At 47.0% G+C, this 1,153,433-nt stretch overlaps 1 protein-coding gene across 1 annotated transcript; it reads right to left on the bottom strand.

Moving 5' to 3' along the window:
- Positions 1-360,010: 360,010 nt before the first annotated feature.
- Positions 360,011-890,320, bottom strand: NETO2 (neuropilin and tolloid like 2). The gene is made up of 9 exons (XM_069607060.1): positions 888,239-890,320; positions 677,407-677,463; positions 616,068-616,208; positions 606,112-606,360; positions 586,511-586,555; positions 586,293-586,420; positions 535,126-535,354; positions 414,606-414,719; positions 360,011-362,384 (listed from the first exon to the last, which is right to left on the bottom strand). The coding sequence occupies exons 1-9, from the start codon at positions 888,270-888,272 to the stop codon at positions 361,801-361,803; spliced, it is 1,581 nt and encodes a 526-aa protein (XP_069463161.1). The 5' UTR covers positions 888,273-890,320; the 3' UTR covers positions 360,011-361,800.
- Between the last annotated feature and the right edge of the window lie 263,113 nt (positions 890,321-1,153,433).

The raw sequence follows: 1,153,433 nt of genomic DNA, 5'->3' as shown, positions 1-1,153,433 counted from the left end.
CTGAACCACATCTACCTCTTTGCGTGTTGTATCTGGTGGAGGACTGTTGGCATCTATTTCCTGATGGAATGAGGAAGAAGGCCTTTGTGTGGTATGTGGTCTATTATACCCACAATACTTTTCTGATGCCCCCCAAAAGTTGCCGAAGGAGCACCAGTCTTTGTCCTTGCGCCTGAGAGAGCTGATGGTTCTGGCTGCGTCTGTCTTTATACCCTTGAGATGATCGTCAACTGTCTTACCAAACAACTCCTGGCCGTCAAACGCCATGTCGAGTATTTGGGCCTGGACTTCCGAACTGAAATTTGTAGCTTTCATCCATGCTTGACGTCTGAGTACATTACCATGTGCCATTTGCCTGAAACCACACCCCGCCACATCAACTGCAGTCTATCATATGATCTGAAGTAGCTTCACTGTCTGCAACCGCAGACCTTGCCTCCTCCTGAAACTCATTCAGAATGGGGTTGATACATTTGGACATTCTATGCCATAGTTCTCCTCTATCGTACCTCGCCAACATGGCCAGCGCATTTGCCACATTAATGGACTATGGTGCTGCAGACGACACCTTCCTGCCTACCGCCTCAAGTTTTCTACCCTCCTTGTCTGGGGGGCGGTTAGAGGAGAAGCAGGGTTTGCAAGCTACTTCCTAACGTCCACCGTGATGAGTCTGGCTTAGGATGACCTCATAGGCGCAGTGTCTGGGGGCCTTGTATTCTTTCTCTTGATGAGCTGCTATGGTCGGGTAGATAGCAGATTTGCTAATATTTTCTTCCCTGCCTCCCATCTGTTTTCCTCTTTTTGTCCCTGTGCTCACATAGCACTGACTTTTTATCTTTGCAAGTCACTTGAAGGCTGAACAATTCCGCTGCCTTGGCTATGGTGGTGTGAAAGGAGGCAACATCGTCTGATGGTGAGGAGCCCTCGAGGGAGTCCCACGTGTTTTGTTTTTCGATGACATACTCGTACCACTTGTCGATGTCCTGCTGGGGTGAATCCTGGGAAATCTCCCCTTGTTCAGGTTCATCATCCAGAGTGCCCGGAACAGAGTAATCCCTGTACGGGCCATTCATAGTATCTTGCCAATCGGGTGGGATAGAGTGGATGTAGCTCTGGTACCCTGTAACCAGGATCGTGGTGGAGGAGAGCTTAATTGTCTCTGTGCAGGGGAGCCTGGTTGTCTCCGTGGGGGAGATCTTGATTGTGTCTGTGGGGGAAAACATCCCTTGGGCTCCTGGGTGAAATGCTGTGCCTTGGATGCAGGCAGATGAACCTTTGCCTCTTGGAGGGCTCTTCAACAGATGGTGTGTGTGGACCTGCTACGTGGCAATGCAAGTCTTTTGTCTTCTTTGGAACTCATCCATGATGTTCTTCATGGATTGCATCAATGCAGTTTGGAAGGGAGCAGAAGTATCTTCCGAGGTGTGTGGCCACAGTGGACTGTACTCCTGATGAGTCAGCAGCACACAATGAAGTGTGCCGCCGAAAGGTAAGTACGGAGAGGGAGGTGGGTTGCGGCCGCGGGGCAAAGTGATCTATGTGATCACTGCACCACGCTGTAATGGAATTCGGCTTTTTGAAAGATGATATTATGGGCGGGGCAGTGATCACATAGATCCACCAGGGACACACTTCTTGTCTGCAGTCCATACACAGGAAAGGGTTGGGATAATCACCTACAGGGTATAGATTTTTAGGCACAACAAAAGAAAGGGTATACTTTCTTCAGAACATTGTGAGGATGGATAACCTATAATGGGTCAGGGATATTCTTAGGATGGGGATTTTGGATTCCCCAGATCTCGAGTGCACAAAACACACTCAGAAGTATAGCGTAGATCCGCCTCTTGATCTATAGTCTCAGGGATATTGTGCCCAGCCATTTCTTTTCTCTGCTCACAGTCCTAGGGTATACTGATTCTTTGCCCAGTCCTCTTCACAGGGTCATGGCACTCCACTCTCTATTTGTAATCCACACTGGAAGGATAGTGGCTGGCAAACTGCCTCCTGGTCTGAGGTTATATTGCCTCAGTTCTGTAGGAGAGGTTCAGTATTCCTATTCTGTCTTACAACGTGGACCTCTTATCTGTCCTTATCTTCTCACTTTCGTACTCTTTTTTTTCTGTAGATAAACAATACAGTGGCCCTGGTACGAATGGTATGATACTTATAAAGCGCAAGCGAAGGACCAAGGCATCTAGGTGCTAGAAACAGAAAGACTGATGAGCCAGCGGAACAGTGAGCTAAAACAGATGGGTTTTCAAAACACTGTGAAACTGGTTATGATCAGTGATGTGAAGTAGTGAGGGGGGAATAGCATTCCACAAAGAGGGTTAAAGAATCGAGAAGGAACGTCACCCTGCACGCACTCTCCGATAAAGTGGGACTATTAGTCGATTTTGAGAAGCTGAGCATAGGCACCTGTTGGGATGAATACGATTCACTTTTTCTTGTAGCAACTCTGCACCTATGTTGTGAATTGCTTGATGAGTAATACACAGATTTGGATTTAATATGAGAGCTCACAGGCAGACAGTGGAGCTGGCGTAGCATAGCCTGGGAGGGGGGGGAGGCAGAAGACACCCAGAGCCAGCCGAGCTGCCTTCCAGCTCTGAGTAGTTTTACCACTCTTAAGGGCTAAAGGGTCCTTCCCACCCAGGAGGGCTATGGTGCCTTCCCAACCCAGCTGACACATGCACACACACACACACACTTTCTCTCTCTTAAGTTTCATAATTCCTTTCTCACTCAGGAAGGATGTACTGCACTTCAGACCTTGGAGAGCTTGGAGGGCTTCCGGGATTAGGTGGTCAGGAGTCCCCTGCTACCTATAGCTCTCCCGAAGTTCATCCATCATAGTGACAATGTTCTTCATCATTGTAGAGTTCGCTGCACTGTGCTCCTTCTGAGCTGCCACACTCTCCCCAAACCTTCATGAAAAACGTTACTCCTCTTACTGCAGTCTTGGTCCCTCCTGATCTCTGCTTGCTCTCCTGCTCCCACACCTGCCCCTCTGTTCTGTGCTTGGTTTCACCTCTTAAACGTCTCTCAGGAGAGTAACATCGCCGTCTTCCGGTCCTCTATCCTCACAGGTGGGTATTTTGCATCCAGGTGGAAGTCTCACCTCTCTTGCAGCCCAAGTAGGTCTCCTGTCATCAATGCATTCGGATTCCCACGGCAGTGGGACATTCCAATTTTGTTTTGTGACTCTAGAATGTCAGTCACAACATTGAATGAAACCATCTAGAAATGCAAACTGGCACAAGTACTCCGGAGGTGATGTAAGAAGATGATAAGTCAGAGCAAGGCCAGGCCAGACAATTCAGTAATTGGGGTGTATCCTGTCTCTTGGGATACATTGACTTGAATGGCAGGAGAACATGGTTTGTTTTTAATCATTCCAATGTACTTGTCCTGTTATTTTTCCCTTGCTTTTGTTGGACCACAAGTTCTAGAATGGAAATTCTTGTGAGCTTAAAAGCCCGGACTGGCTGAACAGCTTACACATGACCAGGGCCACATTAAGGTCCCTGTAAACAGTGATGTCAAGCATAAGGCCTGTGGGCCAGATCAGGCCAATGAAGCGCCTTCCCTGGCCCTCGAGACACAATGTATATTGCAGAGAAATGTGCTCCGACAGAGGCGAGTAATACAGGCTCTTCAGCCGCAGATGCTCCAGATTCTATGAGAAAGGCGCTGACACAAGTAGCGGAGTCCTTGTAGAGCATGCAGGGAGCACGTGAGCTATGTGTAACATACATTGGCAATGCCAACAGATTGGACTTTTGTCCAGGCATGGGAAAGGTCCTTGTCAGGCACAGCTGCAGTAGTATTAGCTGGCCATTGATGATAGCAGGTGCAAAATGATGCCAGTACCTGGTCATCTAATAGCAGTGCCTGGCAAATGCCTAATACTTATACACAAGCCAAAACTGTTGGCTTTGCCAACGCTTGTTTTAACAGGACTTCAGTGAAGGACACTCAGAGTGCTTATAGATCGAGTGGCTGAAGGCAGACTTGGTAGGACACTCTCAGAAAACTGCTTTGAAAAAATACAGGAACGCACTTTGAGTGCACAGTTTGATGGTAAGGCTTGACCAAAGCGAGCTCAATGAGTTCCCATGAGGAGGTGTTTTGGGTGGGGAGGGCCAGGAACTGGGTGAGAATGCCCATAAGGATTAGCTTCGATGGGCAGTCAAAGGGGGTGCAAATAAACAAGCAAAGCCTACTGGCTGTGTGTCCCTCCTCATAGGCCATTCTTCTCTATCTGTACTCGAATGCAATAGTTTCAGCGTATAGGTGTTGCAAGCGACACGTAATAGCCCAACCTAAGAAGCACAGCAGCCTAATAGAATGGCAAGGTAAGCAAAGCAGTGATCAACGAAAATATAAAAAAACACATGATCACTTAGAAATACACTTTTACCTTCCCATTAAATAATTGTTTCGTTTAAGCAAAATTCAAATGGCATTTTCATCTGCCGCCACTCAAAAGATTTTGGCATCATATATGAACAATGTACACATTTTTATGAGCTAAATAGGTTGCTCAAAATGACCTCTAAAACATTCTTGTTGCCTGGAATTTGCTTCACTAGGAAGTCATGCTTGAAACCTGTTCTTTACCAGCCAAGGCTTAGGCCGCAGTTTCACAGAAGAGGACCATTCAGCACTCATTTGACCCCTAAAGCCTGCACCGACCCCTCCGCCCCCCACTACCCACCCTCGCCTTCTCTGATTGGTGTTCCAGGTGATGAGACCCAGAACACCAGAAGGACTCTGCGCCAGGTTTGCACGCTACCATTTCAAGGCTGCAGTTTCACCGAAGGACCATGCAGTGCTTGCACAGCCCTCTCCCAGTATTATTGCTTTGGGGGACCTCTGATCCTGCCAGCAGCGCTTCCATCAGTGCTGCCTGGCCCCTATAGCCTGCTCGGCCTCTCCTCCTATGATTGGTGTTAAAAGGTCGCAAGACCAGGAACACCCAAATGACTCTGTGCTGGGCCTACGCACAGCCATTTCCAGGCTGCAGTTTCACTGATGAGGACCATACAGGGCTTGCACAGCCCTCTCATGGTATTTTGCCTTTGGGGCACTCTGATCCCACTAGTAGTGCTTCCATCAGTGCTTCCCAGCGCTCCCTGGCTCCTAGAGCCTGCTCCACCTTCCCTCGTACCACTGCCCACCCATGCCTCCTCCGATTGGTGTTCCAGGTCACAAGAACCGGAACACCAAACGGACTCACACCGTGCCACCACACAGCCATTTCCAGGCTGCAGTTTTACCAAAGAGGGCCATCCACGGCTTGCAGAGCCCTCTCACAGTATTTTGCCTTGGGGGTACTCTGATCCCACCAGCAGCGCTTCCCAGTGCTCACTGGCCCCTAGAGGCAGCTCCGCTTTCCCTTTCCCACTGACAGCCCTCGCCTCCTCTGATTGGTGTTCTAAGTCACGAGACCCTGAACACCATATTTGAGACGATCACCCAGGGCAGCCTTGCCCGTGCAGCTGGCCCAGGGCTCAGGCAAAGGGCGCTTTCCTTTGAGTGCTTACCATAACTGTTTGACTGTTCACCCAGGCACCCCATCCTGCCAAGTCTTGCGCTCTCTCTGCAGCCACAATCAGGTAGGAGACTATGTCACTGACCTACGATTGCATCTATCTTAATTTCTGTTGTTTTGGGCCCCCAGTCTGCATTTCCCTCTACCGGGATTGTGCTGTGGTTGTGCATATTTGAATTTCACTGTTGTTTTGTGCCACCACTCTGCATTTGTCTCCACAATGATCTATTGTATGTATTTATTTATTTACTTATTACATTTGTGTAATGCTCAGACCCGAAGCTATCACTGCATCTGTACAGTAAGCAAGAGGAGTTAAGTCAAAGGCTAGAGCTACAGATAGGCATTAGTCATATTTGTTAAATAGCCAAGTTTTCACAGCTTTTCTGAATGTCAGATAAGAACATTAATTTCTAATGTTAGGTGGCAGAGAGTTTCAGAGAGAGGGTGCTGTGAAACAAAAGCTCGCGCCACAGGCTCTTTTACTTCTGAAACTCTGGGTGATCAGGGTCAGGCTGGCCGATGAGCGTAGCGGGCACACCTGGCGTTTCTGGGCAACACTGTTGTGAAGATAAAGCAGAGAAACATTTTTACGTGCAGCAATGTGCAATGGTCAAAAGTTTTAATTCAATGTGGGCCCTGATGGGGAGCCAGTGGATGTCTCGTCTGGTTGCTGAAATGTGATCAGCGTGATGTAAGCCCAGGGCTGTACAAAGGCGTTTATTTTTAAGGAGTTGGAGTTTAGAAAGCTTTTTTAAAGAGATACTCATGAGAAGTGTGTTACAGTAGTCAGGTTTACTGTCAATGATAGCCCTTGCTAGCATCAAGCAATTGTCCTGCGCGAGGAATGGTCTAAGGGAGATAAGCTTGGAGGTGTTGGCTGTGGAGGAATCTTTGACGTTTATATGTTTGGTCATGGAGAGATCCGTGCCCAGGTATATGCCCAGTGTTTTGACGTGTTTCAGGACTGGAATATTTGTGCCATCAATAGAGAAGGAGGAGAAAGCAGAATCTAGATTTATGAGCCGGAAAGGGGGGCCCACAGTGAGCAGCTCTGTGTTGTGATCATTGAGACATAGATTGTGGATGGCCATTCAGTTTTGGATGATGCTATAGACCATATCTATGGTGGTAGTATCAGTATGGTAGTTTCCTGTGATAGGGATGAGGATGTGGGTGTCGGCTGCAAAGTCTGTTAAGGTAATACCAAGTGAGTCGAGAAGGTCGTATAGTGACTTATATATGAGCACAAGTAGCTTGTTGTTAGCTTGCACCTTTGCATTTCGCTATTGTTTTGTGCCACCACTCTGCATTTTCTCCATAGGAATATTGTTGTAAGATTTCTCTCCATCACAATGGAACATAGCGGTATCCCTCCCGGGGCTCAGCCACCCCACCGCCTGCATCTGCAATAATCACTACTCAACTTCACAGCAAACATCACCACTGCCAATAGAATGCAGCTGGGTCTCATAGAATAATTCGGTCCAGCTATGCACATAATCAGTCACCTTGATTCGCCTACTCTCCTGACAGTCTATCACAGAACCCATCCACTATCCAGATCTCCATGTGTCTCTGTTAGGGACCGAGCAACCCCTACCTACCATCGTGCTGCCTAAAAATGCACACACGCATTCTAGAATCCTCCCTCACATCTCGGACCTCGGTCTTCCAAGGGCGATCGACCCAAAGTGCTTTGCGGCCATACCAATGGCACTAGACACTATACAAATGCCACATGACATAACCTCTAAAACAAAGTTGTATATACAATCATTATTAAAGTAGCAATCCACCTGTGCACCTCTGCTTCAAAAAAGAGATCATGACAGTTTGCACAAAAATTGTAAGCATACACCACACATTTAAATGAAAGCTTCGGTCGGCTATGCAACTCTTCCGACCCCCTCAATGTTTTGAAGTGGTGTCATTCCAACTGGCACATAGTTTACCAACTGACATTTTTCCCCAGTTTAGAAGGGGCAACTGTATCAGGTGCTGGTCTGGCAGAAATTTATGTTTGTGATCTACTCATCCATTGTTTAATTGGGTTCAAACTTGTTTTATGCACACTTCCATGATTTGCTGCAATGAGATACTCGTGTGCACTGCTGGTGATCTGGCAGTTGAAGTATTGGAATATTTAATGTGAGCACCTAGAAACATGTTAGCCCAGGTGCCTGTTACTTTGCGAGGGGAACCTCCACCAAACATTCATGGGGATTTTAGGCTTGTTCATTTGCTTGCTTGCATTAGTATGGGGAAAACATTTTACGTCACACCATTTTAAACAATTCACAAACAGCAAATCATCATTTGTTGTGTTTTGTATGGGCAATTATGCAGCTCTCGTGAGGTGAATATGAATCCAAACCGGCCCACTGTCAGATTGAGTTTCATATCCTGATGTAAACTCTCCACATTTTAAAACACCCCTTGATATAGTGACCTGCTTTTAGTCATTTTTGTTGCCACGGGCATGCAGCGTGCTTTTACAGAAGACAAGATTATATCTAGAGTTCAACAGAACAAATGTGATTTTTACTGAGAGTCTAGAAATAGCATAAACCGCTTTCTTTTTAAAAGCTTATTATTTGACAGGATCTAGACAGGACTGAGAATGTTAGCATACACCACACTAAGAATTGAGAACACTAGCCTGCGCCGTATCTAGACAGGATTGTGAATGTTAGCATGTGCAACACATAGAATTGAGAACACTAGCCTGCGCCGTATCTAGACAGGATTGTGAATGCGAACATATGCCACACTTAGAGTTGAGAACACCAGCCTGGGCCCTATCTAGACAGGATTGTGAATGCTAACATATGCCACACTTAGAGTTGAGAACACCAGCCTGGGCCCTATCTAGACAGGATTGTAAATGCTAACATATGCCACACTTAGAGTTGAGAACACCAGCCTGCGCCGTATCTAGACAGGATTGTGAATGTTAGCATGTGCCACACTCAGACATAATTCCTAACTTTGGCCTACACCGTATCTAGACAGGACTGAGAATGTTAGCATACACCACACTTAGAATTGAGAACATTAGCCTGCGCCGTATCTGGACAGGATTGTGAATGTTAGCGAGTGCCACATAGACGGAATTACGAAGATTGCCAAGCACTACACTTAAAAGGAATTGAGAATGTTGGCATGTCCCGCACTTGGATAGAATTATGAACATTGGCCTGTGCGGTATCTGGATGGTATTGTTAGGGTTGGTGAGTGCCACACTCAGACTGAATTGTGTAGGGCAGCAAGTGCCACACTTAGATAGAACTGTGAATGCTTGCATGTTAAATGTTACATAACCCACTAACCAATATAAACTCTAACTCTCTGCATACTTAAAAAAACCTCACACAACCATCTCTCGCACAACCAGCTGCACGTACTTCACCACACTGCAACAACACATAAGCCACACCAACAGCACACGCGGACTGACACCGATCCAATACTTGCACCAAAGCTCAGCACCCGCTGTCTATCGAGTTGAAGCTGCCAACAGTACACCACTCCTCTCACTATCCTACGTCCTCTTCACCCTACTAACCCTTCCAACCTTCTCATTTACAGATCCTCCAGAGCACCTGGGGACCAATTCCATTGGTGACGGTGCGCTATATAAGTACCGTTAACATAACATAACAACATAACATTTGTATTCAGTTGTTGTTTTCTTGAATCCTTAAAAATATTGAGCAGCGGCTCGTCTGTGTGGGGTTTTCGCTATGAGATAGCAAACATGGGCCAAAACCAACAGTGGCAGAATCTTAACACACACTTAACCTATCCTATGGTGAAATGAGTACCCTCTCTAAAAATAGTGGGGGAATCCATCCACTCATGGGTACCCCCAACCTTTGCCCTGGATTTAGTTAATTGTCATTAGAATTCTAATCCACTTGAACACTCCATTGAAATACAAGACACTGGAGGAATGTTGTGCAAGACCATATCAGGAAACAGTGGGCCAGATTAAGAGTTTTGTGGTAGTGGGAAAATGTCCAGCATTTTCAAATACTGGCTATTTTACCACTCGGTCAAGTTCTGAGTTTCATTTCCGAAACGCATGTGTCTGCCTGCTTTTTCTGTCGAGGTAAATATACCTCCATTTAAATGCAGTACTCCACGAGGTTACTACCGCATGCAGTAATTATTGGACCCAACTGAGTCCTGTGGGACTCCAAAATGGAGAATGACAGAAAGGTCTGCATGACTTGAATCATGCGGAACTTTCCGGGCACCAAGTAATTCCTCCATGTGGTAGCGGTAAATTAGTTTGCCGGTATGACCCATACGCATTATTGCCAAACTCTTAAGCAAAGTGTCTTTTTCTCAGCAGTGGACGAAATGGGTGTCAGACGCAGGGTACTTTAAAGAAACGGTTAGGAAAAACAGAAGAGATGGGTAGGAAAAATGTGATACTGATAATTACGGTGCATTTTATTGAGCAGTTTTTGTCACAGACATCGGGGAACACAGACAGGTTTGGCACAACCGCAGAGCGTGGGCAAGCAAACTTTTCCTAAAGAAAAATGATGCGCCCCACTGGATCACAACATGTGTTCAAGAGCCAGAATTAAAACTCGGGTCGGAAAGGATTCTTCAACTGAAAAGGAAGCCGCTTCACTGCATGGGGTGTAATCTGGTTCACGCCCTTTGTTGCAATAAACACACAATGTCAAATTAAACCAAATAAGAATAATATGCATAAAGGGGGTGCAAACCCTCCAACAAAATCAAGTCTTGACCTTGGCATCGATGCATTGTTAACTTTATTTGTTCTACGCGTATGAATTGTTTGTTCAGAGACACCACAAATCCTAAACAATCCCTACATGAACGGAAGTCCAAATGTCATTAGTCGTTATTGGTCTGCTACCTACAAAGAAGAATTAAATTAACCCGGCGTCAGACACAGAAGAAAATGCTGGTCAATTTCCAACCGTGGTATGCTGCACTAGTACAGGCGCAGGAGTGCGCGCTGCGCGGCCGCGTCCACGAACTCCATCACACTCCAGGGGTGTTGCTAGGTCTGGAAATGATCCAGGACTAAGCTAATGTTGGGACTGTCAGAACTCCGGGCAAGCTAGCCTTTTGGGTGCCCCTGAGTTTCTATCCGGGGCTCCAATCAAAAGACCCGGGGGTTTAGACCCCTATCCCCTCCCTAGCAACGCCTCTGACTATCCTGCCCCAAATATCTCAATTGAACAATCGCAAAATAGTGCAGTCTCTGTTTAGTATTAGAATTCAGAAAGAGAGAGCATAACACTCCCCAGTCAACCGCTTACACTAGTAACTACTAGGTGGAAAGAGGGGGTTTAAAATCCAGCTGCATTGTTGCTCCTTGGGATTTTTGTGATATGGGCCGCCAAATATATTTGGCAAGGAGTGCACTATGTGGTCGGTATTTTGGGTTTTCAAGCATTGGTTTAAAGAATGCAATTGGTTTAAGATCCAACATTCAAGATGATCCATCATACACCTTACTCAACGAGAAAAATACTTGTCATCATTTTGTTAAAAAACGTGATCGCCTGAAGGGAAGCGCTTACGTTTGCACTTATATGCAAACAGGCCCCACCCTTTTAGAGTGCAAAGGAGAAGTGTAAAGAGGCACGGCGGAAGCAGCTGGCCATGTACGCAAAAAAACAGGCGGTTTCCATGGGAAATCGTTGGTTTCACATCAGGATAAAAATCTCCTGCTGGACGGGCTTCTTGGAGTGAAACCAACTTGTTTATGAAGGTGGAGGGCAAACGGGAGGCGGAAACGCAACTCCTGTCACTCACGCCCCCAACCTCTGCCTTTAAAAGCCATAAAAATCCCCCACAGGTTGAACAGAGGCGTTAAGACAGGCGTACCTCTGTCTTTAGACCCCCCCATTTATGTTCCAGGGACAACAAAAATGAGCTCCTCTGTCATAAAACGGTATGCGCCTGATTCACAGAAAGGCTTTATAACAGTGCAATCCCATAGGGAAACGTTCTGTGAATCAGGCCCCATGTGTGCATATTGCAAAGTTTGAACTATTTTTTTTAACTATTTACAGAATAACATAGCTCTCAACCATTTGGGTTGCAAAGGTGGGTGAAAACACCCGATTTTATTTTTGGCCGGTGAGAGGCCCATTGAAACGAATGGGCGTGCAGGAGGCTTGGCAGGTGAGTCAGCTGTTTACAAGGCGGGTGACACCGGCCAAAAGTGTGTGAGTTGAGAGCTATGACAATAGTCTATTAAGGAATTAAACAGGTGAAGCCAAAAGCATGTTCTTAATCAACGAATTGCTTACCATTATTCTTCATTACTCCTAGTCCTACTCTTCTTGGTCCCAGTCTTTACTTTTGAGATGCAGCATCCCGCCACCTCCTGGGCAGAAAATCTCTAATCTTGTTTTTTTCTTCTATTTTTCATGTGGATGTGTTAATTTCACCCCTTCTTCGCACAATCGCCCTGCGTTTTTCCAAAAGCCCTGTGGGATGGTACCCTCAATAATTGAGATCACAATATTTCAGTCTTTCTTCACTTGTTATAATGGTTATACTTTCGGTATAAAGCAGAAGTTGGTTATGCCCTCAGTTTGCAGTGTACGCGGGATAACAAAATTAGGCAACATTAGGCAGTGGTGGGATAGGAGAAAGGAATGTGATGACGAAGACTAGAAGTGGACATATGATAATTCGTGGCAACTAATCCGGCATTACTTTCTCCTCTGTCTTCTTCATCAAAGTCCTTACAAAATGAGGATGTCCCAAGGCAATGACTTATAAACAATATAGAAATAGACCTAGAGCTATATATGGCTACACATCCGCTGCAGGTCTGTTCTGGGAATATCGGAATCCACGAGGATAAAGCCAACATTATCCGCTTTGCACGAAAATCTAAGTAATGTGCAGCGCTCACACAGAGTTTGTAGTGTCAAATGAAGGTGGACGATAAAGCCCACGTTGCAGCATTACAAATGTAATGCAGGCCATCTCCTTGGAACTCATCCCATGATGCAGGCATGCATTACGTAGGGTGCCTTTGCACCTGGGAAGAATCTGATTCACCCATAGTATTGTAGGAAGTAGAAGTTCCCACCTTAACCCAGCGACGCAATCAGCTCACCGAGAGTTTCATTACTTGTTTGGATGTCACAAAAAGTTCAAACAGGGGTTGCAAAAAAAAAAAAACATTTGCAAACAGGGAAACCGACTGTATACAAATAACAGTACATTTTAAATTAATGGAAATGGCTCTTTTCACATCCAACGATGCAGGCCTGCTGCCAGGTTGGGGTCAGAGCCTTTGAAAAAAAACAGACGCTCACTGTCTTGATCTTCATGAAATCTAGAGGCTCGCTTGAATCTAAAAGACATATAATGTCTGAGGACAAATACAGTTCAGCACTATTACCAAGAAGGCCCAATAATCCAGCATTGCTCCAATTTGCCCTTCTCAACTTTCTGACATGACAGCAACTGGACAATCTACCAGAGTTTACACCAAAGAAAAGGGGCATTTTGAAGGTGTTCAAATGGAGCCCGCTGATGATCTTCCAGAACCCCGGTTTACAGTCGTTGAATCTACCCCCACAATCTCTGAGCCAGTGCTTCAACACTAGATTCTCAAATCCCAATTCCATGAAGGATAGCTGCAATTGCCCACACAAAGTAGAGGCAGGTAAATCTAACAAAAAACATCTCTCAGCAAATCTAGATTACTACTAGATTAACAGACACCAGAGATAACCCATTCTGAGAGCTCTGATGGATATACACCAAAGGATTCCCTGGTTTCCCAGGGTCACGGATCCTCAGAGCCACCATAACCAGCTGCCATTTTCCTGCAAAGCCAGTGAATCAACTACTAAACCAGCAAGAGGAGCTTGCTCAAGTGGGTCAGAGTCAAACTGGGAGATTTCACCAGAAATGGACCAAGGGGATCCATCAAGCTTTCTCTACTGCTGGATACAACTGGGGATGAAGGAGGCCAAAGCAGTACCATCCAAATGACATCTGCCATGTCTTGTGGGATTTTCAGAATACCTGGCTCTGGTAAAGGAATTGATGGGAAACATATAAAAGACCTGGGGTGGCATAGGACTCTTGAGACCTGAACAAGAGTTTGGAAACAAGTCATTTCAGTGTAAGCAAACAAATTGATTATTGGTGGTCTGAAATGATCTTTTTTCAGCTGAAGAACCTGTGGGCTCGGAGAGTAATGAACGAAGGCCTCAGGGTTCCTGATTAACCAATCAGGGCAGTGCGTCTAGGCTTCTGATTTAAGAAACATGATCATGACTCCGGACAACTGAAAAGTCTCAACTTGCTGCCCATTGAACAGAGAATTGAATGTAAAGCCTTCTTTGTCATCAGAAGACCATCTTGGGCGAACATCCCAAAATATTTCTCTGACAAAATAAATGTGAAATAGTTGCCTGAGATCCACTACCATCAACAAACGCTTCCTCTGAGCAGTTAAGCTTAAAGGTTTGGAGAAAAAATCTTGTGGTAGCTGGCCAGGAGTTATCAAACACCGTCCTCAATGATTTAAGACTGCAAACCGAGCACCTGAAGAGAACACAAGAAAGGCTCTCATTCCTTGCCTTCACCCTATCAAGGTCTCCTGATGCTTCAAAAACTGGACAGATCCAATCCCTACTAAAGAAGCCCACATGGGACGTGCATGACATAGAAAACTTCCACCCCGTAAACCATCTCCCCTTCATTGGCAATATCCTAGAGAAAACTGTCACTCTCCAACTACATGAAAAAATCACCCAACACAACCAATTTCAAGAATACCAGACTGGCTTCCAACCAAGAAGCAGCAACGAGATCTCCAACATCCAAGTCATCAACGAGGCCCACCACATCATGAAAAAAGGTAGCCCATGCCTCCTGGTCCTGCAGGGACTCTGCCACATTTGAAACAGTCAGCAACAAAGCCCTCCTCAGCAGGCTGTACTTCTAGATTTACTGGCAGAGTCCTTAGATGGTTTGACCTCAGCAACAGAGGCCACCTCGTCCAGGTGGGCACCCGCAGATTCCAACTAAACAGAGTGGAGTCCAAAAAGGTTCTATCCTCTTCCCTACCATCTCCACCATCCAAATATAGCCACTGGGAGCACTTTTTGCCAAATTCAACATCAAACCTTAATAGTATATTGACCACACAGCTATATCTAAGAGTCAATCATTTGGATGATATTCACCAATGTATAAACTTCCTCTCAACCACTCAATATTGGATGCCAAGTGTCTACCTGAAACTCAACCCTACCAAAATAGAGTTCATCCTCAACGGAGGCACCACCAAATGCCTCCAAGTTCAAATCCTGCCGGCACAGACAGAGCTTCGACAGCTTCTACCCCTTTACCCCCTAGTACAAAGTCCCCAGGCTTCACCATTAATTGCAACCTCTCCTTCAAAGCACACATTGCAAAGAAGGCACAACAGCATGTTATCAACTCTCACTGCTTTGCCAATTCAAGCCCTTCATCCCACCCTGAGACTTCAGATCTGTCATCCAGGCTATGGTGATCTCCCACCTGGATAGTGGCAACATCATCCTGGCAGATGTCCCAATCCTTGAAATCTGTCCAGCATGCCACAGTCATCCTCATCACAGAGCTGAAGAAATGTAACCAGTTTCCCCCAACTCTCAGGGAACTACATTAGTTAACCCTCCAAGCTTGCACTGCCTTCAAGGTAGCCTTAATCACCTACAATGCTGTAATATTTACGATTACATCATACTTAGCTGAAAAGATTACCATCTCAGGAGGTTAACCCAACACTAGGAGCCAAGATATTGCAAAACTGGAATCCAAGAAGTGCAAAAAGGAGAAACCAAGAAAACAAGCATTCACGTGCTATGCTACTGTGCTCTGGATCAACCGTCCTGCTAATATCAGGCTTGATTCCCCCGCCTCCTCCCGAGATTCAGGAAAGATCTGAAGACCCTGATCTTAAAAAAACACTTCACCGAACACTGAGGACCATCGACCAACAAGAGGATCCGGACTCCCCACCATGGCACACTCCCTTTATTGTACAGTGCTATGTTGCTTTCTAGCTAGGTTTGCACTTTATAAATCACCTTTATACACACATACATTCATTCTTGTCATTCGCCAGTGATTCTTAAAATATCTTATTTAATGTCTGGCCAATACCTATGTAAACTCCATGTAGAACTCTGTTGTTAGCCCAGCTGGGCCAGGAACCTTTCCAGGGACTAAATTGCTATTGCATTGTATATTTCCTTATCAGAAATTGGGAGATTTAATGTCTCATAATGGTTGTAGTGAAGCCGGACCAACTAGATGTGATTCAAATACTCACAAATTTCTGCATTGGTAGCTTTAAGTTTGGTCCTGTGTAGATCTTGTATGTATTCTACAAAAAGTGCCTTTTTGACCAACTATTCCCTGATGGCAGTGCCACTGTCAGCTTTTATATCCACAATTTCTCTTCCTCAAGCCTTCCTTCTGCCTGATCAGATAGGCCAGAAGCATCATGTGACAGTCCACTTCACCATATTTTCCAGACATTACATGCGTTTCCATGTCCATGATATTTGTTTTCCTGGAGGCCAAATCTCTGAATCTAAGTAGGTGTCCTTTTATTTTGTGTAGTGTTGCCTTGTGGCCCATAACATCACACACTTATCTCTTCTTCGTAAGTCACCTTTTAACTTGTTCAAGTCATTACATATAGTTGACAGAAGATTCCACCTACAAGGGGAAAGTACTCCCCAGGCCCACCAAAGAAGGTAACATGCTTTGTCTTAATGGTGATCCTATTGAGTGGCGCGCCTGTGGGTTGGGAAACCTTTGGCCAACTGAAGAAAGAGATGGTTGTATTGAGAGGTCAATATTAATTAGGTCAGTGAGTTCCATGATTCATGCACAGTCACAATTGCCTTACCTGGCCTAGGACACTGTCTCAAAGGGTACGCTGCAGCATCAGCATGAGGGGATGAATTAGGGAACCTTTCAAGAGATACAGATGCATGAGCTGTGGGTGAGGAGCCAACAAATGTTAGATATTGGCCATCTATCATGCAGTGCATCAACAGCTGAAAGCGATTGTGATGTAGACTCTCATTTAAGATTATAATTGTGTTTCTTTATTGTGTTTGTCTCTTGTAACTGTTATTCTGTATCTGTAAGAAAGAGCACTCTTGAAAACCTTAACTCGTCTGGGGACAGTCGCTGTCAGTAGTTAAAACACTTACATCCATACTTTTTGTTTAACAGATTATGGTACGTGTACAAAATCAGTATTCTAGAATTAATGAATGTAAAAAACAAAAAAGGTCTGCCTGCATTTTCTCTGCGAGCCTAATGCTGCAGCCATTTTATGTTGCATTGCTGCATCCACAATGCACTTTTCAGTAGTAGTTCTACATATTTTTCTATGCACGAACATCCTACTACTCAATATTTATTTGCTTTTACTTAGAAATTCTAACAACATAAATGTACTTATTTATGACATTGGTATGTGGAATATCCGATACTCTTCTCAGATTTTGAAGTGAGATCTTAATTTTCTGCTTTCTGCTGTTCAAAAGGGGGTTAGTTTTGACAAAGTACATAAATTACCTTTAATTGGGGCCTCCCTTCTTGGAAGCTTGCAAACAGCAGTCTTCTGATTTAATGACAGCTCTTGCTTTGAAAGGACATAAGGCATCTGAAGATAGAATTTATGCGGTTGTGCAAGTACCCAAACCTGAAAGCAAAGGACAGTATTTCTTGAGATGGCTGGCTCCTTCTGCCAGTGGTCAATGGCTATCCTTCAATTATAAAACCCCTTCAGAACCTCACCTTTGATTCAATTCCTTAACCCCTACCATGGTCCCCAAAGCTGATGAGGATTTATTGAAATCCGGCAAAAATTGTCGAAGGCTCCAGCCATAGGTCTACCAAATTATCAGAAACCATTTACTCTATATTGTGATCAATGTGAAGGTTTTACTCTGGGAGTGATGACTCAAGAGCATGGTGATAAGCATTTCCCTATTGCCTATTACAATGCCACATTACATCCTGTGGCTGCAGGCTTACCATATTGCTTACGTGTGTGTCTGCAACTGCACATTCAGTATAAAAAGCAGATACTTTGGTTCAGAGGCATCTGGTTACTGTAGCATTTTCATTTTGCTTAACATTCCCAATCTAGTGGAGTAGTGTAATGCTGTAATGGCAACATAAAAATAGGCTGTGTAAAGTACCTAAAGAGACTGGTCTTAAATGTTCCTAAACCCTACCACTGGTTTTGCTGCATATTCACAATAATCCATTACAAAAACATGGATTGTCAACCAATGAAATCGAGGCTATGTGCATGGTTATGGCCCTCCTTTGTCAGCATGCTGTTTGAATTTACATTTGGAATAATAAACTATTGTAAGTCTCTTGTGAAGGCTGTTAGATCTCTCTATTTGCAGATTGAAGAAGCAGTGCCAGAACCTGCTGAGGGACACTCCCGTTCCCTTAGACCTGGTGATTGGTTATACCTATGAGTACATCCGAGAAAGTCTGCAGTGCAACCTCGTTGGCAGGGGCCATTCCAGATCCTTCTCACCAAACAGGCTGCTGCCAAATGTAAAAAGCATCGAATGTGGATCCATGCCTCCAACTGCTGGAAGATGCAGTTTCCATCTGACCTAACTACCTGCCATTAGACACTTTATTAAACTACCATAGCTTCCGAGAAATAATAGACAATGCAACTGGGAAAATGTTGTTGAAGGCATGGGTTATTTAATGCCTGGAATAGGCGTCAAGCTGAATTGTGTTAACATTCTCAAATTGTCCCTGCTACAAGAGGAAGTGGCAAATTACACTTCAGTGTCCCTTTCACTGATTACCTATGAGCAAGTAGCTCTGCGTAATATGGTACCAAAACATTGAATGGCCTTATACTAGCCTGGCCTAAAGAGGAGGCATGGGGGCATAAATTGGATCTAAAAATTGTACATGTATCCTGAATTACAAAGAAAACCTTACTGATATTGTCACGCCCATTAGATAATATGTGACTATACTACACAGAGAAAATACATACACAGGATGGTACCTTTGGTCCCGGTAAACCAGTTCTTTTGGCTCACTAGAAGCTTATATAATGCATGGGATGCTGGTGATATTTGTTATACAATGGGACTATATTGCATGGATGTACTAATCAGATATGTCTTTGATTGTTTGGAGAAGAAAACGGTTAATGCTTTGAGTATAAGAGAGGGTTCTCTCAATCAAGACAACCAAAGAGATGTTTGAGAATGAACCGGGTTTCCTAGAATTGATTGATTATTCAAAGTGTTTAAATATGTGGGACCCCCCCTCAGCCACTGCATTATTTTAAAATGTGTGGGGGACACCCCCGCAACCCCGGCTCCCACAAATTATCCCCCCAAAAAATATCGCCTATGGCGAGACAAACACCATATGTACAGTGATATTTTTGGTGGGGATATTTTGTAGGGATCCGCCTATTGTAGTTTAGAGAGATTTCCATCTTGAATGATATGCTTGCAGACATGATGGAGAGATGAAACTTGCCTTCTATTGCTGAGATTATTGACACTCTTTGCATTCCTCTGGTGGCTTAGCAAGTTATATTAGGAATATGCTTACTCCACCAAAAGTATTATTTTCATAAACAGAAGCATCTTCAAATGAATAAGGTTACAGTGCGAGTCTTAACTGAATTAAGGGTGCATATCTGTGCTAGTTATCTCATGAAGCCTGGGGAAGTGATCTTGGGATGTTGGCCTTGTCTGTCTCCACATAGAATACCAATATACTAACTGGGAGGATTGACATCTTCCTAGGGAAGTCATAGTATCTTCCACTCATTGCACTGAAGTCAATGTGCTAGAATCTGTAAAAGTCACTGATAGATGGGCGATGTAACACAGTTTCAGGATTCCTTGGGGACTGCGTGCTGTCCATATTTGTGTTCACCCTGCAATGATGCTTATAAAGATGTACAGAACTAACCTCACCTGAGATTCAAGTCCAGCGTCTGATTTCTGCAACACCAGTCTCATTAATGGTACCTGTGATAATGACAGATCTGCCTTTAGAGTCGGTTGCAAACTTAACGCATCCGGAGTGCAGATCACAGTGAACAAAGGTCATCAACCTTCCTGAGTACATGGAGTAGTATTAATACCACTTGGAAATACCCACACTTTTTCCAAATCCCCTGTGGCCCTCATTAGATATGCGGGTCTCCTTTAACATATCCTGTTTCATCTGGTTTCTAATCAAGTAAGCAAGAAACATTCAAGCCTTGTCTGAGTTATGTAGCATCCTCACATCCCAGCTGACACTCTTAACTTGCAGTGGTCTATTCTATCACATAGCGCCATGTCTTGCCTTTTTAGGTTAAGGTAACATGTCAGATTTGCAAGGATTTGGACATATGCAACAGCAGTCTCAGAGCATGTGAATGCCCCCACCACATAAAAACATTCAGAACATTTACGGAACATTTCCCAATAGTTACAAATCACGGCCCTCCACCACCTGCCCTTCCTAACCCACAACTACTAGTGTGTGATTCAAAACTGTCAAACAAGAATGAAAGTGATACACACAATAGGGTAACCCAGAGTAGCTCCCAACATACATTTACATATATCTTATATTTTCCTCTAACAATTGACCATTTCATTTAGCAGTTCTGTGTGTTGAACTAGCAAGAGAGAAAGTAACCCCACGAGTAAACAGTGAGATTCAATGCCTACAATCCTTGGCATGCCGAGTCACACCCCTTGTCATAAAGGGGAGAGCAACCACAAATCTGGGCACCTAGTTCATTTTTCAACGGGCTACTGAAGGGGATGGTTGACAAAGTCCAATGCCTCCTATGAGGACACAAAGAAATGCAATTTTTTGATGTGTATAATCTTGAACTGGGCTGGGAACAGCATGGAGTAGAACACACCCTTCTCTCCCAAGACATTTCTCACCTTATTAAAGGTTTTCCTGAATGGCTGAACTGATGGACTGCCATGATTTACAATGGCACAAACAGGCCAGACCGCTTGAACCTTGACTATGACCCGGATCAAAACCTGAGAAAGGGCAAGTAGGGTAGGAGCTGACATAATTGGACTTCTCATGCAGCTTGAACTACAACCCCTCTGTTCCCTTGGGTTCCACCACGTATCGTGTGAATTGAAATCCCAGCAGGCATTTTTGGACATCTGATTATAAATAGCCATGCCCAAACCACGTCTCAGGAGGAATTTTAGTCAGTTACAAGAGCATTCTAACTACCACATTGATTGGATTAGTACTTAGGAACTTGAAGTTGAATAAAGATTCTATTATTTTTTCTATGAATATTGTTTTTTCCAGACTAGAATTATGGATCAATAGTCCTGAGTTACTGTAGTAGTACACACCTCCTTGAAGATCAGCAATCATTTTAGACTGCCATTGAGTATCACAAAGCATGTGCATGCTGTTTCTCCACATATAAGGTCACATCGAGTTTTAACCCGAGACTGCTACCAGGTGGCCTTTTTTGCCTCATCTACAAACCTGCCCAGCGCTCATCCCTTACAATTTAAGGGTCTGGTAGTAAGGTTGTTAAACTTTAAACTTTCTTCTCACCTACAATTACAGAGAGCCTGTGCAGCCGGAGTCTGTTGTCCTGGAGTGGCGCTAACATTTGGTGAACTCACGCACAAGAAAACCAGCACTTCCCCCCACCAAACCTAACAGAAAAAACCAACAGGTGTATGAGAGTTGGGAGAGATGGGGGAGTGAGGGAATACCAGGTGACTGTACTTATCTCTCCCATATTTCTCAGGGGCATCAGGGCTATGCATGTCATGGGGAGGGAGTGGACTACAAATCATCAAGGGTAAGATGCCTCTTCCCCCTCATGGGCTCCTACCCTACCTGTGTTTTAGAAAGACAGAGAGGAATTGAGTCAGAGTTGGGTCAGGTGGTCACCACGGTGATCCTGAGGGAATTAGAGAAGTGTTACATGGACGAAAGTCTAGGTAAATCAACATGGTAGCTGATAGATATTGCAGGGTGCTCATGGGCTGCTCAAAGGATTAGAACCCTTGTTCTGTATTTCTGGATGGGGGTAACAGCTTGACGAGGGGGTTGGCCTCGAGCAATGTGCGGCTCCAGGGATCTATGCACCCTTTATATTAGTAATTTAGTAGCAAATTATTCAGGTATTGACAGGTTCCATATGTTAAAGGATAGTTCCGGGACTTTTTTTTTATTGTCCCTACGGTTCGGCCATGTGTTTTTAAGCATAAATCGGTAGATCGTAGAAAACTTTCCTATGGACCTTACCCGACTTTTCGTTCATTAACGCACTCGAAATCAGCCGCCATTTTGTGATAATCCTATCATTTCCCCCCATCGACCTGGCTCACCTGCGTTTGCGGCACTAAATCATATCCCCCGCCCCTGAAACAGACTTTATCAAAACATTCATATTCCCCGCCTCTATCCGTGACGTGACTGTGCTGCGTAGGCAAACGCGCCCAGGCGTCTTCTACGCGACTCCACACAGAACCCGGAAACCAACACAGATCAGCTCACAACACAGCGCGCCACAATTCGGAATATGAAACTGTACTTTTAAATCAAACCGCAAGATTGTAAATTTGGTAAAGTACATTTATTTGACATCAAATGTTTAGAGAATATTCAGCAATTTGCATTTTTATTTGCTCTCGATCCAAAATAGTTCGTCTTGAGGCAAGCGATGTTCCTTTGCTGTACACAGGGTCTTAGATCATCTCACAATACAGCCCCTGAGCCTGACATCAGCAGACGCGTACCGCCCATTTCCCAACGCCAAAGCACGTTTCGTGTCAACAATCGCTGCGCCTCAGCTAATGAAGTGTCGCCATGGAAATGGCAGGACGCCTCTTTCCTCAATAAGTATAAACACACCGTTTCACAACACACAGCAGCAGATTTTCGATTCCATTACTCTCTCTGTGTTACTTTGAGTATTCTGTGACTCGTTTCTGTGCTCTGGTCAGCTACCTTCGCCCCTTCTAGGCCTTGTGAACACCTGTACCATCTCTGTAAATTATTTTACTTTCTTTACCACACAATGGCTACAATAATGCCGTATATGTACGAGCCCGAGTACACCGAGGAGGAACTACTGGAAAGGCAAGCACGCGAAAACGATGGGGATTCGGACGGCAGTTGGGAGGACCAGTCAACGGATGAAGAGCCTGGACCATGTCGCATGGACGGCGTCTCCACCTGGTGCACGTGCAATCGGTGCGAGCTAATGCCAACTGAGGAGGAGAACTGCTGCTGCCGTGAAAATTCTGGGTGCTTGGCCTACATTTCGGAAGGCGAGCCAAGTCCGCAATGCATCACCGAGCTGCCAGAGTTCAGGGAAGCCTGCCTCTCACGGACCGTGTTGAGGATGATGATGGTGCTTATGCACGAACTTCGCGGCACTGTTCGTCCGTGTAATCCGAGTAACGAGTAAGTATACTCTGGTTGTGATGTCAGTGATGCCACTACTATTTCATGGTCGTCTCCCACATATAAAATTACATCTACATATCATTCGAACGCATGTAAATTGGTTCCATATTGTGCATTTTCTAGATAGAATTTTTTTCAAAGCAGAATGACATTTTTTACCTGAATCGACATTGATAAGAAAGTTTTGTCATTTTAATACAGTTTGCATCTTTCTTTTTCACAGGTGGTACAGGCTGGTGTCCTATCGTTGCTTCACTTGGTGGCTTCACAGGAGGCTTGGACACCGCGTTCGGAGAGTAATACCTGCCTGTGCGGTACTTGCCATTAGACAACATTTCCCCAGCGACAGTGGACAATACCGCGGATTTTCCCTGGATGTGCTGCAACCGGAACTTTACAATGTGTAATGTTTATTATTTATGTTCAATTGAAATTACGATCTAAAATAAAACCCAACATATATTTTAACAATGGTTGTTTTGATTTTTTAAATGAATCTAGTGTGTCTCCATTGAATAGTCTTCCTGTGCCTTGTCTTGTCACACCACATGTCTCCGGCCAGCATCCTCCCTCACGCTGGCCGCCCACCTTCAATCCACATAACCGTTGAACCCATATGCAGCAGACATACATATGTTATTTTGCGGGTTGGCATCAAGCCTCCCGGCCTTGCCTCCTCCCCCAAAAATACTTACCACACCACTTTGTTCAAGCGTTGGCAATAAAAGGCCGTTGGATTTTATTGATACAAAACATGGTTATAGGTAAATAATCAATATGGTTGATCATAATAAATCATCCTTTTGGGCACCGGGTACAGAGATGACCCCCTCTGGCCCGTGCCACCTTGCCACCACAGGCCAGCCTGCTGCTGACTAACTGCGTAGGCATCCAGGGTCTCCAGGGTGAACTGCACCCATATATTCTCCTGGGAGGGTGAGGTATTTATAAACTCACCCCCCTGCCTTCCATGTACTAGATCCTGCAGCCTGCCTCTTACATGCAGTTAGATGGCCTCTCCTTGGTGAGGCCCTGCGGCAAACGAGTCTTGTCTGCACGACCACCGCCCCAATCCACCCCCCGCCCTATCAAAGGCAGTTCGCACCGGGGTACTTGCGCTGGCAAGTGGAGCTGTCAGGGAGCGATAAAGGCCAAGAGGTGCCAAAGACCATGTACACTTCAAAGTGGTCTATAGAGCATGGGTTGTTGTTCCCATGTCTACCTCCAGACCCCGTGTCTCCTGCCAAGCATCCCCCCTCACGCTGGACGCCCCCCTGCAACCCGCATAATGCCACCACATATACACGTCATTCATTCACAAACACACCCCTGTTTCGAATTCTTTATAACCCACTTCATATTTCTAATGAGAACTTCTTTGCGCTTTGCTAGTCAACCCGTGAAGGTGCTGGTTATCTGCTCTTCGTCTCTGTGAACTTCCGTGACCACTTCGAGCAAACTCATCAGTTTGCAACCTGTGAACTGCTCCCTGTTCTACGACAAGAAACTACTCTGATCCCTGCATCTAACTGTTTGTTCGTCAAGGTAAGGCCATGTACCATAATCATTTTGCGTCCAATTTTTTAATTTATATCTATTTGCTAGTAGTCATCAAATTGCATCCATGTTTTCTTTTCGTTCAAGACAGTACATGCAAGGAACTAGTCACATGTTCTGAGTTTAGTCAAATTATTTTTCTATTTTTTTAAAGTTATTCAAATACTTACCCGCATGTGAATAACGTGTATAGTTCCAAGAACCAAAACGAACCTTGCATTGAACCTTTTATGTGTCATTTAATTTTTTAACACATTGGTATTCATAGAGAATTGTTGATCTTTACTTTTCAGAACTTTCCACAATGCCTGCCTGTTCCATTGGCGGTTGCCCTTCGAAGACCCATAATAAATCTGAAGGTACTATAATGCATGTTTTCCCTAAGACAATAGATCAGATAAGAGAATGGGTCCGATATTGCGGATATCCACCGTCTGAGCTTGAAAGTAGAGTCCTAGAAGTCTTTGCGGACAAGAGGGGTGATCGATACCGCATCTGCAGCAGGCACTTTAGCTCAGACATGTACTCCACATCATTGCTAATAAAGAAGAAAACACCGCGAGCGACGCGAAAATTGCTCTCAACCGCTATTCCCACTCTATTCGTCCACATCCCTCCACTGGTGAGTCAAGTTTACGGATTTAGCTCTCGGCCTTGCGGTAGTGTGTAGCATTAGCTAACAATAATTTCCCCATTTATGTATCCACTCAATATGAAGGCGGAAGATTCTCCATCTGTGTCGTTATTGCAGTCATCAGCCACTTCAAGCGCCTATCGGGTAATCTTACTTAGCTATTCTGCCACTGACTTGTTTTAGGCATGTAAATCAATAGTTTTAATTTATCGTGTAATTATTTTACCTAATGGTACACCCTAGTACTCGTCCTCTAGTCTTTGTTTTCAGTTATAATTATTGTTATCCAAAATAATGCAAGTACTGTCTTTCAGGGAGATGCTGAGGAGTCCAACGCATTGACGACAACCGTTGATGTCACTCAGATGCTCGAGGTACGTTTCCGGACAGTTCCATCGATGGAGATCATCAGATCTTGCATTCTTGTAGCGTGATTGTTACACACAATGTTTCTTTCGTTTTTAGCCATTGATATGTCCTTCTGTCGTCGCCCTCCTATGTGTCTTCTTTTTTCAATATTGTGTTAATTACTAATGAAAGTCCTATGTTTCAGGGAGTCGATGGAGCATTAGTCCAAGAAGAAGGGGGAGCATGCAGTTTCGGGTCGGCGCAACAGCTTGCAGAAGTGTGCACCGCAGTTACAGCGTCCCTTGATGTTCTTATGCATTTCGAGGTATGGATACTGACAGTTCGATCAAGCGAGATCATATGACGTGATTACATCCGCTATACTTCCTTCTTTATTAACGCAAGTACTATGTTTCAGGGAGATGACGGAGCTTCTTCTACAAGAACATCACCCCTAGTAGTTGATGCAGATCTCTGGGTGGTGACACTTTCAACGATCGAGCAAATCGAATCATATTTAGATATCCATTATTTATTTTAGACAACTGATCATTTGTGCAGGTCTATTTAGATGAGCCGTTGACGCCTGCACAAAGTTTATGTTCTTTTTAACAAAATAGAAAACCATACTAATGCAATTACTGTGTTTCAGGGAGTTGCTGAAGCGTCAACTTCAATAATATCATCAATGGAAGTCTATGCGGAGCCCGAGGTATGGATCTTTACAGTTCCATCTAACTAGATCAACAATGCGGGAATAATTGTCGTTTGAATGTTCTACACAATGCGTTCATTCGTGTTTTGCTATTGAGATGTACGTGGGCATTGGTCCCCAAGTACATTTTGTGTTTTCAATATTATTATACATACTAATGAAAGTTCTATGTTTCAGGGAGTCGATGGAGCGTCAGTGCGTGATGGATGTGCTTATCATGAAAATATAGTCGTTGCAGCGCAAGAGGAAGTGGAGACATGCACACACGAGTCGGAGCAACAGCGTCCAGATGTTGAAGTTCGAGGCAAGAAAGTTTCAAAGAAAAGAAAGCAAAAGAAGGTTAGTGTCCTGGTCACTATATTATGTTGTTTTTCACTGTTAATAGTTCAATACTGTAAGTTGTGTTTAAACTGAACATCCCTTTTCCAATCTGTCCTCTAGTTGCGAGTGAGTGTACGAACTAGATCTACACAGACAGTGAAGCGAACGAGAGATGTTGCTTGTCAAACCTTTTGGCAGGGACTTGAGACTGGAGATGCATCGTGCCAATGGGAAGAATATGAAGTGATTGACAACGGAGCTATACCACCACCAGCCATTGATAGTGAATGTCCTCCTGGTAGTTCGGATGCAGTCGGAGATCAATTCACAGAATCCACACCCGCAAAAACTAAGACCGCGAGAAAGTTGAAGAAATTGTTTTATTCTCCCATCGCCGGAGAAGGAACAGATGTTGCAATGGAAGAGAATGAAATGGACGACAATGAAACACCATCAATATCACTGAACATAGCGGAAGACGATATCAGAGATTGTACCTTTAATGTGAGTGACATGTCCTCAACGTTACAGGCCGAACCAGCTGGGATGCAGAGTGACAGTATAAGGAAAGAGGCCAAATTCATTGTATTCGATAGTTGTTTGATTGATATTATTATTAAGATGAAATGTGGGCATTCGGTTGGTGGGGAAGTATGTGGGGAGCCATTGATTAATGTGACTCGTGCAATTCGAGGCACTAACCTTAAAATACATGCCACCTGTACACAATATCATCCGTTCTCATGGTCTGCACAACCCATGCTGGGGCAACTGCCAGCAGGCAATCTACTTTGTGCAGCGGCCGCACTTTTTAGTGGTTCAAGTTTTAAAAAGTTAGAGTATTTCTTTCAGTTTGTGGGAATCCATTTCATTGCGAAAACTCAGTTCTACAAATACCAAACCGATTATCTATTTCCAGCCATTAGCGAAGCTTGGAGAATGGAAAAAATGTCTATTGAAAGTACATTCGCGGGCAAACGGTTCAGGCTAGCCGGTGATGGACAGTGCGACAGCCCAGGATTTTCAGCCAAGTACTGCACCTACCACTTTCAGTAAGAAAGTTGTGAGTTCGGTGGTCGTGCAGGTGTCACAAAGTACATCCTCAGTGGCCATGGAGAAAGTTGGCTTTGTAGCATCATTGCAAGAACTACAATCGCGGGGAATGGTGATCGACCTGATAGCCACGGACAGACACGTTTCAATTGCCAAGACAATGAGAGAAGACTACAAAAATATAAATCACCAATTTGACGTATGGCATCTTGCAAAAACAATCAATAAAAAAATGTCGGCTGCAGGTAAAAAAAAAGATATGCAAGGTATTTCACAGTGGTCCAAGTCAATCAGCAACCATCTTTGGTGGAGCTCAAAAACATGTGAAGGGTCGTTGGAAATTCTACTGGAAAAATGGCGGTCAGTAATGCTACACTGTAGCAACGTTCACCGCTGGACCACAAACCAACATTTCCACAATTGTGAACATGGCCATTTATCCACAGAGGAGGCACGGAAGAAGAAGTGGTTGATTCCTTCATCACCCACTCACAAAGCCATTGAAAAGATTGTATTTGATAAAACTATAACAAGAGATTTGAGGGGACTCACGGAATTCTGCCACACAGGAGATTTGGAGGTGTTCCACAATATGTGCCTAAAGTACAGGCCAAAACGATTGCATTTTGGCATGGAGGGCATGATAAATCGGACTCTTCTAGCGGTCTTGGCACATAACCATAATGTTGACCGTCAACAAAGTAGGACGACCGGAACTTTAGGGACGCTTCGCTACAATAAGGCCTTCACTAAAAGAAGTAAACAATGGGTGATCAAACCAGTGTTTGAGGATATGCAATATGAGTTTATTGAGAGACTTATTGTTGATGTCCAAGATAGGCACATACATGGAGTTGTGAACGAACCTGTGCAGGGGACAACTGCATTGCCACCCAACATTGCCTCTGTTCCATGTCCACCTAAAGCAGGGCTCATTGAGAAATACACATCACGGTTTAAATGATTGTAATTTGATTGTCTGTTCTCTCAAGTCTCCTCATGTTGCAGGCCCATTGAATATGTGTATCTATGTAATGTGTAAATAAAAGTGATTGCTCAGTGTACATGCAATGTGTCTCTCCACCCTTGCCCCTCCCTTCACCGTGCAGTAGTGCGAACCACCCGGGTGTCACCTGTGACTTTGCTCTCGAGTCTCCTCATGTCGCAGGCCCATTGAATATGTGTATCTATGTAATGTGTAAATAAAAGTTATTGCTCAGTGTACATGCAATGTGTCTCTCCACCCTTGCCCCTCCCTTCACCGTGCAGTAGTGCGAACCACCCGGGTGTCACCTGTGACTTTGCTCTCGAGTCTCCTCATGTTGCAGGCCCATTGAATATGTGTAGCTATGTATTGTGTAAATAAAAGTGATTGCTCAGTGTACATGCAATGTGTCTATCCAACCTTGTTCATTTGCGCATTAAATTAAACCAAACAGTAATATAAATCATTTTTCAAAAAATATAGAATGTCTCCGTATTTATGGTTCTCTGGGGCTGCAAAGCACGCAGACAAAATGCAAAGATGGAGTGTAAATTTCAAGTCCTGTGAGATGGCCTTACACTGAATGTAGCTAACTAGGAATGTGTGCTCGTTCAAAGTGAAGGTCAGCTGCTTTGATTTTTTGCTCGGGTGCCGGAATGGCCCACAACTCAGTATAAGGTTCTATTGTTATTTGACCTTGACAGGCCGGGACCATCCCGAAAGACTTCTTTTTGGGGGTGTGGTGCAATAACGTAAGAAACGATAATGAATAAAATTTCAGAAACGATAGCCATTTAATGTTCGTTCATTAGAAGAAATAACGTCGGCATAGAAGGAGTGGTATTTCGGGGCTGCCCTATGCACAGACACAATGGAAAATGCAAATATAATGTAAGTAACTCTTTAGATGAGTTTATACCGCAATTTAATTACTATACAGTAGCTTTAAAGACGGGTTAAGTTGTACTTGTTCGTTCTATGTGGCATATTGTTTTGTACCGCGCACTATCTTGAGGAGAACCATCTCCTTTTACGGAAGCACCTCAAAACCTTCCTCTTTGCTTCTGCTTTCTCTCTCCCTCTCCCCTGCTACAACTGGTCCACTGTCTGCGACCACGGTCCTGGGCCCTTCCACTCTCCACCTGCACTGCCTCCCTGTCAACCCCTGCACTGGGGGACTGTCTCAGTATCCTACAGCCCCCCCTTCCCAGCACTTGTTCTGCACTTACCTTGCACTCGCCACCAGCTGGCCCTACGTATTTATTATTTTATGCTACTTACCTTGTACTCCACTTCCCCCCTCCCCTTCCCCTTGCACTTTTACCTTCCCCCTACCCCTGCACTTGCGCGATCTGAATGACACCTGGCCTAGTAGGATGGTTGTCTGTCTTCTCCTTGTCCCCCCCCCCTCCCTGCCTCGCCACGCCTTGAAACACTTGTGTATAGGCGCGTTGCAAATGCCATATTATATCATATCAGTGACGAAGTGGTCCACTGGCGCTCAGGCGGCTCTGAAAAAGGCGGAGGAGAGGGGGTGGGTTACTGGAAATGACGTATAATACCCAGTTGCACTGTCCTAGCTATGAAATAATTTCCCGACCTAATATATAAAATGAATAATTTTAATAAAGATCTGATGGTGAGACTAATTTAATTTTTTATGTTTTTAAAACAGGTACATCCTTCATTATTGTCTGTGTCACGAGTACCAGACACCGGCGGATGGCTTTTACAACCGCCAGTTGCTTCTCCGCGTGAACAACGTTACCACCCTGACCATTTTATGGGACGATCGCCAAGTACAAGTATGCCCTTACGCGGTACTAATGGCTAGATGCAACATACATACCGTTGTGGTGGCCTAGTGCCTCGTTGTTGGAACAGCCATGCGATTATCAGTGCGACCGAAGAGCTCATTTTATCGTAAACCAACACCCTGTGTACTGCACACGAACATCGCTTGCCTCAAGACGAACTATTTTGGATCGAGAGCAAATAAAAATGCAAATCGCTGAATATTCTCTAAACATTTGATGTCAAATAAATGTACTTTACCAAATTTACAATCTTGCGGTTTGATTTAAAAGTACAGTTTCATATTCCGAATTGTGGCGCGCTGTGTTGTGAGCTGATCTGTGTTGGTTTCCGGGTTCTGTGTGGAGTCGCGTAGAAGACGCCTGGGCGCGTTTGCCTACGCAGCACAGTCACGTCACGGATAGAGGCGGGGAATATGAATGTTTTGATAAAGTCTGTTTCAGGGGCGGGGGATATGATTTAGTGCCGCAAACGCAGGTGAGCCAGGTCGATGGGGGGAAATGATAGGATTATCACAAAATGGCGGCTGATTTCGAGTGCGTTAATGGACGAAAAGTCGGGTAAGGTCCATAGGAAAGTTTTCTACGATCTACCGATTTATGCTTAAAAACACATGGCCGAACCGTAGGGACAATAAAAAAAAAGTCCCGGAACTATCCTTTAATTCTCAGGATCTGTTTTCAATGTCATCATTCTGGGCCTTTACTACGACAGATTCCTTAATCAGTGAGGACACTGTGGTTTAAAGGCACTGTACTGCCTCTGTAATGTTGCAAATTCTATTTTTCTTCCTGTCATCTATCCATACAACCTTTCAGTCTTGACATAGAGATAGTCTAGCTTCTGGTCTAGAGTTTTCAAGATGTTTTGTAATGTTTCCATCATAGCCACCAAGAGATCATCAGCTGTGCCTTCTGCAGGGCCAACCCTGCCACTATCCACCCAAACTGAGGGACCCTGCTCATAATGGCATCTAGTTTGGATTGGCACTTGGATAAACCAGGCATACTCTACATACTGAGATCTTAAGCATGGAGTTAGGGGTCATGCTTAACAAATCTTGCATCCGTACAGTTCCTCAGGGCAGTCTGTTATGCATATATGGGCACATATACGAGGAGCTAGGCTCTTGAATAGTAGGCAGTTTTGAATTGCCCTGATCCCGACAGGTCCAGGTGGCTGAGGGGCAACCCAAGGTGGAGCATATGTTTCAGGGGAGCAGACTGCTGAGCATGGTCTCCCAGCCTTCAGGACAACCCCTGCCCAGTCGTGTCACCTCATTGTCATCTCAATGACTAAGGAGTGTAACAGAGACAGACAATGCCCATGATATGATATCATACATATGATATGGTATTTATAACGTGCCTATACACAAGTGTTTCAATGCGCGACGAGGCAAGGGAGGGGAAACAAAGGGAGGACAAGACAACGATCTTACTAGGCCTAGTGACATTGTGATCGCGCAAGTGCAGGGGAGAGGGAAGGGGAAAAGTGCCAGGGGAAGGGGAGGAGGAGCAAGTGCAAGACAGGATCAAACATCAAAGAACAAGTAGTGCGGCCAGCAGGTGGCAGTGCAAGGTGAGGAGGAGACAACAAGTGCCTGATAAGTGCAAGTAGGGGGGGACTGTAGGGATGTGGATACAGACCCAAGTGCAGGGTTGCCCAGAGGCAGTGCAGGGGTACAACTGGGAGGGCAGGGGCCTTGTCCCGTGAAAGTCCATGTGTGCAGCTGCAACCACAAGGCGACAAGGATGGACAACCTTCAGTCAGGATAAAGCCTGCAGTCCCTGAAAAGCAAATGCTTTCACTTACCACACCAGCAGTCAGCTTCTCAGCACCTCATTGCATCATATAAGCGGGTGCTGCTCATAGCCTCATGTACCAGAGTACAGTCCCAGCACCAGCGTGGGTCACCTGCTTTGCACCCCGGCGTGGGTGCTACAGATGAAACCTTGCTAGTAATCAACAAAAGGTGGACACCATCAGGCATCTGCCGGCTCCGCAGTCCCACTGCTTCCTCCCATAAATCCCCTGGGAAATGACCAAGGAACCCTCACTGACACACCATGGACGGGGCCCACCAAGCTGTTCACATTTACTGTAGGTCCTCCCCTCCCATTACATGCATTATTTGATCACCAGCTTTGCCAACACGTGTGTGCCAACCTTCTCAGTCTCCCTTCAAGGCACTCCCAGAGTGTAAGACACAGCTGATCAGGGAGTAACACACCTCACGCCCTACCTGGTTACAGAGCTGCATCGTCCAGCCCCACTGGCAGTGCTGGTGCTTTGGTGGCATCGTGGCTTGGAATTAGAGCAGGAGTTTCAGAGCCGAAGATAGCAGTGCCTCCTCCTCACTGAGAATACCTCTTTCTGTGGTGTTGCTGCCTCCAGGCATCACTGGATCCAGCGGCATAAGCAGGGGTGGGAACCAAAAGAGGCCCTGGAAATAATGTTCAAAGCGGTCCCATATTACACATGTTGGGCTAGCTCAACCCTTTTCCTATGAGAGAATGTGAAAATAAAATACAAAAGAGGCCCAAGCAATATCCCCCAACTCTCTACCGGACTGAAAGAGTCAATAGAACACTGTCTGCAAAGGCATTTGGATGGAGGAAACAGGTGAGATTACTCTGATAGTGAGGAGAGCTGGATCAACCAGTGGTTATCTGGTTGGCTGACCTCTAGTGCTACTCAAGCAGCATTCTTTTGAGAGGCTTTAGTATTCAAGTCTCTAAAATGAATCCGCCTTCTTGCCATCGCTACGGCTCCTGTTGGCAAGGCAGCTGATCTCATACCATTGAAATTCAGATCTGAAATTAACTCAACCTGACAGTGCATATTCTCCAGCGAAGCTGGACAGAGCGTTGCTTCATCTATTTGGTGTCCAGATCCTGCAAGTCGAATAATGAGACATGGCCAGTGTATCTAGTATAGAGCATAGGTAATGGCTATGGAGAGTGAGATAGAGGAGAGAGAGAGAGAGAGACTGCATATATTTTCTTTTGAACTGATTCAACCTTTTTGTCCGCTGCATTTCTCATAGATGAACCCTCCACAGACATAGAGGCCTCCTGGAAAGCTGGATAGGAGTGGCACGATCAGCAGCACAATCGGCTAACCTAACATCCTGGCCCACCTGGCGTAAATGTTGCCATACATTTCTGCAGTGAGGTCTTGTCTGGATCTTTCTATTAGAGGAGAATGTTACAAAGGGTATAAGAGGAAACCTCAGTCAGGTGCACAGATGAAATTGTCTGATGGATGGTTCTGTAGAAGGACCTGGCTCCTCAGGAGCAACAAATCGCACCTTAATATCCACGTTTGAGAGAACCCTGGCCAGGGCCTCCATACCCAAACACTTTACTTTGGCTCCGCCTCCACTTCATCATGGCTACAGCTAGAGGAGTCGGATCTACGAGATGACATTGCATACATTACTGCGAATACGATTTCGCTGAATTATATTTTTTCGCAGTTCATTGCAAATGAATGGGGGGGTTCCCCGCAGCCCCTCCCTCACATCCTTTCCACCTTATTGATATCCAAACCCACCGCCCCCCTCTATAACGCAATAAAATGTGCAGAAAAAGATCTGTTGAAATCTACCTCGCCGTAATGGGCTGCAATGTATTCGGTACGATACCGAGGAGTCAGGCTCGGGGGAGGAGTAGATGGAAGTTGAGGATGATGACGGAAAATGGCTTATGCCTCTTGATGCCTTCATTTCTTTGCTGCCCCAGACCTCCTTCATGACTCCCTTAAAATCTTTCTGATTTTGCCTTCTGAAAGAGGCGGGGTACTGTGGTTGGAACTGGAATGGTATCTTGTTCTTGTGGGATGAGGTCTAGACGAGGCAGAATCATGGGGGAGCATGACAAAGTAACCAGTAATTCCATGCCGAACGGACACATGAGTGCTGCAACACGCATCCCAATCACTTCTAGTGACTTCCTGGCGGCATCACTACATATTATCCCTACCAAAAATATCGCTGTATATATGGTCGTCTGGAACGGCCGTAGGTGATATTTTTGGGGGGATCATTTTGGGGGTTTTTGGGAGTGGGGGTTACAGGGGTGTCTCCCGCTCCTTTACAAATAATGCAGGGGTTGCGGGTGTGTTCCGCGCAGGTTCCATGCCTTCATATGCCGCAATAATATGGCGATATTTTTGTATAGCGATATTTTTGCGGAGATATTAACACATGGAACCTTCCTGACACCTTGTATCTGTGGTGCAGAGCCAGCATTTGAACACTCAATACTGCAAGCGGGAAAGGTCAGCATTCTTTCCAACTTGTCATGTATTACACTCTTTGTCCATAACAGCAAGGAAAGAAGCAAGGGGGTTGCTGCCTCAACTTGGGACTTTAACGCAATGGTGGGTTTCCAAGGTCCTGGGAAGCAACCTTTCCTGCCCAGCAAGAAGCTGGGTGGGAGTTGATCGTCATAGAGAGACACGCGGCCACCTATCAGGCTCTTCTGAGATCCTGTCAAGGTGACAGGACCGAAAACAAACAGGAGGATTCTGGGAAGAAGAGGCAGTATAATACCAAACACATAAAAAGAGGTTAGGGAGTTTCTGTCTGGAGAGTTGGGCCATCTCTTAAGCAAGAGAATGAGGGGTTAATGCTCAGCACAACCCACCTCTAGTAGAACCCTCTTTATTGAAATATGGCTGGCGAGACTAGTCCATTATGCCGGACCACCAAATAGCAAAATCCAATTTGGTTTTCAGGATATGCACCAGGAATATTTATTTAATGGTCACCACTGCTGAAGACGCTTACCTTAGTGCCGGGACGGAGGGACCCCCTGGTAGCGTAACCGATGCAAGCCCAATCTTACAGCCAGATCGGCTGCCACCAGGACAGGCTCTGCCAGGCTCCTCACTCCTCTCTCAACAGTGGGGCGGAGCAGGGCCGGGGCCTGACTAGTTCCGGTGGGCCAGAGGGGGACATTGCTGTTGTGTTTCTCTGCCATGAGGAGACATCTGGGAACCGGAAGAGCAGTGGCACACACTTGCTATGCTGCAAGGAGGTGAGCAGCAGTATGGCTGCAGCTGCACTAGCCCAGTGTCCGCGCTGCTTATTCTGCTGCAGGGATCTGTGGGCAGGCCGGGGCAGCTGGGGAGGTGGAAGGGGGTGGCATGTGAGGGCCTGGTGTCCCACAGGCCAAAAGGAACAAGGGGCACCTGCAGGAAGCCTGATAAGTCTCCTCCATACTGTGTCCCCCAGTGTCCTCCTGCTGCATGGTATATCATGGCCGCGGTCTGGGCTAGTAGGCCACACATGTTGCAGCCTTCCAGCTATGGACTGGCTGGAAAGCGGAGGGACAAGGCCCCCAGTGCAGATGTCCTGAGCATCTTCAGGGGGATGTGAGAAAGGTTTGAGGACTCGGAAGATGGGAGGAGACAGTAACCTCTGAAAAAGGTGTCAGGCACCCACAGCTGCGGCGCATGGCTGGGGCAGAGGGAAAGAGGTTCAGCAGACTTTTGAACAAAATGCCTTTCTATGTCTTTGGTCTTCAATCTCTGTCTTTTCAATGTTTTATTCCTTTTGTTTTGCCTTTAATGGGGGAGAATCCATATATCCTTCTTTAATAAATTACGGGCTCCCCTATCTTTTCCTACTTGGTTGATTCTTTAATTGGTGGTTATAGTCCTTCTTTGAATTACTCCTAAATGAAAAGGCAATAATGAAAATACTTACATCTGAGTTTAAAGACATTTTTTAAAAAATTACCAACTGCCCGCAGTGGATGGAAAAACTGGACATGGTCCCCAGTGATGGAAAGCCACAGTTTGGCCCTTTCTTCTTGGAAGTCGGGATCTCTAAGAAGGAGGGGAGGGGTAGTACCAATTCAGTACAGGGTAGAGCTCTCAGAGGACAGGTCGATTAACCCTTGGATAAGAGCAGGCCACTCCTATGAGAGGAAGCAAGGGAACGTGTGGACTGGTAAAAGGTCGTTTTATGCCCTGTGAAAAGACAGCTTTTAAGGAATTGTACCTGTTGTTTTTTGTGCCATCCAAGCAGTACTCGAGCTCGGTGGTGGCACTCTCAGTCTAAAGGGTTATCCATGCTCGTCCACATTATTTTAACCCTTTCCTCCTTTCCTTATTTCCGATTCATTTTCACCAGCCGTTTACCTGAAACCAAGATGTCGTCTGAAACACCATCCGTATGCTTGGCTCCAAGATTCCTCCTTCTTTCTTATGAATGTTTGGTCTTAAGGCATACACGGTTCGTTCTGTGATTATTTTCATTCACAGTTGTAAAGTTGCTTTATAAAAGCAGGAAGTCAACTTCCTTATGGACTGGCAGAATATTCCAGAACCCCACATGAGACCACCAGATATGTGAGTATACTGCCGTATAGGCTTTACACCACCACAGAAGTCATTATTTCACACACGCATGCTACTTTTTTAACGCTGTGTTTCAATATCAATTCATTGGACACATTACACAGTAGTCAGTATTGGTGAGTCAAAAGAAAGGTTTACATGGTGCATGGATTTACTGTGAAGTACCCACGGATTGGAGGGCTTTGGAATGCTAATGGCCCCCACCTACTGAGCTGTTACTTCACAGAGAAAGGGGCTATTACCTCTCTCCATCTCACACTTGTCTCTGCCTGGGAAGAAAAGAATGAAAAATGGGCTACTTAAAAGAAACAGAGACTTTGGGCGAGTGACCTGGGGTATGTGGGGGGGGGGGTGTGGGGGAGGGAGCTGCAAGCATCTGCTTGGACTTTACATAACTTTCTATCAAAGCCATTGATAACAGCCGGTCTGGGCACACGCAAAAGACACCCCTTAGAGCAGACCTCAGACTTTTCTGCGTCTTCTTGGACAAGGAAAGTGTCACCTCTGTAACCCCGCCCTATTGATCTGTAGCAGGTGATGTCTTCGTGTTGGGGGAGGGTATTGTGAATTGTACGAAGCACGAAATCTAGTGGCACTGGTGCTCCTGTTCTCTGTGAGATGGGAGGGGCTTAATAATTTGCGGCTTCGGAGGCACCAGCAAGGCATACTTTGACGTTGTGCTAAATCACTCACTCATTCCTACCCAGGTGCAGTAAATAAACGTCTGTTCAGCAGGGGTCAAGTCCTAAAAATTAAAGTGGGGGGACTCATCAGCAAATGCAATGGTATGTGACATCGCCAGAAATGAGCATATCAAGGTGAAATATGCACATTCCATTAAATTGGCTTTATATAACCACCCAAATTGCACAGGAAGAATGGCATTTGCCTTTCATAAAATCAACACACACAAAACCAAGAGAGAATATTTTCTTAAAAGGTGTGCATGTATTAAACTCCAGGAACCAATACAAATGTTTTCCCTGGAACTTGCAGTACCGAATTGGGACATTTAGTTTTTAGTTATTTTTCTTCAGGGTATATATATAGTGCATTGGTGAAGTGTCCGGCCTGCAAACATGACGACTGCAGGTCGATCCCAGAGGTTGGCTTTATTTAATAAATTCAAAGAGGACATTCAATGTTTCTCATTTTAGCTGGGGGGGGACTGAGTCCACCGTCTGAAAAAAGTGGGTGAACTCTGTCCCCCCGCGTATACCCTCGACTTGAGCCCTGCTTTTCAGTCCTATTTCCTTTTCCACACGTTTTTATTAACATTGTATAATTATGTTGCGGTTTATACATGAGTGATTTGCAGGTGTGACACTCACCAGACAGCAATTGTGAGGGGAAGCCATTTGTCAGGGAATGAAAGCTATTTTGATTTTTAATGTTAAAATGTTAAATGATGTGGGTAATTCTATACCCTAAAGAGAGGTCTCCTAATCAGACCCTCTTTCATAAAGCTCTATCCCAAAGGCATAGTGCATCCATCTGCCTTTTCTGCACCAGTTTCCTGACATATGCAGAGCTAGTCCTGTAATGGCACAGGGCAGGTTCAAAGCACACATGTGTATTCCTAAACGTTGCTGCTGGCAGAGGTGACATTTTAACTGACTGCACCTCTGATTTAAATTCTATTAATGTTTTTCTTTAGTCATCCTGGTACCATGCAACTCTTTCAATATGAGCCATGCCTCATTGTGATATGGTAGCTACTAATGTCAGACAATTATACAGCCACCGCAATTTGATACCATACCAGTATCACCTATGTCAGGGCAAGGTGGATTGCTGTCTGGTCTGACTGGCTGCACAGCTGCCATGGGGAACAATGGGCCGAATGCTGTTTCTTTGATTCCACTGTATGAAGGGCAACACCACTCCACGGTGCATAGGAACTCCCACCAGAAGATCTCCTGGGAGTCTGTGCTTCAAAGGCAGCAATGATATAAATAAAACAGCGCCTCTCATACCAGAATGCTGACCACTGAAGTCTCTTTGAAGTCAGCAGGAATGGGAAGTGGGGAAGTTAGAGTAGTCAGAGATGCAAGGTAGACTTGGAGAAGTGTCCCACCATATTAGTTTTTATTAGGGCTCTCTTTCTTTTCCTGTCCCCTCCATTTCCTGCAGTCAAGGCAATCGGCTGTGATGTTATAAGGCAAAAGCCACTAGTTCCAACAACAGGGATTGGACTGCTTACAACAGGATTTCTTTTTTTTGTGTGATTTTGTTTTAAATAAACCTTATACAGTATCGACATATCAACAGTACAAGTACCATACGTAAGAAAAAAAAACAGAAAAGAAAACAAACATAATAATAGATCTGATCATCAAAAGACATGTCATCCATATATTGCAAATCCAAAATTCATAGTTAGCGACAAGAATAGATAGTGACTCATTAAAAATGCCATATTTGAACAAAGCAGAGTAATTAATTATCATTGTAAAATAGTTAAATAATTCTGTATACAAATTTAATAACAGCAATAGTTGATGTTTCATTTCTTGATAGCAGGTAAAACCAAAAGTGGTCATCAAGAAGCTAGTCTTTAGCGTGGGCAAAGCCTGAAAACAGTTTCTCGGAGATGGTCATGTAATGAAAAGAAGATAAAGCGTTTTGATTTCAACTCCCTTCTTGAAAAAAGAACATATACCTACTGATGTGGCAGACTTATCGTGGATGTTACAAATTTCCCCAGATGTTAATAAATTCAGTCAGAATCACAAGAATTGAGAGCACCAATATGCATTAGGAAATTGCTCCAAATATCTTGGAATACTACCCAAACTCTTTTCACCTACAGTACAATTCTTATAAAGCTTATATTTTCTCGCAGGACATATAGGGCCTCATTACACAGTAGGCGGTAAGGGAAAAACGATGCCGGTAAAGGATTACCGGCATCGCTAACCGCTCCTGCCAATTACGACCCGCCTACCCGCTATTAGCGGCACCGCTAACAACGGTGCCTCTAATAGCGGCGCGGGCGCACGACCCCTCATGGCGGCAATAGCGGCATGGCGGAAATAGGAGTCCATCACAAGCCATGCGGACATGCAAATAGCGGCATGGAGCAGGCCCAAAAAGCCCATACGGGCATGGCGGAAATAACGGCATCGCGAACCACCCATAAAGGGCCATGTGCAGTGTTCCTAACTGCCACAGGTGCACACAATCAGCACAGGTGGAGGAAATGGAGACTGGGCCAGCACAAAAGGAGCACACCACACCCCTTCCACACCCATTCACACACCAAAATGATTCCAATACTAGTAGCATTACATGGGCTGGAGGACATGATTGCATTGCAACAGCAACAGCAACATGCAGCACAGAGGAGACACAGGAGGAGGATGAGGGCGAGACAGGCCCAGCAAGCCCCACCAGTGCAGCTAGTTGTACCACAGAGGCAGCCACCAATCCCCAGGATCAGAGCCAGTCCATTCAACCTAACCCCTGAGCAGATACACACCCTGTACCGTCTGGACCGGGATACCATCACCACCATCATGGACATGATACACAACGACATTGTCAGCCTCATAGACATCCGTACTGCCATCCCCCCTCTACTGAAGGTGGTTCCACTTCTTGGCCACAGGTACCTACCAGCATACGGTAGGGCAGATGCATGGCATATCACAACCAGTATTCTCACGCACGCTGAATCAAGTGCTCGATGCCCTCCTGAGGCACACAAGTGAACACATATCCCTGCCACGGACTGGCCAGGAGATCTCCAACACCAAATTTGGCTTCCATTCACTGGGAGGCACCCCAAGTTGCATCGGGTCCATCGACTGTACCCATGTGGAATTGGTGGTCCCTTTATTCCAATGAGGTAGTCTACCGAAACAGAAAGCAATACCACTCCATCAACGTCCAAATGGTATGTGACTCTAACAAGATCATCACACATTGTTGTGCCCGATATCCTGGATCCACCCATGATTCAATGGTCCTGCGGAACTCAACGATACCACGCTACATGGAGCGATATGCTGGACAACGTTTGTGGCTACTTGGTGAGTAGCATGGCAAGCACATGGCAGTGTGATGTGGGGAGTAGATTTGGGGGGGAGAGATGCATACTCCAACTGGGTGTGATTGGGGGGGAGAGATGCATACTCCAACTTGGTGTGATTGGGAGGGGGGAGATGCATACTCCAACTGGGTGTGATTGGGGGGGGAGAGGTGGATACTCCAACTGGGTGTGATTGGGGGGGGATGCATACTCCAACTGGGTGTGATTGGGGGGAGAGATGCATACTCCAACTGGGTGTGATTGGGGGCAAAGATGCATACTCCAACTGGGTGTGATTGGGGGGGGGATGCATACTCCAACTGTTTGGCATTAGTTGCCAGGATAAACAATGCCCATACAGAAGTACACCACTCTCCCCCAAGGCAGCCCAGACTGGACCTAACACATGAAAACCACATGCAAGAAGTAAGCTGCACAACAATGAAATGGAGCCATTACCCCAACCATGCCATATCCATCCACATGCACATTACACTTCATCAGACCGTATCTTCTACAACACAATGCAGCAACATGCAGCCAATATGGACAATGGAAATGTACGCTGAACAGCCTCACAACGGAAATGCGACCTTGAGTGCATACAAAGGGATCACCTGTAGCCATTATACGGATTCACACCCGTACACCACAACAGAAGTGCCGCATGCCAGCATGGGGACATCAAGTTTGGAATGGCAGTTCACTAGCAGTGTGGTTCAAACGGTGCCAGGACCAAAGGACACGAATGACTGGACTTCACCTAGTACATGGCAATAACTGCCGTAGGCATGCACAGTGCATGTCCACTTGCAAGGACTACATCACCTTCCCACATTGCAGTTACTTTGATTACCTCCATTGCATGTAGGGATTTGTGGATGTCATTCACAATGCTAAGTTTACTTGTGTGATATGTACTGGTTCCACTTGATGTAATCACTTGCACATACCCATTGTTGCACCCATGCAGGTGATGCTGGCTATCCCTTGAAGAAGTGGCTACTTACCCCTGTATGGAACCCACAGAACAGGCACGAAGAGGAATACAATTGTGTACATACCCGTACCCGTGTGGTAATTGAGCAGACATTTGGGCTTTTGAAAACACGGTTTCGGTGCCTCAGCAGGTCGGATGGGGCACTCCTGTACGGGCATGAGAAGGTGGCCAAGATCACCATGGCATGTGTCATGCTGCACAATGCCCCCTGACATTGAAATGCAACCACCTGGTGAGGATGATGATGAGGATGAGGAGGGAGAAGATGGGGCTGCACGTCATGCAGGTGGCGATGCACAGGAGGGACGTGCTGTGCGCCAGCATCTGATAGACCAATATTTCTAATACACATGGATGAAGAGGGTGCAATGGATGTGGGTATTGGGGCACTGGGTTTTGTGGTGAAATGTACACTGTGCTCTGTCCACCAATAAAGCACACATACACAAAGAAAATTGTCCACTCATGTGATTCGTCATGTCACCAGTATGTATTAAGTATTGTAAGTAAATGAAGTGCATGGACCCGACAACACACCCTTTACCCCCTCCCCCCACAACTCTCCCAAACACCCTTTACCCCCTGCCCCACAACTCTCCCAAACACCCGTTTCCCCCTCCCAAACACCCGTTTCCCCCTCCCCCCACAACTCTCCCAAACACCCTTTACCCCCTCCCCCCACAACTCTCCCAAACACCCTTTACCCCCTGCCCCCACAACTCTCCCAAACACCCTTTACCCCCTCCCTCCACAACTCTCCCAAACATGGCTTGCACATCAGTGCAGCATTGCAGTACACGTGCCACCAACATCAGGCTGGCCCTACTTCCCACCTCCTCTGCCACCATTGGGGGGTTGCGAGTGTGTGCACCGCATAGCCCGCATGGACCTGCACAGGGGGCTGGTCTGCCTTGAGCTGGCATAGGAGGAGGTGCTTGGTTGGTCCGGTGCCGGTGAGGGGTTCTGCCTATCCATAGCGTCTGCGATGCGTGTGAGGACCTGCCTCACAGCTGATATTTCCTCACAAATGCGGTTTGTGCTGGCTTCTATGGCTTGTTTGATGCCCTTGGCATGTTCCCTGCACTCCTCCCTCGCCAGGGCAGCCTCACCCACATGCTGGCCGACCAGCGCAGTGATGTCTTCCTGGCGCTGTCGGATGATGGCCATGTCATGGCATCTGTGTCTGCGTTGTACGGTATTTGCCGCACCTTGTGGCATGTGTCCACCATCAGGTGATGTCACCGTGTGACTCCAGCACCCTGCCACAAATTCATCCCCAGACTGCTCATGGCTGCTGGCATGTGATGTGGGGCGTGCGCTCTGTTGGGCTGACTGCTGCGGGCTGGGTGTGTGGTGTTCAATAGACAAAATACACGTTTCCTCCACATCGGACATGGGTGCCGTGGCAGCTGCCTCGCCGATGGAGCTATTTGCGGCGGACAATGTCCCTTCCGCAGGTGGATCCTGCGTGGTGTGAATTTCAGGAGTGGGTGCTGCAATTTCGTCTGGCGGACTTTCACGTCTTGGTGACGTGGGTGGCTGTGTGGGTTTGGCCCTCTGCGGGAGTGCAGTCTTTCCAGTGCCCCTCGATGTGCTGGCCATGGTGCCTGCTTCCATTCCCCTGCCCTGTTTCTTTGGAGGTGGGGCCTGTGTCGCAGTGTCCTGCTCCTCACTGTCAGATTGTGAGCCTGTGGGGGACAAAGAGAGGGATAGCATCAGTGATGGGTCAACGTGCATCATGCAGATGTTGTTGTTGCTGCTGTTCTATGCATTTGGACTTCATGTTTGGCCCTACAGGTCGTTAGCCAGATGGGTGAGTCATACATGCATGAGTCTGGGTGACATGTGTCTGGGGTGCTGCATGCATGTGTTTGTGTGGGGATGTGCACAGCATATGGGCAGGGTTGTGTGCATGTATGTTTGATGGCCCCATCCATGAGCTGATTTCAGGGTCACATTTGTGGGATTACCTCATGTTTTGCAGTGCAGTGTTTTGTGTGGACACTGACCTCCATCTGACGATGACGGCACACCGCGCTCCACTTCACCTACTCCCTCAATGGATTCGACCCCAATGGTGCTGGCACAGGTCTCCTCCCACTCCTGCAGCTTTATTGGGGATCCTCCTCTGCCTCATTTGCCCATGACTAGGCTCCTGTTGGTGACCGCTAATGCCGAATTCAAGGACGGCGGAAGTGCAATCAGCGATTTCCTAGGTGCAGCTAAGGGACTTTTTGGGGCCTTTAACGGCATGGCGGTAAGGTCCTTACCGGCATGGCGCAAAGCTCGTGCCCGCGTACTCGTGATGCCACACAATTAGCGGGCTGATTCCTACAGGACACGTTATTAGCACCATGCCGGTAAGGGCCGTCACTTACCGCCTACCGTGTAATGAGGCCCATAGTGTCATAGCAGTCACTTTCAATAGGCGTACTTTTAACACCTAAAGGATTTGCCACTAACAGACAACTTGATGTACCTAAATTAAGTAGAACTTTTTCACAGATTTGCTTAAAATTGTGTAATGGGCCAGTCAAGTACTCATTCATCATTTTTTTTAAGATCATAAAATAGGGTGTGTACTAAAGAAGCTTGTATACATCTATAGAGCTGTGGCCTTTTCCATTCAAACCATCCATTTAATGAACGTTAGGCTAGTTCATACCTGATAACAGAAATTGGAACAGCATCTGGTAGCGTGAGTGTCTTTCACCACAGATAGCCTCCAATAGAGGGTACAATGTAAGTTTCGACCATGCCTGAGACATCTAGTCTATACATTAATGCAGGAACAACTTTGAATTCATTAAGTTTAATTAACGGAATCTGTGAGACTCTGCAGTATTTACGATTTATAAACTTCATTTGAGGAATGCATTGAGTTAATTCCTCTTTAAGTTGGTCAAGAGAAATGTTTTATTTGGAATGGCACAGAAATTAAAACCAAGATAATTCAAATAATGTATAACTAGAGATAGTCATCCATTTTCCACACATAAACCAGCTCTTTCCTGATAGTAGCTGAAAATCTTATGATTTTTGCCTAACTGATTTAATCATCAGATCATTTCCTTGCATGAATTGATGCAAAGTGTTAATTAAACATTCTAATCGGCAGATCTTAAATGAATGCAGATGAAGGGAAATAAGGGAAGCTTGTACCAGGGAGTCACCCACATCAGAGATATGAAGTTTAAACAGTCAGGGAGCCCAAACAAATCCCCACTGCAAGCCTCTTTATGTAGGAAATTCCATCATCAAAACTCATTGCTGCTGCTGTCTAACCTGAATTTTGGCGTCAGAATGCAGATGAATCAAAAATGTGTATTTTATTTGTTTTTTGGTTTAAGTAAATAAGACTCTATTAATATAAAAGCCGAAAAATGAACTAAAAATCTGTGTGTTAATATCTGTGCATTACAAACCCAGCAATGATTTGTTCTCGCAATTGGTATGTGCCCTTAAGGAACCTAGGACGTTGGTTGTGTCTAGTTTGCTGAAATGGGATGTTAGGGAAGCCTCCCACAATCTAGGTTTCCGTGCGACAGCCATACCTTTAATGCCTAGTAACGAGCGCATTGATGGGGGTGTTTCCTGTTAGTTTTCCAAAATAAAACCATTCAATGAGGTACCAACTCCCTTTCTCAAGCTGTTTTGAAATCTAGCAAATCGGTTTGTTGATAAAAGGCAACGGTCAAGTTCAGATAGACTCACAGAGGACAATATCTTGCTGTCGGCATCAAGTAGGGGTATAGAGCGATAGTTAAGGGGATTTCCCCTTTTTATAGATAGGAATGATGGTAGAGAGTTTCCATGTGTCCGGAGTCCTTTTTGTAGAGATAATAGTTTTAAATAGAGTATACAATATCAGTGGCCTTATGTCTACCCGTTTTTAAGGACATAGTTACTTAGCACATTAGGCTGCTGTTGGATAAAGGCCTAACTGCTGGCTGCACTGGGACTGGCCCCTGTTCACTGGAGGTGAAGGATCTCCTAAAGTGGGAGTGCAGAACAGAATGGCTCATCTTGTCCCTGGACTGGGTCCCAGGGACAAGATGAGTCCCAGCAACCAGAGAACCAAGGAAGCAACTTCTGGCCCTCTGTGCATCTCTGAACTAACTGGACACCCATTTGGCCACCTTCAATATGCAAAGTGCTGTGAGGGAACCCCTGGTGTTATCCTTGACCTCGACGCTTAAGCAACTCAGCATCTCAGAGTTTGCTCAACACTGACACCGAAGGTCCACCGTCTCTGCCCCTGAGAAAGCTGGGTCTTAAAGAATCTGCAACCTGACACCGCCGCCTGGTCACCAGCTCCTTTAAGATCTAAGCCAACACAGCCTGAAGTGTCCCAATGCCATGTTGGGCCAGGCAAGCCTGCTCACCACCAGACATCTGCAGGGTCTTTGTTTTCTTTCTGTTTTAAGCCTCTCCTTTCTCAGAGTGTGTGTCTGGGTGTAAATGTCTGAGTTCCGAGGTCCTGCACCATGATGATGCACCACCTTGGATATCTTTCAAAGCCCTGCACCCACCATGATACGTAAATGCAGTGAGGTACTGAGAATCAGGGTTTAAGGGTACCAAGTAAAATGCATTCTTTAAATCGATGACCGTGAAGTGGTTCGACGAGTAGGGATATTACAGAAAATGGTAGCAGGATTCGGTACCACTGGGAACTCCACCTCAAAAATGTTATTCAGAAGGCACAAATCATGCACCATCCTCCAGCTGGAGTCTTTCACTTTCTTCTCAGGGTAGATGGCTGTGTTGAATGGGGACACAGAAGGGTGTAGAATGCCTTGCTGCAACAACACCTTAATGCTCTCATAAATCCCTTTCTCAGCCTCTCTAGACATGGGGTACTGCTTACCATGTGATAGTATCGCACCAGGTTTCAATTATATCCGTACTGCTCCTCCACTCTTTAACAGCCCCACATCATGAGGATTGCTGGTCCATAAATGGTCTGGCACCTTCTCCAAATCCTACTTCCAATATGATGATGTATTTCTAATGATGAGCATGGTCTGTGGTTCATCAGACACATTCCTTAGTGATAAGGTCAGATCAATGCACAAGACTGTGCAGCACTCTCTGCCTTCCACCTCAGTGCCTGAGAAAACCACACTGTGCTTCTTGATAACTACGGCTTCTAGAAGAACCATGACAATGGTGCCTGGTGCTACCTCCTGCGACTCATCCGGCCAAAACAAAAATTCAATCGGTACCCGCAATGTCTGATCTCTGATTCCTGGGACCTAGCTCTATTCAACCATTACTCCATAAAGAAACAACGCTGAGTGTACAGGTACCTCCCCGCCTTATCACGCTATCACTACAGTATGCATGCAAAGGCGCTGCTTATCTTTCCTGATACAACCCTGGAGTTAAGCATACTATACCTTCCTCCATGAAAGCGATCATTAGGTACAATTTACTAAGGAGATCTCTGCCCAAGAGATTTGCCGAGGTATCTGCACAATACAACAAAGGGGCAGATACATTTTGTGTACCTACCTTAATACATTGATCCTCTCTGTAAGCTACCGACAGGATAGTCCCAGAGAATCCGTATATGTCCATTGTTTTGCCTGATAAGGGGAACTCACCTTCCTTGATGCAAGATTTTGTATCCATGTATAGACCATAAATGAAAAAGTTTGGCCACCTACCTTTACACCTATCCGTGGTTCCTCTTCTGGATCAGAAGTAACAGACAGGGCTGGACACATCAGAGACCCCTGTGGGCTATCCTAATCTGGGTACACTGGGGAGCAGGAAAGGATTACCGCCAAAAACACTTGCTCCAGTGTAGTGAGTGACCATTCCCTGGGGCAGAGGATTTTTCTTCTATGCCTGTACCGGTGCATGTGCTGGCACAGTGAGTTGAAACACATCGGTTTGTGCAGCCCCAGGTGCTGGGTTCTGTTCAAACCATACCTACTGAGACTGCTCAGAGCCTGGGGCATATGGCATGGTTGTGCATTGCATTTGCTTGGCACCTACGTTGAAATACTGTGGCCTGCTCCAACAATCCTGTGCCACGTGTCCCATTCTTCCACACGACCAACACTGGATCCCATAGAACCCTCCATAGTTACTTCCCATGAGCCCATTAAAACGGCACTGCATTTCTCGGAATCTGCCAAATGACCCACCTCCTCGTGAAAATCCTCCTCTACCCAGTAGTGGAGCTATGTTCCCTGCTGTCCTGCCCCTGCTCCCCACAAACCCCATTGCCACAACCCCTCCCAAACACAATACACCCCCCCAAACACTTGCACCTGCTGTTTAAGGGAACGTTCAGTGCAGTGCACTAAAAGTGAAGGTTTCAACTTATTCTTACACTTTTATTTTAAAACAAAACCATTCCAGAACGGTTTCTTTTTAAAATAAAAGTATAGGAGCTGTAAAGGCTAATTAAAAAAAGTATAGGAGCACCGCTCCCGACCGCTCCCGCTCACTTCGACCACTGCCTCTACCCCTTGGAAGCCCTCTCATTTGCCTTTGACCGGGAGCATACCTGTCCATCCAACCTTGTGTCATACCTGATTCAGTATGTCTCTGATGTCCTAAGTGTCCCTGCTGTCCCTTCATTGAGCTGATCACTTTCCTTCTAAACAAATCTTCACTAGCTTTTTCTGAACAAGCTTGGCCACTGCCTTTTGTGCCTGCTCCATGCTCTCTTTTTCTTCTCTTACCACCTCTTACAAACATTTACAAAATGTGCCTGAAATTCTGGCCAACCCTTGGCCTCCGTTCCTACTACTTTATCTAGATCATGCTGGACTACTTTGGGAAGTCCAATTTTTAGCATATGATAAAAAATGCCCACATATTTCTGCCGTCTCTGTCCTCCACGTTTCCTGAATTAATTGGATACGTGCAGCAGGATCCTCATTCAATTTCATTTTTTTAGCCAAAATAGAATTTATATCTAACGTATCGGGATTCATGACCCACAGGACCCCCCATACCTGTACCCTGCAATTATGAAATCCTGCTCCATTGTGGGTGTTCCTATCTAACTGAATTGCCGGACTGTCAAAGGTTTCCCCCCGGCTCACCTGAGTTCTCTTCTTGTGGTGTTCCGCGGAGGACTCCTTCTCCCGGCCGGACCGGGACTTGTATAAGTGCGCGCGAGTCGAGTCTGACTCCAGCGCGAGCGTTCAAAGTTCCAGGAAGTCGCATGTTGCAGGACGTCCAGGAAGAGGATCGAAGAAAGGTAAGAGATTCTGGAAACAGGGGAAAAGGGAAGAAAGAATAAGGGAGTTGGCCAGGAACTTGGAAGGGTAACGCCGAGCAGCTCACACACGTCGAGACACTACCTAGAGATAGCGTTGAGAGGCTCAGAGGCGCGGGGGCGTGGCCCACTTATAGAACGTGCCGTGTCCGACGTACAGGCTAGTACGGAACACGGCACTGGGCACGGCCATGTTGGAAGTATCAAGGAGCACACTCTCCGTCTGGAACAGGACCAGGAAGACCAGAAGGGGCTATGTCCATGGTTCATGACAGCATGCCTCCTCCGAAACCCCGTCCCACCAGGCTTGCCAGGGTGTATGAGATGGAATCTTCTCAGCAATCGAGGGGTGTTTAGGTTGGATAGTGGTTCCCATGTTCTCTCGCTAGGAGGATAGCCTTTCCACTCGACCAGGTATTGAAGCCGACCCCGTTTGTACCTGGAGTCACATATTCTGGATACTTCATATTCCAGCTGATTGTCCACAATCACAGGACTGGGTCTGCCGGTTTTCCGGGTGGAGTGGATGTAGGGTTTGAGTAGAGAAGTGTGAAAAACTGGATGTATTCTCTTCCAGGAGTCTGGTAGCTTGAGCCGATAAGATACAGGATTGATGATTTCTTTTATGGAAAATGGACCATAATATCGGGGGGCTAACTTCTTAGGGCGTAGATGTCGTGGTAATAGTTTCGAGGACAACCAGACCTGGTCACCAATAGAATAGGAGGGTGCTGGTCTTCTTTTGGAATCAGCATATCGCTTAGTGCGAATCTGGGCCTTTCCCAATTGTTCCTTGGCTTCCTTGTGGATGTTGAGGAGAGTTTCAATCCAGGAATCAAGTGAAGGTACTGGAGTTGGATGTGGTAGAACTGAAGGTAACACGGAGGGATGAAAACCTTGACTGCAATAGAACGGGCTAACGTTGATCGCTGAGTGATCTGAATTGTTATAGGCAAATTCGGCCAAGGGTATAAGGAGGGACCAATCATCCTGTACCTTGGTTGCGAAACAACGAAGATATTGCTCCAGGGTTTGATTAACACGTTCTGTGGCCCCGTTGGTCTGTGGGAGATATCCAGATGAAAGAGCGCGTTGAATCCCTAGAAGACGACAGAGATGTTTCCAGAATTGTGAAATATATTGCGGTCCTCGGTCCGATATGATCTTGGAAGGGAGTCCATGAAGACGGAAAATGTGTTCTAGGAAAATTCCTGCGAGCTCTGAAGAGGAAGGAAGTTTATAGAGAGGCGTGAAATGTGCCATATGAGTAAACAAGTCTATGGTTACCATGATGGTCGTGTAACCCCCCGGGAAGGTGGTAATTCCACGATGAAGTCTGTAGCTATACATTCCCATGGTCTTGTTGGCAGTGTAGGTTGCAATAGAAGGCCCGTCGGTCTCTTATTGTCGTGCTTATTCTGACTGCAGACAGTACAGGTCTTGATGTACTCTTGTACCTTGCATTTCATTTCCGGCCACCAAAACTGTCTTTGTATAAGACGGAGCGTGTTGGTTACACCACGATTTCCAGAATGAAAAGTATCATGGCAGAGAGTTATTATTTTATGTTGAAGTTTCGGTTTGGGAATGACCAAGGCATTGTCCTTGAATAAGTATCCTTCCTTGATTCTTAAGTTCCAGGGATTCTTCCTAGAGACGTCCTTCCAGAGGTCAGAGGACTGGTTTTTGGCTCGAATCTCTTCCAAGAGGTTGATCGCTTGAGCTATAAAGATTGTGTTGGGAAACATTGTAGGATAGGTCCTATCTTCAGTGGTTAAATAGTCAGGACATCTGGACAAGGCGTCCGCAATCACGTTTTGTGATCCAGGAACATGAGTGATTTGGAATTGGTACTGGGCGAAGAAGTAGGCCCAACGCGCCTGACGACTGTTCCTGCACTCCATAGATTGGAGAATTTGTAGATTTTGATGGTCCGTACGGACCTGGACTGGATATCTAGCACCCAGGAGTAAATGTCGCCATTCTGTGAAGGCTTGGCGGTTTGCTAACAGCTCCTTTTCCAGGACGGAGTAATAGGTTTCGCTGGTTGTTAGGGTTCTAGAGAGGTAAGCCACTGGGTGGTCCATCTTGTCCTCAAGCACCTGTTTCAAGACTGCTCCTATGGCATAGTTGGAGGCATCTGTTTCCACTATGAAAGGGCGATCTAAGTCAGGCTGAGCCAGGATGGGGGCTTGCGTGAATCTTGTCTTCAAGCGTTGAAAAGCCTTCTCTTGCGAGGAAGACCAGATGAAGGGAACATCCTTCTTCAGCAGAGCAACGATCGGTTGGACGAGCTCAGAAAAGGTAGGAATGAACTTTCGATAAAAGTTAGCAAGTCCCAAGAAAGACTGAACCTGTTTCACCGATGTATGAGCAGGCCAGGCCAGTATGGCCTTTACCTTTGAAGGGTCCATTCCAACTCCTTCTGGGCTGAGGATGAATCCAAGGTAATGAACTGAAGTCACGTGAAAAAGACATTTCTCAGGTTTGACCAAGAGCTTGTTTTCACAAAGCCGTTGTAGTACCGCCATGACATGTTCTTCATGTTTCAAGGGATCCTTGGAATAAATCAAAATGTCGTCTAGATAGACAATGACAAAGAGAAAAAGCATGTCAGAAAACACCCTATCCATGAAACGATGAAAAACTGCAGGGGCATTAGCTAATCCAAAGGGCATGACTAGATATTCAAAGTGACCAAAGGGCGTTCTAAAGGTGGTCTTCCATTCGTCCCCTTCCCGGATACGGATTAAGTGATAGGCACCCCGGAGGACCATTTTCCTGAATATTACGACGCCTCTGACAGCTTCCAGGATATCTGAAATCAGAGGCAGAGGGTACCGATCTTTGAGGGTGCATTGATTTAGACCACGGTAGTCGAGGCAGGGTCTGAGTTCCTTGGAATCCTTCTTAGGAATGAAGAACAATGAGGCACCCGCTGGAGATTTTGAGGGTCTTATGGTGCCATTTTCCAAATTGATGTCCAGGTATTCTCGGAGGACCTTTTTCTCAGGTTCTGAAAGGATAAACATTCTGCCAAAGGGAATTACTGCTGAGGGATCTGTCTCAATGGCACAATCTTCGGGTCTGTGAGGGGGTAAAGCCTGGACTATGGCAGTCGAAAAGACATCAGTATATCCTTGGTAGACCTCTGGGACTTGTACAATGTTGGAAACCATGAGTGAGGTTTTTTGCTCTCCTGAATGTTCAATAGCTGGTGTTAAGGAGAGGTCCAGGGATAAACAGTGGGACATACAAAACTGAGAGCCCAGAAACAATGACCCTGCTGTCCAATTAATGTACGGATTATGTCTTTGAAGCCAGGGCATACCCAGAACCATAGGGTAATGGGCTGATTTGATGATGTCGAATGTAATCTGCTCTTGGTGGTGGTTTATGGAGAGACGGACCTCTTTTGTCTGTAGGGTTATGGGTCCTGAAGAGAGAGGTCTCCCATCAATTGCTTCTACCGGCTGTTTAATGTTCCGTGACTCATATGGTATTTTATGTCTGATAACCCAGTTTTGATCAATGAAAATTCCCATAGCTCCACAGTCCACCAGGGCCAGTATGGGATAGGTCTTGTGCTTGGAGGGCGATAGAAAGGCCTGTAGCACCACCAGGTTATTCTGTCCAGGAGAGTTCAAGGATGTGATTGATGTGGAGCAGACATCTTTCTCCCGAAACCTCGCTCCATCTAGGCCCGCGAGCTGGCGTTTCCCGAACGCCGTGGAGGGGCTAAAGGACATTCTCTAACGAGATGCTTGTCTGAGGCACAATACATACACAGGCCGGTGTGAATTCTTCTCATCCTTTCTTGTGGAGTAATTGGCCCACGAAAGGTGCCTATTTGCATTGGTTTGGAGTCGTTATCAGGGGTTGAGACAGGATCGGATTTCACAGTCGACTCCGGAGGGGTTCGTTGGAAGGCAGTTTTAGCCTTTTTCCTTTCAGCCCTTCTTTCCTGGATACGAAAGTCTATTTGTAAGGCTAGATCTACCAAAGCCTGAAAGTATGCAGGTTTTCCAACATTCTTGTATCATAGGTCCCTTAATTAGGCCAAGAATTTAGCATTTTACCTTTAGTTTCCCACAGCCATTCTCAATTTTACTTCAAATTCTTTGCCTCATAGCCAGGAAGCTCCTGATACAAGTTGTTCAGTGGAGTCTCCATACTTCAAACCAATCTAACTTTTAACAATTTTCACTTCAAAATAGATGACTTAAAACACAGAAGCTGAACCTGCGACACATTTTAACACAAGATACCCCTTTTTTCCCCCTTACCCAATTTCCTAACCTTCTCCACAATCACTCACCTTTTTTTTCGTTTTCACCATGATCACCACCCTTAGCTATTTGCACTAATTATACTTCCCACTCTTACACAAAAGACAGCATATTATCAAAAAACACAATGCCAGCACAAATTCTCTTCACTTTTTCAATATATCTCCTTCACTCGAGTACAAAGGAGCGCAATGTTTTTCACCTTAACACCACTTTCTCATTTTTTCCATCACTAGTACAGCATTTACAACTACAATGCCATCTTTCCTGACTACAGGAAGATACCCTTCACTACTTCGACTAACCAAGAAAAGCAAGGCAAGGGCTCCGTCCGCACAGTCAATACAGAATGAAGGGTGCCAAGGGTATACTTCAGGAAGGTATCTACGGGTGGACTTACTATAAAGATGCATCCTCACCCCTAGGTGAGGGCTCCGGCCAACTGGACGAGGAAACTGAAGGCTAGGTATCAGGGCAAACCTCACAATGGACATGCTGGTGGAGATACCACCTCACACCTCTAAAATAACAAACTAGGTAAAACAGTATATAGAAAAAATACTTACAGCATGAAACAGTTCATTCAGTCCTTCAAAACACTCACCATCTCAACCGACCTAACCTTGGTTAACTCCACACATACACGCCTACTTTAGCCTGACCAAAGCCCTTAAATCAAAGAAAAATCCTCTTTTTCCCCTATTACCATCTTGTTTTACCTACCAAAAGTGCGCTCTGAACGTTTGCTCCTTCAATTCACTCTGCACAGCTGGACCACGGCACCAGGCCTTCTGGAAGCAGACAGGCCTCTAACCAATATGGCAACTGTAGACCTCTCATTTTACTGCCCACAGAACACTGGTCCCCGCAGAGAAGCGCTGCAGCCAAGTTGTGCAGTCAGGAAACCCTCAACATATCGGAAAGCTTGGGGCCCACCCATGGACACCAAATGTGTGGATGGACCTCTGATCCCCTTAACCCAAAGTAGGCCCACCGGTAAGAAGTGAGTGCACGTTTGTCTGTAAAGAAAGTTTATTGTACAAATAGCCGGGAGGAGCTAGATGACGCTATGGAGTCAAACTAACCTGAGCCTCTTTGGACCACACAAGTTTACACATTTTATACATTTTGCAACAGTTAAAACACTTCCACATATTTTATTACAAATCATCCCCCTCACACATGATTGCCAACCCTATACACAAGAAATCCAATCTCCCTTAATTCCCATGCTCTCATTGGGAACATTTATTTAACTACCATCCCTTTTCAACATACATTTGCATCCGCTTCATATTTACAGCACCCCCCTTTTTGGGTTCTTTCTATGGTAGATCATGACGTCGTCCCATGTTTACACATTCAGACAATAAACATAATTCATTTCTAGTTCCAACTGCTCAGGAACCTCTAACCCTGAACGTGATGCACATGGTTTTCCAAGGACACTTCAACGATATGAGGAGAGGAAGGAATAAACAGATTCCCTTTTAACTGGCGATAAAAATCTTATCCACCCAGACTTGCTGACGTCCTTATTCCACACTAATCTATACGACTACCAATTCAACATGCATGGCCTCTGGGCACATCCTGAGAAACGTATTGAAACCCAGAAACCATTTGTTAATTCTGCTTTTAAGCATTCATTGCACTGGGTTTATTACTCAGTCCCAAACTAACTCTACTAGATGGCCGGACATCCCTGGACAATGTATAACAAGCTCCCATGTACTTAAAAAGATTACATCTCCTCTCCACAATAGTACCAAACACAGGGCTTTCCTGGACCTGAAGGGTCTGAACACATTCATTGCTTATCAATCCTTTTGAATTTATACGCCACAGCAAGTCATTACAGAAAATATGCCTGCCGACTGGTTGATTTCCTTTGAACCAGAAATTATTTATCTCCACACTACATTTCAAGAAGCACCTCACAAATACCTAATATTTGCTGTTGGAGACAAAGAATGCCAATGTTAAGTATTCCAATTCGGTCTGGCCTCAGTTCCCAGGGTCTTCACCAAGGTCCTGAGCCCTATTAAGGTCTTGCAACATTCAGGATGAATTTCCATCTTTCTTTTTCTGGATGATTGGCTAATCGGGGCACATTTGAGGTAACAGTCTTGTCTATAAACCCACTGTGTTTGTGCAGTACTCCAAGAGAATGTGTAGTCCAGTGTTCTAGCTGCAGAAAGGCACAGGGCATATGATTTCCCTACCCCAGGCAAGGGACAGATCCCATGGGAGCTAAACCCTCTCACCCACTCATGCCCAGACCAGCTGGATAGGAAGGGGCACTGCACCACCTGGATTTACAGTTTTTGTTAATACAAGCTACACCTTGAGTCCTTACCTTCTTCATTCCAATGTGACACAGACAGCAAGATGGATTTTTTAGGGATCCCAACGGGACCCCTTTTTATTCATGAAATTGTCAACAAATAATACCTCCTTAACATTTCCTACTATCAACCAAACCCTCTTCTCTGTTCTGGTGGCATGAGTTTCCTTTGATGGATCTGTCCACCCTCCCATGGAGGGATAAAGGTGGCCCTATAGGGTGGACCTGACAGAACAGACCAATATCCCCTCCCTGGCACCACCCACTGTGAGGAATTTCCAAGAGCTGACCTCAGTGGGTAGTTCTGTCCCATTTGTGGCCTTTGGTAGGCCGCCACGTCTACCTCTCATCTCATGCCAGGTTACACACCACCACTTCCCTATCCAATTCTGCTCACCTACTAAAATAACAGCGTGCACTATAACATTAATAACTATACCTATCAAATGTAACCCTACACACATATATAAATATACATTTGAGGGCAATACAAATAAACATTTACATATAATTACACGCAATAACACACAAATATATATTACATAGGGGTGGCTGCTGCTGTCAGCCATGTTCTCGCAGTACTTGTGGTGGTGCTGTCTTTAGTGGTTGGGGGTTCTTTTGTTGATAGTACCCTCTCTACCACAGGACACCGCATCATGTGGGACATTTGTGTCTGTTGTTCTTCTGGGTGGCTGCGACCACCATATGGGTCCACCTAATTACCACTGCATGCCTGCACCTTATAATTGTTCTGAGCTGGCAACGTCAGCCATGTGGGCCACCTACACACAGCAGCACACTGCAGCATGCTTGATCTTCTTGGTAGCAGCTCATGCCCTGAATGGCTCCCACACACTGGCTCGCCCCGCGGCTATCTTGGTAGTCTTTGGCAGCCTTGTTGGGAAGGAGAGAGGGTCTTCTCACCCCCATAGGCGATACCACATAAGAAATAAATGCTAGTGGGCCCAAGGGGGGAGTAGAGGGGACGGGGATGCATGTAGAAAAAGACGCACGGCCAAGCCAGAGAGGGTAGTAGATAGATGCAAATGTAGATGCCATCTTAGAAATTAGCAGCCATGCTGAAACTTAGGTCCAAGCGCAGCGAACAGTATACTCAGCTCCAACAGCAGACCCCTTGCATGAGCACGACCACCACCCCCAGCCTGACCTGGTCTCACAGAATCCATGAAATTCTTGCAGAAGTTACAGGCCCTCGTTCCATGGGAGGAATGTGCCCAGCAAGGTCATGAGAAGTGAGCAGCCTGACTCTTGGCAGTACCATCCCACAGAACAGATAGCACGGCCCTCCTGCCCCCAACGATCCCTGCCCAAGAAATATATCTTGGCAGCACTTTCATACTGAGAACCTTGCATGCCACAGGACCATCCAAGCCGAGACCACCGAGCATAAAACCTTTACACCCCCGATTGATCACTAAGATCCGAGGCAAGACTATCGCGCCTTCACAAGTGGGTCCCGTGATTTGTGCAGCGAGGTGCAGGGTGGCGTCTAAATTATAGCACAAACCAAAGGTGAAGGACCTTGGGAGTTGCTGATCTGCCTGGGAACAAATTAAGTGAATGAGTTAGGGTGACCTCAGCTCTCCCCCAAGCCCATCCGTGTATCTTCCAGGTGTAGTGTAGCCACGATAGAATAACATTGTTATCACTGGAGTATAATTGATTGTTAGGCCATCCTCACATAGGATGACGAGACCAGCGGTGCCCACACGGGCACAGACGGACAGATGAAGTTGGGCCAATGGCCTGGTATCCCATATGGAACAGGCCCTACATGTATATGTACTATCCAATAGGGATTGGAGAATTGTTCTATCTGTAATTGTGCCATCAGTGACGCTGTTTGTGCTTATAACATGCCACACAAGCGGACAGGGGGATAACGTTCCGCGGTAGCAGAGTCCTTTGTTGGCGCTTTTCCATTTTGTATGGAAATAAATACTTGTTATCCTTGCAAGAGTTTCTTTGGCCGTTTTCCCTAGCGGGTTGTATTTTCTTCTGGTTTGAGTGTACAGGGGCGTGCCTTAAGCCCCCATGCCCTGCGGCACAATGCATCTTCAGGCGGTGTCCATGTTGTAATGGGGACACCACGTCAATCACCACCATGCCCATGGCACATCTCAGTCACGGAGCACCCTCTCTCTTCACTGAGCTTATCTTCTGGGATCTCGGGGATCTCCAGCAAGCGTGCCAGAGCTCCCCTCCTCATCTGAGCCACTTGGACACAGAAGCCCATGACTTTATTTCACTGCCCCAACTGAGGTGGCTAGGCAGACTTCTGCCCCCTCCTTCACCTACTGGGCTTCTCTGGCAAGTGCGGACCCAGAGAGCTTCCCTTCTGGGACCATCCCGTCTGGCCCCGGGGCAGGACATCACGGGAGCACAGCCGGGCTGCCCAGTTTGGCTGCCGTATGTGCGGACTAGCCTCCCGGTCTGGGCGGCTCTTCCTTTGCCCGTGACGGCCCCACAGACACGATCTGGGGCTTTTGGTGAAGGGCCTGCCGATCTGGCTCCAGGTGGCCCACAGTGCTCACGGTCCCATGGTTGCTCGGCTGCTCCAGGCATGCAGTCCAGGCTCATGGTAGCTCCTGCGATACCCCGCACTCGCAGCCCATTTTTTTATAAATGTAAAAGGTAGTAAGTCTCTGGGGAACCACTCAAGGCCACAGCCTAACAGGGAGCTGCTGTTTCTCTCCCTCCTTTCATCAGTGTTTTTCTCTCCCCTGCCCAACCCAACGCACTCGTGAGCCGTGTTTTCTGCTTTTTTTTCACATGCTATCCAGCCCAAGTACATATTTTTTTAAGTAAAAGCACAAACCATACATAATTATAATTGTTCTTTTATAACAGGCTTAACAAAAGTGAGTGGTTTCTAAGCAGGGGATCAGGATTCGAACCTGTGTTCCACTGTGTTGTCTTTCTTCCAAGACAAACATGTTGGCCCTGAGCTATCATTCCTCCCCTACCAACACGTGAAACATGCAAACACATCAAATAGATTATTTGCCCTTACACTTAGGTTATGTGTCTTCATTTTTATATTTTCCTCAGGAGATAGGTATGTAGCCCTGCCTAGCCGGGCCCAACTTGAGCTATGGGCTTCACAGTTCTGGATAAATTGGAAAACATCACGTCTAATTCCCTCTCTTGATCTCCAATTCATTGGGATGATATTTCAGACTACTGCTAGCTAGGATGACAGTTCTCCAAGAACTCTCATCACAAGGCTGTGTGTGCAAAGGGAAATGGCAGCCTGTACAGGAACCGTTCCATGGGCACGCTTTTATCTGTAACCTATCCTGTGTCGTCAGTAAACTGGTCATGCTAGAGGCCTACAGGCAACATTGGACCTCCGTCTGTAAGTGGTGCGTGCCTAGGAGTATATCTTAGATCGTTTCAGGCTGTGCCTGCGACTGATACACTCCGGACGCAGTTGCCAGCCATCAAAGCATTCAGGGATCTTTGCCCGACTCTGGTGGATATTAAGCCTCAGGTCACCTGTCTTCCCCACAGTTTTAGGTTCTGTAAACCTCTGAGGAAGGTGCTCCTTCCAGATTGGGATCTTCTACTGGTGCTGCAGAAGAACCGATTCCTCAATCTAGACCATTGGAATAAGTGGCAATCAGGTTTATATCCTTGAAATCACTCTTTTTGGTGGCAATCACATCAGCAAGATGCCTGGAGGATCTGGGGTCGCTATTAAGCAGAGAGCGGTATCTGATGTTTGCATTGGACATGGGTGTTATGCACAGGTTCATCCTTCACCCCTAAGGTCTGCTCTCGGTCTTAACTTAACCCGGAAGTGTAATTCCCAGTTCTAGGGTCAGAGATGGGAACCGGGGCCCATTCATTAATTGTGGGCAGGGCACTTAGGGTTTATCTGGACTGAACCTCTACATTTCAGAGAACATATACCTTGTTCACCACATTGGGAGGTACGGTGAGAGAAGAGGGCATCCACAGCAACCCTTAGTTGATGGGCGAGGGATCCTATCATCGTCTACGATGAAAGGGCAAAACGGCCTCACCTGTGGGTGATGCAAAGGGGGTTCACCAGAGGTTTGGCAGCCTCCTGGGCAGATGTACAAGGTGTTTCCAATCAGGATATCTGCAAGCAGCAGCATGGGCATCTCCAAACACCTTTGATCTGACACTAAAACCTAGTGATCAGGGGATCCCTTTTGGCAGACTTTGGAGTAGGGTCCAGCAGGCCAGCTCTATCTAATGTTAATAAATTGGACTGAAGCCATCTGGTGCTGTCTGGATTTTTCTTGACTGGCACATGAAAGTGGGACTGCTTGTGCTAGCCTCAAGGTGTAAGGACTGTAACCAAGAAGGGAGAACAGGAGGTAATGGCAAGTTATGTAGGGTATTCATGACGCCTAGTTTTTTTGACTCATCGCTGTCCTTAAGGACCTCACCACCTGGTGCATGGCATTCCATGCTCTAGAAAATACAGGAAGAGGTAAGAGAGCAGGGGCTTATGTCTCTGAAGGCATCACCTAGAAATGCTTGTTATCTTGTGGCGTGTCTGTCTGGGAAGTTGGTGTGCCTTGTTGTAAGGAATGTCATGAGTCAGGATAAATGGGAGTAATGATGATTACCCTATGTCAGCTGGCATCACACTGTAAACCATGCAAGGCAGAGCGGCACTAGCTCAGTTCCTACAGGAGCCATGTAGCCCACCCATCCAGAGGTTACAATGGAGACTTTCATTGCAGAATTACCATGAAGATATTGATGGCGGGGGTTTTGCTTGAAGGTGATAGAGGGCTATTTTCTCAATGCCTTAAGGACAAAGGGGCAAGGACTATTTGCTCGGCCGCCACTGGCTGTGCATGCAGATGACTCCTCATGCGTTCTAACAACGTTTATTAAGAGAACTTTGCATGGGTGGAACCAGCCTCAAAAATGTGAAGAGCAGGGGAGTGAAAGACAGTTTTTGGCCGTGAATGGGGCCATGAGTGATAACTCAATACCCAATGTCCCTCCAAGTGCCTGCTTGCCCACTATCAGCTGTGCCTTTGCATTGCGCAATTTGACCTTGGTATCCCTCATACATGATTCTCTCCTGGAAAAATTGAGGGAAAATAGTGAAGCAGTGATGATAAGTTACTTGTTCTTGGACTAAAACAGGGCACCTTCTCAAGGTGATGTGAGGTGACTACAGGTCCCGGCATAGAAAGCACACCCGTCTCAGTATCTTACCCGGAAGCGGAAGTGTGGCCTCCTGCAGGTTACACATAGATGTAGTAGCTGTATTACGTGCATCACACCATTGCCCTGTCGAACTGTACCCTTCATCTGAGATCAGGACATTGAATATCTATTACGCCTTCCTTTGGCCCATTAGATCCATCTTTCACCTCAATTCACAGGATGTTTAGTGTAGGAAGAAGATGCTAATCATTGTGAGGCATGAGCCATCTATACCATGCATGGTATATATTGATATGGACAGGGCAGCCTTCTGTCCCCTGTCACTGCACATTTGTTGCTGCTGCCTGTTAATCATTAAGTTTAAATGTAAACACTCTCCTGTCACAGGCTCCAGTGCACCTTTCCAATCAGTGCCCCTAGCTATCTAGCAACACAGCAGAGTTCAGCATTCTGCCTGCAACTTCTGCCATGTGGTGGCTTAAGTCGCTCCAAGCCAGTGGCTGGCTCCATTACATGAGCCTTGCATGCAAGACCCATCACTTTGTTAAGAAAGTGAACATTGTTCTAGAGAAGCAAAGGTTCTACACACCTTTACACACCGCCTCACTACCAATTGATGACTTTGCCACACCCTTAGGTGAGTTAGCTACCATGTGTGGCTTTGGCAGCCAGGAACAAACTCATCCAAGAGCAAATTATTGTGCATTGTCACAGCCCCGGAATTGAGGACCCTCTCTTGAACAGTGAGAAGATGTCTCCAGACAAGGCTATTACCTTCACCAAAACAGCGGAACACTCCACAAAAAGCATGCATGGAGTTAAGAAACTTGAATCAGTGGAATGACGCAACCATGAGGATGGCAACAAAAGAAGGAATGATGAGAGCCCCAAATATTAACATGCCCGCAAAAATGACAGGTTCTGTGGCTCAAGCGACAATGGTGGAGAATGATGCAATTGTGGCAGCAGATCCCATGTAGCAAGCCATAAAGGCTGTTATATGTATAAAAAAGAGTGAATCGAAAGTTGCAGAATGGGTCACTTTGCATAAACATGTAAAGCCTAACGCTCTAGATAAGTTGCTGCAGTAGCAAGTGAGGAAGACACCTGCTGTTGATGACAAAATAGGACGTTTGGTACTGTGCATATCAGGTGGCAATTCCTCAAACGAGAACAAAAACATCGTATTATGACACACATATCGCTGGTACTAAATGACACTGTGCGGTGGTGTTCTTTGCACATATTCCATCTTTAAAACTCCAGCATGCACAGGCTGTGAGGCCTAAAGAACCGAACAAATTCACAGGCGGGGCATGTCTTGTCCCGGCGGGCAAGATGTTAAACAGCCTCACGTAGGTGCGGCTGACGTAGGCGCACCAGGGCACGCAGCAAATGGGTTTTGGGGTTAGCACGCATGCATGTTTGGATGAAGGTGACTGCTTGCCACGATAAAAATAAAGAAGATACGCACATACTCCTGGCTCCTTTCATTCTTTCCAGCCACCTATTAAGTGTTCCCTGAAGCATGGGGAACATGAGAACTGGCTGTTGTGGGGCACTGTGAGGCCCTGTGATGTTCCGTGAGCCCCCTCCCTCCACAGACTCACTCCACACACGTCTGTATCGTTCGGGCTCCCCGGTCACTCTGCTGGCTGTGAAACGCCCCTTTTATTTAAAGGCACGTAGCGGAGTGCAACGTCACGCCGCCGCGTGCTGAAATCCTTAAAAGGGCAGCACCACACACTTTTTCATGAGGACGAACAATGAACAATGTAAAAATGTTAATACTAAACACAACAACCACAGCAAACCAGATCACAAATTGACCCCTTTTATGACAGCCACCCTGGTCCCCTTACCACTATCGGCCCCACCGGGGCCGCTCGGACTCACGGGTCCAACACATAGTCACTGAGACAAACAGGTTTCCCTCGCCCTGTCCTCAGGGGGTAACTCCTGCTCGCCTCCGGAAGGGGGGATCCCTCGGCGGCCGTCACGCTGACTGGAGAGCAGGGAAGAGGGGCCACACCCCCGCCCTCATCTGGAACCTTCATGATGTCCGTGTCCGGGGGCACCTCTGTCCGAGATTCCACCAGTCTTTCAAAGAAACTTAAGTTTCTGGTGACAGATGTCTTGCCATCGGAGGCTGTTACCATGGACCCTTTGAAGGCCACTACGTCCAAGGGCTCAGGCTCGTAAGTTAGTGATAGCTTCCTGTGACGGTGCCTGTTTCTGATGAGCACCTCATCACCAGGCAGGAGGTGCTGAGGGCGGAGACCTCTCCTCAGCTTTTCCTGTTCAGTCCTTACCCTGCGGTCATGTTCCACCTGTTGATCATCAATGACCGCAGGCTCCTTCTCCGCGACCTCAGGTATCAGTCCTCTCTGGCATTGTTTGAATAGGGCTTCCGCCGGGGCCACTCTCATGGATGTGTGTGGGGTGGTTCGGTAAACACGCAGAAACTGGTACAGCGTCTTTTCCAGGCACCTGCCTTGCTCCTGCGCAATGCGGAACACTTTGTTGAGGGTTCGGATCAGCCTCTCTGCCTCCCCATTTGCCCTGGGCTACAGAGGGTTGATCTTCCTGTGCTGAACCCCATAGTCCTTCATCAGAGCCGCAAACCTTTCGCCCTGAAATGGCGCCACATTGTCCGAACTCAGAATCTTGGGGAGTCCATGAGCCGCAAAGATCTTTTCCATGGCCACCAACACACTCTCAAAGGCCACTACTCAATAAATTCGGCCTCCGGGTACCTGGACTATTCGTCTACCACCACCAGGAAGTGGGTGCCCTGTGTTGTGGAGCCAAAATCTGCATGTACCACTTACCATGGTTGTGTGCCTCGGGGCATGGCTTTGATGGAAGGCTCCCACTGCGTGGGAGACGCCACCTGGCACCATATACACAACGCCACAAACTCCTCCACAAACTCCTCTACATGTTTCTCCAGCTCGGGGAACCACACTCTCAGGCGCAGACATCCTTTCGTCTTGGCAGCCCCTTGATGACCTTGGTGAGCCAACCAATGACCTCCTGGACCTTCACCTGTGGGACTACGATCCGGTCAACCCTGAGTAGGAGGCCAGACCCGGAAAATGACAGTTCATCACTTACCTTCCACAATTGTTCAAGTGTAACCCTCACCTCCTGCATCTGCATAGCCTGGGACTCCAGCACTGTCTTCCAGGATCCCTGCTGCATCGCCGATTTCAGGATGCGAAAGCACTCGTCCTGGGCCGCAGCCACCTCCAGGTCTTCCAAGGGCAAGGAGTTGGGAGTTGCTGCCTCCACCACCAACCGAATATGAGCGTCCGCTTCCTCTGCACAGTCATCCACTCAGCCCTCAGGGTCCCCTCATGGGTGGCGAGACAGATAGTCAGCCGCATTTATGGTGCCAGGCTGATAGACTAGTGAGACACCATACTCGAGAAGCACCAGCATCCACCGTTCAATCCTCACCGATGGTTTCGAGGATGAGCCTGACAAGATGGGCAGCAAAGGCCTGTGGTCGATCACCACCATCACAGGTCGACCCAGAATATACAGCCGAAAGTACCTGCAGCCCCATAGAACAGCCAAGGCCTCCCGCTCGATCTGGGAGTATCGATGCTCAGTCTCAGACAGCGCCTTGCTGGCATAGGCCACTGGCCTGACACTTGAATCTGCACCGTCCTTTGTCAGCACTGCCCCAGACCAAAAGGGCTGGCGTCCACTAGGATCTCCGACTGGAGGGCGGGATCGAAGAATGCCATGTTGTCCTCTGCTGCGAGGGCACTTTTGATGTCCTCAAAGGCGGCTTGTTCTAGCAGCCCCCACTGGCACGCTGTCTCCTTCTTCATGAGGGCTCGCAACGGCTCAGACTGAGAGGCCAAGTTCTTTATGAAACGGCCGCAGTACATCACCATGCCCAAGAAACTCTGTACCTCCGACACGTTCTCTGGTGGGCGAGCATCCTTGATATCTTTGACCTTGCGGGGGTCAGGTGACACACCTCCCTCCTTGAACACAAACCTGAAGAATTTGATTGCAGGCTTCAGGAATTCACATTTTTCATGGTGTAGCGTCAGGCCAAGGGACTGAAGCCATTCAAAAGTCTTGGCGAGCTTGTGCAGATATTCTGGTTCTGATTTTGCAAACACCAGGACGTCATCCCTTATGTTCAAAACGCCATCTAGGTCTTCCCAGGCACCACGAATAATGTTCTGAAACACCTCCGCTGCAGAGGACACCACGAAACTCAGTCGCCTGTATCGATACAGCCTTCGGTGAGTGGTGAAGGTTTTGATGTATCGGGATTCAGGGTGTAATACGACCTGATGGTACCCAGCCCTGAGGTCCAGTTGTGAAAAGAACTGGGCTCCGTGCAGCTTGGTGATAATGTCATCTATGGTAGGTGTCAAATGCCGCTCTCGTTTAATAGCCTTTTTTTCAGCTTTCTTGCCACGACAATGGGGGACACCCACGGGGTAGGGCCTTAAACCTTCTCGATGATATCAAGGTTGACGAGATTGTCCAGTTCTTTATCCACCATCTCCTGCAAGTGGAAGGGCACCCGGCTGTGTTTGAGAGCGATGGATTGCACTGATTTGTCAATATGCAGTCTTATCGGATCTCTTGCCATCTGTCCAATTCCTTGGAATGAACAGGAGTACTTTTCCAGCAATGTTTGAATATCTTCGACGTACACTGAGTATGCAAAACTCACAATGGCTAGGGCTTCAGCTGCTGCGCAGCTCAACAACGTGTTGGTGCTTACAGGTGTCACACAGAAGTGGGCCCTAATTTTAGAATCACCATGCCCGACGTCTGCTACAAAAGCACCATCCTGGGAAATTGCCTGGGATCCCCCAAACCTGAAGATGCGGGATTTGGGAGCAGCCTGTAACGGAGGGCACTCCATGGCATCGTAGTGTCACGTTGACAGAGGTCCCAGTGTCTACTAGCAATGGGACCGATGATTCGTTCACTGTGACAATGCGCCGCGGTTGCCGTCTGTTCTTCGATTTGAGGGCCTCAACACTGGATACAAAGAAACTGTTCTCCTCTTCTAGTTGTGCACCTTCATCACCCTGGCCGACCAGGGCAACATTGGGTGGGCGCTATTGCCGGAAATAGCCAGACCGAACAGGACCCCTCGGCACTATCACCGGTAGGGAGGCCCTGCATATTTGAGCGTAGTGGTCTAAAAGACCATGTCAACCACATGCTTTCCCCGCTGCGGGGCACTCAGCAGTGTGGGGCAGGTCATACCCGCACTTTAGGCACATCTCCCCTGGCTTTCCGCCCCGTCATGGAAATTTCCTACCGGCCTCCTGGCACCCCTGCTACCCTGGCCCACAGCAGAGACCTCCTCCGCCTTGGCTGGACGCACTCCTGCCTCCATCCTGGACGCACCCACTCAGACACCTCCTGGCACCGACCAAGTTCAAGGATACAAGGCAAGGTGATCCCAGGTTCCTGCAGCACCTGTCTGCATAGCTTCCCTGACGAGCATCCTTGGATAAGCTGATTTCTGACCATTGCACCCGGATTGTCCCAGACACATGCCACCGATAGCCGCTGGAGACGGCCATAGAAAGTGTCAAGAGTTTCATCGTCTTTCTGACGGGTGGAAAGCATCACAAAGCGTTCATAGTATGCATTCGCCAAAGGCAGGAAGTAGTCATGAAGAGCTGTCTTCTCTGGGCCGTTGGAACCATCTGTTGGTTGAAGAGACTCAAAATTTTAATGGACTGCAGGCCCTACAGACTACAGCAGGGTCGCAGGTTTGCTGACCTCAGTGGTCTGCCTGGGTTGCTCTGAAGTACATGTTGAGGCGATCAATCCACTGCTTCAACCTAGGACCCAGGCTGGACGGGGGACCAGATACATCAAACTCAGGGATTGGCTGCAGTGCACCCAGTGGTCTCATCAGGGCCATAGCTCGAGGCACAGGTCGGGGCACAGGTGGTGGCTGGACCTGGGGCAGTGGCTGGGCAACCAGCTGGGCCCCTGGTTTGATCAGGCTGATTACTCATGGTTCAAGCGCAAAAGCACCCCACATTGGATGATTATGGGGCCGCAACTCACCCTGACAGTCTGTTCCTAGATGAAAAATAGTTTCAGGCATCTTGATCTTCTAATTCACCACTAGTTCAAACATAGTTCAGGGTGTGCCCATATACCAGTCCAAAACACACATCCCGCATCTCTATGAAGCAGTAGAGATCACAGGCAAAAATGGGAAGTGTCAAATAATTGAGCTAGCGAGGCCTAGGGGACCAACAGAGAAACAGCAGGCCACCCCCAGCACCTCACCTCAACTCGATGAAAATGCCCATCAAAATAGAAATTCTTCACATCTGATGTGCTGTGTCTGCAGAAACAACTGTCTGCCGTTAATATTTCCAAAGATTAGGCATGGATGGCCTGTAGGAGTGCCTCGACCGTCCTAGGCATTAGACATCAAAATGGCCACCAGCCGCGTGGTCCACAACCTCTCTGCGGCATAGAACGAGACGTTCCAACTCCTCGTTCGGATTGAAAAATTCTTTTCAACATCACCGCCGGGCCTGGGCATGACTCCGGTCTTGTCGCCACTGTTGTGGGGCACTGTGAGGCCCCGCAATGTTCTGTGAGCCCCTTCCATCCACAGACTCACTCCACACACATCTGTATTGTCGGGCTCCCCGGTCGCTCTGCTGGCCGGGAAACGCCCCCTTTATTTAAAGCCACGCAGCGGAGTGCAACATCACTCCGCCGCGTGCTGAAATCCTTAAAGGGGCAGATCCACACTGGCGATGAGGATGAGATATCCTTCTGTGTAAAGAACAATCACCGAAACGAGTGTCCGCACATCAGCTGAAATTGTGCATGGAGCTGGAAGGCAAGTTAGGCAATGCAGAAAGCCTAAGCTCCTGCTGACTCAATCGACCTCCATCTATTCAGAAGCTATCTGTCTGACAATGCAATGTCCTGATATTACACATGCACATCCCCTACACAGTACTGTAGAGATTTCAGAATGTCAGATACCGAAAAACGCACGAGAGAATGTGTCCAATACAGCAGCTTTTTATCGACCCATTTCCTTCGACATGGTGGATCAGAAAGCTCTGGGCCCATGCTGGGAATGCTAGTTGAGGCATTCAGAGGACTATCTGGCAGTCTATAATGAGTGCGCCTCCAAGAAATTTGCCAGAAGCTTACTCATTGACTAAGTAGGAGATGGAGGACCTCATATCCTCTTTCCCTCCAGACCAAGTCGACTCCAATATTGGTTTGAAAGAGACTTTGAGCACATATTTGACCCGCAACAAAACATCAGTCATGAGCGTCATCCCTTCAATACAGCCAACCAGCCAACGCGAGAATTCATGGATGCATTTGCAACCCACCTTTGCAAGTTAGTGACCCCTGTGACTTTCAGGAATTCACAAATGAGGAGGTCACCTGACTTCAGATCATCAGAGGTTGCCTGTCATCCTCGTTGAGAAAAAAAATTCCTGAGAGAACCTCTTCCACTTGCCACAATACTACTCATGGCAAGAACAGAGGCCATAGCTGAAGACCAGGCCACTGACATAGGTACGGACAAAGAGGCAAAAGGAGAACAAATATATACATTTTCACACAGAATAAAGAGCAGCTACCCAAGCAGTGTGCCTGTGAGAAGGTACCCCTTGAGAGGTAGATGCGATCGATGTGGTCTACCTTTCCCGCACAACAAAGGTATGAAATGCCTGGCGCCAGAGAAGAGATGTAGCAAATGTGAGAGGGAAAATCACCTGGCCAGAGTGTAAATAAATACTGCTGAGAACAAGTGCAAGCACTGCCGTACCAGAGGGGCAGGAGAGTCGTGCCTACGGATCCATACTGGCAAAACCTGACATGAATGCAAGAAGAGATTTGGTGAGTCATGTTCACCAAGTAATGTATTGCATTGTACTTGTCATTTGTACAGCGCTAATTTTACCATTATTATAGCCTCTTGTGTGGTTAGTGGGAACACCCTTGGAGGACCGAAGTCCAGAGTGTTGGAAGTCCTGGAGCATGATTATAATGCATGTGTGGTTTTCCCCAAAAAAGCCTTAGCAGGACTGGCCAGGCTCCCTGAACGGGTGCATGTTTGAAAAGCAGGTTATCAAACAAATGAGCAAAATTAATTATAAGAAAAAGTCCCTATATATTATCAAAGGGAATCATAGTATATAGGTGGATTGTAATGATTTGATATCTTCTAAACAATTAAAAAAATAAGTATTATCTCTCAGATAGGTGTTGGTAGACTGCACAAGAGGCTGTAACACTTTATCTAAATGGATAAGGGGTCAAAGACACTGTTTGTGCCGGCTGCAATTGGTCCGAAAGGTGGTTTCATGGCATGCTTATGGATCTTATGTAAAGCGTAGAAGACCGGAGTTATAGGAAAGGGGTTTGTGAGAAATTCCTTTGTTTTTGATGTGATCCAACCATTATCTTCTTTATCAAATCTACAATTTCTATTATGGGGTCCATGTCTAGTTAGGGTCCGATGAGAGATTCAAGCACTTTGTATGGTAGAATTCGAAGTCCATAACCACTATGGCTCCCCCTTTGTCAGCTGGCCTGATGATCAAACTTTCATCCGCTCATTGTTCAACTGGGAGACATCGACCAAGAGGGTTCCTACAGCATGTGTGTGGAGGCATCTGCACTGATAGCTCACCTGCTCCAAGCGACCTGCCTAACAGAACAACATGGTAATCCCCCGAAGCACAGGCCCTCAAGCTCTGGTGGTCCAAGGTATGGGAAATATGGGCATCTGAGAAAATCACAGCAACCATAAAAACTCCCTACCCAAATTCTCAAGACTATGGCCCTCATTACAAGGTTGGCGGAATGGGTTTACCGGCACCGGTTATGGTGCCGGTGCCGGTAAACCCATTCCGCCCTATCACGAAGTCTCCTGGCGGGACCCGCAATGGGCGCCTGGTAATAACAGGCCCGTTGTTAGCTCCATCCCCATTCCCATTGAGCCCTATGGGGGCTCGAATGGGAATGGGGATGGACCGGGTCCGGGTTCCTCTGACGAGGAATTACTGGGTCCGCCAAGATTGGGATGGCCCGGTAAGTCCTCATTTGAGGAACCAGGCCCGGTATGCGGTAAGGAGGCAACCATGCTAAAAGCGGCATGGTTACCTCCAACCTCCTAATGACGGCCTATGACTCCCTTGGACAAAATGTCAACGACACACAACACACTCCCCCCTGTGCGGTCCCAAGGTTCTTGATCCATGGCAGCTTGCTGAACCCCACAGACCGAGCAAAGATGCTTGGTCAACAACTGACTGATTTACAGCTGAAATCCAGAAACCCCTGAGGGAAAGGGGAAGTGGATAAAATGAAAAACAATAGATCTCCTTCTTCACTGGTCATGGAAATCTAAACAGGACAAAGAACAGAGATCACCTGGATATTTCATTTCTTATGCCTTTTCCCCAACCTTGCCCCAAAAAACTGTCTTTACCTGTATTCCTCCTTGCATGACTTGGAGGAATCATGATGTACTGAAAACAACCATGCAATTGAATTCTTCTGGATTACTTCCTGAATTCTTGAGGATCTCCTGCAGACAATTCACACTGTCTCTGTTGCAAGTTGGTATAGGTTTGAACATACTTTGGGCCTCATTACACGGTAGGCGGTAACCATGGCGCTATTAGCGCCATGGTTGCCGCCAGTATTTTACCGTGTCCGCCTTGGTGGATGACGGAATTACCGCCCTACTCCAAGGTGAGCGGGGGCGGTAATTCCCCATTCACCAAGGCACTTCCCCATTCCCATTTTTGCCCCCATAGGGCACAATGGGAATGGGGAAGGCGCTAATTACGGTACCGCAAATTGCGGTACCGTAATTAGCACCAAGGTCCCTTTGCGGCACCCTACTTTAACAGCTGGAAAGACCAGCCGTTAAGGTCGGGTCCCGCAAATGGAACTCGTAGTAAGGCGGTAAGGGTTTACCGGTACTGGTGCCCTTACCGGTACCGGTAAACCCTTACCGCCTACCGTGTAATGAGGCCCTTTAACTTTAAAGTTCTCTCTGATAAAAGAAAGCCAACAATTTGCTTGAAATGCTGCACTCGCACCGTTATAATGGAATCAATGTCCCACGCAGACTCAGCTCTCCCAAAACTTTCTTCTTCACCAAACTCTTGTGTCACCCAAACCTGGGCCTAATTTGGGAGCTAAAGCTAAACAAGACCTTCCTACTTGAAGTGGACAGTGAAAGGCAGTTTAGAATGTCTGCCAGCTCACAAAGAACCTGAACTCCACCAATCAGCTTCCAGCACAGCTTCCTCCATTATGGCTTGGGAGGCTCTGCTGCTACAAAGAATCAAGTCAAGGCCCAAACCAAACAGTGCAAAAGATTCTGCAAATAATTAAATGAAACTAAATGTATATGTGATTTTTTTTTTATATGTGCCGAACAAATGTCCATGAAGTAATGTAGTGTGAACAATACCAACAGACACTGACACCCCCAAACACCTGCTCTGAGGCACCTCACACCATTCTAACAGACACATGACTAGGGAAGAGGAATACAGGCTAGCCAGGAGGAGGTTGGTAGAAAGGGCGGGAGAATAGGATCCACATCCATAACCATTAGAACGCAGTACTGGTGGGCATTATGATGAGACAATTGGCCTCATATAATGGATACAACTCGTTTTTGGACTATGTAGATGATTACGCTCATACAAATGTTGATTCTAAGAGACACTGATCCGTGTGCCTAGACTAAATCCTGTTTTGATTTTGTTCAAATTGAAAATGCAAAATAAAGATGAGTAAAAAATCTCAATAGTACCAGGTTGCGGGGAAGCGGCATTATAGGATTGCAAACATTTCTGGCATTTCATTATCCAGGTCATCCACTTCTGGGGCCACCTCACCCTCTATCTTAGCTCTGTAGAAATACTGGATTCTACATATGTTTCACTGCTCACTGGGTCACAAATGTGCCTCTTCGTTTTCATCACAGCCACTTGTTCAAATTGGTATCCCAGCATCGATTCATATGAATCTACAATGCAATTGACATATTGCATCACCGTCTGTGGGAAAATCACTGTAACTTGGCAAAACATGCGCCTTCCGTTACTGCACTGATGTAGAGTTGGTGCAATACGTCCCGGAGGAAGGGTTCAAAATTATCCACAAATTCAAATCCCCTAAAGCCTATAGCACAGCACCAACACCACCTGAAGAGCTCTGTGAGTCCATTGCCTGACACTGCAGCAACACAATCCAGAAGATCCAGGGCCATCTAGATAAGAAGCTTAAACACCATCAAACCAAGTAATGGAAACACCACTGAGGGGAACCACCTATTCCAGCATTGACATGTTTGTCCTTTCTTGAGTCAAGACTTCCTAACCAGGGCCAATGCTAGCAATCCAGCATATTTACCAGAAGACCTGTGCCCTCTAATATTTTCAAAAGCAATAACTAAGCAAACTGGGCTAGTGCCCTCCCCCCAAGCCCGCCTAAACACTTCCATTGAACAAAGGTAACACATTTGCAAGGAGTATGCATTTTACATTATGCCGACATGCAACATGTGTCTCTCGTCATTTCTGGAGTCATGCCAATTTCTCTGATCTTGTATGGTCTCATATATAATGAAAGATGATAGCCTTGTAGACCGAGGGAGGGGCTGTTATCACAGGGTAATGACCCACCCACGTGATAATGACCCCTCGAGAAATCCACAAGGCTATTATCACATACTGGTAATGGCAATATAGGTTTCAGGGTTGTGGCTGTACAGTAGAAAACGTTTAACAGTGAGTAATATAAACACTCAAACCGTGATGGTAAATGAAATGCTTTTATTTTGTAATATTTGAAAAACAAGGGTGTCTTCATAAGTCGAGAATTTTAATTGCAAGCTTGGTTGAGTTGAAAACGGTTTAAACATTTGTAGCATTAAGTGTAATTAAAAACAAAAGGCTCATCTATGAAAACGTGACATCTTTTCACGTATGTTAGCTTTCTCTCTGGTGTGATAAATTCGGTGTTGCAGTAGGAAACATGAGAGGGAGTGTTTTGTTAAACTAACTCATACCTGGAAGTTTCTTTGCTGTTTCCCTCTCTTCTTTTGAAGTCAGAATATTCAGAATGCAGTCAATACCAGTAGTTTTTGACTGCTCATTGAACATTCCTATTGGCTGAGAGGAGGTCAATTAATCATCTCTGCTAATAGCACTTAATAATGCTACATTTTGAGGCATCATCCTTTTAAAGTGCAGGGCTGATAGATTTGTATCATATTTCGTACTTTTTTCCTCATCCAGTTTCAGTTGTCGACCCTGTTTGATTTTGTCACAGTGACATATATGTCTGGCCTATGAGCGACATGACATTTGAACGCTTGCTTTGGTCTTTATTACATCTCTCTCCACAGGGAACAGTAATGACATGGAATCAGGCGAGCACATTCTTGGCCAGAATAGCGCATTGCCCTAGAAAGGGGCCAGGTTCCATTTGTGCACATTTCTGCAATCTTTCCGAGCATTCACTGCTGAGCCGTGTTCAGAAAACCCATATCGTTTATTGGCCACTCGTTTTTGCCATATTTTTAAAAAAAACATTTTGGTACGTACGGTGTCATTTCTGTATCAGATTTGTTTCTAAGGGCAAAGTCTCTTCTTGCTTTTATCTATTTTTTATATTGTTTTTTTGCCGGCACAAGCACACTTAATGGACTCACCTACTCCGAACCTCCGGTACCTATTTTAAAGGCTTCTTATTATAAGTGCATTATACATAAGGCTGCCGGTGTTCCGTTTTTACTGATTTTTACTCATAAATACAGATGGAAATCTATCAGTTTCCCATCAGTATTTATTTATTTAAAAACTGAAAAAAAGGAAATGTAAGCCTTTTATTGGTCTCCCTATGCTGACATTAAGCTGACGTGTCTGGGGATGCTTGTGGTCTCGTGCAGAAGGGATGTGACCAAGCAGTTCGGGCTGGACTGCCCCTTTTGGTTGTGGGAACAAGCCTGATTTGCATATGGTCTTTCCCCTTCTGTAATGGCTTGGCAGGCAAAGAACGATGGTCTGGAGGGTTACCCAGAGCAATGCCAGAGGTTAAGATGTATTCTAAACCTTCCAGCTATAACCTCTTATCTTTTGCTGCGGTCACTCCGAGTGGGACAAGTATGCCTAGACGTGGGTGCTGTGCATGTTGGGCCTAGAGACCCAAGCTACTCACTGATGAGACCCATGGAGGCTGCAACATGTCTGGGGATGCTTGTGGTCTCGTGCAGAAGGGATGTGACCTAGCAGTTTGGGCTGGACTGAACCTTTTGGGGTGGGGCCAAGCCTGATTTGCATATGGTCTTTCCACTTCTGTAATGGCTTGGCAGGCTGAAAAACGATGGTCTGGAGTGTTGCCCAGAGCGTTGCCCATGGTTATGATTAATTCAAAACCTTCCAGCCATCACCTTTCTGTTTTGCTAAAGTCACCCTGAGTGGGACGGGTATGTCCAGATGTGGGTCCCGAGTCTGCCGGGCCTAGAGACCCAAGCTACTCCTCACTGATGACGCCCAACAAGGCTGAAACATGTTTGGGGATGCTTGTGGTCTTGTGCAGAAGGGATGTGACCTAGCACTTTGGGCTGGACTGCCCCTTTTGGGGTAGGACCAAGCCTGATTTGCATATGGTCTTTCCCCGCCTGCAATGGCTTGGCAGGCAAAGCACGATGGTCTGGAGGGTTGCCCAGAGCAATGCCAGAGGTTAGGATTATTTCTGAACCTTCCAGCCATCACCTCTTGTCTTTTGGTATAGTCACTCAGAGTGTGACAAGTATGCCCAGATGTGGGTCCCGTGCATGTTGCACCTAGAGACCCAAGCTTCTCCTCACTAATGAGGCCCAGCAAGGCTGAAACATGTCTGGAGATGCCTTTGGTCTCGTGCAGAAGGGATGTGATCTAGCAGTTTGGGTTGAACTGCCCCTTTTGGGGTGGGACCAAACCTGATTTCGATGTGGTCTTTCCCCTTCTGTAATGGCTTCGCAGGTGAAGAACGATGGTCTGGAGGGTTGCCCAGAGCAATGCCAGAGGTTACGATCATCATCATAATAAGTTTATTCAGATTAAAATCCATTAAACGTCACATTAGATCATAAAACAGTTAAAACAGCAATTCCTAATAAAAAAAGAAACATACAAGTTTCAATCATATAAAAAAAAATGAATTGAGCAACGGTAGAATAACTAGACACACACATGATAAAAATATCCAGACAGTGTCTGCTTGCCATTATCCACCTTTTAAATATGATAATAGCACCCAAGCCACACAAAGTGAGTCCGCCCAAACGAGACATCCCGGGAAGCATGATACTGAATATCGGGGCGGATGATGATGCTAAGATTAAATCTAAACCTTCCAGCCATAACCTGTTTTGATTTGCTCCAGTCTCCCTCTGCTGACAGCCATACATGGGAGGCCAATGAAAATGGAAACTGAAAGCATGCTGGTGCAAAGACGTTTGGAGATTTCACCTTAAAAGCAGTTTACATATCGGTAGAGATGCGGCTCAGGATTGCAATAATCATAACCACAGAATCCCCAGTTTGCTTTTTAAGAGCATCCATCTGTTCTGAAGGTGAACACTGAGTCTTGCTTGATGTTATGTTATGCTAAATGGATATTCATACTGTGCACTATCACCAACTGAGTGGTCCCCTGGCACTCTAGCTGATCTGAAAGGCAAGAGGGTAGGGTAAGTTAGCAGGAGTCAGCGGGAAAAAGAGCAAGAGAGCATTGATACGTGCCTTTGGCTGCTTCAGTTCGGTTTACACCATTCTCTGAGTGTAGTTGTGATTTATCGGTAGGTAATTGTCATGTGCTGTTGTACGAGGCTATGTGTGGTTTGTTTCGTTGTTGTGGTGTAGTGAAGTGCATGCAGTTTGTTGTGCAATATGGTATGGTTGGTTATGTTTCGAATTTGAGAGGTGCAAGCAGAGGGATGAGATTTTTAGTGGCTTGTTTAGTGGTGGTGCTCCATCGTACCTCCTTTTGTAATGGCTTGCCACCTGCAATACACATCCCTGCTAGTGTCCTGTATTGTGGTGCGCTTGGGGGGTCTACCTCCTATTTTCTGTGCAGGGTTGTCTGTAGGGCTATCTAGTGATGATGCCTCCACTCCTCCCCCCCGCTCTTCCCAAGTAATGGATTTCTACACCGCTTTGGCCTTAGGCTTAACCTGGTGTGCAGCCGCCATTGCCTTCCTGGGCACCTTGAGGGGGGATGTGGAGAGGTACCTCTTCCCTGTGCCCTTGAGCTACGTGGTCCCCGTGGTTTATCTGTTCGGCCATCACTCTTTCCCCTTCAACTCTTATGTCCTCTGTCTGTGGTTCAACCTACGTCACTCTCATTAAGGCCATCCATGGGACAGCCGGGTCTCCCTGACACTCAGAAGTCTCTCCACCTTCATGCACTTGTCATGGTATGCATTAGCTCTCTATCTTGCGATATGTGTGTTCATTCCGAGAGGTTTGGGTGCTGCTCATTCGTTTTCATCCGGTCTGAGTTGAAGAGCCAGGTTTTTAGAAGTTTTCAGAATTTTAGATGGTCCTTCATGTTTCGTATTTCTCTCGGGAGGGAGTTCCACATTTTTGCGGCTAGACAAGAGAAATCTGATCCACCAAGTTTTTTCCTTGTGTACTGTTTAGGTTCCAGGCAGATGTCGTTGCTGGATCTGAGTGTTCTGGTCGGCTGGTAAATGGTGATTTTCTTTTTCATTCGTCGGGAATTCTGCTCCTTGGCTATGGATTGCCCTGTGCCTAAACTCTCAAACTGTACAATCAAACACGCTATTTGCATGCCAACTAAATATTTGCACGCAGCAGTTTGATAACCCTACCATCGGACATCAAGCAACAGAATTCTACACCTCTACAATCAATTTACTTCTCACAGTCCCAGTCAATGCATCCTAGCACCATCAACATACCAGGCTCCTCTCTGGACACAAATGGCTCTATGGTCGATATACCAAACGCCTGAAAACAGACCCACACAGAGAGCACAAGGTAATATTTATGCACACATCAAGCCAACAGCAAAGCTGGCTTGCGTTTTCCCTTTCTCTCCGGCAACCTAAGCCTTTCCCCTCTCTTTCAAATTTGCCAGTGAGCCTGGAGACCGTGCCAATGGCAGCCGTGTGCAGTACGAATCCCAGTAACTTAACATAATAAGTACTGTGTCTGAGGTATGACTTCGGAGGGACCTGCAGGTCATTTCACATGCAATATCGCACAGTTGGTGCCCAGGCAACAGTGCACTAGCATGCTGGGCTAGATGCCTGTTCAGAGACCAACAGATCACAGGTCAGAAATCTGTCTTAACTCACTGAGCAATTTACCCTTTCAGGGTTCATGGAGTTAGTGGCAATTAGTTAAGAAATGGTCACCAATATGATTGAAGTTCCTAGCGGGAATTTAATTTGGGGTGCGCTCTATGTGAGTAGTCACATGGATGGTGGTTATAGCATATTTCATGTTCTAATAGCCTGGGAATAATAACCCTCACTAAAACTGAAGTGGTAAACATGAACCAGGTAAAATAAATATTGTTATATTGAAATGAATGTAAAAATTACTATTTTACTTTACACAAAAGCTAATTCTGTGCAAATATCGGGGTTTTAAAATGTATTTTTTATTTCTTATTGGTTCAGCAGATCCTGGGGAACCCCCACCAGGCCTCTCCTACTTAAACCATCAATCCCACAAGTTCTCGCCTTAGGAGTATACTTTCAAATGGGGGAAATCCTTCTCATGCCCCACGCACCTTTTTCAACACTCCACTGCCCTCCTCAATTGCTCTAAACCATATCAATCCCAGCCAAGGGTGGAATTCTTTTTAGTTTGATTTGTATAATGATAATGTATTACTTATTAAAGTTGGAATATTTTTGCTTTTTTCATTTTAATCCTAGTTATTTTCGCGACAAGTTATTTTTACCTTTTTATTTTCAGTGTTCTTAATTTTTCTGCGTACGGTTATAATTGTAATGTAGACGTATTTCCAATGGAATTATTTTTTGGGTGCACCATGTGGTGCAGGTTAGCATTAACTATTGTAATGATTTATTGCAGCCGGGCAGAAGTTGGTGATGCTGGCAACTAATAACTAATTAGGGGATAGTCTTTTAAGGGAAGTGGAGGCTACGATTACAAGGGGCACAAATCCCCCGGATGGGATTCTATGCCATACTATGCAGTCAATGTCATTCTTACCTCTTAGAAATGGTGAATGGGGAGTCAGTTTGGAAAGTAGGTGTTCCACTGCGGAATGCTGTGATGCCGTGGTAGAGTAGGTGCAGACCAGTGTTTGTTGGAAAAATACTTGGTTTTGTTGTAAACCAGGTGAGGCGTAAGACCCCGTAATGGGAAGCAGCGGCAAAAGGAAGGTATCTATGTATGTATGTATGTATGTATGTATGTATGTATTAAAATGTATAGATCACGAACCAAGGTCCAAGGGCATCTGGGCTCTGAGAAGAGAGAGACCGGAACCAGGGAGGAACAGAAGCAAAAGAATTAAGCATTAAACAACAGAGTTTTATATTGTTTCCTAAAAATAAAATGGTCAGGTATGATGCAAAGTGCCAGGGGGAGAGTGGCCCAAAGCCTGGGATCCTGAACAGAGAAGCAATGGCCTCCCAATCATGACTTGTGGAATCGCAGAACTGCAAAGAGATTTTTATTGCTGGAACATAGCCTATGAGAGGGGATGCATACTTTAAGTTTACGACGCAAAAAGATAGGACCGGTCGAGTGAAAGGCCCGATAAACAATACACAGAATCATGAACACTATCCGTCTCCTGACCGGAAGCCAGTGGAGTTTGCCCAATAAAGAGGCAGCATGCTCGAGTCTGGAAGCACCTAAAGCTAGACGAGCAGCAGCATTCTGGAGAATTTGAAGTCTTTGAATCAGATGGTCTGGTTGTCCTGGGTAAATCCCATTGCAGTAGTCAAGGGAGCCCATTGTAGAAGAGGTAATCACGGTGGTGCGACAGGTAGCGGGAAGGAAAGGCAAAACCTGGATGAGCAGTTTCAATTTAATGAAACCTGCACTGCAAACTGAGGTGATCTGAACCTCTTGGGAGCCGAAGGGAAGAATTTCAATCCCAAGGCTTTTCATTTGTGAGGGAAGATGAGATACCACTGGACCTACATGAAGGTGCTAGAGCAAGGTTTTTCTAGGTGGAAGCCGATGGAAAAAGGCTGGTTGTGAGACCTGGTTACTGATTTTATTGAGTGGTGAATTGTTTGTTTCGGACCTGGGGAGGAGTAGAAATGTTCATAAATGTTATCCTCTGGTTTCGGACATTTTAGTGTGTATTCGATAATGCCAAGAATGTGCGTTTGTGTGTTTGGGCCTGCTTTTGAATGAAATGAACAAAATGGCCTCCTATCAGCTGAAGCATAGTCTCAGTGCTTGGTTTCATCGCCCTCCCTACCAAAAGAGACTTTGGGCTAGGGGGCAGGACCCATCCTCTTCCCAGAGGGCTGTTGGGAACAGGTGCAATGCCAGCCAGGATACTGCACGTGACCGTCACAGCTGACTGATTGGCCAGTGAAGAACGTATGGCTTGGACAGGGTCGCTCCATTTTTCCATAGCAAGCAGAGTGCCCAGCACACCGTCCATCGTTAGGAAGAGAAAGATTGTAGGGCTTTAGAGTTACTAACTCGTGCTCATCAGTGGTGTCCAGCAGGGAGACATAACGTATCTTTAGATTTCACTATTTGGAACTCAAACAGTCATGCTGGGTGATGCTGTAGGTGACCAGTGCCCAGGTGGGCATAGTCACGAATAAGGAGCTCAAGACTGGTGTTACACTAGCTGAGGGGGTAAACTCCAGAAAAAAGGAAGGGTAGAATGTGCCAACTCAGTCTCAGAGGAGGCATTTGGGCCCTTTGGGTCCAGGTATTAATTAGAGAAGCCCATTGGCCGGAAAGCGTCATTGAGGTCTGGAGCACAGGCGAAAACGTTTGCCAGGGCAGCCTGACAGGAAACAGTTGTGTCCTCTACATGTGGACTGAGGGGTTACGTGATGAGGTAGTGACTGTATGAACGTAGGAAATGGGGGGCAAAAGAAGGATACATCACTCCCACAATTTTAAGCGGGGTGGGGATACAATATGATATTTCCCCCCCCCCTCCAGAATCTGGAGCAAGTGAAAAGAAAGGCTGTTTATTTTTCCATTTGGGAAGCATGGCTTCTGTATGGAAACCTGACGTTCTTTTACCAAGTGCTAGAAATGTAAAGAGACTGTGCTTCACTTCCTTTGAATTTCCCATTAAGGTCACCGTTCTGTGAGGAGGGGGTGAGTGGGTGCATAGCTGGATGCTGTCGCCCCCTCTCCCACTTTCCTGTCAGAGGGTGGAGGCCAAATCCGAGAAATCAAAGGTATTCTTCAGAGCAACTTTTCAAAGGTAGTGAAAACATGTAACTGTTAAGCCCACAAAGTCACTAAGTAACATATTCTTGGAATGATTCAGAGTTTAAAAGATATACATTTTCAAACAGAATGGTTGTAATTTTGTAATGTATTGAAAGCCAATAAAGCCATTTAACCCCTCCTCGCACCCCTACCACATCCACTGATCTGTGACAAAAGCACACGCCGGGGCATCTTTAAGTGCCAAATTATTTCAGATTGGCCTTCCCCCATTTATTCTTTAAATAGTTTTTTAGATTTAGCAAGGTGAGGACTGCTCTCCTGTTAAACACATACTGGTTATTTTTTGTATGTGATGGGGTGGAGAGGAGACTTGTGCTTCTGGAACAGCAGCAGGATACAACAATGTCACACTTTAAGAAAGAGGGTGCTTATTAGCAGTTCATGCTGAGGGCCTGGTCAGCAATCTGTTGCAAAACTGATATTTCACAGTTTGCCACAGAGAGAAGATGTGACAATTGTTGTCGGAAGACACTTTATTTACAACAGGGGGACTTGTCCTAACCATTTTGGTTGGGAGGGCAACATTTCCTCTGCAAATCACAACCCGGGTGCAGAATGAAAGAACAGATACAGGTGTCCGAGTTGGTAGTCCTATGGAACAGAAACAAACCCCTTTAATGTGGGACATTAAATGTGCACAGCGTGTACATTGCAGACCTTCACCTCCTTCTGGCAGTCTTTAAGACGGTTCTTAGCACCTGTCCTTTTTATTATGAATGTCCCATCATTAGCATCCTGTCACCAAAGAGCAATGAATAGCTTTTCAGGTGACATTTAGTGTTACAGCCCCCTGCTGACTGCCCTTCCCATGATAATATGCAGCTATTAACCAACTCTTTGCATTCTTTTAACTGTATTATAATTTGAACACCCCAGCTACGCCTCTGACTGTTTTTACCAGTTGTAAGACAAAGGGGGCTCCAAAATATCATGCCCAAAATCCCCACCACCCTTAATACATCTTCAGCTGGCCCAGAGCAATCTGCCAGACTGGCCCAAATTCTACAGAACCCAGCTTTTCTACTTTACTCATAAAAACATGTAAATACGCTCAGTAAATGTCTGCTTGTGCAATTATACTAGACATTTACAACCATGACATGATGTAAAATAGTTTAGTGGGTTGATGCACCAGCTGCATCCCATCCCATCAGACCCAACTCAGACTTTCATGCTGCCGAAAGTGATTGAATGAGTGCCATTGAGTGGGTCTTAAAAACATATGTTGATTACAAGAGTGCTAAGAATCTGCAAAGTTGGCAAAGTGAAACTTCTTTAAAAAGTGTGAAAAGGCTTTACTTTTCGATTTATTAGGTAAATTGAAAGGAAATGTGTTCTAAGATTGTTCACCATTATGGACCTGCTTTAAATCTGCCATGGCTTTTGATAACTTGGCATATTGTTATCTGGCCTTTCTGTGCAAATTGGCATAACAGAAGCTGACATTGATGTCCAAGTTGAGTGAAATGGCATCTTTCACTGTTGTGCTATCTAGACAGTAGGGCACCTGGCACTGCCTCCTAATTGGAATCATGGAGATTGGCAATGTTATCCTAACTGAGCATAGTCTTGACAATGTTGTGGGTACCTGGGTATTGAATGGTAATGGTGCAAGAACCTGGTTTATTCAAGGCAGTAGCTGGTAATGGTATGCATACCTTGAATTTCGATTAAAAAACCTTGAAATGCTGAGTGCCAGGGCTTTTGATGTCATTACCTGGTATACGTTAGCAAGATTTAGGACATGGTGTGAGTAGGAGATCATGACTATCCCTGTCAAATCGTGGTACTCTGGGCTCATGTTGGAAATAACCGGTCACTAGCACACTAGCATTAGTGCCTAGAGTTATGACAATGCCTTTCAAATGCTTAAAGATGAGGCAAAAATGTTGGCTTCATCAATGCTTGCTCTAAGTGGTGTCTAAAGTGTTACACCAGGCATGGTAATAGGCAAATGAGCAATTGGATCTGACAACCTTTATTTTGCTCATTATAAAACTTTGGGTTCCTATATCTCGTTTCATGTCGGAGTCCAGCCTCTAAGCACGGGGCGAGGTTTTGAACCCGTGCTGCTCGGCGCTGTCTTCCTTCCAAAATAGCGCGTTGTCCCAGAGCTATCTTCCTGACCGTAGTATCCCCCCTCCTCTCAAATGCTCCTCCACCCAGATTCTCTTCTTTTGCCACCACTCTCACTCTATTTTGGTAACAACTCTCCTCCTGTCTACTCCCTTCCTTCACTCTCCCCTACCCCTCCACCTTCTGTTCTCTTCCATTCAGCTCTTCCACCAACCAGTGAGAGGCTCTGGAATGATTGTCAAATACCCAGAAATAAAATATGTCCTTCTCCGTGGACAGTTAACAACCTTATCCAGCATCAGCAAGTATTCCTCAGTCTCAGAACTGGTAGATATTTTTTGGAAGGATCCTTTCCATTGAAAGAGCGTTCTTTGCACAGGTGAAGCCGCTGCAGATCCTCTTAACTGTTCCAGCTTTGTCCTGCGAGGCTGATAGAGCGTTCTTTGTACAGGTGAAGCCACTGCAGATCCTCTTAACTGTTCCAGCTTTGTCCTGCGAGGCTGATAGAGCGTTCTTTGCACAGGTGAAGCCGCTGCAGATCCTCTTAACTGTTCCAGCTTTGTCCTGCGAGGCTGATAGAGCGTTCTTTGCACAGGTGAAGCCGCTGCAGATCCTCTTAACTGTTCCAGCTTTGTCCTGCGAGGCTGATAGAAGCTTCCATGCTTTGTAAGGAGTGAAACCCTTGCTACATTCAGCAAATGTTTCAGAAAAGGCTGACTCATGCTGCTGTGTGCAATATATGTAAAGATTACATGTATCTGGATGAAATATAAGCAATAGCAAATGAATTTGTCATGTGTACTGAATGCCACAATAAATGTAACAAATGTTCATGATCCTCACTGTCTAGGACATAATTGGCTCTTTTTACTATGTGGCTATTCGTCCAAAAAGAGATGGTGAAGGAGAAGGCAAACTGCAGTCAAGGGGATGGGGCTGATCGGTCTAGGTGGAATTGCATGTTTATCCTATTTGTCATATTGAATGTATTTTATATAATTGTATTTCTGACTTTTGTTTCTTGTACATGAACCAGTGTGGGTTATGTAGTACATATGTATATATTGTGAAACACAACCTATTTGTGGTTCAGGTTTTTGTTTATGGATCAGTAAATATATTATCAATAAGCAGATCAGCACACGCCACACTCGTAATGTTGGTGGCAACGTCAATGGTGTCTGCATGTGAATGGTGTCTGCCTTGATCGCCTCTCATGCACCCGGTGTTATCACCAACATTCTGAGTGAGCGTCCATCAGTAGTGTTCTAGCAGTGCTCTGGGGCCCTAGAACCTCCATGAAGTGGTACGCCATGCAACAGAAATAACACTGTGTGGGTTCCTTCCAGCTATGCCACCTTAGTGCTGTAGGACACCGGCAGTGTGGCTTTCTCCACCAATGGATTGTCAGTGATGTAAGGCTCCAAAGTAGTTTGTGTAGCAATAGCTCCAAAGGTACATTAAAACAAAAACGCACCTGGATTATTTGGTTGTTGAATCTAAAATTGATTTTCTGAGGCAATCGAAAAGTTTCTTCCCCCTGTGCCCAATGTTACAGGAGCCCAGCAGGGCAGAAACATATCTCTGAACTTTATTTCCTCATCTGGAGGAACCTGATTCAAATATTGATGTTTACCTTTGTTTGCATAAAAGACAAACAATTATAGTGACCCTCTATAAAACATCCTTCAAGTCCAAAACATCCGTTGAACAGTATAATCCCCCTCACTACAACTACATTGAGATCTCCAAAGAGATTTAGAGAACTGTGTTTCCTTAAAATCTCTGTTGTTAGATTTCAAATCTTTGAACATTTGTTTTAGCAGTGCACACATACTTTATTTCTGTTTTGATCAATATTTCAATCATCTTTACATTTTCTGCCATAGATGAGAAGTCTACAACGTATTTGAAGTGTATCTGTGTTTTTAAAACTGCCATTATTTGTTTTTCTTTCTTAAAATAAATCTAACCACACATGTTATTGGGGTTTAACGCTTCAGCACTTAGCCCTATGGCATTTGGATTGCGTCCTCAAGGTGTCCCCTGCCCCCCCAGATTTTGAGTGTCTCCTACGCCTCTGGCAGTGAGATCATCAAAGAGGAGGAGTTTAATGTGGTATGGGTCGGAGGAGAGGTTGGAATGATCGGGCCTTAGTGTGTATGACGCAGCTGCAACGGGCAAGGTCGGGCACTAGATGCACTGGGAGTAAAGCCGCCTTCCATCAACTGAAGCGACTCGCTTCGCTGCACTTGTTGCCAGTGATTTTAGCTCCACATGGCATTAATACATGTTACAAATAGCAAAGAAAGTTTTCATTTTAAGTGCACGTGTTTGGGGACGCAGACACCTTGTGAGTACGCTGACATCGATGTTTTATATGCAGCCCTTTCCTGTACCCCCGATCTTCACAAAGGCAAAGAGAAAACCACCTGTGATACTGAACACAGTGAGCATAGGTGACAATGATCACATCCAATTAGTAAGCACACATTCCATTGAATCATCATCCCAGCAAACTTTGCTGATTGCTATCTGATAGCCCAGCGAGTAGAGCGCTCGCTTTGGCATCTGTGCAGAGCTTGCTATCCCGGCCGGGCCAAACTCAGCCTTTCATCCTTGCGAGGTCGATAAATGAGCACCACACACCGTGGGTAATAATAAGCAGCGCGCAGATACCTGAGGGTTCGAAGCGCTATATAAATGCTAAATTATTATTATATGTTCGGGCATGGGTGTGTTTCTCTGGCCTATGTGTTTTTGCAACCCTCGCCATGGTAACTGTCAAACGCGCAAAGCCACCGCTAACTCTCCTTGCCCTTATGCCTGTTTCACAATCTGGATCAGGGATTACACTAACTTCAGAGCCATCGCTGCTGGGGATTAATGCGCAATCACTAGTGTGTCAGAGGCAAGACAGCGAACACAGTCCTGATGCCTCCCAATTATTGTGATTGGAAATTCCTATCACTTTGCTTTGGTTATTTATAGACAACGGATCCCGAGCTTGGCTTTCTTTTCTTGGAATAGCAGGCTAAAGTTGCACAACTCGATGTCAATCTTCACATCCCAAAGACTGCAAGGGTAGGGTAAATTGTCCCTCTTAGGAATCGAATCTTCACACTACACACAGACTTCTGCAGCTGGTTCTCAACCTACTGGACTACTGCTGTGGCTTGTGAGGCCTCAGATGATGGCATCGCCAATTTTACATTACTCAATAAGACTAATAATTCTGATGTTTAATTTAGTGCCTTCGTCACCAAGAATCAAGTTTCAGGGTGCTTGGTAAATGATGTTACTTATCTGTGTTTTAAGTTAGGTGGGCGTTGCCTAAGCATGGTGGGCAGTGTACCCACCCACCCATACTTAGGCCACACCTCCTAACTAGAGAAGCCCCCTCACCTACGGGAGGGGGAGGCCTGGCAATTGCTTCGCTCCCAGGCAGTAGGAGTCAAACAGGAAAGCTGGGACTCACTGGTATCATAACTTTGGTGCACCCAGCTTCTGCCTTTTTTTTTTAAATCACAGGCTCCGAGCCCTGCTGGCAGGCTGCTTGTAGGGGTCAGAACCTGTGATTAAGAAACAAAAGAAGACGCCAGGCACACCAAAGGTATCGCAGTGCACCCCAACACTCCTTTATTTTCTTAATGAGAAGAGCTAACCCCCAGCAGGCAGCACTTTCATTCAAGGAGCCACATATTTAAAGGAATACCTCTTGGGGGGTCGCCGACCCTCCAGAGGCAGCTATTTAACCATGCAGCTCCTTAGGGGAAAGGGCTACTCACTGGGGGTTAGCTCCTCTCCCTAAGTAACAGAAGGAGAGCTGGGGTACACAACCTCTCCTTTTGTTACTTAGATTGAGGAGCCGACCCCAAAGAAATTAGCCCTTTCACTCAAGGTGCTGCAAGGTTAAGAGACTGCCTGCAGGCTGCCCTTTAACCATGTGGATCTTTGGCTAAATGGGCTGCCTGAGGGGATCAGCGTATCTGCGGCTATTCAAGGAGGGGAGCCCTGGCCTTTTTGGAGACAGCAGGGACTCAGCCCCAGCCCACTTAAAGCCCTGTTACTTATCCTCCTTATTCCCCACAATGTGGTTATCAATTTATCGAACTGGGGGCAATTAGGGATGGTGAGTCCAACTAATCAGGGTATCAAACCACCCATGACATAAGGCACCGCCCTGTTCCCAAGGCGAGCGCATTGCTTGGACTAGCCTCCGGGCTATAATTCAAAACATTATTTCATTAAAATGACTGGAAAAAAAGATCTCATCTCATTTAAAAGTACATTCATTTTTCTGGGAACATTTCAGCAGTAAGAATCTGGGGGAAGCATGTCTTTTAACCCCATTAACGCGCCATATATTTTGCTCCCCTGCATATTCTTTAAAAGCGTTGCCAAGTCTCTGCTGTCCCTCATTTCTCAAATACAACGTGCCCGCCTGCCCCCATGCCCTGCATCGGATGTGGGATGCAGACATGCCTTTCCGTGATTCCATCCTGAGGGTATGTCGGTGTGGGCCTTCGGTGCAGGTGACAGGGGCACAAGAGTTTGAGTTGGTAGTGCAAAACCTCTTTTGAAAATCATCTTTGCCACCAAAAATATCCAATATAGAGTATCAGTTCTGCAAAGTTTTACTTGGATTACCGCATGCAGTCATTTTCGTTACCACCGGTGGCACATCTGAGGTCTCCGTAGCGTTAGGAGTCGACTGCCCTATTGGCAGTGAAACATGAAGATTTTCCGAAATACTGCATGTGTTTTATCAGAGAATCTGCATGTGTTTTACCAGGAATCTGCATGTGTTTTACCAGGAATCTGCATGTGTTTTATCAGAGAATCTGCATGTGTTTTACCAGGAATCTGCATGTGTTTTATCAGAGAATCTGAATGTGTTTTATCAGGAATCTGCATGTGTTTTACCAGGAATCTGCATGTGTTTTATCAGAGAATCTGCATGTGTTTTATCAGAGAATCTGCATGTGTTTTACCAGGAATCTGCATGTGTTTTATCAGAGAATCTGCATGTGCTTTATCAGAGAATCTGCATGTGTTTTACCAGGAATCTGCATGTGTTTTATCAGAGAATCTGCATGTGTTTTACCAGGAATCTGCATGTGTTTTATCAGAGAATCTGCATGTGTTTTATCAGGAATCTGCATGTGTTTTATCAGAGAATCTGCATGTATATTTTCATTTTTGAAAAAATAAAAATTTTTTAGGGTTGGAAATCGATAAAGTACAGTAGCGGGTCAAGCTGCTACTGAACCATGTAAAATGATTCACAAAAGGCTTCATTACCATCCTGAGTGCCAAAAATGCCTTTGAAAATCGTATTTATTAACGACTGGTCTATCTTCCACTAAGGGGCTCCGAGTGACATCTGATAGAAAAGGAGAGCAAAGCTTGAGTTGTCTGTGATGCCCTGGGGCGAAATGAACCATGTGGTTGAAAGCTACCCCTCTATAACGGTATGTGATCTATGGCCCCTTTCCCCTTTTGCAACCCCTGCACTATCACTTATATTATCTTATTTAACATTTATATAGTGCCTCCTAACATTGTTTTGGTCTCAAAGCGCTGTGGGATGTGTGGCCCATCGGAAGACCGTAGTCTGAACAAACATGAAGATAAAAGAGCATTACTTTGCTTGCGAATAAAATTTCGAATTCAGGCAACTGTTCCATTACTAGCAGATCTGTCTAGTTTTAAGACATTAAAAACAGACTGTTGTTCCGTGGAGCATGCGCTGTCACAAAAGAGAATGTATAACACAATGTTGCGGTTTTAGATTGGAAGCACAGATAGTCTGTGTTATCTGAAACCGCAAAATTGTGTTATGCATTCGCTTTTGTGACAGCGCATGCTCCGTGCAACAACTGTCTGTTTTTATATCTCAAGACTAAGTTGGGGTAACCTACTAGTTCCACTGGTCTGCGGCAGTCTCTTTCTTGTATATATTCTTTGCAACTCAACTAACTGGCCCGAGCGCGCATCTACCTGACACCCCACATTCCTGTTTGCATAGCTTTAAGACATCATACGAGCCATACAATGCAGACTGTTCAGGCGCACACCGGGTTGCAGGTTCCATTTGTCATATATGTCGAAAATACACTATATGCAAGGAGGGAATCTTTCTGGCTGCAAGCCAACAACATAAGCCCCTTTCCAGCCAATGAGCAGCAGTGAGGATCTCCCCAGCTTGCCAGCAAGCCAACTACCTAAAGTGGAGAGAATGGATGTTCAACATAAGTGAATGAACTCCAAAACAGACTTGCAAGCAAGATCCAGGCAACACGTTTCATGAAAACATGCAGGTGAGGTTGGATGTCAGAAAAATGAATTGGCCATCCGAACAACTTCCTGAAGAATATGCTGAATTGTCCATGTCTTTTTTTATGGTGCTTTGCTTTTATCCCAGGAAGTCCTGCCCTGAAGAAGGTGGTTAGCACAATAATACCCTGCAAAGCATCCCCGGGAACATTTACTAGCTTCTTTGTGTCGTGAGGAGCCTGACATGTAACTCTTGGCACATGCTGGTCATGTGCACTGACATTAAATGGGGACATATGAAATGAAGATATGTTTACACAATGAAACAAAAGATAGCGGGGTTATCCAGGAAAAAGTGTGCTGAGGCTTAGAAAATGATCGAAGTAACTATCTAGTGTGTTTACGTGGTGCCTGCTGCGGTTATGGAACTGCTAGGTTACCCCATCCTAGATTGATGCAGAAGAAAAACGTATAGTTCCAATCACATGCACTGTCACATGACACATTACTATGAGTCCAAATATATAAGAGTGTGTTTTTATTCTGTGGCCAGTGCTGCTTGTGCCACTTGTGCCAATACGTGTTTCTAACCAGTTTGGTCATCTTCAGGGCAAAATCAATATTCTATATTACATGTTGACAGCAGTCCATTATTGATTACGAAATCAACAAAAAGAAATCACAGACAATTATTGTCAAGCTATTTTTAAAGTATATGATACTGTGATATCTGTCGTCTAGTAGAGTCTCATTAATACTTGTATGTCAAAAACTCAGAAGAGAACTCAAAGATTACATCCACAAAGTTGATAAATGAGTGATGATGAAAATCCCATCTATGAAACATAACCTGATATATTCCAGACAAATCTGATGGCATCAAAATCTATTTGAAATACTGGAATACGATCATGATATTGTTGAATAACAACTGGATAACAAAATAAGCTACAAACTAGGATAACATAACTAACGTTATCTTTTTGCAATGGCAAATAACAATAGAGGATGAGGTAAGGCCAACCAATACATAGGTGAGATTTAAATTAAAATTGCTCTATAAGCAAATTTGTGATTCATGTTTGGGATCAAATCCTACTCCCGCAATTCTCATGTGCCAGCTGTGTCATGGCTCTCCAACACCAATGTGAAGGTAGGTTGACAAAAATATATAAAGCAATTATGCATTGAAACAGTTTATGTACACTATATTAGTTACCATAGGTGTACGTAGGCAACACCCATGTAAACACTACTTGTGATTACCTTATTGGGCTGTGGTTCCACTTGGAAATAAAAGTGTTTTGTTTTTATCGACACCAGGTAGTCTGCTTGCTGAAATATGCCAATAGAAAGAATTGAAGGTAGATGTAAATTTGAACTCGTGAGAAAGAACTTGTTAGTCTGCACCGCAGGGTGCAAATATGATGTTAACTTTAGCTTCAATGCAATACCTTAAATAATCGTAGCGGTCGCCACCGCCGCAAGTCAAGCCGTGCGTTAGACTCTTAACAGTGTCCAAAGTTAAGTGTATTAAACCTCCATGTCAATATCGTATTCTGTGCTGCCTGCAAAACCAAGCAAGCGCACAGAGTAAATAATCCATTCATGGTGAATGTTCATAAAGTGATATGCACACGGGCGCAGTGAAGTAAAAAAAAGAAGAAATGCCTAACTGGTTTACCTGTTGTGGGTTAGCCATTCCAGATACAGATGGTGTGCTGTATTATGGCAAAAAAGTCCTTGCAAGTCAAGCGGATATAGTATCCACGTGGCTCAAGCCTCATGCTACGTCCACACTGGCGGAACAGGGGCTCCCGCAGCGCCCGCGGTGCGGGGGGCCCCACCAGCACATGTCCTGGGAGGGGCCCCCACTTGTAGAAAATAAATATATATTTTTTTCTTTTTGTATTCCCTCTGCATTTATAAAGAAATTGTTTCTGTAAAAGAAATCATTTCTTTATGAAGTTAGAGTGACTTCAAAAAGAAATTATGGGCCTCATTACGGGTTTGGCGGCAACCGTGCCATTGCTACCAGCAGGTTGCCGCCAGACCTGTAATGATTTACCGGCGCCCGACTTCCCGGTAACACCGGGGGATTACAACCCCGGCGGTCTGGGAAGTCAGGCGCCGGCAAATGGTAAGTCCCCATTTCCATAAATTCCTATCGGACTCTATGGGAATGGGGACCATAGAAGCACCGGCACCGTTAATAAGGATGCCAGTGCATCCGTGAAAACTATGCGGGTGGGTGCCGTTCTGCCCGGCAGGTCTGACCTGCCGGCATGACGGCAACCGCCGGCAGAGCTGTAATATGCCGGCATGGAAACAACAGTGCCGGTAAGCTTACCAGCACCGTTGTTTACAGTCCAGCATAGTTGTAATGAGGCCCAATTTCTTTTTTAAGTGTTAGAGCTCCCCTCAACCCCATGATGTGTGCGTGTTTGAGTGTATGTTGAAAGGGTTCACACTTAAATGTATAGGTGGCTGTCTGTGCGAGTGTATGGTGAAAGGGTGCACACTTTAATATACAGGTGGCTGCCTGGGTGTGCCTGTATGGTGAAAGGGTGCACACTTAAATGTATAGGTGGCTGCCTGGGTGTGTGTGCCTGTATGGTGAAAGGGTGCACACGTAATTTTATGGGTGGCTGCCTGGGTGTGCCTGTATGGTGAAAGGGTGCACACTTAAATGTAGGGATGGCTGCCTGGGTGTGCCTGTATGGTGAAAGAGTGCACACTTAAATGTATGGATGGCTGGGTGTGCATGTGTGTATATGGTGAATGGTGTGTGTGCTTGCGTTCAGGGGTGCAACAAAACCTACATTTAGGGGGCTAACCCTTCAAATGTTGGGAGGGGTGCCAACTTCATGGGCAGTGGGTGAGGGGAAAACTTATTTGTTTGGGTCATCTAATTTCTTTATGCATTTTTATGAGGCTATTCTAGTGCAGCTTCAATGTTACAAGCAGTTAACTCTCTCTTTTAAGGTTTAAAGCACCCACTTGTGGACTGCTGTGAGAATGAGTGGTCTCCTGTTCCCTCTCTACCCTTCCAATCACTCCCCTGGCATGGAAGTATTAAACCCACATCACGATTTCAATTGCCTAAAAAAATTGGCATTTGAATGCAGGTACTAACAGTGAATTGCTTTATGTTAGTAATTGGTGGGTTCTTGTTAACAGAGAAACCCAAGTGCCGTTTAACATCTGTGTCCTTTTCTGTCTGACAACTGCTCTGAAGGTCAGCCAGGTCTGGTCAACATAGCCCAACATTTCAGGGGGGGGAGGGGAGTGCTGAATCCCAGTCAACTCAATGGTGTTGCACCAATACTTGTGTTTAATGCCTGGATTACTTATTGGTAATCTTCATTACTCCTAGCCATATTCTTCCTCGTCCCAGTGTGTATGAGACAGTACTTGTGTATAAGGCACTCTGCCTCATACACAAGTACTGGGATGAGGTATAGGTACATGGAAGTAATGCTTGATTTAGCTACCTGCAATCTTCATTACTCCTAGTCCCACTCTTCCTCATCCCAGTACTTACCTATGAGGCAAGGAGCCTCAACCGTAAGCTCTGGGGCAAGGAAGAGGGACGTGGAGGTAATTATGGGCCAATGAGCTGATTTTGGAGGTTGGGGTGGGAGTGAGAGGGGATGTGTGGGTGGGCAGGATTATACGACAAATTATAATGGCTGTTCATGTCCAGGCTAAGCAGGCATGATATGTGGTATTAGTGGCTAGAGAGGCATTTTGGTGCAGCCAGTCTAGTCATTCCTCAGTTTGGTATGACTTTTTTTAATGGGGCATTTATGATAAAGCAGTCCTGCTAAGTGAATTACCTGGCTAAACTGCCATTTGGGTGCTGCCAGTCAGCCGTTTCTTACTGCAGCATTGTATATTTTTCTGGGCATCTGTGATCAGTCATTTATAACGCACCTGCACTCAAGTGTTTCTAGGCGCTACAAGACAAGGGATGGAAGATAGAGGGAGGACAAGACAAACGATCTTACTAGGCCTTGTGTCATTCAGCTCGTGCAAGTGCGATAACAAGAAGCGCAAGGGGAAAGGGACGGGGGAATTGCAAGGGAGAGGGGAGGGGAAAAACAGGGCAGCAATGCTCTGAGTAAGTGCTGTCAGGGCAGCACAGCTCTGGGTAGTGCAAGGAGAACAAAGGACTGTAGGGTTACAGTTACAGCCCCTAAGTGCATGGTAGGACCAGAGGCAGTGCAAGGGTGACTGATCAAGAAAGAGTCCCGACTCAGTGAAACTCTGAGGATAGCCAAGCAACCAGTCGGTACTGCAGACAGGTAGGTCAGGTAGGCCAGCAGGGGAGGGAGAGAGACAAAGCAGAGGAGAAGAGGAAAGTTTTGAGCTGCTTCCAGAACTTCAGGTGGTCTGCTAAAGCTTGAGAGGGGCAGGGAGGCTATTACAGAGGGAGGCACCTGTAGAGGAGAGAGATCTACCCCCCACTCTCTTCCTGGAGAAGCGTCTAGCCCTTAGAGAGTTGTTGGAAGCAGAGCGAAGGGCTTGAGAAGGAAGATATTTTGGAAGAGAGCGTTGGATGTAGTGCGGGCCCCGGGCCCAGAAAGCCTTGTGGACAATGCAAAGGGTCTTGAACTTGATACTTGCAGCAACTGGGAGCCAGTGGAGAGATTTCAGGGCTGGAGAGTTACGATCCCTGTGCTTGAGGCCAAGGATAAGTCTTGCAGTCCTTTTCTGGATTAGTTGCAGGGGCTGGATAGTAGAGGAAGGCAGATTGAGAAAGAGGCTGTTGCAGTAGTCCAGCCTAGAGAGAACCAGGGCTCTGCAGACAGTGAGATCTGGGGGAAAGTTAGAAAGGGAAGAGTCTCTTTGAGGAGGAGCAGCTGGTAGTGGGACTTCTTGGCAACGTCTGAGATGTGAGGAGGGAAAGAGAGTGGAGTCAAAGATGACACCAGTGTTGTTTGCCTCACAGGAAGGCGAAGGAAGAGGGCCCAAGGCGGGCGGCCAGAGTGAGAGAGGGAAAGCAGGGGCAGGAGTCCAAATGAGAAGGATCTCCATTTTACTGACATTAAGGCAGAGATAGTTGGAGGCACACCAATCCTGAATCGCGCATAGACAGTCGGGAATGAGCGAGAGATGAGAGGACTCTGAGGGGAGCTTGAAGGAAAGCGGAGTGTCATCCGCATAACACTGAAAGTTAGAGGAGAATGTAGAGATCAGGTGGGTCAAAGGGGCCACATAGAGGTTGAAAAGCCAGCCAGAGTGAGAGGATGGAGCAGGGAGAAAGGGACCAAGTTAGACCTGGGAGGGGCAGTCCAAGAGGAAGGTGGTCAGCCACTCAAGGGCCTGATCCGTGATGCCCAGGTTCTCATGTAGTCAATTGATCAGGATTGATCAGGATGGCATGGTTGACCGTGTCGAAAGCACAGGAAAGATCAAGGAGGATGAGGACAGAAAAAATGCTGGAATCAAGGTTAGAGAGCAGAACTTCAAAGGTGTTCAGGACAGCAGTTTCCGTGTCTCTGGCACTGAAGCCAGAATGATGGTCATGGAGACAACCAACAGATTCCGTGTGGAGAGTAAGCTGGGAGATAGCCAGCTTTTTCAACAGTTTGCCCAGGAAAGGGGTGATGGAGATTGGGCAATAGTTTTCCGGGCAGGCAGGATCGGCAGAAAGCTTCTTGAGGAGTGGGTGCATAAGGGAGTGCTTAGCGGGAGAGGGGAAAGAGTGATTACAGAAATCGGTCAAGGCTGGAGCGACGGTCAATATGGTTCTTGATGGTTCTGGTGGAGCAGGAGAACACCTGTTTGGATGCCACTTTCATAGATCGGACTTGTCTAGAAACCTCGTCAGGTGTTGTCAGAGAGAAAGAGGAGAAAGGAGGAAGAGTGGTAGAGATGGCCAAAGGGGGGCCGAGGGAGGAAGAGGGAGAGGAAGAGGAGATGGATATCATGATTCTCAGTTCAACAGGAGATATGCCCTTAACTTTGGAGCAAACTCACGTTTAATTTATAGTATCCAATTCTTACAGCTTTTCCGGCATTAGTCACATGATCATGACACGATCACCTGACCCCTACCACAGCACTTAACTGACAGGGGCAACAGTAGACGTGAGAAAATCTCACCAGTATGCAACAAGATGCTTACACGTGCCTTTGGATAACCATTATCAGGTAGATGAAATGATTCTATCCCTCTTTTTTGCTTCGTTCATTAACGTAACGCTTCATTGATTACACTTTGCCCGAACGGGGCACTTTTTTTTAATGTGCCTGCTTGGATTGCAGGTAGCTCCGAATTCAAGATGGACGTAGCATGAGGCTTGAGCCACGTGGATACTATATCCGCTTGATTTGCAAGGACTTTTTTGCCATAATACAGCACATCATCTGTATCTGGAATGGCTAACCCACAACAGGTAAACCAGTTAGGCATTTCTTCTTTTTTTTACTTCACTGCGCCCGTGTGCATATCACTTTATGAACATTCACCATGAATGGATTATTTACTCTGTGCGCTTGCTTGGTTTTGCAGGCAGCGCAGAATACGATATTGACATGGAGGTTTAATACACTTAACTTTGGACACTGTTAAGAGTCTAACGTACGGCTTGACTTGCGGAGGTGGCGACCGCTACGATTATTTAAGGTATTGCATTGAAGCTAAAGTTAACATCATATTTGCACCCTGCGGTGCAGACTAACAAGTTCTTTCTTATGAGTTCAAATTTAAATCCATTTACATCTACCTTCAATTCTTTCTATTGGCATATTTCAGCAAGCAGACTGCCTGGTGTCGATAAACACATAACACTTTTATTTCCAAGTGGAACCAAAGCCCAATAAGGTAATCACAAGTGGTGTTTACATGGGTGTGGCCTACGTACACCTATGGTAACTAATATAGTGTACATAAACTGTTTCAATGCATAATTGCTTTATATATTTGTGTCAACCTACCTTCACATTGGTGTTGGGGAGCCATGACACAGCTGGCACATGAGAATTGCGGGAGTAGGATTTGATCCCAAACATGAATCACAAATTTGCTTATAGAGCAATTTTAATTTAAATCTCACCTATGTATTGGTTGGCCTTACCTCATCCTCTATTGTTATTTGCCATTGCAAAAAGATAACGTTAGTTATGTTATCCTAGTTTGTAGCTTATTTTGTTTCCAGTTGTTATTCAACAATATCATGATCGTATTCCAGTATTTCAAATAGATTTTTGATGCCATCAGATTTGTCTGGAATATATCAGGTTATGTTTCATAGATGGGATTTTCATCATCACTCATTTATCAACGGATGGAATCTTTGAGTTTTCTTCTGAGTTTTTGACATACAAGTATAAATAAGACTCTACTAGACGATAGATATCACTGTATCATATACTTTAAAATTAGCTTGACAATCATTGTCTCTCATTTCTTTCTTTTTTCTCCTTTTCTTCCTCCTCTTCCTCTCTTTTTCAAATCATTTGTTCCATGCATATGAAAATATTACCATTGTGTCTGATGACTGTTTCTTGCCAATGGGGTCCGGATGGACATTCAATGTGATTTCTTTTTGTTGATTTCGTCATCAATAATGCACTGCTGTCAATATGTAATATAGAATATTGATTTTACCCTGAAGATGACCAAACTGGTTAGAAACACGTATTGGCACAAGTGGTACAAGCAGCACTGACCACAGAATAAAAACACGCTCTTATATATTTGGACTAATACTAATGTGTCATGTGACAGCACATGTTATTGGAACTACATGATTTTCTTCATGTTTACAGAATGCATGTTTTTTTACAAATGAACTGTTCAGTGGGTAAATGCTGCTTCATAAATAGAAATGCAGATATGTCTCACTTTTTTCGACCATAAATGACAGGTTGAAGTTAAATTTAGGCCAGGGGCACTTTTGGGATTATTGTTATGCTTTTATATTGCACCAAAATCCCATAGCAGTGGTTTCAAATCACTTAAGATTGTCCGTTTGTGTCAAATGTTTAAAGACACAATACACAGTACTACCTTTGGCTCAGCAGTGGCCAGGTCCAGAGTGCTACGGTGCCATTGTGAGTCTGCACATGTTGACTCAAAGCCCAAAAAAACGAGGCGGGCAAAGCCCTTCTACTTACACGGCTAGGCACTGAAGCAGCCACAAACGACTTGGTTCATTAAACAGGAAAGCGGGAAGAATATGGGGGAACTTTTAAGTGAGGGTGGGTTTGGAGCCATAGCTCCTCTGGGAGCAAAGCCCCACACCCCTCTTCTTGGAGGATCTTGAGGCTTGTTACGGGATGGTTATTGTGCCGTGTGATGCAGGACTACTCGTAGGCCGGGCTCTTTTGGAAGTAAATTTGCATAATGCGGCCTTAGGATAGTCTTCTTGACCTGGACAGCCAGCATGCACAGCACACCATAAGTTCAAAGAGTGGTGTAGAGTCCGCCAACCAGACCACATTTCCGGGTCATTTTTGCGTGGTATGGCACCATTTTCATAAACTAAATGTAGCTCATCTGTTTTTAGTTATAATGAAATATCATGTAATATAAACTGAAATACCGCCTTGTGAACTGGTAAACAAGCCACTGGAGTGCAATATGAGAGATTTAAATTAGCGCCGGAAGTGTGAAATAATGCACAGCAGTATATAAGGACAATACTCTAGCCAGGCAGCAGCCGGTGATCCGGCACATATGCATGGGCTGTCTGGCACCTTAAGGTTTGAGGGCTTCCTACAAAGCGACATGTCATTTCAAACATGACATAACAAAACATGGCATACTACGGCATGACGTAATTTGATCTTTCATAAGATTTTTATAGAGCAAAATAATCCATTTTAGTTCATTCAGACAGAACATTTGCAAATACCTCTTTCCTTCAAGGGGTTTCCAGAAGCATCCAGAGCGAGTATGCAGGCTTATGTATGCTAGTACCAGTATTGCAAGGGGTGTAGAGTGATGACGTGAGGCACTAAATACAGCATAAACAAATATGAATAGCACCATTATGCGTTAGCTGGTTCCAGAAGAAATTCCCAGTTAAGTCACACTCATTTCATTATCAGCACTTAACCGCCAATTTCATGCACTGCCAGATTCTGAGTTTGGAGGTAAAGTGAAGGAAATTTCTCTGGAGCTTGCTGAGGATGTTCCACCTCTCTACCTCCAAAAAATGAAGATTTGGATCCTCATTAGGCCCCTGGCGGTATGGGTTTAACGACGCTTGTAAAGGTGCCGGCGCCGTTAAACCCATACCGCCCTATTCCGAGGTTCCCTCGCGGGCCCCGCTCTGGACGTCTGGTCAGACCAGACGTCCTTTGCGGGTCCCGCGAGGGGACCAGGGAGCTAACAACAGGCCCGTTATTAACGGGCCCGTTGTTAGCTCCCTCCCCATTCCCATTGACCCCTATGGGGGCTCGAATGGGAATGGGGATGGTCTGGGTTCCCTGAATGGGGAAATACCGGGCCCTCCAATGTCGGAATGGCCCGGTATTTCCCCATTCAGGGAACCCGGACCCGAGTTTGGAGGCAGCCATGCCCTTATTGAGGGCATGGCTGCCTCCAAACTCCTAATGAGGCCCTTGGTCATGGGTGGAATTACCGCCAGTGGTAAATCCTCCAAATCCTGATGGAGTCCTGTGGACTTCAGGAAAGGGGAACAACGCTGCCATCCTGCGACAGGTAATCAGTAGTGGATTTCTTGTGAGTGCCAGTAGTGGAAATAGTAAACAGGTTTGGCAGAATTTCTACAGGAAAGAGCGTCAGCATTTCTATTAGGCCCCAAGTTTACTCTCCCATAACCCATAGAATTCAAAAAAGGAAAAAAAGGAAAACAATACCTCTCAGGAAAATGATGTATCCCCCCTCCAGTGACGTCATAGCAGTGTTTTATGACTTCCATTACCCTTTGCTATGATAGCAGGAAGAAGCAGCGTTGCATACAGAACCTTCAGAGTTGAAAGGTTAATTGCCTGCATACTTATCATATTTCAGGAGACGGGAAGTCAGAATTCTCAGTATCCCTTCAGCTCTGCAGTACTGCAATCCATAACCTTTATGCCCCAGCATTATCAAGCTCCAGCCCAGTCCCTGCTCTTATATCCACAGGACAGTGCCTCCGTCATTGAATTGCTGGTGCGAGAATCAAACCCAACTGTCGTTTTTGTATCTAAATGCGCTCTTGGTTCTCTCCATCGTCACTACTAGAGCGCCTGGAGACTGCTGTTGGCTGATAGCGGTGCACGTTATAAATCAACATAACATAACTTCGAAACATGACCTCCGACCCTCATTGCATAGGACCCGGGGTGCCTTGGCCTCATGCATGGTACCCATACCATGGTCTATAGTAAGCTGAGCACTATCCCTACACGCTTAGGCTGCCGCAGCGCAAGACACCTTTGTAAGTGGAGTAACATACGAAGTGAATTCTTGGTCATCCACACACCCAATATCGCATTAAACCCATTGAGTACCTCATCCCAAAAAGGGGGCACACCTAGATAATGCCACAATGTGTGGAACAGAGTAGCTTCATCTACTGGATGGGTACATTTTAGGGAGCAGGAAAGACGTCCTGCAATAACAGGTGAGAACTTCACAATGAATGAGCGATATCTCGCCTTAAAAGAAACTTTTCGAGTTTGGTCGCATACACATGACCAGTCCTCCTCTGTATTGGGGGCGAATTGGCCTAACTCTCACTTTCATTTGGGACCAATAGGGCTGACATAGTTTTCCTTCACCACTGATCCTTCCATACCAGCGATCATGTGTATGTTCTGAGCTGCTGTAAGGAGGTACTGGAGGAGATCCGTAGCACCTGGGTTGTGGGGAACATGGACAATCTGGCAGCATAAGGGCCTGCAGTTGTTTATCTTAGCGTGGCTAGGCACTTCCGAACCAGCCAAGCTCAGGGAGATCCATGAATCAGGCCTCCAGGAATAGGAGCCGCATTGTTCCAGCCGCTTCTCCTATCCCACCTCGTAGCTGCAAATTCCTATAATGTGACAAGTAAGCAAAGACACTATTAAGTTAAACGCTGGGCTATTCTGCACTGTGATACCCATATATTACAAGGCATAAAATATGCAGTGCTGCATAGCAATTTACTATGCAATTCTGTAAAAGTTTGCTGCTTAAATTGACACTTGCGTAGCACAGCTTGTTACTCTGTTCAATGAAAGCACAGCTCATGGTGCAGTCCTCTCTTGACCTTGAGGGCTCTCTCTGTCCTCTTTTCTCTGTTCACTGATAATTCAAATGGGTTAATGGAGAAAGTGCAGCAGTAATCACCTCTTCCAATCTTAAAAGTGCCAGAGGTCTGTGTGAGATTGCTAAGCAAGACAAGTTATTTCTTTTTTTAAATAATTGCTAACCAGAAATAATCGGATTGATACTTTTATTAAGCTCAATATATTCTGTTTGGCAAAGGCTGGTATGTGTTAACTTATTTAATTTTTAAATATTAAATATGTAGGTGATTACATATTGCTACTTAAAACATTGCATTGTCTCCACTCCATGTTTCTCAGTAAAGTTTAGGTTAGTGTATCTAAATCTCATAGTGCCAGCTGTTTCCTTGGAGAAGATGCATCATATTGACGAGTGAACACTTTTGAAAATGTACATGTCCACGCTGCCAAAAGCTTTTGATGACAAACCTAGTTCTGTGACCTGTTGGTTGCATGCATACATATGCAACTAGTGCTCAATCCATGAGCTGATCCCAGCCCCACTGACATTCTATCTTGGCTGCTAATCCATCCACTCTGCTTAGTCTCTTCCTTTCTTTCCTCTTACATAATGAATACACAAAGCTGACCAGATGGTTATGCAAAGTAGTGATCAGTACTTCCATCCAGTCTGTACATCTACAGATCTGCATACTGTACACTGTAGTTAGCCTTCAAGCTCGCTTTGCTTTACTACTGATTGCATCATATATAAGCACCTGCAGGAGAGAGCTGGTCCATCCGGAATCGGCAAGAAGCCGCCTGCGTTTTTTGCCAGCCTCCTGCACCTCTGGCAAACCTTCACCCTGTCCCTGGAGGCGGTGCCTCAGGCTGATTCTCCACTGGAGGGTCACACCTCGACCTCACCAGCAGACCTCATTGCTCACCTTCAGTTCCTGGAAATAGTTATTTCCAATTGCAGACATATGGGCAATTTCCTTTCAAGGGAAGCACAAATTGTGCAAAGCCTGGTTTCCTTAAAGACAAAAAAAAGAAATATCGGCACTATAGATCATGCCACCGAGTGCCAATACCCATAAACACCACGTTTATGGCCGCGCAGGGGTGGAATGCTGCGCTTGGGCCTACCTGGCTCAGGCTTCAAGGACGGTAGTGGCTCTGTCGAAAGTGGTACTTAACATTATAATGAAAACAGTTGATATCAGTGACTGGCAAAGCCTATCGCAACACCACACTACATGCTTAATCTCATGCTAAGACTTTCCTTTCACATTTTTGTTTTTGATATATGAAACTTCTGAACAAATGATGGGTCAAACATACAATATATGGGGCACGGCACACAGCTGCAGAGAGCCTGGCACTGAAAACTTTTTTAACAGAGTTTTTAGTCAAATGTATTTATTTGTGTCCATTTATGCAGCTGTCCTTTACATTTTGCAGACACTCATCTCGTTAATGTCTGTCTTCAGCGGTATGCACACATTCTCTCTTGTTGCTCATTTTATGTCTTGGGTACAAATAACTTCTGGTGACATTAAAAAAATTAGTACAACATTGCTAATCAAATAGGTGCATTTGCTAATCAAGAAAACATTAATTAGCAAACTCTGCTAATCAATTTTTGAAAACGAATGTCTGCCTTCTATTATAACCCTCTACTTCACACCCTAATTGTGCAGTTTGCAGAATCCCAACTCATATCCGACCATGTATCAATGATAGTAAGAAAAGGGGCTCTGCTGTGTAGGCTATATATAGGCTACACTTATCCCCACACTTGCTCATGCAGATTAGTGTTCTGTTCACATGACCAATGCACCACATGTTGTATTTAGGCAGCAATCGAGTAAGTATGAAAAATAAGGAGTACTCAATCCTCCCCAACATATGGTCTGGTTAAAGTCCCTGCACTTATTTGGCGGGTCTGATTTTCCCATAATAACTTTTACGTAACACTTTCCCAAAGTCATTTTATTCTGATCTGGGCAAACTGCATGGGAAGTTGGCTATCTAGTAAGCCTAATAATATGGAGTACTCAATATTCCTCGCTATATGGTCTCGTTAACATCTCTGTGCTTATACCGTGGATCACATTTGCCGATAACTTCATTAACATTTTCCCAAAGTCATTCATAACTGGTCTGGGCACAGTGCTTGGGAAGTTGGCATATGTGTAACTATATGTACAGTCATTTTGGGAGTATTACCAATGGGTACTCAGCCTGCTGTTGGTACTGGGAGTGTAAATGATCGCGTCACTTAATGCTCTAAGGTACTTCCAAACTCAGAAACGTTATACTATATGTTTTCCTGATCTGTATGATTAACGTTTACACCTGCATATTTAATATAGTTTAGGGACCTTCAAAACGTGGTGCCCTATAGGCATGGCTGACTCGTGGAGCCTAAGGGAAAGGGAAAAAGCTTGGCTATCATCCAATTAATGCATAGTCCAGAAACCTTGCCAAGGTTATAATAATAATTGTTCATTTATAACGCACTTAATACTGACGAGTGGTTTCAAAGCGCAGGCAGGATCGGGATTCGAACCAGTGCTACGTTGTTTTCTTACTAAGACAAATGTGTTGCCTCTGAGCTATCCTTCCTCTCCATCTCATTTAATGCTTTAGGTACAGTCACTTCAAGATCACCTACATACATCAGGATATCATCAGCATATGAAGGTATGATTGACCCCCTACCATCTACACCATACTACACATTTCATTGTGTACATTTTGCACTATATTCTCCATCACAATGCGAACAGCATCGACAACAAGGAACAGCCCTAGTGTGTGCACCTTTGAGGTGTCAATTCAGGCGCTTAACAATAGTTTACTACAACTGAGAAGGAGGGATTGTTATACAGCCATTTGATCAGCAGGATACATTTGGGGCCTAGAGTATAGCTTGGCATATAGAGTATTTCCAACATGAACATAGAGCACATTGATCCCAGTGTCACTGGGGTCATTGTTTCCCTGTTCATCTTGTGTGAATGCTATGAGCCATGGTCAGCCTCTATCTTGCCAATCAGCCATGCTGTTCCCCTCTCTGGACGTTCAACCTCGGCATACATCCCGGCCAAAGCGTGTTGTGCCATATATTTCATTCCATGAGCCACAGTATCATCAAATATAGACCCCACCATTCCTATTTCTGTCAGTATGGACTTATCCCCAGTTATTTCCTATTCTGTGTCAAGTTTACTCAGTTCTAGTTCTATAGTAGGAAACTATGATGTTCTAGGGCGATGGATGTACCATTTATATAAACCTTAAACGTCTCCCATAGGGTGTCAATGCCGAAATCCGCAGTCATGGGGCCAGATTACAGAAACTTTGCACTGGTGCAAGTGCAAAGTTTGCACGGTGTTAGCACTAGGGCAACGTTTGCCCTATTTTTAAAAACACTGGGACACATTAAAAAACCACTGCACCTGGACAAGTGCAGTTTGACATATTAAAAGCGCCAGGGCAAAAATTGCCCTAGTGCTAAAAAGATACATTTTTACTACATTTTTGCACCAGGGCAAAGTTTGCCCTAGTGCTAATACGGAATGGTATTAGCACTAGGCTGATGAAAATATGCATCAAAAATGTATCTTTTTTGCACTAGGGCAATTTTAGCCCGTGTGCTTTTAATATGCCAAACTGTACTTGTCGAGGTGCAGTGGTTTTTTAATGTGTCCCAGTGTTTTTAAAAATAGGGCAAATGCCAGTGGTTCAGATTCATTAAAAACCTTCCACCCATCAATTGTGTGCCATGGATGCGCCCGTGTTTGGCAGAACACCGTCAGTAGCGAGATGCGAGATGCAAGTTAAGCCTACATGCACATTTGATGTGTGAAATCTTGAGGTATTGTGAAACAGAACAGAGACTAAGAGGAGCTGCAGGAAGGATGACATCCATCAGCACCCTTTAATAACAAAGTAAAGAAACCTGAGACTAATGAGGAGGTGTCCGCCACAAAAGTGGGGACGTGAACTGAACGGATACGCCCTATACTGTTAACAAAATGACCTGCCTATACAAGAAATACAGCAGGACTCAAGATCGTGCTAACCACGGTTGAACTGAGAGCTAAGATATAAGAATATATCCAAATACGAGAGCCTGGGAAGGGATTCATTCCACAACATCCGCATGCCCTCCGACAACTAAATGTGGAGGTGGTGTGGCTCACCCCCTGTCCTTTTGATGCAAGACATAATGAGTACTTCGCTTTGTGTCCTGACGAAGGTTGAAGCAATAAAGGGGCAAGAGTGGTAGTGCCCACTGTAGACAACCAAAACACGTGTCGACCTGGAATACTGTTTGTGATTTTAATATACAGACAATTACACCTGTATTTAAGGAATGGTTGAAAAATAATTTGCCAATTGACTGTGTTGGAGATGGTGATACATGAGGTGTCACCTTTGTAAAAAGCTAAGATAGGTTGTGTATATGAGAGAGGGAGTATGAATGTGAGATGGAGGAAATTGTTGTGAGCTAGGAAATTTACTGTATAATTACCGTATGTATGCACTTATAGTAAATAGAGTGTGTTTTTGTATTTTGGAATAAAAAAATGTTTTGGGAACAAACAAGAGAACCGGGGAATTTTGTCATCCTCAATTCACTGGTCCATGTTGTGTTGTATCGGTTGTTGATGTGAGACACAGAGTCTTTCAGAAGCACGTGTGGCTTAGTGCTCCAATATTAATGGACCCTTCAGGGACTAGAGCGATTTAATATGCTGGAGGCGGGCACCAGTTACAATTTAACCTGCACATCCTATGCGGATTTCCAAATCATGATCATATGGTATTTATGATATGAAGAATACCGCATGAGGTCAATACTTCAGGATCTATCCATAGGCTGTTGGTAAAAACAGATGGTGCTTAAAAATACCTCCTGTTTTTATTGTTGCCGCCTTCTCATATTCAGGACCTTTGTGAAAATCTGCACTTAGCACCCACAATAACTATCACTCTGTACTTTTATTGCACAGCGCTAAATCTTCGGGTACTTTTCTCCCGACAGTATTTTCTCAATGTTAATTAAGAACAAAATGATCACAAATAAATGATTCCCTAATGAAATGATAAGTGTCCCAGCCTGCACGCGAGGATCAGAGTTTCCATCCATACATACAGGCGAGCAAGGTTGCTGTAACCGCAGACTTACACAGCAAGTGATATATCTGCACCTATTTTTATATTATTCGCTCTGGCGGGTGAGAGTGATATGTCTCCCATAGAGCAGGCTGTCGCAATTTAACGTCAGATACATGTTTCTTGAATTCAAAAGTAGGTTCAGAGCAATGATGCTGTCCGGGGGTGGATTTTTCTAATACGTTTATGAATTGCTTGAGATCTTGACGCCTTTGCACTGCGCTGAAGGAAAAGGGGACTGGTTGTAGCAGCGTTAGCTTATATATAAAGCGGGCTGTTTCCATGATAGACAATTTAGAGGAACAGCATTTTGCAATGGGAAATTAGAACCGTTGATATACATTTCGCAAGCAAACTGTCTACATTTCTTAAAGCGAAACATGTGTCGGCTGTATAGTTATGTAGAAAGGCTGTATAAGCATGGATGTATAAATATTAAATATTGATAGCTCAGTAAAGAAATGCTAGGACTTAATGGTTCGGATCAAAGTGACTGAAGAATGCACTACACCTAGACTGCTTACTGTAACAGTGGTTATCATTTTGGAAACCAAATGCTGTATTTTGATGATGTAGGCCAATTGCAGAATCCAAACTAAATTTTCCAGCAGGAAGCAGGAATTAGAGGCTTAGGGCCTGATTCACAGAAGTGTTTTATAATGGGGTAATCGGATAGGAAAACGTTCTGTGAATCAGCCTCTTAGCCTGCAGTTTTTGATTTGTGTCTCATATGAAGGGTCGGCCAGAACGTCAAGCTAGGCTCATTGGCAGCCAAACCACACAACGAATGAATTGGAATTGGAAGTATGCAAATCAAGGGAGGGTCCAAATTCTTCCCAAAGTCCTGGACCCTTTCAAGAAATCCTTTTACGATGCCCAGTTACTGAACTATTTTGCGATGGCCAGTTACTGAACTAATTATAAATATAATCATGAAAAAATTATAATAACATTTTACAGAGCAGGAATGTGTCCAAATTCAGTGTGTGAACAACTCTGATGGGGTGGATTTGTTTTTCTTTTTATTAAATGATTCCCTTTAGCATATAGAGACGTTTTGCATCCACACAGGAAACGCTCCACCCAAAAGGTATTTGGGCGCTGCTAGAGAAACTTTACACTGATGCAATGGGCACAAATTGCCCTACTGCAAGAAACGCATTATTTCGAGGCCTTGTTGGGCCATATCAACGTTTGCCCTAGTCATTGTCCTTTTCCTTGGTGCACAAAAAATGCATTTAAATATGATTTTTGCAAAAATGTTGCCATGGTTATTATTGGGCTTGCTCTGTTCCAAAGTTTCAGGACTACCACCAGTAATCTGAGTCCAAAATAATGGGAATATCTGCATGGAATGACAGTGGATATGAACATTCCTGAGCCAAAATAAAAAGGATTGGATGTGTTTAGCCGACGGATAGAAGCAGCTGTGGAGGTAATATCGCTGCATAGAATGTCTCTACATGGGTCTTTCGATGTGGCGGTTTTACAAATCGGCAAAGACTCTTCTGCCTACGGTTTCCCTCAATCCACGGTTAGCCCGAAAGTGTGGCAATGTAGGCATATTTATTTATTTTGAAGTTTTTTATAGAGCGAATCAGGCCAAAGTGGACCCACGAGTTGAAACCGTAAGAGCAGAAATGCAGATGGAAAAGTCACATTTGGTCGATTAATCACAACATCAAACATAAAGGAAAGGCATAACAGGGCGTAGTGCAAGGACTCTCCATTAGATATCTGGCATAATCGTGTTGGTAAATTGCACAAAGCCATGAGTATAGTTGCCCACCTCACACTGCTCCTATTTGGCATGCACATTCCGGCCATATCAGATTGGGCGAAGTCTCTCCAACTTTTAATAGCCCTTTAAAAAAAAATTGAAATTGGCTTCTGAAATGATTGCACACTACACCAGATCTCTGTGCAATAACGACCAAAGATATAGGCTTCTTAGAACTGCCATGACTCTTCAGTGCAACACACTGGGTTGTTGCTACGTTTCACTCACCTATAGTAATCGAACAAATCTGTAACCATGTTCAAGATCTTGCGGCCCTGGGCTTTGAACTGTTTTCCGCACCGTGGCTCCCAACAATCATGGGGGCTGGAGGCACCTGGGCTCTATGCTCGTCCGATTGCAGACTGTGAGAGCTTTGGCTACAGGGCAATGTCTGCAAGGTTGGAGGGATGCTGGTCACATGTGCATGCCTCCCGCTGAATTCCTCCCCCACAGGTGGTATCCTGGAATACAAGAGGGTCAAACTCCTTTCTGAGGAATTCTAGAGGGTTCGCTTCTTTGATGGGTGCAGAGGTCTTCACACGCCAGGAAACTTGGCTGACTTCTTCATTTTTCCTGGACGGCTATAGCATGGCCCACAATCTTGCAGCTCCGATTACAAAGTGGTGTCCTAAAAGTGGGCTCTGCATAGGCGCCAACTTATTGGAAGTCCTAACTTATTAGAATTCAGTGATGTGCCCACCCATAAAAACCTCTTGGCAGTTGGCCTGTCTAAATCACTGTGGGGCCCAGACCCACATCTGTTGATTACTTTGTATGACCCACCCGGGGGGTACCACTAAGAGTCTTAAGCATGCTGATATAGAGACCCTTCGGGCTTGGTGTGATGGCCATCCCAGAGCAGGTGTCATATTAACTGGGGACTTTAACGTTGATTGTTCGGAACCAACGATAGATGGTGCTAGACGTAGACGAGGTTCAGGGGCGGCAGTGGTGACCTGGTACAACGGAACATACAACAGTTGTATTGATTTTATTTTTGCCAATTCTGCAATTTTTAACCATCCCACTCAATTGCATGTTGGTCCTGTTGACATATGTGACCGTGCTGCCCTGAGTGTTGAATTTCAGGGAACAGTGAAGCAGCAGAGGAAAAGTCTGGGTGTAAATCCAATGGTAAATTTCCAAGGAAATAGATTCTATTGGTCATCTCTTAATATTAGTTGTTTTAACCTGAATCTTAGAATCAGTATAGAGACACAAGTAGATCTTCTTAGGCACTATGAATGGGACTTGGAATGCTTATTAGATGGGTACATTGTAAATGGAAAGAAACCGGTTTCGAGGATAAATAATCTAAGTGGGCAAGTGTCTCTATATGATTCGGAAATTGTAAAAAGGAAGAAATAACGCAATTGTACCCTCTGAGAAATAACAAAAAACCATCTAATATCCACAAGTGAGAAAGTTAAGCTCAAGGATGAAAGCAAGATCTAGCTATAAAAGCTGATTGCGTGCTTATTACTATAATGCAAATGCCTGCAACGGCAACTTATAGACAGCATACTTAAGACTGGTGATACATGGACATTCTGGCTTCTTTTAAGACATTTTCCCCTTCAAACTCTAACTGGTTGGTGTGTGGCATCTCTGAAAATTCCTGGGCCACCCACATTTTGAAAACTTGCTGGTCAAATATTGTACCCAAACCCTGTCTGCCAAATGTCTCTACGGTAGGTTAATTGGTTTGGCATTATGTGAAGGAGGCAGATATAAAATCAATAATTGTGAAATCTAAATCATCTAGGGCCATGGGCCCTGATGATTTTTGCAATATAGTAATTAAAAATGATCTGTTGCATTGGGCTGAATTATTGCGGACATTCTTCCATCGAGTCTGTGAGACCGGTTGCTATCCATCTACATGGCTGGAATCCATCTTGATACTAGTTTATAAGAAAGGGCTACTATCAGACCCCAATAACTACCCACTACTGGCTATGCTGGACAGCAGCTCGAAGATTTTCTTGCGGCTGTTGCTGGAGGTGCTCTCCTCATGGTCAAGCTCAAAGTCCATATTAAATAGCACACAGATGGGATTTGGGAAGGGGCATAGCAGCAGTCATGCCATCTGGGTGCTTCTTACGCTCAAATTGGACACTTTTATTTGTGTTTTGTGGACTTTAGTTCTGCGTTCGACACTGTGGACAGGGGTAGATTGTGGGACAAACTGTGTGGCTGGGGATTGGACTCTTCCTTGTATTTTATTAGGCTCTTGCATGACAATACTATGGCAGGATGGCGTACTCACGAGACCTTTCCATACCAACATTGGTCTCATCCTTGCACCACTGTTATACAATCTATATGTGGCAGACTTTGCCTCCACCATGGAAGCTGCACATCACCATTCATCGTGCCTTACGGGTAAGAAGATAAATTGTATCACCTATGTGGATGATACTTTCATAATTGATCACACACCAATGCACCTTCAGCGTTCGCTTGAGGCCTTGGTGGAATATGCTGATCTAAATGGTCTGCGTGTAAACATAGGAAAGACTAAGATCATGACTATAGGCAAGGGAGCCAATCGGGGGAAGCTGTTCACCTGGTGATTGGATGTTTCTAGCCTAGAACAAGTTGAGACCTATACATATCTGGGTATGGACATTTCCCATAAACTAGACATTATGTGGCATGCAAAAGCGATCTCCTTGGTGTGGATAAAATGGATGATATTTAAAAACGTGATCGACAGACAAGGAGGAAGATCAATGGAGGCAAAACTTTCTGCATATAAGTTATCGGTAGTTCCCGGGATTCTGTATGCTCTGGAAAGACTGCCTCTAGGATTGGTGTCCTGGCTTAAGAGACTTGAGGGCAAGCTTCAAGGATCTTTGCTGGGTCTCCCGAACTCCATCCCAGTTGAAGCTATGCAACTAGAACTGGGGCTGTCCTCCTTACACATACTTTGGCTATAAGCTGTTTGTAAATTGTGGGGTGCTATATTCTTCAGGGATGAGGTAGGAGGCAGACTCTTGCACCTAACTAAGCGCCACGGACAATGCTGAAGGCGCAGTGTATGGTTCACTGACATGCAAAACCTGCTCTTGAACCATTGCTTGAACATAGACATGAGAGGAGTGCCTGATTCCCTGGGGAAGGTAAATGCGACAGACTTTGATAGGAAATCAAAGGATTACAATCGCATTCAATCCATCGAATATCTTGCAAATAAGCGGACTACCATCTCTACTCCTCCGAGGGAATGGATATAGGTACCCCTTGTGACTATTTGGTCAAGATTTTTTCCCCTCAATTGATCCATTTCATCCTTTCTTTGCGCCTTGAAACATTACCGGTTTACGTAAATACAGGGGCCTGGTCTGGCCTTAAAAGAAAAGAGTGGTAATGCCGTAATGTAATACGGCTGTTGAATCAGTGAGGCATCTACTCACCCAATGTGGTTTGGTTCATGCTCTCTATGAGAAGGGGTATCATATGAGGGTGGATTAGACATCAGACCAGTCTTGGAGTGCAATCTATGGGCAAAATCCTTGGTCATGACTGCCGTTGCATTCCACATTTGGAAAAGTATGGGGAAAAAGACTGCCCATTTTATAAAGTTTTATATTTAAAACATTATTGGCCCTATAGTTCGGGTAAATCGACTGTTTGTTTTTAAAATGCTATGAATTGCTCTTGCTATTAACTATGGTGATATGGCATCCCGCGCCTCTTTCCTGAGACGACCCAAACCATTTGCCCTGCACCCACACCATGATCAAGGACAGAGGTGGGAAGAATGGGTTGAAGAATTTGAGACTTCATGAGGACGATAGGCGATCACGACTCATCAAACTAAATGGACATCTTAGCCAACCGGGCAGGAAGAGAGATTAAAGGGATCATGAAAACAATCCCAGCACAGGAGAAGAGCACATATCAGCACCATCTCGCCACAGTCAACAGCAAACTGATCGTACTCCCCAACAGGGACTACGAATGGTATGCATTCAATCAATGCAGACAGTTACCACACAAGTCCATAGGAGAATTCGTCATCCGCCTCCAGAGGAAAATCACATATTGTGACTTTGACAACTTTAACGATGATGAGGCAATATGTCTGAGAATCATCAAAGGGTGCACCTCGTCATTATTCAGGAAGCATTTACTCAAGAAACCCCTGTCCCTAAAAGAGATCAAAGACCTGGCAAGAATATACAAACGAGTCGACGCTCAAGCGGCAGCAAATGAAAACCCCAAGAAAGGCAACACCATCGCAGTCATGGTAGCTGGACAGCCAGGATACACCAGGAACACCGGACTCCCATCGAGACAGGGATTCAGAAGCCCACAACGTCACCCCCAGAGTGATAAACAATGGTACAGATGTGGGTTCGAATTCTTCCCCCACAGAGGCCCATGCCCAGCCATTGGACAAAGGTGCACGTGATGCGGCCAGGAGAATGATTTCCAGGTGATGTGCAGAGAAAGGCTGCCTGCAATCGCCGCGCAATGGCCATCACCACTGTGAGACGACCAGAGCAGACAGGAGGACCCAGTGACCGACTGGCCCGCGGAAGGTCCCAGGAGTCATCATTCCAAGAGAGAGACCTCATCCTGATGGCAGCCCGACCCAAAGTCATACGGGTCATGGAAGACCTGAACATAGACCACCCAGGCGCCATGTCGACGCATATGACTATCATACCAACCCACATACGCTTCAGTATCAATCCAGCCCAGAGTTTGGCTACCCCGGAGAACATGTACTGGATCAGGGGTAACGGCACAAACGAGCCACCTGTCCAATGATATGATCACGACCTGTATGAAAACCTGACACTGTGTGAGATGCCTGAACCCATAGAAAACCAATACCACTGTCTCGACAGGTACAGCAAAGAATATGTGAGACTCATTAGCACCACATCAGATGACTCTATGGCGCCCAGGGTCGCTGTCCAGATTGGGGGGCGACGCAACCAGTTTGTTGTGGACACAGGGGCAATGGTCAATGTGATGAATGAACAACTCTACCAAGCGATGGCGGAAGAATACCCGCTATATAAATCCCACGCGCACATATTCCAATTGAGTGCAGCGCAGCCGCCACAGTCAAAATGCCTGTTCCGCTGTGACCTAACCCACAGAGGTCACAGAGTTTCTGCCGCCATCTATGTCATACAAAGTCCCTCCATAGGGTGATGCCTTTTCAGCTACCGGACTGCCTGAGCTCTCGCCCTAATCTACATTCAGTATGAACCATCAGAAGTCATCCAAGAACTCCCACCAGGCCCACAAAGAGTGCAGGCAATTTCTCACCGCCCACTGGACATTGAAGGACTCAGAGCCTTATTCCAGAAACTATTTCAAGGCATGGGCATGCTGAAAGACACCGTCATCAGTCTCCACATAAACCCAAAAGTCACCCCAGTGCCTCAACACCCACGCAGGGTCGGATTACATCTCCAAGCACAGGTGACACAAGAACTCAAACTACTCCTACAAAATTACATCATTGAGAGGGTAGAAGGCCCCACGCCCTGGGTGTTCCCCCTGGTAGTTGTCCTGAAAGACAACGGATGGCTATGTCTATGCGTGGACATGCGCATCCCGAACACAGCCATCCAAACAGAAAGACACCCCGGACCCAGCATTGAGAACATGCTAGTAAGGCTCAACCAAACCAAGCGATTCTCCAAATTGGACCTGAACCAGGGGTACCACCAGCTAGTAATTGACCCCGCCTCCCGACCAATCACCACCTTTGCAACTCACAAGGGTTTGTTCAGGTACAAACGACTACATTTCTGATCCTCCTCGGCTTCTGAAATCTTTCAGAAGACAATACGCAAGCTAATATCCCGGGTGCTCAGTGGGCTCAACTACAGTGATGATATCCTCATCTTTGGAGCCACCCAAGAACAGCATGACAAGGCACTGACAGCCATGTACGAGATCCTCCACAACGCGGGCCTCACACTCAGTGGATCAAAGTGCGACATTAACAAACGCAGCCTGTGCTTCTTCGGCCACATCTTCTTAGACCACAGCTGATCCCGCGAAAATCAGCACCATTGTCAACCTAAATGCCCCCACTGGAGTGGCTGAACTGAGATAATTCCTAGGGATGGCGGGCTACTGTGCTTGTTACCTCCCAAACTATGCCACCATTACAGACCCCCTTCGGAACCTCCTCAAGAAGGACTCCCCGTTGTCTGGGACAAACAATGTCACAACACCTTCCTCATCATAAAAGAAGAATTGACCAACCATCTGTTAGAAGAACTCCTAGAAGCATATGGAGACACTGGAAGTTACATCAACCACGATATACTCAGTGGAATCCAAGATGGCGGCTTCTTGATAACATCTCTATCCACTAACAATACAGGTCTAGTCTTTTTCTTTCACTTTGTCCGTCCTCTCTTTCTACCAATTGTTTGTACTTATTCCCCGCGAACAAACTGGTAACTGCGTAGCTACTCTATTACCATTGCTCTCTTGTTGTTGCTCGCTCGTATCTTTTGGTACCGGCTCCCACTCAGTCCTCCTTCTGAGTCCTCCCTCTTCCCTCCTCCTTTTTCCCTTCCTTCGTTTTTTACCGTTTCTTCGGTTTTTTCCATTTTTCCTTTCCTCCCGCTCCCGACTACTGCGCTCGGAGCTTGTCGCATATTAGCCGTCCTCGGCACTGTTTTCAGCTTTCTGTCTTTTCCGCCGCCCTTGGCATCCTTTCCCTCCGTTTCCTTTTTTCGCCGTTGCTTGTGGCTTCTTTTTTCCAGCCGTTCGTGGCTATTTCTAGCGCTTACCTTTCCTGCCGCCCTCGGCATTTCTTTTCCTCGGCTTCGGTAGCCTCCGCTTGCAGTTTCTGTTTTCAGCCGCTCGCGGCTTTATTCTGCACTTACCTTTCCTTCTGGCTACAGCCATCTAAGTATTCTACTGCAGTCAAGAATCTTCAGTCAATTTGACCCGATTGGATTGGAATCTTCTTCATCCTTCTACCTGACACTACGGACATTGTGCATCTGATCCTCCTCTACATCTGCACAGTCTTGGTTTTCTTCCCCGAGAGCGTTTCCCAGGGGGCGGCCCCCTGGGGAGAACAGAGCACAGATTATCTGGCCTCTGGACCTCCGGGGGGACGCTTCTTACCTCTTCACGTCAGATCTTGGAATCCGAAGAGCCGTGAGTACCCTGTCTGAGTACCACAGTTGTAAGAGGTTGTAAGAGATAGCAACGCCAATAAAGATAGAAGCATGGATCAACAAATCCAGCAGTTGATGACTACGGTGCAGACTTTGAATACAGAAATGCAGGGATTACGGAATGAAAACACCCTGCTCCGCCAAATGGTAAATACAAGGACTGAATTACCTTTAGGACCCTTACCTATGGGAAAATAAGAAGGCAACCCCAGGAAGCTTAAAGAATTTATAGATTCTTGTACAGTACAATTTGCGCTGAAACCGGGATTTTTTCCTACAGAACGGTCCAAGGTTAGTTTTATTATATCTAACCTCTCTGGTAGTGCTCTAGCTTGGGCTACTCCCTTAGTCACCACTAACAATCAACTCTTAGACTCTTTGGCAGGCTTTCTCAATAGTCTACACGCCATGTTTGGTCGCAGAGAATTAGTGGTTACAGCCCAGGAAAACCTTCTTGATTTAAAGCAAGGAACCATGGAACTAATGTCTTTTATAACACAATTCAAGCACTTGGCTAACGAGACAGCATGGTCCGATGATGCCCTATTAACTATATTCAGAAGAAATGTTAACGAGGAATTAAAGGACGAGTTATCTCGTGTTCCCTGCCCACATAATCTTGCAGAGATGATCACTCTTGTTCTTCAAATGGATTATCGCATCCAAGAACGAAATACGGACAGAAGGAAAGGAAAGGCAAAAGGAATACCATCTTCTCTTAGAAGCGATACACTCAAGACATCCCGTTCCACCGAAGATGAACCTATGCAAATAGGCACTACTCGAGGCCCTCTTACAACAGAAAAGAGGAACAGGAGACGTACTCTGGGGTTGTGCATGTATTGCAGATCCGACAAACATGTACTTAAAGACTGTAACCTGGTTCCTCCACGGCGCTCGGGAAACGCACCCACCCGTTCATAAGGGGAACCGTGAACGGGTCCATTTTGAAGCGTTCCCTCAACTGCGTAACTAATGCCCCGCAAATGGTAGTGTTACCGTTAACCATCCAATTCCAGGACACTATAATCGAAAAGGTACCAGCACTGGTGGATTGTGGAGCAGCAGGTCTTTTTATGGACATTGATTGGGCATACAAACATAAGATACCTCATCTATACAAGACCACCGCTATACCAGTGGAAGGAGTAGACGGAGAACCACTGTCCTCAGGCTTCATCAAAGAAAATACTTCGGTCCTTACTATGAAGATAAACACACATCAAGAAGAGGTGATCTTTGACCTTATCAAGGCCGCACATTATCCTATTATCCTAGGTATTTCTTGGTTATCAAAACATAACCCCTATATCAACTGGAAGGCCGGAACTATGTTTTTGGGATCTGAGTACTGCATTGCAACCTGCTTACCCCACTGTGACACTGGCCTACATATCTCCCAAGCTCAAGTGGCACCACAGAATTCCTCTTCTGTAGTACTGAATCTAAATCTGCTGCCTGAGAGCTATCATAAATTTCACAGAGTCTTTTCCAACGAGGAATTCAAGGAGTTGCCTCCCCACAGATGAGATGACTGCGCCATTGAGTTGTTACCAGATGCTCAAATTCCATTTGGAAGAATGTATACTCTTTCTAACCCAGAAAAGGAAGCCTTAAGGGAATATTTACAAACTAATGTACGCAATGGATTGATAACCGAATCCAAGAGTCCAGCAGGGGCTTCCCTATTCTTTATACCAAAGAAGGATTGCAAAGACCTTCGACCCTGCATAGACTATAGAGGTTTAAACAAGGTCACTTACAGAGACAGATACCCCTTGCCTCTTATCCAAGACATCCTCGAAGCAGTCAGAGGTGCTTCAGTCTTTTCGAAACTGGATTTACGTGGTGCGTACCATTTGATTCGGATAAAAAGCGGAGACGAATGGAAAACCGCGTTCCGCACACCATTTGGCCACTACGAGTATCGTGTGATGCCATTTGGATTAGCGAACGCTCCTTCAGTTTTTCAGAGGTTCGTTGACCATTTGTTTTCTGATATACTCCTCCATTCCTTAATCGTCTACTTAGACGATATATTGATATTTTCCAAAAATCTACAAGAACATGTAGGCCATTTGTCCGAGGTACTCCACCGTTTACAGGACAATCACCTGTTTGCTAAATTGGAGAAATGTTCGTTTCATCAAACTAGTATCCCCTATTTGGGTTTTATCCTCTCTGCTGAAGGGGCTTCCATGGATCCACGAAAAGTACATGCCATACTGCAATGGAAGGCTCCTCAAGGGGTAAAAGAACTCCAAAGATTTCTGGGATTCTCGAACTTTTATCGCAGATATATCCCTAACTTCTCAAAAACCATCAAACCCTTGACCACTCTTCTTCAAAAGGGCAAGAAATATATATGGACTACCGAGACACAACAAGCCTTCGACAAATTTAAGACTGCCTTTTCTACTGCACCTATCCTGAGATTACCAGATCAAACAAGACCATTTGTTCTCAAAACTGATGCCTCACATTCAGCTATTGGGGGAGTGTTAAAACAGGCCTCCTTGTCGGGCTTCGAACACCCCATAGCATACATGTCAAAGACCGTACTCCCTTCGGAACAAAACTACACAGTCCTTGAGAAGGAACTACTCGCTATTAAGAAGGCATGCCAAGAGTGGAGACATCTCTTAATAGGAGCAAGACATCCTATCACCATCAGAACTGACCATAGTAATCTGAAGGTACTCCAAAACTATGAATGTCAGAACAGTCGCCAAGCCCGCTGGGCCTACTTCTTTTCCTCCTTTGACTTCATCATTACTCACATTGCTGGAACCAACAATCAATTGGCGGATGCCTTATCCCGGAGTCTACAAACAGAAGAGAACCACATTCAAGAGAAGATATTACCTCAAGCCACTTTTATCTTTTTGGTATCCACCTTTCTTCAGGACATCCGCAAACAGCTCCATGGAATCAATGAAATGGAGATCCAAAAGTACCAACTCCAGAAAGAACAAGGATTGTACTACCACAACACAGAGCTTTACGTGCCTACTGAGTCCCTCAGAAAACAGGTATTATACATGTGTCACGACCACAAAATCGCAGGACATAGGGGAATAGCCAACACCCTCGAACTAGTAAATCGACATTTCTGGTGGCCATCTGTTTCTTCGGACGTAAGAGACTACGTTACAGCATGTCCTGTATGTCTTCAAGAAAAGACACCAAGAAGACTACCGATAGGGAAGTTAGTTCAACCTCCCATTCCTAATCAACCTTGGGAAAGGATTTCGACTGACTTTATTGTGGAATTGCCTCCTTCCAATCGCAAAACCACCATTATGGTGACCATTGATTCACTGACTAAAATGGCGCATTTCATTCCCATGGTTAGACTTCCAACGGCTTCCCAGATGGCATCATGCTTCCTACAGACTATCTTTCGTTTACATGGCCTACCAAAGAACATCATCTCGGACAGAGGGCCACAATACATTTCCGCCTTTTGGAAGAATCTTTGCCAAGCTTTAGGCATACACCGGAATCTTACCTCAGGTTACCATCCACAAGCCAATGGTCAATCCGAAAGGTTAAATCAATCATTAGAACAATATCTCAGATGCTTTGTATCCGCTACACAGGATAACTGGAATGAGCTGTTACCATATGCTGAAATTGCTTACAATAACTCTCAACATTCCGCCATCAAGATGTCCCCATTCTACTGTAACTATGGGTTCCATCCTGTGGTTGTACCCATCACAGCCTCTCGAATAACAAACTCCCCCTCTGTAGAGGAGTGGGTGGCACACATTCAATCTGGACATAACATTGCTCGTACCATCCTGAAAGACACTCAACAGAGAACCAAGGTCCAAGCGGATAAAAGAAGATCCCAAGAACCAACGTACAAACATGGGGCTCTCGTATGGTTGTCATCTCGTTATTTACCTAAAAGATTGATACCCTCCAAATAGGGATGTAACGGTATAACGGTATACCGTTAAAGATACAGTGAACCACTTAATTGAACAATAATAACCGTCACATTGTTTATACCGTTATACCGTTCATACCGTTAAGTGTGCTTTTCAATCTGATTTGGAAAGGCTGCAGTAAGCAATTGCTTTGCAGTCTTGGTTTTGCACTGTTGGATGTGCCGTCTACCAAGTAGTTTCAGTTGGAGCAGTTTTTAATGCCATTCCATAAACCACACGTGCCTTACACAAAATCAATATGTTAGCAATAGGAAGAATAGATACAGTGCCAAGAAGAAATAGGGTTTACTTTGGGGTGGCGGCTTTGGGGTTTATATATTTATAATGGATAATATTCTCTAAACATATGGCAATGGGGGATTTCGCTGGTTCTATCATTGAATTTACATATAATAAGTCACACTGCGAAATTCACTCATCTCTGTGGGTATTCCCTGCTGCCATACCAAAGGGTAACATGTCAGTGATTACTGAACACCTTTTGGCCCGCAAGTAAACTAAAGGCTGTAACGTAAAGAGAAAGTGTGTGTGTGTGTGTGTTTGTGTGTATGTATGTGCACAAGCGTATACTACCATCAGCCTCCATTGATCTGTGGCATGCAGGTTATCAAGATGGCAACATGTTCATCTTCACCAGTAGCCAGTGGGGAAGCAAAAAGCCTAAATGACCACTTAAGAAAAGCTATTCAGTTTGCTTTGCCAGTTGCAGCAGGCCTCCACCCCACCCCCTCCTCTCCACACGTGTGTTTTTGTTTGGTGGAAGCAAGGCATTTCAGTGGAAAGTATGTTGAAAAGCCCAATTCTGGCCCTGGGTGCCTGGTTTTGTTTGTGATGATGCATCTGTCAATTTATGACCTTTTAGAAAATATTTGTTAAGATCAGTTAACTCCACCTGCTATACCGCGATAACCATGATATACCGTCATTTGGCAAGAAGGTTATTGTACCGTCATAAAACGAATACCGTGACACCCCGACCTCCAAATTATCTCCCAAATTCTTTGGTCCTTTTCAGGTACTCAAGGCTATTGGAAAGGTTTCATATCAGATACAATTACCACCTTCTTGGTCGCGGATACACAATGTATTCCATGTCTCCCAATTAAAGACTCATGTATCTGAAAGATTCTGCAGACAAGGAGTGATAGCACCCCCTCCTATTGATACACCAGAAGGACCGGAATATGAAGTTTCCGACATAGCTGATTCCAGGTATCACAGAGGAACCCTACAATACTTGGTTGATTGGAAGGAGTACGGTCCAGCTGATAGAACTTGGGAACCAGCATCTGCAGTTCATGCACCTGCTTTGGTGAGGAAATTCCATCGATTCCATCCTTGGGAACCCGGTCCTTTCCCCCCACGGGGAGGGCATACTGTTAGAAGAACTCCTAGAAGCATATGGAGACACTGGAAGTTACATCAACCACGATATACTCAGTGGAATCCAAGATGGCGGCTCCTTAATAACATCTCTATCCACTAACAATACAGGTCTAGTCTTTTTCTTTCACTTTGTCCGTCCTCTCTTTCTACCAATTGTTCGTACTTATTCCCCGCGAACAAACTGGTAACTGCGTTGCTACTCTATTAGCATTGCTCTCTGGTTGTTGCTCGCTCGTATCTTTTGATACCGGCTCCCACTCAGACCTCCTTCTGAGTCCTCCCACTTCCCTCCTCCTTTTTCCCTTCCTTCGTTTTTTACTGTTTCTTCGGTTTTTTCCATTTTTCCTTTCCTCCCGCTCCCGACTACTCCGCTCGGAGCTTGTCGCATATTAGCCGTCCTCGGCACTGTTTTCAGCTTTCTGTCTTTTCCGCCGCCCTTGGCATCCTTTCCCTCCGTTTCCTTTTTTCGCCGTTGCTTGTGGCTTCTTTTTTCCAGCCGTTCGCGGCTATTTCTAGCGCTTACCTTTCCTGCCGCCCTCGGCATTTCTTTTCCTCGGCTTCGGTAGCATCCGCTTGCAGTTTCTGTTTTCAGCCGCTCGCGGCTTTATTCTGCACTTACCTTTCCTTCTGGCTACAGCCGTCTAAGTATTCTACTGCAGTCAAGAATCTTCAGTCAATTTGCACCGATTGGATTGGAATCTTCTTCATCCTTCTACCTGACACTACGGACATTGTGCATCTGATCCTCCTCTACATCTGCACAGTCTGGGTTTTCTTCCCCGAGAGCGTTTCCCAGGGGGCGGCCCCCTGGGGAGCACAGAGCACAGATTATCTGGCCTCTGGACCTCCGGGGGGACGCTTCTTACCTCTTCACGTCAGATCTTGGAATCCGAAGAGCCGTGAGTACCCCGTCTGAGTACCACAGTTGTAAGAGGTTGTAAGACCATCGACAACTGGCCTATTTCAACCCGAACTGGGATCCCGACCTTACGGTTGATGCCAGCCACGTCGGCCTCAACACCATCCTGCCCAGTCAGACCATGAGAACAGCCACATGCATAACATCATTGCGTACGCTAGCAGGGCCCTGTCACCCACTGAAAGGGCCTACTCTCAAGAAGAATGTGAGAGCCTTGCTTCTGTATAGGCTTGTGAGAAATGTCATCACTTTATTATTGGGAGGTGGTTCACCCTCATCACTGACCACCAGGCCTTACTATCCCTCTTTGGCAATCCCAAGACCAAAATGCCCCCCGCATCAAAAGGCAGGGCATCTGACTCCAAGAGTACGATTACAGGTTTGTTCACAAACCAGGGGGATGCTAACCCGGCAGACTAGTCATCCCGACAGCCGGAAGAGGAAACGGAAAACACCATGACACAGGAGGCTGAAGATTACATGTCATACCTATCTATCAACGCCCTCCCCCCCTACCGTCACCACAGAAGTATTTGCCACCAAGAGCAGAGCAGATCCCACCACACGGGCAGCGGTGCGCCTTACCAACGAGAACAAGTGGAAACACCTTGACACTGAATGCTCCACAGAAGAGGAAGTGGACAAGAAAGACCTAACAAGACTAGCAAAGGTACAAAGAGAGCTCGCCACAACGAGCCAAGGGATAATGCTAAGAGGCAACTGTCTGGTAGTACCCAAAGGCCTCAGGAAAGCGCTGGTGATGATAGCCCATGAGGGCCACCGAGGGGTTGACAACACGAAGAAAATACTAAGGAACCAAGTGTGGTTTCCGTATATGGATACCATCGTGGAGGATGCACTAACCCACTGTGGGCCATGTCAAAAAGCAGTGTCAAGTAACCCGCCATGCCCTCAGCAAATAATATCCCTGTCAGATGGACCGTGGCAGAGAATAGCCATGGACTTCTACACTAGAGGAAGGAGGACACCTACTTGTCATCGTAAATAAGTACTCCCGGTTTCCCCTCATCAAACAGTCTATGGCGTTCCACCACCTAGTCGCTGTGATAGATGAACTATTCCGTGAATGGGGAATCCCCACCACAGTGAAAACAGATAACGGCCCACTGTTCCAAGGACAGTACTTTCGGAAACTTGCAAGTCACCTAGGCTTCCACCACCAAAACCTCACGCCGCTGTGGCCACAGGCCAACGGCATGGTGGAAAGGTTCATGGCCACCATCAAATGAACCAGACAAAAGGTCACGATAGACCAAATGGCGCAGCCACAAGCGATATGCCAAATGTTACGAAGTTACAGAAACACACCACACGAGACAACAGGGTGAACACCTGCAAAACTCATGGTGAAGTAGAGGCCACAGACCCGCCTTCCCCAAGTAGAAGACTACACCCCGGAGCAGGATGCAGAGATCCGAGAAAGGGATGCAGAAAAAGGAAAGCCAAAGAATGGGCTGACCGAAAGAGAACAGCTACAGATCGGCAGCTCTCAATTGGGGAATCTGTCATAGTACGACAGAGACAACAAAAGAAGACGGACTCTCGATACAACTTGGAGCCACTCATAGTCACGGCAGTCAAAGGGCCAATGATAACTGCGAAAGGAGATCAAGGAGAGATAACGCGGAATGCCTCTTTTTTCTGCAAGCTCTACATGGAGGAACCAGGACTAAGGGAAGAGCTGGCAGGCGAGCCAGAGGAGGCGGACAGTGGAGAGGTAAATGAAGCACTGCAAGCAGAAAGGTCAGACGAGACCCGCGAGTCACCTGGCCGGCCCCAGAGGACCACGAGGAATCCCCAGCGTCTGATTGAACAGATGTAACTCAGGGCGTTCCATGTTAAGTGCGGGGGAGGTGTTACCAAGGAAAGAGGAAGAGTTCCTTTAAGAAGGAGGGACCCGATACAATGTGGGGGAACGGGAGGTGGGAGGAAGGGGGGACAGGGGAAAGAGTGAGGGGCCTTTGTAGAGAGAGAATAAAGGGAAGGTTTGTCAGAATCTGGCTCCCGTGTTGTCCTTTGTGAGACGTATGTCAAGGCCCCAGCCAGGCACAACATATCATAGCTGTAAACTAAGCTTTAGAGGGGGACTTTTATTATTGCTCGCTTTCATTGCCTAATAAAGAATTCGGTAGGTAACTGGAGCTGCGTGGGAACTTTCAGTCGAAAACGTTCTACCACAACTGCAATTACTTTAACATTCACATATTAGAATAGGCACTGCTAATGACAAAGACACATCTTAAAAAGGTAATTGCCCAGGCTTTCTAAATCAATCCCCGCTCCATGAAGGGACACCAATGGTAACAGGTGAAGCCCACTTAGCGAAACTGCGGTCCATTAAGTTGAGATAAAGTTAAGCTTTCAATTTCACCTACCACATACTTGAGTACTGGTACCCTCTTCCAGGTGTTAAGAAGTGCAGGTACTCAAATGCGCCAAAATAAGAAGGGCCGGTACTAAAGGCTGTGTAGGACAGGCCCATTAAAGCACGGGAGGTACCAAAGATGGATTTGGGGCTGTGAGTGGGGCGGTGCAGGATGGAGGGTGCAAGGTGGAATCTCCGATTAAGGAAAAGGAAAGGGTGCTGGCAGTAGTGATTGATGTTCGATTTCCACGTGACAATCCGTTGGCGATTAGAAACGCGTCATTTCACATGTTATTTCCTTATGACAATAAACATGTTTATGGGAACAAAGGTGCCCAGTGGTTCGCCTGAGGGATAAAAGGTAGGATGAAAAGACATCCATACTTCACTTTAGAGCCTGTCAATATGCCTCTTTATTGCCTTGTAAAATAGGATTCGCTGTTTCTTTCCATTAAGTTCTGCCAAACCTCCATCTGTCTTATTCCCTGCTTATTTGGACACCTTTTTTATACTTGGGCCTTGCTCCATTTTGTGAACTGCCTTAAACCTCAGAAACATTCAATTGTATCAGAGGAGGAGAAAAAAAAGGAATATCCACACAGCAAAAATGTATAATACAATGTTGCAATGTTGCATTTTCTTTACTATCACCAAATATCCATTATGCACAACGACTCTAGAAACTGCTAATATATTATCATTACTGACACAAAAGCAGCCCAAAAAGTCCCTGGACCTCATTTGGCTTGGGATTCGAGTGGATACTCGGTCTAGTAGGTTATGAAAAGTATTTATTTGATTATTTGAATATTGTCATACGAAGCCTTTTTCAGTGTGTGGACAGAATGCAGTTCAGTCAGGGATATGCCCTCGGGTAGCTTATGGATTCGTGACACCGCTCATGACTTGGAACTAGTTAAGCTGCATTAAGGAGACTGAGGGCCTCGTTATGAGTGACCTGTGTTACAAGGCTCTGGTATCCTGCAGCGCCCCCGTTAGCCTCCCACCACACACAGACACACACTGGACATGTGTGTACGGTTCAGGCTCCCAGGTTGCTCTGCTGCAGCCAGGAACGCCCCCTTTATTTATACCACATGCGGCGGAGAGAACGTCACTCAGCAGCGTGTTTACGCCCTTACAGGGGCAGCAACCACAAGCCGGTCTGGATCGAGTCATTCAGAGTCTGCCGGTAGGGGCACTGAATAACCGGCAGGCCTGACCCTCCGGTAGTTGAGGGCCCTACCTGCAGAAAATTCACTGAAGCAGTGGACTGATCTATCAGGAAATAGTGAATACGCTAATTGCGCATGCAGCTGAGGGTGCAGGCAGAGGCGGGAGCAGGAGCTCCAGGTGGACTGGCGAGGTAATGAGGGGGATGGGCGGAGATCAGGGTGGGAGGAAGGATTTGGTCTGGAAGCCATGCAGAGGATTGCACAGGGGAAGGGTGGGGGTTGTAGGTGGCACTGGAGTGCCGGATGGCAGTGGACATGTGTTGCGGGTGACAGAATGGGGTTCCTCGATGTCTCACCCACAGTAGAAGGGCGAGTGAGGCAGCTAAAATGATGTGTGGCTTCAGTGGGAAAGTCAGGCCCAAAAAGACAGACTTCTGCAAGCCCGGCCTGCAAGAAGACATTAAGGATCCTTAAGGAATAATGAGAACCCAATGGATGCCAGAATTTTTATGTTAACCAACTCTTTCCTCAATCCAACTATTGCCCTCTTCCTAACCAAATTCTCATAGTTCATATCAGGGAAAAGGAGCATTTGACTGTCAGCAAAACTGCGCTGTTCTCTTCATTGCTGCTTGCAATACCTATTTCCTTAATTCTGAGGCCTTAAATACAAACATTACACTCCCCTCTAATCTAAACATCATTGACTGAGTGTAGAGTCTATAGGTTGTAGGTCATATGGTCGAAAACAAAAGGATCAAATGCCTTTTGATCAACAGTAAAATGATCGGAAAAAAGGGTCGATTTTTTTTATTTTTATTTTTTTATCGGGGGGTCCCCCCCAAACCCTTGTTTTCTTTATTAAAAACATTTTTCTACCAACCCAAACTAAAATATATATATATATAAATAAATAAATAAAAAAATTCGACCTTTTTTTTCCGACCATTTGACTGTCGATCAAATGGTCATTCAATCCTTTGTTTTCGACCATTTGACTGGACATCGAGTCTATAAACACAAATCACTATTGTTCAATCAGCCTGCATCGAAGGTTTGACCATCTGAACCGATCCTCTGCTGGAACCATAGTAGGACTCTCCTGTATGCGCAAGTGAGCCTCTCTCCTTAAAGTCTCCAGAACTGCAAATTGGGATGCACATCTCATATTTGAAATTCGATAGCCACCTCTTAGCAGTCACATCGTCCTTATGCTGCTTGCGTGCTTCTAATCATGAAGCTTTTTTCCTCAGTTCTTGTATCAACATACGCTACCCTATCTTCCACACTTTCCAATTTAGCCTTTACTACCTAAACGATTGCTGCCCGCATTCAGCTTACTGACACTGAAGTTCGTTTTCCCCAACGGACTCCTATGTTTGAGCTAGCTCGAGAGCAGTGGAAGGCTGCACAGAGTGTGGGTAGTCAGCATTTAGGCTGGCATCTTTTGACAGTAGTGCAGTACTGCGAGTCGAGGGATATGCGTCGGTGTGTGTGTGTGTGTCTATTGCAATTAGTCCTTGGTCATGTGTTGTTGAAAAAGCCATATTTGGAGAGATTTGTGAAATTGGAGAATTGTGGGTTCATTCCGAGGCAACACCTGGATCGAGTTCGAGAGGATGGGTGCACGACAAGAAAATAATTTTTGAGGGTACTCTCTTTACAGATGAGCAGTGATTCAAGGCAGTTGCTCAATTTACTGTACAAGGAGCGTGTACCACCAGATTTGTGGAGCTTAGCCTCCAGGTACACTGGTGTACTACTTTTGACTACTTTGTAATGTTACATGCAGTCTTGAATACTGTCCTGGCCTGGAGAGGAAGCCAACGTAGTTTGCGTAGGACGGGCTGATTCGGTCAAATTTCGATGCACCCGTAGTAAGACGTGCGGAAATGTGGTGGACTGCTTTTAGGGGGAGCCAAGTGAGCAGCTGGAAGCCCTGTCAGTAGGGCATTTCCCCCATCAATATATGAGACCACAAGGGCCTGCACTACGATCCAGAAGTTGAATAGTTTGATTTTGCGAAGGGTGGCGATCTGGGGCCAAGCTATTTGGCCCTTCTTGGCTGTGTATTTCTGGAAGGACAGGCTGCTGTCAATGGTGAAGCTTAAGGATTAAGCTAGTCTGTGAGCTGTGGATCAAATCCTTCTAGGCGCATATCATTGAGCCATTGTTGGACAAGTTGTTGTTCATCGGGCGGACCCATGAGGACCAAGTTAGACTTAGATCGGTTTAGTTTGAGTTAGGCTGTCGACATCCAGGATTGGATGATGGCTAGGTTATCGCAAAGATGAATTATGTCCTGTGCGTTATTTACTCTCATGTACAACCGAGCATCATGTGTGTATTGGTGGATGGCTATATTGGGATCTTTTAGCAGAGTGCTCAAACACTCCATGTAAAGGTTAAAAAAGACTGGTGAGAGGATGGAGCCTTGGGGGACTCTGCAGGAGAGCTGGCGGCAGTTACAACGCAACAAGTTCATCTGGATGGCCTGGTTTCTCCCCAATAGGTAGGCGGGTAAACTAATTCAGGATAGTGCCAGAGAATCCCATCCTATCAGCAACAAGGGAGAGGAGGATTTGGTGGTCAACAGTGTTGAATGCAGCTGACAGGCCACGGAGTATGAGGAGGCATGAGTCAACCTTATCCATTAATTGAAGGCCATCATCCACCACCTGGATGGTGGCAGTCTCAATGCTGCACTTGGGATGGAACTCTGACTGAAAGTCATTTAGGAGGTGAAGTTGTTTGATTCTGACGAGTAGTTGTGTAGCAACTACTTTTTCCAAGATTGTTCCTTTAAACGGGAGGTTCGTAATGTGCCAGTTGTTGTCCAGGTTGTCTGGATCTAGGATTGTTTTTTCAAAACAGGTCATATGAGACCAGTCTTGAGGGTGTCCTGAAATGTCCTTCCTGTGGGGGAGGCATGAATGGTGCTGAAAAGCATGGTGAGCACCGAGCCCATCAATTGTTTAATGATGGAATCTGGGATGATATCTTCAGAGTTAGAAGTAGGTTTGAGGGAGGCAATCATTTTTAGGAGATCCCGGGATGGCAGGGGGGAGGAGAAAATTTGGTCCAGGTGGGAGTGCGCATGCCGGGGAGCACGGGACGCTAATGGTGTGGGAGGTTGATTTGATGGTCTCTCGGATTTTGTCTATTTTCTGGATAAAAAATATGTTGAATCCGTTATACTTACATTCTGGGACTTGTAGTCCTGTATTTCACCATTATACATGCAGGACTACCTAACGTTGAATGTCTAGGAAAAAAACAAGGCTTGACTATTGTTGCCCAAATTGAATTGAATTGAATTGATATTTTATTTATATTGTGCTCGTAACAAGTGTTTCAGAGAGCGACAAGGCAAGGAGGGGGGGCGACAGGGGAGAACAAAACAGCAATCTTACTAGGCCCAATGACATTGCGAACGTGCAAGTGCATGGGAAGGGAAAAGTAGAAAGTGCATGGAAGGGGGGAGAAGTGGAAAGTGCGGAGCAGAGGAGAAACAAATAAATAATAATAAATAAATAATAACGGCAATAAGCAGTGGTAGTGCAGCCAGCAAGTGGCAAGTGCAGGTTTAAGGTAGCAGACAAGGTATGCCTGATAAGTGCAGAAAGAAAGCAAAGGGGGTGGGGCACTGTATGGGTACAGATACAGACCACAGTGCAAGGGGTGGCCCGGAGCCATTGCAGGAGGGTGGCAGGGTGAACAGGTAGGGTGAACAGGTACCGAGAGAGAAACAGATCAGCAGTGGAGAGGGGTGGTGAAGGCAGAAGCAAAGAGGAGGGACTAGAGGTGCTTACGGAACCAGAGATGGTTCTCCTCAAGTTTCAGGGTGGCAGGGATGCTGTTCCAAAGGGAGGCCCCAGCCAAAGACAGAGATCTACCCCCAGTGTCTTTGAAAAACAACTGACCCTGAGGGAGATACAAGAGTTTGAGAGGTGAGGTATTTAAGGAGGGATAGTTGCAGGTATTTTGGACCCAGGTCCCAGAAAGCCTTGTGGACAATGCAGAGGGTTCTGAATTTAATCCTTGCATCCACTCGGAGCCAATGCAGGGATTTCAGAGCTAGAGAGATATGATCCCAGGACTTGAGGCCAAGGACAAATCTTGCATTGCTATTCTGGATTAGTTTCAAAGGGCGGAGAGTAGAGGCAGGTACATTTAGAAAGAGGCTGTTACAATAGTCCAATCTAGAGAGAACCACAGCTGGGGAGACAGTGAGCTTCTGGGGGAAGGAGAGGAAAGGAAGAGTACCTCTGAGGAGGTGCAGTAGGAAGTTAGACTTTTTAGAGACATCAGAGATGTGGGCGGCGAAGGAAAGTGAGGAGTCAAAGATGACCCCAAGGTTCTTAGCCTCTTAGGTAGGGGTGGGAGGAGGGCCAAGGGATGCGGGCCAGAGAGTAAGAGGAAAGGATGGTGAAGGTGTACCGATGAGGTGGATCTCAGTCTTGTTGGCATTTCGATAAAGATTATTGGCTGCACACCAAACTTGAATGGCAGTAAGGCAATCAGAGATGAGAGAAGGAGAGGAGGAGGCCGAGGGAAGCCTGAAAATGAGTTGTCATCAGCGTAGCACTGGAAATGTGCACAGAAAATGGCAATGCAGTGGGCGAGAGTTGCCAGGTATTGGTTGAAAAGCCAGGGAGAGAGGTTAGACCCCTTGGGAAGACCACAGGTAGAGAGAGAGATAGATGATAGGAAGGACCCAAGTTGGACCTGGGAGGGTCAATCAGAGAGGAAAGAGGTCAGCCATGCCAGAGCATGATCAGTGATACCCAGGTTATCATGGAGACGGTTGAGCAGGGTGATATGGTTGACCGTGTCGAAGGCAGAAGATAGATCATGTAGGGTGAGGACAGAGGGAATGTTAGAGTCAAGGTTGGAAAGCAGATCTCCACGGATGTTCAGGAGAGCAGTTCCTGTGCTTCTGGCAGCTCTGAAACCAGATTGGTGGTCATGGAGAGAGCCAACAGAGTCGGAATGAAGGGTAAACTGAGAGATGGCCAGCTTTTACAGGAGTTTACCGAGAAAGGGAGTAAGAGAAATTGGACAATAGTTGCCGGACAAGAAGGATCAGCTGTGGGTTTCTTGAGAAGAGGATGCACAAGGGAGTGCTTCAGAGGAAAAGGGAATGATCCTGAGGCAAAGGAGGGGTTTCAAAAATCAGCAAGGGCTGGAGCGAGGGTATTAATGTGGTCCTTTAAGTATTCAGAGTAACAGGGATGACCCTGTTTTGATGAGGCTTTCATAGATCGGACTTGTCTAGTGACCTCATCAGGGGAGAAAAGAGGAAAGGATGAGAAAGAGGTGGAGGGGTGCCTATAGGAGGGACAGCATGCGCAGACAGAGATGGGAGGAGAGGGGGAGGAAGGGAGAGGGTGGACAGGATGTCCTGGGTTTTTGAGATAAAGTGAGAGGCAACCACGTTGCAAAGAGTCTGGGAGGCAAAAGGAGGGTTAGAGACTGCAGCAGGGTTGGCCAGATCCTTACAGATTTGAAAGAGTTCAGCTGAGATTTTAGATGCTGCAGAGACACAGGCTTGAATGTGGACTCTCTTCTTGGTGAGGACAGAGTGTCAGTATTGCTTTTAGAGCAGGCGACATGCCCGTTTATCAGAGGATGAACAAGAAGTCCTCCATTTCCTCTCAGCCGCCCTACACTTACGTTTCAGTGTAGCTAGGTCAGAGTCATACCAGGAATTGCACTTGGCTTTGGACTTCAAACGGATCCTCATGACAGGGGCAAGAGCATCAAGATTGTCCAAAATAGAAGAGTAGAGCACAGAAAGGGCAGAGTCAGGGTGTGAATCAGCCAAAGGTGGAGGGGGGAGAGAAGGTGGCAGCGAAAGCCTCAACTGACAGATGCCTCATGGGCCGGATGTCCGAGAAGGTAGGTGGCAGTGTTGGGGTAGGCTTTGCTTGGGGGGAAGAAAGGGATAGATGAGAGGAGGCAGTGATCGCTCCAGGAGAGAGGAGTGGTCTGAGTGGAAGAGAGGGGGAGGCCAGAGGAGATCAAGACATCAACTGTGTGTCCTACAGAGTGGGTCAGTCCAGAGGGGAGGATAGAAAGGAACAAGGAATCACAGAGGTCGCGAAAGAGCACAGAAGAGGAACAGGGAGAATCCAGGTGGATGGTATGAGGAATGTCTCCAGGTAATGTTACTGCTGTGTCAAGTGTGGCTGTGAAATGGGGCCACAGGCTCACCACTGATACTGACTACCAGGGGAACTTGTGATTCTGTACCCATACTTTGGACTTCCGCCCCAGTTAATCCTCCTTTAGATGAAATTCTGGGTTTTTTCATGGCTACAGGGCTAACAGGACAAGCAATAGAGGGGCCCCCACAACAGAGCTCCAGGGAAACACATCCATTTTCGACCCCATTTGTCGCATTTCCTTTCTGAAATTATTTTAACCTGGATTAAGTCCTTGATGCTTATCATTTCCGATTTTTACATTTTTACCATATGTCCATTTTACGGCCCACACATTCTGGACAATCATAAGCCTACTACTCTATATTTTGTATAGCCAGTAAAAACTCAAGTCTCTCCTTATGCTGAGGTAATCAAAGACTAAAACTATTTCATTTAATATTTCCTCTAGGTAAATCATGTTCACTAGCATTTTGTAAACAGCCCTACAGATAAGCGACGTAACAAACACTTTTCCTTCCTAAAAACAGGCAAATACCCCAGCACAAAAGAAATAGGGAGTCAAAATATTCCCAACAAAACAATATGAAACTACTGACACATAGGAGTCTGCAAACAGCTTCCACCTACACAGTTGCACTGATATGTTTGCATCAGTGGTACTAGCAGAGCTGTGCCCTAGGAAGGACCTCTAATATTATTATTGCCTGATCCAAAGCGGAACTTTAAGGTAAACATGTATCTTTTAATGTTAGTGAAATACTAGGTGCAAAGAAGTCAGAAGCCTAACCGGGAGAAATCTAGAGCCAGTCCCACCCATGAGGTGGACGGTGGCATATGAAAGGGCCCCAATTCCTATTCCCCTCGTGACAGCATGTTTCTCAGGAGTACACCTGTGTCTCAAATCATGCCTTGAATGAAGGATCCAAGTCTGAATCCGGATCCAGTGCCCCTCACCCATGCAGACAAGACAGACATTCAATCATCACCCAGCGCCAGCAATGATCTGCCACGCAGAGACCCACAAAGAGAAGCCACAGAACCTACAGGGTCCTATACCACAGGCAAGCCCCAGCACAGAGCGATAGCGAGAGTTGCTACGTTCAGATGTGGCCAGAAGAAGGACTGCATGGGGCTAGCAGATGATACCAGTGAGCATGCACTAAGACTCAGGCAAATCCCTGGACCATGATGGACATAAAGGGGGGGTCCTTCCCCATTGTACACATCTCAGGGACACATGGTTATCAGTCCCCGGAAATGAACACAATTAATGTCTTTCCTGGACCGGCATTGTTGTTAATAGACAGCAAGATGAAGGATGTGTGAGTTATTTGGCCGAGGTCAGAGGTAGAGGGAGTTGATGGCCAAGAGACCAGCAGGACGGAGGAGGAAGCAATAACGTGTGGAGGTAATCACTGGAGAAGGTGAGGTATTGGTTAAGGAGTGAAAGTGGTACTGCTACGTGAGAGTGCGTGGTAGTGTGGCGAGTGTAGTTTGGTGAGTTGGATGTAGGGAGTGATTGAAGTGCATGATATTGAGTGAACGGAGGGTGTCTGAGTAGAAGTTGGGTGGAGGAGGGAGTAGTAGTGTGAAGGAGGGAGAAGTAACATCAGAGAGTGGAGGCCAGGCCTAGAACGAGTGAACAACATTGGAGGGACAGTACAGCAGAGGGAGGAGGGAAGCAAGGTGGGTGGTGTTGAAGGAGGATACTAGTAAGAGGTAAGAGGCGAAAAAGAGAGGGGAGCGTGATAGACTCAGAAGCAAATTGGGCAGGGTATCTCCTAGGCACATTTCCTACCCTTGTAGAACACTAACCACTGGATAGAGTAGGGACAGTCTTAGAATGTCCTGGGGGAGCCTAGTTAGAAAAGTCATCTTGCTTTTAGGTCCTCCCTTGCAGTATAAATTAGTGATTAATAAGTAGGGGATTACCATTCGTTATCTAATAAACTGTGGCTGAAGATGCCTGGGTTAGAGTGGAGGTGCATTTGAAGATGAGAGAGAGGGGTGGCCATAGTAACAAATCAAGAAAAACCCTTGAATTATCTCTGAATCTTGAAGTGAATCCTGTGCCATCTGTGACACATTCAACTAGGCAAATTAGGAACACATACTTGAAAATTGGAACAAGGACATATCCTTTTCTCATCAATGTTACTGTGAAAGGCTTTTATTATATCGACCAGTACTGGGTCCATGTGTAATGGGAATAGTGCATTGTAAATTGTGTTGCTATTTGCTGGGCTAAATGTTAGTTACACAAATAGAGATAATGGTCCATTCCTGAAAAATACAAATATTATTAAGTTTAAAATTCCAATCAATGGTGGCTATGCCGGAGCTAAATAACTTCTGTATGGCCAACAGAATTTAATTTTCACGCAATAACATATCAATCTTTTCCAACATCAACTTTCTTAACACCTTCACCACAGCACCATCTATAGTTGTTTTAGTTCTGCCAATTATTATTTGTTTAAGTATTAGTGATTCCATGCACCTACCTGTTTGAATAGACCAATTGTTGGTTATAAGTGTTACAAGTGTTACTAACATTTTAATGACTGGTGCGCATATTAAAATGACCTGTTACAAAATATCTGCCAATATTTTTGGAAGTTCAGGGGTCTTATCAATGCTCTTGTGGGGAGGGATTATTTGACCTATTTAATACAAACACTCTTTGATTGGATTGTTGCTACCGGCTTATCAAATCCTCAGCCTCATATTGCAAAAGCACTTTCTTTACATCCTTCTCTGAGGTAGAATAATTTGTAGGATGAGCTTTCCTTTTTCCTGTGCGTTTGGTCAAAACTGGAAGGCACGCTTGTTCCGTTGTACCTTATAATATAAATTATTATTTAAATGATCTACTGTTTTGTATTTGTCAAAGGGTACACCATAACCTTTTCTCGAACTTCTATCTTCTTCCTTTCCACTGGTTTATTATATTCCCACCAAGCTCCAATCACTTGGGCCTTCTTTCCACTATTTGAATAATTTATCCTGTTCTGTTTTGCCTCCTATGTGCTCCTGATAAAACCTTCTCTCTGGGTATTTGTATCATTTACAAGATCCTTTTCAATACCTTAACTTGTCTTGTTTCCTCATTATGATTCTGTGCCCTTGTTTAGGAGGCCTTGTGGTGTATGCAACTTCATTGGATCATAGGATTTTGAATCATATAATTGGATCACAATCGTTTAAATACTAATGACGGCTATTTCGGTCAGTTGTCTTGAATAATTTATGAATGACTATCTTATTTCAAAACAAGATGTTTGACCTGAATGGATATCATGTAATATATTTAAAATTATGGTGTGCAAAGGTTTTTCGAATTGTGTTCCCTTAACTTAGATTCATCTTGTACATGTTTTTGCTGACAAAGCTTATACCTTTGAAATAACAGCTGGCCAAATTTTGAAATAACCTATTTACATATCTTGTATAATGGTTCCATCCCAAGGGTGTTTTTTTTAAAACAAATCCTTTTGTTTCTCGGAGGCCTGTAGGAAAAAAAGGTAATTTCATCCTAGCATTAAACAGGGCATCACTTGTGATGTTTGGTTAATTTTCTAAATGTGTAGGGCAGATCTGTTTTCTATGGAATAGCATATTGGTCTATTGAAAATGGAGCAACCATAATTAAATGGGTCTAATGTGTGAGAGTGGCTAGAATAAGATAACTGTTGGTCTTTGTAAAACATGGTGCTAGACTTAATCATGATTTGTACCCCGTCAGGGGGGGTGGCGGCCTCCCAGCCAATGAAGAGGCTTAGAGCGGGGCTTTACCACATGGTACAGTCTCCGCTCTGAGCCTCCTCAGAGCAGGAGGACGTCATTTCCCCTCAATGGTTCTGCAGGCAAGTGTGCTTCCCCGCGCTTCTGTGTCCCATCCCCCACACCATTCTCCTTTTCCACTCAACAAGGCACCCTGCAGCCCCTCCCCACTTACCTTATGCGTCCATGTCCATTGACCGCACCGAGAACAGTAGTGTTTCTGGCACAGCTCTGACATCAGCAAGGCCGCCATGGAAAGAGAGAAAGGACTACGCGTTGTCACTTCTCCCCGATCCATGGTAGACATCTTTTTTTTATTTTTATTTTTAAATTTGTGAAACACAACTTACAAACTATTAGAATCCCTGTACAACGTACTGGGATACTAATAAAAATAAGCCCCTCGCCGGCGGGCATAACTGCTACAGGTAATGCCCCATGGTCTCTAACTTTGGGCCCCGGGGCATTACCTGAAGCTGTAATGCCCCCCCAGCTCAGGGATTATTGCTTAAATATGAACTTATTTCAAAACTGATATTTATCTAACTAAATGAGAGATGTGGTGTGTGGTTTAGCGCCAGGATACCCTTTGGGTCACAGTTGCTATTTACAAGTTCCTATACCATACCCTATGCAGGGTCTTTAGCAAAGTGTGATTGACATCTGTATATTTTCTTCTATATTATCTGTAAAATTGTATATTTTCAAAAATAGGCAGATTCATTTAATTAAACAAGTTACTGGGGTAAGAACCATTACATCTGAATTGTCCATTCCTGGGTGTCATAGAAGTCAAAACATTTTGACTTCAACCATAGGTTTCCTTCAGCAAGATGCCAGAACCCATAGCATGGTGTCCATCTTGAATGGTACCCTCTTGCGTAGTTCTTCTGGCATGTCGCTGTCAGCATTTACTTTAGGCTCGCCCCCAGAATATGGAGGTTGATCTGGCTTCATACAATCCTTCCTCTTCCACTATATCGTGGATCATTGCAGAGATCATAAGACATTGAGTAGCCTGTCCAGTGAAGATGTCCAATGGTTTGAGCTGGTATTCATAAGACTAAAAGCACCAACATGATATTGATGACTTCCTATTGGTATGCAAAGGATGCTTACAGAGTTGAAAACCTTTCATGAGTGGTTTAACACTCTCAACTCCACCTAACATTTACCTGAGGCATCAATGAGAAAGAAATCAGATCTGACCAGTTACACAGAGTGTGTTTCTTTAAAGTGAAACTGTACACAAAGAGCACAGACACTCATTGCTCAGTGTCATATTTCCACCCCAAACATTTGCATACCTTTTGTACAATGCTAAAAATTACACTCAAAAGCAATTTAGAAAAGTAACAAATAAACTCGTTCAAAGAAGGACCTATCAAAACTATTGGTACAAGCCAGGAAGAGCAAACAATATCCAGCAAACATTGTTAAACAAGCATTGGCAATGCCAACAGTTTGGGCTTTTGTGTAGGCATAGGGAAGGCGCTTGCCAGGCACAGCGGTGGTAGGATTAACTGGCCAGTGATGGTAGCAGGCGCAAAATGGTGTGAGTACCGGGGCATTTAATAGCAGTGCCTGGCAAAAGCCTAATACTTATACACAGTCCAAAATTGTTGGCATTGCCAATGCTTGTTTTTAACAGGACTTCAGCGAAGGACATGCAGAGTGCTCATAAATCGAGTAGCTCAAGGCAGGCCAGTAGCAGGTTTTCAACTCCAATTAAGTCATTATCTTTCAGAAGACAGCTTTGAAACAACACTGGCAGGCATTCTGAGTGCAAAGTTTGAGGGTAAGGCTTGATTAAAGTGAGTTCAAAGAGTTCCCATGAGGAGGAAATTTGGGAGGGGAGGAGAACGAACTGGGTGGGAATTGCCATTGGGATTAACATGGCCATCGGCAGGCAATGGGTGGGTGCATAACCAAACAACACCAACAGTCTGTCTGTCGCACCTCATTTGCCACTCCACCTTATCTGGACTCTAATGCAATAGTTTCGACTTATAGGCATCCCAAGCGGCACTTATTAGCCCAAACTAAAAAGGACCTTGAAGGATATCACTAACTCATCCTGTGTTTGTGTCAGAACATTCTCAAGAACTTAATTAAACAGCCTTGGAAAGTACTTTACAGTGGCATGCATCCTTTTTCCAAACCCATGTTTGAATGTATTTTATTTAAGTAATAATTCCACATTCTGAGGGCAATTGCCAGTTGCTAACAGATCTCAGCCCATGTTAATAGGATCAAGAGAAGCATTGGCCTTTGAGGAGGGCCAAGGAACATTAACATCCATCTGGTAATGCCCTGAGATGGTGGGCACTATTTGATCATCCTGCCCACTCATGGTAGAATGTTTGTTTAAAAACAAACATTGGACTGTTGGGACAGAAGACTTAAACTTGCAATGTTTACACTGCAAGCTGCATTATCTAAAATAGAACTACCAACATTTCAGTGTTCAAATTGTGTTTATTTTATATTCTTTGTTAGTTTTGTCACGGCAACATTGCAGCAAGCCACTTTGCAGTGCCCATGGACGAGGAAATTAAAACAGGAAGGAGGTGGGTGGGTTGAAAAGTGGAGGAAGAACAGGAAATTAGAAGGTATTCGTGTTACACAGTTACAGTACAAGACATGTTCTCTTAGAGAACAAGATAACAGATAAGTGCAGTTCTGTGCACTAGGAAGGCTAAGGACATTGGCTAGGTGTGCTGTTGTCAACTCACTAGGACTAGGGTGAGCCCTTAAGGTAGGACCGGGTCAATTTCTCAACAGCAAAGCAAGGTAGCTTAAGCATTGAAGGTCTGTGTGAAGAGCCAACATCTAAGGTTCTTTTTTAATCTGTCAAGGGATGTTCCAGTCTTAAGTACACACTTAAACAGTCAGGGACTAGACAACCATTTTGAAACCCTCTCCGGGTATTCACTCCACCATTAGGTCTGTAACATATTATAACACACAAGAACGGTTTTGGAATACATATGAGTACATATACAATTTTTTGTGTGGATTCAATCTACTAATCCAATGCCACTGTCCCTAGATAGAAGCACACCCTGTCCCTGCCAGGGTATGCTATCCCTAGGTTGTTGGTGGTGTACCGCCTGTAGAGGACCAATTGCATGCCTCTGCAGAAAATCCCGCCCCCCTACCTCCTATATGTTGGAAGTCTGACATTGTGTCGTGTTTCACACCAGCAGTTGTGCTAATAACACAGAGTATATTGGAAAGAAGATACCCATTGAGACAACCCAATCGAATGTATCCCCCAAGAATCTGAGGGAGGAACTCCCTGAAGAAATATGAAAAGGAGCAAAAAGAGAAGCTAGTGACGCCACACGAGACATGTGCGACGTTCCAAAATATTGGCTGAAGAAGATGCATGAATCCTACAGAAGCGAATGACGAAGTAAAGAATCGAGTGACCTCTTAAATACGAAAAAGAAGATTATACGGGCAAAAAGTGCTGCAGAGGATCAACCATTCAATAATTGTACATATGCAGAAACACAAGTACACTAAGTCATCATAGAAGCTGGCTATGCGTAGTGAATAGAATGCAGGCAAAGCTGCCGTTCTATAGAAGCTGGACATTGGTATAATGGATTTTAGTAAGCCAGGATCCATGAAGAAGGAAGGGAGAATTGTGTCACAAGAATTAGCTGAAATCGTGGAGCTGCATGGCGAGTTTGGGTTTGTATCAAAACTTAAGCAGCCAAGGTCGGTTATCTATTCTTGAAAGGAGTGAACGTGCGAAGGATGAATGATCAATTGTTAAGGTGCAAAGGAAAAACACCAAGAGTGCCAAGTTTTATTCATTTAAGACATTTAAAAACCTGCTAAATGGACCAAAGGGTGGTCTCCTGTCATGTGAGTCAAAGATGAAAATAGAGTCGAACTTGGAGTACTAAAACAATGATAGTGAGTGCTCACACTTCCATCTGTCCCCAGAGACAAGGATACTTTGCAAGGCCAAATTCAAAGACATTCTTCATGGCAGAAGGCTAGGGTGCTGAGAGATGTTGGGCTAATTGGGTGGGAAGATAGAGTCAGGCCCCACTCCTTGCACCTGGGTCTGGGCTTACGTGCTGCTAAGTGAACCAAATGTTCCAGACATGACACAAGCGTGCCAACCAATTGTAGAGGTAGGTATAACAAAGGTCCTTATAGTTTGAAGATCAATTAAAAACTGTGTACTTATTGGTTTTGAAGTTGACGTGTTTTAGAGGTAGGCATATATTGTCCACCTGACAGTGGGTAGCCCATCACAATCCTAGGTCCTATGTAATGTATGCTTAGTTGTTCCCCTAAAGCCTATCACAATCCCTAGTAGGCTTTTCATTATTTGCCACGTTGTATGACGTCACTTCTGATGTATTTTTCGTATAAAATCTATGTTTTGTGAAAAAAGCGCTGAGAGAAATTGAGCGAACACCCGTTGATGTTCTTTGTAACTCCCTATTTTAGATATGTGTTAATAAAACAATATCTTTGCCATCTTCCTGAGTTGGTTCGGTTATTTGGAATAAGAGTTATTCTGTGAACCCATCCATTGCATGCACGTTCCTAAAGGGCCCTAAACTCATGCCTATTTAATAGGAAAGAAAGAGATAACTATCCCTATCAACACAACCCAATCTATCATATGTGGTACACAATTTCAAATTTAAAAGCATATACAGTAGCCCACACGAATATGAGAGGGATTAATATAGTCTCATCTCATAACACTCTGGAAAGTCTTGAGTACAATAGAAGTGTATTCTAGCTTTTCGAACCAATGATGGGTAATTTCTTCAGCCATATCTCTTGATGATGATGCTAGTGTGGGGGTAGAATGTGTCTGAGAAAGGATAGAATTTTGTGAAAGGCACAGAGAGATTTGACGAAGATATGTTGGTCAATCAGATGTCAATGGATAAAGGGAAATTGAGCCCTCTGGTTTCAGGGAGAAGACAATTCTGGCATCATTCGACCAAAAGGGCACAGACAAAATGTAGACTTTCAAATTAAAGTCTTTCAAAACAAGTAGAACCTATTTTGAATCATTCACAATCAAAATAGGAGTCCCTTGCTCAGGCATATGGTGCAACCTTTGCATTAGAGACATGGCAAGTGCTTGAACCATCTCCACTGTATATGGTATTTCCAGGTTGGTATACATTTTCTTGAGGAACTGAAGTTGGAACTATTTTATTCATGAGATGTAATGTTGATTTATCATTGATCATATCCCTGGACCAATCAGAGGCCTTTGATTTAATCGATCACACTATATTAAACTCAAGGCTAAAAGAAGTAGCCAACTTCTCGGAGCGAGCAGCGCTGTGGATCTCGTCCTGTCTCGAACACCGGCTGAGTAGTGTGTGTTCGGACATGGCGGAAGCAGATCCTATTGCGGTACTCTATGGAGTCCCACAGGGGGCTAGTACATCGCCATGTATTTACAATCTTTTCATGGCTCCCTTCTTTTTCATGTTAGAGCAGGAGGGGGTTGTCTTCTCAAACTATGCTGACGACACTCAATGCATAGTTCCACTGACAGGCAATCACGGACAGGATGAGACTGAAGTAAACAGAGTTTTCAGCCTAATTGAGAGGTGGATGTTAGACAACTATCTTGCCCTCAACAGGAGCAAAACTGAATTAATGATTGTAGGGAGTCCACACGCACTTAAAATGTTAAATCCATCTTACAGTGCCTTTAATTTAGGGGATGACATCATTAACCCTCTCCCCAAAACCAAGATACGGGGTGTTACATTAGATCAATCCCTTAATATGAAAGCGCACGTGTCTTCTGTAGTATCCTCAGCAGTTTACTATGTAAAACTGTTGTCACATTTGAGGCCTCTTATCTCCCAGAAAAGTGCCGAAACTATCGCCAGGGCAATAATAGGGGCCAAATTGGACTATTGTTGCAGTCTTTTGCTGAGATCCAGTAAGGGGGTCATACAGAGACTACAGGTGGTCCAGAATTGGGCTGTGAGAGTGGTAGTCGGCATCTCTAGACGGGAGCACATTACAGAGGCCAGACGAGGGCTTCACTGGTTGCCAGTGGAATCCAGAATTACATTCCGAACGCTGATAATTACTTTTAAGTGTCGAATGTTGTTGATGCCTCCGTACCTTCAATGTTATGTTACAGACAAAGTCATTAGGAGATCCTTAAGGTCGGATTCAAAAAACTTCCTGGAGCAACCTAGAGCCAGGACATCTAAGGCCGAACATGGGGCCTTTGCATTTAAGGCACCAAGTCTATGGAATAATCTGCCAGATTATCTGTGTATTCTTGGTTGCCTTGTTAAATTCAAGAAGGCTCTTAAAACCTTCCTCTTCTGATTCTTAACTCCAGTACCACCCATATCGGCTCTGGTATTTCTAGGGCACTAGGGGACTTTGTTCGGTTCTTTCTTTTTCTGTTGTCCGCGCCTTCATGCCTGAGGGTCTATAGTGCGCTATATAAATACCTTGTAATGTAATGTAATGTAATTTGCAGGATGAAAGAGAAATGGGCACCCCGCATAATGCTGAGGTTTTTTTAAACCTTTATTTAAATTGGCAATTTAATGAGTACAGCAGAGAGTTTATGTAATCATACAGACAGTGTGCAAACATAGCAATCCCAGTAATATCTTATTCCAATTTGTCTCCCGCATGAGAGTTAACAAGCTTCAATCTTATAGCGTCAGTCATATGCTACAGCTGTTCTTAACTTAATCACTAGATGTAATTCAAGTGAAATAAGAGCAATATTCCGCCAAGATGTCAGGGGGTCGAGCAGTAACGGGGAGGGTGGTCACATACTGCTCCTCGTTTTCTTGTGCCCAGGTCAATGCAAGCAACCATTCTTTCTCTCTTGGGGGGGTTCTTATTTTTCCATTTCAACAGTATGGTTATTTTGGCTATCATGCATCCCTTATTCACAAACGCTCAGTGTCTGTTGCTCTGAATATTAGGGTACACAAAAAACGGTTGGACAGGGAAAGGGTACTTGGATTAGCAGTGTACAACTGCCATGAGTGGATGGTAGAGGTTGGGAAGTCCAAGGTGGACGCTAGATAGGGAGAGGCTCTGGCCCTCTGATCAGGTACCCCTTCCCCTGCCTTGGGTGAAAGGGAGGGGGATTTTTTCTGGGATGACCTGAGTGTAAACAAGCCTTAATATGGGGCTTTGTATAGGAGGGATGAAGTCATTGGATGATTCTCTTTTTGTGTGGTGATAGATATCCCCGCTTGTGATGGTAACACCACTAGCCTATTGGAAAAAACAACAACAGAATCATGCGGCAACCGCCGAGGGGTTCTAGGTAGCTTGGAGAGGGAAATTAGATCTCAAAATGGTGACTAAAGCACCTTGGAACTAACATGAATGGTGTAGGGGCATTGGGATTTCCGAATAAATGCTTTATTGACCCAAATGTCTCAAAATCCTTTGCATGCGGGCGGTTGTCTGAGCAAAAAACCTTTAATAGAGTAAACTAAACAAAGAGAAGTTAAAAAAGTGTCAATATTTTCGCACTTGAGGTGCTAGAAACCCATTTTGCACTGGGTTATGGTATTCAGTGTCTTGGTATCCCCTCCTTGTCTTGGGGATATCGTAAAGTGTTGTGGAGGGGCCACAAAAGGTCAGGTCGACCGGTTTCGATGGTTATAGGCAGTTAGAGACCATCTTCTTCAGGACATACGATTTCTTCATATGATGGTCAAATCGATTGCTGTACTCAAGGGTTGGACAGCATGCACGCATAGCCAGGCTACATAGAATCCTGTATTTGGGAAACATAATGGAACATTGCAAGGAGGGCATAAATAACCTCTAGTTGCAATGTCGCATAACAGAATCTTCAAGAGCATACACAATCATGTCACAGTAGCTGTTATTGCTATATATATAGAGAGAATATGTGCTCTTTTTTGCATTTGAGCCTAACCACAGAGTGGTGGCTTGTATATAAGCCTTTAGAACCCTTAGCCCAAATCACCGGGGTAGGGTGGGAGTGCAAGGAAGGGGGGGGCAGAGAAGGGGAGCCGTGTTGGGAGGTGGAATGGCTCTAGGATTGAAAAAAGACTTCGCAATGTGAGCGGTGCCGTGTTTGATCACTGGGAAGGAAGGAAGTGGAAAAAGCACTGCTTGGTGGGTAGTGCCGTGTTAGTAACTGCCAAAATGGGGGCTCTGAAGATAGGCTGGGGGAGAACATCCTACCTGGATGTAGTCCAGGCAAGCCTGTGATTTCCACAAGGTTGGAATTACGTTTGTTCTTGTCGCTGCGCTGTCTCTGTGTAGACAAAAACGAATGCTGATTGTAGCGGGCGGCGGTGCGGAAGGATGCCAGCGAAAACAGAGCTGTCCTAAGCAAAAAAAGGGGGCTCTTACCAGGTGGATGAGACTGTGCTGCCGAAGCCTTCGGTCGAATGGATCGGGAACTGGGCGTGGAAGGAGCGTAATGGAGGAAAGCTCCTTCCGCGTGTGACGCGCTATGGAGGCGTGGCTAGTCAGGCAGCTGGGTCCAATGGGAACCACGGGCTGAGGGGTGTGTGAGCCCTGGCCTGGTCCAATGCCTATGCGCCTGGACGAGGGTCTGTGTAGTGGCTGGAGGATCAAGAAACCATTGAAATGCATAAAGACCTATTGGACTCAGGCATTGACCTCCAGGGGGTACCATCGAGTTTCATCCTATCCTTGGCAGAAATAGTATTAACAAGGAACTATTTCATGTTCAATGATCAATTTTTCCAACAAGACTCTGGCACTGCCATGGGTGCAACCTTTGCACCCACCTGGCCAACCTATATGTCAACTCCTTTGAAGTCCGACATATCTATCCAGCAACCAATCCATTCCAAGATAACCTGCTAACTTGGTGTCGCTACATCGACACTCCCCAGGTATACGGAGGCCAGCCTTTCACTCCGTGCAGCTTGGGCGTCCAGTTGCACGCACACCTGCACCTGCTGGTCCAGCCTGCTGGTCCAGCCCTGACCCATGTGTCAGATGGCGCGGCTCCAGCACCATCAGAGCAATCACGCGTCACCGGAGCCGTGCCTTGCTCACAGCACAGGCCCCGCTCTCGGATCTCGGCAGATCCCGACCACGCCCAGATGGTAAATTAGTCCCACAGGTAAAGTAGTTCCTTTCAGGCCTCAAGGAGGCCGGGATCCTGCAGCATGGTCTGCATCAGGTAAGTGCACCCAAGCACTCCCATAATGAGCCTGGCGCCTATGGCGCCAGGACTGATGTCTTTTATGAGCCTGGCGCATAGGCGCCAGGACACTGTCCGAAGGGCTCCTATATGGGGTTGCTGGGTTCTTCCTTGGGGACTGGATGTCAGCTTTCGGGGACACAGGGCTTGAACCGGCTCCCCGGGAGCGGGCATCATGACAGCACTCCCCCCCAAGGCCCCACCCAAGGTTGTTCCCTCCGGGGGTTTTGGTTTGTCTGGGAAGAGTCGGTGGAATTTCCTGACTAATCGAGGTGCATGCACATGGTCGCTGGGTTCCCACGACCTCTCCTGAGGTCCGTACCCCTTCCAATCAATTAGGTAGAACAGTTTTGACCTAAACATGTTTGAGTCTAAAATGTTCTTCACTTCGAATTCGGGCTCCCCATCTTTAGAATAGGTTCTGGAGGTTTGAGTAGTCGGGTTCCGGGTACCACTGGTTTCAGAAGTGACACATGAAAAATAGGGTGAATTTTCATACTAGCTGGTAAATCAAGTTTAACAGCCACTGGGTTAATTATTGCCGTAATAGAATAAGGTCCCAGATATTTTGGGTTAAAAGTTCGAGGCCCTTTGAGTGGTAAATGTCTGGTAGCTAACCACACTTGATCGCCAATCTGATACGGAGGTGCTTCACTCCGATGTAGATCAGCATTCTCCTTGTATTTTCTCTTGGCTTGTTGTAAATGCGTAGTTGCCTCTTTGAAGGCTTGGGTAATTGTAGAATGCAGATGTTCTACTGCAGGCATTCCGAGGTTCTGAGGTGAGTCAAGGTTTGAGGTTCGAGGGTGATGCCCAAACAAAGTATAAAAAGGACTGTGGCCAGTTCCTGAGTGTACCGAATTATTATATGCGTATTCGGCTATCCAAAGAATGTCTTTCCAGTTGCTTTCAGATTGCTGTAACATACACTGTAAGTACTGTTCAAGGGTCTGATTTGTCCTCACGGTCTGACCATCGGTCTGGGGGTGGTGACTGGTCGATAATCTTACGTCGATCTGCGCCATTTGACAACATTTGCGCCAGAAGTGGGAAATGAATTGGCTTCCCCGGTCAGAGATTAGTATAGATGGGAATCCATGTAGCCGAACAATATTTTCGAGGAATTCTTTGGCTAGGACAGAAGCTGAAGGTAAACCTTTCAAAGGAATAAAGTGAGCCATTTTGGAAAACAATTCCACAATTACCAGAATAGTATTGTACCCCGAACAAGGAGGCAGGTCCGTAATAAAATCCATTGATAGGGTGTGCCAGGGTGCTGGTGGTATGTCTAGAGGTTGAAGGAGACCGGCTGGTCTTTTCTTTTGACTTTTATTTTGGGCGCAAACACCACAGGACATCACAAAAGATTTAACATCTTTTCGCCAAGAGGGCCACCAAAATTGTCGTTTCACCTTTTCCTCTGTCTTGGCAATACCGGGGTGTCCCTCTATTAATGTATCATGATAACCGGAAATAACTAGTTCGTGTAATTCCTTATGTGGCAGGAATAAGCGTCCTTGGAAATAAGGTAAACCATTATCTATGGTAAAGTCTGATCCCTTTTGTATCCATTCCTGTAAGGTTGTAGGTTCCAGGAGTTTTTTCACTCTGGCTTGAATGTCTTCAAGCGTCTGTAACAAAGTCATGCCTAGAATCCTCTGTTCGGGAATTATTGGTACTAGTTCTGAGTTTGTATCAGATTCTCCCATTCAAATTCGGGATAAGGCGTCTGCTTTGCCATTCTTGCAGCCAGGTCGATAGGTAATCACAAAATCAAATTCAGCGAAAAACAAAGCCCATCGGAGCTGCCGTGATGACTCAGCCTTGGCGGTTTTCAAATACTGTAAATTCCGGTGATCAGTGATCACTGTGATGGTATGTCGAGCGCCAAGCAGATAATGCCGCCAGGCTTTAAAAGCGGATTTAATGGCTAACAGTTCTTTGTCCGTGATTGCATAATTAACCTTGGGTGCCGAGAATTTTCTGGACCAAAATGCTACGGGAGGCAGTTGGTTGGTTTCGGGATCTCTTTGGGACAGGACAGCTCCCATGGCTAGGCTGGATGCGTCAGTCTCGACGACATAAGGGAGATCTGGACGCGGGTGTTTCAATATAGGTGCGGAGGTACACTTAGCGTTTAAATCCTGAAAGGCCTGCTCGGCTTCTTCAGACCATTCAAAACGTTTATTTTTCCTCAAGAGTGCAGAAATGGGTTGTACCACGCGTGAAAATTCCGGGATAAACCTGCGATAGAAATTGGCAAAGCCGAGCATGCTTTGAACCCCTTTTACAGAGCTAGGTGATGGCCATTTGAGGATGGCATCCACTTTTCTTGAGTCCATTCGGACTCCTTTGGGTGTCAGGATGAAACCTAGAAACTCGACTTCTGTGGTATGGAAAACACATTTCTCCAATTTAGCAAATAGTTTGTGTTGGCGCAGTTTTTCAAGTACTGCCCTGACGTGTTTTCTGTGATCAGATTCCGGAGAGGAGTACACCAGAATGTCATCGATATATACGACAACACAAACATCGATGAGTTCCCAAAGGACATCATTCATGAAGTATTGGAAGGCAGCCGGCGCGTTACACAATCCGAAAGGCAACACCTGGTACTCGAATAATCCGTATTTAGTACGGAAGGCAGTTTTCCATTCGTCGCCTTCTTTAACTCGTACCAGATGATAAGCCTCCCGGAGATCTAACTTGGTGTATATGCAAGCGTCCTTCACCTGGTCAAGGAGTTCAGGGATCAGAGGCAGAGGATAACGGTTTTTAACCGTTATCTGGTTCAATGCGTGGTAATCGTTACAAGTTCTAAGGTCGCCTTCTTTTTTGGGCACGAAGAACAAAGCCGAGGATGCCGGGGACTTTGACGGGCGAATAAAACCATTAGCTAGGTATTGATCCAAATATTGTCTCAAATGCAGATTCTCAGGTTCGGTAAGGGCATAAATCCTGCAACAAGGGGGTTGTGCACCGGGCACCAGATCGATTTGGCAATCGTACGATCTGTGAGGAGGTAACGTGTTGGCCTGTTCCTTTTGGAAGACGTCCTGAAAGTCTTGGTATTCCGGAGGTAGTTGCATGGAGGCAGAGGTTACAGATGCTAGATTAATCTTCAGGTTTTCTGGGTAGCAGGTTTGTGTACAATCCGGGAAGGTTATTCTCTTAGCTCGCCAATCAATTCGAGGATTATGTGTCTCTAACCAAGGGATTCCAAGAATAACCTGAAACTGTGGAGCCTTAATTACATCAAACACAACACCCTCCCGATGGCCGTCGGGACCAATAAGAGTCACCTCAGTAGTGGAATGTGTTACCGGTCCAGAGGCAATTTCAGTTCCATCGACTGTGGTGATGACATCTTTGCTGGTTTTAGGACGGAGAGGGAGGTTAATCCTAGAGACCAATTCACGATCCACATAGTTTCCAATAGCCCCACTATCGATATATGCCTTTATTGCATGCAACCGCTTAGGCTGTTCTGGATCTACGAGAACCATTGGCACAATGAAATGCAAGGTCTGAGAGTTAGTTTTCAAGCCCGGCAAGCGGACCCCTACACTTGTCGGGCGGAGTCGTTTCCCGAAACAGAGTCTTCATGGTTTTTATCAGCGGCTCCTAGCGCCTTTCGGGGCGGTTTTGCCGGGCAATCTCGTAGAAAGTGTCCAGAATTCCCACAATAAAGACATAATTTTAACTGCCGCCTCCTTTCACGTTCCTTTTGAGTTAAGGGTCCTTTAACCCCTCCAATTTGCATAGGCTCAGAGACATCAACTCCCTTGGGATTAGCATGGGTCATGACCAACACCCGGTTCTCAAACCTGGACCGATCTGCTTTTCTGTTTTGAAGTCTGTGATCCAATTGGACCACTAAGTCTATATACTCTGTGCATTCTTGGGGCGGATTTACAACTTGGGCCAAGACATCTTTAAGTTTTCCGCGAAGGCCTCGATAAAACAACGTGGCTCTTTTATCCTCTGGCCATCCCGTTTCCACAATTAGTCTATTAAAGGTTGCAATATAGGATAGGAGGTCCTGATTGCCCTGTCGCAGGGGTAGAAGTTTGTCATCCAGAGCCTGCCCCTGAGAGTGTCGAGCAAATAACCTTTCCATGCTTGCTTGAAACCTTTCAAAATCACGGAGAATCGGGTCATCTTGAGTAACCAGTGGAACTGACCAATCGGCAGTGCAGCCGCTGAGATATGACAATACAAAGGCTACCTTGGTCTGATCATTAGGGAAGGCCCCAGGTCTGCATAGGAAGTGCAAACGACACTGATTCATGAATACGGCGAATCGTTAGGGGTCCCCAGCAAAGCGTTCGGGTGGGGCCAGCGGCATGTTTCCCGGTAGATTAATCTGCACAGGGTTACTGGAAACCACAGGAGCGGGGTTCCCTCTGGAACCGGGTAGAGGAGTTTGCCCAGCTTGACCTTGCAAAAGCTGTCTGGCCAGGTCATCAGTTCTTTCCTTTGATATTATTAATTCCCTCCTGAAGGCATTAGTCTCTTGACGAGCGGCATGTACTTCGGCCCGTAATTCCCCCAGTAATTGGGCCAACTGATCAATCTCAGAACTTTCCATAGCGCCTGGGTGGGAATTTGTAGGAAGGCTTCGCGTTCTGTTACGCTCACCTGACTCCCACGGAGGCGCTGGCCTGCTTCGCGCTGCTGTGACCTCTTCTAAGGTGATGCGCAGGGTTCGGAAGACGGACTGGACCGGGCTCCCAAATCTGGCTTGCCTGGCTCGCAGAAGTATCCTTCTTAGGGTCTGGAAGGACGAGCTCGCCATCCTGCTGCTGATGCAGGGGCGTGTTGGTATCCAGTTACTTCACTGGATTTTCGGATTGGTGAGAACCAAACTTGCTTGGCTTCCAGGTAAGTTTTTTTTTATAAGAGGTTCCCCTTGTGTCCATGCATTAAAGTACTAATGCTAGTGTCTTTTTCCCCATAGGGGCCGGGGTACGGAATGCCGGGGAACAGGCACCGACCCGAGATGAGAGGTGAAATCCTTGTAGAAATCAGGTAAGTCTTTAATGAGTGTTTTTTGGTAATGTCTTTTCATTCGCTCATTAATGCTGATGTCTCTTTTTCCCCTTAGGGGCCGGGGTCCGGGAATGCCAGGATGCGGCGCGGACCCGAAATGAAGAGGGAATGAATCAACAGGTAAGTCTTAACATGGAGATTTAGCTTTCCTTATTCCCTTCTCTCTCTCACCTTTTGTTCTGGTCTTTTTCTCCCTAGGCGCTGGGGCGTGACTACGAATCCGGGTGATCGCTGCTGAACATGGAGGCGCCCTGTAAAGGTGAGTGGAATGCGGCGCTGCAGCAATCAACGAGATGAGCTTTTAAATTAAAGTCTTCCTTTTCAGGATTGTCGGCGAGATGTCTCCGGGATGCGGATTTAGCAGGTAAGGACTTTTCCTTCTTCTGTCCTCTTCTTCTCTTCCTTTGCAGGTGATCCAGGATGCTGGCAGGCGTGGCAGAAGTCTGGATGCAGGAGCAGACACGGTGAGCGTCCAGCTGCTAGATGCAGAACAACGCGAAGCACGTGTGGCTGTTCGGGTGGGGTTTAAATAGCCTTGGAAGAAGTTCCAGGTATGTATCCTTCCTCCAATCAGGTATGTATCCTTCCCCGACCACGCCCGGATGGTAAATTAGTCCCACAGGTAAAGTAGTTCCTTTCAGGCCTCAAGGAGGCCGGGATCTTGCAGCATGGTCTGCATCAGGTAAGTGCACCCAAGCACTCCCATAATGAGCCTGGCGCCTATGGCGCCAGGACTGATGTCCGAAGGGCTCCTATATGGGGTTGCTGGGTTCTTCCTTGGGGACTGGATGTCCGCTTTCGGGGACACAGGGCTTGAACCGGCTCCCCGGGAGCGGGCATCATGACAGATTCTGTTATGCACCATTGCAACTAGAGGTTATTTATGCCCTCCTTGCAATGTTCCATTATGTTTCCCAAACACAGAATTCTATGTAGCCTGGCTATGCCGTTCATGCTGCCCTACCCGTGAGTACAGCAATCGATTTGACCATCATATGAAGAAATCGTATGTCCTGAAGAAGATGGTCTCTCAATGCCTATAACCATCGAAACCAGTCAACCTGACCTGTTGTGGCCCCTCCACAACACTTTACGATAACCCCAAGACAAGGAGAGAATACCAAGACACTGAATACCATAACCCAGTGCAAAATGGGTTTCTAGCACCTCAAGTGCGAAAATATTGACACTTTTTTTAACTTCTCTTTGTTTAGTTTACTCTATTAAAAGTTTTTTACTCAGACAACCGCCCGCATGCAAAGGATTTTGAGACATTTGGGTCAATAAAGCATTTATTCGGAAATCCCAATGCCCCTACACCATTCATGTTAGTTCCAACGTGCTTTAGTCACCATTTTGAGAGCTAATTTCCCTCTCCAAGCTACCTAGAACCCCTCGGAGGTTGCCGCATGAATCTGTTGTTGTTTTTTCCAATAGGCTAGTGGTGTTACCATCACAAGCGGGGGATATCTATCACCCTACAAAAAGAGAATCATCCAATGACTTCGTCCCTCCTATACAAAGCTCCATATTAAGGCTTGTTTACACTCAGGTCACTCCATAAAAATCCCCCTCTCTTTCACCCAAGGCAGGGCAAGGGGTACCTGATCAGAGGACCATAGCCTCTCCCTATCTAGCGTCCACCTTGGACTTCCCAACCTCTATCATCCACTCATGGCAGTTGTACACTGCTAATCCAAATACCCTTTCCCCGTCCAATTTTTTTTTGTTATACCCCTACGGTTAGGGATGACAATTGCTACTTTGGCTGAAATAAGCCATAATTAACCCTGTTGTTATGGTCTGAATATTAGCCCACATACCAAATATTGCTCCGAGTGGGTTCCTCTCCAATGACGAGCCCACCACCTCAGAAATGATGCCAAGATTTTCGTCCCAGAACTCTTTTAATTAAGGACACTCGCAGAACATGTGTAGGTCATCTGTTGATGTTGAATGGCATCTGGGGCAGCAGTGCTCTTTAGGTGGGGACATTTTGGAAAGCCTAGCTGGCGTATAGTATAGCCTATGTAGAATTTTAAATTACATGAACTTAAACCTAAAATTAAGAGATATTCTCCTGGTGTGAGTGCACATGTGCATCCATTGGGCGTCAGTGTGATCCATACCCATTTCTTCGGACCAGCAAGCACACACTCGCAAGGTTGGGGGAGCCATTTTGTCCAGTGTCATTTTGTAGAGGGTAGAAAGGATGTGTCTACAGTCCCAGGAGTTAGCTATGTATGCCAGTATAGGTGTCTCGGAGGGTTCACTCGAATACTGCAGGCCACCTGGTCGACACTGCTGAACGGATTCTATAGTATTGGAATCATTCCCTTTCTGTAGCACCATGCCCGGGCCTCCAGGTCTCAGGTGTGACGAATTTCCCATCCGGAAATAGGTCCAGTAGTGCCCTATAGCCCAGCGGTATTCAAACTGTGGGTCGCGACCCCCTAGGGGTTAGGGGTCCGCGGGTGCATCCCTGGGGGGCCCTGAGATCTCAGCATGAATTTAAAAAAAAAAAAAAAAAAAAACTTTTTTTTTTTTAGATTCGTAGAAATGATAGGGGTGGCTCACATGGTCGGGCTGAAGCATGAAACTGTCTCAGGCAACAATGAAAAAGTGACCCACAGTTGTAAATGGATATTCATTCCTTTAGTCACAGACTGGGCATCATTACAACTATGGCTGTATGGTAACAACGGTGCTGGTAAGCTACTGGCACCGTTGCTACCGTACCGCCATAGTAAGAGTTGTGCTTGCGTGTGCCTGCCAGCCCACCAGGTCTGACCTGGTAGGCCGTGCGGCACCCGCGAGCACAGTTCGTTGGCTGCACCGGCACCGTTACGAACGTTGCCGGGGCATCCGAGCCCCCCATTCCCATTGAGCCCTAATGGGAATGGGGATCTACCGGTACCGGCACCCACGAAAGGTCAATTATGTCCGCCTAACTCGGCATGACCTGGTAATTGCCCATTCGCGGGTGCCGGACGCGGATGCAACTCCAGCGGCAGCCGTGCCGGTTTTACCAGCACAGCTACCGCCAGAGTTCTAATGAAGCCCACTGTTTCAATAGTACCCAAGGGGGTGCTTTGTGTTAAAATGTAAGTAAATTGTGATATATTCAGCAACAACGGTCAACATTACACTACATTTTTGATACAGGCATTGCCCTATAGGCCTGTCCGAGCCTGGCGGCTCATCCATAATGGCGAGGGGGCGCCCACCCAGTGGCCCCTCACCCATTATGGAGGAGCTAAGGAGCCTGCCCAGTGAAACAGTGGCCACTCCCTCAACTGTTTTATCTAGCTAATGGAGTGCTCCTGGGCTGGCTGAACTGTCAAAGGGAAACAGTTTCCCTTTGACAGTTTAGTTTAGTTCCCCAGCCGCACATGCTCACTGAGCCATGCAAGTGCTGGGGCGTTTTGCTTCGCCAGCATTGCATAGCTCATTGGAAATGCTGGCTGGGGCACTGCATGTCTGTATGTCTGAGGGGGAGCTCCTGCGCCTCCTTGCACATACGGACAGAGCAGCCAGAGCAGGCCGTTTCAGCACCCACACGCAGGCCAATGTTTATTTATCTGTTTCTCCTCTGCTTCGCACTTTCCACTTCTCCCCCCTTCAATGCACTTTTCCCCTCCCCCTCGCACTTGTGCGTTCTCAATGTTACTGGGCCTAGTAAGATGGCTGTTTTCTTCTCCTCTGTTCCCCTCCCTTGCCTTGTGCTCTGAAACACTTGTGTACGAGCGCGATAGAAATAAAATATAAATATCAATATCAATGCCTGCCCCCTGGACTCCCAGCACCAATTGCAAACTGTTTGGCTATTTACCCATTTTTTGTTCAAAGTATGCTCTACAATGCAACATTTTAACCTATTATTTAAAAAAATTCACAGGGGGAAACCCCCCTAACCTCCCCTTATTGGTTCGAGCTCCCTCACTATGCTCGGTCGCTATTGCATTTTTGGCAGAAATAGTTATGCCCTCCACTTAAAAAAAAAAAAAAAAATCACCAGCCGCCACTTGCCCTCAGACTGACTGTTGGGAACGGGATGGGGGAACCCAGGGATTATGGTGGGAGCACAATGGGCGGGAACCATGGGATAGTGGTGGGAGCAGAGTGGGGAGAGCCCAGGGTGTGTGATGGGGTGGGGAGAGACCAGCGACTAGGTAGGAGTGGGATGAGGGAGCCCAGCGACTGTGATGGGAGCAGGTGACGGCGCGCAATATATACTGTGCATTTGGCATTTCTGGGGGGTCCCGACCTGCCCAAATTTTGCTCAGGGGGGCCCTGGCCAAAAAAGTTTGAAGACCACTGCTATAGCCCAATCCCTCCCTCTTAATTGGATTGCTCTATCCCGCAGTGGTTTTAGCACAGGGAAATTCCACAGTGGAAGCAATTGGTAGTATGGGTCGTCTGCCCCGTAAGGGTGAATGTGGAGCACCACACCCTCAGCGTGGAGGAAACTGGGTCAAATGGGGAATCATCTTTATATTGTCAGTCGAACAATAGTGTCCTGAGGTTCGTGCATCCTGACGCTAGTGATTCTAACTTGACGTGTGGAGCGGGACGCTCTGCAATGAACCATAATGTGGCGATTTGTGCTTGAGAAGCCACCCACTATAGTTCCAGGTGAGACGTTGAGAACCCTCAACTATTGTATGGGAAAGTCGGCTCCACCCATTTTTTCTGCATTGCCCCGGTGTGCCACAAGAACTGCGTGAGGAGTACATGCACCTTGATGAAGTAGGATTTCCCAGGCCATACCAGGACATTAATACAACTGTATAGAAACTTGGGTAACAGAGTCATTTTAATTAGGGAAAGTTTGGCGACAGTGGAGAGCGGAAGAGATTTCCACCTATGTATTTTGTTTTCCACGTGAGATGTGACTGCTTCATAATTGTCTTGCAGTAATGCAGTGCATGTTCTAGATACCATCACCCCCAGATATTTTATGTGGTCTGGGGACCACTGAATGCTGACGTTTTTAACAGTGTGGGCTCATCGGGGCATGCAAGGAGTTTGGACATCTGAACTGATGAACATCACCATTCATGCAGCAGTTATTGTCAATCAACCAATGTTCAATCTGTTGCATGCAGGAAGTAATGAGATCCAAAATAATTGTTTGACAACAGATAAAATCTGCCAGTCATATGCATACATTTGGAACGTGTCCATGAAGGATTCGATCAAGTTGGCCCTGGCTCTATCGTACACATTGAAAAACCAGGGGGAAAAGATAGCCCCTAATTTTTACAAGGAAAGAAATAACCTGGAGGTAATTAGATAGCCACTTTAGAGTGGAGCCCTCAAAACGTATGATCTTATGTTGCCTTGCTACAAGGTGTGTACTTGTGACCTCAAAGGACAGAGAAAGATCTTGTAGGAGGAGAACCATTCCTGTCCAGAGAGTGAAGGATTTGCTTTCTCAATCTTGGGTGTTCCTAAACATGTGATACATCTTTTCTTTAAAAAAGTGGTCTATTGAATTTGAGATCATGTGCCCCTGTTCATTGTGAAAGTGCCTCAGAGTGCAGGGTTTAAAAGGCAGAGGAAGGACGTTTTATAGTGTTTTCATTTCACAGGCAAATTTGCATTGCCGAAAACCTCTGCAACAACACCACACACATTCAAATTCTCTGTTTATTCGGCAGACCCAATACTGATGGACTGCAGTTGTTCTAAGACTTAATAATACTTAGAAAAAGTCACTTACACTACTTTGCATACTGAACTGCCAGATTAAAAAGGCAGAGAAAATATTTTTTATAATGTCTTCATTTCACAGGTAAAAATGCAGTGCTGAAAATGTACACACCAAAAATGAACATTTCCAAATCCTGGCTATTTATTCTGAAAGCCCAGCGCTTATTGACTGCAATAGTTCCAACACTTAACAATACTTTACAAAATGAACTTTACACTGCTATGGATAGTGATCTATCAGTTGTTTTTAGGTATTGATATGATCAGCTAATTGGCATTGTCCGGAGGGGACTGGAAAATAACTGTGAGGCCTCTCAGGGTGAAATCCAGAGCCTGAGGTGTGCGGTGGAAGTTGAGAGCTCCCCAAATCGTGTACCCTCCCTTTGTGCCAAAATGTTTCTATGCAGACCACTACTTGTTCATGCCATGCCTCAAACATTTGCTTGTGTTACGCTCATCTGGCTCCCACACAGGCGTCGATCTGGACTGGACAGCTGCGGTCTCCACCAATGTGACGCATAGGGCCGAGATGACGGACTGGACTGGCCCACCTAGCTTTGTTTGCTTGGCCCGTAGGAATATTCTTCTGCAATTGGAGAAAGGGAATTAACCACCCGTGGAGTTGAGCGTAAACCCCCCCACCTCGCTGTTCTCCCCACAGATCACCTTTGATGTCCCCTCTTATAGTCTCACCTGATGGTTTGAAAAGATGAGCTCTCCATCCTGCATTGAGCGCAGGGGCGCGTTGATAACCAGTTGCTTCACTGGCTCGAAGGAATTGGTGAGTTCCAGAACAATATTGACTCCAAAAAGTATGTAGTTCGTAAGAGTTGTCATATCTGACTTTCACTCTTGTCCGATTCCTTGCAGTTTGCAGCTTGACCCCAGCGAAGAGTTCCTCGTGGTAGCTGACAAAGTTCAGGTAAGGATTTGGCTTATCCTACACAGTTCAATTAAATAAGGCCAGAATGTAACCTGTTGCTTGCTCCCTTATTCAAGTGTGGAGAGAAAATATGAAGTTCGGAGAATAATACCTCCGGCAGTAAAATTAGGTAAGTCTATTGCGGTGAGAAGAGTTCCCCTTGTTTGTCCCTTTGTCTCACCTTGTTGTCCTTTTGTTCCCCTTAGGGGCAGGGGTACGGCGAGGATGCAATGGAGACTGTGCCACCCGTGAAGAGGAATAGTACCCCCGGCGGTAATCAGGTAAGTCTATGGGGTAGTTACTATTGCCTCTGTTTATTCCCTTGGCTCACCTTTGCTGTTCTTGTGTTCCCCTTAGGTGCCAGAGTGCGGCGGGAACGTGCAGAAGGATGTGGTGGATCGTGAGGATGCTGCGAAGGCCGGTGAGTTCAGCGCGGCGCTGCAGCAGGCGAGGCGGCACGCGTAAAATGCTTCTTTCTTCCAGCTCGAAGGCGCGGTGGATCCGGAATTCAGGTAAGAATCAAAGGTTTTGCTCTTATTCTAACCTTTTCTCCTTCTGTTCCTTCCTTTTTCTAGGAGCTGCAGACTCGAGGCAGGCGTGGCAGAAGACTGGATGCAGGCTTGCAGACACGGTGAGCGTTACGCTGCTGGATGCAGAATAACGCGAAGCGTAAACTGCTCTTCGGGCGTGGTTTAAATAGCCTCCAAAGTAGTCCCAGGTAAGTATTCCGCCCCAGCCCCACCCGAGTAAAAAAAATAGTCCCTAGGTAAAATAGTCCCTTCCAAGCCTCATTTGGCCTGGAGCTCTGCAGCATGGTCTGCATCAGGTAAGCTTACAGCATGGTCTGCATCAGGTAGGTTCCACTCTATGAGCCTGGCGCCATAGGTGCCAGGACCGCACCCAAACAGCCCCTAGCAGGGGTTTTTGGGCTTGCTCAAAATAACATGATGCCTGCTTCCGGGGTTGCTGGACCTGGTCTGGTTCCCCGGGGGTAGGCATCATGACAGCACTCCCCCCCCAAGGCCCCTCCTAAAGTCGTTCTTCCCTGTGGTTTTGGTTTGTGCAGGAAATTTCGATGGAATCTTTTCACCAATCGAGGTGCATGCACGTGGTCACTAGGTTCCCAAGACCTTTCCTGTGGTCCGTAACCTTTCCAGTCGATTAAATAAAAAAGTTTTGACTTCACCATCTTGGAGTCCAGGATGTTCTTAACTTCAAATTCAAGTTCCCCGTCTATAAGGACGGGGTCTGGTGGCTTGGTTAGTCTTGTCCCTGGTTGCACTGGCTTCAAAAGTGACACATGAAAGACGGGATGAATTTGCATATTAGCAGGTAAGTCCAACTTGACGGCCACCGGGTTGATAATGGCCTTAATAGAGTAAGGTCCCAAATATCTAGGGTTAAAGGTCCGTGTTCCCTTGAGAGGTATGTGTTTTGTGGCCAACCATACTTGGTCCCCTATCTGGTACTGTGGAGTATCACTTCTATGCCGATCAGCATCTTTCTTATATTTCTCCTTCGCCTGTTTTAAATGTGCAGTTGCCTCCTTAAAGGCTTGTGTAATCGTAGCGTGTAGATGGTCCACTGCGGGCATTTCTAAGTGTTGGGGTGAGTCAAGGTCTGAGTTTCGAGGGTGGTGCCCATATAGGGTATAAAAGGGACTTTGTCCAGTTCCAGAATCTACTGAATTATTGTATGCATATTCGGCGATCCAAAGAATGGCCTTACATCAAACTGAGAGTAATTGGAACATACAACGCAGGTATTGTTCAAGAGTCTGGTTGTTCCTCTCCGTTTGACCATCGGTCTGGGGGTGGTGACTGGTCAATAATCTCACGTCGATTTGCGCCAATTGACAACATTTCTTCCAAAAATGTGAAATGAATTGACTGCCCCGGTCAGAGACCAACACGGACGGAAATCCATGTATGCAAACAATGTTTTCGAGGATTGAGGCTGAAGGTAGTCCTTTTAAAGGAATAAAGTGGGCCATCTTGGAAAAAAGATCCACAATAACTAAAATGTTGTTAAACCCATTACAAGGAGGTAGATCAGTAATAAAGTCTAACGAGAAGGTGTGCCATGGTGTAGGCGGAATGTCTAAAGGTTGTAAGAGTCCAGCTGGTTTTTTCTTTTGACTTTTGTTTTCGGCGCAGATGCCACAAGACATCACAAATGATTTAATATCCTTTCGCCAGGTGGGCCACCAGAATTGTCTTTTAATTTTAGCTTCAGTTTTTGCAATACCTGGGTGCGCCTCCATTAGGGTATCACGATAACGGGAAATGACTAGCTCTTGTAGTTCCTTGTGTGGCAGAAATAGTCACCCTTGGTAATAAGGCAGATCATTGGTGACAGAGTAGTCCGGGCCTTTCTTTACCCAGTCCTGCAGGGCTGTAGGATCACAGAGTTGCTGGATCTTTACCTGAATGTCCTCTAGTGTCTGAAGAGTAGTCATGCCAAGAATCCTTTGTTCAGAAATTATAGGTACTGGTTCTGGGTTCACTTCTGCCTCTCCCATCCCTATTCGGGATAAGGCGTCTGCTTTACCATTCTTACAACCTGGTCGATAGGTTATCACGAAATCGAACTCGGCAAAGAACAATGCCCATCGGAGTTGACATGACGATTGGGCCTTGGCAGTTTTTAAATACTGTAAGTTCCGGTGATCGGTGATCACAGTAATGGTATGCCTGGCACCGAGAAAATAGTGCCGCCAAGCCTTGAAGGCGGATTTAATGGCTAATAACTCCTTGCCGGTAACCGCATAGTTTTACTCGGGTGCCGAGACCTTTCTGGACCAAAATGCTACTGGGTGAAGCTGGCCAGTTTCAGGGTCCTTTTGAGATAGGACAGCTCCCATGGCTAGACTGGATGCATCAGTTTCCACTATGTATGGAAGTTCAGTGCGCGGGTGCTTTAATACAGGTGCAGACGTGAATTTCGCTTTCAGCTCTTGGAAGGCTTTTTCAGCTTCTTCAGTCCATATAAATATTTTTTCGCAAAAGTGCTGTGATGGGATGTACGACATGTGAAAAATCTGGGATGAATCTGCGCTAGAAATTGGCAAAGCCGAGCATGCTTTGCACTCCTTTAACTGAACTTGGTGATGGCCACTTAAGGATTGCGTCCACCTTTCGTGAGTCCATTCGGACTCCCTTTGGGGTCAGGATAAACCCAAGGAATTCAACTTCTGTGGCATGAAAAACGCATTTTTCTAGTTTTGCATATAGTTTGTGCTGGCGCAATTTCTCAAGGACTGCTCGGACGTACTTCACATGGTCAGATTCTGAAGAGGAGTATACTAGAATATCATCGATATACACGACAACACAAACGTCAATGAATTCACGAAGGACATAGTTCATGAAGTATTGGAAGGCTGCTGGTGCATTGCACAACCCGAAAGGCATCACCTGGTATTCGAATAACCCATACTTAGTGCGGAAAGCAGTCTTCCATTTGTCGCCCTCTTTTACACGTACCAGATGGTATGCCCCCCGGAGATCTAATTTAGTGTATATACAAGCGTCCTTCACTTGGTCTAGTAGTTCAGGGATAAGAGGCAATGGTTATCGGTTCTTAACAGTTATCTGATTCAATGCGCGGTAGTCTATGCATGTTCTGAGGTCACCTTCCTTTTTGGGCACGAAGAACAAAGCTGAAGATGCAGGGGACTTGGATGGGCGAATAAAGCAATTGGCAAGGTACTGGTCTAAGTATTGTCGTAGGTGAAGGTTATCAGGTTCCGTAAGGGCATAGATCCTGCTACAAGGGGGTTGTGCACCGAGTATGAGATCGATTTGACAATCATACGATCTGCGAGGAGGTAAGGTGTTTGCCTGTTCCTTTTGGAAGACATCCTGGAATTCTTGGTATTCTGGAGGTAGTTGTAAGACTGCTGTAGTTACCGTGGCCAGGCCTGCGTTCTGATTTTTCTTTAGGTAACAGGTTTGTGCACAATCCGGGAAGGTTATTCTCTTCTCTCGCCAATCAATACAAGGATTATGTGTTTCTAACCAAGGTATCCCCAGTATTATTTGGAACTGTGGGGCTTGATTAGATCAAACACAATAGTCTCTCGATGCCCATCCTGACCCAATAGTGTCATCTCTGCGGTGGAATGTATTACAGGCCCAGAGGCAATTTCAGTTCCATCGACTGTGGTGATGACATCTGAGGTGGTTTTTCAGCAGAGAGGTAGATTCATCCTGGAAGCCAATTCATAGTCCACATAGTTTCCTATGGCCCTGCTATCAATGTATGCCCTTATTGCATGCATACGTGATGGCTGCCCTGGATCTATGAGGACCATTGGTATGATGAAATGCGAGATCTGAGTATCCTTCTTCAAGCTCGGCAAGCGGACCTCTACGCTTGTCAGGCGTGGTCGTTTCCCGGGTCTGACTTCATATGGCTTTTATCAGTAGCTCCTACCACCTTCTTGGGTGGTTTTACAAGGCAATCCCATAGAAAATGCCCAGAAGTTCCACAATATAGACACAATTGCATTTGCCGTCTCCTTTCTCTTTCCTTCTGGGTTAAGGGTCCTTTAACCCCTCCGATTTGCATGGGTTCTGAAGCATCTGTTCCTTTGGGGTTAGCGTGGGTTTTGACCAACACCCGATTCTCAAACTTGGCTCGATCAGCCTTTCTGTTCTGAAGTCGGTGATCTAACTGGACCACTAAGTCTATATATTCAGCGCAGTCTTGAGGTGGGTTCACGACTTGAGCCAAGACATCCTTGAGTTCTCCTCGAAGCCCTCGATGAAATAACGTGATTCATTTACCTCAGGCCATACAGTTTCCACTATCAACCTATTAAAGGTCGCGATGTAGGATAGAAGGTCCTGGTTACCCTGTCGTAGGGACAAAAGTTCGTTGTCCAGGGCCTGTCCTTGGGAGTGCTGGGCAAATAGTCTTTCCATGCTAGTTTGAAAGCCCTGAAAATCCTGAAGAATTGGGTCATCCTGAGTAACTAGTGGAATTGACCAATCAGCTGAACTGCCGTGAGATATGACAATACAAAGGCTACCTTGGCTTGATTGTTTGGGAAGGCTCCAGGTCTGCATAAAAAGTGCAAGCGGCATTGGTTCATAAACACGGCGCACCTTGTTGTCCTTTGGTTCCCCTTAGGGGCCGGGGTACGGCGAGGATGCAATGGAGACTGCGCCGACCCGTGAAGAGGAATAGTACCCCCGGCGGTAATCAGGTAAGTCTATGGGGGTAGTTACTATTGCCTCTGTTTATTCCCTTGGCTCACCTTTGCTGTTCTTGTGCTCCCCTTAGGTGCCAGAGTGCGGCGGGAACGTGCAAAAGGATGCGGTGGATCGTGAAGATGCTGCGAAGGCCGGTGAGTTCAGCGCAGCGCTGCAGCAGGCGAGGCGGTGTGCGTAAAACACTTCTTTCTTCCAGCTCGAAGGCGCGGTGGATCCGGAATTCAGTTAAGGATCGAAGGTTTTGCTCTTATTCTAACCTTTTCTCCTTCTGTTCCTTCCTTTTTCTAGGAGCTGCAGACTCCAGGCGGGCGTGGCAGAAGACTGGATGCAGGCTTGCAGACACAGTGAGCGTTACGCTGCTGGATGCAGAATAACGCGAAGCGTAAACTGCTCTTCGGGCGTGGTTTAAATAGCCTCCAAAGTAGTCCCAGGTAAGTATTCCTCCCCAGCCCCACCCGAGTAAAAAAAATAGTCCCTAGGTAAAATAGTCCCTTCCAAGCCTCATTTGGATTGGAGCTCTGCCGCATGGTCTGCATCAGGTAAGCTTACAGCATGGTCTGCATCAGGTAGGTTCCACTGTATGAGTCTGGGACTGACTCTCCATATGAGCCTGGCGCCATAGGCGCCAGGACCGTACCCAAACAGCCCCTAGCACGAGTTTTTGTGCTTGCTCAAAATAAGGTGATGCCTGGTTCGGGGTTGCTGGACCTGGTCTGGTTCCCCGGGGGTAGGCATCATGACAGCTTGCCAGTCTTCTCTTTTGTGTTTCAGAAAACCAGCGTTCAAGCAAATGGTCCAGAATGCAGAGAAGAGGCCTGAACGACCTGCCAACTATGAGCCTGATCGACAACAGAGATACAGTACGCACTACCAGATACTGGGACAGGGAAAAAGAGAGCCCGCTTACCAACACGACAGCACTGTAGACCTTGTGGAGCCCTGGAACAACATCGATGAGCTCATGCCCCGGAGAATGAAAGTAGAGAAGGACCAACCCTCCCCTGAGATACTTACTGGGAGACACCACGAAAAGGAGTCCTGGACACGAACACGAACATTGGCCTTCCCGAGTTGCCAGATTCAGTACGAAGAAAGCATGTGCTAAGAAAGTGGGCAGGACTTAACCCCCTATTTATCACTTTTCACTACACACATCCTGGGTGGGGAAGATGGACCAGATTGTCCTGGAAGAGCTATCCAATCTTGGCAGAGAAAGAGGAATATAAGCAGGAAGGAGGAAGTGATACCAGCAGGAGGTTGGCAGAGTGTAGAGCCAATTTGTTGAACAGATGGGGCATTGACTAAGGAGTGAAAGTGGTTCTGCACTTGATTGGGTGACCAGCAGCATAGACAAGATAGATTAAGAAGTGATTGTGTAGCGTAAGTGCAAGAATTAACAGAGTATGCTTGAGTAGTGGTTTCGAGGAATGATTAGTAGGTTGGAGGGAGGAATGGTGATTTGGAGGAGAAGAGTAGTGGGTTGGAGGGAGAAGTCATGGTTTAGAGAGAGGGGTCGTAGGGGTTAGAGGGAGAACTAGTGGTTTAGAGAGAGGAGTAGTAGTGAGTAGGGAGGAGGAGTAGTTGGAGGGATAAATAGTGGTGTGGAGGAGGAAATAAAGCAGAGAAGGAGGTAATATCAGTAGCGAAAGGGGGGTTAACATCAAAGTTTGGAAGCAAGACCTAGGAGGGGTGAGAACATTGAAGGACATTGAAAAACAATAGAAGAGTGGTGCAAGGAATTAGAAAAGAGGAAAGAGTAGGAAAGGGAGAGGTGAGATGGAGCGTGTTAGAAGAAACCTGACTCAAACAGTGTATTTGTACGGCACCATCATAAATCCCGTTAGATCACTAACAACTGGACAGAGTAGGGTCAGTCCCTGAGGGATCTTAGATAGCCACATTCAGAACATCATCTCTAGTGCAAGACAGTGTTTAGACAGTAGGGGTCAACATTCGGTAGCAGTAACCGGGATTACGGCACCTGGAGAGGAGGGCCATAACAGGACAACAGGGAGAAAGTAGGTTCTAGGCCCCACACTAAAATAAGACTACCCTTCCCCGTCTCTGGAATTTGAAGGGATTCCTGTGCCCTCTGTGTCACACATGGCACATTCTGAACTATTTCTGTACGACTCTAAGTGATGCCAGTGGCAGGTGGTATTTCTAAACAAAGACATGTAGTGCTTTAGGATCCAATGGAAGGGCAGCTAAGTGGAGCTGTTTGAGGCTACAAACGTATGGATCCTGGCAGAAAGCTCTCTATGAATAATTTCCTCAGTTCTTGATTTTCATTCAATATGTAGTATTTGTATTTGCTGTTCAATAGTTTTCTCAAAATCAGTATTGGTCCTACTGGATACATTCCTATTGCTTCTCTTCTAGTAGACATGCCAGATTGTAGCGTATTTTTGCAATACATGTTGCCACTGTGTAGAGGTTTCTTTTTGACCGATGGAATTCCCATTCGTCTGAAAGAGAGTGGCTTCCTTTTGCAGTTGGCCTGTTACATTGTTTGCAACAAATGGACAATATCAATGAAACAAACACATCTCTTAAATCATAGTTTCAATGGTATCTGTCACATGGGTGACAAGGATCAACATAAGCCAACAGCAACGTTTCAGAATCAGAGTTTTATTAGGTATCAGTTACAATTGGGGTAAAATCATAACTGGTAAGGCTATGAATTAAATTGCAGTTGTTAGTATGGTCTGTCTCCAGGACGAGGGCAGGGCTTCAGGACAACCTGAAAGAAAGTGTGTGTCTGCAAGGTCCGGAGCAAAAGGGAAACTCAAGCTCGCCCTAAGGTCTTGTCATGGAACTCCATAGGCCTCTTACCACCACCTACCCTCAGGGTCCTGGTTGTTCCGTGATCTACTTCTGCTTATCTCACGCCTCTCAGTGTCTCGCCCCATGTCCTCTTCTTATACGATCCTGCATTGGCCCAACCTTCTTCTCTGTTTCTCTATCTCTCTCTCCCTCTCCCTCTCTCTCTCTCCTTGTATCTCACTCTCCCTTTTCCTCTCTTTCTCTTTGTTCCGAGTGTCTTCTGCCCCTCCTGGCACCACACTACAAGTTTGTTCGTCCATCCCTTCTAGGTGTGCCCCTTGTTGCCTTAGGGTCCACCACCTTGTCCTCTTCGTTCTTGTCATTCCACCTCTGTTCTGATAAATATCTCCCTCTTCCTTCTTAAAAATATTCCACTTCTTCTCAAAGCTTCGATCACTCATTCCTTCTCCCCCTTGTCTTCCTGATACTCCTCTACTACTCCTCTTCTTCTGTCCCATCCTCCTTCTCCTCCTTGATGATCCTCCACTCCTCCATCTCTTTCTACAACTCTCCTATCAACTCTGTATCTCTTTCTTCTAACTCTCCTTTCTGGTTCAACTCTACTGATCTGATGAAACTTCCATCACCTCCAATAATGTCTTTCTCCACCCCTCAGAGTATTCATCTTCCAAACGCTATGGATATTTCTATCCAAAGCCTTATGGCGCTTTTCATCCTGAAACTCTAGGTCTTTCTCTTCCTCTTTCCAACCCCTACCAAGTGTTTCCTTTCCCAGCCTTCTGGGGTCAACTCCTCCCAGTCGTTCGGGTCTGTCTGCTCAAAACACTCTGGCCTACTCTCCATCCAGTTGTATGGACCTTTCACCAGCACCCTGGGTCTTTCTTTTACGAGCACTCTGTTATGATATGGCATTTATAACGCGCCTATACACAGGTGTTTCAAGGCGCGACGAGGCAAGGGAGGGGAAACAGAGGGAAGACAGAGACAACGATCTTACTAGGCCAGGTGACATTGAGATCGCGCAAGTGCAGGGGAGGGGGGGATGGGGAAGGTGCGGGGGAAAGGAGGGGGCAGTGCAGTACATAGGATAACAGTAAAAATAAATAAAACAATAATATAAAATAGTAATAAAAAGTGCGGCCAGCTGTGGCAAGTGCAAGGGTAAGTGCAGACATCAGGTGTCAAGTGCTGTTAGGGGGCTTGTCGGGATACAGCAACAGCCCCCTGGTTCAAGGGTTGCTAGGCGGGCAGTGCAGGTGTGCGACTGGCGGGGTTCTTATGTCCCAATCTGCAGGGTTAATTTTTCCTGTGCCTCCTGGGCCTGCCCTGTAGCCTCCTGAACCCTTTGTATTCCAGCCTTTTGGCCATACCCTCCAGCCTTCTGTCTCCTACTTTTCCCAGGCTCTACGGGGTCTATTCCAGCCTCCTGTCTCCTACCCTTGTTCCAGCTCCTTCGGTCCACCTCTCCAGCCGTGTCTGGTATTTTTCAGGGCTTTAGCCTCACTTTCCATCCTTTATCTGGTGTAAGGGGACTCAGCTGTGTAGGATTGCCTTGAGGAGCCCGGGCTGTGTAGTTATCTGTGCCTATGCATATCTCTCCTGGTTTACTGTACAGCATCACTTTGTTGAGTGAAGCTTGTTGAGTGAAACTTGGGGTGTGTTCTGCTTATCTCTTTGTACAGAATGGCCACACCAATCTGAACAGGTAGATGGCCTTATATTGTATTAGTGTGGGAGGGTGTATGCAGAGCAGAGAGTCTAGCTCTTAATGGGCCCAGCAGCCATCTTGGAATCAATATCCCTGTTGGCAGATGAGTGGGGTGAACAACTTGTGCAAAGAGCCTCTCCTATTTCCAGTTCAAGCGTCGTCACTTCCCAGCATGAGCAGGTAATGTCCTTTAATTCTCCGATCCTCCTGACTCTTCCTTGTGACTTCATCTTTGTGGGTATGTTGGGAATCATGAAAGTTCATGAGGCAGTGTTGGGGTGTCACTGAGGGGCCCACAGATCTTGTTAAGTAAATGTGCTGTCTAGCAAGGCTCATGACAGTGTGTCTTAAAGGGCCAGCTGAAGTGGGCGTCATGTGGTGAGCCTCTGCCTTCTTCTTGTTGCATGGGGAGGGTAGCCAAGAGAACCGCCCCATGCCTCACCCAGGCCCAGCGTCACACGGCTTGCGGCTGCACGCGGCCCTTTGGGAACCGCACCATCCATCAATAAGCGCAGGCACGGGACTTTTTATTAAGCACAATGTTAGAACTACAGCTGAGGCAATGCTCTTTCTTTTAAGCATCAGTGATATGAATGTATTAATGGACATGTGTGAATCTGTTGAAGGGGCATTTTTGAAATTAGGTAGGTCTCTTTAAAAATATACATGTACATTTGAATGTGTTCGTGTCCAATATTTTAACTTTGTGGGATATGTTAATTATTGTATGGTTGTACATTTTTAATGGCGCTAGCCGAATAAAATGCATGTTCTATGTCATTGTTCTTATAGAATGAATATGTTTTATTATCTTGAAAAGAAACACTTTCTAATGCTGCTCAATTATATACGTAATCATTTTAACAGCACACATGTTTAAGAAATCTTTGCGTTTAGTAAAGCACAGTTGCTTTCATATCTGAGAACATATCAATAAAAACACATTTACTCATTTGAATTCCCTGCAGAATTAATCTCATTCAATCATTGTTTTTATTTACCTGGGGGAAGAGTACTACGGAATTCTTGTGTTACTATGGAAACCAACAACGGGAGCTCTCAATCTTGGAAGTGAGATCCCAGAATCTTGTCAAAATGGAGGCTAGGATAGCCTTCCTTAGACAGTCATCTCCACAAATGGCTCCACCCCTAACATGTATTAGCATGCTGCTTCCTCTAGAGACATATTCATTATTTCAGTTATCACTGGAGAAAACATGCGTTGAAAATGACACTGCTGTTTTTTTTTAATATTTCAAATAAAAAGACACTTCAATGAATTCAGCTAAAAAGAAATATTGAGAAAACAAACTAATGCATTTTGAATGTCATGTTGGGTTTCATTTATTTACAATATTCTTACAATCCTTTAAGTGAAATGTATTTGTTATCAGCAAAGGAGCGCGGGATTCACACATGGCTCCCAGGAAGCCCCGTCTTGTACTGCAACTCAAGCTGGAACAGAGTCGTCATCACGGTCACAGTGAAATCCCTTCAGACACGCAGCAAGGCTTGACCTGCTGGTCTTTACCCTAAACCGGCCAAGCCTATGCCAATACTGCCGCTAAAATGATGTTCAAGTGTTTTCAGAGACGGTTATAAACTTCTTCCCTGAGTTTGGTAAATATTGGCCTGTTTGAGACTTTAATCTCCTACGCAAGCTACGGGCAAATTCGGCATGATTTCCCGGGGTCTATTTCTTGATGGCTCCCAGCTTTGCCAAGTGAAGGGCCTTTGTTTCTTCAAGGAAATGTTGGAAACATGTTTTGGACAGCGTCTTAACTCTGGTCAGATCAGACAATACCTGCTCCAAACGGAATTTGGGTCATTGTCATCGGATGTAGTATGTCTTATAAACTGGCAGGGAAGTCTCTTTATCATGAATTTTACTTTGTATTCTAAGTTCCTCTCTTGTGATATGATTCCCATCTGTAAGAATACTGATTGTGTACAAACACATTTGTTTCCCATAGCGAACTGCTTCATATTTTGGCTCATCGTTGTTGCTAAGGGCCCGATACATGGAATTATCAGCACAGAAAATAGGGTACTTGCACGCGCAACTGCATGCAAATCCGCCTTCGACGATTCATTGATTCAAATGCGCGGTACTTTTACTGAACTTGCATAGAGTTTGTGCTGGCTTGGCACGTCTGTGCGAGCCTTTGAGGGCCTTGCGCAAGACTCTAAGCAGATCGTGGGCGTGGCTTGCGCAGAGGGCTGGGAAGGGGGCAGGCCACCAAACATGGGGAAGAACTTGCGAAAAAGTGGGTGTTCCGAGGGACGGTCTGCAGGCAGTCCCTCGCACGCCCACAATTGCACAGTATGAGACGTATTCATGGATTGAATTGCGCAACGTCTCGGCTGGGAAATGGCCATGCAAGTCCTTCATACGATCCGCAACCCAAAGGCAGTTGTAAGTACACTTGTGTATAGGATTTGCAGCGCGCAGGTGGGGTTGCATGTTGGATTTCGGGGTGCGTGTACTCAATTGGGGTTCCGATGTAACTTAGGGGTGCGCGTAAGCAGTATAGTGCGGTGCAGGAACGCTTTATGGGGGTTCGCATGCAGATTTCGTGACTTACTGCTGAGTTATGATTTTTTATACGCATGTTGTCGGAGTTCCGGATACAGTTACAGGGGACCCTGCGCAGGGTCCCCAAGTTGCAGGCCTGCTTATGGGGGACCATGTGCACTGTTTGAAGGGTGCATATATTTGTGCTGGGGGAGCGCGCAAAGGTAGCTGTTCTGGCTGTTTATGCTTTGCATGTGGGTGTGTCGCAGGTATTCCGGGCGCGACTTGCGAATACGGTTACTTTGCACTGTAAATTCCATGAATATGCGGGGCACGCATTTTTCTGTCTGCGTGCAGGTTTGTGCAGTTTCCTTCTCGGCATGCAGCTCTTGCAGGATTTCTGCACACTTTTCCATGAACCGGGCCCCTGGTGTGTGTGCATGCATGTAGTGAACTGCTTCCTATGTACACACATTACTGTTGCTAACTGTGCATGTAGGTGTGTGTGTGCGTGCATGCGTGTGTAATTGTCTCTAGCTTAGCTCTGGCTTAGCCTTCTACATAGTAAACACTGTACAGTGCCTCATCACGAGTTGGGCGGTAGCCCTTAAATGCAGCGGTAACGCTATTACTGCCATATTTAAGGCTTGGCCCTATTATGAGTTGGGCAAAAAGTTTGGAGTTTCGCCTCCAACTTTTTGCTGGAGGTAAAACTCCTCCATCCCGCCATTTTTCAGCTGTTTTGGGCGCTATTATTGCCGGCGTAATTACCACCGGCGGTAATAGCGCCCTCAACCCCATTGGGTCCAAAAGACCAAATGGGGAATGGGCAATAACCACCCAACCGTTACTCGTGATCAATTGCTAATAGCGCCAGACCGAGTAGCGGTAACACTATTTGCTTTGGGCGGTATCCCAGCGGTTTTACTGCCGGGATACCACCCAACTCATAATGAGGTCCTGAGTGTCGACCAAAACTTGGGATTCCTTGCTAGAGGTAACCTGGTCCTTGTATATCCTAGTTGGGGGGAGGTGAGTCTGCTTCCCAACAAGCTCCTCCTTCTAAGTCCTTATTTCCCCCTGTTTATAGTGCTTCTGGGGAATTGGCACTACGTCTGGCTGGGGTTGTTGCAGTTTTGTTTCATGGTTTTCAATTCATACTTGTTCGCACTTCCCCTAATGCATATTTGAATCTTTTTGCTGTGCTCGCTTTATTTATTTAATTATTTATATGCAGGAGGTACAATGCTCTTTTAATCACAAAAGAACGAACAATAGATATGAAATCAGATTTGACTGGAAGCAGTGAGCTTCTTAAAGTGGGGTGAGTTCGAGGGACATAATGAACAGGTTGTGGGGCGGGGAGTAAATGGAAAAGTCACTGGGGACAATACATAAGTGGACATACATAGATTAAGGACAACCAACAATGTACATTTTTAAGTGCAGGTCGGTTGTGCAGACAGCTCTGCTTGGGATTTGACCATGATGGGTGAAGTGCTAGATTGCAGGCGAAGGAAGTGAGGGACAGAGGCAGGTTAGAGGCAAGGGAAAAATGTTAGCTAGCAGGCAGATGAGAGAGGTAATTCAGAGGCGAGGGTGCAGGCTTTTAGTTTGGTTTGAACATATCCGTGTGGGCTGTTTCGCGGATGTCTCGGGGAAGAGAATTCTATGCAAGTGGAGTAAGAAGAGAGAAAGAGCAGAAGCGAGAGAAAGCACAGGGAGGGCGAGGAGTCACAAGGTAGTTGAGGAGGCAGAGCCGAGATTATGAGAAGGCTTGTAAAGTTGGATAGAGGATAGATACACTGGTGCCTTACATTGGATCAATTTGTGAGCCAGGAGAAGAAATTTAAAGATGGCCTTGTTTTGCATCATCAGCCATCCAGCCTAGTGATGGCACGATGAAGTAGGTGTGAAGTGAGGGAGTTCAAAGAGAGTCCTGGTAGAACAGTTAATGATCTTGTCGAGAGGACAGAAAGCATAGTTTGGGAGACCAAAGAGGATGCTGGCACAGTAGTCCAGTTTAGAGAAGACAAAAGTGGTTAAGAGATGCTTAGCTGTGTTGAAAGGCAGGATGTGCCTGATTTTCCTAATATTTAGGAGGTTGAGGTGAGCTGCTGCTCTAGTTTTAGAGATGAAAGTAGAGAAGATGTGAGAAAGGTCATAGATGATTGTGAGGTTTCTAGCTGAAGAAGAGTAAGAGTGTCAGGTGGGAACCGGATAGGCAGAGGAAGAGATGAGAGAGAGCTTTTGGCAAGGAAGAAGGGCACTCTGTTTTGGTAGAGTTTAACATCCCAGAGTCCAAAGCCATCCAATATTTAATGGCTGCGAGACAGTTGGAAATGTTGATAGAGAGATCAGAGGAGAGTTCAGGAAAAGAGAAGAAGATTTAGGTGTCGACCACGAAGACTTGATACGAGAACCCAAAGGAGTAGATGAGTACCGCAAGAACAGAGGTGTAGAGTGTAAACAGGAGAGAACCCAAGGCAGAGCCTTGTGGAGCCCCAACAGTTAGAGGCAGAGTAAGCTTTACCTTAGCTAATGGAGAGATTTCCCTTACCTATGCCTTCTGCATCTATAAGTGCAGCCTGGAGCATTACCACCATCTTGGAAGTTGTCTGGTTCCTGCTTGAGTGTCTACAGTGTTATTCATGCTTCAGATGGTAAGTTGCAGCTTCTTGAGGCAGCTCTACCTGACAGCAATGTACGCGGTTGGCGGAACTCCCCGACATGTACGTTTGGAAACCTCTTTGCTGTTTCCACTTCTGCTTCTGGATGGCAACTCTCAACAATATGCCAGTGGATCTCAGGAGAATTCTTTTGTTATCTGCAGTGGGTTTTCACAGGCATAACATTGGCAGCATTGTTCTCCAACTTATTTCCAGAGTGCAGGACACTATTTAGCGAAGTTGCCTAAGAGTTGGATTTGCATTCTGATGCCAACATCCTTGATAGTATTTTCTTGGGATTTGTCACATGAGGAATCTGGATCAACTTTGTATGTGCAATACCATGCCATGGCGTGGTTGGCAAGCCTGTTGGATCCCACTCCTTCCATCCTCTGGCAGATACATTACAGAGCAGCAGGACCCACCCAGAACCTTGCAGCTCACCCCTTCACGTAACAAGATGGGGAATTATCTCCACCCAGTGCCTTTCTTTTACTAACAAGATTCATTTGCTAAACCCAGGAAGGGTTGATGCTCAGATTTTGGTCATTTTTATTTTCACAATGTTGTAACAATTTTCCCCCTGTTGTGTGCATGAGTAGGTCATGATGTTAAGGAACTTGGTGAGCAGTACTTTTTTTCTCAATTACACATAAGTATCTTATTAATATGGCAGAGGTTTGTTGACCCTCAAATCTTGAACTCTGAATTAGTTAGTGAAATACATGTAAATATTCCTCCCTGAGGGCGTGGCCAGCAGCCATGCAGTGAGGCTGTTTTTCTAGTAAGCACTAAGTTTGCCAGTTTTACCTTGTAAATGAAGCATTGATGGTCGGATTCCATCCTGATCCGAACTGCAGTGGAGCTGTCATTGGTAACAGGCGGCTGACGGCAAGAGGCAGCATGTAGGAGCTGAGCATCGGGTCCCAACATGGCAACTGCAATCTCTCAGCAGGCCGCATACGATCTTGTGGAGCTGCAGAAACCGGGTGGGAGCTGCAAGCCTGAATCGCGGGTAGAGATACCAGCCTGCTGGGTGTTTGCTGCCAGTGAGGAGCGCCCTGCTCGGCCGGCAGTCCTGTTGGGAAGGAGCGGCGCAGCTGCCCTGTGTGAAGGCACAGGCAGAGGGCACTGGATGCTGTGTGTGGTGGAGCCACTGGCTGGGGAAAGTGTGGGTCTGCAGGCTGTGCCGCGGCCTCCTGATGGGGTGTAATACTGGTGGCAGCGGCAATGGTGACGCATTTTGGATATTGGGGAGGACCCACTTTGGAGTGGCATTGGCACTGCAGCACACTGTGAGATGCGTGGGCCTGTCTGATGCACGGCGGACCGCCTGTGCTTTCCTGGCCACCTACATGGGATGCATAGCATGGACTGATTTGCTTGGGGGCACTGAAGGCATCTGATCTCAGCAGCAGAAGTGCTGGAGGAGCCGCATCTTGGCAAGTACTTTTACCTGGCGCTATTCATACTTTGTCCTGGGAGCAGGCCTGAGGAGAGGCACGTTACTCCTGGCACAACAGCTTCGGGCAGGCCGGGCCCGGCTATTTTAGCAGGTGCTGTGGTACTGCGGGCACTTGCTTGCTGAGGGTCTCAGCTGCACACCTTAGTCTGGGACACTTTTTGGCAGGGTGGCGCTCCTCTGAGACTGGCGAGACTAGCCTGCTCGACCTTCTGTAAATACAAAGATTGTGTCTTTGTTTTAGTGAGTGACTGTGGTGGGCTCTGTTGTGGATCTGGACGGTTGCCCAACCCACCTCCGGGATCATAGTAGTAGCACTGAACGCACTGGCATTGCTGCACGTCCCTGAATTGACTGCCTGCAGATTGCATTACTGTTTATACACATATGCCATATAAACACCACTGGGCCAAGGCCAAGCAAACAGTTATAGAGGCCTTCGCATGGAAGAATGGAGCAGGTGCAGCACGGTCGTCTGTGGCCGCCGAGGGCGGTATGGCGACACCAGGGGGGAAAGTCACATCCTTGCGGCCATTGCATCATTGAAGACATCTTTAGTACAGAAAGTGGACACGCTATCATGGATGCTGGGCTGCTGAGGCATGATGTGCGGACACTGTCAGACCAGATAGGGACTGTGGAAATGCAGGTGCGCGAAAACACAACCAACATCACTGCTGCCCAGGTGCAGGTGTCCGAGCTGATTGACAAAGTGTGTATCCTGTATCCTGGAGCACCGGGTGGAAGACCCAGGGGGGAGGGCCAGGAGGAACAATATCAGGATCCTTGTGCTACTTGAAGGAGAAGAGGGGAACGATCCAACCTCCTACTCTGAAAATCTACTCTTGCAAGAAATAGGCCCTGGAACTTTAATGCAGGGCTTCATGGTGGAGAGAGCGCATAGATTGTTGGCTCAGAGCCCTAACCCCCAGTCCCCCACCTTGGGAGCCCTTCAAACCCTTGATTGTGCTGATCATGAATTACAAAGATAGGGAAAGAATCCTGGCCTTCTCCAGTTCATGCATCGGTAAAGCTGGCAATATATTCCGAACTCACAGTGGTGGTGCAGAGATACAAGGCTATGTTTGGCCCCACTAAAGAACGGCTGGGCAGGGCAACATACGATACATGCTCATTTACCCTGCAAACCTTTAGTGCTTCACAATGACGGGTCCCACTTTTTGAGGACAAGGCTGCGGCAAACTCCTTGATGGACGCATTGCGCATTGCACAACTCGACAGACGGAACAATGCCCTGTGATGCCCTGATGATGAGCGACGGACGTTTATTCTACATTAGCGGCTTAGGACAGTGTTTAAGTAGTGGTATGCTGGAGCTAAACGTTTGGAGACTTCTGAACTTTTCCCTTTTTTTGAGAGAGCAAGGCAGCTGCCTGCGCTGGCAGCTCGGATACCCCGATTGAAGTTACTTTTCTGATGACCATTTTATGGCATCACACTGCTGTGTGCTTCCCTAAGTGGAAGGGGAGAGAGTGGGAAAGGCAGTGTGGTCTCCATACGTGTAGTACAGCAGTGGGGGGTGTTTTGGAATATCAACCATCAGTGTCCTGCGCTGGATAAGCAGAGGTGGCAGCTGAACAGTGGAGTGACGAAGTGATAGACCCCCTACTCCGGTAAGTATAGTACAAAGGGTTGTTGGATTTTCATAGAGTATATTTAAACAGACAGTTGCCCTATAGAGACACGTGTTTCGGCGAATCACTCGCCTTTTTCAATCAGGGCTAATTGGTGAGAGATATAGTTCACTTTTTCAAATAGGGTGGTGAATTTCATGGGATCAATCCCGCCTCACAAAAAGTGGTCTCCTTCACAAGCGTCGGCGTCTGGAAGCGAGCCACTGTTTAAATATACTCTATGAAAATCCAACAACCTTTTGTACTATCTTTATTGTATGGCGCTTGACCTGAAGTGGAGCAGGGTTCTTTCTGAGCCCTATATACTTACTTATGGTCTCCATACGTGTCATGCTACTGGGCTACTGGTTTATAGTTTGGGAGATGGTTTCTGTTTGTATTCTCCTTTGTTGTTTCTTTTTCACCATTTTTTGAGGGCGCATTTGCCCTGTTTGTTCGGGTGTTTGCCAGTTATCAACGTGGCATGGTGAGGCAAAGTACAAGTATGATAGATAGTTTTGCACATATTACTTTAACGACAAGGGTAATGCAGCACACACTGGTGGTGTTTCAGCAGTGCTGGAAGGCTTTTGCTGGTTTTACTGGTAGCAGGCAGGTTTTGGGTCACTTTTCTTTTAGAGGGGGTGGGTCGGTGGGGAACAATATGATGCGCGCATAGTGTGAGGATGGTTAGCGGCCTGAAAATTACCACATGAAATGTCAGGGGCCCGAATGGTTGCATCATGAGACTTTGGGTGAGTGCTTACCTGAGGAGAATGGGAGTACATATCACATTACTGCAAGAAGCTCACCTCACTGCTGATAGACAAACGCAGATTGCTAGGAAGCGGGGGGGGAACTGTACAGGTCTCCTTTCTCGACATATGCTACGGGTGTTCTAACGTGGGTGGCACCGTCGCTCCCTTTTCAACTACTGGTGTTTAAATGCAATGATGAGGGTAACATGGCGGTGGTATGCAGGTTCATTGAGAATAGCAAGGTGTGCATGATTAATACATGTGCCCGCAACAACAACGCCACAGTGTTTTTTAGTTCCCTCTCCTCTAGAGTGGTCATGTTTAGGGGCGCTATGTGAATTTGGGGGGGCTTCAACTGTACACTTACCCCTCTTGTGGACAGGTTCGATGACAAATACTGGAAGTCGTCCCCTCCGGCCAGCGCCTTGGGCTCACCAAACTGAGGAATCTATACTTAGTGGATATCTGGAGGAACCACCATGGAGGAGCTAGAGGCTACTCTCATTATGCAGCACCTTCTAGGGTACATACCCACATAGATTATATGTTTACTGGGCAAGAAACGCTAGGGGACTTCACTGCCATTGAATATAAGGCTTGGGTCCTCTCTGATCATGCTCCACTGATCATGACCTGGCAGAGGGCTTCTCCCAGACCACTGATCCCAATGTGGCGCCTTAGGGGTGAAGCTTTGCATGATGGTGTATTCAGGGAATACATTGATGACAGAATAGAGGAGTATTTTGAGGCCAATACAGGCAGTGTGGAAAGGTTCAGAACTTTATAGGACGCCTTTAAGACAGTGATGATGTTGGCAGCTATTGGCAAAATGAGTGGATTTAGGAAGGAAATATTGGAGGCCCTCACATGCACTGAGACAGCAATTGAACTGGCAGAACGAGGATGGGAGGGAACGAGGGAGGTTGATGGACACATACTGGCTCTGCGTCAGAGGTGCATTAAGGAATGGACTACCTGGGCAAATTTGATCTTGAAAAATACTCCCAGAGGCTGCATGCAGAGGGGAACAGGCTGGGCAGGCTTCTAGCGTGGCTTACCCACAGGGAGAAACTGAGGGAAATTATTAGTGCTATACTTAATGAAGAGGGTGATGTTGTGAATGCTCAAAGGGGGATAAATTAAGTCTTCTCCCCATACTATGAGAACCTGTATTCAGCAGGGTCAGCGGGGAGTGAGGGCGATATTAGGGAAGCTTTGGCTCGCCTAGAGCTGCCCAGACTGGACGGGGCAGTGGCAGAAATGTTGGATGTCCCGCTTACTGTCGACGAGATTATTTTGGTCATAATGTCCCTGCCGACTTACAAAACCCGTCTATCAGATGGGTAATTTTATAAGACGTACGTGGCAGTATTGGACCCCAGGCTCCTTGAGATGTTCGAGGAAGCATTTACAGATGGTCAGTTACCCTGAAAATTGAGAGAGTACATAATCGTGCCTGTCCTTAAGCCTGGCAAGCCCCCTTTGGGCTGCTGCTCCTATAGGCCCCTCCATGATTAATGAGGACTATTCGATTCTCACTACCCTACTGGCAAACAGACTAAAGGGTGTGTGGTAGGAGACCTGATTCATGTTTTCACCTGATTCATACTGACCAGACTGGGTGTGTACCAAGCGGAACACTGCATGGAACCTGCAACGGGTTCACCATCCGGTGGACGGTGCTAGGCATCTCAGGATAGACTGTGCATTGCCTAATCTCGACATTGTCAAGGCATTTGACTCTATGAGATGGGGTTGGCTGCATGAGACCTTGCAGCATTTTCGTGTGGGGGCTGGGTTCCGGAGGTGGGTTGGGCTTCTTTATACACAACCCCAATCTAGGGTGAGGACTGGGAGGCAGATCGCTAGGGCTTGGGAGCTGTGCAAGGACACCAAACAGGCAGTGGTCAAAGTGAGCGGGAGCGGTCGGGAGTGGTGCTCCTCTACTTGTTTAAATTAGGTTTTACTGTTCCTGTACTTTTATTTTAAAAGGAAACCGTTCTGGAATGGTTTACTTTTAAAATAAACGTGTAGGAAGAAGTTCCCTTAAACAGCAGGTGCACGTGTTTGGGGGGGGATGTATTGTGTGTGGGAGGGGCGTGGCAATGGGTTTTGTGGGGAATGGGTGCAGGCCAGCAGGGAACATAGTTCCACTACTTCTTTTCTTACACTTCGACTGCTGCAAACAGGAATGTCGGCCATCTCCGATGTTGTTCATTCTGGCCTTGGAGCTGCTTGTTGTGTTCTTGCAGACAGATTATGCAGATGCAGGAATACCGATTGATGGGGTTAAGCATTTAATCTCATTTAATCTCGATGTATGCAGATAATGTGCTCCTCTATGTGCACTCACCTGATGAGAAACTACCCCACATTCTGGATGTAATAGATTAGTTTGCTGAGCTCTCTGACATCCGTATAAGCCACTATAAGTCTTGCTTATTCCCAATGGCGGACCTTGTTTCCCCATGCCGGAATTAGCTGCCTGACTTGGGTCTGCAATGTCACAAAGAGACTTTACGATATCTCAGGATCAACGTCAGGTATGACATTGCATCTTCCCAAAGACATAACGCGCAGAGGGTTTTAGACAACATCCTCAAGTCTATGTTGTTTTGGAAGCAACTGCCCCTCTCAAAGGTGGGCAGAGATGCCCTGCTCAAAATGGTGGTGCTGCCCCACCTGCTATACCATTTTACCAACATACCCTATGACTTCCCATGGCGTTCTTTTGCTGCTCTGAATTCAGCGGTAAAAACATTTCTGTGGGAGCGAATGGAGCGGAGCAGAATCACACTTGGCACCTTGCAGAGGAACTTTGGTTGGGGCGGGACTCGACTGTCCCACTTTGAGCTATAGTACCTGGTGGGCAGTTGCAGTTTGTGGTGAGTTGGTTGTCGGATGAAGCTACACTTGATTTGATGCTTCTGCAGCTGTTGATTCGCAGGTATTTCCTGAAGGAGGTCCTATGGGTCACAGACACTGGCTCCTGCAGCTGGTTAGGACCCTGTGGCGTAGGGTATGGAAGATGTTTGGAATCCTAGACTCCTACTCCGCTAATATCCCACTTGTGGCGCTCGTCAGAACAGGGCCAGACCCCACAGCAAAGATAAGGAAATATTGGGAGGGCCATGGGGTAGTCACACTAGGATACTTGCAGGTAGGCAGGAAATTGATGGACTTTGCAGTGTTCATACAAAGCTCTGGCATACATAATGGCCAATTATTGATGTATCAGAGCCTGGTGAGGAACATTGGAGCCAGATGGCCAGATTTCCTGGTAGGCTTTGAGGAGGACCATGTGCTGGAGTCTATGTGGCAGATGGGGGGTCATGCAGTTGTTAGAATTTATGAACTGCTCTTGAATAAGTATAGTGAACCAGCCCTGCAGGTACACATGAAAATGGTGGCGGACGTAGGCAGACCATTCACTAATGCGGAATGGGCACACGCATTGGTGTACACCAAACGGGTCTCAAGCCATTTAAGTTCACAGAGCTGCATACTGAGCACAGGGCCTACACTCAAAAGATTTCTGAGTTCAGGGGCGCAGGGTACTGTACTGTCCTACATGTTCACATGACGTCGCTTATTTCCTTCACATGTTCTGTTCCTACCCGGCTGTTGGACATTCTGGCAGGCGGTGATAGAAAGGGTAGTCAGGGGGGAATATCGATACATGCTTGGCCTGCAGAGGTCTGTTTGTTGGGCCTATGTCTGAGAGGGGAGAAACACAAGACACATCTCACCCGTATGAAAGACCTCATATGCGTACTGGCTAAGCAGAGAATCGCAATGGCTTGGATATCGGGAGATGGGCCCCACTTCAATCTGCCACCTGGCATAGAGCTGTGCACTGTGGGATGAGGGAAGGGAGCTTTGATGTAGCTGCCTGGGATGCATTGATGCAAGCAATGTTCCCCTCTTGTGATACGCGTCCTCCATGAGGGTGCCTTCCACATGAGTGCCACAGTCACAGCGAGAGGTTAGGCAGGAGTGGGGATGTTTTCGAGGGTGTCTGTGAGGAGTAGTGAGTTTCCTGGAGACGTCCTTGCATGGTCTACGCATGCAGGCCCAATCTGGACTCTGTGTGATTAATGTGCTGCCAAAGGTGTATCTGTTTATCCATAATAACTATTTGCTTGGTTCATGGCTGCTGACTTGTACATTAGCCGAGACTTTGTTATGATATTAATATAGTGCTGGATGGCACGCTGGTATGATGAAGAGATGGCTTGAAGCCGAGGGGCAGAACAAGTCATGCCAGTGGGGTAAAGCCATGGAACATTTGGTCAAATCTACATTCCTCTGGATGCAAAGTTACGTCTCCTGCTCCTGTAAACCAGGCAGATCATGCTGACTGCACTGGAGGGTATGGCTTATCAGTAGTTTGCTATGCTTTGGATGGGGCACACAGTACGCTCAGAACAGGTTGATGTGAGGATGACCCCAGCAGGAGGAGGCTTGGTTAGGTGGTTGTGGGGTGGTTAGGGGGCTACCGGTATGTTAGTGTCGTGTTTGCTGTCTATTCTATGCTTATTTTGTTGTATCATACCAGGTTGGTAGTGTGTTTGTGTTCTTCTGTCTCAAATGCCAATAAAACCATTAAAACAAAAATGTATATATTCCTCCCTTTTTACTACCCGCCCCTGCTTAAACCTTCCCATTGGTCTCTCTGCTTCCCTCTTTCTACCTCTGCAGTTGTTTTCCACCAGGACGCACTCTTTTTCCCACGTCTTGCTTGTCCTGCATGTTGTTCTTCTCCAGAACCTCCTCTCCAACCTCCTCTGCTCTTCTTCTCTGTTTTCCGCTCTCCTCCTCATCATTCAGGTCCAATATCTCTTTTCCTCCTCCTTCTGGTACACTCTCCTCTAATCTCACCAACCTCGTCTGTTCACCCTCTTTTCATCTTCTTTCTTTCCTTCATGTACTGCGTCACCACCTGCCCTGTTTCTCTCTGCCTGCTCGCCCTCCTCCTCATTCTCCTCTAACACCACCTTGCAGCACCAGCCCAAGACCTCTCTTTCATTCCATCTCAAACCCTTAACTCCAATTTCCACCATGGGACACTGGGATTTCTTATGTTTACTCCTGTTCCCTGTGTTACAAATATGTAAGTAGCATGTGCATCACTCACACTCACCCCTTCCCAAACCGAAAAACCTCAACCTCACACTCAGAATGCAACCTGCTCCCACACACTTCCAACCCACAGAAACATTCCCACATCGCTGTCATCACCACCCACTGCCTCCTCAAACACCAACACGCAACCTCATGCTCACCAGTGCTCATTCCGCAGTATTGCATGCACCAGACATTTCAGACCTCATCACCATTGGCAAACCAAATACACTCTTTATCACAGAGACATTGTTCACCCCCACGGCAATACACAGTCTGGATGTCCTCATCCACACAGGCCATGGAATCCAACACAAAGACTGCTATTATTCACCTCATGCACATGCACCCTCCAGGAGTATGGCATACATGCAAACATGGAACTCCTCATTTGCCACTTCGCACTTACCCATGCTCAGTCAACTAAACTTTGCTTGATCTACTGACTAACCTAAAACAGCAAGGCCTATCTTGATGAAAGCACAGATCTGTCAACAAAACAACTAATATCTTCTCAACCTACCAGGGACACAAGCCACAAATATATTCATAGAGACAATACTAAACTGCTCAGCACCATTGACATAAAGCCCAACCCACAACAAAGACAACAGCCTCTGTCTGGTATTCCAGCCATTGTATGCCTCCCCACCTTTTAGTCTGGACAAACCGCACAGCCATACATTTACTAATTCACCACACACCTCTCCTCCATCGAGGACCAACTCAAACTGACAAAGACACCCCATCCACCTTTCAAGAACTTTGCCATGGATGCACTGGAAGGAAACCTATTTTTCTTTACTTGATTTAACTGTTTTTACCAGTTTTTACAAGGTTGACTTGAGCTTGTTTGTTTCCCCTAATTTGGCCTTTGCTTTGTTTCATTTGAAACCCCCTTTATTTTTATTTTGTTTTTTCTTTTCTTTCTTTTTTCCTTTTGTTAGTCCAAATTGAGGCTCTGGGTGAAGTTCCCAACTGTTATGACGGCTTTCCTGTTGACTCCGTTCATTAGGTGCAACCACCAATGTTCCTCGTTCATGCTAAAATAGACTGTGAACAGGTGGCCAAGATGGATCTTTTGTTTTGTCGATAGGCCGTTACATTCGAGAAGCAAATGTCTCCCGGTTTCACAGATCTCCGTGTGCTCGCAGAATCTGCATCCAGATGCTCTGGTTTTGTCTGTAATGTGTATTTGTATTTATGAAATGATTGTGTTTGTTTTTAGGATGTTCAATCGGGCACGTATATAGATTGAACACAGTTTTTGGTTTGGAAATTTCAACAGGTAGCAAACTGGTTCATTGAGTTTTTGGATGTTGACTGGCAAATGACTTGTAGATGTATATTTGACAGCCCGATCCTGAGTGTTACATCAGTCATGTTCCTTCAATCTTCTCAATGTTTTAATAGGTTATTGATTAGTTCTGTTTGCAAGCTTCCGATCTCTTCTAAACGTGTCAGGTTTTTTAATGACCATTTAACTAACTTTAATTTGTTCCCTTTGTTAGTTCTTCCTGGATGATCTCGTAGATACTTTCTTTTGAACTGTGGACCTTCCTGAAGAGCATTAGGTTGTTCAGATCAACTGTGGCTTCAAGTGAGGTTAGGCCTAGTTCCCTCCTGATCAATATTACTGGTGTCGAGGTTGGGAGACCCAACACCGCCCTCCAGAAGGAACCTTCCAGCTTTCTCCAGATGCTCGTCGGTATCCCCGGCATGGCCTGCGCTCCATAAATGATCGCTGGACATACTTTAGCTTTATAGAAATTAAGAGCTGCTTAGATGGAAAAGCGACCAAATTTCTTATCGAGTGTTCTCGTTTGGTCGATCAAACATTTGGTCTTTGTACGCATGAAGTCTTGCATTGGTAGTTCAAGCTTGTTTTTGCTAAACAGGACCTGAAGGTATCGGAATGATTGAACATTTTCAAGAGGAATTCCTCCTAGGCGTCATGTCTTTGTGTCCCTCCTTTTGGCTGATTTTTCCAGGGTCATCACTTTCGTCTTGTTGGTGTTGATCTCAAGGTTGTTGGTTTGCAGATATAGTACCAGGTTGTCTAGTTTTCTTTGAAGGCCCACCTCCGTTTGGTCTAGCAAGATGATATCATCCACATATAGTAGCCTGCTTATTTTTTCCTTCCCCACTGTTAGGGGGAAGGATCTGATTGCTTTTTCAGCCTCTTGCTAGTCTCTCGTATATGCGTTTTAAAGCGCCGGGGCCAGTGGACAACCTTGTTTAACTCCTCTATATGTAGGGATGTTCTCTGAAAGGATGCCTGAGTCACTGAGTTTTACTTTCATCAATGTTTCTGAGTACAATTCTGTAATGGGAGTAGAATGGAGCCTGGACACTTCCAGTTGGAGACTGTCTCCCACAATTTGTCCCTATTGACTCTATCGAAGGCTTGTCAATGAAGATGAGCACAATGTTTGGGGTGCCTTCGACCACTTTGGCTTTTAGTATGCTGAGCATCATGATATTCGCTGTGGTTCCTATGTTTTAGTGAAACCCATTTGAAAGTGATCGAAGCCGGCTGATGATGTCACCCAAAGTTTGAATCTGTCTAAGAGGAATGAGCCAAAGATTTTCCTGATGCTGTCCAGCAGGGCTATCGGCTGATAGTTGCAAGGGTCCGCTTTGTCTCCCTTTTTAAATATCGGGATGATGTTAGCTGTCTTCCATGAGGGAGGGACCATTCGGGAGATGGAACAAGTTTTAAAGATTTTCGATATCAAGAGGGCCCAGGCTTCGATGTTTGTCTTGAGATCGGCGTTTGAGAGCCCATCAGGACCTGGGGCTCGGGATGCTTTTAGTTTGCCAAATTTATCTGCGATCGTGGTTTTGTCTTGCTCAATGTCCCATCTGTCTGCGGTGACTTTATCTCTCTTAGATGTTGTTGGTAATTGACCAAATAGATTTGAAAAGTGTGTTATCCATAACTTCTCGTTCACGTTGTTTAAGAGGGAGGGTTGGGTTGCTCAGCCCCCCGCAGATATTAGTGGCCAGAATGCTTTTGATTGTTTGCCACTCAATGTTCATAGTATGCATTTGGAATCTTCTTGGTACAAGGTTTTTTTGTGATCTTTGAGCCAGTTTCTGTACGCCTTTTTTTGTGTGAGCTTCTTCGATGTTACGCCTCGTAGGAAAGTTTTTAGCTTTCCTCACCTGCTTGCAGAGTTCTCTTCTTTGTGTTTTCAGGATTTGATTATTGGATTGTTGATGACAAGTATTCCTTTCACCCCCCCTTTGTTGGGTACCAGAAGAGGACAGTAATCGAGGTTAGCCATCCCTGTGGAGTCGTTGATCTCTGTTCTGGCCTGCAGGTATTCTTTTGTGATGGCGTTAATTGACCATGGGGCCTCATTACGACCCAGGCGGTAAGTTACCGCCTGGGCCGTGACTTTACAACCATGGCGTAAACTACGTTTACGCCATGGTGGTTGGCGGATTTACCGCCCCATTCCGACCTTGGCGGGGCGGTAAGTCCCCAATCCCCATTTACCCTTCCCCATTCCCATTTTTGTCCCATAGGGCATAATGGGAGTGGGGAAGGCGTTAATTACGCCACCGTAAATTACGGTGGCATAATTAACTCCATGGTCCCTTAGCGCCATGGATTTTAACACCTGCTAAAAGCAGGTGTTAAGTCCGCCATGGCGCTAAGGGACCTCGTACTCAGGCGGTAAGGGTCGGCGCTGTTTACGGCGCCGTAAAACCCTTTCCGCCTGAGTTGTAATGAGGCCGCATGTCTTTAGTCGTAATCAAGTTCCTCCTTTGTTGGTATCGATTCTGGCCATCATATGATGATTCTCCAAGTTCTCTTCGGTCCAACTTGCCTTCAAGAGTTTGTGGTCACTATTTCAAAGTCCTTTGCTCTTTCCAGGAGTTTTCGCAAGACATAAATATGGTCAATCATCGCTCTGTGGCCTTGACTTTCCCATGTGGGAATTAAAGGGAGTCCTGGCGTCAAGAGACAGTGTAGGTTGTGCAGGTCATTTGCCTCCATGCAAGCCATCAAGGTTTGCCTCTAATTTTCGAGGTCACGTTGGAAGAACCGATGTATGGGTTTACATATGTGGAGGTGTTCAGGTCCCCACATATTATGATATTTTCGGCTTGGTGCTCTTCTCTAAAGTTGACCATTAGATCTTCAATTTTTGGAATCATGGAGTTGTAAAATGGATCATTCGGATTCCAATAGAGGTTGATCAGCAATACCTTTACCGTCTTCTTGGAGTTTTAAAGGTGCTGGGTCGATGTCCACAGAATTATGGTGGCCAATATGTGTGGTTCGCATGTGAGAATTTTCTCGAGGTGTAGCGCTCTGCCAGTGCGAAGGGCTGTGATCCGGCCTGCCCTTGGCCTTCCAAAAGACGATATAATTGCTGGAGAGAAGGCCAAATCTCAACCGTCATTAGTTGGTTTCTTTGTGGACCATGTCTCTTGGAGGCAGAGAATGTCAAAACTGCCCAGGTTAACGTCAGAGATGCTTGTCAGATGCGCAAAGCCTCGCATGTTCCAAGATCCTATGGTTATTTCGGTGGAGGGAGGAATCGATTTGAGCTTTGCAAGCTGGTGCAATGTCATGTGCCTGGAGATTTGGTTGCTAGAGTCGGTTGGTTCTGCTTAGAACTTCTGGCAGCCAGTCCCATTTTGAGCCAGCCGTACTTGTTGCTGTATGTATATTCGTGGAGGTTTGTTAGTCTTGGATTATTGTGATATTTCAGTTTTTTTGTGGGCCAGTTGGAACTCGTTCATTTTCGAACGTCTTGTCAAAGTCAATTTTTGATGCTTTTATCTAATCACCTTGGCTTCCACATGCAATCCTTTGTAGACAGTAGCGGCTGGTGTTTTTTTTAACTGGAGCCATGTAAATGTATGTGTCTAATATGGGGAGCTCACACCAAACAACAGGGTTTAGGTGGGTTCTCGACCTGAGAACATTTTTGAAATAATCGGTTAAAACTTTGCATTTTACAGCATTTTCTGTGGAAAATTGGGTAAAATACCACAAAGTTTGCAATCAATTTTGTATGGCAGTATATTGAAAAATACAATAGATGCAAGTTACCAACCGTGCACGGACCATTATCCAATGCATTTTCATTATGCCTTCGCCCTCAGCATATGCCAGTTTATAAAGCATTTTCATGCTGGCTGTGCCCATAAATGTCCATGCATGCTGCACCAATATATGCCAGTAATACCACATAAGGACTCCTAGCCAGTAAAGGATGTCATGCCAGACTGGCTATACCAAGATAGGCCAGTGTATCAAGTAATCACACATATGTTTTCTACTACACTTAATGCAAAGTACAGCAGTGCCCCAAACTTTAGGGGTGGTGGCTAACACATGAGCACACAAAAGCTTTCCCTGCACATTGACCCATCTTTCATACAACTTGCTTGCACGCATTCATAAAATAAAACACCAGCAATCATACATGCATGCATACAATCCATAAATGCATACATAGATACACATTACATTAAAAAAAACCTGCATGCACAGTCCACACAGACTCGCGTATCGCCACAGGGAGGATCGGATGGCCCTGACATCCTCTCTGCAATGTAAACACGCTGAGTGACAGGAGGGGACTCCGCTCCTGTCAGTCAGCATATCTATGCTGTTAGGGAAATAATGAGAGACGGCGGGTCCAGTCGTCTGCCAGACCACCGCCTCCCATCATTATGAGCTACGCTTGTTGCAGAGCGGATGCATAGGAGGGGACGCCACCCTGCTCAGAGGCAGGCAGCACTGCCCTCCATGTAAATAAAGCACACAGGGGTCTGTGATGCCAGCCACTCAGGGGTGGGAGCGGCCTACTACTCAGGGGTGGGAGCAGTGCCCCCTTGCTCATAATGGTGGGCCACCACTACTTTTAGAATGTCAGCGGCCAGCTCTATACACTCAACCACACCCTAACTGAAATTACCATGCACCACTGAAACTTTGATTCAACAAACTGAAGCCCTCCACACTGTGCAACACACAGGAACAAATTGACAGCAAGGGAACAATCCCTAGAAAAAAACTTCTGGAGAAAAACCCACCAACTAGAAGACCTCATAATCCTGAGAACATTCCAATCAGCACACAGGATACTCATCATCACAGCCAAAGTAAACTACTACGCAACAACCATCATGGAGGCATCCAACAAGAGCAGAGCAATGTTCCAAATCATGATGCATCTGAATCCACCTGCTGCCAGTCCCTGTAATACCGCGATCCACAGCCAAGTGCAGCACCATCAACAGCTTCTTCAACGAAAAGATAGTCAAGAAAAGGCAACACATAGACAGCTCCAAATACACTACAGACATCCCAAATATACCATCCTGCAACATATCAAGATACACCAAATTCAGGAAAGGCGATCTGACCAACACTCATGCAGCCCTCATACCAACCAACTACAAAGACAGCATTCTCCCATTCTCCATTTTGAAGGTCATCAAACGTGAAGCACTCTCAGCACTTCCTAATATCATCAATACATCCCTCACACAGGGAACTTTCCAAGACGCACTGAAACAAGTAGACTGCTGAGTTCCAGAAGGCTCCATCCTTTACCCTGTCATCTTCAATCTCTAGCTGGAACTTCTGAGGGAACTCCTCACCGACATCAAGCCATGCCAATATGCAGATGACACACAGCTTCACCTAAAGATCAATTGCATTGATGAATTCCTTCGACTTAAGCATTGGCTGTCCCTCATCCAAGCCTGGATGTCAATTACCTACCTGAAGCTCAACCCTACAAAGACCAAATATATTCTCCTAGGACACCTAACCAAGCATGCCCAAGTCCAGAATTGACTGACTGACATGCAGCTTGATGGATTCAAGATTCAACTATCTTCCAGTGCAAAATCACACGGCTTTTATTTATTTTTAATTTTACATTTATAAAGCGCTCACACAGCCCGCAGGCATCGAGGCGCTGTTACAGGAATTGTTTGTTTTTCTTAGTTGCGTAATTGTGTTTTTTTCTTTTGTCTTAGTTACGTATTCATAACGCGCTTAAACACCCAGAGGTTTCTAAGCGCGGACCCGGGGATCGAACCTGTTATTGCTTTGTGTCGTCTTGCTTCCAAGACGCGCACGCTGCCGCTGAGCTATCCTCCTGGCTTTAAAGTTGATTGTGGCCTTTCTTTACAAACATACATGGCCGTCAAGGCACAAGCAGCTTGGTGTCAGTTTGTACTCATGCAAAGCCAAGCCTTTCATTTCTGCCTCAAGTTTCACAGCAACTGTTGAAGTTATACTAATTTTCCAACATTACGGTGGCAACGCCCTACTCTCAGGAGTTCCAGGTGCCATCTTGGCCCCTCTCGAAGCCGTCCAGCATATTGGATCAATTCTTATCACAGGACTAAGAAAGTTCAACCTCATCACCCCATCCGGAAAGAGCTGCACTGGCTAAGCCTTCAAGCACACGTCATTTTGAAGACTGTATGCATTACCTATTAAGCAATTGCAACCAAAACACCACTGTACTTGTTTGAGAGACTCACCATCTCCAGTGTCCAGGACCACTAGAAGCCACAACGTCACCAACCTGAGAACAAAGAATTTCAAGAGTAAAAACAGAAATAGCATGTTTCCTGCTGTGCACACTGGGCCTCATTATAGGTTTGCTGGTCCGGTAGTAACAACGCCGGTAAGCTACCAGCGGCGTTACTACCGGACCGGCAAACTACGAGTTCTGCTTGCTAGTGCCTTTTCGCCCACCAGGTCTGACCCTGCGGGCGTACCGGCACCTGCGAGCAGAGCATGTCGGATGCACCGGCACCATTCAGGAATGGTGCCGGTGCATCCGGCTTCCCCATTCCCATTGAGCCCTGTGGGGCTCAATGGGAATGGGGGAAAATATTTTCCGGCGCCCGCAAATGAGCAATTACCGGGTCCGGCAAGGCCGTAATGGCCCGGTAATTGCCCATTCGCGGGTGCCAGAAAAAAAATGATACCAGCGGTAGCCTGACAATTTTACCGGCACGGTCACCACCAGTATCATAATGAGGCCCACTATCTCTAAAACATCCCCATCCCAGCTCCTCTCCTACCAAGCTAAATCGCATACATACAAGCATGCATACATACATACATACATCTCAACATACGTATTTGCACGGACCTCATAATTGAGAAACCATGCTCAACTCCGTCTCTCTCGCAGTCGAGTGTGAAGATTGGTTCTGGGAATTTGAATTTGTCATCTCAACCTTTACCATCTTGTCTCCGCGGCTGTGTTCAGAGCCATGGGTGAAACACTCGTTAGGATGATCCGCCATCTTGACTTTCAATTTCATGTTGATTCCACTGTAGACCAGCCAATGGCTCTTGATATTTCACCAGTAAGGTTGCAGTGACGGCAGATCTTGCTGCTGTTCATTAACACCCAGTATTGCGGACGCAAGCATGGATGACGTTTGCCGCTTGACAATCCTTTACATGAAATTAATGTAGAAAGGCTCAAGAACACTGCGTTTGCTATTCCCCACACAGATCTCGATCAAATCATTTTCTGGTCAGAGTCTGTGATGCTACTTTGTGCATCAAGAACAATACCTTGACAAAGTCTTTTGTGCTGGTGCGTGTCCCGTAGGGTAGAGTGACCCTGATCATTCCCTGACCATGGGCGTTCACATTAGAGGCATGACTATCGTTTTGGGGCAGCAGATCTATGTGATGGATTCCTTCCGCTGAAATAATTATGTGGCTTAAGGCTACCTTAGGGATGTGTGTTATTGCAAAGGTCATCTTCGCCTCTTTGTCTACTAGACGTCCCATTTATGGCGAACTTATGGGCCACTCACTCCCATGCTTGGTCTATATTTCTTTGGGGTCCCCACTCCTTTGCTGGGTCAGAGTTCCTCTCTGAAAGGTTCCATCACGCTTCACAAAATGGAGGGTTAGACCATCCCTGTGTGTATACATGAATTGGTAATTGCAATCAAGATGCTTCCGGGACGAGGCAGGACTTCAAATCCCAGAAGTCCTGGTGTGTCCTGTGTATAAGCCATTTGATCACGTTGCTACGCAATATGTTCTTTGTGTGAGTGAACCTTGATTGTTCTACATCTAGCTGTTTCCCTCGTCCTCCCAGCCTGCTTTCTAATCCTGTCAATTCCCCCCCATCCCTTTGTCTGATGTTTGTTACCTTCTACGCACGTTTTGCATCTGACAGCTCTGACTTCCACATTCTAAGGACTTCTTCGACTTCCTGTTTGGAATTGTTTCGGCATCAAGTCAGTTTGCTCAACAGACTCCTAGACAGACATGGTTTTCTTTCTGGAACTGGCACCCCCTTTGTTTATTGTTATATTGGAGCTTAGGATGTTAAGGATGTTACACATGCACTCAACTTTCATTATTGTAGTATCTCTCCTCATTACATTATTTAGGTAGTGTTTAGGTAGATAGGCTCTGCACTTTATAAAATGTTAAAATGTTCAAAATTGTGGAATGTTTAGGGCCCAGCTGGAGAGGCTTAGAATGTTTGGCTTTGAAAGGTAGAGAGGCTGAAGGCAGTGAAGCTGGCTGGGGCTGCTTAAGCTGTAACTTAAATAAACGCAGTGTTTCAGAAAAATGAGAGCGTAGCGTGTTTTCCTGTCATTGGCTCTAGTGACTTTATTCCACCCCTTCCCAAGTCTGTTTGTCCTTGTTAGGCAAGCAGCTTGCTAGATTCCTCTCATTCCCTGCATACTCTTACCGGGCTCTGAATATCATTATTTTTTTTTAAATATGTTTATTTATAGCAAGGCAGTAAAGGTTACAAACAGTATCGGGTGGCAGTATAATATTGTAAAGAAAAAATTCTAGTTTTGAGTCCCTTTCCCCCCCTCATTCCGGTTTTCCCGGGCCAGAGATTCAGTTTAGCTCCCCCGCTTGATGCGTATTCTCCTTGTCTCTCAGGGCCCAACGGGCGTTGATTGGCTTGAACGTCATTGCGGGATATCGCTGATCATAGTCCAGCACTGGGGCCCACACATTCTGGAAGCGGTGCAGAGACCCCGCTCTCGCAGCGGTGACCTTTTCCGCTATTAAGATGTCCCACAATTTTCCCCACCAGTGGGCCAGGCAGGGGCCGTCTCGCGACTTCCAGAAGCGGGCCAGAACCGTCTTGCCCGCCAGGAGGCACTGTGTGAGGAGCTTAGCCCTGTTGCCGGAGCGGGGGTAAATTCCAGGGACCGGGATCCCCAGCAGAATTGTCTCAGGGTCCAGTGGGAGGGCGGAGCCGGTGATTTGTTCGATGGTGGAGAGACACCTGGCCCAAAATTGCTGGATCTTGGGGCATGTCCACCACATGTGAAAGTAGGAGCCTGGTTGACTGCAGCCTCTCCAGCAGGCGGGGTCCACTTGTGGGTTCATGTGGTGGAGTCTGAGAGGGGGGTAGTACCAGCGTAGGGTGAGTTTATATGCACATTCCTTGTTGGTGACACAGGTGGAGGAAGAGTGGGTGCGGGACCATATGTCTACCCAAGCTTGGTCATCGATCGGATGGCCTAGGTCCGCCTCCCACTGAGCCATAGATCGAGTTTTTGTCGCCAAGAAGTCCCCCAGGAAACGTCTATATATAGCCGAGATTCTCCCTCTAGCCGGCAGGTCCGCAAGAGTTAGCTCCAATGGAGTCGGGGGGCGAGTTGCCGCCTGGAGGGTCTGAGGGTGCGAACACCAGTGGCGGAGCTGGCAGTATGTGAATCTGTCCCTTTCTTGAAGCCGGAAAGTCTCCTTGCACTGCTCGAAGGTCCGGGGTCTGTTTTCGGAGTACATCTGCCCCAGGGTTTCCAGGCCTCCGCCTATCCAACTCTGGAAGTTGCGAGGGAGAGATCCCGGGGAGAAGTCGGGGTTGTGAAAGATCGGTGAAAGGGGGCTTCGGCCCCTCGGGATTCCCTTCTGCTTTAGAGCCCAATCCCAGGAGCTTAGGGTCTGCTTTGTTGTTAGTAGGATGTCCTTCCAGCGTGCCCTGAGGGAGGGTTGGATGTGAGGGAGGAACCGGAGGGGAAGCGGGAGCTGGGCCTGCTCCAGTTCCACCCATCTGGGGCGGGCTGTGCTCGTCTGCCAGGCGTGTAGATGTGACAGTTGCGCCGCTGTCCTATAGGCCTGCAGGTCCGGGACCCCTAGGCCTCCCAGCCTGGCGTTGCCAATCAGGGTTTTGTGGGGGATCCTGGCCTTCTTGCCTTTCCATATGAATTTGGATATCTTCCTCTGTAAGTCATGGAGAGCCTGGGCTGGGAAGGGCACCGATAGAGATGAGCAGGCATAGAGGAACCTAGGAAGCAGGTTCATCTTGACGGCCGTGATCCGGCCCATTAATGAGATCTCCTGCGTGGACCAGCGTTTCAAGTCCCCCTCCAGCTCCTTGATCAGTTTGGGAAAGTTCGCCTGATAGGTCTCCTTTGGGTTCGCTGGGATGAGAACTCCTAGGTAGGGGATCGAGTGGTCCCGCCATTCGATCGGGCACAGAGCCGTTAACGCCTCCTTGTCCTCTGGGCGAAGGCCGACTCCTAAAGCCACTGATTTGGTGAAGTTGACAGTGAAGCCGGTGACCTCCCCCAGTTCCTTTATTTCGGCCAGAGCATGTTTCGCTGAGGTGTTGGGTTCGGTGAGTGTCAATAGAACATCGTCCGCGTAGAGAGCGATCTTGTGGTGGGAGGAGCCCACCTGAAGACCCTTAATGGACTCATTGCACCTGATCCTCTGGGCGAAGGGTTCCATTGTGAGGGCGAAGAGTAGGGGAGACAGCGGGCAGCCCTGTCTCGTCCCACAAGACAGAGGTATCGGGGCTGAGTGGATGCCATTGATCCTGAGGATGGTTCGAGGGTGCTTATAGTTCGCCAGGATCATGGCTCGGGCTATGGGGCCGAACCCAAATGCTTCCAGAGTGCATTCCAGATAGGACCAATCGACTCTGTCGAAGGCTTTGGTTGCGTCCAGGGCCATTAGGGCCAGGCCTTGGGAGTTGCGGTGGGCGATGTTCACTAGGTTCAGAGTCCGCCGGATGTTGTCCCCTGCCGCTCGGTGAAGAATGAAGCCTGTTTGGTCGGGGTGGATTATATCCGGGAGGATGAGTGCCAGGCGGTTAGCTAAAATCTTCGAGTACAGGTTGGCGTCGATATTCAGCAGGGCGATGGGTCTGTATGACGCCGGATCTCTCGGGTCTTTCCCCGGCTTAGGAAGGAGAACCGTCACCGACTCCTGCATTGTGGCGGTCACGGATCCTGAGACCTTAAAAGAGTTGAACAGGGCCACTATGTGAGGGATGAGCTGGAGCTTAAAAATCTTATAGAACCTCGGGGGGAATCCGTCTGGGCCCGGGGCCCGTGATTTGAGGGCCTTGATGGCTTCGTCAACTTCTTCAGCTGTTATTGGGGCTTCCAACTGCTCCCGTGTGGAGTCTGGGAGACGCGTCAAGGCCGCGTTCCGTAGGTATGCCTCCTGCTTTGATCGATCCCGGGGGGGCGCTGTCATGACCTGGATTAGGTGGTCTGAGGCTAGTTGTAGTTTCGTCTGTTCAGAGTGGTGTATCACCCCCTGTGGGTCCTTAAGCCCTATAATGGTGTTGGTCCGTCTTGTTTTAGCTAGCTTGGCCACCAGCAGCTTATTGGCCTTGTTGCTTTTGGCATAGTAGAATTGTCTGGTCTTCGCCAGGAGTTGCGCAGTGTGTTCTGCGTAGTGGGCCTCTAGTTTCTTCCTGGCCGAGCGGAGCGCTCTCTGTGTTCTGGGGGACCAGCCACTCCTCTTCTGGGCTTCCTCAGCTGCTCGCAGGTCCTCCTCCAGGGATAGACGGATTTGTTTCCGGTTTCGGTGGTATGCCACGCCTTGGGCTATCAACGTTCCCCGAATTACAGCTTTCATTGCATCCCAGTTATTGGCCAGGGAGGTGTCCGCGGCTAGGTTCTCCTCAAAGAAGTTCTTGATGGTGGTGGTTATGTTGTCTCTGATTGACATATCATTGAGGATCGGGTCGTAGAGCGCCCATCTGCGTGTTGCCTTGGCGTGGGTGTTCTGAATGCTCAGATCCATTATTATCGGGGCATGGTCCGATAGGATTCGCTGGCCTATCGATACCTCATTGGCGAGGGCGAGAGTTTGAGGGGAAGCCAGAAGGAGGTCGATTCTGGAGAACGTTCGGTGTACGCCTGAAAAGAAGGAGTAATCTTTCTCGGTGGGGTGAAGCACCCGCCATGTATCCACCACCTCTAAGGTTCTGAAGAGCCGCAGCAGACTGAGGGCCTGGCCGAATTCGCCAAGGGCGGGGGGGTTAGATTTGTCCTTAGTGGGGTCTGGGACCCCATTGAAGTCCCCACCGATTATTGTCTGGCCTTCCACAAAGCTTGAGAGGGAGGAGCCCAAGGAGTCATAGAAGGTTGCCTGTCCTGAGTTGGGTGCGTATGCCGATACCAAGGTGTAGAGGTCCCCCAACAGGAGGCACTTGATGGCCACAAAGCGGCCCTCGGGGCACATCATGGAGTCCAGGGTCTGGGGGCGCAGGTCTTTCCGGAACATAATCGCTGTGCCCCCTTTTTTGGAGTTCCCCGAGGCGAAGAACTGGTGTGGATATATGCTGGATCGAAGCCGGCCAAAGTCTGCCGGGAGGAGATGAGTCTCTTGGAGGAACACCACATCGGCCTCCTCATCTTGTAGCTTCTGGAGAATCGATTTTCGCTTGGGGGGGGAGTTGAGACCGTTAACGTTCCAGGAAAGGCATCTGAGCGTCCGGTGTTCCGGGATCGGGGAGCTAGGGGTTCCATGCGTAGGGGATGGAGGGGGGACTCCAGGTTGTTCATCAGCTGCCATCGTGAAGAGGGTGGAGAGGTGAACTGTACCGCACTTGCAGTTTTAACCGAGGCCCCCAACGGGAGGCCAACTTTTTAACTAGCGGGGTGGGAAACATTGTGGGTGTAACCCCACCCCAGGCCAACAGGGCCATTTGTGTCTGGCAAAATAACGTTTGCATCCAAGGGCTCTAAGATGGAGCGGATCTTGGAGGGGGGGCATAAGCCGTGGAGGAAGCCCGCCGCGCTGGGCGGACGTGGGATTGTGTTGGGCCGGAGTTACTATTTCTGAATTTAGCTGAAAGGACGTTGGGCGTCCGGGACGCCGGAGGTGCGGGGGGCATCCGGGGCCGCTCGGACTCGGGCTATCTTCTCCTGTTTCGGGAGGCCTTGGACCATGGAGGACGTCTGGGTTGGGGGGGGAGGGCTGACGTAGGGCTTCCCGAGGCTTCCAAGTCTGGGGAGGTGGTTCCTTCAGGGGGGGAGGATATCTGCATGATTTTAGCGGCATCTTCTAAGTGGGATATTCTCCGGAGGGAGCCATTATACGAAAATTGCAGGGCTGTGGGAAAAAGCCATCTGTATTTGACTTTACGCTCTTGGAGGAAGAGGGTTAAAGGTCGGAGAGCCCTTCTTTTCTGTAGGGTTGAGAGGGAGAGATCCTGATAAATTTGGAGAGGGTGACCTTGAAAGGAGAGTTCATCTCCGGACCGACTGATGGCGGAGATAGCTTCTTTAGTGGAGAAATAGTGTACTCTCGTTATGACATCTGGGGGCTGGTCGGAGTCTACTCCTCGTCGCGGACGAAGTCTGTGGGTCCGATCCAGCAGCAGTTGGGATTTATCTAGATGCGGGAGGAGGATTTGAAAGAGGTCTCCTATGTATCCTGCTAGATTTTGGTCGGGGACTGAGGACGGAACTCCCCTAATACGGAGGTTATTCCGACGAGCTCTGTTTTCCAGGTCCTCTTGTTTGTATTCGAGGATTTCGCACTTGTCCTGGAGGGCTCTTACTGATTGCTGGATATCTCCCATGGCGGCTGTTTGGTCTTGGGAGCGATCCTCGATCTCACTCAGTCTCTGCTCCACTTCGGTCACCCTATGGTCTGTTTGTTCCAATTTGGAGGTAAGTTCCGACATGCAGGACCGAAACTCGGCTTTGATGTCTGCCATAAACGCCAACAGATCACCTCTAGTGGCTGGGGAGTCACCCCCCTCCTGGGAGAGCCCTGGGGTGGGAGTGCCTGAGTCCGGTTTCTTTCCCTTATCAGGAGCGGTGAGCATGGTGGCTATGTCCACATTTTTAATAGCTTTCGACTGTCTCGACATGTTGGTGAGTCGTGGGTGGGGAGATGGTTTATGCGGCCCACCCTGTGGATGAGCGTCGAGGCTCTTGATTGAGAAAAGGGAAGGCTGATTCCAAGCTTGGCCGGTGTATAGAGGTTTCGAGTGAGGGGGTGAACTCTCCAAATCTTGATGGTGGGCAAGTATGTGGGGCGTAAGTTCCGGTGGGGGGATTGAATAACGTGCGCCCCCTTGAGACTAGGCCAGAGAGAGCAGAGCGGGTCGCCCCAAGGAGTAGGCAGTCAGGTCACCTCCGAGGCCGAGGGGGCCCACCCGTCAGGGGCAGCCCGGGATGAGAGTGTGGCCAGGTCGAGGCTTCAGGTGGGCGGCGTTGGTCAGGCCCTTCTCGGGGCTTGCAGCTGTGGGTCCCTCGATGTGACCCAGCTAGGGCCGCTCCTCCTCCGAGGACCCAGGCTTGGAACGCCTGGTGGGGATGATAGTGGGAGGGGTCCCGGGTCCGAACGGGGGCTCCAGATGGTGGTGTGGGCCGGGGCGCCCCAGGAGTGTGTGCTGGAGGGCGGAGGGGGGGGGCGGTGATGGCGCGGCCCCCACCTCAGGCGCTGTGGAGGGATTTCCCTGCGTGGCCTCAGCGATCCTCACCCCCAGCAGCTCCCACCCGAAGGGCACCGTCCGTGCCGTCCCTCGTCGGGCAGTGCAGGCTCGGGCTGGTAGTGTAGGAAGCAAGGGTCGCCCCAGGGAGAGCACCGGAGGAGAGGTCCGGGGGGCTGATGTTGCTCCGCCGCGACCCGGGTGCCCGAGAAATCGAGCCGCGTCTGGATGCGGCCTCAGAAAGCTCTCACCGCCCTCCAGGGCCGGGAGACGAGCACGGCCGCCATCCTGGGAGATCGACGCTGAGGCCGGCGCGGCCCCCACCTCAGGCGCTGTGGAGGGATTTCCCTGCGTGGCCTCAGCGATCCTCACCCCCAGCAGCTCCTACCTGAAGGGCATCGTCCGTGCCGTCCCTCGTCGGGCAGTGCAGGCTCGGGCTGGTAGTGTAGGAAGCAAGGGTCGCCCCAGGGAGAGCACCGGAGGAGAGGTCCGGGGGGCTGATGTTGCTCCGCCGCGACCCGGGTGCCCGAGAAACCGAGCCGCGTCTGGATGCGGCCTCAGAAAGCTCTCACCGCCCTCCAGGGCCGGGAGACGAGCACGGCCGCCATCTTGGGAGATCGACGCTGAGGCCGGCTCGGGGAACCGGAGCGGCTAACTTCGTCTCCGTTGATCGTCGTGGTCCCCGCTTCAGCCCGGGTGGGCCCCAGGTCCTCCGACGTCCTTGGGATCAGCTGGGCTCCGGTATACGGGCGCGGAGCCGCATCAGGGGCCCAGAAGCGGCGGGCTTCGCACGGCGGGCCTCAGGGGAGCAGCCACATCGATGGCGCTCCAAGCCACGCCCCTCTCTGAATATCATTATTAAACAGGTGATCTTTTTCTCCTTAGGATGTTGGATGCAGAACCGGTTTTAAAACCTCATCACAGGCTGGGCGGAGCAGTAAAAATGCGACAGTAACGCTATAACCGCTGCATTACCGTTCCACCCAATCCCAAGTTTGGGAGGAAAACTGGAGATTTTTGGCCGTTTTGGCCAGTTGTGGGGGCTATTACTGCCAGCGCTACTAACACCGGCGATAATAGTGCTGAAAATGCTCCTAGAGTCCTGTGAACTCTTTAAAAAATGGGGAATTACAGCCTTACCACTACCTGGAAGAGTAGCAGTAACGCTATTTGCGTGATGGTATCAAGTCTGTGATAGAGCCCAAACTATGCGTGTTGCTCTTTTATTCATCCTGGGGTTGGATTTTGGCCCCTTATTCCTCGCCATCTTTTCTTTTACATTTGCAATTGGCATATTACAGTTGTTGCCATTCCAGAGGGCACTGGGAGAGGCTAGGGAGGGTGAGCATCAGGCACAGATATCAGTCTTGGCAGCCGGGTCCTGTACTATGCTGCTCAGCTGTCCCCTATGGTTCCATGATTGTGCGACTTTCTTACAGGTGGTGTTGGACTGGGGAGTGTACCTGCTGTGGGGCCTGTATCCCCAGCACCCATGGGCATCCCAGTTCCATCACTGAGCCTACAAAATAGGTCTTGCTCATAAGTGGACATGCCGTGTTGGGGCAATTTAGGGATGACGGTCAATCGTGTGGATGAGATGTCAGTCTGAGGAGCGCTGGCATTGATCTTTGGGGCTGCTGATGTGGAAGGCATGTGTTGTTCCTCCTCAGGTCCTTGCTTAATGATACACAGGGAGTCTAACAGTGATAGCTACTAACTTACCCTGTTTCACCCAGCTGCTTGAGTCGGGCAGCTAGCTTCAAAGACACCCTTTCCATAGTATCTTTTAAAAGATGCCCACCGTTCCCTTAAAAGGTGCCACACCTTCTTTTGGCTGCAGAGTGCACCCAAAGGTTCCTGTTCTGCATTCAGCAAACTCTCTTGTATGGGCGGCATCAGCCCCTGTCTAGAGAGGGCTGAAGCCCTCACACTTTATGGCAGAAGGTATTACTCTGCTATGACACCCAGCCGTGGCTCTGATAGCAAGAGCCGGTGACATTCCTCACTGCTGTATTTATTGAAGCTTAAACCATCATTAATGCAGCTAGCAGCAGCAAATGTGAAGTGGCACAGTACGCAAGCCTGTCCAAGCCATATCACTAGACCCCCTATGAGAAAGCCAAAGGCTGTTCCAATGATTCGCGTCTTTGTGAAACGAAATAGCCTCTGAAAGATGCATCTAATGGGCAGAAGGAAGGCGCAAGAGCAATTCAGTCCCCTGAGCTCAGAGCGAGGTGGGGGATAAGCGGAGCAAAGGGTTCGTTTAATGGCGACCAGCCACTATCCAGCCCCCAGTCTTACTCCGCCCCTGCTCCCTTGCAGTTTGGTGCTATGCATTTATGCAGCCTTCTCCACGTACTAGTCCTTCTGAACCTTAGGCTCCATCATCAAGATCCTCAATATGCCGCTCAGACGCTTGCTCCTTTTCCCACTTGATACTGCGGTCCAGTGTTCCAGCACTGGTAGAGCCATCTCAGGTGTTGGTACTAATGTAAACAAGCCTACAGCATGATGATGCCATGGACACAGCATTACAGCTAGCGCAGTATACAGAGTAATAATAGCATACAGTAGAATACAGTACAGTAGGGAGTACATGGCCAAGAATAGGAGAAGGGACGGGGAAGAGACATACGGTACACTACAACAATGAACAGTTCATACTGTTAATGAATGCTATGAAGTATTGACACTTTCTAAGCCTTTGGGGGAGGGTCTCCTTTTCAGGGCTTTTCCTTTTCTAGGTAGCCACTTCCTATCCTAACGCTGGTCTGTTGACGAGCTAAAGCTGTTCCTGCTGCACAGTCCATTTAGTGTGGTTTTTCTTTGCCTACACTTAGAGCTTTTTGGCATTACCAGGTTGGGTTTTGGCAAAAAACGGTACGGTATTCAGACTTGAACCTGCAGTAATCGTGGCACTTGTACAGTGTTCTCTCATTTTAAATTACTATGATGGCCATTGTTACGTCGGTCTACTTTCTGCCATGCAAACTCTCTTTTTTGCAGGAATCGCAGGCTACTGTTGTTGTCAGGTTCACCTCAAGAAAATACTTATTACCCTGCAGGGAAGCTATTCCTGTCTACTTTGGACACAATGCAAATGCAAGCTCTAAGTACCCTTGGTGGTTGCTCTGGGATAAGGGGAGAGGCAGAGGAGCGGCATCAGGACATACTACAGGCCCATCCTGTTCTGGAGATACTTGTCCAGCAACAAACAGAACCTCTGATGTTCCTGTTATTGACCCAAGGCTACAACTCCAGAATGCAAATAAAAATCTTAGACACTAATCTCCCGAAAATCAGAAATATGCCTCCTGAAAAGCAAACAGTAGACTCCAATCACACAGAATTATCAGATTTGGGTTGCTTGACCGAAGTGTATAGATTTATGGGCAGAACTGACCGTAGTTAATTTTGCTGTGAATCTATTTTCACTTCGGCATAACAAATCAAATAATGCCACACACCAAACCCTCCACCCCATTCCCCAACTTACCTTCTTTCTACCCGCCGCCGCTTCTCCTGCACCCCTGCAGCATCAGATCCGTCCGACTAACGCAGGTCGGATCTGATGCCGCAGGGTCCCTTTTTTTTCTTCTAAATCTCTAAGCAGTCGGGTTTGGTGCGCCATCTCCGCAACTGCCGCTGACATTATATGAACAAGGGTGTGGGGGACACCCCCACAGCTCCCGCTCCCCTTGTTCACTATAATGCCGTTCCAATGGGAGATTTTATCGTAATGTTCGTATTCGATCAAATCTTCAATCAAATCTCCCGTTCGAACAGTTTTCTTCGGTCAGATTGGGTATTACCTAATTATTAAAGTCCTCTGACTGCTTTGATATTGATATTGTTCACAGACTACATTAAGGGTGTTGGGGGGTAGCTGAAAATGAAAAGCATCTGTCAAGTGGCTGCGCTTATGCAAGGCCTTTGCTAGAATGCTTTGATTAATAGTATAGTCAATGACTACTGTAGTGTTCATTAAAGACTTAGAGGATCTCAGGGGATCTCTTGATGTTGCACTAGTGTTTCAAAAAGAATGATTATTAATTATGGGCATAGAAAAAATGAATATTTAAATAATAGGAAATAATTTGGGGGGAGGATCAAACCTACAGCTGCTGCAAAGTGCTCTAACATCTGAATTACAAACGCTCTGGCAATGACACATGCCTGAGTGCATATGAACCTACTTTCAGTAGAAGACGGCTCCAGGTATTGTGGACAAGGCAGGTGTCCGGAACCATTACGGCCTGCGTTGATTTACACGTGAACATATAATGGCAAAACAAAATAGGCTGTGCCTTGAGTGGCGGAAATAACAGCATCTCTGTGACATTTTGGAGCAAAAAGAGTGCCGATATGTGATTTTATTTTTACAATTGTTTTTATCGAATTAAAAAGGGGCAGCAACAGCATGCAATAGACAATGGCCCTCATTAGGACCCTGGCACTAAGTGTTTAACGGCGCCGTAAAAGGCTGCGGCGCTGTTAAACCTTAGCGCCTTACTACAAGGTCCCTTTGCAGGACCCGACCTGAACGGCTGGTCTATTTGCGGTACCGTACTTACCGCCTTTCCTAGTCCCATTGAGCCCTATGGGGGGGAATGTTCAATGGGGAATTACCGCCCCGCCAACCTTGGAATGGGGTGGTACTTCCCCATTGAACATTGGCGGACTCGTTACGATACCAGCACCAACCATGCTGCTAATAGCACCATGGTTTAGCGCCAGTATCGTAATGAGGGCCAATATATGTCAAGAATACAAAACACAGACAACAACCCGGGAGAGCAAGTAAACAGAAAACAGTAAAAGAACAGCCCCAATAACCTTACTGCCGCAAGGAAATCATGGAAAAAGTGAAGATGAGGAGGTAGGATTAGATTCAGAAGAACCCTGACGGAAGCCTTTCTTCAGTAGATAGTTCTGATACGGACCCCAAAAGTCTTTGGGTCTTGAAAAGGGGTGGGGGCATCATGCTCCTGTAGATCTCCTCTATGTCATAGCAAAAAGCCACACCTTGTAGTCAAGTCTGTATCTGAGATGGAGGTCCATGCACCCAGGCCTTGGAAACGCCTCTTTCGGCCAGGCGAAGCAGCAGCCCCACCTGTTTCCTAGCCTTCGGATACAAGTCTGTCATATAGCCCAATAGAGCTATCAGCGACAATGCCTCTGTACTCTCAACAGCCACTTCACCAATAACCCCAGAACTCAAAAACAGACCCACAGCCTCAGGCCAGGTAAATAAAATCAGTCTGAGCAATTCCACAGCATTCACATGTAGATGATGGCTCGGGGTAGAATATATGTAGCTGAATGGGAGTGTAGTATACCTGGTGCAACTATTTTAAATGAATCAACAAATGTTGAAGGAAACAAATTAAGTGTGCGCACAACAATATGGCCACACCTCATCTGTAAGCGGCTGCTGCAAAGACTGCTCCCAAAGCCTATGGGCGACTCCAACAGCCATACCCTCACCACCATGTATTTTAGTGTATAACCAGGAAGTAAGGTGTCCCTCGCTCTCCATATTTATGTAGTACTGGGCAGGTGTATGGCTGACCCGGGAATGTGTCGAAAATCCCTTTGAGCATGGTGCGTAGCTTAAATGTAGGAACATCTGTAATGGAATCAACCCGCCCAGTGCCTTGAATTGGACCAGGGTTAAACAATTGGTTATTGCGAAACCAGTCTGAGAATGTGGCCAGCCCCAACCTCTGCATGCACCGTGTGTACAGCCTCTCACTGTTGAGAGCAATTCCAGAGACATGAGCAATGAGAAGAAGTGGTGAATAGATCTGTTCTGCCTCTAATTTGATCCCAATACGAGACCAAGCAGCGCATGTTGCCACCACCACATTCATTTCCCCTGCTCTCTTTGGGGTTCCCCTGAGAATTATAGATCTGAGTAACACTGCGGCAGCAATGGCCCTCTCAATCTGCACATGGGATCGATCTGGGAACGTTGAAGACCAGTGCAATAGGAACTGGACCTGAGCTGCCAAGTCGTAATGCTCAAAATCTAGCAAAGCGGACCTTCCCTTAGTGAGGGCGGCAGATAGTATGTCCGAACTGACCCTAGCTTTCCTACCTAACCAGATGAAGCCTGTGAGGATGCCTTTCAGCCTTCTAAAGAAGGACCGGCGAAGTATAAGTGGTATATTGAGAAATAAATAGAGATACCTGGTGAGGATTTACCACTTTTATAAGTGAGATCCTCCCAAACAATGACAGCAGAAGGTTTTTCCATTTAAGGACTGTGTCCTTAACCCTGCTCATTGCTAGCCTATCATTTTCCTGAAACAATATCTTGAGGTCTCTGGCTACTTTAATCTCCAGATACCCGGTGTGATGTGTGCTCAGTCAGCGGGGTGGCCAGCTAGGCCCAGCACCGCAAGCACTCACACACACACAGGTCAGTAGGTTTCACTCCACTGAATCCTGCGTAACGGGCTCTGTATCACTGTATTACCTCTCGCTCTCTCACACGTGTCATGACGCTGCGGTCATGATGCTCTTCGTCCTTTCCTCAACACCACATCCCTCCCTCACTTGGATTAAAACAGACACTACTATCAGTCACCCAATGTTCTGTTTACAGTTCGTTGGTACATGTCGTGGAGGACGAACTATCTCAGCTTTGTTGTTGGCTGGGTTAGTTCTCTCAGCCTTTACTACAAGATGTGTTCCCTGCTAACAGAAGGGGACCTTCCTTCAGTTCCATCTTGTTCTTCTTGATGTGGTTCCGTTATGTTTTGTTCGCTATTGCTTCTGTTCCCACTATTGTTGTCTCTTCTCAGGGTATCACTTCTGGGATTTCCCATCACTTGGAGGATGCAGCAGTTGTTGCCCCGGTGTTTCTTTCCAAAAGGTGGAGGGTACTTTCCAGAGTTGGGACACATTTCTCATCACTGTCTCCTGATCTCGCTTGGCGGTGACCATTCTATGTTCATTTTCAACAATCGTCCATGGGTGTGATTCATACGATAGAGTCATCTTCTTTGGTGGTGACCTGTATTCACCAATACGCTACCACTGGCAGTAGGTTGATTGGGCAAGCTCTTCGGAACTGGCTCTTTTTCTCATTTCTTGCCTGCCGTGTCTGCTCGACTTGATCATGATCAAGTGGATGATGATCATGGTGTCCAGTTCAGGGGCACTGGGAGTCCTACCTGGAACGGTACCTCAAATATCAGGGCAGCGGGCCTCACATGAGTTGATGTTTGTGATGTTTGGTGGTAAAACCATAGAAATCAATATACTTCTGGCAGCCAAGGGATTTGTTGGCCTTTTGCTATTCTGATTGTTTTTTTCAGAGAAGCCATAAACATTGTTGTATGTTCATGTTGTCTAGGAATCCCTTGTAGTTACCTTCCTTTGAAGGGAGGCCTACTGTCGCTCTTGACTTTGTTCAGTATTCCATGTGCCGTGAACATCTTTTCAAGTGCTGTGATCACAGAGAGTGCATCTGTGAATTTGACGTGTTTTACCTCAGGATACCTGCTCTACTCATCAATAGCGACCAGTAAGTACACCTCAGTAGCAATGGTGCAAACATCTAGGCTTATGGTGTCCCATCTCAGTTGGCTGCATGGGGAATTGGTGATAGGTTCTGGAGGACTTTGATGTTGTGATGACTGGCAGGCTGCGCAGGACCCAAACAGCATCATTACCTTCTGTTGTCTAGGTGGGACCCAGACTTGTGCTTTCAAAAATGCTTTCATCCTTATTATCCCTTGCTGTATCACATGGGCTAGTTTGAGTGCGTGTTCCTCCAGGCGTGCTGGTAGTGCTATCCAGTGGCTCTTGAGGATCACCCTTGCGGTGATATGGAAAGTTCATGTTGGTTTCCAAACAGGCCTTGTAACATTTCCTGCGCTGTTACTGAACAGTGAGTGAACGGTGTGAGGAAATTCTTCAAGACCCAGTCATTATTGATTTCTTGGCTAGCTGCTAACATGTGCCTTGGCTTGTTTTGTTCACTATTTTGTGTAGTTTCATCGCTCTTGGTCTGGCGCAGGCTATGACATGGCACACATGTTCAGTGGTTTCTCCTGCAGTGTCTTGTTCTGATGCTGTTGCTGGTCGAGGGTGCCTTGACATGTAGTCTGCCGGGTTATCAACTCCCAGCCGATATAGCAGCTCAAAGTCAAAAAGCTGTAACTGCAGCATCCATCTTTGTAACCTGGCTGGGGGATGAGGTGCTGATCCTTTGACGATGGGAATGAGGGGTTTATGATCCGTGTACACTTTGGTGGGATTGCCTATCAGGTACACTTGAAACTGCTGACAGCTCCACAGGATAGTCAATGCTTCTCTCTCAATGTGTGCATAGTTATGTTTCATTTCTGTCAGAGCCCTGCTGACGAACGCGATGGGGTGGGTGACGCCTTCTTGATTTGTTTGAGTGAGAACCTCTCCTAGCACTTCTGGGCTGGTCTCCACGAGAAGTTCTGTATCCCATGCTGTGTTGAAGAATGCCATTGTTGTTCTTGTTGTCAGTAAATCTTTTATGGTCTGGAATGCTTTCATGTGCTCCTCCTCCCATGCCCAGGTTGTTTCTTTGTATGTGAGATCTTGTAGTGGGACGACCACAGTGGCTAGGTCTGGGATGAACAAGCCACAATACGTGTCCATTCCTAGGAAGCTCCAAATTTCGGACGCGTTTGTTGGCAGTTTGGCATTCTTCACATCCACTAATTTGGTCGAGTTCGGTGAGACTCTGATTGCGTTAAAAATGTACCCAAAGAACGCTAACTCACTCTTCCCAAATTCACACTTTTCACTGTGTAGGGTTAATTCGGAATCTTCCAGCCTCTGCAGCACTGCAGCCAGTCATTTGTGGTGTTCCTTCTCTGTTGTGCCATATACTAGGATACCATCAGTGACATTTGTGGTGCCTCGTAAGTCATGCAGAACCTTCTGTATCTCATTCTGGAACACATCAGCTGCCAGAGAAATCCCAAAAATTAAGCCGTCAGAATCTTCTCAAACCCAGGTGTGAGGAAAATGTAGTGATGTGCCTCGACTCCTTCCCCAGTTTGATCTGGTGGTACCTGGATCGAAGGTCCAGCTTGCTGAAAATGGTGGCTCCCGTCAAGCCATCTATTGTGTGGGTAATGTGCTGCTCTCAGCCAAACACCACGTTTGGTAAGTGCATGCCTATACAGATGCGTACGACATTTTGTTGTTTGAGCTTTTTGGTGATCACTATCAGGGATACCCCCTGGTGTCAGTCCTAATGGATTTTCTATTATGTGCAGATCCTCTAGTTTCTTCATTTCTTGCTCCACAGTTTCCCACATGTGGAACGGGACTTGCCTGTGCCAGACTGCTCTTGGATCCACTGTTGTGTCTATGTGAAGCGTTACCATCCAGTTTTTCAGACAGCCGATCCCTTTGAATAGTTTGCTGGTTTTTTTCCAGTAGTTTGTCAATCTCAGGGATCTGGACGCTGAATGTGAAGGGAATAAGCTTCAGGAAAAGGGAGAAAGAATCATGTTTTGTAAAAATTGTTAAATAACAATTGAATTCAAATAAAATAAAAAAAATAAGCTTCAGTTTCTTTTTTTAATACTCTTTATTATATTTTCAATAAAATCAAACAATTAACAGACACAAGGATACATGCATTTTGAAATGCATGAACCATCTCGGCCACAATTTTGACTAAAGTAACTATTCATAAAAAGAAACTTATCACAAATTATTTTGTCATGGAACACCTATATACAGTTTTATCCGTGTAAGATGAGTTATAAGCTTCAGTTACTTTGGCATTCTGCAGCTGAGGAGCATTTCAATTTCTGCGTCCACAACGTAGATTCGGGTCAGTCATGTGTTGCCTTTCTATGTTACCTGCGCTTTAAATGAGCCCCTCACAGGTAGAGGCTTCTTACAGACATATGCATAGAGCTGGACTGTCTTCCATTGTAAGCAGGGACCTTCGGTCATCTTCTCGAATCTTGCGAGGGGCATGACGTTAGCGGTGCCCCCTGTGTCAATCATCATGCGCGTGGGTGTTCCGTCTACTAATATTACACATGTTTGCTGTGCTCTGCGTCTAGTGTGCTTCTTTCTCCTGGTGGGTTCCACCACCGAAATCATATGCACTCGTTTACGGCATTCTGCTTGTCACTCTGGAGATGATTCATCAACTGATTGGTCTTCATCATCTCTTTCGTTCTGGTGCTGTTCCTGTGCCACAGCTCTGGCCTTCCCTCGGTAGTTCCTCTGGCAGTTTTTCGTGTTCTGGTTTGTCTTGTCATGTTCTCGTGGCCTGCTGAGACAGACTGCTGCAAAATGATTTAGTTTGTCACATTTAGGGCAGGTTACGCCTATAAATGGGCATGGTTCACTTCTATTATTATTTAAATTTCACGATGACATCTTGGTATAGCTAAATATAACTAAATGGGTGGGTAAGACTTTATAAGGCTATTTACATATGCCAGTACTGTCAACCTTGTAACAGAGATGGTGTTATAATCTTTCGTGTATTTTCTAATAAGTAAGGGGAACCAGGCTACTGTCTACAAGATGGCGCCCGCCTTGGAGATGTGGTTTTACAGAGTCTTGGGAGATATACATGGTAGCACGGACCATTCACCACTTAGTCTCACGCCTTTGTGAGCTGTTGAGCTATAGGCTAACCTAAAAATTATCTTGCAAATGCAACAACAATTGACGATTGACTGTAATTTACTTTGAGGCTACATGTGTTGTTAGTTGCAAGTGTTAGTATATATCACTAGTTATCTGTTTTAATGAGTCATTGGTGAATGTTTGACTCTGGACGATGGATATTCAACCTTTTGAGGTCTCTGCATAGGAAATTAGTAAGTCCAAGATGGCCGCTGAGCACAACCACTCAGCCCCTCTCTCCCATATGTGGGTGCACAAGGCTTTGAGCTTCATAAGACGGAAATGGGGCATCTGACCGGATTGTCCGGTCTGTTGCCCCTTGGTCCACTTAATTCTTAGTGCCAACTTTGGTGAGTGTTCAATACATTAGCAGCCCTAATATTATGAAACTGGGGAGGGACGGCTCATTTTTCCATACATTGTTTTTTGTAGATATTTCAGAGCGTGTCCACGTAATGAATTGTCTTTAAACCATGTGTGCAACATGACATCCAGATGTGGGTGAGTGTATGCCTATAGTTCTGTAAATCTGGTTTAAATTGGTAGGCTTTTTTAATGTCTTCTAAATGCTTATTAGTCTCTTTTGCCTCTGACTTTAGTATTTTACCCACATGATGGGAATACCATCAGAGAGGTTAATAATTGAGATGACAACATGTCATTAGTTCGTTATTATTGTTGATGAAGAATTAAATAACGGGTTACCATGCTTTTTTACGTTTAAAGAAGTTATTGAATGAATTTAGAGAAAAAGCAGTATAAGATCCTTGAAAACGATACTGGATCCGAAACGCATCATTGGCAAATGTGAAGTGTCAGCGATTAACATCGCTAGGACTGAACACTTCTTAATTGCTTGGTGATTTCAAAATGTATATTCTTTTGGTACACTGTTTCTTGTTTGTTAAAGTGAGTTACTGTAATTTGCTCGAAGATTTCTTGTACATCAGAAATTGCTAGAAAGACATTTTTTCCTAAATTGTTTATTACATGTATGTGAATCAATTGTGATGCTCAACATATGAACTTGAGTAGTTTTTTTCAACTAAATATATTGCCCATGTATTACATTTTTTTTTAACATGAGCAAAGCTCTTCTTTGGAACTAATAATCACATTTTCACAGTTGCTTGCAACATTTACCTTTTAAATTGTTTTGGGGTCATTCCCACAGGAGTGCATCAGGGGTTACCTGTTGGAAACAATGGGTTTGTTCTTTTTATTGTTGTGTTGAGGTCCCATATGGTCAGGGGACTTTACCCTGTTGCACATGGAAATCATTTAATCACTGAATCTTCTAAGGTTCATTTAATTTGATTGACTCAGTAGTGCACCTCACCATTCCAGTGTTTTCTTTGTGATTCACTTCTATGCCATGCTCCTCCGCACGACTTGCATTTTTCCTGTACTCGCTCTGATCAAAGTGGTAGGTTGGGCTTCCTGTTCTGGTGTTCTTGCGGCTGGCTGGGTGGTCTGGCGTGGTTCCCTGTCCACATATTGGCTGTTGCCAGGTTCTCGTCTGGCTTCTCTGCATCATTAGGTAGGAGGTTCATGACCGCTTCCATGGCCGCAACTCGAGAGTGAATCCTCTCCCTTTTTCGACCCATGCCTAGAATTTGATCCAGGGTCATGTTCCGTTCACATAGGATCGCTATGATGAGTTTTTTTCTGATGAGATCAGTTGCTGAACAGCAAACTCTTCATCAGAAAATGTGCATTCTACCGTCATCTCTCATATCATGGCATGGAAATCATCAATCTTTCACCCTGGCCTGTTCCTAGCGAGACTTAGTTGGAAGCTTTTGTAATCGGGGTTTAATTGAGGACGGAACTTTCTGTTAAGGGCTATCTTTGCTGCTTTGTAGCCATTATCTTGTCCTCTGTTGGGCAGGGCGTTGAACTGATGCAGCACTAATGTTTGTAAATTCAGCATTAGGAGGGTTTGCTTGTCTTCAACTGTTGTGATTTCCTAGATTTGGTATGGAGCTCAAACTGCTGTTGCCACAGTTCCCACCGAAGGGTGGCTCTTTCTACATAGGAGTCAAATGGTTTCATGAATGTCCCCTGTGATGAATCCAGCCACATGGTCGAATCAGCCTGCAGATTTTGGCTTCCTGGCCTCTCCTGTGACGTCCCTGTGCCACCTTCCCTTGCCAGTGTCGTTGGCTGTACGTACGACATCTTGAACCGCGCAGCTGGTAATATTGATGGCTGATGAGCTGCGTTCCAGCTTGGCTGCTGAGTTGTCTCTCACTGTTTAATTTTTGTTGGGACCCTGCTGCCGAACGCAATGGAGTGAGTGATGCCTTCTTGATTTGTTGGAGTGAGAGCTGATCCTAGCCCTGCCGGGCTTGGATCCACAAGAAGTTCTGTTTTCCATGCTGTATTGAAGAATGCCATTGTTGTTGTCCGTCCACGTCTCATGCCAATTTGCACCAATTTATAAATGCGCGCCATTGTGGTGACATTCTCTTTGTCTCCCCATGTCTGCTTCGTGTGCTTTACCAGCAGGCCATGTTGTTATGGTGAGGTGATGTTGTGTTCACTTAATAATTTAAGTTCCCATCCCTTTTCTGGCTTGTTGTCATACCAACCTCTTGTACTTTTGTTCTTCTTTGCTGCCTTGCAGTTGTTTGAGCCACTGGCTTCGTTGAGGCCATTGCGCTGTGAGTGCTGTGCTTGCTGGTCCTGCTACTGATCTCTGGCTTTGATCTCACTCTCTCGCTGGGGACAACATGCTGTGGAGAATGCGCATGCGGCCTGTGGGACCATTCACAACTTTGTCGCCGTTGTGAAGTGTGCTCACTCAGCGGGGTGGCCAGCCAGGCCCATGACCGCAAGCACTGACACACACACACAGGTCAGTAGATTTCACTGCACTGAATCCCGCGTTACAGGCTCTGTGCCACTTTATTACCTCTCGCTTTCTCACATGAGTCATGACGCTCTTCGTCCTTTCCTTTACACCACACCTGGTATGGAACTCGTGCCATTGAAATCCCAGCCAAACTACCAGTTCAGGAGTCCCTTCAGTGAGAGGAAATGGCACTGATTTGGAAGCATTGATTCTGAGGCCAGAGTAAGTACTAAACTGACGTATATCTTGCATAACTGGCTCCAAGTTGTGTTATGGCTGCTTTAGAAATAGGGTCAGGTCATCTGCATACAAGGAAATTGCCAGTCTATGCTAATACAGCTGCATCCCACGATGCCGATGCCTCTTTCGGATTAGGGCCGCTAGGGTATCTATAGCAAGCGCAAATAACAACAGGGAAAGCGGGAAACCCTGTTTCGTGCCTCTACCCATCGAGAATATGTCCGGCAATACCTCACTGATACTCAGCCTCACCATCAGTTAATTGTACAAAAGGCAAATCAAGGATCGAAAGAAGGCCTACATGTCCATCCTACGCAGAACTGCAAGCATAAATGGCTACTCGATGGAATGGAATGCCTTTTGGGCATCCAGGAGGGCCGCAACAGCCAGCAACTCTGGATCCAGAGCATACAGATCAAAGATATGGCTTACCCATCTGAAGAGGACCTCCCCGGCATGAATCCGATTTGATCAGCCAGCACAAACCGGGAGATAAATGGAGCAAGCCTCTTAGCCAAAACACTCGCTAGGATTTTTATTATCCGTGTTTATCAGAGAGATTAGTCTTTATGCCACACAGTTAGCTGGATCCTCGGACGGTTTTAAGTGTAAGGCGATATTGGCTTGCCTCATAGTCTCAGGGAGGATCCTGCTCTCCACTGACTGATTGTTTACCTCAAATCCTCAAGTAAATGCAGGACTACAATAGGGGTGAATGTTTTGTAAAAGTCAGCAGGCAAAATTTCCCAACTGGACATGGGAGCATTCAGAATCTACCTCTCCACAGCAGAGAACCAATATAACCCTGTTTGATTAAAAAACAGATCATTTTGAGGTTCTGTTTTAGTAAGGACCTATGTGTACAATGTAGAATATATTTAAACAAAAACGCCAAAGATTTCAGAGTCAGAGTGGCACATGGTCCCCACAGATTCTAATATTTGATGGATGGAGGTTGTAGGCCTCTCAGCCCGATATAACCAAGCTAGAGTCTTGCCCAGCCTCTTCCCTTCCCCATACTGTTTTGCCAGGAACTGTGTTCCTACATATTTACACTCCCTCAGGGCAGTCCCCCTAAACTGCAGTAGTGTGGTAATTATGGTGGCCAATGTAGTTAGAGTCTTCATCAAATTATATTCACCTTTCCAGATCTCGCAGTTCATTCTCACATTTAGTCAGATCAGCTATGATGACCTTGAAGACCCCGTCTCCTTAGAGATACAAACTCCCCTGATATCACACTTAAAAGTATTGCACATTATGGAAGGAGAGGAGACTGAGCCAGCATTGGTCTAAATAAATTGCACAATTTCTTTGTGCACTGAGGACCGAAAAACCAAATAGGATAAGGCCTGAGACTTCAAACTGTGATCCATGCCCAATCTTCATAAACTAAGGAGGCTCACCTGAATCTCAACGGGGGAATGGTCCGACAAGATGCGTGCTTGAATAGTGCATCCTATTGTCCTCATGACAGTCTGGTCAGATAAGAGAAAATAGTCTATCCGGGAAGACGTACCACATATAGATGAATAATAAGAAAACTCTTGTGTTGTGCGGTTTATAGTCGTCCAAATATCTACAAGGCCATAGAGTTCAGAGAGCTGTGCACCGCTCAACGCTGCTTTAGACGTGGGTTCTGGGCTTATTCGTAGATCGTTCCCATGCCTTGTCTAGGATCAGGTTGAAATCCCCTCCCCAGAAAATCATGTTATCTTTAAATCTCAAGAGCTGCTGAGCTACCCAATCAAAATACTCTGGAGAGTACCCATTGGGCCCATACCAGTTAACCAAGGTAACTGGATGCTCATGAATGATTCCAGTCACCACCAATTAAGTGCTACCGTGTTACCAGATAGATTGAATAAGTCTGAACCCCAGTGAGCTATGTATAAGGACACAGACTCCTCTAGCATATGTTGAGAAGGAAGAAAAGTAGTCATGACAGCCCCAACTCCTAGCAAATTAAGCCTCTGTAAAAGTATGCAAGTGTGTCTCCCGTAGAAAAGCAATACTGACATGGTGCCTTTCTAAATAGACCTGGATTTTCCCTGGCCTTGAGTAGCAGTTCAGCCCCCGGAATTTCCATGAGAGCAGCTTAACCTCACCCCAGGACTGAACCATTAGTCAATTGGGCAAATATATTGCTGAGCACCATGACCAAGCCACCAGATCGGGTGAAACCACCCCTGCCCCCAAGTCCCTCACAGCTCATCCACCTCCTGCTCTCATATGATAACATGCTGTCACAACAAACATAACAGACATTAACCAGAAACATATAACATCAAACCCTCCCAAAGTCCTGCCCCCACCCCTACGGGAATCCCACAAATCCCAGTAATATTATCACACCCTATGTAAACACCTCTGCATGTGTATTTCACTAGGGGGGTACTCTGGCCTGCTGAATGCACCTGCGTTCTAGTTACAACACAACCAACAGCATACAAAGCTAACATCCAATCAATAGTAATCCCACCACACTCTGAGGGACACAATACAGTATAATCCCCACCAAGGAACTGTATTATGACACAGGAATGGGCCAAACAGGAGGAAGCAACTCCACAAATCTCTAGCATCATCTGGGGAGGCGAAGAAGATTGTTTTCCCATTATTTTTCACAGAAAGTCTGGCCGGGAAGAGCATATAGTACTTAATAGCCCTCAACCTCATACCCTGCTTAACCTCTGTGAAGGACATCCTTGGCATGTGGACCTGGGCTGTGAAGTCCTGGAAGATATGAGCAGTGTCACTTCTGTATCATAGCTGTGTCTTCTCCCGTGCCAGTTTCAAGATAATATCTTGGTCCCAATAATTTAGAAGGTGCACAATTATCAGCCATGTGGAAGCCCCAGGCACCGGCCATCTATTTGGGATTCGGTGCGCTCCCTTCACCAAAAAGGACCCAGAGAATTGAGATGAGTCCAGTACATCCTTCAGAAGCTGCTCAACAAACAGCTCCATAGAGGTATGAAGTGATTTTACCAAATGGAAAATAACAAAAAACATTTTTACCTAAAAATGTTTAACAAAGGAAATACTGAATATTTTTAAATATATATATATGTGGGGTTGGGTAAGGGGTTAAAACAGATGGGAGGGGTTGGGTTGGGATTATAAACAAAGGGAAACATGTAGGTTTGCAGGGGGACCCTCCCAAAAAAAGGTATTTTCTTTGTTAAACATTTTACGTTATTTTTATGTTCTGTAAAATCACACATGTAAGCCTCCAGAGATCCTTGGTAATTAGACTAAACCACCCCGGTAATTTGTAAATTTTTTCTGCACAACCGGTTTTCTATACCCTCCTGTCTGTCAGACAGGCTCTGTAAGATCTTCTTAATGGAACCAACCTCTGAGGACAGCGAGGTCATCCCATCCTCTCTTTTGGACACTCTCTCCTCTGCAGCATCCAGTCGCGCTGCATGTTTATCCAATCGTGCCTGCATGTGATCCACCTTGCATGTGAGGGATTCCAGCTTGGTGTCCAGCATAGAGATGCCTTCTTTCAGACCCAGAGTCAAGTGACACAATTATAGGTGAAAGTCAGTTGGCACTTGCCGTAGATGCTCCACTCCATAGATGGTGGTCTCAAGGCTTGAGCCAGCCTGTTCCATACAAACCACACAAAGGCACAGTATTTAGTAGGCACACGCAATCACTGAATGTGGAGTACTGAGTGGGGTTGATCCCATGTCATGAACAATCAGTAACCTATTAGCAGAAAGACATGATGTATTGTTCAACCGTTATGATATTCTGCATTTTGTTAAATGAATACCTCCACTGCGAGTATTAGCCTCAAGTGACATTGATTATATTGAGCTTGCTGCAAATTCGATCATACCAACAGCGTGGGTGCATTGTTATGCTATAGAAACCGTTGCCCTTTGTAAGAGCGCTTTGTCTAATTTCTGGAAAATGGAATATGATCTAGATGTACAGTGTAGCTCTAACGCCACTAGAGCTGGTGTGGAGGCAAATGATCTTGGAACCGACTTAAAGATATCTACTAACAGGTTTGGAAGAACGGTGGTTAGAGAAAAGGTAAGGAGCAACGTAAACAAAGTAGACCAGAAATGGGACTGGTTATCAGGGTGTAGAGGAGCAGGTTAGACGCTTTCTCACTAGTTTTCACCCCTCATAGCCGTCATACTGGAATAGTCATAGAAGAGCAGTAAATGGGACCCTCTTTATTGTTCCCATACCGCATTGAGTGTTTGAGAGACGTTATGCACTCGGACAGCCATACAGAATGGACCCTCGCAGTGAAAGGGTGGAAGGATGCTACATGGAAAGGTGTCTATAGCAAAACAAAAGAGGTGGTGGCTGGAAGGTTTGGAATTAATCCTAACCTCTGCCATTGCTCTGGGCCACCGTCCAGACCGTCGTTCTTCACCTGCCAAGCCATTACAAAAGAGGAAAGACCATATGCAAATTGGGCTAGGTCTCATCCCAAAAGGGTCCGGCCAGCCCTAACTGCTAGGTCACATCCTTTCTGCACGAGACAACCCTCATCCCTAAAGATGTTTTAGCCTTGTTGCACCTCATCAGTGAGGAGTAGGTTTTTGACAAAGTGATAATACCGAAATCGTGGAGAACATCAGTGCTCATTCCAGTAAAAAAAAGTCCTAAGTGGATCCCACCAACTATAGGCTTTTATCCTTGTTGGATGTTCCAAGTAAGGTATTTGCAACCTTTACGTTGGGCGGAGGATGGCAATTTATTAAGCACCTTTCAGGCTGGGTTTCGCACTTGCTCTTCTACGACTCATAATATACTGACATTAAATACACTCATATGTACTGCTGAAAAACGCACTCATCCCCCACTCTATATTGTATATGTGGACTTTAAGGCAGCCTTTGACTCTACTGTGGTCAAGGTTAGAGAGATGGAATATATCTAGGAAACTGCTTAGTCTTCTAGTGCAGTTGCACTATGTGCAGATAAGGTTGAGCAGCATGGGTGCTTCCACCAAGGATAACCCTATGCACAAAGATCTTAAACACGGGTGTGTGCTGACACCCATGCTGTACAACCTCTGTCTGGCTGACCTTCCGGGATGGCGGATTGGGTTTAGGAACATCCCGGCCAAAATAGGCCAAGCTCATATGATATGGCTGTCTTATGCAGACTACGTGATTCTAGTGGACCATACACTCGGGCCTGAAAAGACCTGTAAAGGAAATGAGTGCACATGCAAAAGAGAATGGGCTCATATTCAATTTCGATAAGACCAAGTATATGGGCCTCATTACGAGGTAGCCTGCCTGTAAACCTGGCACCCGCGAATGGGCAATTACCGGGGTATTCTGGCCCCGCCGGACCCGGTAATTGCCTTTTTGCGGGTGCCGCAATGGGGATGCCTGTAGTACCGGCACCAATCATTACGGTGCCTGTGCTACAGACAAGCTGTGCTTGCGGGTGCCATTCATGAAAGGCACCCGCGAGCACAACTCGGCATTTGCTGGTCCGGATACAACAGTACCGGCAAGCTTACCAGTACCGTTGTATCCGGACCGGCAAACTCGGAATGAGGCATGTCTTTTGGCCCTAGTAGACGATTGTCTCATCCACCGTACATCTCTGAGGGAACCATTGAGCAAGTGTCCACTTACAACTATTTGGGGCATGTTAGCTGTACATGAAAACATAACATTGAATTGATCATTAGCAAATGCAAAAAGGCAACGGTATTAATGATAATGACCAGGATATGTGCGAAACGGACAGCCGGATTTAGTTTGAAAGGTGTGCTATTGGTATATAAAGAGAGCCTCATCCCTGCTATTTTGTACCGACTTGAGGCGGCATACGCTACCAACTACGCTTGGCTGAAGCTTCTAAAAGGGAAAATCTGGTGGTGAGTATTAGGTTTACCTCAGTGTGTTCTGGTAGAAGCAGTCAGACTGGAGTTGCGACTGACGCCATGAAAGATCCTGCTTGCTTTTTGTTGAAATTCTTAAATTACTTGGTAGCGCAATGGAGAAATCACCCGAACCTTCATTAAATGAATTCAAAAACTCAAGTTCATTTTTTTTCAATCTATAGGTTGGGTCCCTAACTGAAAGATGGATGTTTATCAATTGAAACAAATATTTGAACAAAATGTAAACAATCTGGTATTGGAACAAAAATTATGAGCATTTAGCCACATTAAAAACTCATAAAGAAAACATAACCGTGACCCATTACCTGTGCCTTGAAAAATATTGAGTATTATCTCCCTTCCCTCAGTTGAGGAGATTTGTCTTACTAAATAGGTTGATCCAGCTGAGGCCACGTGAGGTCTGTGGCCCATGTATAGCAATCCCCGAATCTATCAAGATCTAAAGGATATGCAAATGTGCACACATTCTGGAAACCACCAGACATGTAATAACTAGATACCACACATCGGGAATGTATATTTGCACCATTTGGAGAAGTGACTATGATTGTATTCAAACTATTGGATTTTGGCGACGCCATTTGAACAGAAACATTACTGCTTCAAATATTGTGCTGTTTAGGATGTGGCATCAAAAATTAATAATCTAGTTAATAGTGCTTTGACACAGGTAGAATTAGCTTGATGTTTGCGGGGACCGTGCAATAAGACGCTGGCACTCAGCAGGGAATACCGAAGTAATAATGATTCAATAATGTACCAATGATTTAAGTGTTAGTGTATGTGAAGATTTTTTTTGTATTAGTGTGCTATTTGCGAACATTGTGTAATGCAATGAAATAAACGTTTTTTTTTTAAATTACATTTTAGGCTAATGTGTCATTGAATTAACGTTTAAATGATATTGGCCCTCATTCCGAGGTTGGTGCTAGTCATGGTGCTATTAGCGTCATGACTAGCACCAATACCGGTACCGCCACCGACGTGGTGGTATGGGGACTTACCGGTCCATTCCACCCTTTGCGGGACCGGTAAGTCCCCATTTGAAATGCCATTCCCCATTCCCATTTGAGCTCCCGTAGGGCTCAATGGGAAGGTGGCAATAACGGTACCGCAAATTGTGGTACCGTTATTGACCCCGGTATCCCTTTGCGGGTCCCGTCCTTAATGCCTGCTAAAACCAGGTGTTAAGGAAGGACCCGCTAAGGGACCTCGGAATAGGGCGCAAAGGGATTAACGGCACCGGTGTCATTACCGGTGCCCGATATCCCTTTGCGCCTGGGTCGTGATGACCCTCATTGATTATGAAATGAAATGAATTAATGGTTCTATATTACATTGATGTTGTGAAAAGTTCTTCTGAACTCTAACATACTAATCTTATAGTTATAAACGTGAAAATGTGTGGGTGGCTGGGTTTGTGGCAAAGTGTTGTTCCTTACACAATTCCACACCATTTCACCAATCTGAATCAAATTTTGCAGTTACCTGTTAGGATCCTCCGGACATTACTGGCTACATGACATTTGGACACCCCGCCCCTTTCCCCAGATATCAACAAAACTCTGAATGTGTAGGCTTTTGGCTTGGCAAAGTGTTTTTTCCTTATACAATTCCACACTGTTTCACCAATCTGCACCACATTTTGCATAGTTACCTGTTTGGACCCTGCGGACATTACTGGCTACATAACATTCGGACACCCCACACCTTTCCCCGGATTTCAGCACCTTCACACATGAGACGGTTGCCTGAAATCGGCAAAACATCAATGTGGTCATAGAAGGACCGGTCCCGACATGAGGAACAAAACTTGAGGTCGCATACATTTCAAGACGCTAGGATGCATGGTTTCTGAGATATTTGTACCGCAATGCACCGCAACAAACTGCACCATGCCAGGGTGATACATCATATGGGGAGAGAGCACAGATGGTCCCAGTAGGCAGCAGCACACCAATTGTCGCCTACCCCAACTTCTGCTCCCGGGTATGTCAGCCAGCCAAACCCATCCATTCTCAGTGCCGTTTACTTCAAGGTTCAAAGCACATCAAGCGATAAGTGAATCAGATCAGCGACCTACAGGATTATTGATTTTCAACAATTGATGAGCGTGTTATCATGTCGGTATACAGAACCTGTTCAGAGAACGGGTACTTTTGCTAGTGATAAATAAATGAAAATGGATTCCTATGGAATCTGCCGGCTATACACCAGGTGTAAATGCAAGTAGTTTTACATAGGAATCCACTGGTTTTATGCCCGAATGAAAATATCATGCCGGTGTAAAACCGGATGCTCTTCCAAGACGGTGGAGGAAAACGAAGCTTAGATGCAAACTCTGTTTTATGCTCCTCCTACACCTCGGAAGGGCACTAAAATGCCTTGGAGTGTGAAAATAAGACATAAATCGCTAGCACGTTGCTTTTATGCCATACTTTTGCACTCCACAGCATTGCAAATTACCTGCTTCCAATGACTTTTACATGTGCCTAAGGCTCCATTTAACACATTGCTTACACCCAGGAGAGCCTTTTCGATGAGGCCGTAATGAGAATCCAATGCGTAAAAGCTTTGTGTCAAGCTTCAGATTCCCATCACAGCTCATTTTCATTCATTTCCATAAAGGAGGGGTGGATCATAACTTACAATTCTGCCCCCTTCCTCTCTGCCGTGCACATTTTACAGCATTTGTGCCGGTATTGATTTTAATGCCGGCACAAATGCTGTGGATTCCTATGGAGTCCGCCTGCTTCCTACACCAGCAAAAGGCAGGCAGACTCCATAGGAATCCATTGCAGAACGTCGCCTGACATGGGTACGGGACAGGAAGCGTTTACTTCATTAGCATGTAGGAGTGCAAAAGGGAGGTGTACAATCATACAAGTGTGTATGCTGCCTTTTTACCCTGCTCCTTTGCACTCGACTGTGCAAATGAGGAAAATAAGGCGGCTGGGACCTGTGTTCTTGAAAGTGTAAACGGAACAGGTCCCTGACACCTTTTCACAGGGAACTCAAAAATGAGCCCCCTCAGTGTTAATGTCATTGAGATATGTTTGCAGGGCATCAGTTGGCCCGGAGATTCAAAAGCACATCCTAGTACCTGTTGGTGTCAACCCAACCAGGCCCTTCTAGGCTAGAAGCAGGCGCTAAATAATTCCCGGCTCCTGGCAATTTCGAACCCTGCTTATGCAGAGTTCTCACCCCAGAAATCAAGCAGAAAGCAGCCGGTGCGCCATTGCATCTGTAGATTGCCTCTCAGGCAGATTGTGTGCCAGGCATAATATTTCTGCACTGAAGTTAATTTATTTTCATTTTATTTTTAGATGGAGCGAGGCTCTCGGCAGAGCGATAAAGTCAGAGTCGAAGAACAAATAAATGCGTGTTTGGCATGTTGAGCTATTCATTTAGCTATTTAATTTATAGAATCGTTTCCATTTTGTCATGACTGAAAGTGAAAGCACTGTGTTTGCATGCCAAAATAAGCCTTTTAGTATCTGGTATTTTTATCTTTATGACTGTTTGGATTTTACCACGGTGGATGTGCCGTAAAAATATCATCTGCTAATTGAAGTTTTATTTCCGGGTTATAGGGCTCCGAGGGGGAAAGGTAAGCAGCGAATACAGCAGCTGATTGAGTAGAAGTGTTGCTTGGTGCTAACTCATAAGAATGGAGCCTACTCCACTCCAGCCCCACCCAAGGTATCCAGTGACCGGGGCACCCTATAAAACCGGGGCTTTGCTTGGACTTTACTTTTACTTGAGTCCATTTTGTTCAGTTAATGAGATCTGGAATGTCATTTAAGAACAAATAAATGCCAAGAATGGGGCATGATTTCACTGATGACGTGAAGTCATCTGTGACATTATCCCACCAGCGCTTCACCTCACCTAGCACTGCCCAGTGCATTACTTCAAATTCGTACTTTGTGACCTTACTACCTGTGTGTCCCGCCAGGTTCAGAACACCAGGGTCCCACCACAACCTCCCCAACAGTGAACCACAAACCGACCAGCATCAGTAAAACTGCTCCCGACTGGGCTGCCTACTATTTTCACACTAAAGTCTGCCACACTAATTACAAACAGTATTGAAATGCCGTGTCAAAGAAGCACCAGCCGGAAGAGGAGGGCATTATGAACCTCCAGAGACATCAGTATAAGACACCTGCCTCAACAAGTTGCCTGCTTTCAGACCGACACAACTCCTCAAGATCATTGCACAAGACCGACAAAGTCATGAGAAGTGCACCCAATTGTGGTGGATCGTTCCTTGATAGTAACGGAAGAGATCGAAGCATTAGTTATTGAGGATAACTCCATGACTGAGGTGAATGACCAGTTTTATCAGGTAAGATCGAAGAAACAGCACAAAAGAAACAAATTACAAGAAAAGAAAAAAGGCATGAATCAACCACCTCCCAACCTTAATAAAAGAAACAGCTTGTTATAGTTATCTGCTCATTGCCACATTAGGGGATTGTCAAGGACTTGCCGATGGTTCAACAGCCTCAGGAAGAACTGTGTTTGAGTCCTGTCTTGAGGGATAAACCCTTGCAGTGTACCGGACCAAACAAAACAACTCACTCTATGCTCCTAGAAAACCCTGCGGTAACTGTACCATCACACCCTGCAGAGCAGATAGAGCTGCCAACAAACAGTACTGCGGTTTCTGTGGCTTTGGTGCAGGAGGCAACATCGGTAACTACTGATCCAACTGCTGTTGTGGTTCCGTGTGTCCAGCTACAGGTGCCTCCCGCAGCAATAGTTCCAGCGCAGGTGTTGCAATTAAACTTTCTGGGAAAGACAATCAGTCGGGAGCTAATTACTCAGGTAAATGGCCATCTCCCAATGAATAGAGGTCAGATGCTAAAGGGTTTCCAGGCAATTCCTGTGTTGCGGGTAATACGTTCAGATGATATTGAACGGGTGGCTCTTTCAAAACTAGGGGCTGATAGGACGGTATGCTATTTCACTTCCAACTTAATAGCACAGATCATCTAGAAGGAAAGGGAAGTATTGCATTCACTGGGTTATGACTTATTTGAGCTAAACTCTTCTGTGGAAAGATCTGAATTTTTTACACAAAACTCGCAGTCACTACTTTTGGAAGCAGAGGGTTCAACTACGAAGTCATTAGAAGGGGCAGTAAAATCAACGGTAGAGAACTGGTCTTGGCTGGTGTCGGCCATTAAGATGTTCAATAAATCAAAGGCTGTGAATAACTGCCTTTTACAGAGGGTGGTTAAAAGTTGTTTTCTGGGTCATCAGGGTTGTCCGCAAGGGGTTCCACAATAGCAACGACCTGAAATTAGAGTGTAAACATTACGAGGTCATAACACAAAGTAACAGCCTCTTGGCAGTCAGTGTAATTTTCTCCACCATTAAAGAGGAGTTCCACTTTATTAATGTGTATTGGAATCCTGCCAAACAAACCTTAACTGATTTTCAGGATGAATTGGATGGGCTATTGACAGGCTTATTGGAGGACAGTAAAGCACACACAATGATAGTTGGGGTGGGTGGGATTTTAACGCAAGTTGCGTGGACAGATTTTAAATAAACAGCAGGAGGGGGGATATTGAACCCATTGCGATCAGATGCTTCAACAGGTATTGTGTGGGATTACTGCCTAACACACTGGGAACTCGCTATGTGTTTATCAAGGAAGGGGGCATTGGTCACGGGTTTTATACATGGAGCAGGGTATGAAACCGATTATGGATTGATCAATTTTATGTTTTGAATTCCCTGAGATCGCTGTGTGATCCGTTGACTGTTGTGCCTGTATGTAACAGGGATCACTTACCACTACAGCTAACAGTATGAATGCCAATTGATCTGGTTTCCATTAGCCCTTATTCCGCCTTGGTAACTACGTCCAGGGGGTAGAGGTGCAATGGTTAAATGGAATCCGACTGCAGGCAAAAACCTTATCACTGTACTCGATAATTTGATCCACAAGGAAGGTATCACGGAGGAACGTTTTTGGGTGAATAGGTATAATGCCATGTTGATGTTTTGCTGGGAGGTACTCACAAATAAGGGTAAGTTTAGGGGCACTAAGCAGCATCTGCATCAATATGCCAAAAGAGTAGTGGAGGCAAAGAGGCAAAAGCTCTAAGAGATTTGACACTGGAATTATGTTCGGGGGCTGAATACTGCCGAGCAAAAACAACTATCTTGGCAAATTATAGGAGATTTTTAAAATCGATTAAGCTGGAAATCCATAAAAGGGAAAATCAAGCAGGTTTGAAATCATTGGTGGAAAACAACCACTCCAACTTTTGGGCAGCTGTGACTGGAAAACTCGAAGGGTCAAGTGCAACGAGGGGGTGTTCTATACCTGCTCATGTTTGGGAAACCTATTACAAAGGTAAATATCGGCAGCCCAAGGGGGTATCAGGTTGCATTACCCAATCCGCGAGTAAGATTGAGTCATGGAGCTATCCGTGGGATGAGGATGATATGCTCTGGGCAATTGGTAGAGCAACGGGCCCTAATGCGCTGGATGGAATTTCCCCAGTGGTATTCAAAAGTGATTCATGGGTCTGGCTTGGTCCTATGGGTGTGTTATTCAAACAGGTCTACTCCACACATCGGGTCCCCCGTGACATGGATGGAATCTATCATAATCCCAATCTATAAGTAAGGTAATAGCGAGGATCCCTAAAATGTTAGGCCAATTGCCTTGTTAGATGCATCAAGCAAAATGTTTGCGCCTTTACTACTTAGGGACCTTAAACAACAGATCTCGTTTCTTAATACAATCTCTTGCTTCCAGGTGGGGTTTTGTACGGATATGGGGACCTCCCTAAAAGCTACCACTATCTCTCACGTATTGGCGGCAAGAAAGAGAGGCATGGCAGGGACAACCGACATGGCATCAATTGATATGTCAAACACCTTTGACATCACAAGCAAGAACATATTGTGGGAAAAACATATTGCTTGGAAGATTCCCTTGGAGACTACGCAGCTTTCGGCACTTTTTCACGAGGACACCTCCTTGAGAGTGAGGTTGAGCAGTGTGGGGCCTTTGACCGGCCAGGTACCCACTTTGTTGGGCTATGGCAGGGTTGTGTCTTGGCCCCTAACCTGTTCAACCTCTACATTTCAGATCTGGATGGTCTGTGGGACTCAGGCATTACCAATCCAGTTACATTGGGTGCATTAAGCCTAAATTTGCTTGCATTCGTGGATGATCTTATCCTATTCGATAAAACTCCAATTGGTTTGGATAGGAAGTTGATCCTTTTTCATCAATATGCAGTGGATAACATCTTGAGGGTGAATGGTCAGAAATCCAAGGTAATCTTCACCACCAAAACCTGTCCAAAAGCATTCAACTGGAAGGTGGGTACTGAACCACTGGAAAGAGTTCAATTGATGAGGTGCTTAGGTTATAACCAGACCAACACGCACTCAAACGTTGCTTGGAAATCTTTTCTGAAGGGTAAATGTACTCCTCTGCTTACTAAAATGAAAAGAATATACTCACAACTGTGCCGCTATTCCCTTCTGCACCTTGTAAAATTCTACCTGCTCAAAGTTGAACCCATGATTTTATATGGATTAGATATTACACTTGCTGACTTGGGTTCTTATCTAAATTCCTTGCAGGGTATGCTATGGAAAAAGACCCTATGCTTGGCGAATTCTGTACCAAACGCTGTAATCAGGCATGATTTTGGGTTTGTTTCACTGGCAAGGAGCGCAATGTGGAAAACGTTATCTGAGTTTGCTAAATTTCGAAGTCCTCATGGAAATTCGTTTTACCAAATTCTTGTTAAATATTCAACACAGGTCCCAGCGGCCTGTTTAAATGGCTTTAAACAGAGTATGTGCAACAGTATTCAGTTAATAGGTTGTTCTAGTGAAGAACTGGCTATTACTCCGTGGGCTGTGAAAAAGAAACAGTTTGTATTTGATTGGGCGGAAACAGTAGACTTGTTGGCTAAATATTCTCTGTATAGAGAATATGCCAACTTCATGAGGAAGAGAATTGACACACCGAAAAACATTTCTTTATTTCGTTGTCCCAAAGTACATGTGGTATACTTACGGCTTTCTTTAAATCAGTGTTTAACTTTAGAACGGAAAAGAAAATGGGAAAAGCAAATGGGAGAAGGCATGCCAAGACACATCCTGCATGTTTTGTAGGGGGAGTTATGTTAAGGAAACATTGAAGCATCCAGTTTTACATTGTATTTGTTTAAGGACTCTAGAGCTGTGTATTTGGGCTCAAAATTGTTGAGTGAGATCTTGTGGGTTAGGCTGATGTGGGGAAATGGTTTACATTTAATTTTATTGTTGTATGCTTTTTTAAGAATTGTTATGCAAAAATTGGAAAATGGTTAGATTTTAGTGAATATGAAATGAAATGAATATGAAATGTGATGTAACCTTTTTTGTGAAAGGTTTATTTTTATAGGCCAAAACACAATAAAATAAAATAAAAAAATAAAAATAACTGATGAGAAATTGCAACCAACATCATGACCACATTATACATTTTGTGGTACCTTTCAACTTACAGACACACACAACTAACAGAGAAGCAGATACTAAGAGATAACTGACCAGGAAAAGATGACCACAAACGAAAATATCATGAAACGATGAGAGACCTACTCACTAAACAGCCCACGATTATGCCCACATGCCCCACAACAAGAACACTCACTGTGCCTTGGCACAAAGGGATACGCTCCTCCTGAGTTATTAATAAGGATTTCAGTACATTAAAAGAACATCTCCAACAAAGCACATCCTTTGTCATCAAAGACTGGATCTCCTGAGCATCAGTAATGCAGCATCCCTCAGCCAACCACAAATCCAGACATACCGACCCTATACACAAACTACTAGAACTATTTAACTTGGAACATGTGACAACCAAGAATGCGCCCACATCCTGTAGTCCAGATAAACACACAAGCACAGTGGATGAGACAAACTCAGATGATGAGCCTAACGCAAGCCTACAAGCCACCTCTGAATGAGACTCAGTAGCAAGGAAGAAGATACACAACAACCTGATCAATGTTCCAACTATTTCCCAGCAGAGAACAGACCAGCAAAAACATTCCTCACATACATTTGGTTATCAGATCATTACAAGATAGTGGCACAAGAAAACCATCCCAACACGTTCCTACAGGTCAGACAAGTAGAAGGAATAGCCATAGCACACAAGGAACATCTCAGAACCTTAGCATCACCACCTATGAATCACTCTTCATCCAACTCCCTCCAGCTTACAATTCCACCTTCAAGGAAAGGATCTTGGACTCAATCACCAACATTGTGGTGGATCACAAGCACCTAATTATACTTGGAGACGTTAACATTTGGTTTGAAGAAGAATATACAACTGCAAAACCACTAAGCTCCTATAAAACCAGCCTTCACCTTAAACTGATGATCAAGGTGGCAACAAACTTCACCTGGTACACATTCGACGTGATTTTCTGCAAAGATGACCCGATGATTAGCCTCTCCTATGCACTTTCTATGGAGTGACCACCTCAGGGAAACCTTGGACATCCATACATCCATAAAATAAATAAATCCATCAGAGAAGAAATAAGCAGCAAAGTGCATCACTCTCCAATTTTGAACACTAAAGAATTATGACTGAAAAAGAGAACAAGCATGGAGAAATTACTCTAACCAGCATGCCAAAACTGCATACAAGCAACAGCCACGGCAAAGAAACTACAGTAGGCCAAACACAGCAGAAAAGCAGGCAAACTACAGAAAGAAATGTTCAAAATGATTAGAGACGAGAAACCCGACCTTCTGCCACCAAATAAGCACTTAGTTACCGTTCGGTTGCAATCACTATATAAATAGAAAATGGAAAACCTCTACACCCTCTCAAAAGGTATCTGAGTATATCGCAATCACTTCAGAAACAGCATTCAAAACATTCAGCAAGTCATAGACGTAGCACCAATGCAAGTGAATGTTGGTATGCTTCACAATGGAACCCTTCAACAACAACAACCCTCAGAAATGGCAAGACCAGTTCTGTAGCCAGTTTCTATAAACTGGTGAGGAAGAGCAATAAAGCAAGCACACCAACAGGCCGTTGCAGCCCAGACATATAAACACTTCATTAGTGATGAAACTATAGCCTCTTTCTACCCTGAAATCAGGAGCAAATCATTCGATAATAGAATAGTTTAGACCAACATCCAGCTTAAATTCTCGAAAGCTATATTTACAGTCAAATCCTGGAACATGGTGAGCCCAATATCTACTGAACCATGTACAAGTAGGTTTTAGAAAACACAGGACAAGAATCTGTACTTCAGTCCATTTATGACAATCATAAAATCAACATAGATGCCAACCTGACTTGGGCCCTCACATTACTAGATTTTTCAAGAGGTTTCAACATTGTTAAACACACATCACTATTTAAGAGGATAGAAGAAGCTGGACTGCGCAACACTGCACTACAATGTATGAGATCCTCCTCGTGGACACAACAGAAACCACCTGGCTGCCCCCTTTCAGTTCTACCTCATGTAAAATAACCCATAGAACACCACAAAAGCCAAGCCTCCCACCTCTCCTCTTCAACATATAGATGTCCTCACTCATGAGACTCATCAAGTAGCATGGACTCACCCGCTACAGTTATGCAGATGGCACACAAATCATTTTCAAAATTACCACCAACAAGGACACAGCACCACCCTCACCAATTGCCTCACTCAGGTGAAAACCTGGAGGACTAACAATGATCTTAAATGAAAGCCATGCAAGATGGAAATCACAATCGTTCTTCACCACTTCGCACCACAAACAGCAATATCCCGGTCTACAGAAATGGGCACTTGCCCGGAAACCTCAAAGGTGATCAAGAAACTTGGGATTCTTTTGGATACTGAACATACCTTAACACCACAAATTAATCCATTGGTAAAGAACTGTTTCAACAACATATGTTCAATCAGGCAAATAATGTCCTTCCTCGCCTTCTCACTCACCGAAATACCTGTGGTTTTCAAGAATCAACTATGCAAACCGCATCTATATCAGCAAGACAGATTACCTGTGGGCCTCATTATGAGTTTTTCCGTGTGGTAAAAAAGAGGCATTTTTACCACACTGCCGAATTCTGAGTTTGTAGGAAAGATGGAGGATTCACCTAATAGCTGGAGGTGAATCCTCCACGTTAGCACCAAAAATTGGTGGATTGACTTTTACGGTAATTCTGCCAGTGGTAAATCACCAAAAATCCCGATGGAGTCATATGGACTACAAAAATGGGAAATTACACCCCCCTTCCAGCACTTGTAAATCCCATGGTAAACTCACTGGACCAAGTGGCGGTAAAGGTTAATTCTTTTGGTGGTAATTCTGCAGATTTAAATTACTGCCAAACTCATAAAGATGTCCTAAGAAACTTGAACACATCCGTACCACAGTGGTAAGACTTCTTCTTAGACTCGACAGGAAGGAAAACACAACATGAGCTCTAAGATCACTTCACTGTCTACTGTCAAAAAAAAGATCCAACCCAGTGCACTTTGCTTGGCCCATTGATCCCTTTAGGTCCCCCTTATCAGACATCAAACAACACTGACTACACAACACTACACTTCTGCAACCAACATAGCAGACCCAACGACCAATGCATCCTAGCACCACAGGCACAAAAGGGTTCTGTGCTGCATGTAACTTTTCCTGAAGGGTGGCCAGGTCTCATAAGAGCTGCTGGTGTGTCAGTAGGACTGTGCCTTGCACAGAAACTGCATGCGTATCTATGTACGGATGTCGTCATCATCATCATCATTCTAATTCAGTTAATTTGAATGAAAATCCCTCTGACTTCATACTGCACTTTATATTCATCATCACTATAAAAAATATAAATATGAAACATTTACAATAACTAAAACCTTGTATTTCTTTATTTCAACACCTACCAAATATGATATAAATGTAACTAAACACACTCTGCAGTACCTGCATTTTTGTGGATAGAAACAGCATTGTAATGGAAGTTCAAGTTGTCTGTACCCCTTCGGCAAGTCTGATTGCCTCCTGAGCCTAGGCCTCGGGTCAAGGTTCTTTTGTTTTCAAGACCAAGACAGATATTTTGCTTTGCAAAACTGCATATGGTGATGTCAACCTTTTGCGTGGGGGCATATGTTGCAGCTCGTCAGCTGGTGCAAGTGGGTCTAGGTCATGTGACTTCTGCCCCACCCACCTGCTAATCACTGGCCTTTTAGACACTCTTTTTCTTTCCCTTTTCCCTTTCCTTTTATTTCCCATATTAAATTGCCTTCCAGCCTCTTTTCTTTTTAAGTTAGCCAGTTGGTGCAAGTGGATCTAAGTCACATGACCTCTGTACGATCCACCTGCTAATGTTTAGGAGCTCTTTTTCTTAGCCCAAGACCTTTCTTTATGTTCTTAGCTCTTAGATCATGGGGCGTCTGAACCAAAAGACAGAGAAAGTAAATGGAAAGTGCATGCACCCCTGCTCTACACAGAACACCTCGCCCACCCCTACCTACCCCTACCCTCACCCACAAATGCAAACATTGTGTCTCAAACCCTCTCCCATGTACTTCCAAACAGCAGTTCCACATCCAAATCCCTCTCCATCACCCACTCTCCACATCCAAAACACAAATGCAACCCCATACTCATCAATGCATAATTCCTCAGTACTGCATGCAGCAGACATTGCTGACCTCGTCACTACTCACAAGCCAGATGCACTCTTTATCACAGAGACATGGCTTATCCACACACACCCTGAATGCCCTAATCCCCACAGGTTACAAGCACCACAAATGGAAGACTGGAAGAGGGCTAGCTATTGCCACAAACCGCTCACCCACGCTCACAGCTACCTTCCACATGATCTACTGACCACCCCAAACCAACAAGAACCTTCTTGGCAAAATCACCTAACTCATCATAACTGCATCCATCAATAACACAACTAACATCTTCCTCAGAGACTAGGCTACCAGTAATTCCCAAAGAGTATCTCCCTGAACCACTTGACCCCATGGACATCACACAACCAGTCGCAGAACCAACCCACAACAAAGGCAATACACGTGATCCGTTATTCCCCACCTCTCCAGCCAACATATGTCTTACTCCCTAGCTGGGATTGGACAGACCACACATCCATAACCATCCTAATCCAACACACACTTTTCCTTCTTCAGGGACAACCAAAGCAGAAACTTACACTGCACCACGCTTTCAAGAACCTCATCATAGAAAGGGATGCTCACCAGCTTGGCCTCCACATCTGACACATTGAAGAATGTCAACACCCTGCTCAATGCACACAATCACACCCTAATTGAGGCCACCATCACCCATGCTCCACTTAAACTTTGGCACACTGGACATAAGCCCACCACACCAAAGGACATAGAGGAACACATCGACAGCAAGCACAACACCTGCAGAAAACAACACATCTGGACAATATGCTACCAACTAGAAGACAGGTCACAGCACAGCAAACACAAATTTACCAGTTTCTCACCATGAACTGGATATGTGGCCTGCCGTTGCTGCTATTTTCTGAAAGATACTTTTTTTTATTTAAAGTTATTATTTTTTTTTCGAGAAGAGAAAAAAAAGTTCACTGGACAATTTGTGCTTTGATTCAGCTAAAAGTCAATCTTCTGTATTCACTGTGAGACCTTGATAGTTTGGCTTTGTGACAAAAAAAGGCAATCTACTCTTTCAGGCCTTCGGATTCTCTCTGCCACCTGTCATAAAACCAAGCTCGAAAGAAGCTTGCAACACACATCAAACAACTTCCTTTAACATCCAGAATCGTTTTTTGGTTCCATGTCATTTCATCGCAGGATGAAACGACAATGGGTTTTTCTCCGTTGAACACCCTCACCCCATCTATATATTTTTTTTAACCCCCCCCTATGAAATTCGATGATTTATCACGTTGAAATGACAAAAGTGAAAAACCCAGCGTCCTTTCATCCCACGATGAAAGGACGGTGTACCCGTTTTTTTTCTTCACAAGACACAATAAAATCATATGTAGTATGTTCAATTCGGCAGAGTAGGTGGTCTAGACAAAAGGAAACGGAGACCCAATGCATAATGTTGTGAGGAAAGTGTTGGCACCACCCCAGGACCTTTTCATTTGAAAATGTCAGTCCTTCCGGCGGTGCTAAGAAAGCAGAGCCAGAGCACTGGTTACAATGTGCACTATTAATAATCATTGCTTATGTCATGAGATTGGAATGTATACTGCACACCAGTGCCATGTGCGTGACCTTCAGGCACTCGCGTGAAACTGGAAGGGAAAGTGGGGGATGGGATAGGGCAGGAGATGGGAAAGGCAAGGAGTTGTGCTTGACTCTTGGTGCAGGTAGAACAAGGAGCAGCCAGCATCTGCATGGAAGTGTGTTCCAGCTGCATATTGATTTGTACACTTTGTTTCCAGGTGGGAGGCCTCAAGTGTCTAACTTGTCAGGTGGATTTGGCTGGTGGGGAATGTTTGCAAGTAGATTTTGAGAGATGCAGACTTATGACTGTGGAAAATATATAATTTAATGCTGTTTATGATGAGGTGTGAACTTTCTTTTAAGGGGGGTGAGATTTCATAACTCAAGGGTGCCACCTAGGATGGCGTCTTTATTTATTCATGTATTGATGAATTGTGCAGCACCTACTGGGGAGCAGGCTTACATCATGGCATCTAGCGATGTGTGTTTCGTCTGTGATGCCAGTGGTGTCAAGCCCTTCTGAAGCGCTCCTTCAACTTGTTCAAAAACCTTATCAATATCGTGGTTATTTAAAATATTCTGTTGTATTCAACAGCTACTGCTTGTAATCATGCTTGTGTCAAGGTCTGACTTTACTAAACAATGCCTTCTTTCAGACATCAATTGGTAATAGTGCTTCCAAATGGACAAATGCTGATTATGAGGACGCTCAACTTTGTCCACTAATCATTTCAGTGATTTTGAGCAATACCCTACCAATCCTCCTGTGATATTACTATGAGCAATCACCCGACATCGGAAGATCAAATGATTTAATACATCCCACCTTACCGTTGCAGAATTTGGAGCAATGACTCCAACTATTTTCTTGTGCTACTATTTTTCAGATAACACCAGTTTTGTCTTACATCGAAATAACATGAAACATACTTCAAAGATCACCCTTTTGGAATATGTACCACCCTGGACTTAGTCTCACCAATTTCCACTACCAGACTACAGACTTGTTTTCCTTCGAGTTGACCAGATCAATCTGAAAAGCCGCTACAAAATGGATCTGGATTTGATTTGAAAGTGGTCATCCCACCGTGGAAACTGCACATGATGGTTGATATAGTATCTCATGTTTTCTAAAATGTGCACAGTGATAACCTTTTACAGATAGCTAATGCTTGCCATGTAATAACAGTGGTTGATTTCTACAACACATGTTACTACAAATGCTTAAAAGACAGTGTTGACTGTTTTTGTTATTTATTTGAGAAAGGATATCTTAGAAAAAAGAATCTATAGGGAAGTGTTAAAGGCTGTGTTGATATGCATTGGAGTCAACAGCCTCTCCCACCCTTCCAGCGCGACACGTGATTGCACAAAGGTATTGAGAGAGCGTTTTTCTCCGACAGCCGCATATGTCAACACCAAGTCCCAGAGGTGGTTAGATGGTTTTTATTGAATGGTTTTTTAGGACTCTAGATCCTTCCCTCACTCTCTCTCATCTGAAAAGCACAACTCCTCCCTAACGCAGGCATCCCTACTCACCAGTTTAGTATATGCTTCATGTTTCTCCCTACTGTCTAGGTTCTACCTTTGCTATATGTGATAACCTGCCAATGTTTATCTAACTATACTCAATCAGGACTTCTTAAACTGACTTTTTACACTTTCAGTGTTGTTAGTTGACTAAATGGGATTATAGGGTGTGGCTATCAGACGTTCTGCCCGATTCAGTCTTCTTAATATCACACCCATGAACCCTTCTCGCTTTCTCTGTCTGATATTGATTGAATGATTGATTGATTGATTTACCTATCTCTACTCTCCTGCTCCCAAACTCCACCCACCTTCACTTCTTCTGCTTCCTGTGTCTTCTGTCCCTCCAATGCCTCTCATTCCTTCCACACCTTGCCTCCACACTTTGATGTTACTACTCCACTCTCCTCCACACTACTACTCCCTGCTCGACACTACTACTCCCTCATCCATTCACACTTATTTCAATCTCACATCAACTTTACATTCCCTACTCTCCCTCCAATTATCTTACTCACTAGTCTCAGCCGCAAACTCACAATGCAGTACCACATGCACTCACCAACCATTACCTCACCTGCTCTTCGATCCACATCCACAACTTTGGCCACATCCTTCCTCTTGCTGGTCTCTTGGTCTTTCGCCTCCTTCTCCTCCTCTGACCTCATCCGAACAAACCACAATGTCCTGCTCCCTGGGGTCCCCTTTAACCCCCACCTATGTTCTCTGGTTGGTTGTCTGGACCTGGATAATCTGGCCCTGGATAATCTGGCCCTGACTTCCCCTCCCGGGGTGTAGAGCATACAACAAATGTCTCCTATAGTACCTTAAGACTCATCCCCTTTCTGTGTGCGGGGTTACAGCGGAACAGCCATGGCAGTGTGCGGGGGGCCTGGCTTGGCCTCCCCCAAAGTAAGTAACGTGTTTGTGGGTGCGCGGAAGCCTGATATTAATCCTTGATGTTCCAGGGTTTTCTTTGCGTTTCCTCTGGTGCAGGGAGCAGTGTGCAGAATGTTGGGTGGCAGCATAGTCTTTCCACTGCTTTTTCCACTTTCTCTCCCCCATTTTGTCAGTTGTCCACTGCAAGGAGTATGGCATCGGATACCGCTGGCTTGCGTATTTGTTCTATTGTTCGCTCTATTTGCAGTGTTCTTTAAAATTCTTAAACTGAGAGAAATAACCTAGTGAGAATGTGGAATAAGGTGTATGGGGTGATGCATATGGGGACTATCCATGTACAGAAATGCACTTGGTGAGGAGACCGGAATTGGGGCTATCTCAACTGGCACTTTTCCCCGCTGGGATAGGTTTAGCTTCTACCTGAGGACGCCTCCCACCTAGGCTGAGAGGGGTTTCTATCCCCTCTTGACAAAGTCAAGTTATTGATCTTGACACAAGCAGGGGTTTGTGCTATGGTTTAGGCCAGAAGAGCAGTCAAACTTAACTTGCACAGTTGTAACTTTCTGTTACCACAAGAGGCCATGACGAACAAGGGTGGATCGCAGTATTAAAGGTATACACATGTATTTGATGATCTGTAGAGGGTATGGTTGCAATACTCCACTATGAGGTGAGGAGGACGTGTACCCATGATTGATCAAGAAACGGTGAAAGGGGTGACCATTCCTTCAACTGTAACATGAGCGATTTCCGAAGCAAGAAGGTATATCTTGCTTCTAGTTCTTAGGTTATTTAACCAACAGAATTACTGTACTCTGGAAAGCCTTTTCCCTTATGGAATACAATATGTAGCCATGATGTCACTATTTGGAATTAATAACCTTCTCTGCTGTGAGACTAAAGAGCTGTATGAAGGGGTCACACAATCCTTCAGTATTCCATCCTTCTCAATGCAACAAAACAGTACCTTCCCCCACGTTAACAGCATAGGAAAATATTGGAACCCTTTATTTATTTATCGGAATTTAGAGCGATTGCAGAACAGTGAGAAGCACTTTGAGGGAGGCCCAGTGGCAGAACGGAGTTGAGTGGAGGATTAGAGTGGAGGAGAGACGGAAGGCACCCCACTCATATAGCTGAGGACAAAATGGTGGTATGGAATGTTCCAGGTGCGGCACAAGCATAACTCTCTTTCGAAGGGGTGCGTGACTTAACAGGGATCAGTGCAGAGGGTGCTGGGTGGCAGATCCCACAGAGAGAACACTTCACTAGCTTGCTGAAAACTAGTGGTAAGGCGTGGCATAGTCACCAGCCAGAATCCAAGCAATGTTACCATTAGTGCCTGAATGGTGCAGAGGCGTCTCATCCTCTCTCACCCTTTTGATCGGTGGCTGCACCATAAAACCTGATGGTGGCAGGGAGGGCTGCAAATAGAAGCAATGTCTTGTTGGGATCTTAAAGTGAGAAAGAAATGAGGGCAACAGTTCACAACCATATCCCATTAGTGGCTGCTATACCGAAGGGGACCTGATGTGGATGCTATCCCTTCCCCTTCATATGACACAGAAGGAAAGCTCGGAGAATGGTGTGGATGGTGCATGGGGCACAGCAGTCATCTGTGGGTATGCGGAATCCAGGCCTTCAGCTGGCTTAGTGAGCACTGTTAAGAATATGGTGTGTCAAAGTTTTGATACAATTCATGTGCATCTCCTAGATGGGAGATAACTGCCAGTAGCAGTGGTGTGTTAACCTACCACTGCCTCATGAGCAACATCAGGCAATAGGTTAAAATGGACAACTATACTCAAGGCAAGAAAATGCAGGCTTCCCAGAACTTGCAAATCAAGAGCAGGACCAATGGATACAGATCCTGGAATCCTTGAGGGCAAGTGTCAACTCTATGAACCGGCCCCATGGGTAGAAAGAATGTGCGGCATACTGATGATAGCAGAACAATGGATTGGAAAGACAGAGAACGACATGACGGAGTTGCAAAAGGAGGTGGCGAACATTTAGATAGGACTAACGAAAATGGTTACCAAGAATGAAGATGTGTAGCGGCACTTGTGCTGCATCAATACCAGAATTTTAAGGTTGCCGGGGGCAATCCACATAAAAGAAAATGCGCCCCTCATAGAAAATCTCCCACGGGTGGTCCTAGGAAACCCCCATGTCTTCCATTGGTCTGCGGCCCTTCCAGGAGCTCCTCTGAGGCCCATAGTGGCTTGTATATTGAACTACTTTGGTCAAGATACTCCACTGAGGAATTCTGGGAAAGGGGAGAGTTTCATTTTGGTTCGCAACCCTTTGACTCTTCCAGGGCTTTAGCACTTCACTGAAGGAAGTGAGGAAAGACGTTCAGGTCCCTACATTAGAACTGTGCAAGAACAATATTCAATATTTCAATATGGTATGCTTTTTTCAGCAAAACAATGTGATTGCGGAGTACAAAACAACATTTTTACAGAAGAGCCGAAACTAACAGCACACTTTGCAAAAGAAAACTGTCAGAATACGAATCCATCATTTAGGCGAGCGAAGACTGAAAGAGGCTCACATGTCTGAAGTAGGGATATTATCTTCGCAGTGCTAAAGTCGTCAGTACTACATAGATGTCTGTACATGGGCAAATGAACCCAAAAGTATGTAAACACAGATTATTTCATTGCTAAAAGCAAACATAAATACGAGTGCTTGATGTCTTTCAGAGGTCGTTGGGTGCGACAACTGTCCCTCGAGTGTTTAACACTGGAATTGTTTGAGTAGGGTTGATAGAGCTAGAGTAAAGCCGGGGAGTCGGATTTTACAGCATGGGGTAATTTGGGGAGTTTTGGGCTGTTGTAATTTGTCGAGTTATTTACTACCACATCGTCCATCGGAGTAAATTAAGGCTGAAGTGTGTAAAAGTAAGTGTTGGAGAACCATTAACACAGAGTATTCCCATAACTTTGGGGTGTCTTCAGGGGCACTCCAGAAAGCCTACATGTTTTCCTTAGATGCATAATGATGTTGAAAGTAAAGGAAATTCATCTAATGACTTGGAATGTTCATGGGATAAGGCATACTAAAAGGTTCTGGCAAATAAAAATAGATGATACGCTCCATGCATTGAATGTACTCATGTTACAAGAAACACATCGGCCTATTGATGGTCATTTGCCAGTATTGCCAGGGTGAGAGTAGTCTTTTTATATCCACAGCAGCCTGTGCATCAAGATGCATAACAAGATAACAGAGGTTTATGGTAGGCTTCTGCTTCTTGCAGGAGAGATACATGGGGTACATTTTGTGATCATCAATATGTATACCTCTAACATGGAATGTCCTGAATCTGTGGATAAGAAATTGAGAATGTTCATAGATACAGTAAGCGTGAAGTTATCTGGCAGGAGTCTATAATTGTGCCTTAACTCTAGATTTGGAAAGATGAAACAGTTTCTTGAAAAGATCTCCCTAGAGCAGAAATGATATGAAGCACATTGGCAACATATTATGTGATGAGCGATGTCTGACAAGTATTACACAAAGCAGCAAAGGAATACACATTCTTTCCTCATGTGCATGACTCGCAGCCACAGATTGACTATATAATGACTTTTCACTCTAGCATACGTTTGGTCATGGAATTTGACATACTTCCCAAAACATTATCAAACAGTTCTTCTAGTAACAGAAATCCAGGCCACCCAGAACAATGTAGCCCCTGGTTTTTTAACAAAAAGATTATTACAGATCCACTGTTCATGCTGGGATTGCAGAGGAGATAATTCTATACATTTATTTTAATGTAGGAACAATCTGTGACCCAAATATTGTGGGAAGCCTTCAAGGCACACATCCGGGGAATCTATATCTCAAAAGAGTACTCAGTTCTCAAATTTATTAGCAGCACACTGACTCGGCTAGGAACCTCCCATAATATACAGGAAGTAATTCTGGGGAAATACAGCAGGAATTTCATAGAACTAATTCAAGGTGGAAGCGCAGAGAGAGATAATATTTCTAGAGACGACTGCAAATGCTAGGTGATATGGAAGGAGAGATCGCCCAGGGTTGATATGTAAAGAGAGCCAGAACACACAGTTTATCGGAATTAAGGATGAACAGGGGTCTCTTTACGAGAGATAATCACAGCACTAATAAAGTATTTTCAAGGTACTATACATCTTTTTACTCCTCTTGAGGGCACTATTGAAGGGGCGATCCACTTTGTAGATGCGATTTCTCTCAGATGGCTTGAACAAGAACAAGGAAGTATTACAAATGAACCTTCCACAGCGCAAGACATTAGAATTGTAAATAAGATGCTGCTGAAAGGGAAAACCCCAGGAAAAGATGGCCTAACAGAATTTTACAAGGAACATGCTGACGATCTTGCACCATAATTGTTGGAGATTTTTGAAGTCTTTGCGAGAGGGGAAGCTACTCGAATAGTGTTGCTCACAGTACTGGTAAAGCCCAATAATAGACAAAATAAGTGTACATCATATAGGTCACTCTCACTTATTAATACTGATGACAAAGTGGGCTCCCTCCCCTGTAGGTCCAAGCAGAACAAAGGACGCAGTCTGTTCTTACTCATACACAATATCGACCCTCAATGGCATCTTGGGTGCGGAAAAGGCTTCAATGGTGTAGAGCTGCCTTTGCTGTTCAAGATGCCTTAGAAGTCTTGTGTCGGTAACCAATTCAGCTCAGATTACTATATTCGGACCCTAAAGCTGACAAACAAGTTGAGGTTGTGTTTAATCTCTCCTACAAGAGGCGCTAGGCAGGACTGCCCCCTCTTTCCATTACTATTTTCACTGGCCACAGAGCAAATCGCTTGTTACTTGAGAGATTATCACGCCCACAGGGGGTGCAATATACACTTGAGTCCTACACTAATCTCACTATATGCTGACAACATGCTCCTGTTCATTAAGTGCCCTGTAGAAGACTTGGCCCCTATAGCGAAGGATATAAAACAATATGGGAAAATGGCATAAATGAACATTAACCGATACATAGGCTAACTTTAAATCCAATGACAGTAAGAGTGAGGGAAGCACTGGGGTATACATGGTGCACCAGGTCAGTCAAATCCTGCTTTTAACCAATAAAGAGGGGTGTATCATAAAAATGATTTACAGACATAGAAGAGATAAAGGAAAGGTTTAAGCATTGTAAACGCCATCCACTCTCTCTCATGGCATGTACATCACCAGTAAAGGTGGCACTGATCATCAAGTTATTGTACATCCTCTTGAACACAATTATTGTGGGTGGGCACCACACATTTCCAGTAAATTACAATAAAATTCAATGCACGTAAATACAAAAAGTGCCCCGCATATGACACTAAGGAAGATTAGTGCAATAGATCCGGGCAAATAGCCCAGAAAGGAAGCTGCACAAAACTACCAGCAAAAATGCCTATTCAAATTAATACTGTAGTTAGTTCAATTAATAACAAAAAGTAATGAACACTATTCCACAATCATTTGCATGAATAAAACATCATCATTTCTTACAGTGTGCAGGAAGATGCCAAATGGCCAATGCATTTTGGACCAGGTGGTCCTTTAAGAGGGCATAATCTACAGAAAAAATAATAAAACAAATTGATACGAAGAGAAAAGAAAAACAGTTAGTACAAATAATAATCAAATGCAAAATCATAATATCAGAAAAATCATACTAAACAGATTATTTTAAAAAAATAATTTGACAACGGAATTTCCAAAATTCCCCAAATAAGAATACTCAAACTAGTCTGCAGTAAAACCTCCAGCACCCCAACTTTGAGTGATAGAGTCCTGTGAGAACAGCAAGAAGATGGTAGAGGAGAAGGAAGTAAAAAAATCAATGTGATAAATAAAAAAATAATGATATCCAAGAGCTAAAGTAGCACACGTGATAGAATACCTATGTAGTTTTGACCCCTAGAGTATGTAGGCTGCATACTCCTCTTGATCGCAATGTTGCAAATCACAAAACATGCTGAAAATAAAAGACAATTCTAGCTGGGAAACTACATTCGGAAACTCAGAAAAATGACATATGCTAACTCCTAAAACAATGAGACACCCCATTCATACCATAATTCCATGAGTTAGAGCCAGCAAGAGCTAAACAGCTTCAGCATGAGAACTTCTCTTCGCATCCCCATCCTCAGTGTATGCTACAGAAATATGTATACACCGTCAATAGTTCAAACCAATCTCACAAATTCAGGCCCAACTCTAAAAGATATGTAAACTGCGTGACAGTAGTGCACATAATATCTTGCTTGAAGCATCAAACAGCCAGCTTGAAGGAGACTGCCATTGTGATTTTCGCGTCAATATAAGAACACTCTCAGTCGTGATTAGACGAGCGCACATCAGAACGTGCTCACTCAAAACGTGCTGTCTCATAATAGTAAATAAACACACCGTTACATAGAGAAACACTCTGAGATAAGAGTAGTGTTCCTGCTGAGTGCGTCAAGGAAAGAACGCTCCAGGACCTAATTAACTGTACGTACGCCAGTGCGTGTTAATGTTAAGCATATAGCATCCTAACTGTAAGCAAACGCATCAAGAAATACTCGACAGAAGATGCTCCTGTATTCTGAATGTAGGATAATACAAAAAGCAAACAGTTGAAAGTTCCTCAAAAAGAAAGAGATATATAATAGAGGGAGGTGCCATGCCTGTACAGAGTACTATCAACCAAAGCTACACACGTGCAAGTAACTGAAGCACCGCGTCATAATGGCTCAGCTTCTAGCAATTCTGGAACAGAAACTCATCTATCTCAATACCACAAACGAAAAATACACAGCAAGATGAGAAGATCGGAAGACAGAAAGAGAAAAAAGAAAAAAACAATTCTACCTGAAGATTAACTCGAAATTACTTGTAGTGTCACACCAATCCTTTGTGCTTAATAAGTTCACATGAAAAGAAAATGCAACAATAGCGACCCTAGACAGAAGATAAAAGACCCCATGTTGCTCAAAGGTGAATTTCTATCTGTTAGAAATCGTTGAATCCTTTTTGAACTTGGTTCTGGGAAAGGCGTTCTAGATCTCTACATGCTGAGATGGCCTTTGTGTCGATCATATTAGATAACATCAGGAACAAACAACTGTTTAACTTTTCGAGTGTAATACTGTTTGAAGAAAGTAAGAATCTGGTTTGCTATTTGTATTATTACTTCTATTTGAGATTTTTCTTTCCATGTTACTTTATGAAGTGTCTGGATTGTAGATGTTGGTGCTGGTCTCTGTTTTCCTTTTTTTCTTCGTCAGCGGTAAAATACTGGTCATTATATAGTATGGTACTGGATCTGTCTTTTCTGTTGACCTGAAATTGGCCATTTCAATATAGCTTAACGATGTCTATTTGGGTAAGATTATTAACTTTTTTTGATAAAGCAACGTAATTAAAATCATTGCTAGATATTGGTTACTGTACATTTTCACGAAAGCACACTGTTTCTGCATGTATCACTCACTCCACACTGACATCTCCCAGAGTGTTAAGGTTTTTATCTAAACATTTTAAAGGGTATCTTTTTATCGAAATATTGCCAAAAAGTAGATGGTGGGTTGGGGGTCAGGCAATTTTGGGAGGGAGGCAGGGAGGGTGGGGAGATGAGCGGGATGCTGTGGCATCATTGTGCTTTTGTCAGTTAACAAGTGGTTAAAATAAAATCAATCAAAATAAATATGAACATTTGAAGTTTGATGAAAACACATACAACCGTTGCAGGATACATGAGAGACCTGGAGTCCAGTAAACATAGCTCGACATACATTTATTCTTGGTTGTAGTAATAACTAGTCCATGCTTGTTGCATATACTGTTGAACCTATGAAGGTGGAGCTGCATAACTGCAGCTCCACCTTCATAGGTTCAACAGTATATGCAACAGGCATATGCACAAAGGTGTATCGGATAGCAGGGCAACAATGTCTGTCAATAGAAGGACTATGACCTTCTCATACTCAGGGTTGGGCCTCAGCTTCCAGAATGGCAATATAAAGTGGAAAGAGGAGAGAAGCCAGCACCCGGCCCTGTCCATATTCTTTAACCACAGGAAATGGGCTGTCTTCTCCCCACGGGTGCTCACTGAATAACTGCAAAATTAGCTGTGTGTTCTATCTACAATGGTGGGGCTCCCAGCTCCATTAAAGTCTTACAAAATCGCTATACGCCAAATGATGAATTAAATTCAAAGAATTACAAATGTAATGGCTGTGTGGTGTCAGTACCACATAAAGGCCTCATTGATGATAGAAATCAGCCTGCCAGAATCAAGCTTGTAGAAGAGTTAGTATTCCCTTGCTGGAGCACAGGGCCTCTAATCCAGCCAACACTACTTTCCTCTACACCTTCTAAAGGGAGTCCAACAATGGCATTGGTCTGCAAAGGTGGGGGTTATCCATCTCATGCGTTGTGTATGAAAGTATAATCTCAGCCCCCTCGCAGCTCTCTGGAAAATATAACGCACTATGCAGTGAATTGAAAAGCTTAGAACATTGAATGGGCATGTAGCCCAGGCCAGAGGCCTTGCCCACTTTCTGGGCTTCTAATGCTACTAAAACTTTGCTGGCAGGGAATATCATCACACCATTGCTAAACACCTGTGTGTTAGGAGCTTGTCTACTGAGGACCTGGCCAAGGAATAATCTCTATTGGCATTACCGTACAGCCCCTAACAGTAGGTAAACTAAACCGCCCCTGCAATAACACCCTCATGGGGGATCTGGTCCCCAGTACTGCCTTTGATTAGGATGCACCATAGGTTTTGCTAATTGTTAAACAAAAATCCCTTTTGCGTATACCCAATTCCTTGTGCATTCAACTTTTTTAACTACATTTATATATTCTTTCCATGTTCCACTGAGGCAGCTTCCTTCATGTTCCCCTCTTTCCCACCCTCTTATCTATACCCTGTTCCTTCACTTCTACAGACTAAGGCTGAGATAACCCTGACAGCGGCACAACAAACCAACTCTTGGACAAGCCTAGGCACTCCGAGACGGTTCTAGGTCAAAGTTTCGAATGCAAAGGATCGAATGACCAAAGGGTCGAATCAAAAGGACCGAAAACCAAAGGGTCGAATTCCCCCCCCACAAACCCTCTTTTTTGTGGTAAAAAACACTTTTTTTTCCAAAACGGAAACCCTAAAAAGAAAATATTAAAAAAAAAAAAAATGGACCCTTTTGTTTTAGGTCAAATAGACTCTCACCTTTGGCATTCAATCCTTTTGAATTCGGTACTTTAACTGGACCCCCTCCGAGACTATTACAGTGTTATTTTGGAGCAGTAAACAGCATAACAATATGTGAATTATAGTCTTTAGTGGCCTGTAATCGGCCATCGTTCATCATTTTGCTGCAAGTATCAATCATTACACCCCTTATGTGACCTCTCTGCTATCCTTTGGGACATACCGCCTGACAGTTTCAAGTAACTGGTCACAGATTTCTACAACAGAATCTCTAATTTCAAGTGGTTTGTGAAAATCTTCACATAATGGCAGAATGTTGTTATAAAGTCGGGGAATAGTCAGCTCGTTATAAATATTAGAACAGCACACTCTATGCTTTTTAAAAGACACTGGCCCTCATTACGAGTCCGGCAGTAGCCGTGCCGGTAAAATCGGCAGGATGCCGGACCCGTAAGCTTACCGGCACCGTCGTTTCTAGACCAGCAAACTTGTAATGAGGCCCCTGTATCACTTACTATAGCACAGCTAAGGGCAACAGGCCCTAAATAACCTTTTGCATTGATGCCACCAAGACCCAAAGGCTAGTGTTCACTTTCAAGTCGTATGATGACATCCAAACTAATTAGTCTGCTCCAGAATACCAAATCGACCAAGATTTAAATGATGTGGTTAGTCTCTATCGCTGTTCTAAATGTTGGCTTTGCTGGTGTGTCTCCTTGTAGACTATCAGTGTATTCTTTCAGGAGGGTGTTGTTAAAAATTATAACTTTGCCTAATGCATTATCCTATTATGCCAGCCCGGGGCTTCTAGGCATGGCACAACCCTGCCTGGTAGAGGACATTGAATAGTACTTATTACTGGTAGTGGCTCGAACTGTCCGTGGAAGTCTCCCAACAGAATTGCGCAATCGTCTCTCCAATGGTTACAATATTCCTCTACTACCAGAAGCACAGATTCAAAATCCTTTAAAGATTGATTACTTGCTCTAAAAAATATGTTGTAAATCGATATCAATTGAAATTTGTAAGAGCAGTCTATCATAAGTCTCAATCGGAACATAATGTGGTGTGTCTATGGTTGTAGTAACCATGGAGGCTTATAAGTGGTGCCTTTCTGATAAATTCTTGCCAGTCTTTATTGTCAAGTTCGCTGATACCGATAATTGATTTCTACCGTTTAAAAGTCACCCCGATTTTGACCTATGGTGCGGAAACATCTTTTTCCCTATCAGCCCTAATATGGGGGAAACTGGAAGGGCTATTTGGAGGAAGGTGCTATGTTTGCCTAACTGCGTCCCTATTGAGATCATCAGGGTGGAACTAGGGCTGATATCCCTCTACGCCACAACGGTTTGGAAAACCCTTTCACTATACAGAAAATGCTGTGCGTCGGGATCGGAAGAAGGCCTCGCTGCAATCGGTTCAGCAATGACAAAACCCTATGAGGCCCTTCTGTCCACTTGGAGCACAATCTGCAAAGATTTTGTTTGACCTAGGGGAATCAGTAGACACGCTATGGTTACATCCAGCACGAGTCAAAAAGAAGTTGTAGGATCTCGACTGGATTCAAACGCTTGCTGTTCGAGCGAACTCAGTGATCTACGGCAACAACTTTAAGGACTCTAGAGCGAGGGGCCATTACCACCGTACATCTGTAAATTTCCTTGTAAGTACAAATGTGACAACTTTTTGCGGGTGAGAATGAACCTATACCCTACGAAGGAAGTAATTGAGATAAGGAAGCCTTCGGAACTGCAGGACTTTACCTGTAGGATGTGTGGATGTGCTAGGGAAACCTTAATACATCTGATCCTACTTTGCCCTGGTGCTAGAGAAATCAGCTTGCCAAACATTACAGCATCTGCACAACTCTCTCCGACGAAGACTGGTGGGGAAGGTTGATGTCTTTTGTGCAAACTTCACTGACTCTGGCTCTGCTGAGTTTCCTGAGAGAGCTTTTTGATTCAATGGCGAAGAATTTGACCCAAGAAGGGCTGGCCACCAAAGAGGAAGGAGCGCATAAAAAATCTAAATGGTGGTCGCATTTGTTTTGTGTTACTTAGGCTAGATGGTGCTTACCTGCAAGCTAATCGGACTTTTTTTTTCCTTAAGTGAGCGTTGGATACCTGGGGCCTGTGGGAACTTTTTTCATTTTTTTTCCCCTCTTCTTTTTCTCTTTTCTTTCTTTTCTCTTTTTCCTATATTCCCGGCTCTAGGTATAGTTGACTAATTTTTTCTGACGTTTTCTTTTCTTCTTTTTTTTTTTTACTCAATTTGTTTGTGACAAAAAAAATATATACATATATTGTGTTAAGGTCTTTTATGTAGAAAAGGCTTAAGATGCCAACCAAATGCTAATAAAAAAAATAAAAAATAAAAATGCTCAAGTTTATTCCACAGGCCCGCTATGTTCCACGATAGAAATGTGCAAGTTTCCCCTCAGGAGGGTACCTGGTGTACACCCATTACGTTTAGGGGTGTGGAACTATTGGGAATTCTGGCTTACGTGCAGAGCCTTCGTAGCTGTGCAGGGTAATTGAATGATCGACATGGCATGCTATATTAGGGCCTACCTATGATAATAACCCTAACTCTGGTAGTTCTGCTGATGTACAGAAGGTAATGGATTGTAGCATCTGAGTTGAAACCTTCAGCTTACTGCGTTGTACTTTAATAGCCAGAGCTTATTCTGGTATGAATTGTTCTCCAACACCTTTTTGATGAGGTCACTTCCTGACATTTTGTCATCCCTTGGTAAACGTGCTTCTAATATTTCATCTTGGATGAGAGATAAACAACCTTTTTGCGTCTAATCCAATGGATTGCTTTGTTAAGAAGGAAATGGCCCGTTTCGTGGGACTGTATGGACAGTTTCGGTGCTCCTATCTATCTGTTGAGCTACCATAAGTAGAGCAGATACTCTTTGCCCTAGCATTAGCAATCAAAGGCCCTGATGGCTGATTGCTAACGGGGTACCTTACAGTCATGCAGGCCTCGTCGAGATGCCTTGCAACCCCTGTGGCGGCAGGACTTATGGCCTCATGTAATTCAACAGTGGTGGGAACCCTAGAGGCTTCAGATGGACACACTTTTTGTGTTGCTTCGTTTAAATACTTTATTCGGTATAAAAGCACAAAGTTGCAAACACATTAAAATACAGATACAAATTCATTTTCCATTCTTAAAAGATAAAAAATAAAAAGAAATTCTTTACATTCAATCTTTTCCAGAAATTCATCTCTTATAAAAATCTAAACAGATCAAATAAATAAAAATAGAATTAATCTTTAACAGTTTCTGACAAGAGGAGAGCAAGCACACAGCCTCTAAACATTGCAAAGAAAATGAACGGCCGCCACACTTCTCAGATGACTCATGTCAATGGGTCTGGTTTGCTACCATCCTCCTTGATCTTTCCCAGTATTTTTATTCTAGCACACTTTTCCTTCATGGTAATTTAACCCAGTCGTGTTGCTGCCAGTAATCATTTTTGTTAGTGCCAAACCATGAGAGTCCATGCCACCTTTCCGATTACATCCTACCGGCAAAGCAGTTCTCCCGGGTTGCTGGAAAAAGTAACGTTGCTTTGGTGAGAGGGCGAGACTTACTCCAACAGCACACAGAGTCATAACTTTCCAGGCTCCAGTGCTGCTGTAGTCATCACAAGGCCCTACCGGCAACTGCCACGCCATTTGACGGGGGCTCAGGTCCAGCCGCGTAAGAGCAATTGTGTTGGGTAAATTGGTAGGCTTTACTCCAATGACACACAGAATCCTAATGCTACAGACTCAAGAATGACTGCCTTGAGCTGCCTCAACTTTTGCCGATGGGTTTGTGAATGTAAGTGCTCCACATTAACCTGACCATCAACCAATAAGCCCTCCAAGATAGAAACTATTGACACCATTTTAAAGGCATGGGGTCTGATTTATAGAATGTTTTGCCTGCTGAAAAGTGACTTTGCACACTTTTAAGAACGATAAAATCTTTTTTTCGATTCATGGATCTGACTTTGCGTGCTGTTCCTGGACCTTGCAGCGACTCTGCGCAAGCCTGTCACATCATTGCGTGCAGTCGAGCGCTTTGAGCGAGACTCCATGCAAAGTGTGGGATGGGCCTACGCAAGGAAATAAATAGTGGGCGTAACATACATATTCTCCATTCTCTACGCAGAATGAGGAAGGACAAGTACTTACATGGGTGTGTGAAGCGATGGGCTACGCAGAAAATGTGCACGCCCAGCAATGCACAAACTCAAGCTTATTCATGGATCTGACTTTGCAACGTCATGTCGGGTGAAGAAGCACGCAATGCTCGCGATCTTACCGCCACATGCAAAGTACAAATCCCATTGGAACCAACGTGCAAAGGTAAGGTGGGATCAGGAATTGAGGGGTGCCGGCACAGAGTTGAGTTACCACTTGAAGTTAGGGGTGCTCGTATGCAGATTAGCAGGGTGCAGCCGTCATTTATGGGGGTTTGCACGCAGATTTTCCCGGGGGCTGACTTGAGTTACAAGACATGTAACGCATTTTAGCAGGGTGCAGTTAGGGGTTACGGGGGACCGTATGCAGTGTCACTGGGGTGCTGCCTTGATTGCAAGGGGATTGCCTGCGGTATTGTGGGGGTTCATGATGACCGGCATGCGGACTGCACAAAGGTTGGTATATGTGGCTAGACCTGCTCTGCATGAGGGCATGTCATGGGCGTTCCAGGGTCAAGCCGATTTTCTTTGCGCATCAGATTACTTTGCCCCGGTTATAGGTCAAAGTATCGAATCAAAAGGATCGAATGACAAAAGGCTCGAGTCAAAAGGACCGAAAACAAAAGGTTCGAAAATGTTTTTTTTTTACATGTTTTTTTTTTTTTTGGGGGTCCCCCCAATCCCTGTTTTTGTGGTAAAAAACACTTTTTTTATCCAAACGGAAACCCCCCAAAAAATATATAATTAAAAAAGAAATTCAAGCCTTTGTTTTCGATCCTATTGACTCTCACCTTTTGCATTCAACCTTTTGTATTCGATCCTTTGACTGGACACCCTTTGCCCCTCGAATTCCATGAATAAGCACAGCCTGCAGAGGAAACTTTGCACACTGGTATGCGCAGTTGTTTTCTTCGCGAGGTACTTTGCAGGATTTATGTGCACATTTTATGAATCTGGCCATAGAGTGCTTAATGAAAGGGAGACTTCTTGGCATACCCCACTTTCATACAGAACCCATTCAGCTACGCACTTAATAGTAAAAAAAGGAGGTTTCCCTAGCAGATGGAAATCGGTCCCAGGTGCACACATGTTTTCTGGCTCAAATTGTATCTCTGCTGTTGCCTCAGGTCACATTGACTACTAAAATGCAAGAATGCTGCTATCCGATTGCGTGCCACCTACACTTCCAACCTCCCACTCGAGTAACCTATCTTCTTTTTTTTCCTCATACTGGTCTTTTTTGGAATGCCACAAGATTGTCAGGAAACACTTGTAACATGCATACCTCTCTCAAGGACATCCTACTGTGAAATGTGTAGGGTGTAGCTGGTCTAGTTCACCAAAACACTAAACTAGATTGAGATATTCTAATTCCAACATTAAATAATTAAATATGCATAGTACTGAAGGTAAACATTTTGAACTAGTGACTAGGGTGTCATACCGGAGAGATCAATGTGAGGGCCCAAATGTAACCCTGTACAATGAACTTTTTGTGGTGACGTAGGAGGGATGTGGCCTGTGGGTCAACATCTGGGATGGAGATGGGATATGAGGAGTGACACAAAATGTGTAATTGTTCTTTGGTTATTTGCCCACCAATGTGTATTTGCATTTTGTATATTATTAGATTTGAAGAGCACTTTCGCCAAAGCAATCAACAGCTGACAGATTACAACGGTACAATTTAGTAATGAGGAATTATAAAAATGGGGGTTTTACAACAGAAGATTGAGATTGAGAAAGAGACAGAAGAAGGTGTTTTTTAATTGAGGGCGAAAGATATGAAAAGAAGAGGAAGCCTGGATGGGCAGCGGGGCAGATCGTTCCAATGCTTAGGGGCAAGGAGCGTGAAAGAGATTGAGAGTGAAGTGAGTGAGTCAGAGTATAAAAAGATGCAAGGGATCAAAGATAAGAAGGGGCAAGACATGTCCTGGGCTTTATAGACAAAGCAAAGAAAGTGAAAAAGCGGGTAGAGATCAAAGGAAATAAGGGAAGCAGAACTAAGCATGGGATTAAAAGAGGAGCGAGGAGGCAACTCAAAGAGTAGATGATAGCAGAGTTAAATACCGCGTGCAAGGGGGTAAAATGAGACATAGGGTGACCAAGCGAAAGAACAGAGCTATATGTAACCCTTTATTTAATTCAGGGCTTTATCTACGAGTTATGTATGCGCTGAAAAAAAGAATAATAAAAAAATACTTTATGCTTGGATTGTAAAATGTGAGTGTTTATACATTGTGTGTTACTCCTGGGCTACATGGGTTTTGTGGTATTGCGTCTTGTTTGTTTGCCAGGGGAGTAGCATCACAGTTTTATTTTGTGGTGATCTGGGAGGCATCCATTTTTTACGTTCCTGTTGGTTCTCGGTATCCTGCTCGACATGACAGGCATTGATGTCACCCACCTGCAGGGGGAGCCTCTGTGTCCCTGAGGTGTAATCACCTCAAATGTGGAATGGGCTCCCCTGCCGGGACAAAAAATAGGTGATTCCACAATAAAAAAAGAGGGATTGTGTTGTCCCTGAGGGGGAGCAGACCCAGACCTGGGACGTGGAGGACTAGTTGGGAATCCCTCGCCTTTCTGGGGAAAGTGCTCTGCCATTGGGCCTAATGACCTGGTGGAGTAGCTCTGCCCTGGTACCTCATATCAGGGGTTCGGGAAGCTAAATTGGGGAAATTCATCGGTCTGCCCGCAGGAGGGCCGCCGAGATCGATTGTCCAACGCCCTTGTTGGCAACTCCATTCCGCAGTTGCTTGGTTCGTGTGCAAAGTGGGCCTGTTTGAGGTTGGAGGTAACCAATTCGAGAGACGAGGACTATCCTCTTACGAGGGCATGCGCAGTTAGTCTCTCTGATCTAAGCTGGTCCGTTGTTTGGGTCGGAAATAAAGGAGAAAATAGAAAACTGTATTCCCCATTGCATATATTTCTTATTGGTGACTGAACTAGCACCGGGATATAAACCGCTAAGTGCGCTCTAGCTAAGTTGAACCACAGCACCGAAGCATTTCTGAGGTGGGCAGTATGTACTTGATGTGAGGCGGCTGAAGGGCGTGAGTTATGCTGCAGCTGGTATGCTACCAGGCAGATACTCGGTTTCTCTGTTATAAGAAGAGTGTGGTTGGGTGAGGTGTACTCCACTGGAGTTTGGAAGTTGGGTCTGCGTTCTGCAGCACCTCTGGGGATTTGTTTCCGTCCTGGGTGAGCCAGCTGTCAGTGGCTCCTGTATGATTTACATAGCCACGTTCGGTTCAGTGAGTCGGGTAAAGCTGGCAAACTTGGGTCCCATCCCCATTGCGTAGCTCCATTTCTCTCACTCCCTGTGTCAGATAGGAAGCTGGTGAGAGTATTTTATTAGAGGTTATTTGCGTGGTACAGGTATTACATGTTTTTTTTGCTGTTCACACAAGAGGAAAGGAAACTGTCTCTCAATAGGCCAACAAATATGTGCACACCATCTGGATTGCAGTCCCGAGTGAGTGTTTCCCTTCCCTTCCGGCACTACATTGGATTTTCCTGGGGAGTTCTGTTTTGTTTATGTTTGTTTGTATATTTATTTATTCATTTATTTATTTATTTGCATTTTTAAAGCACACAGCTGCCCTCGGGCATCGTGGCGATGTTACAAGAAATTTTACTTGGCATAGGTGAATATAACGAAGACAATGGGAATATGGTTACAGACATAGCTAACGTTCCGAGGTTACATGGGAACAGTGAGCATAGGTACAGTTGTATATTGCAGCCATTATTCACATTGAAGTGGTGTTTTAAGTAGGATTCAGTTAAATAGGGTGGTTTTCAGTGCCTTTCTGAAGGCCATGAGGGATGTTTCAGCTCTTATTTGGGAGGTAGAGAGTTCCAGGATTTTGGAGCTAGAACTTCAAAACTCGAACCGCCAGCTTTAGCTCTGTTGCAGTTGGGGACTGAGAGTTGGTTTGCGTCAGGGGCGTTGCTAGGGGGGGGGGCTAAAGGGGATATAGCCCCTGATCTTTTGGTTGTAGCCCCGGATAGAATCTCAGGAGCTACAGCCAAAAGACTAGCTAGCCCCCAGTCCCAACAGTTCTGACATCAGCTTAGCCCCGGGTCTTTTCCAGACCTAGCAACTCCCCTGGTTTGCGTATATGGCCCTTTTGGGTCTGAGTGTCTGGACTGGTTGTATACGTTCAGTAAGGTAGCTAGGGGCAGATTGGGATATGCATCTGTGGGTAATGGTGAGAGTCTTGAATTGGAGGAGCTCTTTGACTGTGAGCCAGTGGGCATTTTGTCTTGCAAGGGAGATGTGTTCCCTCCTAGAAATATTGAGGGCTGCCTTCAAGGCGTTGTTCTGTGTGATTTGAAGTCTATTAATGTTTTTGGCTGAAGTGCCTAGTAGGAGGACGTTGCAATAATCCAATTTGGCACCTATGGTGGCCCTTGCGATGTTGAGGCAATTTACAATGGATAGGTGAGGCTTTACTGCATTGATTATTTTAGTTGTTAGAGCTGCTGAGGAGGAGATGTAACTAACATGTCTGTCCTTGGACAGGGCTGAATCTAGGTAAACTCCCAGAGTTTTTACAGCAGAGGAGACTGAGATTACAGAGTTCTCAATTAAGAGTATTTGTTGTCTAGTTTACTGAGTACATCCTAGGAAGATTGGGGGAGCTTTCCTTTCCTTTCTCTCTTCTAAATGGTCATAAACATAGTGTCAAAGGGTAGTTAAACTGGGAGTAATTGGAACCCTCCCAATTTTTGGTTCCTACCTTACAACGCGGCAGTGCCATGGCTGTATTTATACTGTTCTAACTTTCCGAGCTCGTATTGGTCTGGAGACATGGTGGGCATCATATTTCTTGGGTGTGGTCCCTTTTAGTTTCTTTGCGCCAGCTAGCATTGTGTGTTTGTCTGTAGCATTGTGGTGTTCCTGTTCTGTATGTGGCTTTGTGTTGTGTGGTTGTCTGCAGCTACCACCCGAGAGCAGTGTTGGTTTCGCAGAAAGAGTGTCCACATATACAACTTAAGTGTGTGGCAGAGATTTTGAGAACATGCAACAACCTAAAGGGTAGGCACTCCTGGATAAAGCACAACTATATATAAATTGTATTGGGCATATCACCTGTTTAGAAGGTTCAGGTGATAGTTGAAGCACTCAACCACCCCTCCTCAAATGTTGAAGAACTGATGCTATTTAATTAATTATTTATTCTATGTATGAACTTCAAGCGCTCAACTGCCCCTCCTCAAATGTTGATGAGCTGATGCTATTTAATTATTTATTCTATGGATGAACTTCAAGCGCTCAACCACCCCATCTCAAATGTTAATGAACTGATGCTATTTAATTAATTATTTATTCTATGTATGAACTTCAAACACCCAACCACCCCATATCAAATGGCAACAGTGATGCTGCTCAATTAAGCTGGTATTTGGTCTCTGAAATTTAAGCGCCCAACCCCCAGGAGCACTGTAGTGTTGCAAGGACTTATGTTCTAAAGGGGGTCCATTAAACACGTGCATTTATATAAATAAAAAGAACGCTGTTCAAGCAGTGCCAAGGAAATAAGGCTATGTCTATTTATCTATCCAGGTTCTTAGATGCCCAGTGCAGTCATCCGGGCTGACCGACCTATGGACAAGGTCAAATCCCACATATAGTACCCTGCCAATACTAGAGCGCTGCAATAGGCCGGCACAGGTTGGTTCACAGTTAATCCCCCCTGGGTTTCCTTTTTGCACATGTGTGCGCTAAGGTGTAAGTGCTCCAACTCAGGGTCTCCATACCGGGTGCCAAGTATACCGTTGTAAGTAAATAAGTGCAGAAACACCTTACAAATAGTAGAGTTTAGTAGCCCCGAATGAAAGAAAAAGGCGGGTACGACAGAGATCAAAAAGATGAAAACAGGCAGATCGAGTAGCATTCAAGATGGGGAGAGAGAAGGAACGAGGAGGTTCAACGATAGCCCCAAGATTATGAGCAGAGCGGAAAAAAACGAAGAATGGAAGGTGAGAGAAGGAGACCAGAAGGAGGAGGTGGGGAAAGAGAGGCAGAGGTAGGTGGAAAATAAAGAACCTCTGTTTTTGAAGGGCCGAGGTGGAGAAGGAGAGGAGCGATCCAGGACTTAACTGCCAAGAGACAAGAGGATATATTATTGTGAAGCGATGGAGTGAACGAAGAGAAGTAAAAGATGATTTGTGTATCATCAGCATAGAAATGACAAGACAGGTTAAAGGAGCGGATAAGGTGAGGGCAGGGACACGAGTAGTGAACCTTTTGGAATGCCATAGAGAACCGGAAACAAAGAAGAAAGTTGACCATTCAATGAGACAGAGTATGAGCGGTTGGAAAGATGATTCAAACCAGCTTAAGACAGACCCAGATAAACCAAGAGAGAAGAGAGAGGAAAGGAAAATAGAGTGATCGACAGTATCAAAAGCTACAGAGAGGTCGAGGAGAATAAGAATAGAGGATTGTTTATTGTGTCTAACAGAGAGTAAGGAGTTAAAAACGTGTAATAGTGCACATTCCATAAAGTGGGCAGGGCGAAATCTAGATTCAAGAGGGGAAGATGAGAATGAAGGTGGAGAAAAGAGGAGATTTGAGAATATACAGCCTGCTCGAGAGGTTTAGATAAGAAGGCAAGAGTCAGATTGGTCGAAAATTAAATGGCAGAGAAGAATCCAGGGAAGGCCTTTTGAGAATGGAAATGATGACTGCATGTTTAAATGAAGTCGCGAAGATGAAAGAGGCAAGAGAGAGATTGACTAATTATGTAAACTTAGGGAGCAAGAGCAGATAGATGGAAGGGCTCAAAACGGAGGGAATAGGACCAACGGGGAAAGCACTAAGGTGGCCCTACGCCAGAAAAGTCGAAGTATCTGCATCAGTTCAGAGAAAAGAAAAATGAGAGGGAGGAGAGAGAAGAAGGAGTGATGGCAGGAGGGCGAGATGAAAAAAAGGCAACAGAGAGGAAAAAGAGGTAGAGGCAGAAGGAGATGGAGAGGAAAAGGAGGAGCAGAGAGTAGTCATTTTTTTCCTGTTTTTTTTTGTTGCTTCGTGTCGTCTTGCTTCCAAGTCGGCGAAGTCAGCAAAGTCGAAAGGAGGAAAGAGAGGGAGCAGGAGGATGAGGGGACAGGATGGTGCTAAGTAGTTGGAACAGACAATGATGAGGGTGAGAGAGAGAAAGCGTAAGAGATGAGAAATACTGTTTCTTTGCAGAAAGAAGCAGGGAATCATACGAGGAGTGACGAGAAGATAAAGTGAGAAAATCATTAGGTACAGTACACTTCTTCCAGCAAGTGGCCATGGCCAAGCTAATTCCTATGGCCATTCCCACTCACTTCCCACCCCTCCCCATCCAAAACACATCCTCCTAGGATTTCTTTGGGCTAGCTTTATCAAGCACTAACATCAAACATCAAACGTTGTGCTCATAGTGCTTGCAGTTCTTGCTCAAAACAGTCCTTTAATAGTAGTGTAAATTGAGCTGTAAAATAGCTGCTGCTGTAATAAAGAAAATGTGTTAACCATGTGTGCCTTTTCTGCTCCAAGGTTTTAGCTGCTGTTGATTCCTGCTACTATTTGAACCTTGCTGCATTCAAAAGTTACACATTGAGTCTGCTTTAAATCTTGCTGCACCCAAAGTTTTATTTGCGGTTGATTTCTGCCACTATTTGAATCTTGCTGCATTCAGAAGTTACACATTGAGCCTGCTTTAAATCTTGCTGCAACCAAAGGTTTTAGTTGCTGTCGATTCCTGACAATGTTTGAAGCTGAATTCAGAGGTTACAGATTGTGACAGCTTTAAATGTTGCTGCCACCACCCGAATCGTGCTGTGCTCAGAGGTTTAGCCACTGTTGACTTCTACCACTGTCTAACTCCGCCAATGCTCAGAGGTTTAAGTTGCTGTTGATTCCTGCCAATGTTTGAAGCTTGCTGAATTCAGAGGTTACAAATTGTGAGAGTGTTAAATCCTGCTGCGCCCAGAGGTTTAGTTACTGTAAACTCCTGCCACTGTTCAAATCTCAGCTGCACTCAGAGGGTCTGTGACTTCCATGCCATCATCCTCGCAAAAAAGCAAAAAAGTAAACACCTGCAGTGGCACACTGGTAAAGCTCCCTCACCACAGTGATAAGATTACACTGAGAGTCTTGATAACACTTTGTTCCCCCCTCAGCTCACTCCACCACCCACAACAACGGACCCTGATGTTTAACCATCTCTGTTACACTCAATTACCTTGCAGTGTGCGTCTCCCGAAAGGGCCACTCTGACAGAAACCTGCCTATACCTTACTACCCTAAAACTCTAGTATTGGACCAACACAAAGAGGTCATAACTAAAAAATCCTGCAGTCAACTTAAACTCTTTGACGAGCACCCAACCACAATCTCATCAAACTCCATCACCAAAGAAACAACGCCAAGTAATGAAAACCCGACAAATACCGCCCCGGCTACGACTCAAGAAAGGATAGGCAACAACCCACAGGGGAAATTAGACACACTGAATGCCGCTTACTCAACTTAAGATCCATGGCGAAACTCAAAAAAGGAATATATAACCACCTAAACAAGGGTGGAACAGACACCCGCTTCTTCACAGAAACATCACCCATGAAGCCATACCTGACAATTTCAAATTAATACACACCAATATAGAGGATCACTGCTGCTACGTGGGGTTCTGCAGACAGACTGAGCTTCAGCCGTTGGGTCAATGACGTGGACAGATGTGCATCCCTAGAGAAACAAATGTATACTGCCAGGGGATGCCCTGGGAATTCTCAGAAGGTCTGAGGGAAATGGACAGCAACCGTGTGAGCTTTTAACACTGGAATGTCCCGGTGGGGAGGGCTGAATCCACAATGTACTGAATGAGCAGTAACCGGATGCACTCATCCGCCTGCTAACCTGAGTCACACATGAATTCTTTGTACTGTCTTATAACCACTGATACGCTGTACCTAAGCTATGCAAACTGTTTTGTTTTCTTACTTGTCTTTTATTGTAAAATAATAAACAGACTTATAAAATAAAAATACACACCAACATAAAAAACGGAAGAGGAGGCGGAATTACAATGGCACACAAAGACCACATCTGCACCTCGCTACTCCCCTCGATGGACATAGAAGACTGCTAATCTCTCCTCATCAAGATCAAACTCAAAGACCAAGCCAAAATAGTGTTCCTATTAATCTACAAACCACCATCCTACAACCCGAACTTTGCAACGAGGCTCACGGATGCCATCCCCAACCTTTCACCCAACCATGATAACATAATCATCCTGGGAGATCAACATCGGTTCGACAAAAAGAGAACAAAACCACAGCAAACTCACTCTGAGCCCTCCTGGAAACAGTCCACTTCAAGCAAACAGTGAAAGGATCCACCCACAATGCTGGACACACCTTAGACGCAATCTTCTGAAAGACAGACTCTCTACCAGCTCCCCACTGGTATCAATGATATATAGTGACCACCACCTGATACCATTCTCTGTCATACTTCCAATCTGCATATTACCCAGAAGTGCAATACTGCACACAAAAATAAAAAAAATAAACTGGAAGAACCTGGATCTGGAAACCTTCACCGAATTGCTTTAAACAACTCAACTAAACATCGCTGAGCTGAAAAGTATGACCCCTGACTCTGTGGAAAAAATACTCAATGACTGAATGACGGAGGCCCTAGACCTATTAGCACCAGCAAAATCCTTTCAAAGCCGCCCTATGACATCTCAGTCCTATCACGTTTATGTCTGTGCCTCAATGCCTGTGGCTTTGGCGCATTATACATCGTTTTTGTAAAGCAAAAAGAAAGGCAGCAAAGTGGTTCATGGAAGAGCTGAGAGTACTCAGAAAACCAAAGCGCAAACTGGAAAAACTATGGAGAAACCACTACAATCAGTGTGATAAAATAAAGTACAAAAGTCAACTAAGAATATACAAATCAGCAGGCCTCAAAGCAAAAAAAAATACTATGCCACGAGAATGCAAGCGGCAACAAACCCACAAAAAGAACTTTTCAAAATAATCAAAGAAATTAAAAACCCTACATCATGCAACCAAGGCATCATCCCGTCACAAGCATTATGTGGCAACATCACCAACTGCCTAAGAACAAAAATAGAAGCAATCCAACAGACTATTGAAGCAAACCGCAAAACAATAAACACAAATGCAACCACGGAACCCTCAACAACTGGCAATCCACCAACCACAGTAACACTCGACCGATTTGAACGCATAGATGAAGAGATTTTCTCCACACTAATAAAGGACACCAACCTAGCCGGATCCCCAAGCGATCCATGCCCCCAAGGCATTTATAAAGAAATCCTCAACCACAGCACACAAACCTCTTACTACCGGCTACTGATGAATCTATCCCTAATCATAGGAATAGTACCAACATCTAACAAATCAGCTTACATCAATCCACTCCTAAAAAATTATACGGGAAGCAAAGAAGACCCCACCAACTACAGACCTATTTCTAATCTACCTAACTGATGGAATGACTGGAGAACCACATATAAAAAAATCCTTCTCAATCAAGTAGAAATAAACGGAATACTCAACCACTCTCAAGTCGGCTTCAGACCCATTAGAGGCACAGAATCAGCACTCCTATCCATATCGGACGACCTAAAAATAGATACAAACAACAACACACAATCTGCCCTCATGCTACTGGACATAACAGCCACGTTTGACACAATCAGACACTCAACACTAATTGAGAGACTGAATGAATGCAGTGGAAAAGACTCTGCTCTACAATGGCTAAAATCTTTCCTCACTGACTGAACCAAAAGAACCTACCTACCGCCATTTACCTTGAACACCAAAAACATCTCATGTGGCGTACCACAAGTCTTTAGCCTCTCCCCACTCCTCTTCATCATCTACATGTCTCCCTTAATGAAAATCATTCAAACCTATGCTATGAACTGACCGCCTACAACTATGCAGATGACACCCAACTCATAGCCAAGATAGCTACAACCCAAGACCCAAACAGCACCCTCAACAACTGCCTCCCTGACATATACAGCTGGATGACAACCAACAATCTCAAGCTAAACACAACAAAATCTGAAGTAATTATCTCACCCCCAGAGGACAAGGCAACAGACTCTCAACTGGATTGGCCGTCTGACACGGGAACCAAACTGGAAGCATCATCTGTGCAAAAAAATCTGGGAATACTCATGGACACCAGACCTTCACTGGAACCACAAGTCAACCCTATAGCAAAGAAATGCTTCTACCTACTGAGACTACTCAGAGGAATCCTCTTCTATCTCCCCTTCCCACACAAAATCCTTGCAATCATCTCCCTAGTATCATCAAGAATAAACTATGCAAACAGCCTTTACCTTGGAATGTCAGAACGGCTCACTAAAAAACACCAACAAATCCAAAACACTGCAGCAGGGATACTCCTGAGACTAAACAAAAGAGAGCACAACACACCAGCCCTTGGATGTCTACAATGGCCCCCAGTAAAAAAGCGCATTACCTTCAAAGTTCATCTCCCACAAATCATTGCACGGTCAAGGAGCTGAATTCCTATAGGCCAAGATCCACCACTACCAACCAGGAAGAAACCTAAGATCAAGCAACGACATCCAAATCGAAAAGAAACAACACGAAAAAAGGAAATTTGGAGGAACCGCATTCTCACATCTAATCGCCAATCTACGGACATAATGCTGAACGGAATAAAAATGATAGAAGACCACCTCACCTTCAAAAATCTTTGCTATTCAACTCACAATGATTAACACAAAACAGGCACAGCAATTGATACCAAGCGCGACCCAAGACAACCCAATGGTAGCACAAACTTACAATTAAAATAAATTAGCACACCAAATACAAACGCTGCCCGCTTCTGACCAGCATACCCCACACTTGTCTCACACAATCTAAAGGATCAGCCCAATTACACAAAACACACAATCCACACATCCATCACAAAACTAACTGCTGCAAACAAAGATCAAAATCACTGGAAGTTGCCCTTCTGGACACAATAACCCCAGTGTGCACAATCCATACACACCTAGAAAGCAGACTTGCACAAGACGCCGGTTCCTCCTGGTTCTACAAGCACCAACTGAAAAGCACAACCTCTATCCTACTCCTTCTTGTCTCACTAATCTACCCAACCCACTTTCTTGCAGAAACACGTGAGAGCCTGGAGACCATGCCAATGGTAACGGTGCGCGGTATAACACAACTTAAAATAACATAACATGAAACTGACAAAGACAACAGTTTCGGCTCGTCTAGAGGTATTAAAAGAGGCATTTGCCAGGCACTGCTATTATATGCCGAGGTACTCGTTCCATTTTTCAGCTGCTACCATTAATGTCCAGTTATTGCCATAATGGCAGTGTCTGGCAAATGGCTACCCCATGCCTACACAAAAGACAAAACTGCTGGCACTGTGAATGCTCTTATCCTTACGGCCCAGCCTGCTGTTCTAGCAGGCCACAGCACAATAGACACCCTAAACCTGGGTGTGTATGATGTAGGTCCACCGCCTCTTAAACTCCTGGTAACACCATTGTCAAGACAAGAACGATGACCATGTTAAAACAAGATAAACTAGAAGGAACAAACGGCAGTTAGAAATCAAGGATGCAGCTGGGAAACAAATGTGCCTGTGCTGCGTGCATAACTGATGCAAAGACTACTGCCCTTTCCTGACACACATTTCAAAATGACTGTGTCGCTAGTGAAGGGTGATGAAGTGTTAGAAAATGTGAGCATGGTTGACATTAGCATTGACTCCCGGCTGCTGCCTGTTCGGAGGCCTCACAATGTACATTAGCATTCAGCATAGGAATCCCCTGCCTGGCTGCTTGCTGCTTTTGGTGTTGTCCTTTCATAAAAGATAAACATGGGGCTTTTCATGTGGGTTGCTTTCAGGGGATTAGTATTCGCCCACGGTTCCTCATGCGCCGAGATTTCTAGCAGAAACCCCTTTAAATTGTGATGTTCTCTATCTAGCATTCTTCAGGAGTGCGGCGTGAAGAGAAACAGGTTGCAGATAGGAGCCGGTCCCACGCATCCGCAGCCCACCCTATTATTTGTGTGCGCGTACACAGCGTCTAAAAGCCGCGCAGACCCGCGCAAAAGCTGCCTCTGGAACGCTTATAATCTCTCTGTGAGAAATGCCTGCTCTTTATTGTGAACAGGCCCCGATGGTGGCCCTCTCAGTCTAAAGTTGTACCCGTGCTTGTCTCCATTTTGTTAAAACACCCCCTTTCCTCGTTTTCAACATTTATTTTAAACACCCCATAAAACTATTTCACCAGCCCTTTGTTTGAAAATGTCTTACCTTCTAACAGATAACCAGACATCTCTGTGTACTGGTATTTTAACAACACAAAAGTCGCTGTTTCAACAAGCATCTTGTGAATAAAGTTTGCAAGCATGCAATGCATTATTAACACACTGTTTTGGTAAGTAAACAAATCCGATTCATGTAGGTGAGGTATTCACTGTAGAGTATATACATGATGAGGGGCTTTGGGGTGCTAATAAAGTCTTCCCAGTGAGCTTTGACTTCACAGAGAGGGTGGGGAGGGGGGGGGGGCATTAACACTCCCAATTTCACACTTGTGTCAGCCAGCCCAGTAATAAAAGATCACACTTGAAAGAAACATACATGGGAGAATGTTCTGGGGCCATGAAGCCTGGCTATGACTTTGGCCTTCAATATACAAAATCAACCCTTTTGTTACGATTTCATGGAGGCAGACCTCCGTGTTTTACACCTCAAAAAGGCACCCCTTTCTGCGTTTTTAGGGAGGAGAATGCTTACCGCAAATCAGGCCGTTGCTTTTCCTGTACATGCTCTTCCAAGGCTGCATGAAAAGACTCATTACATTTTGAATTCAGGTAACCCGCTTGTGTTTTCTCTGACTGTCTTCAAGCTGCAAAGTGGAGGTTTGCTGGAGCTTGGGGAATGTAAAAAATACATAAACGCCCAATAGCGGCAAAGTCCTTTTGTGTCTATTTCGCAACTTTCAGAGTGTTCACATGTTATGCTTCCCAGCAAAACTCACATTCCGACAAATGCCCATATATACAGAAAAAACAAGTATACATTTTTTTACCACCTATTTATTCATCTAGCTTGTTAAAAAGTGTACAAAACATATTTATGTTATACCATTCATTTATCAACAATCACTGCAAACTAACTTGAAGAAAAACTAAAGAACGAAAACAAGCATAAAATGCAATAAAAGAATTTTAAAAACATACTGATATAAGTCTATTACATATAGACTAATTCCCCGACATGTTTCTGTCCTCTACAGGTTACTTATAACATGGACTTTCCTCAGGAGGGGAATACAATCAGTTAGCACCAAACTTCACTGTATTCCGATGAGCACAACCATCTTCAGTGACTTATTTTTTCTAGTCACAATTTTTATTTTCAGCTGGTAGCCGGAAAACAGCACCAAAAGGGGCATAGCTATTTATCATTTAATCAGACAAAGTCCCAAAAATATATATATAAACGGAAGGAGAAATTGGCATGTCCTTCCTTGGTTCATAATCCCAATTCTCAATTTTATTCACTGTATTACGACTTGATGGAACTGTAATACCCATTCTGCAAAAATGCATCGAAAAGGCATATTACAACTAAGGTCTGAAGAACGACAAAACTCATTACTGTCTGTCCTCACCTGCGAACAAGCATCCAAAAACTAAGCGTCTTTCCGAAATTCTTTTGCTTGGAACATGTAAACAAAAGGATTCCTTGTGACCCTCTCTCACAGACGTCATCCACTATAAAGAATATATCAGCAAAGTGGGTTGGCACTGTGACATCTTAGGAACTGGTTTTACCAGTTCCTTCCAAAGGCAGAGGGACGTTGTATTTGTACCACTTCAAGAGGACAACACTGTACACAAAAAGCCTGAAACGGAAACAGGAAACGTGCATTTCTAAATCAGTCACCTCATGCTTTCTGAGATGCACAACCACATTATCCGTGCTCATTCTCTAGGTCTCAACATGCATGCACTAAAGCGCAGCCGCAGAATGCTCAAAGGGTGAAGGAGGGGATGTAATATCCAGGCATGAACGCAGTCTTTCTTTGGAGCTCATTTTCTAATGTGGCGTAATGTTAGCGGAAGGCGTAAAAGCCTTGAGTAAGACTTTATTGCGGGGACCGGGCTATGTCTGAGTGCAAATTTACGAGGTCCCTGCCATCAAATTAGGTACTGGAGCAACATGAGCTCCTTTGTGCTACACCACTGGGCTCAAATGTTTCTTCCCCTTCGCAAGGATGTCGAGCACCAAATGTCTCCTCCCATCCATTGCTACAGAGTGATCTGACCCACCCCAGATACTAAAATTTGGCGGCACCTTTGGGGTAGGGGAGATTCTATCCGAGCTACAAAGAACCTGATCTGCTCTAAACGCATGCAGCTATGTTGAAAGGCACTGCTTCCGACTGAGGGCTCGGGCGAGAAGATGGGCTCATTTTGGAGGGACAGTCCTAAATTCTGACACCATGACTCCATGTCCCGGCGTGCTTATGAAAATCAGACACATTTTCCATTTTCAGAAAATCCATTGAAGTTCGATACTTCTGAAAAAAAAGTCTCTGAGAAGGCCTGGATAGGGCAGCTAGTGGGAAAGTGTGTTTTTGTGTGAGGGAGAGACAAAACCAGGGCACCTGGAAGCTCTAGGAAAACAGAAAGAAAGAGATGAATGACATTGTGAAGGTGTGAGAGAAGGGAGGAAACTATTGGGGAGAAGATGCAATGTAGGTCAAAGTGCATGGAGGGGGCAAGGAATGAAGCAGACAAAAACGTGCTAGAGTTTGTTAGAGAGGCCAGAGTGAAGGAACATACTTCAAAGAACATCCACAGTGAGACAGTGGAAGGAATCAAAGCAAAAAAAAGTTATTTGGTAGCAGAGCAAGGAATAACTGAGAGATCAAATATATTACAATTGAGAGAAAGGAAAATAAGGGAAATTAAGGAGAAGACTATTTATGACAAGAGATCACGAATAATGAGCACTGAATAAAGTTGACAGGAAATGTATGACATGAGAGCAGAAGGAGTAGACGCAGACTAGAATTTATGGTGGAGAGAGAAATAGAACCTAAGGAACGTTTATGGTGAGGAACATAAGATAATAAATAGTATGATTTAGAATGAAAATGCAAACATTTGCTCACTTTCTAGGCGAGTTTAGATTTTGTTTAGGGTTTCCTTGTCGCTTGTAACAAAAGATGCACTGTTGTGTTTTCCCAGCAGTAATTCAAATAACAAAAAAGATTGAACTTTGTTGTTCATTCGTAAGGGATAACAAAGATAGTCAGATTTCCATTTTTGTATGTTTATTATGATACAAGTCTCCGTTGTGAAAAAGAAATGATCTCAACACGTGTTACACCACTTAACATGTGGATCTTCAGGAGGTAAATCATTTTTAAAACAAGATGACTTATTCTTTCCAGTATTTTGGCTTTGTTTTGTTGGCGCTTCAGCTTTAATCATTATGATTTGAATATCAATTTACCTTACTTAGGCTTCCAATTTCTTGAAAGTTTATCAGGCAAAAGATGATCGAGGAGGAGTGAGCTTCTTTCCCTCGCTCCCCTCAAGTCATGTTGATTTAAGTTGCCTAGTGGATCATGAGAACCAGGAAACTAGATTCATTTCGATTCTTATCTTTCCACACACCATGAAAGAAACCTTAGGGTTGAAAGTTGGACAACATAGAAAATATCCAATGTTATTGAGACTCGGCAGAGCAATATGGGGCTGCGCATTATGGAAGATAGGCATAAAGTACCCATTTTCGTCCAATATCCGGATAGTGAAGCATGTACCCGGAATGGATGGTGAAATAAGAGCTTGGTTGTCAAAGTGGGGAGAAGTGTGTGTGGCAGTGTGGGGAGATGTGTTTGAAAATTGAAATTGCTAGCATTTAAAGAACTCATAGACATATATGGCCTTTCAGTGGGACAGTTCCTGTTACATGCGTCATTCACAAACTTAACGACGAGCCGCTGGCCAAACCTCCCTGAAGAACCAGAGACAGATGTGCTCCTGTCCAAGATACCGGAAAGTGTGGACATGGTGTCGAATTTATATGGCATGCTGCTTGCCCTGTGGAGTGTGAGAGAACTCTGAATTAAAGCAGAATGGGAAACAAATTTAGACACAGTGCTTGATGAGGGATAGTGAAGCACAATTCTTGAGTACCCATGAAAGGTGTTGTGAATGTACTAGAATAATCAGAAAAACAACAATAATATAAGACAGCAGCGATGGCTCAAATCGAAGATTCCTTTATTCCTCAGTCTGGAGAATTAGCACTGCTGTGTAGGTCTGTAAGCACAGTCTCAATGATGTCTGAATCAATAAGCAATTTATACAAATAACATAGAAGCAGCTCCCGCACATAAGCACCATTGTTTCATACTTTCTTATCATTGGTTTGAAGTCATGTAATAACCACCACCTAATCCCTTTATTTACACAACCCCGTCCTAGAAGAACATTTGATGCGTCATGTGTTTTAGGAGAAGACTGCTGTGTTTTGAAAACCAAAGCTATCATCCTGCCAACCCCCCAGCCTCACGAACATCATCATTCTTTACAAAAATGGCAAGAACTTTCTTTAATATAAAACCAAAAAGTATGAAAGGCCCGTCACCCTTTTGAGTTTCCTCCTCCATTCCCCCCTTTTAGTAATTCTATCACTATAGTTCAATGATTTTGAACTGTGTGAATGCAAGGGCAGGAGAGTTGAGGTAAAAGTGGGACATAGGAGTAGATGTTAAGGGATCAGAAACTGTACGGGCAGGAAGCATTGGGATGGCAGAGGAAGAGCATTTCTTAACACATGATAGTATAACCTGAAACAGGACATACATAAGCAGAAAACTAACAATGAAAGGTAACAGCACTTTTCAAGAGTGAGCGGCCCATCCTGGAACGTTCAGTGGCTGTCCAAAAAACCAGTCTGCTTTAATAGCTTCTTCTGCAGGAAGACACTTTAGTAAACCATGAAGAACTTTGATGGCCTGCATCAATAAGCCATTTCCTGCATCATTTGGAGAAATAAATGTACAGCAGATCATTCCCACTATTTGGCAAACTCCCCCTGAGGATGCTGGAAGCATATCCAAAATGTAAAGATTCTGAAGAACAGTGAGGCGAATGCCCCTGAGCTCCTCCTTGATAGTATTGAGCCCATCTTCAGTGGCATTTATAAACTGTATCATGTCATAACTTGTTTTTTTGCAGCCATTTAGTATTAGCACCAGTTTGTATTCCTGGAGCCATGAAAGGTGCTAAGAAAGACTTGGTGTTGCTGAAAGTCCGGTGAGCATCATGAATTTCAGCATCAGATACAAAGTAATTGCCCTTCTTGTGTTGGTGCAAAAGGGTGACAGAAACACTTTTCCCGAAGAAGGTGCGAATAGCTTATACCGGGACAGTGAGAACAAGAGTATCCAACGTAACCAATCAGCATAGCCCCGACCATGAGGGAGACAGCTGAACATATGCCATCTCTCCAGAGAGCCAAAAGACATCCATAATAACTGTGGGGCCTAGCTGCAAGTCTTGGATATGCAGTATAGTTACATATTCCAGGTTTGGTTCCATCAGCAATGATATATTACCCTGAAATACAACTGGGGAGTGACAAGTTGCAGGGAGACTGTTGGAGGCGAAGTGGGAGCCATCTAGGTGAGTGGAGAATCATATTGTGTCCAAGTAGCAGCACAAGTCTTAAAAACAGTGTTGGACATGTCAGTGCCCTTTTCCCACATACGCATCTCTCACCAAGGTATTGGAAATGTTACTTTTGCCCATAATCCTGGTCCCCAACATAAAGTTGCACTTGCAAGTAAAAAAGGTTGAAAACTGACAGCCAGGAAGAGATGCATTCAAAAATTTCAAATTTGGCCCCTTTACACCATTAATAAGAACAGTGTTTTCAATCCCTCTATATTCCAGCGGGTGACATTAACCAAAATACTTATAACTTGAAATCCTGACAACTGTACATGCCCACCCTAAAGACATTGTGCTAAATGCAAGAGACACTTGGATTCATCATATGATATCACAGGAATAAGAAATGGGTTCTGACCTGCTGCATGTGGAATAGCGGAACAAATAAAACATGAAACCTTAGTATTTTGAGCAGCTACTACTTGCATGTGGCAGTATCACATGTTATCCTCTCCATGATTATGCACAGCAGTTTTGTTTGGATTAAAAGTGGAGGAACTGCTGACCTAACAACAAAAGTGACATAACTCCCGGACTAGGGCATATCAAGGAAATACCACAATTGGAATTAAACCAAACAGGAAAAAACAGAAAAACAAATACAGTGAGAGATTTCTCATTCGGGAGAAATGTATTTTGCTTCGGGGGCTAGGGGAGCCAGTGTCTTTTGGGGAACTGCTAACCGGCAGTCCAAAAAGTGAAACAATGGCTTCCTGGTTTTGACCTTTACTGCTGTAGAAGTGCTCAAAAGGTACTTTAAAAGGACCCTCAAACAAGGGCTCTTTCCACTTCCTTACAGAGTTCCTGGTGTACATTAAATCCCCCAGAATTAGTTGCAGAATCGTTTGTTGGTCGCAACCTTTCTTGGAGACATAGGGAAGAACCGGTTTAGAGACAAACTTAACAGCTTTTGTCAGCTCCCGCAAATACCCAGCCATCTCATTTCAAAGTACTTTATCAATATCGTAAGTAAGATGCCTCATGCCAGGGGAATGACCAGGGGCCTACCAGTAACTATTTCATGAGGGGTTAGATGGTGGTCCTTTTTTATTTCTAAGTGAAAACAATGTAATGGGCAAACAGTGCAACCATTTTTCTCTACTGTAGTGCACAACTTCCTAAGTACATCCTTTAACAATCCATTAATACGTTCCACCACCTGATTTGCTTGTGGGTAATATACTATAACTGATTGGTGTTTGATTGAAAGCATTTCACAAACATGTTTGAACAATGAATTGACAACCTCGTTATCTGATTTGATCTGTTTACAAATTGCAAACCCTAGTCATACCTCTCTTACAAGAAATGTTGCAGTACTTTTAGCATCTGGGTATATACGGACACATGCTTCAATCCATCTGGAAAAAGGAAAAACCACCACTATAAGATACTTATACCTTTGACATAATTTCACCATATCGATAAAATCGATATGCAGATGCTGAAATGGATCAACCGGTTTCGGGATAGTAGCTCCAACTGCTTTACAAGTTGGTCCAGTTAAGTATTGTTGACATATCTGACATTCATTAAGATACAAGAGAATTATCTGTGACATGGTTGGTACAAACCAATCTTGCTGTAATGCAGGCATCATATTTTTTTGGGATTAGTGAGCTGGGAGATGTAATTGTGTGAGAGCAACAAGAAGCAACCTTTGTTGCATCACTACTTTCCATATTCCATCATGTGATTCCAACCTACATCCTCTCCACTCACACAGTTCTTTTTCCAGCTGTGGGGCCTGTGCTTGTATCTCCATTAGGGCAGTAAAAGACAAATGTGTGCAGGGGATAGCAACATCAAAAACAGTACTTATCACTAACACCTGTTCCAATGATGACGGAACAACCGTTTTCATAGTTCTCACACTTTTGGCTGCCTGGTCTGCTAATGCCATATCAATGGAAACATGTGCTGCACATTTAACTACTGCTACTTCAGTGTGTAACTCAAGTGTTTCAAAAAGAAAATTAAATAATTTGGTATGCATGACCAGAGAACCATCAGATTATTTTAAACCTCTCCTCTCCCATCTTCGAATGCCTGTAATGTGAAAACAACATAAGTAGAATCTAAATAAATTGTAACCTGCTGCTTGGATGCATGAGCAATGGCTGCTAGCTCCACTGCCTGAGCAGATAGTTGTGGTGGAAGTGAAAACTGTTGTATCGTATAATACTGTGAGTGCCTTTCCTCAATTACCGCAGCTCCTTTGTTTGTACCAAACTCCTGTGTCCTGATTGATGTAGGATGAGCCATCAATAAAGAACACTTTACCTTCTGGTAAGGGATCCTCATGCACACACGGGTGTTGGGTCAGTGGGGGCATATACGTACCACAGTCATGCACTTCTTGTCCTTTCTGTAGAGGCTGGTAATTTGGATTTACTGTATTACATCTTAGTATAATCACATGCCGAGCAGATAAAATGACTTCGTACCCTGACATCCTCTACACAGTAAGCGTGGATTTCGCCTTCTCAAAAATAGCATGTACAGCATGCTCCACAAAGAGTGTAACAGGCTGAAAACCACCTCCAGAGATATTGTTCCAGTGCAAATGCTGCTGCCACTAGTGATTGTTCACATGGGAATGACCCCTGTAATATCTGATCCAAAGCAGCACTGTAGAATGCCAAGAGCTTTTGGCTTAAGGTATGGCTTTGTGTTTATACTGCTGTCGCTCCCTGACTAGTATGATTCTTGTCCTGTCTTTTCTCTTTGTGATGTGTGTCCATGTGTGCCCTGGCTTTGGAGCATGATAAATAAAAAAATAGAAAATGGCATGGGCATTTAAATGGGAAAATGTATAGAGCATATTTGTGCAATCTGGAAGTCCCAACACTGGGGCTGATATGATGGCCTGCTTTAATGCACAGAATGCTTGTAAACCCTCTTCTGTCCAATCTAAAGGTTGTCCTATCTGGACTCCTTTCGGAATACTCAAAAGAGGTTTAAAAAGTGTAGCATAATCAAAGACCCAAAGCCTACAATAGTTAAATAATACTAAGAAATGCTTCATTTCCCTCCCCCTACTGGGCTTAGGAGTACTCTGGACTGTCTCTATTCTATCAGATGTTAGGGCCCTGCCTTTCGCAGAGATATGCTGGCTGAGGTACATCACTTCAAGCTGACAAAACTGCAACTTTTCCTTATTAACCTTGTGACCTTTTTCCACCTGAGAACATAGTACTGTAATTGTGTCCGTTAGGCATGTCTCCTCATCAGTACTACACAGTAGTAAGTCATTCACATATTACAGGAGAGTTTTCGATATAGGGATTTTAGCCAGATGCATGTAAAGTGCCCTATTGAATATACTAGGAGATGCACAGTACTCCGGGGGCAAACAAGTGTAATTAAATTGCTCCCCCTAAAAGTAAATGCAAACAAATACTGAGAATCTGGCGGAAGGTGGGGAATGCTAAAATAATGCTGCACTAAGATTGATGGTAGAAAAATAAGTTCAGTCTACCGGAATGTCTTCCAAAATGGTAGCTGGATTTGGAACCACAGGAAACTCTGTCTCTGCAATAAGGTTAATAGTCCTAAGGTCCTGTACCATCCTCAATGATGAGCCCTTGGCTTTTGTCACAGGGAATATTGGGTATTACACAGGGAAGATGTTTGATATGTCACTCCCTGTTTCTGTAAGTTTTCTATTGTGAGTGGAATTCCCTCCACTGCCTCTCTGGACATGGGATACTGTTTGACTTTGGGCAAGTAAGCTCCTATTTTCAGGATTATCTTCACTGACCCTATCCCTCTCAATAGGCCCCTTTAATCTGGATACATGCAAGTGCATCTGTTCCGTGTGACAATTTGTTTGGTCACCCATGGCAGGTCTAGCGATCACCTGAAGGGTGATAGCACAGGGCATTTGTATTGCCACTCTCCATTGCCTATTCTCCATCACCACATACCCTTGAAGAAAAGTGGGCAGAGGTGCATCTGAATGCAAAATTTGCAACACCTCATGTTCTCTTAACTTAACCTGGGATTGCCTTTCAATACACAAATACAGGCTAGACCCTAAGAGGAGGTACTGATCCATGCAGACCCACAGGACGATTCCCCGCCCCGTGGTGCAGAGCCCTCTGCTGGAACTCCACTTCAGAATTCCCAAATGTGGTTGATGCACCAGGCTGTGGCCCCTCCTCAGAATAGGGCATACATGAGAAAAGATGCAGTCCATTTCTTCTGTGTTCTTCTTCCATGTTCACTCCTTCTAGAAGGAGGGCCTTAAGGACAAACTATCCATGGAGGGGAATCTACAAATATCCTTATCTGTAAATGATGCAATATCTCTACTCATAAGGCTTTTTGCTTCTTGTAATTTATATACATTTGCCTTTTTGAGATCTAGATATGCACACACAACAGTGATCTCGCTTGTATTGATAGGAGGCGGGTTTACTACCAATGTCTTTTCTCGATTAAGTGTTATGATGTCATAAGATGTGTGATCTCATTGTTCAAAGTGGACTTTTGCTATTACGAGTAATTGTAACAAGAATTATTCTCATTCAACTTATAGTGTGAAATATGTATCTACGTTGATTACATTCTCTGATTTCAACTCCTTCATTTTTTTCTGACCTGTCAAGCATTTCACTCGAAACCATTTCCCAATTGACTTCCTTTTGTGAGCATAAAAGTCAGTTCCTCATTAACCAATAATTGACTGCCGATGAGATGGAATGCTACCTGCAAGGGTGTTAAAGTCTGGCCTTTAAAAAAATGTGCATTAACATAAAATTACAGGTAATCCTGTTGCTGAAACGGAGTTCTGCTAATCAGGCCCCCCTGCTATACATGTTCCATGCCAAAATTACAGTGCACGCTTGTGCCTTTGCTGAGACTGTCTACTGGTGACTTCAACTCCAGCTCTGCCTTGGCATAGAGCACAGGGATGTCAAATGGGGGTCGCCAGCGGTCGCACCCTTGTTCCCCCCAAAAAATATATTTTTAAATTGAAGCTCCTGGGCTGTGGCCAGTGCCATGTGGATCTTTGTTTCTGAAGTGGTAGGCTTTCTTGTTTAGGCCTCTTTAAAAAATAAACATGAGGGTTCCACAAGTGTAACACTTTCAACAGTGACCCTAAATAAGAAAGAATAGGAATAACAAATAATGTGTCTTTCTGGAATTCTATACAATAATTGCTGGACTCATTAAAGGTTTATTTCAGGCACACTTCAGGGGGTCACTGATTTAGTCTGTTCTTAAACACCTCAAATTCACAATGCAGACAAAAACTTCCAAAAAGCATTTAGATTACAATAAGCATCCATTTCGGCCTATGTATTTTGCTTTACGCAAGATGTAGTTATAGCATGTTTTTTGTGCCGTTGTCTCTGTTACGATCATCACAAGACATTCCATCTCGGTGTATTCGGTCGCTTCACAAAATCCTTGTGCCTAAAAGCTTGTGTACCGTGTAGAAATGTTTGACCATAGCACTTAAAGTGGCCCTTGATTTCATTGTGCCACAATGAATGCCTTGTTGTGATCTGTCTAGCTTTCTTATCTTCATGTCATGCTGTTCACGATGTATGTTTGCATGTATGAAGTAATATGGTTATGGTATCACTGTAATGTGATATATATTTCATACAAGAGTGGATCACCATATGTATCGTTAATATCAGTGTGTATAGGCCCGTATTACCAAATTACTGTGAATGCAAGCAGACGTCCAAGGCCAAATGATAATGATGTGCTATTATATACACTTACGCTTAAGCGCTTTATGTAGAACAAATATACATACAATATCACTTGGTGCTCATTTATCAACCTCAGAAGGATGACAGGCTGAGTTGGCCAGAATACGGGATGTCATGTGAGTGTGCTGCGTTCCCTGCACTGCTCTAAATTCTTTAATGCACAGTTATGAACCCTCCCAATGGTATGTATTCTGCCAACCTCTGAAGCCTGAAAGGCAGATCCACGCAGGCTTGACATGTGGCAAACTTTGCACTAGACCTGCATATGAACTGGCATGCTGTTTAATCTCAGTTCCCAGTTTAATGGTATCCACTACAGAGTGTAATTTGTTGTCTGACTTTGAGAACATTCAGACCTGTAATTGCTCATTTTACTATAGCTGGTAAGATAGGTATAGCCGGGGCGCTATTGAGCAGCCAATAGAAATGACTGCGTAGCCCGAGTGCTCTGCACAACGGCACGGATATCTTGTAAAGAGGCAGCAATATGCGTGGTTAATACGAGCTGCGAACATATGAAACGGTAAATAAGGCGCTGGGGCAGGTCCAGTCTGCAGCACAACTTCCTATCTGCCAACGCTGTGTGGGAGACGGGCAACTGTGAGGAGCGGCCGTGCCCACGCAGTAACCAGGTCCTGCATAGCCCAGCCTGATTTGCATACAGTGCTGCGTTGAGCGTGCGGCCGTGGCAACCCCTGCAATTTACCCACAATCGCCGGTCTGATGAAGCAACCTAGTGCCGGGGTTTCCACCAGATCATAACCTCTCTCCTGGTCTTTGTCCTCGGCGCCTTGCATCGAGGCGTGCCCGACCTCTACGGCAATGTACCAGGGTACAGAGCACTGAAGTGAGGGAAGTGCGGTGCGATGCTTGCCGGCACTGCGGCCCTGTAGTGAGGGAGAGTCAACATGCAGCAGTGAACCTGGGCCGTGGGCTGTGGCCCGAACAGCAGCAAGGGGAGAGAGAAGCATCAACTCTGCAACGGCAGACTGAGTTGAGGAGCACCACCCCCCTCCTCTACTATACAGAAAATACCCCTGGGCAAATTCAACACCCCTATACAGCCCCTTGGGGCCCCAACCCCTTACAGGCCGCAATAAGAGCAGAGGAGACCCTCATGAATGTGGGCACCATCTGGCTTCTCCACTCCCATGCAACAGGGCAAACACGAACATCCTGCGAGCGCGGGGGGCTCCCCCGCTGTGAGGAGGCGGACTATGCTCTCAGGGCTGGTACACTCATTCTAGACCTGCATCACCCTTATGTGGGTGCTGGGTCCTGAGGTGGAGACTGCAATAATGCAACGCCAGGCTTGAGCAACCTGTTAGAGCGAGAAATGCACTAGTTGCCCCTTGGACTCCCCTGGCCCTCTATTGCATATACCAATACTAAGAGGTGGGAGCCAGACTACATATCTGTGGTGGACCACTGAATGTGTAAGTTACCGGTCATTGTGACCCCTGGCATGTGCCAGAAAACACTTGTCGCAGTAGAATTGCTCCCCCCTTGCGAGTGAGATCATACACCTCTCAACCTAAGGTCAGACCCAAGCCCCGCCTATACTAGTGCTGAACCCTCGAAACTAGATCTCTACAACTCACCACGACTAAAGGATCAGATGGGGAAAAGAAATCTGGTGGCATTAATAGATTTGCACGATCCACTCCAATCATGTCAGGACCATATTGACCCGGCCCTTCCGGCCACTGGACCCTCACCTTCGCCGGATCTGACAAGCATGATGGAAGCAATGGCGAAAGGATTTGCCGCTCTGCATGAGAAACTTGATGACATAATGGCAAATGTGGCGTACATGCGCTCCCAACTGGCTCAAGAAAGGGCTTGGATCACTGAGGCAGTGGCCAGAACTGGGGCCACTGAGGAAAATGTGCATGCGCTCCAGTATACTGTGACTACACTGACTACACTCACCAGAGACATGAAATATGTCAAGAACAAATGCGATGATCTCAAATCGTGCTCTCGCAGGAACAACATCCGAATATCGGGGTCCCGGAAGACGCCCTAACCGCAAACATAGAACTGGCTGTTGAAAACTTGCTCTAAGACCTTCTGGGACACCCCGCGTTCTCCCCCTTCTTCATGGTGAAGCAAGCCCACAGCGCTCTGGTCCCCAGGCCCAAACCTGGGGACATCCCTAGGCCCATCATTGCAAAAATCTTGAGTTATCCAGGCGGGGATCATCTGCTGTGATTGGCCCGTGAGAAGAAAGAACTGAGTCTAGGGTTGCAAGCCATCCGTATGTTCCCAGATTTCTCCATCCCGGTGCAACAAGAGCATCGACAGTTTATCGGGATAAAGAAGATGTTCCGTGAACGTAACATTCAATATGCTATGCTGTTCCCAGCATGACTGAAGCTCCAGTTCCGGGACAAACTCTATTTTTTCACAGTCCCAAGTGAAGCTGTGAAGTGTATTGAAGTGAAGATCACCGTTAACAATCCTATTGTGGAAACTGCCAAAGAGAATATACCCGACTAATAGATCTTACAACTCATTATAACGATCAAGGATCCCAGGTTTAATACGAGTTGATTGTAGTACAACCTGCATATCCGCCGCCTCATTACTCTCTATACAACGGATGTTACAGGGGTCGAAGGGTCTTGCCTTCCTTCAGTGTATCGTGGAAGTTGCCTTGTGTGAATGGGACAGTTTTGATGTGGAGGAGAGGGATGAGAAATTCCTCTACAATAGTTTTAAGGAGGCGTGTATGTAGGATGTTGCTGTCATATGACATGGCTCATGGGGAACTGAAGATGTTGGACAGGTCTTCTGATGAAGTGATGCATGACACTGGTCCAGCCAACATAATAGTAAGTGTCTGTAATGAAATGCAGAATTCGTGTACGTGACATGCAAAGAAAACACTTTCCCCACCCAAACCAAGCTTTTTCTTGAAGGATCCTTCAAGGCACAAACAGACCCTGTAATCCAACGTTATCCATCCTACCACACCCATTGAATTGGCAAGGCTTAATTGTTTCCAATGACATGCATGTTCCATGCACCTTCAAACCATCGCAGAACTTAACCTAGGAGCCAGTTGTAAGGTTTGAATTTGTTACACACTTCTTGGTATTGGTAAGCAATGTTTTACCACCCCACTTGGCTATAATGACGATAATAGATTTTTATGATAAAGCACCGGCTTTCATTGTTAGCAGTGCATCATTGTCAAGAACAGGTTTTCCTATTACTCAACTTAATGGTAATGAATTTATGAACTCTAAACATATAAAAGACTGCAAATCTAGGCAGCAGATCCATTTAAGTGCTGAGCTACCTGACCAGGTAATGTATTCTGTGCCGATGCTTATCTTTTTTTCGCGAAATTGGTATCCTCACAAATTGCTGTTTGTGGTGAGTGTACATGCCGGGCCGCATTTGTCCTTCTTGACCTGACTCTAGGAGCTTCTGCACTTGGACAAATATTCAAACACCTGCTCAGCAATATTCTGCCCCTTCCTCACAACAATGAGCATATACGTTGACAAGTCCTGGCACACAGCAAGACTGTGCCCCCTTCAACACATGGCTGCATAGTAAAAAGCTCATACCACGGCCCAGACATTTGCACTGGTGCTAAACAAATTAGCAAATACACTTAGCACCGGCTGCTGTGTTACACGGAATGTAGCTAACAAGCATTGCACCAGTCCATATCACCAGGGGCAGCTCATTTCCGTGAGTTGTGAGGGCTCAAGCCCTCACAATTTGAGGCAGGAGGCACCACTCTTCTATGTCACCTAGGCCAGTGCTCTGACAACAAAAGGGCGCAGCAAGAGCCTGTCAAATGTCTCACCTGCAAAAGGAGATTATTTAAATATAAACAATCATTAATGTGGCAACAGCAGCAAACATACAGAGAACAAAAGCCTACCCAGGACAATCAATAAACCCCCTGTGATGAAACCAAAGGCTTAGCTGCTGGGCTCAGCTTTTGCATGACCCAGACCTCCAGTGGTTAGCATCTCTTTAAGAAACTAAATAGCCTCTGAATTGGAGTGCAAAATGCATCTATTAGGCCAAAGGAAGGCATTATTCAGGACTCAGAGGAAGGGGGTCGGACTACAGGGCAACGGGTTAATGGCCCCATTCAAGACCAGCTTTCAAAACTCTCCTCCAGCCCCCAAAGAATGTTGTGTCTGCTCGGACCCTTGCAATGGAATCAAATGGCTTTGCCTATGTTTTTCTGATAGTTAATCGGGAGGATAGCTCTGGGGCAACACGCTTGCCTTGGAAGCAAGACGACGTGGAGCAACACAGGTTCACTCCGCGGGTCTGCACTTAGAAACCTCTGGGTATTAAGCACGTTATAAATAACCAATTACAATTATAATAGTTAATGGTGCAAAAAGCGATTGCTCCAAATTTAACCAGACCCCTATTATATATGATGCAATGGGAACATGCAATGCGTAACAAGGAATACAAAATATTGATCTACTTTATTTCAATTAGTGTGTTTCAGTAAAACAACTTTTCACACAGTTTATTATTATTTTTTTTTTTTAAATAATGCCTCATTTTCAGTCCATCAAATACAAGGAGTAAACAACAGTGTTAGTAAAATATAATACAAGTAAACAAGAAAGGAAGAGTAACGTTAAGTAATCCAATGAGAGATCTTGCAAAAGCAGAACATAGCAAACAAATCAAACCATCTCATATTGTAATAATATATTAGAACAAGACTTGGGGAGTGACAGACTGGAGTGCGCCTCGCTTCCTCTTACTCGTTATTGGTCACCTGCAGCACAAACAACATACGAGGTTCCCCTAAGCCCCTTGGTCAATGAATACAAAGTAGGATAATGTATGTTGTAAAACGGCGCAGGAAACTATTTGGTTAATTCATTAATAATCGAATAATAGTTCAAAGCTTGAGTGTATTCGAAGAAACAAAAGTCATCCCAATAAGTGATTGGTGGTTTTATTCTTGTAACAGCCGACACGTGTTTCGACCAAAAGGGCGTCCTCAAGGCCAATAGGTCTCAAATGATTATCCTTAATTGTAGTCAAATGCAGCCCGAATGGCTAGTATGTAGCTCTAACAAGTCCTTTAGAAATATATTCCAACCAATTGGTGAAAGAATATGGCGACAGCCATAGCATGTGCCTTGCAATAATGTTGATAATCAAGCAAAAGTCTGTAGAGTGTCAGTCAGCACACTGACATTGAATCCGAAATGGTGGGTCCTAATACCTTAGCGAGTGTATATCTGGGATAAGTCCCGCAGATCTGGCTGTCGGCTATTATTGAATATTAATGAATTAACCAAAGAGTTTCCTGCTCTGTTTTACATCATATTGTAATAATACAGAATACCCCAACCCCACTTTACACACTTGTCCCCAAACCCAACAATACACAAACACACAACACAAGAAAACACAGGACAAACAACATGAGCAAACACTAGGTGCAAAAAGGGATGAGAGTAAGCCAAACCAGCAGATTATTATTCGTACACACATTATAAGATTCCATAACAGTAATAATTTAAGCATATAAATCATTGAAAATATCCCAAATTAAGTTATAGTCTTCAACCAAATTTTTCCCTAGCAGCCAATAGCAACATACTCTGAAACTAGTCCTCAAGTTGGGGTTTCCCATGAGACTTCCATTTCCTCAAAATCTGTGTCTTAGCCAGTAACCTTAGCCTTTGCATGTCCAATTTTGAACTCCTGCAGATAACTTCAAACCATTTGGGAATAAGCCCAAAACACAGAATAGTGGAGTACGTGGCAGTACTGAGTGAGCTACAAACTCCATTCAGGAGAAGACTTGGTCCCAGTATTGAGATTCTTGCGCACAAGACCGACACATACGGTATTGGTTCCAGTTTCCTTTTTTGCAGTTCCAGTAAATATCAGATTGGGAAAGTTTACATGCTTTCATCCTCCAGAGCGACCAATACAGACAGGCTACAAACCCTCTGTTGTGTATAGCGTAAATCCTGGTCGAGTTTGAATTTCTTTAAGCTTTTACAAATCGACCAGGTGGAATTAGATATCTGCACATGCATTTCAGACTCCCAAATGTTTCGCTCCGGCTGTTCCAAGGGCACTTTAGAGGTCACCGAGAGTGCTAAACCACAGATGCAGTTTATTATAATGCAATTCATATCTATCTTAAAAATTGAATATAAAACCAAACATATCACATTCCTATTTATCAAGGTAGTGATTACATTAAAACTATAATTACAACATTACCACTCAAAACATTCATGTCATGTAATTATATAATGGAAACAAGGAGGTGGCGTCCTGCCACATATATTTTGCAACTTTACATATACATTTACTGTAAAGATCTAGGGGCTGATTCATGGAATTTTTGCTCCGAAAAACGGGGATTTGTGCACCATTCTGGCCGCAAATCCCCATTTGTTAAACGGATTTGCAGGCAGAATGGTGCACAAATCCCCGTTTTTCGGTTCAAATAATTCCATGAATCAGCCCCTTAGTCATTTGACATGCTTAGTATATACAGAGCTGTATTATTAAGCTAACTCTCATATATTAAGGGTGAGCAAAGACACTTGCAAAGTCCACTTTAGCTTTTTATTTACACCTCCTTGTTTCCATTGTTACCAGCTCATAAGTCCTCCCACATTTTTGAGCAGTCCCTCCCGTTACCCATGTAATTATGTAAAACACATCTATTTCCCTAAATCTATTACTACGATTTTCCTCACGCACTTATAATAACCATCTTAATTATTCAGATCACAGGTCAATTTCTAAGCCTCTTTCGAAATATCTCTTGATGTGGACGCTAATATCATGGAAGTACCCGCATTCCAACAGGCCCAGAAGGCATCATCGCCAATATTATCTATATCCGACACAAATTTTACATATCCTTCTAGACCCGGGAATAATGTTAGAATATTGTAACGCTCACCTGATTCCCGTAGAGGCGCCGGTCTTGACAGGGCTTATATCGTATCTTCAAAGGTGATGTGTAACACACGGCTGGCTCTTTGGGCTGGACCTCTGTGCACTGTATGTCTGACTCAAAGGGTAAGATGTCTGCAGATAGAAAATATGGGATTAAGGAACTGGGTTATTGAATGTCTCTCTCTTCTTCCCTTTCTCTTCTCCTGTAGAACCCCAAAGGTTAACGCTCTCACCTTAGGTAAGTGAACGCTGTGCTCTCCATCTGCCTCGGGGCAGGGTGCTGTAACCAGTTTCTTCACTGGATAAGGGGAGCAGGCCTCTTGACTTCAGAGGACTGCTGTCCGTCGTTTACTGCACGAACGGTAAGTTTCGAGTAATTCTAATGTCTTTAAAGTCTTTAGTAATGATGTCTCTTGTTTTGCAGGGTTCCGGCGATGGCGGATGACGGGCTGAAGTGAGTTGAAGATGGAGCCCGTGTGATGAATAAAAGCGCCTGGAAGCACGTAAGTAAGCGCTTGTTGCCTGCTTCACGATGCGCTCTAACTGTCTTTTTATTTTGCAGGTACAAGTTCGGAGCGGCTGCAGGGTGCCGGAATACCCACTGGGTTAGATGTGGAAAGGAGTAATGGCACGTGAGTATTAAAGTTCCCCAATGTCTTTAAACGCACCTTGTTTTGTCTTTCAGATGCGGGATGCAGCGCCGAAGGCCTCCGGAGCGTGCGAAGAGTTGGTAAGCTTTTGTCTTTCAGATGCCGGAATGCAGTGTGAAGACCTCCGGAGCGCACGAAGAGTAGGTAAGCCTTTGTCTTTCAGATGCCGGAATGCAGCGCGAGACGTTGGTGACAGCCGATGGACCAGGTAAGTGAAGAGCTGTCACTGAAGACCGTAATGCTAACCTGTTCTTTCTTGTCTTTATAGGTGTTGCTGAAGACTGGATTCAGGATGGTAAGCCTTTTTCCTTAGGCCCAGGATCAGATGCAGAAGACACGATGAGCGTTCTGCTGCAGAGGATGCAGAATAACGCAAAGCAAGATTCATCCATCGGGTGTGGTTTAAATAGCCTCCTGTAGTGCTTAGGTGTCTCCTTCCACAGCCACGCCTAGGTAAGAAAAGAGTTCCTGCTTTCCAGAAGAGTTCCAGTGTTCTGAATTTAGGGAGTGGCTCTGTTGTGCGTTGAGAGTCGTGAAGATATAGGAGACCTCCGTCCCCAAGTGCCGCACAGGGGGAATCACTTATCACTCCCTGTGCAACCCTTGAGGCCACAGGTGGAGAAGATCCGAAGCCGGAACCGAAGTACTAGGAACCCCAAGGCAGCTGTGAAAGAAGGCAATGATTATAAACCAAGCAGGCAGGGCACTACAAGTATTCAAACAGAGAACAATCAGAGTCTTACCGGGGACTTGATGAAAAGGATGTTGAACCTGAAAGGGAGGATGGTTCCGGGACTCACGTAGGCAAGGGACCCACCCTAAGGGATAGGTCCGAATGTTTTCGCCAGTCTCCACCTGGAGAGTTGTATTGGAGAAAGGGTCCCAATTAGTCAGATGACAACCACCACTTGGGATGTGTGACCAACTGTGCAGCGAGGCAATCTGGGAGATCCAAGAGAGGTCCGTTGAGCAAAAAAAAAGGTCTGAAGCCAGAATCAATGGAAGAACAAAGAGCAAGATCCAGAGGAAGTCCGTGATTCAGTCCGGGGTCAGAAGCCGTGATGAACAGAGGAGCCGATGTCGCCGTAGCCAAGCGTGATCCACAAGAAGTCCAAAAACAAGAGCGAGAATCAAAGAAGCCGGGTAAGTAACACGGGTAGGTCAGCCAGACAGAGTCTCCAAGGAAATCAGCTGTGAAGCGTGGTGTACAGGCACTGCACAGTTTAAATACCGTTTTACTTCCTGGTCATATGACATTGAATGGAGTCACGTGACCGCGAACCAGGGGCACATGACCGTATAGACAAGTCACGTGACCGGGCCACAACGGTACGAGCGCGTGTGTTACCGCTCGAGCGGCTGCCTAGTCTCAATGGCAACTGCCAATGGAGAAACGGCCGTAAGCGCGACTGAGAAGTGTATGGCGATTGTTTTGCCAGCGCGCGAGCCAAACTGGGTTGCCTGCGTGAGCCCTGGGAGACAGGTGAATGGGAGAGAGTGGTCATGTGACTGGGTGACGGGACATGGCCGGAGGAACGACCCGAAGGCATGACAGGCTCCTGCCCCACCCAACAGGAAAAGTAGTTCCAAACAGAAGAGGATCAGAGGCTCAACTGGCAGGCAAGTAAGCAGCATGGTCTGCTGCAGGTAAGTCCACCCAAGCATTATGAGCCCGGCGCTTCCAGCGCTGGGACTGGGCATATTTATGAGCCTGGTGCCACTGGCGCCAGGACTGGGTCCAAAAGGTCCCAATTGGGACTGGTTGGCACTCGGAACCTGGGTTATGGATCTGCTTCCAAGGGAGTTGGGAAAACCCTGACCTTTTGGAAGCAAAGATCATGACAGTACCCCCCCTCAAGGCCCCTCCCAAACCGGGCTTCTCCGGGGGTTTTGGCTTGTCAGGAAATGTTCGGTGAAATCTTTTGATTAGGCGAGGAGCGTGGACATATTCAGCAGGTTCCCAGGATCTCTCTTGGGGGCCGTAGCCTTTCCAGTCAATTAGGTAAAATAGTTTAGATTTGGAGATCTTGGAGTCCAGAATGCTTTTGACTTCAAACTCGAGTTCTCCATCAACTAGGATAGGTTTTGGAGATTTAGTTAGTCGGGTTTGAGGTTGCACGGGTTTTAATAGAGAGACGTGGAAGACCGGATGTATCTTCATGTGCGGGGGCAAGTCCAACTTGACCGCTACTGGGTTTACTATGGTAGTGATGGAATAGGGACCAAGGTATCTTGGATTGAATGTGCGTGGCCCTTTTAGAGGTAGATATTTGGTGGATAACCAGACTTGATCCCCTACTTGATATTGAGGGGCTTCCTTCCGATGTTGATCTGCTCCTTTCTTGTATTGTTCTTTAGCCCTTTGAAGGTGAGAAACAGCTTCCTTAAAGGCTTGGGTGATTGTGGAATGCAGGTAGTCTACTGCTGGTGTTTCAAGATCTTGGAGGGGATCCAACTCCGAGGTTCGAGGGTGACTGCCGTACAAAAGAAAAAACGGGGTTTTCCCAGTTCCCGAATGGACAGAGTTATTGTAGGCATATTCGGCTATCCAAAGGATGTCTTTCCAAGTTTTTTCAGTTTGTTGCAGCATGCAGCGTAAATACTGTTCCAGAGTTTGATTGGTCCTCTCGGTTTGTCCGTCGGTCTGAGGGTGGTGACTGGTCGATAGTCTCACATCAATTTGAGCCGACCGACAGCAACTTCGCCAAAAATGAGAAATAAATTGACTACCTCGATCCGAAATTAGAACCCAAGGAAAACCGTGCAGTCGGACGATGTTTTCGAGAAATTCTCGGGCCAGAGTTGCTGCTGTTGGCAAGCCTTTGAGCAGAATGAAATGCGCCATCTTGGAGAATAAGTCCACGATTACTAGAATCGTATTGTATCCGGAGCATGGAGGTAGATCGGTGATGAAGTCCATAGAAAGCGTATGCCAAGGGCGAGGTGGGATGTCAATAGGGCGTAAGAGGCCTGCTGGTCTTTCCTTTTGACTCTTGTTTTGGGCGCATACTCCACAGGACATTATAAAGTCTCTGATATCTTTTTTCCAAGACGGCCACCAGAAGTAGCGCTTGATCTTTTCTGAGGTCTTGGCCATACCGGGATGTCCTTCCATTAAAGAATCGTGATAACAAGAGATTACTTTTTTCTGTAAATCTGTGCTGGGTAGGTATAATCGTTCTTGGAAATACAATAAGTTGTCCTTTACTGCAAAGTCCTTTCCCTGCAGATGCCAATTCTGTATGTCTGCTGGAGTTGCAAGTTGCCTGGCTTTATCCTTAACTTCCTCTATGGATTCTGTGGCGATTACACCCAGAATTCTTTGTTCGGGAATGATTGGTACAGGTTTAGGGTTGATGAAGTGTTCTTCCACTCCCATCCGAGAAAGGGCATCAGCTTTACCGTTCTTTGTACCAGGTCGATAGGTAATTATGAAGTCAAACTCGGCAAAGAATAATGCCCAACGGAGTTGTCTAGAGGATTGGGCTTTTGCGGTTTTCAAATATTGCAGGTTTCGGTGATCCGTAATCACAGTAACGGTGTGTCGGGCCCCCAGCAGATAATGCCGCCAAGCCTTAAAGGCAGACTTGATAGCCAGAAGTTCCTTGTCAGTAATCGTGTAATTGATTTCAGGAGGCGAGAATTTGCGGGACCAAAATGCCACGGGATGCAACTGATTGGTTACCGGGTCCTTTTGTGATAGAACTGCCCCCATGGCAAGGCTTGAAGCATCAGTTTCCACGATGTAGGGGAGTTCGGGGCGAAGGTGTTTTAAGATTGGTGCAGAGATAAATTTAGTCTTCAAATCCTGGAAAGCTTGTTCCGCCTCGGTAGACCATTCAAAACGTTTGTTTTTCTTTAACAAGGCAGTGATGGGCTGGACTATTCGAGAGAATTCGGGGATAAACCTGCGGTAAAAGTTAGCGAAGCCTAACATGCTTTGCACACCTTTTACGGAGGATGGTGATGGCCATTTGAGAACTGCATCGACCTTCTTTGAATCCATACGCACTCCACTAGGTGATAATTTGAATCCCAAGAATTCAACTTCAGTCACGTTGAAAACACATTTTTCCAACTTAGCGAAAAGTTTGTGTTGACGCAATCTTTCGAGGACCATTTTCACGTGTTTCCGATGTTCAGATTCCGATGAAGAATAAACGAGGATGTCGTCAATGTAAACAACAACACACACATCTATGAGCTCTCTGAGGACATCGTTCATAAAATATTGAAAGGCAGCCGGGGCATTGCAAAGTCCGAAGGGCATGACCTGATATTCAAATAGCCCATACTTGGTGCGGAAGGCCGTCTTCCATTCATCGCTCTCTTTTACTCGTACCAAGTGGTAAGCTCCTCTATGATCCAGCTTTGTATATATGCATGCTTTTCTGACTTGGTCCAGGAGTTCAGGGATCAAAGGTAACGGATATCTATTCTTAACGGTGATCTGGTTCAGGGAGCGATAATCTATACAAGTTCTAAGGTCTCCTTCCTTTTTTGGAACGAAGAACAAAGCTGAAGAAGCAGGGGACTTGGAAGGACGAATAAACCCATTTGCCAGGTATTGATCCAGGTATTGTCGAAGGTGAAGGTTCTCAGGCTCGGTGAGGGCATACATTCTACTACAAGGAGGAGTAGATCCAGGTATCAGGTCTATCTGGCAGTCATAAGACCTATGAGGAGGTAGAGAGTTAGCCTGATCCTTCCGGAAAACATCTTGGTATTCTAGGTATTCGGGAGGTAACTGGGGAGTCTCTGAAGAAATTGCTGCCAGTGCAACACCAGGTGGAGGGTGACAAGTAGAGACGCATTCTGGAAACTGGACCGTTCTTGCTCGCCAATCGATCAGAGGATTGTGTTTCTCTAACCAAGGTATTCCTAGAATAATCTGAAACTGAGGGGCCTTGATCACATCGAACACGATCTTCTCATGGTGTCCATCTTGACTTACTAGCGTCACCTCTTGAGTGGTATGCGTTACTGGCCCGGAGGCTATCTCCGTACCATCCACCGTAGTAATGACGTCCTTTACAGCCTTGGGACAAAGAGTTAGATTCATCCTCAAAACCATTTCATGATCCACATAATTGCCGATGGCACCGCTGTCGACGTAAGCTTCAATTGCATGTAATCGATCCGGATTATCAGGGCTAATGAGGACCATAGGTATCACGAAATGCGAGGTCACGGAACTGGTTTTCACGCTCGGCAAGAGGACCTCTATTCTTGTCGGGCGAGGTCGTTTCCCTGCTCAGAGTTTGTAACTTTGGTAACTGCAGCTCCTACTGCCTTCTTGGCAGGTTTCACCGGACAGTCTCGAAGAAAGTGCCCTGAGTTTCCGCAATAGAGGCATAATTGCAACTGTTTTCTCCTTTCCCGCTCCTTTTGTGTTAGAGGACCTTTCAGACCCCCTATTTGCATGGGTTCCCCAGAGTCTACTCCTTTGGAAGGAGTTGGCGGTTTGGAAAATACTCGAGCATCAAACTTGGAACGATCGGCCTTCCTGTTCTGCAGTCTGTGATCTATTTGAACGACTAAGTCTATATAGTCTGAACAATCTTGTGGGGGATTCACTACTTGGGCTAACACATCTTTGAGCTCTCCACGTAGACCTCTATAAAACAGCGTAATCCTTTTGTCCTCAGGCCATTGAGTTTCCACTATCAGTCTGTTGAAAGACGCAATATAAGCCAAAAGGTCTTGATTACCTTGTCGCAACGAAAGAAGCTCATTGTCCAAGGCCTGCCCCTGTGAATGTCTTGCGAACAGTTTTTCCATACTGAGCTGAAATGCTTGAAAATCATGGAGGACCGGATCATCTTGATTTACTAGAGGGATCGACCAGTCTGCCGCATTGCCACTAAGGTACGAAAGCACGAAAGCTACTTTAGCTTGATCAGTTGGAAAGGCTGCTGGCCGGCATAAGAAATGCAACCGGCACTGATTGATAAATACTGCAAACCTCTTTGGGTCACCAGAAAATCATTCGGGCGGAGCCAGAGGTACATTCCCAGGTAGGTTGATCTGCACTGGATTCATAGAGGATGTAGAAGGAAGATTTCCCCCAGATGCGGGTAACGGGGTCTGTCCGGCTTGTGACTGTAGCAATTGTCTAGCGAGATCATCTGTTCGCTCCTTGGAAATAATCAGTTCCCTTCTTAGGGCGTTCGTTTCCTGACGGGCTGCATGCACTTCTGCCCTTAGTTCCCCAAGTAACTGGGCTAGCTGGTCGGTATCCGAGGTTTCCATAGCGCCTGGACGGGAGTTTTGTGGGTGGCTTTGCGTTCTGTAACGCTCACCTGATTCCCGTAGAGGTGCCGGTCTTGACTGGGCGTATACCGTATCTTCAAAGGTGATGTGTAACACACGGCTGGCTCTTTGGGCTGGACCTCTGTGCACTGTATGTCTGACTCAAAGGGTAAGATGTCTGCAGATAGAAAATATGGGATTAAGGAACTGGGTTATTGAATGTCTCTCTCTTCTTCCCTTTCTCTTCTCCTGTAGAACCCCAAAGGTTAACGCTCTCACCTTAGGTAAGTGAACGCTGTGCTCTCCATCTGCCTCGGGGCAGGGTGCTGTAACCAGTTTCTTCACTGGATAAGGGGAGCAGGCCTCTTGACTTCAGAGGACTGCTGTCCGTCGTTTACTGCACGAACGGTAAGTTTCGAGTAATTCTAATGTCTTTAAAGTCTTTAGTAATGATGTCTCTTGTTTTGCAGGGTTCCGGCGATGGCGGATGACGGGCTGAAGTGAGTTGAAGATGGAGCCCGTGTGATGAATAAAAGCGCCTGGAAGCACGTAAGTAAGCGCTTGTTGCCTGCTTCACGATGCGCTCTAACTGTCTTTTTATTTTGCAGGTACAAGTTCGGAGCGGCTGCAGGGTGCCGGAATACCCACTGGGTTAGATGTGGAAAGGAGTAATGGCACGTGAGTATTAAAGTTCCCCAATGTCTTTAAACGCACCTTGTTTTGTCTTTCAGATGCGGGATGCAGCGCCGAAGGCCTCCGGAGCGTGCGAAGAGTTGGTAAGCTTTTGTCTTTCAGATGCCGGAATGCAGTGTGAAGACCTCCGGAGCGCACGAAGAGTAGGTAAGCCTTTGTCTTTCAGATGCCGGAATGCAGCGCGAGACGTTGGTGACAGCCGATGGACCAGGTAAGTGAAGAGCTGTCACTGAAGACCGTAATGCTAACCTGTTCTTTCTTGTCTTTATAGGTGTTGCTGAAGACTGGATTCAGGATGGTAAGCCTTTTTCCTTAGGCCCAGGATCAGATGCAGAAGACACGATGAGCGTTCTGCTGCAGAGGATGCAGAATAACGCAAAGCAAGATTCATCCATCGGGTGTGGTTTAAATAGCCTCCTGTAGTGCTTAGGTGTCTCCTTCCACAGCCACGCCTAGGTAAGAAAAGAGTTCCTGCTTTCCAGAAGAGTTCCAGTGTTCTGAATCTAGGGAGTGGCTCCTGCCCCACCCAACAGGAAAAGTAGTTCCAAACAGAAGAGGATCAGAGGCTCAACTGGCAGGCAAGTAAGCAGCATGGTCTGCTGCAGGTAAGTCCACCCAAGCATTATGAGCCCGGCGCTTCCAGCGCTGGGACTGGGCATATTTATGAGCCTGGTGCCATTGGCGCCAGGACTGGGTCCAAAAGGTCCCAATTGGGACTGGTTGGCACTCGGAACCTGGGTTATGGATCTGCTTCCAAGGGAGTTGGGAAAACCCTGACCTTTTGGAAGCAGAGATCATGACAAATATGGCTAGTCGTTTCTGGCACTTATTGACATAATCTACAGTTACATCTTTTAGTATTCCAAGTTTCGGGCCTTGTGATAGTAATGACGGGAGCAGGTTCATGCGTAGAAGAATGATAAATCTTCGAAGGCTTAAATATGGAACCACATGCAGGTAATTTTGCAAGTGTTGTTATTTAAACGCTTTTTTGTTATTCTGGATATACATTGGTTTTGTAGCCAGCTATTCAATATTATGTCTCCAATCCCAGACAAAGGCTTATTCCTTAAGATCTTCAATTACAGTATCGGGAGGATAGCTCTGGGGCAATGCGCTCCCCGTAGAAGAAAGCCGACACAGAGCAACACAGGTTCGATCCCTGGGTCCTGTGCTTAGAAACCTCTGGGTATTAAGTTTATTATAAATAACCAATTACATTCACATGTATCTCAATACGCCCTTTTCCTCATGCTGCCATTCTATCATTGTATGAAATGTCTTCCACCCCTCCACAAATATATTCAGCGATCTATGATTTAATTAATTGTGAATTAATTGTGGCTTAATCAATTCAGGAAACAGAGGCATGATAGGACCTCCTTCACAGTATAACATTTTTATGTATACAATCATTCTCCTGATTTCCAATAGTATGATTAATGAGGGAATACCAAGTTCAAGTCTAATAGCTTGAACAGGGGCTCTTGGTCCAAACCCTAGCAAAAGACCCCATAATTTACCTTCAAGAACGCTCAACCATCCTATCTTAAGCCTCATATATGATTCCAAGCCATACACTATACCTTGAGTGATACCCTCATTGTATATTATTTTTTTCCTTATTTTCTGCCTTTTATTTTTTTTCCCTTTGGCTTTTGGTCGATTCCTTATGAAATCATTCTCTCTGGCATAATGAGTCTACGCCTTTCGGGCATTCTGTAGCCTGATAGGTGTCCTTTTATAATATGAAAGATGTAAGTAACTTTGAGGCAAAATCAGTTTCTTTTTATGGGACGCAGGAAACCCTTCACAAATTAGACTGCTTCATTTTTGGCCAAGTGCAAAAATGTCTATGGAGTAAGAATTGGGGCAAAACCTGTGTGCTCCATTGTATGTTACACACGCTGAAAAGCCAAAGCGGATTGAGTGGATGGCCAGGCTCTTTAAACTTTTTTTGGGACAAGTGAGCGCATCTCCTCACTTGTGCCAAAATAGGTGCAAGCCCAATTCTCAAAAGGCACTTGAATGAGATGACCTGACCATTTCTGAAAATAGCTCAAATGAGACGAACGCATTCTCTGTGCTACTTTCCTTTCCAGTATTTTCCAGGAATCTGGCCCAGTGTGTTCACTTATCATAATCTGGCCCCGGTAGGTGTTCTATTGTGTGACCTCCTCCCTACACGCAAACAGCCAGACGCTCACAGGATGGGATCCGCACCGTGGGCGCGGGCATGGGTTTGTGTTCTCGCTCTTACAGCCTCCCAGACCCGGCTATGTGTCTACACGCTATCTGCTAACACAGAGCTTAAATCATCTTCTCTTGAGCAGGAAGCGCCAGCCAGGACCCTCGGCAATAACAGCTGGCAGCCAGAGCACTATGGGGAGCCTGGGAGCTGCTTATTGACATGAAAGAACCTGACTGCAATATACTTTCATCGGATTATGTACTTCATTACCTTAAAAATAATTGAATTATAGCCGAATATAAAGAGGCCTGTATCACAAGGCAGCCTGGCATATCCCGTGGCTATGATTTAATCGGGACTGAGTTTGCATTTAATTAGACATAATCCAGTTTCCTTCCTGCTTCTTGCTCTTCAAATATGATTCAAGCTGTCGTTTACGCAGGCGCCCACTGCAGGCGCTGCTGCGTCATTGGCATCAAAGCGAGGCAAGAGTCAAAGAAAGAGGCCCGGAAGGGAAGATATGAATAGAAATTGTGCGTATTTGTCGGACTTCTTTATTAAAACTCAGGGTTTTGTTATGAACTTTTAAGAAAAGAAAGTAACTTAGAGAGGGCCCTGGTGCATTGCCACTGCGCGTAGGCGTCTTGAGCAGTCCATGGTTATCTGGGGCAGACAAAAGCACCATTTCCTCAGCAAGATGTTGCATGTCATTTACTTGAACATGTTTTTGTTTCTTGATGTAATTGTTATATCAAGACTACCTTTAGGCAACTCGTATCATGCGAGACCCCATTTTCTTTTTACATTATTGATTCAATGGAGGAAATACAATTAGGCCTGATATAAATATAACTGCGCCTGAAATATGTTTACATATAATCATGCATGAGTACAAATATCTGTGTACTAATCAGCTCCTTAACCAGTAAGAGAGCTTAGCTAATTAGGGCTCAGGCATCTGTGTTGCCTGCAGGAAACAGCAAGTAGGAAACCTGGAACAGCCGACTCAGCCGTATGGGCCTCATTACGACCCTGGCGGTAGTGGGTTTACAGGGCCGGTAGAGCAGACCAGGATGCAAACAACGGGCCCGTCATTAACAGGCCCGTTGTTTGCATCCTCCCCATTCCCATTGAGCCCTATGGGGGCTCAAATCGGAATGGGGATGTACCGGGACCAGGTTCCCTGAATGGGGCAATACCGGGCCCTCCAAGGCATGGCTACCTCCATGGTCGTAATGAGGCCCATGTCTTTCTGAGGTGGATAAACACAATCCCACAAAAACCTGAGTTATAATTACATCTATTTCTACAGCATGTAGACATCTGGCATGAAGCGCTATGTGAAAATCTGATATTATTAAGTGTCCAAACCAAATACACATTCTTACATAAAGATACGTGACCAGATATGTATGCGATGCACATTACACTCTAAAAATGCTCTAGAGCCTTTGGCTTTCCAGATGTTTTGGACTAAAACTACCATCAGCCCTAACCAGCATCGTCAATGGTGCGGGATCCTGGAAGTTTTAGTCCAAAACATCTTGGGAGCGGCAGGTTGCTGACCCCTGCTTCTGGAGACCCTATTTACTGATGGATTTAGCAAAAGGAATACCACCTTTAGAAAGCCATCACGCCTGAACAACAGATCGCACAAGACCACACTTGAAACAAAAAGGAAAAAATGGAACGGGCTAACTGAAGAAGGTGGAGGTGGATGAGAGTAGACTATGAACCAGCAGCTGTACAGTAAACTGTCCATGAGCCTTCATGCGCGACATTATCAGAACTATGGCAAAGATCCTAGAAACAGGTCAGCAACAGGCAGCGGAATCAAAACCATAGACTTATAATATTTCAAGAGGCCTGGCACGCCTCATCCAAGATATATCCTAAATTCTCTTGGAGAGAAATCCTGATAAATATCAAGAAAGACCCCAACAAGCCTCAAATATTTTGGTTGTGTGGGACCATCTACAGATGTTTGGGTTCTTTAGAATTATATTCCATTTTCTAATTCCTACATGAATATATTAATTGCCATCCATCTACAGCATGCAAAAGCACAATATACTTCAGAAAAATGAGACCTCATCATGGTTAGTATGCTAGATATATTGCTAACATTCTTAACCTTCTGCTTTGAATGCAAAACCTTCCTTCTTTGCTGTTGGGGACAAGGGCGCCGAGGAAGACTACTGGAACCCAGGGGGTTCTGTCTGGGGGTGTATAGTCCTTCCAGCTCCTGACGTTTTGAGGGCGTAGTGTAGTGACAGGCTGTAGCATATGGTGTAGAGCCTCTTCTAGTCCCTATGTAAAGGCTTTCACTTCTTTGGCATTTGCCACCAGAGGGAGAGTTCCCGCTCACATACCTTCCTAAACCAATGTTTAATATTTAGTCTCAAACTATTAAAGGACTGGAAGGAAGAAGCCATTTCCAAATGCCTAAGGCACTTGTGTTTTTAAGGTCTTGGTGGTCCGTTTCTTGAAATAAATCTTAAACAGAGCTGTCCATGGCAACTAAATCAGATAAAAAAACAACATGGTTATCCTGAGCCAAATCAGGACAGTGAGATACTGGGACAACATTAAAAAACAAGAGGTACATTTTGCAAATTGGTTGTTTTCATAATGCAGATTAGAGGGAAGTGAGTGTCAGACAGTGAGAGTGAGGGCAGCGGTTGCTTGGAGAACCTAGCCACATAAAGGAAGAGGGAAGTAGAATATCTGAGATTTCTTGATAGTTGATAGGGATTGAGGAATTGTTGAGGTACTATGGTCTTTGGTCTTGCATGATTATGTGGGTAGGCAGAGCAGCACGATCTTGTTGCGAGAGGCAACCAGGAGTCAATGCAATTGAACCAAGGCAAGGGATATGTGGTCATGGGGCTTGAAATTGAAGATTAGACTCACATCATTTTCCTCAATCCATTGCAATTTTGAAAGTGAGGTTTTGGTAATGCAGAAGTAGAAAGAGTTGGCATAGTCAATTCCTGAAGAGGCTTTGTGGGAGGTGGTGATATAAGGGGTTGTCAGAAACTATACAGCACAGGACAAAGGCTTAAAACAAAGTGAACTGAGAAAAGGCATTCTGAAAAAGCGAGTAAGGCACCATTCACAAATTATGTAATTTGTTGGAGATTTCTGTCTCTCGCTCACTATCTCTTGATGAAAGTACGCCTCTGTCACACAATGCAAAATGCGGATACACGCGTTCTTAAGAATATTCTTCCACCGTGTAAAATGTGCAACCATTCCCAAAGCTTGTGCATTGAATTTAGGAACTGGATTTTCAGTGCTGAGGACAAGGCTGAGAACTAAACAAGGACTGTACACATGTGAAAGGAGTGCATTTACATCCTAAAAGAATCCAGCAGACTCAGAATATTTATTGGTGAACATGAGACAAATATAAAAGTCCAGGTTTTCATCACCAGTACTATGTTCACGAATTCCCAGCATAGAAATACAATCCACTTGTGTTCCATACTGATAATTGATTTTAAATGATTGCCCAAATAACTATTTTGTATATGTTTCATGTTATGTTAACTTAAATAATGTAAAATGTCCCACTGAAAAGTATTATATTGTTTTCCATTGCATGTGTTTCACTTCGAGTAATTCTGTGATGTATTTGAACCTCAAGGGGGAAGCGCCCGGACAAATTCCTGTTAACGCTAGGTGGAACTTGATACTGTCAGAGCGTTAATGTTACTCTAGTTAACCCCACCCTAGTAATCCAATCATGAGACAGGCCTTGTTTACATCAAGTAAGATCACATCCGGCAAGGCTTGTTCAAACTGGTTTTCAGGTCTAGTTCACAACACAACCCATAAATGCATTGCATTGAAAATTACAATTATTTGAGCTTTCAATGTCAATAAAATGGAAAAAGCCCATTTCCCACGTATCAACAGAGACCTCTGTTAGTCGAAGTCAGCAACTGTACACTTGTAAAATCAACAGAAAAGTAATGTGTGAAACTTGTAATCAAATATTGTTAGGAATATGGGTTGGTGGAGAAGGAAGCGGTGTCAGGGTTTTCAGAGAGCTTAAAAGACATGATTCAGGCTATAAACTACCTTTCCCAGCAGCCTCGTCGGCATTTAGTAGTTCTTGCCGTGCGCGCGTTTGGCCAGCTGACAATGATTAGCTACAGTTTATGAAGGGCCAACGGCGCACAGCAGATGTGGCTTATTTTGTTTCGTGTGCTGAAGGCATTCCGGAGGACTGAACAACTTCGCCCGCACCTGCAACTGCTGTTTTCCCGTTCTTATTGGGTATTTCCTGGGAGCGGAGGACCATGAAAGGAAGACCCGCGCTGTTATCGAGGCGAAACAAGATTACCTCCGGGAAGGCTGATTAGCTTCCCGGACGAAAAGATAAGTACGGGAAGGGTTTGGGAAGCGATTGCTGCGGTGGATTTATGTTCATGCTGCATTCTGAATGTGCCACGCTTATGTATATAGAACTCCTAGTGACCATTATTAAGTCTGGAAAATGACTGCACTCGAGTATCAGTGCTGCTAACTTGATCTCTCAGTGTGTGTGTGTTCACCGTATAGGTTGGAGGCTGAGCCAGGTCTATGACTCTACATGTGTTATGTTTATATGTGTGGCTAATGCTTGCCCAGAGGGCCATGTGTTACGTTCTTCATGTGGGAATGACATCCCAAAAGTCTGTTTTCATCCTGTGCTTGTTTATATGTGGTCCATGTAATGAATGACAACCTGTGCCTGTATTAAGAGGTAGTAGGGAGTGCAAGTGTTTCTAGGAGGAGCATCAGTAACTCGTATTAAGTGGGATTATTGTGGTGCTGTCTTTTCTGTGCTGGTCTATGGTATTACATGTGCTAGTAGACAGTGTAGGGTTTTTTCCCTGTTATTTCCCTGGATCTATCCACCTTAGGCCTTCGATAACCCTCAATCCGGTGTTCCTATGTTCCCCTCCCCGTCCACAACCTCTCCCTAACCCTCTTCCCCCCACTGGCTGCCACGTGGTATCCTGTGTTATATATATCAGGTATCTGTGCAAATAATCGTGTGCACTGAACTACAGATCGCAGTAATATTGTTTTTGATTAATCTCACATATGCACATCAGAAATGAGGGCACACAAACAAAAGTGCCCTTTTTCAGTTTCAGTGAGTTCCTCTCCTATCTGTGCCATAGGACTGATAAAATCCACACCTAGTTATGAGACTGGGGGAGGAGACAAAAAAGATATAACTGCAGACACACAGAATGAGAGAGAATTAGAGTTTAAATTAATACTGGTAAATGAAACTAGAAGGATCATGGAAACAACTAAAGATGTCTGGGAAGAGCTGAGGCCATTGGAGACTGGTTTGCAGTAAGGCAGCCTGGAGAGAGAAGCCATTACAGAGACAGGCTATTTGCCCATATTGAAAACTAGGATCTGGTCAACGAGCTGCCATTGCTGAGGCAGTCACTCCAGACTGAGAGGATCCAGGCTGATTTCCCCCGAACAGAAAGCAAGATATAAAATGGTAAATACAAATCCCAATGTAACTTTAGATTGTCCCCATTGACTGTCCATGGTAAATTCAGGGAATTAAGGGGCCTGAAATTAAAGGGGAAATGCTAAAGTGACAAAGATACAGGTGCAGTCGTAAAAATGGGGCCCTGTGTCTCCCATTTACATTGAATATAAAGTTACATGTATTTCCTTAAAAACCAATGCAACCTATAGTGAGAGACAAGATTTAAAACTGAATGCCACATTGTTGCCACTTAAATGTAGAATTGCTTTTGTAAAATTAAGCACCATTTAAAACAGAATCTGTGGCTTAAGCCAGTTGTAGAATTATTTGGGCCATTGCATACTCATGACACACTATTGTCTAAACTGATATCATGTATAAATGTAGCTGGTGAAGGCCTAACTATCTACACAGTTGTATTTAAAGCTGCACCAATATATTCCGAAAAGAGTGCGCACACATCTGTTCAGAGAGGACAGCACTATTCTGAGAATATTGTTTTCTGAATTCAAACCTGTGCGATTCATTTTTAAGATGACCATTCTATATATTTAAATGATCTGCATTACTACCAGTAGAAGGATTCATACAGGCAGGAAAAATGTGGATTGCTGATTGATTATGGATGAGTCCATGATATTGGAGTGATTTCCTGGGTGCAAATAAGGAGACCAATTTAGTTTAAGTTTACTTTATTCCTTTAAATACATTTTGAACGAATGACCTCATTTATCTGTCTTTGATTCACAATGAGGTTTGGACACTAAAGAGCAGGTTTGCCAGATTTGTAGATTTCCACATAAACCTGAGATGGCAAAGCACGTTCTTACGGAGTGCGCAAAGTTGGGACCAATATAGATGTGCATCATGGGCTGCCTTGTGCACTAATATGAGTCCATCAAAACGGAAACCTTCTGGGCCTATTGTTTGAATGTAAAATCTATTTCAGTCCAACTGGCACTATATCGAGTATGGATGCTTGTAAAAGAACAACTGGGGGAGAAAGTGTAATGCTATTTATTATATGTAAGCTAAAAAACTTAAAAAGGGGGTTTATTATTTGTATTGATCGATTGTTAACTATTGAGTAATTTGGTTTAGTCTATCATGAATTGCATAAGTATGTAATTGCACATTAGTTGTTGATCTGAAGGACAGTGTTCCTTGTGGTTTTAAGTGTATAGGTGACTATTGTTCATGTGATTGTTTGTGTAAAGCTAACAAAGTTAAACATCTGCGTGGCTTAAGTTCTTCCAATAGTTATCGTTATTGCAAAAATCCCATGATGATTGAGACCTTGAAACATTGGGTGATGATTTCCAAAAACAAGACCTAAATGCATGTTGGATAATATTGATTTCAGGTCGTAAGGCACGTTATGTGACTATTTTAATAAGATTTTTAGAATCCTTGTACAACAAACCTTGATAATATGTTGAGTATCACGATGGAATTGAATGCGCTCTGACCATGGATTTTTTGTCTTTTTTTTTGTCTTGTTTGTTGTTTCATCTTCTTCTTTTTCTTCTTTTCCTCTTTTCTTCTTTTTTCCCCTTTTCATTTAAGTTAATTATGTTAATTTTGTTTTTGCAAATAAAATTGTTGTTAACAATTTATACGCAAATAAAAAATAAAAAAGAATTATTATTATTATATACATTCCGATACACTGTATTTTTGCCTAGAATTTTGGGGTGGGACTATATACAGGGGGCATGAAATTAGTCATGCCACACTATTAGGAATCTAGGACTGAAATGTGCCAAAATAAATATATCTCTACAGGGTTTTATTCGGTGGTAGCATGAGTTGAAGATTGAAATACCTATTTATGTGGTTGATTTGGGAGCTAATGGAGAGTTGATCATTAAAGAGAAATCCTGAATTCCTAACTGACTTTGAGGGGCAGGCATTGGGCCTAGCTGACTGAGCCAGACAAGAGAGAGAGCTGATGGTTGATGGAGACCAAAGATTAGGATCTCAGATTCATCAGCATTTAAAGAGGGTTCGCTAAATTGCATCCTTCAAAGGATAGCTTGGTGGCATCTGCGGAAAGGATTGAAATTATTGGTTAGATGCATGGAAATTGGACTGTGAGTGGCATTTGGCTTTCACTATAAGTTGGATGTCATCTACATACATTTGAAAATCAAATGTACAAAATTTACTATATCCCTCTGTGACATTGGTAGCATCAACCAAGTATTAATGGGTTTCTGGTCTTTGCATCAATTAGTTTCCATCGAGGGTCCTTTCCATCAAACATTTTGCATCGACAAAATGTGAATCGAAAGCATGTTTTGCTTTTTAATTTATTTTAATGGGGGGTGCCCTCCTAACCCCCCGTATTTTACCCTTTAAAACCCCCAAAAAATATTAACCCTTTACCCTTTAAAAACATGCATTCATCAATGCATATTTTTTCGATGCAAATCCCTCGATGGAAAGTAATTCGATGGAAAGTCCAACGATGGATTCACCAGATACCGTCTTAATACATCAATGTATCAAATGTGTTATATCCATGTGAGGCATTCGGTATGGCTTACCTAGAGGATAGGCTGGTTGTTTTGTTCCTGTACTTGTTACCAGGGCCGTTATGGGCACAACAGAGAAGAATAATGTATTTGGCAAACAGGTCAATGTAAGGTCTCCAGTTCTATGATGACAACCTCTAAATGAATGGTGCTCAAATTGCACAACTGAACAGGAGACCATTTTAGTGTTTCGATCGCAGAGATAATTGAATATCTTGCTAAATAAAACAGCAACATTTTCATCACTAGCTTGGATCATGTTTGTTCCCATGGCTAACAGCCTAATCATTTGATGTGTTGATGCATCTTGGATGGGTTTGAAGACCCTGGGGACTTGGTAATCCATATGGAGATGCTTTGTGAACAACTAGATTACATACAGTGTATTCCATTATTGCAACTGTTGTCTCATCACTCTACTCAACCATTGGGGTTTACTGACCTCATGGCAGACGCTTTCCCAAAATACATCTCCTTTTTTCCTCCAGTCTACATCACAAGCCCTATCATGTACCCATCTCTTCTGAGGACCCATAATACCCCAGTCAGTGATGTCACCTCATGTCTACCTGAGAACTGTGCGGTATGTTGACTGCCTATGAGCCTAGCTGCCAGGATGTGAGTAAGGTGGCTAGGAGGACAGTTGCAATAATGGGAATTACGGTACGTAGTCTAGGCATTGCCCAGCAACTGCACTTCACAGTCACCATCCACAACCATTGAGGACCTAATTAAGAGAGCTGATCCTCTTCTATTCCTGCCATAAGTGATAAAGAGAATCAGTCTCCTCCAAATCGACTGGAACTGTCTGTCTGATATCTAAAAGTGACAACCTGTGCTCTTATCGAGATCCCTCAAAGAACTCCAAACCCTCAAGAACCACATGTAGAACTATATGGAAAAGGAGCAAATCTTAGGGGAAAGCTTCGCCCTTATCTAGCAATGTCAGCATCAGGCAAACTCCTTAGATATTGCTGCACCCAAAAAGAGGAGCTTCCCAGGTTTCCCTAGGTGTTGAACTGAGGAAATTGCTACGAGTAACAACCATTGAAATTCAACTTGTTCCAAGCCTTTGTCGGGCACCCACAGGAGCTCTTTTAATACCAGTGAAAGATCTTATTGTGGCACCAACTTCTTCCTGTATGAATTCAGCAAAACAAAGCCCAAAATAAACTTAGGCCCCAACTCATCCAGGACCCACAGACCACTCAAAGCCTTCCAAAACGTCTTGATAGCTTTCACCGGGACTTTGAATTCTAGAACCTCTAATCCCCCGAACATATTTTGCAGCCATTGCCACTACGTATTGTTCCAAATACTGGAAACTAGTTTCTATCAATGTCATGAGAGCTCTTAAGTGAACGCGCTCTTGTGTGTTGACATAGGCCTTTGTCACAGAGTTGTCTGGCCGGAGCCGAATTGCACTCCACTGCAGCATGAGAGAAACAGAGCTTCCCACACTGGGTCTAGTTCCCTCCAGATGGAATAAGCCTTGACTGAGGCTGCCCATTGCCCATCTGCTGGTGTCAAAAGGCGAATTGCTGAAAACGGACCATCCTGCTCGAATCACAACCCATCGACAAAGAGGGGACCTGTAAACAATTCTTCTCTTGTCATGCTCCCACCCTCTGAAACTTGATACCGGTATCGGCTCGGAATGCCCCCACAATTCGACAATTTCACAAATATCTCAAAACATGGCTCTTTTAACAACAGCTGACCAAGGACAAATTCCAATGGATTTACATACCGACACTGACCTCACAGTACTGCAATACTGTTAAAAGATGTCACCCCAAATACTGATTACCTATACTCTGTACAGTGCTCCGCTGCTCTTGAGTTAGGTCTGCGCGTTAAGCCAAAAAATGTAATTAAAATATAAAATATAAAAAAGAGCATACACCACTGGAACTGAGATTTGATCTGAGGAGTAATTTGGATTTTTGAGTCCACTTTGTATGCTTTCAGAAAGCGGGCCAGGTAGTCTTGATTAGGTAGCGTTTCAACATAATGTTTGGCACAACTACTTTCTCTGGGTCTTCCCACTCCAATGTGATGGATCTTTATGATCGTCTTCATCATGGGAATTTCTTAAGTGCCCATAACGACTCAAGATGGAATTTGCTCTTCCCATGGAACCCTTAAAGTCTCCCAGACATGATTCATGAGGGCGGGCCTGGCCTCTTTGGAAATGTAACAGCATTTGGCATCTGGATCGGCCTCCTCCTTGTCCTCTTGTATAGAGAATGCTCCTTTCTTCTCTAGAGCATCAGAGATCGCCTTATCCATCGTTTCCTGGAGTTGACCCTTGGATCTCTGCTGTCCTGGAAAAGCCTCTCTCTTCTCACTTCTTTTCCTGTAATAGGAATGTCTGGCCTCATCCCGATGCCTGCTTATGCCTTCAGCTAGGGGTGTGGATGATCTCGAAGAAGATCTTCTCATCTTGGATGAAGGATAGCAGGAGAGAGTTTTGCTGCAGGACCTTCCTACGTGATGGTGGTTTTATCAGAGTGAAGTACTTTGGAAATCTGGATCTAAAACAAGTACCACGCAGCACTTCGTGGACACATTGGCACGTACGTGCCTCTGTGCTCACTGTGTTTGTTTCCATGGCTACCTATTTTGGCCCCACACACGCTTTTCCATATTTTCAGGTGTGCCTTGAGTACATCAACGTTCAACTGCCCTCTGTAATTCTTTCTTGCCCTCCACAGCAGATCCAGTACCTGCCAAGCCCTTCTGTCAGCACTTATATTACCTTGCTTTGCCCCTACTCTGAAGAGGAAACCAGCATTTTCGGTGCCTCTCAATGGCCCAGTCGCCAGAACGCACTTCTGCTCACAAGAAAAGAAAAAACATGAAGTGACATGGTTGACCATGTGTATTATAGCCTTTTCAGAGGAGGGGGGACCATGATAGTCCTGGTGATGGGGGCCAGAGGAAAAAAGAAGATGGTCTTTGGTGAAGCTTCTGTAATGAGATAAAAACCCCTCGATAGTTGAGGAAGCTTTCGAGGGACAGAAGTTGCTGAGTAATCCGAATCTGCAGCTCTTAAACTAATCAATATAAAAAAAGCAAATGGGTCATTATCTTCTCGATTCTCAAATTGTATGAGTTCTGCAAAAAGTGTTTCTAGGTTTTTATGCAGGAAATTGACTTAATCCTTTTTTTGCATTCTTGTATACGTTTTGTGCTGATTACAGCGTGTTCAACCTAATGCTGTTTCTCGTTCACTGGGAGGCTGACGTTATGCTGCCTTGAATCCTGTTGAGAACGTGTTACAATGGCCTAGGGGTATCCCTCTAATAATATATATTCAAATTAAAACCATTTAAGCATCTGTAAAAGTTTATGAAAATATTTATGAAGGGTGTACTTTAAAAGAAATTAGAGTTATTAACATGTTGCATTACTGTGTGTTGGCATCCTGGCCCGAGTCCCTTGGAGACGTGATTTGAATCTTCCCTACCTCCAGAGCCTTGCCTCCACCACGAGGAGTGGGGGGTGTACAAGACGCCCCAGCAGGGGTTGTGATAGGAGCTGTAGTAGGGGTAGGGAAAAGCATGAACCTGTCACTGTGCAAGAGTAAAGAGAGCAGATAACAACCCCTGCAGTAGGCGGTTGCTCTCAATTGCCAACACAGGAGAGAGTTTCCACTGTCACATTATATTTTTATTGATAGTCCACTGCTCACACCATCCAGTAACCCTTGGTGTGTATTAAAAGATATGTACCCTATATAACACAGCAATGCACAGTAGTTCAGGTAGATGTCCCATGCTTAATATTCATGTTCAAATGCACCTGATAACACTCAGTAATGAACACTCAATGAATATGTCTTACACCCTCATGTAAAAAATAAATCTTTCAATTATGAGAAATATGTAATAAAGAAATGTTGCTATTATTGTCACTATACACAACACACTAAAAATTCAAAAAGTCATTAATGAAAAAACTGAACTCATTGTCACCTCTAATCAAACTGAGACTGTTCAACCTTCTCCAAGAAATCAGAGTCACCTTAAAACTCAACTACCTGCCTCAACAGGTCATTCTAGGTAACCTCACAAATCAAATCATGCTAGTCAATCACCATAGAAGCATTTGCCTCACCAAATCATGATGGGCAACATTGTAGAAGCACCCGCCCAAATTCTCAATGTGATATCAATGAAGGGTAGAAGGCCTCCCATTCTCACTAACTGTAAAGGATGGAGAGAAATGAGATGGGAGCTAGATACAATTGGATGCCTGAATCAGTTTATACAATCCAGGAAAAAATACCAAGAAATTGGAAAAGAAACATCAAAAAACCCTTATCAGAGTAGCATCAGAAAAGCATAAAAAATAAGGAAAAATGCTTAAAAAAGAATTGAATTGTCATTGGGATATATGTTCCCAGCATGTACCCCATCCAGAACAGAGCCTGCTCTTTAGGTGGTGAGCAGATGTGCCCTGGGGAACAAAATCAAAATTATTCCCATGCAGCTCAATGGAAAATCAAATTCATGCTCAGAAGTCAAAAGGAAGGATTCTTTGGGACTCAAAATGCCTCAACACAGCCAAAACTCCAGTTTAGTGGCTTCAACTCCAACGAGGTAAAAAGGAGTCACTTGACCACCCCCCCTTCAGGAAAAGGTCCTCAGCGCTCTGTCTCTCTCGAGCCTTCTCCAGCTGTCTGCCTCCTGTCTACTTGCCAGCTCTGTCACCCCGAACAACTGCACGGAGCTGGAAGCCAGTCTTATGTATACCATTCAGGCATTCATGGTTCCACGCCTACAACTGCCAAAGTTAATCCAGCACTAGAAATCTTTCTAAACAAAGATATCAGTGACCAACATCTTTCTTGTGTAAACTATAGCAAGGACGACATTGTCATCCAGCACTGTGAATCTTTACAACAAAAGTGTCAGAGGACAGCATGGCTGGTGTCTGAACTACGGCAGGACACACTGCTGTATTTTGCATTGTTACTATTTATTGGCCTTTGTCTCAGAAAAATCCTATGAAGCAATGAACAGCTTTGCAAAAGAATCGTAAAGTGCCAGGCCCAAGGTCTCTGGCGCGCAGCCCGGACTGTTGAAAAAAACACCTCAGAAGAGCAGTGAACAGCTATTTTTATAGAAGAGGACTGTAATGTTCCGCACTGAAGGAGGCATGGCAGGCAGTGGGGCAGTGAAGGGACCCAAGTCCCAGGACGCATGTGCAGAGCATCCAGAGTGAAGAATAAGTCCAAGGTGGGGGGTGCAGGAGCAGTCTGGGTAAAGATCAAGGGCGTGAGGGGGCCACAGGGAGGAGCAAGCACATGGCAGTGTTCTGTAAAACACCCCACGTGTACAAAACGTGCGGCGCTGTAATAGCACAACACTGTACGATCAACCAGGTCCTTGAGAAGCAAATGGGGTCCAATGTGAGGGGGGCCTTATTTCTAGGTAGTGAAAAACCAGCAGCACAGACCTCCTGAAAGCAGGGTCAGCAGCAACTCCTGACATGTGCTCCATTCCAGAGCTTTTGTGCTGTAACCCAGTTGTTGTTTGAAAGTGTTAAGAGGGCCCCCAATTACTCCATAAATGTCAGCAAGGTTGGTGTAGAGTCAGCACATATCAAGCATGCATGATGGGGCCATTCAGCCTTTAGAAATGACTTACATAAGTGCCCTTGAGGTTAGTAGAATTGCAATAAGGAGACCTTGTGGCAGGTACTTAACTCCAATAGTTGCCAAGGTGACCAACACATATGCAAGCTCAGTGCCTCAGGGCATGACAGTCAGCATTCCATAAGTCATTAACTGCACAAACTGTGCTGGAACCCCTATCCCCTAATGGAATGACCAAGGGACCCCCCTACACATTTAGACAGTAACACCATAGGTAGGTGCTATGTGAAGTTGTGCAGAGTAGTCAATAACACAGATAAATGCACAGCTGAACTGAAGACTGCCTCACTAATATAGTAACAGACATCATGGAGCAGAGTGGTCTCCTCATTCGCCACAACTTTAGGGGGGCCTGTACTTTTATCATCCGCATCCTCATCCTCAATGAACAGAGCCTGCAATCTTGCTAAGAGGTTAGTATGAGTAACTATACCTTACCATTGACGGGCCTGGACAGGGCTATTCCTTTCATAAAAAAGTTAGTATGAGTAACTCCAAAGGTACTATGAGGAACTTTGACTTGCCATTGACTTACACCTGAAGAGGGGTTATTCGATTCACGAAGAAGTCATTTTGAGTAACTCTGAAGTAACTATGACTAGCTCTGACTTGACCTTGACTTGTGCCTGCAGAGGGCTGGTTGGTCTGCAAAGAAGTTACACAGAGTTACAATGAGTAACTCTGAATTTGCTATGTGTAGCTATGACTTACTCATACCTTACTAGCAGTAAGCCACACGTAACATGTGAATCAAATTGCCCCCTCCACAAATAACTCAAAGCTACTTAAAGAAACTTCTTTGTGAAACAGCTCCCCTGTTGTTACTCTGCATCAGAAACTGTTTATTTCATGCTTCTGAGCCTAAAGACATAATGTTTTCTTCAGCAGTTCTGGTTGAACACAGCAGGAGTGATTTTCCTCTCAATACAATATTGCTGGCTGCAGAGTGGCTTCTAATGGTGGATCATTTTACCTACGTACTTGAGTACTTGAGCAACATGACCAATCTGCCTTCTGATTCGTTCAGAGCATCTGGAAAGTGATTCACCCTTCCACAGGGAGCCAATGTTGAAGTGAGCAGAACAGACATTTTTAGCCCTAGAAAAAGCCTTGAGTTGGAGTTGATTGTAATATTTCCCCTGGATGACCAGTCACTATTGTGAATGCCTCTTGCCTTGCCCTAAAGGTGTGCCTGTGTGGGTGAAACAGGGTTGTCCCCACCAACTGCAATGCAATGGGAGGCTGACGGCTTTATGAGGAGTATTCTCTTAAAGGAATAGTGCGCTCAAAATGTTTATGGTCTTAAAAGATGGGCAATAATAAAAAATATATAATAAAATATATAATAAACATCTTTTTATGAAAGTTCTTATGTTAAATGTTACACAAATAATGTTTAAACCCCTTTAATATCAAGCAGTAGGAGGCGTCCATGTTGTGAAATGAACGAGCCTCCTGTGCTTGAGTTCATCTCCTCCCCTCGTGGCACTAATGAAGCAAAAGCCACCTGCTGTTAGCATTTATTAAAGCAGCTTTTGCTTCATTAGTGCCGGAGAGCAGAGAAGCGCTTTTTATAAATACAACATTTTTGTATTTATGATTGCCGTGGTTAGAAAATCATGGACTTCATGAATACAACAACGTTGTATTTATAATTGCAGTGGCCTTCGCTTTGAGTCCCCCTGGTTCCCCCAGGTCGGGGGAACCCATGAGACTAAAAGCAAAAGCCACCGCAATCATGAATTCAACTGCGTTGTAGTTATAAATGCAGTGGTTTTCTTTTTAAGTGTCCCGGGCTCCTCCGGCCCGTGGGAGCTCGGGAAACTTAAAAAGAAAACTACTGCAATCATAAATACAGCACAGTTGTATTCATGATTGCAGTGGTTTTCTTTCTAAGTTTCCCCGGCTCCCCCAGTTCGGGGAAGCTCAGGAAACTTAAAAAGAAAACCACAGCAATTATAAATACAACAAGGTTGTATTTATAAATGCAGGTACTTTCGTTTTGAGTCTCCCGGGCTCCCTCGGCTCGGAGGAGCCCAGGAGACTCAAAATGAAAGCAGCTGCAATCATAAATACAAAGCGGTTGTATTTATAATTGCAGTTGTTTTCTTTTTAAGTTTCCCGAACTCCGCCATGCCAGCGGAGCCTGGGAAACTTAGAAAGAAAACCACTGCAATCATAAATACAATGCTATGTATGATTACTTTGGTTTGCAGATAAAAAGTAAAAAAATAAGCACTCAGGCCACCAGGTGGTGCAGGAAAGATGGCTGCCTGAGTCGTAAACTCTATACCCAGCCCCGGGAAATCAGCAAAGTTATGGCGGAGTGAGGGATCTATCACACTCGAGAAGGCTACTGAATGGAGAAATGCCGAGGTCCTGGGGTGCCCCCTGCTCTTTGGACTGCCGTTGGTGTATCAGAGGCACCCCTACCCCCATTTTCCATGTGGCTTGCGGTGGAGAACGAAAGTGACGTGCCCGGCACCCAGCGCAAAAGGGGAGCACCGAGGAGGAGCCGATCCACCAGCGGGATGTGGTGCTGAAGCCCGATCCCCCTGAGTTCAGGCATAGGAAGAGAGCGGAGGGAGCAGTGCTCGCCTGGCAGGGCTTCCCACGCCCCGTGGACTCTCAACCCCCGGAATGTGGAGGGGAAGCCACCTGGGATTCGAAAGAGTGGGGGAATCACGGGAGACGGATGGCGCCTGAGAGGTGTCACCCTGCCCTCGTGGGTAGTGTCTCTCAAGCCGTGCCGACACAGAAGTACACCCCTGCCAGCAACCACTGGCAGAAAAAGCAGAGTCTGGTGGAGACTTGAGGTGAGGACTCCCCCACAGGACCGCACCGCAGACCAGTTTCCCCTATAGAACCCTGTGGGGTTGAACTGCTGTTGTGATCTGCGGAACTAGCACATACCCTGGAATGCCCAGTGGGAGGCCCAACCACGAACAACAGAGTTGGACTGGGTTACTGTGGAACTGCCTGGCCCTGGGGCTCCCAACTGGATGCTAGTGGGAAGCGTCGGACGGGGGGAGGGAGAAGAGCAGAATATTTGGTAGCCTGTGCTTTAATGAGTAACCTGAGGAATCGGGCTGTGTTCAACGATATGTGGAGGTGGTGACAGAACCCCCGGAGAGGGGTGTCACTGAGCACTGAATGGAAGCACGGGTCCCCAACCGAGGTGCGGAAGGAAGAGGGAGCGGCTAACTTGAGATTCTCCGGAGGGCGCTTCAGGAGCAGCATGGGCCTGGAGTGCGCACTCCACTTTGTCTGGAGATAAGGCCAGGGATGGTTCTGTACTCTCCTGTGGCAGGAGCCTACTCTCACCGTCCAGTAGTGGGGAGTGGGTGCCATCTCAGCGAGCCCACACAAGGTGGGAACAATTACATTACTCCTAGAGACACGCCCGGTACATTGACCAATACATACTCTGACACTGGCCGCCTAGACTGGTCTTAGCTCCCCTCCAGGAGTCAGGAAAACAGAGGAGATACACCTGGGCAGCAGAAGGGTCGTAGGTAACAGCCCGCCTGCATTGAGAAGCTTGCTTCCCACAGTGAGTCCTCCCTTCCCCGCTTGAGCAACTGACCTGATCTCCTGGGTCTGCTAGTTTGATTTGGAGAAGACCTGGTCTTAGGAGACCCCGAGCTACGCATAAGGATCACCGCCTGTGGTGAAGAGAGACATACCTTGGCCCAAGACCAGGCGGATAGCCGGTGGGGGACCCTTCCAGCCTGGAGGCCCTGAGTCCGATACAACTTCATCACAACCACCAGGAAGATGTGGGTCTTGCGGGCGGTGCGCAGTTCATGATTGGAAGGGGGCCCTGGTGAAGTTTCAGTTTCAGGTGGAAGACGCAAGGATGGAGTCCGGAAGTGCCCCTGCAGCCTCAACAGAATTGGCCAATGTGTGGGAGCGAGGGGCCAATGGGCCCCTCTCTAACATCACTTCTCAGTACAAAACTTGGACCAAGTGCCTCTAGTGGTGGGTACGCCCCTTGCCCTTATGCGATACTAACTTCTGGTTATATTCGCATAGATGGGACCACCGAGCAGGACACAGGGCATCCATTTTCTGTACCCCCTTTCGACTCCATCTTGGTAGCTAGACCTCACTGCGATGGTACAAAATGCATCCCTTCCCTTTGCTCCCGCGGCAGCTCGGAACACATGGCCCCCACCCTCGTCCCCACACCAACTGGAAAACTCTGCGGCTCCATTCTCACGCTGAGGCCGGAGCTGCTTGCAACAAATAATGAATGTTACACATCCCTTTTCCTGTGAGATCACTGTCCTGCATGTGAACCGACATGAGCCAAGCACAGAGCTCGTTCATCTCCACAAAAGTGTCCTTGCCCTCTTACCCTCGCCAGTCGAAACTTATTGCCATTCTAACCTTGTGTCCTTGCAAGGCATCCCTTTCATGTGCCAGACTGCCAACCTAGCTATGAAGCACACCCAAAATAAAAACAGCGAACATTAGACCCCGGCGCAGTATATCGTGCCCAGTACTAACAAATGCCACATACCTGAGATTCTTGTGAGACTAACCCTATAGTTCAATGACAGTATTATAGTGGTCAATGCCCTTAAACCTGTGACCTGTGTAACCCAGATGTGTAGATGGTGTAAGCCCTTGAGTGATTTGTATAATGACATGATACACTACTGAGAGTCTTTTGATCAACTGTTATTTAGTTCATGTATTATTCAGAATGTATTTTCTTAGCTTAGATAGTGACCACCGTGTTTCACAGCGACCTGACCTTCACCCATCCAGAGCACAAATGTCTGATGTCAATCCTCCCGCCAACCAAGCAAACAACCCAGAGGAAGAGATGATGCCCACACCTAAGTCCCCACCACGGCTGACCAATCCTTGTCCAACGTAGCATCATATGTTAAAAATGTAAATGCACTATATAAATGTGTTGTAACTTTGATGTGGTCAGAGCGCTCTCAGAGATCTAGATAAGCCTTCCTTAGAACTCTCGCAGCCTGCGCTTTTGTGCCTTATTCCCTGTCCAGGGAGTATCTGTCTTATTCATTTTTACACATGTTAGTCAGGGTGGGCACAAACATTTGGTGACCCCCTGCGACGTGATCGGAGAGGTGCCTCAAGGCCGGCGCTGAGCGGCGAGATCCGGGTCGCCCCCCAGCAAAACCATCGCCTCTGCGGTCGACCAGCCTGCGCGCACTACAAAGAAGGGTCAAGGGTTCCCGGTTGACGAATAACCGACTGAAAAGCTGCTCGCCGAGGCGGGCCACGGCTTGGTTGGGGTGCGAGCCTGACTGGGGTCTCAAACCAGGTGCAATGCTGCCGAGAGTAAAACAATATCCCATATCAAAGGAAGCAGAGGAGGGAATTAAAGAAACGATAAATGCACTCCTGAAACAAGGCATTATAGTGCCATCAACCTCCCCATGCAATACACCGATTTTCCCGATCAAAAAAGCAAAGCGAGTAGCGTGGAGGATGATCCAGGATCTCCGCCCACTCAATGACGTCATTCAAAAAGAGTTCCCTCTAGTCCCTAACACGGCATCAATACTGTGTAGTGTGCCAAAAGAATCAACATGTTTTACTGTAATTGATTTAAGAAACGCCTTCTTCTCCATACCCCTCCCGATACCTGACAGCATTTAAATTAGGGAACAACAGGTATGAACATTGCAGACTCCCATAGGGATATTGCGAAAGCCCCAGCATTTTTAACAGGGTATTACGGGAAGACATTGGAAACATAGATGTAGAGAGCACCATCATTCAATATGTAGACGATTTGCTCGTCTGTAGCCATACAGAAGAGAAGTGTGGAGAAGACTCAATAACACTACTGAATGTGCTAGCTGCCAAAGGATACAAGGTAGACAAAGGGAAATTGCAATACTGCCTTGCCGAGGTTGTATACTTCGGACAGCTGATATCAAAAGATGGGAAGCTAATACTCCAAGACCGAGCAGTTGCTATACGCAACATAATAATACCCAAAGCTGTGAAAGACATGCAAACATTTCTTGGCATTTGTAATTATTGCCAAGCTTTGATCCTTGATTATGCGGCATACACACGCCCCTTACTAAAAGCATTAAAAGAAGCACAGAAGAATAAGGCGACAATAAAATGGACGCAGGAAATGATAACACAGTACTCGAAATTAAAAAACCTTATGGCAGACGCCCAAGTCCTCGCAAACCCAGATTATGAGAGGGAATTTTTCTTGTTTTCACACTGCAATGGGACACTGATGTCAGCGGTACTGACACAGAAGACATCACTAGGTCACAAACCATTGGCTTACTACAGTGGGACACCAGATCCAGTAATGCAAAGCCATTTCGCGTGCGAACAGGCACTCGCAGCTGCGGCCTTTGCGATTGAAAAAAGCACCACCATTGTCATGGGATGTTCCGTAACGCTATATGCGGAGTACTCCTTGTTCGCCATCCTTGAGCGAACAAAATCAACACTAACGACCCAAAGAGCAACAGCATATGAAGTAATAATCTCAAGCCCCAACGTAGATGTTGTGAGGTGCAAAACAGTAAACCCCGCAACATTTATTACAGAGCCATGCACGACAGAGGACATCCAAGAACACGATTGTGCCACGTATGAGGGGGAAGGTGACGACATCCCTAAAGCAAGTGAGAATGCCCTACAGGAGGGAGAAATATACTTCATAGATGGGTCAGCATCAATAGACCCCGAGACAGGAGAAAAACACGTTGGAATGGCGGTAGTGCGCATGGAGGAAGATGAATATGAGACAATTGTGCAAAAGCGCCTTCCATCCCATTACTCAGCACAGGCGGCAGAATTAACTGCATTGATTGATGCACTGCACACTGCTAAAGGCTGTGCGTTGACAATATATTCAGAATCAGCTTATGCAACTACCACAGTGCACTGAGGGCAGTCACAGTAGCATAGAAGAGGATTCAGGAGGGCAGATGGTTCTCCAGTACAGTATGCAAAATTGTTGAATGAGCTGATAGATGCATTAGCAGTACCATCAGTTGTGGCAGTGGTGAAGTGCCAAGCCCATACCAACAACACAGACGCAAAAACAACGCAGCCGCGAAGGAGGCCTCGTATTTCAATATGACACCGACACTTGAGTGCATCAGAAAAGCAACCACGATAGACCCACGAGAGGAACCATACAATGATACCCCAATAGCACAGATAATAGAGTTACAAAAACGTGCGTCCCAAGAGGAGCAAGAGCTGTGGAGCAAACGGGGATGTACACAAACAGCCACAGATCTCATTTGGAGACAAGAGACAAGAGGGAAGGTTGCAATGCCCATAGAGTTACTGGAAATAGCATTCCAGCAGTTGCATTTCCCTGGCCATGTAGCGAAACAACACATTGCTGCAGACATCCAAGAACACTGGTTCGTCCCCAACTTACAAGAACACCTGTCAAAATTTATTGTAGAATGCATAACATGCCAAACATATAATTCTGGAATGACATTAAGAACACTGCATGGCACTTTGCCCCGACCAACAGGACCATTTAGAGAGCTCCAGATAGACTATGCTGATATGGGAGAACGGTGTAACGGAGCAAGATATTTGATTGTGGTGGTGTGCCCCTTTTCAAGGTGGGTGGAAGCAGGCCCATGTCCTCACCCAGAAGCTAAATGTACGGCCAAATTCCTCGTGCGGGAGGTGTTTTCGCGATGGGGGATATGCGACGTCATTAGATCAGATAATGGCACGCACTTTGTGAATGACCTCTTTAAGGAAGCGACATCACTTTTGGGGGTGAAGCACAAATTATGCTCGATTTATCACCCAATGGCGAATGGGGTGGTAGAAAAGATCAACGGGCTACTAAAGAGTAAGTTGTCTAAATTGTGTAACACATTGAAGAAGAACTGGGTTTATTGCTTGCCGCTAGCACTGTTCCAACTCAGGACGCAGCCATGTAAAGACCACCACCTAAGCCCCCACAAAATTGTGACTGGGAGGGGAATACACACACCAGTATCCCCAATCAGAAGAGCCTCGGACGCGCACAGGGCTGCCACAGTGCTGGGGGAAGAGTTCAAGGAATACCTAACCCAGTTAACATGTGCAGTACGTAGCATAGCTCGACAAATAGCACCACCTTTTTACTGAAAATGTGATGACTGATACTACTACACTGGCCACGGACAGTTCAAGCGGACCACTAATGCCAGGGGCACATGTGTATGTCCGCAGTTTTGTGAGAAGGTGGAATTCACCCAGGTTTCATGGCCCCTACGAAGTCATTTACAGCACCCCCACCGCGGTGAAAGTGAAGGGATTGAAGTATTGGGTGCATTTATCAGATGTGAGGAGGGCACACAGTAGTACAATCCCCCCCAGAGGAGCAAGACAGCGCTACTGGGACCACAAACGAGGCTGTAGGAAAATGACAAAAGAGTTAGTAAAAGAACATGCAGAGGTAAAAATGATGATGTGTATTTTGTTCTGCACAACTTGCTTCCTCCGTCTTTCCTTTCTGCCTCTTCCCCACTCTCTTCTTCAATTGGCCAAGCGTATTATCTACACCTCGCCTATCTCTCCCCCTCTGTCTCCCACCTTCATTTTTTTGATGGTTGTCTCTACAGTAAAAGAACATGGACAATAGAGTAACAGAACAAGCCTGACTGAAAATAGTGATTAAACATGAGGTTGAATAAAAATGTAAATATTTGTATATATTGTGATGACTTAACAAATTTATATCGCCCCTCCAGGTGAACAATGGCCCAACGACCCACGATCAGAGAGAATGAATTAATGTTAGATAGCGATAGGGTTGCCATTAGGGCTAAAAGGTTCAGTGATGTTGAATGCATTTTGAAATGTGCTGCAATTTTTATGTCGGTAATGGTGTTTTTTGCAGCATGGTACTACACCCTTTTATCTCTCGTTGATGACATGCAAAGGGGAGGAAGCAGGGCTAATTTAATAAGAGAAGGATCACAAATGATATGGACTGGGGTAAAGACAATATGGCAGGAGTCACATGGACTTAATGTTAACCAAACAGATGGAATGCACCCCTCAGCGTACATCACTGTGGAATCAACAAGTGTGTCAATGTTACGTTTCGATGTAAATACGAGTGATGCTTATGGATATAACGAATATGATGGAGATTATTATTGGACAAATGATTTAATTAACACTAGTATTAATGCACAAACAACCATACACTCTACCTCAAATAGAATAGCTGCTACTAATGATGATACATACGCCATATTGAATAGTAATGATACAACATGGGCTGGGATGTTTCCGATACATTACAAAAGAGTTAAAAACCAACGATCGAGAAGGGAGGAGGAGGAGAAAAAGGGCGGCAGGAGGGAAAAGTTACGACATCTATCATGACCTGGGGTTAGGTGAAATAGAGGATCCCCGCCACCCTGATCAATCAAATAAATGGTATTCTGACATGAGTGCCCCGGCGAAGCAAGCAAACAATGAGAGCTGCTACGTCTGTTCACTCATTCTGCACGCATCAGGTACACCGAAAATGTTAGTACCGCAGGAAGTGCCCTTGTCGGAGGCCCAATGTTTGATTCATCTGGTTCTATGCAGAATAAAGAGCACATTCCAGGCGCACACTGTCACATTGGAAAAGCTGGAGAACGAGAAAACATGCACAAGCCGGTGCCAAGGAGTAATTTGCCTCGAGGAACCATTCCTTGTCATCAAGGGGATACGATTTGCAGAAAATAAATGGCACGAAGAAACAATACAATGCAAAGCTGAAGCACTTCGAGGCCTACCAAATGACACTTTCCATTGGATAAAAGGGGCATGCGATCCCATCTGGTCGCAACATGTCACAAAACTGACATGGGTCACCGCGTTAGAAAAAACCTATCAAAATACAAAAAGAAGTGCCACATGAACTGTGTTTCCGCGGGGAAGGAAAGGTGAACATGGGAGAAGCAAGGAAATTTAACAAGACGATAATAATCCCCGACATGAAGAAAGGCACAGCTGCACTAATGGACATGTATTGGGTTTGCGGCAAGCAAGCTTACCTGCACCTCCCCGCATCGCGGAAAGGAACTTGTGCTTTAGCGACCTTCCACACAGCCCTGATGGCAATACCGGAGAGCCACATCCAAGGGGCAGCAGAGCAATCAGCTGGCATATAGGCAGCAGGGCAATCGGCTGAACCATCGACAGCGCCCCAACTAACGCTAACAGAAGGTCCAGCATATGAACTATTGTCAGAATATGAAGTAAAGAAAAGATTGCATTAAGTAAAAGATCCTCCAATTACATCTCATCCGAATCATCGAAACTACTTGCTGAGATCCCGCAGAAATACAAGCTCTTTTCATAAGCAGAGACATTCTTTGCCTCACTTCTCGCCCCTGGGCTACAAGCACGAGCAAACGCCAAATGGTTGCAAATCGTGCGCTGGGAGCTCATTCAATTGGCTAACGACACTGAAGAGGGGTTCAACGTGATAAAGATAGTACTCCGTGCATTGCGCCTAATGACAATGCAAAATCGATATGTCCTTGATCTCCTCACGGTGATGGACGGTGGTGTTGCCGAAAAATTGGGGGTGTGTGTTGCACATTCGTGCCAACTGAAGATGCTGATAACGGAACACTCTCCCATGTGATAAACGCAGTACACAACCTAAGGGAGAGGATGAGAGTGGAAGGAGGAGGAGAGGAAAGTACATGGTTCGACAACCTGTTCAGCTGGATTCCATCATAGGTAAATGTGGCAATGAAAATACCTATCCCCATCATCGTTTTTGTGCTCTTACTCTTTTGTGTCTGCCAACTGGGACTGTGGTGTTGTGAGAAAAGCATGCCAACCTCAGCTATGATGATGGTGACAATGGGCCGACCGACAGCTGTAACTACCATGATAGATGCACAAATGCAAACAGGGGAGTACACCACACCACAGTACAGAATGACAGCGATTAACAGGCATTATGGGGACATAGTGGATAATTTGCATTACACGACAATAAAGGAGCCAAGAGAGTTGCAATGGTACCAAGAGGTATGGGTAGATCTAGATGGGGATGGAGGTATTTACTTAATGTGTACCCCAGATGAATATGCCAGAAGAGGGAACAGCCTAAGAAGCGTCTGCAGAGCTTGGATGCCCATAAAAGGTACCCCCGCATGGGACGAGGCAGTGGCAGAGGTTGAGTAGTACCGAAGGGAAAATGAAAAGAATAAAAAGTAGAAGAATTTGTTACTTTAGATGTAACGAAAGGGAGGAATGTGTGGGAGCGAGGGGCCAATGGGCCCCTCTCTACCATCACTTCTCAGTACAAAACTTGGACCAAGTGACTCTAGTGGTGGGTACGCCCCTTGCCCTTATGCGATATGAACTTCTGGTTATATTCGCGTAGATGGGACCACCGAGCAGGACACAGGGCATCCATTTTCTGTACCCCCTTTCGACTCCATCTTGGTAGCTAGGCCTCGCTGCGATAGTACAAAATGCATCCCTCCCCTTTGCCGCTGCTGCAGCTCGGAGCACATGGCCCCCACCCTCGTCCCCACATCAACTGGAAAACTCCACGGCTCCATTCTCACGCTGAGGCCGGAGCTGCTTGCAACAAATAATGAATGTAACACATCCCTTTTCCTGTGAGATCACGGTCCTGCATGTGAACCGACATGAGCCAAGCACAGAGCTCGTTCATCTTCACAAAAGTGTCCTTGCCTTCTTACCGTCGCCAGTCGAAACTTTTTGCCATTCTAACCTTGTGTCCTTGCAAGGCATCCCTTTCATGTGCCAGACTGCCAACCTAGCTATGAAGCACACCCAACAACCCCCCCAGCTAACATTAGACCCCGGTGCAGTATATCGTGCCCAGTACTAACAAATGCCACATACCTGAGATTCTTGTGAGACTAACCCTATAGTTCAATGACAGTATTATAGTGGTCAAGGCCCTTAAACCTGTGACCTGTGTAACCCAGATGTGTAGATGGTATAAGCCCTTGAGTGATTTGTATAACGACATGATACACTACTGAGAGTCTTTTGATCAACTGTTATTTAGTGCATGTATTATTCAGAATGTATTTTCTTAGCTTAGATAGTGACCACTGTGTTTCACAGCGACCTGACCTTCACCCATCCGGAGCACAAATGTCTGACGTCAATCCTCCCGCCAACCAAGCAACCAACCCGGAGGAAGAGATGATGCCCACACCTAAGTCCCCACCACGGCTGACCAATCCTGGTCCAACGTAGCATCATATGTTAAAAATGTAAATGCACTATATAAATGTGTTGTAACTTTGATGTGGTCAGAGCGCTCTCAGAGATCTAGATAAGCCTTCCTTAGAACTCTCGCAGCCTGCGCTTTTGTGCCTTATTCCCTGTCCAGGGAGTGTCTGTCTTATTCATTTTTACACGTGTTAGTCAGGGTGGGCAAAAACATTTGGTGACCCCCTGCGACGTGATCGGAGAGGTGCCTCGAGGCCGGCGGCGAGATCCGGGTCGCCCCCCAGCAAAACCATCGCCTCCGCGGTCGACCAGCCTGCACGCACTACAAAGAAGGGTCAAGGGTTCCCGGTTGACGAATAACCGACTGAAAAGCTGCTCGCCGAGGCGGGCCACGGCTTGGTTGGTGTGCGAGCCTGACTGAGGTCTCAAACCAGGTGCAATGCTGCCGAGAGTAAAACAATATCCCATATCAAAGGAAGCAGAGGAGGGAATTAAAGAAACGATAAATGCACTCCTGAAACAAGGCATTATAGTGCCATCAACCTCCCCATGCAATACACCGATTTTCCCGATCAAAAAAGCAAAGCGAGGAGCGTGGAGGATGATCCAGGATCTCCGCCCACTCAATGACGTCATTCAAAAAGAGTTCCCTCTAGTCCCTAACACGGCATCAATACTGTGTAGTGTGCCAAAAGAATCAACATGTTTTACTGTAATTGATTTAAGAAACGCCTTCTTCTCCATACCCCTCCCGATACCTGACAGCATTTAAATTAGGGAACAACAGGTATGAACATTGCAGACTCCCATAGGGATATTGCGAAAGCCCCAGCATTTTTAACAGGGTATTACGGGATGACATTGGAAACATAGATGTAGAGAGCACCATCATTCAATATGTAGACGATTTGCTCGTCTGTAGCCATACAGAAGAGAAGTGTGGAGAAGACTCGATAACACTACTGAATGTGCTAGCTGCCAAAGGATACAAGGTAGACAAAGGGAAATTGCAATACTGCCTTGCCGAGGTTGTATACTTCGGACAGCTGATATCAAAAGATGGGAAGCTAATACTCCAAGACCGAGCAGTTGCTATACGCAACATAATAATACCCAAAGCTGTGAAAGACATGCAAACATTTCTTGGCATTTGTAATTATTGCCAAGCTTTGATCCTTGATTATGCGGCATACACACGCCCCTTACTAAAAGCATTAAAAGAAGCACAGAAGAATAAGGCGACAATAAAATGGACGCAGGATATGATAACACAGTACTCGAAATTAAAAGACCTTATGGCAGACGCCCAAGTCCTCGCAAACCCAGATTATGAGAGGGAATTTTTCTTGTTTTCACACTGAAATGGGACACTGATGTCAGCGGTACTGACACAGAAGACATCACTAGGTCACAAACCATTGGCTTACTACAGTGGGACACCAGATCCAGTAATGCAAAGCCATTTCGCGTGCGAACAGGCACTCGCAGCTGCGGCCTTTGCGATTGAAAAAAGCACCACCATTGTCATGGGATGTTCCGTAACGCTATATGCGGAGTACTCCTTGTTCGCCATCCTTGAGCGAACAAGATCAACACTAACGACCCAAAGAGCAACAGCATATGAAGTAATAATCTCAAGCCCCAACGTAGATGTTGTGAGGTGCAAAACAGTAAACCCCGCAACATTTATTACAGAGCCATGCACGACAGAGGACATCCAAGAACACGATTGTGCCACGTATGAGGGGGAAGGTGACGACATCCCTAAAGCAAGTGAGAATGCCCTACAGGAGGGAGAAATATACTTCATAGATGGGTCAGCATCAATAGACCCCGAGACAGGAGAAAAACACGTTGGAATGGCGGTAGTGCGCATGGAGGAAGATGAATATGAGACAATTGTGCAAAAGCGCCTTCCATCCCATTACTCAGCACAGGCGGCAGAATTAACTGCATTGATTGATGCACTGCGCACTGCTAAAGGCTGTGCGTTGACAATATATTCAGACTCAGCTTATGCAACTACCACAGTGCACTGAGGGCAGTCACAGTAGCATAGAAGAGGATTCAGGAGGGCAGATGGTTCTCCAGTACAGTATGCAAAATTGTTGAATGAGCTGATAGATGCATTAGCAGTACCATCAGTTGTGGCAGTGGTGAAGTGCCAAGCCCATACCAACAACACAGACGCAAAAACAACGCAGCCGCGAAGGAGGCCTCGTATTTCAATATGACACCGACACTTGAGTGCATCAGAAAAGCAACCACGATAAACCCACGAGAGGAACCATACAATGATACCCCAATAGCACAGATAATAGAGTTACAAAAACGTGCGTCCCAAGAGGAGCAAGAGCTGTGGAGCAAACGGGGATGAACACAAACAGCCACAGATCTCATTTGGAGACAAGAGACAAGAGGGAAGGTTGCAATACCCATAGAGTTACTGGAAATAGCATTCCAGCAGTTGCATTTCCCTGGCCATGTAGCGAAACAACACATTGCTGCAGACATCCAAGAACACTGGTTCGTCCCCAACTTACAAGAACACCTGTCAAAATTTATTGTAGAATGCATAACATGCCAAACATATAATTCTGGAATGACATTAAGAACACTGCATGGCACTTTGCCCCGACCAACAGGACCATTTAGAGAGCTCCAGATAGACTATGCTGATATGGGAGAACGGTGTAACGGAGCAAGATATTTGATTGTGGTGGTGTGCCCCTTTTCAAGGTGGGTGGAAGCAGGCCCATGTCCTCACCCAGAAGCTAAATGTGCGGCCAAATTCCTCGTGCGGGAGGTGTTTTCGCGATGGGGGATATGCGACGTCATTAGATCAGATAATGGCACGCACTTTGTGAATGACCTCTTTAAGGAAGTGACATCACTTTTGGGGGTGAAGCACAAATTATGCTCGATTTATCACCCAATGGCGAATGGGGTGGTAGAAAAGATCAACGGGCTACTAAAGAGTAAGTTGTCTAAATTGTGTAACACATTGAAGAAGAACTGGGTTTATTGCTTGCCGCTAGCACTGTTCCAACTCAGGACGCAGCCATGTAAAGACCACCACCTAAGCCCCCACAAAATTGTGACTGGGAGGGGAATACACACACCAGTATCCCCAATCAGAAGAGCCTCGGACGCGCACAGGGCTGCCACAGTGCTGGGGGAAGAGTTCAAGGAATACCTAACCCAGTTAACATGTGCAGTACGTAGCATAGCTCGACAAATAGCACCACCTTTTAATGAAAATGTGATGACTGATACTACTACACTGGCCACGGACAGTTCAAGCGGACCACTAATGCCAGGGGCACATGTGTATGTCCGCAGTTTTGTGAGAAGGTGGAATTTACCCAGGTTTCATGGCCCCTACGAAGTCATTTACAGCACCCCCACCGCGGTGAAAGTGAAGGGATTGAAGTATTGGGTGCATTTATCAGATGTGAGGAGGGCACACAGTAGTACAATCCCCCCCAGAGGAGCAAGACAGCGCTACTGGGACCACAAACGAGGCTGTAGGAAAATGACAAAAGAGTTAGTAAAAGAACATGCAGAGGTAAAAATGATGATGTGTATTTTGTTCTGCACAACTTGCTTCCTCCTTCTTTCCTTTCTGCCTCTTCCCCACTCTCTTCTTCAATTGGCCAAGCGTATTATCTACACCTCGCCTATCTCTCCCCCTCTGTCTCCCACCTTCATTTTTTGATGGTTGTCTCTACAGTAAAAGAACATGGACAATAGAGTAACAGAACAAGCCTGACTGAAAATAGTGATTAAACATGAGGTTGAATAAAAATCTAAATATTTGTATATATTGTGATGACTTAACAAATTTATATCGCCCCTCCAGGTGAACAATGGCCCAACGACCCACGATCAGAGAGAATGAATTAATGTTAGATAGCGATAGGGTTGCCATTAGGGCTAAAAGGTTCAGTGATGTTGAATGCATTTTGAAATGTGCTGCAATTTTTATGTCGGTAATGGTGTTTTTTGCAGCATGGTACTACACCCTTTTATCTCTCGTTGATGACATGCAAAGGGGAGGAAGCAGGGCTAATTTAATAAGAGAAGGATCACAAATGATATGGACTGGGGTAAAGACAATATGGCAGGAGTCACATGGACTTAATGTTAACCAAACAGATGGAATGCACCCCTCAGCGTACATCACTGTGGAATCAACAAGTGTGTCAATGTTACGTTTCGATGTAAATACGAGTGATGCTTATGGATATAACGAATATGATGGAGATTATTATTGGACAAATGATTTAATTAACACTAGTATTAATGCACAAACAACCATACACTCTACCTCAAATAGAATAGCTGCTACTAATGATGATACATACGCCATATTGAATAGTAATGATACAACATGGGCTGGGATGTTTCCGATACATTACAAAAGAGTTAAAAACCAACGATCGGGAAGGGAGGAGGAGGAGAAAAAGGGGGGCAGGAGGGAAAAGTTACGACATCTATCATGACCTGGGGTTAGGTGAAATAGAGGATCCCCGCCACCCTGATCAATCAAATAAATGGTATTCTGACATGAGTGCCCCGGCGAAGCAAGCAAACAATGAGAGCTGCTACGTCTGTTCACTCATCCTGCACGCATCAGCTACACCGAAAATGTTAGTCCTGCAGGAAGTGCCCTTGTCGGAGGCCCAATGTTTGATTCATCTGGTTCTATGCAGAATAAAGAGCACATTCCAGGCGCACACTGTCACATTGGAAAAGCTGGAGAACGAGAAAACATGCACAAGCCGGTGCCAAGGAGTAATTTGCCTCGAGGAACCATTCCTTGTCATCAAGGGGATACGATTTGCAGAAAATAAATGGCACGAAGAAACAATACAATGCAAAGCTGAAGCACTTCGAGGCCTACCAAATGACACTTTCCATTGGATAAAAGGGGCATGCTATCCCATCTGGTCGCAACATGTCACAAAACTGACATGGGTCACCACGTTAGAAAAAACCTATCAAAATACAAAAAGAAGTGCCACATGAACTGTGTTTCCGCGGGGAAGGAAAGGTGAACATGGGAGAAGCAAGGAAATTTAACAAGACGATAATAATCCCCGACATGAAGAAAGGCACAGCTGCACTAATGGACATGTATTGGGTTTGCGGCAAGCAAGCTTACCTGCACCTCCCCGCATCGCGGAAAGGAACTTGTGCTTTAGCGACCTTCCACACAGCCCTGATGGCAATACCGGAGAGCCACATCCAAGGGGCAGCAGAGCAATCAGCTGGCATATCGGCAGCAGGGCAATCGGCTGAACCATCGACAGCGCCCCAACTAACGCTAACAGAAGGTCCAGCATATGAACTATTGTCAGAATATGAAGTAAAGAAAAGATTGACATGAAGTAAAAGATCCTCCAATTACATCTCATCCGAATCATCGAAACTACTTGCTGAGATCCCGCAGAAATACAAGCTCTTTTCATAAGCAGAGACATTCTTTGCCTCACTTCTCGCCCCTGGGCTACAAGCACGAGCAAACGCCAAATGGTTGCAAATCGTGCGCTGGGAGCTCATTCAATTGGCTAACGACACTGAAGAGGGATTCAACGTGATAAAGATAGTACTCCGTGCATTGCGCCTAATGACAATGCAAAATCGATATGTCCTTGATCTCCTCACGGTGATGGACGGTGGTGTTGCCGAAAAATTGGGGGTGTGTGTTGCACATTCGTGCCAACTGAAGATGCTGATAACGGAACATTCTCCCATGTGATAAACGCAGTACACAACCTAAGGGAGAGGATGAGAGTGGAAGGAGGAGGAGAGGAAAGTACATGGTTCGACAACCTGTTCAGCTGGATTCCATCATAGGTAAATGTGGCAATGAAAATACTGATCCCCATCATCGTTTTTGTGCTCTTACTCTTTTGTGTCTGCCAACTGGGACTGTGGTGTTGTGAGAAAAGCATGCCAACCTCAGCTATGATGATGGTGACAATGGGCCGACCGACAGCTGTAACTACCATGATAGATGCACAAATGCAAACAGGGGAGTACACCACACCACAGTACAGAATGACAGCGATTAACAGGCATTATGGGGACATAGTGGATAATTTGCATTACACGACAATAAAGGAGCCAAGAGAGTTGCAATGGTACCAAGAGGTATGGCTAGATCTAGATGGGGATGGAGGTATTTACTTAATGTGTACCCCAGATGAATATGCCAGAAGAGGGAACAGCCTAAGAAGCGTCTGCAGAGCTTGGATGCCCATAAAAGGTACCCCCGCATGGGACGAGGCAGTGGCAGAGGTTGAGTAGTACCGAAGGGAAAATGAAAAGAATAAAAAGTAGAAGAATTTGTTACTTTAGATGTAACGAAAGGGAGGAATGTGTGGGAGCGAGGGGCCAATGGGCCCCTCTCTACCATCACTTCTCAGTACAAAACTTGGACCAAGTGCCTCTAGTGGTGGGCACGCCCCTTGCCCTTATGCGATATGAACTTCTGGTTATATTCGCGTAGATGGGACCACCGAGCAGGACACAGGGCATCCATTTTCTGTACCCCCTTTCGACTCCATCTTGGTAGCTAGGCCTCGCTGCGATAGTACAAAATGCATCCCTCCCCTTTGCCGCTGCTGCAGCTCGGAGCACATGGCCCCCACCCTCGTCCCCACATCAACTGGAAAACTCCACGGCTCCATTCTCACGCTGAGGCCGGAGCTGCTTGCAACAAATAATGAATGTAACACATCCCTTTTCCTGTGAGATCACTGTCCTGCATGTGAACCGACATGAGCCAAGCACAGAGCTCGTTCATCTTCACAAAAGTGTCCTTGCCCTCTTACCGTCGCCAGTCGAAACTTTTTGCCATTCTAACCTTGTGTCCTTGCAAGGCATCCCTTTCATGTGCCAGACTGCCAACCTAGCTATGAAGCACACCCAACAAACCCCCCAGCTAACATTAGACCCCGGTGCAGTATATCGTGCCCAGTACTAACAAATGCCACATACCTGAGATTCTTGTGAGACTAACCCTATAGTTCAATGACAGTATTATAGTGGTCAAGGCCCTTAAACCTGTGACCTGTGTAACCCAGATGTGTAGATGGTATAAGCCCTTGAGTGATTTGTATAACGACATGATACACTACTAAGAGTCTTTTGATCAACTGTTATTTAGTGCATGTATTATTCAGAATGTATTTTCTTAGCTTAGATAGTGACCACTGTGTTTCACAGCGACCTGACCTTCACCCATCCGGAGCACAAATGTCTGACGTCAATCCTCCCGCCAACCAAGCAACCAACCCGGAGGAAGAGATGATGCCCGCACCTAAGTCCCCACCACGGCTGACCAATCCTGGTCCAACGTACCATCATATGTTAAAAATGTAAATGTACTATATAAATGTGTTGTAACTTTGATGTGGTCAGAGCGCCCTAAGAGATCTAGATAAACCTTCCTTGGAACTCTCGCAGCCTGCGCTTTTGTGCCTTATTCCCTGTCCAGGGAGTGTCTGTCTTATTCATTTTTACACATGTTAGTCAGGGTGGGCACAAACACCACTATAAAAGATGACATCCAGACCATGCTGGGGGAGATAAGGAGGATGAGAACGAACATGGGTACCAAATTGACTGATCTCATGGCCAAAGTGACTACGATGGAGGATAGAATGGATGGGGTGTAGGGCAATCAGACAGCTACAGAGCTCCTGGAGACACAAATGGGGGCGAGATTTATGTAAATGCAACGCAGGGAGGAGGAGCTTTGCTTCAAAGTGGACAACTTGGAGAATCGGGAGATAAGAAATAATCTCTGCTTTTTCGGTCCGGTTGAAGCGGGAGGGGAGACCCTGTCTAGTCTTGAGGGCAAGATACAGGAAATAATATAGAAAGCCCTTGAAGCCGATGCTGGAGATGGGGTTGTGATAGACAGAGTCCACCGAGCGGGGTGAAGAATTGAGGCCCCGTTCAGTTTTGGCGCGTCTACATTATTATAGAGCTAAGGCCAGAATCCTGGAAAGAGCAGCGGGTCTCCGGGAGATACAATATGGGGAGTCCAAAGTGGCCATTTTCCAGGACCTTTTGTCCCTTACGTTGCTGATGAGGAAAAAATGCAGAGCCCTCACCAAATGGTTACAAGGAAAGGGGGTCAGGTATCACTGGGCTCATCCCTTCTACTTGGCTTTTGAATGGGAGGGGGAGAGACATCATTTGGTGACTGAGGAAGACATCCAGAGAGTCACAGACGACTTGCTGGGCGCAAAAGGGGAACCCACCAAGGAGCGGTGCGATAAAGAGCAGGATCTCACCCTTGGCCCCAGGGGCCCAGACTCGGTCAGGGGAAAGCGTAGAGTGAGAGGGGTCCAGAAGTTCCAGAAAGTTAACACCCTTCTGGTGCCTTTGGGGACGCTTGAAATGCATCGACATTACTGTATGACTGAATTACACATCAGCACTCCCCTTGTTGAAATCCTCGAGCAGCTCAGAAGTCAAGGGGAGAGAAATGTTTAAATGTAAAGTTATGGTTGGCTGGTGTTTCTGTGTTTTGGGCCGGTGCAACCGGAATTGGTATAGTGTTATTGCTGAGGTTACGTTACTGGCAGTATTTGCAACATTCTGAAGAAGATTCAAGTTTACTGAATGAGCTATGCACAGGATTTCTGTGGGGGGAGGTTGGGAACCAAGCTTCCGAGCTAGGGGAATGTGTGGAATAGCCCAGACGGGCCTATGAGTAGAGGAGCGATACTCCCTTTAATAACATATCCCGGGGTGGGTGAAGTGCCCCTGATGGTTCGTCGGCCATGCCCAGTTCAACTGGGGGGTAATGACGGATGCCTCAGTTGTAAGGGTGGGGTGGGTAAGAGGTTAGGGGGAGGAGGGAGGGGAGGGAGGGATGGGGGGACTTGACCAGGGGAAGTTCAACAGGTAAAGCCATGGATCAGCACTTTATGGACTGCCTCGAGCCAAACAAGAAGCATGGAACCCTTAAAGGACAGGATAAGGAGAGGTGTCAGGTGTATTGACCCACGTTTGAGTCATTAAGCTGCAACATTTGGTGCTGTGGGCTTAGAAAATCCAAGATGGCCAAAAAGCCCACATGTGCGCCAGAATCCAGGAGAACCGCGCAGTTTGTGCGCACACCAAAATGGTTGCCTAACCTTCCACCCACCAGTGCGAGCGTGATGGGCCAGGGGGTGCCATGAGTGGAATGTGTGCCAAAGGAAAAACAGCAGTGCCTGTTAGCTTAAAAAGCGCTTTGAAATCACCTTGGTTTCTCTGAATGCAAGCTCAAAATGCCTATTTCAAACATTGCAGGATATTCAAAAATCTCACTGAACACCAGCAGACATTTGGCAGAATGAAGTTTTGTGTGCATACAAAATCAGGAAAGAAAAAGAGCCCAAAACAATGTTCATAACAAAACTGGCTGAGCTGTGGAGGTCAGCAGTTTAAGTTAAACTGAACTGAAAACCACTAAAATCGAAATGTTTAAATTAAATGAGGGACCTACTTTTGAGTGTCACATAGTTTGTAACTGTTGAAATGTCATAGTTCTGAACTTAAAATCAGCATTCTAGCTGTATTTGTAAAAATTGTAAGTTTGATTTAAACTGGGAACAAAAAGTGACATTTAGCTGAATTCTGCCTGACAACTACCCCCGACAGGAGAAACCTGCTCAGCCACTCTTCCCAGGCCTAGCTGCATCCTGCTTCCCCACCAAAAGGAGTTGACACCTCTCTGATTAGATTAGGGGAGGGGCACCTGCAGGAGGTTGCACAAAGCCTTGTCCTGGACTCAGGCAAATGTTATAACGGGGGGGCCGTAAAGTGGCTTCCTCTTGGGAGAAGTGGGAGGAGAAGTGTCTCTGGGAGCCACCCGAGCTGGAGGCGGGGACAGGCAGAAGCTTCCCCCATGTGCTTTGGAACCTAAACCACACCCATCTGGGCCAGAGCATAATTTTAAAAAGATAGATAACTCATAGTGCGGACTTGAAAGAATTATATACGTAATATCATTATTCTTGTGATTTTTCTGTGCACGTTTTAAGAGGTGTTAGGACCCTGTGGTGTATGCTGGGGGGTTGCTAGCGGAAAATAGGGTCTTACTCCAAATGTCTGCACGTTAAAAATCTGACACTTCATCAATTAATGTCCATACTCCTTGCGCACATGTGTGTAAATTTTGGTAAATGTCCGATATTGGTAAACCAGTCAAAAAGCGCATAATGTTGTCATTTTTGAATGCAATCCCCAGGAAGATCAGAGGCGGACAAGCATGGACCATAAGGAATATATAATGTGTACATGTCATTTCAAGAAATTGGGTGTCTGGGAAATATGTATTTGAATCAAATATAGATTTGTGGGCAGATTGACCAGGGGAGGATCCTCTGACCCATAAACAGACCTCATCATGATGACAATCCATTTCCTTCCCCCAATCATGGGAGAGGGGAGAATTGGGCCAATGACAAGTAGAGAGGGGCAGGCTTAGCTAGGCCCAGGCACACACCCATTTTCAAAACACATAAAAAGGGCCACTGAAACCCAGGTAGGGGATGCACTTTCCACTTTCTTGCGGGACGCTTTGCCGGAGACTCCAGACTTCAAATCCATCAACCTCCAGAGACCCAGAGAAACCAGAGATCCAGGGAGACCAGAGATCCAGAGAGACCAGACCTGTGCAGTGCTGAGAGCAGAACCAGAGACCAGACCGCTGTTCAGAACCACCAGAAGTCCCGTCCAACCTGACCAGACCTTGACAGCTTATTTCAAAAATATAGTGTGAGTACTCACTGTGCCAAAACCAATCTCTTAGTTTAAAATAATCTAATCCAAACTATTTTAGCCTATTAGAACTGCCTCCTAGAATCTTGTCATTCTGTCATCTTTAAAACTGAAAACTGTCATCTGTCATGCTGAGCTTTAAAATTTCAAATCCGAAAATCTACTTTCACAAAATCGTCCGTATCTCCGGAACTGTTTGTGAACATTCATCTTAAAGCTAAGATTCTAGGCTTTCCAACGAACCTAGAACCGACTTGCTACTCCTTATAGTGCCTCCGTAATCGCGCTCGACACACGCAACTAAATTTGCCGCGATTTGACATTTTGCTCAATTTCACCCACGTGTAAAAATATTTGTCCTTGCTTTGCTCGCTGAAATTCGTGTGCAACCTGACAATCATTCATAGAGCATTGCTAAAGTGAGCCTGAACTAATATAAACTAGATATCACCCACCCTGAACCTCTAGAGGGAATTAAAGGCATTTTTAGCACATTTCTCACTTCATTGTCATCACATACAAAGCATTTTGGGCCTGTGTTTCAAACTTCTACCTGTTTCCTCTAAGCTTGCTGGGGGGGAACTCAATTTCGTATTGTATTTGATTGCATTCCTGAGAACTGTGTGCTCCTCTTTCCATCTTCTTCCATTTCTTACATTGCATAGGGGGGGGGGGTGAATTGCCAGAGAAAAAGCGATGATCTTATCTTTTGCTAAAATCATATCAAGTTATTTCTGTAATGAATTTTTTCCTCATTGCTTTTCCCTTGAAACCATAAAAGTATTTTCGCTGCCTTATCCATCCTATACCAACTCCTCATTGATTGTAAAGAACTGTGCTACTGTAGGATTACCTATTGCTGATTACTGCTCATATTCACAAGCATACTATCCATTATCAATTTATTTATAGAAGTGTGATATATATATATATTATTTAATTTTTCAAATAAACCTTTTAAATTTGCAAAACAAATCTACTTCTTGGCTCAGTGGGGTCAGGGGGATTCTCAGAGAGGGGTGTTATACAAGGGTTCATCATCCAGATTATAACTTGCCATAAAAATATATAAATAAGGGCTTCCCTTGGGCATCCCAGACAAGGCACTGACTTAGTGGGATTGCTTGATTGGAGTCACTTACAGAGTGGGGGCTCGGAGCCGGGATATTCTGGGTTAGATTTACCACTTGTGCAGATTAATACAGTGTGCCAACTGACCAGATACACATATCCGGTTAGATCACCACGCTGTTTTACACTGTGAAAGCACCCCTCAAAGGAACGCTCTATGGAAACGGTCTGTTTTGCAAAATAAAATACTAACTGTTGTAAATCAGGAGGGAGATCAATCTCCAGCATGATGACCGTGGTAGATATGAAAATAGCGAGGGAGCACCTCTTACATAAGCTATTTGTGAGAGGTGAGTGGACTCATCAGGACCAGGCGGTCTGGTTGCAGGCAATCGCGCAACAGGTCACTGAAACAGGGTCAGATATATGGAGAGATCAGGGTCCCCTACATGTGGCCCTGAGCGAACTATATATGGCCCCTAAGGCAAAAGATGAACACAATAAGATTGCCAGGATAGTGGCATATTTGTATCTATATATCGAAGACATGCAGGACAAATGTGCTGAAGGCCAAGATCTGGCAAATAGTCAACAGATGGCGTTAGAAAAGGCCCAATCTGACCTGGTCTCTTCTGAGCAGAGGCTGCACGGGAGCCAGGAGTCAGAAAATGACAGCAGACAGTACATCACTAAAATAAAGGAGGATATGGATAGGCTGCAACAGGAAAAGGCTGACCAGGATACCAGATTTCTGGCCTTGCAGAAGGAGTACCAAGAAGGTTTGGACTCCCTTCTGCAGAGCCAGAAAAAGCTGGAGCAACAACTGGACTTCAACAGGGCATGCACAGAGCAGGTAGCCACCCTGCAAATTCGATTAGACATAGAGAAAGAGGAAAGCAATAAATTGATTCTGAAAGACCTGGATACCCAGGCAGAGTTTGATCAGGAGCGCCAGAAAGCTGGTGCCTTCCAAAGGCAAAGGGACGACCTGGTGGCACAGATGCAGGCTCTTAGTCAGGAAAGGGATACCTTAGGCCAGGAAGTCTGCCACTTAAAAAGGAAAATGGAAGAAAATCACCTGGCCCTCCAGGGACTGGGTGACCTCCAAAAAGAACACCAGAACTTGTAAGAGCACACCAGGAGGGTGGAGGATGCTCTGGCAAGAAAGGAGCAGGCCAATAGGGACGCAGCCCAGGAGGTAATCCTCCTCCAGCAAAGACTGGCCCAGTACTCCAGGACCAATCAGGAGGCACAGAGAGAGAATGAGGCTCTCTGCCAGCACAATGATAGGCTCCAGCAACAGGTAGCGATGCAGGAGAGACTGATAGAGTCTAGTAAGGCCTTAACTGAGGAACTGAAAGCGCAGGCTCTTGCATTGCAACAGGGAGCAGGGGCGGATAGAGATGAGGTTTGCTGGGAAAGAGAAACTCCTGAGCATAACCTCAGGAGCCGTAGTGCCAGAGGCCTTCACCTCTACCAGTCCCTGGACTCTGCCACCCCCATGTTCCCTGGCGCACATGAGCACGGGGCTACAGGGATGGCAGATTACTATCCAGCTAAAAGTATGGGGCTCATAGGCCAGGACCACCCAGGAATGGAGGGGCGGACATCCGGGTATGGGCACCCAAGCACAGTGCAATTTAGTGGGGAACCCCAGGAGAGTAGGCCCATTAAGGGCATCCTGAAAACCTCTGCCCAGTTAGGTCAGTGGGGGGGGTACCCATCAAATCCTGGCAGCAAGGAGGGATCTGAAGACTCCTCTGAGCGTCACAGGACACAGGAGACCAGGTCCCCACATTCTGCCAGCCATTCCCAGGCTCGCAGAATCCGAGAAAACCTGGAAGATCAGACGGGCACCTCTGGGAGCAGCGCTTCTGAGTCGAGGATGAATGGACCAGGGTTACCCGAACCAAAAAGGCCAATAAGGCAAAAAGGGCCTTGCTTAAGGACCCATTGAAACAAATAAAGGCAATAAGGAGTGTCATCACGCCTTATCATAAGAACGCCAAGTATTCTGTTTGGGAACACTTGGAGCTCTATGAGCAAATGATGGAGACTTTCCATTTGAAGGACAGCCAAAGCTGTATTCAATATGTAAAGTGGACCTTCTCACCAGAATACTCCAGTTTCTTTGCGGGGCTGGAGGATCAAAACCATTCAAGGTGGTCCACATACAGGGCAGCCATCTTGAAACATTTTTCTGTGCACAGAAATCCTCAAGAGGCTTGCAAGGCAGCCTACAATTTGCAATGTGGGGAGGATCAGGCCCCACAATAATTCATACAAGAATTGAAGCGTGCCTTTGCGCAGACCACCAGAAGGGTACGCACGGACAGTAGAGAATTTGTCAATACTTTTTTCCATGCCTTGCCCAAATACATCATGACCCAGCTAGTGAGAGATTTTCACGAGAAGAGGTCACTAGACTGGGTCATTGAACAGGCTACCCGGATCTATGAGGTGCAGAAGCCCATAGAAAATAAAAATAATGCGCAGAAAAACCCCAAAACCAACAGCAGCCCTGCTGCTGCCAAGGTGGCAGAGGTAAAGGTCGCCCCCGTTTTAGATTTGGAGATGGGGGGCCTAAAAACCTGCCAGCACTAAATAACTCTAACACCAGAAAGCCCTCGGGCCATTCACAGACAGGGAGTCAAGGAGGTAGTCCCACAAATGGGGTCCCTCGCTCCCCTGATTATGTAAGTCCCCGCTACAAGGGAAACCGACCCATCCTGGGTTATGTGTGGACTCCTCCAGCCCAAGGGGGGGATCCGGCCAAGCACCTAACCCAGGGAATTTCCCTCCTCACTTCCCCCAGGAGGGCAGAAATTCACCAAACCCTGGGCAGAATCTTTTCCCCAGGTATCCACCCAATTTCCAGCCCCAAAATCATCCATCCTTCTTTCCCCAATTCCCTGAGCCCAGACAACCTAATCCGGGAGAGGGGAGGCCAAGGGTGGAGGGGTATCCAAATCTTCCCAATCCGGGGTATTACCAGAGAAGGGAAAGCTACCCTTCCCGGGATCAGCCCAGGGGAGAAAATAGAGCCCCGTATCAGCCTGAGCGGGTTTCACAACTTGAGCGCCAGGTCCAAAATATGGCACGGGATCTGGGTCACATACTGAGGGCTCAACAGAACCCTCAGATGAGCATGCCACCGCAGAATGCCCCAAACTCTGGACCTGGAGCTCCAGAACAATGACGGGGCAGCACCCCGATAACCCACCGGTTCCCAGGGAGGAGGCACAAGGGGAAGGGGGGTGTAAAGCCTTGGAGGAAGCTTCCTTCCCAACTTGTAAACAGCCCCTGGAAAACCAGGAACCGGAAACAAAATCTCCTGCCCCTGAAAGCCTGCCTCCCAAGGATCAGAGGGGGGGTAGGAGAAACAAAGGACCCAAACAGACCCACTTTGTGGAGGAGTTACAGGTCTTCCAATTTGAGGGAGAGGGATCCTCAGAATATCCTGGGAAAAGGATCTTCTCCTTCAGAGATGCGGGAACTCCTCCCAAGGAAAAATGGGTCCCAAGGGATGCCAATTCAGACTGGGGAGATGTGGAGACTGAGCTACCTCCGCCCATCATCTCATCCCAGAACCGACAATACCAAAATCCCATGGGTCAAACCCATCCTGATGACTGCCTCCAAAAAGGGGGGGGCGGCCCAGAACCAGAAACCATTTCCAGTTGCCAACTTTTTCTTTCAGATTCCCCAGGCTCTCCACAGAATTCTGCCCAAATCTCTTCGCTAGCAATGTCCAAAACCAGAAAGTAAGCCCACCAGTTGTCCAAAAAATGTGCATTATCTGTGCCCCCTTGAGGAGAAGGAGGGACGATATTATTCCCCGGTACAAGTACAGGGGCAGGGTACAATTTCGGCACTGGTGGACACTGGATCCCAAGCTACCCTTCTCTCCAAAAGGGCCTTTGATGAACTAAATGCAGGAAGGGGGGAGAATTACCGTATCCCTCTCACCTCTCTTCCTGGACAACTGCAGAACTATGACGGGAACGAAATTCATGTCGAGTGGACTGCAGATTTGGACATCAAAATTGGGCGACACAAGGTGAAACAACCGGTCATAGTAGTGACTCCAGAGGGCACCCCTTGTTTACTAGGGAATGACCTCCTGAGAAGGTTGTCACCCCTAATAGATTGCGTAAACAAGGAGGTCCTCTGGACCCAGACTAGCCGACCAATAAAATTAAAACAGAGTGTCAACCATGTTAGTTTAAACGGCACCTGCCACATGGTTGAACAAAAATCTGACCAAGTAGAATTTCAATTCCAGAACAACCAAATTCCAGACGTGACAGTAATAGCAGTAGGATAACAGACTGGTGGTGGGGGGTTCTCTCTATTTCTGAAAATCAACCTTCCTTCCAGTTTAAGGTGGTATTCCACACTGGAAGGAAACACTATGAAATTCTTTACCAATCCACAATCAGACACTCTCTCTCCTATAGTCCAGAAAGATGTGAAATCAGCTCAGAGCCTGGCTGATATTCAGCAATTTGGAGATCAGTTGTTCATCCCAGTTCAGTTAAATGATGGGAAGGACTCTGTTCTCGCTCGAGTGTGTGTGAACAATGGTAAGAGCTTCATCAGCGAAGCCATGTTCCACCAACTCCCAAAAGATCCAGCCATTCCCACATTCAAACTGATAGACAAATGGGAAATGGATCTGGAAACACCCAATTCCAAACATCTCCTGCACAGCAGATGTATGCTCAAAATCTCCATTGGCAACAAGAGCATAGTCCATAATTGTTGGGTCGTGCGAGACGTCACTGCCGCCTTTTACTTAGGCAGTGACATTCTCAATCGCTTTGCCATTAGTCTGGTCCTAATAAACTTCAAAGCTTGGTCCCGATTAGCGGATAATCCCATGGGCTTTGATGATGAAGAAAAGGCATTTAGGTCAGCTCAATTGCTACCTTATGCAGTTGAAATTCAGATTAAAGAGGAAGTCACCATCCCAGAAAGGACCCAACAATTCTCCCTGGAAGTGAAATTTAAAAGAGGACACAAATTGAAAAACCCTGATGCTTATATACATCTAAATGCTTCTCTCCAACAGCAAGGGTTGGGGGTAAACCCAACACCATTAGTCAACACAGAACATGACACCATTCCAATAGAGGTGGATAACAGCGACTTAAAGAGAATTACTCTAGCCGCAGGCACCATTATTGGAATGGCGGTTGATGACCGACATTTTTCTATTGATCTAGGAAATGAACTGTTAGGACAAATCTCCAAGGACTGTTTTGACAGTGACAGTGATGACAATACAACACCAGACAGGATTTTCACCCGGCATGGTGGGAACTTCCTGGTGTACACTTCTTGCCCTTATGGTAAGGAAGACGTGACTTGTGACTTCAGGAGGGATGAGGTGATTTTCCAGGTCCATGAGGGCTGCCTTTCCCACCTGAAGCCTCCAGTCCAAATCAGCACTCTGACCAGGGACTTCTCCACCCAGCTGGAGGAGACCGCTGAGATTGCCAAACCAGAAGTCTTTCCAGGCTTCAGGCAGATGGTGGAAGAGAGGGTCAACCTAGCTGATGGCTGCGTGACTCTGGAACAGAAGCAAAAGTTGGAACAAGTTTTCTTGGATTTCCAAGATCTCTTTGCGGTAGACTCATATGACTGTGGTCGCACCGACATCCACACCACAACAATTCCCACGGACCCTGGAATGACTCCAGTGTTTGTGAAGCAATATCGTTTGCCTCTCGCATCCATGGAGTCCCTTACTGAAATAATTAAGAACCTTGAGTCCCGGGGAATAATCCGTCCAGTACACAGCACCTTCAATAATCGGGTGCTGGGAATATTGAAGCCAAACGGCCAGTGGAGACTCTGCGCCAACCTTAGGTAGCTCAACAAACGGGTCCATACTTCCCGATGGCCTCTGCCCTACATCGACCAAGGGCTGGCCCAGATTCAGGGGTCACAAGTATTCACTGCAATAGACCTGACCAATGGATACTGGACCGTGCCTGTCAGTAGGGAGGACCAATACAAACTGGCTTTTACCTTTGGGGGCCCAGCAGAACACCTGGACCCGGACTCCCTTCGGATACCTCAACTCCGGCAATGAATTCAACATTTTCTTACATAAGGCCATGCCCGACCTGGGTGCGAGGGGTAACCTGGCTTATGTAGATGATGTCCTCATCAAAAGTTCATCTGTGGAGGAACACATAGTGGAGATCCGTTATGTTCTGACACAGATGAGGGCCGCCGGAGGAAAACTTTCCTTTCAGAAAGCACAGTGGTGTAGAACCCGTGTTAATTTCTTAGGGCATGAGATTACTCCTCAGGGTCTCTGTCCCCAGGAAAAGAAAGTGGAAGCCCTTCAGAAACTGAAAGACCCCACAACTCTGCGGGAACTAAGGAGCCTCCTTGGACTGACTAATTACAGCAGAAAGTTAATTGAAGGCTACGCAGAGATCACTGGACCCCTGATTCATCTCTTGAAGGGGGGGGTCAAGTGGGAATGGGGTCCAGAACAATCCGAGGCAGTAAGACAACTCAAGAGAAGCCTCTCACAAGCGCCTTGCCTAGTTTACCCTGTCAGAAATAGGGTTCTCTAATACGTGCTTGACGGCAGTATTATACCAAAAGCATGACAAGGTCAATAAAGTAATCTCCTATGCGAGCAAAACCTTATCCTCTGTGGAGGAAAAATTCAACGATTGTGAGAAGGCACTCCTGGCAACGGTGTGGGCATTGAAGAATTACCGCCCTTTTATCCAGGGGGAACACATCATAGTGGAGACTCCACACCAGCCTCTGCAATATCTCCAGAGTGACAGAATCCGGGCTGGAAATGTGAGTAATTCCCGAATTACTTCCTGGATTCTGTCAATGCAAGGCTTTCCTGTAGAGGTCAGATATGGCCAAAACAAGAAGAGTCCCCTCGCGCAAGGTCTGGCTGACTTGCATGATTGTGCCAGAGAAAACTGTCTCGAGGACGAAAGTCTAAAAATCAAGGACAACATGGAGACATATCTTAATTCCCCACACAAAGTCTTTGAAGAAGACAAGTGTGAGGGAATGCCCACTGTCTATGTGGATGGATGCTCGTACCATGTTGACAACAACGGGGAGAAAGAACTGGTGGCCGGCGTGGGGAATGCATGGGTGAAGGAGTTTCCAGAACCCTCCGCTGGATACAAAATTGGTCCCCGAAGTAATCAGGTGGCAGAATTGATGGCTGTGCATCAGGCCATCCTCACTGCTGTCCAACATCAACTCCACGAACTGGTTATAATCACAGATTCGGATTATGTACGGAACGGGTTCGTGGAGCACCTGGTTAACTGGAAAACCAGAAGCATGTTATGTGCTAATAACAAACCCCTGAAACATGGGAAGCTAATCCAAAATATTGATGATCTGGTCACATCGAATGGGATGACCATCTACTGGAAAAAGATCAAGGGTCATTCCAAAGTAGAGGGACCAGACAAAACTGGAAATGACTTAGCTGATCAGCTGGCCAAAACCGGGGCCATCCAAGGGGAGCTAATAGAAATAGAGTCCCTATTGGGGGAAATCCAGGTCACTGCTATCACTAGGTCCCAGACAAATGCTCACAATGATCTTTCAACTGCACAATGGAGTAAGGAGACCCCTGATGCTGATTTAATTGCAGCTCAGAAGGGGGATCCAATTATTGGTAAGTTTTACCAATACCTTGAGGACCCTGAGAACTTTCCCCTGACGGATATCGATTACATTGGGAAATAGGACCTAAGAGTGTTGATGAAATGTCCAAAAATGTTCCGAATCCAAGACGGTTTGCTGGTAAGGAAATCCAAAGCTGGCCACGATCAGTGGGTGGTTCCTACCTCATTCCGAAGCCTGATGTTAAGTCACGCCCATGATGCGGCCACCGCCGGTCATAGGGGGTTTCACACAACACTGGAAATCTTAAGAGAGGTTGCATACTGGCCACACATGGGGCAGGACCTCAACCAATACTTGAAGGGGTACCTTGTGTGTGCACAGTTTCAGCCATCATCCCTCACACACCGTGCGCCTCTCCAAAAGAGGGGGATGACACTGCCATGGTCAGATTTGCAAATCGACTTTGTAGGCCCTGTAATTCGCTCGTCTAGAGGAAACAAGTACATGTTGACTGTTACATGCTTGTTTACCAAGTGGGTGGAATGTCTCCCGGCCCCAAACTGCAAGGCAGAAACAGCAGCTGCCCTGATGATTAACCACATCTTTTCCCATTTTGGTCTACCTCAAAGGATTGAGTCAGACAGAGGTAGCCACTTCACCAGTGAAGTAATGACAAAGATGTGGGAGATACTGGGGGTCAAAAGGAAGCTACATATTGCTTACCGGCCAGCTTCTTCTGGAGCAGTGGAGAGATACACCCGAACCATTGTGAGCATATTAAAAAAGTTTGTGGCAGATTCTGGGCCAAGTTGGGATATCCGATTACCTCTGGTCCTAATGGCCATCAGATCTACCCCTTCATCTGCAACTAAAATGTCACCATTTGAGTTGATGACTGTCCGCACTATGGTGCTTCCCCAGCATCTGCTCTACAGGACCCAAGAGCAGACACTGATAAATGCCTCCACAACTCATGAGTATGTGGAGAATTTAAGGAAACACCTTCAGCAGGCTTTTGCCTATGCTCAGCGGAATCTAGAAAGATCAGCTGATAGCATGAAAACCCACTACGACCTGAAGACCACCAGGAAGGAATATACTGTGGGGGACCGGGTCTATCTATACAATTACCAAAGGAACCAGGCCAAACAGCGAAAATGTTTGCCTACATGGAAGGGACCCTTTGAAATTATAGACAAGATCTCCCCTGTTGCCTACAAGATCCGGATCCCCAAAGGCGGTTTGGCAGAAGGGGAAGACAAGAGGGTACATATAAATCAGCTAAAGTGTTGCCATCCCAGGCACACGCTGTAGCAACTGGAGGAGTCCTCTGCAATACCAGAGTAATCGTCCTAGGAGAAAGAAAACCTGGAGACTGACACACTTTATTCATTCATTAATTCATGAATTCATCCAAATTCATCAATTCACTTAAGCACATAACCAGCAGGCATTAATTCACTCACACTTTCTCCATTCATTTACTCCCTTATGTACCTGTGCATTCACAGTCCTTCCCCTGGCCAGCATACACCCCCCCCCCCACACACACACACACACACACACACACACTACTGTACTCAGACACACCTGCATAGAAACACACACTTACATATTCACAAACACACACACCTAGCATGCATGAACACCCACAAACTGACACGCACATATTTTGAAAAACTGCACTACCCGTCACCTCAGTTCCTGACTCCTGCTTACCATCTCAGCTGCTGCAGAAGGCCCACCAGGCACCCCCTTCAGGCAGCAACGAGAAACCAGGGGTGGTATCAATTACAAATATCTACCAGAGGCCTGGTTCCTTGCTTGGTTGCAGAGTGCCAGCAGTGCAATGCCTCAGGCTGTCCTAACACAGGGGAGGCGAAAGAACACCACATATACCTTTTCCAGGGTGGAGTACCCCGCCCTGCATTGCCAGCACGGTTCACTGGGCATGCACAGTGGAAGTAGTCTACCCAAAACGGACCGGCAGTGCTCCTTCTGCTGCATGGAAGAGCACAGGTTTTCACTCAGCTGGCTTTTACTCGTCTCTAATGGGTGGTGGGTAGTGCCCCATTACCCATTATGGATGAGCATCCTTACTCCCCTCTCACCCGCTGTGCCTCCCCCGTAGATGGTATAGAAGTGAGTTACCCCCCAACAGACATTTCATTATTTGGATTCACTTTATCTCTTAAAAGTTGAATCGTTGGCACATCTGACCACAATCAGTGTAATTGTTTCACTCCATTTCTCCAGCATTGTTCATGGAGATTTCTTTTGGGGTGCAATGCTTGCAATGTAGAATATTATTCATAATGAACAAGACCCGTAAATCAGTTTACCCTTTAAGCCGAATAGAGCATCAAAGAGAGGCCACGTGGACTTGTCTTCAGGAATCCAGAAACCTTCCGTGTTTGTGTTAAAACCTTCCAGACTTCTCTATAACATTGAACCGTGGGCCTCCCTGTCTGCTTTTGGGCAGTTCCTCCGATTTAGGAGGAATTGTACCACCAAAGAGGAATACGATGTACAGGCGAAAATACTTTAATCTAACCTAAGAGAAAGGAACTATCCCAACAAACTCATAAAACAAGCACCTAAAAGGGCTAGGAACATACCTAGAGAAGTTACTCTCACACAACATGGCAAAAGAGAAAGGGGGCCGGATGTAATCACAGCAGTCTTTAGCCACTCTCCTGTGGTGAACCTTCTTAAAAAAGAAATTCAAAAAGCTTGGCACTTACTACATGTAGATGACAGCAACCTGCCAGCACCATTGTTTGCCATTAAAAGAACGAAAAACCGCAGGGACAGTCTCACACATACATATCAAGAAATAAAACCTCCAGAGACCAATACCCTCTGGAACACACCAAATATGGTGGGACATGCCCCATGTGGGAACTGCTCAGTGTGCCAATTTACGAAACGTACAACCACAGTTGACATCGGGTGGAAACACCCTTGGGAACAGAGGACATTCACAAACTGTAATACAACTAATGTGGTGTACCAAATCCTTTGTCCATGTAACATGAGATAGATACATCGGAATGACTACAAGACCCATAAACACCTGAATCTGTGAACACAGATCCAACATCAGAACTAAAAGATGTACTGCCCCACTAGTGGAGCATTACAGGACAAAAGGACATTCAGAAAATGAAATCACATGGATGATTTTAGAGAAAGTGATGTTACCCAAAAGAGGAGGCAATACAGCAGCATTGCTATTAAGAAGAGAACAAATGTGGATTTTTCAGACTTCAAAGCCATAATATCGGCTTAAATGAAGAGATCTGTTGGCAAACTTTGGCCGTGCAATGATCACTAGCATTCTACATTGAGATTTTCAATAGAGTGAGGAATACCCAACCATAAGAGAATATTTATCTTGATGCATTGTTTAGATAGCAGTTTATTGCATCGGCATGTTTTCAAATACAGAAATGAACGGCACCTCACATGGGAGTATTTACAACAATAAGATCAGTTGTTCCATCCATAGATACAGAGTTTTGATCTACCTTGGGCATTATGGGTTTCACCTTCATAGTGCGTTATATGCAGTACCCGAGCTCAGTCTCCACATACATATCGGATTATGGCACTGATGTGTGTACTGCTCAAAATAATAATTTTATAGACACACTATCAAAGTTAGGCCTTCCGTAAAATATAAGGCTTTTTAGCCACATGTAAAAAACTCCATTACATTTCTGGTTCATGTGTGGCATAATTTTTCATCGTGACTGAGCTGCACATGCAGCCTTCCTCCAATACGCGATCATGCATGGATTCGTTAAACACATACCTACATACACGTATATTATTGTAGTTGACGGCAGAGAGGCAACTACATTTCCCATCATTCTTGTGGAAATTTGTAGTCCTGCAATTGCACGTGACCTCAAATGGCCACACCTCACATACACGATAATTAAGATGGCGGACGATAATGCAGCCAGTTTACGAGCAGCCCGTTCGCAAGCATTTTAGTCCGCGTGGGACAACATTGAGCGTGCAGCAGGTAAGAGATCATTAGCTGGGACACGCACAGTAATTTGAACCGTTGGCTATAGCAGATATGCTCCATTTACCTGCACCACGGGCGCTGCAATTGACTTTAATTGAGCAGCATTGGGCTCATTTCACTCGTATACCAAGTGACACGAACATTGAAACCCATACCGTTAGTCACAATGTGTCTCATTGGGCAACAACCAAGTTCCATTAGTCTGTGCCCACCAACATAATCCATTGTGCTATATGTACGAAATGTAAGGTTTTTAACTGTCAGTTACCAGTGGGTAGAATTCGGTTTGACACAAAAGTCAGGCACCAGTGCGGTTAATTAAATTTATGAAACACAACCCGCACGAAACGTTGCAATGAGAATTAACACTCACCCGTATTTGTCACTGCACGTGTATAGACCCAAGAGTAAATGCTTTCATTTTTTGGCCTTTACTCTACAGAGGTACTCAATAACTATTAAAGAAGAAGACTGGAATAATCAAGTATCAAGCTCACAGATCTACCAGCCACAGAACTGGAGAAGATTCTATTGCACAGGTATTACAGCCAAATATGAATTGAACCCATACATTTAAACACTGATACCTAGTCTGTAAAATAGTCAGTATAGTTTAAGACATACCAAGTTATCTGTTCTTCAGATATTTGACGCAGGAAGTCTCCAAGAACTTAGGGGCATCCTCCACGACCAGAGAACAGAAAGTAGAATCACAGGTAACACCCCTTGACCTGCATGACTGTTCCTTAAATCTATTATTTATCTAAAATATCCCGCACTTACAATCCCCCTTTGTCCATTTTTTGTAACCCAACAGGGATTGGGACTCAAGCAAAAACGCCCGTGGGTAACCCGAAACACCTCTCAAAACCCTCCAAGATGTGGAGATATGTGAAGAAATCACTTTGTCAATGAGAATGCTAGATTCTCTGTCCTGAAGAAAGCGGCTAGTGACGAAGACCGCTGAAACCGGTTAACTATTACTTAGAGTTGCCAGGTTGATGACCGCAACTCCGAGACCCTACAGCAGTTTGAGGAATGGGCTTAAAAAATTATATTACATAATTTTAATCCTATCGAAACAATATTAAATCACTCTATTGATTGAGAAAACAGTTGTGTTCAAGTTGTTTCGTTTTAGTGGTCGACTTGATCCCTTTGGTCAAATCAATTTATCTTAACCATAAGACACATAGACTGGAGGCGGTATTAATAAACGAAGACACCAACCCCCACGAAATGTGCACTTACTATTCAGACTCAGGAAAGTAGTGAGAGAGTTGAGGGCAAGGATTCCCATACCCTTGTAGGCGGCACACCACCGCCACCTAGGCACGGGTGTGCGACACTATGGGGGTATGAGTTATTCACACATATGGCAAGAAAGCTAGGATTAGGGACTTAGATCCAGGAATAAAATATGTTTTAATAAAACAACTACTGTCTATTTTGTGTTGTAAAAAAATGCTTTTCATTTAAGCCATAAGCTTCCATGTTAAACCGAAATTATATAGTGCCTCCTCATTATGAATATTGGCCTAAGCCCATTCGCGTTACACGGAAAACCACGTTGCAAAGTTCTGATTTTTGGGTTAACTTCGCCACTATTTTAAGATTCGTCCACCATTTCGATTTTCACTCGTGTTCTACGTTACATTAAAAAATGGTGGATTATGTTTTCGACTTGCAGCCAAGCCTTCTGACCTTTGAGTTCTGTTAATGTTTAGGTTGTCCGAGAGCCGACTGCTTAAACTGAGCAAAGAGACTTTGCGCTTCATATGAACTGTTATTCAAGTGTTGTCTGCGCTCACAAGTCTCATCCTTGTATAAACAATGGGACAACGAAGAACAAACCTCGAGCATATGCTTTAGCTGAACTACATCGTGAAGACTCTTGGAATAAGGCTTACTGCGGGATCCGAGAACATACATCACTATTGTGTCTTCATGGAAGTACAAACATATGTGATCCTTTGCATGATATTGTAAAATCTGTATGTAAACTAGGCACAAACTCTAGACCACAAATTATTAACGTGAAGAGAGGCTGGACAATATTTAGGAAATGTATAAAAATGCTAGAGGTTAGATGTCCAGCACTCTCTCTCCTCACTGTGTCGGCTGGTACACACTGCGAGGTGTTGAGAGCCAGATAGCTATCTGTTTTTGCTTTGTAAACTGTACAGTAATAAAAGATACTGCTATCTTTTCAGCCCATGATTGGTGTATTTCTTTTGTGGTACTCAGCCTCGATATTTCTTTGTTCTTTCAGATGGTGCCCGAATAGAGACCCTCAAGATTAATGCCACCTCGTTGAAGAGAAGACGCGGCTATCGGACCGGGATCGGACAGTGAGAAAAAGGGGACCCTTTTGGATGTGACGTGATACCTCTACAGTACTGCACAATCTGATCCCTGTACGGTGAGCATGTGGTCCGAGACGGGATCTTAACGAGGGTCCACATATCGAGGCGGGCAGTTTTGCCAAAATCACCAACCACGAGGGTCCTTTGTCCTTTGTAATCCGATCAGACCTCCTTAGTCCTTTGAATCAGGTGAGTCGTGCCCCAATTCCTAAGTATCCTGATATTTGGTTGTATATTTGTACTAATGAGCACAAACAACGCCAGGTAACACCAGTAATCTGACATGCCTGGGAAATTGTCTGCCTGTTTCAGGGAATTATTCGGCAGAGACAATTTTTGGAATTTGGCCGACCAGCGCCACAGGAGGGGTCACCGGTATGTACTATGTACTGTAAGAACGGCATTGGTAGTATAGTATTCAACAATATTTGGCACAGACAAACTAGACATGCTTCCGAATTTCAGTGGCCAGTCAATGGTAGCTTTGAGATTGCCCAAATAGAGTATTTAGAGTCCATATTATTAATGAAAAAAGCTAGACCTGCAGCATTTGATGTAATTCAAAATTGGAAAAAAGAAGCTATGCAGCAACTTAAGAGTAAAGAGAAGTATGCACGTCGTCATATGTCAAACTCAGAAAAGGCATTATTGTATGATCAACAAAAACAGTCAGAGTCTGTTAGAAACATGGATAGGGCTTTTCAACTTGGTGTACAGAAAATATATCCGTCTAAAGACTTTCATGTCTCAGATGAACTAATTGATAAACTCTTAAATGAACATAGGCCTGGTGCCACTGTACCACCTCCTTATGTACCTATTCCTGCTGTCTTACCTCTTCCCACTGTCGCTCCTCCTCCCGTAGCAATTTATGTTCTTCCTGTTGCTCCTCCGCCACCAGTTATTGCTCCTCTTCCTATTGTTGTTTCTCCGCCTGTACCTCCTCCTTTACCGATTGTTACTGTTCCAGTAATTCCGTTTTTGTTACCAGCGGTAGTGTCTCCACTACCTGTTAAACAGGATCTCGCTACTCTCTCTTTCCCAAGCGGTTCTGCTCCGATTGTAGCCGATGAAGGGGGGGTGCTGAATCAAATGTTGTGACTCGGAGCACAGTTTCTAAAGATAAGAGGAGAGATTTGAATGCATGGGCTAAGCAATGTATAGAGAAAGGTGAAAAATCTACTGTGTTAGCTACACTCCTCAATCTAGAAAGTATTCCCGAACAGAATGTCTTTATTGAGGGGATGGGTTTACACTTGGCTGTAATGTGGAATAATTTGACGGACATGGAGGCCCCACAAGGGTTGAGGAATTTGAATGTTTAAGCCTATTCAAGGGATACTGCGGAGAAAGCAAAAGAGCATGTTGAGAGGGTTTTTGAATTAAGAAGGGAGTTAGAACAGTTACAGAATGATGAAACAGATGGTGATACCATGGATGCTTTGTATGTGCAGAAACGGTTCCTTTCTCCTTGTCAATGAGTGAAGAGACACTAATTTGCACAAGGGATGCGCTCAGATGGATTTCAGATATGTCGATATCTGCCATAGAAGTATATGATACGTATAGTCAGTATACTCCAGAAATGCAGAAGAAAGTGTTACAGGTAATGGTAGAATGAGTGTATAAAGGCAGGCAGTGTATAGAGGCAGTGTATAGAGGCAGGATGAGTGTATAAAGAAAAAGATGTATTGTCCCGCAGAACTATTGAATATTTATAAGAGAGCTTTTGCACCTGATACCGCCTCCACCACTTTAGTGCTCGATTTGGCTAAGTTGCTTAGTAAACGTTCGGAGTTGCCTACTTCTCAGTTGCCTGTGAGAGAGGTTCCTCCGACATTCGTTCCTAAAGTTGAGATTCCGGCTAATGTCGCAACAGGTGCAGCAGCCGTCGATATTGAACCTCACTATGTATCGCAATTCGTTCACATCCCGTTCTCCATACAGGAAGTGAATACTATTAGACAGTCGATTCCAGACATTAGGAAAAATCCAACAGGGTTTTACAAAGAAATAGAATCTGTCCTGCATTCGTCAGTTTTCACTTTGGTTGATATAGATTTACTGTTTCCCGTGATCCTACCTGCTGATTTATGGAAGCAGATTAGGACTATAGATGATCCAGCAGGGCCAGGTGTCACGTGGGTTAACTTGGTGAGGATAGATGGAGAAAGGAAAGCTGGTGAAAGACCACCGCAAGTGATACTGACTTTGCCAGATAGAATAATAACAAAGTTGAAAACTTTGGTCCCAGAGAGAAGGATTATTTGGGACAAACTCACTGCTTGTACCCAAGGAAAATCTGAAAGTGCTACTGAATTCTTTAATCGGTTCGAACAAGTATTCTCAGATTTTAGCGGACATGATTTAAGCACTGAGTCAGGGAAAAGATTGTTTGTGGATAAGTTTGTTCATAGATTGTTGCCTGATATCCAGTCACAAATTATGACTTCCGAGAGTGCTTGCCACGTTAAATCACAATTTGAAGTATTGCAAATGGCTCAGTATTACGAGAATAGAGTCAATAATGAGAAAGACAGGATTGAAAAGAAAAGGGGAGATCTAAAAACCAAAGTATTATTGCAACAGATTGTCAGAGGGCCAAGAGGTGGGAATACACAGTTTCAAGGTCAATTTGTTCCAGAAAGTAATGCAACATTGGTTCCTGTACACGCGAAACAATGTGCTTATTGCAGACAAGAGGGTCATTGGCGAGCATAATGCCCGATCCTTCAGCAAAGATCGAATAACACATATGGTGTCATGGGTAGATGATCCAGAGGCCGCCCTGGGGTTGGGAGTCCTGGTAGAAGCCAGTTCACTCAAAACCCACAGTCATTCTCGCAAGATAATCAGCAACCCAGTATAGATAGCAGAAATATTTTCTATAATCCTTCAACTGCCTATCTTTCTGAAGATCTTGTCTTCGACGATATATTGTTTTGTTAGGACAGCACAAAGCAGGGTCTGGAACCGACGCCTATTCCTGTTAATCAGAAAGGTCCCTATGTTGAGATGACGTTGGGGAATAGGAAGCATCTATTTTTGATAGATACAGGAGCACAGAAGTGTTCCATTGATCTTTCATGGGTTCCAGACATTCCACTGTCAGGGCAGCATAACGTTTCTGTAGGGTTTTCTGGCACACCAGTGGTTAGTCCGGTTTCTCTGCCGGTACCGATTTCACTGGGGCCATTCACGGATCACTGTCCATTTCTTCGGACAAAGAACTGTGGAGAGAATTTGTTGGGGTTGAATCTGTTGAAGGAAGTAAATGCGGTATTTCATTGTTCTTCGGATAGAGAATGTTTGACGATTTCACCCCAGCAATTTTCTGCCTCACAGTTTTTGACTAGACCTTTGCCGCCAGAATTTCGTGAAGTTCTGTCGTGTTTATGGGTGGTTGACGACAATGATGTTGGTATTTTGCAAATTCAGCCTTTTAAAATTGTTTTGAAACCAGGAGTTAAGTTGCCACGTATTCCACAATTTAAGATTTCAGTTGATGGTGAGCAAGCTTTGAAGAGTACAGTTTCCGATTTTGTACATCGTGGAGTAATTGAAGAAATTGCAGGAAGTTTGTGCAATAGTCCGATTTTACCAGTGTATAAGAAAGGGGATGATGCAATTCCTTTCCGTTTCATTATCGATTTGCGCGCTAGCAATAAGATCGTTGCTCCACAATTTCCGATTGTGCCTGATGTAACGACAGCTGCTGACTGATTTGCACATGGCTGGTCCCCTTTTGCAATGGTGCAGACGGGCCAAAAAACAGTAGTGTGGAAAGTTGCCCAGAGCAATTGCCAGTGGTTTAGATTCATTCGGAACCTTCCACCCATCACTTTTGTGGTCAGTTCGTTTCTCCTTGTGAGAGAGGGTATGCCCAGATGTGGGTCCCTTGCTAGCTGCGCCACAGGGAACCAGGCTGCACCTCACTGAGGAGGTCCAACAAGGCCGAAACATGTCTGGGGTTGCTTGGTTTTCTGTGCAGAGGGGACCTGGCCTAGCAGTTCGGGCTGGGCTGCTACCTTCGGTGGCGGCAGCTGCTGACTGATTTACAAATGGCTGGTCCCCTTTTGAAATGGCGCAGACGGGCTAAAAAACGGTGGTGTGGAAGGTTGCCCAGAGCAATTGCCAGTGGTTTAGATTCATTCGAAACCTTCCACCCATCACTTTTGTGGTCAGTTCGTTTCTCCTTGTGAGAGAGGGTATGCCCAGATGTGGGTCCCTTGCTCGCTGCGCCACAGGGAACCAGGCTGCACCTCACTGAGGAGGTCCAACAAGGCCGAAACATGTCTGGGGTTGCTTGGTTTTCTGTGCAGAGGGGACCTGGCCTAGCAGTTCGGGCTGGGCTGCTACCTTCGGTGGCGGCAGCTGCTGACTGATTTACAAATGGCTGGTCCCCTTTTGAAATGGCGCAGACGGGCTAAAAAACGGTGGTGTGGAAGGTTGCCCAGAGCAATTGCCAGTGGTTTAGATTCATTCGAAACCTTCTACCCATCACTTTTGTGGTCAGTTTGCTTCTCCTTGTGAGAGAGGATATGCCCAGACGTGGGTCCCTTGCTCGCTGCGCCACAGGGAACCAGGCTGCACTTCACTGAGGAGGTCCAACAAGGCCGAAACATGTCTGGGGTTGCTTGGTTTTCTGTGCAGAGGGGTCCTGGCCTAGCAGTTCGGGCTGGGCTGCTACCTTCAGTGGCCGCAGATGCTGACTGATTTGCACATGGCTGGTCCCCTTTTGCAATGGCGCAGACGGGCTAAAAAACGGTGGTGTGGAAGGTTGCCCAGAGCAATTGCCAGTGGTTTAGATTCATTCGAAACCTTCCACCCATCACTTTTGTGGTCAGTTTGCTTCTCCTTGTGAGAGAGGGTATGCCCAGACGTGGGTCCCTTGCTCGCTGCGCCACAGGGAACCAGGCTGCACCTCACTGAGGAGGTCCAACAAGGCCGAAACAAAAAGTTTCAGTATTGTCGACAGCAGGTCGCCTATCTAGGCTATCTCCTGTCAAAGGAGGGAAGAAGTTTGACACCTGGACAGATAAAAAGCATTTCTAGCATGTCTGTCCCAATTACACAGAAGGAAGTCAAAGCCTTGATAGGAATGGCTTCTTACTGTACACAGTGGATCGGAAATGTTTCACAAGTGATAAAATCAATGTTGGCATTGACAAAGAAGGGCATTTCTTTGCCACTACCGTGGAACTTGGAACACCAGAAAGCTTTTTATCTGCTCACAACTGCACTGTGTTCAGCACCGGTTTTGGGCACATTAAATTATGACAGGGCTTTTGAGTTGTATGTGCATGAATGTGATGGATGTGCTTTGGCTGTGTTAACGCAGAAACATGGGGGGAAGAATAGACTGTGCGATTTTTTTTTTCCTCCATACTTGATCCTGTTGCATGCGCTTTGCCGAGATGTTTGAGAGCGGTTGATGCTGCGTCTGTAAAGCAAAGTGAGGGTATGGTTTTAGGTCACACTTTAACTGTGATGGTACCCCACTCTTTAGACGTTCTATTAAACAGAACGCAAACACAACACCTTACTGCCGCACGATTAACAAGATATGAACTGATCCTATTTGCACGGCATATCCAAATTAAGAGATGTTGCGTATTGAATGCGGCTGAATTGTTACCTCTTCCGCAAGATATTGCTTGCAGTGACGAAGTGTCACATGACTGCCTTGATACCACAGAGCAAGAAACTAAAGGCAGGACTGATTTAAATGATACACCTCTGAAAGATCCACAAGGGGAGCTGTTTTGCGAGGGCTCCTGCTTCAAACCTTCAGATGGTACATCCACTGCTGCTTATGCCATCACTACACTAAGCAGGTTCGTGGAAACCAAGAGAATTTCGCATAACTCTGCGCAGACCGCAGAGATTATCGCACTGACTCAACCTTGTCAACTTTCCGAAGGGATTAGAGTAAATATATTTACTGATAGCCATAATGCCTTTGGGGTGGTTCACAATTTCGGTAGACTATGGGCAGAATGAGGTTTCTTGACCTCAAACGGAACAAAAATCCAACATGACACCTTGATAGTTCAGATACTTTCAGCACTTTCGCTTACTACTCAACTAGCAATCATGAAGTGCGCCGCACATCAGAAGGTAGTAGATGATGTAGGGAGAGGAAATGCTTTTGCTGACAGGATAGCTAAACAGAGCGCTACTGATTTATATTCAGAAATGTATGTCACAAAAGAAATCACAAATACCTGTACAGTAGATGAAGGGATTGACTCAATAAAGAATATTCAAGCTGATGCCACTCCAAAAGAACTTAAACACTGGGCTGAGGGTTTAGCAAGTTTGGATGATGAAGGTTGTTTAGTGGACAACAAAAGGAAAAGATGGATGCTACCCGATGCATATGTCATCGCCATGGTTACAATGGCTCATGGTCCCACTCACATATGTGCTAGAAAAATCTGTAAATTGGGGGAGCTGTTGCGCATGACAGAAATGGCCGCCTGATTCCAGAGCTCCCGCTCCACTGAGATATCCTGCGCCATATCATCCATTATAGCATTGCCTGTTTAGCCCAACGTTCTGGGAAGGTAGCCCAGCCATCCGAGATGGGTCAGTTGAACTCATGTGGTTCAGAGGCCATAAACGCCGGAGATACGGCTCCAGACAGATCGGCCGACACATGCGGCTGAAAATATCCTGCGCCGAGCTCCAAGGAGATCCACGCGAGTGCCACTGGCGCGGCTGAAGGAACGAGGCCCCTGATGGGAGGAGCCTGAACTGCGGCCCAGGCCCTACACCCTGCTGGTAATACGCTGCTGTCTCTGAGTTGGCCGCGATGCAGGTGGTTCAGCCAGACGAACCAGCCCACATTCCAGTCCGGCCCCGGCTTGTGGCGGCCTGCGGCCGCTGAGCTCCAGAAAGCCCCTTGCAGAACCTGCATTACAACACGGGACGAGGCGTGCAGCGGGTCCGCGATACAGGACCGTGAAGAGACCCGGAGACGAGGACACTCGGAGTAATATCTGGTAAGGAGGCAAGGCTGGGCGGCGGAGGAGTGGCCGCAAAAGGACACATAATTTTCAGGGGGTAGCGGCTGGCGCAGACCCGGCTACAATCCTCATTGAGCCGATATATTCTATCTGTCCACGTCGTTGGGCCGGCGAATCCCGTAGGTACGCGTGGCACGTTAATCTACTTGTGCGGCTCTGTGGTTCGGGGAGCGGCCCTCCCCTAAGAACCCCAATACCAGCGGCGGACCTCTGCCGGCGGGGCACTGGGCGAGCCGTTGTGGGCCCATGCTCTGGTGATATGCTCCGGCTCCCAGGCACACTATAGTACGCGCCACGGGACCTCCGGGGGCACAAGCTAGCACTGCTGTTAGTCGGAATACGGAACACGCCCCGTTCGGGGGACCAGGCTGTGTAGAGGTCCTAAACATATACAGCGGCTGCGGACCAGAACAGCTCAGAAACCCCCTTAAAACAACACAGAACTATTTTTTTTATTTTTTTTTTAATTATTTTTGTTGGCATAAAATGCCTTTAAAAAGAGAAAGGAGATGAATGTTTCACTACAATTAGTTCATTCTTCTCTCCTTGAGTGTTCGGATAACTCTCGTCTGATGGCACCTTAGCATCATGATTTTGTAAGTCGCTTTCGATCCTTCGCCTTTGCTTCACTCTCACAATTTTGTCCTTATTTTAGGTGTTATATCAGTAGTTTTTTCAACAGGCTCAAAAAGCGAATTAACGCATAATGCAGGTGTTTTTCCCGGCTGTCGAACAGAGCTTGCCACCAATCGTCCGCACTTGGCGTTTGAAATTTCATTAATTGGGGCCCTAATGTCAATGATCTCTCCCGGTGTAGGCTTTTGCATTCGAGTGTTAAATGTTTTAGAGTTTCTTCATTCTTGTTGCAGAATCTGCAGGCTGCATTGTGTTCTTCTATTTTGCGTTGCTCTCTAGTCCACTCTCTTGTTTTAAATGCATTTAATCTGAAGTGTAGAAACAAAGCTCTGCTGCCGTTGTCTGGGGACAGTTCGATATAAGGCTGTAGGGTGTTTAGATTTCTTGCTTCGCTCGGCACCTCCTTCATTAAGTTGTTGGCTGATCTTAAGTTCCCAGTCATGATCCAATCTAATCGCCAGACCTTAGTTTTTGCAGCATTCGGATTGTCGTGTAGGATTTTTAGGTTGATGTCATAAAAAGCCATAATTTCCTCGCAGCGTTTATACCACATTGATAGCAGACAGTTGGGATTTCAGAACTATTAAGGAACTATTGGGACACAGAACTATTAAGCATTTCGAATGTGGTAAGCATGGAGTGCTGTACGTGGGGGGACACAGTCCACTCGGACTACCAAGCGCCGGCTGGGGGCTAAATATGGAGTAATCATTTATAACGTCTCTAGCCCCTTAGTCTGATCCTCTCCCAGGGCTGGGACACTTTATAAGGAGCAAGAGAGGACGGCGAACAAAAGTTTGGCTAACAATATACTGGACTGCTTCAGAACACAATTATGACAGTATCATGGGGGAACCACAGAAGTCGGGAAAAAGTGCCAAGACTCCGGGGAAACAGAAGAAAGGCCCTATGGATGCCTACATGGCAGTCAGAGTCTGGCTACGTCGGCTGACGCCCACACTGACGCTAACGAGGCCCCTACTACTGAGTCTAGTGAGAATTTAGACAACTTAACCACAATAGTGCAGAATGGTTTTCGTGCAGTCAATACGAAGTTGGATGACATAGTGTCCACCATCGGCTCCTCAAAGGCTAGTGTGGAGAAAGAAAGTTTGTGTATAACAGAAACTGAAAGCAGGATAAGCACTAATGAAGACATTATCTCACATCACAGCCGCAACATCATCCAAGTAAAGGAAAACATGGCGAAATTACAGAACAAATGCAAGGACTTAGAGTCGCGCTCAAGGAGAAACAATATCCATGTGGTGGGCGTAGCGGAATCATTCGGCAAAGGCCAAATGGAGAAACAACTCGAGACACTGCTTAAAACCCTGTTTAGGCCAGAGACATTCTCGGGAATTTTTTTGGTAGAACGAGCACACCGTACACTGGCTCCACCATCTAAACCAGGCACACCACCACGCACTATAATCGCACGACTCCTCAATTACAGGGACAGAGACACAATCCTACGTAAGACAAGAGAGGCGGGCACCCTCCAATATGAGGAAAGTCGCATTCACATTTATCCAGATTTCTCCTCGGGGATGCAGGCAAGCAGAAGATCCTATGAGCCAGTTAAGAGGCTCCTAAGAGAACGCCAGATCCCATATGCTTTGATGTTCCCAGCAAAAATGAGGATTCAGCATGCAGGAAGGGCCCATTTCTCTGAGTCTCCAGCCAAAGCCACGCAATATATTGAAACTTCCATACCCATTCCTCCCAGAGGGGGCAGACCGGCACAAAACAACAGAACCAGACCTGCAGACTAAGAAACACTTGAGTGCCAACCCTTTCCAGGGCTATAGTCAAGATAAGTATTTGTTCAAGCTGTACCAGGCAATTTGGTTGGTGGAGTTGTTGGACCTGATCGGCGGCCATGTGGACAACATGGCTACCCGCAGAATATTCCATATGTTTGGTTGAACACATCGTCAAGTTGGGGGTGATGATGAGGGTGGGGGGTGGGACAGGGTGAGGGGTTTTGCGAAATCAGCTCTTGTACTTACTTATGGTGGCATCTCGTTGGGGAAATGGTTGGTGGTGATTTGTTGGTTGAAAAGTAAAATTATGGTTGCATCGAGGCTGGCACCGATTATGTTGCACGATTACTGTAAACCCGTTAAGTGTGACAATGACTAATGTTCCATCTCAGAGCCCCGGTGATGGGCTTAAGGTCAAACTCCTGACGTGGAATGTACGGGGATTAAACAATCAGGTTAAGGTCAAGAAGATTGCCAACTATGTTGCCAGGCATAAACCCCAAATCCTGATGCTACAAGAAACCCATGCAGTAGGAACGAGTAACGCTCATATATTGCCCAGGTGGGGTCCCCTGAGGTTTTACACTGACTATTCATCCCAGTCCAGAGGGGTGATCACCCTTATTCATCCAGGCCTTGGGTTCAGGGTGGGAGGTCACAAGGTGGATCTGCTGGGCAGATATGTCATGGTCTGGGGGGAGGTGGCTACTCAACAAATACTCCTGGTCAACACGTACGGTCCTAACATCGAGGACCCCGCATTTTACATGGATGTATATCAGATAATTATGTCACTTGATGTTCCGAATGTGCTCTGGGGGGGAGACTTCAATTTGGCCTTGGACCCAGTTCTTGATAGATCCTCGAAGGTGGTTAGAACCCCAAGTACAACTAGGGCAGTACTAAATCTGAGACATGTTTTGTCGCAACTTTTGGTGGTTGATGCATGGCGGGAAACTTATCCTGGTAGCAGGAGATACACATTTTATTCCTCGGTACATGACTCCGAGTCTAGGATTGATTATTGGTTTGTTTCCATGTCCATGACGGCTGTGGTGGGGGGATGTGAAATCCTTCCTCGAACATTGTCAGAGCATTCCCCAGTGCTGTTGAAACTAATGTTCCAGAATTCCCTGTGTCCCTCTAGGAGGTGGAGGATGCCGGGCGGGATGTTGGGAGACCCGGGGATAGTAGAAGCACTCCATGCTGAGATCACAGAGTTTCTATCCAATAATGTGGGATCGGTTGACAAATACTCAACGGTGTGGGAATCCTTCAGGGTCTGGATAAGCGGTGTGTTGATGTCCAAAACTACGGGCATGCTGAAAGCTGTGAGAGCTGTCAACTATCGAAAGCAAACTAGATGTTCTGGAGAAACATACACAAACACGCAAGATAAGGCAGTATTAGCCAATATACACACGCACCTTCAAGAATTTGATAAACTCGCCATAAGGGATGTCCGATGCGTGGCGGCCCCTATATGCGCGCCCAGATACGGGGAGGATAACAAAGCTGGTAGAACGCTTTCCAACTTACTCAAACACGATAAACAACCTACACAGATTCCAAGTATAAGCACGGCACAGGGGAGGTTACTGCTCAGGGATGAAGACATTAATGGGGAATTTATGGAATTTTATAAGGAATTATATTCAAATAAAGAGTGCGGCGAGTTACCCCCAACTATGAGAGAAGCTATTATAGCCGTACTCCATAAGCCTAGGCAACCACCACAGGACGTTTCGTCCTACAGGCCCCTGTCACTCATAAACACTGAGGCTAAAATATTTGCAAAGGTCCTGGCGAATCGGCTTCTGACGGCAGTCCCTACCCTAGTACATCCTGATCAGAACGGGTTTATCCCCACACGATCTACAGCCCTGAACCTCCGAAGACTCTTTGGGATAATGGCACAAATAGATCCCGCGAAGAGTGCAGTGGCCATATCCCTTGACGCTGAAAAAGCATTTGATTCTGTCTCGTGGGTCTATCTCCTTGCGGTTCTGGAGGCGTTTGGGTTGGCGCCCAACTTCATAAGATATGTGAAACTGCTATACACAGAGCCTGGAGCTCGTGTCCTGACCGATAGAGCCATTTCCCAGATGTTCCTGTTGGGGAGGGGAACCAGACAGGGTTGCCCATTTTCGCCCTTGCTGTTCGCAATTGACCATTGAGCCAATGGCGGCTGCGGTCCATCTCAGACATGCGGATAGAGGGGTTAAAATGAAGGGATCCACCCAACTAATATCGCTCTATGCGGACGACACTTTATTATATGTCAGGGAACCTTAACTCAATATAACACCCATTATGGCAGAGGTGCAGGAGTTTGCAAATTACTCTGGGTACACGATAAACAAGGCCAAATCGGAAATATTTCCACTTATACCGGCCACCCAGTGCCCCACAGTGACAGATGGACTCAAATGGTCTGAAGACCATATTAGATACCTGGGAATTCTTGTCTCCAGGAATAAGCTTACATTATACTCAGATAACCACGAAAGCGCCCTGCAAACTTTAACTACCAAGCTCCAGATGTGGGGGCGGCTCCCAATCTCTTTAGCCGGTCGAGTCACTATTCTTAGAATGGTTATCCTACCTAAACTTCTGTACCTGTTGGTCAACATTCCTATATGGCCTGGCAGAGCCTTCTTCGCCAAACTCAGATCCATGGCGGTAACATTTCTCTGGAATGGTAAGACAGCGAGGATAAGCAGGGAAAAAATGACAGAACCCTATTCTTCGGGAGCCCCTGATTTCGAGCTTTACTACTATGTGGCCCAAGCTCAATTTGCGAAATATTGGTACAATGATGAGGACAGCACACCCCACGCATGGATATAGGAATACACTACACATCCCACAAACATACAATCAGTCATTTTTGATCCGCACTACAAAGACACGTGTGAATCCAATCCGGTTAGCTGCACAGTCAGGGCATGGGAAGCTATATACAAAAGGCTTAGACTGGAGGCCCCCTATAACCCTGAAATACCTCTGTGGAACTTTCTGGATATACCTCCCACACATGACACGAGCATTCAGGAATCCTGGGACCCTAACTGTGAAATGAAGCTTGGTGAAATGTTTGTTAATGGCGTCTTTTTAGACCTGGATCTGTTGCTGAGAGCGCTGGGAGATGGTCCACTGAAAACGCTGCAATATTACTGAATGAGATCTGCATTTCAGAAAAGGTGGCCTCTCTTCCCGGATGAACCACCACCACATCCATGTATACAACTAGTGACAGCTAAAAATGGCCTGGGAATCTCTAGGCTATACACTGAAGTTCAGACCCACACCCCCACAGTGAATCAGATAAAGGAGCGGTGGGAGGCAGACTTACAAGTTCCCATCGAAGAGAAGAGATGGGCCAGATATTGTTCACTAACTAAGAAGGTCTCACTTAACTCTGGCCTGAGGTTGATCCAATTTAAAATTCTAAATAGGTTAGATTACACGCCGGCCAGGATCGCAAAATTTGCACCGGATACCTCGGATACCTGTCCTAAATGCAATGCTCCTCAGGCTGGTTCCTTTCATATGTACTAGGACCGTCTGGTGGTTAGAGGTTCTGGAGGGCAGTAGCAGGATTGCTGGAAGAAATTACTCAGATCCCCCCCGATTTGACCCCCCAGAAATATCTGTTTGGGGACATAAGCAAGCACTCAGAAAAAATCAGAAGACTATTCAACATTTCATGTGCGGTTGCCAAAAAATGTATTTTACTGAAATGGAAAAGCGCTCTACTGCCCAGCATGAACCAATTCCTACAAGAATTGACACATGTCAATGAATCAGAGGAGCAGTTTGTTTTGACACAACCTTCGACATGCAGACCCAAAGACATTTGGAACTCGTTTAGAGTCTACCTGTGCAATATGATTACTGATGATGACTTGTCACCATAATATTGTTTTGTAAAACTGTATTGAACAAATTTACTCCTGTTGTATCTGTGAAATGAACTGTGCAATGGTGCTGTTTGCCTTTCTGTTACCACTAATAAAAAAGAGTTTAAAAAAAAGAAAAATCTGTAAATTATTAGAACCTCTCTGGGTAAATGTGAACATCTCAAGAACTGCTGAGCGTTTTGTCCAAAACTGTATGGTGTGCTTACAGCATAATGTGGGGAAGGGTACAATGACACCGAGGGGTAGTTTTGGTCCCCTCTCTGTGCCTTTTGAAGTGATTCATTTTGACTTAATCGCGATGGAGCGCTGCAATAACTACAAATATGTCTTGGTAGTCATTTGTGCCTTTAGCAAGTGGGTTGAAGCCTTCCCTGTGAAAGATGCCACAGCAATGACAATGGCGAAAACCATGCTTAAGGAATATTTTCCTAGGTTTGGTGTGCCGAGGGTCATCTGGTCAGATAATGGTCCACATTTTATCACTGCTGTCATCTTGCAAATATGTGCGGGATTACACATCGATAAACGGTTCCATTTGGCTAGGCATGCTCAGAGTGCTAGACTCGTAGAACGCCATAATGGTATCCTGAAGAACAAGCTGGCAAAAGTCTGTGCCAGCAGTAATTTGAAATGGCCAAACGTCTTGCCTATAGCTCTACTGTCGATGCGGACGACCCCACAGACTAGGACTGGACTCTCTCCATATGAGATAGTAATGGGGAGGCCAGCTAACATTTGGAACCTACCAAAGTCCAAAGTGTTGAAAGATGTGGAGCATTTGCTTCTTGCTGAATACTGTGACCAGTTAACACAAAACTTGTATTTGATTTATCAACAGGTGTGAGAAGCCCTCCCAGTTAAATACGAGGGGCCACGTCACAGAATTCAACCCGGTGAATGGGTGCTCACGAAACGAAGTCATTTGAGAGAGCATCCAGTCTCGCACCGTGTTGGAGAGGACCCTTTCAGGTCCTGTTGGCCACACAGACTGCTGTACGAGTAGCTGACAGAAGACACTGGATACACGCCACACACATCAAGAGGATACCTTTTCCTTTGCCACACGACCGAGAAGAAAAGAAGGAAACTACTTGCTCTGCTTCTGGTGAACAATCTGTCTTGAACAGTATCAAGGGTGTTTCGGAGTCTCTTCCTGAGCCTGTGGGGCCTGGGGAGACTGCTGCCTTGTCTCTGAATTCTTCTTTGGATCTTTCTGCACCCTTGAGGAATCTTGCCTCTGTTTCACCACTTCCATCAGGAAGCAACAACACACTGTTCGCAGATCACGCCGTGCCTGGAGTCTTGAGGTACGATCTGCATCCACGGCACTAGACTTACAGCACAGAACGGCTGTGCCCACAGGAAATGACTGTTGAGCTAGTCCTTAGCCACTCTCTCGCTGAAAAATAAGTAAGTGGCTGGGACCGGCGAAAAGCTATCTTCAATCAAGATAAATCACATGGTCAGGAGATCACCAACAAACTTAAGGAGTCTATCGCAGACACTTCCCGGAAAGAGCTTTGAGAAACAATGCCTGTTGCTATCTCTACTCGTACGGAGCAACCGATTGATTGTGTGGCTAACAGACATTGGACAGAAAAATTCATGGTCCATGAGGACATACTGTTTTCTTGTAATTATGTTAACTGGTCTAACAGTAGTAATTGCTCTTGGGTTTTGGCCTATTGAGAGGATGCGTCCACTTGAAATTTTGATACCCGCTGAGAGTGTTCCCACTATGTCTTCTCCTTTCATGCATCTGCACACTCTATCTCCTATGGATTCCCAACACAGACAGAGTTATCACAACAATACACTTTTGTTAATCATGAATACGGCCCATGCAATCTTGAACAGAACTAATTGTTGGATATGTTTGCATTTGCCACAGCACAGTGAAAAAGAGTTGGGCTGGTATATTCATCCTTTGCCTTTAACTACTGCATGCTACGCCTCTCTAAGGGCACTATTCTTTGGTTGTTGGAATGACAGCATCTCAGGGAAGTTTGACGAGACTAATTTGAATGAGTTTGAAAGATGAGTCCTGACGCCTCTGGGATGTTCCCTTTTTGCAAATAGGAGCAAACTTAATGTTGCTTCTATTAGGCCTTCTGGTAGACTTTGTAGACCTTTCCAATCATTAATTTCTTTCAAGATGGCTCCCGTAGGCAACCGGGATGCCACGCCTCCTTTTTACACGATCAATCACAGCCCCAACTCTGTTTCCTTCTGCATACAAAGGAATGGTTTTCAGTCAATGGGTACTTTTGAGGGTTGTACCAATATTATGCGAATTTGACTAGTGAGGACAGACCTTTGTATGTAGGTGATCCTGTTTATTTTGTATGTGGCAATGAAGCTTATCCATGGCTACCTAGAGATTGGCAGGGTACTTGTTATTTGGGTATCTTGCTACCAGGGGTATTTGTAGCTAGCACCTCTGAGGTCTCTAGGGCTCGTCCAAGACGGGACGAGAACGGTGATACTCCTTCACAGGTCATGAGTGATGTAGCAAAATCCTTTGTGCCATTTTGCGGACATATCATGAATTCCGAGGATATTAGGAGACTGGCAGGAGTATTGGAGAGAACCATCAACTGAACCACCAATATACTCTACAATAGGACATTGGAACAGAAAGCAATTAGATTAGTGGCTCTACAGAACCGGATGGTGTTAGATGTCATCCTGGCTGAGCGTGGTGGAGTATGTAAATTGGTGGGATCTGCTTGTTGCGTTTTTCGTACCTGACTTCTCACCTACCATATTCAAGGCAATACAAAATCTGCATGTCCTAAGTACAGAAGTACATGTTCTGTGGGAATTTGGGATCATAGTGCTTGGTTCTGGGACTCTTTACGGTCTTGGGGATGGAAACTCTTTTCAGCCTTAGTGGTAATCCTTGGTATTCTGTTGTTTTGTTGTTGTTGCATACAATGTCTTCCTACAATATGTTCGATGTTAGGAGGATGTTGTGCGCAAACTGAAGGAACATTTGGACCAAAAATACACACACCCGAGAAGATGACTAAAGTTTTTGTAATGGAGGATATTACTGTCAAGGATCTAATGGCGATCGATATATCTGATGAATGTGATTCATGATGTACAGACATTGAAATGTGGAGTTACGATTAAAGTGAATATTTTTAGTAAAGCTCTTGGCTTAGGCCAAAAGGAGGGTTTGTTAAACCGTAATTATATAGTGCCTCCTTATTATGAATATTGGCCTAAACCCATTCACGTTACATGGAAAACCGCGTTGCAAAGTTCCGATTTTTGGGTTAAATTTGCCGTCATTTTAAGATTCGTCTGCCATTTTGATTTTCACTTGTGTTCTACGTTCCAAAATGGTGGACTATGTTTTCGACTTGCAGCCAAGCCTTCTGACCTTTGAGTTCTGTTAATGTTTAGGTTGTCCGAGAGCCGACTGTTTAAACTGAGCAAAGAGACCTTGCGCTTCATATGAACTGTTATTGAAGTGTTGTCTGCGCTCCCAAACCTCATCCTTGTATAAACATTGGGACAACGAAGAACAAACCTCGAGCGTATGCTTTAGCTGAACTACATTGTGAAGACTCTTGGAATAAGGCTTACCGCGGGATCCGAGAACATACATCACTATTGTGTCTTCATGAAAGTACAAACTTATGTGTTCCTTTGCATAATATTGTAAAATCTGTATGTGAACTAGGCACGAACTCTAGACCACAAATTATTAACGTGAAGAGAGGCTGGACAATATTGTAGAAAATGTATAAAAATGCTAGTGTTTAGATGTCCAGCACTCTCTCTCTGTACTGTGTCAGCTGGTACACACTGCGAGGTGTTGGGAGCCAGATAGCTTGTTTTTGCGTAGTAAACTGTACAGTAATAAAAGATACTTGTATCTTTTCAGCCCGTGATTGGTGCATTTCTTTCGTGGTACTCAGCCTCAATATTTCTTTGTTCTTTCATCCTTCCATATCGCAAATCTCATTTGGGCTAAAAGCATTCCTCTTTCCTAGTTTCTACTCATTAAACAGAGACAATTAGAACCTAATTATGAGCTTTGCACATTTCCGTAATTGTTGTCACTTATGCAGAATTCTTAGGGTCTCTGCTAATAGGGCTGTAAACGTATTGGAAACACACAGATTTCTTAAAAGCGGCCTTTATTTTTTTCCTTGCCTTTTCTAGAATCCATTTGTATCCATGTTTCAAGGATGGAAATGGACTGGGTCCAGTAGTGGATCATACTGCTGGATCATACTGCTGCTGTATCATATGAAATAGTGCACAGAAGGGTCAGTATCAACCCTTCTTTGCAGGTAATGGAATCCAAAAATACCTAATGAGAAATAACCAAATTTATTTGGTCCAATTTGTTAGGTATGTGTGTACATTTTTAATAATATATAGATGTGGGATGGGCTAAGGGTATAGGTGAAGGTAAGAGGAAGTGAGAGGGCAGGGGGTCTCCCCGCTTTATTTATTTTTTAAATCGACCAAACATAATTCGGTAATTTCACATTAGGTATTATTTCCGGTCAATTCATGGTAAACTTCTTTGCATGTCACTGTGAAGGGGATGAGAAGGTAGGCATCTCAGATGCCCACATTTTCACGCCCATGTGGTTTGCCCCACAATATTAAGAACCTTAAATTGAAGGAATCAAAGAACAACACTTTTTTTAAAAATACTGGGGCTTTTGCGATGTGACAGACAGCCGTTAGGTGCAGGTAAATCTTGAAAGAATTCCAAAGTGGAATTTCAACTCATAGCAATGCAGTATTTACCAAATGCAGTTTTCCCAGCAATAACCCTTGAGTTAAATACCTCATGCCTCATAATTTACACCAGGTATCAAAAACAGTTGGTATTTCAAACACCACAGTTACCACACACTCATACTGAATGCCATCAAAGCAGAGGCAGAATGACAGTCCATTTCTGCCTGCTGGTTTTCATACCAACTCGATGGCACAAGCTGGTATGTCTCCCACTTCGTTGCTAATTGCTTTTATTCTCTTGAACCATCTCCACCATTCTGCACCTTCAGTGTCACCACAGTTTTTAGAGTGCACTGTAATGTGCATCTCCATGCACCGGTGTACATGACATGGAGGGAAGTTGGATGGCTTCTTGGCTTACCACATCATTACAAGGTGTTGTATCCTGCTGGCTCACCTTTAGCCAGGCCATCATGCCCTGAAGTTATTGACACCTAGCAGCTTCCTCGGTGTGAAATGTATGAATTAGTATTTATTTACAGATAAGGATTGGTAACTTATCGTGCCGGGAAGGTAGCCTTGGAAGCAAGACGACGCGGAGCAACACAGGTTTGATCCCCGGGTCCGCGCTTAGAAACCTCTGGGTATTAAGCGCCTTATAAATAACCAATTACAAGTACTACCTACCCATGATACTGCACAAAGCATGCAGATATTGCATGCAGGTGCTGCATTGGGTTCTCAGTAACACAATAAGTTATATGATATGATATATTTATTTGTATCGCGCCCATACTAAGTGTTTCTGAGCGCGACAAGGCAAGGGAGGGGAACAGGGGAGAACACATCAACGATTTTACTAGGCCCAGTGACATTGAGAACGTGCAAGTGCACGGGAAAAGGGAAAGGGGAGAAAGTGCATGGACGGGGGAGAGAGGAGAGCGCGGAGCAGAGGAGAAGAGATAAATAATAATAAATACAAATAAATAGATATTAGAGGCCATAAACAGTGGTAGTTCAGCAGAAAGTGAAAGTGCAGTGTTTACGGCAGCAGACTGGGTACGTCTAAATAAGTGCAGAAAAGGAAGAAAAGGGGGGAGGGTGCTGGACTGTATAGGTACAGATACAGTCCCCATTTCAAGGGGTGACCAGGTGGCAGTGCTGGAGGGTGGCAGGGTGAGCAGATACCTGGTCCCAGGGGACAGAGGGTGGCCAGGTTCACAGTGCCAAGAGAGAGCAGGTCAGCAGAGGAGAGGGGGAGCGAAGGCAGAAGCAAAGGGGAAGGTCTTGAGGTGCTTCCAGAACCGGAGATGGTTCTCATGTTTTAGAGTGGCAGGGAGGCTATTTCAGATGGAGGCCCCAGCCAAAGACAGATGTTTACCCCCAGCTCGTTTCTCTGAAAAACGACTGTCCCTGAGGGAGTTAGAGGTGGAGGAACAAAGAGCTCGAGAGGGGAGCTATTTCCGGAGGGATAGCTGAAGGTATTTTGGACCCAGGCCCCAGAAAGCCTTGTGGACAATGCAGAGGGTTTTGAATTTAATCCTTGCATCCACTCGGAGCCAATGGAGAGATTTCAGAGCTGGAGTGATACGATCCCAGGGCTTGAGGCCAAGGACAAGTCTTGCAGTCCTGTTCTGGATTAGTTGCAAAGGGTGGAGGGTTGAGGCAGGTAGATTTAGGAAGAGGCTGTTACAGTAGTCCAACCTGGAGAGAACCAGAGCTTGGGAGACAGTGATCTTCTGGGGAACAGAGAGGAAAGGCAGAGTACCTCTGAGGAGGTGCAGTAGGAAGTTTGACTTTTTAGTGACCTCCAAGATGTGGGAGGAGAAGGAAAGTGTGGCTTCAACGATGACCCCAAGGTTCTTAGCCTCGCAGGTGGGGGTAGAAGGAGGGCCAAGAGAAGCCAGCCAGTGAGTGAAGGGAAAGGATGGTGGAGGTGTGCCGATGAGGAGGTTCTCCGTCTTACTGGCATTCAGACAGAGGTCATTTGCGCCACATCAATCTTGAATGGCAGTTAGACACTCAGAGATGAGAGAAGAAGAGGAGGTGGCCGAGGGCAGCCTGAAAATGAGTTGAGTGTCATCAGCGTAGCACTGGAAATCGGAGCAGAAAATGGCAATGCAGTGGGCAAGGGTTGCCAGGTATTGGTTGAAAAGCCAGGGCAAAAGGTTAGACCCCTGGGAAACGCCACAGGTAGAGAGGAAGATAGATGATAGGAAGGACCCAAGTTGGACCTGGGAGGGTCGATTTGAGAGGAAAGAGGTCAGCCAGGCCAGAGCCTGATCAGGGATACCCAGGTTATCACGGAGATGGTTGAGCAGGATGGAGTGGTAGACTGTTTCACAGGCAGAGGAGAGGTCGAGTAGGATGAGGACAGAGGGAATGTTAGAGTCAAGGTTGTAGAGCAGATCTTCACAGATGTTCACAAGAGCAGTTTCTGTGCTTCTGGCCGCTCTGAAGCCAGACTGGTGGTCATGGAGACAGCCAACAGAATCGGAATGAAGGTTAAGCTGAGAGATAGCCAGCTTTTCCAGGAGTTTGCCCAGGAAGGGAGTAATGGAAATACGGCGATATTTAGCTGGGCAGGAGGGATCAGCTGTGGGTTTCTTGCGGAGAGGATGCACAAGGGAGTGCTTCAGAGGGGAGGGGAAAGATCCTGAGGCAAAGGAGTGGTTGCAGAAATAGGCAATGGCCGGGGCAAGGGTGTCAATGTGGTCCTTGATGGTTTTAGAGGAACATGGATGAACCTGTTTTGACAAAGCTTTAATAGATCGGATTTGTCTAGCAACCTCATCAGGGGAGAAGAGAGGAAAAGAAGAGAAGGAGGGTGGGGAGGTAGTAAAAGGGGGGCCAGCAAGCACAGACTGAGAGGGAATAGGAGGGGGAGGGGCAGAGAGGGTGGACAGGATGTCCTGGGTTTTTGAGATGAAATGAGAGGCAAGGGCATTTCACAGAGCCTGGGAGGCAAGAGGAGGGGTAGAGACTGCAGCAGGGTTGGCCAGTTCCTTGCAGATTTTAAAGAGTTCGGTCGAGTTGTTAGATACCGCAGAGACACAGGCTTGAATGTGTGGACAGAGAGTCGGTATTACCTTTGGAGAAGGTGACAGGCCAGTTTGTCAGAGGCTGAGCAAGAAGTCCTCCATTTCCTCTCAGCCACTTACGTTTAAGTGTAGCTAGGTCAGAGTCATACCAGGAATTGCACTTGGCTTTGGACTTCAAGCGGATCCTCATGACAGGGGCAAGAGCCTCAAGAGTATTGGAAATAGAGGAGTAGAGAAGGGACAGGGTAGTGTCTGGATGTGAGTCAGCTAGAGGCAGAGGGGGGGAGAGAAGGTTACAGCGAAAGCCTCAACTGACACACGCTTCATAGGTCGGATGTCCGAGAAGGTAGGTGGCAGTGTGGGGGTGGGCTTGGCTTGGGGGGAAGAGAGGGAGAGATGAGACGAGAGAAGGCAGTGATCACTCCAGGAGAGAGGAGTGGTCAGAGGAATAGCAGGGGGAGGCCAGAGGAGATCAAGACATCAAGTGTGTGACCTGCTGAGTGCGTCGGCCCAGAGGGGAGGATACAGAGGGAGAGGGAATCGCAGAGGTCGCAAAAGAGCAGAGATGAGGGACAGGGAGAATCGAGGTCGATATTGAGGTCACCAAGGAGGAGGAGTTGAGTGGTTGAGGTCAGGAGGGAGGAGGAGAGGTCAGCCCACTCGGAGAGAAAAGAGGTGATTTGACCAGGGGGCCGGTAGAGAGTAGCAACAGTAAGGGAGTGGCTAGGAGAGATTAGGAGCCTGCAGACAAGGCATTCGAAAGAGGAATACATCTGAGTGGGAATGATAGTGGCAGGGATCCATTCAGGAAAGATCAGGGCTACACCCCCTCCAGGCCAAGTGGCTCTGGGTGCAGAGAGGATTTTGAAGCCCTCAGGGAGTACAGTGTCAAAGCTCGTGACAGAGCTGGCCGTGAACCATGTCTCCGTGAGACCAAGGACATTGAGGACAAGTTCTTCAAGAAGGAGGCATATGTCAGAGGAGTGGTTGACAGCAGAGTGAGAGTTGAGAGTGAGTTGAGAGTGGCAAGATGAAGAAGGTTGCCAGCCTTAAAGACCTTCCGGGGAGGGGTACAAAGAGGTACGCCCTGCAGAGTTGTGGAGGTAGCCTGAAGAAGGGATAATGAGGAGGGAGGAGTGGGCACAATAGCCAAGGAATGAGAGGAGGGTACAGCCGGAGATGAAAAGAAATTGATGAGGCGAGGGAAAGAATGGAGTTCTTAGTCTTCTGTTTACTTGTCACTGTGCCAATCCTGGGGTTAATGAGTCTCGCAATCAGGTTCCCTTGAAGCTCATGTCTTCTACACCACTAACACCATCAAGAGTGGAATGGATCAGCCCACGTGACGGCAGTCAGAGGCACTGCGCCAGCCTATGTAAGGGGTAGCAGTAAGGTGGGGCTTGCCCTGTCCCGATATACACTGTATCTGCTGAAATGGGAGTGTTCAAACTACATTTTTTTCAGTTGGGCATCATTCACAACACTGATTTCACGCACGATTTGAAAAAGGCCAATTTTGCTTTTATAAATGCTTAAAGAAAGCCAAGGGGTTTCCGGCTTAGCCAGTTAGATAAAAATGGGACCACACTTTTGGCTTTGGGGTATGTGTATGTGAGTGACTGAGTCATGGAAAAGTACACAGATCCTGAGAAAACAGAAAAAAAATCAGAGTTTACGAAACGTGGAATTTACATGATTATTTTATCAGTACTTCACAATAAACCAGGTGAGTCTCACATCAGTCACCTCGTGTTTCAGGTCAATGTGAACATTTGAGCAGTTCAGACGGAAGCAAATCAGGGTAAGAACAACAGCCCAAAAATACTTTGGGGTTTTACATCATGTCGCGGCTGTCATGCCATACATGCCAAAAAAACAACCTGAGGTGCGGAAATTGAACGTACAGTCCTTGCATCGCAGAATTGATGGCTGACGAAATTCGCCTGATGTCACTGATCCTGGCAGTACGGAGCTACACTTGGACACCCCCCCTCATACCGCCATCTTTAAACTATGAGATGCCCCGTTCTGAAGTAATGTCACAAAACACAAGTCTCAGTATTCTGAAAGGTAAGTGATATGACGTCTCCTAAGGACAGAAAGTGATACACAATTGCCTGCATTGCTGGCAATATGTTCACTTGTCAATTACAGTGCAATTTGTGGCCTCAAATGCATGTTTCTAAGAGGAGTGCTTGTCAAGGGATTCTTTGACAGTTTCATCTTGAGAGTTGCCCTTCGAAGAAAACCACCCTCATTGAGAATCAGGGTTCCTGAATGAAAACCGGTGAGGCGCGAGGCTGGGGTTGAAAGGTGGACTGACTGATTAGATTTGTAGGACTTGCAGTCAAAGAGTGATAAGAAGGTGGAAGAGATGCACCGAAGAAGTAAGCCATGGAAACTGTGGAAGATCCACGGACGGGCCTCCAGGAAAAGGTTGTGGGCCCAAGTGAATCTGTGGCAGTGGTGGCAAAGTGAGGGAAGAGCTAGACACCAAGTTGGTACAGAAATGGTCCATCTGGTTGGACCTGGCATTGATCAATCACACTTGCGTTCCATGCGTCTTTGCTAAAGGAACTTAAAGTAAGGAAAACAATATATTGCCCTGACCCAGGCATGCTACGGTGAAGATAATCGTGAATTGAATAGGTGAAGCCTTTTCTAATTGGAAAACCATTGGTCGGTGTTATTTCCATATATTGTGGAGGCCATGTCAAGTATTCCCAATGTACTAAGCTGATCACTCATGTATAAGATGATATACCATTTAAAGACAACAAATGAGTTCACACACACACACATATATATATATATCTCACAAAGCACACATCGCTGGGAAGTAGTAATTAAAGCAGCATTGTAGAGATGTCTTGAAGTGAAACAGACGGAGAAAGCAACATAATACTTCTGAGTCTTAATTGGCACTTACCACAGTCATTCCAGCGGTAATTTGCCGCTGACAATTACAAATGTCTGTAAGACTTTTTCCAAATGAAGCTGTCTAACTTCTTTTTTTTTTTTAAATAAAAAAGTAATGTACAGTAACCCAGCTGTAAAAATATTGTCCTTAAAAAAGAAAAAATATCAAAGACAATGATGCGCAAATCGAAAATTGGGGCAAAAGAAGAAATCACATAGGAACAGGAGAGGATTAAGGGAGTCAAAGTTTGTGTCAGTTTCAGCACTGGTTGGCTTAAACTGGATTGTATTCACGTGGGATTCATTGTTTTAATTACAAATACCATTACTGCCATGCAAAACTTTCTGTATCGTTACTCAATTCAATGGGTAGATGAAGGGGGAATATCGACCACTAGTAACGCAATTATCGGTTGACAGGATTTTTCTCTTGTCTGTTAGGAATGTGGAATGTGTAACCTCGGCTACATCACAGTAAAAAATATATATATATACTTATATATATTTCTATGTATATGCGCATAGAATACAGTTTTTTCCCCTTTAGAGAGCAGTTTAAAAATCCATGGAAATCGAGCCCTGCGCAGGCTCCTCGCGTCCCCGGACGTAAATCTCGCAAGGGATCTCCTCCATGACCCTGTCCTCTATCCCTTGCTCTGGGCAGTCGTGGGTCTGTTTGAAGTTGTAGTTGCTCTTCTTGAATGTGCTATTGAAAGTCTTCATGGGTTGCGGTTGTGCAAAGTCATTGCGGAAGGGCAGGTCCATGGAGCTGAGGTTGGTCCTGCTCTGCTTAATGCTTGCCACCGTCTGCGAGCCGCAGTGATGGTCGTGGATGCACCTGGATGACGTGGATGAGCGCCTCATTTTCTGGTAGTTCTCCAGCTCCTCGGACAAGTCGGCCAGGTCCGCTGAGATCTCCTTGTCCCTCAATGAGAAGAGTTCATAGTGTGGTGGGTCAAAGACCTCTTGGAACCCACTTTTGTTGAAGGTTGTTTTCCTGGTCATCACCTTTTTTCGTGGTTGTTTCACTTGGACGAAAATTGAAATGATTAAGAGGACCAAAACAATCCCAGAAGAAATGCCGATGATTGTGCCGTGGGTCTTCGTGATCTGCTCAAACAGTCCTGCTTCTTTCTTTTCTGTAACAAAAAGTGAGTCAGGTTATTGCAGCATAATTAGAGTTCCATGTTCTTGCAAGCACATTGTTCGTTACCATGAAAGTGCGCCAACTGAGCGTGATCATCATTAATGCAGTATATTCAATAGGCAGTTTTTTCAAACAATAATGTAATGTAATGAAGTTCTGACCAGGATTAATGTAGAGAAAAGTGTTATCGACTGCGAAGCCGCCTCACTGTGGGTATCACAGGGTGACTAATCCCCGCTCCGCCAGGGAGCTGGTCTTGCAAATAATTAGCGCCACAGAAAGAACCATCTTGAATTCCATGCAGAACATTAGTGATAAAAATAAATTTCAGGGGCATCACTTGGAAAAGGGCCTTGCTGTTCAACCTATGATGTATCACATTCAGCTAGGCATTTCAGAATGACAGCGGTGTCAATTACTGTTTCCTTGTGTTGAAATAAAAACAACACAATTTCTACAAAGGAATGACAAAACGAACCTTTTATAAGAAGAGCAACCTACGAAGTCTGTATGGGGAGGACACTGCCTAGAGGAACCCACAACAGCTATTTTCTGTGCCCACTTAGGCTCGATAGAGTTGTCTGCCAAAGCCTTGGAGTTCTCCTCTAATAATTCAAAACTCAAAACCATAATGGCTTTTCCAACTACAAAAATGATCCTTCAGCTCTAAAAATTGTCATCCCAGCAATGGTCAATCTAGCAATGCACACGTAAAAAGAGGAAAGATGGCAGCTTGTCCTAGTACCCCATGATTGGCAGTCTCCCTGAGAACCATACACCTACACCCATCCAGTGTCCTGTCAAAGTACGGAATCTGACCCACAATTTACTCAACACACGTCCAGCATTTAAGGTCTATAACGATGGACATCCAGAGGTGCATGGGTGAAGAATTGCCAGTGTGGATGTGTGGGCTACATCCCCATTGGCGATTGATGGGTGAAGAATTGCCAGTGTGGATGTGTGGGCTACATCCCCATTGGCGATCGAATCTGAATCTATGTGATTACTGCACCCCGATTACTGCAACCCCGGAAAATGGCGACTTTGTAAACATTTGGACCCCCTTTTCACCCCATATATATGTGGGGGAGACTCCCCCCAACGCCCTCTTCAACCATATCATACTGTACCTATCCTCCACATATATACGGGGTGAAAAGGGGATCGAAATAAAAAAAAGAAGTCTGCATTTTAGGGGGTCGCAGTAAACGGGGAGTTGTAATTGCATAATCCCATTGAATCTTACTGGTAACGTCATGATTGCAACAACAGGAAGAGGAAATCATGTAACGGCGGTGGAAAAGATGTCAGGAAAGGCTGAACAGAGAAGAAGTCCTCTAGTCCCACAGGGGAAACTGACACAGAGGTGGGAAAACATGCATGGACAGTATGCCTGCTTCCGCTGCGCCTTGTGTTCCCTCTGCGAACCAGTGGTAAGGGAAAGCACAATGTGGGCAGGCAATTTACAGACTCCTGTGTGAATTTCCTATCCTCTAAAATAAACACTGATGCAAAGCATGATGCAACACTTATGCAAAACACAAGGGTTTCCACTGTTCTTCTTACATTGGCACCCCAGGTGGAGATGCAAATGCACAACTGGCATCTATGTTGTTGGATGGCTGATACCAACCCATCTCTGGGAGCCACTGCATATATAAGTCCTGGGTGGACACCTGACACTTACATATGGAGAGGTTAGCTACATGCCACTTGCTCTCTCATCTAATCCCACTCTCTCTTCAAATAATGGAATACTCAGAAAGAGCAGCTTCGGCGGGAGGGGAACAGAGTGCTCTTCTACATGCATTTCTGCCCTGTGAATTGTACCAGTGTCTGTGTGATGAATTAGCTGGTGTTTGATTTACTGGAGGCTGCGCTTCACGAACGAAGCCTTTTGGTATTGTGTCTTTTCCAGCGTGAGCCCAGCAGCACTGCGAGTCGACCTCTTGCTGCTTCCCCTGCTTCCTGGAGGAGGCGGGGCCTAGCGCGCACACGTGACTGGTCACGTGACTTACAACCAACATTAATTGCCGGCTGATCCGCCCGAGCGGCGTGTGTTTGATTTACTGGAGGCTGCGCTTCACGAACAAAGCCTTTTGGTATTGTGTCTTTTCCAGCGTGAGCCCAGCAGCACTGCGAGTCGACCTCTTGCTGCTTCCCCTGCTTCCTGGAGGAGGCGGGGCCTAGCGCGCACACGTGACTGGTCACGTGACTTACAACCAACATTAATTGCCAGCTGATCCGCCCGAGCGGCGTGTGTTTGATTTACTGGAGGCTGCGCTTCACAAACGAAGCCTTTTGGTATTGTGTCTTTTCCAGCGTGAGCCCAGCAGCACTGCGAGTCGACCTCTTGCTGCTTCCCCTGCTTCCTGGAGGAGGCGGGGCCTAGCGCGCACACGTGACTGGTCACGTGACTTACAACCAACATTAATTGCCGGCTGATCCACCCTCGCGGCGTTAAGCCCTGGAGGCAGTAAGGGCTGGAGCCGCTGTTGTGCTGTTTGGCTGTGACCTGTGAGGACCTGAACTTGGATCCCGCTGTACAGTACATAACACTTAATCAGCTCTAAGGGTCTGGGGTGGAGAGTCGGACTCTGGCAGCTCCACAAGCTGTCGGGCGTTCCCTACCCTGAGACTGAGCGCTCCTCTTGGCTCCTCTGATAATTGTGATTCTCTGCTAAAATTATTATTTTATTAATTACGTAAGGAATAAGATTCTCATCCCTGGCTCACAATACAGCTGTGTTTATAATTTTGCTTTGGGGTGGGGGGTGGCATAGATCCATTTCTTTCTGTATTTTTATCCAAAAGTGTTTTTGGGGAAAACTGGTTTCTTTCTATAATTTTTTGGGGGGCTGAGGTTGCCTTGGTTTTTATTGTAACAATTATTAGATTGCTGTGTTCATATTTTATTGATTGTGGTGTATAAAATAGGCATCGTTGCACCTTCAGGCTACTTTTAGCCTAATCCTCTTCTGTTAGATTCTTAACTCCTCTGTTTTTATTACTGGGTTCTAGTTCTCTCTGAATGACACGTAAGGGACTGCGAAGTCAGACAACTATGGAGGCCTCTCTGGCCTCGACTTCGTCTGCTACTGGTAATCTACCCTCTGTTTCATCAGTTACTACTCTGTTAGAAGTCCCCTCCACAACTATAATGGGGAATCTGCAGCATGCTCCAGCAGTTGCCCCTTATAACCCTCTACTATTAAAAACCCTAGCCCAGGCTCAAATTCATGTCAGCGATAGGTCTGAGGTACTCAATGCTATGGGTAGTCTACCCCGCAATGCAGTCCATAACAGCTGCATCTTTAATGGAACTCATGATATTTCGATAGACACACAGGAAGAACGCCTAGCAGCTACCATAACCTCTAATCTTGCGAAAGGGGCTTCCCCTCAAAAGGATAGGGGCCCTTTGGATTACTCCAATAACAATAGGGTCAATTCTGTTCTCTCAACATCTGCCAACTCCCACCCCACGATGCCTATCTTATCTGTTAGGGCAGCTGACTCTGTAGCTAATGCCTCTGCATTACCAATAACAACGGTTAATGGGAACACTGCTCTTCCTTCCACTGAACCTCCATTCGAGGTTAACTCAGCAACTAGGGCCATTAATCATACTTCGACTATCCATGTTAATCTGTCTACTAATGTGGCTGGTACTCCATACACGCCTAAAGGGAAATCGATACCTCCCTTGTTTAAAACTCCATTTAATAAATCCCAGAATCCGGCCCTCAAAACAAAATCCAATCTGGGTATCCAAGGGAAACCAATTCAAGGGAAAAACATTTCACACTTTTTTGGAAAGAGGTCCACATCTAGCACCCTTGTTAAATATTTACACTCACTTCCTACAGTGTGTTCATCAGATCATACTAACCTAGTTGATGTAGTTAAGAAATTGGAGATTGAAGATCCTTCAGCTCAGGATATTGACGACATCAGCATTATAGAATGTGCAGACAAGGCAATTGCAGATAGCCACCTGGGCCCCAACTATAATAATACAAATAATGTCACCCAGCAAATCTGTGATGATTCCTTTACAGGCTCTCCTTCTGATCTCATCAATTTTATTGATGAATACACAGAGAAACATAATTGGCTGAAAGAAAGGGGTCTACTCCCAGACTCAAAAAGGGATCAGGGTAGTGAATCGATTTTACACCACACTCTCAAGGAGGCAGATGAAAGAATTAAACTTTCCCAACCCACTATTTCGGCTCTGAATATGGTTCTGAGTTCCTTTGTGAGTCTGTATGACAATATATGGTCCGAGGTCAGATCTCACTCTCTCCTCCTATCTGAAATTTATTCTAGGTTAGAGGGCCTTGACAGATTTGAAGAGCTAGTTAAAATTATAAAGGAAGAACATCCATTTCTGCCTACACACGGTCATGACCCTACTCCTCTTAATCAACTACCCTCTGAAGCCCATACCGTACATAAAGGATTTACCATGATTACGCCAAGTATGCAAGAGGTAGTTCTAGTTAAGGGCCAGAGTCCTACGGTCCCTAAAGGTCCAGCTTTGAATTCATGTAGCCTACCCGCTAAGATGCCAATAACTACCTCCGAGGGTCTGCGAAAGCTCATTGGATCAAAGCCAGCCCTAACTACCCCTCACACTAAACTCACGATGGTATCAATGGAGGAGAAAGTCCAAGAGGAAGCGGCTGGTCCGCTTGCTAACCCTATTGTACAAGGCCTTCCCCTTATGGAAGGGTCTTTAGAATTGGCAGATCTCCCGAAGGGTCCCCAGACCGCCTCTTCTCTGGAGTTCATATCTATTTCATCTTCAGAGAACTCACCTATCTCCATTGAACCCATCAAAGAAATCTTACATCAAAAAGTTGCGCCCTGTATAGGAAGGAAAAGGAAAATCACTCAGCAAATGAAGAAAACAAAAAATCAGAAAAACGTGAAACATTTAAATTCGTATACGAACAAATTTTTTAAAAATCTCTTCTTGGCGAATACTGTGGCTTCCTCATCTACTACCCTCGTACCGAAGGAGACTGGGAATCATGCTGATCCAGTGGCTTCTCGGACCCCTAACACTATTACGGTAGTTACTGCAGCCACCACTGACCTACTTCCCACTACAGCAGTTCCATCTCCCTTACCGGATGATGTGGCTGATGGTCTTTTGACTAACAACATTCCCTCACTAGTAAAGGGACCCAATATCAATGGGGTTGTGGACTCTGTGGCTTCTGGTACCCCGACAATTACTTCAAATCTACCAAAGCCTACCTCTGTTAATGCCTCGACTGTGTTTACTACTAATGCTATTGTCAAAGCAAAGGACTCCACCTCTGATGCAGTATCCCCGACTGCCTTATCTAACTGTATAACAGGGTCAGTTCAGAGTCACTTAGAGACTTCTCGGCCAATGCCTACAGCAAATTTGGTTAACATTGATATGGTCAAACACCTTTTCCGGGAGATACTGGCTCCTAAAAGTGTATGTGGGGCAGTGCCTAAATCTAACTTATGCCTGCCCCTAGATGGGGCTTCTTCTACCTCGCCTCTACCTCTAGAGCCAACGTTCACTGTTGTCACTGAGGGTCTCCCAGTGAGTACTGAGCTTATAACAAGGGAAGAGGATCTGGGAGCTCTAGCACAGAGGGGTTTTTCTGCCCCTCTCCCTTCTAATTCAGTTTTTCCTAGTCTGCCTATTGCCGCCCCGACTATGGACCGTGAAGGTGCCCCCTTTGGGCTCGATTCGGTTGGCTACAATACTTCTCTTAATTTCTGTGAAAGATCTCCTGTAGGTCCAAATGTTATTCAAAATAGGACTATACTAAGAGGGGCTAGGGGTCCCGACTTGGCGGTTGATTCTTTAGCTCAGTTTACTAAAAAGATCTCTGACTCCCTTCCTAATATGTCAGAACTAAAAGCTCCTCGGGATATTATACAACTTACCAGCCTCTGGGGCCAAGATATGCCAATCTGCTTAAACCGTGGTAATATTTTAAAGATCTTCCATCAACTTCCCTCGCTCTCACTTATCTCTAGCTATGATTTGGATAGCATTATCTTCCCCATTCATGACCGGGTAGATGTAAGTAATATCATTCTTAAATCAAGAGTGGTTTTGGATTTAATCATGGGACATAAGGAAGGGCTAAAGCAACTTGGCTTTGAAGCAAATATACTGAAATCTACTCAGCTCTCCAGTAACAATGGAGGGGATGCAAAATATAGGGATAATCTTACTATGGTATATTATCCGGATAGAGCCCCACAACCCCACGGGAGGCAATTTATGCCCAAATCAAATGGACGCTTTCGCAATTGGACACAGGTCACTGCAGGTCTGTGGAAATGAGTACCTCCTGACTACTCCAGAACTACCTCCAGATGCTTTTTCTGTGAATAGCTTTGGGTTTCTCTCCTGGAATTCCAGAGGTAACTCTCACCTCTTTACTAACTTAGACACTGTTACTTTGATCAGGGCTTCACACTGTTTCTTTCTTCAAGAAACCTGGATGCTCTCAACTCCCATTTTAGACGGGTTTAATATTTTTTCTCAAAATGCTAGACCCAGCCGGGGAGGGAGGCCATCGGGGGGTCTTCTCATCGGACTAAGAACTTCTTTGGGTTATAGGACTAAGATCCTTTTGGATACGCCTTTTGGTATCCAGGCCCTGGAGGTGTTCTCCCTTGATCATACGGTTATTCTACTTTTGGTAAATGTATATAGGCACAAGGGAATTTCTCCTCTCGAGCCGTTTCTGCAAAAGCTAACAGACATGCTTCTTTCCTGGAGATCTGTGCACCCCAGGGGTAAACTGATCCTGGCAGGTGATCTTAATTCAGATTGTTCTATTTCTTCCGATTCCAAATATGACGACTTGGGACTAGCGTTGGAGGACGACTCCCGCCTAGGTATGAAATTCGCTTGTGGTCGTTGTTGGAACTTCGCCATGGATTCAGTGGGTCTTACTTGTCTTAATGGTTATTACGACGCTACCAATTTATCTCGACCCACATGGCGTAGATCCTCATCAATATCTACCTTAGACTACGTGTTTGTAGATCACTCTCTCATTCCTTTCTCGTCTAATGTCGAGGTCTCTTTCAACTCATGGAGTGACCATGGTATTCTCCGGGTCTCATTTCTCTGTTTTCTTCCAACTAAGTCTCTGTCCGCGGGGGGACCTACCCATCTCCAAACTGTGGGCCAAGGGACAGGGGTTCGTTGGTCTCCTCTTAATATTAGCCTATTGAATCGTAAACTGATCTCTTCTTTTAACCATACCTCTTTTTATTGGAAACTGGCAGTTTTCAATACAGTCCATTTCGATAGCTTTCTCATGGCTCAACAGCACAGTATTCACGGTCAGCTTAGGAAAGGTGCTTCTAAAATATCTCACCTTCATAGATTTGACCAAGAATTGGCTAATGTAAAGAGTCTCACTAAGAAACTCATTAGAGATGTACAATCCCTAGATATGGAATGGGCCGATAAAATCATAAAAATTAAAACCATCCGTCAAAAATATAAAAACTATTGTAAGTCCAGAAAAGCTTCTATGCTACAAAATGATGCAGATCACATGCTTGAAGTGCTTATAAAACGAGATCTGAGGGCATTTTGGGTTACAGTATCTAGCTTAGATAATGCAGCGTCCACCGACCAGCTAAATCCCATCCCTGAGGTTCAATGGGTTGAGCACTACACTAAACTCTTTGACATTGGGGATGAGAGATCAGTTTCCTGTCTACTGGGGAACGACCGCTCTAAGGACTTATGGAAGCCTCCGACTGACTCCGAGACAATACTAGGACTCATTTCCAAAGCCAAGAAATCTAGGGCTCCTGGGCCTAACGGCCTTACTAATAACACATTCAAAGCTGAGCCAGCTCTCTGGGCTAACCTCCTCTCTCTGCTCTTTGAAGATGTTGTCAATTCCAGGAAGGTACCCACTAGCTGGCAAACAGCTCACATTGTTCCAATTTTCAAAAGAGGCCTCCGTAACGAGGTCAAAAATTATAGACCTATTTCGCTTATTGATGCGGATTGTAAGCTTTTTGCCTCTCTGTTGCTCTCGCACCTTAATGTTTGGATCAGGGAAAATAATATTCTCCCCAAACAACAAACAGGCTTTAGGGCAGGCCACTCAACTAATCTCAATGGTCTTATTCTCAGTGCCCTACAGACCTCTTCCTGGGGTAAATTTGATGGTCCTCTCTTTGTTGCATCTATTGACCTGTCAAACGCTTTTGACCTGGTTGTCAGGTCAAGACTATGGGAAAAACTAACCAAATGGGGCATTCCGGCATGGCTTCTATCTCTTATCATGGCCATGTATGAAAATTCAGGGGTTCACATCAGGCTCGACTTGGCAGGAACCCTCTCTAGAAGGATTAGGACACGTATTGGGGTGAGACAAGGTTGCTCGTTAGCTCCCTGTCTCTTTATGCTTTATATGGCTGATGTTGACGACTTCCTGAGAAATGCAGGCATGGTGAGTGCTAAACTAGGGGATCTGAGGCTCTCATGGTTGGCTTATGCCGACGACTTTCTTCTTTTTGATAAAACTAAAGTGGGGCTGCAGAGGCTCATATGCAAATTTGAAGAGTATGGTAGTCTTAATGGCTTTAAGATTAACCCGAGCAAAACCCGTACTATGGTATTTTCAAAGGGGAAAATGGGGAATAACAAAGTATGGAAAATAGGTGGCGAAAATATAATTAGAGCAAATAAAATCATCTATCTTGGTTATTTGATTTTGGCTAGACCCTCGGCGATCGAATTTAGACGATTCCTCAGAAACAAACTGCTCCCTCTCATCTCCCAATCCCTCAAACTAGACAATAAATATGGTATGTTCTCCCTTAAGCCTGTAGTAGACTTTTTTAAGGGTAAGGTTACTCCAAAACTATTGTATGGAATGGAATTCCACTTCACGGCACTTTTGACTTTCTGGGATTCTCTCGAGGGTATCTATTGGAGGAAAATCTTAAAACTGCCAAATTCCATTCCAATAGCAGCTATCAGGTATGAATTAGGGTTAGTCTCACTTCGAGCCAGGATTCTCTGGAGGATTCTATCACTTTTCTCAGCCTTGCTTTCTCCAAAACCTGACACTCTCTATGCTGATGTTGGCCACATGATTTTTTCTCAGGGACATTTAGTCAAGAATTTATATCTCAATGCTTTTAGTGATCTCTGTGACAAGACCCTGTTGGATATTTCCTCCGAGAGGGATACCCTACTAATGAATCCGAATATGGTCAAGGAGTGTCTCTTTTGTCACGACTGGAGTAATACTATTGAAAAATTACATTTGTACCCCTCTTTGAGAGATTTACAATTTGATCATAAGAAAAGAGGCCTGTTGTCTTTTATTTTGAACCAATTCCCCAACAGATATTATCGCTCCCTTCTCATTAAACTCAGATGGAATCTCCTCCCCACTCGAGAAGTCTTACACAAAAGGAAGGAGTTCTCTGATTTAGATCCTAGCTGCCGCTTCTGCAAAACTTTGGGGGTGATTGAAACTGCTCGGCATCTCTTTTTAGACTGCACTGCTCTGACAGCTCTAAGGGACAAATATCTTGGTCGTTTTAATGCAATGGGGCAAATGGGGGTGGCAGATTTGATCTGGTCTCAGTGTCTCACTATTACAAACATTAAGGATGGACTTGCTGTGGCTGGATTTATCAAAGCTTTAGATTTATTCGCCCCGCTGTTATGATAATGATAATGATTATACCTGTTATGACTATGCTTGACTCTATGAATTTTCTCTTATTCTCTGTAGGTTTTTATTGTTGCAGGATACTCTGCAATGTACCTTTTAAAATTTAAATTTGTCCCTCTTTCTCTGGAAATTTTAACTGGAAATTGGATCTATGTTTTAACGCTTGTTTGTATAATTTGAAATTTAAATGTAATGAATGTTTTTCTACCTTTTAAAGATACATTATTTTTCTTTTTTTTTTGTAAAGGTTTCTTTTAAACCATATACAATAAAGTAAAAAAAAAAAAAAAAAAAAAATTAGCTGGTCCAGAGGGTGCAAGCCTTAGTCTAGCAGCCAGCCAGGCGCAGGGTGCTCGAAAAAAGGGGAACCCTTTGCATTCTCTTAAATTTCTGCTGCCTAGAGGTTTAGGGGGAAGGTAAAGTCTGATCTACAAATAGGCTATGCAGAGTTCAGTTGGGATTGCCTGGGGCCATGGATGTCCCTTCACATGCTAAAACAGCTTTCGATCCTTCTCAAGTGGTGATTCTTGGCGTCCCCATGTGGTTTTCTCCTATTCATATTCTGTTTTGTATCCCAGAATGTTGACATAGTTGGCTGTATGGCTGCTCTGAGCTTACTGTCAATTATGTTTTATGTGGATACTAGCCTCACCCTGCATACCCTATGCCAATCTTGCACCGTGTGTGTGTCTTCCTCTACCATTCTCACTCTGTATCTGTCTATGTAGGTTTGCGTTGCATTGCCAGGTGTGCATTTGCTAGCACCACTGCAGCCATTGCTGACAGCTGCACAACCAGAGAAAAAGCACAAGATATCTTGAGGTGTGAGGGGTGCTATGTTTTTTTGCAAATGTAGCTGTTAAAAACAAACAAATAAATTATGTAATTGTACTAACATTTCAAACTGGCACTTTTTAACGATTTTACCATATTCATTTCTAGTGATGACTTCCAGTATACATTTTTGTGATAATATGACTTTAACACTTCTATCACCATTACCATTATTTTTTGATAAAAGATTACCATTTCAAAATGGACAGTTTTGTACGCTCCTACTGCACTCTTTCAAAATACGCCTATGAGAAATGAAAAGCTGGGAAACAGTCCCAGTGTGGGTCGAAGAGAAGAGCGTTTTGAGAACATAAGAATGATCACCGATTTTTATAGTTGACAAATATGTTTGTGATAAAAGGGTTGTATGCTTGAATTGCTACGAACATAAAGCAAACTGGGCTTGGGAAAAGTAAATGGGACAAAAGAAAAAATAAAATGTATATATATATATATATATATATATATATATATATATATATATATATATATATATATATATACAAATATATGAGGTTTGTGAATCTGCTTAGATTTACATGCTTTGCATATACCGTCATTTAGTGGTTGATGTGGAGTGCAACATGTGTTTGTGTTTTCAAATTTGAAAAGTGGCCGTCGATAGTGGCATTGCTGTTACACTATCCCTACACTATGTGTACAACTACCTATGATGCCTCATGCGTTGACATCTTCAGATTGTTTGCTATTCTGCTATGAGGGTAATGCATGATGTTTTTGTCTGTGCCTTCTCTCCTAAGCGGGGACAATTGGAAGCGTGCATGTGAGTCTAACAGATACAAGCCACAGAAAGACAATTACTGGGTAGGTAATGTTTGTTTTCTGAGGCTTATGAATATGCTTAGATTCATATGCTTTGAACGGACATACAAGTAGTACCTGATCAAGGTGGTGGGTGAGCTGAAGAGACAGTTGCAAATAAATATCTTAAAACTGCGTATTCCACCTATGAGTCTGATCTTGCTGCTGTAACCACACAATATTGCTGTGTGAATGTGTGTACTTAACTCCATGTTGCTGCTTTACAATTTGCTTCAAGAGGTACGTTATCAAAGAAAGCAAGGGTAACATCTGTACAACGTGTAGAATGTGCTTTACGTGTAAATGGGAGAGAATTGTTAGAAAGCATATAGCAATGTTGTATGCACCTAATAATCCATCTGTCAATAGAGTTCTTTGCAACTTGATCTCCCTCTCTACCTGCTGCCGTGGAAACAAAGAATTAATCTGTTTAAAGAGACATTGGGCCTCATTATAACTTTGCCTGTCCGGGAACTACTATCGGTAAGCTTGCCGGTACCGTAGGTCCCAGACTGGCAATCTACGAGTTGTGCAGCAGCATGTCGGTGCATCCGGCTACCCCATTCCCATTGAGCCCTATGGAAGAATTTTTCCCGGCGCCCAGGAATAGGCAAATACCGGGTCTGTCAAGGCCCTAATGACCTGATAATTGCCCATTTCACTGTACAGTATAGTGAGCGGGGGTTGCAGGGACACCCCTGCAGCACACCTGAGAAAAAAACCAAGGGCTGCAGGGGTGTCACCTGCAACCCCCGCTCACTATACTGTACAGTGAAATGTCCCCTGCAACGCCCTCGTTCACTATACTGCACAGTATAGTGAGCAGGGGTTGCGGGGGAAACCTCTGCAGCTGCCCAAAAAAAAGTTTTAAAAAAAGGAAAGGACCCTGTGGCGCTGGTTCCCGATCACAGAAGTGAAAGGAAACTGGCGCCGCAGGGACACAGCACGTCTTCAAAGGTAAGTAGGGTGTGCGTGGGGGTATGTTGGGGGTGGGGGTGTATTGTGGGTGGGAGTGTGGGTCTGTAGGGTTTTTAAATATATGTTTGCATGGGAAATGTACAAACCTTTTGTGGTGTGTACATTTCTCATGCAAACTTTTCCGTCACTGGCATTTCCGCAACGGATAAATCACGCAGATCCAGTATATCCATACATCGTGTAGGCATTTGGAAATGTCCAAATTCTATGACCAAGCTGCTAAGTTGGCTATGTGAGGTGTTTGATGTTTGATCTTCTGTTGTTGTTCTGCAGTTTGTGTGATATAGTTAGTTTTATTGGTGGGCATATTGACATATTCGGTATGTAGGTGTACCATGGCTGACTTTTCTTCATTGGTGCTGGGGGAAAAGCATGAGCAAATATCCCAGACCGGCTTATCCATAGCGCATTGCCTCATTGCCTAGAGACCCCTGATGTGGGTACCTGGAAAAAAGGTCTACTGCTCGTTCACTCCCACTGAACAAAAACCGTTTGAGCGGACTGGTGTCTATTTCCCACTGGATATGCTCCTCTGAAGTGTAGTCATTTTGATTTTTTGGAGTTTGACATATTTGTTTATGGGCCTTTGTTCTAACACCGGTCGTAATGTCATGTCTTTTTTGGTACCTAGAAAGTAAACTGAATAAATTCCCATGTTTACCTGATGTAGAGGCACCTCCTTGATGGCTCCCTTCATTAACAGGGCTTGAATGTCTTCTTGGTGAAGTATTCAATGTCCTGGTGGTAGTCTTCTGGATCCTGGACGCAGAATGTGTACTTTGTGTAAAACCGACTGCAGACAGCATCCACTTGTCTGACTGTCCCCTCCCATGCCGGGGTGTATGATGTGATTCTCCCACCCAATGGGCTGACATGGGAGGTGACTTGTACCAGCATGTCATTGTTTGTTGATAGAGGCCGCCCCTCACCCTCTGCCACGTCTTCATTGACGATTTGGTCCAGAAAAAAAAGTGTGTGTTATACCCCACACTGGAACCTGATGGGTAGGTGTACTGTGTCAGGTTGGTGGGAGGTGTTGGGGAAGATAAACATACCTGTTGGCAGTGGATCCCCTAGGCATGAAAGGTTTATTGGAAATTTGCCCGAGACCCTTGATTATTCGTGCTCCATCTTTGCTTTCTCAAGATCCTCGTCCACTCCCTTTCCCAAAAGGCGGGAGTCCTCTATGGGTATGCCCAGTGAAGTTACCTGTGTCTCAGGTCTTAAGCCAGAGCCCCTGTGCCAAGCATGTCTTTTTAATGCAGTGCTCTCTCCCATCCGCCGGCCTGCAGTAACAGCAGACTCGAATGTGTTCATGATTATTTTACGTTTGAGGATTCATTTCCTTCAACTAACAACTTAGGTATGGCTTATTTTAATGGTACTGCGTTTCCTTTTGAGTTCATCTATTTGATCCCATCAAGCAGAGTTGGATCCTCTCACTAAGTCGCTGGCATTGACGTAGCAGTGATGTGGAAACCTTAAGAGCAAGAGCATATCTTTTTTTGCTCTCCTTGTCAGGGGGATATGCATTTTTTGACAAAAGCGTTCCTCCCCCTTTTGCGTGCTGTAGTGGCTACAAAAGAATGTAGTGCTCAGTGAACCTTGATGTAGAATGGGTCATTGGTTGTGGGTTTATACTTTTTTCTATCCTAAGATTGGCAGCTTTTGTAAGGACTGGATTGACCAGTGAAAGTGTGACTCTCTTTTTAATGGATTGCAATAAAGGGATGTACCGGACCACATGTCTTTTTTCTTGCAAAAGGTCCTCTATAAGATTTGTATCCTCAACGTATTCATTATTGTCGGTCCAAATCTGTTTGCTGCCCTCTTCAACAGATCATTATTGAGAGTTTGGTCATCTGTAGGGGATGATGTATGGATGGTTCCATCTCATCTGGGGGGGGGGGGATTAGATAGTCCACAGGCTCAATATCCTATGGATCGTCTATGGATCATCTGGGATGCTCTCTTTCCCGAAATAATCCTCCTCCTCTAATGGATTCTCCTGCTGTACAGAATGTTCTGTGAGGGCCTTCGATGTTTTAATATTTTTGTCACTAAAATCCCGTTTTCCTTTAAAAGGATGTTGATCTAAGAAATCCATAAGAGAGGTAATTGTGTCCATAGTTGAATGGAACTGTTTGTTTGTCCATTTTCCCCATGCGTTGCAGATTGTTGCTGACCGTCCCGTTCTACCTCTTCTTCTGATCTTGAGATGTATGACACCATTCTTTTTCATTGTATGAATGAGGAAGCCCTCGGCTGTAGTACTAGAATGCCAACAATGCATATGCTTGTGTGTCCTGCCTGTTCTATGAGTTTCAGAGGTTGAAAGATTTTGTTCCGCCTCTTCAGGACGTCTAGTGAGAATAGATTTCGAATGACTTGCGTCTGTTGTCCTTTTTGTGTTTGGTACCCTGTGTTGAGGATTCATGACTCGGCTTCGAACGTGCCTCGTCAGTTTTTGGTTTGGGCCTGATTTTTAACTGTTCATCCTTTTGGCACCAGGTGTGGTCTCCCCAAAATGGCTTGACAACTGCCCTATGGAGCTGGGGACTGGCTGTGAGGAAACATATTTCTCCTCCATTAGAATCTGCTCCTCGGTTTTACTCTTGAATCTGACAATGGTTTCCTCAGCATTGAATTCCTCCTCTGTAGCAGTGGATTTGCCCAGAGACTTTGCTGTGTGCATAGTGTATGCAGGCCAGAGTTTTGCTCCAAGTTCCTTCAATGTTTTGACCCTAAAGAGCTGACAAACTAGGTGCCTCTCTTCCTTATGATCCCGTGCTAGACAGGTATTATACATGCGGTGCGTGTCCTTCCAGGGAAACTTAGCATTACAGGTGGGGTATAATTTAAAGGGAATATTCTCCATAGTGGCTGACTGGAAACTACCAGCCTACAAGTTTAAAGGAAAGTGAAGAAAAGAGGAAGCATTCTAAGATTGTCTTATATGTGTAAAATATTTCCCCTACTCGCCCTACTGTCCACTTTTTGGCATGGACATGATGTCCGTAGTCGACAAGTTCTCAAACTGATTTTTCGACACTCTCCTTCGATGTTGTTGATGTACCGTGTTCGGAATCGAAGTGAAACGAATGCTATTTTTCAGTCTCAAGCTCGTGCTAACTACTATAACAAATAACTTTTTAATGAACTCTGCGTATAAAGTCCAACCCAATGGCGGAAAAAAACTATCTGGAGATGTCGACACATGAGGGATCATGGGTAGCTGTACACATACAGGGTAATTCATAGAATTTCGCAGAAAAGTGTCGTAAGCGGCTGGCGCAGAGTGTCCGCGTGCGATTGTCTGCGCCAGGCACGTGCGCTAAAACCGATTTCCGCGCACAGCGTATTAATGGATTTCAGGCTCCCAAACCAGCCGTGGCGCAGAGTATAGCAGCGACCCTGCAGCAGCGCCAGTAACGCCCCCAAGAACGCCCTCGCGCAAGGAAAAGCCATCAAAATCGCTAAATCATCGCAAAGGGCTGCGCTAACCCTGGACCAGTCTACAGGGCTGCCAAACAAGGAACGCAAAGCGGGTAACGTGCATATCAGGGGTACGCGTGAAGTTATACACGCGATTAGCCAGGGTACGTGTATTACAGGGGTACGGGAAGTTCTACACGCGATTGGCCAGGGTACGTGTATTACAGGGCTACGCGTGAAGTTTTACACGCAATTAGCCAGGGCACGTGTATCACAGGGGTACGCAGGAATTATCACACGCGATTTGGCTGGGTACGTGTATTACAGGGGTACACGGGAAGTTCTACACGCGATTCGGCTGGGTACGTGTATTACAGGGGTGCGCGGGAATTCTCACATGCGATTTTGCCAGGTACGTGTATTACAGGGGTGCGCGGGAATTATCACACGCGATTTGGCTTGGTACGTGTATTACAGGGGTGCGTGGGAAGTTCTACACGCGATTGGCCAGGGTACGTGTATTACAGGGGTACGTGGGAATTATCACATGCGATTTGGCTGGGTACGTGTATTACAGGGGTACACGGGAAGTTCTACACGCGATTCGGCTGGGTACGTGTATTACAGGGGTACGCGTGAAGTTTTACACGCGATTAGCCAGGGCACGTGTATCACAGGGGTACGCAGGAATTATCACACGCGATTTGGCTGGGTACGTGTATTACAGGGGTACACGGGAAGTTCTACACGCGATTCGGCTGGGTACGTGTATTACAGGGGTGCGCGGGAATTCTCACATGCGATTTGGCCAGGTACGTGTATTACAGGGGTGTGCAGGAATTATCACACGCGATTAGGCTGGGTGGGTCCTCACAGGTGTTCCCTGTACACCCTCCACGGCCCCTGCAGGCAGCCCACAAAACAGGGGACTACCCTGCACACCTGCTCATGTCCCCCTGCACCCCCACCCCCCAGCAGTGCAGGGGCAGCCTCCACCAGGCCCCCACCCATGTCTCCCAACACCCCCACCCCCCAGCAGTGCAGGGGCAGCCTCCACCAGGCCCCCACTCATGTCTCCAACCATCCCCACCCCCCAGCATCCAGGGGCACCCTCCACCAGGCCCCCACCCATGTCTCCCACCACCCCCAACCCCCAGCCACCAGGGGCACCCTCCACCAGGCCCCCACTCATGTCTCCCACCACCCCCACACCCCAGCATCCAGGGGCACCCTCCACCAGGCTCCCACCCATGTCTCCCACCACCCCCACCCCCCAGCAGTGCAGGGGCACCCTCCACCAGGCCCCCACCCATGTCCCCTATCACCCCCACCCCCCAGCAGTGCAGGGGCACCCTCCATCAGGCCCCCACCCATGTCCCCTATCACCCCCACCCCCCTGCCACCAGGGGCACCCTCCACCAGGCCCCCATCCATGTCTCCTACCACCCCCACCCCCCAGCAGTGCAGGGGCAGCCTCCACCAGGCCCCCACTCATGTCCCCTATCACCCCCACCCCCCTGCCACCAGGGGCAGCCTCCACCAGGCCCCCATCCATGTCTCCCACCACCCCCACCCCCCAGCAGTGCAGGGGCACCCTCCACCAGGCCCCCACCAATGTCCCCTATCACCCCCACCCCCCTGCCACCAGGGGCACCCTCCACCAGGCCCCCACCCATGTCTCTCACCACCCCCACCCCCCAGCAGTGCAGGGGCACCCTCCATCAGGCCCCCACCCATGTCCCCTATCACCCCCACCCCCCAGCAGTGCAGGGGCACCCTCCACCAGGCCCCCACCCATGTCCCCTATCACCCCCACCCCCCTGCCACCAGGGGCACCCTCCACCAGGCCCCCATCCATGTCTCCCACCACCCCCACCCCCCAGCCACCAGGGGCAACCTCCACCAGGCCCCCACCCATGTCCCCTATCACCCCCACCCCCCAGCAGTGCAGGGGCACCCTCCACCAGGCCCCCACTCATGTCCCCTATCACCCCCACCCCCCTGCCACCAGGGGCACCCTCCACCAGGCCCCCATCCATGTCTCCCACCACCCCCACCCCCCAGCAGTGCAGGGGCAGCCTCCACCAGGCCCCCACTCATGTCCTCTATCACCCCCAACCCCCTGCCACCAGGGGAACCCTCCACCAGGCCCCCATCCATGTCTCCCACCACCCCCACCCCCCAGCAGTGCAGGGGCACCCTCCACCAGGCCCCCACTCATGTCCCCTATCACCCCCACCCCCCTGCCACCAGGGGCACCCTCCACCAGGCCCCCACCCATGTCTCCCAGCACCCCCACCCCCCAGCAGTGCAGGGGCAGCGTCCACCAGGCCCCCACTCATGTCCCCTATCACCCCCACCCCCCTGCCACCAGGGGCACCCTCCACCAGGCCCCCATCCATGTCTCCCACCACCCCCACCCCCCAGCAGTGCAGGGGCACCCTCCACCAGGCCCCCACTCATGTCCCCTATCACCCCCACCCCCCTGCCACCAGGGGCACCCTCCACCAGGCCCCCACCCATGTCTCCCAGCACCCCCACCCCCCAGCAGTGCAGGGGCACCCTCCACCAGGCCCCCACTCATGTCTCCCAGCGTGCTACGTGTATTTCAGGGGTGCGCGGGAAGTCCCACTCGCGAATAGCCTGGGCGCGTGTATTTCAGGGGTGCGCGGGAAGTTCCACACGCTAATAGCCTGGTCGCATGCATTTCAGGGGTGCGCGGGAAGTTTTACACGCGACTTCAGCAGGGTACGTGTATTTCAGGTATGCGCGGGAATTCTCACACGCGATTTGGCTTGGTACGTGTATTACAGGGGTGCGTGGGAAGTTACACACGCGATTACGCTGGGTGGGTCCTCACAGGTGTTCCCTGTACACCCTCCACGGCCCCTGCAGGCAGCCCACAAAACAGGGGACTACCCTGCACACCTGCTCATGTCCCCCTGCACCCCCACCCCCCAGCCACCAGGGGCAGCCTCCACCAGGCCCCCACCCATGTCTACCACCACCCCCGCCCCCCAGCCACCAGGGGCAGCCTCCACCAGGCCCCCACTCATGTCCCCTATCACCCCCACCCCCCAGCCACCAGGGGCAGCCTCCACCAGGCCCCCACTCATGTCTACCTGCACCCCCATACCCCAGCCACCAGGGGCAGCCTCCACCAGGCCCCCACTCATGTCTCCCACCACCCCCACACCCCAGCCACCAGGGGCACCCTCCACCAGGCCCCCACTCATGTCTCCCACCACCCCCACCCCCCAGCAGTGCAGGGGCAGCAGGCAGTCGGGCAGCAGCAGGTGGGAGCGTGCTCGGGCTCTGGGAGGCAGTAGTTCGGCCTTCCGGGCAGGAGCGTGGTATTCCGTGTGCGTACGCGTGGCCAGCTTGGTACGGAGTGATTTTGCACGTGAAAATCCTGCACGTCAGCGTGAAAACTGAGGAAAGGCCCTCAGCGTGTAAGCGCGTCTGTGACGTGACCCGCACAGGTGTTTCCCACACAGCACGTGATGACAGAGCACACGTGGAAAGACTGCACGTCAGAGTGTAATCGCGTGTGATTGGTGGAAATGGCCCTACACGCAGAAGTGACAAAGCATGTAATAGGTGGAAATGGCCCTAGCGCGTACACGCCGCGTAAGTGACGCTGGACGTGTGGGCCTGTATAAAAGGTACGTGTAGAACACGTTTTCCTTGTACGTGCTTTTCGTGGAGAGCGAGTGGGTGAATTCTGTACTTCTTGTCGTTTCACACGCGATTTACTTCACGGCGTTTCTAGTTCGTATTCCCTGTTACCTCTGACAGCTTTTTCTCTTTTTTCTCCTTTACTGGTTTACCTGGGCCTGTTCCCTCAAACAGTGTTCCCTTCTACTGTTGTCCTGTCTCCTCAGACAGCGGACAAATCTTCTTTTGGCGGGGGTGTTGCCAACCAAACGTGCCCCTTTTACACGCTCGTTTACCTGGCAGACGGTGAGTCACGCACGTATCTAACATCTGTGCTAGCCCCGTGTGTAGCCTACCCCTTCAGAGGTCATTCTAGGCTGCGTGTGACACGCATACGTTCATTCTTGTGTTTCTGGGTGCCACAGCGTAGTGCAGGTTTTTCTTTCTGCACACGTGGTCTAGGAGGGGTTGCGTACACGTCATCTCCCTTTTTTGGGCCTCCTGTGCGTTGCGTGACCCGTCATCTTTCCCCAGGGGTTACATTCAGCCTTGCTAGAGCACTAGGGTACAATTACCATCTGGTACCCAACCCCTTTGACCCCCAATTGCCCAGGACAATAGTCTACATCCACTCCCATACGCACATTAACATCAGTGCCATGGCTGGGAGGCGAGGATTCCGTAAGGGTGGCAAAGGTGGAAGAGCCACAAGTGGTGGCCGTGGTGGATCCGGTAGGGGACGTGGTCGTAACTTGCAGGGTGAGCCTGTCCCCCCATGTGTGGAGGACCAGTCACGGGCACCCATAATCCCCCCCCCTCCCATTGAGGCTGATGTGGCTGACACCATCCATGCTCAGCCCTTGTTGGACCAGCCCATTGTGGCACCAGACCTAGCTGACTCCATGGCTGACTTCCAGGTCAGCAGGGCTACGACACGTGCGCTGGTGCACGTTGATGCCATCATGCCACGTGGATCTGGGGCAGCAAGGTCATCTGCTGCACCAAGTAGGCAGGGCGGAGAGGCTGCAGGGGCAGCTGCGGCTCCATCCACCCCAGCCCCCACACACCCATCCAGGACAGTGTCGGTCCTAGTCCATGCTGCTGACATTCCCCCTGACACCATCACACTAGAGCTAATGCCTGCACCAACTCCCATGCTGAGTGTGCAATCCCACACTCCTGATACAGAGTCCACCAGGGCTCCTGCCCCTAGTGTCCAGAGCGGCGCAGGACACTCAGGATCACCACCACCTTCCAAGCGGAAGAGGAAGAGTGCTCGTCCGGCACAGGCTGATGCCCCAGACACGGCTACACAGTCCGGCCCGTCCAGGAAGCCCAGCTTCACGGATGACGAACTGAATGCACTTGTCGAGTATGTGTCCGGACATGACAACGAGATGGTCATTGTTGCAGGATCCAAGACCACACCTGCACAACGCCAGGCACACTGGCAGACCGTTGCGGACATCGTAAGTGCCCTTGGAATTGTGAGGCGCACAGCCAATGATTGCTATAAGCGCTGGAATGACCTAAAGCGCAGGGCAAAGAGTAAGCTGGCCTCAAGTCATGCCGCAACTCTAGTGACTGGAGGTGGGTCTCCAGTAGTAGACATGGAACTCACTCCACATGAGTCAGTCGCTGGGACCTACGTCACCGAGGAACAGATCCAAGGCGTGGGAGATCTGGCTGATTACGAGGCATTGTCCGGTGAGTGCACATGCATGTGTGTGTCATCCATGTGCATGGTGTGTGTGTGAGGGCTTCTGTTCGGGTGCCAGGTGAGAGTGTGTGTGCCTGAGTCGTATGGGTCAGCCATGTGCTTCATGCAATCCTTCCTGCGCAGCTGCAATCCTTCCTGCGCAGCTGCATTTGGCCATAGCAGTATCCCTTCTGCCAACAGTAGACATCTAGCCCAACTGCACGCCAGTTGCCCTTGAAGTGTCACCTTGCCACAACATATTTGCTTCTTTTTCACTGTTCATTCAGTCAGTTTGTTTGCATTCCACCACTTTCACTAGGCATGTCGCTGTCCACTAGTCACATGTCTGACATGGGTATGGTAAAGTGGAGTGACTTTGTTACCTGGATATAATTTGTACACACATGTCCCTGTGCAATTGGACCATTTCAGACTGGCAGCTCCAGGTGAAAAATCTGACCTGTTAGAATTAGAAAAGCTATTACATGCGGGAACTGGACTGAATGAATAGGTGCTGCCCTCCTCTCCATCTTCACTCAATAGCAATGGTACATGCCATCTGTGTGATGGCATGTGTGTTTCACCTGCCAATCACAGGCCAATGTGTGATGCCACTGCCAGGCAGCATGCAGAAAATGTGTTCATCTTCCATCTTGGTGTCATCAGTGTGTGCCATTTGCCTGGACTTCATACACAGTGAGGGTGCATGCATGGGAGGGTTTTAGTCATGTGGGACATGTGTCAATCAAGTACTGGTTCTCTTGCTTCTCAGCCCTCAATGTGTGCCATGGTGCTAATGCCTGTTTCCATTTCTTTGTTTTCATGTCTTTGCAGGGGAAGACGCACCTGATACTGCTGGGGTTGTGGAGATGGTGCAGACCCAGGAGGGGTCCGAGGGCCGACCAACCACCAGTGAGGGACGTGGTGTGGTGGTGGGGGAGAACCCACAAGTGCTGCAGGTCGTGCTCTCAAGGGGTGTCTCTGGCTGCACCTCCCCCGAGCTGTACTCAGGTGTTGATTCGGATGAGACCTACGTGCCGTCGCAGGTGAGTGTTCCAGGGAGGGATTCTGTTCTGTCTCACCCACCTGCACCAGGGTCAGAACCCTCCATGGGGATGTCAGTGTTGGCAGCTACGCCTTCGGTGGTTACGGATGCAGGGTCACACTCCGCGACATCTGATCCTGTTCCTGGGCCAGCAGATCAGAGGGGGAATGCAGTCCTGCAGCCTCAGGCAATGCCGGCACAGCAAGGCGCAGTTCGCCTTGCCCCAGACAGGTGTGGTGCCCGCCGACGTGGTGGCCGTACGCCACCCGGCAATACCGCATGGGAGCAATCCATTTACGGTATGGCAACCCAACAGGCTGCATCATCCGAGATGATGGCTCAGGCCATGGATAGGGTGGCCACTTCCATTGTCCCCCCAGAAAGGCTGATGGAGCGACTAGAGCAGGCAACCGACTCCATCTGCCAGTCACACAGGGAGGACATGTTGGGGTCCAAAAGGGACAGGCGGGCGGCACTGGCGACTCTGCAGGAGGCCATCTCCATTGAGTCCCAGGGCCACAGGGAAGCCCTGAGGCAGGAGCTCCTTCACCTCAGGACGACTCTTGTTGAGCTTGAGGCTTCAACACACCAAAGGACAGAACAGCAGCTGGAGCGTCTCACCCGTACGCTCTCAGCTGAGATGCAGGCAACGAGGGCGGAGGTCCGGGCATCCCGTGAGTTGTTGCATGGGGACCTCCGCACACTCATCCTCCAGAACCAGACCTACCACACCCGCATGCTTGCAGCCATGGAGGAGCAGACTAGGGCCTTGCGTGGGCTGCCTCCCATAGTGCAACCACCTCCGGATGCAGCTGCACAGGGTGATAATAGCGACAGCAGTGATACTCCCACAATAGGGTAGCCGTGTGGGCCATGAGCCCATGGAGGTGTTTTATCTTCCCAGGATCCACGCAGGTGGGTTCTGGTGTGCATCCTGTCCTCGGACCTCCTGGGTGGCCTCCCCAACCCCCCCGGGCCCATCAATGGCCATTTTTGATTGTTTCTTATTTTTATTTTTATTTTGATTTCTTTTATTCCCAATTTTTTTGGGACGATCTGTTGGCTTCCGTGGTTCCTGTGGGCATACGCTGCATTGTGGCTGGGCACATGCAGGCTTGTAATGTATTTGGTTCAGATGCTTGGGTTTGAGTCACACACACCCCTCCTGCTTCCCGTTTCCATGGGCTTGTAAAGGGTGTGCCCAAGTGACAGTGAATTACACAGTGACGTTGGACTCCCATGAGCTGTGTGGGCAGTCTGTAGTCAATACTGTGTATACATTCCTAGTGCATATTGCTGTTGTGTTGTACACTGCATGTTGCATTGATGTGTAACTCTTCTTCTGTGTCTACCTCCCAATTTGCAGGTCCCTTCCTCATGTCCACACAAGGACCTCTAGTCTGGAGATGGGGTCCATGTTGGCAGCAGTGCACCTACAACTCTACATGGCGACAACACTGCACAGTTGGTAGTGGTGGGAGTGCAGGCATTTCCAGGTGGTGAGACTACTAATATGTAACATTTGTGATGTCATGTTAATGGTACTACGTGCTCAAGTATGTTGTTGGTCCGGCATTGCTGTGAGCATTTCAGGTGTTGCAGGTTTCTAATAGTGCCACTGTACATAGTGAGACTGATGTCATGTTGTGGGGATTACTTTGTTTACCTGCAATTAGCATGACATGGCACGGTGTGTCGTGTGGCGGTGCTGGGGTTGGGTTGGCTGACATGGCACTGTCCTCTTGTTGCATTTTGCAAGTGGGTATTCATTTTAGCTGCTTCAATGTGTAACTTCACAAAACTGCATTGGTGGTGTCTGTGTGGGTAGGGATGCACACATTGTGACACTTCCAGGTGAACAATCTCAGGCTGATATGGTTTTGACGGTTCATTCTCCAGACATTCAGGATCAGTGTCAGGTTGAGTCATCATTGATTGTCAGATGGAATGTGCCAGGGCAGTGTGCACTCCACAGGGGTGTGATTTCTATGTGAAGTAATTAGCCACTAGCTGTGTACGGGCTGCCTCCCCCGTGCCCTTTCCCCTCCCATGCGCAGCGGCTGTGCATGTGGTTGGGGATGTGGGGCCACCACCATGTCCACGGCCAGGCCCCGGCGTGTTGCAACGTTGTGCAGGACACATGCTGCCACTATGATCCTGCACACTACTGGGGGAGCGTATAACAGCTGCCCGCCAGAACGGTCAAGGGAGCGAAAGCGTGACTTTAGCACTCCGAATGTGCGCTCCACTATGCCCCTGGTTGTAATGTGGGCTGTGTTATATCTTACCTGGGGTGGCGTGGTGGGGTTCCGAATTGGCGTCATCATGTGGGGGCTGAGAGGGTAGGCACTGTCCCCTGTGGAGGTGGTGATTGGTATCATTGGTGGGGTTGTGACCTTGCTCAGTATCCAACATGCATGCATGTGCAGTGGCATACATACTCACCAAGCAGCCATGTATCGCCATGCCGCCCAGCTTCTAGGTCCCGGTTTAGGGTGGACATTCGGTAAATGAAGCTGTCGTGGGTGGAGCCGGGATAGTTGGCATATACTGAGGTGATGATTCCCTTGGCATTACATGCTACCTGCACGTTGATGGAATGCCAGTGCTTGCGGTTCCTATAGATGTGCTCAGATGCCCTGGGGGGACGTAGAGCCACATGGGTGCAGTCGATGGCACCTAGCACTTTGGGGAATCGTGCCACAGCGTAAAAATCCAGGGCGGCAGCATGCCTTTCTGCAGGTGTTCTGGGCAGGTATATGTGCCTGCGGACTGATGGGCGTGCAGTGATGATGTTCAAGACCTGGTGTAGGCAGCGTGACTGGGTGGCCTGTGACACCCCACCCACTATGGCACTTGTCCGCTGAAATGATCCAGTGGCTAAGAAGTGCAGTACATTGAGGACCTTCTCCAGGGGGCTGAGTGCTTGGGAGCACAGGGTGGGTGATGTGAGGTCATCCTCCCACTCACTCACCAGGTCCAGTATAATGTGTGGTGGAAACCTGTACCTCCCATACACCTGGTCATCAGGCATCCCGAAAAGGCTGGTTCTGGGTGTGAATATTCTGGCCCTGACTATCCTCCTCCTCCTCCTTTGGTAGCCCACTGCCACTGCTGCTAGGAACGGTATGTTCATCCTGGCGTCTGAGCTTGTTATTGTTAAAGTGCGCTAATTTATGCTTTGCGCGTGTTCTAGGCGAGCGTGTGACCCGCGCACCCCTGGAATCCAGTTCCCAGTCCAATAGCGTGTGGAAATTCACACGCACCACGGGATACAGGTTCGCTGACGTACTTGCGTGTTTAAGTGCCCACGCACCCATTAAATACACGTACATAGGCCAATCGCGTGTACGCGCACTTTTGTCCAATTACACGCGATGACACTCTGACGTGCAGTATCTCCACGTGTGCCCCGTCATCACGTGCTGAGTGGGGAACACCCGTGCGGGTCACGTCACAGACGCGCTTACGCGCTGAGGGACTCTGGTCCAATAGAATCGCCTATGCGTGCTGACGCGCTTACGTGCTAAGGGCCTTTCCTCGGATTTCACGCTGACGTGCAGGATTTTCACGTGCCAAATCACTCCGTATCAAGCTGGCCACGCGAAAACACACGGAAAGACCACGCTCCTGCCCAGAAGGCCGAGTTACTGCCCCCCGTGCCCCGAGCAGCCTCCCACGTGCCATCTGCTGCTGCCTGCCTGCCTGCCTGCTGCCACCGTGCCCTGCCATTTGGTGCCTGCACATCAGCCATCTGCAGGGGTCCAGTTGCTGTGTCCACCCCTGCTGGAACTGAAGACTCTCGACTGGGATTACATCGCTCCACAGCCCAGCCCCAGGACCCAGTTGCCCACCCACACCTGCCTCTGGGGTTGCCATGTCGGGCACTTCCACATCTGGCACCAGTGGCAACCCCAGGCCAGAGGGGCAGAGGGGCACCAGCTTCACTGTCACCGAAGTTGGTGTCCTGGTGGAGCATGTCCTGGGGCAGTATGATGCCCTCTTTGGATCGTCCCGCGCCAGCAAGGAAGGACGGCAGAGGATCTGGGCCGACTGTGTGGTTGCCATCAACGTGGAGGGGGTGGCAACCCGCGACGTCCTGAAGATCAAGAAGCGCTGGGAGGACTTGAGGTCCAGGACCCTTGTGAAGGCCCGGCGCCTCGTGGAGGGGGGCCGGGGCCGCATGAGTTCCATCCAGATGAGGGTCCTGGAACGCGTACGCCCAGCGCTCCACGCCCAGATCCTTGAGAGGGAGGCCCGCCTGGAGTTGAGCGGTAAGTGTCCATGCATTACTGTGTGAGACAGGGCATGTTGCGGTGTGCTGGTTCTATGATACTTGCCTGTATGTGTGCCATAGGCCATGTATGCATGTATGTGTGCAGGGACATCATGGTAATGCATGTGCGACCAGTGATGTGTGACCCACATGGTTGTTGCATGTGTTCAAATGCCGCATGGGGAGCCCTATGCAGATTTTGAACATGAGAGCATGCCAGTCTCTGTACCTGGACATGGGTGGGGGTGAAGGATGGGTGCTGATGCCAGGTACATATATGGTAGCCATGTCTGTGTGCCTGACCTGCGTGTCTGTGACGTGTGCATGCCATGGATGCATGACACATGTGTGTGACAATGCACAGATTCAGTAAAGCAGCCAAATTACCCTTGTATCTGCTGTGTTTGGTGTGTTTGGGGCCAGATGGATGTGACTGAGGTGAAGTGTGTGCATGTGATAGGCATGAGCCATGATGCATGTGAGTTACATATCATTGAATGTTCCAAGAGTCCATTGGACAAGCATGGAAATGTCCATGGCATGCACCATGCCTGTTACTGTGTGTGTTTTGCCTGGACTGACCCATGTGTTGTGGAGGGACATGATGGAAGTGTACTTTGACAGTGGTGCTCATCTGCTATTGCTTCCTGTCTAGGGGACCATTGTACAGTGCCCTGATGCTTGTGTTCTTTGTCTCCCTCTACGCAGCGGCTAGTGAAGAGGAGGGCGGAGACGGTGCTGTGGAGCAAGGCGGCGGGGATGCCCCCACGGCTGCAGCGGAAGGGGTGGGTGAGCCCCCACAGGGGCCTGCTACGGTGGGAGACGGTGAGGAGCCATCCAGGTTGGTGGTTTGCACAGAGGAGGAGGAGGCCGCCACTGGGGCACACATGGGGCCTGGTGGGGGCATCCCTGCTGGTGCAAGTGGTGCAGTCCAGGGCCAGGGGCAGGAGGCAGCACAGGTCACCGTGGAGGGGCCTGTGCATGTCGCTGTCCCTGACCCTGTGAGTGCACCACCATGCACCAGCAGGGATGCCCCGTCCCAGGCCTGTCCGCAGGTAGAGGGGATGTCCATGTCACCTGACTCCCCTCCACCTGTGGACGTGGGAACCCCTGGCCGTGCGGAGAAGGTCCTGATTGGGGTCGCGATGCGCACGGCTGTGATTCGTGATGCCGTGCGTGCTTCCCGGGAGGAGCACGCACGGCATCACGAAGTGCACCGTGCCGACGTGGCCCAATTGGGATCGGCCATGTTCGGGGGTTTCCTGCATGTGTTGGCCAATGTGGCGGCCCTCTCCTCCTCTGTGCAGGCTATCCACCAGTCGTTCTCCTTGCCGTCTTCCAGCCCAGATGCCACCAGTGCCCCCTGTGGACCTGCCCCGACCAATGCAGCCAGCTCGGTGGGGATCCCATCCCTGCCACAGTCGGGAGTCAGTGATCCAGCAGGGGTGGACACCAGAGCAACTGGACCCCAGCAGATGGAGGATGTGACGGCATCATCGGGCAGGGCACGTGCACGACGGCGTCGGTGGTTTCCATCAGCCTGGATGCCGTCGTGCTGGCACAGGCAGTTGCGTCGGAGGCAGCAGCAGGCTCAACGTGGGAGGCATCATGGCTCGGGGCCATCAACATCAGGGGTGCAGGCATCGGCCGGAGGGCAGGAGAACCCTGGAATGGGAGTGGCTTCCGTGTGGGAGCGGTTGTGCCAGCGGATAGGTGCGGAGCGGCAGCGGGCAGAGGAGGAACGGCTCACGATGGTCAGGGCGGAGGACTCCATGCGGAGGGCGCTGAGGCGGGCTGAGTGCCTCGAGGGTCTTCGCAGGGAGTTTGAGCTTGACACTGCGTTAACCCTGTGGGACCTCGGGGCCAGGGAACATGCCCGCCTCCAAGCCATTGACCAGGAGTTCGATGATGCCCTGGCCCATGACAACAACCAGTGAGCCGTCCGAATAGCCCGCTGCCTTTGTATATAGTTGTATAGTTAGGGTTAGGTTTCCTTTGTTTTTTTGATTTTTTTTGGTAGCGATTGGACAATGCACCACTTTTTTGTATATAGTTCAGTTTTTAGTTAGTAGTCATAGTTAGGTTTAATTTGGTTGGGCTCATGGACCCAGGATGATCTTCTTCATGGTTCTTCGTTGGCTTATTTTTATTTTTCAGATTATTTTCTTGGACATTCATCTTGTTTTGTTTGATTTGCTTTGTGTTTTTTCTTATTTCATTTCCATTCTACTTGCTGTTCAATACATTATTTTTTTTATTCTTCAATGTGTCGTATCATCTCATTGCTTTCAGGCATGACATGTTGGGTGTTTTGTCATTCACTTGCAGCCATTGTGTGTCACAGACATGTGTTCAATTGCATTATTTAAATTGGGGGTGTAACATGTAATTGCCTTTGATATGTGGGTGGGTGTGATAGTTGGTTGGGCCTTTTGGCAGGGGAGGATGGGCATTACGGACATGATTGGGGAATGTTGGGACCCAGGTGCAGGGGGGCATGGATTGGACATGGGTGGGGGCCTGCTGGCAGGTGCCCCACAGTGCTGGGGGTGGGGGTGGTGGGAGACATGAGTGGGGGCCTGGTGGAGGGTGCCCCTGGTGGCTGGGGGGTGGGGGTGGTGGGAGACATGAGTTGGACATGGGTGGGGGCCTGCTGGCAGGTGCCCCACAGTGCTGGGGGGTGGGGGTGGTGGGAGACATGGGTGGGGGCCTGGTGGAGGCTGCCCCTGGTGACTGGGGGGGTGGGGGTGCTGGGAGACATGAGTGGGGGCCTGGTGGAGGGTGACCCTGCACTGCTGGGGTGTGGGGGTGGTGGGTGACATGAGTGGGGGCCTGGTGGAGGCTGCCCCTGCACTGCTGGGGTGTGGGGGTGGTGGGTGACATGAGTGGGGGCCTGGTGGAGGGTGCCCCTGGTGGCTGGGGGGTGTGGGTGGTGGGAGACATGAGTTGGACATGGGTGGGGGCCTGCTGGCAGGTGCCCCACAGTGCGGGGGGTGGGGGTGGTGGGAGTCATGGGTGGGGGCCTGGTGGAGGCTGCCCCTGGTGACTGGGGGGGGTGGGGGTGCTGGGAGACATGAGTGGGGGCCTGGTGGAGGGTGACCCTGCACTGCTGGGGTTTGGGGGTGGTGGGAGACATGAGTGGGGGCCTGGTGGAGGGTGACCCTGCACTGCTGGGGTTTGGGGGTGGTGGGAGACATGAGTGGGGGCCTGGTGGAGGGTGCCCCTGCACTGCTGGGGTGTGGGGGTGGTGGGTGACATGAGTGGGGGCCTGGTGGAGGCTGCCCCTGCACTGCTGGGGTGTGGGGGTGGTGGGTGACATGAGTGGGGGCCTGGTGGAGGGTGCCCCTGCACTGCTGGGGGGTGGGGGTGCAAGGGGACATGAGTTGGTGTTCATTAGTTCAAGGAGACATGTGCCTTTGCTGGGGGGCATGCCCATGGTGGGTGGGCTGCCTGCGGGACATGACCAGGGATGCAGGGTAGTCCCCTGTGGTGTGGGCTGCCTGCAGGGGCCGTGGAGGGTGTACAGGGTACACCTGGGAGGACCCACACTGTCAAATCACATGTGGAACTTCCCGCGCACCCCTGAAATACGCGCGCCCAGGCTATTCGCGTGTGGAACTTCCCGCGCACCCCTGAAATACACGCGCCCAGGCTATTCGCGTGTGGAACTTCCCGCGCACCCCTGAAATACACGCGCCCAGGCTATTCGCGTGTGGAACTTCCCGCGCACCCCTGAAATACACGCGCCCAGGCTATTCGCGTGTGGAACTTCCCGCGCACCACTGAAATACACGCGCCCAGGCTATTCGCGTGTGGAACTTCCCGCGCACCCCTGAAATACACGCGCCCAGGCTATTCGCGTGTGGAACTTCCCGCGCACCCCTGAAATACACGCGCCCAGGCTATTCGCGTGTGGAACTTCCCGCGCACCCCTGAAATACACGCGCCCAGGCTATTCGCGCGTGGAACTTCCCGCGCACCCCTGAAATACACGCGCCCAGGCTATTCGCGCGTGGAACTTCCCGCGCACCCCTGAAAAACACGCGCCCAGGCTATTCGCGTGTGGAACTTCCCGCGCACCCCTGAAATACACGCGCCCCGGCTATTCGCGTGTGGAACTTCCCGCGCACCCCTGAAATACACGCGCCCCGGCTATTCGCGTGTGGAACTTCCCGCGCACCCCTGAAATACACGCGCCCAGGCTATTCGCGTGTGGAACTTCCCGCGCACCCCTGAAATACACGCGCCCAGGCTATTCGCGTGTGGAACTTCCCGCGCACCCCTGAAAAACACGCGCCCAGGCTATTCGCGTGTGGAACTTCCCGCGCACCCCTGAAATACACGCGCCCAGGCTATTCGCGTGTGGAACTTCCCGCGCACCCCTGAAATACACGCGCCCCGGCTATTCGCGTGTGGAACTTCCCGCGCACCCCTGAAATACACGCGCCCAGGCTATTCGCGTGTGGAACTTCCCGCGCACCCCTGAAATACACGCGCCCAGACTATTCGCGTGTGGAACTTCCCGCGCACCCCTGGAATACACGTAGCCCGCTCCCCCAGGCCCGATCGCGTGAGGAACTTCACACGAACCCCTGTAATACACGTAGCCCGCTACCCTAGGCCCGATCGCGTGTGAAACTTCACGCAAACCCCTGAAATACACGTAGCCCGCTCCCCCAGGCCCGATCGCGTGAGGAACTTCACGCGAACCCCTGTAATACACGTAGCCCGCTACCCCAGGCCCGATCGCGTGAGGAACTTCACGTGAACCCCTGTAATACACGTAGCCCGCTCCCTCAGGCCCGATCGCGTCTGAAACTTCACGCGAACCCCTGAAATACACGTAGCACGCTCCCCCAGGCCCGATCGCGTGAGGAACTTCACGCGAACCCCTGTGATGCACGTACCCTGCTGAAATCGCGTGTTAGACTTCCCGCGCACCCCGGTATACACGCACACGTATTTTTCGTCAGCGGGTGTCCGTGTTTGTGGGTATCCCTTTGCACGTCATTTTTCCTGGAGGGCCACAGTATGGGACATTCATCATGGCAGTATATAGGTGCTATTTGTTGGCGCACCTTTTGGCGCACATTTCTTACAGCCGCAGAGACGCTACCGCCTGCTTTCTTGTGGCGGTCGTGTTTGTGCCTGTGCGCTGGTTTGAGCGTGCGCTTTTTTGCCCTATTCTATTCCATGAATACGTGTTTTAGGCGAGCGTGAGGGCGTTCCGCGCACTTGTGCCCTGTACTTCCCCCGTGACGCCCACGTTTTGGCAAGTTGTTCCCCATTCCGAGTGTTACGCCCGTGTTCCGCCTACTTTTGTTGCGTGCGCCGCGCTATGTGCGAATTTCGCTGTGGCCTGTGCGATTTTCGCTGTGACATGGCGCACGCTGTTAGATGGCCTGTGCGCCAACGTGCGCCGCGCACTTTTTTATCGCACATCCGCTGGTTTTCTCGCGCACGGACTTCCATGAATCGACGTGTGCTGCTTTTCGTGCGATTTTCGCAATTGCACTGCGATTTTCGCTATTCCACTGCGATTCGCACGTTTTTGCCCACTTGCGCCGCGCTAATTATTCCATGAATCGGCCTGATAGTGTAGGGATAGTGTAACAGCAACGCCCCTGTCGACGCCATCTTTTTCGAATTTGAAAACATAGACAATATGTAACACTGCGCACCAACCACAAGACTCCAGTCTCTGGAAAGCTGGTGAATCGAAGCAGATTCACAAGCCTCATATATATGTAGATACATATATAACACGTTTACATATATATTATAGTGCTGCAGTCGCTGCATTATAGTTAAAGTGTAATGTGTGTAGTGAGTTCCATCGGAAATCCAAAAAAAGAATTGCTAATAACTTTTTATTCGTACAATGAATATGACTAAAATTTTGCAAAGGCCATGGGCAGTGGTTTCGTAGCATTTGAAACGTCTGGAACCAGGTCGTTTTGTAAAATGAACAGTGAGCATGGCAAAGGCCACGGCAAGTGACCAGTTACTTATTTAATATATACAACAGTGGGCACGGCCAAAGACCATGGCCACTGCCGTCCTCCATGGCCAGTGACATTGAAAAATATACAGCGCCCATGGCAAAAGGCCCTGGCAGTGGCATGAAAAAAACGATGGTATAACAAAACCGTTGAAATTCAAGAAAAAAACTGTAGTGAAAGTGCAGTTAAGGTGACTTAACTTAATGCAACAAAACCCTTCCAATTCAGTGCATTAGGAACCTCAGGAACGGCTTCACTCATTTCGTTCCCATTGCAAAGCCCAAGAGCACATATATATATTATGAGAGAAGAAATGTACTATTTTCATTGGGGTCCCTGGGGAGAAGACTGGGCGCATGACTTGGGACAGGGGCTAGTGTCAGTGGTAACCAGGGATTTGGGGCAGCCTGGGTGTGTGTGTGTGAAAGAAACAAGGGAGGGGCACTTGAGCAAGGGTAGAACACAACGTGGTGGCCCCCTGGGCAGGCTCGGACTGGCCTATTGGGCAATAGGGCAATGCCAGAACCAATAACAGAATATGCCAGTGTGAGTCAGTTATTTTGGTCGAAGTGGGCCACTTTTTTGGCCCACATGAGCCAGTTTGATAAGTTACTTCACCATGCAGCTAGTAGTTTTGACCAGTATTATGAAATACATATTCTTTAAAATACACAGCTTGCATCAAATGTTATCAAAACCTACTAAAACAGTCTGTCACAAAAAGAATGAATCGTCTTTTGCAACTGTGAGACACTTTTACATTGGGGCCAGAGACAATTTTATGCCCGAGTCCGACGCTGCCCGTAAGCGAGGCCCGGCGGGCAGGGAGAACGTGGGTGGCTTCTGGCAGATTCTGCACGTGTTCTCAGCCACCTGACCTCATGTGCTAATAAACGCTGAGTAATATGCTTACAAATATATAGTTCGTGCGGGTCCTCGATGCCGCTTAGAAGTTCGGCATCACCAAGTAGTGTCTCATTGCTCAGGACGGACCGGTTGAAGCAACGTGTTCTAGTCCTAAGGGCTTCCTGAACAGTAGGCAGTGGTTTAGTTAACATTTTGGGAGAGGAAGTAACACAACTTTAAGCCTAAATATTTGCAAATTATTCTGAGGTTTTGGGAGTGAAAGTACATTCATGCTTAAAATGTTGGAAGTAAATGACATCCATTGCAAAAGAGAAGAGGTTGATGATTGCTAATTAAACATGACAGGAAGAATACCCCTGCCATTATCTTTTATTTAGTCCCAGAACAAAATGGCAGCGTAGGAACTGGATTTGTAGCACAGGGAGCTCATCAAGGGAAATAAAATTTCCATAAACATGTTCAAGACTAATTCTACGGATCCACAATTGGGATTTATATTTTAACACTGTGCAGATTGGTTGAAATCTGTCTACTTTTGAGTTTTTTTCAGCTTTTTCTAGAATTCAAAACTTTCAAAAAGGTTTTAGAAGAAGACTTGAGTGTAAGTGTCTTTCTGGAGTCTCAGGTTCTCCGGAAGCGCGTTCCGTACCTTGTGGCCGCCAATGTGAGATATCACTTTGATTCAGATGCATCATTCCGTAGGTCTAGGACCTTGCAAGAGGCCGGCCCCCGAAGATCTGAGGGGTCTTTTATGGTAGCATACTTTGGTCAGTCTGTGCACAGAGCAGGCTGGGAAGCATACCAAGTAAACATTTGCCACAGACTCCCGGGACAAGGGCCTCATTGCGAGTTTAGTTGTAAACTCAAATAACATCACAGTCAGCAGTTATGCGGACCCTTTAGTTATTCTCCATTTTGGAGCCCCATAGCACTCCATGAGGAAAGGCCATATATCCACATGGGTGGGATTACCGCCATTAGAAATATCACATGTGCTATTGCTTTTGTGTGAAGGCATTTTTCCCGCCCACACAAAAGCAGGTGGTTTTGAACAATTTCACGAAGCAGTAAAACATCTGCTCTTCTAAAATACCAGATGTTTTTGCTACTACTGGCAAACTCATAATAAGGCCCTTTTTCTTGAATGTCTTGGTATGGGCCTGAGTAGCTGAGAAGGGCATTGTTACATTACTGCTATGAGTCTGGTATAGTGTTCTTTCATCAATGGATGAAATTTCGATGGGTTTTTTTCTGAGTACCTTTTACCGAAAAAACTCATCGAAATATATAGGGGGGGGGGGTGGAAAAGTATATATAAGGGCTGGGGGTGGTCCGGAATAGGTAAAAAATAATAGGGAATGGGGGACTTTGGGGGAACCCCCCCACCCCCAAAATAAAAACAAATTAATTTTGATGAGTTTTTCGGTAAATAAATACTCGGATAAAAACCCATCGAAATTTCACCCATTGATGAAATGATATGATATGATTCAAAGCGCTTCAAGGCAAGGGAGGGAACAAGGGAAAATACAATGACATTCTTACAGGCCATGAACAGTAAGGATGTGAAATTAACTATCGTACTCGGCCTGACAACATTTAAGATAGTGCAAGAGCTAAGACATAGATAAGGAAGGGAGGGGGAGAGTGGGAAGGAAATGGAAACAGACAGGCGACTACCGTACTAGGCCTGACGACATTTCTGGTAGAGCCAGAGAAAAACAAAAGGTGAGGGAGAGGGGTGAGAAAGGGAGGGGCGGAACAAAACAAGCGACTATCATACTAGGCCTGACAATGTTTCAGATAGTGCTGGAGGGAGGGGGGGGAAACAGTAATGGGATGGGGGAGCGACAGACGAGGTTGCTATCATACTAGGTCCAGGGACAATTCTGATAGAGTAAGTGCATAGAAGAAAGTAAGGGGACGAGGGGAGGAGATAGGAGAAGGGAGAGGGGAGGAGAGAACAGAGAGTAAGCAGTCAAAAAGAGTGGAGAAGCAAGAGGGGAGAGCAAATACAACTGCAAAAGTCAGTAGTAACTCATAATGTTGCAAGCCATGATACAAGATGAAGATGGGAACAGCATGATTCAGGGCCACCATGAGTACAAGATGCAATGGAAGTCCAGCATGAGAGTTGAAAAAGGGTAACGCACTGTGAATCAATGAAGTCCATAAAAGTAAAATCCAGCACCGGCCACAAGACGGTGATGGTAAAACCAGAATGTAGAAGGACAGACTCCTGTTTGCGGGATGGGGGGGCACAAGGGAACAACATGGGGGGACCAGAGAGGGTGGAGATGGCTTGTGGGGACAGTGAGTGCAAACACATGTTGGTGCATGCTTACCTGCTGTTTCAGCAGGGGTTCGGGTCCTGCATCCTGGTGCCTGGATCCACTTACACCTGCTCCCCAGCTGCAAAAGGAAAAGAGGCTGGAGGGCTCCTTAAGTAGGGAAAAAAGAGCGGCAAGCAGGAAGGCACCAGGTGGGCGGGGCTTGCTAAGTGGTGAAAAAGAGCGGCAACCAGGAAGGCACCAGGTGGGCGGGGCTTAGGCCAGGTGACCTAGATCCACTTACACCTGCTCCCCAGCTGCAAAGGAAAAGAGGCTGGAGGGCTCCTTAAGTAGGGAAAAGAGCGCCAAGCAGGAAGGCACCAGGTGGGCGGGGCTTGCTAAGGGATGCAAAAGAGCGGCAACCAGGAAGGCACCAGGTGGGTGGGGCTTAGGCCAGGTGACCTAGATCCCCTTACACCTGCTCCCCAGCTGCAAAGGAAAAGAGGCTGGAGGGCTCCTTAAGCAGGGAAAAGAGCGGCAAGCAGGAAGGCTTAGGCCAGGTGACCTAGCTCCACTTACACCTGCTCCCCAGCTGCAAAGGAAAAGAGGCTGGAGGGCTCCTTAAGTAGAGAAAAGAGCGGCAAGCAGGAAGGCACCAGGTGGGCAGAGTTTGCTAAGTGGTGAAAAGGAGCGGCAACCAGGAAGGCACCAGGTGGGCGGGGCTTAGGCCAGGTGACCTAGATCCACTTACAGCTGCTCCCCAGCTGCAAAGGAAAAGAGGCTGGAGGGCTCCTTAAGCAGGGAAAAGAGCAGCAAGCAGGAAGGCACCAGGTGGGCTGGGCTTAGGCCAGGTGACCTAGATCCACTTACACCTGCTCCCCAGCTGACATAGAACCTTGAGTCTAATGCAAGACACAAACAGAAATCCCCACTAAACTGTATGGACCGCTTTACAACAGTAGGATTTTACATGCGTTGGTCACACCAAGTGTAAATCACATGCCTGGAAAGAACATTTGTGGACCAGTCCCTGTATTTTCTCATAATTGCCCACAAACAATAGGTTAGCCCTGCTAGGGGAATGGTTTTATACTAAAATGCATCGAAATAAATGATGACATGAAAACTAAACAAGAGTATGTATTGAGAGTATAACTGCTGAAAAAAGACGTAGTTTACGAGTAATAATTCTCTTTTAATACACTGCCTGGCAATCAAGTCTCGCACAGGCGATGACTCAATGAAAAATGGCCTCCTCGCAGGGAAATAAGCAGAACATGTGTTCTGCCTAGAAAAGATTCAATTAATAGCCGGAATGAAGCTTTTAGCTCAATAGGTGCACTTACTTACTGCCAAGGCATACATAAAGGTTCTTTCAGGACACTTGTGAGGCCAACAGTTTGCTAATTTGCCTTTAACACTTTGACTGCCGTTAGGACGTGTATAGATGCCCTAATCGTTATTGAAAGCACCCAAGACACAGCAGTGAAAGCGTTAAGGTGAAGCAGGAAATCTGAGTGTGCTATTTCCCAAAGTATCTTAGTCAACTTCATGGCATCAAAGTTCATGAAGCAAACCCACCTCTTGGCACGAGGTCAATGAGCCAATGGGTCACACATAAAGAAGCTGTACAAATGTCTCACAAAAGGCATTGCTTTTGGTTGAGGCATTTTGTGATGGAGATATTCAACAAACAAAGACACCTTTCTACTGAACAACCTGACTTGAATAAGGGCAAAGAATGTATGTACATTATTGGAATGTTCTCTGGCGTTGGATCCGGCCTTTCCTCTGAAGTTATAGCCTTTACTTTGGCTTTAGACTGAAAGTAGGTCTGCATCATACATTGACAGCGTTATACCCGAAGAGACTTAAGCCATCCCCTCTGGGCAATGGCAGAGGTGCCCAAAAGTTAATACGCACATGTCTCATAAGGCTGCCTCAGACTAGCTCTTTAGAAGGAGGCCAGGCACATTTTCTCAGCATACGCTAGACCTGTCTTCTGAACCCATTCATCTTAACGCTAGAACAAGTCGCCTTTCCACACTAGAGCAATCCTCTCCCTGGACCATCAGCTGAAGCTAGGCCAGATCCATTTGCTTGAGTTAGATTAGGAAACTATAGGTCCCCTATTCTAATTATAGAGCAAGCCCATACAATAGCTCTAAAACAATCATGGCCTCTAATGTCAGAGGAGGACTTCTCCCTGATGCAGTTAAGTCTTGCTTCTGAATCTGCATGATGCCTATCATCTTAAACTATCAAGTCTGCCATTAGAGGCTAGAGCAATCCTTTCCCCGCCAAGCAGACTCGTCATCTGAAGCTAGATTAGGAAGATCTGCTGAAGTAAGCCCTTGCCCTCTGAAGCCAAACACAAACATGGGCCTTATTCTAAGTCCATGCAGTGCTCTGGGGCAAGCCTAACCTCTAGAGCTACAGTAGGACTTCCCATGAGGGCGTTAAAGTCCAACCTCTGAATCCAGGTCAGTCCTAACACCTCAAGCTGGATCATCTCCAATAACACTCTTTCCCAGACTTTAGACCTGTATAAACCTATAGTTTACACCCTCTGGACTGTAACACCAAGAAAATTGAACTTTGGTGTTGAAGGGCAGTTCAAGATTTTGAGCAGGCTGCAATGCGCAGGAGCTGAAGCTGTGTGCTGGTGAAAAGTGCTAGGTTTACAGAGCCTTTTCATGGGTTGTATGTCAGGATCTGAGACAATTATTATGCTGCTCATGTCTTTACAGAGGTGTAGCCAGAATTATGTAACAAATGGGGCCTGAAGCTAATGTAGTTGGGCCCACCGCTGTGATATTAACATCTGTAAATGCCCACACAGCGCCTCTAAGTGGACATTTACAGATTGTAGGTGGGCCTTGCCCATGCAGACCCTACCGTGTCTACGCCTCTGTGTCTTTACTAAAACTGAAAAAGCAATGCTTTCAAAACTTCATGCTTCAACTCTAAAACCACATTTCCAATGATACCCTGGAAAACCTGTAGTTTAGTAAAGGAAATGAAACATGATCCTTCCTGTCTCCTTTCCCATTACAGCCGAATTAAGCTCCTTCCTCCCTGTCCTCTTTCTTTGCTGCTCAAGCAGTGAATAAGTACGCCTTGATAGACCTGTGGGTGCTTGCTGTCTCTACATGTATTCATGCTCTTAATGCATTCATTGGTGATATTGCCTTAAGGAATGTTTATTGCTACAATGAGCATTGTGGGAATTAATGTACTCATAATATTTATCACAGAATGTATTGTTTATTTCTCTCAGAATACATTGAGCATGTATTTTGTTAAACTGATTCATCCCCTTCGAGCCCCCACTTTAGTGCGACTGCCAACCAGACAATTTGGTTTTCCTACGTGTGGCCTTTGAGTGGCAGTCCAGGGCACATAACATCCAGAGGGTCCACTGGGTTCCAGGAAAAGTTAATCTCAGACGTTTCATTCCGTTCCTGGAATATGGCGCAGATCACCATATTAAGTCGCGCTCGTCGCGAGACTACGTGGCGGGCACAAGGACCTTGAGGCATCTGCAATTGGAGAGGCGCTCAGACTACAAATTGACTTTTGCAGCTGCAGCTGAGTTTGGCAGAGTGACGACACTCCTGTCACACGCAGTCCATTCTGTGCATACCTCGGAGTGCCTTTGTCTAAGTGACCCTCAGCATACCAGCTCCCAAGCCTTTGCAGGAGAGAAATCAGTCCCGTATTGCTCGAGTCACAGTCTTACTCCAGCCTGCTGCAGATTACATGGATATTAAGCCCTGCTTAGGCTTGTTGGCACATTGGCATATTGTTGGCTGCATCCAGATGGGCATCAGAATATCCTCAGCCCAGAAATTGTCAAGAAGAGGAGGCTCAATATAAGGTAGCTGATAAGATGGCAACAAGTTTGAAAAGGGTCTTTTGATCAAACCATGAAGTAGGTTCTGAGATTTGATCACCACTATAACTGAGGCTGCATGCCACGTAGGATCACCTGATGGGAGAATGCCATGGGAAGACCACTAAGGCCATGTGCCAGCTGCAAGGTGACTATGGCCAACGGGGAGTTTAAATGCACTGAAAAGAGTGAACCTCTCCCAGACCGTCCCCCGAGCGAAAAAGGAAGATAAAGCTCAGAGGACCTCTGAGTTATGTATTTGTTAGGCTCAAAGAAGCCTATCGTAAACATAATACAGGAGGTTCCACTTCCAGAAACTGTCACCCAGAGGATGATAATATGGGTACAGATGAAGACAGCTCATCTGCCACAAGGGGAGCAACGGATAACGGACACTGATGAGTCCCTAGGTCTGCCGGAGATGACTACTGACAAGCCAGTGGCCCAGTGAGGAGAGACATCCTCACGCCAGCAACACACAGACATTCAAGAAGATGACACCATGTTTAATCCAGAAGGGCTGGTCCACCCAAAATCATCCAAATGGACACACACTCTCAGGTTTCCTGAATATTTTAAGGTTTGTGTCCATAAGACCCCGGACAAAGAAATCAGTAACTGACTGAAGGAGGAATGCCCTAAGCCAAAAATAGATGGCAAGGCCACTTACCCCCAGAGCTAGAATCTTAAATGCTTACATTTCTTGGGAAGTCAAGCAGGGAACACAAGAAAGGCACAAAGGCGTGGCGATCCTGCCGATACAAGTTCCTGCGTATTACGGGATCCTTCGCTAAAATATTTGATCTGTTAGAGAGAGGGCTGAAAGTCTCTTCAGGAATGCCAACTGTGTCATCTCCACCTAGAAGGGAAAAGAGGTGTCGATACGCATTGATCTGAGGCTGGGCCAGCTTGCACCGTCTGAAGCCGAGCCCAGAGCCTGTCATTTAGAGACCCTTTTGCCAAGAATTTGGTGAAGGTTGTGGGAACATATACCTCTTTGCAAAAACAAAAACATCAATACAAAGGTTATTTTCCTCATAGGCCTTCCCTATAGCTTTCAGCGGAGGAGCCTGACCTCCTTCCTACCTGCCCTCAACAGATGGTCCCAGACCTGAAGAGGAGCATACCAATATTGACAGGAGCAAAAGGCAGACACCTTCCTCCTGTCCCGTGGGCAGAGAACCTGTGGGTGCAGATGGAGGAGAGCAGCCAGACAACTGACACAAACTTTATATAAGTGTCGAAAGCACCACCAGAGTCTTGTTCTTGCACAATAGTGACAGGTATTCAAGGAATGCCTAAGTTTGACAAACAGTGCAGGGGTTGCACCTATAGTTCTTTGTCACCATCAGAAAAGTCAGGGATCCTCCCATCATTCACTTTTTACTGTCCGAACAAGGGATGCAGAAGTAGTCCCTTTACCTCAAAAAAGTGATAGAACCCACGACACAACACCCCCAGGGGTGTTTCATCAATATCTTTTGGAGGAAAGAAAGCAGATGGTAATGCAAGGGATCAATCTTCGGCAGTTCAATGAATGGGCGGTATACCACTACTTTATGAAGGACGTTCTGCACATGATCAGAGGCATCCTTCTCCCAGGAGACTGGCTAGCTTGCATAGACCTACAAGTTCTATACCTGTACATTATGATGTATGGTCGCTGTCATCATATCCTGTGATTCAAATAGGCAGTTTCATTCTGGGAGGTTGCAAGGCACTCCTTTGGCTTTCTCCAGCGCCATCATGCTTCCTGAAGGTCCTAAAACAAGTGGTAGAGGGTGCACTGAATGTGGTGTGCATATGGTCATGTATCTAGACACCATGATTTTCATGTCACAAGACAAAGAGTGCCTATTGCAACAGGTGCACATGGCAGTGTCTACACTCCAATACCTGGTTACTTGTCAATTGGGGAAACTCTGACCTGGTTCTGTCCCAGGTAATGGAATTCCTCGAGTTCATTACAGATGTGATTGCCACTACTCCCAAACTGGCACCTGGGAAGTTTCATACTATATAGAGAGGGATTGGTCTACTCTTGGTAAAAGGGCTCTAGAAAGAGTCACCTATGTGTTTCCGTATAGGCCATTGTTCCATGCCTGCTGCATAGCAAGCAGTCCAAAGTCCCAAGAGTTCAAACCTCTGCCGCAGCTTGTCCTGTACTCACCGCATAGCACTGTCGGAGAAAGTGAGAATTGAATAACACTAGTGGATCGAACACATGGAGATTTGGGACAGGAGAGCTATGTTTAGTTGAGCCACAGATATCAAAGCTGAATCAGATGCGAGTCAGTGAGGTTGCAGATCTCCCTGTGGTTAAATTCCTACTGGCTGGAAATGGTCCACAGCAAAGCAACAGCTGCACATGAACTGTTTGGCGCTTTTAGCCGGCTCTTTCACCATCAAAACCCTGGCCAAGGACAGAGTGGATTGTTGCATCATGTTGAAGGTTGACAATGTTTCAGCTTTCCGCGACATCAACCACTGTGATGAACACAATCCAAGCTGCAAGCAGTGTTAGCCAAGGTCTCCTGGCATTATTGACAGGAGAAACGCATATCATTGACGGCAGAATACATTCGAAGACTACCAATGTCATCGCAGACTGGAACTCCAGGTACCTCAGGGATACCAGTGACTGGGAAATAGACAAGGAAGTTTACAACTGAGTACTGCAGTCATCAGGGTGGTTTCAGGTGGATCTTTTCACGCCTGAATCCATAGCTTCCTTGCTTCTTCAACTGGAAGTTGGCCCCAGCAGCAACTGCACCGGGTGCATTTCTGCAGACATTGATTCCTGGGATGAGTCACACGTTTCCCCATTTGTGATGACAGGCCACAGTCGTGCAAAAGCCACATGAAAAGAGGTGGGGCTGGTAGTTGTGGCACCTTTTTGAACAGCACAAGCATAGTTTCAAGTTCTTCTGAAACTTTCTACAGATACTCTAAACCAACTTCCCCAAATATGTTTCAGCTGAGTGAGTAGACGCGCATACTCACTAAATGATGTTCGACGGCTCCATGACCTTGATAGCAGAGAGGATTTCAGAGTGCACCGAAAGCATTGGAGGCCATTCAGGAAAGGCTGAAGAACTCTTTCGAGAGAATTAGGTCCCTTCCACCACTAGTAGCTACAGATCAACCTGTGCGGTATGGAATAGCTCGTGGGTCTGCAACCTGCGGCTCTCCAGATGTTTTGCACTACTAATGCCATGATCCCTCATTATTGACTAAGCTGTATCAGGCTAGTGGGAGTTGTAGTCCAAAACATCTAGAGAGCAAAAAGTTGCAGACCCCCAGAGACACACACACACACGTTGCATTTCAGTCCCTTTATCTGATCTTTGAATTTCTTGGCCTCCTTAGTGGATGACGGGAAGGCATATCTGATAGTGAATACATATTGGCTGACCATTTCGGGGGCAAGTAGACTATTTCCACTAGGGGAACTTCCATTGGTGTGCAGGCTGATGGAACCTTTGCAATCCTGGCAGCAGAATAGACTCTCCAAGATCTCCTTGTGCTGCAATGCCTGATCTCCGATCACAGGGTTTTGCGCGCTAGAGCACTAGATTTGGTGGGTAGCATGGACATGCCGAAATGCCGGAGAGTTCGCATTTCAAGACATACAAGGTACAACTCGAGAGAAATCTCATACCAATCACTACCTGATCACCCCAAGCTGTGTGTAGTTTGCAGTCTGAAAGCTTATGAAAATGCTGCAGCGGGAATCTGCATGCACACGTGGGGGCAAATGCCAGGTTAATCCTCGACTCAAGTTTGTTGGGTGTGTTGGAACTTAGAAAAACCTGGGATCCACATGTCCTGTTTCGTAGTTCATTCGGCAAGAGGCACAATAGCATGTAAAGCGCATCAGGTAGGTGTTTGTTTGGAGAATATAACGAAGGTGGCAGATTGGTCAAGCGCCACATTGGCCCTATTTACAAGGTTGGCGGTAACCCGCTTGTGCTACCGGCGGGTTGCCGCAAACCCCATATTACTGTTACCGCTGCCTGACATCCCGGTGCTACCGGGATATCACAGGAGGCAGTGGTACGGTAAATTCCCATTCCCATGGAGTCCAGTAGGACTCCATGGGAATGGGAACTGTGAAGCACCGACACCGTTAGTAATGGTGCCAGCGCTTCAGTGAAAACCCTGCCGGTAGGGGCCTGAACTCCCAGCAAGTCAGGCCTGCCGGAGGTTCAGTGCCCCTACCGTTAGACTCAAAGTGAGCCGGTCCGGAAAGGGTGCTGGAAACTTGTTACCAGCACCTGTGTTTCCAGAACAGCACACTCATAATGAGGCCAGCGTTGAAGAATTACAACCTTCTAACCATCGACCTGCTGCTTATGTTGGTGGTGAATAAGCTTTAGAAGAGCCTTCTGCTTGCTACAGTCTTGACACAGAACAGGGATGTTCCAGTATTATTTATTAATATAGGAAAGTGTTGATGTTGTTAAAGACGTGGAGGCAAGCATTATCCCACCCTTCAGCGTGAATGCATGAATGAGCAAACAAACATTACACGCAGGAGGGGTGATTTATGTGTATTTATCACAGTTCCGGTTATTTTGTGAAGGTAATTTACCTGTATTTGGATACTGAATTTTGCTTTACACTGCCCTCCCTACTCGACACTGATAACGCACCTCTCTTCCAGGTATGGAGGCTGGCGAGGCGAGGCCATAAGAAGGCTGAAGGTTCCCGATGGTTGATGTTGGGGCCAGCTGCGCGACTGGCAGTTCTATGGTTATTCGTGTCTTCTGCATTTGGCTGACGCGCTGAAACTTTGCAGCAAAACAACAGGAGAGCGAAAAGCATGATTTGAATATTGTGGGAAAAGAGATTCAGCGACTGACAGGAAGGATAATGTGGCCTTTTGTTTTCGAAACCAGAGACGTTTTTATGGGCGGGCAAAGGGGGCACTTGCCCAGGGCCCCCACCTTGAAGGGGGGCCCCACAAGGCTGCCTGATCTAAAGAAGTAAGATTCCATTGTTCACCAGGCTTAAACAGCACATGTCAGGATATTTTATGGCCTGCTGCTGAGGCCCTAAACCTATTGCCTCTCTGTTTTGACAAGTACATTCTGCCTTGATCTATTAATCATTTATTTATTTATGCATTTGTAAAGCGACTAGCAGCCTGGGGGCATCAGCGTGCTGTTTCAAGGAAATGACTTATTTACAGGGGGCGGGAGGGTTAGTGAAGTGTTCACTGTGGAATTCATAATACGTGTGTTCCTTATGGCACAACTCCTGTAGCATTCTTTCCTGCCTGAGGGAGTTATGCTGATCATGTGCAAGAGCCAAAGTTGAAATACATATTGATTAATTGAGTGCCACAATGGTTCAGAAGTTAGCTCAGTGTGTTAAGCACTCATTGCAGAGATATGTGTTCATATGCAAGATTAGAATAGCACATTCCAGCAGGGCTAGCTGAGCCTTTCCTATGTTTCAAGTTTATAAACATGCCTACATATGTACTTGATTTTGCAACACAACAGGTGCTATTATCAGCAATGTACCTGCACCAGATAGGAGTTGCTATAAAAGCTAACATGTCATTTGTATGATGAAGGTCTAGAAATTGGGTTGGTCAGATGGGATGTTGTAAAACCTAGGCAATTACCTTCAATGATGAGTATAAACCGTTAGACCAAGTGGAAAATAAGTATCCGAATTCAAGACAGTGGAACCAAAGCATTTATTCTTGTATCCTGGCTTCGCCAGCAGACAATACGGTCATCCTGGTCAAATCACGTAATATCTTTTACATTACTGTGCTGTCTTTTGCGATGTTTGCCTTCTTGCATGCTGGTGGCATTGTTTATCCCATTACCAGTGGTCGAAGTGCATGAAAAGAAATAGTAGAACTATGTACCCTGCTGGCCTGCACCCCACAAACACCATCGCCAAGATCCATCCCACGCACAATATAACCCCCAAACAAATGCGCCTGCTGTTTAAGGGAACGTTTAGTGCACTGCAGTGCAAGGTTCAACTTCCTCCTACACCTCCACTGCAGAATGGTTTATTTTTAAAATAAAACTATAGGAACAGTAAATCTTAGTTTAAAAAAATAAGTAGAGGAACAGCGCTCCCAATCGCTCCTGCTCACTTTGACCACTGGCTATTAATCAATCTTTTTTCTTATGTAGGCCATTTGAGTGAAAGGGGAGGTAGACAGAAGTGAACGGAGCAGATGTTTCAGGCCCAGGGCAAGCACATTTTAAGGTCTGCTCGTTTGACACAAAAAACTGTTAGCTTTTTTTGTAAAAGTCAAAGATTTTTCTTCACATTTATAAATCACAATTTCACAAATCAGTGTTTTGGAAGTATTTCATGCTTTAAAATACAAAAGACAACCCCAGATTGTTAAATCACATTAATTGGTATGCTGGTACTTATAAACCTCACTTGATGATGGAGAGAATGAAGCTAGAATCATTCCCATTTTGCGTAACACCCTTCTTTAAAATTTCGTTTTTAAAAATGGTCATTTTGGGAATGTGATTTGTGTACTTTCCAAGTCAGTTTTATAAAATGAGATTATTTTAGTTCATGGGAAGAACTGGAAAAGAAAGGGTTCAAATGCAGGAATTGCAGAGTTGGTGCACATCACAGCTTCACCCCTTAACCAATGTGTAATCCTGGGCTTCTCATTTAATCTTGTATTGCCTAACCTCTTAGAATTGTCAGTCCCTAAACCTTTCAAAACTGTGAGCCCTGCAGAGTGATTTCCTTTTCAGGATATGATCTTCAAAAAAGCCTCACTCATGGTTTCACTGGCTACAGTGTTTCTTATAACATAATAGTGAGCATTGATAATTTGCACACTACAGGCACTTGTTCCTTTGATCTTTAATGACAGCACTATTTAAAAACAACGCCCCACTTCTAATCTCAGTCTGTCTGGATGCAGACACCATCCTGGTAGCGTTTAATCTGCATCCACATCCATTCTATGCTATGTGCAGCTTTCTCCTTTCTTCCAATTGGTCTCCTCTATCAATTCTTGAGTACTTTTGCATTCTGTAAGGCAGATATTGCGAGTTCTCTATTCTGGGTTACATGTACCTTTTACATACAGTCCTGCATTAATACTACAGGCTGCAGACCTTCTTGGATGTTATTGATAAAAAGTGTCCTGTACCTACACTAGAACAGAAGTAACCTATTTGTAGACTGCTAATGTTGGCCTTCAAATGCTACTTGTTTATAATTCTGATTAGAGCAAGAATGAAGAGGGTAAGGGGACTTAAAGGGAGTAAACATGCTTATTTTGAATCACTTCATTTCTTTGGTTTGGTGGAGTGGGGCCCCAAAGATGTCCATGCACAGGGCCCCGAAAGTGCTTAAGATGGCCCTGTTCCAAACAACAGTTTTTCCTGGGTATCAACGACAATGCAGTTTCAGAGTTGAACTATGAATGTTTGAAAAGATTGCTGCTTGAGGTTTAATAAAGAAATGAGAAGCTTAATGTCTGCCACCTGGCCTTTGTGAAAATCAAGACATTCCTATAATAACAGAACCCCCAGTTCTGCATCTATGCATGCATTTTCTCAAGGCCTGCCATTGTGAATTATCCCTGTGCACTTTCTCAAGGCCTGCCATTGTGAATCATCCCTGTTCATTTTCTCAAGGCCTGCCGGTGTACATCAACCCAATGCATTTTCTCACCATTCCTGCCAGTGTGCATCAATCCAGTGCATTTTCTCACCATTCCTGCCAGTGTGCATCAATCCAGTGCATTTTCTCACCATTCCTGCCAGTGTGCATCAATCCAGTGCCTTTTCTCACAATGCCTGCCAGTGTGCATCAACCCTGTGCATTTATTTTCTCAGCAGGGGTGTTGCTAGGTCTGGAAAAGATCAGGGGCTACGCACATTTTGGGAATGTCAGGACTGGGGGCTAGCTAACCTGTGAGCTTCTATCCGGTGCTACAACCAAAAGACCAGGGGCTATAGCCCACTCAGCCCCCCCCCAGCAACGCCTCTGCCTGCCAGTGTGCATCAACCCTTTTGTGGAGGTCTAATGGGTGGCACACAACCTGCTCTTTCAATCCTTGGCATCCAGAAGACACTACCACATGGATAGTCATTAGTGGTGATTGTGATGCTGTCTTTTGTGAAACACTGCACACTGGGAAAAAGAAGCAATACACATTTCTCACAGCATAAATATCATACCTCGAAATGATTCTGGTTGTTTACAATACTGTCCAGGTTCTACTTTGTGTAGTAGTTTAGATGACCTAGACTCTGCAAATTCCATGATAATGGAAATGACCTGAGGTTTTAAATCAAATAGAACCCCAAGATTTGAATCATCGCCTGATGCATAATTTGTAGACACTGTAATCAGAAGAGTAAGGCTTGAATCAGTGGCGATGCAGGTGTGTGAGGAGGAAAGTAGTTTGTCATGAATTCCATCTTTGGTACTTTCCAATTCCATGTCCTCAACACATTGAGAGTAATAATTTGTGGGATAAAGTACCTTTTCCAGCAACCTTTGTTTATGTTTGCTCGCAGACGGCCAGTACAGCAGAGCTGCGTCGCACACTAGCAGCAAATGATACAAATACAAGGCCGGCATTCACGGGATATTGTCTGTAGGATCTACTCTGGCTCGACAGGCTGATGGTAAGATTTTGAGTTATGCTCCGACACTCAATCCATACTGCAGTTTCAGGATCATCGATTTTGTTTCAAGAATTTGGGAGAAAATCCCCAATGCATGGACCCCTTTTTCTTTGACCTATGCAATGTCCTGAACTTTGCCAAAACCAGATATGAGGTAAAACCCTTACCAGAAGCCCAACTGTATTTAATTTTCCACTCAACAGAGCTCGAAAATAATAAAAATGTGATTGTTTGTATCTGCAAGAGCTACATTACAGATCCTCATGTTCCACTCCCTCTACAGCAGGTCTTAGATGGACTGGCTACTTCCCACCCCAGATCTAATGCAAACTGAATGTATTTGCTGTCAGCTGAAACATATGTCGAAATATCCCTCAATGATTTAGACCACACTAATGAGTCTTATTATAGGATCACTGCCTTATAGTTAAGATGAAACCAATTTGAATTGACTTGTGAAAATTCTATTGCTAATAACATTTGATGAGCAGGATTTATCTAGTTGACCTTTTTTGTGGCAAAATCATCAAATGGCTTAAAAGCTATTAAACTAAGAAATAATTGCGGTTTTCAGTCGACTGCCATTCATTTTCCTATAGAGAAAAGGACCCTTTCATTGAACATACGTACAGCGAAAACCACTTGTACGGATTTGAAACAAATAACAAACAATTTGGGCACAAAGTGTCGCAGATATTCCTTTTTTGGTTTGGTGTAAATCTGTTCAGTAGCTTTTTGGTTTTTTTAAACGGATGGAGGGTTTGCCCCTAAGACTCAAAAGATATGTGTATATCTCCCATGTTTATTGCAGCATTGTGACTTTTCAGAAATAAAAACCTGCCATTACTTTTTTGATGCACATGATTCCTGCAGTAATCCAGTGGGACTCCAAAAAGATCAGGGCTCAATATGATATTTGGAGGAGGGAAAGATTATGGTTTCATGAAAGGGTAGGGTGTGGAGGAGAAAAAGGAGCAAATAGGGGTGGGAGAACACACTTTGAGTCGGATTGTTTTCAGCTTACTGTAGAAATCCCGCAGAATTCCCATGGGAACATTGAATGACCCAGTCATCAATGCAACACAAGGTACCACCAGGGAGATAGCGATTATGTCACCATGGGACATTTCTGGGGTGAGGGGACCCCCAGCTGGAGGCTCTGGCTATTGCACATGGCTGAAGACCAAGGCCAGTGTACCAAGGTCTTTTATACAAATTGTTGAAGAGCAGATAATGGCCATGGCCAGAGGCCATGGCAAGTAAGCCATGGAGAAGAAATAGCATAACAAAACCATTGAAATCAGTGAAAAAACTTTAGTTGAGAGAGAATTAAGATGAAGCAACCTGTCGCAACAAAACCTATGAAATTCAATGAGTGTGGGAAGTGACACCAATTTTAAATCAGAGTTACCCCTGTTGTTCTGCCTAGGACAACACACATCAGATTACAACAGGTATGAACAATGAGATCAACATTTGCGTTATGATAAGTTGGCTCATCTTACCACTTTCTTAACTTGCGTTGTTTCTGTAAAAATATGTATATAATCAGAATTGGATTTTTACTAACCGCAGACCCGAATCTGTGTTGGTCTGAGACATCTCGCTCCCAAGACGAGCATGTTGCCACTGAGCCATACTACCCATGTATGATAAGCCATACATAATAAGCCATACCCAATATAAAGTCTTTGTCAGCAAGTCTAGTCATTGGGCCTCATTATGATGCTGGTGGTGACCGTATGAACGGTGCCGGTAAGGCACCGGCACCGTTCATACCTTCCCGCCGAATTACGAGTTATGCATGCGGGTGCCTGACAGCCCGCCAGGTGTTACCTGGCAGGCTGTGCGGCACCCGCGAGCATAGCTCGTAATTGCGCCAACACCGTTATCAACGGTGCCGGCGCATCCATGCTCCCCACCCACATTCTGCCCTATGGGGCAGAATGGGGATCGGGAGCCCGGCAATACCGCCATCCGCGAATGGTCAATCACTGGCCCATCAAACTTGTAATGGGCCGGTTATTGCCCAATCGCGGGTGGTGGTGCCGGTTGCAAGCATGGCAGTAGCCGTGCCTGTCATACATGCACGGCTACCGCAATGCTAGTAATGAGGCCCATTGATTTAATAACTTCGTAAACTTATGTATTATCTGTTCTTCTTCGTGGTTGCTATGTGTTCCTGTAAATACATATCCAGTGAGTTAAACTGCATAAGCACTTCTGTTTTGTGCACAAGTTTATGAATGTGTTCATCAAATGATAAATACCATGTTGTTGCTTGTGAAACATCGTCTCTTCACTTAGTTACAATAATTACTACATATCTTTAGATCTAACTGCATATACTGCATGACCTCTGTTGCTAGATGGATCTGCGTGAAATGACTGAGTAGAAAAGTTCGACTACCAAAGGTCTGTTTTTTTGTTTTCCCCCCATTTGTTCGCATATATATATATATATGTGGGGGGATACCCCCACATCCCCCCACCTTACGCCTATACATTTTCTATTAACTTTACCCCCCACATGTACATATGCAAACAAATTGGACTTTTGGTAATTGGTCCTTTTGACCTCGGTCATTTTGGCCTAATCCTTGCTAGATAGCGAACCCTACAAGATTTTAATAACCCCCTCGGACACTTCTCTTTATAGAGTATGACATGCGTCCTGGAAGATTACTTGGCCGGCCCTTCCTCCTATAAACGTGAGCAAAGGATTCTCTGCTGATTGTTGATGCCACTAGCCTCTAAAAGTACACTTTCATCCACTTTCTACAATTGTGCATCCATTCCTTTGACCACTCTCCACTCACTTTCAGGTCAACTTTCCTGTTTTCTCCACAAACAAGCTCCTCAAGGTGCGGAATGCAGGAGGCAAACAGCACAGAGCACCGTAGAGCACCTCCTTGGTAACAGGCCCTTCAGCTCTCACTCGTTGGATGGGAGATGCAAACCTCACAGTAGTCTCATGCTTGGACAGTCCCACTGCCACCCTCCACTACACTGTGGCCTCGCAACTGGTGTTTTCCTATTACTAGATTAACTTGTGATGCAGCCCCACCTGTCTCCCCCTCGTGGACTCCAGGGCCGGGAGGCCTCTGTTGAAATGACTGCCTTTTCTTGTTGTCATCTCCTCTTCAAATGAGGGAATCATACGAGCATTGGCGATTTGACGAGAAGGCCCTGGGCCACGCATGGGAGACAGCAAGTGGTGTCAGAGCAAAGATGGAGCTGGAGACTCGGCAGATGGGGAAAGGGTATCCTAGGTGGGCGATAGTGAGCCCACCACCCCAACCTCACTAGGACTAATAATTCAATACCTTTAATACTGGGGTGCAGTATTAACAAAAGCACCAACATTGGTCTAAATGATCCCTTGGCCTGCCACCCACCATCCCAGCAAAGGCGCCCACAGGTTGACTTGCCCCTGGGTGCAGTGGCGGTGGTCCGGGCATTTCTGGCTGCTGTTCATGCCTGTCCGCCTTCACCATGCACATGGTTTAACAGAATAGGTGTTAATCCTGTGACAAGAACTTTGTAACGAAAACCCTAGGACTGCAGTTTGAATAGCCTAGGACTGCAGTTTGAAAAGCCTAGGACTGCTATTTAAAAATCCTAGGACTGCAGTTTGAAAAGCCTAGGACTGCAGTTTAAAAAGCCTAGGACTGCAGTTTGAAAAGCATAGGACTGCAGTTTGGAAAGCATAGGACTGCAGTTTGAAAAGCATAGGACTGCAGTTTGAAAAGCATAGGACTGCAGTTTGAAAGCCTAGGACTGCAGTTTGAAAATCCTAGGACTGCAGTTTGAAAAGCCTAGGACTGCAGTTTGAATAGTAGTTTAGCCAGTCCCAGGATGTAATCGGAAATGTACCCGCAAACCACTGCACATTTGCCTTAGGCTGCTGCCACAGTACATGCTGTACCTTGGCTAAGATGCCCCCTAACATCTCCGCTCTACTTCTGGACGGGCTACTGTGGATTGTGAGCAGAAATGCAGGCGAGGTGAGCGTAGATGATCTAGAATACAGTGCAGGCGGCATGAGGTTTACCTTTGCAATGGTTTTCATCCCAGGGGTAGGCGCAGTTTTGCACTCCGTTGCAGACCAGGGAATTGTTGATGCACATGTTGCTGTGGCAAAAGAAACTGCTTCCTGTGCAAGGAGCTGGAAGGAAAGAAAGTCAGGTGAGTAGAGTTCAGTCCATAGAAACATAGAAGTACTGCAAGGGTACAGGGAGAGACAGAGGGCATCCTTTTGTGTGGTCGGCCTAATTATAGAAACACTTGCCTTTGAACTATGCACCACTTGTGCATGAACTGGAAGAGCCGGGTGGTATAATGCATTGGATGGTGAACAGCAACGACAACAAACGCTCTACTTAGAACTGCACTTTCATAGACACAGAAAAAAGATGCAGAGCTCCAGAAAAATGCATTCATACTTGGGTCTCTCTCTCCTGTTGCCAGTTTGAACTATGGCACTAGTTGGTAATTGGCCAAAAAAGCACATCATAAGAGGCAGATTGTGCTCCTGAAACTTCTGCAACAGACTCTAAGAAAGACTGTCTCCAAAATCTGCATCATGGAATCCAGCCCATTATGCAAACGAATTGTCCAATCACAATTGTAATTGTTTATTTGTAAAGCGCTATACACAAGTGAAGTGCTTCAAAGCGCTTCAGAGCAGAAAGGGAACAAGGGAATACAGTAGTCATTTGTAGGCCTTGAAAATTCTGAATGATCAAAACAACAACAACTAGCATCAGGAGTGTTGCTAGGTCTGGAAAAGATCCGGGGCTACGCTAATGCTAGGAATGTTGGGACTTGGGGCTAGCTCACCTTTTGGTTGTAGCCGCTCAGCTTCTATCCTGGGCTACACCCAAAAGACCAGGGGCTATAGCCGCTTCAGCCCCCCCATAGCAATGCCTCTGACTAGCATACTAGGCCAGAGGCATATCTACTAGTGTAAGTGTGTGACAAGGAGTTAGGAGAGAAGGGGGGGAGAGGGAAAGGAACATACAGAACATAAACTGCAGTGCTACAGTACTAGGCCCGGTGATATTTCAGATTGCTTGGTGGTTGGTCATCCAATGCGCCTATGCATGAGTATTTCAGGCACAACCAAGCAAGGGAGGGGAGAAAGAGGGAGGACCGGACAGACAGACTTGTTAACACCTAGTACATTCAAGGCTGTGCAAGTGCGCAGAACCGGAAGTTCGAGGTAAGGGGAGGGGGACAAAGTGCACTCAGTCCAGCAGGGGCCTGGGTTAAGTGCAGAGTGGTTGCCCCCCTCATGGAGCATATTGCAGTAGTGCCAAGCAGAGTGCAGAGGCCCGGAGGCAAGTGAAGGACCTGCGGAGGAGACTGGGGCCCGTGAGGCTCTGGAGGTGCACCAGGTGACCTGTCAGCAAACTGAGTAGGTTGGGGAAGAGAAAGAGGGAGGGAAGAAACAAGGAGAAAGGAGGTTAGCTGGGGAGAGGGAGAGAAAAAGAGGAACAGAAGGCAGGAATGTACTGCGCACTTTGCTTGGGCTGATTTAAAACAGAGTGCTGGGCCATTCTGGCCTCCTCATTGGCAGTAGTTTGCTAGTCGGGAGCGTCTCCCGTTTCTTTGATTTGCCCAATCAGAGAAGAGGGCGGGCCTCCACCAGGCAATCCCTGAAGCAGTAGCTGATGGTGAACTGCGGCGTGTCTGCCGATTCCAACATCTGTTTCTGCTGTACATTAGCCGGATAATCCACCCGTCCCTAGCACTAGCCACTTGCCTGACCATTCTGATGACTCTCTAGGGGGGCAAAATGCCAGGTAAGCAGTTCTACTTGAAACAACAAGCTTTTCTATTTGTGCTGCTACTATACACCTAAGGGTACATAGGAAAATGAAAAAAACGTTTCTTATGTATTACGTATCTTTTGTTCAAGTCAATGAATGTTCACCAAATTCGCCAAGCAATTGATCCTGCCAGTAAGATAGCTCAGCGGGTTGAGTGCTTGCTGTGGTGATCTGCAGGTCGCAGGTTCGAGTTCTGGCATGGCCAACTCAGCCTTTCATCCTGCTCAGGTCGATAAATGAGTACCAATTTCAGTTGGGTGATGTTGTATGTAAATATGTTCTCTGTAGAGCGCTTTGGATTAAGGCACTATATAAATAACACATTATTATCCTGGCAGAACTCTCATGCCAAATTCATAAACGTTTTCATGTTGAAAATATGTGTTTTTTCCATTGATTTTTCAATTGTGCCACCAAAAACATGTTTTCGCACGGCAAATCGCATAATTGTTACCATGAATTTTAAGATTTTTACCACATTCCTAGTCCTCACGAACTCATGCTCATCGCAAAAAAATGTAAAAAACCAGATCAGCCAAACTCAAGAAAGAAAAGTAGACTTACACAGTAAGACTGTAAAAATTATACGCACTTTGAAGTACAGTACATGCGCATAACATAGACGCCGTGACCCACAGCAACACACTCAGAATGATATGCACAGAATAACCCATGCATAATAAAACTCAACACAATCCTATAGACAACACATACATGGGCCACGGCATGGCCATTAATAAAACGCCTGTTCATTATACAATGGACATTGCAAACTGTTCATTTACAAAGGCTTAAAGCCAGGAGTGGTTTCCAAGGGGAGGTCGGGATTCGAACCTGTGCTGTGCTAATGCTTCCAAGACAAACGCGTTGGTGCTGAGCTATGCTACCTCAGCGAGGATTTGATGCAAATCATTTAGGATTTAGGGAAGTATTGAGAAGTGATGGTGCAGTGTGAGTTGAGAGTTAATTTGTCATGTGCTTACTTTGTTTTATTAAGTAAAGATTTATTTTCTCTTTGTCACCCCACCAGCCCAGAACACAGCCAGTGACCTCCATTTCCAAACCCCAAAATATGCCAAAGAATGACACAAAAATGGCAATTACCTCAGAGGGAGCAGGAGAACCCCCATCAGCCCAATCTCTCTGTAATGACATGCTAACCTTCCGTCTGGAATGGGTCTGGAGAAGCGAGGATGTTACACAGATTGATTGGAGACAGTAGCCGATGAACCCTTCCCACCGTTGGAACCCACTGCTGTTTGGATATCAACAGACAGAGGGGTCTAACGGTCGGAAGGCAGGACACACACCCATGACAACCCTAACGGGAGAAGTAAACAGGAATTAGTTCACTTCTCCTCTGCTGATCAATCCCAATAATCTATGGGAAGGTAGACCCAGCTCTTGTGCCGGAGTTGTTTCTTTAAAAGACACGGGAAACGTGGGTAGAATAGAAAATGCCCTGATATATAGCAGTAAGGCCAGACCTGAAATGACAGGATAAGCACTATAAGCAAACAGGATCAAGAAAAAAGGAACACAAAGAACCCTGAATTAACTACACCTTTCCCTGATGTGGAATGGTTAATGTTGTACTAGTCCATGGGTCCAGTAACAGCAAGGCCTATTCCCGACGGCACGGGTACGCCTACAACAAAGTCTATGACAAGAATCCAAGTGGTGCACACCAAGGACCTATACCCGACAGCACGCGTACGCCTACAGCACTTAGCTGCATAGCGTCTCTAGTCCTAGTGATGGGGACAGTGGTCAAAGAAATCCTTGAAGTGTGACAGGGTTATTGGTGTTGCAGGTGACAGGTGCTGGCTGGGGCAATATGGTGATGAAAACCAGACGAGAGTATTCAGTTCTAGAGCCTGGTGCAGAAATCAGGTAAGCACAGGGCAAGGCAGTAGCAATCCAAGAACTAGAGTTAAATCCAACGCTTCGGCCCCGCCGGACGTCCTGGCAAGAGTACACTACTTCAAGGTCAAGGAGGAGATCATGCAGGAGGCTAGGAGCTCCCAGCGAATATAGTTCAGGGACACCCCAATCTCCCTCTACCAAGATCTCGCCGCCACCACACACCTCAAAAGGAAAGCACTGAAACCAGTGACGGAATGGCTGAGGGAAAAGGGCGTATCATACCAGGCTTCCCCACAGCCCTGATTTTCACCTTCAATGGGAGCATCCGCCACATACGTAAACTGCATGAGGCTGAAAAACTACTGAACCCGGCAGCAGGGGAAGAAGCCAGCAACGAGGAAGTGCCCTCAGACCAAGAAGACCAGCAGAACTCTAACCGGTCCTGGTCCCGGGTGGAGAGGCGCCATCGAAGAATCAGGGGACCCCCACTCAAAGGCAAGTGCCCAAGCAACGACGGCTAAGGTGGGGCGACACCGACACCCAGGTTCCCCCGGAACCAACAAGCATCGCCAAAAACCAGACGCCAGCCACTAACACTGGACATGCACCGAATTCCTTATGTAAAACAACACTTCAACCTCGCATACAGCTTTCACTGCCACATAATAGAGGCCTAAGGGTCTCATCCTCAAAGGACTGCGTTGGCCCAGCCGGAGACCCCGTTGGTCGAAGGCTGGCCCAGTTGACCAAGATTTGTGTTAATGGGGGGAATAGAGGGGTGGACACCGAGGGGGGGACAGACCCCCAACACAGGTCCCAGCTCACCTGGCAGCCGCCCGCACAGGCTGGCAATAAGCGGAGCATGATGGTGCCCACTAGCTGCAAACTGCCCACACTGAAATAGGGTCATCCATTAAGAACCTGACCATGATCACCTGGAATGTCCAGGGCCTCAACTCCCCCAGGAAACGGAAGTCCGTGGAACACTGCCTGACCCAGCTGGAGGCGGATGTAGTCTTTCTACAAGAAACCCATCTCCTAGCCGCGGACGAACAGAGAGTCAAATACCAAAGGTACCCTAAAAGATACTTCGCATCCTCTGGCCAGAAGAGGGGAGGGGTGACAGTCCTGCTCAGTCAATCAGCGGCACTGACAAAGGTCACGGTCAAACGGGACCCCAAGGGCAGGTTCCTAATGATTAAAGGCCTACTGGTTGAGCTCCCAATAACCATCATAGCAATCTACTGCCCAAACGAAGCCCAAGAGCGCTTCCTACGTAGGATCCTCCCAGTCATATCGTCCTTTGCCGAAGGCAAACTACTTATCGGAGGGGACTTCAACCTCACCCCGGACCCAACTATTGACAAGACCTTGCCGCCCACTGGAACAGACTTCACGTAGGCACTGGGGTTCGAGGAATTCCTAAGAGAGACAGAGACAATTGACGCTTGGAGGCTGGCGAACGACAAGACTTGCGACTGCACTTTCTTTTCGCATGTCCACAGGGGTCTCTCCAGGATAGACCTTCTACTCATCTTTAGCTCGCTGTTCCCAAGCATCGTGAACATCCACATCGGCCTGAGAGTGATCTCCGACCACGCTCCAGTCATAGCGCAGCTCCAGACAGAAGGCCTACCAAGACAGCGAGACAGAGCCTGGAAGCTATAGGACTATCTCCTCAAGGACATTGCAGACAGCCAGGAGTTGTCGGAAGCCCTCACTAACTACTTCACGGAGAACATGGGGAAAGGGCCTACAGACGCTATGGTGTGGGATGCCATGAAGCCAGTGATCCGAGGGGTCGCCAGGAACTGTTCAGCAGCACACAGGCGCTGGCACCAGCTAAAATCAGAAGAACTGGAAACGGAGGTTGCACAGAAAGAGGCAAACCACAAACAACGCCAATTAACAAGGTCATGGAATGAGCTACGCAAAGCTAAAGTATCCCTGGAAATGCACCTGGCAGACCGTACAGCCAGAGCGTTGACATACAGGAAGCAGTACTATTACCTGAACAGCAACAAAGCCAACCGTCTACTAGCACATAAGCTCAAGAAAATACACACCAGGAACAACATTGCAGTCCCACGGAACCCCATGCTGCTCTGAGGCCAAAAAGATGACCATCGAGACCGAGCACCATAGGAAGGTAATGTCAGGGAACCCTACAGAAGCGGCAGCACACGCCGCCTACCTTAGCACGATCCCAAGGCCACCCTGCCACCCACAGATGGACACTCTGGAAGACCCTACATCCGCAGAGGAGGTGTCTAAAGCGATCCGCTCCATGAAAAACACGGCTCCTGGCCCAGACGGGCTGCCCGCGCCATTTTACAAGAAATACAACCACATCCTGGCCCCCCACCTAGCTTCACTTTTCAACACCTTCCTCGAAACTGGCTCCACCACCACCTCCATGGTGGAATCGGTCACAGTTTTGATTCCAAAACCAGGAGCAAACCTAAAACTTTGCGTCATTCCGCGCAATTGATCTACTGAATGTAGACTCCAAAATCTTCTCGAAGTTACTGGCACGCAGGCTCACCGGGCTCCTCCCAGACCTCATTCACCCGGACCAAACAGGGTTCATTCCCGGGCGCAACACCTCGGACAACATCAGGCGCACCTTAAACATCATTGAGACAGCCAATAGAACTGGAGAAGACCTAGTGGTGGCCTCGCTCGACGCACACAAGGCGTTCGACATGCTGGACTGGGGCTATATGAGGGAGACTCTGTGTCGCTACGGAATTGGCCTGAAATTCTTGAAATGAACGATGGCTAACTATCAGCACCCCACCACAACCCTGAGGATCAATGGTGCCGGATCCCCAAGAATCAAAATCACCTGAGGCACACACCAAGGCTGCCCCTTGTCGCCTCTTGTCTTTGCCCTGTCAATGGTGTCGTGCGCCTCCAGAATCCGACAGAACCCAGAAATCCTAGGCCTCAAATTCAAGGACGATATCTACAAAGCGGCCCTATACGCCGACGATGTACTGCTAACACTTACGCAACCAAGCACATTCCTCCCTGCGCTATGGGAGGAGCTAAGCAGCTTCAAATCAGCATCAGGGTTCTCAATCAACCTCACGAAGTCCACTGCACTGGGCATCAATATTCCAAGTGCAACGCTGGACACTGTAGCGGCCTGCCTCCCAATCCCATGGGCCAGATCCCACTTAAATTACCTAGGCGTCCGCCAACCGAAGCTAGCAGAACGCACCTACAAACTAAACCTCCCGCCCCTGCTGAAGGATCTACAGTCGGATATGGCCCGCTGGCAAGATCAGGAAATATCCTGGCTAGGAGGAATCGCAGCATTCAAGATGAACTTGGCCCCTAGACTGCTCTACCACTGCCAAGCCCTCCCGGTAGCAATACCCAAACAAGCCAAACAGAAACTGCAAGCAAATATGCTAAAATTTGTTTGGGGGAGCAAGAAGCCTCGAGTAACCAGGAAAGTCCTACTTAGGAGCCCCGGGTCCAGAGGGTTGGGAGTCCCTGAGGTCGAAAGGTACTGCCTAGCCGCCCACCTCTCAGCAGCATTCATGTTGCAACCTAGCATCAACAAGCCCCGCTGGCTAAAGCTGGAGGAGGGCTGGAGCCAATACCCACTAGAATCCCTCCCACATATCACATGGCCCAAAAATCCCCCTAACGCCGGGCCCCTCTCGACCACCAGGAACATGGTAAGCAGCTGGAAACAGGCGGCAAGGAGATGGAACTACAGGAGCATGGTGGGTCCACTCTCTCCGATCTGGGAGAACCCGGTCTTCACCCCAGGCCAAGGGCAGAATGTTTTTTCTAAGCGGAAGGCGGGCAGCCTGCAGCGTGTAGCAGACTTCTATGAAAGAGACTCTCTACTCACCTTCGTGGATGGCATGAGAAAATTCCAGGTACCAGAAACCGAGAGGTTTCACTACACCCAGCTCCGTCATTGGTTATCACATGACTTTATGAGAATACATGGGCACAGAGAACTGACAGCACTGGAGCTCACGCTAACGACAACCCCACCCAGGGGGAAGATTTCCACCCTGTACAGGCTGCTGGACAGGGCAGACCCCGACTCTAAGGAGCCCTACATGACACGGTGGGAGAGAGACCTAGGCCATGAACTAGACAGGACCAGGTGGGAGCACATCTGGAGAAGAACACACAAGATCTCTAAATGCGTAACGAAGAAAGAGGGAGCCACACTGTTGGAGGGGCTGCACGGACACAGGAACGTTGTTCCACCTCCTCTGGGAATGCCCGAAGGCAGAGAAGTTCTGGACGGAGGTCCTGGAGCAAATCCGACAGATCACAGGCCTATCAATACCTTGGGACCCCAGGAATATCCTACTGGGAGACACGGGAGAAGGACAGTTCCCGATGACCGGCAACCTGGCGGACCTCTGCACACACCTACTGACGGCAGCCAAGATTTCAATTTTGTGTGGAAGTGTGGAAACTTCAGGAAGGCCCAGAAATCCCTGTGTGGTGGGTCAAATGCTGGGACATCGCTGAAGCTGAGAAAATTGCCGCCATTCGCCTGAGCAACCAAAACAAGTTCCACAGCACCTGAGGCCCATTCCTGGACTTTGTGGAAAGATTCCCGGGAGTGGCCAGACAACCTCCAGCACTCCGCTGGCTAAATAAAATGGACTAACACCCTAGCGGCCCCCTGGACCGGCACACATGGCTGCCTACCCTTTCGCAACCACAGCACCCATACCCTGTAACTTCGATCTGAGACTGACGCAACCCCTCCCCCGGACCACCCCGGAACTCTTCCCCCATTTTTCCCCCCTTTCGTTTTGTCTTTTTGTTCCTTTTACCTCAGTTGAGGCATGTTTTCTTTTTCTTGTTTACTATGTTTTACTCAAAAGCATGTCACAAAGAATAATGAAGCCTCTGTTGTTTATAAATGCCAATAAAATGTTACATTTAAAAAAAAAGAAGATCCAAAGAGTCCTGGTAACGGGCGGGCGAGTGAAGAGGACCGAGGATGAAGCAAAGACAATCCAGGGGACGGGCCAGAAGTTCCGACAACAGGCAAGCAGGAAGTACCGAGGACGAAGCAGAAGCAATCCAAGGAACGAGCCAAGAGTCCTGGTAACGAGGGGGTCAATGCAGACAGAGGATGAAGCAAGGCAAATCCGTGGAGAAGGCAGTGTTCAGATAAACCAAGAAAAGCAAAACGAAAGCACATAGAAACAAGGAAACCTCCAAATTCAGAAGCACCGAACTGCAGCAGAGGCGGTGCTTAAATGCTTAGAAAACATGACTGCAAGTCACGTGAGCGGAACACCGGATTCCTAGTCCATGCTAAGTTAGGTAATGTTAAGGCCTCAAGTCTATATAGTACTTCCGTGCAAAAGCATTATTTATACTAACTGGATAACTAGAGCAAGTGGGAACCCTGCCTGTGCCCTGGCAATTGTAGATATTTGTACAGCAAGCGGGTTGACCCTGGGGGCTGTGGCTTTGTTTTCAATCAGCTTCCCGTATCCAGAAGGGGTGACTTCAATCCCCAGGTATTTATATGCTGACGTATAGTTAATTATGCCCAGGTCTGTCTCCAGTCTTGCCCTATGTACCCTCTTGTTGGCTATGAGCATAATCTGGGTTTTATCAAGATATCACTGGATGCCACAGCAGGGGTCTTGCATGATGCTTTTCCCATGTACCTTTTTATAATTTGGTCCACATTCTCGGTCTACACACCTAGCATTCCAGTCCCCACATAACATCAGTGGGTTATCAATTGTCAATTCACCCCACTGCATTACCATCAAATCTAAATAATCAAAAATTGCCTCAGAGGCCACAGATCCCATTGCATATGTCATGAGCCCTTAATCTTCCACCGCCCTGAGGTCTTGATCATGCAGGGATAGTACGGCGGGATGTCAGTTGGGTACGAGAGCGTCTGCCTGATCTCAGCTTCTTAACAGTGTCCTCCACCAAAGGAGCACCCACCCTCCGAGAGGCAAGAAAAAGGGACAGCAAATGAGGAGCATGAATATGGGACTCAGGCTCCCAGGTCCGGTCCTCGGGACCATAGCCCTTCCAATCAACCAAAAAATAACGAACACCCCGACGGGTCCTGGTATCAAGAATGGACTGTACCTCGTATTCATCCGAACCCGGCACTGGAGGAGGAGCAACAGGGGTTGCGAGATGAGTGCTAGGAACAAACTTCAGGAGAGACACATGAAAAACTGGATGAATGCGCCATGCCAAAGGCAATGCCAGTTTCACAACCATCGGGTTGATGACAGCAGTAATTACATATGGACCCAGAAACCGAGGTAGAACGGCTCTACGTCCAGGCAACCAGAGGTTCCTGGTACACAACCACACTCACATGCCTGCCTGGTACTCCGGCGCTGGACTGTGATGCCGGTCAGCGAAGGCCTTGGCGGCATCCTGGGCTTGCCTCAACTGACGTTTAACATTCCTATGGACTGTAGTGAGTTCCCTAGCGCAGTCTACTGCCGCTGGATTATGAAGAGACAGGATGGTATCCAGAGGCAGAGCACGTGGGTGCTGGCCATATAGAGCAAAGAAAGGGGAAGAACCGGTGGATGTGTGCGTGGAGTTGTTGTATACAAATTCCGCCGTGCCCAGAACAGACAACCATGTCTCTTGATGCTGAAGAATGAGACACCGTAAATACTGTTCCAAGATGGAATTGAGACGCTCCGTTTGCCCGTCGGTTTGTGGATGGTATGCACTGGAGTAGCGGTCCTCAATAACGAAGGACGAGGTAAGAGCCCTCCAAAAGTGCGAGGTAAATTGTTGACCTCTGTCAGATACAATGATTGAGGGAAGGCCAAAGAAACGGAACACATGCCGTAAGAACAAATCAGCCAAGGCAGGAGCTGAAGGGAGACCCTTTTAAGGGACAAACAGGGCTACTTTAGTAAAGAAGTTGATGATCACCCATATTGTGTCGTAGCCCTGAATCAAGGGCTATTCCACAATGAAATCCATGGAAACCATTGTCCATGGACGAGAAGGAATCAGCAATGGGCGCAACAGGCCTATAGGTTTGGAACGAGGTGCCTTGCACTGGACACAGACCGCACAAAAAGAGACGTAAACGGCTACGTCACGCGACATGGAGGGCCACCAACACCATCTTTGTAGCAAGTCTATGGTTTTTTGTGTATGAGGATGGGCAGAAAACAAAGAGTCATGACACCAACTCAAGGCAGTGTGACGAGACGTGACGTATGACAGAAATAAACGTCCTTGGATATAAGGGAGGTCATGAATGATATCCAGATTATACTCCTGAATCTCAGCCGTTTGCCCGGATACCCATCCCTGAAGGCTGTTGCGTAAGGAGGGTTGAGGAGTACAGGCACATGCCACCTGGTGCGGAAGCAATAGATTGCCTTCCGGTTTAGCCACAGAAGAGTCGCCATAGATTCGAGACAAGGCATCTGCCTTTGAGTGCAAATGACCAGGGCGATACGTGATCACAAAATCAAACATAGAAAAGAACTCGTGCCAACGCGCAGGTTTTGTGGTAGTACACTTAACCAACTTCATGGCTGGAAGTTTCCTGTGATCTGTGTATACTTGGATCGGATGTGAGGCACCCAGTAAGTGATGCCTCCATTCTTTGAATGCGTCCCAAATGGCCAGGAGTTCTTGCTCTGTGACTGTATATTTCTGCTCGTAGGAAGTGAGCTTTCTGGAGAAATAGGCTACAGGATGAAGAATGCCTGTGTCCGCAGACTGCTGAGACAGAATAGCCCCTACCGCAATACCCGAGGCATCGGCTTCAACGTGGAAAGGCAAGGCTGGATTCGGGTGCTGCAGAATCGGAGAGTTCGTGAAGGTGGATTTCAAGGTCAGAAATGCCCGTTGAGCATCATCAGACCACAAAAACAGCCGTTTGCTGCTTGTTAGGGACGCCAGGGGTGCCACTACCTGGGAAAAAGATCTTACAAAACGGCTATAAAAGTTGGCAAAACCAAGGAATGATTGGAGTTCCTTCACAGTGGAAGGCGTGGGCCAATCTGGAACGGCTTGGACCTTGGTTTTGCTAATTTTAACGCCTTCAGTGGTTAAATTGTAGCCCAGGAACTCGACTTCATGTGCATGGAAGACACATTTTTCAGCTTTGGCGAACAAATGGTTATCACGTAAATGCTGAAGCACAGATGTAACGTGTTTCACATGTTCGTGGTAGTTGGGTGAGTAAATCAGAATATCATCTAGATATAGTACTACGTATTGATCCAACATATCCCAAAAAATGTAATTCATGAAATTTTGGAAAGTAACCAGGGCATTGCAGGGACCAAATGGCATGACACAATATTCGTACAGTTCATAGCGTGTTTTGAAAGCCGTCTTCCAATCGTCTCCATCTCGAATCCTAACTAGGTTATAAGCACCCCGAAGATCAAGCTTAGTATAGATGGCAGAGGAGCCCAGCTGGTCGAGAAGGACTGAGATCAAGGGAAGGGGGTACTGGTTGCGAACGGTGGCTACATTCAAGGCCCGATAATCGATGCAGGGCCTAAGGTCTCCTTCTTTCTTAGGCATGAAGAATAAAGGAGAGGCTGTGGGATATTTGGACGGGCGGATGAACCCCGTAAGCAAGGACTTCTTGATATACTCCTTAAGAACCAGGTCCTCTTTCTGTGTGAGAGAGTAAACACAACCATTAGATATGTTCTTGTCTGGTATTAGGTCTATCGGACAATCATAGGGTCTGTGGAGTGGTAGCTGGTCAGCAGTCTTTTTATCGAAGACATCTAAGAAGGCCTGGTATTCCTTTGGAACTGGAGTGTTGGTAACAGCCCCAATTACCTTGGCGGTGTCCAGAAGTGAACAACACAGATTGGGCACCTTACCGACAGCATCAGATGAGCTGTAGTTGTCACAATACTCTGTTACAAAACAGATCTCGTGTTGTTGCCAGTCGATACTGGGATTGTGTTTAGTAAGCTAAGTAAGTCCTAGAATGACTTGAAACTGCGGGTCGGCGATCAAGTTGAACATGATGATTCCATGTGTCCAGATTCCGTAGTCATGACCATGCTGTGGGTGCACTCAGTCACCAACCCTGACACCAAGGGCGTGCCGTCGACCACATTTACCACCTCTGGTGTTTCCTTGGGAACTGTGGGTATGCCCGTATCCCTGGCATACTGAATGTCCATATAATTGCCCATGGCTCCAGAGTCAAACACCGTCAAAGAGGCCCAAGGCTTGTTGCCTGAACAAGACAAGATGACTGGATAAGCAAACCGAAATAAGCACTTGAGAGGTTCAGGATCCCTGTGGGACTGAACTCGGTACGCGGGTCCCATCTAGTGCCGAGCTCTGAAGTTTCCCAGCTTGGTCGTAGGAGGCTTAGTACAAGAGTGTATGTAGTGGTCTGAGGAGCCGCAGCAGAAACATAGATTGTTCTTTCTACGGTTTTCTCGTTTCGTAGATGACAGAGGGCCCCGTATGGCTCCAACTTGCATGGGTTCAGGTTCAACCCCCACTTCTTAGTCCGAATGTGGAGGAACATAGGGAACAGGCCTTTTCTCCCCTTTTCGTTCGACTTTTCTGGCATCAATCTGAAGAACCAGGTCCAAAAGTTCTGGGAAGGCAGTAGGCATGACGGGGACAGTGGAGAGAGTGTCCTTTAAAGATTCAGACAAACCCTTATAGAAAACGGCAGCCTTTTTGTCTTCTGGCCATCCAGTCTCTGCCACCAATTGATTGAACTTGGCTAAGTAAGTGAGAAGTGGAGTATCGCCCTGCTGGAGTCCTAGCAACTCCAAATCAGTTGCTTGTGTTTTATAGCACATGTCAAAGACACGGCTCATGGCTGTGATGAAGGCATCGCAGTCGTATAACATAAAACTGTTGGTGTCCAGACATTTGGTAGACTGAAAACTGGTCGAAAGACATTTGGTCGACGCAATTTGGTCAAAAACCAAATGGTCCAATTTTTTTTTATTTATATATATATTTTTCGGGTTTTTGTTTTTAAAAAAAAGGGTTTTTTAGAAAAAAAAAGGGGGTTTGGGGGGGACCCCCCCCCAAAAAAAGGGGGGGGAAATAAAAATAAAAAGAAATTCGACCATTTGGTTTTCGACCAAATTGGTTCGAGCATTTGTCCAGTCGACCAATTTTTTTCGACCAAATGTCTGGTAACCAAAACTGTTTTCTTCTAGCAACGGGATGGCCCAAGCAGCCGCTGTACCCCCTAAATATGAGAGCACGAACGCTGCCTTCGTGGTGGAGTCAGGGAATGAAGCTGGCCTACACAGAAAGTGCAACCGGCATTGGTTAATAAATGTCCTGAACTTCTTAGGATCACTCTGGAACCTTTCGGGTGCAGCCAGCGGAAATTGAGCAGACATGAGGACAGGGACAGGATCCTGTCTAGGCAAAGGGAAGCCTGCTCCTGAAGCCGCCGATGAGGCCGAAGCCCCTGCTCCAGCAGGTTGAGCAGCTGCCTGTAAGGCATCAATGCGACGATGCGTGGCCTCATGCGCAGAAGTCATGTCAGCGCGTAACTCAGACACCAGGCGAACCAAAGTATCAAGAGCATCAGCAGTCTCCATGTTAAAGTCTTCTGAATATGTAATGACACGCTCACCTTACATCTGGAATGGGTCTGGAGAAGCGAGGATGTTACACAGATTGATTGGAGACAGTAGCCGATGAACCCTTCCCACCGTTGGAACCCACTGCTGTTTGGATATCAACAGACAGAGGGGTCTAACGGTCGGAAGGCAGGACACACACCCATGGCAACCCTAAGGGGAGAAGTAAACAGGAATTAGTTCACTTCTCTTCTGCTGATCAATCCCAATAATCAATGGGAAGGTAGACCCACCTCTTGTGCCGGAGTTGTTTCTTTAAAAGAGACGGGAAATGTGGGTAGAATGGAAAATGCCCTGATATACAGCAGGAGTAGCAGCCTGAAATGACTGGATAAGCACTATAAGAAAACAGGAACAAGAACAAAGGAACACAAAGAACCCTGAATTAACTACACCTTACCCTGATGTGGAATGGTTAATGTTGGAGTAGTCCATGGGTCCAGTCACAGCAGGACCTATTCCCGACGGCATGAGTACGCCTACAACAAAATCTATGACAGGAATCCAAGTATCCAAGTGGTGCACACCAAGGACCTATTCCCGACGGCACGCGTACACCTACAGCACTTAGCTGCGTAGCGTCTCTAGTCCTAGTCGTGGGGACGGTGGTTAAAGAAATCCTTGAAGTGTGACAGGGTTATTGTTGTTGTAGGTGACAGGTGCTGGCCGGGGCAATATGGTGATGAAAACCAGATGAGAGTTCTAGAGTCTGGGTGCAAAAATCAGGTAAACACAGGGCGAGGCAGTAGCAATCCAGTAGAAGAGCCAAAGAGTCCTGGCAATGGGCGGGCGAGTGAAGAGGACCGAGGGTGAAGCAAAGACAATCCAGGGGACGGGCCAGAAGTTCCGACAACAAGCAAGCAGGAAGTACCGAGGACGAAGCAGAAGCAATCCAAGGAACGAGCCAAGAGTCCTGTTAACTAGCGGGTCAATGCGGACAGAGGATGAAGCAAGGCAAATCCGTGGACAAGGCAGTGTTCAGGTAAACCAAGAAAAGCAAAACAAAAGCACATAGAAACAAGGAAACCTCCAAATTCAGAAGCACCGAACTGCAGCAGAGGCGGTGCTTAAACGCTTAGAAACACTTGACCGAGTGTCACGTGAGTGGAACACCGGATTCCTGATGATGCTATGGTAACGTGTTGCAAAAGGAACAACACATCTCCAGGGCAACCGCCAGAGCGTGTTGAGCGGGCAGCGTACGTCATGAGCCCTTAATCTTCCACCGCCCCGAGGTCTTGATTGTTCAGGGATAGTACGGCGGGATGTCAGTTGGGTATGAGGGCGTCTGCCTGATCTCAGCTTCCTAACACTCTCCAATATGGAGGATTATCAACAACTTGCTAGAGATCAGTCCAATGAGAATAAACAAACAATTTCCAATGCAATCCACATGTGCTTGAGAAGATGAAGCAGAGCAAGGCACGGACCCAGCATGCCTAGCAGATGATGGGAGGCATTCTTCGCCAGGTGTCTGCCCATAAATTCAGAAGCTTCCTCAGTGTAGTTCAAAATGTACAGTTTCCGGGGCACTAGCAAACCGCACGAGAAATGGCTGCTTGAATTAGAGCTCTGTTAACTAACGGTAGAAAACCTGCCTTTCCTCCTGTACTGTTGCCCAGTGGGGGGACCAGAGCTCTGCATAGATATAGCCTATATGATACTGAACTGCCTCAAGCTGTTGTAAACATGCAACATTCACACGAGCGATTGCCGGGGTGATCTACAGTCCCGCGCTCCCATTCCCATGGGAGGGTGGGACTGGAGGCGCGTCCGCCGTGTCCAATCTTGGACGGCAGGCGTCGCCGCGATCGCCATGGTGATGCCAAAACCAAGTCTCACGTGGGTATACGCACACGCGACTCATTCTACGAGACTTTGGAACCGGAGCACTGTGAAGGTAAGGAACCCCGTCTAGGAACAGCAAGCATTTTTGAAGCACATTTTTTTTAATGGATCACAGAGAAGCTCATTTCTTCTCTTTTTGAACAGGGGGTTTTTCCTGAAACACGCGCCTATATGCAAGGCGACACCGACTCTGAAAGAAAGCTAAGGTAAACGTGAACCACGGGTTGTGTGCAGACAGGTAGATTTCTTTAAACAATGCTTCTAATAAGGTTGAGGAAACTAATGGATGTACTGTTACTTTTCGCTTTTTTCGACCTGCCTATATGATTGGACTTGTCATGCAACAATATTTACCTACGTGATGGTATGTACATTTGCAATTTACATAATTTTGTTTGTAATGTAATGGTATTGATTTTGTTAAAATGTAGCCCCGAAGATGGTACTATGCACCGAAATGCATTGGCAAAAGCTGATACTTTAAGTGGAGGAATTGCTTGTTTGCCTAAAACATCACCATGCTTTAAAAACACAAATTAACTATAAAATATTTGAAGAAAGTGTTTGAAATCTCATTTATAACCCTTTAACTTGAAAGATTGGAACTTGACAGTACTGAGCCAAACGCACAAGCAATAATATCAATACAAGCCAATAATATCCAGAGGAACGAATTTAGCTGCCTAAGGGAAGCAAGGAGGAGCACTGGGTTTTACAGGGTGGTTTCCACTCTGTTTTTCATTTTGTTGTTCATGTTATAAAGTCTGAGTGTCACTGGACTTTTTTAACCCGGTAGCTCCACATACAAGCAACAACGTATTGAAAATAAGGACACTATTTGATTCTGAGAATTATAGAACCAGAAGTGGTGCCCACATTTTCTCCATTTTTCAAGCCATCTTTTATAAACATAGAAATATACAACATATTTCTATATTTATAAAAGATGGCTTGCAAAGTACACAAACCATAATAAGGTATGCATACAAATATATACATGCTTAGATGCATTTATATATTTGTTTGCATACATTACTATTGTTAGTGTACTTTTTTAGGCCGCGCCGGTCTCACAAGCCATGCCCTCAAATGAGGGCCCACCTCGAATTCTTACCCCACTTAAAGCCCTGGTGCCATAATTACCGCTTTGGCAGGCTATCGTGTGGGGAGCTAAAAGGTCAAAGAAGGAGGAGCAGAGGGGCGGCTCCAGCGGACTCCATGAGAAGATGGAGTGCAGCAAACAAGGGAGGCCGACTCGGGCCCACCGTGACACCAGAGGGAGGGCGGGGAAACTGAAGGTAAGCATGCGGCGAGGAGAAAGGATAAACATGTCTTCTGCCTTGGACTGTGGTGCGCTAGGTCACGGAGTGGCCAGCCTGCGGGCTGGACACCACGGATCGGCTCCAGCAGTCTCCCGACAGAGGAGTGGAGAATGAGGGAGGCCAGTGCGGGCCGAGGAAAGCAGAAGATGTGGCACGGCCCCGTAGCACAGAGAAAATTACAAGGGTGGAAACAATAGCAATCATTGAGGCCAACCCAGCACTTATAAAAAGCATGCGCTAAACTACAAGTACTTCTAACAGTTTAATGCACATTATTGGCTTTGCTGCACAGAATTAGGACATTCTCTACCAAGCAAAGTTGGATATGTCTGCAGTGACCAGGAGCACAAAAAAAAGGTTCACAGCGAGGGGTCAAGGTGTGCCTGGTCAGCCGAAATCTGGTGCTATCAACACTACAGTGCTAATGTTGCCAATGAAGGGCACATTTCAGGCCCTGGACGGCAAATGGAAGTGTTGACTAGTAAGGTGGAAGTGTCGCAACATAAAATTGCACAGCTTTGCGGAAGGATGTTGGAAGTGGAAAAAAGAATAAGTATGGAACACAGCATGGAAACCCTACAAAAACAAATGGCTATAGTACGCGCTAAGATGGAATATTTGGAGTCACGGCTGAGGCCTAACAATATAAGTCGAGGTGCCGGAAAGATCCAAGAATGGAGCATTGGAGGAATTTGTTGAGGGCTTTCTGGTCATCGAGCTGGGGCAGCCAAACTTTTCAACCTGCTTTGTGGTGGAAAGGGCCCAACCACAGCCAGCTCGCAGAGAAAGACCATTAGACCAAGCAGCCAAGGCCCTTCCCAGGATAAAAGGGATGCATGAATTAGAACATTTATGGAAAAGGCTAAACCCGAGAAAGAGAGAAAATACATTGTATGCCTCTATCCACTTTTCCCACAATAGAACCAATGGGTGGTCATTATCTAGGCAACTCACTGGGCTAGCTCACACTTGCACAATTCTACCAAAACCTTATCGGAGCACTCACCGGTAGAAATGACACTAGAATGGGACTCCCTCCCCTTAGCCACAGACCAATGGTGCTTTAAACATGCTGCACTAGCATACATTGCATTCAAGACGGATATCCGCAAGATGCTGAAGTCATTCTTCAACATAAACAAAGGCACAGTGGAAGCACAGAGGTATTGCAGGATATATTTAATGCCACTGAGACAAGTGTATTAAAATCTATTAGGAACTCTCTGAATTAGTGTATTAAAATCTATTAGGAACTCTCAGAATTAATTATAAGCAGAACTCAAAACCCTAGAAACTACACTAGCTTAACAGCAAGAACGACCATTGATGAATACCATAACATGGATGCTGGGTAAGTTCAGGGACTTGGCCGATAGGGAAGTTAAATACATGGGTAGGAATGATATTGCATCTTAGTGTGATATTTTACTGTTTTTTATACTGATTTGTTTTATGAATTAGTTATGATGAAATTAATTTTGGCAAAAGGGATTTTTAATAGGCAATCTAAAATGAAATCACTTGGATTTTATCTCAAATGAAATCATTTGGATTTTATTCTGTGTATGTACTGTAAATGTTCATGCGTTTTTTTTATTTTTTTTATTCCTTTAACTGACATGTGATAAATGATGTACAAGTGAAACATTTCTTGTGAGCTAATACACCCAATATTGCTTATTTTTTTAAATAAGCAATTTCACACATGCAGAGCTTTATATATTTAATTTCCCTGCACACCTCAAATTGCTAGAAGTTTTGAAAACACAACAGATAATGCTTTTGATTTAGAGAACCCTTCTTCGTTCGCCCCTATGCAATACAGAATCTCTCCTACCGAAAGTCACTTTCTCACTCTATGTAGAGAGTGTGCATTTCAGTTAGGGACTTCACTTTATTGCATTTAGTAAGACACCTTTCTGCCACAACACCAAACTCCCAGACATACAATTTACATTCAGTACCCCTCTGCTTAAAGGCAGGTTTAGAGGAATGGTAAGCAGTTAGGAATTTTGTTTTTTATGCACCCATTCTTTTAGGAGGGTTTGGCAAAAGAATAGCAATATCCAATTACGTTATAGGCTATAGTTTTTTTTATTCACAGTTGAAGCTATGTTGTTGATTTTAAACTTTAACAAAATTACTGTGTAATTTGGCTATAAGGGAATTAATTAAATTGTTTACTAAAATTGCCAAGTGTCTAATGCCAGTTTGCCCCCACCCGCTCATCAAGGGAAAGCTATGAACGCAAACAGATCGCCACAAGACTAGGTTTAGTTGGACAAGTGGGTTGGACAAGTTAACTTACATAATCATCTCTGGGTTTGCGCATAGGAAAGGGTATCACGCTCAGGTCATCTACAGGTACAGGACAGAAATCTGGTCAAAATCCAACATCAGTTATGGATAGTCTCCCTTCTTCCATCCCTTCTCCTGACTCCTTTGGCCAAGGGTTGTCCCTTCGGCTGGTTAGCAGTTCCACCCAGATAATATCAAGCAACTTTCCACATTTATTTCTGAGGCAGATCTCTCTCAGTTCCATTGTGCATCTCCTTATGAATCTTTTTCCACTCCCCCAGAAGTGTCTCAATTATCATATAACAGCGTATTGGTTCTTGATTGGACACCTATGGTCCTCTTTTCCCCCCAAGGCCTAGCCGCTCTCTGTGGATAGGCTCCTGGAGCTATGAGGTTCAGGTTAGGGGAAATATCAATCCATCCACTGGGATTTACATTTTTACACATGTCCGTTTTTTGTTCAAAAAGTCCCACATGACAAAAGGTTTTATTTTACAAGTAAGTGTTAAATGGCATACATATTTAGATTGATCTAACAATGGCGGACTTAATGAAATGACTCCTGTTTCGGCACAAGGTTGCAGGTTCGGACAGGTATTTTTTTGCAATTTACACAAAAATTATAAAAGTAAGGATCATTAACTTGTACATACCGTTACATGATTCACTAAGCTACTACCTCCCAACAGGTCAGCTCTGTAACTTTTCCTAGGGAGCCATAATCACATTTCAGGTTGTAGCTCTGGGTTCCCAACGTCGAATTATAATGAGAATTCCATCAACAGATCGGCCTTGTGATATGTTTTCCAATGATACATGTCCCATTTCTGTAAGTATCACGGTTCCAAAATTAATGGGAACAATTTGATCCTAACATAAATCTATGGCAGAATAATGACATGCTTCTGAATCCTTCTGTTTCATATTTACGTTTCATTTCCCTTCTGAACATAAGATCTGGGCGTCTGCTGCCTTTGTTGACTTTGGCCTGCAATTAACCCATCAGCCTTTCTTCTCCCAGTGTTAAGGGATCATCTTGCTGCTTATCTTCGAGAGCAGGCCCCCATAAAATTCCTTCTTGGTCTCTGCCTGAGTGTTCTGAATAGAAACTGAAGCATTTTCTAAGGAAACCGCAACTGGTGTTTGAATGTCACAATTACATTACAGATAAGGCCATGTGTTCATTTTTAATATAATTGTGTCTTGCCATCAATGTACATTTTGTTATCATATGTTCACATTACTCTGGCAAGGAAATTCAGTTTTCATGTGCTCATTATTCTTAGGTGTGAAATGCACCCCTTTCCATGGTAACTGCTTTTATTTGTGCAAAGTTATCCTTCAGGCCTCAGTCATATGTAATGAAAGATACTTCCATGACTTTGAATTTTGCATGCAAGGCACACTTTAGTAAGTGAATTTTTCTTGCTTTGAAAACAGCATTCTTGATGTGGCAGTTGAAATTGAAATGTTGTAGTTTCAGTTCGGCAGTTATCTCTGTATGTTTTCAATGCTCTGCATTTTAGCGCCAGCGTAGCCAAATGCAATTTGCTATTGTCTTGGCCTGAAAATAGCCCACACCAGCCAGGAAAACTGCCAGAGATCAATTGCTGGAGTTGTCGCCTCCAGTGAACATGATTCTGAGTACCAGTGGTCTAAGCTGGCTGCAGGTAGGCCATATTCAGTCAGCATATCACCCAAATGTGCCCCTGGGATGGTTGAGGGAAGGGTTTTTCAACCTTCCTGAAGGACTCTGTCTTCACCTATATGGCAGAGGGTGTTGGCCCAACTGTACCCTAGTAGAGCTCCAGTGAAATCCTTCTTCTATGGTCCAAAGATGGTTCAACTAAGGGGATGGGCTCAGACCCCCAATTTAGTGGATTGGTCCCCTTCCAGCTTTCTGTCAGGGTCCAATCATGCCTGCTTTGTGCAGTGTCTTTTGCCCGGTGATCCTACACCTGAAATGCTTTGTCTGTGGTGAGTGGGGAACGCGCACAGGATATGTGAGTGTCTAAGAAATACCAAGATGGTGGAACCCCTCTCTTGGTGCCCACTTCCCTCCTGAGCCATTTTAACCCCGCATTTTTTCTTGTCTATGCTTCATTCAAGGGTTACAAATAATTACCTACCGAGTGTGAGCTCTCCATCATCCTGGAAAGGCTTGCCTTTGAAGCACGGGTGCCCAGTTAACCACCTGGTGAGATTGCCTGTCTTCTGTGGAAAATGGCAAGCCTTTCCAGAGAAATTAAAAGGGGATTTCCTGGCTGGGCCCAAATTATTTGTTTTGGGTGAAACATAAGGCTCTGTCAGTGAAATTAATCACTTGCGACCAAGCTGACAATGACAACAAAGGGTTTTGGCAAGTATAATTGTACACTACAGCCACTATGTCACAACTAGACGTGGCTGATATTTAGACATGTAATCTTCCACCAGGCCCTGGAAAAACATACCTATATAATTTGGAACAGGGATACCCATGCTTAAAGGCAGTCCCTGGCAGATGGAACTTTGGGTTCCATCTAGATGTTTGCATTAATACACATGTTACTCTGAAGCTGCCATGTTACCAAATAATAAGGCAGCTACTGAAGGGTGTCAGTGGACAGGTTAGGCAGAGTTAAATGTTTGCACTATATTTTTCAGCATGGTGCATTATGAAAGTGTTACCGGATTAGAAGATCTCACTTTCAGAGACAGAATTACCTGCATCATATTAGCTCCATTTTTATTTTTTTATTTATGTGATTTAGTTTAAATGATAAACTTTCCACATAATACATAGAAGCAAAACATATAATCCAACATTTTTCATTACATTTAGATAAATAACTACATTTAGTCTATGGGCCAGACTAAAATGAGCTAATATTTATTTATTTATCTAAATGTAATGAAAATTGTTGGATTATATGTTTTGCTTCTATGTATTATGTGGAAAGTTTATAATTTAAACAAAATCACATAAATAAAAAAATAAAGATGGAGCTAATATGATGCAGGTAATTCTGTCTCTGAAAGTGAGATCTTCTAGTCCTGTTGAAACCTCTACAGATATGTGGTCTGAACAGGACTACCTCTTCCTACCCAATAACAGAGGTATTTCCAAGGAAATTGGCTAGTCACATGAAGTCATCTGACTGTTAAAATGCTGGCGGAAATCATTACATTTTTATTACATTATGGCAAATGTTCTTGTTAAAGAGTAGAAGGCTGACTCTATTGAGCTATACATTATTAACTTACATCCAGCCTTCCATTGGCAGCCAACCAATCTGAAAGGGAGGTTACCCATTAGCTACAACACTATAAGAAAGGGAAATCCCGCTCCTACAATCACAAGGGAGAGGAAAGATACACGAAGAAGGGAGGAAAACATCAGTATAGAAAGAGAGATACTCGAAGGAAGGAATGACAACAGAAGCTGGAAAAAAGGAAGCTGAAGGTGGAGAGCCAAAAACTGTAAGTGCCAGAAAGTGTCATGTCACGTGGGAGACCGGAGTCTGCAGCTCCCGTTTCCTCCTGGCGAGTCTACCCGCGCGTTCGCGTCTGGGGACTCGCCAGGGGAGGAGCGTTGGGTGTTGGGCCCGGCGGCCTACGGCGCATGCGCGGGAGACCTCTGTCGCGGTCCTGCGCATGCGCCGTGGACTGGGCTCGCCTCCTCGGAAGGGCTTGCCTTCCAGGCCTCGTTATGGGTTCGCCGGTGCCCGGAGACGAAGCGGCTTGCGTTCCAAGCCTCTCGGGCGTCGGCGACCCATAAAAGAGGCCGCGAATCGATGCAAGCCGCGTCTCAACGCGGTTTGCTTCGCTCCGCTTCGTTTGTTCCTGTGCTCCTGTACTTACCTGGGTCCAGTCCTGGGCCAGCCTTCTACCTTCCTGGGACTTGCCCTGGGCCTGTCTGCTTACCCCTACCAGGGTCCTGCCCTGGGCCTGCCTGTTTACCCTTACCTGGGTCCTGTCCTTGGCCAGCCAATTACTTACCTGAGACCTGCCCTGGGCCTGCCTGCTTACCCCTACCTGTGTCCTGTTCTGGGCCAGCCAATTACTTACCTGGGACCTGCCCTGGGCCTGCCTGCTTATCCCTACTTGGGTCCTGTCCTGGGCCAGCCAATTACTTACCAGGGACCTGCCCTGGGCCTGCCTGCTACTCTTTCATGGGTCCTGTCTTGGGCCTGCCTGCTCACTCCTGCTATAATCCCGTCCTGGGCCTGCCAATCACTTACCTGGGTCCTGCCTTGGTCCTGCCAAGCAACTCTTCCGGGTCAACCCTGGGTCCGCCTACTCGGCTCCTTTTAGGGCCAGTCTGCTAGTTATATCTGGTCTCCCTCATTCCTGTCTGGCCTGCTCCTGTCGGACCACCAGCATCTGCCAAGATCTTTTCTTTCTGCGGTATAGACCTGTCTTGCCGAGTGGGAAATTTTGACTACTACTGCAGTTCTTGAGCCTTCGGAGTATTGTCATCGGACTTCGTCTTGCCAGTAATCTTCACCAAGACTTTGGCCTCACCTGTCTGTGCTTGCACAGTCCCACTGTCACAGTTATCAGAAGAGTGCCTTCGTGACATTGGGAGTCGGTCCATCCTCCACCCATTTCAAATCGTGGGTGGTGGAGAGGCTGGTTCTTCGTGCCACTTGTTCATCTTTTCACGAGCTCCAGACTGGCGACCTTTGCGAGATCGACCTCCAAGACATCAGGTACGCGGCCCTCTCGGGCTTCCCAACTTGACAGATTGAGACGCCTGCCTTCTGACCTGGAGATGGATGATACGCAAGACATGCGGAATGAGTTACTAGCACTCAGGGCCGAGATGACCGCCCTGCGTCAGGAGAATCAGACGTTACGCCAGATGATAACCCAAGGAGCGCCTAGTACCTCTCAGGTGGAGGGATCTTTGGCTCACACTACACCTATCAAGTTTTATGGAGACCCGAGATGGGTGGCTGAATTTTGTAATCACTGTCGGATACATTTCCTTTTCAGATCTACTTACTTCAACAATGATAGGGCCAAGATCGGGTATATCCTGGGAAATCTAACTGGAAATGCGTTAGCCTGGGCAACTCCGTTTGTAGTTACAAACAGTCCCATTTTGAATGATTTTGCTGCCTTTGAAAAAGCATTCCTTGAGGTGTTCCAGACGCCTAATTTGGCCTCCGCTGCACAGAATCAACTGATGGATTACAAGCAGGGAAGCGCTGACATTATAGCTTACATCAGCCGCTTCCGACTTTTGGCTACCGACTCCCAATGTCTTCCGGGCCCGTTTGTCAGTTCACAGTAGGTCTAGTCCTCCAGATTGCAGACCATCTTGAAGAACTTGCCTTGGATGTAATAAAGTCCCCGTCCTACAAAGTGGTCTTGGGGTTACCTTGGCTGCAATACCATAACCCGGTGATAGACTGGAGAACTCCGACTTTAACCTTTTCATCCGCTGTTTGCGCTCAGAAATGCAAGCTACCAGCTCCTACCCTGGCCGTTTCAACCTCGCTGGAAACATACGGCAGAGGGGTCAGTCTATGTTCCACGTCTCTGATTCCACGGGAATACATCGACTACGAACAGGTATTCTCTGAACCTGGCGATATACCTCTTCCTCCACATCGTTCCTTTGACTGTTCCATCGAATTGTTGCCGGACTGTGCCATTCCCCATGGGAAATTGTATGCCCTAACACGAGACGAAAGCAGGTGCTTCAGGAGTACTTGTCGGAGAGTCTACAAAAAGGATACATAGTGCCGTCTAAATCGCCCGCAGGATTCCCCATGTTTTTTGTAAAGAAGAAGGAAGGCACTTTGAGACCCTGTGTTGATTATCGGCAACTGAACGGTATAACAGCAAAAGACCGTTATCCATTACCTCTGATTCGCAGTATCCTTGAATCCTTGCATACTGCTCGGGTCTTCTCCAAACTGGACTTACGCGGAGCTTACCACCTGGTACGTATCAAGAGCGAGGACGAGTGGAAGACAGCCTTCAAGACACCATTCGGGCATTTTGAGTATCGAGTCATGCCTTTTGGCCTATGCAATGCCCCCGCTGTTTTTCAACGATTTATGGACAACATCTTCGGCGATCTGCTTGGCTTATCCGTCTGGGTGTATTTGGATGACATCCTGGTTTTTTCCAAATCCTTTGAGGAGCACGTGGAACATGTTCGTGAGGTCCTTCGTCGGTTGTCCATTAATAATCTATTCGCCAAGGTGGAGAAATGCTGCTTTCACCAACCCAGCATCGAGTTTTTGGGGTTTGTGATTAATCAGGAAGGAATTGGGATGGATCCCAAGAAAGTGCAAGCCATTCAAGAATGGAAACCTCCTCATGATATCAAGTCCCTTCAACGCTTTCTGGGATTCGCTAATTTCTACAGGCGCTTCATTCCTCAATTTTCTTAGATCTCTGCACCCCTCACCAGGCTAACTAGCTGCAAAATCGCTTTCTCCTGGGATTCCAAGGCTTCTCAGGCTTTCGACATCTTGAAGTCAGCCTTTATGGCAGCCCCGATTCTGCGCCATCCACAGGAGGAGCTACCCTACATTGTGGAGGCCGACGCTTCCAGCTTCGCGGTCGGTGCTGTCCTCCTACAGAAAGACCCGACTACGTTGGTTGAACATCCAGTGGCCTATTTTTCTCGCAAACTGAATCCCAGCGAAAGAAATTATGCGGTGATTGAAAAGGAACTGTTGGCTATTAAGACCGCATTTGAGGAATGGAGACATTTCCTTCTCGGAGCTCGCTTTTCCGTGGAAGTACGGACAGATCATCGCAATCTGCAATACCTTCGCTCCTTGCAATGTCGAACTCCTCGTCAGGCCAGGTGGGCCTTCTTCTTTTCTCCGTTTGAGTTTCATGTTACTTACATCCCGGGAACCTCCAATTTGAAAGCAGATGCACTTTCTAGATCCCTAGGGAATGTGGAAGAGGCGTCCTGCCCAGCTCAGCCACTGATTTCCCCTCAACATTTCTTGCTGACTTTGTCTCCTCACATTGAGTCCATCGTGGACGCCACTCGAACTGATCCCGAAAGAGCGACTCTTCTCAGTCGTCAATTTGTGTCTGAACAAGATGGGCTTTTGTTTTTTCAAAAAAGGCTGTATATTCCTAAGGGAGCTATTCGGAATGGCATTTTGCATGGATTCCATGATTCGCCTATTGGAGGACATCGTGGGAGAAGAGCCACACGGGAGTTGATATCCCGACAGTTTTGGTGGCCTGGTTGGGCTACAGAAGTCCAGAAGTACATCGAAGGTTGTCCAATTTGTGCCCAGTGCAAAATACCTAGAAAACTACCGTTGGGATTGCTGGTACCTACTGAAATAGCACCTTACCCATGGCATACCATCGCCACCGACTTCATTGTGGATCTACCTCCTTCAGAAGGGTTTACTTGCATAATGGTGGTAGTGGTCAGTTTCACTAAACTAGCCCATTTCATCCCATTTCAGAAGATCCCTACAGCAACCCTGATGGCTTCAGCGTTCCTGCATGAAATCTACCGGTTACATGGTCTACCTGAGAAGATCATTTCAGATCGAGGGACCCAGTTCCTCTCTTTATTCTGGAGCAAGGTGTGTGGTCATCTGGGAATTCATAGAGCTCTAAGCTCGGGCTATCACCCACAGACCAATGGGTTTACCGAAAGGACCAATCAAACTTTGGAAGAGTACCTCCGCTGTTTTGCTAATGCTACTCGGTCCAACTGGAAAGCTGGTTTAGATCTTGCAGAAGTGTCTTACAACAATACAATTCACGCTTCCATTGGAGTCAGTCCGTTCTTCTGCTCTACTGGTCTACATCCCCGATTGATGCCTTTTCATCCGGTTCCTTCCAGTACAGTCCCATCTGCTGATGGCTATGTCACTCACATTCAGAAACAACAGGAACTAGCACGCAAGATCCTGAGAGAAGCCAAAGATCGAATGAAGATACAGGCAGACAGGAAGAGGAGTGTAGAACCAGATTTTCAGGAGGGAGACAGGGTGTGGCTATCCTCAAAGAACCTGCCGCTTCACAACCTGCCCATCAAACTGGCTCCCCGATTTTTTGGGCCCTTCGTTATTACCAAGCGGCTGTCCTCTGTAGCTTTCCGTCTCCGATTACCCCCTTCTTCGCATATACACCCCGTTTTCCATGTGTCCTTGTTGAAACCCTACGTGGTCGATACCTACGGCCGCACCTGTCCTCGCCCGGCCTCTGTCCTGGTGCAAGGCGTTCCAGAGTTCGAGGTTCACGAGATTTGTGATGCCCGTTATCGCAGGGGGGTACTCCACTATTTGGTAGATTGGAAAGGGTACCCGGCCTGTGATCGTACATGGGAACCGCACCAGCACGTGCATGCCCCCCGTCTGGTACGTGAGTTCTATAGACGGTTTCCTTGGAAACCTGGGGCCCCGGGTCTTCCTGGGAGGGGGCATAGTGTCATGTCACATGGGAGACCGGAGTCTGCCGCTCCCGTTTCCTCCTGGCGAGTCTACCCGCGCGTTCGCGTCTGGGGACTCGCCAGGGGAGGAGCGTTGGGTGTTGGGCCCGGCGGCCTACGGCGCATGCGCGGGAGACCTCTGTCGCGGTTCCGCGCATGCGCCGTGGACTGGACTCGCCTCCTTGGAAGGGCTTGCCTTCCAGGCCTCGTTATGGGTTCGCCGGTGCCCGGAGACGAAGCGGCTTGCGTTCCAAGCCTCTCGGGCGCCGGCGACCCATAAAAGAGGCCGCGAATCGATGCAAGCCGCGTCTCAACGCGGTTTGCTTCGCTCCGCTTCGTTTGTTCCTGTGCTCCTGTACTTACCTGGGTCCAGTCCTGGGCCAGCCTTCCACCTTCCTGGGACTTGCCCTGGGCCTGTCTGCTTACCCCTACCAGGGTCCTGCCCTGGGCCTGCCTGTTTACCCTTACCTGGGTCCTGTCCTGGGCCAGCCAATTACTTACCTGAGACCTGCCCTGGGCCTTCCTGCTTACCCCTACCTGGGTCCTGTCCTGGGCCAGCCAATTACTTACCTGGGACCTGCCCTGGGCCTGCCTGCTTATCCCTACTTGGGTCCTGTCCTGGGCCAGCCAATTACTTACCAGGGACCTGCCCTGGGCCTGCCTGCTACTCTTACCTGGGTCCTGTCTTGGGCCTGCCTGCTCACTCCTGCTATAATCCCGTCCTGGGCCTGCCAATCTCTTACCTGGGTCCTGCCTTGGTCCTGCCAAGCAACTCTTCCGGGTCAACCCTGGGTCCGCCTACTCGGCTCCTTTTAGGGCCAGTCTGCTAGTTATATCTGGTCTCCCTCATTCCTGTCTGGCTGCTCCTGTCGGACCACCAGCATCTGCCAAGATCTTTTCTTTCTGCGGTATAGACCTGTCTTGCCGCGTCAGACATTTTGACTACTACTGCAGTTCTTGAGCCTTCGGAGTATTGTCATCGGACTTCGTCTTGCCAGCAATCTTCACCAAGACTTTGGCCTCACCTGTCTGTGCTTGCACAGTCCCACTGTCACAGTTATCAGAAGAGTGCCTTCGTGACATTGGGAGTCGGTCCATCCTCCACCCATTTCAAATCGTGGGTGGTGGAGAGGCTGGTTCTTCGTGCCACTTGTTCATCTTTTCACAAGCTCCAGACTGGCGACCTCTGCGAGAACGACCTCCAAGACATCAGGTACGCGGCCCTCTCGGGCTTCCCAACTTGACAGAAAGATGGGAATTACCAGTGTTAGGGAATGGAGGTGAAAAAAAGAGTACAACACCAGTGAAGAAGAAAATTAGAGAAGCCAAGCTTGGCTGGGCAAAGTGCAGGAGAGAAGCTGGAAGAGGAGAGGCTGTAGGACAAAGAGGGGAAAAGGGAGACTGGGCAAGAAGAGCACAAGGTGGACGTAGACAAGCCCACCCTAGAAGGAATGAAGAAGATAGAGATACAAGTAGCAAAGGCAATGTCTGGCAAGGGGACGACAATGAAGAGATTACAATACCAGAAGGGAAAGGAGAAAGAGGGGAGCAGAGTCAAAGAAATGTCTAGCAGAACAGCGTGGAGGTTCAAGAAAGGTAGAGAGGCATTGGAATCCAGAGGGAGGAAAATAAGACGTGAGGAAATTTGAAGGAGCCATAAGGAAGGACGACGGGGGCTAGGCTAGTGTATTCCAGCAGAAACATGAGCTGCAGCCAAAATAGAGAGCATACAAGAAAGAGGGAGAATCCTCTGCAAAAGAGCAGGCAAAGGTGGAAGGAGAAGTAAAGAAGAAGTGGCACTCTGTTACGGAAAAGAGGTGCAAGCACAGGAAGGAAGAAGAGAAGAATTTCAAAGACGTAATAATTACAGGAAATAAAGAGTGGACTACATCACAGCAAGAGACAAAATGTGTAGCGAGAGTGCAAGAAGAAGAGGGCTATCCATCCCAAAACAAAGGATTGAACTCCATAGTGAAATCAGAAGAGGAGAAAGGTCTTGGAATTGACCCAAAACCAACAGGGGAAAAGAGCCCCTTCTTAGGAGAAGGATTGTAGGGTGGATACCTCAGAGCTGAGGCAACGTTTGCAGAAACTTCAGCATGTATGACACCACGGTCCTTGGTACTCGTCTGGCTTCAGCTTGTACGTTTGTCAGAGAAGGACGCCTGGGGAAGGGCCTAACAGGGACAATAAGCCAGAAGCTATCCCGGAGGAATACTATTGTTCTGTGACAAACTTGTTGATGACCGCTGCCCAGTCCCAGAACGACAAATGTCATGTGGAAAATAGACACGCTCAATGCCCTACAAGGTAGAAAAATAAGTTGGCAAGCATGCGACACCCCAGAAGAGAAAATAATCTCGGAAGGAATGCGAAACACCACACCTATTCTGAGCATTGCGAAAAGGAGTGCAAGGTCTCATCTTTACAGTGCTGTCATTTGGCCGGATCTTCCTGGATCTGGGAACAGGCAAAAAATGTCTTCCGGATCTAGGATCCGGCTCCCAAATCCTGGGCAATACATGTGCATTACGTGTGCACTTTACATTTATTTTCGAATGCTGCCGTGTGTTTGTGTCGGGGCTGGGATTTCACCCGCTTGAGGGTCTGAGCAATAGGGCTCTGAAATCCCATGTCAATGTTGCACTCTACAGGAAATATCGAAGTCCATTTATTGGGGGTTTAAAAGATGTGCGCATTTTGTACTTTACTGACAACATTATAAGAAATTCGGCTATTTTTCAGGTGTTCATGATTCCTGTTCCGAGGGGTTGATAGGCAAATGTTTATGGCGGTGATTAAAACCGCCGCTTCCCCCCATGCTGAACCCCCCCTTACCTCTGCGCTAGGCGGGATCCCCCATTTAAAAAAGTCCATTTCCACCATTGCTTCTTTAACGCCAAATGCATACTGTGGGTGTGCAGACAGAGGTGTGTACTCCCTTGTGTGCACAAAACACTTCATGTAATAAGGCCAGGCACACACTAATTCTGGGGCCATTATGCAAACTTTATCCTGGAAAAAATATTTAGGAGCCAATGTGATGGCAATACGAAATGATAGGAGCTGTTAGGAGGTTCAGAAGACACCCAGCCATTGGAATCATTTGCCATATGGGACAGGTACTAGTGAACGTTTTAGGGCGTCGCCATTATCGCCCAGGAAGTCCAACGAGTACGACTAAGGGCCTTATAACAGGCTCGAGGCAAATGGTAAAATGGGCAGTATTTTAAAAAGCCGTTTTTACCCCCTGAGCATTACAGATTAGCAGGTATGTCCCTCCGGTGGGATTCCCAGGGAAGACTGCCAGAGGCAAATAGGTGCAGTCACAAGGCAGTTTTTCATCCTAAAATTCCGCCCGTTTTTATGTCTATGCTAGAGGTTGAGGAAAATATTGCAAAAAGTTTTTAAAAAATGCGTACAGAAAGGAAGCAGAGATTCCCTTCAAAAATTAGGGACATAAGAAGGGTGAAAAAAAGGCATCTCTGATGTCCCACCGTCTCATCACCATTCCCATTTAATGCATAAGGGGACAGAATTGTCCTTTTCTCCGCCTTAAAAAGAATATACAATAGTGAAATACTATTACTGTGTACTTTCCAATTCCACAATCAAAATGAGGGTGGAAATGGACAGAATTAAACAACATATATATATATAGCTGGTCGTATGTTTCAAATGCCACCGGCAGCATTCCAGCAAAACCGCCATTGTTTTCCGTGGTGCAGTGGTAAAGCTGGCATAGGGCAGTTTAAAAAAAATTAGCATGGCAGTAATGGTAAATGCTACCAGTGGTAGGTCAGTTCAAAATGTCGCCCCCGCCAAAGCAGCAGGAATACCTCCTTGCATGATGATATTTTAAGGCCATTACAATATTAATGCGCGTGTCTGGGGGGGGGGAGGGGACAAATGGCTTCAACATTTTTAGAGCACATCATTTCTTCCATGTGTCTGAAAACAGCCCCGCAGAGTACTCTCGTGCCGAGGACCTGATTCACAGAGCATTTTCCAACTGGACTGCGCCATTATAAAACGTTTCTCTGAATCAGGCCCGCATGCCATTTGCCATTCCAACAGAAAGATTGTTGGCACGCAAGACCTGGCAGCGCTCCCCAAAGCTGATTGGAGAATGACTGAGGCTGGCCCTAAAGGGAGATACATCATTTTAGTCACATTTGCAGTCACGCGGGGCTGGCGGGAAGGGCGCCTGTCGCGCAGAATTGGCCACCCTGTGTAAACCCTGCCACAGATATTGATGGCTTCTGTGCATGTATGTGAGACCCCTACACGGCGTTGGCAGCGCGTGGCAGAAACAGCCCTGCGGTCCTTGGGGAGGAAGTCGGCTGACATGAATTGAGAAGAGGCGTAACTCGTCAACAGAAACTTCCAAATCCTGGATTAGGAGCATGTGTAGAAGTGAGAGAATTTTCGGGAATCTGCTTTTAGCGGTGCTGGGATCATGAAGCCTGTACCATATATAAACGTGTATACAAGAGAGCAAGGCACTTGCCTACTAGGCACTGAGCCGAGGAAGGAGTGAGGCACTGGATATATCCTGGATGGGAGAGAACCCTTTACTTCTTCCAAAAAATGATGTAAACCAGCATGGACAATCCTTGATTTGGTTTGATTTGATAGGGGAATTTGTAACACACACACGTTGGAACTCAAACTCAATTGCCACTAGGTGCCAGGCTTTGAAGTGAAAATAACAGCAGGGGGAAAACATCCAAGGAGTGAATTGACTGGAAAGTCATGAAATTAGGGATAAAGCGAATCTCCTAGTGGACTAGTGTGTCCTCCAGACCTGAAGTCTGAACCGCACACCTCCCCATTCCTCTAGTTATTTCGTATGGCCAGCGGGGTAGCCAATAACCAAATACGCAAAGTGACCATTGTCGGTAAGGTTAGGGATTTTCTACCAAGGGCCAGACAGTGCAGACATTTGAAAACAGGACTATTTGTTTGTGAACTGGGAACCAGTGACGGGCGTGGCTCAAAGGAGACATTGGGACCTGTTTTCGTCAGACTGAACACTGAAATACTGAATTCTGAACAACCTGCAGGCAATGAATAGGAGAGGCATGGAGACCCATACAGCTGTAATTATTGTATTCCAGCCCCATGGTCATCAAACAGCCCACCACAGAGGGATGGAGATCTAGGGGAGGGAGATCAGGAACGCTCTTTGTAGCTTAAAGAAGGGGCTCTTGCCACAGGAACTCTCTGAGCCTCAAGGCTCAGTCTGGCCTCTCAAAAAGCTTCTGGGTTCTTAACTTCTTGGGCTTGCTGATGGCAATGTCCGAACAAGACCCGAGGAGGAGTGAGCCGAGTAGGGGTTCAGAAGAAGATGACAGGGCACCTGGAGGAACACCCTAATTTTAGAGTTTATCCCTATTGTCCCTCATATATTTACTGACATCCTGCAATCTGCGGGATGGAGCAAAGGAATCCTCCCGAGGATCATTCAGCCACAGATAGGTCCGGATATCAACTGCATAAGAGCATTACTGCAGTCTCAGGGATGAAAGAAATGCTGGTATGCAGAGGTTACGACGACTTCTCGCTAAATGCTGTCAACGCTTTTTGATCGATTTGACCAGATACATGTATGTATGTTAGGATTTAGGTGTATTTAGGAGTGGGTGGTGAAGGGGTGGGCAGAGAGTGGGGGAGGGGCATGGGAGGAAGCCGCTATAGTAGATAAAAAAGGGGGAGGTCGACTATGGTTGATCAAAAAGTGTCAACCAAATTTAACACGACCAAAAAGAGATTGCTGTAAACGCTTAGAACTGGCATTTTAACAATGTCACCATGTCAGTTTTACAAGGGGCAGAGAGGATGCATCCGTATAGGACCACACAGTGAGTGAGAATAGCTCATGGGCAACGCGCTTGCCTTGGAAGCAAGACAACGTGGAGCAACACAGGTTTGATCCCTGAACCTCTGGGGATTAAGCGCATTATAAATAACCAATTATAATTTTAACTTCTAAAGAAGAAGAGCAACAGTGTCCCAATTGCACCCTTTGCTCATGATCATTTTGGAAAGAATGAAACCAATCCAGAGAACTTCCCTTGACTTCTGCCACAGATGAAAGGCCATCCAATAGGAGTGTGTGGTTAGTGGTATCAAAGGCTGCCGACAATTCCAAAAGGATTAGCAGCGCCAGCGGATCAGCTTGGGAGATACTTTTTTTGCAGACTATGAGCAGTGTTTTTACAGTCCTATGCTGGCGGTGGAATTCTGACAAGAAGGTGTCAGGGATAGTGGCTGTTTCTAGGTAATCCTGGAGTTGCTGGAGCACCACTTCCACCGAGTACCGATGTGATCCATTGAAGGCTGACAGTAGGCCAATCGCTTCTGAGAACAGAAGGGTCTATGGCAGGGTTTTCCAAAAGGGAAGAAAGAGTCGCCATTTTAAGCATAGTGAGAACCAATCCCAAAAAGAGAGAGAGAGAGAGAGAAAGAGAGAGAGAGAGCATTGGCAAAATTGGAAATTCATGGGGCCAGGGCCCTTGCAAGGTGATTGGCTCGGCTGTACAGTATGGCTGGAAAACAGTGGGCCAAACAGAAAGATAAAGCAGAATAATATAGTAAAGTATCATTCTCTAAAACAGAGGCTTAATGAGGGGGCTACACCGACCACTTTGTCAATCTGTTCTTGAATGCCTTTAAAATTTTAAATAGAAAACACATTAAAAGTGTCACAACGTACCTGTGAGGGCAGGAATTCTCCATTCAAGCGCTAGGGAGGTTTGGGGGGAATTTGCTAATTAGGCTGATATTATTCTATAGGTTAAGAGAGCTATTTATTTAGGAAGATAACAAAAGCTTGTTGGCATCAATGATAGCGATCTAAAGAGGTATGTAGCCCATTATTCCACTTAGGGCTTTGGCCAAAACCAAGGTTTGGTAGATTTCGAAGAAAAATAAAAAGATCATATGGAACGAAAATAAACTGGTGGAACACGTTTTTATAACGTGGTAGTGGAAAACAAAACATGGAGGATTTACTGTTGTACTTTTATTGGTGCTTTCTTGTCATCTGTATTTATTTATTTATGTATTTTGCCATTTATATAGCGCGCCTAACTCGGAGGCATCTGGGCGAATATCTTACATAGTTACACATAGTTACTCACAGTTATATGGTACATTACATTATTCGTTACAGAAAGTATAGTACAGATTATGGCAGTGTTCATTTAGTTACATCACATAGTTGCAAGGGTTAGTTACAAAGGCCCTGTGTAAAGAGGTGGGTTTCAGTTGTTTGCGGAATGTCCAGAAAGAGTTTTCAGCTCTCAGTTTGGTTGGTAGGGCATTCCATTGTTTAGCGACTAATGTGGGGAAGCTACTGCCTGCTGCTTTTTGTAAGTTGAAGCTAGTTGTGGCTAGTAAATTCATGTTGGCTGAGCGGGTGGGCCTGTTAGTCTGAGATCTAACTACTTTGTCCACAATGTAACTGGGCTCTACTTCATTTATGTATTTATGAGTAAGGCTGAGGGTTTTAAATTTGATCCGTTCCTCAACTGGTAGCCAGTGCGCATCTAGTCTAACCTTAAAGATGTTGGAGGCTTTCGGAGTATTCGTTTTTATTTATGTGTTTCTTGCCATGGATGGTGACATTATTCCCACCTTAAATAAAGGGAACGCGCCTTTTCATCCATTTTGGCAAATTTGCATTTTGTTGGCATGTCGTGAAATGGAGGGTATTGGTAGCTCCCATCAGCAGGGGAGACCTGGCTTCACCTGAGAAGAAGTTGGTGTTTTCCATGAGCTGCCCTCCCCCTTGGAGAAGAGGTCGATAGCATGATGCGGAGAGAGGAAAGCCTGCGTTTTGAGCGGTACCGGGAGTAACACGAGAGGAGGGAAACAGGCCAGATCCTAGCCTGACCGTGGGGCCTCTCAGGTCTCTATTGCAGGTCAGTCCGGTTTGGCTTCTCGTGGACTCCCACCATGGGAGCTAGTTTGGTCTGAGAACGGAAGCGAGGCAGGTCATTTCTGCCCCCCGTAGGTTCCTCGTTCGCTGGGCCTGTTCGGACGTAGCGCCGTTTCTGTGGGGATAGGCCACATCAGGTATGTGTTAATTCTCGGTTGTTGCAGATTCGAGGTAGGAAGGGGAAAAAACTCTGGGCGGGAGTCCCCGATAAGTACATTACAAGCCTTACCAGACTCTGTGGGAGCCACTCTATTTTATATACGGTTGGTCTGGTTGTAAAGAGAAATAAAACATAAACCCCTCCCCACAATCATATACGGCGTAAATTAATATGTTCATGTATTTATATAAGTGAACTCTTAGTTTCAGATCCGGCCTGAGAGAGATCGCAGGGGCCGTAATTAGTTGACCTATATTTGTTGTTTTTCCCTCTTATCATTCTTTCTTTCTCGCCACAGATATTGAGTTGTGTGGTGTCAGGGGCTGTGATTTACCTCATTCCTATTTTGCTTCACAGGTTGAACCCAGCTCGGGTGTGGTTAGCAACCCCTCGAGTTTAGGTGTAGGTGCTGTGGGCCAGTTCGTAGTACCTATATCCATGAGGCCCATATCCTTGAGCGTGGCCTGAGCATATTGTGGTCATATATCGTCTGTGGGTTTTCTCTGCCTCTGTTTTGTTTAGTCATATACCCTATGCCAGTGGTCTTCAAACGTTTTAGGCCTGGGCCCCCCCGAGCAAAATGTGGGCAGGCCGGGCCCCCTGCCCCCCAAAATTGCCAAATGGACAGTAAGTGCAAATGGCTATGAACCATCGCGTGGCGTCACCGCTCCCTTCTCTCAGTATAGTCCCTGGGCTCCCCCACCTGCTCCCATCACAGTCTCTGGGCTCCCTCATCCCACTTCTAGCCCAGTCCCTGTGCTCTCCCCACCCCACCACAGACCATGGGCTCTCTTAACCCTGCTCCCGCCACTATCCCACGGCTCCCACCCATCCCATGGCTCTGGGCCATCCTGCTCCCATCACAGTCCCCGGGCTCCGCCGCCCTGCTCCTAGCACAGTCCCAGAGCCAGTGGTGGCTGGTGAATTCTTTCAGTGGAGGGACTTAAATATTTCCACCAGATGTGCCATAGCGACCGAGCGCAGAGAGGGAGCCCGAACCAATAAAGGGAGGTTCAGGGGTGGGTTTCAACCCGTGAATTTTTTTTAAATAATGGGTTACAATGTTCCATTTTAAAGCATACTTAAAAAAGAAATGGGTAAAAAGCCAAACAGTTGCAATTGGCGTTGGGGGGCCGAGGGGGTAGGCATGATATTTTTTACTGGACATCTATGATAGATATCCAGTAACAAAATACCATCCCTGCCCCCTGGGCTCCACACTGCATCAGAAGAAGAGCTGATTTTGGCAGGTGGGTATGGGGATTGTGTAACAAAGGCAGTTTTAAAATGCCTTTGTTGTACAACCCTGGTTCCCCCGTCTAGCCCCCACTCGCCAAAATCAGCTCAACGGACCAAAACAAACACACACACACACACACATTCACACAGCAATCACTCGATCATTCACATGAGCACCCATCACCATACACTCACTTATAACACAAGCATACACGCATCCATACACATATTTAAATAAAAAATAAATGAACATAAACCAACCTTTTGCAGGGGCCTGCACGTGGGTGCTGAAATGCACCACTTCAGGCTGCTCTGTCCGTATGTACAAGGAGGCGCAGGAGCTCCCCCTCGCACATACAGACATGCAGTGCCGCAACCAGCATTTCCAGTGAGCAATGCAAGGCTGGCAAAGCAAAACGCCCCCAGCCTTGCATGGCTCAGTGAGCATGTGCAGCTGGGGAACTGAACTGTACTGTCAAAGGGAAGCAGTGTTTCCCTTTGACAGTTCAGCCAGCCCAGGAGCACTCCATCAGCTACAAAAAGCAGCTGACGAAGTGCTCAGTGTTTCACTGGGCTGGCTCCTCAGCTCCTCCATAATGGGTGAGGGGGCCACTGGGTGGAGGCGCCTTCGCCCATTATGGATGAGCCGCCAGGCTCAGACTGGCCTATAGGGCAATACAGCAATGCCTGTACCAAAAAGGCAACATGCTAGTGTGGGCCAGTCAAAATGTGCCACTTTTTTTGGCCAATGTGGGCCAGTTTGATGAGTTACTTCACTATGCAGGTAGTAGTTTTGACCATCATTGCTGAATAAACATTCTTGAAATATCACAATTTGCTTACATTTTAACAAAAACACCCCCTTGGGTACTATTCAAACAGTCTGTGACTAAAGGAATGAATATCCATTTGCAACTGCGGGCCACTTTTTCATTGGTGCTGGAGACAGTGTTATGCTCCAGTCTGACCATGTGAGCCGCCCCTTCCAATTTACTCCAATCTCTTAAAAAAAAAAAATATATATATTTTTTTTTTTACATTTCATTCTGGGCTCTCGCGCCCCACTCCCGGGATGCAGCCACGCCCCACAGTTTGAATACCTCTGCCCTATGCTGACAGTGGGGCATTTGGGGAGCTTGTGAAAATAAATAATCGGTTGCATGGAAGAAGCGCAAGCTTCCTAGGGCACCTCCCTGCGGAGTCGTACAACACACATTTGGAACCCCCACCCCGCACCCCATCGTTTATCTTCCTTATGCCGTGGGTGCAGTGGAGAAAACGTTTCACGCGGAGACCGTGCTGGAAGAGATGGGCCTCTTGTTACATGTTGGTGGTGTCCTGTCTGTATGTAGAGTGGTCCAGTTTTAATGTCAGTGGCCTGATTGGTAGATTGCAGCTACCGTTTGTTTAGGGTCCCAGTCTTTGATATTGAATTAATTTATACCGAGAGCACAAGGAATGTCAGGCCTGGAACTTGAATCTATTCAGGAATACAGACTCCCGCTATTTGAATGTGTTGTGAGAACAATTTAAAACTGTACACCTGAAGTTTGAGTGCTGAGCTATTTCATTAATTTATACTGAGAGCACAAATAATGTAAGGCCTGGAACCTGCATTTTTTTTAGAGCTTTAGCGTATTAACTCACTGATATATATTACATGGCCACGGTAGTGGCCATGTAGTTATTGTTACGTTGCTGTTTCCATAGGAAGAGAACTTTTTTGGGCAGCTTATAACTTCGCTGCCCCTGGACGAATCCTCACCAAACTTTGCGAAAAAGGTATATGGCCTGTTTGGTGAGGTTTGATCCGGGGGGGCAAAGTTATAGGGGGGGACCCAAAACTTCTTTTTATCCCATAGACATATTGGGAAAAAACTTTGCTCACACCTACAGCCCAAACCCCTGGACGGATTTAACCAAATTTGCAGCAGGAGCGGCGGCTTGGTCCCGAAAGCGTGCTTTTTTTATTTGGTGTTAATCCTTCCAGTATTTTTTTTTAAAAATGACAAAAATGTAAGTGAAATAAATTAGTGATATCTGTGTCTGCTTCACGGACACACTTCCCTGTTCGCTCCACGGACAGGACATGGTTTGGGCAAGCGGCTTGCGTGATGTCCGCAGACATGTTACGTGCTTTCCCATTGGCTGTGGTGAAGCATGCAGTGCGTCGTATTTGCAGAGACGCCCGCCATCTTTGTTTATTGTTTGCATTGAGAGGCTTCGTCAAGAGAGAGCCTGCATACAACCCATCCACGGTGGCCTGCGGAGGGCCGAGGAGCGGGATCTGCCGCCTGCACAGTCAGATACCATCAGCCTAAGTGTCTACCTCCCGTTCCTCCCATCCCCCACTCATGCCCCGTGTCTCCCTCCCATTCCCAATACCCCCCGCTCATGGCCCGTGTCTCTCTCCCATTCCCCCCACCCCCGCTCATGGCCCGTGTCTCTCTCCCATTCACAACCACCCCCCGCTCATGGCCCGTGTCTCTCTCCCGTTCCCCCCACACCCCTCTCATGCCCCGTGTCTCTCTCCCGTTCCCCCACCCCCGCTCATGCTCTGTGTCTCCCTCCTGTTCCCCCCACCCCCCACTCATGCCCCATGTCTCCCTCCTGTTCCCCCCACCCCCACTCATGCCCCCTGTCTCTCTCCTGTTGCCCCCACCCTCCGCTCATGCCCTGTGTCTCCCTCCTGTACCCCGCACCCGCTGCTCATGCCCCACGTCTCTCTCCCGTTCCCCCCCACCCGCCGCTCATGGCCCGTGTCTCTCTCCCGTTCCCCCACCCCCACACTTATGCCCCGTGTCTCCCTCCTGTTCCCCCCACCCCCCGCTCATGACCCGTGTCTCTCTCCCATTTCCCCCACCACCCTCTCATGCCCCGTGTCTCTCTCCCATTCCCCCACCCCCAATCATGCTCTGTCTCCCTCCTGTTCCCCCGACCCCCCACTCATGCCCCGTGTCTCCCTCCTGTTCCCCCCACCCCCACTCATGCCCCTTGTCTCTCTCATGTTGCCCCCCAACCCCTGCTCATGCCCCGTGTCTCCCTCCTGTACCCCGCACCCCCTGCTCATGCCCCGTGTCTCTCTCCCGTTCCCACCAGCCCCCCACTCATGCCCCGTGTCTCCCTCCTGTTCCCCGCACCCCCTGCTCATGCCCCGTGTCTCTCTCCCTTCCCCCCACCCTCCGCTATTGGCCCGTGTCTCTCTCCCATTCCCCTACCCCCCACTCATGCCCTGTGTCTCCCTCCTGTTCCCCCCACCCCCCACTCATGGCCCGTGTATCTCTCCCATTCCCCCACCACCCTCTCATGCCCCGTGTCTCTCTCCCGTTCCCCCACCCCCGCTCATGCTCCGTGTCTCCCTCCTGTTCCCCCCACTCCCCACTCATGCCCCGTGTCTCCCTCCTGTTCCCCCCACCCCCACTCATGCCCCCTGTCTTTCTCATGTTGCCCCCCACCCCCTGCTCATGCCCCGTGTCTCCCTCCCGTTCCCCCCACACCCCGCTCATGCCCCGTGTCTCCCTCCTGTTCCCAACACCCCCCGCTCATGGCCAGTGTCTCTCTCCCGTTCCCCCCACCCCCCGCCCATGCCCCGTGTCTCTCTCCCATTCACCCCCACCCCCCGCTCATGGCCCGTGTTTCTCTCCCATTCCCCCATCCCCCTCTCATGCCCTGTGTCTCTCCCGTTCCCCCACACACCGCTCATGCTCCGTGTCTCCCTCCTGTTCCCCCAACTCATGCCCCGTATATCCATCCTGTTCCCTCGACCCCCACTAATGCCCCCTGTCTCTCTCCTGTTGCCCCCACACCCCGCTCATGCCCCGTGTCTCCCTCCTGTACCCCGCACCTCCTGCTCATGCCCCGTGTCTCTCTCCCGTTCCCCCCAACCCCTGCTCATGGCCCGTGTCTCTCTCCCATTCCCCCCACCCCTCCACTCATGCCCCGTGTCTCCCTCCTGTTCCCCCCACCCCCCGCACATGGCCCGTGTCTCTCTCCCGTTCCCCCCACCCCCCTCTCATGCCCTGTGTCTCTCTCCCGTTCCCCCACCCCCGCTCATGCTCTGTGTCTCCCTCCTGTTCCCCCCACCCCCCACTCATGCCCTGTGTCTCCCTCCTGTTCCCCCCACCCCCACTCATGCCCCCTGTCTCTCTCCTGTGCCCCCACCCCCGCTCATGCCCCGTGTCTCCCTCATGTACCCCGCACCCCCTGCTCATGCCTGGTGTCTCTCTCCCGTTCCCCCCACCCCCCACTCATGGCCCGTGTCTCTCTCCCGTTCCCCCCACCCCCCCACTCATGCCCCGTGTCTCCCTCCTGTTCCCCCCACCCCCCGCTCATGCCGCGTGTCTCTCTCCCATTCCCCCCACCCCCCGCTCATGCCCCGTGTCTCCCCCCTATTCCCCCAACCCCCCCACTCATGCCCCGTGTCTCCCTCCTGTTCCCCCACCCCCCACACATGGCCCGTGTCTCTCTCCTGTTGCCCCCCACCCCCCGCTCATGCCCCGTGTCTTCCTCCTGTACCTCCCACCCCCGCTCATGGCCAGTGTCTCCCTCCTGTACTCTCCACCCCCCACTCATGCCCTGTGTCTCTCTCCTGTTGCCCCCAAACCCCGCTCATGCCCCGTGTCTCCCTCCTGTTCCCCCCACCCCCACTCATGCCCCGTGTCTCCCTCCTGTTCCCCCCACCCCCCACTCATGCCCTGTGTCTCTCTCCTGTTGCCCCCCACCCCCCGCTCATGCCCCGTGTCTCCCTCCTGTACCCCCCAACCCCCACTCATGCCCTGTGTCTCTCTCCTGTTGCCCTCCACCCCACGCTCATGCCCCGTGTCTTTCTCCTGTTGCCCCCACTCCCCGCTCGTGACCCGTGTCTCTCTCCTGTTGCCCCCACCCCCCGCTCATGCCCCGTGTCTCCCTCCTGTTCCCTCCCACCCCCCGCTCATGCCCCGTGTCTCCCTCCTGTACCCCCCAACCCCCACTCATGCCCTGTGTCTCTCTCCTGTTGCCCTCCACCCCACGCTCATGCCCCGTGTCTTTCTCCTGTTGCCCCCACTCCCCGCTCGTGCCCCGTGTCTCTCTCCTGTTGCCCCCCACCCCCCACTCATGCCCCGTGTCTCCCTCCTGTTCCCCCCACCCCCCACTCATGCCCTGTGTCTCTCTCCTGTTGCCCCTCACCCCCCGCTCATGCCCCGTGTCTCCCTCCTGTACCCCCCAACCCCCACTCATGCCCTGTGTCTCTCTCCTGTTGCCCTCCACCCCACGCTCATGCCCCGTGTCTTTCTCCTGTTGCCCCCACTCCCCGCTCGTGCCCCGTGTCTCCCTCCTGTTCCCCCCACCCCCCACTCATGCCCCGTGTCTCCCTCCTGTTCCCCCCACCCCCCGCTCATGACCCGTGTCTCTCTCCCATTTCCCCCACCACCCTCTCATGCCCCGTGTCTCTCTCACATTCCCCCACCCCCAATCATGCTCTGTCTCCCTCCTGTTCCCCCGACCCCCCACTCATGCCCCGTGTCTCCCTCCTGTTCCCCCCACCCCCACTCATGCCCCTTGTCTCTCTCATGTTGCCCCCCACCCCCTGCTCATGCCCCGTGTCTCCCTCCTGTACCCCGCACCCCCTGCTCATGCCCCGTGTCTCTCTCCCGTTCCCACCAGCCCCCCACTCATGCCCCGTGTCTCCCTCCTGTTCCCCGCACCCCTGCTCATGCCCCGTGTCTCTCTCCCTTCCCCCCACCCTCCGCTATTGGCCCGTGTCTCTCTCCCATTCCCCTACCCCCCCACTCATGCCCTGTGTCTCCCTCCTGTTCCCCCCACCCCCCACTCATGGCCCGTGTATCTCTCCCATTCCCCCACCACCCTCTCATGCCCCGTGTCTCTCTCCCGTTCCCCCACCCCCGCTCATGCTCCGTGTCTCCCTCCTGTTCCCCCCACTCCCCACTCATGCCCCGTGTCTCCCTCCTGTTCCCCCCACCCCCACTCATGCCCCCTGTCTTTCTCATGTTGCCCCCCACCCCCTGCTCATGCCCCGTGTCTCCCTCCCGTTCCCCCCACACCCCGCTCATGCCCCGTGTCTCCCTCCTGTTCCCAACACCCCCCGCTCATGGCCAGTGTCTCTCTCCCGTTCTCCCCACCCCCCGCCCATGCCCCGTGTCTCTCTCCCATTCACCCCCACCCCCCGCTCATGGCCCGTGTTTCTCTCCCATTCCCCCATCCCCCTCTCATGCCCCGTGTCTCTCCCGTTCCCCCACACACCGCTCATGCTCCGTGTCTCCCTCCTGTTCCCCCAACTCATGCCCCTATCTCCATCCTGTTCCCTCCACCCCCACTAATGCCCCCTGTCTCTCTCCTGTTGCCCCCACACCCCGCTCATGCCCAGTTTCTCCCTCCTGTACCCCGCACCTCCTGCTCATGCCCCGTGTCTCTCTCCCGTTCCCCCCAACCCCTGCTCATGGCCCGTGTCTCTCTCCCATTCCCCCCACCCCCCCACTCATGCCCCGTGTCTCCCTCCTGTTCCCCCCACCCCCCGCACATGGCCCGTGTCTCTCTCCCGTTCCCCCCACCCCCCTCTCATGCCCTGTGTCTCTCTCCTGTTCCCCCACCCCCACTCATGCTCTGTGTCTCCCTCCTGTTCCCCCCACCACCCACTCATGCCCCGTGTCTCCCTCCTGTTCCCCCCACCCCACTCATGCCCCCTGTCTCTCTCCTGTTGCCCCCCACCCCCCGCTCATGCCCTGTGTCTCCCTCCTGTACCCCGCACCCCCTGCTCATGCCCGGTGTCTCTCTCCCGTTCCCCCCACCCCCCACTCATGGCCCGTGTCTCTCTCCCGTTCTCCCCACCCCCCCACTCATGCCCCGTGACTCCCTCCTGTTCCCCCCACCCCCCGCTCATGCCGCGTGTCTCTCTCCCATTCCCCCCACCCCCCGCTCATGCCCCGTGTCTCCCCCCTATTCCCCCAACCCCCCCACTCATGCCCCGTGTCTCCCTCCTGTTCCCCCACCCCCCACACATGGCCCGTGTCTCTCTCCTGTTGCCCCCCACCCCCCGCTCATGCCCCGTGTCTTCCTCCTGTACCTCCCACCCCCGCTCATGGCCAGTGTCTCCCTCCTGTACTCTCCACCCCCCACTCATGCCCTGTGTCTCTCTCCTGTTGCCCCCAACCCCCGCTCATGCCCCGTGTCTCCCTCCTGTTCCCCCCACCCCCCACTCATGCCCCGTGTCTCCCTCCTGTTCCCCCCACCCCCCACTCATGCCCTGTGTCTCTCTCCTGTTGCCCCCCACCCCCCGCTCATGCCCCGTGTCTCCCTCCTGTACCCCCCAACCCCCACTCATGCCCTGTGTCTCTCTCCTGTTGCCCTCCACCCCACGCTCATGCCCCGTGTCTTTCTCCTGTTGCCCCCACTCCCCGCTCGTGCCCCGTGTCTCTCTCCTGTTGCCCCCCACCCCCCGCTCATGCCCCCTGTCTCCCTCCTGTTCCCTCTCACCCCCCGCTCATGCCCCACGTCTCCCTCCCTTTCCCCACCAAGCCCCGCTCATGCCTCGTGTTTTCATTCCTGTTCCCCCACACCCTGCTCATGCCCCATGTCTCCCTCCTGTTCCCGCCACCCCCCGCTCATGCCCCGTGTCTCTCTCCTGTTGCCCCCACCCCCCGCTCATACCCCATGTCTCTCTCCTGTTGTCCCCCACCCCCTGTTCATGGCCAGTGTCTCTCTCCTGTTGCCCCCACCCCCCGCTCATGGCCAGTGTCTCTCTCCTGTTCCTCCCACCCCCCGCTCATGCCCCGTGTCTCTCTCCTGTTGCCCCCCACCCCGCGCTCATGCCCCGTGTCTCCCTCCTGTACCCCCCACCCCGCGCTCATGCCCCGTGTCTCCCTCCTGTACCCCCCACCCCCACTCATGCCCCGTGTCTCTCTCCTGTTGCCCCCACCCCCGTTCATGCCCCGTGTCTCTCTCCGGTTCCCCCCCAACCCCGCTCATGGCCTGTGTCTCTCTCCCGTTCCCCCCACCCCCCGCTCATGCCCTGTGTCTCCCTCCTGTTCCCCCACCCCCCGCTCATACCCCATGTCTCTCTCCTGTTTCCCCCACCACCCACTCATGTCCAGTGTCTCCCTCCTGTATCCTCCACCCCCCACTCATGCCCCGTGTCTCTCTCCTGTTGCCCCCAACCCCCGCTCATGCCCCGTGTCTCCCTCCTGTTCCCCCCACCCCCCACTCATACCCCGTGTCTCCCTCCTGTACCCTCCACCCCCCACTCATGCACCGTGTCTCTCTCCTGTTGCCCCCAACCCCTGCTCATGCCCCGTGTCTCCCTCCTGTTCTCCCCAACCCCCGCTCATGGCCAGTGTCTCCCTCTTGTTACCCCCACCCCCCGCTCATGGCCAGTGTCTCTCTCCTGTTACCCCCACCCCCCGCTCATGGCCAGTGTCTCTCTCCTGTTCCCTCCATCCCCCGCTCATGGCCAGTGCCTCCCTCCTGTACTCTCCACCCCCCACTCATGCCCCGTGTCTCTCTCCTGTTGCCCCCCAACCCCTGCTCATGCCCCGTGACTCCCTCCTGATCCCCCCAGCCCCCACTCATGCCCTGTGTCTCCCTCCTGTTCCCCCCACCCCCCTCATGCCCCCGTTTCTCTCTCCTGTTGCCCCCCACCCCCCGATCATGCCCGTGTCTCCCTCCTGTACCCTCCACCCCCCCTCATGCCCCGTGTCTCTCTCCTGTTGCCCCCCAACCCCTGCTCATGCCCCGTGTCTCCCTCCTGATCCCCCAGCCCCCACTCATGCCCTGTGTCTCCCTCCTGTTCCCCCCACCCCCCACTCATGCCCCGTTTCTCTCTCCTGTTGCCCCCCCACCCCCTGCTCATGCCCAGTGTCTCCCTCCTGTTCTCCCCAACCCCCGCTCATGGCCAGTGTCTCCCTCTTGTTACCCCCACCCCCCCGCTCATGGCCAGTGTCTCTCTCTTGTTCCCCCCATCCCCTGCTCATGGCCAGAGTCTCCCTCCTGTACCCTCCACCCCCCACTCATGCCCTGTGTCTCTCTCCTGTTGCCCCCAACCCCTGCTCATGCCCCGTGTCTCCCTCCTGATCCCCCCTGCCCCCACTCATGCCCTGTGTCTCCCTCCTGTTCCCCCAACCCCACTCATGCCCCGTTTCTCTCTCCTGTTGCCCCCCACCCCCCACTCATGCCCGTGTCTCCCTTCTGTACCCCCCACCCCCCACTCATGCCCTGTGTCTCTCTCCTGTTGCCCCCAACCCCTGCTCATGCCCCGTGTCTCCCTCCTGATCCCCCCTGCCCCCACTCATGCCCTGTGTCTCCCTCCTGTTCCCCCAACCCCACTCATGCCCCGTTTCTCTCTCCTGTTGCCCCCCACCCCCCGCTCATGCCCGTGTCTCCCTTCTGTACCCCCCACCCCCCACTCATGCCCTGTGTCTCTCTCCTGTTGCCCCCCAACCCCTGCTCATGCCCCGTGTCTCCCTCCTGATCCCCCCAGCCCCCACTCATCCCCTGTGTCTCCCTCCTGTTCCCCCCACCCCCCACTCATGCCCCGTTTCTCTCTCCTGTTGCCCCCCCACCCCCTGCTCATGCCCAGTGTCTCCCTCCTGTTCTCCCCAACCCCCGCTCATGGCCAGTGTCTCCCTCTTGTTACCCCCACCCCCCCGCTCATGGCCAGTGTCTCTCTCTTGTTCCCCCATCCCCTGCTCATGGCAAGAGTCTCCCTCCTGTACCCTCCACCCCCCACTCATGCCCTGTGTCTCTCTCCTGTTGCCCCCAACCCCTGCTCATGCCCCGTGTCTCCCTCCTGATCCCCCCTGCCCCCACTCATGCCCTGTGTCTCCCTCCTGTTCCCCCCACCCCCCACTCATACCCCGTGTCTCCCTCCTGTACCCTCCACCCCCCACTCATGCACCGTGTCTCTCTCCTGTTGCCCCCAACCCCTGCTCATGCCCCGTGTCTCCCTCCTGTTCTCCCCAACCCCCGCTCATGGCCAGTGTCTCCCTCTTGTTACCCCCACCCCCCGCTCATGGCCAGTGTCTCTCTCCTGTTACCCCCACCCCCCGCTCATGGCCAGTGTCTCTCTCCTGTTCCCTCCATCCCCCACTCATGGCCAGTGCCTCCCTCCTGTACTCTCCACCCCCCACTCATGCCCCGTGTCTCTCTCCTGTTGCCCCCCAACCCCTGCTCATGCCCCGTGTCTCCCTCCTGATCCCCCAGCCCCCACTCATGCCCTGTGTCTCCCTCCTGTTCCCCCCACCCCCCTCATGCCCCCGTTTCTCTCTCCTGTTGCCCCCCACCCCCCGATCATGCCCGTGTCTCCCTCCTGTACCCTCCACCCCCCTCATGCCCCGTGTCTCTCTCCTGTTGCCCCCCAACCCCTGCTCATGCCCCGTGTCTCCCTCCTGATCCCCCCAGCCCCCACTCATGCCCTGTGTCTCCCTCCTGTTCCCCCCACCCCCCACTCATGCCCCGTTTCTCTCTCCTGTTGCCCCCCCACCCCCTGCTCATGCCCAGTGTCTCCCTCCTGTTCTCCCCAACCCCCGCTCATGGCCAGTGTCTCCCTCTTGTTACCCCCACCCCCCCGCTCATGGCCAGTGTCTCTCTCTTGTTCCCCCCATCCCCTGCTCATGGCCAGAGTCTCCCTCCTGTACCCCCCACTCATGCCCTGTGTCTCTCTCCTGTTGCCCCCAACCCCTGCTCATGCCCCGTGTCTCCCTCCTGATCCCCCCTGCCCCCACTCATGCCCTGTGTCTCCCTCCTGTTCCCCCAACCCCACTCATGCCCCGTTTCTCTCTCCTGTTGCCCCCCACCCCCCGCTCATGCCCGTGTCTCCCTTCTGTACCCCCCACCCCCCACTCATGCCCTGTGTCTCTCTCCTGTTGCCCTCCACCCCGCGCTCATGCCCCGTGTCTTTCTCCTGTTGCCCCCACCGCACGCTCATGCCCCGTGTCTCTCTCCTGTTGCCCCCCACCCCCCGCTCATGCCCCGTGTCTCCCTCCTGTTCCCTCCCACCCCCCACTCATGGCTCGTGTCTCCCTCCCTTTCCCCACCAAGCCCCGCTCATGCCTCGTGTTTTCATTCCTGTTCCGCCCCACCCCCCGCTCATGCCCCGTTTCTCCCTCCTGTTCCCCCCACCCCCCGCTCATGCCCTGTATCTCTCTCCTGTTGCCCCTACCCCCACTCATGCCCCGTGTCTCTCTCCTGTTGCCCCCCACCCCCTGCTCATGGCCAGTGTTTCCCTCCTGTACCCCCCACCCCCCGCTCATGCCCCATGTCTCCCTCCTGTACCCCCCACAACCCCGCTCATGCCCCATGTCTCTCTCCTGTTGCCCCCCACCCCCAGCTCATGCCCCGTGTCTCTCTCCTGTTGCCCCCCACCCCCTGCTCATGGCCAGTGTCTCCCTCCTGTTGCCCCCACCCCCGCTCATGGCCAGTGTCTCTCTCCTGTTCCCCCCTACCCCTGCTCATGCCCCGTGTCTCTCTCCTGTACCCCTCACCCCCCACTCATGCCCTGTGTCTCTCTCCTGTTGCCCCCACCCCGCTCATGTCCTGTGTCTATCTCCTGTTGTCCCCCACCCCCCGCTCATGCCCTGTGTCTCCCTCCTGTACTCCCCACCCCCGCTAATGCCCCGTGTCTCCCTCCTGTTCCATCCACCCCCCGCTCATGCCCCATGTCTCTCTCCCGTTCCCCCCGCTCATGCTCCATGTCTCCCTCCTGTTCCCCCCACCCCCCACTCATGCCCCGTGTCTCCCTCCTGTTCCCCCCACCCCCACTCATGCCCCGTGTCTCTCTCCTGATGCCCCCCCAACCCCCCGCTCATGCCCTGTGTCTCTCTCCGGTTCCCCCCCACCCCCCGCTCATGGCCTGTGTCTCTCTCCTGTTCCCTCCACCCCCCGCTCATGCCCCGTGTCTCCCACCAACCCCCTGCTCATGCCCCGTGTCTCTCTCCCGTTCCCCCCACCCCCGCTCATGCCCTGTGTCCTCCTCCTGTATCCCCCACCCCCCGCTCATGGCCCGTGTCTCTCTCCCGTTCCCCCCACTCTCCGCTCATGTCCCGTGTCTCTCTCCCGTTCACCCCCACCCCCCACTCATGGCCCGTGTCTCTCTCCTGTTCCCCCAACCCCCGCTCATGCCCCATGTCTCTCTCCCGTTCCCCCGCTCATGCTCCATGTCTCCCTCCTGTTCCCCCCACCGCCCACTCATGCCCCATGTCTCCCTCCTGTTCCCCCACCCCCACTCATGCCCCGTGTCTCTCTCCTGTTGCCCCCCACTCCCCCCGCTCATGCCCCATGTCTCCCTCCTGTACCCCGCACCCCCCGCTCATGCCCCGTGTCTCTCTCCGATTCCCCCCCACCCCCCGCTCATGGCCCGTGTCTCTCTCCCGTTCCCCCCACCTCCCCCACTCATGCCCCCTGTCTCCCTCCTGTTCCTCCCACCCCCCACTCATGCCCCGTGTCTCTCTCCTGTTGCCACACACGCCCTGCTCATGCCCGTGTCTCTCTCCCATTCCCCCCACCCCCCGCTCATGCCCCGTGTCTCCCTCCTGCTCCCCCTACCCCCACTCATCTTCCTCCTGAACCCCCTCACCCCCGCTCATGGCCAGTGTCTCCCTCCTGTACCCTCCACCCCCCGCTCATGCTCCGTGTCTCTCTCCCATTCCCCCCACCCCCCGCTCATGCCCCGTGTCTCCCTCCTGTTCCCCCCACCCCCCGCTCATGCCCCGTGTCTCCCTCCTGTTCCCCCACCCCCCGCTCATGCCTGTGTCTTCCTCCTGTACCCCCCGACCCCCCTCCCGCTCATGGCCAGTGTCTACCTCCTGTACCCTCCACCCCCCACTCATGCCCCGTGTCTCTCTCCTGTTGCCCCCCACCCTCCGCTCATGCCCCGTGTCTCCCTCCTGTATCCCCCACCCCGCAGTCATGCCCTGTGTCTCTCTCCTGTTGCCCCCACGGCCCACTCATGCCCCGTGTCTCCTTCCTGTTCCCCCCACCCCCACTCATGGCCCGTATCTCTCTCCTGTACCCCGCACCCCCCGCTCATGCCCCGTGTCTCTCTCCCATTCCCCACCCACCCCCTGCTCATGGCCCATGTCTCTCTCCCATCCCCCCACCTCCCCCACTCATGCCCCGTGTCTCCCTCCTGTTCCTCCCACCCCCCACTCATGCCCCGTGTCTCTCTCCTGTTGCCCCACACACCCCGCTCATGCCCCGTGTCTCTCTCCCGTTCCCCCACCCCCCGCTCATGCCCCGTGTCTCCCTCCTGAACCCCCTCACCCCCGCTCATGGCCAGTGTCTCCCTCCTGTACCCTCCACCCCCCGCTCATGCCCCGTGTCTCTCTCCCATTCCCCCCACCCCCCGCTCATGCCCCGTCTCTCCCTCCTGTTCTCCCCACCCCCGCTCATGCCCGTGTCTTCCTCCTGTACCCCCCACCCCCCGCTCATGGCCAGTGTCTCCCTCCTGTACCCTCCACCCCCCACTCATGCCCGTGTCTCTCTACTGTTGCCCCCCACCACCCACTCATGCCCCGTGTCTCCCTCCTGTTCCCCCCACCACCCACTCATGCCCGTTTCTCCCTCCTGTTACCCCCACCCCCCACTCATGCCCCGTGTCTCTCTCCTGTTGCCCCCCACCCCCCGCTCATGCCCCGTGTCTCCCTCCTGTACCCCCCACCCCCCACTCATGCCCCGTGTCTCTCTCCTGTTGCCCCCCACCCCCCGCTCATACCCCGTGTCTCCCTCCTGTTCCCTCCCACCCCCGCTCATGCCCTGTGTCTCCCTCCCTTTCCCCACCAAGCCCCGCTGATGCCTCGTGTTTTCATTCCTGTTCCCCCCGACCCCCCACTCATGCCCCGTGTCTCCCTCCTGTTGCCTTCACCCCCGCTCATGCCAAGTGTCTCTCTCCTGTTGCCCCCCACCGCCTGCTCATGGCCAGTGTCTCCCTCCTGTACCCCCAGCCCCCGCTCATGCCCCGTGTCTCCCTCCTGTACCCCCACCCCCCGCTCATGCCCCATGTCTCTCTCCTGTTGCCCCCCCAGCTCATGCCCCGTGTCTCTCTCCTGTTGCCCCCCACCCCCCACTCATGGCCAGTGTCTCCCTCCTGTTGCCCCACTCCCCGCTCATGGCCAGTGTCTCTCTCCTGTTCCCCCCGCCCCCCACTCATGCCCAGTGTCTCTCTCCTGTACCCCTCACCCCCCACTCATGCCCCGTGTCTCTCTCCTGTTGCCCCCCACCCAGCTCATGTCCCGTGTCTCTCTCCTGTTGCCCCCCACCCCATGCTCATGCCCCATGTCTCCCTCCTGTACCCCACCCCCCCTGCTAATGCCCCGTGTCTCCCTCCTGTTCCCTCCACCCCCAGCTCATGCCCCATGTCCCTCTCCTGTTGCCCCCACCCCCGCTCATGCCCCGTGTCTCTCTTGTTGACCCCCCACCCCCCGTTCATGCCTCGTGTCTCTCTCCAGTTCCCCCCCACCGCCCGCTCATGGCCTGTGTCTCTCTCCCGTTCCCCCCACTCCCTGCTCATGCCCCGTGTCCCCCTCCTGTTCCCCCCACCCCCCGCACATGCCCCGTGTCTCTCTCCTGCTCCCCCAACACCCCGCTCATGCCCCATGTCTCTCTCCCGTTCCCCCCACCCCCGCTCATGCCCCGTGTCTTCCTACTGTACCCCCTACCCCCGTGCCTCCTTCCTGTCCCCCCACCCCCTGCTCATGCCCCGTGTCTCTCTCCTGTTGCCCCCCACCCCCGCTCATGGCCCGTGTCTCTCTCCCGTTCCCCACCCCCCGCTCATGCCCCGTGTCTCTCTCCCGTTCTCCCCATCCCCCGCTCGTGCCCTGTGTCTTCCTCCGGTACCCCCGCCGCCCGCTCATGCCCTGTGTCTCCCTCCTGTACGCCCCACCCCCCGCTCATGCCCTGTGTCTCTCTCCTGTTCCCCCCTCCTGGCGCTCATGTCCCGTGTCTCTTGCCTGTTTCTCCCCACCCCCCGCTCATGCCCCGTGTCTCTCCCCTGTTGCCCCCCACACCCTGCTCATGGCCCGGGTCTCCCTCCTGTTCCCTCTAGCTCATGCCCTGTGTCTCTCTCCCGTTCCCCCTCACCTCCCGCTCATGCCCCGTGTCTCCCTCCTGCACCCCCCGCTCATGCCCTGTGTCTCTCTCCCATTCCCCCCCACCCCCTGCTCATGCCCCGTTTCTCCCTCCTGTTCCCTCCACCCCCGCACATGCCCTGTGTCTCTCTCCTGTTGCCCCCCACCCCCGCACATGCCCCGTGTCTCTCTCCCGTTCCCCCCACCCTCCGCTCATGCCCGTGTCTCTCTCCTGTTCCCCCACCCCCCACTCATGCCCCGTGTCTCTCTCCCATTCCCCCCACCCCCCGCTCATGCCCCGTGTCTCTCTCTTGTTCCCCCCACCCCCTGCTCATGCCCCGTGTCTCTCTCCTGTTCCCCCCCGCTCATGGCCTGCGTCTCTCTCCCGTTCCCCCCAACCCCCGCTCATGCTCCGTGTCTCTCTCCTGTTCCCCCGTACCCCCGCTCATGCCCCGTGTCTCTCTCGCGTTCCCCCCACCCACCGATCATGCCCCGTGTCTTCCTCCTGTTACCCTCACCCCCCGCTCATGCCCCGTGTCTCCCTCCTGTTCCCCCACCCCCGCTCATGCCCCCGTGTCTCTCCCGTTCCCCCCCACCCCCCGCTCATGGCCCGTGTCTCTCTCCCGTTCCCCCCAACCCCCCGCTCATGCCCCGTGTCTCTCTCCTGTTCCCCCCACCCCCGGTCATGCCCCGTGTCTTTCTCCTGTTGCCCCCACCCCCCGCTCATGCCCCCGTGTCTCTCTCCCATTTCCCCCACCCCCCGCTCATGGCCCGTGTCTCTCTCTTGTTGCCCCCCACCCCCCGCTCATGCCCCATGTCTCTCTCCCATTCCCCCACCCCCCACTCATACCCCGTGTCTCCCTCCTGTACCCCCACACCCGCTCATGCCTCGTGTCTCTCTCCTGTTGCCCCCCACCCCCTGCTCATGCCCTGTGTCTCCCTCCTGTACCCCCCACCCCCCTCTTATGCCCCGTGTCTCTCTCCTGTTGCCCCCCACCCCCCGCTCATGCCCCGTGTCTCTCTCCTGTTGCCCCCACCCCCCGCTCATGCCCCGTGTCTCCTTCCTGTTCCCTCCCACCCCCGGCTCATGCCCCGTGTCTCCCTCCCTTTCCCCACCACCCCCCGCTCATGCCCCTTGTCTCCCTCCTGTTCCCCCCACCCCCTGCTCATGCCCCGTATCTCCCTCCTTTTCCCCTCACCCCCGCTCATACCCTGTGTCTCCCTCCTGTTCCCCCACACACCGCTCATGCCCCGTGTCTCTCTCCTGTTGCCCACACCCCCTGCTCATGCCCCGTGTCTCTCTCCTGTTGCCCCCCAACCCCCGCTCATGCCCTGTGTCTCTCTCCTGTTGCCCCCCACTCATGTCCCGTGTCTCTCTCCTGTTGCCACCCGCTCATGCTCCGTGTCTCCCTACAAGAAACCCCCACCCCACGCTAATTCCCTGTGTCTCCCTCCTGTCCCCCCAACCCCCACTCATGCCCCGTTTGTCTCTCTCCTGTTGCCCCACCCCCTGCTCATGCCCCGTGTCTCTCTCCTGTTCCCCCCCACCCCCTGCTCAAGGCCTGTGTCTCTCTCCCGTTCCCCCCACCCCCCGCTCATGACCCGTGTCTCTCTCCTGTTCCCCCACCCTGCGCTCATGCCCCGTGTCTCTCTCGCGTTCCCCCACCCCCCACTCATGCCCCGTGTCTTCCTCCTGTACCCCCCACCCCCCGCTCATGCCCCGTGTCTTTCTCTTGTTGCCTCCCACCCCCCACTCATGCCCCGTGTCTCTCTCCCGTTCCCCTCCACCCCCCGCTCATGGCCCGTGTCTCTCTCCTGTTCCCCCACCCCCGCTCATGCCCCGTGTCTCCCTCCTGTTCCCCCACCCCCTGCTCATGCCCCGTGTCTCTCTCCTGTTGCCCCCACCCCCGCTCATGCCCTTTGTCTCTCTCTTGTTGCCCCCACCCCACGCTCATGCCCCGCGTCTCTCTCCCGTTCCCCCCCACCCCCTGCTCATGCCCCGTGTCTCTCTCTCCTGTTGCCCCCCACCCCCCGCTCATGCCCCGTGTCTCTCTCCTGTTGCCCCCCGCTCATGCCCTGTGTCTCTCTCCCGTTCCCCCCCCGCCCCCCAGTCATGCCCCGTGTCTCTCTCCTGTTGCCCCCCCACCCCTCGCTCATGCCCCGTGTCTCCCTCCTGTACCCCCCACCCCCGCTCATGCCCCGTGTCTCTCTCCTGTTGCCCCCACCACCCACTCATGCCCTTTGTCTCTCTCTTGTTGCCCCCCACCCCACGCTCATGCCCCGCATCTCTCTCCCGTTCCCCCCACCCCCCGCTCATGCCCCGTGTCTCTCTCTCCTGTTGCCCCCCACCCCCGCTCATGCCCCGTGTCTCTCTCCTGTTGCCCCCCGCTCATGCCCTGTGTCTCTCTCCCGTTCCCCCCCACCCCCTGCTCATGCCCCGTGTCTCTCTCTCCTGTTGCCCCCCACCCCCCGCTCATGCCCCGTGTCTCTCTCCTGTTGCCCCCCGCTCATGCCCTGTGTCTCTCTCCCGTTCCCCCCCACCCCCCAGCCCCCAGTCATGCCCCGTGTCTCTCTCCTGTTGCCCCCCCACCCCTCGCTCATGCCCCGTGTCTCCCTCCTGTACCCCCCACCCCCGCTCATGCCCCGTGTCTCTCTCCTGTTGCCCCCACCACCCACTCATGCCCTTTGTCTCTCTCTTGTTGCCCCCCACCCCACGCTCATGCCCCGCGTCTCTCTCCCGTTCCCCCCCACCCCCTGCTCATGCCCCGTGTCTCTCTCTCCTGTTGCCCCCCACCTCCCGCTCATGCCCCGTGTCTCTCTCCTGTTGCCCCCCGCTCATGCCCTGTGTCTCTCTCCCGTTCCCCCCGCCCCCCAGTCATGCCCCGTGTCTCTCTCCTGTTGCCCCCCCACCCCTCGCTCATGCCCCGTGTCTCCCTCCTGTACCCCCCACCCCCGCTCATGCCCCGTGTCTCTCTCCTGTTGCCCCACCACCCACTCATGCCCTTTGTCTCTCTCTTGTTGCCCCCCACCCCACGCTCATGCCCCGCATCTCTCTCCCGTTCCCCCCACCCCCCGCTCATGCCCCGTGTCTCTCTCTCCTGTTGCCCCCCACCCCCGCTCATGCCCCGTGTCTCTCTCCTGTTGCCCCCCGCTCATGCCCTGTGTCTCTCTCCCGTTCCTCCCCACCCCCCAGTCATGCCCCATGTCTCTCTCCTGTGACCCCCCCACCCCTCGCTCATGCCCCGTGTCTCCCTCCTGTACCCCCCACCCCCGCTCATGCCCCGTGTCTCTCTCCTGTTGCCCCCCCATCCCATGCCCCGTGTCTCTCTCTCCTGTTGCCCCCCCCGCTCATGCCCCGTGTCTCTCTCCTGTTGCCCCCTGCCCATGCCCCGTGTCTCCCTCCTGTTCCCTCCCACCCCCCGCTCATGCCCCGTGTCTCCCTCCCTTTCCCCACCACCCCCCGCTCATGCCCCGTGTCTCCCTGCTGCTCCCCCTCACCCCCCGCTCATGCCCCGTGTCTCCCTCCTGTTCCCCGCATCCCCGCTCATACCCCATGTCTCCCTTCTGTTCCCCCACACACCCGCTCATGCCCCGTGTCTCTCTTCTGTTGCCCCCACACCCCACTCATGCCCCGTGTCTCTCTCCTGTTGCCCCCAACCCCCGCTCATGCCCCGTGTATCTCTCCTGTTGCCCCCCACCCCCCGCTCATGCCTCGTGTCTCCCTCCTGTACCCCCACCCCCCGCTCATGCCCCATGTCTTTCTCCTGTTGCCCCCCATCCCCCTCTCATGCCCCGTGTCTCCCTCCCATCCCCTCCCACCCCCGCTCATGCCCCATGTCTCTCTCCCGTTCCCTCCCACCCCCCACTCATGCCCCGTGTCTCCCTCCTGTACCCCCACTCATGCCCTGTGTCTCTCTCCCGTTCCCCCCCAAACCCTGCATATGGCCCGTGTCTCCCTCCCATTCCCCCCACCCCCGCTCATGCCCCGTGTGTCCCTCCTGTTCCCCCACCCCCGCTCATGCCCCGTGTGTCTCTCCTGTTGCCCCCATCCCCTGCTCATGCCCTTTGTCTCTCTCTTGTTGCCCCCCACCCCCCGATCATGCCCCGTTTCTCTCTCCCGTTCCCCCCCCCCACCCCCCACTCATGGCCCGTGTCTCTCTCTTGTTGCCCCCGCTCATGCCTGTGTCTCTCTCCCGTTCCCCCAACCTCCACTCATGCCCCGTGTCTCTCTCCTGTACCCCCCACCCCCCGCTCATGCCCCGTGTCTCCCTCCTGTTCCCCCACCCCCCGCTCATGCCCCGTGTCTCTCTCCTGGTCCTCCCAACCCCCCGCCAATGCCCTGTTGTGTTCTCTTTATACACCCCGCCTTCCCTTTCCATGGTGTCCATCTTGGTAAAAGATTTTCCTTCCTACACCGGTACGTTGCATGCGTACTGGTTTGGGAAGAAAAATCTTTTTTTTACCACCCCGGGTTCCCACTTTGAGAACCTAGGATGCTAGTGGTCTTCCTCCATTGAAAAGGACGTTAAAGTTACGTTGCACTAATAAAAAACTATGAAATTCAGTAAAAAAAGAAAAAATGTATTATAGTGATGTTATGGTTAAGTTGCACCAATAAAAACCTATGAAATTCAGTAAAAAAAACTTTGTTAAAGGGACGTTATGGTTAAGTTGCGCTACTAAAAACCTATGAAATTCAGTAAAAAAATGTTGTTAAAGGGACGTTATGGTTAAGTTGCGCTACTAAAAACCTATGAAATTCAGTGAAAAAACTTTGTTAAAGGGACGTTATGGTTCCAAGTAAAACCGAAAAACCCCTGAAATTCGCCAGTTATGGTAAGCTAAGCAACCATAACTCGCGCCACCACCGTGCACTGCTAAGACTAACACCCAGGACATCAAAGATGACATCACAAAGGTCATTGATGACATCACTGATGAAATCACATGAGTATTTACTTTTCATGAAATTTCTGAACAAGGGATTCTTGATATAATGTTGAGAAAAAAGTGTTGTGACCAGTTCACCTATTTCCCTACAGGTTGCTCTCTGGGTTAGACTCTTCTACTCATAGGGGGATCCTCCCACCATCCATCGTCAGGTTCACCTTACAGGTATCTCATGTTCTGTTGCTTGTTTCACAGTTCTCTTTTGAGGGTAAACAGATCTGAGGTGAGCGTGAGGAGAGGATTTATATTTCTTTTTCACCTCCTGAGGGGTAAAGCATTAAAGGATACATTCTTCTGGTAAGTGAAATTGAGATTAGTGAACAGCTCTGCAAGGTGGCGTGAAATCAATTCTTTCCCAGCCCTATACATTGGAGCACATTGGCCTCCAAGGGACTCATGCAGATCCTCAAACTCCAAAGTGGTGTTAAAGAGGTAAGGGCCGGATCCGACCAGGCCTTCACCCGTCTGTCAATTAGCAAAATATTAATGTTCCTGGACAGCAGTAGGTCCGGCAATGTCCTTTTTTGTGAGGATGAGAATACATGAGGGATATGTGGTCATGAGCTGGAGAGCCGCAACATTCTTAACTGTATGGACACAAGTGTGTTATTTGCTCCAGTGAAGACATAGAATTAAAAAAAAACAAAAGCTGTCCTGTGATGAGAACTGGCAGAGGAACCGGACGCTACACTGGATATGATACATGACATGGCGGAAGGTGGGCACGAAACGTCTAGAGTGTATGAAATGATAATGACCCAAGTGGGCAAAGAGGTAGTGCAACTTAGACTGGACTGCGACGAAGAAGTGGGTGACCAGATGAGTGATGGGATGTGGGAAAGGGCACAAGGATATCATAAAAAAGTATTGAGAAATGCTAGGCTGAAGCAGATACAGTTGTACATAACACACAGGGCATACCTGACGCCACTAAAGATAGCTAAATTTAAAAACGCCGGAAGCCAAGTGTGCCCAAAATGTAATGATGAAAATGCAGGGATGGTGCATATGTTCTGGGCATGCCCACAGATAGCAAGATGTTGGGGGGACATAGCACAGAAATGGAAGATAAGGGGATCTGCATGAAGGTGGATACTGCGTGGGCTTGTTTGTTGGGAGGGTTCTCCAGAACGCGTAAGCTCAAACATGTGAGTAAATTAAAAGATCTAGCATACGTCCTGGCAAAGAGAAGGATTGCAATGGGATGGAAAGCATGTCACAGGCCCAAAGTGGAAACATGGTGGAGGGACTTGCAGAAGTGGGTGGAGGCAGAAACAATGGCATGGCAGGAAGCGTGTAAAGGGGATTTAGAGGGAGAAGCGGGAGCCTTGTCGGGTTGGAGGCAAATAATGGCAGAACTATTCGGGCCCTCGTATGATGGATCAAGTGATGGTGACTCAATGAGCGCGGCAGAAGAGGACTCTCTACCGCAAGAGGTCGAAACTGACAATGCGGGAAAGTAGGCTCGGGAGGGGGGAGGGACCGGGAATACAGTGGGCGAGAACATAATAATGTATTTGTATATGTGAGCAAATTATGCATCCACTGTAAGTTTGGTTTGGGTTGTTTTTTTTTTGCTGTTTGAATAAAATCAATACAATCTTTAAAAAAAGAAAAAAAAGCTGTCCTGTGATGATGGCTCAGCAGACAAACAGCTAGCGTCAGATATGACGGCAGCCTGAAACTTAGGAGGTGAGATACATCACATCCTATTGGGTGGCAATAACCGCTAGCGCTTAGAAGCGGGAGGAGTCTACTATCGATCACTGCATGGAAACAAGGTGTTATTATTGTCCTATTCATGCTCATAAGAAAATCAGATCATCACTTGACTTGTTTTGATCTTCACAGGTCTCTCAAAATAGGACACAACACAAGCAACATTAACATTCCGTGGCCCTGGACAGGTTCCCCAAAAAGCACCTCAGTGGTGCACACTCCCCCAACGCAGACAACATATTACAAATTGCCCCAAAGTTCTGGATTTCGATCAACGATATCCTCCGTAGGCCCAGCTTTGCTGCACTGCCCACCTAGAATGAAGGAACGTTGAATGAATAGTGGGATGCAGTGTAATGCAAACTCTTATTGTCCAGTAACATCTGGCGAATAATGCAACAGATAACGAGTCTGCACTACTAGGGTGCCGAAGAAAAGGGCGATAACGCATTTCATTACTTCTTGATGGGTAAACATGTTGAGCACTTGCATGCAGACACACTCCCAAGAGAAAGAACGGTATCAGGTAATAATGTCCCCATACATAATGTCGCCGGGGAAAAGCCATTGGCAACATTATATATGGTGACATTATGTATGGGGACGGGTTGGGGGATGTCCCCTGCTCCCATTGTTAAATGAAAAAAAAATCAGGTGTTGCGGGTGTGTCACCCGCATGTTCAATGTAATAATGTCCCCGCAAAAAACGGCGACATTTTTGCGGGGACATTATTACATGGAACCTTAAAAACAGCCAATTATACAAAGAGCATGCACAAAACGACGGGCAGCATTGCTCTGACAACCAATGAGCACAGGCAAAGCCACCTGTCGGCTCCATCAGTGCTGGTTGATTTGTGGTGGTCTGGGCTATCGGATCACCCGCTCCCTTCGAGATTCCTACCAGTCCGCCAGAAAAAAATGCATACTGGGGACCATTAAGCTTAGAGAACTGCCATCGAGTTCCTATATCATGGCACGACGTGAAATATCAAATTCCTCACTGGAGGTTTCCTAGCCTAAAAGGGTTATTTATATTTTGAAATCATTTTTAATTCCATCTGTAAGATAATTAGACGTTTTGGATGCAGTGAAAGATCATTTTTGAAAGTTAGGACACTCATTTTGTGGCACAATGGCTAGGGTGAGCAGGTGACAAGGTTTGGCAGGTCTGTGCCGGATTGCCCTCCCCTCTCCTCGCCGGATCGCCCCCCCCCTTTGATTTCCCCTCCCTTCTCGAGTTTTGTTTTTATTTAAAAAGCCTGTCCTCGTTTTAGGAAAAGGGAGTGTGACAGTCCCAGCTTTGGGGAAAGGGAGAGTAACAACTTTATGGGCAACAATTATAAACTAAATAGCTATCTAATACTTTCCACCTCCAGAAAGGTTTAAACTACCAACGTCCCAGGGACCAACCTCATGCATTAACTGATTGCGCCACAGAGACCGGCTGAGAAGCTAATAACTAGAAAAGCATGTAATATCAGTCAGAGCAACCGGACCTTTCAGAGAGTCAATCGCTAAGTAAATGAATATGTGTGGTGATGCACATCAGATCACAAAGCTTACTCTTTGTTCAACAACTGTGTGGCTGCAGCATTATTTTTTAAATTTATTTATTTGTTATGCACGATTTTTCCACACCCAGGGCCAAAGTGGGATTTATAATCTCACATCTCTCTGGAAATGCTTTAGCCTGGGCAACCCTCTTGGTGAATGAGGGGTGACCTGCTCCTGGACAACTATGACAGATTCGTGGAGGCCTTCAAAACTATGTTTGACCGCCCTGAACAAGTGCACAGTGCTCAGGAAAAGCTGCCCGAGTCCCGGCACCAATGAAGTAAAAGCCACCCAGTGGTAGCTTTTGTTTACTACAGCTGGCTGGCTTTTCCTTCATTAGTGCTGCAAAAGCAAAAGCAAGCACAGGCGGGCATCGATTTCACAAAATGTAATCTTTACCAAACTTGACTTATGGGGTGCTTACCATCTCATCCGCATAAAGGAAGGCGATGAGTGGAAGAACGCCTTCAGGACACTGTTTGGTCACTTTGAATACCTGGTTATGCCATTTGGACTTGCCAACACTCCCGCGTTTTTTCAGCGCTTCATGGACAGAGTCTTTTCAGATATGCTGTTTCTCTTTGTCATTGTTTACCTGGATGACATATTGAGATATTCCAACGACCCCAAAGTACATCAAGAACACGTGACCTTGGTTCTACAATGCCTACGAGAGAATAAGCTGCTGGCCAAACCAGAAAAATATATCTTTCATGCCCCAACAGTCCATTACCTGGGATTTGTTTTGAGTTCCAAAGGAATAGAAATGGATCCCGCCAAGGTCGACTCAATCCTTTCATGGCTGGCCCCTACAATAGTAAAACAGATTCAATCTTTCCTGGGCCTTGCAAACTTTTATAGGAAGTTCATTCTGACATTTTCTGCCATTGTACAACCTATAGTTGCATTGTTAACTGATGCTCAAGAGACTGCCTTTCAGGAACTAAAGCAAAGGTTTACTCAAGGTCCTGTCCTGGCTCAACCTGACATTAATAAAGCCTTCCTGGTGGGAACCGATACTTCTGATTAGGCTATTGGGGCAGTGTTAAAACAAGAATCCAAGGACAAAGAGGAACATCCCATTTGAATCCCGGTGAGACCCATTATTCAGTCCTGGAGAAGGAATTGCTCGCCATCCGGCAGGCCTTTACTGAGTGGCGTCATCTGCTTCTGGGTGTCAAATTCCCGGTTCAAGTGCGAACTGATCACAGGAACTTACAGGTCCTGCAATCCCTGGAGTGTAGGAACAGTCGTCAGGCTCGATGGGCTTTCTTTTTTGCCCAGTATCAGTTTTACATTCATCACGTACCCGGAACTACCAACATAATCGCTGATGCCTTATCCAGACGCCCTGATTACGAACCAGTTGAAGCACGTGCCTTTCCTAAGATGTTTCCGAACACTGTTTTCGTGGCCCTGGCCAACTCCTTGTTGGATAATGTCCGTGCTGAGACACCCCTTTCTAATCTCTGGAAGGATTATACCAAGAACAACCAATGGTCCCTAGTTGCTAAAGATGGTTACCTTTTTAAGGACAAGAGATTGGTGATGCCCACTCAGACCCTGAGAACCAAGATAATAAACCTCTGTCATGATATCTTCCATTCCGGGCATCGGGGCATTACAGCCACTCTCCATCTCATCCAGAGACATTTTTGGTGGCCTAGAATGATCGAAGGGGTGAAAGCATATATCCAAGCCTGCGCTGTCTACAGTCAGAACAAGTGCGACAATAGAAAACCTGCTGGTCTTCTCCATCAACCCACACTGCCAGACCGTCATTGGGAAATAATTGCCACCGATTTTATAATGGAATTACCTCCCTCCAAAGGTTTCACTACCATTATGGTCACCATCGATCTATTCTCCCATATGGCCCACTTCACTCCCTTGTACAAGCTACCTTCAGCACAAGAAATGGCAGGGATATTTTTGAGCCACATCTTTAGACTGCATGGTCTCCCTTCCAAGATCATTTCAGACCGTTGGTCTCAGTACGTATCCCGATTTTGGAAGTACCTGTGTCAGATGTTAGGTATTCAACATGCATTATCTTCATGCTACCATCCTCAATCCAATGGGATAACCAAACAAGTAAATCGGACCCTGGAACAATATTTAAGATGCTTTGCAGCCAAGGTTCAGGATGATTGGTCAGTCTTAATTCCAGTTGCTGAGTTTGCATACAACTCTGACCACTCTGCTATCAAGACAAGCCATTTCTACTGCAATAAAGGATTCCATCCATCTGTCCTGCCAACACTCCTACCTCATTCCACCCCGGTTCCTTCGGTTGATTCTTGGATTGAACATCTGGTCACTGTACATAAGGATGTTAAGAATAATTTGGAAAAGGCCAGAATGGATGTTAAAAGACATGCTGATACCAGAAGGAGACCCGGTCCCATGTATGCCACTGGCGACAAGGTCTGGCTTTCCTCTAAACTCTTGCCTCAACACCTGCGTCCCAATGAATTGGACCCTCGATTCTACGGGCCTTTTCCTATCAAGGAAATCATTAACCCAGTGGCATATCAACTTCAGTTACCCGAAATCTGGGAGAAGATACATCCTGTTTTTCACACTTCCTTGCTTAAACCCTATTCCCAATCCACCAGATCAGCTCATCGACCTATCCCTGTGATCATCAATGATCAGATTGAATTCAAGTTCTCCAGGATATGTGATTCCAGATATAGAAGAGGTCGACTACAGTAATTGGTGGAATGGAAAGGTTATCCCCCCAGCGAACGAACATGGGAACCAGTGTCCAACATGAATGCCCCCAGTTTGGTACGGATATTCCATGTAACCCATCCAGGGAAACCCAGTGGATCGAGGTTTAAGAGGGGGCACGCTGTCATGATTCGCCGTTTCCGCCCCTTTTGGATTTCATGGTCCCTCATGCACCTCAACGTCATACCTGCTATCCTACCAACATGGCCGACACCAGAGAAACGCTGTTGTCTAGTGTTTACGCAAGACTTGTTGCTTCCTAGAAAACAGGCATTCCCCCGCGGCTCTGTGCGTCTCAACGCTAACCTTCCAAGTACCCGGCAAGTGCGTTCCCTTCTTCCGTGTTATTCCTCCAAATTCGTTCCTGGTGTGCTTTTCTTGCTCCAAGTGCTCCCGCCTGAGGGTCCGCTCGTTCCTCTCCCTTCCCGGGCCTTCGGTCCAGTCCTTCCGTGCTCGCACACCGCTTGCTGCACTCCGTGAGCATAGCTGCTCCTCCCTGGTTCCTAGATCCATCCCGGGCATTGACCGTTACTCACCTTACCTTCCTGGAATACTGAACGTTTACCTTCTCTCCGAGGCTGGTGTCCGGTCTACACACTGGAGGCAATGGATACCCGACCATACCTGTATAAGTCCCGAACGTCCAGGACCAAAGAAAGACCTCCAAGAAAGAAGACAACACGGGACAAACAGGTGAGACAAGGGGCAGAGTGTGACAACTAGCTTCAAGGGCAACAGAGGTTGCTGCTTTCAGGAAAAAGAAGCTGTGTGGTTGGTCCCCTTTTGTGCGCTCTTACTGCAACTGCACCCTTCCCTTCTTCGGAATGTATCCCTTTCCCATCGCTTGGCACTTGATGTCTTATGCTTTTCTCTGTGTTCCTTTCACTCGCTTGCATGCACTCATCCAAATGTTCCCAAAGCCTGAAAAGATAAGATGGCTTTTTTCCTTCCCTGGTCTTTGGTGAAGTTACAAGGAAGCAACTGTGCTCACGCTTTGCACCTTATGAAACTCCATTAAATAAATAAACTTCACTACTCAGCTGTCCAGCACATAGTGTCCGAACCATACATGCATCTGCCAACCCATTATTATGGTGGTACGATGATGCATTGGTGCTTGGAAGGGTGACGCCCCCTGAGGGCGGGACAACATGAGAAGGTGAATTGTCTTGTACCTCCTAGCCTGGTCATTTTTCGTCTCCATTCATATCATCACTCCAGGTGGGCTCACTACATGTTGAGGAGTTGACAGCCATTAGTTTAGACTCTAGTTTGACCTTCTTGAAATGGGTAATGGGAGCCCAAAACCAACACCATTTTTTGAATAGTGTTATGTTATTCTGCTTTTATGCTGCACCAAAACATCACGCCAGTAGTCCCAGTTAATGGGTTAAAATGGTCCATTAGAGAAGCACAAAAGCCTGTCAGTTTGCAAATGGTTTTGTAAGGTAACTCCAATCCAACAATCCAAAAGATGAAAGTCACAGACAGAGTAAAGGAGTATTTTCAAATAAAATTTCATGATGTCCTTGCCCACAATTTATGCAGTATTAAAACATTTTCACACCAGTTGTGCCCATACATTTTAATGCTTGCTGCACCAGTATATGCCAGTATTCACATATAAGAACATATTCATGTTTGATTTGCACATAATACCAGCAATGATACTATTAGAAAACATGTCCATGCCTGCTCTGCCAATTTATGGATGGCAGTATCCCCACATAAGGACATACTCCTGTTGGCTTTGCTATTAAAAATGCCATGCCGAGAGCGCTAGAGGGCCATCCAAGATGGCCGCTTAAGTCTCAGCTCCTGTGTAGCCCCACATCAATCCTGCCTGATCCTGCGGTTCCTGGCTCTGCTGTGCCCCGGAACCCCTGCTCCTGAAGCGCTAGCCTCCTTAACAACACTCTCACGAAATCTGGAGGAAAATCGGCGCTCCCTGCCCGAAAATCGGCCCAAGCGGCCCGACTGCCGAACTACGCAGGGCCGGCCCACTCGACTCCACGCTCCCAGGGCCGGCCAGTCTAACTACATCGAGCACCTCTCGCGCTGTCTTCGGAGAGTGTGCCCAGAGAGAGGGGGACTGGACTGCCTCATCACCCGCCCCCATCGGCTCCGGCAGCCGGGTTCCCAGCCGTGGGCCGTGGAGCGTAGCCTCACCCCCCCGCTGAAGAAGGCGGTGATGAACCAGAGGGAGCAGCAGCGACACAAGGACATCTGAACCCGGCCTCCTCCACCGAACCCGTCCGGCGATCGGTGCTCGATCAAGAGAAGCATTGGAAGTGCATGCCCAGTGCAAATCGAACACAGTTGGCGGCGTCCCAGGGCTGCCGGGAGGTAAGGAGGGGTGGAGAAACTGCGACTCTCCCCAGGAGCTACCCCGAGGGGTGGGGACCCGCTCCCCCAGCTAAACTTTCACAACAGTCCCCGCAAGTCAAGGATTGTCGCTCGGAGCCCTTGAGGTACCCTGTACTACTACACAAGGGTAAGGGCACTAGACTATCCCCCCCTCCTCCTCCTGTGCTAGATTTACCCAACGGTAAACATCCCGGTCATCTATCAAAGGCACCCCATGACTGTCGGCCCCCCATTCTAAGAAGCCCCTGGGCGGGCATCCCTCGTCACACATCAGTCCTGCAACGAAGCTATTTGTGGAATCTGCGCCACCGGAGGAGGGCTCCAAATCCTGTATTGCCGCTAATTCTACGCCCAAAGGGGGTCCCCAAGAGAGGTGAAAGGACACAACAAGACCTCCCGCATCCCAAATTTAGGCTGCTTCGATCCCGCAGCCGTGATGGGGAAATACGATAAATCACAGAGGAAGCTGAAATTCGAAAGTGGCACGACCCCTAAGGCTCTACCCCCCCCCCCAAGAAGACCAAGCTTCTTCGTCTGTTTGCCCCCAACAGGAAGCAATCGAGGAGAACCCCTTTGAAATAAAAGAAATCCTTCTGGACCTGAAAGCTGGCATCGGCAGTTTCAGTAACAAAATGGACGGCCTAGCGTCCAAGGTCGATCTCCTACAACATTGCATGGACTCCCATGCCGAACGCATGAACGAGATGGAGCAAAGGGTGTCGGATCTCGATGATAGCTCGGCAACCCTGACCAACAGAGTCTCTCAGCTGGAAACACAGATGAAACTAACCACTGCCAAGTGTGAGGACCTAGAGGGTCGATCGAGGCGGAAAAACCTGCGGATAATCGGAGTGAGAGAACAGCAAACGCAGGAGAAAATGGAAGACTTTGTGGAATCTCTATGCTCCAATCTATTTGGCCGGGAGGCCTTGTCCCAACTATTTATTATTGAGAGAGCACACAGGATTCCCGCGACGAGACCAGCACCAGGCGCTCCTCCCAGGCCAATAATTGCGAGGGTGTTGAATTACAGGGATCGCGACGCCCTGCTCCGCCTCGCCAGGGAAAAGGGCGAGTTATGCTACGACGGGGACACAATCCACCTCTATCCCGACTTTTCCCCAGCAGTACAGCTACAAAGGAAAACATTTGCTAGTGTCAAACAGAGACTCCGTAACAACCAACTGCCGTATTCAATGCTCTATCCAGCACGCTTGAGAATCCAGCACGGGGGGAGGGTCCAGTTCTTCCAAACCCCGGACGAAGCAAATCTGTTCCTCGATCACCTAGGTCTCCCAGATCAGAACCAGGCTCGCCCTAGACCTCAAAGAGACAGGAACCCCAGGAATCCTCCTTAAAAGGCACTTCAAAGCTACGCACAAAATGCGGCACAGCAGCGCAGAGTAAACCAGTTCATTTACAGCAGTACGAGTCGGGGCAAGGCCACTTGGGAGGCCCCAGGTGCCCCCAGCACAGCTACTGTTCAGTTACTGTTTGCCTACGTTGAGTCGATACATTCGAGGTGTGATTTAACGCCTCGGCATGGTGACTCCATGGGCCTTTTTGGTTTTGGGTTGGGTAATGCAGAAACTCCCGGCGGGCCAGTTTGAGATTGCCCGCCGAGGGGAGAGTTACGTCTCGGGCCTGTTGAGGTTAGCCCGTTGTTCGAGCCCCTCGATGCCAAGGGGAAAGTTAAGCGCCACCGGATCGCGTCTGTCCGGCTCCTCGCCGGCTCCCTACCCGCTGCCGAACCCGTCGCCCCACCGAGGCCCACAGCCCAGAAGCAGGGACCCCAACGAAAGCTCAAATACCGCCAGACCTCCGCAACCCATGAATCCTGAAACACGGCTCGATATAAAATCTAAGTCGCCCCATTCAATGTTCTAACATGGAATATAAGAGGCTGCAACATTCCGGCTAAATCCAGAAAAATTCTGCAATACCTAAGGCGCCACGAAGTGGACGTAGCATTGATTCAAGAGACTCATTTTGCTCATGGGAAGGACCACCAGTGGGCCCAAAGCTGGGGCTGCCACAGATACTTTTCATCTTACTCCACATACTCGAGAGGAGTCGCTATCCTTATACACAGGCGGCTCAGCTTCCGGCTACTACACACGGCAAAAGACGATGAAGGCAGAGCACTATTGGTGAGCGGCATTATCGCAGGTCGAAAGTGACATTTGTTAATTCGTATGCACCAAATATAGATGGCCCCAACAACTTTGGCTGGGTGCTAACACAGCTCTTGTCGCTCAACCGGGCAAAGACTGTCTGGGGCGGAGACATGAACACGACGTTAGATCCTGTAAGGGACAGATCGACGACCACTCAACATCCACCCTCCAAGGCCAGTCTCCAGATAAAAGAAATTTGTAGAGCATTTGACTTACAAGACTCGTGGAGAGTCTCCAATGGGGAACAGCGCGAATACACCTTTCACTCGACAGTCCGCAATACAAACTCCAGGATTGACTACTTCTTCACCTCAACAAACACCCCCCTATCATGCAGTCGGTGTTCCATCCACCCGAGAACACTCTCAGACCACTCACCAATCCTTCTTCAGCTCAAACCTGCCAACCCTGCTCCACCGCTACAGCGCTGGTGCTTTAAGCAGGGATCACTAAGGGACCTGGGGTCGGTCCCCTCAGCAGGCACAATCTGGGCATCCTTAAAATGCATCATCAGAGGAGTCTGCCTTGCCAAAGAAAATGGCATTCTCAAACTTATTAGAAGCGAGCTTACAACCAGCGAAAAAAAATTGAAGCAACTCGAGATCCAGAATCTGAACAAAACCAACCCGCAGTCAGCAGCCGCCATAAAAACGGAACTACAGAAATTCAACGCAACAGCGGAACGTGAGGTTAAGTTTCTATACCGCACCAGCCAAGTCCGTCAATATGGTGAGGGCCAGAAACCAGGAGCTCTACTGGCAAATCTAATCAGAGCCGACAACAAGAAGTCCCAAATAGAAAAGATCAGAACCAGGCAAGGAGAGGAAGTCCACACAGACGAAAAGATAGCAGAAGAATTTAGGCTCTTTTATCAAGATCTCTACAGCGCCAGGCTCCAGAAAGACTCGAACCTCCTGCTAAAATACTTAGAGGACACCGAACTCTACTGGGTCGAGCACCAACTACGCGAACCTCTGAATGAACTGATTTCACAGGAAGAGATCCGAGCAGCTATAAAAACCCTACCATCCTCCAAGGCACCAGGCCCTGACGGCCTAACGGGTGAATTCTATAAAGCCTTTGCAGAAACCCTGGCCCCCCTGTTGGCAGCTGTATATGAGGAAGCATTGGAGCGTGGGTCCCTTCCTCACTCCTCCCGCGAAGCCAATGTCATCCTACTACACAAATCAGGAAAACCTCTGTACCGCCCGATCTCATTGCTTAATCTAGACAATAAAATCCTTGCCAAAATCCTAGCGAATAGATTGATGCCCCTGATGCCTGCCCTGGTGCTAGCTGACCAAGCAGGCTTTATACCAGGCCGCAATACGACCTTCGGCATCCGAAGAATGTTTGGAATCATCGAGGCTCTTGACCCAGCAGACCAAGCAATTGCAGTCCTGTTAGACGCAGAAAAGGCGTTTGATTCGGTGGAGTGGCCGTTTATGTTCCTGGTTCTCACCAGGATGGGGTTGGGGGCCCGCTTCATCAAGCTCGTCTCCCTCCTATATACCAATCCACAAGCTAATATCGTAGTGGGCTCGGCAAAATCATCCTTAATAAACCTACAGCGTGGCACGAGACAAGGTTGTCCTCTTTCGGCATTAATATTCGCTCTGGTAATGGAGCCACTAGCCTCCAATCTGCGGGAACTCTGTCAACAGAGGGGTCTCATAATCGGCCCACACAAGCTCATAGTATCCCTATACGCCGATGACGTGGCCCTATATATACGAGACCCAGAGGTTAATCTGAACCCAGTCATGCGGGAAGTCATCAAATTTGGGGCGGCCTCCGGATTGAAAATTAATCATTCAAAATCAGTCGTCTTCCCACTGACCCGAGCCACAAAACCGTTTACCGACGACTTCGGACTCACGTGGAGAACCGCTGGGGTTCGATATCTGGGGATCCAACTGTTACTAGACCACCAAGCAGTGTTCCGGGATAACTACGAAGAGGTGCTCAAATCCCTGCACGACAAGGTCTCTCGCTGGAAGACACTCCCATTGACACTCTGGGGCAGAAACTCATTAGTCAAAATGGTAGTATTGCCAAAACTGCTGTACCTCTTCAACAATAAACCGCTGTTACTACCACAAACCTTCTTGAAAAGGCTCAAAAGCCTGGTTCTTGAGTTACTCTGGGCAGGCAAACCAGCTAGAGTGGCACATACGATACTGACACTCCCCGTGTCCAGCGGCGGCCTGGCCCTCCCCGATCTTGAAAAATATTTTTGGGCAGCCCAGGCACAATACCTCAGCCACTGGTATGCAACGCAAACAATCCGTCCTCATGTACAGGTGGAACGGAACGAGCCCTGGCGACTCCCAACTTCCTAACTGCAGTGGTCTTCGCCCAGCTCCCCGTTCCCATTCGCACGATGAATGTGATGCTCACAACTTACAAGATCTGGAGGACTGTAGCGAAGAAGTTGGAGGTGCACACAAGGTACTCTCCCCTCTTGCCAGTCAAATTTATCCCTGGGATCCCTCTGACATCAGAAAAAGTGTTTCACCAGTGGGTTGATAAACTGCACATAAGATCCCTATGGGACCTATTCACAGAAGAAGGTTTCATGACACCAGACCAAGCCAAACAGAAAGGGGGCAACACTGCGTTAGATGTGTTCCTCTACTTCCGAACTCGCTACACCCTGCAGACCCACCTGCCAGACTTCCCGCGTCAACCACCTACATGGCAATTGTTGCACGTAGTCATTCAAGCGCAAGGAGACGGCAGGTTGGTGTCGCAAATATACAAAACTCTGACCACTGGAACACCCCCCGTTAACACTGGGGCGAAAAACAGATGGGGAAAAGCGCTATACACAAATATACCAGAAGCAGACTGGAGCTACATATTGAATCAGACTCAGAAAATTGCACTTAATTCCCGGCTCAAACTTATTCATTTCAATTTCCTTCACCAAACATACTACACACAGGAAAAAGCTACCAAACACCATCCCGACATCCAGTCAGAGTGCAAGAGATGCGGAACCATAGCCCCGAGCTTTATACACATGGCATGGGAATGCCCCGAGGTAGCCCCCTTCTGGAACAGGGTGCTAGATACGTCAACGGCAATCTAGGGAGAAGCAATACAACCGAGATGCACGGCAGCCCTGCTGGGGATGACCAGGCTGCTAACAGCTCCTTCGAGGAAACTGGCCGGAGTCTTACTAACACTAGCCCGCAGGAGAGTCGCCCTGGCATGGGGCCGCGGCCCCCCGCCATCCTACACAGCCTGGCGAAAGGATCTACTCTACTACCAGGATGTTGAGACAGACTTCATTAAACTCCTTCCACAGCACGCGCGCCCGCCCGACATCTGGGGCCCGCTGATAACTTTTCTGATAAATGAAGATGAAACCTCCTCAACAGACACTTCGGAGTCAGGCAACGCACCCTGATACAGTCTGAAGTCAGGCCAATAACCCCCGGAGCGAGGACCCAGTGGGGCGAACTGTTGCTAACCAGCATATCTGTCTTGAGGCGGCAGGGGGGGGGCGGGCGGGGGAACATGGGGGGGGGGTTGGAGGGGATCTAAGTTAACGGCGCAAAGTTGATAATCCCCCCTAATGTGGGTGTGTATTTGTTCTGTGTGTTAAATACCAAAAATAAAGGTTTTTAAAAAAAAATGCCATGCCACAATAAGAAAACATGTCCAAACTGGCTGGATGCACAATGTAGGCCAGTCTAGGCAATTAATAACAAATATCATGTTTGGTTTAGGCTTGAAGCCAAGTAAAAAATGTCATCCCACAGTAAGAAATAGCTAGACGCCTGCACCAAAATGCCAGTCTAGCCACATAATAATACTTATCTTGCTTACTTTATCATACATGCCCAGAATAAAATGCCATGCCACAGTAAGAAACAGCTAGACAGGCTGCACCAAAATGTCATTTTGGCCACGTAATAACACCTATCATTCTAAAGAGGCCAGAATAAAATGCCATACCAAAGTAAGAAATAGTTAGTCTGGCTGCATTCAAATGTCAGTCTAGCCACATAATATCACATATTAGGCTTGCTTTATCATGGATGCCCAGTAAGAAATGTCATGCCATGCTAGGAAATGGCTAGACTGACTGCACCAAAATGCTGGTCTAGCCACCTAATAGCACTTATTATGCTTGCTTTATCATAGATGTTCAGTAAACAAATGTCATGTCACAGTAACAAATGGTGAGATGGGCTGCACCAAAATGGCAGCCTAGCCACATAAGAAACACATAGCATGCTTGCTTTACCAGGGATGACTATTAAAAATGCTGCAGTAGAGCACCCCCACCATCGACCCTGTCCCCTAACACCAACCTGCTGTCTGCCAAAATCAGCTCCCCAGCCCAGCACAAGCACATGCACACACACATTCACACAACCGTCACACGCTCATGTATACACCCCATTCACTCACTCATTTACACACAACACTCACTTGCTCCTTCACACATGGACCCATACACTATACGCTTCCTCATTCACATGCACACCTAGCCACCCATACATCATACACTCAATCAAACACACACAAAATATTTACCCTTGCATGCACACAAGCATACAAACATAAAAACATACATCATAAACATACAACACACTTGCACGCAGACACACTGACTTACAAAAAATATTTTTTTCTTAACTGTTCCCAGAATCCATTGCCCTGCCCCAATAGGATTCCTCCCCAGTAGGCCTCCGGCTCCCATGCTCTATGCGGACAGGAACAGGAAGCAGGGAGAGCTTCCTGACATGCACAATGAAACAGGGGCACCTCCATCTCGCACTGCAATAGAACTCATTTCTTTGTGAAGACTTAGGGACCCTCAGGACACAGGGCGGTGGAACCCTCTGCCCCATAGGGGCAGAGGGGGGGAGGGGGCACTATGCCAGTGCATCCAACCACACTCAGGGTACATCTTTCTTGGTGAGTGCATGCAGCAGTTCTGTTAGAGTTGATAGGCTGAGATAAACCTCCCTCAGTAGTTCACCATTTATCATGATGTTCCTCATTTCAGTGGGAGAAACAGAACGGTGTAACCCCTTGATATCTGCAACCTTCTTGGGATCAATTAAGATGCCTTCGTCAGTGAAGACATATCCAAAGAGCTTAAAGCTTGTCTGCAGAAATTCTTATTTCTTGCAGATGAGAGTAAGCTCAGGATCAAGATTACGATGCCATTACTGACAGTGACCACCCCAAGCAGATCTACCACGACACCTCTTAACATGGGCAGGAACAGCTCCACTGCAGAGGAGACTGCAAAACTCAATAACGTGTAGTGATATGAGCCTGCATGAGGTGAGAATGGTGGTAAGTATATTGCCTTCTGGTGCAAGGGCATATGATGGTATCCAACATTTTTAACCATCTTATTAAACAGCATGCCGGACTGCAGGCTTGCCACTGTGTCATCAGTGGTAAGTGTGAGGTGCCTCCCCGGCTTGACGGACTTGCTTGGGATTTGTAAGTCCATACAGATTCTGACCTTCCCAGGCTCTTATGCTACGCTCTGTCGCTTTAGCATATTTGTGGGAAATGTTTGCGCCCATTCAGTTAAATAATTCACTAGGCCCCAGTGGGTATGAATGTGTGCATGCAAGGCCAAGGCCCAGGCAACGGGCATTGGAGCATGGATGTTTTCTTACAGGTTTTATTGGCATTTTTGGGCAAAGCCAACTTACATTATATTACATGGATTTGGGTTACGAGGTTTATAGCACAATTGGGGAGGCAGGCTGGACATTATTTTTCTGTGACATGGAATTTATTATTTGCATAAGGGGCAAGTCCAATGTGTTGTATGCTTTTACATTGGGAGGGTGGGTTACTTGTGCAGTCAGCAAGTAAATGTTTCCTTATTGTGGCATTGCATGTTTTACTGCTGGTAAGTGCAAAGTCAACATGATGAGTGTTCTTACATGGTGGGTTGAGGCATTTCAGCAGTCAAACAAGCAAATGTTTCCTCACTGTCGCATTGCATGTTTTACTGCTGTTGAGGGCAAAGTACATGAAGAATATTCTTACATGGTGGTGTGGGGGTTGGGCTAGCATTTGTGGAGCCGTCAATAACATGTGTTTCTTCATGTGGCAGGAGATTTTCACTGGCATTAAGGGTATAACTAATAAGAGAGTTTTCGTACATGGTGATACTAGCATATGCTGGCAGAGCCAGCATGAACATGTTTTCTTAATGTATCATTACTGTGCATAATATTACTCGCCACACACAAAGTTGGCTGGTACATTTGGGTGCATAGCAGAGGCTCGTGGTTTCCTTCAGTGTATTTTCCTAAATAGTGAGCTGCTTATGACAGCTGAGATGATTTTGACGAAGTTGTTCATCAATCAAGGTGCGGTTGTAGGAAAATGTGTGGTTCTCTGACTAGGAACGCAAAAGGGAAGAGCAGGTCGAGCTGTGCCTCATGTGTCTATCCCCAAGATGGCAGAAAAGGACTACTCGCATTGCCACACCACAAAAAAGCCCTGTTGAAAGTCAGCACAAGAGCATGGCATTTGGATCTTTGCCTCCAAGGTCCCACGTCATTGACATGCTAGATATATGTTCCCTCGCCTGGGGGTGAAATTCACCCCATCTCCCTTTTCATTTGCGATGCGTGCCACCCATGGGAGTACCCAATTATTTTTGTCCGAAGATGGGCCTCCATTTCAGAGATAGAAGTTCTGATGTTTCTTTCGGCAGCTGGGGATTGTGCTTACGGGAGTGGCTCTTTGTTGACCGCAAGCCAATTGGCCATTTGTTGAAATGTTTACAAGGAAACTGAACTATATCTTCCACAAAGTTTAGGGACAGAGTAACCACATGCAGGGAGCCTTGTATACGTTTTTCTGTGTGAATATTGCACCACTCTGCAGTCCTGCATGCAAGTATCTTTGTCTAAAGCTCTCATGAAATGACTGCTAAGATCGACAAACCAGCAGATCCCGCTGGGGTAGTCCCAGTGGAGGACGCTGACGAGTTCAACTGAAGATTTAAGGATGCTCACATGATGCAGAACATCCGAAAAGAAACACGGCCAGCAGTGATTTAGGTGGCTGATCATTTAGAAGTGTTTCTATGTGAAAATGGCCCCAGCAAAATGTCGTCATGTGAAAATGTAGCCATCAAAAAGCTGTTATGAAAAATGCAGTCAATACAATCAATGCAAAGTGTACACATGTTGCCAGTAATAAGATCACCAAAAAAGCTCATTTTAAATACAGCACATGACAAGACTAACCCTAACAATGACCCAACCTTTCATTAAACCCCCACAATCACCCTAACTGCGTTCCTAAACCTAATTCAATGTACTACCCTTAACTCTTACAGAACAGTAACCCTTCACCGTGCTAAAGCATTTAACTTGCATGTTACTGAATACAACATCAATTGAAAATGAACAGTGATCCCAATTCCAACCTCATCACCAGCTCGCCACAAATGACATATTCCTTACCCTAACCCAACCCTTGCTCAAATCCTAACCTTAACCTTGCCCTAACTGCAACTCTAACACTTACCCTAATGCTTACTTTGCTCTAACCACTAGGTTTATCCTAACCCCTAACATGCACCAACATCACCAGCCCTCCCCAACTTCCCTATCCCTTTCTTTAACACTTGATCAGACCATTAGGCTATTAGCCCTAGCCTTACCAGAACCCCTACCCTAACTCTTACCCTAACACTTAATCTACCCTAATGACTAACCAAACCCCAACATCACCAGTCCTGCAGCAACCGCCAGAACCATAACTCTTACCCTAATTGTAACCAAAATCTTTATTCTCACCCTATCCCCTGTTCTTACCCTAACCCTCATGAGGGATGCTAGAATCTGTGTGGAGGGGCTTAGGCTTTGGCAGCTCCTCTATGATTGGGGGCTGTGCTCGGCCAATGGCTGTTTCTCAGATGATATCTCAGGCAATGTCACCTTTTCCTCTGCATTGGTTAATTCTATGATTGACTACATATGTGTCCCAGTAACATTGTGGGACTGTGTAATTGGGTTTAAAGTGCTGGGTGATAATTGTAGTGATCATTTTGCCATCAGGCTTGTGGTCAAATTAAAGGGTAAGCATGTACTGTCAGCACTGTCCTATCAGCTGGAGGAGGCCCGTCATGGCCAAAAGCATATATTAAAATGACAGCTGATCGAGAGAGCTTGCAGAGGGATATAGATATAAATAACATGCGGGAGAGTGATCCTTTTTTTCAGATTGTCCAGATCAGAGTGCTATCTTGTCTGATTTTTTATCACTTTTGTCCAACTTATCAGCTCCATTTAATATGATGGTCAGTAATAGAAAGGTGAAGCCGCAGCTGGGCTGGTTTAACTCAGACTGTACGAAATCCAAGTCTAATCTGCTTGAAACCTTAAAGAATCGCCTGTTTTCGAAGAGGGATATAGTTAGTGCCTGGGCCGCTTACAAGAAGGCCATTGCTGTTAGGAACAATGAAATTGAACCAGAGTTGTGGGATGACTGGGTTAATTCCTCTACTACCAATGATGCCAAACCTTTTTGGTACATCATGAATAATGGGCCATTTAATGATTTTAAATCAATTGCTACTGATGTTATGGTTACCGATCAGGCATGGGTGGCACATTTTTACTCTCTATATAGTATCGGTCCCTCAGTGTGGTTACCGAATGGCTGATAGCTGTGGATCCCCAGCAGTCATTATCTTCAATGGAAGGGAAAAACAATTCATAGTGGGGGAAATTATGTCAGCCATAAAAAGTCAAGTTAGAAATAGGGCTCCAGATCCTGATAAGGTTCCAGTTGATTTGTTTCTGTGAAAACGGTACCTCTGAGCCCCCATTCTGACTGCAGGATTTAATGCTATTTGCGCAGCGATTATGTACCCTGTTTCTTGGCCACTTGCAGTGATTCAGCCAATTTACAAAAAGGGGCAGAGGGTGCTCCCAGCGTCGCATGGACCAATTTCCCTTTTAGACTCTGTGTTTAAAATTATGGGGAGGGCTCTTCTGTGGAGATTGGAAATTGGGTGGAGTGCAGTATCATTCTTTCTCCCATCCAGCTGGGGTTTAGACCTGGTCTTGGAACGGTATGCAGTGATTATATCAAATACAAAACAACTAATGAAAAAATAAATAATTTGGAAAAAAAATTAAAATGGGGTTGGTTTTGGGGGAGTGGGAACATTTTTTCTTTTAAAGGGGGTAGTTTGGGGGGTGGGGGAGTGGGAACCACCCCAAAAACAACGAAAAAGAAATTAGTTATTTTGGAATTTGTTGTTTTGTATTCATTCTTTTTTCATTAGCTATTATTTAATTAGTTATAATTACATGTAACCCTTGGTCTTTAATCCTCTATCTGGTGATAGCCCACTCACTGTGCATCAAGGAGGAGCCCATTCTTCTCGCCTTCATGGATCTGAGCACCGCCTTGGATAAGGTCAATGATGACAAGCTCTGGTGTGTGCTCAGATTCATGAACTGCCCAGGCGCATTGGTAGATCTTCTGGAGAGGCTGCATCTTTCAATGGTGGCCTCTTTGAGTAGTGGGGTACATGGAAGGTGTACAGCCTTTTTTCAGGTGGAGCTTGGGGTGCGTCAGGGCTGTGTGTTTGCCCCCCTGCTTTTCTGCTTGTACATTAATGGTCTATATGACCACTTAAATCTACTGACTGATGTCCCTAGGCTGGACAACAGGCATCTTCCACTTTTTGCTTACGCAGATGATACGGTCTTGCTGGCCCGTACTCGCTGAGCATTGCAACGTCTCTTCAATGATTATTCTGCATTCAAGGATGCACTGGACCTAACGTTCAACGCCCACAAATCGTCTGTAGTAGGGGGAAGCGTCCATCCAAATTCCAGCCATGTTTAGCAAGGGTGTGCTGATTACTAGAGTGTATAGTTTTGACTATCAGGGGCCATATTCTCTTTTAACTTTAGTGCTGAAGCCCATGCTAATTAAAATAAATATATATTATTTATTATACGTTTTAGTTCATAGCACTTTTCGTATATCTATTTAGAATTCATGGAAAATTCATAAATGATTCACAAATAATTCACAAATAATACATTATATACTTCAACATTCCTGAATAAAATACATTAGACATAACTAAATACACATAAACAATTCATACCTCCTGGAAATATCAATTCAATTCACATTACTTCCAAGATAAAATAAAATTCAATCAAATAAACAGAATTTCAATTAAAATGTGTCTTCCTTCTTACTCCAGGTATTAGGGTGATCAGCCAGCCAAATAAATATCAGAAAAAAGAAAAAAGAAAAGCCTAAAATGTTCCCAAGTAGTGCAAACAATTTCAGAAAAAGGAATTTCAGCAAATGTTGCTATTTGATTCAAGTGCCATAGAGTTCTACTCAAAATACTGCTTAATACTTAACCAGATTTGGAACAAGGCAATATGTATTGAAGTAGAATTTGAATTCAGACATTGGACCCACAAATCTTCACTCGAAATGGTCTCATAATTATGAACCAGATGTCCTAGACGAACCATGTATAGATGGGCTAATTTCGGACACTCAGTGAAGATGTGTCTCACCGTTTCTGCATTACTGGCATTTTTACAAATCCTGCAGAATCGATTTGCCTAAGTTTCAGTCGGCCCACCCCCCATGGTTGTATGTGTCGGGAGCTGATTGATCCTTGCCAGGAGTCAAAGTCGTCTTACTTTGGGGTCTGGGTAAATCAAAAGATATAACTATGGGCGCATAAAACAATGTACCACCTTTGACACTTGAGCGTAACCATGCAATGTTTCCAAGTGGGAATAATTACATATCCAATCCCATTGTGTTATTTTCCTCAAATAAGCGCTTTTTTAAATTTTACGTAATTGGTTCCACAGGAGAAGTCTGGCTGCCATTTATTGTTTGTAAACAACTCATTTATTGTTTCTAAGTATTTGTCATTTTTCTTAGTCTCCCCCGGGATGTGCCCTGCCACTCGAGCCATCAAGGAATCCTTGGTCATGATCTTAGTACGGATGTATAATTCCCCTCTGCGTTTCAGCACCATTGCTTTAATGGATAGTAATCTCAACTCTAAGCGTAGATATTCTATAGGGGTGCTTTGAGGTAAGCTTAGCATATTGCGCCAAAAGAAGCCCTCAACCATTGCCACTTGTGTATCTCAAGGCCTTCTAGTCCATAAAAAATGGTGGCGCAAAACCACTGCTTGTATAGCATTAACGTCCCACTCAATGAGACCCCTGTATTCATTTAGAGAATCGGTTTATCAGGTAGGTCAGTTGTCGTGCCTTTGCGATCTTAGCATTTATAATATTTTTGTAACTACCACTCTCCACCAAATCTAAGCCCAGATACTTATAGTAGGGGATATAATGAATCTGCCCAATACTAAGATCAATACAAACCCTGTTTATTTTTGTGTGTGTTACTAGCACTACCTTAGTCTTGTTAAGATGTATTACTAGCTCATTTTCCTTTGCATAGTTTGCCAAATTCTCTAAAAGTGATTTCATTCCTAAAACCGTATGACTCAGAAGCACCAAGGCATCTGCGTCATAAGCAGTCATAAGCAGACTGCAAGATTTAAGCAGGCCACCCAGGGGGTGGTCAGAGCAATGGGCATGTTTAAAGCAAAACCGGTTGAGCTGGTGCTCAAAATGTACAATGGAAAAGCTACTTCTGTTGCTGGGTATGGCATGGAGATGTGGGGATATAGTAATGTTGAGCACATGCAGTTGGTGGCGAACACCTTTCATAAAAGCGTAGTGGAGCTTCCTCGATCCACCCCGAATTTTGCTTTGCACCTGGAATTGGGCTGTAGGTTTATCAGAGATCTCATTGCAGTTCAGCCTGCCAGTCATTGGCTCAGAGTTCGGGGGAAAGGTATAGCTGTTCCCCGGGACCCTCATCTGAAGATTCCCTGGCTCAGGCATGTAAAAGCTTTGCTGGTGAAAGTGGACATGGCTCAATGTTTCTATGTGACAGATGCTATGCCTTGTAATAATTTGAAGTCTGTGAAAGCAAGGGTACTCCAGTATATCCTGGATAAATGGTTGTCATCTGAGATCATGAGGCCTGCCAATAGGACGCATATGATCATTGCGGGCTCAGGTCTCCAAAAGTATTTGCAATGGGCTCAGAATCCTTCTCAGCGCATTGTTATTACAAGGGCACGTTTTAATTGTATTCCTCTGAGAGCAGTGGTGGTGGTCTGGTCTAATGGTAATGAGAATCAATTGTGTATTTTCTGTGATGCATCCAAGGAAGACATGGCTCATTTTTATTGTTTTGCCCAGCTTTCAAGCCTATCCGAGGTCGCACGCTTAAACCAATCCTGCGGAGTCGGGGATTCCTTCAGTATGAACCTGCTTTGTGTTATCTGTTATGGATGGATCCACCATGTGTGGGCTGGGCTTTACTATCGTTTTTCAAAAATACGTTATCTGTCAAGAAATGTTGAATATTTTATGGTTTTAACGATGTTGGAATTTTCTATATGTGTTGACTTGTAATTATGCTGTTTATTGTTGTTTTAATGGGACCATTTTGTGTTTCTGAAATAAACTTTTTAATACTACTACTACTATAGAGGGGCACAGAGGAGGGGTACAGCTGTACAGGGTGGTATGGTAGAGAGGGGCAGATGCTGTCTAGCGAGTCAGTTGGCATGGGGGGCGACGTGAGGGCCTAGGTGTTCAGGAGGAGAGACTCCTTGAAGAGGTGGATCTTGAGTAGCTTTTCCGAATTGTAGGAGCATGTGGGGCGAGTCTGATGCTGACGGGGAAAAGTTTCCATGGTCTTGGGGCGTAGGCAGAGAAGGCTTGTTTTTTGGTCCTTTCCTTTTTGCAGTGGCAGAATTCAAGGCTGTACATTTCCTGGCTTCTAGTGGTGTGCTGTCTGCCGAAGATGCTGAGTTTCTCTTCGACGCAGCTGGGTGAGTTGAGGGCAACTGCCTTATAGGTGATGCAGCAAGACTTGAAGGTGATTTGTGCATTCAGTGGCAGCCAATGAAGGTCGATGAGGGCTGGGGTGATGTGGTTGTATTTGCGAAGACTGTTGATGAGGTGGGCAGCCATGTATAGGAAACTTCTCAGGGGCACAAGGGAGGGCGATGGAAGGCCTTCAAGGAGGACACTGCCTCCATCCAGGTGGGATATGACAGTGCCTGAACAGTGGATTAAAGCTGTCCAGAGGGTGGAAGGGATTGACATTCTGCAAAAGGGAGAGCTGATACCAAGCTGTCAGAGTTTTCTTAGCTATGTTTTGACATGGTTGATAGCCAGGTTTGTATGTCTGGGTGTTAGGTGTTGTTGGTGAGGAGTAGGAATTCGGTCTTGGAGGGGTTGAGCTTCAAGTATGCACTGGACATCCAAGACTGGATCAGTAAGAAGCATGTTTTGAGCATGTGGATGTCCTTGATGAAGTCAATCTTGAGGTATAGCTCGGTGTCATCGGCGTATTGGTGGACGTGGATATTGTCACGGAGTTCCCCCCTTCTCACCTGAGTCTGATCTTTGCTGGATTTCTTGGTCGATGCCTTCTTGCGGACGGATCGGGTCTTGAATAAGGCTGCACGAGTCTCTTCCGACTCCAGCGTGCGTTCAAAGTTCCGGGATGCAACGATCCAGGAATCCGGGAAATGAAGAAAGTGCACTACTCAGCACACGAGTCCAGGAAGTTAGAAAGAAAGGAGAGGGACTACGAATGGAGTTAGTAGGGACAGAATCGGGGAAGCAATCCCGTGAGCTACGGAGCACACGTCTGGTCGCTACTTCGCTATAGCATTGAGACGCGGAGCAGCAGGGGGGGCGTGGTCTATTAATAGAACACGCTACGTCCAACGTGTGGAGCGAGGAAGGTGTTTCACGCAGGACGGCCATGTTGGGAGTACAAGGGAGTGTAAGCCCCGTTGAGACAAGGACCAGGAAGTCCAAAAGGGGTGCGTTCTGTAGGTCATGACAGCATGCCTCCTCCGAAGACCCGTTCCTCCAGGTTTGCCCAGGTGTATGAGGTGAAATTTTCTGAGCAGTCGAGGGGCCTTGAGATTAGAAAGTGGTTCCCAAGTTCTTTCACTAGGAGGATATCCCTTCCATTCAACCAGGTATTGAAGCTGACCCCGTTTATACCTGGAGTCGCTTATTCGGGACACTTCACCAGTTGGTTGTCGACCAGCAGAGGAGGGGTTTGCAGGATTTCCGGGAGGATTGGATGTAGGGTTTTAATAAGGATGTGTGAAAAACTGGGTGAATTTTCTTCCAGGAGTCTGGTAGTTTGATCCGGTATGAGACTGGATTTATAATTTCCTTGATGGGAAATGGACCATAGTACAGAGGGGCCAATTTGTTTGGCCGTAGATGTCGAGGTAGTAACTTCGAGGACAACCAGACTTGATCACCAATTGCATAAGAAGGCCCTGGTCTTCTTTTGGAATCCGCATACCTCTTAGTCTGTGTTCTGGCCTTTTCTAAGTATTCCTTGGCCTCCTGGTGTGCGTTGATGAGGGTTTCGATCCAGGAGTCGACAGTAGGTACCGGTGTGGGATGAGGGAGATCAGAGGGTAGAACCAATGGATGGAAACCTTGGCTACAATAAAAGGGACTGGTCTTAAGTGCTGAATGATCAGAATTGTTGTAGGCGAATTCAGCCACGGGTATCAGGAGCGACCAGTCATCCTGAACCTTGGTCACGAAACATCGAAGATACTGTTCCAGGGTCTGATTAGCACGTTTTGTGGCCCCGTTGGTTTGGGGATGATAACCTGATGAGATGGTGCGTTGGATTCCCAAAATGCGACAGAGATGTTTCCAGAATTGTGAGACGTATTGTGGTCCTCGATCAGATATGATCTTAGAAGGTAGTCTATGCAGACGGAATATGTGTTCGAGAAAGATTCCAGCAAGTTCGGACGAGGATGGTAGCTTACACAGGGGTGTAAAATGAGCCATATGAGTGAACAAGTCAATGGTAACCATGATGGTCGTGTATCCTCGGGAAGGTGGTAATTCCACAATGAAGTCTGTAGCAATGAATTCCCATGGCCTTGTTGGCAGTGTAGGTTGCAGTAGAAGACCCGCCAGTCTCTTGTTATCATGTTTATTTTGACTACAGATAGCACAAGCTTGGATGTACTGCTGTACTTCGGTTTTCATTCCAAGCCACCAAAACTGTCTTTGTATGAGGCGGAGGGTGTTGGTTATGCCACGATGTCCGGAGTGAAGGGTATCATGACAGAGGTTTATTATTCTTTGTTGTAATTTCTGTGTGGGAATGACCAGAGCATTGTCCTTGAATAAATATCCTTCCTTGACTCTTAGATTCCATTGATTCTTCCTTGAAATATCCTTCCACAGATCAGAGGATTGGGTTTGTACTCGAATTTCTTCCAGGAGATTGACTGCTTGAGCTACAAAGATCGTGTGGGGAAACATCTTAGGATAGGCCCTATCTTCAGTAGTTACATAGTCAGGACGTCGAGATAAGGCGTCAGCAATCAGGTTTTGTGATCCGGGAACATGAGTGATGTGGACTGGTACTGGGCAAAGAAGTAGGCCCAACGTGCCTGACGACTGTTCCTACACTCCAATGACTGTAGAATTTGAAGATTCCGATGGTTCGTGCGGACCTGAACTGGATGTCTAGCACCCAGAAGTAGATGTCGCCATTCAGTGAAGGCTTGGCGGATGGCTAACAGTTCCTTTTCCAGGACAGAGTAGTGTGTCTCACTGGGAGTCAGGGTTTGTGAAAGGTAAGCAATGGGGTGTTCCAGTTTATCCTCAAATTCCTGCTTCAACACCGCTCCTATAGCGTAGTTAGAGGCATCCGTTTCTACTAGGAATGGTCGATTTACGTCGGGTTGGGCTAAAACGGGGGCTTGCGTAAACTCTGCCTTTAAATGTTGGAATGCCTTATCTTGCGGTGTAGACCAGATAAAGGGGGTGTCTTTCTTCAAGAGAGCAACGATCGGCTGAACGATCTCGGAAAAGGTGGATATGAACTTCCGGTAGAAATTGGCAAGCCCCAGGAAGGATTGAACTTGTTTCACGGACGTGGGAGCGGGCCATTCCAGTATGGCCTTTATCTTTGAAGGGTCCATACCAATTCCTTCTGGAGTAAGGATGAATCCTAGGTAGTGAACAGAAGTAACGTGAAACAAGCATTTTCGGGTTTGGCTAAAAGTTTGTGTTCGCAGAGTCGTTGTAATACTGCCTTTACATGCTCTTCATGCTTTAGAAGGTTCTTGGAAAAGATCAATATGTCGTCCAAATAGACAATGATGAAGAGGAATAAAATGTCAGAGAACACCCTATCTGTGAAACGTTGAAAAACTGCGGGGGCATTAGCTAGTCCAAAGGGCATGACTAGATATTCATAGTGACCAAAGGGTGTTCTAAAGGCTGTTTTCCATTAGTCTCCTTCCCGGACACGGATCAAATGGTAGGCACCCCGGAGATCCAACTTCGTGAATATTACGGCACCACTCACAGCTTCCAGGATATCTGAGATTAAGGGCAATGGGTACCGGTCTTTGAGGGTGCATTGATTTAAGCCACGATAGTCGAGGCAAGGTCTGAGTTCCTTGGTGTCCTTCTTGGGAACAAAGAACAACGAAGCACCAGCTGGAGATTTTGAAGGTCTTATGGTGCCATTTTCAAGGTTGGTATCCAGGTATTCTCGGAGGGCCTTTTTCTCGGGTTCGGAAAGGATGAACATTCTGCTGAGGGATCTGTATCTATGGCGCAGTCTTCAGGTTTGTGAGAGGGTAAGGCCTGGACTATGGCAGTTGAAAATACATCAGCATATCCCTGATAGGCCTCAGTTACTTGTATGATATTGGAAACCATGAGTGCTGTTTCCTGGTCTTTTGGTGGTTCTTTAGTGGGTGTCAAGGAGGGATCCAGGAATAGACAGTGAGACATACAAAACTCTGAACCTAGGAATAGTGATCCTGCTGTCCAATTGATATACGGATTGTGCTTCTGTAACCAGGGCATACCCAATACCATGGGGTAATGAGCTGACTTAATGATGTCGAATCTAATTTGCTCTAGGTGATGGTTTATAGAAAGCTGGATCTCTATAATCTGCTGGTTTATGGGCCCTGAAGTGAGGGATCTTCCGTCAATTGCTTCCTCCGGCTGCATGGTGCTTCGTGTCTCGTATGGAATGTGATGACTAACAACCCAATCTTGATCAATGAATATTCCCATAGCTCTGCAGTCTACCAAGGCCAAAATGGAATAGGTCTTATTCTTGGAGGGCGATAGGAAGGCCTGCAGTATCACCAAATTGTTTTGTTCAGGAGAGTTCAAGGATGGAATTGATGTGGAGCAAACATCTCTCTCCTGAAGCTCTGCTCCATCTAGGATCGGGAGTTGGTGTTTCCCGAACGCCGAGGAGGGGCTAGAGGACATTCCCTAACCAAGTGTTTATCTGAGGCACAATACATGCACAACCCCGTATGAATCCTTCTCATCCTTTCTTGAGGGGATATAGGTCCACGGAAGGCTCCTATCTGCATGGGTTCTGGTTCAGTTACTGAGCCTGGGTTTGTGTCCGTCTTGGTGGTGCTCTCAAAGGACACTTTTGGAGGATTTCCTCTGGATTTCTTCTTCTCTGCCTTCCTTTCCTGGATACGAAAGTCTATTTGCATGGCAAGGTCCATTAGTGCCTGGAATGAGTTGGGGCGAGCCGCTCTGGCCAACTCATCCTTAATCTCCTCATTCAGTCCTCTCCTGAAAAGGGTAAAATTCGCCTCAGGGGACCAATCAGCTTCCTTGGCCAATTGCTTGAATCGGGTTACAAAGGTGAGCATATCCTGGGATCCCTGCTGAAAGTCTAACAGGCGTTCCAGGGCACTATAGACCTGCTCTGGGCGGCCAAACATGGTTTTAAGGGCCTGTATGAACCCATCATAGTCATCTAGGAGAGCATCGCTGGAATTAACGAGGGGCATAGCCCAAGTTAAGGCATTTCCTGAAAGGTGAGAAAGTATGAAACCCACCTTAGCCCTGGGAGTCGAAAAGTAGTAGGGCTTAAAAGTAAAGTGGACCAAACATGAATCCAGGAATCCACGAAGGGTTTTTTCCAACCCATCGTATTTGTCAACTATGCCGCCCAGCAACACACTTTCTTTTGTGGCAGAATCACTGAATAGAACTAATTGTTTGAGAGCGGCGTTTTCCGCCTTTAGATTCTGTACCTCGGTTGTTAGTTCTTGCATGCCACGCATCAGGTCCTGAACGGCCGCTTCCATGTCCATATCGAGTTCGGTCGGGTGGCGTCTCAAACTGTAACGGAGTTCCCCACCTTCTCACCTGAGTCCGATCTTTGCTGGATTTCTTGGTCGAGACCTTCTTGCGGATGGATCGGGTCTTGAATAAGGCTGCACGAGTCTCTTCCGACTCCAGCGTACGTTCAAAGTTCCGGGATGCAACGATCCAGGAATCCGGGAAATGAAGAAAGTGCACTACTCAGCACACGAGTCCAGGAAGTTAGAAAGAAAGGAAAGGGACTAGGAATGGAGTTAGTAGGGACAAAATCAGGGAAGCATTACCGCGAGCTACGGAGCACACGTCTGGTCACTACTTTGCAATAGCATTGAGACCCACTGAGCCGCGGGGGGCGTGGTCTATTAATACAACACGCTACGTCCAACGTGTAGAGCGAGCAAGGTGTTTCACGCTGGACGGCCATGTTGGGAGTACCAGGGAGTGCAAGCCCCATTGAGACAAGGACCAGGAAGTCCAAAAGGGGCGCGTTCTGTAGGTCATGACAGATATTGTGTGTGGCTAGGAGGGCTCCCAGCGGCTCCATGTATGGATTAAAGATCACTGGGCAGAGGATGGAACCCCACAGGACTCCACAGGTGACGGGTAGCATTGGCAATCTAGAGGAGTCCATCTGAAAAAACTGCTGGCGGTTCGCGAGCTAGGACTTGAAACAGTGTAGGGCAAGGTCACTTATCCCCATAACACATATTATTTAACACAGTGATATTCATATTTTCATCGTGGAAACTGTCAAGAATGACTTCATTTCAGCATTACATGAACATTTCAAATCACATTTTATTTGTGGAAAATAAACATTTTCATCTCAAACTGTCTTCTTAGAAAACAATTCAGAAAAAGAAAATCATTATTCCTACTTCTCTAATCTTGCAAATCAACCATGGAACTCACAACAAATTAATCACTGCTCATTATTGTAGATCAATTAATAATTGAAGTTCCCGTGCCCATTCAAGCACCTAAAAGGAGACACGCAATGAGTAATGAAACAAATCAAATCAAATGCCACATATAACTATTTCCATCAATAATTATCACATATAGGGGAATTCTTACCCTATTCACTGGAAATAATTCTCTGTATCATACAAAACTCCTTTTAAAATCTAGCTTCTAGCCAAACATCTCTTCCAGGTTGCCAAATATACCACTCATGAACCCGCTCACAATCTTAATCCCACTTAATGTACAGTTGAAGTCACATATTCACCTCAAAAATATTTTCCAGAATCCACGGAATATCTAACAATCCCAGATCTATCCCCCTACTTATACAACAACATAAACATTTACAATTCTTTGTAAAGTTATACAACATATCAATCTAATTTTTAATCTCTAGTACATTATCTAATACATCACTTAACAATATTCACTCAGTGTTAATCACAGAAAGCTGGACAAATCCCATTCTAAATTCATCCCTCTGGGAACCATAGCATACACACGCTCAATCCAATAGATTTCATTTTGTCTTAACATTGTATTCACATCCCCTCTGCTTCTTGGTATCATGACTTGTTCCAAGATCACAAATTGCATGTGTGCTACATTTTGTCTAACCATACCAAAATGTATTGCTACCGGACTCTTCTGATTATTTAACCTCACATTGGATTTATGTTCAGTCCACCTCAGTTTAGCTTTTTATGTAGTGATGCCCACATAGAACATCCCACATGGATACCTCAGACCATGAACTACATTTGTTGCATCACAGGTGCAAGAATGATTCAATAGCATTTTTTGCCAGAATAAGAATGATGAACATAATTACCCTTGACAAAACTGCTACAGTGTTGGCAATTATTACAAGAACAAGTCCCTAATTTACTTAGTAGGAACATGGCCCGCTTTGACAAATAATTTCTCAAAGCATTGCTCTTTTCTTATGCAAAATAGGGCATCTAGGAAACAATTTTGTTAAAATGTCATCCAATTTCAAAATGTCCCAATTATTTTTAATGACATTTTTCATTTCCCCACTCTGTAATGAATACGTAGTCACATACACCAAGTCTGGATACTTACATTCTTCACCTCACTCAGCAGCGTTTCACAAGTTATTTGTCGTACATTCTGTTCTATCGATTTGATACGGTTTGCTTTAAATTTTCTCACTAGAAACTTTTGCTTCAATTCAGATGCTTTTATTATGTTTTCATCATCATTTTAAATAATGCATCCATATCTAAGAAACTGACTCAATGGCACACTATCTAAAGTCCTGTGTGGGTGAAAAATAGACGCCATTTGCATAGATGTTTTATCAGTTGGTTTAGAAAAAACAGCAGTTCGTAATTTACCCATTTCAAAATGGACGTCCACATCCAGAAATTGAGTATTTGTCAAGCTATGACAAAAATACAATGGTCTTAAACTTAATTTGAGGTTCTTGATTGTACATATACTCAAAAGAATTCAATAACTCAAATTCAGGACCCCTCCAGATTCCCAAAACCACATCTACGTAACGTAGATAGCACTTTAAGTGTTGCTTCCATCTCTGACTTTGTAAAATATTTTCTGTTTCAAAACATAGCATGAAAGTATTGGCATAACTCAGGGCCATCACCACCCCCATCGAGGTCCCAGAAAGGTGCCAAAAAAAATCCTCAAATTTAAAGAAATTGTTCATTAACACTATTTTCAGAAGAGTCAATACAAAACCCCGGTCAGATCAGAAATTATCCATGGATAATAATAACCATTCCATTGCTTCTAATCCTTCTTCATGTGTAATGTTCGTATACAAACTCGTAGCGTCCATCTTGAACAAAATGTCATGCTACTGTGTAAAATTGATAGCTTGTAACTTAGTCAAGAAATTACCAGTATCCCTAATGTATGTTATACTTGCCTGTATGAGTGGCTGAATCACCTTGTCCAACTATTGAGCTAACGGTTCCAATAGACTGTTAGTTGTGCAATGCTTGGTCTCTTTAGTGGATTTTGCAAACTTGTATGTGTTTAGGGAAAACATAACAGACCGCCAAAGTTGGGTGAAGTTTAGTTAAAAATAATCTAGTATGATGTGATATCAAATCGCTCCTTTCAGCTTCATCTGAAGTTTCCTTAATGAAAGACCTCAGTTGCTCTGTTGGATCGTGTAGAATTTTCATGTAAGTCTCAGAGTCCATTAGTTGTTTTTCTTCTTCCCTCAGATAATCAACCTGGTTCATCATCACCAGGGCACCCTTTCGTCAGCCTGTTTAAAGATAATATCTTTATTATCCCACAGCTTTCTAATCACTTGTCTCTCAGAATTAGAGGAAGTACAGCAAGTTTTTAAAAAAAAACAAATCTTACCCAACTCATTCAGAACCTTTTCCTGAAAAACCTACAGCATGGGATTTTGAACGGTTGAAGATAATTTACTCTTTGATCTAATCTCTAAAAACTCAGGTTCTTCATTAGTGTCCTCGGTTTCGATAGTCTCAAAAAACACCTTCAATTTAATTTTCCAAATTACTTTAAAAAGATCAATTTTCTCCTGGATAAGATTACTTGTGTGTTCAGGTACAAATGTCAACCCCTTCTGTAGTGTAATTCATTCAAACCTTGACAAGTGATAGTCAGAAATATTTATTACTATGTCCTCCGTGCCAGAACCAATGCTTTTCTCAAAGGATTTGTTCTTTTTGCATACACTGTTTTTTTGCAGTCTACAAAAGAAACCTGCTCATTCGATGAAGTGGCACTTTCACTGCGTTCATCACCTCCCTCAACATCAAGTGAATCTACATTCAAACTCCACTCATCAGATTCTGAGCTGGAAATCTTAGATGAAATGTTGTCAGAAGTACTATCTCGTCTACCTCCTGGTGTATGTTTTTGAAATCTTTGGTTACCACTCCATCCGTAATATTCCTGCCAAGTGTAAACTATTTCTAACTTATAGTCTACCATATTCCTGTGGAATTTCCTGATTTTTTTGTTCTCGTGTTCCTTCTTATATAAGTCTAATTTCAAATTAATACTCTCTAAAGTGCTATGTAACTGTTCCTGTGTCATGAACAAGGTCAATTTGGATTTGATAAAATGAATGTCTTTCTCTATAGAGAATGAGATAGCTCCTCGATAGTTAAAATGATTAGATCCAAGGAACACTTATTCATAATTGAAACCAAGATCTATTAGCTGCCAACGTTGGGATACTGGAGGAGCAGCTTGTCTGGGAAGAGGAAGGAGCATATGATACGGCTGCTGGTTGGAGTTTGGGGTTCATAGGCTAGACTGAACTGGTAGGGCTCTGGTCTGCCACCCTGCTAAAAGTACATGTCCTGTAGTCTTAAGAGTTGAGATGGTAGTTCTTTGGTGTTCTTTGTTTCATTTTCTGATGATTGTTGAGTAATGTTTTTTTTTTTAAGGCTCTTGAATAAACCTGTCTATGGTGATCTGTTTAGACTAGCACATCAGCGGTAAGTTGGTTATCCTAATTAAAATGTGGTGGATGGCATGGCTTCAATTTCTGTGTTTGGTTGTGAATGGTGCCTAGGGGAGATAGAACAGGCAGTAGTGCTAGCTGCGTTATTGTCCTTCGGGTCTTTGTTTGATCTTGGCACGAGGGATGGTGCTCATTTCCCATTTCAGGTAATGAGGATTCAGAGAGACTGATCCAAATGAGTTTGATCACCAGTGTGTTCTTGTGTTTGAGGTTAGTGTTTCAGTGGGTCATCATTCCCAGTCTGTGATGGCTAGTACCTTGCAAGGAACCAATTGGTCCTGTCTTTGCAAGGTGCATGACACTGAAAATCTGTCTGTGGCATTCTCGGTTTTGGGAGATTTCCTGAAGGCCAGATGGTCTTGCTCTGTGCGGAGTCACCAGGGCATAACGTTTCCTAGATTGGTTACCAGAATTGAGAATGAGGATTCTCCTGAATTTTTCCAATTGAAACCTCGGACTGCCACTAGGACCATTTGTGGAAGGGATGCATTCTGAAGGGGATTTAAAGGATGAATGAATTCCTTCTGAGTGCATTCTGGTCCTCTCCCGTGGACGGCAAGGTCGGGGAGTCAGATGGTTTTGCATTGGACTCTGCAATTGACTGGGAGTGAGTCAAGTGTATGGAGTGTCTCTGGAAGAGTTTACCTGCTGTGTTTACAGCTTTTTAGAGCTGGTTTAGGAAATATTCTTGAAGCCCAGGTAAAGGCCGACAGCATGGTGATTATTACAGCAATGATTGCCACGGCTCTCTGTGTTAATGTCTGAGGTATGGCGTGGAAGAAGCAGCTTCTCACCATGCCATTCACTTGCAGTTGGAGTGTGGGGGAGCTGTCCACTAGGAGTCCAATGTTTCTGACTGTTGCTGTCGTCTGGGAGCAGGAGTCAATTTCTTCAGGTGAAGTATTGTTTGTGGGGTCTATTGTTTTGGCATCACATATTATAAGTTATGTTGGGGAGATGGCCATAGTTCGCAATTGTGTATGTTTCTAGGTAGTTATTCTCCAGATTTGCTCCAGTTTTCTATTCTCTTTCTTGAGGTAGTTGAGCTTGTTGGTGAATTGGTATGCGTGGTTGCATACTAAATATGGTGCCTATATTTTCCTTAGAAGGCATGAACTAATATACAATGGGTTTACAGGGCTGAAAATGTCCATGGCAAACTATGGGATCAAGTCCACATGCAAGGCTGCACCTTTAAAACAAAAACCTCTCACTTAAGTGTTAACATACAAACACGTTCCATCCACAAGCCAGAGTTATTGGCTTTGTTAATGCGTGTTTTGTTAGTTTGCCTAAACTGTACATATATCACCATACAATCAGAGCAAAATTAAACAGGAACTAGAGGAAATATGGAACAGACCACTCCAATTTATTATCAGTCGCAGTAATAAATCAGACACAACTCAAGTTTCCAATTTACTTCATAATATCTCCTTGACCTGAGAATAACTCCTCCCACAGAATGGGAAGTTGGTAGGATCCTTTTTGTTTAATCCTAGCTCATCTATGTGAAAAGGCTTCCCCTAGGATCCCTGTTCATTCACAACCATTAGAAATACCACATGATGCAGAAGTAATAACACTGCTGATCGCAATGTCATCCCTTTATGACATCTGTAATATGTGCGTGTGTGAAAATGTCATGTTTGGGTATGCAGTGATACAATTGCAGCAAAAATGTCGCCTGTACAAAAAATCTCGGCATGGTTTGACCCGTTAAAGCTGTACCCCATTGCACCATTTAAGGGGAGCGGAGTTGCGGGGGAGTCCCCGGCTCCCCTTAAATGATATAATGGGTCCGGGGTGTGGGTGGTTGTCCCCCGCATCCTTTACATGGATTGTGGCGGCAAAACCACGCCTTTTTTGCCACGATATTTTCTGTCCACGGCCATTTTTGCAGCGATTTTAACAAAGCTGTCCTACCTTAAAAGTTCAGATGGAACTCGAGGACAACAGCCTCTGATGTACCCACTGGGTACTCAAGAACATAACAAGGGGGCATAATATAAACAACTACGACCACCAAATCACATGACTCATAGTCCCTTTCTGGCATACCCAGTGGAGAGCACATGACCTGGTCGTGCGTGTGGCTTTCCTGGCTGCCACGACTAGGTCATGTGCTCTCCACTGGGTATCCTAGGAAGGGACACGCATGGAGCAAACGCCGACTCACTAAACGTCAGCGTCTTCTGAGCCGGTAAGATAGCTCAGCGGGTTAAACCCTTGTTGCTGTGATCTGTGTTTAATCTGCAGATCGCAGGTTCAGGCCCCAACCTTTCTTTTGTTTGTGGTCGATAAATGAGTGCCTATTTCGATTGGGTAATTATAGTAATGTATGTAAACGATGTCCAATGTAAAGCGCTATATAAAAAGGAATTTGTATAATCAGGCATGGTGCCTCTAACAGAGACCAGCAGGATGGCGGCTTGCTGGAGGCAGTTGTACGGAATTAATATATTTTCCTGAAATTACATATTTATTCTCAACCAGAAAACGCTGCAATGTGGCAGGTATATGATTTACAGGTTTCTGAAAGCTGCTGCACTATAATTAGGACATTCCATAGTTTCGTATGAAAATATTGCTAGATGCCGAGGGGCAATTACTTGAAAATCCTTCAAATGAACAGAATCCTAGATGTTATGTGTGACCCTCCCAAGTGTGTTGCCCTTTTAAGATGGTGTGTCCCCCGCAGGTATATTGCTCTTTTAAGATGGCCCATGACTGTGTCATGGCCCGACCTACAAAAAGCAGCCCCTGCATGCATGTGCCTCAGAACGGCTGCAGACGCCAACAATGGAACTGCTGACTCGGTCTCTCATTGCGGGCCTGCAGGCCCACACTGTGTGATCATGGTCCTGTAGGTCCCTGCTGGTCTGGGCCCCCCAGGTCAGCCTGGTGCCCTGGGTCCACCCCAGGCACCCTCCATCTAGGATGCTCACGGCATCCATGGTGTCCCTGGCAACCAGACCATGCCTCCATGGCCTAACAGGGACCTGTCCAACAACCATGGTTGGATTGGCCCCTCGGCCTTTCGGCCCGTGGCCGGGCCAAAATCATCCCTGGGGAGCGGGGCCGGTTTCTGGCCATGCCTGGTCCGGTTTTGGGGAAAAGAAATTGAAGGGAAAAAAAATTCAAATGTTTTTTTTTTTTTTTAAAGCCTTTCATCCTTCTTAGGTCGATAAATGCGTACCAACACAGATTGGGTGATATTGTATGTATATTTGTTCTATAAAAAAAGAGCGTAAGCGTAAGTGCTATACAATAACATATTATCATTTGGTCTTGGACGTCTGCTTGGATTCAGTGTATTTAGCAACAATGCTATTTGATGCCACTTCCTGTTTTGTCAAGGGGTGAAAGGTCGTGTTTCATTGCTTCTGGGACATCAAGGGTTGTGAGGCGAGGGGCGGGCCAATTTTTTGATGCGAGGGGTGGGCCACTTTTTATTGGGTGACGGGGCCTATTTCTTGTCCCAGTCCGACCCTGCCAACAACCACTGAAAGTCCGGGTGACCCTGGCAATCCCAACCGGGTGCTGGGCCCTCAAGCACCAGTGAAGCCGAACGTGTGCCCACAGCGGCCCCACAGTAATAGAGACGAGGAGGAGAAGGACCCCTGCCTGAGTGGGAAAGGAGGAAACGGCATCCACCGCTGTGATAAGGAGGAGAGGATGCCATGCCCAGTGCCCTGAAGGAAGATCCTCCCTGGCCGCGGCCCTCTGTGAAGAGGGTGCTCGTGCAGCCAGGGTGAGACTCAACCCGCAGCCCCTGAGGCGCCATCAGCCTCAACAGATGGAGAAAGTGCTAAGCTCCGTGATCGGAGCTCTCAACTAAAGTAATGGTTGGAATGGAGAGGCGGCCGCTGCCGCAACATCTCAACAGAGCCTGAGGCGTGGTCGATCGCTGCCAGAAAAGGAGGGAGACCCCGTTACCATGCTTCATACTGGGGGTAATGGCATATGGCCCTGGTGTGGTCCTGGGCCACCTTGGTGATGAGGGAAGTCACGGTGCACCACGGCGGATCGGGAGACAGAACAGTCCTGACGAACACCGAGGGCGACAAGTCACTGAGTGGATAGCCCGGACTCATGTCACAAGCGACAGCATTTGCCTGCGGATCCCTGCCCAAGCACGCTGGGTGAACCCGGGTCACCCGCTGGTGATCGCGGAAGGTGCTCTATGGAGGGGGTGAAAATATATAATGCAGCTGCCCGCACTGATGGTTCGGCGGCGGCAGCACGTGTTTGCACCCTCGCTGTGCTGACAGCTCCCACACATTTACCCTGGCCGCCCAGTGGTGACTAAGAAGCGCTCCATGTGCGGGGATGGAATGTAAGAAAAATGAAAGCAGGCGCACGGCTGCCTGCCGGCATTTAAGGAACTGCTCTTGCTTTCGGAGGTGAGGGGGAGGAAAGAGTGGCCCGCACTGGAGGGTGAGAAGATGATGGTGAGAATGTGGCACGCCCCTCCTGCAAACAGCTGTTTGGGCCAGCTGGCGGTTAAGCCGCTGAGCCCCTACGATCTCAGGCCGCACGGCGTTGCTGTGTGTGTGTGTGTGCTCCCAATTACGGAACAAAGGTAGAAGCATAGCGCTCCACGCCGGCGCTACCCCTTATGCCCCAGGCCAGTGGTAGATGTGGCCTTGTGGTAGTGGTGGGAGCGAAATCCTCTTCTTTCTTCTTGTGTGCCACAGCCTTGCACCAGCAAGACTGTGGGTGTTCCAAAAATTGTTATTTATTTATTTATTTATTTTTTCCCCCTCTCTGCTAGCGCCGTCGGCGAGTGGCGCACGAGCACCCTGTTGGGCCGCAACCACGGTCGCCGCACGTGACGGGGAGCGGATCGAAGAAAAAAAAATGGCCGCCGTTGCGTCGTTAGTCCGTGACGCGGCGGGCTTAACACAGCTTTGCAGCCGGGCACGGGAGTGGGCCGTGGCTCCTCCTCGTCGCCAGTGTGATGATCGGGGGGGTCGCCGGTGTCATGCGGGCCCCTATGGCGTATATGCCCTGCGTGCAGCAACGCCGCGCAGGAACAGATACGGAGGCGTCTGCTCGTTCCGGCGCTCCGGCTCCAACTGCCGGACGCCGCCTTTATTATCAACTACGCATGCGCGGCGTACACGCCGCGCATGCGCATACTGTGTACTACGTACACAACAGGCACACGTTTCTGAAAAGAGAAGAACAGTACTGAGAGTGGACTGCTGTTTTCTACCCGGCGCGAGAGGTTATGAAACAACACAAGGAAGGCAGCAAAGTAAGCCCTATATTGCCAAGGAGGAAAAGAGCAGGACAGAGAAGGAGAAACAGCTAGCACCCAGACCTCTTAGTCCCTGCATCTTCTGTATCCATGTAATGCCGCCATGTACTGCCGTTATGAAGAGCACACAATCCAGGGAAAGTGATGTCTGCCATCCTGCCTCCACAATTGTGCACATTACTTAGTCCCTGCAAACCAAGCAGCAACTCCTAGCTGTCAACTGGCAACTGCATAAGGTTTGACAACATGCTGTGCCATTAAACAGATCTGTGGCGCTGAAATAAAGGAGCCCTGCTGTATGAGGACTAGAAAGGAAGGTGGCAATACTGCACTGAGACAGGCCTGCCGAGAAGAATTTGCCTGGCGCATGGGGGTTGCGGCGCTGTATGAGTGCTTGTGCGCCCTTTTGTGCCACTACAGTAAAGTGGCACTCGTGCCTGGGGGAGCATGGCCAAGAAGCGGGGGGAGTAACATGCTGCCACCTCTGCCCTGTGAACGTCAAGAGGCATTCCTGCCTGGGGGAACTGGAGCGTGGCACAGCCTAGACGCCCTGCTATCTACGTCTGGCTGCCTGCCCCAACATCAAGGGACTGAGCCTGAACGTGGCACAGCCTAGACGCCCTGCTACCCGCGTCTGGCTGCCTGCCCCAACATCAAGGGACTTAGCTGATGTGGCCCCTGGTGCTCCCAGGTGCACCTTTGCTGGCCTTTGAACTGTGCCATCAACGGACCTTGACCCATGGTACTGACTATCCTGGACGGACACTGATGCAAAGTAAACTGGTCTCCTGCAGTCCTGCAAGTGCTCGGAAAAGACTCAGTAAACATATGTTTAGATGCCGTGAGCCTGCATGTAAATTATATGCTTAAAGTGGTCCCAGTTAAATAGATGCGAAGCTGAGGTCCTGTACTTTGTTGGCATGCTCTAAATGGTGCCAGCAGCTAAAACTGGCGTCATTCAGTGGTTGAAGTTCCAATAACCCCAGGTTAATAAAGGGTCTTGTAAAATCTGGCCAAACTGCCAACATTCCACCAGCAGTTCGCCAACCACGACTGTCACCCGCTGAATATGTTTAGAGTGTTCAATATGTGTTGTATGTCTGCACCTTCCTGAGTCCCTATGTGTGTATCAGTGGTCTATCCTATGATTTGTTTACCCTACAATTCCCAAATGGTATAAGTATTGTTGTTCTGTAATGGGGGTGGGGGGGTCATTTATGTTTCAGTAACATTTGTCTTTGTTTGTTATGAAAAACCCTCCAAAGTGTGTTGCCCTTTTTAAGATGGTGTGTCCCTTGCAAGTGTATTGCCCTTTTAAGATTAGCATGCAAGTGCCTCAGAACGGCTGCAGACTCCAACAATGGGACTGCTGACTCTGTCTCTCATTTCGGGCCTGGGATCATGGTCCTGCAGCCCTGGCCTGCAGGCCCACACCGTGTGATCATGGTCCTGCAGCCCTGGCCTGCAGGCCCACACCCTGTGATCATGGTCCTGCAGCCCTGGCCTGCAGGCCCACACCGTGTGATCATGGTCCTGCAGCCCTGGCCTGCAGGCCCACACCGTGTGATCATGGTCCTGCAGCCCTGGCCTGCAAGCCCACACCCTGTGATCATGGTCCTGCAGCCCTGGCCTGCAGGCCCACACCCTGTGATCATGGTCCTGCAGCCCTGGCCTGCAGGCCCACACCCTGTGATCATGGTCCTGCAGCCCTGGCCTGCAGGCCCACACCGTGTGATCATGGTCCTGCAGCCCTGGCCTGCAGGCCCACACCGTGTGATCATGGTCCTGCAGCCCCGGCCTGCAGGCCCACACCGTGTGATCATGGTCCTGCAGCCCCGGCCTGCAGGCCCACACCGTGTGATCATGGTCCTGCAGCCCTGGCCTGCAGGCACGGTGGGCCCCCACCCTCCATCTAGGATGCTCCCGGCATCCATGGTGCCCCGGGCACCCTGCCCATGTCCCCATGGCCTAACAGGGTCCAATCCTGAAAACACTGTAAGTCCGGGAGACCTCGGCAATCCCAACAGGGTGCTGGGCCCCCCAGCACCTGTGAGGCTGGCTGTGTGACCACATCCGGCCCCACAATACTAGAGCCTAACAGCAGGGTCTGAGATTTCTAATATTGGAAGTTGGTGAAAAAACTTGCACATTGTTCTCCAAAAATGCATTCCTTTACCTATCCTCCTGCCTCATGCGTGGCTGGTAGTAGCAATCTGTGTTTGTCCGGTAAATGTATGTGTTTTCCTTAGGGAGCTGCTTTGGGCAAGCAGAGGGTTCCATTTCTCTCCTTCCTTGTTAATCTGTGGCCTCAAGTGCCCTTTGCTGGGTCCGCCTGTCAGCAGTGCAGTGACTCATTCCTCCCAGCAGGTGGCTTAGCTGTCCTGCACAGTGATGTAATAAAGGGTTGACCATGTTGATTGACATCTGTGCCGTCTAATAGGTGAGGAGAATGTACTGTGGGATGTTGACTGCTTGACAGTTGCGATTGAGAGGCCTTCTTGTGAAGGGACTGGGTCAGAGGGGTCTGGAGATGTCAGACGTCTTCGGTAAGCGGATCTTAAACAATCTTCAAGGACAAGAGGGCGGCCTTCTTGGGGACGATTCTTCTCAGCTGAAGCACAGGGTCCCAAAACATACAAACGCAGACACTAAACTCTCTATGGTTGAAAGGCTTAATATTAAAGCACATAAAAGCACAGAAAAGCCTTTGCAGGGGGAGAAGCACTATACGTTAGTGTTTCATTTGTGAGTGGCGCACAGGAACTCAGGTTCTGAGTAGTACTCCTTGTTTGAGTTGCACCCCGGGACTTCTGGCTGAAAAGGCGCTGTTCATTCTTGAAGTGCTGTTCTTGGTGCCGCCATGTTGTGCTGTCACAGAGGTGCTGGGTAGGCTATAGCAACGCCTCTGCCACGGTTGGATCTTAAACAATCTTCAAGGACAAGAGGGCGGCCTTCTTGGGGACGATTCTTCTCAGCTGAAGCACAGGGTCCCAAAACATACAAACGCAGACACTAAACTCTCTATGGTTGAAAGGCTTAATATTAAAGCACATAAAAGCACAGAAAAGCCTTTGCAGGGGGAGAAGCACTATACGTTAGTGTTTCATTTGTGAGTGGCGCACAGGAACTCAGGTTCTGAGTAGTACTCCTTGTTTTGAGTTGCACCCCGGGACTTCTGGATGAAAAGGCGCTGTTCATTCTTGAAGTGCTGTTCTTGGTGCCGCCATGTTGTGCTGTCACAGAGGTGCTGGGTAGGCTATAGCAACGCCTCTGCCACGGTTGAATCGCCAATGGTGTTTCCGAGCATTGAGAGCCTGGGGGAGTCTCAGCTCGATGTGTCGCCTCCGCTGAGAACATAAAATATGCACAGGAGGTATGAGTCTATAAATAACTTGCCCGAGGGGTCAAACATAAAATGAACCCCTTTCAGGTCCTCTTTTCCCTCCCTAAGGAATGTGAACTTATTGGAATATAAGGCTGCACACCTGTATTTGCGAGGACCCTCCATTAATACAGATGGCACATGGTCACAAGCTCACTTTCGATTTATGGAGCCGTTGAAGGCACTTCTGATTTCTATGCTTCATCTTTGTTTCGACTGGCTCTAATGGGAAGTTTAAGTGGCGCCTGCCAGCCCTGCTGTGGTATTTACTCTGATACATTGGTAGGCCTATGCGTGCCTGTTTCACGTATGTTATGGACAATGCTGCATGTGCATCCCACAAGCGAGGCAGGGTAACTGCTGTTACCATCGGCAGCTGGGAGTGGGGCAGCCCCAACCCCCCGCGCCTGCTCCTCTCCTTCCCCCCAGATACGGAGACACGCAGTCTCGGGAGCACAAAAGCCATGTAAGGGTAAGGTGCGAACAGTCGTCGCACCCTTCCTCCAAACAGCTAGGTGCTAAGCGCCATAAGGAATCAACCATCAGGCAGGGCCCAGGTTCAAAGATCTGCCCCCACCAGGGGGTCAGGCAGTCGGCTATCTGGCCGGGGGCTGCGACAACAGCGGCCCCCACCACATATACAACAAAGACCCAGGGCCTCCGTGGGTCCTATAAATGAGAGCAGCATGCTCAGAGTAAACACAATCTGTTTGTGGACCCTGAACAGGGACCCAAGCAAACAGGAGGTTCACTGTTTACTCAGTGTCTTCCAAATCTTCTTGCTTCTTTAGCAATTCTTGAAGTTCGCTGTACATCGCAATGTCTTTTTCCTTCCTGAACATTGTACTGTTCAAAGCAATTGCAATGCAGCTTTAACGAAGGAAGAAGCGGCAACCGAACGGCCAGCGCGGACGCTGTCAACTTCAACAATTTTTAGGCATAGAACGAGAAGCGAGCGGCGAGCGTGTCCAAACACAACAAAGACGCGTGCTGCGGAATCATCCCCAAAACCAGTGTGAACGAAGGAGAAGCGGCACTCGAACAGCACGGCGCGGACGGCTTCCGATTCAACACTTTACAGGTGAGCCACCGCGCTGAGGCTACGAAGGAGGAAAAATAGACATTTATGTCCAAAAGAGATACATTTTATTACGTGGACCGGAACCCCCGCGTTATAAGACAGACGGGGCAGGATAACACAAGCCAATTTTAAACTGGGCACTGTCACAAACCAGCTCGGGAGGTCGTCTTTGCTTGACAGCCATGCAGAGCTGGCGAACACAGTTCCAAGCTCGGCGTGCCCAAAGACTGCAGATAAAAAATTGTTTCTGTATTATTGCAGGGCGACCTCACAGCGAAACCTATTATTTAAATCCAGTAAATCAAGCCTGGGGGCTGCCCAATTTTCTGAAACCCGGCAAGAAGGCACCAGTCAACAGTTACCCAGCACGGGCAACAAATAGAACAGGCACAAAGAACCCGCCGATAACAAAAGGTTCAACTCTGTGATAAAACCCCTTTTTCTTTTTCCTATAGCAGGCATAGAAAAACATGGGGCCCAAACGGAAAACACGGGCACCCCCAACACCGACGGAGAAGCCCAAATCACCACAATTGCTAGCAGCCATTGAAGCGGCAGAGCACTACGGATGGGCATGGGTTAGAGAAAACATGTACGGCCTACGCAGGGAAGGAATTACCAGCCCACCCAGCCAGGAGGAGGTTTCCGCACCATTAAAAAGGAGTAAAATATCCGAAAACGCCAGAAAAGGTACCAAAGAATTGTCAAAATTATGCAAGAATATAGCAGAATTACAGCAACTAATGGTAGAAATAAGGGGGAAACAGACGCCGCCCACAAGGGAACCCGGGGCCTCAAACCCCTCCATCGCAATAGAACCTACTATAACGGTTGTCAACCCACCCGTAATTCTACCGATAGCAATCCCGCCACAACAAGTACAGCAGTTGCCAATAGCGCCCACAGCTATAAATGCAACAGCTTCCACAACTCCAGCAACTGATACAACAGGTGCCCTAAAAGCATGGACAACGCCAGGCACAGACAACACGGGCGCGACAGGGGCACCCGGCGGCAATACAACTGACATTGTAACAATCTGTAATGCACAATTAGAACAAAAAATGAAATCTTTCCAAACAGAGATATTAAATAGATACAAAAGATGCCTGGCATGGAACATTGATACCACAATCAAAGAAGCCATATGGGCCAAATAATTTATAGAAATATTTTCCCTAATAGAAGCCCAGCGCAAGGGGAAAGACGCTTTCAGAGACCGCAAAAAAATAGAAGAAAAAGCTATTGCCAGAAACGCCCAGGTCGAACAAAACTGGGACAACTGGTTACAGGCTTTTGCCATTTTAGCAACAATATATGAAGAAAACTTCCCCATGGATGGTAAGAAGATCTGGGCATACGTTGATAAAATAAGGGAAGTAAAAGTAACACAGAGGGGCAAGACATGGCTTGCATACGACATCAGATTTAGGAGGAGCATGTCAGAAAGGCTGGCCATTGAGTGGGATGAAGTCCAGAACGATTTACACACCCTCAACGCCGAACCCCCCCCAGGAAGAAGATACCATGCATTCTTCTTCCAAAAATAGCAAAAATTCACAAGTAAGCAAATCCCATGACAATGATAAATCCAAAAAAGGGGAGCAGCCCTTTCGGAGGAACCAGCCTTGGGCGGCGAAAAATAATGCCCACAGACAGAACAAACAGCAGGCTGTCAAATCCAACATCCCATGCAGAAATTTTGGGAAAAAACAGTGTACATGGGGCAAAGAATGCTGGTACAAACACGCCTGCACAAACTGCAACGGCGAGCATGCAACAAGTAACTGCACCAGACTCCCAGCCAAGAAAGAATGATATCCCAATTTTAGAACCAGGACGAACGCCCATCAACCCGGGCAATTTTAGGGACGCCCTAAACAGCTACCCAGACATAGAAACCAGCAGGATAATATTGCAGGGTTTCACCAAAAGTTTTCCATCCCATTTAAGGGCTCTAGGTCACAATACATCCCGATGAATCTAAAGTCAGCCAGGGACAACCCCCAGATAGTAGAAACCAAAATCAAGAAAGAACTGCAACTGGGCAGGGTAGCAGGTGCTTGGGACGCCATGCCTCTAAAGGACTATTTAATATCTCCACTAGGCCTGGTCCCCAAAAAAGAACCCGGAAAAATGAGACTAATCCATTACCTGTCCTACCCTAAAGGCCAGTCTTTAAACGATGGCATCCCACACACAGAATCCGCTGTTACTTACACGCATTTCCAAGAAGCGGTAAGGCTCATACAAGAGTGTGGCAGAAACGCCTTGATGGCTAAACTGGACATCGAATCTGCTTTCAGACTCTTGCCAGTCCACCCAGAGTCACAGCAGTGGCTAGGTTTCACTTTTAACAACAAATTCTACGTAGATAGATGCCTTCCCATGGGGTGCGCAGTATCCTGTGCACTATTTGAGCAATTCAGTTCCTTTTTTCAATGGGCTTTCCTAAAGCAGAGACCAGGGACAAAAATAGTGCATTACCTAGACAATTTCATGGTCATAGGGCCACCAAACTCTGAGGAATGCGGCCAGGCTTTAGCAAAACTGGAGCACATGGCCGCACTTTGGGGAATTCCCCTAGCGAAGGAAAAAACCACCAAACCAGACACAAACATAATCTTTCTGGGCATCGAAATAGACTCAGCAAAGGGGCTCTGCAGAATCCCAAAAACAAAAATATCAGAACTCCGGGCTAAAATACAAAACCTGATAATGAGAGATAAGGGGACTGTAAAGGAAATACAATCCTTAGCAGGCAGCCTCAATTTCGCATCCAAAATAATACCTCAAGGGAGGATATTTTCCAGAAGCCTGGAGTTCAAAATCAAATCACTCACCAAACCACACTTGCATATCCGGCTAGGCAGAGAGGTGAAACAGGACCTGGAAACATGGGGAAAATTCCTCAGAGATTTCAACGGGTTTTTACTTTGGCGAACGCCTTTAAATACCCGGTCTAACAGGGTCCTATACACCGACGCAGCTGGGAGCAAGGGGTTTGGAGCCATACTAGACTCCGAATGGGTGGCAGGACACTGGCCCAATTCATGGCAAACAGCAGGGTGGACAAGAAACATCACCTTACTAGAAATATTCCCCATCTGGCTAACATTACACACCTGGGGCAGGCGACTAGCGAATACGGAACTTTTGATTTGGTGCGATAACATGGCTGTAGTGGGCTCCATAAACAGAAGGTCTACGAAATGCCCTTTTGTACTAAAAGTATTACGAGCCATTACAACAGTCACACTACAAGTAAACGCTGTACTCAAAGCGAAGCACATTTCAGGGGCAGATAATAACATTGCTGATGCCTTATCTCGCTTCCAGTGGACAAGATTCCGAGAGCTAGCGCCGCACGCCCAAGAACAAACGACGCCAATACCAGCAGAATGCTGGGCAATAATGGGAAGACAAGAATAACGGCATCAACGCCAACGCCCTAGAGCACAGGCCGGGATGCCAAACGAAAACCAGGCACCTTAAAACGGGTGCCAACAACACATCGGCATCAACGCCAGCCCCAGAGAGTGCAGGCCGGGATGACCAATACAAAGCAGGCACCTCTAAAACGGGAGCCAACAACACATTGGCATCAACGCCAGCACCAGAGAGTGCAGGCCGGGATGACCAATACAAAGCAGGCACCTCTAAAAGGGGTGCCAGCAACACATTGGCATCAACGCCAGCGCCAGAGAGCCCAGGCCGGGATGCCCAACAAGAATCAGGCACAACAACAACGGGTGCCAACAACCTCACAGGCTTCCTAACAGAGATGGCAGAGAGGGCGGTGGCAAGCACCACAGCAACACAGTACAGTAAGTGTTTGCAGAACAGTATTCAAAGCCACAGGTGTAAACCACGTAGAACTAATAACAATTAAAGATATAGAAGTATTTTTAAAATGGACCCGGGGACAAGGTTTCAAAAAGGATTGGGCTAAAAAGACACCTGGTGGCAATCTCATACTTTATGAAAATACGGGGCGATTCAGACCCCACCCAGAACACCCTCACTTCTTATGCAATGAAGGGATGGGGCAGATTAGAGGGGCCGCAATGGGACACCCGCCGACCCCTTGATTTCACCAAACTGGTACAGATAGCAAGCCATTTGGAAGCCATATGTTGGCACCCTTACGAGATAATGTTATTTAAAACAGCCTTTTGTCTAGCCTACTTCAGGGCTTTCCGGGTAGGAGAACTCATCGCTTCCAGCACCAAGGCCACAAACGGCCTGGGTGTCATGGAAATCAGGGTGAGGCAGGAGAGTGTTAATATAGAAATGCAACAGTCGAAAACGGGTGCAAAAAGAACCATCAATATTTGTTGCATCGATGAGGCAACAAACTGCCCGGTGTGCATCACCAACCTCTATTACGCACAGCGACCCAAAGTGGGGGGGAGATTTTTTTAATCCACAAGGATGCATCGGCCCTTAGCGACTACCAATTTAAAGGAGTGCTGATGAAAGCAATCAGCAGAGCAGGGTGGGATCCCAAACATTACGGCACTCATTCCTTCAGGATAGGTGCTGCCACCGCAGCATGGCAAGGAGGTTTAGCAGCGCAACTACTAAAAAACATAGGGGGATGGAAGTCAGACTGTTATAAAAGATATATCAGACCGCAACCGATATAGCCATCCGCCCTAATAATTTGTCTTGCTTTTCCCTCCCTCCCACCACCACAGAAACAACAGGCGAATTGAGGACCACACTCCGATCAGCATGGATAGTTGGCCACTCATTCGTTTTCAGGACAGGCAGATGGGCAGAAGAGACTAAAGAAGGGCCACCGTTCAGAAACACCATTACTTCATGGTGGGGATACAGAGGCCTACGCTGGGCGAACGTCCACGTAACATTAGCGGAACTGGTGGCATACAGGGACCCACCTGAATTCCTGATCATACATCTAGGGGGCAACGACCTAGTCAACACAGCTAGACGCACTCTATGCGAAGAAATTTGCTCCTCCCCAGCAGGCATTTCGCACAACTGGAGGGGTACCGAAATATATTTCTCAGCCATCTCACCAAGAAAGAAATGGCTAGGGGCCAACTGCTACAAATCTATAGACATATCCAGAAGAAAACTGAACAGGACCATAGAGAGATTCTGTATGACTAGAGGACTGGGTTTCATAAAACACCCAGCCATTACACTAGGCAACCCAGACCTTTTTCTCGACAACGGCACCCATTTGTCTAGCCAGGGCATGGAGCATTTCTTTCGGGAAATCAATACAACTCTTGCTCACAGGGGCTGTCTCTAGGGCATACTCTCGGGGGGAACACGGCCAGCCGGGAACCTGCCCGTGTGTGGCGGCACAGGTCCGAGGGGGTAACCTCAGGACCCGGTGCCCAAAAATATGATACCATCATGATATGTGATATTGATATTGTTATTGTTATAACCAATATCTGTACAATAAAATCCTACGGCCTTTTTATTGCCACCACTTTAATCAAGTTGTGAGCCTATCATTATTGGTGGGGGTTTGGGGTTCGGCCATTACTAATGCATGCATATGGGTTCAGCAGTTATGGGCAATGCTGCATGGGCATCCCACAAGTGAGGCAGGGTAACTGCTGTTACCATCGGCAGCTGGGAGAGGGGCAGCCCCAGCCTCCCCGCACCTGCTCCTCTCCTCCCCCCAGCTACGGAGACACGCAGTCTCGGCAGCACAAAAGCCACAGAAGGGTAAGGTGCGAACAGTCATTGCACCCTTCCTCCAAACAGCAAGGTGCTAAGCGCCATAAGGAAACAACCATCAGGCAGGGCCCAGGTTCAAAAATCTGCCCCCACCAGGGGGTCAGACAGTCGGCTATCCGGCCCGGGGCTGTGACAACAGCGGCCCCCACCACATACCCAACAAAGACCCAGGGCTTCCCAGGGTCCTATAAATGAGAGCAGCATGCTCAGAGTAAACACAATGTGTTTGTGGACCCTGAACGGGGACCCAAGCAAACAGGAGGTTCACTGTTTACTCAGTGTCTTCCAAATCTTCTTGCTTCTTTACCACAGAACCCACCCACCCTACAAAAGGGGAGAAGAACAAAAAGAAGTACAAGGCACTGTACGGTGCCCACAACAAGTCCTAGGACACAAGATGGCGGCACGGGTCCGAGGGGGTAACCTCAGGACCCGGTGCCCAAAAGTAGGATACCATCATGATATGTGATATTGTTATTGTCATAACCCATATCTGTACAATAAAATCCTACAGCCTTTTTATTGCCAACACTTGAATCAAGTTGTGAGCCTATCATTATGGGTGAGGGTTTGGGGTTCGGCCATTACTAATGCATCCATATGGGTTCAGCAGTTATGTTAAAGGTTTTTTATACTGTGCACTATCAATATGCGTGGTCCCCATGCGCTCTGGCAGATCTGTAAGGCAAGAGGGTGAGAGGACGTGAATATTAGTGGGACTGAGCAGGAGAAAATTGCACAGGAGCTGTGATGAGCTGCTGGCAGCTGCAGTTGAGCTGAGGTGTGTTTTTTCGGTTGGTGGGCGTCATATGGTGCTGTGCGAGGTTTGTTTTGTTGCGTAGGTTACAAGGCGGAGCTAGCGGTCCCAATCTGGCCAGTGACTTGTCTTCAACTCACTCATTGTTTCATTTAAGAGAATCCTGTACGGGTGTGTGCTCCCTCTCCTCTTACAATGTAGGTCGGATCAGAAACAGCTTTATTTCGGCATCAGCCATAAAAGGACACCACTAGAAAGATGACAGAAAATGCACAGAGCGAGCAGGCAAGAAGCAACACAACAGACATCATGATTAGAAATCCGGTCCGGCTATTTAAAGTGCCAATGCGGTTACTTATAGATACACATGTTAAAAATAGCATAAGACCAAATGCATGATAAAAGAAAGAATCCAATGGCACCAATTAAAAGTACAGCATATACAATGTGGCAAGAATCACAAAGACTTCGTTCAACATTTGGAGGAACAGCCACTGCCATGATTTGCTCTTATCGGCCTGTTTGTGTCGTTTTGTTTATAGTTACCTGCCTCTCCAGCGCCATGATGCCCTTGGGCGACCGTGCGCTATACAAGTGGCCATAACATAACATAACATCAGCCAAGTCCTAAATACATACTGAATAACATGTGTATTTGCCTCAGCTGAATGACCGACCCCTGCATCATACACTGACTGCATGGTTAACATTTCTGGCGTTAAATCCCCGGGAGAGTGAAACAAGGAAGGCTCCTCAGAAAAAGACGTCTGGGGCAGAAAAATAAAAAATGTACCAAATCCTCTTTAATATCAGTTACGATATAGGTTTGTGCCATAGTGCCCAGTGTGTTTGCGACAGAAAGTTTTAATCAAAGTCATGAATGGTGTTAGGCCCAATAGAAAGAAAAAGGGGGTGGCACGGAATGCAGTGACCTTTGCTGACATTTTCCTGTGTTTTCCTGGGTTTGGGAGCGCAGTGCACTCCGATGCAGTGACGGGACTTCAGCAAGTGACATAGTCCATGATGAGATCCTGAGGGAGCGAACACTTTGTTTCGCTTTCCTGGGCGCACCCGACCAGGTCCTAATCTCTCCAATCGGTATCACAGGAAGGGACACACATGGAGCAAAGGCCCACTTACTGCTCCTCAGTGTCTGATAATTAACACGCATGATGGAGCATTTGATTGAGGGCCGTAGGGAAGCTGTAACAATTGGAGTTGACTTTTAATCTTAAAGGTGTTGATGTTATTTGCATGTGTTTTCCCCTTGTTCGTTTCCCTTTAGCCAGTAAAGCACAATTAGACCCATTTAGGTAGAGTCATTTGCCCAGGATCTCAAAGATCGGTCAAGTGGGAAAGCCAGGCTCTTACCCCAGCTTTTTTCTGGTTGTACAGCTGCAATTATTCAAGCTTCAGTCCACATTTTTAAACAACATGCAACGATGTCTGCATAGTTGTCTTGCAGCAAGAACTATATTCGTTGGTGCATGGGTGCCAACCTATAGATTTTCTGTACTGGAGGGAACTAATAATAAGTAACATGATGTCATACTGTATAGTGTACTGCTGATGTGTGGGGCGTGCTCTCTGGCTGTTGTTGCTAGGGTCTGAATTGATCAATAAATGTAGTTTGTATGCATTGTGGTCCTTTGCAGTGTAATACAGCAGCCTCCAGTCTCCTTAGGTTGACTTATAAGGTGTATTACCAGCTTCTCAAGATACTTTACAAGCAGTTACATGAATACAAGTAATTTACATCTAGTAGGACAAAGACACTGGCGACCCATCACCCAGGCAGGGGCTTACCCACTGCCTGGGCTAGAACCCTCAGCCATACATTCTGTCATTCAGACATCAACACTCTACATGACATCACAACATTCCTTCTTGCCTAAGCAGGCAATACACAGCACAAATCCCCCCTTTACATTTACACAACACACACAAAGAAAGACTTCACAACACAGCTCCCCTCACTCTCACACCAAACACACACACACACAGACTCGGGTCACAGGGCGTGTGCACCAGCGTGCGCACCAATCAGTGCTCTTCCGCTCACCAAAACACCCGACATGCCGGCCAGGCACATCGGAACCATCACCCAAAGAAATTGAACCATCACTACACCCTTATGAAGGTGACCCGGAGTCTTAAGTACACACAGTACGACTACAAGAAGTAGTTGCACATGCAAAAGAAACAAAATAGTGTGGTGCAAACCACTAAATCCAAAGGTACAATATTTGACCCTGAGTGACTCACACCACAGTCACGCCCACCCTCAAGCTGGGGCACTACCTCCAGCTTCACCTTGTGTGACCTACAACCAGAGTCATACCCACACTAAAACCGGGGGCGCTGCCACCCAGAAAGCACACCACATTCACGCAGGCACTCAAACTAGAACGCACCTCCCGATTGACCCTGTGTGACCTACAACCACAGTCACACCCACAATAAAACTGGGGGCACTACCACCAAGAAAGCACAACATGGCAACTACACCTGACCACACAATTTAACCTGGCCATGACTTCAGTGACCCCCTATGCCCCAGTCACATCACAACACACAAAACTGCTGTTAAGAGGCAAACAATAAACATGCCTTTCATGCTGACCGGGTATCACACCTACCATCAGCCCAGCCATGCTCTAACACCTGGCACACATGTTGCCCATTATGGGGCAAACATTACACATGCCTTTCATGCTGACCTGGTAACTCACACACCATCAGCACAACCCTACTCATATATCTGGCACACACCCATACGTGCCTTACACGCTGACCTGGCAACCCCCACACCATCAGAGCACCCAAACTCATACCACCGGTCTGCACTACCACCCGGCTAACCACACAACAATGGAAACGCTACCTCCCAACCAACCATGTGGGACACACGAGCGCTAGCCCAAGGTACCCAACAAACATTGGAAGCGCTACCTCCCATATAACTCTGTGGCGCACTCAACCGCACCCACAGAGAGTAATGAACTGAGGGCGCTACCCCCACTTGTCTTACCTTCTTACTATACCGCATACTGATGACGGGAATCCACACATTACATCATACATCACTGACCTTCTAACCCTAAAGTTCAAGTTGCAATATACAGCACATCTACCATTAGAAACTAGTACTCTAAACCTTATTAGTCATGGCCCATAGTCCAAACTTTTGGTTTCTAACCTAGAAGTCCATGTTGCGTTGTTGCAACTTAAATCGCTGCAAATCCTCAAATGGGTTAGAACTAAAACACAACTAAAACACACCTACACCACACTATGCGCTCCCGGCACGCCAAAACCAACATATGCTGCATAAATAAATGTCCCTGGGTCGTACGCACCCTGTATCCTGGAAATCCTCAAGAGATTATAACTGAACCATTGAGCAATATGTGTTTATACTGTCGCTCGCGCACTGCCATCCACTGCCATCCAGCACCCGCATCACGCACTTCAACTATAGCAGTACCACTTCTTATAGACATATCCACAACCATTAACATGTAATCCTAATGGTCCACAACACTGATAAACCACAACCAACTTAACCATTGCCATGACAGATATAAAAAGGATACACTGCATTATGCAGAGCGCATAGAGTTCCATGTTGCAGATGCACTGTGCCTCTCCTTGTTTGCTGTCCAGCCAGATGCCTTCAGCAAGCTAAGGAAGCTCCTCTGTTTCACAAACTCAGCTGTCACTCATCCGGTTTTGCTAGTCCGCATGTCCTGCATCCGCCGTAGAACGCGGTCCCCTAACTCATCAGTACTCCCCCTATGCCGTTACCCCTTCCATGAATAACCATCACAGTGAGTTGATCTCAAAAGAAAATGAAATGACATGGAGGAACGTCTCCCCCACATTACTTAGGTGCTCTTAACAGCATTTGCAGATTCCGCAGTCCAACCCCAAGCCGACACCACTTCCCTTCCTACTCACGTTGGACAACGTCCTTGGGTTCCTTATTCTAAAGTTTCCATTTCCTTTGACTGAAGCTATGCAGCACACGCCGCGTTCACTCACATGAGGTAAGAGGATCTGGAATCTCGTGTACGTTCCACGCTTTCACCATCTCCCATGAAAGAAATACTGACGTCACTATTATACAAACGGACCTCAGGCTGTCACGAGCTGCGCTTCCCTTCCCCCTACGCACCCATAGCGCTAAGCACCACGAGCACCCGCCTGCTATACATATCCGGGAAGCATTACGATCCTCCTGGAGCACTGTCACAGTTATACCGTAAAACCGCTTACAGTTCCACCTCACTCCTCCACGAGAGATGTACACATTACATTACAGCAAAGAACTATGTTTCCACCATTTCGTTCCTTGCAGCTGAAATATGCTGAGACCACCGCTTCCCTTTCTCCAACTACTATGACAACTTCTACACGTTAGTTTCCAGGCAAATTTCTCTTTTCCCAGCTTCTTCCCTCCTGCATCTTATGGAACACTTCCCCTTTTAGCCCCTGGATTCAGCTCTCCCTCCAGATCACGGACAGCCAATCCCTTCAATTCTGAGGCTCTCTTCCTGCCCCTTTGCCATCCTGGGTGATGGCTCTTACTTCTTTTGGGGGCAGTGTTGTCCTTCTCCTTCTTCCTGCACCCCTTGCAGCAGGTTCACCAGCTTTCCTTCTGTTACACATAGGTTCTTCTTGTTAAGACCAGCTTGTCACCAATATAATGAGGCCGCCTCCAGTCTCCTTAGAGACTTGCAAGGTTTATTACCAGCTTCTCAAGATACTTTATAAGCAGTTATGTGGATACCAGTAAGTTACATCTAGTAGGACAAAGACACCGGCGACCCATCACCCGGGCAGGGGCTTACCAACTGCCTGTGCTAGAATCCTCACCCATATATTATGTCATTCAGACAACAACACTCTACATGACATCACAACATTCCTTCTTGCCGAAGCAGGCAATACACAACTTGAAGTTTGTGCGTTCACCGTAGCACAACTTATGTCACATGTTCAGCTTTCTTGGGAAAATATATTGGCTACATACAATAACAACATATGATCTACAAGTGGATGAGCTGAATGCCACAATGGTTCAGAGGATAGCTCAGTGTGTCGAGCACTTGTTAGAGATCTGGGTTCATATGACAGATCACAGTTCCAAATCCTGACAGTGAAGTGTTGGCCCTTCCTCTCTCTTAGGTTGCTAATCTTGAGTATATAATCTCTGATTAAAGTAACATCTACAATGCGATAAAACAACATAACTACACCAGAAAACAAATAGTTATAAAAACGGACATATATCAGTCAACTACAGGTCTTCAGCTTGGGCCTCCAAACAAGGGTTGCAAAAACATGGTAGTCACGCCCAATGAAGAGCATAATGCCTTTGTCGGGAGAGGTGATTAGGTAGCCAAATTAGAGACACTGGAGCCAAAGTCTCAAGGCCCATATCCCGGCTTTGCCACTGGACAATGCTGCCATACTGGGCAGATCATCTTGTCTCACTAAATAGTGCTGCACTGTCTTCAGTGAACGTGTTTGCTGTCTCGTATTCTGATGCCATTGTTTATCCCCGGGGCCTGCAACCTTTGACTCCTCAGATGTTTTGAATTACAGCTCCCATCACCCCATGCCAGCCTTCCCAAGGGTGAGCAATAATGGTAATTGTAGTCCAAAACATCTGGAGAGCCAAAAGTTGCAGACCGGTTTTAGCCCATTGCCTGCTCTTTCTATGTAGGCTATTTGAGTTGAACGACAGGAGACAACCAAACGTCGAAGGCCTCTAGAAAGCTTTTTTTTTTTTTTTTTTTTTTTTTTTTATTAAAAGAAGACTTTAATGAAACTAAAAGGACAGACACATCATTAAACACACTAACAACCCACCCCTACAATCAGATGCAAAGAGAAAGCAGAATTCTGGAGAAAAAGGCACTCTTGGTATTGAAGAACAGGAGTCTTCAAGTAAACAGATTTGTAGAAAAGTCTAAGAAGTTCAAAAATATGTCTTTAAAGTATGAAATCGGGTCTTAATTTCACTTGGGAACATAGAACAAGGCCAGAGAATTGACCTATGGATATACATACCTTATTGTCCTCTTCCAGGGTATCAAAAGCATTGTGCCAGGTTTCTGAATGCTTTCCTGTGCATCAAGTGGGTTTGAGTTGACTTGCTGTCTCGTTGGGTTTCATCACAGTGCTGTGGCATGAAAAGCGGCAACAGCTCGTATCTTGAAGAAGCTTGGGACAAGCGGGTGATGTGGAGCCTGCATAGCTCGAAGGCTCCATGCGTGGGAAGTGAAGATTCAGATTCAGCAGAGAGCATGCTCCAGAGGTTCCACAATGTGGTACAGTTCGACATGCAGCATTGACTCATGGCTCAAAGAAGCTTTGAACAGATGGCGATTTTTTTTCTCCCGAATGTCGAAGGGGCTTGAAGCAGCTCGAAGTTGAGAGAAGGTCAAAGGCAGCTCTGTTGGGACTATGCAGTGTCTCTGAGGTGCTCAAAGTGCCTGCAGCGGCTCAATGCAGCTGGAAATTGCAAAAGGAACAAAAGGTAAATTGATTTGGTCCTTGGGGTGCTGGGGAACGTACACCTAGTCTGGAGGAAAGGCGAGTCTGTCATTTGCCCTTCCCAGCTAGGAAAGTTGCCTGGGATACTGCAGAGTGTGCCACTTTAGCAGACCGAATCCTGGCTACCAGTGTCCAGCTGCAGTCAGGTTTTAACTCAGCAGGTCACTTGAAATGTTCCCCTCTAGTGACCAGGGAGAGGGTCTGCCCCCTACCTGGATATCGTTGCCTTCAACCCATTGGATAGGGACTTTGGGTAGCCTTTGCCCGGCAATGCCCGGCAATGCCCAGCAATGCTTCAGTGAAATCCCATTCACAGAGCTTTAAAGACATCTCTTCAATATGGTTCTTCCAGATGATTTCTAAAGATGATTCCCATACAGTAGACAATCCAGATGATGTCTTTTATGTTTACATTCATTTGTATTCTGATACTTATAGAGTTCTATGTATGTGGAGAAAATAAAGCTACAGTCATTCTTTTGTGAATCATATTTCTACCAGATTTATTTTAAAATATTGTCAGGCCCTTCTCGACTTAAAAAATCAGCTCGATGCTGCAAACGACAAAGGATCCTTATCCCTGCTCCTCCTCCCCGACCTCTCAGCAGCATTCAACCTTGTTGATCACAAGATCCTATGCCAAGTGCTCTCATACGCCACTCACTTCTCCCCAGACGCCACTAACTTCATCGCCTCTTTCCTATCCAGCAGATCTTCTAGAGTATTTGCGTGAGGCCACTGCCTCCCCCACACCCAAGGATTGTGTGTCTCACCCATCAACGTTTACACCAAGCCACTGTTCGACCACCTTGACACACTGTGTATCTCGTATACTAACTACGCCAACGATACCCAAATTCTCATCCCCCTCTCCGGTGACCACCCAAAAGACACCCTGAGAATCAACAAAATGTATGAAACTACCCAAGATTGGTTGGCAGATCACAGTCTCAGCCTCAATGATGAAAAGATTGAGCTCTTACTCATTGGACTCTCTGCCCGTCTGAAGAGTCTCCCCAAGGGTTTCACATCCGTTGTCAATAACAGCTACAAGATTCCTGTAGAACCCTTTGTTAAGACTTTGGGCGTCTACCTCGCCTCATCACTCTCCATGTCTCGCAACGTCAATCACATCGCCTCGACGTAAGGCTATGCGATCAAACTAATTAATGCCAGCAAACCCTTCGTCACCGCCACAAACCATCTGGAAGTTCCACGGGCACTTACATGCTCGAAACTAGGCTACTGCAACTCCCTACTCTGCGGCACCTCCGAAAAAAAACTCCACAAACTTCAAACCACTCAGAACAAAGCCCTCAGAGGCGCCTAGTACATTGGCAAACAGGAAAACATATCAGAGGCCAGGAGATCCGCCCACTGGCTTCCAGTAAAGAACAGAATCACCCTCAAAATCCTATCCCTTACCCACCGCTGTCTTTCAAACACCCCTGGCTACCTGCCAACCAGTCTCATAAAACACACCTCAGTAAGACCTACCAGGGAGGCCTACAGTTGACGCCTCATCACCCCAAGGCTCAGTCGTGCCAAAGCTGGGGGGACCAGCTTCCCAGTCCGAGCATTATCTCTCTGGAATAAGCTATCCCAGCACCTGCGGGAACAAACCTCTTACAATGTTTTCACAAAGGAACTTAATACACTGTTGTTTAGCTGACTTGTCTCTCCTCCCTTCTATCCGCTCCCTACTGATTTCTGTTCTCCTAACCGTAACTAGCACCGAGATGTTCATGGGCTGTGAGCGCTGCTATAAATGTATAGATAAATAAATAAATAAATAAGTGTACTTTGCAAGCCAGGTCTACAAAACAGAGCATTATTTTCATTTCATGAAAGTCAAACATTCACAAATAATTTCACCTTGCTGAATGACACGATTTGATAAACTGCTGTCAATTGCCCACATTGCAGGCTAGACCAGAAGTGTGTGATCCTGACCAACTTGTTGAACGTCCTGGTGCTACTATTTCAAAATTGCCAGTCACTAAAAGCACTTTAGTTCGCAATGTGCCTGCTTTGAAGAACCCAGGGTGATGGTTTAATTGGCACAGTGTTGCTTCACATATAATAACAGTGGCCAGGGGTGTAGTGCACACACCAGTATGTTTCTTGGCACACTACTTAAAAAGCAACGGCCTCTACTATTCTCAGTCTATGTTTGAGTATGTGCACTTTACTGTGCATTTGTAATCAGTGGCCTTGATCTATGCTTGCTATGGGCACATTGCTGGTTGCTGCCAATCTTTCAGCAGTTGTAACTTCTACGATGCTGCTAATCTGAGTTCTGTACCCATACTGGGCTATGTGTATTTTGTCAGGCGGCTACTGATCTGTGTCCTGCATCTGTACTACAGCCTTGATGGCGGACTTGTGGCAGCTCTTGGTAAACTATATCCTGTACGTTTGCTAGAAGACATCTACCCAAATTGCGGACCGCTTATTTTGCCTATGAATTACCACATGTTTATCTCATTCCAGCAGAGATGAAGAAGAGACTTCAAGGAGGCTGCCATGTTTTTTTCAACCCATACCAGGGCAATATATCAAGCTATGCATTGTGATCGCATTGAAGGGGTGGGTGGAGGAGGTCACGTCCAGAGAGTCTTGGCATCCCTTAATGTTTTATTTTGGGCTACTCGCTGGTGCTTGTTACACCTATATGCTGAAACTATTGCATTAGAGTACACCTAGGGGGGAAGTGGCATTTAAGGAGGGACACAGAGCCTGTAGGTGTACCCATAGACTGCCCGTGGCCATGCTAATCCCTATGGCCATTCCCACCCAGTTCCTGCCCCTCCCCACCCAAAACACCTCCTCATGGGAACTCTTTGTGCTCACTTTAATCAAGCCTTACCACCAAACTTTGCACTCAAAGTGCCTGCTAGTGTTTTTTCAAAGCAGCCTTCTGAGAGTTAATTGGAGATGCAAAGCCGCTACTGGTGTCATGAACATTTCTTAAACAGGTCTCCCTTCAGCCACTCCATTTATAAGCACTCTGCGCATCCTTCACTGAAGTCCTGGTAAAAACAAACATTGGAAAAGGCAACAGGTTTGGCTTGTGTATAAGTATTAGGAATTTGCCAGGCACTGCTATTAGATGCCCAGGTACCCGCATCCTTTTGCACCTGCGACCATCAATGGCCAGTTGATACCACTACGACAGTGCTTGGCAAGTGCCTTTACCATGCCCCCACAAAAGCCCAAACTGTTGGCATTGCCAATACTTGTTTGGATCTGCATCGGGGCTAGCTTAAAAAGAGTCCATGTGCCAAACTAGGTTAAAATGACTCTGACATAAAAGGGTCAAAACCAATCTCACAGGGGACAGAAGGCAGCGCAGGAAATAAATAAACCACCCAACTCCAGCAGCATAAGGGCTCTGCCTACTGTTCGGTTTACTACATTGGATACAATACAATAACTTCACCAATTTCTGTGCTGTTCATGGATGCAAATGCATACTTGCCAACATGACCCATTCCAATCTGTGTTTATCCAGTCCTGTTTTTTTCTTTGCATTCTGGGGACCTGTAGCCCGAGTTTTATAATGGAAAAGTGGAACTTCAAGTCCCAGAATGCAAAGAAAAACCCCAGGACTGGATGAGCACCTACATATTGGAATGGGGCATGTTGGCAAGTATGCAAATGGAGTCTTGGGGCAAGAGTAAACGCGCAGCGTGTTAAGTGGATCATGGTTTTCTCTGCATTTCTACCTTTAGCACGCCTGTGAATTTTCAGTTCATTTGCCTACATTTTACTGTTCTGCACTAGAAGCCGAAAACATGCCTATGCTTGAATTCTGCCAAAATCAAATCTTTCTTTTATATTGATACAGACAATACAATTAATACTATTAAGTTTGGTAATATCGACAGGCATTATTTAACATGTTGTGAAGCTTAATCACTGTGATGCAATGAGTACTCTTAACTTGGCAACATGTTAAATAATGAGTTATTTCTGGCAAGTGTGAACGTTTGAGTCATTCACGCTGCAATAGGTCATCTGGTGTCAAAGCCCCCACCACCCCATTTAGCAATCTAACCATCCAAAACAACAAACTGGATTACAAAGTAAACCCCCTTTCCTATTTGTTTCATCGCATCTCATACAACAGGCTACATTGCACTGTCAAACAATGACTACAAGCAGGTGCCCTCATGAAACAGTTTCTTCAGCTGCGTGCCTGGAAAATACGCAAAACCCAGTGAAGATTCTTTTTTGGGCTCACATTACTTGATGTTCTAAGAATATGGGGGATGATTTGTCAATGCCTCATTCAACTCCAATACAGTTCCGACTTGCATTAAAGAAGCCTGGGTTACACCACTTCTAAAAAAACCAAATCTAGACCCCACCATTCCAACTAACTATCGCCCCATAACCACGGTCCCATTCTTACTCAAAATCATCGACAAACTAGCCTACAACCAAATTCAAACCCATTTAGAATCTAACCAGCTCCTCGGCACCAGACAATCAGGCTTCAGGCCCAACCACAGCACTGAAACAGCTCTCTTGGACCTCAAAATCCAGATGGATGCCATTAGAGATTCAGGGAAACTTTGCATTCTCCTGCTGTTGGACCTCTCAGCTGCGTTCGACTTGGTGGACCACGACAAACTCTGCAACTCACTTGCCCGTGAATTTAACTTCTCTGGGGCAGCCACTGCTTGGGTGAAATCATTCTTAACTGACCGCACCTCCAGAGTGTCCATAGGCAAAGAAGCAGCCAACTCCATCCCAGTCCCCATAGGAGTGCCCCAAGGCTCTTGCCTTTCTCCCACGCTGTATAACGCATATACCAAGCTCCTGTTCTCAGCACTTGACGATATGGGTGTCATATACACAAATTTTGCGGATGACACCCAGATCCTTATACCTCTTACAGGCAACTATGACCAGGACACTTTAACAATCAATAAAATTTACGTCATCATACAAAACTGGATGGCATTAAACAGCCTATGTCTTAACGATGAGAAGACGGAAGTCCTCATCGTAGGAGCTCCAGCCAAATTAGCAACCCTTCAGCCAGAATATTCAACCATCAACATAGACGGCACCAATATTCCAGTGTCAAAACAAGTAAAAACACTGGGAGTGTACTTCGATGCTAGCCTGACCATGACTAAACAGATCAATGTACTTTCCTCCTCCACGGCCTACACTTCCAAATTAATTGCACTCAGCCGACAATTTCTGACCCCAGCAAACTGCCTCACCTTGGCCAGAGCACTGGTCCTATCGAAATTGGACTACTGTAATGTATTACTACTGGGCACCTCCAACACCAACCTAGCCAAAATGCAACTTTTGCAAAACAAAGTCCTGAGGGCAGCGCTAGGCATAAAAAAATCAGACCATATATCCAAGACCAGGAAAGATGCCCACTGGCTCCCCATCAAAGCCCGCATCATTTTCAAAACATTATGCATCACCCACAAATGCATTACAAAAAAAGGACCTATCTACCTCAATAACACTCTGCATCCTAAAACTAACATAAGATTACTGAGATCCAACGACAAACTCCTCCTGGACCCCCCCCCCCGATTCAAAACCACAAGAGCAGGGGGCAGCAGCTTCACCACTTTAGCCCCCAAACACTGGAACACCCTACCCATCATCATCAAAAAAGCATCTTCCTTCACGATCTTTAAGAAACAGCTAAAAACCTGGTTATTCAACCAATTTTAGCACCCAAAGATAGGACCCCTTCCATCGGATACTGTTGTGAATACTTAGGCCACTGTATATTGTTGTGAATATGTTGTAACCTATATCATGTAATGCAACTAATGTAATGTTTGAATGTGACTAATTTCTAAGCTGTCTTATAACCTCGCCGTGACACCCGAGGGTCTGGGCGTGTAACAAATAAAAAAAATTAAAAATAAATAAATAAATAAATTGGGTTAAATGATGTCTCAATGTCTTAGACTAATTCAAACGTTGGCCTGGTCTGCGGGAGCATGCCAAAAACACCCTAAATAAATAGATCTCTTTATATAATCTGCAGGCCCGCCATGGCAAGACATTCCCACTCCACCGCTGGGAGTAACGCACTGAAAGCGCTTCAGGTTTATACTCTGTGTTGAAAAAATATAAAGAATCAAAGTTCTGAAGTTGTCCTGCATATTTTGCAACATCTGGCTTTTTAGCTCCCGTCATTCGGTATTCTCATACAGTATGTGTAGTATTATTTCCCTTTAAAATCAGGACCACAAGTTCCAGAATGCAAAGTGATCAGAGCCCAAATGCGAATACTAGCTGAACTGCTCATATTTGACATGGGTCCACATAAGAAGTCTTTAATTTCTCTTATGATATGAGCGATACATATGTGATATAGACACCTTCTCTCAATCACTGTTTGACACCGCCATGCATTGTACTGCCATGCATGATGTAAATAAAAGTTGTATTTCCACAGAAAAACTAATCCGAGTTTCTGGTGCGTTTACGTTTAGCAAAAGGGTTTTACTTTGTAAATGACTCGATTTTCATATGCTTTCAACCAGTCTGATTTAACAAATAACAGCGTGCTACGTTCTCTGTCTGCGTGCAGTAAAATGGCTGTCCATGAAAAAGGGTATTGCCAGCCAGTCACTCAAACTGTCGCGCCATTTTCACTCATGCCTCGGAACTTGCTGCCGCCGATATAGCTCTGCCCTTACTCAGCACCTGGCTTATCTGTGAGGGGGGGGTTGGAGGGAGTGGGGAGGAGGGAGTCCACATTCTTAGGTTCCATGTCCAGTACAATGAGGTAACCCTGGGGACGTGTGGCCGCATCATAAGCTCAGAGTGCACCCGCTGCCCGACCACTTATCGAGAGTGTGGTCGAGCCGCCCCCCTCGTGTTTCTAAAGCTTGGGGATTCGTGTAATTCCTGGCGTGTTGTCGCGCAGCAGCAGCAGCACGTGCGCGCGCGGAAGCGCAACCTACTTACGGTCCACAAAGGAGGTAAAGAGCATCCGAAACCTGCTCAGCCGGCTGCCCTCGTCCGCCCACATGCGCACCACGCCGGTGCCCGTCTGCAGCATCACATCGTTGGCCATGGTGCTGCAGAACTTGGCCTTCAGGTTCTCGATGGAGCTGCTGCCGTCGTAGACGGCCACGAAGTTCCTCTTGCACTCGTTGGAATGCTCCATCTGATAGTCCAGGAAGCGCAGGTATATCTGATCGGGTATAAGAGACAGTGGTCCAAGGTTAGCAGGTTATATAGCCTCCAATAAACACTGAGCATTGCTTTCCTGCAGCAGATATCATGGATTAACCTTAACTGTATAAGGACATGCTACAAAGGTCCAGGATACATGCAAACAGTTGTTTTAGACTAAAGACTTTGATATTGATTTATATTTCTGTAAACGTTCCACATATTGTTTGTGTGTATGCTGTGTTGTCCTGCGGACATCAAAAGGCACAACATATTAATAATCGCAAATGAGCAAACGTTCATGATTGCTTACGAAGAGGTATGTTATTGGGTCTTATATCACAAGACTTCAGTTTTTTTTGACCTGAGAGCCACCATGTCTGAGCTGGTTGAGGTTGGAAGTTAGTAGGAGTGGCAGGAGGGGAGCAAGGCATCTGTTGTGACAGCGTTGATGTTTGTAGGTCAGAAGGAACCGGGCTCTATTTGCTGATTGGGGGCCTGGCTCACAGAAAAGTCTGCATCGATCCCGCAACGTCCTTGTGCCAAAATGACTCTGCGCGGCCCTACATGCAACGTTTCTAATGCGCTGTCTGCATATTCCTGGAATACAAATGGCAAAGCAACCCGATCCACAAACAGAGCTGAGATGCGCGAGGAATGCCCACAGCACGCCTGCGTAAACCAAAACCATAGCCATAGCCATAGACCAACCTTTCCGCAAACCTCTGCGTCCACCTCTGGCCAACATCCAGCAACCTGGCGACACTGCGCGTGTTCCCCCGTAAGTAACGGCTGCACACTAGCGAATTTACACTAGGTCCCACGTAAGTAACGGCTGCACCCCTGCGATTCTGTGCAAGGTCCCCCGTAAGTAACGGCTGCACCCCTGGCATTCTGCTCGAGGTCCCCCATAAGTAACCAATGCACCCCTGCCAATCTGCGTGAGGTCCCACATAAGTAACGGCTGCACCCCTGCGATTCTGCATGAGGTTCCCTGAAAGTATCAACTGCACCCCTGCAAAACTGCCTACCGTCCACCCTACGCCCAACGCACCCAAACTGCTTCCATATACCCCTACAGCACAGCAGCCCCCTCAAGCCCAGACACCAGCCCCCCTCACCTCTGACACCACCCTAAGGCAGCCCCTCAGGTCCTGACACCACCCAGCAGTCCCCTCCCTTCTGACACCACCCCCAGGCAGCCCCTCAGGTCCTAACACCACCCACTAGCCCCGACCTCTGACACCACCCCCAGGCAGCCGTGACACCAGCCACTAGCCCCCTCACCTTCAACACCACCCCCAGGCAGCCCCTCTAGTCCTGACACCACCCATTAGCCCCATCACCTCTGACACCACCCCCAGGCAGCCCCTCGGGTCCTGACAGCACCCGGTAGCCCCCCTCACCTCTGACACCACCCCAGGCAGCCCCTCAGGTCCTAACACCACCCAGTAGCCCCCCTCACCTCCAACACAACCCACAGGCAGCCCCTTAGGTCCTGATACCACCCGCCAGGCCCCCTCACAGCTGACACAACCCCCAGGCAGACCCTCAGGTCCTGACACGACCTATCAGCACCCCTCACTTCTGACACCACCCCCAGGCAGCCCTGACACCACCCACCAGCCCCCCTCACCTCTGACAACACTCCAGACTGGCCCTGCCACATTACACCCCTACCAGTTCAATGTTGACCGTCAACTTACCTCCACAGGCCGAACTCCAACATGAAGCACACTGGCCACATATCCACCCAAAGCCTGAACAACTGGCAGCACTACTGTTTCCCCGAGGCACGGTCCGCACAGCTGTTTCCAGCTGACGGGCGACGCTTGCCGGATTTCCATGACAACATTTAAAGCCGTGTAACCTTGCGCGCTTGCGAGCAGAGGTTCACGGCAGTCTGACCAAACGGAACGAATGCAGGAGGTAAGCGAATACACGCTGCACTTGGGAGATGACTAACAGGTTGTAAATTTAGGATAGATTATTGTTACATCTGCTGTATACTTTACAGGCAAACCTCTGACATTACTGCTAAGGAGATAAGACAAGTGTACACTGGTCACATGAACGTTAAGGTAAAAGGACTTCCATACATTGGTTCTCACAAGGGTGCGTTTGGTAAAAATATGTTCACTGGGCAGGGACATTTACTGTGATTTCTTTTTTTCTTTTGTTTATCTTTATGAAACTGGACAATTGATTTCAAACTATCTGAAAACACAACGTTGGTATGTATGCATTATTTTGAAAATCTATCTTGGTGATACATGCACAATGCAATTTCAATTGAATTTTGTTGACTAATGGTGTTGTAAACTGCGTATTATGAACCAATAGCCCTGAAGATGGTGCTAGGCACCAAAATGCATTGTCAATAGAATGTTCATACCAGACCATAGTGTCTTTTTGCCTCAGAAAACTGTGTGAATAAAACATGTATTTTTACAAATATAGAACACATTGACTGCAAATGGATTTCTAGTAAACAGGGGTGAAAAATTAAGAAACATTTTTTCAAGAAGAATTTAAATCTACATAATTTTTGAGAAATATGAACCACTATTAGACTTGTTGACAGCAACGAATTTAGCCCCTAAAAAGGCAATGTGTGAGCACCAGAGTCAGTAGGTTGGCTTCCACCAGAGTGTTTTTTGGTTACGGCACTGCTGCAGAATCCATGTCCGTAGCTCATCACAGGACTACCTGGTACATCACAACCAGTTGCACAGCAACAGGACAGCAGAATGTAGCACCAGCTACACTGGAACGCACCATGTACATGTGACATAGTAAAGCAATGTAATGCAATGTGACATATCATTGTGGCCATGTGCCATTGCAATGGCCTCAAATGACCTAGGAGGACACAAGTCCAAGACATCACTGGTAGGACAGTCACATGTAATGTGTGTGTGAATAGTAGCATGTAAAAAGCAATGACTGAAGGGAGCCAAGTAGGAAGGCATTGCAGTCAAAGCCCCTGCAACTAACACAAGTTGATCAGGCATGTGTTCAGGTGATGTGAAGGATGCCTGAGAGTGTGTGAGCTAAGGAGATGGATGATGTGTACAGCCAGACTTAAAAAAACTCACATGTGAAGATGAAGCATTTCAGTGGCAGATGTACAGCATGACATGAGAGCATCCACTGGGTGATATCTGATGTGTGCAGGTGGGAGGCCATGCATTGGGAGGGGCACACTTACTGAATAACAACTGCACAAGTGATGAGTGTATCCACATTGTGGCCTACAACCCACATGACAGTCACAGAACAAATCCATACCAAAACCATAGTAAACTAAATGTAGCACATGAAAAAAGAGACAGAAACAACAGTGTGATCAATACATTTAAATCTGTATTCAAAATATGTACACTATAAAAAAACTACTATGGGGGAGGGGGGAAATGGACAAGGACACAAATGAACAAAAGTTTAAAAAAAAAAGAAAATCCAGACAACTATATACACAGGCAGCAGGCTCAATCGTCTCTCATCACGTCCTCCAGGGCAGAGTCGCATTACTCGTCCTCGACATGGAGGAAGGCCACCATTCTTTCCTGGATGGCTTGCAGGTCCCCCAACATCCTCCTCTCCTCTGCATCCCTGCAAGCCTCCTCCAGGATGGCAGCCCGCCTCAGAGTCCGTCTCTCCACCACCTCTGCCCTGGCCCTAGCAATCCTTGACTCCCTAGCCCGCTGCCTCTCTGCCATCAGCTGCCTTCTGAATTCCATTCCGACGAACATCATTTCGCGAAGTCTCCTCCGTTCCTGCTGCCAGGTAGCCGAACTGTCGTGCCTGACTTGCCTCCTCAATGTTGAATGGCCCTGCTAGGACTGCCTCTGCTGCTGCCTGGCTGAGCGTAGGCAGCGCAGGTAGCCCCGGCGTCTGGATGTTACATGTTGGGGGGGGAATGCCAACACTGTTCTGAGGTGGCAGCTGTCCCATTGATGCCTTTCCATGTGCTGGTGCCTGGGCAGGCACAGTGACCAACCCTTCTGTAGTAGTTGAGCCTTCCACCGAAGGCAGGAACGTGCTTGCCACCAGACTGGGCGGTGTGGGTGGGACTTGGTGTAGAGGGGGCCTTGATGTCACCATGCAAGGAAGGCTCCACGGAGGACGACTGGGGCACAGAGGAGTCAGTGGAGGAGGGGGGCAAGTGAATGTGCCAGTGCATAGAGACCACCCGAGAGAAGTGCACTTGCCAGCTGGCCAAGGTAGAGGCACATTGAATCGTGATGCTGTGACAGCTCCTTACAAGCGGCTGTCACAGCATGACAAATCGTGGCCATCCGCCTCTCCAGACCAGCCAGCAGGGCGCACACCAACTCAAGGCTGGTCTCCTCAGGCACAAGGGGGGGGCACGGTCTGGGTGGAGGCACCCACGAAGGTGGGCAGGGCTGGATCAAATGGACCAGGGACAGGCTGCTCCACGGTGCACTGCACATCCTTGCTTCCCTGGCCTAGAAGTTCAGCCTGAATACCCTCCTGGATGTCTACACCAGACCCTGTGTGCTGGCCTTCACTTGCCTCCTCCTCCACCAACCCCTTCATCTCCCTGGATGACTCCAGAGAGCCTTCCTCCCTGGATGGCCCCTCTGCTTCTGCACCCTGGCCCACAGCCACTGAAGAGTCCCCACCACAACAACCTCCTGGGACTCACCCCCAGCTGCTCTGCTTAATGTTATGTGTGCTCTGCTAGCCAACTCTCCCTCAGATGAGGTGGTCTCAATGGTGGCTGGCCGGGGTGTGCGCTTTGGTCTGATGGCCCTGTCCCTGCCTTTCTGCTCCACAGCGATACCTCCGCCATCTTCACGTGCTGCAGCAACTGTGAAAAATGGGACAAAAGACATTCACATCAGTTATCGTCGTAAATGCATGTGTGGCATACACAACGTTAACATCACCAATCAGGCAGCATGTTGCAACAAGGAATTGACACACACACAATGCACACACACATGTACGTGCCCATGCAAACTGCATGTCCACTGCTGCATGAGTGTAGTGTGGAGGATGAATCACAGTCATGACACATGCACATGTCAACACAGCACATTATTGCGTGGCCACCAACGTTTCACACAAAACATGCAACGCCACAATACCAATGACCAACCTACATAAGTATGACATGTAGCCAGCGGCATGGGAACTGCACCAGGGCACCGGCCCACACAAACACAATCACCAACAGGCATATGTGACAGCATGAACTACAAGCAACATGAACCGCCACACATATCTGCAAATCAATTTCTCATGTTGTGTGGCCTAGCATACCCATATTTCATGTACACATGTACACATGTGCTCCAAATGCAGTGGGATGAGATGTCACATCCCTGTCCTGGAGATGTCAATGCAACAATTTGCCATTTACAGACATCCATGCACATGTCTCACTCTAAGCAGATTTGTCTGAATGGATGCACTTGCCGGTGTGCCACACATGGAGGTGTCCATCATACATGTACCTCACATGCCCACAACACAGCATGCCTGCAACTGTACTGTCCCTGCACTTGGTCCATGATCTCACACAGCATGTGCCTGATTCCATCAAGTAACTGATGAAAAATCTGCCAATACCCATACATATGCCAGTATACACTGTCTGACGTCACATACGCCCAGCATTGGCATGAGGCAGCAAGCTGCTGCATCTCACACCACACACAATCTGCAAAAAGAATGTGGCATCTGTAAACATGCATGCCACACATACATTGTAGAGCATTGCTCCACATGGGTACTCACCAGCAGCTTCCAGATGCCTTCTCCAGGCACAGATCTGGGAGTGAAGGTCCGGATAGAACCTATCATGGACCCACAGTTCTATCTGGAAGAACCTGTGGCAGCCTGCATGGTGCACCGCCACAGTGGGCTCCTTGGTGAGGGCTGCAGCCACCTTGGAATGGTTCTGGGCCTTGAGGTCGCCCCAACGTCGCTGGACCATGTTCTTCATGTGGTATGCCACACCCTCCACGTCGATGGTAGCCGTGATGTCACCCCAGATCCTCAGCCTTACGTCATTGCCTGGCTGCGTTGCTGGGTTAAAGAGGGCGCTCAGGACCAGATCCACCAGGATGCCAACTTCGGTGGAGGTGATGCTGGCAGCCCACTGCCTCGACGTGGGGGTACTGCACTCTTCCGAGGATGTTGATGGACCTGACATGGCACCCCCGAGGAAGGTATGGCTTTGCAGAGTCCTGGGTAGGTGCTGTGGAGCTGTGGTGGTGTTGGCAGGGAGAGGTGGAAGTCCCAAGTACAGAGGAGGTGGTCACAGCCTTAACACAGGAGTACAGACAAAAGTAGGACAGCTGGCACTCCAGGACAGTGCAGGTTGCAAGCAGGCATTCACACTCAAGCAGTCAGCAGCAGATAAGGAGTGAGTGAGGCAAAGCGGGGCCGGTGGAGGCAAAATCAGCAGTTTGCGTGCAGGAGGAACTCTGCTGTACGTCTCTCATCTTTAGCAGCCGATAACAGAGTAAAGGCCCTTAATTTGTAAGTTGCGTCCTACGCTGGGGAAGCAGCGCAACTACGCGGCTCACAGCAATGCCAGTGTAACATTAGGCACGACGACGCACATCGCTGGTTATGCACGCAAAGGTATGATCAAGATGAGTATCGCATACATGTATTTGGGGGTGTTACGCAAGGCGTTTCCTTCAGGTAACGCATACAGCATTTTTATTTTGGGGGGTTGCCTCTGCGCATCTGCGCATGTATTTTTCTCCCTGTTGAGGCCTACGGTGTGTGGCGTACACAATTGTTGGTGCCTCTGCATATCGTGGACCACTTTTATCACCTTTCAGAAGCTTTCTGGTTATCGCATATGCAATTTTTCAGTTTAGCGGTGCCTCTGTGTGTCGTATACCGTTTTTTACCCTTCGGAAGCTTTCTAGGTATCGCATACGCAATTTTTGAGTTTAGGGGTGCCTTTGTGTATCGCACACCACTTTATTCAAGTTTCGGAAGCTTTCTAGGTATCGTGTATGCAATCTTTGAGTTTAGGGATGCCTCTACGTATCGCGTATGCATATTTTTGCTTTTGGGGTGCATTGGAGCCTTATGACACATCGACGTTGCACATCACATAGACAGTTTCCTTTCTCATATTACCCAGAACAATATCTTGGTGTGCCTTCCATTTCTCCTTAACATCTGAAATAAGAGGGGAACGGCCCCAAGAGGGAAAGGGAGTAGACATGGTCGGGGGTGTGGTAAGGACACACCTGCCCCAGCCTCAGGAGGATGCCATGGGTCTCAGCCCACAGGTGACCCGGTACATGGACTTCGACGTGGTTGCTGCCAGACAGGTGAAGCAGCACCACCTAGGGCCACTGGGGCCAAGATGGGACGCCCTGCAGAACAGGAAGAGGCTCCAACCCAGGACATGGCACAGGAGACAGGTCTGCAGAGGAAGAGGCGCTTCTCTGAGGAGTTAGCTCCAGATCCTCATTGATTATGTGCCCGAACACCATCGTGAGATGTTCCCAAATGCGGGAGCACGTTTACAGTTGCACATCGATTGGTGCATTGGTGGCGTGTCAATAACCTCATCAACGCCTTAGGTGTGGATAGGTGCAATGCTGAACAGGTCCAGAAGCTGTCAAAAAGGTGGTGTGGGCATGCCTGTGGGGCTGTCGGCAGCGGAGAGAAGCCATCAGGCTCTGGCATTGCGGCTTAGGAAGGCTGTGAACTACATTTCCCAGAGGTCAATGGAAGCAGGTGGATTTGCGTGCGCAGACAGCAGCTGCGTGCAATCAGCTAATACACATTGAAGGCCACCGCCTGCCCGTGGCTGGTGCAGATTATTGAGAATCACACGGTGCGGCCAGGCACTGGAGGGGAGAACGAGGACCCGGGCCAGGCTGCAGGGACACCGGGATGCGCCGGTAGTACTCTGCAGTTACAACATCGTCTGGGCTGCCTCACATACATCGCAGACCTCAGCTAAGTGCTTGCGCTGCATTGCTCATTGTATTATTGTGGCCTCACGTTCGCTTAGCGCACAAACAGCAAATATTCCACACAGTGAATTTGTATGGTTTACTTTATTTTTGACTTACGAACTTGAACATTTAAGTACTAAGATTCCATGAAGGAACGTGTGGTGACAACACATTTCCAAATCAGAGCATGTGAAGAAAAGACACATATACAAGTAGTGTGGGCAGACTCATGAGAAAGACTTGCTTGCGTGCAGCATATTACGTGTTCGTTTTGTCCTTCTATGCCACGCTTTGCCTGTAAGGCCATGTGTCTTTTCAATCATGTGGGGAGATTCCCCAGTTGTATGTTCCATCACGCTTGCTATGTACATTCAATGTGGGTCCATTTCATCATCATGTGCTTATCATGCTTGTGTTAATAGACCAGCTGTGGTTGGTGGGTTTAGTTGGAGGGTAAATTAATGTTAACCTATGACTACATGTTTAGGATTTCAAAGACAGGTTCTGGGGTGAGTGCTTAAGGCCAGTTCATGCAGGTTAGGCAACAAATAGGTGGGGTCAGTTTACAGAGATATGTATTACATGGAATTACAGTGCTTTCTTTCCTAAACATCCCCCTACCCTAACCCTCTTTCTGGTTATCCTAATTTACCCTCGCTAGCCACAACTATCCCTAGTCCCTCTTCCCCCATTGGCTGCCATGTGGTTACCTGTACCTCTAACATCAGTGACCCGTGCCAACCATGGTGGGAGGTTTGATCCCATTCGGCTTCTGTGGTTTGGGAGAGGGTGTTGATGCTCTCCCTTTTATGGTCTTGACAGAAGCAGTGGAGTGATCTCAGGCGGAGGACCAAGCATAAGCTCAGTGCCAACCTGGCCTCTGCACTGGCCCGTGGAGTATGTAGGTGAATGGTTGAGTTACAGATGTGCTCATACTTTAAAACAGTTATACCTGTCTCACCTGATGGCCCTGTATGTGTCCATTATTAGATGCCTGACAGACGCATGTCTTATCCGTTGCATCATTGTGCCACTTCAGTATGTCTATGTGTCCACTAACAGCATGGAATGTCAGCAAATGCCATAATTCTGTTGCTAACAGTGCACAGTGTTTAAAGTCACGAAGTCACATTCATGGGTGTCCTGCCATTTTGTGTGTGACTGACCTTTGATGCACATGTGCATGTTTGTCAGGACACACATGACTCCAAATGTCAATTTCTGTTCATGTGCTGGTCATGAAGCAGCAGATTCAGAGGAGGAGGAGGAGGAAGATGAGGGGGTGGTACGTTAATCCACTAATCGAGGCCGTGGTGTAGTGCAACGCGAAAACCCACTGGTGCTACCGGCCATCATCAGTTGTGCTCCGGCCTCTTCAGATTCTTCTGACTCCGCTGACTCGGATGCTGAACCAGACATGGAGGACTTGCTGACGGCTAAGGTGAGTGCCCCAATGGGCAGGTCAGATGGGGCCGTTGGTTCTGCGGCAGTGCAGCTGGCTTCACAAGGCCAGTCAGTGGTGAGCCCCATGTCTGCAGTGGTAATGGCTGCAAGGCCACCCTCAATGAGTTGGTATCAGGTTCTGGGGCTGATGTCCAAAGGAGGGTTTCAGACCTGCAACCAACGACGGAGGAACCACAGCAATGGGCTTGGTGCCTTGCATCACACCACCGTGGACCCAGCACATGTGGTAGATGTGTGCAGGCCGGAGAGACAGTGTAAGAGCAGCAAATGTTGCCTGACACCCTCCTGCAAAGCAATGTGTTGGATAGAATTGTAAAGGGCATGGATCAACTGGACAGGAACGTGACCCCACCAGCAGCCCGGGATGCGCAATGGCTGCAGATAATGTGGTCCTCAAGCCGCTCTCAAAGACTGGACATGGAGGCCAACATCAAGGGTCGACAGGCTGATCTTAGGTGTCTGCAGGAGTCCCTGCATGCAGATGCTAGGGCACATAGAAAGGCCTTGAGCCATGAGATGTTGGCACCTCATAGAACGATTTGCTGTGAGATGGAGAGCTTGAGGACTGCACTGCATGATGAACTCTCAGCCACAAAGACACAGCTCCACGAGGAGATGTATGCCCTGAGGCAGACACTGTCCCAGCAACTCGATGCGTCATGAGTGAACACGCATATGATATATGATATGCCATTCGTAACGGTCCTATACACAAGTGTTTAAAGGCGCGACGAGGCAAGGAAGGGGGAACAGAGAGAGGACATAGACAACGATCTTACTAGGCCAAGTGACATTAACATTGTGCAAGTGCAGGGGAGGAGGGAGGGAGGAAGTGCCATGGGAAAGGGGAGGGGCAGTGCTGTACATGGGATCAAAACAATAACAAGATGTGTGGCTAGCAGGTGACTGGTTAAAGGCTAAGTGCAAACAGCAGGTCTCCAGAAGTGCATGTAGGGTGAACTGTAGGGTTACAGATACAGACCCAAGTGCAGGGTTTGCCGGGAGGCAATGCGGGCATGCAACTGGGCGGGAAGCGACCTGGGCCAAAAACCAGAGGGTAGCCAGGTAATCAGTGTAGTATCAGACAGGAAATCAGCAGGGGAGAGGAAGAGAAAAGGTAGAGGCAAAGAGGAAGGTCTTGAGGTGCTTCCGGAACCGGAGATGGTTCTCCTCAAGTTTCATATAGGCAGAGAGGCTGTTCCAGAGGGAGGCCCCAGCCGAAGAAAGAGATATACCACCAACTCATTGCTTGGAGAAGCGACTGACCCTGAGAGAGATGGAGGTGGAGGAGCGAAGAGCTCGATTAGGAAGGTATTTACGAAGAGAGAGTTGGAGGTATTGAGGACCCAGGCCCCAGAAGGCCTTGTGGACAACGCAGAGGGTCTTGAACTTAATCCTTGAGGCGAAGGACAAGTCTTGCAGTCCTGTTCTGGATGAGCTGCAGATGGAGGAGAGTAGAAGCAGGCAGATTTAGAAAGAGGCTGTTGCAGTCGTCCAGCCTAGAGAGAACCAGAGCTCTAGAGACATTGAGCTTCTGGGGGAAGGAGAGGAAAGGAAGAACACCTCTGAGGAGGTGCAGTTGGTAGTTTGACTTCTTCTAGACATCAGAGATGTGAGGAGAAAAGGAGAGTGTGGAGTCGAAGATGACCCAGAGGTTCTTAGCCTCACAGGTGGGAGCAGGAAGAGGGCCAAGGGAGACCGGCCAGGGAGTGACAGGAAAGGAGAGTGCAGATGTGCCTATGAGGCGAATCTTTGTCTTACTGGCATTAAGGCAGAGATTGTTGGCGGCACACCACTCCTGGATAGCAGACAGACAGTCAGAGATGAGAGAGGGAAAGGAGGTGGCAGAGAGGAGCCTGAAAACGCGCTGAGTGCCATCCGGATAGCACTGAAAGTTGGAGCAGAAAGCGGCAGGGCAGTGGACGAGAGATGCCAGGTATTGGTTGAACAGCCAGGGGAACCCCACAGGTAGAGAGTGTGATAGAGGAAAGGAAGGACCCAAGTTGGACCTGGGAGGGTCGATCGGAGAGGAACAAGGTCAGCTGGGTCAGGGCTTGATCAGTGATACCCAGGTTATCATGGAGACGATTGAGCAGGATGACATGGTTGACCGTGTCAAATGCAGAAGAGAGAACGAGTAAGATGAGGACGGCGGGGAGATTAGAATCAAGGTTAGAGAGCAGATCTTCACGGATGTTCAGGAGAGCAGTTTTCATGCTTCTGGCTGCTCTGAAGCCAGACTGATGGTCATGGAGACAACCAACAAATTCAGTGTGAAGATTAAGCTGGGAGATGGCCAGCTAGTCCAGGAGTTTGCCCAGGAAAGGAGTGATGAGTTTGGGCAAAAGCCGGGCAGGAGGGATCGGCTGAGGGTTTCTTGAGTAGAGGGTGCACAAGAGAGTGGTTGAGGGGGGAAGGGAAGGCTCAAGTGGCGAAGGAGTGGTTGGAAAAGTCAGCCTGGGCATGAGCGAGGGTGTCAATGTGGCCCTTGATGGTTTTGGAAGAACAGGGAAGCGCATTCGTGAGGAAGAGCATCATAACCTCACCTCCATTGGGATGCTGGTACATGCTTCAGTGTCAGGAATGGACCTGGCCAATGAAGACCAGGCCATGGCACTGTGTGGATTGAATCCACCATCAGAACCACCTGCAGATCAATTGCAGGATGGTGGGGCCAGTACACCCACCATTGCTGTGATGCCCATTTTTTGCTGTCCACTCATGTGGATTTGGACATGCAGCCTCCCCTCCCCACTCCAGGGTGGGCAATTTTTTGACTGCCAGCCCAGGATGGCCATTTTGCTCTCCCTGACCGATGTGGTCTGATTTTTGTTTTTCATGACACTTTGATGCGGAAGGGCTAATTTTTCTTGTTTTTTAACACCGCTGTCCAGGATGGAGGCATGTGTTGTTTTTTCCCCATTCCATGATGGACTTTTATTTTAATTTTATTTAATTCTATGTATTTTTTGTTTTTCTTTTCCTTGAGAGATGTTATGTTGCCCTCTCAATGGATTGATGAGTGCAGCACTGGAGATGCAGCCATGCACATGGGTGCCAACTGCCATGGTTGCCTTGAGGACAACAGGATGACATGTACAGGTAACAATGGGTTGATGGACTTTTTCCACATATGTGCTGTATGCATGGTTTGGTACTATGGCTGGTGACATACCATGCCCCCTGTTGTTGCAATGATCCTGATTCAGCCAGTGACAGCACTCCATGGGGGTCTGCTGTCTACGTTTCAACTCCCGAGTCCCCATGCCCTCTGCCAGGCCCTAGCCCTCCTTTCACAAATCTGAAGGTACAGTTTCCGGTGTAGGTCTCTGTCAGCAGGTAAGTATCAGCACAGTTTCTCGTCTTATATCTGTATTAGTCATCACCACGATATTTGCATTAATTCTCACATTTCTTCCTGGGGGTGTTATGTTTGAGTCGCAGTGAATGTCACTACAGATGTGTTTGCCCACATACATGTGGTACATTGTCCACTCCCCGCACCTTCTGTTCATCTGTTCATATGTTCTCCATGTAGGTGTTGCCACTGTACCCTGTGATCTACGCACACTTACTGGGACAGTCACAACCAGGGTATGTGGTCTGATGGAGGGTGATTAAACAGTTGTGTATTGTCCTCATGTCCATTTACACTGGTGTCCAACGGGGAGGGGGGAGGGTGTTGCAGGGTATGAGCATGTGGGTGGAGGCACTTATTTGCAGGGAAGTTGCAGACATGGGTCTCCTTTAGGTTTAAGTGGCATGGTGATTTCTACATGTTGTTTCTTTGAAGTGAAGCTGTTGATTGATCTTTCTCAGGTGGCCTCAGTTTTCCAGTCTGCCCTTCCCTATCACCTACTTTTGTCCTTTATTTGCCCCGACATGTGCTAGTTTTCCATCTATGTGGCTTCCAGGCTCTCTGATCATGCTCGTTTTTATTCATATGTTTCAGTGTCTGTCTTTCTCTCTTGCCTACCTTCTCATTGCCCTCACCCACTGTAATGTCCTACATGTCTCTCCTCATCTCCCCACCAGCCAGTCTCCTCCTTGCACCGCGATTCCCCTATCCCTCTCTCTCTCCCCACTCCACTGCTATAGATACATCGCACAGTGCCCTTTCTCACTCTTGCCCTCTGTCATCCTACTCATCAGCTACCACACCTGTACTTTCACTCCCAAGCCCATCACATCTTCACTTGGAGTACTTTTTGTCCCCTGCATCCATGGATGACCCAAAGGCACACATGACACCTGATAGTGGGTGTGCAGGACTAGTATGCCTGCAAACAATGTCCCCGCTTGTGGCCGCATCTCGGGGGGACTGACGCCTGTTACCAGGGTGCATGTCGTGCTGTGCTAGTAATCTGTTTTCTTCGCTGCCAGTGATTTCTCGGCTGGTGAGGTTTTCTGGTGGTATGTTAACAGTTGAGGACTCTTGGTTTGTTGTACTTCCGGACGTTGACACTGAATGATCCATGGCTATTTCCTTGTTCCATACGGGAGTTAGAATGGCTCTCCAGTGTCTTTACATTGATGCAATGCATGTGTTTGCTAGTTCAGAATGTTGTTTCAGGTGGGATGCTGTGGATGCCTGACAGGTGGGTACCTTGTGCAGGTAAGTCAAATGCACTCACAGTGGCACATGTGGAGTTTTTGGAGGCAGGAAGTCTGGCACTGTGTGGGGTGTATGTTTGTTTCCTTGTACTGATGTGAACAGGTCTGGCTTCATGGGTGCGGGAACACATGGTGTCGGCTGGCTGGTGGTTGTATGCTTGCTGTTTTTGCATGTGAATCAGGGGGGCACTGGTTGTGGGGAGATTGTCGTGAGGTAGGCTGTCACTGTAGGGCGGTTATTGGTGAGTTGTCATGAGGGTGGCTCATCCAGCTGCATGGGTTTTGGGATACATGGTGATGGGAGTCTAGTGTGTGATTGCTTGGAATTTGTGCATGGGTGTTGCCTGCTGTGCAGCTTCCCATTCACTCAGCTGTTCATGACATGTCTACCCACGCTGGCAGTCCACTCTTGGTGCTTCTGCCCCATCTGGGGGTGGTGTCCCAAGACAAATCCACACTCAGCACCACATTGCAGGCCATTTGGGGGATGCCATGTTCGCCACAGACACCAGGCACACACCATTGGCCTGGTGTTGTTGTTTACCATGGGACATGTTCCATGCATGGCACACAAGCAGATATTTAGCTGTCTGTTGACTGCTGCTCAGTGCATTTCAACGCTCCCTTCAGTTCACAGCACATTGGTTCCCGTTCAGTCCAGTCCCTACAAACTCTGCCTTCCCTTCCTCTTGCCTGTTCCCTACTCCCTTTTGTGAGGCAGTCTCCTTGGCCTCCCTTTCTCTTGTCTGCTTGCTTGGCTATTTTATGCCAGTTGTCTCTGTGCCCTGCCTTCCTACATGACTGGTGCCTCTTTGGCCAGCTGCCTTGTGCCAGATCCTGTCTTCACTGCAATGAGATGTTTGCATTCTGTCGTTTTGGACTTTCCCTCATCGGTTCCCCTGCCAGTGTTTACTGCACTGTCCTAATGCCATGTTACTCAGGGAATGCCCTTTCATGGTATTGGGAGTGCTTCCAATGGGTTCCTGGGCTTCCAATCTCTCAGTGATTTCTATTTGGGAGTCCTCTCAGTGTAATTCTGACTCAAGCCGGATCAGTGTGTTTACAATGTCCCCTCACCAGGACAAGAGGCACCTGCTCCTTCACTGCATGGCACTCTGGGGACAGGCAGGGTAGGTGCTGTGGGTTTGGAAGGTGTCACTGTGTGGGGTGATTGAAATGCATTTGCCAGAGGTGTGTGGATCTGACTGCATGGGTGCGGGGACACATGGTGATGGGTGGCTGGGGAGTGTTTGTCTGCATTTGTTGCATGGCACTCATCGGGCACATGTTACAGTGATCGGGGACATTGTTGCTTGTGGTATGGGCTTTGTGGTGGACACTGTAGGGTAACCTCACAACAGACAGACATTGCAATGAAAGCCCAATTGGTAAAAGGACTTTGTGCCCCCTTTTTCAGAAAGTACAAGACCTTTCTTTTGTATACAAAATATGGAAATGGCGACAGGGTAGTATTAGTCCACTGCCACAGAGCTCTCTGTCTTAATCTTAGCAAGCACCATGTAATGACCATGTAAGTCATCATATGTGACGCATTTCATGTACAGTGTTCAGCCACCACCCTGATTGTCTTCCGTCTATTTACATGCTTATATTCACATAATGTCCAGTCTCAAATTGGCCATCTGATCTTATCCTCCAGCTTATTCACACATGGGTAGCGTCCTCTTCCCATTGTGTAACTGTGAAATGATTGGTTAGGCTTTCATTTACTTCACCCTATTGTGGGTTCTAACCACGTGATGTGCACACAATGATTTTCAGTAGACTACTTCAGGCTCAGCCTGGTGCTTGCAAACAAGGAGACTGTTTTCTCATCCCAGACACACAGGCTCCCCCATGAGGCCTCCCCACTGCAATGTTATTGACGTTGGCATCTCCCTTTGCTCTCCCTGGTACAAATGACGGACCTTGTTGTTCTCTGTGGTCCCCTTTGTCTGGTACTCCTCCTAAGGGATAAGCCTCGGGTTCCTGCATGTCCCAATGTTCCTTCTGATTCATGGTGGATTTATGATCTTTATCCCTGGGCGACTGGTGATTCAAATGGGATGACCATTATCCTGGTGGCGCTGGTGTCCTAAAGCTCAGCTTGTGTTTTGGCAGCTCAGCACCTCTGCCCTGGATTCCATGCTTATGACCTTCACAATCGGCAACAGCCCTACTCCCATATGACTGCTTGCATTCTTGTCTTATTGTACAAAGTTGTAACCTGATATATTTATATGTGTGTGTACGTGCATGTTCCCTCCCTTGCCTGGAAGTTGTGATGTGATAGTCAAGCAGGGGAAGAGGCCTCAGTGTTCTGTGTATCAAACACAGCCTGCAAGGATTGAGGCCTACTGTCAGATACAGTGTTAGGTCATGATCTGTATATCACCCACATGTTTTGTAGGTGACACTTCTGCATAACATGAGGTTATTTTCACCTAACTATGTATGTGCTTCTACAATCCACATGTCTCCCACCAGTCACCTCTACCCACATGAATCCTCCTCCCCCTTTGCCCACCCATGTGCATTCCCCACATGCTAGTGTTCATTCCACAATGTTATTCATTTGGGTGGATCTGGGAACTGAACGACAACAAAATGGATTCTGTTGTTTCCATTTGCTATGACTGTGTTGGTTTTTGGTGCATTTTATATTTTGTCTAGAGGACACACACAGTTTGCCTCTCACAGACACTCATTCTCAGGGTATTGCTATGGGCACGGGGGATATGCCCAAATTCATCATTGAATGGCACCAGGACTGTGGCCACACTGTGTGTGCTCCACAGGGACAGGTTTTGACATAAAGTATCTGTGACTGAGGGCGCTGTTTCTCCTGCATATTGACTGGTACACCACACCATGTGGCTGCATTGTGCTATACACATTATGCAACAATGGTCTTACAGACTACTGGTGGGGCATATGGCAATACCCCACCAGAGTGGTCTAGGGAGCAAAAACGTGACTTTAGCACCCTAAATGTGCACTCCACTATAACCCTTGTGGCCACATGTGCAGCACTGTATCTTACCTTAGCTGGTGTGACAGGATTCCTGTATGGGGTCATCATGAACAGTGAATGCGGGTAGGCACTGTCCCCTGAAAATGTTTACATAGTTGTTATTGGCACTTATTGTCATGGTCTGTTGTTCAGTGAGTGACGTGCATGCATGCATGTGCGTGCCTGTTCATACTTACCAATGAGCAAGGTGTTGGCATATTTCCCGAATGCCGGGGCATGGTAGAGTGTTTACTGGCGGTAAATGTAGCTGCCATGCGTGCTGCCTGGGAAATTGGCCTTTACTTGCATGATCACTCCATTTGCGTCACAGACAACCTGCACGTTGATGGAATGCCATTGCTTGCAATTGCTGTACATGTACTCTGTCATTGGGGGGGGGGGCGTAGCGCAACATGTGTACAAACTATGGCTCCAAGTACATGTGGAAATTGTGCAACCGCATAGAAATCCTGTCATACTCTCTGCCTTTCCTCCAGTGTTATCGGCATATATATGTGCCTACACAGACATGCGCATGATGTAATGCAGGCCAAGATCTGATGGAGACAGCGGGATTGTGTTGCCTGTGGTATCCCACCAACTATGGCAGTGGTGCGCTGGAATGAGCCAGTGGCAATGAAATGTAATGCTGTCAGCAACTTTTCAAGGGGGATAAGGGCCTGGGAGCAGATGGGGGTGATGCTAGGTCTTGCTTCCACTCCCTGACAAGGTCTAGGATGATATGGGGTGGGGAACCAATACTTGGCATACACCTGGTCATCAGGCATCACAAACAGAGTGGTGCATGTTGCAAAAATCGGGGCCTGGACATCCTCCTCCTCCTTCTGTGTCCATGAAAGATAGCTCTCACTATTGCAGCGTTCATCGTGTCTGTGTGATGTTCAAATGATGTACATTGCGTGCTTTATACGCATTGGATCCCTTGCAAGTTGAACTTTACGCCTGCTATCATGTGGCAGTTAGATCACAGGGTTTGTGTGTGACTTTTCCCGATATGAGGTTGCGTGTTGGAATCCATGAATTCGGTTGGGTTTGCAGTGGATTGGGCATGCCATTGCTTTGCCTGTCCCACCCCTCAACACACCCACATTATTCCTCATTCTGCATCGATAATGAGGTATATGCATATTCCACCCCCTATTTTTGTCTCTGCGCAGGCCCCACCCACGCTCTACGAGGAGCCTCGCGCAATGTGATCGACTGCACGCAGAGACGTACCATGCCAGCACAGAGTGCACGCAAGGTCCGGAAAAGTCCTGCAAAGTCGAATCCATTGATCGACGAATGGGGATTTTGCATGCAGAATGGCCCGCAAAGTCCCTATTTCCCCACAAATTATTCCATTAATCGTTTCTGGGTGTTTGTGGAGAACTGGGCAAGCTCTAACATGCGTTTATTCGGTGTCAAGTGAGTGTTTGGTTGGAGACCCAGTCGAGTCCATGCATGCATGTCACAGGCTTTGATGTTTTGGTCATGGCTGTTTGGCAACTATTATTTTAGCGTTATGGTGGTGTGAAGCAGTGTGGTGTTGGTCAGTGTGGCAGGAGGAAGGTTAGTTGGTAGCTAGAATTGGTTTTGTATGAGGCGATGCCAATCTGGTCCACCTGTGCCTAATAAATGCACCGACAAAGACAATTTCGGCATGGTGCACATTTAGTACATTTATACTTTTCAAATGGGTATTTTAACATAACATTATGTGCAGCATAGCATAGCAAACCAGCAGGATACATCTGACTACCCATCACAGATGGAGAAGGCCGAATGCTGGAATGCACATCAGAACCACCCAGTTTCGTAGAACAATATGTTTGCCATGTTTGTTTACAAATCCATTTATTCGTAATCAAAACTGTCAGACAACAGAGTTGTCACACAAAATATAAGTTATAATAGCACACTAATACCAATAAAAGCACAAAAATTAGCAATAAACACCTACATCATTATACACCATAATGCATGATATGATCGGTTATTTATAACGCGCTCAATGCCCAGAGGTTTCTAAGCGTGGACCCGGGGATCGAACCTGTGTTGCTCTCTGTCATCTTGCTTCAAAGGCAAGCAATTTGCCCCTGAGCTATTCTCCGGAGCAAATCGATCAATAAGGCGAGGTGCAGTTAGACACAATACTGGCACACTTCATGGTAGCCTGCATAACAATTGGCTTTGTTGCCAATACATTCCATCATAGCATTCGTAGATGGAAACCTCTTACCTTAAGGCTCACTAAATGATACTTATTGGGGAAATGCGTGTGCAAATAGGGTCGGAATCACAAAAGTAGCACCGTGACAGATTGCCAAATGGCAAGGGTGCAAAAGCCCCTGCTTTTTTATTTGTTTTAATAATTGCAATGCGGGTTATTCCATCTCAGAAAGGGTGCTCTGCTACGCCAAAAGCATAGTGCACATTTGTGGCCTGCTGAATCAGTATCCTGATCTTCAGTGCCTGCTCTTCAGTCGTGCAGAGCAGGGTCAGGGGGCAAAGATGCCCATATGACAGCCGCAGTGACAACCAAGTCACTTCAGCACAGAGGCTGATTTTAAAATCTGCACCTGTGACCAAAACCACGTTGTCATGAGTAATTACTATTCTGTTGGCAGTTTAATCTTTAAATATAAAGCCATAGCGGAGTTTAGGGTATGATGTATAGTAATTCACTTAGCTATAAGCATCTATGTCAGACTGATATCGTACATGTGTCAGCTCTGTAAGCCCAGGACAGCTGGGGAAGGAGTGTGTGTATTCTGGTCAGATAGCCTGGCTCTGCCAGCTACAGGACAGGAGACTGAATGACTGGGCCTCTCCTTATGATCCGTTGTGACGTCTTTTAACACCTCTCCCCAGCAGGACAGCCTCTCAACAGGAGCTGTCTTGGGAAACAGTAATCAAAGGGCACACCCATCCCAAAAGGACTAGCCTCACACCAGGGTGCTGCATATCAAAAGGGCCTTTGATGCTACTGAAAAGAGAAGGGGCAGAGTTAGTGTAGATAGATGGAGCCCAGGATAGCAGGAGGAAGATTCCCCCACCTTGTTTGTCTCTATATCTCTGTTCCTTCTTGTCCTCTTCACGTCCTTTAGCACAAAGCACTTTGAGTATGATGCCAGAAGGTAAATACCACTTGTCTTAAGAACAGGGATTGGGTACTCTAAAGCAGTCCTGTGGGCTTATGCCTGTAAAAGAGGGAGTCTCTCAGTCCTTCTTTTATTCACTCTTGAACAAAAACCTGAGGAAGAATTCGATGGACCTCTGTTGGGAGAGTTGACTTTCCAAAGCCCTCTACCAGAGGTGAATACTGAGTGTCCAAGATAGAAACAAGCTCTGCTCCCTAACCATTCCCAAGGCATATTGGGGATGACCTGCTGCTGGAGCAAGGCCTTCCTCACTGCCAGCCACACTGGTAAACAGGACCTCACTGTGCTGAATGGCCCCTACAGGTGTGTGCCAGGCTCCCCCATACTGGGAGTCAGAGAGCAAGGACAAATCTTATTCTTGAGTCCCTGGATTGGTACTCATAGCAACCTGACAGACAAGACAGCCAGGATCCCTATGATTTCAACGTTGAACCACTGCAAGCCCAGATTCAATCTGTTTAACTCCATTCGAGCCAACATGACCATATGGCGCTGTTTTTGGCACTCAACTGATCTTCGATCTGGGTGCATTGTTGCCTAATTAACCTTTTATAACACGTTAAATACCGGAGACCAGTTTCTACGTGTGAAACTGGGATTCAAACCTGTGTTGGTCTGCGTTGCCTTGCTTTCAAGACGAACGCATTGCCTCTGAGGCATCCTCCTGGCCTGGAGCTAGAAGCTTATTGTTGCAACTGCTGCCTTTAAATCGCTTTTTCGATCTGCCAGCATCTTTGTTGCCAATCTTCATCAACAGTCAACCAGACCCTCAGGGAACGCATTGAATTGCAACCTTTGAATGCCCTATCGGACCACCTGACTCTAACAGCGCATCCAGTCACCATCATCTTTGTCGTTGAATCAACTGTCCAACTGACCCGGGGGGCCCCCATGATCCAAACTTCGCTGAATGCTGCTTCAAACCGCTCTTCGAACTATCAGCATCATCGCTGCCAATCTTCATCTCACGTTAAAACAATCATGGTCACCTAATCGAACCATGATCTTCAAACGCTGCATCAGATCACCTGCCTCAAACTTTACCTCCAGTTACCAGCGTCTTATCCTTCAAACCGACTGTCAAACCAACCCTGGTGGGCCTGCTGATCCGCACTACTTCCAACCGCAAGAAAGTTCAGCTTTATCCCAGGTCAACATCTGCTCCCTGTCTGCAGCAATGTGACCACTGCATTCAAGCCTGATTCAAACTGCACAAACATTAGCAAAGAGCCTGGTTTGACGCTGTCTAATCACCATGAACAGTAAAAGATATGATTGACTAATAACTGCCACCTTGGTCCATCTGTGCACCCTCAAGACTGGGCAGGTCAATGTAATCCCTTTTCGCACAAGAAGATATCCTTTTTTAGAACATTGTGGTTTTTACCTCCCTTTCACCCCTGTTTCACTACCCTACTGCATCTATTTTTTCTATGCATATTCTGTTTTCTTTCCACAGGGGTGCATTTTGTGAAGTATTTTTCTCTTTAGTTATAATTGCAGACGGTGTACTTAATTAAACTAAATATATGTTTGTAGAAGCTTGATTGGACATTCCCTTTAATTTGGACTCTTACACTTTGCTTTTTTGGGTTGCTACTGGATCCCTTTTACACCTCTCTTGAGAATATAGCCTACCCTCGGCTCACATTACCACAAAAGGTATATCTCTTACCTCTGTCTGTTTTACCTTTATGCTTGGGATCACTCTTGTTTTGTAACATGTGAGTCCGGAGGGACCGCTTTAGTCTCTACTTATCCTTGCTCCTGCAGGGCAGAAGTAATTTCATCACAAGTACAAATGAAAGAATTGTGGAGAATGTGCTTGTTTTATGTGCTCTACTTCTAAAGAAATGCACATCACCTTGTTCTCAAAGGTGACCTGCACATTTCTTGGGGGGTTGGCAGTGCAAAAGATGCACTGGCCAGCCACTACCTTGCCGACACTAATGTATGACAGGCTCCCAACACCCACGTGGGTGCTAGCAGCGCATTTCCTAGTCATGGGCCCTTAAAGGGCTCGTCAATGTGATATGTCAACAAACAAAAAAAAACATTCCCATCCCTGTTTGGCGGGTGAAAATGCTAGTGTGACAGCTCAGGTTTAAATCTCGGCTGTCAAACCTCAAGACAAAAGCACAGCAGGGTCAGAAATGACGCTGTGAGAAAAATGGGGCAAAGAATCATTTTTCCTTTAGGCAAACTGATGCTAAAAAGCTGCACTGCTTCTTTCTGATGTGGTGCATATGATTCAGCTCTGTGGAAAATTGCTGCTTGAATATAAAAGAGAATGGGTGTTGCCGTGTGTAATGCGCATGCTCACGAGGAAGATTGATGCAGGCAATCCCCAAAAGGGATTTGTTTGTGATCTCCTTTAATTGGAACCACGGAAGACTCATAAATCCTTTTTTGCATACTGAAGCACCAATGCCCAATTTCACAACTTGGCTAGACAAAAATGTTGTAGAATTATCAATACAGTATGCAGATAATAAACAAACAATATGCAGGGGAGTGAGCAAGATATTCTGGAAGAAGAAAAGAACATGGTTATATTTTTAAAAGGTGCATAGTTCTGAAATATAGAGTAATAGTGCCCATGCCTTCACTGTTTCAGACACTTCCACGTAAATCATGGATTCATTCGACTACTGTCAAATTTACAGTACAAAGCCACAATTGAATCCGTCTGAAAAGACATATTTTGTGTGATTTGAAAAACCTGCAAATACGCACCCGGGGAAGGGCGCTCAGCCAATCAGGTGGCTGGGAGCAGCAGGCAAAAATACAAAATCTCGGCCCGCTGTCCAAGCCACCCAAAGCCCTTCCCCGGAAAAAAGATTAATTACAGGGAGGCAAAAGGGAGTGTCAGATCAGCGTCGGCATATACCTGCAAACTTATTGCAGCCTGCAGACCTTTCCTGACCACCCCCAATAGTATCACTTTAGCTAGAACGCTTATCATGTCCAAGATTGACTACTGTAGTGCCCTTTATCTGGGAACCAGCCAAGCCAACCTTAACAAACTACAAATTACCCAGAAGAATGCCATCAGAGCGGCGTTAAATATTCCACGAAACCAACACATCTCCGACATCAGATCTAACCTACATTGGCTCCCTGTAAAACAGAGAATTGTGCGGTAAACACTGGCCCTTACCCACAAATGCTTGACAAACAAGGCCCCCCCTACCTTTCCAACTGCCTCTCCCTCCACACCTCCTCTCGACCCCAAAGAACTGCCCAGACACACAGCTTGTCCGTGCCCAGATTTAAACTCCAAAAGCCGGGGGCGGAGCTTCCCTGTTCTGGTCACTAAGCTCTGGAACACTCTTCCCACCACTTTCAGGACTGAGCCTTCCTTCAATTCATTCAAACGGAAAACCAAATTCTGGCTTACTACGCAAATCTAATGTAGCCTATGCCTGTAGTAACCACCTCTTGCTGTAGCTGATGCCTCATCTAAATTCTGTTTAGACTAACTTATGTAACTAGATTATTGCTTACTGAAACACCTTGTATTATACTGTAAATGTTTGTTCTGTTGTTATTATGTATATGTTTGTGCAACATATGTAAATATTCTTACCAAGTTCTTCATGCCCGGATGCCCCTGGGACTGGTGCGCGCTACAAATAAAATAAATACAAATACAAATACCTCCCCAACCCCTTCATTTACCCGCGGGACAGGCGCATTGCACTCCGATCCCAGAGCTCCTCCCATCTGCCCGACACAGACATGGAAAAGGGACTTCATTTTTCATCGGGAGATGGGCTGCGCTAGCAGTGCGGATCGCCTGATAAAATATTTGTAATGCCATTCGCGCCCCGGATGAACCCTGGGGTGTGAATGGCTTTCATGCCCGGCCAGGAGGGCCGACATGGCCTTTAACGGCACACAGCCCGAGGTGATGCCCTTGCTTCACTCAGGCCTGCCTTCGCTCAGGCCATTAAAGGCGATGTCCGCCCTCCTGGCAGGGCATGAAAGCCATATTCATGTCTGCATTTTATTTTGCTTATTTTAAGTGAACTGATTCTAAACTCCGAGCACAATCAGACCCAACCTCTGGAATGCTCTTTGAGCAAAACATTTTAAAAGGTGTTCAATTAAGGCTAGATCTGTGATCATTCAGGCCTGAAAGCAAATGCACCCAATAAGAATATTATTGTGAGCTCTGCATAGCAACAAAGTGAGGCCACCTGGTGAGATAAGGCAAAGAGGACCAATGAGGCCTTGAGGAGTTACATCCCTCAAGGGGTCAAGGCACGAGATGGATTCCCAGGACAGATGCAAGCATATGCCTGGACTTGTAGAAACCATCCATAAGCACTGGTGTAACTTTGCCGAATCGCTGGAGCTGTCACAGGGAAATACAGAGCACCAACAGCAGCTGTTTGTATTCCTGTGTTAAATCAAAAGAATGCTTGTATTGTATTGTTGAATCTACTTTTAAAAACGTAAATTAGCATAGCTCAGCATCCAGACCAAATAAACACGTGAGACCAATTATGCTGCGATTGTAGAAATACCCTCTTTAATCAGACACCAAATAAGAATTTTACACAATTATGAACATTAATGAACATTATGATAAACTAATAACTTTAGAAAGAAATAAACCCTATTTTGCGATGCATACCAAAATGTATAGGGATCTATATTTCATTTATGCATCACATTCATGGCTTGAATTATGAAGAATAAAAATGATTTTGCATCCAGGAATACCAGGAGCACTTGGCAGCCAATGAAAAGAAAAGGGTGGATTCTATTGGACCGTCTGAATATTAAAAAAGCCAATGAAAAGACATGCCCACCCAGCAACAAGTGATGTCACGTGAGAATGTGTGACATTATTTAATGTCATAGACATAAGCGACAAGACACGTTTTCTCTCTTATAGCTAGACGAATGGGATTATGAATTGAAAGCTGCCCAACTGGTGCAGTGAAGCTGCAAACACCTGCAGAAAGGGGGCATGTCTAGAAGGGATAATAAACAGGTGCAAGCAGACTTCACCTCAGCCCAGAGACACCAGATAGAGCTAAGGGCCTCAATGGAGCTGGTTCCATGAGCTGAAAGAACTATTTCAAATGTGAGCATATATATCCCCAAATGGAACTAGATGTGTCCGTTGGCTATTCAATGCTATGTCCCAGGAGTGAGTGGTCTGGGATTGTTATGGGAAGCTAGTTTCCAAGAGAACATTGGAACAGTGTGAGGACAATGCATGGTGCTCTCTCATCTGCATTAAGTCCTAAGTGAGATTTCACTTCAAGAAAACCTGTGCTGTGTGCAGTGCAAAACTGAATGTCCTCCTAGGCAAATAAAGTGTAGTTTTGGTAAATTAAGCTAAAGTCAAATGTACCCATGTGCTTCCTCAGACTTATTAGTCAATGCCACTATGGCTCAGTCATGAACGTTCATAGTCTGGTAAGAGAACCAAGGAATGCTTTGCCACCTGTGGAAGTCACAGATAATTTAAAAACATTTGAAAATGCAAAGGGGGATTAGATGTGTTATTTCCCATCCCCTTGCCCTTATTCTGAAGCTGCATGGGGGAACTCATATGTGATGTGAAAGGGGAGGAGTACCTGTATGTATCCAATGACGTCAGGAAACATTCTCTTGCATTGGGTGTGTAAACCAAGGTTGTGGACACTCCCTGAGAGTCTTATTTTCCTAAGCCAAACCTGTAGGAGTCAGATGCCATTTGTCCTTGCCTACATTTAAATCACCTGCAAATAGCTTACACAATCACAACCCCACACTCCTATAAGTATAATATGTGCATTTAAATGTAATTTGTTCAAGTAACCTTTCTCTGGTACAATACTTGTTTTGATATTGGAGAAAACCAAGCGTTTTGAAGAATTCTGCACTTGTTGATAGAAAGTGGTCTTTGTGATTGTTATATAAATACAGGTGAACACACTGACCAATAAGCACCAATGTTATCATTGAAGTACATTGTGTTGCTTAGACAAAAACAAAGAGGGAATGGTAGTCTATGTGACTGCATTAACAATATTGAGATGTATGCAGGCAGGTAATTTTCATTTCATATTTGTGGATAAGCTGCCTGTGATTTTATAGTATTGTTCAGACATGAAGGGCATTTGCATTTCTCTGATTGAGAAATATTGTGGTGGCTTCTACCGTTGGTTTGTTTGTCTGTTTGTTTGTTTGTTTGTTTGTTTATTTATTTGTATTGCGCGCCAGACCCAAGGGTAACCGGGCGCAGTGAACAGAATATACGAAGCTTACAATGCTGCATAGAAATTACAGTGTTACAGCAAATTACAATGTTACATAATTAAAAATGTACAATAGTGATAAGTATTTGATGGTACATATGTACATTCAGATAAGTAACATAACACAAATTAAAGTCTTTCAAACTTTACATGTTGTTGTCATTGAGGTGTTTGATAAGATTCATTCTAAAGTGAGGGAAAGGTTGGTCTGATCTAAGGTTGTGTGGCAGGGCATTCCACCATTTAGCGGCTAGCACAGGGAAGCTTGTGCCGCCAATTTTGGCAAGTTTAAATCTTGGAATTTCCAGACAGTTGGAGTTGGGAGTTCTTGTAGGTCTGCTAGAGGTTTTTCTTCTTATTTTGTCCATCAGGTAAATGGGGGCAGCGTTGTTGAGGGCTTTGTGCGTCAAGGAGAGCATTTTTAGGTGAATTTTATTGTCGGTGGAGAGCCATTTGTATTGTTGTCTAGTGGAGGAGATTTGTTCCCTTTTGTTTATGCCTAAGGCGGCTCTAAGGGCGTTATTTTGTAGGATTTGTAGCCTATTGGTGATAGTTTTGTTAGCGCCGCTGTAAAGGGCATTGCAATAATCGAGTCGTGATAGTATTAAGGCTCTCGCTAGAAACATGCAACTGTTGTTAGATAAGAAAGATTTACCTGCTCTTATTAATTTGCAGGTATAGGCTGTCCTGGAAGCTAAGGAGTTAACTTGTTTGGCAAAAGACATGGTGGAGTCGAGATGGAAGCCTAGTGTTTTTACTTCACTCGAAACCTTGATGCTATTGCCATCTATGTTAAACGTGGAATAGCCCTTGCCTAGTTTGTTGATATTGTCCTGCGTGCCCAGAATGATCAGCTCAGTCTTATCATCATTCAGGCAGAGGCCATGTGATGCCATCCATGCCTGAATAATGAGGTACACCCTATTCACCAACTCCCTGTCCTTGCTGTGATCCCTAGAAAGCGGGAGGAGAATCTGTGTATCATCTGCATAGTTAGTGTAGGTGATACCTAGAAGGTCCAGATCATCGAAGAGGGGTTTAGTGAATATGTTGTACAGGGTTGGTGAAACACAGGAGCCTTGAGGGACGCCGCACGTGATTGGAAGAGGGTCGGCTGCTGCCGAGGGGGAGAAGACTCTCATTGTTCTCTCACTCAGAAAGGATTCAATCCATTTGGTGGCATGCGTGGAGAAGTGTGCAGCAGTGTCTAAGTGTTTGCAGAGGACCCTGTGATCCACCAGATCGAAAGCAGCTGATAGATCAAGTAAGAGGAGGAGTGCCGTCTTACCTTGATCTCTCAGTTCGTCTATTTGGGTCTTCAGATCAATAAGTGCAGTTTCAGTACCGTGGAGTGGACGGAAATCAGATTATCTGGCTCCCAGTAGATTGTTTAATTCAAGGTGTCTTTGAATTTGTGTATAGGCAACCTTGTCTAGTATCTTCAGTAGGAAAGGTACAGTAGTGATGGGCCGATAATTAGTGGGGATGAGGGGGTCAAGAGTCTGCTTCTTGAGAAGTGGGAGCACCCATGATTGTTTTAAGTTCGCCGGGATAATACCTGTGGCGAAGGAGGAGTTGATCAATTTTGAAATGAACGGTGAAAGGTCTCTGGCAGCGTCTTTTATTAGTTGTGCTGGGCAGATGTCACCTTTGCAGTTCGACGGTTTGAGGAAAAGGATGATTTTCTCTACCTCTAGGATGGTAGTTTTTGTGAAGGAGAATTTGTTGGTTGGGTCGTTAATGCTGTTGTTAAGTGGCGGCTTGTTTGTGAGGTTTAGGGAATCTTTTTTTAGTGGGATTTTGTTTTGCAGTGCAGTGATTTTATTTGCTAGGGCTGTTTGGATATCTGTGCACCAGGTCTGGTCTTCGATGCAGGTATCAGGTGTGGCAATGGGGGACTCAAGTTCTTTCAAGATGGAGAAGAGTTCCTTCATACTTGAGTTGGCATTGGCAATGCGAACATTGTAGGAATCGCGTTTTCGCTAGACAGATTTTACCGTATAAACCTAGAGACCACCTTGTCTTAATGTAACCTTTAATTTGATTTAAATAAATTCAAGGTTTGAGAACATTGTTTTCTTGCCCAGAATTGTGGAGTCGGACTAAAAGAGTAGGAGGCGTTGAATAAGGGGGTCCGCCTGATGTAAGAATCATAGATTAACTTGAAAATATCTTACAACACTGTCATGATTTACGCTTCACCCTGCACCTGTTCCCAACAGGCGCAGGGGAACGTGGCTCATTTCTGGACATTTAAAAGTGCATCCCATTTATGAAGTTGGAAAGCACTTTTAAAAATGCGAAGAAAAGCCCACTGATTAGGCAAAAAATGCACAAAGGGGTGAAGAGGGGCATCTGAATGAGCAAATCTAAGATGCGCCTATTTAGATTCCCTTTGTGTATCTGGCTGCTCCTTTTTTTGACACAAGTGTTGAGATGCGCTATTGAGAATCGGGCCCATAAACTCCATGTGTGTGGTAATTGACCAACATCGGACAGGTAAAAGACTGCATTGGGGCGCATGAGTAGCCCACCCGGCATCATACCAAAATACAAAAAAACATTAAGAAAACAAATGTACGTTTATTGCATATTTTCAGTAGACAAAAATGCTGTATTCCCTTTATATTGCAAAAGGGGATTGGGGTTGCAGGGGTGTCCCCCGCTTCCCTTTTGTGGTATAACGAGTATTGAGGGTTGCAGGGGTATCCCCTGCACTTGCAAGGCTGGGGTTGTGCCATTGTACAATGACACAGATATCTATGTGATCACTGCGCGCCTGCATTTTTGTATTCAGAATTTCCAAATGCAGTATTTTCGGGAGCACAGTGATCACATAGATCCGCCCACTGTAAGTTGCCCTGGTTGCAGCTTAACTTACATAGCTGCTAAAGGTACAAACATCAACATATTTTGACCATAATGAATTGCAAGACCCTAAGTATTTTCTGCTGGGGGCCAGTATGAATATGTTAAAACACAGCCTCATAAACACGCATTGCCAAAAAAAATGCCATGCACAAAATAATCCAGTTACGGCAATGCCAAAGGTGTTATCATTGGTAAATGTAATAAAATTGTCAAAAGAGGTCTGTGATCCCTGCCAGATAACCAGAATGTCATCAATATAACGTTTCCAGGTGATTAAATTATCTACATACTTGGAGTTGTTGAGTATGTGTGTATCTTCGAAATGAGCCATAAAGAGGTTTGCCTGGGAGGGTTCAAATTTAGCCCCCATTGCAACCCCTTTCGTTTGCATGCAGTAGGTGCCATTGAAGATGCAAGCATTGTTGGTCAAAGCAAATCTTAAGAAAGACTTGAGCATTTCGATGTGATTATGGTATTATGCAGAAGAGTTCTGGAAAGTATAGTCTACTGCCTTAATCGCTAAATCATGGTGGACGTTAGTTTACAGGGCTGTGACGTCTAAGGTAGCTAAGAGGTAATCTGGATGCCATTGAATAATTTTCAGGAATTGTAACACCTGAGTGCTGTCTCTCAGGTAAGTTGTCATTTTCAGTACAAATGGTTTGAGCACTTCATCAAGATACTGGGAAATGCCTTCAGGGGCCCAACCAAGTAGGCTCACTCTTTTGAGCTATCTCACCATGTGGTTTATGCGGCAAATGAGGTGCCTTCTCACCCCCTAAAAAGATTTTTTTTTCCATAGATGGCTCTTTGAATATTTGTAAGCTATTCTCAGTTGTTTTTCTTCTTTTTGTCACTTTTCTTTCATGTGTGCCTTCCGTAAACCTCAAACTCAATCCCTGTTTTGCAGTACGTCATTTTTATTTATCTTATCATACCCTATATGGTCTGACAATTACCTTCATTTGTTTGTAAGTTTTGGCTTTTCGTTTGGTTCCATATCAATCATGTTGTTTTTCCAAATGTATCATAGACACAATTACTATTCTGTGAATCTTTTTATTTCATTTTCTTTGCATATTTGTGCCAATTTCGAATCATTTTGTAACTATCATGTCTCTGAATATGTATTATCCAGCCTTGAGAACGACCTGCATGGCCGAAACACGTGTCGGCTGATCATCACTTGCTGAAAAATAATGTTCATGTCAAAACACACATGCATTTGTGATTATCACTTGATTTATGAAATACTTTTTTGTGCATAACATATTTTCTTAAGCAGTGCGCATTTCAATATACTTCCAAAACCAATCCTTCACGTTTGCAACTGATCTGGGCATTGTTTGGGGGATCCCAGGGGAAGTATTAACGCAGCAGGCCCCTCTCTCGCTATATATTTTTCAAAATTGTTTTTCAAGGTGGAGATTCTAACGCATTGTAGACATTTGGGCGAACCCCCCTAGTTCTTTATTACAGCCTCATAAACAGCCTCCTCATGAAAGGATACAGGCATTTTGCCAAATACAGACTAATCATCCCCAACTTCTTTTGGAAGATTAAGCTGAGCAAACATTGGGTTTTGAGAATTAAGCTGTTTTCCTTTTAGCAGACTCTGGGTTTAGAATAATGAACTCTACAGCAATATCAGCCTATAACATAAATGAATGACATCATGTTAGCCATTTATTGATTTCTATTGTGGTGTGAGCCTCCAAAGCAACTTTCAGATCTTCAAACAAAGAATTTACTGGAGGGATCAACATCTTCCTAAGAAGGCAAAGGGACTTCCATTTATTTATAGCTTTTACTGATAAAAGTCCTGATTCAACCCATGTAACACATACAGGCAATCCTAAAACCCACCTCTAAATTTTCTCTTCAAACTTACTCTAAAAATCCAAGTAATCTAGATAGTACATTTCCGCACCAAAGATGAAAACTGGAATGGCCTTCAATGTATAATGTTTTATTATTGGTAGAAAGGAAAAACACCCAAATGTATAGTTTGTGCACTGCATGTGGGAGCAAAATGCCAAAGCGTTAACGGTCAATCTATTAGATAAGTCTTTATAAGACAACCTTCCTGATAAAGCATCACACAAGTAGGTTAGCCTATTTCACAACTTCTGCTTGAGCGTTTTTCAATTTACAAGTAAAACTTGTATGCCTCGTTGTTTTTGAAAGAACCATAAATTTAATTTTATAAGGATACATTTTCATATCATTTACTTCCATATATTGATTGAACGTCCATATATTGATTGAAACGATTAGTCTCCTCTGCAAAGCAATCGGCACATAATCAAATAATAGCAAATCATCAGCATAAAGGCATCATTGGGCTTAATTGATCCAATTTGTGTTGGAAAGGCTCTTACTTGGCTCAACTCTTTCCCCAAGTCCGAGGTATACAAATTGAACAACGCTGGAACCAAACCACAACCCTGAGGGAGGCCTCTAAATGTTGGAATTTCCTTTGACAGTAGTCCAGCATTGTTCAAACAGACTTGGATAGAATGTTCTCTATGGGTATCCACAAAGGGACCAAGGATTCCAGCGGGAATGCCCCATTCAAAAGGTTTCCTCATAATCTTGCTCTACTGGCCATATCAAAAGTGGCTGTTAGATCTGCAAATGCCATGTCAGTTCTTTTACCTCCTTGATAGGCCTCACTTTGTACTAAACCATTAAGTGAAGCATCTCCAGCTTTTCTGGGGCCTGATCGCAATTGATCTATGTTGCATGTTCCACTGCCCACTCATTCAAATTGGTGAGAATGATTGATGAGAACATTTCCCTGCTATGTCTAATAAAGGAATATACAGCGTAATTATGAGATGAAATAACATGTGATGTGCATGGTGCCACAATAGAATGATTCCAATAGAGAGAACAGGCATGCATTTCTTTTTTAAGGCATTGTGTAAGGTAATATTGGCATTTGGGCAATCTAATATTTACTAAGGGATCGAGTCAAGTAATATTTGCCTGGTTCTAAGTGAATTTGCACTGCTGAAAAGTGACTTTGCACTGCCGACACATACCCTGATTCATGGAACCATGTAAAAAAGTGTAATTTTGCCAGCCAAAATCATTTTGAACTGCAAAAATAACTATGCGCCGACTTTTCCCGGACTTTGCAATGCAAAAATACACTTTGCATGGTTCCATGAATCAGGGTTTGTGTCGGCAGTGCAAATATTCCATGAATCGGGCCCTAAGAATCACTATATATAAGTGTATTCTGTTGCCCTACTCTTAACATTAAACTTGCCTAATGTCATGGGTGAGGAGGTAATAGGTAAGGGCTATGTAAGTGTATGTCATTAGTTGATGGATATACTTCGCGGTTATTACCAACCCAGTGTTGGAGAGAGGTTCATGTGTATTTATGCATCACATAAAGGTAATTTGCTCATCATTTCTTTTAGTTCTACCGCACCTTCAGCCTCAGAGATCTCATGGACACCGGGCGGACTCACAGCCCAATGTAGACATCTAACAGGGTGGATACCAGTGTACCATGTCCCCAGGAGACAGTCTGTAGTCAATGATACAGGTGAAGTGGCAGCATCAGCTCCATCTGGGGGGCTATGTGGATAGGGCTGGAGGAAGGGGAGTTTAGGGCTATTGCTATGTGGGAAGATGGTAGAGCTAAAAAGAGAATAAGGATAGGTACATAGAAAGTGCATTGTTACCGAGGGTCCAATGGGAAGTGGCAGGAGTGAAAGGGAATAGCGGTGTGTGGAGAGTGGAAAGTGGTAGCAGTGGTACATAAAGAGAACGTGACTGGGGCAAAAGGGAATAAGGGAAGGTAGAAGTGTGCTGTCGGGTAGAGAAGTGGTAGGATTTTGAAGGAAGTAGGGATAAGCGGAGAAAAGAGTAGTGTTTGAGGTCAGTGCATATGGGCTAAGGGGCAGGGCTTGAAAGGGAGTGGCAATGTTTCTAGAGCAGGCTAGTGTAAGGAATAGAGAATGGCGAGGTGGTAACTTGAGTATTAGCATAATTGACCTAAAAACATTTGACCTAAAATATTCAACCCTTTTATGGGTCAAATTTTATTAAATATATATATGCGGGTGGGTACGGGTATAGATTATATTGAGGGGAAGTGGGGCGCGGGATTGTGCGCGTTCTCCCCCTGCATTTTAGACCAAATAAAGGTCAAACAAATTCGCCCAAATGTGATTAAGTCAAAGTTTTAGGTCAAAGAGACCCAAACCGGTAACTTGCACTTAGAAAGGTCGAAGAGAGTGCAAACTTTGAGGTAGTGCGATTTATAGATGCGGAAAGACGGAGACGGTAATGGTGGTTGTTGCTATGGCTGTCCTATTAGTTATAAGGTAGTGGGGGTGGGCGAGGTAGTGGTGGCAAGGGACCGGTGACAGGTGAAAGCATATGTGATATTTGAGGGCGAGGCAGTAGTGCTGGGAAAGTCACATTGGCAGAGACAGTGGAGTGTTGAAAGCACTGTCTGTATGCCTGTGTGGGATGTTTAAAGCGCAGTCCTAGCTGGGAAGCAACAGAGTGCTGTAGATATGGTATGCACACCACAGGCGCTTATGAGTAACGATGAGGGGCTATCAGAGGAACTGCGATGGATAATTGAAGGAGGGAAAGATGGGCACCAGAAGGCGAGAATTGGGTATGCGTGGGATGATCTGAGACTGGCCATATGTTCCTTGAAGAGCTGGACCTTCAGATCATTCCTGAGGATGTATGTTTTTACTTCACCTGCATTCACTTCTCCATTCATTCACTTTGCTACTGTTACTTCTCCATGCCTTTACTGCTCTTGTCTTTTACTTCTCTGAGCATTCACTTCATCATTACAGGGAGAGACCCTGTACCCCCCTTCTTTTCTACCCTATATTCTGCACCCATAGATCTCTTTAATCCCAGCCGTAACCTTAACCACATGCACTGCCACCTTCATAATATGACGATGCACACCAAGTAAAGGCATGAAGCAGTAAATGGAGACGAGGTAAGTGTAGACAATGTTTTGTGGGCAAAGTAAAGAGGAGATACCCTTGCAGAAGGGTAGGATGTCGGGGGCCAGTGGTATCTGCACTAGTAACAGCTTCCAGAGCCAGGGTGCGTATCAGGAAAATGGCTGCTTCAGGTTTTCCCGCTTACAGTTCTTTTTGTCGATCCTGGTGATGTTGCTTCTTGTGGTGGCGGACTGTCCTCCGTAGATGTCGAGTTTCCTGGCCAGATAGAGTGGTATTTTGTTTATGACTGTTGCTTTTCATTGCAGCCCATGGAAGTAATATGGAAGTGATGAGGCAGAGATAGGCCTCTGTGTGTGGTAATGTTTGTGTTTTTTTTAGTGAGTTGTGTGTTCTCGATGGGTTGGTTGTGTCACTGGTTAGATGCTGTCCCTAAGGGAGCCAGAGACACGGTGGTCGAAGCTGTAGGGTAATCCGGCCATTTGGTGTGTAGTTGCAATTTGATGTTTCTGGCTGTGTTGTCTTCTCCCGTGTGGAACATGGTCATGGTTCTCTGCTAGTTTATGTAGGTGTGGCTAGTCTAAGATCATGGGTAGTGGTGTCAGTAATGTGGGAGGAACAGGACGGGAAACTGGTTAATACAGTGGGGGGGTATTTTATTTTTTATGCCTCTCTGGAGCAGCCCTTATAATGCCGCTTGACGATATCTAGGCAGGTTCTTGTTTCTGGTTCTTTTGGTGCATCAATAGTTGTAGAGAGTGCTTAATTCAAGCCCCTTTTGGACATTTTTTACATAGATACAGCGTTAGATATTTTCAGGGAAGCGTATTACCTTGCATAGCAGCGCCTGACGTAATACACATACTCATATCTAAGAACAAGTGTTCAGGGGTCCCAACAGTCCTAAAAACACAAGAAAATGTGATTGCTGCTAAACATACGTAGTGAGTGTTCTTGTTGTTTAACCCAGATTTAATCATTCAAAAACAATAAAAAATGGGGACTTACTGTACACAACAAGTGCAACGGGAGCCGGGTGGCTAGCTCCGGGGTTGAGTGCTTGCCTCTGACATGGGGCCAGCCTGTGCGCGGCAATGAAAACTTAGTGGTGCCGACTCAGCTCTTCACACTTCTGAGGTTCAGAAACTGAGTATTATTAAATTTGTTAAAAAACAGATATTAGTACAGCAATTAGAAGCAAGGGGCATCCTGCATGAAGCGCTATATACAAACCGGGTATTATTATTGTTAATAAAATTAATAATACGGTTATTATCGAGCAATAATCTTCACAAGTGCACCCATTAGGACTATTTCCCCTCACAAAACATCTTTGATCGCAACATATCAGACTTACAATGGCTTACTTCACAATTGCCCTCTTTGTGAGTTTTACTTGGGCTTGTGATATGGGTTGGGGAAGAACCCGCCTTGCCCTTCTAATTAGGCTTGCCACTGTCCAGACCTTTTCTTGCTAAGTACTTCCAAGACATTCTTTGTTCCCCGACTGCTCTCTCTCCCACCCCCTCCACCTGCTCCCCCCACCCCCCTCCCCTCAATGCTAAACACTGAAGCCATCCACTTCTCTTTTACCCAGCCTTATAGGAATGAGTGATGGATGTTAGAGGTTCAGGGAAATGTGTGGACAGCACACAGCCCACAATACAGATAGCAAACAACAGAACACTGAAGCCCTATAACTAACATAGACACCACAGCCCTGCCAATGCATCCTAGCACCTTGGCCTCACAAGCTTTTCTTTCTGAATACAAATGCCTCTATTCTATTAACACAAAACAGCTAGGAAATCTTCCACAGGCAGGGCACAGAATATATTCCCGATTAACAAAAGAGCAAAGCAATTTTCCAATTTCCCTCACCCCCCACAATAACCAAACTCCCACCTCTCGCAGATCCACCAAAGTGCATTGAGATGATGCAAATGCCAGCAGTGTGTGCTATAAATCCTAGTAACCTAGCATCATATAATCCTGCAAAGGGCTCCGGAGGGGTCGAAGGGCACTCCTAAGAAGGATCTGTGTAGGGATACAAGTGTTGTACTTTATCATTCACAGGAAATTGATTTAGTATCCCCAATTTCAGGAGTGGCTAAAGAACTTGACACTTTATAACTTTTATTTTCCCCACTGTTACTCATTTAACAAAACACCCTGCTGAGGGTAACTTTTAAAACAAACTGTGGATGGGGTGCAATTAAAACAGAATTGGAAGCTCACTTGTTTACGATTAACAACATGGCTACCCTCCCTCAACAAAAGAGTACCAAAATTGAAGAAATCCAAGAGTTTTGCGGGTTAGTCGGGTAAAACATTGTGTAATGAAAGCTCTGATGCCCTTGGTTACACAAATAGAAATACTGAGAGTAATAGAACAAGGAGGGCAAGACAAAATAAAAAGCTCTTGGAATTGGAAGATGTGCAAAACAAAAATCTCAAGAAAGCCATTTTGGCTATGACTAATAGACTGCTTGAGTTGCCTGTGGTCTATCGGAGGTGGAGGTGGGTTGTAGGAAGGAAGCAACATTGGTATGGGAAATAGATGGAGAAAATGTTTATCGAGCAGGGAGGCAGGGGAACCATGATGGGATTTCCATCTGCCAACTCACTATTTATTGATATGAAAGAGAATGCTGATCGAGTATCAGGCAAAGGTCAGGTGGGCTTGGATTCAGCTATATGGTCTTTGATGGTCCCAAGGTCTTGGTGGCTGGTGAGGTGCAATAAGCAAAATATACTTTCTTTCTGCTCCCAAAAGAGCAAGAGTAGGTGCCAGTGACCTCCCAGTAAAAACTACTGCTGCAGTCAGGGCCACTGTTTGCCTCCCTATGTTCCAGCAGAAAGGAGCACAAAAGAGACTATGAAAAAATAAGCCTAAGAAAGAAAGTGTGAGCGAAAAGGTCAACCCAGTACATCTCAATCAAATTGTGTGTGAGTACTGTTGAATACATAAACATTCCACCTTATGAGATGTATAAGGTGAATTTTAACCTCAATGGTGACCCATCATCTTGTCACTTACCTTCTAAATGAGTATTTCCAAGACCAAATTGAAAACTCGTCCTCTCTTCTCCCAAGAGGATCCGTAACAAAGTTCGACCCAGGAAGGAGAACACAGCACACTGCAAAATCTAACTTCCACAGGAGAGGCAAACTTTAACTTTTTGGCCATTATGTATGATCCATTATATTTAAGTGTGTACAATATATGTCCTAGTTCTTATTAATTTACATCTTCAAACACTCAAAGGTAATATCACACATGCATGTTTGTAAGTGGATCTATGTGATTATTGTGACGGCCGAAAATGCCGACTTTTTTTTTAAACCCCTTTACACCACAGACCCCCGCACACCCCCTCATATTAATATTATATTCTATACCCCCCACATATATATGTGGTGTAAGGGGGGGTCCAACAAAAAATGTCAGCATTTTCGGCCGTCGTAATTGTGAGGGCGACATTTTGGTACGATTCCTTTGTAAGTCACCTGTTGGCCTGCGGACCCAAAGGTAGCTCCTGGTAACTGTTGGCTTTAAGCTAACCAGCCTCTCCTAGGCTAGAAGCAGGAGCTAAATAGCTCCTAACTCCCAACAAGTTTGATCCTATGTGCATATTTAACATTTCTTACAACTGATCGATCAATTAACAGATATCAGTTCAGCTGATATTGACCTTGCCTAACACCCCGGCCCATGTATTAGGTGGATCAGTAAGGGAAGAATGTGATTCTACATCTAGCAATGTATCTACGAATATGTAAATGAGCTAAAAATAAATGGGTCAGATGAGATGTAAAGCAGAGAGGTGAGATTAGGCACTACTATGTATCCAAGCTGTCTGGTTAGTAAGGAGGCACCGGGACCGGTACTGTCGAAAGGAGAAACGTATTTGGTCTCCAACGTGGAAAGCAAAAGAATTAGGAAAAATATCTAGCTAGGCAGAGGCGTTGCTAGGGGGGGGCTATGGGGGCTATAGCCCCTGGTCTTTTGGTTGTAGCCCCGGATAGAATCTCAGGAGCTAAAACCAAAAGGCTAGCTACCCCCCAACCCCCAATTCCAGACAGTCCTGACATTAGCGTAGCCCCAGATCTTTTCCAGACCTAGCAACAACCCTGTAGCTTGGTGACCATTAATTATAGTTGTAATTCGAAGTCGAAAGACAGAACATTATAAGAACAACAATCACTAGGTTACCAGATTCTAATTTGATCTACAAAATGAACCCTAATATTCTCAATCATAGCTTACTGCACTGAACGGTAGCTGGGCTGATGGGAAAATTGACTCTACTCAACTGAATAAGAATCTATTGAAGATTATACGCAGAATCATGGACCTTACGATCTTGCTGTCTTTAGAGTTTCTCCATCTTTGGAAAGCTACCACATTTATTTTGTTAATATTATGTAATTCTGTAAAGCATGGGCCTAGCTCGAGAGCAGCAGAGCGATGTACCGGGTGTGGGTAGCCAGCGTATGGGCTGACATCATATTACATACCCTTATTAAGAGTGTTTAAATGCCAGTCTGAACATAAATTAAGAGATTAGGTGTCATCAGTAAATATGGAAATAAGTATTCGAAAGAAAATTATTTGGCATGGTACTAATTTCTACATAATGGTAAATCTGGCCATTTACAAATAGCTGAGGTAAACGTCTTGTAGAAGCTGATTACCCCACTGAATGCTTCAATATATCTATCATCATCATCATCAATAACTTTATTTCGCCCATAAAAGTACATCATGACACATACAAATCGAAAACAATAACAAATTACACATTCCATAAATGAGTCATATATCGTGCCCCTGTGTCCTGCTTAAGACATAGGCAGAACACCCCTCCTTTGGTCTCTCCTTCACCCCAGTAATGGAAGCCAACTATCTCCCTGCTTTCCACTCTGATTTGGCCCAAGGGAGTCTGCCCACTGGCCTTTCCCTAGAAGGACTGTATTTTCGCCTGTAAGCACGGGCCAGCACTGGCTAGTTAAAGCATAGGCATCCATGGGCCCTTCGATCGAGGTGTTCACTGAGGGGTGACATCTCCCGATACGCTTCCTCCCTTGCTTGGCTCCCTGAAGTCAATTTGGACATAATCATAGGTGCTTTCCCCCTGGTAGGACAGCCTGGTACACCTTAAGATGTTTCCCCTTGTTACGAATAAACATCCCCGGATAGCCCGAATTCAATTAGTACACTTATCCACAAGGGTCTCCCTGGGTTTGAGGCGGTTAGCGGGCAGCTTGGGAACTCTATGTAAGTAGATTGACCCTCCCCTGCCTGGGACTGTTGCCTTACTACAGGTGGCTGTACAATTCATTGGCCTATGATCTGCTCCGCTAGCTGGCTTTCTCCTTGACTTTCTCATTGGGGCATTGGGCCTAGGGCCTCCTTCAACTGTAGTGGCAGACCTAGTAACAAAACGCTGTAAGGATGGTTGAGGAGTGGACTTTTGAATGCCTGTGCTGTGGTTATGCCCCTTAAGGCTATGTGAGCCAGAGACATTGTATTCATCGGGGGGCTTCCAGTTATCCGGCTCTCATTACGCCTGCTGTGGCGTCTTGGCCTACCAGGATCAAAATGTACTGTTATAGAACACAATGCGGTATTGGAGGCCGGTGCTGGCAGCAGGACGTTTGGCAAGGCGTTTGGGTTCCCCCTTGTGTTCTCCCGAATGGTTGGAACCTCCCCCTTGGTTCTTCTTTTCCCCCTGTTGATCCAGCAGCAGCAGAAAATAAAACCATTATGGAGGCCAGTTCGGGAAAGACAAGGTTGCATTTCAAGGCATGGGCCCTTAGGTCATCCACCCCGTCCTAATCAGCGAGGGAGACTGATGTTGGACCAGAATAAGGAGTGGCGACACAGGCATTGGTGAGGTGGGGGAAGTTAAAACCAGAATGTAGATTGAGATCGACCTGGCCCCATGGTGATCTTTTTGCAGGAACCTCCTCCACCTCCTCCTTCCCCAGAGGACGTTGTGTTTGTTGCGTTCCATTCTAGTCGGGGTACTTTGGTTCTTGCTGACTGCCATCCATATGCTAACTTCTTCCCCCAAGCTTTTTGCTGCAGACTGGGAAATATGTACCGATAGTTTCCACGTTGATCAGCGGAGACTGGCTGGGGGTCCGGCCGAGGAGTGGTGGTGGTGTCATTTTAAACATAGGGGCTACTTTTGTGTTTGCTGAGATGTCATTGGCATTGGGTTTTGGACTTGCCATGCCCGCAGATGGACATTGATCTATACCGAGCCAGAAGGGTTATGATCTTCTGCCCCCCCCCGGTCAATAAAAGACTGTCATCCTCCATGCCCTGGTGCACATGGCTGTAGTCAGCATCAATGACCCCTACACTGGGGCCTGAATTGAGCTTATTAATCTTGGATCTATGCTCTGTGGCTTTGCCCCCCCTAGGGGTCAAGACTTACGGGGACGTTAGTAGATGATCCTCGGAACTGGTGAATTTCACTTATGAGACTATGTGCCTCTCCCAATGGGTTTGAGTTGATGTTTAGCCTGTCCGTTATTGATCCTATTTGCGGGCATAGGGCGGGGGCAGTAGAGATTTTTCTCTTAAGTGTTAGGATTTTCCTTTTAGGTGAGGGCGGGGGCAAAAATTAACGCATGGAAGTCATTTTGATACCTGAGTAGGGTTGCCCCCCGCAGCCTAGGCTCATCGCTGCCACATTATTTCCACAAGGTTTCCAGCAGTATGGTTCCACCAACACCCCTGCTTGCCAGCTCACCACACCTCCTCAAGCGTTGAAGGTGTTGAGAGACAATCTCGAGTCTTTGCCATGCAGGCCACGTTATACCACTCTCCCAGTTATCCTGCAGTTCACCGCGTCAAAAGAAAAACACATCCTCAGGGCCCACGGCAGCTTCGTTTGTGTGTTCAGGGCCTCCACCCTCGGGTGCCGAACACCCTGCGGGCTGCCAAACACTTACGCCCTTACCACTAAGTTGATGAGTAACTGCAGGCTTGCTTCACTTGGACCCTAACTAGTGTGAGAACCTCTCTCTTTTCAAAAGAAAGCTACTTCAGAGTAATGGCTAAGGATGTATAAAGAATTCTAACGGCCACTCTTGCTCTCCCTTCCTTCTGTCATAAGAATATCTTGGACAAGCTCAATGAAGTATCCGCCTTGTAAAACAATACATCATCCACAAGTAAAATACAATGAAAGATGCTCAGAGAGAGAGAGAGGCTGGGGGGGCGGCGCAGAGCCACAGACACTAGCCATGCCCACGTGATCAAAGCAGAGACGTTATTTAACGGAATATCTCTAAGAGAGGGCAGGGAGCGGGCTGTCTCCTTTCTGACAGCTTTGTCCAAAATGCTGCATTTTTTCAGGTTAACGTAACTGCTGGCTCACGTAACCTCCTCCCCAATAATTCACACTTAAGTTGCGGCTCCCGTGCAGAGAGAGAGAGGCCAACTGGCGAACTACGAGCTTTCATGTTTCTGTATTTCCAGAATGCCGTATGAAAGCGCGAATGTGCTGTACACCATGTTATCGTCATTTTCCATCATGTGCTGTGTGCCTATTATTACCCACAGCAGGACATGCGTAATGAACCCTTTCAAACACATTTTGTGAAGCAGAGTCTTCCACTTTCTGCTGTGATTTGTTTCGGCAGGATGCAAAATTAGATGTCGTCAGCGCCGCGAGCACAGCGGAGCTAAGCTTGAGGGCGTGCAGAAGAGCGGCCAGCTGAAGGCCCCTGAGTGGCTGGACGAGAGCAGTGATGTCACGCGGTCGCCATTGCAGTGAAGGGGGCGCTGATAGGATCCTGAGTGGCTGAAACCCTGCCACATTCAGGAAGTTGCAGGCAGAAGGCGTCTGCAATGACGCTGATGCGAAAGGGGAGCTACAGCAAGAGCCCGTCAAATCTCTCACCTGTGAGAGCAGAGAGCGTTTAAAAATCATTAAAAGGCTGCAACAACTAACTTCCAGCGGCAGAGGAGAGCAGTGTTGGGGGCCTGCTCCGGGTCACCGGGCAGGCCCCATGCACAGGTCGGGAACACCCGACACAGTCCAGCTGGGCGGCGATCACGGCGCGAAACAATGGAGTGGGGATCACCCCACTCGCTCCAGATCACTGGAGCCCTCCACGTGGCTGGGGGCACCCAGCACACAACGGCCCCGGCTCTGGGGGCACCCAGGCCGGGATCGCCCCAATAGCTATGGTCACATAGCTTGTGTACCCCAAGGGACGGCGTTGCCCGGCAGGGGCACCATCCTGGTGCTGGGCCCCGTCCTCGGGCCTACAGCACGCGGTGTGGCGCCGGCAGGGCGCACCACAATGAACACACAGGAGCCTTTGTTGGTTCGACTGACGAGCCGGAAACGGCTCGTATCTTTTATTAAGTTGGTCACGTGGCTACTGCCACGTGACCCATTACAACATCCTGGATGCTCCCATGAAGGGTGCCATGCAACACTCCTTTTTCATAACAACAAAATAAAATCCCCCAAAACCTCAACACAACCACACACTAATGCTACGGTGACCACTCTACTAGTTTTTTCACTCCCTTTATTAATCTGGGTGAGTAGTTCTACTATCACAAAACACTGCTGAGAGATGCTGGCCCCACCTTACATTTCCCACCGACAGGGCCATTTTAAGCAAGTCCGTGGCTGCAGGCTTTGTGTCTTCACGGGGACGTCAGTACCAATATCCTTCTTCCGCCCTCGTGGAGCTGCAGGAGGCCAACATGAGTCCTCACCAATGTTCATTTTGGAAGGGCACATCAGAGTCCCAACAAACCGACAAAGCCGCACCTGGTGAGGCCCAGGGGCCACATGGGCCAGGTCCATAGTATGGTGGGCGCCTGTGATGGGCTACTGGCACCTTGGCGGCAGTCCCCTTGTTCCACTTCCTCTCGCCGCGGGCAGATGTCAGAGTCCACAGGGATGGTGAAGCCGCACCTGGGAGGGGCCAGGACCACATCGGCCAGGTCTGTAGGTGGACAAACTTGAGACAGGACGCTAGTGGTAGCCAGATGACTGCACTATTCCAGGGCCAACCCCACCGCACTCGGGAATGCCAGGGGCCATGCTGGCCACGTCCATCGATGGGGTAGGCTCACTGCTGCAGGGTGATGGCGGCAGGACGACACTGGTGACTGGGTGTCTGGGCCACTTATCCTCTTCCGCTCCCCCAGTCAGGAGTTTCTGTTGTGTGGGAAGGCGCACAAGCACTCAAAGAGCTGCAACCCCCCTTTTCTCGTCTTGGGAGTCACCACCACTTGGCTCTGGGGTGGCGACTCGACGTGCACCCCGCTGGCACCAGCCTGCTCCTGCTTGGAGTCTGCAGGCCACATCCTCTTTCAGGGCCGATGACATCGGGAGGCAAAGACCCGGTGGGATGGGGAGCGCCGGCCAGCCCCTCCTCTACTGCAACAGGTGGCACTGTGTGCACGGCTCCTCAATGCCTCCTTCTCCTTCCTGCTATTGCTGGTAGGTAGGCCACTGCTCCCACACACACAGCCCCACTGTGCGCCCATCCTCTTCGTTTAGTCTTTTCCCTGTCCATTTTTTTTCAACCGCCACGAGCCCAGATCAATTAGGCCACGGCCACCTTCATTGTTTGACGCAGGACCGCCGCGGCCCGTTTTCTTGTTTTTCACTCCAGTGGGCCTGGGTCTCGGTGTGACATGCCCCTTTTCAGGCCCATGGGCTCTGTGTCCCATTGATCATGTCGGGGAGCGTGAAGTCCCCTGTTCCAATTCACTTTTTTTTAGTTTTGCGCGGGCACAGTTGGTGTTGGGCCCGCCTCCCATGGAGGCCGCGTCAGCTGTTTGGGGGCCCCCCACCTCTGCAGTGCCGGCACACGGCCACACCTGCAGGCTGGAGTGGCAGCCGCGGCTCCCGCCCAGCACGTCTTTCGGGTGGGGGAGAGGACAACTCACCCCTCCTTTGCGTCGGATGCCGCTCCATTTCTTCTTGGGGGCCTTTCACCAAGCGAGCAACCACCCGCATCCTCCCCGCGGCAGCGGGGTTGTACCTCCTCTTTCCCAACGGGGGAGGGGCAGCCGCTCACTGGGCCCAGCCCTCCGCCATCCTCCTTCAATGTTGTGGCTAAGGCAGGCGGGGGCGCACACACACACTGCCATCAAGGTGCTGCCGACGCCGCAGATCACTCTGTCTTCACCGGGGGGATAACGTCTCTTCCCCCGCGGCAGCCTACGTTCTTCCCCCACGATGGAGAGGTGGGGGTACCTCAGGGGTGTGCAGCTGAAATCTCCTTCATGCGGCGGATGCCGCAACACCCACCATGCGGCCATCCACCGCACACATGGGTTCCTCGCCTCCTCAGAGGCTCCTCGTTGCCATTGTTGGGGGCCTGCTCCGGGTCACCGGGCAGGCCCCATGCACAGGTCGGGAACACCCGACACAGTCCGGCTAGGCGGCGATCACGCCACGAAACAATGGAGTGGGGATCACCCCACTCGCTCCAGATCACTGGTGCCCTCCACGTGGCTGGGGTCACCCAGCACACAACGGCCCCCAGACCCACGCCAGAGTCGCCCCAATAGCCATGGTCACATGGCTTGTGTACCCCAAGGGACGGCGTTGCCCGGCAGGGGCACAGTCCTGGTGCTGGGCCCCATCCTCGGGCCTACAGCACGCGGTGTGGTGCCGGCAGGGTGCAGAACAATGAACACACCGGAGCCTTTGTTGGTTCGACTGACGAGCCGGAAGTGGCTCATATCTTTTATTAAGATGGTCACGTGGCTACTGCCACGTGACCCATTACAACATCCTGGGAGCTAACATGCTCCCAGGAGCGGTGCCATGCAACAAGCAGCCTGTCCTGAACATATCAATGCACCCCCTCATGATAACGCCAACGAGTGAAGTGCTCTGCTCAGCTTTTAGATGAATCACGCCTCCCAATAGCCAACATCTCTTTGCAAAACAAAACAGCCTCGAATTGGGGTGAACAATGGATGGAAAAGGCCAAAGGAAGCCTTGATATAGGAAGGAAGAAATTGAAGAAAAAATATTCAGCCTACTGGTCATAGAGGAAGACCAGTTTTTCGTGTGTGTGTGTGAAGGGGCGTGGGGTGTGGGTGGGGGCAGTGTATTGGTGTGCGTGTGTATATATGTCTTTCTAGAAAGTCTGGGGCTTTCAATTGGATGTAATTTTGTGATTTTATGTGTTCAGATATATGCAATGAAGTGTATGTTTAATATTGAAATGTTGAAATTTTAACCATAACAATAAAAAATAAAATAAGACCACCCGATGGGTAAAAGCACCTACTGCAAAGTTCTAAGTGTAACCTGGTGATACATCCAGTTGCTGGTGAGATACTGGTACGTGTTTGATTGTTATGTGGACAGCCGTAGTCACCTCACATCACCACAAGAAAGAGGAAGCTGGGGACAAAAAGCAGGATATGGTTGTGTGGTGGGAGCAGCGGCAGGCCAAATTTAAAGGCCTGTAACAAAATCCACTGAGATGTGTTAAAAGAAATGGTGGACCACGCGCCTTACCATATTTGTGAGCTGTCTTCTGAGTAGAGTGATCAGACGTCCTTGTTTTGCCGGGACTGTCTGGGTATTTGCACCTCCGTCCCGGGGTCCCAAGACTTTTTTACGTTTAAAAGCCCTGTCCTGGGATATGGGGATCAGGTGGCAACCATCCCAGTTTTTTGGACGAATATCATGATTTTTGGCAAAAACCGGAATGGTAGCCACCTGATCCAAAATCCCAGACAGGTTTTTTAAACTTAAAATAGGCTCTGGACCCCGGCCCTGCAACATGACACAGGACAACCAGCCTACCCACATAGAAGTAGGACTACAGCTGTAGTCCCACTTCTATGTCAGTGGCCTGTCCCGGTTTTTTATTTTCAAAATCTGGTCACCCTACTTCTGAGTGGAATGCGTCCTTGCTGCACCAGTCCCATCTCTGCTTAGGTCCGCCTTTTGCAGACAGGGCTGGACTGGGAAATAAAAGAGGCCCTGGAAATAATTACTGGGAACCAAAAGAGGCCCTGAAAATAAAGTTCAAAGTGGCCCCAAATGACACATTTTCAGCAAGCCCAATGCTTTTCCTCTGAGAACATTTGGAAATACCACAGAAAAGAGGCCCAGGGTGCAGAGGCCCACCGGGAAATCTCCAGAGTTCCGTATAAGCCAGTCCACCCCTGTTTGCAGACAACCTGACACCTGTCCTGGCTATCCAACGTACAGTGGCAAAGACTGGATATGTTGCACAGGCAGAGACAGCAGCAAACAAGTGCACTCAGCAGACTGCACAGCACTGCACACTGGCCATAGAGACAAAACGCGTGAGCTTTGCGCACTGCAAATCATACAGACAAAAGCACACATGCCGAGTGTATATTGCCAAGTGTAAGCTATGACGTCAAATGCATGCAGGCCTGGTGTGCCTTACGAGCTAGGAACCATACCGGCGTATGCACTTCAGCGGAGAATACACTGCTAACTGTGAGCTTGGGTCCAATGCAGTGCTAGCTAGCTTAGTGTGCACTGCACATTGTTAATCATGGATTCACAGGCACTGCAGGCAGAGTCTGCATTGTAAACTGTAAACAGGGAGACAGCACACTGCATCCGAAACTGCAAAGTGTGCAACATGGAGTCAAAGGCGCTTTAGCAAAGTGTGCAACAAGGAGTCAAATGCGCTTTAGCAAAGTATGCATTATGCATTTCAGTCAGAGAACTGCCCAGTTTCCGAAATGGCAGGCTGAGAAACCTGCACTGGTGCCAATGTTAGATCGGCGTGCATTACAAATTGCAAAACAAGTAGACATTAGAACATTTTTCTGCATATGCACTGAATTTGTACATTTAGGCATTTCCGGCACACAAGAAGAAATGTATTAGACACAAACGGTGTATAGCTAACTGCTGTGACACTTGCACTGCAGGGAAATAGATGCGCATTGCAGACAGTGAGGCATTCCTAGAACCTTCATGCAAATAAGTGGTCTGCAATCAGTGCTTTAAGTGGGATTAGAAATCGGCGGGGGTTCTCGTTAGGGGGCGTGGCCTACATATGGCGTACTTAGGCCATGCCCCTTAACGAGAGACCTCCCTCACCTGACAGGAGCGGGGGGGGGGCTGGTAAAAGAAGTGGAGTGGGTGCACCAGCCTCTCCTTTTAAACAAAAGAAGGGAGTGGGTGCACCAAAGGTGTGACACCAGTGTGCCCTAGCTCGCACGCAGCAGGCAGCCCTTTCATTCAAGGAGCCGCGAGGTAGGCAATGCTTTACCACGGGCTCCGTGAATGAAAGGTCTCTCTACTGCTGATATTTCTGTACTCAGAAAGAGTGGGTGGCCTGGACTGCCCAGCTCTCCTTTTGTTTCCGAGTAAATAGTCATCACCCAGCATGAAGCAAAGACCACTGTCCATGTAGGACGGTAACCCTAGTCAGATCACAGCAATTTCTCAGCCAACCGCTGGCAAAGGCATGGCTAGTGCCAGGGTCAGAGCAGAGCCATGATACGGGCAGGCCTCAGTTCTGAAAGTGGTGCTGTTTACCATCCAGGTTTTGAAAATGTTTGATTATATTTATTTTATTGTCCAAACACGATCTAAGATGTCCAAAAGAAATGACTAGATTGCGTTTATCACATCATGTATCGTGTGGGCAATCGATAAGGATCAGCGGTCACATCCTTTGCTGCCCTTCCTGGGAATAGCTTGCTTTCTACTTTGAAAACAGGTGATGGGTTGAGTATCTCCTACTGTTTGTAGGTTGTAGGTTGCTAAACCAGTAGCAACAAAAGAAAATACCAACATGTTCACCCCCTGCACGTCCATAACACTCTTACATGTGACACAGCCACCATGCACACATTTATTTCTGGGTCAGGTCCAATGAACATCTCTATCTTGCAGTCAACCACGTAAAATGAACCGGAAAATGCACTGGGATCAGTAGTCTAGAGGGGACCTTTCTGCGGCTTGTCCATGTAGCACCATTGGCTGGTGCCATCCCTCAAACCCCGTCTATTCCCCCCAAAAAACACATACCTACGAAAATCATGGGGTTTCCACCAGACGCAGGCAACATTACAGCCACTAAGAACTGTTCGATTTCCTCCTCTCTCTCTACCAATGACTTTGCCTCATACTTCTCTAAAAATAAATCACCAAGCCCTCTTCGCATTTTCTCCACACCCTCCTCTCCCTCTCCATCTTACTTTTCCACCACCGAAATTCTATCCATCCTTCGCTCTGCCAACCCGTGCTGCACTCCAATAGACCCCTTTTCACCACAAATTGTTAAGGATCTTTCCCACCTTTCGCCGCCACTCACCTATCCTCCTTATTCAACCTATCTCTCTCAAATGGTGCCTACCCAGTCTCTACCAAAACAGACAGTCATAGCTCTCCTTAGGAAACCAACTATTGACCGCGAAACCCCTTCTTTTATAGACCTCTCTCGCTCCTTTTCAATCACTCTAATGTCTTCAACTGTATAGTGAACTAACTCAAAGTACTCAAGGTACTCAGACGTACTGACACCCTCCAATCTGGCTTTGGGTTCAAACACCCCTCTTAGTGTTCAACCACATCAACAATTCGCTTCCCATTGCCCACCATTCACACCTATACTCCATTCACATTCTTTTAGACGTTTCATATCCCTTTGACACTGTTGATCACCCCTCCCTCATTTAAACTCTTTCCCTTCTTGGCTTTAAGGACCACATACTCAACTGGGTGTCCTCCTACCTCCTTGGCCAATCCTTCTTCATCTCATGGGACTCTAGCGCCTCCTCCCCTCACCCTTTATAATGGGTGCTTCTCAAGGATCAGTCCTAGGCCCCCTTTTCTCCACCCTGCAAAGCTCCGCCAGTGGCAAACCTATTTCCTCCTTTGGCTTAAACCTTCACTGATGGTACTTAGATATTCTTCTCTGTCCACTCCATCACCCGGCAATCTCCGAATACATAACCATCTGCGTAACCACCATCCAACACTGGACGCATATAGGCTGCCTCAGACTCAATTCTTCCAAGATGAAAGTAATCTTTCTCCCTGACTCCAGCATCAACGCCTCACTCCCCTGTGCCATTTCTTTCACCCGCTTTCATTCTCACCCCCCTATCCCTGCAACCTTGGGAATCTCTTTGACAGCATCCTGAAACTCTACCAGTTCACCACGTCCACTGCAGCCAGCTTCCACTTCCGAGACATATGAAAAACCTGCCCATTCCTCACGCACCGCTGAACTAAACACCTCATCTCTGCTCTTGCGCTCAGCAAGCTGGACTACTGTATGAGCCTACTTCTTGTTCTACTCTTTTTTTGCTGCCCTCGCCAAAGGCCTCTATGTTGCAAAGCACACCTTTTTCTAGATCAACAGGTCCTCCCCCACCTCTATCTACCCCCACCATGCTGGAAGGCTCTCCTTGCAACATCGCTCGCTCTTTAAATTCCTGCTACTCGTCTAAAATTCCGTCCATGGTGTTGCCACCCATTGCCTCGCTGAGTGCGTCTCACTGCACTCTCCCTCTCAAACCTTCTGCTCCTCTTCTTTTCACAACCAGTCTGCCTCCCCACATGCTGCCTCCTGCTTTCACTCCTTTACTCTACTTGCCCCATAACACTGCAATGCTTGCACCCTGGTGATCAAAGTCACCTCCTCAGTGGGCTCATCAAAACGAGGTTCTAGCAATGGAAGGAGATCCCCAGCCCACACCGGACCCTCTTATCCAAACTAACCTCCAAACCCGCCAATCCTGCCATCTGCTCTCACAAACACCCTATTTAATTTGTAAATATGTAAATACTGGCCTCAGGCTCTAAGTGTTAAAAAAAGGTATAATGCCCTCCAGAGCCTATCCAGGGTCTTCGTATTCTTACGGCTTCACCACCTGGTGTACGTCATGCAATCCAGCAAAGGCACTTTACCCCAGGACTACCTCTGTGCTCTGTAATTGCCTGATTTGTAAGTCATTTAAAGAAATACAAATAAATCCAAATTCTGTTGATGTCATGTCAGATACATGTATGCACTAGGCATAGAGACAACAGGCAGGGAACGGGTCTGCCTGCAGACTCTGGGGGGAAGGAGCGTTTCTGGGACTATTTTCTTTAAATCCTTTGTTCACTGCGCTGTCTATATCATTTCTAACTTGTTTCCGGTTTGTTTCCACTGTCCACTTTTGAGACCTCTTCCATCCTTACCCCTTTTTATTCTTTCCCCACGGTTTCCCCCTTCCCTTTCTACTCTTCCCATATGGTGGCCACAGGGTGGTATGAAACGCTACACAAGAAACGTTCATACATAAAATTAGAATTCACAATTCTATTTCATGAATGCCTTCTCTAGCATGCATTCCATCACAACTACTGCAAATAGAGGGCATTCTTCCCACCCTTCCAACAGCTCTGCGCGCAGCCCATTTGGCCGCGCGCAGGGATTCGCGATTCAGCTCACAAGTATAGGCGTTCATTATGTCTCTGAAGGGAGATCTGTTCCCGAAACCGTCATTCATCTTGATGCCCCAACAGCCACGGCTAATTCATTTAAATGAAAGTGAAACATTATGTAAATCACCACTAATGACCATTCCTCGTTACTAATGATCTGAAGGCCTGGTGTGTGCTGAGTGAAACAAATGGACTTACTTTGGCTTTGGAAGTGGCTTTAATTGTCCAAATGCAGTCCACCGGTTGGCCTGGCTTCGTTTTCTCTTCTTGCTCCACCTGACTGGAGCGTATCAGACCGTCCGCTCCCGCCATCTCAAACTGGCAATCTAAGGAGAACAAAAAGCTTCATGTCATAACCAGGGCACTGTACAGGGGATTATAAATATCACAAGTAAAGTGTGAATGTAATACTAGACCTGGGATGGGATTTAGAATGCCCCCGAGGTAGGTAAAGTCTGGATCTGAAACAGAAAAAAAGATGAAACGTTGAAGTCAACCAACCTTATGAGTTCCACCAAGCTTTTCTTCAACCGTTGTTGAAGCGGCCATGTTCAAAAGGTTGAAATGCTAAGGCAACTGACTACAGAGAGGTCTGCCACGTGAGGCTCCCCAGATATTTTGCCCTACAACTTCCATGATCCTTCAGCATTGACTATATTGATTGCGCTTAATGGAAAATGTGGTCAAAAACCTCTGGAACGCCAAACTTACCAGACCTCATAAAACAGAATATCGGAGGCTTTCAGTGACATCTTAGATGGAAGAAACATGTGCGAGAATGTAGACATAGACAAAATATTCACAAGAACTTCTCATGAGCATTAGTTCAGTGCCAAGTATAACTTCAGTCTTTTTAACAGCACAAAGGTACAATATTTAAAGATTTGTTTTAGTGTTGTATTTGATGTACAGGCCTAGCACCCCTTTCTCATCTTACTCCTACATCCTGTCCCCTTTCCTCCATACTTTTGGAACATTCCATCCTTCGGGACAGGACCGGAGCACTTTGAAGCATCAAAAAACGACTTTGTGAGCGTCTTTTATTTTTACGCAGGGCCACAGCACGTGGCTGTTTCCCCGCCTTCCTGAACTCTGCCCTGCGCATCGCCTTTCAGTCCTTTTCTTTGCATTGTCGGGTTCGGACGCATTTGCATTGTGGGGATTTTTTTGTCTTTTCCCACTTGTCCTTCATCTTCCTGCTCTGGTTCCACAGTCTTCTTAACCTCCTTCTATACTAGAGCGTCAGGGATTTGTGTCCTGTTATTTGTGCGAACGTTGCTTTGCTATGGCAGATCCCCATTCTCTCTGCATGAAGTGCTTGGGCCCAGAACATCGCTGGGACTTTTGTCTCTACTGCGACTCATAGTCTGTCCGAGCACTCCAGCGTAGGCTCGTCAGGTGGGAGGACGTTTTTCAAAGGCTACCTCGTCCTCATTTACAGCAGTCCATCGACAAAAAAAGGAAGCGTCCGGCCAGGGGACTCCTTCCCGGGGTCTTCTGGCTCTGGGAGGGGTCCAAGTGGCTCTTCTACCAGGGTTCTGCCTGAGGTATCCCGAAAGGGATCTCACCTGGATACCAGAGTTTCCTCCAAGGTTCCCTGCCATGGGACTAAAACTGCTGGAGTTTCCTCTGAGGTTTACCTTCTGGGAACTAAAATGAAGGCCAGGATTTCTGGGGCAACTTCAACCGGGGGTATTCCTGAGGTTTCCCAGTCTGGGACTAAATGTACCAGGGACAGTTTCGAGGTTTCCTGTAAAGTGACTAAAAATACTGCAATCACTCCCGAGGATCCCCAAATAGGGGCTAAAATCAAAACCAGCAGGGGCCCCGTTTTAGGACTCTGGCTACCAGGTGTCAACCTAAGCTTTCCCACAAGGAATCTTGTGGTCATACCGGTGCTGCTGAGGGGGCAAAGAAGGAGGGCAAAGGCATAGGAGTGGGTGCGTAATGCAAATGCTGAAGTCATTCTGGTGGCTGACAACCTCAGTCTGTGGAGAATGCTTTTGGAGTACCAGGATTGTATCCCAGAGGGCAGGCTGCAAGATTTTAAAGAGGCCCTATCTGACACTAGGGTTCTGGCTCAGGACCTGTTGGAGGCCGTGGCCCAGAATGTGGAAACGTCCGCTCAGAAGGTTCAGGACAAAGTACTCGACCTCCCCTTTGAAGGGAAAGAGCTTTTCCACTCCTACACCGACGAGGAACTCAACAAGACAAAAGCAAGCACATTGATGGCTAAATGTTTGTCAGTCCTAGCAAAGCAGCCTCCAGCTAAAGCAGCTTATAAACAAAGGCCGGGGACCCAAACAAGATCCTTTTTAGGTATTAGAGGCTTCTGGGAGCGTTGAGTGTGTCAAGCCAAAGGCTCCTATGGTGGGCGACCAAGAAAGCAGCAGAGACAGGGTGGCCAGTTTTTCTCTCGGTCCTCAGACTCTTTCTCTGTGACAGGAGCTCTCACCCCCAATAAATCATCCAAATGATGTTTCCATCAATGACACGAGACTCCAGTGGGAGGACGTATATTGTGTCATCTGGAGGAGTGGAAGAGCAAAACAGAAAACTGATGGGTTTTGTCTGTCATCCAAACTGGCTTCTGGCTCCCCCTTCCTCATACCCAACCATCTCACACTCCTCTTCCGCAAACTGGGTCTCCCTACCTCAGAGCAGAATTACAGAAATTCTTGAACCCCAGAGCAGCGGAACCTGTTCCCTTGAGGGAGCAAGGGGATGGCTATTAATCCTGTCTGTTTACAGTGCCCAAACCCAACCAGGCTGGCATGCGCTCTATCCTAGACCTCTCCAGCTTCAACCTTTTCCTTCCCCAAGAGAAATTTAAGATGATCACGCCCAGCCAGATAAGGTCCCCCCTCCACAAGTGCGATTGGCTCAGTGTGGTAGATCTCAGGACGCTTATATGCACCTTCTTATTTGGGCACCACATCAGAAATACCTTCAGTTTTCTGTGGGAACGGAACATTTCCATTATCGAGGGCTACGGTTTAGTCTCAGTTCGGCACTGCGTGTCTTTGCGAAGATAATGGCGGTCATTGTAGAGTTCCTCAGGCTGCAGGGAGTTCATGTCTATCCATATTTAGATGATTGGCTTCGGCAGAGTCCTTGCCCCCAGACTGCAGCAGTCAATCTCCAGTCTCTTCTCCAGCTCATGTTCCAACCGGATCTCTGCAGCATCTAACAACTCGGCTGAACTCTTTAAAATCTGCAAGGAACTGGCCAATCCTGCTGCAGTCTCTACCTCTCCTGTCCCTCCCCAGGCCCTCTGCACGTCACTGGCTTCTCACTTCATTTCCAAAACTCAGGACATCCTGTCCTCACTCTCCTCCTATCAACTCCCTCCCTCTATCCCCTGCTCTTCCTCTGGCATTTCTGCTGCCACCCCCCTCCCTCCCTCTCTTCCGTTCCCCTTTTTTCTGCAGACAAGGTTTCTCGAAAAGCCCGATCTATGAAAGTCTCGTCAAAACAGGTTCACCCCTGTTCCTACAAAACTATCAAGGACCACATCGACTCCCTGGCCCCTGCCCTGGCTGATTTCTGCAATCACTCCTTCACCACTGGAGTCTTCCCATCCCCCTGAAGCACTCCCTTGTGCACACTCTTCGTAAGAAACCCTCTGCTGACCCCTCCTGCCTGGCTAACTATCGCCCTATCTCCATCACTCCCTTCCTGGGGAAGCTCCTGGAGAAATTGGCCATCTCCCATCTTAATCTCCACACCAAATCTGTTGGTTGTCTTTATGACCATCAGTCTGGCTTCAGGGCTGCCAGAAGCATGGAAACTGCTCTCCTGAACATCCGTGAAGACCTTCTCTCCAACCTTGACTCCAACACCCCGTCTGTCCTTATCTTGCTTGATCTCTCTTCTGCCTTTGACACTGTCAACCACGCCATCCTGCTCAACCGTCTCCGTGATAACCTCTGTATCACTGGACAGGCTCTGGCGTGGCTGACTTCTTTCCTCTCCGACTGACCCTCCCAGGTCCAACTTGGGTCCTTCCTCTCTGATATCTTTCTCGCTACCTGTGGCGTCCCCCAGGGTTCTAACCTCTCTCCTTGGCTGTTCAACCAATACCTGGCACTCCTTGCCCACCGCATCGCCGCTCTCTGCCCAAATTTTGCAGATGATACCCAGCTCATTTTCAGGCTACCCTCGGCCTCCTCCTCTCCTTCCCTCATCTCTGACTGTCTTTCTGCTATCCAGGAGTGGTGTGCCGCCAATGACCTCTGCCTTAATGCCAGTAAGACCGAGATTCTACTCATCAGCACTCCCTCTCCCTCCTTCCATTCAGCTTTCTGGCCGGCCTCTCTTGGCCTTCTTCCTGCTCCCACCTGCAAGGCTAAAAACCTCGGGGTCATCTTCGACTCCACACTCTCCTTCTCTCCTCACATCTCCAACGTCTCTAAGAAGTCACACTACCAGCTGCACCTCCTCAGAGGTATTCTACCTCTCCTCTCCTTCCCCCATAAGCTTACCGTCTCCGGAGCCCAGGTTCTCTCTAAGTTGGACTATTGCAACAGCCTCTATTTAAATCTGCCTGCCTCTACTCTCCGCCCTCTGCAACTTATCCTAAACAGGACTGCAAGACTTGTCCTTGGCCTCAAGCCCAGGGATCGTATCTCTCCAGGACTGAAATCTCTGCTCCCGGGGCTGCAAGGATTAAGTTCAAAACCCTCTGCATTATCCATAAGGCCTTCTGGGGCCTGGGGCGCATTACCTTCACCTCTCTCTTCCTAAATACCTTCCTTCTCGGGCTCTTCGCTGATCTACCTCCAGCTCCGTCAGGGTTAGCCGCTTCTCCAAGCAACGAGCTGGTGGTCAATTTCTCTCCTCGGCTGGGGCCTCCCTCTGGAACAGCCTTCCTGCCTCCCTGAAACTTGAGGAGAACCATCTCCGGTTCCAGAAACATCTCAAACCTTCCTCTTTGCTTCTGCTTTCTCTGCCTGCTGAAATTCCTGCCAATTCTGCACTGGTTACCTGGCCACCCTTTCTGATCTTTGGCCAGGTCCCGCCTTTGCACACCTCCCCATCCTCCATGGCAACCCCCTGCACTTAGGGACTGGTTCTGTATCCCTTCAGTCCCCTTCCAGCACTTATGTCTGCTCTTACCTTACACTTGCCACTATCAGGCCGTTTTATTTATCGTATTTATTCTTCTTTCCCATGTACTGCACTTTCCCCTTTCCCTTCCCCCTGGCACTCTACTCTTTGTCCCTACCTTCGCACTTGCGCGATCTGATTGACACCTGGCCTAGTAGGATCGTTGTCTGTCTTCCACTGGTTTCCCCTCCCTTGCCTCGTCGCGCCTTGAAACACTTGTGTATAGGCGCGTTATATATGCCATATCATATCATAACTGTTGGTGAATTGGTGGAAATCGTCTATGACGGTGGCTCAGGACCTGATATTTCTAGGTTTCTGTTGGGATACTGTCAGTGCCAGGGTTTTCCTAACAAAGGACAGAACTGCAGATTTGTCAACCACGTGACATCTTTTTCTAAGGTCCTCCCAAAGGTCAGCCTGGTGGTTCCAAAGACTCCTGGGCCTCATGCGTTCTACTTCTGCCTCTTGCAAGACTCAAAATGAGGTGCACACAGCTAGCGCTTCAGAGCTGCTAGTCCCAAGCTTTGGACCCAGACTCCAAAATGATAATGATCCCATCTTCCATGATGTTGGATCTTTGATGGTGGACAACCACCAACAACCTCTCAGTGGGAACCTCCTTCCAGGAGCCTTTACCACACACCACAATCACAAATGACTCCTCCCTTCTGTGGTGGGGAACTACGTTGGGTCATCTCGAAGCCTACAGTCCGTGGATACCCCAAGACAGGATATCTCATATCAACTACCTAGAACTCTTGGCAGTTATCCTGTGATTGAAAGCTTTCCAGCCTTCCATCATTAACAAGGTAGGGCAAATTCTAAAAAACAATTCTGTGGCTATGTTCTACGTGAACAAACAGGGGGCACCAGGGCGCCTCCTCTGTTTGATCTAGCTGTCCAGATTTGAAATTGGGAAGTCCAACACAATGTCTGGTTACAGGCAGTGCACATTCTGGGATGAGACAATGCTGCTGCAGATTCCCTGAGCTGCAGGTCTATAGCGAATCACAAGTGGGAAGTGAACAGCGAGGTTCTCGCCAAACATTTTCAGATATGGGGCACTCCGATGGTGGTCCTCTTAGCGACAGCAACCAACAGGAAACTGCCACTCTATGCCTCCAGGGATGTCTCGGAGCATCTTCCTTGGGGGATGCCCTCGAGATTCTGTGGGACAACATGAAGGCTTCTGCCTTTCCTCCTCTGCCGTTGATACATTGTTTGCTCTAAAAGCTCAGGAGTGCCTCCAACTGCACTCACCTGTTCATAGCTCCTTGGCGGCCAACCAGGTTCTGGTTCTCTGAGCTTCAGCACCTATCAATATGCGACCCAATCAGGTTACCGCAGATCCCCAATCTCCTGCACCAGAGCAATCACCAGGTGTAGCAACCCTAACTACAATCCTTCAAATTGGCAGCCTGGTGCCTGAGTTCAAGGCCTTAGTGCAGTTTAACCTCTCAGAGGATAATATGCGCATTATCCAGGCGGCATGTAAGCCTTCCACAAGAGCGCAGTACAAAAGTAAATGGCTTTGTTTTTGTCATTGGTGTCTTGCTAAACAGCGTGATCCTCTGCATGCTTCTATTGACTGTGTCTTGTCATTCATATTGGACCTTGCAGCATCTGGCATCCACGTCTTATCATGCAGAACCTATCTGTCAGCCATTGCAGCTTATCTTTCAACAGAATATTACCCTTTTTCTCTAGCAAACCCAGTAATCAAGAGGCATTTCGCAGGTCTCCTTCACCTCTTTCCGCCGGTCAGGCCTCCTCACCCAAAATGGGAACTAAACGTGGTTCTTACCGCTCTGTGTCACAAGTCATTCGAACTACTGGCCAATACGGGCTCCAGTTTTTCTCCTGAAAGTGGCCTTCTTAATTGCAGTTACAACTGCTAGAAGAATAAGTGAGCTACAAGCTCTCTCTGTCGAACACCTGTTCCTGACCTTTCACAAGGATAAAGTTGTGCTTTGCACTCACCCTTCTTTCCTTCCAAACATTGTCTCGGCGTTCCACATAAACCAGTCAATCTCTCTCCCGGTTTTCTTTCCGGACCCAGTCTCGGATGCGGAAAGAGTATTCCATAACCTAGAAGTCAGAAGAGCTCTGAAGTTTTATCTTCAAAGAACAAGTAATTTCACAAGCTCCCCACAACTATTTTGTTACGTTCAGCGACCCAAAAGGGAAACCGGCTTCAAAAGCTTCAATTTCACGATGGATAGCTTTGCATATCTCAGAGGTTTATACAGTTCAAGGCCTTCAGGCCACAAAGGGTGTTCATTCACATTTGGTCTGAGTCAAAGCGGCTGCTGTTGCCTTCCAGAAATATGTCCCTTGGGAGTCCATAGCCAAGGCTGCTACGTGGGCTTCTCCCTCGGCTTTTGTAACAGTATTGCCTTGACCTGAGCTCCCAGGTTGAGGCCCAGTTTGGCCAGGCAGTTCTTAAAAACCTATTCTATTAAGGGTCATTTCCATCCTCCCGTTTATTTGGTTAGTGCTTGGGAATCTCCCCAAAGTATGGAGGAAAGGGGACGGGACATAGGAGTGCAACAAAGTTAAACACTGTAGTGACTAACTTACTCCTAGTCCATAGTCCCCTTTCCTCCATACGCCTGCCTGCCTTCCTGCCTTCCCCTCTATAAGGTTTCCTCTATTTGCTAATGGTCCTTCGACTTTGGCGATAGAGAAGGTCTAAGGGCGATGCGCAGGGAGGAGCACAGGAAGGTGGGGTTACAGCCATGTGCTGTGGCCCCGCGTAAAAATAAAAGAAGGACAAAAAATTGTTGTTTGATGGTTCAACGTGCTCCGGTCCCATTCGGAAGGACGGAATGTCACAAAAGTATGGAGGAAAGGGCACTATGGACTAGGAGTAAGGTAGTCACTACGGTGAGTAATTTTGATATTTCTTTTAATTTTTCAACTCCTCATTCGCTTTCTTAATAACTTTTTTTTCAAAATCTAATTTTATTGGCTTTTTGTCAATAATGAGCCAGGCATTGGAACAGTTTACAGCATGTCATGTAGTGTAACACATAAAAACAAAAAAAACTCCTAACCCTTCTCAACCTCACCCTCTCACTGCCCCCCAGCATCACGGATTGGGTAAAACTAGTGAAAAAAGAAAAGAAAACCATACATATAATCTATCATAAAGTCTGATTCCCTCCGTTTAGTGGGTTATTTCCCATATTTAGTAAAAACGGGTAGCCAAATCTCTTTGAGCCTCATCTTCGACATAACATATGTTAGGTATTCCATATCGTAAATTGACCTAACTTTCTGGTCCCATTATTTCTCTGCAGGTGTTCTATTTCGTTTCCACATCTGTGCTACACAGCACATGGGAGCCACCAACAGGATGCGCACCATGTCTTCCACCTCATCTTCCTCATACACACCGAACAACATCCACCATGGTGTGAGGCGTCGCGTGATTCCATCAATCCCCTCAATCCAAGAAAGAACCTTCCCTCAGTATATTTGTATAGGGGAAAACCCCCACCACATATGATTATAATCTGCATTTAGGCGGCAGCATCTCCAACAGCGAGAGTCTGCCCCAGAGTACAGCCCAGCCAAAATGGCAGGTGAGTGATGCCAGCAGTGTATGAGCTCCATCGCCTGCATCCTATACTGTAGGGACACTGAGAAATGTGAGACCCTCCTGCACATGGTAACGCATAGGTCATCCGTTATTTCCTTCTGCAAGTCTATTTCCCATGTTTTCCTGGCTTTAAAGCAATGAATAGGTTCTGCCTGGATCAACGTCTTGTAGATGTTTGCTATTTGGCCCCTAGGTACAGTATTCTGCAGGATGACTTGCTCAAAGGTGTTAGGCCTCTCCTTAAAGTGTCCCCCATGTCGGGTCATTGAGTGACCCCATGAGTTGAAAATACCGAAAGGGAAAGAGCTTATCAATGCAAAGGCACTCCTCAAATCTGCTGAGAGATATGAACTTCCTATCCTCCCATAAGTGCCCAACAATTTCAATGTTGGTACGGAGCTGGGTTTAGCAAAGGCTAAGCCCAGCTCCGTACCAACATTGAAATTGTAAGAATTTAGCTATTAGATACAGCTGAGGAGTGAGGGCCATGTTGATAGCCTCATGTACCTCCACCTTCTTTCCATATTGACCAAAACACCTCAAGCATTGGGTGTTTCACAACTCTATTAGGGATCTCCTTCTGGGGCACCCAAAGCAACTCACCCAGTGTTACTGGGCTTAATATCATGTTGTCCAACTTCACCCACTGTCCTTGAGAGCCCGCATCCAGGTGGTCAATCATTATACGCAATTGGACCTCCCAGTAGTATGCCTCCAGATCTGGGAATCCAAACCCTCCCTCGTCCCCTTGGAGCGTGAGTACCCTGTACACTATTCTAGGTCTAGCCCTGGTCCACAAAAATGTCAGAACTCTCCTTTTAACAGACTCTCAGAAGAAGGATGGTAGAACTATAAAGAGCATCTGGAAACAAAAAAAGAAATTTCGGGAACATCACCATTTTAATACAGTTCAACCGCACCATCCAAGATAGATTTAGCCTGGCCCAGTGATCCAGATCCACCTGTGCCTTATCCCAAAGCGGGGGAAAGTTCTCAACAAAAAAGCTACCCGGGATCCCTTGGTATCACCACCCCGAAATACCTGAACCATCCAAGTGGACGCGAAAACCCAGTTTCCTCAAATAATCCCCATCCGAGAAGTCCCAGGGTCGCACCGGATGAGCCACTGATTTTCCAACCCGATAACTATCTGTATCTGGTCAAGCCAATAATTATATTGTTTAAAGCTAAACAGAAAAACATCACTTTAAAACTGATATTTCTGCACTGACATAAAGCAAGAAAAACAGATATCATATGGCTTCACATATGGCCAGCATGGAAAACAAATCAAAACAGACAAAGTAATGTACTCCCAACTTTGAAATACGCTTCAAGCTCTACGCGTTTCGGGGAATAACCCCTTCTTCAGGAGCAGAAGATCTGCAAATACAGATATATATAGAATGAACACTCATAACATCGCTTACTCAAGATTTCAACTGCCTAAACAGATTCTACTGAAGCTATGCATTAAATGTCATGTCTACACACAAATCCAAAAGAAGTTATACATGATCATGTAAAGTGGTAGCATAATCACAGTAATGAAACTTGTGTCACTCCAAAGGAAAACCTCAAAGTGAATTATACCTAAGTAATAAAACATGTTTATGTACCTTATAAAGAAAGTAACGCCAAAAAATGTTAAGTGTGCGTCTGTGCACAGCGTGCACAGAGACCAGAATCCCTGCGGAAACTCCTTCTGTCGTCTTCAAAACAGTGCGGTTAAAGAACCCTAAAATGTCAAAACATATAAACACCAAATGAACAAACTAAACTAAAAAAAACTAAAGACTGAATTGAAACCATAATCAAGTGCACCTAAATCAAACCAACGGCCCATCCGTGCAAAACAAAAATCACCAAAATCAAAATACACCTACTGCCACCACCTCTATTGAAACCTCTAAATTAAAATCACCCCACCTTAAGGAAAACCAAGCCTGTGAATCTAACCAAACCTCCACAGTGATATATTTACCTATGGCATATTCCTGCCAACCTATCACAGTGTATTAACTTCAGATTATTGCAGGGCGTGATAAATACTGCATCAAACGTGAGGCATCCTGCATTTTGTAGAATCGTACTGTGAAACTAATAAAATTGAACACTTAATATCCCTTTAAACACAATACACCTCTCACATTAAAAAACCGCCCAAAGGACCAAACCTTACCTTATGAGACTCCCCGTTCCACGTTAAAGTAGACCGGCTCTCCTCGCATTCACCCACACCGCTTCCAAACCGCGTATGCAGTTTTTAACGTTATTTATGCTGGTTCCGAGTGGTCACATGACAAAGTCACATGACCCTCTGATAATCAGCAATACTATCGGGTGATGCCGACTCCGTATGCTTCTAAATGCGCGCAGAAAAAGAAAACCTGCCCGCAAAAAGAAGTTAAAGTCTGCTACTGCATGTAATCGGAAAATAAAGATCACTTTAAGAATAAACACCAAAAGCAAATGAAAAAATAAAGACTGCATGTTACCTAGCCCTACATGCACGCACATTTAAAAAAAACAATGGAATGATAAAACCTAACAAAAAATTAACAACAAAGTGCCAATAACAATCGAAATGATAACCGCTCACCTAAATAGTGCCGAAACACAAAACAAGGGGAGGGGGGAAAAAAAGGAGAAGAACAAGTCTCCAATGAGGAACCAACATAGAAGAAAGACTCAAAATATTTTTTTTTATAAACTAATGCATTAACAAAATACTACTCAACTACTAATCATAAATAAAATACCTAGAGAAAAACGCAATACAAAACAAAATTCATAGTGACTAAAATAAACCAATATATACCCAACCAGGGAAATTAAAACCTAGGAGCTGAACACCTACAAACTCGTGCTGATCTTGAACTAACAAACCACCAACTCATACATTCACCTCGAAGGAATCACCCAGTATACAACTCTGGGAGCAAACAAACCACTACGTGAGACCTAGACCTCATCTATTTATACATATTTAGAGACATGAACCTTTTTCCTTTTCCAACCATACCAATTCTCCTAAATAAAACAATTCAAGGAGAACTCCTCATTGAGACCTCTTGGAGATACAGTATCCAAGAGGTCAATCCAAAACATCTCTCTCTGAGACAACATTCTCGTGAAGTCACCTCCTCTAGGGGGTTTCTTCACCACCTCCAAAACATTAAACCTTAATTGCGCAATAGTGTGTCTGAACAATTTAAAATGTCTAGCTACTGAAGATTTTACATTATTACATCTGATATGGGATTTATGCTCAGTCAATCTTTCACGAGCCGATCTGGCTGTCTGTCCAATATACATCAACCCACACGGGCACTTAATGCTATATATCACCCCTATGGATCTGCATGTGGCAAAATCTCGAAGCTTAATTTTCGTACCCGTATGTGGGTGAAGAATATGTTCTCCTTTAGCCACATTATTGCAGTGACTGCTTGTCAAACAAGGGAATGTACCCCACCCATGCCTCTAGACCAGACCTATGCAGCCTTTGCCTCTCTAGATCTTTTGCACTACAATTCCCATCAGCATAGTAATACTCTAAAACATAGGTTCATACACAACATACCGGGTGGGAGAAAAATCAACAGAAGGGTGACATGTCATTATATCGATGCTAGATTAATCAGGCTTGCTTTATGTCAGAAGTAATGTCAATATGAGCACACCTAATTCACAGAAAAAAGATACAAACTTTTGGAAAATAATTTTAAACAGTTGTGGGTGCTGAGGAGGAATACACGCCCTGACACTGGAGCCTGTGTTAAACATAAAACCAAAAAATGTCTAAACTTAAAGACACTCCCGTCCCCTGCACACCTTACATGCTGAAATAAATCAGTCAGTTTTCAAAACATTTACACTTTTATATACAGAAATGTCAAGTTAGAACGTAAATAACAAAATCTATTCACTTGAATCAAGAAAAACAGATATCATATGGCTTCACATATGGCCAGCATGGAAAACAAATCAAAACAGACAAAGTAATGTACTCCCAACTTTGAAATACAGTTTCAAGCTCTGGGTGGGCCAGTAAGGTCACTGTCAAAAAGTACAATGTGAAAATGTGAGGGTCTAAAAGGACAGAAAGCAGAAAAGTAAGAGATTGATGGGAAAAAAGAGGCGAGGGTGTCAAAAGAGACAAGATCCAGAGGAGAGAAAAATTCAAGAAGAAGGTTATAGAAGTGGCATGGTAGAAGGAGTTGCAATGAAAAGGGACAGGAATCGTAAGGACTGGGAATTGAAGTGATGGAAGTGGGGATGAGAGGGAGTCTGCAGGGGCAATGTGAGAGAAGGAGAAAAAGAATGGGAGAGAAAGTGGTGGATGTTATGACCAGCGGGAATCAGATGACAGTTGGAATGGAATGTGGCAGGTTCAAAAGCCAAAAGTGATAGACGTTGGACAGGTTAATTGTGAGAAGGTATGGGTGGGAGTAAAAAGGAGCATGTATGGAAAGGAATGGGATTCAGAGACACTGCTGTACAATAAAGTAGTCACGTGTAACAGGAATGAAAAGGGGTGTACATTACAGGGGACAGCAGACAGAAGAGGACAAAAGTCTAAAAGGAGGGTCTGAGCAGGTGTGAGTTAAAAAGGCTGGTAAAAGTCAGAGGGGATATGGACAGGAAGGTGGTGGGCTACAATAAGAGGCAAAAAAAGTCTGTCACCATTTTAACACTTTAACAGCTTTGTGGGACAGCTTTATAGGACATGGCATCAGACCTTAAATACAAGCTTCAGACAATACCTTTATTATGGACTCCGGACCACTGACCTATATATAAAATAAGGTACCTCACAGTAGTACATTTAAATATTAATTAAAAAACAACAAAATATTCATGAGCACACATGTATATTATTTGCTCAGCAAATGACTCAAGCAATTACATTTATCAAATTTAAAAAAAAACTCCCTTACTGATCATTTCAACATTCACAGCACCCCACTCATCATGGGTGTCACCAATACCTGGATCCCCACCCAGGACACTCGTTGCCCCGCTGCCTTTCACATGCACTCTGACAGCTTCAGCTCTATGTCCCGCTTCCATCATTGGACTTCCTAACACTATTTTGAGTTCAATTTCAGGCAACTCCTTCCGCCCACCTCTCTCACTAATCTCTTGTTCTTTTAGCCCCCGGCCCCCCTGATCTCTTTCTCCAATCTCGCCCTTCTCTTTGACCATATTCCTACCAAATCAAATCACAATCTGCTCAAAGGTGACTTCCACCTCCCCAAAATTCCCTCTACCTAGCAACCTAGCAACTCCAACTCAGCCCTCTCTGACTTCTCACTTAACTCCTTCTACAGCCTACCCACTCATTCCCAGGGCACCTTGTCCTCCACTCGTCCTCACTTACTGCATCAAATCTCACTATGGAGTCCTACCTATCTGACCATGCCACCTTCACTACAGTATTACTGTTCCTCCCACCTCCACCAACGTACATTTAAATCGGAATCCCTGGCCCGCATACTTTACTGAAGTCGAGTCCTCACTCCTATCTCCAGAAGCTGCCGAGCCTCCAGAACCTGCCGGCAGTTCATATTTTGAGACCCACTGTTCCTCTCAAACATTTACCGCCTGTTCCTGGATCACGCCTAAGAACTATCTGCTCAAAACAGACATGCAAGACTACGTTCACGAGCGGCGCCAGAGCAGCACCCTCAATTCGCCCATCTTCACTATGGCCTTAGGCTCAGCTAAATTGCCCTCCTTCACTAACCTCATCACTACACTTTGCTTTCACTCTCCTACATACTCCAACTTGTGATGGCTTTCACATACCCCTTATCATTCTCCTGTAGACTCTCTGCAAAGGACTTAGCCCAGTACTACTAATTTAAGATGTCCAAAATTCCAGGACAGTCTTACCCCTTTCCTATCCCTCCCAACACTGCTTCTTCCTTGTCCACTATCAGCGCCATTTTCCACCGACATTTCTTCACACCAAAATCTCCCACTGAACTGGCAGCCATCCTGAGGACAGCCAACCAACCTTTTACCCCAGTTAACCAGTTTTCCCCACAGAGGGTCAAGGAACTTGCACCTCTTAGCTGCTCCTATCTTACTGCCATCTTTAATCCCTCCCGTTTGCTTGTGGTCTTTCCTGTTTCATGATAGCTACTGTTCTATCAATCCTGATGAACCCTCAGCAGATGTCAACACTCCTGCTCTCTATCAACCTGTAGCTCTCCTCCTTTACTACCCTTACAGCCTAGAGAGGCCTGGCTTCAACAGGAGCTCCAATAATGACCAGCATTGCCCCTCTACAGTCGGATTATGAAGCTGAGACCCAATGGAAAGAGCCCTTGCTCATGTCTCCAACTATATGATTGAAAGAAGGGAAGTGTGAGTGAGAAAAAGAGGTGAGAGATAAGGAAATGTGGGAGTGAGGAGGAGTGGAAAGACCGAGAAGGGAAGGATATAGTGCTAATGAGGTGTGAGAGTAGAAGTACAGATAAGAGTCTGAGAGTGAGAAAAGGAGGTGCGGGTAACACAGAGAGGTAATGATTGAGTAAGGGAGGTGAGAACGTGGGTGATATGGGAAGGAAAATGGAACGTGTGTGTGTGAGGAAACGTTACGGGGCGAGACAAAGAAGATGGAGCTAGAAGGAGAGCTGAGAGGGGGAAGAGATGGTGAGACTAAAAGAAATAAGTGCGAGTGAGCAGAGGAGGTGCAGCTGAGATGGCAAGGTGAGATTAAGGAGAGGTGAGCGTGAGAAGGAAACATGAGCATCAGAAGGACAATTGAAGTGTATACTGTGTTTTTGGTACAGGCTTTATTTCTCAATTAGAAGGGATTATTTTGTGTCAGATCTCCTGAATGCTGGAACGTAATTAAATGTGGTATAACTGAGTAGCATTGGGAGTCAGAAAACATAGCGTGTTACTATGTTATGTTATGTTGTGAGGGGTTTTATAGAGCATGAAATATTTGCGATGTAAGCGATGAACCTGAACTAAAACCAGGAGTGTACTTCTAGTGCTGTCAATGATGCTGCTTCTTTGCATGTAGTTCCTTTCATACGTTGTCCCTTTATGGGAATACCAGCTGTTCCCGGCGTAACATATGCTGTTCTAGCATATTTGAAAGGGTAATATCAGTTGGTAATTCGTAGGGTCACTTCTGTCCCCCTTCTTAAATATCGGAATTACCACTGATCGCTTCCTGGTAGGGGCGTAGGTCTCTGTGACTTATTAATGGTCATTGAAAAGGCTAAACGTATCAGATGGAATGAGAGGTATGCAAAGGATAAGAAAAGTATCTAAGTTCCAGCGGTCACACTGGCCTCTACGATGTGTCTTTGAAGATGCGTAATTATCAAACTTGTTCCTTTGCAAAATGCCTGTGATAGCATAAGATGTTGTATCATAATCACAGCACTTAGTTTAAGCTCATGAGGAGACATTTGTCCTGCAGCGTTTCACTCTTTTGAGACTGAAACATTGAGCCGGCAATTAACTGTTCATTGACACTGGAACCACTGTTCCCTGTACAAAGAGAAGTGGGGGTGGAAAAAGTAACTTGAAATTATTCCGAATGTTTGCGATAGTGGATAGTGAAGGTGACCGTGTAGAACCGTGCTCATTCTGTTTGTTGAAATGATAGCTGTTGTTGAAGTGGGTGAACTTTGCCATTTGGACAACAGAGGGCAACCTAACACTGTTAGATTGCATCTGTGTGTTGAAAGGATTGCTGTTGTTGAAGTGGGTGCACTTTGCCATTTGGACAGCAGAGGGCAACCTAACACTGATAAATTGCATCTGCTGAGTTCAGAAACATATCTAAGCATTTTATATATATGGATAGATGAGGGGCTGAGCACCTGTGAATCTCCAAGTATCATGTCAGCCTAAAACCAATTTCTCAAGGGCACACAGAATGACAAAAGGTTGATAAGCCCTCTGCTGAGAATAAACACAAGCAAAATTAGCTTGTTCTATGTGCTGTTACCCACACAGAAATGTCTGTATTTGGTGTGCAACTTCCAAAGTCCCTGTTTTTTTTATTTCAGTTTTGATTAAGCAACTAGAGGGCTTTGAACCCTACCCGGATTGTGTGCACCCACTTATGCTTGAGCCTTATTCCTCCAACTACGCACTAATACTCTCAAGGTGGCCGTCTTCATGGCAAGATGATCAAGTACAATAGACACACAATGGAAATTTGGTGGGAACGTAGATGAATCAATAACACATTTCCTGATATTCTTCCCAGGGTATAATGGGCTGAGGAGACGTTATTTGCTGCCGCTTATTCGCCTGATGGACATTAGAACGAGGGAAACAGCAGTTGCATTTTGTAAAAGCACTGCTGATGTAAATTCAGTGTACTTTATATCCAAGTATCTTCAAAGAGTGTGGCTCCAAAGAGAAAAAGTGTAAAGTAAAATCAGGCCTAAAAATATGTTATTGCCAACGAATTATAGTGAGTAATATTAATGTATATAACATTTTAATAATGCATATCTTAACTTTGTATAAGAAAATTGGTGGATGCTATAGGGATTTGTATTTTATGGATTGCTGGTATTAATATATTTTATAACAATTGTGATGTCAAGATGATTTTAGGGTTTTAATTAAAGTTATGTGTGAATCATTTCTGTTTTGGGTGCCAATTTAGATCATGGATTGAGACCCAGTCTGAGACAGTGCAGGGTTGGTGTTGGCGGTTCCCCCTGGGGAGAGCAGGAGGGGGGCTCAGAGTTCCATCCTCCCTGCATGCGTTTCCAGGCACATAAAGGCAGCTCACTGAGTATCCCAGGTTGCTAGATTTGTTAACAAGATGGAATTATGTGTTACCTGTTGTTAGCAGTTCCTCGCTATCTTAGGAACCCTGCTGATCAATTAAGTGGCAAATGCATTTGTCGTCGAGTCTTTCCTCTTATCATGGGGACACAACGTTCGGATACAAAGAATTACAATCCCCAAGGTTCCATTTTTCTGTTATGCTCATGTGCCTCTTTGACCGTGAGCATCTTGAACCTTACCAAGGCAAAGCTCCAGAAAGAGTTCCGTCTCTGGCTGCACCATACTCACCATCTTGATCAAGATGTATTGGCTTCCAAATGACTGACTTTCTTATAGCTTGCTTTGGATTCTCCGTGGCTGCTACACTTTGGCTATTTCTGACCGCTAGTTCGCCTCTGTCTTGAATCTTGACTAGTGGCTGTATCCCATGTTTTCCCTCTTTGGCCTGCTGTGGACTCCTTTTGCATCCTCTTGTAGCTTTGGGTTTTGGCTTCTTCACATGTGTTTTCCAGCAAGTGCTCCACAGAACTGTGTGGACTGCTGTTCACTGCGATCCCAAGTTCATGTCCGGCCAAGTTCTGTTGCGGACGCTAGGTGAGAACTCTCTCCTACCTTTCTTTTTATTTACTCTTTTCCTTTCTCCTTATCTTTCCCGGATTTATTTCATCATCCTCGTTACTGATACTATCCATATCCATGCATATTTGCATAACAATCACTCCATGTTATATGGAGTTTCGTTATTGACGCTGTGCTTTCTATTCCTGGGAGTGACTCCATAAGTATGCATCCTCTATGCCTTCTCTCAGCTGATTGGTGAGTCTACTCTGCGGTCTAGAGGGCCAATTGGTAGAAGGTATCTAGGGCAATCCGTACAGACGATGTTGAACTCTGACACTCAGCGTAGACAGAAACCTTTCAGGTGGGCACAATGGAGGTGGTGAGTACCACAACAGGTGTGGCCAGAACAAGTGCCAGAGGCAGTATGAGAAGAGGGTGGAAATCAAATGCGGGGCAGGAGTCAGAGGTTCTGCAAGTCAGAAACAGAGTCTGAAGGCAATGGGTTTCAGATGGGGTTTTGACATTAGAAATGGGTTTGGCAGTAGAAAGGTTGGGAGTGAGAAGAGGAGGTAGGAGTATTCAGAACGTATCATGAATCAAAAGCGGGTGAAACTCAGAAAGAAGGAGACTTCAGAGATGTTCACTGCTCGATCACCAACAAGGAGTACCCGAAGGGGATGTGAGAAAGGATACACCATCCTTGGAAAACTCCTACAATGTTTGTTAGTGGGGTTGTGAATCACCCATAGAAAATGACGTGGGACGGAGCAGTCGCAACAACGCTCCTAGAAAAGGCCATCTTGTGCTTCTTGTGCTGGTCATTCTCAGTTGCTTTCTCTGTAACTGGGCAGTGCAGCTAGCAGGAAAAACGGCCTGGTTGATAATGGGTTGCTGTACCACCAGGGGATTGCTTGTTCTGAAAAAGACCTGGGGCTACTCTAATATTGGGACTGTCGGGACTCGGGGCTATCTAGCCTTTTGGCTGTAGTCCCTGAGCTTCTATCCGAGGCTACAACCAAAAGACCCGGGGCTATAACCCCCTCAACCTCCCTCTAGAAACGCCTCTGAGTGCCACTATCTTCACGGTTGGGCAACATATTGAGAACATTTCAGCTGAGTACATTAGAACCTGTTCATTACAGTATTAAGCGTTCATAATTGGTGGGGACTGACGCTGACCCGGAGTCGGCTCCTTTGGCAGTACATGGGCCATCTGGAGGTCTTCAGGGACTTCCATCAGGGCTTCATCCTTTGCAACAACACGTGATAACATAGATCTGAGTACATGGAAGCCCCCTTTTTGCTTGGTTAGGTGCATAATTAGTTTGTGATAGGGCTGGGACGCAGGTGCAGACATCCAACAGAGCAAATGGATTGAAAATGTAGTTGGTGCAGTACATGAATGAGATATCAGAACAGCGTCGTCTATTGTCCACATGCGCTAACCTTGGCAGTCGCACGGAGAGGCAGTTCAGATGAAAGACACAACATGAATGCTATTGGCGCTCATCACGAGTGAGAGCCTGCTGCGGAACCCGAAATAGACCTCTCCATGAACGGATAATGTTGACCTTTATTGCCGGGGCAGCCATTTTATCTTGTAAAGCAATTCACACACATTTTATCATTTCCATAAATTTCCACTTAGCATGTTAACACAGCTTCCCCACGCTGCAATGAAAGGAGAGCTACAGACCTGACGTTCGGGGAAACAATTTTATGATTGCCATATTTCAGCGATATTACGCGACATTCCTGGACTTTCATTTTTACTGATGTAGATTTAATCATGCACTAGGAAAAATTAAGGGGAAGGATACGGGCTGCTTGAACATTCCGGAGACAATTACACCTGTTAAAGTGTATGAAATATTAATGCAGTGTGACTGCCAAATGCATTCCGAGGAAGTTAATTCTGAGACATGAATGTTGTGCGCTTCCGTCTGAACAACTTACCGGGTATGAAAGAATATTTTGCTCTAAATCCCAGGCCTTCAAGTTCTTCATCTGATGAAAATTTGATCCACATAAACCTCCCCGTGGATCTTATAAGTGTCGGGCTTTTCAGACCACAGTAGCGGTCGATTAGCGGGGAGAAGCCAAAAGGGCCATCGCGGACCTCCAAATGATCGAAGCGACACTCGAAAGAAGGTTCGATGTGATAGGGATCGTCAAATGTCAGCTCTATTCTTTGGCGAGGAGCCGCTGCGAACAGAGAAAGTTTGCACAGTGGTTAGCATTTCAGATGTGCTGTTGAGGGTCACTTGTTAACACCTTTTTGACGACTCTGCAATAAATACAATGGTTACCTGATGTGAGAAACCTTAAGATAATAGCAAATGAACACACTTTTTACAAGATAGTTAAAAATAATGACATTAAATACCCTATCCTACTGCTTCGATGAATTTATTGCTCCGAAGGGGGCACCACAGTTTGCGGCGGATAGAATTTTAGAGGATATGCTGGCGAAAGATCAGACCACGGAGAGGAAAATGTGGAGAAAATGGCATACATATAGGAGACATCATACACATTTCTCTACATCTTCATATAAGGAAATCTCATGATTAATCAGAACTCATATGCCCACAACGACCTGTGCATTTTTCAAGAACACACACGTGGCAAAGCTGGAGACCAGTGAGAATACCTGTTTTCACATTGCCACGGAGACCACGCAGGCGTGACGCGCCTGGCAGTACACATCTGGTGTCAATTTGTGTTTCTAGAGCTGCACAGATATTTTGGAATCAGAGTGGCAGTGCCAGTTTATGGCGCCATCTGGTTGTGTGTATGACACTTGGGACTAGATGATCCCTTATGCCATGCTAAGAAATGACCTGTTCATACAGTATTTCTTTTTGCACAGTCTGACTGTTCGACACACAATAGGATATTGTAACTCAGGAGGATAGGTCATGGGCAACGTGCTCGCCTTGGAAGCATGGCGATACGGAGCAACACGGTTCGATCCCCGGGTCCGCACTTAGAAACCTCTGGGTATTAAGCGCGTTATAAATAACCTATCATATCATATCATACTATCAAACAATTTTGCTTGAAATGGCTCCCATTCAAATCATAGTAGAAAGGTCTCCGGTGTCCCCATTACCCAATAATGAATATGCAAAAATCAAGAAAATGCCAGGATACCTTGTTCATATCATTAACGGGCACAACATGAGATTAACATTGGCAGATGCCACTGCACATGTCGCCCCAGCTAAACGTGAGCACATACCACTGAATATGTAGTTCGAGCTGTGCCATTCTAGAGAGCAGTGTATGCATACAGATGGATGCCAAAATCCTATATAAACAAGCATTGGCAATGGCAACAGTTTGGGCTTTTGTGGGGGCATGGGAAAGGCACTTGCAAGGCACAGACGTAGTGCTATTAACTGGCCACTGATGGTAGCAGGTGCAAAATGGCGCGAGTAACTGGCCATCGAATAGCTTTGCCTGGGATTTTCCTAGCACTTATAAACAAGCCAAAACTGTTGGCTTTGCCAATGCCTGTTTTTAACAGGACTTCCATGAAGGAAACGCAGAGTGCTTATAAATCAAGTGGCTGAAGGCACCTTTTAAATACATTTTTATTGCACCAGTAGTAGGTTTACAGCTCCAGATAAATCTTTAACTCTCAGAAGACTGCTTTGAAGAAACACTGGCAGGCAATTTTAGTGCAAAGTTTGAAGGCAAGGCTTGATTAAAGCGAGCTGAAAGAGTTCCCATGAGGAGGTGTTTTGGGTGGGGAGGGGCAGGAATTGGGTGGGAATGGCTATAGGGATTAGCATGGCCACGGGCAGTCTATGGGTGGGCAAATAACCAAACAGCACCAACAGGATGTGTTTCACTCCTTAAATGCCATTCCTCCCTAGGTGTACTCTAATGCAATATTTAGGCTTATAACCCAAAATAAAAATGTCTAAAGCACCATAATACTATTGCATGATCTACAGCTGTGCTGCTTGGTGGATTCTGTGCATAGCGTAGCTCTGAGCAGTGTCGGCCATGACTGTATCTGCCAGCTACTCCCACTGCCCTAAGCCTGGTGGAGGCTTCTCTGCACCTGAGCTAGGAGCTTGGGCTTGGCTTTCTTTAGTCCATATGGCGCGAGAGTCTTTGATGCGATTGTCCAGAGGCCCTGTTATTTCCTCTTACATGGCCTGGAGCTGCGCTCTTTTTGAAATAACTGCACGGCTTTGACGAGAAGTGTGATTAAAAAAACATCCAGGTGAATTGTAATATTTGCTGGTCAGGAAATAGTAAGTAAATGGAGAGAGTTTTATGGAACCGCACGCAGGCTCCCATCAAGCAACCTCTTTTATTGTTGTACGTGTTTTATGTGATTGTAGAAGCAAGAACAAATAGTCCTCCAACTCCCATAGTGCACCATTGGCTGCTTCGCCAATCAGAAAGTGACAGTCGTTATTAAATAATGCCACACCCTTTTCTTGCTGCTTGAGTACCCAACTTAAATCAACACAGTTTGAAATGTATTTAGTTCTGTTAATTTAGTTGTATAATTCAGGGGTCTCACGTGCCCTGTGACCTTGCGTGACCATGCTGTCAGAAGGCCATCTAGTCGTGTTTTTATCCCTTTGGATTCTGGGCCTTGTAGGTTTTTCTTTACCATTTGAAAAATGGGAAAACTAGTCCCAGAATTCCAAGCAAAAATAGGACTTGATGGCATTCTCACGCATGGCCATGGGAAGCTTGAGACCTATGTATAATTCACAAGGCTGATTTAGTACTTTCAGTGGGGCTGTTCCACTAAGGTTGTTTGACTTTAGTCAGAACCTGCCTGTACTGTTCTGTACATTACCTCCTCATCCCTCGTCCTCATCACAGTACTTACTCTATGAAGGTGTCCGACCTTTCGACATAACCCTTTCCCAATATATATATATATATATATATATACATATTTCCTTTTTCTGAGGACCCTCCACCTCATAGTCTGGGTCATAAAGCCCCTGAACTGTCACATAGATTTCCTGTTTTGCTTTCTGTCCTTCTGGACAGTGAATCCTGGAGAGGTCAGCTGGCCTGGTCTCTTGCTTTCCCAAAATGTGACCCCGTTACTGGACACTGTAGGTCTGAGAATGTAGTTGTTTATTACCGCTCAGTCTCTGCTTGGCTTGGGAGTTCGGGGTGGGAAGGCAGCCCCAGGCCTGGTGAGAATGGGGCTTCCATGGAATTCTGCTGTGATTAGCGCGGGCGGTGCCCAAGCCCGTGGGTGGATCTGCATGAATCTCCCTGGGCCTGCAAGATGGCGAGCCCTATGGATTGAGCAACAGGAAAAGTCAACAGCGTCCGTGGTTACCAGGGCCCACACGATGGCCATGATATAAGAAAGGGTGGCTGCATGGGGATTTGTGGATTGCGTACACCCCTTCAAGGAGTCCTGAGGACACAGTGAGCAGTGGCGATCGGTCACTGTTGTAAGCTCAATGAACAGTGTACTCCTATACAGACATTGCAAAATGGAAACTATAAACCTGTTTTAAAAAGGTTCTGAGGCCAGCAGACTGGCTACTCCACCTCACCCTTAAGGGCACATACTTAACTGTCCCTATAATTCTAACCCCATGGGAGTTTCTTGCAGTTTGCTTAGGACTCTTCTCATCCTCTTTGGTGTTTTACCAAGTTCTGCTGTACAGGGGGATCTTTTTCCACACCAGGAAGAGTGAGACTCCTCGTTTACCTCGATGACATATTGATCATGGCCAAGAGGCCAGGCGGGTGCAAATGTCAATTTATTACAGAGCCCACATGTGTGATCAACTGACACAGAGACTTCCACTTCCCAATTGCTGACATTCCTAGGATTCCCAGAAGATTCCAAAAATCCTACTCTCAGACTTCCTGTATCCAAAACACAGAACAATAGGAAAGACCTGAAAAGAGTCTTGAAATCCCCAGTGATATCCCTCTGGGCAATGGCGGGGTTAATAGTACTACTTTCATCTTCCATCCAGTCGATATGTCTGGGACCCCTGGTTTACAGAGGCATGCAACGGCTGAAAATATGATGCCTTCAGAATGGTCTAATTTATGCAACTTGGACTCAACTGTGCAGGGAGGCTACAGATGAGAAAAAGCAGCGGTTCATGCACATGGAGGCGTGAAGCAGCCGCGCCATCTTAACCTAATCCACAGATCTACTATTAGAATCATCTGACAGAAGATTAGGGTGGTGCACTCTATGAGGCCGCCCTTGGACTGGCGGATCATGATCTGCAGAGAAATCCTAGTTGGACATATATCTCTTAGAGATGCTGGCAGCAGCCTTGGTGGATCATGATCTGCAGGGAAAGCCTCGTTGGTCATACAACTCTTAGAGATGCTAGCAGCATCCTCGGTGGATCATTATCTGCAGAGAAAGCCTCGTTGGACATACATCTCTAAGAGATGCTAGCAGCAGCCTTGGTGGATCATGATCTGCAGGGAAAGCCTCGTTGGTCATACAACTCTTAGAGATGCCAGCAGCATCCTTGGTAGATCATGATCTGCAGGGAATGCCTCGTTGGACATACATATCTTAGAGATGCCAGCAGCATCCGTGGTGGATCATTATCTGCAGGGAAAGCCTCGTTGGACATACATCTGTTAGAGATGCCAGCAGCATCCTTGGTGGATCATTATCTGCAGAGAAAGCCTCGTTGGTCATACATCTCTAAGAGATGCTAGCAGCATCCTTGGTGGATCATTATCTGCAGAGAAAGCCTCGTTGGTCATACATCTCTAAGAGATGCTAGCAGCATCCTTGGTGGATCATTATCTGCAGAGAAAGCCTCGTTGGACATACATCTCTAAGAGATGCTAGCAGCATCCTTGGTGGATCATTATCTGCAGAGAAAGCCTCGTTGGTCATACATCTCTAAGAGATGCTAGCAGCATCCTTGGTGGATCATTATCTGCAGAGAAAGCCTCGTTGGACATACATCTCTAAGAGATGCTAGCAGCATCCTTGGTGGATCATGATCTGCAGGGAAAGCCTCGTTGGACATACAACTCTTAGAGATGCCAGCAGCATCCTTGGTGGATCATGATCTGCAGGGAAAGCCTCGTTGGACATACAACTCTTAGAGATGCCAGCAGCATCCTTGGTGGATCATTATCTGCAGAAAAAGCCTCGTTGGTCATACATCTCTAAGAGATGCTAGCAGCATCCTTGGTGGATCATGATCTGCAGGGAAAGCCTCGTTGGACATACAACTCTTAGAGATGCCAGCAGCATCCTTGGTAGATCATGATCTGCAGGGAATGCCTCGTTGGACATACATATCTTAGAGATGCCAGCAGCATCCTTGGTGGATCATTATCTGCAGGGAAAGCCTCGTTGGACATACATCTGTTAGAGATGCTAGCAGCATCCTTGGTGGATCATTATCTGCAGAGAAAGCCTCGCTGGTCATACATCTCTAAGAGATTCTAGCAGCATCCTTGGTGGATCATTATCTGCAGAGAAAGCCTCGTTGGACATACAACTCTTAGAGATGCTAGCAGCATCCTTGGTGGATCATTATCTGCAGGGAAAGCCTCGTTGGTCATACATCTCTAAGAGATGCTAGCAGCATCCTTGGTGGATCATGATCTGCAGGGAAAGCCTCGTTGGACATACAACTCTTAGAGATGCTAGCAGCATCCTTGGTGGATCATTATCTGCAGGGAAAGCCTCGTTGGACATACATCTGTTAGAGATGCTAGCAGCATCCTTGGTGGATCATTATCTGCAGAGAAAGCCTCGTTGGTCATACAACTCTTAGAGATGCTAGCAGCATCCTTGGTGGATCATTATCTGCAGAAAAAGCCTCGTTGGTCATACATCTCTAAGAGATGCTAGCAGCATCCTTGGTGGATCATGATCTGCAGGGAAAGCCTTGTTGGACATACAACTCTTAGAGATGCCAGCAGCATCCTTGGTGGATCATGATCTGCAGGGAAAGCCTTGTTGGACATACATCTCTAAGAGATGCTAGCAGCATCCTTGGCGGATCATGATCTGCAGAGAAAGCCTCGTTGGACATAAATGTCTTAGAGATGCTAGCAGCATCCTTGGTAGATCATGATCTGCCGAAAACACCTCGTTGGACATAAATCTCTTAGAGATGCTAGCAGCATCCTTTGCAGTTAGGGCTGTTGCCTGACAACAGATCTGTCTTGGGCGGATAGCGCAGGGGCAATGTGCTCGCCTTGAAAGCAAGACGACAAGGAGCAAAGCAAGTTCAATCCCTGGGTCCGTGCTTAGAAACCTCTGGATATTAAACGTGTTATAAATAACTGATTACAATATCCAAAGCAATAATTTACTTCACACAGGCAGCGTTTCAGCGGTATGCTACATCAACCAACTAGCGGGTACATGGTCAAAGACCCATTTGGACATGCCAGGACAGATTTGAGTTTTTTCCTGACTCACCAACTCAAAGTACAAGCGTATTTTCTACCGGATACATGAAGCACGGTAGCATATTGGTGTTCTCGTTACCCAAGAGACGAATGCGACTAGAGAATCCCTCTGTGTGTTTGTCAACCACTTTGGGAAATTAGGTGTTTTTCAACTAGGCCTCTTTGACTCTCACCTGAAGCCCCCAGCTTCCCTGCTTCTTTGCTTGACGCCCAAACACAGAAACAACAGATACCTTTCTTTATACTCGGGGGACTAGGGTTTGTTACGCAACCGCCCCCCCTTTTTTTCATGATTCCCAGATGTGTGGTGGAAATTCAGAGCCAACCAGCAGATTTGGCCGTCATATTCCGCTGTCAACACCTCAGTCGGGGCAGCCACTAGTCCTGGAACTGTCACCCAACCTGTCTATACTACACGCCGGGTGGCAGGATCTCTGGAAGAATTCCAAGTGGGATCCCCACCCATTATGGACCTACGGGTGCCAGCAACTGATGGCAAAGCACCTATCAGGGAGTGAAGAGATTCCCCATGGGTGTCAACATCAACTACAGGCTGCCTCAAGGGCTCTTGGACCTCCAGCACACTCAGTTCACACAATTCTATCATACTGAGAAACCTTATAGATCAGTTAGAATCTGCAGACATGTTTAAGTGGATGGGGCACCAACAGGGGGGCACCCTTTGGTAAAAAGGCTGTGAAAAGTTTCCCAGATTAAGAAACCTCTCCTTCCAACATGTGAAATTGATATTGACTCCATTCCTTGGCTGACCAAAATGTTCAGATATTTCTCTGCAGCCCTTTAAGTCAAACCTGCTCTATTTATGTGTCTAATTCTATCTAGAAGAGTTTCAGATGTGAGAGTTCTAGATTTAACAGGTCATGTCTTCACCTGATAATGTCCTCTTCCTAAATGCACCAAGACTTAATCTAAAAGGATTGAGTATCAGGCTTTACCTCAGTCTGATAAACATTGTCTTATATGTGCTTATAATGCTATAAGCATCAGTCACGTACGGACGTCCTCATCACGACTCTTCATTTCCTGGAGTAAGTCCCTCTGCCCTATCTCCTCCCCCTCATTGGCAAGCTGAATTAGATGGCTATTTCACAAGCAGTGGAGGATACTTCTCTCCTAAGTACCCAATGGGCTCCAAGTCATACTGGTCGGGTGTCTGCTTGCAGGACATTGTGGCTCATTATAAGTTGCTGCTGCGGTAATAACGTGCCTGTATTAACGTATACCGGCAAGTTACCAACTAATAGTTTGCTGGTGGGGCCCCTGAGTTACCTTCAGTAAAGAGTAGGAGGAAAATCAGGTGCTTTACTGCCAAAAATTGCTGGTATTACCAGTGGCCGTAATACCGGAAAAGGGATTTACAACGGTTGCCGGCACTGGTAATCCTGCGGTAATACCTCCGGACCGAGTGCCAGTAACAGTAATACAGTAATACAGTATACCAGTATCCTGGCAGATTAACCGCCAGAATATCGGCAAACTTATAGTGAGGCCCATTCTCAGAGCAGCAGACTGGTCCAATTGTATGATATGGCATTTACAACGCGCGTATACACAAGTGTTTGAAGTGCGAAAAAAGTGTAGAAACTTTAATGCATTTTACTTTATACCTATTGTGCAGGTCTTTTGGATGTACTTACACAGCTTTGAACTTGAATAATAGGAGCATTTCTGCTGGGCCATAAAATACTGATTCCTCTGAGGTATGATGACGGCGAGTCAAGATGTTACTAACACGCATACAGGCAAGTATTATCCCTCCATATTACCTCCCCATATCAGACATGCCAACTGTGGAGCCCCTGAGAGGGAGCTTTCACAACAGAAATCGAGAGAATGTAATTTTCCCATACGACTGCATTGGGGTTATAATTATTTTAGGCAGGAGACAGTAAAAAATATCACTATTTTTTATTGAAAAATCGGGAGTCTCCCACCTAAATCGGGGGGGTTGGCATGTATGCCATATGTCTCTCTGTTTTGTCACTTTGGAAGGATTCGACAGGTCAGCATTGTTCTGATGTGACGGTCACAACGAGGAAGGTTTCCGGGTTGCCCTCAGGGACCAAGACAGGAAGTCAAAGAATATCAATCCTCATACAGGAGGGAAACGAGGATATTTTGAGGATGGGGTGCTCTCTAATAGACTATCGTCCTCTGATTGGTGGAGCTGGGATTAATGTGCTATGGGAATTCGAGTTTTTCTTTTGGTTCTTACTGCACAACCATCATAAACAAATAACGAGATTGAATAATACTCAGCGGTGTGTCCTGACTCCTTTGACTGGGGTGGCCCAAGTGGGGCACTGACTTACTTATGCGGGGATGGCATGAAGTACCGGCGCACACACACATATTGATCATAATTTAGGATAAATGGTTAGCACCTGGGTTGGCCAATCAGATTTCAGGGGTAGCACGTGCCACTTCAGGCCACTCCCTGGACACGCCACTGATAATACTTGCCAACGCACCTGGTAGTGAAGTCTCCTAATCAAGGCTGCTCAATGAACCACTGACCCACCGACAGAGCTCTCAAAACATACTAATAGAGGAGATCAGGCTGCACACGCACATCAGAGTTGGTTAGCCAGCATGCACACAACATAAAAAGAGGACAAACCTGGACCTTTGACAGCAGAAATATTACCATGGGTTCTCCTTCTACGTGACGTAGCTCCTCTAGGAATAGAACTGCCCCAGTTATTACATTCTGGAACCATTTACTTGGTACTCAGACTTTGGGGCACTTTAGTGGGGGGTGCGTTGTCTTGTCATGAACAGTTAAGTTTGTTTTGACATCATAGTGAGACCAGAGCAATACCTGTCGGGCCTGCACTTTTTGCACCTGTCTGTACATATAAAAGAGATAGGAATTTGCAGGCTATATTGGCTTGACGGTCTCAGTCTGGCGCCAGATATATCAATTCACGTAGTTTAAAGGTGAATCTGTTCAGCCATGTGGATTGCGTGTCACTGCATCACTCGGGCTCAAAGCTGACAACTAGTCAGGACAAATAAAGTAACGATATGATAGGTTATTTATAATGCGCTTTATACCCAGAGGTTTCTCAGCACGGACCAAGGAATCGAACCTGAGCTGCTCCGCGTCGCATTGCTTCCAAGGCGAGCACTTTACCCCTGAGCTATCCTACCAAGACAAGCAGCATGGGGCCAATTAATCTGTGGAACCTCTTCAGCAAATGGTTAGCCTTTTCCTCGTCGAACTGGTTTGACCAACCCTCTTTCATGCTCTGAATTTTTAAACAGCGCATATCACTGTCAGACCTTAAGGGAAATATGCTGGCCAGATAGCCCCGCTTCTCTAAGCATTCAACGTTTGTGGTAGAGGGGAAACTCGCCTGGAGAATACAGAGACGATTTGCTACGACGCAATCACTTTTATACACACAAACACACACAAACACACGCTATTCAGCATTTAATTCAAAATAGCCATACACCACAAATACCTTCTAAAATGTAGACACACTCCTTGTTTGGTGGATAGGTATCAGGAAAATTTGGCGAAGCAAAATGGCCTCCATTGCTCGTCCGGACCCAAATGCCGCACTGGGGAGGTGGAATGTGCTTCACAGCCAGATTAAGCGCATCTATAAAAAAAAAAGGAAATCTGCATTACAATTGTGTTGCTTCTTAGACAATGCAGTGAAACATTAGGTTCCTGTCAAGGGATTGCTCCCTGTGTGGCGACCAGCATTGCTGACTGCGTGCAGTGCCCAGAAAAAGACAGAGAATGGACCTAAATGCTTAATGGTGAAGAGAATATTATTGTGATGCAACCATTTTTCCTCCGCTGGAAACCCAGTTATTGAAACTCTGCAGACAAGCACTTGTTTGTCATATAGAGAGAGGGAGCAGCCTCGTTTTCAGTTTAAAATGCGTCCTTCCCTTGGGCTATCTTTGTTGGTATGCCTTTTAAATAATTGTTTTGTTATTTTGTTTTGTTAAATAAAGTATTCAACTTAATTGTTATGTTAAACATTTTGCATTCTCAAAGATGAACAGGTTAGGGATCTTTTGCTTCTCTGGGAGACTGACGTCATTTCCTGGTTTGATGTAACACAGAGAATATTAAGAGAAAAGAACCCTTACAGGAACCTGCCATCACCCACTCCACAGAAACGAAGCTATCTTCGTGCTAGTCTATGGGGCGCGAAAAAAGGTCAGTAACAAACAAGCAATTCCCTTTTCTTTGTAAAAGGAAGAAAACTAATTATAAAATACCTAAACAAAATAATGAAAATTAGTAAATTTGAAATTAGTACACAGACATTTGCAAAACTAGCACCATATTTAAAACTCTAAAATATGATTTTAATTTTAATACCAGTGCTCCATTATCTGACTGCTTATTGACTACAAAAATATACGATAAGCGAAGAACCAAGTAGGTGGGTGATTTCTTGACCACACACCTTTTCCATGTATACCTCTTCTAAGAACTGCTGTGATAGGTTACAATATTAGACGACCAAAACGATCAAAAGACAAAGAGAAAAGACAGGAAACAAACAGAGGAGGGAAAACATAAGGTAAAAATGCAAGAATTAATAGAGAGAAAAAGAGAAAAGACAGCAAAGGAATAAAGAGAAAAATAAGAGACAAATGATTATCAAAGCGAATTTTGCATGATAAGTCTGCCTTGGATAAAGTTCTAAATAGCAGCCACCGGATTTCAATGAATTTATCCAGGCAGGTTTTTAGGTATGGAATTTATTTGACAAGGATGTTAGCAGTAAGCTTGTTGAGCCGCTGGTATCGGGGAGAGGGGTGTGCATTGGCACGAATCTGAAACATTTGTGTTGACTTTCAATCTTCTTGTCATGGCCTACCAGAATTAACTTGGGAGTTAAGACAATGTTAGTTTCACATTGAAGTTTAATATTTTTTCCTATGGTAATCCGGTGGTACGTGTGGATCGCAGGACCAAGATCCAACATGCACTTAATATCTGCACCTTCATTCGGGCATCTTTGGGAAATTGAGGAGGCCAGTAAATGCCTTCCAAACATTCTGTCTGCAATAGAGTTCAGTAGATGCGCCATATTAAATGCCTGAAGATTGAGATGTGTGGACTAAATGGGACAAGACTAAAGGAGGGGTTTAAGGTAAACGGAAAGAAACAGGTGCATCTTGAGAGCATGACAGAAGCGGATATGGTACAGCAATATTTCTCACACAGTTTTAGGGGGAAGGTTACAACGTTCATTCATCAAGTGTTTTTTAAGGGTTTTTTGCCAAATTCTTTTTTTCAAAAAAATCAATCGAAAAATATATGGGGGAGGGTAGGCCAGGGTATATAAGGGGTGTGGAGTAGGGAAGAGAATAAAACTAATAAGGGTGGGGGGCTGGGGTGACCCCAACAAAATAAAATAAACATTTTCAATGGGTTTTTTCAAGAATAGAATTTGGCAAAAAAACCATCGAATAAAAAACAACTGTTGATGAATGAACATAGAACAAGGGGAAAGGAGTTCCAGAGATTCAGCTCTGGACTGCACATTTTGTCTACCAAAGAGATTCCTTAAGCGTTTTGGGGGTTGTGAGGAGAGCAGAGTTTGAAGAACTTAAGAGTTCTTTGTGGCTGATAGGCTTCAATGTAGTTTCAAAGGGAAACTGGGCCTTGGTCGTATAGAGCACTGTAAGACAAAGCATTTTAAATTGGGTCCTGGAGGAGGTTGGAAGCCAGTGCAGGTGGAACAGGGCATGTGAAGTGTGGTCCTGGGTTTTAAGGATAGAAATAATGCTTTGCATTGTGTTCTTGCTCAGCTGAAGTTCGACGGTTGGTGCCTTGGGGAGGCCAACATAAACAGGGCTGGCAAAATCAATTCGCGGGTGAATGATGACCCAAATGAGGCAGGATCTGGGAAGGTACAAGGTGTAAGCCATGGTGTTTTGTATACATTGCAGTGTTTATATCTATTTAAAGTATTATTGCTTAGGGACCCAGTCTTTAATTTGAAATTCCTTGAGGATATCTTTGACCACGGGAACTCCTCTCCTCTATCATTGTGTTCTGATGCTGATTTACTGTAAAAGGGCCTAACAAATGCACAATAAATAAATAATCATATTTGATAGCAAAGGGTATCCAGAGAGCACAGTGAATGGAGGTTTTATGCATTTGTAAATATTTGGCTATGTTGCTCCACATGCGTGTCCGTGCTTGCCACAATTTGACTCTGACTTCTTTGAAGAACTTGGGGTTGTGAATTTTGAACAGTAGGCTGCTTGTCTCCTTGTTAATGATTCAATTCATTGCGATATTCCAGGACAGGATAACCATTGCAGCATTGATTCTCTGACCCAGAGCAGCCCAGGAGTAGTGTCCGAATTCAAGGAGCACAGAAGTGGCCTCTGGAATGGGAAAAAAAGCTACTTATATCCCCGCCTCACTTTATTTGGTGCCCATATGTGCTTTTTAATTATTTATTTGAAGTACTGATTTGGCGGGTCTTAAATAAATGCAAAGGTGTCCTTTAGATCATATGTTTCAGTCAATAACTGCTGAAGCTAAGTTTTTCCATTTCTGTAACTTGGTGCTAGCCTCCTTCAGGAACAGATCACGGTTCATCTCTCCATAGGGTTTCTATTTAGTTTGATTCCTAAATAAGCTTCAGCATCTTTTTCCACAGCAGATTCAAAGTCCTTCATATTTTCAGTCATGATCTTTATTTCTGCAAGTTTCATTTATTGGCAGCATGCATTCCACAGTATAGAGCTACGCTTTTGACTGATTGTACAGTTGCAGATGGATCAAAGAAAAACATTTTGATATCAAGTGTTTATGTTACAATATTAACTACATTTTTGATTATAATAAACTAGGTAAATACCCTTTGACTTTTTAACAATGATGGTTTTGAGGTATATTTAAGGGGTCATGTTAGTGTACTATGGAGAGTCAGAAGAAGAACACAGACTCCGGTTTTCCATCTCACTGTTACTTTTATTAAAGAAAATTTGAAAATGTCTAACTCTCCCTAGACTGAGGATGTTCCCTGCCTAACACAACTAACTAGGGTGCTGGTCAGTCATCAGTGAGAGTACAAAACCAATCTGTCCGCTGTCCAAAATTACGCTATCCTGAACCTACCACTATTCAGAACAACTAAAAAACAGGGGAATGACTTCCATCTCCTATGAGATGTTTATTCACAAAGTTCAGTTCAATAGTGTATCTTCAAATAGTAATTAGTGACTGCTTTTATAAAAGCATACAGTTTAGATACTGGGGCCTTCAATGTCTCAATGTTCTCTTTCACTCACTTGCTCTTTCTTTCTCTTCTGTTCTTTTCTTCTTCTCTTTTTGGAACTATCCCTTTCCTTCCAGGGAATAAGTCTGTTCCTCTCTCTCTTTTCCAATTTAAGACTTCCTCTTTATTTAATGATCCCCATTTCTCTTGACTTGCTCTAATTTGAAGATATAACTATTGGTTCTTTTGTCTTTTTTATTAGTTCATTGAATGCCCGCTCAGGCGATCAAAATGCTTGCTTCAGAGCATGGTAAGGGATGAGACAAGATGAGGACAACTCAGCTCTAAAGGGTAGTATCGGGAAGGGTGGCCTAAATGGGACAAGACTAAAGGAGGGGTTTAGGGCAAACGGAAAGAAACAGGTGCTTCTTGAGAGCATGACAGAAGCGGATATGGTACAGCAATATTTTTTTTGTTACTTTCAAAAGTATATCTTGACTGGGACGAATATTACTGTTTCAGTAATGACTCTCATTCTCCTCATATGCTCTTAACACTTTGTCTGAACGGGGACGAGTATGAGCATTCCAGTAATGATTCTCACTCTTCTCATGTGTACTTGACACTTTGACATGACTGGGATAAGCATGAGTGTTCCAGTAACTATCTTTGGCCCCCCCTCCTGGGTCTCCCACTTTCCCCGTTACCAGGATTACTCTGGGATAATGTCACTGGGCTTTTTGTAAGGCTGGGCACTTCTCCTTCGGATGTCAGGATGGCTTCTTGCTCCTTTGTTCATCTGTCGGTTAGCTCACGTTGCAACCCTCTATGAGCAGTAATATTGATGTTGTTCATGGACCCCCAGGTCCACCATGGCACGGCCACGCCACCACTTGTCAGCCGTTCAGGCTTACGATGCCTTGCCTCTAGCTCCACCTCTCGTGTCTCCTATCTCCTGCAAAGTCACGCATCAGAGAATGTACTTGATATGATATGATATGGCATTTGTAACGCGCCTATACACAAGTGTTTCAAGCTTGAACTTTACTTGAACTTGTCTTTCTCATTGGATACCTCGTGTCCAGTTTTCGTTCAGCATGTCTATCCCAGCTGATTTGAAACTCGCAGGTTCTCTCTCCTCCACGACCTCCGCCTCCAAGCTTTATGACGCTACCATGGGACTTTGCTAACATAACATCCAAATCCTTTTTCTGTGTTTGCATTAACCTCTGTAGTCCTCCAATGATTTTCTTCGTCTCAGTACCATCAAAGTCTTTCCCCATAGGCATAAATAGAGGGCTTGTTTGTCAATAACAAATTCTACTGTGTTCTTCATGTTTTCTTTCATTAGATGTTCTTGCAGATGGATTGATGTTAGGTGGTTTACGGAGTTCTTCATCAGAACGGGAGTCCTTGTCCCCAGAGGTGGAGTCTCTACCTAGGGAGGATTTTGCATAGCAGGCTGAACTCAGTAGCCTCACAGGGAAAGGCTCCCCCCTAGGGAGAGGTGACGGAATCCCATGATTCGTCACAGTAGACATCAGCACTGGGTTGTCTGTAAAAGTTTTAAATAGTGCTGATAAATATTGGTGGAAACTATAAACTGCCCAAACTTCCACCTGACCCTGTCAAAGGCCTTTTTATTTTTTACTTTCCAGGTAGATGTCTACCAAGCGAATGTCTTTCATGGTTTCACGATCCAGTACAACAGTTCCCGTATGCTCACTTACACTCATTTATAATTTCAGGTGAATCCGCATTTTTATACAAAATGTGTGAATTGATTTAAATTGACTGACCTTCATAGGGTTTTTTAAAGTTATTGAAATGAAAGTACGTGTTATAAAAAATGTCTGTGGTCTGGCCTCTTCTAAACAAAACTTTACCTCCTGAATATATTTGAAAACGTTTGTGAAGTTGATAAAAACTATTTTAAAAAGTCTTTGGTAAAATTGACAACGGACAGAAAAGAGTCTGCAGATGTCCTTTGAGAAGAGCGAAGTCCTTAGTTAGAAAAATTGCATGTCATAAAAATTCAAAATTCCAAAGATACAGAGGAATGGACACTTGACACCATCCAAAAGAGATCTCTAAAGGTCTGGGGCACTTGTAAGGAGGTTATCGTTTCGGAACTATGCATGCTTTTTTTAAAAAAAAACTCTGCATGTCTGTGTCATACAGAATGACCCACATCTTCTCATATAGACAAAACACAATTCTGTGTGAAACTGTGTTATTTGTACTGGTGATGATGCAATACAGATCCCACCATCGATCGTTCTGCCATTGAGCGTTTGCAAATTTCAGAACGAATCTATTGATCTGGCACATAAGCACAATGGCAGACATCTATCATGTAATGTAGTGCTCTTTACTTTGGAAATCTGGCTATTTGAATGTCCACCCTAGTCAGTTCTTAGGACTGGCTAGAGAGATGTAGCTCTCTGCATTGGTGTTATGAGATGTTAATCACCCTGACTGAACAGGTCACATGCAGTGGAGGAACTCAATGAATGTAATGGGATGCTCCCTATTTTAACAATAATCTAGGTTTATAATAGTAGTGTTTTCCTTTACAGGTTTAACTGTTTTATGTTCACAATGTATATTTAATGTTAATATTAATTTCCTTTGTCCTGTGACACATTTGATTTAAACCATTGTTAATATATGTTTTACACTATTATGACGTATGAGATTGGGATGTCCATTCACTTACTAATCTATTAGTAAAACTCATTCAAAATTCTTCTTCTGGAGTCTTAATGTATTCGGGCCCGCCCTGACCAATTTGTGTTCTGTGGAGCAATTCATGCCTTGATTCTGAACCAATGGCTGCTTAGAACCCTTTGGGGCTGAAAATAGCCCTACATTTGACTAACATTGCTTTCAAGAGGCTCAGGTTCTCCATAATTTATAAACAGCACTCATGTTGTGCGCTGGAAGGTGCGCATATTTCAACGAGCCTAGCTTCCTCTTTGGATTCTGGTACTTGTATTTTTTCCTTTCCTATAATGAATGAAGGGCTACAAATATGAGTTTGCAAAAGAATATAGAACCGGATCAGCCACTCACACCTGCCCTGTGACTCAGGAGTTAAAATCCCACTACGACTGCATACATAGTTCGCAATCTGAGTCACATTCATTTAAACCCAAAGGGCAATTCTTTCTCAGAGAGTGTGAAACAAAATCTGGGGCGATCGCAGAACCAAAAGTGGTCCTGGAAAGGTTTTTCAAAGAGGTCTCATATTCCACTGTACTAGCAAGCCTAAACCCTCCAAAGTGTCATCGGGGTGTTCTCCCATGATAGAAATTGTGAAATTGTGAAAAATGGGTCCAAATAGTGAATTCTAAAGCACATTCGTACCTATATAGGGATTAAAAAGCAGGTAAACATAACACAAATTGACACCTGATATTTGTTAAGAGCGAGGAATACCACCCTGGAAGCTATATAACACATTATTTGCTTCAAAGGGATTTGGAGGTCCATGGGTGAGAGTTTAAGAGGTGCAGGTAAACAAGGCACCAGCACAAAAGAGACACAGGTTTGTAGAGGCCCACCGGGAAATCCCCAGAGTTCCCTATAGGCAGTTCTTAATTTGTGGGGGTGGTTGCCGGTGCCGAACACCGGCACTCTTTTTTGGGGACCGGAACATGGCTGGGGCACGTGCAATTACTTTGTTTGTTCAGTTTCCAAAGTCCCAAGATCATAAATCATTACAAGTCTGCTCTGCGGCTCTGCTTGCAGTTGCAGGCCATGGCTGGCTGCTGGGCCTGGGAGTATAGCAACAAACAGCCAATGGAAACCAACATTCCGTTGTTACTATGCAGTATTTGATACATTCTGTATAGTAACACAGAATGTACAGTTTTCATTGGCTGTTCATCTGAGTCCCCAGCCAGTGAAATGGCATGATGACGTGTGGGGGTGGATCACGTGGGTCTGTTGTTGTTGCCGAGGCAGGCAACCTTCACCTCACGAGGCACACTTGCTTTGTTAAGGCGTGGTGTGACTCGTGAGGAAGGAAAGCCTGCCCCTGCACGTGTGGTCCTGTGCGTGGCCTACTTGCAGGCAGTTTAAGAAGGCCTGGCTGGCTAGCTTAGCGTGCGGTGTAAATTCAACTCAACTCAGTAACGTAACGGTAAGTACTAAGCCCCCCCCCCAACTTTGACTGCGGCCGGCCGGTGTGACACGCTGTGGTGACTGGCGCATGCAGAAGGCAGGCAGCTGCTTGCCTGCTCCGCTCGTCGTGTGCCCGCGGCCGCCGCAGGCTCAGGATTTGACCCGAGCTGGCAGGCAGGCCGTGGGGCAATGCGAGCGGAGCGGTGTTATGGCTGCTGCTCTTAGCATAGTCCTAGCAGCGGGATGGTACGACAGGTGGGTGTGTGCAAATGTTTTCTGGGCTTGCTGATGGGCCTACCCTGCTCAAAAGGTGGCTCGGCAGGCTGGTGCGACAAAGGGTTAAACATTAGTTACGCCCTGGGTGATGGTGAGGGGGCCGCTGGTGTTATTTGGATAACCTGTGACATCTGCTTTCCGGGGGAATAAATTAGGCTAGCACGCTAGCCGCGTTAATTTAAAGCCATGTTGTGAATTGGCCGTACATGGGCAGTGGGCATGGCTGGCGCAGCCGCGCATTGCATTTGATTATTTATGTTACTGTAAAGTTGATGGCTAGTTGCGCATGGGACATCAATAGCTCAACGTGTAGAGCATCAGTCTATCAGAAACCACATGCAGGGTTTGAGCTACCTATCATTAGGTATGTCGCATTTGGCCCCCCGGGACGCACGCCTTTTCAGTGTTCTGAAAATGTTTTATAAAAAGTGCGCCTGTGGGTTTAGCCCCTCTCCCCCCAAACATATGTATCTTGACAATTATCTGTTGGCAGTTAAGCTCCGCATTTTCTCCATGCTGCAGCAGCCATTGCAGGAATAAACTTGGAATCAATACTGGCTACTAGTGGCCATGAACAAGACGGGCGTTTTTAATTAAGCTCTCTAGCAAAAGGAAACAAATAATGTTGTGGGACTGCAGTCTAGCATTGCAAATTAATTAATATTAACGCATTAATATCCGTCTCCTCGATTAAGGTCATATGGGAAATGGGCGCCATAACCGTAGTTTCTTTCGAATTCAATTGTGCATGGGGTTTGTTATTACAATCACTGTAGTGATGGCCGGGACACTAAGTTACGATGTTTCATTTGGATGGCTTTGCGCCTGCTCCCATTTTTCGTTCAGTGTTAAAGATCCCTTCTTTGGTAGGATTACACGCGCGGGGCAGAGAGGCATGTAGAGTTTGTTCCCCATAGGCGTCACTATGTCTTGGTGTGATTTATTCACGCTTGTTTTCCCCAGCTGGTGTGGGTGTCTAAGTGGGGGTGGGGAGCACACCAGCATAGCACTATGTGGATGGAACCCAAGCCGCACTCATTTTAAGACCATTTAGCCATATGGATTACGCCAGGGGGGTTATTGCCAGGAAATAACTGGAATGAGAGGGGTTTATGTACTGCGTTACAATACATGCATGGATTGTGATTTGCTTCGCTCATTGTTCCATCCAATGCGGTACACAGGAACAACAATTTTATTTGGCACAAGTTTTTTTGCTTAAGGGGCTTCGGCTGGTAAAATAGCTCAGTGAGTTGAGCGCCCGCTGTGCCAATAGGGACGTGCCATGTCTGTCACAGGTCCAAACAGGAATTGCTTTACGGGGTGGCCCAGTTATGGCAACAGCGTGTGTGTGTGACGAATTTAGTTTTAAGAGGTGGTTTTTATCACGGTCCGTTCTACCGACACTGCGAGGGAGGTATATAAAGGGTTCAATCAGCCAGAAACCTCCTATTTATTGTCTCGGTCTGCTTAGAGAGAGGGCGCAGTCTGAAGGGGGACGGCAGTAGGGCTCCATGCCTGCAAGTTAGGTGGCTACCCTACCGTTCACGTCATTATGCAAGCAAATATATACAAACAATAATAGCACTAAATGGCCATTCTCTGTTATTATACTCTTGTCAGGTGCCACTAATTCGACCAGGCCATTATTAAACATGGTAATGGTATATATCAGTGGATCAGACGTTCATCTTGGTATGTGGCTTTCTTTTTAATGTTTGGTGGATGTGAGCCGGCATCAATGACGCATTAAAACTTTTAGAAAAAATGAAAATGAAGCAGTTGAACATGTCACCCAGTGCAATTCATCCCCATCATCCACAATATTGCCTTGTACACAGTGCAGTTTAGCACCAGTGGAGCAGAATAGCCAAAAAATGCAATGCAGCACCGCAGTCTTCATTTGTGAGTTTGTGACACTGGTGCAGTTGCCCTAATTTGGCCCCCTGCCGGTAATGATCAGAAAGGCCAGAAGGGGGGACTCAAATAGGCACCGGGACTTAAAATGCCTTTTCAAACACAATGAACGATGTATCGATAGCAACATTTACTTCATGGAACACCGAATAATGTTCAGTTTGTGCACTTTGGATGCCAGTGGCACGTTTGAATAGTTAATCTGTATAATTCACCAATACATATAATAATGTATACCTTAATTCATAGCAACTGAGATTTTAGTTTGGGGAAAGTGCGTGTTTAATGTTGCTTTTTCATGCACAATGTGCAAGTGAAATTGGTCAAAACTGCCAAAAGCACGTTGCACTAACACTAAGTGATGAAACATGCCCACGGTAGCATACAAGTGAAACCCCCGTTTCCCTGTTGGACCAGGCCTTTGGGCATTACCTTATTGACATTTGGGACAGTTGAGTCTGTGGGCGGGGGTGAGGAGGATCAGGCGTTGCTAAAGGGGGGATTGATTGAGGGGCTATAACCCCACTCTTTTGCCTCTGGCATTTTTTGGCACTCTTTTGCCTCTGGGGTTGCCGGAATGCTGGAACCACTACACCTACCATAACAAGTGTTTTCCAACTTTAAAGCATTATACTTTCTCAACCCATGTGTGCCCTTCCCCATCCATCCCACTACTAGCCTGTGCCAGCAATTGCTCATGCTGCGCCAAACATGTGACATGAAGCAGCAGCAGTGTGATGGGCTGATAGTGGGCCGATATAGGTCTAGCACTCAACTGGTGCGGGCAGTGCACTGCGGGTGGCACCACGCCCGGTATTATGGGGCCAATATTTTTTGGGGACTGCCACTTATTTTTTTACAAATTAAGTACTGCCTATAGGCCAGTCCGGCACTGATGAGATGCCCTCGAACAGTTGCAGAATGTCATTTCTCATCCATTAAGTCGTTTACCTGTGTTCCTGCTAATTGATTAAACTCCTGAACTTAGTGTATGTGGATGTACTGGAAGCATTTGGAAATTAAGTGGGACTGAATAGAAAAAGCCACCTAACGCATCATTCGTTTTTTAAGTCAACATAAACTGTTTTCAAAACATATCTAATTAAATACCCTCACTGTTTCCTTTGAAATTGGTAATTTAGCTGGCATCCAAAGGTGTTATGAAAAGGGGCTCTTTGACTTCGTTTAAGGAAATGCATTGCTAGTTGCTTCAGCGTTTTAGACAAATAATTTCTCTGCGTTTTACACACAGAAACATCCAAAAAGTCCCACAACCCAGTGGGCCATGCCTGCTCCGGCAGAACCGAAATATGATTTTAAAAGTATCAATAAACAGTTCTGTACCAATTAGACGGGCCCTATACAAGTAAAGAAATACCCAAGTTCTTAAAAATGCTCATTAATATTATGTTCCCCAATATTTATACTGTGCCCCTTGACCACAGTAGTTGTCTTATGGGAAATGCCTGTGATCAAAAGGTCACTTATTGTGACCCCGACAGGGTGTCGCCAGAACATAGCCTGGGGAAAAGACAGAGTCGGTTTAGGGGAGGATAGAAGAGAGGGATTAGACAATAGAACAAACAAATACTGAGGGCACAAAAAATGGGGCAAAAGGGCAAGGAAATGACTGTGGTAGTAGGAATGTATGTTTCTTAACAGTGGTCATCAGATGTCTGGGAGGTGCGGCACGATTTAGCGCAAACCTTGCTGTGATGCCATTGATGGACTTGAGAGGTGCTGAAGCGGGTCCTAGGAGTCTGGAGGTTTACACCGTATTAGTTTGAGCCGGTGCCAAGAGTTGACCTTGTATCGATGTATGCGTAGGGAAAACAAAAGGTAAAGTAGTGGAAGAGGGGAAGGAGAGAGTTGATGGACTTTGAGCTAGGTATAATTCGCCATAACCTTTAAGACAGAGGTAACTGTATAGAAGAGTTGTAACGCCCTGATAGGGCGAGATTGTGCCAAGGTAGGCACATCTATAAAACGTTTAGGATATACTTCAGCTCCCTACGTAGGAGTTAGTGAACAGACGTGTTTGCTGTAAGGTCAGAAATGTGGGATAAGCAGGGATAAGCAAGTTGGCAATATCAGATCTGATGCCAATAATGTATGTCCTTGCTCAGACTTAGAGAATAGATATAGATTGTGGCAATTTTTTATGAGTCTGAAAATCAAAGATCATTTGATGGAAAATGCGTAGTATAATGTTTTTGCTTCAGATCGGACACATTGCTTCAGAACAGACACATTGATGTGGATAGCAAACATTTGTAGCATCAGGTAAGTAGCTGTCTTCCAGTAATAAGAATATATATACATATGTAAACCAAACGAGAACCACTGAATTGTGCATATATATATATATATATATATTCAATGAAAAAACTTTGTTAAAGGGACGTTATGGTTAAGTTGCGCTACTAAAAACCTATGAAATTCAGTGAAAATCTTTGTAAAAGGGATGTTATGGTAAAGTTGCGCTATTAAAAACCTATGAAATTCAGTGATTCCAAGTAAAACCGAAAAACCCTTGAAATTCTCCAGTTATGGTAGCTAAGCAACCATAACTCGCGCCACCACCGTGCACTGCTAAGACTAACACCCAGGACATCAAAGATGACATCACAAATGTCATTGATGACATCACTGATGACATCACATGTGTATGTACTTTTCATGAAGTATGTGTACAAGGGATTCTTATTATAATGTTGCGAAACAAGTGTCAAGGATCATTGCAATAAATATCATACCCTAATTAGTGCACTGAACAATGCATTGATATAAATAGCATTCTATTATGGGGTTCTATCTAGTATACTAAGCTACTCATTCAGAAACATAACATTGTGTGCAGTGTACAAGATGAAGGTATAATATTCGTAATGTTAATATGTTGAATAATGAAATGATAATTGTTTTCTTAATACATTTTTGTGTACTGTGAAATATGCAATAAGTAGCTAATAAAACACATGTATTACATAATTGCATTACTATAGACAAAACACAAAGACACAAGAACACATACCAATATGGGTATATACAGGGAAAGTGAAGTTAGCAAAAAAGCACAAGTAGTAGCAGAAACAATTCATAATTTAACTGATTATTTTCATGCAAATAAATGATTGATCTGTTTCAAAGCTGCTATTTACCCTAGGTATATGTATCACTTGATGTGATTGGACCCTAAGGAAAGTAGTGTGAGTACAATGTATACAAATATGACCATATACAGGGAAAGTACAGCCATAAAAAAAAACAACAGAACTATCAGAAAGTGCTCATAAGTCTATTGATTATCTTTATGCACAAAAAGGATTGCTGTCTTTCAAGCTTGTGTCTTCCCGTATGTATATGTTTCATATGATGTGACTGTACTCTAAGGGAATTACTGTAAGAATCTACTTGAAGGATACGTCTACAAATAAAATAAAATGTTTAGTTTCTGACTGTTACTGAAGAAAACCACGTGGCCTAGATATGTCAGCAAAAGAAAAAAGAGTGAGCCAGACATGTGATGTCATCAGTGCTGTCATCAATGACATTTGTGATGTCATCTTTGATGTCCTGGGTGCTAGTCTTAGCAGTGCACGGTGGTGGCGCAAGTTATGGTTGCTTAGCTTACCATAACTGGCGAATTTCAAGGGTTTTTTGGTTTTACTTGGAACCATAACGTCCCTTTGACAAAGTTTTTTCACTGAATTTCATAGGTTTTTAGTAGCGCAACTTAACCATAACGTCCCTTTAACAAAGTTTTTTCATTGAATTTCATACGTTTTTATTAGTGCAACTTAACCATAACGTCCCTGTAACATTTTTTTTTACTAAATTTTAAAGGTTTTTATTAGTGCAACGTCACCATAACATCCTTTTCAATAGATGAAGACCACTAACATCTTATGTCCTCAAAGTGGGAACGCCGGGTGGTAAAAAAAACAAAATGATTTTCCTTCCTACACCGGGACGCCGCCAAGATGGCCACCATGGAAAGGGAAGGCGGGGTGTGTAAAGAACATAACAGGGCATGAGCGGGGGGTGGGGGGGAACAGGGGAGACACATGGGCATGAGCGGTGGGTGAGAGGGAACAGGGTACAAACAGGGCAAGAGCAGGGGGTGGGGGGAAAAGGAAGGAAACACGGGGTATGAGCGGTGGTGGGGGGAACACGAGAGAGACATGGGGAATGAGCAGCGGGTGGGGAGGAACATGAGGGAGACACGGGGTATGAGCGGGGGGTGGGGAGGAACAAGGGGCATGAGCGGGGGGGTGGGGGTAACACGAGGGAAACACGGGGCATGAGCGGGGGTGGGGGGAACACAAGGGAGACACGGGGCATGAGCGGGAGGTGGGGGGCAACAGGAGACAGACACAGGGCATGAGCGGGGGTGGGGCCAACAGGGGAGAGACACGGGGCATGAGCAGGGGGTGGGGAGAACAGGAGACAGACACGGGACATGAGCGGGGGTGGGGGGAAGGGAGGAAAGGAGAGAGACAAGGGGCATGAGCGGGGGGTGGGGGGAACACGGGGCATGAGCAGGGGGGTGGGGGTAACACGAGGGAAACACGGGGCATGAGCGGGGGTGGGGGGAACACGAGGGAGACACGGGGCATGAGCGGGAGGTGGGGGGCAACAGGAGACAGACACGGGGCATGAGCGGGGGGTGGGGCCAACAGGGGAGAGACACGGGGCATGAGCAGGGGGTGGGGAGAACAGGAGACAGACACGGGGCATGAGCGGGGGGGTGGGGAGAACAAGAGACAGACACGGGGCATAAGCGGGGGATGGGGGAACAGGAGACAGATACGGGGCATGAGCGGGGGTGGGGAGAACAGGAGACAGACACGGGGCATGAGCAGTGGGGTGGGGGGCAACAGGAGACAGACACGGGGCATGAGCGGGGGTTGGGGGGCAACAGGAGAGAGACACGGGGCATGAGCGCGGAGTGGGGGTTACAGGAGACAGACACAGGGCATGGGTGGGGGCAACAGGAGACAGACACGGGGCATGAGCGGGGGTGGGGGGAACAGGAGACAGACACGGGGCATGAGCGGGGGGTGGGGGGAACAGAAGACAGAAACGGGGCATGAGCGGGGGGTGGGGGGCAACAGGAGAGAGACACGGGGCATGAGCAGGGGGTGGGGGGTACAGGAGACAGACACGGGGCATGAGCAGGGGGTGGGGGGCAACAGGAGAGAGACATGGGGCATGAGCGGGGGGTAGGGGAGGTACAGGAGACAGACACGGAGCATGAGCGGGGGGTGGGGGGCAACAGGAGAGAGACACGGGGCATGAGCGGGTGGGGGGAACAGGAGACAGACACGGGGCATGAGCGGGGGGTGGGGGGTACAGGAGACAGACACAGGGCATGAGCAGGTGGTGGGGGGCAACAGGAGAGAGACACGGGGCATGAGCCGGGGGTGGGGGGAACAGGAGACAGACACGGGGCATGAGCGGGGGGTGGGCGGAACAACAGAGACAGACACGGGGCATGAGCGGGGGGTGGGGGGCAACAGGAGACAGACACGGGGCATGAGCGGGGGTGGGGGGCAACAGGAGACAGACACGGGGCATGAGCGGGGGATGGGGCAAAAGGAGACAGACACGGGGCATGAGCAGGGGTTGGGGGGAACAGGAGACAGACACGGAGCATGAGCGTGGGGTGGGGGGAACATGAGACAGACACGGAGCATGAGCGTGGGGTGGGGAGAACAGGAGACAGACACGGGGCATGAGCGGGGGGTGGGGGGCAACAGGAGACAGACACGGGGCATGAGCGGGGGGTGGGGGGAACAACAGACACGGGGCATGAGCCGGGGGTGGGGAGAACAGACACGGGGCATGAGCGGGGTGGTGGGGGCAATAGGAGACAGTCACGGGGCATGAGCAGGGGGTGGGAGGAACAGGAGACAGACACAGGGCATGAGCGGGGGCTGGGGGGCAACAAGAGAGAGACACGGGGCATGAGCGGGTGGCGGGAACAGGAGACAGACACGGGGCATGAGCGGGTGGGGGGAACAGGAGACAGACACGGGGCATGAGCGGGGGTGTGGGGGGCAACAGGAGATAGACACAGGGCATGGGCAGGGGGTGGGGGGAACAGGACACAGACACGGGGCATGAGCGGGGGGTGGGGAGAACAGGAGACAGACACGGGGCATGAGCGTGGGGTCTGGGGGGCAACAGGAGACAGACACGGCACATGAGGGGAACAGGAGACAGATACGGGCCATGAGCGGGGGGTGAGGAGAACAGGAGACAGACACGGGGCATGAGCGGGGGGAACAGAAGACAGACACGGGGCATGAGCGGGGGGTGGGGGGAAAGGGAGGGAGACACGGGGCATGAGCGGGGTGTGGGGAGAACAGGAGACAGACACGGGGCATGAGCGGGGGGCGTGGGGGGCAACAGGAGACAGACACGGCACATGAGGGGAACAGGAGACAGATGCGGGGGATGAGCGGGGGGAACAGAAGACAGACACGGGGCATGAGCAGAGGGTGGGGGGAAAGGGAGAGAGACACGGGGCATGAGCGGGGGGTGGGGAGAACAGGAGACAGGCACGGGGCATGAGCGGGAGGTGGAGGGCAACAGGAGACAGACACGGGGCATGAGCGGGGGGTGGGGCCAACAGGGGAGAGACACGGGGCATGAGCGGGGGGCGTGGGGGGCAACAGGAGACAGACACGGCACATGAGGGGAACAGGAGACAGATGCGGGGGATGAGCGGGGGGAACAGAAGACAGACACGGGGCATGAGCAGAGGGTGGGGGGAAAGGGAGAGAGACACGGGGCATGAGCGGGGGGTGGGGAGAACAGGAGACAGGCACGGGGCATGAGCGGGAGGTGGAGGGCAACAGGAGACAGGCACGGGGCATGAGCGGGAGGTGGAGGGCAACAGGAGACAGACACGGGGCATGAGCGGGGGGTGGGGAGAACAGGAGACAGACACGGGGCATGAGCAGGGGGGTGGGGGGCAACAGGAGACAGACACGGGGCATGAGCGGGGGGTGGGGGGCAACAGGAGAGAGACACGGGGCATGAGCGCGGAGTGGGGGGTACAGGAGACAGACACGGGGCATGGGTGGGGGCAACAGGAGACAGACACGGGGCATGAGCGGGGGTGGGGGGAACAGGAGACAGACACAGGGCATGAGCGGGGGTGGGGGGAAAGGAAGACAGACACGGGGCATGAGCGGGGGGGTAGGGGGCAACAGGAGAGAGACACGGGGCATGAGCAGGGGGTGGGGGGTACAGGAGACAGACACGGGGCATGAGCAGGGGGTGGGGGGCAACAGGAGAGAGACATGGGGCATGAGCGGGGGGTGGGGGGGTACAGGAGAGAGACACGGGGCATGAGCGGGTGGGGGGAACAGGAGACAGACACGGGGCATGAGCGGGGGCAACAGGAGAGAGACATGGGGCATGAGTGGGTGGGGGGAACAGGAGACAGACACGGGGCATGAGCAGGGGGTGAGGGGGGTACAGGAGACAGACACGGGGCATGAGCGGGTGGTGGGGGGCAACAGGAGAGAGACACGGGGCATGAGCGGGGGGTGGGGGGAACAGGAGACAGACACGGGGCATGAGCGGGGGGTGGGCGGAACAACAGAGACAGACACGGGGCATGAGCGGGGGGTGGGGGGCAACAGGAGACAGACACGGGGCATGAGCGGGGGGTGGGGGGCAACAGGAGACAGACACGGGGCATGAGCGGGGGATGGGGCAAAAGGAGACAGACACGGGGCATGAGCAGGGGTTGGGGGGAACAGGAGACAGACATGGAGCATGAGCGTGGGGTGGGGCAACAGGAGACAGACACGGGGCATGAGCGGGGGGTGGGGGGAACATGAGACAGACACGGAGCATGAGCGTGGGGTGGGGAGAACAGGAGACAGACACGGGGCATGAGCGGGGGGCGGGGGGCAACAGGAGACAGACACGGGGCATGAGCGGCGGGTGGGGAGAACAGGAGACAGACACGGGGCATGAGCGGGGGGTGGGGGGAACAACAGACACGGGGCATGAGCGGGGGGTGGGGAGAACAGACACAGGGCATGAGAGGGGTGGTGGAGGGCAATAGGAGACAGTCACGGGGCATGAGCAGGGGGTGGGAGGAACAGGAGACAGACACAGGGCATGAGCGGGGGGCTGGGGGGCAACAAGAGAGAGACACGGGGCATGAGCGGGTGGGGGGGAACAGGAGACAGACACGGGGCATGAGCGGGTGGGGGGAACAGGAGACAGACACGGGGCATGAGCAGGGGCGTGGGGGGCAACAGGAGATAGACATGGGGCATGGGCAGGGGGTGGGGGGAACAGGACACAGACACGGGGCATGAGCGGGGGGTGGGGAGAACAGGAGACAGACACGGGGCATGAGCGGAGGGTCTGGGGGGCAACAGGAGACAGACACGGCACATGAGGGGAACAGGAGACAGATACGGGGCATGAGCGGGGGGTGGGGAGAACAGGAGACAGACACGGGGCATGAGCGGGGGGAACAGAAGACAGACACGGGGCATGAGCGGGGGGTGGGGGGAAAGGGAGAGAGACACGGGGCATGAGCGGGGGGTGGGGAGAACAGGAGACAAACATGGGGCATGAGCGGGGGGCATGGGGGGCAACAGGAGACAGACACGGCACATGAGGGGAACAGGAGACAGATGCGGGGCATGAGCGGGGGGTGGGGGGAACAGGAGACAGACACGGGGCATGAGCGGGGGGAACAGAAGACAGACACGGGGCATGAGCGGGGGGTGGGCGGGAGTGAGAGAGACACACGGGGCATGAGCGGGGGGTGGGCGGGAGGGAGAGAGACACACAGGGCATGAGCTGGGGGTGGGCGGGAGGGAGAGAGACATACGGAGCATGAGCGGGGGTGGGCGGGAGGGGGAGAGACACACGGGGCATGAGCGGGGTTGGGCGGGAGGGGGAGAGGCACACGGGGCATGAGCGGGGGGTGGGCGGGAGGGGGAGACACACGGGGCATGAGCCGGGGGTGGGGGGAGGGAGAGAGACACACGGGGAATGAGCGGGGGGTGGGCGGGAGGGAGAGAGACACACGGGGCAAGAGCGGGGGGTGGGCGGGAGGGAGAGAGACAGACAGGGCATGAGCGGGGGGTGGGCGGGAGGGAGAGAGACACACGGGGCATGAGCGTGGGGTGGGCGGGAGGGGGAGAGACACACGGGGCATGAGCGGGGGGTGGGCGGGAGGGGGAGAGACACACATAGCATGAGCGGGGTGGGCGGGAGGGGGAGAGACACACGGGCATGAGCGGGGGTGGGCGGGAGGGAGAGAGACACACGGGCATGAGCGCGGGGTGGGGGGAGGGAGAGAGGCACACGGGGCATGAACGGGGGGTGGGGGGAGGGAGAGAGACACACGAGGCATGAGTGGGGGGTGGGAGGGAGAGAGACACACAGTGCACAGGGCATGAGCGGGGGTGGGCGGGAGGGAGAGAGACACGGGGCATGAGCGGGGGGTGGGCGGGAGGGAGAGAGACACACGGGGCATGAGCGGGGGGTGGACGGGAGGGGGAGAGGCACACGGGGCATGAGCCGGGCTGGGCGGGAGGGGGAGAGACACACGGGGCATGAGCAGGGGGTGGGCGGGAGGGGGAGAGACACACGGGGCATGAGCAGGGGGTGGGCGGGAGGGGGAGAGACACACGGGGCATGAGCTGGGGGGTGGGCGGGAGGGGGAGTGACACACGGGGTATGAGCGGGGGGTGGGCGGGAGGGGGAGAGACACATGGGGCATGAGTGGGGGGTGGACGGGAGGGGGAGAGACACACGGGGCAGGAGCGGGGTGGGGGGAGGGAGAGAGACACGGGGCAAGAGCAGGGGTGGGCGGGAGGGGGAGAGACACACGGGGCATGAGCGGGGGGTGGGCGGGAGGGGGAGAGACACACGGGGCATGAGCGGGGGTGGGAGGGGGAAAGACACACGGGGCAAGAGCAGGGGTGGGCGGGAGGGGGAGAGACACACGGGGCAAGAGCGGGGGTGGGCCGGAGTGGGAGAGACACACGGGGCATGAGCGGGGGTGGGGGGGTACAGGAGACAGACACGGGGCATGAGCAAGGGGTGGGGGCAACAGGAGAGAGACACGGGGCATGAGCGGGGGGTGGGGGGTACAGGAGACAGACACAGGGCATGAGCGGGGGGTGGGGGGCAACAGGAGAGAGACACAGGGCATGAGCGGGTGGGGGAACAGGAGACAGACACGGGGCATGAGCGGGGGGGCAACAGGAGAGAGACACGGGACATGAGTGGGTGGGGGGAACAGGAGACAGACACGGGGCATGAGCGGGGGGTGTGGGGTACAGGAGCCAGACACGGGGCATGAGCGAGGGGTGGGGGGCAACAGGAGAGAGACACGGGGCATGAGCGGGGGGTGGGGGGAACAGGAGACAGACACGGGCCATGAGCGGCGGGTGGGGGGAACAACAGAGACAGACACGGGGCATGAGCGGGGGGCAACAGGAGACAGACACGGGGCATGAGCGGGGGGTGGGGGGCAAGAGGAGACAGACACGGGGCATGAGCGGGGGTGGGGGGCAACAGGAGACAGACACGGGGCATGAGCGGGGGTGGGGGGAACAGGAGACAGACACGGAGCATGAGCGTCGGGTGGGGCAACAGGAGACAGACACGGGGCATGAGCGGGGGTGGGGGAAACAGGAGACAGACACGGAGCATGAGCGTGGGGTGGGGAGAACAGGAGACAGACACGGGGCATGAGCGGGGGGTGGGGAGAACAGACACGGGGCATGAGCGGGGGGGTGGGGGGCAATAGGAGACAGACACGGGGCATGAGCGGGGGGTGGGGAGAACAGGAGACAGACACGGGGCATGAGCGGGGGGGTGGGGGGCAACAAGAGAGAGACACCGGGCATGAGCGGGTGGGGGGAACAGGAGACAGACACGGGGCATGAGCGGGTGGGGGAACAGGAGACAGACACGGGCATGAGCGGGGGTGGGGCGGGCAACAGGAGATAGACATGGGGCATGAGCGGGGGGTGGGGAGAACAGGAGACAGACACGGGGCATGAGCGGGCGTTGTGGGGGCAACAGGAGACAGACACGGCACATGAGGGGAACAGGAGACAGATACGGGGCATGAGCAGGGGTGGGGAGAACAGGAGACAGACACGGGGCATGAGCGGGGGGAACAGAAGAAAGACACGGGGCATGAGCGGGGGTGAGGGGAAGGGGAGAGAGACACACGGGGCATGAGCAGGGGTGGGGGGAGGGAGAGAGACACGGGCATGAGCGGGGGTGGGGGTGGGGCGGGCAACAGGAGATGGACACGGGGCATGAGTGGGGGGTGGGGAGAACAGGAGACAGACACTGGACATGAGCGGGAGTTGTGGGGGGCAACAGGAGACAGACACTGCACATGAGGGGAACAGGAGACAGATACGGGGCATGAGCGGGGGTGGGGAGAACAGGAGACAGACACGGGGCATGAGCGGGGGGAACAGGAGACAGATACGGGGCATGAGCGGGGGTGGGGAGAACAGGAGACAGACACGGGGCATGAGCGGGGGCAACAGGAGACAGACACGGGGCATGAGCGGGGGGCAACAGGAGACAGACACGGGGCATGAGCGGGGGGTAGGGGGGCAAGAGGAGACAGACACGGGGCGTGAGCGGGGGTGGGGGCAACAGGAGACAGACACGGGGCATGAGCGGGGGGTGGGGGAACAGGAGACAGACACGGAGCATGAGCGTCGGGTGGGGCAACAGGAGACAGACACGGGGCATGAGCGGGGGTGGGGGGAACAGGAGACAGACACGGAGCATGAGCGTGGGGTGGGGAGAACAGGAGACAGACACGGGGCATGAGCGGGGGGTGGGGGGCAACAGGAGACAGACACTGGGCATTTAGCGGGGGTGGGGGGAACAACAGACATGGGGCATGAGCGGGGGGTGGGGAGAACAGATACGGGCATGAGCGGGGGGGTGGGGGGCAATAGGAGACAGACACGGGGCATGAGCGGGGGGTGGGGAGAACAGGAGACAGACACGGGGCATGAGCGGGGGGTGGGGGGCAACAAGAGAGAGACACGGGGCATGAGCGGGTGGGGGAACAGGAGACAGACACGGGGCATGAGCGGGTGGGGGAACAGGAGACAGACACGGGGCATGAGCGGGGGTTGTAGGGGGCAACAGGAGACAGACAAGGCACATGAGGGGAACAGGAGACAGATACGGGGCATGAGCGGGGGTGGGGAGAACAGGAGACAGACACGGGGCATGAGCGGGGGAACAGAAGAAAGACAAGGGGCATGAGCGGGGGTGGGGGAAGGGGAGAGAGACACACGGGGCATGAGCAGGGGTGGGGGGAGGGAGAGAGACACACGGGGCTTGAGCGGGCGGTGGGCGGGAGGGAGAGAGGCACACGGGGCATGAGCTGGGGGGTGGGCGGGAGGGAGAGAGACACATGGGGCATGAGCGGTGGGTGGGCGGGAGGGAGAGAGACACACGGGCATGAGCGAGGGGTGGGCGGGAGGGAGAGAGACACACAGGGCATGAGCGGGGGGTGGGAGGGAGGGAGAGAGACACACGGGGCATGAGCGGGGGTGGGCGGGAGGGGGAGAGACACACGGGGCATGAGCGGGGGGTGGGCGGGAGGGGGAGAGACACACGGGGCATGAGCGGGGGTGGGCGGGAGGGAGAGAGACACACGGGCATGAGCGGGCGGTGGGGGGGAGGGAGAGAGACACACGGGGCATGAGCGGGGGGTGGGGGGGAGAGACACACGGGGTATGAGCGGGGGGTGGCCGGGAGGGAGAGAGACAAGCGGGGGTGGGCGGGAGGGAGAGAGACACACGGGGCATGAGCGGGGGTGGGCAGGAGGGGGAGAGACACACGGGGCATGAGCGGGGGTGGGCGGGAGGGGGCGAGACACATGGGGCATGAACAGGGGATGGGCGGGAGGGGGAGAGACACACGGGGCATGAGTGGGGGGTGGGTGGGAGGGGGAGAGACACACGGGGCATGAGCGGGGGGTGGGCGAGAGGGGGAGAGACACACGGGGCATGAGCAGGGGGTGGGCGGGAGGGGGAGAGACACACAGGGCATGAGCGAGGGGTGGGCGGGAGGGGGAGAGACACACGGGCAGGAGCGGGGGTGGGGGGGAGGTTGAGAGACAAACGAGGCATGAGCGGGGGGTGGGGGGAAGGGGAGAGACACGGGGCATGAGCGGGGGTGGGGGGGAGGGAGAGAGACACACGGGGCATGAGCGGGGGTGGGCGGGAGGGGGAGAGACACACGGGGCAAGAGCAGGGGTGGGCGGGAGGGGGAGAGACACACAGGGAATGAGCGGGGGCGGGGGGGAGGGAAAGAGACACACGGGGCATGAGCAGGGGGTGGGGGGAAGGGGAGAGAGACACACGGGGCATGAGCGGGGGGTGGGCGGGAGGGGGAGAGACACACGGGGCATGAGCGGGGGGTGGGCGGGAGGGGGAGAGACACACGGGGCATGAGCTGGGGGTGGGCGGGAGGGGGAGAGACACACGGGGCATGAGCGGGGGTGGGGGGGAGGGAGAGAGACACACAGGGCATGAGCGGGGGTGGGGGGGAGGGAGATAGACACACGGGGCATCAGCAGGGGTGGGGGGAGGGAGAGAGACACACGGGGCATGAGCGGGGGTGGGGCGAAGGGGAGAGAGACAAGGGGCATGAGCAGGGGTGGAGGGGAGGGGGAGAGACACACGGGGCATGAGCGGGGGTGGGCAGGAGGGGGAGAGACACACGGGGCATGAGCGGGGGGTGGGTGGGAGGGAGAGAGACACACGGGGCATGAGCGGGGGTGGGGGAGGGAGAGAGACACACGGGGCATGAGCGGGGGTGGGGGGGAGGGAGAGAGACACACGGGGCATGAGCGGGGGTGGAGGGGAGGGAGAGAGACACACGGGGCATGAGCGGGGGGTGGGGGGAAGGGGAGAGAGACACACGGGGCATGAGCGGGGGGTGGGGGGAGGGAGAGAGACACACGGGGCATGAGCGGGGGTGGGGGGGAGAGAGACACACGGGGCATGAGCGGGGGTGGGGGGAGGGAGAGAGACAAACGGGGCATGAGCGGGGGCCGGGGGGAAGGGGAGAGAGACACACTGGGCATGAGCGGGGGTGGGGGGAGGGAGAGAGACACACGGGCATGAGCGGGGGGTGGGTGGGGGAGAGAGACACACGGCGTTCGTGTGCAGGCAGCAGATCCCGCTCCTCGACCCTCCGCTGGCCACCGTGTGCCGATGGCGTGAGCGGGGGGCTGGAGGAACAGGGGAGACACGGAGCATGAGTGGGGGTGGGGGGCACAAGAAGGACACATGTGGCATGAGCGGGGTGGGAGGAACAGGAGACAGACACAAGACTAACTGTGCAGGCGTCGAGGAACAAAGATGGCGGGCGTCTCTGAAGCCAGACGCAATGCACGCTTTCACTGCATCCAATGAGAGAGCACGTCAGATGTCCGCGGACATCACTCAAGCTGCTTGCCCAATCACCGTCCTGTCCGTGGAGCAAACAGGGAAGTGTGTCCGCGAAGCGAACACAGATATCACTAATTTTTTTCACTTACATTTTTGTCATTTTTTTAAAAACTACTGGACGGATTTACACCAAATAAAGCAAAGCACGCTTTCGGGACCAAGCTGCCGCTCCTGCAGCAAATTTGGTGTAAATCCATCCAGCGGTTTGGGCTGTAGGCGGGAGCAAAGTTTTTTCCCATTATGTCTATGGGGAAAAAAAAAGTTTTGGGACCCCCCCTATAACTTTGCCCCCCCTGCACGAATCCTCACCAAACTTTGCAAAAAAAATTCAGAGTGACCCAAACACTTTTTTTGCAAAGTTTGGTGAGGATTCGTCCAGGGAGAGCGAAGTTATAAGCCACCCAAAAAGTGCTCTTCCTATGGAAACACCAACTTAACCATAACTACATGGCCACTACCGTGGCCATGTAATTGCGCGGCCCACAGTAGTGGCCGTGTAGTTATGGTTAAATTGCTAATCCCATAGGAAGAGCACTTTTTGAGCGGTTTATAACTTCGCTCTCCCTGGACGAATCCTCACCTCTGATTGTTTTTGCAAAGTTTGGTGAGGTTTGGTCCAGGGGCAGCAAAGTTATAGGGGGGGTCCCAAAATTTCTTTTTTACCCAAAACACTTTGCTCACGCCTACAGCCCAAACCGCTGGACGGATTTTCACCAAATTTGCGGCAGGAGCAGCGGCTTGGTCGCGAAAGCGTGCTTATGTAAATTTGGTGAAAATCCATCCAGTAATTTTTTTACAAAAATGACCAAAAAGTAGGTCTAAATAAAATAGGAATATCTATGTCCACTCCGCGGACACACTTCCCTGTTCGCTCCGCGGACAGGACACCGATTGGTTAATCGGCTTCCGTCATGTCCGTGGACATGCAACGTGTTCGCTGATTGGATGGTGAAGAGCGTGAAGTGCATCAGATTTTTGGAAACGCCCACCATCTTGGATTTGCTGACATCTGTCGGTGTCCGCGAACATTGCAGTAAAAACATATTAAAAAACACAACATTGAACTTGTCAAATTTATCAAATAATCTCTGGGTAGGTGAGGGGTGATGAGGATGGGATGGGATATGGCTGCAAGAAGCAAAAAAATGGGTGTTTTTTGCCGCGAATGTGCGCGAACAGTTCAGATGTTCACGAACAGTCCTGAGAAGTTCGCGGACACCTCAGCATTGCAAGGTTGGTGAAATGCAGTTCTTGAATGGCTTATAACTTTGGCGCCGCTTAATAGAACGGCATGAAATTGTGCATGTATATTTCTGAACTGATTCCGAATGAGTTTACAAAGTTTGGTGGGATTCTGTAATGAGGGGGCACAATTAGAGGGGGGTGCCAAAATAATGTAAAGGCTTATAAATGAGGTGCCATTTGACGTATCTACACTTCATTTGGCAAACTGATAATAGATCTAGATATAAATGTTTTGCAAAGTTTGGTGGGATTCTGTCAAGAGGGAGGAAAATTAGAGGGAGGGGTTGCAAAATATTGTAAAGGCTTATAAATGTGGTGCCATTTGACAAATCTACACAAAGGTTTGCAAAAAGATTATAGATCTAGATATAAATGTTTTTGTAAAGTCTGAATGGTTTTTGTCAAGCAGGGGCCAGGTTATATGACGATTGTATGTGCATACATTTGACACTTTTGAAAAAATAAAACTTGGGTGGATTTCCAGCAAACTTGCGTGAGGAGCATTGGCAAGGACCTACAAGCATGGTTTTGGAAATGTGCCAGTGTTTTATTTTTTGACAAGTGTCAAGCCGGTCAAGTGGCACAGCGAGTAGAGCGCTCGCTTTGACATCCGTGCAGAGCTTGCTAACACAGGTTCGAATCCCGGCAGGGCCAAACTCAGCCTTTCATCCTTCCGAGATCGATAAATGAGCACCACACACCTTGGGTAATAATAAGCAGCTGTTCTTAGCGCTATATAAAAGGTGAAATAATGTAGCTACAAAAAATAGCGGTATACCTTTAGTGACTGAGGGCAGTGGCCAGATTGTCTGGGTCATAGAATAAGGTTATGATCCAAACAATCTGGCTACTGGCCATGACCACAAGGGACAAAACATTGGATTAAAGTTGCCATGTCCACCTGGGACTGGCTTTGTGGTAAAGTTATTCGAAATTAGGATAGATTTGAAAGGGAAGAAAAATGTGCTTGTGGTCATAGGGTTCTCTTTTTTCCTTCTGCAGGCTGCCATGGAAAGCGAAGAGGGGCCCTGTATGGAACCCCCGCCTTCCCTTTCCATGGTGGCCATCTTGGAAAAAATCATCTTTTTTAGCACCCCAGGTTAACGCTTTGGGAACCTAGGCTGCTAATGGCCTTCATCCCCCATTTCAGGGGCTGGAATGGGGAGATAATGGTCCTGAGACCTCGTTATCCACCCTCGCTTCGCTTGGGCTGATAACTTGGGCTGCTGGGCCGGTATCCACCGTTCCAGTCCCTGGAACGGAGGATGAACGCCACAATATTCCCATTAGCATAACACAAAATGCAAATGTAAATGTTGTAAAATCTTATTGAGTCTATGTACTTTACTGAGAAATATAATGTAATGTATATATGCAATGCATATATATATATATATATATATTTTATATATATTTTTTTCTTTATATTTACTAGCAAAAAGTACCCATACTATGCACGGGTTCTGTAGACAGACATGATAACACTCACCAATTGTTGAAAATCAATGCTCCTGTAGGTCACTGTTCTGAGTGGCTTATCGCTTGATGTGCTTTGCACTCTGAAGTAAACTACACTGAGAATGGGTGCGTGTGGCTGGCTGACATACCCCAGAGTAGACGTAGAGGGGAGGCGAGAGATGGCATGCTGCAGCATACTGGGACCTTCTGTGCGCTCTCCCTACCTGTCGCCTCATTCTGGTGTGGTGCAGTGCATTGCCATGCAAATATCTCGGAAAAGGTGCATCCTAGGGCCTTTAAACATGGTTTTCATGATCCCTCCCATAGGTAACTTCGACTTCTGTTGCTCACATTGAGACGCTTAAAAAGAGACGCTTAAAAAGATCTTTGTCCAGTTCTTCTACGACTACATTGATTTTTTGCCAATTTCAAACAAACCTTCTCATGTGTGATGGGGCTGAAATCCAGGGAAAGGGGTGGGGTGTCCAAATGCCATGTAGCCAGTAAAGTCTGGAGGGTCCTAATAGGTAACTCTGCAAAGTTTGGTGCAGATTGGTGGAACGGTGTGTAATTGTATAAGGAACAAACAAACAGATTTTCTACATTGAAAAGGAGAAAAAGACTTCTGGAATGCTACATTTTGTATGAATGAAGATATAATGGCAGACATGTAGGCTCATCAACCTGGGGTGACTATCCGTTCTACTCCAGGCCAACCCCCTAAACAGCAACTCTGGGACTACCAAGTCAGAGCCAGCAGTGGCCCAGTCCAAGAGCAAGGCAATGGAATACATCTAATACTGAACAAAATCATTTGCTTAGTCTGACACCCCGATGCAAGGTACAGGATCCATGATTGCTCATAGTTCTAATTACAAATTGTTCCCTTAATAAAGAGGGTCACATTATAATTGTAATTAGAAAGCTTGTCAGGACCAATGCTGGCATTCCGTGCTCATGAGTCAATAGTGAACGGTAGGTAATAAGAGGACATACAACAGAACAGAACACAAAGAATCCAAACTCTGATGGCTCCCACTAAGAACGAGGATAATCATTTCAATGTTTACAGAATCTGTGCAGGATGGGCAATCCACCAGACGTAGAATGCACTGTGAAGTGTGGTGTGCACAAGCGAATGGGCATAGGAAACTGGCGTGGTGCAATGCAACGTCAATCAAAGCTGTAAAATTATATTTCAGGGATTTACTGTCCGCAAGGACCTCCCTGCCCCCGTTAGGAATCGACATGTGATTATTTTGAATGTGTGTCCAGGTAGATCATTATAAAATGAAAATAATGCCAACAGCCTGCTATTTCTATGGGCCCGAACAAATGTATTGAGGTGTTTATTAATTCCTGTAAAATTCTATTTTTGGTTCTGCAGGAGAGGACCATCCCCTACAGAGCTGAGTGCATTTCTTTTTTCTTTTTTAAAAGAAAATCCTTCCTATACCCATTAAAAATATTATATTTCCTTTTTCTAGCCAGGACCTAGTGGCCTTTAAATAATGCAATGATTATGGCGGCCCCGTAGTAGCCCTACAGCACACTAAACACAATTTTATAATTGTCAATAGACATTTTGTAATATTTCTCCCTAACCCATAAAAACAGTATTCTTTCTTTTTTTATGGGCCCGGATTGAAATCCAAAGAAATGTTTATAAACTTTTATTGGTTGACTACAGCACATGGCCATCCTTGTCCACATTAGAAAACATGTTTTTTTGTAGGTGGGCCTAGCTGAGCTCCAAGGTGGAGGCTTGCCTTCGTTCATTCCATAGTAGGCTGCACTGCGGGCATGGTGACTCCTTTGGAAAAGCAGTGTGTGATCCCCATTGTGCTAGGGTGCTGGGGTGCTGTGTGCATAGGAGCTGCCATGAAGGACATCCCACCACCATCCTACCAGGTAGAGTTCACAAAGATGTCAGTTGGCTTTGAGGGGTATCCTCACTTTGATCTGCACAATGGCCGTGACTACATTTGGTTGAGGAGAGCAGTGTTTGGTGATGTGGGGTGTAACCAAAGCTCAAACTGAAGGGCCATGTGAAAAAGGCCTATCTATCATTACCAAAGGAAAAGCAGCATTTTAATTCACAAAAGCAGAAGAAATTCATGAAAAACAGGATTTTTAAATACCAACAAAACATTTGAAAAGAAAAGCCCACTTGGTTGCCTTGAAAAGTTCATCTAGGCCTATTTGGGCAGGCTGTGCAGGTGTCTTTCTGCAAGGGAAATCCAGAGAAGGCTAAAATAAAAATGTAATCCAAGTGCAGATTGGAAAAGCACATCACATTATTGACTGAGAAATAACGGCAGCACTGCCACCCATCAAGATGTGGTGCACTGTGACAATTCAGACTCACTTTTCAGCAGGAAAACCAACATCAGATAATTGAAAGTGTATTTTACTAATGGCTGAAAGAAGCAGCCCTGTCCTGTCAGCGAAAACGCAAACTGGAACCTTAAAACACACTGTATGTCAAAGAATAAAGGCTGAGGTTATAAAATGCAACCTGTGACTTCCATTTCAGCCAAGGAGAAATGGTGGGGTTCTGGGCAATCTTCGCAAAGAACTCCCCCACTGCAAGCCTGGATTTTACATCCCCCCAGCTGTTTACAACTGCAATAAATTGTGGCTGCTAGGAGATGTTGAAAACACATTTTCCCTAGACTTGGTGTCTTTGAAAGGGCCATTCTGAGCAGGCCAAATGCTCTAGCTGGTGCATCCCTGGTATTTACAACTTCAGACAACCAACTTCACAGAGACAAATAAAGCACTGGCCAAGAGAGGCAAATGGCTTGGAGGAAGGGAAGCTCATATTTACACATATGAAGATTCTCTTTGTTTAAAAGGACTATTATAACTTCTGCTTTTTTCTCAGCAACCATAGGTCGTACTTTCTTGATTGACATGTATTATTTAGGTAATTTCCAGGAGACTATGGTGATATAAAATGCATCCATATACGACTCAGGGAACTATAATGGCCATCTAAAATGGGTTTCTGGCTGATCTGAAAAAGTTCCAAATTTGAGAGTTGGTAAACAGGTGGAGGGTAAAATTAGGAATATGGATAATAAATTACATGTTTCTAACGAGTATTCTTTTTGTAAAAATGGCGGGAAATTGCCAAATGGCCGTGCAACATGGTGCAGACCTAGCTGTTGTTTTATTAAATTCCCCCTGATTAGCTGAACCAGAAAAAATATATATTATGGCAGTGGCTAGTAAAATTATGAAGTTTTGATACATATCTAGTTTTTGCCTAACCTTTGACATGAGAACAAATGGCAAATACAAATGGGAATTGCCATATGCCTGCTCCAGACTCCTAAACCAATCCTTAGAGATGGACTGAAGTTGGGAGGAGAGAGAAGGGTAACTGTCCACTCTTATTTGTGAGAACACTTGCAGGGTACTCCCCCAAGATTGTAAACTTGATGGTGTTATCACTTCTATATAAAGTGGACGTTACTTTGAGGAAGGGACAGAGCTGCTGAAATTTACCATCCGACAGCCACAAGGAATCTCCAAAGTAGATTGCATCTAGGTGGAGCTATTTCTGGGAAGGCCTAAAAGCTTGCTGGGGCTTATGGTAGACTGCTGGGGCCGTCCTTGATGAAGTGACCAGAACCCTGCCCTATCCTCCAAGAGGGACCTGAAATGCAGCTGGCTTCCCTGAACTTTAAACCAAGGCTTTCTATGTAAGTAGAACAATGCCCTGGGAAACCAAAAGGTGGGGGAGTCTGCTTGCCTTAAATCCTTTCCCTTTATGATCTTCTTATAAGTGTCCCTCTAGCACCATATCCTCCCGGCATCTTTAAGGAAAGCTGTGATCACGGTATTGCTGAAGCCAGAAAAGCCCAAGAATGAATGCGGCTCAGATAGGCCACTCTACCTCATAAATTGCAATAGCAAAAAATATGCTAAAATACTGGCCAATAGACTCCTATCTTTAATTCCACAACTGGTTCACCCCGACCAGTCGGGATTTGTTCCCGGTAGATCCACCTCACTTAACAATCGACACCTGTTTAACGTGATGGGCAGGTTGGACCTGGGCGCCCAAGCAGTGGCGGTCACTATCCACACCCAGAAGGCTTTTGATATGGTTGCATAGGACTACATGTTTCTAACTCTCGAAGCGATGGGTATAGGGCCTAACATACGTCAATACATCAAACTACTATACACATAGCCATTGGCCAGAGTCTGAGTGAATTCACAAATATCCTCCCAATTCCAATTAGAAAGAGCTACCCGACAGGGTTGCCCCTTCTCCCCTATCCTATTTGCCCTAGCCATAGAGCCTATGGCGTAGTATATCAGGGAATATCATGGACACTGCGGTATCCCCTGTCAGACCCCCAAAATTATCTCACTGTACGCTGATGATGTCATGCTTTTCATTAGGGACCCTCTTACCAACCTGTCCCCAATCGCAAAGGACATTATACTTATCAGAGAACTGTCAGGCTTCACGATAAACGCTTCAAAATCAGAGATATTCCCCCTCACTAATGGTACTCCAAACTGCCAGGGGCTGTCCTCTCTCCGTTGGGCTCCTGATCATATAAAATATCTGGGGGTATTATTCTCGAGGTCCCATGACACATTACAGTACGACAATTATGACACACTTAGAACATATTCAGAGTCCAAAATGAACAAATGGAAAGCACTCCCACTATCTCCAGCCACCAAACTATCGCTAACCAAAATGACACTACTTCCCAAAATGTTATATGTGTACGCCAACGTCCCGATTTGGCCAGGGAGAGAGTATCTTACCCAACTATATGGTCAATTAGCCAAATTCCTCTGGCACGCTGGGGCGGTCTACAAAAATGGTTGGACATGACGATAGCATATGAGAAAGGAGGTATCATGGCACCCAATCTGGAATTGTACTGGATAGTATCCCAAGTTTAGTACGCAACATATTGGTACCCCAAGACCCCCCCCCGCACATCAAACTTGAAGCCCTTGCGGCAGGTGACTCCAACCTTAAAACCCTGATATTGACTCAACATTACAGAGACACCTGCCCATTCGACCCAATCATGTCCACGCTGCAGCCTTAGAGGATGATATTCTCTATTACGATTAGCGCAAAACCCTACTATTGTTGGCTTCCACTATGGAAATTCCCTGAGCTCAAACCAACATGGGATAAAGCAATACAGGTAAAATGGGAACATCTAGGCTATGTGCACCTGACAGATGTTTTCCCAGGAGGGCAAATTCATCATTCCCACCACTCTTAAACGGGGACACGGGAACATGAGCAGGGAGTGTCTGCAATACTACAGAATACAGGCGGCCATGTCTGCTAGATGGACATCCTACCCAAATGAACCTCCTGAATCCCTGTGTAGCCTACATCGCCAACTTTGGAAACTGTAAACACATCCTGTCTGCACTTTACAAAATGGTACAGAACGCATCCCCAAACCCGACTTCCAAGGCAAGAAAGAGCTGGTTGATCCCGAGAACTAGGCTTCGAGCTCTCAGATGAACAGTGGACCCAGATGTGCACTCGCACCAAGAAGGTCACCATTAATTTCATGTTTAAGTTCCTACAATTCAAGATTTTAAAGAGACTTTACTACACACCTGCCAGACTCACTTAAATGGCTAACTCACAACCCCAATGCTGTCCCAAATGTATGCTAGATAGAGCAGACCACCTACACATGTTCTGGGAATGTGACGCACTGGGGAACTACTGGGCCCATGTTATGGATACAATAGCGAAAGTAGACATCCCATTGGAACATGATAACATGAGCCCACTCTTCGGAAAGTGACCAACGATCCATAGTAGAGTCTCGCGAACGTTTGCCAATATAGCGTGTATGATTGCCAAAAGAACTATTCTGCTTCATTGGAGAGATAGACTCCCCTTGGACAGAAAGGCGTGGTTAAATGCATTGATTTGGTCTCAGGAATGGGAGGATATGTATGCAGCCTTTCTCCCTGCTAGAGTTAGACCACGCGACTCGTGGGCTAGCTTTCGTACTTACCTCTGTGACAAACAGCCGAACTGAAACATAGAGATTGCTCTTGCGTACCTCATGTATGCTATTCCAAATCAGTACATTAAAGGCATACTCTAGTAAAAAATTGTATTGTCCCTATGGGTCGGCCATGTTTTTTTAAGGCTAAGTGGCTCAATTTTAGAAAACTTTCCTATGGACCTTACCCGAGTTTTCGTCCATTAAACGCACGCGAAAACAAGCACCTGTGAGCCGCCATGTTCTGATAATCCTATCTTTTCCCCGATCGCCCTGGCGGACCTGCTTTTGCGGCACTAAATCAATTCCCCCGCCCCTGAGCCTGTCATCAGCAGACTCGTACCGCCCATTTCCCAACGCCAAAGCACGTCTCGTGTCAACATTCGCTGCGCTTCAGCTAATGACGTGTCGCCATGGAAATGGCAGGACGCCTCTTTCCTCAATAAGTATAAACAGACCGTTTCACAACACACAGCAGCCGATTATCGATTCCATTCCTCTCTCTGTGTTACTTTGAGTATTCTGTGACTCGTTTCAGTGCTCTGGTCAGCTACCTTCGCCGCTTGCAGCCCGTGTGAACACCTGTACCATCTCGGTAAATTATTTTAATCTGTTTACCACATAATGGCTACAATAATGCCCTACATGTACGAGCCTGAGTATACCGAGGAGGAACTACTGGAAAGGGAAGCACGCGAAAACGATGGGGGATTCGGACGGCAGTTGGGAGGACGATTCAACAGATGAAGAGCCTGGGCCTAGTCGCATGGACGCGTCTCCACCTGGTGCACATGCAATCGGTGCGAGCTAATGCCAACCGAGGAGGAGAACTGCTGCTGCCGAGAAAACTCAGGATGCCTGGCCTACATTTCGGAAGGCGAGCCACGACCGCAATGCATCACCGAGCTGCCAGACTTCAGGGCAGCCTGCCTCACACGGGCCGTGTTGAGAATCTTGATGGTGCTTATGCACGAACTTCGAGCAACTGTTCGTCCTCGTAATCCGAGTAACGAGTAAGTATACTCTGCTTGTCATGCCACTCCTATTTCATGGTCTTCTACTATATCCAAAATTACATCTACATATCATTGTAACGCATGTAAGGCGTTGAATAGTGTGCATTGTCTAGATAGCATTTGTCCGTGTAAAATGCCATTAGTTACAAGAATTGTCATTGACAACAAACTTTTATTAAACTTATCTGGGTCATTTAAAAACAGTTTGTTTCATTCCTTTTCACAGGTGGTACAGGCTGGTGGCCTATCGTTCCTATACATGGTGGCTTCACGGGAGGCTTGGACACCGCGTTCGAATAGTGATACCCGCCTGTGCCGTTCGTGCCATTAGAGAAACGTTCCCGAGTGACAGCGGTCAGTACAGGGGATTTTCTCTCGCTGTGCTGCAACCTGACCTGTATAATCTTTAAAGTCTTGTATTTTTGTGTCATGAAAATAAGATACAAAATAAAACACCACATTTATTTTAACCACGTTTGTCTCGATTTTTTAAATGAATCACATATATCTATACTATCAATTACCATTGGATTATACAGAACTTCGGGTCTTGGCCACTATAATACACTGGTTGAAGTGTGGGTCTGGGCTCACAAGAATCTGCGGTATGTGGAATTTGTTATTGATAAGCAACGATATGCTATCATTCATATAAAGGCGATATACTGTATATTGATATAAAGGCGGTTCGCGCCGGTGGATGCTCGCTGGCATGGGGGGGGATGTCAGGGGCGCGAAAGGCCAAGGTGCCAAACAACATGTACACTTCAAAAGGTGTCCCACGCCAAGGGGCCATCGGTCACATGGCCTCCTCAGACCCCGTGTCTCCAGCCAGGCCTCCCCTTGCAGCAGGCCGCCCCCCTGCAATCCACATAAATGTGTCTCCATTCAGCAGTCTTCCTGTGCCTTATCTGCACGCCCCAGGCCCATCCATCCCACCCCCTCTATCAAAGGCGGTTCGCACCCGGGGATGAGCGCTGGCATGGGGGGCTGTGACGGGCGCAAACGGCCAAGGTGCCAAACAGCATGTACACTTCAAAAGGTGTCCCACGCCCAGGGGCCATTGCTCACATGGCCTCCTCAGACCCTGTGTCTCCAGCCAGCCCTCCCCTTGAAGCAGGCCGCCCCCCTGCAATCCACATAAGTGTGTCTCCATTCAGCAGTCTTCCTGTGCCTTATCTGCATGCCCCAGGCCCATCCATCCCACCCCCTCTATCAAAGGCGGTTCGCACCCGGGGATGAGCGCTGGCATGGGGGGCTGTGACGGGCGCAAACGGCCAAGGTGCCAAACAGCATGTACACTTCAAAAGGTATCCCATGCCCAGGGGCCATCGCTTACATGGCCTCCTCAGACCCCGTGTCTCCAGCCAGGCCTCCCCTTCAAGCAGGCCGCCCCCCTAAGACCACGACATACATACGTCATTCATTCACAAACACACCCCTGTTCCAAAAACTTTATAAACCACTTGATATGTCTCATGGGAACATCTTTGTGCTTTGCAAGTCAACTCCTGAACGTTTTACCTGGCAACCACCGAGATCTACGCTAATCTGGTCGTCGTCGTGCTATCCGTGAACTTCTGTGACCGCTTAGAGCAGACTCATCAGTGTGCTACCTGTGGCCACCCACCTATTCTCCTGCAACATACTGCTCTGCTTGCTGAATCCGACTGTTTGTTGGTCAAGGTAAGGCCATGTATCCTAGTCATATTTCGCAGATTCTTAAATTTCTATCTATTTGCGAGTAGAGTACACAATAGTGCTATGTTCATTGGTCTCATTGCTATTGCCTATAGTTTCCATTGCTATGCTATCAATAGATCCATTTATTTTCATCTGTGTCTATTGTCATCGAATTGCATCCTTCGGGGATCCAGTCTATGATGTAAGCATGTTTCATTCTCGTGCAATACAGAACATCCAAGGGATGAGTCACATGTTCAGATTTTAGTCTCATCATTTATACATTTCTGCAATTTATGCAAATACTAAGCTGCACATAATGAACTGGTACAGTTCCTGCGACCAAAACAAACCTTGCATTGATCATTGTATGATTCATTTACTTTTGTATCAAATCTTTATTCTTGAAGATTGTATAATAATGTCGATATTTACTTTTCAGATTTATCAACAATGCCTGCCTGTTCGATTAGCGGTTGCCCTTCGAAGACCCATGCGAAATCTGAAGGAACTACAATGCATGTATTCCCGAAAACTGTCGATCGAATAAGAGAATGGGTCAGACATTGCGGATATCCACTGGATGAGCTGGAAAGTAGAGTCCAACAAGTCTTAGAGGACAAGAGGGGCGATCGATACCGCATCTGCAGCCGGCACTTTTCCTTGGACATGTACACAACATCTTGGGTAACAAAGAAGAATAAACTGCGAACGACACGGAAATTGCTCGAAAACGCTATTCCCACTCTATTCGTCCACATTCCGCCACCGGTGAGTCAAGTGTCCGGATTTAGCTTTAGGCCTTGCGGTAGTGTGTAGGTAGCCGAATGGATTAATTGATATTGTAGGTGTTCTATCCCTTGTAATAATTTCGATATTGATATGAGTGTATAGTTTTTTGAATAATGACATTTATCAATATATTCTTTTTCGATTTCATAACCCACAAACGCAATGTATATATATATGGGGACAGGGAACTGTGTGTATTGAGCATTTTTCAAGTATTCTGTCTGCTTACATGGCTATTTTTAATATTGGCATTTCATTATCAATCATTAATTGACCTTTACAACTTCTTGACTATCCCTTGAATCTGAAGCAAGAACAGTCTACATCCTTGACGTGGTCGCAGTTATCAACCACTTCTAGCGCGTATCAGGTAATCTTATTAGGCTAATCCGCTACATACTTGTTTTATGCATGTCAAGTAATAGTTTTATTCTATCGTGTAATTATTTTACCGAATTTTTGGTTACTGCTTTCCAATTGATATACACCTTAGTTATCGTCCACTGGTGTTTGTTTTCAGTTATAATTAGTGTTATCCATACTAATGCAAGTACTGTCTTTCAGGGAGATGCTGAAGCGTCCGCCACATCTACAACGTTGCTAGATGTTCCTCACCAGCAGGAGGTATGGATACTGACAGCTCCATCGAGCGTCATCATCAGAGCTGGAATTCTTGTCGTTTCATTGTTCTACACAATGTTTCATTCGTGGTTAGCCGTTGATATGTACCTGTGCTGTCGACCCCAGGTGTATGTTATGTTTTCACAATAGTAATCCTCACTAAGGCAAGTACTATGTTTCAGGCAGTCGATGGAGCGTCAACCCCTACAATTGATGCAGAGCCTGACATTCAAGTATACGAATCGGCGCAACAGCTTTCGGAAGTGCGCACTACATTTGCAACATCCATAGATATTCTTCAGCAGCACGAGGTATGGATACTGACAGCTCCATCATGCGTGATCATATAACGTGATTCCATTTGCTATACTTTCTTCCCTATAAACGCAAGTGCTGTGTTTCAGGGAGACGACGGAGCTTCCACCCCAATCACAACATCTCATTGAGATGATGCAGATGTAAAGGGATCGTTGAAATAAGTCGATGAAAAGTGATCATATTTGGATTTTCCTTGATTCTTTTGGACAATGCATCTTTCGCGTTTATCTCTTTATATGTACCTGTGCGTTCGACCCCAAGTGTGTGTTATGTTTCCAATATTGAAAACCATACTAATCCAAGTGCTGTGTTTCAGGGAGACGACGGAGCTTGCACCCCAATCACAACATCTCATTTAGATGATGCAGATGTAAAGGAATCGTTGAAATAAGTCGATGAAATGTGATCATATTTGGATTTTCCTTGATTCTTTTGGACAATGCATCTTTCGCGGTTATCTCTTTATATGTACCTGTGCATTCGACCCCAAGTGTGTGTTATGTTTCCAATATTGAAAACCATACTAATCCAAGTGCTGTGTTTCAGGGAGACGACGGAGCTTCCACCCCAATCACAACATCTCATTTAGATGATGCAGATGTAAAGGAATCGTTGAAATAAGTCGATGAAATGTGATCATATTTGGATTTTCCTTGATTCTTTTGGACAATGCATCTTTCGCGGTTATCTCTTTATATGTACCTGTGCGTTCGACCCCAAGTGTGTGTTATGTTTCCAATATTGAAAAGCATACTAATGCAAGTATTGTGTTTCAGGGAGATGCGGATGCCTCCTCTCCAATACAACCATTCATGGCTGTCCATGCAGAGCCGGAGGTATGGATACTGACAGTTCCAACGAAATAGATCATCACTGGTCGAATACTTGGCGTTTGATTGTTGCACACAATGTTTAAATCGTATTTGGCTATTGCGATGTACCTGTGTGTTCGTCCTCACGTGTTTTATGCTAACAATATTTTTATACATAGTAATGAAAGTACTATGTTTCAGGGAGACGATGGAGCCCCATTCCTTGCTGTCTACGCGGATACAGAAAATATACTCGTTGCAGCGCAAGAGGAAGGGAGGACATGCGGAAACGAATCGGAGCTACAGCGTGCAGATGTTGAAGGTTGAGTCAAAAAAGTTGCAAAGAAAAAAAAACCAAAAAAGGTTAGTTACAAACAGTTAATAACTTTAAAAAAAAATTTGCGGTTGGGACTATTTTATGTTTTTTTCTAGTCAATTCTACTACACTCCATCTTGTGTTTAAACTGAACATCCCTGTTCCAATCTCTCCTCCAGTTACCCGGGGGCGACAGAACTATACACACACAGACAGTGAAGCGAATGAGAGATGTGGCTTGCCAGACCATGTACACTATGGAGGAACTATTAATTGAGGCGAGGCATGTTCAGGCTCGAGATGCTCATGTCCATTGGCCAGAACATGAATTAGCTCTGATTGGAGACTACAGCAAAGTTGCATTGGACCATAGCTACTGTGCGACCGGACCACCACAAGAAGATGTTATTGAATGTATTGGAGATAGCTCTGAAGTAGTTTCAGATCAATTTACACAATCTACACCAGCCAAAAAATTGCCACCAAAAAACATGTCGACATTGTTGTGTTCTCCCATCAATGTTGAATTAGCAGATGTTGAAATGAGAGAGAATTAACCAGCCGCAGCATCCATAGACGCAACAATACTTGATAGCAGCGATAATACTTTCCAATGTGTTGACATCTCCACAGCGTCAACAGCTGAAACAACGTTGACGCAGGATGACAGTCTAATGAAAGAGAGCAAAAACATTGTATTCGACAGTTGCTTGATGGAAATTATAAGTATGCTGAAATGTGTGCATTCCGTTAGAGGGAAAGTATGTGGGAAGCCATTGATTAATGTGACTCGTAAAATGAAAGGCACTAACGTAAAAATAAATGCCGCCTGTAGATTAAATCATAGGTTCTCATGGTCTGCACAACCGATGCTGGGGAAACTGCCAGCAGGCAATCTACTGTGTGCAGCTGCATCACTTTTTAGTGGCTCCAGTTTTAGGAAGTTAGAGGCTTTCTTTCAGTTTGTGGGACTCCATTTCATTTCTAGTGCACTGTACTACACATACCAACGTGATTATATGTTTCCGGCCATTAGTGATGCTTGGAGAATTGAACAATTGTCTCTAGCAAGTACATTCGAAGGCAAACGATTCAGGCTAGCCGGCGATGGACAGTGCGATAGCCCTGGGTTTTCTGCCAAGTACTGCACCTACCACTTTCAGGACATGGAGAGTAAGAAAATTGTGAGTTTGGTGGTCGTGCAGGTAACACAATGTACATCCTGAGTGGCCATGGAGAAACTAGGATTTATAAAATCAGTGCAAGATCTACAATCGAGGGGGGTGGACATCGAGCTCATAGCCACGGATAGACACGTTTCAATTGCCAAGACAATGAGAGAGCAGTTCCCACATATTAAACATCAATTTGACGTATGGCATCTTGCTAAATCTATCAATAAGAAAATCTCGACTGCAGGAAAAAAAAAAGGTTTTGAAAGTATTTTGCAGTGGTCACATTCTATCACCAACCATCTTTGGTGGAGCTCAAAAACTTGCGAGGGGTCAGTGGAAATACTACTAGAAAAATGGCGGTCACTGATGCACCACTGTACCAACGTTCACCGCTGGACAGCAAATGAACATTTCCACCAATGTGAACATGGCCCTTTGTCCCCAGAGGAGGCACGGAAGAAGAAGTGGTTGATTCCATCATCACCGACACACAAAGCCATTGAGAAGATTGTTTTCGACAAAACTCTATCAAGAGATTTGAGAGGACTGACAGAATTCTGTCACACAGGAGATTTGGAGGTGTTCCACAATATGTGCCTAAAGTTCAGGCCAAAGCGCTTGCATTTTAGCTTTCGGGGCATGAAACATCGCACTCTACTAGCCGTCTTGGCCCATAACAGCAATGTCGGACGTGAACAATCTAGGACTAGGGGCAAAGTAAGGATGCCTCGCTACACCAAGGTGTTTTCAAAACGAAGTAAGCAATGGGTGATCAAACCAGTCTATGATGAAATGCAGTTCGACTTTGTGAAAGGCCTTATTGTTGCTGTGTTAGAGAAGCACAGATATGGAATTTTGGACGTTTCTGTACAGAGCAGTGATCCATTGCCACCAAACATTGCGACTGTGCCATGCCCACCCGATGCACAGCTCATTGTAAAGTAGAAATCGCGGTTTAAATAATTGCAATAGGATTGTATTTTTGTAAATAAATGTTATTGTACAGTGTACCAGTAAACCTAACCCCCAACTTCACCATCATGGGTGGCGAAGGAGCTGGGTGTCATCTTTGAATTCTCTCTATTCACCTCACATATGTGTATGTATATATTTTTCTCATGTCTCATCTCATGTAAATGTAAATGCTGCGCACTGTTAACGGAGGGGAGGCTTGCGTATTGCAAAAAATAAAACAAACAAACAATAAATCTCACTTTTAACTCAACTCCTGTTGTACTTTATGCTTTCCCTGACCTTCTGCAAAAAATTAAATGTTTCAATTTGGGCTGCAAAGCTCGCAGACAACGGGGACAAAATTGGGGCACTTAGAACGCGCCAGCCAAGCAGGCCGTGGCATTTGGGAGAGAAGCCAGTTCGCATTTGCACATTGAGGCGCACTACATAGACGGATTCTAAACTTGAAGTTCTCACAGATGCCTATACTACGTGATGTTGCAAATAAAGAATGCGAAGGACAGTGCGCAGATGAGGCCCACAAGTCGCACTGGAAGTATAAGGGTCTATTGTTTTTTGACCTTGAGACAGGGACCATGCCGAAAGAACTACATTTGAAGGGAGTGTGCAATAACGTAAGAGACGATAAGGCAGAAAATTCAGAAACTAGAGTTTCAGTTTAGTTCAGTATACGAAAAATCGTTGTCAAGAGCACGGTCCGTTTTACAGACTGCATTACGAAGAGACACAATGAAATTTCAAATATAATGTAAGTAAATCTTTACACGCTTTTATACCGGAATGAAGATTTAGTGAATGGATGCATGAATAAATGAATGAATGAAGACTGTAAAAGATGTTAAAACTGTTCGTAGTGGGCACATGGGCGTGCAGGTTCACTGGTGTCACCGATCTCGCTCCTTGGCCCAGCCACTTTTCCCTGCACTACGGGACTGTCTCTGTATCCTTCAGCCCCTTGTCCCGGCATTTACCTTGCACTTGCCACCAGCTGGCCCTATTATTTAATTTGTATTCAACTATCCTTGTACAGCCCATCCCCATGCGCGATCAGTATACACTTGACACTCAGTATCACTATACACTTGAGTAAACGCGCGTTAGAAATGCCATATCATATATCGTATCATTCCTCATGCATGTAGAGTGTCGTTTATCATTGTGTGTTGCCCTAGATTTATCTCGTTACTTTTCGCGTTTATGTTAGAGAAGAACATACTCCATTGAACTACCCTTGCAAGCAAATAGTTTCTGATCGGCCGTAATGAATGAAATGAATAATATTAATGAAGTTCGGCTAGTGAGACTAATTATTTGTTTTCTTAACAGGTATTTCATCCCGTTCTGCAACTGCCACCTGTTTGAGACACCGGCGGACGGATTCTTCAGCAGACACCTGCAGCTTCGTGTCAACAACTGGAGCACGATCACCATATTATGGGACGATCGCCAAGGGCCCACATGCCCTTACGCTGTACTAGTGGCTATAAGCAACATACCAACCTTTAGGCTGGACTAGTGCCTAGTTGATGGAACAGCCTTGCGGTTCACCGTGCTTCCAAAGTGATTCTTTTTACGAAAATGAACACCCTGTGTGCCATAATGGAACAGCGCGTGACCCAAGATGAAACGGAACAGTTATTGCGGATACAGATAAAAGAAAATAAATGTCTTCCGGAGTTCATATGAATATTCTCTAAACATTTGATGCCAAATAAATGTACTTTACCAAATGTACCGTGTTGCTGTTTCATTGTAAAGTACAGTTTCATATTCCGAATTGTGGCGCGCTGTGTTGTGAGTTGATCTGTGTTGGTTTCCGGGTTCTGTGTGGAGTCGCGCAGAAGACGACTGGGCGCGTTTGCCTACGCAGCACAGTAACGTCACGGGGAGAGGCGGGGAATATGAATGTTTTGATAATGTCAGGCTCAGGGGCGGGGGAATTGATTTAGTGCCGCAAAAGCAGGTCCGCCAGGGCGATCGGGGAAAAGATAGGATTATCAGAAAATGGCGGCTCACAGGTGCTTGTTTTCGCGTGCGTTTAATGGACGGAAACTCGGGTAAGGTCCATAGGAAAGTTTTCTAAAATCGAGCCACTTAGCCTTAAAAAAACATGGCCAACCCATAGGGACAATACAATTTTTTACTAGAGTATGCCTTTAAGGGACTGATTCACAGAACATTTTCCTATGGCATTGCGCCATTATAAAACACTTCCATGAATTAGGCCCTAAGTGTTCCATACTGTGACCCATGTATTTGTTAATGCTAATATATGTACCAATATATGTTACTATGGGACATGTCCCACCGTGTATGTTGCTCTAGTCTGTCAGAAATAAATGCAAGTTTTTAAAAAAGAAATCCTTTCCCTTATAGTGGGTGGGTGGGGGAGGCAAAACTGTGTAGATCCTTAGCCTAATTAACTAGAAATATTATTTTAATTCCCCCGGCGGAATACCACAGGGGGATTTTTGTTCAAAATTAGCAAAGCTCATTCCCGGTGTCCACTGAAAACTATAGACTGTAATTTAATTGGGTGATCCTATTAGTCCCATTGAACCCGACTTATTTAGGAAGAGGTGTGTCTTTGTCCCTAAACTAAAAAAATCCCTAAACTGCCAGCTTCCCCAACAGAGGCCTTTAAGTGGAGGGGGGTCTGATAACCCCAAATTCTCCAATCATCCCCATTTTTGCAATCCAGCTTCCCCAACACAGGCTTTTAAGTGGACGGGAGTCTGAAATCCAAAATTCTTTAATCATCCCAACCTTTCTGTCCAACTTTCCCAACACAGACCAAAGTAAGGCGGGGGGGGGTCTGAAAAACACACTGCCAAATCACCCTGTACTTATTTTGAGCAAAGGTGTGGGTGAAATCATAATTGTCCTATGCATTAGAACAAAATGTTAACTGCTAACCTTTCAAGTGTGAAGTAATTTTATGCATGGACCAGTGTTGATGATCATTTGATGTGACATTTGTAGAAAGAAAAGTATTGTAATGTGTGTTTTTCCTAACCCATTGGTGTGTCTAGCGGGTACCAGGTGGCCATTAAATAAATAACGCAATGCCCCCATCGCTGCAGGTGCCTGTTCCCTCCTGCATGGCCCCTAAATGTAATTGTACAAGTTTAATACATATTTCCTTTAGATTGCGCTCAAATCCAAAGAAATAGTATTTTTCTATTTTTATTGGTCACGGTAGAATCTTAAAAAAGATGTTAACAAATACTTTTAAACTAATATTGAAGATCCTGACTCAAACTGCGGTCCCATTTTCTATTCATTTAAGTCCACCCGGCACCTATTAGTAATGATATTGTTTCCATTTCTAACAGGGATCCTTTGAAAAGTTGGCACCGTAGAGGTAAGCTTTTATTTCTCAAAATGGCTACTTTGCTTTGCCATACACCTATTTACTTCGATATTAAGTAGAAGGCACATTTTACAGCATTTTTCTGTACGCATGCACAATGCTCTTATTTTCTTGAAATTCGCCTATATCAAATATTGGTCTTTACTAACTGCATATCCTGGATTACAGAAACTTTGCACCGGTGCAAGCGCACTTTCAATGCCTTTTTGCACCAGGGCATTTTTGCTATTCCGTATTCTAACTATCGCAATCTTTGCCCCGGTGCAAAAGTGCATGTTTTGTGCACTAGGGCATTTGTTGGCCCAAGTGCGTATACAAAAAAAAATTGCACTTGTCACGTTGCAAATGTTTCTTAATATGGCCCAATGTTTTTTGCAATAGTGCTAATACGTGCAACGTTGCACTCGCCACAATGCAATGTTTCTGTCATCAGGGCCGCTACAGCATGTCTTTTGCAAACGGCAATCTAATGGCCGGCTTTTGCAAGGAGCCTGCACGTTGTACATCAGGGTGCCTGTCACGTGAGGAAGCAGGTCCACGTTCTGCGTCTAATGGACAAGATGAAAGGCAGGTCTGTTTTTCTGTTCTGGGCCACATAGCAAGGCACAGGCGAGGGGACCAGGGCGGATGTGGGAGTTGTGCTTAAATACAGCACGACACATACTTGCCAACCCTACAGATTTAGGCAGTAGGCTACTGCTTTTGAAGCAGCCCTGCCTCCTACAGATTTCAGAGACAGATCCTACTGCTTTTACAGTGGCAAGTAATTTATGTGATTCAAAGGCAGGCTCCAGGACAGAGACTGCAATACATTAATAAGTCTGTCTATACAGTGGACTGGGTGATTACTATGATTGTACTCAGACCAATCCACTGACCGGACCGCTGCGTGACTCTGTCCTGCACTCTTGCCGGTACAACCCTTGGGTGAACCAGCAGTGAAAGCAAGTGGCAGAGTGTAACACCATCACACAGCATCTGCTGACAATTTGGTGTTAGCAGTCAGAATTATACATTTTTAACATTTCAACATCTTTCCATGTTGCGATGTTTGTATGTTTTGTATTTGCCTGAGATGTCATTGTTATGGCAATTATTATTTTTCAAACTTGAAAAATCCTACATCTTTTTGGTCACAGAATGTTGGCAAGTATGAGGACAAAGCCAGATATTGCTAGAGGATTGCCAAGACAACACACACGGTGCGTAACGCAGCCCGAGCTGAGGCACATTTAAGGGCCACTAATCCATCAATCTGCAATTTAAAAATGCTACCCTGGAGCCGGCATTCTTTAGCTCGCTGTAAACAATTGACCTGACATTTTTCATATTTGATTACTAGCCTGATTGCATTATTCTTTGATGTATAGAAAATGATATCTTCTTTATTCACAGGACTAATGCGTCCCAGTGTGTGGCTGTCAAGCTGTGCATGGTGTGTGATTGCCGGATCACGAAGCCCAAAATGCCGTATTTTTTTCTTTAAACCCATTTCGCTGCATATATATGTGGGGCAGGCCCTCCTCAGCTCACCTCACCTCATTCAACGCCATATTTATTATCACCCTAATCCACCCCCACATATATATGCAGCGAAATGCAGCATTTTAAATTCAGTATTTTGGGAGTTGGTATTTTTTGGCCGCGCAGTACTGGGGTGATACCGGATTGCCTGCTACGCGGACGCATTCGTAGATCCACAATGCCACTAGATATAGGGTAGTGATGCCGCAACCATGGGGCATGGAACCTGCCGCAACAAGGCTGACAGCAAAATGGCCACTTCCGTGGTGTTGCACGCTCTCAACACCACGGTACCGCCACGGACTATTAACATGGTGCCACCGTGCTGAGACAGTCTGGACACTGTATTGGGGGGCGCAGCAATGCGGGTAGAATGAGATAAAATGTCAAAAGAAGGCATAAGTGGAGCCTGGTGAGGAAGATACCACAGGTAGAGCAGGGTGGCTGGAGCTAGTCCAATGTTGGAGCATGTTCCAAACAGAGGCCAAGGCGGGGAGGAAGTGGCAGAGACTAGGAAGGAGAGAGGGCAGGACGAAGAGGAGAGACAGGCCCGAGAATAAGAACTAGGCAACGAGGCAAGGAGGACGAGGGCAAGACTGTGCACAGAGCAGAGGCAAGAAGACACCACATCAGTTTCTTCAGAGAGACAGGATCAGTTGCGACGTGACAGGCGCTAAGCCGCATGGGCACTTTTCTTCGGGCATTGGCAGAGAAGTGAGTCTCAGCTTTGTGTCAGTAGTCAGTCCGGCAACGAAAAAAAAACTGATCCACCGTGCAAGAAACTGATGGTGAGGTTTCCTGGGCCTGGCGTGCCACTGGCAAGATGGCGGGGCCCATGAGGAGACCACTGCGGGAACTAAGCCATGCCTGAGCGAGTCGAACATTCTGCCTCGGGACAGGTCAAGGTATTAGGTGAAATACACCCATGGAAATAGCAGCCTGCACAATGGTTTCTAGAATATAGTGCCAACTCCACCTTTTAGCTAAAGACTATGTATTCCCAAAGATGTTGAAAAGTGCATACCCATGAACCGTTCGAAGAACCATCCTCATGACTTGCGAGCCATTCACCAGGGGACATGGCACGATGACCATTGCACTCTTGGCGAAAGGCATCCTGGGTAGGTGCACGTGGGAGTGACACTGGAACATTCTCACAGCTTTATTCCCCTCTTGAGTTTGAAACTGTTGCTCATTATGACACAGAGGATCCAAAAGATGAACCCCCCTCTTCGTAGAGGTCACCCAGAGGTTGTGTTTGTGATCACTTGCTCTGGGGGTCATATTGTTTGTCATATCACCTTTCACCAGGAATGTGTGGGAAGTTGGGGTGCAGTGCCAAGCTTGAAGGCCTAGGCTCGTTCAAGACCTTGGGACCAGTACCAGAAATTGCCAAGGGGACATCAGGGTGAGCCCTGGTAAACACTACACCGTCAGAACTGGCAAGTGTACCTAGATGCTGAGGCGTTACCTCAGGCCACAGCCCAGTACAATGACTTGAAGGTCCCTCAGTGCATCTACCGGTCAAAGACCCCTCGGGCGATGGGATGAAACCGGTGTGTTGGTGACTGTCCGATTTAGGGCCTCTAAGACCAGCCCGGTCAAAGAATCCCATGCAAAGGAGTCCCCCTACCAAATTGCCTGCGAGAACATGGGTATATTTTCAGTGTATTTTCCTTGGTCGTGAACTTCACTTCCCCAAATCCTTGAGGTGAGGAAAGACCTGAAAAATAGTCACTCCAATGCTTAAGTCCTTTTTTAAAATTCTTTTTATTGCGATTTCTAGATTTTTGCAGTCAGATTGAATTAAAAAGCAACTAAAAAGAAAAAAATAAAGCTGAAAACACATGGGCAGAAGACTATTATTCTGCATTCCAAATTAAAATATTAACCCCAAATAGCATGTGCCAAGGTTCTTAATCAATCCAAAACCGATTCAGCATTCTCAGTCTCTGTGAACATGTGCCTTTCCTAGGATCTTTCGGAAGATAGTCATTCTGCCCAATTGCTGTAGAAAGGACATGGGCATATATGATAATGAGTATGTCACTTCCTCAATAGCTATAAGGTTCCACAATGTTTGGATCCAAATCGCATGAAGTGAGGGTTCCAGCTTACTCCACCAAGATGCAATGGCTGAGCGTTCTGTTAGAGGCAGCGCCATCATTACCTTCCAATCCCCGCTCGCATGACAGGGATGGACAGGCGTCGGTTCTGAGGCCAAGTAAAAGCACAGTTGCATGGTTCTATGTTGAAATAGTGAAAAAATAACACCGAGGCCCAAAACAACAACCTTTTTCTGGTCGAATTCCCAATTTTTCAAATATTTATTTTCCATTCTTTAATGGTGGGGGCAACCCCCTCCCGCCCCCACATCTTCCCACCCCTTTTTTATACCCTTGCCCAACCTCCTATCTCTATGTTTAAGAAAAGGTACAAAATCCAACACAAATTCGACCCAAAAAACTTGTTGTTTCCGTGCCTCTGTGTTTTTGGATTAGTTTTTTTAACAAAGTACCCTGGTTCATCAGCTATAGGAAACCTCAAAACTTCCCTTGTGCAATACAAAACCTCCTGCCAAAATTCTCTAATCACATGACACATCAACCAAATATTTATCCTGTCTCATTGCTTACATACCCTCGAGCATTTGCCCATGACCCACCGGTACATACTGTAAAGCTTAGCGGGTGTGAGATGGCAATTGTATACTACTCTTAACCAGGCCTCTCTGAACTGATTAGATTTGCAGGGCTGACTGTCCTTCCATAAGTAATCCCAATTATCCTCTATATATATATATATTTGTTTTTTTTATTTGTATTTGGTTTAAAATAAACCTTTACACAATATATCCTCTATAACTTCCTTCCCCAAAACTGGGTCCTTCTTAGACATGAAGCCGCCGTTCTGATATTGTTCCGCAGGCTTGGCAGTGGATTATATTTTACAAATCAACCTCTTGGGGCCAGTATCTACTTTTCAAACTGTGAGAGATGTCTCACAGCTACCTTTCAAAGATCTGGCTCATTCCTTTAACCCAGAAATCCCTTTTGCGTTGAATAAAAGGCTTTATCTCTTATCCTATTAACATATCTCTAAATATCTACCCCTCCCCCCATTGTCATCTAGCAAAAGCAGTACCGTCCAATGCTGGAGAGAAGATTGGGTTATAGTGGATATGGATAAAGAGTTAAGGGAGAGAAGTAAGCCTATTCTCCGAAACAATATGGTCCCATGCGCAGCAATTGTAATCTTACTAATCTACAAATTCCTGGGTTTATTGCGTTTGTTCAGCCACAGAACCTCGCAAAAAAAACGTTCCTACCCGCAGCATGAGCCAACCATGGTCATATTTTTCCGGACTCCTCTTTCATCCACTCAAAGATCCTTCGTAGCTGGGTGGACTCAAAGCAAGCCCCGAAATCAGGGAGACCCAGTCCACCTCTTGATTTTGGGCCCCTCCACCATTTTGTCTTGATCCAAGGGTTCTTATTTCTCTAGATAAAACGTGAAATAGCTTGATTCGAAGGTTTAAAGAAGCTTTTAGGGATTTTAATGGGAATTTCCTAGAAACAATAAAGTAGCCAGAGAAGAATATTAATGTTCACCACTTCTATTTGCTGCAGCAATGATATCTACATGGGTCCTTATTTAACTAAATGAGTTTAATTTTTTTAACAAACCTATGATAGTTAGCAGAAGGCTACCAATCTCGTGAAGGTTCTATATGGACCCTTTAGTATTTCATACTTCCTTGTGCCAAGCCAAAGCAGGCTAGACAACCCATTCCTTGCGCCGTTTTCTCATCTTAAGTCAAAATGTGCATCTCTGATTGCTGCATGTTTGCCATGCAGCCGCTACCTTACGATAGGCAAGCAGTTCTTCAAGCAGCTCTGGTATGTATCCAAGGGGATCAGAAAGTGATCTTAAAATGTCATCTGCAAAGCTGGTCATTTTGTGCTCCTGGTGAGCAAACGGGATAAGTTTTACATCAGTGTTTTGCCCAATCCCGGCAGAGAAGCGCTCCAGGGAAAGGGGCGAAAAAAAGTCATTCCGGTCTGGTCCGTCTAGAAATGACAAAAGGATGAGTGTTTAGCCTACTTGCCACCCTTTCGTCTCCAAGGGTATGATAAAAAAAACTCTCATTTTATCCTCCCAAAACCCATGGATTGTAATATTCAGAATAGGTAGTGCCAATCCAAGCAATCAAAAGCCGTTACTACATCAAGGGCAATCAACATGGCTGGCACTTGTTTCCTGCTAACCTTTTCAACCTGGTGGGAAACCCTTTGTACATTATCAAAAGACTGTTGATTGAATAAAGCCCGACTGTTACACCCCCACATCCTTGGGAATAATAGTCTCCAACCAAAAGGCTAATATATTGATGGAAATCTTAGAATTCACATCCATCGGAGCAATTGGTCTGTACAAAGCACACAGCGACAGGTCATTCACTGCTTTTTTGGTATTAAAAACATTTTAAACTCTGAAATCAGAGGTGTTATGGAACCAGACTTCTCAAAACGAGTTTTACAAAGGAACCAAGAGTGAGATTAACTGCAACTGCAATGATTTGCAAAATATTCTGGAACAGCCATCTGGACCTAAAGCTATGTTTGCCTTCAGTCATTTAATGGAGAGCCAAACATCCTCCACCGTTACAAGGCTATCACTCCAAACTCTCTTCTATACTCATACTTTGGACCTATCTGCCACTTTTGACACTGTTGAACACTCCTCCCCCCCCCGCACCCTCACTTTAAAGAACCTTGGCAAATCTGCTCTCATCCGGATCGTCTCCTACATAGAAAGTTTCTCCTTTAAAACCTCCTGGAATGCATAAACCTCTGACCCATCCCTGTCCGCATCCACCAAGGGTCAATCCTCGGACCTCTGCTCTTCACCGTCTATACCCTTGGTCTAGGAATATTTATCTCGTCCTTTAGATTTCACTTTCAGCTATTTGCTGACAACACTGTAATCTTTTTCTCCTTATCCTCCTTCATCCTAGCTCATTGCAAGTCCTTCCTCCCTCTAGACAAAGTCCTCAACTTCACTTCCCGCACTCTCTACAAACTACCCAGATCCTTCCCCACGTCTACCTCCCGACACCATGTTGGTTGGTTCTCCATGCACAACCACTCCATTTTCATTTTCCTTCTCCTAGTTTACAAAGTTATTAATGGTTTTGCTCCTCAGTACCTTGCTGACTGTATCTCTGTCAACTTGACATTTCTTTCCTTGCTGTACCCCTCTGCACACAACCTCTATGTCCCAGGCCCACCACCCTGGACATCATTTAGGGGTTGCCAGGGGTCGCACTTGCGACCCCTGAGATCTCCCTTTCTACCCCTGTGGTCTCCCTTGCTACCCCTAAAAAAAAGGTTGGGCTGTGGCCAATGCCATGTAGCTCTTTGTTTCTAGAGTGGCTGATTTCTTATTCAGGCTCCTTAATAAAACAGGGGGTTCCACAAGTGTAACACCTTGAGCAGTGACCAGAAATAAGAATGAATAGGAATAACAAATAATTTGACTTTCTGGAATTCTACACAATAATTGCTAGACTCATTAAAGGTTTATTTCATGTACACTTCAGGGGGTGAGTCACAGAATTAGTCTGTTCTTAAACACCTAAAATTCACAATGCAGACAAAATATTCCAAAAAGCATTTAGAGTAGAAAAAGCATCCATTTCGGACAATGTATTTTGCTTTTCGCAAGTTGCAGTTATAGCATGTGTTTTCTGCCGGTACATATGGTGATTCATTCTTGTATGAAATGTTACAGCGATGTTGTAACCATATTTTTCATAGTGTAATTAGGAACAATGCTATGTGAAGCCACTTCCTGTTTTGCCAAGGGATAAAAGGTCGTGTTCCATCGCTTCCCATGGTGTCACCGCAGGTGGGGTCAAATGACATCACTCCCTGTGATGTCATCAGAGGTCAAGGGTCATGTGATGTTACTTCTGCTAGCCCTGGCATTTTGGTGAAATGACGTCACTGCCCACCACCAGTACCTTCTGCACCTTCTCCCTACTCACCTCACTCCACTGGAAACCGCTGCCCATCACAACTCAAGCCAGCCCGTCTGTGGTTCACGTCAAATCTCAGCTTAAACTTCACTTACTTGCCAAAGGGGGAGTCTGGTCCCTGGTCAATTGCCCACTTTGTTCACAACCTCATTAACTGACTCACCACCTGTTCTCATCTTTCTGCTATTGTACATGCATCCTTCTGGGAAATGCCTCTGCCATCTGTACATATGTTATTGTAAGTTATTTCTGAATGAAATTGTCATTCTTGTTTTTCAAATAAATACAAATACAGCTATTAATGCTCCTGCGAGGCTGAAATGTTAGGCAAATGTATCCAGCTTAAGTATGTTTCTCAGAACTCCTTCACCAATTAGTCTGTGGTGTACAGGGAAATGTAAAAGTTGGGTAATTCTTTTCATTTCTTATATGTTCACTTTTGGTCCAATATAATCCCTGTATGTCTCGGATCCCCTTAATATAATGCAAAGCCCAAACCCCTTAAACTTCATTGCTAATAATTTCTCATCCTTGGTAGACTTGAGAAAATATATATGGGGATATATAAAAGCACTCTTAGAGCTTTTCTTGTATTTATAGTATCCAACTGTCTCGCTCCGCTGCCGTAGTAGGGCGTGGGAGGGATGAGATCAGCATGCTTGATTGAATTTTCCAAACTACTCCATCAGCTGTTGTTCCACAATTCAAAGTACCATCTTCTTTTCAGCAAGCAGAGAATTAGTTCACCCTTTAAAACTGCTTTGAAGGCATCCCAATAATTAGATTTGTTTGTGTGTTCGGGTGTATTGTATGTGAAATATTCCTCACATTTCTTCATCAGCCCTCTACATAGGATGGGACCTTTTAAAATTTCTGGTGGAAAAACAAATATATCAGCAATGTCATAGCAGCATGGTCAGACAAGTTCACCCCCTATTTGAGAACTTACCACCATGACCAACAGAGGCGGACAAGAAAAGAAAAAAGTCAATGATAGAAAAAGAGCTGCCTATACTAGACTACAAAGACTATTCCAGCGCATGACCATGCCATGCAGTGCCCTCCATGCTGCTAACAAGTTCCCTTCCTTGAGTTTCCTATTAAGGGTCTTGGATGTAGTGCTGCTACAAGCACCCCTCCATCCAGTCATGCCTACTTTTGGATTGAGCGACAAAACACAGATACTGCTGGGCAAACACCCATTTATGCAATTGATACATCACATTTCTGAGTACACCAGTCCATGTATGTATGTGTACCAGCGTATAGTAGCCTAGGTACATGAAGCAGGCGACACACCCAAAGACCCACTCAACAGGACAACGAGTCATGGTGTAACCCACATAACCTAATAAAGCAAAAAGTGGTTTAATTGCAAAGTAGTGAAAATGTATTGCAATATACTCACCATAAATGACTGTAATTCAGAAAACTAAAAACAACAAGCATGCGATAAAACCTACAATGGTCAAACATATCGAATTGGTGTGTAAAAACAAATTCACATATAGACAATAATGACACCTAATACCAAAAAGAGTGGCAGTCACCTGAGGCCAAGGTCCACATCTAAATTACTGTGAAAACATATGGCCCACCAAGACCTGGGTTCGCCTGAAACGAATAGTCCACTGCCAGTTTGTGGGCAAAAATACTGCAGCCTTCTGGATTGAGTACAGTCTGCAAACCTAAAACTCGGGCGAAGAACGTCCCAAAAATGTGTCCCGGTGTGTGCTGGGCGCATATAAAACATGCATGGAAATTGAGAGCCCTTCCCATGTTCCCTTCAATAAAATGAATATTTCTTTTTCAATGTTTCATCCTCTATTTCAAACGGGTGGTCTTTATGAAATGTGAGGGCAACACAGCACTTCCTACGATTTTCTGGGGCTTGGATTATCTGTGTGTGCACTTCAGGCCTGATTCTTAATCCGTTTTAGTTCCACAAATTTGTTTCTGGAAGGCATAAGATATCGGGCAGTTCCTCCCTTAAAAAAACTCAAAGGCGTAGACAGGGCAGGGCCTGAGCGGGCAAAGGCCAGCGCAAAATCTGTAAATGCCCACCTATCAGCGCTGTGTGGGCACTTACAGATGCTAATGTCACTGCGGTACCCCAAATACACTGGCTTAAAGCCCCACCTGTTAGACAATCATGGCTATGCCTCTGGACAGCAGACATTAAGGGGTTTGGCATGGAATGTACACCCACCCGCAGGCCGAATTAATAAATGGAAACCACACCAAAGGCGGTCCCTCAAGTGGCACCCACAATATTATCTTCCTTGTCTGATCAGATGCACCTATACATTTCACATGTGGAACCATGATTTGAAATCCACTATAACCTATGCAGAACCTAGATTTTCTCAACCTTGACCAAGTCTCGTGGGGGAATCAAAACAATTCTGCTGCTTTCCTCCTGACCTCTCATCTTTTCTTCTCATCCCTCTCCAGGATCTTCCCTCATCAGCGACCTCTCTGGATAATGGCCATAGGTCCTCCAATGGCATATACATGGTCTCAGGCCCCTCCTGCTGGGTAGAGCCACTATGGGTGTGTTCATGTACGGTGAATTGTCACTCAATCCGGAAAGACCATGTATATTTTACATGTTGGTTATTGAGTCCTTGCGTAATCCATAGGAGTTCCCGTTGCTTCATAAGAGTAATGGGGGCCAAATCCTGATGGATTTGCGGGCCAGTAGCATGCCACGGTTTGGCGTCATTGTCAACTGGTTTTAGATCCAAACTGTGAACCTTGTCAGTGTTAATAGGTGCAATGGCTGATGGTCCCAAGATTTCTCTGAAACATTAATCAACAAAGGCCAAGGTATTGGTGCCCTCCACACCCTCTTTGAGGTGTTTTATACCCACCTTGACCTATTCTTCGAATCTATCGATGGAGCTTGAGGTCTTGAGCCAGCTGGTTTAGTTTTGTAATAGCTTCATCTTGAGCATTGCCCTTGTTTATTTATTTATTTATTGAACATTTGTATGGCACCTATACAGCAGGAAGTGTTTCCAGGCGCCACAAGGCAAAAAAAAGGTGGTGCGGGGGGACAGAGAAGAAAAACAACAATAACGGTCCTACTAGGCCTTGTGACATTCGGATCGTGCAAGTGCAGAAAGAAAAGTGCAGGGGGAGGGGGGGGAGATCAGGGCGGGGGTGGGAGAGGGAGAAGTGCAGGAGGGAGGGGGCTCAAGGGGTGTGGCAAACGCTAAGGGGATCCCAGGGGGTAAGTGCCCGGGGTCAACAAGTGCGAGGAAGGGGGTGGACCAGCCTCAATAGGTTAGACAGGAAGGGTGGGCGAGGGCAAATTCTGGTAGGAGGTGCAGGAGAAGACTGGTCGAAGGAGGGCCTGGCCCCAGTAACAGGCAAGCAGACGCAGCATAAGGAGGAGACTAGCAAGGGTGGGGAGAGGAGGAGAAGAAAAGGAAGGTCTTGAGAAGCTTCTGGAATTTAAGGAGAGTCGGCTCAAGTCAGAGAGGTGTGGGGAGGCCATTCCAGGGGGAGGCTCCTGCCGAACAAAGAGATCTACCTCACACTCTCTGCGTGGAGAAACGTCTGATCTGAAGGAAGTAGGAGCTAGAGGACCAAAGGACTCTAGAAGGGAGGTGTTTTCCGTATTTAGGGAAAGTTGGAAGCTACTTCCTCTAATGCTGTCTGATTTCTGTCCACCCTTTCAGGGGCCCACAGAAGTATGAAAGGAGACTGCATGTAGGAGTGCTATTTTGTTGATAACCCAGTATCTAGACACCATTTGCAGTAGGCATAACGTTTTACCGAACAGAGGTGTATGTCTATAGCATACTAAATTTCGCTGTTTCTATTTAACATCCTCTTGAGCATAGTGCTATGCATGTACATTTTTGAGCCATGGATATAGCTTACCAGGCCTGAAGAAGGATGGCAGTGCTCTGTGTGCGGCACAGCATCAGATCAATTGTCCCCATGGCAAGAGTATCCAAACCTTTATTATCGGCATGACCGTCCAACAAATCTCATAAAGTTATTCTAGCCATCCATGGGCACAAGCATCCAAATGGGGATCAGACTTTACTTAGATACAGTTGGGTTCATTTGGGTCCCTCTGGGTCTTCATACAGAATGTGCCCTTCATGCTGTTATCACTGCATACTCTTACACACCTACGACCATCACTGGCCATGTTAGATAACCTACACCCGGTGCATTCCTGTACCAAGGGTGGCTCAAGTGGCATAGGCCTGCCGCACAAGTGTGCTGCCTCTCACTTAACATAGAAAGCACGCCTGTCAGGATCAACACTGTGTGTGCCAGACCCACATATCAATAGCACTCATTCTTGGAGTTTTGCCCTCAGCCTCAGAGTGTGTGCTGGCAAGCCTGTTAGAGGGCAGGCATGAATACAGGGATTACTAACTAGTCATCTCCGTGGCTACTAATTCACTTCTACGTTATCCCAGTATTGACCTTTGAGGTGGTTCAACAAGGACAGCAAGCCCTCGTTGATTCTTTTATTTAGATCTACCCTGTATACTTGAGTGGCATAAAGTCACTCATATTACTGATGCTTCTCCTGGTGCATTATTATTCAAATCTAGGAGGGATGATTCCATCAGGATTGGATGGATGGGAGTGAGAGGAGATATGAGAACTGTGGCAAGGAAGAGGAGGGCTGTAAGTAAAGAATATTATCAGTAAGTAATCCAGGTATTAGTTCTGCTCCCGCGCCCCAGTCTTCACATATGAGGTATTGCATGGCCATCATGGCACTTGGCCCGAAGTTGAACAGAATACTCTCCAAACAAAATGGCTGCTACTTACAAGCATGAATGTACTAACCAATTTAGATCACTTTAATCCACAACCAATGGAAGAACCTCATCCCCAAAGTTGCAAGCAATGATGTCTAGTAAATGTATGAGTTTCAGACCAGGTAACTGCACTGCACACCTCCCCCAAAGTGACTCTCCTCACCTCAGTCCGTGATGCTGGAGTCCCCCTAATAGCCCTAGCCTGAATCTCTTAAGGCAGGTCACGTGCGTTAGTGAATAAACTGGTGCAATGGTGGATTAATTCCAATGAATTAGGGACACTGAAAAAGCCTTCCTCCCCCTATGGATATTCCCAATGGGATAAACAGACTTCCTGTTCCTGATTTGGGAAGGGAAAAAGGAAGCTGTTCTTTCCAATTACATATGGACTGATCTTTTGACATCTAAGCAGTGCCACTGTTCTTCCTGCATTGAAGCCGGAGATAGGAACAAATCTGGCAGGACAATGGGCCTCATTACAAGTGAGGCGGTAAGGGGTTAACGGCACTGATAAAGGTGCCGGCGCCGTTAACCGCGTACCTCCTCATTACGAGGTTCCCTCGCGGGACCCGCTCTGGACGTCTGGTCAGACCAGACGTCCTTTGCGGGTCCCGCGAGGGGACCAGCATGCTAATAACGGGCCCATCATTAACGGCCCATTGTTAGAATGCTCCGGGTTCCCTGAATGGGGAAATAACGGGCCCTCCAAAGTCAGAATGGCCCAGTATTTCCCCATTCAGGGACCACGGAACCGGACCCGAGTTTGGAGGCAGCCATGCCTCCAAACTCGTAATGAGGCCCAATATCTTGTGGGCAACACTGGCGGAATCACAATGAGATAGCACATCTTCTGGACGAGTGACCAAACATGGAATGCCACTCTCTTCTACGCTTCTGGCTGTTTGTAATAGCAACCACAAAAACAGCATTCATAGTCGTAAAGTTCAAGTCAAGTGAGTCAATAGGCTTGGACTGAAGAGTCTGAAGAACTTAAAGCAAATCTCGGGAAGAGCCGCTGCCTTGGAGGTGTGTCCGGAGGGTTACATGTGATTTTATTGAATGATAAAACAAAGAATGATTTTTGAACGAAAAAAAACATCATGGTTTTGGGGAGTTTCCACCTCATTACCCCCAACCCCACCTTTGAAAAATAATACTTTTCCCCCACCCCTAAAACCACTATTGCCATTCCCAACCACATATATATAGTTTTCTAAAATGCGTTATTTATTTTTATAGATCTTTTGGGTTCTTTTCAAAATGCATTCTTTGTTTTCTTTTCTATAACATCACTGCATATCTGTCGGGAGATTTTAATATTTCTGAGCAGTTGACTGACAAATGGTGGACCTCTGAATCCCACACTCATGGATCCCGAAAGACTCTGACTGCCTTCCCCTCATCCACCCAATGTGAACTAAGGGATAGCACAGCGAGGCCCAGGGCAAACCCAATCTCTAAAAACTAAAAGATGAACGGCAGAGATTCCTGGCTGAGAAGAAACCCTACAATGACTTCTACTGCCAGGCATAAGAGGGAATCCTGGAAATGCATAGAGGAGGTCCCCAGACCAGGTCCGGAACAGAGGACTTGATGCCCATGCCTGAGTTTCTGGAACTGGTTCATAGTGACTGTTTCGAAAGTCAAATTTTCGACTGATAAAAGTGTCCAAAAAAAGTTTTGAATTATTATTTTTTTTTTATGGGGGTCCCCCCAAGCCCCTGTTTTTTAAAAATACGTATTTAACTATACTAAATTAAAATAAACCCTTTAATATTTAAAAAATAAAAAATTCGAAACTTTTTTTTAGGTACTTTTGTTTCGGAACTTTGGTTATTCGAAACTATTGATTTGAAACTTTGCCTGGACACCTCTGGAACCCTTGTACAGAAGGATGGAACTAGGGCGTTCCCTGGGGAGTCCTGAACCTGTGATATATTTGCTGATAAATCCATAGGGCCAAGAGACAAATCTTAGGATCTGGTTCACTTTGTCTGCTTAGCTTCACAACTGGGATGTCAACTGCAGATAAGGATGCTAGATGTCTTTTTGCCCAGCTATTGTATTGTCCGTTTGAATGCACGCAGGCCACCCCTGGACTGTGAAAGTGAAAGCTTTGGCAAGGGCTCCCCCGTTCTCTGTTCCATCTGCCATATGGAGCTGTCTGCCAGATCTACTTCCCAGCTGGGTCTGCTAGTGTAGGTAGTTCATGTCACTAGAGAAGGAGGGTTTTGTGAAAAAACCATCCCTGGAGGTCGGATCAGAGCAGCCACCATTTGAGATCTGGTTTGGCTGATCCAATAAATGGATCATCTTGTTAAAGTCCTGTGACTCCAGGCACCAATTCTTGTGAAGATTGTAAAGCAAAGGCCTGAGATGTGGACATGTTCAGGGTATGGCGAAGATGCAGGTGGCATGAGTCCCTAACAGGCAACCATTGCCGGGCTGGGGCTTGCTGGCACACAAGCAACAAATCAAAGTGCTCATGAGTCTGTTGAAGGTTCTCCTGTAGTAATACAAATCACGGCAGGGTGGAAAATCTCGCTTAAATGAATTGGAGATCCTTGATTGGACCGAGGCAGGATTCCCCCTCACTCATGAGAAATCTGTGTTGCTGCAGAATGGTACATGCCCCACCGCTTCAGAATCCGTGTCAATTCCCTGAACGAGACGTGTATCTTTGTAAGCTCCCTTAGGGACCTAAGTCCAAATAGCCAGACATGAAATTGAAAATGGTTGTCATTCCCAGCAACCTATAGGAATGGATGATGCTGCTCTTCTCCGGGTACCGTTCGGACTTGAAGAATTAAGGGATAAGCATGAGCCTCTTTTCCTCTTTGAGCCAATGGACCGGAACAATCTCCCTCTTATTTTCCAATTCCTTGATCCTTTGGAACACAGGCATCCTCATCAACGGATTAGAGGGCAGGGAGAGGGTAGTATTTCAGTATTCACGGGAACAGAGAAAACGTCTGTCTTGTACCCCTTATGAATCATACTTAACACCCCCTGCTTGTATGTAGATTCTTCTGAGACGTCTAAACAGCCAATTCTGTTTTCTCACTCATTTATTTTCGTTCAAGTTATGTGGGTCGGATTTTAGCAATCAACTGGGCCAAAGTAGATTTAAAGTATCTGGTAAATTAGAAGTGCTTTTTAGGATGAAAGCTAAATGTAAGTGACTGCGATGGTACACCTAGCGAGGTCCCCTGTTTCGATTGTTCTCCCTGGGTTCCTCCCCTGTAACCTCTTCTGATTCGGCAAGACAGTCTGGTCCGCGCGATGAAGAAGACGATAGATAGCAGTGTTTCAGTTAAGCCACTTTTTGGCTGTTTTTAAGCCACAACAACTTCCAAAATGTAGGGGACATTTAGACAAAAGCCCTCATTACAAGTGTGCCGGTCCGGAGAAAATGCCAGACAAAATACTGGAAAAAATGCTGGTAATGCCGGCTCTGGCATATTTTCCGGATCACCACACTTCAAGTTTGCCAGCGGGGGCCACGGATCTCCCGGCAGGCCTGACCTTCTGGGAGTTCAGGCCCCTTCTGGAAAATAAATGCCAGAATCACAGGCACTGTTACTAACGGTGCTGGTGATTCAGGTGGCGTAGTGCCGGTAAATTTCCATTTCCCTGGAGTCCAATACCGGCACTCCACTGCCCATAACATCCCAGTAATGCCGGGATATCCTTTGCTTTCATGCCTTTCCTCGCGCCAAGGTGCCATTGGCGAACGTGCGCGCAACAAATGATCTTAACATAACATAAAGGGCGGCAGAGACAGTAAGGCAGGTTTGCCGGTATCCCGCCGGAATTACCGGTGGGATACCGGACAAACCTATAATGAGGGCCAACGACTTTCAAACAGCACACTATGTTAAATGTATGACTTCCAGTTCTTCAGCAGGAAGAGCATGGCAAAGCTGTGTTTTTATTGTTCTTGATTATTTATTCCCTCCACGTCCTGTGACCAGATCTGAGCTTTTGCAAATTGATTTGCTACTTTGCCTTCTATGTTGTTACCTGACTTACCAAACAGAAGGCAGGAGAATTCTACCCGTCTACCCGTCTCCCTGCACAACTAGTGCAATTTCATTGTTTAAATCACAGAAGTCATTTACTCGGCAACCTTTTTGGCACGAAAGTACTTAGACCGCCAGAAAAATGTGCAGACCGTTCGGCATGGAAACGTATGACGTCATCTTCCAGAAAGGTTAGATTAGAGCAATGATTGGGAGTCCTTCCTTCTGGGGGTTTTGTTTTTCAGGTCTTCAGAGCACTCTCCCTAATTCGTGCTTGTGTCTGGGTTGCCTCCTTCTTTTTCAGAGGAGGCGCCTCATCGAAGAAGTATGTAGGGGGTACAGGGGTCCTCCTCACCAAACCTTCTACTGCTTCGCCCCTTTTTATTTCCTGCAAGTCTTTCGAGCACTAGCCTTTTATTTCTTTTGCGCCACGTTGTATTGCCTTAAACTGTCACATGATGGTCTCCTGATGTAGTGTGTGTAGTGCATAAAAACCAGACACCATGAAATACAAAATATGATTTTCTTTTTATAATTACGGTTTCATTTATAGTACAAACAAAATATGATAAAATAAATACCTTGTGTCTTCTGGGCCACCGCTATCCCTTCCACAACTAATATCGTTAGAAGCAGAACTGCAAAGAGAAAGAGGACAGGTGCAGTGTCAGGGGCAATATAAGAATAGTCAATGAAACAATATAGACCTTTGCCATGCAGCACTCGTGAAAATAGTCTATGGAGTTGCTAAATGTAATTCTGGTTTAAATAATACATCTCCAAGTAACGTAATGTGGATTGGTCTTGTAGACGGCGTGTTCTTCCATTTCGGCTGCCTGTTGGCGCCAGATCCCCAGATCCTGTTAGAGAGGAGGAGCAAGATACGAAGGGCCTCATTACAACCCTGGCGTTAAGGGGTTAACGGCGCCGTAAAAGGCTGCAGCGCCGTTAGACCCTTAACGCCAGATTCCCACTTTAACACCTGCTTTTTGCAGGCGTTAAAGTCCATCCCGCTAAGGGACCTTGGTGCTAATTACGGCACCGTAATTTACGGTGCCGTAATTAGCGCCTTGCCCATTCCCATTGAGCCCTATGGGTCAAAAATGGGAATGGGGAAGGGGCCATGGTGAATGGGGATTTACCACCCCGCCAAACTTGGAATGGGGCGGTAAATCCGCCATCCACCATGGCGGAATCCGGCATGGACCATGGCGCTAATAGCACCATGGTCCAGCGCCAGGCTTGTAATGAGGCCCGAAATCTGAAGTGTTGATGCGTGCAGACGTAAAGAGCCCGCGCTGCTCTCCGTGCAGAGGTGTATGCAGAAAAGAGCCCTAGATGTAGGTATCTGCTTGGTTTACTACTAATGTGAGAGGATGAGACCAGGGTGGGCTGTGCAAGACAAGCTGGGGAGAGGTGCGTCGTTGAGATGGCATTTTCCTCTGAAGCAGGGGAGTACTCACCTGCAGCGTGTGAGTGGCAAGATGAGGTGTGTGGCATACAGTAAAGTGGAAATGCAGACCGCTGAGCAGATTAGTAAATGGCATAAGGAATCTAGAAGCCACGGATAGCAAGGCATACTATGGCAAAGAAAAGCAGGAAAAGCAGGGTTCGCAACTGAGGGGAGCTAGGAACTATTTAGTTCCTGCTTGTAGCCTAGACGAGCCTGGTTAGCTTGACATCAACATCTACCAGGAGGTACGTTTCACTCCAACTGCCAACTGATGCCGAACAAATACATCTATGTGAATTTAACTCTGTGCGTTTGAGACAATCTATTAAGAAACATTGAGACACATGTATACATTTAAAGCATAAGGAGTCATAAATAATGGAGAAAAATGATATGTTTGCATTGGAGTCCAATTTCTTTTCCGGCCCCCTAAAATGCTTTCCTCAAATATTCTTGGAGGGGTGTCATTTACCATTATAAACTCCAATCCTAGAATATTTGGGGAGCGTGTTTGATTTTACTGAGGATGCATATTTGGAGAAATGTTACCCCCCCTGAGGGCATGTTCCTTGACGAGATGCTCACTGTATACTGTTTGCACCTCATGTGGATCTGAGATTTGCGGGATGCTATCTACTAGCTCCTTGTTCCCCAGTGGCCCTTCTTGGCCACTGGTTAATGCGGGATACCCAGGAGCTGCTTTTAGCTCCCACTTATTCAATCTTAATTTCGATCCCTGAAAAGGTAGAACAAGGCATAACAAAGCACAACACGACCTCCTCCCCACATTCCTCACATTCTTACCATTTCTCTCCACAGTTTCCATTTGAAAGTATCCCTTTGCAACTGTCAACCCCCCATTTACCCCCCCCGCGACGGTATCTCTGTATCTCCCTGTCTCTCTCAGAGGTAGATGCTTTATACACCACGTGCAACAAAAGTAGAGGAATAGCGCATGAGGGCAGGGGGGCTGAATTTGGGCTCCATTCATAACCACGAGTGAGGTTCTGAGGATTCTGGGGGATAAGCACCTTTTGATTCAGAAAGAAATGTGTTGGAATATGAAAACCATAGGCATACATTCCTTGGTATGTTGGTTGGCAGGCTGAGAGCCCTCTCAGACCGCACTCTACATTTCCCCCCGTGCTGCTCTCAGAGGGGTCTGCTGGGGCTATTGCCCATCGGGTAAAGAGGTTTGCTAGAGTCCTAAGCCGTTAAGGCCCGGGAGACTGTGTGGCTTCCTTTACTAGGTTGGTAACACAGGAGTTCAGAATACAATCCAACTCACGGCTGACTTCACAGGTGGCATTATGCCATTCGGTCGAACGCTCAAGGTTTGGGCAACCTCTGTAGCAGCCATCCCAAAGAGGCTGTATCTTCTTTCTGAAATATTGTAGGGAAGCCAGAGAGCAAAACTCGGTCTAGATTGGCAGCCCTTGCGACTTCCACAGACCCAACCCCCTGTTTTCCCTTCTTATTGTGCTGTTGTAGATGGCGCCTCGAGGCTCCAAAATCCCCCACAACCGGGATAAACACTATTATTTGTATTATTATGGTATTTATTGAGTGCAAACCTAGCTTCGAGAAGCAACGGAGCACTTTACAGAGGTATACACCCATACAGATACATAACGGAGCACTTTAAAGAGGTATACAACAGTACAGATGCATAACGGAGCATTTTACAGAGGTATACAACAGTACAGATGCATAACAGAGCGCTTTACAGAGGTATACAACCATACAGATACATAAGAGAGTGCTTTTGGAGGTAACAACAGAATAGATATACAGCGGGATGGGCTACAGAGGTGTACAGCGGAGGGGTACAGATGTACTGGGTGGCGTGGAGCAGAGGGGAAGGTGGCGTCTAGCGAGTCAGGTGACGCGAGGGGCGATGTGATGGCCTAGGTGTTTTGAAGGAGAGACTCCTTGAAGAGGTGGGTCATGAGTTATTTTCTGAATTGGAGGAGCGTGGCGGCGAGTCTGATTCCGACGGGGAGATGCGGTTCATCCTACAGCGGGCCTCACCACTTCATGACACTCTCAGGGCAAATTCACATATTACCCTGCCAAGTGCATATTGGGACAACTATGTGACAGACATGCCCATGAGAAAGACTGCATGCATGTGTATCGCTAACAAAAGCCCACCAGGACATACCTACCCAACGGTTCATAATAAAACAAATTGCTTGCGCTCGACCAACAGTGGAATGCAAAGGCACATGGTGAGTCCCTCAAATTTCTATAGTCCCCCTGAGTTGAACACCCAATACATGCTCTCATTTGTGACCAATGTTAGTGGCCAAATAAGCTTGAAACCCTTTGGCATGAAACTTCATGAATCCTACTTGTGGGGGAGCCCTAAAGCCCCCTGGAAAGATGGTTTCACTGAGATGAGACCGATGCTACTGGTTACACGTGCTTAGAAATGCAACGGCGGCCACTAACTCTCCCCAAACCTCTGTGGAATAGGACTCTCACATAAACGGGTGTGTAATCCCTGCCAGGCTGTTCCCAAAGTCACTGGCCTCGTGTGTTGAAATGCGCACCATCTGCCACACGATTTTCAGAAAACACTTGGATCAAGAACTTGCAAACATATGGTAAAATCGCATTGCGCGCTTCCCTGATGTAGAAACACCAACCCCCTCCACCCTTAAGGGGTCTTAAAATCCAAACAAGCTTTCGCTAATGTTTCTGGCCTCACGCTCTTCTAATGCACAATTTTCCACCAAAGTTCCAAAAAATTGTTTTGACCAATTTCACTGGTCTCCGGTGCCTAAGAGTGCACCGTACGCCACTATATGAGTTGGGAAAATTAATTGGCAGAGACCCCCTAAAACATCGTTAAAATGACTTTAAAATCTACCAAGTATTATATTAAAAATGCACCATTTGTACAGTGGATTTCTGACTCGGGTCATGGCAAGTTTATGATGTCACTGAGAAATAACTTGCTCACAAGTCACCGCCACCCGCTGGTGAAAGACAAAATAATTCCCTCCTTTCTAGACTGATTTGCGCCGCCCTGATACGCATGTAATAAAGAGAAATGCTATTGAAGCCTACTGCCAACAAAATGTGCGCTCGCCATTAACCACTATCCAGCGACAATTCACCCATGGCATGCAGAAACTGGTTTCCTGCGTGCAGAGCGTGGGCGAGTTGGTGACTACCCAGGGCGCAGAGCTCGGGGTGCTTGTAGTAATTGCTGAACCCATATGCATGCACTAGTGTTGGCCGACCCCTTACCCTCACCCGGAATAATTTGGCACACTCAATTTTGCCAAGTGTTGGCAATAAAAGGGCGTAGGATTTTATTGTACAGATATGGTTATAGAGATAACAATAATCACATATCATAATAGTATCATACTTTTGGGCACGGGTCCTGAGGTTACCCCCTCTGGCCCGTGCCGCCTTCTCATGTCCCATGACTTGTTGTGTGCACTGTACAGTGCCTTGTACTCCTTTTCCTTTGTTCTTCTCCCTTATTTTATAGGGTGGGAGGGTTTTGTGGTAAAGAAGCAAAAGTTGGGAGACGCTGAGTAAACAGCGAACCTCCTGTTTGTTTGGGTCCCCGTTCAGGGTCCACAAACAAATTGTGTTTTCTCAGAGCATGCTGCTCTTATTTAAAAGACCCAAGGGAGCCCTGGGTCTTTGATGTGTATAGTAGTGGGGGCTGTGTTCCAGCCCCCGGCTGGGTAGCCGACTGTCTGGCCCCCTGGGGGGGGCAGATCTTTGAACCTGAGCCCTGCCTTACTGTTGGTTTCCTTAGGTGCTTAGCACCTTGTTGCTTAGAGGAAGGGTGAGGTGATTGTTCACACCTACCCTTCCTCAGCTATTGTGCAGCAGAGACTGTGTGTCTCCGCAGCTGAGGGGGGAGAGGAGCAGGCAAGGGGGGTGGGGCTGCCCCTCTCCTGGCCTGCTGATGGTAATATCAGTTACCCTGCCTCGCCTTGGGCGGCCCTGCGGCATTGCCCATAACTGCTGAACCCATATGCATGCACTAGTGTTGGCCGACCCCTTACCCTCACCCGGAATAATTTGGCATACAAAATTTTGTCAAGTGTTGGCAATAAAAGGCTGTAGGATTTTATTGTACAGATATGGTTATGGAGATAACAATAAAAAAATATCATAATAGTATCATACTTTTGGGCACCGGGTCCTGAGGTTACCCCCTCTGGCCCGTGCCGCGAAACACGGGCAGGTTGACGGCTGACCGTGTTCCCCCAAAAGTATCTCCTAGTGACAACCCCTGGAGGCTAGAGTTGCTGAAATTTCTCGAAAGAAATGTTCCATGCCCTGGTTTGATAAATGAGTGCCATTTTTGAGAAAAAGGTCCGGGTCACCCAGGGTAATGGCCGGATGCTTTATGAAACCCAGTCCTCTTGCTGTACAAAATTTCTCTAGCCCCCTGTTGAGTTTTCTTCTAGAAATGTCTACAGATTTGTAAAAGTTGGCCCCTTGCCATTTCTTTCTGGGTAGAATGGCCGAGAAGTATATTTCTGTATCCCTCCAGTTGTGTGAAATGCCCGCTAGGGAGGAGAAAATTTCCTCGAATACATTTCTCCTTCCAGTGGTAACCAGATCATTGCCCCCTAGGTGAATTATTAGAAATTCTGGCGGGTCTCTGTATGCGACCAGCTCTGCTAGTGTTTCATGGATGTCGGCCCACCTTAGGCCTCTGTATCCCCACCATGAAGCAATGGTGTTTCTGAAGGGGGGGCCCTTCGTTGGTTTCTTCTGCCCATTGGCCTGTCCTGAAGACGAATGAGTGGCCGACTATCCATGCTGATCGGAATGAGGTCTTCCCTTCGCCTGTTGTTTCTGCAGGGGGGGAGAAAGAAAGGTGAGGGGGAGGGATGGCTATATTAGCTGTGGTTTGATATATCTTTTGTAGCAATCTGACTTCCATCCCCCTATGTTTTTTAGCTGTTGAGGTGCCAGGCCTCCTTGCCAGTGGCGGCACCTATTCTGAAGGAGTGGGTACCAACAACCTTGGGGTCCCACCCTGCTTTGCTGATTGCTTTCATCAGCACCCCTTTGAATTGGTAGCGGCTTAGTGCCAAGGCATCCTTGTGGATTAAAAACCTCACCCCCCACATTGGGCCTTTGTGCGTAATAAAGGTTGGTGATACATACCAGGCAGTTTGTTGTCTCATCAATACAACAAATGTTGATGGTTCTTTTGGCCCCAGTTTTTGACTGTTGGATTTCTGTGTTGACGCTCTCCTGTCTAACCCTGACCTCCATGACGCGCAAACCGTTTGTGGCCTTGGTGCTGGAGGCGATAAGTTCTCCAACCCGGAAAGCCCCGAGTTAGGCCAGAAAAAATGCTGTTTTGAATAATATGATCTCATATGGATGCCAGCATATGGCTTCCAGCTGGTCTGCTATTTTTACCAGTTTGCTGAAATCAAGGGGGCGGCGGGTGTTTACCTGAGGGCCCTCTATTCTGCCCCATCCTTTCATTTCGTAGGAAATTAGGGCGTTCTTGGTGGGGTCTGAGTCACCCCGTATTTTTGAGAAATATGAGATTGCAACTAGGTGTCTTTTTGCCCAGTCTCTCTTGAAGCCCTGCTCAGGTGCCCATTTCAAGAGCACTGGGTCCCAGAATGGCGCTGGCGTTGATGCCGTTATGTTGTTGGCACCCATTTTTGAAGTGCCTGGTTCTTGTTGGGCATCCCGGCTTGGGCTCTCTGGCGCTGGCGTTGATGCCGTTATTCTTGATTTCCCATTATTGCCCAGCATTCCGCTGGTATTGGCGTCATCTGTTCCTGGACGTGTGGTGCTAGCTCCTGGAATCTTGGCCACTGAAAACGAGATAAAGCATCTGCAATGTTATTATCCGCCCCCGAGATGTGCTTTGCTTTGACCACAATGTTTTCTTGTAGTGTGACTGCTGTGATGGCTCGTAGGACTTTCAGTACTAATGAGCATTTGGTAGACCTTCTGTTTATGGAGCCTACCACTACCATGTTGTCGCACCAGACCAAGAGTTCCGTTTTAGCTAGCTGCCTGCCCCAGATGTGTAAGGTTAGCCAAATGGGAAATATTTCTAGGAGGGTGATGTTTTTTGTCCAGCCTGCCGATTGCCATGAGTTGGGCCAGGTCCTGCCACCCATTCTGAGTCTAGTATGGCTCCAAACCCCCTGCTCCCGGCTGCATCGGTGAAAAGGACCCTTTTTGTCCATGTGTTCAATGGCGTGCGCCAAAGTGAGGTCCCGTTGAAATCTTTAAGGAAATTTCCCCAAGTTTCCAGATCTTGTTTCACCTCTATGCCTAGCCGGATGTGCAGGTGGGGTTTGGTGTATGATTTGATTTTTAGCTCCAGACTTCTGGAAAATACCCTCCCCTGAGGGATGATTCTGGCTGCAAAGTTGAGACTTCCTGCTAATGATTGAATTTCTTTTACTGTGACCTTGTCTCTTGTTGGCAGGCCTTGTATTTTCGCCAGGAGTTCTGCTATTTTTGTTTTCGGGATTTTGCATAAGCCCCTTGCAGAGTCTATTTCAATACCCAGGAAAATTATGTTGGTGGCTGGTTTGGTCGTTTTTTCCATTGCCAGAGGGATACCCCACTGTGCAGCCATTTGTTCTAGCTCCGCCAGGGCCCTGCTGCATTCTTCAGAGTTTGCTGGTCCCAAACCACGAAATCATCGAGGTAATGTACCATCTTGGTCCCTGGTCTCTGTTTTTGGAAAGCCCATTGAAAAAAGGAGCTGAATTGCTCAAATAGGGCGCAGGATACTGTGCAACCCATGTGGAGGCATCTGTCTACATAGAATTCGTTTTTAAAAGTAAAGCCTAGCCATTGCTGAGACTCTGGGTGGACTGGAAATAGTCTGAAGGCGGATTTGATGTCCAGTTTGGCCATCATGGCGTTCCTGCCACATTCCTGTATGAGTCTTACCGCCTCTTGGAAATGTGTGTAGGAAACCGTGGATTCCGTGTGTGGAATGCCGTCATTTAGGGATTGGCCTTTAGGGTAGGATAAGTGATGAATTAACCACATTTTCCCGGGTTCCTTTTTATGGACCAATCCTAGTGGTGATATTATGTAATATTTGAGGGGCATGTGGTCCCAAGGTCCTGCAATCCTGCCTAGCAGTAATTCCTTCTTGATTTTGCTCTCCTCCATTAGCGGGTTGCCCCAGGTTGACTTTAGGTTCTTTGGAACATTCTAGGGCCCAGTGCCCTTGAAAGGGATGATAAAACCCTTGGTGAAACCTTGCCGGATTGTCTCGCTGGTTTCTCTGGGTTTCTCTGGGTTTCCCCCTCAAAAATTGGTTGGATTGATGGGAGTGCTGCCCGGTGCTAACCGTGGGGTTAGCGGGGTGGGGTTGGTGCTATTCTTTTCTATTTTTGGCTGGCAGTCTGGTACAGTTGCTTGCTGTATGGTCACCGTTGCAATGTGTGCAAGTGTGCTTGTACCAGCATTCCTTCCCCCAGGTGCACTGTTTTTTTTCCCAAATTCCTGCATGGGATGTTGGCTTTGGGGGAGTGGTTTTTGTTCTGCTTGTGGGCATTAGACTTAGCCGCCCATGGCTGGTTCTTCCGAAAGGGCTGTTCCCCCTTTTTGTGCTTTTCATTGTCTGAAAATCTGGGGCCATAGGAATTTTGGTTATTTTTGGGTGTTGCTTGAGCAGCCTCTTCCACCGATGGTGGCTCAGCGTTTAGCATGTATAAGTCATTCTGTACCTCGTCCCATTCTTTGGCTGGCCTCTCTGACATGCTTCTCCTGAATCTAATATCATATGCTAGCCAGGTCTTTCCCGTTTGAGCGATGTTTACTTCTCTTATTTTGTCCATGTAAGCCCATAGTTTTCTGCCATCCATGGGATATTCTCCTCATATATGGTTGCCAATATGGGAAAGGATTGCAGCCAGTTGTCCCAGTTCTGTTCTACTTGGGCGTTTCTGGCTATGGCTTTCTCCTCTATCTTTTTGGGATCCCTAAACGCATCTTTTCCCTTACGTTGGGCTTCTATAAGTGAAAAGATTTCGATTAACTCTTTGGCCCATATGGCCTCTTTGATTGTGGTGTCAATGTTCCATGCTAGGCATCTTTTGTATCTATTTAGTATTTCTGTCTGGAAGGATTTCAATTTTAAGTCTATTTGGGCAGTGCTGATCATTGCCATGTCTGCTGAGTTGTTGCTGCTTGCCCCTATCTGCCCCAGAGTGTCTGTATTAGGGGTTGCCCATGCTTTTAAAGCACCTGTTGGGTCTGATGTTACTGCTGTTGTTGGTGTTGCTGTCACCTGTGGCAGTGGTGTTGCTGGGGCCGGTGTTGCTGGGGTTGTAGCTGGTGTGGGGGGGGGGGTAACGGTTATGGCGGGTTCTAGAGGTATGTGGGGGTTATGGGTCTGTTCCCCCCTGTGGGGGGGTACTTGCTTTCCCCTGGTTTTGAGCAATAATTGTTGCATCTCAGACATGTTTTCACATAATTTTCCCAGTTTTGTGTTACCTTTTCTTGCACCTTCTGTTACCCTCCTTCTCTTTGATGGTGTTGTGTCGTTCTCTTGACTGGGTGGTATGGGTGCCCCTTCCTTTGGTAGGCCATACATATTTTCTCTAACCCATGCCCAACCATAATGTTCTGCCGCCTCGATGGCTGCTAGAAGGTGAGGTGATTTGGGCTTTAGTGCTGGTGTTGGGGGTTCTTGCGATTTTCGTTTGGGACCCATGATTCCTTGGCCTGAAGCTGGAATTGACCGCCGCCTACGCCGCCTAGAAGCAAAGGTTGGAAGACGCTGAGTAAACAGCGAACCTCTTGTTTCTTTGGGTCCCCATTCAGGGTGCACAGATTGTGTTTTCTCAGAGCATGCTGCTCTTATTTATAAGACCCAAGGGAGCCCTGGGTCTTTGATGTGTATAGTAGTGGGGGCTGTGTTCCAGCCCCGGCCGGGTAGCCAACTGTCTGGCCCCCTGGGGGGCAGGTCTTTGAACCTGAGTCCTGCCTGACTGTTGGTTTCCTTAGGTGCTTAGCACCTTGTTGCTTAGAGGAAGGGTGAGGTGATTGTTCACACCTACCCTTCCTCAGCTATTGTGCAGCAGAGACTGCGTGTCTCCGCAGCTGAGGGGGAGAGGAGCAGGCAAGGGGGTGGGGCTGCCCCTCTCCTGGCCTGCTGATGGTAACATCAGTTACCCTGCCTCGCCTTGGGCGGCCCTGCGGCATTGCCAAGAAGCAGCCCACCCAGACAGCAGGCCCTGATCACCCGCGGCCCGCGAAAAGTCCAGATTTCATTTTACGAGGATGCAACACGTGTTCAGAAGCAAGTGCGCTTTCTGTCACTTGCAGCCAGGCGAACCCCCGTCGTGAGATGGTTTCAGGTAACAGGCTTCTTTTCCCTGCCCGATAAGGGCCTCAGTGGTCCGGGTCCTTCGTGGTGTAGGGCCATGAGGTACTGGCCAACTCATACTGTGTAGCGCTGGCGCACACTAACATAACACTCACACAGCAGGATTTGTGGTGGAAAACAGAGTCATCCCTTTATAAGTTGATGACACGTTTACCACGTGACAAACAACACGTGGCTGTGCCTGAGCCCAGGAGGGGCTTAGTCACAACATCCCATGCCAGGGGCATACTTTCAGATAATGACAAACACAACATTTAATACATTTTGGCATGGAGGTGGACACTCATGAGACAGACTTCCATGCACTGGGGAAGATGCATGCCCCCGAAGTCTCCTGACACTGTGACATATTACTGTGACAACTTTAGGCATGTAGGGGCATGCAGGACGACAGCTTCCCACACCACATTGTTCATCCAGTCTTTTGCGGCTTTGGTACATTTACACTCAGCTATGTTTCACTTTATTAGTTCATTGGCGGGAGCAGGAAAAGCCACACCCGTACACACCGGGGGCCAAATCTGATGCTGCACGTCCATTTGGTTCAGTGGCGCAGGTGCATTTAACGCTCAGCCAGCAGGGCACAGGGTATTGCATGCACCACACTTTATTAGCCCCAGAGGAATGTTGCATCACGGGTGCTTCAGATTGAGCCCACGGGCATTCCACAGGCACACAGCTAATGGCGGCCCCTTTGCTGTGACCACTTTAGGTGTTCCACACCTGAACGGGGACCCTGCTTTGCAAAGGTATACCAGCGGACTCTGGCCCGGGAGCAGCAGGTGTGATATCTCCATGTTAGTTACTGCCAGAGAGAAGCTTGATGGTATGTCGCACTTAATTTCTGACCCTCTTTTGGGGCGGACGCAGGGGAGACTGCACCTCGCTCGTGCTTACCCCGTCAGTAGCGGTACACACTTCCTTCCGAGCAACACCCTGCAGTGTTCCTTCCTGGGCAGCATGGTGCTGCCTATTCTCACTCAGCTGTGCTGCTCCATCTCGACCCCGGGCGGGGAATCTCCCCCTTGGCCCCATACCAGTGGTGTATGCCGCTCTGACTCTCCCCATTCTCTGGGCGCCAGATTTCTTCTCTCGGCGCGGCATCACCACCGCTCTGTCCACACGGGCACCCTCTGAACTGAGGGCCGCAGCCAGAGCAACGTCGCTGACAGTTTTCCGGGCCACCCTTTCTTTCTCTGGCAGGAGTTCTCGGCACGGCCTTGCGGCTGTGGCTGCGGCCACTTCACATGCCCGAATTCTCCTTCCTTTGCTGCTGCGGGTGCCCCATCCTCTCTTCCCCCGGTCGGGGTTTCATCACTTGAGGTCGGGACCGGATGTAGGCAGCCGATGATCAATCTACCTATGGCAGCAAACCCAAGCCTCCGGGACAGGACAGCAAATTTCCCGCCAAGCCCTGTCGGGTCTCCCCCAGGCAGGAGCGATTGCCAGTAGGGTCCGGGCCATGCCATGGCAGGCACTCCAGGCGCAACTATTTATCAGTCCCTTTTTTTTATTTTTACATGCCCGGGCGGCCGGCACACATTGGGTCGCCAGGGAGGCCAGCAGGTCTGTTGGTTGGTGTGGGCTTCAGAGATGCTCCACCTCTGATTGTGGCCACCCTTTTGGCCTTTGTTGCCATGTACACCACGACTTTTCCAAAGCCGTTGGCCTACATCATCACGCCAGTCACGTGACAGGGGCAGGCTGTATCCATTCATATTTGGATAGGCAGGGAGCCGGATCCCATCCTTGTTGCCAGCTGTTAAGGGGCCCGGTGGTCCGGTTCTCTGGTGGTGTAGGGCCATTAGGTATACCGGTCCACTGCATATTTTGTAGCGCTGCCGCGTGCTAAAATAAAACACACACAGCAGGAGTTATGGTGGAGAACCGACTCCAAGCGGGAAACCGCTCGGCCCTTTATTAAGTTGATGACACGTCTACCACGTGTCAACCTACACGTGACTGTGCCTGAGCCCAGGAGGGGCTTAGTAACAACACTGCCTGTCCCAGCCAGGCCATGCTGCTGTTACCTCCCAAACCTCTGCGACGCACATGAGACCCATCCCCTCCCCACACTCTCCAGCTGCCAAGCAGAAGCTGCAAGCCCTACTGGGGCTTCGCAAGTAGTTCCCTGTTTTTCACTCTTTGTGTGAAAGAAGCATTTAACATGGGGGCTGTTTAGAAGCGATGGCTCATTTAACAAGCATTGTTTTACACAGCGAGTCAATCTGATCGCTTTGTGTGTGTGTGTGTGTGTCTGTGTGTGTGTGTGCTTCTGCTCCAAAGAGTTACTTCCTGCCTCATCATTTCATCTCCCTCTCATCATTTCTTTGCCCGCCCATCGCAGGAAATGTAAAGGAAATGACACGTTAGGTAGATTGTGCGATATTACTGCATGCAGGCTAGCGACCTGGATACGAACTTGATAGGACTTATATCATCTGTTTTTAAATTCCTTTTTGGTTTTGCCTGGTAGGTGGCTTTAGTAATCACAGATGCATTGGTAGAAAGGTGTACTTGATTTGCTTTGCGCATATTTTAGGTGTCATAAAATTAATGTGGTCAATCCTTTTTTTTGATGAATCCTGAAATGTCCTTTGAAAAGGGCCAATTGGTATAATACCGATAAGTATAGGCTGCTAGCTATGTCAGACATTAGTTCAAAAATATTTGCTTGTATAGTACAGTGAAAGCTGATTGCGTGGGCCACAGACAGGAAACTGCTATCCCCATTCCAAACGGGATTTCGAAAATCGTTTGGTACGTTGCACAATCTTAGCACCTTACAAACGATTATTAGCCAGTCCCAGGAAGAAACATATGGGAACATTTATGTCTGTTTTATTGATTTTTCTAAAGCTTTGGATTCTATTTCCCGCAATCGACTTTGGTCCAAACTTAAAAGTGTAATATGGACCCGTCACTATTATACTTTATTGCGGCTTTTTACATTAATACTATGGTTTCCTTGCGGGTGAACCCTCAAGGTGAAGAAACTGATGACATTCTAACTAATAGAGGGTTGAAACAGGGATGTGCCTGTATGTTGCAGATATGGGTCTCAGTATTGAAGCTTCCCATAATTTCCCTCCCTGCATTGTTACAATCCCAGTTCCGTGGATTGGTTATGCTGACGATACAGTCATTATTGATTGTACACCAGTTGGGCTGCAAAGATCTTTGGATGCCCTAGTTGTGTATGCTCAGGCTAATGGTCTGTCTGTCAATAGTTCCAAAACCAAAATTGTGATATTTGGTAAGAAGAAGAATTTGAAGGCTAATTTTAAGTGGCACTATGGTGAGGATGTATTGCAAGTGGTGGATAAATATGTATACCTAGATGTTTCTTTTTATAGTATTCCATTGGTAGAAAAGTATGGAGAAGATGTTTTTCTCAAAACAAAGAAGAAATGACTCATGATCAGGAGGTTTATACATCAAAAGGGCGGTAATAATATGCAAGGAATGGTGGAAATGTATTTCAAAAGCATTGTTCCTATGATTTTGTATGGTACTCCCATACTCCCGAAATCTATGATCAAATGGATGGACAGTTTGAAGTCCCAGCTGTTACCTTCCATATTAGGGGTTCCTTCTTCTGTTTCCGGTGGAGGCTATCCGTTGTGAACTTGGGGTCCAATCCATTAGTTCACTATGGCTACATCAGCGGTGTAAATTGTATCTTCAGATTTGTAGTACGCCTATTAAGGCATAGAATGTCTTTAGTTATTTGGCTCGACTATATGAGGAGGATAGTTCTAACACGTTTCTCAAGCAACTTGAAATGTAGGTGTTTGCACATTTAGCAGCCTTGAAATTGATATGCTTGAGCTCCTGGAACATCCAAATGCGTCCCTTCTCTTAAAAAGGAAAAATATGAATGCAGACATGGTGGTTAGTATTGAAACCTTAAGTAAAAAGTCTATGTGCCTAATTACGACTGTGGAGGTAGCCATGCCGCTATTTGCGGTATGGTTACCCCCATACAGGGTTGCGGGTCCGGGTTCCCTGAATGGGGAAATACCGGGCCATTCCGACCTTGGAGGTCCCGGTATTTCCCCATTCAGGGAACCCAGACCCAGTACATCCCCATTTGAGCCCCCCTAGGGCTCAATGGGAATGGGGAGGATGCAAACAACGGGCCCGTTGTTTGCATCCTGGTCTGCTTGTGGGACCCGCTAAGGACGCCTGGTTTTACCAGGCGTCCTTAGCGGGACCCGCGAGGAGACCTCGTAATGAGGTGGTAGGGGGTTAACGGGGCCGGCAGCCCTACCAGCCCCGTTAACCCCCTACCGCCAGAGTCGTAATGAGGCCCTATGTATCAGATTTATCCTAGGCAGTCTTTTCGTCAAAGTCAGTTGTGTATCTACTTGATAAAATGACTCCCTTCTAACATGCAGCGTTTCATGCTGTATTTAAGGCTCAATATTCTCCCGCCTTTGGAACATACGGGTAGATGGATTAAACTAGCTAGTTGCTATAGAGTCTGTCGTTTATGTAATGCCAATATTGAGTCTTCACGTCATCTATTGACCCAGTGTTGGACCTTTCTTGCTGGTTACAGGGAATTTGTACACAATATTAGGTCAATTGCCAGCTTTTTTTTCGGGAGGTAAATCCGCCACTTTACCTCCAAAATTACAATTCATCAGTGCAGGAAAAACAGCAGTAATTCTGTCACTGCCCAAAAAATGGTAGTAACAGAATTAACGCCACTTTTTTCCAACACCACCAAACTTGTAATGATGCCCTCTTCTGTACCAACTTCAAGCAGTAGACACCCTCTGCCACACATTAGACGAGTCCCAGCCCAACACTGCATCCCTTAAATAGAACATGATCCCTTCCCTCTGTATGTGAACCATAAGACTATCCCCTTCATCACTTTTGAGACTGTTTTCCCTCCAAGGGTGACGATGCCTGCATGGGAACCATGTAGTTCTTTGGTCACTTACCAAAACCACAGTCGGGTTCAGATAGCTCTTAGCTTCTTACATCACAAAGGTGCTTGCTTTTTTTGTAGCTGGGCAGCCCCATGCAAACTCCAGTTCCCATTTATTTTCATGCACATACCACACTTCATGCCACAAGTGTCATTAGAGTATGAGAACAAGATGTCAGGAAACAGATTTGGCAGGAAGTAGTTCATGCAGTGGGTTCTAGATGAGCAACGACTTCATTTGCATCCTAAAATAGTTATATATATAAATATAATTCAGTTTATTGCATTTATAGTAAGGTGATATAAAACCACATTTGTTTGAATCCTACAGTGCAAAGGAAGTTGTTAGCTGTGTATATCTGTGAAAAGGCTATGGTCCTACAAGGTTGAATGGGGGAGGGTGCGGAGGCAAAGGACAGCTGCAACTACATGACCCAGGTAAACAGCAACCACACAAACTATATAGTTATAAAGTAATACAAGACACACTGTGCCTGAACGTTCAAATGTTGCCATCCTACTTTGGCAGCCGATTGTACTACTCCTCATAGCCCTACATCAGATATCTCAGATCTATTTCCTAAGTATTTCCTGAAGCTGTTCCCCCACTAAAAGTCGCTGGGCGCAGTACACAACATAATGACAGAAAATCAACTAAACGTACAGAATGTGGGGCAACCACAAAAGAAAGAAAATAAAAACCATAAAGAGAAAAAAATGCAGTTGTTAATCAAAATATATTTCAGAGAAAGCCTCTTGGAATGTAATCAAAAGCAACAACTCATCCCGGTTTGCATGCCACGGCCATGACGAAACATTTTAAAGAGCACTAAGATAGTGAAGGAAAGCATGTTTAAAAAGATGAGCCTTCCATCCTTTTTTAAAGGAAGAGCAAGGAAGGCATAAATCACTTCTGCAGGAGTTGCATAATTGAAATGGAGTGGAAGAAAAGCCTTGATCCGATCACTTGTCTTGGCAAAATAGTTGCATATCCAACCTCAAGGAAGGCTAGTGTCTATTGTGCCTGGATCCTATGGCCATAAACCCTGTGGTCTAAGTACCCAGATTGAGATAGGACAAATGTCTTGTAGGTCACAAAGCAGAGCTAAAATTGAATCGTTAAGCGGAAGCGGGCAGTGAGTATGAAACAAAAATAAGGTGCTATGATCAAATGTGCGCGCCCTAACCATCCACAGGCAATGACATGAAATGTGGATTTTATGGATCCAGTTTAGATACTGGCAATTCTGTTGGTACTGTTGGGCACTCTGATTTGTAAGTTTTCTTCTGTTAAGTACTTGAATTACAATGTAATAGTGCTAGCTTTATTTGCATAGCAGTGACATTGATATTGAGGAGGGGTTGTGTCATGTGACACAGAGGTGTAATTTGGGAGTGACATGTCTTGGTCGTGCGGTGGGGGAGGGTGCATTTTAGTGTTTCGCCCTGGGCATCAAACTGGCTAGAAACTGCTCTGCCTGCGTGCATGTGAAATGCCAGCATTCATGCCGGCCTTGCAAGTAACTTGCAACTTGACAATTTTCACTGTGCAGCATACTGTTTGGACATCTTTGCATTTTTACACAGTAACTATCCAGCCGGAAAGCTGTCTTTCCTCACAAAACTGAAATACACATTTTGTTCGGCTGTGTAAAGATTGGAACCACAGAAGCCACAGTAACTAATATATGTTGCAATCGAAATGAAAGTTTATAACTAAATTATAGATACACAAATTAAAGGATGCTACCATTTTGCAGCGCATCAAAGGGGACTGTGGCATTTGCACTTTTCACTTACAGCAAAGGCTACCCATTTAAGAGGCAGATAATGAATTTAAATGTACACGCCCACCGTCTTAATATTGGTCATACTTCATGGTTCCACAGAGCAGGCCACCTTGGGATAAAGAAGAAATTATGTTTGGAATAGAATTTCATCTAGAACATATTATCATGGGCAGAAATGCTAAATAGAAAAGTCCATTCTGTTGGATGATGCCTCAAAACCAGATGCCAGCATTATGTCTTCTCTTCTTTTATTAGAAACTAGTGGAAAAGCCTGTGTACATGGGCTAATGTGCGTAAAGGAAGACATGTTCACAGAGTGTATTTTAACGTAATTTATGTTAATAGAACAAAAATCGTCAAGGATTTTGCTCCTTTTACGTGGAGGAGTAGAACCGCAAACAAAATTTCACAGAATCTGTACATAGTACCTACGGCCAATTGTTGTATCTGCTCCTCATTGTATAGGATTCCACTTATGGGTTTAGGACTCAAATATATAATGTGTGGGATATCAGAGTAATACAATTCATGTGCAACATGATTTAAAGTAGACATGACATCATAAAATAAAGTACATTGAAGTCAAATAAAGTTAAAAACATACATGAAGAATATTACTGATATAATAATACATACCAAGAAATATTACAATGAATAATCACATAATACATAAGTATATTGAAAAAAAGTAATTTATTTTGTTAGCAAAATAGTGCTTAATGAAATGACTTTCTGTTCATATGTTTTTTAAAATGTATATATTTTCTTAGTGTCTGGAACTTGAGGTATGCTGTTAAAATGGTATCCCTGTCTTGAGCCTTTTCTGCAGCTAATTGTATGTTATCATTGTTGCAATACATATTTTGTTTGCCTGGAAGATGAACTTGAACTCTTATATGCTTAAGGCAACAGCTCCCTCTAGCGGTGATAACAGGTGAAGCGGGCAAGACAGCTTCGGTCAAACATACATCTGGTCTTTTATTGTATAGTATGATTAGAAACCACAAGCAGCAATGATTTTTAAAGCAAAGTACTAGTAAATATCAAAACATGGAATTTAAGTTCCTCAAGAAAATATTTTCATTGGCCCAGTTGAACATTTTATTCTGGATCGAGTTTCCACTTAAGAATCCATTCTGCACGATTCTAAAGCAGGAAAATGCCTTTAATCCCCCAAAAACCTGCCGAAATACAAAATATGAGTCATTATAAGGTGATTTCTTCAGGACAACATGTATAACCACATAATTACTGAATACTCAAATCTTTTAATGGTTTCTGACTTTGTTGACTGAGAATGGAGTAACAAATGTTCAAAATGCCAAACAGTTGGCTGGTTGGCGAATTGCCGGGTCAACCAATCCAGCACTTTAATAGGGACCACCAAGATTACGTAACCCCAAAGGCTATCATGATTACACTCAAATTTATTGTCATTTTCTTTCTACAATTGTTGTACATGTAGATTGTATTTAAAACCCTATCAGAGGGTCTCCCAGGTATGTTTGGGAATTGTTTTTGCCCTCAGTCAAATCCTGATAACTTCTAGGCAACTTGTTCATTTTTTGTCTTCTCTGGCAAGCTCTGCATCGGAGCACGGCACAGACACTGAAAATACATTACCACACAAGACGAAAAGCAGACTATTTTACTTTGATTTGCTCAGATGCTCCTGGTCCACGTCATATGTCCAGAGTTGCCACTAGTGCCCAGGCCATCAGGAGTACCTTCAGGGCTGCCCAAAGATGTGTCATGGCTCCTGTGGCTCATTTACTAGCATAATGGTTGGCGCCCCCCGTGGCATAGAGTAGAGAAGAGTCTGAGGCATCCGGGGGTCGCACACATTACAATGAAAATCAAGAAACACAGCCAGGGGGTTAATATCTGCATATTATCACTAGATGGCCAGCCAGCAGGTAGCTGAAAAAATAAACTGAAGAGCTATTAACCCTTCTTTGTCAGCAAGGGGCTGATGTAGAGAAACTGCATAAAAAGGCAACAAGGTGATAGGAACACCTCTGTATACCACGAGGGATGAGACGGCCGGAAAGGCTCCAGCCAATGCAGCTTGTAACGCGCGATGCAAAGCGCACATTGAAATCCCCAAATAAAAGGTATATATTGCCATGTCATAAGTCTGTTGACTGGCAACATGGGGGGTGGTTTCTGGGAGCCCCACTCCCCCCCAGGCTTGTGCCCCTTTCAACTGAAAAAGTTGAAAGGCCTTGACGCCATCCTGAATACCTTTGCACAGTCCTGGGTTTTTCTTGAATGTTAGTTTGCATGCTGGAACTTCTGGGCCCATACTTATAATGGGAAAAGCATAACAAGTACTGCAATGCAAAGTGGTGTTAGTTACAAAGCCAGGACTGGACATGTGATGGTAACGACAAGGAAAGAAAACTTAAGGAAGCTCCAAAGGGGAGTGAGGTACTTGAAGAGTTGTCACATTGCACATTGAATTAAGGAGCCAATTTGGGAGAGCCAAAGCTCAGCCACTTGACAAACGCTGGTCACCACTTTGCTTGGACTCCATGAATCAGATGGGCAAGTGGTGGGCAGGGTGGGCCAAAACCTAGAGCATAGCCCTACATTGTCCCATCACTTGTCCGAGTTATTCATCCAGTTCTTGTTTTCTTGTTCTGTATATTTTCCTAGTAGCTTGTACTGGAGCAAAGCTGTCTGGCACTCTGCAAAGTTCCGCAAGCATGCCGCGTGCTATACATAATAGACAAATAAATGGTGCAGAATTGTATTCCCGCTATATGCTTTTTAATTTAGATTTTTTCCTGTGCGATTTTGGCACACTGTATCAGGCACTGCTTCAGTGATGTGGCACAAATGCATAGATTGGTGCGCTGCACATCCACAGTTTCCATCAGGCGCACTGCTTTCTGATTTGCTGCACAGAAATGACATTGTGCACTGAGGCAGACCTGACATCTGATGGATGTAATAGCTCTACTAACTGGAAGGGCAGAGGATTCTTATCTTCTTTAGAAAAATGTGGTGTGAAAGGCGCCATGTTTGTCCCATGTTCTTATGGGGCAAACCCTAGGAAGCCTTCCTAGAGACTGCAGGCGGGATCATAAATATTGTGGATATTTACACCACACTGATTTGAAAGTTGACCAGCCGCCACTGATGATCACAGTGTATTTGAAACCTACCACATTTGACGAAGGGCCCTGGCGGCTTGCCTTTTCCCAGGGACTGGCTGGCTCGACTTTACCACACTGCGTCATGCATATAAAGACGCAGACATGAGCGGAACCATTAGCAGTCTTTCTTCCAGCTCGCCTGCTTCATACTATCTATCTACCTGTCTAGGTTCTTATATTGCGCCACTAACCCAAAGGCCTGACTTCCCTTTTCCTCCCCGTCACTTCCCTTCCTTCCCTGTTCCCCCTGGCCCAGCCCCGGCCCAAACACTAGACCTCCAAACTCCTGATGCCACAGGCCCCCAAAGCTTTAAACCCAGCCTGTTACTTGGTACCCCGTTCCATCTCACAAACATAGGTTACCTGCGGCATCAATCCATGTTTCCAGTATGAAGCTCCAGAGGCTTTCTGCAGCTTCTCATTATGGAGGAGTTGAAGCCAAATGTTTTTATTAGTCTGTAGTTCTCTATCCTGAAACTTCCCTCGGAACTTTTGGAGCAAAAAAGGTTCATGATGCCATGGAGAAGAGACGCCTTTACAAAAACTTTCAGTTGAGCCTTCCAGTTAGGTTAGGGGTCTGCAACCTGTGGCTTTCCATATGTTTTGGACTGAAACCCCCATCAGCCCTCACCATTGACTATGCTGGTTAGGGTTGATGGGAGTTGTTGTTCAAAACGTTTGGAGAGCCAAAGGGCCCCGACCCCTGAGTTAGGTATTGCAGTGGGTCCTGCTTCAGTGCTGGTCATGTCAGGGCAGTGGAATTAAATTGATTTGGGGTTGGTGCTGGAAAAAAAAAATGTATATATATATATACCCTCATTTCCACTGTGAATCATTGTCTTCCCGTCAGTCTGTCCACGTGCAGGTTTGTTGCGAAGGGAGCTGGCAGCCGAAGGGTTAATGAAAGTCCAGTGACCCATCCTGGTTTTGCCCGGCAATCAAGTCAGAATGTTTTCAAGGGTAGGCATTTCCGTCCTGGGGCCTCAGAAAGGATGGTTGCCATGGAAGTGAGGTTAGACTTTGCAGATTACAATAATTGATCTGCTGTCTGTTGCCGCCTGCCTTCTCTTTCTGTTTATTGATTCGCAAACACACGGCATCATGGCGCATTTGCACTACACCGGCACTGATTGGCACGTGACGGCTGCAGGGCTCTCAGCAGAGCGGCTTGTGCTGTTGCAGCAGGGCTGCTTCGTGGTGCAGGCATATGTACAAAGCGACCATAAGATCTTGTGATGACGCAGCAACCTGTCAAGGAACATCAAGAACAGTGTTGGGTTTTCAGAGAGGTGCTGTCTGTGTTGCGTGGGTCAGCATCAGCCTGCTGCAAGCCTATTGTGCCAGTAGGATGATGGTGCAACCACATTGCCATATGGTGGTGCGTGTATGTGCCCGGGGTGGAGGGGGATAGTCTTCAGGGCCCACCGGGCCTTCATACTGGAAACATGGCTTGATGCTGCAGGTAACCTAGGTTTGTGAGATGAACAGGGTACCAAGTAACAGGTTGGGTTTAAACCTTTGGGGGCCTGTGGCATCAGGAGTTGGGAGGTCTAGTGTTTGGGCGGGGGGCTGGAACTGGGGGAACAGGGAGGGAAGGGAAGTGTTGGGCACAAAAGGGGAAGTCACTATGAAGCGGGCGAGCTGGAAGAAAGACTGTAATGGTTCCGCTCATGTCTGCGTCTTTTTATGCATGACGCAGTGCGGTAAAGTCGAGTGTCGGCCAGTCCCCGGTAAGAGGGAAGCCAACAGTGCCCTTCGTCAAATGTGGTGTTGTAAGTCTCCGCTCACGCAGTACCGTGAGCCCCACCCCCCCCCCGCTAACAAAGGCACACAGACACACTTATTGCTGGGTCAGGCTCCCTGGTCGCTCTGCTGCAGCGGGGAATGCCCACTTTATTTATAGTGCACATGGCGGAATGCAACGTCACTCCGCCGCGTGCGGGTGCCCTTAAAGGGGCAGCACCAGATGAGGTAGGGTTCAAACACATTGTGATCATCAGTGGCGGCTGGTCAACTTTCAAATCAGTGCGGTGTTAATACCCACGTCATTTACGATCCTGGCTGCTGGCTCTAGGAAGGCTTCCTAGGGGTTGCCCCATAAGGGCCTGGGAATGTCTTTGTTTTTTTACAGCAAGTCATTACAGAACTGTCGGACACTCATTGGAAAATGGCTCTCTCCACTACATCCTCATTTTGAGCGTTGGATTGTTAGCAGGTTAGAGGCTGCATGCCTTAGTGGGTGGTTGGGATGGATGTGACATCATATGTTCTGAAAATAATGGAGGTCTTGCTATTTAGGCTTTTTTGTAATACCGGATACAGTGCGTTGAAAGGGATCTTGAATACCCATGCGTCAAGGATTCTTGGCTAGGTTGCTCTGGGTAGTTATTCTTTTTTTCAGGCCAAGGATTAGGTGGCCAGCTGTATTTTGAACTCTAGGAACCTTTGCATTTGGTAGTCTGGGAGGCTGGCCACCCCAGGGCTGCCATAGTCCAAGACAAGAGTTGTGTAGGGCTCTGACCACCAGGGATAAAGGTACCCTTTGCTAACGCCGCCATTATCCTTAGTACCCCTGGCACTGTCTCTGTGGCCCTTAGTCCTCACATTTAGATGTCAAGTGAATTCAAACGCTGGACCTGAAATAAATCACCGTAGTTTTAAACTGTATACATTTGGGTGGTCTCATGTACTGTCTCAAAATCATGACTCACTGACCAGTGAGAGCCACCACCGCCATTAGACATTTCTGAAAGAGGGCAGGTGTTGTCTAAGCGGTACCAAAAAGCTAAACATGTTCGCCATGGCATGTTCAATCTCATTCATGTACAAGGAGGCGTATTTCTCTGTATAGATGTTGTGTGCGTGTGTGTATGTGTGACGCTTTATTGCAACTTATCTCTATGTACATTTATACATTTAGGAATGTGCCCTTTTTACACAGTAGAGAGAGATGGAGGTAGCTCAGTGAACTAAGTGATTGCTGCAAGTAACTGCACTCATCATGCTTCCCATCACAATAAATCATACTTGTTTTATCCAAACGGATTTGAAAAGATTTCTTTTATATTTTTAGATTGGTTCAGAATGTTGTTTGGTGCATTTCATATCAGCTTTAATAATCACAAACCACTAGTTCTGGTCCTGAAAGAACACACTGCAGAAATCACAGTATATTGGTGTAAATCTAAAGATGGGATGGTAGGAGGCAGTGACAGAGTTCAACTGGGCCCAAATCCCAGCTTCTCCATTTGACCAACATGTGTGATCCTGGACAAATCACTTTGGCTTATAAGGCCTCATTTTCCTTAACTTCTCAAACGGAGATCATCTAGAAGTGATCCAGTTCAACTTGCACTGTTAAAAAAAAGCCAGCAGAATAATGTATCTAGCATATCAATCAGGCTAAGCTCACCATAGGAATGCAGCAATTGGTGTTTGAGGCTGCTCTTGGCATTTGATCTACGCAGCACTGAGGCTTGTGAGGTTTTACCTTGCTTATGATAACTATGCTTGGCATATGAGACGTAACACCGCATATGATGGTACTACTTGAGCTACTTCTCGGGGGTGTACAGGGCCCGCCAGTCTGAGCCTCGGTGAGGGCTAGCTCCCCGAGAAGGGGGTGATAGCTAGTCACACCCAGGAATCGCTCCGGGCTGCAAATAGTTGTAATTTTGTCTTTCCTGGGAGATGGGCTTGAAGTGTATTGGCGAATCAGGCCCTTTTCTATTTCTATAGCGTGCTACAGACAGACGCAGGTGGGTAGCAGCATCCAGAGCCGGAAACAGAGCCATCGGGTAAGTGGAGGGGAAGGAGGTAGGGTGGGTGGGAGATGTCGTGGGGCACTGAGGAGAGTGTGGGGGCCAGAGGAGGGGCCCGGAAGAGGCCATGACAAGGAAGCACTGGGAAAAAATGGCGGCACCCGGGGAAGGGGCTCATGTGGCTGGTCTCGCCCACATTCCCAGTCACCTGATTGGATGAGGGCCCTTCCCTGGATGCAAATTGAGGATATAACACTGCACTTAGAATATTGTAGCAGTGCCCATCATGTGAGGTAGTATATAGCATATTATGACCATACTCCTCATGTAAGGCTTTAATATCAATAACATGGTAGTAAATGGCCGTAAGAAGTTTTACTCGAATAAGAAATCAGTGGTGCTGTTGTGCGATGGGTCTGCAGGGTGTGCCCTGGCATGTCATTACTACACCCACTACATATTGAGGAGTGACTGTAGTTGATCTATGGGTGAAAACAAAAATGGCCTTTTGTCCACTTGTGTGCATTTTATTTTGTTAACCATATATATTGTGTTTTTTAATTACTTTTGTGACATCACATCCTGTGATGTCATTGAATCAAATGACATGCAATGTCATTTGCTGTGATCTCATCATGTAAGGGGCGTCACATCCGCTAGACCTGGTATTTGGTGAGGTCAGTCTGCTTCTTATTATTTATTTATGTATTCATTCATTTGTAAAGCGCACCTAACCCGAGGGTATCTGGGCGCATAATGAGACCATCTGCTTGTTTTTCAGGAGTTGCTAGACTGAAGTTTTCACATCTCTCCTGAACTCAGGTCTGGTCGAGGGGTCTCCATCAATGAAAACTAATATGAACTTCTAACTTAAACACAACCATCCTCTGATACCTCTCTTGATATGAAATGATAGGTTTTTTATAACGCTCTTAATCGAACCCCTGTTGCTCCGTGTCGTCTTGCTTCCAAGGCGAGCACGTTGCCTCTCGAGTACCAGGATTAGTGTATGAGTTTTTCATCCCCTGGCAAAAATTATCTAAAAGCAACAAAAGGCAGAAATTGCACTTCATTATTTCTTGTTCACATTCTCAACAACAAAAAAGTGGATTTACTTCTGTAAAGAAAACAAATAAGCAATGCTGACATTGAAGCTTAGCTGCTTAAATTTAATATTAATCTTTAACCACATGCACTCACTTCCGGTCCAGGAAACCCAACTTTCCTTTTATACAGCGCTTGCTTTCTTAGCCTTGTGCTTTTAAAGGTCTTTAAGTAAAAGCGTTTCTCACCTCTCTCAAAGTTGGATCTGCGGGCAATCCCAAGTGTGCATGCACCAAGCTGATCACAGCTGGGCAAGGGCACCTCCTAAATTCCTGGGCAATTGGAAAGCCAGTGCCTAAGGTTTTCCACCAACAACCCCGGCAAAGGTGAATCGGGGAAATCAGACCCGTGGCAGGAGGAGGACATTATATCAGCTGCCTGAAAAGGATCCTGGATGTATGAGAGGGAGAAGAAACACTCATTTAACCAGAAGTGGATAGTGAGAAGCCTCGCAGTGGAGGGGGACATTATATCAGCTGCCTGAAAAGGACCCTGGATGTATGAGAGGGAGAAGAAACACCCATTTAACCAGAAGTGGATAGTGAGAAACCTTGCAGTGGTCTGAGAGCCCAAAACAGTACATATCATGAAGCCTGGCAGATGAGAGACCAAATTACTAGCCAGCCTTAAAAAGCCACTCACCACCTCAATTCTACACATAGACACGGCACACCATTTCTTATTCGCTGCGTCAATTCTCACTAGCCTGGGAGGACTTATTTTGAGCCATGCTGAACAGTATATGCCCCCCCATCTTGTCCTGTGGCACCTGGAAACACTTGTGTATAGGCGCCGTCCAAATATGCAAAACATAAATAAAGAAACCTGGCAGAGGCCTATGAGAGATCGTAATAGTTCACACTGAGAAGCTTAGTAGAGGACTAGACTATGAGATACGTGAACAGTGCACCCTGAGATGCCGCGCAGATGAGAGGCATTAACAGTGCATACTGAGAAGTCTGGAAGAAGTCTATGAGAGATCTAACTTCAACTTAAGAAACCCAGGGTCCACGAAAGACCGGAATTGAATCCTGAGAAACCTGGGCTTCAGGAGAGACTAAGAGTGAACCCTGGCCTTGTGGGGTGCATTCAAAGGCCCCAAACAGAAGTCACCTTCACATGAAGATCTGCTCTTCAACCTTGACTCTAACATTCCCTCTGTCCTCATCCTCCTCGATCTCTCTTTTGCCTTCGACAAAGTCAACCATATCATCCTGCTCAACTGTCTCTGTGATAACCTGGGTATCACTGATCAGGCTCTGGCCTAGCTGACCTCTTTCCTCTCTGATCGACCCTCCCAGGTCCAACTTGGGTCCTTCCTATCATCTATCTTCCTCTCTACCTGTGGTGTTCCTTGGGGGTCTAACCTCTCGCCCTGGCTTTTCAATGAATACCTGGCAACTCTCGGCAACTGCATTGCCATTTTCTGCTCAAATTTCCAGTGCTACACTGATGACACTCAACTCATTTTCAGGCTGCCCTCGACCACCTCCTCTCCCTCTCTTATCTCTGATTGCCTAACTGCCATTCGAGATTGGTGTGCCGCCAATGATCTTTGTCTGAATTCCAGCAAGACAGAGATCCTCCTCAAAGGCACACCTTCACCATCCTTTCCCTTCACTCTCTGGCCGGCCTCCCTTGACCCTCCTCCTACCCCCACTTCCGAGGCTAAGAACCTCAGGGTCATTTTTGACCCCACACTTTCCTTCTCCGCCCACATCTCTGATGTCCCTAAAATGTCAAACTTCCTAATGCACCTCCTCAGAGGTACTCTGCTTTTCCTTCCCTTGCCCCAGAAGCTCACAGTCTCCCATGGTCTGGTTCTCTCTAGGTTGGACTATTGTAACAGCCTCTTTCTAAATCTAGCTGCCTCTAACTAATCCAGAGCAGGACTGCAAGACTTGTCCTTGGCCTCAAGCCCTGGGATCATATCTCTCCAGCTCGGAAATCTCTCCATTGGCTCCCAGTGGATGCAAGGATTAATTTCAAAACCCTTTGCATTGTCCACAAGGCTTTCTGGGGCCTGGGTCCAAAATACCTTCAGCTATCCCTCTGAAAATACCTCCCCTCTTGAGCTCTTCGCTCCTCTACCTCTAACTCCCCCGAGTCAGTTGTTTTTCAAAGAAACGAGCTGGGGGCAGATCTCTGTCTTCGGCTGGGGCCTCCCTCAGGAACAGCCTCCCTGCCACTGTAAAACTTGAGGAGAACCATCTCTGGTTCCGGAAGCACCAAAAGACCTTCCTCTTTGCTTCTGCCTTCGCTCCTCCTCTCCTGTGCTGATCTGTTCTCTCTTGGCACTGTGCACCTGGCCACTCTCTGTCCTCCGGGCCCAGGTACCTGCTCACCCTGCCACCCTTCTGCACTGCCTCTGGGCCACCGCTTGCACTGGGATCTGTATCTGTACCCATAAAGTCCCCCCCTTTTTTCTTCCTGCACTTATCAGACCTACCCTGCATGTTGCCTTAAACCCAGCACTTGCCCATTTCTAGCTGCACTACCACTGTTTGTTGTCTATTATTTATTTATTTATTATTATTTATCTGTTTCTCCTTTGCTGCGCACTTTCCACTTCTCCCCCCTTCCATGCACTTCTCCCCTCACCCTCTCCCATGCACTTGCGAATACTCAATGTCACTGGGCCTAGTAAGATCATTGTTTTGTTCTCCCCTGTTCCCCTTCAAACATCAATATCAATGAAAAGCAGGCTTTTTAACACTGAAACGAAAAGGCTTGGCCTTTGTTTTTGTTTTTCAAATAAAATTAAAGAGCCATGTGGAAAGGGGCCTACCTGTCATTACCAAAGGAAAAGCAGAATTTCAATTTACAAAAGAAGGAGGAAACAAAGATCCCATTCACATGGAAAACAGGATTTTAAACACTGAACCAAAACTCCCAAAATATCTTGACTTTTGTTTTTGAATTAAAATTCAAGAGCCATGTGGAAAGGGGCCTGCCTGTCATTACCAAAGGAAAAGCAGCATTTTAATTTACAAAAGAAGGAGGAATCAAAGATCACTTTCTCATGGAAAACAGGATTTTAAAACAGGAACAGAAAAATGGCTTGCACAGGTGTGTGCAAATAAAAGCAGTTTAAATGTGACAATGCATCACTGCTAACAGAAAAATGTCAGGGAAAAAACATGATGTGTGGGTTGACAAAAAGCAATGTATATCAGGTTTCACATAGAAAACACCAGTGATATTTAAAAAGCCACTAAAATCCCTTTTGCTGGCTGTGGGCACACTTCGGAAGGAAATCTCACACTCCAAGCCCGGATGTCACATCTCCCATCTAATTACAAACTACAATAAAGTGTCCGGGCTAAAGGTGTCGAAATTCAATGCTCTCCAGACCTGCTGGCTCTGAAGGCATTGACTGCAAGAGAAGTTCCCCTTGGCTGACGCATAACTAATATGTGTGAAAATGGGGGCAACAACTTCAGAGAGCAAGCTTCCAACACAAATGAGACTGATAAAAAAAAAACTCTGGGTACAGGCTGACCCAGTGAAAACAAATGGCCGGCAGGCAGGAGGAAGGCAATTTGTCCCACATGAAGATTCACAATTAATTTAAAAGGATTATTATCATTTAGGCCTTTTTCTCAGCAACCATAAGCCACACTGATTTCATGTATGTACCATGTTGTATGTAATTTCCAGACGATTGTAGTGATCTAAAACTCCTCCATCTTCGACTCAGGGAACTGTAATGGCCGCTTAAACTATGTTTCTGGCTGATCTGAACATGTTCCAAATGCGAGAGTTGGTAAACAGGTGGAGAATAAAATTAGGGATATGGGCAATATTTCAAAAAAGGTAGCAGGCGCTCCTCTCCAGAGAGAACATGGCATCATAACCTGTTCTGAGATGAGAGTTTGCAGGACACGCTTTTGCTCACTGTACCTTTCACAGATGGGAAATATCCGTTTGCATATCAGTTTTTTGTCCCACCCACATGAGCAGTCCAGCACCGAAATGCTATGGCAATTCCTCTCTGAACAAGAGTACCTGCAGCAACCCCATACACATGTTTCAGCCTTGGTGGGCCTCATCAATGAGGTGAAGCTGTGCCTCTCTGAGCACAGTGTGCAGGGAGTCCACGTCTGGTTGCCCCCAGGTAACTTAGGGTGACCAACCCAAAGTTCCTTGCAAATATTTCAAAAAAGGTAGCAGGCGCTCCTCTCCAGAAAGAACAAGGCATGATAACCTGTTCTGAGATGAGAGTTTGCAGCACACGCTTTTTGCTCACTGTACCTTTCACAGATGGTAAATATCCATTTGCATATCAGTCTTTGTCCCGCCCACGTGAGCAGTCCAGCACCGAAATGCTATGGCAATTCCTCTCTGAACAAGAGTACCTGCAGTAATCCCATACACGTGTTTCAGCCTTGTTGGGCCTCATCAGTGAGGTGAAGCTGTGCCTCTCTGAGCACAGTAAGCAGGGAGTCCACATCTGGTTGCCCCCATGTAATTTAGGGTGACCAACCCAAAGTTCCTTGCAAATATTTCAAAAAAGGTAGCAGGCACTCCTCTCCAGAAAGAACAAGGCATGATAACCTGTTCTGAGATGAGAGATTGCAGCACACGCTTTTTGCTCACTGTACCTTTCACAGATGGGGAATATCCATTTGCATATCAGTCTTTGTCCCGCCCACATGGGCAGTCCAGCACCGAAATGCTATGGCAATTCCTCTCTGAACAAGAGTACCAAAAGCAACCCCATACACGTGTTTCAGCCTTGTTGGGCCTCATCAGTAAGGTGAAGCTTTAGCTCTCTGAGCACAGTGAGCAGGGAGTCCACGTCTGGTTGCCCCCAGGTAACTCAGGGTGACCAACCCTAAGTTCCTTTCAAATATTTCAAAAAAGGTAGCAGGCGTTCCTCTCCAGAGAGAACATGGCTTTCACAGATGGGAAATACCCATTTGCATATCAGTCTTTGTCCCGCCTGCTACCTTTTTTGAAATATTTGCAAGGAACTTTGGGTATAGTAATATGTATAGTGTGGCAGTTGATAGTACAATTATGAAGTTGTGATACATAATTTGAAAGGAAAACAAATGACGATTACAAGTGGGAATTGCCATATGTTGCTCCAGACCCCTAAAACAATCCTGGCTTGGAGGCTGGGTTTGGGAGGAGATAGAAGGGTAACTGTCTAATCCTAGTTGCAGGAAATATTGCAGGGTACCTCCCCAAGATTGTAAAAGTGGTGATGCCATAGCTGCTATATAAGGTGGACTGCACTGGGAAGAGGGGGCAGAGACAGAAGGAGACAGAGAGACAAGGAAGGCTGCTGAAACTTACTATCTGACAGCTGTAAGGAAACACCAAAGGAGATTGCTGAGAGTTCATCTGGGTGGAGCTGTCTATTTCTAGGATGGCCTTAAAGATGACTGCGTCCTATGGTGGAGAGCGAGAGGCCATCTTTGAGGATGGAGTGACCAGAGCCCTGCCCTATCATTCCAGGCCGGGGTCACACCAGCAGCCATGATCACATGGCGCTGGTAGCCTTCAGGGACGGCGTTGCTCAGCAGGGGCACTGTCCTCGTGCTGGGCCCCGTCCTTGGGCCCAGCTCACGCGGTGTGGCACCAGCATGGTGCAGAAAGAACAACACTAAGTCCTTTGTTGGAGTGACTGACGAGCCGGAAGCGGGTCGCATCTTTTATTAAGTTTATTACAACATCATGGGAGCTACCATGCTCCCAGGAGTGGTGCCATGCTACACTCCTCCTTTTTCTTAACAACAAAACAAAACCCCAACACAACCACACACTAATACTACTGTAACCACTCTACTAGTTTTTCACACCCTTTATTAACCTGGGTGAGTGGTTCTATTATCACAAACGGGCACCAATGCAGCATTCCATGTGTGCGGATGCGCACCACACAACATTGCCCACCGGCTGGGCCATTTTAAGCAAGAGTCCATGTCTGCCCACTCCCAGCCTTCATGGGGATGTCTCCGGTGTTTATCTGGTGCACCCTGGGGAGTCACAGGAAACCAGTTTTCCTCCCCACTAAGGTTCATTTAGGACAGTCACACCACCGTCACAAAGGCTGGCAAAGCCGCACCTGGGGAGGCCCAGGGGCCACATCGGCCAAGTCCACAGTCCGGGGGGGCACCTGTAGTGGGGGCACTGGCAACACAGTGGCCGGAGTCTGCGCTTATCACTGCAGTCACTCGATGTGGCCCCGCTAGCTGGTCTTTGCTTGAGGGCGCACGAGCACTCCGGTGGGGAGCCGCTAGCCAGTTGCTGGGCGATGGACTCAGCCCTCTCTGGGTGGAAAGTGCAGACCTTGGCCTGTGCCATGCTGTATTGGCTGTCTTGTCTGAGGCCTGGGTATGCTGTATACAGGGCCATGTGTAGTTCGATGGTGCTTCGCTTCCCCTAATTTCTTTGGCTCCCACATGGAGTGCTGCAGGCCTCGTCACCACCAGGCCTGTGGACCTCTTCGGGCTGATGGGTGGCACCGACATCGAGCACACCCACAAATTTTCCTTTTGTAGGCAACCTGTCTTTGAGCGTGCTGTTTCCTTTTCACTGCCGAGGCAGGCCCGGGTTCGTGATGGACTGCCGCGGGCATCACCTCCAGGTTGCTGTTTTTTTTCCATGTGGCGACAGCCGCCACCCTTCACCTTCTCTTCTTTGCGCCTGCAGCTGCTTCATATTTTCTGGGGGGGTTGCCTCTCACCTCCCATCGCGGGGTGTGACCCGCGTTCCTATTACAGGTGGGGCCGCCGGGCAGGGGAGGGGCAGGCAGCTCACCCCCTCATTGCCGCGGCTGGGGTCGCCTGGCATCTCTCCTTGGCAGGATGGTGTGACCCGGCCACTCCCCTGCGACATGCTCTCGCCTGGCACTCGGTGGTGGTACCTTGTGCGGGCCTGCCCTTTTCGATACTGCACCCATGTGATTGCCTGGAACACCCCACCCCCAGCTCACGTGATGGGTGCTGGTGGGCTGGGAATGATGGCATGTGTGGCTGCTTTGCTTTTCCGGGGCACCGCAGGCCTCACCAACCCCTCCTGTTTCGTCTCCCAACACTGCTGCAGGCACCATGGCTTGGGCCACGCCCCCTCCTGTGTTCCCCTTCACATTTTATATTTTTGAGCGCTCCGACCTGGAGCAATTGTCCTGGGGGTAGCTCACCACCCCATGGCCGATGCACCTGCCTCACCGCTCATGTGGGGAATGGGCCCGCTCCACTTTCTTGCGACCAAGGGGTCGGGGGGCACCAGGTATTTTATTGCGGCTCCAGCTGCCAGCATTTCTGCGTGGGGCCTCTTTCCCCTCTCGGGGAGGACCCGCTTCCTCTCAGGGGCGGCGGAGGCAGCATCCTGCTCATTTCGGTGGGGGAGGGGCAGCAGCCTTCCAGTGGGGCCGCGCACCTCTCCCCTGCACGTCTCGACACTGCGACAGGCTCCGGTTGCTCCCATCTCCAACGCTCCGAACTGGAGCGATATTCCTCCTAGGGAAACGGGGGCAAAGGGCAGCATCACACGCATCCAGTGACGCTTTCCTGTTTTCATGCGGCGGACGCCTCTCAATGCTGTCTTGGGGGGACGCCTCTCAATGCTGTCTTGGGGGGTCCTCCCCCTTTGTGGGCGACAACCCGCATTTCCTTTGTTGCGGCGATGCCCGCGTCCTCCACCTCACAGCGGGGAGGGGCAGGCAGTTCTTCTCCGCCGCCTCCATTTATGTGTGGGCAACAACGGACACCATCCTGGGGGCACCAGGCGGCCCGGGTTCAGGCATCCGGAGCCCTGGGCCACCCCCAGCAACTCCATACCTCAAGCGGCTGGGGCCGCCGAGGGCTCCAGCCCTCGTCGCCATTGTTGGGGAGCCTGCCCTGGACACCGGCAGGCCCCATACACAGATCGGGATCACCCGACGTGGTCCCTCAGTGTGGCGCTCACGCCGTGGACACATGGGTGGGGGTCACCCCACCCGCTCTGGATCACTGGAGAGACCCACGTGGCCGGGGGCACCCAGCACACTGCGGCCCCAGCTCTGGGGGCTCCCAGGCCAGGGTCGCACCAGCAGCCATGATCATATGGGGCTGGTAGCCTTCAGGGACGGCGTTGCCCAACAGGGGCACCGTCCTCGTGCTGGGCCCCGTCCTTGGGCCCACCTCATGCGGTATGGCACCAGCATGGTGCAGAAAGAACGACACCGGAGTCCTTTGTTGGAGTGACTGACGAGCCGGAAGCGGCTCGCATCTTTTATTAAGTTGGTCACATGGCTACTGCCACATGACCCATTACAACATCATGGGAGCTACCATGCTCCCAGGAGGGGTGCCATGCAACAGTTGGCTGCAGTACTGTCTCACTAATTCTGTTAATATCGGGGATATGGATTGCTCAGGTAGTTAAGTGCTCGCCTCAGACACATGGCCGGCCTGTACTTTCCAATCTGGCCAGGGACAACTCAACCGGTCATCCTTCCAGGTTCGATATTTTGGGCAACAGTAAATGTGATTAGATTAATTATGTTTTATTACAGTGCTTAGAAGCAGGAGGAATCCGGCTTGATGCGCTACATAAAACATGATAATAGTTTTATTACCCCCACACACCCCCATTGCCCTGCTGTTTGGGTATTAACCTCAGTTTGCCATTAACAGTGCGTCTTTTCCTTGGGAGACCGAGCTCCCTCCCCAGCACATGTGATGAGAAATTATTTTGGCAGAGGGGCTATTTAAGAGTACGTAGGACTGAAGCAATCTGTATTTTCCGGGGAGGCGGTTGTTGTGTAAGAAGATTGGCTTCGCGTGGGTAACCATACATGCGACTGTTGCCCGGGCAACGCAAAACAACAACCTGCCGCAAGCGGAGGCTGCGAGTCCTGCGAATAAAGGGACGTGTCTAACACTGATGGAACGAGATCCAATCAAATTGCAGGAAGAGGAGGAGAAAGCCCAGCGAAGCCGCTAAGGTCTGGTGGGGAAACATGGACAGGTGGAGACATTTTATGGAGCCACAAACGAACTATTAAGGAGGGGGGCGGGGGGGAGGAGGACATTATTGATAAAATATGTGAAATCACAGGAGCAATGAGCTTTATACCTGGGGAGTGCAACCATTTTGGATGGATGTGAGCCCTGCTTGGCGAATCTAAGGGTGGCATTCAAGGACACATGGGGCAATGGGAGGTCCTAATCGTGCATGCTGTGAAAAAGTTTGGGGATCCAAATGCACACAAAATGTAGTGCAACTATGATCCCCTCTGCACCACCTCCCACACTACGCCCCCCCCACTGAGCCCCTACCCACTGTCACACCAATTGAAACACCAGACCCTTGGCCCTGTGTTTCCTCCATCACACCCACCCCCCCACCCCAACACTATGTTTTACAACTGTACTATCAATGCTGAAAGAAACAGGGTGCAATTAATGCATCTTAAACGACCCACATTACCTTCAGTCATTGTCCCCCACAGTACGCAGCTTTATGCACCACTCCTCTTTCCACTCAACCACCATCCGCCCCTCAGAAGGGACATACACAGGACTATGGCCACACCCCCACTTCCAATACCTGCACACACAGCTATGCCCGCAGCAAGCTCGCCTTAATCCTGCTTAATTGCAGAAGACAAAGGCTGTTCACAGCAGTGCAGGGGTTGGGGAGAGTTGTGCTATGTGGCGCCTCAGGAATAGGAGCCAGGGAAAGAGTCCCTGTGAGATAGCTCGGCAAGATGTGAGACTAGAGTGCTCTGACTCTGAGCAGGACCCAGGTTCGAAGCCCAAGTAGTGGGGTAGCAAAATCTAAAGTTGCTTTTCCCTATAATTCGGAAACGGATCTTTGGGTTGCGCAATGTAGGATTTTCCTGACGTCGTACCCTTTAGTTCCCCTCTACTTCGAGCTCTGGTTACGAGTGTTGCCTTGCCACAAGCATTTTAAAACTAAACTGTTTAATTAATCTGTAAATGGCACTAGCTTATTTTACACCGCAACAGTGTTCCACTGTAACCAAGGAACATACTGCCAACCCTTTCTTTCAACCTGTAACTCTACTGTGTGTTTGTATCATCATTGTGCATGATAGTCTTCAATGTCATTTTTTTTCTGTACTACTCTCGCAACTAAGTAAGATTACTGCAACAGCGCCACGATGCCTAAGGGCCGATTGTGGGTTTTACAGATGTAAATAAATAAATAAATACATCTTGATAGGTTGTTGCTTCTTTGTTTTACACTGCAACTGTTACAAACAGCAGGGAAGTAGAAGTTGGCACTAGATACAACAACAGGCAATACATTTAGAAAGATCCCATGCAAAATGTATTTGAATAGGCAGAGTGCATTTAAAGCGGAATTAGCTGCCATATGGAAGGAAGTCAGGCTGACAACCTTATTTGTGGGGCCTACGTTCCGTTTTACAAGTAAATGTTAAAAGGGGAACAGGGGCCTGGGTGTGGTAGGACAGCAGATTGTTTGCAATTTTGGTTAATTCCAAGAAAACACATTGCCGTTTGTTGTATTACTAAATATAGAACCAGGAGGTCAATATTGGTAGGTGATGCCAAACACACACAGAGATGTAGGCAATCCCTCGAAAAAAGGATACGAAAGAGCAGAGAAAGCCATCATCACAATGACATGACGCCATTTAGATGAGGAATTGCCTACTAAGTCCGCCAAAGTACTACGGCCTGAAGAGAGTGAAATACCCTCCAGAAGGGATCGGAAGCGTGAGCTTAAAGTTATTCTACTCAGCCCCAGGTCCTTAGTGAGATAGGCCACCGGTGTGGCTTCACGTATAGAATATCTTGCTCTTGATATCTGTGCACTCACAGAAACCTGGCTCCACAAAGCTGCAGGGCCTTCACTAACCTTGGCAGGCCCAACCGGGCATGCTACAGTCCACAGGGACCGACGAGAGGGGAGAGGGTGTGGAGTAGCCATCATATACAAAGGCCATCTAGAGATATGGCAGATAGATCTGGTGGAGCCAGAAGGCTGTCACATACTCATGGCGAAAATTAGGACGGATGCGGAGACCACTGGTAATTGGTGCTTGTCTATCAAACTCCCATGCCGGACTTTACATCACACATACGTAATCTGCAACTACCATTATTAAAACCCAACACCAAGTGGATGTTATTGTGTGATTTTAATCTGTGGTTGGGTAACCGAACCGATCGAGCAGCAAGGGGCTTCGAAGTTGCACTGAATAACCTTAGCGTTACGCATAAGATCAAAGTTGCGACCCACACTGGAGGTAATACTCGCCACACATAGCATGCTGATAAATGATCTTTCTATGTATCTGTGCCCTTGGTCCGATCATTTCTTTATTCAGTTTGCGCAGGTAACGGAAAAAGAATAAGGACAAAAATTATTACTAAAACTCTAATAACATCTAGAAATACAAAAAAGTTATCTTTAGCAGCCTTAGAACCTTGGGTTACTCCCCTGGCAGGCAAAATAGTCCGTATGGAATCTGCTGATGTGATGGTTAAGGCTTATCAGAACATGCTAGTGGAAGCATCTAATGCCCTAGCACCCCTGAGAACCAAACTAGTTTTAGGGGAAAAAACGAACACATGGTTTTCACCAGATCTTCAGACACTTAAAGCCAAAAAGAACTAACGCTTTTATGCGTGGAAACCTTCTAAAGATCTCCTCCAGAGGGATGCGTACGATTCAGCCTCCAAAGCATATAAGTTGGCAATTATTGCTGCAAGAAAGACAGTGTTTGATAATAGGATCCCCAGGGCAGAATGTGAACTTAAAGAGTTATTTACGGTCCTAAAAGAATTAGAAAATCCCTGTCCAGGAATTAAGGACGGCCCTAAAAAAGATATCACATGGTGCACACAGATACAAGTGTTCATGTTGAAGAAACCTGAGCTAATCAAACTAAACACCGAGATCAGAAGAAAGCAGGCAGACCAAGTAGCTGCTACTCGTACTATTAATCTGCGTGAATCTGCGGAGTACCAATTTCATTTTAGACCAGTATCCGAAGCTGAGTTGGCAGCTATTATAGATAAGCTCAAACCCACTAAGTGCAAAGGGGACGTTTGCCCAGCCATCACCATTAAAGCGTGCACCCAGCATTGATTGGCATTCTGTCTCGATTTATTAACTCAGCTTTCAAGGACAGCAATGTTCTAGATAAGCTCAAGAATGCCTGGATCAAGTCTTGGTTGAAAAAACCAGGAATGGACCCACTGGTGCCAACAAACTATAGGCCCATTAATAAAACACCATTTTAATTAAAATGTTTAGATTGTGTTGCGTATGTCCACATTTGAGAATATCTGAACACACAGGATATTTTAAATAAATGTCAGTCTGGCTTCAGGCAAGGTCATGGCACTGAAACAGCCTTGCTAGACTTAACGTCCAGGCTGATACGGGTTACGGATAAAGGGCAGGCTGCACTACTCATGCTGCTTGACCTGTCTTCAGCTTTCGACCTGGTAGACGATTCTTTATTGGTCACCAGGTTGATGGAAGTTGGTGGCTTCTCAGATAAGGCTGCTTTGTGGATTCAATCTTTCTTGAATAATAGACGGATTAACGTTTGTATTGAGGACGCCAAGACTTTGCCGGCACCATTGTTGTTTGGGGTGCCGCAGGGGGCGTGCCTCTCGCCCTCACTCTAGAATATCTTTACAGTTCCTCTCTTTGACATGTTGGAGGAGAGGGGCGTCTGGTTTACAAATTCTGCAGCCGACACACAATGAGTTATTTCCCTCTCTGGGGGCGCACGAGCAGGACACCGAAAAGAAAATGATCAAGCTCGGAGAAGAATATTTGCATTTTAAGGTAGCAGAGTGCTTGATTCCCACACAAAAGTAAGTCAAAACACTGGGAATAATTCTAGATCAGAACCTCTACAAGCGAGCCCAAGTAAACAATTTAGTATCTTCATCGGCCTACTATGTAAAATTGCTGGCTGAGCTGCGATCCTACATTTCCACAGCAAACTGCGAGACAGTCACTAGGGCCAATGTTGGTGCTAAAATTGACTATTCCAGCCATTTGCTGGTAGGGATTTGTAAGAGTGTTTGTGCCAGGCTTCAACTAATACAAAACAGCACTGTCGGGATCACTCTAAGCCTCAAGAAGAGAGGCCATGTGTCTGCGGCTATAAGAGACCAAAACTGGCTCCCTGTTGAGGCTAGAATTGAATACCGGCTGATGATGATCACCTACAAACGTGTGACATTGAATAAACCGTTATATCTATCTGAAGTACTAAAGAGGAATGTATCTCGTCAAAATCTCAGATCCAACAGCCTGAACCTACAGAACAGGGGCATTGCTAGGTTTGTAAAAGATCTGGGCTAGAGCCCCTTGCAAGTTTGGACTTCACATAACTACATGATCTGAACATACTCGCCACGTTGCGATTTCAAGCGTTAATATTGCAAACTATACTGCTCAAAGTGCTCATGCATCACTCCAAAACCTGACCATCCATCCAGTAGTGCTATGTAATGCTGCATTGTTTGCGTTTCAACCCCCCACTCCTACATATCCTGTAGATATTAACATGAGTGACGAAGGGAAATTAACATGCAGACAGCACGAAATAAAGCATGTATCTGACTAGGATGATTGTATGACATCCATTTTCTACAGGGCTGTTCAGGAATTTGATGCCCAGAGCTGCATAACCTGTGCAGACCCATTGAAGGCATATGCATTCTACATCTTCAGAAGTGACATCACAGAAATGACACCACAAGGACTTCATCTGCCTCGCCTGCCATAGTGCACTATTGTGACATTAAAACAAGGTACTATGTGTAAACAGCCAAATACCTCTGTGGTGGGCAGTAAATGACAGGTCATTATTATTATTCAGGTATGCTCTGAAATGCTCTCTCGGCATGCACTGACATTTTCTCTCACTTTGTGCTGTCACTCTCTCCCTTAGCACTGTCACTCTCACTGTACTCTGTGTGCAATCACTCACTCTGTGCCCTGTCTCTCACTCTGTGCTGTCTTGCCCTCGGCATGCTGTCACACACCCTTTCTCTGCACGCTTTCACACTTTGCATCCTTTACTCTCCTCCTCTCCTAACACTGTTGAAGATATTATCTCTTGCACACCCATTCCATCTTCTCCTATTCACACAGCCCTTACTTTTCACATCCTTCCTAACATGCCAGATGTATTTGTAATTTGCACGTGGAAAGATGAAGGGGGCGGAGTGGGCCTGCTGGGATTTGAACCAGTGACCACGAGGTCAAACACAGGCCCCTGTAGTCCACTGAGCGACAGACCCAGCTTGCTCTTATTTCCTCTTGCTTACCAATGGCACCCTCTGTTAATCGTTCCCTCCCTTTCTCTATCCCCTTCTCACTCTCTTGCACACCTGAATCCCTTAGTATCCTGAAACTTTGTACTCTCGCCTTTGCACCCTGGTGCTTATAAATGCATATGCAAACAGCAGTAAACACCAAAACTATTGGCATTGCCAAAGCTCGTTTTTCATTGTCTCCATTTTGTGTCTAAATGTAATCATGGTTAGGTTCAGGACCAACTACATCAGAAAATGGCACTGCTTCCGCTTCACCCTGGATCATCTTTTAAGATCATGTGTCTCACTTACACATATGTGAAGAGTGATGTTCTGCCTGCAGCGAAGCCAAACAAATCCATGATCTCTGCAATCACAGACTGGACGCCTTTCATGCCAAGCACATGGCAGCTTCTAGAAGGATCTGCAAAGGCTGCAGACTCGACTCTCCCACTGCATTGCAACCTGACTCTGACAGGACCTTCCCATGGAGTGTTGGAATGTGCCAACTCCCCCCCACCCCCAAACTTCTTTCATTTCTGTGCAAAGCTCAAACTGGTCTCATTCTGCAGATGGAAGTAGAGAACCAGATCCCGGGGTTGCACGTGCTATCATCTCGTACATGTCTGATTTCTTTCCTGATTTTTCAGACTTAACACTAGTCGAGTTTGATATATCATATATGCAACTAAGACAACAACAACAAAATCTGTAACAGCGCCTCGATGCCCCCGGGCTGTGTGAGCGCTTTAAAAATGCAAATAAATAAATCAGGAAGATGTGAATTTTTAGGAGCACGGGGATAGGTGCCTGGCTACAACTGTAAGGCCCGTGGTTGCCCATGTCCTGTTCCTACCGGTGGCAAAGACCCTATGAATCAGTGTAGTGTCACTCAAACCTTCAGTGTAAACTTTATAGATATGATAAGTTATTTATAACATGCTTAATGCCGGTTTCTAAAGACCAACCCCAGGAATCGAACCTGTGTTGCTCCGTGTCTTCTTGTTTCCAAGGCGAGCAGGCCTGAGCTATCCTCCCGAGGCATTTGATTGGTGGTAAAATACAGCCATAAAAGTATAATATCAAACAAACAGTCCTGAGTCCAAAATATACATACATACAATGCGTAACAGATATACACCACATCCGATTTCACTTGGATGCTACTTGACTGTGTATTATTGATGTTAAACCATTAACTTAACCTTGAAATGCGGTAAACAGGCAACAGAGCCACTGCCTGCCTGCCCACTGACTCCTTCTGGGCGCTAAGAGTATTTGAACTGGTTACCTTTGGCAAGGGACCACATCTTACTTACTCGCCTTTGTTTCATGATTTAGCCTTCAACACATTAATAGTGGACAATCAATAAGGGCCCCGTGTGATCTCGGCGAAAAGAATTTAAAGGAATGAAATTTTACCGAAAAGGAAATATTGAAATTTCTCTTTTTTTAAAAAAATTGGTGAGCTCCCCCTCGAACCACCCGTTTCCCCCCACTTCCAACCCCACCGCGAACCACCCCCCAGGCCTTTTAACATGTACACCCACCCCTATATATATATTTAGTTTTTGGTATTTTTTAAACATTTCATTTGTTGCCTTCTTTTCGGTAATATCAGTGGATACCCAGATAAATGTATTCCTAATAAGAAATGTAATTTCCTTTATCCTGTGTTTCTCGAAAGTGCTTCGGGCTGACACATTGTTAACATCACTGTGCACATTGACACCGTTGTTTCTTACACACAATTAACACGGACCTGCAGGTGCATTTCCACTTGAACACAAAGCTTTCAGTAGCAGTTAGCTTAGCAATGCGCATTCATTTCCTAAAGTTTAAACATAAAGGATAGATGCTATACTATACCAATGCACTCTTCCAAAAAATCAAGGCCCAATGCCATGTGTGTGGCACAGCTCGGTGCTGATTGGAGTAATCCTAGCACTCTGTGGGCACTGAATGATGCGGCCAATAGCCGCACCGTGCAAACCACTGCCAGCGGTGTGAATTGCTAACATTAAGTTTAACGAGTGCACTTTCATGTTTTATGCAAGAGGAAATATGCCCCTATGGCTGCATTCTAGTAGAAAGTGTGATGCATTGACCAATGTGACAGGTTATGTGTAGAATGCAGTCCCATGTAGTCAAAATTATACACATACGGCATAGCTGACTCACCGTTGCTTATATATTCCCCAATTTGGAAAAAGAACACTACTGCGCATGTGTTGGCATTGATTTTGAATCCCTGCGTGTTCCTTTATGCTGTGCTGATGGATGGGGTTGTGCCACTATCAGCCCGAGGAGCCTCCCAGCTGTTTGCTCTGTGCAAGACGGAGGGAGAGCCTCGGAGGTGCACGGCCTGGCCTATCGATTTTCAGTTCTCTACTGAAAGCGCCACCCTATAGACAGTTTGCAACTTTGCACAATGATAAATCTATTGGCCGCCAAAGAATAAAAACACATCCCGCGCATTGCTTAACGATAATGGGGTGATTGAAGCCCTTCAGACAAATTAGGAGCAGCTGCACTGTCACTGATCCATGCGTTTGCAGCGCCACTCCTAATGATTTATATTCAGACTGAGTGAAACATAAGCAATCATAGTCATGTCATAGGCCGCGGCTGTAAGCAATAGTATTGGTAATCGCCGCGGGCCTACAACATGACGGTGACCCAATACCGACACAGCGACACACGCAGGGGAGTTGCTAGGTCTGGAAAAGACCCGGGGCTATGCTGATGTTGAAACTGTTGGGACTGGGGGCTAGCTAGTCTTTTGGCTGTAGCTCCTGATATTCTATCTGGGGCTACAACCAAAAGATCAGGGGCTATAGCCCCCTTAGCCCCCCCCCCAGCAACGCCCCTGGACACACACCTACCTTAGCGCCTTGCGCCGGTGCACATGCCGCCGCCGACATGGGGCTCGGAGTTGGCTGGCAGTGCACTGAAGCTTCACAGGGGTGGGTCGTGGGTAGGTGACGTGGCTGGGGGGTCAAACAGGAGTAGGTGGTGACTGGCGTCGTCAGACTCGTGAGCTTGCATTCCTCACAGCAGGGACTGGGAACATGCACCAGTGTCTGCAGGCACGGGGCTGGTTGTGACCTGCTACTGCCTTGTTCTGCGCAAGTGCGCATGCAGGGAAAGACCCAGGACACGTGCGTTTGTGCCTGAGCAGTGGCTCGGCTCCCTGCTGCGCAAGCGTAGACTGTCTTGAGGCAGCAGCACGAGTAGCAGCCCAGGCAGGCCAGGAGGCAGCTATGTTCATGTCACTCACATTTTTGATATAAATCACGAACGTTGCTGCCTCTTGACCTGCCTGCTGTGTGCGTCTACCAGTGTACCGCCCACCCGCCTTTCCAGCACTGCAGGCCAGGCGGGAGGCAGCAGCAAAAATAATGTTCGGATGTTCGGGCCCGGGGCTAGCCTTTGTTTGTAGCCCTGTGATCTTCATTCGGCGCTACAAGCAAAGGATCCAGGGCTATAGCCACTCAAGCCCCGCCCCCCCCAGCCACGCCTCTGCTACTGAAAGTGCCCAGATGGAAACTCACACTGGTGGAAAAAGGGGCCTTCTTTGAGGCAGCCCTGAGAGCCTGGAAAAGGCTACCGGCGGATCTTAAGGAAATAAAATCTATGGAAATGTTTAGAAAGAAGTTAAAAACGTTGCTATTCAGATCGTATCCCTACTCAATCAGCTGAAGTTGCTTGCCTGAGTTGTTCCGCATATATGCCCTTTTGTACTTTATGTTGCTTGCCTCTTTGTTTGTCTGTCTGTTATCCGCCCGCATGCCCCTGGGCCAATTGGTGCGCTATACAAATATAAAGAAAAATAAAAAATAAATGGTAATTTTACACAGTGGCGGCTGGTGCAGTTTGTAATTGGAGAGATGTAAATGTTTCCCACAAGTATGTGGGAGCGACTGCATGTCGCGAGGTAGACCAAACCATCCAAGTGGGGTTTGTGACGAGAGGGTATCTCCCCCTGAGAACCTTTTTAAAATAATGGGTTAAAATAGTCCATTTTATAGCAGACTTTCTGTGAACAATGTTGTTAAATGTGTCAGACAGTTTGCAACCGGTTTTGTAGAGTAACTCATGAAAAAAATTAAGTAGATGCAAGTCACCAGCAGTGCAGGGGAGCATTTTCTAACTTATTTTCACGACACCTTTACCCAGAATATATGACAGTATAAAAAAAATGTCATGCTGGCTGTGCGCATACATTTCCATGCTGGCTGCACCAATATATACCAGTATTTCCATAGAAGAACATACTCATGTTTGCTTTACAAATTACTTCAGTAACGATACCATGAGAAAACATGCTATGCTGGCTCTGCCAATACACAGCATAAAATAAGCAGTATCGTATCGCAAATTCACAATGCAATAACAATGAATTGATTTTCATTTCATAAATCATGTCGCACTAACTGCGACATGATTTCAGGGAAGATGAGTACATTTCTTTCTGTGCAGCAAGCTACAGTGCAGCATAAAGAGCCTGCAGATAAAGGAAAGCAGAGAATCTGGTGGCAAGCTAACCCACACATACTTTTAATGAGCACAATGTAAGATGGAAACTGGAGCTCAGAGTCTGATTGTTATGTGTGGGAGCATGTCTTTGTCTGAGGGATATACATCATGAGTGGGGCTGTGATTAGGATGCTACTAAATGAGTAGGCCTTTCTCTTATCTGTCTTATCTCCCTCTCCTGCTCCCCTGCATTTTTCTATTTCAATACTTCTTTGCTTACCTTTTCTTGCTTTTCCACCCCATTTTTCTTTGCTTTTTATCTCTTTTATCCCTCCAACCCTTTTAACTTCCTCACTTGCCCATCCCCATGTATCGCGCGTCAGTTGCCCTTCTTTCATCTACTCCTTTCACACACCGCTTCTCTGTCTCCTAATTCCCCTCTTCTCGGACCACCTTTACTGATCTCTATATTCCGCTTAGACTGTGATGTGCTTGCATGTGATAGGCTGGAATGTGTGGATGTAAAAGGCTATATTATGGGCCTGCATATGAAAGCATGTGGTGTCCATGCATGTGAAAGGCTATAGTTTCTATGTTGGTGTGAAAAGCTGCATTGTACGTGAAAGTCTGCAGTGCTCGGGAATATGAGGCTGTAGTGGTTGCACATTTTACCATTTCTGCACCAACTTCATTCAATGAAAGCACCAAAATCTAAGATAATGGTTAACACTATTTTAACCCATTATTTTAAAAAAGTTCCCCGAGGGAGAAACCCCTTCCCCACTTGGATGTTTTGGTCTACCTCGCTACATTGCGAGATTTCATAGACTAAACATGCAGACCGTAGTCTAGCACTGATTGGATAAATGTACATGCCATTTGGTGGGATGCTGGCATCCGCCTTTCCGTCCAAAAGTGAACTCTGCTTCCCATTGAAAGCATGTCAAAGTTTATGATTTGCGTAGCTCTGTGCGCCAAAAGACCGGACTCCCCTAATCTGGATATGTATTGGCATCACTGGAAGTAACATCACAGAAATTCACATTACACCTAGTCTTTGATACTCAATGGGATCATGGTAAGTTACATTACAAGACGTGTCTACGTGCATGTGTAAGAACCTATACGGAAGCCAAGAGACAAATAACTGATGTGCAGTATATCAACTTGCACCATCATTATGTATGAAGTAGTACCATGAGTTAGGCATTCTTGTCTAGTGTTCAAGTGTCAACTGAATGGCGTGTGGGGACTTATCATTTTGCAGATAACACAGTGAAATAAAAAGATTTTCCCATGATCACACACTTTAGTTAATTGTGAAGTCAGGCTTTTAGATCAGTCCACAACATCGGCACTTAACCACACATGTTCTGGTGTTTGGTTTTCAAGAATACTTTCGAACCTGAAAAATATATACATTCATAAAGAAATGTGTTATGCCCAAAGACCATGGTCATAGCTTTCTTTTTCCTTTCTTGAATGAAAAACTGCAAGAACTACTCGAATTTTAGGTTTGGAAATGTCATTTCAAAATTAGACACACAAAAAAGGCACTGTATGATAAAGTCACCTTTCTGTAGTCATTGGTTGAAAACATCATTGATGCTATTACATATTAGGCGAATGAAATATGAAGCGAACACTTGTCAGAAGCAATGCATACTCAATGAACCATCACTTTAAATGTTCCCATTTAAATGCTCTGCCGATAGCATACAGTGTGTTAAATAATTGTGAAGCCGTATTGGGAAGCCCTGTTGAATTTCCCAGAGTAGTCGTGTCCAACAAAGGCGTCCTGCCATCATAACTCTGGTGGCGCGGCAAAGCAGCAAGACCACTAGACATTCATCTGCCAAATAGTTGGTACTTGTTTGCACCGTCTCTGATTGAAAGTAAGACCATACAAATCTGCTAATCATATACATTGGATTGCTAATCAAAATATTTTTATTTAGCAGTCTCAGCCAATCAATTTTGCAAAACTAGCTTATGCCTTGCAATATATTCCAGAATCCCCACATAAGAACATACTCCTGCTTGTTTTTGCAGTAAAAATGCCACATCACAATAAAAAAAACATGTCCAGAAGGGCTGCACCAAAGGAAAACAGCTGAGCCTCATAATAACACTTATCTTATTTGCTTTACACTTGACGCCCAGTAAACAATTCCATACCACAGTTATGTTATTTGGCATTTATATAGCGCTCTATATATCATTGGTATGACCTCAAAGCGCTTGTGGGTTGAACGCCCTCGGGGACCGTAGTCCAGGTCAGTCGAGAGAAAAGGGAGTCGTGGGTGCACTCAATATGTGAGCAGCTGATGAGATTGCCTGATGGTAGCTGCATCCTAACATTAGGTGTGGTGGTATTGAGAGATCAGTTGAATGTGTACAGTCTGGAGGTTGGTCTCCGAGACTGGGTTCTGGCGACGTTAGGCCTGTCTAGGATGCTTATGTGTGCATCTAGGCCGATTTTTCGTGGGGTATAGCTGCGTTCTAGCAGGAAGCTGAGGTGTTCATGGAGTATTGTACGTATGTGAGCAGCTAGGCCGAATTGATCGAGGGGTGTAGCTGCGGTCTATGGTGTGTTGGTGTAGAGAGTGAGCATAGTGATAGGAGAGGTGAGTGTCTGTAGTGGATTTTCTTTTTTTTTTACTTACGAGTAAGAACATATATGTCAATCTAGCCACATAATAACACTTATCAGGCTTGATTTACCATTGACGCCAAGTAAAAATTCCATGCAACAGTAATGAAATACAGCCAGACATTCTGCACATAAGTAGGCCGGTCCAGCCACATAGAACACTTATGTTCACTTTGTCATTAATGCCCAGTACAAAATGCCATGCCAGATTAAGAACATATGGCCCTAATGGCTGCACCAAAGTAGAGCAGTCCAGCCACGTACTTACACCCCTCATGTTTGTTTTACCATAGAAGCCCATGAAAAATGCATTGCCACAGTAAAACATTAAGCCAAACTGGCTGCACCTAAGCAAGCCAGTCCAGCCAAGTAATAACTCATAGGTTTGCTTTACCATTGACGCCATAAAAAAATACCATGCCACATTAAAATAAGTATTGGCAATGCCAACCATTTTGCCTTTTTTTGTAGGCATGGGAAATGTATTTGCAGGTATTGCTGTATTGGTATTAACTGGCCATCAACGGTGCCTGGGCATATAAAAGCAGTGCCTGGTAAATGCCTTATACCTATACACAAGTTGAAACTGTTGGCTTTGCCAATGTCTATTTTTAACAAGACTTCAGTGAAGGACACGCATAGCTTTTATAAATCGAGTGGCTGACAGTAGACCTAATGAAGACATTTTTATTTGTTTATTTCACATGTTTACAGCTCCAATTAAGTCATTAACTCTAAGAAGCCTGCTTTGGAAAAACACTGGTAGGCACTTCTGATGGCAAGGCTTGATAAAGCTAGCTCAAAGAGATCCCAGGGTAATGTCTTTTGGGCAGGGGGGGGGGACTGGGTGGGAATGGCAATAGGGATTAACATGGCCATGGGCAATCAATGGGTGGGTAAATAACCAAACACCTACAAGCTTTGTGTCCCTCCGCAAATGCCATTGATCCCTAGCTGTACTCAAATGCAATAGCTTCGGTTTATAGGTGACACTTTACCTTTAGCGCCACCTAGTAGCCAAAACTTAAAACATTGGCAGACTGGCTGCCAAATGGATCCCACCCTGCCTCCAAACCAGTGTCCCCAAACCTGGCACTAACAACATCAGCACAAACACATTCATACAGTATTCACAAGCTCATTCATACAATATTTACTCGCTCACCCAAACGAGCACCCAAATAGCATCCACTCACTTGTTCACATGTGCGCACATACAGTTTTCACTCACTTATGCACACGTGCACCCACCGATACAACATATGCTCTCTCATACACAAATCCATGCATGCAGACATACATACATGCATACATTTTGCTCTTACCTTCTACCCCAGTACAGACACGACTCTTCGGCTCTCGTGTCACCTCTCTTGCAGCCCCTTCAACTCCCAAGCAGCAAGAAAAGGGACCATCAAGCAGGGAGAGGTTCCTGGTTGCAGCACATGTGTGGATGTGCCAGAGCTTTCCAAACGCAATGCCTCAAAGGGTCTGAATATGTGGGAGGCACATAAGCAACCCTGACGCTTAGTCAGACCTGATGTTCCCCAACCACGCAAGCATGGATGTGCTGAAGCACTCCAAAATCAATGGCCCACAGGGTCTGAATGTGTGGGTGTGAGGAATTCTACCATCCACATGGAGGATGTGCGCTTGCCTATTTTTTAAAAATGTTTTTAAATTAAATTGAATGATGGTAGACCAACCACCGGAAAATGTGTTGGGCTAATCCGCATGGCATACATAATAGACCTGTGTACTCTGGGTGGGCCCAGCCTAAAGGGGCAGTCACCCCTGTCATATTTAGTTGTGATATGACAGCCAGGAGTACCTTCCCCCTGCCATGGCCATCCTAAATAAACAACAAAGGCGCCATGGATCTGCCATGTCCTTTTGTTGCACCCAGTACCTGGTGGCAGCATTCACATACTAATCAGAGCATAAATCAAACAGGCCCACATGGGGCTTGGCTGCAGAGGATATCAAAGGAGAGAGGAAACCCCAACATGTGCACTGTGTCAACCTGATGTCAGCTCCCACCCTCATTATCGATTGACAGTGAAATGTCATGTCTGGGACTGCATGTTTATAGTAGTCATCCCCGCAGGGAGACCCCATTCAGAAGGTACACGTATATGGATTGACAGGGCCAGAAAGCCTGGTCTCACCCCAGGAGACCTGCCCCTTTGATCCACAACAGACAGTAAGATGGGTAAGACTTAGTATGACATGTTTTCACCCCTTTACCTTTTTTAATGCAAAGCACTCTGGTTATGACCTCAGGCATACAGGAGATTGTTGGTGTGGACCCAGGATAGGTTCATTAAGGGAGGCTTAGCCTACATCAATCCCTGTGGTCCATTTGGCTTTAAAAGAGGGACGATTATCTGAAGGCTTCACCAGAAGCAGAAGGAAGAACTCATCATTGGACCCTGCTGAAGGTACAGTCTGCCTTACTTCTTCTGCCAGTGAAGGGAGGCCAGAACCTCTAAGAGGGAAGTAAGATTCCTCTCCTAAACATCTCCCAGGGAATAGAGGGAGATACTGAATCCAGAGGACCCTTCAGCAGCTCCAGAACCGGTACCCAGCCAGCACACAGTGTGCCCTGCTAGGCTCTGAAGCAAGCTTCCTAGGTGGGAAGTGCCAGAGAGTCTCTGAACCAAACCACGGACAAGGCAGCTGCCTGCAATACTCTCCTCAGCTTTGGGCCGTCCGCCTTAAAGGACGACTCAAGCCCAGTGAAGAGGCTAGGAAGAGTGCATCGACAAGCATCTACCGAATGACATCCGCCTTTAAGGACATTTTCGTGCCAGTGGAGCTGACCGCTGTTATGCTGCAGTTGCTAAAGCTGTCCCAGACACCTCGGACAGTGCTTCAGAACTGCCGACCAGCACTGAGATGATTTCTGACCCCAACCAACTGTGTAGGCCAGCCTTCAGCCGTCCACCCAGCTTTGCTCGCTGAACTGCCTGCTGCCTGATGTCCGCAGTTGTCTCCCATTTTGAACTCTGTCGTAGAAGCTGCAAAGCACACTGAAACTGACTCGACCCTGTCGAGGACCAAGAACTCCTACTGCACAAAGTACATTGTGGTTCTGTCCCCCTGGTCCTTCTCCGAGGGCCTTATGACCCATTACTCCTGTTGTGTTAAAACCAAGCATCCAAACTATTGCAATTATTTACTATACCGACTACCCTCCTGTCAGTATCCAGAGTTCATCCCTTTTCCTTCTTTAAAACTGTTATCCTCTGCAATCCTTTACAAGGTGGGTTGTATTTCGTAGTGTGCTTGAACTGTTGTTGTGATAATAATAAAGTAGATATTGTTATACAACCTTGACTGGACAGTCCCTTTTATCATTGGGTAATAATTGTATTTTTGCTGTGTTGCAACTAACCAACAATCCACAACCTTTTGGAGATAAGCCTGCCATTCCGTACAAGTTACCAAAATTGGACAAGGAGGTTTAAAATTTGTTTGGATTCCTTCTGGTGTACTAGTGATGAGGGGCTGATTTATGGTTTAGAAAACGATATTCATCCCTGGAACACTGGTGCCCCGGAAGTGGATTTTTCACAGTGGGAAGATGAATAAGTACATCCTACGCCTACTCAGACCTGAAGTCCCCCAGTTTGCATCCCTGATCGGACATCCAAGGCTGTAGAAGCAAAATGCCACAGGCCTTGTATGGTGCATTGGAAATGCGTTCTGAATATCTGAAACTGTCAAAGGAAAACTGCGTTTTCCTATGACAGTTAAAGCCAGCCCAGGACCACACTCTCAGCAGCTAGCTGCAGCTGAGGGAATGCTCTGTGTTTTCACCTGGCTAGCATGGCTCGTCCGAATGGGTGGCGTGTCAGCACCCCGTCGCCCATTATGGATGAGTGGCCACGGATTGTAGAGTAATGAAAAACAAGAACATCATAACTTTTCTATTACAAAATGATTAATGTATCCGGCACAGATCTAAACCTCCCCCCACACCCTAATCCCACCAAAACCCCCAAGGCCACCACCCACTAAACCTCCACCCTTTTCCCAACAAGAAATACAAGCACACACACCTCCCTGCACTGCCCACCCTAACCTCGTGAAACCACCCACTTAATGTCCACTTTAATGGCTGTTTGGCACATGCAGTGGGAGTTAATGTTAATGTTAAAGGATATTTGTATAGCACACTATCACCACCGGACTGGTCCCCTGGTGCTCTGGGGGATCTGAAACAAAGGGAGGTAGGTGAAACATGTTATTAGGATAAAGTTTGGAGAAGAGCAAGGGAGATGTAAAGTACATCTCGGTTCGGTTAACACTGTTCGCCGAGCGTATTGTGTTGTTGGGTTCCGAGTCCATCGTGTGCTGTTGCTTGCGAGTCTGTGTGGTGTGGTTGTGGTTGCGGTGTGGTGGAGTGCGTGCGTGTTGCTGCGGTTTTAAGAGGTGTGGTTGTGTTTGGTTAGAGTGTGAGAGGTATGCGAGGAGTGGTGAGGTTTTTAGTAGTTTTTTGGGGTTGGTTGGTATCCTTGTTGTTAGTAGAGATGCATATTCCTATTGCGTCTCCTTAATGATTTAGAGAAAGCAGTTTCCTTTCGATAATGAAGTTTCAGCATGATAAGACTGTCTCATCTTTCTGTCATTATGCTAACTTAGCTACTTTCCTGTTTCCATCTATATTTTCGGCCAACCCTTTAATCCCTGTTTGTCTTTGTTGTGACCAAGTTTTTGGATTGATTTATTTGCGAGTTACGCCTGTACACCTGTACCCTACGTCCTTTCTGAGTGGGTAAGGTTGTTGGTAGTGTTGGGCATGTATGCTAATTTCTGTCCTCGTAGGGTTGTCGCTTGTGTTGTATTCCACCTAGAGTCGTCTCTCTTGTTCGGGTTATCCTTAGTCAGCAGTGGGTGTTTTCTGTGCCATCATATAGTCAGTCAGTCTGTTATTTGGGTTTCCTGTTTGATTGTTTTAGTTTCAATTTGGTTCAATTTTCAAATTGGGAGTGGCGAGTCCATGGTGCCTGGAAACTGCCGGCCTGTCTCATCATCAATCAAATATATAGCACACGTTAAAAGAAACATTTGTTCACTATACAATAATCGGAGTTTTGAATATTTCTCTCCAGGGCTGTTTTGTGTTGTGCCAGTTTGACGTACCAGTCTGGCAATACAATGTTTCTTTAAAATAATAATAATAATAATAATAATAATTATAATAATAATAATTATAATAATTTTTATAAAGGCTTCCTTTTCTTACAAAGTGTATACGTGGGAGGAATCCGGCATGAAGTGCTATATAAGCACACAAATATTAAGATCAGTATTATTGTTAACAAAGATCCCTACTGCATAAATTACTGGTAGCAATGTTCTGTATAGCGAAAATAGTGCACACGGTCTGCTACGGGTATGCAGCTAAATCTTAGCAGTGGCCTGAACCAAAATTCTATCATTTTACGCTAGTGCCTGCACACTCTTAGAAAAAGGTTGCCCACCAGGGGTCAAATCCTAAAAAAAGAAGTGGTGGGACTCATTAACATACCAATTGAACGTGGTGTCACCAGAAATTAGAATATCAAGGTGCCCTCTAAAAAAGGTGGGGGGGCATCGTAAAAAAGTGGGGGGACTCTGTCCAGCCTGGTCTACCCTCGACTTGAGCCCTGTTGCCCACCTACTGTGGATGAGCCTACTTTTAAAAGAGCATCCCTAGCCTTTGCAGCATCCTTCCACCGTTCTTAATTGGTTAAGACGTCCTCCTTGCTTGATACCCGCCACGAGGCAAGGAACAATCACAATGCTGCAGTGCAGGAATGTACTGGTAGCTCTGGCTCTCCCCAACACTCTTGTGGTGGTGTTCTTTGACAGCAAACTTAAACTCCACCTCTTAGTACCCTCCACTGCTGCAACACTGAACCTACTGATCATTGACAAAATCAGTCTTGGAACGCCTTCCCCCTGCCCAGCTGCATTCTCGTCGCCAATGCTGTGGTTTGCATTTGCCCCAGAACCCCTCATGCAGACCTTATCCCACCCATCCCTGAAAGTATCCTGCCGTATTGGGCTCCCGGCGCACACTGGCGTGAAGCAGGACCGCCCCCTTTATTGATAACCACGCATGACAGCGGGACGTTGCCATTGCGCCACATGGTGTACCCGCTACGTCCCTTCTGTCCCCACTCATCATTGTTTGGTCTTTTCCCAGTGAAACCTTTCCCCTCTAGCCGATATATTTTTAGGTCTATTTTAAAGAGTTCGATGTAATTGACAAAGACGTTTTTCAAAATCAACTATCATGTTACTGGACACTGGCAGCCATACACGAGACCGTGGTCAATCCCAAAGGGCACTGCCGTATCCTTAGTGCAGCATCAGCACAAGCCACAGAAGAGCGGTTTTGTAAAAAGTTGAAAACTGTAGCATGCTATTCAAAAGGCTTCCTGAAGGACCTTCTCAATTGGGAAACAGTTAATTGCCACAATCACAGTCCAGCTCTGCAATCAAGCCGTGTTATTACTGGTGGGAAATCAATGGCTTGTGGATACAAAATCTTTAAAAGAATCCTACCATTTTACTGATTATAACCAATACACGTGCCTCGATAGAATTTCACAAAATAGCCGCTGCAACGTCCATAACTCCACATTCAATAAGTCTTCAATTGCATTGCTATTGATAGGGAAAGCACCTATTTGACTTTTGAGTCATTTGCTTTCCTGTATTACAGTTTGTAGTGTTGCTTTTTTACCCGTATTATCCAAAAGAGTCTTGATGGTTTCGTCGTTTTTTCGTGTTCTATTTCGAATTGACATTCGGTCTGTCACTGTCAAAATTACCTGGCCTTAGGTCATTTTCAGTGCTTGGTTTGTCAACAAAATGTCAGGTTAGCGGTGTCAGGTTGTGGCTCTTAACAGCAGGTATGAGGAAGGTACTTGGGGTAACCCAGCCTCACAGAAACCTAGTGCTTTTAGGGTGCACATCCAGATTGCTATCCTGCTAGATCTTTGGGTGTCACAGCCCGCATGGTAAGCGTCCAGAGGCAGACAAAGAGAACAGAAAAGACAGGGATACTGTACGTTCAGTCTCTCAGCGGGAAATGGTCTGAGGTAAGGGACGCTATGTTGCCCTGTAAGTGGGCTGCATTCCCCAGATGTACTCGGAGAGCCCATGTTCACTACCAGAGGGGCCACTTGTGGCTATAGACGGTAACAGATGTTTACTGTTCCTCTGCTCAATAGTGCTCATTTTATTGACTCCAGAAGGATGAAGGACAGAGGGATTCTACCCGGACTCAAACCTGTGACCATAAGGTCAAACACAGATATCTGTAATGAATACATTAGTCCACCTAGCCAAATACCTGCTTGTTTGCAGGCAAGTGAGTAAGGAATACTATGCGCTTTTTAAACCGCCTATCACAGGATTGACAATAACTACACAACCTTCAACACTTGTAAAACAAGCACTGGCAAAGCCAACAGATTGGGCTTCTGTGTTGTCGTGGGAAAGGTATTTGCCAGACACTACTATAATGGTACAATCTGGTCATAACATGGCAACAGCCGGAAAATAGTGTGATTACCTAGGTTTATGATAGCCGTGCCTGGGAAATGCCTGTCTGCTACGTATACACAAGCCAAAACTGCTGGCTTTGTCAATGCTTGCTTTTATTAGGACTTCAGTGCATGCAACAGTTATAAATCAAGCGGCTGAAGGCATTTTTATTACACCACAAGCTCATTTACAGCTACAATTAAACTCTCAGAAGACTGCTTAGAAATAAAATTGTTAGGCCAAAGTTGAATGTTACTGCTTGATAGAACAGCTCAAAGAGATCACAAGAGAATGTGGTTTGGGCAGACAGGGACAGGTAGTAGGTGGGAATGGGCATAGGATTAAGCCTGGCTGTGGGCAGCCAATGAGTGGGTGAATACCCAAACAACACCCACAAGCTGTGTGTCCCTAATCACAAGTCCTCTCCTTTCCAGCTGAACTGCAATGCATTTGTTTCGGCCTATAGGTGGCGCTTAAGTAACACCTTGTGGCGCTTAAGTAACACCTTACCAGTGCTATTGAGATCTTAAACCTACCCTTTAAGTATGTATCGGATATAAGTGTTGTAATGTGAACCATGCACTTATATTTGTATGCTCATCACTTGACTGGTTCCTACTTGTCAGTGTGAAGGTCGGCAGCCATCTGGAGGAAAAAGTTGGGTAAATCATTTACAAAATGCTAGAAATAATCAGAAGTAGTGGTCTGTTATAATAAAAAAAATATGATTCACAGGGAAGCATATTACTGGTGTATGCTGCAACTCACTCCAACGTCTGGTTGGACCTTGCAACTACAAACATGTACTAATTGCTAGGTTTTTTAAATTAATTAAATAATGAATTAATTAAACGTTTAAAGCATGCTTGCTACTGGAGAGCAATCTCTAAGCGCAGGACTTGGATTTCTTACCTGTGTTGCTCTGTGATGTCTTGATTCCAAGACAAACGCATTGCCCCTGAGCTATCCTCCAGGCCAAGTACATCCATAGGTGCTATAGATATGCTTTTACACCATTTGTGTAAGAGAAGCATCACTTATTGATTTGCTATAGCATAACTTAATTGACTTCACTATGTCCTAGCATGCCTTCAGTATTGATTTACTAATATTGAAATTGCTATCTTTTTACTGTTACTTCTACAATTTCATCGATAGATAAAAAGATAAAAAGATACCAAACAAACGAAGATTACTGAAAAAAGTATAATCTTTATTTAAAACTCGCCTTGGCTAATAATGGAGTACACCACCCTCTGCTTTCCTTTCCCTTCCCCGTCACTCGCCTCTCACTCCCCCATTTACCTTTTCATGATTGATGGAGCCAAATTCGAAAGGGTTAGAGAAGTGAGGAGGATGAAATAGCTGTACAGAGGAGTAGGATTGGGGAGTTTGTGGGGGTACTCATAAAACCAAGTGCTTCCAAATGTAAAAAAAAAAAAAAAGAAAACCAAAAGTATGAAACATATCTACAATTATCTGTAGCAATTGTTATCAATATTATTATTAGTATTACTACAATTGTCATTATTATTAACATGCCTGTAGGAATCCATTGACCCACCCCGCTTGAATTTTCCATGGTGTTTGACTACTGACATATTGATAAGATTGCATACTATTATGAAGCCATAGGAAATGCTTCATTGATTAGGATTCTGGAATGTTTTTGCGATGAATTGCACAACTTATTGTCATGGGCAAGCGACCCTCGATTTCCCTGCTTTTGAAAGATCAAGTCCTTGGTAGCGTGGCCTGGTTCAGAATCCACTGCCACTGTGTTTCCTCCGATCCTTCGCCGGGGGCCTTAGCGAGCAGAACCTTCTCCCCGGCCACATACGTATGAGATGTTAGAACCATTAGCATGTAGCCCACCAGTGTTGGTTGGTCGCCCTCCGGCACATGCCTCAGGTTGTGCAGATTCTTTCTACCGTGATCTTTGCGATTAGCTAATAGTTCTATTGACGCTTGCAGGCAAATGAGGCGTCGGCCGCCTAATGTTTGTTTGTTTGTTTGTTTAGAATTTATTGTGCGCACCGGACCCTGGGGTATAAGGGCGCAGAAAGTAAGAATATGTACAGCTTAGAGCATAAGTTACAGGTTACAGTTACAAGTTACAGACATTACCAGTTACAGACATTACCAGTTACAGGTGCAAGTTTACAATACAAGTTTACAATCGTATGGTGCAGATACTGTGTAGCAAACAGGCGTGAGCATTATCATGGGTTCAATTAGCAGTTGCTGTCGTTAGCCAGTTGATTACAATTTGCCTGAATTTGGAAAAGGAGTGTTCTAGCCTCGCAGTAGTGGGTAATTCGTTCCACAATTGACCAGCTTTGACTGGGAAGCTAGCTCCGCCTATGGTGGTCAGTTTAAAGCGTGGTACTTGTAAGCGATTGGTGTAAGCAAGTCTGGTTTGTCTTGTGGGGTGTGTTCTGGTGAATCTGTCCTTAAGATATTGGGGGGCTTTGTTGTGTAGGGATTTGTATGTGAGAGATGCAGTTTTGAGTCTGATTTTCTCATGGGTGGAGAGCCATTTGTGTTTCCTTCTTATTACTGTAATGTGTTCTTTCCTGGGGATGTTCAATGCCGCTCGGAGGGCCTTGTTTTGCTGTATCTGGATTTTGTTTATGATAGATTTAGTGGCTCCTATGTACAGTGCGTTACAATAATCTAGTTTAGAGATGATAAGGGCTCTGGCTAATGTTAGACAACTGTGCTGGGAAAGGAATTGTTTTCCTGCTCTAATGAGCTTACATGTGTAGGCTGTCGAGGAAGCTAGGGAGTTTACCTGTTTGGAGAATGATAGGGTAGAGTCAAGGTAGATGCCTAATGTTTTAACTTCTTTGGCAACTTGTATGCAGTTCCCATCTATGATGAAGGAAGAGTAGTTTGAGCTTAGTTTTTTGATGAGGGGTGCGGTGCCTAGGATAAGAAGCTCAGTTTTATCATCGTTCAGGCATAGGCCATGGGTTGCCATCCATGCCTGAACGATGCTGTATATTTTGTTCACCATTGCTAGATCTTTTTCGTAAACCCCTGTGAGTGGGAGGAGGATCTGGGTATCGTCAGCGTAGTTGGTATACCTGATACCCAGATGGTCCAGATCATCAAACAGGGGCTTAGTGAATATGTTATAAAGCGTTGGTGAAACGCATGATCCCTGTGGCACACCGCAGGTAATAGGGATGGGGTCTGCAGCTGCTATAGGTGAGAAAACCCTCATGGTGCGGTCACTGAGGAAGGATTGTATCCATGCTATAGCCTCAGTGGAGAAGTGTGCTGCTGAATCTAGGTGGTTACATAGGACTTTATGGTCCACTAAATCAAAAGCGGCCGATAGGTCTAGTAGCAGGAGGAGTGCTGGTTTTCCAGAATCTCTTACTTTGTCTATTTGGGCTTTCAGGTCAATCAATGCAGTTTCTGTACCGTGTAGAGGGCGGAAGCCAGATTGTCGGGAGCCTAGTAGTTGGTTTTGTTCCAGGAAGCTCTGGATTTGTATATATGCCACCTTGTCCAGTATCTTCAGAAGGAACGGTACCGTAGTAATAGGTCTATAGTTAGTGGGTATAGTGGGGTCTAGAGTAGCCTTTTTTAAGAGTGGGAGCACCCAGGACTCTTTTAAGTTACTGGGGATAATGCCTGTGGTAAAGGAGGCATTAATTAACTTGGTGATAAATGGTGCTAGATCTCGTGCGGCATCTTTGATGAGTTGTGCTGGACATAAGTCTCCTTTGCAGTTGGACGGTTTTAGACCGAGTATTACTTTCTCTACTTCTAGTATGGAGACTTTGGAGAAGTGGAATTGCGTAGTGGGTTTGGAGTTAGGAAGTGTCTTGATAGGCGGTAATATATTGGGTGCTAGGGTCTCACGTTTTAGTTCTATTTTCTTTTGGAGGTTTCGGACTTTGTTAGAGAGGGCTTGCTGGATTTCGGAGCACCACTTTTTATCTTTAAGACAGTTGTCTTGAGGTGTTATTGGGTTTTCCAGTTCTCTGAGTATGGTGAACAGTTCTTTAGTACTTGATTTGGCTTGTGTGATTCTGTTATTGTAGGTCTCTTGTTTAGCTAAGATGATTTCTTTTTTGTAATGAGAAGAGATTTTAGCTAATTTCAGTTTATTTTCTGGGCTGGGGTTAATTTTCCATGTATTTTCCCATTTCCTTTTTTCTAATCTCAGATTTTTTAAGAGAGGGGTGAACCAGTTGTTCAGGTGGTTCTTTGGCTTGCTGTTTCTGAGCTTGAGTGGTGCGATGTTGTCAAGAGTTTTGTTCATGATATTGTTAAATTCTTCCACTAGGCTGTTAGGGTTAAGGTTGTCAGGTAGAGCGTCCAAAGTGGGCATGATGCCGGGGAGTAGTTTGTCTAGTGTCATGTTTTTTTTGTTTCTGGTAAGTGCAGGAGGTGCACACGGTTGTTGCAGTTTGGGGGTGGCAGTGTCCAAGGAGAATGAGATTAGATGGTGATCTGACCAGATTTGGGGTGAGATGGTGAGAGTGGCTATAATGCAGTTGTGGTCAGCAATCCAATCAAGGGTTCTCCCTTTGATATGGGTGGGCTCAAGCACTCTTTGTGTGTAACCCAGTTCTGTTAGGGTGTTGGAGGCTGCTGTGGCTTGTAAGTCGTTGATATCATTAAAGCCAATATTGAGGTCGCCTAGTAATATTGATTGAGTAGTATCTTTAAGGTTTTCTGATAGGATGGTAGTTAAGTCTTCTATGAAATTCTTGATTGGACCTGGAGGTCTGTATATCAAGTGAAGGTTAAGGGTTTGTGAGTTAGCTGTAGGTGTCTTGGTGGACATTATCTCACAAGATTCAATGGTTGGTGAAGGGGTGAGTCTCATCTGGAGTTTAGTTTTGACGATGATGGCTAGTCCTCCACCTCGAGCTCCGCACCTATCCGATCTGAGGATAGTATAATTATTGGGCACGGCTAGGGATAGTGCTGGGCCTGATGCCTCATGCAGCCAAGTTTCTGTAATGGCTAGGAAATCGTAGTCTTCTGTCAGGATAACTTCAGATATTTCTATGGCGTGGGCGACTAAGGATCTAGCGTTTATTAAGGCTCCTTTGAGTTTAGGTGTGCGGTTAAGATGTGTAGTAGTATTTTTTGCAGCATTGGGAGTGGCAAATGTTTCTTTGTTAGTTTGGTAGTTATTGTGCTTAACGTGGTTATGGGTGAATGGTTTGCGAATAGGTTCTCGAGTGGTGTTAGTTTCGTATTTGATGAGCGGATCAAAGATTCTGGGTAGTCTTGCTCGTAATCTTAGGTTTCTGTCAGCTATGTTATATTGTGTAGTGGATTGTTGTGTTGTAGTTGCTATAAGAGGCGACATAGTGAGATGTTCCCATGGGGCGAGTGAGGCAAGTGAGGAGGCCAGGTATACTAGATAGGATAGTATAAGGAGCATTGTGTAATGTGTAAGCGTCCTGTATCTGGATAGGTGGCTAGAGTTTTAGTTATGGTATAGTGCAGGCAGAGTAACTGCTAAGTCTGCTATGTTGTTATCTAGAGAATGAGGTCAGGCACATAGTGTTAAGTTGCAGTAATCATAGGGCTCGTACAGATGGCAGTGTGGTGAATATATGGCCATGGGCAACACAATTGCTATAGTCTATGAGCGACCAAAGGGCACAACACAATTGCTATAGTCTATGAGCGACCAAAGGGCACAACACAATTAGTGTGGTCAATGAGCGACCAAAGGGCACAACACAATTAGTGTGGTCAATGAGCGACCAAAGGGCACAACACAATTAGTGTGGTCAATGAGCGACCAAAGGGCACAACACAATTAGTGTGGTCAATGAGCGACCAAAGGGCACAACACAATTACTGTGGTCAATGAGCGACCAAAGGGCACAACACAATTAGTGTGGTCAATGAGCGACCAAAGGGCACAACACAATTACTGTGGTCAATGAGCGACCAAAGGGCACAACATGATTGCAGCGACACTAGTAGGCGTGGCGCGATATGTTACCTGAGAATAGTAGCAATAGCCTGATGCACATGATTAACAAATAGTTAGCAAGAGTAAATTCACCAAGTTTGTGTGTATATACTAGCAGTAATCAGTAGACATTCACATGTGGATCGTAGGGTAGACTAAGCAACTAAGGGTGTCATGCTTTACTCACAATGGGTTGAGTCCAGACAGTGCAGGTAGAGAGTACTGCTTCCTCCTCGGCATAGCGGAGGCTGTCCCACGGTTAGAATAGTCTCTTTCTATAGGGTCCGTCAGGAGACCTTCTATCTCCTTCAAGGAACAGTCTAGGCGCTGTACTGGATTCTCCAATGCAGCAGAAACTTTTGGAGGGAATGTAGATTGGGTGTTGCGCTCACATGCGCTAAACAGGGGCAAAACAGGGCCTTGTACTGGCCTTCGAGTGGCCGCCGGCTATTCCGCCTGCCGGCGGAAGTGCGAGTTTGAAACAACTCGTTGCTAGGCGACCGGGGGAAGCCGAGCCTCGCTTTCATGCCGCATCGCGCCCGACATTTTGTTTCAGGAAGGGAATGTCGGCGCGGTGCGGTGCGTGCCCCGATGGGTCACCGGTGCTTGACTTCAAGTGGGGGCAGTGTGGGCAGATGGGGGGGCCCTGACAGGGCTGGCCGTTGCACCTCCGAGCCTGGGTGGGAGGGATGGCCCGTTGCGGTCGCGGTAGAGTTGCGGTCGCTGCCTCCAGGAGTTGGAGCGCGTGGGTGGCTGCTGGTGGGGGCTCCTGCCCGCGCCACTTCTGGAGCTCGTGTGGCTCCTACAGGGGCAAAACAGGGCCTTGTACTGGCCTTCGAGTGGCCGCCGGCTATTCCGCCTGCCGGCGGAAGTGCGAGTTTGAAACAACTCGTTGCTAGGCGACCGGGGGAAGCCGAGCCTCGCTTTCATGCCGCATCGCGCCCGACATTTTGTTTCAGGAAGGGAATGTCGGCGCGGTGCGGTGCGTGCCCCGATGGGTCACCGGTGCTTGACTTCAAGTGGGGGCAGTGTGGGCAGATGGGGGGGCCCTGACAGGGCTGGCCGTTGCACCTCCGAGCCTGGGTGGGAGGGATGGCCCGTTGCGGTCGCGGTAGAGTTGCGGTCGCTGCCTCCAGGAGTTGGAGCGCGTGGGTGGCTGCTGGTGGGGGCTCCTGCCCGCGCCACTTCTGGAGCTCGTGTGGCTCCTACAGGGGCAAAACAGGGCCTTGTACTGGCCTTCGAGTGGCCGCCGGCTATTCCGCCTGCCGGCGGAAGTGCGAGTTTGAAACAACTCGTTGCTAGGCGACCGGGGGAAGCCGAGCCTCGCTTTCATGCCGCATCGCGCCCGACATTTTGTTTCAGGAAGGGAATGTCGGCGCGGTGCGGTGCGTGCCCCGATGGGTCACCGGTGCTTGACTTCAAGTGGGGGCAGTGTGGGCAGATGGGGGGGCCCTGACAGGGCTGGCCGTTGCACCTCCGAGCCTGGGTGGGTATGGGTAATGAGTACAAGCAAGCAAGTCAGCCTGTACGAGGAAGCCGAACACTCTCCTGATAGTCCAAGGTTTTGGGAGTCGGTTGCTTTCGGCCCCCAAAGATGTTTGGGACTAAAAAATGGTATTCTGTGTACAAATGGTGTGATCGCTTTATCTCTCTTTAAACATGTCCTGTCAGAGATGCAATCAGTTAAGAGGAGTATGTTTTTTAGTCTGGAGAATATTAGATTAGCATTTAACTCACTGAAATTAAACAAAAACCTGGGCCAGATTTGGTGCCTTCAGATTTCTATGAATTGTTTACTCTCTTTTGGACTTACAGGGCATTATTGGAAGCTAAGAAGCAGATTTTGCAGTGCTGGAAGGGTAATGTCAGGCCCACCATTGAAGGTTGGTTGCAAGATGTAGTCATTCTTTCAAGTAGAGAGAAAGTGACTTACAGTTGAAAAAATTGACAAACATTATGCAATGTGGAACGTCTTTGATTACTTGTATATATAATTAGTCAAGTATAGGGAATGTTTTTAATGAATTATATATATATATGCAAATTCCCTCTTGCTGTTGCCCCCTTTTTTTCTCTATTTCACCTTTCGACTCTTTCTCCTTTCTCTTCCTCCCCTTTTCTTCCCTCTCCTCTTCTCACGTTACTTTTTCTTTCTCAGTCTGCCCTATCTTTTCTTCGCCTTTCCTGCATTTTAAGTTTATTATAAAAGTTAAGCTAATATGTAGTTGAGGGATTTAAATGATGTTTACCAGTTTTCTTGTATTACCGTTTCGTATTCCTTTTTCTGTATGTTGTAAAATCTCAATAAAGAAAGTTTACAACAAAAAAAAAAACTCTTTCGTAATGTTTTAAACAAGAATGTATTTTCTGGCAGATTACCTGAATCTGGGAAAAGATTGTTTATTTTTCAGATTCATAAAAAGGGGTGTGGGTATCCCCCTTGTGTTATTTCCCAATGTCACTTTCAGAGTGTTTCATGAAAGTGTTTGGTAAATCTATTCTAAGTAAGATAACAAATTGGATGTCTGAGAATAAGATTCAATTCAGGTGCGTTTTGCTGAAGGGCTAGGGGCTCTTTACCAACGATTGAATGTATATATGCTGGCGACTAAGTCAACAGACCCATTTTGTGGCTTATGCTAAATAAAAATGGGGGTCTGCCCAATTATTCTGAAATCTTTGGTTTTGTTGCGCGATGATACACAAAATGTTGTTCCCTTTATTTTTAATGGTGCAATAACTTCTCCCTTTTCTATTTTGCTTGTAGTCCCTCAGGGTTGTGTTCTGGCACCTACACTTTTTGTATGTAAACTCTTTATATGTTGACATGTGTAAGTGCAGTGCCAATATAACAACTGTAAGAGGGATATAGATTATTATTCTTTTGTTATGCATAATTTAGCGTCTTTTATCAAGAACACTGAAGTCGCTCCAAAAGCTCTTGATTGCTTATACCCCTTATATGGAGCTTACAAATAAATACATTCAAATCTCAGCTGTGTTTTTTTTCCTGCTGCTCAGCTCTTAGACGGCTGTATTTTTTCACAGGGTCTGAATTTATAAATAAGGTTGCGAAATGGGATCACTTTGGTATGGAATTTTATACAAATCTAAGTAATTCTTAACATGCGTTTAAGTAGAATTGCAGATGGCTCAGGTCCTAGGCGACATCTTTATGTTTGCAACTAAACTTAAGGCCAAACCGGTTCTACCCATCTTGAAAGTATTTGATGCCAAGGTACATTCTTTGGGCCTATATGGAGCTGGAGTGTGGGGTTTTAATAATGGAAAATGATTACAACGTTCACAGAATGCATTTTGCAAAAAGCTGCTCGGTCTTCCTGCATCTGCTCCCATTTGGGCTTGTAGTGGAAGCTGGGATTATCTTCTAGTCAACATTTATTTTATGTAGCTCTGATGGCATTATTTTTAAAGTTTGTTTTAACGATAGGCCTGTTTTGACAAAAAGCACAATGTTAATATAGAGGGCTCCGTTTGTATCCTCGATTGGCTATTTTTGTGGGGTTTTGGCTAGCGTAATCCTTGTATACAATCTGGCTAACCCTATTTGGTGTACTCCACTCCACAGGCGTCAAATCACATCTATCAATGACTCCCAGAGAAAATCAGTTGGATTCAGGAAGTCTTCGAATCGATCTCATGAATTACTATGCTGCACGTGGGTATCAAATCTCTAATATGGCCTCCCTTTTTTAAGAATAGGGTCACATTGAGAAGAGCTTGTTTTAACTGCTTAGAATTGAACCATGCGATTGCTAAAAGGGGAGACCTATCAGAAGTGATTTGACCATTGTGTCCAGGTTCTCTCGAGTTACTAGCACATTTCTATATTTTTGGGCCCTATCTATGAGGGATTAAGAAAGAGATTTCTATTTTCCATTTTGAGAAATGTGAGCCTCCCACAACGTCACCCAGCCCTATTGTGCATTTTGGGAGTTAAGCACATTTGTATCGCTTGGTTCTGCAAGTCATATATTGATTGAGCTCTGCAGCTAAGGAAAATGAAAGCTAATTCCCAGATTTAATTAAGGAACTTGGTAAAAGGAAAGTTTATTTATGCATCCTTTCATTTTATTTTAGCAATTGTTTTGAGTAATTGTCTATCGTTATAATGGTCGTGCGAGTTAATTTACTGTAATGTGTTTATTGAATATGAAAATTCCGAATTCAAGCTATAAAGTGAAAACCCCTTTGATTGCAGGCTTCAGTTACAGGATTCAAGTTAATTAGGGAAAGACAAAACACTGCTATATCTTGTATGCCACTAGCGAAGAGTGTAACTGACAAACATGGAACATTCATACGGAGCACACATGCTCTCACCACATTCCAACATACCTGACAGGTGCAGATACATTACAGACATGACGTGCAGGCTACATCACATCCTCCTCCTTTCAAAATCAAATACCAGAACGGGATGGGACACAGTGCCCTCATGCTCTCACTCTTACCACATTCCAAATGACATTACTCATATTTGAAACGATGCAGATACGCCACTGACATGAAATGTGGGTGTGACACATTCTCCTCTTTTCATAATCAAATTACAGAACAGGTTGAAATACAGTACACTCGCACGCTTACCACATTCCAAATGACATCACTCATACCTGAAACGATGTCGATACACCATAGACATGAAATGTGGATGTGACACATTCTCCTCCTTTCACAATCAAATTACAGAACAGAGTGCACCCACATGCTTACCACATTCCAAATTACGTCACTCGAACGTGAAAGATGCATCTACGCCACAGACATGAAATGCAGGATGTAACATATTCTCCTCCTTTCACAATCGAATCACAGAACAGGTTGGAACACAGTACACTCGCACGCTTACCACATTCCAAATGATAACCCTCACACCTGGCAGGTGCCGAAACATCACAGACATGAAATAGGGACTAAAAGAGAAAAGTTATGTTTTGATAATTTGTGTAGATATTAACCTTGCTTGATGTTCCATCCATTTTCCTCACCTGCTGTTCCTACCCTCAAGTTAATTGCAGAAAAGAAAACACACATCGGTGGACAGAGAATGTGGCAGTATGACCCCAAGAAAAGAGCTTGGTTTTGAGGAGGTCGTAAAAGGCAGAAGAAACAGACGGGCATTCAATTGTCACAGAGACCCAGTCGACGGTGATGTAACGCTCACCTGGCTCCCACGGAGGCGCTGGTCTAGTCTGGGTTGCTGTGGCCTCTTCAAGCGTGATGCGCAGAACTTGGACCACCGATTGAACAGGACCCCCAAATCTTGCTTGTCTGGCCCGTAGGAATATCCTTCTGCAGATGAGAAAGGGGATTAACTGTCTGCAGAATAGTGTGCTTGCTCCCCCCTTTCCCCCTTCGTTCTTCTCTGACTTCCTCCAAAACCCCCGGTTTAAGCTCACCTTATGGTTTGGAAGGATGAACTCTCCATCCTGCTTCTGGTGCAGGGGCGCGCGTTCGTCCAGTTACTTCACTGGTTTTCAGAATGGCGCTGGCAAAATCCACTTGACTTTTCTGAGCGATACGCCGTAAGTATGAAGATTAAAAAGTTCAAGTGTGAGCCTCTTTTTATGTTGTCTTCCTAACCTGTCATCTGTCCTTTATTTCAGGTGCAGAACGAAGGCGATGCGTTGAGGGGTTAAATTGCCGATGGTAAAATCAGGTGAGTTAGTGATGAGGGCGACCCCTCTAAATGTCTTTATAATTCCCCAGTAATGTCTTTTGTCCTTTCCCCACATGGGCCGGGGTGCGGTACCTGCCAACGAAGCGGCGCCGACCCGAAATGTGGAATGGTTCACCAAGAAAAGCCGGTAAGTATTATGGCTGAAAATTCGGCTTTCCTCCTGTGTTCCCTCTGCTCACCTTTTGTCTCTTCTTCTCTCCCCTAGGTGCAGAGATGTGGCGACCGGTGCTGACAGCCGCGATGGAGCCGGGAGATGTCTCGAGGACAGGTGAGTGAAGCGCGGCGCTGCAGCGAGCAACGCGATGCTTTTAAATGGAAGTCTTTCTTCAAGAATGCTGGCGTGAAGATTCCGGATGCAGGTAAGAAGTTTGAATAAGTTCTTGGTTTTCACCTGTCTCTTCTCTTCTTTCCTTACAGGTGTTCCAGGTTCGAGGCGGGCATGGCTGGAGTCCAGGTGCAGGAGCAGACACGGTGAGCGTTCAGCTGCTGGGATGCAGAACAACGCGAAGCACGTGTGGCTGTCCGGGCGTGGCTTAAATAGCCTTGGAAGAAGTCCTAGGTAAGTATTCTTCCACAGCCCCACCCAAGTAACAAAATAGTCCCTTCAGTAAAATAGTCCCTCCTAAGCCTCATTTGGCTTGGGTCTTCATGCAGCATGGTCTGCATCAGGTGAGTATACAGCATGGTCTGCATCAGGTAAGTGCACCAAACACTTTCCTTTATGAGCCTGGCGCCTATGGCGTCAGGACTGATGTCCAACATGAGCCTGGCGCCAAAGGGGCCAGGACAGAGTCCAAAGAGCCCCTATAAGGGGCCGCTGGGCTTTTACCCGGGAGCATGATGCCTGCTCCCGGGGGTGCTGGGCCTGGCCTGGTGCTCCGGGGGTAGGCATCATGACAGTGGGCCTTCCTCAGATCTATCCCACTGTTTGAGATGCCTTACCACTGCTACGTTCCTGGCACTCCCAGCCCACCCATGGATCTCTCCCAGTTCTCTTCAACTAAAAATCCAAGATGGAAGGCCATCATCATAAATACAAACGGACAATAAAAAAAAACGAAGGCCTCAGCCTTTTTAGTAAGAAACACACTATTTTAAGATATGATAGGTTATTTATAATGCACTTAATACACAGAGATTTCTAAGCACAGACCTGAGGATCGAACCCCTGTTGCGCGGTGTCATCTTGCTTCCAAAGCGAGCATGTTACCCCTGAGCTATCCTCCAGAGACAGAGAAAAGAGAAGCACCGCCCATCTCTTCCCACAAACCTGATGTTGGCACCAGGAGAATTTGGTCAGCTGACCTTAACACTCCACTAGGATGGTAAAATGATGTTCAATCTGAGTGGCTACCCAGTGTAGGCATTGAGCATCTGTCCCCTACATCAATGGGCTAATATTTCAATTTGATTCTGTGGTGAACATTCCCTGGTTTGCCTCCACCAATGAAATGTCCACATTACACATTGCTGGGACCCTATAAAACCAATAATGTGTCACCAACAAACTGGGCAATTGTGACTTCAACTAAAAGCAGGCCCATCTGTCCTAGATGGCCACTTCCATGCCTGACGCCAGCTTTTCATCCACTGCTCTGCTTATGGGACAGATCAGCTTTGAGAGAATTGTGTGTGTGAGTTGAACTTGGGTTGAACTTGGGTTGTAGTGGATGACTAATGTCAATGGCTATTAGAAATTGGAAAATGAATTAAGAGAATTTTTTTAAACATATAAGAGATGTGTGTATTGTATTGAATACAAAGTATTTTTAGAATTAAGTAAAAGAGTTTTCTTGTCATCCTGTACCCCCTTATATATTCTACAAGATATTTATCTGAAGAGCCAGAGAGTGAATAACAGGTAAACCCCTTATATTTGTGTATTGAAGAAACTGCAGGTCATAGACCTACTGCTCATAGTGATACAAGTCGAAGCATGGCTGAAGAAACCGGCTGATGTAAATGCCCTAATTGACAAAATCAGCTTCTACAAAACAATCTTCAAATGGATAACGTGACAACAATCCCAATTCTATGGGTGTTTCAATGAGCGAATGGAACCATGGGGATGGTTAAATGGCTAAGAAGGCACTAGTTCTATTGGTCGACTCCCAACACCACTTTGGACCAACTTGGTTAACATAAACGGGTGGTCAGGCTAGACTCGTTGTCTGCTACAGGTGGTTGACCTGTCTGCCTGATCGACCAGTTTATGATTTTTCCAAAGGAAGAGGGCTAACAGGGGTTGAGGTTGGTGCAGGGAGCATGGTGGAAGTAGGGTGTGGCGAGAGGAGGGCAAGGAGGAGGGGTAGTGAAATATTGGGGTGAATGAAATGGGAAAGTAAAAAGGAGTAGCAGGAAAGTGCTACTCCTCTTTGCTTTCCCTTCCCTGGAAAGAGGGATTTAGAACCTCCCTATCAAGACTAAATAGTTGGGAGGTGGGATGGAGGGAATGTTGAAAAGGAATAAGGGGTGAGGGGAAAGGAATAGGAAAGGGGAGTGGTACCAGAGGCTGGGTTGGGGTTGCAAAAGGGCATATAAGGTGGATCCCCTGTGAAGAAGAAAACAATGGGAGGAGGAGGCAGATAGGGGCAGGGGAGGAATTTGGGGTGCCCTTTGGTCACATAGTTGCATGAGTTGACCAGTAGGGGTCGACTATTATGCAACTTCTCAAACAAAATGTAGACTACTTTGGGAGGCGGGTGGTCAGTTGGGGTCAACAAAATTAACCGGCAACCAAAATGGGTTGACCAATAGACATAGAACCGCTAAGAAAGAAAGAGTTGAATGTACTTTCCTTTGCTTGCATCCACCCAAAGGCATACACCAAAGGGAGAATTTTGTCTGCCACCTTTGAGATGGCGAGTCTGATCCCAGCATATAGTTCCTTGGAGGGCTGTGACAACAGTAATCTAGAGGCCATGGTAGAGGCGTGATTCCAGTCATCAATTATATTGTTATGAGGGTCAGCAATTGTGTTGTTCACTGAAGAGCAGAACGTGATCACAACTCCCTAACATTGGTCACATGAGGAAATCTGGAAGACAGTTTTCTGTTGCTGTGGGAATTGGCCTGTCCATGGGAAATGTTCTTCATGATTAGGGTGCATTCGCTGGAAGAAGTTAAAGAGAAGTTGGGGTACTGTAAGTCACAAGAAGCTACAAAAGTGCAACATGATCAATTCATGAAGTTAACAGATGAAGAAGGTGGCCAAACAGCCTCCCATTCTCCACTTAACTCATATGGTGAGCTCATCGAGTCCTTATTACGTCTGGTGGTGAAAGAGACAGAGTCAAACCGAAAAGAGCAAACAAAGGGTCCAAAAAAATGCTTTGACAAATAATTCAAAAGTAAAAAGGAAGGACTACGGTATACGGCAAACACGTCTAGAACCTGGAATCATCAGACTTTTGAGAAAAGACCTATGAGACCTTGAACTGACAGAAAATCAGATCAATCCAAGTATGTGTCAAGCACCGGAAACAGCTACAGAAAACTCAAGCTCCCATAGGCTCGGGGGGTGCATTGCAGTTGGCATTAGTAGTTGGAGGAAATCTACAGAAGTCAACCTTTCTGACCTGCATCATGTGACAATGGTGACTTTCACATTTCCAAGTGGTTATCAGAGGCAATTTAAAGCACTGGCCGTTGAGAAGGACCCAAGTCTTTCAAATCTTTCCTGACTGGTAGATTCCCTACTTGAACTGCAATAGCCTTTCCATAAACCTGGCATTCCCAACATCCTGGAGGAACCACATTGTGGTGCCAGAATTTTAAAAAGGCGAGACAAAGCGATCAAGATTCTAAAGATCCATACGTTTGATATACATTGATTGCAGAATGTTTTCCAAAATTCTCCTTCTAAGAGTGGACCTCTCAGTCACGAAGAACAATGTCCCACTGTTCATGGAGGGTTCCACGCTGGCCTGTCCACTATTGATCAGACTTTTTATTGCACACAATCCGTGAAACAAAGACCAAGAAGAAGCCCCTCGCTTTTCTTGACTTCAGACCCACTTTTGACGGGGTTTGAATGGACAGGTTTGCAACAGCTTATCAGAAATGGAGCTGCACATCAACCTACTGGACACAGTATAGTCCCTCTACACCAAACATACCTCACAAGCCAATTTAATTCAAGAGAGAAAGCTCACATGTTGCTTTCCAGCCAATCAAGGTGTCAAACAGGGTAACCGCCCGCATCTGTTATTGCTTTATTGCATATAAACAGGATGTATTATACAGTGCCACAGTCTCCAAGGGAGGTCACACAGACTGACAACACCCTGATACCTCTGGTGCTTTACCCTGATGACTCAGTACTGTAAGACCGTACATTCAATGCACCCAAGCAGAGCTGTGTGCCCTACTGCTAATATGGAATGGTATTAGCACTAGGGCAAACTTTGCCCTGATGCAAAAATCCATCAAAAATGTAGCGTTTTAGCACTAGGACAATTTTAGCCCCGGTGCTTTTAATATGCCAAACTGCACTTGATAAGATCAAGTTCCACAAACTGGGAGATATTCTTTGGGCAGGAATCTACACAATGTGATTGGAACCACACTCCTGTCTGCCACAACTCACTAACACATAGGTGGATCTCTCTTTTCCAGAAATGGGATCAACAGAGTATTGCTGGGAGACTTGCGTCCCAAAAGGAGCTCATCAACAGGCGCCATATATGCCCATGTCCGGCAGGTATGGAAGATCTACAACATGCCATGTGAATGTGCCACTTCCGTGAGAGCCGCAGAAAAGGTTAAGTGTCTTAGATACCAAGAAGGGGATTAGCTGAGGATGACAATGTGGATATGTGTACTCATTGAGTGAGATACTTCACCAGGTCTGTCAACAGCTTGAAAGCAAAGGAAGACCCCAAGGCATGAAGCCCTCCCTCCACAAGGATATTGACAAAGATATTGACACTGCAAGCAGCACGTCTGCTCCTGCTCCCTCTTGAGGTACACGTCTCCATATCCTCCCCCTATCCCATGGAGGCCCACGATTGGCCACTAAGTGGTGTCAGTGGGCCTCTTTTACGTGAAGCATGCTATTGTTGAGGCTGGTGAGGCCTGACCACGGAATGACCATGGCAGCTCTTCACAGTAGGGGAGGGCGCACGCCTGGCATTAGGTGTGCCACGTGAATGCACCCCAAGAACCACCTGCCTTTCCAAAACTCATTTTGCAGACAAGTTAAGCTGATAAGTTTTCTCAAATATGTGAGCAATGCCCTTTTCCCACCAAAACCAGCATCCTAATTTTTCTCTATGGACCTGGAAACGTTCGGATAACTCTGCTGCCGTGCATGGGGCCTATTATACTAGAGTTTGTGCGGGAAGCTTGAAGTTTTATCCACAGCAAAAAGCTGGAAGTCAACGTTACATCTTACCACACAGAACTCAGTGGATTCACCACACAGTATTATCGCTCGCGGCGAATCAGACAAGAAATCCCCATGGAGTCCTAGGGTCTCCAAAAATGGGGATTTACACCGCCTTAACTCCACTCGAAATTCTGCGGTAATGCCACGGAAACCAGTGGCAGTAATGGTAACGAAGTTTGGCAGAATGTCTGTGGATCACAGCCACACTCGTGATGAGGCCCACAATGTCAACCAACTTCCTTTGATTTGTGCAATGCCCGCTGACCTTGTAGCTTCATCTGCAATGTCTTAATAACATCAATCAATAAAAAGTTATGTGCTTGGATGCACAGGTAGAACATCAGGGGCCCGATTCATGGAATATTTGCCCTGTTCAAACTCAATTTGCACTGCTGAAAAGTGACTTTGCACTGCCGACAAAGAAAACAGTGTGGCGGCCATTAACTTTCTCATACTGAGATGTCTTCAAGGATTGTAAACATTCTTCTCACAAGCTGATTAAGAGCTCATGGTTTACATATTGATCTCCTATAAACTCAATTGTAAGACCAGCTAATCTGGCGCGCCTAAGAAATAGATCAATGGGCTTTAGCTGATAAAGGATGCAGCAGCCACGGCGTATCCCAAACCCGTGTCTCTGCGATTAGATCCCAGAATCCCTTGCGTCTTTATGCGGACGGAGAGGAAGGTGAACATAAAAATGCTGCTGAGTACTGACACATGTGTGTTTCGTATGCCCAGAAAAGTGTACATGCCGCAGTCTCACACTGACATTGGCAAAGCCAACAGTTTTGGCTTATTTGTAGGCACCGTGATAATGGTAATATATGATCCTCAAATGGCAACAGCTGGCACATGGTGTGAGTATCTGGACTTATTTTGGCAATGCTTGGCAAATACCTATCTAATGCCTATACAAGAGCAAACACGTTTGGCTTTGCCAATGCCTGTTTTAACAAGAATTGAATACAAGGAACAGATGCATGGACACACACACTGCCTATAAACCAAGTTCCAAAGGCACAATTGATTAAGACATTATTACCCCAGAAGCTGGTTTATATGTGCAATTACACCATTACCTTTCAAAAGCTAGTTTAGAGAGCTCAGTGCTAGCTTTAAAGAGCTTCCTGGTGGATGTGCTTTAGCAGAGAAGGGCACGTTGTGGGTCGGAATGGCCATAGGGACAGGCATGGCCATGGATGCTCATATATTCTCTTACCACGACATTGGTTTTGGCTTAGAGGGAGAGGTTACAGCACCACCCAATCGCCAAAACTAAGAGGTCACACTCCAGAAACACAGTACTGTCCAAAATGTGCATTTCGGAAATAAAAGCAAGTTACAAAGGAGGAATACATCTTACACATTGTTATGGCTATTACCTTTTCTGGTAATTTTTTGGGGCTCATTTTTTGTTATGATTTTGGTCTTTTGTAATATATTTAAATACTGTTTTGATGGTTTTCTATGACGAGCCTTTCAACAAATGTGTGTTCTCTTTGTAGCCTTTGTTTTCGCTGGAGTTGGGGAAGCCAAATGGCCAACATAGTCTTCAGCGTGGTCTGGAGGATTGGTGGTAATTTGGCTTCTTTACTTCCTGGTGTGAGACCCCTATTCTTAGTGAATGCATCAGAGCCTGCTTTATTTCTGGCCTGCATGTACCCAACCACCTGGGTTTGTTTTCTGTATTTTTTCTTCCTTGCATGCATGCATCCTATCTTGTTCAACATGCAATGTTGCAATGTGTGTTTTGGTGTGCACGCAAGGTTTGTTTCTATGTGCATTTAAACATGCAGTTTTTCTGTTGTTTGAGGAATGTTCGATGTGGTTTTTTATGTTACACGGTTAGCTTTAAGGTGGAATTGCGCATTGCATTGGCGTTACCTGCCAAAGCACATTTTGAATGGTTGTTTAGTGAGGGAGCACTTTGTGAATGTTTGGTTAGTGAGTAAGCACTTTGTATGTTGTGAATGTTTGTTTAGTGAGTGAGCACTTTGTGAATGGGTGTTTAGTGAGTGAGCACTTTGTGAATGTTTGTTTACTGAGTGAGCACTTTGTATGTTTGTTTACTGAGTGAGCACTTTGTGAATGTTTGTTTAGTGAGTGAGCATTTTGTATGTTTGTTTAGTGAGTGAACACTTTGTGAATGTTTGTTTAGGGAGTGAGCACTTTGTGAATGGGTGTTTAGTGAGTGAGCGCTTTGTATGTTTGTTTAGTGAGTGAGCACTCTGTGAATGTTTGTTTAGTGAGTGAGCACTTTGTGAATGGGTGTTTAGTGAGTGAGCGCTTTGTATGTTTGTTTAGTGAGTGAGCACTCTGTGGGCCTCTTTACGACCCAGGCGGTAAGTTACCGCCTGGGCCGTGACTTTACCACCATGGCGTAAACTACGTTTACGCCATGGTGGTTGGCGGACTTACCGCCCCATTCCGAGGTTGGCGGGGCGGTAAGTCCCCAATCCCCATTTACCCTTCCCCATTCCCATTTTTGCCCCATAGGGCATAATGGGAGTGGGGAAGGCGTTAATTACACCACCGTAAATTACGGTGGCGTAATTAACTCCATGGTCCCTTAGCGCCATGGATTTTAACACCTGCTAAAAGCAGGTGTTAAATCCGCCATGGCGCTAAGGGACCTCGTACTCAGGCGGTAAGGGTCGGCGCTGTTTACGCCGCCGTAAAACCCTTACCGCCTGAGTCGTAATGAGGCCCTGTATGTTTGTTTAGTGAGTGAGCACTTTATGAATGTTTGTTTAGTGAGTGAGCACTTTGTGAATGGTTGTTTAGTGAGTGAGCACTTTGCGAATGGGTGTTTAGTGAGTGAGCACTTTGTGAATGGGTGTTCAGTGAGTGAGTAGCTTCTTCCTGAGCCCCCTGCGTGTAGGCAAGTTTTAGACTAGTTATTGCCTGACTTCCGTATGAGAAGGAAATCAGTATGTTTATATTGTTCTTTCGTATTTGTGAATGTTTGTATTGTTATTTTTCCTTGTTGAGAATGTGCCCTATTGTTAATGTTATAAATTGCTCTACACAAAATGCTGCTGCACTCGCCCGAATGACTTTGAAAGGGCCTGATTCCAGGAAAGCTGTATTATTAGTAAGCTTCCAATATTCCCCTAGGATTTCTGGCTGGCGTCCACAGGGAATAATACCCCTGCAAGGTTAGCATTGTTTGTGTGTGTATATGTATTTAGGTAAAGGTGTGCTGGTCGCATGTTGACCAGGTTAATGAAAGGTGAATGTGTGTGGGACATTCGAGAGCTGTTGCACAGTAAATCTGCGCCACTAAAGGCCCCAGGAGATAACCGGGGTTCTGTGCTCGGGGTGTAGTAGCCATTCAGCCATCCTCTGTGGAAGATGGTAGCAGCAATGGGACGCCCTAAGCTGTGGGCCTGGCTTTCATGCCAGAACTTCTTTCTTTGTGAGTTCTGCATGCAGCAGCCCTGCCGCCTTTATGCCTCTGGACAGATTGGAAGCAGCTCCGCGTGTTGTGTAGTGCCGCACATCTGTGATGCTTGCACGTTGTAGCCCCTGTAGGACCCACGCGTTTCTTTAGGCAATGCAACCAGTGTGTGTGTGTGTGTGTGTATGCGTGTGTGTACGCGCATACGAGTTTAAATGAGCGCGCATATGCATGAATCTGCACGCCTGTATGTATGCATGTATGTATGTATGTTTGAGTGTTTGTGAGCCACGTGCGTGCGCGCGTGTCTGTTTGTTTGTGTCAGAATGGCAGAGGATGGTCCCTCTTCTACAGGCAGCATGAATGTTTTTATTGTGTTATGCTGGCGCCATTTGAAAGTGTTTTAATTACAGTGCCAATACGGAAATATAGTTGGGCAAAGCCAACATGAGCGAGTGCTTTGCAGGGCCTTGCTGGCATATGTTCTGGACAGAGACATCATAACATGTACTTTGCAGCGAAATGCTAATTTAACGTCTTTGCGATTGTATGACTCCTGGGTCTGTGTGTATGTTTGGTGACAAAACAGCTCATCTGAGATCCTGGAGCGCTGCGCCCAACCCCTCCCATGACTTTGCATGTCAGTGGTCGGGGGTACCTGGCTACAATTTTCTATGGCACGGTTTGCTCTGCAGAACGCGTGCACCCATACTTGTGGTGAGAGAGATTGGTTGCACACCCTAACTGGCAATGCGATCCTTCCAGAACCTGAAAATGCCGAGTATAAGTGGCAGGGTAGAGCTAGTGACACGCTGCGGGCCATTTCACACTTCCTCTCTGTTAGGTAAGTAATGCTCGTCGTGCCATATGACTTCCGGCAAAGACTTCTTTATTTGAGGTGCAGTGAAGCAGCGGCCTTCCTGTTAGCCGCCTGCCTCCGACAGACCAAGCAGAACCTGGACGCTCACCACACTCCACACTCTCCCGGGGGTTCCAGGTTCCCTGGATGCTCACAGGCCCGTGAAGGGACCATCTCTAGCACCTCCCTTCCTTCCACTGCACACACCCAACATCCTCTTTCTTAACAACAGCCATTCTTTCCCTTATCCAAATGCCGCCACTTTTGACTTTTGGCCAACCCTTTTTCGACACACCCAAATCCTTCACAACCTCCAACACCTTGGAGTACCTCAACTCCCCTTTTCTCACCTTGCCCGGAAACTTCAGTTTGATCAAATCCCCTGGCTTCACACTCACACTTTAACAACAATTTTTAACATCAAATTTCCCCTTTGCCTTCTCGACACTCACCAGAATCTGCTCTTGCATATCGCTCAACTTGGCATCCCCATACCATCCCATCCAGCCTGGACACAAATGAGAGTTTGGCTTCCTACCCCTCAGTAATTCAAACGGGGACACACCTGTCACCATGTGTGGTGCCAACCTGTATTGGAAAATGCTTTCCATTCCATGAGAGTGTGATTGAATCTTTCTACACACCTATTTCCTTGTGGATGATAACGAGCAGTGGTTACTAGTTCTATTCCATACTTCTCCAAGAACGCTATAAACTCCCTGGACACCAACTGTGGTCCATTATCTGACAAACATCTCAGTGAAAAGCCTTCCCTCCCAGAACAACGGCTCGAGAAACTTGATTATACTTCTGGCATTCACATCTTTCAAAACACACATTTCCAGCCACTTAAATAAGATGTCCATCACAACCAACAGGTAGGTATCTTTCATCCCTTTAATATTGAATGTACCCAATAAATCCAATGCTATTTCATCCCATGGTACCTTGGGCACCTCCCGAACTTTCATAGGTGGTTTACACACCTGCAGTCCTTCTTTCACCTTCCACACACTCCGTGCACTCCTTCACCGTGTTTTCTCCTCTCTGTCCAATCCAGGCCACCAGAAATCAGCCCTAATCAGCGCCTTAGTCCTGCCAACGCCTAAATGACCTCTGTGTTCTAAGCTCATCACCATGTCTTTCATATCCTCCAGGACCACCAGCCGATGTCTCCTTTACAAATAACCATCACGCTCACACAGCTCGTCATGTACTCTTCTATAGGATTTAACCCCTCTCATTTTCCATGCTCCCATTCCACTTGATCCCCATTGATCTTCATCGCTGCTTGATAAACCTCATCACGCGTACATGCCTCCTCCCATTCCGCTTGCTTCACACTCTCCTGAACCGGGAAAATGCCTTCCACCTCGAGATCAACTTCTTCTTCTTCCTCACCTTCCACCGAGGATGCCACCGCTATCCTTGACAATGCATCAGCAATCACATTATCCTTCCCTTGAACATGTTCCACCGTGAATTGTCATCCCTGTAAACTACCGACCCAATTCATTATTCTCAGTGAAACACCATCCAAACCACCATTATTAAAAATGCTCACTAAAGGTTTATGATCCGTCCTGACATTAAATTCTCAAAGATACATCCTAAACTTGTTGACTGCCCAGACACAAGCAAGTGTTTAACGCTCAATCACATAATACTTCTCAGCTTCTTTAAGCACTGTGACAAATTCCCCAATGGATTCGGCACTCTTTTGCTCCCTAGTGGCAAAGGGGTAACGAGCTAGTATTTTATTTTCCTGAACTTCATAATGTTTACCCAGTTTCTACATGGCCCCTCTTTCTTGTGCCAGAGAGTAATCTGGCCACCCCTTTTTCGACCTCTAAGGAGACGTCTAAATGAGAAAGGCCTGGATGCCCAGATGAAGAGAATTTCCATAGTTCAGTCTAGAGGGTCTGGGGGCTCTGACTACCACTGCTTGGTTGCAGGGTTATGAAAAAACGCAAGAAGCGACCTCCGTGTTAATGGGAGGCGTCAGTGAAAGGGTGTGGTCCTTCTGAAACCTCAATTTTCATATCAAGCAAGCTCAGGAGGAGGACACGCAACATGTGTTGAACGCTAAAGTGGAGAAGTTGGAACCTCTAGGGCTGCCAGCACCTAAATGCAGATGTCCACAACAGGAAACAAGGGCTGGAATTACACATTGGCAATGCAGTGGAAAGCTGAGTTCACCAATAGCAGGTGTTACAGCTGTGCTGCAATAAGACCCTTTTCGGTGGAGGTGTGCGACCTTTCTGGAGCAGTTTAAACTACGTTATGTAGAATGAACACATCTTTGAAGTTCTGGTAAGAGATTATTAGACGCATATTATGCAACGGTGCTATGTGAATTTGACGAACCCTAAAAATAAAGAATGACATTTTAACAACCCCAAAATAACAAAAAAAATATTGATTTCTTTTTTTGGGGGGTGTCCCCCACCTAATCCCCCTGTTTCCCATGTTTAAAACCCCACCCCCACGTATATTTCTTTTTAAAATTCTATATTTTTTCATTGTTTTTTTTTCGTTATAATTTCATTCTTTATTTTTTATTATGTATAACCACTGGATACCTTATGCAAGCTACTCTACCAAATGTCCTGATGAAGAAGTCCCTATAACATATGGATTTCAGTTTTTTACCAAAATACACATTACGAATCTTACTACCTTGAGGACATGTTGTTGTTTTTTTAACAAAGAAAGGCATTAATCAGATTTTTTATAAGCAAATGAAACACTTGATGGATCGATTCACCTAATACACTGCAGCTGCTTCTCAGTAACAATAAAATAAGGTTTTAATACTGCGTTTCGTGCCAGTTTCCTCCCACATCTAAGCACTTGAATACTACTTGCTATTTACGCTTTTAATAAGACTCAACTTATCAACTTCGGAATAATGAAGTGCTTCGAACATGCTAAGTGCAGGCTTGGACCTTGTCAAAGGCAAGCGCTTCACTCAGGAGGCTGTTCTGTCCCCCGCCCTGGAATGTTAACATTAATCAATAATTTCATATTTTTATATAGCGCTTACTAAGTCTTGTAATCATTGATTTTTACTATTACTGGTAATCAATTTATCGACCTTGAAAGGAGGAAGCAGGGTGGACCACATTAAGAGTTTGGAGTGTGGTAAGAACATGACGGACAATCTATTGCCGCCATTCTTATGATTGTCTGCCACATTTATTACAGCACCAAATTCCCAGATTGGAGGTAAAAGGGAGAAGTTACCACCCTCACATAGCAAGAGGTAACTTCTTCACTTTAAATTATAAAACGGGAGGAATTACCGTAGTGGGAATTACCACACAAGGTAAAGTCACAAAATCCCAAGGGAGTTCTATGGACTCAAAAAATGTGGACTATGTCCACCATTCTGCTGCTCATCTGCCAGCAAATCCGCCAGACCAAGTGGCAATAACGGTATCGGAGTATGGCCGTAATTCCTGTGGAGTTACAGCAAAACTTGTAATGATACCCCATGTCTGGATTGCAGCCTGTGACTGCAGGTGGCACACCGATCATTAAAGGGAACACCTAACATGCTAGTCTATCCTACTGGCTACAATCCTTCCCCCTGGCCTGCTGTAGGTTTATGCGTGAACCGCATAGCGCACCGCAGAGTGTATGCCAGGCACCCCCAGCCAGAGCGGCATGCTCTCTAATTGAGCATCATCGCGTTGCCTACTGTGCATTGCCCTTGGAGACAGGTCTGGGAGCCATGCAGATCATCCACACAGAAATGGCAAATATTCCTAATAACCCGTACAGTCAGGCTATGAAAATAAACTTGTTTTCCATTTCCAATGGTGAGGCTTTTTTCACCCTCAATTACTCAATTTGATTCAGGAAGAAGCTTGCATTCTATAATTTCCCCCAAGCCGGTCAGAAATTTGCCGGCTCCGAGAATGGCTGTTTTTATGCTCTATGTACTTTTTATATACATATGTATTTATGCATCCTGCAAACGGTGCTGCCTTAATGTTAGCTGTGTTGATTGTATGCCGGTGTCATGTACCTCAATAATTTTCTCGCACGACACTGAGATGCCAGGCCGCGGGCGATGACGATGCAATAGGAAGCTCCTAAAAATATGAAATATGTATGAAAATGTAAATCACAGGGATCTCATCAAATATGAATGTGGGCTGCGGCTGTAAATTGTAACTTGCTTTATGATGTTGGAATCTCAAATGTGCTTTACGGCCCACCGCTTGCGGAGCGGCCCATCTGTACGTTCCTACCTGCGATAATAAGTGGCCTTGACTTTGCATGAAGAAATTGTGACTCTGACTATCGAGGCCTCATTATGAGTTTGGCTGTATTTTCACAGGTAATACTTTCAAGCTCCAATACCAGTACCAGTACCTTATGCCATAAAGATTTGGGAAACGGAAGTATCTGTGTGATTTAGAGTCATGCCGACCCTGTAAGTACCCATTTTAAAGTCCTATTTGAATGTATCTGAGAAATATGGTATTACCGTATGCCTAACACTGCAGTGGTAATCAGGGTCGGACTGGGGCATAACATTGTTTCGGGCAGCATTGAAAAGGCGGCCCACAGATGCAAATGGCAATTCACTCCTTTTGTGACAGACTGTTTGAGTAGTACCCAAGGGGGAGTTTTTTGATACAATGTGATGCAAACTGTGCATTTGAAAGAATATTCATTCAGTAACACTGGTCAAAACTATGAGCCGCATGGTGAAGTAACTAATCAAACTGGCCAACATGGGCCAAAGAAGTGGCCCACTTTGACCAAAACAAAGTAGCTCACACTAGCATTTTGCAGTTTTTATTTCGGGCATTGCCCTATTGCCCAATAAGCCAGTCCAAGCCTGGTGGTAATGTACTTGTCTGGAGGTAAGTACCTCCACACAAAAGCAGGTGGATTATGTGCATATGGCTTTCAAAACCCATTGTAGTGTGGAGCGGTAAAAAGCACAGTATTCAGAAATACTACATGTTTCACTGTTACTGCAAAACTGGTAATGAGGCCTTTACTCCCTCACTCTAACCGTGCACATGAAGGCCAAGTCACAAAAGTTGAATCGCGTGTTAGGCGGAGCAACTTAAGACTGCGTACTGAATGGTACATACTGTACGATACGCATGCATTTTCTGAATGATGTGCACTGTACGATACATACTGTGCGCTTCCCACGCACACCTTTATATGGGCATTCCTTGAGGAGTGTTGGGAAAGGGTAAGAGCGGGGAAAGCAAACATTGGTGTATACCCACACAGTGGTATCTTGTCTCTGGGCTATTCACCACCATGTCCTAATGCATTTCCCACACTGACCACGGCTCAATGATCTACGCAAGTGGTGCAGTAAGTGTGGGAATGTGCACCACCAACTGGTGCAAAACCTGCAACATATGTTTAGGAAGTGACTGCAGTCACAGGGACAATATTTGCTGCAAAGAGAACACATGCATTTCAACGTTAATGATTTTCAATTCCGTTTTTTTATTTATCCTATTCATGCATGCTATATGTAGCACTCATGGAGGGACCAAATTCAGATATAACTGTTTACTTTATGTAGCCTTAGCAATGGCATATGTCATTTCTGACAGGCATAAATAAGGCCTGTGTTTCAAATTGGGATAATTTACAAATGGAGTACATATGTGATTGGTTACCGTTTTCAATGGACTCAATGCTATTTTTTGGTACTAGAGACAACTGTATGCCTCTTGTAGACCTACTTTATTGGTATTATAAAAGCAAAGGAAGGGCTTTGCCGTTATTACAGAGCCTTACCAGGCCTTAGAATGCCCCCCCTTCGAGGGTAATGTTGCTATTAGTATCCAGCAAAATCAACCAGATACTAATAGTTTGTTTTAAATAAAAGAAAATGGTCGCCATGGATCCAGAGAAGGCACTAGGTAGTCCCTTCTCCCTTTTCATGACGGTCATTGATGTGGCTGCGGGGATGCACCGGAAACACTGCAGTTTCCGTCGTCAGTGAGATACCAGGCTGTGGGAGTTAAGTGGGTTTGGGATTGGAGGGGGAAAATATGTGGAAAATGGGGTTTGGGGAAGGGGACGCAGGGATGTGGGCCTTGGGGCAGCACTTACCCGAGATCCCGTCGGGGGGAAGATGACAGCCTCCCGCTATGAGAAGACCCAGACGGCGGGCTTACTATATGGAATGCCCCCATTTTGAGCCTCCTCATGGGCTGGGAGGCCGACAGGCCACTCGCCAGGTGCTAATTCCTCTTCCTCAGATCACCAAATTAATGTTACATTTGTATTCACTATACTTCATTTGTTTTAACTATTTTGGATAATGCCTGGCGCACACAAAAATATGTGGTTATTTTGGGGTCCGAGATTTAAAAATCGAGTACACAGTAAATGCTATTATGTTGTATTGAATTCCTTCTCATGGACCAGTCAATTTTTAGGGCTGCACCTTTTACATCAATGTAAGTAATGCCAAGTGTTTACCCATTACAAAGAATGAATAAATGTGAATTTAAATGCCCCTTTATGAGCAATGAATGAATTATTTGCCCAATAAAACATTATTGGGGTAGCTTTTTCCCTAATGCTTGAACTACAGCTTTATCTATATATATAAAACCAAGTCATGTTTGTTTGTGGGTATTTATGTGGCGTTGATATTTGGGACGTAACTCCTCATGAATGGTGAGGTCTGGCGTCGTGAATTTTGCATGGAATATTCTTTATTTCATTGCTGAATTAATGCAGCTATTTCTAGCTCGATAGGCCATCCCATTCCTGAGATAATTCACTTTTTTTGGTTTTTCGCGCGTCATCTACAGGTCATTTGTAGAAAGTGCTCATCATCGCGCTGTCTGTGCTGAACTGGTCTTGCGTTTTTTTTGTTTTCTAATTTTTTTTTAAGACAGTGAGTGTTTCTTTTCATTGATTTATTTTGCAATCAGCTCGATACATGTTAATTTCACTAATTAATTGAACACCACATTTTTATTTACCTCCGAATTAAATTCTCACATGAATATCATATTTGTATGCTTACTCTGATCATTTGCAGTGTGTGTTAAGCAGTGACAATGGCCACCACTGCTAACAATACTGCAAATAATCAGAGCAAGCATACAAATATGATATTCATGTGAGAATTTACATCGGATTTAAATTAAAATTTGGTCTTCAATTAATTAGTGAAAGTAACATTTATTGCATTTTACCTTAACAACAATGTTTGTTCATCTTTTTCAGTGGAATATGAAACAAAATCTGAGAATGGACATCCCGGGCGAAGCCGGGAACTTCGGCTAGTAATGATATAAATATCATATGTTCCCATGAACCTACTGAAGAACTTTGTGTGAGGCACAGTCAGGATAGATATCCATAAGTTCTTAACTTGTTTCCTGTGGATTAATCTCTTGAGGGCATAGAGGATCCCTGCTCAGTGACATTGGGTGGTTTCTTGCTGGAGGAAAGGATATAGTAACGCCGCACTACAGTGGAGGTCATTTTGTAAAAAGTATAAATTGCATGTAAGGGGATGCCAGCATTAACACTTACCTGCTGTTGTGCCCGCACTGCCTGTTATTTTCATCATTTACAAAGTAGAGTATAATTGTGAAGAATAAATCAAGGCAAAGTCGCCTTGACTCTTTTACTCTCTGCTTTTAATATAAAATGCTTCCTGTGAATTACGCTTTGCAGGCAGCATTGTATAATTGATTTCATTTGGGTTTTATGATTTTTAGTCAACCTCAGTTTATTTCTGGCCTAAAGCTGAAAGCAGTGATGTTACCTTGTCAAATGTTGAAAATGAATAGCAAATATGGTCGGTTTTCATTTAGATCTTTGTTGAATTGTTATGAAGGGAAATTTTACCCGAAATTGTTGTATGGGACAGAGTTATGGGGATCATGGCTGTATGAATACTTGGACAAAATAGAAGCGACTGTTTGGAGGAAAATGTTAAGAGTTCCCAACTGTAACACCCTAGCAGCTATCCAATTTGAACTAGGCATCCAATCGCTGCGAGCAAAAGCTAAATGGCGTTCACTGTCTTTGTACCAAATAATTAGGTCTTCTGTTGAGAAAAAATGATATTGTCATTTACAGGATAATATGTTGATGGCGAATGGAAAGTCTAATTTCTTAAAAGAATTCCTTACATTTTGTGAGGGTGCCTTGGAAGAAATTGGATTTAAGACTGCTGATCTTGAATAGGAGGCATTAAAGGTGAAAATGGCACTGCAGTGTTAGGACTGGGCAAAAAGAGTGGACAGTTTTCATGGGTACCCCTCCTTATCACATTTTTTTTTCGTTGGAGCGCAAAAAAGGGGGTTCCCTTGCACAATATTTAGTGTGCTTTCTGAATTGACATTTTAGAGAGATCATTAAGTGCTTCAGGTGGAACCTCTTACATACCAAGGAGGTCCTACAGAGGCGCAGGTTGGTAGAAGCTTAAGATGCAAATTGTCGATTCTGTCGAGTTTAAGATGTACTTCAAACATTGACAGGGTAATTCATAGATTTCAGCGCAGAGGCAGCGCACGCGAGCAGCGCAGAGAGCTAGCGTGCGCCAGCCGTGTGCGCTAAACAGCATTCTGGCGCACCATGTATTCATGGAATATCAAAGCCATTTTGAGCGCTGGCGCAGAGAACATCCGGCAGCGCCAGTTACACCCCCAAGAACGCCCCTTGCACAAGGATAAGGCATTGAAATCCCCAATGCAGCGCAAGTGGGCCGCGCTAACCCTGCACCAGTTCACAGGGCCGGGACAGTGCATTTGGGGGGTGCACGGGAAGTTTCACACGCGATAGGCGTTGTGCGAGCGGGGTACGTGTATTCCGAGGGGTGCGCAAGGAGAATCACACGCGATAGGCCTTGTGCGAGCGGGGTACATGTATTCCGAGGGGTGCGCGGGGAGAATCACACGTGATAGGCCTTGTGCGAGCGGGGTACGTGTATTTCGGGCGTGCGCGTGAAGTATCACACGTGATAGGCCTTGTGCTAGAGGGGTACATGTATTTCGGGGGTGCGCGTGAAGTATCACACATGATAGGGCTTGGGCTAGCGGGGTACGTGTATTACGAGGGGTGCACTGGGAGAATCACATGCAATAGGACTTGGGGAGCGAGGTACGTGTATTTTGGGAAGTATCACACGCGATAGGGTTTGGGCTAGTCGGGTACGTGTATTCTGAGGGGTGCGCGGGGAGAATCACACGCGATATGCCTTGGGGAGTGGGGTATGTGTATTCCGAGGGGTGCGCAACGAGAATCACACGCGATAGGCCTTGTGCGAGTGGGGTACGTGTATTCTGAGGGGTGCGCAGGGAGAATCACATGGGATAGGCCTTGGGGAGCGGGGTACGTGTATTCCGAGGGGTGCGCGTTGACAATCACACGCGATAGGCCTTGTGTGAGCGGGGTACGTGCATTCCGAGGGGTGCGCGGGGAGAATCACATGCGATAGGCCTTGTGCGAGCGGGGTACGTGTATTTCGGGGGTGCGCGTGAAGTATCACACGCGATAGGCCTTGTGCTAGCGGGGTATGTGTATTTCGGGGGTGCGTGGGGAGAATCACATGTGATAGGCCTTCTGCGAACGGGGTACGTGTATGTCGGGGGTGCACGTGAAGTATCACACGCGATAGGCCTTGTGCTAGCGGGGTACGTGTATTTCGGGGGTGCGTGGGGAGAATCACACGCGATAGGCCTTGTGCAAGCGGGGTACGTGTATTTCGGGGGTGCGCGAGGAGAATCACACGTGATAGGCCTTGTGCGAGTGGGGTACGTGTATTTCGGGGGTGCGCAGGGAGAATCACACGCGATAGGCCTTGTGCGAGCGGGGTACATGTATTTCGGGGGTGCACGGGGAGAATCACACGCGATAGTCGTTGTGCGAGCGAGGTATGTGTATTTCGGGGGTGCGCGGGGAGAATCACACGCGATAGGCCTTGTGCGAGCGGGGTATGTGTATTTTCAGGGGTGCGTGGGGAGAATCACACGCGATACCCTTGTGCGAGTGGGGTACATGTATTTCGGGGATGCGCGGGGAGAATCAAATGCGATAGGCCTAGTGCGAGCGGGGTACGAGTATTTCAGGGGGTGTGCGGGGAGTTTTACACACGTTGTCGCTGCCACGGGAGGGGTACGTGTATTCCTGGTGTGCCCCAACGTGAATTGGCAGTGTGTGTCCTCCCAGGTGTGCCCTCTCCCCTCTCCCCAGGCCCTGCACGCAGCCCACAACACAGGGGACTACCCTGCACCCCTGGCCATGCCCCGCAGGCAGCCCATCCACCCTGGCCATGCCCCCCAGCCAGCCCACGTGTCACCATGCACAAGTGAGCACCGACACATGTCCCCCTGCACCCCCACCCACCCAGCAGGGACAGGCACCTGCCAGCAGGCCCCGACTCATGTCCCCCCACCCACTCACCCACCCAGCAGTGATGGGCACCTGCCAGCAGGCCCCGACTCATGTCCCCCCACTCACTCACCCACCCAGCAGTGACGGGCCATAATAAATATGTTTTCTGAACAGTGATTTAAATAACTGAATGGTTACCTCAAGGACTCACCGATAGTTTTCTTCCTTTCCTTGCTTCCTCTTTGCCCAGGGAATATGTCCAACAGGGGGGTGAAAGCGAAGACCTCCCTAAGTGTCATGATCACTGCTTTCAAGGAGTCAGGACCTACCCAACACCCTTGGAAACAGGCTCATAACATGCCTTATCGGCACCAGCAAGTCCCAATAGGGACCTTTTGGACCTTGTCCTGGCACCGGTGGTGCCAGGCTCATAGTAAGGACCCGTCCCGGCACAGGAAGCGCCGGGCTCATATCAAGTGTAAAAGTGCTTGGGTGAACCTACCTGAAGCAGACCATGCTGCTTACTTACCAGCCAGATGATGCTTTACTCTCTTCTAACAGGGACTACTTTTCTTTCTGGGTGGGGCAGGCACCACTCCCTGGATTACTGATGCTGGAACTCTTCTGGAAGCAGGAACTCTTTTACCTGGGCGCGGCTGCGGTGGAAGAAGACACCTAAGTACTCCTATGGGCTATTTAAACCACACCCGATTGGTACCACATGCTTCGCGTTATTCTGCATCTGCAGCAGGACGCTCACCGCGTCAGCTCCAGCGAATCTTCAGCTCCGGATCCTGTAGTTATGAAAATTACCTGCTGGGAACCAATCTTCAATCTTCAGCAGCTCCTGCAAAACAAAAGGCACAGGTTAGACAAAGGCAAAGTTAGCGCTTCAACTCACCCGAGCCATCGGCAGCATCCAAGTCGTTTTCTTTTCTGCATTCCGCGTCCGGCATCGGGCCTGCAAAGACAAAGAACATTGGTTGGTAACGTTCAATTACAATACTGCTTACCTGTGTTGCGCTTGCTCCAACTTTGTTCGCGCTGCATTCCGGCAACTGTAAAAACAAAAGGGGACATTAAGGTGCATTCTACGGCCCTAAAGCAGTCTTCCTACTTACGTGCCTTCGAATTCACCATCTTCTTGTTACGCTCTCTGCCACGAATCTGGGAGAGCATCTTCTTGGGCATCGACAGCATCCTAAAAGCAAAAGACATAGACATAAGGAAAAAGACATTTAAAGAGAGCAATCCAAGGAGAACTTTAATACTCACAAGTCACGTTCGTGCAGCAAAACGGCGGCATCGCTCTCACCTTCCCTCTGCAATCAAGAGGCGGAACTCACATCCAGTGAAGTAACTGGACCCCGCGCCCCTGCACAAGACGCAGGATGGAGAGCTCAACATTCACTTACTTAAGGTGAGCACAACAATCATCTGAGTACCACGGGGAGAAAGGGAGAGAGGGGCTAGAACTTCTCCCATCCTTCCAGCCACTAATACCTTGATTTTCCACTTGCAGACACCTCACTCTGCAGGTCAAGCTTTCGGTGAGCAAGGGGCCAAATCCGGGAGCCAAACGAACCCTACGCCTAACTTTGAAGACGTTTGCAGCGCCCAGCCCAAGACCAGCGCCTCCGAGGGAACCAGGTGAGCGTTACAGAACGCGAAGCCTCCCAAACATTTCCCGCCCAGGCGCAATGGAGACTTCAGACACAGACCAATTGGCCCAGTTGCTCGGGGAGTTGAGAGCAGAAGTACATGCAGCACGCCAGGAAACAAATGCCCTAAGGAGAGAGCTAGTGATTTCTAAGGAGCGAACAGACGACTTGGCTAGACAATTGTTACAAGCCCAAGCGGGACAGACTCCTCTGCCTACCCCTGGTGGAAGCCATGCCCCAACGGCTTCCTCTAATCCGGTGCAAATTAATCTACCAGGAAATGTACCTTTGGCTCCGCCCGAACGCTTTTCAGGTGATCCGAAAAGGTTTGCTGTGTTCATCAATCAGTGTCGTTTGCACTTTCTATGTAGACCTGCCGCTTTTCCAACAGACCAGGCTAAGGTAGCCTTTGTGCTCTCATATCTTAGTGGCAGCGCCGCAGATTGGTCTATTCCTTTAGTGACTCAGGATAACCCTATCCTTTATAATTTCCAGGACTTCCAAGCTAGTATGGAAAGATTGTTCGCAAGGCATTCTCAGGGACAGGCTCTGGACAATGAACTTCTTTCACTACGACAGGGCAATCAAGATCTTCTGGCCTACATTGCATCATTGACTAGTGGTTGAAACCGGATGGCCTGAGGATAAGAGAATCACCCTTTTCTATAGAGGCCTTCGTGGAGAACTTAAAGACGTTCTGGCCCAGGTGGTGAATCCACCACAAGACTGTTCCGAATACATTGATCTGGTGGTGCAATTAGATCATAGGATACAAAATCGAAAAGCCGATCGTTCCAGGTTTGAAAATCGAGTTTTTTCAAGACCACAGAGCTCCGTTAAAGGAAATGATACCGTGGAACCCATGCAGATTGGGGTGGTGAAAGGACCTCTAACCCAAAAGGAAAGAGAAAGGAGAAGACAACTACAATTGTGCCTCTATTGCGGGAACTCAGGGCACTTCCTCCAAGATTGTCCAGTGAAACCAAAGAAGAAGACAGTAGGAACTTCCGATAAGGGTGCCAAAGGTTCAGAGTCGGAAAACGACCTTGCCCGACAAGTGTAGAGGTCCGCTTGCCGAGCGTAAAAACCAGTTCTTTGACCTCGCATTTTACCATGCCCATGGTCCTCGTGAGTCCGGAACAACCCAATCGTATGCATGCCATTAAAGCATACATTGATAGTGGCGCAATCGGCAATTACGTGGACTGTGAATTGGCTGCCAGGATGAATCTGTCTCTTTGTCCTAAGTCGGTGAAAGACGTCATCACCACCGTGGATGGTACGGAAATAGCTTCCGGACCAGTTACTCACACCACCATGGAAGTGACGTTGGTAAGCCAAGATGGACATCAAGAGAAAATCGTGTTTGACGTGATCAAGGCTCCACAGTTTCAAGTTATCCTGGGAATCCCTTGGCTGGAAAAACACAATCCCCAAATTGATTGGCGAGCAAAGACAATCCGGTTTCCAGAATGCGCACCTACCTGCTATCCGCAGCCCCCCACGAAACTAGCTGCAACTGCTTCTGAGAGTCCTCACCTGCCTCCTGAATACCGGGAATTTCAGGATGTCTTTCGAAAAGATCAAGCTAATTCACTGCCTCCTCACAGATTATACGACTGCCAAATAGACTTGGTTCCAGGATCCACTCCTCCATGCAGTCGAATTTATGCCCTCACAGAACCTGAAAATCTTCACCTAAGGCAGTATTTGGATCAGTACCTGGCTAATGGATTTATCCGTCCCTCGAAGTCCCCAGCCTCTTCAGCTTTGTTCTTCGTGCCAAAAAAAGAGGGAGACCTAAGAACATGCATAGATTACCGTGCCTTGAACCAGATTACGATTAAGAACAGATATCCGTTACCATTGATCCCTGAACTTCTTGACCAAGTTAAAAGTGCCTGTATCTACACAAAGCTGGACCTCAGAGGAGCTTACCATTTAGAACGAATAAAGGAGGGCGATGAATGGAAGACGGCCTTTCGTACTAAATATGGACTGTTCGAATATCAAGTAATGCCCTTTGGGCTTTGCAACGCTCCGGCAGCCTTTCAGTATTTTATGAATGACGTCCTCAGAGAGCTCATTGATGTATGTGTAGTTGTCTATATTGATGACATTCTGGTCTACTCGTCCTCTGAGGCGGAACATCAAAAACATGTCACCGCAGTACTGGAGCGGCTCCGAAAACACAGACTCTGCAAAATTGGAAAAATGCGTTTTTCACGTCACGGAGGTCGAATTTTTGGGATTCATTTTGTCACCAAATGGAGTCCACATGGACTCAAGAAAAGTGGACGCTATCATTAAGTGGCCCTCACCAACGTCAGTGAAAGGAGTTCAAAGCATGTTGGGCTTTGCTAACTTTTATCGAAGATTTATCCCAGATTTTTCTCGAGTTGTCCAACCCATTACAGCCCTCCTCAGAAAGAATAAACGTTTCGAGTGGTCTACAGAGGCTGAACAAGCCTTTCTGGAACTAAAAACAAAATTCACCTCGGCTCCAGTTCTAAAACATCCTCGCCCGGAACTTCCCTATATCGTAGAGACTGATGCTTGCAGTCTCGCAATGGGAGCAGTGCTTTCACAAAGAGACCCGGAAACAAATCAGTTACACCCAGTGGCATTTTGGTCCCGCAAATTTTCAGCTCCTGAAATCAACTATACCATTACAGATAAGGAACTTTTGGCGATTAAGTCCGCCTTTAAAGCTTGGCGGCATTATCTCTTGGGAGCCCGACACACAGTCACAGTCATCACGGATCATCGTAATTTACAGTACCTTAAATCAGCTAAAGCTCAATCCTCTAGACAACTTCGCTGGGCATTGTTTTTCGCCGAATTCGACTTTGTGATAACTTACCGACCAGGCAACAAGAATGGTAAAGCAGACGCTCTCTCCCGAATTGGAGTAGATGAACTCACGACCAATCTTGAACCCGTACCTATAATTCCGGAACAGAGAATCCTGGGTTTAATAGATGCACAATCCATTGAAGACATTGAAACTAAAGTTAAAGATCTTCTGACTCCAGCAGAAGTGCAAGACTGGCAGCTCAAGGGAAATGATTTCACAATGGATAAGAACCTATTATACTTTCGAGGAAGATTATATCTACCATGTACCGATTTACAAAGACAGGTGATCTCTTGTTACCATGACTCCTTAATGGAAGGACATCCCGGCATTACCAAAACGTTGGAAAAGATAAAGAGACATTTTTGGTGGCCATCTTGGAGAAAGGACATTAAGGACTTCATTAAGGCTTGTGGCGTTTGCGCTCAAAGCAAAAGCCAGAAGGAGAAACCAGCAGGTCTCCTACATCCAATAGACATTCCTCCACATCCATGGCATACTCTCTCCATGGACTTCATCACGGATTTACCACCATGCTCCGGATTTAATACAATCTTAGTGATTGTGGACCTATTCTCGAAAATGGCTCATTTCATCCCATTGAAAGGGTTACCTACAGCTCCAATTTTGGCCCGAGAATTTCTCGAAAACATCGTTCGGTTGCACGGCTTTCCTTCAATTTTAATCTCAGATAGAGGGAGTCAATTTATTTCTCACTTCTGGCGGAGTTGTTGTCGTCTAGCCCAAATTGACATAAGGCTGTCGACCAGCCACCATCCCCAGACCGACGGGCAGACCGAGAGGACCAATCAAACCTTGGAACAGTATCTACGCTGCATGTTACAACAATCAGAGGGCACTTGGAAAGATTCTCTGGATTGCGGAGTACGCTTATAATAACTCAGTCCACGCCGGAACAGGAAAAACTCCGTTTTTTCTTTCATATGGAATCCACCCTCGCACCTCAAATCTTGACCCACCTCAGACTCTTGGAACACCCGCTGTAGATCATCTGCATTCGACAATCACTCAAGCCTTTAAGGAGGCCACATCTCACCTTAAGCAGGCCAAGGAACAATATAAAAAGAGTGCGGATCTACATCGAAAGGAAGCTCCTCAATATCTTGTGGGAGATCAGGTCTGGCTGTCCACCAAACATTTATCCCTAAAAGGACCGCGTACTTTCAATCCACGATACCTGGGGCCTTACCCAATCACTGCCATAATCAATCCAGTGGCGGTAAAATTGGGCCTACCTGCTCATATGAAAATACATCCAGTTTTCCACGTTTCACTACTGAAACCCATGCAACCTGGAACCCGTTTGACCAAATCTCCAGACCCTATTCTCGTGGGCGGAGAACTAGAATTCGAAATACAAGACATATTAGACTCCAAGATTTCCAAATCTAAATTATACTATTTGATTGACTGGAAAGGTTATGGCCCCCAGGAACGATCTTGGGAACCGTCGGAACATGTTCATGCACCCCGTCTGGTTAAGAAATTTCATCGAACTTTTCCTGATAAACCAAGACCCCCGGAGGGAACAAATTTGGGAGGGGCCTTGAGGGGGGGTGCTGTCATGATCACTGCTTTCAAGGAGTCAGGACCTACCCAACACCCTTGGAAACAGGCTCATAACATGCCTTATCAGCACCAGCAAGTCCCAATAGGGACCTTTTGGACCTTGTCCTGGCACCGGTGGTGCCAGGCTCATAGTAAGGACCCGTCCCGGCACAGGAAGCGCCGGGCTCATATCAAGTGTAAAAGTGCTTGGGTGAACCTACCTGAAGCAGACCATGCTGCTTACTTACCAGCCAGATGATGCTTTACTCTCTTCTCACAGGGACTACTTTTCTTTCTGGGTGGGGCAGGCACCACTCCCTGGATTACTGATGCTGGAACTCTTCTGGAAGCAGGAACTCTTTTACCTGGGCGCGGCTGCGGTGGAAGAAGACACCTAAGTACTCCTATGGGCTATTTAAACCACACCCGATTGGTACCACATGCTTCGCGTTATTCTGCATCTGCAGCAGGACGCTCACCGCATCAGCTCCAGCGAATCTTCAGCTCCGGATCCTGTAGTTACGAAAATTACCTGCTGGGAACCAATCTTCAATCTTCAGCAGCTCCTGCAAAACAAAAGGCACAGGTTAGACAAAGGCAAAGTTAGCGCTTCAACTCACCCGAGCCATCGGCAGCATCCAAGTCGTTTTCTTTTCTGCATTCCGCGTCCGGCATCGGGCCTGCAAAGACAAAGAACATTGGTTGGTAACGTTCAGTTACAATACTGCTTACCTGTGTTGCGCTTGCTCCAACTTTGTTCGCGCTGCATTCCGGCACCTGTAAAAACAAAAGGGGACATTAAGGTGCATTCTACGGCCCTAAAGCAGTCTTCCTACTTACGTGCCTTCGAATTCACCATCTTCTTGTTACGCTCTCTGCCACGAATCTGGGAGAGCGTCTTCTTGGGCATCGACAGCATCCTAAAAGCAAAAGACATAGACATAAGGAAAAAGACATTTAAAGAGAGCAATCCAAGGAGAACTTTAATACTCACAAGTCACGTTCGTGCAGCAAAACGGCGGCATCGCTCTCACCTTCCCTCTGCAATCAAGAGGCGGAACTCACATCCAGTGAAGTAAATGGACCCCGCGCCCCTGCACAAGACGCAGGATGGAGAGCTCAACATTCACTTACTTAAGGTGAGCACAACAATCATCTGAGTACCACGGGGAGAAAGGGAGAGAGGGGCTAGAACTTCTCCCATCCTTCCAGCCACTAATACCTTGATTTTCCACTTGCAGACACCTCACTCTGCAGGTCAAGCTTTCGGTGAGCAAGGGGCCAAATCCGGGAGCCAAACGAACTCTACGCCTAACTTTGAAGACGTTTGCAGCGCCCAGCCCAAGACCAGCGCCTCCGAGGGAACCAGGTGAGCGTTACACTAAGTCACGTCCTCCGCCTCTTGCTCAGATTAGAGGAGGGGAAAGGCCTCAGGGAAACCCTCTGGGGAAGAAAACCCTGTGTCGACAGCTGCTGGAGTGATGTCGTCTAGACGGCGAAGATTCAGGATACTGCAGGTTGAAAGCCATCTGATGGAAAAGGTAGAAGAGGATGGTGAGTAAGGGGTAGGTAGTATGAGACAGGGAATTCTCGTTAGTGGTTAGCTCAGAACTGAGTTCAGAAAAAACAGAAGAAGAATTGTTTAGGAATTGGAATCCCTGAGAATCTATCCTACGTACCGAACACTAGGGGGTGAAACTCTTTGGCGGACTGCTCTGCGATTTCCAGATCGTAGCTGGTGAGAGTAAGAGCGGAGGCTAGAGTCCCCTGCTTCGGGAAGGAGCCGGGAGAGAGGGTCGAGTCTGAATAAGGGAAGTAAGTAGGACAGGATTAGAAGTTAGGAATATAGAGCACAGAAAGGTTTAGTAACAAACTTCCTAGAAGCGAACTCACGTAGCGCTGGCAATGAAGAGTAGCAACGCGTCCGCGCGTTGTTGACAGGAACAGATGAACTGAATCTCGAGCAGGAGGGCGGTCCTCCCTCGGCGCTGGGCTGTTCAACCTCTAGACCCACACCTTCCGTAGCGGCGGCCATCTTGGTGGTAAAAATGGCCGAAATCCGTCTATGGGACCAACGATGCCAACGTGACCACGGTCTCCGAAGAGGTATGACACGGGCACCTGCCAGCAGGCCCCGACTCATGCCCTCCCGCCCACTCACCCACCCAGCAGTGACAGGCACCTGCCAGCAGGCCCCGACTCATGTCCCCCCCAACACCTCATGACGATCCACAATCATGGGCCTTATGGCCACCCAAATCATACCCCACGCCACCCCAGTCCAAACACACAACCAGGTATTGCATCCACCCCACAATGAAATCCCCATCACATGATACATCCCAAATGGCAAGTATGCACATCAACATATTTCCATCACACCCACACAATGGGTGCATGTGATTGAGAAAACACACATTGTGACATGCATGAAACCAAAGAGAGAATACCACACATTGAAGTAGGAAATAAAAATGTATTAAACACAAAAGCAAGGGAATGAAATGAAACACACAATGCAAATAATGATTAAAAAGCTGCATGTCCAAAATATAAAATAAAAATGTAGGAAAGCAGAATCCAAATCAATCCAAAAGCACATGTCCAAAGTGTCAGTCCGGCAAAACAAATCCAAAGTGAAAAAAGAAGATAAAACCATTGCTCCATGGAAAAATCAAAAATAAGAAGTGAAATCCAGTGAAGTATTTACAAAGGGTCCATGAGCCCAACCATTGAAATGAAACCTACAAAAAACACTACCTAATGAAGAACTATATACAAAAAGGTGGGGCATTGTCCAAGCGCCCCAACAGAAATAAAAACAGAAAGGAAACCTAACACTAACTATCTATATACAATGGCGGCGGGCAAGTCCTAGGGCTCACTCTGTGATGTCCTTGGCCAGGGCATCATCGAACTCCATGTCGATGTCCCGGAGGCGGGCCTCTGCCCTGGCCCCGAGGTCTCGCAGGGATGCAGTCATGGCCTGTTCCAACTCCCTACGAGTTACCTTGAGGCACTCAGCCCACCTCAACGCCCTGCGCATGGAGAACTCCGCCCTGACCATGGTGAGCCGTGCCTCTTCCGCCCGCCGCCGCTCCACATTTATCCGCTGGCCCAACCGCTGCCACACGGAAGACACTCCCATTGCAGGGTCCTCCTGCCCTCCGGCCGATGCCTTCCCCTCTGATGTTCATGGCCCCGAGCCATCATCGCTCCCACCTTGAGCCTGCTGCTGCTATCCATATGCCCTGCCCGATGATGCTGGCACATCCTCCATCTGCTGGTCTCCAGTTGGTGGGGTGTCCACCCCTGCTGGACCTCCGACTCCCGACTGTGGCAGGGATGTGATCTCCACCAAGCTGGCTGTGTTGGTCGGGCCAGGTCCACAGGGGGCACTGGTGGAATCTGGGCCGGAAGACGGCAGGGAGAACGACTGGCGCATAGTCTCCACAGAGGAGGAGAGGGTCGCCAGAGTGCTCGACACATGTAGGAACCCTCCGACCAGGGCCCCTCCCAACTGTGCCACGTCGCCACGCAGCTCTTTGTGATGGCATGCGTGGTCCCCCCAGAAAGCACGCATGTCATCACGAATGACAGGCGTGCGCAATGCGACACCAATCAGGACGGACCCCATACGGTCATGGGTCTCCTCGTCTGCAGGTAGTGGAGTGCCAGATGACGTGGGCCTCCCCCCTACCTGCGGACGTGCCTGGGACGGGGCATCCCTGCTGGTGCATGGTGGTGCAGTCACAGGTTCAGGGACAGTGACATGCACAGGCCCCTCCGCGGCGACCTGTGCTGCCGCCTGCCTCTGGACTGCACCACTTGCACCAATGGTACTACCCCCAACAGGCCCCATGTGCTCTCAGTAGCGGCCTCCTCCTCCTCTGTGGAGACCACCAAACTGGATGGCTCCTCACCATATTCCGCCATTGCAAGCCCCTGTGGGGGCTCACCCGGCCATTCCGCTACAGCCATAGTGGCAGACGCGGCACCAGTCCCCTCACTCCCGGATGATGGAAATTCCTGGGAGGGTGGCTGGGCCTTGCGTCGCCGGCCAGTGGAGGCATCCCCGCCGCTTTGCTCCACAGCGCCGTCTCCGCCCTCTTCTTCACTCGACGCTGCGTAGAGTGAGACATAGAACACAAGCATCAGGGTACTGTACAATAGTTCCCTAGACAGGAAGCAATAACACATAAGTGGCACTGTCAAACGTCACTTCCATCCTGTCCCTCCACAACACATGGGTCAATGCAGGCAACACACATGCAGAAACAGGCACGGCGCATGCAATCAACATCAGCATCCATGTACAAGGGCCTCTATAAATGTTGGCTTCAAACTCACATGCATCATGGCTCATACTGATCCCATTCACAAACATCACCGGAGGGTCATGCATCAGGGCTCGTACACCACAGACACAGTGGACACAAGGATGACTAGACTGCATAAGTGAATCAGCACATTGTTACGGGTATGTGTCATGCATCCATGGTGTTTCAAAGTTACACCCGCTACTCAGATACACAGACATGTACACCATACATGTACATGAGAGCAGCACCCATCTCTCACAACCCATCCATGTCCAAGAACAGAGACAGGCATGCATTCATGTGTGCATTCCGCATGCTGCTCCCCATGTTGCATTGGAACACATGCACCATCCATGTGGTTCACGCATGACTGGTCTCACATGCATTACCATGATGTCCCTGCACACACACATCCATACATGGCCTATGTCACACATACAGGCAAGTAGCTGACTACCAGCACACTGCAACATGCCCTGTTTCACACAGCAATGCATGGCCACTTACCGCTCAACGCCAGACGGGTCTGCCTCTCAAGGATCTGGACGTGGAGCGCTGGACTTATGCGCTCCAGGACCCTCATCTGGATGTTGCTCAGGCTGACCCGGCACCCCTCTGCATCCTCTGCCTTCAAGAGGCGCCGGGCCTTGCTGAGGGTTCTGGACCTGAAGTCCTCCCAGCACTTCCGGACGTGCTTGATGTCGCGGGTTGCCACCCCCTCCTCGTTAATGGCAACCACTACGTCCTCCCAGATCCTCTCCCGTCCTTCCTTTTTGGCGCGCGATGGTGTGAAGAGGGCATTATCCCCAGGTCTTGCTCCGCCAGAATACCAACTTCCTTATTGATGAAGCTGGTAGCCCTCTGCCTCTCTGGCTGGGGGTCGCCACTGGTCTCGGATGGTGTTTGCCCTGACATTGCGACCCCCGAGGCAGGTGTGGGTGGCCAACTGGGTCCTGGGGCTGGGCTGTGGAGCGATGGTATCCCAGTCGGGAGTCTTCTGTTCCAGCAGGGGTGGACACAGCAACTGGACCCCTGCATGTGGCTGACGTGCAGGCACCAAATAGCAGGGCATGTGGGCAGCAGGCAGGCAGGCAGCAGCAGATGACAGGTGGGAGCGTGCTCTGGGCTCTGGGGGGGCAGGTAAATGGCCTTTTGGGCAGGAGCGTGCTCTTCCGTGTGTTGTCGCGTGGCCAGCTTGATACGGAGTGATTTGGCACGTGAAAAATATGCACGCCAGCGTGTAATTCGAGGAAAGGCTCTTAGCGCTTAAGCGCGTCTGTGACGTAGCGCGCATGGGCGTTTCCCTCAACACGGGTGCATGTTGATTGTACACGTGCAAAAACTGCACGTCCGGGTGTCACTGCATGCAATTGGAGGAAAGCGCCTTAGCACGTACATGCATAAGTGACTTTGCACATGTGGGCTGGCTCAAAAGGTACGCGTAGGACGCCATTTCCTTGTACGTGCTTTTTGTGGAGCGCAAGCGGGTGATTCTTGTACTTCTTGTCAGTTCACACGTGATTACTTCACAACGGTTCCAGTTCGTACTCCCTGTTTACTCAGACAGCGTTCAATTCTTCTTTTGGCGGGGATGTTGCCAATGCACACACGTGCGTCTTTTTCACGTTCTTTTTCCAGGCAGACGGTGAGTTGCTCACGTATATTCCAACTGTGGGTGCCCCCGTGTGTCACGTACCCCTTCAGAGGTCATTGTAGGCTGCGTGTATCACGCGTATGCTTATTTTTGTGTTTCTGGGTGCCACAGCATACTGCAGGGTCATTTTTCCACGCACATGGTCTACCAGGGGTTGCATGCACGTTAAATATTGTTTTCGGGGTGCCTGTGCGTTGCGTGACCCGTCATCTTCCCCCAGGGGTCACAGACAGCCTTGCTAGAGCACTAGGGTATGAATTCCATCTAGTACCCTACCCCTTTCACCCCAATTGCCCAGGACAATTGTTTACTGCAACTCCCATACGCACAACAACATCAGTACCATGGTTGGGAGGTGACCAAGCAGTAAGTGAGGCAAAGGTGGCCGAGGTCAAAGAGGTGGGCGCGGTAGGGGATGTGGCCAGGATGTGCAGGGTGGCCCAAGAGGCCAGTGTGTGGAGGACCAATCAGGGACACCTATGTCCCCCCCAATGGTTCGGGGAAATATAGCTGACACCATCCCAGCTCAACCCTTGTTAAACCGGCCCATATTGTCAACAGAACCGGCACTGGATGACACCCAGGCTGACTTCCGTGTCACCAAGTCTAAGCCACGTGTGGTGGTGAAAGTTGCTGTCACCAGGCCATGTGGATCTGGGCCAGCAATGTCATCTGCTGCCCCAAGTAGCCAGGGTGAGGAGGCTGCAGGGGCAGCGGCAGCTCAATCCACCCCAGCTCTGAGTCTCCCAGCCGGTACAGTGTCGGTCCAAGTCCATCACACAGAGGTTGGTCCTGCCAACATCACCCTGCAGCCAATGCCTGCAGTGAGACCATTTGGCCATCATGCCTTTGGAAACTTCCAGTGCCCAGTCCACCTGCGCTTCTGCCTACCAACCAGAGTGGCGTAAGCCACTCAGGGTCCGCACCACCTTCCAAAAAGAAGAAGGGTGCTCTTGCAGTACAGGCTGGGACCCCAAACACGGCTACACACTCCGGCACATCAAGGAAACCTAGTTTCAATGACGCCGAACTAGATGCACTTGTGGGCTATGTGTCGGCCCATAGCCACGAAATGGTGGTGACTGCAGGGTGCAAGACTACGACTGCTCAACGTAGGGCCCATTGGCAGACCATCGCGGACCGCATTAGTTCCCTTGGATTTGTGAAGCGCACAGCTGATGATTGGAATGTTGGAATGACCTGAAACGCAGAGCAAAGAACAAGCTGGCTTCAAATCATGCCTCTACTCTGGTGACTGGCGGTGGGTCTCCACCAGTGGAGGAAGAACTCACTGAACATGAGTCTGTCGCTGGAGGCTTCATCACAGAGGATCAGATCCAAGGCGTGGGAAACCTACCAGATCTTGAAGCAATGTCCGGTGAGTGACCATGCATGTGTGTGCAATCCATGTGTGTGTTGCTTGGGTAATGTGTTCTGATTGAGTGCCAGGTCAGGCTGTCTAGTCATGACTGCTATGGATCGCCCATGTGGTCCCTCAAACGCATTCCCCGGCCTTGTGTTTCCATTTCACAGTATCCCTTCTGAACATAGTTCACTTTTTACACATGATTAATCCACTTGGCCTTCAGCTGCCCTCTTGCCACAACATTGTTCATACTCTTTTCCTCTTCATTCAGCCTGACTGATTAAATGATTAGCATATTTACAAGACATTTTTGTGGCCTACTGTCCCAAATGTGACATACTTCTGTCATAGATTACACCACACAATGGCCCACATTTCCGGACTTATTTGGGGAAACATTTCTACAATCAGGCTGATTGAGTAATGTGCACCTACACATGGCTCCACACTATCAATTTGGGGCCCTGTTTGAATGTTGAACATGAGAATTATGTCCTCTCATGTCGAGGTGCCCAGCCATTGGTGTATCCATGTGCCTGCCATCACTGCATCAGTGAACACTGGCTTTGTTGCAGCGTGTGGCACATGCGTGTTTTCTCACTCTTATTTACATGTTTTATTTCATGATGTCCATCTCACATGGATAGGTGACAGTACTGATTTGCTACCATCTGGGTGTCCTTGTCAAATTAGCCATGGCTATGGTACGTGCCGTCTGTGTGCTGGCATGTGTCATGTATGTGGATTGTCCATACCACTCACAGGCTAATGTTTGATGCCAGTGCAATCCAGAATGCAGCAGATGTGTTGGTTTTCCATCTTGCAGTCATCAGTGTGTGCTTTTTGACTCCCCTTCAAAATCATTGACAGTGCATGCATGCCAGAGTTATTGTCATGTGGGACATGTGTCATTTATGTACTGGATCTCTGCCTCGTCAGGCCTATGTGTGTGTGCTGTGGTGCTCATGCCTGTTTCCATTTGTTATCTTTCATGTTTTTGCAGATGATGAAGCACCTGATGCTGTTGAGGAGGAGGAGATGGTACAGACCCAGGAGGACTCACAGCCACAACCGGGCACCAGTGGAGGATGTGGGGTGGTGGTGGGTGAAACCCCATTTCTCCTACAGACCATGCTGTCCACGGGTGTCTCTGGGTACACCTCCGGAGACCTCTATGAATCAGGTGCTGAATCGGACATTGAGACATATGTGCCATCGCAGGTGAGTGTTTCTGGCAGGGATGCTGTTCTGTCCAACCCACCTAGTGCCGGGGGTAGACCTCTCTATGCGGATTTCAGTGTTGGAAAGTCTGCCTGTGGCGGTTACGGATGCAGGGTCACACTCCACAATATTTGCTCCTGTTCCTGGCCCAGCAGATCAAAGGAGGAATGCAGTCCTTGCAGCCTCAGGCAGTGCCAGCACAGCAAGGTGCACATCGCCTTGCCCCAAACAGGTGTGGTGCCTGCCAAAGCAGTGGCTGTGCGCCACCAGGCAATACCGTGTGGGAAAACTCCATCTACACTATAGCAGCACAACAGGGGCATCGTGTGAAATGATGGCTCAGGCAATGGATAGGGTGGCCACATCCATTCTCCCCCCTGAAAGGCAGATGGAGCTCCAGCAGCAGGCAACAGACTCCATTTGCCACTCACACAGGAAGGACATGTTGGTGTCTGACAGGGAACGACGGGCTGGACTTGAGACTCTGCACAGAGCCATATCTGTAGAGTCACAGGCCCACAGGGAAGCCCTCAGGTTAGAACACAGGTCCCTCAGAGATACTCTGGGTGAACTTGAGGTGTCCCGGAGTACAAGGGCAGAACAGCAGCTGGAGCAGCTGACACGCACACTCTCAGCTGAGCTCCAAGCAACCCGTCAGGAGAACCGGGCATCACGCCAGGTCATGCAGGCAGAAATGCGTGCTACCCATGAGGTGCTGCATGGGGAGCTCCGTACCATCATCCTGTAGAACCAAACCTTTCACACCTGCATGCTTGCTGCCATGGAGGAGCATGCCAGGGCTTTGCGTGGGCTGCCTCCCATGTCACGGCCACCTTCTGATGTACCACCAGAGGGTGTTGACAGTGACGGCAGTTCACCCACTGTAGCGTAGCCATGCAGGCCATGAGTATTTTTGTTTTTTCTTAACATCCACACATGTGGGTGTTGGGGTGCACCCTGTACCTCGTCCCTCCTGGGTGGCCTCCCCCCCTGGTCCACACATGGCCATTATTGATGTATTTTTTTTTTTTACAGTGTGTTGCTTTGTGTGGCTCCCATATGCATCCACTGTGTATTCCAGCTGGGCACATGCAGGCTTGTCCTGTCTTTGGGTTAGATGCTTGGGTTCCTGACACACACACCCCTCCTTCTTCCCCTTTCCATGGGCTTGCAAAGGGTGTGACCAAGTGACAGTAACTTACAAAGTGACATTGGGCTCCCATAAGTTGTGTGGACAGTCTGTGGTCAAAACTGTGTATACATCCCTAGTGGGTATTGTTGTGGAAATCTCCACCGCATGGTGGATTTATGTATGGTTCTACATCCCTGACTTTTTCCTTATATACATGTACCTTCTTCATGTCTTAACCAGGCCATCTACTTTGCAGATGCAGTTCATGTTGTATGCAGTTCACTGATACATTTGCCTTCCAGCAACAATCTGCAGTTGGAAGGGGTCGATGTGCTGCCTTAGTCAGGTTAGTGACACTTGCACTACTTTTATTTTTTATTATAAATGTTGCCACTGTTTGACCATGTACTGATGTTTTCTCTTGCTGGTAAGTATTTGTTCATGTGTGTTGTTTTTGTATTCATTATTGAGAGCAAATTTTCTGTGGCCTGTTTCCATTTAGGACAGTGCACTTTGTGACACTTGTGTCATGTGTTGTGCATTCATTTGGTTGCTTTCACATTGCATGCCATGCCATGGTGTGTTGGGGAGGTGTTGGGTGACATGGCACTATTTTGATGTGGTATTTTGCAAGGGGTAGTCCTACATGCTGCATGAATTTGTGCCTTTTTGTGACACATCATTGGGTGTCTTTGAGTAGCTAAGGATGCACACAATGTAGCACTTCCAGGTGAACAATCTCAGGCTGGTATGGTTGTGGCAGTTGACTGTCCCTTTTGTCATCATCATTGATTGCGAGCTGGTATGTGCCAGGCCTGTGTGCACTCCGCAGGGGTGGTATTTTAGGTGAAATAATTTGCCACAAGCTGGGTCCGGGCTGCCTCACCACGTGCCCTTTCACCTCCCAGGCACAGCGGGCGTGCATGTGGTTGGGGATGTGGGGGCACCACCATGTCCACCCGCATGCCCCGCTGAGTTGCAACGTTGTGCAGGACACATGCTGCCACTATGATCCTGCACACTACTGGGGGCGCATATAGCAGCTGCCCACCAGAGCGGTCAAGGAAGCGAAAGCGTGACTTGAGCACTCTGAATGTGCGCTCCACTATGCCCCGGGTTGCAATATGGGCTGTGTTGTATCTTACCTCGGGTGGTGTGGTGGGGTTCCGAATTAGCGTCATCATGTAGGTGCTGAGAGGGCAGGCACTGTCCCCTGGGGAGGTGATAATGGTTGTCATTAGTGGGGTTTTCCCATTTCTCAGTTTGTGACATGCATGCATGTGCAGAGGCATTTATACTCACCAATTAGCCATGTGTCGCCATGCCAGCCAGCTTCCAGGTCCCGGTTTAGGGGTGACATTCTGAATATGAAACTATCATGGCTGGAACCTGGATAGTTGGCATATACTGAGGTGATGATTCCCTTGGCATCACATACAACCTGCACGTTGATGGAATGCCAGTGCTTGCGGTTCCGATAGATATGCTCAGTGGCCCTGGGTTGACGTAGAGCTACATGGGTGCAATCAATGGCACCTAGGACTTTGGGGAAGTGTGCCACCCATTAAAATTGCTGCACCACAGCCTGCCTTTCTGCAGGTGTTCTGGGCATGTATATGTGCCTGCGCACTGAGGGGTGTGCAGTCATGATGGCCAACACCTGGTGTAGGCAGCGTGACTGCGTGGCCTGTGACACACCTCCCACTATTGCAACTTGTCCATTGAAATGAACCAGTAGCCAAGAAGTTCAGTACATTGAGCACCTTTTCCAAGGGGCTCAGTGCTTTGGAGCACAGGGTGGGTGATGTGAAGTCATCCTCCCACTCCGTCACCAGGTCTAGGATTATGTGTGGTGGAAGCCTGTACCTCCCATACACCTGGTCATCAGGCATCCCAAAAAGGCTGGTCCTGGGTAAGAAAATGCGGGGCCTGGCTATCCTCCTCCTCCTGCGGTGTCACACGACCACTGCTGCGAGGAACGGTATATTCATCGTAGCGTCTGAGCTTGTTTGTTGTTTGCGTGCACTTTTATGCTGCGTGGGGCCGCTTACGCCTGCTGCCTGCTGGCATACGTGTTTCTGGATTAGCACGTCTTTTTTGGCGCACGCCTTTCCCCTGTTCGATTCCATGAATGCGTGTTGTTAGCGCGCGTGTGGGCATTGCGAGCATTTACCTCCTGTACTTCCCCCGTAACGCCCACATTTGCACGCATTGTTCCCCATTCTGCGTGTTACGCCCCATGTTACGCCCACTTTTCTTGTGTGCGCTACGCTATGTGCGCTTTCCCTGTGCGAGTAGCGCATGCCGTTTAGTGACGTGTGTGCCCGCATGCGCCACCCACGGATTTGGCGCACGTCTCAGCTTTTACTAGCGCAGCGCATTCCATGAATCGATCAACGGCTGCGTGTGCGGCTTTGGCATGCGTGCGCTGCGATTTTCACGCTTGCGCTCCCCTTTTCGGAGCACATTTATTCCATGAATTACCCCGTGAAACTCTTGTTAATGGAGTGGCCTGCACTGTCGAAATTGAGAATGAGTTGTATTAAAAAATTGGGCGTGGATTTCAGATGTGTGGACAGTGATTTGATTTGCAGACAATGCTGTAGTGTCAACTCTACCTCTGCTGGTCTTGCTGTTGCAGGTTTTATGAAAAATCTGGAACTAAATACATTGGGGAATGTGGAGTCATCAGTAGGAACCTGATCTTAAGCAGATTTGATGTCCTTTTTGGAATATGATCTGAAGGGATTTTATACGTTTTCCACTGTCGCACTTTAATATAATGTGTACTGTATTATATGTATGGAGATAACAGTTCTGTATTTACCCGTGCAATTTAGTGATGCTTGGTAAGTTGTTGTAAATGAATTTCTTAGATTAGTTTTCCTTTTTTTTTAAGCTATGCGGTGAATATATTTGAATTGTAATCATAATGTTTTGAATTATATGAAGTGTTATTAGGAAAATGTATTTTTATGTCAGTCAGGCATTTTATTTGAAATGTTGTACATTTGGGGGGTTGATTTATGTGTTTTTTTAAGGAAGTAATGGAATTGTGTTGCATTGTGTAAAGGTGTGTATAAACCAAATACAAATAAAAAAAGAATTAAAAAAATGTATTTCATTGGCACTTGCCCGGTATTCACAAGATTCAAATGCAAGTCTTACTCGATAGGAATCCGCTTGTTTTACGCTTGAAAATCCCATGCAGCGGTAAAGCCAGGTGTTTTTCCCAGATGCAACCTCTGCTTTTCAAGGCTCCTACGCCTCGGAAAGGCACACACATGGGGCAGAGCGAGGAATAGAGGAGTAAAATCATTACTCCGCACTTTTACTCCTACGTGTAATGGAGAATGATCCCAGTGACTCCTTCCACCTATCAGTTCTGATGCGTTCCTCCTCATGAACATAAGAGCTCAGAGTGTATAATCAATCAATCAAAACAATACTAGATTTCAGCACGTAGGCCATAAAAGCAGATATAGGACCATTGAAAATACACATGTAAATAGAATGCAGTTCATGTTCTGCAGACAACCAATTCCAACCAATAGTTACATTTCATAAATAATTGCCTAGGAGTCGATAAGGCCATCTTAGGCCTTCAAGCTGGCAGAGACATTCCTTCTTCTCCAGGCCTCAGCTAGATAGCCTGGTGTGGCAAACAATGCATCCTCGTGTGAGGGGCTCCTAGACAAAGCTACTGCATCAGCCAACCACCTCGCTCCACGGTACACAATGCAGCCTTACACTGGCGAATCCTGGAGCAGCTTGGACAAACAAACAGAAGGTGCTGTAGGGATTCGCAAGTGCCTTCACAGAGGGGGCAACAATCAGACCCTGTTTTAATCCACAGGTCCATTAGGGGTGACAGGTGTAGAATATTTAATCGCATTATCCTGTACAATATACATTCAAATAGCGATTTACTATCCATTAAATAACTCTCAGATTCATTGGAAGATGTTTCCTTCAGGCAGTTCCATCCTGTGGCCAATGCCAAACAACTTATCACCCTTCTAGATTTAATGCAATCTCTGGGCACATCTTTTGTTATCACCTTACTGGTAGGTTACAACAAGGTTGGGTTCTCCCAAAAATGGCCTAAGTGCAGCTCGTATAACAGTGGCTTAATGTGTACCAAATATGGAAGCTTCAGCGCCCCTTCCCGGCCCAGTAGGTCTAACAGGGCCTCTTTGTAGCTTATCAGCTCACTGATTGACCAATGCTTGGCCCAATACAACAATGGCTTAAGTGCCCTCACTTATCAGTGTCAGGCCTTGTTCAAAGGAAATGGGCGGGTTGGGAGCACTGTGTGGTTTTTTAAGTAAGTTATTTTCAGTAGTGGTCAGGCTTGTGGCTCCAAAGTTCCGCTCCATGAATGGCCGCCCCCCACGGCTTGGAATCTGTACACCTCCTTCGCAGGTACAACCGGTTTGTTGCCAAAGCACAGCCATACTTCGTTTAGCGAGTGTAGTTCCGATGTTCTCAATATGCCTGGCCCGCTACTGATCACTGCGAAACCTGAAGTCCAGGTAATCAAAGAACATGACCTCATCTATTGGGGAACCTCCTATTCTCATCAATTGGGTAGAACACTTTTTCATTTTCTCCCTACATCTCATGTATTTTGATTTAGCCCGGTTAGTAGTGGGGCCTTTCTTATCGCAGAAAGCACTGAATTGCTGTACAATTGTATTTAGACCACTACCTGTCTGAGAAATAAGAACTGCATCATCTGCAAAAAGGAGGATGTTGATTTTCTGGCCACCCAGTTTAGGGGAATCAGTATAATCAGACAGGTTGCTCACCACATTGCTAACAATACACGGAGAAGAGTGTGGGACACATCCTTGTCTAACACTTTCTTTTACAAAGAATTGCTTTGTAGTTTCTCCTTCAATGCCAGACCTCACTGCTACAGTGTTATTTGTGTACAGCTGTAGGATAGCCTTCGAAAGAGGTTTAGGAATATTCTTACTCATAGGGTTTTCCACCGCTCTGAGAGGGTGATACCATCAAATGCCGCTTTAAGGTCAACAAATAGGAAACATAACATTCCAGTGGCCAAACTGACATATTTCTCGATCAGGGCGCCTAACCTAGAGGCTTTGTCTGTGGTGCTCACCCCCATTTTGAAACCTGCTTGAAAGTTGCTAAAGAAATTCTCCTCAGTAAACCATTCCTCTAGCCTGTCGAGAATCAGCTTGCCAAAGATTTTGTCTGTAGCATCTAGCAGGGAAATAGGGCGATAATTGCCCGGGAGATTACGCACCCCCTTCTTATAGATGGGGACGGTCTCTGCCTGTATCCAAGTGTCCGGTACTCTACCTAGTTTGCAAATGAGGTTCATTCTGGATTGGAGATGTATAGTCCATACTTTATTGCTCCAGTTTAAACACATTGGGCCTCATTATGACATTGGCGGTAGCCGTGCTGGTAAACACTGGCACGGCTGCCGCTGGAGTCATGCATTTTCCAGCGCCCGGGAAAGGGCAATTAACGGGGCATTACAGCCCCGGCGGACCAGGTACTTGCTCATTCCTGGGAGCCGGAAAATATTAGTCCCCATTCTCATTTGAGTCCCATTGGACTCAATGGGAATGGGGAGGCCGGATGCACCGGCATCATTCATGAATGGTGCCGGTGCATCCGTCGAGGTCTACTCGCGGGTGCTGGTACACCCGCCAGGACAGACCTGGCGGGTGGTAAGGCACCCGCGAGCAGAACTTGTAGTTTGCCGGTCCGGTAACAACGGTACATGCACGCTTACCGGTACTGTTGTTACCAGACCAGCAACCTTAAAATGAGGCCCATTGACTGGTATCCTGTCTGGACCAGGGGCTTTACCCGCTCGTTGAGATCTTAGGGCAGGGGTATGCAACCTGCAGCTCACCAGATATTTGGCACTACGACTCCCAAAATCCCTCAACATTAACTATGCTAGTAAAGGCTGATGGAAGTTGTAGTCCAAAACATCTAGCAGACCCCTGATTTAGGGCATCACCTGCTTCTTTTAGAGTCTCCCTCCTTTTGGCCAGGGGTGACAGGTAACACTGTTCCAAATTCTGCTCTATCTTCTTTAGTAATCCCTAAAACAAACTCAACCAGGTTAGGCGGATCATCATTCTCAGCGCTAGCCCCAACCCTATGGAACTCGCTCCCACCCCACATCCGCCTAACTGAAGACTTAACGGCCTTCCGCAAACTACTGAAAAACTGGCTCTTCCCCTAAAACTAACCAGCAATTTGACCGGAAGCAAGTAATGTACAACTAAATAAAATCGAATGTAAACCATAAGGCAAACAATACCAAAGGAATAATGTAGATCAAAACAGTGAAGTGGATAATATGAATAAATCATCAGGAAACTAGGAGATCTGGATGGACGCTTGACCAGACGAATGTGTAAGAGTGAATGAGCATCTAGAGGGGACGAGCGAAGAGGGCGGATGAACGTCGAGAACGGACGAGCATGGAGAGCGGATGAGCGTGGAAATCGGATGAGTATGGAGAGCAGATGGGTGTGGAGCGTGGAGAGCGGATGAGCGTGGAGAGCGGATGAGCGTGGAGAGCGGATGAGCGTGGAGAGCGGATGTGTGTGGAGAGCGGATGTGAGTGGAGAGCGGATGTGTGTGGAGAGCGGATGAGTGTGGAGATCGGATGAGTGTGAAGAGCGCAGTAGCGTGGAGAGCGACTGAATGTGGAAAACACAGAGCGAGTGTGGAGAACGACTGAGTGAAGAGCGCAGAAGCGTAGGATGCAGTTGAGCCTGGAGAGCAGATGACGGTGGAGAGCGGACGAGTGTGAGAGCGGATGAGTGTAGAGAGCGGATGAGTGTGGAGAGCGGATGAGTGTGGAGAGCGGATGAGTGTTCTGAAACAAACAAATACATGGAATGGACGTAGGAGTGGCGCAGGTGAGCTGATGGAGCGGACGATTGTGCGAAAAGGTGAATGGGTGGTGTCGGGTGAGTGTGTGGAGTGGATGTTGTGTGGGGAGCGGATGAGCGTTTGGTGCGGACGAATAGTGTGGAGCGGACGAGTGTGCAGAACAGACGAATGTGTGGAGCAGACGAGTGTGTGGAGCGGACGAGTGTGTGAAGCGGATGAATGTGTGGCGCGGATGAATGTTGTGAAACAGATGAATGTGTAGAGCGAACAAATACACAGTGCGGATGAGTGTCTGGAACAGATAGTCACGCAGAACAGACAAGTAATATTATCAGGCCAACGAGTAGTATGTTTTGGCGATGTGTGGGTGGACCGGGTGATCGAGTATCAAGACTGTACGAGTGTCTAGACGGGACGAGTGTGTACACGGGATGAGTGTATAGACGGGACGAGTGTATAGACGGGACGAGTGTGTAGACGGGACGAATGTGCGGAGCGGACGAATGTGGGGAGCGGACGACATTTAACCAGACGAATGTGTAAGAGTGAACAAGCATGTAGAAAGAACGAGTGAGGAGGGTGGATGAACGTCGAGAACGGATGAGCATGGAGAGCGGATGAGCGTGGAAATCGGATGAGTATGGAGAACGGATGGGTGGGAAGCGTGGAAAGCGGATAAGCGTGGCGAGCGGATGAGAGTGGAGAGCGGATGAGTGTGGAGAGTGGATGAGTGTGGAGAGCGGATGAGTGTGGAGAGCGGATGAGTGTGGAGAGCGGAGGAGCATGGAGAACGGAGGAGCGTGGAGAGCGACTGAATGTGGAAAGCACAGAGCAAGTGTGGAGAGCGGATGAGTGTGGAGAGCGGATGAGTGTGGGGAGCGGATGAAAGTGGGGAACGGATGAATGTGGAGGACGGATGAGTGTATAGAAAGTGTTTGAGTATACAGAGCGGATGAGCACGTAGGCAGACAGGAGTTCATGCGCTGGGTAGACTGGAATGCATGCACAAGAAAGACAGGAGTGCACACTTATGGAACACATGAGAGCATGCATGAGGCACACTGGAGAAAGAATAGGTCAAGCAAGCATGAATGTGTAGGACAATCCCGAACGCCTGAAACGAACAAAATGAATAGAACGGACCTGCCCGCTCGGAACTGCGTGACATACATAATATGCTTTGGAATGCAGGGAACATTTGAAAGAGTACTTATCATAACACACCTCACGCTTACTCTCTCCTTTACACCACCACTCAACTAGAACACAGAGATACTATGACACCATTCGGTATAACTGTTCTCATATCTACATCTCCCGCTCACTCCACAACACTCTAAGTAAACATTGCTGGTTTCACACCCCCCAGCCAGGCGTTCTCCTCAGGCCTAACGCAGCCACACTCGTCCTGGATAAAGCCAGCCAGAGCGAACACATACTCCTGATCTCTCAACCACCACACCTACCGCTAAGAAGCAGCTACCACCTGAATTCCGCACCAGCTGCACACATACCTGGTGCACACACGCACTTTTTTGACTCTCTCTTCTCTCTCTACTGACCCGAACTTCGGTTCGCGAGGGCGTTCAACCTACCAGCGCCTTCAGACCATACCAATGGTATATAAGGCGCTATATAAATGCAAAATAACATAACATAACATAACATATAAATCAGAGAAATTAGCAAACCACAATTGCTTGGTGATCACTGCTTCAAACGAGTCTCCCTCTTCTGTATTCCCTGCATAAGCGATTTTTGGTTCTTCAGCCTAACTGCCTCTTGAATTTCTCCCCTGGATCAAGGATTTGTCTTCTTTTTTTATTTGATCATTTCTTTATATCCGCGTCTGATACGCGGGACGTTCCCCTGGTGATGGAATGCATATGATTTTAGTGCTGCCAATAAGTCTCCTTTTTTAATTCTGCACTCCCGGTCAAACCGTCCATTTGCTCCTTTGCATTATCCCCTCGGTTGCTATATTTTTGCCGGGCAAAGTCAGATGGTTTTGAAGGATCCCTGTTACAGTCTCATTTATTTCCCATAGGTCCTGATCACTTACACTGTTTTTTGAGACGACTACTTCAAGAAATGGAGAACATCAACAGGATGGTTAGATCCCATTCCAGGATGCTTCTGTAATTCCTAGCGAGTAGCTTCCGGCCATTGCAAGGTGGCTCCCTTCTGTTTTCATTATTGTTAATTGCTATATCCTTGCAGACTGGATAGTGGTCAATTTCACGTCTGCAATGAGCGCACACATTGTTCATTAACGTCCAGTTAATTAGGGCAGGCAAAATATAATCAATGTGGCTCAAAGTTGTACCTTTTTTGTACGCATGAGATGGTGCTGTGTTTCCTAGCATTCGGCCGTTCCCTGACCCCCATTCTAAATAGAATCTGAGCAGTTTCCAGGGCATTTCTGTTCAAGATCACAAGGCGCCACTTTCTGCGAGTTGACAAAAATACGACTACCCATTGCGGCACCATCATAGAGCACCATTCAACACCAAACAATATGTTTGCTCATAATTTTGTTTTAAAAAGTTGGGGACTGGGGGGTTATTGTACTCCTGCTTAGATGAACTCCTTAATTTGAGCAGCCACGTTTTTGGTGGTATCTTCAACGAAGTGCGATTGCTCCACTTGACATATATTTTAAGGTTTAGTAAAAGTATATAAATAAATCACTTTCCCAGCCACTTGCCGCGAACGATTTGCCCAAGTCTGAGGCTCGCTTCAGAATCCTTGACTAGCACGAAACTTAAAATAAGAGTAGCACTGAGAGGTGCACAAGGCAGCCCTTGGTGCTGCAAAAACACCATCAAGAACATTTTCCTGTTTTACAAAAGTTACCTAGCAATGCTAAGACATTTTGGCCTACAATAAAGTCATTTAGAGAAATATTTTTTTTTAATAAATAAGCGTGCAGCTAAATACTGAAATAGTGGAACAGATTTCTGTTCTTTAAACTCAAAGCTCTATCATGACCATGGCGATATCCCGGCAGTAATACCGCCGGGATGCCGCCAACGCAAATAGCGTTACCGCTAATCGGTCTGGCGCAATTTGCGCCGGATCACAAGTAGTGGTAAGACTGTAATTTCCCATTTTTCTAAGAGTCCATAGGACTCAATGGGGATTTTTGGTGCTATTACCGCCGGCAGTAATAATGCCGAAAACGGGCGGAAATCTGGATTCTTACCACCTGCACAAAGCTTGGCATACTGGATCTTGCTCTGTTTCTACTGAGCATACTAGAATCTGTAATTACTGTGCTAACTGGACCTATGGAATCTGGCCTGACTTTCTAAAAATGGGTGTACTGGAAATTGACATTATGGAAACTGGCCTTAATGTTGTAACTGACCGTATTGGAATATAGCACTACTCTGCTCACAGGGAATAACAGAATAGGTAACTGCTGTGATAACTGGGTACAATGAAATGTTGCCTTACTGTGTTAACTGTGCACACAGAATCTGACGCTGCTGTACAAATGAGGCACAATAATGCAAGGCCATGTTGTGCTACACGCGCATAATGGAATGTTGAACTGTTGTAATAATTATGCACATTATAATTTGTCACTACTATGCAACTTGGAACAATGAAATCTGCCATTACTGCTGTTCTAACTGGGCATAATGAAATCAGGCCATGCTACGCTAACTGACTATAATGGCATTGCTGTGCTAAGTTCGACTATTGGATTTGTCACCGATAGGCTTACTGGGCATGTCCTTGGCAATGGTACAGGTTACAGGACATTTGGTGGCAATGGTGAAAGTACATGGTGTTCTGGTGCCACACCCTGCCAATGTTGTGAGGAACAGTGTTTTGATAACACATTCTGATAGTGGTCTGAGTGCCTGGGCTTTTGGTGGTGATACCTGGTATATGGTAGCATGCCTTCTGTTCAATGTGAATGCTAGCGCATAGCATGTCCTTACCTGAGCATTGCTGGTGCAGCCTGGGCAAATCGTGACAATCTCCCACAACGCATGTTACTAGCGTCATAGGATGACAATGCCGAAGCAGGCCTGTAGAACGGCTCTTCATTAGCCCAAACGATGGTCTTTGGCAGAAGGATATATTGAGAATCGTTCAGAGATAGGCTTCCAAATGTTGCAGGGTTTGAAAAATATATCCTTTAAGTGGAGACATTTAAGGTCCAAATGTGCATTGAATGAGGAAAAGCAGGGACAGGACACAGTCCGAGTACCTCAAGAGGATAAACACGCATCACTAGATGCAAGTCTGTCCCAGCGGGAGAAGACAACGTTGCCTCGAGCTCACTACCCGAGACTGGAGTGGGGGTGAAAGTCAAAGATATAGAAAGGGCACAACATGTCTGACACAACGTTGCAGTGGGGCGGGAAAGGAATTCATCACAATATGTATTTCAATAACGGAAGGGGCGTATTTTGTGAAACTCTTGGTGCTCTGTCACAGTAGAATCAGTGTTTTAAAACACAGTGTTATCGTGCATTGAGACGAGTGATTACCAGAAGCTGTGTTTCTTCCAGAGCGTCCTATCACTGTTTTGACTACACTCCTTATGACAGTGCCAAGAACCCATCTTTACGCAGGTGGGAGCTTTAGAAGAATAAAGGCCTACAAAACGAAGGGAGCTTCGGTTGGGTGAACTCAAATAAACGTTGTTCCTGTCAAATATGTCAATCGAATACCAAATCACGGCAACCAGTGCAGGCACAAGGCGTTTGGCTTGGAAACAAGACAACGCAGCCACAACACAGGTTCGAATCTCAATCTTGACTTAGAATCTACTCCAGGTATTAAGCGCGTTATAAATGAACAATTATAATGAACATCAGCCAGCTGTGAGACTTTTCGGGCAAGTCTGAAATTTGATGAGCACATTGCCCACCCGTACAGCTAAAGAAAGTGGTAGCCAAGAAGCCATGAACAAGTAGGTTTTTTCAGAAAACTAAATGGAAAAATAGTGCTTTTGGATTGTAGTTGGAAAGCACTTTTAAACCCCTGTTAAGATTAATATGGTGCTATTGACTCAAATAAAACATATGCACTTTGTAGATGGTACGAGTGAGCACACCAAAGGGCTTCACTCTCACGAGCAGAGCCCTTGCTAGCAAAAGGCAGAACATCTAGGCGCCCTCCTGGGGCCCCAGCAGCCACCGAGACTGCCCCAATGACCACAAAGGCATTACGCGTGTCTGCCTGGTCTCGGGAGGATAGCTCAGGGGCAACGCGACAATGCGGAGTAACACAGGTTCGATCCCCGGGTCCGCGCTTAGAAACCTCTGGGTATTAAGCGCATTATATATAACCAATGATATCGTTATATATATAATTATATGAAGGAGGTGAGTCAAGATGGTCACTTTTTTGCTCCTCCAATGATCCGCTCTGAGGAACTAGATAATGGCCTCTGGGAATAGTTTTGTTACTCAATAACTTTCAGAAGGTTAGATCTGGCCCACAGGGCTCTGCCATCCCTGACTTTGTCTGGAGAGGATTTACTTATTCTGAGACCTTTTTTAAACATTCTGACTTTCCTTCTTCTTCTTCCTACGGCCTTTCTCTTCTTTCCCTTGACTTCATTAGTTGGATTCTATTAGCTAATGTATTACTGTTATTATCCAGTTGTTTGGTATACTTCATTTATGTTTTACAGCTGGGTATTGACTGGTTATGGTCTTCTTCTGTTTGTTTATATTGCAAAATAAAAATGTTGAACCGCAATTTCTACAAGTGAATAAAAAAGAAGGATGACCATTGAAAAAAAAAAGAATAAATAAATAAATAAAACATTCTGAAAGTGTTCCTTTGGCGGAAGTGGAGACACTTCCCTCCACAGCAAAATTCTCCCGTCCCCCTCGCAATCTCCTTACACCTAGAGCGGCAAAAGAGATCTCCCCGTGATTTTCAGATGCCATCCAGAATGTGCAGAACTCCTCTTTGGAAACCGGAACAGTGCCTAACGTAACTTTAATAGCGCCAAGCTGCCTTTTGCCGCTTTATAAGACCCAACACCGATAATTCTTCGGCTGGGGCAGCATACATCCTACCGCCGGCCTTGGCCACGAGACTGTCCAGATTCCTGAGACACCCTGTCCTGAGGCTGCTGACGCAATAAGAAGTGTCTTCTGTTTTTTCCAAGGTTCCTTCCACCATCAGGTGAATCAGGGCAGTCTGGGGCACCTGGCCTTGCTCAGCTCTGTATGATTGCTGGCCACATTAGAGTCTCGGGCGGGGGGCTTATAGCTCTAAATCTCCCCTGCTGAGGAACAAGGAGTGGGAGAGTGCATGGGTACATTGTGGGAGAGTGCATGGGTACATTGTGGGAGAGTGCATGGGTACATTGTGGGAGAGTGCATGGGTGCATGAGTACATTGTGGGAGAGTGCATGGGTACATTGTGGGAGAGTGCATGGGTGCATGAGAACATTGTGGGAGAGTGCATGGGTACATTGTGGGAGAGTGCATGAGTACATTGTGGGAGAGTGCATGGGTACATTGTGGGCGAGTGCATGAGTACATTGTGGGAGAGTGCATGGGTACATTGTGGGCGAGTGCATGGGTACATTGTGGGCGAGTACATGAGTACATTGTGGGCGAGTGCATGGGTACATTGTGGGCGAGTACATGAGTACACTGTGGGAGAGTGCATGGGTACATTGTGGGAGAGTGCATGGGTACATTGTGGGCGAGTACATGAGTACATTGTGGGCGAGTGCATGGGTACATTGTGGGCGAGTACATGAGTACATTGTGGGAGACTGCATGGGTACATTGTGGGAGAGTGCATGGGTACATTGTGGGAGAGTGCATGAGTACATTGTGGGAGAGTGCATGGGTACATTGTGGGAGAGTGCATGGGTGCATGAGTACATTGTGGGAGAGTGCATGGGTACATTGTGGGAGAGTGCATGAGTACATTGTGGGCGAGTGCATGGGTACATTGTGGGCGAGTGCATGAGTACATTGTGGGAGAGTGCATGGGTACATTGTGGGCGAGTGCATGGGTACATTGTGGGCGAGTACATGAGTACATTGTGGGCGATTGCATGGGTACATTGTGGGCGAGTACATGAGTACATTGTGGGCGAGTACATGAGTACATTGTGGGAGAGTGCATGGGTACATTGTGGGAGAGTGCATGGGTACATTGTGGGCGAGTACATGAGTACATTGTGGGCGAGTGCATGGGTACATTGTGGGCGAGTACATGAGTACATTGTGGGAGAGTACATGAGTACATTGTGGGAGAGTGCATGGGTACATTGTGGGAGAGTGCATGGGTACATTGTGGGCGAGTACATGAGTACATTGTGGGCGAGTGCATGGGTACATTGTGGGCGAGTGCATGAGTACATTGTGGGCGAGTACATGAGTACATTGTGGGAGAGTGCATGGGTACATTGTGGGAGAGTGCATGGGTACATTGTGGGCGAGTACATGAGTACATTGTGGGCGAGTGCATGGGTACATTGTGGGCGAGTGCATGAGTACATTGTGGGAGAGTACATGAGTACATTGTGGGAGAGTGCATGGGTACATTGTGGGAGAGTGCATGGGTACATTGTGGGCGAGTACATGAGTACATTGTGGGAGAGTGCATGGGTACATTGTGGGAGAGTGCATGGGTACATTGTGGGCGAGTGCATGAGTACATTGTGGGAGAGTGCATGGGTACATTGTGGGCGAGTGGATGGGTACATTGTGGGCGAGTACATGAGTACATTGTGGGCGAGTGCATGGGTACATTGTGGGCGAGTACATGGGTACATTGTGGGCGAGTACATGAGTACATTGTGGGCGAGTGCATGGGTACATTGTGGGCGAGTACATGAGTACATTGTGGGAGAGTGCATGGGTACATTGTGGGAGAGTGCATGGGTACATTGTGGGCGAGTACATGAGTACATTGTGGGAGAGTGCATGGGTACATTGTGGGCGATTGCATGAGTACATTGTGGGAGAGTGCATGGGTACATTGTGGGCGAGTGCATGGGTACATTGTGGGCGAGTGCATGAGTACATTGTGGGCGAGTGCATGGGTACATTGTGGGCGAGTACATGAGTACATTGTGGGAGAGTGCATGGGTACATTGTGGGAGAGTGCATGGGTACATTGTGGGTGAGTACATGGGTACATTGTGGGCGAGTGCATGGGTACATTGTGGGCGAGTACATGAGTACATTGCGGGAGAGTACATGAGTACATTGTGGGAGAGTGCATGGGTACATTGTGGGAGAGTGCATGGGTACATTGCTGAAAGGGCTGCTGAAAAAGTTAGAGAGAGTGTTATGTTATTGTTTTAGAATCCCCTCCACACCCTTGATAAGCCAACTAACTTGATGTTCGCATACTTACATCAGCAGCATAACACCACACATTATGGTCCTGGATTGTTACTTCATGCCTTCTATCACCAACATGGCAAACGGGCGCCTCCATTCTTCCTAGCAACTGACCGATGGCAACTACCCTGGTCATTTTAGCAGGTAAGATGCCAGCAGAAACCTTTCCGCATTGGTATCTGCAGGCCTGTATCCACTTTCTTTGGTGGAGAGAGAAGTTGTTAAGCAGTCCGGTGTGGATCTCCATGAAATTGATAACATGCTGGCATGTCGTTGTGTCAACAGCCCTCTCAGTGATACAGCGGAGGAAGAACACTAACGCCTTAAAGGTAAATAAGCGGTAGCAAAGCCAGAATGCCACAATGCCAATTAGGCATCTCCAAAGTTCTGCTGTAAGTGTCTTCCTGAATGTATATACACTTGTTGACGTCTGATGGTCAGGGGTAAGTTGTTCCAGAGGGAAGGTGACTGAGTGGAGGGTGTCATTTTCCACAGTCTCACTAAAAATGTCCTTCCAACTCAACTTCTCTGTCCCATCATACCATTTGTGTTTACCAAGGACCACGTGGTGGTATTGCGTGCTTTGTTGGATTCCAGGTTTATCTCTGACCGTGAGCTCTCCCAGTGTCTCTCCGCGCAAATCAAATGTCCCCAGTTAAGGCAGCATACAGTGGCCCACCTGAAATCAGGCACCGGGAAATGGGACTGATTTAGCCCTTCTGTCGTTGGATCCTGGTTCATTCATGCCTACTGTCCAAAAAAGTATGCTTAAATTAGAAATGTAATTATGGCCTTTGTCAATCTTTCATGAGTAAAATCCTCATCTCAACAATTCCACCGTGCATCCCCTTCATCATACCAGACCCTACTGGAAGGCCCAAATACAAATGGGTGTGAAGGATGATATAAGATTTCTCTGCGTGACATCCAGTCTGTGGCATTACCTGGCCCGTCCACCCAAGTTCTCCATCAGTGATGGCATTTCTCAGAGTTCTGAACACTGACTTCCTTTGTTATGTTACAGACACTTAGTATAGCGCAGTTATCACCCGAAGGGATCTTGGCGCTGTAAATGGGATGGCCCAACGGAGTCACCAGGGAAGGAAGAGGAAAACTGTGAAACCGTGAACAGGAAGCAGGTCAACTATTGAGGATAGGGAAATGTCTTTAGAGCTTTTCGAAAACTTGAACTAGTCATCCATGAGCCTCAAGGGCAAAGCACAGGAATTCCAGAGTGAGGGGATGCGACAGAAAAAGCCTGGCCCTCCGATAGTTGACTTCTTGACTTGTGGGATAAGAAGCAGATCCTGATTGGCTGAATGAAGATCTCTATTGGGTACATATGGAACAATCTTCTCACGGTGATTGACAGCTCCTTGACCATGTAGAGCACAGTGAACCAAACAGAGGGCCTTGGCCTTCACGCTACACGCAACAGGGAGCCAGTGGAGTTTGTTCAAGACTGGGGAGCATGGGCATACCTCAGTAGACTAGCCACCAACCGTGTTGTTGAACTATGCCCTTTCTGCAGCCTTTTTAGATAATATTTAGGCTGGGCCTACAGGGTAGCATTGCAATAATTCAGAATTCCCCTGACAACAGACAAAGCCACAGGTCCTCTCGACCTAGAGTTCGTAACTTAAAATAGCCCGAGCTGCATCTGGCGCTAACCTGCGGGTCGGGAGGAAGGAAGGCCAAAATTTGAATCCCCAGGTTCTTGTTCTTCCTGGAGAGGGAAGTGCACCCAGAGAAAGGGACCAAAAATCTGTGGTCCAAAGGGTCAGAGATGCATGAGAGCCAACTACGAGGATCTCAGTTTTGTCTCCATTAGGTTTTCACAAATTGTTGTTCATCCAAGTGCCAATGGCTGCTAAACAACCCTGCAAACGTGACGCGGCTTCATTCAAATTGTGATTCCCCTCCTAAAATAACCTGGGTGTCGCCTGCATAAGCATAGAACTGACACCCATGATCCTGTATCAGGTTGTCTAAGGGTCAAACATACATGTTAAAAAGTAAGGGGGCAATAGCAGAACCCAGAGGGACCCCACAGGATCGAGCATAAGGGGCCAATCCAAATGGTGGAAGTGATAGTATCTGGTTTTGATCAGAAAGAAAAGACCTAAACTACCCAAGGACTGTTCACATGAGCGCTCCTCCTCAATGCGGTAACCCAAGATGGCATGATCAACGGTGTGAAACGCTGCAGTCAAGTCCAGGAGGATTAGGAAGCCCACCCCGTCCTGGTCACATCTTCTAACTTAGTCATCAATGACTGACACCAGCACTGCTTCACTGCCCATGGAGGGTCGAAAGCCTGATTAGTAAGGGTTTAGAATAGAGGCTTCCTCTGAAAAAGTTCTCATCTGAGGTGTGACTACAGCCTCAAACACCTTCATAAGAAATCTGAAGAGTGAGCTAGGCTGAGAACTGGCTGGGGATGTAGGGTCCAAAGTAGGTTTTTTTTTTAACAATGGAGTCACCAGGGCATGTTTAAGACTGGATGGAATAATGCCCTGTGGTAATGAAGAATTTACAGCCAGAGTCACAAGAGGGGATATCTCAGAGCTGATGTTTCTCATTACTTCAAGAGGGATGGGATCCAGTGGAGGGCAGGATTTCAACTGCAAAATGATTTTGCAAATCTGCCCCTCAGAAGTGGGGGCCAAAGTTGCAAATGTTGCACCATTAGTCTGAGGCCTAGATAACAACAAGGGATTTGTCATTGTATCCATGCCCTACATTGGGGTGTGTTATTCTGTCCCCAGCCGCAACGTCTACAAGATATTCTGTTTATGTATCATGCTATACTCAAATTTCTGGCGTACGAAAATGACATACAGCCAAAGATTTCGACCATGTCTCCCATTCGTTTGCATTACAGTGAAGAAGGGCAGCGGGGAATGTGGGGGATGCAGGCGTTTCCCCGCACCCTTGTTCACTGTAATGTGAGTGGAGGTTGCAGGGGTGTCCCCCGCTCCCGTTTCAATAAAGTAAAAAAAAAGAAAAAAACGGAAAAGTGCACCTTGCGACACCAGTTCCCATAGACGCAAGTGAAGGGAACCGGAATTGCAGAGGGCTGCTGGTGATGGCGGCACAGAAGGAATTGTGCCGCCCACAGGTAAATAAGGGGGCGGGGGGAGGGGGATAGTCTGAAATGTTTGCAGGAGAGAAAACCGAAAGCTATTTTCGGTACAACAACTTTCAGTCTTTTCTCCTTCGAACATTTCAGCTTCGGTTTAATCACAGTAAGTCGGACCACACCACACATAGATGTCTTCTGCATCTGAATGTGGCTAAGGCTACGTGACTTTAACCAAAGGGGTGGACTTACCGCGAGCAGGCTCCATCTTGTGAACCCAGTGAATCATTGGTGAACTGGCACAGTGGAGACCCGCAATACCATTTTCCATGATGGCTATGATTGTGTGGGTGATTCCTATGGACTACGCTTGTTTTTTGATGGCGCAAAAAAACAAAGCGAGTATAGTCCAGAGAAGCCAAGCCTCTCTGCAATTATCTAAATGCTAATCCAAAGACTCGCTACTGGATTCGCTGAATTGTGCAGGGGACCCCAAGCAGAAGCTTTGGTTTGGAAGTACCATGCAGGCAATCCCCAAGAAACGGGCAAACACAGAGAAAGGCCCGCAATGCCTTGGTCTGTGCTTCTTTGCCCGCATCCATCTAATTTAGAATGTGGCTGGAGTTGTCGCTTCTGCTCTTGCACATGTCGGCTAACCTCTCTTGGCCTCCATTGTGCCAATGAGCGATGAGGATGTTGCGGCACGCCCATCACCAAAATGAGACAGTCAGGTCAAAAACAGCACATCTTAATGGTTGAAAAGTACATAGAAATAAGAACCACAATTGATAGCTTCAGTGGCAATGCACCAAGTATTGTGTCCAATAGAATGTTAAAAAAAAACAAGAGTTTCATCATTTCAACCGAGAAACTGTATCATTGGTTGAAGGGGAGGCAATGGAAATGAGCCATTACACCACAGCGGGACAAGCAGCGTACCCTCGTCCCGGACACAGATAAACCAACCACGTATGGCCAAAAGCAGTGAAAGTAGCGGGTGATTTCTGCTTATCACGTGATGCAGCCGTGAAAGCACACCTTCTGGAGGATTTATAAAATCTGATTGGTTTCCACTAAATCTCATGCAGATTCTATAAATAGCCGGAGTCTCCAGCTGGAGGGAGGAGCAGGAGATGCTGCACCTCTAAGTGGCTGCAGATTGTTTCCCGCTTATTTGACCAATGAGTATGCAGTTATGACATATGACGTACTTCTAGCGGTATCCACGAATAGAGTCACAGAGATTATCCGGCGGTAACAAATGCTGATTTTTATTTTGAATGCACTTATTTCACATATATATGTGAGGAGTGGGTAATGGTAAGTATTCATGTTATGGGGACTATACGGGGGAGGTTGTGGGGGTCTCCCCCGCGTATATATGTGAAAAAAGTAAAAGGAAAAAGAAAACATTTTTGGGTCACTTGTTCATTAACAGAGGCAGGATGGTCCCAATAAAAAAGTATCCTCTTTTGCATAATATGCAAGAGCATAAATGTTGTGTTTATCACTGTGACATCAACATATGAGCATTTCTTTTGGTGCAGAGTGATTTGCTCTTACATAGATGACATACATTCTGCTCATGAGTGCTGCAGACATGCAACATCTGATTTATTTTTTGAAGGGTTTCGGAAAGAGTACTGAGCTCTGAGTTATTCTTTTTGGCCAAAAGTGTCATCACCCAGTTGATGCTAGAACTAATGTGAAAACAATTAAATTGGGTTCTTATATCGCGCTTCATGCCGGAGTCCAGCCACTTAGAACACTCAACACTTGCAAAAGCATATTAAGGCAACAATATTTTTTTCATAATAAATCTTTATTCAAAATATGGAAAAATGGCAAATGGAATTGTTGTCAATGTGCAGGTCAACAGTTCAAAATATGAAAGAAAAGCACACAAATCGTTATCGGTATTCTTGTCAGTGGTTATTGTTACAATGATCTGCCTTTCTTACATGAGTAATCCGTTTGTTTTGATATATATCTAAATTGTCTGCAAGGCAGTTTTGTAGAAAAGACAAATAATGTGTGCACATAAGGAAATAAGGACAAAAAAAGACAACTTAAAAATAAGAAATACATAATGTGAAATCCTACACACCTGTGGAGTATTGGTAAGAGATTTTACCACCAATTTAAAAAGTTTGTGGTGATCACATTGTTTAAATATTTCAGTTTCAGATCAGATTTCACAACAGACTCTTTTCCTTTCGGTCTTTCAGTCCTAAAGAGCGCTCACATGTAAGCATGAAATGCATTAACATATAGTGAATGTATATATATGGCAAAGAATTGCTTATGAGGAAAATGGCAAACCATTTACAAGTGGAAAATTATTTACATAAGGAAAATAATTCAACATGAAGATATAAAATGTATATAGAAAGGCGAGTATGGAGAAAAGACAAATAATGTGTGCACATAAGGAAATAAGGACAAAGAAGTCAACTTAAAATTAACAAATACAAAATTGGAAATGTAACCAAATGAAACGACCAGGATCAAAGATAGATTAGCTAGCTTATGCGGACAATTTGGATTTATGTCTAAAGAAGCTGATTAATCAATTACGTAAATCAGCTAATTGTAGCAACAATCACTAACAAAAATATTGCTAAGTTTATCTATTTATGTTCATATTTTTAACTGATGACCAGCACATTGACAACAATTCAATTTGCCATTTTTGGATATTTTAAATATTTAAAATAAAGATTTATTTTAAAAAAATAGTATTGCCTTAATGTCCCTTTTCATGTTTCGATAGTTATCTGACAAGCATACATTATTTTTAAAAGAAATTACCGAACGCTCTGTGCTGCCTCTTCGAGGATTCATGCTGCTTTTTTTCCAACGAGTTCTACATCTGGACTCCAAGCCATGCAGTCCCAGTAAGCTGCGTGAAATCCGTTAATTCCACAATTCCTGATACCCTATTTATTCCCCGATTCTGTTCTGGCATGTAACAGCCCAACCGGCTCTGCCTGAGCTGTTTCCTGGCTATGCTCATGCGTTTGCTTGCGGCAACCAAATGAAAGGGCGATTCCGGAGTGTATCCAGTGAAACAGCATGTATTCGCTTTTTTGCCATTATTTGTGTTGCCTGCCTGTGATAAATGGTCACTCTTCACTGCATGTGGTGTGTTGGAAGGATGTTGAGTGAAGACAGACATTAAATGGTTGCATTTTAAAGGCCGAACACAAAAAAGACAGAGGGCCTCATTACAATGTTGCCGGTACCAGTAAGCTTGCTTGTAACGTTGTTACTGGACTGGCAAACTACTAGGTCTTCTCGCGGGTGCTTTTCAGCCCGGCAGGTCTGACCTGCCGGGCGGAACGGCACCCGCGAGCAGACTTACACTGTAGCACCGGTACTGTTAATAATGGTACTGGCGCTACCGGACTCCCCATTCCCATTGAGTCTTATGGGACTCAAATGGGAATGGGGAGTAAGTTTTACCGGCACCTGGCAAAGGGGAATTACTGGGTCCGGCAGGGCCGGAATGCCAAGGTACATCGCCATTGCCGGGTGCCGTTAAAAAAATGACCTAGCTTATAATGACCCCTAGAGTATTTTTGGCTGTTTTTGTGTCGGCATTAAAATGCCGAAATATCACATACTAGCCCGCCCCCTGCAAGGTGATTCCTTCCCCACCCTCTCCCAATGGGTGTCTTGATAATGGGGGATTTAAACCCCCTGAACCCACCATTACCCCCACCCACCACCCCTTCCCATCCAAACACACACTCACTCGCCACACATACGTAGACACAGATACACACACACAGACACACATACACAAACACTCACACTCACACACCAAAGCAAACATACTTACCTCCTGAGATGCGCCTTTCTTCTCCTGCCCGTGCTCGCTCATGCTTCCTGCCTGTCTGTCAGCCCCTGTCTGTCAGCCCCTGCATGCATTGGTGTGCAGCAGGGGCATGCCGGTTCGATTTAGAGCGGTCTTTCTAAATCGATCTATTTTATTCTGTTTTTTAGCAAGGTCTTTTGACCTAATACCCAATTAACCAGATGCTTGAATAAAGGCTGCTTTATTGAGGCAGGTTCGTTTTCACAGGCTTCTGCACACTCGGCCCTCCCCTCCACCTTCCATTTCCTGGCTGCCCTCCAACTTTCCTTAACTCCAGTCCCCTACATGGTACATTCTCCTGGGCCTTTTTTGTTTCTACTTTCCTTCTTTTCTATGGCTTGTCCACTCTTGAGCCAGATAGCTCCTTCATGCCACTCCTTGATCCGCTGTAATGCAACAAACCACAACAACTTTCAACACGAGTTAACTATATCCCATTTTTCTTCTGCCCCAACAGCCTTGCCTCAGTGAGCTTCAATGTTATGTTATATTAGGTTACTATGCTTATGGAACCGCAATATGGATTAAACTCTGGGTCTTTCTTGCAAACTGTTTGCACAAAAAACATACTTTACAGGTGGGATTCGAACCCAGGGACTTGAACAAGGGAGTACTATTTCTCATATCCATGTATTTGGAACACTAGAGTGATGGTAAGAATTGAATCAACATTTTCTAAGGTGAAATGCACTTGGTAAAAGAGGACAAATATTGTTTTTTCACACATTTGGAGATGGAAGTTCAACTCTAGAGATCTGACTAGTTGGTTATTGATTAGCCACAAAATACATGCAACCTATGAAATACTGTACATGACAGGTTTTTGCTTTATTTTCCCTTGCACTATTTTTCATTTCCACTTAATCCTATCCCTCACCCCGCCCTAATCTCTGTCAATGCATGCATTGTATATACATTGTGCGATTAACAGTGATATAATGACTACGAGATATGCCCTGTTTTGAGAAAGGCTCAGTGTGAGCCGAAACACGTGTCAATAAAAAGAGCTCTCCCACGGGAGATTTGTGACACAAAATTGGTTTGCATTTATTGCTTCAGTAGATCAATTATCAATATACCTCCTAATATGTGTGGCGCAGTCACAGTGTAAAATCCTCAGAAAATTGTCTAAAGCCTCGGAGGAGGGGGAGTGGTTCCTCCGAATGTATGTTTCACACAGACGCGACACCTGAAATGTGCAATATTTAAAAAGGGTGCAAGGCCTAAGAGGTTGACTCCAAACAACTACCCAATTACATTTCATTGCTATGCTTTTTGACTGCACCGAATCACCACCCTACCAGTTTCAAAGGGCCAATCCTTGTCAGCGGCGTATTATGCCCCATGCTGGGGAAGGCCATAGTCTGCTTGGAAGAAGAGCAAGAGCAAGAATGCAAAAACATGTCCTGATGAGGTTCCAATCCCTAACAATCCTTTGTCACTGTTGCTGCTGCCCCTTGATACCCACCAAACCAACCTCAAGGTTTAAGGGAGATTGGGTAGGCCACCACTGTCGAGTCCCAGTAGCAAAAGTGGCCGGGACTTGATCAGCACGGCACATATGTAGAGTCGGTCAAGCAACCAGGGCTGTCGATTTGGCATGCATTATCAAGCATCCCCAGAAATGTTTCGGCCTCATTGGGCCTCATCAGTGAGGAGTAGCTTGGGTCTCTATGCCCATCAGGCACGGAACCCACATCTGGGCATACCCGTCCCACTCGGGGGTGACAAAGCAAAAAATAAAGCAGGGCGAAACATGTCTGGTGATGCTAGTGGTCTCGTGCAGAAGGGATGTGACCAAGCAGTTCGGGCTGCACTGCCCCTTTTGGGTGTGGGACCAAGCCTTATTTGCATATGGTCTTTCCCCTTTTGTAATGGCTTGGCAGGCAAAGAGCGATGGTCTGGAGGGTTGCCCAGAGCAATGCCAGAGGTTGAGATTAATTCTAAACCTTCCTGCCATCACCTCTTTTGTTTTGCTATAGTCACCCTGAGTGGAACGGGTATGGCCAGACGTGGGTCTCGTGCCTGCTGGGCGTAGAGACCCAAGCTACTCCTCACTGATGACGCCCAACAAGGCCGAAACATGTTTGGGGATGCTTGCAGTCTCGTGCAGAAGGGATGTGACCAAGCATTTCGGGATGGACTGGCCCTTTCGGGTGGTACCAAGCCTGCTTTGCATATGATCTTTCTCCTTCTGTAATGGATTGGCAGGCGAAGAACGATGGTCTGGGGGTTTGCCCAGAGCAATGCCAGAGGTTAAGATTAATTCTAAGCCTTCCAGCCATCTATTTTGTTTTGCTGCTTCAAGTGATCAGAACCAATAGGAAGGGAACATATTGCCACTACGTGAAACACCAAAGAGGGTGTGCTACGTTAGAGTGATTTTCAAGTGCAGCCATCACCCCCAAGTTGCTAATGATTCCTGACTGACTGAGGAGGAGCAGTCGTTATCGGGCTTTGAAGAGACACTTGTGGGTGGGATTAGGCTTCTTAACTACTCATTGTCTGCCCCTGGCCCTTCTAGTCCCAGTGCTCATTCCCTCCCACTACTCGCCTCTCCTTGTCCCAACACACCCAACCCCCAGAGATACAACTGAGCAGGCTCATTGCTTTCTGAGCAGTCCTCTGGGAGGTAATGGCTTAACTGAAGCTATAATACTGCTCTGAGCGTAATAACATGTCTAATCAAGTGTGCTTCAGCCACTTGATGTATATCTAATGTGTGTGAACTTGCATCTGTCTCTTGCACTTAATGCCCGTTTTAAAAAAGCACTGGCAAAGCCAATCATTTTGGCTCTTGTCTAGGCCAAGTACTGGCGCCATTTACCAGCTGTTGCTATCATATGCCCAGGTAGAGGACTGGAAATTACCTATTTCGTGCCTACACAGAAGCTAAAACTGTTGTCTTTGTCAGGGCGTGTTAAAGGGCTGTGAGGAAGTCCCTTGCTTGGTTCTAGGGACAGGTAAGGTGGTGACTCGGGGGCTGGGGGGCAGTGGATGAGGGATATTTGGAGAGGGTTACCTTGCCACTCCTCCTTAGTCTCAGGTGCATGTCAGGCGACAATCACAGTATTGCACCTCAGGCCAGGTCAGGAAGTCAGGCACTCTCCGCCTACCTGGTCTGGAATGCAACCTACACCCGACACCTCTAACCGTACCCAAACCTGTAAGAAGGACTTACAGAATCCCCGTTCTACACCCTCTCACAATGGGAAGCCCGACACTCTCCCTGAGAAGGTCCAAATTCCTAATCTGTGCCAAAGAGGCTTACCCTCTTATCAGAAATAAGATTAGTGCTCATGGGTCTCTCTCTGTCTCTCTCTCTCTTTCCCGCTCTCTCTCGCTCTTCTCATCAGCTGAGGTGTTGTGGCGCTCTCACGATCTGCCATATCAAGGGTGAGAATCGTCTGTAGTCCTTTTTTGATGTTCTTTTATGATACATGTCATTTTACCTTTTATTTAAAAATAGGATTTCCGTCCCATAAAGTAGCTAAATCTAAGTTACGACACAATATCAAGGTATCCAAGCGTACTTACGTATATCAGGCTGACGTGCGTTCATACCTGGCGACCTACCTACACCCAAACCCAACACAACTCCCACAGCAATTGCACATCCCACTGAAAACGTTAGGTCCCGGTGGTCGGTTGCTCGGGCAGTTTTATAAGACCAGGCCAGGCAAGTAACACATGACGTATGAGACAATGATGACTTGTAAACTACTTGTATTATGTTGTCACAAGGCCAATATAACTGTTGTTTGTTCTACTTGTGTGATTCACTTGTCCCACCACCGCCCCATCTTGTCTTGAGGTTACTGGAAAAACGACACCTGTGCTGTCCAGCGCACTTCCAGTAAATTTACACTTGGAATCAAACTACCAAAAGTTTAGGAAACAATTAAAAACCTTCTTGTTGTCCTGTGTGTCTTTGTAGCGCCCTGTTGCCTGCGGGCTTTCGGCGTGTAATAAATAAATAAATAAATAAATATAGGCGCCATACAAATGTCCACTAAATAAATAAATACATCGGGTCTGTGTTAATGGATTGTTCTCATTGTGAATATTTTACTTCCTACTGTCTTAGTTCTATATTTCTTGATAGTTGTCAAGGGCCCTTTAGGAACTGATTGGCCCACCTGATATTGACAATGAAAATGCATATAGATGGTGTAAACCCCATGTGACATATTAGGTTATGGATTGTATGCTGTGGGATGCATGCCACATATGGTGCGCGAGGGACGCCACCGCGCACCGCCTATTGTAAAGCGCAAAGGAGGATTGAAGAATAATGCTTTTAGTAATGTGGCTTGGTATCACCCCCTTGGTTCTGGTCCCACTGGCGGTGACACACAAACCCAATGCAGCGGAATATCTCTCCAAAGCATTTATATGAGAAGGGAAGGGGAGTGGAATTAGAGTGATGGGTAGCGATAATCTATTGGAAGGCCGTTTCATTTCTCCCAAGCCTGCCTTCCGATTGGCAGCCAGAGTTGAGATGAAAAGGCATCACAGTCGATTATTGGCACACATTGCTCTAAGTGAATATCCCTTCCCTGCTCATACTTGCACATGCTCTTGGGAGACACACGTTTGCATTGCATTGGGTCCATGTGTCACAGCCACAGTGAAGCAGAAGACAGGGATGACTCGCACAGTACAGCGAGTTCTTCAAGGCATGAGTCACGTTACATTCAATCACCCTCTAGGCTTGACGATAGGCGGGTGCATGGAGGCTACCCGCCCCCGCTCCCCACCTCACATGCACCCCACAACATACACTCCATGACCTCATGTGTAACATGGGGGTTACACCCTCTACGTGTTTTCGTTTTCAGTAAATGTGATTTAGATCCAGATTGGCAGGTTAGGTGTCTCAGTTGCTCTCCCTCTCTCTCCCTCTCACTCTCTCTCCCTCTCACTCTCCCTCTGTAAAGTGAGATGTGGAATGAGACGCAGCTGGCCGAGAGAGGGGCCTGGGTGTGGGTGGGCGGTACCATGACACAGTCGCTCATTTGACCAGGTCCTGTGCCTTTAAAGAAGGCAAAGACATCCAATGAAAAGGGGAACTCAGCCACGAGTTCTCAAGGGCCACACCATGGGTGGGCATAGGGCGTGAAAAAGTGTGGCAACCAGGGGTCACGTCCTAAAAATTAAAGTGGGGGACTCATCAACAAACACAATGGGGTGTGCCGTCACTAGAAATTAGCATATCAAGGGGAAATATTCACCTTTCTTAAAATTGGCTTTGCATAACCACCCAAATTGCACAGGACGAATGACATTTGCCTTTCATAAAATCAACACACACAAAACCAAGAGTGGACATTTTCTTCTAATAGTGTTTTGAAAACGCGAAAAGGTGTGCATGTATTAAACTCCAAGAACCAATGCAAATGTTTTCCCTGGAACTTGCAGTACCTAAATGGGACATTTCACCTTTAGCTGTTATTTTCCAGCAGGTTACATAGTGCAGTGGTGAAGTGACAGGCTTGCAACCCTGACAACTGCGGTTTGATCCCTTGGCTTTAAATCGTGAATTCAAAGAGGGAATTCAATGTTTTTCATTGTAGCTGGGGGGACTGAAAAAGGTGACTCCGTCCACCCGCGTGCACCCTCGACTTGAGCCCGCATCTTATTAACATACACAATGGGTAGCTGCGTCACTGGAAGCGACACGTCATAAAGTGAACTAGGTGCAGTTCACTCAATTGGCCTTTCCTGATGGAAGACGTTGACAAGGACAAATGAGCAGCTGCCTTTCAGAAAAATAATCAACACCAGAAAAATATCCCGAGAGAGGAGGTTTTCCTATAACTTTTCTAGCAAAGTATACAAGACACACTCTGTACTGACCATGTACCTTCACATAACAATCACACCGAGGCATTTCACAATTGCCTGCATTTCACATGTTCATGTGGGGTAGCAGGTGCATTACTGAGCTGGGAACTTGATGACGACAGTTCGATTCTGGCGCAGGGCTTAAAACATTAACCCATTCGTTCAATGAGCTGAGGGAAGGCTAGATTTTTTGTTTTGTTTTACTCCGGTTTCAATCCCCGAAGGGGGACAGTGTTCACCCTCTGCTCTGAAAAAGTCAAAGGGCGCTGTCCACCCGCGTGCACCCCTCATGTGTGTGCCACTCTCCTAGCCTTTGCCAGTCCTATGGCCTTCAGAGCTTAAGGGCTGGCACTGGGTTGGAGCAGCCCAGGGGCAGCGCCAGTGAAGCACCTGTTGTCTTGGCAAAACAAAGGACATTCTGAAAGTATAAGGGACGCAGGACTTGGCCTGCAGGACTCAGCTTACTGCACTGCAGGATTTCTGAGGCAACAGCAGTGGCAGGAGCTGAGTAATGCACAACGTCCAAGTAGAGAGCAGTACAGAGGGCTACTTACATACTTATGCGACCCTTATATACTGGAACACAGGTGGCACAATAGTGGAAGTGCTGGGCTTTAACCCACAAATGTGCCACACAATTGATGTCCCACCAAACACCCAGACGCACAGACCCCCTCTCCACACCAACACCCAAGGCACCATCCAGGCCTTTGCTTTCTCAAAGGCCTCAGCATCTTACAAATCCTCAAACTTCTCCACAATGGGAATCCAAAGAGTTTGTGGCTTTTCAAAGGTTAGGTAGAGGGGCATGCATGTGATACAGGGGAGGACGGCTATCTCAGGGGCAACGCGCTTGTCTTGGAAGCAAAACAATGCAGCTGAACACAGGTTCGAAACCCGATCCCTTGCTTGGAAACCACTCGCTGGTAGTAAGCACGTTTTAAAAGAACAATTATAATGATAAAAAATATATTTATACTTTGATGGGAGGAGCATGTAGCTCTACGCGTAGTGCGCGCATCTGGGACGAGGAGAAGCTGCTGCTCAGTCAGGGGTTTGATATTCCTCCTGGCTAATCATGCCTTCATCCTCGCCGAGGTCATATACTGAGTACCACTCATGTGAGTCATAATCATGTTAATTATCCACCCCAGATACAGAGCGCTCTGAAACGTCAATTTCCAGAGGCTGCAGTAAAGCCAATACCTATCACAGTAACCCGTGGCAAATATCCCAAAGAGGAGAATGGACTGGGCCGATGCACCGAACAGCTGAAAAAAGATGGCAACGACCATGGAGCGGGTGTGGGTGGATGGTGGAACGCGAGGGGACACTGGCAGACGAAGCCTGCATTTCCAGCTACCTGATTGACTGATTGCCCTTCCCCCCTATGAAATGTCCTGATTGCCCTCAGATTGTTCAGAACACTACATCCCATGAGGCTACGGGTGCACGGGAGTACCCACGGCGAAACCCTCTGACCACTTAGGCATTTCTTTTGCACTAAATCCACCGAGGTTATAATCGCATTCTAGACCCCCAGCCTCAGGCCGCACCAGGTGTTATGGGCCCATAAACTTTCTTAAATACCCTTGCTTAGCTCTGAAGGTGTTCAGGGCCCATAACTCCCAGAACGGTCCTCGTGCACAGTCTATAAAGCTTAATTACGGTGCTTAGTTTAATGCCGCTCAGCGCACAAATACTTAGGCAGAGCGCGCATTCGACTAAAATTGGGACCTTGACAAACCATCCATCATAGAAGCTGAACTCAACAGACAGGGCGGTCAAATCTGTGCACCACACATAAAGACAATATGGACTCTCCAGCCGAACACAAACACCAAGCCTCAAAGCTGACAAGGGATGAGCATTGCCACCCATTCGAGCAACTTCGGCCACCCCCGCGTCCTACCTGTAATGCCCTGGGCGTGCCCCCTACGAACATCACTCCATTGCTTCCCAGCTAGGTTTGCGCTTTTTAAATCACATACATACCTACAAACATTCCCAAACGGCCCAGCAGTGACGTAACAAAACAGAAAGGTCCAGAACTCACTAGAGAAATACCTCTCTACAAAATGATCATCGACACATCTCAACCCGAAGCAGCTCACGTGAACAAATACATTGACAAATGCGTAAAGCTGAGGTGAGAATGCAGCGATGCCCACAATTGGCAACATTGTCCTTCCTCATCACTTGAGACGCCAAGTCTAGCTGCCCCGTGGCGCAGTGAATGCAAGTAAACCCGTGCACTCGCATCGGAATTCACGTAAATCGGAGAGACAGGAAAATTAAGTTTTGACATCAGTGAGGTCTGCTTTGCTTTTTTGACGATAAAGGAAAAGTAGCCACTGCATTTTAAGATGTTTTGTGAGCTGTGAGGTCACAGCGAGACTGAGCAACATAGAAAGCAATGGGGGTGTTATGCCAAAGTACAACGAGCTCTCCCGGATATAGATGTATGCGAGCAGAGCACTGCACACATCTATATTCCTGCCAACTAGGCAGGGAGAAGTTGCACAAGTCACTCTTTGTTATGTTATGTTAGTCAGCTTTTATACTGTGTCATTTACCACCATAGCGCTCGGACAGGATTTATGTGATCACTGCATGCTCGAAAATTCGGTATCAGGTAATATTATCCCCACCAATAATATCGCCATATCTATGGTCGTGGGGTAAGGCCATAGGCGATATTATTAGTTGGGATAATTTATGGGGTTATTGGGACCGGGGGTTATGGGGGAGTCCTCCACTCCTTTAAAAAAATTAGTTGGGTTGCGGGGGTATCTCCTGCATGCTCCATGGCTTTAAATCACTGCAAAAATATGGCAATATTTTTGTATGACAATATTTGTGCGGGGATATTAACACATGGCTGGTCAAGTGGCACAGCGAGTAGAGCGCCCGCTTTGACACCCGTGCAGAGCCTGTTAACGCAGGTTCGAATCCCGGCAGGGCCAAACTCAGCCTTTCATCCTTCCGAGGTCGATAAATGAGCACCACACACCGTGGGTAATAATAAGCAGCGCTCAGATACCTGAGGGTTTGTAGCGCTATATAAAAGCCTAATTATTATTATTATTATTATTATGGAACCGAAAATTCTGCAAACGAAAATTCCGGATGCAATAATGCTGGCGCACAGCAATCATGTAAATCTCACATCTATGGCACAATGGCACAATCCCGGCCTTGCAACTGCGGGGGATACCCCCCACAATCCCCAATCACCTTGTGGGGTATAACAGGGATTCAACATTTTTGTTTCCTACGAATGAACAGCAAACGTATATTCTGTATTTTCTTTGTGGTATTTTGTGCTGATGCCCTCTGACAGCAGTGAGGCTTGTCCCAAATGTGTTGCACTGTGCCCCTGCCCACAGTATCCAAACATAGCCTGGGAATTAATGAAAAAGAGAAGGGGTGAAGAAGTGGAGGAAGGAGGGTACAGATAAAACAAACAAGGGGGATTAATTGGAGCTGGGCAGGTTAAAGGACCACGGACAGTGTTTGAGATCGCCTGGGTGCATGTAAGTCAGCCAGAGTAAATCACAAATCAGGTGTGCAGAAATGAGGAGGGTAAATTCTAAGGTGTCGAAAGCGGTAGGCAATATTTACATGGGAGCAGTTTGAGAGATACATAAGTATTACCAAAAGTAGTGTGTGGCTGTGACATGGACTTGAGTTGTACTCAAGTGGTCCCTTGAAGAGTGTTGACTTTTATTGATCAGGAGTACAGCTAGTTTCTCTCACAAAACAAACTCCAGTATTAATTCCGAGACTGCCAAGCCAAGTGGCCAAGAGTGGTGGGCAAGGTAAGAATAGACTGTGTGCATGGCAAATGCACACAAAAACCAACAGGGTACGTGGCATGGGATGGGACAGATGTCTGTACTGTTGTGTGCCTGGACCGCCCAACACCCTTTTCTATGACATGTTTTAGTGATATAAGCACATCTTTGGCACAGGAGCGGTTAGGCTTTGAGGCCTCCCACAATGCCTGGGTGTACTTGTTAGCCTTGTTGCCTTAAAACAGTGCACATGGGAGCAGGAGAGGCAACATCATTCTGTTTCCTCATCTTACTACTTGGGCCCTGATCAACCAGTTTCTATATTGAGGAAAGTGGGGATGAACTACTAGCACTCCTGAAGGGGGATGGGTAACTGCGGCTCCTCTGAGAGCCATGCCCTCGACGGGGCTGCTTGGAAGTCCTTGAGACCTGGCTATAGTAGTGTGGCATGGTGATTTCTCTTGGGCTGACGCTGGGCATTCCGGGAGTTCATCTGAATATTCCAGCATTGCCCACCCTTTTCACAATGGCTTTCCTTTGAGTTATAAATCTGAACCACCTTCCTCATGTGAGGAGGGAGAAGCACATCAAGCTCTGTGCATGGGAGGATTATTGATTTTCATAGTTGGCTCTATATTCCTATATTCTTTTCACACTTTTATTTTCTTCTGTGTGTTCCATGTGTATTGTGTGTGCTTGTGAGGAGTATGTGTATGGGCAGGGATTGGGTGTTTGGTGGGGTGTTTGGTGGTGTGCATGCTTATATTTGCAGCATACTGTTTGTACCTATTTGCCGCATATGCCTAGTCTGAGTGTTGTGTGTGTGCGTGCGTGCGTGCGTGCGTGCGTGTGTGTGTGTGTGTGTGTGTTTGTTGGGAGTTTGTGATTCAGAGGGTTGTGTTAACCTTTTTCTGGGTATATTGTGTGTATATGCATATTCCAAGTATATTGCTAGTAGTCTTTGTGTGCGTGCATTTGTGTAATCCACAGATGTGTATTTTTTACATGCTGCACCAACAGTTCAAGTCCAAATTATAGCTTGTTAGATTTCAAAAAGTGAATATCTCGAGGGCTGTGTATTACAATACTTTGCTGTCAGGGATCAAAATTAATGTTAGATAAGCAGGAGGTACTGTTAATTCATGTGTGATCTGCGTTTTCTTGTGTGTATTTGTGGGCAGATGTACATATACAGTGACAGTCTTTTTTCTGTGTGTTTTATTTGTATCTGTATTTTTTGTATTTGTATTACATTGGCATGTGTGTGCATGCACATGTGCCTGTGTGTGTATGTGTGTATATAAAGATTCCAAATTAATTGTGTATGTTTTGCGAAGAATCTGATGGGATTCTACCCAGAAACCTGGTCTGGGATCCTCCTCATGTGGCCAGGGAAATGCAGGCACTCTCTGATCCCGACCCTGTGGGTGGTGTACTGTGGGAGAATCACAGTGGTGGGGAGGACAGACCATGAAGACTGGGATGAACCCCTTTTTAACTTTCCCTATAATCCTGCCATTTTGATGGCTTTCTGCCAGACTAATGAAGTAGAAAAACCTAACTTTTATAAAGTAAACTACATGTCCCAGAATTCTATAGGGGCTGAGATGAAGAAGAGGGCTGAAGAGGCATGTAGATGTAGTAATCAGGCAATTAGGCCTAACAGACTTTGCACGGGTCAGGCAATTGAAACCAATGGCTCAGACCTGAAGCCAATTGCCAAACCTTTGAGGCATAAACGGCTGCAGCAGGAGACGAAGAAGCAGCTGGAACAGGAGTTGGAAGTCTGGCAGCAGAAGCAGTAGTTAAATATTAAAGAGCACAAGGCCGGCCATTCACGAGGAAGTGTGATCACAGAAAGGACGCCAGAGCATGGAGACAGCATATTTCACCTGCAAGTGCTGAGAGGGTCCTCTGATCTCAAACCCTGCCTTGGTGTGGCTGCACTGAGAAAGGTGTGCTGAGATTGGAAATTTCTCAATGTGCGCCAAGTAGCTGTGATTGTAGAGCCGTGACCGTTGTGAAGCCTGAGGCCCATAGCAGAAGGAAAGCCGAGGGAGTGAGGAGTGAAGGAGACTCCCAACTAGTGTGACCGGATGGGTGACACACGTGCTGCAGAATGGTGTGGGTCCTAAGAGTGCCTGAAATAGTAGTAGCAGTTGAAAAAGTCAGGAAAGTGAATCAGCCTGCAACCGCAGTGTTCCTGGAGCCGGTGAGTGAAGCTGTGCGTTATCAGCAAGCCTTGCCGGTAACAGCTCAGAAGTAACTTGCGTAAGGTAAAAATCGAGTATAAACTGTTCGCCGATGTGGAAGTTCCTTTTAATAATAGAAATGTAACTGCGCACTATTAGTGAGATCAATAGTGCTCGTGTAAGAAGAAAAGCCTATTATTTCCATTGTCGAGTAATTTACTGTTGCCGGAGTGGTCGCGTGTCTCTCATTAATGGCGAAAGCCTGAAACAAACCATTCCAAAAACATAACGTTGACTTCCACACGTGTTACAAGAAATGCAGCAGCAAAGGAAGGTTGTGTGTGGTCTTAAAGGAGCCTGAAACCGTCTCTGTGATATTGCACGGGAATACAATCACTGGTATCTCTTTAAAGTTAAAAAAATCTATCTTAAAGAGTAGTTGTGTATACTTAAATCTGTTTTGCCTTTGAAGACAGAACCTTGTAGTATTCTGAACATTTATTCTTTAAGTTCAGAAGTTGTTGTGCTGACTAGAAGAACAAGCATTACTCAAGCAAAGAGGTGAACCCTTTCCATAGTGAAACCAGCTGTAACGCTCACCTGGTTCCCACGGAGGCGCAGGTCTGGCTTCGAGTGCTGATGCTTCTTCAATGGTGAAGCGCAGGACTCTGAAGATGGACAGGAAGGGCCCTCTACTCTGGCTTCTCCGGCTCGTAGGAATATACCCCTATGCGTGAAAAGGGAGTATTACCTACTGACTGAGTTATGCTCAAGCCTCCCACTCTCTTCCAACCCTCCACGATACCCTTCCACGATTCCCCGTGAAGTCTCACCTTAGGGTCTGAAAGGACGAGCTCTCCATCCTGCTTCTGACGCAGGGGCGCGTTGAACCCAGTTACTTCACTGGATTGAGGTTGGATGGGAGTTCAGGTAAGCTTGATTATACTGGTAAGGCACTGTAAAAGTTCTGTTGCAAGTTCAAAGGTTCAAGCTTTAAATAATAATGTTCATTGTCTTTTTTCAGGTGATGAATGAAGATTCCTTTGGAGACTTCTTGCAACAAAGCGCTAATGTTGATGTCTTTTCCCCATAGGGGCTGGGGTTCGGAATGCCGGAGATATGGCGCCGACCCGAAGTGAAACGTGCAGTTCCAGTAAAGATCTGGTAAGTCCTAGATGAGCGCTCAGGTAATGTTTTTGAATTCGCTCATCTAATGTCTTTGTCTTTTTTCTCCCTAGGGGCCGGGGTCCGGAAAATGCTTGGAAGCAGCAAGACCCGAAATGAAATGGGAATGACCCAACAGGTAAGTCTTAGAAGGAAACTGAGCTTTTCCTATTACCTTCCTTCTCTCACCTCCTATTCTTGTCTTTTTCTCTAGGCTCTGGGAAGTGGCTGTATATCCGGATGATCGCTGCTGAAGATGGAGGAACCCAGGAAAGGTGAGTGAAATGCAGCGCTGCAGCGATCGTAACGAAATGCTTTTAAAAATGATGTCTTCCCTTTCAGGATCGTCGGTGATGTCTCCGTGGTTCAGATTAGCTGGTAGGTCTCTTGTCTCCCTTTGCAGGTGACCCAGGATGCTGACAGGCGTGGCTGAAGTCCAGATGCAGGAGCTGACACGGTGAGCGTCCAGCTGCGAGGAGCAGAACAACGTGAAGCGTGAGTTGCTGATCGGGTGTGGTTTAAATAGCTTTGGAAGAAGTTCCAAGTGTGTATCCTTCCTCCGATCAGGTATGTATCCTTCCCCGACCACACCCTGGTGGAAAGTAGTCCCACAGGTAAAGTAGTTCCTATTCAGGCCTCAAGAGGGCCTGGATGTGGCAGCATGGTCTGCATCAGGTAAGTGCACATTAAAACACTTGAACACATGTCTAGCTTTATGAGCCTGGCGCCTAAGGCGCCAGGACAGGGGTCCAACATGAGCCTGGTGCCTAAGGCGCCAGGACTGCGTCCAAAGGGCCCTAGCTTGGGCCCGCTGGCACTCCCCTGGGGGAAATGATGCCTGCCTCTGGGGTTGCTGGGTCGGACCTGGCTCCTTGAAGGTAGGCATCATGACAGTACCCCCCCTCAAGGCCCCTCCCAAGGTTCTTCCCTCCGGGGGTTTGGGCTTGCTCCGGTGAAACCTTTGTACTAATCGAGGTGCGTGTACATGGTTACTAGGCTCCCACGATCTCTCCTGAGGTCCATATCCCTTCCAGTCAACAAGATAGAAGAGTTTCGACTTTACCACCTTGGAGTCTAAAATGTCTTTAACTTTGAATTCTAATTCCCCTTCAATTTGAACTGGATCTGGAGGCTTGGACAATCGGGTTCCTGGTTGTACTGGCTTCAAAAGTGATGCATGAAAAACTGGATGAATACGCATGTTGGACGGTAGATCCAGTTTAAAGGCCACTGGGTTGATTATAGCTTTGATGGGATACGGTCCTATGAATCTGGGATTGAAGGTTCGCGGGCCCTTGAGGGGTAAATGTTTAGTTGCTAGCCATACCAGGTCTCCTACTTGGTAAGGAGGAGTTTTACTTCGGTGCAAATCAGCGTTTTCTTTATACTTTTTCTTGGCTTGCTGTAAATGAGTTGCAGCTTCTTTGAAGGCTCGGGTTATTGTGGAATGCAGATGATTTACTGCGGGCATTTCCAGGGTCAGAGGTGGATCTAGGTCAGAGGTCCGAGGATGGTGACCATACAAAGTATAAAAGGGGGTTTGTCCGGTTCCAGAATGCACTGAATTGTTGTATGCATATTCTGCGATCCAAAGGATGTCTTTCCAATTTAACTCGGATTGATGTAACATGCACTGAAGATATTGCCTGAGTGTCTGATTGGTTCTCTCGGTTTGTCCGTCAGTCTGGGGGTGGTGGCTGGTGGATAACCGCACATCTATTTGTGCTAGTTGGCAACACTTCTTCCAAAAATGTGAGATAAATTGACTTCCACGATCCGAGACTAAAGTGGAAGGGAAACCATGTATGCGAACTATATTCTCCAGGAATTCCTTGGCCAAGTTGGAAGCTGAAGGCAAACCCTTTAAAGGGATAAAGTGGGCCATTTTGGAGAATAGGTCCACAATTACAAGGATTGTGTTGTAACCAGCACAAGGAGGCAGATCTGTTATAAAGTCCATTAACAGGGTGTGCCATGGTGCCGGTGGAATATCCAAGGGTTGAAGTAGGCCGGCTGGCCTTTTCTTTTGAGCCTTGTTTTGGGCGCAAATTCCACAAGACAGTACAAAAGACTTTATGTCTTTTCTCCAAGAAGGCCACCAGAAGTGGCGTTTGATTTTTTCCTCCATTTTAGCGATACCAGGGTGTCCTTCCATTAAAGATTCATGATGATGGGCAATAACAAGTTTTTGCAATTCTTTACTTGGCAGAAACAACCGCTCCTGGAAGTAGGGTAAGTCATCCTTAACGGTGTAATGAGGACCCTTTTGACTCCATTCCAATAAGGTTGAAGAGTCTAGAAGTTGTTTTACTTGCGTTTGGATATCCTCAATAGATTGCAATGAAGTTAAGCCTAAGATTTTTTGCTCAGGTATGATGGGCACAGGTTCTAAGGTCGAATTAGGTTCTTCCATGCTAATCCGGGATAAGGCGTCTGCTTTTCCATTCTTGCAGCCAGGGCGATAGGTAATTACAAAATCAAATTCCGCAAAGAATAGAGCCCATCGGAGTTGTCGTGAAGATTGAGCTTTGGTCGTCTTTAAATACTGTAAATTTCTGTGGTCCGTAATTACGGTGATGGTGTGTCTTGCCCCGAGAAGGTAGTGACGCCAAGCCTTGAAAGCAGATTTGATGGCCAGTAACTCTTTATCGGTAATTGCGTAGTTGATTTCAGGAGGAGAACATTTTCTGGACCAAAAGGCCACTGGGTGTAGTTGGTTAGTTTTTGGGTCTCTTTGCGACAGGACAGCTCCCATGGCCGAACTGGAAGCATCGGTTTCCACTATGTACGGGAGATCTGGGTGCGGGTGCTTCAATACAGGTGCAGAGGTGAATTTGGTTTTCAGGTCCTGGAAGGCTTGTTCGGCCTCAAGAGTCCATTCGAAGCGTTTGTTTTTCTTTAGGAGAGCGGTGATGGGTTGGACTGTTCGGGAAAATTCCGGGATGAATCTTCGATAGAAATTGGCAAAGCCGAGCATGCTCTGAACTCCCTTCACCGAACTTGGAGATGGCCATTTGAGGATGGCGTCCACCTTTCGCGAGTTCATTCGGACTCCTTGAGGTGTCAGGATGAATCCGAGAAACTCAACTTCTGTGGTATGAAAAACGCATTTTTCGAGTTTTGCAAATAGTCTGTGCTGGCGCAGTTTCTCAAGAACTGCCCTAACATGTTTTCTGTGATCAGATTCTGAAGAAGAGTACACCAGGATGTCGTCAATGTAAACAATGACACAGACATTGATAAGTTCCCGAAGAACATCATTCATAAAGCACTGAAAGGCGGCAGGTGCATTGCACAAACCGAAGGGCATCACCTGATATTCGAAGAGCCCAAATTTGGTGCGGAATGCAGTCTTCCATTCGTCGCCTTCTTTTATGCGCACCAGGTGATAAGCTCCTCGGAGATCTAACTTGGTGTACACACAAGCGTCTTTCACCTGGTCGATAAGCTCAGGGATCAAGGGCAGAGGATAACAATTCTTAATCGTTATTTGATTTAGGGCACGATAGTCTATACACGTTCTAAGGTCGCCTTCTTTTTTTGGCACGAAGAACAGAACTGAAGAGACAGGAGACTTGGACGGGCGAATAAAACCATTGGCTACGTACTGATCTAAATACTGACGCAAATGCAGGTTCTCAGGTTCCGTAAGAGCATAAATCCTACTACAAGGTAGTTGAGCATTGGGTACCAGATCGATCTGGCAATCATAAGACCGATGGGGAGGTAACGTGTTAGCCTGTTCTTTCTGAAAAACGTCTTGGAGTTCTTGGTATTCAGACGGTAGCTGTACAGGGGTGGAAGTTGCTGTGGCTAGACCCATAGCTGGATTTCTTGGATAACAAGTTGGTTCACAATCAGGAAAACTTATCTTTTTTGCTCGCCAGTCAATTCTGGGATTATGTGTTTCTAACCAAGGAATTCCAAGAATTACTTGAAATTGTGGGGCCTTGATCACATCAAACACGATTGCTTCCCGATGTCCATCCTGACCCACCAGTGTCACTTCAACAGTGGAATGCGTTACAGGCCCTGAGGTTATTTCGGTTCCATCTACTGTAGTAATGACATCTTGGGTTACTTTCGGGCGGAGAGGAAGCTTAATCCTGGAAGCCAATTCACGGTCTATGTAATTTCCAATAGCTCCACTGTCGATGTATGCTTTTATAGCATGCAACTGCTGAGGCTGTTTTGGGTCCACGAGCACCATTGGCATGACGAAATGCGAGGTCAAAGAGTTAGTTTTCAAGCTCGGCAAGCGGACCCCTACGCTTGCCGGGCTAGGTCGTTTCCCGAATCAGGTGTCACTAATTCGTTATCAGTAGCTCCAACCACCTTCTTAAGTGGTTTAACTGGACAATTTCGAAGAAAGTGACCGGAAGTCCCGCAATACAGACTAAGTTGCATTTGCCACCTTCTCTCTCGTTCTTTCTGCGTTAATGGTCCTTTAACACCACCGATTTGCATAGGTTCAGATACGTCGGTACTCTTGGAGGTAGCGTGGGTTTTGATCGGTGCTCGGTTTTCATACTTGAACCGATCTGCTTTTCTATTTTGAAGTCTGTGATCAAGTTGAACCACCAAGTCAATGTAGTCTGCGCAGACCTGGGGTGGGTTTACTATCTGAGCTAGAACATCCTTAAGCTCTCCGCGCAGGCCTCGATGAAACAATGTGATCCTTTTGCTTTCTAGCCATCCAGTTTCCACAACCAGTCTGTTAAAGGTGGCTATGTAGGACAGAAGATCCTGATTACCTTGTCGTAAGGATAGCAATTCGTTATCAAGAGCCTGTCCTTGAGAGTGTCGAGCGAACAATCTTTCCATGCTGGCCTGGAAGCCCTGAAAATTCTGGAGAATGGGATCATCCTGATTTACCAATGGAATAGACCAATCGGCAGCACTGCCACTGAGGTAAGATAATATAAAGGCTACCTTGGTCTGGTCGTTAGGGAAGGCTCCGGGTCTGCATAGAAAGTGTAAACAACATTGGTTCATAAAGACGGCATATTTCTTGGAATCCCCCGCAAAACGTTCAGGCGGGGCCAAAGGCATGTGTCCAGGTAGATTAATTTGTACCGGGTTACTCAAACCCATTGATGTGGAAATGTCTCCAGAATTAGGTAAAGGAGTGTGCCCTGCCTGGGCCTGTAATAACCTTTTGGCTAGGTCATCAGTTCTTTCCTTAGATAAGATTAGTTCTCTTTTGAGAGCGTTAGTCTCCTGGCGGGCTGAGTGCACCTCTGCCCGTAATTCCCCCAAAAGCTGGGCCAGCTGGTCAGTCTCGGAAGTCTCCATAGCGCCCGGGTGGGAAATTGTGGGTAGGCTTCGCGTTCTGTAACGCTCATCTGGTTCCCACGGAGGCGCAGGTCTGGCTTCGAGTGCTGATGCTTCTTCAATGGTGAAGCGCAGGACTCTGAAGATGGACAGGAAGGGCCCTCTACTCTGGCTTCTCCGGCTCGTAGGAATATACCCCTATGCGTGAAAAGGGAGTATTACCTACTGACTGAGTTATGCTCAAGCCTCCCACTCTCTTCCAACCCTCCACGATACCCTTCCACGATTCCCCGTGAAGTCTCACCTTAGGGTCTGAAAGGACGAGCTCTCCATCCTGCTTCTGACGCAGGGGCGCGTTGAACCCAGTTACTTCACTGGATTGAGGTTCCATGGGAGTTCAGGTAAGCTTGATTATACTGGTAAGGCGCTGTAAAAGTTCTGTTGCAAGTTCAAAGGTTCAAGCTTTAAATAATAATGTTCATTGTCTTTTTTCAGGTGATGAATGAAGATTCCTTTGGAGACTTCTTGCAACAAAGCGCTAATGTTGATGTCTTTTCCCCATAGGGGCCGGGGTTCGGAATGCCGGAGATATGGCGCCGACCCGAAGTGAAACGTGCAGTTCCAGTAAAGATCTGGTAAGTCCTAGATGAGCGCTCAGGTAATGTTTTTGAATTCGCTCATCTAATGTCTTTGTCTTTTTTCCCCATAGGGGCCGGGATCCGGAAAATGCTTGGAAGCAGCAAGACCCGAAATGAAATGGGAATGACCCAACAGGTATGTCTTAGAAGGAAACTGAGCTTTTCCTATTCCCTTCCTTCTCTCACCTCTTATTCTTGTCTTTTTCTCTAGGCTCTGGGAAGTAGCTGTGTATCCGGATGATCGCTGCTGAAGATGGAGGAACCCAGGAAAGGTGAGTGAAATGCAGCGCTGCAGCGATCGTAACGAAATGCTTTTAAAAATGATGTCTTCCCTTTCAGGATCGTCGGTGATGTCTCCGTGGTTCAGATTAGCTGGTAGGTCTCTTGTCTCCCTTTGCAGGTGACCCAGGATGCTGACAGGCGTGGCTGAAGTCCAGATGCAGGGGCTGACACGGTGAGCGTCTAGCTGCGAGGAGCAGAACAACGCGAAGCGTGAGTTGCTGATCGGGTGTGGTTTAAATAGCTTTGGAAGAAGTTCCAAGTGTGTATCCTTCCTCCTATCAGGTATGTATCCTTCCCCGACCACACCCGGGTGGAAAGTAGTCCCACAGGTAAAGTAGTTCCTATTCAGGCCTCAAGAGGGCCTGGATGTGGCAGCATGGTCTGCATCAGGTAAGTGCACATTAAAACACTTGAACACATGTCTAGCTTTATGACCCTGGCACCTAAGGCGCCAGGACAGAGGTCCAACATGAGCCTGGCACCTAAGGTGCCAGGACTGCGTCCAAAGGGCCCCAGCTTGGGCCCGCTGGCACTCCCCTGGGGGAAATGATGCCTGCCTCTGGGGTTGCTGGGTTGGACCTGGCTCCTTGGAGGTAGGCATCATGACACCAGCCCTATTAAGAACTATCCATCTGATCTGCAAGGTTGTTAAAGGTCCAGTGTCCTCTGATAAAAGTGTGACAATGTTACCTGAAGCTGGAAGAGTGGCAATACAGCTTCAGGGTTGTTATTTGAACAAAAACGGTGTAAACAAAGCTGGGGAAGGGAGCTGGGTGCTTGTAAAAGAGTCATGCAGAAGAAGATCATCTGTGATGCCGAAGACTGTCCAAGTTAAGAAAAGGTCAGTCTTGGAGCAGAGGCAGATTATAATTGTGGCAGTAAGGCAGACAGAAGAGTATAGGACAGAGGAGCACCTTGCCTGCCTGTAGAGGTTGCTGTCTTGTCTTTATATGCCTTATCATTCTGAAGCTCTACTATATAAAGGTGCCTGCTAGGGCCTTGATTATCCAGGCGGCAACCGTAATATAATACACACTAATCGAGACCCATATGTGACAGGCAGAACAGATCAGATTGACTTTTAATCTCACAACTTCAGATTTAATTTTATCATACAAATATATAAATTATCATCTTCGAAATGTCATGTATATATCACAATGACTGTATATTACGCTTCGTCATGATTACATCCACCTCACACTAGTCATGCATCTTCTTGTTCACTCAGTCTCACCCCACCATCAATTGTAATCATTAGCACATACACATGCCTTTTTTAATAGGGCTTCACAAAAACACTATATTTCTTATATCACATTACACCTCACTACTTTCTACCCAGGTGTCTATTGCTTAGCAACCAAATAAGTCATTGACACGTGTTTCAGCTAGAATATATGAGCCTTTTCATTGGGTCCCTTTGGTGCTCCAGCCTTCTTCAGGACAATAGTGGACGCTGGACTGTGTTCCATTGCTTAAACTCATGTGTGCTCGTGACTAAAATGCAAACCAAAATGACTACTATTAAAACCAGGTTCTGTCGTCACTTCTCCATTTTAACTTGAATACGTCATTTCACAATTTATGACTCACATCTTTGAAAACGAGGTACATAATTCAACAAATTGAGCCGTGGACCTCGTCTACTGTAATTTTTCATGATCAGGTGCTTGCCTTATTTGAAGATGAACCCACCTAATGGTACGGAGATACAGGGAGCTGAAGAAAAAATGCTCAGGTTCCTACATCTATTAAGCCACATATACATGAATATGTGTCCGCCTTAGGCTGCCATTACTTACATTACACTGAGGCTTAATGTTGCCTTGTGCATAGGCTACTGCCCTGTCCTCTGAATGTTGATGGAACCAGTCGTTTTTCTCAATATTTTATCTGGAAAAAGAAAATTAGAGAATTTAAGTCCCTATACACCGATTTTATACTATCGCTGTATGGTTCTCATGTCAAGCCCTGCTATGGTCCTCACTTACCTCTATTTGTGTGCTTTGACACCCAGAATTCTGGTCATGTGTATTCAACATAGCCTTCTTTTTCTTCTCATTTGTAACACTGTTTCATGCTAACCACAGCGTCTAAAAAAATGGTGAGACGATACACAGTACGTGAGAGGTTAATCCCATCTAAAATGTTACAAATGAGAAGAAACCAAGAACAACACAGTCCGTGATTTGTACCAGGGAGAGCCAAAGGTGAGGCCCATCCAGTGGTGAGGCAATATGGGGGTACCTATATGTCTGGGATGAGAAACTAGTTGCTTTGTTCGCAAGGACCAGGCTGACCTCAAAGTTATCTGCCGAGTTCAGGTTGATGACCAGGTGCATATCATGTGGCTAGGAGTAACAATAGGATGGTGTCATCCAAGTTTAACCAATTGCTTTGCAGCGTCTCAAGATGGAAGAGGCTGGTGCCCACGTGTGGTGAAGATGGAGAAGGCAACATGACCAATTGGAAAAAGGGCTACATGTGATATGTCATTTATAACGTGCCTATAATCAAGGGTTTCAAGGTGCAACAAGACAAGGTAGGGAAGACAGAGGGAGGACAAGACAAACAATCTTACTAGGCGTTGTGTCATTCAGATTATGCAAGTGCAACAGCGCAAAGTGCAGGGGGGAAGGGAGAGGGGGAAGTGCCAGGAAGAGTGAGGTGGGAAGTGGAAACAGGGCAGCAATTGCTCTGAGTAAATGCAGCTAGGACAGCATGGCTCTGGGTAAGTGCAAGGAGGCAGGGGACTGTAGAGGGTACAGTTACAGCCCAAGTGCGCAGTATGCCCGCAAGCAGTGAAGTGGAGACTGATAATGCAGGAGCCTGGTACCCAGTGAGGCTCTGAGGTAGCCAGGCAACCAGTCAATGCAGCAGATAGAAAGGTCAGCAGGAAAGGGAGAAAAAGCAGCGGAGAAAAGGAAGGTCTTGAACTGCTTCCGGAACATCAGGTGGTCCAGCTCATATTTGAGACGGGCAGGGACAGAGGCACCTGCAGAGGAGAGAGATCTACCCCCCCCCACTCTCTGCCTGGAGAAGTGTCTGACCCTTAGAGAGTTGGAGGTAGCTGAGTGAAGGGCTCGGGAAGGAAGGTATTTAGGAAGAGAGAGTTGGATATGATGTGGGCCCCGGCCCCAGAAAGCCTTGTGGACGATGCAGAGGGTCTTGAACTTGATCCTTGCAGCCACCGGGAGCCAGTGTAGGAATTTCTGGGCTGGTGAGATACCCTCCCTGGGCTTGAGGCCAAGGATAAGTCTTGCAGTCCTATTCAGGATTAGCTGAAGAGAGCGGAGAGTAGAGGAAGGCAGATTGAGAAAGAGGCTATGGCAGGATTCCAGCCTTGAGAGAACCAAGGGTCTGGAGGCAGTGAGCTTCTGGGAGAAAGTGAGAAAAGGAAGAATTCCTCTGAGTTGGTGCAGCTGGTAGTGGGTCTTCCTGGCAACATCTGTGATGTGAGGAGAGAAGACGAGAGTGGAGTCGGAAATGACACCAAGGTTGTTTGCCTCACAGGAAGGTGATGAAAGATAGGCCATGGGAGGGCAGACAGAGTGAGAGAGGGAATGCGGGTGCAGGGGTCCCAAGGAGAAGGACCTCCGCCTTACTGGCATTAAGGCAGAGATCGTTGGAGGTGCACCAATCCTGAATCGCAGATAGACAGTCAGGTATGAGCGAGAGAGGAGAAGAGGCTGAGGGGAGCCTGAAAGAGAGCTGAGTGTCATCTGCACTATGTAATGATGTAAACATTAGCATGTAACTCGGCGGCAGCCAATGAGGGTGGGGGATGAACACTGTACATCGAGTACGTCATGAATGACAAGTTGTACACTTATAAGACACAAAGCATCTTGGAGACAAGAGAGAGCTATATGGCAGTTGATGTTATAATACCCTGTCGTCCATTCCCTTTTTAATACAAAATAAAGCTCTTGTTCTTCTCGGAAAAGGATGCACCTACCTTTTTTGCCTAGCAGGTTGTATTTTTGTGGTCTGGTTGTTGGAGAGTTACCCTACACTGTTCCCACGGTAACAGTAGTAGACAGGTGGTTATCAAGAGGAAAGCAATAACCCAAAAAGAAGCATCCTGACAATTATACTAAATGTACTGCAGAGGTCTTAATCAATTGTAAAGTTGTTGAAGAAGGTGTTAACCTAATCTTTGAACTCTGGCTATTAATCTTGGAAAGAAGATGTCCAGAATTACCATTGGTGCTATTTTCTTTGCTGAACTTGGACAGGGATCTTTTCAACTGAAAGCTGAAGAATTTTTATCAGTGGATTTTTATTTGATGAACTTTTGTATTGACTTGAAACTCATAAGAATTGGGTCAAGACTTTTCTTTTCCTTTGAACATTTGGAGAATTGACTTAGGAAAACCGTGGGGAAGGGATTTACCCAGGACAGGTGAAGGTCATTCAAAATACTTGTTAAATACAGTTTATTCTTGTATGTTGTTTATGATTTCCTTTGTATGTTTTGTTGTTTAGTTTGAGGGTCAGTTTGTTTATGTTAGGAGTTACTCCCTTAGCCGTTAGACTAGGTAGGGAATTCCCTGATAATGCAGGATTATCAAGGATGTATTTGCCCATTGTCACCAAGTGTGAGTGAATGCTCATGCGTAATCAGTCGGCAAGCATATTTTTTTACACCCCACTTCTACTACACAAGTCTGAATTAAAGATCTATTTTGGACATTACAAAATAATAATGTGATTTTCGAAGTGTTTGCGTTGTGCACTATTTTCCAGTTACACCACAGGTGCATGATGATATGTTTAAAAAATAAAGCAGGCAATTTCGAGATATGCGTCCCGGAAGCGTGGCGTATTTGAAAATGAAAATCCTAATACAAAAGAGCATGATTTATACATTGTTTTCCTACCTGATAGGGCCCCTGTAAATTCACCAAATTTAGAGGGTCAGTTTAGATATGGCCAGGCCAGTTTCTTGCCAAACACCATACAAAACAAGATGGATGGACAAATGCTTATTTGTGTAGTCAAGGGGTTTTAAGGCAATCAACCTAAAATGATCACAAAAAAGAGAGACCTTGGTGTAGCATAAAGAGTTCAAGCAGAGGACATTTAAGAAAAACAAATGATTTCTCAAAACTAGTGTTGGATTTTTAATAGGATTGTCATACACGAATATTATTGTGAAAGTAAAAAATATAACAACATCAGTATGTAAATTCATCAAAGTATAAATGAAAAATGCACCACAAGTACAAACAAAATCATGGCTCACGTATTCAGATGTATTTCACATCACTCCCAGTGAGACCTCATCACCAAACTCATACATACACACACATATACTATGACGACAACAAAACACAAAAGAACAATGAGTTGTAATACAGACACTTGTAATCCAAACAAGATATCACTGGTCCATATTGGGAAACATTTTTCCCATTATTTTCATTTATATGAAGGAGGGAGTATATTAATTTGCCTAGGTTGACCAAGAGTTTTAGAGATTTCAATGTTTGTGGGTTCCAGATGCCAACTTATGTTTTGGCTGTCAAAGGCAAATCAGCTAATGATTTAGCCTTCTTCAGGGAAAGTTAAGTGTCTAAAACAATGCAAGGCGTAATGGTTTCAATCCTGTGGTAAGGTGGTAGATCACAATTGTCCGGGAATATGTTGAGAAAGGAATAATATCCTGAGTGCTGGCGGTGACCCTCCTGTAGCCCAGGCAATGCAGCTATTCAGAACATCTGAAAAAGTACATACAACCATTAAGATAGTACATGGGAGCCTAGTCTGAGCAGGAAGCCTTATGTGTTGGTCCCACGCTGTGTTTAGACTGATCGTAGCATCTCTGTCTTAGAAATTCTGTATTCGTATGAGACGCCAGTTGATAACTGTGCATTGCCGGTTTTTGCCAAATACACTGATCGTTCATGAACGAGGTCAAATGTTAAAGAGGAAAATATTTTCTAATTTTGTATGTAGAGTGTTATGGAACCTTAACTACGGTGCCACTAACAGGTTTTTGAGGTTTTATTTCTTTTACAATTATCTTTCTTTCTCCTTTCTCATGTAATGTTATCACGCGCGGCTTATTGTGAAATCTATTTCCAGTTTTAAAGATGGAGGTGAGAGAGAATCTAGATATGCATAAATAAAGCCTATGAATAAAGCAGATATCATGAGGTATGTAAGGCTAATCTAGTTATGGAGCTAGACATAGATATTATTTTCAAACCTAATTCATATCGTTATTATTTGTTCTAGCGATGCTGAATCAGAAATATTTGGCGTACTCTATGCCAGACATCTATTTTTTTTTTTGTATGCTGAATCTTTCAGGATATTCTGTTACCAAACATGCAGCCAATGGCTCCTCCCTATGTTTATACCTGGTGATGCCTCTGATTCCCACTTCCTATTATTGCCAGCACCCATTGGTCCTCAACAAAAGGGATAATATATTGTATTGTGGCCTCTAGTCATGAACTCATTTATTAATAATGTTTTTTTTAAAAAGAGGTTAATAATGAATTGTCCAGGAAAAGAATGTTCCAAAAATAATAAGAATTGTTCATTCAAAATGACTCATGGTTAAACATCACCAACAAACTTACTGTAGTGAAATAGGGTTAAGTTAGATGGTAGATCCTGGAAGACAGTTTGTTACAATAATAAGAGCATGTTTTGACATTGCAGTTCCTTCCGGATTCCTTCCACTTGTAAGCACTAGACCTAGGGAGAGGTCATTATCCCAAGCGATATTGACTCCTCCAGAGGTCTAAAGGGCTATCAGCACATGGTGGCAGTAGCAATACGTGTGCTGCAGTTTTGGTGGTGAAGTAAATAATGTTACTTTAATAGTGAGTAAAGTAAAAAGACAAACTGAGTTACAAAATTAAATGTGGTTTTATTTTGAAATATTTAAATAATAAGGTGGTCTTCATAGATTAAGCATTTTAATTACAATCTTGGTTAAACTGGAGCAGGTTTAACATAAGCATGTATTAAGTGTCATATAAAGTATATGGTTTCTGTATAGGAAAGTGAAAGCATTTCCAATGCTTTAGATTTCTCTTTGGTGTTTGAAACAGGATGTTGCAGCAGAAAGCACCTCCCAGAGAGGAAGTGCCTTGTTGAAAGAAAGCTTGCCTGGAAAATGCATTGTTTTTTCCTTGCCTGCTTTTGAAGTCAGAATATTCAGAATGCAATCAATACCAGTATGTATTGACTGCACTCTGAACATTCTGATTTGTTGACAGGAGGTCAATAACAATGCTCATGTTCTAATTAAGCAATGAGCTCCGAGCTGGAGGGCATTACTGCTTCAGGTAATGGCCTGGGGCCCATTCGCTGAGGCTTAACTCAGGCCCCGGGGCAGTACCTGAAGCAGTAATGCCCCCCCCCACCACGAGGGGCTATTGCTATTAGTACCCTGCTTGTGAGACCGGGGTACCAATAGAATCTTTTCAGAAGTTGTGAAACGCTGTAGGCATTTCACAAATGAAAAGGAAAAAAAGAGAGATGGCTGCCATGGAACGGGGAGAAGGGACTATACGCAGACCCTTCTCCCTTTCCATGGCGGCCATTCAAAAAAGAGGAAAAAAGTAAATAAAAAAGATGGCCGCCATGGAATGGGGATAAGGGACAACATGCAAACTCTTCTCCCTTTCCATAGCGGCTATTCAAAAAAGAGGAAAAAAGTTAATAAAAAAGATGGGCGCCATGGAATGCGGATACGGAACTAGACGTATTAAAAAAAGATAAACGCAAAAAATGGCCCATAGGGAACGGGAGAAGGGACTGCAAATAGTCCCTTCTCCCTTCCCATGGCGGCCAGACGCGTATATCAAGGGACGCAGGAGAAGTGCAGGTAACTACCCAGCAAGGGGCAATGAGATTGCATTTTACAATTTCACTGTCCCTCGGTAGGTACTAATTGGACTTATTATTACCCAGGTTGAAGACAGATTTGTAGAGCAAGAGTTTAATATGTTGGGCTATCTTGCTGGCCCAATAAGGTTGATGGCAGTAGAAACATGGGGCCTCATTAAGAGAACATTGGTGCGGGAAAAATTGTGGTAATGCAGTGGTAATGCAGTGGTAACTATTGCCAGTGCATTACCGGTGCATTACCGGCACATTACCCCACCGCCGTACTACACTTATGCTGGTAAGGTGAAGGATTTTCCTCCAGCAACATGCTGGAGGTAAATCCTCCACCTAACTGCCAAAACAAGGCTAATTCGGCTGAATTGCTGCCTGCAGTAATTCTGCTGAAATCCACCTGAAGTCCTATGGACTCCAAATAATTGAGACTTACACTGCCTACCACCACTTGTAATCCCGCTTGCAATCCGTGAAATCAAGTGGCAGTAATGGTAACTCCATTTGGTGGTATTTCGGCAAACTTACTACTGAAATATCACCAAACTTGTAATGAGGGCCATGGTCTGACGAATGTTTAAGTGTTGACTGCAGCCTTTAGAGGGACGATGGATGCTTAGTGGCTGAGCCGCATTGGATAAATGTCCTGCCAGCGCGCGGCAGAGAATAAGATCAGCAGCACCTACAAAGGTGAAAAAGGATACAATGTCCATTAATCAATATGGTGTCTGTTTCCCTTTGCCCTTTTGTTGCAGCAGATAGTTTTCCGAGTGGTCACTGCTGCACAGGGTGTTTGACTCCAAAAGTGATCAGCGTTAAAGTTCCCACAAAGAAGGTTTTTATACTTACAGGGTTGCACATTGTTTCCAACCGCTGCAGGATGGACGGCTGTGGAATGCATGTCAGTGCCCACCTAGCTGCCGGAGGGGACGATTCTACTGACAAATGACAAATGACTGTCCTTGAGTTATCCAAAAGCCAAAAGTGAGGTCTGGAGTCCCAAGAAGATACAAGGTGCCACTCCCTTAGAATGCACTTGGACTTCCGCTGACATAATCCAACCAGTATTCCATCAACCCTGCAGGGTAAGTGTGCCAGTGAACCAATTCTGGAGACAAGCCTGTCTTATCCCGGAACTCCTCTCTACCAGTAAACAAGAATTCCTGCAGCAAGTGAGTTTGTTGCTGGCAAGGAGATAAAAACAAGCCTTGGCTATACTAACAGTTTGGCCTTTTGTGGCCATCTAATAGCAGTCCCTGTGAAATGCCTAACACTTTATAAACGTGGTGAATCAATGGGTGGGAAAACAACCAAACACCAACAAGCTTGGTGTCGTCTCCAACATACGGTACTCACACAATCCGAAGAGATGCAACAAAATGCACCAAAACAGAAGCACACGCAACTTCTAGCAATCAGTTCTGGGCTATGCTTGGCTGCAAGATAAGCTAGCAACCAAAAGAGCGTTTGCCGCTGCTCCTGCAAGAAAAACATAGGTTTTAGCTCTGCACTACTAAAAAAGAACAAAAATCCTGAAACGTGATTGTCCTAATTCTAAATACTGTGGCGGGCCAGAGCTACAAAGTTGAGGAGTGACATGCGATTCACTGGCAGACACACTGAAGCATTGGATGCCTGACTGGGAAGCCATCCTTTTCAGAACTGATAGAGATCAGGGTAAGAGTGTCGCTCTCCAACTGGAGCCTCACCCGATGTGCCGTACATCAGGTGCATCAGTAGGTTGTCAATCTGCTTGCACCGAACAATTCCAATGGTACTGGCATACAGGGGTGTTGCTAGGTCTGGAAAAGATACGGGGCTATGCTAATTTCAGGACTTTTGGTTATAGCCCCAAAGCTTCTATCCGGGTCTACAACCAAAAGACACGGGGCTGTAGCTGCTTCAGCACCCCCCAGGCCACGCCTCTGCTGGAATAGTCCTGCCACCTTGCACGACGGGCTGTCCAAAAGACATCTACACCGAATCGACAGAGAACAAACTATGGTGATAAGCCGGACAACGTTGATCTGGGGTCCCAAGTATTTGTTGGCAGACTGCAGATATTGGGTCTTCGAGTTTTCTTTTTCATTGCAGAACCATTCATCGAGAACTTTCATTTCTATCTCAACCTCATATGTGACATTATTACTTCCGGCCTCTCTGAGTGGAGTTGGAGGAGCGGCAGATTGTGTTATTGTCATTGACATACACATTTGGACTGTATTTAGGAATCACAAGAGTCATTTTCTGTCTCAGAGGCCGGCGACATGCCCTGTTTTTTTCCTACATTGTCTTGCATCAATACTGCCTTACTTTTGATTACAACTACCTTTTATTTTCTATTGTGACATGTCTGTTATAGATAGCTCTGTACTGTTAATTGTGAGCGTGCCCGTTTGACCATTTGATTTTCACAGGGTTTCCTGAGGTATGCCCATAAACCTCAGGTGGAGGCACTGCAATAATTAACCAGATACAGACCTGTTCATTAATAAATGAGGCTCTTTCAGTGATTGACCACTTACTCAAGGAGGGTCTATACTTCCCTGTACTTGCACCGGGTGGGCTTCGGCCATGTAACACAGGCCTAAGGCTCCCGTCGAAGCCAGATATCACATCACGTGTACAACGGCATAGACATCACTCGAGCTCCGCCCCTTATCTGCCCCAAGGTAGCGCGCAGATCAGGATTGATTCCGCTCTCTCTAGCAGCAGAAATCCCTCCGGGACTAGGGGCAGATTCAGAAGTCTGACTCGGTCACACCAGCCGTCTTGTTTGTAATGGTGGGCGCCCTTCGTTTTTTCAGGCCCAGACACAGTCTGCAGCTGCCCAACCCATTGATAAAAGATGTAGGTCGTTTCCCTTGCAGAGCAGCCGTTTTCTTCCCTGGTCACCTCACAACCTATTTTGCCAACATCCATGAGAAGCGACGCGGGTAATGAAACATTGGGTTCATTGATCGAAACGCCTTGTCCCAAAGATCTTCCTGCCTGCTTGCACAGTGCAGGGCTCCCCTAAGAGGGGCGAGTATGGATTTAGGTGAGCCGGCCGGGGTGGACTCAGCAGAATCTTTCTCGTGAAAAAAAATCTTGGACGATGGATATTAAACCTGGTGATGGGATCGTATGATTTGTAAAGAAATCCAGAGGAAAATTAGCAGCAGAAGAAATGCGTTGATGTCGAGTCGTGAAAATGGTGAAGTGAGAATAAAACAAACTGCTATTGTATTGTTGAATCCACTCTTGCATAAGATGTGCAGTTAAAGAACCTTTAGTCGTGGCTATCTACAGGCTCATTGGAGCTCTTTTTCAATGTTTCTTCATCCCAATTCAAGGCATGTGCAAATGGGAACTGAAGGGTAGGTAAGATTTCACTAATGAAGAGTTCCTATGAACTTCAATGGTCCAAATAAACATTTCATAATAATATACATTGGGCGGCGCAATATTTTCATTTTCTCACAAGCGAAGACCTGTGAATTGCCAGCTGTTTATTTATTTCTCCAATCAGTTCCATTTTGTAACAAATAGGTTATTTGTTCATAAATCAAGGTGCCAACCAATCGACAAATATGAATCAAAGTGTCTCTTCTCCCAAATTGGCTGGCTTTGATTTACAATCGATTCATTTTTGGTCCAGAGACAATTCGGTTACAAATTGATTTCTTTTATTACAAATCATTTTTTTTGTTTCAAAACATTGAGTTCATTCGCCCCCCCCCCAGAGCAAACTTTAAAAGCATATCAAATCTGACATAAAACTCCACCCTTTCTTTCATTACATTCGCCACACTCTGCACTAAACTGGATTTAGTCAAAGATGTTTTACAATCCGTTTAACAACACTGATTCTCTTTCCGGGAGTAATGAAACAAATTTAATATACAGTAGAATAAAACACGTACCTCTCAGCTATGCATCCGCCGCCCCCACATACAGCGACCCTTTTTCTACAGGTTTCAGCTCACAAACAAGCCAGAGCTGCTAGTGGCAAAATCTGCCGCTTAAGGACAATCAGGGTTCGGCATCAATGTTCACAAGCAAATTCTCATAGCAATGCCGTTGTGAAAGCACCTGCTCTATACCGGTTCTGGGGTAGCGCACGAGCATAACCAAGACCCTTTGGGCCTGATTCTCTAAGATGTGCAGTGGAGCAGATCAGAGAAGCCTGGGAGCATGTGTGATTTGCAGCTTATAGCCGATCCACAAAGACGTAAACTGGGGCATCTCAAAGGTCTCCCAGGTATCTCCAGATTTGCTCCATTTTTGTTTTTTGGAAATCGAGTAGAAAGTGGCGGGTGGAAATCGGAAACGCTCACGGGCATCTCTGATTTGCGCCAGTGCAAATCTTTGAGAAACAGGTTCTTCATGTCTAAGACAAGCCATTTAAAAGAAAGTTTCCCATTCATTTAGGGGACTTGTGGAGTAACCACATTAAATGTATGTATTAGATCATATATGGTCATACGTACAGCGGCCTTCCCTTGAGCTCTTTGCGCTCTTCCTTCCACTCTGCAGCACAAAAGGATGGGATCCCATCTCCTACCTGCGGCACGATTGTCTGCACAGGTGACAGATCACGCCTAATGCAGAGTGAGTAGGTGAGCTGTCGCGTCATCTCACAGAGTGTCGGAGGCGGCATCAAGAGCATCAGCGTGAGCCTGGATTGGAATCTCTGGGTTAGACCTGACGGATACTTATGACATTTCAATCACAGCTCTTAGCGCAAATGGGTTTCTGCTTGGTCCATCACCTCAAGAGAGACAAAATCAATCATCCTATCAGACGTCAGTCTGGACCTTGAGCGGGTTCCAATCTTGTAAGGAGCGCGTTGCGAGCCGGCGACGGTGCGCGGGGCAGCTGCTCTCATCATAGTCAATGCAGAGAGAATTACTCTGGGCAGTTTTTAGAGAATTCTGCCGTTAAAGGACAGGAACCGGACCGACTTAAGAAATGAAATCGCCAAGATAGCGGCTTTTCCAATTTATTTACAAGGATAATGGCCAGTTTTCAGACTCTCCATTGTCAAGGAGGGAGCACTTAAAGCTGAGACAGCTCATCAGAGATGCATTGGATAGCAGGCAAGCAAGGTGTACTTAGCGCTTGGGGCTGTGTGCGGAGCCAGTTATATTTACGAACAGAACCTCCGTTGGAAGGAGTTTGGAAGATGGCAGTTACAGGCACGCACGATTTTAAAAACATGGACAGAGATTTTTTAATGAATACCTGTTGTTTATTGAGGCCGAGTTGTAACCGTTCACCCATCATGCACCTCTGGTGTCAGTATTAGGACCAGCCTTCCTTGGATATGGCCTAGTGGTCTCTGTGCTCACATAAAAAGCCTTGTGCCTAAAGATACCCCAAGAATCTTCTTTTCTTTATCAAAACATCCTAGAGTTAAGATGTTCCATTGGAGTTGATGATCCGCATCACCAATTTTTTGGGAAAGGTATTTTTTGTGCCGCTTCTCTTTCTTTTTATCCTTGCACTTTTTGTGCATCTTTCCTTCTTAATTTAATTTACTGAGTGGCAACAAATGGGCCAATACCCACCTAACACCGACTTCTTAGCACTCTAGAAGTGAATTGCAAAATAATATATTAAATGCGTGTTGTATCTTAGTGTGTGTGTGTGCGGAGTTCCTTTGGAACTTGGAGAATTGGAATGCGGGGCTGAGCATGAGCAGAGAGGGACGGTTCAGGGGGAGCGTTGGGAAGCGGGAAGAGGAAGGACATCGTGACTGCTGGTTCACAGAATACAGATATCAATCATTTACCCCAGTTGTCGTGTCTTACCTAAAGAAAGGAAGAGCAATTTGGCGACGAGGCACCAGCGGTCTGGACCCACGTCATCCCACCATTGGCGGTGGCTCTGTGGCTTGACTTGATCCTGCCACGGATCAGCCCACTGCGGCGAAACGCAGTAGCGGCCCCTAGGCGGTGAGTGCAAACCTGAGGCCTGTGCCCAATGATACCGAAATTGGGTGGGGCACACATAGACTGCGCAGTGGGGACTGCACTCATGCGCTGTGACAGAGCGCTCGAGGTCACCTGCGCGGCAGACTGAAGCCACCGCGGGTTAGAGGAAAAGACCTACTGGCATAGGCGTGCATGCAGGGCCTAACAAAAGGCACGCGAACGGAGCGACCTCCGTATCGATGCAAAGTGCATCCGTTGATTTAAGGCACAGTACCGATGAAACAGTGCCAAAAGGAGTGAATAATATTCACATGCGAACACATTTTGTCTGTAACCTGAGTACAACAATAAATAAATATTAATTGAATTAACTCAATAGAATACGAGCATTGGATTACTATTAACAAACAAATACAGGAGAAATGCACAACAAAAAATACCACAGGCTAACAAATTAAATAACTAGTTACTGAGATGCAAGGGATAACGGTGCATCCCCCAGAACGTTTTTAAACAAACCCTGGTAAACCCTCAATTGAATGAAATGAGTGGAAGGCATACTGGAAGAACTATCTCAAGACAGTAGGGCATGACCAACTCACGGCAGAGAAGAGGAAATCACTTCTACTGCATGCACTAGGGCCAGAAGGCCAACAGAAGTACAGAGAATTTCCCACTTTGACAGAGCTGGAAGCAGGAGACCTAGATGCACACGAAAGAGCTATGAGACAATTGGATAAATACTATGCTCCTGAGACCAACATCACGATAAACAGATTCCCCGTGTATACAAGGAAACAAAAGGAAGAAGTGTCTATTGAGGAATATGTCTCAATTTGAAAGAATTTAGCTTTGACACGTCGGTGTGGAGCTGGCATCATGACTGAGGAGTTGATCAGAGATCAAATAATAATACGTCCCAAAGACAATTCTGTACAAGAGCAACAATGGATGTGTGGTGACCCATCACTGCAAGACAGCATAGCGATAGCAGAGAAAACCGAGCACAGGCAACTGCGCTCCAAGGAAACAGATCAAGATAAAGAGAGCGACAGTGGAGCACAAGCAAGAGTAAGCGTAATCCGAAAGTAAAAGGAGAGTAAATCGAATACCGAGAAGGAAGAGAGCAAAGAAGATCAAATGCAAAGGCACAAGGAACAAGAACATAAAGACTACAAAAAAAAACAGGAGGGAAAAGATATTACAAGGGGAAAGGAAAGGAAAGGAAAAGGATAAATGTTTCAGGTGCCGCAGAATTGGACATTATGCGAATGCAAGAAATTGTGCGCATCTTTGCTTCTTTAATTTGATTTACCTAGCGCCAACATATGGGTAGTAAAATTAAATAAAACTCAGTTGAAACACAAAGTTTATTTTACAGGGGAACATGAGATGAACCTTATGAAAAAGCATAATTCAAAAGCTTTATAGACTTTCGAGATCAGGCATTAAAAACAGTATGCTACAGATGACGTGTGACGATGTTAAAAATGGATGTAAAATTGAGAAAATATATGCTGTAAAATAAGACCCATATGGCCATCGTAAACACAGGGTCAGGCATTTCATCTTCATGATAACCCTTTAGGAGAGGAAATGAAGACGACAGCTTGGAGGCACCAAAACACCCATAGCTGCATTTACTATCTGGCTACAACATTTAGGGGGTAATTCATAGAATCCAGCGCACAAGTGGCGCACGCGGCTGGCGCACAGTGTGCGCGTGCGAATCCCTGCGCCAGCCGCGTACGCTAAAATCCAATTCCGCGCACAGCGTATTCATGGATTCCAGCCACCAAAACCAGCCGTGGCACACAGTGGCACAGCGGCCCTGCAGCAGCGCCAGTTACGCCCCCAAGAACGCCTCTCGCGCAGGGAAAAGCCATCAATATACCCAATCCAGCGCAACGGGCTGCGCTAACCCTGTACCAGCACAGCAAGCGGGCTACGCGTATCACTGGGGTGCGCGGGAAGTACCTCACGCAATTCCATCAGGGTATGTGTATTTCGGGGTGCGCGTGAAGTTCCACACGCGATATCAGCAGGGTACGTGTATTTCAGGGTGCATGGGAAGTTACACACGCGATTTCCGCAGGGTACGTGTATTTCAGGGGTGCGCGTGAAGTTCCACACGCAATATCAGCAGGGTACGTGTATTTCAGGGTGCAGGGGAAGTTACACACGCGATTACAGCAGGGTACGTGTATTCCAGGGGTGCGCGGGAAGTTCCACACGCGATTCCATCAGGGTACGTGTATTTCGGGGTGCGCGTGAAGTTCCACATGCGATATCAGCAGGGTACGTGTATTTCAGGGTGCAGGGGAAGTTACACACGCGATTACAGCAGGGTACGTGTATTCCAGGGGTGCGCAGGAAGTTCCACACGCGATTCCATCAGGGTATGTGTATTACAGGGTGCGGGGGAAGTCTCACACGCGAAATCAGCAGGGTACGTGTATACCAGGGGTGCGCGGGAAGTTCCACACGCGATTCCATCAGGGTACGTGTATTTCGGGGTGCGCATGAAGTTCCACACGCGATATCAGCAGGGTCCGTGTATTTCAGTGTGCAGGGGAAGTTACACACGCAATTACAGCAGGGTACGTGTATTCCAGGGGTGCGTGGGAAGTTCCATACGCGATTCCATCAGGGTACGTGTATTTCAGGGTGCACGTGAAGTTCCACATGCGATATCAGCATGGTACGTGTATTTCAGGGTGCAGGGGAAGTTACACACGCGATTACAGCAGGGTACGTGTATTCCGGGGTGCGCGGGAAGTTCCACACGCAATTCCATCAGGGTACGTGTATTTCAGGGGTGCGCGGGAATTTCCACACGCGACTGGGCCCGTGCGACCAGAGTACGCCAGGGTACGCGTATCACTGGGGTGCGGGGGAAGTACCTCACGCAATTCCATCAGGGTACATGTATTTCGGGGTGCGCGTGAAGTTCCACACGCGATTCCATCAGGGTACGTGTATTTCGGGGTGCGCGTGAAGTTCCACACGCGATATCAGCAGGGTACCTGTATTTCACGGTGCAGGGGAAGTTACACACGCGATTTCCGCAGGGTACGTGTATTTCACGGGTGCGCGTGAAGTTCCACACGCAATTTCAGCAGGGTACGTGTATTTCGGGGTGCGCGTGAAGTTCCACATGCGATATCAGCAGGGTACGTGTATTTCGGGGTGCGCGTGAAGTTCCACATGCGATATCAGCAGGGTACGTGTATTTCAGGGTGCAGGGGAAGTTACACACGCGATTACAGCAGGGTACGTGTATTCCAGGGGTGCGCAGGAAGTTCCACACGCGATTCCATCAGGGTATGTGTATTACAGGGTGCGGGGGAAGTCTCACACGCGAAATCAGCAGGGTACGTGTATACCAGGGGTGCGCGGGAAGTTCCACACGCGATTCCATCAGGGTACGTGTATTTCGGGGTGCGCATGAAGTTCCACACGCGATATCAGCAGGGTACGTGTATTTCAGGGTGCAGGGGAAGTTACACATGCAATTACAGCAGGGTACGTGTATTCCAGGGGTGCGTGGGAAGTTCCATACGCGATTCCATCAGGGTACGTGTATTTTGGGGTGCACGTGAAGTTCCACATGCGATATCAGCATGGTACGTGTATTTCAGGGTGCAGGGGAAGTTACACACGCGATTACAGCAGGGTACGTGTATTCCGGGGTGCGCGGGAAGTTCCACACGCGATTCCATCAGGGTACGTGTATTTCAGGGGTGCGCGGGAATTTCCACACGCGATTGGGCCCGTGCGAGCAGGGTACGCCAGGGTACGCGTATCACTGGGGTGCGCGGGAAGTACCTCACGCAATTCCATCAGGGTACATGTATTTCGGGGTGCGCGTGAAGTTCCACACGCGATATCAGCAGGGTACGTGTATTTCAGGGTGCATGGGAAGTTACACACGTGATTTCCGCAGGGTACGTGTATTTCAGGTGTGCGTGTGAAGTTCCACACGCGATATCAGCAGGGTACGTGTATTTCAGGGTGCAGGGGAAGTTACACACGCGATTACAGCAGGGTATGTGTATTCCAGGGGTGCGCGGGAAGTTCCATACGCGATTCCATCAGGGTACGTGTATTTCGGGGTGCGCGTGAAGTTCCACACGCGATATCAGCAGGGTACGTGTATTTCAGGGTGCAGGGGAAGTTACACACGCGATTACAGCAGGGTACGTGTATTCCAGGGGTGCGCGGGAAGTTCCACACGCGATTCCATCAGGGTACGTGTATTACAGGGTGCGGGGGAAGTCTCACACGCGAAATCAGCAGGGTACGTGTATACCAGGGGTGCGCGGGAAGTTCCACACGCGATTCCATCAGGGTACGTCTATTTCGGGGTGTGCGTGAAGTTCCACACGCGATATCAGCAGGGTACGTGTATTTCAGGGTGCAGGGGAAGTTACACACGCGATTACAGCAGGGTATGTGTATTCCAGGGGTGCGTGGGAAGTTCCACACGCGATTCCATCAGGGTACGTGTATTTCGGGGTGCGCGTGAAGTTCCACACGCGATATCAGCAGGGTACCTGTATTTCACGGTGCAGGGGAAGTTACACACGCGATTTCCGCAGGGTACGTGTATTTCACGGGTGCGCGTGAAGTTCCACACGCAATTTCAGCAGGGTACGTGTATTTCAGGGGTGCGCGGGGAGCACCACACGTGAATTGCACGTGTGGGTCCTCCCAGGTGTTCCCTCTACACCCTCCACGGCCCCTGCAGGTGGCTCACACCACAGGGGCCTACCCTGCACATGTCCTGCAGGCACCCCATCCACCATGGCCATGCCCCCCAGCCAACCCACATGACAACTTGCACTACTGCCCACCAACGCATGTCCCCCTGCACCCCCAGCCACCAGGGGCACCCTCCACAGGCCCCCGCCCATGTCTCCCAGCACCCCCACCCCCCAGCAGTGCAGGGGCACCCACCACCAGGCCCCCACCCATGTCTCCCACCACCCCCAGCCACCAGGGGCAGCCTCCACCAGGCCCCCACCCATGTCTCCCAGCACCCCCAGCCCCCAGCCACCAGGGGCAGTCTCCACCAGGCCCCCACCCATGTCTCCCAGCACCCCCACCCCCCAGCACTGTGGGGCACCTGCCAGCAGGCCCCCACCCATGTCCAACTCATGTTCCCCACCCCCCCCCACTCCCCAGCACTGTGGGGCACCTGCCAGCAGGCCCCCACCCATGTCTCCCAGCACCACCACCTCCCAGCACTGTGGGGCACCTGCCAGCAGGCCCCCACTCATGTCCCCCTGCACCCAGGTCCTCACAATCCCCAATCATGTGCGTTATGGTCAGCCTCCACAGCCAAAAGGCCCTACCAAGTAACCCATTCACCCACATGGAAATGGAAATTACATGTTACACCCCCAATGTTCATAAAGCAAATGAACCCATGTCCGTCACACACAATGGTTGCAAATGAATGGGAAAACACCCAACATGACATGCATGAAACCAATGAGATGATACCACACAGTGAAGTATGAAAACAAAATTGTATTAAAAAAAATTGAATGCAAATGAAATGAAACAAACTACAATGGCAATGAAAAAATGATAAGCTGCATGTCCGTCCAAAAAAATCAAAACTACAAATCCAAATCCAAAAAAATGTTGTTCAAAGTCACATTAAAAATAAAATCAATCCGAGAGATAAAAATAAATGCAAAGACCATTGCTCCATGGAGAATAAATCAAAAATAAAAAAATAAAACAATCCAATGAAGAACTATGTACAAAACATCCAAGGGTCCATGAGCCCAAATGAACAAAGGAAACCTACAAAAAACCCTAACTAAAATGCAACTATATACAAAAAGTGGAGCTGTGTCCGTCGACTCCAAATCATAAGAAGAAACAAATGAAACCTAAAACTAAAGAACTATATACAAAGGCGGCGGGCAAGTCCAGCGGCTCACTCCGTGGTGTTCCGGGCCAGGGCATCATCAAACTCCTCGTCTATGTCCCGGAGGCGGTCCTGTTCCATGGTCCGAGGGTCCGCAGGGACGACGCCATCTGCTCCTCCAACCCCCTGCGGATTGCCTCGAGGCACTCGGCCCGCCTCAGGGCCCTCCGCATGGAGTTCTCCGCCTTGACCATCGTGAGCCGCGCCTCTTCCGGCCGCCGCCGCTCCGCACCTATCTGCTGGCCCAACCGCAGCCACACGGAAGACACTTCCTGTCCTGGGTCCTCCTGCCCTCCGGCCGATGCCTGCCCCTCCGATGTTGATGGCCCCGAGCCATGATGCCTCCCACGTTGACTCTGCTGCTGCCTCCGACGCAACTGCCTCTGCCAGCACGACAGCATCCAGGCTGATGGAATCCACCGACGCCGTTGTGCACGTGCCCTGCCTGATGATGCCGGCACATCCTCCATCTGCTGGGGTACAGTTGCTGTGGTGTCCACCCCTGCTGGACCTCCGACTGTGGCAGGGATGGGATCCCCACCGAGCTGGCTGCATTGGTCAGGGCAGGTCCACAGGGGGCCCTGGTGGCATCTGGGCCGGAAGACGGCAAGGAGAACGACTGGCGTATAGTCTCCACAGAGGAGGAGAGGGCCGCCAGATTGGCCGACACATGCAGGAAACCCCCGAACATGGACGATCCCAATTGGGCCACATCGGCACGGTGCTCTTCGTGATGACGTGCATGCTCCTCCTGGGAAGCACGCACGGCATTACGAATCACAGCCGTGCGCATCGCGACCCCAATCAGGACCTTCTCCATACGGCCAGGGGTCCCCTCGTCCGCAGGTGGAGGGGAGTCAGATGACATGGACATCCCCTCTACCTGCGGACGGGCCTAGGACGGGGCATCCCTGCTGGTGCATGGTGGTGCACCCACAGGGTCAGGGACAGCGACATGCACAGGCCCCTCCGCGGTGACCTGTGCTGCCTCCTGCCCCTGCCCCTGGACTGCACCACTTGCACCAGCAGGGATGCCCCCACCAGGCCCCATGTGCGCCTCAGTGGCGGCCTCCTCCTCCTCTGTGGAAACCACCAACCTGGATGGCTCCTCACTGTCTTCCGCCATAGCAGGCCCCTGTGGGGGCTCACCCACCCCTTCCGCTGCAGCCATGGGGGCATCCCCACCACCTTGCTCCACAGCGCCGTCTCCGCCCTCTTCTTCACTAGCCGCTGCGTAGAGGGAGACATAGAACACAAGCATCAGGGTACTGTACAATGGTCCCCTAGACAGGAAGCAATAGCAGATGAGTGCCACTGTCAAAGTACACTTCCATCATGTCCCTCCACAACACATGTGTCAGTCCAGGCAAAACACACACAGTGACAGTCATGGTGCATGCCATGGACATTTCCATACATGTCCAATGGACTCTCGAAACATACAATGTAATGGAACTCACATGCATCATGGGTCATGCCTATCACATGCACACACTTCACCTCAGTCACATCCATCTGGCCCCATACACCCCAATCACAGTGGATACAAGGTTGACTAGGCTGCATCAGTGAATCTGTACATTGTCACAGACATGTGTCATGCATCCATGGCATTCACAAGTCACAGACACGCAGGTCAGGCACACAGACATGCATACCATATATGTACCTGGCATCAGCACCCATCCCTCACCCCCACCCATGTCCAGGAACAGAGACTGCCATGCTCTCATGTGTACAATCTGCATAGGGCTCCCCATGTCGCATTTAAACACATGCAACAACCGTGCGGTTCACACATTACTGGTCGCACATGCATTACCATGATGTCCCTGCACACATACATGCGTACATGGCCTATGTCACACATACAGGCAAGTATCAGACAACCAGCACACTGCAACATGCCCTGTCTCACACAGCAATGCTTGGCCACTTACCGCTCAACTCCAGACGGGTCTCCCTCTCAAGGACCTGGGCGTGGAGCGCTGGGTGTATGCATTCCAGGACCCTCATCTGGATGGAACTCATGCGGCCCCAGCCCCCCTCCACGAGGCGCCGGGCCTTTATGAGGGTCCTGGACCTCAAGTCCTCCCAGCGCTTCTTGACCTTCTGGATGGTGCGGGTTGCCACCCCCTCCGCGTTGATGGCAACCACACAGTCGGCCCAGATCCTCTCCCGTCCTTTCTTGTTGGCGCGGGACGATCCGAAGAGGGCATCATACTGCCCCAGGACTTGCTCCACCAGGACACCAACTTCGGTGGCAGTGAAGCTGGTGCCCCTCTGCCCCCCTGGCCGGGGGTTGCCACTGGTGCCAGATGTTGATGTGCCCAACATGGCAACCCCAGGGGCAGGAGTGGGTGGGCAACTGGGTCCTGGGGCTGGGCTGTGGAGCGATGGTATCCGAGTCGGGAGTCTTCTGTTCCAGCAGGGGTGGACACAGCAACTGGACCCCTGCAGATGGCTGATGTGCAGGCACCAAATGGCAGGGCACGGTGGCAGCAGGCAGGCAGGCAGGCAGCAGCAGATGGCACGTGGGAGGCTGCTCGGGGCACTGGGGGGCAGTAATTCGGCCTTCTGGGCAGGAGCGTGGTCTTCCGTGTGTTTTCGCGTGGCCAGCTTGATACGGAGTGATTTGGCACGTGAAATTCCTGCATGTTAGCGTGATATTCGAGGAAAGGCCCTTAGCGCGTAAGCGCGTCAGCACGCGTACGCGATTTCATTGGACCAAAGGCCCTTACAGCGTAAGCGCGTCTGTGACGTTTCGCGCATGGGCGTTGCCCTGGCAGGGCTCGGAGATCCTGCGTGCCTTTGAACTGCTCTGTACGTGCTTTTCGTGCGGTGCGTGTGTTTTCCATCCGTTGGGGTTCACACGCTATTACTTCACAGCGGGTGTTGGCTACGCATTCTTCTACACGCAAGGCAGACGGTGAGTGGTACCCCGCTCCCCCAGGCCCGATCGCACACCCCCCCAGGCCCGATCGCGTGAGAAACTTGTAGCCCGCTCCCCCAGGCCCGATCGCGTGAAAAACTTCACGCGAACCCCTGAAATACACGTAGCCCGCTCCCCCAGGCCCGATCGCGTGAAAAACTTCACGCGAACCCCTGAAATACATGTAGCCCGCTCCCCCAGGCCCGATCGCGTGAGAAACTTCACGCGAACCGCTGCAATACACGTAGCCCGCTCCCCCAGGCCCGATCGCGTGAGAAACTTCACGCGAACCCCTGAAATACACGTAGCCCGCTCCCCCAGGCCCGATCACGTGAGAAACTTCACGCGAACCCCTGAAATACACGTAGCCCGCTCCCCCAGGCCCGATGGCGTGAGAAACATCGCGCGAACCCCTGATATACACGTAGCCCGCTCCCCCAGGCCCGATCGCGTGAGAAACTTCACGCGAACCCCTGAAATACACGTAGCTCGCTCCCCCAGGCCCGATCGCGTGAAAAACTTCATGCGAACCCCTGAAATACACGTAGCCCGCTCCCCCAGGCCCGATCGCGTGAGAAACTTCACGCGAACCCCTGAAATACACATAGCCCACTCCCCCAGGCCCGATCGCGTGAAAAAGTTCACGCGAACCCCTGAAATACACGTAGCCCGCTCGCAAGGCCCAATTGCTGTATGTTGCCACTTTTGTAATGCGCAGGGACGCTACCGCCTGCCTTGGTGTGGTGGACGTGTTTCGGCTTGTGCGTGTCTTTGGCTGTGCGTGGCTTTGCCCTATTCGATTCCATGAATACGTGTGGTTCGAATGCGTGTGGGCGTTCCGTCTGCTTCCCTGCAGTGCATCCCCAGTTACGCCCTTATTTTCGCGCGTTGTTCCCCATTCCGCACGTTACGCCCCGTGTCCCGCCCACTTTCTGGTGTATGCGCCGAGGTTGTGCGCTTTCACTGTGCGCGTCGCGCACGCCTTTCGGGATGTTGCAGTGACTTGTGCGCCATGCACCGGTTTGGCGCACATCCCGGGGTGTACACGCGCAGGGACTTCCATGAATCGCATGCGTGCGCGTGCACCTGTTTTTTTCCGCTTGCGCCTGCTTGCGCCTGCTTGCGCGAAGATTTTTGGCGCACGTTTGTTACATGAATCGGCCCCTTAAAGGCTGCTGCGCTGAAGCCTCTTTAAAATATTTACACACTCCCGGGCGCCGCCATTTTATGTTTCTATAAACCAGGGTTCCCTGCTCTGGTTATTGTCTACAGCAGGGATGCTACCAAAACGGCTGTAGCTTCAAAAGAGATTCTATCTATTTTTGGAAAACTAGATGGTTTTTTTCATACACAAAAGTAGTAATTCATGTATGTGAATTTGAAGCTTACATTGACAGGTTTTTTTACTTTTAAAAATAGTTCTGATGAGGTGTGAACGTTGGCTCAATCAAAGCAGGTGGTGGGGGAATCAATACAATACAAAGGGGTGACCAAATAATATAAAACTACCCAATCCACCTCCTTTATCCTTCCAACCACCCACCTCCACCCTCCAAACCTTACCCCCACCCTCCCCCATCACTGAGCCCACTATACACAGCAATAAACATAGGTTGTATGGAGCCCACAGTCCGGTTATGTTAGGTTGACAGATAACCTTTTGTTATATTCAGGGTGTGTTGCCATACTTCTCATGAAAGGGTAGCCATGTCTCCTCTGTGTTACACTTAGATTCATCAATCAAGTGTGTAAGGTATTCCCTGTCATAGATTTGACACACCTTTTTGAGCCGTTGCATCTTAGACGGTGCTACCGGTCTCTTCAAGTGTGGCGCTATGCAACTCCTAGCTGCCACCAATAATGTGCGTGACATATGGTTCAGTCATATTCCCCTCCCTCTTCATCCCCAGGTAAGGCCAACAGGGGTAAGTGTGACCTCTGGGTCCTATCCAGCCCTTTGTTCCATGACAGGACATTCTTCCAAAACACCTGTATCACCCCAAAATCCCACCACATGTGCCAAAAATCTCCCTCGGACTGATCACATTTCCAACAAATTGGAGTACATCCCAGGGAACATCTTAGCCAATTTATGAGGAGAATAGTGCCACCTGTGAAGTAGCTTAATGGCTTGCCATCTATACTGCAGGGATACAGTGGAGTAAGAGTCTGCACAATAAAGTCTGGACCAACGGCCAGCCGAGATCTCCTTACCTAGATCCCTCTCTCGATGTAACCTGGCTCTGATATCTCCCACGGACTTCAACAGGAGAATGTCCTTATATAGTCGAGCGGTAAGACCCTTGGAATCTCCCAACTGATCAACACTGACTCAAAGGGAGTCAATTCGCTATGAAGATTAACCCTCCATTTAAGGTCTGTAGGGGCACCCTTAAGCTGTAGATACACGAATACTGAGATGTTATACATAACAATATGGAGGCATTCACCCAACCTCTCAGGTGTGGGAAACTGGCCCTGCTCCCAAAGCTGTCCCGTTTTCCAGTCCTGCATCAAACCACATCTGGAAGGGTGAGGTATCGGTAAGCAGGTTTCTCAATGGGGGAGGAGGGCAAATGCAGCTCAAAGCTTAGGGCCTTGACGTAAGCCATTTAGTATGCCGTCCCTCCTTCCATATATCCCGGAGTACCATCAGCACTGGGTGCTTGAGGACTCTCTTGGGAATGCTTGCTCAAGGCACCCATAACCAATCCTCTAGGGTGACGGGGGCCAAAACCGTGCTGTCTAGCTCTACCCACTGTTTAGAGGTGCTAGGGTTCAAGTGCTCCACCGTATCTCTCAGCTGGGTTGCCCTATAATCAGGGCTTTAAGTGGGCCGGGGCCTGCCGGGGCTGGGCCCCGGCAGTCTCCAAAAAGTGGGACTGAGCCGGGGCCCTGCCGGGGCCCCCCCTTCCACTGCACGCAACATTGGCGGGATGCATTATCCCGTCGCGGCGGCAGCCGCGACGGGAGATGCGCCTGCCTTTAAGTCAGGCATCTGACAGAAGTGGCAGCCAACCACAGCGATGCTGTGCCTGGCTGCCACTTCTGTAAGTCATAGTAACTGCCTCTGGTGACCTCTCGCGCGAGGGGTCACCAGAGGCAGTTACTGTCCCTTTGTTTCCCCAGGTCGCCGAGGCGTCTTTAACCCTCGGCGAACCTGGGGATTCCTCGACATTTTTCGAGGTTTATGAAAGATGGCTTGAAAAGTACACAATTCAAGCCATCTTTTATAAATCTTTGCCGACGGACAATTTTGTCCGTAGTCAAAGTTTTATAAAAGATGGCTTGAATTGTGTACTTTCAAAGCCATCTTTTATAAAACCGAAATGTTTAAAAAAAAAATGGCCTGAAAAGTAGGCAAACCGTAAGGTATGCACACACACATATATATGCATGTTATATATCTGTGTGCGTACCTTACTATAGTTTGTGTACTTTGCAAGCCATCTTTTATAAACATAGAAATAAATATGTTATAAAAGATGGCTTGCAAAGTACACAAACCATAGTAAGGTACGCACACAGATATATAACATGCATATATATGTGTGTGCATACCTTACGATTTGCGTACGTTTTAGGCCACGCCCCCCCACAAGCCACGCCCCCAAATGAGGGCCCCCCCTCGATTTCTTACCCCACTTAAAGCCCTGCCTATAATAGATCAGGAGATTCTACACCCCCCATTTCCATAGGAAGAATCAGTGTAGTATATGCAATTCTAGGTCTTGCTCATTTCCAGAGGAACTTCAACAAAGTTCCTTTGACCAGATCAAGGAAGGTGCGCGGAACCGTGGTAAGCAACATCTGGAACAAGAACATGAATTTGGGGAGGAGGGTCATCTTTATACAGTTCAGCGTGGCCATCCAGGACAATCTCATTTTACCCTACCTATAAAGGTAATTTTTAATCCTGACCCTCAAGGGGGAGTAGTTGGCGTCAAATAGGTCACTCAGATCTTTTGATATATGTATCCCGAGGTACCTGAACCCTTCTCACCTGATCACAAACAGAAGACCTCCAAGATACTCTTCGTCCATTTCCCGCTTGGGGCCAGCAGGAAAAAAACACTGATTTGACTAGATTTATTTTAAACCCTTAAAGCCTCCCATATGTCGTTAGGCCAGGCAGCAAGTGGGGAATCGAATCTCTCAGATTTGTCACATATAGTAGGGTATCGTCAGCAAATTGGCTTAACTTATATTCCTTCCCCTGAACCACCACTCCCTCTACCTGCTTGTCCTCCGTTAAATTAATCATCTACGACTCCATCACCAACGCATATAGTAGGGGTGAGATGGGGCATCCCTGCCTAGAGCCGCTGCAGAGGGGGAACACTCCATACTCACCCCCGTTGACCAGAACCTTAGCAGATGGATCTGAATAGAGTGCCTGTAGCCAGCCCATCCATTTCTCACCCAGTCCCATCTTCCTTAACAGCGCCATCCTAAAGGGCCAGCTGACATGATCGAATGCCTTCTCAGCATTGAGGGAAAGCACCAACCTCCCTCTCTGTCTAACCTCAGGGGATGTGAGCAGTTTCAGAGTTTTTATACGCCCCATGACTATTGTGGATGAATCCGGCCTGATCCGGATGTACCAGCTTAGGAAGGACGACCTCTAGTATTGATGTCAGAATATGTGCAAAAATCTTGAGATGCATATTAAGTATATTATTAAGAATATTATCTGTCTGTAAGCCGAACAACAAGTTCATCAACAAAGATGGGGTCCGGTTAAATGTCTCTTTTTCTACCGTATTTAATTAACGTACAAAACAAAGCACCTGTAAGAGACACTCGTTTCTCTGTACAATTGCCCTCTCATTTACTTATCACCATACCCATTCCTCACACTTTAGTAGTAGATTAGCAGTTAGCCCCCTAGGCACAGGAGCACAAGGATCTGCAGATCTGTACAGAAACAGAAGCCAGCTGGAACCATTTGTTCTAACCAAAGGTACTGTAAAGTCTAAGAGAACTTACCTCTTGTGGTGTAGCCTTATTTGTTATCAGTTGATACTGGTCTTGGTTAACCTTGTAGAGTTCTTTGCCACTTTGCCCCTCACAAGCATCCCAGCTTGTGGACCTTCAAGTGATCTAATTTCTAGAAACATTGTGCAGGACTTGTACTTACCTGCAAAGAAGATCTTCAGCTCCCCTAGACTTTGCTCAACTAACATTGGCTGTCCTCGCTCCCTGAGAGACTCTTCTTACCTCTGATTGTGTGTCTTTACCCTTCCCCCAGGAAAGGGTTAATTTGATTTGCATTGGAGGGTTGAAAAAGTACTTACCAGTTTTATGAAGTATCTGTTAACCTTTGTTTTATTCCCCTATCTAACCCTTGCACCAAACTCAGAATTGCTCTAAATGTCCCAGTGATAAATCAATGTCCACAGTATCCTAGCTATTTAAGTCACCTGAGGGTGTAGTGAGTGTCTGTTTGCCATCCCCAATGGGTATCATCTGATTTAGAGACACAGAGTGTGTTTTGAAGTGTATTCTGAAGTGTTACATGTTTTGCTCACTTCTGAAGAAGGCTTATATAACTGACTGTTAAATAAATTAATAATTGTTTAATGAAGAAACCTTGAGTGTAAGAGTTTATTTGAATACTTGTCACTGTGAATCTCTGAGTAACCACTCTCCTGCTCACATGGACCCCTCTTGAGATGAGCCTGGCTGCTCAGCCACACTACCAACCTGTGTAGTACAGACTTATACCAAAGGTTGGGTTCCTATTGCCAGGAGGCCAAGGTTGCTGTAGTCTTCCCAAAGGGTACTGCATACAATCTTGCCTAACAGACGCAGTAGTAAAAGTGGTGGTCATTCCGTTACTATCACTTTTTTACCACTCCACCAAACATGGAATGAGACCCTTTGTCCTAAAATGGTGGCCACCTGTAGTTGCTCAAGGCGATGGTTAGTGCCTGACAATATAGGAATCATGAGGTACGAGGACTTTATCTATTCATTTTAACGTTTGTGTCTGGTTGCCTTTGTGTTTTTTGGTAGTAAAAAAAGATGAATCCAACCATGGTGGTCATTGTTTCCCTTGTGTGAAAAATGCAGCCAAGGTGAGTTTCCAAGGAGAGTTCAGCCCTTAGCCCCCTAGGTCATTATTTCCCTTGTGTAATAAATGTAGTCAAGGTGAATTTCCAAGGAGAGGTGCAGAGATTAGCCACTCTGTCATTATGTTCCTTGTGTAATAAATGCAGGCAAGATGAGTTTCCAAGGAGAGTTGCATTGGTTACCCCTTCGGTATCTCATTATCTCCAGTGTGTAATAAATGCAGGCAAGGTGAGTCTCCAAGGAAAGTTGCATTGGTTAGCCCCCTAGGTCACAATTTCCCTTGTGTAATAAATGCAGGCAAGGAGAGTTGCAGCGGTTACCCCCTCGGACATTGGGCCTCATTCCGAGGTTGGAGGTAGTGATGGCACTATTAGCGCCATGACTACCTCCAATACCGGTACCGCGTCCGCCCTCATTCAATGGGGACTTACCGGTGTAGTCCGACCTTTGCGGGACCAGTAAGTCCCCATTGAAAAAGTCATTCCCCATTCCCATTTCAGCCCCCATAGGGCTCAATGGGAAGGGTGAAGGCGCTAATAACCGTACTGCAAATTGCGGTACCGTTATTAGCTCTGAAGTCCCTTAACGGGCCCTATCCATAATGCCTGGTAAAACCAGGCGTTAAGGAAGGGACTTGCTAAGGGACCTTGGAATAGGGAGCAAAGGGATTACCGGCACCGGTGTCCTTAACAGTGCCCGGTATCCCTTTGTGCCCACCTCGTAATGAGGCCCATTATCTCCCTTGTGTAATAAATGTAGTTACGGTGAGTTTCCAAGCAGAGTTTCAGTGGTAACCCCCTCAGTCATTATTTCCCTTGTGTAATAAAGGCAGCAGGGTGAGTTTCCAAGGAGAGTTGCAGGGGTTACCCACTCTGTCATTATTTCCCTTGAGTGATTTATGCAGGCAAAGTGCGTTTCGAAGGAGATATGCAGCGGTTACCCCCATAGGTCATTGTTTCGTTTGTGTGATACATTTAGGCAAGGTGAATTTCCGAGGAGAGTTGCAGTGGTTAGCCCTCGAGATGATTGTTTCCCTTGTGTGATGACTGCAGCCATGGTGAGTTTCCAAGGAGCGTTGCAGTGGTTAGCCCCCTGGGTCATTATTTCCCTTGTGTAATAAATGCAGGCAAGGTGTGCTTACACGGAGAGTTACATAGATTACCCACTCGATCATTATTTGCCTTGTGTAATAAATGCAGGCAAGGAGAGTTGCAGTGGTTAGCCCCCTAGGTCATTATTTCCCTTGTGTAATAAATGCAGGCAAGATGAGTTCCCAAGGAGAGTTGCATTGGTTGGTCCCTTAGATCATTATTTCCCTTGTGTAATAAATGCAGGCAAAGTGAGTTTCCAAGAACATGTGTTTCACATGATTGTTCTGCCAGGGGGAGGGCCAGGGCGTGCCGCTCCTTGATGGCCTACAGTCACAGTCACCAACATAGAAGGTTCCCTTTTGATGACTCCTCTACAGAGACTCTTTTCAATGATAAGGTGGGACTGTTGGCAGGCTTAAGTTGTCATGATACCCCCTTTATCTAGGCTCCTTTGGAGGCCACCTCTTTTCTCCTCAGTCAGAGATGGGTCATATGCCCCTCGTCATTATTGTGTAAAGCCCTCTAGTCATGGCTTAAGACAGGCACAAGGAAACAATGTGTTTTTTTATTATATTAACAAGATTTAAGGGACCTCTCAATGGTTAGAAATGACTGGCCATGATTATTCCATCCTATTTACTATAACTGTCCTCAGAACCTCACACTCTGATTGGACAGAAGCCAACATATCAGTGCCATTAAGACTCAGAAGCGACACTGGCCACATAAGTGAGCATGGTAAATAGTGCTGACTGTTAAGATCTTAAAGCTGTACATAGTCTGTGCTAAGTCACAGTCACTGCTCGTATGAAAGGAACGCTCACCCAGCTTCACTGGAGTGGTAGTTGACTCATAAACATGTCTACCTTTGGATCAAGCATTCCCTGTTTTCTGATGTTCTTTTCTAGTTAAAGGCCCTTGGTTTCGCCTCAGCACAATGGCAGAGCTAGTCAAGGGGTTTTTAGAGTGCGGTCGCCCTCCTGGTTCTCCGGTCAGATGCCGGCGCGGCTCCTTATCACCCACGAAGTAGGAAAAGACTATCGACCGAGGCCACAAGAGGAGCACTTCATGCCCTCGAGCACCAAATCTGCTTCTACCACAGACTCCAATCCTTCCCCCGGGTCATTAACTGTTGGGAAATGACTGATCCAGAGGTCCTTCTGCTTCGCTATCCTTCAAGACTTCTTGCAAAATGGCACTGCAGGAACAAACGTTCAATTATTTCAATGTCTGCGTCGCGCAAGAGTGTGTGCTGGGGAACAGCTGAGTCTATACGCTTGGAATTGAAACAGGAAATGAACTATTTACATTCTGTATTTTTTTTAAAAAAAACATTGTGATTTCTTTCTTTAAAAGATATTACAATCATAAACACGCTGACATAATGATTTAGCAGGAGACATATGTTGTTCTAATTTTTAGAGGAAAATGCTTTGCTGTATCTCTGGTTGCTGAATAGTCACCATCCACTGGCATTAATGCAACCCACTAGCCTGGATTCTAATTAGTCTACACCCACTAGCATTAATGCAACCCACTAGGCTGGATAATCAACGTACACTGGCATAAATGCAGCCCACTAGCATGGATGCTAATGAGACACCACTCACTGGCATAAATACAATCTACTAGCATGGATGCTAATTAGTCAACATACACTGGCATAAATGCAGCCCACTAGCATGGATGCTAATGAGACACCACTCACTGGCATAAATACAATCTACTAGCATGGATGCTAATTAGTCAACATACACTGGCATAAATGCAGCCCACTAGCATGGATGCTAATGAGACACCAGTCACTGGCATAAATGCAATCCACTAGCCTGGGTGCTAATTAGTCACATCCACTAGCATACATAAACACACTAGCCTGGGTGCTTATTAGATACCACCCACTGGCATCAATGTAAACCACTAGCTTGGATGCTAATTAGTCACCATCCACTGGCACAAATGCAACCCACCTGCCTGGATGCTAATGGTCACCATCCACCAGCATTAATGCAAACCAGATGCTGGAATGCTAATGGGTCACCATCCACTGGCATAAATGCAACACACTAGCCTGGATGCTAATTGGTCACCAACATTTTATGTTGGTGACTATAGGCCATCAAGGAGTGGCACGCACTGGCATAAATGCAACCCACTAGCCTGGTTGCTAATTAGTCACCACCCGCCTGCAAAACATGCATCCCACTAGCCTGGATTCTAATTAGTCAACATCCACTGGCATAAATGCAGCCCACTCGCCTGGATGATAATTAGATACCACCCACTGGCAAGAATGCAAACCACTAGCATGAATGCTAATTAGTCACCATCCACTGGCATAAATGCAGCCCACTCGCCTGGATGATAATTAGATACCACCCACTGGCAAGAATGCAAACCACTAGCATGAATGCTAATGAGTCACCATCCACTGGCATAAATGCAGCCCACTCGCCTGGATGATAATTAGATACCACCCACTGGCAAGAATGCAAACCACTAGCATGAATGCTAATGAGTCACCATCCACTGGCATAAATGCAGCCCACTCGCCTGGATGATAATTAGATACCACCCACTGGCAAGAATGCAAACCACTAGCATGAATGCTAATGAGTCACCATCCACTGGCATAAATGCAGCCCACTAGCCTGGATGATAATTGGGCACCACCCACTGGCATGAATGCAAACCACTAGCATGAATGCTAATTAGTCACCATCCACTGGCATAAATGCAGCCCACTAGCCTGGATGATAATTGGGCACCACCCACTGGCATGAATGCAAACCACTAGCATGAATGCTAATTAGTTACCATCCACTGGCATAAATGCAGCCCACTAGCCTGGATGATAATTGGGCACCACCCACTGGCAAGAATGCAAACCACTAGCATGAATGCTAATGAGTCACCATCCACTGGTATAAATGCAAGCCACTAGCTTGGATGCTAATTGGTCACCAACATGTTATGTTGGTGACTATAGGCCATCAAGGAGCGGCACATACTGGCAAAAAAGCAACCCACTAGCCTGGATCCTAAATGGTCAACACCTACTGGCATAAATGCAACCCACTAGCCTGGTTGCTAATTAGTCACCATCCACCTGCAAAACATGCATCCGACTAGCCTGGATGATAATTGGTAAACATCCACCTGCATAAATACAACCCACTAGCCTGGATGCTAATTAGACACCACCCACTGGTATAAATGCAACCCACTTGCCTGCATGCTAATTGTTCGCCATACACTGGTGTAAATGCAACCCACTAGCCTTGATGCTAATTAGACACCACCCACTGGTATAAATGCAACCCACTTGCCTGCATGCTAATTGTTCGCCATACACTGGTGTAAATGCAACCCAATAGCCTGGATGCTAAATGGTCACGACCATCTAGCGTAAATGCAACCCCCTAGCATTAGTCACCATCGACTCACATAAATGCAACCCACCTTCTTGGATGATATTTGGTCGCCATCCACTGTCATAAATGAAGCCCACTAGCCTGGATGCTTAGTCACCACCCACTGTCATAAATGCAGCCCACTAGCCAGGGTGCTAATTGGTCACCACCCACTGGCATAAATGCAGCCCACTAGCCAGGGTGCTAATTGGTCACCACCCACTGGCATAAATGCAACCCACTGGGCTGGATGACAATGAATCTTCCTCTTTGTCTTTATTCGGGAAATAATAATTTCTATCAAAGAGTATACAATTAAAACACAGTACAGCAACAACAATGCATATATAAAAGATATAAAATGAGATAAAACAACCTGTGAGCACAATGCATTAAAATAAGCAGCACATAGGACATTTATCTGACAATGATTGGCTACACAACAAAAGAGCGTTTCAACATTGGAGTAAACACACTGTGCTGTAAACAAACCTGAAACTGACAAAAGAAGCCTGAGGGTCAGTTGAATGTGTCTCACTCCCCACACCCTCAATACTGGGATGAGGAATTTATTCCTCGGAACCACAAAGAAAGGTCAAAACAATAAAAAGTGTTGCAAGTCGTACACATTACACCTAGATACGCACTTCCGCCCAGCGGTACAATTATTCTGCCAAAATTGTTACAGTATCGTTTCTAAATAATAGGTTTGCCCTAAAACAAAGAGGAATTGCCCTTGTCCTTGGGTTTGTCAACCACTGGGCGTAACCTGTCTTAGCAACTGAAACAAGGATGTTCTTATGGTAAAATTGCACACTTTGTTTTTGCGTCAATTTCTCCTCTATAGGAAGTAAAGCTGTCCACTAACTCCCGTTTTTCCACAGTTCTCAACCAATGATTTCTCGCTAACTAAATGCATGCAACCAAGCATGCAAAAGGGTTGACTTAATGTAATTTAACCAAGGAGAAAACCACAAACATTCGAGGTCATTACATCTCTCACCAAGGTTCTAGTTATCGACAGATGGGGGTTTCTCCATGGGCATAACCAATAGGTTAGGGGTTGTACTAGTATAAGATCTTCTATATAGACCAAGTTGAGTTCTTCCTGTATCAAGTACCGCAGGAAACCTTGAGGCACGGCCATCATTTTCCTCAGGAATTGATTTTCACTGACCTGGGCTGCCTTTGCCAGATGGTTACCCCACACAGCTGCACCATAAGTTAACAATGGTGCTGTTTTTGCCGAAATAATATGGACAACATGGTCTAATGGCAGCCCACCTAATCTCGAACCATATCTCAAAATGGAATCATTGATTTTTGAAGCCTTCATTGTTTGTTCCTTGCTACGTGGGGACCATCTCATGTCACGGAAAATCATAGTAACCCAATCCAGTCTCTTACCTTCTATGGATATAGCATTCCCCCGAGGTCTATAACTACCAACACACATGACCTTTGACTTCCCCACATTTATTTTCAAGCCTTTCTCCCCCATATAGTTATTAAACCCATTAACTAATGTTTGCAGAGCCTGCTTTGTTCTAGCTTTCAAATCTGAATCATCGGCATACAGAAGTACACACGTCCTTTCGCCAGCCATCCTGGGGACATCGCTCCTCAAGTCACGCAGTGCTTTTGGCAGTGAGTTTATATAAAGATTGAAAAGCAGGGCGGGCTATTACACACCCCTGCCTCGCTCCTCGATTAGTCACCATCCACTGGCATAAATTCAACCCACTAGCCTCATCCTGATGTCCTGTAAATTTGCCTTTTGCTCTACAAGTTTCAAATCTGCTTGTTCACAGCTGTCAAAAAGCGACACCTAATTGCAGGAAATCATTGGGTTCTAGACTGCAAGTAGGGAAATATTAAAGTAGAGACAATATAGAGGCAAAGAGAAAAGTGAAACCCCCGGGGGTGGTATAGCCCAGCAACCTCCTGCAAACTTCACTGGCTGCCTCTGGCCTCAAGTAGAGCCAAGTGGACATTTGCAGAAGTCATGGTTTGGAAAATTAGGTTAATACTTCTTGGTTGTCCTCAAGGTATTTATACCTGGAGTGGTAGAGGAAATGGAAAAAAAATGGGGGAAGAGGAGGAATATCCACTGTAATGTGCAGACGGGAAGAAATGTTCTCCTTAAAAATGTAGACGCTCCATGGAACCCCGTTCCAGGGGATTTTTTTATTGGCTGGTTCGGGTAGCATGTCTACTTGCTTGCATAACATATTCTTACTCTGCGTTCTGATCTCCAACGAAAAGCACTATATGCAACTCTCTAATCATAAATAACAATTATAGTATTATGCACTTGTGTGATGTCGCCCAAACAATCGTGGTAGCCAAAGTGGCATCACACAACCTTTGACCCCTCGGTGAGGACAGGAACTGGCATCAAAAGAAAATTAAATCATGGGGGTCATTCCGAGGTTGGAGGTAAGGGATTACCGGCGCCTGTAAGGGCACCGATGGCGGTAATCCCTTACCTCCGTATTCCGAGTTCCCTTTGCGGGTCCCTCTTTACCTCCTGCTTTTAGCAGGAGTAAATTACGGGACCCGCAAAGTGACCTTGGAGTAAATTACGGCACCGTAATTTACGGTGCCGTGATTACCTCCTTCCCCATTCCTATTGAGCCCTATGGGGGCAGAAATGGGGATGGGGAAGGGCTATGGTGAATGGGGAATTACCGGACCATCCAACCTTGGAATGGACCGGTAATTACTCCATTCACCATGCCGGTATTCCATGGAGTAAATAGCTCCATGGTTGCCAACCATGGAGCTATTTACTCCATGGTGTAGTCCTAACTCGGAATGAGGGCCAATGTCTTTTCAAGCAGTGACATCATACGACCTGTGTCCCTGAGGAAATCACAGGAAGTAGATGAACAAAAGTCCTGCAATTGGTATTAAATATATAATCAAGTTCAAAGTCTTACAGAAGAAGACAGCAAGCAGACACTTGTTTCCAGGGATATAGCAAAGTATTGGAGGTTGCACCTCTTGATGACCCCTAAATGTAAGGCTACCAGATGAGTCCCCTTCACCAGGGCCATCCTACAGTTCTATGTTCTTTCATGGCCAGGTTTTGTTTTATTAGTTTTATGCCGAAAATGTTTTTGTATATTTGGGGGTTCCCCCAATTCCTCTCCTATTATTTAATCGTTGTACCCAACCCCCATTCCCCTTATGTCCCCTTAGCCACCCGCCATATATTTTTCAGTTGTTTTTTTTCATTAAAGAATTTTGGGCAAAAAACCTCATCGAAAAATAACCTACCGATGAAACAACGTCGTACTCATCCTATTCCAGACCAGGGCTTGACTTTTGCTTTAGTTGTAGATTATCCCATTTTGTTCAATAGAAGTGGCACAAGTCTACAACGGCTGGAAGGCAACTAATGGAGAAATGAAACCCAAGATTGAGGCCTGGTGTCCCCGATGACAAGAAGACATCTGGTATCATTACCCAAGCGACATTTCTGCAATGAGTAACTGTGTCACAGAATGCCTAGTACCACTGTGTGGTACAGTTCCTCCTCAATTTGCGTCCCTAATAGTCTGAAATGGCTGTAGTGATTAGTAACCGCCTGTAACTCATAAAAGTGACTATGGGTAAGTGTCCTAGCTGCAGAGGCGTCTTAATATCTAGAAGAGCTGATCTGTGGAGGCATTCACAGATGGTAATGCTTGGGGTATCTCCTCCAGGCTGTGCTTTCTATGAATTCATAAAAAACTCATAAAAAACTCCCAATTAGGCAGCATTTTAAAACCAGCGCGTATTTACAATGCCACCGGTTTTTACTATTACCTCATACTCATGAGGTCCTTATAGTTATTTCTCGGGTGTTTATGATGTTTAACTGCCTAAAATATATAGGGGGCGATCCAGGTCCTCTAACGTCCAGGGCCTTAAAGTGAATGGACTGTTGTTTTCTCCACGGCGCCAGTGGTCGAAGTGAGCGGGAAGCGGTCATTTTTAGGGGGGGTTGTGCGTGTGTGTGTGTGTGTGTGTGTGTGTGTGTGTGTGTATATATATATATATATATATTTATATATTTTTTTTTTTATTTTTTTTTTTCAGTGAAAAAATATTGATTGGGGCAGAGTTAAAATGTTCCAATTCATTGCAACAAAACCCATGAAATTTGGCGGATGTAGGAAGTAATGACAATCTCAACTCAGAGACCCCCCCCCGTAGATTCGCCCCACAATGTCATTCTTGATCTCATTGCTTCCCCCTGCTTTGATCTCATGTATGTGCTCATGGGTTGGGCAACAGGAGACTCCATGTTAAGAAGGTCATCCCTTCCCACATGCAACAAACACATTTAATGGTTTTTGTTGCAATGAATGGGATCATCTTAACTAAAGTTTTTTCACTGAATTTCAAGGTTTTTGTTATGCTATATCTTTTCGTGGAAGCACAGGGTCCTTGGCCATGGCCTCTGCCCACTCCGTAACAATTTGGATACATAACCACTACCACAGTGGTGCTCCTTGTATTGCTGCAATAATCGTTACTGTGGCAACAGACCATTAGCTAATTACCGCAGTAATTGGCAAATGTTCAAAAATTAAAAAACCTTTCCCATCCCCACTGCCACACTCATGGGCACCCCCTCGCCTTTTAACGTCCCATCGTTGTGCATATTCCTCTAGCCCCTCTTCTTCTATCCTCTTCCCCCCGCCCTTTCCTGGGATGCACTTTTCTCAGTCAATCCCATGGGAATCCTGTGGGATTACTGTGGTAAACTGAAAACGATCTGACACAAAACAGGCTCTCCTATCCTACCCTCACCAAATGGACCAACTAATAATGTCCTCTCTTTCTCTGCACCTCTACCCTGATATGAAACCATCCTCTTCCCTCCTACAAATGTCATCTTGAGCACCTTTCTTTTTTGCCTTCCAACAGAATTACGGAGCAAATAAAATAAAATAAAAGCGGGTTTTCATTTCTGAAAATCTTCAGTGCTACAATGCACAATGGAAGACATAGAAAGGTTTTTATCAGGCTGGGGACTCCTCCTCCATCAATATTTTTGAAACACGACTAGATGGATTTACACTAAACCAAAAAAGAATACCTGTGATACTTTGTACCCAACTTGTTTCTTATTTGTCATACATCCGTCCAGTCGTTTTCGCAGTGCGCATATTCAATTGAAACATTTTTTTTATGGTAAAATAAATGGGAGTAGGCTGGAAACAGATTTTGTTTCTTTGCTTGATAACTTTTGAACTCTTTAACAATTGTTTCACACAATGTCCATTTTCAGTTTGGGAAAGGCAGTGCTAGACATTCTTAACTATGAGGCTGTGATCGTGCCCTAGAAAATCAATATATTATATCCAGGCACTCTTTGCTATCCCTTGACTCCATTTTTGTCTGGTCCACTGTGTGAGATGATAAGATTGTCCATGCATTTCTCTGCACTTTGTAATGTCATTTTGAATTGGTGTGGAGGAATAAATGGACTGTGGTGATAGGCATACCTCTAGGTGGTGCCACAGAGATCAACATATTAATATGCTGTACCAAGTCGCCTAATTTATTGAATATAGTATATACATATATATATATTTATATATATATATATATATATTCAAGGAAAAAACTTCAGTTTCAGGGACATTAAATGAGAACTTAATGCAACAAAACCCCTGAAATTCAGCTAAAGCCACCTTAACTTCGTGCCCCCTGTTACGCAGCCTATGACCACAATTATGACATCACTGATGGCATCACTGGTGACATCACTGATGGCATCATCTATGACATCAGTAGTGGTATCACTGATGGCATCACTGGTGACACTGCTAATAGCATCATACATGACATCAATGATTATTTAACTAATGGCATCAGACATAAGATAACTCTACGTGTTTTCCCATATTTAGACCACCCTTACATTTCTTCATAAGTGATATTGGCATTTTAGAATAGTTCATAACAATGAGTACATTGTTTAAAACAGTAAACAGCTACACATGCATCATATCACTACTTGTGAAGCTTTCCTTTGTACTACATTGATAAAAGACGAAAGCACCCTGCTTAGAATATTCCTGTCTGTGCACAATATATCTTATTATCTAAGACATGTTTACTATAATATAATCGGTGTATACATTTACAAAACAAATTAGAAAAAATAAATACAAAGCAATGCATGTTGAACCCTACTTATGTTCAAGGTTTTAAAATAAACATATGTAAATACTCAATAGTTTAATTGGAAGAAAAATGTATACATGTATCATTTTCAAAATGACATGAGAGGTGATTTAAAACAAGGAACACCTAAGTATTAAGATATATTTTAAGAATTTTCATACACAGGTATTGAGAAGAAAGGGATTATTACTCTAAATTTATATATGTGTAGAAAAGAAATGAAGTTTTACAATTCAACATTTGCTTGAAAACATGTACATAGATGTTTATTTCTCGAGCATGGGGTCTTTCATGGATTCACATGCTCATGAATATTCCCCGTCGTCCCCGTCGTCTGCTGGGAATCCTCGGTAAAAGAAAAAACATTTTCACTTTCACTTTAAAACTTCGCCGGCAGCAGATCCCCACTGCCGGTTGCTCTTCGATGAAGATGATCAAGCAAAGTATCCAGAGTCCTGCTTGATGGCATCTCAAGATGCCCTGTTCGTAGGTGCCCGACTCAACACAGTAACGTGTTTGGCGTCTCCCTCGGAGGAGAGGGTGAGAGCCATACAAGGCAAAGTACAACGCGTGTCATAGGCTCAGACCGCGACAGAGCTGTCCATCAAGTCGTTGCTGGGCATGATTTCCTCCTGCATCAGCCTCGTCCTCCTCTGCCGACTTCACATGAGACCTCACCAGGAGTTCCTGGATGCGAGGTAGATGCAAGCATCAAGGAACTTTGCGAACAAGATCTTCCATCAGGCGATACAGTGGTGGGGTGTGCAGCCACATCTCATGCAGGGGAATCCAGTTCAAGTCACTCCTTACCAGGAGATGGTCACCGCAGACGCCTCTCTAGAGGGATGGGGAGCCCACACCGGACAGATATAAGCTAGAGGCCTCTGGCAACCGGAAGAGAAGGAGTTCCACATCAACATCCTGGAACTTCGGGACATGTTCTGGGCCATCAAGTCTTTTCTGCCGTTGTTGAAGGGCAGGGTAGTTTGGATCTTCATAGACAACACCACCACCATGTTCTACATCTGGAAAAAAGGGTGAATCGCTGGCCGGCACTCTCCAAGGAGACCTAGGACCTGTGGTGCTGCATCATTCGTCAAGGCATGGTCCTCATCCTTTTTAACCTGGCGGGCGTCGAAGCCATCGCAGACTCGCTCAGCAGGGAACTACATTCTTGCCATGAGTGAGAACTTCACCAGGACCAGGTGGATCTTTTGTTCTGCAAATGGGACCAGATCCAGATCGATCTCTTCGCAAGGGCAGCAAACTACAAGTGTCAGAGGTTCGCCAGCAGGTTCCCTCAACTGAGGAGCATGAGGGACGCATTCTCGTTCCCGTGGGAGGGACCGTTCCTGTATGCTTTCCTCCGTTTCCACTCCTCTTACGTGTGATCAACACACTCAGACAGTGCCAATGCAGGATAATACTCATTGCCCCAGCGTGGCCATGACAAATCTGGTATCTGGACCTGCTGCATCTGTCAGAGGCCCCATCCATCAGGCTGCCACTGTTCCCGGACCTTCCTTCTCACTGGAGAAAAGGTTGTGGGGGGTGATCCTGCACCACGGCCCAGTGTTTCTGAACCTGAGGGCATGGCTCCTGCAGCCCTAGAGTTTGGAGGTTATGCTTTACCCGCAGAATGTGAGGACATCCTGGCCAGGGCCAGTTCCTCATGAACACTGAAGTGCTACGGACATAAATGGAAGTTATGTTAAAGGTACCGTCAGAATTCCACCTCAACAAACCTTTGGTGTTGCCTGTTTTTTTCCTGAATCCATCATCGCCAGTGGAAAGGGCCTTCCATTCGCTGGACGTTGCTTGTGCCCTGAAGTTCTACATGGCACATACGAAAACATTTCAAAAGACATCTCAGTGTTTGTGAAATTTGGACCTGTAAATCAAGGAAAGGCCTTGTCGAAGGGTTCCATCTCCAGGTGGCACTCTGGATGCATCATGCACTGTCATCGACTAGCTAACAGGCCGCTGCCAGGCCAGCTGAGAGCCCACTCCACCAGAGCCATTGCAGCAACAATGGCATTTCTCTCTGGTGTGCCCCTGCTCAACATCTGCAGGGCTGCTATATGGAAGTCAGCGCACACCTTCACAAGGTTCTACTGTGTCGACAGGGAGCAACCTGCCTGTCTGAAGTGAGTCTGTTCCAGAGGTGAGTGTTTATTGCTTCTGTTGAGGCTTGCCACCTCCCGTGGTTGAGTATATGCACTGCTGTGTAATTATTATTCATGAGCATGTGAATCCATGCCAGACCCCATGCTGGAGAAGGCTTAAGTTACTTACCTGTAATTATTCTTCTCCACCATGGGTCTGGCATTGAATCACATGCAAACCCTTCCTCTGTCCCCTCTGTGAGTCTTCTTGGTTCATACTGCCACTTTATGTGCTTACCAAATCTGATGATGGCCACCACGGGTGGGACTTAGGGACAGAGCTGTCATTGGATTGGACAGTATGACCCAGAGGACAGTGATTGGTTTAGAGGAGAAATACAGTTTCAAAGTTAAAGGGAATCTTTTTTTTCTTTTACCGAGGATCCCCAGCCTGACGACTGGGAATATTCATGAGCATGTGAATGCATGCCAGACCCCATGCTGGAGAAATAACCATCTATGTACATGTTTTCAAGCAAATGTTGAATTTTAAAACGTCCTTTCTGTTCTATACATATATACATTTAAAGTAATAATCCCTTTCTTTTCAATACCCATGAATGAAAATTGATAAAACATATCCTAATACTTAGTTGTTCCTTGTTTTGAAGCATGTTTTGAAATTGATAGTGTACACTTAAACCTTCTTTCTGTGTGTCTTTTGTAAGTTATTAAAATGTTAAAATTGAAATAAAACAAAACGTGATCTTTAAATAGTATCCAGATTTTTAACACATTGTGCCTCATTACGATTTTGGCGGTAGCCATGCCGCTATTGGCGGCATGGCTGCCGCCAAAATCGGGTCTGGTTCTGGGTTCCCAGAATGCGGAATTACCAGGTCATTCCGAGTTCGGAGGGTCCGGTAATTCCTCCCTCCAGGAACCCAGGCCCAGACCTTCCCCATTCCCATTTCAGCCCCCATAGGGCTGAATGGGAATGGGGGAGGGAGCTAACAACGGGCCGATTACGACCGGCCCATTGTTAGCTTCCTCTTCCCCTCCCGGGACCCGCTCTGCACGTCTGGTAAAACCAGATGTGCAGAGCGGGTCCCGCGAGGGGACCTCCTAATGTGGCGGAATGGTGTAACAGGTAGGCATCCTTTTGCAGCACCCGTTAACCCATTCCACCACTCTCGTAATGAGGCCCAATTGACTTGTGTGTATGCAATAGATGATGTCATCAGTGTGTTCATAGGCTTCGCACCAGGAGGTGTGATGTTAAGGTGGATTTAACGTCAACGTCCCTGCAACTAAAGTTTTTTCCTTGAATTTCAAAGGTTTTGTTACAATGAATTGCTCTCCTTAAAGTCCCTGAAACAAACGTTTTAACTTGGATTTCAAGGGTTTTGTTATTCCAAAGATGTATTCTGCACATGGGCAGTGGCCATGGCCTTTGGGCCACTGTCCATTTTAAAAGACTACCAGACCACTAGCCATGACCTTTGGCCATGTAGGGTTTATCTATTTTAGAACACTAGCAGACCACTAGCCATGGCCTTCGTCTATGTCCAGTGGGCACGGCCATTCTATATTTTAAAACACTTGCAACCCATCACTCAAAGATGTTCATCAATCACAAACTGATGTTGACCTGTTTTGACAGTGGTATTGTTATGTATAAAATATTGCAGACGTTGTGAGCTCACAATGTTTTTAGGCAATGCACAGTGAGATTAAATTATTTCCTGAGGTTCACACACTTTGGTTAAGCAGCGTGCTACAAGCTCCTTGTTTATGGCCGGTCTCTTGTTGACTGTTGTGATACATCACATGACCCCAAACTAACTACATTTAAGCAGGACTGAAAAGGTAAAAAAATGACCGGCTGCAAGAATACCATGTGCCCAGCTACTTTTGCCCCCATAGCGAAAATCAAAAGCTGGCACCCATGAATATATGCACAGTAAGTGAACATATATATCTTAAAGTGAAATATACAAATGTAGTTCAATTGACCTTCACCTTAGAAGAAGGTGCGCAAGACAAAAGAGCATTGGACTTTTAAAAAAAGTAATGAACACCAGAAAAATTACCTGAGATAGGAAATGTTTCAATAAATATGCTGGCAAACTATAGAAGGTGCTCAACTTTTAAACCCAGCAATCTGTAGTGAAATATTCCATGGAAAACAAAATCCCAATACGAAACCACTGCTTATGATTTTGTAAGTGTCTGCAATGGGAATATGACAGTCTCAGTAAAATCATGGTAGCCAAATACTTGCGCAAGCTTGCCAACCTAACAAAAAACAAGGGGTTGAGTCCGCCCTGTGAAAAAAAGTTACGCTGTCCACCCACATGGGTCCTTAACTTGTGCCCTGAAAAGCAGCCACAATCAGGGGGAAATAACTGCACCAGTGTCCTGGATTAGAATCTCTCGTCACATCGTGGGCAAATACTCATGACTTACTTGCCCTCTCATTTTACCCCTCCTCACCCCCAAGCCCGGCTTTCAAAAATATATTCTGCTTTATAAAGATAACTTGAAAAGTACACATACCATAGTGTCACTCAAATATATAAATCCTTGTAGAACTATGTTAGGTAAAAAGTGTACACATTTGGCATTACTCCCCCCATCTTGACTGGAAGACTACAAATACCAAAATGCAATTCAGCAAAAGGCAAAACAATGGTCTCTGACCCCTTCCTCACTTTGAAGCTAAGCAGGGTATGTCCTGGTTACTGCATGGATGGGTACCTGAATGGATTTCGTGTTGTGATTTTTCACCCCCAGCACCCTTATAGCTGTAAAAGAAAACTATGACTAGCTGTAAAAATATCTTTAAAAAAAAACTATCACCGTGGGTACGAAACTACACATACCCTTGGCTATCTGCAGTCCATCATAGCCTCGGTTATCGGTAAAAAGGACAGAAAAATTAATGCTTTCCTGGCCACCCAGGCTCTCACCATGTGCCCGCTCATCTGTTCCAACTCACCCCAGTCCCCAGATGGCCTCCTCACCTCCCCTGCCCTCTCCCTTTCTCCCCACAACACATGCTATTTCTGTGGCACAGTTTGCTTTGATGGCGGCTATACCTGAGGCTACACAGCACTTTGTGTTGCAAGCTCAGTCCCTAGACCACCTCCAACTCCCAAATTTCACTTGGTGGCCCTAAGCCACCTCCACCCACCAGTATCCGCAGCAATCTCATGCATTGAGAGAAAAACAAGTTGGTGGCTGTTTCATTTCTAAAAACACCCAGTTGGGCAATTTAACCGAGATATAGCTATCTATTTGGGAGAAAGGGGCTCCCTATTCTCCATCAAATATTTACAAAACGACTGCATGGAATAACCACAAACCACAAAAGGCCTCATTTAAATGTTTTGTGCCCAAGTTGTTTTGGACCTGGTCCAAATATATCCAGCGGTTTGAGCTGTGCGCTTTGGCAAAAAAGTACCTTGTTTGTCTATGGGAAAATAAATGGCAATTAGGCTGCAACTTTGGGAAAAAAATGTTTTTGTCTTCTTAATAAAACATTTATTTTTTAATGAATCTTTATGAACCTTTGCAGTTTGGGGGGCCCGCAAGTCCCTAATCACTTTCGTAATTTCGTCCAAAACGCTTACTTGAATCAAAAGTTATTAACAATAGAATTTGAAGAGGTTTCAATGGGAGTCTGACTCACTCTATGATATATATCTATATATAAAAACACCAGCAAAGTTATGATGGGTTTTAAAAGGCTTGAAAAAACTCTTTCACCTGAAATATCAAGGTAGAATAATGAGCCGAGTCACACATGCCACAACAGGCTTCAGTTCCATTTTTCCGACGCAGCTTTCACTACGAAGGATTACGGCACGCTTCCGTTCTTCATCGAATACTTTGATTCAACCACATTCAAATTCGAAATTTCTTCATCGTCGGCTCTATCGACGCCAAGACGGGTTTAAAGAAGTGTCAGGATTGTGGGGCTAAAATGTCGATCACCAACCTCCAACACGTATCTCTGTGGTGTCTCGGCAAAGAACATTGCATGTCAAAGTGTATTTCCTGTCAGGCGATGACCGACAAAGCTCAAAAGGAGCATAAAGGTAAATTGGTTGTGGGTAGGACACCCTCAAAATCCCCTTCAAATATTTAGAAGAAAAGAAAATCTGACGAGTTGAGAGAATCTCCTTGATGGAAGAGATTCAAGAAAAGATCTCGATCGAGGAGTTAATCACGTCACTGTTCGTCTTCATCTAAGAAGGAAAAGAAAAGACATCACAAATCTCCTTAGACCTCAAGCGATTCCTTCCCTGAGAGAATCGTATCGTCGGCCTAATCCAACTGCCCGGCCAAGTGGGATGCATTTCAGAGAGAAATTATTAAAGTTTACGAGAAGGCGGCCCTGACTCCCTTGAAAGAGAAGGAGTTAGACCATGCCCCTGTCGCTTTGCATAAAGACGACAAAGGGGATCAAAGGCTGTAAACCTTTGAGTTCGGGACGAAAGCCATCAACGCCTCAATCTCATGAGAAATCTTCGAGGGCTTGGACAAGCTGAGAATCCAGTCTTTGGGAGATCTCTTCGAAGAAGAAGAAGTCAACAACTTTGACGAAAACTGGGTCTATTTGATTGATGCCATCAGCGTCAGAGCCGTGAACGCCTGTGTCGAATTCTTCGACATTAAAAAGAATGGCGTTATTAACTTCAAAGTCTTATTTGACGACTTTGTCAAAGCTGTCGAAGCCTCCACCAATACTGGAAAAGACGTATAAGTCTTTGCCAAAAAAGGATTTTTTAAAGTCCTTAACATCAATATAAGAGGACCATGAGCCCTCTGATGATAATACTCTTTTGGCTTAGAATTTGGTACTCCAAATGTACCAGATGCATTAATTTCAGGGGAATCTAGAATAAAAGATTTGTATGAGAATCTACAGACGGCCAGTGGTGTGGATACATCACCAGAGTGGAATTTTTAGGGCGGAGTAGACCTACTGCTCATTTTAAGCAGGATGATTTGACTGATATACTCGACTGGGGTCCTCAGAGAGATTCAATTTTACCTTTTCATGTTTCTCTCCAACGAAGAGTCACTACAATTTGGGATTCCCCAGAAACTGCGCCTGTAGTTAACAAATGTTTCTCTATAACGTATGGGCCATCCAGCAGTGACCCAGAATATTTAACTAAATATCCAACACCAAAATGTTAAGTGGTCCAGGCAGCAACGTCCATCAAACAATCTGCATACACTACTATTCCTCCAGACAGCGATGACAAATGGGTGTATGCATGGGCACGCAAGATCTTTACTGCTGGAAGTATGGCACTGATATTGGAAAATGCTACCTGTGCCTTGTCAAAGTTTACGTTCACCCTGTGGGATTGCGGAATGACCACATTCCCAAAGGGGAAGAAAGAGACCGCTTCCTAGCTATCATCAAGGATGGTAAGGAGGAAATGTGTGAGTGCCTTCAATCAGGTCAGGATTTGCACCGGATGTGGAAACTAGGCTTCTCAATATGCCTCTTGATGGCTCTAGGCTGTTTGGAAGCAAGGCTGGCGAAAGTCTGGAAAAGCTGCAAACCTCTAAAGCGGCAGAAAAATCCCTCAGCCCACAATCAGACAGCCTCAACATTCTTACACCAGTACGGAATCTTGGATGGGTAAGTTCTTTCGTTTCTATTCCTTAGATGGAAGAGCGAGAGGACAGGCTACTCACAGAGGCCAGAGAAGATTCCCTTGCGGTGGATGAGAAAGAGGTAATAAGTCTGCCCAAGCAACTGCTACTTAGAAGAATGGCAGGGCATTACTTCAGATGCATGGACACTGGGTTACTGCCTTCCCTTTCTAAAACGTCCTCAGGATCATCCACCGGGGAACAGCTCATTACAAGATTCCAGATTCGTTCATGGAATGTTGACCCTGCTAGAGAAAGGTGCTATAGAACCGTTTCCTGTGGCAGAGAGGCACAAGGATTGGTACTCCCCATACTTTCTAATCCCCAAAAAGGGCAGAGTATTGAGACCCATCTTAGACATAAGAAACCTAAACAAATTCCTCAGGAAGGACAGGTTCAAGATGGTTACCCTTTCTCAGATCCTTCAGGTCCTCCAACTCCAAGACTGGATGGTGTCATTGGACGTTCCGGATGCTTACTTTCATGTGCCTATCGATCACAAGCACAGAAGGTACCTGAGGTTCGCGTTTGGCGGTCCTGATTATCAATTTTAAGTTCTGCCATTCGGTCTGACCTCCGCCCTGAGGGTTTTCACCAAGTTAATGGGTGTGGTGTCAGCAAGTCTCAGGAGAGGGGGGATTCACATCTACCCCTACCCGGATGATTGGCTAATCACGGCCCATTCTCCCAAACAAATCCTGGAACCTCTCAGCATCACCAGCCACTCCCTCGACAGATTGGGCTTCTCCCACAATTTCAATAAGTCACACATGATACCATCACAAAGACTCCAGTTTATCGGAGTAGTCCTGGATGCAATCTCAGGAAAAGCCTCTCCACCTGAGGTGAGGGTTCAACACATTCTGCAGATAGTCACCAAATTCCAAAATGCCCAGCGTCTCCTGGCCTTCGACTTTTTTGAAGTTGCTCGGCCTCATGGCATACTGTATTCTCCTGGTTCCAGTGGCTCACCTGAGAATGAGATCACTTCAATGGAGCACTAAGGACACAGTGGTCTTAATTCTCAGGCAAGATATCAAACCTGCTTCAGGTTCCAAACAGAGTTGCACAGGATCTCCTGTGGTGGGCCTGCAAGGACAATATTCTGAAGGAAGAACATTTTTGGCAACCATGGCCGGAGATAACAGTAGTTACGGACGCCTCACTCATGGGGTGGGGAGCCCACGCCAACGATCTGACTATCAGCGGTCGTTGGTCTCAATCAGAGTCCAAACTGCACATCAACCTTTTGGAGCTGAGGGTGATCAGACTATCCCTGAAGGCCTTTCTGCACTCTGTATGGGGAAAGAATGTCCTGATAATGACGGACAGCATGGTGGCCATGTATTACCTCAGAAACAGAGGAGGAGTAGGGTCACTACCACTGTGCAGAGAGGCAATGGAGCTCTGGTTCTGGGCAATTCAAGAAGGCGTGTCTCTATCAGCAGTTCACCTACCTGGCGAAGAGAACATGGTGGTGGACGCTCTGAGCAGGCAGAACACAGTCTCCCAAGAGTCCTTCAAGAGAGCTTCTCCCTGTGGGGAACCCCTCAAGTGGATCTGTTCATGACCAGTGTCAATCCGGAAGTGCAAACGGTTCTGCTCCAGGGAAGTTCCCCCAACAGGACCTCTAGTGGATGCGTTCATAGTAGACTGGGAGTTTCCACTCCTCTACGTGTTTCCTCTAGTCCCCGTCATTCCTCACATAATCAGGAGGTTGAGAAAGTTCGGGAAATCCTTGATCCTAATTGCTCCAGATTGGACCAGGAGGACGTGGTACCCAGACCTTCTGGACATGTCCATCTGCCCCCCAATACATCTTCCACAATGAGAAGACCATCTCTCATGAGAGGAGGGTTGGGTTCTCCATACAGAGGTCAAGACACTCAACCTTCATGCATGGTTTCTAAGAGGTTGAGATATAAGTATTGGGACCTCCCGGATGACGTAATGGAAATCTTGCTTTCCGCCAGAAGGCCAGCAACAAAATCTTTGTACCGCTGCCATTGGAACAAATCTAGCAGCTGTCGCAGAGATAAGAATGTGGATCCTTTTATATGGTGTTATCTTTTTTGCTACATTTAGCAAATCTTGGGCTCCAGATTGGAACAATAAAGGGTTATGTGGCAGCGCTTTCAATTTTCAAGTGCTCTTCGGAAGAGACCTCATACTCTAATGTGTTTCCATCTATTCCTTTTCAAGTCCCTGTATGGAATGTAAATCATGTCCTAAAGTTTCTAACATGCATTCCTTTTGAACCAATGCATTCATGTCCCTTAAGACTGTTAATCTTAAAAAACATTTTGCTAGTAGCAATAATGTCTGCCCGCAGGGTGAGCCAGTTGCAGGCACTTTCCTGTAAAACTCCATACACTATTATCTTTAAGGACAAACTTATTCTTAAGGTGAACCATTCTATTCTGCCGACTTCCGTTTGTCACAAATAATTATGTTACCAGCTTTTTACCCACCTCCTCATCCTGCAACGGAGGAGAGGAGAGATTACATAGACTGAACCCGAGAAGGGCTCTCCGTTTCTACATCTCAAGAATGTCAAAGATTGGCTAGGATGACCAGTTATTCATTGACTATACTGGTCACAAATTAGGTTTAGCTGTAACAAAACAGGCACTATCAAGATGGATCGTTCTGGCTACTGGGGAATGTTACAGATTAGCTGGAAAGGATCCTCCGGAAGTCTTGAGGGCCCACTACACAATGGGCATGGCAACATCTTCTGCTCTGCAGAGAGGTATACTAATAAAAGACATATGTGCGGCTGCCACTTGGTCTACTATTCACACTTTTGTGAAACATTATTGTCTGGATTCAGCTTCCACCCAGGAAGGATGGTTTGAGAGGGATGTCCTTCATTCTGCCCAAGATAATTCTTAAGGACAAGTCTAAATTTGTACTCCCACCGGCAAAATTATTGCTGCTTTAGGAGTTTAACAAAAGATAAGGAATACGTGGGAGGACACAATCCATTAAAAAAACAGGTTACTTACCCCTGGTGACATTATTTCGATTGGACGTTCCTCCCACGCATTCCACATTGCCCTCCCAGCCTACCCCACCGCAGAATGTACGTGTTTTTATACTTTACGCTCTTTTAGAGTCTGCTACGGTGTAAGGAGGTTGCTAGGAATTCCTCTAAGGCAGGGAAAAAACAGAACTGAAGCCAACGGGCTCTGCGCACGCTACATATACAGGTGATGAAATCGACCATCGAACGGAGGCCCTGGAGGGACATCGAGTTGACGTAACCGGTGCACAGCGCCCTCTGTCGAGACATTTTTCTCCAGTGGAGCTGAAGCTGGAATGGATATATCAAAAGATGAGGAATATGTGAGAGGAACATCCAATTGAAAGAATGTTACCATGGGTAAGTAATTTGTTCTTCTATTCTTATTCCTCTCGACCTCTCTTTTACCTTCGATACTGGCGACCATTCTGACCTTCTCTCCACACTGTGTCTTCTTGGTATCAGAGATATAGCCGCTGATTGGTTTGCTTCTTACCTTGCCTCCAGGCATTTCCAGTGGTCCTCACTTCCCTACCACCCTCCTCCTGGTTGGTGTTCCTCAAAGGTCAATCTTGGGTCCACTTCCCTTCCATCTCTATACCCCTGCTCTCAGTAACCTGGTCTCCCCTTACAGCTTCTCCTATCAATGTTTCACCAACGACACCCAGATATTCTTTTCCTTTTGCTCCCTGTCTGATGAACTGAGAGACATCGGGCCTGATTCACAGAGCATTTTCCTATGGGATTGCACCGTTGTAAAACACTTCTGTGAATCAGGCCCAACATCTCTCTGCCACACCACCATCTAATATTGGACAGCGTCTCACTCGTTCTTGCTTAGTTCCACTAAAACTGAAGTTCTCTACTTTGTAACCAAACAAGCTATCTCTAAATTACCCGCTCCCATTCTCTTCTCTCCTTTCTACCTTCCTTACTCTACTTCTACTCACAACCTTGGGGTCGTATTCGACCCACCTGACAACTTCTTGCTCTTAATCTTCAAATCTGCCACTGCAGCCAGATCCAACCTCCTCGATATCAGAAAAATATGCCATATCCTTACTTTCAACACTGCCAAACAACTCATCACCTCCCTAGTCCTTTCTAGAACTCTCTACTGTGCTGTTCTTCTCTATGGCCTTTCAAACTATGCTTTCTAACCGCTTGCAAAGTCCTTAGCTTTGCTGTCCACACACTTTCAAACTTCCTCACTTTACCTCTACCTCCTCGGCACAGCGGCAGATTGGCTGGCTTTCTATGAAACTAAGAGTTAAATACAAACTTCTTCTCATCATCTTCAAAACCCTGCACGGTCTTGCCTCACCCTACCTATCTATCCACCTCACCCACTAGTCTCCTCCTCACAGTCTAAGGTCATCCTCGGCCCATCTCCTTACCACCACTCAAGCACCCTGTGCTCCCTCTCCTTTCCACTCTCTCCCTCTTCTCGCTCCCCTACTCTCGAATGATCTTCCTCTCCCTCTGTGTGCGACTCTTCCACTACCACTATTTAAATCTAACCTCAAAGCCCTCCTTCTCTCAGAATAAACACTGTGGTGGCACTTCTGCTACTACTTTACCCAACCTGCCTTTCTTCGGACTAATCGAAGCCAACCCTACTGAACTTGCCCTTGTCCCCAACACCCCCAAACTAGAATTTACACCACCTTCCTCTTACCAATGTTTCACTGTATTGGACTCATCCCTGGTTAAAGGTTCCATCTCCCCCGACATCACCTGTTTCTCAGTGTACATTCTCTCACCCCATTTTAAAGAAGACATGTCCTTCCCTCTATATTCAAGACTACATTATCTCTGTGAGCATTTTTGAGTCAAAAATGCATTTAATCTCCCTGTAATTCCTACAAATTCCTATAAATATATAAATAAATGTGTCTCACTCAAAGGGTTCATATTGTGATATTTTATCAAGACATCCGTTCAAATATTCAAAGCATTGGATGTGTCTGAGAGAGTGTGTTCCACAAAATATCTGTACCTTATGTGACAAATCCCCAGATACCGTCACCTCTCCCCTAGGGAGAGCCCCTTTCCATGAGGCCAGCAAAGGGAGGCCACAACCCGATAGTCCCCCTGAGGGTGGTACTCAGCTAGTGGATCTCATGGTGGGGGACTCTTTAGTGATGACCTGGGAGAACATGATATCCTCATAACCCACCTGACCCTAACACACCTTCTTACCCCCCCCCCACCAACACTTTCCTTAGTGTTCCTATATGTTTATGTCAAACTATTAGTATATAAAATATTGGGACAAGGAAGACTGTGGACTCCCCAAGGGACGTGTATCTCTCAAGTATTGGGATGAAGAAGAGATACAGAGCCATACTAAAGGCCCAGCAGACTCAGATAAAGCAGTCTAGTTGGAGTAACCAGGAAATTCGAAACGAGATGGAGGAATGGAGGCCGGAGCGCTTGCCCACCAGCAGAGGCGTCCCCGACAGCTCCACAATGGTTGGGCCAAAGAAGAGACCAGGGCAGCCAGTCGACTTTGAGAGCTGGGGCACGTGTACAACTGGAAATGAGTAGCCCAGGAGCAGGGAAATGCTGCAGAGATGCTGCAGCCCCTGGAGAGACCATGAGAAGCCAGAGCAGGGAGGAGATGGGGCCCGCACCCAATAACAAACTGCCTCCAAAGTCATCTTTTTCATCACATTACCTGCTAGGATAGTGAACCCAGTCTGCAGCAGCAAGAGGAGAGAACCTCAGTGGCCTGGGACCTGTACCCTTTCATGAAGAGTAACCTAAGTCATCTTCATAGTCACAGTACCTGGCAAGATAGTGAACCTGGCCTACAGCAAAAAGGCAAGAGAAGTATACGGGTCTGGGATCCGCAGACACAAGACTGTAAGTCAGTGTTGGTTGAGGACTTTTGAAGAGCAAACCAAGTCTGGGGAACCAAGACACTCCCTCTGGTAACGTTGCGCTATGAATAAGGAAACAGAAAAAGGCAAGTCAGGCCAGGGGAAGGGAGGCCCCCACCTGGCATTGTGAACTGTGAAACAAAGTCAGAGAAAGACCAGGGGATGGGGGACGTTCCCCCTGGCGCTGTGAAACCTAAAGAAGGTTAGTGGGTGGGGGTCATCCCACTAACATTGTAAACTGTAGACTAGAGGGGAGGGAGTCATCACCCCTCTACCCCCTCCCCGGCCCCAGGCTGAATTAACTGTGAAACCCAGTGTGTGGAAGACCAGGGGAAGGGAGCCCTCCCCCCTGGGACTGTGAACTGGAAAGATAATTTTAGAGATGACATGTTCTATTTTTGGAAGAGCCAACCCAAGGAAGTCATTGGAACTTTTGGTCTTTCTTTTTTCATAAATAGCTCTTTTTATCACGAGGTGAACCTTGATCCCCAGTCCAGAAGAAGGGAGTCGTTCTTCAGGACCAAGAAGGTCAACTTTATCTTTAGTTTAGTTCTAAGTGCAAGGGATACAAGTCGTTTTTTGTATATTTTGTTTGTATTTGGCTGTTTTCATTTTCAAGAAAGAAAAACAAAGTATACAACAAAAAACCCAACCCCCCCCTTCGCCCCAAAGCTGGGTTTCCCCCCCTGAGACCTGCATGGTTTAGATGACAGTTATACATATTTAACAAATATCAAAAATATGCAAACGTTGAGGGCAATGTTGTAAATTAAAGTCTGATTGTAAGAATTCAAATACATCCGCCCAGTCAACGGAAAATTTAGACTGATCACCCTGAATTTCATAATTAGTCCATTCCAATGCAACAAAAAAAAATTCCAGATCCTATAAAAACCATTCGATCACCGTCGGAGAATCCTTGGATTTCAACTTTTGAGAAATCCCCAAAAGGGCAGCCAACTGCAGCACCACAAATGTACATTTTTGCTTTGAATTACCACGCATAGCGGAGTTAAATACCAACAACAGCTTTGATTTCATAGAATTAGGGTTCAACGCACCGAACAATTGTTGCATATGTTTATTAATCTCTGCCCAATAGCCCGCTAATACTGGACAGTGCCACCAAACATGACCCCAGTCCCCAGTTGCCCCACACTGTCTCCAGTATGGAACTGACGGAGAGGATTTTATCTCATGCAAGCGTGCAGGTGTATAACGCCACTGCGTTAACAGTTGAACCCAAAATTCTCACAGTTGTATAGAGCAGGTATACTTAGGTATGCCCTTGATACAAGTGGGTTTTGACACAGAACGGTGGACTGTTACTTCACGAACATTCTGACACCGCCCTTAGTATTTTAGTTGAGGCAGGGAATCCCCCTCTTAGGGATAGGGACGGATAGGTTTTTATCTTTATTTTCTTGGTGAAATAAAAGTCTTTAAACAACCACCATGTCACCTCTGTGCCAGCCTCCTCCTTCTACATCCTTACACTAGGAAAATGAAGTAGCAGTATTTACATGTTTATAACTTAGAAAGTTGTATGGGGTAAAAAAGCAGACATTCGATCATGCAGCTTAATAAGAAAAGACACTTTACAAACCTTCAACATCCATAAACTTGAATCTATACGCTTTGACACACGAGCGGTAGGAGCATCGGATCTAGCCTTACAGCTGTGCCTTCGGTCACAATTGGTACCGAGGACAGCTATGGCAGTATGTGGTGCCATTTAAGTCTCATTACTCACTGGCTGGCTCTTATATTACTACAAAGGAAAGGGATGCAGTGGGTTTGCACCCAGCCAAAACATGCACAAGGGGAAAGCATCTACAAAAAAAGACATCAAATGGCTCTTTATAAAAATGATTTGCGATTGTAAGGCGTGAACAGTGAAAGGTTGTGGTGCTAAGGAACACCGAAAATTAGGAAAGTATAGACTAGTAAAGCAGGGGAACTCGGACACTAGATGGCGAAATCAATGAGACCTGGAGAATAGGCACAGCTTCAGCAACCTGCAGAAGAGTGGAATCCCAGAAGAGACTGAAGGCAGGGGTCAGACTAAAAAAGCAGAGAGCGGCTGACAGCAAAGGGGCTGCTGGGATGGGGGTTGCTGTGTGTAGGCCCTGATTCACACTATGCTCTTAAGAATGCACGGCTGCACATATGGCTCAAGGAAGCCGTCTGGATGCTTCCAGACCAAGCAATGACGGCAAACCTCGTGGAGAAAGAAACGGCAGGACATGGGCAAACCTTAAGCCAGGCCGGGGCCGAGAGCCCAGTGATCTCAGCAAAGGCCTTCATTGGACCAGCTTCTCTTATGATTCCTTGCATCCTGGGGCCAGCAACACTTACGGCCTGATTTACAAAAGCGTTTTACAATGGCGCAATCCCGTAGGAAAACTTTTTGTAAATCAAGCTCTAAGACTGAAAGTTTGGGAGTTTCGGGAAGTTCTTTTCGATATATCAAAAAACACATTGGATCACTGTGGTAGGTAAGGATAATTCTTAAAGGTTGAATCCTGCATCGCTGGACTGCTGGATAAACAGAATACAAGGCTTGGCGTGAGAGACTATCGATGATATCATCTGTATAAGAGCTCCCAACACAAATAGAAGGGTGTCTACAGCATTACAGCATTCTGGGGTAAAAAATAACCCTTCCTTCTCAAATGCGGCACTGCTTGTAATCAGAAAGGAAGGGGCACGGAAACTGCACGCCCTTCAGTAGGTATCCAATAATGTGGTCACCAGAAAAGGGCAGTCTTAACAAAAAGTTGCGGGAAAAGGGCTGTGCTGTTACCCAGTAAAAGTGTTTCCATTATAGCACACAAGGGGAGAAGGGATTGCGGGTGTGTCCGCTGTTCCCATTGTGTGATATAATGGGTCTGGGGGTTGCGGACCCATTATAACGCATCCCTTGAATGGATTGCGGGGGCCACACCACAGCCCTTTTGTCGCAATTTCTTTTTAAATTGCCATTTTCGCAGCAACTTTATTGCATGGAACCCTTCAAATGGCAAATGTAGTTTTATTTTTTTTCTCAACGTGAATTTGGAATGGGCTTCTCAGCTGCAAACACACTGACCTGTCACACTGCAAACGCGAGGCGCTTTGTCACCGGATGCAGATTTGCATGTGTATAAATCCACTGATTTTTTCCTCCCAAAACCGGATCCCTTTGGTTTTCTTTTGTATTCATTTTGCTCATAAACAACAACGAAACAAACCACACATAGCCTCCCCCAACAGAACATGTCGGCTACCAACCGGAAAACACAACAACGCTCAGCGAACAGCGTAACCTGACTGAAGCTGCCAACAGCATATCACAACTCTCTTGCTCTTTTCTCCAGCTCAGTCCTACTAACTTACCCCCCTCCTTGCTTTACAGTTGCGCCAGAATGCCAAGAAACCACACAGGTGGCAACAGTGCACGGTACAAGAACAGTTAACATTACATACATTGGCCTTCATTACGAGGTTGGCGGAATGGATTTACCGGCACCGGTAATGGTACCAGTGCCGGTAAACCCATTCCGCCCTATTATGAGGTCTCGACGCGGGACTCGCAATGGGCGCCTGGTAAAACCAGGCGTCCTTAACGGGTCCCGCGAGGAGACCAGGGAGACCGTTATAAACGGGCCCGTTGTTAGCTCCTTCCCCATTCCCATTGAGTCATATGGGGGCTCGAAATGGAATGGGGATGGACCGGGTCCGGGTTCCTCGGACGAGGAATTACCGGGTCCGCCAAGGTTGGGATGGCCCAGTAAGTCCTCATTTGAGGAACCCGGGCCCGGTATGCGGTAAGGAGGCAACCATGCCGCTAAATGCGGCATGGTTACCTCCAACCTCGTAATGAGGGCCACTGACCATTTTGTATATTTGTTTCAGAAAACAATTCGGACGAATTGGCAATATAGATGGTAAAACAAATACTATAAATATAAAATGTACAATTCTATTAAACAAACCTTTTTGAAAAACCGGTTCTTTGACATTTAGGTAAAATGCACACAACTAGGCCAAAACCTGTCAATTTCACCTCGGGCAAAACCCTCTTGCGATGACCAGACAAAGGGGCTTCCCCGATTTAATTTCCTTTTTTGTCCTTTCTTTTTTGTATGCATTCTTCAGCACGGTGTGCTGCCAGGAATCCCTGATGCCAGCTGCACTCAGCGACACCGAAGAGGGGCCGGGCAACAGAACAGCACTGCCAGGGAAGGTTGGGGGTGGGAGGCGGTTGGGGGCGATGATGCAGCTTTTGTGCCCCCTTGAATGGAGTTCCTGTCATTGACTTTTACAACCCTTGGACTCATTATGCATTTCAATGCAACATTAATTCCAGACTCCAACTACCCCACCCCCTTGAGGACCCTCCTCACACAGTGCCCCTCCCCGAATGCCTAGCGTGAAGCCGCGATGGAGGCCGGCGGGATCGAGCGAGACCGCGGAGAAGCGAGGTTAAAAAGGCGTTGACGAGGTCGTGTTTGGGCATGAGTGGGAATGTGGATCTTTTCAGTCATTTCATAAATAAATATACAATTCTGTGTATTTTTAAACTGGTAAAAGGGACTGGGGACCGAAGGTGGCCTTGGAAACATTTTGAAAAGTGGCTCCATATTACACTGGTGGGGTGGGAGGGGGAACCAAGGGGGTTCTCCCACTATATAATAGGGGGAAATGGTCTAAACAGGTCATGTTAAAGCTCATTTATCCCAAGACAGGATTAAAACATAGCTACCCAGAACAAAAAAAACGATATATAACCTTTGTAATAGAGAAGAATACACTTCAAGCAGCTTTATCCTGTTCCCACGAGCAATCCTTCATAATGTTGTAACTAAGACATCTGCTTGCAACAGCACTTCGATGCACATGGGCTGTAGTGCGCTTTACAAATACAAATAAATAAATAATACATTATGGGGGAGAGGAAGAGATGGGCGGAAGTGGGCAGTGTTGATGGGTTAGAAGGAAAGAGCAGCAGAAAACCAGGGTACCTACGGAAAAGTGTGCCGGAGCCCAAAGGCCCAGAGTTCCTAGCTGGCCAGTCCATCCCTGTGTGGGGGCAATGTCAGATGGTACCCGCAGAAAAGTGGGCCAGGGCCAAAGCCCCAGAGTTCCCTGATGGCCAGTCCTTCGCTGTGGGGGGCAATGCCAGAGGGTACCCACAGAAAAGTGGGTTGGGGCCCAAAGGCCCAGAGTTTCCTGCTGGCCAGTCCATCCCTGTGTGGGGGCAATGTCAGAGGGTGCCCACAGAAAAGTGGGCCGGGGCCCAAAGGCCCAGAGTTCCCTGCTGGCCAGTCCATCCCTGTGTGGGGGGAATGTCAAAGGGTACCCACAGAAAAGTGGGCCGGGGCCTAAAGGCCCAGAGTTCCCTGCTGGCCAGTTCATCCCTATGTGGGAGCAATGTTAGATGGTACCCACAGAAAAGTGGGCCGGGGCCCAAAGGCCCAGAGTTCCCAGCTGGCGAGTCCATCTCTGTGCGGGGGCAATGTCAGACGGTACCCACAGAAAAGTGGGCCGGGGCCCAAAGTCCCAGAGTTCCCAGCTGGCGAGTCCATCGCTGCGCGGTGGCAATGTCAGAGTGCAGGCAACGAACGGCCCGGCCAGAAAAAAAAGTCCAGATTCCAAACACAGCTAACTCCTGGGCCTACGCTGAGTTTACAAGATGTTAAGAACCCAAAACCGCAAAAATGATGTAGAGCCAGTGCACGAGACACGGAAGGATATCAATGGCTGAGCACCGGAAATGATATCTCACGGAACAAAGCGGCTCACCCACCAATGGACAATGATGAAATACCATGTCCGGGGCCATTAGAATAATTCTGTTAGAGGGAGCTGCATGGTCCCTTTCTGCGGAGTCCCTTGCGTGAACTAACGATTATACATTCTGATGGTGGCACACGTCTAACAGCAGTGGCGCACTGAGCTGACGGTGCAGACATTGTAGGCCTCTCCGGGCCTTCGCACACATCCTTCCGTGCATCGCCATCTACTCCCCCCTTCTCCTCATTACGCAATTCCCTCCGATGTAGGGCGTGCCATTTCATCGCCTCCTCGCGTGATTTTCTCAGAGCGATGCGATCTCCTGCCAGCTACACGAGGTGCTGGCAAGGGCCCCGTCTCTCCCGCTCCCACAAGGCCCGACCCGCACTCCTCTTTTATCAGAGAGGTGCCCTATACAGCCCCAGCTTCCAAGGAGAGTGGGACCTTCGAAGGGTGTTAGGGAGCTTGTCCGGATAAGGGGCCATCAAAACAGGGGCTGTCCCTCCAGGATAGCTGGTTATTGTGGAAAAATGTCTATGGTATTAAAAGGAGTCACACCATTAACCTATCTCACTTCTGCTCTAGGTGCTACAGAAATATATATATATATATATATATATATATATATATATATATATATATATATATATATATATATATATATATAGTGCTTTGCCATTTTAGCACTATAAATTGCAGGTGTTACCTAATTAAACTAGTTACATGTCTTTATATGGAAACATTATATAAAAAATTAACATATATCGAAACTTTTATAGCGAAAAATATAAAACATTTTTTGGGGGGGCGGAGTCCACCCCCAATCCCCTTTTTCCCACCCCTAAAAACCCACCCCAACCGTCTCCCCGCAAGATGTAACTGTTTACCCCACACCTAAGTGCATTCTTCATAACATTTTTCGTTATAAAATATTCGATATATGTTCATTCTTTATAAGATTTTCGATATAAACACTTCATACTGTGAACGGATTGAAAATGATTAATGCCTGCCAATGAAGGGTGGTCAGCCTTGCTGGGACCCGAACCGCGGACTTGCAGGTTGACCCTATGTCGCCCCAGGTGAATGCTTGACTCACTGACGTATCTAACTCGTTCCAGGAAACTGGTTCCACTGAAGAAACCAGAAGACGTGTGTATGTATACATGCTTCCTATTTGATTTAATAAGTCTTATTAGCACATGGAAATCATAATGGACCTCCTCTCAGCCAATCAGAATGTTCACAGATCAGTCAAAAACGACTGGTATTGACTGCATTCTGAACATTCGGTCTTCAGAATCAGGGGGAAAGCAATGCAGTTCCCAGGCAAGATGTTATTTGAACAAGGCACTTCCTCTCTGGGAGGTCCTTTTTTTGCTGTAACATGCTATTTACAGGAAAGCAAAAGATAAAACATGGGAACATGCTTTCACTTGCCTATAGAGTGCCCATTTACTTTTACAGGACACCTAACGCATGCTCAAGTTCAACCAAGTTGCAAATAAAATGCTTCACTTATAAAGACATCCATGTTGTTTAAATACTACAAAATAAAACCAGATTTCATTTACCAACTCGGTTTGTCTGTTTACTTTGCTCACTCTTAAAGCACCATTTTCAACTTCTCTGCGAAAACTCCAAACCATGTGCTAATAGCCTTATAGACCTCTGAAGGGGTCATTATCACATGGGATAATGACCCTTGCCCAATGTATGGCCCTCCATGGTGGCTGTCATTATCCTCCAATAACGAGTCTTTATTATAATATCAAGGATCCAGCAAACAAGTTGACACTTTATGACACACCAAAAAGAGAATAAAATAAGCGGCACCGCTAAGACAATATGCTTCTGGCCGCTGCATGGAAGACAGTAAAACAAGAATGTTTGAGGTAAACGGGGTAAAAAATGATAACATTTTTCATTCAATGGCAGCAATTCAAATACATTTCAGGGAATTGTTATAGTGCCATGTTGCTTATATTGCATGCCACCCTGCACACTGAATCCCCGCTGGGGGTGAGGGGGGGTTTATCGTTGTGCACGAATCTGGCATCAAGCTTAGTTACCACCAGTGGCGTACCAATTGGGGGGTGTGGGGGGGGGGCAAGGAGAGCAATCTGCCCTCACATGCTTTTTTGAGAGCCTCATCAGGACATTTGTCAGTGGGACACCTCTCCCGTTCGGCATCTCAATGAGGGTGCCCAATGAGAAAAGTGGCCCGCTGGCAGGACAATGTGTGTTGAGCAATTCCTGCTCAGCACGCTCATTGTCCTGGCAACAGGACACCTTACCATTTTTGAACGGGCGAGGTGTCCCGCTGCCAGGACAACGTCCCAAGAAGCTTCGGGCAGCAGAGGGGCTCTCGCGTTGATCTGTATCAAACAGACCATTTCCTTGTGAGCCATTAGCCACTGTTGGGAGCCGGAGGGGCTATTAGCGGGGACTTTTGTCCCTTTAGAAATGGGAATGGGAGGGAGTGATCCAAAGTGAGAAGGGTGCATATTGCTGCATGCTTTATGAAATAATGACTAAGGGTCCGATTCAAGGAATTATTTTCATGGTTCAAAGTGACTTTGCACTGCTGAAAAGTGACTTTGCACTGCCGACACAAACCCTGATTCATGGAACTCTGAAAACTGTATTTTGTAGTTCAAAGTCATTTTGTACTGCAGAAATTACCACTTGCACCGACTTTGCACTGAGAAAATCCACTTCCATGAATCAGGGTTTGTGTTGGCATTGCAAAGTCACTTTTCAGCAGTGCAAAGACACTTTGAACCGTGCAAAATATTCCCTGAATCCGGCCTTAAGTGTTTAATCCACCTATTTCTTTAGTCCTGGAGACAACAGCACCTTAACTAAAACAGTCCTGGACAAGTGTATTATCCAAGGCACGCAATTGCGACTACTCACGAACAATCACTGGAATGTCACCTACCTTATGGTACTTGGAATAAAGTAATAATAAAGTTTTTGCTAAACTGCGCCAGCTCACCAGAATACAGAAAATGGGGCTGATTCATGGAATTATTTGCATGGAACAGCTGGGATTTGCACGCCATGTTGCGTGCGAAACCCTGGACGTCGATGAATGGAATCGACTGCGCAGCACTTTTTCCTAACGTGCGTGGACATTGCGCAGACTCTGCACGTCTCTGCGTGCAGTCGGGTGCCTTGAGTGAGACTCCACACAGATCATGGGCGATGCCTGCGCAGATGGTGGAGTAGGCGGCGGACTCGGAAAATGAGGAAGAACAAGGGAAAAAGTGGGCGTTACGAGGAATGTGCTGCAGGCAGTCCATAGAATGCCCACAAATACTCACAACAAAGCGTATACATGGATGCGACCACGCAACCTCCCGCCTGCGAAATGACCATGCAAATCCCTCCATTTCTCTGCCACCCAAAGGCAGGCGTAAATATAGTTGCGCATAGTAATCGCAGCGTGGAGGTGCGTTTGCATGTCATTTTTAGGGGTGCGTGTACGCAGCCGGGGATCTGATCAGACTTAGGTGTGCGTGTACGCAGTGTAGTGTGGAGCAGGAACGGTTTACGTGCGTTTGCATGCAGATTTTCTGAGTTTCGCCCGAGCTATGATACATCGTACGCATGTTGTTGGGATGCCGGTAACAGTCACGGGAGACGCCGTGCAGGATCCTCGACATGCAGGCCCGCTTGCTGGGGACCCCACGCAATGTTTGAAGGGTGGGGAACACACAAAGGTAGCTGTAATCTCTGTTTTCTGCTTTGTGTGGGGGTGTTCCGTCCGCGACTTGCATATATGGTTATTTTGCGCAGAGAATTCCAGGAATATGCGGGGCGTGCATTTTTTTGTTATGCGTGCAGGCTCGCACAGTGTTGTTCTGGGCATGCAGCACTTGCAGGATTTATGCGATCTTTTCCATGACTCGGCCCCTAAGCATCCTAGCCTTATGCTTGACACCGCCCCACAGGAAGCACACAGACAAACTCAATGCCCCACAGGAAGGACACAGACAAACTCAATGCCCCACAGGAAGCATACAGGAAAACACAATTCACCCCAACGGAGAGATCGGAGAACAGGAGAGCCACCAGGCCTCTCTTCTGGATGTGTGGGGGTCACTATTTCACAGGTCATAATTCAGTGATCACACAAGAAGGCCGTCCCATCGCAGGTGCGCTTTACTTTCCCCATTTAACTTAACATATCTGTTCCACCAGCTGTCATTAAAGTTCATGATCATCAAATACCGCATCCAGGCCAACAGTGCTAAGCCCCGACGAAGGCAATAGTGCGCTTTCCAAAGGCCTACTAATAACCCAATTGCTGTTATTATTTCATCACATGCTATGTTATGTTATTTGGTCTTACAAAGCACAACTTCTACCATTATGCCCGATTATTGGAATTCTTTGCACTGCTAAAAAGTGACTTTGCACTGCCGATGCAAACCCTGATTCATGGAACTGTGCAAAGTGTATTTTTGCAGTGCAAAGTCAGTGCATATAGTCATTTTTCCAGTACAAATGAATTTGCACGTCTTTGCACAGATACATGAATCAGGGTTTGTGTCGCCAGTGCAGTCACTTTGAATCGTGCTAAAAATTCCATTACTCGGGCTCTTACCCTTTAGCCTATAAGATAGCTCGTCGGGTTAACCACTCGCTGCTGTGAACTGTGTGTGATCTGCAGGTCGCAGGTTCGAATCGCGACAAAGCCAGCTCAGCCTTTAATCCTTCCGAGGTTGATCAGTAAGTACTGAGTTTGGTTGGGTGATATTGTATGTGTGTTTTTAGCGCTTTATAGATAACACGTCACTTATTCATTTCATGACATGGTCTGTTTGGTGCTTCGAGATGGGTAGGGCTTGTGTAGGGAGAGCACATACAGATCAGAAGTGCGCTCTGTGTGGGGTGTGCTGCTAGGTATTTTTGGTCTTGTAATATCTAGTGAGGTCCCCCCTGCCAAAAATTCAAAAAGAAACACAAAACGCAACCGCAGAAAAGAGACGGCAAATGGCAACCCGAAAGGCACACGTGTCTGGGGAAAAAATAAGCTGGTTGTGTAACCTAGAATCACCGTCAGGTATGTTAGTACCGCTTGTAAGATATTCTCGGCAAGGTTCGGCAACCCCTGAAAGGCATATCAGATGCGATTGGCCGAGCGCCGCACTACGACGATGAACTGACAGGAATCTCGCGTTCCCGCCAAAAACAGGAGCAGCCGCCGATTTACCTCAGAAAAGAGAACCGCGGGCCTCCGGAAGCAGTGCAGCGGCGCTGCCCGTGCTGAGGGGGCGAGGAATACCCTGGCTTGCGCTGTGACACGCCATTTAGCGCTTAGTGCCGGGTGTGGGGGCAACGCTGCGCACACACATTCGAATAAATCAGTAGGGGGGTGCCAGGGGCATGCCACTTCTGTGCTGTGCAGGGATAGTGTCTAAACCGAATGCACACCTTCTCCGTCCCAGGCGCTGGAAGCCTACATTCATTGATGTGGGTGTTATACACAGCGCCGCGCGGCGGCAGGAATTCGCTCCAAAGCGCTACATGATGTCGCCCACACTGCTCAGCTCCCCCCCGGTGTGGACTGCAGCCGCAGCCGGCCCTGCTCCTGGACAGTGCACGTGGGCGGTGGGGTGGGGGAGTTCTAGTACCGGAAAGCGTCGTCTTAGCACATGCTGGATTCCTCACGCTTCTAAGCGCTGTTTCTACAGATGCTCGCGTTACCCAATTTCAACGTACCAGTCCCGAGCGGCCTCTGCTAAAGACACGCGGAACTGACTTTTAAATGCGTGGTTATATCTGTCATTAGTGTTCACTATAGCGTGGTACCGAGCTGGTTAGCGGCCGCCCTCGTCTCCACTCTCCCCTAGGGGGCGCTCTCAGACCACAGCTACGAAGAGAGACGGCGGGTCTGCGGGCAGCAGCATGAGACGGTGTATTGTGACGAACAAGAGTGCAGAGACATCCCCTGTCCATCGCTCCTACCCAGTGATAAAGCGCACAGAAACGGGGCACCTATAGCGCTGCCCGCAGGCTGCGTTAGGCGGGCACACTGTGCTCAGGCTCCTGGGGACGGTGGCTCGGGCACAGGCTGAGCACTGCGCACTCGCAGCGTGGGCGCAGAGCGCTGACCTGCACGGTGCACTGGAGACACTGCAGCGTGCACTGGATGCTCACAGTATAAAGGCTGCGCCACTCGGGGCACTGCATTTTACATGGCAGGGCCATCGTTAGAGATGTGTATGGGGCACTGGTCAGCTCAATGGTGCTGCGCCACCGCGTGAGGCGTCGGAGCGGCACAGCATGCAGGAGACACTGCATTGTGCACTACCTGCTTGCAGTCCACCCCGTGAGACGCCGCGGAGGCACAGTAGTGTAGACACAGCGTCCCTACCACACCGCCAGTGTCTGACACTGCGGCCCCGTGCGCCCTCACAGACGTCACTGCGTGGAGACTGCTTCTTCTCGTGGCCAGAGTGCTGCAGCAGGCACTGCGTATCACACTGCCGGAGGCTTGCGCGTTGCACTGCTTCCTACACTGTAGGCTACCATCACAAGAGCCATGCCCTGCGCGAGGGGCACACCGTCGTGCCCAGAGAACGAGATGTTCACACGGCTTTAGATGCGAGGCACTGTACATTAACAACTGCAAAGTCACTGCTTTGCCAACGCACCATAATCTCTTAATTACACAGAGAGATTGCTCGTCTCACGTGTGGGACAACTTGTAAATAGTACTATTTATTGAATACAACCCATGTGTCATGCATTTATGTATGCTGTATGATTGGCAATACCCGCGAGAAGCGCTTACAAAGGGGACGTTTGCTCCAATATTATATTTGAAGGCCTAGGTTGCCAGCCTTAGCCCTGGTGAGCTGCTCTCAGAACTGCCAGTAAGGCAATAATACTTAGAACTAAATATAAATTAGGTGGCGCAGCAAACACAACTCTACAACCATACAGCTGTCTGCACTTTGCGTTGTGTGCTCATATCCTGAGTAACGCACACTGTACTGGGGCATCACATATTACAATGCCTGTGCCTACATCCTGCAATGAAAGCAGTGCACCTCCAACACGCTGCTTGACGCCTACACACTTCATGCACGGAATATGAAACTGCCGCGTGACATCAGCACACTGCACCGGTGCGCTGAACTGTACGCTAGCTTCTCGTGGGGGTGCGGGGTAATCCTGCACGCGACCAGGCAAGCTTACAGAGCACCTTACACAACCTACTCACAGTGTGAGACCTGTGTATTGCACTGCACATTACCGAGCATGTTTACACTGCATCTGGCAATGCCTACTCACAACATTAGACCTGTATATTGCACTGCACGTTACTGAGCATGTTTACACTGCATCTTTCAACCCCTAATCACAGCCTGTAACCTGTATATTGTACTGCACATTACCAAGCATGTTTACACTCTTATGCCCACTCACAGCATGAGACCCTCATTTCACACTGCACATTACTGAGCATTTTTACACAGCATCTGTCATGCCTACTCACAGCAGGATACCTGCATATTGCACTGCACATTACTGAGCATGTTTATGCTGCATCTTTCAATACCAACTCACAGCGTGAGACCTGTATATTGCACATTACCAAGCATGTTAACGCTGCATCGTTCAATGCCTACACACAACGTGAGACATGTATACAGCACTGCACATGACCAAGCATGTTTACACTGCATCTGTCAATGCCTACTCACAGCATTAGACCTGTATATTGCACTGCATGTTACTGAGCATGTTTACACTGCATCTTTCAACATCTAATCACAGCATGAAACCTGTATGTTGTACTGCACATTTCCAAGCATGTTTACACTGCATCTGGCATGCCTACTCACAGCGTGAGACCTGTATATTGCACTGCACCTTACCTAGCATGTTTACACTGCATCTGGCATGCCTACTCCCAGTGTGAGACCTGTATATTGCACATTGCCAAGCATGTTAACACTGCATATGGCATGCTTACTCACAGCATGAGACCTGTATATTGCACATTGCCATGCATGTATACACTGCATCTGGCATGCCTACTCACAGCGTGAGACCTGTATATTGCACTGCACATTACCTAGCATGTTAACACTGCATCTGGCATGCCTACTCCCAGCGTGAGACCTGTATTTTGCACATTGTCAAGCATGTTTACACTGCATCTGGCATGCCTACTCCCAGAGTGAGACCTGTATATGGCACATTGCTGAGCATGTATTGCACATTGCTGAGCATTTTTACACTGCATCTGTCATATCTACTGACAGCGTGACACCTACATATTACACTGCACATTACTGAGAATGTGTACACTGCATTTGGCATGCCTACTCACATAGACCTGCATATTGCACTGCACATTACTGAGTATGTTTACACTGCATCTGGCATGCCTACTCACAGCGTGAGACCTGTATATTGAACATTGACAAGCATGTTTACAGTGCATCTGGCATGCCTACTCACAGCGTGAGACCTGTATATTGCACTGCACATTACCTAGCATGTTTACACTGCATCTGGCATGCCTACTCCCAGTGTGAGACCTGTATATTGCACATTGCCAAGCATGTTAACACTGCATCTGGCATGCTTACTCACAGCGTGAGACCTGTATATTGCACTGCACATTACCTAGCATGTTTACACTGAATCTGGCATGCCTACTCCCAGCGTGAGACCTGTGTATTGCACATTGCCGATCATGTTTACACTGCATCTGGCATGCCAACTCACAGCCTGAGACCTGTATATTGCACATTGCCAAGCATGTTTACACTGCATCTGTCATATCTACTGACAGCATGACACCTGCATATTGCACTGCACATTACTGAGCATGTTTACACTGCATTTGGCATGCCTACTCACAGAGACCTGCATATCGCACTGCACATTACTGAGCATGTTTACACTGCATCCGGCATACCTACTCACAGCGTGAGACTTGTATACTGAACTAGAGGCGCTGCCTTGTGCACTGCCTGTTAGCATCACCCTGGATTACAGCTTTTTATGGCTGTTCTGAAGGCAGAACTGTACGCGAGTTTTGCACCTGTGCGCCGTACTTCACTGGACACTGACAGGCCCACGCCCCGCCCTTACCTTTCAGTACAAAGTAGAGTTTTTCCAGTGCCATGGTTCTTGCACCTGGGGGGCGGGCGATCTAGGCTGCCTTTCCATGCAGGGCAGCAGGCACCGGGCGAGCAGAGCTGAGGCTAAGGCCGGCACATCGGAATCCGGGCGCTGCAGTCTGTCCGGCTGGCACAGGGAGCCGGCACTTGAGGCTCGGACCCCTGGCACATGCGGGGTGCGGGGTCGCTGATGTCCGAGCAGAGGGGGTTCCCCGGGGATAGAAGCAGCCGCGGGCCTTCTCCTGCAGCCTTCCTCGGTCTAGCCCCAGCTGCGGCGATCCGTGCGAGTCACACTGCACTGCCGCTCTTCCAGCTGGTGCTGTGCACGGGAACCACGCTGCACTGCTGCACGCCGGCCTGTCGCCCACTCGCGCCAGCAGATGCCCGTTGCAGCACTGGGACGCACCGCACGAATGCAATCCGGTGTGTCGCCTGCTCCAGCTGGTCCTCAGAGTCCCACTGCACGCGCCGGTCTTTGCCTGCCGCGGAAGAACCTGTCAACTGGCGTCGCAGCGCTGTACTACTGCACTCCTCCAGCCCTGCGGGGGAGTCGCACTGCACTGCCACAGCCACGCTCTACAGCCTGCCACGGCTGCGGCTGGCCATCGGGAGTCGCACTGCACGGGCACCCGCCGCTCTCGCCCCCGTGTTGAATCCCCGGCGGAGCTGCCCCTGGGAGGGAAAGCCCGCGCTCCGATGTGTGTCCCACGTAGCAGAGATGCCCAGCGCCAGGCCCCGTGTGTTTTTAAAGGAATCCTCGTGATGGGTCCCGGGTGGGCAGGGGGCACTTGAAGCCCTTCCTTCCAGATCAGCGTGCCAGGTCTGTGGGCGGTTCTGCTCTCCAGCCCTGAAAACCCCCACTTCCATCGGGGCAGGGCTGGGTCAGTGAGGACACAGGCTGTGAGGGCCGCTCAGGGCAGCGGGTCCGTAGCGCTTGGTTGGGGGTCAGGGAGGTGACTCGGCGCTATCCGTGGTCTCTTGTGCAGTTGCCGCCCGCGTCTCCCCTGACCTGTCAGGGATGATGGCAGCTGCGGGCGGGTGGGTGGGTTCGGGATCGTGCACGGTCCCCGGCCCCCAGAAGCTGTGCCAGCTCAGAGATGCGGGGGCTGGTCCCCGCCGCTCGCCTCTCGGCTCTGTGCAGTGCCCCCGGGACAGCACTGGAGCAGCGCGGGCGGCTCCTGGCTGTGCGTGTCCGTGGCGCTGCTGGTGCCGCGCGGCGAGGCATGCACGTGTGTGCCGACACTGTGCACTTTCTCGGGGTCAGGCGGGCGGAGGGGAGACGCGGATCACGGGGGCTGTGCTGCACTCCCTGGCTACGGTCCCCCACTTTGTTACCAGGACTCCGTGACTGTGCAGTGATGGGGAGGGGCGTGTGGATGGGCTACGGTTCGGTGCCGTCTTTGGAGGCGTGCCCTGCGAGAGAGCGGAGGTGATGGCATGAGCGGGTCTGTCGGCCACTGCCCCTCGGTAGTTGCTAATGTTCCTTACAGCCTATCCTGTCCCCGAGATCAAGGCGCTTTGGTGGCAGGCTATTGATGTAAGAGGGCTTCGGTGCGCTATGTTGCCCGCACAGTCCTGTATGCACACGGTGCCCCGCTGCCAGATACTGCCTGAGCCGAGCAGGGGGGGGGCTACTGAGTGTTGGTGCCGCTATCCTAGCCAGTTCTGGCCCCCCTCCCAAACAGCTGTGGTAAGGGCCGGCTGTTGCTCCCTTGGGCGTGTGGGGCCTCTGCCGGCAGGTTAGGGATGCTCCAGGCCGTGGCCCCTCAGCGTGTCTTGGGGTTTTCCGTTCCTAGCTGCAGGGGGGCTGACTTAGAACCCCCCTCCATTCTTGCGCCCTGTGAACATGCAGACCAAGGGGTGCGGGGGCTGCCTCTGCTGCGGGGATGCTGCTCCTCCCCCCAGCCCCAGCCCCCCTTTCCACTGCAGCTTCCCCGGGGCCAGGGGCTTCCTGTCAACTCCTCTCAGTCGAGCGTCCCTCAGCCTCTCGGGCTCACGCTGGAGGCGCGGATTGTACGCTCGGCCGCGCTTCCTTTTGCGCATGTGCTCCGCAGCAGGCAGCTGGGAAAGCCTGCCGCCACAGCACCTGCACCTGCCTCAGCGGCGATGCATCCCTGGGTGGCAGGCTGGGCAGACCAGGGCATCGAGACAGGTGTCCCGACGCAAATGCAGCGCTGCGCGCGTGTGCCGCCTTGCCCTGTCACCAGTGTTCGAAGAGTAAAAAAGAGAACCTGGGGCCATTTGGCCGCAAAAAATACAAGCACAGTTTTGGCTTTTGTATAAACCCAGGCGTTGGCATAATGGTACTAATCTGGCCTAAAATGCCAACAGCTAGCAAATGGTGTTGGTACCTGGGCATATCTTGGCAATGCTTGTCAAATATTATGTTATATGGCACTTGTATAGTGTCTACTGCCATTGGTATGGCGTTGGAGCGCTTCGAACGCCCTTCAGATGACAGTTATGAGATGTAATAGGTGACAAAAGGATTTTGACAATGTGTGAGTGTGCATTTTTAGCCAGCACGAAGCTGGGTAAGGAGCGCTTGGGTCCCTTGCAGCAAGCCATGGTTATCAGGAGAGAGGAGAGAGAGAATGGGTGCTGTGACAGATTGCCAGGGAAGTGGGAGAGTCAGAAGGGTGGCATTATGTGAACGGCTGGTCTGAATTTTGCGTGGGTCTCAGATGTATTCTTTTGGAGAAGGTGATGGGTGTTTGGGGTGTCTGCAATGGAGTAGTGTTCATTGAGAGGTGCGCCGGTGAGTGCGCCGTGCCCGCGCGCGATAGGTTATGTTCCGTTGTGGAGGCGTGCTTGACATTCCATTGACACCCGGTTGGAAAGGACCTTGCAAAGCTCATCATAACGGCTCGACTGAGATGCATTCAATAGCGGGGAACTGGAAGGCAACCTGGGGGAGAAAGGGAGGAAAGGGAGGCTACTAAGATGGGTGTTGCAGGTCGCCACAGGGGGCAGTTATCTAGAAGGGGGGTAGGACAAGAAAAATTGTGAAAAAAGCTAGAAAAGATAGTAAGATAGACACCTTCATCACAAGTCACCAATAGTGAAATGTAAAAAAAAGGTGTACTAGCAAAACATATAATTCCAAAAAGTGTTTTTAAAAGAAAATAAATTTGCTTCAAACAATTGTGGACATGTAATCATAGTAACATGTCTTTACAAATCCAACACGTTTCTGTCTTAATCCTTAGAATTCTGACATTCTTCAGGGAACATCGATAAGCGTAAAAAAATGAATGACAAAAATGCATTGCTTTAATGCTTATTCACATTGCATAACAAACACTTTCTTTAGGCAATTTCAATTTTTTGGTGTGAACATGATCACTTAGAGGTTGATATCGCCAAAGCCATTGACTCCCTGCTGTACAAAGCCTGCATCTTGATTAAAAACTCCCCATGTGTTTTATCTACAAGAGAAGTCTGTAGGTTTAGATACTTAAACTCACACAAATGGGTGAATGCATTATACTTATATATAGCTCCACCCCTACATATGGAGACATACCTCATGTCTTCCTTTTATGCATGTCAGGCTTTTTTTCATACACTTGACACTGGCCAGACTGGATCTCGGTCCACTTTTCACCTGCCAAAAGTTCAATACAAACTACAATCTCTGGTGTGAAAACCCATAAAAGGTATCTTCAAAAAAGGTCTTGCGGTACAGAGAAAACATTTTCTATTCTTGGTACGTTAAGAAAATAAAAAACAACATACTTCCAATATGGAAAGTGTACCCCGCTATGGCAAATTGCTGAAACGATCCATTAAACTCTTCTTCTCTGCTATGTGTACTTGATTTGTTAAAAAAAACTTTAAAGTCACAGCCCAAAAGATTCCGTGTTGGAGGGGTTTGACCCTAGATACAGAATGACAAACCTGCGGAATGAACAAGGTGTTCCAAGCTGTATATAACTTAAGTTGCCAAACAAGTGCTGAAGTGATTAATAATGAGTAGAACGTTTAATAAATTACCAAGGCCAATAATGCAAGATACTCAATACAATATAAAACAACCTCCATGGTAAACACACTCTGTCAACCTATGGTCCTCATTACGAGGCTTGCGCTCCCGTAATGAAGGGTTCCGGTACGGGACCAGCACCGTTCATTACGGGATGCCTGATTACGAGGTCCCCTAGCGGGACCCGGAACAGACATCTGGTAAAACCAGACGTCCTTTCCAGGCCCCACGAGTGGACCAAGGAGCTAATAACGGGCCCGTTATTAGCTCCATCCCTATTCCCATTGAGCCCTATGGGGGCTCAAATGGGAATGGGGAATGGTTTTGTGCATGAGGAATTACCGGCTCCTCCAAGGTCGGTATGACCCGGTAATTCCTCATTCACAGAACCTGGTACTGGAACCCGGTATGGAGGCAGCCAAGCCCTTATTAAGGGCATGGCTGCCTCCACACTCGTAATGAGGCCCTATATGTTGTTTAAATTGACACACGGTTACCCGAAGATTTGCTTATAGAAAGGAATTATGAAGGGTGATCGCAGACGATAAAACATAACATGAATACCTCAGTTTAGGGGGCTATAAAAGACAAATTATACCAGAAGCCACCAATTCACTACCTGATCATTGCATTGCCACAGCTGGTACCACTCTATGCTTTCACTTAGGCCCTGTTCATGACTTTTAATGTGGAAGATAAATCACTGTTCTAGTTCGCTCAATTTTGTTCAATTGTACGTTGATTATTCTCTGTAGTTTTTTGAATTATCGTCCACATGAACTCATTGAATTTGTGTGATTTTTCAATATAATGCTCTAAACTTAGATTTGGGTTTTGTACCTACCAAAATCCATGGTTCGTTCCTATTTAGAGTAGAATTCCAAAGGTTCATCAGGAACATCAGACTCAAGGAATTCTTTAAGGAAGCCCCCATTTTACCAGAGACGCTCACAACGAGTCTCATACGACCTTTCAAGTGCTGTCCCCCTATACAGAGCCATTATAAAGAATGCCTTATTTTGAAAAGAAAGTACTACAGCAAAAAATGGCATAACCTCACAAGAAAACAATTGGCCTCTGTTTGAGGAATTTAGGGGCCAAGCCAGATATTATCTTCAGAAGTGTGGATAAAGGCAGTGCCCTCGTCATACAAAATAGAGAGGACTATATTCAAGAATGTTTAAGACTATTGAATAACACAAATAGTTCTCAGAGACTCCCGGGAGACCCAGCAGGGACTTTACAAACACTCATACACAAAAAGGTGGGCAAGGCACAAGAGGAAGGTTAGATCAGCCATCAAGGAATTGAATATCCAATACAACAGAGACGGCTATCCCTACATTCTGTACTCTTCCAAAAATCCATAAATCACTGGGTCAAGCCTTTGGACGCCCCATAGTTAGTGGAATAGCTTCAGTACTTGGAACGCTATCTAAATATGTGGATTATTTTTTAAATCCACTAGTCCAAAAAATGTAATCTTATACCAAGGACTCTGCAGCTGTCATAAAAGAAATACAGAATGAATGCTTTGATCCCTCAAAACAATTGCTTATGTGTCTTGATGTAGAGTCTCTGTATACAAGAATTCCACAAAGGGCGTCTTCTGAAATGATTGAGGAAAGATTGAGAGAATGTATCGATGATTTACCAGTACCTCGTGCTTTTTTACAGTGGTGCATTGAGATAGCGCTTACTAAAGATTACTTAACATGTTTTTCCATCAAAATGAGGATAAAGACATGGGCTATACTATGGCCCCAGGCTTAGCAAATTTGCATGTTGAATTATTTGAAAAACAGGAATTATATGGGACATCAAATCTTTTTGCTATGCGATTTAAGACATGGATCTGATACATCAATGACATACTTGTCAAAGGACAGGTAGTCAGGAAGAAGCCATGTAATTTGTGCATTGACTAAATCAGAGGAATCTCTTTCTCAAATTCATGTATAAAATCAGCAATACAGAGGTTAGTTTTCTGGATCTTAAAATATATGCAGAAGAGGACGTCCTGAAACTCAAACCGTTTAAAAAATAACAGACAGAAATGCATTATTACACTTTCAATGTAATCATGCTAGACATACCAAGGCTAATATTCCATTCGGTCAGTTTCTCAGGTTGAAAAGGGACAGCACAGAAATTGCAAAATACAGGGAAGAAGCAGAAGTGTTAAAATATAAATTGATCAACAGGGATAGCCCAACAAATGGGTGAAAGACTAGGCTAAACAAGCTGTGCATTATGACCGGGAAGTGTTACTTCAACCTAAGCAAAAACAAAGTATGGATCAAAAGTTGGTGTTTGCTATCACATTCACAGACCTGTCTTTCAAAATTAAGGGAATTATAAAAAAGAATTGGAAGAGATGCTTTGGAAGGAACCAGATGGGTTTACATGGCCCTATATTGGCTTTTAAGAAAGCATTAGTATCGGAGGATTGGTAAAAAAAAATGATATTACACAAAAAGTAACCCCACAAGGTTCCTAACCGAGGATTACAAATCAATGGGGCTTGGCGCCTCTGCAGGGACATTACCACTTTGCTAGATGCAGGGTCTGTGATCTGACAACACACAACAAGGAAATCAATTTAGGCCTTAACAAGGCATGGCAACAGAAGGACTTCACGAATTGTGAAACGAAAAACGTTATCTATGTAATAAAATGTCCATGTAACATGCATTACGTGGGGAAGACCACCTGGATGGTAAAGACTTGAATGATTGAGCACATGAGCTGCATAATGACGGCTCCTTTGGCTAAGCTCTGCAGTCAAGCATTATATTGTACAATTGAAACTAAAGTGAGTGAACTAGAACAACGATTTACCTTCTGTATTAAAAGTCATGAACAGGGCCTAAATGAAAACATAGAGTGGTACCAGCTGTGGAAGTGCAACAATCAGGTAATGAATTGGTGGCTCCTGGTATCAATTGTCTGTTATAGTCTCCTAAGCAGAGGTATTCACGTAATGTATTATCATCTTTGATCTCCCATCATAAATCCTTTCTATATGCGCTTTGAAACATTTTTGTATAGGAGCGTTATAAATGCCATGTCATATTAAATCTTCAGGTAACCGTGTGTCAAATTAAACATATAGATTGGCAGACTTTGTTTACCCTGGAGGATGTTCTACATTGTATGGAGTATCTTGCATTATTGCCCTTGGTAATTTATTAAACGTTCTACTCATTATTAATCACTTCAGCACCTCTGTGGCAACTTAAGTAATATACAGCTTGGCACACCTTGTTCATTCGACAGGTTTGCCATTCTGTATCTAGGGTCAATCCCCTCTAACATGGAATCTTTTGCCCGTCAGTTTACACATAGCCGAGAAGAAGAGGTTAAAGGATTGTTTCAGATCCATTATTGTTGCTATTATGGTCCGGTGATTTAAGAATATAAACCTGGTGATCCATTTGACACGCTAAAATGGTCCCGTGCAAACAAACAGGTGCAGCAGTAAGAAGAGAGGCTACCGTGACTACCCGAGTCGTATCACATGGCCGAACTACGGCAAATGGAACACATAACAATGGAGACGTGCTTGAGCAATAAAGAATGGGACTCCTCCTGCATCCACGAGACACTAGTGGCGAAAGGAAGTGGAAGTTATGTTCCTGCCTTGTTTGTGTAGGCCGTTTTGATGATCCATGTAATTAAGAAAGGCAGGGAAGAGACACATGTGCAGTAGACTTCCAAACACGTGCAATGTTACACAAGTGATTTTGTGTTTTTATAACGTAGGTCTCTGACGTCTTGCTGGAGGAACTGTTCTTCAAAGATCACAACAACGTTCAGCAATTTACCATATTCGGGTACGCTTTCCATTTTGGAAGTAAGACATTTTCTACTTTCACAAAATATTAAGAATAGAATTTATTTTCTCTGTACCGCTAAACCTTTTTTGAAGACACCTTTTCTGGGTTTTCACACTAAAGAGATAATGGTGTGTTTTGAACTTTTGGCAGGTGACTAGAGGATTGTGATCCAGTCCGGACCATGTCAAGTGTATGAAAAAAAAGTGTGACATCCAGAAAGGAAGACAGGAGGTATGTCTCCATATGTAGGGGTGAGGCTGTTTATAAGTATGATTGCATTGACCCATTTGTGTAGGTTTGAGTATCTAAAGCTACATACTTCTCTTGTAGAAAAAACACATGGGGAGTTGTTAATTAAGACGCAGACTTTGAACAGCAGGGAGTCAAAAGCTTTGGCGATATCCCCCTCTAAGTGCTCATGTTCACACCAAAAAAAAATAAAGTTGCCCAGAGAAAGTATTTGTAATGCAATGTGAATGAGCATTGCAACAATGTATTATTGCCATTCATTTTTTAACACTAGTTGATGTTCCCTGAAGAATGTCAGCATTCTAAGCATTAAGAGAGAAACATGTTGGATTTGTAAAGACATGTGAATATGGAGTACATGAACACAATTGTTGTTTCAAGCAAATTCGTTGTGTTTTTAAAACACTTTTTGTAATTCTATGCGCTGTAATTTTCCGTTTTATACATATTCACAATTGGAGACTAGTGGTGAAGGTGTCTATCTTACTATCATTATCAAATAATGTGTTGATATGATATGCACGAAGAGCCTATAAAAGGTTACTAGGATGTGGTGATATATTGATACATCTAAGAACCTTTGTCTGTATGTTATATTTTATGTCAAAATTTGAGAAATAAAAAAGAGATGCTCTACAAGAGGGGTTGAGGGTTCTCTTACAAATGTATGAAATGGCTGATACATTACAGGTCTGTAAGCGATCCAATGTATATCCTGGAGGTCTTGCAGTACTTAAGTGTAAAACCAAATACCCACAGGCTATGTGTCCCTACTCGTATCCCATCTCTCTCCATTTGTGACGTCCCATGCAAGTATATTTTGGCTTATAGGCAGCACATAAAGTGCTACCTCTTGGTTCAAACAAAAAATCAAAGCGGCATCGCCCCTTATGGGCACCAAATAATTACATTTAGAAGTATTTGAAGTATTCGTCTTTGTAATTACATTAATAACTTTTATAGGTCATTGATAGGGCACACCAAGCACCATTATGCGTTTGGTGGTATAGCAGCAGTAAATCCACAGGGATACCATCAAATGGATTTACTGTTACTCGTACTTGGTCCAGTGGAATTACTGTCGGATTACAAGTGGCAAATTGGCAGTTTTGGTCCCCATTTTTGGACTCCGTAGGATTCCATGGGGATATCCGCAGAATTGCCATTGGTGGTAATGCTGCGAAAATGGCTGCTTTCTGGGGGTAAGGTGCTGGAATTACCTCCAGTATTTTGCTGGAAGTTTTTTCCTCCACCTTACCTCTAAACCCATAGTTCAGCGTTGCAGTAATACTGCAGTAAGGCATTGCTAACTCCGTTACCACTGCAATACCACCATTTCTGGCCACACGGCCAAACTCATAATGAGGACATGTCTTCCATTGGTGGGTAGGTTAGCACGTAGAAAGCGGATGAATAGAAACAGGGAACTCCACACAGGAATAAGCATGCATTTTGCATTCAGAAATACAAATATATGCCAGGCTGTTTGTTGCAATGTTTTGTAGGTATACAGTACAGCCAGAAAAAATGCCAGTATTTGCCCTTGTAAGAATACACCTGTGACAGCTTAGGACAAATATGTCCAGCATTTACTGCTATAAAGACACAACTATGATGGCTTTGCCCTAAAAGACAAGGATTTGTCCTTGTAAGGTCATACTTGCGATGCCTTCGCACCACAATGCCAGCATTTGCCCCTGCAAGGGAACACCTTTGATGGCTTTATCCGAAACCCCTGCATCTACCCCCTGAGAAGACACCAGTGATGGTTTTAGGCAAATATTGCCAATATTTGCCCCTGTAAGTACCCACCTGTGATGGATGGCTGTGTTCCAAATAGTACCAGCATTTGCCTCTGTGTGGCCACACTTGTGATTGCTTTGCCCTCAACATTCCGGCATTTGACCATGTAAGGACACACCTGTGATGGCTTTGCCCCAAAAATGCCAGAATTTGTCTTTTTAAGCACACACCCTTGATGCGTTTTCTCCAAAACCGCAACATTTATACCTGCAAGGACACACACTGCAATAGCTTTGCCGCAATAGGTCAGTCAGCATTTGTCTTTTGAAGATGTATTTTCGATCCACTTGTTTTATGCTTCTTCTATTCTCTCATTGGTTAGCCCTTTAGTAACTAATGTTTCAGCACAGAACTTCCGCCTAGGATGAGAAGATCACCCAAGGCCGTTTATGATCTTATTCTCGGTTGATAAGAAAGCTATTCACCAGCCTTAGTTTTTCTATAAAAGAAGCTGATCCAGGGGAGGGAGGTGCAAAAGTTAGGTTTCTGATTGGAAGTTTCAAAAGGGACATGCTGGCGTTTTTTTGTATTGCATTTTATTGCATTGCAATGTAATAAACTGCATCTGTTTCCAGGCTACTCTTTGACAGGTTGGCACTGTGACTAGGATCTGTTGCTGATCTGGGAGGATTCTAGTGGCTTGTTTACCATTTCCCTCTGAACCCTGTGGCACAGCATCTGACAGGTAGGAGTCTAGTACAAAACTGCACGTGTGATGGAGGCTGACTGTGTGTGATATTCCCCTTTGGATCACACAAGGAACCGTGTTTTTATGAAGTAGTAAGTGCAGATGCAGAGTGGGGATCTGTGGGTGGCTCTGTCATGGGCTTCTCAGATTTTGTGACAGAATTGGGTCGCGTCTGGTTAGGTTTCTGTGAGAAATTCCCATGTGCAGTCTCAGAATACCCCAAATAGCAATGTTGGGGTCCTTACTGGAAGTCAGTCAGTGAGTTGGGATAACTGCAAACAGTCTGTATATGGTGAACAGTGCGTCAGTCAGTCAGTAAGTTGTGTAGTCAGCTTCCAATAGTTAGAAGGCAGGAAGGATGAGCCTAGCGGTTTCCACGCCAGGACATCAGAGCCGTGTGAATGGGTGTGCATGAAGTTCTCTTGGTCAGGGACAACCTTGTCTTCCAGCCGTTCTTATGACCCACCCGGAAAGTGAGTATCAAAAGCAAATGTGAGCTGCGGGAAACACCATGGCTGAACAGCTGTCAAAGTGTTATGTGTCAGTGAATCGCACCCCTCAGGGCCACCAAGCAGAGCTTTCCACACTCAGGGCCGAAGAAGAGTGGAATGTGGGAAAGTGGGGCTCTCTGGGATAGCCCGATAGTTTGATAAAGAACACCAATTTAGCAGGATAAGCTATAAGAGTGGGGACAGGTCAGTCCAGGCAGGTACTAACACCCCTAAGCTCCCCCAACACACTACATGCAGACTAAATATGCAAGTAGAACATGGAGGTACTTGCAAGAATGGCATGCCCAACAGGGGAAAATCAGCATTACCCTTTCTGCCTCGAAGGTACTTTTGACATATCTCTTGAAACTAAAAATAGTACAACCTGCCGAAACCAGTGGGGTACTTATTCTGATTGGTTTAAAGAAGCACTAATTAAGTGCAGAGGCTCCAAATTAGGCTACTAAAAGATTCACATGGAAAACTAAAAAGTCCAATTAAGACTCTGAAATGAAAGGGTGAGTCGATAGATGATATAAACATGGGTACGGCACCCACTCTGCTTTATCCTCACATGGAAACAGATGCGTAGGACGAGGAGACAGGAGAGCATATGGCTCATTTCTCTACAGTGTTCGACCTAAACAACAGCAGTCTGCCACATTCACTGCTCCATCTACCCACAGCATACTGCTTCCCAGCAAATTATTCATACTGCCCAGACCCCTCCACAACCTCCTTATCAAGTGTCTGTTGCCCACCAACCTGTCCCCAGTATCTGACGCCCTCTGTGTATGCATTCCAGAACTTTCAATATCCTTTAGGCAAATACCCTCAACTTTCTCCAAACAGGACATGTTGGACGTAGGCCTGAGGTGTGTCCCCAGAAAAAACACTGGGGCAAAATCCATTGCAAACAGAATAAAGGTGAATAATCAGTGGACCAATTGGATCTGCTTAAGGTAGGTTTGACCCAAAATTAAGGCATATTAAAAGCAACAGACACTGGCAATGCGTTTGTTCAGGCACTGTTAACAAAACTGCAACAGCAACGAAAGATGGCATGCGTTGGGTGGCAAACAAAGCCCTTATCATAATTAGTAGTGGTGGAAAATCAGTGTCTTGCCTGCCAAGAACAAAAGAAAGAAAACACTGACAGTAGCTCGTAGTTTTGCAATTACAAATTCTCCAAGGACAGACGTCTCAGACAAGGGAATATTTTTTCACAGGGGAAGCATGAAGGGGTGGGGGAGGGAAAGAGGCAAGGGGGTGAGCCAAAATAGACAGCGAGCAAGTTTAAGAAATCCCACAAACTGTAACTGTGGCATGAAGGAGGGCCACTGGAAGAATACATCTCCCAATCGACCTAAGAAGAATTTTCAGTCCCCTCTTCAAGATCCATCCCTGTTCCCCAATTTAGGTGCATCAGATTGTATGACAAACATTAATGTGGGCCTGATCACAACTTGGGCGGTAACGGTAACGCTATTAGCGCGGGCAGTATTAGCCCTACCGCCGAACTCCCCGGCGCTAATAGCGCCGAATCACGAGTTTGGCGGTAATGTAAGTCCCCGTTCCCCACTGAGCCCATTCGGGAATGCCCCATTCCCCATTGGGCTCAATGGGGAATCTTCGCGCTAATACCTCCAGCGGATTTCCCGCCGGCGGTAATAGCACACATTTTCGGCGGATTTCCCCCCCAGCTCAGAGCTGGGGCGAAATCCGCCGAAGCCTGATTCGGCAGACCCTTAAATCCGGCGGTAATAGCGCTACTGCCGGATTTAAGGGTTACCGCCGAAGTCGTGATGAGGCCCACATCGTTTCAAATGAATAGCAGTATTGGCGAAGTCAGAGAAAAAATGTCATCATGAATCTCCCTATTTCCATTGATCAAGAAGCTCCCTGTGTTTCATGGAATATATAGAAGGGCAATCTGTTTCATGTCTGTTTCATGTCTGTTTCATGTCTGTTTCATGTCTCATTGACACATAGTCTAGTAAGTCAGTTAGATGGTCTGAGAACTTCCCAATTACTCCTCCTTCTTCCTTCAATAATAACCGGATATGTATCTCTTATACACTTGGACCCACACTGTTACCAAACCCATATCTTTTATACTGGGTCCCATCACAAGCAAACATACATTTTTACTGGGTTCCTCTGCCCCAATGAATTTATTGGGACAAGATCCTTTATGTAAACTGAGCTGCATTATATATTGAACAGCAGATGGAGTCTCTTGATATCCCGATAACAATACCGAAGCCGTATTAGCAACACTTAAAGAAGTCCTTTCCTCACCCCAGACCTCATATACATCCACTTGTCCCCAAAACGTAATGAGTTATTATCATAGGTCCCTGATTGCCCATGGTCCTCGCATAATAATAAAATAGGTTACATTCATAATACACAGCCTGTCTGTTCACGAGTGGATACCTTTAAGCATTACCTAGGATTCCCCAGTACCACTTACGCCCTGAGGCAGAGAAATGTGTTACTCCATTATACAATTACTGTTATAGCACATAATCGCAACACAAGTAGTCCCTGTAATACTCCCATTCTCCCTGTGAAGAAGCCCAGAAAGAACACATATATCTGTGCAATACGTCTGTGCTGTAAATGCATTATGTTAACAACCTTCCCAGTGCTTCCAAATTTCACTTCAAAATTGTCATGCATTCCACTGTTAGCCAACTAATTCACAGTTGTTGATCTCTGCTCATCTTTCTTTTCTATCACTGTACACCCACTTGCATGTTTGCCTTTTCGTACTGGGGGATACAGTACATATTCACCCGCATTCCTAAGGTGTACAGAGAGACTCCTACCCTGTCCTCTCAACGTTTAAAGGAAGATTTAGATGATATGAGAATCCCAGGAAAGGCTAAATTAGTTCAGTATTAGATGACATCCTGTTAGTATTAACCTTCTACGGTACTTGCAAGCAGATTACAGTAGTATTATTGACAGTGCTAGTATAAAAGGGTAATAGAGCAGTCAATCATAAACTATAACTATGCTGGGAAAGAGTACAGTATTTGGGACATGGAATTGTATCAGGCTACCAGTTATTAACTAACACTCATACAGAAGCCATGCTCAGAATATCCACACTCAACACGAAGACACAGTAGTGCACATTCCTAGGGATGGAGGGGTACTTCCGCTAATGGATATTAGGTTATACTGCACAGGTCGAACCATTCCTAAAATTAGCAGAACTGAACACAACTGAACCCTTACCATAGTCAGAAGGGATTGAGCAAGCTTTCACTGCATTAAAACATGCACTCTCTAATGTGCCAGCCTTAGGACTGCACAATTACAAGATATTCACCCTATACGGTCATGAGTGGAATGGGTTTTCCACATGCATTTTGCAGTACAACACTTGAACCAGTCGCTGCAGGGTTTCCTCCTTGTCTCAAATCTGCCCAACAGCTATATTGGGGGTGCAGAAGTGGGAATGTGTTAAGTTCCTGTGAGAAACCAAAGGGTGTCTCACCTACTAGTCCCCCGGATCTCTCTCAGGTGTCCAGGACACAGCCATCAGCTTTGGGTCAGACCCTGGGGGTGGACCAGTGTGCGAGGATCACCTGGGTGGGGTTAGGGGTCTTTGCAGGAGTGGGGGTGAGGCAACCAATGGTGAGACGCGATATTCCCCCTTTTTGTACCCATGATCCATCCCATTTCATAGGATTCTCTTATGTCCCAACTACCCTGCCCTTTCTACACAAACAGTGGGCCGAGGAAGAGGGTGATTGAGAGTAAAGAGCATAGCCCCTACATATCGTATCGGACATGTCCCGCTAATCGTGACAGGCAAAGTCAGGCACTTGACCTTAAGTGCATACACCTGATACCAATTAGCTCTCCTCACACAGATTAAAGGTGGAACATAGAGACACACTCTGAGCAAGGTGGTACACGAGTCTGAGCAGAACCTCCGGAGCGAAGGCAAACCTACTGGAGCAGAGCAAAGGACCAAGGGACGGGAGCAAAGGGTAAAAAACCACAGGAGTTACCTGCAGGAGGTTGTTGCCTACAATAGGATGCGAAAGACACGCAGAAAAAGCCAAATCCCAAACAAGAAGGCTGCATTGTGTTTCAAGGACACCAGTGACCCTGCCGGTTGAACAACAGAGTTGGGGAGGCAAGGCCATGCCTGTGGTACTAACCTTGACTAGTGGATGTAAAAACTGTAAAGACAAGAAAGAAACGCAAACAGCTGGTGAGTTGGCAAGCAACATGAAACACCGGTGTATGTTAAGGAAAGATTGAAGTTGCAACATTATATCACACAATTGAAGACTGCACGTGTGTGGCTGAGACGCGAAGAAAGGCAGACCTGTGAATGAACTTTGAAGTAACGATAACTGTGAAACCAGCAATACTAAGTAACAGAGTGGTACGGCGAAAGGAAGTAGCCCACTTGAAAGTCTCAGTGAAAGGTGAAATGTTTGTAGCGATAAACTGAATGTACTGTAAAAGCAAAGTGGTCAAAATTAACCTTGAGAAAAGGGGAGAGTAAAAAGTTGAACTTCAAACTTTGGTGCTTATGACATTGAACTATCCATGCCAAGAAGCATTGCGGCAAATAACACAAGAGCTGAACCAATAAATAAATAACCAGCTGAAGGGAAAGTCGAAGTGGTTCTGCAGAGGACTATAGCAAAAGCCACACACATCCGAAAATGTTCGACATCAGGAAACGGTCCGAGGCCGACTGAGGGAGACCGGAAGTGTAATAATTTGGGGAAGGGAACCCCTGAAGGATGTGAAATTAAGCTTGGGGAAGGAAACCCCTGCAAGTGTTTTGAACGTTTGCTTTGAAAGTTTTGAGCCTGACTGAAGGGGACCAACGTGCACTTTTGCTTTAAGAGGTCTGGGCCTGACAGAGGGGGACCAGCGTGAACATTTTGTTGAACTGTGTTTGAAAGCTGGAAAGAGAGACTTTAAGGTAGAAAGCCAGATGGCCGTCGATCCACGTTTTGAACTGCCTTTGTGTTAAGAACCTGAGCCAGAGTGTTTCATCATGCCTACAGGGACCGCCTTACTCCGTGCTGTCTAACATGGGAAGGAGAGCTGACTTAGCCATATTTATTCTTTATATTTGAACACTGATTTTCCTCTGCATACATATTCTCCTTTACACGCTTTTTGTACCAGAGATAAGGCAGGCATTAGGTTTTGTTAGTATCGGCCATTTTGATTTGACTGACTCAACTTTGACTGTTTGATTTATTATTTGATGGTAGAGAATTCTCCCATTCTAGCTATAGGGAAAAGTAGGAGTTTTCCAAACCCAGAAACTATAATAAAGGTTTTACAAATCATACCTTTTGTGTCAGTGTCATACTTATGATACCATGCCTCCCTTACATTCCTCACTTGAGTTTGCAATCCCGTATGCAATTAGTGCATTATTATTGAAAACAAAGACACAATACATTTTACTTTTCTGCTTAATGGAATATTAAATGTTGTTTCTGAATTCTGCTCAGTTTCACTCATACGACATCCTGTTTAAATACTGCTTCTCTGTTGAGTAGCCCAATTGATGGTGAGGCTGATTTTGTAACCATTACTGACAAACGTTCTCAACCTAGAAAATACCTCTTTGATGTGCGTTTACATAATTCTGATCTAATGTACTATGCTGATCTGTCTTGGTTCCAAGATGATAAAGGGAAATAGGTTGTAGGATAGTCCGTTTGTTCTCCCTAAACTGTAGGGGAAAGTGCACAATTACCAAATGTGGTGTCCTCCCAGATTGCAGGATAGGAAGGTATAACCTGAGCATGCATATTATGTGGTCAGTCAAGTGTTACCATCAATACAGATTTCAGGGTATCAGGTAATAATATCCCTATATATATGGTTGGCGTATATAATGTCACCGGGAAAAGGTTGTAGTGATATTTGATAAGTGACCATATATATAAGGATAGGGGGAGTTGGGTTTGCGGGGGTGTCCGCCACTCCCCTTGAACAAAGAAAGGGTTTGGGGGCTGCAGAGTGTCCCCCGCATGTTCCATCTAATAATGCCCCCGCAGAAAACTGCCATTTTTCGGCGATATTTTTGCATGGTGTTATTTTTGAGGGGACATTATTACATGGAACTGATTTGAGATGCACTTTTGGTATTGCCCATGATTTTGGTCGGCTGTGGAAGCAAAGCGGCTTCCTTACATCATCAGGTTTTTAATTAAAAACACTATGAGGGTAATTCATAGAATTTCGCAGAAAAGTGTCGCAAGCGGCTGGCGCAGAGTGTCCGCGTGCGATTGACTGCGCCAGGCACGTGCGCTAAAACCGATTTCCGCGCACAGCGTATTCATGGATTTTAGGCTCCCAAACCAGCCGTGGCGCAGAGAATCGCAGCGACCCTGCAGCAGCGCCAGTTACGCCCCCAAGAATGCCCTCGCGCAAGGAAAAGCCATCAAAATCGCTAAATCATCGCAAAGGGCTGCGCTAACCCTGGACCAGTTCACCGGGCTGGCAAACAGCAAACGCCAAGCGGGGAACGTGTATTTCAGGGGTGCGCGGGAAGTTCCACACACGATTGGCCCAGTGCGAGCAAGGTATGTGTATTTCAGGGGTGCGCGGGAAGTTCCACACGCGATCGGGCCTGGGGGAGTGGGCTACGTGTATTACAGGGGTTCGCGTGAACTTTCTCACGCGATCGGGCCTGGGGGAGCGGGCTACGTGTATTTCAGGGGTTCGCGTGAAGTTTCTCACGCGATCGGGCCTGGGGGAGCGGGCTACGTGTATTTCAGGGGTTCGCGTGAAGTTTCTCACGCGATCGGGCCTGGGGGAGCGGGCTACGTGTATTACAGGGGTTCGCGTGAACTTTCTCACGCGATCGGGCCGGGGGAGCGGGCTACGTGTATTTCAGGGGTTCGCGTGAAGTCTCTCACGTGATTGGCCCCGTGCAAGCAGGGTACGTGTATTCCAGGGGTGCGCGGGAAGTTCCACACGCGATTGGCCCCGTGCAAGCAGGGTACGTGTATTCCAGGGGTGCGCGGGAAGTTCCACACGCGATTTCAGCAGGGTATGTGTATTCCAGGGGTGCGCGGGAAGTTCCACACGCGATTTCTGCAGGGTATGTGTATTTCAGGGGTTCTGGGGAGTACTACACGTGAATTGGCCGTGTGGGTCCTCCCAGGTGTATGCTCCACAACCTCCACGGCCCCTGCAGGCAGCCCACACCACGGGGGACTACCCTGCACCCCTGCTCATGTCCCCTAGGCAGCCCATCCACCATGGGCATGCCCCCCAGCCAACCCACATGTCACCTTGCACTACTGATCAACAATGCATGTCTCCCACCACCCCCACCCCCAGCCACCAGGGGCATCCTCCACCAGGCCCCCAATCATGTCTCCCACCACCCCCACCCCCCAGCATCCAGGGTCACCCTCCACCAGGCCCCCACTCATGTCCCCCTGCACCCCCACCCCCCAGCAGTGCAGGGGCACCCTCCACCAGGCCCCCACTCATGTCTCCCACCACCCCCACCCCCCAGCCACCAGGGGCACCCTCCACCAGGCCCCCACTCATGTCTCCCACCACCCCCACCCCCCAGGGGCAGCCTCCACCAGGCCCCCACCCATGTCCCCCTGCACCCCCACCCCCCAGCAGTGCATGGGCACCCTCCACCAGGCCCCCACCCATGTCTCCCACCACCCCCACCCCCCAGCCACCAGGGGCACCCTCCACCAGGCCCCCACTCATGTCTCCCACCACCCCCACCCCCCAGCCACCAGGGGCATCCTCCACCAGGCCCCCACTAATGTCTCCCACCACCCCCACCCCCCAGCCACCATGGGCAGCCCCCACCAGGCCCCCACTCATGTCCCCCTGCACCCCACCCCCCAGCAGTGCAGGGGCACCCTCCACCAGGCCCCCACTCATGTCTCCCACCACCCCACCCCCAAGCAGTGCAGGGGCACCCTCCACCAGGCCCCCACACATGTCTCCCACCACCCCACCCCCAAGCAGTGCAGGGGCACCCTCCACCAGGCCCCCAATCATGTCTCCCACCACCCCCACCCCCCAGCATCCAGGGGCACCCTCCACCAGGCCCCCACTCATGTCCCCCTGCACCCCCACCCCCCAGCAGTGCAGGGGCACCCTCCACCAGGCCCCCACTCATGTCTCCCACCACCCCCACCCCCCAGCCACCAGGGGCATCCTCCACCAGGCCCCCACTAATGTCTCCCACCACCCCCACCCCCCAGCCACCATGGGCAGCCCCCACCAGGCCCCCACTCATGTCCCCCTGCACCCCCACCCCCCAGCCACCAGGGGCACCCTCCACCAGGCCCCCACTCATGTCTCCCACCACCCCCACCACCCAGCCACCAGGGGCACCCTCCACCAGGCCCCCACTAATGTCTCCCACCACCCCCACGCCCCAGCCACCAGGGGCAGCCTCCACCAGGCCCCCACTCATGTCCCCCTGCACCCCCACCCCCCAGCAGTGCATGGGCACCCTCCACCAGGCCCCCACTCATGTCTCCCACCACCCCCACCCCCCAGCCACCAGGGGCACCCTCCACGAGGCCTCCACTCATGTCTCCCACCACCCCCACCCCCCAGCCACCAGGGGCATCCTCCACCAGGCCCCCAATCATGTCTCCCACCACCCCCACCCCCCAGCATCCAGGGTCACCCTCCACCAGGCCCCCACTCATGTCCCCCTGCACCCCCACCCCCCAGCAGTGCAGGGGCACCCTCCACCAGGCCCCCACTCATGCCTCCCACCACCCCCACCCCCCAGCCACCAGGGGCACCCTCCACCAGGCCCCCACTCATGTCTCCCACCACCCCCACCCCCCAGCCACCAGGGGCAGCCTCCACCAGGCCCCCACCCATGTCCCCCTGCACCCCCACCCCCAGCAGTGCATGGGCACCCTCCACCAGGCCCCCACTCATGTCTCCCACCACCCCCACCCCCCAGCCACCAGGGGCACCCTCCAACAGGCCCCCACTCATGTCTCCCACCACCCCCACCCCCCAGCCACCAGGGGCATCCTCCACCAGGCCCCCACTAATGTCTCCCACCACCCCCACCCCCCAGCCACCAGGGGCACCCTCCACCAGGCCCCCACTCATGTCTCCCACCACCCCCACCCCCCAGCCACCAGGGGCAGCCTCCACCAGGCCCCCACCCATGTCCCCCTGCACCCCCACCCCCCAGCAGTGCATGGGCACCCTCCACCAGGCCCCCACTCATGTCCCCCTGCACCCCCACCCCCCAGCAGTGCAGGGGCACCCTCCACCAGGCCCCCACTCATGTCTCCCACCACCCCCACCCCCCAGCCACCAGGGGCACCCTCCACCAGGCCCCCACTCATGTCTCCCACCACCCCCACCCCCCAGCCACCAGGGGCAGCCTCCACCAGGCCCCCACCCATGTCCCCCTGCACCCCCACCCCCCAGCAGTGCATGGGCACCCTCCACCAGGCCCCCACTCATGTCTCCCACCACCCCCACCCCCCAGCCACCAGGGGCACCCTCCACCAGGCCCCCACTCATGTCTCCCACCACCCCCACCCCCCAGCCACCAGGGGCATCCTCCACCAGGCCCCCACTAATGTCTCCCACCACCCCCACCCCCCAGCCACCAGGGGCACCCTCCACCAGGCCCCCACTCATGTCTCCCACCACCCCCACCCCCCAGCCACCAGGGGCAGCCTCCACCAGGCCCCCACCCATGTCCCCCTGCACCCCCACCCCCCAGCAGTGCATGGGCACCCTCCACCAGGCCCCCACTCATGTCTCCCACCACCCCCACCCCCCAGCCACCAGGGGCACCCTCCACCAGGCCCCCACTCATGTCCCCCTGCACCCCCACCCCCCAGCAGTGCATGGGCACCCTCCACCAGGCCCCCACTCATGTCTCCCACCACCCCCACCCCCCAGCCACCAGGGACACCCCCCACCAGGCCCCCACTCATGTCTCCCACCACCCCCACCCCCCAGCCACCAGGGGCATCCTCCACCAGGCCCCCAATCATGTCTCCCACCACCCCCACCCCCCAGCATCCAGGGTCACCCTCCACCAGGCCCCCACTCATGTCCCCCTGCACCCCCACCCCCCAGCAGTGCAGGGGCACCCTCCGCCAGGCCCCCACTCATGTCTCCCACCACCCCCACCCCCCAGCCACCAGGGGCACCCTCCACCAGGCCCCCACTCATGTCTCCCACCACCCCCACCCCCCAGCCACCAGGGGCATCCTCCACCAGGCCCCCAATCATGTCTCCCACCACCCCCACCCCCCAGCATCCAGGGTCACCCTCCACCAGGCCCCCACTCATGTCCCCCTGCACCCCCACCCTCCAGCAGTGCAGGGGCACCCTCCACCAGGCCCCCACTAATGTCTCCCACCACCCCCACCCCCCAGCCACCAGGGGCATCCTCCACCAGGCCCCCAATCATGTCTCCCACCACCCCCCACCGCCCTGCCACCATGGGCAGCCCCCACCAGGTCCTCACAATCCCCAATCATGTGCGTAATGGTCAGCCTCCACAGCCAAAAAGCCCTACCAAGTATCCCATTCACCCACATGGAAATGGAAATCACATGTTACACCCCCAATGTTCATGAAGCTAATGAAGCCATGTCCGTCACACACAATGGTTGCAATTGAATGGGAAAACACACAACATGACATGCATGAAACCAATGAGATGATACCACACAGTGAAGTATGCAAACAAAATTGTATTGAAAAAAAATAAGAATGCTAAAGAAAGAAAACTAACTACAATGTGAATGAGAAAAAAGTAAGCTGCATGTCCGTATGAAAAAATGAAACTTGAAATCCAAATAGAAAAAATGTTTGTCCAAAGTCAAATGTAAAAAAATCTCCATGCAATAAAGAACTATGTACAAAAATAACAAGGGTCCATGAGCCCAACTGAACAAAGGAAACCTACTAAAAAATCTACCTAAAAATCAACTATATACAAAAAGTGGAGCAGTGTCCGTCGACTCCAAATCATAATACAAAAGAAAGGAAACCTAAAACTAAAGAACTATATACAAAACCGGCGGGCAAGTCCAGCGGCTCACTCTGTGGTGTCCCGGGCCAGAGCATCATCGAACTCCTGTTCGATGTCCCGGAGGCGGTCCAGTTCCATGGCCCCGAGGGTCCGCAGGGACGACGCTGTGTCCTCCTCCAACCCCCTGCGGATTGCCTCGAGGCACTCGGCCCGCCTCAGGGCCCTCCGCATGGAGTTCTCCGCCCTGACCATTGTGAGCCGCGCCTCTTCCGCCCGCCGCCGCTCCGCACCTATGGCGTGGCCCAACCGCTGCCACACGGAAGACACTCTCTGTCCTGGGTCCCCCTGCCCTCCGGCCGATGCCTGCCCCTCCGATGTCGAAAGCCCCGAGCCTTCATGGCTCCCACCATGTTGCTGCTGCTGCTGCTCTGCCTCTGCCCGTGCACTGCCTCCTGCTGCCTGCACATCCTCCGCCGGCTGGGGTGCACTTGTTGATGTGGCCACCCCTGCTGGACCACCGACTCCCGACTGTGGCAGGGATGCCTCCTCCACCAGCCTGGCCGCACCGTCAGAGGCAGCTCCAAAGGGCATCCAGGTGACTGATGGGTGGGAAGATGGCACAGAGGACGACTGGCGCGTAGGGGGTCCAGTTGAGGAGGGGGTCGGAGCAAGCCCCATCAGACGGAGGAATCCGGCCTGGGTGACCTGTCCCAGCAGGCTGACGTGGTCAACGAGCCATTCGAGATGACGTGCAGTCTCTCCATGAAAAGACTGCAGGTCACCTCGCATGGCCCGTTGACGCAACGCCACACCAGCCAGGACAGGCTCAACCCGGACCTGGATAGCCACGTCCGCAGGCAGAGGAAGGCCAGTTGACGTCAGCTCATCCCCTGCCTGGAAACGGGTCTGGACGTAGGCATCCCTGCTGGTGCAAGATGATGCAGGGACAGGATCGGGGACAGGATTGCACACAGGCACCTCCGCGGCGGCCTGTGCTGCCTCCTGTCCCTGGTCCTGGACTGCACCACTAGCACCAGTGGGATCCCCACCTCCAGACACCGTCTCTGGTGCTTGCACGGCCTCCTCCTCCACCAGACCCCCCACCAACCTGGATGACTCCGTGCCATCTTCCCCTGTTGGGCCCTGTGGGGTCCCAGCTGCCCCTTCTGCTGCCGAGGAGTCCAACTCCAACCTCCGCCTCTTGGACCTCCCCCCGGCAGCTGCGGCCTGGGACGCAGCACCGGACTCCTCACTCCCCGACGAGATGACAACACGGGAGGGGAGCCGGGCCTTGCGTCTCCGGCTGGCGGTCGGATCTCCGCCGCTGTGCTCCACAGCACCTTCTCCGCCCTCTTCATCAGTTGACGCTGCACACAGGGAGAAACAAAACACATGCATCAGGGCACTGTACAATGGACACATACACACATGACAGTTGCACATGAGTGGCATTGGCAAACCTCAGACATGTCATCACAATCCCCAACACACATGTCATTGCAACTCGCACACATGAGCCATACCACAGCCATATCGCAACTGCCACCACCATCCATACACATACAACAGCATGAGCAGCCAAAGGTGACCCAGACATCACATGCAACACAGGAAGTGCACCACACATGTACACACACCACCACACTTGCATGCATGTGTACACCTCGGCCAAGTGTCGCACTGTTCAGACGGGCATCCATGTCACATCTGCCAATCAGGCTTACACATACCGCAGTCACATGCATCCATGTTGCATCACTGTTGCACCCTTGTCAAATACACACACATGCACATGTACACAGTGCTCATACATGCAGCCCAATACAACATACATGCGTGACATCACGGACATGTCTACTTACATACACATACATACAAACATGTGTGCACGCACAACTGCATTTGCCATGCAAGCCTACACACACAAGCACCCTCCATGTCTCACACATTACAGCCCTCGCATGTGTCAGCCCCAGGGCCATGTACACCCCCACCCATACTCGACCCCATACAAACAGATGTGCAACCTGCACAATACCGAATAATCACCACACGCACTGCTCACAATCAGGATGCATGTACACTCACCGCTCGACTCCAGACGGGTCTGCTTCTCCAGGACCTGGACGTGGAGCGCTGGGGATATGCGTTCCAGGACCCCATCTGTTCTTCCGACAAGTGGCCCCGGCGCCCCTTGGCATCCGCTGCCTTCAAGAGGCGCCGGGCCTTGTTCAGGGTCCTGGACCTGAAGTCCTCCCACCGCTTCCTGACATGTTGTAAGTCCCGGACTGCCACCCCCTCCGCGTTGATGGCAGTCACGATGTCAGTCCAGATCCGAGTCCGTCCTTCCTTGTCGGCGCGGGAACTTCCGAAGAGGGCATCATACTGCCCCAGGACTTGCTCCACCAGGACACCAACTTCGGTGGCACTGAAGCTGGTGCCCCTCTGCCTCTCTGGCCGGGGGTTGTCAGTGGTCACAGATGGTGTTTGCCCCGACATGACAACCCCAGAGGCAGGAGTGGGTGGGCAACTGGGTCCTGGGGCTGGGCTGTGGAGCGATGGAATTCCAGTCGGGAGTCTTCGGTACCAGCAGGGGTGGTCACAGCAACAGCACCCCTCGCTGATGTGCAGGCAGCAAATGGCAGTGCACGTGGGCAGCAGGCAGTCAGGCAGCAGCAGATGGTAGGTGGGAGCGTGCTCGGGGCTCTGGGGGGCAGTAGTTCGGCCTTCTGGGCAGGAGCGTGGTCTTCCGTGTGCTTACGCGTGGCCAGCTTGGTACGGAGTGATTTGGCACGTGAAAATCCTGCACGTCAGCGTGAAAATCGAGGAAAGGCCCTTAGCGCGTAAGCGCGTCAGCACGCATACGCGATTCTATTGGACCAAAGGCCCTCAGCGCGTAAGCGCGTCTGTGACGTGACCCGCACGGGTGTTTCCCACACAGCACGTGATGACAGAGCACACGTGGAAAGACTGCACGTCAGAGTCTCATCGCGTGTGATTGGTGGAAATGGCCCTACACGCAGAAGTGACAAAGCGTGTAATTGGAGGAAATGTCCCTACACGCAGAAGTGACAAAGCGTGTAATAGGAGGAAATGTCCCTACACGCAGAAGTGACAAAGCGTGTAATTGGAGGAAATGTCCCTACACGCAGAAGTGACAAAGCGTGTAATTGGAGGAAATGTCCCTACACGCAGAAGTGACAAAGCGTGTAATTGGTGGAAATGGCCCTAGCGCGTACACGCCGCGTAAGTGACGCTGGACGTGTGGGCCTGTATAAAAGGTACGCGTAGAACACCACTTCCTTGTACGTGCTTTTCGTGGAGAGCGAGTGGGTGAATTCTGTACTTCTTGTCGTTTCACACGCGATTTACTTCACGGCGTTTCAAGTTCGTATTCCCTGTTACCTCTGACAGCTTTTTCTCTTCTTTCGCTTTTACTGGTTTACCTGGGCCTGTTCCCTCAAACAGTGTTCCCTTCTACTGTTGTCCTGTCTCCTCAGACAGCGTACAAATCTTCTTTTGGCGGGGGTGTTGCCAACCAAACGTGCTCCTTTTACACGCTCATTTACCAGGCAGACGGTGAGTCACGCATGTATCTAACATCTGTGCTTGCCCCGTGTGTAGCCTACCCCTTCAGAGGTCATTCTAGGCTGCGTGTGACACGCATACGTTCATTCTTGTGTTTCTGGGTGCCACAGCGTAGTGCAGGTTTTTCTTTCTGCACACGTGGTCTAGGAGGGGTTGCGTGCACGTCATCTCCCTTTTTTGGGCCTCCTGTGCGTTGCGTGACCCGTCATCTTTCCCCAGGGGTTACATTCAGCCTTGCTAGAGCACTAGGGTACAATTACCATCTGGTACCCAACCCCTTTGACCCCCAATTGCCCAGGACAATAGTCTACATCCATTCCCATACGCACATTAACATCAGTGCCATGGCTGGGAGGCGAGGATTCCGTAAGGGTGGCAAAGGTGGAAGAGCCACAAGTGGTGGCCGTGGTGGATCCGGTAGGGGACGTGGTCGTAACTTGCAGGGTGAGCCTGTCCCCCCATGTGTGGAGGACCAGTCACGGGCACCCATAATACCCCCCCTCCCCCCTCCCATTGAGGCTGATGTGGCTGACACCATCCATGCTCAGCCCTTGTTGGACCAGCCCATTGTGGCACCAGACCTGGCTGACTCCATGGCTGACTTCCAGGTCAGCAGGGCTACGACACGTGCGCTGGTGCACGTTGATGCCATCATGCCACGTGGATCTGGGGCAGCAAGGTCATCTGCTGCACCAAGGAGGCAGGGCGGAGAGGCTGCAGGGGCAGCTGCGGCTCCATCCACCCCAGCCCTCACACACCCAGCCAGGACAGTGTCGGTCCTAGTCCATGCTGCTGACATTCCCCCTGACACCATCACACTAGAGCCAATGCCTGCACCAACTCCCATGCTGAGTGTGCAATCCCACACTCCTGATACAGAGTCCACCAGGGCTCCTGCCCCTAGTGTCCAGAGCGGCGCAGGACACTCAGGATCACCACCACCTTCCAAGCGGAAGAGGAAGAGTGCTCGTCCGGCACAGGCTGATGCCCCAGACACGGCTACACAGTCCGGCCCGTCCAGGAAGCCCAGCTTCACGGATGACGAACTGAATGCACTTGTCGAGTATGTGTCCGGACATGACAACGAGATGGTCATTGTTGCAGGATCCAAGACCACACCTGCACAACGCCAGGCACACTGGCAGACCGTTGCGGACATCGTAAGTGCCCTTGGAATTGTGAGGCGCACAGCCAATGATTGCTATAAGCGCTGGAATGACCTAAAGCGCAGGGCAAAGAGTAAGCTGGCCTCAAGTCATGCCGCAACTCTAGTGACTGGAGGTGGGTCTCCAGTAGTAGACATGGAACTCACTCCACATGAGTCAGTCGCTGGGACCTACGTCACGGAGGAACAGATCCAAGGCGTGGGAGATCTGGCTGATTACGAGGCATTGTCCGGTGAGTGCACATGCATGTGTGTGTCATCCATGTGCATGGTGTGTGTGTGAGGGCTTCTGTTTGTGTGCCAGGTGAGAGTGTGTGCGCCTGAGTCGTATGGGTCAGCCATGTGCTTCATGCAATCCTTCCTGCGCAGCTGCATTTGGCCATAGCAGTATCCCTTCTGCCAACAGTAGACATCTAGCCCAACTGCACGCCAGTTGCCCTTGAAGTGTCACCTTGCCACAACATATTTGCTTATTTTTCACTGTTCATTCAGTCAGTTTGTTTGCATTCCACCACTTTCACTAGGCATGTCGCTGTCCACTAGTCACATGTCTGACATGGGTATGGTAAAGTGGAGTGACTTTGTTACCTGGATATCATTTGTACACACATGTCCCTGTGCAATTGGACCATTTCAGACTGGCAGCTCCAGGTGAAAAATCTGACCTGTTAGAATTAGAAAAGCAATTACATGCGGGAACTGGACTGAATGAATAGGTGCTGCCCTCCTCTCCATCTTCACTCAATTGCAATGGTACATGCCATCTGTGTGATGGCATGTGTGTTTCACCTGGCAATCACAGGCCAATGTGCGATGCCACTGCCAGGCAGCATGCAGAAAATGTGTTCATCTTCCATCTTGGTGTCATCAGTGTGTGCCTTTTGCCTGCACTTCATACGCAGTGAGGGTGCATGCATGGGAGGGTTTTAGTCATGTGGGACATGTGTCAATCAAGTACTGGTTCTCTTGCTTCTCAGCCCTCATTGTGTGCCATGGTGCTAATGCCTGTTTCCATTTCTTTGTTTTCATGTCTTTGCAGGGGAAGACGCACCTGATACTGCTGGGGTTGTGGAGATGGTGCAGACCCAGGAGGGGTCCGAGGGCCGACCAACCACCAGTGAGGGACGTGGTGTGGTGGTGGGGGAGAACCCACAAGGGCTGCAGGTCGTGCTCTCAAGGGGTGTCTCTGGCTGCACCTCCCCCGAGCTGTACTCAGGTGTTGATTCGGATGAGACCTACGTGCCGTCGCAGGTGAGTGTTCCAGGGAGGGATTCTGTTCTGTCTCACCCACCTGCACCAGGGTCAGGACCCTCCATGGGGATGTCAGTGTTGGCAGCTACGCCTTCGGTGGTTACGGATGCAGGGTCACACTCCGCGACATCTGATCCTGTTCCTGGGCCAGCAGATCAGAGGGGGAATGCAGTCCTGCAGCCTCAGGCAGTGCCGGCACAGCAAGGCGCAGTTCGCCTTGCCCCAGACAGGTGTGGTGCCCGCCGACGTGGTGGCCGTACGCCACCCGGCAATACCGCATGGGAGCAATCCATTTACGGTATGGCAACCCAACAGGCTGCATCATCCGAGATGATGGCTCAGGCCATGGATAGGGTGGCCACTTCCATTGTCCCCCCAGAAAGGCTGATGGAGCGACTAGAGCAGGCAACCGACTCCATCTGCCAGTCACACAGGGAGGACATGTTGGGGTCCAACAGGGACAGGCGGGCGGCACTGGCGACTCTGCAGGAGGCCATCTCCATTGAGTCCCAGGGCCACAGGGAAGCCCTGAGGCAGGAGCTCCTTCACCTCAGGACGACTCTTGTTGAGCTTGAGGCTTCAACACACCAAAGGACAGAACAGCAGCTGGAGCGTCTCACCCGTACGCTCTCAGCTGAGATGCAGGCAACGAGGGCGGAGGTCCGGGCATCCCGTGAGTTGTTGCATGGGGACCTCCGCACACTCATCCTCCAGAACCAGACCTACCACACCCGCATGCTTGCAGCCATGGAGGAGCAGACTAGGGCCTTGCGTGGGCTGCCTCCCATAGTGCAACCACCTCCGGATGCAGCTGCACAGGGTGATAATAGCGACAGCAGTGATACTGCCACAATAGGGTAGCCGTGTGGGCCATGAGCCCATGGAGGTGTTTTATCTTCCCAGGATCCACGCAGGTGGGTTCTGGTGTGCATCCTGTCCTCGGACCTCCTGGGTGGCCTCCCCAACCCCCCCGGGCCCATCAATGGCCATTTTTGATTGTTTCTTATTTTTATTTTTATTTTTATTTCTTTTATTCCCAATTTTTTTGGGACGATCTGTTGGCTTCCGTGGTTCCTGTGGGCATACGCTGCATTGTGGCTGGGCACATGCAGGCTTGTAATGTATTTGGTTCAAATGCTTGGGTTTGAGTCACACACACCCCTCCTGCTTCCCGTTTCCATGGGCTTGCAAAGGGTGTGCCCAAGTGACAGTGAATTACACAGTGACGTTGGACTCCCATGAGCTGTGTGGCCAGTCTGTAGTCAATACTGTGTATACATTCATAGTGCATATTGCTGTTGTGTTGTACACTGCATGTTGCATTGATGTGTAACTCTTCTTCTGTGTCTACCTCCCAATTTGCAGGTCCCTTCCTCATGTCCACACAAGGACCTCTAGTCTGGAGATGGGGACCATGTTGGCAGCAGTGCACCTCTCTACATGGCGACAACACTGCACAGTTGGTAGTGGTGGGAGTGCAGGCATTTCCAGGTGGTGAGACTACTAATATGTAACATTTGTGATGTCATGTTAATGGTACTACGTGCTCAAGTATGTTGTTGGTCCGGCATTGCTGTGAGCATTTCAGGTGTTGCAGGTTTCTAATAGTGCCACTGTACATAGTGAGACTGATGTCATGTTGTGGGGATTACTTTGTTTACCTGCAATTAGCATGACATGGCACGGTGTGTCGTGTGGCGGTGCTGGGGTTGGGTTGGCTGACATGGCACTGTCCTCTTGTTGCATTTTGCAAGTGGGTATTCATTTTAGCTGCTTCAATGTGTAACTTCACAAAACTGCATTGGTGGTGTCTGTGTGGGTAGGGATGCACACATTGTGACACTTCCAGGTGAACAATCTCAGGCTGACATGGTATTCCCGGTTCATTCTCCAGACATTCAGGATCAGTGTCAGGTTGAGTCATCATTGATTGTCAGATGGAATGTGCCAGGGCAGTGTGCACTCCACAGGGGTGTGATTTCTATGTGAAGTAATTAGCCACTAGCTGTGTACGGGCTGCCTCCCCCCGTGCCCTTTCCCCTCCCATGCGCAGCGGCTGTGCATGTGGTTGGGGATGTGGGGCCACCACCATGTCCACGGCCAGGCCCCGGCGTGTTGCAACGTTGTGCAGGACACATGCTGCCACTAAGATCCTGCACACTACTGGGGGAGCGTATAACAGCTGCCCGCCAGAACGGTCAAGGGAGCGAAAGCGTGACTTTAGCACTCCGAATGTGCGCTCCACTATGCCCCTGGTTGTAATGTGGGCTGTGTTATATCTTACCTGGGGTGGCGTGGTGGGGTTCCGAATTGGCGTCATCATGTGGGGGCTGAGAGGGTAGGCACTGTCCCCTGTGGAGGTGGTGATTGGTATCATTGGTGGGGTTGTGACCTTGCTCAGTATCCAACATGCATGCATGTGCAGTGGCATACATACTCACCAAGCAGCCATGTATCGCCATGCCGCCCAGCTTCTAGGTCCCGGCTTAGGGTGGACATTCGGTAAATGAAGCTGTCGTGGGTGGAGCCAGGATAGTTGGCATATACTGAGGTGATGATTCCCTTGGCATTACATGCTACCTGCACGTTGATGGAATGCCAGTGCTTGCGGTTCCTATAGATGTGCTCAGATGCCCTGGGGGGACGTAGAGCCACATGGGTGCAGTCGATGGCACCTAGCACTTTGGGGAATCGTGCCACAGCGTAAAAATCCAGGGCGGCAGCATGCCTTTCTGCAGGTGTTCTGGGCAGGTATATGTGCCTGCGGACTGATGGGCGTGCAGTGATGATGTTCAAGACCTGGTGTAGGCAGCGTGACTGGGTGGCCTGTGACACCCCACCCACTATGGCACTTGTCCGCTGAAATGATCCAGTGGCTAAGAAGTGCAGTACATTGAGGACCTTCTCCAGGGGGCTGAGTGCTTGGGAGCACAGGGTGGGTGATGTGAGGTCATCCTCCCACTCACTCACCAGGTCCAGTATGATGTGTGGTGGAAACCTGTACCTCCCATACACCTGGTCATCAGGCATCCCGAAAAGGCTGGTTCTGGGTGTGAATATTCTGGCCCTGACTATCCTCCTCCTCCTCCTTTGGTAGCCCACTGCCACTGCTGCTAGGAACGGTATGTTCATCCTGCCGTCTGAGCTTGTTATTGTTAAAGTCCGCAAATTTATGCTTTGCGCGTGTTCTAGGCGAGCGTGTGACCCGCGCACCCCTGGAATCCAGTTCCCAGTCCAATAGCGTGTGGAAATTCACACGCACCACGGGATACAGCGTGTGACCCGCGCACCCCTGGAATCCAGTTCCCAGTCCAATAGCGTGTGGAAATTCACACGCACCACGGGATACAGGTTCGCTGACGTACTTGCGTGTGTAAGTGCCCGCGCACCCATTAAATACACGTACATAGGCCAATCGCATGTACGCGCACTTTTGTCCAATTACACGCGATGACACTCTGACGTGCAGTATCTCCACGTGTGCCCCGTCATCACGTGCTGAGTGGGGAACACCCGTGCGGGTCACATCACAGACGCGCTTACGCGCTGAGGGACTCTGGTCCAATAGAATCGCGTATGCGTGCTGACGCGCTTACGCGCTAAGGGCCTTTCCTCGGATTTCACGCTGACGTGCAGGATTTTCACGTGCCAAATCACTCCGTATCAAGCTGGCCACGCGAAAACACACGGAAGCCCACGCTCCTGCCCAGAAGGCCGAGTTACTGCCCCCCAGTGCCCCGAGCAGCCTCCCACGTGCCATCTGCTGCTGCCTGCCTGCCTGCCTGCTGCCACTGTGCCCTGCCATTTGGTGCCTGCACATCAGCCATCTGCAGGGGTCCAGTTGCTGTGTCCACCCCGGCTGGAACTGAAGACTCCCGACTGGGATTACATCGCTCCACAGCCCAGCCCCAGGACCCAGTTGCCCACCCACACCTGCCTCTGGGGTTGCCATGTCGGGCACTTCCACATCTGGCACCAGTGGCAACCCCAGGCCAGAGGGGCAGAGGGGCACCAGCTTCACTGTCACCGAAGTTGGTGTCCTGGTGGAGCATGTCCTGGGGCAGTATGATGCCCTCTTTGGATCATCCCGCGCCAGCAAGGAAGGACGGCAGAGGATCTGGGCCGACTGTGTGGTTGCCATCAACGCGGAGGGGGTGGCAACCCGCGACGTCCTGAAGATCAAGAAGCGCTGGGAGGACTTGAGGTCCAGGACCCTTGTGAAGGCCCGGCGCCTCGTGGAGGGGGGCCGGGGCCGCATGAGTTCCATCCAGATGAGGGTCCTGGAACGCGTACGCCCAGCGCTCCACGCCCAGATCCTTGAGAGGGAGGCCCGTCTGGAGTTGAGCGGTAAGTGTCCATGCATTACTGTGTGAGACAGGGCATGTTGCGGTGTGCTGGTTCTATGATACTTGCCTGTATGTGTGCCATAGGCCATGTATGCATGTATGTGTGCAGGGACATCATGGTAATGCATGTTCGACCAGTGATGTGTAATGCACATGGTTGTTGCATGTGTTGAAATGCCGCATGGGGAGCCCTATGCAGATTTTGAACATGAGAGCATGCCAGTCTCTGTACCTGGACATGGGTGGGGGTGAGGGATGGGTGCTGATGCCAGGTACATATATGGTAGCCATGTCTGTGTGCCTGACCTGCGTGTCTGTGACTTGTGCATGCCATGGATGCATGACACATGTGTGTGACAATGCACAGATTCAGTAAAGCAGCCAAATTACCCTTGTATCCGCTGTGTTTGGTGTGTTTGGGGCCAGATGGATGTGACTGAGGTGAAGTGTGTGCATGTGATGGGCATGAGCCATGATGCATGTGAGTTACATATCATTGAATGTTTCAAGAGTCCATTGGACATGCATGGAAATGTCCATGGCATGCACCATGCCTGTTACTGTGTGTGTTTTGCCTGGACTGACCCATGTGTTGTGGAGGGACATGATGGAAGTGTACTTTGACAGTGGTGCTCATCTGCTATTGCTTCCTGTCTAGGGGACCATTGTACAGTGCCCTGATGCTTGTGTTCTTTGTCTCCCTCTACGCAGCGGCTAGTGAAGAAGAGGGCGGAGACGGCGCTGTGGAGCAAGGCGGCGGGGATGCCCCCATGGCTGCAGCGGAAGGGGTGGGTGAGCCCCCACAGGGGCCTGCTACGGTGGGAGACGGTGAGGAGCCATCCAGGTTGGTGGTTTGCACAGAGGAGGAGGAGGCCGCCACTGGGGCACACATGGGGCCTGGTGGGGGCATCCCTGCTGGTGCAAGTGGTGCAGTCCAGGGCCAGGAGGCAGCACAGGTCACCGTGGAGGGGCCTGTGCATGTCGCTGTCCCTGACCCTGTGAGTGCACCACCATGCACCAGCAGGGATGCCCCGTCCCAGGCCTGTCCGCAGGTAGAGGGGATGTCCATGTCACCTGACTCCCCTCCACCTGCGGACGTGGGAACCCCTGGCCGTGCGGAGAAGGTCCTGATTGGGGTCGCGATGCGCACGGCTGTGATTCGTGATGCCGTGCGTGCTCCTCCCGGGAAGCACGCACGGCATCACGAAGTGCACCGTGCCGACGTGGCCCAATTGGGATCGGCCATGTTCGGGGGTTTCCTGCATGTGTTGGCCAATGTGGCGGCCCTCTCCTCCTCTGTGCAGGCTATCCACCAGTCGTTCTCCTTGCCGTCTTCCAGCCCAGATGCCACCAGGGCCCCCTGTGGACCTGCCCCGACCAATGCAGCCAGCTCGGTGCGGATCCCATCCCTGCCAAAGTCGGGAGTCAGACATCCAGCAGGGGTGGACACCAGAGCAACTCGACCCCAGCAGATGGAGGATGTGACGGCATCATCGGGCAGGGCACGTGCACGACGGCGTCGGTGGTTTCCATCAGCCTGGATGCCGTCGTGCTGGCACAGGCAGTTGCGTCGGAGGCAGCAGCAGGCTCAACGTGGGAGGCATCATGGCTCGGGGCCATCAACATCAGGTCTGCAGGCATCGGCCGGAGGGCAAGAGAACCCTGGAATGGGAGTGGCTTCCGTGTGGGAGCGGTTGTGCCAGCGGATAGGTGCGGAGCGGCAGCGGGCAGAGGAGGAATGGCTCACGATGGTCAGGGCGGAGGACTCCATGCGGAGGGCGCTGAGGCGGGCTGAGTGCCTCGAGGGTCTTCGCAGGGAGTTTGAGCTTGACACTGCGTTATCCCTGCGGGACCTCGGGGCCAAGGAACATGCCCGCCTCCAAGCCATTGACCAGGAGTTCGATGATGCCCTGGCCCATGACAACAACCAGTGAGCCGTCCGAATAGCCCGCTGCCTTTGTATATAGTTGTATAGTTAGGGTTAGGTTTCCTTTGTTTTTTTGATTTTTCTTTTGGTTGCGATTGGACAATGCACCACTTTTTTGTATATAGTTCAGTTTTTAGTTAGTAGTCATAGTTAGGTTTAATTTGGTTGGGCTCATGGACCCAGGATGATCTTCTTCATGGTTCTTCATTGGCTTATTTTAATTTTTCAGATTATTTTCTTGGACATTCATCTTGTTTTGTTTGATTTGCTTTGTGTTTTTTCTTATTTCATTTCCATTCTACTTGCTGTTCAATACATATTATTTTTTTAATCTTCAATATGTCGTATCATCTCATTGCTTTCAGGCATGTCATGTTGGGTGTTTTGTCATTCACTTGCAGCCATTGTGTGTGACAGACATGTGTTCAATTGCATTATTTAAATTGGGGTTGTAACATGTAATTGCCTTTGATATGTGGGTGGGTGTGATAGTTGGTTGGGCCTTTTGGCAGGGGAGGATGGGCATTACGGACATGATTGGGGAATTTTGGGACCCAGGTGCAGGGGGGCATGGATTGGACATGGGTGGGGGCCTGCTGGCAGGTGCCCCACAGTGCTGGGGGTGTGGGGGTGGTGGGAGACATGAGTGGGGGCCTGGTGGAGGGTGACCCTGCACTGCTGGGGTGTGGGAGTGGTGGGAGACATGAGTGGGGGCCTGGTGGAGGGTGCCCCTGGTGGCTGGGGGGTGGGGGTGGTGGGTGACATGAGTGGGGGCCTGGTGGAGGGTGACCCTGCACTGCTGGGGTGTGGGGGTGGTGGGAGACATGAGTGGGGGCCTGGTGGAGGGTGCCCCTGGTGGCTGGGGTGTGGGGGTGGTGGGAGACATGAGTGGGGGCCTGGTGGAGGGTGCCCCTGCACTGCTGGGGTGTGGGGGTGGTGGGTGACATGAGTGGGGGCCTGGTGGAGGGTGACCCTGCACTGCTGGGGTGTGGGGGTGGTGGGAGACATGAGTGGGGGCCTGGTGGAGGGTGACCCTGCACTGCTGGGGTGTGGGGGTGGTGGGAGACATGAGTGGGGGCCTGGTGGAGGGTGCCCCTGCACTGCTGGGGTGTGGGGGTGGTGGGTGACATGAGTGGGGGCCTGGTGGAGGGTGACCCTGCACTGCTGGGGTGTGGGGGTGGTGGGAGACATGAGTGGGGGCCTGGTGGAGGGTGACCCTGCACTGCTGGGGTGTGGGGGTGGTGGGAGACATGAGTGGGGGCCTGGTGGAGGGTGACCCTGCACTGCTGGGGTGTGGGGGTGGTGGGAGACATGAGTGGGGGCCTGGTGGAGGGTGCTCCTGCACTGCTGGGGTGTGGGGGTGGTGGGTGACATGAGTGGGGGCCTGGTGGAGGGTGCCCCTGGTGGCTGGGGGGTGGGGGTGGTGGGAGACATGAGTGGGGGCCTGGTGGAGGGTGACCCTGCACTGCTGGGGTGTGGGGGTGATGGGAGACATGAGTGGGGGCCTGGTGGAGGGTGCCCCTGCACTGCTGGGGTGTGGGGGTGGTGGGTGACATGAGTGGGGGCCTGGTGGAGGGTGCCCCTGGTGGCTGGGGGGTGGGGGTGGTGGGAGACATGAGTGGGGGCCTGGTGGAGGGTGACCCTGCACTGCTGGGGTGTGGGGGTGATGGGAGACATGAGTGGGGGCCTGGTGGAGGGTGCCCCTGCACTGCTGGGGTGTGGGGGTGATGGGAGACATGAGTGGGGGCCTGGTGGAGGGTGCCCCTGGTGGCTGGGGGGTGGGGGTGGTGGGAGACATGAGTGGGGGCCTGGTGGAGGGTGACCCTGGTGGCTGGGGGGTGGGGGTGGTGGGAGACATGAGTTGGACATGGGTGGGGGCCTGCTGGCAGGTGCCCCACAGTGCTGGGGGGTGGGGGTGGTGGGGGACATGAGTTGGACATGGGTGGGGGCCTGCTGGCAGGTGCCCCACAGTGCTGGGAGGTGGGGGTGCAAGGGGACATGAGTTGGTGGTCATTAGTTCAAGGAGACATGTGCCTTTGCTGGGGGGCATGCCCATGGTGGGTGGGCTGCCTGCGGGACATGACCAGGGATGCAGGGTAGTCCCCTGTGGTGTGGGCTGCCTGCAGGGGCCGTGGAGGGTGTACAGGGTACACCTGGGAGGACCCACACTGTCAAATCACATGTGGAACTTCCCGCGCACCCCTGATATACACGCGCCCAGGCTATTCGCGTGTGGAACTTCCCGCGCACCCCTGAAATACACGCGCCCCCAGGCTATTCGCGTGTGGAACTTCCCGCGCACCCCTGAAATACACGCGCCCAGGCTATTCGCGTGTGGAACTTCCCGCGCACCCCTGAAATACACGCGGCCCCAGGCTATTCGCGTGTGGAACTTCCCGCGCACCCCTGAAATACACGCGCCCAGGCTATTCGCGTGTGGAACTTCCCGCGCACCCCTGAAATACACGCGCCCAGGCTATTCGCGTGTGGAACTTCCCGCGCACCCCTGAAATACACGCGCCCAGGCTATTCGCGTGTGGAACTTCCCGCGCACCCCTGAAATACACGCGCCCAGGCTATTCGCGTGTGGAACTTCCCGCGCACCCCTGAAATACACGCGCCCAGGCTATTCGCGTGTGGAACTTCCCGCGCACCCCTGAAATACACGCGCCCAGGCTATTCGCGTGTGGAACTTCCCGCGCACCCCTGGAATACACGCGCCCCCAGGCTATTCGCGTGTGGAACTTCCCGCGCACCCCTGAAATACACGCGCCCAGCCTATTCGCGTGTGGAACTTCCCGCGCACCCCTGAAATACACGCGCCCAGGCTATTCGCGTGTGGAACTTCCCGCGCACCCCTGGAATACACGCCCCCCCAGGCTATTCGCGTGTGGAACTTCCCGCGCACCCCTGGAATACACGTAGCCCGCTCCCCCAGGCCCGATCGCGTGAGGAACTTCACGCCAACCCCTGTAATAGACGTAGCCCGCTCCCCCAGGCCCGATCGCGTGTGAAACTTCACGCGAACCCCTGATATACACGTAGCCCGCTCCCCCAGGCCCGATCGCGTGAGGAACTTCACGCGAACCCCTGTAATACACGTAGCCCGCTCCCCCAGGCCCGATCGCGTGTGAAACTTCACGCGAACCCCTGATATACACGTAGCACGCTCCCCCAGGCCCGATCGCGTGAGGAACTTCACGCGAACCCCTGATATACACGTAGCCCGCTACCCCAGGCCCGATCGCGTGAGGAACTTCACGCGAACCCCTGTAATACACGTAGCCCGCTCCCCCAGGCCCGATCGCGTGAGAAAGTTCACGCGAACCCCTGTAATACACGTAGCCCGCTCCCCCAGGCCCGATCGCGTGTGGAACTTCACGCGAACCCCTGTAATACACGTAGCCCGCTCCCCCAGACCCGATCGCGTGTGAAACTTCACGCGAACCCCTGAAATACACGTAGCCCGCTCCCCCAGGCCCGATCGCGTGAATAACTTCACGCGAACCCCTGTGATGCAAGTACCCTGCTGAAATCGCGTGTTAGACTTCCCGCGCACCCCGGTATACACGCACACGTATTTTTTGTCAGCGGGTGTCCGTGTTTGTGGGTACCCCTTTGCACGTCATTTTTCCTGGAGGGCCACAGTATGGGACATTCATCATGGCAGTATATAGGTGCTATTTGTTGGCGCACCTTTTGGCGCACATTTCTTACAGCCGCAGAGACGCTACCGCCTGCTTTCTTGTGGCGGTCGTGTTTGTGCCTGTGCGCTGGTTTGAGCGTGCGCTTTTTTGCCCTATTCTATTCCATGAATACGTGTTGTAGGCGAGCGTGTGGGCGTTCCGCGCACTTGTGCCCTGTACTTCCCCCGTGACGCCCACGTTTTGGCAAGTTGTTCCCCATTCCGAGTGTTACGCCCGTGTTCCGCCTACTTTTGTTGCGTGCGCCGTGCTATGTGCGAATTTCGCTGTGGCCTGTGCGATTTTCGCTGTGACCTGGCGCACACTGTTAGATGGCCTGTGCGCCAACATGCGCCGCGCACTTTTTTATCGCACATCCGCTGGTTTTCTCGCGCACGGCCTTCCATGAATCGACGTGCGCTGCTTTTCGTGCGATTTTCGCAAATGCACTGCGATTTTCGCTATTCCACTGCGATTCGCACGTTTTTGCCCACTTGCGCCGCGCTAATTATTCCATGAATCAGCCTGTAAGTTTCCAGCCTGTTAGATGCTATCATGTTGCCCAAACAAAAAGCGATAGTGAAGTGTGCTGCCCACCATCCCCTTCATGACCAAATTTCAAGAGAAACACTTTAGCTGGCACTGCTGCTAAACAGGCATCCATTCTGACTTTCAAGCTGCATTTGTATTATGGCAAGTGAGTCATCTTTCTCCTCATTTCATGAACTAGTTGCTACACAAGATGCAGCTTCAGGAACAAGAAAAAGGGTCCTTGTCTAAAGTCGATATCGCCTGCATGCTGATAACCATTGGTGACATAAAAAACGGGTACCAATTCACGCCAATGGTACAGTTTTCCTACTTGGCTCGTATTTACCATGGACTTGATCATGGAGGAAAGGCAGATATGATTGCCACCCTCAATCAAAATTGGTACATACCAAATCTTTCTTCAATAGCACAAAGGCAATGCAAACGATGCGCCGCCCATCAGCAGAACAATGTAGGGAAGACTGTGATAGCAACCCCAGGGGCGCACCATTGCCCCTGGAAGTCTTTCGTCAATGTGCAGATGGAGTTTATTAAACTCCAGAAATGCAATGGATTCCAATATACACTAGTAGTGGCAGTCACTTTTACGAGCTGGGTCGGAGCCTACCCATACCAAAAGACTGATGTTCTGATAGCGGACCAACTATTGATTAGGGATTTTTTAACCGATATGGAGTGGCTGTGAGTATTAAAATTCATGGAGGCGCCCATTTCCCGGGCCACATAGTGAAATAATTATACAGAGAGTTACGAAACCAACAGAAGCTCCACTGCTGACACCACCCTCAGTTAACAAGGTCAGTGAAAAGACGGCACTCTACGTTAAATACAAAATCCTCCAAATTGTGAACTCAATGACCTGATGCTTAATCCTTGGTTCTTTTTAGTATTCGTAGGACAAACAATAAGAGAACTGGATTAAGAGGCCATGAAACACTGAAGGGTCGCTCCATGTGTCTTCCTTCAACACCATTGTTGGTTCAATACTTATTCGAACATCCATCATGCCGATGGCATGATGTTAGATTACTCCAAGAGGTTCATCTTGTGTTTAAAGTCTCTTCACATTCAGGCTAGGGAAGCCTTACCAAAAGCACCAGAAGGGAAGGTCACTCTTTGAAGCCCAGGGACTACATCTACATCAAAGCTATATCAGCAATAACGGTGAGATATTCCTATGTGGGTGCATTTTACACACTGTGAAAAGAACAGAGATGTCCCAGAGGATGGGAAACAAATCAGCACCAGCGAGGATTCAGTTATTTCCTCTATATCTCTTGATCTCAGTCCATGAACTAATACCATGGAAAAGGGATGTAGAACTGTAGTGTTTATCCAGATGCATCAATTTGATGTAATGTTGTCACCACAGCCGAAATGAGAAGTTGGTCACGGTGGAAGAAACATATAATAGTATGGTATGGCAGTGAGGAAATTATGGGTCTTTGGGAGTATGGGGTTTTGGAGTTGAGCTTTTATTGATACATATTCCACCTAAGTCCATGTAGAAAGAGAACTAGGCCCTTGCTCTTGCTATGCCCTGCTATTCTGCATTTTAGATTAAGATTTTGCAAAGGCGATTACAGTCTCTACTGTTAAACCACTAACTGCTCTCTCACAGATGAATCCTACTGTCCCTGTTTCTGTCATTGCTGAAATGATTCCCACTGAACCTAATTAGCTCATGTGGCTTAAATGATCACACATCACTGATCTTGTTCCTTATTGTGCTAATAATTTGTATCTTTCAGAGAACAGTCAATTTTATGAAAGCATCATCAAATGGTATGTCAGTGGCACTGTTCAAGTAATCATTAGGGACAAGAGCCATGAGATAGTGCCTAAAAATACTACAAGGTTTAGAGTGGCCCTTCCGAAAGCAGTGGACATGGTGACAATCTCCAATTATTCTGATAAAGAAGGGAACATAGGGCATGGACTATATTATGTGTTAGGTAACTCACCTATCAGCAAGAAACGAAACTGACAGAGTGAGACCATGTTCTGAGAGACCCGTCAATGTTGTGCACAAGTATATGTAGATGATAGGCCCTGTTCTGTCATGAAATATTTAGTCTTCCATGTCATGAGTGTGGCAGAGTTCCAGTGTCTTCCCACTGTATCTAGTAAGGATCTGTAGTATGGGACAGCATCCAGGCAATATAGGTAAGGGACTAGGCCACATTTCTGAAATCAGTTTCTCTTTGCCGTTGTCTGACTTCCAGGTAACCACTCAGTACTCACATTGTTCCAAGGCTGCAGCCCTACCACTGCCAGTTTAATATCAATGGGTCTATTATTATACAGATCTACTGGGATCCATGTTCCTTTCAGATCCTGCAGTGCCAGCTGCAAGGATCAGCGACCCGGTCTCCAGCCTTGCGTGATCCCTCTACAGGCTGATTGACTCCACCCGCTCTATTTAATCTGGCTAACGTCCAAACAGGCCTAAGTGGGCTCTCCTTATTTCGTCCATCGCTCCTAAAAGAAAAAGGCTGTTCTCTTCCCATAAAACACAGACGGATGCGGCACCTCTGTTCCTCACCTGTATCTATCCTTTGGTGACTTCTACATGCTGCCTAATTAATGCTGCGGCACCTCCATACTTACCCACAGATTAACCACTGTGATGAAGAGTGACTCATAATCACTTTATGAAAATACATAGAAAAACATTTCTCCACAAGAAGATCAACAAGCAGTCCAACTGGTCCCATTCATAGAACCCTTTTTTCAAACTGAGCCGCAGGGAATCCTAGAAATACTGCGCCCCTTGTCCTGAGGAAGGCGGTATACCCAAGTCTGCCGAAACTCAGTGTTGTGTCCCTGCGTCGCCAATTCCACAATTTATTGCGTTGTATTAATTTTAAGTGCAAGTCCCTATCACCTAGGTCCACACACCCTGTCCTCCCCACCCTAACTGAGACTCAGTGATCTGCTCCCCACTGTCTCCTCCGCTGGTTGCTTCTAGATGCCTTGCTGACAACTGCCCACCCTCGCCCTCCCCTGTTAGCTCACTGCTCCCCTTTTCTCTGCTTCCCTCGCTGTGTTCTTCCCCTTATGATTGTAAAGTGCTCTGTTTCTTCACCGCCTCAGGCGACGCTGGCGTAGCTCTTTTCCTCTTCCTACCGCACACTATATGATGATGTCTTCTTTCAGCTAAATGCTCATACTATTCTGATCTTCTGCAATCTCAATCTACTCATCCTAGGCGTCTGTTTCAATCACATTTTCATCTTCTTTTTCCCCCCCCATTATTCACTTAACTCCATTCTAATTGCCTCTGATTTTTCTTCCAATGTTTCTTCAAAGGTGGCCACTCTTCAAGTGGCCATCATCCCATCCTCTACTGCCTGCTTTTCTTCCCCAATATCTTCGTCCACCTTGGCTATCTCATCTTTCTGTCAGACCTCTAATTCTGAGACTTCTTCCTTACTTGCTCGTGCCCACCGTACTGCCTCTCCCTCCGATCCGACTCCTTTTTGACTTATTCCTAAGGTCTATCCCTAGCTGGATTTCTATCTTGCTGCTCTCTTTAATATTTCTCTTCTTACTTCAAACTTTCCTTCCTCATTTAAACATGCTTCTGTTCTTCCCATTCTAAAGATATCTTCCCTTGACCCATCTCTTCTTGCTAATCTTTCACCCATTTCTCTTCTTCCCTAGCTCTCTAGGCTTCTTGAGCGTTTTTCTTCTTCCCAGGTTTCCACTTTTGTCACTGAAAACTCTGTTCTTCCTTGTTCTCAGTCTGGCTTTCATGCACTTCACTCCACTGATGCTGCTCTTCTTTCTGTTCGTGATTCCCTGCTTTTTGCCCGTTACTCTAAATACCATTCTCTTTTGATTCTATTGGATTTATTGGCGGATTTTGACACTGTGGATCATACTCTTCTCCTATTTACTCTTTCTTCTTTTGGGTTCTCTGGTTCTGTTTTGTCTTGGTTTTGTTCATATTTACCTAACCGAATGTGTTCAGTATCTTGGGCTGAGTACTCTTTTGACTCACTACCTCTTCACAGCGTTCCTCAAGGTTCTGTTTTAGGACCTTTTCTTTTCTCTCTGTAAAAATCTCCTCTTGTTGCCATCATCTCGTCTTTTGGAATATCACATCATTTCTATGCGGATGATACCCAGCTTTTATGTCCTTTTCTTTCTTTTGATCTTCTATTCATAATAATCTTACCTCTTATCTTCTAGCTATTAAATCCTGCATGACGGATCATTTTCTCGTCTTAAATGCTACTAAAACTGCAGTTCTCTTTTTTCCCGCTAGTACCATTCCTTCTCGTTCTCCTCTTTCTTTTGTCTCATTTCCTCCTTCACAACTACCTACTTCATCTTCTGCTTGTTATCTTGATACTGATTTATCCTTTTCTCATCACACCTCTATCACTTCACGTGCTTGTCGCTATCATCTGTTTAACATTCAAAACTCTCATCCTTTTCTTATGTTTGATGCCACCAAGCTTTTGATGTCCTCACTTATCTTTCCACGATTATTCTATTGTTCCGCCACACACTTTGGACTCCCTGTCTCTCACTTTGCCCCTTTAAAGTCTGTATTTAATGCTTCTATTCATCTCCAATACCTTCTTTCCCCCATGTGACTCAATTGTCTTCTCTTGGCTGGCTTTCGTTTCCCTCTCATCTCAAATGTAACTTTCTCTCTCTTGTCTTCAAATCTTTCTATCGCCTTGCACCCTCTTATCTTTCCTCGCTTGTCTCTTTTTATACTCCTACATGTGTTCTTCATTCTCACTCACAATTTCTGTTATCAGTTCCCCGTCCTCCCTGTGCCCAATCAGGATTTCGCTCTTTTACTTTGCTAGCTCCTTCTCACTGGAATGCCCATCCCCTATCTCTTTGTTCTATTACCTCTTACTCTCTTTTTTGTACTACTCCTAAGGCCTATCTTCTTCACTTAAAACAACAACCATGAATACCTTTTTTCGTAGTTTTTAACCCTGCATTTTATTGTACTGTTAAGTGTGTTCTCTGTTCGGCGCTTTGGCATAAAGCACTATGTAAGTCACATATAAATACAAATAAATCAAATACAATCAAACAGTATTTAAACTGCAGTGATTACATTATTTTGCAGAGGAAGTGCAAGATGGGGTAGCAGGAGAGGAGCAACGTGGGGGTCATATTCATTGTTTAGAAACTGCCCTGGGGCCAGCTCTGCATCTGGGAATTTGTAGCTGGATATGTCACTGTTTGGAATGGTGTCATGCTTTGGCTTCTTCTGGGCCTCTGGATGTTGATGGCAAGTTCCGTCAATGAGGGGCCATTAGAGATGCTGTGGCAGAGCCAGGGACGTTACTAGCGATGCAAGGGGACGGTGCAGACCTTTCCGGCCTGAGAGACACACCGTTCAGGTGAAGGTATGCGGTGGGGGGCAGGTGAGCTAGCAGTGGAATGGCGCAGGAAATGGTGCGAAATGAAGAGGGCGGGTGGAGGAGATGAGGGCACGGGCATTGTATGCTTGCAGGCCCCACCCTGTTTGGTTATGCAGTCGTAGGGCCTCTGACTCGTCCAGCGACATGGCGCCTTGGTTCCTGTCAAGGACGAACTGGGAACCAAGAACAGCGGTCACGCAAACCTCATATGTTTGCCCAAGTAAGCCACTCAAATGGCGTTTCTAATCACTTAAAAAGGAGGCTTTCTCCCTTATAAGCATTTTAGAAGATTACTGGAAAACAATACCTTTTACATTCTTTTACTTGCGCTGATAAACAAAAACGTTTTGAATCACAGTTCATAACCTTACAGAGTGCCTGAAAAGTGAGCATTATGTGATGGAGGGCTGCTTCCTCCCAAGTCCCACGTCACTGATGCAGCCCAAAGCAGCCCGCACACCTTCAGCCTACCACAAAAAGAATGAATTTTCCACATGACCAGTTTCCCACTGGTTCCCATCCATTTGCCACCTTCGTCATCATGTTCCGCCCATTGACCGGGCAAGCAAGTCTTCCACAGCACGTCAGGGTTGAAGCTGGTGTCCCGGCTGGTGCAGCCAACACCATATCGTGATTTCACGCATGAAGCTGGACGTTTGCATCTCATAGGTCCCAGGCCAAGCTTCACTAATGGGGTCAAGTATTGAGGTCCAGCTGGGCTTCCTTATCTTCACCTTGAAGATCAATGACCCTCATTTCAAGTTTGGCAGTGCAGTAATAACATTATACCAATTGTATTGCTGCCATTTATTTTTTACCAGTATGGGAATGACTGACATTTTTACAGCACCACCAAAATATGACTTGCACCTTAAAATTGAGGATTTACTGATAGCAAAGTGGGCAGGATTACCGACCATGGTAAATCGACCAAATCTCCTACTTAGTCCTAAAGACTACAAAATCCAAATTGAGGGTCAATACTGCCATACCGTCACTCGCACTCCAGTGGTAATCCACTGGACCTGGTGGTGGTAATGGGAAATGAGTCAGTATTGCAATGAAAATACTGCAGGAATATCGCCAAGTTCAGAATTCTTTGATCCCAGTGCCACTACAAGTTTAGTTTAGTTTAGTTTAGTGTCTTTATTTGTACCGCGCGCCGAACCCTGGGGTAACCGGGCGCCGGAGGCTTAGAGAATGTTACAGCATAGTAAAAAACATACACTACAGACTAAAATATAACAACAGTAAGTGCAGTAGAGCAGGTTACATGATGGTTGTCAAAGGATATGAGGAGAAGAAGTACATTAAGCAGAGTTTTTGTTGGAAAGCCATGTTTTTGTTTTGGCTCTAAAAGTCCAAAAGGAGGGTTCTGCTCTAAGGTTAATGCTAACATACCCTCCAAAATAGTGAATATGGGTGAAGGTAAAGTCCCAAACTCCAGTGAAAGTCTTGCATTTATTCAACCATTTTGGCACATGAGGTGCCCGATATTGAAACACTCTGAGCTTCTTCCTGGGGCAAAACTCTCCACATATAGATTAAATCCTGAACCCAAGCATCCTGTCAAACTTGTATTATCTGGTTAACGCCTCTACGGCCATAACACCCCCAGGCTGCTGAACCTATATCCATAGCTATAGGGACAATGCCTAATTAAAGGACCCTGTAGGGGATTTTGAAATTGGGATAGCAGTAGCCTGAATCCAAAGTACAGAGAGCCATGCTCAATCAAACAGATAATAACTGTTACCAGCCAATGGGGGGGCTCCTCACAGCTATCGACCAGCAATGAGAAAAAAGGGCACATGGTGTACCCCTAGGTACTTGGTTGGCCTTGGGACATATCAGTATTCGTGTCTCTAATGAGCTCTGAAATCAAACCTCATGAGGGTAAAAGACCTTGCTTTCACACAATGCACCATTGCAACATAGGAACTTTAGGCCCAGATCCCAAGCAAAATGGCCCTCACCCTCCAGTCAGCGAAAACATGAAGAAAGTTCACCCGTGTTGCCATGTTCTTGCCTTACACTCCATCGGGAAGTCTAGCCACTGCAGATATGGACCACTTGGACACACTGGGATTCCCCGTATTCGTGGCTGGAACTACCCCGGGTTAGCCGCTTCTCGAAGCAACGAGCTGGGGGTAGATCTCTCTCCGCGGCAGGGGCCTCCCTCTGGAACAGCCTTCCTGCCTCCCTGAAACTTGAGGAGAACCATCTCCGGTTCCGGAAGCACCTCAAAACCTTCCTCTTTGCTTCTGCTTTCTCTCTCCCTCTCCCCTGCTGAACAGCTAATTAATTCTTCACTGAAACTGCACTGATCCTGCAACTGGACCACTCTAAACGGCCTCGGTCCTGGGCCCAGCCACTCTCCACTTGCACTGATGCCCTGGAACCCCTTTGCACTGCGGGACTGTCTCTGTATCCCTACAGCCCCCCCTTCCCCAGCACTTGCTCTGCACTTACCTCGCACTTGCCACCAGCTGGCCCTATTTAATTATTTATTACTTTACGCCACTTACCTTGTACTGCACTTCCCCCCCTCCCCTTCCCCTTGCACTTTTCCCCCTCCCCCACCCCTGCACTTGCGCGATCTGAATGACACCTGGCCTAGTAGGATCGTTGTCTGTCTCCCCTTGTCCCTCCCCTCCCTGCCTCGTCGCGCCTTGAAACACCTGTGTATAGGCGCGTTACAAATACCATATCATATATCATATCATACCCATTTTGTAAAAAATGTTCTGGCATACATGTATGTTACAAGGGAGTGTTCCTTGTGGGAGCGGATCAACTTTTTTTTTGCTGTTTTCAGTGTTTCTTTGCTTTCTACTCACATGGAGAAGCTGTGTGTACTTAATCCCCTTTCACTCGCGGGGCGACGTAGAGTGACAAGGGAGTGTTCCTTGTGTTCTGTGTGGAACGGAGGAACGAGTTGCTCTACTTGGCAACGTTGAGAGCGCGACCATGGAGACAAGACAACAGTTCTCCACGTGAGCCAAACAAAGACGCTGTGAATCCGTACCAGCAAGGAGATTGCTGGTTGAAGAACTGCCCACTAACTCCATAAAGCAAGTAAGTGTTTTGAAAGCACGAAGTGTAGAAGTGATGAGTCTCTAGGTGGAAGTGCCAAATGTTCCAGGGGGGTGGGGGGAGATGCTACAATTCTGAAAAACCTGATGAAACTCTGATTCCAAGAATGGAAAAATACTATTGACAAAACAAGTAACAGATTGACCATAGAGCCAAACGAACGAAAAAGCCTGCCTACAGCAAGTACGGTCGAATATGTTCAACCGTTAACCCTCCCCCCATCCATGACCCCGTGTCTCCTACCACTTCCGGCGCTGCTAGCCTTACCCCATGCATGTCCATGGGATGTGGAATTACAGATGTGGGAAAGAGTTCGACAGCCCCTGCGCTGGAGCCTGTTGCTCTCCCTCCAGCGGATTGTGCTGTTATAAGAACATCTGCTATGATACACCCGACGCCAAAAATGAGTTCAGGATTTTTAGAACTCACAAAAGATGATGGCGGCAGGACTTTGAATTTAGAGAGCGCACCAAGAGCTATTGAAATTCAAAACAAGGAGAACATAGACAAATGCACTGTCAGTAGTCCTGTGGGCAATGAGATGTCTTTCGAGTCCCCAGGCTCTGTGTTCGAGAGCGGCGTGGGTCATGAAGAGGAAGTTCGGCAAGGAAGACGTGACTCTTGGCCGTAGCAGATCAGCTCCTAAAAAACCTGGTGGAGATGACCGCAAAAATAAATAGTCGGAATGGCGATGCTGTAGCCCTGCAGCAGAACAATGAAATAAACAGAGTAATAACAGATATGGTGCCCCCCCTTTCACGATCTATATTTAAAAAGGAAATCTATTAATGAGGATCCTGCTATGATTGATGAGACGGCGAAAGTGAGGATGTTATTTACTAAAGCACCAACGTTAAAAAGAAGGAGACTAGACTCCAGTCCAACGACTCTGGTATGCTGCTCGCAAAAAAGAAATGTGTGGCAAGAGAAGCATGACAATGTGAAAGAAAAAACACTGTCACATAGAAAAGGATCTGATACTGGAATTCATGACAAGGAATCAACTAATGATACTATAACAACTGACAAAACATCTTCGGACTCTCCGTTCCTTGAGCGGAATCATGAACGGATGAGACAATTAAATATTTTTAGATCAAGACTTAGTAACAAAGACGCAGTGCAAAAGAAACTAATCCAAGAGATAATTGAAACAATAATGAATGACCTAAGACCAAACCTTATGTCAGCAACAACCATTGCAATTGCCCTTTTGTCTAAAATATATGACCACTTTAATGAGAGTTATAGAGATCAAAATACTCTCATTACTCTAATAACTGCAAAAATGGCTAACTTGGAAATTAGTCTGCAAGTACAAAAGATGCAGATGCAAAAAGATAAACAGAAAGATGAGCTCACGGCTTACATATTAAAAGAGGCATTGAAAAGTACAGGTGACGTTAAGAAATTGCTGGTAGAGGTGGCAAAAGAAGCCTTAGCGATACTGAAAAGGAATCATCAGAGAGATGATCAAAGATACTATGACAAATGTGAGGCCCTCAAACCCTACGCCCTAGAATTAAGAAATGCTGACAACGAAAATACCAATAAGCCAATAAAGGAAACACAAAGATTGGCTTTGCACGATGTGAGCAGTGTTTCGTTGAGGGCGCAAGAATAGGCTCAGTCCCTCTTGCGGGCTGAGACCGCTAACATGAATCAAATTACACCTGAGAGATGGGATGGAATCACTCCTGAAAGCCCCGTTATAGCATCGACTTCGAGAGATGCTGACGGTCTGCCATATGAAGCTTCTAACATGAATAATAAAATTTCAGTGCAATATAACGAAAAAGGGAATTTATCGAAAACCAAGGTCTTGCAGGAAGCTGACAGTGGAGCTTTAGCTGAGCCTGCCAAGTTGATAGTTCTTGATCCTCACGAAAAGACTGGCCCTCACGCTCCGAGAAAGAAAGCTGTGCTATATTTGAAAAAGAGAAAAGAATTCTTGAAAATCATGGATTACCGGAGGCTGAAAAAACTAAGGAAAAAAAAGAATGTCTCAAAAAGCAGAAGAAAACAAAGAATCTGAATGCAAAGAACTCTTGCAAGTTTTTGAAAAACTTGAAAGCCTTGAATTTTACAATCCAAACAACTAATGGTAATCCGATAGAAAAAAAAGACCTAATCCCAAATAGCTCGAAAGAGAGCCGAAGGGCAGATCTGACCTTGAAGATGCTCAAGTGCAAGAAGAAAAAGATGATGCTACGATCATGGAGGAACTATTTTACATGTCAATATATGATGTAGAGGATGAAAATGAGGGCCAAAGTGACATAGATAGCGAAAGCGAATTAATAATATCTGATGTCGAGGATGTAACCTTGAGGGAATGCCAGAAAGAACCCTCAGGAACAACAGAAAGAATTTGTAAAAGAAGAGTGATTAATGCCTACCTGGAAAAAGAGATGAGAAAAAATGGTCATAACGACCAAGGCCTCCCTGCAGGACGTGAAGAATTTCTAACCATGGATGACAAAAGGAAAAGAGCGGCAGGCAAAATGAGATTGCCTGATGTGAGATCCGATACCATAAATTCTGGAGACAATCTCCTTAAGAAGAATGAAAGATTAACTCCCCAACAAGATGGACGGGAAATGTTCAATCCAGGAGAAGAACTCCATTGAGGGACATGGATAAAAACAAAACATGGAGAGTGGACAAAAGATATCGTGATTCAAACAAGGAAAATGTCACCCTTAAATCCTACAGTGATGACTTTATAACACAGTTGCTACTTGAGCGAATTACACCAAAGAATGACGGTCTGACATTAAATCGCTATAATGTTATGCAGCTACTGAATTTTATACCATCTACGAAAGGGGTAAGCTCTAAAGACATTAAGACTGTAGAATTGATATCAGAATCAGTTCTGGATAGAGTTGCATTTAAACTCGAGAATCGTCTATGATCTCATGCTGGATAATTCAGAACACATAAATGAATTAGGCTTTAAAATAAAGGAGATAGAAATGAAGAACATCTCCGATACAAAATCGGAAAGATCAGCTGTAACAAAAGGTGACGTGAATAGGAAATTGAAATCTGCTGCTCAGTTCCCGCCCGATGAGCCAGGCATTGGGGATGATTCAGAGAGCTTGAAAGATGAAAAGAAAATGAACTATACAGAACTTCTTGTGTAAGTGAAAGAGAAAAAAACGTTTGAGATCACTATAGAATCCCAAGAGCGAAAAAAGGCTCAAAGTATTGAACTGGAGACAAGCGCTGCGAACGATAATGATTGGAGCTGGGTTGCAGGTGCTCTACATGCTAAGAATAAGAATTAACAGCGAGCATTAACCCCAGAAGTGTGCAAAATGATGGGCTCATGGAACACACAAGGCTTTGCTCATCTAACACAGAAATCATGTATGCTGCTTAAGCCTTTGGACATAAATTGCCTCCAAGAAACATGGCTGGGGGAAGCTCCGACTGTTGAAGGTTATGAATTAGCTTTCAACCCAGCCATAGTTAAGGAGAAAGGACGCCCTATGTCGGGCTTGATCATGATGGTAAAAAGGAAAAGCGGCCTCCGAATTGTCAATACTAGCAACCCATCTACCTATATCCAAATGACTACAATTGAGTGTAATAAGGCTCATGCAAAGACAAGAATGCATCTGATAAATATCTATTGGCAGCATAAAGCCACTGGAGGGTTTGTGTTTCTGGATCAGCTATGCGATTTACTTGATACTATAACGACTGAAGAAGATAATGCAGTTATTGTCATATGCAGGGACCTGAATTTAGACATCCGAAGCCTGGAAAAATTGAGTAAAATTGAGAAAAGTAATATTAACTTACAATGAACCCTGCTGGAAGGAAGGGATGTGAGAAGTATGGATATCTTAAATGGAAACATACTAGGCGATATCCCAGCCCAAGTTACTTGGGAAATAGGAAATCAAAAATCAATCTTGGATTACCTTATAACATCAACAAATATGACAAGCAGAATTTCTGACATAAAAGTAATTAAAACCAAACTAAGTGATCATAACTTAGTAACAATCACCTTCAAAATAGAGTCTATAAGAGCGCAAGAGATATGGAAACAAAACATAGGCGTTGAGAGCGGTGGAAATCGGCTGAGACTGAATTGTGAGAAAATAAAAAATCTAACATCTACACTAGGTGTTTTGAAAGCCAATCAAGACTGCAACATGATTGAATATGATGCACTATTAGAAATCTACAAAACACAAGGGCAACAAAAGATGAAAGTAAACAAGCATGTGTATGAAACAGAAGTGGTGAGTAAGAAAAGAGAATTACAGAAGCTTCTAAGAAGATGGGAAAACATCCCCTATCTAGAGATGTCAAACCAGGGGGAAAAACAAAGCTAAAATGCAGTATAGAAATTGGCTAAAAGGGTATAATAGCTGCCTCGAGCAAAATGATGCAGAAAGTATGCGAACATGCCTCACACAAAGAGATTCCGGATATTTCTGGTCTATAATTAATGAATTGGAAAGCCCCCAGAATTCGAGCCACTGCAATTTAGTAACGGAAGAGAAACAGATTAGCCATTATGAAAGGCTCTTTCAAAAAAATACATAAGATTTAAGTGATGAAGAATGGGAAAAGAATACGTGGGATATTAGTATTGCTAGAGACGACATCCTCAAAAACATCCAGAACCTGAGTTCATCTCGCGCCGGATGGCCTGTATAATTACACCTTAAAACAAAATCCAGAAGAATGGACGGATTTTTGCCATGAACTTTTTCTTTATGGTAATAAAAGAAGGCAGAATTCCAATGACGTGGAAAAAAGCCATAATTGTTGCAATCTTCAAAAAAGGTTCTAGATTAGAACCAGAAAACAATAGACCCATTGCACTCTTGGATGTAGTGGGAAAAATCTTTGCAACCCAGCTGCTGAACCAACTAAAACTCTGGATTAAACGTAATAATGCAGCGGACCTGAGGCAAACAGGCTTTGTAAAGGGAGTGGGCTGCAGTCTTAATTTACTAACCTTGAACTTATTGAAGATGGAGACTGTAAGAAAAAGAAAACCTGTGTATATTGCATTTATAGATTTGGCTCATGCCTTCGACGGGGTTGACCGAGAGATCTTGTGGAATAAAATGATTAAAAAAAGGATGCCTAATCAGTTTGATAGCAGCTATAAAGGCCCTGTACACAGAGACGTCCGTCCAAGTTTGACTAGACCAGATGGGACATCTTACACCACCAATTAGAACAACAAGCAGTGTGAAGCAAGGAGGCCCGCTCGGAGCCAAGCTTTTACATTTTTTCATCTCAGATGTAGCCTTGGAGGAGGTTTCCTCTTTCCCCCCAAAGCTCAATGACAAACCTCTTAATATGATCGTGTATGCAGATGACATAGTGATTTTAGACCTAACACCGATAGGTCTAGAGAGGAAGATCTCAGCAATAACAAAATACATTGATGAGAACAAGCTCGAGATTAATGCACAGAATACAGAGATTCTGATCCTGAAGACCCTTCAGGGAACTCAAAAAAAAAGGCAGACCAGACGTTCATCTGGAGATTGAGCGGTAATGCGCTTAAAGTTGGAACAGAGGCAGTATACCTAGGGATCACGATAAGTGCAAGCATTAATGATGAGCCCATGAAGAAAAAGATTGTGTCTAAGTGCAAGCAGTTTGTGGTCCAAGCAGGAAAGCTGCATGAGAAATATGGGAAATACTCTTTAGTCACGGTGATTCGTTTTTACAAGAGCAAAATTATTCCTTCCCTTACCTATGGAGCGGAAACTTTGCTAGGATGTGCAAACTCTGGTCACGTTGTGAGGATGTGATATGGAGAAGAATCGTACAACTACCTAAGGGCTATCCAACTGCATGCATGAGATATGAGCTGAGTCTATCGTCTGTCAATGCGATAGTGATTTGGAACACCTTATCCTTGTATAGGAAAGTTGCTGGAGCGGACGGCAGGGGCGTTGCTAGGGGGACTCTAAGGGGGCTATAGCCCCTGATCTTTTGGTTGTAGCCCCGGATAGAATCTCAGGAGCTACAGCCAAAAGACTAGCTAGCCCCCAGTCCCAACAGTTCCGACATCAGCTTAGCCCCGGGTCTTTTCCAGACCTAGCAACTCCCCTGGCGGACGGTATTCCTCAGTTTAGAATTGTAACCAATCCCATTACTTCACATAATGAAGATCTTCTAAGCTGCTGGAGAGCCTCATGTGAAACTATATTACAACAACTACAAACAAATAAAGAAGCTCATATTCCCAACCCTAGTGGAGTAAAGAAAAGACTTTACAAACAAGATTGGATAGAAACATACGATAAGAAGCCGTCATGCTAGAATGGAAAACGCGCCACTTGAAACCAAGAAATTAAATATACTTCCCAAATACATGATGAAATTCCCATGCAGAAAGAGAATATTAATCTTTCTAAAATTCAGGCTAAATGCTTGGGAAACAAGAGAAACCTCATATCAAAAGAATAAATCTACGAGATAAAGCTTGTCGGCTGTATAATGAATCATCTGAAACATTAACGCATTTGGTGATGTCCTGTCCGAAGCTTGAAGATGAAAGAATGAGATGTTTTGGACAGGAGATGGACAAACATGCAAACTGGACAACCGAGGAATGGTGGTCAATGATACATCACAGCGAAAGTAATAAACTGATATTTGCCTTAACAGCTTTCATAGAGATCCTACTAAGAATTTTGAAAATGAATAGCGATGAGCTAAACAAATTAACTCTAAAAGAATCAGCTGGAACTGTCCTATATTACAATCTCTATGAGCAGAGGAGAAATAGATCTCCAATAGCTGAAAGCTTGATATAATTTTAACATGACAGGATCAATGATAAGTGCTTATTGTTTTTTTTTGCTTTCTTCTGCCTTTAGTTTCTTTAAAAAAGTTTGTAATAAACTACAAAAAAAAAAAAAAAAAAAGAATTATGTATTTGGCTGAAATTAACTGACTGAGGGCCTGATTCATGGGATCTTTTGCGCAGTGTAAAGTCACATTGCACCAAGTCACTTCGCACTGCACACACCCTGATTCATGGAACTGTGCAAAGTGTATTTCTGCAGTGCAAAGTCAAGGCAAAGTCAGTGCAAAGTCTATTTGTACTGCAAAAATACACTTTGCACAGTCCCATGAATCAGGGTGTGTTGGCAGTGCAACGTGACTTTGCACCATGCTAACAATTCCATGAATCAGGCCCTATTGGCCCGATTCATGAAAGTGTGCACAGAAATCCCGCACAGGCCGCATTCCGAGAAGGACACTGCGTGCAGATTAAAAAATGCACTGTATCGGGCATCCAAACAACATGCGTATGAAAAATTGTAACTGACTTGAAATCTCAGAAAATATGCGTGCGAACCCCCGTAAAACATTCCTGCACCGTGCTACACTGCGTACGCGCACCCCTAAGTTGGATCGGAACCCCGGTTTCGTACACGCACCCCGTAATCCGACATGCAAACCCAACTCTGTGCTGCAATTCCTATGCCCAAGTGTACTTACGCCTGCCTTCGGGTGGTGGATAGTATGAATGACTTATGTGGCCATTTCCCGGCCTAGGAGTTGCGCGATTGAATCCCTTAATACATCTCGTACCGCGCAATTGTGGGCATGCAAGTGACTGCCTGCAGGCCGTCCCTCGGAACGCCAACTTTTTAGCAAGTTCTTCCCAATTTTTGGTGTACTGTTCCTTCCCAGCCCTCTGCGCAAGCCACGGCCACGCTGTACGTGGTGTCTCACGCAAGGCCCTCGATGGCTTGCAGCGGTGTGCCAAGCATGCGCAAACTCCACGCAAGTGCAGGAAAAGTACTGCGCATTCGATTCCATGAATCGACGAACGCGGATTTGCGTGCAGTTTGGCACGCAAGTACCCTATTTTCCACACAAATAATTCCATGAATCGAGGCCTATCTCTTTTGGCCTACGATGTTGGCTGTGCTATGTAAATGCATGTTGGTAGGTTACTGACACCCACACAAAAACGTTTTTTCTCTTCTTGTTTTCAATTGTACTTTTACCAAATACTAGCGGGCCGTTGTCCCAAACGTACACATCTACAGTACTCCCACACTGCCTTTACCCTTCTCCTGAACCCAATAGATGTGCGTACATGTACTCCCTCCCCCAAATCCTAGCCATTTTCAATGTGTTAACAGGCAGGTTTTGCCATTTTGGGAAATGTACATTCATAATGAGGAATTATTGCGCAAAATGAAGCATTTTTTATTTTTTTACTTAAATATAGAATTCCAAATTCCAATTTTTATCTTTTTTTTAAAAAGTGAATAATGGAAGCATTTTGCAGCCCTCCTACCTTAGCACCACCCGTTGGTAATAGGAGAGTATACATTGTGGGCCGCAGGTAACCATAAGAAGGAGCAGGAAGTCCAGTCTATAATCCAGAGAGGTTGAGGCTGCGGGACATGAGGTGTGGAAGTGAGAAGGGAACCTGCTTTTTCAGTCATTTGAAATTTCAAGTTAATACTTTTCAATGAGTTCATTTTTCTGGCACTTATTTTCTAACAGAAGAAGTTCATCCAGTTGAATGTTGACCAGGTGAGGCAACGCCTCGTGGCCTTTCGCCACTTAGAGGTAGATGTCCTGGGAGTGCCTTCCAGGGTAGTTTCACAGCTCGACGTATAGCGCAGGTTCGTGGATACTTATTACACACCTTTGGACAAGCAAAGGCCATCACTGGGGTAAGGACATGGCCTCGGGATGGCAAGATGATCCTTTTAAAATGTTTTGCAGCACAGGATCCGAGGATTCAAGATGGCGGCCAACCTAAAATGTTCAGTCCTGCATCCACAAATCACAATCCTAAACAAACATTTTTTTCTCAGAAATGTTGACGTTGATGACCCTTTTCTTCTTTTTGTATATACGTTACATAAAGTAGAGCATATCGATACCTGTGAGGTTGAGCTTTATACATTTTATACATAAAATGTGGGTCTGCTGGTTATTTGTTGTCCCAACAGACAATCTTTCCTTCTGGATTGTTTGCCGGCTTTTCTTTTTAAATAATAAATACATAACTGGATGGATTTTCCCCAAACCAAATAAGGATTTCCAGTTGGGCCTGAGTCCAATTACTGGTTCAAATCATTTGGTGTAAATTCATACGGAGCTTTTTGCTGAAGGCAAGGGTGAAAATTCCCTATGGGAATTTGAATGGGAAATTGCAAATTAGGGGATCACATCATGTAACTTTCGCCTCTCCTGGATGGAATGTCACAAAACCTCACAGTTGGCTGTATAGTTCTTTTGTAAAATTACATTCAGTTCCGTTAAGCAAAACCAAAGTTATAAGTATCGAACTACAGAGTTAGTATTGCAGACTCTGGCAGAAGTGTTTGTTTCTACTATTAAGCCATGTAGCTTTTCCATAATGAGGTTGTCTGAGGAGTGGGATCTGCTCTACCTTCAGTTGCCTCGGGGGTAATTTCTCATGAAGTGCCTGGCAGAATGGCCCTCTTTCACGCCTGGTGGTTGAAACATTAAGCTTTGTTTACCAGGTAAGACAAGGAGGTCAGTGTCTTGCTGGATCAAGACCGCGGCATAAACGCGCCAGTGAGCGCAGTGTTCAAATATACAATTTTAGAACTAAGACAACTTCAACGCATCCTCACATAGATTGTGCCAGAACTTCAAACAGCTGCTGTGAAAACTTGGAACCTCAAAGGTATTATGGTGTAATACCCTGCACTCCAGCCCACCCACATGCCAGTTTGCCACTATCCCTAGAATGCCCAAACCTTGTTAGATGGGTCTGTGTGGACCCAAGACAAGAAGCCAGGTTGCTAAGGCCAGATTTTGATAGCTTTGTGGCACAAAGTCCCCTTTCTGATTCTGGACACCTTTCAGGGGGGTAACCAATGGGGCTGTTGGGTTCCTTCTCAAACTGAAGCATGAAAGGCCAGGCGGGCAGTCGGACCAGGATATCCTTGTCACTCTCCCTGATCCCATTTTGTGTGGCAAGGGACAGTCACGGGAGGAATCTATACAAAGCCCCACTCCCGGCTGAAGACCCTGAAGATCCTAGTAATGATAACGATGCGTTATTTGTCCATTTCGCAATCTCTCGCTTCGCTTGGCTGGCTGTCCTTTTCTACCCGGCTAAAATGTGTTTTCCTTTGTATTGTGTTTATGTCCCGCTAAGGTCTTGCTCCCAACTATTTGTCATCTTTGGTCTCCTACGCCCTCACTCGTTCACTTCGCTCTCAATCCCAGTTTCTACTATTTGTCCCTTGTCCTCCTTGGGCCCAATCCCGATTTCGTTCATTTTCTCTTCTTGCTCCTTATCACTGGAACTCTCTTCTTTTCCCTCTGCGTTCCACGACTTCTTACCCTTCTTTCCGTACTTCTCTAAGGAGCTATCGTCTTCCATCCTAATGCTTTCTCTGAAAATGTTTTGTAACTGAATCCATCTTCATTTCATTGCATAGCGCTTTGGAGGAAAGCGCTCAATAAATACCAAATAAATAAAAATACAAATTAATACAAAATACAAATGTGTATAGTGCTTTTGCCAAAGCTCTTTACGGACCCCATGTAAAAATAAGATTTTCCTGAAGGCCTAAAAAAAAGTATTCCTATGGAATAATGCCTTGATTAACACCTGCTAAAGAACAAGCGAATCCGTTAAAAAACGCCTCCTGCAAAGTGTAATTTGCAGGTCCCGTTTCATTTCTCAGAAAACAGATAATAAAGGTGACGAGTAAATGCAAAACTGTATGCATAAGCACAGCACACGTAAGCGTTGGTGGCCCCTGTATAAAATTAGCATATACTATGAAATGACCCCCAGTAAATTGAAAAGGAAATGCCCCAAACGTTAGTGGTCCATTCCCGCCACGCCAGTGCTTAATTTGTGCCAGCATTTGCCGGTGTTTGCCGTGGGCAACATGGCACACTTTTTTGGGCACCGGAACATCATTGGGCGGGCCGGCGCACGTGTAATTGCTTTGTTTGTTCCAACTTCCATTTCGATCATAAATCATTGTGATTTCATTTGTGATCTCTCATGCTCTGAGTCTGCTTGCATGTCCAGGTTGCAGGCCATGGCTGGCTGTGCCTGGGACTACAGCACAACAAACAGCCAATGAAAACCAACATTCTGTTGTTACTATGCAGTATTTGATACATTCTGTATAATAGCACAGAATGTACAGTTTTCATTGGCTGCCCTCCTGAGCCAGTGAAATGACATGGTGACGTGTGTGTGAGGGTGGGTCACGTGGGTGTTGTTGCAGAGGCAGCACAGCGCCACCTTCACTTCACAAGTACTTGTTAAGGCGTGGCGTGAGGTGTTGTGTCATGAGAGAGCGTGCCCTGCCTAAGCCAGCTAGCACGTGTGGTGCCGTCCGTCCTGTGCAGCCTAGTTGCTTAAGTGAAAGGTCCTCAGCAGGGGGACCTATTGTCTGTGTGCCTGGTTGTTGTTTGTGTGCAGTGCAGTGCCAGCACTGAGGCCCCGACCGGAGACTCAAAGCAGGAGGTAACGGTAAGTGTAACTTAAGTCTGTCCAGACCACGTGCGATGTGATTTCCTTGCATTATAGCTAGCACATATTGCGGCCGTGGCTTTGTCCTTTAAAAGAGACCATGTCTTTGACCGTGTGCCCAGGATGTGCCAGTTGCCAGGCAGGCCGCTATGCAAGCACACCCTGCATTGTGCGGTTGCAACTTAAGCCACATATTAGCACACGTGCACAAGGACCAGCGACCGTGTAGTTGACATTGGTAAAGGGGGCGGGCATAGGGAAATAGATAACACATCGTTTGGGTGAAAAGACTACTAAGCATGGAGTACCATGACACTTGTCAGGGGTGGGAACGTAGGATTTGGGTCAATGCGTGCACAGACCACAGAGTTTACACACGTTCTTAACCCTTCAGATGCCTTTGTGTCTATGTTGTAGATGTGCTAGCTAAACCAGCATCTTTCTGTCGTAAACTGGGCCAACGTGCGGGAATGTGGGTCTGCGTCTCTCCATTTGTTCACAGTGCAAACTGCAGTTGCTTGCTAAAAACATGGATTCCAGGACATAGGGGGCTGGGCCTTGGCCTGCTCAGTCACTTGGGACGGCAAATGCCTGCAGAAACACAGCAGAGTGACAGTGACCATCCCTGATCCCTGAGCAGTAGCTCCTCCTTCCCAATGTCCCCGGTAACCTGATCATCCTGTATTGCCCAATACTTCATGTTATTTTGTATAAAGGGTGTCCTTGTCTCTTCTTTAGCATATTATACAAGTTTCTTGAAAGTTACTTCCCGGAAAGCTAAGTTCTTTGATATCAGAGGGGGAGGGTTGCTGGCCAACAAGAGCCCGTTGGCCAGGGCTCCTGTATCACATATAGAATACACACGTTTATTTGGGGCATGTAACTACGGCATGCCCACCACAAATACAGTAAGCCATTTCTTTGGGCCAAGTTTACAAATGTAACCAAACATTACTAAAACAGAATCACTAATTTCCAACCCCAGACAAGGTCTTTATACTCACAGGCATCCTTCCTTGCTAAACACACTAGCATCTTTGAGCCACCTGCATGTGAATGGACTACACGCTTAAAAGGATCATGCATTCCAAAAGGTTTGCAAATAGACATGAAAAGATTGCAAGAGACACTACAGAACAATTGGATATCCCAGAAAGGAGAACCTTTGGGTGGTGTTTGAAAAAACAGAACATATGCCATTTACCTGGCCTCTTGGTGCGAATTGCGGTCATGGGATTGCTCAGTCTCACAGATGTATGTGACGGATGTGGGGGTGAGGGAGGAGTGGTTTGTGACTGACCCAGTGCTGGTGCCGGGTGCTACGGGCAGTGTCCATGTCAGGATAGGTGCCCGCCTTGAATACCGTAGGCTCTGTCCGCATTAGTGCACTAAGACGCATGTCCCAGTATCTGTGTTAGAATCCTGTTCTTCTGAATCAGAAGTGCTGATGTAATCCTCAAATGCGCGACTGGTCGACAGTTTTGCCAGTGTAGATCACGTGGTTATTTTTCAGAAACTTGGCATTTGTAATATTATGGGACAATGGCATTTCAAACATCACTTATCTGCTACAGACAGAAAGGAGCTTCCGATTTTGCTGTGTACCTGCCAAACGCCCAAAAAGCCATCATCTGGCCCCACTAATCTACCCAGGGGTTAGGGGTAAGAGTCTTTGAGCGCGTGTGTTAATATGTGGCTTAGGTTGCGACTGCACAATGCAAGGTTTGATTGCCTCACGGCCTGCCTGGCAGCTGACACATCCTGGGCACATGGTCTGTGACTCGATGACCCAGTGACTCTGTGACCCGGCTGGGATAGTATGCGGATAGTGGAATAAAGTGGGCACAGAGGCATGAGGCAAGGGGAACAGCAGGAGCGCTGCATGACAATGCCACAAAGTGTAGACCCTCCATGTTGGGCATCTGATGGGTGAAGAGGAGAGGTGCGCAGGCTGGGTGAAAACATCGTCTGATGTTTAAATGTTTCAAAGTTTTACAGCTCACGTCTCGATGTTTGCCGACATTGCTCTTGATTTCACCCAGCGTTACATTGGCATATGGCCACAATGTTCAGGTAAGCAAAAAAGGGTGTTTTGCTAAACTGGTTGGGGAAAAAGGAATGCATGCGTGGAAGGAAGTATGTTATATAGGGAATAGAATACATTGTGTGGGCATGGGCACGATGTATCATACAAATGTGGGGTAGGTAGGAAGGGCAAAAGAATCAAGTGAGTTGAAAACGTACCTCAAAGTGGGTTGCTCATAACTACACACTATTGCACTTGTAATGATTTAATATATTATTTATTTGTACTTTATTTAGTAACTGCTATTTGCATTTGTTTGTTTTATTCATATATTGCAATTTGCACTTGACTATGGCAGCTTAGCCATGGTAACCCCAACCAGCTGTTGGCAAAGTTGTGATAGAATCTTTAACTGGAGTTACCATGACATTTTGTGAAATGTCATACAGAATATTTTGCCATGTTATGCTAAATACTGTGGCTGGCAGAATGTAAATTACTACAAATAAACACAACATTTATATAGCATCTGACAGTCTATTTAATTAGATAAATTCAATGCCTTCTCTGCCTCCTTTTGTAAGTTTATAATGAAAGCCAAACACGTCACCTTGTACTTTCTTGTTTGGTTCTGTTCTATAGGTATGCAGTTATAAAAACGATTACATGGATTGCAGCGTCAAAACCACAGCATTTTTGCCGTGATATTTTGTGTTTTAACACATGGAACCGTTCTATATTCAATTTGTTTATTTATTCTTAGTGTGTTTATTTATTCTTTAATCAGTGTGAGGTTAAATAAAAAAAGTGTTTTTGAGGATGTCTCAGATTTGTAATTACTGCAACATCCATCTGTTAACTTTCATTAAATCAAACATAATGTTTTAACTACAGACAGTCAGTATTTTTCCTAGTGTACATCAAAACAGAAAGATACTCTCACAAGAGACCCCAGCTCCACTCAGAGCCATTTGGGAAACTGGGCAGTGGGATGGGCTGGGGGTGCATTTTACAAAATTGACAAATAAGATAACATCCATAGGTTTGCAACCATTTTATCAAATGCATTATCACTTCGAGGACAGCAAGTATGGTCCAGACATCTAACAAGTGTGGTCTAGAATTTAGAAGTGTGTTCAAATTTACTCTTTTGCCTCTGGGGGTGCCGGAATGCCGGAACCACTACACCTACCATAACAAGTGTTTTCCAACTTTAAAGCATTATACTTCCTCAACCCATTGTAGCGCCAAACATGTGACATGGAGCAACAGCAGTGTGATGGGCTGGTGGTGGGTCAATCTAGGTATAGCACTGAACTGGTCTGGGCCACCCGGCGGCCCAGGGGCCAGCATTATGGGGCCAAGATTTTTTGGGCCCTGGCACTTATTTATTTACAAATTAAGCACTGGCGCCACCACAAGTTCAGCAAGTGACGCACCCCTCACGTGCGCCAAAGCAGGCATGAGCGGCTCAGCCAGCCTTTTAATGACTATCCCTTTGCATTCTGGTACCTTTGGTTTGGCTATTCTCACTGTAAAGGCAGTAGGACAAGAAGCAGTATTCAAAGTGGCTAAAAGCCAGGCCTTACTTTCATCTTCAGCCAATCTGTATCATAACAGAGCTTGGGAGCAAGTGTCACAATTTCGCATTTAGTTTGCATTTAGCCTCATTAGGATGCTGTCAGGCACTATCCACTTAAGTCGCTCTTCACCCATATTTGTGGGTCTGACACTCCCTTGTAGTCGACAGATGTCACGTTCCGTTGGGTGATGGTCCATAACCTTCTATCTGAACATAAGTGGGTCTGTGCCAGCATTTTGATGACTAAGCACTTTCAGCACAAACGCACTCTGTCGCTAGCTATGTTTTAATGTGGCCATCACTGAACACGAGGCTAATCTTTGGTAAATAGGACTTGTAATATAATAATGTGCGGAATTCTCCACAGTTGTGGTTTGAATTATGATTATGAAGCTGATGCCTAAACTCGACCTTCTGGTCACTGTGATATTGTGGCAATGTTGTTCAAAGAGGTAGAAGTAGATTTAGGGCCCGATTCATGGAAATTCACACAGAAATCGTGGCAGGGCCGCGCGGAGAGGAGGACACTGCACGATTAAGTAAATATGTGCGCTCAGCGTATTCATGGATCCAAACACGCAATTCCAGCAGACACGCAAAGGGAATGGAGCTGCGCAAGGAACGTCCACAACATGCCCACAACACACCCCCACACAAACCAAAACCCTAACCATACCCCTACCCAAGCGCAAAACTCTGCATACACCCCGGCCCACGATCCAGGCACCCCTGCGAAAAAGCACAAGCTTCCTTGTAAGTCGAGGCTGCACTACCAACGAAAATACGCAGGCTCCCTAGTAAGCTAAGGTGTGAGCACTGTGAAAACGTGTGAGCCACCTCATAAGTCGGGCCCGCACCCCCGAACTAAAGCATGCTGGCTCCCTCGTAAGCTAAGGAGGCACTCCTATGAAAACGCAAAAGCCTCCTTGTAAATCAAGGCCGCACCCCCCAAAGTAAACACGGACTCGCTCGTAATCTAAGGCGGCACCCCCAACGAAAACACAAGTGCTCCCTCGTAAGCTAATGCGGCATCCCCTGCAAAAACATGCGGGCTCCCTTGCATGTTAAGGCACCCCTGCGAAACTGCAAGTCCACCCCCCTACACTCTAGGCACCCAATCTGCAGGCATATATACCTATTGCACATCAACCCCTCAAGTGCAGACACCACTACCAGCCCCCTTCACCTCTGACATTATCCCAGGCAGCCCACTTCATCTCTGACACTACCCCAGGCTGTCTGTCAAGTCCAGACACCCCACCCACCAGCCCCCTTCACCTCAGACACCCACCTTCACCTCTGACATCACCCCAGGCAGCCCCTTCAAGTCCAAACACCACCCACAAGCTCCCTTCACCTCCGACACCACCGCAAGCAGCCCCCTCAACTCTAGACACTACCCACCAGCCCCCTTCACCTCCAACACTACCCCAGGCAGCCCCCTTCACCCCCAATACCACTGCAAGCAGCCCCCTCAAGTCCAGGCACCACCCACCAACCCACTTCACCTCCAACACTACCCCAGGCAGCCCCTCCACCTCCATCACCACCCCAGACAGCCCCCTCAAGTCTAGACACCACCCACCAGCCCCCTTTACCTCTGACACTACCCCAGGCAGCCCCCTTCACCTCCAACACCACCCCAGGCAGCCCCCTCAAGTCCAGACACCACCAAACAGCCCCCTTCACCTCTGGCACCAAACCAGGCAGCCCCCCCAAGTCCAGACACAACTCACCAGCCCCCTTAACCTTCAACACTACCCCAGGCAGCCCTCTTAACCTCTGTCACCACCCCAAGCAGCCCCCTCAAGTCCAGGCACCACCCACCAGCCCCCTTCACCTCTGATAATACCCCAGGCAGCCCCCTTCACCTCCAACACCAACCCAGGCAGCCCCCTCAAGTCCAGACACCATGCGCCAGCCCCCTTCACCTCTGACACTACCCCAGGCAGCCCCCTTCACCCCTGTCACCACCCCAGCCAGCCCCCTCAAATCCAGACAGTACCCACCAGCCCCCTTCACCTCCAACACTACCGAAGGCAGCCCCCTTCACCTGTGATACCACCCACCAGAACTCTGTGGTCTGCCCCCACCATGAAGCACACCACCAATATGTCCACCGCCAACATGATCAACAGGAAGCACTGAAGACCAATCCTGCACCGGAGCGTCCGCTGTCACTCCCTGGCAGACTGGAATATGAACCCCCCAGCCAGACAGCACTACATTGCATCAACAGCACTGTGGCCACCCAATCAACATGCGACAAGTGAATGCAATGCAAAGTGGCATGTGACTGTTGGCCATGGGTAATAGCAAAGGCATCAAAGCACATCAACTGAATGTGTGTCGAGGACAGAAGTAAACATATTCATACATCGGCCAGATCCACAAATAATGACCAGACGCATCACAGCCTGAGCACAGGTGATCTGCATGGAAGTGGTGTCAAAATCTCTGCCAGGGACCACAACATCGGGTCCCCCGCGGTACTAAAGGAACTCGGCCCGCAATTCACATCCTTCCTCGTAGATGGAATCCAGATCCCTGTCTCAGATGCAATAATAACCCTAGGCGTGTATCTAGACACATCCTTATCCCTTAACAGACAAGTCAGTGCTATTGCCTCATCAGCTGCCTATACAGCAAAACTAATCAACGCAGCCAGATCATTTCTCAATTCAGATAGCTGCATGACCATTGCCAGAGGTGAGATTGGACTACTGTAATGTCCTATTTGCAGTCACATCCAAAAGGAACTTAAATAAACTGCAAATAATACAGAATAATGCCCTTAGAGCAGCACTGAATATCCTGAGAAGGGATCACATCACAGCTGCCAGAAGAAAGGATCACTGGCCCCCAATCAAAAAAGGATTATCTTCAAGACTCGGTTATAGGTCAAGGGTTCGACTCAAAAGGGTCGAATGACAAAAGGGTCGAGTCAAAAGGACCGAAAAAAAGGGTAAAATATTTTGTTTTTGTTTTGTTTTTTGGGGGGGGTTCCCCCCCCCGCCGCAAACCCCTGTTTTTGGTGTAAAAACACCTTTTTTTACCTTTACTAAAGAAAAAAAAAAGACATTTTTAAAAAAATTGGACCCTTTTGTTTTCAGTTGTTTTGACTCAAGCCTTTTGACATTCGACCCTTTTTTGACCGGACACCTCAAGACTCTTGAGGTGTCCCAAAAAATTGAAAAAACAAAATCCAACAGATCAATAAGATCCATCCATGCCCATAAACTGACCATACCAAGAATGAAAATAGCCCAAGGAGGGGGGATAAGCTTCCCAACAGTCGCAGTTAACCACTGGAACTCCCTCCCACCAGAACTAAGAGCCGAGAATTCATTCTCGGCCTTCCGAAAAACCTTGAAAACCTGGCTCTTTGCCTAAACTCTCGCCGACTAGAATGTCACCCTGCAAGCATCCCATGTCCTGAATGTCCTGTTATCCTCTCTCCTAATTGTATGCCCACCCCACTGTATTACTGTTATACCCCTTTTATGAATCACGCTTGGACATAAATGCAACTGGTCTGCAACAGCGGCGCTTTACAAATGAAAAAGATATATAAATAAACATGATAGGCTCATGGTGGTATGGGAGGGCAGTCAGATAGTGCATGACTCACTGAGACAGGAAATGTGTGCTGCCACACAGAAAGAGCAAACATGGCTTGTAAATGCATTCCAGTTGCTGAGGTGGAGCAAGACATGAGAGCAGGTTGTGTGTGACTGCACATTCTAGTGGGCGTGTCCACATGACATAGGTTTAACACACCAATGACAAACTTTTTTTAAAAAATGAAAAGTGTTCAGTTTATTACAAATTTTTACTTGATAAAGTTCAGATAAAATTTAGGTTACAGGTTAAGTTACAGGTTGAATTACAGGGGCGACTTAAAGGCCTTGCCGAGTAAGTTGTTTGTCCAGGGTCCCGTGAATAGATGACTAGTCAACGGGAAGTCCTAGCACCTTTGAATGAGTCAATTTGTAGTACCTCTTGTAAAAAGTTGGTAAGGCAAAATGTATTTAAAATCATGTCCCTCATGACAGCGAATCTACCATTCCACAGCCGACAGGTGGTCATTCCTAATATATTACGATGAGAAACAAATGTGCAAGTAACGTGAACATGGCACACCTCCACAGTGAGCCCACCTCCCTCCACCCCAACCACACTGATGCCAAACACATAGTGATGCGGCACATTGAAATGCAAATGAAAACTTTCAGTGCAGACCCAGTCATCTGATGGACCCACACCCACATGTTAGGCACATGTGCATCCTTCCAGCCGCAACCATTACAGCAACAATAACAGACACACAGGTATGCCACAAGACACATGACTTGCAATAGAGAGATGCACTCGCTGAAAAGTGAGCTATCAAAGTTACAGACACACAAATGAACTGCAGGAAGCGTGGAATGGAACCAAATGAAAGATGTATTGAATGCAGGTTGGACAGCATCTGTGCTTCGGCCTCCCGTGCCGCTCTGCAAGTGGCCTCCAGGATGGCAGCCTGCCTCCATACCCGACGTAGTGCAACCTCAGCCCAGGCCATTATCACTCTAGGTTCCCATGCCCCCTGCCTCTCTGCCACGATCTGCCATTCATATCCCCTGACCACGGAAGACATTGAGTGCCTCATTTCCACTTGTTCCTCCTGCCTCACACTTTCCACCTGCCTCCTTGGGGTGGTTTGCCCTGCAACATAATGCCTCCTCCTTGTTACCACCTGCTGCCGCAGTGCCCAGTGCATTCTCCATTTGTACGCCGTCCGACCTGATAACGATCCTTGGGGGCGTACGGCGCCTGCACTGCTCTATGGTGCCTACTGTCCCTCCATTGTCTGTGCCCCTGTCGGTGTCTGGGTAAGCACAGTGACCACCTCAGCTGCCGTACATGTGACTCCAACCTCCGGTGCGGCTGTAAGCTCCACCAGACGGGGCCATATGGGTGGGACTCATGAACAGGAGGCCCTGCTGGTATGTGGTCCGGAAGGCACCCCGGAGGACAACCGGTGCACAGAGAAGGAAGCCGAGGATGTGGTTGGAGCAGTGAACATCCCACAGAGGCCAGTAGGGAACAGGCCTGCTGCCAGCAAGGCCACGACGTGGAACAGATCATTGTGATGATGGGCAAGCAGACAATGAGTAGCCTTCCCATCATCACAAATGCATGCAGTCTGCCTCGTAAGCCCGGGCAAGCAGGGGTAGCACCGGATCCCGGATGGACACATCAGCCGGCAACAGGATGCTGGCCTGGGTGGAGGCATCCCGGCAGGTGCACAGTCCTGCATTGATGTCCCAGGGACAGGATTTTGCAGAGGCCCCTCCACGGTCACCTGCACAGCCTCATATCCCTAGGACAGGATGGCAGCACGCACTCGCACCTCAACACCCCCACCTAACCCCATGGGCTGGGCTGCAACCACCGGCTCCTCCACATCCCCCTCCGTCAACCTTGATGACTCCAGGGTGCCGTCTGCCAGGGATGGTCCCTGTGATGCATTACCCAGTCCCACCGCTGCTGAGGAGCCCCCTGCCACCCCAACCTCCTTGGACTTAACCCCAGCAGCCACGCCCGATGGTACAGACACCACCTCAGCCACATTGCTCCCCGAAGATGAGCTGTCATGGGGAAGTGCTTGGTCCTGCGCCTATGTCTGCAGGAGTGATCCCCGCTTCCATGCTCCACAGCACCGCTTCCTCCCTCTTCATCAGCTGCAGCAACTGTGGTAAAGGAGATACGGAACAGCAACATCAGTGTACTGCACCTAAGCCGGTGTGGCATGAACAACATTTGCAGGAACTTGACATGTCCATGGAACATTCAGCAACATCCACAGCCACACACATGGACATGCAATCCACATTCAAACAGACACAACAACCCAGGCATGATGAGAAACACTTCCATGACACATCCACATGTAAACGCACCACAATGTGGCCAGAGCACAGACACATACAAAGATGATCACATGACCGTAGGGGAAGGTCAGCGTGACCCAACTGCAACCGGATGCACATCCATGGGAGCTATGACACATGGGTACAGGAGTGGGCTGGGAGAAAACTCATATGACGTACATACACGTAAAGCATGTGAAAACAGAAATGACATCCCAACGCCATTGACACATTGTAGGGAAGACACACAGTGGAATCATGGCGGCCAGTGGTCAACCATACTTGCACCACTCACAGTATGGCCAAGTAAGGGGGCCACTGCAAACATTCTAGCACATGCACAACACACATGTCCCATAGAGAAGTATAACACATGCCTACTCACCATCCGACACCAGACGTCGTTGCAATGCGCACACCTGGGCATGCAGCTCCGGGTAGACCCTTGCCAGGACCCGCATGTTGTTGTTTGACAAACGGCACCTGCCCTCACGGTTCACCGCCATGGTTGCACCGGCCATCAGGAACCGCTGGGCTTTTACGTGGGTCCTGGACTTGAGGTTCACCCAGCGCTTGTGGACGGCCTTGTAGCACGGGGACTGCCACCCCCTTGACGTTGATGGAAGCCGTTCTGTCCTCCCAGATCTGGAGATGTCCTTCCTTGCCACGTTGCATGGCTTGGTTGAAGAGTGTATCATAATTCTCCAGGACCTTATCCACCAGGATGTCAACTTCTTTGGCAGTGAAGTTGACAGCCCTCTGCCTTGCTGCCATGGAGTTGCCGCTCTGCTCAGAGGTAGATGGTGTGAACATGGCAACTCCCAAGGCAGGTGTGGGTGGGTAGGCTGGTCCTGGAGATGGGCTGTGGAGCGGTGGTGGTGGTATGTGAAGGTGGGAGTCCAACACAGCAGCTGGTACGGTCACAGGGCTGGAGACAGGAGCATAGGCAATGGCTGAAAAGCAGGCACACTGACGCAGGGCAGGTGGGCAGCAGGCACTCACAATGGACAGGCAGCAGTAGATGGCAACATTGGAGGCAGTAGAGGGCAGGAGGAGGCAGATAACATAGCACGAAGACAGGAGAGTGGGTCTTCTGTGTGCAGCTTGAAAGGCACGCGAAAACAGAGTGAAGGCCCTTAGTGTGTAAGTTACGTGACACGCGCTGCGCTCAGTGGGCCGACGTGGCTCACGGCACTGACGGGTATACATAAGGATGAATAAACGCATCACTGGTTGTGTGCGTGAAGGGACAAAGACAGAGCATTGGAGTTTCCACGTATTTTGGGGGGGGTGGCGCAATCCGTTCCCTTCAGGTGCGTACTTTTCTTTTTTTGGGGGGTGGTTGTGCCTCTGCGCATATGCACATTTTTTCTTTCCCCCTTTTTGAGGCACGCGGTCTGTCGCCTATGCACTTTATCTGTTTGTGGTTGCCACTGTGAATCACGTACCTCTGTTTTCATTGTCTGAAACTTTCCGGGTGTCACGTATGACTTTTTGTGTTATTGGGTGCCACTGCGTATCGCGTATAGCTTATTTTTCCCATTTGGGGTACATTTGAGCCTTGCTGGACCACAAATCTACGTCGTATATCACGTAGACTGTTCCCTGACTCACATTGCCCAGGACAATAACCTGGTGTGCCTCCCATTCATCCGATACACCTGTGACATGGTTGTAAAAGCCCCCAAAAGGAAAAGGGGGTGGAAGGGGTTGGGTGGGGGTGATGGTAGTGAAACACCTGCCCCAGGTGGTCAGGGAAGTGGTGGTGACACACCTTCCCCAGCCCCAGGTGGTCAGGGAATTGGTGGTGACACATATGCCCAAGCCCCAGGTGGTCGGGGAATTGGTGGTGACACACCTGCCCCAGTCCAAAGGGGACTCTGCACCTGGATGCCAAAGTGGTTCCAGCCATACAGGGGTAGCTGCAACCCCCCCTGCTAATCGTGGCAGGAAGGGACGCCGTTCACAGCAGGGAGAGGCTCAACTCCAAGACATGGCACAGGACACTTTTCCGCACAGGAAGAAGAACTTCTCTGAATAGGAGCTCCAGATCCTGATTGACTGTGTGACCGATCACCATCGTGACATGTGCCTGTATGCAAGGAGCACACGTACAGTCGTACAATGTATGGTGCATTGGCAGCGTGTTACAGAACAGATAAACGCTGTAGGGGTGGAGATGTGCACAGGTCATCAGGCGCTGGAATTATCTCAGCCGTCACACCAAGCACAAGCTCAGTGTCAACTTGACCTCTGCACTGGCAACTGGAGGGGGGCCACAGGAGGAGGAACAGCTGACACTGCATGAACAGGCCATAAGCCAATTCATCCTCATTGAGCAGGTGCAAGGCGTGGGAGACCTGGAGAATTAGGAGGACACATCAAGTGAGTGTCCGTCATTGTGCCTCCTGTGTTTTGCCAGTCATGCATCACCCACACCAATTGTGTATTGGGTCATCTGGCAGCATTTGTATGACAGTTCGGGGTAAAGCATGTTTTGTTATGTACAGTCTTATGTCAATTGGCCATCATACTGGGCATAGCCCGTGTGGCAGCCATTTGCGGCACATATCTATATGCCCCCGGTACTTGGGAAACATGTGCAAACAGGTGTCCCTTGCTTTGCCATCAAGAATTTTTTCTTTGATTATAAGACCCCTGGCCCACATCTTGGCATGTTTTTGGGTTGTTCCCTTTCCAAGGTGGAATCTTTTTCTGTTTATTGTATTTTATATTTTACATTTGGTTTGGGCTGTGCAGTTTCCCTCTCAAGGCCATGACATATGCAATGGTGGACATGCAGCCATGCTCAGTGACATCAACTGCCATAGTTGCATTGTGGTGGACGGGATAGCATGTGCAGGTAACATTGTGTTCAGTGAATATTGACACATTTGTGCAGTGTGTATGGTAATGTACTATGTCTGTTATAATGCCTTGTCCAATGTTGTTACAGTGCTCCGGAATGAAGTGGTGACTACAATCCCGAGGGAGACACCCTGCACCCTTTGACGTACCAACTCCTCATGCCCTCTGCCAGGCACTGAACTGAATGCCCTCTGGAGGCGCAGTTTCCGGTGGAGCTGATGCGGGAATCACATCATGATGGCTCAGTGAGCAGGTAAGCACGTGCACTGTCTTGCATGTTCTGCCAGTATAATAGTCCCCCATGGTTTCTGCATGCAGTACACATTTTGATCAGCTGGTGGTGTTCACCTTTTGTCACAGTGAATGTCTGTGCTGATGTGTGTCTGTACACATGCATGTGTGTGTATGTGCATTTGCACTTTTATGTAAGTGGCTTGTTTCTGTGGGTGCACTCATGATGTTGACAGCATGTTTGGAAGTGACTGTGCAGCACTCTTCTCACATTCCTCATTGTCAGTGTTTCGTTCTGTGTGAGTGCACATACTGCTTGGCCACATGCATTGTTGGTGCTTCTGCACTCTGGTGGTTTATGTTCTCCGACACTTGGCACACTGACCATGGTGATGTCTCCTTACTGCCCTCCCTCTGTTCCCCCACCCCCTATGTTGCATACCGTGCCCTGCAGGTGTTCTCCCTCTACACACTACTCTATGACGTTTGCCAATCCTAAATCCATTTCCTTCTCTGCTTACATGACCTGATCCAGCCAGGCCACTGGTCACCATGTCCCATTCACATTGATAGGCATGTATGCACAACTTACACTGCAGTGGTTCATGACATGGGCTCTGTTGACTCTGTTGTGGAAATTGTGGGATGCATTGACCCACTAGGCTCTGCCCTGCAACATCACTGTGTGCTGCTTTCACCACAAACAACAGAATGGCTGCCAAAAAGCCCTATGCACGCTAAAAACCTCTGAGAAGTGCGCAGGGAAACCGGAAAAATAGGCTTCCAATCTATTTTGCCGGTGTCAGTGGTAGAACAGGAGACCACACTGCCAAAACCTGTCATTGGGATGCCCACAGAGTGAAATGGAACTACCTGAAAAGGCTGTGCTTCATTGCCAGGAAAACCAAAAGTGCTCTAAAATCCGTTTTTCATTGGCTGTTGAAATTGCAAAATCATGGTTCCCAAACATCAGAAAAGATCCAACATCCTTCATGGGTGTTAACCATCACCTTATTTAAGGAATCCACATAAGCGCACTATGTCAGGAAAAGCAGAATCTATCGGAGAATATCCACATTAAAAAGTGTGCTTGTTGGTAGAAATCTGTCAGAATATGGGCTTGATACCGCTGGCCGCCTGTGTCAAAGCTGGCATTTAATTACACTGGCAGTTTAAAACTTGTGCATTAAAATCAAACTGTTGAAAAGAAGTGACTTGCCATCAAAGGCAATATAGGTTGCCACTAGTTAATCTCTATGTTTTAAAAAGACTGGAATTAGAGATCTGTTTGCCTATTTTGAAATGTAAGTTTATTTTATCAAAGACACATTTAAACAAGTTGGGTTTTAAAGTGAACTGATACCAGCCAGAGGACTTCAAAGCACATTCTACAGTTTGCTCCAACAAAGGCAGCTCTCCTGCTTCTCAGCAAAGCCATGAACTCTCAGTTGGATGTTAATGGAGGGGGGAGGAGATTTTGCTCTGCTGCTCTGAGGAGAGACAATAGACTTCCTGGTCTGAAAGGGTATGCAAATTCAAGTGTCAACAAGAACTCCTGCCAGCAGGAAGAGAGGCCTGGATTGCTCTTGGCCCAGCAAAACTTTGGGGGCGGGCCAGACAAATATGTGCATCCGTAAACCACAAAAAGTATCTTTTTTGAAAAAGACTCGCAGGGAACTGTGCAAAATGTGTAAAAATCTGTAAAATATAGGTTGTTAACATGAAAATTCTGCTCACATTATGAAATTACTCTGAACTCTGTGCTATGTTCATAGACATGACTACAGAAAGTTAGATTTTGTAGCAATTGTGAAGATGCTAGAAATATGAAACTTCACAGGATTATGCCCAGATGTCATGCGCATATATGTATAAAAATGTGGACAAATCTGACACTGGGTACCCAACCAAAAGCGCAAAAAACTGTCAAATCTGAACTAAAGCTCTCACTGAGATGGGACTCAGACGGATACTTGCTCTACTAAATCTGTGATGTAAATATTTATTGCTAGCAAGTTGGTTGTATTGTAAATATGATTTAGATGAAAAATAGATTTACTCTACAGAAACAAAGGGGAGGTACTCCCTGGAGTGTAAAATACTGCATCATCATAACACCATGTGTTCTTCTCAAATCAGGAGAGAAGACAGACCCTAACCAATAGGATTCCTAGAGGGTGTGCCTAGTATAATTCAGCCTAATCACCCCTTAGGGAAATACTAAATAGGGACAGTTTAGGACCTAAAGACACACTCAGATTCACCCATCAACTGATTACTGGCGAAGCACTTTGCAGGAGAAACCCATATCCAAGACTCCAGAACTTTGAAAGCAGAGAGGCCCAATTTCAAAGCTGAACCCTTCTCAACTTGGCCTTCAAAATCTTGAAACCTGATTTTACCCCCAGTCTTCCAAGGGGCACAACAAAAAGAACAGCCTGCTTTCTCGCCAAGAACTCTTGCTAGAATCCAGAGATCCAAACCAGTAGAGCAGAGCTGTAACCAGATAGCTGCAACCCAGAACCAACCCGTCAGATCCAGCCCAGAGGCCGTGCAGTGTCCAGAGTGCCGTGCTGAGTACAGAACTGAGCGCCCTGAATCCTGTCCGGTGGGCTAGCAGAATTCCAGTACAAAAATCATTTGACCAGATCCCTGACAGGCCTATTCCAAACAGTAGTTGTGAGTATCTATAGCATAGAATTGTCCATAGCCAGTATCTTATCCTTAACTAACCCCTATCCAAACCCATATACAGAACTACATTGTAGAAATCCTTTGTCTTTCCTGAATCTTTCCCACATCCATATAGTCCTTTGGTAATGGTAGTGATAATATCATCTTTGCGCTAATATAGTTGCTGAAGAAAGACAAGCGTCTCGGCAGGTAGAAACCATCCGGAGACGTCGCTAGATTGGTGGCTGTGCTGTCGTGTAGCTTGTGGCTTCATAGTCTCCCTAGTGTAAAGAAATTCCTGTTTGTAATTCCAAAGCGCATCTTTCATTTGAAAATCTCGACTCTTTCTGAGAAGAACAGACCTCTACTAAAAACTTCATAACTTCCGTACCGTGCATGCTAGAAATGAAATTGAAATGTAAGTGTCAAATTGAAGCTAACATCCTCAGCTTTCGAACTCCTTATAATTTTCCCGCAATTGCATTTCCCGCCCGTGGAAAAGTTTGCTGCAAATTTTTCGTTTGGCTCAATTTCATCACGTGTAAAACAGCTATTCTTTGCATCCGACCTCAGAATTCCGTTTTCGACCTGCTAGTTATTCAATCATCATTGCAAGTGTTTACCTAAAACTATACAAAGCGGCTCCCACTAGTTTTGAATCCAACTAAGGGAATTAAATCCATTTTTCAGTATTTTTAACCATTCATTCAAGTCACATTCAAAAGCATTTGACCTGTATGAAATCATTCCTGTTTCTCTCTGAGTTTGCCGGGGAAAATTGGGATTGAAACTGTATTTGTTGAGTTTGTATTCCTGAAACCTGTTTTCTCTCCTTCCATCTCTTTATACTGCATATTGGGGGGATTGAGTAGTGTGCACCGGGTAAGAGTGACATTGCATTTGACTGAACCCACACAAAGTATTATTCTATGCTGCATTATTTTTCCTATCCCTACTGCTTCTGATTAAATATATTGTTGATTGTAACATCACCCAATGGTGATCATTGTATAAATATTAAATAGTGTGATATATATATTGTTCAAATTCATAAAGTAAATCTTTTACCTTTGCAAAATAGCCTGCTTCCTGGTTCAGTGAGACCGGGGGGGATTCAAAGAGAGGGACGTGATATAAGGGTACATCATTCAGAAATAAAAGACCTTATAGATGCAAATGTATTATTAAGGGTTCCAGCTCTACATCACATGTTAGGCATTGACTTAGGTGGAGTACCAGTTTGAAATCACTTACAAAATGCGTGTGCATTGACTCCACAGGACATGTTCCTCAAACTTGATGCATGTTGGTTTTGACAGATATGCACATGTGTACCTCAGACTTACTGCTTCTGTGTTATCCAGTATGTTCACTTTTGGTACATATGTTTGTACTGTTGGTTATCGTCACTAGTGTATTACATGTTTTCTGTTTTTACATTCTACTTCATGTTTACTGCCACAGTCTGTCAGTGTAATTGCATTAACAGAATGCAGTTGCAAGCATGTCTGACATACTCCACTTCCCAACACTTGTCTTCATCTGGTGTCCCTGTGTCAGGTTCAAGTGAGCCCTGGAATCCATGCACAAATAATGTGACAGTTTCACTCAGGGGTGTGGTGTGGTGAGTTGGGGTGAAAGTACAGCTGCATGTCCATTGGCTGTGGTGTCCAACAGTAGTATATGTTGGCTGATGTAGGGTAGGGCTATATGCTTTCAGCGCCTTAGTTGCACGGAAGTGGGGTACATGTGTCTTACATAATGCATGCCATGGTGGGTTTTTGCCTTGGTTTGTGTGAGATAGGGCTACTGATTGACCCTACACATGTGCCTATTATGTGCCAGTCTGTCCTTCACCACCCACCAGCTTTGTCCTTCATGGCCTCAACATGTGGATATTTTCCTTCTATGGGCCTTCCGTGATCTCATGCCATGATGGTACGTCCGGAGGTATTGATATCACTATCATCCTCCCTAGATCAACTTCTATGTGCCCTCGCCCACAGTTATGTCAGGCATGTCCACCCCCATCTCTACTCCAGACAGTGTACTTGTTGCTATGGTTTTCACTTTTCAACCCTCTGTCCCCCCCCCTCTCTCTCTCTTTCTCTTCCTCTCTCTCTCTCTCTGTTTCTCTCTTTCTCTATCGCTTGTGCTACTCCCCACTCGTAGGCAATTCTCACTCTATGTCCTTTATCCCTCTTGCACTCTGTGGTCCTTCTGCACTGGGTGGTCTATGCCTGTTTTCTGATTCGATAAATGGTTGTCATGTATCTCCACTGTCTTTAAGTTGTTGCAATGCATGTCTTTACAATTTGAGGCTGTATTCCCTGGTGGGATGTATTGTATGCAGGCCAGGTGGGTACCCAGTGCAGGTAAATGAAGGGCATTGAGGGTGTCACTTGTGGTGTGGTGTTTAGCAGGGAGTCTGGTACTGTGTGCATTCACTTTTGTTTAACTTGTTTTGTGGGGCACGGGTCAAAGTTCATGGCTTCATGTGTCACATGGTGTTCTTATGGTCATGTGTCTGTGCATTTTGTTTTCACACTCATATCATGGTGGCACAGGTTGCGGGATCGTAGTTGTGGGGGGGATTTCTGTAGGGCCGTTCTTGTTGAGTTAAAACAAGGAAAAAGTTCCCAATTAGGGAACTCATGTCCCCTGCATACTTTCCTTTCTCTGGAAGACCAGACCAACAATTTGTATTGTTTAAAAATGGTTAGTCATTCAGAGTAGTCAGTAATATATAATACATATAATAGTAATTGAACAATTTTCAAAACATGCTAATGCAGTCAGATATTGATCACAAGACAAATCTTCTTTTTATTCATGATGATGATACCAAGGGGGGCCCAACGCGTTTCGAGTGTTTCACACTCTACATCAGGGGCATTTGAAATTCTGGGAAAGAAAGTATGTACAATATTCCGTTAGGATTAGCAGATACAGTTAGTTGCAGTACAGAAAATACAATGTCCAGAAAATCTGGACTAAATAGTTAGCTAATGCTAGTAACTCTTTTATAAATGGATCCCCAAGTGTTTGATCTATTCCATGGAATCATGCAGCAACATAAAGAAAAACTCAAACAGAGCCATCTCTAAATCAAAAACAAACAGTTCACTTGAACTCAAGAGATAGCTTTTTGTGTGTAGTCAACTCAATGAGCTTGTTTCCTATGTATTGATACCTAATACAGTTTTGGAAGCATTCATAACCAAGAGATAGTGTGCAAAATATCTAACCTTGTGATCCTATGTTTTCTTAATTAATAATTTGAGTGGCTATCGGTCACTCCATGTTGAAATATTCAATTTGATGCGACTATTATTAGTCTTTCTAGTAGAGACGGCCACTTAAGGCACCAATGCCGGAAACAGTTACCTGTGTAATAAATCAGAGTATGGAAATGACTGTGGGGACATAAATCAAACGATATCCTGTGTAACCGAATGGGAGATATAAGAAACTTACAGCGGTCTGAGGGGAGGCGGCAAAAACTTGCTGATTAATATGCATGATGGATGCCCATATTCCTCATGCGTAGTTATCCAATATTACAAATGTCCAATATGCTGTAGAATCTAGTAGAGAAAAAAAAAAATATATATATATATATATATATATAAAGGGGAGGGAGGGTTTGTTATACTAATGGTTTGCCCAATCCTGAGCGGTGTCAGGTAGGACACACTCATCATGGAATATGAAAGCAAGTTGTAGTAAGTTAAAATAAAAAAGTGAAGCTAAAAACAATAACAGAACTTACTTCGTTTCGGTCAAAGTGCTGTGCTGTGTGCCGCGATAGGTGTTCCTGAGTGGATGCCTGACGCCATATTGCAAGGAGTGTCCTTTATTTATACTGAGTTAGGTTAGTGACGTCACCCCCCCGCATGCACGGGTGATTTCATATGTAAACATGGACTAGAACCAAGTCCGTGGGTTCACGGAATCGAGTACTAATATAAAAGAAGGTGGGTACAGTACCTGCATCAATGTGTCATGGTACTTGGCCACGTAAGATATCCAATAGCGGTGTCATTCATATTAATAAAAGTGTTGCAGCCTGATGACGTCAACATCGTGCATGCGTGCGTGCCGTCATCAGGTCCAGCTTACTTAGAAGTAAACAAAGAACGAATGAGCAAATCTGCAGACAGAATTTGAGACGATGAGATCTAGATTCCTAGATAGAGGCTTACCAGAAGAGGTTGTAACGAAAGCAATACACAGGACAGAGATCCAGTCACGTGATAATCTACTGGTGAAGCAGACCTCAAAAGAACAATCCAACTTAATCTATACATTGAAGTATTGATGACAGAGCTTTCAGATCAAAAAAATTATCAACAAAAATTGGGACCTGATAAAATCAGACCCAAACCTGAATCACCTATTCCCAACCTCTCCAATGTTGGCATACAAAAGAGGGAGACATTTTCGTGACACTTTGATTAAGGCTGAAAAACCTAAAAAATCCACCCAGAGGAATCTGACTAAACAAAAACATGGCACATTTCCGTGTCTACATTGCCAGCATTGCTCAAACATTATAAAAGGAGACCACATCAGGCATCCAAATACTGGAAAAAAGATCTTACTGAAGAGTTTCGCCACCTGCGAATCCAAAAAAGTCATTTATACCATCAGATGCCCGTGTAGCAAGTACTATGTAGGGAAGACCATTAGACGAGTAAAAGAACGGTGGACTGAGCATAAGTCCCAAATCAGAACCCGCAATATGAAATCACCAGTATTTCGGCATTTTAGAGACAACAATCACAATATCTCTCAAATGCGGTTCGCCATCCTTGAAGTGATACATCCCTTACCCAGAGGGGGAGATTTACCCAAACTACTTTCACAAAGGGAACTTTTGTGGATACATAGACTTGGCGCTATGGCACCACTCGGCCTCAATGAGGACTTCTACCTGGGGCCATTTCTCTAAACTACATATACAGTTCACAGATATCTATACCTTTACCACTTCCCTCTTCTCTCCCTCTGGTACTTGATGCCATAAATCAACTCCACATAGGCAGAGCATTGACATGAGATTGGGAACCCCATGAGGGACAGATAAACGAGCAAATTGTATTAGAAGCACAGTTCTACAACTGGTGCACATGTCATTGTTTGTACATTCAATACTTCATTTTTTCTGCAATGAGTGAAATTCGTGATTTATGTCTTCCACACTAATTACTACTCTAAATGTTCCAGATATGGGTAGAAGGTCGAACTTTTTTTTAATGCGTGATTCATGTCTTCCACACTATTCACTATTCTACAAGTTCCATAAATAGGTAGAAGGCTGGTTACTACACACCACGTCTTGGTAGTGACCTTGAAAATATAATATTCCTCTTATTTCTGGTTGCTTTCAACCAAAAACATTTTGCATTAACATCTAGCCACATCGTGGGACATACTTCTGACAGCCTACATAATATTTATACCTCATCATCTGGGCAGTTTTTTTTAACATACTTTTTTAACATACTTTATCAACGTGGCAGCTCTGTGGGGCAGTTCCTGCCCATACCTCTGACACTCACACCATGTCTTTTCTGAATCAAGCCGATCTTATGTTATCACGTTACTGCGTTAACAGGTGGCATTTTGTTCCATCGTTTTTTCTGAGTTATATATTGCTTACTGTATGTACTATTAGTACTCGATTCCGTGAACCCATGGACTCGGTTCTAGTCCATGTTTACGTATGACGTCACCCGCGCATGCGCGGGGTGATGTCACTAACCTAACTCTGTATAAATAAATGACGGTCCTTCCAATATGGCCTCAGGCATCCACACAGGAGCACCTATCGCGGCACACAGCAAATCACTTTGACCGAAATGAAGTAAGTTCTGTTATTGTTTTTAGCTTCACTTTTTTATTTTAACTTACTACAACTTGCTTTCATATTGCATGATGAGCGTGTCCTACCAGACACCGCTCAGGATTGGGCAAACCATTAGTATAACAAACCCTCCCTCCCCTTTATATATTTTTTCCTCTACTAGATTCTACACCATATTGGACATTTGTAATATTGGATAACTACACATGAGGAATATGGGCATCAATCCTGCATCTTACTCACCAAGTTTTTGACGCCTCCCCTCAAACCGCTGTAAGTTCCTTATATCTCCTATTCGGTTACACAGGATATAGTTTGATTTCTGTCCCCACAGTAATTTCCATACTCTGATTTATTACACAGGTCACTGTTTCCGAAATTGGTGCCTTAAGTGGCCTTCTTCACTAGAAAGACTCATAATAGTCGCATCAAATTTAATATTTCAACATAGAGTGACCGATAGCCACTCAAATTATTCATTAAGGAAACATAGGATCACAAGGTTAGATATTTTGCACACTATCTCTTGGTTATGAATGCTTCCAAAACTGTATTAGGTATCAATACACAGGAAACAAGCTCATTGAGTTGACTATACACAAAAAGCTATCTCTTGAATTCATGTGAACTATTTGTTTTTGATTTAGAGATGGCTCTGTTTGAGTTTTTCTTTATGTTGCTCCATGATTCCATGGAATAGATAAAACACTTGGGGATCCATCCACCAGCCCCGCCCACCTGGTGCCATCCTGCGTGCCGCTCTTTTTCACCACTTAGAAAGCCCCGCCCACCTGGTGCCTTCCTGCTTGCTGCTCTTTTTCACCACTTAGCAATCCCCGCCCATCTGGTAACTTCCTGCTTGCCGCTCTGTTTCCCTACTTAAGGAGCCCTTCAGCCTCTTTTCCTATGCAGAGGGGAGCAGGTGCAAGTGGATCTAGCTCATCTGGCCTAAGCCCCACCCACCTGGTGCCTTCCTGCCTGCCGCTCATTTCACCACTTAGCAAGCCCCGCCCGCCTGGTGCCTTCCTGCTTGCCGCTCTGTTTCCCTACTTAAGGAGCCATCCAGCCTCTTTTCCTTTGCAGATGGGAGCAGGTGCAAGTGGATCGAAAACCTGGCCTAAGCCCCACCCACCAGGTGCCTTCCTGCTTGCCGCTCTTTTCCACCACTTAGCAAGCCCCGCCCACCTGGTGCCTTCCTGCTTGCCGCTCTGTTTCCCTACTTAAGGAGCCCTCCAGCCTCTTTTCCTTTGCAGATGGGAGCAGGTGCAAGTGGATCTAGGTCACCTGGCCTAAGTCCTGCCCACCTGGTGCCTTCCTGCCTGCCACTCATTTTCACCACTTAGCAAGCCCCGCCCACCTGGTGCCTTCCTGCTTGCCGCTCTGTTTCCCTACTTAAGGAGCCCTCAGCCTCTTTTCCTTTGCAGATGGGAGCAGGTACAAGTGGATCTAGGTCACCTGGCCTAAGTCCTGCCCACCTGGTGCCTTCCTGCCTGCCACTCATTTTCACCACTTAGCAAGTCCCGCCCACCTGGTGCCTTCCTGCTTGCCGCTCTGTTTCCCTACTTAAGGAGCCCTCCAGCCTCTTTTCCTTTGCAGATGGGGAGCAGGTGCAAGTGGATCTAGGTCACCTGGCCTAAGCCCCGCCCACCTGGTGCCTTCCTGCCTGCTGCTCTTTTTCACCACTTAGCAAGCCCCGCCCACCTGGTGCCTTCCTGCTTGCCGCTCTGTTTCCCTACTTAAGGAGCCATTGAGCCTCTTTTCCTTTGCAAATGAGGAGCAGGTGCAAGTGGATCTAGGTCACCTGGCCTAAGCCCTGTCCACCTGGTGCCTTCCCGCCTGCCGCTCTTTTTCACCACTTAGCAAGCCCCGCCCACCTGGTGCCTTCCTGCCTGCCGCTCTTTTCACCACTTAGGAAACCCCGCCTACCTGGTGCCTTCCTGCTTGCCGCACTGTTTCCCCACTTAAGGAGCCCTCTAGCCTCTTTTCCTTTACAGATGGGGAGCAGGTGCAAGTGGATCTAGGTCACCTGGTCTAAGCACCACCCACCTTCTTAGCTCTGCCTCTTCCTTCCTGCTCTTAACTATTAGATCAAGGGCGTCTCTCACCCGGGTGCCTGCAGTGAAGGGCAGACAAAGAAAAGGGCAATTCCTGTTTGGACCTGTCCGGACCAGGAGGACCCAGGGCCCGACCCCCTGCTCAGACAGCAGGTAAACATGCAGCAACATGTGTCACCCCCTCTGTCCCCACAGGCCATCCCCACCCCCTCTGGTCCCCCTGTGATGTTCCCTTGTGGCCTCCCTTCACGCACACAGGTGTTGCCTGTTTTGCTTGATTCTTCTACCCTGCTCCCCCTCAACCTTCTCCAGTCTACTTCTGCATGAGTCTGTCCTGATACATTCTGGTTTCACCATCACCGTCTTGTGGCCAATGCTGGATTTGACTTTTATGGACTTCATTCATTCACGGTGCGTCACTCTTTCTCAACTCTCATGCTGGACTTCCTTTGCATCTTGTACTCATGGTGGCCCTGAATCATGCTGTTCCCATCTACATCTTGTATCCTGCCTTGCAACATTATGTGTTACTACTGACTTCTGCAATTGTATTCGCTCTCCACTCTTGCTTCTCCACTCTTTTTGACTGCTTACTCTCTGTTCTGTCCTCCTTTCCCTTCTCCCTTTTCCTATCTCCCCCCCCTACTTTCTTCTATGCACTTACTCTATCAGAATTGTCCCTGGACCTAATATGATAGCAACCGCATCTGTTTCCTCCACCCTCCCATAACTGTTTTTTCTTCCCCATGCTCCCCCCAGCACTATCTGAAATGTCGTCAGGCCTAGTATGATAGTCGCTTGTTTTGTTCCTCCCCTCCCTTTCACACCCCTCTCCCTCACCTTTTGTTTTTCTCCGGCTCTACCAGAAATGTTGTCAGGCCTAGTACGGTAGTCGCCTGTCTGTTTCCCTTTTCTCCCCACTCTTCCCCTCCCTTCCTTATCTATGTCTTAGCTCTTGCACTATCTGAAATGTCGTCAGGCCGAGCACGATAGTTAATTTCAGATCCTTACTGTTCATGGCCTGCAAGAATGTCATTGTATTTTCCCTTGTTCCCTCCCTTGCCTTGAACACTTTGAAATACATTGCGTATAGGCGCTATATAAATAAACTATCATATCATAGCATGTATAAAAGAGTTATTAGAATTAGCTAACTATTTAGTCCAGATTTTCTGGACATTGTATTTTCTGTACTGCAACTAATAGTATCTGCTAATCCTAAGGAAATAGTGTACATACTTTCTTTCCCACAATTTCAAATGCCTCTGATGAAGAGTGTAAAACACTCGAAATGTGTTGGGCCCCCCCTTGGTATCATCAACATGAATAAGGGAATAGTTTCTTACCTGTAACTCCATTTCTCCAGCATTGGTATCTTTCATGGATTCACATGCTTAGAATATTCCCCGTCGACAGACTGGGAACCCTCGGTACACTTATAAAGCCGTTTCCCATAGGAAAACTTATGACACTTTTGTGTCCTATCTACTTCGTTTTTGGGGCCGCCTACGCCTGCCCCACTAGGGCATAGCAGTATAAATACCCCGCACCAGCAGCTCCCTTCAGATTTCAACCGTCTCCAAAGTAGTGGGATCACCTCGCGTAGTCTACTATTTTGTCAAGGTTGTGCTGTTGGAGTTTTGTCCTGATGTCTGGGAAAGCGCTGTTCCGCCCTGCGCTGCGTGCGGGTCGAAGAAAGTGTATGAAGGGGACGGGCATATGGATTGCATATATTGTCTACACCCTCATCATTCGGCAGACAAGTGGGACATATGTAAGGGCTTCTCCCAAAAGACTCTTAAAGATCGAAGTCGGCGGCTAGTGGCATGGTTAAACGATGGAGCGGGGGCATACCCGCCTTCAGAGGTAGGCTCCACGCGCAGCATTTTTTGAAAATTGTTCAATTTCTATTATATGTATTATATATTACTGACTACTCTGAATGACTAACCACTTTTAAACCATACAAATTGTTGGTCTGGTCTTCCAGACAAAGGATAGTGTGCAGGGGACGTGAGTTCCCTAATTGGGAACCTTTTCCTTGTTTTTGCATATAGTACAACCTAGGTGTCAAGGTTGTCTTTCTCTCCCATGCACCTCTAATTCTATCTATAACACACCAACTCAGACAAAATACTCACCTGAATTCTATGAATACACAGTATTAGGAAAAGGGTGTGCTAGGAGTGTTCTACTTTTCTTTTGCACTTTCTTGTTGAGTTGTCTGGAGGGTGGCAGGACCAGCTGTTTCTGGGCTGTGACACATGTTGGTGGTGCTGGTGGTGTGTGTCTCCTTGCACTTTTCACATGTCTTTTGCCTGACACATGGCATCCCATACAATGATTCACTAATATTGATTAATGTACACGGAAGACACTATTTAGAATGTCTTGGTCAGGGTTCACCATTGTTGTTGTGCAGTCCTAAGAATGATGCACACACATGACACCATTGATGCACATGTTTGGGATGCTATGTTGTCAACAGACAGCAGGCACGCTACACTGAGCAGGGTTAGTTATTTGCTATGCATGTGCCATGCATGGTGCATCCTTGGGATTACAGCAGCATGTTGACAGCTGCTGGGTGCATGTGAATGCTACTTTCGATTCAATGCACGTTTGACACAATGCAATTGAGTCGCAGTGAAGTCTGCATTACCTTGCACTTTCGAGTTGGCGGCTCCATTGTTTTTGTGCTTTTTACTTTTGTCTCTGTTTCTCATTGCTTTGTCATGTCGGCTTGTGTGTTTCATACCAGTTACCTTGGTGCCCAGCCTTACGGTCTGCTTACAGTCTGACATCTGACTCTGTGAAATGCTGCCTTCTGCAAGATCCTGTCTTCAGTGCAATTGGTGAGTATTTGGGTTCAGCCGTTCTTGGGTTTCCCATCATCGGCTCCCATGCCAGTGTTCAGTGCACTGTCCCTGTGCTACGCTGATGATGGCCTGCCATTTCATGGCATGGGAAATATTGCCTGTGTGATCCAGCCTTTTATTGATCTCAGTGATGCACTTTTTGCGGGTCCGATCATTGTCATGCTGACTGTTGACAGATGCGTGTGTTGAGTATGTGCCACCAGCTTGATAATGGGGTATGTGTGACATGGACATTCACTGCATGGCACTTGGGAGTTCAGGCAGTGTGTGGATTGTGGGTGAGTGTCTGTCAGTATGTGTGTTTTGTGTGTTTGATTTGCATGCAGTGTGCAGATCTGTCTGCATGTGTTCCAGAACATATCTTGATGGTCGACATGTGAGTTGTTTGCATTTTTTGAAAGTCACTCGGGGTTGGGGCGTATTGCTGTGTGTTTGGGTGCATTGATGTGTTGGCTGCGCTCACATTGATTTGTCTTTCTCTGCAGATCCATTTGTCGTGATGTGATGGCTGATGGGATTGAGAGGATACTTGCAGTACTATGCATGTACAGGAAAAAGGTAAGAAGTGCATTTCTCTTGCAGTGCACTTTTGTTGCTCTTTGGTTGTTAATATTTAAAATTACTACTTTGATGTCACTGAGTATTGTGTGCATTGTTGTGGTCAGGAAATGGGTAGGCAGTGTACGTGTTTTTTGTTGTGTAACACACATTATGGGTCCAGGGCTTTCCTTGAATGGTTTAATTGGCTTTAGGTGGTGCTGTGCCTTACTACTTGTGGTCTCATGTGTGAGGTTTGGTGTCTACATGCAGTACAGTTGTTGTCCATGTGACAGTCATCAGGTAGTTCGTCTATTGTGATGTGTTGTTTTTAAACAGGGCTGTTTTGGCCACGGCAAAATTGGCTTCATGGCCGAATTGACCACGGTCAATTTGGCCGCGACCAAATGTGCCACGGCTAAAACGTATACATCCAATCAGAATGTTCAGAGTACAGTCAATAACTACTGCTATTGACTGTGTTCTGAACATTTTGACTTGAAAAGTGGACAGGGAAATAGCAATTCAATTTCCAGGAAGGATTTCTTTCATCAAGACACTTCCTGTCTGGAAGGAACTTTTCCTTCGCTACAATATCAAATTGAACTCACCCATTACTTTCACATGCCACTTAATGCATAATCATGTTAAACTCATTCCAGTTTAACCAAGTTTGCAATTAAAATGCTTAATTTATGAAGACAACCTTGTTATTGTACAACATAAGACCTCTATTAATTTACTACCTCAGTTTGCCTATTTGTCTATAGAACACTGCTGGCGGACTGGGTGGAGGCCTAACCTGTTTTTATGGTTTAATGTAATAACTTGTTGATCATGTTTCAAATTAATGTATGTGATATTGTTTGTATTTATGCAGTGCTTTGAAACTGTCATCGCTGTTAGGAAGTTGCCCTTAATACATATTTTTCTATTCTATTCTTTTATATTCTATTCTATTTACTTTAATCACTATAAAAATATTGTGTTCATATTCATCTCCAAAATCTCAAAACACTACTACCTGTGTGTGCCAATCGGCTTTTATACGTCAGGAGCGGTCATTATTGCTTGGGATAATGGCCCTTTCCCATCTTATGACCCACTATCCTCGGTCTATAAGCTTATATTACTGTGCCTCGCAAACAATGGTCGCACACCTGTGAATCTGCGCCATTTCCTGAAGAAGGCCTGCAGGAAACAATAGCCCATTTTACATCAAGCGCTAGGACTGTCGACACATTGAATGGTTAACTTGCAAGTTGTAAAGGTTTTAACATTCCTGCCAAGTTGGGAAATTTGGGCAACCCATCAATGGCTTAATAACAACTATAAACCAGTTCCTGGTGTGATGAAAACGTCCTAACTGAGTGTTCCTTTATACACTTAGATTCACAAGCAGTATGTGTGTCCTTGCATGTATAGCCGCATTTAAGCCATTCCGCCCTTCAGAAGACTGCTCAGAAAGCACAGCACCAGACGCAAAGAGATCCCAGGGAGTTGTGTTTTGGGCATGGAGGAGGGGCTAGTCGGTGGGAAGGGCCACAGTGACTACCATGGCTATGGGTGGTGAATGGGTGGGTAAATACTCAAGCAACGCCCACAGGCTGTGTGTCCCTCCTCACATGTCATTTATCTCCTGTCTTCACTTCACATGACAATAGTTTTGTGTTACAGGCAGTGCTTTCAGCGCCACCTAATAGCCAAAAGGAAAAAAGGAGCTTCTTCTCATCATAAAGAAAGGAAAAGCTGCTGCTGCCCCGTTCTTACATAGAAGGTGTGTAATAACTGAAAAACCACGAAATATCAACTCGATATTTAGTGAAACAAATATGTGTTCCACTAAATTATTGATTATCCCATGATCTTAGTAAAATAAAAAGAAACTTTCGATTCCCGAAATATTGAACTGGCGATCTGTGATGATTCTATAATCACACAGCCTGAATTGTTTTAATGTTGGCAGTATGGTCTTTTCTGGTATCAAGCCCTGCTGTTTGATTGAAAATGATGTATCGCAACGCCATAAACACCATTGCTTGATTACTGCAACAGAGACTGTATTTAACACACTGAGGCCTTAATTGACCACCTCTCAACCAATCACAATGCTGGTAATGGAGTCAATAACTACTGGTATTGAATGTTCCCCAAACATTCAGATTTCAGAAGCGGCTAGGAAAACTACAGAAATTATTTCTCCCATTCAAGAAACAACAATGCAATTTCCAAGCAAGATTTCTTCAAACAGGCTAACGCTCTGGGAGGGTCTTCCTTTAACTGCACCTTAAATGTGTCAGTCAGGGGTCTTCTTTTAACTGCACCTTAAATGTGTCAGTCAACATCCAATTGAACGCAATTAAAAGCTAAAACATGGACACATGCCTTCACGGTTATATAGCGAAACCCTTTGCTTGCACATTGCACTTAATGCATGCATGCATAAACTGAGCCAGTTCAGCCAAGCTTACAATTAAAATACTTACCTTATAAGGCAGTCTTGTTATTTTAACACAAGAAAATAAAACTGCTTTTAATTTACTCACCTAGTTTGTCTATTTCATTTAGTATTAAACTATTTTTTTTTTAATACTTGTGTATAATCACTTTGTGATTTTTACAAGGAAGAACTCAACGTTATAGTTTCTCCGAAGAGTTGGATTTTCATGTGCTGTGATCTTAGCACTCGACCGGTCCTTGGTCAGCCTGGGAGTTGATTTTGTTAAAGGCAATGCTGAGAAGTTTTGCTGCAGTGTTGGACCATTTGGCGTTTTCCCCCGATAATAATCTGTTCCACCAGACATCTCCTTGCAGGACCGAGGAGTACATGCTGAAAGGTGAAAGGTAGGCTACTCTTTCCTGATGCAGCGCTTTACAGTGCTTCAGCAAGTGTCTTAGGTTTTCAGGCTCTTCAGATGTGGCACATAGTCTGCATTCCTTAGACCCGGACTTCAGTCTGATGCACAGAATTTCCTGCGTGGGGAGCAAATTCAGGCGTGCTCTCAAGAAGATCTTCATGGGGCCTTTGTCTGGAAATTTGGAACAATATGGCAGTGGAACTTTGAGTTTGTTGAAGCTCGGCGGCAGATGCGTTGTTAATTTATTCCCCTTGGCTTTTTCAACTGTGTTGATCCAATCCTGTAGTTCCATTTTACATTTTATTTTTTGCGGATTCGTTGCAAGGTCTTCTTCAGTGCAGGTTATTTCTTCTAGGTTTGTTTTTTGATTCTTGGCCCATTTTGTTAAGGACTTAATGTATCCGGATGCGAGTTCTGTTGCGATAAGTTTAGAGATAGGAAGCGTGTCTGGAAGAAGGATTCTTCTAAACAGTTGCATGGAGCTTTGTTCAACTGTTAAAAATAGAGACAACAGGTCCAGGTCACGTCTGATATTTGCTATTGAGACCGAGTTTAGGAGTCCAAGGACTGATCTCCACAGTAGCCCTTCCAGTTTTGCCCAGATTGTGTTTGGCATGGAAAGTGTTGCTCCCATACGTAGGTTATGGCTGGGACGACTTTGCCTTTGTAGAATTAGATTACAGGGACCAGCGAGAATTTCCGTATTGTTTGTCGATAGATCTCATCTGTGCCGCTAGATTCCTGGCTTTTTCCCACAACAACCTTTGCATTGTTGATTCCTGTGCTGAGCTATTGATCGTTACGCCCAGGTATTTGAAGTGTGTGACCACTTCGATCTTGGTGTTTTCCAGGAACCAACCTCTGTTGCGTCTGTTGTAAGGAAGTTTTTTTCCGAGGGTCATGATTTTGGTTTTAAGTTTGTTGATTTCCAGATTGTTAGAGCCTATGTACTGCACCAGGTTTGTTAGTTGGCGCTGTAAGCCAATTTCAGTCTGATCTAACAGAATGTTTTTTACTTCACCACCACAACTCCAAAACCAAGAGTGCTGTTACTACCATCTGCTAATAGGCTTATACACGGCTGGAGGTTTTATTATCTCTTGGAATAAATGACCTTTCCAAACATATGGCCCAAAGTTAAGTGGTGGGGCCTTTATTGTGCAGTAATGACCCCTTCCTCCGCACCCTCATCATCTTTAAGGCTCCAATGTGTCCTGATCATTTGCTGGCTCGAGAATCCCAAAACAATGCAGCTTTACTAAACAGTATATTGGACAGGTGCAGCTAAAGGGTGGCTATGTCGCACGGGCATTGTGGCACCGGGGGCAGCGGGTAATGTGGCGTGCACGCATTTTTATTTGAATCCACAAGCACAAATGTAGGTTCGAATCCTAGGACACTTTTAGAAATATCATTACATCTACTTTGTGGTGTGATAAATCGATAAGGCAAAATGTACTCTTAATTCATAATTAAGTCAAGTCTTCCAGTTGTCCGTTTTTAGTGATTTTTACACGTAAATGCAGACGGAAATCAATCTGCTTTCTGTCTCTATTTATTCATGACAATGCCAAAAAATGGAAAAGCATTGTCTTTCTGTCTAGTTCTCTAAGATGTCATCATACATCTGCAATGCGATTGGCCGGCAATTGGCAGCACGGAGAATATGAAAGTTGTATAAAATTAGCATTAAAGGTTTTCAAATAGCTGACAGCACATATCTTAAGGCGGCAGTCGTCACAGGAGCAACCGTTTATTGTTATGGAAAAAATGGAGCTAGCATTTCTTTCCTAAATGGCTGCATGTGTGCTTTAATAAATGTATTTCTTTAATTAGAATAAATGCAGAAAAATACTGGTTGCAAATTATCGCTTTATAAGACATAAAATAAATGCAGATAAATGCAGATAAATACAGAAAAAATGCCAAACAGTAAATTTGGATCAATACAGACAGAAATAAAAACCGAAAGCCCTATTCATAATGTCCCTGTGATGGTTACAGTGGAAGGCTAGCTCAGGGGCAACGCCTTTGTCTTGGAAGCAAGACAAAGGTTCGGATCTGCGCTTTTGTTCAATATAAATGAACATTTATAAAGACTCTTCATGAAGATTTCTCCCCCTCTACCCTCACCCCTTTTTCCAAAGTTCTACCTTTGAGACACAGAACTTTTAACAAAATAATCCCATTCCTTTTTTTCTGACATGGCATTTTACAGCCAAGGAACTATATAATGGAAGCTGCTCATTTAATTCCCAACACTTTGCCAACTGGCGCCCAAAGGCTCAGACAGATCCAGGAGAGCGATTGAGTTTAAAATGGCTGCTGTAACGCCAATATGAACAAGGGTTTTTTAAATTATTCTTTTTTTCATGCATTTTAATATTAGCAAAGCAATTACACATTGCGCTGAAGGTTTTGTAAAAGTTACGTTTGAACAGGTGTTATGTTATCCGCTGCAAAAGGGCCGCTATAATAACTATGTTTTAAGTAGGTGCACTGAGGGCCCCATCCCCCAGTTTTTTCTGTAATAGGAAGAAGCCTAGGCTGCCCGGTATTCCGCTTGAACACAGCGGGCGAAGGGGTGTCTAGGACAGAAAGGAATGGCGTTGAGAATGTCTTGCTGTTCCAGAGGAGGCCGAGGAAGCACTCAGTGACCAGTTCATGGGATAGTTGGATAGTTACTAAGACCCTCATGCTGGATGGCATGAATGTGGAGAAAAGCATGGAAAATGGCTTTCTGAGCCCCCCCCCCTCCCAGCCCCAAATCCCTGCGATTCAAATGGGGGCGCTTGAGGAGCTTGCATGTGTTCGGGACTCCAGCATGGTGTGTCCGGGCAGAGTTCCCAGACTGTGGGCCTCATTACAAGTTTGCTGGTCCGGAAACAAGTGTGCCAGTAAGCTCATCGGCACCCTTGTTTCCGGAATGGCAAACTACAAGTTTGACAACCGGGGCCGCTGCGCCTGAGAGTTCTGACCATGCCGGAAGCAGCGACCACAGTAGGCAGACTCTTCATGGAAGCGCCAGCACTGTTAGCAACTGGTGAGTGTCAGAGGGACAATCGAACACCGATGAGCTCCAGGACGACCCGCAGGCAACAGGCGCAGACCACTGGTGATTGTCAGAGGGACACACAGACACCAGGGAGCTCCGAAAAGGACTGCAGGCAAGAGCTGGTCCACAAAATGAATGTTGAAATATATGAAAACTTAATCTTGTAAGAAGTCAAGGTATACTGACTACCGAACTACATGAAACTTTAATATTGCAAGAAAACAAGATATACTGAATACCGAACTATATGAAAATGTAACCTTACAAGGAAATGCAGATCTACTTATTACCGACCTACATGAGACTCACAGCCTCATCACGAGTTGGGCGGTATCCCAGCTGGGATACCGCCCAACTGTATTTGCGTTACCACCCAACCCTCTGGCAGTATTACCACCAGATCACGGGTTGGGCAGTAACTGTAATTCCCCATTCCTCATTGGGTCCATTGGGCTCAGTGGCGAATTTTCGGCGAAATTACCACCGGCACTTTTACCATGCTGTAATTGCGCCAAAAATCTGCATTTTTGCAGCACATTTACCCTTAGCTTGGAGCTGGAGGGAAATGCTGCCTGCCCAAGAATTGGCAGACCCTTAAATACGGCGGTAATAGCATTGCCGCCACATTTAAGGGCTACCACCCAACTCAGGATGAGGCCCTTTGACTTTTGAACACCACATTATAGGAAAACCTCTCACTGAAATAAACAAACACATTGAATTGCGAACTCTAAACCACCCTTAACTTGAGACAATACAAGTGTGCCTTCAAACTTGAATTTGATTAAGAAACATAAGAATATCTTTGAACTCTGAATTGAAACTCAAATCATAGTAAAGCCGTGTTGCAAAGTGAATTACATCTAACCTTACAAATGACTACAGTAAAGACTAAAGAAAAAATGAATAATGATCCTTAATGGATGAATGCAGTGTGGCAAAACAACTACTTGGCAAAGGGTGTGTGATACATTGTGGCAGGGCTACGAGGCAATCCAGGAAAAGCCAAAGGATATAAGATTGCACCCTAAAAGCCAGGAGACCAGCACAGCAGAGTCAAGTAAAGGCGTCTTGGTGCACAGAAGCAAGTGCCAAGGAACTTGTATGTTGGGCTGAGAAGTTTATATGGACCCTGGCTGGGCGACCTTTGATGGGTGGACCGTAGACCAGAGGACCCTGAATGGTGAAAGCAAAGGACACCCCGAAACTAATCCAATGAGAGTGCAGGGATCTTGGTTTCGTGACCTTTGATGGGTATGATATGATTTGATAGGTTATTTATAACGTGCTTAATACCCAGAGGTTTCTAAGCGCGGACCCGAGGATCGAGCCTTTGTTGCTCCGTGTCGTCTTTCTTCCCAGGCGAGCACGTTGCCCCTGAGCTATCCTCCCGAGACCCATGTGGTCTGACAACTGCGCCTAGACCCAAGAATTCTAATTGGTGAGAGATGAAGATATTACGAAATAAGCTCAACAAAACTACTGCAACGCTGAACTATACTCATTGTCATGGGAACATAGTCCTGAGACGCTTTTTGTCCTGGATTGTGCTACTTAAAACTTACCCTACACATTGGTTTAATATAGATGTGAGGGCAAGAATAGGTTTTGGACGTGAACAGATTTTTAAATTGAACCCTTTGACACAGCCTTTACTTAGTTTTATTTCGGTAGGGTAATCCCCTATTAGCATAGGGTAAGTTAGGCCTTCAAATATCCTGACATTTCAGTTAAATAAACATCTTTCGTTTAAACTTCAAGTCTGTTGTCTGTGTTATACTTCATGATGCCTTCACACTGCCCATCACCTTGGACACTCACTGACAAGCCTTTTTATAAATGAGTAGGATTTAGTGACTTTAAAAATTAGACTATAATATGTTTTCTTGATAACTGTATGTTGCGATCTTTTGTGTTATCATCATCATGCTTCTTTTTACTGCTGTGCCTGTTTAATTATATTTGTGTATAGTGTTTTTTGCATTTTGTGAGAGGTTTACATATTGAACCAACACACAATTAAATAAACTAATAATTGAAAAGTAAATTAGTCACGCTCTATCGCTTGGATTGGCGCACTATATCAGAGCTGGTGACCCTGATCGAGGCTGACCTCCAGAGCACCATTGCCATCAGAACTACCATCGCACCCCCTGGTGAAGCTGGTGTCCGTCCTACACTTCTTTGCCATGGGCGGATTCCATCACACTGTTGGCACACTGCATAGGATGTCCCAGCCAAAATTCTCCAAAGTGATGGAGCAAGTCCTGGATGCGCTCATGAGGCATGCCCATCAGCACACCTCCCATCTCCCTGCCAACCACCCAGGCTCAGGTGCACGCTGATAAAACACATTTCTACACCATTGCCCAGTTCCCCAATATCAGTGCCGCACTGGATTGCACACATGTGGCATTAGTGCCCCTCCGGGCAGTGGAGCAGACAAATCGGAACCGGGCACAGTTTCATTCCATGAACATTCAGATGACATGTGATGCAGATCTCACCATCAGCCACTGCTGCGCCCAATTCCAGGTGCCACGCACAATGCAACACTACTGGGAAACAGCACTGTAGCAGCATTCATGAATACACAAAGAGGACAGCGTACCTGGCTTGTGGGTAAGTAGACAATTTGACAATGATATGGCACTGAGGAACACATGGAGGCCGCGATGGGAACGAATGTGAGCAAAGTTTCATGTTTAACCCTGTACTTACAATTTCTTGCAGGTGGCTCAGGCCATCCGCAGTTACCCTGGTTGGTGACGCTGTACACCCCAAGGGACAGCCCATATTGAGACACACAGTAGGACCAGGACATGCACTGAGCGCACATTTCGAATGCTAAAGACAAGATTCAGGTGCCTCCACTGGATATGTGGTGCACGCATGTATAGCCCTGTTAAAGTTGGGCAAATCGCCATGATATGCGCAATGCAACACAACATGTGTATACCGCGGAACATTCCACTGCCTCCAGATGAGGACTATTCACCCCCTAGCTCTGATGGCGAAGATGGTTTGGGTGAAATCCGGGCACCTCCGGACATAAGTGCGGAGGTGAGAGAAGGATGGATAGTCCACCAGCACCTAATGGACAACTATTTTAGATTCCACATATATGCACCTCTCACAGTACTGTGACCATTAACTGAATGCATGTACATCACTTCCATTCAACGAGCAATGGAAACATGACTGAACTCAACAATGATTCATTCCATATGTTCACACCCTTATCCCCAACACCATCCTCCTCCCCACACCCTGATCACAACCCCATCCCCTAAACCCTCATCCACAACACCATTCCCCTCCCCAGACCCTCATCCCTAACTGTCCCTTGCCCACCCCCCACCTACATCCCTAAAACCATCCCCCTCCCCCCACCCTCATCCCCAACTGTCCCTTGCCCACCCACATCCCAAAAACAATGCCTGTGGCATGGTCACTCCTATCTCCTTGGGTTTTTGCCACGTCCCTGTGTTGGAGCTGAAGAGGGGGACTGTTTCCTCAGGGAGCGCCTCAGTGGAGTACAGGGCAGGGGTTCCTCAGTGGCTGTGGCCGAGGTGGAGCTGGACATGTCAACCCCACGAATGTGCTGGAGTGTCAAAGTCATAGCCCTCAGCAAGGTCTCATTGTCCGATGAAATGTTCTCTCCCAACTCCCAGAACCTTTGGCCCACTACTGCCACTGCTGCTGTGGCATCAGTAACTCTCCTGCTCCGCCTCCCCAGAGCGGTGGCCACCCTTCTCGAAGCCCCAAGTGCTCATGTGCTATTGCCTCCTTGTGTTCCTTCCTCTACACAATTTGGCTCACTCTCTGCCATATCACGTCCGGTGTTGTTGTGGGTAGTGGCAATGGTGGGTCATGGGGCATGCCCCCCAGATGTATTTGGCTCACCATCTGAGGTGTCATCATCATCAGGAGTGGAATCACTCTCCTGATCATGATGCCACTGCAGAAGCTGGCCAGTGTACGTGACCGAAGACGTGGTGATGAGAGGGGAGAGGGGGGAAGTGGTGGAGACTCCAGCTGATGGGCTAGTCCCCTTGTGATGACAGGAGTGTGGGGAATGTTTTGCTACATGTCCACTGCCACCCTTGTCACTGAGCTGAGCATTGGCATACCAGTGGCTGGAGCCACAGAGACAGTTGCAGCTGTGCCAGTGGTTACCACTGTGGCTGTTGTGGAGGCACAAATGGTGATGGTGGCCACAGCATCACAGCTTCCAGAGGTGGGGGTGGCTCTGCTGTCACCTTTGCTGGCAGGCACAACTGCTGTTGCTCTCAGTGCATTGTGCACTTTGGTGGATGAAACAGACTTTCTGTTTTTCATCCCTTTGCCAGCACTCTGGCCTGCATCCCTGGAGGTGTGGCTGAGGGTGGTGTGGGGGTAGTAGTAGTAGTGCCAGAGGTGCCTGCCTTGCTGCTGCCTTCCTGTTTCACCTGGCTGCCATGCCTGTGATGAGATAAGTGGCATGCCATCTGATCCAATTTACATAAGGGGTTGTTTGTGCATTGCATTACAGAGTTGTCCTTAGCCCACCCACTCAATACAGTTCACATGGGGAAGGGTGTGGGTGTTTCATATCTGATCGCAAGGACTTGCTGACTTTCTACCATTGAACTGGTGAATGTATACTGGCTTCCTGAATGCATTAGGTGGTGTGACCCAGAAGCGGTTGTGTAGTGGCCACGGGGGGTTGTTATGGCAGTGAGACTGGTTGCAGCGTTTCATTGAGTAGGCCTTCACAGATGTGTGTAGCATCCCTACAGCCCCTCATGTGACTTGTGTGTGTGACATGCGTTGCATGTTTGCCTATGCCTCTGAGAGGGTGATGCTGCATGCCAATGGACGGTAGAGTTGTTGGTCCATTCAGGGTACATATGGCTACTGATGTTACACATACGGTACCTTTAACAATGTCCTATCACTGCATGTCAAGTGTGCTTGGGTGTGAGTTGGCAGGTGGCCTGCTCATTGATGTGTGCCATAGTACATTTTTTCCCAGCCCCATAGTCCATAGTCAGCAGATTGACGAGCAATGGAGGCCTTGTGCTCTTTGTTGTGGGTCTGATGTTTCATATTGCACTTACCAGTCGCAGGTTGACTGCCAGCGCTGCACTCAGCGGCTCCTACTCCCTCCAGTCCAGTCAGGTGGAGGAGGGTGCTGGCTGTCTCCTCCCAGGGGGTCAGGACCAGGGGTGCTACGGTGCCTCCTCCTGTGGGGCAGTCTACCTGTGGTGTTAGGCAAGGAGACTGCGCACCCTGGCCTTCAAGTCATTGCACCTTTTTTACAGATGCTCCACATCCGTGGGTCCCCACTTTCACCACCTTGTCACAAATCTCTGAACTGTTGGTAGGCGTACTTGGCTGTGTGGTCTTCCTGCCGCTGACCCCATACAAAGCGTCAGCATTGGCCACCTCCTCAGCGGCCAGGACTGTAAGCACCGCCTCTGTAAATTTGGGCTTATACTGCCTCAATTCCGGGACACAGCATTTCGATTTCTCCCCTGGCATGGCAGATGTGTTCAGTTTCCCTGTACGGCTGCTGCAACTTGAGATATTCAGTGGATTGTGTTTTTCAAAATGGCCGGCGATCAGTTTTTACTTTTCAAAGGGAGGCTGTTTGTACTTGGTGGTAATTCTGCACATTTCTGTCAGAATAGCCATTCAGGAACCCATTTACGGCAGTTGTTTCACCGAACGGAATTACCATTATTGCCATTGTTGAGTGCATGCTCCCTGCGACTTGTGATACAGTAGTAATTCTGCCGGACACCATGGTGGTAACGGTAATTCCCCTGGGGTGGGATAGCTGCTGTACTACCGCCAAACTCATAATGAGACCCTTCGACCATTGCTTGAGGTGCTGTTCTGGAGCATATCAATGGTACCACCCCTGTGATGGGGAATCTGGAATACTCATCTATAAACAGAGAAAAATATCTAATGCTGACAACTTACACTACAACTGTTTATACTCAAAACCCTTGTATGCATCCTAATAAACAGACAGGATGGTACTATTATTATAAACTATTGATATTTACTATTGATCACGGCCGACACGTGTTTTGACCTTTGGTCAACTTCAAGGCTGTTTGTATACATTACATCATGTATGCAAGAAAAAAAATGTTCATTAGAGTACATATAGTCCGAACATGACATACAGTGTTGTACAGTTTTATCCACAGCATAGTAGACATATCATGAAAAAGTGTTACATACCCATGACTAGATGAATGTCAGAAGGAGAAGCAAAAGAGAACAAAACAAGAACTAAAACCAATTATAATCATATCTGTTTAGCATAGCAATTCATTTAGATCCAATCTGATCAGTTAGATATTACCTCCTTAGAGTGATATGAGTGGTACCCCTTAAACGATCAGCCAGACCATATATTTGTGTCCATAAGATGTGCCCGGAAAACCAATATCCCAGCACCCTTTTATGCACCCGGAGAGGTATTGCTTATTGCTTATTGACTCTGGTGTCTAGACAATGCAAATGAATTGTCTAGACAGGGGAAGTTTTTGAAAGAACAAATGGTAAATGTTTTCATTTATCAAACTTAATGGCAGTCTATATTGGGCAACTGATATGAACAAGCATTGGATTTATTAAAGGAAGACTGACTGATTATATAAGACAAGATATGTTTCATAAATGTGATATTATACGACGCAATCCAACCAGGAATGTTGAGGTGGGGAGTGATAGGCCATATTAGCCTAACTAAATTCGATTAGAGAAATTATTCTCACAGTTAAGGACAATCATGGAGAAGACATTATCCTGACAATATCCCCAAAGGCTAGAGATCAAACTGCCAAAATATACATTATTTAAATTCAAATATCTTTTGCAATATTGCAGGGAACATAATTGAATGGACATATATGGGACATTATGCTCGTGATGACCATAGGTCTAATTACATGATGCTTAATCCTGGCAAAAAGGTTTTTTTGGAATGGGGGACCAGATAATGAGAACTATTATGATGACTAATAATGTTTCTGTTTTGCTTTCTCCCCTTGTGATTTGTTTTCTTGTGTGCTACGGAATAATGTTGAATATGACAGATAACTTTATGTTAATGCATTGTTGCCATTTAGAATGATAATTGTTGACACACATCTGTATGAAGTTAAAGGATATGACAAGAGAACGTGCCATTAAGAGTACACTAGCCTTGAGAAAGACTGAGGGGTCGAAACACGTTTCGACTAGGATTCTTTATGGGCACACTGCACAGTTTAATGATCACAGTGAGGGGCTTGAGAATCAGAGCTACCATCTTTTGTGTATTGTTTTGTACACTACTTCATTGTAAATAAATTCCTCAGCTATAAACAGCAGGACATAGGACCCTTCCTGTGTCGGGCCATAGGAATCATCCGCCGCATGTGCCATACCGCCTCCAGAAAATCTGTGGTTACCAAAGGCATCGGCGTATTGGCATTCGCCGTCATTTGGCATGCCTTGCAGTGTTCAGTCCTTTTAATTGTGTGTCACCATTTACAATGGTTTGCTTGTAATTCATCTTATGGTTTTTTATGGTCTTTATGTTGTGCGAAAGGTTAATTTAACCATATGCACTTAATAGAAAAAGATGTGTTGATCATTTGCTCTCAACTGGAAGTAATGCATACTTGTGCATGTAACTTTAAAAGTACTCCATAAATAAAGGTCATGTTGGGCACACTCTATTTGAAAGTTGAAATTCTTTATATATTGATCAATTCGCAGCTGCATTATCTAGAATTTCTTGGAAAGTTAACAAAGGTGCTCAATTATATTGCATTTATTTTTTTGCTGTCTTTCAAAGCAATGCTGAACTGTAGGGGTCAAGCCTTGCTGACTTTGCCAGTATGTTTATATCCAGTGCAGCTTATGCATATAATATAAGCATGTCGGCTAAGAATATGTGCATGTTGAGGGTATAAGGATAACACTCATCCTGTCAAACTTTATGGGAGCCAGCTGGTGTTCAAATGCTGGTCAAAAATTAAATTACAGTGAAAATGATTAAACAACTTGAACATGTTGGAAGGCCATAATAGCAATTTGATGATGGAAAAAAGGTTTGACCCTCCAAATTAATGTCACTTAAAAGTAGGGCCGGAGAAATGAATAATCCACTGGGGATTCTATTGAACATAGAGGGCACTAATGGCACTTGCGCCCCAAAGCGTTGCACGTGCTCCAGCCAAGCTGCACTGCAGTCTTAGGACTTGCTCCTCAGCTGTCCACTCCGACCTCCTTGGACAACAAGACATTGGCTTGTGGGCATACTGGGCAGACTTGGCAGTGGAGACCTTTTGCAATGGGCAAGTGTATGCGTACGTCCATTTTGTGCAGTCCAGCAACAGTTGCGCTTACCACCCCATCTTCACCAGACCCTTCTACCTCACACAAGTTGACTGGTGAGCGAGAGTGCAGAAAGCAAGCAGGTTTGCACAGTGCACCCCTTGTACCTGCCCCGCTCCCCAGCCAGCCCACAGTCACTAGTAAGAGCTGCTGATTAGGTCAGTGTACCATATGAAAGAAGAGCTCTCCACATGCATGTAAGCTAGCAGGCTGCATGGATCTAGAGCTCATGCTATACCTGTTCTTGCAAGCGAACATTGATAAAAACGGATTTCTGAACTGGTGGGCAAAGGTTCAAAAGGCCAGCCTAGTTTTTTAGAACAGGGTAACCTTCTGGACAAGCCAGACCAATCAAGGTAGCTTGGCGCTGGTCAAGACTAGGTCTCAGGAGGGGTGAGGGTCACTGAAAGACCTCAATGAGCACACAGAGTAAAGGACACTTACAAATCACTCCCAGTCAGGTGTATATATATCAAAAATACAAAAATACCAATACTTTTATTTCAAGGCCTTTGCAATTCAACACACAGTAGAAAAATCACAGCAATACTATTAAACCAATACAATCATATCTATACACATATACACATATATGCAAGACCAATGGGGTCTAAAGGATGAATGCACCAAATGGGTCCACAACCTAAACAGGGAGGGACGCAGGCAGTGCAAATAGTCTTTAGGCCCTTCTGCATCAAACACAGTGCTAACTGAAAGGCAGTCCAATGCCTAAGATGAGGGGAGCCTAATGCTCAAATGTACTTGCGAAGCTGGTGCACGCTGTAGTTCAAATGGGAAAAGCAGGGTCTTTTTTAGGGGCTGTAGCAACTCAGGAAGGTAGGTGAGGTGATGCAGAAGAGGCTCCCGCTATTCGAGGAGGGCCTCCACTTGAGGACAGAGTCAATTCCAAGAGTTGGGAATTGTTTGCTAGTTCGCACTAGCAGTGGAAAGGAGAGGGGCCCCCAGGGACTACTTGTGCATACAAATGTATGGATGTATTAGGGGCCACTGGTTAGGGTTGCAATTACTCACTGACCCCCGGCGCACTCTGGACCAAACTTCGGCAGTTGAATCCACTTCGGTTGCAGGTTCAAATGTGGCAATCTTGTGGCCCTGCAGCTTTCAGCAAGGAAGATACAGCGTTGATTCCCCTACGGGGCAGTGGCAATTCCTCCGCTCCTGGTGGATGGATCAGTCCAGGTCCACTGTAGCAGCCTTCAGGGCACAGAGGACCACAGCTGCAATGAACTTGCAAAGTTTGTCACCACAGCTGGGCGACACGGTAACCGCGTATACTCCGGTTCGGACGCACTCACTTTACCCAGACTTGGGAACGCCAAGTGTGCGAAATTCGGCGCGAGAGTGCCATGAACCCAGAGCTTCCGATGTACCAAATTTCAAGGGCCTCCTCGAAATGGCAGTGGTATCAGGGCAAAACTCCTGCACAAGCTGGTCAGCCCACTGGTTGGCCGAGGGACGCTTCCAAAAAGGCTTACTTGCAGGATTTGATGAAGGTGCCGAGAATAGTTGGTCCCACTATTCCAATGGGTTGAAGCACCTTCGCAGACCTTCTAGGACGACCAGATGCAGAGAGGTCCCACGGGACGACAGCGGGCTCAGGCTGCCAAACCTTCCAGTGGGTCAGCAGCGGTTCCTTGACTCAGCTTCTTAGTTTCAGGATACTTGGATCCTATCCTTTGTTCAGTGAGAACTCCAGTGATTGACAAGGTATGGGTGTTTGGAGCCCTCTCTTATCCAAAATCTCCTTCCTGCCAAAACGAAGAAAACGCAATGGGAGATCTGCTCACATACAGGCATACCATATGTGGACCAATCATGGACCACGGTGGTCCTAGGCATTCACAGCACTCCAGACTCTCTGGCACCCAGGATGTGTATTGGAACCAGACGTTCCAGCCTACATCCTGGGGGCGCACCCACAAGGCATGCAGAAGCCTGCAAAAGCTTGGCACTTTGCGGGAAAATGCATGCCCAAATAAGGACTGACTTGGGTTGGCTCGACCTGGGGAAGGGGCAAGATGGCCAAAGAACAGGACAAAGAACCTTATGACGTGGACATTTTGGAGCCAGGCCACCTAACCATGCCAAACGCTGTAATCGCAGTTTACCTAACAAGAAAGGGATACAAATATACGAAAAGATAAGCTGCCACCAGACCTGTCCAAGGCACATCTGCACTTCTCCTAAAAAAAAATCCTTCGAGAGTAACTAGGGCCTTTATAAATGGCAGGTGACCCAATTGCACTGTATTGTAAGGTACATTGTGCACTTATAACATGTTGCAGGAAAGTTGCAACATTGACTAGGACTATGGGAAACAAAGACTCCCAGTACTGACTGTCTTTAAGGGCATGTCAGTTTCCCCATAAGAAGTGAGCGAAAAGCCCAAAGTCAGACTATGTTTTTTTAACAAAGCAAAACATTGGGGGGTTACACAACTGGAGGGAAAATTACACATGAAATTTAAATTGTTCCTAACAAACCTTGCACTGTCACTTCCTATGCTGTGCAAGTTGTCTGTTGAGGGAGCTGTCCCTGGCTCTGACAATGCTGCACCAGTACTAGTGTAGTAAGAAAACCTGCACTGGCCTTACACATGCTATAGCTTTTATTTTTTTTATTTTTTTTTATTGTACAGTTGGTTTACACACATTACACACATTAGTAATTACAATAACAATGCACAAACACATAATTCCACAATTATTAAATAACATTACAAAAACACGTATTTCCACAATTTGTAAAAAAAAAATCCTTCAACAAAATTCCTCTAGAACACTTTGTTTACAATTACTAAACACCTTAATTCATTATTCAACTTCCAATCAGATAAATGCACTGATTAAAACAGTCACAATACATTTAATCTTAACAGAAACTGGTATAAAGCTTTCCTAATCTTCCAAGAGGACAAATGTTGTAAATGTAAGCATAACATTTCAAGGGACAGAATGCACAAATCTCTCCCATAACTCTCAAAACATTCCTTGCGAAGGCCGACAGGTTTCAGACACTTATTGAATGTGAATTGACGTTTTGTCTGATTTGGGACAATGCCGACACATCCTGTTTACAACATTGGGTCTATTGGTCTATTCCATAAAAAGCGATTCGCTTTGGTAGGCAACATGTTTAATCTGAATCTTGACAATGCATAGCCGAATGTTCTGGAAGGGCAGCGCTCTAAGTGCATTGTGTACACATTGAAGGTCTATCAGTCTTGTGTTTTTGGTCAGGTCATTTCATGTAGTGCAGCAATCGAGCCTCCACAAGCTGGATTTATAATTCCATGGATTCTCCAAAACCCTTTCAAAATCAAATCCCACTTGCAGTTTATTACATGTCAATGGCCCTCATTACGACCCTGGCGGAGTGGGTCTACGCCAGCGGTATTCGCGGCGGACCCGTCCGCCCTACTACGAGATCCCGTAGCGCCATGGTGAGTTTTCCGCCCGGTTTTTCCGGGCGGAAAAATCCATGGCGCTACGGGACCTCGTCGTTAATTACGCCACCGTAATTTACGGTGGCGTAATTAACTCCTTCCCCACTCCCATTATACCCTATGGGGCAAAAATGGGAATGGGGAAGGGTAAAATGGGGATTGGGGATTTACCGCCCCGCCAAGGTCGGAATGGGGCGGTAAATCCACCAACCCCCATGGCGGTATCGGCAGCTTTCCGCCGTGCTCCATGGTGCATTTAGCACCACGATCTCCGCCAGGGTCGTAATGAGGGCCAATGTGTTATCTCTGGCTCACTAATTGTACATTTTTCAAATAGAGAACCCCTCTGCGGATCTAAAAATAATTTGCAAAATAAATCACGCTTCCACAGGATTCACATGTTGAGTGACAGCAGACTTAGTTCCATTCCTATAGCTACCATTGGTGTCAATTTAGGCACCGATAAAACCCCTTTCCAGAAAATGCCCCCCTTCAAGGTGAAATCATAATTAGATAATATGTGATGGATTCCCAAACCATATGTAAATGCTGGCCCAACCTTGGCTTCATAAAGCATCATTGCCAGTAACAATGAAACCCACCCATATCTATTATTAAAGAAGCGTAACTGAACAGATAGTGCTTTTGCTTTCTCTTTTTTAATTGAGATACAAACGCCACTTTACACGGAAGAGCGTAGATGCTAAACCCCAGGTTGAGGTACCGATTCAATTTTTGTGCCATTGATTCACCAAGCGTGGGTCTTCTGTTTACGAGGAGCAGAGAAGGTCAATACCTTTGTTTTTTAATATTAATTTGCAACTCATTATCATTGGCATAAACCTGGAAAGCTTTCAACATTCTTTGAAGAGCAATATATGACCAATCCCTCAAAATAACATCATCTGCATATGTTAACCATGCCTTTTTGTGTCCAAATATTTCTGGTGGAAGGAAGGCGGCACGTTCTAGTAAATGCCCCAGATCTGCCAAATAAGTGTTAAATAGGAGCGGGGACAAAATGCACCCCGGCGCGAATCCTGGGCTGTTGGCATTACCTGCGTATAATCTCCTTCCAAATTCAATCCAACTGTCAAGAACGAATCTTTATGTAGTTGTATTCCTAAAAAGATGAATAGGAAAGCTCCAATGGTACAACTTAGCCCATCATTTACTCCTATTAACACACCCGAAAGTTAATGACACATTTATGGTTGCCACAAACATAGAAACATATGGATTTCCCCAGGTTTGCCTCTGAGCTGCATCCATCACAACACCTGCCAGGGTGGTTGGTGCCTAATCCCACTCTGAAGCCCTCACGATTACAATGTAGGACCTCTCCCTCTGCAGCCCGTGCTGTAGCCGCACCAGTGTGTGAGGGAAGCTTGCGCTGAACCTTTTTGCTCCATAAGTGTACCTATTTTTGTGAAGTGTGCACAGACCCCTGCAGTCGGTTGCTCTGCCAATGTTGTACTTGTGCATATTTGTGAGGGAAACCTACACTGGCCCTGGGCTGCTGTGCCAGTACCTGTTTGTACGGAACTTGCGCTGCCCCTGCCCATGTTGTACCAGTTTGGGAGCTATATTGGCAGTAACCCTGCACAAACTGTACCTGTTTGGGAGGGAAGCATTCTTGGCCAAACCCATGCTGTCCGTGTATCCACTTGTTGGGAAAACATGTAATAGACTTGTCCATGCTGTACTTATACCCTCCTGCAAGGGAAACATGCACTGTCCGGTCCACTCTATATCTGTATTTGTTTGCTAGCGACGCTTACATTTACTTTTTTTGGTATCAGGTAATATTATCCCCATATATATGGTTGCCGTAAATAATATCGCCGGGAAAAGGTTGTGGCGATATTATATGGGTGACCATATATATGGGGACAGTGGCAAAAAAAACCAAAAAAAATAAATAAATAAAAATAAAAAAACTAAATAAAAATTGGGGGTTGCGGGGGTGTCCCCCGCATGTTCCATGCAATAATGTCGCCACAAAAAACAGCCATTTTTCGGCGATATTTTTGCATGGCGAGATTTTTGTGGCGACATTATTACATGGAACCCTTTTTTTGTGAGGCAAATTCCACTTGACCATGTTAAACCGTTAATAAGAAGAGAAGTTTGCTCTTGTATAAATGCTGTATCTGTTTGAGATGGAATCCTGCACTAACCCTGTCCATGAAACTACCCCCATACAACCACACACACAACATCGCACAGTGGTAATGAACTAAACCCATATCACCACACAGTGACAGTTCTTTCAGAACTGAAACTAGCAACAGTACATCAAAGCTCTCTTGCGCTTGTCCCTCTCAACCCTACTAACTAACTAACCATCCCAACCCCCATTGCTTTCAGAACTGCCTGAGCGCATGGAGACCATGAAGAAAATGGCAACAGTGCACAGTAGAAGTCCCAATAACATAACATAACAACGGAAGTGGTTTTTTTCCAGTGGTTGTTTCCTGAATGTCGATGATGTGCACCCCTCGATAAAGCATAGTCTAATCGCTTCTTCTTCTGAAGAATTCTCGCAGTAGCAATGTGTCAGCTGTTTTTGCAGGCGGAGGACACACTTGCCCATTGTTCCCTGAGGCCTTTGGCTGCATTGATTGGATGCGGACCTCTCGTAGTCTCTATTTCGCTGGGCTATACATTTTTGGCTAAGCTGGCTTATCCACTTCTTGCAGTGTTTCAATGACTACTTCACTTCTCTTCCAACTAGATTTGTGACTATATCTATCATGTCAGCAGCATCTTTGTCCACCATGGCTTTGATAAAGTCTTCGAAACCTCCACCCATTCCACCCACCTCGAGCCTCGATCTGCCTGTGGCATTCACTCAAACGGTGATGGTTTCCTCAGGGACGTAGGCCTATTGGTGGCTGATGGAGGCAGTGCTGCTGGTTCAACTTGCATTGTGGTGGTGGATCCTTCTCACCCTGATGTTAAGTTTTTTGTGTTCTTGGCTAGCACTACCCTTGTTGTACGAAATGGAAACCAAGTGTTGTATATTTTTTTGTCACTTGTTAAATTTGCCTTGGAACTGGGGCCTTAGGGGCGCCTTGCAGTGTTGGTCGTGAAGGGAGTAATTAGGAAAACCCGGCTCCTGGGCACAGAAAGCGTAATGTAGTGGAGCCGGAGCCCCGGCTTTTGGAGATGGAAACACATTCCCTGTGCATACTGTACTGGCCGGAGGTCCAGGCTGTTGGGCACGGAGCGCCTCGTGGTGTGCAGCGGCGGATGGATGATGGATGTGTAGGTGTTTTTCGGGCACTCATATAGTGGAGCCGGAGGCCCGATTCCAGGGCACAGAGCGCCCGTGTACTGGGTGCACTTTATTGTAACTGGAGGCCCGGACTTGGGCATGGATCGCAAAGTGCTGTACGACACCGAAAAACTGATGCCCTGATGTTGGCGGGCACTCTGTTCTCGGTAGAAGATGCCAGAGCGTCTCCCAGGTGTGTGCGATGGGTTGGCGTTTGGCCCTGCCACCCTGGGTAACCATTTGTACAGTGTTTGAATACAGGCAAGCTGATTGGTGGACTGTAGCAGGCCTGCTGGGAATGTGGATGCCTTGGAGGATGGATGGCCGGCATGCGGACACCGCACAAGGCAGGCTAAGCGGTGCTGGGCGAGCTGCGACAGTTTCCTCAGCATGGCAGATCGGTGGCTCCAGAGCAGTTGGTCAGGGGAAGGTGGACATTCCTGGTGGCTCTTCCTTCTTCGTTGCCAAGATGTTGTGTGGTCTGCGAACACATGCACGCTGTGTTAAATTAAGGAGAACGCAGGAGCCAGAAATAGGATTACTTTCTCCCTTAAAGGCTCTGCCTTTTTCCCCACGTCACTTCTCTTTCTCCGCAGTACTCCCTCCTCTTGAGCCCTCCCTCACTACTATGGTGTCCCTTTTAGGGCATAACATGGTGCACGGATACGGACGTACTATAGGTGAATCTCCTCCCAGCAAGGGCCCTTTCAGAATCAACCTGCTAGAAGAAAGTGGACTGTTCCTTAATGTGTAGCACAGAGGCCTGTGAAGTGGTGTGAATATGGTTCTCCTTATCTTGGGACTCACTGAATGGTATAGACATCTTACCCAAGCCTCACCTGGTTGCTTCGAATAAGATCAACTGCATGTAGTCTCTACAAAAGACCCACCCCAGGGGCTCAACGCATAAGTTTATAAAGGAAACGGACTTGTTATCTTGTGGATATGAGACGCAGCTGCGTAAATATTGCAATGTAAAAGTCAGGGTCAACGAGGGATCACTCCTCTCGCTGATCGAAACATTTAAGGTTACTGGCCCAGTTTCCAATAGTATGGCCTTCTAAAGGGTAGAAACACAGTTAGCCAATCATTTGTCCGGATACTTTAGTTGCAAATATTTGCACTGGCCATTGAGGGCAAGTTGTCGGTTTTTGGTCAGGGCTCCGATGAAAGTAAATTCACAGAGACATTCCGCATTGCGTATCGGAAAGCACAACTTACGAAAGTCATAGCCATCAGTCCTGACAAAAAATCGTCCTAAGCTTTGGTAGGACTTGGTACGGCTTCAGAGCTATCGCCGCACTAAGATGGTGTAATGTCTCTTCAACGGGTAAAGCAAACCACCTGGTTAAACCACGTGCAGCAAAATTGATCATAGTCAATATACAAAACAGGAAGGATCTCACCGATTTCCAGCTTTCTGCCAGAAGTTGGAGTAGATTGGCCCATATAAATGTGGCCTGGCTGCTTCATTTTGGAAATAAAAATATCTGTGCATGCAAGGTCGGGCCTAACAGCAGAAAGGCTTGCAAGAATCGCTGATGAGGCCTTTACTTGTTGGGAAATGCATAAAAGGTGTGGTATCTTCAACAGCAGACAAAGACGTGCATTGGCTTGCCTGGGCCCACTAGACCAATCTCAGTTTATGTGTCTAGTGTTTGCTGACAAGAGCCTTCTTTTTTGCAAAACATGGTTTTAATGGTTGCCTCGAACCTTTCGAATGTAAATTTACTAGTTGACTAGGCAACACAGTTTTATGTTCAGAAATGGAAGGCACGAGTGGGGGATACAACCCACCTTACAAAAAATGTTTATGGTATTTGTGGAGCCCTGTCGCTAAAGCTATGTGCAAGGATCATACAAACCGGTACATAGTTAATATGAGAACATAGAAATACAATGATGACGTCAGAAATAAAACAAATCCAATGTCAGAAAGGGAGGATGGCAGGAAGGCGTTTAGTCAAATGTGACACATATGGAGCTAAGGGATTCATTGAATGTCTAAAGCAGTGATATTCAAACTTTTTCATACCGAGACCCCCCCCCCAGGTTTAGTTAAACGTTTGGTCTTGGGCCCCCAACCTAGGGGTTCAGGTCCCAAAGGATGTCCGTGGAGGGCAGTGGGTTGCAGGCTCTTTAGAAAAGGATTAAGGTGACTACTTATAATACAAAACATAAGCAGTAGAAAATCTGATTATATTGTATATTAAAAGCAGTCATATTAATACCTTTTGAAAGAGTTTGGCACCCCGCCCCACTTTCCTTCAGGCCCCCCAGGGTACTATGACACCATGGATCTCAGGAGCTGATGAGACTTGCAACTCGACTCTCGTGGGATTTTGGTGTGCTTGGTTCTTCCCTGCAGGGTTTTCCCAGTATGATTATTCCTCCAATGTTTATAGCATAGCAGGTGCGGCTGAACGAATGTTTCTAGAACTTCTTCATCAGCGCTTACATAGAAACACGAAAATCCCAATACAAGAAAGGCAGTTGGAGAAATAGTGACATCAATAGCGCACAATGCGTCCCCTTAGAAAACACACAGTATAGCTTTAAAGGGGAAGTTCCCTCAGACGTTTCATTGGGCCCAATGGATCAGGAAGTATTTGGCAGCATATATCGATCAATCCGAAAAGCATTGCAATGCCTCTTACCATCGTTTTCTCACATTTACACATGTGAAACTCACGGTTGGGAACCCGCCATCTTCTGCTAATCCTATCTGTTGATCCATCCCCTCAAGTTCAAGTGCCCTCGCGGCAGTAAATCAGATCACCCGCCCCACAAGCTGACATCCCTAGACGCTTACGCCTCTTGTCACGACGCCAGTGCACGTCTCATTTGAATGTCCTGTGTGCGGAATCTATTGACGTGTCTCCATGGAAATGTCAAGATGCCTCTTTCTTCGATAAGTATCAACAAACCCTTTCTGATCAGACAACATTGGAGTTTCTCCTTCCTTCCTGCCAATCTATTTCATTCCGAGCCTTAATTACTTCTTTTTACTCTGTTCAACTACCTACCAAGTACGAGACACTCAGAACAGGTACTTACACTACCTCACATGAATTAACTGTGCTAGTACTTTATATTTAAAACATGTTTATATAGTTTACAAATGTCCTTACTAAACTATTTAAAAATGTTATATTTACATGCCATATTTTTTACATGTGCCAGTGTGAGATGTCATAGTATTCCTTTTGTCTTTGCACTATTGGTTTTGAAAAATGTCTGTTTCTTCTCATAATTTTATTTAACATTGCATTTGAAAGTAAAACCACATTGCGTTACTTTACCCAAATTACACATTTTTTACTTTTTCTCCCACAGTTGTGTACGTTGCAGAAGAAGGAGGCTGACACAGAGGTGGCATGGTGTTTGGTAAAGACTTTTATTCTTCGTGAAAAGAAAGAGAAAGGACTATCTGTACCTATTTCTATAAGGGGTCTCCCTGCCTCCCCTAGAGACCAAAAAGAATCTGTCTGAATGTCCGTCTAACTTAAGTGTCCACCGTCCCTTGACAGAATCCCTAGTTCTGTCCCTCACACTTATAACTAAAGCAGATAAGGCTAAACTGTTCATGGCCCAGGAGAATGGCTCCCACTCCTAGTTTTGTTATCACAGTTCACATGAGAAATGTGAATAGTTATCACCAGGGGGAATGGCTCCTTTCCCCTGTTTAGAGTACCCCTAACACAGCAAAGCTCAAAAAAGGTTCACCAGGGGCAATGGCTCCCTTCCCCTGTTTAGAGTACCCTTAACACAGCAAAGCTCAAACAATGTTCACCAGGGGGAATGGCTCCCTTCCCCTGGCTAGAGTACCCTTAACACAGCAAAGCTCAAACAATGTTCACCAGGGGGAATGGCTCCCTCCCCTGTTTAGAGTACCCTTAACACAGCAAAGCTCAAACAATGTTCACCAGGGGGAATGGCTCCCTTCCCCTGGCTAGAGTACCCTTAACACAGCAAAGCTCAAACAATGTTCACCAGGGGGAATGGCTCCCTTCCCCTGGCTAGAGTACCCTTAACACAGCAAAGCTCAAACAATGTTCACCAGGAGGAATGGCTCCCTTCCCCTGGCTAGAGTACCCTTAACACAGCAAAGCTCAAACAATGTTCACCAGGGGGAATTACTCCCTTGCCCTGGTTTAAAGTGTCCTCAAACAAATAAACAAGCCCAACAACCCTTCTCCACTTGGGTCGTTGGTGTACCAGGGAGAATGCTTTCCCCTGATTGAAAAGTTCTTTTAACACTTTGTAGTCAAAGGCCAGGGGGAATAACTCCCTTCCCCTGGCTGGAAGCTTTTTCTTACATCCGCCACTTGATATCAGGAAGATGACTCCCTCCTCCTGATGCTTCTCAGTACAATGTGTTAGTCACACTAGACCTAGGGGGAATGACTACCTTCCCCAGGACACGCCAGTGTCTCCCCCTGTTCAATACCTATACAGATCCAACTGTGGTTGGGTCCCAGACACAGGTTCTTCTTCTTTGACTCAGAGACCTGGTTCACTAACCTGCCAAGTACTGCCACGAGGAAGATGGCAACCAGTGCGCAATTCTTCTCGCAGGGGGAAATGTGATCTTTCTTAGAGCTATTCAGTGCAGCTCGCAGGGCCTTGTTTTGGATGATCTGTAATTTGTTGCTTTTTCCGGGTAATAGTACCAGCGAATATAGAGTTGCAATAGTCAAGCCTGGAGCATATAAGAGGTCTGGCGATGGAGGTACAGGGTCCATAGAGAGGAAGGGTCTGCAGGCATTCATACATTTCGTGGTGTAGGCTGCAGATGAAGATATCACGTTGACTTGTCTGGTTAGGGACAGGTTGGAATCCAGATAGATTCCAAGGGTTGTGACTTCTTGAGAAACAGGTATTGGGGATGCCGTCGGTGGTGAAAGATTTATAGACTAAACTTAGTTTGTTGAGTTAGAGTTGTGAACCGACCAAGAGCAGCTCAGTTTTTTTGTCGTTGAGACAAAGTGAGTGATGGGCCATCCAGGCATGTATAGTGTGGTAGATCGATCCCAGTGAGTTGGAGTCAGTGAGTTAGTCTCCTGAAATTGGTAGGAGGATTTTGGTATCATCCGTGTAGTTTGTGTAGGTGATCCGCTGGGTGTCCAGAAGGTCGAAGAGGAGTTTAGTAAAGATATTGCATAATATGGGTGAGGCGCAGGAACCTTGAGGTACGCCGCAAGTAACCCGGCTGGAGTAGCCGAGTCGAGGGGGGAGAATACTCTCATGGCCTGTTAGAGAGGAAGGAGCGTATCCAGGCTGTGGCTTTGTCTGAGAAGTGGGCTACTGAAGTTAGGTGTTGGCACAGGATTTGGTGATCCACCAAATGAAAGGCAGCAGAGAAGTCTAGTAATAGTAGGAAAGCAGTCTTACCGGCATCCTTGAAATCATCCATTTGATTCTTTAAATCAGGGAGTGCGGTTTCAGTGCCGAAACCAGGTCAGAACCAAGATTGACGTAGGCCTAGGAGGTTGTTAGCTTCCAAATGGTGCTGAATTTGAAGGTAAGGCGCTCCATTCAAGATTTTGAGAAGGCACAGCCCTGTGGTGATCGGGCATCAATTGGTGGGTGTGTTGGGGTCAAGGGTCATTTTTTTAGTTGGGGTAAGACCCATGCATTTTTTAAATTAGTTGGTACTAAGCTAGAGGAAAAGGAAGAGTTAATGAGTGAGGCTATGAATTGAGGCAATGCTTTTGCACAGTCTTTTATTACTGTGGGTGGGCTGATGTCACCTTGACATATGGCGGGTTTAGCACTGAATGATTTTGGTTACCTCTGTAACAGACACTGGCTTGAAGTCAAAGAGATGGGGGTCATGGGAGCTCGGGGGGGACTTTTAGGTGGGGGAGTGAAAGGGGAGGTGGCACAGTGTTTTTCTTTAGTGAGATCATTTTTTGAAGGGAGGTTATTTTGTCTAGTAAGGCATTTTTTGTATGTTGGTACACCAAGTGATATGTCTGGGGCAGGTGTCGGGGGGCAGGGGGGACACTGGGGACGAAGAGTTCCCTGGTGCTAGAATTGACTTTACTGTCATTGTAGGTGGTGTTCTTGGCAGGGAGAATGTCATCTTCAAATTAAAGGAGGGGGCCTGGTAGTCGATTCCCGTATAGATTAAAGGCGGTGGAGTGCGTTGGTGTCCATTTGATGGACAAGAGATCTCCTGAGGGGAAGTCTGGAATGCTGGAATCACTGATGCCTAGGGAGTCTTTGGTAATTATGGCCCCTCCTCCTCCTCTGGCATCCAGCCTTTCTTTGCAGAGGATGGTATAGTTGGTGGGGATAGCGAGGGATAAGGATGGGCCTGAGGCTGCATGCAGCCAAGTTTCAGTGATTTATTTATTTATTTGGATTTATAAAGCACCCAGCGGCCCGGAGGCCTTGTGGCACTGTTACAGGATATTCACTTGGTGCATGGTATACATGTTATACAGGGTATACACTGGGTGCAGGTTATACATTATTGCAGGAGCAGATATATACAGTAGATGACCATGTAGGGAGGTGTTATAGGTTACATAGGGAAAGTGTTAGAGACAATGCATGACACAAGGTGGTCTAGTTGGACAGCTTTGTTTTTATTGCTTTCCTAAAGGTTGTCATGGATTCTTCCTTTCTTAGACTGAGTGGGAGTGAGTTCCAGGCTTTGGGGGCTAGAACCTCAAAGCTAGAGCCGCTTGCTTTAGCTCTGTTGAATGCAGGAACTGAGCGTTGGTGTGAATATTGGTCAAGTTTCGTTCTGTGGGCTGGTGATTGGTGTATTCTTTCCACTAGGTATGCTGGGGCAGACTCTGCGATGCATCTGTGTGTGATAGTGAGGGCTTTAAATGTTATATGTTCTTTGACCGGGAGCCAGTGGGCATCTTTTCTTGCCTGGGAGGTGTGCTCTCTCTTGGGTATACTGAGTACAGCTCTGAGGGCACTGTTTTGTGCAATTTGTAATCTGTTGATGTTATTATTGGAAGTGCCTAGAAGTAGAATGTTGCAATAGTCAAGTTTTGCACCAGTTGTGGCTCTTGAGATGTTGAGACAGTTTCTTTGAGATAGGTATGGTTTGACAGCATTTATAATTTTTGAAGTGAGTGCTGCCGCTGATGAGATGGTGCTGACTTGCCTGTCCATTGATAGGGTGGAGTCCAGATAGACTCTGAGTGTTTTCACTGTGTCTGAAGTTTTAATGATTGTGTCCTCGATGCTGAAGGAGCTATAGTTGTTGTCTAGTTTTTGTAAGGCTTGTTTGGGGCCTACTAGCAATATTTCATTTTTTTCTCCCCGTTTAGGCATAGACCATTGGCTGCCATCCAGGCCTGGATACGTGCATATGTGTCTTGGAGTGTCTTGAGGTCTTGCTCATAGTTACCTGTTAGAGGTGGGAGAATTTGGGTGTCGTCGGCATAGTTTGTAAAGGCTATGCTGAAGTCTTCTAGGTCACTGAATAAGGGGACAGTGAAGAGGTTGTAGAGGGTGGGGCAGGTGCATGAGCCTTGTGAGACTCCGCAGCTGATAGGTGATGGCTGGGCGGATGCCTGGTCTGAGAAGACTCTCATTTCTCGATGGTCCAAGAAGGAGGTGATCCAGGCTGTGGCTTCTTGGGAGAAGTGTGCTGTGTCAGTGAGGTGTTTGCACAGGATTTTATGGTCGACCAAGTCAAAGGCCGCCAAGAGATCTAGGAGTAGTAGTAGTGAGGTATTTCCTTTGTCCATGGCTTCAAGTAGTTGGTTCTTAAGGTCGAGTAGGGCTAACTCTGTGCCATGGCCAGGGCCGAAACCTGATTGCCTTTTCCAAGAATGTTGTGCTTTTCCGGTTAAGCGTGGATCTGCAGATATGCAGCCTTATCCAGGATCTTCAGCAGAAACGGCACAGTGGTAATAGGACGGTAGTTGTTTGGGGTGTCCGGATCCAGGGTACGTTTTTTTAACAGAGGTCTAACCCATGCTTCCTTGAGGGCGAGAGGGACAGCGTTGGTAGCAAAGGAGATATTGATGAACGTAGTTACAAAAGGGGCCAAGGCTGTGGCACAGTCTTTGATTACGCTGGCTGGGCAAATGTCTCCTTTGCATAGAGATGGTTTGGTCTGTTTCATGATTAGAAGGGCCTCGGTAACTGTGACTTCCCTAAATGAGAAGGGTTTGGGTGTGTTTGCTCTGTGTGCAGTGTTATCCTTTAGTATGATGGTGGGGGCTTGAGTGGTGGTGGTGGAATAGTTTTGGGAAGTTTGTCGAATTGGGATTTGATTTTGTTCTTCAGTTTTTTTATTTTATCTAACATAGCATGTTGGATGTTGTTGCACCATGTTGTGTCTTTTTCGGTAGGTTGTGCAGAGGAGGGTGGGATAGTCAGCTCATTATAGATGGTGAATAGCTCTTTGGATTGAGAGTTAGCTTCCTCAATTCTGTCATTGTAAGTGGCTGCTTTAGCTCTAGCGATGGCATTTTTATATAGTTTAGCAGCTGTGAGGTATGTGTCCCTTGTGGTAGAGGACGGGTTTGTCTGCCAGGAGGTGAGTGCTGTTCTTTTGGTGGTTCGGGCATCCTGTAGTTCTTGGGTGAACCAGGAGTTTGCATGGAGTCTTTGTTTCGATTTTTTCTTTTCCAGTGGGGCTACAACATCTATAATCTCTTTGAGCTTGGTGTTGTAGATCTCAACTAGAGTTGTAGGGTCGTTGACTGTGGGATGAGCCAGGACCGACATAGGAGGGGGATAAGCCTGTCTGCAGTGAGCAGTTTTTTGATCTAGCCATGGTGGCTGGAGCGGGTAGGTTTGGGCTCCCTCCTATTTTAGATGGTATGAAGAAATGTAGTAGGTGGTGGTCCATCCATGGGCGGGGTGTGTTAGAGCTGATGTCAGCCGCACAGTTGTGGTCCGCAATCCAATCCAGGATACAACATTTATTGTGGGTTGGTTCGTTCACTCTTTGGGTGAAGCCTAAGTCATGGAGAGCTTTGGCGAGTGCTTTGCTTTGCTTATCTTTTGGATCTTTGAAACCTAGGTTGAGGTCTCCTATGAGTATGGCTCTTGAGTTTGTTTTGAGGTTGTCACCTAAGATGTGAGTGATATTGGACTGGAAGTCCAGAGTTGGGCCTGGTGGTCGGTAAACAATGTGTATTGTTATAGTGTCATTTGGTAAGGGGGATATTTTTGCTGACAGCAAGTCAAAGTTGTCGGCCTTTGATGTTTTTAGCTGTCTAATGTTGAGGGTCTCTTTGAGGATAAGGGTGACCCCTCCTCCTTTACTGGATGTCCTATCTTGGCGTAGGATAATGTATCCTGGTGGTAATGATTGACATATGGCTGGACCTGAGGCTTCATGTAGCCAGGTCTCAGTGACAGCTACTAGTATATCTAGGTCAGGATCTGTGATGAGGTCATGGATCTCTGTGGCGGGCGCTGGGAGGGATCTCACGTTAATGAGTGCAAATTGGAACTGTGTTTGCTGGTTGTTCTTTTGATTTGTTATAGTGAGGATGATATTGGGTGTGTTAGTATTGCTGGGTGTTTTGGGAGTGGGAGAAGTGGTCAGTGATGGTGAGTGTTTGGCGTGCTTGGTGATGAGGGTATTATAAGGGGCTGAGGAGCGGGTGGAACGGCAGCCTAGCCTCTGATTTCGCAGGTGGGGAGGCAGTGAGTAAGAGTTAGTTTATGCGCTGAAGGGTGGTTTGGTAGGGATGGTGTGGTTAGGCAGGGAGTCAGGGCGACTTGGGTAGGTGGTACTTGTGGTCAAAGCTGGTAGGAAAGGTGTGGGTGGTACGTTGTCAGAGCAAGGGAGTGGGAGTGACATGTTTGCGCTGAGATATAGAGCAAATGTGGGCTGGTCACAGGCTATGCGTGGGAAGCAGGAATAGGTTTTAGGCTTTTGGAGTTTGGATTACTAGACTTACAGTTGTGTGCGGGGCAAGGTCATTGGTAGGCTAGGCATAAGGAGTAAGGCAGTTGTAGGCTAGTCCGAAGTTGCAGTTTTTTTAAAAAGTATGCTGCCACATGCAGTAGGACCAATGTTAGGCTAGTCATAGGCTAAGACACAGGAGGTAGAAACAGTTGTAGGCTAGTCTGAAATGACAGTTTTTTTTAAAAAAAGTATGCTGATACATGTAGCAGAACCAATGTTAGGCTAGTCATAGGCTAAGGCATAGGAGGTAGAAACAGTTGTAGACTAGTCCGAGATTGCAGTTTTTTAAAACAGTATGCTGGTACATGTAGCAGTAACAATGTTAGGCTAGTGAATTGCATGGGCGGGGGATTCGTAAATAAAAGCAGTAAGCATACACGTCGGAGTACAGGCAGTTTGCCGTGCAGGCCAGGGCTAAGCCAATAAGTTTGCTAGAAAGATTGCAAAAACAGGGCAGGACCATACAGTGCGGGATAGGAGACGGTCTGCAGTACAGGCAGGCCACAACAACGCAGGTAAGTTCAGCAAGATTACAAGTGCAAGGTATTTGGGTGCTGACAGTTCGGGTTCCAAGGCAGTTCGCAGTGCAGGCGTAGGCCAGAGCTAAGACTGGTGTAAATCGAATTTCCGCCTATGCGGGGGGAGGCGTGAGCAATCAGTAGGCGTATCGAGCGGAGAGTAGGCGCCGCTTGCAGTCTGGACGTAGTCCACAGTGTACGGTGACCGTATGCTATCTCTATTTGGTTCGTAGTTGGTATCTGGGGCACGGCTTGAGGTGCGTGATGTTTATTATTGTGCTACATGGGAGGGGCCGATGTGGCCATAGATGCACAGAGTGAAGCTGCTGTGTAGTGTAGGGTAGGACAAAGGTGGGCTGTGTGTAACTGGACGTTGTCTAGAGTGTAACAGTTAAAGCACCACTCGAATGAATGAAAGAAGGACAGATCTCATCCAAAGCGGTGAAGGAACACACAGCGGATGAGATTCCTGGCAGCTTGCAGCACGGCTAGCTCGGTCAGCTCAGTCAGGAGCCTTTTTTCGAGTGCCTTATTTCAAGTGCCTTATTTCGTGGGCTGGCGCTCGCCTGCCGGCGAGATGTGATTGGCTTAATGAATATGATGCAGCCAATCTGGTCGACGTTGAGCTCGATGGCTCATGAGGAGGAAGGACAGATTGCGAAGGCTGCCCTGTTTGAAGGAGTAGTACCTTGTGTTCCTTAATGGCAGATGTTCCTTAAATCAGCATAAATACGCAAATCAGTGGCTTTTCGCAGTTAAGGGCAATTTCTTGGTAGGATGCTGGCGGGACTGCAAATATAGCGGATATATAATCACGGTTGCAGCGCATCCGCAAATAATGCTTGGGCTGAAGGTAAAATCTTCCCACAGCTTACCTTAACTCCCAGCAGGGGGAAGTTGATAAGAGTTCTGCTCCTGCAGCACGGCCCGATGCGGCCAGAGCTCCAGCTCTGGTGAAGAGGCAAGCAGGTCTAGCTAACTGGATATGATCAAGTTGCAAATGTCAAGTGCATGGGTTGTGAGGGACCTGGTGTTGATGAGGGCACATCTGATGGGTACATTTGTGTTTTGGCTATGTCCGGCCCTAGGTCAGGGTGATAACGGTGTGGGGCAGGCAAGGCTAGGCTGTGTGGCATGTGTCGGGTTGGCAGGCTAGCAGGTGTGGATTGCCTGTGGTGATTGCTTGTGGTGATTGCTTGTGGTGGGCGTGGAGTTGGTAGGTGTGGAAGAAGGGGAGGAGGTGCCTGGAAGAATCTGGTGCAGGGCACAAGTGGTTGTGGGTTAATGGGGGGTTGAGGTGCCTTTTGTGGGGCCGGGGTCTTGGGTCCTTGACCCGGGTTTCTCTTCTTCGACTCGGGCTACTTGATTCACTACCCTGCCAAGTACTGCCATGAGGAGGATGACTCATGTGATTCTGTTGGTTACAGTAACTGACCCTAGTCTCTCTTATTCTTCTTGAAGATGGATTCTTGGCCCTTCTCTGGTGGTCAGTGGGATTCCCCTATCCACTGACATGAAGAAGAGGAGCTTTCAGGTAGGTCTGATGCACATAGGAGCCAATCTGGGTGTCTCAACTATTAACCCAAGGGAGAGTATTTAATTCCTGCCTCCCTTCTAACCAGAAGTACCCTCTGGCTCTCCCGTACCTCCCTTTACCTTCATAGGGAGGTCAGTACGTCACCAGGGGTTCCATGGATAAGGGTTTGTTTGCCTCTCTGCTGCTTCGGACCTCTCTTCACGTCTGCAACGACCATGCAGCTTCCCTCTGTGCGGCTCAGCTTCTCTGCGGTTCTCTCTGCATCTGAGATGGCAGCTCAGCTTCGTTGGGTTTCTCTCTGCATCTGTCACATCAGTGAGGTACTTCCTGGCGCGGTTCAGCTTCCTTCTGGCCTTCAGGACCACTTCTGCGGCGCCCAAGAAGAAAGGCTGCTGTGGGTCCATGGCATCCTCCGTGCTCCTTCTTCTCTGGTCCTCCATGCAGCTTTGAATCTCCTGCACCTGAGAGTTTCCACAGCTGCCGTCTGCCTTGGCTGAAGTCGACATGTATCTTTCTCCTACTTTAGTTTTTATACAATGTAGCCAGATCCCAATCGGATCATTGTATTAGTCCTTCATCTCTTTTGTTGTTTTGTTCTTGATACTGGCGCTGGGCCACCTCATACCAGTGCTTGTGTGGCAAGTGATCGTCATGTTTCCTACACTCTTCCTCGTCATAGTACTTTCAGGTTCGCTATAGTTCTCTACTTGATAACAGTACATAGGTGCACTCTCTACAAAGAGGTTATTCGAGGACACAGAGGTGAGAGTGTATAGGGGTGTGCTGATGTTACAAGGGCTGCACCCTAGATGGTCATACTCATCCCTAAAGGGGGAGACCCTCCCCATAAGATCCCCCCGCTTTATACCACTCCCAGGGGTACTATCGGGTAGCGGCCTCACCTCCCTGGCATCATGGACAGGGGCTCCCCCTCAGGGAGAAGTGAATCGTCACAGTTGCTTTTATACTTCTTCAATATTCAAAAATGATTGCAACAATTCAGCCCCACCTCTATGAGTCAGAGTATTCAGAAGAGGAAAGGCTTTAGAGAGATAGAAGGTGAAAAGATGGCAATCCACTTTAAGTAGTGACAATCAATCACAGGATTCTGATCCTATTCGCATGGAAGACGTTTCCACTTGGTGTACCTGCCTTTGATGTGAGTTAATGTCAACTTAACTCGAGAAGTGCTGTTGCAGAGAAAACTATAGCTGCTTGTCCTGCATAGCCTAAGAACCTCCACCGCTATGCGTTACCCAGCTGCATGACTTCAGGGCAGCCTGCCTTACAAGATCCGTCTTGAGAACAATGATGGACCTGATGCACAAACTTAGAGCAAGAGTTTGCACTCGTTCTCCAAATAATAATTATGTTTTGTATTTATCCATTTTATTTGTGACAACTTTGAACTTTTGCCATGTATATTGTACTCCTACTAAATTGTGGGCGTGATGGGTCACTGACCATACAAATGTTCATATATTTAAAAAAAGATCTTACTTGAAGGCAAACTATTCAACATTGGCCCTCATTACGACCCAGGCGGTAAGTAATCGAAATTACCGCCATGGCGTAATGAGCGTTAACGCCATGGTCCGATGGCGATAAGAGCGCCATATTACGACCCATCGCGCACGAGCATTACGCCATGGCGGTAACGTAAACTACGCCATGCCGTAAATAGCCCTTACCGGCCTCGTTAACAGCGCAGGGTGACCTACCGCCACCCATCATTGCGCCGACCGTAGTCAGCGGTCACCGTAATTAGCGGTGACCGCAATTAGGCGGAACCGGAAATAGCGTAATCGCGGCGGAACTGGAAACAGCAGAGCGGCCATCTTAAAAAACACAATCCATTGCTATCCTACCGAACCACACCACAACCAACCCTCAAACCCTGTCATTCCCATAACCCACCCATTTCCTCACCCAACCATGCCGAAAGTTGTGAAGAAGGCATGTGACAGGCAGCGGCAGGAGCGCTTCAGTCGTGAGGAACTGCAAATGCTTGCAGACACGCTCCAGGAGAAGGCCGATGTTGTCTTCTCCATTGAGATGACCCGGTCAGCCATAGGCCGCAAAAAGGAGGTGTGGGAACTTGTGGCACAACGTGTCAGTGCTGTTGGAACCACCCCACGCACCTCCAAACAGTGCCGCAAGAGGTGGGACGACCTGCGGATCAGGGTCCGGGGCATTATGTCTGCCAACCGTAACCTGGCCCTGGGAACTGGCGGGGGAGCAGACTCCCCACTGAAGATGCAGCCATGGGAGGAGACATGTGCCTCTCTGATTGGCATTGAGTGCATGGAAGGTGTCGGCGAGATGGAGAGAGGGGCCCCGACATCTGGAGACACAGGTAGGTGCCTCATATCCAGCCTTGCAAGACACCCTGATACACTTGCACGTGACAATCACAATGTGGCAGACGCAACACATCTGCAGATGAGCCACACCCTGCGCACATGCAGCATGTACACTGTACAGTAGGCAGACACACACCTGCATGCAAAACCGGACCTAAAGGGAGGCAACCTGTATGTCACGGGCTACTAACTCCACCATCTATCCATTACACTCTTCACAATGCCTGCTCAATGTCCGCTGAACCATCAATAACAGTCACCCTCCTCTGCTCCACCACAGGCTCGCAATCGGACACTGGCAGGGACGACAGCACCAGCACCCCAGCCAAGAAGACCAGGAAAGTGGGAGAAGGGAACCATGCATCCACCTCTGCTGGACCCAGGCCGAAACCACGCCAGGCTGAAGAGGCCAGGGCAGCAAAGTCCCCCGAGGAAGGGGTCGTGACAGCGCCTGCAGCCCAACAACACCCACTGTTGCCCACTGAGGGCAATGTGTCAGCAGGGAGCAGTACTGTTGGGGAGACTGCAGCCATCTCTGCCTGCTCCGATAGTGATGTGGAGGATGACACTGGACTTGACCACAACACGCAACTTCACTCACCACACCTATCCCCAATCAGCCATCATGGAGATGACACCCAGGGCCAATCGCCTTCTAATTCATGGCCCGCAACTCCAAGCCCAGTGGGAGTTGGGGAAGATGGGAGTAGTCCCATTGGTCCCCCATTGGCACCCTCCATTGGGCCAGATTTCCAGCTGTCGCTGGAGCAGATTGCCAACAGGCAGGAAGTACTGGGCACACTCCTCACGCAGCATGTTGCAGAATGTGGAAGTGCCAGTGCAGCCATGGAGAGGAGTGCTGATGGCATCAGGTCTGCCATCCAAACTGCCAGCAGGGACATATGCACCGAACTTGCTGCAGTGCGGCAGATGATGAGCCAGCTCATCCAGACAATTGTGGACACATGCCGTACTGAGCAGCCCGGTACATCCTCAGCTGCAAGTTCAGCACAAGCCACTCCCGTCCGCAGGTCATCCAGGACCCTGAGGAGCACAGGCAGGGGGGCCCCAGGTTCCGGGAGAGGGGGCAGTCAATAGTGTGCAAAACTATACACACTTCACCACGGGCACTGTCACATGTTTGCAGGGTGTTCAGGGGGGAGGGGAGGGGGGAATTGGGTGTGTTTGAGTGTTCAGGGGGGAGGGGGAGGGGGGAATTGGGTGTGTTGGAGTGTTCAGGGGGGAGGGGGAGGGGGGAATTGGGTGTGTTGGAGTGTTCAGGGGGAGGGGGAGGAGGGAATTGGGTGTGTTGGAGTGTTCAGGGGGAGGGGGAGGGGGGAATTGGGTGTGTTTGAGTGTTCTGGGGGGAGGGGGAGGGGTTCTGTTATACCTATTCAGAAGAACAATACACTTTTTCATTTCTCACAAACGAAATGTGTGGACATTGCTCATTGCGTATGTGTGCTTTATTGTTTTACAGTCCACAGTGTTGACATACCAGACACACACAGTGCCCCAAGTGCCATCCATATGTTACACACACGCTGTGTGTGCTAGAAGTATCGGTCAATGACATTCTGACGCATTATATGCCCCTCCTGTGCATCGCTGCCTCCCTGAGGTGCTGCCCCATCCCCATCATCATCATCCCCATCATCAGGTGGTTGTGGTTCTGCGTCAGGGGGCAGAGCCACGTTTCGTCTGATGCACATATTGTGTAGCATGACACATGCCATGACGATCTTTGCAACCTTCTCATGGCGGTACAGGAGTGCCCCGCCAGACCTGCTGAGGCAGCGGAAACGTGCCTTCAGTAGGCCAAAAGCCTGCTCTATCACCACACGGGTACGTGCATGGGCACGGTTGTAGTCCTCCTCATGCTGGTTCGATGGGTTCCGCACTGGTGTGAGGAGCCACCTCTTCAGGGGATAGCCCGCATCACCTGTAAAATGTGAGAAATGAATGTGTCAGGAACGAGATTGATTTGTGAACATGACGCACAACCATGCCTTGATTCCGACTGTTACTGTGCACCAATTAGAGTTGTGCTAATGGATTTACACTGTGCAACCAGTATGTGTTCATGGCTCTCATGTACTGTTTTGCATGCAAAAACACAATGCAGGGGGGACGATTGCCTTGTGAATGGCCATCCACTGTGTCTGTTCAGGCCGTCATTCATGTGACCTTGCACGTGTCCTGTGAGCTTGAAGCTCACATGATAGCAACATTGATGTCTGGCTCATTATGACCCCAGTGAGCATTACTGGTGTCAATGGGGACAGTTTGTGGGTCTTGTAGTGGTGCATTGATGTTCCGGTCTGTCATGTGCCTCCTTTGTGCGCAGTTGTGGGGGACAGGCCTTTCAGTAGTTGGTGCATGGTGACGTGCATGTTGGTGGTTTTCTTTAGGGTCATTGCGGTCACAATTTGCACAATGCACTTGCAGATGGTTGTGTCGTTTTTGGGATACACTTTCATTCACATGTTGGGATGATTAGGTCAGGCATAATGTGTACACTACTCTGTTGACGTCAGTGCTGCCACAGGGAATGATCTGGCTACTGCTAGTTGCACCCATGTGACGTATGCATCACCCCCCTGTATCTGCCAGATGAAATATGCATTGGTACGTCATTCAACACCCACTTTGCATTTCCATGCTCATGACATTAGACTTACCGAGTAGGTAGGATCTTGGGCCTGCATGTCGCTCCATGTAGCGTGGTATTGTGGAGTTCCGAAGGACCATTGAATCATGGGTTGATCCGGGGAATCTGGCAGAACAATGTGTGATGATCCTGTTGGAGTCACAGACCATTTGCACGTTGATTGTGTGGAAATGTTTACGGTTGCGGTACGGTACCTCCATGGCATGTGGGACCACCAATTCAACATGGGTGCAGTCAATGGCACCAATGCAACCAGGTATGCCGGCCAGTGCATGGAAACCCACTTTGGTGTTGGCAATCTCCTGGGCAGACCGTGGTAATGAGATGTGGTCATCTGTGTGCTTGAGGAGGGCATTGAGCACTTGCATCAGTGTACGCGAGAATAATGGTTGTGATATGCCATGAAAGTGCCCCACTGTGTGCTGGTAGCTGCCTGTGGCCAGGAAGTGGAGCACGGACACTACCTTCAGTAGGGGGGGGGGGGGTGGCAGTGGGTGTTTCAATCATGCTGACGATGTCGTTGTGTATCATGTCCACAATGGTGGTGATGGTGTCCCGGTCCAGTCGGTACAGGGTGTGGATCTGCTCAGCGGTGAGGTTGAATGGGCTGGCTCTGATGCGTGGGATTGGGGGCTGCCTGCGTGGTGGCACTGGCTGTGCTGGTGGGGCTTGCTGGGCCTGCCTTGCCCTCCTTCTCCTCCTGCGTCTCCTCTGTGCAGCCTGTTGTTGTTGTTGTTGTTGTTGTAGTTGCTGTTGTAGCACTCGCATTGCTATCAGGTCCTCCAGCCCCAACATTGCTAGTCGTATTGGTATCATTGTGGAGTGTGACTGGGTGTGGGAAGGGGTGGGGTGTGCTCTTTTTGTACTTCCTGAGTTTGTATTGCCTTCACCTGTGCTGTTTCTGTGCACCTGTGGCAGCTGCATTCACTTTACATGGCCCTTTACGGTTGGTTCGCGATGGCGTAATCAGCACCATGGCGGTAAGGTACTTAACGGGCTGGGTGATGGCGTTAGGGGCATGTCCGCTTGGGTCGGCATTCGCGTACCTTTCCGCCATGGCGCTAAGTACGGTGTGGATGTTCGCGTGCGCGCGCCCTTGGCGCAGTCAGCGGCAGCGTTAGCTACGATGCCGCTAATGACATAGTAGTTTACGGTCACGGGTCGTAATCGGCCCTAGCGGAAGACGATGGCGGTAATCGTTTACCGCCATCGTTTTTCGCTTTGCGCCAGGGTCGTAATGAGGGCCATTGTATTCAACAACAGCATTAAAATGTAATTTCCTTTAAAGCTACAAAAAAAAACCTTTACCTATGTTCCTATCATTTATTATTCGAAAGGGCGTACACATTTCTACATCACCCTTACTTGAAATTGAACTGTCAGTACTTTACTCACAAAGGTCCTTTTTTCAAACATACTAATCCTTTGCATACTAATCCCTTGCATTTAAGAGCATAGTCCAAATAAGATACATGCAAATAATGGATTCATTCAACAAAACTATCTGTATGTGTTGCTACAGGCTTGTGGCCTATCGAGCGGCCACATGGAGGACTTGGATTCCATGTTTGACGAGTAATACCTGCCTGTGTGGTTCGAGCCATTCGTGAAGAATTCCCTAGGGACTCCGGACACTACACAGGATTTATACATACATTAACTCAACCACAGCAATATAACTTGTAGTTGGTACATTCCATCAACCTATCCATTCAAAAAGGTAGCATTTTACTAAAACATTTAACTTTCAATAAAATATATGTATAAAATCATTTTGAATTCGACTTTTTCAAATTATTTAAATTTACTATGTGTTTCATTTAAAGTTTTCAACAACATAAATCAAAGCACATACACTGCAGGGAAAATAGAAAATGATCTGTACTTGCATTCAAAGGGCAAATGAACATTATATTCTTTTCATTTAGAGGGCGCTAGAGAGCCAGGTAAGATGGCTGCTCCTTAGTGAGCTCCTGTGCGGCCCCCATGAATCCTGACTAATCCTAGCAGTCTCTGCGGGGATAAAGCAATATCTTCACCCAGAATAGTAGCGGCTAATGGCGACAAGCAGGAAGCCCAAGAACTGTGGAGCTCTGGGCCCCGACCGGCACGAAACGGGAGTTGCTACCCCACCAGGTGTCCACACAGCAAACAAGGCCTTGCCGGCCCGGCTGCCCTGCAACCCCCTAACAACCCTCGCTGCCCGAGTGTGGCGCCGGGTGAGAGCGGGATCTCCCCGCGGAAACCGGACCAGAAATGAGGACACGGGAGGGGTGCTGCAACTACCACCTGAGCCCCTCCCGAACGATAACAACCAGCCACCCGGCCGGGTGCTGCAAGCCGCAAACTGCAGGCTCAGAGGGCTGCCCGAGGCGCCAGGCCTAGAACCAGTGAGGAAGAAGACTCTACACGGCGGCGGTGCGGTCGGATGAGAGGCGACAGGGTGAAAGCGCAGTTGGAGGTAAGGGGGGGTAACCGGGCCTGTTGCTAGCCTTGCTGAAGAGGGTGCGGCCCGGGAGCACTGCCTGGGGGTCAAGTGAGAGCTGCAACGGTGGCTGATCCCTCCTACCTCCCCACCCCCCACAATCCTGTGAGTGCAGCGCAAAGAGGGTGCCCTTGTAAGATCCCAGGAGGGCATCCTTCCACATTCCCCCCAAACGACATTGGCTGTCCACCACCTGCCTGCACAATAATCCTGAGGCAACCCAGCAGGGTGTGGGGGAGAGGGAGACAAGACAAGGCATCGCCATCTAGACAGAACTCCCACAGTGGTCACAGTGGTAGGACAACAGAACGACCTGCATGCCTCTCAAACCTTGCAGATTATGAGCAGATATTGCCAACACACCCTCGCTGCATCAGTGGAACTCACCAGGCGCAATCACCAAGACTCCCGCACCAATGGATTAAAACCCCAAGTTTATACCAAAGCCTAATCAGGCACTACCCCGGCGAGGGCAGTGACTTTGGGAGAGCAGCAGAACCCAGTTTACGTTGTCCAAGGCTCACCCCATCTCCATGTCATCGGTATCAAGATGGCACCATACACCCCGTAACATCACAGCTATACAACTACAAAGAGCCTGAAACCATAAGAGACCCACGGGGTCTATCGGAGGCAGCAAACACCCGTGAAGGGACGAGCTGGGGAGGCGGACACATCAGCCTCCCAGCCCACAACTTGGCTAAAATCCAATGCCAAGCCTGTAATTGTTCTCTTGCTTCGCTGGACCAACACCGCCCAAGATTCCCCAGAAACCCACACCCTTGCCATCCCTATTTACCTGCCTGGACCTCGTCACCACGCTGAGACAGGCGATTAAAGCGCGACCGCACACAGCCGTTCCCTCGCCGGGGAGGAAAAAATCTACTGCCCTTCTACCCCAACCGGTTCTCCAACACTTGCACCTAAACCGCCGCTATGGGGAAGACAGACAAATCTCAGCGAAAGCTGACCTTCGACTCCAGCACTTCCTCCAAGACACCACGAAACAACACAGGAACGGAGTCCCCTGCAAATGAAACAACGCAAGATGACGCCTCTATGCAACCACTTGATATCAGGGAAATCCTGCTAGAACTAAAAGCTGGGATTGGGAATCTTGACAACAAGATGGACAGCCTCTCCTCCAAGGTAGATCAACTACAACATCGGCTAGACGACCACACCGGACATCTAGACACAGTCGAACAACCTGTATCAGACCTAGACGATGGCACAAATGCCCTCACTGCCAGGATATCAACACTAGAATCGCAGATGAAAACAACTATCGCCCGTAATGAAGATTTGGAAGGACGCTCCAGGAGAAACAACGTGAGAATCGTGGGGGTTGGAGAGCGTCAACTGCAGACGAAAATGGAAGAATACGTGGAAACAATGTGCGCAGAACTCTTTGGGCCGGAAGCCTTGTCCCACTTCTTTGTCATTGAAAGAGCATACAGGATCCCGGCAATGAAACCGATCCCGGGTGCACCACCCCACCCAATCAAAGCCAAAATTCTTAATTACAAGGACTGTGACATGATCCTGAGACTGGCGAGAGAGAAAGGCGAACTTCAACATGCAGGAGACGTCATCCATTTTTATCCTGACTTCTCACCTACTGTACAAGCGCAAAGAAGGACCTTTTTCGAATGTCAAACGCCGACTATGTGAGAATCAGATGCCCTACTCAATGCTGTTCCCGGCTAGACTGAGGGTACAACACAATGAGAAAACCCAATTCTTCCAGTCACCCGAAGAAGCCAATAACTTTCTAGACAGGGCAGGATGCAGGCCACCAAGTAACAACCCAGCCCCACCACAACGGGAAAGAGCCCAGCGAAATCCACCATAAGCAGCCGCAAAACCACTGACAACCCCACCAAAGCACATCACCTATGAGTATATGACCACCGGGCCGCAGACTTGGGAGGCTCCAAGCGCCCCCAGCGCAGCAAAACTAAAGCCCAACTGCTGAACGCTGTTGGAGTGGACGAAGCCTGCAAGAAAGTTGGGGATGGCTTGTAGGACAGGGCCCCAGTTGAACATTATTGGGGAGGGTACACATGACGAACAAGTTGGGGGTTGCTCGTGGGACGGGGAGGGAAACAGTTGGCAAGTTAAGAATGCCCATCTCTGACTCGTTAGTTTAGAGGAACATGCACCGACCAAGCCGAACCCCCTGCTGAAATGGCCTGGAGTCCTAACCAGACGCCAGCCAGCACCGAGGTGTCACACACCCACAAGGCTCAGGACATCAACCCAACTCATCCCGGCGAAGCCACCTGAACCCCAGCGGCTTCATCACTTAAAAAACTCCAGGGAAATTCAAGCTAGTTAGCTGGAATATTAAAGGAGCCAACCAGGAAAATAACCGAATACCTACGCCGGCACAACATTGATGTGGCCCTCATTCAAGAAACTCATCTACGCTCTTCCTCAGAGAACCTTTGGGCCAGAGAATGGGGATGCCACTGATACTTTGCCTCTTTTTCCTCATATGCCAGGGGGGTGGCCCTACTAATTAGTAAAACAACGACCTTCAAACTGATACAAACCCAGAAATATTCAGAAGGCAGAACAGTACTAGTCCACGGAACAATCGATGGGGAAGAACTCATCCTAATCAACTCATATGGCCCCAATATAGATTGCTCTCACATTTTTGATTGGGTACAGACACACTTCGAACCCACCAGAGATGCCACAATATCTTGGGGCGGAGACTTTAATACACCACTCGACCAAAGCAAAGACAAGACACAGAGAACATCATCAACCCCAACCAAAGCGAGCTTGCAGATCCAAGAAATATGCAGAGCATACAACCTCAAAGACATCTGGAGAAACAAACACGGAATCTCCCAAGAATATACGTTCTACTCCTGGGTCCACAAGTCCAGTTCAAGACTTGACTACATATTTGTGTCAACGAACTCCAAAATCCCTTGGGGAGAATGCGTGATCCTACCAAGAACACTCTCAGACCACTCGGCAGTCACCCTAGAGTGCATGACAGCAAGAGGTGGGGGCAGCAGACCTCAATGGAGATTCAAACACGGCGCCCTCCTGGACCAGGTCTTCGCTGATGAATTGCGATCCGAGCTAGCGACTTTTCTCAAAAGAAATCGAGGCACGCTGGCGTCAGACGGCACACTTTGGGAAACAATAAAATGCTTTACCAGGGGAGTCAGTCTTGCTAAAGAAAACAGAATTCTGAAATTAATTAGAAGGGAACTGTCAGCCAGCGAAGACCACCTAAAAACACTTGAACAGACTCTCATTACCGCAAACGACCCTAACTCGTTGGCGGCCATCAAATTGGAACTGGAGACCTCTAGAACCTCGGCAGAAAGAGAGGTCAAATTTCTTGGGAGACCCCACAAGATCCGTAACTACGGTGAGGGACAAAGACCCGGAACACTCCTAGCCAGACTGGTCATGGTGGACAGAAAGCCCACAGTAGTCGAATCCGTTCGGGCATAGTCAGGCAACCTGGTCCACTCCGAAGAGGAGATTGTGGAAACCTTTCGTGAGTTCTACCAAAACTTATATAACTCCCACTACGCCATGAGCCCCAACGAAATAGCACAATACTTGGACTCAATAGAGCTTTACTGGACGGACGCCGAGCTCCGTGAGCCACTGAACGCACCCATTACTATAGAAGAAATTCTAGAAACAATCAGGACACTGCCGAACACCAAGGCCCCAGGCCCAGATGGTCTGACTGTCAAATTTTATAAATTCTTTGCAGTACTCCTGACCCCTCTCCTACTGAAAGTCTACGAGGAAGCCATAGAAAAAAAAACAATTACCACTAACACTCTACAAGGCAAACATCATCCTTCTACATAAACCAGGCAAACCACATGAGGACTGCGCCTCTTACAGGCCGATATCGTTAATCAACCTGGATAACAAAATATTTGCAAAAATTCTTACCAAGAGGCTATTGCCGTTTAAGCCTGCACTGGTACTGACAGATCAAGCTGGATTTGTCCCCGGCAGAAACACATCATTTGGGCTGCAAAGGATGTTCAGGGTGATGGGCGCCCCCAGCCCGGAGTCTCAGGCGGTAGCAGTTCTTCTGGATGCTGAAAAAGCTTTCGACTCAGTTGAGTGGCTTTTTCTCTTCGCTGTCCTCGAACGGATATGTCTTGGAAAATGATTTATACAACTGATAGCTCTCCTATACAAAAAAACAACATCCAGCATATTACTCGGCAACAAGAGCTCTACCGAATTCTTCTACGACGTGGAACAAGACAGAGCTGCCTGCTATCAGCACTGCTATTCGCCCTGGTGATGGAGCCCCTAACATAGGACCTCAGACGGCATCATTTACACAGAGGCCTCACTTTGGGCCCCCACAAACTTATTGTGTCATACGCCGATGATGTCGCGCTTCTTCTCCATAACCCTGGAGAAAATCTGAACCCAGTAATGCGAGCAGTCCTCAGATTTGGTATCTTCGTCGGGCTAAAAATTAACAGCTCGAAATCAATCATCTTTCCCCTCACTGACTCCACCGAACAATTTGTAGATGACGTTGGCTTCTAATGGCAGCACAAGAAGGTCAGATACTTGGGGATTTTAATGTCCAGATCAAGCGCTGATGTTATGCACGATAACTACAACAGCAATAATTTTAAAATATCATTCAGACTATATCATTCATAATGTAACTAAAGAGCTATCCCTTATCAATGCACTCATTTATTGAAAGCCTTTAAGGTTTTTATTTATTTGTTTTTGGACCAGCGGTTCAGCACAGTGTAAGTGAAGGTACAACTCAGCGTGTTCTAGCATCTATCGACAATTTTCCACCTAGGACCTGTTGTTGTCATACTCCCCTTTGAAGACCCCGTCCCTGCAATCAACTTACCTTTGTGTCCTATGATGAGATTTCGGGCCTATTGTGCTTGCCTCTTCCACATGCATCCCTCCTCCAGTATCAATGGCAGTTGTCACCTGTGAACATGCGCACGCAAGGGGGCTCAGTGGATGATGTGATGAATCCTGCAGAGTCCTCACAAAGACCCTACCAAAGTCTCCTCCCAGGTGGCCAGGGGAAGGCAGAAACTTTCTGATCCTGATGCAAAAACAAGTGTTGTAGAGATGCCCTCGGTGGTTGTCAAGGTTAAGAGATATGATCACAGGATGATTTTAGGTATGCTTTCAAAAAAATCAAGAAATATTTAGGTGCTCCCATGTACGTCTTGGCACATGGCTTAGTGGACTTGGAAGGTCCACTAAGGATTAGGGACAATCACGTGGCACACGTTTGTCTGACGCAGTCAGAAAATATGTTTTGAATGAATTACAAAGAAATTGATATAGCAAAAATAAGCAAAGTGTATTTCTCATTAATAATAGATCTATTTATATAGCAAAGTTGGATTCACAAATCAAAGTAGTAGTTCATATGCACAATGTGAATCAAAATTCAACATGTATTTATATTCATACAAGTGTGGTCAAGGAATACAATGGTCAATGATTTGACACAATTTGTGAATCCAGCTTTGCTATATAAATAGATGTATTGGCCAATGTATTCCTTGAACACACTTCTATGAACATGATATATGATATGATAGGTTATTTAAAACTTACTTAATAGCCAGATGTTTCTAAGCGCGGACCCGGGGATCAAACCTGTGTTGCTCTGTGTCGTCTTGTTTCCAAGACAAGCACGAGGCCACTGAACTATCTTCCCGAGACTGCTCAAAATACATGTTAAATTTTGATGCACATTATGTATATGAACTACTACTTTGATTTGTGAATCCAGCTTTGCTATATAAATAGATGTATTATCAATGAGAAATTCACTTTTCTTATTTTTGCTGTTGAAAAGTTTAAGTAAGAGACTTTTGGAGCAAGAATAACCTTATCACCAGAACTTTGTTGTAGAAGGGAACTTTCCTAATCTTGAACAGAGGATAAAAATTCCTGTTTTAAATCTGTGGAAGGGAACATTACTCAGGGTACAAGAAGAAACATTTATTAAGTTTATGTTGGACATAACTGTGATTTTTATTCTATTTGAACTGCCATATATTTCCTATATATATATTTTTTATTGTATATGTAAGTGTGAGGGACAGATTCCTTTTGTTAGAGTGTTTCCTTTAGTTTATTTTGATAGTTTGGGATATCCTCTTCTCGGCAGGGATAATGAGGTGTTTATCAAACCCTTTTAAGTTAATAAAATGGCATTTTATGAAAAACCTTTACATACTGTTGTCTGCCTCACATTTATGACCCCTCACAATGAGAACACACAAGTTGCAGAATACCATGAATAAGTCAAAGGAATCTTGCCTTCAGGGACCATTGTCCACATGGCCACTGTAGACCTGGTGTCTCTATACTCCCCTTTGAAGACCCCGTCCCTGCAATAAACATATTTGTGTGTCCTTTGATAAGGTTCTGTGTCTATTGCACTTGCCTCATCCACATCGATCCCCCTCCAGTATCAGTGGCAGATGCCACCTGTGACTCTGCGCTCTCAATGGGGTTGGGTGGATGGGAAGGCACAAGGTGCCGAATACCATGTTCAAGTCAAAGGAGTCTTACCTCTAGGGACTATTTTCCACATGGCCGCTACAGACTTTGTGTCTCCACACTCCCCTTTGAAAACCCTGTCCCTGCAATCAACATATGTATGGGACCATTCACTAGACCCTGTGCTCTTCCACTCGCTTAATCCATATACACCCACAGCCTTATCACAGGTAGTAATCACATGAGAGTATGTGGTCGCAATAGTTGGTTGTGGGTGCCCACATTGTTCTTTGAAATTTCATGTCATCAAACCCTCCTCGCCATCAGTCTTTAAACATACCTAAATTTGGCTATGTAATGATAGTACTTCATGCACCTAAAAACAAAAGACCAACTCAATTTAGGGGCAGTCCATTCACATGACAAATACACATACACACCCACTTTTCTATGCATTTATAAACTCCTTCAAACTTAACAAGAAAACATCTCTGCTGTCTTCTACGGATATCACGTAATAGAACTCTTGGTTATTACAGTGTCCTCGTTTTAGCTTGGTACTTTTATAGTGCTTTGTACCCCATTTTGATCAGATTTTTATGTTCATGTATCTGAATGACTTCACCATTATCAAACTTTCAAAGTATTATTATCTCTTGAATTAGCACATCACATGACAGTGTATTATTTAAGAATTACATTTTTGATCATTGCTTTCTCATTTCAGTGGATCCAAGGATGATCAATGTACTACTAAGTTTCTTGGTGGGACAGACCATGGACTTAAAAGTACTTTATTCACCTGTCTGGCCAGACTATGTTACAGGGCAGTTACCGTACTGTACAGCACTTTGTTTTTGCAAGATTATTGTTGGTTGAATTAATCACTGTCATACATTATTAATTACATTTTCTAATACTTTTTTCCAGATCTTCAGGACTATCAAACAATCCCTTCAAGTATTTTTTGGGGGAGCCCTAATATCAGCCATGTCAAAACTCTGGGAACATTTATGCATATTTTACCAAAGGGTCTGTCGTTGATAAGAACATGGCTGTTCAATTATGGATTTCCAGTATGCAAGATTGACAGCAGAGCCAAGGATGTCTCGGAGGACGTGAGGGGCAATCAATTCCACGTCTGCAGCATGCACTTCTCTGAAGATATGTATCAACCATCAAAGTTTACCAAAAAGCGTTGCCTCAGACCCCTTTGCAAATTTCCTCCCAATGCTGTTCCAACGGTATTTCAGCACACACTGAATCAGGTGATTAGTGAATGTTGAAAGATTAATCTATGTGCATATAAACACACTTGTGTATACGTATATATATATTTCAAATAAATTATCACACAATTATTTGAAATTGTGTGTCAATAGGTAATGAGATGAATTGATCTTAGTTTTTTGTGTAATATTGGTATGTATATATTGTATTGCCAATGTGTTTTGTTAAAATTTAGACATGTATTTAAATTGTACACTTTGTCCATGATTAAATCAGAATAGGACAAAATGACTGAGGGCAAAAAGTCTGAGGCCCAAAAGTCTGACCGCTATTTCTTCGCAGATATATATGTGGAGGGGTAAAGTTAATAAAAATGTATAGGGGTAAGGTGGGGGGGGCTCCACATATATATTTGCGAACAAATGGAAAAAAAAAGTCAGGCTTTTGGTAGTCAGACTTTTGCATTCTGTCATTTCACGCAGATCCATTAAATCCATACTTTTGGGATACACAAAATGTTCACTGCAATGTGAGCATTTATGAAAACTTTCATAGCAGTATATGAACATTGTTTGTTTTACAAAATGTGACGGTTACCTCTGGGGAAATCATAGACACCTCAAATATCCAAACGGTGAGCCTGATTGACATGCACTTAAACTGATTTATAGTGTGTTAAATTGTCTATTGTGTATTATTATTATTATATATATTTTCTATTGACAATTGTTATGAATGTCTAAATTGAATAAAGGAACTAGCTTTAACATAGATAACGATTCTGGAATCAACATCAAGCTCACTTCCCTTTCAAGTATTATTTTTTCCTATTCTACATTTATAGGCGATGGCACTATAGATATATATGGTCGCATTCAACTTCTAAAATAATGGATAATTGTTATTGATCATATTTCTTATTCATAATAATTAAAATGTAGGCTATTATCATATTATCTATTATCTTTTTAATGTACTTTGCTATACTTCTGTTCCAACATTATAATTGTGAAATAAAAAATGTAGACACAGGGGGATGCAGGTACTTTGGCAACATAGACAAAGTCTGCCAAATTACAAGTCTGCCGGTCCGGAAATAAGGGTGCCGGTAGCAACGTACCGGCACCAATTCTGGACCGGCAGACTACAACTCTGCTTTCCGGGTCCTCTGCGCCTTCTTTAACAATCGGGCAATGGGTGTAATGATGGCAGAGAAATTGTTGATAAACCTTCGATAGAAATTGGCAAATCCCAGAAATGATTGAATGTCCTTCACACACTGGGGAGAAGGCCATTTGGTGACTGCCTGTACCTTCTTGTCATCCATAACTACTCCTGAGGGTGTCAAAATGAAACCCAAAAATCCTACTCTGGTGGCATGAAATTCACATTTTTCTAACTTTGCAAACAAACGATACTCCTGTAATCTGGCTGACTCAGAGAAAATCCAAATGTCATCTATGTACACAAGCACAAAAAATTCCAAATATTCCACTCATCACAATCCTTCACCCTGATGAGCTGGTGCGCTCCCCTTAAGTCCACCTTGGTATAAATCTTGGTCATTTTTACCTGGTCTAACAATACTGAAATTAATGGCAATGGAAACGGTTCTTGATGATCAACCGATTTAATGCTCTGTAGTCAATGCAAGTCCTTAAGGTGCCCTCCTTCTTGGGCATGAAAAACAATGGCGAGGAAACTGGGGATTTAGAAGGTCTTATAAACCCACACACCAACATCTCATCTAAATATTCCCACAAATGTTGTGTCTCTTTTACAGATAAGGCATACACCCGACTGCAAGATAACCTAGTCTGCAGTTCCAACTCGATCACACAGTCAAAGGGCTTATGGGACGTCAACTGGGACGCACTACCCTTGTCAAAGACACCAGCAAACTCTTGGTATTCCACTGGCAGAGTAATCTGGGCCTGCTGATTAGCTCCTTCCACCAATACGTTTGTGGGACCCCCAATGCCAGTTAAATGAGATCCACACTGCTCATTTCCAAAAGTCAATGTCCTTCCTCTCGAGTCTATGCTTGGATTATGTGCCACGAACCAGGGCATTCCCAAAATCACCCCAAATTGGGGAGCAGCAATTAAATCAACCGTGATAACCTCCTCATGACCCTCACCATACCACATCCTCACCTCTTGGGTCTGGGTGGTAATAGAACCTGATGTCAAACATGAGCCATCCACTGCCTGCACCAACTCGCTATCTTCCTTGATTCTTGTTGGAAGTCCTAATTTGGTTGCCAATGCAATATCTATAAAATTTCCTGTGGCCCCAGAATCTACCATTGCCGATACAATCTCCTTACTATTTACAAAAAAAATCAAAGTCATCAATAAATAGATATGAGGAGCCTTAACCTGCATAGTACTGGCCACTGCCTAAGGGAACTCTACTTCCTGCTGGCACATTATAGTCGTTCCCCCACTTACCGAGCCCCTTCTTTTCCCGCCTCCTCCTTCTTCTTTTCCCCAGTTTGAGCGGGTGTATTGGGACAGTTCTTGATGTAATGCCCCAATTTCCCACAATACCGACACAAATTATTAGACTTCCTCTTTTCCTTCTCTTCTGCTGCAAAAAGGTCCCCAGACTCTTCCAATCTGCATGGGCTCCCCCTGCTCCCCACCAGCACGTCCTCCTACCTCCCTGCTTCTGTATAGGCGCACAAATGGTACCCCATCCATCCTCCTTTTCTCTCCCCTGCGCTCACCTAATCTATGGTTCAACCGCAGGGCTTAGTCAAATAATGCACTACATGACTCTGGCTATGGTTCCACATGAGCTATGGCATCTTTTAACTCCTCTCTCAATCCTTGATAAAATAAAACCGCTTGCTTGGGTTCAGGCCATGCCGTCTCTACCAGTAAGTGATTAACAGGGTAATTCATAGAATCCAGCGCACAAGTGGCGCACGCGGCTGGCGCACTGTGTGCGCGTGTGACAGTCTGCCCAAGCCGCGTGCGCCAAAATCCATTTCCGTGCACAGCATATTCATGGATTTGAACATCCCTAACCAGCTGTGGCGCAGAGTGGTGCAGCGACCCTGCAGCAGTGCCAGTTACGCCCCCAACCCCTCCCCGTGCGCCATGTACAGCGCACAAATCCCGTACATGGCGCACAGGCCCCCAACCACGAAACGCCTGTAAAACGCCCCACGCACCCCTCCGAATACACGTACTCCGCTGCGCGGGGAGTTACACACGCGATTGGCCGTGTGCGAGTGGGGTACGTGTATTACTGGGGTGCGCGGGAAGAATCACACGCGATTGGGCCTGTGCGAGCAGGGCACGTGTATTTCGGGGGTGCGCAGGAAGTTTCACACGCGATTGGCCCTGTGCAAGTATGGTACGTGTATTTCGGGGGAACGCGGGAAGTTTCACACGCGATTGGCCCTGTGCGAGCGGGGTATGTGTTTTTTGGGGGTGCACGGGAAGTTCCACACGCGATTGGCCCTGTGCGAGCAGGGTACATGTATTTCGGGGGTACGCGGGAAGTGTCACACGCGATTGGCCCTGTGTGAGCGGAGTACGTGGGAAGTTTCATACGCAATTGGTCCTGTGCGAGCGGGGTATGTGTATTACTGGGGTGCGCGGGGAGTCCCACATGCGATTGTCCCTGTGCGAGCAGGGTACGTGTATTACTGGGGTGCGCAGGAAGTTTCACACGCGATTGGCCCTGTGCGAGTGGGATACGTGTAATACTGGGGTGCGCAGGGAGTTACACACGCGATTGGGTCTGTGCGAGCGGGGTACGTGGATTTCAGGCGTGCACGGGAACATTCAAACGCGATTTCGCTGTCAGAGCGGGGTACGTGTATCCAGTGGGATGTGCGGGGAGTCCCACACGTGAATTGCCAGTGTGGGTCCTTCCCAGGTATGCCCTCTACCCCCTCCATGGCCCCTGCAGGCAACCCACACCACAGGGGACTACCCTGCACCCCTGGTCATGTCCCGAAGGCAGCCCATCCACCATGGGCATGCCCCCCAGCCAGCCCACATGTCACCTTCCACTAATGATCACCAACTCATGTCCCCCAGCACCCCCACCCACCCAGCGTTGACGGGCCCCTGCCAGCAGGCCCTACTCATGTCCCCCAGCACCCCCACCCACTCAGCAGTGAGCCTCAGGCCCTGACGCATGTCTCCCAGCACCCCCAACCCCCAGCAGTGAGGGGCACCTGCCAGCAGGCCCCGACACATGTCCCTCAGCACTCCCACCCCCCAGCAGTGAGGGGCACCTGCCAGCAGGCCCGGACTCATGTTCCCCAGCATCCCCGCCCCCAGCAGTGAGGGGAACCTGCCAGCAGGCCCCGACTCATGTCCCCCAGCACCCCCACCCACCCAGCAGTGAGCCTCAGGCCCTAACTCATGTCCCCCAGCATTGAGGGGTACCTGCCAGCAGGCCCCGACTCATGTCCCCCAGCAGCCCCATCCCCCAGCAGTGAGGGGCACCTGCCAGCAGGCCCCGACTCATGTCCCCCAGCACCCCCACCCACCCAGCAGTGAGCCTCAGGCCCTGACTCATGTCCCCCAGCACCCCCACCCACCCAGCAGTGAGGGGCACCTGCCAGCAGGCCCCGACTCATGTCCCCCAGCACCCCCACCCACCCAGCAGTGAGGGGCACCTGCCAGCAGGCCCCGACTCATGTCCCCCAGCATCCCCACCCACCCAGCAGTGAGCCTCAGGCCCTGACTCATGTCCCCCAGCACCCCCACCCCCCAGCATTGAGGGGCACCTTCCAGCAGGCCCCAAATCATGTCCCCCAGCACCCCCACCCACCCAGCAGTGAGCCTCAGGCCCTGACTCATGTCCCCCACCACCCCCACCCCCCAGAAGTGACGGGCACCTGCCAGCAGGCCCCGACTCATGTCCCAACAAACAACATGTCCTAACAAAACAGACCCATGTCCCTAAAGCCAACCCTAATCCCCTTTGCCCCCCAATCCAAGCATGCAACCATCCACAGAACCCACTCCCAAATTACCCATGCCATGATAGTCGAAATGAACCACCATGCCCATGCAGGAATGCACAATGTAGCCACACAGTGGCAACACGTGACTGAGGAAATGTTCAATGAGACATGCACAAAACCAATTACAGAGCACAACACCAATTCAGAAGTAATAGAAAATGTATTAAAAACATAAAGAACTGACTTGGAGGAATAGTAAAATGAAAATCAATGTACAATGACCGATGTAATAAAAAATATTGTAAATCCAATGAAGTTAAAAAAAACAAAAATCATGTAGAATAAAAAAGTGGTCCATTGCCAATGTCCATAATAAAAACATAATCCAAATAAAAAATAACCATTGGTCCATGGGAATATAGAAAAAGAAAGTATGTAAAAGTCTGCAACTATATACAATGCAAGTCCAAATGGTCCATAATCCACAAACAAAAGGAAACCTACAAAAAAGTCCTATGAAGAAAAAACTATATACACACGAAGTGGAGCAATGTCCATTAACTCCAAATTAAAAGAAAAACAAAGGAAACCTAACACTATCTAACTATATACAATGGCGGCGGGCAAGTCCTGTGGTTCACTCTGTGATGTCCCGGGCCGGGGCATCATCGAACTCCAGGTCTCGCAGGGATGCAGTCATGGCCTGTCCCAACTCCCTGCGAGTTGCCTCAAGGCACTCTGCCCGCCTCAACGCCCAATGCATGGAGAACTCCGCCCTGACCATGGTGAACTGCGCCTCTTCCGCCCGCCGCCACTCCGCATCCACGCGCTGGCCCAACCGCAGCCACACGGAAGACACTCCCATTCCAGGGTTCTCCTGCCCTCTGGCCTATGCCTGCCCCTCTGATGTCGATGGCCCCAAGCCATCATTGCTCCCACCTAGAGCCTGCTGCTGTTGCTGCTGTCCATGTGCCCTGTCCGATGCCTGCACATCCTCCATCTGCTGGTCTCCAGTTGTTGGGGTGTCCACCCCTGCTGGACCCCCGACTCCCGACTGTGGCAGGGATGCGATCTCCACCAAGCTGGCTGTGTTGGTCAGGCCAGGTCCACAGGGGGCCCTGGTGGAATCTGGGCTGGAAGACGGCAGGGAGAACGACTGGCGCATAGTCTCCACAGAGGAGGAGAGGTCCGCCAGAGTGCGCGACACATGTAGGAACCCACCGACCAGGGCCCCTCCCAACAGTGCCACGTTGCGATGCTGCTGTTCGTGATGACGTGCGTGCTCTTCCCAGGAAGCACGCACGTCATCACGAATGTCACGCGTGCGCATTGCGACACTAACCAGGACGGAGCCCATACGGTCGTGGGACCCCCTCATCCGCAGGTAGTGGAGTGGCAGATGACGCGGCACTTCCCCCTACCTGAGGACGGGCCTGGGACGGGGCATCCCTGCTGGTGAATGGTGGTGCAGTCACAGGGTCAAGGACAGCGACATGCACAGGCCCCTCCGCGGGGACCTGTGCTGCCTCCTGACCGTGGCCCTGAACTGCACCACTTGCACCAGTGGTACTACCCCCACCAGACCCCATGTGCGGCTCAGTAGCGGGCTCCTCCTCCTCTTTGGTGACCACCAACCTGGATGTCTCCACACCGTCTTCCGCCATTGCAAGCCCCTGTGGGGTCTCACCCGGCCCTTCCGCTACAGCCGTAGTGGCAGACGCGGCACCAGCCCCCTCGCTACCGGATGATGGCAATTCCTGGGAGGGTGGCTGGGCCTTGTGTCACCTTGGGTCCACAGCGCCGTCTCCGCCCTCTTCTTCACTTGACGCTGTGTAGAGGGAGACATAGAACACAAGCATCAGGGTACAGTACAATATTCCCCTAGACAGGAAGTAATAACACATGAGTGGCACTGTCAAATGTCACTTCCATCCTGTCCCTCCACAACACATGGGTGAATGCATGCAACACACATGCAGAAACAGTCCTGGCGCCTGCAATCAACATCAGCATCCATGTACAAGGGCCTCTGTTAACCAAAATGTTGCCTTCAAACTCACATGCATCATGGCTCACACTGATCCCATGTACACACATCACCAGAGGGTCATGCATCATGGCTTGTACACCACAGACACAGTAAATAGACACAGTGGATAAAACGGTGACGGCACTGCATGAGTGAATCTACACATCATCACGGACATGTATCATGCATCCATGGCGTTTCAAAGTCACACACACACTTCTCAGACACACACACACATGTGCACCATACATGTACATGACAGCAGCACCCATCCCTCACACCCCCTCCATGTCCAAGAACAGAGACTGGCATGTTTTCATGTGTGCATTCCGCATACAGCCCCCCATGTTGCATTGGAACACATGCACCATCCATGTGGTTCACACATTACTGGTCTCACATGCATGACCATGATGTCCCTGCACACACACATCCATACATGGCCTATGTCACACATACAGGCAAGTATCAGACTACCAGCACACTGCAACATGCCCTGTCTCACACAGCAATGCTTAGCCACTTACCGCTCAACTCCAAACGGGTCTGCCTCTGAAGGATCTGGGAGGGTAGCGCCTGGGCTACATGTTCCAGGACCCTCATCTGGATGTTGCTCATGCTGCCCCGGCCCCCCTCCGTGAGGCGCCGGGCCTTGTAGAGGGTCCTGGACCCCAAGTCCTCCCAGCGCTTCTTGATGTGCTTGATGTCATGGGTTGCCACCCCCTCCGCGTTGATGGCAACCACTGCGTCCTCCCAGATCCTCGACCGTCCTTCCTTGTTGGCGCGTGATGTTCCAAAGAGGGCATCATAATGCCCCAGGACATGCTCCACCAGGACACCAACTTCCTTCTCACTGAAGCTGGTGACTCTCTGCCTCTCTGACTGGGGGTCGCCAGTGTTCTCAGATGGTGTTTGCCCCGACATGGCGACCCCCGAGGCAGGCGTGGGTGGGCAACTGGGTCCTGGGGCTGGGCTGTGGAGCAATGGTATCCCAGTCGGGGGTCTTCTGTTCCAGCAGGGGTGGACACAGCAACTGGATCCCTACAGATGGCTGACGTGCAGGCACCAAATAGCAGGGCACGTGGGCAGCAGGCAGGCAGGCAGCAGCAGATGGCTGGTGGGAGCCTGCTCGGGGCTCTTAGGGGCAGGAAAATGGCCTTTTGGGCAAGAGCGTGGTCTTCTGTGTGTTTTCGCGTGGCCAGCTTGAGATGTGATTTGGCACGTGAAAAAATTGCACGTCAGCGTGTAATTCGAGGAAAGGCCCTTAGCGTGTAAGCGCGTCTGTGACGTAGCGCGCACAGGCGTTTCCCTCGTGACGTGGGCATAGTGGTTCAGCGCGCACATGAAAAAACCACGTCTGCGTGTGAATGCGTATAATCTGAGGAAAGGGGCTACGCGCGACGCGCGCGGATGTTTCCCTCAGCACGGGTTAAAGGTGAGCGGGGCCAGCAGTTCGCTGTACGTGCCTTTCGTGGAGACCGACGTGTGTTGCTACTTCGTGTTGTTTCGCGCGCCATCACAACTTCACAGCGGATCAAGGACGTATCTCTTCTTTTGGCGGGGGTATTGGCTAAGCATGTTTTTCATTATTACGCTAGTCAGACGGTGAGTCACGCACGCTATTTTTCCCACTGCGGGTGCCCCTGTGTATCGCACCCGTTTTTGAGGTCATAGTAGCCTGCGTATCCCACGCATACGCGTTTTTCGTGTTACTGGGTGCCACCGCGTACTGTGGGAGGTTGATTCCACGCACGTAGGCTGCAGGGTTGCGTGCATGGTTTTACTGTAGTTTTGGGGTGCCTGAGCATTGCGTGACCCGTCACTTCTTCACCGGGGTCACATACAGCCTTGCAGGTGCAGGGGGGCTGTTAACATCTTGCATCCCAATCCCTTCAACCCAATTGCCCAGGACAATTGTGGTGTACACCTCCCATTGGCACTCCGCCATCTGCGCCGGCACTACTCCATCTGTGCCATGGTCGGGAGGCCACCAAAGGTGAGGGGCGCCTCAGCTGGGCGTCCTCCTTGTGGCGGGCGTGGTCAGGGACGTGGCCGGGGTGACCAGGGAGTAGGGGACTCCAGGGTGTCGAGGGTGGCCGCAGAGGGGGAAGAGGCAGGGGTGCGCCACTTGAGCACGATGTTGTGCCATGTGTCGGTGCAGTCATGCCACCACCTCCTGTGGTTCCGGGAGATGCAGCTTCTGCATCTGGCACTGGCGCCCGTGTGACCCGGCAGTCTGTTTCATCGACTGCCAAGGGCTCAAGGGTAGTGGTAGCTGCAGGTGCAGCTGTGGACACCACCACCCAGGCTCAGGCGCAGGCTGCGTTGGCACTTGAAGAGTCCTTGGAAGATTTCCAACAGGCCAGTAGGGAAACCGTAGGTGCACGCAGGGCTGCCCTGACCAAGACACGTGTCCCTGGGGCAGTAATGTCATCTGCTGCCCCGAACAGCCGGGTGTTGGCAAGTGCAGGGGCAGATGCAACCAACAACACCCCGGTTGTGAGACTGTGAGACTGCCAACCAGGACAGTCACGGTCAATGACCCTGCCACAGAGGATGTTGCTGCGCAGGGTCCATTAGAGGGCACCCAGCCGCCACTGATGCAAATCAGGCCTTTGGTCTCCCTCCACCTGACACTCCCTTGGCTCAATCCACCGTTGCTACGGGCTATAGTGATCAGGTTGGCATTTGTCAGCCAGGGTCTGCACCACAATCCAAGAGGAGGATGGTTGCACCTGCAGCACAGGCTGGGACCCCACACACAGCCATGACCTCCTGCACGTCGAGGAAGAAGCCTTTCTGCAACCAGGAACTGGACTACCTCGTGGACTACGTGCGGGACCACAGCCATGACATGCTAGTGGGTCCTAATTGTCAGACTATCGCTGCCCACCGTGATACCCACTGGAAGCAAGTTGCAGAACATGTGAGTGCATTTGGCGCAAGAGTGCAAAAAGCTTTGGAATGACCTCAAACGCAGCTAAGGCTAAGCGTGTCTCAAATTACAACTTGACTCTGGTGACTGGCAGTGGGCCTGCACCTGAGGAGGAAGACCTCACTCCGCATGAGTCACTCTTTGCAGCGTTCATACCATCTGAATCGGTCGAAGGAGTGGGAGAGATGCCAGACTTTGATGCCCAGTCCAGTGAGTGTTGCTGCGTGTTTGTTGTGGACATGTGCGTTTTACTTGTGTGATGTGTTGTGCATGACTGCCACTACATGTCACGTGTACATGGTTCTGATGTGCAAGTAACGCAATGCTTCCCTGATGCATGTCTGCTCTGCTGGATGGTGGACATGTGGAGAGGACGGGGACTGTCCAGATCACCACTATTGCACCCTACTCACATGCTGGTGACCAGGATGCCCCTCAAGTTCATGTTCCAGCTCACTTTCCCTTCTGCATGTAGCGTGGGGCGATCTTCCTCTCAGCCCAGGGACTGTGTCATAGCATGACTGACATGCATGTGTCCTCTGCCTGCATGTGGGTACTCCATGTAGGCATGCTCCCTTGCCCCTCCACCCTCCCCTCTGCACCCCAATTCCACCTTAGCACTGGTATGCTTCGATTTTGCCATTGAGTACTTCCCTGTTCATGCGTCCTGTGTACATGCTAACCTCCAGCAGCCAATCTGCCAGACATATGCTGTTTGGTACATCCTTTGTACTTCATGAAGGGTGTCTCACTTGGATGCCCCGCAGGGACATGAGTGCCCATTCATGCTCCATGTATATCCCACTCATGCCCCTATGTGTCCTTGACTGGATGATCTGGAGTCCAGGGGGACCTACATTGCATGGCATTTCATCAGCCTTCCCATGTCCACTGTGGCTCAGTCCTGCGTCGCACACATGTTTACAGTGTGACAGTCTGTGTAGGCCACAGGCCTCAGCCTGTTTAATGGCCAATGACTCTGTCCAACTGGTGTAGTGTCTTCTTCACACGTGGGTGTACTCCGAAGGTTTCATCATGTGTCCTGCTTACTGTCCCATCATCATTTTCTGTGTTGTCACTTGACTCACATGATGCAGTTGATGCTAGTCAACACTGTCTGTCAATACACAGGTCTATGGTCAGCCTTTTGATACCATGCTAGGCATCCCTGCATTTGCACATGGGGGGAGGGGTGTTTTGCTTGTAGCCATGCTAGCCATTGAATGCACATTGCACGTGATGGCTGAAGTTGACCTTGCACTGCCTTCACATTTTCAGATGCACATCATGAAGTACTTGTACATGTAGACAGTCAGTAATGTACAAATATGCTGCACTGCATCGACCCACTTCTGTGCAAAATGACACCATTCTACATGCCTAATCACATAAGCAGTGTCAAGTTGACCCAGCATGCATGGCAGGTTCTCATTTGTGTGTGACATGTCTGCTTGATGTGTTTGGTGTCTGTGTGATGCCTGTGTGTGTGTGTTGTGTGCTTCTAACATGTGTAGTGACCTTTTTTCTCTCTACTTTTCAGATGATGACGCAATGGAGCCAGAGGATGGTGTTGTCATGCCAGCCACAGGGTTGTTATCACTACAGCAACCCGGCACAAGTGGGGGTCGTGGGGTGGTAGGCCACGAAAACCCACATGTGCTACAGTCCATCCTGTCTCTGGCTGGCAATGAGTCCAGCCCTGATGACCACTCTGACGTCCATGTCGAGTTGGTTGAGCAGGGGTGAGTGATTCTGATGTGGGCACTTCTCTGTCAGCAACACCTGCACTAAGGGGTCAGACAGTCTTGGAACCTCCGCCTGTGGTGGATCGGGACGCAGGGTCGCCCTCCACACCAGTCACTGATGTGCCTGGGCCATCACGTCGACGGGGGCATGTAGTCGTGCGGCCGCGGTGGTGCCAACACAACGAGGACACCCAGTCCTTGGGTCCCGCAGGGGTCAAGCCCAGCAACGCGGTCGCTGCGCGCAACCGCTGTATACTGAGTGGGAGCAAGACATGACTGCCAATTCTGAATGCCAGGGGGCAGCAATGGAGAACATCGCTGTGAGCATGGAGCGTGTGGCCCGATCCGTGCTCCCCCCTGCTAGGCAGGTGCTTCTCCAGCAGCAGGTGGCACGGTCCACGGCCCGCTCGCTCAGGCTGGGCATGGCGGCCTCAGACAGGGCACGCCAGGCTGAGATGGTGTCTTTGCGCCGAGCAATTGCTGCTCACGCAGAGGCACACATGGAGGCCCTGAGGGAGGAGTATGCTTCCCTCAGATCTACTCTGGGTGTCCTTATGATATCCCAGAGGGAGCGGGCAGAGGAGAGGTTTGTGCAGCTTGAGCATACCATCTCGGCTGAGCTACATCCTTGCCGGGAGATGCAACAGTTGTCCAGCCAGGCCTTGCAGGAGGAACTTCCGTGTTACACGTGTTACCTTGCAAGAGGAAGCACGTGTATCACGTGAGGTCCTGCATGCAGACCTACGTGTGATCACCGCACAGAACCAGGCTCACCCATCCGGCAGACTTGCTGCCGACGAGGGGCAAGCTGTGCCTAGGCGTGGTCAGGCTCCTGTGCCACGTCCTCCTTTCCAGCAAGAGCCAGACTCGGACGACAATCTATCTCCCACATAGGTCGGGCTGTGCAGGCGTTGAGCCCATGGAGTTTTTTTTTTTCCTCAACATCATTGCATGTGGGTGTTGAGCAGCACCCTGTACCTCCCCCCTCCTGGGTGCCTCCCCCCTGGGTCGTATGTGGCCATTTTTGATTTTTCTTTTAGTTTAGTTAGTTACATATCTAGTTGATAGTTAGTTTAATTAGGTAATGTAGGTTTTTCATAGTTAGTGTAATTAGTTAATATAGTTTAAAATTGCTTTTCTATTGTGCTTTCATGTGACGGTATGGTGCTTTGTGGCTTTTGAAAGCATCCACTGTCTGTTCCAGCTGGGCCCTTCAAGCTTGTCTTGTGTATGTGTTTGCAGCTTGGGGTCCTTGACTCACATATGCCAATCTTGCTTCCCTTATCCATGGGCTCGCAAGGATGGTTCGGTGTAACAGCCTATTACACAAGGGCTTTGGACTGTCATGTCTGTAGCATGTCTGCTGCTGTCGAACTTGTGTAAACACCCCTAGTGGGGATGATAGGTGTTACGCTCACTTGGCTCCCACAGGGGCGTCGATCGGACCCGGACAGCTGCGGTCTCCTCCAGCGTGAAGCGTAGTGCAGAGATGACAGGCTGGACTGGCCTGCTTAATCTCGTCTGCTTGACCTGTAGAAGTATTCTCCTGCAAGTGGAGAAAGGGATTTAGACACCCGTGGATTCTAGTAATGGCACCCCACTGTTCTCCCCACTAATCACCTCTTTCAGTAATCTCACCTAATGTTTTTGAATGATGAGCTCTCCATCCTGTGTGGAATGCAGCGGCGCGTAGATACCAGTTACTTCACTGGTTCGAAGGCGTTGGAAGAGTTCCGGATGAATATTGACTCCGAGGTTCCTGGCGAGAACCCGTAAGTATAAAGTCCAAAGAGTTCAATAGGTCCGATGTTCACTCTTGTCCCATTCCCTTCTTGTGTTGCAGCTGGGTCCAAGAGAACATTGTCTTGTTGCAGCTGATGGCGCTCAGGTAAGAGTCTTTATTACCCAACACTGTCCGGTAAAAGATGCGTGTATTTAACTTGTTGTTTTCTCTCTCCTTACAGGTGCGGCGTAAGAAGTTGCGGGATGTTAAAGAATCATGCCTCCGGTGGTAAATCAGGTAAGTCTATGGTGGTAAAAAGAGATTGTATTTGTTGGCTCTCTCGGCTCAACTCATATTTCTTTTGTCCCCTAGATGCTGGAGTTCGGCGAAGAAAATGATTGAGGCAGCGCCGAATCGAAAAATGCTGTGACGACTGGTGAGTATGGCGGGCGCTGCAGCTGGCGATGCGCTGCGTGCAGAAATAATGTCCTTTCCAAGTTCGAAGACGTGATGGATCCGGAATCAGGTAAGGAATCAAAATAATGTCTGTGTTCTAACCTTTCCTTCTTCTTTCCTCTTTTTCTAGGAGCTCTGGATTCGAGGCGGGCGTGACAGAAGACTAGATGCTGACTGCAGGCATGGTGAGCATTACGCTGCTGGATCCAGAATAACGCGAAGCACGTGCTGCTGTTCGGGCATGGTTTAAATAGCCTTCAAAGTAGTCCCAGGTAAGAAGTTCCCCCAGAACCACACCCGAGTAAAAAATAGTCCCTGAAGTAAAGTAGTCCCATTCAGGCCTCACGTTGGCTTGACTCCATTGCAGCATGGTCTGCATGAGGTAAGTAATGTACATGAGCCTGGCGCCTATGGCGCCAGGACTGATATCCTCTATGAGCATGGCGCCAATGGCGCCATGACTGTACCCAGACAGCCCCTAGCCGGGGCTGCTGGGCTTTTAGTAAGCACCTGGATGCCTGCTCCCGGGGCTGATGGGCTTGGTCCGGCTGCCCGGGGGTAGGCATCATGACAGCACTCCCCCCCAAGGGCCCTCCTAAAGGTGGTCTTCCCCTTGGTCCTGGTTTGTCTGGGAAGTTCCGATGGAATCTTTTCACCAACCGAGGTGCATGAACATGGTTACTAGGCTCCCATGACCTTTCTTGTGGTCCGTAACCCTTCCAGTCGATTAAATAAAAAAGTCTTGATTTAACCATTTTAGAGTCCAGGATATTTTTAACTTCGAATTGGGTTCCCCATCTATTAGGATGGGGTCGGGTGGTTTGGCTAGTCTTGTCCGGGGTTGAACTGGTTTCAGGAGTGAAACATGAAAGACAGGATGAATCCGCATATTAGAGGGTAATTCCAATTTGACGGCCACCGGGTTGATGATGGCCTTAATAGTGTAAGGTCCCAAATATCTAGGATTAAAAGTCTGAGTCCCTTTTAGAGGTATGTGTTTTGTAGCCAGCCAAACCTGATCCCCAATCTGGTATTGTGGAGCATCACTTCTATGTTGATCAGCATTTTTCTTGTATTTCTCTTTCGCTTGTTTCAAATGTTCTGTTGCTTCCTTAAAGGCTTGTGTAATAGTAGAGTGCAGATGATTCACTGCGGGCATTTCTAAGTGTTGAGGCGAATCGAGTTCTGAGGTTCGAGGATGATGTCCATATATGGTATAAAAGGGGCTTTGTCCGGTTCCTGAATGTACAGAGTTATTGTATGCATATTTGGAAATCCATAAAATATCCTTCCAATTGCTTTCGGTTTGGTGTAGCATGCAACGTAGGTACTGTTCAAGAGTCTGGTTGGTCCTCTCCGTCTGACCATCGGTCTGGGGATGGTGACTCGTTGATTACCTCACCTCGATTTGCGTTAATTGACAAAATCTCTTCCAAAATTGCGAAATGAATTGACTACCTCGGTCAGAGACCAATACAGAAGGAAATCCATGTATTCGAACAATGTTTTCAAGAAATTCCTTGGCCAAAATTGAAGCGGAAGGTAATCCATTTAAAGGAATAAAGTGGGCCATCTTGGAAAAAAGATCCACAATAACTAGAATGGTTTTAAATCCATTACATGGAGGTAGATCAGTAATAAAGTCTAAAGACAAAGTATGCCATGGTGTAGGTGGAATATCCAAAGGTTGTAAAAGACCAGCTGTTTTTTTCTTCTGACTTTTGTTTTGAGCGCAGATACCACAAGATAGCACAAATGACTTTACGTCTTTTCGCCAGGTGGGCCACCAGAATTGTCTTTTAATTTTAGCTTCAGTTTTTGTGATACCTGGTTATCCTTCCATCAGAGCATCATGATAATTAAAGATAACTAGTTCTTGTAGTTCCTTGTGTGGTAGAAGATAGTAAGGTAGGTCATTGCTGACTGAATAATCTTTGCCTTTCTTTACCCAGTCCTGCAGGGCTGCAGGATCGAAAAGTTGTTGGATTTTTAAATGAATATCTTCTAAAGTCTGTAGATTAGTTATGCCAAGAATTCTTTGTTCTGAAATTATAGGCACCGGTTCCGGGTTCGAATATGCTTCTCCCATCCCTATTCGGGATAAGGCATCTGCCTTGCCGTTTTTACAACCTGGTCGATAAGTGATCACGAAATCGAATTCGGCAAAGAATAATGCCCATCGAAGTTGACGCGATGATTGGGCCTAGGCTGTTTTCAAATACAGCAAATTCCTGTGACCAGTGATTACAGTGATGGTATGCCTGGCACCGAGAAGATAATGCCGCCAAGCCTTGAAGGCAGATTTGATGGCTAATAACTCTTTATCAGTAACGCATAGTTTAACTCGGTTGCCGAGAACTTTCTTGACCAGAATGCTACTGGATGAAGTTGACCGGTTTCAGGATCCTTCTGGGACAGGACAGCTCCCATAGCTAAACTGGATGCATCGGTTTCAACTATGTATGGAAGCTCAGGGCACGGATGCTTTAAGATAGGTGCAGACGTGAATTTCAATTTTAGCTCTTGGCTCTTTCAGCCTCTTCAGTCCACAAGAAACGTTTGTTTTTTTCGCAAAAGTGCTGTGATGGGGTGTACAATATGTGAGAATTCAGGAATAAATCTGCGATAGAAGTTAGCAAATCCAAGCATACTTTGTACCCCTTTAAGTGAACTGGGTGATGGCCACTTGAGGATTGCGTCCACCTTTCGAGAGTCCATTCGAACTCCTTTTGGAGTCAGGATAAATCCAAGAAATTCAACTTCTGTAGAATGAAAAACACATTTCTCCAATTTTGCGTATAACTTGTGCTGGCGTAGTTTCTCAAGGACTGCACAAACGTGCTTAACATGGTATGATTCTGAGGAGGAGTACACTAGAATATCATCTATGTATACGACAACACAGACGTCAATGAGTTCACGAAGGACATTTTTCATAAAATACTGGAAGGCTGCTGGTGCATTGCACAACCCGAATGGCATCACCTGGTATTCGAATAACCCGTACTTGGTGCGAAAGGCAGTCTTCCATTCATCGCCTTTCTTTACACGTACCAAATGATATGCCCCTCGGAGATCTAACTTAGTGTAGATACATGCATCCTTTACGTGGTCTAGTAATTCGGGCATCAGAGGCAATGGGTATCGGTTTTTTACCGTAATCTGATTTAATGCGCGGTAGTCTATGCACGTTCTAAGGTCACCTTCCTTTTTAGGCACGAAGAATAAAGCTGAGGATGCAGGAGACTTGGATGGACGAATGAAGCCATTAGCAAGGTATTGGTCCAAGTATTGTTGTAGGTGAAGATTTTCGGGTTCCGTAAGGGCGTAGATCCTACTGCATGGAGGTTGTGCACTGGGTATGAGGTCGATTTGACAATCGTATGATCTGTGAGGTGGTAAGGTGTTTGCCTGTTCTTTTTGAAAAACATCCTGAAATTCTTGATATTCCTGAGGTAACTGCACGACTGGATTAGTGACTGTGGCCAGGCCTTTGTTCAAGGTTTTTTCCGGGTAACAGGTGTGTGCACAATCCGGGAAGGTCACTCTCTTCTCTCGCCATTCAATACAAGGATTATGTGTTTCCAACCATGGCATTCCCAAAATTATTTGGCATTGCAGGGCCTTGATTAAATCAAACACAATAGTTTCTCGATGCCCATCTTGACCCAACAGTGTCATCTCAGAAGTGGAATGAGTTACGGGCCCAGAGGCAATTTCAGTTCCATCGACTGTGGTGATGACATCCAAAGCAGTCTTTTTGCAAAGGGGTAGATTCATCCTTGAGGCCAATTCGTTGTCCATGTAGTTTCCTACGGCCCGCTATCAATGTATGCCCTTACGGCGTGCATACATGATGGTTGCCTTGGATCAATAAGGACCATTGGTATGATTAGGTGAGAGGTCTGAGTGTCCTTCTTTAAGCTCGGCAAGCGGACCTCTATGCTTGTCGGGCGTGGTCTTTTCCCGAATTAGGCTCTATTCGGCTTTTGTCAGCAACTCCTACTACTTTCTTGCGTGGTTTTATAGGGCAATCCCGTAGAAAATGTCCTGCGGTTCCACAGTATAGACACAATTGCATCTGCCGTCTCTTTTCTCTTTCCTTTTGAGTTAAGGGTCCTTTAACCCCCCCGATCTGCATAGGTTCTGATGCATCTGTTCCTTTGGGGGTAACGTTGGGTTTAACCCATACCCGATTCTCGAACTTAGCTCGATCAGCCTTTCTATTCTGAAGTCGGTGGTCTAACTGGACCACTAAGTCTATATATTCTGCGCAATCCTGAGGTGGGTTCACAACTTGAGCCAAAACATCTTTGAGTTCTGCCCGAAGTCCACGATGAAATAATGTAATTCGTTTCTCCTCAGGCCATTCGGTTTCCACCACCAACCTACTGAAGTTTGCGATATAGGTTAGCAGATCCTGCTTATCCTGTCGTAGGGATAAAAGTTCGTTATCCAGGGCCTGTCCTCGTGAATGTCTGGCGAATAGTCTTTCCATGCTCCTTTGGAAACCCTGAAAATCCCGAAGAAGAGGGTCATCCTGGTTGACTAGTGGAATTGACCAATCAGCTGCGCTGCCACTAAGATATGATAGTACAAAGGCTACTTTGGCTTGGTCATTTGGAAAAGCTCTAGGTCTGCATAAAAAGTGCAAGCAGCATTGGTTCATAAACACTGCAAACCTTTTTGGGTCCCCAGCAAAGCGTTCGGGTGGAGCTAAAGGAATAGACCCTGGTAGAATTACTTGCACAGGATTGCTCGATGAAACAGGAGTTGGGTTCCCCCGAGTCCTGGTAGGGGTGTTTGCCCAGCTTGGTTTTGCAGCAGTTGTCTAGCAAGATCATCAGTGTGTTCCTTTGACACAATCAGTTCTCTCCTGAGGGCATTAGTTTCTTGGCGCGCGGAGTGCACTTCCGCACTAAGTTCCCCTAATAATTGGGCTAGTTGGTCGGTCTCTGAGGTTTTCATAACGCCCGGGTGGGGATTTGTAGATAGGCTTCGCGTTCTGTTATGCTCACCTGGCTCCCACAGGGGCGTCGATCGGACCCGGACAGCTGCGGTCTCCTCCAACGTGAAGCGTAGTGCAGAGATGACAGACTGGACTGGCCTGCTTAATCTCGTCTGCTTGACCCATAGAAGTATTCTACTGCAAGTGGAGAAAGGGATTTAGCCACCCGTGGATTCTAGTAATGGCACCCTACTGTTTTCCCCAATAATCGCCTCCGATATTCCCTTTCAGTAATCTCACCTTATGTTTTTGAATGATGAGCTCCCCATCCTGCGTGGAATGCAGGGGCGCGTAGATATCAGTTACTTCACTGGTTCGAAGGCGTTGGAAGAGTTCCGGATGAATATTGACTCCGAGGTTCCTGGCGAGAACCCGTAAGTATAAAGTCCAAAGAGTTCAATATGTCCGATGTTCACTCTTGTCCCAGGGTCCAAGAGAAGATTGTCTTGTGGCAGCTGATGGCGCTCAGGTAAGAGTCTGTATTACCCAACACTGTCCGGTAAAAGATGCGTGTATTTAACTTGTTGTTTTCTCTCTCCTTACAGGTGCGGCGTAAGAAGTTGCGGGATGTTAAAGAATAATGCCTCCGGTGGTAAATCAGGTAAGTCTATGGTGGTAAAAAGAGATTGTATTTGTTGGCACTCTCGGCTCACCTTATATTTCTTTTGTCCCCTAGATGCTGGAGTTCGGCGAAGAAAATGATGGAGGCAGCACCGAATTGAAAAATGCTGTGAGGACTGGTGAGTATGGCGCGGCGCTGCAGCTAACCTTTCCTTCTTCTTTCCTCTTTTTCTAGGAGCTCTGGATTCGAGGCGGGCGTGGCAGAAGACTGGATGCTGACTGCAGGCACGGTGAGCGTTACGCTGCTGGATGCAGAATAACGCGAAGCATGTGCTGCTGTTCGGGCATAGTTTAAATAGCCTTCAAAGTAGTCCCAGGTAAGAAGTTCCCCCAGAACCAGACCCGAGTAAAAAATAGTCCCTGAAGTAAAGTAGTCCTATTCAGGCCTCACGTTGGCTTGACTCCATTGCAGCATGATCTGCATGAGGTAAGTAATGTAAATGAGCCTGGCGCCTATGGCGCAAGGACTGATTTCCTCTATGAGCCTGGCACCAATGGCACCAGGACTGTACTCAGACAGTCCCTAGCCGGGGCTGCTGAGCTTTTAGTAAGCAACTGGATGCCTGCTCCCGGGGCTGATGGGCTTGGTCCGGATGCCCGGGGGTAGGCATCATGACAATAGGGGTGTTATTGACCACTGTTCTTCTTTCGCTAGATGGGGGTTTCATGATTCATGTGTACATTCATTGCTATGCATTGTGTAGTATGTTTCTTATCTTTACTGTACATGTGCTTGTTGCAATTCATGCCGTAGATAGTGTGTTCCACACTTTGCCTGTGAAAGACGGACTGATGGTGTGATTTCTGATGTACGTCTCTGACATGGTCCAGTCATGAAATGCCTGAAGAGACACACACAGATGAATTTAAAGCATTAATCATGTGTTTCATGCCCTTTTTGCAGGGGGATGAGCCTCCAGACCACCTTTGCCAGCAGACATGGGCCATTGGACGTCTGGAAGCTGGACACGTTTGGTGGTGCCGACATGCGCATGTGTGCGCAAGCAGAGGCACAGGGATTGCGCTCATGCATCCAAAAACAGCTGATGTGTTTCAAGGGACTCCAGGCAAGGTGAGCAGCACAGGGGCCCACAACACAGCAAACCTTCCACCAGGCCAGTTGCACATGCATGCTTAGTAGCAGCACTGACGCTGAGCTTGGACAAATATTGGTGTTGAAGCGCACAATACAGCTGAGATGTGTTGGTGGACTAAAGGCTAGTTGATGGGAAAGTTGTCTGGGGCACCTGCAGGGGGAGTGGCACATACCCTACGGTCCACCATAGTCCATTGAGGCACTTGTATTAGCCATGTAGCGTTGCGAGACATGGAAAGAAGCAGCTCACTGGGACAGACAGCAAGGGACAGACTTGTGTGCAGTGCATTTCATTTCCATGTGGAATTTGACACATGAACTACCTACTTTATTTCGGTCATGGTGGAACACGACTTATTCTGAAGTCATACCTTGCTATATGCGTCTGGCTGCTTACCCTGGGAACATTGCATGTTGTGTAAATCGTGACACATTGGTCTTCCATTTGCCACGCACCCACCGGCGCCTGACTTACTGCATTGACTGTGTATGAACCATCACAGGGGTAATGTTACGTATGGGTGCGAAGAATCCACACCAGATTGTTTGTAGAGTAGTTTGTTAGTTTGGGGCATATATGGCGGTGTGTTTGTGTGTTATGGGCATGCACAGATTAGTACCTGTGGCTCTCTTTGCAGCATTGAACTGCTCTTGTTACCGGACCTGAGAGTGTGCAGGCAGGAGGCCAGCACTCACCCCAGAGATAAGTTTCTCTTTTTCTTCCATTTGAGTAATTTGTTACTATGTGCATGATGATCAAGTTTGGTGTACTTGTGTATGTGTTAATGTGAGTAGTATAGTTTTGTGCATTTCCTACTTTCCCGTGTCAATCCTACTCCCCTCTCCTGCCCGCATTCCGGTTATCCAGTATAGCAATGCCTGTCCCGACTGCATATCCCTGACCCTCCTTCCCCACCAGGGTCTCAGAGGCCTGGTGAGTTTGACCTTGCAGGCACCCAGACCATGGTGTGGGTGGTTGGTTTGTGCCACTCCTGCGCCTGTACACGGGAGCTGTGACAGTACACATCAGTTCGTGGTGCATCATTCTGTGTTATGTACCACACATGGTACACATCCTGTTGTGACATTGTTTTACTGTGCTACCTTGGTTGTTACGTCATTGTGGTAGTACTTGGGCTTATGTGACGTACTGCTACTTCAAGTCATCTACTGGAGGCTCTTCTGGTTTGTTTTGCTGCCTGCAGGCTTTTTGCTTGGCTTCTGTGTTGGCCTGCTTTGAGTTCTCTTTGATGTAGTGTTTTTGCAAGTCAAGGTGGCCTATGAGGGTGCTGGATGGTTTTTGCACACAAGGTGGGAGATGGTGACAAAGGGGAAGGGTGATCCTGTGGCCAGGCAAAAATCAAGGATGAAGGCTACATAACCCAGGTGCAGTTGTTCAGTGGGTCATAGTGATTTGTGAGGGAGGGGGGGGTGTTTTGTTGTTGACAGTTGCCTTGCCCTACAGTGTGATGCGAACCCTGACATTGTAATTGCGGTATCCCATGTACATGATGTATTCTGCTGTTCATGTGTTGTGTTTACCTTTCAGGTGTGAGGGAATAGTTGTGGCTTGACATGCTGGGGTGTACACGTGGTGAATGTTCACATGTGATGTGTAGAGGAAACTGATGTTCACTTGATTGCACATGCATATATTGAGTGCATGTCCCTACTGATCCACACACTCGCACTACGATCCACTACATGTACAACCACCCTTTCATGTCCACATGTACACTCTGTTTGCCTTCTGGTGCCCACTGTGTCCCTGCAGCACATGATCTATTACCAATTGTGGATCCTGTACATGTGTGATTTGCTTTTTGATGTAGTTTGTCGCTTAGATGTGATGCTCAGGGTGTGCGTCAGACACAATGGCTGTTCACTATGCTGTGCGCTGAGCAGTGTATTGCAGGAGGTGGGCACGGCACACAGAAGCTGCAGTGTTGATTTTGCAATGCACAATGTGCATGTAGACAGGCATTCATTGTTATGTTACAACTACAACTGTTGGAATGCATTTGGGTATGACTTATTTTGGGTGGGAGGTTGTTGGTCAGTCATTTCTTCTGATTCCATGTCAGGCCTCATTGTCTGATGCCACTTTACATTTTTCACATGTCAATATGTACCTTATTGGTACTGTGTTGGTGTATAGCTATTGCTTTCCATGTCATATTGTGGTTTGGGAGGGTTTGGGTGACATACCAGTGATAGTCATGGCTTCTTTTGCAGGTCTGTGTGATTCACACCTTGCATGTGTGCCTTTTGGTCACACAGGATTGCTTATGTTTAAGTAGCTAGGGATGCACACAATGTGGCACTTCCATAGCAACATTCTCAGGGTGGTAAGGTTGTGACAGTTGACTGTCTCTTTGTCATCATCGATTGTCACCTGGTATGTGCCAGGCCTGTGTGCACTCCGCAGGGGTGGGAGTTTAGGTGAAAAATGTGGCCACAAGCTGGGTCCGGGCTTCCTCGCCACGTGCCCTGTCCCCTCCCATGGGCAGCGCCTGTGCCTGTGGTTGGGGATGTGGGGGCACCACCATGTCCACCGGTACGCCCTGCCATGTTGCATCATTATGCAGGACACATGCTGCCACAATGATCCTGCACACTACTAGGGGTGCATAGAGTAGCTGCCCGCCAGAGAGGTCAAGGGAGCGGAAGCGTGACCTGAGCACTCCGAATGTGCGCTCCAGTATGGCCCTGGTTGCAATATGGCTGCGTTGTATCTTACCTGGGGTGGTGTGGTGGGGTTACGGATTGGCGTCATCATGTGGTTGCTCAGAAGGTAGGCACTGTCCCCTGGAGAGGTGATGATGGTTGTGATTATTGGGGTTGGTGTATTTGTGTGTGTGTGTGACGTGCATGCATGTGCACAGGCATTTGTACTCACCTAGGAGCCATGTGTCACCATGCTGCCCAGCTTCCAGGACCCGGCTCAGGGCAGACATTCTGTATATGAAACTGTCATGGTTGGAGCCAGGGTAGTTTGCATAGACAGAGGTGATGATTCCCTTTGCATCGCATACCACCTGCACATTGATGGAATGCCAGTGCTTGCGGTTTCGGTAGATGTGCTCAGTGGCCCTAGGTGGACATAGGGCCACATGGGTGCAATCTATGGCACCAAGCACTTTGGGGAAGTGTGCCACCCTGTAAAAGTCCTGGACAATGGTCTGCCTTTCTGCGGGTGCTCTGGGCATGTATATGTGCCTGCGGACTGAGGGGCGCGCTGTCATGATTGCCAAGACCTGGTGTAGGCAGCGTGACTGCGTGGCCTGTTAAACGCCCCCCCCCCACTATGGCAGTAGTCCGCTGAAATGACCCAGTGGCCAAAAAATGCAGGACATTGAGCACCTTCTCCAAGGGGCTCAATGCTTCGGAGCAGAGGGTGGGGGATGTAAGGTCATCTTCCCACTCCCTGACCAGGTCTAGGATGATACGAGGTGGAAACCTATACCGGCCGTAGACCTGGTCATCAGGCATCCCAAAAAGGCTTGTCCGGGGTGAAAAAATGCGTACCCTGGCTATTCTCCTCCTCCTGCGGTGTCCCACGATCCGTGCTGCGACAAATGGGGCATTCATCGTAGCTGTATATACGTGTTTGTTGTTTGCGCACACTTTTATACTGTGCGCAGGGACGCTTCCGCCTGCCTTCCTGTGACGGACACATTGACGCCTATGCGCGTCTTTTGCCGTGCGCAGGTTTCCCGTATTCGAATCCATGAATATGGGTTGTTCACATGCGTGTGGGCGTTCCGTGTAGTTCCCTGCAGTACTTCCCCAGTTACGCCTTCTTTTTCACGCGTTGTTCCCCATTCCGCGTGTTACGCCCACGGTTACGCCAACTTTTGTTGTGTGCGCCGCACTATGTGCGCTTTTGCTGTGCGCGTAGCGCACGCCGTTTGATGACGTCTGCGCCCGCGTGCGCCACGCACAGATTTAGCGCACACCAGTGGAAAACACGAGCAGCGCCTTCCTTGAATCGCACTTGTGCGCTTGCTTTCTCACGCTTGAGCCACCTTGCGCCTGCTTGCGCTGGGATTTTCGGTGCATGTTTGTTCCATGGATCAGCCCCTAAATTGTGTCACAAAAGTCACCAAATCCTTAGTACCCTGCCTCAAAGCTAATAACTCTTTATCCTGGCCCAACGATACATTACGACAATCAAACAGTCGTGCAAATTCCACTTAAAACCCAGCCCAATCATATAGGATAGGCTCATCCTTTTGTACTAAGTGAATTGCCCAAGCTGCAGCGTCCCCAGTCAAATAAGAAATAACAAAAGCTGTCTGCGCCTGAGCGGACTCAAATGCTGTAGGTTTGCATAAAAAATGTAACTTGCATTGCGTCAAAAAGGTAGAAAACGTCCTAGGATCCCCCGCAAATCTCTCAGGGGCTGCCAATAGAACACCTAAGTATTGTTGCACCACTACTGTATTTGATTAACTAGATGATCCTGCAGATGAAGCTGCTGCCACCTCCCCCTGAAGCGGCGTTCCTTGAGCTATTAACCCACTAACCTGCATCTTCAACGTAGCAGTCTTCTGCCGGGACTGAATCAACTCTGCCTGAATATCCTGTAGTGCTTTTAGCACCTGCGTTAAGGTTGGAGGTGACTTCATCTGGCTTGGGGGGCTTAAATATATCTGAAATTGGGGGTTGGCGGTTATGTCACACCCCTGGAGTATCACACATCTCCTTCCTAGCCACAGAAGCCCAATCTATTTGACCTCTCACACTTTGGTTGGCACAAGCTGCTGATTTTAGCATATACAGGTACCTCAAGGCAGCCAAAGGGGGGAAAGGGTTAGGAAGAGGTTGTGAATAGGTAGGGGGTGTTAGGGTCACCAGAAAAAGGTTTAGGGTTCTTGAAATGGATAGATAAAGGGAACATAGGGAAAGAAACAACCTGTTCACACACACTTGTTTAGACCAGTGCAGCACCCCCTATCATCTCCTGACACTTAGCTAACACCCTTCTTTATTAGGATATAGCTTCAAACTCGTGTATTCCTCGTGTTCACCCCCTGAGTCATCAACAAACATAAGCACATAATGAGTTATTGATGGCCCATAGATACCTGCAGCAGCGTACAACATGAAATGGACAAAGCACAAGGCAACAAACATGTATATTGCAACAGCGTGGTATTTCCCATTGGAATAACCCCCAACACCTCCTGCCGTGTTACTAGGCGAAGGTTAACTCATAGAAATGCATTTAACATGAGCGGCTTGCCACAAACATGAAATGGACAAGAGCAAGCAGCCACATACAACATAGCGTTCCTCTGCTATATATGAAAATGCTGCCAATGTTCTAATGTTCAGAGTGCTAGGAATCCACTTCCTGCAGTTTGCCCAGCACCAGGTTTGCCAGCATGAGCTTGTGAGACTCCGTTCTGCGTACTCTGTTACACGTGTTACAGATCTTGACAGCGTGCAGGTGAGAAATGCCCCAAGAACAACACCCTGTGCCAGTCGCACTCAAGTAATGGCTGAATGTACCACTATTCACCCTCACACTCTCCGTAGCACCTATCTGAAGCCTGGGGGTGCTTGCCGGCACCACCCCAGGCTATGCGTTATCCCACGTTGGGCGGACACACCGCCATGATCTGCTCCGTGCCCTTATGAGGGAACAGAGCCTTCATGGAGCACGCCACCTCACCACTTGGCCCGGATCCTGAACATGTCTCCTAAGAACGCCTGCACACCTGCTCTCTCCTCCGGCCCGTGCCTGCCAAGCCAACAATCACAAACATGCAGCTGACAATTGAGAGGTGTCTGAGCCCCGAAGAGGGGAACTCGAATGTAAAAACCCTTAAGAAACAAAATCTTGTAAGCAAATGCTGTAGTGAACCCGACAAAGGGAAGCGGCTATTAGAAAGGGAGCTGAACCCAGAAGAGGGGGATCCAGGGGTGAAAAGCCATCACCCACCGTACACGTGAAAAGGACTTTTTGTTTATTTTTTTAATTCATCAGATCCTCTGAGGCAAGAGACTTTTTGTAGAAAAGAGACTTAACCACCAAAGATCCTGATACCTGAGGACGGAACTGTAGTCTAGTGCTTGGAAGGCTCAAAGCGTGGGGAAGGGAGACGCTGGCTACCACATCCTGACTTATCATTTGTGAACACTTCTTTCTTTCTTGTGACTATTATACCACAATCTTTTTGTATTTAGTTGTAAGGATTGGCAATCGTTTTTTTTTTTGTACAGGCCCTTTTATTTGAGAAGAAGCCACTAGGACTGCCTTATTATTGTTTGATAGTTGTAGCCTGCCCCCATCTTAGGTTTAGGTTTAGATTAGGTGTTTTTCCACGCTACCTCTACAGTTTAATAAACACCCTTTAACTGTTATCGCTTATGTCTGTCTTTACTGTTGCCACCATGAGTTCCTTACAATGTGTCAGGATTGGGATGTGACTCAATTGAAACTAATTTGGGAACCCTACATTTTCAAAAACATAATCAAAGAGTCTCTAGCCCTTCCATCTCCACCAAGGAATCAATAGGGATTCATATTTGTAGCAGTAGCAAAGCAATTATCCCCCTTGGGAAAAGAGAAATGATTCCTACGGACATCGAATTGCTACACCCCCAGGGTGCTACATACAATTGGCACCAAAATCTGGACTAGCATGGAAGTTCAGGATCAATGTCTTAGCAAGCGTTATTGATCCCGACTACTGGGGAGATTTGAAGGTTCTCTTACAGAATCATGGTGAGATCCCTTTTGAGGTACGGCGGGGAGATCAAATTGCCTAGGGAATTTTGGAAAGAGCCCTATTGCCTCAGTTTAAAGAAAGTGAACCGGGGGGCGCTGTTGCGCCGAAGCAAGATGGCCACCTGAGTGTTGAGCTCCGGACTGCCAGAGGGCATATTCTGGGATTTAGCCCCGTAAATACAGCTGGGCCATCCCCAACTGCTGTGGCCGCTGCGTGAACCTGTGTTCTACTGCCATACCGACTCTGAGACCTAAGGACCCCCTGAGGGCTTCGCTGTGGCCGCCGGCGAAGCGGCACCGCGGACACCTGACTCACCCCGGGACACAGTTCCAGAGAGTGCGGCTCCACTGTGTCACCCAACACCCCGGTGCAGACGGCCTGCGTGGGGGAGGAGCATCTTGGTTCGGGGAGCGTGCCGAATAGCTGTGGGCCTGGCGTGATCGGCCCGCGGTCCTGAGGATCGCTCTGTACTTCCACAGCCTGGGGGCTGGATCCTGAGGCACCTGGTTCCCCTTTGCCCTGGGCCGGACGGCCGGAGCCGCCGCGGCTGACTTTGCACTGTTGTGCCGCTCGCCTGCCCTCCTCCCGCCCCCCCTGAGGCGCTCCTGTAACGACACTCGTCAAGGTAAGGGGGCCAGGGGAGCTGGGAGCGGGCTGACCCCCCGGTGCTGCGTCGCCGACTCCTGCAGCCGTGGGCCTGCCTTGGACCCCCTCCCCACCAACTAGCGTGGAGAAACTGTCGGCGGCCATTGGTCTCTCTACCCACGTCACCTTGAGACACCTGCGATCCAGGTGCTCCGTGGTGGGCGTCCCGGGGCCCGAACACTGCAGCGCCCTGGACCCTGTGGGGACTCCCCTCCCCAGTACATCCATTGATCTCACTGCAATCCTCCTGGAGGGCCATCGCGTGAGCCCTCTGTCACCTGCTGCCCTCCAGGAGGCCGAGGCTCTGTGGGGGCACCCTGACTTTGGAGCGACCCTGGGGGCACCTCCTCTAGACATCACCACCAGGACGGGGAGTTGCTGCCCCCACCCCCACCGGGCCACAACCACTGGCGAACTACTGTGAGCGGGGGCCCCCCCTGTACGGCTGAGGTTTGTTGGGGTGTCTAATACATGAGGCCGGGGACCTCCCTAAGGCCATATTAACCCGTGAGCCTAACCCGGCTGGGCCAGCCTTGTGAGCCCTGAACAGCGCTGAACTCTGTAATTACTACATGTGCACCGGTCGCGGGAAGGGCCCAGCCCTGGTCTCCAGCACCCGCCCCGCACAGTACCGCCCCAGAGGTCCTGCACTACCGGTAATCGCATTCCCACCAGTTCTACCCGAAGGGACACCCCGCTGCTGCTGCCACTGTTGCTGGTCTGGCCCATTGGTGAAACTGCTGCCTGCGCCGAGTCCGAGGCGGATCGGTGCTGAAGGGCTACCACTGCGACACACACATAATGGCCTAAAAGAAGCCTTGGAGCATAACTTAGCCGCAAGCAGGATACGGACCCAGCAGCCTGAAGGTCCACATAACTACCATCCCTGATACCCATGGTGCTACAATTGCTGCTGGGGAACTCCACCACCTCTGAATACCCGCTCTCCTGCGGGCTCCTAGTTCCCTGCCCCGGTCTTCACAATGACCAAAGGAGCCGGTGCCGGGAAAAAGCAAAGTTCGTTAAACATGTTCACTAAACGCTGTCCAAGCCGGCGCCCGATGCCCCTGAGGAGCCGCCCACCACCTCGGCCCCCTCGGCTTCAGAAGACTCACAGAAGATGCTGGAGTATATCCGGGATGGATTCACTACACTGCATACTAAACTGGATGATATGAATAGGACCATCTCCTCCATAAAAGCCCATATCAAAAAAACAGACGGACGAGTTGCTGAAATCGAAAGTCGCGTGGGTGCCGCTGAGGATGACCTGGGCTCTCTACGCGCTGCGGTCTCCACACTCACCAACCGGGTGTCGGCAGTGGAGAAGAAAAATGATGATCTCGAAATCCCGCTCGAGACGAAATAATCTGCGCATTGTTGGAATACCCGAGGACAATATCATGGAGCCCAGGGAGGACTATGTGGAATGCATCCTCATGACACTCCTGGATGCTCCTAAACTCTCCACACAGTTTGCAAATGAGAGAGCACACCGAGCCTTGATCTCAAAACCCGGACCGGGAGCTCCCCCACGGCCCATCATAGCCAGGATCTTAAACTTCCGGGACCATGATGCCCTCCTACGAGCGGCCAGGATCAAGGGAGAACTTCTTCTTGGATCAGCCAGGGTCCACCTCTACCCGGACTACTCCGTGGCGGTGCAGCGGGAATGCCAAACCTTCGCAGTTGTGAAAAAGAGACTCCGAGACCTGGGAGTCAAGTACTCCACGTTGTTCACCGTAAAATTAAGGATTGAACATTCCAACAAAATTTTCTTTTTCACGATCCCAGAGGAGGCCTCTAAATTCCTCAATGAGCACTTCCCTGGCTGATCCCTCGCCTCCACAGTTGAAGTCCAGTCTGCAATACCTATCAAGTCGGTCTATGCCAGCGATAGGCCGCATTCAGCCTTGCTCACAATGGTTCTATGCCGTACAAGAAGGCATTGATTGTTCGTTTGTTTCCTCTTGTTAAGCTGATCCTCTATGCTCCGGTCCCTTTGGGACATATGATCTTGTTGTGTTTAGCAATTACTTATACCCCATTGCTTCCTCAGTTCTTAGATATGCACGGGATCCCTGACGTGTTACCGAGGTCATGATTATGTCCACAATTATAAGGTGTCATATCTAGCCCTTACGGGAATGCATTAACAAGTTGTTGCAACCCTCCTGGCTCTACCAGTAATCATTTGCATACGTAAACTAAGCTGAACACACTAGCTAATCCAGCTGTATTGGTGCTCTCCTCACCCTCTCTCCAGTCCGCTGCACCACTGCTAGGCCAGTTAACAGGCCCCCAGGTGCTGATGCCAAGAAGTTTGTTGTTGTTATGGTTGGGTTTGGGTTTCATCCTCAAGTTGGGAAGGGATGTGGGTGGGGGTGGGGGATGGGACGTTATGTTAAAAAAGTCTTGACAACCAACAGAGAGGCCACACATGACACACTAATACAACACAACACAGAATCATAGGTGACACACTGGCCTAGGCCGAGATGGCTTAGACCAACTCAAACCTATAGAACAAAACTCAAACAATCCTTCCACGCTAATGGCGGATAACAGCTTAACCTTCAAGAGCTGGAACGTGTGGGGTCTAGGCAACTACAAAAAGATGCGACAAATACAACTCTACGCTGAGCGCCATGGTGCTCAAGTCTTATGCCTACAAGAAACCCATGCTCGCTCTGAACAGTGGGAAAGATTTGCTAAACAATGGGGACCCCAGAGGTACTACACTAATTACTCCACTTAGAGTAGAGGTACCCTCACCTTAATTCACAGGAGCCTTAAGTTTTGTTACTCCCACTCGCAAATAGACCCCCTTGGGAGATATATACTTATTATTGGTAAATTGCAAAATCAAGAGGTAGCCATCCTGAAGATATACGGTCCTAACATTGACGATCCCGAATTCTACCTTCACCTAGTCTCGGTCCTGGAGAGCTACCCCCAGGTCCCGATTATATGGGGCGGTGACTTCAACACGATCTTAGATGTCAACCTAGATAGGTCAGGCTCCAGACCTCGCCATCTCTCAAGGGCAGCCTACACGATCCTCACAATTCTCCGCCGGCTAGCAGTGGGTGACGCTTGGCTTTTATTGTACCCGACTTCCGCACGTATTCCTATTATTCCTCAGTCCATGTCTCACATTCTAGGATAGACAGATGGCTCTTATTGGACATACTAATTAGGTGCCTGTCCCATCTGGCAATCCTCCCCAGAACGCTATCCGATCACTCCCCGGTGGATATCTCATTAAACTGGGGACATGACTTTGAAAGATCGAGACAATGGAAAATGAGGCCCCATGCCCTCCTAGACCATACCTTTGCTTCCGAACTTGAATCTTCCATCAAGGAGTTTTTTGAGGCCAACACAGATTCAGTATCCTCACGAGCCACCCTCTGGGAATCATTCAAAGCCTACACTAGGGGTATCACCATATCCAAAGGGTGCGGCGTTCTGAAAAACATTTGGGAGGATATCGCAGTCAGCGAATCATCCCTAGCTAACCTGGAGTCCCAATATGCCCAAGACCACTCCCCCGACATACTAGCATCACTGGGTTCGGAGCTCGACAGATTCCGTAACCTCGCAGAGCGAGAAGTTAAATTCCTGGATAGCCCTCGGGCGGTAAGACGATACGGGGAGGGCGAGCGGCCAGGCCGCATGCTGGCCAGGTTAATTCTCACAAGTTTGGAGAAATCGACTCCTATCTGGAGGAACTCCCTCTCACGGTCCTGTCTACTGATGCCACCATTTCTCTGGACAGACCCTTCACCGCCGAAGAGCTGACAGAAGCCATCGAATCACTTGCGGCGGGAAAGGCCCCTTGCCCGGATGGCCTCCCCATGGACTTCTACAAGCGTTATAAATCTATTTTGATCCCGCAATTACTAGCTCTCTGAGAGGAGGCATGTGAAAAAGATATACTCCCCCCTCTCTGCGAGAGGCCATGATAACAGTTCTTCTTAAACCTGGTAAACCCCCCACCCAATGTGGTTCGTACCGCCCCCTCTCGTTAATAAACTGTGATGTTAAAATATACGCTAAACTACTGGCTAACCGCCTAGCTCCATCTATGCCCACATCATTCACCCTGACCAGGCAGGTTTTGTCCCAGGTAGATCCACATCCCTAAACCTTAGACGACTTTTCAATGTGATTAGTAGGATTAATCCAAATACGCAGGCGGTGGCAGCGACTTTGGACATGCAGAAGGCATTTGACTCAGTGTCTTGGGAGCATCTGTGGCGAGTCCTGGAAAAATGTAAGTTTGGCTCCAACTTTCAGATCTGGGTCAGACTCCTCTACACCAGCCCAGTAGCAGGGGTCCGCACCGAGGACAGGTGTTCCACACTTTTCCAGATTGCCAGAGGGACGCGACAGGGATGCCCCTTCTCCCCGCTAATATTTGCGATAGCTATGGAACCCTTTGCAGACATGATGCGCCAATCACACTCCCACAGAGGCTTGCGCACAGCGGGACATGCCGATATTGTCTCCTTATACACCGACGATGCCTTGCATTACATCCGCTCCCCAGAAACCAACCTTGCTCCAATCCTGAACGATGTGACCCGATTTGGGCACATATCTGGGCTGAAAGTTAACTGCTCTAAGTCGGCCTTATTCCCACTCACAGACAACACACAACCACCCTCTGACCTAAAGGGTTTTACTTAGTCCCAATCCAACATCACCTACCTAGGGGTGATGGTCTCCCGGCACGCAGAGAAGTTGCGCGTCAACAACTATCAGAATTACCTAGCTAACCTGACCACCAAAACCACAAGTTGGGCTAGACTCCCCATTTCCCTGGCTGGTAGAATCGGAATACTTAAAATGGTTGTTCTACCTCAACTCCTATACCGATTCACCAACCTTCCACTATGGCCAGGCGATGGATTCTTCAAGATGCTATGTGGCATTACTAACATCTTTCTCTGCCACTCCGGCGCAGTCTGCCTCAAACTAACTACACTTACCACCCTCAAGGAACTAGGCGGGTTTGGCGCCCCCGACTTTCTCAGGTACTGGGCGGTTGCCCAATCCCAATTTGCTTCCCACTGGTTCAACACCGCAGATCCCCCTCCTCATGTCCGACTTGAAAAACTGAAGGTTAGCGAGCGAACGATTGGTTCCCTCATTCTCCAGCCCATCCCGCCTGATTCTGATTCACCAGACCCCGTGGTTAGTACATCGCTTGCGCACACCAAAATATGGGCAATAGTAGCTACGCCTAATCCATTTCATGGGGACCTCCCGCTCTGGAATTTTCTCCCTGATGTCCCATACATTCCTCAATCCATTGTGTCCCGCTGGTCTGAGGCAGGCTTCTTGACTCCTCGCGATGTCTATGAACAGGGCAATTTTCTTGAGTGGTCAGACCTCCCTCTTTCCCTTAGGCATAAACCATCAGTATGGCTACAATACTCCTCGCTTCGGAAGAATCTTAAAGCCAGATACCCCGGGTTTCCCACAGTGCCACCAGACAACCCCAGAATAGCTGAACTCTGTTCCTCCAATTCCTTCAGAGGGAAGGTATCTAGACTCTATAATCTACTACAGACCAGAGCCACCCCCTCTTTTGTTAAACTAAGGCTTAAATGGGAAGAGGATCTCGGAGTCGAGATTACCGATGAGCGCTGGTTCTGAATGTGTGCGCGTACCCAGAAAGTGTCCTACAATTCCAGGTTCAAATTACTGCAGTTTAAGGTGCTGCACAGATATCACCACATGCCAACTAAACTGCATCATATGTTCCACGAACTCTCACCTAATTGCCCCAGATGTGGTGCTGACCAAGCCACTTACATTCATATGATCTGGCACTGCTCACACCTGACACAATACTGGCACAAAATATGCTCCACAATGTCAGACATACTAGACTATACCATAGACCTTTCTCTTATGCGCTGCCTCTTCCAAGACTTCCCCAGATGGAAACGTGATTCTAAGAAATTGGCAGGTCTCTTCATGGTGCAGTAAGTACGCTGCATACTATTCTGCTGGCTTCGTCCCAGTGCACCCACGTATGCTCAATGGCTCAGGTCAGTCACCTGGGCGCACGATACTGAGGAGGCCTGGGGGGCAATACAACATCCCCACTCGAGACCAAGGGACATTTGGCGTTGATTTCGTGAATACATGTCTGCCTTGACCTCCAACTCAGACTCTGAGACTTCCCCTCCTTCCCAATCCCCTCTGTGATCCCCCATGTGATTTGTTTCCTCTTTAGCCTTGGTCGTAATACTTCCTTTATCATCCGTCCCTTGTGATCTACGTGTTAATTTTGCACTGTACTGTAAAGTCTCCTTATTATAATTTGCAAATTGATGTCATGTTGTGCCCTTTTCTGACCTCTTTTTCTGTGTGCTGTCAAGTCGAATAAATAAAGATTTTAAAAAAAATAAAGTGAACCAAATGAGACATAAAGTGGCAATTTAGGCTTTGGGGAAGCTGATAAATCTCTTAACATCGAAGAAAGGAAGGGAGAAGAGCCCACCATCTATCCCGACCTAGCCTTCAACCAGCGAAATGATCCAGCTCTCGCTGAAGCTTTTATACAAGAAATTCCGGAAGGAGAAAGCTTAGAGAAAGGAAGTCTCTTTTTCTTCTTAAAACATGGATTGCTTCATAGAAGAGAGACATCTACGGAGGGTTTAGTAAAAACACAATTGGTAATACCCAAGAGCCACCGAATGGTTGTACTGGAGATTGCGCATTCCAATCTTACTGGGGAGCATTTAGGACAATCTAAAACGCCGGCGCATATTAGTGGGAAGTTTTCCTGGCCAAGAGTTCACGCCGACATAACAACCTTCATCCAAATGTGCGAACTATGTCAAAAGACCAGCATGCACATCCCTTTACCTGTCCCTTTGAACCTGTTACCAACCATAGAAGTCCCCTAGTCAAAAACTGGTATGGACATAATTGGACCTCTAGAGAAATTCAGATTAGGCAATAAATAAATCCTAGTGATTGTGGATTATGCAACCCGATATCCCGAGTCATTCCCAATGAGAAATAATACCACACAGCAGATCCTTAAACATCTTCTACCATATTTCTCCAGGGTAGGCTTTCCCAAGAAAATATTAACAGGCCAGGATTCGAACTTCATGGGCAAGCTTATGGCCGAAGTCAAAAGAGCTACTCCACATTACCACCTTGCAAACTTCTGTTTACGATCCCCAAACCGATGGCTTCTTAGAAAGATTCAATAACACCCTGAAACTAATCTTACAAAAATTGGTAGATAAATACGGAAAAGACGGAGACCGAATAATCCTGTTGGCACTATTTGCAGTGAGGAAAACCTCACAGGCTTCCAAAGGTTTGTCTCCCTTTGAACGGCTCTATGGTAGAGAGCCCAGAGATGTCCTAGACATGCTACGGGAAACCTGGGAAGAACAAGAGGAGGCCGCCATTCACATCTCGCAAACGGCCACCAGAATGCGAGAGCATATGAAATTGGCTCTATACCTAGTTTGTACTCATATAGAAAAGGCCCAGAGCCAACAAAAATCCACTTATGACAAACAAGTGAATTTAAGATCATTCTCCATAGGACAAAAAGTACGGGTCCTCTTACCCACCTCAGAAAACAAACTTGTTTCCAAGTGGCACAGACATTATGAGATAATAGAACAAGTGGGAACCTGCAAGTATAAAGTCGCCCAACCGGACAGAAAACCGAAGGTCCATTTGTATCACGTAAATCTCTTAAAAGAGTGGAAAGAGAACCCGTCAGCCACCCATGCCAAAGCACCAGCCTGCCTGGTTCCCGAAGAGATAGATAACTTTGATTTAATTCTTCCCAAGCTATCTATCCAACAACAAGAAGATCTAAAACATGTAGTAGTCTTGTTTCCCGATGTATCCTCAGAAAAACCAGGATGAGTAAAAGGCACATACCACTATATTAGAACACCTAAAGGTAAAGTGGTTCATTTAAAACCGTATCGCCTCCCAGAAGCCTGTAAACAGATCGTGATCAAGGAAGTCAACAAAATGTTAAAAGCCAATATTATTGAGCCCTCTTCCAGCCCATGGTCTTCTCCTATCATGTTAGTCACAAAACCTGGCCGTTCCTGGAGATTCTGCATAGACCTCCATCAAGTTAATGCCATTTTAGACTTCAATGCCTATCCCATGCCCTGCATCGATGAGCTAATTGATAAACTCGGAGCAGCCACCCTTCTTTCTACCCTAGATTTGACCAAAGGTTAATGGCAAATTCCCGTATATGGCCCAGATAAGGAAAATACCACGTTTATGACACCTCTGGGATTATTCCAGTTTAAAGTCTTTCCTTTTGGCTTGCCACGCCAGCCACTTTCCAAGGCATCATGCATCAAATCCTACACCCTATTCCGATTTCTGTGGGGCATGTATTGACGATAACGTCATTTATAGCAAGACTTGGGAGGACCATCTCTGCATCTTTATACCATCATGAAAGTCCTCAGAAACGCCAGCCTAACTGCTAATCCAGCTAATTGCAGATTGGCCCAGTCAGCCGTAAAATACCTTGGCTTCTTCGTAGGGAGTGGGAATGTACAGCCCCAACATGAGAAGGTAAAAGTCGTCTTGGACACACCAACCCCCAAGACCAAAAGAGATCTTAGAGCTTTTCTCAGGTTAATAGGATATTTTAGAATCTCATGGTAGCAACAGTAAGGCAGACACAAGTGATCACAGTTCAAGGGCGTCAATTAAACTGTACAGGTAGGTTGGAAAAACACCTAATCTAAACCTAAATCTACGATGGGAGCAAGCTACAACCATCAAACAATAATAAGGCAGTCCTAGCGGCTTCAAATAAAAGGGCCTATACTAAAAAAAACTATTGCCAATCCTTACAACTATATACAAAAAAAGTGTGGGATAATGTATACAAGAAAGAAAGAAGTGCTCACAAATGATAAGTCAGGATGGAGTAGTCAGGGGCCTCCCTTCCCCAGGTTTGGAGCACGGGACAAGGTGGGACTTCAAAGCATAGCCCAATCTCGAGCTTCCCAAGCACGGGACTACAGTTCCGCTCTCAGGTATATGGTTCTTTGTTGGTTAAGTCTCTTTTCTACAAAAAGTATCTTGCCTCCAAGGAGCAGATGAGTTCAAAATAATAAACAAAAAGTTCCTTTCTGCATTTACAGTGGGTGATGGCTTTTCACCTCTGGATCCCCCTCGGCTGGGTTCAGATCCCTCTCGAGTAGCAGCTTTCCTCTGTCGGGTTCACTATAGCTTTTATTGAATTGATTTCATCTGTTACACTCACAGGTCTTAATGTCTTTTTGAACAACCTCTTGTGGACATCCCTCAGTTGGGTTCACTATTGCTTTAGCTCACAAGACATTACGTTAGAGAAGGATTTTCACATCTGGGTTCCCCTCTTCCGGGCTTAGACCCTGAACTCTCTCAAATGTCCGCCTCCCTCCGTCGGGTTCACTATGTCGTTTATTCGCAATGTTCTTTGAAACATCATGCATCACCCTGTTCTACCGGCATCCCTCTGTCGGGTTCACGTTTGCCAGTTTTCTCAGTTGCTTCTATTTTCGTACTATGCTGGATTCTCCTCCTTGGTTTTTCAATGATTTGTCGGTCAAAGACTTTCGACTGTACAGAAGATTTTGCTATACCCCTGTATGACCACTTTTACCTTTTCCTGCGGATTTCCCAAAGCCTTCTTGTATTGGCAGTTTCAGCAATGCAGGGAATTAACCAGAGTCTCTTGACTGAGCAACCACATGGTGCTGGTCCCCTCTGCAGCTGGTTTTTCCCTTTAGAGGTTTCACAGTTCTTTGATCTTCCCTCAATTAGCTTTTTGCAACTTTCGTTCAACACAGTTTAGTTTCTTATCCGTTTTCCCCTCGACTCACCGGTTGTGATGAACCGCTTGGCTTTTCTTTTCCCTGGAGTCAAGGACGATAGCATGGTAGCAGGCATCTCTCCTTGTCCTGCTGATCAGTGTAGGAGGGCTTCTTGCACTGTGGACATCTGTTGCAACACACATCAGCTATTGTTCACAGTCTTACGATTCCTTTCATGGAGGCTCCGGGGGTATGGGACGGGAAGGACAAGGTTGCTTTGCTCCTTGCCATCCTTTCTGTCCTCTCCTCCTTTCTCCTCCTCTTAAATTGGCGTACTGGCATAGCTGTCTCGTCGTGGGGTCTGCTTTGCTTGTAGTGGGCTCTCATGCTCCACGTTTTATCCCTGTGGGGAAGGGAAAGGGCCATCAGGTGTGTGTGATTTTGGTCAATTGTCTGACTTTGCCTGACCCTTGTGTTGGGACATATCAGATAAACGGCTCAGGTGTTAGTCCGTTGTTTTTCGTGATATGCAAAAGTGTTTGTCTGAGAAAAGGGGGGCAGTGTTTCTGAATATCCTAAATGGTAGGATGGGGAAAAGGTGTTAGAAGAAGGGGATACTGCGTCTCATCCATCGGTTTTCCATTTTCCAATGACCCTCATCCAGGTGATCCTCCCTTACTGGTCCACCCTCAGGAACTAGATCCAACAAAGATGGCCGTGTCCTGGCCACCTGGAAGATTGACCCCCGGGGACTAGTCAGGGAGACACCTTCAGGTTTCTCACATATCCTTCCCGTATGTGAGATGAATATCCCTGTTCTTTTGTCAGGTACCCTGTTGTTAAGACCTGGCAGAGAACATGGATGAGAGATGTCCAGGAACTCTCGCATATTCCAATGATAGTTTTTTAGTAGGTCGAGGTGGAGTGGTTTTATCAGTCTCTTTACAATAACCTATGAATTGGGTTTCAAGGGCTGTCTTGGGTTTTATTGGCTCTGAGTTTTCTTAGTCCCATATTGGAGAGTTTTGGGAGTCATATTCAGCCTGCCAGGATCTCTGCGGTAGAAAATCTCGGAAGGGAGGTGGAGATTCCTGCAAGAAAGTAGAAAAGAGGGAGAAATCTTGCCCCAGAATAACCTCTTCAGGGAGTTCGGGAATTATGACTGATGATATTTCACAGGATCTGCCCCGGATTTCAAAGTGTACTGGTATTTTAGGGTATACGTCATTGTCTCCATGTACACATGTCACTCTTGCTAGTACTGTGTGGTCTAGGTCTTTTGTTGTAACTAAATCGGCCCATATAGCAGTTTGCATACTACCTGAGTCAATTAAGGCCTTTATCTGTTTCCCATTTATCCATGCCTTATTATTTATTTATTTATTTAGCATTTATAAAGCGCACCTAAGCCGTAGGTATCTGGGCGCTGGAAATACAGGGTAAAAAACATTTGCCGTTATTGCCGCAGGCAACATGCAGTACAGTGTTCAATTACAGGTGTGTCTTTACAGAATTTACAGTATATACAAAATATATAGGTTGAATTTACAATTTTCAATTTACAATATGTGGGTTCTCAGTGTTAGATTCTCGGTGGACTTTGGTAGCATAGGTGTACAGTTAGCAGAGAGGTGGTAGCAGCAGAGTTGGGCAAGATCTGTGACACAATCTTTGATGCAAGGGGCAGGGCAGATGTCGCCTTGACACCTAGAGGGTTTAAGGCTAGCAATAATCTTGATAACCTCTGTTGTGTGGCTGGCCTGAATTCAAAATGATGAGAAGGTTTGGCCGTGGTGTGGGTATCCGTGCCAGTGTCTGGCATGGTCACCTTGTCTTTTTTGTTGGCGATTTTAGCTTGAAGCATTGTTATTTTATCTGTGAGGCAGTTCTGTATATTGGTACACCAGGTTTCATCTTTTTGGCAGGTTTCAGGTAGATTAGTTGGTGACTCGAGTCCCCTCAGTATAGTAAATCATTCTTTGCTACCGGATTTGGCGTTTGCTATGCGCTCATTGTAAATAGAGCTCTATGCTTGGAGTATAGCTTGCTCGTATTGTTTAGCAGAGGTGAGGAATAAATCTCTGTTGGTTTTGGATGGTTCGCCTTTCCATAGAGTTTCTGCTGCACGTTTGTTGGCTCTAAGATCCTTAAGGTTAGGTGAGAACCAGGAATTAAGGTGAGCTTTTGGTTTAGGTTTACGTAGTTTGAGTGGGGCGATTTTGTCGATAGCATGGAGGATGGTGGTGTTGTATAGATCTACCATATCAGTTGGGTTGGCAAATGAGTGGGTGTACTCAGTGATACGGCCTAGCAAAGGGAGCAAGTTGGTGTCTGTTTGATGTTATGAACGTTCCTTGCGAGAGATGCTGGGGCCAGGTGTGGAGTAGTTTTGAGCAAGGTTTGTTTGGTGAAGGTGATGACGTGGTCAGACCACGGGCAGGGGGAGTTGGCTGTGACCTTGGTTGACACATTCAAATCAGCAAGCCAATCTAGGGTTTGGCCTTTGTCATGGGTGGGCATTTTGATGTGCTGGGTAAGTCCTTGGGTTGCGATTGTGTTTTGTGCGACAGTAGCATTGGGATCTAGGCTGTCGTAGAGGCCAAGGTTAAAATCGCCTAGTATGATTATTATAGATGAAGGCTTAGTATCCCTAGATAGGAGGGCTATATCCTCGTTGAAGGATTGTTGAGGGCCTGGTGGTCTATATACAATGTGAATGGTGTTGGAAGCAGTGTTAGGAAGAGAGAGTTTGAGTGAGAGAAGTTCCCCAGAAGGTAATGGTTGGTTAGGTAATTTTCTGAGGGATAGGCAGGATTTAGCAATCAGGGCGACCTCCCCACCACCGCCTTTGGCTGAGATACTGTCTTTCCTGTATATTTCAAATCCCTCTGGGATGGCTAGTGAGAGTGCTGTGCCTGCTGCTGCGTGTAGTCACGTTTCTGTGACAGCGAGTAGGTCGAGTCTGTTGGTGCAGATGATGTCAGAGATGTCAAGGGCATGGGCTGGTAGTGACCTAGCGTTGAGAGGTCCGTCCTTGATGGCAGTGTCATTGGTGGTAAAGGTTGGTGTGGGGTCAACATCAGGCGAGGCAGTAGTGATAAGGGAGGGCATATGGTCATTTAATACACTTTCCGTTGCCAGGGTAGTCACTTGGGCACTGTCTCTAATAGTTGGATCAGGCAGCACAATAGGTTCAATGGGGTCAGGATGTACTTGGGTACTGACTCTAGTGCATGGAACAACTGGCAACACAGTAGGATCGATAGGAGTACATTGCGATTGGGCAGCAGTTCTGGTGCATGAAACAACACGCATCAGAGACGGCTCGATAGGAGCGCAATGCAATTAGGCAGCAGTTTTAATGCATGAAACAACAGGCAGCACAGAAGGCTCAATGGGAGCGCAATGCAATTGAGCAGCAGTTCTAATGCCTGAAACAACAGGCAGCACAGAAGGCTCAATGGGAGCGCGATGTAATTGGGTAGCAGTTCTAATGCATGAAACAGCAGGCAGCATAAGAGGCTCAGTGGGAACGCAATGCAATTAGGCAACAGTTCTAATGCATGAAACAACAGGCATCACATAAGGCTCGATAGGAGCGCAATGCAATTGGGCAGCAGTCCTAATTCATGAAACAGCATGCAGCATAAGAGGCTCAATAGGAGTGCAATGCAATTGGACAGCAATTCTAATGCATGAAACAACAGGCAGCACAGAAGGCTCAATGAGAGCGCAATGCAGTTGGGCAGCAGTTCTAATGCATGAAACAACAGGCAGCACAGAAGGCTCAATGGGAGCGCAATGCAGTTGGGCAGCAGTTCTAATGCATGAAACAACAGCCACCACAGAAGGCTTGATAGGAGTGCAATGCAATTGGGCAGCAGTTCTAATGCATGAAACAACAGGCAGCACAGAAAGCTCAATGGGAGCGCAATGCAGTTGGGTAGCAGTTCTAATGCATGAAACAATAGCCACCACAGAAGGCTCGATAGGAGCACAATGCAATTGGGCAGCAGTTCTAATGCATGAAACATCAGGTAGCACAGAAAGCTCCATGGGAGCGCAATTTAATTGGGCAGCAGTTCAAATGCATGGAACAGCAGGCAGCATAAGAGGTTCAATGGGAGCGCAATGCAATTGGGCAACAGTTCTAATGCATGAAACAACAGGCATCACAGAAGGCTCAATAGGAGCACAATGCAATTGGACAGCAGTTCTAATGCATGAAACAACAGGCAACACAGAAGGCTCAATGGGAGTGCAATGCAGTTGGGCAGCATTTCTAATGCATGAAACAACAGGCAGCATAGAAGGCTCAATGGGAGCGCAATGCAATTTGGCAGCAGTTCTAATGCATGAAACAACAGCCACCACAGAAGGCTCGATAGGAGCGCAATGCAATTGGGCAGCAGTTCTAATGCATGAAACAACAAGCAGCACAGAAATCTCAATGGGAGAGCAATGCATTTGGGCAGCAGTTCTAATGCATGAAACAATAGGCAGCACAGAAGGCTCCTCAACAGGAAGAGAATGCAATTGGTCACTATTGGTACCGTGAGGACCAGGCAGTATGTTTATCTGAGTTGGAGCAGAGTGCAATTGGGTAGTATTGCTGGAGCGAGAGGCAACTAACAAGTGTGGCTTGGTAGATACAAAATGCAGATGGGCAATAACAGTGAACCAGGGAGCATATAACATATTGGGCTCAGTATGACCAATGTGTATTTGGGCAGTGATGCTGATTCCAGAAGCAAGGAGTCTGCTGAGCTCAGTAAGTTCAGTGGGCAATCTGTTAATGTTCCACGTATGAGAGAAAGTCAGTGCAGTTAGTGCATGCACGAACTGGCCCATTCGAGAACGTAGGTGGGGCTTGCTGCAACGAGAGTTCCTGGACGTTTTCACCTCTAGAAGCGATCGGATGTTGGTGGATAGGTTTGCTGTGACTGGAATGCAGGATAACTAGTACGTGGAGCAGGCATTGCTCGTGCCCGTTGTCATGGAGTTGAGAGCGAGCGTTGGGGACGGCAGCGGCTTTCTCCGGCATGTCGGAGCTGTTCCAAGGTAGGTGTGGCATGTGCGAATGGGCTTTATGGGTTTCCGTGTGAGATTTGCCACTGTATTTTGCAGTAGTGATGAAGTTTGCAGATTTTTGGTTTTCATCGTGAAGCCATAGTGATATCAGGATGGACGGCTATGGCACATGTACAAAAGAGGCGAGTGCAGCATTACTTGAGTAGAATCCGCCTCTCCAATATGGCCAACCTCACCATAACAATTCTTATCTCTCCATAATACTGGAGATTCACATTGGCTTGCATGAATGGACAAGTAAGTATGATCATTACACAAGGGAGGAAACTTTATGGGTGAGGTAACAATGCGGGAGGAAGAGTGTCTTGGAATGTGTTTAGTGGATACTAACATTGTATGATCAGAGAGTGGTTGCAGGTTAGCCTTCACACATGGTGTACTCACGGGAAATGGAAAGCTATTGGCCTCTAACCCACCAGTTTTGTTATGATCAACTAGATGGGATGTTGACATGGTGGAAATAGAAACAATCGAGTCATTCATATGATTATGAAAAGTAAAGTTTGGTTTTGAAATAAAAGACGCTCGCATTGGTGTGGTTGAAGTGGCAGAGTAAAATTTCTGCTGGATAACTTCCGTGGTTTCCTAACTGATGTTAAATGAGGAATATTCAGCGGCATGCTTGTTGGTAATTTGTATGCCATAATCGGCTCACTTTACGTAGTAAAAAATCAGATAAATTCCTGCCTAACACAGAGAACTTACAATGCGTCCCCACCTAAATCCTACCCATACTGCAGTCCCTGCCGTACCTTTGGCCGCTGCTCTATAACCACAGCACATTCTGCTATGGCAAAGGTTGCACCACTTAACACATGCTCAACATCCCAGGCCATCCAATCCTCGCTTAATCCCAAAATGGCCTTGTAGGCTCTGTTCCTCTCAAGCCCTACAGCATCAAACAGTAATGCTGCACTCGCCGCTTTTTTAAAATGTATTTTATTAATTTGTACCTTTCAAATATCAAATACAAGAAATTTGTACATAATGAATACAAAACCATATACATATTATTTACATTTACATTACAATTACCTTACAGTCCACGAAAACCACGAGGACTATGAAAGAAATAAAAAATATGCATGATCATACAACCAATAATAAAATCCACACATGCATTTGAACATTTTCTTTCTATTTGTGGTTTCTTACATATCACAGAAAAATAGAAGTCTTTTACTATTAAAAATCACCAAAATTAATTCAACACATAAGTAATAATATTTTGCTTTTTGTTCCTTATTCAGTGTCAAGTTTGGTTTTCGATAGTCTCCAACTTCAGACATGTTAAAAAGTTGACAGTTGCAATTTGTAAGGGTAAATTACAGGCACCCAAAATTAATGACCAACACAAACCCTGGTCTGTAAGGCACAGGTATTTACAGTGCCTTGAATAATGTATTTCACGTAAGGGTCATAAAGCAGAACATTCTGAAATGATGTGTTCTAAAGTTTCACAAGCGTCTCTCATCAAACAAAAGCGGCAGAAGTTGTCATTTATGGCTATTTGTTTCCGCTTGGCTTGCACGTCCCTGGTATTCCATAAATTGAAGCGTAATCTTAGAATACTGTTGTGGATTCTAAGAGAGGGGCACCGGATCAAGTAGGACGGCAAGGTTCGTAGTTTTTTATGTGGAAATCGGGATATCTCCATATTATGATATGAAAGACACAGAGTTCTGGTGGTTATCCAGTCAAGCTCAAACAGTTTTGATTTAGCTTTATCAGGATTCTGTATTAGTAGGTCTAATGACACATCTGCTGCATTTAGTATATGACAGACCCTTGTGAGCCATTGCTTAATAAATGGATGATTAGTGGTAAATATGTAATTTGTCAGAGTTTTCAACAGAACATTTAGGGTAGTTGAAATCAAGCATTTCCTAAAGAATGCACACAAACGCCACTTATGTATGGCATGTAGGTAGATCAAACCCAGTTCATACCTTATCGAGGCAGCGGGTACACAATTCGATAGGTGTAAAATACGCCACCCATATTTTGCCTCCCATTTATCAAACGGAAAGGCTGAGTTAGTGTTTCAAGGCCATACAAAAGAGCCGGAATTGTTTTCATGTTCCATAGCAACAGTGCGGGCTTTATTGAGAATTTATCATATTTAAACATTGTAATTCTGGCTTGTGATATCGATGATGTAAGTTTTGCCTCTAGTTGTGCTATGTGGGCTTTTGCATGGTACTGGCCCTCAAACACTATTCCCAGCTAGGTATACTGGGGTTCCATTTGTATGGGGGATCGATCAAATGTCCAGACATATGATAGTGGGCCTTGGCGCTTAGGTGAACAAGCAACAATTTGAGTTTTGCTTATGTTGATTTTCAACTCATTATCTTGAGTATAGATGTAAAACACTTCCAATAGGCGCTGCAGACCTAGTTGAGTTTTTGAAATGAGAACTAGGTCCTCTGCCTACATAAGTGTTTGAATGGGTTGATTGTTAAGCTTTGGAGAATCTGACATTACATTTATCAAGGCAGATCTAACATCATGAATGAAATAGACGAATATTGCTGAGGCTAAAAGACATCCTTGCTTTAAACCCCGAAAAGTACTAATCTGCTCGGATAATAAACCGTCTAAAGTTAAACCGAACTCTGATGGAGGTTTGAGAGTGCAATGAATGTATAACATCATACAGTGTCACCGGACAGTTAGCTCTTCGAAGTTTAGTAAGCAGAAGGACCCGGCTCACCGAGTCGAAGGCGGCATTAAGATCCACAAAAGCAAAAAAAAACGTGTTGTTTAAACATGTGACATTTGATTTAACTGAATTAAAGGCAAACAGATTTATGGTGGTTCCCATGCCGGCAACAAAACCTGTTTGATGCGGGTCTCGTAGCTGAGATTGTAGAGTCCAGGCATTAAATTTGCAAAGAATAAATTTGGCAAATATTTTTCCTGGCACATCTAGAAGGGCAATCGGCCGATGATTGGCGGGAACACTGCGATCCCCCTTTTTGAAAATAGGAACGATTATGGAAGTTTTCCAAGATAGGGGCATAGCACGAGAGGTCAATATTTCCTCAAAGAAAAAATGCAGGATATTAGCCCATTCATCTGGATGGGCTTTGAACATAAAGTTCGAGAGCCCATCTGGACCCATCGCCTTAGAGGAACTTGCCTGCATAATGATAGAACAAATTCTTTCTATAGAAATCTGTAGCTGCCACGAGGAAACAGAGGTAGGTGAATATACAATTTTTGAAAAAACAGAGTCAGCATACAATGAAGAAAAGTGGGAAATCCAAGTTGATTCCTGGACGCCACTGATTTGTGCGTCTCCTTGAAGATGACATCTGTGGTCATTCAGTAACTGCCACATAGTGGCAAAGTTTTTGTTAGACATGGCATTTTGCATAGTCTCACTATCCTGTTGGAATTGAGCTGCCTTTCCACTCTTTAACCAATTTTTACAGCAGCATTTCTGTTTTTAAGTGCTGCCAACGTAGTGGATCCTGAGATGCTGCTAATTTTTTCTTAAGATTTTTTAAATCTGCTTTAATACGATGAATCTCTGCATTGAAAGTATGTGGGTGTCGTATTTGGTTAAACCGAGGGATTGTTATGGTCTTCATGAATGGTTTTAACAGTTCAGAGTATTGCTTGGTATCAACTTGCAATGCATTATAGACCACACTATTTTGAAAGTTGATTAAAGTATCAGGGTTCCACCGGAGACGATTTCTTGCAGAATTAACTGTTGCCTCTGCTTGCAAGGTTGGCTTGTCCCTGATTATCGCCAAGTTCCAGGTGGAATGTACAATCAACAGTCTGTGATCACTATGTGGCTGGTCACAGATGCCCAGTTTGATTACATTCTTGAATAATCGGGCACTCATATACATATAATCAATTGTACTTCTGCTAGACCCACGCTGCCACGTATGTTGAGGAGGTATGTCTCCTTCGACAGCACCGTTAAGCATATAAAAGTTGTGGTCTTGCATGAGGTTGCTCCATCTCTGGGCATCCTGAGTGCTGCCAGTGGTCTTCCAGCAGTCCAAGTTAAGATCACCCGCAATGATAGCTTCTGCAATTGTGTTGTTCATCGCTATTATATCTAAGATCCCGGACAGGCCATCATAAAAGATGTCATCAGACATGACGGCAGTGTTCCTATATATATTAACAAATGCTATCATCTGCGTGTGACTAACAATTTGCACTAGTTGTATTTGAGCCCCAACTGAAGCCCACGGCTTAACATGCAGGCCACTTGCGATGTGCACTGCCACAAGGAGACCTGAGGACGGTCTACCCCCACTTGGAAGTACAGGAAGCAGGGCAATCTCATACCCATGCCACAATGGGCAATTGATGAGCCAGGTTTCCTGTAGAGCATCACCTGGCAAAGACTGGTCAATTTAGCAATGGAAGATTGTAAATGAGAATTGCCCCTCGTATTCCAACTTGATATTTTAAAAGGGGCAGGACATATTGATGGTTAATAATTTTGGGTGGCGTCACTCTGAACAACTACATTTTCTCGATTTACTCCATGATAGATGTTTGGTTTCACATAGACATTTTGGGTTTTGGGGCGGACACTTGCTGGATCCTCAGCTAAAAGGAAGCCCATGTCGAATAATTGCATCCTACACCTCCAAATGGAATCCTACACTACTCCAGAAGGGAGCCATAACCTCACAATTGTGCGTGTCAAGTCCGAGATAAATTCTATTTGATCAATGTCCTGTGTTGATACATTACAAAGCTCGGGGACATCTCCAAAGATATTCAACACACTCTGACGATTCAAGTCATAGGAAGGAAAATATCCATCTCGGCATTTTAGGATGAAAGTATGGAAATGTGCCCTGAATGGAAGTAGGTGGCGTGAAACTGGTTGCAAGTTGGGATTTTGTGGTCTCCATGTTAGTTTTGAGTTGTCAGTGCTTACGTTACGATGACCACCACACATTTCCTCCTGCATATGCTGTTCTTCATGAGAGGAAATCTGTGGGCTTTGACCTCTTGCAGTAGCCAGGCGTTATGCATCCTGGCTATGTTAGTGACCAAATATTCATCTACCTTCTGCTTGAAATTCTCAAACACATGTTGTGTTGCCAAAACATCTGCTGTAGGTACATGCACTTTAGGAAAAGAGACATTAGCATGTGTTGTAATAGGCAGTCTAGAGGTTCACAAACTTGTTCACTTAAAAGTTTAGTTGACAAGGTTGGTAAATCGTGAGCCGTGGGAAATGACAACACTTCAATGGATTTAACCTGGGTTGAGCCAAACAAATCAGTATTATGTTTCTTTAATGCAACGAGTTGATTGTCAGCCTCATTGTTACGGCTATTGATAGTACGAGTTTGTTACTAAGTCCCATTGTAACAGGAGGCGCCAAAGGTAAAATGACTTAAGCCTTGGCCTACTGGCCGTTCAGGTGCTGACACCGTCTTTACCTGTTTTTCTCCATAGGCACATTTTTGAGGTAGATGTACAGTAAAGGCAGGCTTTGCCTCATCACTCGGGCCAGAACACGAGCTTATACTAGAACGTATTATGCCAGAGATTAGAGGCAGAGCACAGGTTTCAACCGCCACCGCCTGGTGGGCAGTGTGTATCTGTTCACTACTCCTGGCCCGATTATGAGCAATGCGAACAACATTAGAATTGACACATTCCATTGAATTGTTCACTGCATAGGACTCATTATGCGCAAGCATACTCTTGGACTGTGTAGTTGAAAAATATGCCGATAAGCACTTTGTTAAATCATCAAATTGTTTCGACTGATGTGAGACCTTTGTATCAAGTGACTCAAATAGTTTACACAGACTCATAATGGTAGTGTTAATAGCAATGAGAGTTGGTTGAATCATGGTTGAGTGCTCTAAGAATAAATCAGCTGGAACTGTTTTGATTGCTCTTGGTGTAGGAAAGGCAAAGGACTGTAACATAGAATTATGCGTGTGTACTCGAGACCCTACTTGAGGGACTGCAGTATGGGTAGGATTTAGGTGGGGACGCATTGTAAGTTCTCTGTGTTAGGCAGGAATTGCGAGCACTCATGGAGCGCATGTTGCTAGCATAGTGTACTGCGTCTTGCAGAGGCAGTAGGTTGCTTACCTCACGTGTGCTATCTCCAGGGGTCGAATGCAGGTTTGAGGTGCATAGCGTCGGCTGTTTAGTGAAGGGGCAGGCTTCTGCCACATCTGCTGGTGTGGGTGCTGGATGGTGTAATGGCCGACAGGGCCGGACAGGAAGCAGCATAGAGTGGGCCTTTGGAGGGGGCAATCTTTACACATATGCCATGCGCAGGTACCTTTCTCAGTAAGGTGGCGGTTCCCTTCTCAAACATGCAGCAGGCATTCTCATCTGCAAAGGTAGGTATCAGGTTGTTTTCCATCAGGGCTTTCTCTTTGCTTCTTGTGTCGCTTCCTGGTTTCTCAGTAGTTGCAGTAATTGTAACACGACATTCTTCAGCCAGGTCTGCTGGTGTGGGTGCTGGGTGGTGTAATTTTTTCATTTGTGAATGTTGTAGAAGTTTGACATAAACAGATGCTGAAGGTCTCTAGCTCTTCCTCCGATAGAACGGGGTGACGCATGATGTCTCAAAGAGCATTGTGAATAAACGCCATAGTGAAACCGACAGAGGGCGGCAGACACTGGAGAGAGATCTGTGATCTAAGCCCAGAAGAGGGGAACCCAGATGTGAAAACCCTTCACTAACGTAATGTCTTGTGAGCTAAAGCAATAGTGAACCCGACTGAGGGATGTCCACAGGGGGTTGTTTAAAAAGCTATTAAGACCTGTGAGTACAACAGGTGAAAACGTTGGAATAAAAGCTATAGTGAACCCGACAGAGGGAAGCTGCTATTCGAGAGGGATCTGAACCCAGAAGAGGGGCATCCAGGGTTGAAAAGCCATCACCCACCGTACATGCGGAAAGGAATTTTTGGTTTATTATTTCAATTCATCAGATCCTCTGAGGCAAGAGACGTTTTGTAGAATAGAGACTTAACCACCGAAGAACCGATACCTGAGGAAGGAATTGTAGTCTCGTGCTTGGAAAGCTCGAGAGTGTGCTGTGCTCAGGAGCCCCGTCTTGTCCCATACTCAAAATGTGGCGAAGGGAGACACTGACTACCATATCCTGACTTATCATTTGTGAACTCTTCTTTCTTTCTTTCTTTCTTGTGAACGTTATCCCACACTCTTTTTGTATTTAGTTATAAGGATTGGCAATCGCTTTTTTTTAGTATAGGCCCTTTTATTTGACAAGACGCCGCCAGGACTGCCTTATTATTGTTTGATGGTTGTAGCTTGCTCCCATCTTAGATTTAGGTTTAGATTATGCGTTTTCCCACCCTACCGATACAGTTTAATAAACACCCTTGAACTGTCACCACTTGTGTCTGTCTTTACTGTTAGCACCATGAGTTCCTTACATTTTCTCAATCAAAATATATGGAAGTAAAAATCGGACTGTGATATGCGAGCCTGGGTACATTAAATTTACTGTATGAGCACCAGATAAAATATCCAATTGAAAATTGCTGCTCGTGCAGATACTCTTGTGCTAACTGAAGCACACAAGAGACGCACAACACAGCTGCCAGCACTGGATAGCCTGTAAAAGATTAAATAAGGAGACCCGCGAGGCTGCTTGTTTCCTTTTTAAATGCTAATTACACATTCGCAGAGGGGGCCTGGCAGAGAAACAAAATGGCAGCTGAGAGCGCCCAGCAGACGGAAGGAACCAGTGAGAAAGCGGTCTGTGCTCCAGGAGGGGGATGCTATTCCAGAAAACCGTTCTATTTATCCAGTTGCTAATTCGCTCCTAATTAAAGGAAATATATCCACATGCAATCTACGGCTGCAGTGTGATATGGTCAAGTTAAACTTACAAACTTGTGGTATGTGAAAATAAAAAGTATAAACATTGAATTATGAACTGTTTGATGAAAGGAAAATGGCCGCACCTCCATCCGATTTCTTACCTCTGAAATCATGACCACAGAGTACTCGGAGCTATGCCAGGCACATGCCCTTAGCTACCCCAAGGACACACTTCAGGTAAGCATCTTTGGCAATTGCCATATGCTATGTATAAGAAGGCTACCCTGCCCTTCTTGAGGAATGCTAGTGTAAGGGGTGAGCAGGGAATGTCAGAGGTCTGCATTGGGGGATACTCGTCGGCTATAAAGCGGCTGGTTTTACTATAGAGTTCCTTATTTTCGCAGAATAAAGGCAAGTTGGATTCAAATCTTAAAATCTGGAAAGTCAGAGCTCACTGTCGAACATACAATTACAGATGAAACTGGGTATTTAAAAGAATTCTGATTGTTAGCTGCCAACATGATCCGTTCCAATCTGTAGGTGCTTTTCCAGTCCTGGTTTTTTCTTTGAATTCTGGGATTTGTAGTTCTGGTTTTCCCTTTACGAAAGTCAGACTACAGATCCCAGAATGCAAATAAAAAACAGGACTGGATAAGCACCTGCAGATTGGAATGGGTTATGGGGGCAACCATGCTTCATGAAGGAACGCCAAATACATACATTCAGAAAACAAAGGACTCATAATATTGCGCAGGATTGTTCGAGGGATGATCTCGACAGTTAATTTCTTACTTCATTAACTCGTGAAAAAGTGGGAACACAAAACACAACAAAGAAGCAACTGAGACATGTACTGATTTCTATCATGTGAACCTGAATCACAGTTACATATAAAAACAAAGCATTGGCTGCTCATTCTGAAATGGGAACAGGGGGGTGGCAAGCGGTTCAATTGTGAATGTTTTTGGAGATACAATCCTCATCAAACACGCTGATAAAAGGTTCTCAATTGTATTCCCATGCAGCACTTAACAGAAGATGCAATGTACTGGTTTTGGGCAGTCCAGTAAGGCACCTACCTGTGCACGTACAAATGCTTCACCCTGTTTGCACTAGTAGGGAGATGTTGGCACAAGACAGTACACGTGGCTATGATCTGTTGTAGCATTGAATTTATTTGATAAAGCTCAAGTGGTGACCTTTTCGTTAAATAAAATTCTAATTGAGCGCACCAAGAACGGAGGTGGTTCTTTGCATTAATTTAGGCTGCTTCTGCATTACAGCCACCCCGGGAACAGCTGCTGCCAGTTTTTGAGTATAAAACAAATTAAAAGAACGTTCTGTATTTCTAATAATTCATGCCATATTAAGACCAGGTTGGCGCTGTGTTTCCCCAACCCTTTGTGTAATTCCTATTTCAGTAAGGCACCTGGACTATAGTTATCCTGCTTTTTAGATGAATCAAAAGTTATATGTCAAAGACTGCCATTTTATCTAGATGTTGTTTCATGAGAGTCTGATTGGAAATTTAAGCAAATATGAATACAGATTTGTTTATTTTATTGTTCTAGCATTTAATTTCGTTATTTGAAGTGGAAATTGGTCGATACCTTAACATTTTCAACAAATATGAAAATATGCAGTCAGAACTGCAATTTACATCCAAATAAATATATCCTGAAGAAGCACAGAGCATGAACAAGTGTCAACACTTTAATTGAAAAGCGTTTAACAAGAGCAGAGCGTGAAATCTTGGGGTATGTTTTGCTCCAAAGTCAATTGTCTGCTTGACTGGAAAAGCTGATGGAGACCTGTATTTCCCTTCTGTCAATCAAAAGACCAGAATAACAACCACCATGAAAGTCATTGTGCATGTTTTGGATGATGTGCCTAAAATGCAAGATTATGGCGGATCCTGCTTGCTTGCGCTCCTTGATTTCTCAGTAACCCGTGACACACAGTTGACATGTTGCAAAACATTCTATCTAATTGGTTAGGTGTAGGGCAGACAACCCTGCACTGTTTTGTGTTGCTTTTTCTCTCAACCCAAATGCTATGTTAGTTTCCCATTCTGATGCCCATTGGCCACTGAGAGACCTCTTCTCCAGGGACAGTACCATCACTGGTGATTTTTAAATTCCACACAGAGCAGCTCACACATTTTGTTGCATAGAACAGTGCCTCTTTATAGCGGTGCGTTATATGACAAGGCCAGGGGCTTGTCCCGGGCAGTGGGTAACGGAGAACCCCCTCAGCTTGGGACAGAAGGCCTTCTAGGTTTTTAACAGTCAGTCCTGCTGCAGAGGTGTTCTCAGGGTGTTGGGAGGACCCCAGTCTCTGCCCCATTGTAGCTGCCATATTGAATGAGTATGGTGCCACTGTCAATCACGCCATAGCTTGCCGTTCCAAGGCTGGCACAAGCTCTTTCTGTTTCACTACAGAGATATCGGCATGCCCAGTTGCGGCCAGTGAATACCGCGACCCGTTGGAAGAAGCCTTTTGTCCTCATGAAGTCTCGGAAGCACCCTCATTCAAAGAGCCACACAGTGCTGAAGCAACTCTACTTGCCGTGGCAGTTGAAGAAGGTTTATAGTCATAATATCGAAAAAATAATGTCGAATTACAAAAATGTCGAAAACACATACATATAATAGAAAAAGTCATTAATTTGAAAATAAAATGTCGAAAAAAAATCGAAAAACCAATGTTAAAATAACTATGTAAAATATCACATATAGTAACGGTTTTTATTGGGGGGGTCCCCCAAACCAAACACCTACCCCAACCCTCCACTCCTCCCCATCCCCCCCAACACCCCCCATGGATATACCTTTAATTTTTTTAAAAAAGTATTTAATAAAACATTAATTAAATAATTAATTATTAAAAAACCCCATCCCAAACCCCTACCCCAACCCCCCCCCCCCTCCTCCCCATCCCTCCCACTCACCATGGATATACCTTTAACCATTTAAAAAACATATGTTTTATAAAATATAATTAATTAATTATTTATTTAAACATTATTTCGAAAAAAAATCGAAAAAAATTCGACATTTTTGTAATTCGACATTTTTATTTTCGACATTTTTTTTTGACATTTTGACTTTCGATATTATTGTATTCGACATTATGACTGGACAACGTTGAAGAAGGCAGAGAGAAGCAAGCAAAGAATTTTTGCAAGCACAGGCTTGAATTCAGATGTCACTCAATAAATAGGGTGGGGCTGAAAGGGGCTTATCAAGGGGTAAAGAGTAGCCAGAGATTGGTGTGTAAGATCAGATGAAGCACCAGTCTAATGGAGGGGAGGGGGAGGGATAGGAACAGGATATATAAAGGGCCAGCCCAAGACTAACAGGGTGAGGTCAGGAGGAGAGGAATTGGATTGAGAGACCAAGTGGAGGAAGGATGCTGGTGCAGGGTGCTGAGGAGCTTGGGGCAGAGATTATTACAAGTGAGGTGCTGGTAATGATAGAGTGGTAACAGATAGTGAGAATGAAGCTGTCAGTGAGCGGGCGTTTGGTGGGTTGAGCGAGATGGACTAGGTATGGAATGCCCATATCAATTGATAGCTAAGGCCAGGACACAAAGTGGCCTCACAACATACAATACAAAACAAGGTATTGCACCACCACGCGACTATCACAGTCTTACTGCGCAGCCTATACAATATCAAAACAGGGACACTAATTGCCCAGGCAACCTAGGAAGCAAATCACCGTAAAGTACAAGCCCGCGAACTATAAAAAGCGGGACACTAATTGCCCTGGCAACCTAGGAAGCAAAACAAGGTAAAGTACAAACCCACAAACTATAAAAACCGGGACACTAATTGCCCTGGCAAACTAGGAAGCAAAACAAGGTAAAGTACAAGCCCGCAAACTATAAAAACCGGGACACTAATTGACCTGGCAACCTAGGAAGCAAAACAAGGTAAAGTACAAGCCTGCAAACTATAAAAACCGGGACACTAATTTCCCTGGCAATCTAGGGAGCAAAACAGGGTAAAGTAGAAAGCCTGCGAACTATAAAAACCGGGACACTAATTGCCCTGGCAACCTAGGAAGCAAAACAAGGTAAAGTACAAGACCGCAAACTATAAAAACTGGGACACTATTTGCCCTGGCAACCTAGGGAGCAAAACAAGGTAAAGTAGAAAGGCTGCAAACTATAACAACCGGGCACTAATTGACCTGGCAACCTAGGAAGCAAAACAAGGTAAAGTACAAGCCTGCAAACTATAAAAACCGGGACACTAATTTCCCTGGCATTCTAGGGAGCAAAACACAGTAAAGTAGAAAGCCTGCGAACTATAAAAACCGGGACACTAATTGCCCTGGCAACCTAGGAAGCAAAACAAGGTAAAGTACAAGACCGCAAACTATAAAAACCGGGACACTATTTGCCCTGGCAACCTAGCGAGCAAAACAGGGTAAAGTAGAAAGGCTGCGAACTATAAAAACCGGGGCACTAATTACCCTGGCAAACTGGGAAGCAAAACAAGGTAAAGTACAAGCTTGCAAACTGTCAAAGGACCATCCGTGTAGCTTAAACAAGGGCAAAGCTCCAACAAATCAGAAGGCACGTATCTAGCACACAACCTCAGTTGTTTTAGCAATCAGCCGCAGGCACGACAACAAAACTGCACACACCCGCATCCATACGCTAAACACAAACATCACAAAAAACAGCTCTGCCATCACAATACAGCTACAATCTACGACAAAATGTCAGTGTGGCTGTACACAAAATGAGTCTCTCACACACATGGGAGTACTGTAAGAGTACCGCTTGGCCACAGGTTCTGCTGTCTCCTGTTCCTGCCCTGCGACTGTGAAATGGATCCAGTGTATGCACTTTGTGGACTGTGTCAGTTGCTATGAGACGCTTGTGGACACGCCCTGTCTCCTGCATTGCCAGGCATACTCCCATAATACAAGCACGCTCGCGCACAGCGCATGCGCACGCGCACACGTGGGAGTACCGTGAGAGTACCGCTTGGCCGCTTAGCCGAGCAGTCGCGCAGCTGTGATAGTTTCTACTGCCTTATCTGCACAATTTCACACTTGCTTGTGTCGTCGGGTGCAAGGTATTTTCATTCTGCTGATTTCAATTAATCTTTTAAATCACATTTAAGAATTGGTAAGGCAGGCCCTTTGTTGCCATTCAAGCTTTCCTGCATTAGCTTCTCATCCAAACAAACGTTTTCATGACTCCATCAATCTTCAGGGAGGCTGTGTTTGCTTTTTCAGGCGTGTCTTCATTTCTTTTACAGGTGTGGCAAGTTAATTGACTCTAAGGATTGTGGTACTTGTATTTTTCGCACTTAATTTTTCTTGCAGGTGGCTGGAAACAACTCTTTTAAATCACATTGTATTGTAAATGCTATACATGGCTTATAAACTTACTTCAAACATGCCAGCCATTGCTCCCCATACACTTGTGTCACAAAGCCTTAACACTCCTGGATTAGCTCAGCAAACTTTCTACTCTGCCATTTCATTTACGCCCACCTGGTTTCCGTGTCAGCCCCAATCCAGATTTCCTTTTGATGTACAAACTGATGGGACTGCTGATGGGACTACTGTGACTGTTTCTTCACGGTCGTCGTCCACTACCTCCTGTGGACGTATGCCCTCTCCTCTAACCATTGGCAGTTTTCATGCCTCCCGTCGCACGCCGATAAGTCGTGTGAATCCTCAGCCTCACTCAGATTTTACCATACTAGGCTCCACCAAAAATTGTCTGGCATCTCCAGAAATGGATATTCCCATCTCACCAATCGGTTTCCCTCATCTAGACCATGACCGCTCTGGCTTATCCATCCATGCTAGTCAGTGTGAGTCTCCTATTTCCCTGAGGGAGGAGGAGGTTTTCCATAGTCCACATTCTGCTGCTTCCCTTTCCTCTTTAGCTCACTCCAAATCAATGTTAAAGTTGTTTGTCCTTCCTACGCCTCGACCTATTAAATTACCCCCACTGACAATTCATTACATAATTTCTTAATGATCCAATCGGCCCTTACAGCCATTAACATTGCTATTATTAGCCTGTGTAAATTATTTGAATCTTTGGACTCTAAAGTAACCCATCAAGCTGTTCAGTTCGAGGAGCTAACAAAATGGTTGTGTAACCAAAATGTGCCTAAAAGGAGTGATAGGGGCCATGATATGTTTGCTTCTGACGTGCTATGTCACTCCGTTGTGTGTATGGATGACCAAAATGTTGTCAGATCCCCACTTCAACCTCCTGTGGCAATCTGTGACCCTGACACTGTTCCATGCCAATTACCAACAATTGTTGGCATCATTCGTCCTATCAATCACCCTACTCCTGTGTTGGTCGCAGCTGAAGCAATGCCAAGTGCCAACCAGCCCAGCACAAATGGCCCGGTGGAGGCCTCGGCTGACCATGAGGACAGCCGATGCAAGGACTCACCTTGTCCTAATCAAGGCCATCTATCCTTGCTTAAATGCAGGAATTCCAAATTTGCGAAACAAAAGACCACTTTCCCTTTTTTTAAAAACCCAAGAACATGGTGGGCACAAAACACACCAAAAGCACACTCAATGCCTTTTTCAAAGCTCTAGGGAAAGCATCTACATCCCACTCAGCCCCTAGTGCCCAGGCTATTTCTACACACACTCAACCAGATCAACTTGTGGGAGTCACAAATGCTCCACAAATGCTCCACTACCATTATCTTCTACTGTTCACCCTTGTGATCTACCATAGCCAGGTGCTATTCTTTCTCCCCTCACTCACTTACGAAAGTTGTTGCTTCCACCTGTGCTTCCCCGGCTTCTGCCGCCTTAGCTGACCTGTCATATGGGTCTGTAGGCCAGTTTGACCAGGAGGCAAAGAGGGCCACACCACTGACTTGCGACAACCAGATGGCTAAAAGATCAGTTTCCTTTGGCCCTAGGGGCCCCATCATTTTGCCCGTAGAATCCGGTTTATCCCAAGTTGCCCTGGAAGAACTGAAAATGAGAGTTGATGAATACCTGGAAGAAAATTTGATAAAAGTGATTAATAAACTGATACAGTCTCAAACTGCCCCTCTATACACCAGACATATGTTCTTGTGTTAAAGCTAAACCCTGGGCAGAGGATCCTCGGCCTCTATTCTTGCCCAGGACACACGCAGAACCCTCTAATTTGAAATGGACCCCGTGTAAGTCCAACCTGCAGTCCTCCTGCAGACATTTGCACCCCCACCGAGTGAGTTTTCATACATTTATTCTCAAATGCAGAGAGGGGAACTTCCCAGCTTATGATTTAAATCGCCAGAGTGTATTAAACATCTTTGGCGATGTAGGGGAATCGCATGCTATATCTACACAAGATATCTATCAAATTGAGTTTCTGTCTGAATTCACACACTCGTAGTTAGACTTTGGATCTCCTCTGGAGTCGTTTGAAACACCATCTGGCGATGTAAAATGCAGCTGTTTGATAAGGACTTTTTACTAGCAGAGGACCCCGAGTGTGCACCGGCTAGAACCCAAATAACCCAAATTTCCAAAATGAAACCTAACAACTATCAGGGTGCACATAGAGATAGCCGAGATATTCCACTACCTCCAAGCCAGCACAATTAACCATCAACTTGTGATGCAGCATTAATTTTAACAATTGCAAGTTGGAACACCAGAGGCCATGCTCATTTAAACTCATCTTTAAAAAATTTGCCTTGCTTTTATCATGTCATAGCCCTCCAAGAAACTTGGCTCACTACTCCCTAGCTATGGGACAACTACAATCTTGCCCTGATTCCAGCTACCCGAAGTGGAGGGCGACCCTCTTCAGGTCTTCTGGTGGCCGTTAATACAAGGACATGTTTTACCATAACGCCTTGGGCCTCTGTAGGTGCCCACATCCAGGTAGTCAAAATTACTAATAATGCCAAGTCAATAGCTCTGGTCAATATCTATCGTAACATCTTAGCCAGGACTGATGAGGTTTTCTATTCTGACCTAGCCACCATCCTCAACACTATTCTTATGCACCATGCTATCACGCATACTGTAATCTTGGGCAATATTAATTTAGATTGTTGGAGTGAAAAGCGTAACAACCAAGATGTACGTAAATGGATTGCATTTATGGATGAGCACAATTTTCACATGGTCAACAGTGCAGTAGCTGGTGACTTGCCTCCCCAACACACGTGGCACCGGGGTTTGAGCACGAGTATCATCGACTACATATATGTTGATAATAACCTGTTTCAGAATGTGAAGCAATTAACTGTTAGCGATCAAACTCATAGTGATCACAGACTATTAGCCTTACAGCTCACCTGAGATTTCTCCCAGAACAACAAAAAAACATTTTTCCCAGCTGAGCTCATTGTGAATTCAGCACGTTCTTGTGTGAAAAGGAATATGAGCTTGTCAGCTACTTTCAAGAGTATAGTAGAACACAACTCCTTATCAAGAAATCCATCCCAATATTCTGAATTACTACATCGATTTGTAGATTCTATAACGGTCCATTGCCATAATAGAATCCATCATTTTCATGCCTTTGATCCTGAAACCCACCGCATCAGAGCTGAATTCAGGAAAATAAAGAAAAAACGTGTAGCCTCCGATCATATATCTCGCTGGTGAGATCTTAAAACGGCTAAATGCAGGTATGAAAACTGGTTAAGATGTCAGCGAGCACACTTATTCCAACAAGATAGTGAAGCCATGCTACGCGTAATGACTAATAAAAATTCAGCAGTTATGTGGTATCTTTTACACAATCACACTTACCATCAGCAAGGTGAATCTCAAATAAATGGAGTACAAGAAGGTAGCTGGATTCAACATTTCACAGCTGTATATGCTGACTCCCAATATGCGAAGCTTCACTATGAGCCAGTATCCACTCTACCATGGAAAATAGAATCATCACCTGATATTATCCATGCTCTTATAATGAAGGCTAGCTCTTCAAGGGCCATGGGCCCTGATGGGTTATTAAACTATATTTTAAAAGCAAACCCCAATGAGTGGGCCTACACCCTTGATACAATTTTCTCTGGAATAATAAGTTCATGTCTCATTCCGCCCTCTTGGAAAACTTCCGTTATCATTCCCATTTTTAAAAAGGGAGACCGTAGTGCCCCGTCAAATTATCGGCCAATTGCACTCTTAGATGCACCGTGCAAGACTTTCACCAAATTAGTCCTGCGTGACTTTAATGCTTTGACTCTGAAATTCCACCGATCCTAATCAAACTGGCTTTGTGGCCGGCATGGGCACCAACATCAATCTATTTGCCCTCAACACCATAAAAGCACAATGCCAGATGAAAAAGCAACAAGTCTTTTTTTGCTTTCGTAGATCTTCACGCAGCATTCGACTCAGTTAGTCGCCTGCTACTGTTGTCAAAACTACAGAGAGACCATTGCCCTTCCACGCTCTATGATATTATCCATTCTTTACATGCGAACACCTCCATCCGAATCCGCATCACCATGGATGGTCTACTTTCAGAGCCCATTACCACCAAGCGTGGTTTGAAACAGGGCTGCTTGTTAGTGTCTGCATTTTTGACTACTTCATACATGATGTTAGAGCCTCATTTGTCAATGTTATGTCAGATTCCCCAAAATTCAATAACCATTCGATCCAAACATTAATGCATGCAGATGACCTTGTCCTTATTTCCAAAACTCAGATGGGTCTCCGGCGCTTATTAGATGCTTTTCATGGCTATATACAGCTGAATGAGCTAGAAATCAGCATAGCAAAAACGCAAATTGTGAGCTACTCTCCCAGGCGATCGGGTCCGTTAGCTCATGTCTGGACCATCAATCAGTCTCCTATAAAAGTAGTCCCACACTATACCTATCTGGGGATGATGTTTGAGGGCAAAACATAGGCACAAGCACAAGGCCACTTAGAGCACGTGGAGACCAAACTAGTCTCAGCTATCTCCCAGGCACGCATTATTAATCGATATGGGAAATTCTCAATCATGCCAGTATGGCATTTTTGGAACATGAAAATAGTCCCATCCCTCCTTTATGGCTTACAAACCTTGCACAGTGATTCCCCCTTCCAATTTGTAAAGTGGAAGCCAAGTTTTGGCGGCAATTATTACATCTGCCCCAATGCACGCCGGCTGCCTGGACTAGATATGAGCTGGGGCTGGTTTCTCTCCAGGCGCTTGATAATTGGCGACTCTGCATTTTGTTTAAGAAATGCTTGCTCTCTACAGAGCTCAATGTCATTCTGCGAACTCTAACTCAGTACATGTGTTCAGTGAATCACATCTTCATAAGCACTTGGCTTCAGAAAGTCTATCAAATTCTAGCCGAGGAAGAGATCCCCTCGATCTATTGCTTGCCAATCCAGACAAAGACAAGCTTAAGATCTTCCAGGTAGATTGGATTAAAACCAGAGAAATATGTTTAACATATAAAGACGGGGATGTGAGTCGCTTTCCCCTCCACAAAAGTTTGCACTCTGCCTCCATACCTGGTGCGCTCACCTTCACATAAGCTTCGTGCTGGCATAATACGCTTACGTTTCAACCTATGGATCACCAATAATGTACGAGCGCAACACAAACTCTTGCCTCTCCAAAGTAAAATCTGTCGATTTTGTCTAGTTGGTGCCACTCGTGAAACCTGAGCTCATTTAATCACTGAGTGCCGTGAACTCTGCTCGGCGAGAGAGACCCATTTCACAAGGCATTGTACATTTCTGGGTACTTTAGAATCACAGGAATGTTGGTCAATAATTTTCAGCTCGTTCAATTTGCCTCTTCAAATTGCAACTATTAATTTTTTAACTAGCTTTAAATTGGAAGATGTAGAAGTTATTCCTGATGCAATATAGTCAACTCAAGACATGCCGAATAATTTATGTTATTGTTTGTTACATCGATATGTTATTATTGCAACCTGGATTATGTATCACGTAGAATTAATTTTTACAAATATTGCATTTTTTTTTTTACACCTTCAGCAAGGGTCTGATTTATTAGTAATAATATGCACATTGTCAATTTCTGATTATGTAATTGTTTCATTTTCTGTTACGATTTTGTTTGTAAATAATTGTTTGGTTTTAACTTTAATGCAAATTATGTATTTTTTATGAACTTTTATATTTGAAAGGTTGATTTAATTCAGACGACACAAATATAAATAAAAAAATAACGAGTTTCTTGCACTCTCGCATTCTCCAGACCCTCCTCTAAGCTACCGCTCACTTGCCTATCTAGCATGGGTAGCCTTCAGGGATTAGGCCGGCCCTACATGAATACCAGTGATGGCCGAATGCACACACGCATTCTCTTAACGGTATACCGGGATAACAGCGAATTTGAAATAATGAACAACTTTTTAAACGAATCTAAAATAACAAGGTGAAATAAATATGGGGGTGGGCTAAGGAATTACAACGGATCAGGCGAGGGTTGGAGTGGGGTTATGGACCTAGGGAAACAGGGGGGGCTTGGGGGAAATAAAAAAATTAAAAAGATTCGTTATTTTTCGTTATTTTAGGGTTGTGAAAAAAGTTTTTCATTCCAGTTTTCATTGTAATCATATGGAACTCCCTTCTCTTCCAATTCCTTTCTCACACTTGGTACTCAGGTCCACCGAGGGCGTTCAACCAAGAAGCACATTGAGGCCATACAAATGGGATAATGGCGCTATATAAATGCTGAACTACTACTGCAACTTTAAGAGGCGAGAGGCGAGAGGAGAGAGGGGAGAAGGGAGAGGAGAAACGAGAGAGAAGAGATGAGAGAGAGAGGAGAGGGTGAAGATGGGAGGGATTAGAGAAGAGAAGAGTAGACAAGACAAGACGAGAAGAAAGGGGAGAGGTGAGTGTGTGAACATCAGTGGATGGAGTCAGGGTAAGGTGGAAAGGGGAAAGGGATGGAGAAGAGCAAGAGTAGAGCAGAGTGGAGAATACGAACAGGAACATCAGGGCAAGGGATGGGAGAGAACATGTGAAGAAAGAGAGGGGCCGGATACCTGTTACCGCACAATATTGAAACATGCATCCCACAATTTGGCCAAGGGGGGTGTTAGGATGGGGAAACCGTTAGTAGAACCCAGAGAAAGCCACACAGATAGGGCTATGACCTTTAGGCCCTCACCTTAGCAGGTTCTTAGACAGTAGGGGTTACTTATTGCTAGTTACCACTCAGGGGGGGGTTTTGTACAGTTGGGCTCGTGAGGTGGGATCCCCAGAAAGACGAGCAACGGACACCCATTAGTGTAACCCATGCACAATTCTGAATACCTTAGTTTTGTTTTTGATAACGATTCTTAAACCACACTCTGGAATCTGGGAATTTGTAAGGCCATCTCTGACAGGTGATGGTAATCAAATGGGTAATGTAGGGAGAAGCCTAGAACCAGTCCTCACAATGGGGATGAGGGAAGCAGAGGGCCCCAATTGCTGCCTGTCCCGCCATGCCAGTATGTTTGCTTGCAAACCCTTACTCCAGCCATGCCTCATGTATTAGATATTCAACAATGTCTTTCTGTTAGTTTTAGGGTGCCTTCATCCGAAAATCAACAACTCTGTACCAATAGAAGACAACCACCACCATTCCGGGCCAAAAATGGTCTGGGAACAAGCGAGGTGCCGACAAGGATCTAAGGGCAGCCACTGTAGAAAGGCAGAGGCACCAGCATTGCGTGACAGAGAGAGAAGCCACAGCCCTAAGCAACAGGCCTGAAGGTCTCACAGAGCTGCAGGGGGGAGCCACCAAGACTGCACACAAGCATGAGAGCACCTTGGACCACAAGGAAACAAAAAGGGAGCGGAAACTACCCTGCCTGGAGAGACTTACCAGTACAGCCCACTAAAGGGGCCCCCCAAAAAACGAACATGAACATTGCCCGGCCAACAGCCCCAATACATGACAAGCCCATGCAGAGAAAGATGGCAGGACCTTTGAAGACTCTTCCTTGCATATACATGCTGTGGGAGGGGAAACCAGGAGAGGATTGATTTGGGACAGGGGCCCAAATCCAAGGCAGGGGAGGAGGATAAAAAGGAGTCGCCAGTAGTGGGCAGTGGGAGGTTTTCAGGTGAGGTCAGAGGTCGAGGAAAAACAAGAAACCAGCTGGAGGAAAGGTGTGGTGGCTTGTGGATGAGATTGGTGAAGCAGGTGAGGTATTGTCTTAGGAATTGAAGTGAATATGCAGTGTGTGTGTGCATGTTTGTGTGACGAGTGAGTATGGAGGTTAGTGTAAGGAGTGAAAGTGAATTGAATGGTACAGGGTGAAAAGAAAGAGGGTGTTTGAGTACTTGGGGAGGGGGTATAGTAGTGGGAGGAGGAGAGCAGTAGTGGGAGGAGAATACTAGTGTAGAGGTGGGAGTAGTAGCAGGAAGGAGGAGCAGTAAGAGTAGAGATGAAGAGGGGAAAGTGGACTTGTGAGGTCAGCCTGACTGAAACCACAGTCAGTGCAAGGAACTATCGAAATTCCTATTAGAACACTAACCCTTGCATAGGATAGGGGCAATTAGGAAGTCCCTGAGGGAGAATACACAGCAAGCATCTTAGTTTATCATCTGCAGTGTGAACAGTTTTTAGACAGTAGGGGCCAACATTCGCTAGCACTAACCAGGAGTTGAGGACGCCTGGGTTAGGAAGGTGGGTCAAAGACAGGCGAGAGGGAGATGGACGGCCATAGACCCCACAAAGAAAATGAATAACCCCTGAACTGTCTTTAAGGATCGGAGTGATTTCTGTGCCACCTGTGTCTGTGGTCGGGGTGTGTCAACTCACAAACTAGTTAGAATTGGAAATTGAATCCCCAGCTTGATTCCGAAGCGTATGCTTTCCCAGTACTGGGACAGCCAAGAGTTATATCTATTTACTGGCATCAGACATGCAGTCATGGTGCTAGTGTTATCAGGACCAGGCCCCAGCAGTGCAATACAGTCTCAGCTTACCAACATGTGGAAGTACCACATTATCTTTGATCAGGATCTAACCACCTTGTCATAATGTAAGCACTCTTGTTCGCAAAATATGTGTGGATAGATGAATGCTAAAGTAAATATGACCTGTCATTCATACTGTCCAGAATAATTGTTTTATTTCCAATGTCTTATGCTGACTGCACAGCATGACACATGATCATGGGTCAGTTTGAAATAAAGCAGGGTCAGTGCTCTCAGAAGACTCATGACATGCACAACTGAGGGTTCATGGAAGGGCAACTGAAGATCCTCTGTGGTGCTGAGTGCTCGGAAGATGGAGGAGTTTGATGTACAGGTGTAGGCCTGTGGGGGTGGCAGAGTCAGCTACTATGGAGACTGGTACCAGCGATGCTGGATGCCACGGCTGAGAGAAAGGCCCCCCCCCAGCTTTGCATTGAGGTGACTCTATGGAGCTGTACTACTCACATGCTCAGCTGGCCATGCTACTCTACCCAGAGCGTTAGATTCTTTGGAGGCGCGAGGGAGTTAATGCGCAATCATTATGCGCTACTCTTGATGAGACTTGTGTTTTATTCTGCATTTTGGTCACCCATCACCTTGTGCTCCTTAATTGTTCTTGCGCTGTACTCTGCAGTCCGATCACTGAAGGCCCTGTGATCTTCACTAGGTGGCTGAATATTGCATCTGAATTGTTTACGCATCATAGTTATCCATGTGCCTGCTCCTTTCACTCCTTCCAACATGATTCCTTCACTACCCCCTGTTACCTGGGGTGTCGGGTTGTAAAGGATAGGCGGATTCAGTGATGTGTAACTTATTTTAACTTTATTCACGCTTAGAACTGATGAGGAAAGGACCCTTCCTCCTACGTACTTCCTTTCTTGCTTTCTTTCCTCTTGTGGCCCACCTGTCCATTGCACACGTGGGTCTCCCAAAAGGGTGCAATTTCCTCTAGCCAGTAAGACCCACCTCTCATTAACATTTTCAAATTCCCTTTGGGCACTTGCCCCCTGCTTATCTAACTCATCTCATCCCCAAGCCCTCCACCTCCCCTTAGTGCATTCTTGCCCCTCACCCCACCCAATGAAAACTTACGGCCCACTGCACTTCCTCGAATCATAGCTACCCTACCTGCCTCCCACTTAGTGCTCTCTGTTTCCCCTTCTTCATCTACTCCTCTCACTCTTGGGTTCTGGAATATTCGTTCAATCTGCAAGAAATCTTCCTTTGCCACCGATCACTTGACACTCACAGACGCACTCTGGCAGCCTTTGGTATCACTGAGACCCGAATCGCTCCCTCTACTCCTTGACTACCGTGCACACTGAACCCGGTACCTTGTCTCACTCCTCCCTCTCTTCCAAAAGAGGTTGCCATTATGACCAGCCTTTGACTTTTTGCCACACACTTTCGAATTCACAGCCAATTAAATCATCCTACCTACACCATCACCATTCCTTTCACCCACCATCCACCAGGCCCTTTCAACTCCTTTTTGACCATTACTGCCTGTCCTGGGATATTCCCATTGCACTTCCTCTCATCCTCTTTTCCTACTTCCAACCTCACTATTCATCAAACCTGTTCTCACCACAATATCCTCCACTTTAATATCAGTGTGCCCCCTAACGTGGTCCCACCACCAATTCCTATTTTTTATCTTTCTCAAAATGGAAATTCACACCCGATTCCCTCTCTCCTCCTTCCAAAGCTGAAGTCCAATCCTCCCTGCACTCCCTTCTCCACCTCTGGATTCCGCCATGGAACAGGTCTTCTCGTACTTTACTATTGCACTCAATCAACAATAGACATAGATTATCCATCTTTACAATGGTTAACAGTCATTCCATCGACAGCCAAAGCATCTAATGCCATATCATCTAAAGAAAAGCATCTAAAAAAAAAACATCTAATGCATTTTTTTCATTTTCTTTTTAAATGGAGGGTCCCCCAATCCCTCTTATTTTAACCTTTAAAACCCATTTTTATTAAACTAAATCCTTTACCATCTAAAAAAATGCATTTGATGCTTTTTTTAAGATGCTTTTTTTAGAAGGTATGGCTGTCAATGCTTTGGTTGTCGATGCAATGACCAGATACTCTTTATAATCACTCCTTTTATCTCTTGCCCCCAACCCTGGATTACCCCTCCAATCTGCCTCCTCAAAACTAAAATGGAATTTCACCTTCAATCGTAGTGTAAATACTTCGCCCCTTCTCTTCACCTAATTTGCAAGAATGCTATTCTTTCTTTCACCTTTGCCCTGGCCTCTGCTAAAAATCCTATGTCACCAATCTAATCTCCAGCCTACACTCCCATCCACAAAAACTCTCCTCTACCCTACAAGCCGTGCTTGCCCCTCTTTGCCCCAAGACAATATACTCTTCCCTCTCCATTATGACTGATTATTAATTCTCTTCTCCAAAAATTTTAAAAAATCTGCATCTCTCTTAACACCCTCTTATTATACCCACTTCCTCCTTCTCTGCCGCCTATCTCTACTACTACCTTCTGCTGCTCATTCCCACTCATTTCCCCTCTTGGGCTTGCCCCCATCCTCAAGACTGCCAACCCCTCCATCATCCCTGCCAACCCGTCTGCCCTCATATAATCAAGGATTTTTTTTGTTAATGGTTTTTATTGTTTTATATCACAATAACAAACAACAAAAAAGAACCAACATAAATCATATTTCGTTATTGCAAGGATCACTCCCTTTAAACTCCCAAACTACCCCCCACCCTGCTTACATACTCTCTCATGTTTTATTGCCTTCTTCTCTCAGTCCGTTCTTGTGCATCCTCTTGTGTGTCGACTTTGCCGAAGTATGGGTTGAACAGGGTTACTGGCAGAGCAATCCATTGTTGTATGTCCATGCCAAGTTCTTGTTTTTGTACTCTTAAGGCCTTTTCCCATACTCCAGTTTCAGCTGCTGACCATTTCTTTAAGTCTTCCCACCATCTGGCCACCCTCGGTCCCTTTGCATCTTTCCACATCATGGCTATGATACATTTGGCTAATATATACATTAAGTCTTTAAGTTTGTTCAGCGATTAATTCCTCGATCTCTGCCTGTATCTACCGAGCATGCATGCCTCAAGAGTGTGTGTCCAAATCTATGCCTCCTTGGGCTGCTTTGAGCATCACCCCCTCCCAAAACTCCTGCATCACCGGGCATCCCCAGAACACGTGCAAGCCCTGCTTCCTCTTCTCTGCACCTAGGACATACTTGTTTGCCTGCCCTCTTGAATTTAGCAATTGCCGCTGGCGTAAGGTATTCCCTGTGTGTTCTAATAGAGTTGTATCAATTGAAGTCCGGCATTTCTGGAGACCTTTTTGTGATATACTAATATGGCACTCCATTCATTATCTTCGAATCTTCTGCCTAATTCAGTTTCCCATCTCCCTCCGCACTTTAATTCTGTCCTTGAGTCTAGCTCCATCAGTACCTCATAGATCCTTGAAATAGCATGTCCACCCTCTGATGCACTGAGCAGGTTCTCCATTTCATTGTTTCCTATTACTGCTTCATTAATGCGTGGCCACCTCTGCCTTATCACTCTTGGTACCGCACTATGTAGTAGAAATTGTCCTGTGTATATGCCTGTAATCTCTTGTAGTTCCTCAAATGACAACAACCCCTTTTCATTAAGTAGGTCCCCTATCATGGTGATTCCACATGGTTCCCATTTGGTCTGCACTCTAGTGCCACTCCCTGGCATGTCTGCCATTATTGCCGCTATGGGAATCTGCGGCAAGATCGGATCAACCAGTCCCATGATTTTGTAGGTTCTTTTCCAAATTTGGATTCCCAGTTTTACGAGATATGGGTGGTTCTTTTGTTCTCCCCTGGGGGGCCAAATCAGATCCCTTAGGTATGCATTTTTTATAGCTGTCTGAAGGAGCGTCGTTTCTATCATGGCCTCATCTGCCATCCATTGTACCACATGTCCCAACTGGCACGCCAGGTACTACAACTCGAAATTCTGTATTTTCTACCCCCTTGTTCGTAGGGCCTCTGTAAGGACCTTTAGCGCCATTCTATGCCTCCCACCCTGCCATAGGAAACGTCTGCAAAGCTTCTCTAGGTCACGGAAAAATGGCCTCAGGATATTGTATGGGACATTGCTAAAACAGTCCATAAGTCTTGGCAGTGCTACCATCTTCAATAGTGCTGCCCTCCCCGCCATGGACAAAGGTAGCTTGCCCCAGAGCTCCATTGATTTCTCCAACCCTTCCTTGGCTCGTATTGTTAATAGATGATGTCCAGTCTTTAACAGCACTGGCGCTTACCAGTTTTGTATGTTTAGACTACAGGTCAGCTGTTAACTGGGTCTATGTCCTGAGACTGGTCAGGACTATGAACAAACTTTGAAAGAATTGGAAGTCCTGAGTTGCGCTTATACCTGAATTATATAATGGTACACTTGATTGTGAGCACAGCTTGACTATTTATTAATTAAAGATTCATACTTGGGTCGAAAGAATTTTGCTTCTCTAGTTTTGAAATTAAAGATGGAAAAGAAAATTTCATTCAGCTGAGTTTGTAAAGCCAGATTGTATGGAGAAGCCTGGTGTGTTATCATTAGAGAACCGTTACTCATTGTAGTGAATCATTGCCCATTTAGGGATGAGTCATCATTCATTCTGATTAGTAGTGATATTAGATTACCCACACTTTGTAGCCATTTGGATTTGCTAGAGAATGAGGCATGTTATATTTGCTAGTAACATGTAGAGACATGTAGAGGCAGACTGACTGTTATATATTATGTATGCATTCTAGTGACACCACGCATGAGTATGTACTTAGAGTATACATTGAGCTTTGAGTATAGTGCTTGATATGAGTGAATGCGTTAGGCACTACATTTGAGAATAGAATGCATGAGGCCTATGGCATTTTGAAGCCATCCTGAATGAGACAGAAGAGAAGCGCCACGGACTGCGAAAGTTGTTTTTGAGTTACACTGGAACGAGGAATGTGTAAACAGTTTGGTTGTTCAGACAGAGATTAGACGTGACTCTTGTCCGAGTGGAGAAGTGAAGAGGACTGGCTTATCAGGCCTGCCTGGCTGGTGCTCGCAGACAGAGAAGGTGGGGGCAGCAGGCAGTGAGTGCTTTGCAGACATAGACATGCAAGGATGGAGGGATTTTAGAAGCTAACAGCGGAGTGAATAGAGGAATATGGGAGGATGGTAACACGTAACACAGATAGCATGGTACAAGATAGGCTGAAATGTCACAATGACAGAACATGCTGAAATTGAACAAGTACAAGTAGATGCATCACAGACTTTTAGGCACTGATCAGATTTTTAGAAATGCTGACAGAGAACGAGTGAATGCTTAATGTAACCATAGAGATGTATGTGTGTCATTGAATAGTATAACCAGAGGTATGCTGCTCTCTGAGCACTGAGATGCGGATGGGACTGCTCTCTGAGATGTGAGATGGGAGATTTTAGATGACTTGGAGAGAGGTGTTTGGGAAGGTATTGGAGGTGTTTGGTGTGGCATTGATGGGGGCATTGGCATGCAGTCTTGGCAGACCAGCTTGGGAGAGATCGACGAGCTTTGCAGAGGCTTGAGGGAGGCAGTTCGCATGACCAGACTGGCAAAGAGAGTTGGCAGGAAGACCAGACCACTGAGAGGCCAAGGAGAGGCCCTGAGTGACTGACTGGCTGGTTGCAGAGTGGGAAGCTTGCATATGACAAGAAGGGGAGTATTGCTGATATGAGGCCTAATTGATTGCATGGGGTATTAGGACAGATACACAGAGCTTTGGCTGACATGGAAATGGGGAAATCAGACAGTGATTGTCTTAGAGAGAGAGTGAAGTGTGGTGTGGATTGGAGAAGAATGGTGTGGATTGGAGAGGAATGCTGAATGCTGGCTCTTGCATTAGGCTGCATTAGCATTATAGAGCCTGCTAATTAGATGGCTTGCATTAGAAGCCTGTAAGGCTGACAGTTATTGCATTGCATTGCATTGTAGATTTGCACCCAAAGCATAAAAGGTGCAAATTCGAGATTTTCATTATAGTAGTGTTTGCATCAGGCATTGCTGTGCATGAATAAAAGTGTTTTATTGCTGAATTGATTCATGTGTTTTCTTTGTGGTTATGTTTGTGTGTCCATCGTATAGTAACGTAGGAGTAACACAATGCACATCGCCCGAGATACAAGAGCAGGGGGGGCATAGTGATCCACACCCCCCAGAGGTAGATTTGGAGACTAGCAACTGGTCGCCCATGAGGGGCTAGGCCAAAGGTAATGTTTTAGGACTGACAAAAATGGCGCCCGGCCGTGTGGCTCTTCCTTCCGCAGCTGATATCGATGAGGGCTGGAACAGATGTGTAGTCTGCAGATTTTTGGCAGCTGACTTCTGATCCACTGATCATCGACTTGGCTGGAGGCAAGGTTCGAACACGATGTTCGCATGTGCAGCTGGCTGTGTTATCTGTTTTCTTTTAGCTGTATTTCCTGTCCATGGTTATTGAGTTCGTGGGAATAGATGTTTTATGTTTTGTCTTTGGGGAAGATGTTATGAATTAAAGTATGCTTCGTCCACAATTTTGTTCACCGTAGGAAGGGGGACATAATTTTCTGACTGTGACTTTGTTTGAATTTGGAATTTGAATTGGAATTGATCCAGAGCAGTGTTTCATGACTGGCAATTTCTGGGAATTAATGTACATCCATTTGGTCAAGCTAGAGAAACAGTTTTTTTCTTGACGACGCTTGTGGTATTTTGTTTGGAAATCCGCAGAGACTGACACTTTTTAAGAAAATCTGACCTTTGTTTGGATTTCTGTTGCTTGGAACTTATGCATATTTTTGGCAAGTCGACCACTGTATATGCATGTTTAGAGAAGTCTTGAAGCTTGTTTTTTGAAACTCACTTAAGTGTCGTGAGGTTTGGTTGAAGAAGATCCCGAAGGTGAATGAATACTGCAGAATGAGCTCATTTTTTAGTGACTTGAAAGCAATAAGAAATCGGCTTAGACACATGCTTGATGCCTGGGAAGTTTTGCCGGCACCAACCATAATGATGGGAGGGAAGAGAGTGAATAATAGTGAAGAAGCAAGAACAGAAATGACACCATATATTAGTGACTTGCAAGCAATAATTCATCGTCTCAGACATGTGATTGATAACTGGGAAGATGTCCCAGCAGCACCTGCAGATCCATTGAAAGTAGACCCATTGACACCATTGACAACAGAAGTGATGGGTGGGAACAGAGTTCCTAGTGAAAACCGAGCATGGGTGAAGCACGAAGTAGTGCATGGAGAAGATTTGCATATTGTTTGTGGGGAGAGAGAGCTACCTCAGAATAATGACAGAGATAGTGTGACCCAAACAGTTTGTTCCACTGATAGTGCAGCAATAACTGAAGAGATTGCAGCAACAGCAGAGCAACAAATTGAACGACATGTTTGCTATGAGGAGAAAATGGAGAGTGCATTTTTGACAGACATGTGCAGTTTGCCTAGAGAAATGCCTAGAGGAATGCATGGAGGGGTTGCCTATGACAATGTGCATTATGAAACTGTATCATTGGAGACACATTTGCATGGAGGCAGTTATGTGAAGCATTTGCAAACTAGGGTTGTGAGAAGAGATGAGATGGTGAAAATCTTTGATTTGAATGGTAATGGAATTTGCAATGGCATTTTTGGCAGAATTTGTAACAGCAGTGCTTTGCTATTGCTTTGTTAGAGAGTGAAAATCTTGTTTTGACTAATGACATTGAAACACAGATAGAAAGCAAGGAGAAGGTGAATCGACTGAATTGTGCAAAGTTAGAATGTTCTGAGAGATTGCATAGATTGAATATTTTGAGTTTTCCGAGAGAACACATGGAGAGAACGGGTGTTTACCTTTTGATAGCAATGATACAGAAACATCGCGCTGGATTACCAGACTGTTGTTTTGAAGAAGGAGTAGGCAGAGAATGGAAGGAATGTTTAGGGAATCTGAATTGCATTGCACATACAGGAAGTAGTGTCCATTTGAATGAAATCGATTTGTTTTGTCAACATTTAGTTATTCATCGTTGTGAATACATCATTTTGAAAGGGGAGTCTGTGGCTAGAACTGTGGCTGAAACACATGAAAATGACACAGAGAGCAATGCTTTTGCAGAGAGTAACACACAGAGGAATGCAGTTGTGCAATTTTCTAATTTGCATTTTCTGAACTATGTGAAATAGATTGTCCTGTTTTGTTTTGAAAAGGACAGAGATGGAGGCGGGAGTAATGCATCATGCGGCATGGTTAGACAGATGCACTGGCACACTGAATTAGACACTAACACTGAATTAGACACTGACTGATGGGGAGACACTGAGAACTAGCATTGATGTCTTTTGAGAGACATGGGGAGTTTAGAACTAGCTACGTGCACTGAAGCACAGAGAAATGCTGTTTTGTTTTTGGCTTTGAAAACATCTGAAAACTGATGAAATTGATACTTGCACTTTTGTTTTCCTTGCATGAGACACTGGAGCGACTTTGACCAGACCGAGATTTGCAGACCGTGAGGCCTTGATGACTGACCAGATTGCATTACATGAATTGACCAGACCATGATTGACAGCATCGTATGATAGCAGCATGACAACTGCAAAGATTGACCAGACCTTGATGCGAGATCCAAGATGAGTGACAACCCTTATGACTTTGCATCCTGGCTGTTTTGAAGCAGCACTGAAAATACATTGGAAATTGACACCTATGCTTTGCAGCAGCACTTCTGGGGAATGCCGACCTACTGGTTTGAGGCCTTAGGGTGTAGCTTTGTCAATAGCTGTGCTCTGAAAAGGTACTCAGAAGACCTGTTTGCTACCTCATTTCCTGGCATGACAAGTGAATCCATAGGAAGTGAAGATTGTGACTGAAGGTTGTGAAAATTGACACCTTGCAGCATTCTGTGCAAGGGAAGAGTGAAAGATGTTCAGAAAATGAGAGAAACCGTTTTGTGGGCTGTTTTGTAATCTGCAGCGAGAAGAGAATCCATTTGGAAGGCCTTACCTTGTGAACCAGAACTAGACACAAGCTTTGGGGCCTAGGGAAGAGGAGAGAAATGCAAATGAGCAGGAAGAAACGCTGCTGAAAGCATTTGAATTCCCGGTGCTAACCACGTTTGAAGAGCAGTGAAGTTATTTGTCTCTTGTGCGAGTGAGAGAGAGAGAGCATTGATCTGACACCATTGTGCTTTGAAATCTGCACTTGCATCCAACATTGGCTGGTCCCTCATGTGAAGAATGGGACTGGCGGACTGGCATGGCATAGCAACAACCGGCATGAACTGGCAAGGAAGGAGAGAATCTGAATTTGAATCTGAATCTGGAGTTTTGGCCTATGTGCAGGGCCACTGAAATTGCATTGAATTGCCACTGGAGAGTTGCCATCTGCATTTTTTTGCTACAAAACTCTGAATGAGTGCAACGTGAATGATCCATCGGTATCAAAAGAGGATAAACTAGGGAGAGCTTTGGAATAGGGAAAGTTGAGGCATCAATGAAGGAAAGCCTGCAGCAGGGAGCATGGATTGCTCTGAAGAAACATCTGTCACCTACTGTGAGAGAGCTTGAGCAGTGAGGCTCTGAAATCTGTTACTGAAATTGTCTGTTTGCAGGGACACACATGAGTTCCGTTTGCAGCTGGAACACCAATTTCTGCTTTGGGCTATGCTTTGATGCCCATACACACATGTTTGCTGAACACACGCTCGTTGTTGACATTTGTGAACGATTTGTGAACATGTCGCTTTGTTGGCACGCTTTGTTGACATTCCTTGGCTGAAACTTTTGCATTGGCTTTGATGCTGTACTGACTGAGAAGTTTGCACAGATGTGAGGACACACATACTGATTGGCTACAACCTGAAGTGATCACCGACTGACATGCAGTGAGAGACTGAATTTAGACTGGAAATGTAACCTTAATTGGCCTGCATGACCAATACACTGGAAATGTATACAATGAGTTTTGACACCTTGACCCCTGTAAAAGTGAGAAATTGTCATTTTGTGCTTGACAGACTGAATTGAATACATCCTGATGTCCACAGTACACATGCATTGATTCCATGCATTGCATTTTCGTTCTAAATATTCTGCTTGGATACACTTTTGACTTGACTTTTTGCTTGAATTGCTACATTCAGATTTGACAGTAAAGATTGCATTAGAAACTTGAATATGCCATTTTGAATTCTGACACGCTTGCAGCAATGCATTTGAGGTTTGAGTTTTAGCTTGACACTGATAGAGTGAAACGCTTGCATTTTGGGGTTTTTTGCATTATTGAGAGATAGAATGTTTTTCCCTTTGCAATTTTGCTTGCTTTAGCATGCCACATTAAGATATGTTTAGACAAATTGTTAGTAATGATTATCTAATGATAAGAGGAGAGATTTGTAAAGCCAGATTATATGGAGAAGCCTGGTGTGTTATCATTAGAGAACCATTACTCATTATAGTGAATCATTACCCATTTAGGGATTAGTCATCATTCATTCTGATTAGTAGCGATATTAGATTATCCACACTTTGTAGCCATTTGCATTTGCTAGAGAATGAGGCCTGTTATATTTGCTAGTAACATGTAGAGACATGTAGAGATACACTGACTGTTATGTATTATGTATGCATTGTAGAGACACCACGCATGAGTGTGCACTTATGCATTGAGCTTTGAGTATAGTGCTTGATATGAGTGAATGCGTTAGGCACTACATTTGAGAATAGAATGCATGAGGCCTATGGCATTTTGAAGCCATCCTGAATGAGACAGAAGAGAAGCGCCACAGACTGCGAAAGTTGTTTTGAGTTACACTGGAACGAGGAATGTGTAAACAGTTTGGTTGTTCAGACAGAGATTAGACGTGATTCTTGTCCGAGTGGAGAAGCGAAGAGGGCTGGCTTATCAGGCCTGCCTAGCTGGTGCTTGCAGACAGAAAAGGTGGGGGCAGCAGGCAGTGAGTGCTTTGCAGACAGAGACATGCAAGGACAGAGGGATTTCAGAAGCTAACAGTGGAGTTAATAGAGGAATATGGGAGGATGGTAACACGTAGCACAGATAGCATGGCACAAGATAGGCTGAAATGTCCCGAAGACAGAACATGCTGAAATTGAACAAGTACATGCATCACAGACTTTTAGGCACTGCTCTGATTTTTAGAAATGCTGACAGAGAACGACGAGTGAATGCTTAATGTAACCATAGAGATGTATGTACATCATTGAATAGTATAACCAGAGGTATGCTGCTCTCTGAGCGCTGAGATGTGGATGGGGCAGCTCTCTGAGATGAGAGTTTTTAGATGACTTGGAGAGAGGCGTTTGGGAAGGCATTGAAGGTGTTTGGTGTGGCATTGATGGGGGCATTGGCATGCAGCCTTGGCAGACCAGCTTGGGAGATATTGACGAGCTTTGCACACACAAAAAAACAGAGGGCAATATAGAGAGGCTAGGGAAAGGCAGCCCTTAGGTAACAAAGTAGTAACCTTTGGTCCATCTGTATTCCACTTTCTACTTAGGGTGCCATTCCATTGCCTCGGGTACACTGAGCATACAATTTCCGTGAAAATAAAATTGATAACATTTGCCCACATTATTGTCTCGATTCCTTCATCCTTTCTTTCCTGCGACAAGTGATTGCCATTGAAAGATGGTTGGTCTATTACGGGTACCTCCCAGGGTGGTGCAGTGAGTGGATCCGTAGTGATGCTGGCTCTTCAGCGTGTGGGCAAGTTCCATTCCTTGCTGTTGGCTGGGTTAACGAGTCTGCTGTTTCCAAACTTGAATGGAGTGATCAGTCCCTGGAGGAAGCAACTGTTGAAAATACGTAAGGAGTTGATGTGTCTGGGTGAGTGTGTCTGTGTGGAGCCCTGCTAAAATGATGGCTTTCAATGATTCTGAACAGGCCTTACATTTTCTGATGACTACAAGCTGAGAGTTGGGGTTGCTGCAGAGAGTGTACCATCTATGACTGCCTAGATCACAGCTCCATAATTGTTTGGTGTTGGATCTATTGCTCTTTGTGACAATAAGTGGAGGTTTGGGGCAGTTTGCTGAAATAATTGAGTTGTACTTCCTACAAGGTGGCTTTGTGCTGTGGGCTTTTCACCCTTGCCTCCTTACTTCTTGCCCCCCTTCTTCCCTCCCCTTTTCCCTTACCCTGCTCAATGGAGAGTTGCAGATGACAAACTGGATGTTTTTTTGTGAATCAGCTACTGGTCTTGAATGTGGTGTAGGTCAATGTTTACTTAAAGCAGAAAAAGATGTTCCAGAAGAAAATAAATATTTGATTGAATCAAATGTTTCCTTCTTTGGTGTGCCCTAGTACCCCTGCAATGTTGGGCTTTAGGCGCTGGCAGACTACAGTGGTTTCTCCTCAGTTCCAAAGCCATTTTCCGCACTCCTGCTTGGATGGTTCCATGTGTTAATATCCCTGCAAAAATATTGCGATACAAAAATATCGGCATATTTTTGCAGCAGTATTGACCCATGGACCCTGCGGGGGACACCCCCACAATCCCTGCATTATTTTAAAATGTGCAGGGTACACCCCCGCTCCCACAAAATATCCTCCCCAAAAATATTGCCTATGGCGAGACAAACGGCCAATGTGTGGCGATAATTTTGGTGGGGATATTTTGTAGGGATACCGCTTGGAGGTACTCTTTAATAATCTAGGCACAATCACTTCAGCTTCACTTGTTTACCAGGTGTTCAATTGTTCTGCCTTTAAATTTACAGGGACCATTATCCTTTTGAGAAGCAGAGCTCTAAACCTTTTTCACCCTACCCTTTCTCTCAGACTATTTTGGTTGTAAATTGTCATCAGTATGAGGTTTTAACTTTAGATTTTAGGGAAGTTGATCACACGTTCTCTGCTGCCATCTACAAGTGCGGTCATCTTAAAGGATGTAACAATATTGTCTTACACTATAGAAAATTCTAATATAATGGCTATTGGAGATTACATTGATCATTATAATGCGCTTACACTACCTTTATATGGGAAGGTGTGGTTGGTGTAATGTACATGCTAAACAGAATGTGATGTCACCATTGAATTCCAAGGTTCTGTACCTTGCAAATGCATATGCTCAATTTCCGTGTTATAGGAGCATTTTCATAGAAGCAAATTACTCACAAAAAAGGCAGGAAAATGGCCTTTAACATGCAATACATAAGCCTGAGTGATGACCAATTCAAAGGTTTCTGCCACCCTAAAATGTGCAGCCAGAACAGCCAAGATGCAAAGAACTGAGCACAGTAAGAACATTGATATATGAGTTTTAAACTTTATTTGGGTGTTCTGATACATCCTACGTTTAATCTATTTCAAAAGTCATCATGTAAACTCACACAATCTTCTCCTCATCTGAGCTGGAGCTGCTCTGTAGGCGGTATCGAACTGGAGCTGGCCTTCAGCCAAAGTGCAGAGGCACAGGAAGACTGAAGGCCACCCTAAAGTCTTGGCATGGTACTGTAAGGGTGCAGAAGAAGGACTCTGACACAAAGGTGGCATGTTTGGGGCAATAGAATGTCATTAGTAAATAAAGCAAAAGATAACCTATATTTCCATATTCTGAAGACAAGTTTTCCCTGCCTAAACTTAAGATCTAAGGTGACCGTCAGAATGTCTGTTAAAGTAAAAGTGTCCAACATCCTGTGTCAAGAAAACCCTACTTCTGGACCTTACAATATAAACTAAGGAATACAGCAGCACTGTTCTGATCCCAGGAGAATGCCTTCCTTGTCCTGGGGTAAGGTCACAGTTCCACACAATGTTTTCTTGGTGGGCCAACGCCAATGCCTCCCTTTTCCTAGCGTTCAGTCTCAAATAACCTGTGGGGAATGACTCCCTTCCCCAGGTCACAAAGTTCCAAACAACAGGCCAGGAGGAATGACTCCCTTCTCCAGGTCACAAAGTTTCAAATAACATTTACAAAGTTCCAAATAATAGGGGTGCGGGGGTTGCCCGAGAGCCCAGGCAGCATGGCAGCTCCGGCGTGAGCTCCTCGTCCAATCCGAATATCCTGCGGTTCCCGTGACGGAGCAATCTGGCAATTGTTGGCACTTGCCCCGCAACTTTTGTAAAGCAGCTTGCTCAAGTTCCAGCCCAAACAGATAGTGGGAACTCTACGTACAGTGGTGGTGGCCTGAATCACAGGCCAGGTGGCTCAGGCCAGATAAGCGCACTCGGCCACTGAGGCAGGAGAGGCTGCTGGAGGCAGTGCGGCAAGCGGCCCTGCAAGGCTGAGGGAGACAGCTTGCGGCACCCCAGCTGGGCAGGACCAGCACCGGCTGGTGAAGGCAGCGGCCCACTCACAGGGTTGGCCTGTGGGAGGAACTGCCCGCCGGAGTGACTGAGGAGACCCGATGGGGCAGAGCGTCGCTGCTAAAGAGGAGAATGGCACTGGAGGTGGTGCAGTGAGCAACCCTGCAGAGCCACATATGACAGGGTAAGGTGGCCTGTAACACCCATATCAGGTGGCCGTGATAAGACTGCCATTAGGGTGAAGGAGGTGGCCCACACACTGAAGGAGTAAGCAACGCAGGGTACCCCACAGGTACACTAAGTTTACTCGTACCTCGCCCTGTAAACTGGAGAGGGCACACCACGTGGAGCGGCTCCGGGGCACGATGCAGCATAGAAGGTGGTTCCCAGTAACCCAGCGACAGAAGGAATGTAGGAGAAGAGGTCCCTGGCCTCGACATTCACACTTGCAGGCCGATCGCTGAAGGGAGGCTTCATTACGCCCCACCAGAGAGATAAGTCAATGGGTGGTGGTGGGGGATATTTGCTGCAGTGCTGTGCAGGAGGACTGAAGCCCAAAGACTGCATCAGAGCCCTTCAGGTCAGAAGAGGAGCCTTCTCTGGAAGGGCCTCCAACTGGAGGTATAGTGGAGAGCAGGAGATAGGGGAACTGGGCCCTTTTGAAGGAGTGGCATTGTGAGATGGCCTTGGCAGCTGGTATAAGGCTGTGTAGGGCCACACGTGGCAGACAGAGTAGTTGTGCTGGGACGAGCCTCCCATGGGGCTGCTGGTTCAACAGGGTGGGGTGCCTGAGTGCCGCAATGGTTAAAGTCGACATGAACCAGCGGACACTATCTTTCGAGAGACAGCCACTGGGGAAAAAGTCCAAGGCACCAGTGGAGTCCCCTACCCCACCCAGTGCATTGTGTGAGGAGGGCAGGAGCCCTTCCTCTTCCTCCACAACCAGCCGACACGATGCAAGATACCACCCGCTACCAGTGTGCCTCCCACGATTGCGATGACAAATCTCTACAGAGTAATTCCTCATCATCATCTCATGCTACAAGCATTGGCATACTTGTTTTAGCACTTCGAATCTATACTTTGATTCACGGCCGCAGCTGAACATAGAGAAAAAGCTAAGATGGCCGCCGCTGCTACAATGCACTCCCGATTCAGCAACTAGGCCCCCTGTTACCTAGACCATGGATCATGCCTCTGGATTGGGTGATCCTTCCCATTTGTTTGTACAGTGTTGAGCGGAAGGCTTTAACCGGCCTGCAGACACCTAAGGCCTGCTACAAAAGGCTAGGATCTGTCTGCAAGCATTTCCGCTCGACGCTGCATCCTGTGAGGAGGGCAGGAGTCCTTCCTCTTCCTCCACAACCAGCCGACACGACGCAGATGCGGCCCGCTACCTGTGTGCCTCACACGAATGCATTGACAAATCTCTACAGGGTAATTGCTTATCATCATCTCGTGCAACAAGCATTGGCGTGCTTGTTTTAGCACTTCAAATCTATACTTTGATTCACGGCCTTAGCCGAAAATAGAGAAAAGGATAAAATGGCCGCCGCCGCTACAATGCACTCCCGACGAAGCAACTAGGATCCCTGTTACATAGACGACGACAGATCGTGCCTCCAGATTGGCTGATCCTCCCCATTTGTTTGTACAGTGTTGACCGGAAGGCTTTAGCCGGCCTGCATACATCTAAGGCCTGCTACATAAGGCTAGGGTCTGTCTGCGTCTGTCTGCGAAAGGACGCCGACAACCGAGCCAAACAGATGCATCCCGCTACCCCTGCATAGACCTCCGGACGACAATGGCCTCAACGCCTTGGTGAGTAACCGTACCGGTTACTATCGTCATCCGCCTCAAGTACACTGCTTCGTTCAACTAATCTATACTCCCTCCGCTAAATGTATTTTTAGGAAATCTGATTGCACACACGTATACCGCCCACACTCCCCCCTCACCCTGCTCAGTATCATCACCCTGCTCTAGCCACCAAGTACAGCGTACTGTGGTACGACCACACCCTCATCCACCGCGAATCACCTCATCTGCGACCACAATCCCAATCGCCACATATCTACGACCAGGATCCACTGCGCTACCTCGTCTTGAAGTCTGCAACATCATTAGAGCCAAACGCCATCCACAGAATGATACACAAATGTATATTCAAGACCTCCACCACTGCTACGCCGTTGAACGAAATATCTCAAGGTACCTTTTAACTAAGCGTTCACGCCTCGTACGAACTCACTCATGGCCTAGACTATCTCTGCATAAACTACCTCAAGACCTTTAATAATAACCAACTACCATGTACCATACTCGTTGTATCACCATCTGGTACTTTTGAACCAGTCTATTCTGTATGAATTAGCCCATTCAGGCCCCATGCCCAACTTCCAGTTTTGATGTTGAACTTGGCCATTCTGCCCATAGTCGCTCTCAGTGCTTAAGCAAACCTATAATGCTCACCAACACTGATACACAACTATACTAGCCCAGTCGGTTAACCACTCAATTTTCGAACTAGCCTATTGTGCTACCACTACTGTGTTTTGAACCAGCCTATTCTGTCAACCACATTGCCACATTGCTTTTGAACTAGCCTATTCTATTACCTCTACTGTGTTTTGAACTAGCCTATTCTGTCAACTACATTGCTTTTGAACTAGCCTATTGTGCTACCTCTACTGCATTTTGAGCTAGCCTACTGTGCTACCTCTGCTGTGTTTGAACTAGCCTATTCTGTCAACCACATTGCTTTTGAACTAGTCTATTCGATCACCTCTACTGTGTTTTGAACTAGCCTATTCTGTCAACCACACTGCTTTTGAACTAGTCCATTCCTGACACTAGGTACCTAGCTAGCCTACCCAGAATGTGCCCATTATGATGCACATTCAATACGCACTTTAGTTAGCTGTCTCATCATGATCAGCATACTTTGCATCATTCCACTGATACTCACCTTCACTAGGCTTGACACTAGACAACCTAATCATGACAAGATGGAGCCCCTTAGGGACCCCCTCCCAAGGGCTTGCCTAAGCTCCATCACCGCCACTAATCACATGGTCATTCCCACTCGCTTCCTACCGGTACTGAATTTCACCAACTGGGACTCCAGAATCAAGCCTGCCTCTTTCCTACCTACACTTCACCTACACTTCACTCCTTCACCATACCTAGAGAGAAGTTTGGCACACGTTCCTCCCTCCCACTTCCATTCAGCCGCTTTACCCAAGAGTAGGCATACATACCACTAACCCAGACACAACAGACTGAAACAACAGACTAGGCACCAGACTCCTTACGCACCTTAACCTACCAGCCAAACACAACCCTAAAACCACTAGCAAACGATGCACATAATTCAACAACCATAAACAAATGTGCAAAAGATCCCACACTAACATGACAAAGAACCTAGTCGATAACAGTTATGACCACATCCAAAAGGGCACTCAGAAGCTACCCATAAAAGGGGCCCTACTAAATGCTAGGTCCCTTGTTGCCCACGCAACTGAGATTGCATATGTCATCCTGGCTAACAACTTTTACTTCCTTGCTGTGACAGAAACATGGCTGCAAAATGTAGCTGGCCCCTCTCTAACCTTAGCTGTCCCCAACAACTATTCCATCCTCAGAGCTGACAGACCTAATGCTCGTGGAGGAGGAACTGCCTATATCTTCAATCCACACCAGACATGAGATTGGCCACCTCTTCTCCTCTGAATTCCTCACAGGTAAGCTCCAAACGTCACTGAAAAACACTATTACTATCCATCTTATATACAGACCCCCAGGTCTACCCGGATCCTTTGAAGAAGACATTACGTTGCTAGTAGCTGATAACACCAAACCTACAGCGCAAAATATTATCCTAGGTGACTTGAACCTTAGCTACAATGACCCCAATGACATACCCGCCACCTCCCTAGCCAACACGCTATCTGAACAAGGCTTCATACAAATAAGCACCCTACCTACCCATGAGAAAGGCAGGATCCATGATTGGGTAGCAGACCTCAATTGCAATATTACCCTTAAGGACTCCTCACCGCTTGTGTGGTCTGATCATCACCTCCTATCCCTAGAAATCAATGTCAACAACCTAGAGTTGATAAAGCCTCCAGTTGCACCACCTTGTCTCACTAGAAACAAATGTAATATTACCGCTGAGGCTATAATATCCCTGGTAGTCCCTATACTCAATGCACTACCTGACACAAACGGCCTGAATCTGCTGATTATAATGACTCCATGACCAAAGCTTTAGACACCATTGCCCCGTTAAAACTACGCAAAGGTAAACCCAGAGCACATTTGAACTCTTGGTTTACTCCTGAACTTAAATTACTACGCACAGAAAAAAGAAAACTCAAAATACTTTGGAAAATGTCCCCTTCTCCGGAAAATAAAACCGACCTAACTAACATCACCCCCACCTACAAAAATTAGATCATCTGAACTAAAAAAGAAACCTTCAATGACAGAATTAACAAAGCGGGATCACGGGGCTCCAGACCAAAATAGCTGACAAACGGCACCAACTCTCCTATGGCAATCCATCAAGTCTGACTTCGCCCTCTACCATATATCATAATTCAGGCTTCAAATTTAAGAATGGGCCTCATCACAAGTTGGGCTGTATTCCCGGCTGTAATACCGCCGACTGGTCCAGTGGTATTACCACCGGATCACAGGTTGGGCCTTAACGGTAAATCCCCATTACAGAATGGGTCCTTTGGATCCAATGGGGAATTTTCGGTGCTAATACTGCGGGCTAATACAGCCCTGAGATATCCACACCTGAGGTACAAAAAATCATAGCATCATTAAAACCATCCAACTGCAAAAGATGCGGCCAGAGATTTAGCCCCTTTTATTACCAAACTTATAAATTCCTCATTCGCCAACAACTCAGTCCCAAGTAACCTGAAGCAATCTTGGGTTCTCCCACTGCTCAAGAAACAAACACTTGATCCGGCTACTCCCTCTAACTATAGACCGATTACTACAGTCCCTTTCTTACAAAAAATCTTAGATAGAGTTGCATACTTGCAAATTCAAGACTATCTAGAGACAAACAAACTACTAGGAACACGTCATTCTGGCTTTAGACCCCAACATGGAACAGAAACTACCCTTGTTGACTTTAAAAGCCAAATTGACAAACTAAAAGACAAATACAGAGTTGCCATCCTACTCCTCCTAGACTTATCAGCAGCCTTTGATCTGGTTGACCATAAAGTATTATCTGATCACCTGTCATCAGCAGCTCACTTTTTGAACTCCTCCGTCACGTGAATTCAATCTTTCCTTGACAATAGAACTATGCGTGTCTTCTCACCCACAGCAGCGGCAGACCCAATCACCATCACCTGTGGAGTCCCACAAGGTTCATGCGTCTCGCCCACTTTGTATAATATCTTTACAAAGCCCGTATTCGACAAACTGGACCGTCTGGGTGTCACCTACACCAATTATGCAGATGATACCCAGATACTCCTACCATTATCAGGCACCTACGACACAGATGTCTGTCGGATCAATGAAGTCTATACCATCATTCAGGCATGGATGGCCACGCACAGCCTCTGCCTGAATCATGATAAGACTGAGCTGCTCTTAGTCAGCTCACCCAACAACCTACTAAAATTCAGTCCCAACTACACCAGTATCCACATAGATGGGAATAACATACCCATCACCAAAGATGTAAAAACACTAGGATTTTACCTCAATGCCTACTCCAGTCTAACCAAACAGGTAAATATGACTGCCTCAGCTATCGCCTACAATGGCAAGCTGATTAGGGCTTTGCAGACCCCTACTCTCATCCAATAGCTGCCTCACACTGGTCAGAGCGCACTTATACAGTCCAAACTGGACTACTGCAACGGCCTATTCTTAGGCACCAACAAATCTATAATGAACAAGCTGCAGATCCTGCAAAATAATGCACTCAGAGCCGCATTAAACATACCCAGAAGAGAGCACATCTCGGCAACCAGAAAACATTGTAAATGGCTCTCCATACAAGAGAAAATTGCCCTAAAAACCCTCTGCCTCACCCACAAAGCTTTGGACCACCGAGCCCCACCATATCTCACTGACAGATTTACTGCGAGACTGTCAGCTAGAACCACAAGATCTAGCGACACCTCCTGCCTTGTGGTGCCCAGATACGACCTTAAAAGGGCTGGCGGAACTAGTTTCCCAGTTCTAGTTGTCCAATTATGGAACACACTTCCACAGGACATCAAATCTATTCAAACCTTTGAAATATTCAGAAGTCACGTCATCACATGGCTACTCAATAAAAATGTACTTCACACACCCGCCCTCACTCTGCACATTTAAGTCCGTATTCCTATCACATGTATGTAATTCTTCTTTTTTTCTGTCATAATTTACATGCCTCTGTATGCTTCTTACACTCTTCTGTGTATCACTTAGCCCAAATTACTGCATCCTTGTATCTGGACTGTATATCTGTACATATCTGTATATTTGTAACCGTAAACCTTACATTAAGCGCCCAGATACCCCTGGATCAGGCGAGCTATATAAATAAAATAAACAAGCAAACAGGGGGCGACTGGGATGGCAGAAGGTGCAGATTTGGACATGAGGGAAAGCCTATTGTACCTCAAGAAAGGTATAGGGAAATTGGACACCATCAACACTAAAGTGGAGCTGATACAACAGAAGCTATAAAAGCATGGTGCCAGACTTGATGGGGCAGAGAACAGAATCTCTGAGCTGGAAGGCGCAGTGGCAACGATCCTGACCAGAGTGGTGGCCCTGGAAATGGCAGTCAGGGTCATAATGGCTAAGAACGAAGATTTGGAGGGCCAGGCGAGACAAAATAACATACGCCTGGTTGGGGTCCATGAGCAGCAGGGTGGGGCCGCATGGAAGACTTTGTGGAAAAGCTGTGCGTGACACTTTTCGGGAAGGATGACCTCTTGCCAATGTTCCTGGTGGAACGGGCACACAGAATTTCAGCACTGCACCCTCCCCTCGGGGGTTCCACCACGCCCTCATAATTGCAAGACTACTCATCTGGGATGTGATTCTCTGATTGTCCAGAGAAAAGGGTGTTCTCGTCTTCTATGGAGATTGCATTTCGATATTCCTGGATTTCTCAGCATCAGGACAGGTGGTGAGAAGAACCTTCACCGGAGTGAAATGCAGACTTTGTGACCTGGACATAAGATACACAATGCTGTTCCCAGCTAAGCTCAGGATGCAATATGCTAGTAAGGCGTACCTATTTGTCACTCCTATTGAGGCTAGTATGTTTCTGGGTGGACTCTGCAGGAAGGGGCCCAGAAGAGGCTTGTCACCTCATAATCGAGACCTTTCCAGACCCTCACAAAATCAGAACTGATGCTGACAGGGAGGTAGCATTGACAGCCAGCCACCCTTGAGGAAGACAGGAGGATGTAATCCCTGGGGGGTGGGGGCTGGGGGGCGAGTATTGGTCCCTCTCACCTTAGGTGCTGGCAGAAAAATTGTTGGGTCACCCTGTTGCCCACCACAAAGTGCATAGTCCAGCCCGGATTTCATGGTCCAGAACACAGGGCCAAACCATGTACCTTCCATGAAGTTATCACCTTGACATGAGGTGTAGCATTGTGCACCTTTTGGGGGCTGCCTGAAACCGGGAACTGAAGATGCTTTCCTGGGATCGAGGCCAGGTGGTGGCGCAAAGGCCCTGTGGGCACTCCACCAATGTTGCTCTGGGGAACAGGGGGGCAATGGGGCAAGGGATTTCCTAATGAGTTGGGGGTGTTGTTCCGAGGGGAGTCGAGGGCTGTAAAAGTTGGGGGTGGTTTTGTGGGATTGTTTGTTACTCAGAGTGTCCACTTATATATAGCCTTCAGTACGGCTCGTTGGACAAAGTCTGGGTGGGCCGGGGTTGGGACAGAAGGTCTGCAGAGACAGGGCTCTCCGTTTGTAGCATTCTAAATGGTCCTAGATAATTGGGGGAGGGGGGTGAATGGGTTAAAAATGCTTCCAGATGATCACCGGGAAAATACAGGGGGGCAATCACCCGGACAAGGTGAGAAAGGTTCTTTTATATATGAGGCGACATGATATCAAGTTCAATTTCTTCAGGAAACCCATTTAACAGGTCAATGTAAAAGCAAGTGGGTGGCACAGTGGGGGTGACATAGGTACTACTCATTGTACTCCTCGTATGTGCGGGTGTGGGCATTTTGATCCATAGTTACGATAGGTTTATCCTTCTAGAGACTAAAAAGGACCAAAAAGGGAGGCCACTACTGTGGACTGACTACACATAGGGGGAAAAGGTCTCTCTCCGCAATACACGTCTCGAACACCGATAACCCAAGATTCTTTGACTGGGTTGCACCCCTCCTAGCTCTGACATCCAACTCAATGAGTCTAGGCGAGCAATTTCAAAACCACCTTGAATGAATAACTGGACAGGTCCACTAAGAGGGCACACCAGCAATCTAAGGCCAGTCAGAAGATCTTGGAAGTGTGCATAATATATGACCTGATAGATGTGAGGCGCACTTGGCACGCTACGCTAAGAGAGTACACATTCCGTTCATGGACACATCACACAGCTTACTGGATGGATCTTATTCTGCCCTCGAGGCAATTGGGGATGCACCTGGGGTCCTGTGAATCTTGCTGAGGACAATTTTGGATCATTCTCCGGTAAACTGGAATGCCTTATTCCCTGGGGTGAGTGAGGGGAGCAAACTGGCGTTTTAAGTCTAATGCGCTTAGAGACACGGTCTTCCATGATGAGGTGCGCAGAGACAGGTTGGCCTTTATCGCCACCAACAACAGCATGGTTGACTCTCCTCGGGTATTGTGGGAAGCCTTTGAATGCTGGGTACGCGGAATGTGTTTGGGGAAAGAGGCAGGGATACTGAGATTGATTAGGGCAGACTTAGAAGCAAATTAAGAAAATTGAAAGACCTAGAGCACGTACATCGGGAGGTGGGGATAGAGGCAGTAATGGCGGACATTAGGAGGGACCTGGATGCATTCCAAGTGAACTCAATCTGGGAGGTGGCTACCTGCATAGCTCTGCCCGGATTGTAGAATATATCGAAGGCCAGAAGATGTGGGTATTCTTGGTGCGGCTCCTGGCGGCTGAGCGGAGATCGGCTCAGCTGGACTATGCAAAGAATTTCCAGGGGACATAAGTTTTTAGGACAGCTGATATCAGGGAGGCATTTTGAGAATATTATAGTGTTCTGTACTCCTCCAAAGGGTCGCACTCTGAGGATAGTATAGGGCAATTGATTGAGAGGGGGGGGCATGGAACTATATTGGTTGTCACCAGAAGGGCGGGAATACTTGGGCAAGGAATTCACAATGGAAGAAATTATGTGGGTGATTAAGGAATTAAGGATCTACCGGAGGCTAAATCCCAGAGTCCTGATGGCCTTACCAGTGAATTGAATAAGGCCTACAGTCATATTGTGGCTCTGTATCTGCTAAAAGGTATACCAAGAGGCAGTGAAGAGGGGCACACTTCCGTTGACACTACGAGAAGCTACAATAACGATTTTGCACAGGAGGGGAAAACCAGCAGAGAACTGTTACTCATATAGGCCTAAATCCCTCATTAATGTGGATAATAATATCCTGTCCAAATTGTTAGCGAATAGGCTCCTTCCCCTCATTCGCAACGTAGTTGTCGCGAAACAGTCAGGTTTCATTCCCGGGAGGAATACAACTTATGGGTTGCAACGATTCTTTGGTCTTCTCAAAGGGATTTATCCAGCCATGCAGGTGATTGAGGTTCTTTTAGATGCCGAAAACATATTTGACTTGGCTGAGTAGGCATTTATGTTCAGTACTCTCCAGCAAATGGGCCTAGTCCATAGGCTCTTGGACTACATAGCCCTACTATATACCTCTGCCACTGCATGAATAGCCATCAATGCGGAACGCTCAACACGATTGCAGATGACAAAAGGGATGCAACAGGGCTGCCCTCTCTTGCCACTTCTATTCGCACTTGCCATTGAGCCGCTTGCCACAGTGATTGTGGAACAGCACCTTAGAGTGGGGCATTCAACTGTACTTGCACAGGCTTGTTCTCTCTCTTTATGCAGATGACAGCTCTATTCTTGAAAAACCCCAGAGAGAATCTTAATCCTGTGATGAGGAAGATTATTCAGTTTGGAGAACTGTCTGGACTGAAAAATAATTATGATAAATCAGTGATAGGTCCTCTCACGGCAGGGGTAGTGCCCTTTGGTGATGACTATGGGTTCCGATGGGAGCTTTTAATACTAGGTACCTTCGCATAGCGGTATCATGGGATACAGCGGTCTTATTTAGGTGAAACTACGGTAGGGTGGTGCAAAGCATACAGGAACAGATTGTCATGCCTGCGCCATGGGCGCATACATTGGCGATCAATATGGACAAGTTGTTATTCATTTATCTGCAGAAAACTCTTGGATCAACCGCTATTCACTTCTTGGACCTTATTTCCCATTTACGAGACTTTGGTGCTTTTCTATTTTTTCCAACAAACTACACTTACCACAATGCACTTGGCTATAACTATCTATTCCTGGCAATTCCTATTTTTCCTCATCTTAACTACAATCCCCAGAAGCCCTAGGGATCAGCTCTGCTTCCACCAGCTCAGGAACAGAAAGGGAGGAGGCTGATTGTATGCAGGTGTGCTGATCCAGGTGCGAGCAATTAGCCTGCCTCTGTGCTGGACTGGGCGGTATAAAAGCTGCTGACTGCAGGAGCTCAGTCTCTTGCATTAAGAGTCCTTCCAGCACCTTTTTGCTTCGAGCCACGTATTTTTGCATGCTGTTCCTGTTGCTGCTTTTTTCTGATCCTGTTTCCAGTGCCTGGCTGCCCAGCTCCTCTGGGCTCACTCCTTGTTGCCCAGCTCCTCTGGGCGTACTCCTTGCTGCCCTGCTCCTTAGGGCTCCCTGCCTTGCAGCTTGCCTCACCCCGCTGCCTACAGCCCTTGTCCTCTGGGTGTCCTGTCTTGCGGCCTGCTACACCCTGCTGCCTACAGCCCTAGCCTTTTGGGCTTCTTGCCTCAGCCCTGCCCCTCTGGGCGTCCTGCCTTACAGCCTGCTACACCCTGCTGCCTACAGCCCTAGCCTTTTGGGCTTCCTGCCTCAGCCCTGCTCCTCTGGGCGTCCTGCCTTGCAGCCTGCTACACCCGGTTGCCTACAGCCCTAGCCTTTTGGGCTCCCTGCCTCAGCCCTACTCCTCTGGGCGTCCTGCCTTGCAGCTTGCTACACTCCTGTGCCTTCAGCCCTTATTTTTTGGGCTTCTTGCCTACAGCCCTTGTCCTTTGGGCTCCTTGCCTTGCAGCCTGCTTCATTCCGCTGCCTACAGCCCATATCCTCTGGGCTCCCTTCCTTACAGCCCTGCTCCTTTGGGCTTGCTCCTTGCTGTCCTGCTCCTCTGAGCTCTTTACCTTGCACGCTACAGTCCTCTGCAATCCACAACAGTTTACCTGCATTTATTACTTTCAGTTATTGCAGCCCCCCTGTTTCCTGACTGCTGCTCCCTTGCTTTCTTTCTTGTTTTCTACCCTCAGTTCTTTATCCCTGTCCAATCCAGTTATACTGCTTTCCTTTCATTCCCTTCTTCTAGTTTGCTCATCGACTTCCATTTTCCTGGATTTGTCTGTAATTGTCTTCCCTTGTATTATTGTAGACCCCTTTGTACAGAGTTTGTCTGTTGGTTTCCGCCAGGCAACCTCTGCCCTTTCCCTTGTCTCGTTTCTGTGTAATAGACACCCATAGCTGTTGTTCCCAGCCATGAGCAAACAGCGTGGGCCTCTGTTATAGTTATTAGTTTGGTGAGGCTGGAGTTTCCAAAGGTCCGTGGAACACTCTTTCCCCCTTTTGCATACACCCCAAGAGGGAATCCAGTTTGTTTATACCTTTATTCCCCTGCTACACCTGCCTACCCATTTGTTATCTTTTACCTTCTGCTGTGTGTGTATTTGTCTGTCCACCTTACTTCAGCACAACCACCCATGGGTGCCCTGTGCCACTCTTAACAGAGTGCCATCCGTGACACAGATTTGCAGAAGGACGGGTCTTCCTCTTTCCCTAATGGGAGGTGTTGCGGTCTTCAAAATGGTGGTACTGCTTAAATTCCTCTGTTTGTTCCAAAATCTTCCAATCATTCTTACCAAATGTTTCTTCAAGAGGATGCAAGAGATACTATTGGGATTCTTGTGGTCGGGGAAAGCCCGAGAGTACAATGGGAGGTGCCTACACAATTGTGCCAGGATGTGGGGTCGGTTTTATGCTCCCAGACTTTGAACACTACATTTGGGCAGCGCAAGCCCACTTTTTATCCTTTTGGTACGAGGCGAGACCCAGTAGGCCTCAGGTCCAATTTGAGAGCTCACTCATGGCCCTACACCTTCTGTGGACAGAGATTCTGGGGAAGGGCAGCCAGAGGAGGGGAGGCATTGCGGTAGTGGCTAGCACGTGAGTGGCATGGCGGAGATTGGCAGACAAAATCAGAGTGGCAATGTTGTACCCCCCGGCAGACCCAGTTAAGTACATCCAAGGGCTGGGAATCACTAATGAACGGGTGTATACAGGTTTAATAGACAAAATGGGAATTACAAGGATAGGGGACTTCTATGTGGACAACGTATTACTGAGCTTGGATGACTAAGAGGAGGGGAGGGGTGACTTCCCTAGATTAATTCCTCTATTTCAGGATTAGGAGTGAGTTCAAGGCCTTCTTACATACATTTCCACAACAACCGCCTACATTCCCCCTCCTGCACAAGGTGATAAGAGACACAGGGTGAAGGGAAGCAGATTTTCCTGATCTATGCAAAGCTGAGGGCTGCAATTTCCGGGCAAGGGATAAAGCAAAAGAGCAGTGGGAGAAGGCGTTCGGTATACAGATTGAGGATAGGGCATGGAACTATGTCAGAGCCCAGAAGCGTGGTGTATCACCTAATGCTCGATATAAGCAAATACACTTTACCTATGTACACCAGATCTATCACACACCATCCAAATTGCATAGGTATTATACAGCAGTGTCTGGGGAGTGCTTGTGCTGTAAAGTTGCTGAAGCAGATTTTGTTCATTTGGCTTGCAGATGTCCTCCAATAGCGCAGTTTTGGGGGGAAGCTACCATCAAAGAAACAGTGGTGATGGACCCCCCTGATGGCTTTACTTGGCCTGACAGTTGGCTTGGCCCGACCATACAGGAAACTGGCATGCTTATTGCTGATTCTAGCCTGGTGTAGGATAGCTATGGCATGGTGGAAGGGTCTGGTACCAAAGGCGGCACAATGGTTGGAGGATATTGCCTATTGTCATGACTTTGATGTAGCCTATATCTGTACTCTAATGCTGCATGCTCGTCCTCCAGATGTTTGGGGACCATATGTTCAATTTCGGTTAACTGGGACTGCAGGGCCAGCCTCACCAAACTAATAATGTTTGGTCTACTGTGGGGAAAGAGTGGTTGTTGTCTCATTGTATCAACTGTAAAAATGCTTTGCAGGGTTGTAAGGTTGGGGTTGATGCTGGTGGTTATCTGCTCTACCGTGCTAATAATTTGCGCAATGAACTAGTATGAGTTGGGGTGCTGGAGAGGATGGGGCTACCTCCTTACTTCTTTTGTTGGGAGGACACTCTGAACTATTATGTTATGTGACGTTGGTTTATCTTGTGAAAAACCAATAAACAGTTTCAAAAAAAGAAAAAAGTTCCAAATAATAGGCCTGGTGCAATGACTCCCTTCCCCAGGTCACAAAGTTCCAAATAAAACTTACTGTGGCCTAGGAGAATGCCTCCCTTCTCCTGGCATTTGGTCTCAGTCTCAAAAAACCTGGGTTGAATGACTCCCTTCCCCAGGCCTGTTGGACATTCCTCCTGGTCAAAGTTACCATGAGAATGCCTTCTCCCTTCTCCTGGTATCTGTAACACAATCTCCTACAACCAGGGGGAATGACTCCCTTTCCCTGCTCTTCATCTCAGTAGGTTTCACACTTACAACACCCAACTCTAAGTGTTAGGAGGGTCTGTGACCCTTGCTTCTCCCTTCTTCTTTAGTTTTTCCTACTTGGTCCACTTCCCTGCCAAGTACTGCCATGAGGAAGATGAATCTCATCACTCTATGGGCTTAGGTCCACGATCCTGGATTTTCTTCTACTTTGGTTTGCCCCACTTGGTTCACTTCCCTGCCAAGTACTGCCACAAGGAAGATGACTCATATTGCTCTTTTGGACTGGGACATCAACCTTTGTTTCTCTTCTTCTTTGGCTTGGCCACTTGATTCATTTCCCTGCCAAGGACTGCCAGGAGGAAGATGACTCGTATCACTCTCTTGGGGGGATCCCTGACCCCGTTTTCTCTTCCCCTCTCTTTATGTTCCCTTGTCTACCTCACTTGCCAAGTACAGACACAAGGAAGATGGTTCTGCTTATAATCCTGATAGTGTTTGTGCCTCATGCAGCTTTGGCCCCTTATCGGTCCCTGCGTCTCTCCCGTTACCTTGTCTGCACCCGTGATACGTGGCCAGGTCTTCCTAGGGTCCTTCTCCTGCTCGGAGTGTTGCGCAGGCTTCTCTGTGTCTTGGTTCCTTTTCCCTGTTGATCACCTACCCTTGGAATGATGGTATGGATGCCGCTTCCAGAGTTCGTGTCACCATCTACCAGCCTCCCGGTACCATCTGGTGGCTGTTGGGTACAGGAGTCCTGTTGTCTTCTCAACTCCGTAAGCGGACTGCTCTTGGCTCCTTCCTGGCCTTCTCTGCATTTCCTTTGTGCTTCTTGGGCCTCACAGTCTCATGTCCTGGTTGGCTGTTTCTCCCTTTCAGGCATTCCTTCTTTGATCTTTATCACGTAAGTGGGACCATGCCTCTGCAGAAGTCTATACCACTGTAGTTCCTTCTTAGCATGGTTCTTTATTGCTCCTTTGTCCCACCTCATCCCAATACTGGAGTTAGCTATGTTCCTAATCTTCTTCTTCGTTTCCGAACTTTCCAGGACTTTGAGATACTCTACTTTACAACAACACATAGACCTGGTCTCAGCAAAGAGATTAGCAGAGGCAGAAGAGGTTAGAATGGGTGTGATGTTCCTATTTGGGCAACATCTTAGATGGTCGTCCTTCTCCCTAGTGGGATTTTGGGGGGGAGGGGTAACAGGTAGACCCTCCCCATGAGATCCACCCTTATTATGCCATCCTCAGTGGGACTATCGAGTAGCGGCCTCACCTCCCTGGCCTCCCGGGAAGAGGTTCCCCCTCAGGGAGAAGTGTTACATACCTTTCCCCTAATGCCACAGGCTTACTGATCTGATTTGGCAAGGGGTAACAGTCTCTATTGGTCTCTGGTTTGGGAACATTTTTTCCAATTCCATGCAAGTTCATTTTTGATGAATTGTTCCTCTTCCCAGGTGTCAAAAGGGGAATAATTTGGGGCCTAGTTAAGTCCAGTGATCAGCTGTTTAAACATGGGAAAATCGATGCCGATAATACTTTCTTCCAGTAGCCTGGGCACCAGAGCGGAGTTTACTACAGTATCCCTACCCTTGATATTAAGTGTGACTGGGGTTCTGGGGTATATTACTTGGTCTGCGTGAACACAAGTGATCTTAACTGGTCTTCCTAGATGTATCTCGTCAGCATACACCAGATCAGCTCTTATCACTCTTTGCTTGCTGCCAGAATCTATTAAGGGAGAAATGGGGGTACCATTAACTGTAATGGGTACAAGGGTTTGAAAGGGAGCAGAGAGACAAACAATTGCTGGCTGCTTCCAGGTCAGTATCCTCTGTTCTCTCTCTCTTCTCATTGCCCTTTTCCTATCCATCCTATCTCCATGGGTTCTTCCATCTGATCTTTATCACCACAGGAGAAACAGATCGGAGACAATGTCACAGAGCTCTTTCCCTCTTCGGTTTTGTCAGGCCCTTGTTTTTAAAGGACGACTTCCTCTTTTCTCTGATTTTCATAGCCCTACTTTTAAACACAGCCATGTCAAATTTACTCTGCAAAAGGGATTTAAATCTACATTCACAATTTCTGGTGGAACACACTTCACACTCTCCTGCATTTGCGTCATCATCCATGCCAACTCACATCTCCCAAATACCAAAGCAGAATCTAGCATGCCAATCCTTTAACCCCTGGTGTGCTGTGAAGCAACGCTCTTCATATTACCAAATCACCAAACAAGGGATGTTTACTCACTATTCCACAATGGCTAGGGTGTGCGTCACAGCAATACCATCATTCCATCACCAAAACACCAAGCACGGCATGTTCACTTACATTGCTGATATTATATAGAGCGTGCACCACAGCAATAATTGTTACATCACCAAATCACCAATAATACAACATGCAAGCCTACCATGCCTATAATACCCCTGCATGCATCCTGGCACGACACTAACCAACATATCACCAACAACATGCACTCTGACCGTGACGTGTGCATTGCTAGGAATTGGACCACTGTGGCTAAATTGCAGAGGACCTGCCACTCTGATTGACCTATGAAATGAACAGTTTTTGTAGGGCACAGAATGCCAAAGGACGGCACCGTGATAGGGATGCGGTTCGCGAGCCTCAGTCACGGTTGCTCGAGCAAACTCCAACGCGCACGCACTGCTCGAGAAAAGAACGTTGAACCACACAGCGCTATGGTCGCCTACGCACCAGACGTGTCTCGTTGGCAACACCACAACAGAGCAAATACGTTTTGTATTTGTGGAGGTGATCGGCATGGGAGATGGACAATGGGATCTAACGAGTCTATGAACCAAGGGAAATACATTAATATTGCACACAAAGTGCATCAAAGGAAAGAGGAAGGAAGACGTGCTGTGACTGACCTCACAGTCTAAACTGTAAGCAGTAAAAAAAAGAAAAAGAAAAAACACAAAATAGGAAACTATGCAAAACATGCCTTGTCCCTTGGTGTTCATGACTCATCTGGGCCTGCCCATGGTGAAGTGGGTCCTGTGGGAGAAAGGCTTTTTGCACTTATTCCAATCCACATGCAGTGGAGGGGTTAAGTGTTGATAGGAAAGTATCACTACTGATGCACTGTCTGGGCTATGAAGGACAGTGCATCTACGAGACACTGCCCTTATCGGACGACAGTGAGGGGATCAGCAAAGGTCTTAGCGAGTTGGAGTGTGCACTACTTAAATTAAACACACACTTTAATCCTAAAGTGAGCACCATAGTATAGAGATATCATTTTGCCATGAGGTAACAGAAAGTTGGTGAGACTGTGGAAGAGTATATATCCACACTGCGACAATTGGCTGGCTCATGTAAATTTGGGGATAGGGTTGATGAACACATTTGTGACCAGTTCATGGTCAAGTGTAAGAATAAGGGAGGACCTTTGACTCAAAGATGATCCATTGTTGGATAAGATTATTACAATTGCAAAGCGTGTGGAACATGAGACAAGGTGCCTGGCGCAACTCGCAAAAGGGAAGGCGGTAGCAAAAGATGTTGTCAAAGAAGTAATGAAAGTAGAAACTGGAAATCGTGCCAAAAGCAGACGACAGAGGAAAGAGACGCTAGACTATCTGAGAGAAGGGAGAGCAGAAGGAACAATAGGGGAAAAGACATGCTTTCAATGTGGAAGCAAGGTACAACTGACTGGTGCACCAAATCGTCCAGGGAGCAAAGTAATGTGCAAGAAGTGCAATTGTTGGGGCAACTATTGCAAGAATGTTTATGCAAGTCATAAGAGTGCCAGTGTCGTGACTTATAACACTAATACTGAAGAAGAATATGAAAATAGTGATGGTGGAGGCCTGGGGGGCAAATGTGTGTGATAAGGTTGTGAGAGAAGGAGGAGGATAGTGACAGTGAGAGTCTCATGGCAGTCTTAATTGTGAATGGGATGGCAAAACACATGTTGGCAGATTCAGGGGCTAAATTATCTTCAATATCAAAAGGTGTGGGAGAAGGTATTGACGGGAAAGGAGGAAGACGTACTGCCATCGGATATAAGCCTGGGGGAGGGCTACAATATGGATAAGATTTAATAGTTTGTGTTGTTTTACTGCAGTTTTGAAATTCAAGGAGAGGGAAGTGGTAAGAAGGATATATCTGATAAAGAAAAGGGGTGCTCTCCTAAACTGGAAGGGGCAGAGGAAATTAAAGATTAGGTTGGACCCTAATATGTGTGAGCAGGTTTTAACTGTTGGAGGTGAAGGAGGAGCGGGACCAGAGATAAACAAGCATCCTTTTATTTTCTCTGACAGTGTGGGAAAATCTGAAAGGAATTCTGCACAAAATAATTCTGAAGAGAGGTGTTACACCGGTTGCTGCTAACCTGAGACCTAGACTCATGGCTTTGAGGGAAGTGGTAAAAAAAAAAAAAAAAAGAATTTGAAAAATGTCAGAAAGGGATTATTGAATGTGCTGGTGTAGTGTAATAGGTTTCCCCCATTAGTTGTGCCTCGTGCAGAGGAGCAGATATATACATCTGCGGGAGATCCCGCCCCCTACCTCTCTTGTATTGGAGACATGAGACTGTGAGTTGTCTGGCACCAGCTATCGTACCAATACCACCGCGAGTATTTGTAAGAAGATATCCATTGAGACAACCGTATTGAATGTTTCCACGAGGTAATGATGGACTTCAGGAAGAGATCCCTAAAGAAATATGACAATGAACTAAGAAGACAGACTGATAATGTCACAAGAAAGTGTGCAGGAGGTCCTGGAGTGTCGAACGAAAACAATGTATGGATCCGGGGGAAGAAATAACTTAGTAAAGAATTGAGTGAACCTTAAAAGTATAAAGAAGAAAAGTACACAGTAGAAAATGCTGAAGAAATCAGAAGCATAAAGGATGTACAGACGCTGAAATGCAAGATAAATCAAGTCATTGTACAGGCTAGCTACAAGTAGTGAGTATAATGCAGGCATCTTCACCATTGTATAGAAGCTGGACATTGGTATGAAATAAATAAGCCAAAACCCTGAAAGGGGAATGAAAAGCTGTGTTGCAGTAGAATAACAGGTTGCTGGAGCTGCGTGGTGAGGCTGTCTGGCCTGAAGTCAAGATCCTAGAAATCGAGGTCAGCTATCTATGCTGAAGAACATGTTTGCGGAGGATGAATCCTCTCACCTTAAGGTGCAGGAAGGAACACAGCAGTCTTAATTCATTAAAGACATTTAAAAGCTTGCAGAATGAACAGAATCGTGGTCTAGTGTCACATGAGTCGAGGCTGAAAAAAGGGCTTGAACTTGGATATCCAGATACGATAGAGAGTACCCTCACTCCTGTTGAATTGCTAGGATGAGACTACTCTGCAAGGCCAAGTACAAAGACAATTTCATGGCAGAAGGCAAGGGTGATGAAATAATTTGGGCTAATTGGGTGGTGAGGTAGCTTCTCCCTGCAGATGGGCCTTGGCTTTTGTGTTGCTAAATGAACTGAATGTTCCAGACACGGCACACGAGTGCCAAACCAATTGTATTAGTCCGTATAACGAAGCACCTTCTGGCTTGAGAAACCAATGAAACACTAACTGATTTTCCTTAAATTACATGTTTGAAGAGGTAGGGATAAGTTGTCCACCTGATAAAGGACAGCCAATTACAATCCTAGCTCCTATATGATTGTATAACTAGATGTTTCCTTAACCAATCCTGACCCCCGATAGGCTTTTACTAATGCCACATAGGGTGACGTCAGTATGACGCACAAAAATAATATATGTGTATTTTGTGCGGAAATCGCTGAGAATGAGCGTATGTCCGTTGATGTTCGTTGTAACCTCCCTGTTTTAGATAATTGCTAATAAAACAGTGGCTTGCCATCTTCCTGAGTTTGTCCGGTTATTTGGAAGCAGAATTATTCTGGTGTAATCCCATCCAGTAACAGATGTACGTTCCAAGGGCCTGAAGCTCATGTGATAGCGGTGCAGATGGTTTCAGATCGAAACTAGTTTGGCTTCAGAGTTTCGGATGACCGGGCTTCCTCCGCCATTAGCTGGAAGATCGTAGAGTCTGCTGTGAAGAGCGGCCGATAGAAATAAACTTGCAAGAAAAATTGAGATGGTGGGCAGGTCCCTCTTTGAAGAAATACCTGCTCGGTTTCCACGGGCGTTCCGCGGATGGAAGGTAAAGTGGTCGGATTGGAGGAGGAGTCGATGCCGAAGGCATCGAATCGATTGAAAAGATGCAAGTAGACTAAGGGAAATGGCAATAAAGGGACCGGATTGTAATATTTTATGTAAATAAATTGTGTGGATAAAGGTATGCCAGGTATTCCTATTTCAAGGGCGATAGAAGACGTCTTAAATTCCATGTGAAATATCAAAGAGAAGGGATTCCCATATTCAGGACTGTGGAAGGTGATGTCTTAATCTCCGTACGGGGTAATATAATTGGAGGCGTAGGAAGTATACCTCTTACTATAAATAATTTTAGGGAACAGAGAAGGTGATCACAGCGGGGAATGTGTCATTATTCTCATTATTTGATGCATGAAGTTTAGAAGAATAACAAATTGTGGAAATGGGAAGAAATGTTGGTTTGTGAAAATTGTAACAAGCGATCGACATCAGTTACAAGATAGATAGGGCCAGTTAGAAGATAGATCGGTTGCTGAGACAAAGTAAAAAAGAATGAGCTGCGGTTGATGGTGCTTGCTCATATTTGTTGTTTTTGTGATTAAAAGTTGCAAGCAATAAGCTCCAAAATAAGTAGAGACTTGTTAGAAAGAATACAGTAACGATCTGTTAAGTATTGACAGTTAATTTTGACTTGTAAATATGGAGGATACTCCTCTTAGGCACCTTTGTAAGACATTACTGCGACATGCATCCAAGCTCAAACAGTACAGTGCAGAATGGGTAAAGAGCACAGTAGATAAAATGTTTATGCCATGGCCACAAGGGGGATCATTGTCAAAAGCGGTATTAGAACATATGACCGCATGCGTACACAGGAAAGAAATTAGAGAAAAGACTGGCAGTTTTAAAACTCTGGAAAATGTATCAAGAGGACCCGCCACCGGAGGAGTGGATGCTTAATCAGCATAAAGGGGAGGGCCTCGAGCCCTCTGCTCCTCTTACTCTGCCTAAAACTAAGAATGTAGATGCGGATGAGACAGGATTTTATCCTTTAAAAGAATTCAAAGCAGCGGCGGGGTATAGTAACCCAATATATGCACCCCCCGCATATAGTAGTGAGGACAGTCCAGAAGAGAGTAAAAAGAAGGAAGACGAGTGTAGATTCATATTCAGTAAAGAGGAAAGAGGCGAGAGATCGAGGATATCGACAGATATAGACAAGCAATCAAGAGATGGAAAAGCGAGAAGGATAGGGCCGATGAGGTAACGCTTGTACAGAACGAATGGATGGAAGGACAGATATTACTCAAGTTAGCTGGGAAAAGTCTTGAGGAGGTTAGACAAATGGAAGACCAGGATGAAGAAGAAAAGGATAAAGAACAAGAAAACCGGCGTAGGGAGGATGAACAGGGAAAGAAAAGTAAGTAACGATGGGAAAGGATATATAGAGAGGAACAAGAGAAAGATAAAAAATGGGCAGATGAACAAAAGGTACGAAAAACGAAAGAAATGGAAGAAAGGGATAGAAGAGAAAGAAAGAGGAAGAAAAAGCAAGAGTGAAGGACAAACTATTATAGCGAAGGAGAGAAGAAGAAGAACAGAGAGAAGAAATAAGAAATGTAGCACTAATGCAAGAAGATTGGGCGAGAAGAAATGCAAGGCAACAAAGAGAAGTGGAAAAAGGAATAAGACTGATTAGACGGTTGCGAGATCTTGATGCCAGTATCGTTCTTAAAGAACGAATGAGGTAGAGCGAGCAAATATAATGGTGAACAACAAGAGAGATTTCCCCAATGAAAGATGTGGCGCAAGAAATAATGATGCAGAAAATATTGGCGCAAGGATCGATAAGATATATCAGCAAATAAGACAGAACAGCGAGTATGGAACTCAGGAAAGCGGCAGACAATCCCTGATACCGAAGTCACGGGATGAGGAGGAGAATATGCTCACTAGTGAACATAGAGCACTGTCTTTAAGTAGACTAGATTTAGATAGAGAAGATGAGGGTGATAGTCATACCAGTTGGGGTATAGATATGGCAGACAAAGAAAGAGGGTCTGGTTGTAAGGTAGGAGGGGAGGATGCATGTGCTCCTGTGGTAAGTCAACACCTGCACAAGGAGGTAAGATGATCAGATCTGGAGAATCCTCTGGAAGGAACACCAGATCCTATACCATATCCCGAATCCCCCTGACAACGATCATATAGTATGGGAAAAGAATCCCCACCATATGTGAGTAGGTTAAGGTCGCTACCAGCGTGAAGACAAACAGGAGTAATCACCCCTGGATTAAATAAGCAAATTATAGGGTCCAGTTACGGGACGGGGTACACACAGCTCCCATTGTTAGAAAAGGGAGGGGCAAGACTGCAATATATTCCATGGCCACAGATGGATAAGGATAACTTAAACTGTAAGTTACCTAATTTGACTTCAGGAGCTGGGAAGTGGATATATGAATTAGAGAAAATGACAGGGGGAAATATGTTGGCTATATAGGACATAAAGGGTCTGTTGGCAGCTATTCTCTGAGAGAGAGCTGATGAAATTTGGAAACGAGCGGGATATGCAGATACGACGGCGCAAAACACAGCACACGATGAAGCACCATTTAATAATTGCAGGGCAGATATTTGGAGGGCTCTCAGGGTACAGTATCCTGAAACATAAGATATGGGTGCAATTATGACCCGTAAAATGAAAGAGGATGAAGACCATATTGCTTATATTCAGGCTATTCAAGAAAAAAGTGCAACTTGAGACGTGTGAGCCTTGGGAAAAAACAGACGCATTATTTCATCATACTTGATGTCAAGGATTGCCAGATGTGATACAGATGAAAAACAAGTAGGAATGGAAGCAAAGCCATGGGCTGAGATACCGTTGACTATTGTGCATCATTGCCGATTGTTACAAGAGAAGAATAAAAAGAAAGCAGAGAACAGAAAGATGGAGGAAGCTGAGTTAGTGGAGAAGAAATTATCAAATTTGCTATAGAAGGAGCAGTATTAACAAGTGGAGAAGGAGGAGGCTTGCAAGAAACAGCGTGTGCACCACAAGTGAATAATGTACACCCAGGAGATCAGAGTGGATACAGATTTTTGTCACGAGGTAGAGGTGGAGGATTTAGAGGAGAGGAGGTGGATTTCCGAATACCCAAGGTGGATTTCAAAGTGCCCAGTGTGGAAATCAGAACAGTTAGTATAGATATAATGGTGGTTTTGCCAGGCGCCACCCCCAGTATGTTGAATTGTGGGACAGTAGGACATATTGCGCGTTTATGTAGAAGTCGAGGAAACATGCAAAATAAATGGGCAAACCTCTAAATGGGGGATAGGTTATTGTAAGGAAGGAATTGTATCAAAGCAAGACAGACAAGTAATCACAGTTCAAGGGTGTTTATTAAACTGCAAAATGGGTGAGATAAACACCTGATCTAACCCTAAGTCTAAGATGGGCGCAAGCTACGACCATCAAACAATAACAATACAGTCGTAGTGGAGTCTAGTCAAATAAAAAGGGCCTATGCTAAAAATAAACATTGCAATAATTCAGGATGTTATGGGACAAGGCAGGACTCTTCAGCACAGCACACTCCTGGGCTTCTGGCACCACTTTACAGTTCCTTTTCTCGATATCAGGGCATTCTGTGCCCAAGTGTCTTCTCATGCAAAGTATCTTGCTTCAGAGGGGCCTGATATTCCAAAATCCAACAAAACAAAAACAGTTCTTTCTGATAAGCTTCATGCAGAGTGATTATTCTTCAGCCAAAACAACAAAATAAGAGTTCCTTCTGTTAACCTTCACGCAGGGTGATTACTATTCACCCTTGGATCCCCCTCAGCAGGGCTCCGATCCTTCTCTTAGTGGTTAGCCTCCCTCAATCGGGCTCGGACCAACCATTCACTGTAGACATCCCTCAGTCGGGTTCATACTTGCCACTATGCTGCTCAGTTAGCTTCTTTACACTTTTCTCTTGACGTCTCACAGTCGGGTTCACTATCGTCTTTCAATCAAGTTCCTTATTTGTAATATTCAAAAGTCTCAATCGGCCTCATTACGGGTCTGGCGGTAAGCCTGCCGGTGATACCGGTGGCTTGCCGCCAGACCTGGAAAAAATTACCGGCGCCTGACCTCCCAGTAATACCGGGTTATTACAACCCTGGTGGCCAAGAAGTCAGGGACGTCATTTAGGAGTGGCGAGAGATCGCAACTGTGACCTCCGAGGTCTCCCTTGCGACCTCTAAAAAAAAAACAACTAAAAAAAAAAAGTTTTCTTTTTTTTTTAGTAATGCATGCTCCTGGGCTGTGGCCAGCACCATGTGGCTCTTTATTTCTGGAGTGGCTGGCTTTCTTGTTCAGGCCCCTTAATAAAAAGAAGAAAAATAAGAACAGGAGTGCCATAAGTCTACCACTTTCCGCACTGACCCTAAATAAGAAAGAATAGGAATACCAAATAATGGGTCTTTCTGCAATTCTATAAAATAATTGCTAGACCCATTAAAAGTTTATTTGAAGCACACTTCAGGGGGTGAGTCACTGTTTAGTCTGTTCTTAAACACCTCAACTCAGCCTTTCATCCTTCTGAGGTTGATAAATGAGTACCAACACAGGTTGGGTGTATATTTTTTCTATATAAAGCGCTTAAACCTAAGTGCTATATAATAACACATGCATTCACAGTAATTTGGTAATATGGGCCTATAGACACTGATCTTGAAGATACATATGGCAATCCATTCTTGTATGAAATGTACATCACATTATTGTGATATTGTAACCATATTTTTCGTAGTGTACAATGCTATGTGATGCCACTTCCCGTTTTGTCAACGGGTGAAAGGTCGTGTTCCATCGCTTCCCGCGATATCACTTCTGGGTGGGGTCAAATGACAACACTTCCTGGGATGTCATAAGGGGGTCAAGGGTCGTGTGATGTCGCTTCTGCTACCCCTGGCATTTTGGTGAAATGACGTCCCTGCGGGAAGTCAGGTGTCGGTAATTCTGTATGTCCCCATTCCCATTGAGTCCAATTGGACTCAATGGGAATGGGGACCACGGAAACAAAAGCACCGTTAATAACGGTACCGGTGCTTCCATGAAACTCTGCGGGCGGTGTGTCGCTCCGCCCGCCAGGTCTGACCCTGGCTTGCGGGACGGCACCTGCCCGCAGAGTTGTACTTTGCTGGTCCAGTAAAAACAATGCCGGTAGGCTTACCGGCACCGTTGTTATGGACCGGCACAGTCTTAATGAGGCCCAATGTCTTTTTAAACAACCACCTTTTGGTAGATCCCCCTCATCCAAGCTCAGACCTTCCACTGCACTTGCCAACTTTAAACAAAGACTTCCGTCGGGCAATCACGTCTCGCTGGGTCACTTTGTTAGCCTATGGCAACGGCGTTTTTATTTACAGTAACCAGTTCGCTCAGCGTTCCCCTCTGCCGGGCGCAAATGCCTGTCCCCAATTCCCACAGTTCACAATTTCTACAACGTGCCAAGGACTTTCAATTGTACAAGGGGTTTAGCTTGACTCTTTTATGACCACCTTGACACTTCATGCCGGCCTTCTCTATGGTGTTTTGGTACTTGAAGTTCCACTATCTTTCGGTTCAATACTTTCCCTGTTCAAGAGAGGGGTACCATCCAGAAATCTTCAAATGAGCGCCTACGTGGCGCTGGATCACTCTATCTCTGGTACCAAGTTAATTCATAAAAGACCTCTGTCTCTTAATCTTCTTAATGTTGCCACTCCAACCTTGAGTCTAACAGTCCGGGCCACTATCAGGTTCTTACCACTCACTGGCTGTGCGGAACTAGTTGGCGTTTCTTTTGCCTCTGGAGTCAAGGACAGTACCATGATGGGAACCGCATCTCCCCGCCCTGGCTATCAGTGCAGGAGGGTTCCATGTACCGCTGAGATCCGTCACACCATTCACCAGCTGCGATTCCCGGTCTTATGCTTCTTTTGTCAGAGGCTTCGCAGGTCTGGGTTTAAAAGGGCAAGGGTAACTCCCTCCTTGACGTCCTTTCAGGCCTCGCCGCCTTTCTCCTCCGCTTGAACTGGAATAGCTGCTTCCTCATGTGTTCGGCCTTGCTCAGTGTTTGCTCTTGTGCTCTGCCTTTCATCCCAGGGAGGGGGTGTGTGTGTGTAGTTGTCGGTCATTTCCTGACTCTGCTTGACCCTTGTGTTGAGACATGTCAGGTAAACGGCTCTGATATTAATCCGTTGTCGTTAATGGGGTGAGAAAGTGTTTGTGTACGAAAAAGGGAGTGGGGGTAGAGTTTCTACGTATCCTGCTGACAGGATGGGGAAAAGGTGTCATAAGGAAGGGGATACCGCGTCTCACCCTTCGGTGTCCCACGTCCACTCTCTGAAGATCCCCCATCCAGGTGATCCTCCACACTGGTCCACCCCCAGGAACTGGATCCAATATGGATGGCTGTGTCCTGGCCACCTGGATGACAGATCTCCGGGGACTAGCGGGTGAAGCACCTTCAGGTTTCTCACACTCTGCCGATGTGACGTCAACCATACACACAGGGCTGTCACGTTGTAAAAGGAGGGGTTATCTCAGCGCAGACGCACTCCAGTGCAGCATGCGTCCTTATTAGACAGGCTTATTAAGGCAGTACAACTCCCAGTAGCCATAGCAGTCGTAAAATGCACAGCGTGTATTAAACAAACAGACTATATCTCGTGGAAATGAAGCCGCAGATAGATTTGGGAGCCAAAAGGGTTGCGTATTCTTCTGAAATGTTGAGTTTTGATACTGAGATTGTTAAGGAAGTATTGAATAGAAGTATGCTAGTACGAGAAGGATTTAATATGCTGTCAATTACACAACTAATAGAGATTCAGGGTAGAGCCCCACAAGAAGAGCAGGAGCTATGGAAACATAGGGGGTGTTCTTTATCCCCCACAGAAGCATTATGGAGACAGGACAGCACTGGTAAGCCAATGATGCCAGCGGCATTGCTGAAAGTCGCACTCAAGCAGTTGCATTAATGCATGCATATAACCTGAGAAAGTATTGCTGCCACCACTGCAGAAGACTAGTTTATTCCCAGTTTATTGGAACATGTTGCACAGTTCATTGTGAAATGCATCGTGTGTCAAAGGTTTACAGCTGGGCATATTTTTCTTCATATGTTGTCACTTGTAATTTGTGCGACTCCTGCACCAGATATGATACGATAGACTCTTACTTATTTAAATTTTAATTGATTTTATTTTTCATGTAAAAGAAAGAAAAGGAAAAAAAGAAAGGCGAGTTAACCAGGATATGTAATTCAATACAATAGTGTTCCTCTTCTTTAGTCTTGTTTTCTATACAGAGATGATACAAAAGCTCAAGAGAGTGCATTTATAAAGTGTTAAAGGTGAAATGATCATTAACCAATGTTATGTTGAGCTCAATTTTCAATAATTTTGTTTAAAGTATTCTAAATTACTATTACTTTTCTGTGTACAGAATCTCTCCTGAGGAACCACGGCTAAAAGCTGTGGAGAAACACGCGTTGGGAGAATAAAAGTGTATTTCATGTAAACTTAGATGACTGGAATGTATGAAAATAATACATGAAAAATAAAATCAATTAAAATTTAAATAACTAAGAGTCTATCGTATCATATCTGGTGCAGGAGTCGCACAAATTACAAGTGACAACATATGAAGAAAAATATTTAGTCATTATTGTTTCAGCCACAATAGAGTCATTTGGAGTGCAGATCCAAGCACAAAAGAATATCATTGGCACATTAAAATCGCCCTTGAAAGGACTATAAGCCAAAAAAAGGTTGAAGTATCTAAACAAATTACAGCTGGGCATACACTGAGAACAATCAGAGTAGTAATACCTTGATCAAATGGTCCGTTTCAACATTTGCATATCGATTACATCGATATGCTGCAGACACGTAATGGATACAGTTATCTATTAGTGGTGGTGTGTCCCTTTTCTAGATGGATCTAAGACGGTCCTTGTACACACCCTGATGCCACTTGTGCAGTGAAGCTTCTAGTGCACAAAGTATTTCCGAGATGGGGTGTGTGCGAAGTATTGAGATCCGATAATGGGCCACATTTTGTCAATGAGCTATTTGAACAAAAGTTTTCTTCACCCATCATACACAAGCAAGCGGAATATGTGAGAGACTCAACGGCCTCCTAAAAGAAAGGATAGCCAAGATCAGATTAACTTTGAAAAGTTTATGGCTATATTGCCTACTCCTTGCCTTGTATGCCCTTCGAGCTCAGCCAGGTTCAGACCATCATCTTACGCCCCATGAGTTAGTGACAGGGCGTCACATGAGGACACCTCTTACGCCCCCATCTAGAGTCAGGAGTGATGTCCAAAGTGTAGCGCAGACTCTAGGTGATGACATTCATGATTATTTGACATCTATGACTAACAGTGTTTCTTTCATTGCAAATCAAGTCAAGCATCAGAGGGAGCGGTTGAGGAATACAGAAGAGGATGGTCCAGTAACCAAACCAAGCAAACTATTGCTGCAACTAAAGTTGTATGTTGGAGACCAAGATGCTTATAAAATGTTTTACTCATAGATGGCATGTACTGAGATTTAATGGTCCTTTCCATGTTGAGGAAGTTTCCCCTCCATCCAGCACCCGCTGACTGGGGAGCAAGACAAGAAGAATTGCTTTGTGTGCAGACTCGATTGATGACCAAGAAAAAGAATGATCAAACAGCGTGTGGTTAGCACACATTTCTTTTGGACTGGAATTAATTGGACACTCCTTAAAAATCTTTAGCAGGAAGTGTATGGACTTGCAGAGAATTCCAGAGGCTAAATGTACTTTCTAGAGATTCTTTGAAGAAAAAAAAATTGCATCGGTACTATGCCTAAAAGTCAGTTCCGGATTAGAAATTGGAAGAGAAGTCAATATCCAGATTCATTTTTGGGAAACTATTTTTAAAATAATATTTGCTACCAACCAATAGCGATACACATCGGATTGTAGTTGCAATTTTTGTGTTTATACTTCAATCATATCCTATTCTCGTTAGGAGAGATGTTAATATTTACACCTTTCTCCATACCCCAAAAAACTGTCCAGTTATAAGAAGACTTCTGATTGTGATACTTGGGCAGATTGCGCAACTATGAATGTAAATTGAGCATGTGTATTAAAATGATTAGGGAAGAAGATAATGTCGTTATAGATAGAGCGCAAGTTCAACGAGTATTGTTATGGCACACCAAATGTTTTTCTAGACTTTTATGCCTAATATCTATGTGCCTATGATTTTTCCTAGTATGAGTAAAAATGATGATCATTTTTTTGACCACTTTGGGCATGTCAAACAACATAAGAGGAATGTAGAAGAAGATAATCGGAATAAAAACCTATCTTGATAATTCAGCTCACCTGGGGAATAACATGTGGTACCAATACATGAGAATGGTGGGGGAGAGCGCATCTGATGCAAGCTGCTATATCTGCTCTCACATGCTCTATCCTATGAGTACAGTAAGAACCTTCATTTCAAAAGAGATATCGGCTCAAGATGCAAAGTGCCTCAGTCATCTAGCAGCATGTACTACTACAGCACAGTTTCAAGGGATCTGGGCAGCCTTGCAATGGAGATCAAGACAGACATTTCCATACCAGGATGATTATATCAACACAAAACAAATGAAAAAGGAGCCTGGATGGACAGATAAGATGCTCGTGTATACTTCTGCAGGACAAGACAAGGTGATTGTTGAAGAAATGAAGGGGATGACTTGCTCTGATATGACAGAAAGGGCTGGAATGCCTGAATGCTGGGAGCATTCACAGCTGCTAATCTATGGACAAGTGAGTAAGACCAAAGAATGGGAAGATAGAATGATGTCTTGGATGGAAGGAAGCAGTGCACGAGGTGTAGAAGGTAAATGAGTGTCTGAAGTCATGGGCCAAGTACTCTAAACTGCTGACATGGGTGGAAGACGAATCGGGCCCAGTGGCTGTAGTCCCATTGGTTAATGCCACACTGCTTTCGCAGCAAGGGAAAAAATATTAATAGTTACTCACCGTAGTGACTAACGTACTCCTAGTCCATCATAGTCCCCTTTCCTCCATACTGCATGGCTGTCCCTCACTAGGGACGGGAGATGGAACCTTTTTCACTAGAAAAAATCTTCCCCTTTTCATTTCGAGGCGCGTGGGGGCGCGGCCCTGGGAGCATGCGCTCCCCTGACTCTGCCCACCGGCGCCACTCTACAGTCCCCAATGATGCGTCAACAGTACTAACATTTCCTAATGACACCAGTATTATTAGTGGGAGGATGGTGGGACGTATGGAGGAAAGGGAACTATGGAGTAGGAGTATGTTAGTCACTACGGTGAGTAGCTATTAATTACTCCTACGTCCTGTCCTCTTTCCTTATTACGATTACAACTGAATGTAGCCCCATGGTGGAGAGTTGTCCCTTCCTAAGAAAACAAGTTCATTAGAACCGCCTGTCCAAAAGCCACGTCTGACTTAGAGCCGGCGTCCAAACAGTAGTGCTTACAGAAAGCCGAAGGGTTGGCCCAGGAGGCCGCCCTGCTGATGACCTGCCACGGAACCTGTCTCTGGAATGCGGCCGCTGTAGCCTTGGCTCTGACAGCGTGGGCATGCATGTTCGCTGGAAGTGGTTTGTGCTGCCCCTCATAGGCTTCTTTGGTGGCAAAAACCATCCACCTTGCTATAGAGGCCTTGACCCCCCCCGCCCCTGAAGGTGACAAATAGAGCACTGACTTGCGGAAGCTCTTGGTCCTGTCCAGATAGAATCTCAGAGCGCATCTGACATCCAGACAGTGCAAGACCCTTTGAGCATCGTCCTTAGGATCAGCAAAGAGGGTAGGTAACACCATCTCCTCATTTAGATGGAAAGAAGAGACTACTTTAGGTAGGAACGCAGGGTGCGTTCTCAGGACCACCTTATCTCTGTGAAAAGTAGTGTAGGGTTCTGACACCACCAGTGCCTGGATTTCGCTGACCCTATGTGCAGACGTAAGACCCACCAACAGGGCTGTTTTAATGGTGACCAGCCGGATGTCCGCAGACGCCATTGGTTTGAATGGTTTGTGGGCCAGGGCGCCCAACACTACATTGAGGTCTCACAGCGTGTGTGGTTTCTTGATGGGTGGGTAGAATCTGGTGAGGCCCGCCAAATGTCGTTTAACCACTGGGTTGGAGGAGGAGAAGACCTCCTCCAGGTTCCCGTAGGCTCCTATGGCCACCAGGTAGGTGCGGCATGTGTCTAGTTGCACCCCTGAGTGTGTAAGGTGTGCCGAGAAGGAAAGCGTACCGTGCAAGTAAAGGGGTCGATCTCCTTAGAGTCCGCCCAATGACAGAACCTAGTCCATTTACTTTTGTACTGGCTCCTAGGAGCCTTGCTCCTAGCACCCTGAATGATGTCTATGTTAGCCTGTGACAGGCTCAGATGCTTCAGCGTGACCTGCTCAGGAACCACGCTGCAAGGGCTAACTTCTGTGCAGCGGGTTGGATGACCCTGACCCTGTTGCGAGAAAAGGTGAGCTGGACCCAGCGGCAGATGAATGGGAGGCCTATCCGAGAGGCTGAGGAGCTCCGGGAACCAGGTTCTCGCCAGCCACCACAGAGCTATCAGAATGATGCAGAGGTGACACGATTTTCTTATCCTGCAGATCACCCTGTGGACCAGGGGCGTGGAAGGGAATGCACATGCGGTCATGCTGTTCCACTGTATCTGGAACGTGTCACCCAAAGAGCCGGGGCACTGCCCTTGTCAGGACGTGAACTGCAGACACTTCCTGTTGGACCAGGTGGCAAAGAGATTCACCTGAGGAAGACCCCTCTGCTGAAGACCCTGAGCAGGACCTGATCGTTCAATTGCCATTCATAATTGTCCGCTCCCAGTCTGCTGAGCCTGTCCTCCTCTAGGTTGGACTCCCCCAGGGGGTGGAACGCATTCAGGTAGATGTTCTCCAGGGCCGATTCCCACATGCTGACTGCTAGGCTGCACAGCGGAGGGGATCTGGTGCCACCCTGCTTGTTGACGTAATACATGCTGGTGGAGTTGTCTGTCTGAATGAGGACCACCTTATTATATGATAAGGCATTTATAACGCACCTATACACAAGTGTTTCAAGGTGCGACGAGGCAAGGGAGGGGGAACAGAGGGAAGACAGACAACGATCTTACTACTAGGCCATGTGACCTTGAGATCGTGCAAGTGCAGGGAAAGGGGGAACGGGAAAAGTGTGGGGGAAGGGGAGGGGCAGTGCAGTACATGGGAAGGACAGTAAAATAAATAGAATAAATAGGCAATAAGTAATAGTGCAGCCAGCTGGTGGCAAGTGCAGGGTAGGTACAGACATTAGGAGTCAAGTGCTGGAAGTGGGCTGTAGAGATACAGAAAACAGTCCCCAAGTGCGGGGGAAGCCAGGGAGGCAGTGCAGGGGTGCAACTGGCAGGGGAGGGGACTTGGGCCTGAGATCAGAGGGTAGCCAGGTGACCAGTGCAATTTCAGCCGGGAGTTCAGCAGGGGAGAAGAGGAGAGAAAGCAGAAGCAAAGAGGAAGGTTTTGAGGTGCTTCTGGAACCGGAGATGGTCCTCCTCACGTTTCAGGGATGAAGGGAGGCTGTTCCAGATGTAGGCCCCAGCCAAATAGATCTACCACCAACTCGTTGCTTGGAGAAGCGACTGACCCTGAGGGAGTTGTAGGCGGATAGCGAAGAGCTTGAGAAGGAAAATATTTAGGAAGAGAGAGTTGAAGGTATTGATGCCCCAGAAGACTTTGTGGACAATGCAGGGGGTTTTGAATTTTATCCTTGCAGCCACTGGCAGCAAGTGCAGAGATTTCAGTCCTGGAGAAATGCGATCCCTGGGCTTGAGGCCAAGGACAAGTCTTGCAGTCCTGTTCTGGATGAGTTGCAGAGGGCGGAGACAAGAAGCAGGCAGATTTAGAAAGAGGCTGTTACAGTAGTCCAACCTAGAGAGAACCACAGCTCTGGAGATAGTGAGCTTCTGGGGAAGGAGAGGAAAGGAAGAATACCACTGAGGAGGTGCAGCTGGTAGTGTCACTTCTTAGAGACATCAGAGATGTGAGGAGAGAAGGAGCGTGTGGAGTCGAAGATTACCACAAGGTTTTTAGCCTCACAGGTGGGAGCAGGAAGAGGGCGAAGAGAGGCCAGTCCAAAGAATGACAGGAAACGAGGGAGCAGGTGTGTCGATGAGGAGAATCTCGGTCTTATTGTCATTAAGGCAGAGATCATTGGCGGCACACCACTCCTGGATAGCAGACAGATAGTCAGAGATGAGAGAATGAGAAGAGGTGGCGGAAGGGAGCCTGAAAATGAGTTGAGTGTCATCCACATAGCACTGAAAGTTGGGGCAGAGAGCGGCAATGCGGTGGGCAAGAAGTGCCAGGTATTGGTTGAACAGCCAGGGAGAGAGGTTAGACCCCTGGGGAACACCAAAGGTAGAGATAGATATAGAGGATAGGAAGGACCCAAGATGGACTTGGGAGGGTCAATGAGAGAAGAACGAGGCCAGCCAAGCCAGGGCCTGATCAGTGATACCCAGGTTATCACGGAGACTGTTGATCAGGATGGCATGGTTGAACGTGTCAAAGGCAGAAGAGAGATCAAGTAAGATTAGGAAACAGGGGGTGTTGGAATCGAGTTTGGAGAGCAGTTTCCATGCTTCTGGCAGCTATGAAGCCAGACTGATGGTCGTGGAGACAAATAACAGATTCAGTGTGAAGATTAAGCTGGGAGATGGCCACCTTTTCCAGGAGTTTGCCCAGGAAAGGAGTGATGGAGATTGGGCGATAGTTAGCTGGGCAGGAGGGGTCGGCTGTGGGTTTCTCAAGAAGAGGGTGCACAAGGGAGTGCTTCGGGGGGGAAGGGAAGACACCAGTGGTGAAGGAGTGGTTGCAGAAGTCAGCCAGAGCACGGGCCAAGGTCTCAATGAGGTCACTGATGGTTTTGGAGGAACAGGTTTGAATCACCTTTGATGAGACTTTCGTAGATCGGAGTTGTCTAGAGACCTCATCTGGGGAGAACAAGGGAAAGGCAGTGAAGGTGGGAGGAGAGGTGGCCGAAGCAGGGCCAGGGGAAGAGCAGGGAGTAGAGGAGGCAGGAATAGAGGAAGAGAGAGAAGACAGGATGTCCTGGGTTTTAAGATAAAATGAGGAGCCATAAATATGCGGAAGGAAAGCTTTGAGAGTGAGCCAAATAGCTTTCAGCTCCAGCCAGTTGATATGAGCCTCCTGCTTGATATGAGCCTCATGCTCCTGAAGGGACCAGACTCCATGGACATTGTGGTTGTCCAGCGTAGCGCCCCAGCCTTCCAGGGAGGAATCCGTGGTGATGGTGACCTATGGGGCTGCCTGCCGGTAGGGCTAGCCTGTCCACAGGTTGCAGTCCCTGGACCACCAGGTGTTGTCCGGGTGGAGAGAGGGAGGAATGCTGACCAGCTCCGCTTGGGAGCCCTGCTCCAGATTCCATAAGGCTGCGAAGTACAGCTGTAATCTCCTCATTTTGAGTCATGTGGGGTATGGCCAGTAGGACCGCTGCCATGATACCAAACAGATGCTGGTACCACCAGGCCGAGGTCACCGATCTGGCCATGATCTTGTCCGAGGGGAAAACCCTATCGGAGCTTGTGTCCCATATGAGGCCGAGAAAGGTCAGGCTCTGTGAAGGCTGCAGCTGAGACTTCTATAGGTTGATAGAAAATTCCAGCTCATGGAGAGTGATCATAAGGGCGGAGTAAGTGTGGTGAACAGCCTCCGGAGATCTCGCCCTGACAAGCCAGTCATCCATGTATGGGTAGATATAGTGGCCCTGTGCCCTGAGGAGGGCCGCCACTGCATTCATAAGTCTGGTAAATACCCTGGGGGCTGAGTTGAGGCCGAAGGGGAGAACCTTGTACTGGAAATGGAAGCCCATGATCCTGAACTGAAGAAAGGAGCGATGAGGCTGCCAAATTGGGCCGTGTAGAAACTCATCCTTCCGATCCAGTGAGCACATCCAGTCTCCCCGCACAGTGTGTCCGCAATGAGTGCTGGCATAACCATCTTGGATTTTTGAAGGGGGAGGGAGAGGTTGAGGGTGGAGAGGTCCAACACAACTCCCAGGCCAGCCCAAGCCTCGCTGGGAGCCTGGGACTTCTTCCACTGCCTGGCTCTCGACGAGCGAACAAATTTCCGCCAACAGAGTTGTTGTTCCAATCTGTGAGTGGAGGGGAGGATGGAGGAATCAGTAGACGTTACCCCGTGGACACTACAGATAGGATCCAGGGGTCGCTGAACCTCTGATGCCAAGACTGTGCCTGAAGGGCAAGCCTGCCTCCACCGGAGACACATGGACCCGAAAGGGCGTGTCATGCCTTCTTTCCCTCTGAGGCTGGTGAGGAGGAGAGGGATTGAAAAAAGCCCTTGGTACCCCCCTTTTGCTGTTTGCGCCGGTGCTGACTCGGAGACCGGTCAGGTTGTCTCGGCCTGCGCTCTTGAAAGCCCTGTAACCTGCAGAATGCCCGGCCCTTGTCGGAGCATTGATGCAACTGGGTGTATGCCTTGGGTGTGGCCTTCATGAGGATAAAGATTTCGCAGTTTGGAAACTGTTTTCTTTTTATCTAGCTCCTCATCGGTGGTGGAATGAAAGAGGTCACCACCCTCGAATGGAAGGTCCAATATGCATTCCTGGACATCGTGGTTGAACTTGGTAGCCCGCAGCCAGGCAGTCCTTCTCATGTCCGTGGCGATGCAGATGGCCTGGCCTGAGGTGTCAATGTGGGCAACGGTGGACTTCATGATGTCCTACGCCACCAATTTAGCTTCTGCCAACCCCGCCTTGAAACTTGCCTGGCTCTGCAAAGAAGGTCTGAAAGGAAGTCAGCTATTTCCCACCAAAGCCTCTGGTTTGACGAAGGTGCAATGAGGTGACGGAATAAACCTTCTTTCCATAAGCCTCCAAGATCTTGTCCTCCTTGCCTAGAAGCGCTGAGGATGAGGTAGACGAGGACAACTGAAGCTTGGAGTAGAGTGAGGCTTGGAGTAGAGTGATGATGCAGCGATCACCGAAGAGTGCGGTTGAGGGTGTGCCGACAGCAAGAGTGGATCCCCCTCCACTTGCCTATACTTGGCACTGAGGCACCGATTGACAGGCTGGGCTGAATGGGGTTTAAGCCATCCCTTCTCGGCCAAGGCGACAACGTCCTTCTGCATCGGGATCCCTGTTCTAGCCGCGGGGTGTAGAGTGAGGACCTCGGCCAGGACACCCGTCTCTGGTTGTTCGACCTCAGGTTGAGGAAGCCCCAAATACTCTGCCAAACCTGCAAGCCGTTCATGGAAGGCCTTGGCAGAAGATGGCTTGTCGGGGTCCTCCTCTTCGTCATTGTCCACCAGGGTGTCGTGCTGGTCCAGAGCGGGTGGAGGAGTGCTGGGCGCCGAGGGCCCTGGTGTAGGAACCAAAGCCGGTGGTGGCTGCAGAGGCTAGCGTGAAACTGCCTGAACTATGGGAGGCAAGGGAGCCGGAATCGAAGGAGGCGGCAAGGGCCGCAGGGGCTGAATGGGGGTCTGCGGTGCTGTAGCCATAGGAGGAATGACTGTAGGCACAGGTGAAGGGTCCGGAGAGAGCATGTCCCTTATCAAACCCCGAAGGAGATCATGATTGTGAGGAACTTTAAAAAAAAAAAAAACTGTCCTCACAGGCCGGTGGGGTGGCAGATGGTATTGTCGCTGTAGCGGGTGTCTGCCGGGACCGGTGCAGAGTAAATCAGGGTAAATCTTCCCTGCAATGCTGATGGATAAGGTGTAGGGCAAAATGTGCTCAGTGGGACTCCCACTGAGCTTCGGAGATGCCCTGTGTGTAGTAAATACTACTGCTACATTAAATATGTGTTTTTTATTTTTTCAAAGTTATAGTTAAAGGTTATAAAAACATAAGTCCAAAGTTCTTTGTGCAAATAATATCTTGTATTCTTTATTGTGGCAGAGGCTCAAGCAAATGCATTTCGAACATTATGTCCATCTTCAGGGCATGCTCTGTTCCAATAGAATCTGTGTGCAATGACTTCTTTAGTCCCATAAAAGTATCAATCAAACACCAAATTGTGTCTCGGTTGTTTGGCTAGCAATTCATGTACTTCACTTTACATATGCTGATTGATGACAAGTCCTTTCATTCTCACTCAAAGTTTGAACAATCAACTTTCATGCGGGCTGCCAGGGAGATCCCCTGTCCATGGTTCCCACAGCTTTGAGTCACGGCGGTCTACGGTTTACCCCCGGGTCCGGCAGACAGGAATCTCACTGCATTTAAAGCCCCTCAGACCTCTATGTTTGCAGCTATTCACAGCAAGAGTGCTCTGTTGCCTGGCTGTTGCCGCCATCACAGCAAAGCCCCATGAGTAGGGTGACCAGATTTAAAAAGTAAACCGGGACAAGGCAACTAACATAAAAGTAGGACTAACTCTTGAACATGGCTGTCAAGGCACTACACTTCAGTAGAGGTTGGAGGAGAAGAGGGTTTAAGCAGAGGCGCTGTAGGATAAGCTATAGGCCATGTATCTAGCTCAGACCAGTCCCACGTTGAAACTCATTCTCCCACCTGCTCCGCACACCAAGGGGCGGTATCGGATGAGCAGCCATTTTGTCTGGCACGGCAGCCATCTTGTCGAGCTGTATGGCACGTGACAAAGTCGTGATGCTTGCCTCGCTGGGCCAGGACTCTCTGCAGTGGAGCATGATACCTACCCTGCACCTCAGGACGGGGCTTGGTATGCGTGCTGGCCTCAGCCACATCGCTGGTAGTGCTGCATACAGCCCCCCCCCACCCCACTCGGACATCTGCCTGGTATTAGAGCATAGCCCCTTGGGTGTACACCCGGTAAAAGAACCTTGCAGTCCCTCGGCACTGTCCCCGAAAGGATCTGATGACCCCTCGGCTTGGCGGCCGGTAGCCTAAATAGCCCCGGTACCTGTTCTCGTACGTTTCCTTGGGAAGGAGTCACCCTTGCAGGGTGAGATGGAAAAAAGTGGCCCTACCTTGGGCCTTAACTTGTGTCTGACAAAGTCCTTCAAGTCATCTGGAGGAGACTTCTCAAAGAGCTCCCTACACCGAGCTAACCTGTTCTTCAGAGCACATGATGTAAGTGCGTTGCACACAGTACAACCCTCCCAGCCATGATCAGGGCCAAGGCATCGGAGGTAAAGTGTGTGGGGGTCAGATTTCGGGAAGTGCCCTTCGCAGGCTGGACACCTGCTGAAGCCCGCTGACGTCGACATGCGCTGGGGAGGAGCGTGGCGCCAGAGGACCGAGTACCTGATTGAATAAAAAACAGAAGACAAAAGACAGAAGAAATTATCCGGGGAAGAGCATGTGGTATTACAAGGATGAAGCCAAACCCAGGAGCGCTGGTGAAATCGTCCCGTTCCCGTTGACGAGTAAAAGGGGACTGAGGAATGGCGCTTGGGGTGGGGTCAGGGGAGTGCATGCTCCCAGGGCCGCGCCTCTAAATTTAAAGGGGAAAAAGATGTTTTTTTCTGGTGAAAAGGGTTCCGTCTCCCGTCCCTAGCGAGTGAGGGACGCCCATGCAGTATGGAGGAAAAGGGATGGAACGTAGGAGTACGAGTTGGAGACAATAAAGAGTGCCAAAACATAACTGACATCCCAGGAATGAGGAGCGGGACAGCTATCTTAATGAATTGACATTGGGCCTGCGGCTCTAGAGCATATATGAAACTGCCCAGGAATTGGAGTGCAGTATGTTCCTTGCTATTCGTCCATGTTCCAGCATTGGTGATTCCTCAGAGTGATCTGAAAATTGAAGTATTTCCAAGAGTGGATGAGTATCTGAGAAAAAGAAGGTCACTTTAACTCTGGCGGATGAAGAGAGAGAATTATTTTTCATCAAAATCACTGAAGGCATATGAAGACATTCCTGATGAGCACAAGTTGTTCAGCAAGACTGCTCTGATAATGACATCTATGATCATGCCTGGAATTCAAATAGCGGTGAATGCCAAATGGCTACACATCACCAGATGGAAGCTGCTGCAAACAATGCCACTATAAAAGGATTTAATGCAATAAAAGAAGAGCAGAGTGCCATAAGGTTGATGACCCTTCAGAATAGGTATGTCCGCGACATGATTACAGCAATGGAAGGAGGTGTTTGCGCCAAGGTCGGTTCATCATGATGTACATTCATTCCATCTCACAACAGCGAGAACAGGACTTTGATGGATGCTATATCAGTGTTGACAGAACTATACAAATAAATGGAGGAGACAGAGGCCATTGGAGATGACAGTTGGTTCTCATTCCTGTTTTCATGGATTCCTTGTTGGATGGCAAATTAATTCCATTTCCTTGGAGAAATATTGGTGATAATTTTTGGATCCTGTATCAAAAGGATAATTGGGCAATGCAAGAAAACGGCAAAGAAAGCAGTGGGAATGAAGATCGTGATTGACACAAAGGATGAACCCAAAGACAATATGCTGACTGATAGTGCCATTAGAAATTGTATTAAAGCAAGTATCGAGGCACCTGAAGTAACAAAATGCTGGTATCCAAAGGAACATAAGAATTACGTGGGAGATTGAGTCTTCTGTACCCCAAGTGGAGAATGCAATTACATAACCTGGAGTGTGGATGAGCACATTAAACATGTGGGCACCCTGAGGGGGTGATGAAGATATGGATACCCAAGAAACCTTTCTTCAAGAGAAGATACAAAGAATCAGGAAAACTTGAGGAGGTGGTCGAGGACTCAACCAGAGTGGGGAATGCAGAGGAGCAGATGTATACATCTGCAGGAGACCCTGCCCCGTGCCTCCCTTGCATTGGAGATGTGAGACCATGCCTTGCCTGACACCAGCTATTGTACCAATACCACAGCGAATATTTGGAAGAAGACATCCATTAAGACAACTCTATCGAATGTATCCACAAGGTAATGGCGGCCTGCAGGAAGAGATCCCTGAAGAAATATGAGAATGAACTAAGACGGACTGATGACATCAAAAGCACGTGTGCAGGAAGACCTGAAGTATCGAATGAAGACAATGTATGGATCCCAGAGAAGAAATAAAGTAAAGAATTAAGTGAACCTTAAAAGTATAAAGAAGAAAAGTACACAGAAAATGCTGAAGAAATCAGAAGCATGAAGGATGTACAAATGGTGAAACGCAAGATAGATCAATTCATCGTATAGGCTAGCTACACATAGTGAATATAATGGAGGCGAAGCCGCCATTGTATAGAAGCTGGTCATTGGTATAATGAAATAAATAAGCCAAAACCATGAAAGGGGAATGAAAAGCTGTATCACAGTAGGATAACAAGTTGCTGCGTGGCTGTGTGGCCTGAAGTCCAGATCCTAGAAATTGAGGTCAGATATCTACGCTAAAGAAGAACATGTTTGCGGAGGATGAATCCTTTCACATTAAGGTGCAAGAAGCAACACAGAAGTTTCCATGTCGTAATTCATTAATGACATTTAAAAGCTTGCAGAATGACCAAAATCGTGGTGTCGCGTCACGTGAGCCAATGCTGAAAATAGGCTTGAATTTTGAGTTCCAGATACGATAGCGAGTGCCCTCACTCCTATTGAATTCCTAGGAAGAGAATACTTTGCAAGGCCAAGTACAAAGACAATTTCATGGCAGAAGGCATGGGTGATGAGAAACGTTGGGCTAATTGGGTGGTGAGATAGCTTTGTGTCATATCTCCCCGCACCTGGGTCTTGGCTTATATGTTAAATGAAACGAATGTTCCAGCCACGACACAAGCATGCCAAACCAATTGTATTAGTCCATATAACGAAGGACCTTATGGCTTGAGAAACCAATGAAACACTAACTGATCTTCCTTAAATTACATGTTTGAAGAGGTAGGCATAAATTGTCCACATAATAAAGGACAGCCAATAACAATCCTAGCTCCTGTATGATTGTATATCTAGATGACCCCAGATAGGTTTTTACTATTGCCACATAGGGGGACGTCAGTGTGACACACGAAAAGTACATACAAGTGTATTTTGTGCGGAAATCACCGAGAATAAGCGTCTGTCCATTGATGTTCATTGTAACCTCCCTATTTTAGATAATTATTAATAAAACAGTGACTTGCCATCTTCTTGAGTTTGTCTGGTTACTCAGACTCAAAATTATTCTGGTGTAACCCCATCCATTAACAGATGCATGTTCCAAGGGCATAAAGCTCACTCGCAAGCTGAGCGGAGAGGTGATGCTATGCGTATATTTGCACAAGTTGAATAGATGTGTATTCATGGTAAACACGCCTTGACAAATATGGGTGAGATGCTAAGTATGATAGGAGACAATAAGTGGTTCACCAAACATAACCTGGCATCTGCATACCATCAGGGCGACCTCCATCTGAAGTATAGAAAACAGTTCTATGTAATTTCATCGACAACAGTTTTTTCCACTGGTGTTTTTCTGAAAAACCTCTGTGGGAAGAACTTATTGAATTTTTTTGAATTTCTTTTGGGGGGTCCTCCCACCAAGAACCCCCTCCACTATTTTTTCCTTTTCCCATCCCCCCAACCCTCTATATGCCCTTTCCCATCCCCTATACATTTCAAATTGTTTTTTTGAAAAAATCTTTTCGTAAAAACACCCGTCGAAAAAAACTTTGGTCGATGAAATGTACCGCGTTTGTGAGGGTGTTTCCTAATTAAGAAGAATGCCATTCGGGGTGATATCTGCTGCTTCTGTTTTCTAGAAAGTTATGTTTAAATTGTTTAAGGATGTTAAAAATGTGTACTGCTTTCAGGAGGACATCCTGATTTGTGTGGAAGATGGGAGATAACATGATCGTGCCCTAGATGAGGTACTCAGAATTTTGAGTGAAAGGGGTATCATTCTCAAAAGAGACAAATCTGTATTTAGGAGGGATGCAGTAGAGTACCTGGGGCACAGTATCTAGATAGGGGGTGAAATCCAAGGTGGAGTTGGTGCATATCATCAAAGCTATTAAGCCTCCCAAATCGAGGATGGAACTAAGGTAATTTCTTGGTTCTTTGGTCTGATTATAGCAGAAATTCATAAGCAACTTTTCAGAAATGTTGGAAGGAATGAGAACCGTGTTAACGGGAAGTGGAGAATTTGTGTGGAATGAACAGTGTGAACGAGAGTTCACAAAGAGCAAGGAGGAGATCGATTTGGTGGGACCACTAAGACAGTTTGATACCCGGGATGAAACTATTCTCTCCTCGAGTGGATTCCTGCCTCTGTTATTCCTACGCAGGTCTACTCCTCTTTTGAATGCCTCGTCTACAGGCTTTCTCTCTCTCCTAGCCATTCCCTTAGTGTGGCTACTATCCATCGGCCACCTGCTCAGACCTCTTTCCTCTCTGAATGGGTGGACCTTTCCTCTTCCCTTCTAGTCTCGACCACTCAACTCCACCTTCTTGGAGACTTCCACATCCACCTGGATGCTTCCTCTCCTTCCGCTGGACTCTTTCGCGACCTTTGCAAATCTCTCTCAATCTCTATTCTCCCCTCTGGCCAGACTCACTCTGCAGGGCACACTCTGGATGTTCTGATCTCTACAGACCTTCCCCTTTCCATCCCTCTCACCACTCCTCTCTCCTGGAGTGATCACTTTCTCTTTTCCTCCCAGCTCACCGTCTCTACCCCTCAAGGCCAAGCCAACTCCATCACTGCCTCCCACTTTCTCGGTCATCCGACCCATGAAGCGCATGTCAGTTGAGGCTTTCGCCGCCACTTTTTGACCCCCGCACTCCTCTGGCTGACTCACACCCTGGTACAGCCCTTTACATGCTTCACTCTGCTATATCTGATACTCTCGATGTTCTTGCCCCTGTTATGAGGATCTTCCTGAAGCCCAAAGCCAAGTGCAACTCCTGGTACGACTCAGACCTCGTCACCCTTAAACGCAAGTGTAGGGTGGCTGAGAGGAAATGGCGTGCTTCATGTATATCCTCTGATAAACTGGCCTGCCGCCTACTCAAAAGGCAATACCGTCTCTCTGTCCTCAACAAGTAGAGAGCTCACATCCAAGCCCGCATCTCCACTGCATCTAACAACTCTGCTGAATTCTTTAAAATCTGCAAGGAACTGGCCAATCCTGCTGCAGTCTCTACCTCTCCTGTCCCTTCCCAGGCCCTCTGCACGGAACTTGCTTCTCATTTCAGCTCTAAATCTTAGGACATCCTGTCCTCTCACTCCTCCTCTCCCCTTCTGCCCAATACTCCCTGCCCTTCCTCTGGCCCTTCTTAGGCCACCTCTCCTCTCTCCTTCTCTGCCTTTCCCCTGTTCTCCCCTGATGAGGTTTCTGGACAAGGCCGATCTATGAAAGTCTCGTCAAAACAGGTTCATCCCTGTTCCTCCAAAACCATCAAGGACCACATTGACTCCCTGGCTCCTGCCCTGGCTGACTTCTGCAACCACTCCTTCGCCACTGGGGTCTTCCCTCCTCCCCTGAAGCACTCCCTAGTCCACCCTCTTCTTAAGAAACCCGCTGCCGACCCGTCGTGCCTGGCTAACTATCACACAATCTCCATCACTCCTTTCCTGGGCAAACTCTTGGAACAACTGGCCATCCCCCAGCTCAATCTTCACACTGAATCTGTTGGTTGTCTCCATGATCTTCAGTCTGGCTTCAAAGCTGCCAGAAGCACGGAAACTGCTCTCCTGAACATCTGTGAAGACTTGCTCTACAACCTTGATTCCAACACCCCCTGTGTCCTCATCTTACTTGATCTCTCTTCTGCCTTTGACACTGTCAACCATGCCATCTTGCTCAACCGTCTCAGTGATAACCTGGGGATCACCCGTCAGGCCCTGACGTGGCTGTCTTCTTTCCTCTCTGATCGTTCCTCCCAGGTTCAACTTGGCTCCTTCCTCTCCTCCATTTCTATCTCTACCTGTGGTGTTCCCCAGGGGTCTAACCTCTCTCCCTGGCTGTTCAACCAATACCTGGCCCTTCTTGCCCACTGCATTGCCGCGTTCTGCCCCAACTTACAGTGCTATGAGGATGACACATGCGGATGACACAACTTTCAGGCTACCCTCAGCCTCCTCCTCTCCCTCTCTCATCTCTGACTGTCTGTCCGCCATCCAGGAGTGGTGTGCCACCAATTGTCTTTGCCTTAATGCCAGTAAGACCGAGATTCTCCTCATTGGCACACCAGCTCCCTTCTTTCTTGTCACTCTCTGGCCGGCCTCTCTTGGCCCTCTTCCTGCTCCCACCTGTCAGGCTAAAAACCTCGGGGTCATCTTCGAGTCCACACTCTCCTTCTCTCCTTACATTTCTGAGGTCTCTAAGAAATCACACTACCAGCTGCACCTCCTCAGAGGTATTCTTCCTTTCCTCTCCTTCCCCCCAGAAGCTCACTGTCTCCAGAGCTCTGGTTCTTTCTAGGCTGGACTATTGCAACAGCCTCTTCCTAAATCTGCCTGCTTCTATTCTCCGCCCTCTGCAACTCATCCAGAACAGGACTGCGAGACTTGTCCTTGGCCTCAAGCCCAAGGATCGTATCTCTCCAGGACTGAAATCTCTGCACTGGCTCCCAGTGGCTGTGAGGATTACGTTCAAAACCCTCTGCATTGTCCACAAAGCCTTCTGGGATCTGGGGCCTCAATACATTCAACTTTCTCTTCCAAAATATCTTCCTTCTCGGGCTCTTCGCTCATCCGCCTCCAACTCCCCCAGGGTCAGTCGCTTCTCCAAGCAACCAGTTGGTGGTAGATCTCATTCTTCAGCTGGGGCCTCCCTCTTGAACAGCCTCCCTGAAACTTGGAGAATCATCTCCGATTCCAGAAACACCTCAAAACCTTTCTCTTTGCTTCTGCTTTTTTCCTCTTCTCCCCTGTTGACCTCCTGGCTGAAACTGAAACTGACTGGTTACCTGGCCACCATCTGATCTCGGGCCCAGGTTCCCTCCCCCTCCAGGCACACACCTGCACTGCCTTCCTGGCAACCCCCTCACTTGGGGACTGTTTTCTGCATCCCTACAGTCCCTCTACCAGTACGTACACGTGATGTCTGCACTTTTGCACTTTCCACCTGCTGGCCGTACTTCTACTTATTGTTATGTATTCTTTTATCCTATGCACTGCACTGTCCCCCCGCACTTTCCCCTTTCCCCCTCCCCATGCACTTGCATGATCTGAATGACACCTGGCCTACTACGATGGTTGTCTGTCTTCCCTCTGTTCCCCCCTCCCTTGCCTTGTCGCGCCTTGAAACACTTGTGTATAGGCACATTTTAAATGCCATATCATATCATAATGATGTGGGCCTATGAGTGGTATTATCACAGAAGAGGAAGGAGGGAAATGAGGTAGTCATTTTGCATGCTTAGAGGGTCATGAAGGGTGCAGAAAGGAAGTACTCTGTGATTAAAAAGGAAGCTCTAGGATGCATGTGGGAGTGCAGAGGTTTCCCATGTTTGTATGTGAAGCAAAATTCACTATAATAACTTGATCATAAATTGCTCAAGGCTTTGTTTGAACAAAAGAGCATTAACAAGGTTTCGAGACCTCTGGCAGGATGGGTGACATGTATCAATGCCATGATTTTGTGGTGGAGGTGGTACCAGGAAAACAATGTGATTGCAGATCACCTATCTAGAACACAGTCTGGAGGAGGAGAAGTTATAGAGTAAGGGTGGAGTGAACAGGTGTGCACACACAATGGTATTATAGGGAAAAGTGAATGGGTGGTCAAGAGGGGAAATTATCCTGAGATTGAGAGGGTGAAGGAGTAGGAGAGGGGTCAATGGCCCAAAAAGGTGATCTTGCTGGAAGGACTTAAGAGGTTTTGGGAGGTTCAGGAAGAACTCAGTGTGGAAAGTGGCATATTGTGCTGAGCAGGAAGGGTAGTGAAACCTAGTGGATTGCAAGATAGGTTGCTAGACATTACTAACAAGGGACATGTGGTAGTAACTAGGACCCAGGAGCTGTTGCAAGCAGACTATTGGTGGCCAGGGTTGGCCAGTTTTATTGAGCATAAGATGGGTGAGTGTGTGGCTTGCAGGGAATCGGGGATGGGGTAGTGTACTCGTGAACAACCTCTAGTCATTCCTGAGATGCTGAAAGGTATGTGGGAGGAAGTGGCTATTGACATTAGAAGAGGACCACAACAGAATAAATATGTGATGGTATTGGTGTTTTCAAGGTGGATAGAGGTTACGTTTATGAGAGAAAGCACAGCAAATGGTGTGCAAGTGTTATTGAAGCACATACCACATAGCATATTGACTGAGAATGGTCCCCATTTCGCTGGTGATCAGATTAGAGGTCAAACACAAGCGAACAGCCTTGTACCACCCACAGAGTAATGGTGTGGTGGAGAGGGTAAATACATGTCTAATGTAAGCAGTGAGGATTGTGGAAGTGAGTGGGTGCGATTGGAGAGAAGCAAAGAGGGAGAGAGTCATCAGTCTCAGGTTGACACTTCATTCTGTGACATGGGCAATATCTTTCTAAGTGATGAGGGGGAGGAAAGGTTACACCCAGACATCTCCTCCATGGTTGGAGAGGGTGAGGATAATTGTGGTGAGGGAGAAAGAAATTGCTGAGAGAGTGGTGTACAGTAAGATGTGTGCTGAACATAGGTATGATAGGTATGATAGGATCAAATGTGTACTGAAAATGGAGGTGTAAGAAGGAGATGTCATCAAAGTTAAAAAAGGGAATATTGGGGGGGAAAAGGTGCCATCAAATTTGGACATCTGTGAAAGTCACAAAAGTGCTTCGTGGAGTAGCACGATTGGACAATGGACAGGTATGGAAGTTGTGGAGGATTGTAAAACTGGGAAAGGAAGGATACGTACAGCATTGTGTAGGTAATGAGGGATGAGAGAGCCTTGTATATAGTTAATGATCAAGTAGTGTGTATGATGAGAGGCTTTGTACATCATTTAAAGATAGAATGTATGCCATTCACGTTCTTGTAAGGAAAGGAGATTTGTTGTGTTTATTTGATATGGCTATGTGTTCTAGTTCCATAGTGATGAAGAGAATGTAGAGGTGGAATGTTGAGCAGGTTGCTCCAACTGGAGCAGTTGGTCAATTGAAAGCAAACTATGTGGAGCGGGGGCTCTTCACAAAACAATTGAGGTGATAAAACACACCGTATGGTAACAGTGGTATCTAGAAATTCACAATATTTAGATCTAAACCAAAGCTCTTCCAATTTTGATATATTGGAAGGGTGCAGGGGAGATGAAGCTGGCTCTGGTATCGGAAGTCAGTAGCAAAACTGGAAGACAAATAAAGTGACCATGTTTCATGGACACTCCTGTCCCTTGCACACCTATAATACTGAAAAGGAATCTTTCAGTCAAAATTTGTCAAGTACTATCACTTTGTTACACAATGTTTAAATTCAGTAAATGATCATACAATTTTTAGAAGTTTCAAATTACCAATGTTGGCAATTTATTCAAAGCATAAATGTAAAATATATATTTCAGTCATATATATAGCATCAGTTCATGAATTCACATGTATTTCTCAGTTTCAAACCTATTTCGTAAATGAAATTAAATTGAAGAGATTAATTAAATAAGACAGTGTGAGTGACAAACATTCATCTCTCAAAATAATTAATGAGTAATGGAGCTCCACGCGTTTCGAGAGAGTTCTCCCTTCTTCAGGAGCAAAAAACGTATGTGTTTTCCATATTAACATTAGTTTCACATTTATAACATATTTATCACAATTATTTCCTTGTTATTCCTGCTTTGTCATCTGCCCATGTGAATTAGTGGGTATATCTTCTAGATATCTTTGGTCAATCAAATCATTGATGTGATGTCTCTAGATTCCCCTGTAGGGTGTAAATAGGTTGTGTGTTAATTAAGTCACAAATACTGTGGTGTTTATGTAAAGAAAACCATATTAAGTGGCTATAATACCTTGTAAATCGTGTAAAGACGTTAAAGCTAATGTCTTTAATGGGACTCTGTGGTTGTTGAGGAGTTGGAATAACTTCTTGGTTTAGATCAGAGTACAGATTTTCATCTGAAATACAGGTTCCTATGTTAGGTGCTGCGGTTATCTTTTCCAATCATAGTAATATCAACTTAGCATATTTTGACAACGTGTTACTCTCCCGTGTGACAAGTATTCTGTCTTAGGGGTGTGTAGGCAAATGTACATCAATCAATGATGTTAGCGGATGCTAGTGGCTGTGTTTTAAATTTCAACCTGTGAATGGAGTAAACGCGTAATAAATATTCGATCAGTTTCACTATTACCCATTTCTGTTCATAGCCGTTTCTAAATACGAATAGTTCGTCAGGCGTAATTACTCACCCTTTTGAAAGGAGAGTAGTTTTTCTCTGGACGCGATTCCATTATTATGAAGTTAGTCTCACATTGATACTGCTCTATCTCTGTGTCGCCTGGGTATCTGCAAATGATTATCTAAATTAGTTTAACTCTGGTGGTTAGGAATTGTTCTTTATCTATGTGGGCATTATTTAATTTCACTTAACTCTCTATTCTTCGAGTAACCTTGACTGGAGCCGTCTGACATTACCGGCAAGTACGCCGCAGTCTGGATCTGTATGCATCAGTTGCTAAGAAACATATTGAGATAAATACGACGTACAGTGCATATGACGTCATTGCGTTCCAAGTAGTACGAATTATGGTATCTGGAGTTCATTAATTAGTTCATCAAATTATGTGGAGCACGGGCTCTTACCATGTAACTAATAAAGGAGTTCAATTACCATTCATGGTTCTGGGTGATATGTGAGCTCCACAGTATGATGTGTGATGATGTCACATGTGTCTGCTTCCATCTTCCATCCTACTCCACAGGGCACAAGTATACTTGGCCAAGGCACAGGTGGCTCTCACAGCCATCAAAACCCAAGGCCAGACTGCTAGAAGCAAATGCCTTGTCTCGATGGCAAACTTCTTGCTCTGCCTATCTCGGAGGGAAAAGTATGTGACTATGGCCCTCCAGTATAGGCCTACACTATAAGGTTCTATAAAATGCAAGGTACATGGACAAAAACTCCTGACCTGAGGGAGCTGCCAGATGATTCTTCTTTGGAATGTTGTGGTCCAAAGCAGAAGCACATTTTAGCCATACTTCTATGGAAGGTTGTGGTCCACAGCAGAAGCAAGTTTAAGCCAGAGTAGCAGCAACTGTTGGATTAAAAGAGATAAGAGTCTTCCTTTGGAAGATCCTGTTGCAGGATGTCAATTAGGTCTAACAGGGATTGGGGCATCAAGGGGGCAGACAACTTCAGGGTCTCTACAGCCTTGGCAATGTTATTTTGAGAAGACATAGGGCCGAGAATCACAAACATTCCGGGAGAGGTATCCAACACATTAGTATCCCTAAAATCGAAGTCCAATGTAGTTGGATCCTCATCCTGGCTGTAGAAATCCTACGCGAAGTCCACCACATCACCAGATGCCAAGAGCCCCAGCCTATATGGGACAGGATCGCCAACCTCATCAAAGATCTGATCAATTTTGGTATGATCTGATTACTTCAAACCATAGTATAATCCGGTGATGTGTGTGTGGTGACTCATGCAGATTCCCCTGCAGAGGAAGCCAATGTTGCAGCTTTTATCCACGAAGGCGGAGCAGTGCAATGTTGAAGGGGAGGAGTCTGCACAGGTGTGACTGAACTGAGCCAGCAGTCCGAAGAGGTGCTTCTGCTAGTACAAGAAATGCAGTGAGCCCTGGCTTCACCACAACTGAGGCCAAAGTCAGCTGACCTTGGTGAAGTTGTCAAGCATCTGGCATCCGAATGTCTCCCATTCCTCTGGAGTAGAGGAGCATTGGGTAATGGTACCATGGTGGGGGAGGAGGAGAGAGAGGGAGGGAGGCAGGTCTTCACTCATGTTCTGTTCATCCGCAGAGGTGGAGTGAGGGCTCCTCTTTCTGGAGCAGGAGGAAGGAGTGTTGTTTCTAGGTTTCACTGGGATAGCAATACTGCTTATGGTGCTGCTTCTTATTCTTTCGGCAGCATCGAATGACCAGTCTTCACCTGCCTACTCCTGCTGGCTCTCAAGCCGCCTTGGAAGAAGGTTCACATGCCAGAAACTCTGATGGTGTCACCATTTAACCACCTTTCCAGAGGAAGGTGCAAACCTTAGTGGCATGCTCTGAAGAGTCTTTCAAAGCATTTCAGGAGCCACAGTTCTCCATGTTGCACTCCTCCCAAAGACAGTAGAGGCATGTCTTGTTTGGATCCGACAGACAACTGCCTCCCGCAATCCCAGCAGGGATTAAAGCCGGAGGCCTTCAGCGAAGTAGGCATAAGGTAGTAGAAACATCTCAAAGAGCTAGTGGTCTTCCAACCAGCTTACTTCCTGCACAGGAAATGAAACTGGAGGTCATTGGGCACTACTTGTTCCATATATACTGCCCCTGACGTTACTTATGGTGTCAAACAGGAGCCAATGGGTAACCACGATGTACACCCAGTGCCTCAAAAAAGTTTCTGAAGACAGCTAGCACTAGACGAGATATCTAGGAAGAGACATTCGTGAAGAAAGGAATCCATTAGAAATATTTTGTATTACACTCTGCAGTACACTGCTCATCACCCAGATTGCATTATTTCAATAAATGTGAATATTTGTCTAGAGCTTTATCAGACCAATCACCTTGGGCACTGAAGCGGAGTGTCACAAAACGAATGAATAAGAGGGATGCATAGAGGTCCAAAAAAGGTCGCCCCGACAGATTTGTCCTTTAGAATGGCATTGTTCGTCACTCTTCGTCAGAGATCTCTACCAATGCTTTATGTATAAATGAAGAAGAGAGTGTCTTCTCTTTCGGCATTGCTTGGACTGCCTTTGTAGTTTAAATGGAGGATGAGTGTTTTTGACTACTCATCCCAGAATGTGTTTTTTGCATTGTCAGGTCTAATGCTTTTGTCCTGCCCTTTGTCGGCCTATTTTCCGCTCAACACCACAGTCTATGTCTTTGTCGTAGAGTTTGAGGTTGCTTTGCTTTTCTCACAACTACTCTCGTGTTCATGTCTTTTTGCGGCCTCCCAATTGCCTGGGATCTTTTCAATAACCTGCCACGAGGCTAGGCTGTCGGAGCCGGGGTTGCCACTGGACTTTCTTTGAAAACCCCTCTTTGTTAGACTGTTGAGGATCATCTCTGAACACCGCGTCTGAAACCCTGCTCTCAGGTTCTAGTGTGTCAACATCAGTAATTCCTGGAGGGGTTGGGGGAATTTAGGGGCAAGTGGAGGCAACAAGGAGATGCTTGCCTCCCCAAAATCAAGATGGTGGCATCCAGGGAAGGGCTTCAGGAGTCTGCAACATGCAGGCAGTACACTGTGTTCTTGCCTGCTTTTCCAGCCTCCTGATTGGCTGAGCGCCCTTCCCCGCGTGGGAATACATAATCATTCAACATGCAGACAGTAAAGTTGGTTTGAAATGAAGGCTTTCATTTCTGATTTTGGATACTAGACAATCCCCAACACAGAGAAGTTGAGTCCAAAGAATTATTTGTTGTCCAAATCAGTTTTGCGATTAAAAGTTAGACTAATATCAAAATGTGAAGGCTAGTAATAGTGCAAGCCTACCTGATCACATAGTTCTTTTTTAGGGAATAGATGGAGGGGCTCCACAGGTGAATATGATCCCCCCTTTTAGAAAAATGTATTTATAAGGGAGAAAGACCAGTTCAGAGTGTGAAAGTATTCACAGGTCTTCAATAGCCCAACCTGAAACCAGCGTAGGAGACGCCAGTCTACCCAGCCGGATCCACACAGAGACACCAGCCTAAGTTCAGGCATGCTGTCCTGTCCTCATCTACAAACATTTAAAATAAGTTAACAGCCTACCAGTGCACTTCACTTGTACATCCAGCTAGAACTTAAATAGACTGCACAGGGTAATTATTTATGTAGATGAATACTAACCACCTATTCCAGGAGCTATCATTGGAGCAAGGGGTTCACCTGAATCTGTGGTAAATGGTGGCTCACCGGGTAAGCATCTTAACCAAATTAATGTTCCTGGCAAGTGTCTATTTCATAGTGTAGGGGATGGGATTCTTGTTTTATGGGGACTAAAACCAAACCACTTATGGTTTTAATTATTTAATGAAGCTTTCCAAAGCTTTAGCTGTAAAAACTCCTAGCATCTAAAAGATATTCTGATTCCTGCAACAGACAAGTTATAAGATCAGTAGGTTAAAGATGCTATTGAGCTTCTTAATTAGCTAATACAATAGTCTTTCAGAGAACGACTGAACAGATGATTTCTTTCCTTTCCAAATTAGAGTAAATATAACTATGTATTAAAGCACCAATTACATAAAAACAATGAACAGTGGCCTAAATGGGACACAAAACTTAAGGGAGATATTCACAGATCTTTTCACATGCAATGGGCTTTGGGTAATACCACTTTCATTTAGTAAAATTGCCTTTATCAGTCACAGTACCAAAACCCAGTATGGTTTATTCTTAGTTTGCCTTGCCACCAGATTGATATTTCGAGATTTGCCATTTAGATATATAAAACACTTAGGTATGTTTCAGTATGCAGCTGAAGCAATTTATCAGTGTTAGGTTGCCCTCTGCTGTCCAAATGGCAAAGTGCACATCTGTGGGCTCTTCCAATTCAACAACAGCTATCATTTTAACAAACAGAATGAGCACGGTTCTACGCAGTCACCTTTACCTTCCACTATCGGAAACATT

The sequence above is a fragment of the Ambystoma mexicanum genome, chromosome 1p (genome assembly GCF_040938575.1).
Source record: "Ambystoma mexicanum isolate Mex_15411 chromosome 1p, UKY_AmexF1_1, whole genome shotgun sequence".
NCBI classification, from domain to species: Eukaryota; Metazoa; Chordata; class Amphibia; order Caudata; family Ambystomatidae; genus Ambystoma; species Ambystoma mexicanum.
The sequence above is the reverse complement of the archived record's forward strand: the minus strand, read 5'-3'. Positions and strand labels throughout refer to the sequence as shown.

Coding starts and splice junctions, on each gene's coding strand:
- NETO2 (XM_069607060.1), bottom strand. CDS start 888,272: ATGGCACTGGAAAAACTCTACTTTGTACTGAAAG. Junction 677,464..888,238: donor ACTCTACTTTGTACTGAAAG/GTAAGGGCGGGG, acceptor TTCTCTTTGCAG/TTCTGCTTCTAACGATATTA. Junction 535,355..586,292: donor AAGCCACTTCCAAAGCCAAA/GTAAGTCCATTT, acceptor ATACCCGATCAG/ATATACCTGCGCTTCCTGGA.